Source organism: Musca autumnalis, unplaced genomic scaffold (assembly GCF_047663935.1).
Source record: "Musca autumnalis isolate F117 unplaced genomic scaffold, ASM4766393v1 scaffold_4, whole genome shotgun sequence".
Classification (NCBI taxonomy): domain Eukaryota; kingdom Metazoa; phylum Arthropoda; class Insecta; order Diptera; family Muscidae; genus Musca; species Musca autumnalis.
Window position 1 is genome coordinate 128,358,350 of NW_027411977.1, and position 1,153,433 is coordinate 129,511,782.

The window sequence follows — 1,153,433 nt, forward strand, 5'->3', positions numbered from 1 at the left end:
TTATTCACTCAGAACCCAAAATGCAAAATAACATCCAAATCGGTTGGTTAATTTGGCCAAAATCGTCAAAATACCACAAATCGGGCGGTACCTTTCTATGGGAGCTATACCGAAATGTGGACCTGCATCCACTAAAAATGGTTTTCTATCTTTTTGGCTTGTTGTAAACCTATGTTTAAAAGTTGGAGGCGGTAGCTGTATTAGAACTATTTTTGGCACTCTTTTCCATACAAGTGGGACCACTGTGCATACATTACATATCGTAATATATCTACCAGATATAGATATAGTCCGAATATGGACTGTATTTGTCCACTCCTTCGGGTACCTCCCACACAAAATTTCGGATAAATTCACTTTAATACCTGCTCTCGAATCACTTTGATTTTTGTTGAAGCAACTTGCATTCGCTGTCTCTATTACGGCGGTAAAATCTTTATTAGGGGCAAGTCCATACTTCTTGAGAAAACAGCCCGAAAAGTGTAAAAAATCCCTATGGCACCATATGTAGTGGCAGGAGCGCATAGCAACTCTCGAAGCTTTGAGCTTTTATCCTAGTCCATATTTTTGTAGGGAAGTTCATAGACCCAAAATTTTGAAACCCTCCTAAATACATACGTTTTTTCGAGAAAAAAGTATTTTAGTTCACACTGGCTGAGGATATATCTCTGTCGGCAAAGCCGACTGATACTTTTTTACTTGTTTTTATTCATTTATAAAAATGCAGAGCGACAGCTAATTTGTTGTCGCCGTAAAATGAACGTTATGGCGACAAAATTTGACGGCGTCAGGGAATATTGCCATACGTAATGTAAAAATTGCATCTGGCAACGCGGCACGACTCGTGTCGCAATACGGAATCGACCCATAATATTTTTCCTGTTTCTAACTCAAATTGGCGAATTTTTGTTTTCGAACTCAGGGTAAACTCATGTTTAAAAAACACCGAAAAAATATTTTTGGTGACCAACGACAACAAAAATCTGGGTAAAAATCGTAAAGTAGGGCTCTGAGCTGTATCTCGAAAATAAAAGCTGATCGATAAAAACTGTTTCCGGATTTGAAAATAATTATTTGTAAGGTGATGTGTACATAAATTTTGGCGCAATATCTTCTGTGGAGATTCTCAGTAACATAATAATCTACTAAAAATCGACGTTAAACGGCCAACAATCTTAATTTAGAACACTTTAAAATTTTTGACGATTTTCCAACATTAATTGAAAATTTTACGAATTTTATGACGAAAACTGTTTGCATATTCTCCATATTTTTGCATGTTTTTGATATGACCCCAAAAATCGAAAAATTTGCCCTTAAAACGCCTAGATCGAAAATCCAATCGGATAAGAAAACAAAAACATCCAAAAATCCGATGTCTAGTTATCTGCAGTAGCATCACTTATGACAGGAGCGGTGAATGTCACGTGCACATAGGCCAGTTAGCTTATCAGCCTTCTGACTGTTTGTCCAGGGCCACGAATTCTGGGCATGATTCTTATCAACTTGTTTGTTGTGCATAATGCTCTTTATGTTATCATCTCAACGTGATCATTCATAGTCTGCAATCTAGTACTACACCCAAATAATTAGGGTTATTGCAAAAAGAAATATCGTGCCTGTCCGCCATAAGTTTCGGGATATATTTGTCATTCCGTTTGTAACACATCGAAATATTCGTCGGTGGTCCTATAAAGTATATCAGGAAAAATGTCTAAAATTGTCTTTTCCATTTCAAAAAAAATCAAAAAAATTTTTGATGCTACATCAATGATTTTTGGTACATAGATTAAAAAAAAATCAGCATTCCAAATCTGTTTTCGTTACTAACTTTGATCGTTGCGCGCAAAAGATATGACCGTTTTAATTATGATAATTAGAAAAAATTCTACAAAAATCGCGGCTTAATATAGTTAGCTGTTATATCCTATTATCGTTAACTGAATTCGTACCCTTTGCGATGATGAAAAAAAAAAAAAACGGAAAGTCTCAATGGATTCGCGAAAAATCAAATTTGTTAAATAATTTCACGTATTTACAAACATATTTTTGAAACAATAGCGCTCATACTTACGAAAAATATATAAAAAAATTATAACAGCATCCAGACATTTTGAGGAATAAAATGAAACCTAAGTTGTGAAGGTCGGAGCTATAGTATTCATGTTATTTGCAAAAATACGAAGAAAATATTACGAAAAAATTAAAATCATATTATTCTAATTTTATTTTTTATGGTTTTATAGGAAAAGTTGGAGAAAAAATGTTTGAGTTCTTCGGCATTTTCGTCAAAATTTCACGCAATAATGATGATATTCCGTTGTAACAAATTTTTCTCTTATAGTTTTCCTATTTGATAATATTATTAGAACCTTATATTAAATCACAAGGAATTCCAATTGCGGCATAACGTTAAAATAATGTTATATTGAATATTACAACATTTGAGTCGCATATAAACCGCGTAATTATGAAAATGACATGATGCGCATCCGATTTTCCAATACAGCGAATCAATCCCTTTTATTTGATGTACAGTTTGTCAAATTCTATTTGGCGGCCACGATGTAGCATCTGCTGCATATTAGGGTGCAAAATACAGTAAAATGGTCATAATTTCGGCGAAGTTCATTTACATTTTATGCGCATCCGATTTCAATAATCACCATTAAAAAATACATCATTCTATGCCGTTTCAACGCGATCCATCAAGAACCGTGGATGTAGCATCGCACTCAATTTTTAAAAAAAAAATCTATTATATCTCTGGATTTACGAGAGTTTTTAAATATCTGTTTTCACGCAGTTTAAACACGCGTATCGATCTATTTATTTAAGTAGAACTGACACATCCAAAACGCGACATTTAATATGCGATATTTTCAAAATAATTTTTTGCAAATTTTCAAAATTTGAGGGGTATCATATCCGCCGATCTAGTGGGTGGATTTGTACGCGTCGCAGCTTGTTAGTTTCAGAACGTAAAAAAACTAAATTTACGCAGGTTTCCACCGAAATCGAATGACGGTTGTAAATTTTAAACCAAAACAAGTAAAAAAGCATTAAGTTCGGCCGGGCCGAACTTTTCATACCCTCCACCATAAAATATTCATTCCTGTCCCCAACTTTAAGTGAGTACGTTAAAATGTCAGATAATGTACATAAAATGCTTCATTCGGGAGGCCCTTTTTTATGGTGCCTATATCTAACTGTTGACAATTTTTGGTGGGCTAGAAATTGGGAGGTACTGTTATATAGGGGTTATAATAAAACATGGGCCTATGTTGACAGTTTATGATGGGAGCCTTTAATGTCAAATAACTCCTAATTCGGTTAAACAATTTAGCTGGAATCCTCAAAATATCGAAAATCGATGCTTCAAATGTCATTAACAGCTAGTTCGGAGGTATCTGGGCTATACGAAAATATGAACTTAAATGAACAATTTTTGTTGCAGAATTTTTTTTGACTTTTAAATTTCAAATTACAGAAAGTTCGTCCAAAAAATAAAGCTAAGGTACGGAAAATCGGGAGGTTTGTTTTGGGGCTATACAAAAACATGGACCTACGTTCGGTTAAACATTTTAAGTTAAATCCTCAAGGTACCGAAAATCGGGAAGTATCGTTATATTGGGGCTATGTTGAAAATTGTTGATGCAGATGTGTGGTGACCACTACAACCTTCAAATGTCAAATTACTGTTAGTTCTGTTAAACATTGTAGCTAAAATTGCCAAATTACTGAAAATTGGGAGGTACCGTTACATGGGAGCTATATCCGAATATGGACCTATGTTGACAATTTTTGATGGAGAGGTGTTGTGACCACTAAGAACTTCAAATGTCAAATTACTGCTAGTTCGGTTTAATATTGTAGCTAAAATCATCAAATTACTGAAAATCGGGAGGTACCGTTATATGGGGGCTTTCTTGACAATTTTTGGTGGAGAGGTGTGGTGACCACTAAGAATTTCAAATGTCAAATGTTCAAAGTACAGATAATTCGGTTAAAACTTGTTGGTAAAATTCTCAAAATACCTGAAATCGGGCGGTAACGTTATATGGGGGCTATTCCAAAACATCCCAGCAAAATGTTCGATGCCAAAGATGACATTCAATCATGGGTGCAAGTGATCTAGCATGTCATCTTTTTAGCATCTTCATCGATGAATTTTATATGAGCGTGGACCCCAAAAGATGACGTTCTTTTCTGGATCCCAAGCATGTCATTTTAATCAATGCGTTGACATGTCATTTCCACCAATGCTTTGGCATGTCATCTCCACCAATGATTTGACATGTCATTTTCACCAATGCTTTGACACGTCATTTTCACCCATGCTTTGGCATGTCATTTTAACCAATGCTTTGGCATGTCATTTTCACCAACCCCTTGGCATGAAATTTTCATGTCTTGTTTGGAAAATGGAAATGCTGTATTGAAATATGGTTTTCATGAAAAACAACACTCTTTATTAATTCAAAAGAATTCATGAAATAGCTACAATTAATTTATCAGTTTAGTTTCTCAAAAGTTTACATCCAAAATTGCAATGTAATCACCACCGCTGCAACGCAAAAGATTACTTCCTCCGTTCTCCGCAACTGATATTCTTTCATCTTACAAAAGGTTTTTTCAATTATCTTCCCATCACCAGTTCAGATTTCGACATGGACTCCAAATGCACTCCTTTAAGTCATGGTAGAATAAGAAAAGGTAGCAGCAATACACAGCTGACTGAACTGGGTTGTAACGTTAGTGTCAAATTTCATATGACATTTTATACATTTATTTCTATTTCGATGTACATTAGGGACATATATTTTTTGAGAAAAAAATATATCATTCGAAAAAAAAACATTTTCCAGAAAGACTTCTTCATATCAATGATATGTAACCTCCTCCAAGTTCGAACGATAAGCCGCGCAGTAAATCCCCGCTTGTAGAGGCGATACAACGTTTGTTAATATGTGAGGTATTTTGTTAAAATTTAAAAAAATAAAGCCCTAATAAACATGTGCTTCTTTGATTTCTAAAACAAAACATTGAAACAGCTTCTCCTTTTTCTATGAATTTCCAGCGACCCCAAACTTTTCTGCAAGAATTCTACTTTCTGCGAGAATTTATGCATTTAGTGGAATGGTGTGGAAACATAAAAATTGAAAATGTAACGAATTTTCATTCATGTTTTCCAAAATATTGAACCAAATGTGAAAAATTATTAGTTTTTTAAATTCCAATAATTTATAGACATTTCCTTGTTTTGTTTACAGATACAACTGGCAGTAACGTTACAAACAAAAACAAATTCCTTTGTGGTTGTTGTTCGAGTTGTATTTGTTGTAGTATTAACTTTACCTTGTATTTGTTCTACCATGCGTTTAAGTATTTTTATTTCGTAAATTACTTTTATTTTATAATTTTATTTTATAACAACATTTTGGTAATTTATACTCTTTTGTTTAGTGACGGAAATATGTAGGGATCTACAACCCGGATTGCTTTAGGGATCTCTAAGAACAAAATGTAACGAACGGGGAGGAGAGACTTTTTATGGAAAATACAATTTATGCTTAATTCATTTATTTTTAATTGTTTCTTTCCAAAAGTAGTTTCTTCTTTATTTTCAGATTCTTGTTCCTTTTCGTTTCGGACTTTTTTTTCAAATTCCAAGAAGCGAGATTTGATTGATTTCATTCTATGTCAGATTTAGAACAGACAAGGGAACTTTAAAAATAGCAATGTGTGCAGTCCGATTCTATTTTTAGCTAGATGGTTGGGACTTCATATAATACCAATTGTTTAGAAGTTTTAGTTGTTTGATATGCAGGAAATGTAAGACAACATCACGACGACAGTTCTAACAACTTTGGTCTGTTCCAGAAACTGCAAGAATCTACTTATTTTTACTACGATAACAATTTTTCCTTTATGTTATCGGAAAAAATAGTAAAAATTAGTAGATTTTTGCAGTACTGGAACATACCAAAATGAAAATAAACAGGTGTGTAAATAAAAACACAAACATCATCTCTATTGGATCGATGGAATGGGTACAAATGCTGATGAAAAGATCGGATCTTTCACGACTTCCTTTGCATTGGTTCAAATCCTAATGAAAAGATCGGATCTTTCACGACTTCCTTTGAACCAATGCAAAAGATGACATGAAATCACGTCATCGCAAAGAACCCCTTCCGTCAAATTTTGCTGGGATGGATCTATGTCCACTAGTTATATAAGTTTATTGACATTTAAGAACCCTAAATGTCAATTGATAGCTAAATCGCTCTGAAAATGTAGATAAAAACGTCAAAATGCCGTAAATCGGGGGTACCGTTATATGGGGGCTATACCAAAACGTGGACCTATGTCCACAAGTTTTGTCACATAAGTTTATTGACATATAAGAACTTCAAATGTCAAATTATAGCTTCATCCAAAACGTGGACCTATGTCCACAAGTTTTGTCACATAAGTTTATTGACATTTAAGAACTTCAAATGTCAAATTATCGCTTCATCGGTCTGAAAATGTAGCTAAAAACGTCAAAATACCGCAAATCGGGGGGTACCGTTATATGGGGGCTATACCAAAACGTGGACCTATGTCCACAACTTCTAATATATAAGTTTATTAACAGTTAAGAGCCCTAAATGTCAAATTATAGCTACATCGGTTACCGTTATATGGGGGCTATACCAAAACGTGGACCTATGTCCACAACTTTTGTTATATAAGTTTATTGATACTTAAGAACCCTAAATGTCAAATTATAGCTAAATCGGTCTAAAAATGTAGCTAAAAACGTCAAAATACCGCAAATCGGGGGGTACCGTTATATGGGGGCTATACCAAAACGTAGACCTATGTCCACAACTTTTGTTATATAAGTTTATTGATACTTAAGAACCCTAAATGTCAAATTATAGCTAAATCGGTCTGAAAATGTAGCTACAAACGTCAAAATACCGCAAATCGGGGGGTACCGTTATATGGGGGCTATACCAAAACGTGGACCTATGTCCTCAAGTTTTGTTATATAAGTTTATTGACACTTAAGAACCCTAAATGTCAAATTATAGCCAAATCGGCCTGCAAATGTAGCTAAAACCGTCAAAATACCGTAAATCGGGGGGTACCGTTATATGGGGGCTATACCAAAACGTGGACCTATGTCCACAACTTTTGTTATATAAGTTTATTGACATTTAAGAACCCTAAATGTCAAATTATAGCTACATCGGCCTTAAAATGTAGCTAAAAACTTCAAAATACCGTATATCGGGGGGTACCGTTATATGGGGGCTATACCAAAACGTGGACCTATGTCCACAACTTTTGTTATATACGTTTATTGATACTTAAGAACCCTAAATGTCAAATTATAGCTAAATCGGTCTAAAAATGTAGCTAAAAACGTCAAAATACCGCAAATCGGGGGGTATCGTTATATGGGGGCTATACCAAAACGTGGACCTATGTCCACAACTTTTGTTATATAAGTTTATTGACATTTAAGAACCGTAAATGTCAAATTATAGCTACATCGGTCTTAAAATGTAGCTAAAAACGTCAAAATACCGCAAATCGGGGGGTACCGTTATATGGGGGCTATACCAAAACGTGGACCTATGTCCACAACTTCTAATATATAAGTTTATTAACACTTAAGAACCCTAAATGTCAAATTATAGCTACATCGGTCTGATAATGTAGCTAAAAACTTCAAAATACCGTATATCGGGGGGTACCGTTATATGGGGGCTATACCAAAACGTGGACCTATGTCCACAACTTTTGTTATATACGTTTATTGATACTTAAGAATCCTAAATGTCAAATTATAGCTAAATCGGTCTAAAAATGTAGCTAAAAACGTCAAAATACCGCAAATCGGGGGGTATCGTTATATGGGGGCTATACCAAAACGTGGACCTATGTCCACAACTTTTGTTATATAAGTTTATTGACATTTAAGAACCGTAAATGTCAAATTATAGCTACATCGGTCTTAAAATGTAGCTAAAAACGTCAAAATACCGCAAATCGGGGGGTACCGTTATATGGGGGCTATACCAAAACGTGGACCTATGTCCACAACTTCTAATATATAAGTTTATTAACACTTAAGAACCCTAAATGTCAAATTATAGCCAAATCGGTCTGAAAATGTAGCTAAAACGTCAAAATACCGTAAATCAGGGGGTACCGTTATATGGGGGCTATACAAAAACGTGGACCGATATAGCCCATCATCGAACTTGACCTGCCTGCAAACAAAAGACGCATTTTCCCAACATTTCAGCGTCCTATCTCCATTTTTGTGGATGCTAGAGTGATTACCACAGACGGACGGACGGACGGACGACTTAGAATTTTACCCTGATCAAGAATATATATACTTTATAGGGTCGCAAATGAGTATTTCAATGCGTTACAAACGGAAAAACAAACTTAATATACCCTCCATACTATGCCATACTATAATATACCCTCCATAAAGGGTATAAAAAAATAGGTTTTTGAGAAAAATTTACGCACAAAAATTTCGTGTTTGGGCGCAAATTACTGTGATCCTGTGAGGGCTACACCCTCATGTTATACATTAAAAAATGGGAAATAAGCTTTTAGGGAAATCCAGCTGCGCGTCCCGATTAGAGCAAAAATTCAAAAAACCCCAGTTTTCAGTCTTCAAAATGTCAGCATCCGTTTGAGGTAGATACAGTGGATATATTAAAAAATCATACATTACACAGCTTCCGCTCAAATTATTATTTTAAGAAAGCCCTCGGTGAATCGGGCTAAAACAGTTTATTTTACCGAAATGCGGTCAAAAGTTATGGTATAGTAAAACTGATCGCGAGTTACAATACCCCATACGTCATTTTCAACATAAGTTAATTTTCTACAAAAAGCTTGATCAGCATAAAATTCTAAGTTTAAATAAAACAAAAACTGTTTCTGGATTTGAAAATAATTAATTGTGATGAGATGTGTACATAAATTTTGGCGGAATATATTCTGTGGAGAGTCTCAAAAAAAAAAAAAAAAAAAAAAAAATGTACCCTTAAAACGCCTAAATCCAAAATTTGAGTCTAATCGGATAAGAAAAAAAAACATGTAAAAATCCGATGTCTACACGCAGAAAAATTTATGTTAGAAATATGTTTGGATCCAAACAAATATATGTTTTGGACCGGTTGCAAACAAATATATGTTTGGATCCAAACATAATATGTTTGGGTCCAAACAAATATATGTTTGCAACATTTTGTAACATATCTCAATTTGATATGTTTGGGTAAAACATATTTTTTATGTTAGAACATTTTTTTCATGGGTGGAGAGAGGATGTTTGTCAACGAGAGTAATAACAGTGCTCTCGCGGCTGTGGAATGTTGCATTATAATAAAGAGTTGTGTGTATTGTATAATAGAAGAAGACGTAGAAGCGAAGAAGGGGGCTTTGGTGGCATGTATGCGTCAAACTCGTGTGTTTCTTGTTTTGTTGTTGTTAACCAACGAAGAAGAAAAGAAGAAATGATATGAATTATATTTTTTCTTTCTTCAGTGTTTTAGTTGCCTTTGTAGAGTCAATACGGTAAAGTGAGTGAATAAATCACTGTTTTGTGTTTTCTTAAAGAAATTGTGTTCTTAGTAAATTAAATGACCAATACATTTTATAATTGAATCGGAAAGTTGAATGGAATTATTTTATTGGACAAGGAAGAAATTGCATTTAATATTGGTAATTACATACATACTTATGTATATTTGAAATATGGCATATCCATATTTATTTATTACATTACATTACATAATCATTTGATTCTAGATGCCGATTCCCCGCTGATGATTTCAACTAAGAGGACAATTTGTTTTATTTCACAACTAAGGAGAAGCGTTCAACTACGTTTCTATATATTTTTCCTTTTTAAAAGTGTGACTACAAATTATTTCAATCAGTTTTTCTTTTATTAAAGTGTGTTATGTATTTCTTTGGAATTTTGTATGTACCTATGTGTTTATTGTTCTTTTGCCTTTTAATAAAAAACCACAACATTTGTGTGTATACTATAGAGATAGACAGTGAGCTCTTACTGAGAGCAAGTGAGCACACATTTTAAAGTGTTTTACATCAGGAGGAGGCATTGTGACTCACAAGAGAGCCCATGTGCTCTAAGTGAGCTTAAATTTCTTATCGCTCACAGCCTGTGTAGATGCTAACACGTTGTGAACAACAACAAATTTACGCTCATTGAGAGCACGAGAGAGACCCAAAAATGTTCTCTGCCTCACTCTGTTTTACATTAAATTTTACGCTCCCTTGCTCTCAGTAAGCGCCCACTGGTTCATGTGTTTGTTTTTTTTGTGCCTTTTGGGTTTGTATTTTTTTGCACCCAAACATATAAAATGTTTGCACCCAAACATAAAAATGTTTCCACCCAAACATATCTTTGTTTGCACCCAAACATAAAATTGTTTCCATCCAAACATATATTTGTTTGCACCCAAACATATATATCTTTGCACCCAAACATAAATATCTTTGCACCCAAACATATATATGTTTGCACCCAAACATATATTTGTTTCCACCCAAACATATATTTGTTTCGACCCAAACATATATTATGTTTGGGACTGTTGCAAACATACACATGTTTACTGCAAAATATGTTTGGGACATATGTTAGAGAGGCCGATTTTTTTTTTGCGTGTAGTTATTTCCAATAGCATCACTTATTACAGGAGCAGTGTATGTCACATGCGCATAGGCCAGTGAGCTTATCAGCCTTCTGACTGTTTGTCCAGGGCCACGAATTCTGGGCACGAATTTTATCATCTCGACGTACTCATTGATAGTCTGCAATCTAGTGATACTCCTAAATATTTAGGATTTTTGCACTATAAGTTTCGGAATATTCTTGACAGGCAGTTATCCTCAATATTCCCCCGTGACATTTGGTATTTAATCTTCATTGACTGTATGAAACTTTTCACCTGAAATTTGTCGATATAGGTCCACGCCTTATCATAGCCCCCATAAAACGGTACCTCCCGATTTTCGGTATTTTGAAGGTTGTGGCCACAATAATCCACCGATATGGCTGAAATTTGGTATTTGGTCTTCAGTTGGGGGCGGCAGACTTGTTCGCGGAAAAACCATTTTATTGAACAAAACATCAAGGTTTTTATAAGAAATTTTTACGTTTTTCATAATTATTTTGAAAATATTCCATCTTATCAGCATCCGAAGCACTCGATTGTATCCGTCGAGGTTGTCTGTGTCATATTCTATTTTATTGTGAAGAAATATGACATAACTGCGCGACTCCTATTGACATTCCGAGATGTTTCCAATATCTGTCAATTTAAATCCTTTAACGCTGTTATTTCGATGTCCGCGGAATAATTTATAGGTTTTCTTTGGTGAAAAATGATGTGAAAGCCTTGCTTTATCGACTGAAAGAAAATTCGGCGTTAATATCTCAAAAATTCGCGAAAATAAAGTGACTGTTCTATCCTGATGACCAAAAATAAATGCCTATTTTTCATAGTACTATCGGAAAATAGATCGGAAAAAAATCATTTCGCGAAGAGCTAAAAACATAATTTTTTTATGTGGTTGATACGGAACATCATAGACTTTACATCCCCACACGATTGAAAACGCAGATTCATTCGTTTTGGGATAAATAAGCTAACATTAACAAAAATGTAGGTGTTCTATTCTACTGACGTGGAGTGTATATAGTTCTTCATTAGATTGGTTTTAACTCAAAGAGAAAAAATCGATGTCAGATTTTTTTAAGGCGGAACGCCCCTAAATTGCTTTATTTTATTAGATATTAGGATATCCAAAGTTTGAGCACAATTGGAATATGTTAACACGTGCCACTGGGCCCCTAAGTTTCCATAGTAATTTGTATGGGACCAAAGGAGCATTTTCACGAAAATTCTCTCTCTAAAAGCTGAATTTATGGTCCAATCGATGAAAAAATTTACCAGTTCATTATTGTGGCTAAAAAACGATTTCTACAAAAATTTATGACGATCGGTTAACGATAACCCATGTCCCCTGACCGATTTTTATTTCCATAGTACTTTGGGGCCAAAGGCGAATTTTCCGAAAGTCGCTCCTCTACAGGTCACAACTATTGTCCAATCCATGAGAAAATTTTACCAGTCCATTTTTGTGGCAAAAAAAAATAATCCCAAATTACCTAATAGTGGTCAAATACACTATTGGACCTGAATCAAAATCTTAACCGATTTTCATAGCCACAGTAATGAATTGGTAAAAATTTCTCATCGATTGAACAATAAATATAACCTTTAGAGCAATTTCGTGAAAATAAACCTTTGGCCCCATACAAACTATTATGGAAACTTTGAGGCCCCAGCGGCACGTGTTAACGTATTCCAATTGTGCTCAAACTTTGGCAATCTTAGGCCCATTATTTTATCCTTTCTGTAGTTAAATTTTGGCCGCTATCGGACAGATAACCCGTTTTTTGTTCTTACATGTTTCCTTTAATAATGAGTGTCAGATAAACTAAAAGGAACTTTGTGTTCCTTTTAAAATTTAAACTGCGCCCGAGAGTATACTGCATCACAAGTAAGAAAAAATTTTCAGCAAATTTAAATCAACCATGGTGGAATAATAAGGTGTAACGCCAAAAACAGCTGATCTTCATACCAGTTGTCAAAATGCGTTATTGTGAATAAAATCACATACAAAATGTAAACAAGCAATTCACAGTAATACATTATTGTGAGCAAATTTGACGTTTGACATGATTTGATGTAACACCTTCTTATTCCACCATGAAATCAACCAATCAGATTTGAGTAAATTTTATGTATACAGACTTTTTTGCTTGATATTGCCATATTTTTACAAAATGTATCATTTATATTAAATGGAAGATGTAATAACAAATCCCTGGTAATGCTAACTTTATTCTTTAATTTTCTTAAAGTAAGGTATAACTAAAATGGACTTTAAAGACAAGATGTAAGAACGAGACTTAAAATCTAACAAATCTCCTCCGTAGGAGGCTCCTATAGAATAGGAGACTTCCGTAGGAGGCTTCTATAGAATAGGAGACCTCCGTAGGATGCTTCTATAGAATAGGATACCTCCGTAGGAGGCTTCCATAGAATAGGAGACCTCCGTAGGAGGCTTCTATAGAATAGGAGACCTACGCAGGAGGCTTCTATAGAATAGGAGACCTACGCAGGAGGCTTCTATAGAATAGGAGACCTACGCAGGAGGCTTCTATAGAATAGGAGACCTACGCAGGAGGCTTCTATAGAATAGGAGACCTCCGTCTTAAAATGTTAATTTTGTTTCTAAACCATAAACATTTTTCCACAACATACCATATTCTTGTGACTGTTGGCAACACTGACTGCCTTGATTGGGGTATAGTTGCAGCCGTTGTTGTTGTTGTTGCTGTTGTTATTTGTTGAAATGACATCGCGCACCGCTCACTTAAACAACAACGGTGCGATAATAATCTCGAGCGTATTTCGGTAGCTACTGCTGCGTAAATTACACTTGAAATCATGACAGCAACAACAACGTGTTTTGCTTTCTTCATAGTGTTTTTTGTTGTTGTTATTATTTTTTTCTTCTTTTTGTTTGTTGTTTGCATTGGTTTCGTTCTGTACATTATGTGTTGTTGGTTCAATCCCTAATCTGTTTATGTCACGTTTTGTATTCTTTTTATATCGGAGCAGTAGTTTTCGTGTTGTTTTTTCATTTTGTTTTTTGAATGATGTTGTTGTTTTTGCAGTTGTTATTAATGTTGTTGGTTGCTTGTATTTTTTATACTACGTTGAAACGTAACGAAATAAGGTGTACGTTGAACACTGATCAGAGTTCCAATGGGGCGAGTTATTGCGCTTGACGAGCAGCCACAAAAGAAAAGTCGTCTTCTTTTGTTGATCGGCGATAAGAAAGGAAGGAACGTGTCTGCCACACCGGTTATTTGGAGAGATTTTTAATTAGGAACTTACATGATCGATTAGATGAGTCCGAATAGTTTTTTTGTTGTTGTTTAATTTAACGTTACGTTTTTTTGTCTAATATGTAATTCGAAATAAATTAATTTTAAATCGGTTTGTGTGAACGGAGGGTTTTCTTCTGTCGAGTGAATATTTATTAAGATTTTCCCCAACTTGGGTATCAAACAGAATAAAATAATAGGAACCGGTAAATAGCATACAAATGTCTATATGTATGTATTTACCGTAATGAGTCCCCCAGTGAATTTCATCCGTAAATTATCGAGTTAGGGAATGGAGGTCGATATTTTGGCAATGTATGATCTCTTTCTGTAATCAAGGACAGCCCGAGGATTTTTGGTCCATTACTTGAGAGCCTTAAGGACCGCCTGACTATTTGTATTTTTCAATATAATCTCCTGAAACTTCAATACACTTAGTCCAACGCTTTTCTAGCACTTCTATCCCTTGATTAAAATAGTTTTCCTCAAGGTCTTCAAAAGAGTGGTTTACAACTGTAATTGCATCTTCATTTGAGGTAAAACGCTTGCCAGCAAGGAATTTTTTTTAGATTTGGGAACAAGTAAAAGTCACTGGGAGCTAAATCAGGAGAATAAGGTGGGTGGTTAAGCAACTCGTACTTTAATTCGTTGATTTTAGCCATTGTTAAAACACTCTTGTGCGCTGGTGCGTTGTCTTGATGAAAAATTATTTTTTTCTGTTGTAAATCAGGACGTGTTTCTCGAATTTGTACATTTAATTGATCCAAAAGGTTGCAGTAGTACTCTGAATTTATTGTTTTACCCTTTTGCAGATAGTCAATCAATAAAATACCTTTGAAGTCCCAAAAAACCGTTGCCATAACCTTACCAGCCGATTGAATTGTTTTTGCCTTCTTTGGGGCACTTCCTCCAGCTTCAGTCCATTGTTTGGATTGTTCTTTTGTCTCTGGAGTATAGTGGTGGATCCATGTCTCATCAACAGTTATGAAACGACGCTTAAAATCCATTATATTTCGCTTAAAACGATCCCAACAAGCTTGAGAAATGTTCATTCTTATGCGTTTTTGATCGACTGTTAACAAATGCGGCACCCATCTTGCAGAAAGCTTTTTTCATCTGTAGTTCTTCATGCAAAATTAAATGGACTCGATCATTTGAGATGCCCATGATATTAGCAATTTCACGCACTTTTATTCGTCGATCATTTAATTCCATATCATGCACTTTGGCTACAATTTCTGTTGTTGTTGCTGTTTTTTGATTCAATGCTTGTACGACCACGTTTAAATTCAGCAACCCAATTTTTTACTGTTGCATATGAAGGAGCACTTTCACCTAACACATTCACCATATCATTATGAATTTCTTGTCCCGATAAACCTTTTTTATGTAAATATTTAATGACAGCACGCATTTCTAATTTTTCCATTGTAAAAAAATTGCGGATGCGTCTTTTTTGAACACCTGTTTCTATAGGTAGGAGTTGCCAGATCGAAACAAAATTTAACATGTGTTCATAACAGAGATGGAAGTTTCCAAAAGACTTAACTTTTTTCTGTTTATACCGCGCTTTTTGTGCTAGGCTAAGAAGTTTCCGAATTGCCCTCGTATAGTCACCGGTTCTGTAAGGTAGCTTCCAAATCCTTTTACAAATGCTGCTGCTTACCTAATATGAAGAATATTTGCTTGGGCAGAGTTGCAGCCACTATTAAGCTTAAATGAGAGTTTGATTAAAGGTTCTCGTATTGGACGCCGGCGCTCATTTGTATATGTTGCCATAAATGTGAAATTACGGATAATGAGTCGAACCTAAAGGAGGTGGGCATAAAATATCTTACGTGATTCCTATCGTTTGATTCAAGCAGATTATAATCTAAGTTTAAGATTCTCGCAAATCTGAAATGTGAAACCTTTCACAATCCTGACTCCCAAAGACTGAAACTGTACCAGGATATCCAGAGGTTGGACATCCATGATCACGTCCCTGCCGGCCAGAGGATTGCTTTTGATTGCGCCAGTAATCAAAATCAAAAGGTTCTCGCATTTGACGCCGGCGCTCATCAGTATATATTGCCATAAATGTCCCTATTTGGAAATATTACGGATAATGAGTCAAACCTGAAGGAGGTGGGCATAAAATCGCTTACGCGATTTCTATCGTTCGATTCAAGCAGATTATATTTTAAGTTTAAGATCTTCGCAAGTCTGAAATGTGAAACATGCTACAATCCTGACTCCCGAAGCCGGAAACTGTACCAGGATATCCAGAGGTTGGACATGATCACGTTCATGCCGGCCTGAGGATTACATTTGATTGCGCCAGTAATCAAAATTTAAACAGCCCATTGCACACATGGCGTGCCAGTGTATAGTGGGGTACACAAGATCAGTTTTGCTCAAATAATCGGCTGCCTGCCACAAAATATTTTGTGGTTGCTGGACGGTTTGACATTTATCGATATATCCGAAAAATCAACAGTCAAAACTGATCGTGTGTACCCCGCTTATGACTTGTTGTCATAACAAGTATCCGGAGAAATGTCCATTGCAACACCATCCAAAACTAGAGGTTGGAATCGGGAATTTTTATTTTTCGTGGTGAATAGTACAAGTCCCGCTTTCACCCATTGTCATAGGCCCAGCTTTTCAGTTGTACCAGAGTACTTTGCATCTGACCGGACAGGGCTTATATTTCAGCTGGTCGAACAAGAACACAAGAATTACAGATGCCACCAGATGCCCGATAAAGCTGTCAATCGCCATTTGAAACCTTTAGAGATTAGTTAATCTGTCTAGCAGTTCTTCATTCTCCACGGTGCTCTTGAACACAATTTAAATGGAAGGTGCTTACACCTGGGAAGTTTTTGCGGGTTTTGAAACTACAATGTTAATAGATGAGAAAAATCAAAAAACAAAAAAATCGTCGGAGCGCTTTTTAAATAAATCGCGATTCAAGTTGACATTTTTTAGGGTTTTTTAGGTTTTCACGATTTTGAGACAGTCCTATCGAAATGGAACTAAAGAAAATGTTGTAGCCATGAAAATTCTCTACAAGATGATATCTTAGTAGTTTTTACCGTTATTGAGATATAGAAGTTCAAATTAGGACAATGGATCGACTGTATCGCCTCCTTATAAAACAATGTCATGACTGAAATTTCCCAACTTAAACTTATTTATCTCAAAAATGGTACAACCTAGGAAAAAATTACGAAAACCAATCTTGTAGACAAATTTCACGGCTACAGCATATTCATTAGTCCTATTTCGAAAGGATTTGCAGTTTTCAAGCTAAATCCTGAAGACCTAAGAAAATATCTTAGCTTGATCTGAACCTTGGGTGCCACCGTGGTGCAATGGTATGCACACCCGCCTTGCACGCTGAAGGTCGTGGGTTCGATTCCCCGGCCAGCCAACATCAAGATTTTCAACGGTGGCAAAATACCCCTCAGTACTGTTGGCGACATTTCCTGAGTATTTCAGCCATGTAAAACTTCTCTACAAAGTGGTGTCATTAGACACGCCGTTCGGACTCGGCTATAAACAGTAGGTCCCATATCATTGAGCTCAGGGACGTACGCAGGACCCCTGTGCCCCCCCCCCCCCCTGCGTACGTCCCTGATTGAGCTGATATGAATTGGGGTGCACTCATTGATATGAGGGAAGTTTCCCTTGTCCCGTATGGGATGTTTGTGGAACAATTATTATTATTATTGATCTGAACCTCTATATCTCAAAAGTGGTAAAACCTAGGAAAATATCAATCAACCAGTCTTGTACAGAATTTTCACTGCTACAACATTTTCTTTAGTCCCATTTCAATAGGACTTGCGGTTTCCAAAATCGTGAAAACCTGAAAAAAACCTAAAAATGTGAACTTTGATCGCTATTTATCAAAAAAATCCATACATCGATTTTTTCTTGTTTCTTGTTTTTCGATTTTTTCTTGTGTCGGAATCCGCAAAAAAATCCCTGGTGTAAGCTGTTTTCATTTAAAGTTAGTTAAGATGCACTGTGTATAACATTGTAATATAAGAAGGCGATACAGTCAATCCATTATCCTAATTGGAACTTCTATATCTCAATAACGGTAAAAACAACAAAGATATTATAAAGGTCAATCTTTTAGAGAAATTTCATAGCTTCAACATTTTTTTAGTCACATTACGATAGGACTTGCGGTTTCCAAGCAAAATCGTGAAAACCTAAAAAACCCTTAAAAATGTCAGCTTGAATCGCGGTTTATTTAAAAAGCGCTCCGCCGATCTACAGTTGTAACGTGACAATATGATCACGTACATAACACAACAACTACTACCAAGAAACCCCTTCCAGTCATGGGTAAACAGCGCTTTGACAATACTCCACCATACATTGTCTCTACCTGACACTATATAACAGGTATAACAGCCCACACGCTGGTAAATTTCCAGTGTATTTTTGCAACCACCGTAGTCAGTGCTTAGGGCGAATAATTCGCATTCACTTCATGCCTCGAGTCACTCATATATTTCAGAGTTGGTTGCTGATGACGAGCTGGCTACTACACGGGTTGGAACTAAAGACTGTTCTAAATCGCCAACGTACACCTTGGTGTTACCGAGTTGGGAATATTTTTTGGAAGCTACCCATTAAATTGTGGTAGCTAATAAATTGCACTAGACCTTCGGGTTTTTCAGTTCTACAGGGCCTTCGGGTCATCTGTTCCATTCGGCACTAGACCTTTGGGTTTTTCAGTTTTACAGGGCTTCCGACTCATCTGTTCCATTCGGCACTGGACCTTCGGGTTTTTCAGTTCTACGGGGCCTTCGGGTCATCTGTTCCACTGTTTGAGTAATAGTAGTACACTGTAGAAACTAGACGTAGCCCTAGACTAACACCCGAGCGGCGAATTTATCGCGACAATATCCGAAAGCCGTACATATCGTATTCCCGAACAGCGATACCCGAGCATCAACAGCCGAAGCCGTGTTTTCCCATCGTTTTCCCGAACATCAACAACCGAACATATCTTCTTCCCGACCATCTGCAGACGAACACCTAATACATCGTCTTCCCGATCATCTACAGCCGAACACCGAACACATCATTCACACCCGAACACAAACAACACCGTTTTCCCCGAAGAATAACCCGCTAATTCAACACGAGCTCCTCAGCTGCCAAACCCCAGCGAGTCTGCATAATACTTACGCAAACTATTAATCCAAATTCATTCATAGAATTCATTCTTATCGGATTTAAACACAAGTAGATTGTAAATTAGTATTTAATCAGTAAATCCCCGATTTAGCCCCCAGGAAAGGGAGAATACTAGTCTTTTCAATTCGTAAGGTTTAGTGGGTCCTTATGGAGGCCCTGGACGCGACTGAAGTTACCCCAGCCGACGAGAAAACCACGTACCATCCTTAGAATGATCACTTTTCAGATACCCGAGGGGTTACATCCTCTTAACTTCCTTTACATATTACCCTTCTTACATATTCTTTAATATTACCCCATAACATAGGGTATATACACTTTCATATAGCCAAAATGTGACTCATAGAAATAATGGTTTTAGACCCCAAGTATGTTTGGACGAAACCCGTTTCAGACAATTTAGAGCCGATTTATCCGTATCCGTTTGTCTGCCTGGCTGTATGTAGCGCATGATAACTCTCGACTAGGTCAACCGATTGGGTCCAACAGATTGCCTTCGTAATATTTCGTTCAAACTTAGTGTGCCACCGTGGTGCAATGGTATGCACACCTGCTTTGCACATTGAAGATTTATCGTAGTTGCTTCGATTCCCCGGCCAGGCAACATCAAAAATTTCAACGGTAGAAAAATAACCCTCAGTAATGTTGGCGACATTTCCTGAGTATTTCAGCCATGTAAAACTTCTCTACAAGTGATGTCTTAAGACACGCCGTTCGGACTCGGCAATAAACAGTAGGTCCCACATCATTGAGCTAATATGAATTATTATATTATATTAACTTAGTTTAAGTTCGAAGATAAGACATGGCCCGAAAGCTGTAAAAAGCTCCTACGGTCACCATGTGTCATGGTGGCTGGTGCGCAGAACAACTTTGAACTGGATACTGCGAATCTTAAATAAATTTCAAAGATGGACATCAGTCCATTCTTTCGGGTAACTTCCCCCACAAAAGGTAAAAAAGTTCGCTACAATGGTGATCACGATAAATCTCAAAATGAGCAATCAATTTGGTCAAAACTTTGCATATCGCAATATTTCTTAAGAATGCAAGGCCATATTTGCTGAGATAATGGACCAAAAATGAGCACGATAACTTACGAAAATGAGTATCCGATTTGAGCGAATCTTTGCACACCGTAAAATTGCTTTCAAATGTACGTCCACCTCTCCGTGGTTCTTTATCGGGCAAGATCATCGGATACCTACCACACAAACGTTCAACATTTTGCTTAAGTGCAGTTTAATGCCTGTCTGAAGATAGTTTTGAAATTTTTATCAAATGTACTCCTGGTGATCGTGTTTTCAGCGATATTATGTTTATCGTGGGCAACTACATGCTTCCTAACATAATGTTCCAATCGCTCTAAATCTTACGATGACCAATTAATATAGCTGGTGGGCGCGATAAATAAGAAGGACATTCCTAAAATAAGATCGAATTTCAAAAGGAAATTTGTTGGTCTATTGGTTCAGGTATCTACTTTGCAAATATTCATCACTTTTGCGCTTTAATACAAATCATATTTAATAGCAAAAGGTAATTTATTCGGAAAAAGGATATCAGCTGTGTCGTCGGTATTCAATTTCTCTATAGATCTTTCAATTCACACAAGTTGAGGGTATACCTCTGTCGGCAAAGCCGACTAATACTTTTTTACTTGTTTTATTGTAAAATAAAGATGAATCACCTCTGATATTTGTGTCACTGTTTCTCCAGTAGAAGTGGTGAACATTTGTATCGCACCCAAAAATTACCAAACCTATACTCCTAAGGTCTTGCCGGTTAGTCCTCCCACCTTATTTTTATACAACTAACGTTCCTGGGCCTAATTCGATGTTTCTTAATCTGAAGTTTAGCACCTCCAGTCTTATCGGTGACAAACTTAGTTATAAACCCGTCGTTCTACGGAAAGTAGTTTAGAGTTCTCCACATCTAAAGAACTCTAGCTTATGGTTATGGGTACACTACATATAAATAAACCTGTTGAAACCCTGTCAACAGGTCAACGGAAAGGTCGCGAGATCGTCTTCCAAGTCAGTTGGACGAAATGTGTCTACCAAGAATAAAAATATAAGATATATATTAACAATTTTATCAATTTTCAGACAAAAGTTTCGGTCCATTTTAGCCACTACCCAGCAAAAATTCGGATCCGTTAATCATTATGTAACCCATTACAAAGTAATATAAACAAAAATAACTACCCAGCATAATTTGAAGGAAGGTGTTCTATGCGATGACGTGATTTCATGGCATATTTTGCATTGGTTCAAAGCAAGTCGTGAAAGATCCGATCTTTTCATTAGCATTTCAACCCATGCAAAGGAAGTCGTGAAAGATCCGATCTTTTCATCAGCATTTGAATCATCTTTTGTACAGATCACTATACAAACAAACAAACAAGTCGCTTTGTACATACCTACAAGTAGCGACATCAAAACAAAAGAGTATACATTTCCAAAATTTTTTTTATAAAATTACAAAATTACAAATTAAATGTAGGTTCACGAACTAGAAATTCTTAGGGGTAGTTTACACTATATGTAAATGTCACATGACATGAAATTTTCCATCATTATATAGTCGCTAATATGTGCAATATTGGGGATTTTCCTTACGTCATTTACACCAGCAAAAATGTAATAAAATTACGTCTCCACATTGCCTGCGTGGGTAGATATGGAATGTTTTTATTTCGTGTCTTATGACATTTACATATAGTGTAAACTACCCCTTAAAGGAGTGCTGTTGGAGTCCATGTCGAAATGTGAACTGGTGATGAGAAGATAATAGAAAAGCTTATGTATGATGAAACAAAATCAGTGGCTGAGAGTGGACGAAGTAAACTATGTTGCGGTGCAGCGGCGGTGATTAAATTGAAATTTTCGGTGTAAACTTTATGCTGATAAATTAGTTCTAGTTATTTCATGAATTAGTTTGAATTAATAAAGAGTTTGGTTTGTCATGAAAATCGTATTTCAATACAGAATTTCAATTGCCAAAGGGTTGGTGAAAATGACATGTCAAAGCATTGGTCAAAATGACATGCTTAGGATCCGACAATGAATGTCATCTTAAGATCCGAAAATGAATGTCATCTTATGGTGGTCACGCTCATATAAAATTCATGAGTGAAAATGCTAAAAAGATGACATGCCAGATCACTTGCACCCATGATTCCTTGGCATCGAACATTTTGCTGGGTATTTGTATTACTTAGTGACTTAGTACGGTGACTCCTTACTAAGTACGGTGACACAGAACGTTTGTGTCCGACTACAAATCCAGGGTTGTGTGTTCAACGCTCACCGTCGGCACGTGATTTTTTTGTTAACAAAATAAAAAGCAAATAAATAAATAAATAAGTGACAACAAACATGTGAAAAAGCATATGGTGTGATATAGCCATTGCTTTTAAGATTGCCAAAGTTTGAGCACTATAGGAATATATTAACACGTGCCACCGGAGCCTCAAAATTTCCATAGTAATTTGTATGGGGGCAAAGGTGAATTTTCACGAAATTGCTCTAAATGCAACATTTATTGTCCAATCGAAAAGAAAATTTTACCAGTTCTTTTCTGTGGCTAAACAAGGTGGCAATATAGGCGTATCTTACATGCCAATCCTTAGCTTTTTGATTGAGAAAATACTCTTGCTACGTTCCTAAAAAGTCCCCGACTTTATATGAATGTAACGTTTTTGATTAATATTATATTTATATGACATATTTAAAAAAGTCGATTTTTTTGAATTGCTTGCGTATTTGGCCAATTGCGTGGAAATCAACAAAAGGTAAAAAACTCCACAAAAATTTGCGAAAATATCCGAGTTTTACGTCGATTTTTGCAACCATTTTTTGTGGCACTTAAACGGACAGCACGGTGCTCTTGAAGCAATTTTAAATGGAAGGTGCTTACACTTGGGAAGTTTTTGCGGATTCTGAAACTACAATGTTCATAGATGAGAAAAATAAAAAAAAATCGCCGGAGCGCTTTTTAGACAAATCGCGATTCAAGTTGACATTTTTAGGGGTTTTTTAGGTTTTCACGATTTTGTTTGGAAACCGCAAGTCCTATCGAAATGGGACTAACAAAATTTTGTAGCTATGGAAATTCTCTACATGATTAACCTTTTTAATAATTTCGTAGGTTTTACCGTTATTGAGATATAGAAGTTCAAATTAGAACAATGCATTGTATCGCCTCCTTATAAAACAATGGCATGACTGCAATTTCCCAACTTAAACTTATATATCTCGAAAACGGTACAACCTAGAACAAAATTACGTGAGCCCATCTTGTAGAGAATTTTCACAGCTAATAGATGGTTTCTATTTCCATTTCGATACGGCTTACCGTTTTCAAGAAAATCCTGAAAACCTAACAAAAAAGCTAAAAACGTGACCTCAACATCTTTATATCTCAAAAATGGTTAAACCTATGAACAAATGTTAATTTGCACAGCTACAACATTTTCTTTAGCCCCATTTCGATAGGACTTGCGGTTTCCAATCAAAATCGCGAAAACCTAAAATAATCCTAAAAATGGGAATTTTGACCGCGATTTATTTAAAAAACCCTCCAGCGATTTTTTTTCTTGTTTTTGGATTCTTCTCACCTATGAACATTGCTGTTTCAAAATCCGCAAAAACTTCCAAGGTGTAAGCGGTTTTCACTTAAAGTTAGTTAAGGTGCACCATGTATGAACTACTTTTATAAGGTAGCGATACATTGTCCCAATTTGAACTTATATATCTCAATAACGGTAAAACCTATGAAATTATCATAAAGGTCAATCTTGTAGAGACTTTTCATAGTTACAACATTTTCTGTCCCATTTCGATAGGACTTGCGGTTTCCAAGCAAATTCGTGAAAACCTAAAAAACCCCTAAAACTGTCAACTTGAATCGCGATTTATTTAAGAAGCGCTCCGGCGATTTTTTTGTTTTTTGATTTTTCTCATCTTTGTGTTCATACAGAATTTGTAAAAACTTCCCACATGTAAGCATCTTCCATTTAAAGTTGCTTCAAGAGCACCGTGCCAGTGGCTTTATGTAGGTTAAAATCACATAAAATCAGAAAAGAAAACCAAAGAGCTGAAACTAAACGTCAACAAATGAAAAAAAGCGACAAATAAAGAAGAATGAAAAGAAACTTCTTTAATTTTTTCTTTATATTTTCTTCTTCTAAAGATTTTCCATATGATTCGTCTGCGATTCTTTGTCGCGATTCGCTTTGAATAAACACTTTAGGTTGATAATACTCGGCAGATGTTTAGGAGCGCTCTTCCCCGATTCATTTGATCTTCCTGGAGAATCGCGAATTATCCTTACGCGATGGAAAATGTTTGCGTTGATTTACCTAATATTAAATTCAGATTTAAAATATAATTTCATGCAGCAGTATAGTGTGACTTAATGTCGTTGTTACAGCAATGCAACAGACAATAAATATAAAAAATGGTAGTATTCAAAATAAACATTTTTTATATTTCTTTTTTTCGCCAACTTCATTGAAAAGAACATGATCCAGCAACAATGTTTTTGTTTCTTTCAGAAAACAAAAAAATAAGAATATAGAAAAAATAAACCCTTTCTCAAAAGGTGTAAAACTTTAGAGCTCATTTGTACGCATCACCAAAACCATAAGATTATGATGCTGATGATGATGAGGTTGCAAAGGCTACAACAACAGCAACCAAAAACCGCCATGTTAATAGTATTGGCAACGATCCTGATGATGATGTGCCAAACAACAGTCGCTGTGCCAAAACCAACCTCATTCACAACCAGGAGGACAAGAGTAGTGCATGCTTAGGCAATATTTGTTGCTTGACTGGCAGGTAGTTGTTATATGTAATTTTTGGAACATTGGAGGGCAGCAGGCACATCGCCCAAACCACTCACTGCCTTTGCACCGTTGTTCGTCGGTATGGTATGTTCATTTGACAGTGATTGTTGTGTTTTATGCGCGTGTAAACAAGCCAAGTATGATAACGATCTTCATTGCCCTTTTTGTTCGTTCGTCGTTTAGTTTTGGTTCGTTTTTTTTTTTGCATTTTGAAGTGCGCGATTTTGTGCAAAGTACACTGGGCCATGTCTTGTCTTTAATTCAACGAACTTGAAGACATCTTCCAAAAGGTATTCGTGCGATGAAATCGTCCATAAAACACTGTTACTTTAGACATGTCAAAAGGAGAGCAATGAGATTTCAAGAAATCTTCTTCTGGCAGCTGGCCTTATGTTTCCACTTACCACTGAAGATGGTGGTGGTGCTGATGATGATGACGATAGTGGCAGAGGCGACCGTAAAGGATTTACCACAAATTGCGCAGTAACTTTAAGTTGACGATACAAAGTTCGAAGTAAAGCTGATGATGAAGAAACGTGGTTCTTCTGGTGTTGTTAATCTGGCTGACATTGTTGTTGTTGCTGGTTCTGTATTCCCCATATTTTTGCTCCTGATAAATGGCAGACATTCTGGTGTCTTCGATTTTTTGTTGGCACATATCTAAAGGGTGTCCAGTGGATGTATGACTGACAATTGCGCAGAGGAATGTGATGTAGTAAAAATAATTTAAATGAAGTTCGAAGGTGGATTATTTCGATGCACTCCTTCAGGTAACTTCTCAACAGAATGTCCAAAAAAAAAACAAGTGAGAAAGTCACAGTCCGTTGTGCTGACTCAGCCACTGACCAAAAAAACCCAAACCAAACACAATAATTATGCCGTATATATGTAAAATATATTGATTTTGTATCACGAGTTTGTGGGGCTATACCAAATCACTGACATATACCAAACATTGTTAGTAACCAAACTTCTTCATGAGTCGAAATATTAAAATACGTTAAACTAATGGCCTGTTTCTCTAAGACGATCCGAATTCAAATTCGTTCGATTTACTACCAAGTTCCTGTTTGATTGAAACACACAAATAAATCAAATATTTTTCAGCAAACAGAAGTTTGGTAGTAGTTCGAACGAATTTATATTCGAATCGTCTTAGTGAAACAGGCAATAAGTTAAGAAGAAATTTTTGAAAAAGTTTTACAGTTATCTTGAACAATAGCTCAATATATGATATATGATCAATAGCTCAATGATATGGGACCTACTGTTTATCGCCGAGTCCGAACGGCGTGTCCTAAGACACCACTTGTAGAGAAGTTTTACATGGTTGAAATACTCAGGAAATGTCGCCAACATTACTGTGGGGTATTTTGCCACCGTTGAAAGTTTTTGATGTCGTCTGGCCGGGGAATCGAACCCACGACCTTTAGCGTGCCAGGCGGGTGTGCAAGAAGAAATTTTTGAAAAAGTTTTACAGTTATCTTGAACAATATCCATTTTAGTATGTGCCTGTTGGGAGCTTTTGGGCCATTATCTCAGGAAGTATTGAATCACTCCGGAAAAAATTGTACCGTTGAGGCCGCTAGAACAACCTACTAAAAAAAAACAAAACAGAATCAAAACTATGCGAGAATCAAAACTTTGTGTGGGAGGTATATGAAGGAGTGGTCCGATATAGTCCATGTTCCAACTTGATACTGATGTGCAAAGTCTGCACCAATCAAAAACTCCCTGTGAGAGTTATCTTGCGGATTTGTAATTTTGTTTGTTGCCGTCAGGGTTTCTTGAACTTTTAGGCCAATATGTCAGGAAGTATGGACTTGCAAGAATAAAATTGTACCGTCGTAAAGGAAGCCGCAAGGACAACCTACTGAAAAAAATTCAAAATGATCAGAGAGGAGTTCTTAAACTTCACTTTATCCTAATTTTGTGTGGTAGTTACCTGAAGGAGCGGGCCGATATAGTCCATATTCAAACCCGATCTATATCTGGAAGAAATAATACGATGTACAAAGTTTGGACTAAATCGATTGCTCCCTTCGAGAATTGTCGTTTACACCATTTTCCAGAAAAATGTTGAACTTTTGTGGAGGAGGTACCCGAAGGAGTGGACCGATATGGCCCATCTTCGAACTTAAAGTTTAAATGTTTTCCAAACATACTTGGGATTTTAAACCGTTATTTCGATGAAGCTTTGAATATTCTTCCACGGCTTAGCGCTTCATGCAAGCACTGGTGCCGCATTGTTCACCACAGACCGGGATATTGCCTCATAAGAGCTCAACTAAGTTTCTTTGTGAGTACCAGAAGTGCTGCCGGCCAGCGACTTGAGTACCTACTGGACCTGCTTTCGATCATGTCGCAAATAGCAGTGTCTTGCGCGAACGACTTGTAGACTTTTACCTATGTCATATGTCATCGACGATAGGACCCCACATCAAGATCGTACAATCCGTATACATTACGATATCTGTGCCGTCTGGAGTGTGAGTAATTTCAGAAAGTTAGAGGGGTTTTGTTCTACGGATTTTGGACTGGCCCCCAAACACATATAGTTGATTATCTGTCGTTTCAAATGCGGCTGAATTGTTGTTATCGAAGGCCTTGGATAGGTCAAGAGCACCATAACTATTTGGTGACAAGGCCTGTTCTTGTTCAGCTCTCGACTTATATGTGCGTGCAATGGTGTTGTGGTGCTGTGCATTTTCCTAAAGCGATGCTGATGTTTGGCAACTGGGAAACTGCTTTACATCATGAGGAGGATTAGTGGCTCAAAATCAACTGGCGATAAGAGGGAGATCGGCCTGTACGATTCGCCTCTGGCTTCTGGTACAATATTGGTGGATAACGATAGATTGTAGACACTTGCCAAGTACTCAACTGCGGGTACCTCCTCTGCTGAGAGGGTTATTATATAGTGCACGACACTCCTCTTCGTCCTATTAATCTGGGGGTTCTCTATAAATTTTGGGTAAAAATAACACGCGCAACTCTACGGATCTGTCTAGCCACTTTTTCCGATTATTTTCGCCTACTAGCATGTTGTCTTCCAGAGCAAGTTCCCTAACTCATGGGTCTTCAGTATTCGTACGACGAAGCTCATCACGCTCATTTGCTAGTATCTTAGGGCGGATTGACAAAGCTTATTGTGAGCAATGAAGGCCCCTAGCACCCAACGGTTATTTCCATCCAAAACCAAACCAAACTAATATCGGGCATATACTGCAGGGCACAACCATTCATCGGCTGTCCCACATGTATGTGTCACTAGAGTCAAGCTTAAATGAGATAGGTCTGTAGTGCATAGATAGACTGGTATATAAGGAAGCAAGGCTTTATCCTTCGCTTCTTCTACGATTCTTTGTAAACATCGCAACGTTGCAAGTTAAAGGTGACGGTGATCTTGTTGTTCCAGGATCGCGGTGACCATGATTTCCTCCGTTTCATGAAGTCTACAATTTCGCTGACTTTGTTGCGGGGATTAGTGCAAGTGAATTGCATTAACAAGGCATTTTCGGGGCGCTGAACAACAAAATGTGGTGTTTGATGATGTGTTTGTTGTTGTTGGGGAGATTGTGGTGGTATAGCGAATTCCGATGACGACGTCGGAGATGATCTGAGTAGACATTGTGGGATATAAGCAATGGTGAAAAATATACGAATAAATATAAATAAATTAAGTGTTTAAGCCTGGTGTTGGTAACTACTAAGTATTTGCCCCTTTAACCGTTGCCAAACGCTTCACAATGGAGGCTAATATTGGGCTAAAATTGCCTAGAATAATGTTAATCTCATGGCCAAGGTGTAGGTCAACTTTTCTTTCCTAAAATAAATCATTGGTATCTTGTTGAGGTGAATCTGAAGGCGATATACGACCCCACAGCCAAACTCACGTATTATTTAATGGCTAATATAATACAATACGTCCGTCTCCTTTAGGTGATCCATTGCACTTTATTTCTGATGTACCTGAAGATAAAATCGATTTTGAAAAAATACCACCACCACATTTAGCAAAGACACATTCTATCACGTATAGCGTATTTATAAGAGTGGGTAAAAACGATTTTGAGAAAATCATTTTGAAGGATATATTTTAGACTATTTCTCAGGATATAGAAAAGACACGCGCACATGGAAAGTAGCATTGAACAGCTCAAAGTGCCCTCTTTCCACAAATGAAATATCGACTGTTTATGAAAAGACTCCATTATATATATGTACATATATGGTTGGACCTATTGAGGAGCCCCCCAGGAAAAATTTGTGCGTATTGCGGATATATAACGGACTCCGCTAAATAGGGTATTGGGGCACTTTCAGAAAATAATAATTTCAATACATGATGATTATAGAAATTTTGAAATATCGGCCGTTTGTGAAAACACTCCATATTTGTGGGTGGACCTATTGATATTTGGATATCAATATTTGATATTTGGATATTATTTTTTTTTTGTACCGTTAAATAGGGTATTGGGAGCACTTTCAGAAAATAATAATTTCAATACATGATGATTGTAGACATTTTGAAATCTCGACCGTTCGTTATAAATCTGTTATACGTGAGAGAATGTATCTTTGCTAAATGTGGAGGTGGTTTTTCAAAATCGATTTTGTCTTCACGCACATTTATTTCTGGATGATGTCAACCTTGGATGGATGGACGTCCACATTAGCGGTACGTTGACCGACCACTATGCCTTACTCCAGACGCTTAACATTCTTTTAGTTGGACATGGAACGTTGAGTGTTCAAGGAGTACTCGCAGCGTCAACCCAGAGATCAAATGCATTCGGACCATTATTCGAGTGAGGGCCCCAGTATCCGCAATAATTTGGTCGCATTCTTTAGCACTGAGATTTGCTTTCTTGAAATGAGGAGCAGATATTCCTTCAATTAAAGTGTTTTCGATTAATTGCATAAATTTCATACAAAACTAAAACTTAAGATATGGTCACTAGGATGGTTTTAAAAAATTGATGTCGGATTTTTTTTATGCGGCACCCCCAAAGGTGAATTATCACGAACTTGGTCACATTTATGGTCCAATCGATGAGAAATTTTAAAATTTAACAAAACTAAACACTTTAGTGGGATGCTGCCTAAAAAACTCCGTCATCGATTTTTTCCCTTTGAGTTAAAACCAGTCTAATTGTCACATTGGGCATATATTTGCTCCAGCGACAGGCAGTCGCTTAGAGCAAGTTAGCATAAATTTCAATGCATTATTTACGGTCACTTGAGTGAGTGCACACTGCCTGTCGCTGGAGCAAATATTTGCCTAATGTGGCCTTATTTTTAGTAGGCAATACCTTTTGTTGCATTAGTTTGGCGAAGGCAAGCATTTTAACGAATAGGGTTGACTATGTCGCTATATTCTTTCATGTGTCTTTCCGAAGAATCGCCGTAGTGTACAAATAGTACAAATATGGTGACTTTGTTAAAAATGCATTTATTGGTATGACCCACTTATTTCGTTAACCATTAACAATACGATCCATATTACTTTGTATTCGATGCGGAGGCGACTAATAAATCCAAGGTTGTGTCAACATAGTTTGTCTATATTTTTGGTCACTGGAATTATTATCCGGCCGATTAATTACCCGGTACACACTTAATACCTTCATCTGGAATTGACCGTTAGCAAAGTTGTCGCTGTCAATATTTGCTCTTTCATATTGCCTCTGCAATAGAATTATCACCCCAAAACCAACAACACCCTATATAAAGCGTACGTGTAAATTTTATGGGTTCATACATAAAAACGCATGAATAGATTTCACTGTGAAAGGCATGAAATGGAATATCCTCAGCCACTTGTATTGTGAAGTGTGTTCGGAAACCGTTTCGTTGAAGCGCAAATAAATTTGTTGTTCTACTGATTGGCATCATGCTGCTAAAATTCCATAATATGTTTGTACCAAAAGGTATAGCTCAGTAAGTATATTTGCTTTGCTTTCCGAACAAAAGAGCAAAAAGAAACACACACAGAAGGAGAACACGTTGTCGAGTGCTCCTTTATGGTTGTTTTTAAATTCAAAACAAAGAAATTTATAAAAAAAAATCGAACTTCAAAACTCCTACAAAAATCCCCAAATAAAAATGAAAAGATTGAGGTTGTTGTTGTTGATATTGTCATATCGTATGTAAGCACCTTTATTGCTTTTGTCCTTCTAGGACTTTCTTCTTAATTGATGAACGAAAGAACGAACGATGCGAGAAAACAAATCTGAAAACGTACGGACAGACAGAGAGCCTAACAGAACAGCTCTATCGTCCATCTATCACAATCACATCGATAGACCGCAATGTGCAGAACAATTCGTCGAAATTTGGTGCGTGTTTTATCGCGGATGTGAATCCTTCACAAGAAATGTCAAAATATGTGTTGTTCTTTCGTGAAGTGGATTTCTAGAAGGCGAACGTGTCCAATTGAATATGAAGTGGCAATCATTAAATATTCATTTTATTTTTCATTCGTATTCTTCACTTCAAAGAGAAAATAAACTTTTTGTGATTTTTCTTTCAATTATTTCTTCTTTGTTCTTATCTTTTGGGGGAGTTTAAGCAATGGTCCCTTTTCAGTTAAAAAACAAATAATCTACCAACCTATTCAGATTTTTTCCTTTCGTATAATAATAGGTGAAACAAATTTTCAGAAAAAATAAGAAGATCACGAAAAACGTTAGTTTTATCAAATGTATGTAGATTTAAAGGGATCGGAATGAAATCCGGAAGAACATCCTTCTGCTGCATCTAAGTATCAGAAATGAGTACCAATTATTCTATACGATGTACACTGGTCGAAACCACTGATCTAGCGGCGCGAAAGTCAACAAATCGAACTATAAAATTGCGAAATATTTTCCATTGTATCGATTACAGACACTTTGCAGACAAAGATTTTGCTTTTTCATTTTTGTTGTTGTAAATATTCACTCAGTTATTCATTATCAAATACAAGAGTTTTTGTTGCACCAGATTTTAAAAAATTGGTGCAAAAAAATTAACTTCATATTTGTTTAAATGTTAAATAAATTCGTAATGAAACTGGACAAGATTTATTTTTAATTATTAGCAGAGGGTGTGATTTAAATTATAAAAATTAGTTTGGGGTCTGGAGGTACTTAGTTATATAGCAATAAATTTTCAAAAAATACGATTTTTTAGTGTTTTTACGGGTTGTACGCGCTTGTTTCATAGAGTGCATCTTGTAAACTTGGCCGAACTTAGGTTCGATTATTATTTGGGGAATGAAATTGGATTCCCTGGATACGGAATAACCACATTAGGGCTGCAAATATTTGCAAATCTTTTGATGACTGCACTTTTAAAATAAGGGATTTTGCATGAAATTCATACAAATTTAGCTGTGCATTTGTGTGGGAGCTAAATCAAAATATGGACCTATCTTGAGAACTGTTTGCAAGGAGGAGTTCTACCCCCGGAGACACTATAATACCATATTATAGCTAAATATGTTATTAAATATGGGATAACAAGTAAAAATTTAACGAATCGGGGGTACCATAAAAGGGGCTACATCGAAACATAAATCCGTATTGAAAATGTTTTGTAAGAAGATTTTATACGCAGTGAGAACACGGAATGCAAAACTACAGCCAAGTTGGTTTAAAAATGAGGTCATAATATTCAAAATGCCTTAAACTGGGAGGTACGGTTACATGGGGGCTATATCAAAACGTGCACCTATGTCCATAATTTAATTTTGTGACGACTAGGAACCCTAAGTACCAAATTACAGCTAATTTGCTACGAAGTTGTGGCTTAAATCCTCCAAAACATTGGCCTATATTATTTATATTTGGCCCAATATTACCCACAGGTACAAGCTGAGTTTGTGGAAAATTTCAGTGACGTATCTCAATTCGTTTGCAAGTTATTAATTTCGCGCCGCTAGATCAGTGCTTTCGACCACCGTGCGATGGGTTAGGAAAACAATAAAGTAGCTGGAGATGATTAGCCGAACTGTGTTAGATGAGTTAATAAGGAGTAGACATTGATTACCACAATTTGACTGAGTTAATGCTAGCCCAATGTTTGGGACTGAGCCTCAGATGAAAAATCTGTTTAAAAAACTCGAATTGTGATATATTTAATGACTTAATACCCGTTTGGGGTATTGGGGGTAGTGAAGCGATTATATAGCCTCTCCTACGCAACTGTCAACCTTCACCTGCACGTGGTATACCCTGCTTTTAACAGAGAAGGCAATGGCGACCGATCATGAGCGGTATAACTCTAACCAGCGTGACAGAGGAAATGATGTCACAATCAGCCAACCTGTTGGCGAATATGGCAGCCCCATCAAGCAGGTTAGGATGCGATGGGTTGATTCCCCGTTGTATCTGAAACAATCATCAATTCCCAGAATGTCTATAAATGAAAATCGATCCCGAATACCGATGACGACTCTATGCATTGATAAAGGACTACGATTTGCCGGTAAACTATCACAAGCCTGTAAGACATTAATACAGTATAAGCTATCCTTTATGGGAATGAGCGAAGTTCGATGGAACAAAAGCGGTCAACTGAAAACAAATGATGGACATGTCATGTATTGGTCTGGCATGCCACGCGAAAATGACACACATCAATATGGGGTAGGAATGCTGGTTAATGCCAAATTTAGTAACTCCGTCATTGATTATAAATTTATTAACGAACGGACAATGTCTGTGGGATTCAAAGGCCATAAGAAAAATCTGACCGTAATACAGTGTTATGCCCCAACAGAGGATGCCTCGGATGAAACCAAAACTGAATTCTACGATATTCTGCACAACACAATACGGAACTCACCAAAAAAGATTTGATGTTGGTTATGGGAGACTTTAACTCTAAAATAGGAGCGGAAAACTCAAATTTGGAGCATATCATGGGCAAACACTCTATAGGAGTAAGGAACGACAATGGTGAACGTCTAATTGAGTTATGTGGGATGAACGAACTCAAAATTGGCGGAAGCCTATTTCTTCACAAGACCGTCCATAAAGTAACCTGGGTATCACCGGATAACAACACCGAAAATCAAATTGATCACATATGTGTCTCAGCAAGATGGAGCAATAGTCTTTGTGATGTCCGAAGTAAAAGAGGCGCTGATATTGCATCAGATCACCATCTCGTGGTTGGAAAAATAAAATTCTCTATAAAGAGTAAGTCACACAAATCGAATTACAGCAGAATAAAATACAACACTAATAAGCTTAATATCCCTGAGCAACGGCATACATTCTCCGAGCTTCTGCATTCCACTATAAAAGTCACCGAATCTTCCAATAATGTTGACCAAACCTGGAATAAATTCAAAACCGAAGTTACGAAGGACTGCGAGGATGGTCTAGGTCGCGAAAAGAAAAAAGGGAAGAATTCATATCCGCTCAGTCATGGTCATTGATTAATAACAGAGCTTTATTAAAAAATGAAATAAACTCCCTGAGAAACCCAGAAGAAAGAAGAAGAAAACAAGCTGAATATCGCCAACTTGATAAACAAGTAAAACAGTCAATACGGGACGACAAGAAGGCAAGTATGTCCAAGATGATTTCGGAGGCAGAGGACGCTGCAGCAGTGGGGAACATGAAGGACCTTTTTAAAATTACAAGGAAAATCGCAGGCTCGCAAATAAAACAAACTCTACCGGTGAAAAGCATAGAAGGGAAGCTTTTAACACAAGTTGACGAGCAACTAAAGAGATGGAGACAACACTTTATGGGAGTACTAAATGTGTACAGAGAAGATACCGTAGTAACCAACAACGACACTACACCAGTTCTTCCCATCGAAACCCAACCGCCGTCGAAAGAAGAAATTGTTGATGCCATTAAATCGTTAAAAAATGGAAAAGCTGCGGGAACTGACAACATTTCCGCTGAAATTTTAAAATGTGACCCCGTATTCTTCGGAAACATTCTACATCCACTTTTTCAACAGATTTGGAATACCGAAGTGTTCCCAAAAGATTGGTTAAAGGGTATAATTATTAAAATCCCAAAGAAAGGTGACGTCTCAAACTGCAATAACTGGAGAGGTATTACTATACTGTGTATAATAATGAAAGTTTTCATGAAAATACTGCTGGAGCGAATCGTCAAACAAGTTGACGACAAATTGCGACCAGAACAAGCTGGACACTCTTGCGTCGATCAAACCAATACCCTACGGATCATTATCGAACAATCAATTGAAATGCGTTCCCCTTTGTACATTCTTTTTGTCGATTATGAGAAGGCTTTTGATTCCATACATCGAGAATGCATTTGGGCAGAACTAAAAAACCTGGGGATGACACAAAAAATAATTTCGATTATACGTAGCAGCTACGACAATTTCGAATGTACAGTTATGCACGAGGGTAAAATGTCAGAACCCTTTAATACAATCTCGGGTGTTAGGCAAGGATGCCTTCTGTCACCTTTGCTCTTCTTGGTTGTGATCGATGCTGTAGCGAGGCGTGCCTACCATGAAAAACCTAGAGGTATTGTGTGGGATCCACTAAAACCTAACGAAAGGTTGGAATCTCTGGATTACGCTGACGACAAATGCGAACTCTCGCATAGGCTTTGCGATATGCAGCAAAAACTAAATGATCTTGCGAGAGAATCCAGTAAAGTGGGTCTTAAAATCAACACGGCAAAGACCAAAGAAATGAGAATAAACTCGACATCCACGGAACAATTAAACCTCTTTGATGCATGTGTAGAACGAGTACAGGAGTTCACATACCTTGGAACCTGCATCTCCGAAGATGGCGGTGCCAAAAAAGACATTGAAACCCGTATTGGCAAAGCCATCGGATCATTTACACAATTGCGGAATGTGTGGAATGCGAATACTTATAGCACCCGGACGAAAATTAAAATTTTTAAGGCTTGTGTTCTCTCTGTGTTATTATATGGCTGCGAAACATGGTTTGTGACAGAGAACATACAGAGGAAACTGCGTGCGTTCGTTAATAGGTGTCTACGTAGAATTTTACGTATTTTTTGGCCAAACAGAATATCTAACGAACATCTGTGGAGGAAAGCAAATATGGTTGACATAAATATCGAAATCCGTAGAAGAAAATTTGGCTGGATTGGCCACACACTGCGAAAAACCCCAGAAAAAGTATGCAACCGTGCATTAGTCTACAACCCTCAAGGAAGCCGAAAAAGGGGTAGACCGAAAACAACATGGAGAAGGTCAACGATATCAGAAATTAACTCTATGTCCCACAGTCTTGGAAGATCCTATAATAACATTGCAGAACTGAGTGAAGTAGCTACAAACCGGCAGAGATGGGGACAATTTATAGACAGCCTATGCCCAGTATAGAGGCAGCTCGTAATCAGAAGACGGCGAGCAAGGCGTTATATATTATATATAATACCCGTTACAGTTTTTAAACAATCATTGTTTTGAATTAACCCAGCCGAAACGCTCATTACCAAATAATGGGTTTACATAGTATTTTTTCGTGGCCATTCGTTTGCAAATTATAAAAATTTACTATCGAAATTCGCAGCGTTAACTCCAAACTCATTTTTGGTTGACGAAACTTTTTTAGCTCAATAGGTTCGCCAACAACACTTCATCCAGAAAAAAATAACTGGTTGGGCCATATCGTGACAATCGTCGCGTTATCGTGCTCACCGCACAATGTTCCCAGATTATTTTTGGACTGAATTAGAAGATATTGACCTAGACGACAGGTTGTTTCAACAGGACGATGCCACAAGTCACACAGAACACGTAACACTAGAACCAAGTCATTATGGGAAAACCCTCTATATATTAGATGATGAAATTTTATTTAAGTTTAGATAAAATCCTACATATGAGGTGATTCGATAATACTGTGCGACAACAACAAAAATGACAAGGAAAACTGAGTAGATTATGAAAGTAGAGCTAAAAATATGAGAAACGAGTATCGGCGTTTTTCACGTTAACGTCGGAAAGTAGCCAAAGTAGGCGGGACAAGTTCCGCCCATTTCTAGTTTTTTTTCGAAATATTCGATTTAAAATATTTTGGAATCCTTGCATTGCAGGTATATAGTGTCTATGGCAACTTTACAGAGGAGGATATGGGGAAAATTTTTGTTAAACATGTTAACCCTCATGCGGTTCACCAAAGGGGCCTTTTTGGTCCTTTTTTCGAAAATCTTTCAAAAATCTCCTTTAAAATGTGATCATACCAAATCCAAATATTCTACAAATATTCGTCATAAAATTTTACTATAGGTCTCAGAATACACAAAATCTGTAAATCTTATCTAATCGCCAGGAATCTCTGAAAATTAAAAACACGTTTTAGGGTTAAAGTAGGACTTGATCTGAGTTTATTCAAAATTGTCCCTTAAAACGTAATTTTAGAGAGATTACGTCAAAGGCAAAAATATTCTTCGTCAAATTTCATTATGGGTCACTAAAGAAATGAAATGTATATTTACATTACATATCATGAAAATATCAGTATCAATTTTGCTGAAAAAACATGAAAATATTTCCCAATTTTTTTGATGAAAATTGTTTCCTTCTTTTTTCGACTTGATACATAAATGTAATATAAAACTTGGTTCTAGGTGAAAAGTGTCAAAAGAAGAAAAATTCTACACAAAATGTTTCTATGAATAATAAACCACATATCTAGGTATACTATTTTCTTAAGAAAATTAGATTACAAATTTATACATTATAGGATAAAATCATTTGTTTCAATTTTGAACTGTTAGTTTTACATAATTCCATAGTGGATCAAAATCTAACAAAATCCTTCACTTTTTAGAGATATTGTTACAGAAAGAAATGTTCTAAATCAAATTTCACTATGAGTCTCTGGATAAAAGAAATATGTAACCATAACATATAACATTCTTAGCAGCCCTTGTTTTTGATATAGGGTTTAGGCCATATTTTAAAATGTGTATCCAGATTGTCGTTGTGATTTGACACTATAAATATCTTATTGCTGGTTTTTCGTTATAAATTTATACAGAAGATGTTATGCGCTCCATTTAAACAGTCTTTGAAATATTTGTAATTTTTGTATATTTGAAAAATGTAGAAAGCCCAGATCGGACTTCGTAAAATTGCGTATTTTTAGTACTTTTAATTTAATTACGTAGTTAGAATAAGCCATTGGTTGCTTATATTGTATGTGAAAGTACGTGAGAGGCTTACGGCTATGGTCCAGTGAAAATATAGGTGTCGTAAGGGCCCTCACATGCACGATTTCTTATGGCGCAAAACAATACAATAATGACAGTAACTCCTGTTTTGGTGACATTTAGGGAATTAACGCTAGAAATCTTGGAATCCTTGCATTTTAGGTATATAGTGCCTTGGCAACTTTAAAGAGGAGGATATGTGGAATATTTTTGTTAAAAATTTTGACCGTCATCAAAGGGGTCCAATGGGCGGAACTTGCCCCGCCTACTTTGGTTACTTTCCGATGTAAACTTTAAAAACGCCGATACACGTGTCCCATATTTTTAGCTCTACTTTAATAATATACTCAGTTTTTCCCTTCAATTTGAAAAAAATTGAATTTTGTTGCACAGTGTAATAAGCCTCACCCATAAAATAATGTTAACATTGTTTATAACCTCCACCATAATATGGAGGGTATAATTAAATTTGTCATTCCGTCTGTAACACATCGAAATATTCATCGGAGACCCTATGAAGTAGTACATACATATATTCATGATCCGTCTGTCCGTCCGAATATTTAAGATAGATCTTTATAATTTGGTGTAAAAGTTTCTACTACTCCTTGGATGTTTGGTATTGAAAATGAATTATATCTGTCCGCGTTTTGATATAGCCCCACCTAAAATTTGCGTAAATAGATCTACATCTTTATATAGCCCCCATACAACGGTATTTCACGGTGTTTCATATTTTTAAGGTTGTGGTCTCAATATCCCACTGAATTGGCTGAAATTTGGTATTGAGTGAGGAGTGTATCAGAAATTTGTCGATATACATTCGCGTCTTTATATAGCTGCCACAGAGCGGTAACTCCGGATTTTCGGTATTTGGCATTTAATTTTCGTTGGGGGTATAAAAGTTTCCAGCTGAAATTTATCGGTATAGGTCCAGAGGATACCGCCCGATTGCGGTATTTTGAAGGTTATGACCTTAATATCGCACCGAAATGGCTGAAATTTAGCATTTAGTCTTCGTATGGGGGTATACAACTTTCCACCAGACATTTCCGCCAGGTCCACGTCATCATACAACCTTTATAGAACGTCCTGATTTTCGGTATTTTGAAGTTTGTAGCCGCAATATCCCATTAAAATGGCTGAAAGATTAGCACATAGTCTTCGTTGGGGGTTGTAGCCGCAATATCCCATTGAAATGGCTGAACGTTATCACATAGTCTTCGTTGGGGGTATACAACTTCCCTCCTGAAAGTTGTATAAATTTGTATACGGTCATGTCCTTATGTAACCCCCATAGAGCGGTACCTCCCGACTTTCGGTATGTGGTGCGCGTCTTCATATATGGCCTCATAGAACAGTACACCCAATTTTCGGGAATTTGCTAATTTTAGCCACATTATTCAACCGAAATAACACAAGTTTGTTATATAGTCTTCGTTGGGGTTACAAGACTTTCCTCCAGACATTTCTCGGTACAGATCGATGTTTTGGTACAACCCCCACAGAACGGTATTCCTGATTATTTGTATTTCGAAAGTTTTAGCCAGATCATTCAACCGGAATAACTGAAATTTCGTATTTAGTTTAGCAAAAAAATCAGGCAGTTTGGTAAAGCTTCCCCATAAGAGTACAACCCGATTTAAAATTTGTCTTTGATGATTTAGTCACATTTGTTACCAAATTGAATGTAAATTGGAATTTTGTGGTCACAGAAGATAGTAAACTTAGAAAAAACAAGTAAAAAAGTATCAGTCGGCTTTGCCGGCAGAGATATACCCTCAGCCTATGTGAATTGAAGCTTTCATCTACGTACAGATCGAATGTATTTAAGGTCTTTTTAGAATTTTAAAGCATATCGCAGGATCGATATGGGCCACTTTAGATGTTAAACTAATTTTTGACAAAATATTAGCAGATCCAAAGTTTTTACCAAATAAGTTGCCCGTTCAATATCATGCATACCATTTTATTGACATTTTTAATTATTGGGGAGAATTACCGGATGGTGTGGACCGGTGTTGCCCGATATATAGACGAAGGCTTAATTTTGGACCAAATCAGTTGATCAGTTCGAGAGTTATCGTGCTCCCCTGCTACTACATATTGTGCCATAGGGCTTTTTTACACCTTTCGGACTGTTTCCTCAAGAAGGATGGACTTCCCCCTACAAAAACTTTTACCGTCGTGATTGAAGCAGCGAATGCAAGTTGCTCCAACAAAAATCCAAGTGATTCGTGAGCAGGCCTTAAAGTGAACTTATCCGAAATTTTGTGTGGGAGGTACCCGAAGGAGTGGACAAATATAGTCCATATTCGAACTCGATCTATATCTGGTAAATATATCAGGATATGTAAAGTATGGACATATTCGGTCACTGCCTTCACGAGTTATCGTGCGCACAATTTTTCCGAACATTTTTGATCTTTTGTGGGGGAGGTACGTGAGGGAGTACACCGATGTGGCTTATCTTCGAACTTAAACTATGTTTGGACAAAATATTACGAAAGCCAAATTTTAGACCGAACCGGTTGATCGATTCGAGAGTTATCTTGTGCTTCAACCACTACACACGGTGTCATAGAGGTTTTTTTCCAACTTTCAGGATATTTTCTCAGGAAGTATGGACTTGCCCCTGATGAAACTTGCACCGTCGTATTGGGTGCAGTGAACACAAGTTGCTACAACAAAAATCAAAGCGATTAGAATGCTGGTCATAAACTGAACTTTTCCGAAATTTTGTGTGGGAGGTACCCGAAAGAGTGAACCGATTGAGTCCATATTGGAACCTCGTCTAAGTCTGGTAGAAATATCACGATGTGCAAAGGACTGCCCAGATCGGTTACCCCTTCAAGAGTTATCGTGCGCACAAATTTTCAAACATTTTTGGGGAAGGTGCCGGAAGGAGTGGACCGATATAACCCATATTCGAACTTTAACTAAGTTTGGACAAAGTATTGCGAAGGCCAAATTTTGGATCAAATCGGTTCATCCGTTCGAGAGTTATCGTGCGCACCAGCCAGCCAGACAGACAGGCGGACGGACATTGCTAGATCGACTCAAAATTGACTGAAACACATTTCGTCCAAACTTATATGCAGGTTTCAGTCTTGCTCTGATGAATCAGTTTTGGCCAGTTTTATGCATTTCAAACCGACATTACTGTAATTTAGTATTGTGTGTTTTGTGAGGATGCAAAAGCTCTACATATTGGGAAAAATTGTAAATATTGGTCCATGTTTTGGAAAGAAACACAATGGCGGCCTATGTGAGCTCTTTTAAAGGGTTTTGATACATTTTCCTTCTGGTCCAATCCACCATATTGTGATTAGGATGGCTCTCATGGTAACACCCGAGCCAGTACTGCAACGAGAGCATGCCATTGTGTTGCTGTACTGAAAGAATCTTTGTCTCTTCATGTAGATGGTCCACTGAAGCCATGAGGAGGCAACCTATTGCAGTTTTCTGAGCGGAATTCCGACAGGTTTGAATACTTTTCCATCGCGTTGCACTTACCTCAGTCTGACCTATCGTGTTATATGTGGTCAACAAAGTTTCTTTATCTGCACCCCAAGTGCTGTTGGCCAGTAGGACTTGAGGACCTTGTTCCTACCTCTCACGTTGACGCAGAAAACTGTGGCATGTGCAGACGACGTACACATTCGGTCGAATGTGACCCCTAGAATCTTAGGGTATTCTGCTACCACCGACCATGCCATCCATGTGCTGAACAGAGTGGCCGTAGATTTAGTGGCGGATATTTCCATATCCCTCTCGTGGAAGAAGGTGGTAAGATCAATCAACTATGAGTTTAAACTTTCACAAATGACATCAGGGAAAGTACCTCAGGCCAAGATCGTACAATTATCCACATACGTCGTCGAATTTGACGATTTATCGTCGTTTTGACGATTTTTAAGGCTAATAAAAATGACGATTTGACGATTTTATGGCCTAAAATGAGGATTTTTACTTAAGATAAAAGTTTATAAAATATATTATGAATATTATGAATACATTTTGATCAAATTTTCTATAGATTCTTTCTGACCGCCGGGAACAAAAATGATCAATTTTTTTTCTAAATAGTCTGAATATATGATAAAAGTCATAAGATATGTATTTTGTTTTTCAAAATAGTCAGGCTTAATCCCATAGTCGTTGTTTTAATATTTTATTAAAACAACTTTAATTTATTAGTGGTAAACATCGCCAATTTTTTCCCACTAATAAATTAAACTTGTTTTAATAAAATATTAAAACAACGACTATGGGATTAAGCCTGACTATTTTGAAAAACAAAATAGAAGTCGTCGTCCCAAACAAAAAACGCCAACCCTCCTAGTCATAAGATATGTTTATCTCTTAATTAAACTGCTAAAAGCCTTAAAGATACTGCACGGTGCTCTTGAACCAACTTTAAATGAAAGGAGCTTACACCTGGGAAGTTTTTGCGGATTCTACAATGTTCATAGATGAGAAAAATAAAAAACAAAAAATCGGCGGAGCGCTTTTTAAATAAATTACAATCAAAGTTCACATTTTTAGAGATTTTTTAGGATTTCGCGATTTTGGTTTGAAACCGCAACCTATCGAAATGGGGTTAGAGAAAATATTGTAGCTGTGAAAATTCTCTACAAGATTGACCTTTATGATCTTTTCGTAGGTTTTACCATTTTTGAGATATAACAGTTGAAATTGCGGCAATGACTGTATCGCCTCCTTTATCTAAAAAATTGCAAATATACATAGCTTAAGTGTATTTTCAAATAAAAATATACTAAAAAGGTTAGTATTTTTCTTAGAAAAAATGTAGGAAAAACTGATTTTTTCGATGGTTGCCCTTTAAATGTTTAATGAGGACCCCTTTTTAACACTAATTTGCTTTCGTTGCATTACTCCCGAATCAGTATTATGCAATTTTTGCTCGTACGAAAATTGTGCACCTTGCAAAAACAGTTTTTTATATCTGCATTTAAGTCTGATTATGCAAAATTTATTCCTGTGACGGAATAAATCGGCGATAAACAACCAAAAATCTTCGTTTCAGAAAATGTTGAAGATTTTTGACAATTTTGCAAATTCTGTTGACGATTTGACGATTTTTATAACGATTTCTGACCAAAAACTGTCGGTAACGCTGGGTGGGATACAGGAGAGATGGGGGTTAAACGGTACGGTGCTTGTACTTCTTGTTCCTGAATTCCACGTGCGACTGCCGTCCACACATATAATTGATTATGCCGGAGGGCAGGTAGTCCGATCGATGTCCTCAAACAGTGTGGAGTGTTTGAGAGTATCAAAGGCTGGTTGAATCGTTGACAATATGTGTGGAGAGAACGTGCAGTGCTGTTGTCGTGCTGTGCTGCTTACAGAACACAGTCTGATGATCGGCAACTGTATAGTAGAGTTATGACTTTTTGACATTTTTTGTCAAAACTGATTTCCTATAGTGAGAATGAATGAGCTTTTGCCTATTAATGACTCAAATAATATTCATTCCAATTTATTATAAAAAAGGTTCTGCACAAACCAATTTGAAAAAAAAAAATATTTTTGAAAAAAATCTATGAAATGAAAAAAAATCTCAACAAATTATTTCCTGTTGCACGAATGAATGGCCTTTTGTCTAAAACTTTAAAAGCTTTTTGTGTGGAAGCTTTTTCATCGAATCACTTTATAATTAAGATATTATGCAATCTTAGGTAAAAACTCATTAAAATATCATACAGGGATACGAGGTTGTAACAAAAGTCATAACCCTACTGGATAGCTATTTCAGACGCTGGGGAGGAAAGATTAAAGCCTCTACGAGTGTCATGACCGACAAACGCGAAATCTCTCTTTACCGCTCGCATTTGTTGGCATCTTTGTCTGTCTACAGTAGAGAGACCACCCTGCCCATTTCCTAGACTTCTGCTGATGGTTTGCTCCAAGAGAAACGGCGGGTTGCTAGGTGACGTCATTTGGGAGACCAGGTAACACGGTGTTTTTATCGAGCGAACTGTGACACATTCCGCTATTTCTAGGAGGACCGTCCTCATTCGCTATTTCTAGGAGGGGCGTGCTCAGCCAGCACCAAAGCCAGACTCAAGCGATAAAGGTCTGTATTGAACAGAGTGGTGCAATAGGAAAGTTAATACCTCACCTCCACTTCTAGTACGATCCTTCCTCAGTACGTTGTAACCATCACAACGCTGTATGCTTCAGTTGTTGTTGAGCTTGGTTTCCTACACCGTCGCGACCATGATATCATTCCGCTATTTCCTCTATCTTACCTAGGTGTCCATTGCAACTAAAATGCAAAAGGGATGCAGTCGTACTTCCTCACATGAACGAGCCCAGAGCAACCCCAGAGATGCACCCACTCCCGGCATCAATTGCATCTCACCGAAGTTTGAGACTGATGAATGCGAATGTGACAAACTGAGCACATCCATATTGGCCCTGGGTTTTATCTGTCCCGGCACGGACCAAAAGAACCCGTATTAGGCATTCCGGGTCTAAGAGTAGTGCTATGCCGGGAATAAAGCGATATCAACATCAGACTTTGTTAAGTAGTAGCGAACAACAGTCCCATAGTAGCGTAGTCGAAAGGGACCTTATAGTCGACGGCGTGGTTAGTTCTTCCGACATACCGCTTTTTCAGTCCTTTTTATACCCTCCACCATAATATGGAGGGTATAATTAAATTTGTCATTCCGTTTGTAACACATAGAAATATTCATCGGAGACCCTATAATATAAATATATATTCTTGATCAGGATAAAATTCTAAGTCGATAATACCATGTCCGTCGGTTCGTCTGTTGAAATCAAGATACAGCTTGCAAATTTTAATATAGAGCCTTGCAATTTGGTATAGAAGTTTCTATTGCTCCTAGGATGCTTGGTATTGCAAATGGGCTATATCGGTCTACGTTTTGACATAACCCCCATAAAACGGTACCACCTTATTTTCGGTATTTTAAAGGTTTTAGCCTCATGCCTTAAATTTGGTACTTAGTCTTCGTAGTATAGCCCTCATAGAGCGGTGCCTCCCTATTTTCGGTATTTCAGAGATTGTGGCCTCAATATTCCACCGAAATAACTTAAATTTGCTATTTGGACTTCATTTGGGGTATTAAACGATCCATATGAAACTTGTCGGTATAGGTCCACGCTATCATATAGCCCCTGAAATTTTATATAGCCCCCATAGAACGGTACCCTCGCCAATTTCGGTATTTTGAAGGTTAGCCACATTGTCTAACCGAAATTGCTGAAATTTAAATTAGGTATTTTGTCTTCTTCATAAGCAAAAGGAAACTAATTGTTCCAATTGGTGTCGGTGGAGAGTATAACAAGTTCGGCCCGGGCGAACTTAACACCGATCTTACTTGTTTACTTTAGTCTGTTCATATTTAGAATTTTCACTCTTCTAACGTATTCTATTCCTATGATATTTGAAAAAAAAAATTGTGTTTTGACCACTACCAAAAAATCCGGCACTTATTCGATATTTTATTGTATTTAAAACGGACATATTGAACGGGCTTCGCAAAAAAAACAACAACAAATTGTACATGTTGTTATATCCTGTCGTTATCCTTGATCTTGAACAAACAATTACACATGGCAAAAACAAACATGGAATATATCACAAGATTTTGAAAATCACGTACGTTAATCCCATGAATGACTCTTTAACAAAGGCAAAGGCATTTGAAGTGGACACTTCAAAAAATTGCCAAATCCTCTGTAAAGCATGAACACCACTTACTGTGATCCCTTCCGAAACAATACAGTGAAAACTGAAAACAATGTAACGAAGATAATAGTACCTACAAAAACAATACACCAAAAATAACATATTATAGATATTTTAGCTTCTACGAACACCGTTTCTCTGTTCAATTCTTTTACACTTAATTCCATTAATATTTCTGTATGTCATTCACTAAATTCCTTTTAACTTTTGACACTCTCAGACAAGACAAAAAAATAGCCTGCTGTTTCTAGCATCCAGGAAAGGCAAAATTCTGAATAAAGGCGCCTTGTTATTGTTGTGTGCGTGTGTTTGTGTGTTTTAGGAAATAGCCATGCAATATCACTTCCATTCTTAATCTAGTCAGTTGATCCGTTTTGGCAATACACTCATTTGTTATGGCACTTGAGATTAAATGGTCACCCACCAACCAGCCACATGGCAATGACCTTAGATTGGATGGGTGCAAGAGAATTGTAAAGACAACGATCGTGGAAGAGAACCAAGCTATTCTCCATTATTTGACTTAAGTTAAATTACCACATTGAAATACAAAAAATGTGTATATCCTACTAAGGCAAATATAAGTTACTAAAATCTGATTTTCTTTTTCTTTTCTTTGTAGATAATCGATATCGATCCATTCTGGGTTCCCACCACCGAGGAGGAATTTACTCATTACGGCGAAAAAGCGGATTCTGCAAATCGTGCCAAGCTTTACATGGACAGTGTAAGACGCCGTAAAGGTCTCTATGTTGATGAAAAGGTTGTCGAACACGCTGAGAAACAACGAACCTTAAGCAAGAAAAAGTAATGGATATGCCTACAAAGGACAATGCATGCGGTCTAGTTTTGCGAGAGCAATTTTTACTTCCCCATAAAATTTAAATGTTTCATCAAGTTTTGTGCTTATTAACAACAATTTGTCAATGGATGTAATAATATTGTAATTGAAAGCTATTCAGAACAAAGTGCTGCTGTTAAAATAACACTTTTGTATTTATTTTTTTAATAAAGCAAATTAAAAAAATCTTATTATACCCTACACCACTATGTGGGGAGGGTATTATAAATTGGTTTTGCCCAAAAAGTTTGTAACGCATCGAAATAATGGTCGTAGACCCATACTTATATATACCAAAATTAATGTCTCGACGAGCTGAGTCGATCTGGCTATGTGTATCCGTCCGTCCGTCTGTCTGTCCATCTAAACCTTGTAATCACGCTACAGGTCGCAATTTCGATCGGATCGTCACGAAATTTTAGATATTGATGGGGGTCCCGGAGGGGAAGAAGCCTATTGATTTTGGTGATGGTCGGATAATATTTAGGGGTCAGAAAGGGCAAAAAACTTAGGTGGATAAAAAGACAACGTTTTTTCCAAAGCGAATATATCAGCTTCTATATGGGGTATACCAAAAGCAAAACCTGACAATGAAAGTAGAAAATATAACCTTTCTAATGATGTAAAGTTGGTGCTCGTATGTGTTCAAACAACGAAGATATCACAATACTAAATAAAACCCCAATTTTCATTTTTGCGATTTTAACTATATTGACGAATAGCACAGCTTTGGTTGGAAACTTTCCAAAAGCAAAGCCTGACTATGAAAGTAGAAGATCCCGTCTTTACAATGATGTAAACTAGGTCGGCGTAGGTAACCAAATAACGGAGATATCGCAATAGTCGGTAATACATCCCATTTATCCATTTTTTTGGAAATCACGCTACAGGTCCCAATTTTGATCGAATCGAAATCTTGAGGGTTGATTGGCTTCTCACAGAGGAAGAAGCCTATAGATTTTGGTGATGGTTGGATAATATTTATTTAGACTTAATTGGAGAAAAGTCAACATTTTATTTCAAAGCCAATATCTCTGTTTCTTTAAGAGGTATATCAAAAGCAAAACCTGGCAAGGAAAGTAGAAAATATCCCCTTTACAAAGATGTAAAGTAGGTTGTCGTAGGTGGTCAAATATCAGAGATATGGCAATAGTCGATTGTAATCACGCTACAGGTCGCAATTTTGATCGGATCGTCACGATGTTTTTGGAATTTTATGCGGGTCCCACAAAGGAAGAAGCCTTTTTATTTTGGTGATGGTCGGATAATATTCAGGAGTCGGAATAAGCGAAAAGCTTATGTGGAGAAAAGTCAACGTTTTTTTTCTTATGCGAATATTTCCGCTTGTAGTAGGAGTATTCCAAAAGGAAAGCCCGCCAATGGAAGAAGAAAAGATGTCCTTTATACTGACGCAAAGTATGTTGGCGTAAGAGGGCAAACAACAGATATATCGCAAAATATATTATAAAATATAATATATCCAATTTTTCCATTTTTTGTAATCACGCTACAGGTTGGAATTTTGATCGGATAGTCACGAATTTTTGGGGGTTGATGGGGCCCCACAGAGGAAGACGCCTATTGATTTTGGTGATGGTTGGATAATATTTATTTAGACTTAATTGGAGAAAAGTCAACATTTTATTTCAAAGCCAATATCTCTGTTTCTTTAAGAGGTATATCAAAAGCAAAACCTGGCAAGGAAAGTAGAAAATATCACCTTTACAACGATGTAAAGTAGGGTGTCGTAGGTGGTCAAATAGCAGAGATATGACAATAGTCTATAATGCATCCCATTGGCCGATTTTTTTGTAATCACGCTACAGGTCGCAATTTTGATCGGATCGTCACGAAATTCTGGGGATTAATGGAGGTCCCAAAGAGAAAAAAGCCTATTGATTTTGATGATGGTCGGATAATGTTCAGGGGTCGGAATGGACAAAAAACTTATTTGGAGAAAAGTCAACATTTTATTTCAAAGCCAATATCTCTGTTTAAGAGGTATATCAAAAGCAAAACCTGGCAAGGAAAGTAGAAAATATCACCTTTACAACGATGTTGTTGTTGTAGCAGCTTCCACAACTACATGTACATCTTTATTTTATTGATTCGGCTCTGCCTCCAGCTCCAAGTCCAGAAAGGACGCCACCTGAATAGGATTAGTCCAAAGAGAGAGAGAGAGGAGTTAAGTCAGTCGGGTTGGCTGGGCAGTTAAACAGGTGCTGCGTAGAATGCGGACCGGTGCCACATGCCGGGCAGATATTCCGCGTGCCATCAATCCTGGCCCAGTAAGAATTGAGGCGGCTGCACCAACCAGATCTAAATTGTGCCAACACGACTCTCGTTTGTCTTGGCAGCTGTTGTTCTTCCGCTGCCACGGGTGGTGGATGATCTTCGAGGACGATATTCACACTGTAGGCTGCCAGAGCCTCTGCAACTGCATCAGTATGAATGTCTCTTAAACCTGCCTGGTATGCACGTTGATCTAGAGGTTCTCTTTTATATCTTTGGACCTCTCTCTCTAGATCTATATGATCCTCCCTAACTCGCCTGGGGGGTTCAGGCATATCCACCAGATGGTGATTTGGGTGGTCTTGCCTAAAGCATCCAAGCAAGTACTGCATCGTCAACATCCTGTTGTGACGACGCACAGGAAGGATCTTTGTCTCCTCATGTAAATGGTCCACTGCAGACATGAGGTGACACCCTGTAGCTGTTCTCAGGGCAGCATTCTGACAGATTTGTGGTTTATCCCATTGCGTATCACTTACGTTAGCAAACCACGCTGGCGCCGCATAGCTTACCACAAACCGACCTATCGCGTTGTATGTGCTTAACAAGGTTTCTTTATCTGCACCCCAAGTGCTGCCGGCTAGGGACTTGAGGACCTTGTTCCTGTTTCTCAGCTTATCGCAGATAACTGTAGTATGCTGGGACGACTTATACATGCTATCGAATGTGACCCCTAGGACCTTGGGGTAGGTTCTGGTCGGAATAATTGCACCGTCGACCTGCACATTCCAGCAACATGTTCGATGCCAAAGATGCCATTCAATCATGGGTGCAAGTGAGCTGGCATGTCATCTTTTTAGCATCTTCATCGATGAATTTTATATGAGCGTGGACCCCAAAAGATGCTATTAATTTTTGGATCCAAAGCATGTCATTTACACCAATGCTTTAACATGTAATTTTCACCAATGCTGTGGCATGTCATTTTCACCAACCCTTTGCAATGACATTATCATTATGACGAGAGTTTTAACAACGTTGGTTGTGATTTCGAGTCTCCGACAGCATCAAGAGCCTCTGACAATTATTCTTACATATATTTAGAAAAAATTGTATAAACAAAAACACAAAATTCATCTCTATTGGATAGATGAAATGTGTTCAAATGCTGCTGAAAATATCGGATATTTCACGACTTCCTTTGCATTGGTTCAAATGCTAATGAAAAGATCGGATCTATCACGACTTCGTGTGAACCAATGCAAAATATGCCATGAAATAACGTCATCGCATGGAACCCCTTCCTTCAAATTTTGCTGGGGGGTGGCTGTTGACTTAGTGGTAGATATTTTCTTATTCCTCGAGTGGAAAAACTCTACAAGATCAATGAGATAGGCATTTAGCCTGTCACAAACGTTACCGATATTGGGACCTGACGCCATGAGTGTACAATCATCCGCGTATGTAATTAACTCAATGCCGTCGGGAGGGCGTGGAATTGCAGAGAGGTAGAGTTTAAACAGTTCCGGAGATATCACCCCTCCTTGGGGAACTCCCTGCTTCACTCTACGGGGTTTGGATTTCCTGTCTCTGAATTCCACGCATGACTGGCGACCACACAAATAGTTGATGACCCAGCGTTTCAGACAATGCCGGAGGGTAGTATTCTCGATATCCTTGAACAGCCTAGCATGGCTGACCGTATCAAATGCTTTGGTCAGATCCAATGCTACCATTACTGTTCAGTGACATGGTTTGTCCTGGTTGAGTCCCCGTCCAATATATGAGGAAATGGCGTGCGGTGCTGTTGTGGTACTATGCTGCTTCCGGAACCCGTGTTGATGATCTGCAACTAGATAACACGTTCTGATGCTGGGGAGGAGTAATGCCTCGAGTATCTTTGCTACTGGTGATAGAAGCGAAATCGGCCTGTACAACTCACCTTTACTGGCATCTTTGCCAGGTTTCAGCAGCGGGACCATCCTGCCCATCTTCCAGGCATCGGGAACAATTAGGGTGGCTAGCGATAAGTTGAGGACCTTACTTAAATGCTCGACTCCTGGGTCATCCAGCTGTTTTAGCATCACCATAGAAATTCCGTCAGGTCCAAGCGCTTTGGATGACTTTGCGCCTCGGATAACATCTGCAACATCATCCATCGTAAATTGTGGCGGTTCTTCTTCGGCTGGAAGAGATCGCAAACGACACAAAACACTTCTCTTCGCCCGGTCGCTATCGGGGTGCTCGATAAATTGTCGGCAGAAATAGCCAGCGCACCTCTTCGGATCTGTCACAGCCACGCCGTTAAACGTGACAGATGTCCGATCGTCTCTCCTACCAGGGTTCGATAGCGCCTTAACCGTTGTCCACAATTTATTACAGCCGGCTCCGCTTGTGTTCACTGACTAATCTATTGACTTCCATTGTCAGTTCCCTGACTCTGGGGTCGTTAGGGTTCGTGCGGCGAAGCTCATCACGCTAATTAGCTAATCCCGTCGCCTCTGCTGGGAAATTGGGTCTTATTTCAGGTATTCGACCAGCAGGGATAAAGCGAGCGGCTGCAGCAGTGATGATGTCTCGGAACTTCCTCTCTGCTACCCGAACATCAGAGGGACTTGGCAGTTCTCTGAATCGTTGATTAGTGAACTCTCTGAAACCTTGCCAATCCGCTTTTCCATGATTAATGAAAGTGCGGCGTTCAGAGGTTATGAAGTCTGGTGATTAAGTCTTGTTTACAACGATGTAAAGTAGGTTGTCGTAGGTGGTAAAATAGCAGAGATATGGCAATAGTCGATAATGCATCCCATTTTGCGATTTTTTTGTAATCACGCTACAGGTCGCAATTTTGATCGGATCGTCACGAAATGTTGGGGGTTAATGGGGGTCCCACAGAGGAAGAAGCCTACTGATTTTAATGATCGTCGGATAATATTCAGGTGTCGGAATGGGCAAAAACCTATTTGGAGAATGGTCAACGTTTTATTTCAAAGCCAATATCTCTGTTTCTTTAAGAAGTGTATCAAAAGCAAAACCTGGCAAGGAAAGTAGAAAATATCACCTTTACAATGATGTAAAGTAGGTTGTCGTAGCTGCTCAAACAACAGAGATATCGCAATAGTCGGTACTGCATTTTCCGATATTTTTGTAATCACGCTACAGGTCGCAATTTTGATCGGATCGTCACGAAGTTTTTGGAATTTTATGCGGGTACCACAGAGGAAGAAGCCTATTTATTTTGGTGATGGTCGGATAATATTCAGGAGTCGGAATAAGCGAAAAGCTTATGTGGAGAAAAGTCAACGTTTTTTTCTTATGCGAATATTTCCGCTTCTAGTAGGAGTATTCCAAAAGGAAAGCCCGCCAATGGAAGAAGAAAAGATGTCCTTTATATTGACGCAGTAGAGGGGTAATGGGGCTTCCAGATCAGTAATTTGATACCTTTTTACCTCCTGTCTGTGTGTGTGTGTGTGTGTGTGAGAGAGAGAGTGTGTGTGTGTGTGTGTGAGAGAGAGAGAGAAGGAGAGAGAGAGTGTGTGTGTGTGTGTGTGTGAGAGAGAGAGTATTTGGAGAGCGAGGGTTAAATTTAACTGCACAGTGGGTAAAAACAACAAAAAAATTACAAGAAATATGATAGGCTAAGCCACCTATATGAACGGATGAGGGGGAGAGAGCCCGAGAATTTGAGAGAGACCCACATTTTTTCGATAATATAATCAAGAATACATACATACATATGTAAGCGTTTAAATATAAGCGAGGCAAAATATGAAACAATGTTGCATATTTTACCTCTTGTATGTGTGAAGCAAAATATGAAACAAAGTTGCAAATTTTACCTCCTGTATGTGTGAAGCAAAATATGAAACAAAGTTGCAAATTTTACCTCTTGTATGTGTGAAGCAAAATATGAAACAAAGTTGCAAATTTTACCTCCTGTATGTGTGAAGCAAAATATGAAACAATGTTGCATATTTTACCTCTTGTATGTGTGAAGCAAAATATGAAACAATGTTGCATATTTTACCTCCTGTATATGTGCTACAGAGAGCGAGACCGAGATTTGAGGAGAGAACCACATTTACCCTGTATATGTGTGGGAGGGAGCCAGACCGAGAAGTTGAGAGAGAACCACATTTGATCGCTAATGTAAACAAAATACATTTCAATATATGTCTGTCCGTAAGCATGCCGAAACATGATCGTAATCAAAGTGGATTTTTTCCGTCCGTCCGCCAGTCTCTCTGTGAGCATGTTCAATCATGTTCATAACTTAACATATGTATACCCAATTAATTTCACAATATTGTGAAATTATTGATGGTGGTCAGTTGACAAATTTCGTATAAAAAGCAAATAATCTTAAATAAGATTCAATGTATACCCAATTAATTTCACAAGTTTGTGAAATTATTGATGATGGTCAGGTTCGTTCGTCTTTTGAATTTCATAACGCTATGAGTTGAGATGAATGTCAGAGTTTCTCATATTGCAACAAAAACCCAAGAATAAACATTAAGTGACCATGAAATGATTCGTACAAATTCTCTCCTTTGTTATATTCCATGTTAGCGTACTGGTGATCGATACATTGACCAAAAATTTGATTTTTTGTCACCGAGCATTTAGGCAATTTGTTTACATTTAGACAAATGTAAACAAATCTGCAGTATTCATTGCTACAAGAATATTTCTTTGTTCGTAGGAATTCTTGCCCTTTGTGGGTATTACACAGTTTGAGTCTGCAATGCATGTGTTTATGTTGACCATTATGTGGAGGGGGATAGGGGGTGTGAGGTGGAGGGGTATGGTTGAGGGCGGATTTTGATTCTGGAATACAATCAATACTTTGATTCATCCAAATAATTATATATTGATGGGATTTGTTGAGAACGTCATCAGTACTTAACAAGTCACGGATTATTCAACATCGCATTCCAAAATTCTAATTTCTTTTAAAAAAATGGCTCCCCATATTTGTAATTATTGTGGAAATTCTTTCAATGTTAAACGCGAGTTTTTAAAACACGTAAAAATGCATTGTAAAAATTGTGGTCAACTGTTTAGTAATTGTTATCAACTAAAATTTCACCAACTGACAAAACATGCCCAATCAAGTGAAACAAATATACAATTAATTAATCAACATCAAGCTTTAAGTGTTATCCAACAACAACAACCAACTGAATCATTTATTCAAAGCTCAGAACTTCAACAACATCAACAAGTTTGTACTGGTACCCAACAACAACCAACTATTGCATCTAATCAAATCTCACAAATTCAACAACAACAAGCTTTAACTCTTTCTCAACAACAACAAACTGTAACATCTAATCAGAAACCAAATCAACAAGAACAACCAACTGTATCGCAGATGAATGCACCTAAAATAGACAAAATTAATCGGGCCGATAAGCTATGTGAAGAGTGCAACGTTACAGTGAAGAATATGATATCTCATATTCGAAGTGAGAATCATCGCAGTGTTGTTAGAAAAAATTTGGAAAAAAATATAAAAATTATAAAAAGTGCATTCAATCAGAACATTACTTGTTATGAAATTGAAAACACTAAAGACATAATATTACCCCGTGATTTTCTAAGAGACGCTAAAGACTCAATAATAAAATGTTTAAAATTTGAGTTGATTGAAAAAAATTGTATCAAAGTCAATATGGAGCTGCAGGGACAATATGTGAAGCCCACCGCTGTAAAAGAGAATCAGTCAAAATCTACTGAGTCGATAGAAACAGAACAAGTGTTTAATCACATATCAAAGACTGTAATCCTGTCCCTAGGTGATGATCTAGATGAAATCTTTACCAACCAAGAGAATGAACTTGTCGACAAATCAGACGAGTTTCAAGAAAGAGGTTCTGGATGGGCCTTGGAAAAACTTTTAAAAATTGACATCAATATTAACAAAGTCAATTTAACTCGTGGGTCACAATACATCCAAACGCCAGCATCATTGAGAACAAAAGGCGCATGCATAAACATAAAAAACAATGATGAATATTGCTTTAAATGGTGTATGGTAGCGGCACTAAGTTTCCCGAGAACAATGAATGTCAATAGACCATCTACATATAAAGTCGATGTCAAGCAGGATGTCATCCGTCTCGATTCAGGAATATCATTAAACTTTATGGGTTTAAGTTTTCCATTGGCTCTAAAGGATGTAAAACAATTTGAAAAAGCCAACCCCGAAATCAGCATAAATGTTTACGGATATGAGCGATATTCCATTGAAGGTCCATACTACCTTACAAAAGAGGAAAAGAGACATCATGTTAACCTGATTTTACTCAACGATGGGGATAAATTCCATTACATATGGATTAAGAACATGTCACGGTAATATATCAACATTTAATAATGCTAAATAAATTATATACTAATAATTGTGTATTTATTTCAGCCTTTTGAGATCACAGCTAACAAATCATAAAGAGACAGCATATATTTGCAACGGCTGCGTTCAACATTTTCATAAGGAGAAGGACCTCGATATTCACAAAAAGCAATGTGGAGGTGTAGTTTGCAGCATGCCCAAGACAAAGAAGGACGCGATACTCAAATTTGGAAACTACAAAAAGATGCTGATGGTGGGCATTAGTATATATGCTGATGCTGAGAGCGTATTGAAACATAAGGAGCAGGAACCCAATAACATCGGAAAAACAGAGCAAGTAAAAGAGCACGTACCATGTGCTTTTAGTTATAATATAAAATGTAGTTTTGACTCTAGTTTAGATAAGTTCTTTACTTATACTGGCCCTGACGCGCCAAAGGTTTTCTTAGAAAATTTAATTAATGATTGCAAGTTTTATTATAATAACTATTTGTCAAAAGTTAAACCCATGATTACATTAACACCCGAAGAAGAATCACAATTTAAAACAAGTGTCAGATGCCACATATGCGATGAACCGTTAGGTGGTGATAGAGTTCGTGATCATTGCCACCTAACTGGTAAATATCGCGGGCCTGCACATAATCGTTGTAATCTGCAGTATCAAATACCTAAATTCATACCAATTTTTTTCCATAACTTCTCATCTTATGACTGTCACCTTTTTATTAAAGAATTATCTAATTTTGGTGGAGATATAAAAGTAATTCCTCAAAATAAGGAACTTTATATATCCATGTCTTATTTCATTAATATGAAAGATGATGAGTCGAATAACACTACTAGCTCCAATAGTAGTGTTGTTGTAGGAGAAGAGGATGAAGAAGAATGGAGTGATGAGGGAGAGGATTCAGAGGAAGAAGATGTAGGGGAGGAAAGACAATGTGAAAAAGACAAGAAGAAAAAGAAGAGACAAAACAGACTTGAACTACGTTTCCTGGACAGTTTTAGATTCATGCCTACAAGTTTAGACAAATTGGCAAATAATCTGCCTAAAGACGATTTTCATGCGGTGAAATCATATTTCCCTAAGGAGAAAGATTTTACGCTCTTGACAAGGAAAGGTGTTTTTCCTTATGATTATCTTTCATCATTTGAAAAACTAAAAGATACCCAACTACCACCCATAGAAGAATTTTACAATAAAATGACAGATTCTGAATGTTCAGTAGAGGACTACAACCATGCAAAACAAGTTTGGTCACATTTTCGTTGTCAGACTTTGCAAGATTATATGGAGTTGTACCTGAAAACAGATGTCCTCTTACTAACAGACGTCTTTGAAAATTTTCGAGATGTCTGTATGAATATTCACAAATTAGATCCTTGTCAATATTTCACAGCTCCATCTCTATCTTGGGATGCAATGCTTCTCTGCACCAAGGTTGAGCTTGAGCTTTTTACAGTATCCAGATGGTGACGTAAATACAAGCTCATTCAATTTTTGTGTTCCCTTGAATCGTCTACTGGGCTTTGCAGAGGACTTTAATAAAGTAATTTGCAACAGTAAACATGACCTGATTCTCTTGAGAAGCGCCAACGATAAAAATGTATGTTATTCAACTACTGAAAACGAAGAAATTCAACTCACCATTACAAACATTGTTTGGAAAGTACAACACATTCATTTGTCAGACTATAGAAAAATTAGTTTCCTGAAAACAATCAAGGATGGAAAAACTTTACCGATAGCTTTCCGCAGCTGGGATTGCTACTTTAATCCAACTTTTGCTGGTGGAAGACAACACAGCTGGAGTGTTAAATTGTCTGCCAATCATGAAAGACCTCGATACGTTGCTTTGATATTTGAAAGAGACAACAAGCTACAACACTGTGAACTTCAAAATATTAAAGTTCACTTGAACTCTGAAACTTATCCATATGATGATTTGAATCTAAAGTTTGGAGAAAATCGTTATGCAGTACTCTATGACATGTATGCCAAGTTTCAACAATCTTATTATATGAGGGAACCACAACCACTTCTCACATATACAAGTTTTAAGGACAACCCAATTGCCGTTATTGATATCAGTAATCAAAACGAAACTGTGAAGAATGGACCCATCGATTTAAAAATTCAATTTGAAACCAATACACCAATTCCTCAAAATACCTCAGCATATTGCTTAATTATCCATGATCGTCTGGTGGAGTATGTTCCATTGACTGGAATCGTTCGAAAAATAGTATAAGTTCTTTGCATACTTACCTTTATATAATGTAAACTCAATAATGAAATAAAACACATTGTTTTGTAATTTCAATTATAAAAAGTATTGTTTTATTTTTTTTTTCAAAAAACGTTATAAATGTATGTAGTTTGTAATAGTACATAGATAATTAGTAAAAATAATGGTTTTTATGTGTAAAGTTAGTATTATTAATAATATATTGTTAATTAGTAAAACATTGTTAAAAAAGATTAATACAAATACCATGTGTAATTTCTAAAAAGTAACATGAAAATAATGCTGAAATTTTAATGATAATATGTTGAAATACTAGCAGTAAGGCAATTAATAACCAATATTTATACATTAGATTTTATTCCTTAATTTATTTTATTCCTTAATTTAATATATTTACATTTTAATCAATGTCCATTGGGACAGGTGAATCTAAATTATCCGTGTTTAAATCCTCATTTATATTGTTTAGTTTATAGTGGCCCCAAGCATATGTACTTATACCATCTTCTCGAATAAATCTTTTATCGTCTTGATGGCTTAGAGATATTTTTGTAATTTTGTCTGTGGTTATAGTATGCTGTCTTGACCTAAATGTATACATTGTGTCATACAAAACCTTTTTATCATATAAACATTCTCTATATGTATCTATTGTATACTTTTTTATTACGGATTTTTTAACACCCTTAGATTTCTTCACATCGTCGCTATCAACTACTTTGATAGCATAGACTTTAGGACGAAGTCCTACAAACTCAATCATGGTTTTTCCGTTATTTTCATCCTTCATCATACCCAATTTCTTTTTATTAATGAGAGGAATACCATACTTATTGTTGGGTGAGAAGTCTGATGTGTCAAACCTTTCCTCTATTTCTTTAAAAGTCAATACCCTATATAGATTAAGTCCTTTAAATGTTATGATGAAAGAGTCCGTGTCCATATAATTTAAAATAAAGGCGTCGCCAAATTTTGCTTTCAGAAAGTCATAAAGGAAAGCATACATTAACAGCTTTGATATTTCTAGCACGCAAAAGCCTAAATATAATGGTTTATCATATTTTACTTTTACGTTTTGCATCTGGATAGCTACCATATTTTCAGAAAATATAGAAAGACTATGGAAATTGGGTTTAGCAATTAGCTTGCTAGCTACATTTCTTTTCTTCTTGTTATTCTTGTCCTCCCACTCTGTTACAATTTTAACAGTTTTCCTCTTGTCTATATTTTCCATAGTCTTACCGTATACCGAGTTATTCAGCAATTTGAAAAAATCTTTTTCAAATGCATTTTTAGCATTTTCTCGATGCATATTATTCTTTAATATATAGGGAGCTAACCAGGCACGTTGTGTAAATGACAAAACTCTATGTACTTTCTTAAGAATCAGTCCATGTTGCAAACATTGTTTTAAAGCAGAATAATGAATTGTGTACGATTTTTTGTCCGTCAAGTCCGCAATTAACTTTTTAGTTTTAGACCCCCCAACACATTTGTTTTCTGGACAAAAGGGTAAGTCATTATGTTTGTCATGAAGATGCTGAGGGTAATCGAGATCAACCTCTAATATGTAGCCAGTTATATTATCATCTGGAATTAATTGTATCACATTAGGATCATTAAATATTTCCAAGTCCTCTTCCCACTTGAAATTTTTTTCTGGGAGAGGTTTTGTCATTGCTGTTCCATATAAATTATTAACGTCCAAATAATATATGTTTACTTCTGGCTTGCTTTTATCATAATTGGGGACATCTTCATTATTGGCTACGGAATGTCTATTTGAGCACTGGGTTAGTCCACCTCTAATAGCATTTTTACAGAAATTGTACATATTTATATCTGTAAAAAGCTCAAGCTCAACCTTGGTGCAGAGAAGCATTGCATCCCAAGATAGAGATGGAGCTGTGAAATATTGACAAGGATCTAATTTGTGAATATTCATACAGACATCTCGAAAATTTTCAAAGACGTCTGTTAGTAAGAGGACATCTGTTTTCAGGTACAACTCCATATAATCTTGCAAAGTCTGACAACGAAAATGTGACCAAACTTGTTTTGCATGGTTGTAGTCCTCTACTGAACATTCAGAATCTGTCATTTTATTGTAAAATTCTTCTATGGGTGGTAGTTGGGTATCTTTTAGTTTTTCAAATGATGAAAGATAATCATAAGGAAAAACACCTTTCCTTGTCAAGAGCGTAAAATCTTTCTCCTTAGGGAAATATGATTTCACCGCATGAAAATCGTCTTTAGGCAGATTATTTGCCAATTTGTCTAAACTTGTAGGCATGAATCTAAAACTGTCCAGGAAACGTAGTTCAAGTCTGTTTTGTCTCTTCTTTTTCTTCTTGTCTTTTTCACATTGTCTTTCCTCCCCTACATCTTCTTCCTCTGAATCCTCTCCCTCATCACTCCATTCTTCTTCATCCTCTTCTCCTACAACAACACTACTATTGGAGCTAGTAGTGTTATTCGACTCATCATCTTTCATATTAATGAAATAAGACATGGATATATAAAGTTCCTTATTTTGAGGAATTACTTTTATATCTCCACCAAAATTAGATAATTCTTTAATAAAAAGGTGACAGTCATAAGATGAGAAGTTATGGAAAAAAATTGGTATGAATTTAGGTATTTGATACTGCAGATTACAACGATTATGTGCAGGCCCGCGATATTTACCAGTTAGGTGGCAATGATCACGAACTCTATCACCACCTAACGGTTCATCGCATATGTGGCATCTGACACTTGTTTTAAATTGTGATTCTTCTTCGGGTGTTAATGTAATCATGGGTTTAACTTTTGACAAATAGTTATTATAATAAAACTTGCAATCATTAATTAAATTTTCTAAGAAAACCTTTGGCGCGTCAGGGCCAGTATAAGTAAAGAACTTATCTAAACTAGAGTCAAAACTACATTTTATATTATAACTAAAAGCACATGGTACGTGCTCTTTTACTTGCTCTGTTTTTCCGATGTTATTGGGTTCCTGCTCCTTATGTTTCAATACGCTCTCAGCATCAGCATATATACTAATGCCCACCATCAGCATCTTTTTGTAGTTTCCAAATTTGAGTATCGCGTCCTTCTTTGTCTTGGGCATGCTGCAAACTACACCTCCACATTGCTTTTTGTGAATATCGAGGTCCTTCTCCTTATGAAAATGTTGAACGCAGCCGTTGCAAATATATGCTGTCTCTTTATGATTTGTTAGCTGTGATCTCAAAAGGCTGAAATAAATACACAATTATTAGTATATAATTTATTTAGCATTATTAAATGTTGATATATTACCGTGACATGTTCTTAATCCATATGTAATGGAATTTATCCCCATCGTTGAGTAAAATCAGGTTAACATGATGTCTCTTTTCCTCTTTTGTAAGGTAGTATGGACCTTCAATGGAATATCGCTCATATCCGTAAACATTTATGCTGATTTCGGGGTTGGCTTTTTCAAATTGTTTTACATCCTTTAGAGCCAATGGAAAACTTAAACCCATAAAGTTTAATGATATTCCTGAATCGAGACGGATGACATCCTGCTTGACATCGACTTTATATGTAGATGGTCTATTGACATTCATTGTTCTCGGGAAACTTAGTGCCGCTACCATACACCATTTAAAGCAATATTCATCATTGTTTTTTATGTTTATGCATGCGCCTTTTGTTCTCAATGATGCTGGCGTTTGGATGTATTGTGACCCACGAGTTAAATTGACTTTGTTAATATTGATGTCAATTTTTAAAAGTTTTTCCAAGGCCCATCCAGAACCTCTTTCTTGAAACTCGTCTGATTTGTCGACAAGTTCATTCTCTTGGTTGGTAAAGATTTCATCTAGATCATCACCTAGGGACAGGATTACAGTCTTTGATATGTGATTAAACACTTGTTCTGTTTCTATCGACTCAGTAGATTTTGACTGATTCTCTTTTACAGCGGTGGGCTTCACATATTGTCCCTGCAGCTCCATATTGACTTTGATACAATTTTTTTCAATCAACTCAAATTTTAAACATTTTATTATTGAGTCTTTAGCGTCTCTTAGAAAATCACGGGGTAATATTATGTCTTTAGTGTTTTCAATTTCATAACAAGTAATGTTCTGATTGAATGCACTTTTTATAATTTTTATATTTTTTTCCAAATTTTTTCTAACAACACTGCGATGATTCTCACTTCGAATATGAGATATCATATTCTTCACTGTAACGTTGCACTCTTCACATAGCTTATCGGCCCGATTAATTTTGTCTATTTTAGGTGCATTCATCTGCGATACAGTTGGTTGTTCTTGTTGATTTGGTTTCTGATTAGATGTTACAGTTTGTTGTTGTTGAGAAAGAGTTAAAGCTTGTTGTTGTTGAATTTGTGAGATTTGATTAGATGCAATAGTTGGTTGTTGTTGGGTACCAGTACAAACTTGTTGATGTTGTTGAAGTTCTGAGCTTTGAATAAATGATTCAGTTGGTTGTTGTTGTTGGATAACACTTAAAGCTTGATGTTGATTAATTAATTGTATATTTGTTTCACTTGATTGGGCATGTTTTGTCAGTTGGTGAAATTTTAGTTGATAACAATTACTAAACAGTTGACCACAATTTTTACAATGCATTTTTACGTGTTTTAAAAACTCGCGTTTAACATTGAAAGAATTTCCACAATAATTACAAATATGGGGAGCCATTTTTTTAAAAGAAATTAGAATTTTGGAATGCGATGTTGAATAATCCGTGACTTGTTAAGTACTGATGACGTTCTCAACAAATCCCATCAATATATAATTATTTGGATGAATCAAAGTATTGATTGTATTCCAGAATCAAAATCCGCCCTCAACCATACCCCTCCACCTCACACCCCCTATCCCCCTCCACATAATGGTCAACATAAACACATGCATTGCAGACTCAAACTGTGTAATACCCACAAAGGGCAAGAATTCCTACGAACAAAGAAATATTCTTGTAGCAATGAATACTGCAGATTTGTTTACATTTGTCTAAATGTAAACAAATTGCCTAAATGCTCGGTGACAAAAAATCAAATTTTTGGTCAATGTATCGATCACCAGTACGCTAACATGGAATATAACAAAGGAGAGAATTTGTACGAATCATTTCATGGTCACTTAATGTTTATTCTTGGGTTTTTGTTGCAATATGAGAAACTCTGACATTCATCTCAACTCATAGCGTTATGAAATTCAAAAGACGAACGAACCTGACCATCATCAATAATTTCACAAACTTGTGAAATTAATTGGGTATACATTGAATCTTATTTAAGATTATTTGCTTTTTATACGAAATTTGTCAACTGACCACCATCAATAATTTCACAATATTGTGAAATTAATTGGGTATACATATGTTAAGTTATGAACATGATTGAACATGCTCACAGAGAGACTGGCGGACGGACGGAATGCTTACGGACAGACATATATTGAAATGTATTTTGTTTACATTAGCGATCAAATGTGGTTCTCTCTCAACTTCTCGGTCTGGCTCCCTCCCACACATATACAGGGTAAATGTGGTTCTCTCCTCAAATCTCGGTCTCGCTCTCTGTAGCACATATACAGGAGGTAAAATATGCAACATTGTTTCATATTTTGCTTCACACATACAAGAGGTAAAATATGCAACATTGTTTCATATTTTGCTTCACACATACAGGAGGTAAAATTTGCAACTTTGTTTCATATTTTGCTTCACACATACAAGAGGTAAAATTTGCAACTTTGTTTCATATTTTGCTTCACACATACAGGAGGTAAAATATGCAACATTGTTTCATATTTTGCTTCACACATACAGGAGGTAAAATATGCAACATTGTTTCATATTTTGCTTCACACATACAGGAGGTAAAATATGCAACATTGTTTCATATTTTGCCTCGCTTATATTTAAACGCTTACATATGTATGTATGTATTCTTGATTATATTATCGAAAAAATGTGGGTCTCTCTCAAATTCTCGGGCTCTCTCCCCCTCATCCGTTCATATAGGTGGCTTAGCCTATCATATTTCTTGTAATTTTTTGTTGTTTTGACCCACTGTGCAGTTAAATTTAACCCTCGCTCTCCAAATACTCTCTCTCTCTCACACACACACACACACACACACTCTCTCTCTCCTTCTCTCTCTCTCTCTCACACACACACACACACTCTCTCTCTCTCTCTCTCACACACACACACACACACACAGACAGGAGGTAAAAAGGTATCAAATTACTGATCTGGAAGCCCCATTACCCCTCTACTTGACGCAAAGTATGTTGGCGTAAGAGGGCAAACAACCGATATATCGCAAAATCTATACTTATAAAAGAGTTCAGTAATGATGACTCACTGACTCACTGACTGACTGATAATCAACGCCCAGACTAAACGGCTAAAGCTAGAATCTTGAAATTTTGGGTGAGGGTCACTCTTGGTCCGAAGGTGTCGGATAAGGCTGGATTTTTGGAAATTCGAACTAGAACTGTACTAAAAGTAGTAAAAGGTACTAAATATGGTACCCTTTGTATTAGGCAAACGCGTAGAGCTAGAATTCTGAAATTTGGAATGAGGTTCACTGATGGAGAGTTAGAAAGGTGTACCAAATGGTTTTTGGAAATTCGAACTATAAGTGTACGAAAAGTACTAAAAGTTACTAAATTTAGTACTATTTGGTATTACGTGAACGGATAGATTTAAAATCTTGAAATTTGGAATGAAAATCAAGGTTTAGAAGATGAGTTGATATAAGGAGGTGGTTTTGAAAATGTGTACTCATGTGTACGAATAGTACTAAATGGTACTAAATTTGGTACAATTTCAATTTGGGAGAACCGATAAAGTTGGAATTCTGAAATTTGGAATTACTATTACTGTTGGAGCGTAGGTTTGAGATATGGAGGTAGTTTTCGAAATTCGTACATATGGGTACGAAAGGTACTAAATAGTACCAAATAAGGTACAATTTGGATTTGGGGGAACGGATGGAGCTGGAATCCTGAAATTTGGAATTAGGATTACAGTCGGGGTGTAGGATAGAGGTATTTTGGAAATTCGTACTTTTGGGTACGAAAAGTACTAAATGGTACCAAATTTGGTACAATATGAATTTAAGTGATCGGATAGAGCTGGAATAGTGAAATTTGGAATTAAGATTACAATTGGAGTGTGGGATTGGGATACTTTTGGAAATTCGTACTTATGGCAACGAAAAGTACTAAATGGTACCAAATTTGGTACAATTGGGATTTGGGTGATCAGATACATTTGGAATCCTGAAATTCGAAATTAAGATTACTTTGGGAGTGCTGGATAGAGGTAGGTTTGGAAATTAGGACCTATGGGAACAAAAAGTACTAAATTTGGTACAATTTGGATTACGTTAATCTGATGCAGCTGTAATTCTGAAATTTGGAATTAAGATTACTGTTGGCGTGTAGGATTGAGGTAGTTGTGGATATTCGTACTCTTGGGTACGAATAGTACTAAATAGTACCAAATTTGGTACAATTTGGATTTGGGTGAACGTATATAGCTGAAATTCCGAGATTTGGAATAAGGAGTACTATTGGAGTGTAGGATTGATAAAGTTTTGGAAATTTGTAGTTATGGGTAGGAAAAGTACTAAATAGTACTAAATTTGGTACAATTTGGATTTCAGTGATAGGATACATTTGGAATCGTGAAATTCGGAATTAAAATTGATATTGGAGTGTTGATAGAGGTAGGTTTAGAAATTCGTACTATGGATACGAATAGTACTAAATGGTACCAAATTTGGATTTGAGTTAACGGATGTATCTGGAATTCTGAAATTCGGAATTAAGCTTATTGTTTGAACATAGCACTGAGGTAGCTTTGAAAATTTGTACTTATGTATGTGTACGAAAAGTACTAAATGGTACCAAATCTGGTACAATTCGGATTTGGGTGAACAGATATAGCTGGAATCCCGAGATTCGGAATAAGGATTACTGTTGGTAAGTAGGATTGATGAAGTTTTTGAAATTTTTAGTTATGGGTACGATAAGTACTATATGGTACCAAATTGTAATTTATGTGATCGGATACATTTGGAATCCTGAAATTCGGAATTACGATTACTGTTGGAGTGTTGAATAAGGAAAGTTTGGAAATTCGTACTTTGGATACGAAAAGTACTAAATGGTATCGAATTTGGTACAATTTGGATTACGGTGATTGGATGCAGCTGTAATCCTTAATTTTGGAATTAAGATTACTGTTGGCTTGTAGGATTGAGGTAGTTCTAGAAATTCGTACTCATGGGTACGAAAGTACTAAATGGTACCAAATTTGGTACAGTTTGCATTTGGGTGAACGGATATAGCTGGAAACCCCAGATTTGGAATAAGGAGTACTGTTGGAGTGTAGGATTGATAAAGTTTTGGAAATTTGTAGTTATGGGTAGGAAAAGTACTAAATAGTACTAAATTTGGTACAATTTGGATTTGAGCGAACGGATACATTTGGAATCGTGAAATCCGGAATTAAAATTGATATTGGAGTGTTGATAGAGGTAGGTTTAGAAATTCGTACTATGGATACGAATAGTACTAAATGGTACCAAATTTGGATTTGAGTTATCGGATGTATCTGGAATTCTGAAATTCGGAATTAAGCTTATTGTTCGAACATAGCACTGAGGTAGTTTTGAAAATTTGTACTTATGGGTACGAAAAGTACTAAATGGTACTAAATTTGGTACAATTTGGATTTCGGTGATCTGATGTAGCTGCCATCCTCAAGTTTGGAATTAAAATACCTGTTGAATTGTAGGATTGATAAAATTTTGGAAATTTTTAGTTATGGGTAGGAAAAGTACTAAATGGTACTAAATTTGGTACAATTTGGATTTGAGCGAACGGATAGAGTTGGAATCAAGAAATTTGGAATTAAGATTACTGTTGGAGTGTAGGATTGAGATATGGAAGTAGTTTTTGAAATTCGTACTTATGAGTACGAAAAGTACTAAATTTGGTACAATTTGGATTTGAGCGAAAGGCTAGAGCTGGAATCTTGAAGTTTGGAATTAAGATTACTGTTGGGGTGTAGGATTGAAGAAGTTTTGGAAATTCGTACTTATATGTACGAAAACTATTAAACGGTACTAAATTTGGTACAACTTGGATTTGAGCGAACGGGTAGAGCTAGAATCAAGAAATTTGGAATTAATATTACTGTTGGAGTGTAGGATTGAGATATGGAAGTAGTTTTGGAAATTCGTACTTATGAGTACGAAAAGTACTAAATTTGGTTCAATTTGGATTTGAGCGAACGGCTAGAGCTGGAATCTTGAAGTTTGGAATTAAGATTACTGTTGGGGTGTAGGATTGAGAAAGTTTTGGTAATTCCTACTTATATGTACGAAAAGTACTAAACGGTACTATATTTGGTACAACTTGGATTTGAGCGAACGGTTAGAGCTAGAATCTTGAATTTTGGAGTTAATATTACTGTTGGGGTTAGTTTTGGAAATGCGTGCTTAGTTTTGGGAATGCGTACTTAGTTTTGGAAATGCGTACTTATGCTTACAAAAAGTACTACATTTTGTACAATTAGGATTTGGGTGAAATTATAGCGCTCGAATCATAATATGTGGAATTAGGTACACTTAGGGGTACGAAATGGTTCCATGTATGGTACAATTTTGTATTGGATGAACGGATAGATCTGGATTCATGAGATTTGGAATTAAGATTACTGTTACCATTTGCTTATAACGTCCGATTTAAGAAATATGTGCCATAAATATACGAAAAGTTGTAAATAAGGATTTGGTACAATTTGTTATTGTGTAAAGGGAATTTTGAAATAATAGGAGGAGGTTCGTATTTATCTATTTACATGTAAACTACTAAATAGTTCTATAATTGGTTCTGGGGGAACAGATAGTGCTGGAAATGAGGATGGCGGTTGTTGGGTTAGGCCGTATTTGCGCTGAGAACCTCAATTAAACTATTTCAAAAAATGTGGATTGCTCTTGATGTGTAGGCGTGACGAAAATCGAACAAAAGTGGTACGTATTAGTACACAAAATGTTTCCACCATTCTATATTATATATTGTTTATTTGTTTTGTATATTTAACGCATACGAAGTAGCGGGCACTTTGCTAGTATATTATAAAATATAATATATCCAATTTTTCCATTTTTTGTAATCACGCTACAGGTTGGAATTTTGATCGGATAGTCACGAATTTTTGGGGGTTGATGGGGGCCCCACAGAGGAAGACGCCTATTGATTTTGGTGATAGTCGGATAATATTTAGGGATCGGAATGGAGAAAAACTCATGTGGAGACAAATTCAAAATTTTATTCTTTGTGAATATATACAGCCCAATCACGAATGAAAATTCCGTGCGGAATTTCTTTATTTTCCCTTCTCTCCTATCACAAACAAAAAATCCGAACGGAAAAAATTCCGATGGAGAAAAAGTAGGTATCATGAACGCTCTCTAACATGTGTTTTCCTCCAAAAAATCTCCCTTGCAAAACTGAAGGGAGATTACAAAAAGTTGGTATTTCCCAAAAAATTTGTACAAAGCATGCAAAATAAACAGTTTTGTTGGGTTTTTATACTAAAATCTTCAATTCGCGGTTGGAAATTTATTAAAAACTGAACATATTTTACAAAATAACATTAGTTTGCAAACTCATTCACTCTCAACTTTTTGTACCGATCAACGATGGGACGGCAGAATTTTGCACATACAAAATACCAATTATTTCTATTTCAAAATTCATATTTTTTCAATTTTTGCCATATTTTTATTAAAAACACTCGTTTTTAATACATTCGTGATAGTGGCAGTTCCATAGCACAATGCACTATTTCCTTGGAACTTTCCAATCTTATTTGATGTTTTTCGTAATAAATAACATCTTCTGAATATCTTTGATGTGTAAAAGTGTAATTTATTTTATTAAATTTGTTTATTTTGTCTAAAAACACAAACACTTAACATTTTCTCTTTGTTTTCACCACAATTAGGGCACACAAGGTATGAAAAAGACCCTTCAGTGCTGCCAAATACAATGATTATTTTTCTCACATTATTCATGATAGGAGGAATGTTCTCTCGAGAAAAATCTATTCCGCGAGAACTGCATTCCGCAAGAATATTCATGATTGGGCTGATAGACTTCTAGTAAGGTTATTTCAACGGCAACGCCTGTCAATGGAAGAAGAAAATATTACCTATACATTGGTGTAAAGTAGGTTGGCGAAGGTGGTCAAACAAGGGATATACCACAATAGTCGGCAATGCATCCAATTCTTCCATTCTACAGGTCGAAATTTTGATCGGATGGTCACAAAATGTTGGTTGCTTATGGGGGTCCCAGAGAGAAAGAGGCATATTTTTTGATTAAAAATCAAATTATGTTTGTTGCTAGTCGGATTATGTTCCCTAAAATAAATGTTTACCAGTGAAAAGCTTAAGCACAGGGGTAGTGGTGTAGGGTATCACATGGTCGACCCCGTCCCGACTATAGCCTTTGCTCACTTGTTAATGTTTATTTTATTTTTTGTCTACGAAATATTTTGTTAAGTATTGTATTTTTATTGAAGAAGAATGTCATAGATATTCCGCAACATCTCTAACCGCGGAAATTTTCCACATCCATCATTTATAAAATCTATTTTCGGCATTTTTCCGTTGACCGGTAATAGTTGTTATACCCTCCACCATAGTATGGAGGGTATATTATGTTTGTTTTTCCGTTTGTAAGGTTCTTAGGGGTCACAATATTACTCCACCAAAAACTACCAACATACGCCCATGTTTAGGTGTAGACCCTTATAACAGTACCTCCCGATTTTCGGTATTTTGAGGGTTTTACATAAAATTGTTAAGCGAACTAGCTGTAATTTGACATTTAAGGTTCCTAGGGATCATAACACTACTCCACTAAAAATTGTTAACATACATAGGTCCATGTTTAGGTATATCCCCCATATAGCGGTACCTCCCAATTTTCGGTATTTTGAGGGTTTTAGCTACAGTTTTTAACCGAACTGGCTGTAATTTGATATTTAAGGTTCTTAGAGGTCACAATACTACTCCACCAAAAACTGGCAACAAAGGTCCATGTTCAGGTGTAGCCCCATATAATGGTACCTCCTACCTATTTTCGGTATTTTGAGGATTTTAGCCCCAACATTTTACCCGAAATATCTGTAATTTGACATTTGATGTTTTAAGGGGTCACAACACATCATCACCAGAAATTGTCATCATAGGTTCACGCTTAGGTTTAGCCCAATATAAATGAACCTCCCCTATATGTATAAGCCAAATAAATATGTTATATCTTGAAACTGATGGCCACGCCCACTCTTTTGGAAAAATAATGTATTATTTTTCCAAAACTAATTTTATGCAATTTTGAGAAAATGTTCAGGAATGTCCCATGGTCCAAAATGCTATATGTTTGTAGACGAAATTCGGGGGCCTATTGTTTAATAATCGCTATATTTGGTAAACTTAGGAGTGCATCCACGCAGAGAAAAAAATTTTATTGATCCAACACTATTCGAAGAGCGAAATATGTATTGTAAAGATATTGTTAAATTCCGTATGTAGTATAGTGACTCCAACAATCGTTTTTGTTAATTACAACAATTGTTTTTGTCATATCCACCTATAGTTTCTGTCTGCTGGACAATATTAGTAATCTCTTTTCTTTTACAATTTTAGTCTTTTCTCTGTATTCGATGCCGTGGTTAAAAAAAAACAATTTTAATGAGTTTTGTTTGTCAGAGTTTCTCTTATCTGTGTTTTTTATTTTATCTTTGTTCCTTTTTTGTGTATGTTTTTATTTGTTGCTTCTTTCTTATTCTTCTTTGGGTTTTGATAGTTGAGTTACACCACAATCTGAGAAGTCTTGGGAATATGTGTCTTCTTTTCAGAAAGATTTTCCCTTATATATTTGCCTTTTAAGAGGAACACAAAAAAATAATCGATTTGATACAAAATTTATTAAGGAACAAAAATAATTAACAAACTGAAATTAAGAACAAGACTTCAAGGATATTTGACATTTTCAAAATACAATACACAATATTTTTCAAAGAAGAATATGTTTGCAGAAACAATTTAAAGCAAAGTATTTTGATACAAAGTGTTTTCCCAACAAACCCCCACAACATTCATATTTTTCACATTTCTGAGTTACTTCACAATTGATTACGAGGTCAGTTCGGAAACTTCTTAGCCTAGCACAAAAAGCGCGGTATAAACAGAAAAAAGTTAAGTGTTTTGGAAACTTCCATCTCTGTTATGAACACATGTTAAATTTTGTTTCGATCTGGCAACTCCTTCATATAGAAACAGGTGTTCAAAAAAGACGCATCGCAATTTTTTACAATGGAAAAATTAGAAATGCGTGCTGTCATTAAATAATTTAATAATAATAATTGTTCCACAAACATCCCATACGGGACAAGGGAGACTTCTCTCATATCAATGAGTGCACCCCGATTCATATTAGCTCAATGATATGGGACCTACTGTTTATCGCCGAGTCCGAACGGCGTGTCTTAAGACACCACTTTGTAGAGAAGTTTTACATGACTGAAATACTCAGGAAATGTCGCCAACATTACTGAGGGGTATTTTGCCACCGTCGAAAATTTTGATGTTGACTGGCCGGGGAATCGAACCCACGACCTTCAGCGTGCAAGGCGGGTGTGCATACCATTGCACCACGGTGGCACCCAATGGTGGCTGTCATTAAATATTTACATAAAAAGGTTTATCGGGACAAGAAATTCATAATGATATGGTGAATGTGTTAGGTGAAAGTGTCCCTTCATATGCAACAGTAAAAAATTGGGTTGCTGAATTTAAACGTGGTCGTACAAGCATTGAAGATGAACCACGTAGTGGACGTCCAAAAACAGCAACAACAACAGAAATTGTAGCCAAAGTGCATGATATGGTATTAAATGATCGACGAATAAAAGTGCGTGAAATTGCTAATATCATGGGCATCTCAAATGATCGAGCCCATTTAATTTTGCATGAAGAACTACAGATGAAAAAGCTTTCTGCAAGATGGGTGCCGCATTTGTTAACAGTCGATCAAAAACGCATAAGAATGAACATTTCTCAAGCTTGTTTGGATCGTTTTAAGCGAAATAAAATGGATTTTAAGCGTCGTTTCATAACTGTTGATGAGACATGGATCCACCACAATACTCCAGAGACAAAAGAACCATCCAAACAATGGACTGAAGATGGAGGAAGTGCCCCAAAGAAGGCAAAAACAATTCAATCGGCTGGTAAGTTTATGGCAACGGTTTTTTGGCACTTCAAAAGTATTTTATTGATTGACTATCTACAAAAGGGTAAAACAATAAATTCAGAGTACTATTGCAACCTATTGGATCAATTAAATGTATTAATTCGAGAAAAACGTCCTGGCTTACAAAACAAAAAAATAATTTTTCATCAAGACAACGCACCAGCGCACAAGAGTGTTTTAACAATGGCTAAAATCAACGAATTAAAGTACGAGATGCTTGACCACCCACCTTATTCTCCTGACTTTTACTTGTTCCCAAATCTAAAAAAATTCCTTGCTGGCAAGCGTTTTACCTCAAATGAAGATGCAATTACAGTTGTAAACCACTATTTTGAAGACCTTGAGGAAAACTATTTTAATCAAGGGATAGAATTGCTAGAAAAGCGTTGGACTAAGTGTATTGAAGTTTCAGGAGATTATATTGAAAAATAAAAATATTTTTGAAAAACTAACTATTCTCTTTCATTGATAGGCTAAGAAGTTTCCGAACCGCCCTCGTAGATTAACAAATTGTTGATGCTTCGATTTCGCTAGGTTCTTTGTAAATATGTCCTCAACCATGTAATCCATTGGACAACTTATATCGCTCCACCTGACCGTTCTTATTTTTGTTTGTTGCAAAACCCCACTTGCAATTGATTGGATTACATCCAGGCGGATGATTAGCATTTGGTTTTCGACCAGACCATACCTCCATTGATGTAGTGTTTTCCAAACTTTTTGATGGGCAAATATTTCTTAGAAATGTTGCAGTAGCAACCGTCTCTGCCCAAAACTTTGATCGAGCTCAGATTCAATATGAAGACAACGTCCCATTACAACTAATGTTCCATTTGCTCTCTCCGCTACACCATTTTGCTGTGGGGTTTAGGGAACAGTTAGTTGTATCTTAATACCATTACAACAGAGTCGCGATAATTCGTACCTCGATAATTCGTATTAGCTGTCGGTCCCATTAAGCAATTTCCTTTGCATTTTAAACTCGCTACTATTAATAGCCACGGCTACTTACCATTGTGAATTTTTCATTAAAACATTCTTTGTTTTTTTATTAATTATTTTTAATTTTTTATTAAAAATATATAAAAACTACAACTATTTCTTAAATATAATTGGAACCTTTAAGGTATCATAAAGTATTTAACAAATACATATAAAAATAGAGCAAAATTAATAAAAAAAAAATTGTGAAATGAAAACTTGTCGTCAAACATTGACAATGACGCTCCTTGGGAGTGACCACTACATTGGTCAACTCTCAGGATTGAAGGATACTTCTTAAGCCAACTCGACAAGGAATTTAATAAAAGTGAAAACACAGTTGCGCCCTGTTTATATACAGTTAGGGACAAAAGTTTACATACGCCCAACAAATATCGGGCTTTAGGGTACGTAATGATTTTTTTTAAATTCCAAGTATGCAGTTTTATTTCTTTTCGCTAACAAGCAATATTGAATACAACAAAAGTACATTCCATAATACAAGTTACTGTAAATTTTACAGAAACCAAAAAATTAATTCCAAGCCTTCTGTGGGTAATTTGGGCCAAGAATTTCGCGGAATCTATTAACTTCCTGAGAAATATGAGGGAAAACCGTAAATTTTTCGACGTTCAAGAAGCTATATTATGCACAAGAACGACTTCGAAGCTTTCTAGGGTCTCAAGATTTGCGCAATCTGGCACTAATTTTGTGATTTTATAAAGCACAATAGCTAAAAACGCATAGAATTAAGCAAGGACAAGCTTTAAGGAGCTTTAAAAGGAAAGTCTGACATTAAATAACTGCATTTAACCCCCAAAAATTATTTTTTTGTTTCTCTAAAATATATCTCAGACACCCAGAGACATTCGCCAAAACAATAAAATGTATAAATTTTGCTGCTAATTCCATAAATTGTACGGTAATACACATATTTCCTTGGGATGTGTGCAAACTTTTGTCCCAACCATTTTTTGGTTTTTGTAAAATTTACCGTCATTTTTATTATAGAATATACTTTTGTTGTATTAAATATTGATTATTAGTAAAAAGAAATAAATCTGCATACTTGGAATTTCATAAAAAATCATTACTTACCCTAAAACCCGAGATTTATGTGGTGTATGTAAACGTTTATCCCTAACTGTTTGTTCTTATAGCAAATTCTTAAATTTATAAAATGCAACAACAACCTTGAGCATATTTGTTTTGAATGGACAAAAATGTTTCGAAAATACAGCTGCTAGTTTTTCTTACTGTTATCTAATTAATTTTCATGATTATTCGTGTATTCTATGGCGGCTGCATCTCTCACAATGGTTTCTTCGGTTTCGCTTACTTCCGGCACTTCCAATATCTTATCGCCCAAAATAATATGAATAGATCTACAGAAAAGGAAAGAGGAAATAGCAAAATAAATAATTATACAAGTCACACATCTTGTCGTCGCTGCTGTTGGCAAAACTTACAAGATTAATATAAACACTGCCATTTGGGTGGCAATTGTTAATAGGAATACTCCCTCACCACCCTTGCCTTCGTCATTGAGTGTTGCTCGATACACCTGTGAATAGCAAACACCGCTTATGAACGGCACGGCATTATCACATACCGAAAGTAAAGCAAACACTTTGCCTCTTTCGGATATTGGTACTATTTTCGAGGTCATTGAGCGTATCATGGGGCCAACAATAGGGCCTAAACTACATACAATGGCACCCGCATAAAACATTTGTCCACTTTTGGCGAAATAATAGAACAATCGAGCTATGGCATGGGCCCAAGCACCAATAAAAACTATTGTCTAAAGAACAAAGTGCCAATTAAACATAGTATATATGGTTAGCGACAATTTGTCGGGATCTTACCGTATCTTTCCAACTAAATGACTTATTCATTATAGGCACTCCCACCAACATGGCCAGCACATAGGCTGAGGATTTTACGGTTTTAAATGTACTAAAGATGTCAACGCCCCATTTAAATTTAAATGTAGTATACATATACAAATATTGTCCTTCATCCCTTTGAAAGGTATACAAGGCCATGGCAATGAGAAGTATAATCAAAAAGCCTCTACGGTTTCCAGGTCGCTTCTTTGTTAGCACGCCCACCGAATCCAGAACATGCTGCTTATCGAAGAAATCGCCAAAGAATCCACAGCAACCCAGTTCTTTTAAGGATCGTTGCTTTGGTGTTGTTTGCCACTGAAATTAGAAGAATTTTCCATTAAGAACACAAAATAGTAAAAAGATACATAAAATGTCTAGAATATTAGGAAATAAAATCGTCGCCAAATTCGTACGAACCGACAAAGATGGGTCTTTCCTACGAGTTAGCTGCTCGCGGTTCTTTGTTCGAAGTCGTCAAAAGACTGTGAAGATGTTGTTGTTTAATAAATCACAATAAAAATAAGATGTAAATAAAACAAGTAAAAAAGCATTAAGTTCGGCCGGGCCGAACTTTTCATACCCTCCACCATAAAATATTCATTCCTGTCCCCAACTTTAAGTGAGTACGTTAAAATGTCAGATAATGTACATAAAATGCTTCATTCGGGAGGCCCTTTTTATGTTGCCTATATCTAACTGTTGACAATTTTTGGTGGGCTAGAAATTGGGAGGTACTGTTATATAGGGGTTATAATAAAACATGGGCCTATGTTGACAGTTTATGATGGGAGCCTTTAATGTCAAATAACTCCTAATTCGGTTAAACAATTTAGCTAGAATCCTCAAAATATCGAAAATCGGTACATAACGTGGGAACTTCAATTGTCATTAACAGCTAGTTCGGAGGTATCTGGGCTATACGAAAATATGAACTTAAATGAACAATTTTTGTTGCAGAATTTTTGTTGACTTTTAAATTTCAAATTACAGAAAGTTCGTCCAAAAATAAAGCTAAGGTACGGAAAATCGGGAGGTTTGTTTTGGGGCTATACAAAAACATGGACCTACGTTCGGTTAAACATTTTAAGTAAAATCCTCAAAGTACCGAAAATCGGGAAGTATCGTTATATTGGGGCTATGTTGAAAATTGTTGATGCAGATGCATGGTGACCACTACAACCTTCAAATGTCAAATTACTGCTAGTTCGGTTTAATATTGTAGCTAAAATCATCAAATTACTGAAAATCGGGAAGTACCGTTATATGGGGACTTTCTTGACAATTTTTGGTGGAGAGAATTTCAAATGTTCAAATTACAGATAATTCGGTTAAAACTTGTTGGTAAAATTCTCAAAATACCTGAAATCGGGCGGTAACGTTATATGGGGGCTATTCCAAAACATGGCCCTATGTCCACTAGTTATATAAGTTTATTGACATTTAAGAACCCTAAATGTCAATTGATAGCTAAATCGGTCTGAAAATGTAGATAAAAACGTCAAAATGCCGTAAATCGGGGGTACCGTTATATGGGGGCTATACCAAAACTTGGACCTAGGTCCACAACTTTTGTTATATAAGTTTAGTTACACTTAAGAACCCTAAATGTCAAATTATAGCTATATCGGTCTGAAAATGTAGCTAAAAACGTCAAAATACCGTAAATCGGGGGGTACCGTTATATGGGGGCTATACCAAAACGTGGACCTATGTCCACAAGTTTTGTCACATAAGTTTATTGACATTTAAGAACTTCAAATGTCAAATTATAGCTAAATCGGTCCGAAAATGTAGCTAAACCCGTCAAAATACCGTAAATCGGGGGGTACCGTTATATGGGGGCTATACCAATACGTGGACCCATGTCCACAACTTTTGTTCTATAAGTTTATTGACTTTTAAGAACCCTAAATGTCAAATTATAGCTAAATCGGTCTGAAAATGTAGCTAAACCCTTCAAAATACCGTAAATCGGGGGGTACCGTTATATGAGGGCTATACTAATACGTGGACCTATGTCCACAACTTTTGTTATATAAGTTTATTGACTTTTAAGAACCCCAAATGTCAAATTATAGCTACATCGGTCTGAAAATGTAGCTAAAAACGTCAAAATACCGCAAATCGGGGGGTACCGTTATATGGGGGCTATACCAAAACGTAGACCTATATCCACAACTTCTAATTTATAAGTTTATTAACACTTAAGAACCCTAAATATCAAATTATTGCTACATCGGTCTGATAATATAGTTAAAAACGTAAAAATACCGTATATCGGGGGGTACCGTTATATGGGGGCTATACTAATACGTGGACCTATGTCCACAACTTTTGTTATATAAGTTTATTGATACTTAAGAACCCTAAATTTCAAATTATAGCTAAATCGGTCTAAAAATGTAGCTAAAAACGTCAAAATACCGCAAATCGGGGGGTACCGTTATATGGGGCGTATACCAAAACGTGGACCTATGTCCACAAGTTTGGTTATATATGTTTGTTGACACTTAAGAACCCTAAATGTCAAATTATAGCCAAATCGGTCTGAAAATGTAGCTAAAAACGTCAAAATACCGTAAATCGGGGGGTACCGTTATATGGGGGTTATACCAAAACGTGGACCGATATAGCCCATCATCGAACTTGACCTGCCTGCAAACAAAAGACGCATTTTCCCAAAATTTCAGCGTCTAATCTCTATTTTTGTGGATGCTAGAGTGATTACCACAGACGGACGGACGGACGTGCTCAGATCGACTTAGAATTTTACCCTGATCAAGAATATATATACTTTATAGGGTCGCAAATGAGTATTTCAATGCGTTACAAACGGAAAAACCAACTTAATATACCCTCCATACTATGGTGGAGGGTATAAAAATCAACAAAATTGCAAAGACACACGCAACTATAAAGACAAGACATAATGCATACAACAAAAAATGTTTATGAAACAATGTATAGCAACAACAGCCTTAACAGAAACAATGCAGATTACTGGTAACAAAGACATAGAACATAAAGACTAGAAAAGATGCATAATGCAAAAATGTTTATGAAACGAAGTATATAAACATTTTACCAACAACAGGGGTATGTTAATGTGGAAAACCTCATTAGAGCGCAATTCGGCTTATACAAATTGTAGGAAAGCAAAGATTTGGACTCAGGATTATATTCCATAGCAGTTTCCAGTTCATTGAGTATGAACTTAGCGGTTAAAATCGCCTGAAATGGTAAACTACTTAACAGAATGTTGTTATGATATCGTAATAACAGAGCTTAACTCCATCTATTGACAAATGTTAACAATTGAGTTTTCCAATCTTAATGAATTTACATCTTTGCTGGTAACTTAAAATCGCAATCAAGAACGAACATTTCAAGTTATAGTAGATGTGTCTTCTTACTAACTAAATGTTGCTGAAACATTTTTTTCAGCAACTTTTCCTTTATAAAACTGTCAAAATTTGCAACATTAGTAATAATTATTAGAAACTAGCATGTGCCCGCTACTTCGTTAGCGAAAAGTTGTCATTTATAGAAAAGAGGATGCAAACAGATCCCTGTTTTATTTATTCCACAATTAATAAAATGAAATTTGAAAAATTTATTCAAATTATAAAATTCGATTCCTACCTAACCTTCCCAATACTAACGGTACAATATTACTGCTTTCCGCACCCCTTTGTTTCTTTAAGACGATTTGAATTCAAATTCGTTCGAATTACTACCTGTTATGCACAATTTTTTTCTTTGTTTGAAAATAAAAATGTGTTTAAAAATTGTTAAAAAAACAGAAGTTTGGTAGACGATCGAAAAACATTGAATTTATATTCCTTCATATAAATCTAAACGTTTTTTCCATTTCTAAATTTAGTACCTTTCGTACTTTGTTTGAAAATAAAACTGGGTTTAAAAATTGTTCAAAAAAAAAGTTTGGTAGATGTTCGAAAAAAATTGAATTTATATTCCTTCATATAAAACTAAAAGTTTTGCCATTTCTAAATTTAGTACCTTTCGTACTTTGTTTGAAAATAAGAATGGGTTTAAAAATTGTTAAAAAACAGAAGTTTGGTAGATGTTCGAAAAAAATTTAATTTACATATATTCCTTCATATAAAACTAAATGTTTTTTTTTTCCAATTCTAAATTTAGTACCCTTCGTACTTTGTTTGAAAATAAAAATGGGTTTAATAATTATTCAAAAAAAAAAAAACAGAAGTTTGGAAATGCGTTATCCAAAACCACATCCACACCTCAACCGTACACACCAACACCGTCCCTAATACCAAAATTCAGAATTTAAACTCTATCCGTATACATTTTGTATTGGGAGTACCATTTACCAAGTTTTTGTATCTTTCGTTTACCTACGGAACATATGTCCAAAGCCCTTCCCTAGACAGCAACATTGACCTCAGTTTCAAACTTCCGAATTCTAAGTCTATTTCTAGACCCAAGTCAATATTAAGTACCTTTTGTACGTACTAAAGTATTTCCAAAACTAACTACACGCAAAATTTCTCATAATACTAAATTTCGGAATACCCCAACGCCGAATACCAAATTAAGTAGCATTTAGTATTCTTCATATAATTATAGCGGGTACTTCCAAAACCACATCCACATCTCGTTTAATAATTTTAGTATACTTATGGTACGTATTTCTAAAATGCAGTACCAAAAAACCCTAATACAACAACTCAGGATTTTAACTCTATCCATACATCCAATACAAAATTTAGTACCATTTGACCTTACGTACTCTTATAGAATGTATTACCAAAACTGACAAACCTACACTCAAACAGTGACCCTAACGCCAAATTTCAGAAAATCACTTCTTTACCTAAACCCAATACCCATTTTAGTACCGTTTAGTATTTTTCGTAGAACCATCTCCACATATCAACCCTACGCATGCGATCTTCATTTCAAATATCAGAATTACAACTCTATCTCTACAATCTATACGAAATATAATATCAAAATAATAATTCAAAAACAACCTCCATACGCAAAATGTAGTTCCTTCCCATCAATTCCAAATTTAGTACCCTTTAGTACTTTCTGTACACATAAGTTCGAATTTCCAAAATTACCTCCATATTTAAATGTCAAACTCCAACATTAATCTTAAATTCAAATTTCAGGATTCTAGTTCTATTCAAATTTTACAAAGTTTAGTACTATTTAGTACACATAACTTCACTCCAACACTAATCTAAATTCCCAATTTCAGACTGATAGGTGAATGGACGCCTTAAGTGATGCCAAGTTTGTTCTTGAAGTTTTCATGTGGTTGTTGTAAGTCGACGCTCAACGGACCGTATGTGCCGCGGCCTTTACTTAGGAATTGCTCATCTTATTGCCCTGGCCATTCCTTTATTTGTTCTCCGAACTTAGTACAATTGGTTTTGAATTTGTTTCGGAAGGCCCCGATATTTTAAACACATTATACCAATGTCCAGAGAAGGAGGTTTCCTCTGAGATCCTCCACACATCTACCTCATTTATAGGATTCTCAGAATATATTGTTATATCTAGCAAGAGTTATCAGGTCCTAAGTATTAAAATAATGTATAATCGCGGTCAAAGTTCACATTTTAGGAGTTTTTAAGGTTTTAATGATTTTGCTGGGAAACCACAAGCCCTATCAAAATGGGAAAATGTTGTAGCAGTGAAAATTCTCTACAATATTGATCTTTATGTCATTTTCATAGGCTTTACCATTTCTGAGATATAGTAGTTCAAATTGGGATAATGCACTGACTGTATCGACTCATTACACTGCACTATAGGTAATTTGCCCAGTTTTTGAGGCAAAAAGTCGATTTTGCAACTTTTAATAATAATATTTTTTTAGTTGGCATTAAAAAAAGAACATGTCAAAATTTATTAATATGAATGATATATTTCAAAATAGCGTCATTATCGCGGTTTAAATTGCAGTCAAAGTAAGAATTTCGAAGAAGAACTAAAAAATATATATTGTAAGACATATTTCAATGTATTTAAAACCGCGGAAAAATAAACCAAATGTAAATATATGTAAAATGGAATAGATTGGTAATTGCGAGAGGAATTTATTTAATATATAATATAGCTTAAACATTATGGGTAGCGACCAAAAAACACAATAAGTCAAAAATAAATATTTTATTTTTCTTAAACTCACTTCATATAGACTTATACTAAATTGGCCGTGTTTGGCCGTGATTCTGCTATTGGGAATATCTTCACCAAAGGGTTCTGAATCAACTACATAATTACCAAAGTGCGATTTTTTGCGTTTTTTGAGATATATCACTTTTTTGAAGGTGCCCTCCTTGCAGAAAAATATATATTTTTTTAATTTTTTGTTTGGTGAAGGAAATATTAAATACGAAAAAGCATCCGATTTGACCTAAAAAGAAATTTTCTTTAAAGAAATATTCACCATGTGTTCTAAAAATGTACATACGTGTTTGGTCAACATTTTTGTTAATTATAGCTGTAATAAGTTCTAACTAGGGATCATGATTGCGTGATTTATTTGGTCCTTTAAAAATATAATATTTATACAGATCTTTTCGCGAATAAATATTTTAAACATATCAATGTTTATAAAAATCTTTTGGCGGATCAGTACTTTAGTTCATTGTAACCGTTTTTCTTTTATTGTAACCGCTTTTATTGGGTTGGAACGGATAAAATAGGTAAAATGAGAATAGGGGGTAGGAAAAAGAAAAGTTGTTCGTTATATCCTGCGTTCGTTATAGACGTATTCGTCTGTAAAATTTTTATTAAAGCCTACTTTTAAATATCATATATTTAAATATTTGAAACAGTGCTTAAATTCGTCGCTATCCGCTTCTGCTTTAAAGCGGGCCTGAAAATCGTAACAAATTGTAAAAAAATCTATTCGCGGGGTAACAGCTTTTGTTTGTTATAGTCCTGGTCGTTTTAAGAAGTTGAATGTGTGTACAAATATTAAGAAAAATTCTTTGGAAACATAAAACTTTGTTTGCTATAAACGCAGTTTCTTATAACCGATGTTCGCTATATCCGAATTTTAAGTTGTAATTCTTTGTTTTATCTTACTTTTGCATATAAAGCAATAAAAATGTATAAAAAGCCCACATATCCACCGCTATTAATTTTTGCCTCAAAAACAGGCCAAATTACCTATAGTGCACTGTACAACAAAATTGAACTTTTTTTAAAATTACAAGAAACCCCGCTTAGATTATGAAAGTGGACCGAAAAAAAGAAGACACGTGTATCGGCGTTTTGAAAGTTTACGTCGGGAAGTATCCTAAATAGGCGTGGCAAGTTCGGCCCATTTCTACAGGTTTTGAAATATTCGACATCAGATTCCTTGGAATCCTTGCATTTTAGGTATAAAGTGTCTTTGGCAATATTACTGACAACAATGCGGGGTATCTTTTTATGGAAAAATTATCCCTAAAGGGATCTTGTTGGTCCCTTTTTCAGAAAACCTTTAAAAACTACTTTAAAATTTGATCATATCAGAACATAATATTCTACAGAATTATTTGTCATAAAATTTTACTATAGGTCCCCGAATACACCAAAACTATAAATCGTACATAAACGCCTGGAATCTGCCTAAAGTAAAATCAGGTTTTAATGTTAATGTTGTACTTTATCTGAGTTTATTAAGTTTTGTCCACAAAACTTCATTCTAGATAGAAGACGTCAAGGACAAAAATATTCTCCATCAAATTTCAATATAAGTCGCCGAATAAATGAAATATGTATTTACAATATATATAAAAAGATATATGTATATACATCAAGTTTGCCAACAAAACACCCAAATATTTTTTTAATAAATTTGTTTTGCTCTTTTTTCGAGTTGATGCATGAAAGTAACATGAAATTTAGTTTTAGGCGAAAGGTGTAAAAGAAGCAATATTCTACACAAAATTTCACTGTAAGTCCCAGAACAAACTAGATATATAAGTAAAATACTTTGTGCTCGATTCAAACTATTTTTGAAATATCTATGGTGAATATATGTAGGGAAAATATTGACGTTTTATTCATGCAAAAATTTTAATAAAATTACCGTTATTTTTACATATCGCTATAGCAGAGGCATTCCAAATAAAGAAAAGAACAACAATTTGCGGTATTTTGCTTTGAAAAAACTCCAAATGTATAGTACTTCGAGGTGTACGAATACGAACTTTGACAACCACAAAGGCGCCACCTATACTTAATGACGGAATCAATTAAAAATTTGTTTCGTTATTCTTAAATCTTTCTTCGTTATGGTAATTCCTATAAATTATTTTCTATTTGCACATAAAATATGGAATTAACAACGATTTTATTCATTTTTTAGGGGTGTACGATCTTATAGCTGTAAAATGGATTTCTTATATATATATTTAAAAAGCGCTCCGGGGATTTTTTTGTTTATTAATTTTTCTCATCTATGAACATTGTAGTTTCAGAATCTGCAAAAACTTCCGAGGTGTAAGCTTCTTTCATTTAAAGTTAGTTCAAGAGCAACGTGTAACTTTAATGTGGCAGGAAACTATATAAACAAAAATATATTATCAAAAATTTTACTCACCTTCAGAGCAAATATGGTATAGATTATAGACAGGGCCAGCAATGAAGCATTCAATGTAAACATATATGCATAGGAACGATTAAAGTGATTATAAAATAAGTATGAACCCAATGCCACTCCAGTCGGCATCGCACTTAAATAGCAAACATCCAAAATTGTCACTCTTAGCGTTCTATTCTTCAGCGTTGAAATATCCGAAATATAGGCAAAGCATGAGGCAAAAATGGCAACATCAGCTCCCGTTAAAGCACTCGGCAGTGTAGCCGTATAAAGGATATATTCCACAGGCCATGTCTTCATCCGAGCATTGACCACAATCATTACAGAATAAATGAATTTACCCACTAAACCCATAAGCAAGGGTAACTTTCTTCCACGACGATCAGAAAATGAACCCAAAAATAGTGCCAAAATAATTGGGAAGACATGAGCTGAAATATTTTCCCATTGCAAGAACCAGGCAGTAGTAATTTGTACTTGTTTCTTATACGCGGCATTTTCACTGTCCTTTATGTGTTCGCATATTTCGTCGGTAAAATTATTATTGACACGACAGGCTTTTTGCAAAAAGAAGTCTTGTTCCACAACTGAGGTTATCATAAAGGCGAACATATACAGGAACATTGTGGGTTCTACAGAGATTTCTTTGTACCATGGTGAAAATATGGCATTTATGAAGCGAACGCATTTACTGTCGTTGGAAGTTGGTAAATCAGATTCGCCGTCATTTTGATTTGCTCCATCCATAATGTATGTTGTTGACACCGGTTGTGGATTTAATAAGTCCTCCTGAAAGTAGGCAACGTTATATGTATGTTATTTTAAAGAAAAAGTAGATAATGCAGTTTATATGTATTTACAGCTATAAGCTATGTGTGGTTTATGAATCTACTAGGCGAGGTAGACATCGTAGATCAATTTTGTCATTCACAAATACATATCGCTCAATTTACTCAAAGAGTGTCATAACTCGAAATGAAATTTTGAATTGACGTTTACACAAAAAATAAAGAAGTGCATATTTCATCACTTGCATTGAGATAACCAGATATCGGAGCTAAATTCCTAAGCCAGATTGAATGCGAAAACACAATAAACCATTGAGCCATTGTTACACTGTTGGACGTTAATACCCAAAAGCAAGGCGAATTTAAGAAGGTGATGAAAAAGGCAAATTTAGGCCGTAGTCTTCACATGCTGTCAACATTTTTTTGCGCGAAATATCCACAAAAGGTAGAAGAAAACAGTAAAATATTCTTCGCGAAGCTTAAATAAAGATGTTGTACAGAAATATTCTTTATAGAAGATAAATATGTATGTATGTATTTGTTATTTATTTTTGATTAAAAATATGTTTTGACAGCAAATGAAGAAATCAGTTTGTATTCTTGTATCACCTTCTTTCTTGCACCATGCCCAAAAGTTCAATTGGAATTTGCTGCCACGACCTTTAAAGTGCAAGACGGGTGCATACCATTGCACCACGGTGGCACCCACTATTAATTCTTTCTTATTTTCCGCGAAAAAAAAAGAAAATTAAAAAATCCACGTTGATTAAAAGAACATGGAAAATCAACGTTTATTAGAAAAAATATTTTCAAAAATCCACGTTTATTAAAAAAAAAATATTTCTAAAAATCCACGTTTATTAAAAAAAAAAATATTTTTAAAAATCCACGTTTATTAGAAAAATATTTTCAAAAATCCACGTTTATTAAAAAAAATATTTTCAAAAATCCACGTTTATTAAAAAAAAATATTTTCAAAAATCCACGTTTATTAAAAAAAATATTTTTATAAAATCCACGTTTATTAAAAAAATATTTTTATAAAATTCACGTTTATATAAAAAAATATTTTTAAAATTCCACGTTTATTGAAAAATATTAAAAACACGTTTATTAAAAGTTATTTTTAAAAAATCCACGTTTATTAAAAAATATTTTAAAAAAATCCACGTTTAATAAAAAATATTTTTTAAATAAATCTTCTTTTTCGATCATACAATTACATAGTTTCTATTTTCATTACATCACAGCAAAATTTGAAGGGAGGGTTTCTTTGCGATGACTTAATTTTATGTCATCTTTGCATTGGTTCAAAGGAAATCGTGAAAGATCCGATCTTTTCATTAGGATTTGAACCAATGCAAAGGAAGTCGTGAAAGATCCGATTTTTTCATCAGCATTTGTACCCATTCCATCGATCCAATAGAGATGATGTTTGTGTTTTTATTTACACACCTGTTTATTTTCATTTTGGCATGTTCCAGTACTGCAAAAATCTACTAATTTTTACTATTTTTTCCAACGACATAAAGGAAAAATTGTTATTGTAGTAAAAATTAGTAGATTCTTGCAGGTTCTGGAACAGACCAAAGTTGTTAGAACTGTCATCGTGATGTTGTCTTACATTTCTTGCATATCAGACAACTAAAACTTCTAAACAATTGGTATTGTATGAAGCTCGAAGTCCCAATCATCGAGCTAAAAATAGAATCGGACTGCACACATTGCTATTTTAAAAGTTCCCTTGTCTGTTCTAAATCTGTCATAGAACGAAATCAATCAAATCTCGCATCTTGGAATTTGAAAAAAAGTCCGAAACGAAAAGGAACAAGAATCTGAAAATAAAGAAACGACTTTTGGAAAGAAACAATTAAAAATAAATTAAGCATAAATGGTATTTTCCAGAAAAAGTCTCTCCTCCTCGTTCGTTACATTTTGTTTTTAGAGATCCCTAAAGCAAGCCGGGTTGTAGATCCCTACATACATATTTTCGTCACTAAACAAAAGAGTATAAATTTCCAAAATGTTGTTATAAAATAAGAAAATTATAAAATAAAGGTAATTTACGAAATAAAAATAGGTACTTAAAGGAGTGCATTTGGAGTCCATGCCGAATTCTGAACTGGTGATGGGAAGATAATAGAAAAAAACCTTTTGTAAGATGAAAGAATATCAGTTGCGGAGAACGGAGGAAGTAGTCTTTTGCATTGCAGCGGTGGTGATTACATTGCAATTTTGGATGTAAACTTTTTGCTGATCAATTAATTGTAGTTATTTCGTGAATTCGTTTGAATTAATAAAGAGTTTTGTTTGTCCATATTTCAATAGAGCATTTCCATTTTCCAAACAAGACATGAAAATGTCATGCCAAGGGGTTGGTGAAAATGGCATGTCAAAGTATTGGTTAAAATGACATGTCAAAGAATGGGTGAAAATGACGTGTCAATGCATTGGTTAAAATGACATGCCAAAGCATTGGTGAAAATGACATGTCAATGCATTGATTAAAATGACATGCTTGAGATCCAAAAAAGAACGTCATTTTTTGGGGGTCACGCTCATATAAAATTCATGAGTGAAAATGACAAAAAGATAACATGCCAAATCACTTGCACCCATGATTCAACTCATGATTTTTCATCGAAGATTTTACTGGGATGTTATTTATGATTTGACTAAAGAGTTCTCTATTTCATGATGTGTTGATACACATGTAGGTTTATTAACAAAACATTTTTAAAAAACTCCCGTTTATTAAAAAATATTTTAAATATTATTTTCTTAAAAGATGTTTTAAAAAGTCCACTTTTAATATAAAAATTTTATTAAAAATCCCGTATATTAAAAACAATATTTTTAAAAAATCCACTTTTTTATTAAAAACATATGTACATATGTATTTCATACAGTGAGTCACAGTCTAAAGTATCCACTTGAGAGTTTCTTACATTAAAAATGCGATTGCTAAGAATTTTTGATTTAACCCAGATATGCCCATTGCTTGATCGTGATCATTTTAAAAGTATTTTTATATTATTTTAGAAGCAAATGTGAAATAATAACAGTATGTTTTTCAATTTTTTCTTGAAAAAAGTGGTTTTGAGGTCCCTTTTGGACACAGGTTTTTATCATATAACTGGGAGTTATGGGACACAAAACATTTGACATATAGTCCATAGACACCTTTTCGGCATCTAGTTAACGTTTTTTCATAGTAGGCTCCACATCGTGTTTGTTTTCGTTATAAAACTACCCAATAATTAATCGGTCATAACGCTAATCATTGTTAAAACTAAGCGATAGGTAGCAACTTCGATGAACTAGACCTCAAAACTCAGAAATAGTAGCTCAAAATAATGGAATCACATAATATCCCAAGAGCTACATATGTATTACTCAGTATCATATCAACAAAATAAACGGTACTTATCAAATTAGCAAGAATTTTGTGTGTCCTATATATAGGACGTTGGGCATATCTGGGTTAATTTTTTTATATTGTTACATTAGCGTCTTAACTTAAAACTAATAAAATAAAATTAGCAATATTCAGGTAAATGCAAATAAAAAACCAGTAAGGAAAGGATCATAGTCGGGCGGGGCCGACTATATGATACCCTACACCACTGTGAATATGTAAAATATAGGAGATATGTATCAATTTGAACTGATTTATCTATATATATAAAAGAGCTCAGTGAGTGAGTGAGTGAGTGAGTGAGTGACTGAGTGACTGACATATCATCGCCCAGACGAAACCGCTGAAGCTAGAAAGCTGAAATTTTGACTGTAGGATGCTGTCGGTGTGTAGGGGTGAGATAAGGCTGGGTTTTTGGAAATTCGACCTAGAAGGGTACGAAAAGTACTAAAAGGTACTAAATATGGTACCCTTTGTATTAGGCAAACGGGAAGAGCTAGAATTCTGAAATTTGGAATGAGGGTAACTGATGGAGAGTTAGAAGGATGTACCAAAGGGTTTTTGGAAATTCGACCTATAAGTGTACGAAAAGTTACTAAATTTGGTACCAATTGTATATTTTGAGCGGATATAGCTACAATCTTCATATTTGGTATGGGAATCAAGGTTGGGAAGTGGTGTTGATATAAGGAAATGATTTTGGAAGTTCGTACTTATGTGTACGAGTAGTACTAAATGGTACTAAATTTGGTACAATTAGGATTTGGGCGAACGGATAGAGCTGAAAACCTGAAATTTGGAATTTAGATTACCATTGAAGTGTACGATTGAGATATGGGGGTAGTTTTGGAAATTCGTACTTATGTGTACGTAAAGTATCAAATGGTACCAAATTTGGTACAATTTGGATTTAGATAGACATGGAAACCTGAAATTTGGAATTAAGATTACTGACGGAGGGAAGGATTGAGGTAGCTTTGGAAATTCTTACTTATGGGTACGAAAAGTAGTAAACGGTACTTAATTTGGTACAAATTGGATTTGGTTGAACGGATAGAGCTGGAATCCTGATATTTGGAATTTAATTAAATTTGGAGTGTAGGATTGACTTAGTCTTGGAAATTCGTACTTATGGGTACGGAAAGTACTAAATGGTACTAAATTTGGTACAATTTGGATTTGGGTGAACGGATAGAGCTGGAATCCTGAAATTTGGAATTTAATTACTTTTGGAGTGTAGGATTGAGGTAGGTTCGGAAATTCGTTCTTATGGGTACGGAAAGTACTAAATGGTACTAAGTTTGGTACATTTTGGATTTGGGTGAACAGATAGAGCTGGAATCCTGAAACTTATAATTAAGATTACTTATGGAGTGTAGAATTGAGGTGGTTTTGGAAATTCGTACTTGTGGGTACGGAAAGTAGTAAATGGTACTAAATTTGGTACAATTTATATTTGGGTGAACGGATACTGCTGGAATCCTGAAATTTCGAGTTAAGGTTACTGTTGGAGTGTAGGATTGAGGAAGTTTTGGAAATTCGTACTTATGGGTACGATAAGTACTAAATTTGGTACAATTTGGATTTTGGGGAACGAATAGAGCTGGAATCTTGAAATTTGGAATTTAATTACTTTTGGAGTGTAGGATTGAGGTAGGTTCGGAAATTCGTTCTTATGGGTACGGAAAGTACTAAATGGTACTAAGTTTGGTACATTTTAGATTTGGGTGAACAGATAGAGCTGGAATCCTGAAACTTATAATTAAGATTACTTATGGAGTGTAGAATTGAGGTGGTTTTGGAAATTCGTACTTGTGGGTATGGAAAGTAGTAAATGGTACTAAATTTGGTACAATTTATATTTGGGTGAACGGATACTGCTGGAATCCTGAAATTTCGAGTTAAGGTTACTGTTGGAGTGTAGGATTGAGGAAGTTTTGGAAATTCGTACTTATGGGTACGATAAGTACTAAATTTGGTACAATTTGGATTTTGGGGAACGAATAGAGCTGGAATCCTGAAATTTTGAATTAAGATTAGTGTTGGACTATAGGATTGACTTAGTCTTGGAAATTCGTACTTATGGGTGCGGAAAGTACTAAATATGGTACAATTTAAATTTAGGTGAACGGATAGAAGGTAGTTTCGGAAATTCATACTTATGGGTACGGAAAGTACTCAATGGTACTAAGTTTGGTACATTTTGGATTTGGGTGAACAGATAGAGCTGGAATCCTGAAACATATAATTAAGATTACTTATGGAGTGTAGAATTGAGGTAGTTTTGGAAATTCGTACTTATGGGTACGGAAAGTACTAAATGGTACTAAATTTGGTACAATTTATATTTGAGTGAACGAATAGAGCTGGAATCCTGAAATTTCGAGTTAAGGTTACTGTTGGAGAGTGGGATTGAGGAAGTTTTGGAAATTCGTACTTATGGGTACGAAAAGTAATAAATGGTACTAAATCTAAATTTGGTACAATTTAGATTTGGGTGGACGGAGAGAGGTGGAATCCTGAAATTCGCAATTACTGTTGGAGATAGTTATTGAAATTCGTACTTTCATACGAAAAGTATTAATGGTATTACTAATAGAGGTGGAATTCGGATATTTGGTATTATAGCCGCTGTTGGTGTGTAGGGTTGAGATATGGATGTGCTTGTGGATATATGTACAATAAGTGTACGAAAATTACTAAGGATAGTTTCCACTATATGTAAATGTCATTTGACATGAAATTTTCCATCAATATATGTGCAATATTGGGGATTTTCCTTACGTCATTTACTTTTTGCGTCCACGCCAGCAAAAATGTAATAAAATTACGTCTCCACATTGCCTGCGTGGGTAGATATGGAATGTTTTTATTTCGTGTCATATGACATTGATATATAGTGAAAACTACCTTTAAATGGCATAGAATTTGGTCCAAATTGTTATTGTTTAAAGGGGTAGAGCTGAAATTGTGAAATTCGGTATTAGTATAGCAGTTGACGTTTAGAGTGGAGATAGAGAGGAAGTTTTGGAAATTCGTACTAATGTATACGAAAAATACTAAATCGCTGTTGGGATATAGTTTTGGATAAAAGGAAGTAATTTTAAAATAAAATGTCTCAAAAATTAACTGTTATATAGGGTAGCATCTTCTGAGTAATGGTTTTCTACATTTTGATATCTAAAATTCCAAAATTCGGTTGGAAATGAGGATAACATTTTCAAAATACTCATACCGTTCTAATAAAACATGGACTGGAATTTAAAATGTAGGCCGCTGTTGAAGTGTACAGGTTTTTTTTTTTTTAAATTCGAACAAAACGTGTACGAGCAGTACTTGAAAGAAATTAAATATCAATTCAAATAGGTATTAGTACATAAAAATTTTCAGTGTTCTCCATATTAAATATATGTAGTTTATTTGTATATTATTCCTTTTCCGCTTACGAAGTAGCGGGCATTTTGCTAGTATACATATATATACACATCCCAAATTTCATCAAAATTAGACAGAGCGGGCGAAAATATACATAGGAGCTATATCCAAATCTGAACCGATTTCGATATAAGTTGTTACACTTATTTCTAGACTAAATTCAGTCACACATTCCAAATTTCATCAAAATTGCACGTAAATAGCGTGTTTTCAGAAAATACGTCAAATCGGCCGAAAATTTATTTGTGAGCTATATCCAAATATGAACCGATTTCGATGTAGTTTGGGACATTTATTTTGAGACCGAATTCAGTTACACAATCAAAATTTCATCAAAATCGGACGTATATAGCGTGTTTGGTGCAGCAAATACGCCAAATCGGCGGAAAAATATATGGGAGCTATATCCAAATCTGAACCGATTTCGATATAATTTGGTACATTTATTTATAGACCTAATAAATTTAAATGTCAAATTATAGCTACATCGGTCTGAAAATGTAGCTACAAACGTCAAAACACCGCAAATCGGGGGTACCGTTATATGGGGGCTATACCAAAACGTGGACCTGTGTCCACAAGTTTGGTTATATAAGTTTATTGACATTTAAGAACCCTAAATGTCAAATTATAGCTACATCGGTCTGAAAATGTAGCTAAAAACGTCAAAATACCGCAAATCGGAGGGTACCGTTATATGGGGGCTATACCAAAACGTGGACCTATGTCCACAACTTTTGTTATATACAGTTAGGCAAGAAAAGTATTGCAAAAACCAAAATTGTAGAAAATTTCATATTAATTGTTCGTTTATGGCAACAAATTATGTAAAAACTATACCGTTTTTTTGTGCAAATATCTTGCTATAGGTCCTTACAACAATATTCCGTCAAAATATGCAAAGGTTATTTGCGACTTATAACAAATACGGTCAAAAATTAGAATTAACTACTACTTGGGGGTGACAATAAAAGTATTGCAAAGGGAAAATCAGTACTATAAAACCATAAAATTTTTGCGGTCATTATGCATTTTTATGACTTTTGCGGCTAATAATAGAATAACAGTATTGAATGTAATAAAGTTCAGTGATAAAAAATGCCGTCCTGGAGGGTCTTCAGACAGGTAAAAAACGCATGGGACCATATTAACAATAAACCATGACGAATAGGCCACAGGCAAGTAGGCAAAGAATGAATATTTGACTCAATATGTATTGTAGGATAATGGAACAATGCAAAACAGTCCGATTTTGGCTTTGAGAAAATGGAAATACCTCTGGAAAGTATATGGAAAAAATTTACACCACTGTAGTATTTTGGAACGACCTACGACAGAGCACTATTTCGTCTTCCAATGGTATTGATATTATTTAATTTTTGCTAAGTGGATATATATTATCCTCTGCTATCATAATAAATCCAAAAAATTGCGCCAAATCCAATAAAACCCATCAAATATGGAAATTAAACCGCTACTGGAGAAACTGGAATACCGAATATTTGCGTACTATATTCTTTAACATGGAAACTAGTATGCAAAATTGGGTTCACGGATATAATAATGATTGGGAAGGCATTCCTACTGACATTATTAAGAAATATTTAATAGTCATTAGTCTGAAAGTCAGAAAAATCGATCCCGAATGCTCAAACAAAGTCAACTACCACCATTCCAAAGACCAGATAATTACATGTTAATCTTATTTGTGTAAATTGCCGATGTAATATAACAACACAAAACTTTTAATGCATCGGACCAACATCCTGATATCAACCCCCATAAAATGTTTGGGTCCAATTTAACAAAAGGCTCCAAAAACATCCTACAACGAAGGATCAAGATTTACTAAAAATTGGGAACCAGTATCCGTAGAGTGGAACATACCGAGCCTTATTTTTTGGTTTAACTAAGCTCATTAATGCTCAAATGAATGTCCAAAGTGGATAGGCAACTCATTAAAGAACACATCTTTGGTAATTCTCGAAGAAACCATCGATTTGGTAATTTTTGCAATACTTTTATTGTCACCCCCAAATAGTAGTTAATTCTTATTTTTGACCGTATTTGTTATAAATCGCAAATAACCTTTGCATGTTTTGACGGAATATTGTTGTTAGGACCTATAGCAAGAAATTTGCACAAAAAACCGTATAGTTTTTACATAACTTGTTGCCATAAACGAACAAGAAATATGAAATTTTCTACAATTTTTGTTTTTGCAATACATTTCTTGCCTAACTGTAAGTTTATTGGCACTTAGGAACCCTAAATGTCAAATTATAGCTATATCGGTCTGAAAATGTAGCTAAAAACATCCAAACACCATAAATCGGGGGGCACCGTTATATGGGGGCTATACCAAAACGGGGACCTATGTCCACAACTTTTGTTATATAAGTTTATTGAAACTTAAGAACCCTAAATGTTAAATTATAGCTACATCGGTCTGAAAATGTAGCTAAAAACGTCAAAATACCGTAAATTGGGGGGTACCGTTATATGGGGGCTATACCAAAACGTGGACCTATGTCCACAACTTTTGTTATATAAGTTTATTGATACTTAAGAACCCTAAATGTCAAGTTATAGCTAAATCGGTTTGAAAATGTAGCTAAAAACGTCAAAATACCGCAAATCGGGGGGTACCGTTATATGGGGGCTATACCAAAACGTGGACCTATGTCCACAAGTTTTGTTATATATGTTGACACTTAAGAACCCTAAATGTCAAATTATAGCCAAATCGGTCTGAAAATGTAGCTGAAAACGTCAAAATGCCGTAAATCGGGGGGTACCGTTATATGGGGGCTATACCAAAACGTGGACCGATATATCCCATCTTCGAACTTGATCTTCCGACGGCTAAAAAAACGGTATTCCCCAATTTTCAGCGAAATCGGTCAACAAATGCGACCTGTATGTTGCGAACGGACGGACGGACGGACGGACATGCATAAATCGACTCAGAAAGTGATTCTATGTATATCCCTAGAAGGAACTATGGGTCTATCTCGCTTCCTTTTGTATGTTACATACAAATGCACTAACACATAATACCCCTTACCACATAGTGGTGTAGGGTATAATAATAATTGTTAAACAACATCGATTATTACATGACAGTGAAAAGTATCCACACTAAAAATTTTTGCTCTGTTCCAGAACCTGCAAGAAGCTACTACTTTTTACTACGATAACATTTTTTCCTTTATGTTATCGACAAAAATAGTAAAAATTAGTAGATTCTTGCAGTACTGGAACAGACCATTTATTAAACATACAGTATGCAAAGTTCATATTCGTACACCCCTAAAAAATGAATAAAATCGTTATTAATTCCATATTTTATGTACAAATATGAAATAATTGATAGGAATTACCATAACGAAGAAAGATTTACGAATAGCAAAACAGATTTTTAATTTATTCCGTCATTTAGGTATAGATGGCGCCTGTGTGGGTGGCAAAGTTCGTATTCGTACACCTATAAGCACTATATACACTTCACCCCGGTTATGTACCACTCTGCTTAACTGCCTTTCCCGTTTAATTGCCTCATAATCTAAATCCCCAAAAGTTTTTCATATAAATGAGTTGAAACTGTCCCGGTTAATTACTTTTCTATAAGTACCCAATTCGGATATTTACCTGTCAAATATTTTCCCAAAAAGAACATTTATTAATACTTTTCTCGGTTTATTTCCCGCAATGGTATATTTCTGAGACAATCGATTTCGATGACTACGTGAATTGTGATGAAGATGTCCAATGTTATGTTATGGTGTTATGATCACAGATGAATACATTTCTTATTGATTAAATAATATAACTTACATTATACTCGTAGACTTGGTTTTATTTTTTGACTTATTGTTTTCTAATTGTTGTCATTTTTTGTAAGGTTGAGATGAGATTTTTGTAACTACCCACATTAGGTAGATATGCGAGATTTTCGTAACTGCCTTTCCCGCATAACTACCCCAAATGTTTTGAATTTTATGAAAGGTAGTTAACCGGGGTGAAGTGTAATTGGAGTTTTTAAGGATTTTTAAATCAAAATATCGCAAATTTTTGTTCTTTTCTTATTTTGGAATGCTTCTGCTATAGAAATATGTAAAAATATCGGTAACTTTATTAAAAATTTTGCTTGAATAAGAAGTTGGACGAATATTTGAAATACTTAAGAAAAATGTGCTATATATGATTAACTATTGCAATTTAGCAGTCCTTCTGTAACAATATTCGAGGCCTAATATGAAAATAAATGTTGTCAGCGTTTGCAAATGCAAAGAAATGTAATCCGGGCTTAGGTAAAGTAAACACAGTTTTGGTTTTTATTTGGTGAAAATCGCAAGTTTCGTTTTATATTTGACATTAAATGTATTGAAATTTAAGAATACGGTTTCGAAGATCATTTTATATCAAGACATATCGGAAATTACGAGGAATAATGAATTTTTAAGGAATAAAATTTCCCCGAAAATAATTCATTTCTTCAAAAGGTTCCCCCACGATCTTTCCTGGACAATTTACTTCATTCTTTTGACATTTTTATGCTCATTTTGGATCCTTCCGTAAAGAAATATAATCTTCAAGAAGTAAAAACCATTATTTTCGCAATTTTGGCAGCCATAACCCTCGTTCATAGTAAGCGTAGAATTTCAGTCGTACGCAGACAGTATGAAAACTTGTACAGATTCATTTTTTCTTTATAATTTCTCACAGTTTTCGACATAAAATGATTTTCAAAACCGCATTCTAAAACTTCAATACATTTTATGTCAAATATTAAACGAAACTTGCGACTTTTACCAAGTAAAAACCAAAAATGTGTTTACTTTACCTAAGCCCGGATTACGTTTCTTTCCATTTCCAAACGCTGACAACATTTATTTTCATATTAGACCTCGAATATTGTTACAGGAGGACTGCTAGTTACTATTTTTGTCCAAAATTCGGGAATAAATTGCAATAGTAAATCATATCTAGCACATTTTTCTTAAGTATTTCAAATATTCGTCCGACTTCTTATTCAAGCAAAATTTTTAATAAAATTACCGTTATTTTTACATATTTCTATAGCAGAGGCATCCCAAAAAAAGAAAAGAACAAAAATTTGCGGTATTTTGCTTTGAAAAACCTTAAAAACTCCAAATATATAGTGCGTATAGGAATACGAATTTTGCCACCCACACAGGCGCCATCTATACCTAAATGACGGAATAGATTAAAAATTTGTTTTGCTATTCGTAAATCTATCTTCGTAATGGTAATTCCTACAATTATTTCATATTTGCACATAAAATATGGAATTAATAACGATTTTATTAATTTTTTAGGGGTGTACGAATATGAACTTTGCATACTGTAAAAGATTTGTTCAGTTTTTAGTACTTAGTATATACTTTTAATTATATCCCACCAGTAAGATATACGGTAATGATAAATACGATTTGGGTCATCAAATGACCCCAACGTAATATCACGGTTATAAAATAAGAAAATTATAAAATAAAAGTAATTTACGAAATAAAAATACTTAAAGGAGTACATTTGGAGTCCATGTCGAAATTTGAACTGGTGATGGGAAGATAATAGAAAAAATCTTTTGTAAGATGAAAGAATATCAGTTGCGGAGAACGGAGGAAGTAATCTTTTGCGTTGCAGCGGTGGTGATTACATTGCAATTTTGGATGTAAACTTTTTGCTGATCAATTAATTGTAGTTATTTCGTGAATTCGTTTGAATTAATAAAGAATTCTGTTTGTCCATATAATAAAGAGTTTTGTTTGTCCATATTTCAATAGAGCATTTCTATTTTCCAAACAAGACATGAAAATGTCATGCCAAGGGGTTGGTGAAAATGACATGTCAAAGCATTGGTTAAAATGACATGTCAAAGAATGGGTGAAAATGAAGTTCAATGCATTGGTTACAATGACATGCCAAAGCATTGGTGAAAATGACATGTCAATGCATTGGTTAAAATGACATGTTTGGGATCCAAAAAAGAACGTCATCTTTTGGGGGTCACGCTCATATAAAATTCATGAGTGAAAATTACATGCCAGATCACTTGCACCCATGATTCAACTCACGATTTTGCATCGAAGATTTTACTGGGATGATATCCATTGTTATCCCTTACACATTAGAGCCTTTTTGGCATAAATTTGACAAAGTATTCTGAGTAAGTAATCGGAATTTTTCCCCATTCTTCTTGCAAGGCATTTTTCAGGGTTGTTATAGTTGAGATGTTATGACTTCTTATATTTGTCTCCAAAATACTCCATAAATTTTCTATAGGATTCAAATCCGGGGATTGGAGAGGGATCACTTTTGCACAGTGGGATCACTTTTGTACAGTTACAGTATGCAAAGTTCATATTCGTACACCCCTCAAAAATGAATAAAATTATTAATTCCACATTTTATATGCAAATATGAAACAATTGATGGGATTACTATAACGAAGAAAGATTTAAAAATAACAACAACACTTTTTAATTTATTCCGTCATTTAGATGTAGATAGTGTGGATGACAAAGTTCGTATTCGTACACCTAGAAGTACTATACATTTGAGGTATTTAAGGATTTTTTAAGCAAAATACCAAACATTTTTGTTCTTTTCTTCTTTTATAGTGCCTCTGCTCTGCCTCTGAAAAATTTATTCTCGAATTTTGGACGAAAATAGTTTATAGCAGTCCTTCTTCAACAATATTCGTGGTCTCATATGAAAATAAATGTTGCCAACGTTTGGAAATACAACTAAAAATTAATCCGGGCTAAGGTAATGTAAATACATTTTTTGGTTTGTACGTCGTAAAAATCGCAAGTTTCATTTTATATTTAACCAAAAACGTATTGAAGTTTTAGAATACGGTGTCGAAAATCATTTTATTTTTATACTGACTGAAATTTTGCGCTTACTATAAGTTGGATTATGATTGATACCCCTATTATTATAAGTCTTCTTTTGTTATAGTTTGGATTTTACGTACAGATTTATAGCGTTCCGTAAAACTTAAAGTTAAAAGTGATAATTAAATTTCAAGGAGGGTCTTTTTGGCATTAACTTTTAATATGAAAACTATATCTTAAAGCTCTCAATATGATGATTGATACGGAATGCTCTCACGGAATATGTTCGAATTGAGTGTGGTAACCAAGAAACTCAATATAAAATGCCATCGCAAGTTTCATTTTATATTTAACCAAAAACGTATTGAAGTTTTAGAATACGGTGTCGAAAATCATTTTATTTTTATACTGACTGAAATTTTGCGCTTACTATAAGTTGGATTATGATTGATACCCCTATTATTATAAGTCTTCTTTTGTTATAGTTTGGATTTTACGTACAGATTTATAGCGTTCCGTAAAACTTAAAGTTAAAAGTGATAATTAAATTTCAAGGAGGGTCTTTTTGGCATTAACTTTTAATATGAAAACTATATCTTAAAGCTCTCAATATGATGATTGATACGGAATGCTCTCACGGAATATGTTCGAATTGAGTGTGGTAACCAAGAAACTCAATATAAAATGCCAAAAAATACAAGCTAATAAATATTTTGTTCAGGCAAAAGACTACACATATGGGGTTAGTTTTTGATGGGAACTATATTCTCAGATAAAAATATCGAAGAAAATATTGTAATTTTCCCCAAAAATCGTCTTCAAACATTTTTGAGTTTTCGGGTTTGAGTTACTTGGCCGCGGAAAAATTGAGTAATCATTTGACTATATCATTCATGAGTCTATGACAGCAGATCGGATAATTTAGAGCATTTCTGATATTTTCCGTTGAGATTTTCCAAGTTCAGCGTGATGAATAACTAATTTTCTTTCGGCAATCGTTGAATGGCATCCCATGATTTTAATCCGAAAAAATATCTTTCAAGTGGCAAACTTATGCGGAATGTATGTTGTTTAAGAATCATTATTCTTTTATTTGAAATTCAGATTCTTAACTTACCAGAATATTGCTAATTTCACTAATTTTAAGTTAAGAAACTAATGTAAAAATATAAAAAAGAATAAAATCACTTCCATTAATTAACACGTATCAATCGCAGTTTTAATGAAAGAAACTCATGTGAACACTCACTGTATATTTTCATCATGAACAAAAACTTTTCTACAAACTATAAATTAATACGATTTATGACCCCAGGCTGGAAGTATATGTCGAACGGAAACCATATGAGACATTTAAATGGGAACTTTCGATGAAGGTCTATAGTTAGTAGCCGTGAAACTTAGAAAATCGCTTTCAAACGAGCCTGAGGGAGGAAATGTCATCGCCTGTCATGTAAAATAGGTATAAACTTGCCTATTCGATGAAAAATGTATTAAATGGACCTAATACAAACCAAATGAACATATCCCAATATGTTTCCTTAAGTTAGTGAAACTAAAATGCAAATAGTTTTAAGGCGTACGTATAATTTTCTGTGTTGTGAAAATTGAGTTTCTTTAATTGTAATAAATATACATATTATTATTATTTTTATTATTATTATTATTATTATTATTATTACTATTATTATTATTATTATTATTATTATTATTATTATTATTATTATTATTATTATTATTATTATTATTATTATTATTATTATTTTATTTATATTTATTTATACATTCATATGTACATATGTAAATATGTGCAAAAAAGGATTACCATACAATTTGGTGTCATATTTACTAAAGACATTTAGTTTGGAGCCACCGCAGTTCCATTGTAAGCATATCCAACTTGCACACAAATCTTCTTTAGAAGCGGTGTCGTAACTATGACACCATGGGTCATACAGTGGTTCCGCCTATGTAGAAAAATCCAAAAAATTATGGCAACAATATTTATTGTTAATTTTAATTAATTCAAATTAATATCAAAAATTATCTTCGCCCTAATAGGTAAAATTTCCAATATTTATTGTGAATGAAATATTCTCTAATCACATCTAACTTTCAATTTCTAGCAACACTTAATTGATTTATATCGATAGTCTGCCAAGCTAAATAAAAGAAGTTGAGATTTGTACAAACTTTGAATGCTCTCCTTTAAATAATGATATAGTGAATAAAAATCCGGTATATGAAGTTTTTGTGTCTCCTCATGGTGGCTTGCATTTGCTATTGCGACGGGGGGTATTACATTGATGGCAAATTCTTCGAAGTCGAAACAAATTCAATTTAGTGTTTAGTAAAAATACTAAATTTGAAATTTGGGTCCTTTGATGGTAATTCCTCCCCTGAACTATCCCGGCTTATATATATTTTCGAGACTACAAACACTGAACTAAAGCACCCCCTCAGTACATTTGTTTAAAATGTTAATTAAAAAAAACGAAAGTTGTACATTTATATACAAACATATGGAATTCTGAATTTAATAAACAAACGTTAAAATTCAAACAAATAAAAAAGTATCAGGCGGCATTGCCGACAGAGATATACCCTCAGGCTATGTGAATTGAAACTTTCATCTACGGACAGATCGAATGTATTTAGGGGGGTTTCAGCCCTTTTTGGACATTTGAACTTGAGCCGACAAAAATGTGGATTACGATTAAAGTTCAAAAGTGTCGCGGAGAAGGTACTTGAAGGAATGGACCGACATTGTCCCTTAGGAGATTCATTTTCTTTTTGATAGATATCGCGCCTGTATGCAGGGAAGCATAGGTTTAGACACATTTGTTGCATTTTTGTGGGGTGGTACCCCAATGGGCCATTTTAGAAGTTAAACTAAATTTGGACAAAATATTAGCATGTCCAAAGTTTGGACGAAATTGGTTGCACCATTCAAGGGACATCGTGCATACCATTTTACTGACATATTTTTAAATATTGGGGAAAAGTACCGGAAGTTGTGGACCGGTATTGCCCATCTTCGAAGTGAAACTAAGTTTGGACAAAACATGACGAATGCCAACTTTTTGACAAAATCGGTTGATCAGTTCGAGAGTTATAGTGCTCTCCAGCCACTACATATAGAGCCATAGGGATTTTTACACCTTTCGGGCAGTTTTCTCAAGAAGTATTGACTTTCCCCTGAACATTTTTACCGTCGTAATGAAGGCAGCGAAGGCAAGATGCTTTAACAAAAATAAAAGTGATTTGAGAGCAGGGGCCTAATTACGTGATTCGATTCGATCGAGTGTTTGCTCGTGAAAAAGATTTCGACACGATAAAAAAGCGGCATGACGAGATTCGATCGAAATCGTTGATCGAATGTTTCGAGAGTAACCGGTAATCGAACTATGAAAACCTATGTGTACTATAGGGAATATTATGAAGGTAGATGTAAAAAAGGTGTTTTTTGAAAGCAAGAACCAAAAAAAAAAAAAAAACTAAATTATGAATGAAAAATGTAAATATTTGTGGAATTTGTTGAACAATACATTCAATAATAATTTCGGAATGAAGTTGTGCTATGGAAATAAGAAAATTATTAATTCTTGCAAAATCTTTTTGACATTGTTATAACGGATTCCTGATACATCTACCTTAATAATCCTCTCTCAAAATAAATGAGAGAGAGTTTGGTGGATGTTTTGCATTAGCCTCTCTGAGAGAATATTTCCTTTGGTAAACAACGCACAGTGGAGTGAGATCCCAAAAAACGGAGATTAATTCAGGGAAGCATTTGGGTGGCCTAATGTTAATATTTTTGCAATGTTTGCGCCTCAATCAATATAACGGAACACAGTTTTGGTGCATAATAAGGGATTGGAGACGTATTTTCGAAGCCCTCATAAATGGGTACCATAAAAATATGACGTGTTTTTCTGGTTTTGTCTATATTTCTTATTTGAGTAGGGTAAAATCTTCTAATATTTTCAAGTACTGCTTAAGCCAATATTTGGCTATGAGTTATAAAGTTAGATCAATCTTTTAATGTATCTGCCATATAAGGGTATCTCCCGATTTTATGTATTCCGAGGGTCTTGACAACATTTTTTAGTATATTTTTCTGCAAATTAGGATTTATAATTCTGAGTGCCTAAGAATTCATCGAGGGAAATTTTTTCAATATAGATCAATGTTTTCGTACAGCGCCCATGTAAATGTACAGTCAAATGTTGGGGTTTTTGAACATTTTAGCTATAATCGAAACTAAAGTTGCTTAAATTGTAAATCGTGCATTTTGAAGGGATTAAAATTATTTTTACGAGACATCGCCCCCATATATTCTAGCTTTGGGATAACCTCCATACACAGGAGCAGTCAAATTTGACATATTTTGAAGATCTTGCCCATTTCTTTAGGAGAATTTTTACAAATTTTGACATAGATATTGTAAAAATGATTGTTAAACAGTTTATTATAGTGGTACCCTAATAAGTATACAGCAAAATATATTTCTTAGTGTGTGAAAAGTATATTCAGTGGTTCTAAGTACATAAAAAGGACTACTTTTTGAAAGAAATTTATCGTAAATTTCCAAGAACAATATCCCCCTGACGATCCATAATAGCCTGTCGTACGAAGAGTAAATACAAATAAAACTACGCTAAACAACAAATACAATATAAAGATAGCAATCATAGCTCCAATAACGAGTACAAAATATATTGTGTTCAAAATTCCCAGATTTTTAATGAATGACTATTTTCACCATTTCTTCAATAAAAAAATAACGGCAAAAAACGGCACGAGTTTTGTGTTGATTTCGAAAGACAACACTCAGGACTAAAATACAAAATTATCATTATCGCGCTACCTCGCGCTACTTTTTTTAATACTCTATATACTTTTCCAAAATAGGGAAAATATGGATACATTTTAAATTAATTTTATATATGTGTCTAAACTAGTTTTGCTATAATTATATTTTTCTAAAATTCTGATAACTACCTGAAGTTGACGATTCCATTATATAATGGCCACTATTGATGCACAGAAAAAAGATATTACACTTTAAACACAAGAAAATTTGATTTTTTATGTTATTTTTGAAATTGTTAAAAATTGTTCAACTTTAACAACGGGTAACTGTAAAAGTAAACAACATATGATCTTGACAGTTCGGATATAGACGTGCAATTTTATACCCTATAACCAGGTAATAACAGTTATACCAAAAACTGAGTTTCATTTTTTGAATTAATCTCCGTTTTTGAGATTTCACCCCTCTGTGCAACGGGGGATGAAATGTTTAAAATGTACTTCCCTTATACAATAAAGGCTATTAATATTAAATATTTTTTTTTTTCTTTTTTCCAGAAATGCTTATTTTTTAATGACTGCAAAAGTAATTTTTGGTTAATGATTGCATGCATTTTAATTCTAAATTTATCACTATTTCTCAAAACGACTGCAAAGGACTTTTCCCAATTTCTCTTGTTATATTGTCTAAAAAATGCTGCCAATTATTTACTAACATCGTTTTTCTTCTATAAAACGACAACAAACAACAATTTTTACATTTTAAACAAAAAGACAATAAGGAAATCTTTCATTTTATTTGTTTACGATAGGTAATTTGGCCTCGAGAAATTACTCGCAAATTTATGCTCAATTTCTCGATAATTTTACTCGACAACGAATGTTGTCATCCCAACTTTGAGTACTCAGGTCGAAACAACTCGATATCGAATCACATAATTAGGCCCCAGGTCTTAATGTGAACTTATCCTAAATTTTGTGTGGGAGGTACCCGAAAGAGTGGACAAATATGGTCCATATTTGAACCCGATCTATATCTGGTAAATATATTAGGATGCGTAAAGTATGGACCAAATCGGTCACATCCTTTAAGAGTTATCGTGTGCATAATTTTTCCGAAAATTTTTGAACTTTTGTAGAGGAGGCATCTAAAGGAGAGGACCGATATGGCTTACCTTCGAACTTAAACTAAGTTTGGACAAAATACATACATACAAAATAAATTCACAACGCATAGCAGTGGGAAAGATTTGGTTTGCAAGTGAAGTTGCTAGAGTTTAGGTAGTGCCAAAGAAATTCTCGATCAGAGTGTTTCTTTGCGCACGTATCTATTTGAGCTAGCAATTGACACTTGGGTATAAAAAGTTTCTTGTTGAAAAACAAGAAATAAGGGAACAAGAAATAAGGGAACGAGATCTAAAGTTGTTTTTATAAAAGATGGCATACAAAAACATTCCGTTATACAAAAATTTTACTTGAAAACAAAAAATGGTAATTTTTAATGTGAGCATTGAAAATGATGCACCACAATAATCGATTAACAATTTCCAAATGTTTGGCTTTTTATGTAATTTTAGTAATCAGAATGGTGGAATTATTGGTTCCCTATCGTTTTCAGTAGTTTTGTCAATGATTCCAATAGAAAAATGATATTCTTGACGTAATATTGGTATAATTATAATTAATGTCCCTTTGTAGGCAATTTGGCTAGAAATTTCTAGTTTTACCATGAAAAATTATTAAGGGTTATGTCCAGAGTACGTACAAACAACCTAATGATATATGGAAAGTCCTGTATTAGCCAGGCTTGCCCTATATTATTCTAGTTTTTAAAGGCGTTGCCCTGATAGAGGTAAAAATAGTTTTCGTCGGAGACCTCCCAATTTGGTATACCTCGACGAGATAAAGCGATTTTGAGATGTGTGTCCGTCCGTCCGTCCGTCCGTCTGTCCATTACAAATTGTAATCAAACTCCAGACCGCAATTATGGACCGATCGCCACGAAATTTGTTATGGAGGTCGGTTTCATATCAGAATAGATCCCTATTTATGTATTTGGAAGGACATTCCGCCCAGGTAAATAATATTTGGAAGACCAACTCTTGGCCTTTCCATTGATGCCAATTATATTGATTTACACGGTCAGATAACAGAGTTACATCCTAATATATCCAGTTTTTTGGTTGAAGTGTAATCATAAGCACACTGGAGGTCCCGATTATAGCTCAATAGTCACGAAATTTTGCACGAGGTAAGAAGATGCCTACAATTTTGGATTATTATCCGATATTATTTAGCGGGTGAAATGGACCATTAATTTTGTATGAAAAATATACAAATTTTATTTTTGGTACATATTTTTATTCCTGTATGGCATATACCGGCAAAGTAGCCTACATATGGAAAAATATATACTGATATTTCCCCTGATGCAAATTGCAATAATGTGTCTGCTAGATAACGGGCCTACTGCCTAATATATAATGGGTTTTGTGTAGAGCAGAGGTGCTCACATTGAAGATGTGTTTCTCCGTTGCAGGCCAAACAACGACTGATGTTTACTCTCAATTTACGCTACCATGAAGAAATGAGCAGCCATGGTGTAGAGAACCACAATTTCCTCTCATACTACAACTTGTTTCAATCATGACAGAGAAATTTCGTTCATCTGTCTCTCTTACTATCTAGCTGGTTGGTCTGCATGATAACTCCCGAACGGATCAACCGCTTCGAACCAAATTTTGCACTTCATAATTTTTTGCCCAAACTTAGTTTAATTTCGAATATGGGCTATATCGGTTCACTCCTTCGGGCACACCCCCCACAAAAGTTCCAAATTTTTTCTGAAAAATTGTGTGAACGATAACTCTCGAAGCGCGAAATCGATTTAGTCCAAACTTTCCATATATTATTATTCCTTTTGGATATAGATCGGGTAAGACTATATCGGTCCACAACTTCGAGTACCTCCCACACAAAGTTTGGAAAAGTGAAATTTAAGAGTCCTATCGAATCGTTTTGATTTTTTCAGCAGATTGTCTTGCGGCCCCCCATACCTCCAGAGATTATGGCCGTAAAGGTCCAAGAAACCCTGAAAAACAAACAAGGAAACTAACTAAAAGGCAAGATAACTCTCAGGGGGATTTTCTGATTGGTTCAAACTTTGCACATATTATTATTTCATCCAGTAATGTATCAGGTTGGAATATGGACTATAACGGTCCCGTACTTTGAGTTCCTCCTACACAAAATTTGGGAAAAGTGCAGTTTGAGGACCAGTCTCGGATTTATTTGAATTTTTTGAAGAAGGTTCTTTTCACTGTACCTATTGCAATGGTAAAATTTTTCCGGAGTAAGTCCGTACTTCCTGAGATAATGGTCCAAAAATTCCAAAAAATAATTCTCAAACTTTTTCAAAAATCAGAAGTTAGCTTACTGCAATTGATTTGGTATAGCCCTACATTCCGATATCTACAAAATACAAAATATATATATTTTTTATACGGCATAATTATTGTGTTTGTTTCTGTTTTGGTCAGATGCTGAGGATATATCACCGTTAGCAGAGCTGAATTATACTATCTTACTTGGTGTGTAATTGAATATGAATACTCTTGGGATTTATAAATTTGCATGCAAATTATATGAATTTCTATTCATTATTAGTAGACATCGGATTTTTGCATGTTTTTTATTTCTCATCCGATTGGACTCAAATTTTGGATCTAGGCTTTTAAGGGTTAACTTTTCGATATTTGGGGTCATATCAAAAATATGCAAAAAATATGCAAAAAACATGCCAAAAAATATGTAAAATATGCAAAAAATATGCAAAATATGCAAAATATGCAAAAAAATATGCAGAATATGCAAAATATGCAAACAGTTTTTGGGCGAAAATCGTCATAAAAGTCGTAAAATTTACAATTAAAGTTGGAAAAAATCATCAGAACAACTTCAAAGTGTCCTAAATTAAGTCTGTTGGCCATTTAACGTTGATTTTTTAGCAGATTATTATGTTATTGATACCACTTACGACGGTGTGGTGTAGGGTATATGGTATTGTAATACTATTTTTTATTGTTAAACTATGCAAAAATATAAAATATGATAAAATATCAATCATTTTATGTAAATTCAATATTTTCTTTGTCTTAATTTGTAGCTTTATGCTGGTTTTAACTCAAAGGGAAGAAATCGATGTCGGATTTTTTTTAGGCGGGGGTGCCTCCTAAACTTTTTACTTAGATTAGATTTTAGATATATTTAAGATTAAGATTGCCAATTGAGCACCATTGGAATAAGTTAACACGTGCTACTGGAGCCTCGAAGTTATGAAAATCTCGTCTCTCTCGGCGACTCATATCTGTGGAACGGTTAAAGCTATTTGCCCGTTGTATGCATTAAATTAAAGACCATTCTGTGTATTTTATATTCAAAAACAAAATGCGTAAGTATTACTGAACTCGAGATAGAAAGCCAGTGTCCCGATTAACGTGACTAGGGCTCGACTGTGGTGAGCTCGACTCGGAGTTAATGTGACTTTTTTATGAATTTCGAACAGTTGTTCTTTTGTAAGTTTGGGTCGAATATTTGCGGAGAAGTTTCCATCTTCGCTTTGTTAAGATTTTTGTCGCCATTTGACTCTTTACGGTGTTTTGCACTGTCGGATCAAACAATGCCAAGCCAACAAGTTCAGTACTAGGATACCACAGGTGATTTATCATTTTTTTATTTGCTTTTTCTGTTACTTATAGATTTTCAATGAGGTCTAGGTCTTCTTTTGATGCTAAACGCTTCGTAGAATCTGAAGAACCATCTGTCCGGAAAATAATCAAGTGCAGCTCCTAACTATGAAATTGTCATTGCTGCTGGATCCCTGTAAAGTGTCCTATAGGAACGTTAGTCGTATCGTTTTATCTACAGTAGAAGATCTCGGAGAGGACCCCAACAAATATAAGATCTTTAGAAGCTTTATCCGTTTATTCCGGAGAATAAACAGTGAAAAAAACTCGCAACAACAACAACTGTTCTGAACAACTCCTGGGCGTTCCTGAAACTGACAGTAGCTCAGGGGAGAAACAAGACTTAGCAGTGTACGAATGCATAGAATAATGGGGTCTTACCAGCTTTAGCAGATGTTAAGTCGAGAGCTTCTGCACCTGCGTACAGACTTATAAGAAGTATTGTTGAGAGGGATTTTTGACTGCAAGTTTGGCAGCACATCCGGACATCAACCAAACATATTCCCGCGATTTCTATAAGAATTGTCTGCGATTGACAAATCCAGGTTCGATGTAGGCGAGAATGTTTTAAAACTACTTCCCAGCTGACTTCCCAAGAACAAAAGGTCGTATAATCACTTTGTGTTTTCATCTTTCAAGCCTGGTTTAACGTTTTTTATTTTGTTTATTTATTTTGTATCAAACGACAACAACTGAGTGTTATTAATGAGAGTGTGGGTTATTGATTTTACAAAATGTATAATGAACAAGATAATGTTTATGTAGATATAATATTGGATGGATTTGGTAAACATAATCAATAGGTTGAAAAGGATTAGAGACAATAGATTGAGTTTAACACAACAAATAGTGAAAACGAAATTCAGAAATATTTTTAGGTCCAAAAAAAGACCTAAACCGCATTGAAGATTTATTGAAATACGAAACAAATATCAGATAAAGGAAATAACAAAATGATAAATCATCTGTGGTATATTAGTCCTGAACTTATTGGCCTGATCTGATAGTTCAAACCACCGTAAAGAGCCAAATGCGACAAAAATCTTAACAAAGCAAGCAGAAGAAGATGGATAAAACTAAACTAACAAAAGAACAACAACAAGAGATTAAGCATTAACTCCGAATTTCTTGAATAAGATCCTGCAACTTGGCCGCAGAACATCAATTACCAGGAAGAGTAAAGGATGTTAAACAACTTGAAAGTTGTGAACGACATAGCAGAGCAAGGAGTCGAGTTCATTACCAAGTAGTCATCTTTACCCAGATGTCTCCAAAATCACATTACGTCAGTCCCTTAAATAAATTTAAATATGAACAAAATGTAAAAGACATTTGTTTTCATTCCCAAAAATTTATAATATGAGAAGAAATAAAAAATAATTAAAAAAATTAAGTTACAATGTTTCATTTAAAAAATTTTAAACTTAAAACAAGAACATAATTTTTAATGATGGATTCTCTCAAATAAAACGCTTGCCGTTTAATATTGCCACAATTTTTAATTCAAATAAAAGCGTTTTATTTGAGAGATTTAATCATTAAAAAGTATTTTCTAGTTTTAAGTGCATTTATAAATAAAACACTTTAACTTATTTTTTTAAAAAATTTTTATTTTTAACTTTTCAGCATTTAATTTTTTTGACAACTGGGAACCTCATAACAAAATTATAGCCAATGTAGGCCGAAAATGTAGATAAAAACTTTAAAATACCTGAAATCGTGTTGTACCGTTATATAGGGGCTATACCAAAACCTTGACCTGAGTCCAACATTTTTAGTGAGGAAGTTTCTGTACCATTGGGAACTCCAAATGCCAAGTTATAGCCAATTCGGCCTACAAATTTAAACAGAATCCTTAAAATACTTTAAATCGGGTGGTACCGCTATATGGGGTCTCTAAGAAAAAATGGACCCATATTGGTTTCATATTCATGTATTGTCATCCAAGTCTGAAAAGTGTGCAAAGTTTTAGTTCGATTGGTCAACTACAACTCAACGACACCAAAGCAAGTTAAATAAAAGACTGTAAAAAGGGTTTTTTTTCACAATAGACTCCATTTTCACCCTAAGGCGTTTTCAGGACATTGGCTTTATTATCTTGAATTCAGTACCACTTACGTATTTTGTTGTTCGGCAAGAAATATTAAGAATAGTATGGCATTTAATTTAATGCATAACACGGGCAAATAGTTTTAACCGTTTCATAGATATGGGTAGCTGAAGTCGTCAAATAGCCAAAAAATCGAAATTTTTATAACTACGAGGCCCCAGCGGCATGTGTTAACATATTCCAATTGTGCTCAAACTTTAACAATCTTAAAATCTAACCCAGGGTCTCAATAGCATACTAATCTGCTAAAAAAAGCGACGTTAAACGGCCAACAATTTTAATTTAGGACACTATGATGATTTTTCCCAACTTTAATTGTCAATTTTACGACTTTTATGACGATTTTCGCAAAAACTGTTTGCATATTTTTTGCATATTTTTTGCATATGCAAAATATGCAAACTAAATACAAAATATGACCCTGCCATTGAATTTAGATTTCTTTGAAACGAATTTTGGTCCAATCAGAATCTTCGTATCTTTATTATTAAAAAATATGCAAATATGCAAAATCCGATGTCTAATTATTAGTTATTTCTAACGGCATATTTCAATGATTTTAAAACCGCGAAAAAATAAACCAAATATAAATATACATATGTAAAATGGAATAGATTGACAATTTTCTTAAACTCACTTCATATAGACTTATGCTAAATTGACCGTGTTTGGCCGCGATTTTACCACATTGAACACATTATAACCGTTTTTCGTTATATCCGAATTTTTCTGTAGAAATCGTTGTTTTATCTCACTTTTACACATAAATAATTTAAAAATTTAAAAAATCCTTTAATTCCGCTGTTATTCATTTTTGCCTCAAAAACAGGGCTATGTAACGAGGATGTGATTTACGTTTATTTAACAATGTGGCCGCATCTGAATGATGATAGAACCGAACATGAAAGATCGAAGAAAGAAAATTAATTATATAAATAAAAGGAATTATATGCACGGCTGGAACTATATGAACTAGAGGAACTATATAAATGAAAGAGACGGATATAATTCCAATAGTTCCTTGTCCGAAATAGTTCCTTGGAACTAGTTCGTTCCGGAACTAACCAACTCTAGTTCCCTTACACCAAAACACAGCACATTTTATATTGGAGTCGTTCACCCCTTTTACTACTTTTGCAACATTTGTAATTTTTTCTTTGTTCCTATACGTGCAAGAATCTTTAACTTTTACCACATTTTTCTCTTACCCTTACTTTAGAAAACATGCAATTTATATGGAGCACTTAATAACTTTTTTGTCATTTTTACCAATTTTAAACCACAATAAAGTACAGAAACATACCAAACATGTCGCATGTGGTGGTAGGTAGGTACTTACTCTGTTTAAAAGTGGATCCATTATTCAAATTGATTTCGCCTTTCGACAAGAAAGTCACCCAAAATACAAAAATTTATACTCAAATAAATTTGTTTCAATTAAAACAAATAAAACAATAATACACAAGAATTCGGCATATTGTTAGACCGCACGCCTGCCAGAAGAGAGAAGTGTCTGGGAATAGGTAGAACTTGTTTGCGACGACATTATTTTTAGAAATAGTTTGTATTTTTATTTTATTTTCAATTCATGTAAATGTACTGGCTATGTGTTGTTTCTTTTATTTTTTCGGTAGACTTTTAGATTTTATGTAATTTTTAGAAACACTTTACGAATCCGCAGACAGAATAACAACAAACGCCACAATGGTAAACAATTTAACTGAGCGGCATGTATCAACCACCACAGCATGGGACCGCGTTTGTTGTGCTTTGCCAAAAACTTGTGGGGTAGTATGTCAGTGTTGACAATATGTCGCAAAAATGTCCACTGAAATGATTCGGCAAATATTGTAAACGCTTATGTCTGGCGTGGACATAGACCATAGAAGGGCTTTCTTGCACGCCAGCGTTGCTATGTTTTGTTTAATTTGCAAATTTGTTTTTAATATAATAGTTTTTTTGGACTTGTTAAGATACCGTCTGTGCTTAAAAAATATTAAAAAAGCAAACAAATTTAAACAAAAACCCCGTTTCCAATTTTTCCTTAAATTCTATTTAAGAGAAATTTTGCCCATCTATGACATAGACAAATAAAAGAATAGGCGGAGAAATTGTAGTGTGCTTGTTTTTTTTAGGGGTCGCCCTAACGAACACTACGCAGATATCTCAATCAATTGCATTTTGTTTTGGGGTAAATTGCAAGATTTTGTTGAATTTGTTAACATGAGGATGTAGATCTGGTAAAAGACTAGCCAAATGAGTGCATATCTGACTCAATTTACACTCAGTGAGAAAATTTAGGTGAAAGGATTTCTTTGTCTATTCTTTTATTTGTCTATTGCGTGGATCTCTTACCAGACCTAATACGACCCAGCACAAAAGTCCTCCCAAAATAATGGGTTTTTATAGTATTTTTTGGTAGTCGTAACTACCTACAAAACCCCCTACCCCCCACTGAATGACTAATTATTCTATGACCAATATAACCACTAGAATAACCAGTTATTTTACGGTCACTGGAAGTCGAAAAATAAGCTATAAGTTAAAAGATTATATTTTCTAATTTTAGAACAGGTGTGGTGGGATTTGTTTTCAATTTCAACACACTTCATATTTGTTATTTTATTTTTTTCTATTTCGTTCTCTGCTGGATTTGAACAAACGAATTTCTGCTTTGTAGCCTAACACACTACACACTCGGTAACGCGTCCGCGTGCACCAGCAACTGTTCCTTGTATTTTTTAAAGTACCCGGCCGGCGCACAGAGGGAAACACAGGCCTAAAGTTGCTCAAAACTCAAAATATAAAATGGTTTTTTTATGAAAAAAATTTGATAAACGGCAACCAACAACTCTTTTCTACATTTGCTATAACCATCCTCGACTTTGTAAGATTAACCAATCCAATGCAGCAGTCGATTGAACTCAGCCATACTGAAAACAAAAAGTAAATTTTCGAAAACTAAGAAATTATGTGAACATTAAAATGACATTACGACATCACGATTTATTGTTTTTGTACAGTCTCCGAACAAGATTAGCATTTAACATTTTCAGATTGATTTTACATCTTTGCTCTTTAATAATGGTGATACATATCCTCTTTATGAAAATTTTTTTATGATAATTTTTAAGATTACTACAAGTTCAATAGTGAAAAAGTCTATTTCCCCGTCGTTTCCCGACCATAGTTTCTTCTAATAATCAATCATAAAAAATTGCGCATATTTGCGCCATTCCGAAAAAATCCAATTTTTCTCAACTAAAATATGAAATATTTTTATATGGAATTGCAAGGTTTACTCACACTAAATTTTGTTCCGCCTTATAACCGGGACTCAGACTAAACCAACACCTATCAAATATGTTTGCAATATTCAGAAACATTCACGGCTTTTCTCAGGTGAAATGAGAAAAATATAATTTAAGTTTCAAAAAATAAAATTTGGAATGAAATATATGTATATGGGACTATATATACAACTGTACCGATTTGTTTGAAAATTGGCTCAATGTTATTTTAGGCCAGTTCAGGTTGCATGTGTCAAATTTCAGTGATTTTGGTGCATTTTTATCTCATATCAGATGCGAATATATATGGAAGCTGCCTCCAAATCTGGACCGATTTTCATTATTTTCTATAGGATTAATCCTTGTACAGAAGATATGCTTTGTGCAAAATTTTATAGCAATCCGACTATAAATGAGCTTTCTAGGACTTTTGATCAACTTTTAACACAAATTTCCCCTCTGTGCGGCGGTGAGCGTTGCTCTGTGCCATCGTACTCATAACTTAGTAAGGGGTAATATAAGTAGTTATTTTTGTATACATTACTTTGTAATGGGTTACATAATGACTAACAGATCCGAATTTTTGCTGAGGTTCATTCATTTTCGAACAGAGTGAACACCGCTTGCATTTTTTATTTATTCCACAAACAAAAAACAACGGAGACTCACATTTTGAGACTCACATCTGTTTCAATCGACTTAACATTTTTTATATTATGATATATGGTAAGTATGTTTTCATAGACTAATGAATGTATAGACCAAGAAATCCTCTCAGTAAAATTCTCTCACTCAATGAGAATTGAGTCAGTTTACGAGGTACTCAATTTTTAAAATGGCCATAACCATAGACTTATGAAAAGATAGACGAAGGAATACTCAATTTTGCGCCGTCAAGCTACTCAAATACGAAAACTCAAAAAAGTTCGAAGACGATTTTTGCGGAAAATGGCAATATTTTTATGGATATTTTTGTCTCAGGATATTTTTCCCATCAAAAACTAACCCCATGTAGCCTTTTGCCAGAACAAAATATTAAGTCCCAATTTACATTAGGCGAGTTTACTTGCGGCAATTGTCATTTTGTAGGAGAGAGAGGTGAAGCATATGGTAACCCTTTGCCTCTCAGAACCCTCTCTCACCTACAAACTGACAATTGCCGCAAGTAAACTCGCCTAATGTAAATTGGGACTTATTAACTTATTAACCCCCACCACAGGATGGGGGTATATTAAGTTTGTCACTACGTTTGTAACTACTCGAAATAATCATTGTAGACCCCACAAAGTATATATATTCTTGATCAGCGTGCAATTCTACATCGATATAGCCATGTCCGTCCGTCTGTCCGTCTGTGGAAATCACTCTAGCGTCCGAACGGATTGACGTAGGTTGATGAAATTTTGGGAAAATATGTTATATTTACGTAGGACTTTTGGTATTGAAAGTGGGCTATGTAGGTCCACGCTTTCGTATAGCCCCCATACAAAATGACGCGTGACGCGTCGTCGTTTTAAGGAATTTTTAAGATATTTGGCCCATTTTACCACCGAATTGGTTGTAATTTGGTACTTTGTGTCTCCAGAGGCCAAAAAATATTTCTACCAAAGTTGGGTTGGGTAGGTCCACGTTTTGGTATAGCCCCCATATAAGGCCCCATATAAAGTACGCGTCATTTTAATATATTTTGAATGTATTAGACCCATTTGACCACAGAATTGGTTGTAATTTGGTATTTTGTGTCTTCAGAGGCCAGAAAACATTCCTACCAAAGTTGGGTTATATAGGTCCACGTTTTGGTATAGCCCCCTCACAAGGCCCCTTATAAAGTACGCGTCATTTTAATATATTTTAAATGTATTAGACCCACTTTACAGAAGAATCGGTTGTAACTTTGTATTTTGTGTTTCTAGAGGCTAAGAAACATTTCTACCATAAAATGTTTATATAGGTCCACGTGTTGATATAGCCCCCATAATACAATATCTCCCGATTTTCGATATTTTGAACGTTTTAGCCTCATTATCACACCGAGATGGCTGAAATTTGGTATTTAGTCTTCTTTAGGCGTATAAAATTTTCCCCCAGAAATTTGTAGGTATAGGTCCACGCCATCATATAGCCCCCATAGAACGGTACCTTCCGAATTTCGGTATTTTGAAGGTTGTGGCCACATTAATCCACCGAAATGGCTGAAATTTGTGGTGGAGGGTATAAAAAGTTTGGCCCGACCGAACTTAACGCTTTTCTTACTTGTTTTGAGTTGCGTTTTCAGCATACTCAATTCGAACATACTCGGTGAGACCATTCCGTCGTCTATCTATTCATTTGTCTATGCCATAACTATACATTTTTAAACATTTTATGATGGTAAAAGACAATATGTGGGTCAGCTTGGCTGGATCTACATCCTCATATAAAAAATAAAAAAAAACTTGTTATTTACCCCAAAACAAAACGCAATTGTGTAAACACACAGCAGTTTGAGTGTAAGGGCGACCCCTACAAAAAACAAACACATTACAATTTCTCTGTCTATACCAATGGTGTGCACGGCCATCCACTGGTGGTTTCTGTAAAATACTCTTAATTGAATTAATTCAAAAACACTTGGACGTTTAACTATTTTTTGTAATAATTCTTTAATAATTCATTTGTAGCACGATTTTAGGTAACATTAGTGCTTAAAAATGTTTAAATATGTAATGAAACAACAAGAAAAATTAAATATTAATTCTCCCTTAAATTTTCTCTTTTCTTATTTTGCTCACCATTGGTCTATACATTCATTAGTCTATAGTTTTAGTATCATGTTTGAAAAGTATTAAGGTGAACGCAGACTTTCTGGGCTATGTGTATATGTACGTGTATTTTTAACAACTTCGAAGATTGTGTTGGACAATTATATAGTATGTATACATTACAGCATAGTACACACTGGTTAACAAAACTGACATTCAACGAGGTCTATTTCGTTAATATCAAAGACTAGCTGAATAATTACTTTCCTAATATCTAAATAATACTTTAGATAGTATATTTGAAACAAATTTTGCTAAACAAATGTTTTTATTTGCCAGAAAATTGTCGAAAATTGTCAGTTTTGAATGAAGGTGTTACTCCACTTAATATAACTTCGCCTCATTTTATTAATATCTTTTATAACGACTTTCGCTTATAGCGACCTAATTTCGTCGGTCCCTTGACCGTCGTTATAAGCGATTTTATTTTAAGAAATGTACGCTACATTGACCACACCAAAATTTTGCACGTGTTTTGTTGCTCTCTTAAGTTGTTCTCTCTTTGAGTTGATAGAACAAAATTCTTTTCTTTTAAGCTTTAAAAAGTCGTCGCCAAAAAGTGCTGTTACAAATGCGGATACAGCAGCATTCGGCACCACTTTACTCGCGAGCAAGCAAAAAGAGCTTCTCTCTCCACTCACGCAATTTAACTAATTGAAAATCCATGCACTGACAACAGTTTGCTCAAATTGGTGTTGTTGTGTGCCGATTGCTGACATACAGTAAACCAAAAAAGTCTACATATAAATCTCGAGTTTCAGGGATAAGGAAACATTTTTATGGAAATCCTAATAAACAAAATTACATACACCCCAGTGAAATACATATAGATATTACCGTAAAATGTATGGAATAAACGATTGTACATTTTATTGCTTTAGAGAAGGTCTCTGGTTGTCCATGATATCTTTCAGTCAACATATGAACATATTTGTGGGTTAATTGTCTTTATTTAAGATCAGCTCGTTATAGCGGACGCTTGCAGGTTTATTTGAGTTTTTCGGTCTAATACTTTAAAAAACACAGTAGAACTTAAGATTTTGAGATCCTAGAGCACTGTAAAGTTGTTCTTGTGGTAATATATCCTCAAAAGCTTAGCTATATATATAACTTTATTTTGATGGTTTGGAAGCTTTAGGAACTGGTTTTTCGAATAATTTGGAGGCACATCTGCATTTAATTTGCGCTTTGGAATGCTGTGGAATCTGTTAAATTCATGAGAAATCTGAGGAAATCATACATTTAACGACGCTCTGTAGCGTATATTATCCACAAGGTCCACTTCAAAGCGCTATTGGATCTCAAAATCTTCGGATTCACTGTGTTTTTTTGCGTTTTGTAAAGTATTACACTGAAAAAGAAAGAAATCTGCAAGGGTACGCTTTAATGAGCTATCAGCGAATTCTGGCCTTAAATAACGGCATTTAACCCAAAAATATGTTCCTATTTTGACTGAAAGATATCATTGACAACCAAAGTCTTTCGCAAAGCAATAAAATGTACAATTTATATTGCCGCAATATCAATATTTGTATGTACACTTTTTCCCTATTATTTTTTTTGATTTTTATAGAATTTACCGTTATTTGTATTATGCAATAAACTTTTGTAGCACTTAATTTTGTTTATTAGATATATGAGCTACTTGGATTTCCATTAAAATGTTCCCTTACCCCCTAAATGTAGACTTTTTTGGTTGACTGTACTTATGTTCCTCTACGTATAATTGGTCGCAAAACGAAAAATTTTTATTTTTGTGACTGAAAGTCCAGATACATACAAAACAGAAAAAAAAACAGAAACCCAAATTATAATAGAAATGTTACCTTAATATGGATATTTATTATAATCAATTATTTCATATATTATTTTATATTTCGAATTAAATATGTACATACATATATATGTGTACATAATTTAGAGTCTATGAAACATAGTTTTAAGTGTGTACTAAATCACTATGTGAATTTTTTCTGTTGTCATCACTAATTTGCAGGCCGGTTGTTTTGGCGGATTTAACCTTAAATAACAACAAAAATGACTTGTTTGTGTGCACATGGTGACGTATTTGCCATGTGCTTACTTCGGGGAATTTGAAAGTGGTTTTTGACATTCTCACGAACAGTGTTGCCAGTATTGGGAATTTTTAAAATTGGGGGAAATGTAGGTCTAAGGATTTTATTTCGAGAAATTATCTAAATTTGGAGAATAATTGGGTATTTATTAGGAATTAACCGGAAAATATTTCAATTGATGGGCTTATTTGGTCAGATTATTATTATAATAAAAACAAATTTAATTTCATCTTTCACTCAATGATTCGTTGGCTTTCTTCCAAATTTTTCAAGAGCATTTATTGGAGCAAGAGTTTAAATGTTTTGCATTAATACGTATTGCTATAAATTAAAAAAAACTGGACACCACAACATTAATAAAATAAATCATTAATATAAAATTTCAGAGTCAAATCAAATTAATAACATAAAATAATAATTAGGAATATTTTATTTGTTGGAAGATACATACATACATATGTACATAATTGAATTAAATGGTTGTTATAATCGACGACCGAAGCACAATTGCTCAGCAGTGTGACCAGATTTGAAAAAGTGTTGCAGCTAAATCAGCATTAAAATAATGCTAAAAAATGCTAAAATAAATATTAAAATGCCAAAAAATAATGCTAAATTTAAAAACGTTATTTTTTAATAAACTATACCCTCCACCAGGTATACATGGTCCGTTTTTCCGTTTGTAGCGCATTGAACTAAGTCGAAGGTCACACTAGAGTGTTTCATTAAAACAATTTCATGAAAACAAGGGTTCCTAGGTCTAGTTTCACAGTAGAGTGATATCATAAAGTTGCTGTAGTGGGGAACTCGATCTATAAATACCCAAAAGTTTCAATGAAACCACTCTAGTGTGACCTTCGACTAATCATAAAATTCTTAGTCGATCTAAGCATGTCTGTCCGTCTGTGGTAATCACTCTAGCATCCACAAAAATTGAGATAGGACACTGAATTTTTTAAAAGATACGTCTTTTATTTGCAATTAGGTCAATTTAGAAGATGGGCTAGATCGGTCCATGTTTTGAAATAGGCCCTATAAAACGGTTACATTTTAAATTTTATTAGCTATGATTTGGTATTTAAGGTTCCAAAAACCTTCTCCACCAAAAAATGTGGACATAGAGCCACATAGGAATAGGTCCCATAAAAAGGTACCGGCTAATTAAAGTTATTTTGGGTGTCATTTGGGTTCAAAGTGGTTAAACAACTTCTTCACCATAAATAAAGGACACATGCCAAATTTTTGGTTATGGCCTCATATAACGGCACCATCGGTTTTATTTTTTTTATTTACATCTTGGATATCATTTCGTATTTAAAGTTCGCTGTGGTTAAAAACTTCTCCATCGAAAATGAAGTACATAGGCCCAAGTTTTGCTATAGACCCCTTATAACGGTACCGCCCGAATTCGGGTGGTTTCAAGTTTTTAGATGACTGAATTATTACGTATTTGGGGTTCCCAGTGGTCAAAAAAAACTTCTCCACCTAAAATAGTGGTATTGGTACTATTTCGTGGTGGAGGGTATAACAACTTCGACCCGGGCAAACTTAACGCTTTTTTCTTGTTTTATTTGCTTATTTGCTTATTTACATTTTTAGTCTTTTAAATCAGAGCAAAGACGAAAAATTTGGTTTTTTTGAGCTGTTCAAACAGCTGTTCTATTCAATTCAACCAACATTTATCAGATTTTTTTAAAAAAAAGTACTAAAATATCTCAGATTTCGGGGATAAAATAATGCTAAATTATAATGGAAAAATGCTAAGAAAAATGCTAAATGCCAAATGGAAATTTTGCGGCTAAATACAAAAAAATAATGCTAAATTTAGCTGCAAAAATGCTAAAATGGCCACACTGTTGCTCAGACATCTAGTTTCCTGGCCAAAGGCCCAATTTTTTGTTGTAACCATGTTCAACCCATTTAGCGCCGAGATTTTTTTTTTGTGAGGAAATTTTGTAAATTTTATTTATAGTAACATGGGCGCCTTCGCCACGTTTTTGTTCAAAATGTTCTCATATCGACACCGTTAAAGTTTTTTCAAATATTATTTTTTGTAAAAATATTAGCATATCTTGACTATTTGTTTTGATATATAAATGGTTATAATTTGGTCTGTTCCAGTACTGCAAGAATGTACTAATTTTTTGCTATTTTTCCCAATAACATAGAGGAAAAAATTTTATCGTAGTGAAAAGTAGTAGCTTCTTGCAGGTTCTGGAACAGACCAAATTTTGTTTTTAAAATATTATTTTTGCGAATTTACAAAATGTAAAAAAGTGGCGAAGCCTCCCCAACCATGCATGGTAGAACAAATACAAGGTAAAGTTAATACTACAACAAATACAACTCGAACAACAACCACAAAGGAATTTGTTTTTGTTTGGAACGTTAGTGTCAAATATTAATGTAAACAAAATAAGGAAATGTCTATAAATTATTGGAATTAAAAAAACTAATAATTTTTCACATTTGATTGAATATTTTGAAAAACATAAATGAAAACTCGTTAGATTTTCAGTTTGAATGTTTCCATATCAATCCACTAAATGCACAATATCACGGAGGAAGTAGAATTCTTGCAAAAATGTTTGGGGTCGCTCGTAATTCATTGAAAAAAGAGAAGCTGTTTCAATCTTTTGTTTTTGAAAACAAGAAGCACATGTTTATTAGGGCTTTATTATTTTCAAGTTTAACAAAATACCACACATATTGACAAATATTGTGCCGCCTCTATAAGTGGTGTTTTAGTGTGCGACGTGTCGTTCGGACCTGGAGGAGGTTACATGTCAATGATATGAAGGAGTCTTTATGGGAAATTGTTTTTATTTCAGATGAATAATTTTTTTCTTCAAAAAATATATGTCCCTAATATACATCGAACATAGAAATAAATATATAAAATGTCGTATGGAATTTGACACTAACACTACAGCCCAGTTCAGTCAGCTGGGTATTGCTGCTACCTTTTCTTGTTCTACCATGCCAACCATGGGGCAGCTTCGCCATCGATAAGGAACATTCTCCAACGGACTCTAAAACAGGTATCGGCACTAATACAAACGCATTGTTTGCGGTCACACGCATACGACTCTCCCTCGCTCACTCCACAAACAGCGTGTGCGTTAATGCATTGCTAAAATCACTGGTGTGCACGGCCATCCACTGGTGGTTTCTGTAAAATACTCTTAATTTAATTAATTCAACAACACCAGGGCGTTTAAGTATTTTTTGTAATAATTCTTTAATAATTCATTTGTAGCATGATTTTAGGTAACATTAGTGCTTAAAAATTTTTAAATATGTAATGAAACAACAAGAAAAATTAAATATTAATTCTCCCTTAAATTTCCTCTTTTCCTATTTTGCTCACCATTGGCTAAAATTAAAAATCATTGAAACAACCGCATTGCATTAGTCTCTCTGAGCGAGTATTTCCTTTGCTTTTTCACGACTAATGAAAATAAAGAGAAAATCTGTTGTTGTTGCAGTCACGTTAACGTATATGGGTGATCTTGGCTGCTCTAAAACTACAATTTACCAACTTCTTCCTTAGGGGTAGTTTACACTATATGTAAATGTCATATGACATGAAATTTCCCATCGTTATATATTCGCTAATATGTACAATATTGGAGATTTTCATTACGCGATTTACTCTGTGCATCTACACCAGCAAAAATGTAAAAAAACTACGTCTCCACATTGCCTCCGTGGGTAGATATGGAATATTTTTATTTCGTGTCATATGACATTTACATATAGTGTAAACTACCCCTTAAATATCAACATTATGCGAAAAAAGAACATACATATTTTCTATCGAATAATCAAAAATGATTCTAAAATTCACAAAAGAACCATATTCTAGTACTTAATTGAACTAGGTCTTGAATTTAGATACAAAAATCATAATATTACTAAAACAAGACACGTTTAGGATAATATTTGATTTTAACTTCACATTATAGTATGGTAAATCTATGGCATAAATAAATTAAGTTAAATATGACAAATTTCTAACAATAACCCACCACACCTCTTTCATGGCGTAGGCGCCCCAGCCCTTACATATTTCATAATATTAATATATTGACATTTGTAATTGCTTTTTTCATGCGAATTATTGGGATTTATATTCTTCACTAGTTGTCTTCTAACGGTATAAAATATGTTTTCGATATCAGAAAAGGTAAAGAAGATATCACAAAACATACCTACCAAAATTATTTTTCCCAATACCCTGAAAACATAAAATCGCGTGCGTCCGCTATCATATCTATCACACAACTGCCAACTTTAGAGAGATAATAGATCTTCATTAAACTCATAACTTAGCCTTTAACGGATTTTTTCTAGCACTTGTAGTTTGCCAGAAAATCGGCGCTGGCGTAGCCGCCCCAGTGGCGAAGGCGCCTCATGTTACCATATATGTAAATTATATTTCTAAGAATTTAAAGCTCTTAAAAAAATAGAAATTTTCTCTAAAACATATAGTTTTCCTGCAATCGGACCTTGATTCAAAAATGCCGAAAAATTTGAAGAGCTATATAGGCGTATTCCTACATGACAATCCCTTGGACCATAGACAAATAAAATAATAGACAGAAAAATTTTAGTGTGCTTGTTTTTTGTAGGGGTCGCCCTAACGAAAACTACGCCCTAACATCTCACTCAATTGTATTTTGTTTTGGGGTAAATTACAAGATGTTGTTGAATTTGTTTATATGAGGATGTAGATCTGGTCAAAGACTATCCAAATGTTGTCTTTTACCAGAATAAATAATTTAAAAATGTATAGTTATTGCCATTTTAAAAATTGAGAGCATATCTAACTGACTCAATTCACACTCAGTGAGAGAATTTTGGTGAGATGATTTCTTTGTCTATTCTTTTATTTGTCAATGGCTTGGACATGACAAAAAAACTATTTTTTTTTTTTGAATTTCTTGCGTCATAGACTAGTTAATATACAGACGAAGGACCACTCAATTTTTCCGCGGTCAAGTCACACCAACCCGAAAACTCAAAAAAGTTCGAAGACGATTTTTGAGGAAAATGGCAATATTTTCTTGGATATTTTTATCTGAGGATATAGTTCCCATCAAAAACTATCCCCGTGTAGCCTTTTGTCAGAACAAAATATTTGTTAAGTTGTATTTTTTGCATTTTATATTGAGTTTCTTATTTAACACACTCAATTCGAACATAGTCGGTGAGAGAGATCCGACGTCTGTTTTCGTTAGTCTATGCTTATGTTTGCTGGGAAATGCATAGGCCAAATGAAACTTTATAAACATAAATTGACAGACCGACAACACTATAACAAAATGCAAAAAATTCCAAAAAAATATTCAAAAATAACCGAGTTTTACGCAAATTTTTGCAACTATTTATTTGTTGTGGCGTTTAAACTACCAGTGGATTTAAGTGGGTTAATTTCTATGTTGAATCGATATTGGAAGGTGTGGGCGTGCTCCTGCTAAGTCCCGGGCCACACTAGAATAATTTCACTGAAATTTTAACATGTAATTATGAGTCTCTAGATTGAGTTCCATAGTAGAGTAAAATCATGAAAATACCGTAATGGGGAATTCGGCCTAAGAACACCTAATCTCATGAAATTTTTTAATAAAATTTACTCTAGTGTGGACCGGGACTAACGAGGGTATATGTATGTGTGAATGTTGCGAAAAGACTTGTTTCTGTGTCCTGGTTTAAAAATATTGAAAAAATTAAATTCTTAGAAACGGAATAAGTAAAACAAAATGTCCTTAACCCTGCGTTTACAAATGACAGGACAGTTGACTTCATGTATTGATTGTCAAAAACCCAAAATTTGCCTGTGTGACGTAGGCGTTCCGACAACTTCAAAAACAGTTGTAAAATTATGAATGAAAATCATCGATTGCTTTTCGTTTTCCGCTCACATATTTTGTTTTTGTACATATTATTTTGTTTTCAGCACATTTAAATTATCATCTCACTTCTTTTTCACAAAAATGTCAAAAATTTGTCGACCCGACTGTCTGTGAAAAAATGATGGACAGCTGGGAGACAAACGACAAATGTATGTAAAGGTTGTTTTTTTAAGCTAGATAGAACTTTAAATTGTAAAAAGTAACACAAAAAATTAAATTTTGATGAAACTTTTTTTTTATTTGTTTCAGTATACTCTGACAAATCATCATGAATAGACTCACGCTTGAACAACGCTACGAAATTATCCAAATTTACTTTGAAAATCAGTCGTCGATTCGCGCAACTTAGTTGACAAATGACCCGTTGTTTTATCGCAAAATTGTGTTCAGCGATGAGGCGCATTTTTGGCTTAACGGGTTTGTTAATAAGCAAAATTGCCGCATATGGAGTGAGACCAATCCACAAGAGACCCTACAGACTCCATTACATCCAGAAAAATGCACCGTATGGTGCGGTTTTCACGCTGGTGGCATCATCGGACCTTATTTCTTCAAATATGAGGCCGGAGCTCGCGTTACGGTCAATGGAGATCGTTACCGCACCATGATCAATGATTTTTTGTTTGAAAATATGGATGACATTGATCCGGAGGAGATGTGGTTTCAACAGGATGGCGGTACGTGCAATACGGCGAACGCAACCATCGACATATTGAAATCAAAATTTGGCGATAAGTTGATTTCGAGAAGTGGACCTGTCAATTGGCCTCCAAGGTCGTGCGATTTGACACCTCTCGATTATTTCCTGTGGGGCTACGTGAAGTCACTGGTTTATGCTGATAAACCAGCAACAATTGATGCCTTGGAGGCCAGCATTGTTCGTGTTATTCGTGACATACGGCCAGCAGTGCTCTAAAAAGTGGCCAAAAATTGGAAGTCCAGAATGCACTTCGTCAAGAACAGCCGCGGTGCCCATATGCCCGAAATCATTTTCAAATGTTAATGTCACGTATTGATCTTTCGAATAAAAAAATGTTTGATTACAATTTAATTTCTTGTGTTATTTTTTACAATTTCAAGTTCTATTGGGCTTAAAAAACACCCTTTATGTGTTAGTAAATCAGAGTTGTATTTGAAGGCAAACTGTCTGGTGTAAACGCCTAGTAAACGAGGCTCAAAAATCAAAATGCAATATTCTACAGAATTATATGAAAAAAAAAATGGTCGCAAAGTGTAAATACTCATTACCGTGGCGTGTCTCCAGTCGTTTTGTGCTAAAAAAACTGATATTCATTAATATTTTAAAATATATTATATAAATGAAGTACGCCGAGGTATTCTAGAAGAATAAACAAAATCTATTTTAATTTCATGTATGTATTAAATTATTTTATATTTTATAAAAAAAAATAAGACTTGCACCTTAAAATCCAAGAATAGTCAGTGCTTATTACCGTGGGTATTTTCTAACCTTCAGTACCCACTTTCATTAAAAATGCGATTGCAAAGTGTTAACCCAGATAAAGCCACTGGTCGTTTAAACGCCACAAAAAATGGTTGCAAAAATTGACGTAAAACTCTGGCTTTTTCGAATATTTTTGTGGGGTTTTTTGCATTTTGTTATAGTATTGTCTGTTATCTGTCATTTCACGCTTATAACGCTTCAGTTGACCTACGTATTTCCACGCAATTGGCCTAAAACCCAAGCTATTCAAAAAAATCGACTTTTTTGTAATTTTCGACTTTTGATGAAAAATTTAAATATGCGATAAAAAATTAATCATAAATGTTAGAATCATACAAAGTCAGGGATTTGTTAGGAATATAGTAAGAGTATTTTCTCAATCAAAAACCAAGGGATTGCCATGTAAGGATACCCCAATATTGCCCTCCAAAGTTTTTGGCACTTTTAAAAGAAGGCCCGATTGCAGGAAAACTATACGTTTTAGAGAAAAAAGTTATTTTTTAAAAAATGCTTAGAAAGTCTCAAAAATATAATTTTCATAAACAATTTTAAGTTTTCTCGCAAAAAAATTTCTCGGCGCTAAGTGGGTTAATTACTTTAAAGTGATTTTATTATTTTTTATATTTTTACTATAGTGTCTTAACATAAAATTGGAAAAATTCAGGTAAATTTAGATAAAAACAATAAAAATTGTTAAGCAACATCGATTTCTACCTCACAGTGAAAAGTGTCCACACTATAAGTTTTATTAAAAACAAGAACGTCGTTAAGTTCGGCCTGGCCGAACTTGTTATAGCAAGTTCAGTAAAACAATGTGGCTAACCTTAAAAATGCCGAAATTAGTGACACACCGTTCCATGGAGGCTATATCAAAACGTCGATCAATACCTACAAATTTCTGCCGGAAAGGTTTTAGTTTCAAAGGAGTCAAAATACCAAATTTCCCATATTTCGGTAAAACCTTCAAAAACCGAAATTCAAGAGGTACGCTTATATAGAGGATATAGGAACCTGCGGACGTATATTGATAATTCTCTTCTGGAATATTTTATAACTCCATGGAAGTCTAAATAACAAATTTCAGTCTTTCGGGGGGATATTGACTTCACGTTTTTCAGAATTACGAAAATCGGGAGGTACCGTTCTATCGGGGCCATATCGAAACATGGACCTTCATCGACGACTTTCAGTCAGATAGGCTTTTACCTCCAACAAATACCAAATACCAAATTTCAGCCATTTCGGTGGGTTGCTGTGGCCACAACCTTAAAAATACCGAAAATAGGGGGAGCGTTGTCGATGCCGTTGGGCAATATGAAGGCGTGGACCTATACCGACAAATTTCTGGGGGACAGTTTTATAACCCCAAACGAAGATTAAATATCAAATTTCAACCATTTCTGAGGAATATTGAGGCCACAACTTACAAAACACCGAAAATCAGGAGGTACGTTCTATGAGGGCTATATGAAGGCGTAGACCTATACCAACAAAATTCTGGGTAAAAGTTGTGTACTCTCAACGAAGACTAAGTTCCAAATGTCAGCCATTTCGGTGTGATAATGAAGTTAAAACCTTAAAAATACCGAAAATCTGGTGGTACCGTCCTATGGGGACTATATCAGAACGTGGACCGATGTAGCTCATTTGCAATACCAAACATCCTAGGAGTAATAGAACGTTATATACCAAATTACAAAGCTCTATCTTAAAAATTGGGAGCAGTATCTTGATTTCAACAGCCGGACGGACGGACATGGCCATATCGACTTAGAATTTTACCCTGATAAAGAATATATATACTTTATAGGGTATCCGATGAATATCTCGATGTGTTACAAACGGAATGACAAATTTAATTATATCCTTCATAGAATGGTAGAGGGTATAAAAATATAAAGTTCACACTTTGCCATAAATACCAATAAGCGAATTTCCTTCGTTCGTCTATATTCGTAATAAATCAGTCATAGATAGCCCTGCCTCAACATTAGTCTAGACTAACTGCCTAGAAAAGAACTACGAAAATGTAGGGACATTGCTGTATACATAATGGAGAAACGAAACAAGTTAAAAATCGTTAAGTTCGGCCGGGCCAAACTTTTTCTACTCTCCAGTATAAAATATTCTAAAATAAAATGTATTAATTACTTTTTTTCTTGTCAACATTCTTAGTGGAGATACTTTATGACCACGGATACCCCAAATGCCTTAATTAGTTTAGAAAATGAACCTAAAATTATCTTCAATCGGCGGCACCTTTATATGGGGCCTAAAGTGTGTATAATACTCGTATCAGTTAGTTCGCTCAAAAAATATAGAGGAAATTCTTTATAGAGAGAATATTTTGTGTAAGAATTCCCAGTTGTGCCTTAAAAACGACTTAAGTATTCGTTACCACGGTGGTACCCACCGTATGCAAGCCCGCCTTGCACGCTGAAGGTCATGGGTTGGATTCCCCGGCCAGGCAACATTCAAAAATTTTCAGCGGTGGCAAAATACCCCTCAGTAATGTTGGCGACATTTCCTGAGAATTTCAGCCATGTAAAACTTCTTTACAAAGTGGTGTCTTAAGACACGCCGCACAGTGGTTCAGAATCGTTTTTTCCTGGTCAAAATTCTGTAACTTTTGAACGGATAGAGATATATTCATAACTCTTTTTTTGTTAGACAGATAACACAATCAGCTTTCAGAAGAATTATAAGCGGTCAAGTTCGGTCTGGTAGTTGCAGAGAAATTCAAGGTCAAAATTAAACTTTTGAGTTTTTTAACTATTTTTCATCAAAATATGAGTGTTTTTGTGGTTTTTCTATCTTCCTATGTATTAAAGATGGTCAAACACCAACAAATAAACAAAATAATTACCAAAAAACTAAAAAAAATTCGAAAATATGTCAAAAAAATTTTTTTTCAAAAATTTGTAAAAAAAAAATATTTACAAAAAACAATAAATTTTTTCAAAAATTAAAAAAAATTCTTCTTGGGTTTTAATAAAACTTATATAACTCGTATAAAAACTCATATACTCAAAAAGTTGTAATTTGTGTCAAAAAACTGTAATTCATATGGAAACAGTATAGAAAAACACACATTTTTACCCATGTAATTTCAATAAATTGAAAAAAGTGTTAAACGGACCGAACAGTATGGGTACAAACGTATATATGGGCTGGAAAAGGAAACTTTCGAGCATCTTTCTGTGAAAACAGAACTTTGTTCCATGTTGTTCCACAAAAGTTCTAGTCCACTAAATTTGGAATTTCATAAAATTTAGTACCCGAGGAAAAATAAAATAGATCATGTTGTGTAAACGCTACGGTAATTTACTAAAACGATTTTTAAAGGTCACAATCCTACCTACCTTACAAAAAAAAAAAACAATGAACACAATAACTGTTATAGTTTCAGAGAAATAGCTTCTTCTTTCTCCAGAAATTTGCAAAAATTACGTATTTCCCAAAAATGGGTAAAATGCTCGTTTTTAGGGGCACGCCACGCCCACACCTTCCAATATTTGGGCCTAATTTGTTGGTTTCCTTAGTTTCAATATGTTTACTATCGAATCCCATATAGAAATTAAATATCTTTGACAAAACAAAATTTTGATTTTTGCCAGGAAAATCGATTCCTGAACCATTGTGCGCCGTTAGGACTTGGCGATAAACAGTAGGTCCCATATCATTGAGCTAGTATGAATCGGGGTGCACTCATTGATATGAGAGAAGTCTCCCTTATCCTTCAGGGATGTTTGTGGAACAATTATTATTATTACTCGTTACCAGGAAGTTCATTAAGAGAAGTTCGACTGTTCTTCCGTTAACAATTTAGGTAAACCCCTGAAAATACCGAAAATTGGTAACGTTATATGGGCCTATACCAAAACATGGACTTATAGCCCAGTCATAATAGGCATGCGTATAAGGGGAAAATAGCAAAAATTCCTACAAAGCTGAATTTTGGTGGAGAGCTAGGGTTTACCATTAGAAGCAGCGTCCTAATAGTCCCCATCGATCTCATTTGTGCAAAAAAAGTTATTCGGTTTCAAAGGTATTTTTTTGAAGCATTATTCAGTTCTTTTGATTTCTCTCAAAAACGGCAAGACGCAGCAAATGCCGGCTAAAGTAAAATTTGTGAATTTAACAATTGTCTACAAGAATGTAGTTTATGATTTTTTAAAAAGTGTTACCATTTTAGAGATATCGCGATCTAAGAATTAAATTAAAAATTAGCCGCGTAAGTTCATTTTGAGGCGAATTGTTTAAAATAACAACACTATGTGTTAGGTATTTCCATAAGCTTTAAAACGATATCCACTTTGCAGTAATCGGTTCAGTAGAACCGGGTCTAACCCAGTCTTTAAATACTGCCTTTCGGGTCGAATAATCGGCGAACCGGATCCGCCACCCATGAAAATTATATTTTTTGTAATCAGCGCAACAAACCCTACCTTTATACAAAACTTCAAAAAAATCGGAGAGTTTTCGTTCGCGTCGTTCCCGTTGGGCTTTTGATTACACATGTGACTTAAATGGGCTATTTTTGCATAATTTTTTTTTTTGATTTTGTTGGAATTGGTTTTAATAGGTAGGTATAATTTCGCTAATCAAGAAAACATATATATTTTGGGGGGACAGACACGGTTACTTCGGTTATTTTAGCCAGTTCGTCTGAATATGTGCATATTTCCCTCATATGTGCATTAAAATTGTGTGTTTTTAGAACAGCTTTATCTCAAGAATGGCTCCTTCTAGTAAAAAATTATAAAGACCAGTAGTGCGATTCTGTAACTTTTTTTTAATAACGAACCGACATCGGTAGTTAACGAAAATATTCGGTTGAGTTAACAAATGTGCTATTCTGTAACTTTATGTTAACGATTGTAGAAATCGTTAACTCATACCGACGAAAATCGATAGGAAGGAAATGTCAAATATTATATTTTAACATTAATTAAAATATATTTTGAAGCTGAAAACATTATTTCGTCGCGAATACAAAACATAAAGCGTTTAAGAAGGAAACAATTCAGATTTTTGAAGGAATTTGGCTCAAATGTGTGTCTTTTGGATGAATACGGATGCCAGTAAAGAAGGATTTCTTAAGATGTTTTTATTGTGTGTGTGATTTAAAAGTAATAAAAGTGATAAAACCATCATTAATCTTTTTTAAAAGCGCAGTTGTATTTTTTGAATTAAAAGTTGGGATCATATTTTGGGTTGTGGCGCTCTGTATGGAAATTCAGCTTTGATATTTGACATGACTTAAGCAGCTTCAGTGATCGTGGATCCACGTTACCGTCATTTGAGTTATATATTCACATATTCAATTCACGCCCACATTAAATGAAATTTCTCATAGCGGAGAGTATGAAAAGTTCGAATATCCAAGCTTATACGCCATTTTTAGCATTCTGATTGTTAGTGATGCTGAGTTAAAATCTATAAGATTATCACAGAACAAAGTAGGTTAAAGTATTCACGTGTTGGCCTCAATGCTAAATAAAAGCCAACGAAAGCCTCCTAGAAAGATAGTGTTACGGACATTGGTATAGGTCTTACATAGCAGTACCACACTTGAGTTCTTTTGAAGCATTAGATAACGTTTTTCCTCTTTAGTAAGTAAAACAAAGGTTAGCGTAGTCTTCATATGTAGGATAGCGTGGGGCAGCTTCGCCACTGTTGCGCCTTCGCCAGCGCCGATTTAATTGATGCTACATGAAGGTGGTCTAAAGGAAATTTATGAGTTAATCGAAGATCAAAGAGAACTTTGATGATCTTTATGCAGTTTCAATAAAATCGGCGCTGGCGAAAGCACAGTAGTGGCGAAGCTGACCCATGTTATCATACATAGTTAACCCTTATGTAAACGCTTTAAGAAGATTTTTCTCAATAAGGCAGAATTTACCTTGTGTACACTCCTCATTAACGTAACATATGCTCATATAAAAACGCCGTTTTTAAAAAAAATCAACAAAATATTGCAATAATGTACTGTCGTTAAGACTTAACAACAACTTTTTTTTGGTTGTTAACTTAACGATAATTTTCGGTAATTAACGACAAAATTTACCGACAAAAATTGTTAAAATTGGTATACAGAATAGCACTTACCGAAAATTATCGTTAACTACCGACATTCGTCGTTAATTCTGTCGTTAAGGAGTTACAGAATCGCACAACAGACTTGTAGATAATTTTTCTGTCTACAATCTTTCCTTAGATTTACATAGATCAACCGTTTTCAAAAACTACGCGTCACAGCGTAATACAGCTCAATTTCGACGTAAACAGTGTATGAATCACGAACTTTTCTAGATAAAAACAACGGCATAGCTGAACGTATTAAGTTACAACAATGACAAAAATAAAGGTGGTGGAAGGCAAAAACTCAGGTGGAAAAAATGTAAGGTGATATTTCAAATTTGTTAGTTCAGCTAATATGGTTCAGTTTAGTGCAAGCCAAAATGGAACACCTTCTTTCTTTCTTTTGTCCTTTCTTTTTTATTTAACTATAACTTTGATTCAACTGGCAGGATCGTTTTTATATCCTATACCACACTGTGGTAAAGTTATTATGTCTTTGTGCATTTTTATGTAGCATGCATAAGGAAACGAGATAGACACATAGTTCCACTTAGGGATCGAATCGATTTATCCACGTCCGTGGCATTTATTATCCTATTCGAGTGAAATCGGTGCAGATTTGAATATATATTTGATAAACCGAACACGCTATGTATATCCAATTTCGATGAAATTTGAAATGTGTTACTGAATGCGATCTAGAAATAAAATTGAAATCGTTCGGGATTTCAATATTGATTCTATATATTTCCGGTCGATTTCATGTAACGAAAATCCGTAATAGCAAGCCATATCTGTCCAATTCTGATGAAATTTGGAATGTATGACAGAATTCGGTCTAGAAATAAGTTCGCCAAATTATATTGAAATCGGTCTAAATTTGGATATAGCTTCCATGTATATATTACATATTCACAGTGGTGTAGGGTATCATAGAGTCGGGCCGGTCGACTTTGATCCTTTCCTTACTGGTTATTTCTTTTTATACCCTCCGCCATAGTATGGTGGGTGTATTAAGTTGATTTTTCTGTACGTAACACATCGAAATTATCATTTGGGAACATATAAAAGATATATATTCTTGATCAGGATAAAATTCTAAAACCACCAAGACATGTCCGTCTGTTGTACTCACTCTAGCTTACAAGGAAATAATTTAGATAGAACGCTAAACTTTTGCAGCCTAGGCGGGTCAAGATCGAAACGGGCTATATAGGACCACGTTTTGGCATACCCCCAGACTGACAGACGGACGGACGGACACACATAGCCAGATCGACTCAGCTCGTCGAGACATTCATTTTGGTATATACGAGTATATGCGTTATACATATTATTTCGATGCGTTACAGAACTTTTTGGCCAAAACCAACTTATAATACCGTCCCAACCATAGACTAATGAAAAGATAGACGACGGAATGCTCTCACCGAGTATGTTCGAATTGAGTATGCTGAAAACGCAACTCAAAATAAAATGCCAAAAAATACAAGTTAATAAATATTTTGTTCTGGCAAAAGGCTACATGGGGTTAGTTTTTGATGGGAAAAATATCCTCAGACAAAAATATCCATAAAAATATTGCCATTTTCCGCAAAAATCGTCTTCGAACTTTTTGAGTTTTCGTATTTGAGTAGCTTGACGGCGCAAAATTGAGTATTCCTTCGTCTATCTTTTCATTAGTCTATGGTCCCAACATAGTGGTGCAGGGTATACAAATCGAAAGGTACCCTTCTATGGGGTAGAAAGTTGTTTACTCCCAACGAAGGCTAAATATTGAGGCCACTACCTTCAAAATAACGTAAATCGGGAAGTACCGTTCTATGGGGGCTAACATAAAATTGTGTACCAAAAGAATTCAGTTTATATCAAGGCCATTCAGGCTACTGTTAACAACTTTTGAAAACAAACATAATAGATTTTACGTTATTGTGATTCGACTTTATTTGTTTGTATTTAAATCAAAATAATGTTTTTGACAACAAACATAACAATCAGGTGGGCTTAGTGCCCGACTGTTTAGACTGTGGTTTATGTATTTTATGCCTGTATTTGTCGTCTTGCTTTGAAACCCCAAATTTTCGAAGAATTCTCGAATTAAACAAAAGTGGTTTTATCGTTGCCCTTTAGAATCTGTCATTCAACTAAAGATCTTGGTGATTCGAGTAATAAGTCTGATCATAGTATAAGTTAAACAGAATTAGAAAAAATTTCGGCGATCTTTTAAATATTTTGTGGGCTGGACTATACTCGTTTCAAACTGTAATTTTAGGACCATTTTACGTAAAATATTGTTCACATTTTAACGAACGTGTCACCTAAGTTTAATTTACTTTAAATAATGACGATTTTGATGATGATTGGGTTTTAATGCAAAATTGGTTAACCGGTTTCGGTTTTGGACAAACAAGGGCTATATGTAACCCTGAACCGACATAGCCTGTTTTACAATACCGAACCACTCAGGAGTAATAGAAACGACTATATATCTATCTTCAACAGGTGGACGGACATGATTATTGAATTAGAATTTTGTGCGGATCAAAAATATATGTATATGCTCCGAAGAATGCTTCGATGTCTTACAAACGGAATGTAAAATTTAATTATTGTGATTGTGTAATTATTGTTACAGTTAATTGTCTTTTTTCGTTATTGCAAGATTTTGAGTATTTCGAAGATCTTATCCTATTTTTAAGAACATCGGCTATAATATGGATTTTGGGATTTCCTTCGGTTTTAAGAACCTCAATGCAATTTCTACATAATTCCATCGAATAGAGTTAAAAAGTGGCTTAATGTCGTCGAGGTTTTTAAAAGTTCGGTCCGAACATATCGTTGTTTTGTTATTTGAAGTTCACATCCAGTTATCACACTCTAACTTCAGTCCCGTATTTCAAAAAGTTTTTAATTGAACAAATCTTTGATATTTAACCTTTATTATTTGATATTTAACCTTTATTATCTTATAAACCTTTGAATGGTATTTGGTTTACAGTAATATGTCGTGATATTATATTAACTCAGTATGGTTTTCGTTAATTCCTGAGTGCAACCTAAACGACTTCTTTGAATTAGATACCTCCAAACAGATGGATAATTTTAATTCGCGAATGCAGATTGTACAAGTCGAATATTTCCAATCCAGCTATTGTGTCGATAAAATAAAATAATACTCTTTTGTGTCGTCAAAACGCCAAAACGTTGATATTTTACCAGAATTGATAAAGACCGTGCAAGCCACCTAAAAAATGCAGAACTTTACATTGATAAAATAGTTTATACACGAAGTCGGGAGATACAGACTGCGGTTCACAGATTCCGAATCCTACTCGGGCAACATCTTTATTTAAGCTTCGCGAAGAATATTTTACCGTTTTCTTCTACATTTTGTGGGTATTTTGCGCAAAAAAATTTACAGCAAATGAATACTAGGGCCTGAATTCGGCTATAGGATCACCTTATTAAATTCGCCTTGGTTCATTTATTTTATTTATAGTTTTACAGTGATTTATTTAACATGCTTTGGTGTCTGTTTGGTTCAAATCTAGTAATTTATTTTTCACACCTGCTGTTGACCAATCGAACTAAAACTCTGCAAACTTTTCACATTTGGATGACAATACATGAATATGAAACCAAAACCAATATGGGTCCATTTTTTCCTATAGCCCCCATAAAACGGTACAACCCAATTTCACTGTATGTTGAGGATTTTATCTTCATTTTTAGACCGAATTGGCTCTGATTTGGGATAGCCCCATATAACGGTACCACCCGATTTTGTCTACATTTGCGGCCTAAATTGGCTGTAATTTGGCTATGGGGTTTTCAGTGGTCAAAAAGTTATGTACTAAAAAGTTAAAAATAAAAAATAATTAAAAAAAATAAAAGTTACAGTGTTTTATTATACCTTATAGTACTATGTGGGGAGGGTATTTATTATAAGTTGGTTTTGGTCAAGAAGTTTGAAACGCATCGAAATAATGGTCGTAGATCCATACGTACATAAGTAAACACAATCACCCAACAACGAGATGATCTTGAAATATAAAATGTAAAGACGCATTGTCAGCATTTTTTTATTCCTTTATTTGTTTGGGTGTTGTCATTGAAGTTGAAAAGAAGAGCAAAGTGCCTTTTTGTGTTTGAGTGTTGTTGGAGTATCGAGTTGCAGTTATCGTACGATGTCTGCAGCAAATGCTGATGTAGCACCACTGTCATGCCGTCAATGGGAAATAGAAATATGTTTAGCAACAAGTAATTTCATCTACCGTGGTGCAATGGTATGCACACCCGCCTTGCACGCAGAAGGTCGTGGGTTCGATTCCCCGACTAGGCAACATCAAATTTTCAACGGTGGCAAAATACCCCTCAGTAATGTTGGCGACATTTCCTGAGTATTTCAGCCATGTAAAACTTCTCTACAAGTGGTGTCGTATGACACGCCGTTCGGACTCGGCGATAAACTGGTAGGTCCCATATCATTGAGCTAATATGAATCGGGGTGCACTCACTGATATGAGTGAAATCTCCCCTGTCCCGTCTGGGATGTTTGTGGAACAATTATATATATATATATATATATATATATATATATATATATATATATATATATATATAATTTTCATTCTTAAGCTTTTAGTTCGGATTTGACTTTAATAAAAGATGCAACAGCGCAACGCTTTGTATAACACAAACCAACTCGCCTTTATAATATTTATTAGTAACTAAGCCGATGCTGCTAGTTATCAACAATATAATCAACAAATAAATATAACCAAACCGATGCTGCTGGTTATCAACAAAATAATCCAATAACTACCCAACGGGTAAATAAACTGTAACAAAGCCGTTTATGCTATTTACAAATAACCAACAAATAAAATAAAACCCCTTTTTTAATAATCATAACTTATATACCAATGTATGCTGACGGAGATATACCACCAGCCACTGACCAAAAAAAAACCAAATACACAAGTTTGCTATAAAATCTGTACGTACCATAATGTGGGGCTATACCAAACTTCTTCATAAAGGACTCGAAATATTATATTACGTTAAACTAAGTTTTGAAGAAATTTTTGAAAAATTGTTAGAGTTATCGTGCCCAACAGCCATACAGACGGACAGAAAGACGAAAGTAACATGGGTAAAGAAACTCCAAATTGTCTGAAACGAATTTCGTCCAAAAATACTTGGGGTCTAAAACCGTTATTTCGATGAGGCACATTTTTGGTCGTATCAAAGTGTATATACCCTTTCTAGCCTAAAGGCTGAGGGTATAATGAATGTGTCGACGAGCTGAATAGATCTGGCTATTTGTATTCGCACAATTTTGATTAGATCGTCATCAAATTTTGGGTGTTGATGGGGGTCCCAGAGGGGAAGCCTATTGATTTCGGTGATGGTCGGATAATATTTAGGGGTCGGAATGGGCAAAAAATTTATTTGGAGAAAAATTCAACTTTCTTCAGCATCTATAAGGGCCAGGGACGTACGCAGGGGGGGGGGGGGTGGTCACTGGGGGCCCGGCTCTTATCGAAGTCAAACTTATGAGCTCAGCATAAGCATTTAGTCGCAACACCCACAATCTTGAAGTTTTATACACAAATGTTTCGATATTTTTGTCGGAAAGTTTATGCGTCCAAAAAAAGCCACGAAATTCTGAAACTCTGACTACACAATTTATAGGACAAAGATTTTGGTTATGAAGCCCGTATTCGATCTGTCTATAGATAAAAGTCTCAACTTACATAGGCTGTCGGCAAACCCGACTGATATTTTTTACTTGTTTTCGAGAAAACAAAAGTTATGAATTTTCATAAGTTTACCTCCGCTGTGCCGACATAGTCCTTGGAAAGTTTTAAATGTCATCGAGTTCATAAACATCTAATCGTACAATTAAGATAGAAATAAGGCGGAACAACAACCATTGGGATATCACTAGAGCGATTCTCTAACTCAATTTTTGAGTTACCGACAATTGTCGGTAAAATTAAAATACTTATAATTTCGGTAATTACCGATTTTTTTTATTAAACTTTTCATATATAATTTTGGGTTTAAATGTTACCGATTTTTGTCGGTAACTCAAAAAATGTGTTAGACAATCGCACTACTGATGGAGTTTTTCGACTTAACCTATTTTGTCAGGACTTAGCTAAAATTTTGCCGAGACAGAATGTGGATTTCGTAGTCTCAAACAGTACTGCGAGTAGAATTCGGTGTCTATGAGTCGTAGTTGGTATCGCCCGACTCCTGATAAAAATGTTTTCTCTTTTTTCTAAATGCCTGTTCCAGAACCTTCAGGAATCTACACATTTTTGCTACTAAAAATAAGTAGATTCTTGCAGTACTGGAACAGGCCATAAATGTAATTTTCTGAATTTTTTAGTTGGCTTGCATGAACTCTATCACTTCTGGTAAAATAGTAAAGTTTTGGTGTTTTTATGACATAAAAGAATATTATTTTCTAACAATAGTTCGGTACAAGCCCAATCTGCACTCGCAGATTCGATTTATTCTTTTTTGGAGTTATTGATTTCAATTTATTAATGGTATACAAATAACATTAATAGGTTTTTAGATAGATCTTCTTGTCAGAATCAGTCCTCGTGGTAAAAATGCTTCCAATTGATAACTTAATAAGGCAAAAATAAGGCAAACCTTTTTTAATGGGACTGAAGTTAATGTGGGATATATGGATATGCACTTTAAAGAAGAAGAAATACTGAAAATCTTTGAAATAGAATCGAAAATGCCAAATAAGACCTACTGTGGTTAAAAATTCTGGGATACATTAAAAAGGAAACCTATATGGGTAATGTTCATTAGAAAGATTTTTTAGTTAATGCGTCAATTGCGTTGGAGTATTTGGTTAAAATCTTCAAAATACCAGGCGGAATTTGTGTATGGGGACTATACTGAACATGTTCTGATATGGTTAATTTCAATTCTAAACATCCACAGACTAATTTATTATACTCTGTTCCAAATTTCAAAGTTATATCTAAAATATTGTAAACTCTCTCAATTGAAATTATATACTTTGTATCAATATTTCATATAAAATCAACTAAAACGCCTTTAAAATAGCTTTGCGTAATGCTACACAACATTTTTTAATTTCATAATTTTTGGTCAATATTACTTTTCTAACGATATAAAGTTGTTTGTCACATGTGGTCAAACAACGAAGATATCACAATAGTCGCAAATAAAACCAAACTTTTTATTTTTGCGATTTTAATTATAATGACGAATATCACAGAGGGGACCTTCCAAAAGCAACGCCTGACTATGAAAGTAGAAAACACAATGATGCAAAGAAGGTGGGGTAGGTGGCCAAATAACGGTCATATAGCAAAATTTCATTTTTGTAATCACGCTGCAGGACGCAATTTTGATCGGATCGTCACGACATTTGAGGGTTAATGGGGGTCCCATAGAGGAAGAAGCCTACTGATTTTGGTGATGGTCGGATAATTTTCAGGGGTCCAAATGGGCAAACAACTTATGTGGAGAACATTCAAAGTTTTATTCATATGCGAATATCTCCGCTTCTAGATGGGGTACTCCAACGGAAAGCCCGTCATCGAACAAAAAAGATCTCCTATATTATGATGCAAAATAGGTTGGCGCACACCCCACTTTCCCGTTTTTTATTTGAATTGTACTGACGAGTATCTCAGCTTTGGTTGGATGCGTTTCAACAATGAAGATATGTTCCCAATTTAGAGGTCGGAATGGGCAAAAAACTTATTTGTAGAAAAAGCCAAAGTGTTTTCCAACGAAAATATCGCAGGGTCTGTAAGGGGTATACATATATAATGAAAGTAGAAAATATTGCTTTTCTAACGATGTAAAGTATGTTCTCGTAGGTGGTCAAACAACGAAGATATCACAACAGTTCCAAATAAAACCCAACTTTTCATTTTTGCGTTTTAATTATAATGACGAATATCACAGCTTCGGTTGGTGAGCTTTCAAAAGCAAAGCCTGACTATGAAAGTAGAAAATCCCATATTTAGAATGATGCAAAGTAGGTTGTCGTAGGTGGCCAAATAACGGAGATGTCGCAATAGTCCGTAATACATCCCATTTTTCCATTTTTTTAATCACGCTACAGGTCGCAAGTTTGATCGGATTTTGAGGGTTAATGGGGGTCCCTAGAGAAAGAAGTCTACTGATTTTGGTGATGGTCGGATAATGTTCAGGGTCGAAATGGGCAAACAACTTATATGGAGAACATTCAAAGTTTTATTCATACGCGAATATCTCCGCTTCTAGTAGTACGAGTAGGCGTATGCCAAAAGCAAAGCCCGTCAATGGAAGAAGACAAGATTTCCTTTACATTGTTGCAAAGGAGATATCACAACAGTCGGTAATGTATACCATTTTTCCATTTTTTATAATCATGCTACAGGTCGCAATTTTGATAGAATCGTCACTAAATTTTGGTGATTAATAGGGCTTCAAGAGAGGAAGAAGCACATTGAGCTTGGTGATGGTCGGATAATATTCAAAGTTTTATTCTTATGTGAATATATCCGCTTTTAGTAGACGTATTCCTAAAGGAAAGCCCGTCAAGGGATGAGGAAGGTGACATTCACCTATACTATGATGCAAAATAGGTTGGCGCACATCCCACATGCCCATTGTTTTTATACCCTCAGCATTTATGCTAACGAGGGTATATACACTTTCATACGGGCAAAATGTGCCTCATCGAAATAATGGTTTTAGACCCCAAGTATGTTTGGACCAAATATGTTTCAGACAATTTGGAGTCGATTGAGCAATGTCCGTCCGTCTGTCTGTGTGTCTGTCTGGCTGGCTGGAGCGCACGATAACTCTCGAACGGATGAACCGATTCGGTTCAAATTTTGGCTTTCGTAATATTTTTCCCAAACTTAGTTTAAGTTCGAAGATGAGCTATATCGGTCCACTCCTTCCGGTACCTCCCCCACAAAAGTTCGAAAATGGTCGGAAAATTTGTGCGCACGATAACTCTTGAAGGGAGTAACCGATTTGGTCCATACTTTGTCCATTGTAAAATGTGTACCAGACTTAGATAATTTTTCAATATAGACTCAATTGGTCCACTCCTTCGGGTACCTCCCACACAAAATTTCGGAAAAGTTTAGTTTAGGGCCATCTCTCGAATCGCTTTGATTTTTGTTTTAGCAACTTGTATTCACTGCCCCCTATACAACGGTACAAGTTTCATCAGGGGCAAGTCCACACTTCCTGAGAAAATAGCCCCAACGTTGCAAAATAACCCTATGACACCGTGTGAGGTGGTTGGAGCTCAATATAACTTTCGAATGGATCTGCCGATTCGGTCCAAAATTTGGCCTTAGTATTATTTTGTCCAAACATAGTTTAAGTTCGAAGATAAGCCATATCGGTCCACTACTTCAGGTACCTCCCCCACAAAAGTTCAAAAATGTTCGGAAAAATTATTCGTATGGGAACTCGTGAAGGGAGTGGCCGAATTGGTCCATACGTTACACATCCTAATATATCTACCATATATAGATCAGGTTTGAATATGGGCTATATTTATCCACTCCTTTGGGTACCTCCCATACAAAATTTCGAATAAGATCACTTCATGATCTTCTCTCGAATCATTTTGATTTTTCAGGGGCAAGTCTATACTTCTTGAGAAAACAGCCTGAAAGGTGTTAAAAGCCCCTATGGCACCATATGTGGTCACTGGAGAGCACTAAATTCTCGAACCGATCAATTAATTTGGTCCAGAATGTAGCCTTCGTCATATTTTATTAGTTTCAGTTCGATGATGAGTAATACCGGTCCACAACTTTCGGTACTTCCCCCCAATATTTAAAAAAATGTCACTAAAATGGTATGTACAATAACTCCTGAACGGGGCTACCAATTTGGTCCAAACTTTGGATCCCCTAATATTTTGTCTCTCAAAAAGTTAAAATTTGTGTTTAAGTACAGTTTAGGCTCTGTTTAAAGATCCTTTTGAAAAGTATGCCGGCGCTGTTCGTTGTGGTCATGTCTACAGTCATATTATGTTTTCCGTGGACAAGTCCATGCTTCCACTGAGTAGTGGGTGCGATATCTATCGAAAAGATATGACTCGCAAAATAAGATACACTCCGTAATGGACTATGTCGGTCCAATCCTTTAAGTATCTCGTCCGCAAAAATTTTGAACTTTAATCCTAATCCAAATTACTGTCGGCAAGTTCAAATGTCCAAAAAGGGCCACAAAATTCTGCAAAGATCCTAAATACATTCGATCTGTCCGTAGATGAAACTTTCAATTCATATAGGCTGAGGGTATATCTCTGTCGGCAAAGCTGACTGATACTGTTTTACTTGTTTTATTTGAATTGCACTGAATTTTATTTACATGTCAGACATTTCTGCTTCTGTTGGACATATTCCAAGGAGAGAGCTTGATAATGAAACTAAACCATCTGAGCTTTAAATTAATACAAAATGTAGCATTTATGGTAAAATATCAGAGTTATTGCAAAAAGCGCTAAACTATTACAATTTTAATATTCTTAAGTTTATACTTTAATGACAAATACCTCTGCTTCTATTTGGTGTATTAAAGACATGTAAAATACTAATCAAAAAGAGCGCAAAGCTCAGTACTAAGTAGACGTCCACAGTATTATTTTTAAAATATAAAATTAAATATTAATTATTATTTTGGTTCAGTTCGCCTTAAGTCATTTAGTATAAATACCAGATAGTTAGGTGAAAACTTTAGTATCTCCCTAAAAGAAATGTTTACGGGTGAAAAGCTTATGCAACTATAGCCTTTGCCCACTTGTTTTGGTATATATATGTAAGTATGGGTCTACGACCATTATTTCGATTCGTTGCAAACTTTTTGGCCAAAAATCAACTTATAATACCCTCCCACATATTGGTGTAGGGTATAAATATAGCCACAGCTTCTACGTAAATTAACTATTAAGGCCAATATTTGTTGTTGTTGCATTTAATTTGTATAATATACAAATACAATTCGCAAATTATAAAAAAATGCTTCGATGTCTTACAAACGGAATGAATATTTTGTAATACCCTTCATTTTATGGAGGTTATAAAAATTGCATTTTGAAATTTCGTAAATATGAAAAGTGATTTCAGTTGTTTTTCTAGTTCCATTTACATACATATATTTATTATAACATTTATTATAAAATTTTTGTTTTATTTATATTTTTATATAAGAAGGCTGCACGAAAACTAGGCAACACCGCATTTTGCCAGGCGCCATTTGAATTTTTTTTGGAAGTCTGACAGTTTTTAGCCTAAATGTATTCAGGACATTTTATCACACGACCACGGCAAAATTACCCAGGTAGTGGTATCACACCAGCTGTTCGAATATGAAAAGTCAAATCCCTTTATAAAAAAAAATATTTTTGTTGTAATTTCCCCAAACAACATAAAGAAAATTTTGACATAACATATTCAAAATTTTACGATACCACTACCTGGGTAATTGTGACATGCATACGACCATGTGTTGTGTTGTTTACAGTGACTTGAAAAAATCACTTTGCCAAATACTGGAAAAGCTTGTGAACATTTTCCTCTGATCATTTTTCACACAATTTTTGGACGTGGATAATCCCAGCAAGGGTGCATCGATCAAATTATATCTTTGTATGTCGAAAAAGGGCCATACCATAGCACAATGAAAAACTGGTTTAATGAATTCAATCGTGGCCGACACTCCCCAAAAACCGAAGGTCGTGGAGGTCGTCCAAAAAGCGAGCCAGATCCTACAAAAGTTTTTCACGTAAGAAGCACTTCAAAGCAAATGGACACCCGTTACTTCGGCTAAGCTGGCCTTGTGGCGACTATAAGGCTTGAGATATTGAGCACGGTTCTGAGTGGTACACTACAATTAGAAATTCGAAAAACGGACAAGAGAAGACGCAGAATGGTTATGACAATGCGAGCTCTCACGCATCGATTCAAACCAGCGCCTATTTGACCGGAAAAAACGGGGAATTGATGGGTCATCCGACGTACAGCTACGACTGGTGATCCAATGACTTCATTTGATTCCAGTATATCAAGAACAAAAAGACGTAATCAACGATTTTCGTCGCCGGAAGATGCTGTTGAAGCATTCAAAAACCATGTTTTGAAAGTGTCTCAATCGGAGTGGAAAAAGTGCTTGAACAATTGATTTGAGCGCATGAAAAAGTGTATGAAACATACTGGAGAATACTTAAGAAAACAATAAAACTATTCTTGATTGTAAGTATTAGCGTTTTCATTGTTTGACCCGATAGTTTTCGGTGCAGTCCTCGTATTTCTATGATTTCATTGTGAAATAATCATTTTATGAAGGGAATTTTTAAATTTCTTATATTTGCGCAGAACTGTAGAGGTTGATTGTACACTACAAAGAGAGGTGACCGAAAGAACGAAATTATCAGCTAAATGGTGTCTCCGTTGACACATGAACACAGGAAGTTTATAGAACGAAGGAACGAGATTTAGAAACTTTTGAGAAAAGGAACGTTCCGATCCGATTGACCAACACTACACTGAAAGAAAATGACATTGTATCAATGAAATTTGTCATTGACTTCATTGTATTAATGAACAATTTTCATAAAATAACTTTCATTATTGTTTCATAGTATTAATATGAAAGTTTCATAGCAATAATAGAATTGTAACTTCTCCAATTTTACGAAAACCCTGGCCAAAACTCTAAAACTGAATGGATTTTGACCTAACCTTGGGTTCTTATGTTTTTCGGGTCGCTGGTTTCAGTTTTCATATTTTTTAACCATCAGACGTTCATTAAAGGGGGCTTTTTTGATCCCTTCTCCTCTAAAATGTGATCGTATCAGATCAAAATGTTCCACAAATTTGTTCGCCATCAATTTTTATTATAGGTCCTAGAACACACATGAACGCTATATTTTACCTAAACTCCAGAAATACGCAAAATTAAAAACACATTTTACGGTTAAGGTCGTACTTCATCTTTTTAGAAGAAAAAACCTAGAAACTCAAATAAGGGGTGCAAGCTTCTACCATTTCTACAGTTTTGGAAATAGTTGAGTTAAGATTACTTGGAATCCTTGCTCTTTAAGTATATGGTGTCCTTGGCAACTTTACTGACAAGAATGCGAGGAATATAAAAAATTGACCCTTGTGTGAGTAAAAAAGGGTTCTTTTTGGTCCCTTTTTCCACAAATCTTTAAAATCTCCTATAAAATGTGGTCGGATCGGACCAAAATATTCTAGAAATTTGTTCTCCATAAAATTTTACTGTTGGTTCTAGAATACATCAAAACTCTAAAGTTTACCTAAACGCCAGGAAAGTGCAAATATGTGCAGAATCCTTCCCTTTTTATGAAATAATAAGGTACACAGCCCAACTCAATTTTACTCACAACTATTTTCATAATTAATTGTTAAAATTGACCTTGAAAAATTTGCAAGTACGTACATAAATTATTAAAGAATGCACACTTCATTGGCGACACTGAACATCTTAAATGAGTTTCACATACATTTTATTAAAATTACAAAAAAAATATTTAAAATCCGTTGTTTATTTTGGATATTATCATAGTTTTATAAACAACTTAAATATTGAAAAAAAACAAAAAATTCCAAATAGGGTCACTTTGACCTGCATTTATACCCACTAATTTAACAAGAAACCTATATATTTTTTCATAACTACACACAGTGGGATCCTATAAACAATATTTGGCGCTATTTAGTTTAAATTGATAATTTTTGGCCAGGGTTTTCGGAAAATTGGACACTGTGCGTTGGTTCAAAATCAATGAAACATTTTTCTTTCAGTGTAATTTTGGAGTGATTGAATACACTAAATGTAATACAGTCGAACTTCTCTATAACGAATTTTTCTCTATAACGAATAAAAATTTAAAACACAACTTTTTCCCACACATTTTCACCTATTTTAAACTCTCTATAGCGAACTTCCCTATAGCGAATTCTTCATAATAACGACATTTTTTAATGCACAAGTGGAAATTACCGCACAAAATAATATCTTTATAACGAATTTTTGAAAAACGTTATTCATTTTAATTTGTTTTTTATTAGATTTCACAAAAAAAAAAGAACTCGTTTATCAACGCTCTTAGAATAAAAATTGATTCAAAATACTTAAATTTCCAATGACTACTGCGCATAGTTTATTTTCATTGCTTAAAAATTACAGGTTTGTCATTTTACCTTAGTTTCTCTATAACGTAGTAATTCGTCGGTCCCAACCCTCTACGTTTTAGAGAAGTTCGACTGTATTTTACCTTTATTTCTGTGAACATAACATTTTATTTTATTTATCTATGTGGTGTAGTTTATACATAATCCGGTGCAATATGATCATTTTGAAAAGTTCTAAATGGAATAACTAAAGTAATATATCCTCCTGCAAATAAAACAAAATAATCGTCGTTAACAAAAATAGTGTTACATTTTGACATTTAATCGAAATGATGCGTAACTAGATTTCATTGTTATGTTTTATGCTGTGTTCACGATTTATAAAAGGATAGATTTTTCTCTTCATATTTCATTGATTACATTATTAGGAATCTTATCTTTTTCGCTGGCCAATGTCAAGACACTGATTTCTTTTATTACCACTAATTGTGACATTTATTTTCAAATTACACGACAAATCTCAGATTATCTTTGCACTTCCCCAAACAAATATCAGATAGTAATTTCTATGCGAAGCGAACAAACATGCTCCGTCACTTTATTGTTGATACAATGTTTCCAATCTTTACAATTCAACGTACCTACTTAAGATTAGAGCTTTGTCATCTCTCTAAGCTATCTGTTGGTTGAAAACAAGCATTGTCTGGACGATAAGAATAAACACGCTACGGGATTGTATTTAAATGTCGTCGATTAGATCGTGCAAGTCTTGAGTCGAGGGGTAATACAGAGATTAATGATTTCATACGTACTTGGGAATTTTTGTTTCTTTCTTGTTGTGTGACAAGTACTTGAGAAATATTATTAATATCACGCACAATTTAGACGTTGAACACTTTCGACATTCTTCTGTTTCTGATTATCGTCGATTAATGTGGGGCAGTTATTTTTATTCAACACTTTTGCAAACATAGGCAAAATTGTTTCTTGTAATGCAAAGTTAAATATTGATATTATTACAAAAATGCAAACTAGCTGTTTTGAATCCAGTACTCCGACTGTTCTGATATTTGATTAGCTAAGAAAGCGAAACGGCAACGACAACGACATTATTCTCGGAGTGTAGAAATTCAACTAAACAAAATTGCTTTAGGGGAAGATTTTGTTGAGAACGTTGGTATTAACACTTGTATAAGAGATTTTGAATTCTTATCAGTAGCGATTGATGTTTAAGGTTGGTGATTGGGGCAATTTAACATCATAGATTGTTTTGATTTTACTGTTAGGTCTCTGCGAACATGGATAGTGCTTTTTAAAATCACGAAAAATAGAAATACATACACTTACTCCAAGCCAAAATGGGATAGCTTTTAGAAAATTGTCTTAAAAAAGGATAAAAGACGCTACGTCACTCGCTGAAATGGTAGGATTAACAAAGGTATCAAATTTCATACACTCTTTAATAACTATGTAGCATACTTCTTTTTATACCCTTCACCATAGTATGGAGGGTATATGAAATTTGTTTATCCGTTTGTAACGCATTGAAATATTCGTATACATTTGCGACCATATAAAATATGACGAAACGTCAAAAAAAATATCATTGATGAAGCCAAGGTTTGAACTGTTATAATTCGCGAAATATTGCAGTGTACCACGAAATATGACCATAGTTGGAAAACGGCTCCCCAGCCAAAAAAGAATAAAAGGTTATGAATTAAAATCCCATGTTAATAATAATGCACGTACTACAGGCACCGGGCTACGCATTTAAGCACATGATATAATTACGTTTAATACATTTAAAGGGTAGAGTTGTGTAGTTCCGGAACGAACTAGTTCCAAGGAACTATTCCGGACAAGGAACTATTGGAACTATATCCAGCTCTTGCGTTTATAAAGTTCCTTTCGTTTTTCTCGTTCCTTCAATTTAACGCCTACGTCGATCTTTCGTTGTTGCTGTTTGTACGCTGCAATTTATTTATTTCTATGTCAATTCATCCACCAAGCAAGGAACTATTTGGAACGAAAAAAAACAAAAAGAGCGACGAAAGAGAAAAATTCGTTAAACTATTGCGGTTTCGGAACTATTTGGAATGAAAAGAACGATGAAAGAGAAAGATTCGTTGAACTATATCGATCTCGGAACTATTTGGAACTACTTTAAGGAACTAGTTCCTCTTGCGAAAAGGAACTAGAAAGATCGATCCGCTCCGGGAACTAGATTGCCCAACTCTAGTATTGGGTGAATATGCAAAACTTCGCAAGTTAAGTGGCAGATGATTCCAAAACCTTGCTACTCTAACAAGGAATGATCGATCATATATACCGGACCAAAAGCGAGGGAGTAAGATTTGTGGATTGCGTAAGAATCGTGAGAAAATGAACTTTGAACAGAGTAATTCCGGTGTACCGTTTTTAATAATTTTATAAAAGCATGACATAACCCGAACATCTATGTACGACTGAAACGGAAGTCCCAAAAACTGCAAAGTATAACTGGAGACATGATCTCTATAATTTAAACGATATCCAAATCAAACTACCAAATTAATTAATATAAGAATTCTGTCGAGGCACGACTGAATAGCGCCAGAGAATACCTCTATACCATAGGTGATAGTTGACATTAACAACTGTTTTTAGCTTACCTTTTGTATGCCTTTCGTATTAAGAAGACTTGTTGTTGTTCGTTTGATTAATTCAGCATATTGTTTTGTTTACAATTTAGACTAAGTAGCAAATTTAATTTACTTCATAGATTTAAGTAGGCAAATTTTATAGCAATTTTTAGGCAAATAAATTTAGGTTTAAGGTAAGTTTAAGGCAAATTCAACTAGCAAATTTCAAGTAAGTTAAGGTAAGTATTTGTGTGTGTGTGTTTAAATTAGTTTTTAGCTTGTAAGTTTTATCACTTTAACGTGTAAGTAGATTTTAAGTAGCACAATTGTAGTTTGTAAGTAGATTTTACTTAGGAAAATTTAGGTTTTAAGTTTTAACAATATTTTCGTGTTTTCTACTTTAATTTATTTTGTACTTTGTGGTATTTTGTGTTGTTTCTTTATGTTTATAAATTCAATGTAATTTTCTGTGTACATTCAATTTAATTTAAATGTTAGCTTTTTTGTATGTTCAATGTTCTGTAAAGATTTTAGATGTTTGTTAATGTTCACTATGTTCACTTGTCACTAGGGGGGGAAACTTTGAAAAACTTGAACCGGCGCGGTCGCGGTTATAAAAGGAACTGAACGATGCAATAATTTGCATCAGCTTAGCTAACCGGTTTACAAATCCACTTTATGTTTATTTACTTCCAATCGGTTGGAATTTACCGGTGACTGCGTATTAGTGTTGGTGAATTATTTACATTGTTTACACTTGTTATGTTTTACATATTTTCTAATTTTTGCCGCAGTCACCGCTAACTCCAATCGACAGTGGCGAGCAAAAGTTTACACATTTATAAACATTTCTGGGCCCCCGAGTGACAAGTGTAAACTACCATATAAGTATATACTTTCTTATTCGCGAGGCATATTCTTGATAGGACCAGCAAATACGTATCCTAGTTGAGTATTGTACGCCATCACATCCCCGATGCCCGCAGCCGTACATCCACTTTTCCGAATCGCCGTAGAGGTGTCCGCGCCCAACTCTATTTCCACAGGTGCGTGGCCCTGGGGTCCGTATCAGCCAAGACATCATTTGTTAAAAACCTTGTGGGATCTTCCAGGATGGGATCTGAGTACAGGCGCCTTGGCAAATCGTCCATCACCATCGCATTGACTCTTAAAAACCATGTGGAACTTGATCTGCGGGGCGCAATCGTAAAAGTGGTGAAACGCTGCCCTCTATACGTGAATTGAGACAGACGGAAAACTGAGTAAGATATTCGCGACATCGTCGCTGCCTGGCTGATAAGTACCCTCACTATAGAGAACCCATCCATGCCCTCTGCTGTCACCCTGACCATGGCTGTGGGCACAAAGACTAAGTCCCATGCAAAGGCGGGGCCATTAAAATTCATTTTAGGTAAACTTTTCTTTAAATGTAGCTTAAAAGACTTAACGCCGGCTTCCCACAAGCCGTCCATGCGTGGCGCACCAGGTGGGATGAACTTCCAGTTAAGATTTTAGTAAAAATTGCTTTCAACCGTAGTTGTTTGTAAGCTTTTCATGAGCGCAATTCTATCTCTTTTTATCAAATCAACTGCGCCAACAAAATTTGTTCCGTTATCAGAATAAATGCAAGAAGGGCACCCTCGCCGGCTATCGAATCTTGAACAAGCAGCGAGAAATGCGTGTGTCGAAAGGTCGCTTGTAGGCTCTAAATGTATTGCATTTGTAGCAAAACAAATAAAAAGGCCCACATAACTCTTTAAATGTAGCTTAAAAGACTTAACGCCGGCTTCCCACAAGCCGTCCATGCGTGGCGCACCAGGTGGGATGAACTTCCAGTTAAGATTTTAGTAAAAATTGCTTTCAACCGTAGTTGTTTGTAAGCTTTTCATGAGCGCAATTCTATCTCTTTTTATCAAATCAACTGCGCCAACAAAATTTGTTCCGTTATCAGAATAAATGCAAGAAGGGCACCCTCGCCGGCTATCGAATCTTGAACAAGCAGCGAGAAATGCGTGTGTCGAAAGGTCGCTTGTAGGCTCTAAATGTATTGCCTTTGTAGCAAAACAAATAAAAAGGCCCACATAACCTTTTGTGAAAAAGCAATCTCTTCTAGAACAACTTTTAATGTTAAAAGGTCCTGCGAAAGCGACACCGGTCTTCGTGAAAGGTCTAGACAAAAACGTACGTTCAGGCGGAAGAGAGACCATTATTTGTCCCTGTGTCCTTTTTTTATGTATTATGCATGTTTTACAATTCCGAAGAGACTTTTTGACCAACGATTTTAATGCAAATATCCAGAATTCTGATCTTATTATTCGTGTCATCAACTGATTTCCACCATGTAACGTGAGTTTATGAACAATGTCGATCAATAACTGACTAAAGATTGCTCCGTGCGGCAGAATTATTGGATGGCGTTCGTTATATGTAAGTGCTGTAGATTGCACCAATCTTCCATTGGCTCTCAATATTCCTTTCGATTCTAAAAATGGATTTAAGGTCAAAAGCGAACTTGTTGATGAAATCCGAGTCTTTTTCTCCAATGATTCGTACTCATTCAAATAGAAGAACCTTTGAGTCTGTATTATGCTTCCTCGTTTTCCTTCTTGAATTTCGGCTGCTGAAAGCTCCGTTGATGATATTCTAAGTTGTTGTCGGTTTGATCCGGTGTTTTTCCAGAAACGTAAGGCATTATCAGAAATCTCCGATAATCTATTTCCCACGAATGTGCTCCAATGACAAGGAGGCTTTTTCAATCAAGTCAAAACAATTGTGGAATCTGTCCAAAATTGGGTCGAAAAGTGGGATATTTGTAAATTGTTCGTTATGGAAACTGCCAGTTTGGACAGCAGAACCGCACCGCAGAGTTCAAGTCGAGGAATAGAAAGCTTCTTAATCGGAGCTACTCGGGTCTTGGCGGCTAACAAGAAGGTGTGGGTACTATGATCCGTATGTTCGATTCGGACGTAAATCGCTGCTCCATATGCGCTTTCCGAAGCGTCACAAAAGCCATGAATTTCTACAGAGCAATCTAATGTGAATTGTATCCATCTTGAAACCTTGAGATTTACAATCTTTTGGCTATTTGAGACGAAGTTTTTCCAGTTCATATGAGCCACTGGCTTCAGTGGGTCATCCCATTCGATTTTATCCAGCCAGATTTGCTGCATAATAAGCTTCGCTACTACTACCACTGGCGCCAGCCATCCACAAGGGTCAAACAATTTCGCTATTGTTGATAAAACTTCTCGTTTTGTATATTTGTCTTGATTTTCCATTTGTGGTGGCGTAAAAGAGAAGAAGTCTCCAGAAATATTCCATCGAATACCCATTGTTTTTGTGGAAGCATCCTCAGAAATATCCAACCAATTCAGTGGCAGTAACTTTTCCTCCGGAATATCTTTAATAACATTATGATCATTTGAGGCCCATTTCATGAGGGTAAAACCGGCAGAGTCCAAAGCTGAGACTAATTCCTTTCTGGTCGTGATCGCTTGTTCTAATGCGTGACCACCAGCCAATACATCATCAACGTGTAGGTTGTTTAATATTATATCTGCTGTTTTCGGATGCAGGTCTTTAATATTCTCTGCTAACTTAATGAGTGTCCTCAATGCTAAAAATGGCGCGCAGTTTACTCCAAAAGTTACGGTTAACAACTCGAAATCATCTACAGGGTCTGCTGGTGATTTTCTGAATAAAATCCTTTGGTATTTTGTTTGCTTTGGGTCCAAAAGTATCTGCCGATACATCTTAATGATGTCGGCGTGAGAAGCGTATTTGAAAAATCTCTATTTCAAAATTTGAAGTACTAAGTCCTGTTGTGGTATGGGTCCAGGAAATAATATGTCTAGACTTGAGACTTGTTTTATTTGATGATGGGCACGAAGCTTTGAATACGACGCTAAGTTTCGTTGTAATACGATCAGGTTTTATCACTGCGTGATGTGGCAGGTAATAATTTGGCATATTGTTAATTTCATTTGGGTTTATTTTCCGTATATGGCCAAGTTCGAGGTACTCGAGTATCGATTTATCGTATTGTTCCTTAATATCTGGTGTTCTCATAAGTTTCCGTTCCATTCCATAGAATTGTGCTAAGGCAACGCTGCGGGAATTTCCCAATTCCTAGCATTTTTTAAATGGTAGAGTCACAACATATCTTCCATCCTTGTTTCGTATTGTTGTATCAATGAAATTCGTTTCGCAAAATTGGTCTTCTTCTGACCGTAAAATTTTTTTAGGGGTCTCTTCAACCTCCCAAAAACGTGTAAGTATTTTCTCAATTGAAGTTGTATTCAGCAAAGCAATTTGTTTTCGTTGGATAGCATTTCCAGGAATGGGTCCTCCAACAATCCATCCAAATTTAGTTCTTTGAGTTAAAATTGATCCAAAAGTTTTCATGGGAATTCCAAGTGTAAATATCAAAGGTCCTATGTCCATACCGATAAGTAAATCAATAGGTTGACTGATGTAAAATTTTGGGTCAGCTAGCTCCAATGATGTTATATCTCGAAGTTGTGATTTATCTAAGTTTTGTGGTGGTAGATTTGATGGTAGAGTCTTCAAAACTGGAGCCCAAACATCCAGTTTAAAGCTAGGGTAGAACTTGGATCTCAATGTGAACAGGCAAGATTTCGTTGAAGTCTACGACACAAATTGACTTAATCCAGTGACATGAACTAAATTGCTCTTTGTTGGTAATTTCAGCAAATTTTTAAGTTTTTCCGAAATAAATGTGGATTGTGATCCAGAATCAAAGAGTGCTCTGGCTTCGTAAAGTTGTCCTCTGGTTTCTATTTGTACCATGGCAGTAAAGAGTAGTGTACCTCCAGATTGTTGCTGACTAATTTGCTTTTCCTGAAGGGTCAAAGTTGTAACTGTAGCTGGTTCTAGGTTTTGTGTGGATTGTATTTGTGGTGTATGAGCGCCGGCACTGTTTCTAGGTTGTGTCTCCACTCGAGCTAGGTATGTATTTGTAGATTGGGTTTCCGTTCCGTTATGTAACAAAGTGTGATGTCTCATCGTGCAGGTTCGACATCCAAAACGACTCTTACAATCCTTTACACCATGGTTAGATGACAAGCAGTTGTAGCATAAATGAGAGGTCTTCACGATATGAATTCTATCGTTTAAGCTCTTCTTTTGAAATTCCGTACAATCTCGTATAAAATGTTTAGATCTGCAAACTTGGCAGGTTTGGGCAATTTGTGTACTATTTTGGGTTCTATTCTGTTGTAAATTCTGACTTGAATTGGGTCTTCCTCAAGAATTATTTGTATTCCTTCTAACATTTGCTTGAAATGTGTTTAAAAATCTAGGTTTGTTGTAAGTAGGTTGTTTCTGCTGACTGAATTTTGAAGTTGATGGTTTTATATGTCCAACAGATTCCATCGTTTTGAACTTTTTGGTTAGGAAATTGTCAAATTGTTCCCATTTCGGTAGAATTTTGCAATTGTTGAGTGAGTTCTCGAATTCCTCCAAAAATTTTCTCGGCAATTTTGAAGCACAAATGTATATTAGAAGGGGATCCCATCCCTTAACATCGACTTCAAATAATTCCAAAGTTTGTATGCAGCCATTGACAGTTCTTTGTAGTTTTTGTATTGAGTGACTTGAGTCAGCAGAAACTCCAGGCAGATTAAAAAGTGTCATTATTTACTCATTTACATGCATCCGTTTATTCTCGTAGCGATCAGTAAGATTTTTCCATGCAAGCTCAAATCCATCATTGGTTAGTGGTACGTGACAAATAATTTCCTTTGCTTCCCCAGCGGTCTTCTGCTTCAAGTGAAATAACTTTTCTACGTTGCTTAGTTTTGATCCTTTAATGTAAATCGCAGTAAATAAATCTCTAAATGTGGGCCATTCCCGATATCCTCCTTTAAAAGTCTCTGTATAGCATGGTTGTAAGCGAGATACACCAGTAAACTCCTTTTCCGTTCCTTGTTGGGTCACTAACGATTCTCTTTTTGTTTGTTCCAACATCCGTTTATCACGAACGCTTTGCAATTGTATATTAATGGCACTTAACGCCTTTTTGTACGCGTCTTAATTTGTTCAAGACTTGAACTTTTCTTAACGTTTTGATTCTCAAAAGTAAGAAAGTTTTCTCTTTAAAATAGCTGACAACGAACTAGAGGGTCACTTTTCCAAAACTACGCAAAAATCTTGAAAATATTTGAAGAAAATAGAAAATATCTTCTTAGTTCTGGTCACCGCTAAACTGTTATATAGTTTCTCAATCCAAAGTCTGGAGAAAATCTTAAATTTTTCGCAAAATACGTTTTTAAAACGTTTTGGGTGAGCGAAAAGTCAAACGAGTGAAACTTGATCCAATTATAAACGAAGAAAAAATCAATCACGCGAAAAACAAACGAATAAAAAACCAATAAAACCAATAAAAGTCCAAATCCAAATCAAAAATTTCAGCGAAATTGAAAAAAGATCCAGGAAAGTGATTAGCTGCTTCATCCGTCCACCAAACGAGCTTTAGTCCAACGTCGAAAATGTTTGCTGGGTTGCCGCAAATATCCAAACGACGAATACCAACGATTTGTAAAACCGAAAATTCCAAAATTGCATAAAATCTCTTGTTGAGTGTCCTTTACCAGGAGGATTTTATGGCTTTTCGATATATTTTTTCCAAAAAATATGTTTTATTTAGAGTAGAGTCTGAATATTTGTCTAAATCGGCAAATATTCTAAGTAAACGTTAAAAGTTTGTTCAACAAGGCAATAAAATTGCGGTAGACTACGGTATTTTGGGTCAAAAATGCAACTTAGAATACCAACAGGTCTCCAAATTATTAAAAAATACGCAAAATTCAAGAAAAAAGTATAGTTTACCACAAAGTGGTTATTTAAAAAACAAATTTTTACCAGCAAAATATTTCTGCAATAAATCACAGAAATATTTTGGGTCACAGAAAGTTGCTGAAAAGTTATAGAAGTTTATAAAAGCATGAAATAATATAGTAAAGGGTTAGACTAACTACTTTGGCAAAAAATACTTTTTTAAAATTATCGACGTATTTGTATGCTGGGTTGCTGAGCCGTCTGTCCAACGGACGCTTATTATATTTCGCATGAAATTTATATCGTTTCTAGGTTATGTATTTGTGTATGCCTGTGCACCAGACGTTTTTTATCCAAAAATTTCCAAAAATGATTTCAGGTTATGTGTTGTTGTGTAATAATCTCTGTATCTTTCCAACAGACAAAACATATTTTCAAAAAAATTCCAAATAGAAGTTTGTAGGTTAAGTATGGTTATGTAATCGCTGTGTCTGTCCACCGGACGTAATTAATTTTTTCTTTTCCAAAAATTTTTGCCAAAAAAAAAAATTAAAAAATATTTTTAGGCTAAATGTTAGTAACTAATGATATGTCTGTCCGCCAAAAGTATCAAAGAAAAATCCACAAAAGTTTGCTTTAATTTTAGCTGCTTGAGTTTCTGTCCTCTTCCATATTTTCGTACAATATTCTAGGTTAAGATTTATTGCACAAGCATTTGTCTGTCCACCAGACCTTGCTATTTAATGCGCTATGTATTGTTTTGAAATATGGCGTTATGTTTTCCAATATTTGTATGTACTATGTACTAATTATGTATGCGGTTTATGAATTCGTAGTGACGCCAACTTTCCCAAGTTATTTGTATATGACGAATTTTGTGTATGTAAAAATATTGCGTTTATGTACTTTTCTAAACTTCCACACAAAAAAAATAGCGGTTATGTATTTTTCTAAACTTCTACACAAAAAATATGGCGGTTATGTATTTTTCTAGGGACGCCGACTTTCCACAGTTATTTGTATGTAAAGATTTTATGTGTTTTTTTTTTTTTGTTCGATTTGTTTTTAATAATAAAGAAGGACGCAATACAAGATACTTTAACAACATTAAATAGTTTTAATAAAAACATAAAATTCACAGTGGAAGAAGAAAGAAATGGAAAAATCCCATACTTGGACACGCTGGTGATAAGAAATCCAGATAATCAAATATACATAAACTGGTATCAGAAACCCACTGCCTCAGGAAAATTGATAAATTACTATTCAAAGCATACAAAACGCACAATAATCAACACGGCGAAAAACTTTATAAACAGAGTACTTAATATTAGCGACGAACAATTTCACTATGAAAACAAACTCAAAATCAAAGACATTTTAACAAAAAATAACTTCCCTTTACACATAACGAAATCTCTAATAAATGAATACAAACCTTCAAATTTGGAATCGACGAAAACTGAAACAAGCAAGATTTATAAATCTGTGATTTATTTACCGAATATATCAGAAAGATTAGAAAAATCGGATATTTATGACAAAACAAAATATACAATCGCACATAGTTCGTACAACACAACAAAATCTATCTTCAGCCATGTAAAATGCAAAATTCCAAAAATGGATCAACATAATGTCATATACGAGATTGAATGTGGTGGTAATAATGAAGAAAGCTGCGGAAAATTATATGTTAGCACAACCAAGAATAAATTAAAAACGCGAATGTCTGCACACAAATCGGATATAAAATTACGAAATATTAATACAATACAAAAGACTGCTTTAGCTGACCACTGTAAGCCAGGGTCAGGCACCATACATTTCTATTGCATACTTTACGGGGCGTCATTGTGTGAGTGCATGCTTTTTCAATGGGTTGAATTGTGTGTGTGGAGAGAGCAACGTTAAATGAGCGCACACGGGCGCCTAATTGCTTGACCTGGCTGTAAGCACAACAACCATACACCCAATATCGATGAGGTGAGAGTGCTACAAAGAGAGCATAACTACAATAAGAGATTGACCATAGAGATGCTCCACATCAGGGGAAGGCATTGTGACTCACAAGAGAGCCAATGTGCTCTAAGTGAGCGTAAATTTGTTATCGCTCACAGCCTGTGTTGATGCTAACACGTTGTGAACAACAACAAATTTACGCTCATTGAGAGCACAAGAGAGACCCAAAAATGTTCTCTGCCTCACTCTGCTCCACATTAATAGCCTGCCAACAACAAAACGAATGAACAGCAAAACTGATACAGACAACACAGCTTACTTCTACAGACATTTAATACGGAGAAGAGATCATGCAAGAAGTAGATAATTATCAGTGCAATAATAACACTTGACAGATGTAGACACACTACGCTAGTTTTTTAAGTTATTATTATAATTATTTACAAGTAAGCTATCGTCAATTTTTACGTGTTTTATGTTCTACTAGTAATTAAAAACAATGCTGTGATATAGAAATTAACTTTTATTTTAATAATTTATGTTGTAGATCCCCCTGAAGATGAAATTCAATGAATTTCGAAATATTGGAAGAAATATGAAATAAAGAAAAACACAAACATTGACCTCAAGCTCGATTATATTCATTTTAATAAAAGATTTTATATATTCAAAAAATACGGCGTCTATGTATTTAGCTGAACTCCACGTTCAGCAAAAAATATGTCGTTTCCACTAATTTCCAAGTCTGTCCGTCCGACGAAATGGCTCCCAAATCCAATTTTTGCCAATTTTAGGTTAGATTTCCCAAAAATTGCGCGAAAAAAATGTCTGTGGGGCAATAAGCAGGTTCCAAAACGAGGGTCAAAGGTGTGTCATATATGGCTCAGGGCAAATATTAACGATTTGCCTGCTCCAAATATGCTTTTGGTAAAAAAACTTCCACAAGTACTCACTTTGACGTTGAATTTGGGTCGTTCCTTGGTGTTGGTGATGTTTTAGTGTTGTTTGGTGTAGTTTTTCGTTTAAAAATGTCTTTTTGTATTTGTTGCGGTTTTTCGATTTTGTTTGATTCGTACCCCTGTGCAATTTTTTCTTTTTTTATCACTGTGTAACTTCTGTTTTGCCTGCATGTTTATATACATTCACTTTTTGTATTAAATTTTGTGATTTTAATTTTTTTTATATATTTTTGAGACTTGTACCACTGTGTGTATGTACCACTGTGCAACGTAATTTTTTGTATATTTGTGTAGGTTCACTTTATGTATGTTAAATTTTGTATTTTTTATAATGTTGTATTTGTGTATTTTTTCCACTGTGTCTTACTGTTCTAATTTTGTCGTTTGTACCACTGTGCACTGTTTTACTGTTTGTACCACTGTTTTTGTTCGATATTTTTTGTTAATAATTTTATTTTTATAATTTTTAATTTTTGTATGAAAAATTTTGTGCCGCAGTGTATTTCTTCACTTTTGTGTTTCAGTGTAATTATCTTTGTTCCCTTTTCTTTTGTAAACGTAGTTATTTTCTTCGTTCCCTTTTGTGTTATAAGGGTTCAATTTTTTGTTCACTGAAGGGAACCGCTATTTTATCTTTTTTCCTCTTTTTCTATGCCGATCTTGTACTTTTTTTATATGTATGTACTTGTATGTACTAACGGCTTTTTTGTTTTTTTGTAAATGCTTTTTTATACCCTCCACCATAGTATGGAGGGTATATTAAGTTTGTTTTTCCGTTTGTAACGCATTGAAATACTCATTTGCGACCCTATAAAGTATATATATTCTTGACCAGGGTAAAATTCTAAGTCGATCTGAGCACGTCCGTCCGTCCGTCCGTCTGTGGTAATCACTCTAGCATCCACAAAAATGGAGATAGGACGCTGAAATTTTGGGAAAATGCGTCTTTTGTTTGCAGGCAGGTCAAGTTCGATGATGGGCTATATCGGTCCACGTTTTGGTATAGCCCCCATATAACGGTACCCCCCGATTTACGGTATTTTGACGTTTTTAGCTACATTTTCAGACCGATTTGGCTATAATTTGACATTTAGGATTCTTAAGTGTCAATAAACATATATAACAAAACTTGTGGACATAGGTCCACGTTTTGGTATAGCCCCCATATAACGGTACCCCCGATTTGCGGTATTTTGACGTTTTTAGCTACATTTTTAGACCGATTTAGCTATAATTTGACATTTAGGGTTCTTAAGTATCAATAAACTTATATAACAAAAGTTGTGGACATAGGTCCACGTTTTGGTATAGCCCCCATATAACGGTACCCCCCGATATACGGTATTTTGACGTTTTTAGCTACATTATCACACCGATATAGCTATAATTTGACATTTAGGGTTCTTAAGTGTTAATAAACTTATATATTAGAAGTTGTGGACATAGGTCCACGTTTTGGTATAGCCCCCATATAACGATACCCCCCGATTTACGGTATTTTAAGGGTTTTAGCTACATTTTCAGACCGACTTAGCTATATTTTGACATTTGGGGTTCTTAAGTGTCATTAAACTTATTTAACAAAACTTGTGGACATAGGTCCACGTTTTGGTATAGCCCCCATATAACGGTACCCCCCGATTTGCGGTATTTTGACGTTTGTAGCTACATTTTCAGACCGATTTAGTTATAATTTGACATTTAGGGTTCTTAAGTGTCAGTAAACTTATATAACTAAATTTGTGGACATAGGTACACGTTTTGGTATAGCCCCCATATAACGGTAGCCCCCGATTTACGGTATTTTTACGTTTTTAGCTGCATTTTCAGACCGATGTAGCTATAATTTGACAGTTAGGGTTCTTAAATGTCAATAAACTTATATAACAAAAGTTGTGGACATAGGTCCACGTTTTGGTATAGCCCCCATATAACGGTACCCCCCGATTTACGGTATTTTTACGTTTTTAGCTACATTTTCAGACCGATATAGCTATAATTTGACATTTAGGGTTCTTAAGTGTAACTAAACTTATATAACAAAAGTTGTGGACCTAGGTCCACGTTTTCGTATAGCCCCCATATAACGGTACCCCCGATTTACGGCATTTTGACGTTTTTATCTACATTTTCAGACCGATTTAGCTATCAATTGACATTTAGGGTTCTTAAATGTCAATAAACATTTATAACTAGTGGACATAGGGCCATGTTTTGGAATAGCCCCCATATAACGTTACCGCCCGATTTCAGGTATTTTGAGAATTTTACCTACAAGTTTTAACCGAATTATCTGTAATTTGAACATTTGACATTTGAAATTCTTAGTGGTCACCACGTGTCTCCACCAAAAATTGTCAAGAAAGCCCCCCACATAACGGTACCTTCCGATTTTCAGTAATTTGATGATTTTACCTACAATATAAAACCGAACTAGCAGTAATTTGACATTTGAAGTTCTTAGTGGTTACAACACCTCTCCATCAAAAATTGTCAACATAGGTCCATGTTCGGATATAGCTCCCATGTAACGGTACCCCCAATTTTCAGTAATTTGGCAATTTTGGCTACAATTTTTAACAGTAATTTGACATTTGAAGGTTGTAGTGGTCACCACACATCTGCATCAACAATTTTCAACATAGCCCCAATATAACGATACTTCCCGATTTTCGGTACTTTGAGGATTTTACTTAAAATGTTTAACCGAACGTAGGTCCATGTTTTTGTATAGCTACAAAACAAACCTCCCGATTATCCGTACCTTAGCTCTATTTTTTGGACGAACTTTCTTTAATTTGAAATTTAAAAGCCAACAAAAATTCTGCAACGAAAAATGTTAATTTAAGTTCCTATTTTCGTATAGCCCACATACCTCCGAACTAGCTGTTAATGACATTTGAAGTTCCCACGTTATGTACCGATTTTCGGTATTTTGAGGATTCTAGCTACAATTTTTAACCGAATTATTAGTTATTTGACATTAAAGGCTCCCATCAAAAACTGTCAACATAGGTCCATGTTTTATTATAACCCCTATATAACGGTACCTCCCAATTTCACGCCCACCAAAAATTGTCAATATACATAGTTAGATATAGGCACCATAAAAAAGGGCCTCCCTAATGAAGCATTTTATGAACATTATCTGACATTTTAACGTACCCACTTAAAGTTGGGGACAGGAATGAAAACTAATTATTCCATTTTAGTTCAGAATATTTTATGGTGGAGGGTATGAAAAGTTCGGCCCGGCCGAACTTAACGCTTTTTTACTTGTTTTGTCTCACTTGTAAATAATATGGATTTTTTTTGTTTGTTACTCACTGTTTCATGTATGTTTTTTGTAATTTAACCACACTTTTTGTATGTATGTATATACATATGTATATTTTGCCACTTTTTCGTCCACTCACAGTTTCTTCTGTATTTTTTGTTTTTATTTATTTAAAAAACTGCACTTTTATCCGGCACTGAAGGATCAAATGTTTCGCGGCTTACCTTTGTTTGCCTTTCGGTAGTAACAAGATTTGTTGTTTTTCGTTTTAAATGCAATGTGGTGCTTTATTTACAGCTTTTGGTTAGTTAGCAAATTCAACTTTGAGAAACTTGAACTGGCGCAGTCGCGGTTATAAAAGGAACTGAACGATGCAATAATTTGCATCAGCTTAGCTAGCCGGTTTACAAATCCACTTTATGTTTATTTACTTCCAATCGGTTGGAATTTACCGGTGACTGCGTATTAGTGTTGATGAATTATTTACATTGTTTACACTTGTTATGTTTTACATATTTTCAAATTTTTGCCGCAGTCACCGCTAACTCCAATCGACAGTGGCGAGCAAAAGTTTACACATTTATAAACAACAACGAATATGCAAGCTGCCGTCTTACAAAGAAAGGAAGGTAATAAGTAGTACAATTCAATTTACGCAAAATGGAAATTACCTTGGGAAAAAACGTGTCAATGTGTGATCTGAAATCAAGCCTGTAATCAATATATACGCCCAGACACTAAATCTTGTCAACTACCTCAACAATATTTCCATCCTTAAGCACGTGAAAAGAATGACTACTCTGACTACTGAATAAAATTACAGATATATGTATGTCCAAAGTAAAAGTAGAAGAATACAAAATGAAGATTACACTTCTAATGTATCACATTCGGGTATTTCAGTAAACATAAAATAGTAGCAAAGTACTCGCGATTACGCATAATTTGATATGTATGTATATTGACTATGTAGCCCAGACAGCATCTACTGCCAAAGGCCAACATTTAGTGCGATATTTGTTCGAAAAACCCTTTTTTTGGGTACAGTATTTACAGTATCTTTTTGGTTGAGATATTTTAGTTTTTTGACGGTTCGGATCATATAAATCATAGATCGTAAATATCCATTCACTAGAACGGCGAAAACAGCAAAAGCAAAAACCGAAAATGTGCTTAAAAAATATTAATCGCGTTTTCTGCAGATTGGTTCCCTTTCAATGAAGAAACTGGCACATCATTCGCCTTTTTGCGAAAACAGCGGTTTAAAAAATTTAGTGGCATGGTAGCTGTATCCGATTTATCCCAAAAATAGTGTGTAATGCTACATCCACGGTTCTTGATGGATTTTATCGAAAGAGGTTTAGATCGATGTATTTTTCATGGATGACAGTGAAATCGGATGCGCATAAAAAGTGTATGCACTTTGTGCAAATTATTAGTGTTATGTTGCACACTAAACTGCAAACGATGCTACATCTTAGCAGCCAATGTAAATCCTGGCAAATGTGTACAAATTAAAAGAGAATAATTCGCTGTATTGGTAAACCGCATGCGCATCAAGTGATTTTGAGGATTTCGCGATTTATACGGATTTCAAAATAGACATTACCCGATACAGTTTTATTTGAAGATTATACCCCATTTAAAGGAACTCAACATTTATTTGAACGACACCAATATCTTATGTTAGATGTTAGCGTCTATTCGAGAAGTGATTAGAATAAGAAATGTGATTTTTTGCGTAATATTTAAATAAAATAGAAGAATAACTCCGACCTATTTTTCCTAAATTTTCTTCAACTAACTCACAAAATAAATTTTAATAAATATTTCCTCTTACAAAAATTTTATAAATTTCCTCAATATATATTTTTTGTTTTTGCTATAATATGCAAATTACTAAACGGATTTGTATAGTTTTCATTCTTTCATTTGTATGTAGGAAGCCATAAATTAACAATGTTTCTCGATATAATGAATAGCGTTTTTATAAGAGTTTTTCTAATAATCAGAATTGAAACCGCCATAACTTTTGCGCACAATATCCAAAATTAGTATCTCGAACAGATTTGGGAATGGGAATATTCTCTAAGTCCATGCAACAAAAAAAAAAAAAAAAAATCAGTGAAAATATAGGTGTCATATGGGTTCTCACATACAGGATTTGACGTGGTCTAAAATAATACAATGATGGGAGTAACTCCTTCTTTGGTGACATTTACGAATTAACCTTAAAAAAATACATAAATGGCTGTTTCATGAATGACCGTAACAAATCCAGAATATAGCCATTTGTCTCATTTTCTAGGGTTATACCAAAATGTGGAGCGATATTGCCATTATCGAACTTGATCTATGGTGGAGGGTATAAAAAATGTTTGCTGTCGTTGATTTTGCAGTTTTTGTACTGGAACGCAGCTATTGAAAGATGATAAAATAAAAATGTAAATGGATAGCATTGGTCGATAATGCGGTGCAGTGATCAACGTTAGCAAATGCAAGAACCAATTTGAAGGCTTGAAACACATTTGTGTTATATACAGGGTGGTACATGACAACACATCTAAACTTATTTTTATGTAAATATGTATAAGAAATTTCGCTTTATAAAAATGACAAGTCTTAGAAGACAAGTCAAAAAGTGTCACAAAAAGATACAGTCAGACCGCGATTATCCGTTATGGTCGGGACAAGAGGCATTACGGATAATCGATTTTCCCGGATAATGGAGGCAATGTTTTATGCAGTTTTTCAACATATTTTTAAGTAAAAATGGCATAATCTACAATATTAATAAAATCTGTAATTCTTATTATATTTGGTAAGGTAATCCACCAAATTTTAGAAGCATACATAATGTCATCATCATCAGATTCATCTGAATTGATTTTGTCCCATGGTTTTTGTAATACCATAAATACACCAATTGTGTAATACGGGAGAATTTCCAGTTTTCATTTGTTTACTTAATCAAATTAATTGGAAACTTTGGATAATGACGTTTATAACAAAAAATAGACAAAATGAAAAAAACCAACATTTCTTTTCTATCCCGGATAATGGAGGTTCCCGGATAATCGATTCACGGATAATCGAGGTTCAACTGTATAAAAATGACAAGTCTTAAATCCAATTTACATACGCACATTAAATGATTTCGTTTTACGAAATCCTAGAAACAAATGAAGTGTATTTACATCTGTTTTTTGCGTCATTTGCTTAGGCACACAATAGCACATACTCACGGATACAATAACACATACACAAGCACACAATGATTTTAATTCCGAAAAATAAGAATTTCACAACACTAATGTTTACCAACTAACTTGACTTAATTCAAAATTAAAAAAATATAACTTTTGCAAGTTTTTTAACCATTTATTTACACTTTTGTCATCGTTTGTGTATTTTTGTTTTTTTACAACACACACACACAAACAAACAAACAAAGACATCATAAAACAGTTGCATTTTTGGTAGTTTATGACGAAAAAGCAGGGTTGCGTATAATAGTATGGTGTTTTTGAGCGTTGTTTAGAATAAATGACGCAGCTATCGTCATTTATTTTTGTATGGTAAATGACACAAAATGTTGCCTGTTTTAGCAAATAAATGACGAAACAGCCCTAAAACCTGTTTCGTGCTAATGTAAAAAGCACATTAGAAAAGACAGAAGCTCATTGAACATTCGTTTTCTACTTTTTCAATCGGATAGTGCAGTTGTCGTTGATTTAGTATCTTTTTAGACAGAAAAACACTAAGAGAAAGAATGATTTCGAGAAATATAATTTTGGAGAATATCGCTACGAGGGCAGCACGAAAACTATCTGGAACGTTTGACAAAGTTTGTCATACGACCATTAGGGTTATGACTTTTTGAAATTTTTTCTCAAAACTGATTTCCTGTGGTGAGAATGAATGAAGTTTTGCCTATAAATACCTAAAATAACTTCAAAAACTTGTCAAAAGTTCTGAGAAATAACAATTAAGATTTTATATAATCTTAGGTAAAAACTCATCAAAATATCATACAGGGATACGAGGTTGTAAAAAAGTCATAACCCTAACGACCCACAGTGGATCCACTTGTATGGAGAAAGTGGCCAAAAATATTTCTTCTTCTTCTTTATTTACTCATCCGTTATCCGGATATAAGTGATCGTACAATACATCTTTTTTCAATATTTATCGCATTTTAATTATTATCTTATTGTATAATGGTTGTCAGCTCTCTGTGTTTTGCAGCATTCAGCAGGTCGGTTTCGTTGGTATAACCTGTCCAGTCCATGATATTTTTGAGCCAGGATGTTTCTTTCCTTCCTCTAGCTGGCCTTCCTTCAATTTTTCCCTTCAGAATTGCTTGTAAAATTATGTATTTGTTGTTCCTTAATACATGTCCCAGATACGCTATTTTGCGCCTTTTTATAGTTGTTATTAATTGCCGGCTTATATTCATCCTTCTTAGTACTTCGTCATTAGAAATTTTCGCAGTCCATGGTATTTTCAGTACTCGCCGGTAAATCCATATTTCAAAGGATTCCAATTTTCTTTCATCAGAGGATTTGAGCGTCCAAACTTCTGTTCCATATAACAGCACCGACCAAACATAACATTTTATGAAACGTATTTTTGTTGTTATATTTATGTCATGACTTTTCAGGGTTTTACTATATTTACAGAAAGCATCTCGCGCCATCTCTATTCGACTTTTTATTTCTTTCGAGGGATCCCATTTGTCGTTTATTAACATCCCAAGATATTTAAAGGTTCTCACTCTTTCTATTTGTGTACCTTGTACTTTTAAGTTCACCTCAGCATGGGGATTTTTTCTGCTAATGATCATATACTTCGTCTTCTGCATGTTGATTTTAAGACCATATTTCTCACTTACACGTGCCAGTTTCTCTACTAGTTTTTGTAGACCGGATATGCTCCCTGCCAGTAACGTAGCATCGTCCGCATACCTTATATTGTTGATTAGTTTCCCATGAATTCTGATTCCGATGTTTTCTCCTTCGAGTGTTTCTTGGAATATTTTCCCTGTCTAACACCCCTTGATATGGCAATTTCTTTTGTGGGTTCTCCACTTACGTCAATTCGTGCCGACTGATTCCAATAAAGACTTTTAATGCACTGGAGAGTGTAAAAATCAAGCCAATTCGCCGGTTACAGCTTTGCGCTGCTGCGAAGAGTGTTTTAAGAAACTACGAGCGTGACATTCTCCCCCCTTTCCCCTCTGGAGGGGGTATACGGCAAGAATAGTTTTATGCTGTTAATACAAAATTACATGAACAAAGGTCCCTATTATCTTATGATGCAAAAATAGGCTTGGGGTAACAAAACAACATATAATCCAACCAATTTAGCGGATTAAAAAATCAATATTTTTGTCTGAAAATTGGTAACATTTTTAATATAGATCTTATAGCGTTCTTCCTTAAAGGCACGTACCGCCAACGTAAGAATAATTTGGAAGAAGATTTCTTCATCTTGCCACTGATGCCAATTATGTTAACGTACGTGGTCAGATAACAGGGTTATACGCTAATATATCCATAGAAACCCTTTTCTAGGGCAGCTTTATTCAGCGACCCACCATTTATAGTCTGGCACTAGATGGCAGCTGGTTTTAATACTGAATAATCTTAAACCCATGACCTACTTTGGATAATTATTCCCTAAGTGGGCACTGGTGGGCATCATGACTAAAACCTTAGGTCAAATTTAAGTATATGATCGAATTGGCATTACAAAATATACTAAGAAAATATGCAGCTAACTAGAATTCCACAACACGCTAAAACACTATTTTTTAATGAAAATTAAGCTATTACCTCCTGCTTCAAAATCCACTATAATATTTTGTTATACATATTAGTTTCGCGATATTTTGAATATATTTACTTGCACCTAAAACATAGGTTGTACTCACAACAAAAAATATGAGTCAAATGTTCCAAATTTTGAAGCTATACTTAAGAAGATCGCGTTCGAATGACAAAAAAACTAATGTATTTTTAAAAAGGTTCATGTCATAGCTGTCAGAGTTGCCAGATGTTGTACCAAAATTTTGACATTATTTTTTTATTTTTGGCCAATGGGTGGATCCACTGTGCGACCATGTCTTGTGTTGTTTACAGTGACTTGAAAAAATGGAATTTACTTGTGAACATTTTCGTCCGATCATTTATCACAGCAAGAGTGCATCGATCAATTTAAATCTTTGTATGTTTATAAAGGGCCATCCAATAGCACTATGAAAAACTAACTGGTTTAATGAATTCAATCGTGGCCGACACTAGCCAAAAAAGAAGGCCGTGAGGGTCGACCAAAATCGACCATTGTGCCAGAAAAAATTAAACCGTGCGTTAACGGATAATGCAAGATCGCCATGTAATATACCATGACATAGAGGTACCCCTGCACATTTGATATTGCATGAACACCTGGCCGCAAAAATGGATTTTTCTCGTTAGATCCAGAAAAATTGCACAATCTTTCAAAAAGAGGCTCTTGTGGATTGGTGCAAAGAAATAGTGAATAAAAACGATCACGGTGCTTTAAACGACGTTTATCGTCGATCGTCACAGACGACGAATCTTGGATCTATACTTAGGAGCCCGTAACAAAACCGGAATCGACCGTTGGGTTACACGAAAACGAGCCAAATCCAACGAAATTTGTAATTCTGAGTGGTACACTACCATTTGTTTGCCAGAAGTCTCCTGTGAAAAACGACCAAGAGAAGGCGAATCATTCTGCATCATGACAATTCGAGCTCTTACACATCGATTCAAACCAGCGCCTGTTTGACCGGACAAAAAACGTTGAATTGATGGGTCATCCGCCGTAAAGCCCTGACTGGGGATCCAATGACTTTGTTTCATTCCAGCATACACGCAGAGAAAAAATATTTTTCGCTTTTGTTGGAACAAAAATATATGTTTTGGTTCCAAAAATGTATTTGTTTTGTTCAAACATTGTAATCCAAATCCAAAAATACCATCTTTTGTTCCAAACATAGAAAACAAAAACAACTTTCGAATTTCCGCAATATTGTTAAAATCGTTAACAATACCGATTGTAGGAACTATCATAATCTAATTTTGTTTACAAAAAGTATTGTCAATACAGAAAACCAGCCCAGAAATTTTTGATTTGAGTGCATATACTTCTCATATACACTTTTCGCATAACTTGGATATAAATGTCGCGTATAATATTGCAATCATTGATGAACACAATACATGGTTTGCTGCATTGGCTGACAACAAAGACAAACAAAAAGGCACAAGAACCCACCACAACATAAGGAATAATTAAACACCATAACAAACATGAAAAGGAAAGAAGAATGAAACAAAACAGAAACAAATAAAAACAAGAGTCTCACAAGTACATACACACAAAAACAAAGGTAAAAGCAGCATGTCATACAAACACACCACAACTCACCAAAATTGTTTTTTCAACACGGCATCGAATAGCGAGAGAAGAGAAACAAATTTTCGAAGAAAAGAGAGAAATATTGTTCAGTTGACACAAACTATTTTTGGATTTACAATACTACATGAGGAATCCAACAATATGTTAACAATACATATTTTGCTCTTGGAATATTGTTGGATCAAACATATTTTTTTCTCTGCGTGTATCAAGAAAATAAGGCATGGTCAATGATTTTCGTAGCAAGAAGATTCTGTAAAAGCGTTCAAAAACCATGTTTTGTAGGTGTCTCAATCGAATTAGGAAAAGGGATTCGACAATTGGTTTGAGCGCATAAGAAAACGTTTAATAAAACAACAATAAATCTATTTTTGATGGTAAATATTCGCGTTTTTATTGTTAGGCCAGATAGTTATCGTTCAGCCCTCGTATTAGTACACAACACAACTGTGTACCTGGATGGAGAACTAAAAAAAGCACTTCTTCTGACCTCATTTTAGGACGCGAAACGAATGGTCATTATTTTCAACTCCAATGTATATTTTATTGTAAAATATAATTTTAGAATGTCCGACCGACATTTCAACATACACTCACGCCCACTTGAATAGAACCCCCTACCAAATTTGTTCAATCTCCATTTCCTATAGATTTATACAAGATATGAAGTGTTGAAGTTTTTTTTTATAATTTGTTTCATGTGTTTAGAATAAACGAACTATTATTGACTTGTATTCAAGTCCGATTTATATAAGAGTTATACAACAAAAGCAAAATAAATTCAAAAATTCAAGTAAAAATTTGACTCATTTGAATAGAACCCCCCCTTTAAATCTTGGGTATACAGAAAGATTGTATTAGAATATAGATGCATATTCACTCTATATTGAAAACGAAGTACTTTCAGTAATATTCAATATAAGTACATCTCTCCCGATTAAGGATACACCCGTATATCCTGCTTTGGAAAGGATTCTTTTTATACTCAAGTGTAATGCCTAACAAAGCTTGCCTTATTCCTTCAAAATGTTAATTTTTGGAAGCGTTCTCTCTACAGGAGCCGTAGATTACGTTAAGTGTGACATGCTTCGGAAATTGTAGGTTCTACTTAAAAAAAAAAACATTAAAAACTATATTTACGACGTATTTTAGAACACAATGCACAGCTTAATGCTCAAAGAGAAAGTTAAAGAATACACTTCCGACATTAAGCTTCCTACGTATCACTTTGAATCACTTGAAGCAAAAAAACAGGTGGTTTTGGAATGTTTTTGAAAATATCGCGTATTAAAACGAGTTTTGGATGTGTCAGTTCTACTTCAATAAATAGATCGATACGGGCGTTTAAAATTTGCGAAAACAGACATTTAAAAACTATCGCGAATCCAGAGATATAATAGATCTTTCCTAAAAATTGAGTACGATGCTACATCCACGGTTCTCGATGGATCGCATTGAAACGGCATAGAATGATGTATTTTTAATGGTGATCATTGAAATTGGATGCGCATAAAATGTAAGTGCACTTCGTGGAAATCATAGTCATTTTAATGTTTTTACACCCTAATATGCAGCAGATGCTACATCGTGGTCACCAAATAGAATTTCACAAAGTGTATATCAAATAAAAGGGATTGATTCGCTGTTTTAGAAAATCGGATGCGCATCGTGTCATTTCCACTACTACGCGGTTTCTATGCGCTTCAAAAGTTGTAATATTTACTTTAACTTTATTTTAATTGTGTGCCACAATTCGAAGTCCTTGTGATTTAATATAATGATCTAAACACTTTCGCCAATAGGTAAACTATAAAGCAAAAATTGGTTGCAACGGAATATATTCATTATTGCACGAAATTTTGACGAAAAAGCGAAAGAACTCTAACATTTTTTCTTCAACTTTTCCTTTAAAATCATAAAACAACAAAATCAGAGTAATATAATTTGTATTGTATATTTTCTTCGCATTTTTGCAAATAACATGAATATTATAACTCCGACCTTCACGCCATTGGCTTCATTTTATTTCTCGCAATATCTGGACATCATCGTGAATGGTACAAATTCAGCTAACAGTAATAATATATAACAGCTTATTATATCAAGCCACGATTATTTTAGGATTTTTCTAAATATTAAAATTAAAACGGTCATATCTTTTGCGGCCAACGGTCAAGGTTATTAACAAAAATATATTTGGAATGACGATTTTTTTCTTTATCTATGTACCAAAAATCATTTAAGTAGCATCAAATTTTTTTTTTGATTTTTTTCAAAAGGAAAACTCAATATTAAAAATGTTTGCCCATATATCAAGTACCAAGAGGGTTTTTATGGGACAACATCTTCGGATACCTCCATCACAAAACTTCAACATAAGTGTAGTTTAAGGACTGTTCGAGGATCCACTGCACATTTTGAACAATGGCATCAAAATTTTTTTTTGATTTTTTTCAAAAGGAATACTCAATTTTAAAAATTTTTGCCCATATATCAAGTACCAAGAGGGTTTATATGGGACAACATCTTCGGATACCTCCATCACAAAACTTCAACATAAGTGTAGTTTAAGGACTGTTCGAGGATCCATTGCACATTTTGAACAATGGTACCAATACTTTCATTTTCATTTTTCGTGGGTAAGTCCATGGTTATGTCAGGAATGGTCCAAAAGTTCTAAATTTTACGGTGGCCAGCTAAAATGACCCCAAATGTCGAAAAGTTTATACATACGTCCAAAAAAGACCACGAACTAGACAATTTTTAGGAAAATAATTTGGTGATGTAGCCTACACAGGCTGAGGCTATATCTCTGTCGGAGGGCTCGACTGGTACATTTATCCTTGTTTTCCAGAAAATAAAAGTTATGAATTTGCAGAAGTTTGACTTCGCTGTGCCAACAGAATTAGTCTTTGCACATAGTGCCGGAAAGTCTTTTATGTCATCGAGTCCATAAACATTTACTCGTACAATTAAGATAGGGACAAGCGCGAACAACAACCTTTGAGGTATCACAACAACCATTGAGTTATAATTTAGTCAGGACTCAGCTAAAATTTTGCAAAACTTTTTTGGGGATATTTTGAGCGTAGTCTCAAACAGTACTGCTAGTAGGATTCGGAGTCCATGAGTCGTAGTTTGTATCTCCCGATTTCTGCTAAAAATATTTTCTTTTTTCTTAATGTAATTTTCGCAATTTTTAATTGGCTTTCACGGACTCTATCACTTCTGGTAAAATAGTAAAGTTTTAGTGATTTATGTCATAAAAAAATATGTTGAAAAAAGGAGCCGTAGACAATTTTTATTGGAAATATTCGATACAAGTTTAAACTGCACCCGCGAATTGGAATTATTCTTCTTTTTGGAGGTATTGATTTCAAATTAGTAATTAATACAAATAACATTAAAAGGTTTTTGAGATATATTATCTCCTGGTCAAAAATGTGTTCAATTGAAAACCTAATAAGGTAAAAATAATACAAAAAATTTTTAATAGTACTGAAGTTAGTGTGTTATATCTGGATATGTACTTTAAAGTATAAAAGGCGTTATGTTCGGGCCGAACTCTTTATATACTCCACCATACTAAAACACTGTTTATCTCTATTCGACATATTCGCGAATGCAATCCCTGTATTCTGCAAAATTAAGCTAATAGTTTCGAATTACAGACATTTTTTTCGAAAGCAAAAACGGAGCTATTTATAAATTCTCTGCGGGATTTAGAACTCAAAATGCCAAATAAGAGCTAATGTGGTTGAAAATTTAGGAATACAACTTTTGAACGATTTTTATACCCTCCACCATAAGATGGAGGGTATAATTAAATTTGTCATTCCGTTTGTAACACTTCGAAATATTCATATATATATATTCTAGATAAGGGTAAAATTCTAAGTCGATATAACCGTCTGTCCGTCCGTCTGTTGAAATCAAGATACAGCTCGCAATTTTTAAAATAGAGCTTTGTAATTTGGTATAGAGGTTATTACTCCTAGGATATTTGGTATTGCAAATTGGCTATATCGGTCCACATTTTCATATAGCCCCTATGTTAGCCTCACTATAACACCGAAATAGCTGAAATTTGGTACTTAGTCTTCGTTGGGGGTACAAAACTTTCGCCCAGAAATTTATCGGTATAGGTCCACGCCTTCATATATGTACCTCCCATAGAACGGTACCTCCAAATTTTCGGTATTTTGAGGGTTGTGGCCACAAAAATCTACCGAAATGGCTGAAATTTGGCAGTTGATCTTCATATGATGTATTAAACTTTCCATATGAAATTATTTGGTATTGGCCCACGTTTTGTTATAGGCCCCATAGAACGGTACCACTCGATTTTCGGTATTTTTGAGTTTTAGCCTCATTATCACACCGAAATAGCTGAAATTTGGTACATAGTCTTCGTTGGGGTACAAAACTTTCTCCCAGAAATTTGTCGGTATAGTTCCACGCCTTTATGTAGCCCCCATAGAACGAAACCTCCTGATTTTCGGTATTTTGAAGATTGTGGCCACAATAATCCATCTAAATGGCTGAAATTTGGGATTTGGTCTTCATTTGGGGTACTAAACTTTCCATATAAAATTTGTCGGTATAGGTCCACGCCTTAGTATAGCCCCCATAGAACGGTACCTCCCTATTTCCGATATTTTGTAGGTTGTGGCCTCAATGTTCCACCGAAATTGCTAAAATTTGGTATTTGGTCTTCGTTGAGTGTATAAAACATTCTTCCTGAAATTTGTCGGTACAGGCCCACTTCTTCGTGTAGCCCCAATAGAACGGTACCTCCCGATTTTCGGTATTTTGAAGGTGGTGGCCAAAATAATACACCGAAATGGCTGGAATTTCCATGGCTGAAATTCCTTCATAGAGCCCCTCGGTTTTACACTTAGACCAAACTATCTTTCAGAGTTTTTTATTTTATTTCTTTATTTTATTTCTATTTTTATTTAATTTAATTTTTGTTTTATTTTATGTTTAATTTATTTTTATTTAATTTTTATTTTATTTCGTTTTTTATTTTTATTTTTTCATTTTGTTCTCGCGTCTCATTTTAATGTGTCTTGTTTATCATTGCTATAATGCAAAGATGATCAAATGTTCTGTGGAACAAATAGCATCCACACTTTGCAAGAGAAATGAGAGACTTATCAAGATGGCGACAAAATGAAGCAAGAAAGCAAAACAACTTTGCGAAAGAGAGCAGTGATAGTTAAATTAGCTAATTACAAAGAGAAACTGAAAAGTAATTTTTTGGAACAAAAAAAATATCACTTTTCAAAATAATTACTTTTTGTTAAGTGTAAAGTGAAAAGCGATAAGTTGTTTCGTGGAATAATGCCCTGTGAAGAATATTTTATGGTGGAGGGTATAAAATTTCGACCCGGCCGAACATAACGAGTTTTTACTTGTTTTTATTTTACTTAAATTTGAAGAACTTTTTCACTGCTTTGGATTTACTGGTTTTCATACTTTTGGTGCCTATGTTTATAACCTACACCAGCGTCAGGCACCATACTTTTCTATTGGATACTTGCGGTGCCACTGTGGTGCAATGGTATGCACACCCGCCTTGCACACATAAGTCGTGGGTTCGATTCCCCGGCCAGGCAACATCAAAACACCTTTCAACGGTGGCAAAATACCCCTCAGTAATGTTGGCAACATTTCCTGAGTATTTCAGCCATGTAAAACTTCTCTACAAAAGTGGTGTCTTAGACACGCCGTTCGGACTCGGCGATAAACTGTAGGTCCCATATCATTGAGCTAATATGAATCGGGGTGCACTCATTGATATGAGAGAAGTCTCCCCTGTCCCTTATGGGATGTTTGTGGAACAATTATTATTATTATATGGTGTGAGTACATGCTTTTTCAATGGGTTGAATAGTGTGTGTGGAGAGAGCAACGTTAAATGAGCGCACACGGGCGCCTAATCGCCTGACGCTGCCCTACACCACACTGTGGTGAGGGGTATTATGTCTTTCTGCATTTGTATGTAGCATACAAAAGGAAACGAAATAGACCCATAGTTCCTTTTAGGGATATACATATAATCACTTTCTGAGTCGATTTATTCATGTCCGTCTGTCCATGTATTTTTATTCGCAACGTACAGGTCGCATTTTTTGTCCGATTCAGTCGAAAGTTGGGTTCAGATTTGGATATAGATCCCATATATATGTTCGGCCGATTTGACGTATTTGCTGCACCAAACGCGCTATATACGTCCGATTTTGCTGAATGTGTGTGGAATGTGTGACTGAATTCGGTCTTAAAATAAATGTGCCAAATTACATCGAGATCGGTTCAGATTTAGATACAGCTTTTACGTATTTGCTGCACTAAACACGCTACATATGTCCGATTTGGAATGTGTGACTGAATTCGGTCTAAAAATAAATGTGCCAAACTACATGTCGGTTCAGATTTGGATATAGCACCCATATATACATATTTTCTGCCGATTTGACGTATTTGCTGCACCAAACACGCTATATATGTTTGATTTTGATGAAATATGGAATGTGTGACTGAATTCAGTTTAAAAATAAATGTTTCAAATTACATCGAAATCGGTTCAGATTTGGATATAGCTCCCATATATATTTTCTTCCGATTTTACGTATTTACTGTACCAAACACGCTATATACATCCGATTTTCTTAAATTTGGAATGTGTGACTGAATTTGGTCTAGATTATTTCCAAATTATATCGAAATCGGTTCAGATTTGGATATAGTTCCCATATATATTTTCGTCCGATCTGTCCAATTTTGGTAAAATTTGGAATGTCTGACGGAATTTTGTCTAGTAATAATTGATATATGTATATCTCCTATATTTTACATATTTACGGTGGTGTAGGGTATCATATAGTCGGCCCGCCCGACTATGATCCTTTCCTTTCTGGTTTTGTTTTGGTAATTAACGGTTATCTTGCTAAAGTTTACTGAATGCTGCATTTTAATTTTTTTCCCCATTTACCTACTCTCTGAAAATAGGTTACTGAGTAAATCCTACTAAAAAAGTAAAAAACACAGCAAATATTATATATATATACCAAATATACCATCTACCGATGTAAATGACAATACAATTATTTCTCATCTTCTTATTATGTTTATGTATTTTTTTGAATTTGAGATAATTTTTCTTTTCAAATCACTCTGTTGTAAGGTATACCATTGTAAATGAAGCTGAGTTTCTTATTTCTTCTGACAATATTTTGTCATAACATGACAGTAAACACGCCGTTTAATTTAGCCCCTTTAATTTTGTTTCTCAAAAATGCTATGCTTTTATTCATCAAAGCAACTTTGTTACGTTCAGACGTTAGGCCTAACTCTCAATTAGCCTCGTATTTAACCCCTCCCCCTTAGGAGATCAACTGGCAAGCATAGCATTCATCAATCCATCCATCTATAATCCATCGTGCTACAGTCAAGACAATGTTTAGCCATCGTGGCCCACAATAATTCCTCTACAATGGAATCTGATATGCCGTGTGTCTGTGCACTGTGTCATGTTGCAATTGAAGGCTTCTTTTTTCTGTTTGGTTTCCTCTTTGAGGTACTCTCATCATGTTAGGGGGTTTCTTTGATAAGAGCATTTGCGCCTTTTTTCCAACATTTTGCACTTTTGCGGTTTTTCCGTTGGTTTCTTGGACAACGCTTGCAAACTGTGGACGTGTGTGTGTGTTGGAGCGATGCATTTATGATGAATGAATGCATTACGACGTTGTTTACAAATTTCCACTCCAAAAGAATCAGCTTGCAGAGGTGGCTTCTGCTGTTGAGTAAGTGTGTGGTTTGTTTGAACTTTAGTTTTGTTATTTTGTTTTCACCTACATATGTATGTACCTCATCCAGGTGTAAAAGAGAGGAAATTCAAGAACAAGAAATCTATTGTTGTTGTTCCTAATTTGTTTATTTTTTCTATTTCTCAGTACTTTAAATGAGTTACTTTAAGTGGGTAAAAATGTGAACTATGTATGCAAGCTAAATTAATTAGTACATTATGCGTTGTTTTAAAAATTATCTTCATTTGGTTAACTGTGTACACAGATAACATAAAATACATAAACAAAATATCAACGTCACTTCTTTATCCAACAAAATTTCACAAAAGAAAATTAAATCTTGTCTAGTTTTTGTGTTTATCATTTGTATGTATACATTAATTTATATTATAACAAAGAAACAGTGTTTAGAATTTAATGGCCTGTTCCTAACACAATACATATTGTAATTGCCCGGAAAAATTTTGGGTGCCACAGAAGCCGCTCACCGTGGACACAGGAGTTTTTGTTAACAAAATAACGAACAGTTGGTGGAGCAATCCTTAATGCTCACTTGTTGTGACACAGTGTATAGTGTGTTTGGCTAGAATCAAAAGTTTATTTTCAATTGTATATCTGCTTACAGCGACTTCAAAAAATTGTCCATAATGTTGATAAATTCAAATTTTAAAATCATTTTGTGCGTGTGGTTTTTTCACCGAATCACCTTATAATTATGATTTTATGTAATCTTATAGCAAAATTCATCACGCTATGATACAGGGATATGAGGTTGTAAAAAAGTCATAACCCTAATGTTTATCCTTGATCAGCATAAAATTCTAAGTCGATATAACCATGTCCGTCTATCCGTCTGACCGTTCGTCTCTTGAAGTCAATATACAGCTCGCAAATTTGGTATAGAAGTTTCATTACCCCTAGGAAGTTTGGAATAGAAAATGGGCTATATCGGTCCACACCTTCATATAGTCCCCATAGAACGGTACCTCCCGATATTCGGTATTTTGAAGGTTGTGGCCTTTATATCCCACCGAAATGGCTGAAATTTGCTATTTAGTCTTCGTTGGGTGCATTAAACTTTCCACCTGAAATTTGTCGGTATGAGTCCACACCTTTATATAGCTCCCATAGAACGGTCTCTCACATTCTTCCGTGTTTTGAAGGTTCCAGTTCCGATGTGTTATTGGAGCCACTTCGTTGGAGTTACAAAACTTTCCTCCAGGAATTTCTCGGTACAGGTCGATGTTTTGAAAGATCCTCCTTAGAACGGTGCTCCAGATTTTCGGTATTTTGAAAGTTTTAGCCATATTATTCATCCCGAATAACTGGAATTTGGCATTTGGGATTTTGGTTGCCATGTAATGAATCATAATGAAATGAAGTATTTTACTGTTACCAACACATATTTTAACCGAATTTGCTGTAATCCGGTACCAAGAGTTTTTAATGCACAGTAAACCTCCCTGCGAAAAATTTCAGTATTGGTCCATTATTTGGTATACGCCCTATATGATTTTATATCGATTTATTTAGGCAGATGTCAACCAAATATTCTAAGCGAATATGTTTCTTATAATGAACTCAGACTTCAGAACACCATCTTATAAAGAAATGTCATATTGGTCCACTTTTGACCACAGCCTCCATATAGGGTTACCATCCTTGTCTTGGTACTTTATTAGATTTAACCACATTGTCTGCAGAATTACTTGTAATAATGTATTTTTGGTTCTCAGTGCGGGGAAAATCTCCACTTTTTAGCGTGGTCCAACATTAGGGTGTCCCAAAAAAAAAGTTATTTGTTAATGCGAGTTTTCATTACAGCTCTAAGTTACCATGACCATAGAAATCGCTAATAGCACAAAAAACATCATATTGAAAATAAATGTAAGAAAGGATAGTAAAATTTCTTAAAAATATTCCAAAAAATATAAATTCAGCAACTCAAAAAGGGTCATAAAAAGTCTATATAGTTTTGAAATCAACAGGCGCTAGGCTTCAATTTGGTACTAGTGGCCATTCTTGCGAATTTTTGGAAAGTAATTTAAACTTTAAGGACATCTATATTAAATATTTTCATTTTGACCGATATTATAACCAAAATATATGGCAACCCTTGCAATTTAGAAGAATTTTTACAACTAGAAAAATGAAGCTAAGGCAATTTAATAAATGATTCAACTTATGTTAAGGCGTTAATAATAGTCCTTTGTTTCATAAATTCGCTTAGAATATAACCATTTTTTATTTTTAAATACAATTTTTTCTTCAAAATTAGTCATTTTTGTGAGGCTGCTTCTCCTTAAGAACCGCGAAAAATGGAAAAAATAAGTTGAGGTTCGAAAAATATGGAATGTTTTGAATCGATTTGCATTTTTAAATTTTTAAAATGACGACATGAATTTTTTGATTTTTGTCGTTGGGCGCATCCACTGTGCATTGGTATGTGTTTTGCAAAGAACAACGAGGGAGTATTATCAGTTAAGACATTCTGTTCCTGCAAAGGAAAGGAAACTAATTTTTCCTATTCACTAAAATACTGTTCGTGATGAAGGATAAAAAAAATCGGCCTGGCCGAACTTAACGCCGTTCTGACATGTTTTTTGTTGAGAAGTGGTCCCATGTAGAATGCATACTATAACTAGGAACTATTTGCATGACATATTTACTGCGAAGAGCAATGTCCGTTCACTTCTTTTGCTACAAGACTGCCCGACTGCAACTTAAGGATCTGTGATGATGTGCATAGTTTAAAGTTCGTATAAATATCCTCCTCTTTATATACCAAAATGAATGTTACGACGATCTGATTCGATCTGGCTATGTGTCCGACCTTCTGTCCATTTTACCCTTGTAATCACACCAGGTATCGCAGTGGATTGGATCGTTACAATTTCGGGTGTTGATGGGAGTCCCAGAAAGGAAGAAGTCCACTGAGTTTGTTGATGATGAGGTAATACTCAGAGGTCGAAATAGCTGAAAAGAAAGAAAAAGTAAACATTTTATTTTTATGAGAATAACTCCGCTTCTATTTGGGGTATTCCAAATGCAAAGCCTGACAATAAAAGTAATTTCAATTTCTCAATGATGCAAAATGGAAAAGGACACGAGATATACCAATGGTTACTTTTGAAGTTCTACATATCTAGAGGTTCTCGATCATGAAGATCTCTCCTGAAGTGCCTGGGTGGGAGAAGCCTGTCCATTAAATCGTGACAGGGAGGCTCACCGCGATAACACCCAAACAGCATTCGGTTGTGTTGATGGACCGGTAAAACCTTCGCCTTTTCATGAAGATGCTGGTGTCATGAGGAGGCACCTTGTACAAAGATCGTACAAACATCCACATTAGGGTTATGACTTTTTTACAACCTCATATCCCTGTATCATAGCGTGATGAGTTTTGCCATAAAATTACATAAAATCTTAATTATAAGGTGATTCGGTGAAAAACCTCACGCACAAAATGATTTTAAAATTTGAATTTATCAAAATTATGGATAATTTTTTGAAGTCACTGAAAACAGATATATAATTGAAAATAAACGTTAGAGCCACATGAGATAATTAAAATGACATAAAATTTATTTTTCACTATTTTTCTTCAATTCTGAGAATCGTAAAAATGTCGTAAACGCTTTTATTCAAAAATATAATTTTTTAACAAAAAACAAAAAATTTATATTTTTTTCAAAGTGACTTTTTTAATATTTGAATGAAATAAACGTCATTATAGTTATTAGTAGGCTTATATTTATTCATTCGTGCAACAAAAAATAATTTTTTGAAAAAAATTGTTTTTTTCATTTCATATATTTTTTCAAAAAATTATTTTTTTAAAATCGATTTGTGCCTGAACTTTTTTTATATTTCAATGGAATAAACGCTACAGGAAATCATTTTTGAGGAAAAATATCAAAAAGTCATAACCCTAATCCACATACATTACGATCTCTATACCGTCGGGAGGGTTTGGAATTTCAGAAAGGTAGAGGTTAAACAGTTCGGGTGATATCACCCCGCCTTGTGGAACCCCCGGTTTCACTCCACGGGGTTTGGACTTCTTCTATGTAGTTAAGTATCCATTGTTTCAAACACAGCTGTATAGTGACTTATTCTTGGCATAGTTGACGGTATCCAAGGATCTCGATAGGGCAATTGACTGTTCGGTCGCACGGCCTGATCTGGTTCATTTCTCCACTGATATGTGTGAATATGGCGTATAATGCTGTTGTAGAACTATGAATTTACCGGAATCCATGTTGATTTTGGGAGGAGTAGTGCCTCTAGAATCTTTGCTACTGGCAATAGGAGGAAAATCAGCCTGTTGGCTCAGGTGTAGTGTTATAGGGTATCACATAGTCACCCGTTCAGACTATGCCTGTTTTGTTATTCACTAATTTGATAAAATGACTTTAAAATTGTTATTAAAATATGTATATGCCTATTCCAGACCCTACAATAATCTAGACATTTTTTCAACGATAACAATTTTTCCTTTATGATATCGAAAAAAATTGTAAACTTTACAAGATTCTTGCACTTCTGGAACAGGGCATACATTTTTGGAAAATTTCTCGAAGCCACTGTATTACAAGCTTCAGAACCGCATAAGAGCGGAACAATTGACAACTGAATCAGGCATCAGCCCATGATTTAGAAAAAATTAGCAGATTTTACGCAACCTGTTCCGAGTTTCAGGAATCAGAATAAACGCAAGAAGTGCTAGAATGGCACGATAAAAATTAAAAATAACGTAAATTTTTTTAACAACGCACAGTGTGTCCAAATTCAATATTTTGTGCCAAAAATGCAAAAAACAAATGGTTGATAATTCCCAAAAATGTTACGTGAAGGGGTAGGAAACATGCTAGCTAAGAGAGAAAAACAAAAATTTCGTTGGTTGTGCCGTTATAATTGAAGTAACGGTACCTATAACATGACCTTGTTTTCGTTAAAACCAGTATTAAAAATCGCAACGAATTCGTCGATTTTGTGTGGACCATATCGACACCTCCAAATAATAGTATGCTAAGTCTAAAAAGTGAGTTTTGCAGGAGAAGCTCTCAAAGTGTGGAAATTTTTTTGAACTTCAGTACTATGCTAAGTCAATATTTGTTTATAACTTCTGTTCGGATTGACCGATCATTACCAAAATTTGACAGAATTTAAGTTAAAGGACGTTCAACACCTCCAAATAATAGTTTGCTAATTCTGAACAGTGAATTTTGCAGGACAAGCTCTAAAAGTTTGGAAATTTCTTTGACCTTCAGTACTATGCTATGTACATATTTGTTTATAACTTCTGTTCGGATTGTCCGATTATTACCAAAATTTTACAGAATTTAAGTTAAAGGACGTTAAATATAAAAATGTAAAGAACTTGAAAACATGCTAAGTCGACTTAGCATACTATTGTTTGGAGGCGTCGATATTATAACGAGTTTTTGGAATTTTTTAATGGTTATTTTTGTTATTCGACAATACGAAACCTGACGTATTAAATTGTGCTTAGAAGTAAATGTATTTGCGGTCCTGTACTGTATAATGACCTGATTTGTTTTGAACATTTTTAAGTGTATATTACGCGCAAGATTTCAAGAAAGGCCACTAACGAAGACTTGGTCCATCGACTTTTGATATCGTCTGACCCGTTTACTTGTAGTTTAAGGAAATACTCAAAAACTAAAAAACATAATGTAAACAGGGAAATATTACCATATTTACGTTAAATATTCACTCATAATTTGTTCTCTTTTTGTTATAGTATACATATTAAATGAATTATTTTATGTTGTTAAAACATAAGTCTGTATTTGAGAATATATCGTTTTATGTTTCTATATCTCCAAAACGTATTCTAAATTACTCTAAGATATTATCAATTCATATTTAAATATATCTATATTACACAAACTTTAAAATTTCGAAAAACCTTTTTTTATTCAAAAAAATTCTATAGAAGACGATGACCGAATAGCTTGTAACTAAACGGAATAAAAGATATATGCCTGATAAACATCTCCACCAAATTTCATAGCTCTATCTTTATCCGTTTAGAAAATATAGATTTTTGACACAAAAAACCCATTTTGGACACACTGTGCAACGCTAGATTTTCATTGATTTCTATAATCAATGTTTCCTTTTGTTCATAGCTGATGAGGCTTTTCGTGTAAATTATAAATCTTGAAACTTTTTTCCGTTTAAGATTTATTTGATTTAGACCCCCTGTTCCATATACACTGCACCCCGCTTATTTACCTCTCTGCTTAACTGCCTTTCCCGTTTAATTGCCTCACAATCTGAATCCCCAAAGTTTTTTCATACAAGAGTGTTCAAACTGTCCCGCTTAACTACTTTTCTATAAGTATTCGGATATTTGCCCGTCAAATATTTCCCCAAAAAGAACAGTTAATAATGTTTTTCTCGGTTTATTACCCGCACTGGTGTATTTATGAGAAAATCAATTTCGACGACTACGTGAATTGTAATGAAGATGTGCAGTGTTATGTTATGGTGTTATGCTCACTGATGACTAAATTTATTATTGATTAAATAATATAACTTATATATTTTTAGACTTTTTTACTATAGGCCGTTTTGTTTTTTTTGGCGATTATGTTCTAGTTGTTGCCATTTTTTTTTAAGGCTGAGATGACATTTTTGTAACTACCCACATGATGTAGTTATGCGGGATTTTCGTAACTGCCTTTCCCGCATAACTGCCTCAATTTTTTGGAATTTTATGAAAGGTAGTTAACCGGGGTGAAGTGTATATCATTTTCAGCCTGCTGATGTCGGTTATTTATTGTGGAGCGCCTATCATACCCCTCCTATACAATATACACATTTTATATTTTGAAATCTCAAAAATTTTCAGAACTTCAGTCTGCAATGCTTGCTATAGAGTTAACGTTAGTTAAGGTCTAAACAAATACTGTAGTACAACATATCACATGCAAATATACTCTCAGTACTAGACCACTGAAGCCCACCACGTTATCTTTAAGGTCCACATTCAAACACACAATGAACGAATCTTCATCAAAGAAGGCAAATAAAACAAAAACGTCTACAGTAAATCTGCTCTGTGGCAGTAATGAAAAATGTTTAAACAGTTTCTTGCCAGCCTTTAAACCGATAAGTTCGTTTGACGCTTTTCGTACTTGACTAGTTAAGTTTTTTTATTGCTTTACCAACTAGTGTCTAGTGTAAAAGTTGTAAAAAAGATAAATAGAGGAATATGAGTAATGATGAAAGTTTAATAGAAATGGAAGATCCTCGACAGAGTGGCAATGCTGCGGCCGCTGCGTCGGGTAGTGACCAAGTTGAGTTGAATGTTTTAAATGGCAACAACAACAACAATGGAAGTGTTAATGGTACGGGCGGTTCTAGTGGAGTGTCGAAACGCAACAGTTCGGAACGTAGTTTACCCTTACGCAGCTACAGTAAATGGTCACCCTCCGAACAAGGGGCGACAATAGTTTGGCGCGATTTGTGTGTTTATACAGCCGGGCAAAATGGTTCTTCTGCCAGTTTATATAACATGAAACGTATTATAAATAATTCTACTGGTGCTGTACAGCCGGGAAACTTAATGGCGTTGATGGGTTCAAGGTGTGTCTATGTACTTTTGTGTGTGTGTATCGGTGTTCATTTGATGAAATTTATTGCAATGAAGCTACAAAAATGCATAGTCTTGTGGAAATTATTTGTGGTGAAATTATAAAAAAAATAAGAAATGGAATGAATAATACATAGTGTTGAACAAAATATTATTAATTGAAATCAATTTATAAGCATTCCTAAGTATCGAATTTCCTCTAAAATTATAGGTTTTAAATACATACATTTATTTAATGGAATATTCTATTTAATCGACACCACAAAGAATGCACGTGATACAAATTTCCAAATAGTCAAAGAACAATGCTTGAAATGGATTTTGAGGCGAATTAATAATCCTAAAAAACGTCCGTTTGATACTTTGTTTAACCCACTTAGCGCCGAGAATTTTTTTGTGATAAAACTAAAAATGTTATACGTAAATGATATTTCTGAGACTTTTTAAACATTTTTTACTAAATAACTTTTTTTCTCTAATACGTTTAGTTTTCCTGCAATCGGCCCGATAAGGCCCTTATTTAAAAAATGCCGAAAACTTTGAAGGGCAATACACATAGGTGTATTCCTACATGACAATCCCTTGGTTTTTGATTGAGAAAATGCTCTTACTACATTCCTAACATATCCTTAAATTTATATGGATGTAAACTTTATGATTAAATTTATAGGGCATATTAACATTTTTCATCAAAAGTCGAAAATTACAAAAAAGTGGCCTTTTTTAATTGCTTACGTTTCAGACCAAGTGCGTGGAAATGGTAGTTTAAACGACCAGTGGCATCAAGTGGGTTAACGAAGATCAATAAGTAATTTTTTGAAAAGAAAAACTGGATTTTTGCGTTATTTCGTGGAAATGTTCCAAATTAATTGTGTGGGACTCAATAAGGAGTGAACATTAGACTGGTTTTAATTCAAAGGGAAAAAATCTATGTCTGAGTTTTTTATGCGGCACCCCCCTAAAAAGTTTAGTTTTATTAGATTTTAAGATTGCAAAAGTTTGAGCACAATCGGAATATGTTAACACGTGTCACTAGGGCCTCAAATTTCCCTTAGTAATTTGTATGGGACCAAAGGTGAATTTTCAAGAAATTGCTCTAAAGGCCACATTTGAAAGAAAATTAAAAAAAATATGTAACGGTAGGTTACATAAACATATACGAGGTTATTCGACGAATATCAACTAAAATGAAGTAACAAATAACAATTTGAAATGTGCTATTGAAATGAAACGGAGTATATAAGTGTATAGGGTCCCAATTGGGCAAATATACTATTGGAGCAATATCAGAATCTTACCTTTACAAAAACTTTTGTAGGATTACTTGTTTAGCCGCACCAATGAACTGCTAACATTTCCTCATCGATTGGATAATAAATGTGGCCTTTAGATGAATTTCGTGAAAATGCACCTTTGGCCCCATACAAATTACTATGGAAACGTTAAGGCCCCAGTGCAAGGTGGTAGAACTTGTATGGTAAGAGCGGCCAAAAATACTTCCTGTGCAGATATCAATACGAAAATTTCAGTAAAGGTTATTTTAACAACACAAATAAAAAAGCAAAAAAAAAATCAAAGTTGGACCTATAACTTTAGGTAAAGCCCCCATAGAACGGTATCCCCTGATTTAGGGGTCTTGACCAGATCTTTCAATGAAATTGGCTAAAATTTGGCTATCGGTATACTCTAGTGTTTGGAAACCTTCTTGCAAAAATTTTTTGAATTGGGTCCACGTTTTGGCATGGTCCCCATATAATACCGCCTAATATTCGGTATTTTTGGGGCTCTAGCCGTAATAATCAATCAAAATGTCGGAATTTTCGAAATTTTACATTGAGGATCACATTTTGACGTATCCTTCGTATAACTGAATCGCACAATGTCGCTACTAATATAGCATTTCCAAATTAAATGAAACCTTTTCCAAATTGAATGAAACTTTTTCCAAATTGATTGAAACCTTTTCCAAATTAAATGAAACCTTTTCCAAATTAAATGAAACCTTTTCCAAATCAAATGAAACCTTTTCCAAATCAAATGAAACCTTTTCCAAATCAAATGAAACCTTTTCCAAATCAAATGAAACCTTTTCCAAATTGAAGGAAACCTTTAATTTTATTGAAAGAAAAAAGTCAGAATATTTTGAAAAGAGAAAGAAATAAAAAATTGTATGGGTTTTCAACGATTTTTAAATTGAATTCTAATCTTAAGTAATGATATAAAAGTGTAACTCCCTGCATGTTTTGCTTCCTTGAACTTAAACATTTCATAATTTTTGGGCAAAAATTATAAAATGTTTAAGTTGAAGGAAGCAAAATCTCGTATGCAGCGAGTTACACTTTTATGTCATTACTTAAGATTAGAATTTAAGTAAAAAATTGTTGAAAACTTATACAATTTTTTATTTCTTTCTCTTTTCAAAATATTCTGGCTTTTTTCTTTCAATAAAAATAAAGGTTTCATTCAATTTGGAAAAGGTTTCATTTGATTTGGAAAAGGTTTCATTTGAGTTGGAAAAGGTTTCATTTGATTTGGAAAAGGTTTCATTTAATTTGGAAAAGGTTTCATTTAATTTGGAAAAGGTTTCATTTAATTTGGAAAAGGTTTCATTCAATTTGGAAAAGGTTTCATTTAATTTGGAAAAGGTTTCATTTAATTTGGAAATGCTATATATGTTTAAAAACTGAAATGTATCACTGTACATTTGAAAAAAATACAAAAAACACCATGAAGGGTATCCTTAGTATTTTGGGAACAAGTTCCAAAGGTGCAAAAAGATGCAGCTGTTATTTTGAAAATAGAATGTTTAAATTACTATTGATCTTTAAAAAAAATTCGTTGCGGGAAAGAGGGGGAACATAACTAAAACTTTACATTAAATTTAATTACACTGAAGAAAATACATTACAAAAGACTTTCAGTCAGCACACGTATTCAATAACGAATCCAAAAAATTAGCAAATACAAAACTGCATAAAAATTAATTTAATAAGTTAATAATGCCACCATATTTTGAAAGAAAAATATATATAGCATTTCCAAATTAAATGAAACCTTTTCCAAATTGAATGAAACTTTTTCCAAGTTGAATGAAACCTTTTCCAAATTAAATGAAACCATTTCCAAATTAAATGAAACCTTTTCCAAACCAAATGAAACCTTTTCCAAACCAAATGAAACCTTTTCCAAATCAAATGAAACCTTTTCCAAATTGAATGAAACCTTTATTTTTATTGAAAGAAATAAGCCAGAATATTTTGATAAGAGAAAGAAATAAAAAAATATATGGGTTTTCAACGACTTTTTACTTAAATTCTAATCTTAAGTAACGACATAAAAGTCTAACTCGCTGCATGTTTTGCTTCCTTGAACATAAACATTTCGTAATTTTTGGGCATCAATTAAGGTTATAGCGAAGTAATCCTAAAGAGAGAATTTAGTTTTAAAAAATTCCTAATAACACTGTGACACAAAATGGAGGTAAAAATCTGGGGCAGAGGTAATTCCTTTTGGGGATGAAAGCCCTTGGTGAGTATATTAAGAATCCCGAAGGACAGATCCGCCGTGAGTCGAAGTTCCGAGTTATGGCGTGATTAAGTTTCTGCTGAAGACCGTGTCAGGCATCTGAAATTAGCGTTATATCTTTGTTAAATGTTGTTCTAGCTTATTTTTGAGATAACACGTCTTCAGTCAAATCGAAAGAGAATTATTTTCGTAGAGCATTTCGACCTTCTAACTCGCTTCCTTCGATGTCCTTTTCGTCCCTTATTTTAAGAACCGCTATAAAAGTACCACATTATGATGTTTTTCAGCTTCGAAATGTTCTGCAAAAATGTCGATCAGAATTTTAGGTACGACCCTGATTAACAACTAATCGATTTTGTCGCGTTTTCATGGTCTGTTGTTTGAGCTGTTCGATGCAATGCTCAATCACGTCAGCGGTATTACGATCTATTGTCTGATAGCGTAGCTCTGGCGCACAATTTTATTTTTGATTTTTTTTTTCAGGATAATTTTTATGCAATACCTTAATAAGTAAACGAACATACATAATGATAGAATTAAAGCGGTGTAATTTTAAATTTTTAATGCCATATTCAGCTATGTTGAACCCAATAGTAAAGTCATTTTCAAAAATAAAATTGTGTACCAGAGCGGTACTACGCGATCAGACAATAGATCGTAATATCGTTGACGTGATTGAGCATAGCAACCAACAGCTCAATAAACAGGACTGCTCCAATTATGTAATGAGTATGTCCATTGAAAATTCCACAAGCAGCAAATCGTGAACCACTTCATTAGGTAATACAATTAGCATCTGTTATTATTAGCAATTTTTTAAACTAATTCTCTCTTTAGCATTATTTCGCTATAACCTTAATTGATGCCCAAAAATTATAACATGTTTAAGTTCAAGGAAGCAAAACTTGCAGCGAGTTGCACTTTTATGTCATTAATTATGATTAGAATTTAAGTAAAAAAAATTGAAACCCCATATAATATTTTATTTCTTTCTCTTTTCAAAATATTCTGGCTTTTTTCTTTCAATAAAAATAAAGGTTTCATTCAATTTGGAAAAGGTTTCATTTGATTTGGAAAAGGTTTCATTTGATTTGGAAAAGGTTTCATTTGGTTTGGAAAAGGTTTCATTTAATTTGGAAAAGGTTTCATTCAATTTGGAAAAAGTTTCATTCAATTTGGAAAAGGTTTCATTTAATTTGGAAAAGGTTTCATTTAATTTGGAAATGCTATATTATAGATATTAGGATTATGACTTTTTGATATTTTTCCTCAAAAATGATTTCCTGTAGCAGGGATGAATGAACTTTTGCCTATTAATCACTATGCACGGTGCTCTTGAATCAAATTTAAATGGAAGGTGCTTACACCTGGGAAGTTTTCGCGGATTCTGAAACTACAATGTTCATAGATGAGAAAAATCAAAAAACTAAAAAAATCGCCGGAGCGCTTTTTAAATAAATCGCGATTCAAGTTGACATTTTTAGGGATTGTTTAGGTTTTTGCGATTTTGCTTGAAAACCGCAAGTTCTATCAAAATGGGAATAAAGAAAATATTGTAGCTATCAAAATTCTCTACAAGACTGACCTAAATGATATTTTCGTAGGTTTTACAACTTTTAAGATATAGAAGTTGAAATTGGGACAATTCAAATTCAATTCTATTCTGTATCGTCTCCTTATAAAACAATGTCATGACTGCGATTTCCCAACTTAAACTTATATATCTAAAAAAGTGGTACAACCTAGGAAAAATTACATAAGCCAGTCTTGTAGAGAATTTTCACAGCTATAAGATTTTCTCAGGTCCCATGCTGATAAGACTTGCCGTATTCAAGCAAAATCGCGAAACCCTAACAAAAAAACCTAAAAGTGTAAACTGAGCTTCTTTATCTCAAAAATGGTACAGCCTGAGAACAAGTCATAAACGTCAATCTTCTAGAGAATTTTCACAACTACAACATTTTCTTTAACCCCATTTCGATTGGACTTGCGGTTTCCACGCAAAATCGTGAAAACCTAAAAAACACCTAAAAATGTGAATTTTGACCGCTATTTATTTAAAAATCCCTACAGCGATTTTTTCTTGTTTTTGGATTTTTCTCATCTATGAACATTGCTGTTTCAGAATTTACAAAAACTTCCCCTGTGTACGCGGTTTTCATAAAAATTTAGTTAAGGCGCACACTTCATGGCATTGTTTTATTAGGGGGCGATGCAGTCAATCCATTGTCCTAATTTGAACTTCTATATTTCAATAACGGTAAAAACTACGAAGATATCATAAAAATCAGTCTTGTAGATAATATTCATAGCTACAACATTTTCTTTAGTCCCATTTTAATAAGACTTGCGGTTTCGAAGCAAAATCGTGAAAACCTTAAAACCCTTAAAAATGTCAACTTGAATAGCGATTTATTTAAAAAGCGCTCCGGCGATTTTTTTAGTTTTTGGATTTTTCTCATCTATGAACATTGTAGTTTCAGAATCTGCAAAAACTTCCCAGGTGTAAGCACCTTCCATTTAAATTTGATTCAAGAGCACCGTGTATGCTATCGTTTATTCCATTGAAATATAAAAAAAGTTCAACCACAAATCGATTTTAAAAAAATAATTTTTTGAAAAAATATATGTAATGAAAAAAACAAATTTTTTCAAAAAATTATTTTTTGTTGCACGAATAAATAAATATAAGCCTACTAAAAACTATAATGACGTTTATTTCATTCAAATATCAAAAAAGTCGCGAAAAAAGTCACTTTGAAAAAATATACATTTTTTGTTTTTTGTTAAAAATTATATTTTTGAATAAAAGCGTTTACGACATTTTTACGATTCTCAGAATTGAAGAAAAATAGTGAAAAATAAATTTTATGTCATTTTAATTATCTCATGTGGCTCTAAAGTTTATTTTCAATTATATATCTGTTTTCAGTGACTTCAAAAAATTGTCTATAATTTTGATAAATTCAAATTTTAAAATCATTTTGTGCGTGAGGTTTTTTCACCGAATCACCTTATAATTAAGATTTTATGTAATTTTATGGCAAAACTCATCGCGCTATGATACAGGGATATGAGGTTGTAAAAAGGTCATAACCCTAATAGATATATGGTAATCTCTATCATATTTTAATAATACAATTTTTGAAATATTTTAAAATGGCGTGGTAGCCGATTTGGATATAATAGAATAAATAAGTATAATATAGAATACACTTATACTTTATAACATTAACAAACAATATGCAGTTCTCTCTGTTGTCTCCATGCTTATACCGGAGACATGTTTATGTTGGAGAACATTATGAAACAACAACAGATGTTTATGTTATACATCCGGTCAGAGTCAAAAGAAAGTTTACACCTCACAAAAAGCATAATTACCCCGTTATAATGATATAATACATATAAAACACAAATACAATTTTTTAAGTGTTTATTGGCGAATTAAAATGCAGAAAATATTAGGCCATGTATAAGCTTACTTATGAAATAAATGAAGGTTGATAAAATAACCCAAAATTTTAAGAGTCAAAAGAAAGTTTACACTCTTGCCAAAAGTAATACATTTTTTTAATTCTTTAGCTTGGCATGCCTTCATTTGCACTTTTTAGCTTATTTTGATCCTATTCAAGTGTCTAAATAATAAATCCACCTGTATTTTGGTGAAATCCGGTGATAAATCCCCCTTTGGACCCGTAGTATAGCTTTCGGCTATTTTAGCACAAGCCCCATTTCAGTTCACTAGGATCTGTAATCTCGTGTCAATATGATTATATTATCCTTGTATCCTTGAACCTATACAAACTATTTCTTTAAACCCCGCTTCTGTCAGGCACCCGATGAACATATATAGGACACTCCATCAAGTTTGATTCTGTATACATACAACATTTCCACCGTTAGAAGCTTCGTTCATGTTTGCGTGTACATTGTTTTTCAGTATTCGGATTAAATTTGGTCAATATAGAAGTTCATATAGTTTGATATTAATATTTTACTTTCACCTAACTTTTGCACTAAATTCACCTCGAAGTCCAACCTGTTAAATTTTCTCTTTTTTGATGCTATTCTCAAAAAGTACAATAAGAAGTAATCCATAACAAATTTATTTTAGAGAAATTTAACTTGTTAGAAATATATATGAATACTTTTGGTACCAAAAATTAGGCTTTCATTTTTATTATAATTTTACCAATGGCAGCGACCATTGTGCAGTGGCACGTGTTAATATATTCCGATTGTCCTCAAACTTTGGCAATCTTAAAATCTAATAAAACTAAACTCTTTAGGGGGATGTCGCTACATCGATTTTTTTTTTTTTAATCCACCCTAATGTACATATACCCTCAGTCGGTGGCAAAAAAGATACAAACCAATATGGTCCGCTTTTCCCAACACAAGTCTTTTTTACTTCTGAAGTCTTTAAAAAAAGGGGGGTGAAAAACCGTTATTTCGATTAGGCAAATTTTTGATCGCGTCCGATTTCCTTGCGGTGGAAGCCTTAACAAGATCGAATCGAACGTTGTCTTTTTTTTGTTTATCAGGGTATGCAAAGAACAAACTTCATATTGATCGCATCAATTTACATACTGACATACATACATAAATATTGGCACATTAACGATTTCATCATAAAACGTTATAATGGCAACAATCCATGTTAATTGTTTAAAATAAAATGAAATTCTTTATATAAATATTTGTACGTATGAATGCCTTAATAAATGAACTACTTTTTATACCCTCCACCATAAGATGTAGGGTATAATTACCCAGCAAAATGTTCGATGCCAAAGATGCTATACAAGAATGGGTGCAAGTGAAATGGAATGTCATTTTTTCACATCTTAACTCATTATTTTTACAAGAACGTATGACCCCCAAAAGATGCAATTCATTTTCAGATCCTAACTCGATGGAATGGCATATTCAACAATTCTTTGGAATGACATCTATACCAATCCTTTGGCATGCCATCTTAACCAATTCACAAGAATAGTATTTTCACTAATAATGTCATTTTCACCAACCCTTTGGCATGAAATTTTCACGTCTTGTTCGGAAAATGGAAAATGCTGTATTGAAATTGGGTGCACACCCGCCTTGCACGCTGAAGGTCGTGGGTTCGATTCCCTTGCCAAGCAACATCAAACAATTTTCAACGGTGGCAAAATACCCCTCAGCAATGTTGGCGACATTTCCTGTCCTGTCTTAAGACACGCCGTTCGGACTCGGCGATAATCAGTAGGTCCCATATCATTGAGCTAATATGAATCGGGGTGCACTCATTGATATGAGAGAAGTCTCCCCTGTCCCATCTGGGATGTTTGTGGAACAATTATATTATACTAGCGGACCCGGCGAACTTCGTCTCGCTATTAAGGAATAAAATTTCATACAAAAACTCAATTTTAGATTTTTCCAATTTTCCGACTTTTCCAGAGGGATTTTCCAAAATTTTCTTCCCCAAAGACCTTCTCCTCGAAAATGCGAATAACTGACAAAGAATTTTACAGAAATCGGCCTAGCCGTTCTCATTTTATGAATTACTATACATTTTTTACACCATTTTTATATATATAGATAGATACACATACATATGTATTGAAATATGATTTTCATGTTTTTATACCCTATACCACAATGTGGATAAGTTTGTTTTGGTAAAAATTCATGTAACACCGCGAAATATTCGTCGGAGAACCCCAATGTGGTATACCAATCTTCATATCTCGACGAGATAAAGCGATTTTCAGATGTGTGTCCGTCCGTCCGTCTGTCCGTTATAAATTGTAAACACGCTCCAGGCCGCAATTATGGACCGATCGTCACGAAATTTTGAATGGAGTTCGAGTTCTGATCAGAATAGATCCCTATTCTTATTGGTGATGATCGTGAAATATTTAGCGGGTGAAATGGGCCAAAAACATAATATTTATCCAATTTTCTAGCGGCTCTGTAGGTCTCAATAATAGTCCGATCAACGCGTAATTTAAAAGAAGGTAAGAGTATATCACAAAAGAGAAGCTTGCAATTTGAGATGGCGATCGGATAATATTTAGAGGGTTAAATGGTTAAATGAACTTTTGTGTGAAAATTGTGAAAATTTTTAATATACAGCTTACATCTTAATTCCTGGAAGTGACATTCCGAACAAGTGAGATATACTTGAAAGTGGAACGCTTGACCTTTCAATTGATGCCAATTATGTTGGTGTGCATGATCAGATAACAGAGTTACAGCCTAATATATTCCGTTATTTGTTTGTAGTGTAATAATAAACTCGCTAGAAGTCGCAATTACACATCAATAGTCACGAAATTTTGCACCGGATAAGAGTATAGGTCGAAAAAGATGCCTACAATTTTGAATGATGATCTGATATTCTTTAGCGGGTGAAATGGACCATTACTTTTGTATGAAAAATATAAAAATTTTATTTTTGGTCGATATTTTAATTCCTTGAGGACATATACATATATTTCGCAAAGTAACCTACATATGAAAAAAAAACTACTGACCTTTTCTCTGATGTAAATTGCAATAAAGTGTTTCCTAGATAACGGGCCTACTGCCTAATATATAATGGGTTCTGTGTAGAGAACCACATTTTTATCCCTTGCTACTTATTGTCTCTCCAAAAGTTTATGTAACACCACGAAATATTCGTCCTAGACCCCTTATTTGCTATGCCGAAATTCATATCTCGACGAGATAAAGCGATTTAGCGATGTGTGTCCGTCCATTAAAAATTGTAAACAAGCTTAAGGCAGCAATTATGGATCGATTGTAACGAATTTTTTAAGGAGGTTGGGTTCGGGCCAGAATAGAAATGATTAGTTTTTGGTGATGATCGTGAAATGTTCAGGGGATGAAATGGACCACAAACAAAATTTTAACCAATTTTGTACCGGCTCTGTGGGTCAAAGTAATAACCCGCAAAATTTTAAACAAAGTTTGAGTTTATGATGAAGAAGAAGCGTACAAACCAACGTGAAGATCAGATAATACTTAGCGGGTTAAATGGACTGAAACTTTTGTGTGAAATTGATCAAAATTTCAATAACGTAGCGGTTAAACAACGGAAGTTGTAGTACTACATAAGTGGGTTTCATTGCATTTTACGTGAACTAAATTTTCCTTTCCTGCTACAAAAATGTCTTTGTCATGCTAGATAACTTTTTGGTTTTGGTCATAAGTATTATACATTACATCTCTGATATTTGATAATTAAATTTTCACAATCATTGAAAAGAAGTTCCGTGGAGAGCGAATGTCCAGGGATAGTGGTATAGGATATCCCATGGTCGGCTCCGTCCGACTATAGACTTTTCTTACTTGTTTTTTATACCCTATTATTATAAGTTTGTTTTGGTAAAAATTCATGTAACACCGCGAAATATTCGTCGGAGACCCCCAATGTGGTATACCAATCTTCATATCTCGACGAGATAAAGTGAATTTGAGATGTGTGTCCGTCCGTCCGTCTGTCCATTATAAATTGTAAACACGCTCCAGGCTGCAATTATGGACCGATCGTCACGAAATTTTGTATGGAGGTCAGGTTCAGGCCAGAATATTATTAGTGATGATCGAGAAATATTTAGCGGGTGAAATGGACCAAAAACATAATATTTATTCAATTTTCTAGCGGCTATGGTAGGTTGCAATAATAGTCCGATCAACGCGAAACACGATCAACAGAGAAGAAGCTTGCAATTTGAGATGGCGATCAGATAATATTTAGAGGGTTAAATGGACCACAACAATTGTGTGAAAATTGTGAAAATTTTTAATATACAACTTATATCTTTATTCCTGGAAAATACATTCCGGACAAGTAAGCTACCCTTGGAAATGGAACGCTTGACCTTTCAGTTGATGTCAGTTGTGTTGGTGTGCATGATCAGATAACAGAGTTACATCCCAATATTTTCAGTTATTCGTATATAGTGTAATCATAAACTCGTTAGAGGTCGCAATTTTACCCCAATAGTCACGGAAATTTTCACCGGGTAAGAGTTTAGGTCAAAGAAGATGCCTACAATTTTGAATGATAATCTGATATTATTTAGCGGGTGAAATGGACCATTACTTTTGTATGAAAAATATACAAATTTTATTTTTGGTCGATATTTTAATTCTTTGAGGACATATATCGGCAAAGTAGCCGATTTTGATTTGTGGAAAGCTAATTCCCAGGGGTAAAGGTGTAGGGTATCACATGGTCGTCTATATCCTTGGCTTACTTGTTTATTAATTCAAGGGAATTAATGAAATAACTGTAATTTATTAGCATCATAAAGTTTACATCTATAATTGCAGTTTGTTCTCGTTGTTGTAACAGTAGTTAATATGTTTGTATTCTCATTTTTCTGCTTAATCTGACTCTGGGTCTATCAGTCGTAAGAATGTGGCTATTTCGCTATTTCGATGGTTTGTAACCACAAAGCTGCATACTTAAGTTTCTTAGCAGGATTGGTAGGGCAATTGAAAAGGAGCAGTGTGTCATGGGGGCTTGTGCTGTATGCTGGGCTGATGTTTTGCACGGTGTCATCAGTACTTGCCCTATAGAAATCTCGAGCGTATTGACTCTCGAGCGTATTGATCCAAAACTACTCTGGTTTGTTCTGACAGCTGGCGCTTCTCAGCTGCGATAGATGGTGGATGTTCTCCAAGGACCGCATTCACACGATAGTTGTTTACTGCATCTGCGACTCCATTCGTGTGAATGCTACTTAAACCTGCTTGAAAGGCTTGTTGATCTAGGGGTTCTCTCTTGTAACGTTGGACTTCTCTTTCTAGATTATGAAGATCAGACAAAAAGGACTTCAGCTTTTCACAAATGTTGTCAGGGAAGGCACCTGACGCCAAGATCGTACAATCATTCGCTCGATGACCTCAAACAACTTGGGGTGCTTGACAATATCAAAGGGTTTTGCTAAATCAAGCGCCACTGTCACTGTTCTATCGCACGGCTTGCTCTGAGTGAGTCCTCGGCTAATATGTGTGGAGATGGCCTTCAGCGCAGTTGTTGTGCTGCTTACGGATCCCATGCTACTGATCGGCAACTGGAAAGTTATTTCTGATGCTGGGTCCTTGCTACGGGCGACAAAAGCGAAATCGGTTTGTAAGATTCACCTTTCCTGGCATCCTTGCCAGGCTTCAATAGCTGGCCTATTTTCCAGACTTCGGGAACGATGTGTCTGGCAAGCGACAGGTTGAGAACATAAGTGAGAAACTTGACTTCCGGCCGTCCCAGCTGTTGCAGTCTAAACACGGCCGCTGCTCGCAACAGAGATTACTTCCTCCGCAACAGATTTTGATTCATCTTACAAAAGGTTTTTACTTCCCATCAGTGCAGTGCAGATTTCGACAATGGGTTACGTATTACCAAGCAAAAATCGATCTTTCGATCGTTTGATTCTTACTTAGAACTCAAGAATCGATCTTTCGATCTTTTGATTCTTTCTTAGAACTCAAAATCGATTTTTCGGTTCTTACGTAGAAATCAAAAATCGATCTTTCGATCCTTTGATTCTTACTTAGAACTCACTTGCTTGTACAATGCTTCGCGTTTAACACTGCCGTACCGTTAGATTAACTTTGTTCATCAGTACAACAAATAACATAATATTGTTGTCTTGCCCTTACCAATGTAATCTGTATATTTCATTTTCGTCGTACATCAAAAAGTCAAAACAGAATTGATCTTTCGATTCCCACTGCAATAATCGAAGAATCATAATAGAAAATCGATCTTTCCATTCTCTATGAAGTCAAAACTCGATTCCGATTTTTAGATTCTTCAAATCAAAGAATCGAGGAATCGATTATTCGAAAATCGACTTGCGTATCCCTAATTTCGACATGGACTTCAACTGCAGTTTACTATTTCGTGAATTTTATTTTACAACATTTTGGAAATGTATACTCTTTTGTTTTGTAGGGATCTACAAATTGACTTGGTAAAAGTGGTGAACTGTTCTCATATAAATTGTATGCTTCTAAAAGTAAGGGGACACTTTGCGGGTAAAAACTGGTAACCTCAAATTGTAGAATATATCTAAATATTCCATAATTTGTATACATTTCGATCCATATCTCCAAAACTGCCAAATTGTTCTTAGTGTTTTCTTTTGGAAAAATATTCGCTGGAATGTAATACACAACTATTCGGAACATGCTATTGTTGCAAAATGACTGTATCACATGGTTGTTAGTATATTTCTCACAGCAATTTAATAAATATATCAACAATACACTATGGGCCCAATGACAGGGTTTTGAGGCAACAAGTCACTGGAAGCTGCTGAACCTTTCAAATATCATCCCGATGTTTATAATGAGCATAAAAATACATCTGAAAAATTTGGAAGGAATCGGTTCAGATATAGATATTGCTTTCATAAATATGTTTCAAACGATATTATCCGATTTTATATTTAAGCCGCACTAAGGCCACAATTTGCATCCGATCGCTTTTAAATTTTGTATGGTAAATCCTGTTCTATTTAGAATAACGTCCGGAAAATTTGGTTCTGATCGGTTAAGGCATATATGGTAACATGGGGCGCCTTCGCCACGTTTTTGTTTAAATGTTCTCATACCGACACCGTTAAAGTTTTTTCAAATATTATTTTTGTTACAAATATTAGCATATCTTGACTATAAGTTTTGATATATAAATGGCTATAATTTTGTTTTTAAAATATTATTTTTGAGAATTTGCAAAATGTGTAAAAAGTGGCGAAGCCTCCCCACCCATGGGGCAGCTTCGCCATCGATATTGAACATTCTCAAACGGACTCTAAAACTGTAATTTACCATACTTATTCCTTAAATATCAACATTATGCAAAAAAGAAACATGTTTTCTATTTAATAGTCAAAAATTATTTTAAAATTCACAAAAAGTAACCGATCCTAGCGGTTAGTTAAAGTAGGTGCCTTGAATTTTGGTACAAAAATCATAATATAACTAAAACAAGATACGTTTAGGATAATATTTGATTTTAACTTCATATTATAGTGTGGTATATCTATGGTATAAAGAATTTAAGTTAAACATGACATATTTCGAACATAAACCCACCACGCCCCTATCATGGCGTAGGCGCCCCACCCCTTACATATTTCATAATATTAATATATTGACATTTGCAATTGCTTTTTTCATGCGAATTATTGGGATTTATATTCTTCAGTAGTTGTCTTCTAACGGTATAAAATGTGTTTTTGATATCACAAAAGGTAAAGAAGATATCACAAAAAATACCTACCATTATTATTTTTGCCAATACCCTGAAAACACAAAACTGCCAACTTTTGGGAGATGATAGATCTTCATTAAACTCACAATTTTGCTTTTAACGGATTTTTTCTATCACTTATATTTTGCGAGAAAATCGGCGCTGGCGTAGCCGCCCCAGTGGCGAAGGCGCCCCATGTTACCATATATCTGCATATATACAGAAAAGTATTCAGGTCTGCCGTGATGTTCGATATATGTAAATCCTCTGAAATGGCTGGATCGAATTTGATAAAACATTGACTGTAGATTCTTTCTTTTACAATAGTAATTGTGACGTCCATCATTAATTGATGATTTGGAAGTAGAATACCGCGATCTTCGATTACGTTATAATTACAGGTTAAGATTTTTAAATTAAGTAGGTGTTTGTAGTCTCAGTTACTAAATTAAGAAATCTTGAACATAAAAGATTTCAATGCTTGGTATAACTCGATTAAGATAATTATCAAATTTGGCTATTGTGTCATATTGACAAGTCCCACTTCCAGCCCAATACTTAAAAATATCCAAATTTTTATGTGTCACACTATCTATTAATACGTTTCTATAAGTTTACGCGGCCATACGCGGATAAATTTTTCTACACATATAGTACTCACTATTGGTTTCGCGGATACGTCGCGATACAGAGAGTTTTACTCCAAAGAGCATATAAACTACAATAAAAACTACACAAAAAACTCATCACATGTCTACACCAACAATTCTTTATCGCGCCTAACATTTTTTAATTAATCGCAATCTTAATAAGCATACCTTTCCACATATTTTCCATTTTAAAAAAGAGTTAATTATGTTAACTGTGTTTAATTGTCGAGCGAAACAATTTTGTTCTTCTTTTGATTGAATATTATAAAATTTTACCATGTAAGATGTAATATGCTTGACAGCCCGGTATGTTATCTTGAAGCGTTCTCAGGTTGAAATATTTTTCTTATTAAGTGGTCCAAAGTGTCAAGAATCTAATCCCGTTACTACTATATTCATATATATGACTTAAAAAATAGACTTTTTGCCTCAGAAACTTGCCTTTGGGCATATAGTGCAATGCAGTGCAACCCCAAATATGAGAATAAACTGCCTGTGTGAACAGTGTTTGAAATGCGTGTTGTTAAAGATATGATACAAAATACTTGGGTTCAAATCCCAATAGTTTGATGACATTTTCTATATTTTATAGATTTTGATGCCCTATACACAGAAAAAAGGCCTCTCTCAACATATTTTGCAGCAAACATATATTTTTTTGCAAGCAATCCAAAACATAACATATGTTTGGGTCCTGCAAACAAATACATGTTTGTGTGCAAAGAAATTATATGTTTGGGTGCAAACAAATACAAAACCAAAAGCCACAAAAAACTGAGAGCAAGGGAGCGTAAATTTCAATGTAAAACACATTGAAATGTATGCTCACTTGCTCTCAGTCAGCGCTCACTGGCTATTTCCATTATATACACACATTTATAAATGGTGGTTGTTTATTGAAATGCAAAGCAACAAGAGACACATAGGTACATACAAAATTCCAAAGAAACACATAACAGACCTTCATAAAAGAAAAACTGAATGAAATAATTTATAAAAAGTCACATTTTTAAAAAGAAAAAAATTATATAGAACAATCGTTGACCGCTTTTCCTTAGTTGTGAAATAAATCACATTTTCCTCAAAGTTGAAATCATCAGCGGGAAATCGGGAATCAAATAATGTAATAAATAGGTACATCCATGTTTCATGTATGTATGTATATGAAAAATGTATTGATGTAATTACCAATATTAAATGCGATTTCTTCCTTGTCCAATAAATTATTTCCATTCACCTTCTTGTTTCATTTTAAAAAATGTATTGGGCATTTTATTTACTAAAAAGCACCATTTATTTAAGAAACGACAAAACACTGATTTATTTACTCCCTTTACCGTCTTTACTCAACGATTGTATTAAGAAAACTGAAAAATAGAACAACATAATTAATACAATTTTTTTCGTTTCCTCTTCGCTTGCTACGTTGGTTAACAACAACAAAGCATGAAACACACGTGTTTTACGCATACACATCACAAAACTTCTGCTTCTCCTTTTAGATCATACACACAGCTCTTTATTATAAAACAATATTCCGCAGACACGAGAGCCCTGTTGTTACTCTCTTTGATAAAAATCCTCTATCCACCCATAAAACATATGTTCTAACATAAAAAATATGTTGGTACCCAAACAAATAAAATTTAGATATATTACAAAACAAACAAATTATGTTTGGATCCAGACATATATTTGTTTGCAATCAGTCCCAAACAAATATTTGTTTGGATCCAAACATATTTCTAACATATATTTGTCTGCGTGTACAGCTCGCAATATTTAAGATAGAGCTGCATAATACCTCTCGATTTTCGGTATTTTGAAGTCTTTAACCAATTTTTTTTACCGAAATGGCTGAAATTTTTGGTATTTTGAAGGTTTTAACTACAATTTTTCACAGAAATGGCTGAAATTTATCATTTAGTCTACTTTGAGGCCATAGTATAGGTCCACGTTTTGATATAGCCCCCATATAACTGTACCTCCCGATTTTCGAAATGTTCTAGATTATAGCCTTATTATCTCACCGAAATGCCTGAAATTTGAAACTTAGTCTTCTTTGGAGCTATAAAACGTTCACCCAAAAATTTGTAAGTATAGGTCTACGTTTAGATATAGCCCCCATATAATTGTACATCCCGATTTTCGGTATTTTGAAGGTTTTACCCGCATTATCTTAACGAAATGTCCAAATCTGAACCTATTTTCACCAAAAGCAATAGCGTTCTTTATGTGGCTAAAAAAGGATCTTGATCAAAAAATACATATACAGACGGACGGACGGACGGGCATGCATATATCTACTCAGAAAGTGATTCTATGTATATCCCTAAAAGGAACTAGACTCATAGTTCTCGCTTCATTTGTATGTTACATACCAATGCACAAAGACATAATACCCCTTACCACAATGTGGTAAAAACTTTCTAGTTGTCAAAAATTTGGTATCAATCAGTATTTTCCAGAACTTGATGCATCGGCGTAGTGCAACCGAAATTATCATTTATCTTCACCTACATAAATATAATTTTAGGGGTGGTCCGATGACTAACTTTGTATTGTAAAAGTTATTGCCCAATCATCGGTACACACTACAATTACCTATGTCAATGGAAGTTTATTTGTGATATCGAAAAATAAATGATTATTTGAGTAATGTGATCCTCAAAATACCTTCATTGACAATGATATCTCAAATTTCGTTATTACAGATACGTACTTTCTAATTTAATATATATGAGTCAAATTCAGAGGCGTAAAATTAAAAAAAATTAATATTCAACTGCTTGGTATTTCAATTATTTCCAGTGTGAAATTTCATTGATTAGTTGACCAATATTTGACGCTGAAATAAATATCGATTGTAATCAATATTTCTATTATGTACATATTTACATTTGCTGGCTTCTCTTGTGAGTTCATCAACACCACTCGGTTTGCTGTTTGCATGGCTGTCAGTGCTCATTCATCTTTTGAGTAGAACGAATATAATAAAATTCATTGATAATTACTTGTAGGGAAATTTCCAGTAGTCGATGGAAGGGAAGGAGGCAAAACAAGTTGTAATTTGATTGAAACTTGTGGATTCCGCACCAACCCAACTCCACCCCCCCAATGTCATAGTGTGCCGCCATAACGAGATGTAACTTAGTATGGGATGATGTGTAAATATTAAAATAATATTGAAGAACAACTATGTTTACATTGGACTACATTGTAGAAACGTTTGACAAGAAATATGAGCAGCTACCAACATCATTGAGAACTGCGTATTGAGTGGTGCATAATGACACAGTTTCTTTACCAAACTAGAATTCACTAATACCTTGACTTGCATTTTAATATATAAGAATTTTTATTTTTCCTGGTTATTTTTTGTGTGTTCTGTAATGGAAAATGCTTTATTAGTAAACCTATGAAAATATGCAATGTCTGCTCCAGAAACTGTAACATACTACTACTTAGCACAATTTTTGACAAGCGTTCCCTTATTCCATTTTCATATTTTTGCTAGACCACTTTCACATCACAAATAATACTAATAACATTCGGGCGAGAGGTGTGTTAAGGAGATGCACTATATGTTCAAAGCGAGTTCTAAAGAATTTGTATTCGAATAGTCTTAGTGAAACAGGACATAAATATTAAAATGACTAAAATCGTCTTTTTCATTTCAAAACACTGATGGGCCGGTTGGCTTTGAATTACAAGTTAAATAAATTAAATTTAAATTGAAATCGAAAAAAATATACAATATTTAATGTGAAAACGCTGGACACATTTTTTGTACTAATACTAATACATTTTGATGTACAAAAACCTATTTTAACTGATATTTAATTTTATTTACATAAGTACTGTTCGTATACCTTAAGTTCGAATTTACTAAAGAGACCTTATCACACCAATACACATAAACATTTTTTTAATTTTAATATACGTTTTTTTAGAACGGTATGGGTATTTTGAAGATTGTATCCTCATTTTCCAACCGAAGTATCTGTAATGTTGGAATTTATGATATCAAAATGTGGAAAACTTTTATTCAAAAAGTGTTTCTTAATGCGCAGGCTTTGACATGACTCCTATACAACAATTATTATTAGACCCTCAGCATTTATGCTAATTTTCATACGGGCAAAATGTGCCTCATCGAAATAATGGTTTTAGACCCCAAGTATGCTTGGACGAAATCCGTTTCAGACAATTTGGAGTTGATGTAGCCGTGCCCATCCGTCTGCCTGTCTGTCTGGCTGGAGCGCACGATAACTCTCGAACGGATCAACCGATTCAGTCCAAAATTTGGCTTTCGTAATATTTTGTCCAAACTTAGTTTAAGTTCGAAGATGGGTTATATCGGTCCACTCCTTCAGGGATCTCCCCCACAAAAGTTCGAAAATGTTCGGAAAATTTGTGCGCTTCATAATTCTTGAAGGGAGGAACCGATTTGATCCAAACTTTGACCATCGGGAAATTACTACCAGACTTAGATGAGGTTCCAATATGGACTCAATCGGTCCACTCCTTCGGTTACCTCCCATACACAATTTCGGATAAGTTCAGTTTAGGAACCGCTCTCGAATCGCCTTGATTTTTGTTGTAACGACTTGTATTCACTACCCCCCCCCCAAGCGACGGTACAAGTTTCATCAGGGGCAAGTCCATACTTTCTGAGAAAATAGCCTGAAATAAAAAAACCTATGACACCGTATGTAGTGGTTGAAGCACAAGACAACTCTCGAACGGATCTGCCGATTCCAACATTTGGACTTCGTAATATTTTGTTCAAATTTAGTTTCAGTTCGAAGATAAGCCCTATCTGCAAACTCTTTCAGGTACCTCCCACACAAAAGTTCAAAACTGTTCGGAAAAATTGTGCTCACTATAATTATTGATGGGAGTGGCCGATTTGGTCCATACTTAACACATCCTAACATATCTACCAGGTATATATCAGGTTCAAATATAGTCTATATTTGTCAACCCCTTCATGTACCTGCAACACAAATTTCGGATAAGTTCACCTTAATACCAGCTCTCGAATCTCTTTGATTTTTTTTTGAAGCAACTTGCATTCGTTGCCTCAATTACGACGGTAAAAGTTTTTCCAGGGGCAAATCCATACTACTTGAGAAACAGCCCAAAAGGTGTAAAAACCCCCTATAGCACCATATGTAGTGGCTGGAGAGCACGATAACTCTCGAACTGACCAACCGAATTGGTCCAAAATTTGCTTTCGTCATATTTGTCCAAACTTAGTTTCAGTTCGAAGATGGGCAAAACCCACAACTTCCGGTACTTCCCCCCGATATTTAAAAAACTTTACTAAAATGGTATGCACGATATCCCTTGAACGGGCAACCAATTTGGTCCAAACTTTGGATCTCCTAATATTTTGTCTAAATTTAGTTTATCGCGGCCCGTATCGGTCCTCTTTTAGGGTACCTCCCACACAAAAGTTCAACATTTGTGTCTAAGTGCAGCTTAGGGGTTGTTCGAAGATCCTTTGGAAATGTATACCGATGCTGTTCGTTTTGGTTTTGTTTACAGTGATATTATGCTTCGTGGCATATTGGTCCAAAAGTTATACGATGACCCATGACTAGTGGTCCACTTCCAAAATAGACAAAAATCAGAAAGACTCTAAATACATTCGATCTGTCCGTAGATGAACATTTCAATTCACATAGCCTGAGGGTATATGTATCTCTGTCGGCAAAGGCGACCGACTCTTTTTTTACTTGTTTTTTTTTAACATTTTAAACCTTCTTGTAAAACAATAGCCGTATAGATCTACGTTTTCAAATGTACGTTCTAAAACGTTCCAAATAAAAAAATTGTTCATAAGATACGTTTGAATTTTTGATTTTAGAACATTATATAGAAACCGTCTTCGCGTTAACATGAAAGCAATAGTACACTATTCAGTACATTTTTTTTAAAATTAAAGGCCCATTTTCATAAGCATTCTCAATACTAGTGTACAACACAAAAAATAATTACAGATAAAATGGGGCTGATTATAAAAGAGGACCGAAAAAAATGAGACACGTGTATCGGCGTTTTGAAAATTTACGTCGGGAAGTACCCCAAATTCGCCGGGGAATTTCCCCCTATTTGTACACTTTTGGAAATATTCGAGTTAGGATTCCTTGGAATCCATGCTTTTTAGTCATATAATGTCTTTGGAAATATTACTGCCAACAATGCGACGAGTCATTTCGTTGCAAAATTTAACCCTCAAACGAGTAATTAAAGAGGTCTTTTTGGTATCTTTTTCGAAAAACGTTTTAAATCCCATTTAAAATATGATCGAATCGGACCCGAATATTCTATAAAAATGTTCGTCATAAAATTTCAGTATAGGCCATAAAATACATCAGAACTCTAAATCTTACCTGAACGCCCAGAATCTGTAAAAATCAAAAACATGTTTAAGAGTTAAAGTTGTACTTTATCTACAGTACCGTGCAAAATAATAGCAGTGAGGAACTGCTATGTACGAAAATTGCAATAATGCTGCTACAAATCCTCAAAGGAATTTAATTATCTGCATCAGGAGAATGCTTATAAGGTTCCAGACCTCACGGGCTAAAATATTTTACATAAATATGCAACTATTAAGAAACACCATTGAAGTTTTCTGCTCAGGAAGTATTTTTCGTATGCAAAATAATAGCAGTGCAAGTAGGCCAAGTAAAATGAACATGTTAAAAGCTGTTCATTTATAACTTTTTACAGTTGAACAGTATTTTGGAATGAAAATAAGACGAAATACTGACAATATGTGCACAAATGTGGATCATCACTGCCTTTAGTGCATTACTGCAGCCCAGATGGTCATAAACATAAAAACTTTAAATTTTTCAAGGAAAAACGTGCCACATAGTGGAATATATCGGTGGTATTTTCTTAATAATTATTTGTAATGGTCGAACATCATCGTTTGAAAAATAACTTCGGTGGAGAATATCCACAAACAAGAAACAAAGGGAACTAATGAGATCCAGTGGCGTGGATCGAAACTAGTCTTCCTTGCCTTACCCCTTGGCGAACAATGCCAAACCTTCTCCACTAATAAACTTGTTGTTTTAAATATTAAAACAACAAAAGGGATTAAGCCAGACTATTTTGAAAAATCAAAATTGTAACAGCTATCCCAATTAAATAAACGCCACCAATGTTCTATTTAAAATAAAAAAGTTTCTATCGAAAACCCATACACAAACCGAGATCATGGTGAATGATATTGGAAATAAGATGGAAACAATCCAGGACACGCTGGGGCTTTTGATGAATACACATTTCCCGCCGAACACTGCGACGCACGCAGGGCTGCCGGTAGTTAGGGAATATGTTACAGAGGAAGCACCAACAATTGATGAAGCGATGGTAAAGGATGCCATCAAGAGCTTCAAACCCTTCAAAGCAGCGGGGCCGGATGAGATATTTCCGGCCTTACTCCAGAAAGAGATGGACTACATTGCGCCCAAACTATCTGGAATTTTTAACGCATGCTTAAAACTTGCGTATACCCCTAAAGCCTGGCAGGAGGCGAGGGTAGTATTTATCCCCAAACCTGGGAAGGCAAGTTACGCAATTCCTAAGTCTTCTCGTCCGATAAGCCTAAAATCCTTCCTGCTTAAAACCATGGAACGAATAGTCGACACCATGATTAAGAGCAAGATTCCAAACGATATGCTTAAATACAAACAACATGCATACCTTAAAAGTTGGATCAGTGGAAACCGCATTACATGAGGTTGTACACCACATCGAGGGCACCATCGACAGGAAGATGTGTACAATAGCGATATGCATTGTTATCGAGGGTGCTTTCAACAACGTCAGCACCGAAATCCTTATCCAATCCTTAGATAAGTTTCAGGTGAATCGGGCCCTTAGGGACTGGATAAACCACATGCTAAGGAAAAGATGGATAAGCTGCGGACTACTTGACGTAAAAATAAAGGACAAAGTTGGTAAGGGTATGGGTCACTACCATAAATAGCCTATTAAGCACTTTAACCGATGAGGGATTTGACCCAGTCTGTTATGCAGACGACGTTATAATACTTCTGAGGGGTAAGAATCCAAACTTGCTATGCAGAAGAGCTGAATCAGCCCTAAAACTAGCGTACAACTGGGCTAGACCAAGAGGTCGTAATGTATACCCGGAAAAAACGGAAATATGTCTGTTTACTAGGAAAACAAAACTGGGACACTTTGAAGAACCAGTTTTCCTAAACAAGACGATCAATATTTCCAACAAAGTCAAATATCTGGGAGTAATTCTGGATAGGAAACTTAAATGGAAAGACCATATTCAAGAAAGAGCCAATAAAGCTCATAGATGTTGGTCAACCTGTAGAAGGGCTATAGGCGCCAAGTGGGGTCTTAATCCTAAGATGACACACTGGCTATACAAAAGCGTAGTTAGACCTATTGCAACATACGCTTCAGTAGTCTGGTGGACAGCTATGGATAAAAAGTGTAATATTAAAATACTACAGAAAGTCCAACGAATGTGCTGTCTAAGTGTAAGCGGCGCAATGAGGACAACATCAACGAGGGCATTAGAAACTATTCTATATTTACACCCAATAGAAATCCAGATAAGGTATGAAGCGGCTGTCGCAGCTATTCGACTTAAAGCGATGGACGAGTGGATCAGTAAGGACCACGTAACATACCATCAAAACATTCTACAGGTAACAACGGGAGAGTCAATGGATAACATTGTATCGGACCGTATACCTTAAACATTTGTAGCTGCCTCATGCAAGGCATTAATTCCAGGCAGAGACTCGTGGATCGGCGGAAATCTAGCACAAATGCCGACTGGAAACTGTTGTTATACAGACGGCTCCATGCTAGGTGTGAGAACGGGACTGGGTCTCTTTATTGAAGAACCAGAGACCGAAATATCTCTTCGTTTGCCGCATCACAATACGGTCCATCAAGCGGAGATCCGAGCGATCACAGAGTGTCTGAACTGGCTTAATGCCAACACGAGACCAACTACTGTAAACGTCCTTACGGACAGTAAAACTGCAATCAAAGCAATAACATCCAAGACAGTAAAATCACAAACAGTCTTGGATTGTATAAATTCGATCAACAGCTATACTCAGCATGGCACGGTGCGTATAATATGGGTACCGGGACATGCGGGGAATAGAGGTAATGAGATAGCAAATTCTCTGGCAAAAAAGGGAAGGGAATTAGCAACCGTAAACTTAGCGAACGCAAAGCCACTAAACGCGTCTCGGCTAGAGTTAAAAATTTGGGCAATAAATGCCCACTTATCCCTATGGAATAGAGAGGAATTAAGGAAAACCACAAAAATCCTATCATGGAGACCCAAATGAGGTCTCTCTACAGAGTTCGTATATTCTAGAAAGATTTTTATTGAGATCTGAGGTACATTTTTGTAGTTGGTTGTTTGCTTCAAATTTGATAGCTGTATAACAAAACTTGAGAAAAAATTGTAAATTTTTGTTCTTTAAGACAAGAGCTACAACTTTGCCTCTGAGATTAATTCAAATTTCCTAACGGTTTGGAAGATATAACCCTGACTAAATGACCCTTTCTACATCAAAGCTTCAAACCGCGAAAGTTGATGAGATAGGAAAAAACGGCGAGACACGTGTCTTCTCATTTTTTGTGTTCTATCACACTGTGGAGTTAGAATATGGTTAATAAAACATGACTCAAAAAATTACACGCAGTCTATTATAACATTTTTTATACCCTCCACCATAGGATGGGGGTATATTAAGTTTGTCATTCCTTTTGTAACTACTCGAAATAATCATTGTAGACCCCACAAACTATATATATATTCTTGATCAGCGTGCAATTCTACATCGATATAGCCATGTCCGTCCGTCTGTCCGTCTGTGGAAATCACTCTAGCGTCCGAACGGATTGAGGTAGGTGGATGAAATTTTGGGAAAATCTATTATTTGTACGTAGGACTTTTGGTATTGAAAGCGGGCTATGTAGGTCCACGCTTTCGTATAGCCCCCATGCAAAATGACGCATGACGCGTCGTCGTTTTAAGGAATTTTTAAGATATTTGTCCCATTTTACCACCGAATTGGTTGTAATTTGGTATTTTGTGTCTCCAGAGGCCAAAAAACATTCCTACCAAAGTTGGTTTATATAGGTCCACGTTTTGGTATAGCCCCCATATAAAGTACGCGTCATTTTAATATATTTTGAATGTATTAGTCCCATTTGATAACAGAATCAGTTGTAACTTTGTATTTGGTGTTTCCAAAGGCTAAAAAATATTTCTACCATAACATGTTTATATAGGTCCACGTTTTGATATAGCCTCCATAGGACGATATCTCCCGATTTTCGGTATTTTGAAGGTTTTAGCCTTATTATCGCAGCGAAATGGCTGAAATTTCGTATTTAGTCTTCTTTGGGGGTATAAAACTTTCCCCCAGAAATTTGTAGGTATAGGTCCATGCCATCATATAGCACCCATAGAACGGAACCTTCCGATTTTTGGTATTTTGAAGGTTGTAGCCACATTAATCCAGCGAAATGGCTGAAATTTGTGGTGGAGGGTATAAAAAGTTCGACCCGACCGAACTTAACGCTTTTCCTACTTATTATACCCTACACCACTATGTGGAAAGGGTATTATAAGTTTGTTTTGGAAAAAATTCATGTAACACCGCGAAATATTCGTCGGAGACCCCCAATGTGGTATACCAATCTTCATATCTCGGCGAGATAAAGCGATTTTGAGATGTGTGTCCGTCCGTCCGTGTGTCCGTCTGTCCATTATAAATTGTAATCAAACTCCAGGCCGCAATTATGGACCGATCGTCACGAAATTTGGTATGGAGGTCGATTTCACATCAGAATTGATCGCTATTTTAATTGGTGATGATCGTGAAATATTTAGCGGGTGAAATGGACCAAAAACATAATTTTTATCCGAATTTGTAGCTGCTCTGTAGGTCGCAAAAATAGCCCGATGACCACGAAAATTCGAACAAGGTAACAGTATATGACAAAGAAGATGCTTGCAATTTGAGATGGTGATCGGATGATGTTTAGAGGGTTAAATGGACCATAACATTTGTGTGAAAATTGTGAAATTTTTTTATATACCGGTTATATCTTTATTCCTGGAAGACACATTCCGCCCACGTAAATAATATTTGGAAGACCAACTCTTGCCCTTTCCATTGATGCCATTGATATTGATTTACGCGGTCAGATAACAGAGTTACAGCCTAATATATCCAGTTGTTTGCTTGAAGTGTAGTCATAAGCACACTAGAGGTCGCAATTATAGCTCAATAGTCACGAAATTTTGCATGAGGTAAGGATTTAGGTCGAGGAAGTTGCCTACAATTTTGGATGATGATCCGATATTATTTAGTGGGTGAAATGGACCATTACTTTGGTATGAAAAATATACAAATTTCATTTTTGGTCCATATTTTTATTTCTGGATGGCATATACCGGCAAAGTAGCCTACATATGGAAAAATAAATACTGATATTTCCTCTGATCCAAATTGCAATAATGAGTCTGCTAGATAACGGGCCTACTGCCTAATATATAATAGGTTTTGTGTAGAGAACCACAATTTCCTCTCATACTACAAATTGTTTCAATCATAACAGAGAAATTTTCAGTTCAGTTGTCCAATTGAACTTTTATACAAATATTTCAGCATGGGGTCGGTTCGACACCTACTTTATACCATCAGCCTTTAGGTTAATACAAAATATACAAAATACGACCAAATCGAAAAAAATGACCATCGAAAAAATGTTTTTAGACCCCAAGAATCAGGCATGTCACAGAAACGAATTCCGATCGAAATTGGAATTGATTCCGTATTTAGCCTCTTCAGAAAACGAAAAACGAAGAATTTTTCGGAATGAAACCACTTTTGATTTTGCAAACGGAATTGTATTTTTATTTTGTTTAAATCTGCCACTTTAAAACACTTAGAAATAATTAAAATGTTGTTTTATTAACAAATTTACATTTAATTTCGCATTTAAAATAAATAATTAAGTTTATTGACTTCACAAAATCGATCGGAATCTAAAGAAACTAAGACAAAAACGAGCGAAATGAAATTTCGGAATTGCAACCATTCCGATCGGAATCTGTGACATGCCTGTATGTTTGGACGAAATTCGTTTCAAACAGTTTGGAGACGATTTCGCCCTGTCCCTTCATCTGTCTCTCTTACTGTCTAGCTGGCTGGTGAGCACGATAACTACCGAACGGATCTACCGATTCGAACCATATTTTGCACTTCGTAATTTTTGCCCAAACTTAGTCTAATTTCGAATATGGGCTATATCGGTTCACTCTTTCGGTCACCTTCCCCACAAAAATTCAAATTTTTTCTGAAAAATTGTGTGAACGATAACTCTCGAAGCGCGAAATCGATTTGGTCCAAATTTCCATATATTATTATTCCTTCCAGATATAGATCGGGTAAGACTATATAGGTCCACACCTTCGAACCTCCCACACAAAGTTTGGAAAAGTGAAATTTAAGAGTTCTATCGAATCGTTTTGATTTTTTCAGCAGATTGTCCTTGCGGCCCTCTTTACGATGGTACAATTGCAATGGCAAGTCCATACCTCCAGAGATTATGGCCGAAAAGGTCCAAGAAACCCTGAAAAAACAAACAAGAAAACTATCTAAAATGGCAAATCCGCAAGATAACTCTCAAGGGGATTTTCTGATTGGTCCAAACTTTGCGCATCCTATTATTTTATTCAGTAATGTATCAGGTTGGAATATGGACTATATCGGTCCCGTCCTTCGAGTACTTCCTACACAAAATTTGGGAAAAGAGCAGTTTGAGAACCAGTCTCGGATCTATTTGAACGCTACAATTTTTCCGAAGTAAGTCCATACTTCCTGAGATAATGGTCCACAATTTCCAAGAAAATAATTCTCAAACTTTTTCAAAAATCACAAGTTAGCTTACTACAATTGATTTGTTATAGCCTTACATTCCGATACCTACAAAATACAAAAAATATATATTTTTATACGGCATAAATATTGTGTTTGTTTCTTTTTTGGTCAGATGCTGAGGGAATATCACCGTTAGCGGAGCTGACTTATACTATCTTACTTGGAATATGAATAATTTTGGTATTTATAAATTTGTTTGCATGCTAATTATTTGAATTTCTATTCATTATTAGTTATTTCTATCGGTATAAAATATGTATATAACCACAATGAACTATTTTCGAAATGGCCTGAAAATCACAAGCATATGTGAGGACGATAGATCTTCAATAAACCCACAATCAATGTGAATTTTTCCAATTTTGGCATATTGTTTAGAAACGTATAATTTATATAATTGTTCCACAAATATCCCAGTAGGGACAAGGGAGGCTTATCTTTACCAATGGATTCATGTTATGTCATTGATATGTGACGTATTTTTTATCGCCGAATCCGAAAGCTACTTCTAGAGAAGTTTTTCATGGCTGAAATACTCAGGAAATATCGGCAGCATTACAAAGGCGTTGAAAATTTGATGTGGCCAGCGTGGGAATCATACCCGGACATTCAGCGTGCAAAGTGGTTGCACATAGCTAATTCCTAGAAGTTGTGGTGTAGGGTATCACATGGTCGGCCCCGTCCGACTATAGCTTTTGCTTACTTGTTTTCCTTAATTTTGGTGCGAACCAAATAAAAACTAGTAAAATGTTAAATTAATTTTGGAGCAGTTATAAATTTGAGGAAAATTTATTGCAAATCATTGCTTTTTCTACTAGACATAGATAAAGTTCGAATAAGGACTATATCGGTTCACTACTTCGGGTAGGTACCTCCCACACAGAATTTCGGAAAAGTGCAGTTTAAGACAGTGTTCGAAAATAAACACTATGGTATCGTACCGTACCGCTCTACATCGTACCATGGTGGATAGGTACACTACGATAATGTACCGCACAAACACTAATAAATATTTTAGTGATACTGTACCGGAACACAACGAAAATCGTGCTGTACCGACTGCGGTACACTACGATTTTTAGTACACCGACTGCGGTTCACTACGATATTTTTAGTGATCCGGCTGCGGCACAGTACGATTATCTTAGTGTACCGGTTCATTAAAACCCCCCAGCAAAATATTCGATGACAAAGCATAAGTTGAATCATGGGTGCAAGTGATATGGCATCGATGAAAATTCGTGTGAATCACCGATGAAATTTACAGGGAGTGACACACGTTTTCACGAATTCATTGTCATTGCATTTTACACCAGTTGATAGTCATAGCATTGTGCACCAGTTCATTGTCATGGCATTTTGCACCAGTTCATTGTCATGGCATTTTGCACCAGTTCATTGTCATGCCATTTTGCAACAGTTCATTATCATGACATCTTGCACCAGTTCATTGTCATGACATTTTGCACCAATGCATTCATTGGATCTGGATTTCCAACAATCAGTATTAAAATTTGCGGCCAATTATGTAATTTGTTGAATACAATACACAGATGATCTAATTTTTCTTTATTTTCATGCAATTTTCAAGATTAATATCTTTGTGTTTTTAACATAGTATATTGATCTGCCAAAATCATAGTTATCTCTTCCCATGGCTGCAAGACATTGCACTCAACTTGGGGTTCCGTTTTTTTTCAATATTCGACGTATGTGCAATCTCTGCACCAGGAAAGCTAGTACACATTTGAATTCTATTATTTTTAAACAATTCGGCGATAAACAGTTGTAATGTACAAATTCGGCTAACTAGATAACACCTAATTACCTCATTGTATGAGAAGTAGGGAAGTAGCCAAAAATCAAAACAGTTCTCCAGACGCCAAATGGACTGGGAGCCATAAGAAGCTAGCTTCAGTCAGTTGGGGAGTTCGTGTCTCCTTGACGTTCTAGCACCTACCCTCAACATAAACAAAGAATTTATATATAGACTCCCATAAACTGAAACTATATTATGACAAAAAAGAAAAAAAAAAAACAACAACTCATAATGAGGTTGAACAGAAATAGTAACCCCAACTATTGGAAACAGATTGCATTATTTACCGTTTTCTACTACAAAACCATGAAAGATTCCTGGTGTTTTGGAATCTGTGCCCTCTTGACCCTCTTGATTAGAATTCATGCATTTGTTATTATGATAAAAAAATCTCGGAGTAAAATATGACTTCAATATATCTTTGATGATCTATTCATATGTAACAGTGCAAATACTCCTTATTTTAGTTAAACTGATTAATGTAAAAGATAATCTAGACAGGAACTTCTTTTCCGAGGTATGATTTCGATGAGTAGAGTATTTTCACACAATGCCAGTATAGAGGATTTATAAAGATGTAATTGTGCGATGTTGGTTATGGCTGTTTATTTCTGGTACTTTCTCTAAATTCACAACCAGCTCTGGATATTTGGGCTTTCCATTGAAAGTCGTATGTACGTATGTCGATTGGGTTTTATTCCTTCACAAGCACAAGAATTTGCTTTGGAATCAAGAAGATTGGTAAAGTTGATCTTACAATAGCGCAGCCCTCCTCCTTCACCATAAGCGTTCACAAAAATGGCAGAAAGATAGCCAATTAAGACTACTAGAGGGCTGGGCTTATTTTTATGCTGATTGCTTTTTAAACAAATTTTTGGTGTGGTATATGTCAAACACTTGTGTTTGCGTTCGACAAGCGGGGATATATTTGTGGCAATTTCGATTTTACAAAATCATCGTCAAAATCACTTTTATTTGATTTGTGAAAATTTCGACCGATTTGACGAGAAGGACTATAGTTACTTTTCAATTTGTGGTTTGATTTATATTTTGTTGTCTGAGTAATCAGATAATTAATGGTTAAATCCCGGTGTTTTATAATAACATGTAATCAAACTTGAACTATTATTCGAATGTGCACAAAAATCTCATGATCTGTGTCGTTACAAAGCCACAAAGAAAAAGATCATTTGCATTTTGCTTTGGATACCTTTAGCCCTCTCATGTACCTGGAGAGCAGGCACAATAGAATCTCACCTCTTCCTACATTCTCAAATTGATTAACTATAAACGGAACACTCGAAATTGAAACATATACTGTTAGTGATCTGGAGTATATTCTATGATCGTATTTCTACCCTACATACTCGGATTTACCGAAGCAAAAAGAACAAAAGAGGAAAAAAAACAAAAAAATTAAATCGGATAAAAAACTTTGCCCGGATCTGGGCGCGAACCTGAGTCTCTGGCATCGGAGATCGGCTTCTTATCCACTAGGCTATGACAAGCCTGACTTACAATGCAGCCGAGAGTGTACATAAGCTTGCCGTGTTGTGTGCACCCACACATGTGAAAGTTTTAGTTTGTCACATACGCACAGTGGAGTGAGATCCCAAAAAACGGAGATTAATTCAGGGAAGCATTCTACTGTTCCAATTTCATTATTTTTATAAAGTTCACATCCAGATCATTATAAAAAAACAAAATTTGAGTCAGAACAAAAATATTTTATTCGTTGAAAACATTGCTTAAAGATTTCGACAAAAAATATTTATTATTGAAAAAAATTTTTTGTGATACTAGAAGGTATATGTGTTTATGTACAGGTATTTGTTTATATGTATAGGTATATATACATATATGTATACATTAATTTTATTGTTGGATTATCGATCCTTTTCGACGTCGAAGTTATTTGAAACTGCAGCTGCAATAAAGGCTTCATATCTGAAAAAAGCAAAACTGCATGAATAATATACGTATATACGTGTGATAAGAGAAGAATGAGTTAATAATAGATAATATCGAAAAGAGGCTAGAGCAAAGCATAACTCAGAATAAGGTGGGAGGTGGTATCGATGAATTGCTGGGGTGATGAAGATCATGATGATGAAAAAGGGAGATACTAAGATTACCCAGCAAACAATTATGAATGAGTATAGTTAAACAAATATATAAAGACAATTCATAGTCAAGAAACGTATGCTACGGCTTTGGTTGCAATCAGTCATTACACAGCAGGTCCCATATCATTGAGCTAATATGAATCGGGGTGCACTCATTGATATGAGAGAAGTCTCCCCTGTCCCGCCTGGGATGTTTGTGGAACAATTATTATTATATTATTGCGAAAAGACTTGTTTCTGTTTCCCGACGCATTTAGGGTTACAAATATTGAAAAAATTTAAATATCCTTAAACAAGGCTCGAAAATCAAAATAAAATATTCTACATATTTATATGAAAAAAGTTGGTCGCAAGGTGCAAATACTCATTACCGTGGCGGGTCCCCAGCCGTTTTGTTCTAAAAATCACTGATATTCATTAATATTTCAAAATATATTATATAAATGAAGTACGCAGAGTTATTCTAGAAGAATGAACAAAGTCTATTTTAATTTCATAAATACAATTTTGTTTTTTAAATTATGATTTTGAGATATTTTAGTCGTGTTCCTATTTTTTGTCATTCCAGTGCGCCAATGTGTTTATTAAGAACAAAATGCTTTAAACCGGTTTTTTGTTTATATGTAATCTGTCAATGTAACGACAATTCCCCTTACTTTTAAAGATAATCGAAAGAAGTGACAAATATAGGCAGTTGTATGAGAACTGTTGAAGTGCTTTTTTGTGCATGTTCCCGAAAATTTGTCATTCCCGTGCGGAGTGTTTTTTCCGTTATTTATATTACAATTTCGAACTTTATGGTAATGATGTATTCATTTCTTAAGCCTTCATTGAATTATATTATATTTTGTAACAAATTGTGAAGATTTCCACATTTAAATCCAAGAATAGTCACGTTTCCATCATTACCGTGGGTATATAATGTAAATTTGAGATTATTCAATCTATGATAATTATTAAATAAATTTACCATAGGATTTTTAAACAAACCATCAAATACAACATGGAACCATAAAGAAAAAGTAGAAATGCAGAGGAAAAATAAATAGTCAATAAGGAAAGGATCATGTCGACCGGGCCCGACTATATGATACCCTACACCACTGTGAATATGTTAAATTGTATTTGGGAGCTATATCCAAATAGACCGATTTCAAAGTTAATTAAAACAATGAAAGAACAAATGAATCGTACAAAATTTAATATTTAAATATCATTTCCGTGGGTCTATGTCATTCCCGTGGGTTGAAAAAATCCTTAAATATACATGGCCCTTTGCTAATTTATGCATTAAATTGTCTTATAGAATAGTATCAGCCAAAAAATATTTATTTAAACCCATTTTTGCACTTTGCCGTTTCGACCCCAAAAAAGTCTTTTTGCAATATTCACCAATATACTTATTTAGATGTTACTTATTTAATGTTAACATACGCACATTATGGAAATTAAAATAATACCTTATAGTTTTAAGTTTCTTTATTCATGTATTTCTTTCTCAATACACTTTGTTTTGTATGAGTCTCAATAAACTTAAACTAAACTAACTAAACTTATTTAGATGGCTTTAATTCTAAGCAGAACATATTGTTACATAAACCGAACTAAGAATATATTTCCAAACGCACCGACCTTCTACTATGCTTCTCTAATTTTGGATGTCATGTTGCAAATGGCTCGTATTCATATGCCGGTGGCTTTATTCATCCTCTTGACATGGCCCAGCCAACGCAATAGTTGCAGCTCGATACATTTTACTTTTCGGTGTCGGTCGGCGGGTACAGCTCATGGTTTATTCCATAATTCCAAAAAATGAAACAGGTTTCCAAACACAAAATATATGTCTCTTTTTGTTTTATAACAATTTACATGGTATTTTTAATTAATGTAAATTTGAGATTATTCAATATGTAAATATGAAATATGTAAATTTTGCCACTATCGGTCACTTTCTTCTGACTTTTATTTTCATTTTAACAATTACTTTTGCAAGTACACAATTATTCGGGTACATGATTATTTGCTCATTTATTGTACGGGTACTTATCAATTTATTTAAACTCATGACAATATGTCACAAAACATGGCATCCAAAATTGGAAAAGCATAATAGAAGATCGGTGCGTTTGGAAATATATTCTTAGTTCGGTTTATATAACAATATGATCTGCTTAGAATAAAAGCCATCTAAATAAGTATATGGTTGAATATTGCAAAAATAAAGCTTAAATTTCAAATTAGAACTATTTTGGTCTGAAAATGTAGCTAAAGCCCTCAAAGTTACCAAAATCGTGAAGTACCGTAATATGGGGGTAATACCACCGGATATAATAATACCGGAAATGTCGCCAACATTACTGAGGGGTATTTCATAGGATAATTTGTACCTTTCTATATCAAAACGGACAATTCTCCGCAAGAGGGTAGCAATAATTGTAAATTGTAGCAATTTTAATCAGATAATGTGGCTAAAACCTTAAAATCAGGAGGTACCGTTCTGAAGTGCCTACGTATATCAAAACGTAAACCTGTACTGACAAATTTCGGGAGAAAAGTTGTATACCACCATCGGAGGCTTAATACTAATTTTCGTATATTTCGGTTTGATAATGACGCTGAAACCTTCAAAATACCGAAAATCGGAGGCTATATCAAGTCGTCTTTACAAATTATTAAGCTCTATCTTAAATATTGCGGGCCGTTTCTTGATTTCGATAGACGGATGCTGTTTACTTCAAACATTTAATAGAAATGCCGTTTCAGATGGATAAATATTACACATTTATGCACTTAATATATATAATCATGAATTTAATTAACTATGTTAATATTTCCTTCGACTGCGAGACAGTACGATTTTTAAGTGCTCCGACTGTGGTTTTTTGTAGGAACATGTAGAATTAATCTAGCATATATTACCTATATGCATTGATTTTGTCGCAAATAAACATCCTAATTACACCATGATACTGGCTACATCTTATTGTCTTCCACTTTAGCATAAATCATCAAAAAAGTTTTTAGAGTTTATGAAGCACTAAAACACTTCAAATAATGCTCGATCATGCACAGATAGTTATTTCACTGTTTAGTTAGTTATTTTTAGTAGTTATTTTATTTTTTGTGTAATAACATTTTCAAGTTGGGAAGTCAAATTTCAATCGGCAACTTAAAACGCGTTTTTCTCGAAACTTGATTTTTTGACATGTGTCAACCTATTGAGTAAATTAGCGATAAGAAAAACTCAAAAACACTCTTATTTTGATGCAATATAAAAGAAAAACTCAAATTTTTAACTTTGACCTTGAATTCCTCTGCAACTACTAACTAGACCGAATCTAAAAAAATTAAAAAAAAAAAAAAAAAAAAATGAAAATATCTCTATTCCTTCAAAAGTTACAGAGTTTTGACCAGGAAAGCACGATTCTGAACCACTATGCGCCATAAAAGTATATAAACATTGTTATATCCTTCACCCTATAATGAAGATCTTGCCCTATTTTAAGTATTTTTGGCGGTTCTTTGGGAGAACTTATTTGACGTATACGCAATAAAACCGAGTGGATTTATTAAATCTGTTTATATGTAAACGCAATATAAGCTGTATATTGGCAGTAATTTAGAATTTGGTTTGATCTGCCAAGAAAACTACTTTAGAATAATCGTGTATGAACTCACATATCGACACCTCCCAATAATAGTATGCTAAGTCTAAAAAGTGAGTTTTGCAGGAGAAGCTCTCAAAGTGTGGAAATTTTTTTGACCTTCAGTACAATGCTAAGTCATTATTTGTTTATAACTTCTGTTCGGATTGACCGATCATTACCAAAATTTGACAGAATTTAAGTTAAAGGACGTTCGACACCTCCAAATAATAGTTTGCTAATTCTGAACAGTGAGTTTTGCAGGACAAGCTCTAAAAGTTTGGAAATTTCTTTGACCTTCAGTACTATGCTAAGTACATATTTGTTTATAACTTCTGTTCGGATTGTCCGATTATTACCAAAATTTGACAGAATTTAAGTTAAAGGAAGTTAAATATAAAAATTTAAAGAACTTGAAAACATGCTAAGTCGACTTAGCATACTATTGTTTGGAGGCGTCGATATGAAAGTCGACCATATTATCCGATTTCAAGTGTATTAAGAGTTCTAAATACATTCCGCACTTTAGGCTTTTTTAATTGTTTTATTTCATAATATTATTTTTTGTTTGTTTTTTTAGTGGTTCGGGTAAAACAACATTAATGTCTGTGCTTGCATATCGTCAACCACGTAAGTAAACTCTGTAATTCACTTTTTCCTGATAAGATAACCCTATAATCCACAAAAACAAAAATACATTTCACTAAAAATTCTAAAACTTTCACAAACTTTTATTTTTAGCTGGAACGGTAGTACAAGGCGATATTCTTATCAATGGTCGACGAATTGGCCCATTCATGCATCGAATTAGCGGTTTCGTTTATCAGGATGATCTTTTCAATGGATATTTAACGGTGTCGGAGCATATGAATTTTATGGTAAGTAATTGAGGTATGAGCACAATGATTGTTAAAGAAGAAGTATCAGTGAATTGTAGAGTCTGATTTTTTACGAGAGGTCTATTTGTTTCTTAATTAGTCCAAAATAACAACTCCTTATTTCAGAACTGATGTACTTATAGGTCTGAGTTCAATTAACGCATTGCGCGTCGATACCATCGAATTGTCCTTATCGTCGTTTACTGTCTTCCCTCTTCTAGCAGATTTTTCCTTTACTCTTATTGAGGTATACATTACTACTAATTTTGATCGACCTTGGATGTCGATGTCATATAATCTTCTGCAGCTGCATATTGAAAATATCACACAAAAGGTTCTGAAACCTCGTTTGGTAGTGAACTGCAGGTTTCTTTCCTATTTTGGCTGATGATCACGTATCAGTTAATGTCATCTTGTAAAGCCGTATGAGCTTTGCGAAGACACGAACGTAAGGTACTGTCGAAAGAAGCTTTATAGTCATATCAAGTGAGCAAAGGCAATAGTCGGGGCTGGGCCGACTATGTGATACCAACAAAATTTCCTGACGATCCGATCAAAGTGGGACCTGTACCGTGATTACAAAAAATGGTAAATTGGAAGCATTGCCGACTATTGTGATATCTCCCTCGTTTGACCACCTACCCCAATCTACTTTGCAATAATGTAAAGGTGATATTTTCTTCTTCTATTGACAGGCTTTGTCGTTGGAATACTCCTACTAGAAACTGATATATTCGCATAAGAATAAAAAACAACATAAGTTTTTTTTTCCCATTCCGACCCCTGAATATTATTCGACCAATAGGCTCAATAGACTTCTTATCCGAATAATTAGCTTCGATAGGCTTCTTCCTTTGTGGGACCCGCATCAACTCTCAAAATTTGGTGTCGATCCGATCAAAATTGCGACCTGTAGCGTGATTACAAAAAGAAGTGGAAAAATTGGATGCATAACCGACTGTTGCGATATCTCCGTTGTTTGAAAACCTTCTCAAACCTACCTTACATCGTTGTAAAGGTGTGATTTTTTACTTTCATAGCCAGGCTTTGCTTTTGGAAGGTCCCCAACCAAGGCTGAGATATTTGTCATTGCAATTAAAATCCCAAATTTAAAAACTATGTTGGATTAGCGACTATTGCCACATCTGCCTGTTTTGAACTTCTACAAAAATCTACTTTACATCGTTGTAAAGGTGATATTTCTTCCTTATAGAAGTAATAAAACGTTGACTTTTTCTCCAAATAAGTTTTTTGCCCATTCCAACCCCTGAGTATTATCTGGCCATCACCAAAATCAGTAGTCTCCTTCCTCTCCGGGACGCCCATTAACACACAATCTGATCAAAATTGCGACCTGTAGCTTGATTTCCAAATAAAATGGAAAAATTGTATTATTACCGACTATTACGATATCTCCGTTATTTGGCCACCTACGTCAACCTACTTTGCATCATTGTAAAGATGGGATTTCTACTTACATAGCCTTGCTTTTTTAAAGTTCCAAACCAACGGTTTGGAAAAGGAGTTGTCTTTTTCTCCAAATAAGTTTTTTGAACATTCCGAACCCTAAATATAATCCAACCATAACCTATATCAAATAGGCTTCTCCCCCTCCGGGATCCCCATCAACACCCAAAATTTGGTGACCATCGGATCAAAATTGCGACCTGTAGCGTTATTACAAGGTTTAGATGGACAGACGGACGGACACACATAGTCAGGTCGACTCAGCTCGTCGAGACATTCATTTTAGTATATAAGTATGGTTCTACGACCATTATTTCGTTACAAACGTACAAACTTTTTGGCCACACATAGTGGTGTAGGGTATAAAAAGATAGTTGGTGTCGATTTTCGTCTTTTGTGTTTTCTTAAAAATTTGCCATACGGTAAAGATCTGGCATTGATATGGATTATGTCTCTTTCGTGTATTGGACATAGGACACTCAAACTCCAAATGCCGGGCATGTGTTCTTCCTGCCAGATGGTGCTAAGGGATGCCTAACACTGGTGTTGCTAATCATCATGTTCCTTGCTTTGATCTACTGTTGATTTCCCAGGTCTAAATCCGGATTGGTATGGTCCGAGTATACCATTGACAATAGGCACAAACAGTAGTCTTCTATCCTTTCTTGAGCACGGGATATATCAGACTGAGGTTCGTTCGGTCTGCATTCCTCCAGTCAAATATTGCAAATCAACCGATGTGTACTCCTTATAAGTGTGTCGCTCCTGCTGCCTTATTGTTCTTCAGACGATAAGTTGCTGTTTTGACCTTCACTTTGGGTAAATGGTAAACACTCAAAGCCGTCATTTGGGATTGGATCTTGATGAAATGCTCCTTCCAGATCCTCAGTACGCTATCTGTATCAATTAGCCTTCGTCATCTTTGCAGGAGAATGTGTCTGCATTTTAATATAATTTATTGCAATTTTCGTATTTTTTCTAACTCATAAACATCTCGAGTTTCTCACGCTCCCGTACATATTTCCTGTTCTTTCTTTTTCTTTCTGAAAATACGCTTCTCCTCTTCTCTCAATATTTTGTTACTGACTGCAAGGCTGCCGCGTTCTTCTCTTCAGTAGCCTTACGTCACTGCTGTAGTGCGATTCACTAACTCATTTTTCAAGGTAACGACAAAAATCGGTAAAATTAAAACACTTATAATTTCGGTAATTAACGATATTATTCGGTAGCGACCTATAAAAAGTAGTAGTAAAAATGCGACTAAAGAAAATGTTGTAGAGGATTTTTACTGCTACAACATTTCCCTTAGCCCCATTTCGATAGGACTTGCTATGATAATTGCTGTTTCGGAATCCGCAAAAAGCTTCCCAGGTGTAAGCGGTTTTCATTTAAAGTTAGTTAAGGGCACCCACCGTACATGCCATTGTTTTATATGAAGTCAGTGCATTGTCCCAATTTGAACTTCTATATCTCAAAAACGGTAAAACCTAGGAAAAGTCATAAAAGTCAATTTTGTAGAGAATTTTCACAGCTTCAACATTTTTCCTAAGCCAATTTCGATAGGACTTGCGGCTTTGAAACAAAATCGCGAAAACCTAAAAAAACCCTAAAAATGTGAACTTTGATTGTGATTTATTTGAAAATCCCTACGGCGATTTTTTGTTTTTTATTTTTCTCATCTATGAACATTGTAGTTTCAGAATCCTTTCCTTTCCACCTTTCATTTAAAGTTAGTTAAGGCGTAGCGTGGTGGCCTTGGGGCCCATAACCGCGAAAGTTGAAGCGATAGGGAAAAACGCCGGGACACGTGTCTTCTTATTTTTGGTCTTCTATCACGCTGCGATGTCAAAATATGGTTAATAATTTTCGTGTCGCATAGTGTTATTGCAAATTTGCAGATATGAAGTATTTTTGAAGCCTTTTTTATTAATCAGCTCCGGGAGCAAGAGCGATATGCATTTATGTAACAACATTTACAAACTTCGCCATTCATGTTAAAGCCTGATGCTGACGACACTTTTATATCATTACGATAATATATTATAGTCGTAAGGGTTCGTTATTATGTATAAAAAATATCCATTAATGTTATATATTAGTCTCAATAAAAACTAAATTAAACTAAATTCAAATTGAAGCCTTTTTCTTATCAAGTTTTACTTATTGTAAGGTGTACCACTTATCATTTGCTTGTATCGGTTGTGGTCGACGCTGAAATTTGTTCAGCAAATATTTTTATACCCTACACCACTATGTGGTAAGGGGTATTATGTGTTAGTGCATTTGTATGTAACATACAAAAGGAAGCGAGATAGACCCATAGTTCCTTCTAGGGATATACATAGAATCACTTTCTGAGTCGATTTATGCATGTCCGTCCGTCCGTCCGTCCGTCCGTTCGCAACATACAGGTCGCATTTGTTGACCGATTTCGCTGAAAATTGAGGAATACCATTTTTTTAGCCGTCGGAAGATCAAGTTCGAAGATGGGCTATATCGGTCCAAGTTTTGGTATAGCCCCCATATATATTTTCGGCCGATTTCACGTATTTTCTGTAACACACACGCTATATATGTCCGATTTCGATGAAATTTGGAATGTGTGACTGAATTTGGTCTAAAAATAAATGTGCCAAATTATATCGAAATCGGTTCAGATTTGGATATAGCTCCCATATATATGTTCGCCCGATTTCACGTATGCGATGTACCAATCACGCTATATACGTCCGATTTTAATGAAATTTGGAATGTTTGACTGAATTTGGTATAGAAATAAGTATGCCAAATTATATAGAAATCGGTTCAGATTTGGATAGAGCTTCCATATATATTTTCGGCCGATTTCACGTATTTTCTGTACCAAACACGCTATATATTTCCGATTTCGATGAAATTTGGAATGTGTGACTGAATTCAGTCTAGAAATAAATGTGCCAAATTATATCGAAATCGGTTCAGATTTGGATATAGCACCCATATATATTTTCGGCCGATTTCGCGTATTTGCTGCTCCAAACACGCTATATAAGTCGGATTTCAATGATATTTGGAATGTGTGACTGAATTCGGTCTGGAAATAAATGTGCCAAATTATATCAAAATCGGTTTAGATCTGGATATAGCTCCGATTTATATTTTACATATTCACAGTGGTGTAGGGTATCATATAGTCGGCCCCGCCCGACTTTGATCCTTTCCTTACTGGTTTAAAACTATAATTGAATGCATACTTTTAGGCTCATCTACGTTTGGATCGTCGTGTCAGCAAACAAGAACGAAAAATGATAATTCAAGATCTGTTGGAACGCACTGGTCTATTGGGTGCAGCCAACTCACGCATTGGTTCTGGAGATGATGAAAAGGTACTGTCTGGTGGAGAACGTAAGCGTCTAGCCTTTGCCGTGGAATTGCTCAATAATCCCGTTATATTATTTTGCGATGAACCAACAACCGGCCTTGATTCGTACAGTGCTCAACAATTGGTACAAACTTTATACGATTTAGCCAAAAAGGGTACCACCATTCTGTGTACCATACACCAACCTTCTTCGCAGTTGTTCGATATGTTCAACAATGTACTACTGCTAGCAGATGGTAGAGTAGCCTTTACAGGTTCACCACAGAATGCCTTGGATTTCTTTGCAGAAAATGGCTATCCATGTCCTGAGGCATATAATCCCGCTGACTTTCTAATTGGAGTTTTGGCCACTGATCCTGGATATGAACAAGCATCGCAGAGATCGGCACAGTACATGTGTGATTTATTTGCTGTAAGTTCAGCGGCAAAACAGAGAGATATGTCGGTGAATTTAGAAATTCACATGGCGGAGACGGGTGAATATCCATTCGATAGAGAAATTGATAATTTTCGTTCGGCTTTGTGGTACAACAAAATTGGTGTCATATGGTATAGATATACGTTGAGTCTCCTAAGGGATCCCAAAATGCAATGGATGCGATTTTTACAGAAAATGGCTATGGCGATTATAATTGGCCTTTGTTTTGCCGGAACAACTCAACTCGATCAAACGGGCGTTCAAGCTGTCCAGGGAGCTTTATTTGTAATGATTTCCGAAAACACATTTCATCCCATGTACACGGTGCTAAATGTTTTTCCGCAAGGTTTTCCCTTGTTTATGCGAGAGAAACGAGGCGGTCTATATTCAACGGCAGAATATTATATAGCCACAATAGTGGCCATGGTAATGATGAAAGTTATTGTTGTTTGGACATTTACACTAATTGTTCATTTCTGTTTTTTTTTTTCTTTTGCAGTTGCCCGGTATGATCCTGGAGCCATTTTTGTTTGTGGTAATTTGCTATTTTGTGGCCGGTTTACGTCCAACATTTTTTGCATTTTTGATAACTGCCATTTCGGTTATACTCACAATGAATGTTGCCACGGCCTGCGGTTGCTTTTTTTCAACAGCGTTCAATTCATTACCATTTGCTATGGCATATTTGGTACCCATCGATTACATAATTATGATAACATCCGGAATATTTATTCAAATAAGGTACGCATAAATGTAGTTTTAACAAGTCAATGTAATTTGTATGAAAATATTTTTAACAGTTGGAATTGAGGTGGTCTGTGAAAATGGGAAGCGATAAAGCCATATGGTTTCATCTAATCTGTCAAATACATTGTGAATAATTCGTATTAAAACCTAAACACAACATTTGACAATTTTAATGACTTTCAATCAAACTAGTCTTGTTGTTATAGTTTCCGATTCTACTTATTAATTGTATCCTAATGGCAAGCTTTCCTAGGCTCCCCAAAACTTGTGGAGTTAAAGTTTTCTATACCCTACATCATTATGTGGTAAATGTATTGAAATAATTAATATGTACTGCAAATGATGCGCATTCCTGGATGACACTCCCAAAAAAGTTCAAAAATTTTCTGAAAAATTGTGTGAACGATAACTGTCGAAGTGCGAAATCGATTTGGACCAGACTTTCCATATATTATTATTCCTTCCAGATATAGATCGGGTAAGACTATATCGGTCCACACCCTCGAGTTCTCCCACACAAAATTTGGAAAAGTGAAATTTAAGAGTCCTATCGAATCGGTTTGATTTTTTCAGCAGATTGTCCTTGCGGCTCCCTTTACGATGGTACAATTGCAATGGCAAGTCCATACCTTCAGAGATTTGTGGCCGAAAAGGTCCAAAAACCCTGAAAAGCAAGGAAGAAACCTAACTAAAATGGCAAATCCGCAAGATAACTCTCAAATGGATTTTCTCATTGGTCCAAACTTTGAACATCCTATTATTTCATCCAGTAATGTATCAGGTTGGAATATGGACTATATCGGTCCCGTTCTTCGAGTACCTCCTACACCAGTCTCGGATCTATTTGAATTTTTTTAAGAAGGTTCTTTTCACGGTACCTAGTGCAACGGTACAATTTTTCTGGAGTAAGTCCATACTTCCTGAGATAATGGTCCAAAATTTCCAAAAAATAATTCTCAAACATTTTCAAAAATCAGAAGTTTACTACAATTGATTTGGTATAGCCTTACATTACGATACCTACAAAATACAAAATATATATATTTTTTATACGACATAATTATTGTGTTTGTTCTTTTTTGGTCAGATGCTGAGGGTATATCACCGTTAGCGGAGCTGACTTATAATATCTTACTTGGTATGTAATTGAATATGAATAATTTTGGGATTTATAAATTTGTTTGTATGCAAATTATTTGAATTTCTATTCATTACATCGGTGTGACCTTTAAGAGGTCAAACAAATTTCAAAGGTCAACATTCATCAAAAAAAATTTTAAATACTTGTACTCGTCGTACGATGCCGGTATTGGTGTCATATTAAAGAGGAGAGCATAGGCTTTATATAAAAATTATAAATTATTGCATTCCAGGATAAATAGGACATCAAAAATATCCTTGAAAAATTAAGTCAAAAGCGAGCATTTTGTCAGGCGCATATCTTCTAAACCGCAAAGAATTTTAATTTGCTCATGGAGGCAAAGTTGTAGCTCTTGTCATAAAGAATATAAATTCTGGACACATGAACTCCACCAATCCTCATCTTCATCATCTTCTATAACTTTTTCTAGGGGTTTGACCTTGACGATTTTGAGCTTGAAAATGAGGTTTGGTGGATTTCATTTGTCCAGAATTGATGTTCTTTATGACAAGAGCTACAACTTTGCATCCATGAGCAAATTAAAATTCTTCGCGGTTTAGGAGATATGCGCCTGCCAAAATGCTCACTTTTGATTTAATTTTTCAAGGACATTTTTAATGTCCTTTTTTATCCTGGGATGCAATAATTTATAATTATTATATCAAGCCTATACTCTTCTCTTTAATATGACAACAATACCAGCATCGTACGACGAGTAAAAGTATTTAAAATATTTTTTTTGAAAAATGTTGAACTTTGAAATTTGTTTGACCTCTAAAAGGTCAAAACGATGAGAAAACGAAAAATTTAAAATTCCATTATACTCCATTTTGCCTATACGTATATAGTCCGGTTCAAGTGTAACAAAATTTTTGACGTATATTTTATCGACGAATCCGAAAGGCGTGTCCTAAGTTGCCACTTGTAGAGAAGTTTTTCATGGCTGAAATACTCAGGAAATATCGCCAGCATTACAAAGGGGTATTATGCCACCGTTGAAAATTTGAGGTGGCCAGGCCTGGGAATCAGCGTGCAAAGTGGTTGCACATAGCTAATTCCTAGAGGTTGTGGTGTAGGGTATCACATGGTCGGTCCCGTCCGACTATAGCCTTTGCGTACTTCTTTTCATTTCATTTACATTCTACCCTATCAATTAAAAATACACTTCGTTTAGTTGTATTAAGAATTTATTTAACAAACAAATATGATGCAGCAAAGTTTCGTGCATTGGATAGTGAATAGCTGAGAGAGTATTTACAACAACAACTAAGTGAAAACATAATTTTAGTCAGCAGAGTGTCTGTAATCAATACAATGGGAAACATATCACAATTTTATAGATTGATTTTTTACTTTCGCGCCGCTAGATCAGTGATTTCGACCAGTGTGCAGCGTGTGCAAAAACTTTCCAAACTGTCAAATAAAAATCAAATGTCGACTGGCGACACACAAATTTTTCTAGTGCCCCTCGTAGAGTAGAATATATTGTAAAAAATTTTCGAGGAAAATTCATTGTGATTTGTATGTAATCTTGAAGTTTTAAACACGGTTTTTTTGAAATGGGATTTTTGAGAGCGGTGCCCACTGCAGCTCCAAACGGAATATCCGATTTTTGTGGGATTATTATACACATAAAAAGCTTGTCATTAAGCGAGAGTCTTTAAAGACATTTTTAATGGATTTATGGCGAAAAAACCTATCCATTTCAGCACATTTTAATTGGATATTTTTTAACTCCGTTTTGCTTAAAGAAAAGATTATTTGGTTCTTAATGATCCCACGAAAACATGTACTGATCGGTATATGGCGAATAACAAAAATCCTTTACAATTCCATTTGAAAAAAATTAAAAAATTTTTTTGCGAGCACATCTACGATTTTTGGTATAGAGGTAAAGGAAAAAAATCCGGTTTCAAATCTGCTCGCGTTCACGAAATTGGCCAATGCGCGCAAAAGTTATAGCGGTTTTTATTCTCATATAAAGAAAAAATATTTAAAAATATATTTTTTGTTGTTATGAGAAAATGTATGCATAAATCGTTAACAGCATTCCATATCTATTCGTAGATGTTTAAATAGTTATTAAAATTATTTTTATTTTCGCGGAAAATCAACAAATAATAAAAAAAATTTGAAGTACATCCAAATTATCCTGTCCCATAATCTGTACAATCCCTCAAAAATAAATTAAAGAATATATGCGGAATCTAGACAATGCGTAGAAAAATATGATACCAAATTTATAGAGATTGGGTACATAAATTGCATATTATAGCAACAACAAAAGAGAAAAACTTATTGTTGGAAAATATTGTTGCAAATATTTTTTTGGTTTGATTCTAAAAATTAGAAAAAAATATTTGGGAGTTCTCCAACTATTTTGCTAAAATCCCATAGAATAATGAATGTATACTGTTAAAACTTCATCAAGAAATATGGCTTAACATCGTGAAAGCTTATTTGCTTACTGTGATAATATTGAAATTAATATTGAAATTACAATCATTCAAAAAATATGGAAATTAAAAAGCCTATTATTCGCGAATTAGTTAAAATCAGTTGATGCGCATCCGTTTTTGGATACAGCGAATCAATCTCTTTCAATATTTATGCATATTTCGATGTTTCACCCAGCGGTCAAAGTGTGCCGCCAGTTGCATTATACAATGCAAACAACCTTAAAGTGGGTAAAAATCGCGCAATTTGCATACGATTTTGATGCGCATCCGGTTTCAGTAGCACCCATCAAAAATATATCTATATACACATATTTCAAACAGATTCTTCAAGAACCACATTCTATTTTTGGCAAAAAACCCATATTACTCGCGAATCTCTGTAATTTATGACACGTGTTTTCGCAAATATTATAATCGCGTATAAAGAATTCCATTTACGTAAAAACGGCACGTGTAAATTTTAAACGCAAAAAATAGGTTTTTTAAAAAAATTCACGCATCAAATATTGGCCTTTAGACTCCAATTACTAGGGTGCTGTAAGGAGCACACTCATGAGATATGCATTAAACGGCGTAAAATCACGAATTTTATAATCCCATTATGAGTTTTGTAGTATCATATTGCCCATGAAGTGTTCTTTGATTCTTTCTTTAGGCATATGTCTATAAAATGTAAGGTTAAGCCAGAAATCGGAAGGGAGCATAAAAAACGTGTTGGCTTCAACCCATTTTTACCTATTTTTCTACATTGATGCCAACACAGCTTCCATGTAAATTAATTTTAATGTTCGACCTTATGGGATTCCTCCTAAAACACTTCATTTTAAAGAATGTATATCATACTATATAGAATATGTTAACAGTTCGCGAATTCTGAATGGGTGCAACTCGGATTCATCGATTGTAAAACATTTTTGGTTTTCGCCATATCCGATTTTTGTGGGATTATTATACACATAAAAAGCTTGTCATTAAGCGAGGATATTTAAAAACATTTTTGATGGATTTATGGCGAAAAAACTATCCATTTCAGCACATTTTAAATGGATATTTTTAAACTCCGTTTCGCTTAAAGAAAAGATTATTTGGTTCTTAATGATCTCACGAAAACATGTACTGATCGGTATATTCATTTTCCAACTGCAGTGGGCACCGCAAACTGGTTTGGTACAACCAGTGTTCCATAGGCGGCCATTTGTCAGAACACTGTGAAATATTTTTCAAAAAAAAAAAAAAAAACAAAAAGAAACAAAATCGTTTAAACAAGTTTGGTAGAAATTGTGGTCCATCGACGTAGCCAGTGGGGAGGCCCGGGGGAGGGTCGTAGACCTATTTACAAATTTACATACTCGTATATAGAGAAAATATTGTCCATTCTTTCATATTTCATTTCCAAAGAATTAAATTTTTCTTTTAGTGCTACATCAACTATTTTTGGTAAATAGGTAAAGTAAACATTCCCCAGTACAACTCCGCTCGCGAGCAAATATTTGATTGTTGCGGTTTTACTCTTGCTTTAAAAAAAAATATTAAAAAACGCTAATAATTTTAATAAGTACAACTGTCACTAAAAAGTTACCACGAAAGGACGTCAGTGAGTAGAAAATATAGGTCCATTTACTCGTCAAAAATTATAAAAAAATAGTTTTAAATTGAAATTTCACGAGGAATCAAATGAGACCAAAATTATAACTATCACGATAATAGTTTGGATGTTACAACCAAAATAAACACATATTTATGTAACAAAAAAGTTAATTTTGATTTGAAATAAAAATAGGTAAAAAAACTTTTTAAGTTAAACGGTTTTATGTTAAACATACATTGCAATGTTTAAGATAAATGTACTAAAAACCAAAAAATAATAAAATAGATACAGTCGTGGGAATTATAAACATATGCATAGACTAGACTAAAATAAAACCGTGGGGCACGTCAATTGTCTACAAATTATCGACTTAATGTGCGATAGAAGAATCGTTTAATTCGTCGTTAGGCAGTTGGCCGCAGACGGTGAGGAAATTACTTACTATTTTCTTGCTCATGGAAATTCCAATAGTTATACACTCCATGTAAATAAAAGAGATGTTTCAACTAGTTTTTTCAACTCTTCTATACGTAGTCCCTGCAAAGATCTTACTCTACTAAGAGCCACGTAGGCTTGACTTTCTTCAAACAGTTTCGCACCTAAGTATACGACTGCGTGATCCACAGTGCTGGCCTGCATTTTATGTATTGTAGAAGCCCATGATAGTATTAAAGGCAACACACATCTGTGTGTATCGCTCCCGTTGTTTTGTTAACCTGGCTTCATATTCTTCAGGCGTTTCTGACGCTATCATCTGTGTGTATCGCTCACGTTGCTTTGTTAACCTGGCTTCATATTCTTCAGGCGTTTCTGACGCCGTCATTTGTGTATATCGCTGACGTTGCTTTTTAACCTGGCCTCATATTGCTCAGGTGTTTTTGACGCTAATTGTTCCCGTCGTTTCTGTAATCGACTATTTCTATCACCTTCACTTTCTTTACCTCGTTTTGCTTTATACTTTTCTTTCGCTTTTTGAAGCCTTCGTTTACGTTGTGTTGCAGTTTCTGTTTTATTTGTGTTTGTATTTTTTATATATTTTTTTACCATTTTGTTCCCACGAGTAATGGACATTTAAACGGTCGACCCCCCAGAGGTCCAATAAAGGGGCAAGGCTATGTTCAACAAGATGCGCCTGAGTCTTGAGGGGAAAACGCTAACGACATATCATTTTTATCCACCCTAATGCCATACAGTTCTCGGCGCGTTTTAACCTTTCACCTTAACTTGGGTGGTGTACCGCTAACGACGTATCATTTTTAGCCACCCTAACGCCACACAGTCCTCAACACGATAAAAAATCTTGACTTGGGTGGTGGATTCAGGCTGGATTAATCAGATACCTAAATTACAGATTCAATTTCTAAATTTAAATCTTAATTATACGCCATTTAGTGGCTGCGTCCATCTTAAATATTGAGGTTGTATAGTGCACTGTATTCTTCTTGTCAAGCCCTTTTATTTGATACCCATATTGGTGGGATTGATAAAAAATTGTTATCAGCCATTTGGTAGCGGCGGCCATCTTAGACTTCAATTTTGCATAGTAAATTGTATTCTACTTGTAGAGATCTTTCATTTGATACCCATGTTGATGGGATTGATAAAACCAAAGTTATCCGCCATTTTGTAGAGGCCGCCATCTTGGATTTTAATTTTATATAGTACATTGTATTCTACTGGTTGAGCCCTTTCATTTGATACCCATATTGATGGGATTAATAAAACCTACGTTATCCGCCATTTTGTAGCGGCCGCCATCTTGGATTTCAATTTTTATAGTATATTGTATTCTGCTTGTTGAGCCCTTTCATTTGATACCCATATTGATGGGATTAATAAAACCTACGTTATCCGCCATTTTGTAGCGGCCGCCATCTTGGATTTCAATTTTTTATAGTATATTGTATTCTGCTTGTTGAGCCCTTTCATTTGATACCCATATTGATGGGATTGATAAAACCTACGTTATCCGCCATTTTGTAGCGGCTGCCATCTTGGATTTCAATTTTTTATAGTATATTGTATTCGGCTTGTTGAGCCCTTTCATTTGATACCCATATTGATGGGATTGATAAAACCTAAGTTATCCGCCATTTTGTAGCGGCCGCCATCTTGGATTTCAATTTTTTATAGTGTATTGTATTCTGCTTGTTGAGCCCTTTCATTTGATACCCATATTGATGGGATTGATAAAACCTACGTTATCCGCCATTTTGTAGCGGCCGCCATCTTGGATTTCAATTTTTTATAGTATATTGTATTCTGCTTGTTGAGCCCTTTCATTTGATACCCATATTGATGGGATTGATAAAACCTACGTTACCCGCCATTTTGTAGCGGCGGCCATCTTGAATTTATAATGATAATGAATAAACATAATTGTATTGTCACCAAAATCCAAAGTGTATACAAAATTTCAGATTAATCGGTTGACAGGAAGAGGGTGAAATTTGAATTACTAAATTTGACCCAAGAATAAATAATAAAACAAACGGGGTGAGCTAAATAAAACCATTTAAAAATAGTTTTCACATGCATTCTAGAGTTGAAAGTATTGGAAAAACCTGTAGGAGTATTTATTTTATTTTCTTTAAAACTTCCATGAAAATGGGTGGATTTTGATTCATCTACATTCGCATAGAAGGTTTCCCATTGAGGAAAGTTATCAGGTTGTTGAGATCAATCATTAGGCTTCCTAAATGGAAATAAAGTTCAACTAAACTGTTTTAATTTATATGCATTTTTTAAATATGTGTAAATCGTGTAATTATCAAAATTACTTTGTCCTCATGTGATTCATGTGCAACAAAACCATACCATTAAATTTGTATGTATATAGTTCTCAAAATTTCATTTGGAGACTGCATCTAAGTGTCCAAAAGTGTCTAATTTGCGCGAAGTGCATACACTTTTTGATCGCATCCGATTTTAGTGTCACCATGAAAATCTATATCGATATATATATGTTTCAAGGCGATCAATCAAGAACAATTGCAAATATTAGACCAAAAAATATGATTTTTAGAAAAATGTTCGCACAAAATTTCCTCAGTTGGATGTAGATTTCTATGAAGCTGTGCAGACTACATTTACGATATACGTATCAAATAATTCAGAATCGCAAGTACTACAATCCTATAAATGATTTTTTGGAAAACCTGTTTGCAGAATGAAATTAGAAGAAATTTTCAAAAACACTTTAAATCTGGATTCAAATTGCGAGCATCATTTGATAGTAGATGCAGATGAAATTTTGAAAAGTTATATATTGGTAAGATTATCCTTACTTAGTTGGCTTCCACTGTTACTTTGAAAGAAAATCGTGAAGAGTGTGGTTTAATCACAAATCGAGAGAAAACAACATTTTATTCAAAATCGTTTTATTTGTATAATATACAACCGCAATTAGCGAGTTATAAAAGGGTAAACCTTGGCTTCAGCTATATAACATTTTCAAAAATATTGCCTATATACCAAAATGAATGTCTCAACGAGATGACTCGATCTGGCTATGTGTGTCCGTCCGTCTGTCCATCTAAAACTTGTAATCACGTTTCATGTCGCAATTTTGATTGGAACCTTACAAAATGTTGGGTATTAATGGGATCCCGGAGGGAAAAAAACTATTGATTTTGTTGATGGTTGGATAATACTCAGGGGACGGTATGGTCCGACCGGACCACCCCCTGGCTAAGTCGATGGACCGTCAACGTTTAATTTCAAAACGTATATCTCTGCTTTTATAAGGGGTATATCAAAAGCAAAAAATTCCAAACATAGACCACCCCCCACCCCACAAGAACCTTCAAAAAAAGTTTTTAAAAATTATACTGTTATACAAAAGTTCAAAAAAAATTTGCTGATGTACTATTTTTTATTTTATAACGGCAAATGGGCGACGAATATATTTCGAATAAGCAATATTTTTTAAAAGCGGTTAACAAATGGTTAGGTTATAGTGTTTGAAGTGTTAAAAACACATTAAAAAGGGAAACTGGTTTTCCTCGTGCTCTAGGCTGCTTAGAAAATTCCAAACAGTATCATTTATTTCTTATTTTATAATATTTAATTTATTATTTGTAAGTAATCTTTCGAAAATTGGAAAAACCAATGAATTCGGTTGAAAAATATATGAGATATATATTTTATACCCTCCACCATAGTATGGAAGCTATGTATATTAAATTGGTTTTTCCGTTTGTAATGCATTGCAACCCTATAAAATATACATATTTTTGATCAGGATAAAAGTCTGGGTCGATATAGTCATGTCAGTAAGTCTGTTGAAGTCAAAATACAAATTTAAATTTTTAAGATAGAGCTTTATAATTTGGTATGGAAGTTTTTATTATATATAGGTCCAAAGTTTGTTTAAGTTCGAAGAGGGCCATATCGGTCCACCTCTTAATTATTTTTTTATGTCAAATTTTAGTTTAATCATTGAAAACGGTTTTATTCAAGAACGCATAGATGGAATTCTTTAGAGTATGTTTGGACGATCTATGTCTCGTAGAAATTTTGCTATGTGCAAAGTGTTGATCGGAGTTGCCGCACGAGCCACTTTAGCGAAAAATTCTGAATGTTTATGGGAGGTACCTGAAGGATTGGACCGGTTTAGCTCATCTTCGAACTTAAACACAGTTTAGACAAAATATTACGAAGGCCAAATTTTGGACCGAATCGGTTGATCCGTTCGAGAGTTATTGTGCGACCAGCCAGCCAGACGGAAGGAGATGACTAAAACATCTCCCAATTGTCTGAAACAGATTTCGTCCAAACATAATTGGGGTCTTAAATAATTATGTCGATAAGGCACATTTTGAGAGAGTATAAAAATGCCATACTAAAACGTGGACCTATGTTAGCACTTTTGACAACATGAGCTTATAGAGCCAAATTTCAGTCAATTTAGGCCGAAAATTTATGTAATAACTTCCAAATACCTTAACCCTAAATTCAAAATTAAAGCAAATATAGATGTAGATAAAATCTTGAAAATATAAAAAAATCTGGCGGTACCGTTATATGGGTGCTATACCTATGTCCATAATTTTTGGTGCAGATTTGATCACCCCAAATGCCAAATAATAGCTAATTCGGTCTTTCCAAAACTTCAGTGTCCTATCTCAATTTTTGTGGATGATCAATTTTACCATAGTATGGAGAGTATAAAATGGTAGACCTTAACCCATTTCGTCCCGAGACAAGTTTTTTATTTATTAAAAAAATCCTTTTTTAGGGTAATTAGGACCCACTGATGTCAAAATTCTACGCAAAAAAAAATCCGATTTTTTGTTTTCCCAGAAAATGGTGTTCGAAATTTCGAACACTGGCGCGAACACTATATGTGTAGAAATAAAAAAATGATTCATTTGATGTTTTATTGATTTGTTTTTTTATTTTTGAACGAAAAAATGATTGCAGAGTAGTATTGAGTCCTACAATGCTTTTCCCCGGAAATGTGTCAGTACTGGTTCACTTTTTGGATTACCCCCCATAGAACGGTACCGCCCGATTTTCGGGGTTTTTCAGGGGTTTAGCTGCATTAACCTATAGGAATGGTTGTAATTTAATACATATTTAGTCTTCTTTGGGGCTACTAAACTTCCCTCTAGAAATGTGTCAGCACTGGTCCATGTTTTATATAGCCTCAGTAGAACGGTACCTCCCGATTTTAAGGTTTTTCAGGATTTTAGCAGTACTATGCTACAGAAACGGTTGAAATATAGAATTTAGTCTTCTAAATCATGTTCTTTATATTTTGTGAAACGGTTACATATATTGGAAATAATTCACCATGATTACTTTTTAAATTTCATTTTTTTAATTTTTTAAAATTTATTTAAAAAGTATTCAAAATATAGGTTCCAAAAATGTACCCCTACCATCGAGGAGGAGGGGGAGTTTTTAAGGGAAGATTTTTTCATTTGCTGACAGATGGGACTTCATATACATACTATAACTTGTTTAAAATTTTATCTTTTTTATCCATACATTTTTTTTTGAAAAAAGTGATCTTACTGTTCGCAGAAATCGAACACCAAGTACGAAATGAGTTAAACAGATAAACAGAGACATCACGCATTCTTAGGGAAATCCGATTCAAATCGTCTTTTGGATAACGTGTGAACGTTAAATTACATATTATTAACATATTCTAGGTATGTTATATGTATCTGTTAAGAAATGATACAGCTAGTATATATTTCTCCTTGTTTCGGAATATATTCTGTAAAATGGTGTGAACGATAACTCTCGAAGGGAGCAATCGATTTGGTACAAAATTTGCACATCGTATTTTTTCATCCAGTCATGTATCAAGTCGGATATAGTCATATCAATCCCGTTCTTCGGGTACCTCCCATTCAAAATGTTTGTTTTAATTTACATTTTCTCTATAATTTGGGTGCAATTTAGCATTAAGGGTTCATAGTGATCAAAATACTTCTCCGCCAATAGTTGTGGACATAGGTCCACGTTTTGGTATAGCGCCTAAACAACGATACCGCCCAATTTCAAGTATTGTAAAAAGTTTTGGCTCACCAGATAAGGTTAGGTGATAGGTAATTGGTTTATGCAGTGGTCGAGAAAATTCACCTAAAATTGTGGGCAATGGTACTTTCGCAACGGAAATAAAACTAATTATTCGATATTTGTTCAGAATATTTCATGGTGGACGTTTTTACCTGTTTTTCATTAGATATGCACCTATATATGCGCACCTATATATGCACCTATATATATATGTTCGATTTCGATGAAATTTTAAATGTGTGACTGAATTCAGTCTAGATATAGATGTTTCAAATTAACTCGAAATAGGTTCAGATTTGGATATAGCTTCCATATATAATTTCGGCCGATTTCGCATTTTTGCTGCACCAAACACGTTATATATGTCCGATTTCAGGGAATTTTGGAATGTGTGACTGAATTCAGTCAAGAAATAAATGTGCCAAATTTAATCGACATCGATTCAGATTTAGATGTAGCTCCCATACATATTTTCGGCCGATTTCACTATTTGCTGCACCAAACTCCTTATCTCTTTCTAATTATTATGAAATTCGAAATGTGTGACGGAATTGGGTCCAGAAAAAAATATGCCAAATTATAACGAAATAAATACAGATATGGATATTGTTGCCATATATATGTTCGGTCTGTCAAAAGTTAATGAAATTTGAATATTATATCGAAATCGGTTCAGATTTAGATATAGCTCCCATATACATATATTTTCCATGTTCACAGTGGTGTAGTCGGGTCCGTCCGTGTGCATATAGTCGGGTCCGTCGACATTAATAATTTCCTTACTGGCTTTTGTATATTCTACTCACAAAACATCAAAATTTTTGTCGACAAGAGCGCGCCTCGCCTTCACCTTCAAATGATTGATCTAATTTTAGGAAAAAGAAACATGTTCATGATTCTTAATCCCCGTTTTAAGTGTTATGTGATGAAAGAATTTAAAAATAAGTTATAGTATTCGTTATCAACACCATCCATCTACACACATACATATACAAAGAAACACGAAACTTTTGATAATAAAAAATTAAAGTTAACCCTTTGTCCTTTACATGCAATTTATTATAAAATTTATTCTTTGTTTATTTATTGCAGCACCTTGCCTTGGGCATTTTATTGGACACAATTTCTCTCTTGGATGCTGTATGCAAATGAGGCAATGACCATAGCTCAATGGTCTGGTATACAAAATATATGTAAGTCCATTCATGTGTGACTACAGCATTTTTTTTAATTCAAAAAAAAATCCTAAACCACTTTAAAATAAATGTACGCACGCATACAAAATTTTTGTAAAATTTCGTACCTAGCCTTCTGTTTCCTACATCCTCTGTAACTTTATGAAATGTGTTATGTGTATCTACTCTTTGGATAAATATTCATTAATCTATGACCTTGTAAAAATTCATTTGTTTTTCAGCCTGTTTTGAGGAGAGCGAAAATTTGCCTTGCTTCCATACCGGCACTGATGTCCTGAACAAATACAGTTTTGATGAGAAAAACCTTTACATTAATCTTTTGGCAATGGTTGGCATTTACCTTGGCTTTCATGTTTTGGGTTATTATTGCCTTTGGCGCAGAGCGCGTAAAATTTAAAAATCTACGATGAATGAGCATTTGCATATGTAAGCCTATAAATACATAGTTTGTTTAAACGGATGGATGTTGTTCTTGTCTGGAGTGATAAATAAAAAATATAATAATAAGTTGATCTCTCTAGAGATCATAGAGATCAATTTTCAAAGATATTGTTTGTTAAAATTTTATGATTTTTTCAATAGTACAAAGGTAAGCTAAAGATTGAACATAAGGCCGGGGCGATTTCTATGGAAGGAAAAACACCTTATTGGGCCCTTCGCGGTTCGGATTCCAGGGCTTGTACTGAGCAAAAAATGTTCATTTTAATATATATTTTTAAGGCGCATACCTAAATACGTCCGTATGCCCAAAGTGTGTGTGGTGTTGGGTTGCTGTGGCCACAACCTTTAAAATACCGAAAATCGGAAGGTATAGGGACTATATGAAGGCGTGGACCTATACCGACAAATTTCTGGGAAACAGTTTTATACCCTCACAATGACTAAGTACCACATCTCAGCCATTTCGGTGTGATAATGAGGCTAAAACCTTCAAAATACCGAAAATCGGGTGATACGGTTGTAGAAGGGTTATATGAAGGCGTGTACCTATACCGACAAATTTCATTTGGAATGTTTGCTACACCAAGCCAACACAAAATACCAAATTTTAGCAATTTCGGTTGAATATTGAGTCCACAACCTTCAAACTACCGGAAATAGGGAGGTAGCGTTCTATGGGGGTATACTAAGGCGTGGATATGTACCGACAAGTTTCTGGGGGAAAGTTTTATACCACCAACGAAGATTAAATACAAAATTTCAGCCATTTCTGAGGAATATTGAGGCCACAACTTTCAAAAAACCGAAAATCCGGAGGTACGTTCTATGGGGGCTATATAAAGGCGTGGAGCTATACCGACAAATTTTAGCCATTTCGGTGGATTATTGGGGTGGTCACAACCTTCAAAATACTGAAAATCGAGAGGTATCGTTCTATGTGGGCTATATGAAGGCGTGGACCTATACCGACAATTTTCATATGGAACGTTAACTGCCCCAAATAAAGACCAAGTACCAAATTTCAGCCATTTCGGTGAAATATTGAGGCCATAACCTTCAAAATACCGAAAATAGGGGGGTACCGTTCTTTGGAAGCTATACTAATCTATAGGTTTTGCCCTTGTTGGAAAAGGTCGTAAGTCCACAGGAAAATGTATACTTTAAAAGAATACTACAGCTAATGTAGGTTAGATATAATGTTTACGTCATCCATGGTTGGGGTGCAATGCAAAGAACTAGCTTACACCTTTGGATGATAATCGGATGAAATTTGGCGGCGCCAGTGGACCAAACTTTTGAACAAAAATCTGATAAATTCTATATTGCAACGAAAATTTACATTTTAAATCAATTTTCCTCTATAAGCAAACTGATTATGAAAGATTAACTTCTGGCCTTTTCATTGATACTCGCTTATTGAAAAATTTGTAAAAAAAAATTGTAAATTTGTATGAATTTGGAATGGAATTAGACGACGGTGTCATGAAAACTCTGAGTGATTCTGAAAGCTCTGATGATGAACTTCCTAAACGCAGGAAGAGATTACATGCGGAAGATTCTACATGGTTTGTAGACAAAACAAAAGATGCAGACAGTTGGGACAGAAATACTTGGGAAGACAAAAAAGGACACTATTTGCGATTACAATGTAGCGGAACGGTCTTTGTGCAAAAAAATAATCTCCGTGAAATGTTCGCAGATCTCCGATGAAAATAGAAGAGACATTTTTAAACGATTTTGGAGAATGACATGGGAAGAAAAAAGGATGCATGTAAAAACATTAATCCAATATGTTCCAACATTAAGGATTATAAATAGAAAACAGAATAATAAATCCAGAAGAGCACGAAGTATCCAATACTATCTAAAAGTAAACAATAAAAATATGCGAGTTTGCAAAAAAATTTTTTTTATATGGTCAAACAGCAATTCTATTGCGCGTACATTAAAAAACAAATGTGGTTTAAAAAATGGATACATAACGCAGCGTCGGCAATGTCTCAACTCGTTTTTTGATTCCCTGCCTAAAATGGAGTCACACTATTGTCGAGCACTCGCTAGCAAAAAATATCTTTTGTCTGAATGGGGTTCCAAAGGATAGTTTTACAAAATTTTATGTTAATGATTTCTGCACAAAATGTAAGGTTAAACCACGTTGCAGGACCACATTTTCTGAGATGTTTAAATCAAAAAAATTAGCATTGTTTACCCCCAAAAAGCCCAATGTGAAATTTGTGCTAGATATTTAGTTGGAAACGTCGGACAATAAGATTATTGCATTCGCCAAAAAAAAGAAAGAAGATGCCAGAAAAGAAAAAAATTAAAGATAAAGAAGAAAGTCATGTTTTCGCTGTTGAACTACAAGCCGTCCTAATGGTTCCAAAATCGCAGGTCAGAAGCTTATATTATCGATCAAAGCTACAAATTCATAATTTAGTTTTTTACAACTTAAAAAATCGAAAAGCCTATTGTTTTCTGTGGGATGAGGCGGAAGGTGGTTTGCGTGCAGACGAGTTTGCAAGCATATGGACTTTTTTTATAGAGGAAAAAGTTCTGTCTTACAATAAAAATCCTACAAAAATAATATTTTACAGTGATGGTTGTACATACCAAAATCGCAACTGTATAATGAGCATCGCATTGCATAATGCATTAATTAAACATAATATTATTATTGAACAAAAAACTGTAGAAATCGGCCACACAAAAACGGAGGTAGATATCGTCCACTCCTCAATAGAACACGCCTTGAAAAATAAAGATATTGATATCTCATCCCAATATATTGGTATTTCTAAAGCAGCCCGCCTTAAGCCCAAGCCGTACGAGGTTATGTACAGTGGCGGCCACCTAATTATAATTGTTCCACAAACATCCCTGAAGGGACAAGGGAGACTTCTCTCATATCAATGAGTGCACCCCGATTCATATTAGCCCAATGATATGGGACCTACTGTTGATCGCCGAGTCCGAACGGCGTGTCTTAAGACACCACTTTGTAGAGAAGTTTTACATGGCTGAAATACTCAGGAAATGTCGCCAACATTACTGAGGGGCGGCCACCTAATTAGGGACAATAAATTTATTTTAATAGTTTACTCGATTTCATTTCACAATGTGAAGATTTTGATTAAATAAATTTTCTATATAAGGTATTGCTAGAAGCACTATCGAGTGATGCCAAAACGTGCTGAGATACCCATATGTGGGGGAAGTACAACCCACTTTTCTAAAAATGGTCCATATTAGCCTGGCCAGCTAATTAGGGACATTAGTAGTAACATAAACTTTAATGTTAACTGATGCACACTTTTGTACAACAATTGCTTGTATTAGTTAGTTTAAAGTGTATTCAACTGATTTTATGCTTTACTCCCACCGCAAGTCCATTAAGGGGCCGAAGTATTACTATAATCCCTAATAATTTGCTTTAGGCCTTATTTGCCGTAAATGCACCAAACAAAATGATATTTATTTGGCTCTTAATAAAAAAAATTATATTTTTAGTAACCCCAGATAACATTCCAAGCCATACACTGCAATTACCGCTCCATACTGGAGGTAGATTTCCCCTTAAATTACTTATTAACCAGTTTGGATGAGTTACTAGGGTGAAAATCCTATTTGAAGGAATAATTATGGGACATTTTGAATCATCTTAATGCGCTATTAACTAACTAAATACAAACAATTCTGCTATAAAAGTGTGTTCCAATTAACGTTAAGTTGATTTTACTACTAATGTCCCTAATTAGGTGGCCAGGCTAATATGGACCATTTTTAGAAAAGTGAGATGTCCTTTCCCCACTTATGGAATGTTTTGACGTCACTCGCTAGTGCTGATACCAATACCTTATATACAAAATTTATTCCACAAAAATCTTCACATTTTTGAATAAAATCGATTAATCTATTAAACGGAATTTATTGTCCCTATTTGGATCATACCTTTTTTAAAAGTTCATTTTTTAAAACTATTCGACCTGGTCGTGGAAAAGGCGATGCTAAAGTAACGGATGTGCGTGGTTTTAAATACACGCCAAATGGGGATATACTTTTTAAACTCAACTTTTCGGATAAGTTGAAGTCTTTACCTCAAAAAATTAATAATTGAATAACAGCATTGGAGTTTTCGAACCTACCGAAATTATACTGAGAGTAAAGTAAAATAACTGCTAAGAAATATGAAAATCTACAATATTTAAAACAAACACTACCTCTACATCACCACAAATTTTACGATAATTTGCCAAAAGGGTAGCTTAATCAGAATATGCATTTATATTATTTTTGAATTTTTTAAAACGTTAGATTTGTAACCGCTTAATTTTTTTAATCATACTAATTTGTTTTGTTTTTACCATTTTGACGACACAAATATGTCTTAAAGGGATAAAGTTAAAGTAATTCTAATAATCATATTTTATATTAAATATTTCACCCAAAAGTTTTGGTCCATTAAACCCGCTAATTATTATCTGATCATCATGTTAAATTTCAACCTTCTTATTTACCTTAAACTCGAATTATTATTTCATTTTCGCTCCGATTGGACTATTATTGCGACCTACAGGACAGCTATAAAAACTGATAAGAATTTTGTTTTTGGCCCATTTCATCCCTTGCGATCATTACCAACATCTAATGAGGTCACTTCTGGTCGGAATCCGACCTCTCCACAAAATTTCGTGACGATCGGTCCATAATTGAGGCCTGGAGCTTTATTACAATTGTTAATGTACGGACGGACACACATAGCTAGATCGCTTTATCTTGTCAAGATATGAAAAAATGGCAAGTGGAGGGGATCTACGACGAATATTTCGCGATGTTACCAGAATATTAGACAAAACAAACTTTCCACATTGTTATGTAAAGTATAAATATTTTATTTTAAAAAATCCGTAAATTGTAGGAAAATGTCGTAAATCCCTACAAATCCCTGGCTTATGCAGACGACATTGACATCATGGGTCCATCGGTAAAGGAAGTAACTGACACCTTTGCAAAAGTCGAAAGAGAATCTGCTAAAGTTGGTCTGGCAGTAAACGGCGTAAAAACCAAGTTGACGGTATCGTCGTGTAATATGTCCACAAACCCCGCACCATCTGTGAATGTTGGTACCTACAATTTTGAGGTAGTAAAGGACTTCGTCTACCTCGGCACCGCCATAAACACAACAAATAACATCAGTTGTGAAATACGAAGAAGAATAGTGTTGACTAACAGATGCTACTTTGGGCTGAGTAAACAGTTTAGGAATAAAGCCACCTCTCGTCAAACAAAAATAACACTTTACAAAACACTGATACTACCCGTGCTAATGTATGGTTCCGATGGCTAGGCCATGTTATAAGAATGAGTGATGATGAACCCGCTAAAAAGGCGAATAAATACGGGCCGCATGGAGGTTCTCGCAGATCTGGAAGGCCAAAGCTTCGTTGGAGCGAACAAGTGAAACGAGATATCAGAAAGCTACATATCCCAGATTGGGAAAATACAGCAGCAAACAGAGAGGATTGGAGATTTTTTCTTAGTTCGGCTTATGGAACAAATGTTCTGTAAAAGGCCAGCTAAGTAAGTAAGTAAGTAATGTAAAGTATAAATATTTTATTTTAAAAAATCCGTAAATTGTAGGAAAATGTCGTAAATCCCTACAAAAATACAAAACTGTACAAGGAAATGGTCGTAAGTCCAAAGACATCCAATTATCTCCCAAACGTGACGGAATTTTATCAAACAAAGTACAGGTATTGAAGCGGAATAAAGAAACGAAGAATACAGCCTTTACCACCATAATAAAATCTTTAATACAGAAAGCACTGGAATGTTTTTTCTTCCTCCTGAAAATTTTATGAAAAGGGACTTACGACCTTCGAATATTTCTCCCATGAATATTTCGATGTGTTACAAACGGAATGACAAATTTAATAATACCCTCCATACTATGATGAAGGTTATAAAAAGGTATTTAACCGGTATTCACCTGGTATTTACCTAAGTTTTGGGTAAATACCGGGTAGAATCCCATATATAATTACTAGCTGAAGCCGGTGCGCTTCGCTACCCCGACCAAGATAAAATATAATGGAATGCTATACTTATATTGAAATTATTCTTTAAAATACTTTAATCCATAAATATAGCAGATATTTAGGATTTCTCTACACATTCAGCTTATGTTATGGTATTTTTGTATGGTGCAGGTAGTAAGACTCCTACTAAATTCTTTCCTACTATAACTACATCAGCTTATGTTATGGTATTTTTGTATGGTGCAGGTAGTAAGACTCCTGCTAAATCCTTTCCTACTATAACTACATCAGCTTATGTTATGGTATCTTTGTATGGTGCAGGTAGTAAGACTCCTGCTAAATCCTTTCGTACTATAACTACACCTAAGTGGGTGACAGTTGCAAATGTCATATCGTCACCATAAATGTCCCCTTTAAAGAAGAGAATTAAATTAGGAACAACGTTAAGATTGAGAAAGTTTTTCCAAGGGCATATGTATATCAAGCTGTTGTTACACCTTAAATTACTATTAGGGAAACTCCCACTTGCATTGACAATTTTTAATCCAATAATAATAATGAGGATAAGGACAGGTCTTAAGTAAATATAGGTAACTGTTTCCCCTTCGCCCATCCCACCTAAGAAGTCTCTCAGATATATGATATTTAATAATTTTAGCCTTGATTTTCTCCAATTAAAAGTACACGCATACTATAATGATGACTTCTACTAACTTCAAAGGCACTTCCTTAAATAATGAATCATAGATTCAATATTTTATTATTATTCCTTATCTCTACTCATGTGATATTTTTTAACAAAAGGATAACCTGAAATCTGAACGGTTTTCAAAATATTTTTTCGAAAATTTTTTAGTCCAATTCTGCACACAATTTACAAATCTCGACTGATTTCAATATAATTAATATATAGTCCCAATTCCTTCACACTTAAAAACTTCATTGAAATTAGACATTCATACCGTGCATCAGATACCTCAAATCGGCCAAAATTTAATATGGGAGCTACATCCAAATCTGAACCGATTTCGATATTTGTAGGCAAAATTTCGTAACAAATTCCAAAATTCATTGCAATCGGGCATATATTGCATATTTGGTGCGTCAAATAGATTAAAAGACTTATATTCAATAAAATATAGTTTTTTTAAGAACGACTTTTTGCCGTAATGGCGAAATGAAAGACATAACTACTTCTTTAATCTGCATAAAATGCCAATTCGATGTCTCTCAGTCTGCCCGTCTGTAGAAACGTAGACAAAGCTCTCAACATTTTTGATGGAGTTTTTAATGAAAATTATACAGCTCCTAAGACTATGGACGGGTCTGCAAGAGGAACGAAGTCTTTTGAAATCCGCCAGAAACCGAAGGCTTTCGATAATTGAATAAAAATGTATTTAAATAATTTTAACAATTAGTTAAGTTAATTATAGTAACACGAAATTGTAATCGTATAATCGGGAACATCCGAATACAAATTTGCAGATGAAGAAAAAGAGGTGATTTTTTTTATTGAAGATGATTTTATCGGTCGTTGTTTTAAATAGACTCCATAGAACAATACCATATTTTCGGTATTTTGAAGGTTCGGAAATTAGATGTATACCACTATGTTGTAGAAAATTGTTGGTATAGACCCATAGTGTCCGTAAAACAATACCTACATATTTTCGATATTTTGTTGGTGTTAGGCACATTGTTCGGTCGAGGTACAAACATTTCTTGCCGAAAATGTTCGGCGAAGCTCCACGTTTCGGCATAGCACCCATAGAACGAAACCGCCCGAAATCGGTATTTTTGGAGTTGAGCATCAATCACTGCACTGTGGGTATTCTTGATCACCTATATACCATTGATTGCGGTAATTTCGAATTTTCAGACTCGTGGTACCGGAATATGAACACAACCGCATAAAAGATGGTTTGTCGTTACTTACGGTTACAAAATTAACATCGGAATGTTCTTGCTTTCCCAAATAACAAAAAAAATTTAAACTTGAATATAAATATTTTAAGACAATCGCGAAACAAAACAGTTGTAAATTGGTCGAATTTTTGATCCACGTACATGTCGTTTGTACGAGTTTTATATAATAGAAGTCGCGGCATTGAAATATGATAGAACATGTAGCAACCACATAATAAGCTTTTGTCGTTACTTACGGTCAGAAAATTAACACCGAAATATATTTACTTTCGGAAATGTAGGTATTTTCTTATTAAACCAATAATAATAATAAATAATAATTGCGTCTCTCGAAACCACTAATAATCTTTGACAATTTGTATCTTTCTAATTTCCTTTAAATAATTTCAATGCAAATTAAATTGATTATCGTAAATAAAACATTTTAGAACTTTCAAATATTGATAAAACTAAAACATAAAATGTCACAATTTGTGCATATTAGGAAAAGTCAGAATTTTTTAATATTCCATTTGAAAAAATTAAAAAAAAAATGTTTGACGCTACATGAACGATTTTTGGTACATGGATTGAGGAAAAATTCCCATTCTCAAATCTGTTAGAGATAATAATTTTGGATATTGCGCGCAAAAGTTATGGCGGTTACAATTCTGATTATTAGAAAAAGTCTTATAAAAACGCTATTCATTATATCGAGAAACATTGTTAATTTATGGCTTCCTACATACTATATGTTTACTGAGGTCCCATAACTTTAGTGAAAAGTTGTAAATTTTCGCGGAAATTAGGAAATAATTCAAAACAATTGGTAGTTTGCAACTTGTTTTAATAAAATAAAAAATATGTACATACGTAATCTAAACATCGCGAAGATTCAAATGAAAGTGAAAACTATACAAATCCGTTTAGTGGTTTGCATATTATAAATTTTTGTAAGAGAAAATATTTATTAAAATTTATTTTGTGAGTTAGTTGAAGAAAATTTGGTAAAAATAGGTCGGAGTTATTCTTCTATTTTAGTAAAATTTCACGCAAAAAATTACATTTTTTATTATATTCACTTCTCGAATACACGCTAACATCTAACGGAAGATCAAGTTCAAATAGATTTTGGGTTCCTTTAAATGGGGTATAATCTTGAAATAAAACTCTATCGGATAATGTTCATTTTGAAATGCGTGTGAATCGCGAAATCCACAAAATAGCTTGTGGCAAATTTATTTCTAAAGCAAATTGCGTCACTCATTTCAAATTTCATCTAAATTGGACCAAATACTTCAAATCGGGCTAATATACATATATGTGGCAAGTACATATATCCAAATCTGAACAGATTCCCATGTAATTGGGCAAACATTTTTCTAGAGCAAATTTCGTTAAACGTTCTAAATTTAATCGAAATTTGACATTCATAGCGTGATGGGGGCACTAAATACTTCAAATCGGGCGAAAATATATATGGAAGCTATATCCTGATCCTATTCTGAACGGATTTTCATCAAAAGCAATAGCTTTAAAAATGATATTCCCCAATTTTCAGCTAAATCGGACTATAAATGCGACCTGTACGTGGACGGACGGACCGACATGCTTAAATCGGCTCAGAAAGTGATATATTAGTACTTGAAAAACTCAAGAAAAAAGGTGTTGTCTTTAGGTGTTGTTGTTAGCGTTCAGAGCCAAACTCATTACTTTCAAAGGCAGCGATAAGCGTTTGTCATGAAAGCACAACTAAATGGGCAAATACAAATTTTTGTTGTAAAAAACAAAAATTGCATTTGAAAAAAGAAAAGTTCGATGACAGAGAAGCCACTCCACAGCCGATATGTCTGATGAGCAGCTCTACCAACTGCGAAACAAGCATGTCACATAGGGATTGTTTTGTGGGTTCGAATTTTCGGCTTTCCTTTTTCACTTGCAAAAATAAAAGGTCATTAAGTTCGATTCCAACGAGAAAATAATTGAAATTAATATTAAAAATGATCTTCGCCCTAATATGTAAGATATTCAAATAGTTTTATGACTTTTTTCTCAAAAATGATTTCCTGTATCAAGAATGCATGAACTTCTGCCTATTAATGACTAAACGATTAACGTTTATTCTATTTAGTATAATATAGTATATTTAATATAACGTATAACGTTTATTCTATTTAGGCATTAAAAAAGGTCACGCACAAACCACTTTAGAAAAATTTAAGATGTGTTTTTTGAGAAAATACTAGGAAATGAAAAAAAATCCCAGAAAATTATTTCCTATTGCACGATTGAACAACCTATTGCCTATGTTTGACTATAGTAACTTTTATTCAATTTAAATATTGAAAAAGGTTCCGCACAAACCACTTTTAATTGATATCATATATGAAATTAAATTATACATCTATATATATAAAAAAGGATGATGTTAGTTACTACGCTTATAACATAAGAACGGCTGAACAGATTTTGACAATTCGGACCAGTAAAGGATAAAACCTAAAAAAATCCCGAAAATTTGCGAAAAATGTGCAAAAATATTTTTTTCAAGAAAGTCAATTTTTCCACAAATTTCTATCGAGTTTCGCATTTGGAGTATACCTTGACACATATTTGGACAGTTTTTGGCGAAAATTGTATATGCACCAACTGTGAGGGTCCATTGTACGCCTCTGTTTTGTCAATTTTTGAAAGTTGTATAGCATTTTTTATTCACAATCAAATCGATTTTCATTATTTTCAAGCGTCTTTTTAGGAAATTAACTGCCGAAAATTGTTAAAAGGAGAGGGCTTAGTTTAGAGTTTGTAAAGTTTAGTGGTGGTTTCTGTCAATCAGTTTAGTTCCCGCAGAGCTGGAAGGCAATTACAAATGGCCAAATACATGCACATATACACAGGTACTGTTGGTACACTGTATGTATGTACATCGAAAAAGGATGATATTCAAAATTGGAAAGAATAAACAAGAAATCGGAGGTACTGGAGATTTTTGTTCGAATTATCTGACTAATATTCTTTATCGGGCGACAAAAGTTGGTAAATACTTAAACGTTAATTAGTTTGTGATATTAATTTGACTATGCTATTTACGTCGAAATTAAATATAGGGTGACCAAGTAATCGACAACAGTCACGTGTTAGTGCGACAAGACTTCAAGCATCCGAAACAAACAAAGAACGGCAACTAATAGAATAGCTCTGCTAACAAGGATCAATGTACCAAGTACTGCATTGTACAGTCTCAGTCAAAATTCAATTACCGCATTTGGACGTGTTACCAGAGCCATTGCATGTAATTCCGAACTTGCAATGCAAGTAGAATTCGGGAAATCGCGTTAAACAGAGAAGTCAGAAAAAAGCAGACGAAGGTGGTTACCTGATAGCGATCGTATCCCTCTGCTCAAAATAGGTTAATTGATTAAAACGCAAATTTAAATAAGCACTATATTCAGCATTAAATTCAAATTCCTACGATCGTATTCCTTCCTTCGTATTCAATTGCTTGAGTGAAATATCGTGTTCAGTGGTAAAACAAGAATTGCAGAAAACCATCGATTTTGAAACGATAGGGGCATTATGATATTATTTTGCTTCAACTGTGCTACCAAATATTTTTATTTACATCGCAAAACGTGTAATTTGCTTAGAAATTATATCTAAGTCCCGGTTTACAGTTGCCTAATTTGTTCGCGGCTATTGTCAGTTTATAGGTGAGAGAGTTGAGGAAAATAGAAACACTTTGCCTCTCAGTACCTTCTCTCTTCGTCAAACTGACAATTGTCGACAGTACAATTGTCTAATGTGCATCTTCTTCAAAGATCGTCCTAAACAGTTCAAAACAAAGAAATATTTGCCATTGAACAAGGTGATAGCAATAATAGTATTATTCTTAACTAAAATGGAAAAAATAGCTAAAATCCTCAAAATACCGAAAATCGGTACATAACGTTATATGGAGGCTATACTAAAACATAGACCTATGTTGAATATTTCTAGTGGATTGTGATCAGTGGAACTTCAAATGTCATTAACAGCTAGTTCGCGAGGTACCGCTATATGTGGGCTATACGAAAATATGAACTGAAATGAACAATTTTTGTTGCAGAATTTTTGTTGGCTCTTAAATATCAAATTACAGAAAGTTCGACCAACAAATAAAGCTAAGGTACGGAAAATTGGGAGGTTTGTTTTGGGGCTATACCAAAACAAAGTACCGAAAATCGGGAGGTACCGTTATATAGGTGACCACTACAACCTTCGGTTAAAAATTGAAACTAAAATTGCCAAATTACTGAAAATCGGGAGGTACCGTAATATGAAGGCTATATCCAAACATGGACCTATGTACCATGGACCATGGACAATTTTTGATGGAGGGGTTTTTTGAACACTAAGAACTTCAAATGTCAAATTACTGCTAGTTCGGTTTAAAATTGTAGCTAAAATCATCAAATTACTGAAAATCGGAAGGCATCGGTGTGAAAATGTAGCTAAAAACGTCAAAATACCGTAAATCGAGCGGTACCGTTATATGGGGCCTATACCTAAACGTGGACCGATATAGCCCATCATCGAACTTGACCTGCCTGCAAACAAAAGACGCATTTTCCCAAAATTTCAGCGTCCTATCTCCATTTTTGTGGATGCTAGAGTGATTACCACAGACGGACGGACGGACATGCACAGATCGACTCAGAATTTTACCCTGATCAAGAATATATATACTTTATAGGGTCGCAAATGAGTATTTCAATGCGTTACAAACGCATTAAAAAATCACATAATTTATATGCACTTATAAGGGAAACGCGCACATATTCAGGTGAAATGGCTAAAATAACCAGAGTATCCGGGCCTGTCCCCCCAGAAATATATATTTTTCCTTAAACATATGTTTTCTTAAAAAATTCCTACAAAATCGGAACGTGTTTAGTAGAGTTATTCCGTGTTAGAGCCATTTTATGCAAAAATAGCCCATTTAACCCACATGTGTAATCAATCGAAAGCTCAAAGGTAACGACCCCAAAGAAAACTCTCCGATTTTTTTTTTTTTTTTGAAATTTTGTCAAAAGGTTGCGTTTGTTGCACTGTTTGCGGACATGTATAATTTTCATGGGCGGCGGATCCGGTTCGCCGGTTATTTGACCCGAAAGGATAGATTTAAAACCACGTTAGACCCGGTTCTACTGAACCGATTACGGTTTGAAAGCTTACAGAAATACCTAACACATGGTGTTGTCATTTTAACCGGTGCACATCATGATGTTCTTACCCGGCTTACTTCTTCAGATGTGTAATTTGACACTCATATCACGATATCTCAAGAACGGCGACTCCTATTGAAGAGTCATAAATATCGTTTTTTAGATAATTTGTAAGCCTACAACTTTTACTTTAGTCGATTTCTGATAGGTCTTACCATTTTTGAGAAAAATAAAAAAATGAGTAAGGCCACCAAAAATGACCTTTGACCCTGGATAACTTCGTTTGCACACCTGGGATCGATGAGGACTTTTAAGACGTTACTTCTAATGGTAAAACCTACGAAAATATCATAGAGGTCAATCTTAAATAGAATTTTCACTGTTACAACCTATTCTTTAATCCCATTTCCATAGGACTGGCGGTTTCCAACAAAATAATGAAAACCTAAAAACCCTTAATATGTGAACTTTGGCTGCGATTTATTTAAAAAGAGAGCTAGATTTTTGTGCCCGAGTATCTTTTTTCCATGGTCAGGTCGAGTTCGAAGATGGGCTATATCGGTCCATGTTTCGGTATAGCCCCAATACAACGGTACCTCCCGATTTTCGGTATTTTTAGGGTTTTATCTACAATATTTAACCGAAATTGCTGTTACTATACATTTAAAGTTCATAGGTTCACAACACCACCAAAAACTGTCAACATAGGTCAATGTTTAGGTATAGCCCCCATATAACGCTACCTCCCGATTCTGGGTATCTTGAGGGTTTTAGATGCAATTTTTATCCAAACTAGATGTAATTTGACATCTACTACTCCGCTAAAAAGCTGTCAACATGGGTCCATGTTTAGGTATAGCCATCATACAACGTTACGTACGGATTTTCGGTATTTTGAGGGTTTTAACTACAATATTTAACCGAACTAGCTGTTATTTTGCATTAAAGGTTCATAGGTGCCACAACACTACTCCAACATAAAATGTCACGTTTAGGTATAGCCCCCACCCATATAACGGTACCTCCCCATTTACGGTATTTTGACGGTTTTAGCTACAATACTTAACCGAACTACCTGTTATTTGACACATAAGTTTCTTACAGGCCACAACACTACTCCACCAAAAACTGTCAACATAGATCCAAAAACTGTCAACATAGGTCCCATATAGAGGGTTTTGGCTACAATTTTTATCCAAACTAGGTGTAATTTGACATTTTAGGGTATTGAGGGTCACAACACTACTCCGCTAAAAACTGTCAACATAGGTCCATGTTTCGGTATAGCCCCCATATAACGATACATCCCGAGTTTCGGTATTTTGAGGGTTTTAACTACAATCTCTATCCAAGCTAGCTGTAATTTGACATTTTGGGGTCTTGAGGATCACAACTCTACTCCGCTAAAAACTGTCAACATAGGTTCCTGTTTCGGTATAGCCCCCATATAACGGTTCCATCCAATTTTCGGTACCTTGAGGGTTTTATGTACATTGTTTGACGGAACTTCGCGTTATTTTACATTTGAAATTCACAGTAGTCACAAAAGGTTCTTACTTAAAAACGTTCAATATAATTCCACTTTTTGGTCCATTTAAACGTAGCTCCCGATTTTCGGTATTTTCTCTTCTTTTGCTCTTTTGCGTCCATAACACTGTGCAACAAAATTCAATTTGTTTAAAATGATGGGAAACCCGTGTAGATTATGAAAGTAGAGCTAAAAATACGAGACACGTGTATCGGCGTTTTTAAAGTTTACATCGGAAAGTAACCAAAGAAGGCGGGGAAAGTTCCGCCCATTTCTAGCTTTTTCGATATATTCGAGTTAAGATATCTTGGAATCCTTGCATTTTAGGTAAATAGTGTATTTGACAACTTTACTGAGGAGGATGTGAGGAACATTTTTTAAAGGGGTCTTTTTGTTCTTTTTTCGAAAATCTTTCAAAAACTCCTTTAAAATGTGATCATATCTAATCCAAATATTTTAAAAATGTGTTCGTCATAGAATTTTAATATAGGTCTCAGAATACACCAAATCTGTAAATCTTATCTAATCACCAGGAATCTTTAAAAATGAAAAACACGTTTTAGGGTTAAAGTCATCTGAGTTTATTCAAAACTGTCTCACAAAACATCATTTTAGAGAGATGACGTGAAAGACAACAAGTAAAAAAGCGTTAAGTTCGGCCGGGCCGAACTTTTCATACCCTCCACCATAAAATATTCTGAACTAAAGTGGATACGTTAAAACGCAGATAATGTACATAAAATGTTTCATTCGGCAGGCCCTGTTTTATGGTGCCTATATCTAACTATGTATGTTGACAATTTTTGTTGGGCTAGAAATTGGGAGGTACCGTTATATAGGGGTTATAATAAAACATGGACCTATGTTGACAGTTTTTGATGGGAGACTTTTATGTCAAATAACTCCTAATTCGGTTAAAAATTGTAGCTAGAATCCTCAAAATACCGAAAATCGGTACATAACGTGGGAACTTCAAATGTCATTAACAGCTAGTTCGGAGGTACCGCTATATGTGGGCTATACGAAAATATGAACTTAAATGAACAATTTTTGTTGCAGAATTTTTGTTGGCTCTTAAATATCAAATTACAGAAAGTTCGACCAACAAATAAAGCTAAGGTTAGGAAAATCGGGAGGTTTGTTTTGGGGCTTTACCAAAACATGGACCTACGTTCGGTTAAACATTTTAAGTAAAATCCTCAAGGTACCGAAAATCGGGAAGTATCGTTATATTTGGGCTATGTTGAAAATTGTTGATGCAGATGTGTGGTAACCACTACAACCTTCAAATGTCAAATTACAGTTAGTTCGGTTAAAAATTTTAGCTAAAATTGCCAATTACTGAAAATTGGGAGGTACCGTTATATGGGAGCTATATCCGAACATGGACCTATGTTGACAATTTTTTATGGAGAGGTGTTGTGACCACTAAGAACTTCAAATGTCAAATTACTGCTAGTTCGGTTTTGTAGCTAAAATCATTAAATTACTAAAAATCGGGAGGTACTTTTATATGGGAGCTTTATCCGAACATCGACCTTTCTTGACAATTTTTGGTGGAGAGGTGTGGTGACCACTAAGAATTTCAAATGTCAAATGTTCAAATTACAGATAATTCGGTTAAAACTTGTAGGTAAAATTCTCAAAATACCGAAAATCCGTTATCTGGGGATACCGAAATCCGTTATACCGAGGTACCGTTATATGGGGCTATACCAAAACATGGACCTACGTTCATAATTATTTCGAATATAAGTTTTTTGGTCACTAAGAACACTAAATATCAAATTATAGCTAACTCGGTCTAGAAATGCGAATTTAAACGTCAAAATACCTGAAATCGGGCGGTAACGTTATATGGGGGCTATTCCAAAACATGGACCTATGTCCACTAGTTATATAAGTTTATTGACATTTAAGAACCCTAAATGTCAATTTATAGCTAAATCGGTCTGAAAATGTAGCTAAAAACGTCAAAATACCGTAAATCGGGGCCACCGTTAAATGGGGGCTATACCAAAACGTGGACCTATGTCCACAAGTTTGTTATATAAGTTTATTGACATTTAAGAACCATAAATGTCAAATTATAGCTATATCAGTCTGAAAATGTAGCTAAAAACGTCAAAATACCGTAAATCGGGGGTACCGTTATATGTGGGCTATACCAAAACGTGGACCGATATAGCCCATCATCGAACTTGACCTGCCTGCAAACAAAAGACGCATTTTTCCAAAATTTCAGACAATTTTGGTGGAGAGGTGTGGTGACCACTAAGAACTTCAAATGTCAAATGTTCAAATTACAGCTAATTCGGTTAAAACTTGTAGGTAAAAATCTCAAAATACCGAAAATCGGGAGGTACCGTTATATGGGGCTATACCAAAACATGTACATATGTTCATAATTTTTTCGAATATAAGTTTTTTGGTCACTTAAAACCCTAAATATCAAATTATAACTAATTCGGTCTAGGAATGTGACTTAAAACGTCAAAATACCTGAAATCGGGCGGTAACGTTATATGGGGGCTATTCCAAAACATGGACCTAAGTCCACTAGTTTTGTTATATAAGTTTATTGACACTTAAGAACCCTAAATGTCAATTTATAGCTAAATCGGTCTGAAAATGTAGCTAAAAACGTCAAAATACCGTAAATCGGGGGGTACCGTTATATGGGGGCTATACCAAAACGTAGACCTATGTCCACAACTTTTGTTATATAAGTTTATTGATACTTAAAAACCATAAATGTCAAATTATTGCTAAATCGGTCTGAAAATGTAGCTAAAAACGTCAAAATACCGTAAATCCGGTGGTACCGTTATATGAGGGCTATACCAAAACGTGGACTTACATACGTCCACAACTTTTTTTATATAAATTTATGGACACTTAAGAACCCTAAATGTCAAATTATAGCTAAATCGGTCTGAAAATGTATCTAAAAACGGCAAAATACCGTAAATCGGGGGGTACCGTTATATGGGGGCTATACGAAAACGTGGACCGATATAGCCCATCATCGAACTTGACCTGCCTGCAAACAAAAGACGCATTTTCCCAAAATTTCAGCGTTCTATCTCAATTTTTGTGGATGCTAGAGTGATTACCACAGACGGACGGACAGACGGACGTGCACAGATCGACTCAGAATTTAACCCTGATCAAGAATATATATACTTTATAGGGTCGCAAATGAGTATTTCAATGCGTTACAAACGGAAAAACAAACTTAATATACCCTCCTTAATATACTGTACTTACCAGTTTTGACCTTTTCTTTAAATGACTTTCACGGTTTGTCCTTTGTTATTTAATAATTTATTTATTTAAACTAAATAAAATGGAAACCATTAAAAAATCTAAATATTTATTCCAATTTATGCCTGTTTTAATTTTCTTGTATGTGTATAATAGGTAATACAATTTATTGGAAATTAGAAAAAGAATAGTAACTAGATATTCGATTATCGTTGACCAGACACATCTTCAGTTGTTTAAATAAATACAATTTCTTATATACATTAATAGTTATATTACATATATAATATTTCTGTTTAAATCTTTGTAATTCCATAACATGCTGGTTCTTATGTTTGCTTAACAACCTATAAAAATATTTGTTGGGCTAAAATTTAAAATAAATATATTCTATTCTCTCAACAGATAACAATAATTGTTAATAAATATTTTTTTGTTTTTCTTAGAAAAAAATATTTATTTATCTTAACGTACATATGTAGAATTATTAACTTGTTTTGTATATTTGAGCTATGACAAAAAATATGGTTTTGTTTGAAGGTATGAGTTCGTTTCATCAAAATATTATATGGATAGCACATAGGCTGTTAAGTTCCAGGCAAAATACTCATTGGTATCATACGATATGAATGTCGAATTATGCGTTTACAAATTTTCTAGGATACCAGATTAACAAAAAAAAAATGTTTTTTTTTTGTGGTGAAAGAACTTGGTGAAATTGAGCTGTATGTTAAAGCAGTAGTGATATTGAAATTGTTCAAATGAATTGTAATGCTTTATGTTTTAACTGATATAATTTAGCTCGAGGGTATATTTTAAGTATTCATTTTTATTTAGTCATTTTTAGGATCATTTTCAACACATTAAAAATACAAAATTAGTAAGAAATAAATTACATAGAGCTTAAATTAGTTTAAAATATCATCCTAAAATGCAAAAATATTTATGCCTGCTCAACGAATATGAGTATTTATAATAAGGCCTTGAGCTTATTTAATTATATCAGCTAAACACCAAACATGGAAAGTTCGAACAAAAGCCGAAATATTTTATAATGTTTGTGACTTTTAAGCCCACGGATTAGTCGTATATAGTTTTTTTTGCTAAAAATATATAGCCATAACTAAAACATAACTTAATCATATACACTTACAATAACATTAAGCAACACTCACACATGTATATTCTATATATAAATGTATAATTGTTCCATGTAAACAATTTTACACCGAACTCATTCACATGTAAAATTTTTATATAGCTTAGTTTGTTGTTGTTGTTGTTCCAGTGAAATCACAGAATAAAATCAGCTTTCCTTATTTTTTTTTTTTTGTTTAATGAATCAAGAAAAGTTTTCTCTCTTTGTTTTATATTCATATCTAAAGCCACAGAAATTACATAAATTTTGTCAGGTTTTATTTAAAACAAAAGTTATATTTTATTACTTTCTTAATTCCATACATGTGGTAACTTAGTTTAGAAGTTATATTTTATGCAGCACATTGAATACAAATAGTGTACAAATAGTGGTATGTATTTAATATATGTATTAGTTAAAAAATTGTTTATTTTAGTTTTGAGTTTAGTTTAGATAATAAGACAGCCTTAAATTGACAGCATAGTATTTGTTGTTGTGTTAAATTATTATTTTGGTTTCACAATTCTGTATATTGATAGTATTTTGGAAAGAGAAATAAATTCGACATATGGTAAAAACTAAAAATGTTTTACAATCAATGAATCCGAATTTCAACATTTCAGGATTCGCGAACTGTTAACATCTCTATTATATAAAACGGAAGTGGCGTTCGTACGTGAATCAAAAACTCGACCAATTTACAACCGATTTGTTTCGCGTTTGTTTTAATCCGAGGAAGGATCTGAAATATCTTATTTTTTGAAAAAGCTAAATTTTAAGATGATATTCATCCTCTTCTTCATATACCTAAAAATCAATATTTGTATGTTCCATGTAGACTCAAGAACGGCCAAACCGATTATCCTGAAATTTTCAAGGTATATGCGGGGATGGCGAATGGTGAAAATAGGTTACAGATTTTTTTGAACTTCGGAGCGGCGGGGTAAAAACTTAATATTTGCAAAAGTACAAATGTATCGGTTTGAAATTTAGTTTGCGAAACAATTTCATGACAGAAAAGGATAAAAACTAAAAAAATCGCGGAAAATCCGCGAAAAATGTGCAAAACCTATTTTGGATAAACTATATTTCTCCGCACATTTCCAACGCGCTTTCGTGTTTGCATTACACAGAAAAATATAATTACTGCATTTCAGGAATAGTGTTCATAAAGTCTTGCCAAAGTTAAAATTTCTGCATTTCATGAACGCCTTTCATAAAGCAAATAAAAATACTGTTTTTTTTCTGAGAGATTGAAAAAAGTGTTTTGACGAGTTGTTGTTTTTGTTATTGTTGGGCTAACTACCGCCACACACCACCAACCAAACCAGAGACAACTTTTGGCTACTTTTATTATACCCTACACCACTATGTGGGGAGGGTATTATAAGTTGGTTTTGGCCAAAAAGTTTGTAACGCATCGAAATAATGGTCGTAGACCCATACTTATATATACCAAAATGAATGTCTCGAAGAGCTGAGTCGACCTGGCTATGTGTGTCCGTCCGTCAGTCCGTCCGTCTGTCCGTCTGTCCATCTAAACCTTTTAATCACGCTACAGGACGCAATTTTGATCGGATCGTCACGAAATTTTGGATGTTGATGGGGGTCCCGGAGGGGAAGAAGCCTATTGATTTTTGTGATGGTCGGATAATATTTAGGGGTCGGAATGGGCAAAAAACTTATGTGAATAAAAAGACAACGTTTTTTCCAAAGCGAATATCTCAGCTTCTATACGGGGTATACCTAAAGCAAAACCTGGCCATGAAAGAAGAAAATATCGCCTTTCTAATGATGTAAAGTAGGTTCTCGTACGTGATCAAACAACGAAGATATCGCAATAGCCGCTAATAGAACCCAACTTTTTAATTTGCGATTTTAATAATAATGACGAATATCACAGCTTCGGTGGAAGATCTTCCAAAAACAAAGTCTGACTATGAAAGTAGAAAATCCCATCCTTACAATGATGTAAACTAGGTCGGCGTAGGTGACCAAATAACGGAGATATCGCAATAGTCGGTAATACATCCCATTTTTCCACTTTTTTGGAAATCACGCTACAGGTCTCAATTTTGATCGGATCGTCACGAAATTTTGAGGGTTAATGGGGGTCACACAGATGAAGAAGCCTATTGATTTTGGTGGTAGTCGGATAATATTTAGGGGTCGTAATGGGCAAAAACTTATTTGGAGAAAAGCAGAACCTGGCCATGAAAGAAGAAAATATCGCCTTTCTAATGATGTAAAGTAGGTTCTCGTAGGTGACCAAACAACGAATATATCCCAATAGCCGCTAATAGAACCCAACTTTTTATTTTTGCGATTTTAATAATAATCACAGCTTCGGTGGAGGATTTTCCAAAAACAAAGTCTGACTATGAAAGTAGAAAATCCCATCTTTACAGTGATGCAAAGTAGGTTGGCGTAGGTGGCCACATAACGGAGATATCACAATAGTCGGCAATACATCCCATTTTTTCATTTTTTTGTAATCACGCTACAGGTCGCAATTTTGATCGGATCGTCACGATATTTTGGTGGCTAATGGGGATCCCACAGAGAAATTTTTGGGGGTTGATGGGGGTCTAACAGAGAAAGAAGCCTATTGATGGTTGGCATACATCCCACTTTTCCATTTTTTATTTGGGTTGTACTGTCGATGCACTTAAATGCGTTTCAAAAAAATTGACCTGTGTTAATGAAGACATTCAGAGCAAAGGCGCTAAAGCTATCCCAATTTTAATATTTTGAATTTTATTAGTCAAAAGCTTATGAACAGGGGTAGTGGTGTAGGGTATCACATAGTCGGCACCGACCCGACTATAGCCTTGGCTCACTTGTTAATTCTTTTATTTTGTATTATTGTAACTTACCGTTTCTTCTAATGATTTTCACTGTAGTTGTTATCGTCTTGTGAACGTAACAGAACAATCAATACGAACCATATGTACATACATGTTGAGTCTATCAGCACTAGGTTGAGAATTAGATGTTACGTTTATATTAGAGAAATTAAAAATTTGTAATTGCGAACTATACAGTCCCAAACACTTAGTTTTTTCGACACCAAACGCACTGTAGTTGATTGGTTTGTCAGTTAACTAACAACAAAATGGTTGCTACGTACATACCCAGCCAACAATTTTTGCCGATGGCTCTGATATCAGATTTTTTTCCGAGATTTCGTAAACTTTCTTTCCGATTACCTATAGTTTAGGTATGTTGTTGTGATGGGTATGTGTGTGGTGTGGTTTGTTGATATATACATATATCATCGTACCGAATTCAGATGTATTTTCTGCACAAGTTTCCATTTCTGATGCCGTAATTGCATGCAAAACAGGTCCGAATTTGTGTGAAGCGGTTCGCAGAATTCGGAACGTTTTGTCGAGGGAAATTCGGAAAGAACATTCTACTTTCTACACGAATTCGTTTAGAATTCAAAAGATATTCTGATAACACTCTGAAGAAATATTCGTAAATCTGACGAAAAAAGAATTCTTTTGTGAGATTTGTTTCGAGATTCTGAAAATTTTCGGAACAAATTCTAAAAAAAATCTAGATATTTTATCCGTAAATCGGAAACTATTCTGATGTTTTATTAGATATTCTCAATATTTTCTCCCAAAATTCTCAATGTTTATTAGGATACGATTCGAATTTCTCATTGATTAAATTGGAACTTTATTTAAAATATTTGTTGAACTTTTTATTATTACAATGTTGATGAAATAGTATTCGTCGCTGCTGCCCACTGAATTGCACATTTATAAAATCATAAAGCACAGTCCTTGCGAACAAATTTTCCATTTGATTTACATATCTAAAATAGAAATAACAAATTATAAACAACGTTTTAGAAAATGTGTATACAATCTTACACTTACATTAATTGTAAAACATGTGCCAATTTCATCACAAAATAACTTGTTCCGTTACGTCTTATTCACTTAACAGCTGCAAAATAACTAAAAAACAAGCAATATCGTGAAGACACAAAAAATCTCTCCCTTGCCTTTAAATCAACTCTCGACGAATGTTAGGCAATTTTGTTCCCGAGAGAGAGAGAGAAATGAATCAAAATTTCCCATTAGAGTATGAGCAGATTACTCGCAACGTTTTCGAAAACAAGCGCACGAAAGTGTGCAGAAATTATTAAACGAAATCTTGCTGAAGATCACTTCAATTTCTGAGGGAAATTTTGAGAATTCCGTATATTTTCTGAACAAACTTTGGAAAACCTCTTAAAAGAATCTAATATCAGAGCTCTCGGTAAAAATTGTTTACTGGGATAGTCTCAATGTGATGGTGTGAGACGATGGTGGGGGTTGTGTTGTGGTTTGTTGATACACTAGCGGTCATCTGAATAGGTTTGAATTTTTTTCTTTTTATATGTTAAGGTATCTTCGGATGTGTTCGTATTGCAGATCCATACTATTTACTTTTTGAGAGTCCTATACTATGCCAACATTCCCAAGAAAAAACTTGACGGTTTTGCCATATTTTCGGAAAATATCCCAATTATAATAAAAAATGTACAAAAAGGTGTCCAATTTTTGCGATCATCAGAATAGTGCTGTATAACCTCAGTAGTCCATTCTTTTGTACTTATTCGTGTTTGTTTTATGACTTGTGAATAGAAAAAACTTTTTGACCTGACTATATAGGTATTACAGCACTATAAAAGTCGGCGATACCATGCCCCTTTGACTTAAATTTGATTTACAATATTGTACTTTATTGTCGTCGAAGAGATATCTTCCAGACCAATTTTCGAACATTAATGATACATGTGGTCAACTATGGTGGATTTGTAAGCATGATAATACTTAAATTTGTACTGCAAGGATAGTTAAAAAATTAAACTTGAACTAAAATACCAACTATTTTCAATGACCTTTCTAATTTATCGATCCTAATAATATGGCTACACTTGGTATTTGCTTTCAGATAATTTTCGAAGATTAGAAGAGATCTAACGAAATCAAAAAGTCATTTAAAGCAAGTTTATAAAACGTTTTTGTTGGAATATTTCTTGATTTTATCTGAAAGTTCTTGCTAACTTTTCCATGTTGAGAATTGAACCCACGTTCCAAATAAAGCGGGTCAAATTTGTTGTAGGATTTATCAGGATGTTCCATTTTACTAAACTAAACCAAACTGCGCAATATTTGCATGGGTAGTACAATTTTTCAATTTTATTTGATTCAAAGCTATTCTGATGATCGCAAAAATTGGCCACTTTTTTGTACATTTTTTATTATAATTGGGATATTTTCCGAAAATATGGGAACACCGTCAATTTTTTTCTTGGGAATGTTGGCATAGTATAGGACTCTCAAAAAGTAAATAGTATGGATCTGCAATACGAACACATCAGAAGATACCTTAACATATAAAAAGAAAAAAATTCAAACCTATTCAGATGACCGCTAGTGTACATTGTCAATACGATGGTGATACGACGAGACCATTCAAAAGAAAACGAGAACAAAGTTGAGAGCATTTACCAACCAAGAGAGGAAATATGAGAGAAAATAGTGAAATATAGGAAAAAATAAGAAAATGATTTTGTATCTCATGAAAATCTTACATATTTTTGAAAAAATTGTGACTTTTGGATGGAAATAAGAAACTGCACATGTATCTTATGTGAGGTACCTGTACAGTATGAAAAAACTACATCACGAACGAAAATATGTAAAAATTCTTGAAATATTTTTTTCTGTGTATATAGTGACACTTTTTTGGACTGTTTTCGGCGAACATTGTATGCGCACCAGCAGCGATTTTCATTTATCTCTATGTCAATTTTGAAAGTTCTATAATTTTTTGATTTAATAGATTTTAGTTTTCATTTTATTCAAACAATTCTTTGTGGAAACTTATTGCGAAAAAAAATTAAAAAACTTGAGGTTGGTCTAAATTGTAAGAGATTACACTTTAAAATATAACGTATAAAGAGCGCGGATTCAACCTGCTATTGATAGGATTATTATTTTTTTTCTGTGGCTAAAAAACGAATCCTACAAAAATTTATGAAATAAATAGGGTAAAATTTTCACTTCAACACAGCTGCAACCATGAACTGATACCATTTTTTTATTGACTAGCCAATACATGTGGCCTGTAGAGCGATTTCGTTAAAATTCGCCTTTTGTCCCATACATGTTTAACTATATAAATAAAAATCAAATGTCGTTTGTTGGTAATGGCATCAGTTGAGAACGGCTGGCCAAGCCCACTTTTACGCCCACTTTTTTCAATTTTAAATTTGTATCTTTTCTCGATTGGACAATAATTGCGTCCGTTAGAGCAATTTGCCCCATACAAATTACTATGGAGACATTTTTAAATATTTTTTCTTTATATGAGGATAAAAACCGCTATAACTTTTGCATGCATCGGCGGAGTTTGTGAAGGCGGACGAATTTTAAACCAAATTTTTTCCTTAACCTCTATACCAAATATCGTAGCTGTACTCGCAAAAATTGTTTCTTAAATTTTTTCAAATGGAATTGCTATTGAAATTTGGTTTTTATCATATTTCTATGTATGTATTCGTGTGGGGATTGCTAGTTCCTCCATCGGGACCCTCCCATCTGGCGAATTGGGGAAGCCCATCTTATCTCTGTGATAAGGCGGGTACCGAGGAAATAAAATACTCGGGGGTGATCAACAACTAGCCTAAAGGATGGCAGCTGGTCCTTTAGTACCTTTGGCGGGCAGAAGCTGTATCAGCTGGTATGGCCACCACTGGAGATCGGTCGGCGTGACATAAATTGAAAACGGCGTCTGAACAGCGGAGAGCGGATGACGGTCTTGTAGCAAGCGGTTCGCTATACAAACGTGTATTTAAACCTAGACGGGATGGCGTCTAAAAGCTGGCAGCCCCAGCACCATCATAGGATACAGCAGGCCAATCATTTGCTTATCCGAAACCACAACCGATTAACGAAACATTTACAAGAAATCAAAATAACAACAATATCCCCACGTTGACGACTATTGGCACACGAAATCGGATTAGAATTGGACAATGGAACGTAAGAACGCTTAGGGAGACAACGCGCCTGGCACAACTTGAATCTCAAATAGAAAGGTTTAATATAACCATTCTAGGCATTAGCGAGATGAGATGGTGCAATAGTAATAAGACAACATCCTCAAAGGGTAATACTATTTTACATAGCGGCAAGAAGAATCGCAGTGAAAGTGGTGTAGGGTTCTTAATAGCAAAAAAGGTGGCAAATTCGCTTAAATCATGGACTCCTGTCTCGGATCGCATCATAACCGCTCGTTTCCACACAACAATAAAAAAATGCGTCACAATAGTACAATGCTACTCACCAACCGAAGACGCTGACGATGTAGTCAAAGACGAGTTCTACAATCAACTTACGGCAACACTACATAGTATTCCGAAGAGGGATATACCTATCCTTATGGGGGATCTAAATGTCAAAATAGGTAGCGACAATGACGGTTTGAGCCATATAATGGGCAAACATGCAATGGGGTCAAAAAACAACAACGGTGAACGCTTTATTGAAGTCTGTCAAACCTTCGACTTTGTCATCGGTGGCTCATTGTTTCCCCATAAGAACATACACAAATATACATGGACATCGCCAAATCGCACAACCAGGAACCAAATAGACCATATATGCATTGGCCGAAAATGGAGAAGCTCATTACAAGACGTTCGCTCAAAACGAGGAGCTGACATCGAGAGCGACCATGAGCTAGTTGTCGCCTCAATAAAAATCAAATTAAAATCCATAAAATACAAAAACATGGCGAAAATGAATAAACGCCTTAATACAACTAGGTTAAAATACGATGAAGTAAAGGAAGAAATAGGAAACACGTTAAGTAATTGCCTACCAATAACCGACGACACGTGGGAGCACACATGCAACATGCTACGGGAGATAGGAAACAATAAAATTGGATACAGGCAATGTGAACGGAGAAAACAATGGATATCAGATACAACATGGGACCTAATATTAAAAAGGAACAGTTTAAAGAGTTTGCAAAATAACAACACGGACTTCAGATCCCAATACAAAGAGACTGCGAAAGCTGTAAAGAGCTCAGCAAGAGCTGATAAAAGAAGGTATCTACGTAACCTGGCAAACGACGCGGAGACTGCAGCAGGAGCGAATAATATGAGAGAGCTCCACAAAATAATTGGTCAAATAGCAAACCAAAATAAATACAAAAACCAGCTTATCAAAGACGAACAGGGGAGACTGTTAACAACAACAGAAGAGCAAACCCGCAGGTGGAGACAACACTTTGAAGCGATAAGCAATGTAAACGATGTTGAAGACGACAACATAACTACGAACAGCCACGGAAATGAATCAATAAACCACAACATAAACGTTGAAGAGCCCAGCATAATTGAAATAAAAAGCGTAATAGACAAATTAAAAGCAAACAAAGCTCCTGGAGAAGACGGAATTCCCCCTGAACTCTTACAAACAAACACTCAAGCATCGGCAGAAATACTAGTGCCGCATATACAAAAAGCATGGTTATTAGTACAACTACCAGAAGCGTGGACAAAAGGGACCATAGTAAAACTCCCAAAGAAAAATGACCTCACGGACTGCAATAACTGGAGAGGTATAACACTTCTAAACACAATATACAAAATACTGGCTATAATAATCAATAATAGGTTGCAGTGTATTGAGCAATCACTTCAAGAAGAGCAAGCAGGCTTCAGACCACATAGAAGCTGTTTAGACCAGACCAACACTCTCCGCATTGTAATCGAACAATCCATTGAATGGCGATCATCACTTTACCTCGTCTTTATTGACTTTAAAAAAGCTTTTGATTCCATAAAAAGAGGCGCTATATGGAAAGCTTTGAAAAACAAAGGAACGCCAATGAAGCTTATCCGCTTAATAAAAGCAATGTACGACAACACCGCCCTACACGTACTACATAACGGTACCATAAGTGACCCCTTTTACACCAATGTTGGGGTAAAACAGGGTTGCCCTCTTTCACCACTACTCTTCGCCCTAGTACTAGATGATATCATGTTGAAGCTGTCCCACAAGAAAAGGGGAATAATATGGGGCATGCATAAACACCTAGAATACCTAGCATATGCAGATGACATTTGCTTATTATCTCACAAATTTTCTGATATGCAACAAAAATTAAACGACTTAGCGTAATGGCAAAACAAGCAGGGCTGGATATTAATATTGGTAAAACTTTTGCAATGCGAATAAACAACTCGTCCGACTGCAGCTTCACCATCTCAAAACATCCTATCGAGTTTGTCAAAAGCTTTTGTTATCTGGGTAGCATGATGTCGATTGACAACGGTGTTGACGACGATATTGACAACCGGCTGAAAAAAGCCAGGTCAGCATTTGGCCGTTTAAACAAAATCTGGAGAGCAACGCAAATATCCCAGAATACCAAATTAAAAATCTTCAGCTCATGCGTGAAGTCAACTCTTCTTTATGGCAGTGAAACATGGCTCATGTCAAAAACGTTAGCCCAAAAACTGCAAACATTCATAAACAAATGTCTTCGAATAATCTGTGGCATATTTTGGCCAAACACTATTTCAAATATAGATTTACATACCAGGATGAGAGAAGAATCTATTACAAAGCAAATCGCTAGACGGAAGTGGAGATGGATTGGGCACACTTTAAGAAAGCCGGTCACCAGTATTTCTCGTGCGGCTCTTGAATGGAACCCTCAAGGATCTCGACGTCCAGGACGTCCAAAAAACACATGCGCAGAACAATCCAAAATGAATTATCACGAATGAATAAATCAATCAATGATTTAAAAACAATATGTATCGATAAAATAAGATATAATTTTCTTGTAGAAGCCCTATGCTCCCAAGAGGAACAATAAAGGAAAAAAAAAAAAATCGTAAACGAAACGAGATCTTCGTCGGGCCTGGCTCAGTATAATATAAGACTAATATAAACAACTAAGAACGTCGCCGGGGCTCCACCACGAGTTGTATTGAAGAAAAATGGAACCATTAGTTTTTTCATACCGTACACCACTATGTGGGGAGGTATCTCAGCTTCTATAAGGGGTATATCAAAAGCAAAACCTGACAATGAAAGTAATAAATATCACCTTCTAACGGTGTAAAGTGGGTTAACATAGATGGTCAAACAACGACTTTCCACAAGTGAAGCCTGACTATGAAAGTAGGAAATCCCACGTTTATAATGATACAAAGTAAGTTGGCGTAGGTGACCAAATAACGGAGATATCGCAATAGTTGGTAATACATGTTTTTTTTTTAAATCACGCAACAGGTCGCAATTTTGATCGGATCGTCACGAAATCTTGGTGGTTAAATGGGGGTCCCGGAGGGGAAGAAGACGACGGATTTTGGTGATGGCCGAATTATATTCAGCAGGCCTATTCTGTAACTTCTTAACAATCCGACAATCGACAACGTTGTCGACACTAAAAATTGTTTGCAGTAACGATTGTGCTATTCTGTAAAAATTTAGACAAATTGTCTATAAACTTTCAAAAGCTTCCAATTTTGAATGTATTTATAAACAAAACATACCCACCATACCATTGCTATCGAAAACGATATCGTTTTCGAATGTTTCTCGATAGTTTTGCTAATATTTTGTTCGAGAACGACACACGAGAATGGATTGAAAACGATTCATTCGTCGCTTAGTTTCTGGCAGGAAAACCTTCGATTTCGAATATCAGCAATAATGTTATTAGCGAATGAATGACGATAGTTTCTACTATAATGGAGAAAAACATTTTTGTGGAGTTTCTTGATGATTCTGTTATGTACCTGTTATGTTGATGGCAACTTGTGTTTGGCGACCTACCCATATGTTGTCTTTATCAACACTTATTGTTTATATTATACGTAGCATTTATATCGAAATTATTTGAAAAAAACGCAAATGGGAATTTTTTACAAACAACATAAAATTATTTTTTGAAACAAAAATATTTTCAAAGTAAACAATGTTTCTCGAAACAATTTTTCTTGTGAAGAAAAAACATTCACCAAATGTTCGAAAATGATATCGTGTTCGAACTTTTGACGAACAAAAGAACAACGTGCTTGTGTACACACGAAAAACATTTGCCAAACATTCGACAGTAATAGTCGTTTTCGAAAGTTGTGCCGAACATTCGAATAATATCAGCAACTGGTATGGGGGGTACACACAAACTGTACATGTGCAATAGTATAACTGTTTGTATCAACAAAACAGATATATCATATACATAACAGATATAATATGAAATAAATGTAGGAATGAGTGTAACAGTTATGATATTCCCCCATACCAATTGTTGATATTATTCGAATGTTCGGCACAACTTTCGAAAACGACTATCACTGTCGAATGTTTGGCAAATGTTTTTCGTGTGTACATAAGCACGTTGTTCTTTTGTTCGTCAAAAGTTCGAAAACGATATAATTTTCGAACATTTGGCGAATGTTTTTTCTTCTCAAGAAAAATTGGTTCGAGAAACATTTTTTACTTTGAAAATTTTTTTGTTTCAAAAAATAATTTTATGGTGTTTGCATAAATTTTCCATTTGCCTTTTTCAAATAATTTCGATATAAATGCTACGTATAATATAAACTATAAGTGTTGATAAAGACAACATATGGGTAGGTTGTCAAACACAAGACAACAATGTATATCAACAGTTACATATCGAGTCGCAAACGTAACAAAGAAATAAAAATGGAAAAGGTACATAACAGAAAAATCAAGAAACTCCACGAATATGTTTTTCGACAATATCGTAGAAACTATCGTCATTCATTTGCTAATAACATTATTACCGATATTCGCAATCGAAGGTTTTCCTGCCACAAACTGAGCGACGAATGAATCGTTTTCAAATCATTCTCGTGTGTCGTTCTCGAACAAAATATCCGGAAAACTATCGAGAAACATTCGAAAACGATATCTTTTCGATAGCAATGGTATGCTGCGTACTCACAATAACATTACTGATAGAAACAGTTTGTGTTGTATATGAACGATTGAGAACTTTATTTGTTTTTTCGTTCTCAAGTATCTGTTGTATAACAGATATTTTTCAAATACTACAGATACCAACAGATACTATAGGTGTAACAGGCTTGTGTGAATAACTTCTAAAAAAAAAAATTTTCCAATTTTTTTTATTTAGGGGATAACTACATATAATAACAAAAGAGACTTCTTCCATATCAATGAGTGCACAGCGATTCATATTGGCACAATGATATGGGACCTATTTTTATCGCCGAGTCTGAACGGAGTGTCTTACGACACAACTTGTAAAGAAGTTTTTCATGGCTGAAATACTCAGGCCACCACCGCCGAAAATATTGATGTTCTGGTCGGGTATTGACCTTAGGACCAAGTATAAATATATATTTGTTGTGACACAATAAGTACTTATTGCACGCTCTTAATGAGACATTGTATTGGGTATTAAAACAAATATTACGATTTATATGGGGATATACAAAAACGTTGACATATATAAAACATTTTGGTGGAGAAGTTTTTAGTCACAAAATACAAAATTGCAACCTGTTCGGTTGTAAAATGGGAATAATACCTTCAAAAGGCCTTAAAACGATGCGTCACTTTGCAAGGTAGGGTTTGGTGCAAGCTGAATTTAGCTACAATACATTTACCAAAGTATTATCCACCTACATACTTCGGATATTAAAGTGATTTCCCCAGAAGGACATTCATGGCCATATCGGTCTAGAAGTTCGCTGATCAAGAATATATACACTTTATATGATCTTAAATTATTATTTCGAGGAGTAACAAAGAGAATGAAAAACTTAATATACCCTCCATTACAAATTTAACGATTTTGTTATTCCTAAAGGTTTTCATCATTTAGAACTTGTTATTGGGCCATGGAATGATTCTGAAGAAATTCGAAGTTCATATTTTTTATTTGATTTGTAGTAATCGGTCCAGTAGAACCAAGTCTAACCAGATTTTGTGTCCTGACTTTCGGGTCAAATATGTTATAGTTGCTTTATATGAGTAATTCATTATTATGTGACTTTTAGGAACGCGATATCTTATAGAGAATGGGATCGACAGAGATTTTTAGGACCTTATTTTAACGACAAATCGTACATCTCCACCAAAATTCAGCTCTGTGGGAATTTTTTCTATTTTAATGTATATTTATATACATCTTTATAGGCAACGCACAAAAACCGGTTTCTGCCAGAAAAAAAAAATAATGGGCAATGTAGGGGAAACTAGGATTTTTTTTGTATTTTAGAAAAGCATTCATACTTTTGCAAAAATATTATTGTGTACATGAATACAAAAATTTGTCCATTCACTTTAAAAGAGGTGCGTTCAAATTCTGGACAAAAAAAAAAAATATGAACGGAATTAGTAAAAAATTCATACTTTTGTTTTTTTCTGTGTTTGGGTTTGTTCGACGAAGCTCATTCAATACCCTTATTTGATTGCTGAAAAATTTGATGATAGATAAAATCTCTAATTATTCTGAAATACTGAGTTCAGTTCAAATCTCTTATGTTTCAAACAGTTCGCTTTAATAAATTGGATCTTTAAATAAAATCTATAATAATGACCCTTTGAATGTTAACAAATGAATCAGCAAAAGAAAAGTATCTGTCGAATATTTGTTGCTCTTGCCAAATACTGTCTTTCATATATTAACTATTGTCAAATTAAATTTGGTTTTTTTTTATTTTGGTTTTTAAAAATATAATTTAATCAAAATTATACATACATATATTGTTGAAACTATAATTGTACATGTGTACACTTTTATAGACAATAAACATTTATTGCAATTTATGTATGTACATACAAACAAATAGCTGTAGATTTCCTTGTATAATTTATGTATATGGGTTTGTTTTCATATGTAGGTACTTCTTATTTGTGTATGAACATAGTATTACAAGAAAATATTTGTAAATAATTTGTATGTTATAATAATATTAAAATCTAACCTAAATATTTGCTTAAGCCATACACATTTTATTTATTTTTGAATGGCTACTATTTATATAAATAAATGTATTTATATTTAATTATTATTACAGCTGTTTGTTCATTTCAAACGTGCGTTGCATTAAATTCATTTTTGTTTAGATTTAATTTTTTTCTATATTTACACATTGCATTCCTATTATTTTACATACATATGCATGTTAGTTTATACATATAAAACATGGCAATATTTGCAGCACAGCACCATATTTTTTTTGGAAAAATCGTGTATTCTTATCTAAGCTACAAAATATTACAAATTTTAAAAATATGTTTGTGCATGTTGTCAATTTTTACAGTGTTTTATTTAACTTGCTTTGGTGCTTGTTTAGTTCAAATTTAGTAACTCATTTTCGGCACAGTTGCAGCTGACCAATCGCACTAAAGCGTTGCACACTTTTCTGATTTGGACGACAATACATGAATATGAAACCAAAACCAATATAGGTCCATTTTTTCCTATAGCCCCCATATAGCGTTACCACCCGATTTCAGGTATTTTGAGGATTGATTTTATCTTCATTTTTAGCACGAATGGGCTGTAACTTACCATTTGGGGTTCCCAATGGCACAGAAACTTCCCCAGCCAAAATTGGTATAGCCACCATATAGTGGTACCACCCGATTTCAGGTATTTTGAGGATTTTATCTTCGTTTTTACCCCGAATTAGCTGTATCATGGCATTTGGAGTTCTCAAGGGTACCGAAACTTCCCCAACAAAAATTGTGGACATAGGTACACGTTTTGGTACAGCCTCCATATGGCCACAGCAAGCCTAATGTCGGATATCCGACACATCTGAACAATTTCGGAAGCAAAATCGTTCAGATTTCGTTCCGATTTCTAAACGATTTTTTGGAGGGGAAATAGTTCAGATTTGTACCGATTTCGGAGCGAATGTCGAAAATAAATTTCCATTCCGAATTAAGGATTTTCTTCAGATTTCGATGCGAAATCGGACCGAAATCGATGCGGTTTCGCTCCGACATTTCCATCCGAAGTTATGTCAACCTCTTTATACAACGTTCGTTAAGATATCGTTACGATGTCGAACCCGACATCGGAAGTAGCGTCCGAAATTTGTTCCGATACCACCTGATTTCAGGTATTTTGACGATTTTATCCTAATTTTTAGCCCGAATTGGCTGTAACTTGACATTTGGAGTTCCCAATGGTACATAAACTTTCCAAACAAAAATTGTGGACATATGTCCAGGTTTTGGTATAGCCCCCATATGGCGGTACAAACCGATTTCAGGTATTTTGAATATTGTATCTTATTTTTTAGCCCAAATTGGCAGTAACTTGCCATTTGGAGTTCCCAATGGTACAAAAACTTCCCACCAAAAATTATGGACATAGGTCTAGTTTTTGGCATTGCTCCCATATGGCTGTACCACCTGATTTCAGGTATTTTGAGGATTTTATCTTCATTTTTAGCCCAAGTTGGCTGTAACTTGCATTTTCGGCCTTAATTGGATGTAGTTTGGCGAATTGGCTGTAACTTGACATTTGGAGTTCCCAATGGTACATAGACTTTCCAAACAAAAATTGTGGACATATGTCCAGGTTTTGGTATAGCCCCCATATGGCGGTACCAACCGATTTCAGGTATTTTGAATATTGTATCTTATTTTTTAGCCCAAATTGGCAGTAACTTGCCATTTGGAGTTCCCAATGGTACAAAAACTTCCCCACCAAAAATTATGGACATAGGTCCAGTTTTTGGCATTGCTCCCATATGGCTGTACCACCTGATTTCAGGTATTTTGAGGATTTTATCTTCATTTTTAGCCCAAGTTGGCTGTAACTTGCATTTTCGGCCTTAATTGGATGTAGTTTGGCGAATTGGCTGTAACTTGACATTTGGAGTTCCCAATGGTACATAGACTTTCCAAACAAAAATTGTGGACATATGTCCAGGTTTTGGTATAGCCCCCATATGGCGGTACCAACCGATTTCAGGTATTTTGAATATTGTATCTTATTTTTTAGCCCAAATTGGCAGTAACTTGCCATTTGGAATTCCCAATGGTACAAAAACTTCCCCACCAAAAATTATGGACATAGGTCCAGTTTTTGGCATTGCTCCCATATGGCTGTACCACCTGATTTCAGGTATTTTGAGGATTTTATCTTCATTTTTAGCCCAAGTTGGCTGTAACTTGCATTTTCGGCCTTAATTGGATGTAGTTTGGCGAATTGGCTGTAACTTGACATTTGGAGTTCCCAATGGTACATAGACTTTCCAAACAAAAATTGTGGACATATGTCCAGGTTTTGGTATAGCCCCCATATGGCGGTACCAACCGATTTCAGGTATTTTGAATATTGTATCTTATTTTTTAGCCCAAATTGGCAGTAACTTGCCATTTGGAGTTCCCAATGGTACAAAAACTTCCCCACCAAAAATTATGGACATAGGTCCAGTTTTTGGCATTGCTCCCATATGGCTGTACCACCTGATTTCAGGTATTTTGAGGATTTTATCTTCATTTTTAGCCCAAGTTGGCTGTAACTTGCATTTTCGGCCTTAATTGGATGTAGTTTGGCGAATTAGCTGTAACTTGACATTTGGAGTTCCCAATGGTACAAAAATTTCCCCACCAAAAATTATGGACATAGGTCCAGTTTTTGGCATTGCTCCCATATGGCTGTACCACCTGATTTCAGGTATTTTGAGGATTTTATCTTCATTTTTAGCCCAAGTTGGCTGTAACTTGCATTTTCGGCCTTAATTGGATGTAGTTTGGCTAGGGGATTCTCACTGGTCAACAAAAAAAAAATTATTTACTAAAAAGTTAAAAACTAAAAATAATTACAAAAAATTAAATTACAGTGTTTTATTTATAAATGCATAAAGAACTTGAAAATAATTTTTAGTTTCGCCTTAATAAGTATATTATTCTTAATGATGGAATCTCTCAAATAAAATGTTTGCATTTAAATTAACAATGGTGACAAACAATTGTGTTCCAGTTCTTAGTGCATTTATAATTAAAACACTATTACCTAATTTTTAATTATTTTTTATTTCACATGTTGTTCCTTTAGTAAAAAGCATTTCAGTAAGTCTGTAGTTACGATTTCATCTCTCTCGCCATATGTTTAATTTACCTACAGCTCAAAAATGTAGTTTGATATTTTGGAATACTTTAGGACTTCATGCAGACATGAACTATATGTATAATATAGCTCCTTAGTAACTAATAACAGGTACCAATAACGTTGTTGTTTGTGCAAAACAAATAAATGGCTTGTTTTACTTGGTAAGTCAGATAATGATAGAGAACCGAAAAGTAGAAGACACTTGTATCGGGACTTTGAAAGTTTACGTCGGGGGTAACCTAAATACGGGGTGCAATATTTCGCTTTGTGAACGGTTTTGGAAATAATCGGAGAAAGATTCCTCGTAATCCTTATATTTTAGGAACATATAATTTGTGAACATTTCTTGCTAAAGTGAGAGTGAGAGGGCGGGTCGCAGCGTGTTCATATATTCCACAAATGTGCCCGCCATAAGAGTTTACTATAGGTCTCCGAACATACCAAAACTGAAAAGTCTAAACTAAGGGTAGAAAATGTGAAAAAATAAAAACTCCGTTTAGGGTTAAATACGCCCCTTTTCTGACTTGGCACAAGATTGCCTAACAAAACATCAATTTGCTCACTCACACAATTAAAAAAGAGAGCTTTTGTGTTTGAAACAGTGTTTCGGAGTTGAGGTATTTTTGGCTCGACTCCGACTCCGACTCCAGACGAGTTTTTTTCACGACTCCGGCTCCGACTCCGGCTCCGACTCCGACTCCGGGTCGAGTACGAGAGTGAATTCCTATACCACTACAAATGAACAAAATGTGCACACATTTTTAACTTTTTCTTACATTTTGGCCTATATAGGTAAATGTGTTAGTTAATCCTTACATATTCATTGGAAAGGGCAATCGTTCGAATACATTCGAACATATCAATATTGTTTCTGCCGAATCTTACATTGAAAAATAGCAAAGTTAGAAAGTTTTTGTCGGTTTTCCTGTGAATTGTCCTTTAACTTAGTATAATATATAATTTGCATATATATTTTCTTAAACCTTTCTTTTAAAATAAATAATGATTTTTAAAAAAGTTCTTGTTTCAAAGTTAGAGTTATATTTATATAACGTGGAAAAAATTTTGCCCGGAGTTGGAGTCGAGTTATTTTTTTCGACTCAGACTCCGACTCCAGCAAAATTGCTCGACTCCGACTCGTAGACTCCGACTTCGACACCGACTCCGAAACCCTGGTTTGAAATGACAATTTTCAATACACATTTTTTTCTATGGCAAAAGACAACCCAGCATATTGAAATTACTTGAGATAATTGGTTTGTCTTTTTACGTACTGAACTTTACTGAACATTTTTTCTTCAGTAAAGTTTTGACAATTGTATAATTGAAATGTTGCTAAACATTACTGAAGAAACAATGTTCAGTAAAGTTCAGTACGTAAAAGGACAAACCTAATATTACAAAAAGGTTTTAAACTGCATAGAAACCCATGAAAAATATTTAATATGTACGCTTATTGTAGGCTTCTCCACCAAAAATTGTGAACATAGGTCCAGGTTTTGGTATAGCCCCCTCATAGCGGTACCACCCGATATTAAGTATCATGAGGGTTTTAACTTCATTTTGAGGCCGAATTGGCTGTAACTTGGCATTTGGAGTCCCCAATGGTACAGAAACTTCTCCACCAAAAAGTGTTGACATAGGTCCAGGTTTGGATATAGCCCCCATATAGTGGTACCACCCGATTTCAAGTGTTTTAAGGATTTTATCTTCATTTTTAGCCAGTATAGGCTGTAACTTGGCATTTGGAGTCCCCAATGGTACAGAAATTTCCCCACTAAAAATTATGGACATAAGTCCAGATTTTGGTATAGCCCACATATAACGGTACCACCCGAAATTAATAACTTTCTGGAGATTCGGCCTTTCTATCTGACGTGAGAAAAAATTATAAAAAATTATGTTTACAGAGTTTTTAATTTAACTGTTTGTCTGTTTAGTTCAAATCCAGTAACAAATTTTTAACACAGTTGCAGTTGACCAATCCAACTAAAACTTTGCACACTTTTCAGAATTTGATGCCAATACATGAATATGGAACCAATATGTGTCCACTTTTTCCTCTAGCCCTCATATAGAGGTATCACCCAATTTCAGGTATTTTCAGGATTGTATCGAATTGGCTGTTTCTAATGGTACAGAAACTTCCCCATCAAAAATTGTGGACATAGGTCCAGGTTTTGGTATAGCCCACATATAACGGTACCACCTGATTTGAGGTATATAGAGTTTTTTATCTACATTTTTGGCCTGCATTGGCTGTAATTTGTCTATGGGGATCTCAGTGGTCAAAAAATTTATTTACTAAAAAATTAAAAATAAAAAATTATTTTTAGATTCACTTTGGCAGTTTTGTTGAGATGTGTGTTTTACTTACTATTTGTATGTAAGTCAAGCTTAATCTCATATTTGTTGTTTTCAAATTTAAAAACAACAAGTTTAAAGTGGAAAGTAGTTAAAATTGATTACTTTTGGGAATGGCAGAGAAGACTAGTTTCGTCTAACTCCACTTGGACTCATCAGTTATCTTAGTTCTTTGTATTGAAACAAAGAACCCTTCCCCAATTTTATGACGACTCGAGCTCAAGAATAAGTGTGACTGATGAATTCCTTTAAATGCGAATTCAACCGAAACACCTAAAAACTCTCGTAGCCGCATATGTAAACCAAATTAACTACTCCCACTGTCATGTGTCTCCACATTGCAGAGAATGCACATAACTATTTTGATAGTTATAGCAACTAATCGTCCACGGTGCTCTGTGTCTATTTTTAGATTCACTTTGGCAGTTTTGTTGAGATGTGTGTTTTACTTACAATTTGTATGTAAGTCGAGCTTAATCTCATATTTGTTGTTTTCAAATTTAAAAACAACAAGTTTAAAGTGGAAAGTAATCAATTTTAACTACTTTAATCCAAATCCATTATGCTCTGCAATTATTACCATGCCTTATAGTAATTCTTACCTTTTTATATATACAGGTTTATGTATATGCATGTATGTATATATGTCTTTTTGTAAACTTTACATAACTGTAACAATAGTTGTGTTTCCTCACCAACTTGTATATGGTCCTTATCCAGACTTTTGCATAACTTAACTTACCTTTGTATAGTTAAATGTAATAAATACATCATTTTAATTAAGTAATTATTTAATGCTTTTAAACTAAGTTTGATATGATACGAAAATTTAATTACAATTACAGATTTTATGCCAGACTAGTTTTGCAGAATGATTTGAATGAAAGGATACCAGCTAGGGAATAAATAAATGTGACAAGAGGATAACAATTACGGATTATAACAACCTTCTTTTTCGAAATATAAGAAGCAACTACAGTTCTTGATACAATCATAGTATGATATGTGTATGTACATAATTATACACTTTTTGCATGCAAACCTAAACGAAAGTACATACATATGTATGTACGTATGTATGTGGCGCACAGACAAAACCTTGTAACTAATACCAAATATTTAGAAAAACAAAACTAAGATTTTTTGTAAACAAGAACCGTGTGAAAGTAGTCAACTAAAACCAGTAAGAAAAGGATCAAAGTTGGGCGACAAATATCTGCAATTCGACATTTAAGGTCACTAAACTTCTCCATCAAAAACATAGGTCCACACTTTAATATATAGACCCATATAAGGTTCCCGACCGATTGAATACATTTTTGTATGCTTTTTTACCTTATTTAGGTATCAGTGGTCACAAAATATCTCCGCCTAAAATTGTGGACAGGAAAGAAAATAATTATTCCGTTTTAGTTCAGAATATTTTATGGTGGAGGGTATAAAAAATGCGATCGGCCGATCTTAAAGCTTTTATACTTGTTTTTTTTTTTTTTTTTTTGTAATCACGCTACTGGTCGCAATGTTCAGTTAATATTCAGGGGTCGGAATGACCAAAAACTTATGTTGAGAAAATTCAACGTTTTATTCTTAGCCGAATATATCAGCTTCTAGTAGGAGTATTCCAACGGCAAAGCGTCAATGGAAGACGAAAATAGCATCTTTAAATTAATGCAAAATAGGTAGGGGAAGGTGGTAAAACAAGGGAGATATCACAATTGTGCACGCAGAAAATTTTATGTTAGAAATATGTTTGGATCCAAACAAATATATGTTTGGGACCGGTTGCAAACAAATATATGTTTGGATCCAAACATAATATGTTTGGGTCCAAACAAATATATGTTTGCAACATTTTGTAACATATCTCAATTTGATATGTTTGGGTATAACATATTTTTTATGTTAGAACATTTTTTTCATGGGTGGAGAGAGGATGTTTGTCAACGAGAGTAATAACAGTGCTCTCGCGGCTGTGGGTATTGTATAATAGAAGACGTAGAAGCGAAGAAGGGGGCTTTGGTGGCATGTATGCGTCAAACTCGTGTGTTTCTTGTTTTGTTGTTGTTAACCACCTAAGCTGGCAGAGAAGAAAATAAGAAATGATATGAATTATATTTTTTTCTTTCTTCAGTGTTTTAGTTGCCTTTGTAGAGTCAAGACGGTAAAGTGAGTGAATAAATCAGTATTTTGTGTTTTCTTAAAGAAATTGTGCTTTTAAGTAAATTAAATGCCCAATACATTTTATAATTGGAAATTTTATAATTGAATCAATAAGGTGAATGGAAATATTTTATTGGACAAGGAAGAAATCGCATTTAATATTGGTAATTACATACATACTTATGTATATTTGAAATATGGCATATCCATATTTATTTATTACATTATATAATCATTTGATTTTAGATGCCGATTCCCCGCTGATGATTTCAACTATGAGGACAATTTGTTTTATTTCACAACTAAGGAGAAGCATTCAACTACGTTTCTATATATTTTTCCTTTTTAAAAGTGTGACTATTTACAAATTATTTCAATCAGTTTTTCTTTTATTAAAGTGTGTTATGTATTTCTTTGGAATTTTGTATGTACCTATGTGTTTGTTGTTCTTTTGCCTTTCAATAAAAAACCATAACATTTGTGTGTATACTATAGAGATAGCCAGTGAGTTCTTACTGAGAGCAAGTGAGCACACATTTTAAAGTGTTTTACACTGAATTTTACGCTCCCTTGCTCTCAGTAAGCGCCCACTGGTGCATGTGTTTGTTTTTGTTTTTGTGACTTTTGGGTTTGTATTTTTTTGCACCCAAACATATAAAATGTTTGCACCCAAACATAAAATTTTTTCCACCCAAACATATCTTTGTTTGCACCCAAACATAAATATCTTTGCACCCAAACATATATAGCATTTCCAGATTAAATGAAACCTTTTCCAAATTAAATGAAACCTTTTCCAAATTAAATGAAACCTTTTCCAAATAAAATGAAACTCTTTCCAAATTAAACGAAACCTTTTCCAAATTAAATGAAACCTTTTCCAACGGAAATGAAACCTTTTCCAATTGAAATGAAACCTTTTCCATTTGAAATGAAACTTTTTCCAAATTAAATGAAACCTTTCTTTTTATTATAATGAACATTAAACTTATATTGATTTTTATTGTTAAAAAAAAGAATAACATCAATTGATGTTATTATAACAAATATAGTTATAGGTATCATTGTTTTTTAATTATTTATTTTTGGTTTTTTTGAGTTATTATTTCATAGTTTTTACTTCAGTCTTAACAATAAAAAAACTATGTTTTCCAAACCTTAAAAATGAAATACGGAAATTGAAAAATACTTTAAAAACAGCCTTAGTCCAAATAGAATGAGCCTAAATTGTGCTGCCAACATTATAAGATCGATATGTAACTAATGGCAGTAAATAAAATCAGGGGTTTTTTGTACCATAATATAATTTCAAGTTTAAGTATGAATGCAGACAAATTCAAACAATTTATAGAAGGTATTTGGAGGAAGATTACACCAGACTTAGAAAACTCTTTTCTGATAATAGATAATGAGCAAATACGTAAGAGGAATGACATAAGAGCTTTAATAGAATTAAACAGATATCAACTTAAATTCCTGCAGCCATATTCCCAAAGTTCGACCGATTTGGAATGCATTTTCAAAAATAAAATGCTGTGCTACAACTCAACTTCGTGATCCTTCATCTGACCATAACATAACAGAGGCTATAGAGAGCAGCATTCAACAGAAAAATCCACAAGATTGTTCGAACTGGCCATTGTATTGAAAGTTTCCCAAGCAGACAACTGAAGGGACTGACCACGTAAGAAAAGTATTATGTTAACAGATCTATGTTTAACAAAACCGTCAAGAATTTCAGTTTACGTTTTTCGTTTATTGATAAAAATAAAGTTAAAATTATGAAATAAGAGCTCAAAAAGAGTCGAAAAAAAAAAGCAATGATACCTGTAGTGGGTTTCTGTAACACATTGTTGTCCTTACCGACAAAAGTCGTTAAAATTAAAATGCCCATAATTTCGGTAATTAAAAATTTTTTCGGTAAGTTAACGATAAAAAAAAGGGGGTCGCTAACCTTAATCGATAGCAACAGTGGTGCCAACTTTTATTGAAAATTTTTTGCGATTTAATTTTACCGATTTTTGTCGGTAAAAGTAAAAATGAGTTACAAAATCCCACCACTGCACGATGGGGCCGATGATAAGTGTTTGAGGCAAAAAATCACAGGGGCAAGCTAGACCTTCAAAATTTCGTGCAGATGTTTATAATCGGCTTAGAAGCTAATCTGCCAAATTTGGTTGATATCGGTTCATATATAGATATAGCTCTCATATATATGTTCGCCCGATTTCGAGTAATTGATGGACCAAACACGAAAAATCTGTCCAATTATGATGATATTTGGAATATGTTGCGGAATTCGGACTGGAAATAAGGTTGCTAAGTTATTTTGAAATCGGCTCAAATTTGGATATAGCTCTCTTTTATATTTTTGCCCGATTTGAGGTATTTCGTGCAACAAACACGCAATTTCTGTCCAATTTCGAAGAAATATGAAACGTGTGGCAGGATTTGGTCTAGAAATATGTTTGCTAAATTATATTGAAATCGGTTTAGATTTGGATATAGCTCCCATATATATTTTCACCCTATTTTAGGTATTTGGTGCAACAAACACGCAAATTCTTTCCAATTTCGATGAAATTTAAAATGTGTGACGAAATTACGTCTAGAAAAAAAAGTATGCCAAATTATATCGAAATCGGTTTAGATTTGGATATAGCTCCCATATATATTTTCACCCGATTTTAGGTATTTTGTGCAGCAATCACGCTATATATGTCCAATTGTGATGACATTTAAAGTGTGTGACGGAATTTGGTCTAGAAAACATTATTGAGACATCATATTAAAATCGGTTCAGATTTGGATATATCGTTCATAAATTTTCTCTGTCGACGTTAATTGTTTTCTCAATTTAGTTGGTTGATACCGAACTTCCTTGAGAACATGGTTTAAATATTTTTCTTTTGACAAATTGGCCGAAACTGAGGCGGCATGAACCAAGGGTTTGGTAGCAGACTTCCGAAGCAAGTTTTCTTCCTTCACTATAATCCACATTAGGGCGCCCTCTCTTCTTTTTATCATTACCTTGTTCTAGCGTAAATACTGTGTCGCTAGCTAACCATAAGCTTTAAAATTGTAATACACGACTTTTTGACCTCCAATTTTTTATCCATGTTTGGTTAAGGCATGCACAAATATTATAAATTTGCTTTTTAACTTCCGCCATGAAGTTGTCTTTGACACCTCGATTAAATTTTGCAGAAATCCATTCTATAAGGTGTTTAGGTTTTCGCTGATTTTCCAACCAAAAATTTTTAAGTTTTACGAAATCTGGAAGTTGATAATTTTTTTATTAGCAAGTATACGCAAAAATTGTTTTCAAAATCTGTTAGCCGACATTGTCACCTTTCACCAAATACATATTTTTACGAGAAAGCACCCTGAAGCCGAAAGTTCTACTCCAAAGAACACATGGACGATACCACAGACTACATCAAAAACCATCACTTACTGACACAACAAATTAATGACCACATCTAATATTACATTTACACTTTTAATAATAATCCTAATTTACATACCATAACCCGTATTTTCCATTTTAAAAAAATAGATAATATCAACAGATCAGGTTTTGGCGCCAAAATACTTAAATTGTTTAATTACGACTGAATGTCAGAAATAAACGGAATCATAATTATGACATCTTTGACAGCTTGGCATGTCGCCGTGGGTCGTTGCCAGACTGTAATTTTTTGGTTTTGTAGGTTTGAAAGTGTTAAGAATATAATTTACTTGTTATTTGATTTCAATCGCTGACTTGAAAAAATGACTTTTTGCCTCAAAAACCTGCCATTGGCCCCATCGTGCACTGTAAGGTTTATTCACAAATACATACCTATATTTGTTTTAATTACATCAATTGATGTTAAAATTATAATTTAAAACAATAAAAATCAATATTAATTTCAAATTCCTTATAATAAAAAATAAAGGTTTCATTTGATTTGGAAAAAGTTTCATTTCAAATGGAAAAGGTTTCATTTCAATTGGAAAAGGTTTCATTTCCGTTGGAAAAGGTTTCATTTAATTTGGAAAAGGTTTCGTTTAATTTGGAAAAGGTTTCATTTTATTTGGAAAAGGTTTCATTTAATTTGGAAAAGGTTTCATTTAATTTGGAAAAGGTTTCATTTAATCTGGAAATGCTATATATGTTTGCACCCAAACATATATTTGTTTGCAGACCCAAACATATATTATGTTTGGGACTGTTGCAAACATATATATGTTCGCTGCAAAATATGTTTGGGACATATGTTAGAGAGGCCGTTTTTTTTTTTGCGTGTGGGTAATGCCCCGTCCTTTTCTCACTTGTTTTTCATATTATTGTAAAAGATGGCAATGACATGACCTCTACCACGTTGACAACGTTTTTTTTTTCATAGTTGACCCAAACGAAATAAGTAAAGGACCTTATAGCACAATAAGACAGAAGTTTTAAAAAATATAATGAAAAAATATCCAAAGGTCGACAAAACTATATTCATATTTAGGGCACATACATTTGTAGTATTTTCCACTATTGTAGTGCCAAAATTACATACCGAATCTGACAATATCTTAACAATACCTATTTTTTTAAACAAAACATTTACAAATATGTCAAAAATTTTGTGAACAATATTTTTTCGTAACTAAGAAACTTATTTGACAATTGTCAAAATCCCATGTCATCATTGTCTCTATAAGCTGTACTTTACAGGCTGCTCAAATTCAAACATATCCATTGGTACATGCTAATATCTACTTTTAACTTTAAATAATTCTCTCAATATATTTATCTAATATTATCTATAATACATAATAACAGCATTACAAACTAGTATCTTAAAATGTTATAGGGTAAAAGGAAACCATATTTAAAATCGGCTTATTTGACTAAATTGTATACCTGCAATAGCCCCCTTGTAGTTGTGATTCGTATGACCAATTAATATTTACAACTCTTAATGTTTCAGTTAGTCAGCTATATTTACATGTATCCACAGTTTTGTATTAGAAATGTTTGTGGGGATGCCAGTTTCGTCTACTTACACAGCAGCATCGGTTGCTGGCTCCACAAAATTACCTGCATTTGTTATTGTTTCGTCCTTTTCAAGAGATAACGACGCTGATGTACCACCAACGGCTGACGTCATCGTTATCATGCTACGACTGTTTGGTATGACAATAATCTCGTGACCACTGTACACCCCGATAGGACTGAGAGATATTGACGTCTTCAGACCATCTTGGGTGGTCAGAGGTTTTAGGTTAAGCAATATTGAAGAGCTTTTCTTGGACTCGGTATTCAGTAGAGCTTGTCTCTCATCTTGACAATCGTCTGAGCCAAGATTCTGATGATGTAGCGGTGACTGCTCTGTCGTTGAGTGATCCTTCAGCAAGTAGGTTGTATCTGAGTATCGTTGGTTAGTTGAACCCGCAGAGTGATAGCTATGACCCTTACAGCTACCATTGGTGCTTGCTGTTACACTCACCGTCGATCGATACTTGCGTCTTGAAACAATCTCGGTTCGAAACTGCGGCACAATGTCCATTTTCGGGTGATTTGCATTGGGTCGCGTTAGATCATTTGTTCTAAGATTTAGTTGTTGTTTATTATTAAGGTCTGATAAGCTTATATTATTCTTAAGTAACAATTCTAAATTTTCTATGGAATTTATATGCGTACCCTTGTCACTTTCAGTTTCACCCTTCAATTCTTCCAATGGGGTACGTGGCAAAAAATTCGTTTTACTTATCGTACTACATGCCTCCGACGTATTGTCAATTGACGAGGAATTGTTTTTGTTAAATGCGGGCAAGGCTCCGATGGTCACCACACTGGAACTACTTGAAATGCAGGGTGTCACTGAAGTGGCAGAACTGACAGTGGTGCCGAACGATGATGATATATTGTGTTGACGACACAAAGACTTGCGTCTTTGTGCTGTCAAACTGTTCATGTTCGAATTGAGATCGACATCGGGAGACAAGTCTTCCGATTCGGTGAAATTACTGCTAGGCTGGTGTGAAAACACCAACGATTCGGGAGGAACAGGACTAGGATCTGCATGCTTGTTTATGGAATTACCTTCGTTAGTAGATGGCGGTGTTGGTTCCGACAGTATGTCTGTTGGGGGAGCAATCGTTCCATTAATAATTGGCTCTGCTTGTTTCTCTTCGGTTGATTTTCCTTTAAGAAAATATGTTATCATGGAACCTTTACCTTTGACATTAACACTTCCGCGACAAGTTAAGTCAAAACCTCGTGGTTTGAGGATTTGATACATCTCTTCGGTGACCTAAAATGAGAAAACGAGAGAATGCTTTACAATGGATTACTTGTAGTATGCCTAGCTCGTACGGCACCCGTCCACCTTAAAATATATGTAGGTCTGTAGGTTGGTTTATATGGTGATGGTAATGAGATTTTTTGAGCGCAGTTTTGTGAAGATATATGTATGTATTTACACTTGCGAATATTTTTTTCAATTTTTATGTCAAAGTATTTTTTAATATAATTAAGGTCATCATTTACCTGTATATGATCAACAATTCCAGTGGAATCCATTCGTGATGCAACGTTCACCGCATTACCCCAAATGTCATACTGAGGCTTGCGTGCACCTATAACTCCAGCTACAACTGGACCAATATTTATGCCTTTAAAATAAAGAACAGATAACGGGTTTTGTAGTTAATTGTAGTTTGTAACAGATAAAGGTTATTGTAAATATGTGGCAAACAGATAATAAAAGCGTTGTTGGAAAATTATAAAGGACGAATTTTGTACGACAACTTTCTTTAGTATTGACTATGGAATATCTTTAGGATGATATATAAACATTGCTACGAATAAAGGTACGACCAACGATAGATCACGAAAGGAGTAACCGATTTGGTACAAACCCTGAACATGCTAATATTTGTTCCTAAATTATATTAATTTCGAAAATGGGAAGTATTGTGGAAGTATATGGTTGATATTTTCAACCACCAAACGAATCATTCATTCATTGAATCGTTCATGTGTTTTGAAATTTTTCGTTTTCTATCTGTTGTTGTGGAATTGAGAACTTTTCGCTATTCGTTTTGTTCGCACTCACGAATGTAAACAAAACAAAACTAAACAGCGAGTTCGGTCAACGTGGGTTATGTTTCGTTTTGTATTGTTCCTATGGAAAATACGAAACGAAACGATTGGAAATGTTATTTAAAGTATTTTTACGTACGCTGCTCAGAAGTCGATGATGAAGGTTGTGCCGTCGCTATTTTCAATGATTTTTAATTTTAGCAATGCATTAACACACACGATGTTTGTGGAGAGAGCGAAATTTACGCTCTCGCCCTTCAAGCAAAAACTATCGCGGAAGTGACTTAGGCGTGTAGCCCAGGGCGATGAAAACACCCTGAAGTGACCTCCGTTGTGAAGACATGAACCACGCCGGCGTGTCGCCCCATCATTTCCGCGATAGTTCTAGAAATTATAAAAAAATGTTTCTATTTATTTTCATTTACATTTTCTTATTCTTATTTTTATTTTTTTTTAATTTTTTTATTTTTCGAACATTGGTGGCGTAATTTTTTATTGGGATAGCTAATACAAGTTTGTTTTTTCAAAATAGTCTGGCTTAATCCCATTGTTGTTGTTTTATTATTTTAAAACAACTAATTTATTAGTGGAGAATATCCACAAACAAGAAACAAGGGAACTGATGAGATCCAGTGGCGTGGTTCGAAACTAGTCTTCCCTGCCTTACCCCTTGGCGAACAATGCCAACCTTTTTCCACTAATAAATTAGTTATTTTAAAATAATAAAACAACAACAATGGGATTAAACCAGACTATTTTGAAAAAACAAAATTTTTTATTTATTTTTTTATTTTTCTTCTCTTTTAGAGAAATTATTCTTTGCAATTTCCGCCTACATTAATTTTGTCATTTTAAAAATGTAATGTTTTGTTGCTTGACTTGGGAAGCGAACCTGGACCTTCAGTGTACAAAGCTAGTATGCTTAGCACTGCACCACCGCATCATATAATTATAATGTTCTATATTTATTTGTTCAAATGTGTTGGATCATTAAATAAATGTTAACAATCGCCTTAGAAGTCACTCAGAAGTCACTCCTAAGTGTCGGTATACGCGATGAAACGTAATCACAATAAGGCTATAAAAATTGTTTGTGTAATTCACCAACGATCTTCCTTGGCGTGTCTCCGGAGTGAGCTCTTAGTGCGGGAGTGCGAAACTCACTTCCAATTGCTGGCAGGGCGATGGTACCGGTACCTGATGTAAAGCATACCTTCTAAAATAGATATTTATTTTTGCTCATAAGGAATTAATTTATTATCATATCTAGAAATAATATAATATCAAGAAATAATAAATAACAGAAAGCGCTCAATGAAGAAGAAGATGAATAAGCTTCCGGATTATTGAGGTAAAAAATTGCGGATTACAGAGCCTACTGATACCTGATGTAAAGCATAGCAGAACAATAGGAACCATATGTACATACATGCTGAGTCTATCTAGTGCTGATAGACTGAGATATTATTGAGATATTAGATGTAGCCATTATATTAAAGAAATTAAAAAAATTGTAGATGCGAACTTTTCGACACAAAACGCACTGTAGTTGTTTGGTTTGTCAGTTAACTGACAACAATTGTTGCGGCCAACAGTGGTAGTTGAGGTACGTGATTATGGTGTGTGTTGTGGTTTGTTGATATAGTCTCAATGTGCGGGTGAGACGATGGTGGGGGTTGTGTTGTGGTTTGTTGATACATTGTCAATGCGTTGGTGAGACGACGAGACCATTCAAAAGGAAAAAAGAACAATGTTGAGAGCATTTACCAAACAAGAGAGGTAATATGAGAGTAAAGTAGGGAAAAATAGGAATATGATTTTGCATCTGATGGAAATCTTATATATTTTTGAAAATATAGTGGCTTTCGGATGGATATAAGAAACTGCACATGTATCTTATGTGAGGTACCTGTAAAGTATGAAAAAAACTACATCACGAACGAAAATATGTAAAAATTCTTGAAATATATTTTTCTGTGTATTAGGTTGTCCATATGAAGATCGGCCCATACGTTTTCGAGTTATCGCAAAATGCTTTTAGAAAAAAAAGGGTTTCGCAGGTAGCCACTTACCACAAAACTATGCAATATTTTTCAACAACAAGAATTCCAAAATTAGTTTACGATGTGCTATTTCTGATGAAAGAAAGATCTACTTAAACATATTGGTAGTTTCTTTGAAAAAATTCATGAAAACTCAGTTTTTTTTTGTCTGCACAACTAGGCATAACCCCTTAATGGATTTTTAAGTTGATAGTATCATCGCTATAGAAGAAGATTCTCCAATGGAATCAGAATGCGACTGATGGCATAGGATTTCCAAAATATGAAATTGGAAAATCCACAGGACATGATGTATTTCATTTCATGTTTAACTGCAGTGGTCAACGTATAAAATTAAAAAAAATTAATGAGATATTGGCTTAGTGATTCTTAAACGTATTTCGGTCGCGGCGGTTTTTTGATGCCCAAATAACTGCTCTCGCGACGCTAAATCATGGCTACACTTTTAACACAAATGGGTTTTTGTCCCATAGTTTGACTGCAAAAAACCTATTAAAAATAAAGTACTTATACGTTGGTTTTGGGTTTTGTTTTTTTTTTTTTAATGTAAGTGATTTGTTTTAAATACAATTTTTATTACAAACACTAGCTGACCCGGTCCGCGTTGCTGGCCCGTTGTTTGGGTTCTCCGTGTAAACTTTAGTTATCTATCCAGCATTGATACAGCCATAATTAGGCATCCCTCTAGAAACTTCATAATATAAATCAATGTTTTGACATAAATTCCATGTAATAGTATCCCCCAAATTTAAGATATAATAATACCCTTCACCATAAATTGACAGTTTAAAGCACTTTGTGACCCACATATAATGATCGGTGCACGTCAATTAACATTGCTATATATTGGATTGTTGGTCTCGGTTGGGTTCGTAATTATTACTGCAGAGAATTGTCAGTATATGTCCACGTTTTGATATAGCTCCCAAAGAACGGCTGCTTTTCGCTATTTTTGAGGATTTAACATCATTATCACACCGAAATGGCTAAAATTTGATTTTAATGTAATTTAAAGAGGAGAGCATAAATATTCGTATCGACCGAAAGACACGCCTTTTTATTTGCGCTCGGTATGCAACAGTTATAGGTTCACCTTTTGATATAGCTCCCATAAAGCAGTACCTCCCGATTTTCGATAGTTTGGAGATATAGTCACTTTTGGGGGTCGTAAACAGTCTTGCAGAGAATTTTCAGTATACGTCCTCGTTTTGATATAGCTCCCATAGAAGGGTGGCGCCTGATTTTCGCTATTTTTGGTAGATTTAACCTCTGGATAGTGACATCTCAAGTTATCGGGATTTTACTGTATTCCAAAAGGTAGAGTTGATCGCGCTATCCCACTTATTATATATTATATTATCTGGAATAATAAATGTTTGAACATTTTACTTCCGCGAAGGTCATTCAGGGTCAAGACGGTAATTACAGTAGTATTGCAAACAATCTGTAAACAAAACGTTCAAAAATATCATGGACTTTAAAAAAAATTGAAGGAGAACCTCCGGTCACTACACTTAGCCATATTAAAATAGCTCACGACCGCGCTATACCACTTGTTCAAGCTAGTGTTCATATAATTTTTGTGTCACGTTTACTAAAATTAAGTATATTAATTGAAATAATACATTTTTGAAAACTTTGTGATGACCGCGATCATTCAGGGAAAACAATCTGTAAACAATACGTTCAAAAATATCACTTCCGCAACGACCATTCAGGGTCAAGACAGTAATTACCATAGCAATGCAAACAATTTGTAAACAATATATTAAAAAGTATCTTGAATTTCGCGGTTTTCTTAAACAATTTGTGGGGAGGACCACCGGTCACTACACTTAGCTGGATGAAAAAATAGATTACGACCTATTCTCAGACCTAAAAACTCCACATACAAAATTTCATAAGATTTCCCAATCGATTTTTCGGAATTTCTATGTAGTGACATCTCATGTTATCGGGATTTTACTGTATTCCAAACTATGGCGTTGACCACGTTATACCACATATTGACAGTGTTATAGCGGTTTCGTAGTCACGCTTACTAAAATTAGGTATATTATCTGAAATAATAAATTTTTGAATAATTTGGGATGACCGCGATAATTCACTTCCGAGACGACCATTCAAAAAAATATATAGCCTATTTTCACCACCGGTGTTCCCAGTACATTATCTAAAATTTTCAAGAAAATCTATTCAGCCGTTTTTGAGTCTATTCGGAACATACAAACATACTAACATACACACATTGCCTTTTATATATTAGATAACAAACTTTTAAATCATATACATTTTTCATTTCATAATACAATTTATAATTGATTTAAAATTTTTAGGCAAAATAAGTAGTAGTCAATACAAATCTAACTACAGTCGAAATCGCTTATTGCGACGAAATCCAAAAGTCCCGAATTTCTGCCTTTCCAAACAAATAAATATCGCTAATAACTATAGAGTAATTAAATATAGACAAAAAATGTTTCTTATTTAATGTTCGAAAAAAATTCAAATTTGGATGGAGTTAGTGTGCAAATTGAAAAAAATAAATTTACTCATTCATAGACATCAGATTTTTGCATGTTTTTTATTTCTTATCTGATTGGACTCAAATTTTGGCTGTAGGGTCAATTTTTTTATATTTTTGGCGTCATATCAAAAACATGCAAAAATATGCAAAAAATATGCAAAAAAATATGCCAAAAATATGCAAAATATTACTGAATTCGATATAATAAAGGCAATGTCCCGAAAAACGCGAAAATGGAAAATTTAAAAAATTGAACATTTTTTGCATATTCTGCATTTTTTGCATATGTAAATATGCAAATATGAATTCAGTTTTCTTTGAAACGATTTTTGGTCCAATCAGAATCTTCGTATCTTTATTATTAATTTACATTATTTTACATTTGCCAAGACCACTCTTTGCGCACAACTTCTAAAACAGGTATTTATTTTTGCTCATAAGGAATTAATTTATTATCATATCTAGAAATAATATAATATCTAGAAATAATAAATAACAGAAAGCGCTCAATGAAGAAGAAGATGAATAAGCTTCCGGATTATTGAGGTAAAAATTGCGGATTACAGAGCCTACAGTGTAAATAGTTTTAAAAGACATCAAGACTGGTTGCCAGAATTTTGCTTGCTCCTGAACATTTTTGGCAAGATGAACGATAGGAAACCAGAATTTTTCCGAGAGAAGATCAACGATTAGACACCAGAATTAGTTTTTTAGTCAGCATTAGTTCTTTGTCAATAAAATTACTATTGGCCTTAGAAATTCTTCGTCATAAAATCCTCGATTGACCACAAACTTTTCATTATGATTTCCAGGATTGGCCACCTTTCCAATAAATTCTACTTGAAAGCCCTGTTACGACTGCGCAACTTTTGTTGGGAGGGCAAGTTCACTCTTCCTGAGGTAAAGGAACAATATCTCAAAAAAGCCTGCCGATACCAACTACATTGGGTAGTACGTATGATAACCGTCGAAGGGTGAAATGTCCCACACCCTCTCTTTTAAATTTTTGGCAACATGTTTTGTGTGCGGCCCTAGTTAAAATTGCATTTTCGTTTTCGGAGCAAATCCATACTTCCTAAGAAATTGACTCAAAAACTTTGAATAATGGAAATGGTCAATGTGGGCAAAATCCGGGCAACACGGGCATTTTTCCATAATTTTTCGTTTTTAATCGATAGAGCGAAAACGTGTCATCCATTTTTGTGCCCGCAACTATTTGCAAATATTGTATTTCATATAAGTTACTATGGGAAGATAAAAAATCACGGAAATATTGATCCACTCTCGTGTTTAAAAATTTCCCGGGAAATCCCGGATTCCCGGGAATGGCGATTTTTTTATTCCCGTTTCCCGGGAATGATAAAAACCGGGAAAACTCAAAACCCTAGTTATAGCCTATTCCTGAAGTCTACTGACGACGGCCTCCAATTTGATAAATGATATGCTCAAAAATATATGTGACTATTATTGAATTGAACTTTCATATATTAAAACCGATTTATAATTTGCAAAGTGTTCTAAAAACAAGGGAAAATTGGTGAATATCGTCATACATCGTCAGCAATAAAAGTCTAAGATGTAAACATTCATGATTAAATAACAAATTTTTGCTAACATGAACTTCCAAAATTTTGGTCCGGTTTTTTTCTATAAAATTAATTTTGTCCATTAATTAATTATGAATATCCATATTATGAATTTCTTCTTAATGGCTATACTACACCATATGTTTTTTCACGTGTTTTTTTTGTCACTTTGGGTATACTAATATGTATATAGACCATAGACGCACAATGACCGCACAATTCCCGTACATCAAGAAAAAAGGCGTGGTCAACGATCATTCTCGCCAGAAGGTGTTGTACCCATATTTTTCCCAGTAAGTTCATACGCCCATAAAGGGCCACAAAATTTCTGAAAATATCCTAAATTCATAATTTTTGTGAAAAATTATTATGATTGTGTAAAGATGAAAGTTTTAATTCACACAGGCTGAGGGTATTTGTCCATCGGCAAAGCTGACTGATACTTTTTTACTTGTTACTAATGATTCAACTCTTTCTTTAGACTCACAAAATGGCATATCAAGGAATTCATGAAAAGCTGAGAAATTAATTATAACTTCATTTCATGGATTTGATAAAAATTAGAGTCATGCTAAAATACAAAAATTAATGATTGCTAGGTAAGAATAAAGATGTTTGGATGCAGGTCTTGCTGTTTGTAACAATATCTACCAAACGATCACAAAACGAGTTCAGAAATAACTTTTTAGATGCGAAACAGCCCACAGTGATCGAGACTAATCATGGAGCAGGAGGCGGTGTAATTACAATTCAACATTCATACACAGATATAAAATATTGTGCAACAAAATAATTTTTTTTCAAAATAATGGGAGAAATCGAGTAGATTATGAAAGTAGAGCTACAAATATGAGACACATGTGTCGGCGATTTTAAAGTTTACGTCGGAAAGTAACCAAAGTAGGTGGGTCAAGTTCTGCCCATTTCTAGTTTTTTTTTCGAAATATTCGAGTTAAGATATCTCGGAATCCTTGCATTTTAAGTATATAGTGTCTTTGACAACATTACTGACGAGGATGTGAAGAATATTTTTTTAAAAATTTTAACGGTTCATTAAAGGGGTCTTTTTGTCCTTTTTTCGAAAATCTTTCAAAAACTCCTTTAAAATGTGAACATATCAAATCGAAATATTCTACTTAATTGTTCATGATAAAATTTTACTATAGGTCTTACAATACACCAAATATTGGTCCACGTCTTCATTTTCGGTTTTCGGTATTTTGAAATGTGACCTCAACATCCCTCCGAAATGGCTGAAATTTGGTATTAAGTCTTCCTTGGGGTTAAAAAATTTTCCACCTAAAATTTTTCAGTTTAGGTTCAGGCCTTCATATAGCCCCCATAGAGCGATACCTCCCGATTTTCGGTATTTTGAAGGTTGTGGCTGTGGTTATACATTTCTCTATTTTATTGACTTGTCTGAAGAGAATTTTAAACAGAAAAATTTTACACACAAACATTTTTGTAACTATTATTGAAATATTTGTTGCATAATTTTGCAGACGTCATATGTTTCGATTGCAATGTAATCAGAAGCCAAAAATATGCCCAGTCTCAAAATTTGACATGAATCGGACCAAAAATAGGGGTTGCATAAAATTCCGTTGTCTAGTTATATGAAACTTTGTTCTAGGTGAAAAGTGTCACAAAATTTTACTATGAATTTCGTTATAAACCATATATCTAGATATACTATTTTCTTAAGAAAATTAGATTACAAATTTATGTATTTTAGGAAGAAATTATTTGTTTCAATTTTGGACTGTTAATTTTACATGATTCCATAAATCCCATAATTCCGTCAATCCATAAATAAACCCTAAGGTTAAATCCGTAAATGTCACCAAAGCAGGAGTTACTCCCACCATTGTATTATTTTCTACCACGTCAAATCGTGCATGTTAGAGCCCATATGATACCAATAGTTTCACTGGACCATAGCCGTAGACCTCTTACGTATTTTCACATACAATATAAGCAACCAATGGCTCTCTTAACTATGTAAGTTAAGATTAAAGTACTATGGTTCTAAACCCTTTATCAAAAACAAGGGCTGCTAAGAATGCTATATGTTATGTTTACAGATTTCTTTTATTCAGAGACTCGTAGTGAAATTTCATTTGGAATATTTTTTTTCAAAACTTCCCCAAAATGTGAAGGATTTTACTAGCTTTTGATCCGGTATGGAATTATGTAAAACTAAAGGTCTAAAATTAAAACAAATAATTTCATCCTAAAATACATACATTTGTAATATAATTCTCTTAAGCAAATTTAATACCTAGATGTATGGTTTATTCTGAAACTCATAGTGAAATTTTGTGTAGAATACTCCACTCAAGCAATCAAATTTTGTGTAGAATTTTTCATGTTTTCTCACTTTTTATCTAGAACCATGTTTTGTATTACTTTCACGTATCAACTTGAAAAAAGAATGAAACCAATTATATAAAAAAATTTGGGAAATATTTGCATGTTTTTTAGCAAAACTGATACTGATATTTTCATAATATATAATGTAAATAGACATTTCATTTCTTTGGTGACCCATAGTGAAATTTAAAGAAGAATATTTTTGTCTTTGACGTCATATTTCTAGAATTATTAAACTCAGATGAAGTCCGACTTTAACCCTAAATAATTTAGTAACATTTTATGACGAACAATTTAGTAGAATATTTCGATGTGATATGATCACATTTTAAAGGAGTTTTTGAATGATTTTCGAAAAAAAGGACAGAAAAGACCCCTTTGATGAACTGCATGAGGGTTACCATTTTTGAAAATATTTCCAACATTCTCCTCAGTAAAGTTGTCAAAGACACTATATACATACATACCTAAAATGTAAGGATTTCAAGATATCTTAACTCGAATATTTCGAAAAAAACTAGAAATGGGCGGAACTTGCCCGCCTACTTTTCCGATATAAACTATAAAAATGCCGATGCACGTGTCTCATTTTTTGGCTCTACTTTAATTTTTCTTTAATTTCCTTGTAATTTTTTATTGTCGCACAGTGAAATTTAACAGCAATAAGTCCCAATTTACATTGGGCGAGTTTACTTGCGGCAATTGTCATTTTGTAGGAGAGAGAGGTGAGACATATGGTAACCCTTTGCCTTTCAGCACCCTCTCTCACCTACAAACTGACAATTGCCGCAAGTAAACTCGCCTAATGTAAATTGGGACTAATCGTTTGTACCATTTCGAGTAAATATTTCGCACATTATTTTCGTTTATAAAGTTTAAAGTGATGAAGACAACACCTACCTATTCTCATTCGAAAATTATTAAACGAATGCATATTGACTTCTTCGATTTTGTCGAATAATTGTAGAGCATATTCTGCCATAGCGGTAACATGCTTGTAATTGACTAGATCGCATGTTTGCGCCGTTAAGCCGGAGGCAGCCATGTAGGTTGCGCCTGTACTTTTGATTTTTTCGATGTATCTACAAAAAGAAATGTAAATTAAATTTATTTGAATAGAAATAAAGCATGTTTATAATATGGAATAATAATTCATTAACATTAATTATTTTTGGTGAAATGAACTTAATTAGAGAATATTGCTGAGTACACTCACAGACATATTGAATTACAAATATAATAAACTTACCGAAAACGTTCCTCACTTAACAATTCATCAAAGTCAGCAATTATTTCATTTAATAAACGTAGACATTCGACACCCTCATTATTGCCTTCCAACTCGACATAGAATTCGCTAAAGTTGGGTATGGAAGCAAACAGAATACAAACACTATCGCATTGTTCATGATACAAGTCCTGCAAAGAGATTGATGAAAAGAGTGTAGATTTTTCATTTTAAAATATGAGTCTTTCCAAGTTTGAAAAATTATAAATAACTAGCACATGCCCGCTACTTCGTTGGCGAAACGTTCACATTAATAGAAAAGAGGATGAAGGTATAATTTTTATACCCTACACCACTATGTGGAAAGGGTATTATAAGTTTGTTTTGGGAAAAATGCATGTAACACCGCGAAATATCGGTCCTAGACCCCCAATCTTCATATTTCGACGAGATAAAGCGATTTTGAGATGTGTGTCCGTCCGTCTGTCCATTATAAAATGTAATCAAACTCCAGGCCGCAATTGTGGACCGATCGTCACGAAATTTAGCATGGAGGTCGGGTTCAGAATAGACACCTATTGTTATTGGCGATAATCGAAACATATTTAGTAAGTGAAATGGACCAAAAATAAAATTTCTAACCGAATTTATAGCTGCTCTGTAGGTCGCAATAAAAGTCCGATCGCCTCGAAATTTTGAATAAGGTAAGAGCATATGACAAAGAAGAAGTTTGCATTTTGAGATAGTGATCAGATAATATTTAGAGTGTTAAATGGACCATAACTTTTGTGTGAAAATTGTGAAAATTTTTAATATACAGCTTATATACATATGTACTCCTGGAAGATTCATTCCGCCCACGTAAATAACATTTGGAAGGCCATTTCTTGAACTTTCCATCGATACCAATTATGTTGATAAACGTGCTCAGATAACAGAATTACAGCGTAATAGTATATCCACTTATTTGTTTGTAGTGTAAACAGAAGCACGCTAGAGGTCACAATTATAGATCAATAGTCATGAGATTTTGCACGATGTAAGAGTTTAGGTCGAAGAACATGTCTACAATTTTGGATGATGATCTCATATTATCTATTGGGTTAAATGGACCATTACTTTCGTATGAAAAATATAAAAATTTAAAAGTTGGTCCATATTTTACTTCCTGGAGGGCATATATCAGCAAACTTGCCTACAGCATTATGGCTATTACGTGGAGCCCTAGCATATCAATTGTCCAATTGAATTTTTTATACATATGTATATTGCAAAATAGGGTCGCTTTGCCAATTTTTTCAAAATGCACTCTGTGTCGCTACCGTTAAAGTTTTTTTTCGAAATATTAATTTTGGTGAAGGCCCCACCCCCTCCTGGCGTATAATTAAATATGAATACTTTTGGGAGTCATAAATTTGTATGCATGCAAATTATTTGAATTTCTACTCATTATTAGTTGTTTTTACCGGTTAAAATATATTTTTGATATCACAATATATATCCACAATGAACTATTTTCGAAATACCCTAAAAAGCACAAAATCGCATGCATTTCCAAGCGTATTTATGGTACAAGTGCACTTTTTTGAAAATATATGAATGAGTGCACACCGATTCATACTAGCTCAATGATAAGGGACCTACTGTTTATCGCCGAGTCCGAACGACGTGTCCTAAGACACAGCATGTAGAGAAGTTTTTATGGCTGAAATACGCAGAAAAAAGGTCACCATCATTATTGTGGGGTATTGTGCCACCGTTAAAATTTCTTGTGTCCTGGCCTAGGAACCGAACACGGGCATTCAACGTGAAAGGCGTGTGTGCATACCATTGCACCACGGTGGCACCCAATTAGATATGTCAAAACATGGAAATTTAAAAGTTTTTGATTTTTGAAGAATAGACTTCGGAGACATTTAATACGCAAAAAAAAATCATCACGTATCTTCGTTTCTAATATTATTCCATCCGCTTGTACGCAGAATGTCGTAGGCTCGATTCCCCGGCGAGGTAACATCAAACTTTTTCATGGCTGAAATACTCGGGAAACGTAAGACAGCATAATGAGGGTATTTGCCACAGTCGAAAATTGTTATTTTCTCGTAGACCTTCGAGCTCCATCCTTTCATTCAATCCCGAAATTATTCGAAATGTAGTACCATTTAGTAATTTGCGCACACTTTTAGCACGCATTTCCAAAGCAGTATTCTTACCTCAATCCTACCCATAAATTGATACCCTTATACAAAATTACAAAATTCCAGAAAGACTCAATACCAAATTTCGTAAATTTATTACGTTTCTTCGTTTATGTTTTAAAACCAACTCTATATCTCTCTATCTTTCACACCAACTGCCAAATTTACTCCTACACCGAATAGCAAATTTATTATGTATAATTTTTTATATGTCGTACAATTATAGTATGTATTTCCAAAATCACCACATCATAATCGAACACATCAACATTGACCCTAATCCAAAATTGAGAATTCTAAATGTATCTGCACGCCCAATTCAAAATGTAGTAATATTTGTTACCTTTTGTACTCCTATAGAAAGTATTTCCCAAACCGACTCCATATCTCAACCCTAAACACCAACAGTGATCCCAGGACCAAATTTCTGAATTCCCGCCCTATTTCCAACTATTATGGTACATATTTCATAAATCCATATTACAACGGAGTTCGAACTATATTCCTACACCCAATACCATATGAAATACCATTTTTTATAGCACAACTCTACATACCAGAACCATCTTCTTACCAAATTTCAGATTGACAACTCTATCTCTACATCCTATTCGAAATTTAAATCATTTAGTACTTTTTGTATACACATCATAATCGAACACATAAACATTGACCCTAATCCAAAATTGAGAATTCTAAATGTATCTGCACGCCCAATTTAAAATGTAGTAATATTTGTTAGCTTTTGTATTTTAAAATTCCACAATTTTTATACATTTCGCACCGTATCTCCAAAACCGTTAATTGTTTCTGAATATTTTATTTTGGAAAAATATTCCCTGGAATGTAATACACAACTCTTCAGAACATGTCATTGTTGTAAAATGCATCTATGCCGTTGTTTTCAGTACATTTTTCAACGACGATTTAATAAAAATGTCAATAATGTAGTGAAATCCGAAATGCGAGAATAAACTGTTGGTGTGAACTGTGTTTGAAATACGTATTGTAAAAGATATGATGCAAAATATCGCTGAAACAACATGAAGTAAGCATTTTAGAGTTTCAGAATGTTCTAATGAATTGTTGAGAACTTTATTTGGAAGATTTTTGCAAAAGGTTACTTGGTTCAACTACCAATAGTTTAGCCGATACTGACCAGAATTTCAGCAATTATGTACAATTTTCTATATTTTATAGATTTTGATGGCCTAGATGGAGTTTTTCCTTTGTCGTTTTTTCAAAAGATAAGTTCTACAAGTTTGGGGCTAAAATATTGCTAAAGACAGCAACGCCAAATTCCTATTCGTTTCTGAGATAAAGGCCTGATAAATGCAAAAAAGTGTAGATTTATCTCGGTTTAGATGAGACCATAAAATCCGAACTGGATCTGACAGGACAAAACCCTACTACGGTTTTTGTAGTCTAAATATGTACATTCAAAAAATGCCTCTTAGAAGTTGTTTGCATTTTCAGTGTTGCATAGTGTAATTATAAATTTGAGATAGTAAATGACTTTATCTACCTCGGCACCGACATAAATAAAACCAACAAAACTTACACTTTACCGGACACTGATACTACCCGTTCTTTTGTATGGATCTGAAACATGGGTACTTGCGAAAGCAGATGAGGCAGAACTTGGTGTGTTTGAGAGAAAAATTCTTCGAAAGATTTATGGACCAATATGCGTTGAAGGTGAATACCGACGTCGTATGAACCACGAGCTATACCAGCCGACCGACATCGATATAGTAAAACGTATCGAACTACAACGATTGCGTTGGTTTGGCCATGTCAGCAGGATGGATAAAGATGCCCCCGCCAAAAAGGCATTTGAATACGAGCCACTCGACGGTATACGCCCCAAGGGAAGGCCAAAACTCCGATGGAAAGACCAAGTTGAAGAAAATATCACAAAACATGGCGTCCAAAATTGGAGAAGTAAGGCAAAAGGTCGGTGCGTTTGGACATCTATTCTTAGTTCGGCTTATGGAACAAGACGTTCTGTTTAGTATAAAAGCCATATAAGTAAAAGTAAAGTATGTGCCAAATTCGACAATTAAGTAGAGAACGTATTAAAAAACAAGTAAGAACGACCGGGCCGAACTTGTTATACCCTCCACCACGAGTGGTATTGACGTAAAATGGAACAATTAGTTTCCTTTCGTTTATGAAGAAGGCTTAATACCAAATTTCAGCAATTTCGGTGAAACAATGTCGCTAACCTTCAAAATACCGAAATTTGGGAGGTACCGTTCCATGGGGGCTATATCAAAACGTCGATCTATACGGACAAATTTCTGGCGTAAAGTTTTTAGACCCAAAGAAGACTAAATACCAAATTTCCGATACTTCAGTAAGATAATGTGGTTAAAACCAAAAAATATCGTAAATTTCTATAGGGGAAATAGGAAGACGTGGACCTATACTGATAATTCTTTTCTGGAACATTTTATAACCCCATGAAAGACTAAATAACAAATTTCAGTCATTTCGGTGGGATATTGACGTTACATCCTTCACAATTACTAAAATCGGGAGGCTATATCGAAACGTGGACCTATACCGACAAAATTCAGTCGGAAAGGGCTTTACTTCCAACGTAGACTAAATACCAAATCTAAGCCATTTAGGTGGGTTGTTGTGGCCACAAACCTTCACAATACCGGAAATTGGGAGGTACCGTTCTTTGGGGGCTATATGCAGGCGTGGACCCCTACCAACAAAATTCTGGGGGACAATTTTATACCCCCACCGAAGGATAAGTACTAAATTTCAGCCATTTCGGTTTGATAATGAAGCTAAAACCTTCAAAATACCGAAAATCGGGTGGTACCGTTCTATGGGGCTATATAAAAACGTGGACCGATATAGCCCATTTGCAATACCAAACATCCTAGGAGTAGTAGAAACTTCTGTACCAAATTACAAAGCTCTAAAAATTGCGAGCTGTATCTTGATTTCAACTGACGGACGGACGGACAGACGGACATGGTTATATCGACTTAGAATTTTACCCTGATCAAGAATATATATACTTTATAGGGTCTCCGATGAATATTTCGATGTGTTGCGAACGGAATGACAAATTTAGTTATACCCTCCATATTATGGTGGAGGGTATAATTAAGGAGAAATTCGAGAATATTATACAAGTTAGTGAAAAGCGAATGGAGGATGTAGAGGTTCAGACAAACCGACAAGCGAGACATCATGTAAACTACTTAAAGTTAATTCAACGAATTCACGAACGGTCACCCACAGAAGATGAAAATTATGACCCTACAATTTCTATAGCCACAGTCTAGCAGAAAAACCACAACTTAGCTGCAAAATGATTGACCTTGGTAACCGGCGCATCAAAGTCCATTATTAGACCAGATTTGATAAAAGAAAAAGTATTGCCGCCTAATCGAGTCAAATAGCGACGGCCACAGGCGAGACTACAACAATACATGGTAAGGTCTATCAGAGGCCAAAAATGGCCAGCAACCTTTGGCATCATCCTGGATATAAAACATTGCGTATCCCACTGTATAACGCCAATCCAGAATGAGGTCTAATAAGTAAAAAAATCATTAAGTTCGATGGGGCCGAACATTTTATACTCTCCACCATAAAATATTCTGAACTTATTTAGAATAATTAGATTTCTTTCTTTTACGAAAGTACTAATGTCTACAATTTTAGGCGGAGAAGTTTTTAAGCACTTGAAATAATAAATGACATTTAATTTTGCGGGAAAATGTAGATAAAAAAATTGAAATCGGAGCTACCGTTACATAGAATCGTACCAGAAAGTGGTCCTATGTCAGCAATTTTTGGTGTAAAAGGTTTTTAACCACTTTGAACCCTGAATACTAAATTATATCCAAATACCTTAAATCGGGAGTGGAGCTATGTTCACAATTTTAAGCGAAGGCGAAATTTTAATGCTAATTTACAACCAATTTAGACCGATATCATATATAATAACTTAAACATACCTGTAATCGGGCGGTATCGGTAAATATCTAAATTTTTTGGTACAGAATTTTTTTGTGACTGTTTTGAACCCTAAATTCGAAATTACATAAAATTCAGAAATATAATGTAGATACAATCGTCAAAATAACTGAAATCCGATGTTACGGTTATATGGGTGCTATACCAAACCATTGATTTTAGTACAGAATTTTTAGTGGAGGAGTTTTCTGACCCTATTAAACCTCAAATGCTTCAATGAGATCTGAAAATGTAGCTAAAGACATCAAAATATCTCTTTAGAGATATATGGGGGCTATAACAAAACGTGTACTTATGTCCATAACTTTGTTGGAGAAGTTTCTTGATCACTGTAAACCCTAAATACCAAATAATAGTTAATTCGGCCTGAAAGTTTAGCTAAACACGTAGAAAACCTTAAACGGGGCGGTACGGTTGCATGGGTACTATTCCCAAACTGGGACCAATGTCCGCAAATTTTAGTGGAGAAGTTGTTCGATAACTTCGCACCTTCAATGCCAAATTACGATAAAACTAATTGACCTGCCTACATACAAAGGACGTTTCTTTACAATATTTCAGTGTGCTATCTCAATTTTTTGATGATTACCACAGACGTTCTGACGGACGGACATGCATAGATCGTCATTATGGGGTCGCAAACGATTATTTTAATATGTTAATATGCCTTCCATACTAAAGGTCGGCAGCAGGGTCCGATGTTCTGACATCAGTGTTGTTCAAGCCTGGAGTCGACACTCTGATAAGCCATCAGAGAGTTAGCACCATCTAGCAAGATATATCTATACTGATGATTACCACATAAGTTTCCCTAACACTAAAAATTAGCACCCCGGCTACGTCGGTGACCCCCATTTTGTTTTTAAATATAACTGCATAAAGTCTTGGAAATAAGGATATCACAAGTAATGACATATTGACGCTAGAATGGCACATGTCCAATAAACAAAGAATACCTGTCTTGTTAAGTTAAAAAAAATAATAATGAATCGAACAGTAATAACAGTAATAATTTTAAATACACGTATTTTGTTTTTGTTTTTGGGCCTCATATTTCCAAGTGAAAAATTAGTTTTTTTGTTTTTTGGTTTGCACAACTAGAGATAACCCCTTAAGACAAAAAGATTTGCATCGAACAATTAAATATATAAGATTCACCCAGATCCAACCGATATGCAACGAATTGGGTATTTTTATGGCTCAAAGCCGAAAATATCACAAATAAATATAATATTGACAAGTTTTGATAACTCCAGCTTGACATAACGTAAACTTGAGATACATACGCACCACGCTATGCTCGCTGGAGAAATTTTAAATAAAGAATTGAAAAGAATAAAAAATAATTATTTTCCATTTAATGCTTGTAATGGTCTGAGCAAAAAACTGATGTTCGCCACCTCGCCCAGTTTTGCCATACAGTGTAATTATTAATTATTCATTTATTTTTAATGATAGCAAATTATTTATAGCAAACTATGCTTGCTATATTATTACTGTGTTTCTCCCAAAGGACATACATAGCAGGCATGTAAATTTCAATTACCAGTGATGATGAGACATGTTGGTTAAGTTATTATTACAATGTATAATTAAATTCTTAATATGTAATATGTAAATTGTTTTAGACATTTTATACGTATATTTTTAATCTATATTAATAAAAGTGTAAAGTGATTGACTCACTGACTTTATGATTCATCCAGACGAAATTTTGGGTAAGGGTCAGTCTTGGTCCGAGTAAAGTGATTGACCGACTCACTTACTGATTGATTCATCAACGCCCAGACGAAACGGCTGAAGCTAGAAATTTGAAATTTTGGTAGAGTGTTACTCTTGGTCCGAAGGTGTCAGATAAGGCTGGGTTTTTTTTTGAAATTCGAACTAGAAGGTACGAAAAGTATTAAAAGGTACTAAATATGGCACCCTTTGTATTAGGCAAACGGGAAGAGCTAGAAATCTGAAATTTGGAACGAGAGTCACTAATAGAGTGTAATAGATGTACCACAGGGTTTTTAGAAATTCGAAATAGAAGTGTACGATAATTAAATAAATTTGGTACAAATTTGATTTGGATGAACGGATAAACTTTGGAATTAAGATTACTGTTGGGGTGTAGGTTTTAGATATGGAGGTAGTTTTGGAAAGTTGTATATAAGGGTACGAAAAGTACTAAATGGTACTAAATTTGGTACAATTTGATTTTGACCAACGGATAAAGCTGAAATCCTGGAATTTGGGAAAAATATTACTGTTGGAGTATAGGATTGGGGTGTGGAAATAGGTTGGTAATTCGTACTAAGGCGTACGAAAACTACAAAATGGTACTAAATTTAGTACAATTTGGATTTGGGTGAACGGATAAAGATGGAATCCTGAAATTTCGAATTAAGATCATTGTTGGAGTGTAGGAATGATGTAGTTTTGGAAATTGATACCTATGTATATTTAGAGTACTAAATGATACTAAATTTGGTACAATTTGGATGTGGGTGAATGGATAGATTTGGAAACCTGAAATTTGTAATTAAGTTTGCTGTTGGATATATAGTAGTTTTGAAAATTCGTACTTATGTGTACGAAAAGTACTAAATTTAGCACAACTTGGATTTTGTGAACGAATGGAGCTGAAATTTGGAATAAAGATTACTGTTGGTTGGAGTGTAGGGTTACCATATGGAGGTAGTTTTGGAAATTCGTACCTATGAGTACGAAAAGTACTAAATGGTACTAAATTAACTAAAATTTTGATTTGGGCGAACGGATGAACCTGAAATTTGGAAAAACGAATACTGTTGGAGTATAGGATTGGGATGTGGAGGTAGTTTTGGAAATTTGTACTAATGTGTACGAAAACTACTAAATGGTTGTAAATTTAGTACAATTTTGATTTGGGTGAAAGGAGAAAGATGGAATCCTGAAATTTCGAATTAAAGTTATTGTTGGAGTGTAGGATCGAGGTTGTTTTGGAAATTCATACTTATGTGTACGAAAAGTACTTAATGGTACTAAATTTGGTACAATTTGAATTTGTTTGAACGGATAAGGATGGGATCCTGGAATTTCGAATTAAGATTATAGTTGGATTCTAGGAATGAGGTAGTTTTGGAAATACATCACGGTGTGCCTTAACAAATTTAAATGGAAGGTGCTTACACCTCGGAAGTTTTTGCTGATTCTGAAACTACAATGCTCATAGATGAGAAATATCAAGAAACGAAAAAAATCGCCGGAGGGATTTTCAAATAAATCGCGATTTAAATTCACATTTTTAGGGGTTCTTTAGGTTTTCACGATTTTGCTTGGAAACCGCGAGTCCTATGTAAATGGCCTAAAGAGAATGTTGTAGCTGTGAAAATTCTTAACAAGATTGACCTTTATGATATTTTCGTATGTTTTACCGTTGTGGAGAATTTTCACAGCTACAACATTTTCTTTAGACTCATTTCGATACGACTTGCAGTTTCCAAGCAAAATCGTGAAAACCTAAAAAACCCTAAAATTGTGAATTTTGATCGCGATTTATTTAAAAATCCCTCCGGCGTTTTTTTTTTTTGTTTCTTGATATTTCTCATCTATGAGCATTGTAGTTTCAGAATCAGCAAAAACTTCCGAGGTGTAAGCACCTTCCATTTAAATTTGTTAAGGCACACCGTGACATTCTTATGTATACGAAAAGTACTAAAAGGTAATAAATAAGGTACCCTTTGCATTTAGCAAACGGGAAGAGCTGAAATTGTGAAATTTGGAATGAGGGTCAGTGATTCGACCTATGAGTGTACGAAAAATACTAAAAGTTACTAAATTTAGTACCAATTGTGTATATTGAACGTATATAGCTAGAATCTTGAAATTTGGTATTGAAATCAAGGTTAGGGAGTGGCGATGATATAAGAAAATAGCTTCGGAAATGTTTACTTGTATACTAAATGGTACTAATTTTGGTACAATTTACATTTGGATGAAGGGATAGAGCTGGAAACTTGAAATTTGGAATTAAGATTGCTGTTGGAGTGTAGGATATATGTATGGGGGTAGTTTTTGAAATTCGTACTTATGTGTACGAAAAGTACTAAATGCTACTAAATTTAGTACAAATTGGTTTTGGTTGAAGGGATAGAGCGGGAAATCTAAAATTTGGAACTAAGATTGCTGATGGAGTGTAGGTATTTGAATATTCGTTCTTATGTATACGAAAAGTACGAAATGATACAAAATTTGGTACAAGTTGGATTTGGGTCAACGGATAAAGCGGGAATCCTAAAATTTGGAATTATGATTACTCTACTGAATTTACATATGGAGGTAGGTTTCGAAATTCGTACTTATGCGTACTAAATTGTACAAGAGTGCTGTTGGAGTACAGTATGGATGTATGGAGTTAGTTTTGGAATAATGTATACGTTAGGTACTAAATGGTACTAAATTTGGTAGGAATTGGATTTGATTGAACAGATATAGCTGAAATCCTTAAAACTTGAACTAAGGTACAAATTGGATTTGATTGAACAGATATAGCTGAAATCCTTAAAACTTGAACTAAGGTTACTGTTGGAAGGGAGAATGTGAAGGATTTCGATAGCATTGGAAATTCCTACGTACGTGTACGAAAAGTACTAAATGGTACTAAATTTAGGAGGAGATATCGCGAGGTTGAGAGGGATTAAATTTAATAATTTGTATATCATTATCAGGAAGATTTGGTATGTTTGACTTTAAATACGATCGAATGTTTTCGGTCGTGGTAGCAGCATGTAACCTGGAAATAAATATGGTCTTACGCGGCGCGACAACAATAAGTTGATCGGTAAACGAAGGTATAGAAGATTCAGTTACGTTATTACTTTCTGCAGGAACAGAAATTTCATTAACAACAAGAGAAGTTTGGTACCGGAATTCGAATGAGTGATAGTATCTGCAGGAACAGATTCTTTATTGCTAGACATTTTTTTATTATCTGCAGTAACAGATTTATTAATAGCAGGAGGAGGTTTATTTACAAAAGCGATAGGATTGTTATCTGCAGCAACAGACTTTTCCTTCGCTTTTAAAACAGGAGATGCGGTTGTATGATTATTCAAATCGGTAGATTTATGGGCCATAGCTGGAGAAGATAAGGCAGACGGAGAATTTAAACTAATCAAATTTTCCGAACTTTTGCCGGAATTATCAACAACAATGGCCGACAACTTCTTCCTCTTTGGAGAATCATTAGAGAATTCAAACTTATTCACCAGTTTTTCAATTTTATCAAAATTCTTAAGCACAGCATTAAAATCTTTTTAAAGTGCGCATTGTTATCGCATAACCAGCAAGTAATTAATCGTTCATTGAAGTTTCTAACATTACACTCTTTATTACAAGCATGCCATTGTAATAATTAATAGATATAACAAAACATCCTGAAAGTATGCTAGATAATGCAAATGATTAAATACTAAAATTTTTAAATAACACTGTGCAACACTGGAAATGCAAACAACTTCTAATGGGCAATTTCTGAAAGTACATATTGAGACTACAAAAACCTTATTTGGGTTTTGAGTTCTTAGATCGGGTTTAGATTTTATGGCCTCATCTAAACCGACCTAAAATAAGCCTTTTTTTCCAGGGATCGGACCTTTATCTCCGAAACTAATAAGAATTTTGCTTTGCAGTCTTCAGCAATATTGTAGCCCTAAAGTAGTAGAACTTATGTGTCAAACAGATGAACTATGAAAAGCTGCGTCTAGCGCATCAAACTCGTTAAAATATAGAAAAGTTTACATACTTTCTGAAATTCTGGTCAGATTTCATGGCCTCATCTAAACCGACCTAAAATAAGCCTTTTTTCCAGGGATCGGTCCTTTATCTCCGAAACTAATAAGAATTTTGCTTTGCAGTCTTCAGCAATATTGTAGCCCTAAAGTAGTAGAACTTATGTGTCAGACAGATGAACTATGAAAAGCTGCGTCTAGCGCATCAAACTCGTTAAAATATAGAAAAGTTTACATACTTTCTGAAATTCTGGTCAGTAACAACTAAACTGTTGGGAGTTGAAAAAAGTAACCACTCGAAAAATTTTCCAAATAATGTGACCATAAATTCTTCAGAACATTCTGAAACTCTTAAATGGTTATTTCACGTTGTTTATGTGGTATTTAATAACATACCGTTTACAAAACTTATTTCAAACAATGTTCACACAGGCTGTTTATTCTCATGTTGGGGATTTCAATGAATTATTGAAATATTTACCAAACTGTTGTTGAAAAATTTCCTATAAACAAGGCGATAAAGGCATTTTACAACAATATAATGTTCTGAAGAGTTGTGTATTACATTCCAGAGAATATTTTCCCAAAAGGTAACATTAATAAGAATTTAACATTTTGGGAGATACGCTGCGAAATATACACAAATTACAGAATTTTTAGATATATTATAAAATTTGAGGTAATAAATGCAGTTTTTCAAGTTCACTTTCCCTCCAAATATTTTCTTCTTGCTCTTATCTACAAGTTTGCTGCAGATGTCAAAACAAGATTCGTATTGGTTTCAGAAATACAGCCCCGATTTGTTTTAAAAATTCGATTTTTAACCATGCTTAGATGAGGCCATAAAAACCGAACCCGATCTAAGAAAACAAAACCTAAATATGGTTTTTGCCTATTGGTCCTCTACTTTCATAAAATTCTGGACAGAAGTTGTTTGCACGCGATTGGCTCAAAAATGTTGCACAGTGTAATATTAAAATAAAGAAAGTGGCAACTTTAAAATTACTGCCTAAAAGTATGCTCTAATTTTTATAAAGAACAAGACTAATATAAATAGAGATAATAAAGAAAAAGAAAAAGCAAAAACGTCAAAAGCAAAAACAAACACTTGTAGGAGGGAAAATTTGCAGACTTACAAAAAGCACAAAAATCACTTAAAAATTGTTAATTACAACAAACTTTCATACACTTCAATTGCGATTTTTTCACTAGATCAATTTTACACAACTTTACACCAATTTAACCACTATAAACCGTGAAAATTGAAAATAAATTATATACTTGGAAAGCACAAAATAAAAACACTACTAAACAATAGAGTTTGGTAATCTAGTTCCTAGTTCCTTGTACTAGTTCCAAAACGTATGAGTAACATTATGAAATATAACGTGTGATATTAAGTATACGCAGTTTGTTTAAAGATAAAATGTGGGCCATTGGAACTGCGAAGTGAACTAGATAGTTCCATATAGTTACTTTGGCACAACTCTACTAAACAAACAGAGATAATGAAGTCGTTTAAGAACTATAAGTACTATATTCGTACGGAAAGTAATAAATGGTACTAAATATGGTACAACTTGGATGAAAGGATAAAGCTGTAATTTTGATATTATGGTCACTAAGATTACTACTTTTATTAGGGCATTTTGTTTTGCGTGGTAATTATATTTTTTTTAAGTAACGTCCTAAATTAATATGGTGTCTATATAAAATTATTGTAGTGTTGAACTACAGATACGACGGAAAGGACCCGACCCACCCCACCGGCTGATTAGCTAGAATATCGAAGGCTCCCGCAGTCCTAATCCGGAATATCTGTCAGGAATTAGAAGCATTTTTGCAACTAATCCTTAACAGGAATATTAGTCCTAAATATTTTACAAGTACACGATTTGTTCATTACAGTATACGAAAAGAATTATTATGTATTAGGCATTTTAGGAAACGAATTTTGTAATTTGAAAAAAAAAATTATTGCAGTGAATGTTTTGTATCCCCAACACAGACTAAATACTAAATTTTTGCCATTTTGTTTGGATAGTGTTCCTAAAATATTCAAAATACCTAAATAGGGAGGTACAGTTTTTATGATAATATTTGATACCCAAATCGAAGACTAAATATTCGTTCTGTGGGGCTTCATTCTCTCAAATTTATAACGGTACTCTGTCAGATCAATAGAAAATAGTTTAAAATTTCGTAATTAATAAAAATATTTTTGGGAAATATGTCCGGGCACCCTTCACGATACCGCAAAACGAGAAGTATCGTTTATCGTCCCCATATAGGGGTTACTCAAACAGGAGTTAACCACTTCCAGCAAAAATTTGGAAGCCACATGAGTCGAATAAGCCATTACAAAGTTATGTAAATAAGCTACTTTTTTTCATTACCAGTAAGTAAAAAATTAATGCGTTATTTCTTAAAAGCTTTACAAGGCAAAACTATTTACACTTTATTAACTTTATTATGTGTCCGACTACAAATACGAGGGTTGTGCGCTAAATGGTAATTTTTTGCTAGGCTGTTACTCGAAAATGGCTGTACACATCAGCATAAATTTTTGTGGGCTTATTAAGTACATCAAAATTTAGTCTTTACACGAAGGATTTTTTACAAATTTTTCGGCCTCTTTATCCCAAAGAATACTGAAAAATTTGTTGCTAAAAATTTAAATTTGGTTTGGTTAGTTTTTTTAGAAAGTAATATTTGAAAAATCCTCTTATTTAAAGATAAGATTATTAAGTATCTAAAACGCCCACAAAAATATATGATGCCCAGCTGTTTACGAGGTAGATGGGACACTGCGAAACTCTTTTCAAATGCAGTGTTCATTTGTTACAAAACTCTGCAATATTTGCCAACAAAAAATTACCGAATGTAGATCAAGATGAGCCTTTTCAGGGGAATAAAAAGTCAGTTATTTTTCTTGGAAAAAATCTTAAAAAAATACAATACTGCGAAACTCTTTTCAAAAGCAGTGTTCATTTGTTACAAAACTCTGCAATATTTGCCAACAAAAAATTACCTAATGTAGATCAAGATGAGCCTTTTCAGGGGAATAAAAAGTCTGTTATTTTTCTTGGAAAAAATCTTAAAAAAATACATAGTTTTTTGGAGGGTAACCATTTAAAACCTAAGCCGTTTTAATGCTCTATCGGCAATATTGCGAGCTGTGAGCCCCCTTGGCTACGTCGATGGAAAATATATTATTATATATATTCTTGATCAGGGTAAAATTCTGAGTCGATCTATGAATGTACATTCGTCTGTTTGTCTGGTAATCACTCATCTTCGCAAATTGGAAATTACGTTGAAATTTTGGAAGAATGAGTCTTTTGCTTGCAGCCAGGCCAAGCACGAAGATCGGCTATATCGGTCCTCGCTTTGGTATAGTCCCCATATAAGGGTACCATCCGATTTCAGTTATTTTGAAGATTCCATCTAAGTGGGATGTACGATAACGTTCTGGCTTGCCAGGCTCCATTTGACATTTCCAATGGAAAGTTTAACATTTTTTAACATAAACGTACTCAGGACCATGTATTGTGATGTTAAAAGTGAATGTAGAAAACATTGAACATTTTCTTGTTTGTTTTGTTTTAGTTGAAGATTTAATCATATGATTGTTTAAGTCTGGAGTTTCCCCCATTGGCTTAACTTCATCACTTTCCTCTTTGCAGACTTAAACAATCATTGAACATTTTCGACGTGGATAATCACAGCAAGTGTGCGTCGATCAATTTAAATATTTATATGTCGATAAAGGATCATCCTACAGCACCATGAAAAACAGGTTTAATGTACTCAATCGTGTCGGCCACGCTAACAAACGAATGTCGTAAGGGTCGCCCAAAAACGGTCGTTGTGCCAGAAAAAAATTAAGCCGGATAATGCATGTTGTATACCGTGAGATAGAGGCATCCCTGGGCATTTCATCCAATAACTAACATTTGATATTGCGTGAGTACCTGGCCTCGCTAGATCCAGCCCAGGGATGCCTCTATTTCAAAAAAAGGCTCTTATCGATTTGTGCAAAGAAACTGTGAATAAATACGATAGCGGTGCTTCAAACGACGTTTATAAGATCGTCACATACGACGAATATTGGATATATGCGTATGAGCCCGAAACAAATCAACAAATGCAACGAAAGTTGTTCGTGGAAGAAGCACATCGAAGCAAATGGTCGCCTGTTCTTCGCCAAAACTGACCATGTGGCAACTATACGGCTTGAGCAAAAAATGAGTGGTACAGTACAATTTGTTGGCCTGAAGTCTCCTGCGGCAAAGAGAGGTCTCTCACATAGATTCAAACCAGCGCACACTGGTCGAAACCACTGATCAAGCGGGGCGAAGGTCAAAAAATCAAACTATAAAACTGAGAAATGTTTTCCATTGTATCCATTACAATCACTCTGGTGACTAATATTTTGTTTTTACTTTGTTGTTGTAAATATTCTCTCAGCTATTTATTAACAAATGCAAGAAACTTTGCTGCATCATTTTAAGAATATTGTTTCAAAATATCTAACGTCATATTAGCTTAATTGTTTAATAAATTCGTAATAAAATTAAACATAGTTTATTTTTAATTAATGGAGGAGGGTGTAAATTAAACGAAAACAAGTAAGGATCAAAGTCGGGCGGGGCCGACTATATAATACCCTACAGCACTGTGAATATGTAAAATATATATGGGAGCTAAATCCAAATCAGAACAGATTTCGATAAAATTTTTCACATTTATTTGTAGACCAAATTTCGCCACATAGTCCAAATTTCATCAAAATTGGACATATATAGTGTGTTTCGTGCATCAAATACCTCAAATCGGTCGAAAATATATATGGGAGCTATATCCAAATCTAAACCGATTTCAATATGATTTGGCACAGTTATTTCTAGACTAACCACCGTCACACATTTCAAATTTCATTGAAATCGGACAAATATAGCGTGTTTCGTGCATCAAATACCTCAAATCTGCCTAAAATATATATAAGAGCTATATACAAATCTGAACCGATTTCGATATAATTTGGGATACTTATTTCAAGGACTAATCCCGGCAAACATTCCAAATTTTATTGAAATCGGACATATATAGCGCGTTTCGTGCATCAAATACCTAAAATCGGCCGAGAATATATATGGGAGCTATATCTAAATTTGAACCGATTTCTATATAATTTGGCACACTTATTTCTAGGCCAAATCCCGGTAAACAATCAAATACCTAAAATCGGCCGAGAATATATATGGGAGCTATATCTAAATTTGAAGCGATTTCTATATAATTTGGCACACTTATTTCTAGACTAAATACCGTCGCACATTCCAAATTTAATTGATATCGGATAAATATAGCGTGTTTCGTGTACCAAATGCCTTTAATCGGGCGAAGATATATATGGGGGCTATATCCAAATCTGAACCGATTTTTACCGAAATAAATAGCGTTCGTCCTTTGGCCAAAAAAACTATTTTCCCCAATTTTCATGCGAATCGGACAAATGCGCCCTGTACTTTGTTTACAAAAATACATGGACAGACGGACAGACATGCGTATCTCGACTCAGAAAGTGATTCTATGTATATCCCTAAAAGGAACTATGTATCTATCTCATTTCCTTCTGCATGTTACAAACTAATGCACAAAGACATAATACCCCTTACCACAAGGTGGTGTAGGGTATAAAAATGTGCGGGGCTTGGAGGTACATACCCAGCAAACCAACATCGGAAGAAACATCAGAGTTCGGACCGAATTCGGTCCGAAAGTCGGATGAAACGTCCGAATTCGGTCCGAACTCTGTCCGAAAGTCATATGGCGTGGTTGACGTGTTCTCTGACCGAAATTCGGATGAAAATCGGATGTTTTAGCCGACTTTCGGACCGAATTCGGTCCGAACTCTGATGAACTGTCGTATAAATTTCTGATTTATTTACCGACTATCGGACAGATATCGGTCCGAATTCGGAAGTAAAATCTTATGAAATTCGAAAGTGTTTGTCGACTTTCGGACCGAATTTGGTCCGAAGTCAGATGAACTGTCGTATGAACTTCTGATTTATTTACCAATATTCGACCAGAATTTGTTTTTATTATTAAAAGATGTTGAAAATACACAGTTAATTCATGAAATATCCAAATCCTATAAAAGTTTATCTACTATAAACATATTAAAGGTTTTAATATCATCTTATGCTGTGTTAAACTTGGTGGAAAAACAAACTGTGGAGAACAACAAATTCGTCAACACGATCTGTGAAATATGTAAAACAATTGTTATTAATATATGAAAAAATACATGTCTTCACATGCAAAACAAATTGTGATACACATAAAAGTGTTCAGAAAGTTAAATTTGGTCATATACAAATATAAAACATATGACTTTCCACGGAATAGTGTTGAAGTTTGACGAAAAAAATGTTTACTTTCATTACCTTAATAAAAATAAAGAAATATGTATGCAACCGATCACTATGAATAACATTTAAACACTATTATGCATCAACACGCATATCAAAAATAAACCAAATTTGTTCTCCGATACAGAAATTAAAACCCGAGCAGTCAATTTTTCGTTTGTACTGCATCAACAATTACACTTTCTTTTTTTTCTCTCTGCTTATTTACACTTAATTTTGCCAAAGCAGCACAAGAGAAAATAGAAAAATTCCCTTCAGAGAGGGAGAGAGAGGACGGGAAAAGTTCGTTAGACTAGTCGGACAGAGTTCGGACCGAAGTCGGTCAGACGCGTCGGAAAAAACTTCCGACTTTGAGCAGACGCGTCGGACGTCCGACATTGTGTTTGCTGGGTAGTTAAATAGAAAAAAATTTCAAAAATTATTATTTTTTTGTTTTTTTAGTGTAATATACATTTCTTACATGGAGCGTAACTATAAAACTTCTCTAATGTCCAGTCCAATTCTTTTTCGACAAATTAAATTGGACTTCCTAGACTCCGAATAATTATTTTTTGGCTGTCAATAGCCGCAAATCCTGCTGATAAATGCATTGAAAAAGTTGCTTAAATCCTCAAAATACCAAAAATCGGGCAGTACAGTTATATGCGGGCTACATCAAAACGTTGACCTATGTTCACAATTTTTGGTGGAGAATTTTTGTGTCCATTGGGAACTCCAAATACCAAATTATACCTAATTTGGGCGGAAAATGTAGCTTAAATCCCCCAAACATGGACCTATGTCCACAATTTTTGTTGGAAAAGTTTAGTGACCACTAGAAACCCCAAGTACCAAATGGCAACTAATTTGGAAGTAAAGGATTGCTTAATCCTCAAAATACCGAATATCAGGAGGTACCGTTATATGGGGGCTATACCAAAATATTAGCCGATGTTGTTCATATTTAGTCCATTATTACCCGCGGACACATACTACGTTTGTGCAAAATTTTAGAAACGTATCTCCATTCGTTTGCAAGTTATTAATTTCGCGCCGCTAGTTCTGTGATTTCAACCACTTTGCAGTACCTTTTTGACCGAAAAAACGTGGAATTGATAGGCCATCCTACAGGCCTGACTTGCCACCCAATGACTTCATTTGATTCCCAAACATCAAGAAAAAAGTGTGGTCGGCGATTTTCGTCGCCAGAAGATGCTGTTGAAGCGTTAAAACACCTTGTTTTGGAGGTGTCTCAATCGGAGTGAAAAAGTGCTTCAACAATTGATTTGAGCGCATGCTGGAGACTAGACTACTTAAGAAAACAACAAATATATTTTTTGGTGGTAAATATTCTCGTTTTCATTGTTAGATCAGACCGTTATCGTGCAACCCTCGTTTATGGAATTTCTATCGACATTTTAGGCTCAAATTGGATGTTATTTGTCACATATTAACCCCATTTAATAAGTCTTCTTTTGTTATTTATTGGAGTTTTCGATTTTAACTCAACTAACAGATTTATGCTATTAACTAAAGGAGGACCATTTTAGCATTAATTTTTAATGTAAAAAATTATAACTTAAAATATTCCAAATTGGTTTATTTTGCGATTTCAAATCCATCAATAATAAAAGAAAACATGTAATAATGACCCAAAAAGTGTGAATATACTCGTAATATTATTCGGTATTCCAATTACTTCAACTTAAATAAACAAATAAATTCTTCTTGGAAATTTCAGTTAAAATTTTATTATACAAGAACGTTGCAAAATGTATACACGTAAAACAATCGTTTAGAAATATACTTACATCGATATTTTTATCTCGACTTAGAAAATGTTCAGCAACATGTACGGGCAGAATATTCTCCAATAGCTTTCGGTTGTATGCTTGTAAATGCTCCATATCCTCTTTTTCCTCTGAAAAATAACAAACACAAAATTAAAATTAAATCATGGAAGAATTTTCCAAAGAATGGTCATTGGTTTGCTTGAATATTAGTTTACTTTGAAGTTATCATTTGTTATGGGTAGTCAAATCTTTCAATTATATTGAACGAAGTCAGATTTTTTTTAAATCCCTTTGATGTGAATATGTCTTAAATAACTTGACAGCAGAAAAATGTTTACACATATTTATGGTAGCATCATACTATAAAATGAAATACAATATGTAGCTTGTTTCATTTGTTTATGCCCTGGAGGTTATTTTGCTATTGTATTTCTTGTCGGATACTTATTTCGATCTGAATGTTGTTGATTGTTGTCAGAAAGATATTGTCTTAAACAATTGCACGTACACGGAGGAAAGAAAATCTTGACCTTGATGATGGGGAAGAATGGATTTTATGTGTTCGCAATTATTATTCCTTAAGGCGAGAGGTACAACTTTGCTTCCACGAGTGCATCCAAGTTCTTAGCGGTTTAGAAGATATGAGCCTGACAAAATGATTCCTTTTGACATCAAGGCCTCAGGTCTTTGGGGCCATAACCGCGAAAGTTGAAGTGATAGAGAAAAACGCCGGGACACGTGTCTTCTTATTTTTGGTCTTCTATCAGGCTGCGGTGTCAGACTTTGGTTAATAATTTTTGTGTCACATAGTGCAATAAAATGGAATGAATGATATTTTAGGCATTCATAGGCAAAAGTTCATTCATTCTCACTACAGGAAATCATTTTTGAGAAAAAATGCCAAGAAATCATAACCCTAAGGTACATAGATGCTCGTTTCGGGTTTTGTTTAATTATCACCTGGTATTGATGGCGCTTTGTTGAATATAAACAATCACTATAGTGATTGTAATAATGTATTCCCTTCTTCTTGCAAATTAAATTAATGCTGCATTTCTATTCGAATTATTTACGATATTCCCTGCTTTGCATACAGTTAAGATAACACATTCATATACATATATACGTTTTTTACAAAGATTATTTAATTTCTTTGTATGCGTCTGTATTCGTTCTATGCCATTGCATCCCTGAGAGATTGCATTGTAGGTTACTGCGACAATGTTATGTGACAAAGAGAAAAAGAAGACAAGAACACAATTGAATTCAATGCCATTTAGTGTTGTTCAATTTGATTCAATTTAACCAAAGATGTTTCAAGGAAACCAAGTTACGCCAAACCATGAAAGTAACAACGACAAGAAATGTTTGCTTCAGCTTCCGGTAAACTTTGCCTTCCTTCCCATTTGAAAACAGACGAAAGAGAATCTTTCAATTGCATCCACAATGTCGTTGAAAGAAATATATGGTGTAATGGCAGAGTATAAGAATAACATTTGTGATGTTTTTTTATTTTCAGGCGAACTTTGCTGCGTGGTGTGGCAGCAGACAGAACATAAGGTGAAATGTATATAAGGTGACGCAAAAATGACACTGGTATCTTTGCAAATTGGTATTTTACTTCATTCCTACAATACTGTGTAAAACAAGTAAGAACTGCGTTAAGTTGTTATACCCTCCACCGCGAGTTGAATTGAAGTAAAATGGAACAATTAGTTTTCTTTCGTTTATGAAGATGACTAAATATTAAATTTCAGAAATTTCGGTAAAACAATGTTGCTAATCCTTAAAATACCGAAATTTGGAAGGTTCCGTTCTTTGGGGGCTATAACAAAACGTCGATCAATACCGACAAATTTCTGGCGGAAAGTTTTAGACTCAAAGTAGACTAAATATTAAATTTCCGACATTTTGGTAAGATAATGTGACAAAAAACCTTCAAAATACAGAAAATGAAGAGTTACGCTTCTATGGCTGGTATAGGAAGACATGGACCTATACTGATAATTCTCTTCTGGAATATTTTATAACCCCATGGCATACTAATTAACAAATTTCAGTTATTTCAATGGGATATTGACGTCACAACCTTCAGAATTACGAAAATCGGAAGGTACCGCTCTATGGCGGCTATATGAATGCGTGGAGCTCTACCGACGATATTAAGTCGGAAAGGTTTTTACCGCCAACGTAAACTAAATATCAAATTTCAGCCATTTCGGTGAGTTGTTTTGCCCATAACCTTCAAAATACCGGAAATCAGGAGATACCTTTCTAAGGGGGCTGTATGAATTCGTGGATCCGTACCAACAAATTGGGGGGGGGGGGAAGTTGAACACCTCCAAAAAAGACTAAATACCAAATTGCAGTCATTTGGGTGGGTTATTATGGCCACAACCTTCAAAATACCGAAAATCGGGAGGTATCGTTCGATGGGGGCTACATTTTGGGGGAAAGTTGTATACCCCCAACGAAGACTAAATACCAAATTTCATCCCTTTCGGAGGAATATTGAGGCTACGACTTTCAAAATACCGAAATTCGGGAGATACCGTTCTATGGGGGCTATATGAAGGCTTATACAGACAAATTTCTTATGGAAATTTTTATACGCCAAATGAAGACTAAATTTCAGCCAATTCGGAGGAATATTGAGGCCATTTCTTAGGAATATTTATATCCCCAATGAAGACTAAATATCAAATTTCAGTCATTTCGGAGGAATATTGAGGACATAACCTTCAATATTATGGTGGAGGGTATAATAATGTCCATGCTGAATTTACCAATCATTCATACGCAGTTAATCAATAAAGTTATAGGATCACACCAATGAGTTTTAAGGTCTATAAAATCTAAAAAGATCCTTATATTAAAAAAACAAAGAAAAAAACGAGTGAGCAAATACTATAATCGGGACGGGGCCGATTATGTGACACCCAACACCACTACCCCTGTGCACAAGCTTTTCACTGATAAGCATTTCTGTTACGGAGATACCAAAGTTCAGCCACCCTTGCTGTTATACCAAATGAGTGAACTAAATTAGCACAGGTATTTGTAATTAAAATAATAACTTATAAATACAACTTCTGCCGAGCATTTTATGAAAGTAGGGACTCAATAGGAGGAGGTTTTTTCTCATAAATGATTTCCTGTAGCGAGAATGAACGAACTTTTGCCTATTAATGTCAAAAATAACGTTCATTCCATTTAATTATTAAAAAAGGTCACGCACAAACCATTGTGAATTTCTTTTTTTTTTTTTTTTTTTTAATCTATGAAGTGAAAAAAAAATTTTTCTCAAAAAAATGATTTCCTGTTGCACGAAGGAATGACTTTTTATTTATTAATAAGTAAAATAACTTTTATTCCATTTAAATTAGGGATGTGCACACAACTACATACATATTTTGAAATTGTGTTTGTAGCCAGACTGATGTTTTAAGCTTTTGAGAACAGTCTAATCTAAAATCAATTAGTCAGGAAAGTTTTGACAATACTCTTAAGTGAGAGATTATTTTCCACATCTGAAAACATGCTCACCGAAAGACGTACAAGACTTTTGAGTTCTAACTTGAACAAAATAATGTTTTTTAATAAGAATAAGAAATACACACTAGTTTATAATATTTTTTGAAATATGTTTATTTTAGCTCTGTTCTTTTACGTGCAAGAATCTTCAAGTTTTACCACATTTTACTCGAAAAGTATTCCTTTACTTGATGTAAGCATACAAATAATATGAGGGCAGTTCGCGACTTTTGCAACTTTTACCTTTTTTAAAAGGTAAAGGAACAGACCATTTACTTTCTCAAAAAACTAACATTTTTTGGTTGGGAAAAGTCTACATGCAATTAGTAGGTAATTATATGTACTCAATTATGTACATATGTACATTGTGTGAATTAATAAATATAGAGCTTCACCAATATTTATGTTTTTTTTTAATAAGAAATATTTATGTTTTTTTTTTTTTTTTAAATAAAAAAGTGTCTGTGCGTGAGTGTGCGTATTCTTGCCTTTTCGAAAAACGCCGGGTTTGTGGGTGGAAGTTCATACAAATTTTGGTCCGTGTTTGTGCCGAATTTTTAAGGCACGCGCCGCACAGTGGTGCCGCTTCCTTGTAAGAGTGGACAAAAATAGAAGGAGTTCACCTAGGTTGATGAATTTTTGTACAAGTACTTATGAGGACATAGGAATGAAAAATTCCAACTTTGGTCGATATCGGTTCAGTATTGGATATAGCCCCCATATATATCTTTCCCCGATTTTGCTATAACTCGGTAAATTTTAATTGAATAGCCTTAAAATTTAATATGCGATTTTTTCTTAGGGCCATGATCAGTTTTACCTATTTTGACAAAAATCGGTTCAGATTTAGATATAGCCCCCATATATATCTTTACCAGATTTTGCTATAACTCGATCAATTTTAATTCAATAGCCTTCAAATTTAATACGCGATATTTTCTTAGGCCACTGATCAGTTTTATCTATTTTGACAAAAATCGGTTTCGATTTGGATATCGTCACCATAAATGCTAAAAGTCGTAACTAAGAAAAAAACTTTGTAAAATGCAAAAATGTTTTATGTAATATTAATCTTATGAAAGCGAGTATATGGGATATTATCAATGATATACGAATGGGAGCAAGTAATGAAACCAAAACCGCGGAAACGCTTGGTTTTGGCATCCGTCATTACAACAAAATCTGCAATGTTATCCAATTTTCCGAAATGCCTTTTCTTGAATAGGATTGTTATTTTTTAACGTAGATTCAATATGTATTAGATTCAATCAAAAAACTAATTTTGACTTTTTTGAAAATACGACTTCGGGCATTTATGCTGACGATATAGCCCACATATGTATATATCATTCCCAATTTTCCTATAATTCTTTAATTTTAATTGAATAGCCTTCATTATTATTATGTGTTGTTAACTCAAGTTTATACATTTCAAATTCATTTAAAATTGAAGCTTTGTTTTGGTTCATTATACCCTATACCACAATGTGGAAAAGGGTATTATAAGTTTGTTTTGGTAAAAATTCATGTAACACCGCGAAATATTCGTCGGAGACCCCCAATGTGGTATACCAATCTTCATATCTCGACGAGATAAAGCGATTTTGAGATGTGTGTCCGTCCGTCCGTCCTTCCGTCCGTCCGTCCGTCTGTCCATTATAAATTGTAAACACGCTCCAGGCCGCAATTATGGACCGATCGTCACGAAATTTTGTATGGAGGTCGGATTCAGATCAGAATAGATCCCTATTCTTATTGGTGACGATCGTGAAATATTTAGCGGGTGAAATGGACCAAAAACATAATATTTATCCAATTTTCTAGCGGCTCTGTAGGTCTCAATAATAGTCCGATCAACACGTAATTTTAAATAAGGTAAGAGTATATCACAAAGGAGAAGCTTGCAATTTGAGATGGCGATCGGATAATATTTAGAGGGTTAAATGGATCAAAACTTTTGTGTGAAAATTGTGAAAATTTTTAATATACAGCTTATATCTTAATTCCTGGAAGTGACATTCCGGACAAGTGAGATATACTTGAAAGTGGAACGCTTGACCTTTCAATTGATGCCAATTATGTTGGTTTGCATGATCAGATAACAGAGTTACAGCCTAATATATTCCGTTATTTGTTTGTAGTGTAATAATAAACTCGCTAGAAGTCGCAATTATACATCAATAGTCACGAAATTTTGCACCGGGTAAGAGTATAGGTCGAAAAAGATGCCTACAATTTTGAATGATGATCTGATATTCTTTAGCGGGTGAAATGGACCATTACTTTTGTATGAAAATATAAAAATTTTATTTTTTGTCGATATTTTAATTCCTTGAGGACATATATATTTCGCAAAGTAGCCTACATATGGAAAAAAACTACTGACCTTTCCTCTGATGTAAATTGCAATAAAGTGTTTTCTAGACAACGGGCCTACTGTCTAATATATAATGGGTTCTGGGTAGAGAACCACATTTTTATCCCATGCTACATATTGTCTCTCCAAAAGTTTATGTAACACCACGAAATATTCGTCCTAGACCCCTTATTTGGTATGCCAAAATTCACATCTCGACGATATAAAGCGATTTAGCGATGTGTGTCCGTTCATTAAAAATTGTAAACAAGCTTAAGGCCGCAATTATGAACCGATTGTAACGAATTTTTTAAGGAGGTTGGGTTCGGGCCAGAATAGAAATGATTAGTTTTTGGTGATGATCGTGAAATGTTCAGGGGATGAAATGGACCAAAAACAAAATTTTAACCAATTTTGTAGCGGCTTTGTAGGTGAAAATAATAACCCGCAAAATTTTAAACAAAGTTTGGGTTTATGATGAAGAAGAAGCGTACAAACCAACGTGAAGATCAGATAATACTTAGCGGGTTAAATGGACTGAAACTTTTGTGTGAAATTGGTAAAAATTTCAATAAGGTAGTGGTTAAACAACGGAAGTAGTAGTACTACATAAGTTTTTGTTTTTGTGTGAACTAAATTTTCCTTTCCTGCTACAAAAATGTCTTTGTCATGCTAGATAACTTTTTGGTTTTGGTCATAAGTATTATACATTACATCTCTGATATTTGATAATTAAATTTTCACAATCATTGAAAAGAAGTTCCGTGGAGAGCGATTGTCCAGGGATAGTGGTATAGGGTATCCCATGGTCGGCTCCGTCCGACTATAGACTTTTCTTACTTGTTTTTTATTAAATTCTTTTAAATGTCGGAATATACATAGTAACTTAAAATAAATGAAAGTCTTATTACACATTTTATCGTCATTAATTGAATCAAATTCTTTTATAACATATGATTCAATGTCCGTAACATCTACGGTTCTTCTTTTTGTTTGACTTAAAATACTAATTGATGGCTCTGATTTTAAAAATATGTAGTGACATAAACTATCGCCAAAATTATTGCAGATTCGAGTTTATTGAAGTGGTTTCGACAACGCAAAAACGTATTAACAAAAATAAAACAAGGCAGCCAAATAAAGTGAATTGATAAACTGAGGCAAAATAAGGAAATTTGGATTTTTTGTACAAACTGTTAATGATAATGTGGTTGTGTCTCAAAAAATCGTATTTTGTCGGATGTAATTTTTGCATAATTATTTTCGAAAGAGATGTCTGTTTCATGTAGTAAATGGCCGAAACTGCAATTTGCTGCAATTTTGAGATACGCTCCATGAAAGAAACGAATTTAATCAGTTTTGTTTAAAATATTATTGCTTCAATCAACATAACGGTACTTTATGTATAAACATTTTATGTAAACTTTTTTTTCACAAAAAGGAAGTCCATTGGCCACTCTTTAATTCCCAATTCAAAAGGAGTAATAACTGCATTAACAAATTCAAATACAGTTCCTTGAACATATAGTCCTTTTTTACAGAAAGTTTCAATATAAATTACCTACGAAAAATGTCAATGTTTGAGGGGCTATAACTTTATAGTAACACCATATATCGACAAAATTCTTTCAGAATGTCCTATTTGAAGTGTTCTTAATAAACTGAAACCATAAAATTATAAATATGTTAACAACACATTTTTCGATTTTTGTCCACTGATGCACCATTGTGCGCCGTCTGTAGATGTAATGACATGTGAGCTACATTCCAAAACAGGTCATACAATATTCAAATTTGAATTGCGATATTTTTAATTTAAATTTTTAATTTTAAGGTTACTGCCTATTGGTTTATTATTTATATATTAATATTAATATTAATATTAATATTAATATTAATATTAATATTAATATTAATATTAATATTAATATTAATATTAATATTAATATTAATATTAATATTAATATTAATATTAATATTAATATTAATATTAATATTAATATTAATATTAATATTAATATTAATATTAATATTAATATTAATATTAATATTAATATTAATATTAATATTAATATTAACTAATTAATTTAGTTGTTAATCCTTGAAAGTTTATCACATAAATGCTAAATGCAATCTTCTGTAAACTGCTAAAATCATGTATAAATGTATTGTAACTTTCAACTATTACACGTTCTAGCTGATGGCCACAGCAACCAATGCCATATCTTGCCTTTACTAACTCTGCATTTACTACATTGTTAATAATAAATAAAATCATGTATATACATTAGGGTTATAACTTTTTGCAACCTTGTATCCCTGTATGATATTTTGATGAGTTTTTACCTAAGATTATATAACATCTTAATTATAAAGTGATTCGATCAAAAAAGCTTCCGCACAAATAGCTTTTAAAGTTTTTATTTCTCAGAAGTTTTGACAATTTTTTGAAGTCACAGTCAGTGTTGCCGTTCGAAAATTGTTTTCGGCCCAACATTTTCCTAAAAACGGCCCAAAACGACCTAAAACGGCCCAACATTAAAAATTAAAACAAAAATATATATTTCTCATAGATACCTTTTATTACTTTTAGAAAAATCGAAAAAAAAATATTGTCTATTTTTACGTAAAGGTAGTATGTCGCAAAAAATTGTCTGAGATATAACAACAATTAAGCAACAATTTATTGTGATTTGAATGTAGCATATAAACTTTAAGTGCGTGTTTCTCGAAACGGCGTTTTTGAAGTCGGTGCCAACGATAGCTCTAAAACGAATTGACCGATCTTCATATGACCTTATTATATTATTAATGTGAGCATATTAAATACATAAAAAGCTTGCCTTTAAGCGAGACAGATTAAAAAATTATTTTGCCCATTTTTTGACAAAAACAGTCAATTTTTTCGGTAAAGTCGAAATTTTGACTTTGACAGCTCAAATTGTTTTTAAGAATATTTTTTAAATTCTGTTTTATTAGGTTCCTAAAACGCTTACAAAAATATACTATGATCGGCCCATCCGTTTTCGAGCTATCGTTGGCACCGCAAAACGCTTTTACTAGGGTGTCCAAAACCGAAACCGGTTAACCGGTTTTGAGTTACAAAACCGAAACCGGTTTTCAGCAAAAACGTCATTTTCGGTTAACCGAAAAAACCGGTTATTTGTGTCGGTTAACCGGCTTTAAAAAAGTAGTAATATTTTTAAAATTTCATTACAATTCTATTCTTGAAAGTAAACTAAACTTAACTAACAAAAGGTACGGCTAAATTATAAATGTCAGAAACCTTTAAACTTGAAAATATTTTGTGTAAAATGGCACAACTTCAATATAGTTCAATTGAACGATCTATGAAAAAAACTGCGTATACGTAATATCACACGGTTGCTTGAATGACGTTATTCATACGTTTTTGAATTATTGCAGTAAACTAAGAACTTGTCGAATTTAAGGTTGTAAAGTGCAGTTCACATTGTCACTTTTGAATGACGATTTTTTGCAATTATCGATAACTGTCCAACCGTCCAGCAACCACAAAATATTTTGTGGTTGCATGATGAATGACAAAAATGAACGGCCACACTAGCAAGCAACAACAAAGCTGTCATTCAAAACTGACAATGTGTACCCAGCTTAAAGGGTAGCGATAACAAAGTACATTTTGATTCCGGCACGATAATTTGAGGTTCTCAACGCAAGAAGGAGAACCCAGACTTAATAAAATGTAAATTTAATTCCTTTGGTACACAATCGTATATTTGTAAGGGCTTTTACTATTCTTAGAGCACTATTTCTGACTTATGTTTCCTGTCTCCACTTTAAGGTTGAATGTTAAATAACAAGGATATTATCAGATAATTACATAATAACGAATTAGTTATACTTAATTTACCCCTTGCCGCACATTTTTAATCAAATATTTATCAATTATGGGCAATTTTGTACCTATTTTACAAAACCGGTTTAAACCGGTTAACCGGTTTTGAAAATTTTTGAAAACCGAAAACCGGTTTTTGAAAAAACTGAAAATTTCGGTTAACCGAAAACCGTTTTGTTTGGAAAAACCGGTTTTTTGGACACCCTAGCTTTTACAAAAAGATGGTTTCGCAGATAGCCATTTACCTCAAGAATATGCACTATTTTTCAACAACAAAAATTCCAAAGGTATTATAAGATGTGTTCTTTGAGATGAAAGAAAGTATAGTTTCACCGAGTCTTAGCAAATTTCAATCTGTTGCTATTAAATCGGGGTCACATTCTACAAGTCTGGGAAAATGTAATACCTGGTTAATAATAGGCAAAACTTCGTTTGAGGTTACCTTATGTGGAGTTATTGTTTTTAGTAGTTTAAGGGCCATTATTACATCCTTTCTTTTACTATTGGATGGATTTGAAAAAGCAAAAAAAAAAAAAACAATTTGCATGCATTAAAAGTGTAATTTTCACACTAAACGTTAATACAAAGAAGGCCCTCCTTCAATTTTAATCATTACTTTCAACTTTAAGTTAGCCGAAACGCTATAAATCTGTACGCAAAATCCAAACTATAACAAAAGAAGAGTTTAATAAAGGAGGGTATTTGGGTCACTTTTATAGTCTATTTTCTTATTATTTTGATCTAGTAATTTAATATAAATCTCCAAAACAGCAAATGTTATTTCAAACTTTTCATTTTCTGTTAAGAGTGCATAAATATAAATGTAATTGTCTGCTTTTGTGCCTACAAATATTTATGAAGTTTTGAGCTGGTACGATTTATTTTTGTAGTCAATGTCAATATATTGATGCTCTTTTTTATTTATTTATTTTTTTTTTTTATAAAAAGACAATTTGAGTTGACAATCGGATATAAACAGGATAAACCTGAACTATCTGCTTGAAATTCATTCTTAAAGTTGTTAATTATAGGTAAAATGTATGCCAACAAGTAGAAAAAAACTTCTAGCTTGGCATGATTCCATTGCCACCAATTTATTATGAACTTTTTTTTATTTATGAACACAATGCATGAATCTTTACCAAATACTTAAGTATCACGAAAAATATATTTTAAAACCCGGGTAACTAAAAGTTAAAAGTGACAATTAAACTACTAAGTGGACCTTCTTGGCATTAAGTTGAAAATTATATTTTTAATGCCACAAATTGCTTTATTTTACGTTTTCAAATCCATCCAATAGTAAAAGTAAGCATGTAATAATAGCCCAAAGACTAATATTTGATATTTTATAAAATATTGTTTAAAATTATTAGCATGAAAACGGCCCAAAAGGGATTTGGGCCGGCCATCGGCCCAAAATTAAAAATTATTTTTATCCGGCCCAAATTTGGGCCGAAATGCCCAAAACGGCAACACTGGTCACAGTAAGCAGATATTTAATTGAAAACAAGTCATAGGGCACAAGACATAACCAAAATGACATAACATTTATATTTACATTTATACTCTCCATCATAATATGGAGGATATAATTAAATTTGTCATTCCGTTTGTAACACATTGAAATTCTAATTCGATATAACCATGTCTGTCTGTCCGTCCGTCTGGTGAAATCAAATGGGCTATATCGGTCCACGTTTTTATATAGCCCCTATAGAACGGTACCACCCGATTTTCGGTATTTTGAAGGTTTTAGCTTCTTTATCAGACCGAAATGGCTGGAATTTGGTGCATAGTGTTCGTTGGGGTATAAAACTTTCCCCCAGAAATTTGTCGGTATAGGCCACCGCCTTCATATAGCTCCCATAGAACGGTACCTCCCGATTTTCGGTATTTTGAAGGTTGTCACCACAATAATCCACCGAAATGGCTGAAATTTGGTACTTAGTCTTTTTTGGGGGTATAAAACCTTCCCCGAGAAATTTGTCGGTATAAGTACACGCCTTTATATAGCCCCCATAGAACGGTATCTCCCGATTTTCGGTATTTTTAAGGTTGTGGCCACAATAATCCAACGAAATGGCTGAAATTTGGTATTTCTTCTTCATTTGTCGGTATAGGTCCACGCCTTCATATAGCCCCCATAGAGCGGTACCTAACGATTTTCGGTATTTTGAAGGTTGTGGAATTTCGTTATTTTGAAAGATAGCCACATTGTTTTACCGAAATTGCTGAAATTTGGAATTTAGTCTTCTTAATAAACGAAAGGAAACTAATTGTTCAATTTTACTTCAATATAACTCGTGGTGAGGGTATAACAATTTCGGCCCGGCCGAACTTAACTCCGTTCTTACTTGTTTTATATTATATATATATCTTTATTTCATATATCATAAAAATTAAAAGTGGTTTGTGCGGGCCCTTTTTCAATATTTAAATGGAATAAAAGTTTTTTTAGTCATTAATAGGTAAAAGGTCATTCTTTCGTGTAACAGGAAATACATAATTTTTCGAGATTTTTCGTTATTGTTTTTAAGTCCGGAGTATTACCCCAATGGCTTAAACTTCATCATTACTTTCTGTTACAGAGAGTAATGTTTTTCAAAACGAACTGACAGTGTTGCAAAATTTTACTGACCGCTACCAATATCATGATTTCATCCCGGCGAAGGGAATTATCAATTGGCTTTACAGCTTTTTGAAATTATGCCTTTTTTAGCGAAAAACCGAACTTTTTAAGTGTCTAGTATTCTCAAATAAATGAGAATCACATTTACTTTTCGAGAATCACACTTACCATCCGCGGATGGCACGCGCCGGGGAATTTAACAAATTCCAACAACAGTTACTCACAGGCAACTGTGGTGATGTCCTTTTCAACTTACAGAACTCGATGGTATATATAAATATTTATACCCTCAGCCTTTAGGCTAGAAGGGTATATGAAGAAAAGACAAAATTTTTTAGTTTTCCATAAAAAAAAAATTAAAAATTTTTTTTTAAGCTACATGAAAGATTTTTGGTACATAGATTGGGAAAAAATGCCATTCTTAAATCTGTTCGTGATACTAATTTTGGTTGTTGCGCGCAAAAGTTATGGCGGTTTCAATTCTGATAAAAAGAAAAAAATCTTTAAAATACTCTAATCATTATATTGAGAAACTGTCTTAATTAGGGGCTCCCTACATACTATATGTTTACTGAGGTCCCATAACTTTAGTGAAAAAGTTGTGCATTTTCGCGGAAATTAGGAAAGAATTCCAAACAATTGGTAGTTTGCAACTTGTTCTAATAAAATTCAAGCTGTTTATGCATCTGAAAAATATATAAAAAATATGTACGTAATCTAAACATCGCGAAGATTCAAATGAAACCAAAACTATACAAATCCGTTTAGTGGTTTTCATATTATAGCAAAAACAAAAAAATATATTGAGGAAATTTATAAAATGTTTGTAAGAGAAAATATTTATTAAAATTTATTTTGTGAGTTAGTTGAACAAAATGTAAGAAAAATAGGTCGGAGTTTTTCTTCTATTTTAGGTAAATTCCACGCAATAAATCACATTTTTTATTCTAATCACTTCTCGAAAACACGCTAACATCTAGCAGAAGATATGGATATCTTTCAAATAAATGTTGGGTTCCTTTAAATGGGGTATAATCTTGAAATAAAATTGTATCGGGTAATGTTCATTTTGAAATGCGTGTAAATCGCGAAATCCTCAAAATCACTTGATGCGCATGCGGTTTACCAATACAGCGAATTCTTCTCTTTTAATTTGTACACATTTGCCAGGATTTACTTTGGCCGCTAAGATGTAGCATCGTCTGCAGTTTAGTGTGCAACAAACTGTATAACGCTTATATTTTGCACAAAGTGCATACACTTTTTATGCGCATCCGATTTCACTATCAACCGTGAAAAAATACATCGATCTGAACATATTTCAATAAAATCCATCAAGAACCGTTGATGTAGCATCACACAGTATTTTTTGGATAAATCGGATACAGCTCCCATGCCACTAAATTTTTCAAACCGCTGTTTTCGCACAAACGCGAGTGATGATTCACTTTCTTCATTGAAATGGAAACGATCCACATAAAACGCGAATTAGTCAGCGATATTTTGAAAAACATTTTTCGCAAATTTTTCAATTTTTGCAGTAGCCATTTCCGCCGTTCTAGTAGATGGATTTTTACGATCTGTGATTTATATGATCCGGATCGTCGAAAAACTAAAATATCGCGGGGTACCAGCACACTCAAAACGATATTGTAAATACTGTACCCAAAAAATAGGTTTTTTAGAAAAAATATCACACTAAATTTTGGCCTTTGGCAGTAGATTACTCTGCTGCTGTATGGGCTACATACTCTATATACATATCAGATTATGCGAAATCGCGAGTTCTTTAATCCTGTAATTGGTTTTTTCGAAATATCCGAATGCGCGTCCCAGTTACATAAAAAATACAAAAAACACCTGAAATCCGGCTTCAAAATGTCAGCATCCATAAAAGGTGAATGCAGTGGAAATTTTGGAAAGTGATACATTAGAAGTGTAATCTTCATTTTGTATTCTCCTACTTTTACTTTGGGCAGATGTCCGTCATTTGAATGGTTTAAGCAGAAATCGAATAGCAATATAAAAAACCTGTTTAGCTTCAACGTGTTTTTACCTATGTTTTTTCCTTTACGCGGTCGTAACTACCACGTACATTAATTTTTTTTGCAAAATTTTTGAGCTTTGTACAAAAACATCTAAATTAATCCAGCAATAGTCATAGTTACTGGTAAACTACAATAGTTCGCGTATTATAATAGTGCAAACCTTGGCTTCATGGAAACTAAAAAATTTTGACTTTTCCTCATATACACTTTGATACGAAAAATGTCTGCTGGCTTGTGCGCACGATAACTCTCGAACAGTTCAACCGATTCGAACCAAATTTTGGGTATCGTAATATTTTGTCCAAACTTAGTTTACGTTCGAAGATGGGCCATATCGGTCCACTCCTTCTGGTACCTCCCCCACAAAAGTTCAAAAATTTTCTGTAAAATGGTCTGAACGATAACTCTCGAAGGGAGCAATCGATTTAGTCAAAACTTTGCACATCGTATTATTCCTTCCAGATATAGATCTGGTTCGAGTATGAACTATATCTGTCCACTCCTTCGGGTACCTCCCTCTCAGATGGTTTTGCATTTTTTTCAGTAAGTTTTACTTGCGGCTGCCTTTATGACGGTACAATTTTTTTCTTGCGGAAGTCCATACTTCCTGAGATATTGGCCTAAAAGCTCCAAGAAACCCTGACGACACCAACCAAAATGGCAAATCCGCAAGATTATCCTCGCAGGGAATTTCTGATTGGTGCAGGCTTTGCACATCGTATTATTTCATCCAGTCATGTATCAGGTTGGAATATGGATTGTATCTATCCACTCCTTCGAGTACCTCCCACACAAAATTCGGATAAAGTCAAGTTTAAGAGGTCCTCACGGATCGTTTTGAAATTTTTTTCAGTAAGTTTTTTTTTGTGGCTCGCTTTACGGCGCACACTGGTCGAAACCACTGATCTAGCGGCGCGAAAGTCAAAAAAATCGAACTATAAAATTGCGAAATATTTTCCATTGTATCGATTACAGACACTTTGCAGACAAAGATTTTCTTTTTTCATTTTTGTTGTTGTAAATATTCACTCAGTTATTCACTATCAAATACAAGAGTTTTTGTTGCATCAGATTTTAAAAAAAATTGTTGCAAAAAATTAACTTCATATTTGTTTAAATCTATATTAATAAAAGAGTAGAGTGACTGATTCACTGACTGACTGATTGATTCATCAACGCCCAGACGAAACAGCTGAAGCTAGAATCATGAAATTTTGGGTGAGGGTCACTCTTGGTCCGAAGGTGACAGATAAGGCTTGGTTTTTGGAAATTCGAACTGGAAGGGTACTAAAAGTACTAAAAGGTACTAAATATGGTACCGTTTGTATTTGGCGAACCGTTAAAGCTAGAACTTTGAAATTTGGAATGAAGGTCACTGATGGAGAGTTAGAAAGGTGTACCAAAGGGTTTTTAGAAATTCGAACTATAAGTGTACGAAAAGTACTAAAGTGTACTAAATTTGGTGCCAATTCGTACTTTGCGAACGGATAAAGGTTATAGGTTGAAATTTGGTGTGAGAATCAAGGTTAAAAGGTACGGTTGACATAAGGAGGTGGTTTAGGAAAAGTGTACACATGTGTACGAAAAGTACTAAATGGTACTAAATTTGGTACAATTATGATTTGTGCGAACGGATAGAGCTGGAATCCTGAAATTTTGAATTAAGGCTACTGTTGGAGAGTAGAATGGACGTAGTTTTGAAAATTCGTACTTATGGGTGCGAAAAGTACTAAATGGTACTAAATTTGGTACCCTTATGATTTGGGCGAACGGATAGAGTTGGAATCCTGAAATTTTGAACTAAGGTTACTGTTGGAGAGTAAAATGGAAGTAGTTTTGAACATTCGTACTTATGGGTACGAAAAGTACTAAAGGGTACTAAATTTGGTACAATTTGGATAAAGGTTGAACGGATAGAGCTGGAATCCTGAAATTTTTGAATTAAGGCTACAGTTGGAGGGTAGCATGGAAGTAGTTTTGAAAATTCGTACTTATGGTTACGAAAAGTACTAAATTGTACTACATTTGGTACAATTACGACGTGGGCGAACGGATGGAGCTGGAATCCTGAAATTTTGAACTAAGGCTACTGTTAGAGGGTAGAATGGACGTTGTTTTGAAAATTCGTACATATGGGTACGAAAAGTACTAAATGGTACTAAATTTGGTACACTTATGATTTGGGCGAACGGATAGAGTTGGAATCCTGAAATTTTGAACTAAGTTGGAGAGTAAAATGGAAGTAGTTTTGAACATTCGTACTTATGGGTACGAAAAGTACTAAAGGGTACTAAATTTGGTACAATTTGGATATAGGTTGAACGGATAGAGCTGGAATCCTGAAATGTTTGAATTAAGGCTACAGTTGGAGGGTAGCATGGAAGTAGTTTTGAAAATTCGTACTTATGGGTACGAAAAGTACTAAATTGTACTAAATTTGGTACAATTACGACGTGGGCGAACGGATGGAGGTGGAATCCTGAAATTTTGAACTAAGGCTACTGTTAGAGGGTAGAATGGACGTAGTTTTGAAAATTCGTACATATGGGCACGAAAAGTACTAAATGGTACTAAATTTGGTACACTTATGATTTGGGCGAACGGATAGAGTTGGAATCCTGAAATTTTGAACTAAGGCTACTGTTCGAGAGTAAAATGGAAGTAGTTTGAAAATTCGTACTTATGGGTACAAAAAGTACTAAATGGTACTAAATTTGGTACAATTTGGATATAGGTTGAACGGATACAGCTGGAATCCTAAAATTTTTGAATTAAAGCTACAGTTGGAGGGTAGCATGGGAGTAGTTTTGAAAATTCGTACTTATGGGTACGAAAAGTAATAAATTATACTAAAATTGGTGCAATTATGATTCAGGCGAACGGATAGAGTTGGAATCCTGATGTTAGAGAGTAGAAAGGAAGTAGTTTTGAAAATTCGTACATATGGGTACGAAAAGTACTAAAGGGTACAAAATTTGGTACAATTTGGATATAGGCTGAACGGATATAGTTGGAATCCTGAAATTTGAATTAAGGCTGCTGTTAGAGAGTAGAATGGAAGCAGTTTTGAAAATTCGTACTTATGTGTACGACAAGTACTAAATGGTACTAAATTTTGTACAATTTGGATTTAGGCTGAGCGGATAGAGCTGGAATCCTGAAATTTTGAATTAAGGCTGCAGTTGGAGGGTTAAATTGAAGTAGTTTTGAAAATTCGTACTCATGGGTATGAAAAGTACTAAATGGTACTAAATTTGGTACAATTACGATTTGGGCGAACGGATAGAGCTGGAATCCTGAAATTTTGAACTAAGGTTACTGTTGGTGAGTAGAATGGAAGTAGTTTTGAAAATTCGTACTTATGGGTACGCAATGTACTAAATGATACTAAATTTAGTACAATTATGATTTAAGCGAACGGATAGTGCTGGAATCCTGAAATTTTGGATTAAAGATATAGTTGGAGGGTAGAATGGAAGTAGTTTTTAAAATTCGTTCTTATGGGTACGAAAAGTACTAAATTTGGTACAATTACGATTTGGGCGAACGGATGGAGCTGGAATCCTGAAATTTTGACCTAGGCTACTGTTGGAGAGTAGAACGAAAGTAGTTTTGAAAATTCGTACTTATGGGTACGAAAATTACTATATGGTACTGCATTTGGTACAATTACGATTTGGGCGAATAGATAGAGCTGGAATCCTAAAATTTTGAAATAAGGCTACTGTTGGAGAGTAGCATGAAAGTAGTTTTGAAAATTCGTACTTATGGATACGAAAAGTACTAAATGATACTAAATTTGGAACAATTACGATTTAGGCGAACGGATAGAGCTGGAATCCTGAAATTTGAATTAAGGCTGCTATTAGAGAGTGGAACGGAAGTAGTTTTGAAAATTCGTATTTATGGGTACGAAAAGTACTAAATGATACTAAGTTTGGTACAATTACGATTTGGGCGAACGGATGGAGCTGGAATCCTGAAATTTTGAACTAAGGCTATTCTTGGAGAGTAGAACGAAAGTAGTTTTGAATATTCGTACTTATGGGTACGAAAAGTACTAAATGATACTAAATTTGGAACAATTACGATTTAGGCGAACGGATAGAGCTGGAATCCTGAAATTTGAATTAAGGCTGATGTTAGAGAATAGAATGGAAATAGTTTTGAAAATTCGTACTTATGGGTACGAAAAGTACTAAGTGGTACTAAATTTGGTACAATTACGATTTGGGTGAACAGATAGAGTTGGAATCTCGAAATTTGAAGTTGAGACTACTGGTGGAGTGTAGGATTGAGGAAGTTTTGGAAATTCGTACTTATGTGTACGAACAGTACTAAGTGGTAGTAAATTTAGTACAATTTGTATTTGGGTGAACGGATAGAGCTTGATTCCTCAAATTTAGACTGAGTGTCGCTGATGAAGTGACCAAAGTACTAAATGGTACAAAATTTGGTTCGATGGTGATTTGAGTGAACGAATCCTGAATTCGTAATTGAGATTATTGTTGAAGTATAGAATTGAGGTACTCTTGGAAATTTTTACTTATGTGTACGAACAGTGCTAAATGGTACTATATATAGTACAAATTGGATTTGGGTGAACGGATAGAGCTGGAATCCTCAAATTCGGAATTGACATTACTGTTGCAGTGTAGAACTAAGGAGTTTTGGAAATTCGTACTTAGAGTACAAAAAGTACTAAATGGTACTAAATTTTGTACAATGGGGATTTGGGTGAATGGATAAAACTGGAATCCTGAAATGTGGAATTGAGATTTTTGTTGGAGTGTAGGATTGTGGTTGTTTTGGAAATTCGTACTTATGAGAACGAAAAGTATTACATTTCGTACAATTGGGATTTGGAATCTGGAATCCTGAAATTTGGAATTGAGATTATTGTTGAAGAGTAGGATTGAGGTAGTTTTGGAAATTCGTACTTATGGGTACGAAGAGTACTTAATGGCACTCAATTTGTTGTTGGGTGTAGAGACAGTGCTGAAATCTGTATTCTTTGGATTTAGGGTGAGTATTGGTGTGCAAAGTTGGTATCGCTGTTAATATGTAAGGGTGAGATACTGCTGATCTTTTTCAAATCGAACTAAAGAGGATTCGAACAGTACTAAAATAACAATAAATATTGATTAAAATTGGTATTAGTGCAATAAAATTTTCAGTGTTCGCCATTTTCATATTTTATACTGTTTATTTGTTTTTTATATCCTTTCCGCATACGAAGTAGCGGGCACTTTGCTAGTGTTAAATAAATTCGTAATGAAAATGGACAAGATATATTTTTAATTAATATCAGAGGGTGTGATTTAAATTATATAAATTTAGTTTGGGGTCTGGAGGTACTTAGTTATATAGCAATAAGTTTTCAAAAAATTCAATTTTTTAGTGTTTTTATGGGTTGTACGCGCTTGTTCCATAGAGTGCATCTTGTAAACTTGGCCGAACTTAGGTCCGATTATTTTTTGGGGAATGAAATTGGACTCTCTGGATACTGAATAACCACATTCGGGCTGCAAATATTTGCAAATCTTTTGATGACTGCACTTTTAAAATAAGGTATTTTGCATGAAATCCATACAAATTTAGCTGTGCATTTGTATGGCAGCTAAATCAAAATATGGACCTATGTATCTTGAGAATTGTTTGCAAGGAGGAGTTCTACCCCCGGATACACTATAATAACATAATCTAGCTAAATATGTTATTAAATATGGGATAACAAGTAAAAAATTCATCGAATCGGGGGTACCATAAAAGGGGCTACATCGAAACATAGATCCGTATTGAAAATGTTTTGCAAGAAGATTTTATACGCAGTGGGAACTCCGTGTTCAAAATTACATCCAAGTTGAATTAAAAATGTGGTCATGATATTCAAAATACCTTAAATTGGGAGGTACGGTTACATGGGGGCTATATCAAAACGTGGACCTATGTTCATAATTTTTGGTGGAAATATTTTGTGACCACTAGGAACCCTAAGTACCAAATTACAGCTAATTTGCTACGAAATTGTGGCTTAAATCCTCAAAATACCGAAAATCGGAAGGTACCGTTATATGGGGGCTACCCCAAAACATTAGCCGATATTGTTCATATTTGGCCCATTATTACCCACAGGTACAAGCTGAGTTTGTGCAAAATTTCAATGACGTATCTTAATTCGTTTGCAAGTTATGAATTTCGCGCCGCTAGATCTGTGCTTTCGACCACCGTGCGGCGGTACAATTTTTTGCCAGAGTAAGTCAATAATTCCTGAGATATTGGCCTAAAAGCTCCAAGAAACCCTGACGGCAACAACCAAAATGCAAATCCGCAAGATAATCCTCGCAGGGAGTTTTTGATTGATGCAGGCTTTGCGCATCGTATTATTTCATCCAGTCCAGTATGAGATGGAAATATAGACTATATCGGTCCACTCCTTCGGGTACCTCCCACACAAAATTTGGATAAAGTGAAGTTTAGAAGCTCCTCTCATAGTTTTGACTCTTTTTCAGTAGATTGTTGGAGCGGCGTCATTTACAATGGTACATTTTGTTCCGGAGTAAGTCAATACTTCCTAAGATAATGGCCCAACGGCTTCAAAACCCTTACGGATATTGTGCAAGATAACTCTAAAACTTTTTCAAAAATTTCTTTCAAACTTATTTTAACATAATTTAATATTTTGAGTCCTTTAGCACAGCTGACTAATACGTACTTACTTGTTTTGTTCTGATGTTTTTTGGGAAAGCCGAAAAGCAAGTGTGATTCTCATTTATTTGAGAATACTAGGCACTTAAAGAGTTCGGTTTTGCGCTAAAAAAGGCATGATTTCAAAAAGCTGAAAAGCCAATTGATAATTCCCTTCGCCGGGATGAAATCATGATATTGGTAGCGATCAGTAAAATTTCGCAACACTGTCAGTTCGTTTTGAAAACATTACTCTCTGTAACAGAAATTAATGATGAAGTTTAAGCCATTGGGGTAATACTCCAAACTTAAAAACAATCTAATGAGATTGCAACTTCAACCAAAAGAAAACAAACGAAAAATGTTGTTTTCATTATACCCTCAGCCTTTAGGCTAAAGAGGGTATTTACACTTTGATACGACCAAAAATGTGCCTCATCGAAATAATGTTTTGAGACCCCAAGTATGTTTGTACGATATCCGTTTCAGACAATTTTGTGTCGATCTAGCAATGTCCGTCCGTCTGTCTGTCTGCCTGTCTGGCTGGTGCGCACGATAACTCTCGAACGGATAAATCGATTCGGCTCAAATTTTGGGTATCGAAATATTTTGTCCAGATTTGATATAAGTTCGAAGATGAGCCATATCGGTCCACTCCTTCAGGTACCTCCCCCACAAAAGTTCTTTCGGATACCTCCCACAAAAAATTTTGCTTAATTGCAGTTTAAGGCCTGCTCTCCAATCGATTTCATTTTTGTTGCAGCCACTTGTATTCACTACCCCCATTACGACGATATAATTTTTTCAGGAGCAAGTCCATACTTCCTCAGAAATCAGTACAAAAACTGCAAACAACCCATATAATACCATGTGTCGTTGTTGGAGCGCACGATAACTCTCGAACGGATTAACATATTTGGTTCACATTTTGGGTCTTTCAATATTTTGTCCAAACTTAGTTTAAGTTCGAAGATAGACCATATCGGTGCAATCCTTCCGGTACCCCCCCACAAAGGTTCACAATTGTTCGCCAAGATTGTGGGCATGATAACTCTAGGAGGGAGTAACCGAATTGAGCCAAACTTTGCTATTGGTAATATTAGTTTAAGGCATAGATCGGGTTCTAATATGGACTATATCGGTTCACTCATTTGGGTACCTCCCACACAAAATTTGGAAAAAGTATATTTTAACAACTCCTCTCTGATCTTATTAATTTGTAAGGAAAATATCCATATGTACTACATCGGATCACTCCTACGGGAACACCCTACCCAAAGTTTGGAAAAAATGCACTCGTCTTGGATCATTCTGAATTTTGTTGCAACATGTAGTTTTTTGCGGCCCTTTCCATCCTGGAAAATTTTCCCAACAGCTAAAAAACCTACGGAAGTATTGTGTTAACTTTTTTTCTTCGGATACGTGGCTGAGGGTATCTGTCGGCTCAGCTGACTGATACTTTCTTACTTGTTTCATATTATTTTTCCCAAAAATAATTATACCCACAGCATTTATGCTAACGAGGGTATATACACTTTCATACGGGCAAAATGTGCCTCATCGAAATAATGGTTTTAGACCCCAAGTATGTTTGGACGAAATGTGTTTCAGATAATTTGGAGTCGATTTAGCAATGTCCGTCTGTCTGCCTGTCTGACTGGCTGGTGCGCACGATAACTCTCGAACGGATTAACCGATTCGATCCTTTCGTAATATTTTGTCCAAACTTAGTTTAAGTTCGAAGATGGGTTATATCGGTCCTCTCCTTCCGGTACCTCCCCCACAAAAGCTCAAAAATGTTCGGAAAATTTGTGCGCACGATAACTCTTGAAGGGAATAACCGATTTGGTCCATACTTTGCCCATCGTGAAATTTCTACTAGACTTAGATGAGGTTGCGATATGGACTCAATCGGTCCACTCCTTCGGGTACCTCCCACACAAAATTTCGGATAAGTTCAGTTTAGGACCTGCTCTCGAATCTCTTTGATTTTTGTTGTAGCAACTTGTATTCACTGCCGCGCTTACGACGGTACATGTCTTATTAGGGGCAAGTCCATACTTCCTGAGAAAATATCCTGAAAGATGCAAAAAACTCCTATGAAACTGTGTGTAGTGGTTGGAGCGCAAGATAACTCTCGAACGGATCAACCGATTTGGTCGAGAATCTGGCCTTCGTAATATTTTGTCCAAACATAGTTTAAGTTCGAACATAAGCCATATCGGTCCACTCCTTCAGGTACCTCCCCCACAAAAGTTCAAAAATGTTCGGAAAAATTGTTCCCACGATAGTTCATACTTTACACATCATAATATATCTACCAGGTATAGATCAGGTTCGAATATGGACTAGGTTTTTCCACTCCTTCGGGTACCTATCGAACATACTTACGGATAAGTTAACTTTAAGACCTGCTCTCGAATCACTTTGATTTTTCTGAAGCAACTTGCATTCGCTGCCTCAATTACGACGGTAAAAGTTTTTTCAGGGGCAATTCCATACTTCTTGAGGAAACAGCCCGATAGGTGTAAAAAAACTTCTATGGCACCAAATGTAGTGGCTGGAGAGCACGAACTAGCCGATTTGGTCCAAAATTTGGCCTTCCTCATATTTTGTCATACTTTCAGTTCGAAGATAGACAAAACCAGTCCACAACTTCAGGTACTTCCCCCGAATATTAAAAAAATGTCACTTAAATGGTATGCACGATATCTATTGAACAAATTTGGTCCAAACGTTGGATCTCCTAATATTTTGTCCAAATTTAGTTTAACTTCTAAAATGGAGGTACTTTAGGGTACCTCCTACACAGAAGTTCAATATTTGTGTCTAAATGCAGTTAAAGGTCTGTTCGAAGATCCTTTGGAAATGTATGCCGATGCTGTTCGTTGTTGTCCTGCTTACAGCGGTATTATGTTTTCCGTGGACAAGTCCATGCTTCCTGGCATATTGGTCCATAAGTTATACGATGACCCACTGAAATGATTAGTGGGCGTGATATCTATCGAAAAGATATGACTCCCAAAATATGATCCACTACCATAATGGACTTTGTCGGTCCATTCCTTTAAGTACCCCCTCTGCGACACTTCAGAACTTTAATCCTAATCCATATCTTCGTCGGCAAGTTCAAATTTCCAAAAACAGGCCACAAAATAATGAAAAGACCATAAATACATTCGAGCTGACCGTAGATGAAAGTTTCAATTCACATAGGCTGAGGGTATATCTCTGTAGGCAAAGCCGACTGATACTTTTTTACTTGTTTTTTTTAAGTGGTTTGTGCGGAAACTTTTTTATAATAAAATGGTATGAATGTTATTTTAGGCATTAATAGGCAAAATTTAATTCATTCTCACTACAGGAAATCATTATTTAGAAAAGACGTCAAATAGTCGTAACCCTAATGTACATACATATATAAAATCATATGTTGCCAAACTTACCAGTTGCCTGTAGTTTCCAAATGAAATCCAATCGATAGGTGGCCTCTGTCTGGTGACTGTGAAAAATCAGGGCCAGCATAAATGCAAGGAGGAAAATTAAATCAATTATGTAACGCAGTAGTGCTTCCTCATTACTAATTTATATCAGGTATGGAACATATGATGACGCCCAAAGTACATAATGGCATATTGTGACCACATCATCGATATATTCCCAGTTGTAGTTATTGATTGGTTGTTGGCGATGTTGTTGTTGAGGGTGGTTATTAGCAGTTCCAACGTTTCATTGCAATTCCAATAGTTGTAGTCAAATTCAATGCCACAGGAAACAGGTTTGAGTCGATGATTATGGAAAAGAGAATAGAACAGTAAAGAATATTAAATTAATTTTGGAAAATAATAGGGATGTGACTATTTCATGGAATTGAAAATGTTGTTGCGGCTGTTGTAACAATGTTATTGCAATAAATAGGAACTTGTTAACTTATCCTATATCAGTCCCTTGATTTTTTTATTCTAATTTAAGTCCCTTTAAATCACAAATATGGGTAATTCGTAAAAATAATAATATATTGGCATTGCGAATAATAGGGACTCCACAGTAATTTCAGCTATTTGATGAATCCCCGAAAGAATTGCCAGAATTCGTGCAGCAGCCAAGTTTTTCTGAGTTAATCGTATTTTAAAAGACTAAAATGACACCTAGTTAGCGCATACAATCGCTGCCTGACCATGATTGGAATAAATATGGTAGTGGGCAGATACTTCAATTTGACCTGTATGTACACAATTCACCAGAAAACAGGCGGATGGTATTCTGTCAGTGCTAAAATTCCGATCTCGAGTTCAATCTTTACAACCGTCTTAATGTTGTGCCAAAAGTGTGGTCCGACACAAGACGAGGACTAGACATTGAAGGACGTTGCCTAAAATCATAGGTGTCTAATTGAGAGCAGCTCGATATGAGGCGTCCAGCGCCAAAGTGCCCTAACGTACATGTTCAAAAAAATCAAACTGACCATAAATATCTAACCGGAACAATTCCATTGTATAGGAAGGTTAGGTAGGTTATACTACTTGCTAAAATAATGCAATATTCAATTTTTTAGTATTTATTTCAAAAGGTTCCGGTTAGATCTTTATGGTCATTTTGATTTTTCTGGTATGTGGGTTAGACCGTTTTGGCGCTGAGCGCCTCATTTATACAATATGCAGAGTGCAAAGTATTTGAAAAAGGATTTTAGTAAGCTTTTGGTAAAAAATATAATCGGTATCAAATATAGAATGGGGAGACATGTAATTCAGTAGTAGAAACTGTGTTTTTCCCTTCCTTTTTGTGGTCTTGTCGGGTATGCGTAAATACCCAGCAAACCAAAATCGGAAGAAACATGCGAGCACGGACCGAATTCGATCCGAAAGTCGGAAGAAACATCTGAGTTTGGATGCAAGTTCGGTCCGAACTCTGACCGAAAGTCATATGGCGTGGTTGACGTGTTCTGTGACCGAAAGTCGGATGAAAATCGGAAGTTTTTGCAGACAGACCGAATTCGGTCCGAACTCTGATGAACTATCGTATGAATTTCTGATTTATTTACCAGCATTCGAACATAATTTGTTTTTATTATTTTAAAATGTTAAAACAACACAGTTCATGAACAATTAAAATCCTTGCAAAACCAATAGTGGAGAACAACAAATTCATTAACAGGATCTGTGAAATATGTAAAACAATTTTTATTAATTGGTCTGTTCCAGTACTGCAAGAATCTACTAATTTTTAATATTTTTCGATAAAAAAAAGGAAAAAATTTCATCATAGTAAAAAGTAGTAGCTTATTGCAGGTTCCGGAACAGAGCAAATATATAAAAAATATGAAAAATACATGTCTTCGCATGCAAAAGTTGATATACATAAAAGTATTAAGAAACTTAACTTTGGCAATATATGGTGGAAACCAAAAATGTGCTACGATCGATGAATCCGAGTTTCACCCATTCAGAATTCGCGAACTGTTAACATATTCTATATAGTATGACTGTGTTAAGTGTTTTAGTGTAAGCTGTGTTGACATCAATGTAGAAAAATGGGAAAAAATGGGTTGAAGCCAACAAGTTTTTTATGTTCCTTCCGATTTCTGGCTTAACCTTACATTTTATAGACCTACGCCGCCAAGGCGAATTTAACAAGGTGATCCAAATGGCGAATTCAGGCCGTAGTCTTCATTTGCTGTCAAAATTTTTTGCGCGAAATATCCACAAAATATAGAAGAAAACGGTAAAATAATCTTCGCGAAGCTTAAATAAAGATGTTGTACACAGATATTATGTACAGAAGAGAAATATTTATTATTTATTTTTGATTATAAATATGTATTGACAGCAAATGAAGACATCAGTTGGTGTTATTGTATCACCTTCCTTCTTGCACCATGCCTAATAATGACAGAATACTCCATGGGCAGCACGATACTAGTGTATCTATACCTAAAATTGATGGTGACATTTTGAAGCCGGAAGTTCGGTTTTTTTTTTGAATATTTTTAATAATTCGGACGCGCAACAAGATTATATTCAAAACTCATATAGGATTATAGAACTAGTGACTTTACGTTATTTAATATATATCTCATGAGTGCGCTCCTCTCAGTATCCTAGTAATTGAATTTTGAATATGAATTTTCATAAAAAAACATATTTTCTCCGTTTAGAATTTACAAGTTCATTCAATTTCCTTTGAACCCAGCGTGAATTTTGTTTTTTACGCAACGGATCTAATGAGCCCTTCTGCGTTCAAATCCATCCACTAAAACCGTGGATATAGATACCTTGGAAAAAGGAAAATCAGGAAAAATATATTTTGACAAATCGGTGTTCTAAACCGCGATATTCTTTAAACATGTGCACATATATGGAATCCTTTATACGCGATTATAATATTTGCGAAAACGCGTGTCATAATTACAGAGATGCGTGAGTAATATGGGTCTTTTACCCAAAATAGAATGTGGAGACACATCCGCGGTTCTTGAAGAATCTATTTGAAATAGGTGTATATTGACGTATTTTTGATGGGCGCTAATGAGATCGGATGCTCATCAAAATCGTATGCTCATTGCACGACTTTTACCCACTTTAAGGTTTCGTGCATAGTGTGATGCAACTGACGGCACACTTTGGCCGCTGAGTGAAACATCGAAATATGCAAACACAGAGGAAAAAACGGCCAATCTAACATATTTTGCAGCAAACATATATGTGATTTTATGTTAAAATATATGTTACTAGCTGAACCCGGTGCGCTTCGCTACCCCTTTAGATTGATATGCATTTGAAATTTTACGGATTTTTTGAAATCAGAAAGAAATCAAATTCAAAAATTTAAAGTGAAGTATTTATTGTAATGCTTTAGGATATACAATGTTTTTTGTATTTCCTTCAGGAGCGTAAACAAAAAAATCGGCCTTTCTACCAACACGTGAACATGCAACGTAGAGCTGACCATGAGAAAAGCAAGAACATGCTAAATTTAGGCCGCATACACGAAGAGTCTGTCCTTGGGATTTATTTATAGTCATTGCAAACGTACAGGAAACTGCAATCTTTTAAAATTGAAGGGCGTTTCTGTTGCTATTAGCAACAGCAGTACATCTGAACCTATATACTTCCCAGTAATAATCGTTGTCTCAATTCAATAGTTATGTAGTTTCTTTACTGTTAACCTTGTACCATTGCAAAGGCGAGGTGGGTCTATGTTTCTTAAAAAAATAATAGGAACACCAAATTTTAGCACTAAATTATGTGGTGGAAAGCCTGGAAGATCCAACGAATTTAGGAATTCATCTGGATAGGTAACCGCGTGGTCTTCAGTTGCCACAGTATCAATGGATTTGTACGTTCGTGCATTTCCTGAAATTCTATTGACTGAAATTCTTTCAATATAATTTGAAATTTTTTTTTTTGTAGATCAATTTCCGCCACATATTTCAAATTTCATTGAAATTGGACATACATAAGGTGTTTATTGCATAAAATACATGAAATCGGCCAAAAATATATATTGGAGGTACATATATCCAAATCTGATCCGATTTCATTATAATTTGGCAAACTAATTTCTAGGATCAATTCGTCAAAGATTCCAAATTTCGTCAAAATTGAACATACATGGCGTGTTCGGTGTAGAAAATACATGAAATCGGCCAAAATCATATGTATATGGGATCTATATCCCAATCTGAACCGATTTCAAAATAGTTTGGAACATTTATTTCTGCAATAAATTCCGTCACACATTCCAAATTTCATTGGAATTCGGCATACAAAACGTGTTTTATGCATCATCAAATGCATTAAATCGGCCGAAAATATATATCTAAATCTGAGCCGATTTCAAATTACTTTGGCAAATTTATTTTTAGACACACATCGCATTCCAAATTTGAAGACGGTATCGATAATCGTTCGTTAGATATCAGCATACAAAGTCTACATTTTTTGGAGGTACCTTTCGATCCTGAGGCTATATCTCCAGATCGGGGCGGAATTTTTAAGAATTATATAGCCTGTGACACTTTCAGGCCATGTGGTAATATACTCTGAAAGTTTCAGGAAGATCGGTTCAGCGGTTTTTGAGTCCATAAACTTCAAACAAACAAACGTACAAACATTTTCCTCTTTTATAGATATAGATACCGCACAAATTTCATTGAAATAAATATGGGAGCTATAGCCAAATCAACACCGATTTCAATACTTATTTCTACACCAAATTTAGTTACACATTGGACATACATAGCGTCTATGAGGCATCAAATACATGAATCGGAAGAAAATATATATAGGAGCTATATCCAAATCTGAACCCATTTCAACATAATTTGGCATACTCATTTTTACAACAAATTTAGTCACACATTCCAAATTTCATTGAAATTGGACATACATAGTGGGTTGGGTGCATCAAATACATGAAATCGGCCGAAAATATATATAGGAGCTATATCCAAATCTGAACCGATTTCAATATAATTTGGCATACTCATTTCTACAACAAATTTAGTCACACATTCCAAATTTCATTGAAATTGAACATACATAGTGGGTTGGGTGCATCAAATACATTAAATCGGCCGAAAATATATATAGGAGCTATATCCAAATCTGAACCGATTTCAATATAATTTTGCATACTCATTTCTACAACAAATTTAGTCACACATTCAAAATTTCATTGAAATTGGACATACATAGTGGGTTGGGTGCATCAAATACATGAAATCGGCCGAAAATATATATAGGAGCTATATCCAAATCTGAACCGATTTCAACATAATTTGGCATACTCATTTCTACGACAAATTTAGTCACACATTCTAAATTTCATTGAAATTGGACATACATAGTGGGTTGGGTGCATCAAATACATCAAATCGGCCGAAAATATATATAGGAGCTATATCCAAATCTGAACCGATTTCAATAAAATTTGGCATACTCATTTCTACAACAAATTTAGTCACACATTCCAAATTTCATGGAAATCGGACATATATAGCGTGTTTGGTACATCAAATACTTGAAATCGGACGAAAATATATATATGGGAGCTATATCCAAATCTGAACCGATTTCGATATATTTTAACACATTTATTTTTAGGCTAAAATCCATCACACATATCAAATTTGGAGTCTGTATCTGTAACCGTTCTATAGATATTTGCATACCAAGTTTAAATTTTTTGGAGGTACCTCCGATTCTGATGCTATATCTCCGGATCAGAGCGGAATTTCGAAACTTTTTATAGCCTATGTTACTTTCAGGCGATGTAGTAATATACCCTGAAAATTTCAGCAAGATCGGTTCAGCGGTTTTTGAGTCTATAAATTTCAAACAAACAAACATACAAACATTTTTCTATTTTATATATATAGATAACTTAAAATATGTTTGGATCCAAGCATATGTTATGTTTGCATCCAAACACATTATATGTTTGCTGATTTTTTTTCTGCGTGTTGATATTGAAAGAGATTGATTCGCTGTATCCAAAATCGAATGCGCATCAAATGATGTTAACTATTTCGCGAATAACAGGCTTTTTAATTTTCATATTTTTTGAATGATTGTAATTTCAATATTACTCTTAATTTCCTATCCTTATAAATTATCACAGTAAGCAGTTAAGCTCTCGCGAAGGTAAACCATATTTCTTGATGAAGTTTTTGCAGTATACATTAATTATTGTATGGGATTTTAGCGAAATAGTTGGAGAACTCCCAAATATTTCTTTCTAATTTTTCTAATCGACTCAAAAACATGATATTTTAACAATAAGTTTTTTCACTTTTGTTGTTGCTACGGATGGATGTCAAATGCTGTTACTGATAAATGCATACATTTTATCAATACAACAAATAAGAAATTTTAAAATATTTTTTTCTTTATAAGAAAATAAAAACCGTTATACTTTTGCGCGCATCGGCCAATTTTGTGAACGCGAACAGATTTGAACCAGAATTTTGTCTTTAACCTCTAAACCAAAAATCGTAGATGTGCTCGGAAAATTTTTTTTTAATTTTTTTGCAAATGGAATTGTAAAGGAAATTTGGTTTTTACCATATGTCTAATTGGGCTCTAAAATATCATAAAAATACGTTAAAAAGTAAGTGTATACATATACAAATACATAGAGCTATTTCAACAAATGTTGGTAAGGAGATGAGAGTCATAGGGAACTCTAAATTTTAAATTATATCTAATTCAGATGAAAGGCTTTTATTATGTAAGAACTTTATCAACAATATATCCAAATACAAAATTTCGGTTACTCCGTTCTAGAGTTATCGTGTGCATCAGCAAGCAACACCCTTTTAGCCATAAGGATGAGGGCATAGAGACAATGGCAGGTTTTTGAGGCAATAATCACACGAAGCAGGTAGGGCTTTCAAATTTCGGTTAGGTGGTCGTAATGTGCTTTGAACGACATCTGCCAAATTCGAATCGTTGTGTAAAAAATGGTGTGCATCCAAAAATGAACTCGTTTAAGAATTAGACAAACACTATACCCACAACGAAGACAAAATGCCAAATTTCAGTCATTTCGGTGGGATATTGAGACCACAACCTTCAAAATACCGAAAATCGCGAGGTACCATTCTATGGGGGCTATATGAAGACGTGGACCTATACCGATAAATTTCAGGTGGAAAGTTATCTGGAAAGGCTTCCAAATACACTTGCAAACGACATAAAAAGTACACAACAATACATGTCATAGTGAAATCACAAAAACTCTACACCACATTATTATCCTCAAACAATAGAGATATACAGTAAGAATGCATTCATATTCCATACAATACTCATTTTATGTTCTATTTTTTCGAATTTTTCATTTTTTCTACTTTTTTATATCAATGCAATGTAATTTAAGTGTAATTTAACAATAATAAAATTCAACGTCATTTTTTACTTACTCTAGTTTGTAATATAACTCCTCTTGCATCAGAAAATATATTGAAAATCCAATATAAAATATTGCAGAAATGAGCAACAATATTAATTTAAACAAAATTCGTAATACTTGGTAGGTAGCACAAGTCATCATGGACAGTAGTGTCAGCAACAGGAAGGTCTAGAAAAACAAATAAATATACACGTAAGATTTAGATTATGTTTGCATAAGTTATCAATCTTATGATAAACCTCTTATCTTAATATATGTATAAAAAATTAGCATAATAATAAGACCAAATATTAACACGATTTTATAATTGAAAGAACATAACATATTTCTGCTCTTGATCCAGAGTTGGGATCCGATCTATTTTTATGTTACCACCATGAAGTAATTTGTTCTGGATCTTTTGAAAACAATTTTAATACAACATTTTTGGGAAAAGTTTAGATTTAGATATGAACTGATTTATGAAGTAAGTAATCTATTGTTATTATGTTGGCAACTTGCAGTAGATTGTTGTTAATGTTTGAGTTTTCGTCTTCGAATTTCTTATCAGCATACGATATTGCCCGGTAATGTTTGATTGTGAATAAAATGCTGTTACATATCGACACCTCCAAATAATAGTATGCTAAGTCTAAAAAGTGAGTTTTGCAGGAGAAGCTCTCAAAGTGTGGAAATTTTTTTGAACTTCAGTACTATTCTAAGTCAATATTTGTTTATAACTTCTGTTCAGATTGACCGATCATTACCAAAATTTGACAGAATTTAAGTTAAAGGACGTTCGACACCTCCAAATAATAGTTTGCTAATTCTGAACAGTGAGTTTTGCAGGACAAGCTCTAAAAGTTTGGAAATTTCTTTGACCTTCAGTACTATGCTAAGTAAATATTTGTTTATAACTTCTGTTCGGATTGTCCGATTATTACCAAAATTTGACAGAATTTAAGTTAAAGGACGTTAAATATAAAAATGTAAAGAACTTGAAAACATGCTAAGTCGACTTAGCATACTATTGTTTGGAGGCGTCGATATATACTTTTTAATTGGATCTATTTTCGTTTATTCCACAAAACATTTAAACGATTAAAATGTTTTTTTTTTTTTTCCCCAAACATTGCTTGTATACACTAATACCTCCACTTGCGTTAAGAAAATATAATAGATTTTTTCGATTTGCGTGCTGAATCGATTTGCGTTATTAAAAACTAATATTTGCGGCTTTGAATTTTGTGAAGAGGTTATTTAAAACCTGTGGAAACATGTGTTTCGATTTCCTTTGTTTCGCATTGCTTCGGAACCAATCATTAGCGCAAATCGAGGTATTAGTGTACTATGTTTACACCAAGCACATACTTACATTAATAGCTAAGTAATAATCACAGTAAAATTTATTGAATTTAGAGCCAATCGGCTTTGTTTTCGTCCATTTCTCTTCTTCGGTGGGTAGATGTTGATATTGTTGTTGTTGTTGTGCTGTAGTTAAATTCAATAGCATTTCTTCGTTCATTTCTTCTTTGTTAAATATCACACTATTATTCTCCATACTAGTTAGACGTTCAGCGGAAGATGGTACAATGACAATTATTTCTTGAAACTAGAATAAAAATAAAGATGTCATTCAATTAGTTTAATTGAAAATGTATTTTTTCGCATTATAAGCGACCGATTGCTAAAATCGAAAATGTCAATGTATTTTGTAGTTGTATTTATTTATTATTGATTACAAAGTACTACAAAAAAATTGAACTTTTTTTAAAATTACAAGAAACCCCGCACAAATTATGAAAGTGGACCGAAAAAAAGAAGACACGTGTATCGGCGTTTTGAAAGTTTACGTCGGAAAGTAACCTAAATAGGCGTGGCAAGTTCCGCCCATATCTACAGATTTTGAAATATTCGTCATTAGATTCCTTGGAACTCTTGCATTTTAGGTATAAAGTGTCTTTGGCAATATTACTGACAACGATGCGGGGTATCTTTTATGCAAAAAATAACCCTAAAGTGGTCTTTATGGTAATTTTCCTTAAAAAAAAACTCCTTCAAAATTTGATCGTATCACATCAAAATATTCTATAAAATTATTTGTTATAAAATTATACTATAGATACACCAAAACTCTAAATCGTACCTAAACGCCAGGAAGTAAAATCACGTTTAAGGGTTAATGTTTTACTTTATTTGAGTTTATTAAGTTTTGTCTCACAAAACTTCATTCTAGATAGAAGACGTCGAAGACAAAAATATTCTTCATAAAATTTTTATATATGTCGCCTAATAAATTAAATATATATTTACAATATATATCATGAAAATGTATACATCAAATTTGCCAACAAAACACGCAAATATTTTTTGAATAAATTTCTTTTGTTCTTTTTTCGAGTTGATGCATGAAAGTAACATGAGATTTAGTTTTAGACGACAGGTGTTAAAAGAAGAAATATTCTATACAAAATTTTGCTGTGAGTCTCAGAATAAACTTAATATCTAAGTAAAATACTTTGTTAAGAAAATGACGTTACGAAATTTTATTTTGGTAGAAATTATTTGTTAAACTCCTAAAATCTCCTAAAATATTTCTGTTTACGTCAAAACGTGAACCCCTAAATTCCCCTCCATATTATCTCTCAACAAAATATCCAATTTATTATAATGTAAAAACGGCTTATACTTTGTACTAAAGTAATCGATATACTTAATCGCTTTTTATATTTCTACCTTTTTTCCCCTAAGCCATGTTGAAACGTCTATTTCCTTTAGAATCAGTCTTGTCTTTTTGAATCTATCGATGCATCCATATCGATACTTGGTGTTAAGCAAAATTAAATAAAATAATATCCCCACTGTACTGAAGTCAAGTATTTCTTATTTTGGTTTTATTGTTCTTGGCTTTCCATTGCTGTTTTATTTGGTATGTATTCTTATAAAACACAATCGTACAAACAGTAACAATTGCTGAGTTATTTTTTGTTTCCTCTCCTGATTCTTTGTGACGTCAAACTGTCTAACTGCTAGTCCAAAAGTTCCACACCCCCTACTCTTTGTTCGGTGTTTCTACTCAAACATTTGGTCCTTCGAGCCGGATTGCTCAATGATTCCACATGGAACCATCGTGAAGGATCAATGATCTGGATAATTTTAGAAACTCTGTTGGCAATAAATGTATTCCAAATACAGGGTGTTTTGCTAACCAGGATAGAACTATCGTGGAATCTGTCCAGCAAAATATGGAAAATTTCTGAATGTCTAATTGTGGAAGTATATTATCGACCATCTCTGCCAGAAGAACAGCCCCGCATAGTTCCAATCGTGGAATGGAAATAGTCTTAATAGGAGCCACCTTCGACTTGGACGTTATGAGGTGAGTAAACGTTGCATTTGGATAGGCAACACAGACATAAATCGCTGCCCCGTAGGCTACTTCCGATGCATACAGAATCCATGGAATTGGACATCTGCGTCTGGGGCAAATTGGATCCATCTTGGAATACTGATCTCGTTAATACGGTGATAATGTGTCTGAAATGTTTTCCAGAGATGTAAGAATTCTGGAGAAATCGTAGCATCCCATTCAGTCCGATCCATCCCTTCGAAAGCAGTGGTGAGTTTGGAGACACACCGACAATAAGTACCGTACGAAGTTTTATACTTCTCTTTTACAGTCTCTATGACATTAGCCTCATCCTCCTTCTCGTCATCTTCATCCTCATCTTCTTTGTTACATAGGTCTGCTAAACACTGCTCGTATACATCCTTCAGTCGTACCCATATGGACTTAACTTCTTCCTTATGGGTATCAAAAAGAGATTGTGTGGATACAGGGAAGTCTGATATGGAGGCCTCGAATTCCACTAGACGATCACAAAGTCGGATAAATTTATCAAGTGACATTATGTAACGAAACACACTTGATCTGGGGAAAGAAAATTAGTGAATATCGTAGGATCGATGACGGACGAGGTTCTTATCAAAGTAATTCAGTCCGAAACTTTGAACACGGAAAAAATTAAAAATGTGTGTGTATTAATACGTGTATATCATAGACATACATTCAGTGGCCAATGGTGCAAAAGTTGTCATAGTAAACATACTTGTTCTAAGTGTCACAAGCGACACAATACATTGCTTCACAAGGACAATGTAAGCCCCAAATCTAATACTACTTCATCAACATCAGGTACTAGAGCCCATGTCCAAAATGGTACGTCCACCCCAACACCATACTCTCAAAAAAATCTTCCCTCTTTACAGTCCACTAATCCTTCAAAAGGAGTCATACAAAATTGTTTCGCAACAAATTCCAGATGTGTGTTGTTGGGAACTGCCATCGTCAAAATTATCCATTTAAATGTTTCCTATAATGCAAGAGCTTTGATCGATTCAGGTTCCGAGGGAATATTTATATCCGAAAAGTTGGCAAATTTCCTCAAACTTCCTACAAAACGTACTGCAGCAAAAGTCTCAGGACTTAATAATTCAATATCCGCTGATGTCCAAAAGGAAGGTGATTTCGTATTGACTTCCAATTACAACGACAACTTCGAGCTTAATGTCTCTGCATTGATTGTTCCTCACCTCTCGAACAATCTTCCATCTCAAACTATAGATTTCGGTATAACTTCCATCCTACCTCCACTAGAACTTGCCGATCCAAGATTTTATAAAAGCTGCAAGATAGACATTCTTCTTGGAGCTGATGTGCTTCCCTTTATTATGTTGTCGGGGTGCAAACACCAAGTTTGTGGAACCATTTTGGCCCAAGAAACCGTATTTGGTTGGATCTTGACGGGTCAAGTTCCTAAGGCAAATCCAAGAGTTTCATCTACTGTGGTGTCATACTTCTGTGAAATTTCTCTGGTCAAAGAAATTTCACGGTTTTGGGAGGTGGAGAATATTCCACAAAAGCGATTCTTGTCCAAGTCCGACCGTTTTTGTGAAGAACTTTATGAGAAGTCCACTACCAGAAACGAGGAAGGTAGATATGTAGTATCCCTTCCATTTAAGGAAGAATTTCCGGAAATTACTAACCTCGGACAATCCAGAAGCATTGCAATGGCTCAATTTATACGCAACGAGAACCGTCTTTCTCGTAATCCGCAATTAAAAAAGGAATACGACGACACTATTGAAGAGTATCTGACGTTGAAACACATGTATCCTATTGAAGCGTCAAATCCATCCCCAGTTACATCATGTTACTACTTGCCGCATCATGCGGTCATAAAGCCGGAGAGCACAACTACTAAGGTACGTGTTGTGTTTAATGCCTCATCTCCAACGTCCAACGGATTAAGCCTAAATGACGTGTTGTATACTGGTCCAGTGTTGCAACGGGACTTGACAATCCTCATCTTAAACTGGCGTTTGTTTCAGTACGTATTTAACGGCGATATACAAAAAATTTATCGCCAGATCCAAGTCAATCCCGCTCACTCTCCCTATCAAAGGATCTTATTCCGAAAGAGTCCCGAGGATCCAATCAGAGATTTTGAGCTTCGCACAGTTACATTTGGTGTGAATTGTGCTCCCTATCTGGCAATAAGGACAATGATTAAATTGGCAGATGATGTTCAAACCCGTTTTCCACTGGCTTCCAAAATCCTCAGGACATCTATGTATGTAGACGATGCCCTTGTAGGAGCTCACGACATCCTGTCGGCTATACAAGCTCGAAAAGAAATCATCCAAGCACTTAGTTCTGCAGGGTTTATAATGAGGAAATGGACTTCTAATTCCAAAGAAGTACTTAAAGATCTACCTCCCGAAGATTTGTTATACACCGATTTCCTTGAATTTGACGACCGTAGCTCCGCAAAGACTCTTGGGATTAGATAGAATGCGCTATCGGATGCGTTCTTTTTTAGTGTCGTAGCTTTTCCAAATGACTTAGTTTTCACAAAGCGAGTGGTTCTGTCACAGATATCTAAACTTTTTGATCCAGCAGGATGGCTAGCTCCCATTATTATACTTGCGAAGATTATTATGCAGAAGATATGGATGGATCGGACTGAATGGGATGCTACGATTTCTCCAGAATCCTTACATCTCTGGAAAACATTTCAGACACATTATCACCGTATTAACGAGATCAGTATTCCAAGATGGATCCAATTTGCCCCAAACGCAGAAGCTTTCGCTTTTAATATATGAAAGCTTCTGGAGATGTTAAATATTATAGCTATAAATTTCTTTTGTTCAGAGACTCATAATGAAATTTGATTTGGAAAATTTCTTGTTTTGACACAATCCCCACAAAGTGAAATATTTTAGCAGATTTTGACTCAGTATTGAATATATTTTAATTAAGAGCTAAAAGTTTAACAAATAATTTCTACCTATAATACCTAACTTTGTAACGTCATTTTCTTAACAAAGTATTTTATTATTATTATTATTATTTTTTAAAGATATCAAGTTTGTTCTGGGACTTACAGTGAAATTTGGTGTAGAATATTTCTTCTTTTAACACATTTCGTCTTAAACTAAATTTCATGTTATTTTCATGCATCAACTCGAAAAAAGAACGAAACATACATATTTATTCAAAAAATATTTGGGTGTTTTGTTGGCAAACTTGATGAATATATTTTCTTGATATATATTGTAAATATATATTTCATTTATTCATGGACTTATATTGAAATGTGATGGAGACTATATTTGTCTTTGACGTCTTCTATCTAGAATGAAGTTTTGTGGAACAAAACTTAATAAACTCAGATTGTACATTAACCATAAAACGTGATCTTACTTTAAACAGATTCCTGGCGTTAGGTACGACTTAGAGTTTTGGTATATTCAGGGACCTACAGTAAAATTTTTGACAAATAATTTTGTAGAATATTTTGATCTGATACGGTCACATTTTAAACGTTTTGAAACGTATTTGAAAAAAGGGATCAAAAAGACCCCTTTAGGGACTCGCATTGTAGTCAATAATATTGCCAAAGAGAATATATACCTAAAATGCAAGGATTCCAAGGAATCTGATGTCGAATATTTCAAAACCTGTAGAAATGGGCGGAAATTGCCACGACTATTTAGGTTACTTCCCGACGTAAACATGTCTTCTGTTTTTCGGTCCTCTTTTATAATCTGGCCGAATTATCTTGTAATTATTTTTTGTGTTGTGCAGTGTTATCTACACAACAACATATACAATCTTATAGTTAGAGTGTAGACTTATAAATGATTAACAAATATCCAAGTTAAATAAGGTAGCAAAAGATAAAAATATGACTAACAATATTTCAAAGAATTATTATAAGTTTAAGTATGGAAAATAATAATAAATATGTAAAACTTTAGACAATAGAAAACAACATTATTGATTTGTGAAAAATCTAAAGATCATTTTTTTTAAAAACTTGCGCGTTGCTGATGATTTGTGTTTTATTAGGTAGATTATTCCAAAGGCAAATGGTTCCTATATAAAACTGTCTTCCAGAGACGAGACTTCGTCGTTTGAGGGAAATTAATTTCCTTTCTCTGTTAGATGTAGCAAATTGCTGTTTCTCAAAGAGGTATTTGGGTTTTTGGTCAATAATAATTTTGTTCAAAAAAATAAGGCACTTCGTTTTAAGAAGAGTGTTAAGACTGAATCCGTAGAGGAAGTGTGTTAGATATGAAATATGGTGAGTCCTGTTTATACCATATACATAACGTACTATACTCTCAAATGCAACGTTTAATTATCTCAAACTCGATGAATAGCACTACAAGGAGAACCTCCGGTAAAATTTTCATATCGATCTTCAAACAGCCCGTAAACTGTAATTACGCGAAAATTATGAACTTAGTGAGTGAGGAATATGAGGGTCTTGTCAGATATAAACCTACTTGGAACTTAATGTATTTTGGAAGACATTTTAGACATAGTTGGTCAAACAAGAGATATCGCAATAGCCGTACTTTTTCCATTTTCCAGTCTTTATTTGTATCCAAGCTTTGGGTGGGCGCATTTTAAAAAAACTAAACAATATCAAACAAAACATTTAGGGCTTTAAAATAATCCGAATTCAGTTAATAAATATGGTCAAATACTAATTAGACCGTCTGAGCTTTAAATCAAAATCAAAATATGTTGGTAATGATGTTGATCAAATATCGGAGTTATTGTAATAGGCGGCAAACTACCCCTATTTTAATTTGTAACTTTTATTTTAATGGCAAGTATCTCTGCTACTATTTGGTGTATTATAAATATGTAACCTGCTTATCAAGAATACCAACGAAGATTATCGACATGCACAGAAATAGTTGTTTAAGATATCACATGGTAGGCCCCGTGCTAACTTTAACCTTTGCTGATTTAGAAAAAATGAATACATACAGTTAGGTAACAAATGTATTGCAAAAACCAAAATTGTAGAAAATTTCATATTAATTGTTCGTTTATGGCAACAAATTATGTAAAAACTATACGGTTTTTTGTGCAAATCTCTTGCTATGCAAAGGTTATTTGCGATTTTTAACAAATACGGTCAAAATTAAGAATTAACTACTACTTGGGGGGTGACAATAAAAGTATTGCAACGGGATAATCAATACTATAAAACCATAAAATTTTTTCAAATTTTTGCGGTCATTATGCATTTTTATGACTTATGCGGCTAATAATAGACTAACAGTATTGAATGTAATAAAGTTCAGTGATAAAAAATGTCGTCATTGAGGGTCTTCAAACAGGTAAAAAACGCATGGGACCATATTAACAATGACGAATCGGCCAGAGTCAAGTATGTAAAGAATGAATATTTGACTCAATATATATTGTAGGATAATGGAACAATGCAAAACAGTCCGATTTTGGTTTTGGGAACATCGAAATACCTCTGGAAAGTATATGGAAAAAATTGACACCAGTGTAGTACTTTGAAACGACCAACGACAGAGCACTATTTCGTCTCTCAATGGTATTGATATGATTTAATTTTTACTAAGTGGATAGTTATTATCCTCTGCTATCAGAATAAATCCAAAAAATTGTGCCAAATCCAATAAAACCCATCAAATATGGAAATTAAACACCTACTGGAGAAGCTGGAATACCGAATATTTGGGTACTATATTCTTTACCATGGAAAATAGTATGCGAAGTTGGGTTCACGGATATGATAATGATTGAGAAGACATTCCCACTGACATCATTAAGAAATATTTAATAGTCATTAGTCTGAAAGTCAGAAAAAAAATCGATCCCGAAAGCTCAAACAAAGACAACTACCACCATTCCAAAGACCAGATCATGACATGTTAATCTTATTTGTGTAAATTGCCGATGTAATATAACAACACAAAACTCTTAAATACATCGGGCCAACATCCTGATATTAACCCTCGTAAAATTGTTGGGTCCAATTTAACAAAAAACTCCAAAAACATCCTGCAACGAAGGATCAAGATTTACTAAAAATTGGGGAACCAGTATCCTTAGAGTGGAACATACCGAGCTTTAATTTTTGGTTTAACTAAGCTCATTAATGCTCCAATGAATGTCCAAAGTGGATAGACAACTCATTAAGGAACACACCTTTGATAATTCTCGAAGAAACCATTGATTTGATAATTTTTGCAATACTTTTATTGTCACCCCCAAATAGTAGTTAATTCTTATTTTTGACCATATTTTTATAAATCGCAAATAAACTTAGCATATTTTGACGGAATATTGTTGTAAGGACTTATAGCAAGAGATTTGCACAAAAAACCGTATAGTTTTTACGTATGTAATTTGTTGCCATAAACGAACAATTTATATGCAATTTTCTACAATTTTGGTTTTTGCAATACATTTGTTGCCTAACTGTATACTATAAAACAAAAAATATATTTCCTCCAAACGTCTAAAATTTCTCTTCATATCAAAGTACAGTGATACACCACATGAACAATTATAATGTTTACTTGGCATAGATTGCAACTCATGGCCCCCGACATATGGCATTACGGTGCCACACTACCTATTACTTTACCTTCAAATCTATATACATCTGCAAAATAAATGAATAATCATGAATAATGACAATCTCTAAAAATACATTTTAAATAACTTCTGACTGTAGCCATGATGAAAAAAGCACTGCTAAAAACTTTTTTAATTTTAATTCGCTTAACTGTACTTTAAGGATTATATAAAAGACAATTTCACAATTTTAATCAAAAGCCATTGACAATAATTGTTTTGTGTAAAAAGATAAAGACACAAAGAAACAGCAATAAGAGGAAAGAATGTGGCTTTAACATTTATTGCCTATGCCATTTCTTGGTAAATACCTTTGACATAACATTAGAGAGCTAATAAAAGCTTGAAATTTCCAAGAAAATGCCTTTCATCTCTAGTCAGGGAATTTGGTTTTAATGTGGGTAACCGCTCATATTAGAATACATTGCTGTTTGCGTTTCAGAATATATTATTGTAAATTAAATCGTAATAAATGTGAACAATTAAAATAGTTAATGACACATTAAGGGTAATTGTACATATTTAGTTATTTACACACAAACATATTTACCTTTATTTTTTGTATATCCCTAAATATGTACAATGTACAAACATAAATAAAATTTAATTGGTTTTAAAAGAGAATATGGTGTGTTTTTATACACCAAATCTATGAGACCAATAAAATAGGCTCCCTTCTAAATGTTTATAGCAAACTAAGACCGCTTCTTTGCATGCGGGAAATGAATGAAATACAATTAAACAACTAAGAAAAGGGTTAAGTTCCACCCTGCCGAACTTGTTTAGCCTTCACCATTAGTTGTATTGAAGTAAAATGGGAAAATTAGTTTCCTTTCGTTTATGAAAGTACTAAGCTCTCCACCACGCCAAGCCTTATGCTTAGTTTACATTTACGAAATCCACTCGATTTCAACTGTCAATTCCATAGCTCAAACGTCAAATGAAATCTCATCTGAATTTCATTTGACGTTTAACATATGGATTTGACAGTTAAAATCGAGTGGATTTCGTAAATGTAAACCAAGCATTATTCCTAGGAGGAATAAGAACATCAATATCTTTTAAACAAGATTTAAATCGAATGAGGCATCTTTGTTTTCGACTCATTCAAAATCCGAAATACCATTTGGACGATTAAATACGTAAAATCGGGGGGTACTTTCATATGGGGTATAGATGGTGAATCCGAAATACGAAGTAGAAAAACACATTAAATGACTTCATCGGGCGGCATCGTTAACCTTTCAAACTGAGAAACCGCTGTATGAAATAACAGTAACTTCGGCCGGGAGGAACCGTTTTATGGGACTTATACCAAGATGTGGACCTAAGTATGTGTACATTAGGGCGACCCAGAAAAACAAAAAATATATAAATACATATATTGGCTATCGGTTCCATAGTAATTTGTATGGGACTAAGGTGCATTTTCACGAAAATTCTCTTAAGGCCGCAATTATGATCCTATCGATAAAAACTTTACCAGTTCATTGTTGTGGCTAAAAACGATTTCTACAAAAACTTATGACAATCGGTCATTAGGGGGTAGGAGTTAAAAAAAAAGTTTTTTGTATCCTCCTAATGTACAATTTTTGTGAATAAATTTTTTAAAACAATTTTGATTTACAATTTAAGGTCTCTAGTAAATTGTAAATTAGAGCTATTTTGGTGGGAAACTATTCTAAAAATAGCTAAAATCGTGAGTTACCGTGGTATGGGGGTAATACCAAAATGTGGACGTATTCAATATCGAATTACTGCTATTTTTGTATGAAAAACAAGTAAAAAAGTATCATTCGGCTTTGCCGACAGAGGTATAACCTCAACTTATGTGAATTTAAACTTTCATCTACGGACAGATCGATTGTATTTACCCTATTTTGTGGCCTTTGTGGACATTTGGACTTGCCGACAAAAATGTGGATTAGGATTAAAGTTTAAAAGTGTTGCGGAGGAGGTACTTGAAGGAATAGACCGACATAGTCAATTATGGAAGTAGACCATATTTGAGGAGTCATATATTTTCGGGATATATCGCGCCCACTTGTCATTTCAGTATTATTTTTGGACCAGTATGCCAGGAAGTATGGACTTTTCCACGGAAAACATAATATCGCTGTATCTGGACCACAACGTACAGAATCGGTATGTTTCCAAAGGCTCTTCGAACAGACCCTAAACTGCACTTACACAAAAATGTTGAACATTTTAAAGAGAGAATCGATATGGGTCATTTTAGAAGTTGAACTAAATTTGGACGAAATATTAGGAGATCCAAAGTTTGGACCAAATTGGTTGCCCCGTTCAAGAGATATCGTGCATACCATTTTAGTGAAATTTTTTAATATTGGGGGGAAGTACCGGAAGTTGTGGAACGGTATTGCCCATCTTCGAAAATTAACTAAGTTTGGACGAGAGTTATCGTGCTCTCCAGCCACTACATTGGTGCCATAGGGGCTTTTTACACCTTTCGGGCTGTTTTATTAAGAAGTATGGGCTTGCCCCTGAAGAAACGTTTACCATCGTAATGGAGGCAGGGAGTGCAAGTTGTTTCAACAAAAAACACAGTGATTCGAGAGCAGGCCTTAAAGTGGACTAATCCGAAATTTTCTGTGGGAGGTACACGAAAGAGTGGGCAATATCTGGTAGATACATTAAAATGTGTAAAGTATGGACCAAATCGAATATTTATACGCCTTCTTATCGTGTCCATCATCGCTCATTTTCATGACATGGCCTAGCCAACGCAATCATTGTATCTCAAAACATATTGGCCTGTAGAACTTTAGAAGAATTTTTTATACCCTCAGCATTTATGCTAACGAGGGTATATCACGAATATTGTCAATTATTTAATATTCCATTTCAGATAAAAAGGATATTTCTTTTCGCGCTACATCAACGATTTTTGATATGTAGGTTAAGAAAAAAATTCCCAGAACAAATCTGGTCGCGAGCCAATTTTTGGTTGTTGCGAACAAAAGTTATGGCGCTTTTATTTCGCTTTTTAAGAAGGAAAATATTGTAAACGCCATTGTTACAAAAAAGTTATCTCAAAGTGACTTCAGCGAGTAGATTGCATAATACCTTCAAAATGTTACACAGAATTCGCGGAATGTACATTAAATTGATAAATTATTGAATATAAGTCAACTTTTTTCAAAATTAAGGCCCATTTAGTGGTCATAAAATTACATAAAAATTAGTTGTGGATCAAAATTTCACGGCGAATCAAATGAGACTACAATCGTACAGATTGGTGTTATAGTTTTAATGTTACAACCAAAATAAGCACATATTTTCGTCAAAAAAGAATTTTTTGTTTGAAAAAATATTTTTTCACATGCATTATGTAGTAGAAAATATTGAAAAAATCTGTAGGAATACTTCCTTCATTTTGCTTAAATCTCCCAATAAAATATACGGATTTTGCTTTATTGACATTCATATTAAAGCTTTCCCATTAGGGAAGGTAATTGGGTTGATGAGGATATATCTCAAAGCTTATGAAATGGAAACAGAGGTCAAATAACCCATTTTAATTTATATGCATTTTAAAATACGTGTAAACCTCGTAATTATCAAAATCATTTTGTCCGCATGTGATTTTTATGTACAGCAAGATCATATCTTTTAATTTAAATATATTTTTCGAAATTTACATTGGAGGCTAAGATGTAGCATCGGCTGCATCCTAGCATTAAAAAACCTATAAAATATCGCTAATTTGCGCAAATTGCATACAATTTTTGTCCGCATCCAATTTCAGTGTTCACCATGAAAATCTATATCGATATATATCTAATTCAAGGCGATCGATCAAGAACCGTGGATGTAGCATCACACACTATTTTTTGGGATAAAATTAATGTAGCTCCCTTATCAGTGAAGTTTTCAAATCTCTGTTTCCGCTAAAATGAAGATGCTGTACTAGTTGTTTCATTGCAATGGAAACGAACCGTAGAAAACGCGATAAAATACGCGATATTTCCAAAAACAATTTTAGATGCTTTTTCTACTTTGGAATTTCTGGTAACTCGCGTTTTAGTAGATGGATTTTCACGGGGAATGATTTATTGGATCAGGAACGTAAAAAACTAAAATGTGCAATCAAGTACGAAGAAATCGAATGACAATTGTTAAAATTAGTCCCGAAAAATATGATTTTTAGATAAATGTTCGCACAAAATTTTCGCATTTGTATGCAGATTTCTATGAAGCTGTGCAGACTACATTCACAATATTCGTATCAAATAACTCAGAATCGCAAGTACTACAATCCTATATAGGGTTTTTTGAAAAAAACTGTTTGCGGAATGAAATTAGAAGACAATTTCAAAAAACACTGTAAATCTGGCTTCAAAATGTCAGCATCATTTAATGGTAGAGGCAGACGAAATTTTGAAAAGTAATACATTAGCGAGATTATCCTTATTTAGTTTGCTTCTGCTTTTACTTTGACATGAAACTCGAGGGAAGTGTGGTTTACTCACAAATCGAGAGATAACAAAAAAAGACATGGTGGCTTCAACCCATTTTCACCAATTTTTTAACATAAATATAGCCACAGCTTCCACGCAAATTATCTTTTAAAGCCAATATTTTTTGCCACGTCCAAAAACATTTCATTTTATCCAAAAGTATTTAATTTGTACAACATACAATCATGAGTCGCGTGTTCTAAAAGGGTAAACCTTGGCTTCAGCTATGTTAAATTTTCAAAAATATTGGTGATATACACTTCCATACGGGCAAAATGTGCCTCATCGAAATAATGGTTTTAGACCCCAAGTATGTTTGGACGAAATGTATGTCTGTCTGGCTGGCTGGTGCGCACGATAACTCTCGAACGGATGAACCGATTTGGTCCAAAATTTGGCTTTCGTAATATTTTGTCCAAACTTAGTTTAAGCTCGAAGATGGGTTATATCGGTCCACTCCTTCCGGTACCTCCCCCACAAAAGTTCGAAAATGTTCAGAAAAATTGTGCGCACGATAACTCTTGAAGGGAGTAGCCGATTTGGTCCATACTTTACACATTGTGAAATATCTAACAGACTTAGAAGAGGTTCCGATATCGACTCAATCGTTCCACTCCTTCGGGTTCCCCCCACACAAAATTTCGGAAAAGTTCAGTTTAGGACCTACTCTCGAATCTGTTTGATTTTTGTTGTAACAACTTGTATTCACCGCCCCCCATACGATGGTACAAATTTCATCAGGAGCAAGTCCATACTTCCTGAGAAAATAGCCTGAAAATTGTAAAAAACCCCTATGTAATGGTTGGATCGCATGATAACTCTCGAACGGATCCGCTGATTTGGTCCAAAATTTGACCTTCTTAATATTTTGTGCAAACATAGTTTAAGTTCGAACATAAGCCATATCAGTCCACTCCTTCAGGTACCTCCCCTACAAAAGTTTTTTCAGGGGCAATTCCATACTTCTTGAAAAAAAAAAAAAAACAAACCGAAAATGAAAAACCTCTATGGCACCATATGTAGTGGCTGGAGAGCACGATAATAATCGAACAGTTCAACCGATTCGGTCAAAAAATTGCCTTCGTAATGTTTTGTCCAAACTTGCGCGGGCAACAAATTTGGTCCAAACTTTGGATCTCCTAATATTTTGTCCAAATTTAGTTTAACTTCTAAAATGACCCATATCGGTCCTCTCCTTAGGTTACCACCCCACAAAAGTTCAACATTTGTGTTTAAGTGCAGTTAAGGGTCTGTTTGAAGATCCTTTGGAAACGTATACCAATTCTGTTCGTTGTGGTCCTGTTTATTTTCCGTGGACAAATACATTCTTCCTGGCATACTGGTCCAAAAGTTATACCATGACTGAAATAAAAAATAAAATCCACTTCCATGATGGACTATGTCGGTCCATTGAACTTTAATCCCACATTTGAATTTTAATCCACATTATTGTTGGTAAGTTAAAATATCCAAAAATGGCCACATTCACATAGGCTGAGGGTATATCTCAGTCGGCAAAGCCGACTGATATTTTTACCTGTTTTCTCTCAAACACACAAAAAACAATACACTGGTTGTCTCAGTTTTTTTTTTGTATTTTTTACGAGATGTGTGTTTTTAACCAGCTTACTAAAGCAGAAGTAGCATCTGTTGGACAATACTATTCTCCTTTTTATTTCACATCTGATGTTCTTTTTTGTGTTTATGGTGGTACCGAGATAGACGAAGTCTTTAACTTTTTTTTTATTGAGACTTCGATCTCCACAGTTTGTCCAAGTTCTATGGAAAAAAGTAGATTCTAAATCAACACCGTATGGTGTCAACATGAGCACAGGCGTGCTCAATTTTTTTTTACCTTGGCTGTTGTCATTTTTTGAATCAGGCCATGAATAGTGTCAATATGAGCACATGCGTGCTCAATTTTTAATATTTCGACCACAATCGTGCTGACTTTGACCACGGTACGTTGTCCATTCTCGAAACCGTTGACACCATCTCGTTGTAAAATTAATAACGGCGTGATCATTTCGACCACAAACGGTGTTGATACACTATAATTTTTATACCCTCAGCATTTATGTTAACGCGGGTATATACACTTTCATACGGACAATATGTGCCTCATCGAAATAATGGTTTTAGACCCCAAGTATGTTTGGATGAAATATGTTTCAGACAATTTGGAGTCGATTTAAATTCCTGATAAAATAGCCTGAAATTTGCAAAAAAAACCCCTATGACACCGTGTGTAGTGGTTGGAGCGCAAGATAACCCTCGAACGGATCTGCTGATACGGTCCAAAATTTAGCATTCGAAATAATTTGTCCAAACATATGTACTTTATGTTCGAAGATGCGTCATATCGGTCCACTCCTTCGGGTACCTCCCCACAAAAGTTTAAAAATATTCGGAAAAATTGTGCGCACTATAACTGTTGAAAGGAGTGACCGATTTGGTCTATACCTTACACATCCTAATATGTATATCTACATGATATAGAGTAGGTTCGAATATGGACTATATTTGTCCACTCCTTCGGGTACCTCCCACATAAAATTTCGGTTAAGTTCACTTTAAAACCTGCTCTCGAATCACTTAAATTTTAGTTGAAACAAATTGCATTCCCTGCCTCAATCACGACGGGTCTGTTCAAAGATCCTTTGAAAATGTATACCGATGCTGTTCGTTGTTGTCTTGTTTACAGCGATATTATATTTTCCATGGACAAGTCCATGCTTCCTGGCATACTGGTCCAAAAGTAATACTGTAATGACAAGTGGGCGCGATATCTATCGAAAAGATATGACTCCCAAAATAAGATCAACTTCCATAATGGACTATGTTGGTCCATTCCTTTAAGTACCACCTCTGCAACACTTTTTAACTTTAATCCTAATCCACATGTTTGTCGGCAAGTTCAAATGTCCAAAAAGGGCCTCAAGATTCCGAAAAGACCCTAAATATATTCGATCTGCCGTAGATGACAGTTTCAATTCACATAGGCTGAGGGTATATCTCTGTCGGCAAAGCCGACTGATACTTTTTAATTGTTTCTCTGGGTGTTAGTCTTGTTACCATTTACTGCCAGACCCACATTAGATTCGCCATTGACCTTCTTATAGGAATCAGTTAGTTCGTTTTTTATTGATAGACCCCATGATGTCGATGTCGTCACCATAAGCAAGTGACACGTGTCTGCTGGTGCAAGTTGTAAATTTTTTATTGACGTCTGCATCTCGCAACCTTCTCCAGCAGGATGTTAAAGATATCACACCAAAGTTTGTCTCCTTGTCTGAAAGCTCTTTTGGTACTGAACAGTTCGGAAAGGTTTTTCCGATATTTCCAAATCGGATTAAGTTTTGCGGGGATTCCAAATTCAGACATGGCTTGGAGTACCATTGACCGTAAGGGGCTGTCGAAGGCGGGTCTCTTGGGTCTTTGCAATATTTTCCTCGGCTAAATATCTGGTCAATTATGGATTTGGCAGATCCATTGACTCATTGGTATGGCCCAATTATTACGTTGATCATAGGCTTTAGTCGTTCACAGAATATCCCTGACACTTTCTTATACGCAATAGAGAACATACGTACATACATACATACTATAGTTAGAACACACAGTATTATCTGATCCATATACCTTATCATCTTGCCGCTTCCGGTTTTGAACAGCTCGTTGTCTTCACAAGTATTGGATACCAACAGTTTGGAAAAATGCTCTTTCCATATCTGGTACCAAATTACCTTGTTGGTCTCTACAGGATAATGTGCCATCAAAGCCAACAATAAGTTTGATGTTTCACTCTTTGATGGAATTTTCGGACTTCATTCTGGCTCCTGTACATCTCGATATTTTCACACTCCCGCTTTTCCATTTCATTCCTTTTCCTGCGGAAAAGAAATTTTTTCTCTTACTTTTTCTCCAGATATCTCTCTTGTGCGCTACGCGTTGATACTGATAGTAAAGTAGCCCTTTATGCCGGATTTTTCTCTTCGTGGCAATATGACACTCCTGATCATGGGTATCTTGGTGGAGATCTTTCGTATCCAAGTATGGATTTTGCGGCTGTTTGTATATAGTGGGTAATACATTGCCACTGTACTAATATGTTATCTCAGCAGGGAGTCCTTTGATTAAGCAATTCGGCAGTTGAGTGGAATATGCTGTGTCTATACGTCTTACCGTACATTATTTGCTACGTTTAATCGGTGACGGTGACTATACGTATCGGATTCTATAGTAATCATTAGGTATCGGATTTTACATATTTGCATAGTTTTTAATAATAAAGATACGAAAATTTTGGTCGAAAATCTTCAAAGTGTTCCAAATTTTTTTGAGATTATTATGTTATTGAGACCATTTTCCACAGGTTGGTGTATGGTATCAAAGTATGGATATATGTATGTGTATTGTAATACCATTTTTCATTATTAAACTATGCAAAAATATAAAATTTGTTAAATTGTCAAATATTTTACGTATAATTCAATATTTTCTTTGTCTCAATTTGTTGCTTAGGTTGGTTTTAACTCAAAGGGAAAAAATCGATGTCGGATTATTTTATGCGGCACCCCTAACGTGTTTAGTTTTGTTAGATTTTAAGATTGTCAAAGTTTGAGGGGCCTCGAAGTTTGAAAATCTCGATTTTTTGGCTATTTGGTTATTTCAGCGACCCATATCTCTGGAATGGTTAAATCTATTTACCCGTAATATGCATTAAATTAAAGGCCATTCTGCTCTTAACATTTCTTGCAGAACAACAAAATACGTAAGTATTTTGCAATAATAGAGTCTATTGCAAAAAAAAAAAACATTTTTCCTCCTATAATATCAATTTTTGAGAATGAAAACAAATGTCTTTTACTGTATTTGAAAATGATGCCTATTAGGGCGAAAATAATTTTTAATATTAATTTTAAATAATTTAATCAATTAAATTAATAAAAACCACTATGTGACATGCTTCGCCTTTGGTTAAGGCTCATCAGCTGTGGCTTCGATATCAAAAAAATGTTTCTTCTTTCAAATGCAATTTTATTTTTACAAAGATGGATATTTGTCGATTCATTCTACTCGTATTGCTTCCATAGCCAACGCTTATCAGTATCGGCTGTGAAATGGCTTCGCTATCATAAAAACGTTTCCTCTTTCAAATGCAATTTTATTTTTACAAAGATGGATATTTGTCGATTCATTGTATTGATTCCATGACAAACGCTTACATTTTGTTCATATTTGAATTTATTCAAGGGACTGACATAATGTGGTTTTGGAGCCATCTGGTAATGAACTCGACTCCTTGCTTTGTCGTTTACAATTTTCACGCTGTTTACCATCCTTTACCCTTCCTGGTAATTGATGTTCTGTGGCCAAGTTGCAGAATCTTTTTCAAGAAATTCGGAGTTAATGTGTAATCTCTTGAACAACAAGTAATTATGCGTAATAATTATGCGTGGTAGACCTATTTCTAGACCTTGTTCTATTATTAGTTTTGTTATAACCTCCACCATAGTATGGAGGGTATATTAAGTTTGTTTTTCCGTTTGTAACGCATTGAAATACTCATTTGCGACCCTATAAAGTATATATATTCTTGATCAGGGTAAAATTCTAAGTCGATCTGTGCACGTCCGTCCGTCTGTGGTAATCACTCTAGCATCCACAAAAATGGAGCTAGGACGCAGAAATTTTGGGAAAATGCGTCTTTTGTTTGCAGGTAGGTCAAGTTCGATGATGGGCTATATCGGTCAACGTTTTGGTATAGCCCCCATATAACGGTACCCCCCGATTTACGGTATTTTGCCGTTTTTAGCTACATTTTCAGACCGATTTAGCTATAATTTGACATTTAGTGTTTTTAAGTGTCAATAAACTTATATAACAAAAGTTGTGGCCATAGGTCCACGTTTTGGTATAGCCCCCATATAACGGTGCCCCCCGATTTACGGTATTTTGCCGTTTTTAGCTACATTTTCAGACCGATTTAGCTATAATGTGACATTTAGGGTTCTTATGTGTCAATAAACTTATATAACAAAAGTTGTTGACATAGGTCCACGTTTTGGTATAGTCCCCATATAATGGTACCCCCCGATTTACGGTATTTTGACGTTTTTAGCTACATTTTCAGACCGATTTATTTACAATGTGTCATTTAGGGTAATTAAGTGTCAATAAACTTATATAACAAAAGTTGTGGACATAGGTCCACGTTTTGGTATAGCCCCCATATAACGGTACCCCCCGATTTACGGTATTTTGACGTTTTTAGCTAAATTTTCAGACCGATTTAGCTATAAATTGACATTTAGGGTTCTTAAGTGTCAATAAACTTATATAACAAAACTAGTGGAAATAGATCAATGTTTTGGAATAGCCCCCATATAAAGTTACCGCCCGATTTCAGGTATTTTGACGATTTAAGTCGCATTTCTAAACCGAATTAGCTATAAATTGATATTTAGGGTTCTTAGTGACCAAAAAACTTATATTCGAAATAATTATGAACGTAGGTCCATGTTTTGGTATAGCCCCATATAACGGTACCTCGGTATAATGGATTTCGGTATCCCCATATAACGGATTTTCGGTATTTTGAGAATTTTACCTACAAGTTTTAACCGAATTATCTGTAATTTGAACATTTGACATTTGAAATTGTTAGTGGTCACCACACCTCTCCACCAAAAATTGTCAAGAAAGGTCGATGTATTGATAAAGCTCCCATATAACGGTACCTCCCGATTTTCAGTAATTTGATGATTCTAACTACAATATTAACCGAACTAGCAGTAATTTGACATTTGAAGTTCTTAGTGGTCACAACACCTCTCCATAAAAAATTGTCAACATAGGTCCATGTTCAATATAGCTCCCATATAACGGTACCTCCCAATTTTCAGTAATTGGCAATTTTAGCTAAAATTTTTAACCGAACTAGCTGTAATTTGACTTTTGAAGGTTGTAGTGGTCACCACACATCTGCATCAACAATTTTCAACATAGCCCCAATATAACGATACTTCCCGATTTTCGGTACTTTGAGGATTTTACTTAAAATGTTTAACCGAACGTAGGTCCATGTTTTGGTATAGCCCCAAAACAAACCTCCCGATTTTCCGTACCTTAGCTTTATTTTTTTGACGAACTTTCTGTAATTTGAAATTTAAAAGCCAACAAAAATTGTTCATTTAAGTTCATATTTTCGTATAGCCCACATACCTCCGAACTAGCTGTTAATGACATTTGAAGTTCCCACGTTATGTACCGATTTTCGGTATTTTGAGGATTCTAGCTACAATTTTTAACCGAATTAGGAGTTATTTGACATTAAAGGCTCCCATCAAAAACTATCAACATAGGTCCATGTTTTATTATAACCCCTATATAACGGTACTTCCCAATTTCTAGCCCACCAAAAATTGTCAACATACATAGTTAGATATAGGTACCATAAAAAGGGCCTACCGAATGAAACATTTTATGTATGTACATTATCTGACATTTTAACGTATCCACTTAAAGTTGGGGACAGGAATGAAAACTAATTATTCCATTTTAGTTCAGAATATTTTATGGTGGAGGGTATGAAAAGTTCGGCCCGGCCGAACTTAACGCTTTTTCACTTGTTTTGTTGTTTTATTTCTGGAGAAATTTCCATCTTCTTCTGTTTTCTTTGTTAAGATGTTCGAAGCATTTGGTTCTTTACGGTGGTTTGCACTATCTGATCAAACAATGCCAGGCCAACAAGTTCAGGACTAGATACCACAGATGATTTATCATTTTGTTGTTTCCTTTATCTGGTATATGTTCGCGTGAATGCCTTTCGTGTTTCAATAAATCTTCAATGCGGTTTAGGTATTGTTTTGCCCTTAAAAAATATTTCTGAATATAGTTTTAACTATTTTTTGTATTAAACTTAATCTATTATCGCTATTCCTTTTCACCCTATTAATTATGTTTACCTTATCTATCCTATATTATATCTATGTAAACATTATCTTGTTCATTATACGTTTTGTAAAATCCATAACCTAAACTCTCATTTATAACACTCAGTTGCTGTCGTGTGGGATGCCAAATAAATAAATAAAATAGAAAAAAACATTCTGGGGGCGTTAAACCAGTCTCGAACGATTTAAACGCACGGTGCTTCTACAGCCTCTTGTACTTGGGAAGTGAGCTGGGAAGTAGTTTAAACTACATCGAACTTGGATTAGTTAATCGCAGACTATTCTGATAGAAATCGTTTGAATATGTTTGGTTAATGTCCGGATGTGCTTCCAAAATTGGAGTCCAAAAATCCATCTAAACAATACTTCTAATACGTCTGTACGCTGGCACAGAAGCTCTGGACCTAACATCTGCTCGAGCTGGTGAGACCCCATTATTCTGGGCATTCGTACACTGCAAGGTCTTGTTTCTCCCCTGAGCTACTGTCAGTTTCTGAGACGCCTAGGAGTTGTTCTTCACCCCTATGTGATACCAGAACAGCAACCCGTTCTTTCGTCCCTCTTTTGAGAATACTTGGTAATAGTATTCCATGCAAGTGCACGCAAATAGCATCGTTCCTTGAAGTTGTTGCGTGTGTTTTTCACGGTTTATTCTCCGCTGTTCACGGCTAAATCTTCTAGCGATCTTATAAATTTTTAGGATCCTCTCCGAGAGTTTCTACTGTAGCCAAAATTATGCTAGTTACATACGTTCTTATAGGACACATTACAGGGGCCCAGCAGCAATGACAATTTCATGGTTAAGATTTTCTCGATTCTTTTCGGGACAGATGGTTATTCAGATTCTACAATGCGTTTAGCATTAAAACAAGACCTAGAAGTCCTTGAAAACCTATTGGAATACGAAAACATTGACAAACAAATATCAGAAAAAGGAAGTAACAAAATGATAAATAATCTATTTTAGTCCGGAACTTGTTGACCTGTCATTGTTTTATCCGACAGTGCAAACCACCGTTAAGAGCAAAGATGGAAATTTATCCAGAAATGTTCGATCCAAACTTACAAAAGAGCAACTGCCGAAATTCCTAGAAAAAGGCATAATTGGCATAATTGAAAGTTGGCATAATTGAAAGTTGCAAACGATACAGCAGAGCCAGGAGTTGAGCTCATCACAGATTACAACAAATTAATTACAAAGAACGAACAACTAAAACAATGCGTTCTCCAAGTAGTCAGCTGTACCCAAATAGCTCCAAAACCACATGATATCTGACGCTTGCATAAATTTAAATTATAATAAAATGTAAAAGACATTTGTTATCATTCTAAAAATTGATAAAAAAAAGGAAGAGAATGTTTTTTTTTAAATAGACTCCATTTTCGCCCTAAGTCGTACCTCGTCTCGTTTTTTCGGGACTTTGTCTTTATCATCTCGAATTCAGTAATACTTGCCTATTTTGTTTTTGAACATAAAATGAACAGAATGCCCTTTAATTTAATGCATAAACGGGCAAATAGCTTTAACCGTTCCACAGGTATGGGTCGCCGAAGTCTCCAAATAGCCAAAAAATCGAGATTTTTATAACTTCTACGCTCAATTAGCACGTGTTAACATATTCCAATTGTGCTCAAACTTTGGCAATCGTAAAATCTAACAAAACTAAAAGGTTAAGGTGGCACACCCGGCCGCCTTTGAGTTTAAACCAGCCTAATGCTACAAACTAAGACAAAGAAAATATTGAATTTTATATAAAACCTTTGATATTTTATCAAATTTTATATTTTTGCTTAGTTTAAAAATAAAAAATGGTATTACAATACCATATTTTTATACCCTATACCACACTGTCGTAAGAGGTTTCAATAACATAATAATCTTCTTAAAACTAGACGTTAAATGGCCAAAAATCTTAATTTAGAACACCTTTAGGATTTTTGATGATTTTTCCAACATTAAGTGACAACTTTACGACTTTTATGACGATTTTCGGCAAAAAAGACTGTTTGCATATTTTTTGCATATATTTCCATATTTTTGGCATATTTTCGATATGACCCCAAATATCGAAAAATTGACCCTTAAAACGCCTAGATCCAAAATTTGACTCCAATCGGATGAGAAATAAAAAACATGCAATAATCCGATATCTAGTAATCACATTGAAATTATGGAAAAAGAAAATTAGAGAAAAATATTGGAAGGTGTGGGCGTGGCGTGCTCCTTAAGACGAAAATTTTTCCCAATTTTGGAAAATATTAAATTTCTTGAGAAAAAACTGTTATTTCTCAGAACCTGTAACAGATATTGTGTTCATTGTTTTTTTTTTTTTTTTTTTGGTTGGGTAGGTACGATTTTTGCCATTAAGAGTCGTTTTAATAAATTACCGTAGTGAGCTATTTTATTTTTCCTCATGTACTAAATTTTAGTGAAATTCTAAGTTTAGTGGACTAGAACTTTTAGGGAACAACTTGGAACAATGTTCCGTTTCAACAGCATGATGCCCGAGAATGTCCTCTTTCAGCCAATATATACATACTTTTGTACCCGTTCCGTCCGTTTAATTTTTTTTTAAATTACATGGGTAAAATGTGTGTTTCTTCCACAAAAATATTTTTTTAAATGAGTTTTTATTAGTTTTATGAACACCCAAGGAGTACTTCTTTTAAAATTTGGAAAAAACTAATTTTATTTTTTTTTATATTTTAACACGTTCGCGGACGCTAAAAAACATAGAGAGGTGCAAAAAATGTCACCCAATTTTTTTTGAAATTATCTTTTTTGCATTTATTAATTAATTACTATTATTTTTATTTATTTGAAAAAAAATTTAATTTTTTTATACTTCAACACGTTCGCGGACGCAAAAAACATAGAGAGGTGCAAAAAATGTCACCCAATTTTTTTGTTGAAATTAGCTTTTTTGCATTTATTAATTAATTATTATTATTTTTATTTATTATTTTTATTTATTATATTTTGGATATTAATAATTTTTTTTTATATTTTAATGGTTTGTTTATTGGTGTTTGACCTTTTTTAAATAGTTAGAACATATGGAAAAATCAAAAGCACTCATATTTTGATGCAAAATATGAAAAAACTCAAATTTTTAACTTTGGCCTTGAATTCCTCTGTAACCGCTTTACGAATTTGGTCGCTTTTGATGCGTCGGAAAGCTGAAAGTGTTATCTGTCGAACAAGAAAACGAATAAAGAATTATGAAAATATCTCTATCCGTTACACAGTTACAAAGTTTTGATCAGAAAAAAACCATTCTGAACCACTGTGCGACGTACCTTTACTGCAACAAAGTGGTCGATGTTTGCTCCTCGGAACGATCGGCACATCCAACACGCTCCATCACAACGTGTTTTTGGTCTGGAGACAACTAAGTCCTTATGAATGTCGAGATGCTTAAATCTGGTCCTGCTAACCACCATGTTTTTTGCAGCTGCAAAGTCTATCAGCCTCATACCATTGTTAGATGTTTCACTGTGGAGACTGAATTTCCCGACTGTTGGGCCAAAGGTATTATCATTTTCAATTTTGACATTAAAATTGAGTAGAATAATTTTAATGTCATGGTAGGACAGCGGTCTTAGTGTTCGTACAGTGGGCCTGATTGCAACTCTTGCATTCACCGAGATGGAGCTGGATACCAGATGTTTTAACTTCCGATCAACTGCAAACCCGCAACCAATCTTATGCTTTATGTGATGCCAGATATTATACAGTACGTCATCTTTGGGTATATATCCGTCAATGCATAAACTGCACTTTCTCTATAGAGATTGTGAATATTCCAGATGCAGATTCCCCCACCATGGTCCCCAAAACGTTTGCTGGGGTTGTCATCATTAGAGAAGTATGTATTTGTTTTTTCATAGTACGATGTTTCTGGAGGGGAGGTTACTAGCCCAACGCCCAACCAAAGCTTTTAACTTTTTTATTAATTTTCTCGTTTAGAGTTTAACTTGATGATCGAAAATTTTTTGCAAGTGAAAAAGGAAAGCCAATGCCTCGAACCCACACAGTCACCAAATTACGTGATTTCGCTTTTAGTAAAGCAGCTGACGTATCGACTGTGAGATGGCTTCTCTCTCCTAGAACTTTTGGGTTTTCAAATGCAAATGGGTTTTTTATACAAGGATATTTGGCCGTTGAATTGTATTTCTTCATGACAAACGCTTTTTTGCGCTGCCTTTGAAGTTATGAGGTTGGCTTTGAACGCTAACACGCCGTGACATTTTTTTTCATATGTTTTCAAGGACGCGCGTTCATATCCCAGCCGGGCTCAGCCTGTTTTTTATTTTTTGAAATTTTACCTGTTAGCGAAGATCATTTTTAATAATTTTCTCGTTTAAAGTTAAGCTTGATGATCGAAATTTTTTTGCAAGTGAAAGAGGAAACCCAAGGATCCGAACCCACACAGTCACCAAATTACGTGACCTGATTTTGCTCTTAGTTGAGCAGCTCTTCAGACGTATCGACTGTGGGATGGCTTCTCTGTCCTAAAACTTTTGGTTTTTCAAATTCAAATGTGTTTTTATACAACCACGGATATTTGGCCGTTGAATTGTATTTCTTCATGACAAACGCTTTTTTGCGCTGCCTTTGAAGTTGTGAGTTTGGCTTTGAACGCTAACACGCCGTGACATTTTTTTTTCATATGTTTTCAAGGACGCGCGTTCATATCCCAGCCGGGCTCAGCCTGTTTTTTATTTTTTGAAATTTTGCCTGTTATGGCGAAGATCATTTTTAATAATTTTTATTAATTTTCTCGTTTAAAGTTAAGCTTGATGATCGAAAATTTTTTGCAAGTGAAAAAGGAAAACCAATGGCTCGAACCCACACAGTCACCAAATTACGTGGCCAGGTTTTGCTCTTAGTTGAGCAGCTCTTCAGACGTATCGACTGTGAGATGGCTTCTCTGTCCTAAAACTTTTGGGTTTTCAAATGCAAATGTGTTTTTATAAAACCACGGATATTTGGCCGTTGAATTGTATTTCTTCATGACAAACGCTTTTTTGCGCTGCTTTTGAAGTTATGAGTATGGCTTTAACATTCTTGTGTGTGAACTCTTGACCCATGATAGTTCACTAACTTTAACGACAGCAGCCGTTAAAGCGCCTCATGTGACACCACTAGGGACCACGATAAGTCTTGGGCATTTGTTTCTTTCATCCCCTACATCGCCCTCCTACACACCAACAATTAACTCAATACCAAATAGCACAATCCCAGCCCACATAATACCAAGTGATACCGAATTCAGTACCATTTAGTACTATCGTACATATGAGTACGAGTTATCCAAATTCGTTACACCACCATGTTCCATGTTTTCCGTTTGTAACGCATTGAAATAATCATTTGCGACCCTATTAAGATCAGGTTGAAATTCTGTGTTGATATAGGTAAAGTCAAGGACCAAGATGAGCTAAATCGATCAACGCTTTTTTTTGTAATTTACAGGCTTTTTTTCTGACCGAAATAACTATACATATACAAGTGTTCCCAGGGGTCAAAAAACTTCTCCACCAAAAATTGTGGACATGGGAATACGTAGTTTGAAGCTTTTATCAACTTTTTTGGCCCAAATATACTGTAATTGGCAATTGGTGTTACCTTTGGTCAGAAAATCTCCCTATATCTCCACCCGATTTGAAGTAGTTTGAAGCTTTTATCAACTTTTTTGGCCCAAATATACTGTAATTGGCAATTGGTGTTACCTTTGGTCAGAAAATCTCCCTATCATAAATTGTAGACAAATGTATGTAGGTCCCCGTTTTGGTATAGCACCATATAACGGTTCCGCCGACTTTTGGGTATTTTGATATTTTAAGCTAAATTTTCTCAGGAAAAAAATAATTTCTTGGTTTCCCAGCAATCAGAAAACTTATCGAAAGTGATTATTCCATTTTTGGTCAGAATATTTCATGGTAAAGTCCAGTCCGAACTTAACGCTTTTTACGTGTTACAATTAAGAAGTCTATGTATAAAAATCTGTTAATATTAAATCTATATATAAAAGAGCAGTGAGATGAGTGACTGACTCACTGACTGACCGATTCATCAACGTCCAGGCGAAACGGCTGAAACTAGAAACTTGAAATTTTGAGTGTGGGTTGTTGTTGGTGTGTAGGGGTGAGATAAGGCTGGGTTTTTCGAAATTCGAACTAGAAGGGTTACTAAAACGTACCAAATATGGTTAGAGAGTTGTACCAAAGAGTTTTTGGTACAGTAAGTGTACTAAATGCCACTAGATTTAGTACAATTTGGATTTGGGTAACTGATAGAGCTGGAATCCTGAAATTTGGAATGAGGGTCACTGATGAAGAGGAACAACGAAAGGTTTTTGTAAATTCGAACTATACATGTACGAAAAGTACTAAATGGTACTAAGTTTACAACAATCTGGATTTGGGTGAACAAATAGAGCTGGAATCCTGAAATTTGGTCACTGAATGAAGAGTAACTAAGAAAGGTTTTTGTAAATTCGAACTATAAAGGTACGAAAAAAAGCAAATGATACTAAATTTAGTACAATTTGGATTTGGGTGAACGGATAGAGCTTGTACCCTGAAATTTGGAATGAGGGTCACTGATGAAGATTAAGAAAAATTTACCAAAGGGTTTTTGAAAATTCGAACTATATGTGTTCGAAAAGTACTAAATGGTACTAAATTTAGTACAATTTGGATTTGGGTAACTGATAGAGCTGAAATCCTGAAATTTGGAATGGGGTCACTGATGAAGAGTAACAACGAAAGGTTTTTGTAAATTCGAACTATACGTGTACGAAAAGTACTAAATGGTACTAAGTTTACAACAATCTGGATTTGGGTGAACGGATAGAGCTGGAATCCTGACATTTGGAAATTTGGTGGGTCATTGATGAAGAGTAAGAAAGAAATATCAAAGGTCGAAAAGTCCTAAATTTTAAAACGTAGGCCTATGCGACAATTATTTTAAGAGAACAGAAATGACTTAATTGATATGCATCAAAAAATGTACCGCTATATAGCGTTATGTCAAAAAGTTTTTCTATCCTTTTATGCCACAAATTCCGAAATTCGGTTGGAAAATGTGCATAAAATCTTCAAAATACTCTTAATCTTCAAAATATTCATTGTAATAAATGTGGATTGAAGTGGACATTTTTAAATTAAGCCTTTATATCCTCTGTGAATTCAAATTTAAAGAAAATTGGACAATATAGATTGTTCTATTTCTAAAATACTCTAAGTCGAAGGGTTCGATTGTATGGAGATATACGAAAACGTGGATTTTTATGGCTATTTTGAATATCGAAAATTTTACGGACCTTGAATTTTGAATGTGGGTTATTGTTGGTGTGGAGGGATGAGATAAGGCTTAGTGTTTGCAAAGGGTAAAACCAGACTTCTGAAATTAGCAATATGAATCGCAGTTGGTGTATGTCTGTGATATGAGATCGTAGTTTTGGAAATTAGAAATTAAAAATATGGATGCCATACTGCAGTTTTTTTCCCTTGGATATTCTAACTATAGTGTACAGTACTAGGATTAAATCAACAGAAACTCCGTCGTTCACAATTTCCATATTAAATATTGTTTATTTATATTTTATTCCCTTTATTCCCTTTCCGCCTTTGCTAGTATACAATTAATTCAATAATTTGGATACACATCAGATGTTGGTCAACGATAGAGAACTGAGCGCCACTATTATGATTCTTGGTGAATAGCTTTAAAAAATTAGTTGAAGTACCATGCCAGTACTAATGTATATTTATGTGGTTGGGATCAAGCTTAAACAAGTTAAAAAGCGTTAAGTTCGGCCGGGCCGAACTTTTCATACCCTCCACCATAAAATATTCTGAACTAAAATTGAATAATTAGTTTTCATTCTTGTCCCCAACTTTAAGTGGGTACGTTAAAATGTCAGATAATGTACATAAAATGCTTCATTCGGGAGGCCCTTTTTTATGGTGCCTATATCTAACTATGTATGTTGACAATTTTTGGTGGGCTAGAAATTGGGAGGTACCGTTATATAGGGGTTATAATAAAACATGGACCTATTTTGACAGTTTTTGATGGGAGCCTTTAATGTCAAGTAACTCCTAATTCGGTTAAAAATTGTAGCTAAAATCCTCAAAATACCGAAAATCGGTACATAACGTGGGAACTTCAAATGTCATTAACAGCTAGTTCGGAGGTATGTGGGCTATACAAAAATATGAACTTAAATGAACAATTTTTGTTGCAGAATTTTTGATGGCTTTTAAATTTCAAATCACGGAAAGTTCGTCCAAAAATAAAGCTAAGGTACGGAAAATCGGGAGGTTTGTTTTGGGGCTAAACCAAAACATGGACCTACGTTCGGTTAAAAATTTTAAGTAAAAAATTGGGACTATGTTGAAAATTGTTGATGTAGATGTGTGGTGACCACTACAACCTTCAAATGTCAAATTACAGTTAGCTAAAATTGCTAAATTACTGAAAATTGGGAGGTACCGTTATATGGGAGCTATATACGAACATGGACCTATGTTGACAATTTTTGATGGAGAGGTGTTGTGACCACTAAGAACTTCAAATGTCAAATTACTGCTAGTTTGGTTTAATATTGTAGCTAAAATTATCAAATTACTGAAAATCGGGAGGTACTTTTATATGGGGTTTTATCAATACATCGACCTTTCTTGACAATTTTTGGTGGAGAGGTGTGGTGACCACTAAGAATTTCAAATGTTCAAATTACAGATAATTTGGTTAAAACTTGTAAACATGGTCCTATGTTCATAACTTTTTCGAATATAAGTTTTTTGGTCACTAAGAACCCTAAATATCAAATTATATCTAATTCGGTCTAGAAATGTGACTTAAATGGGTTGGGGGCTATTCCAAAACATGGACCTATGTCCACTAGTTATATAAGTTTATTGACGTTTAAGAACCCTAAATGTCAATTTATAGCTAAATCGGTCTGAAAATGTAGCTAAAAACGTCAAAATGCCGTAAATCGGGGGTACCGTTATATGGGGGCTATACCAAAACGTAGACCTATGTCCACAACTTTTGTTATATAAGTTTATTGACATTTAAGAACCCTAAATGTCAAGTTATGGCTACATCAGTCTGAAAATATAGCTAAAAACGTCAAAATACCGTAATCGGGGGGTACCGTTATATGGGGGCTATACCAAAACGTGGACCTATGTCAAAAACTTTTTTTATATAAGTTTATTGACACTTAAGAGCCCTAAATGTCAAATTATAGCTAAATCGGTCTGAAAATGTAGCTAAAAACGTCACAATACCGTAAATCGGGGGATACCGTTATATGGGGGCTATAACAAAACGTGGACCTATGTCAAAAACTTTTGTTATATAACTTTATTGATACTTAGGAACCCTAAATGTCAATTTATAGCTAAATCGGTCTGATAAATCGGTCTAAAAACGTCAAAATACCGTAAATCGGGGGGTACCGTTATATGGGGGCTATACCAAAACGTGGACCTATGTCCAAAAGTTTTGTTATATAAGTTTATTGACATTAAAGATCCCTAAATGTCAATTTATAGCTAAATCGGTCTGAAAATGTAGCTAAAAACGTCAAAATACCGTAAATCGGGGGTACCAATATATGGGGGCTATACCAAAACGTGGACCTATGCCAAAAACTTTTGTTATATAAGTTTATTGACACTTAAGAGCCCTAAATGTCAAATTATAGCTAAATCGGTCTGAAAATGTAGCTAAAAACGTCAAAATACCGTAAATCGGGGGGTACCGTTATATGGGGGCAATACCAAAACGTGGACCTATGTCCACAACTTTTGTTATATAAATTTTTTGACACTTAAGAACCCTAAATGTCAAATTATAGACTAATCGGCCTGAAAATGTAGCTAAAAACGGCAAAATACCGTAAATCGGGGGTACCGTTATATGGGGGCTATACCAAAACGTGGATCTATGTCCACAACTTTTGTTATATAAGTTTATTGACACTTAAGAACCATAAATGTTAAATTATAGCTAAATCGGTCTGAAAATGTAACTAAAAACGTCAAAATACCGTAAATCCGGGGGTACCGTTATATGGGGGCAATACCAAAACGTGGACCTATGTCCACAACTTTTGTTATATACATTTTTTGACACTTAAGAACCCTAAATGTCAAATTATAGACTAATCGGCATGAAAATGTAGCTAAAAACGGCAAAATACCGTAAATCAGGGGGTACCGTTATATGGGGGCTATACCAAAACGTGGACCGATATAGCCCATCATCGAACTTGACCTTCCTGCAAACAAAAGACGCATTTTCCCAAAATGTCAGCGTTCTATCTCCATTTTTGTGGATGCTAGAGTGATTACCACAGACGGACGGACGGACGGACGTGCACAGATCGACTCAGAATTTTACCCTGATCAAGAATATATATACTTTATAGGGTCGCAAATGAGTATTTCAATGTGTTACAAACGGAAAAAACAAACTTAATATACCCTCCATACTATGGTGGAGGGTATAAAAATTATTTTAAGATACTAGGAATAGATTACGTTAATCATATGCGTGACCATAATATTTTAACTATACCACTCAACTACTTCAATAATAGACATGTAACTAGTATTAAAAATGAAACACTGTTGCCTCAAAACAATGGTAAATATTTTAAAATATTTCAAATCCACCTGTCAATATTATCTCGTGTTAAATTAAGATATATTTTCCACATGGAACCAATTTTTATATCAATTCAATTTAACACATTCGAGTACCATTTAAAAAAATTCAAATTATACATGCACTAAAATATGTACATTAGGGTTATGACATTTTTACAACCTCATATCCCTGTATCATATTTTGATGAGTTTTTACCTAAGATTAGATAAAATCCTTATTATAAAGTAATACGATAAAGAAACCTCCCGCACAAAAGGATTTTAAAATTTTTTTTATCAGCACTTTGGACAATTTTCGAAGTCACTGTATGCAGATATATATATGAAAACAAGCTTTAGAGCCACACAACGCAACCAAAATGACATAACCTTTTGTTTCTCACTAATTGTTACATCATATCATTACATATATATAATTTTATATCATATAAATTAAAAGTGGTTTGTGTTTGACCTTTTTCAATATTTAAATGTAATAAAATTTATGTTAGTTATTAGTAGGCAAAAGTTCATTCATTCGTGCAGCAGGATTTTTCTTGAGAAAAAATGGTCCAAAGGTCATAACCCCTATACATATATACATATGTACATACATATGTCACACTGTCAGTTGTTATGCAGCTATTTTGTATGAACCGTGAACCGTGATATTAATCCCCTTTGCCATTTGACCATTTCGATTAAAATAGAGATTGCACTTCTCTCACGTCAATTCACAAATGAGGCGCTCAGCGCCAAAACGGCCTAACACACATGATCCAAAAAATCAAACTGACGACAAAGATTTTATCGGACAATTTTTTTAAATAAATACTTAAAAAACCCAATATTGCATTGTTTTAGCAGGTAGTGCAACCTAGTGTTATACAGTGCCATAGGGAGTTTTTAGTATTTATTTCAAAAGGTTCCGTTTAGATCTGTATAGTCAGTTTGATTTTTTAACATGTGGGTTAGGCCGTTTTGGTGCTGAGCGCCTCAATTCAAAACTAACCAAACAGCCACCACAGATGAATACATTTGAATAAAATTCCAACACTTACCATCAATAGTCCCGTAGTGAGGGCTATCAGTGCAACAGTCACGAATGCAAAACATTGCGATAGAATGCGATTGCTGTGAATTTGCAATGAAAATTGTTTGATACCACTGGGAATCTGCAATGACAAAAAGGGAAAGTGTAGGGAATGAATAAACAACGATGAAATGAAAAAGTTCGAAAACCAAATCAATTTCAAAAATACACAAAAATGGGAAAACAAAAGTTCAAAGTATCCAAAGTGAGTTCTAACACGTGGATAACAGAGAAATGATTTCAACGATTGTTGGGGAATATTTTGTATACAATTTAAACTTACATTTATACTGAGATTGTGGCAGGTCACCAGTGCAGATATCAAAATGACAATAGTTACACTAAGACAGGAAATGCCAATGGTAAATACATTACTGTAAAGAAATTAATACATATACTCATTAGTGGTTTATAATATGTTTAGTATAGGCGTTTTTGTCGGGCAGTTAGTTATACAGACCTTGTAAATATACATAAGCGCATAATAGTTGTCCCAACTAAAACAATGAAACTGCAATAAAAATATACACTTAACATTCGATCAGGTTCTGTTGCATACTATAAAGACAAAAAAAAAAAAAAATAAATCAGTGGTTAATGTATTACCATTGAAATTTAATTTTTTAACGAGTAACAAGAAAACAACCTTAAAAAATATTGTTTATGCCCTCTACCATGAAATGTTCTGAAGTAAGATATCAAACGTTGTCGTTTTTTTTTTGCGAATGTTTCTGGCGGGGACGTTTTCTAAATGTCAAATTACAGCCAGACTAGAGCGAAAATGTCGATCAAAACTTCAAAATATCTGAAATCGGGCGGAAATTTTGATGGAGACGTTTTCTGAAGCCAATCTTTATAAATAAAAATCAAATGTCGTTCGTTGGTACACAGAAAAAACAAATTCATTCAATTTATGAATAGTGTTCAAAAATTGTTTCCAATGTTCAGATTTTTACATTGTATTAACCTAATTCATAAAGCAATAAATACTGGTTTATTTTTTGAATGAAACATAAACATGGGATATATGTCTATTCTCTTTTGCAAAATATGAACCAATTCATTCATTTCAAAATAATCTCCTTTAAAGCAAGAAAAAGTTACTTTTATTCAAAACTCTGTTTATATTTTTTATAAATTTATTTTTTCTATACAAATTTTGTTTTTTTATATTATTTTGAAATTAGTTTTTTTATTTAATTTTGTAATTATTGTTCTTTAAACGTTTTCTCCTCTAATTGATTTTTTCTAATGAATTATGTATCTTGTAAATCAGAACAATGTGAATCATATGAACTTACATATTGAGTCCATCAGCACTAGCTTGAGTTATTAGATGTTGCATTTATATTAAAGAACTACCAACTACCTGAAATTTTGCAGTACCGTTATATGGGGGCTATACAAAACATGTACCCTTGTGCATAATTTTCGTAGATTTGTTTTTTGACCACTAGTAACCACAAATGACAAATTATAGGTAATTCGATCCGAAAATGTAGCTACAAACGCCAACATACCTGCAATCTGGCCATATCGTTGTTATATGGGGACTATAGCTAATTTGTTCTGAAAATGAAATTAACCCTCCGTTGAACAACTGATTCTTGTCAGGCCTTTTTTCATTTTATTTTGCATTTTAAACGGTCCGTTTTTACTAACTTCATAATATTAAATTTATAGTTTTCGGCATGTTTTTTGACAAATAAGGATTGTTTATTTAAGATTAGGATCCTTTAAACATATTTTACAACTTTTTATACGAAAATGTTAAAAACGTCAGAATAACTAGAATCGGGCGATACCGTTATCTGGGGGCTATTCCAAAACGTTGACACTAGGAACCCTAAAGACACTATTAAAAAAGTCAAAATACCGGGGATGGGGGCCATTTCATAGCATGTACATATGTCCAAAATTTTTGGTCGAAAAGTATTTTGACCACCAGGAAACCTAAATGCCAGGCTATAGCTAATTCGGTATTGTATTTGGCTAACAATATCAAAATGCCTAACATCGGGTGGTACCGTTATGTTCACTCTAAATTATTTGTTGAAAATTGCTATGAAAATCACTGTGATTTTTTGTTGCTTTTTTAGGAGGTGCGTAATAATTAACAAATTATAGCGCAATTTATGGAAATGTGTAATTTCAAACACAAATTATTTCAAAAACAGCAGTTTTAACAGAATATACTTAAAATTAAACACAAACCACTTAATTGCAATAATAAAGTGTTGCAAAAGCTGTAATTGCAATAGAAAGTGGTTGAAATTAAATACAAACAGTAGCAAATTCATTTTTGCACAACAACAAAATGTGTATTATACAAGCAGAAAAACAATAAAACTCATAAAAAAGCACGTGTTAGTTGCTCGTGGTTCTTTGTTCGAAGCGGACGATAGATTGTGAAGATATTGTTTTGTGCTTAAAATCCGAAAAAGTTGTAAAATTTGATTGCTTAAAGTGGAGTATTCCCCCAATGGCTTAACTTCATTTATTACCCTCTATTACAGAGAGTAATGTTTTCCAAAACGAACTGACAGTGTTGCAAAATTTTACTTATCGCTACCAATATCATGATTTCATCCCGGCGAAGGGAATTATCAATTGGCTTTCAGCTTTTTGAAATGATGCCTTTTTTAGTGAAAAATCGAACTCTTTAAGTGTCTAGTATTCTCAAATAAATGAGAATCAAACTCACTTTTCGGCTATTCCAAAAAACATCAGAACAAAATATTTGCAAACAACTATCAGCACATATCAACTATGAACTCATCGAGTTCTGTAAGTTGAAAAACATCATCACAGTTGCCTGTGAGTGATTGTTGTTGGAATTTATTACAAACTCCCTTGCCCGTGACATTCGCTGTTTTTTGTTTGTTTTGCTGTAAAATATTTTTAGTGTCATAAATAATTTTAATTAACGTTTAGAAGCCTGCAACCAGAATTTATATATAAATAAATATATTAATTTTTAAATGGTTTTATTTAGCTCACCTCGTTTGTTTTATTTATTCTTGGGTCAAATTTAGTAATTCAAATTTCACCCTCTTCCTGTCAACCGATTAATCTGAAATTTTGTATACACTTTGGATTTTGGTGACAATACAATTATGTTTATTCATTTTTTTTATTCCTTTATTTATTCCGCTTGGGAACATAGGGCTTCTACAAGAGAATTCCATCTTACTTTATCGTAACAAATATTTTTTAAATTTTCAAAGTTTGTGTTTTGCTTTTCCATTTCATGCGATATCGTTCTTCGCCATGTGCTTCTTGGTCGTCCAGGACGTCTGCTACCTTGGGGGTTCCATTCTAGGGCCATTCTAGCAATACTATGCTGCGGCTTCCGTAGCGTATGGCCTATCCATTTCCACTTCCTTCTTGTTATTTGGCGGATTATGGGTTCTTCACTTGTCATTATCCACAGATCAGAATTTGTGACTCGGTTTGGCCAAAATATACGACATATTATACGGAGGCATTTGTTCACGAATGCCTGTAGTCTATGGATCACATTTGTCGTAGTTTTCCAAGTTTCGCTACCATAAAGTGGGTGGATTTTACACAAGCGTTGAAGATTCGTAGTTTCGTCTTCAGTGAAATTTGTGTGCCTCGCCATATTTTATTCAGTCGACCGAAGGCGGCGCGTGCTTTGCTGAGTCGGTTATTAACATCATTATCGATTCCTCCATCTTCTGACATTACGCTACCCAGGTAGCAAAAGGACGATATGTATTCTATCTGTTGATTCTCTATATGTATGTGCAATTCGTCGTACAGAATCAAATGCTTTTTTGAAGTCGACGAATACCAAGTAAAGTGGGGACCTCCATTCGACTGACTGTTCGATTATGATGCGCAGTGTGTTAGTCTGGTCCACACAACTGCGATGTGGTCTGAACCCAGCTTGTTCTTCGCGTAAAGATTCTTCCACACAGTGTAACCTGTTGTTGATTATAGTGGCTACTATTTTGTATACTGTGTTAAGTAGCGTGATGCCTCTCCAATTGTTACAGTCTTTCCGGTCGTTTTTCTTGTGTAGCTTTATAATGGCACCGTTTGTCCACTGGCTGGGAAATATTTCGTTGGACCATGCTTCAAATATGTGTGGGAATAGTAATTCGGCCGAAGCGATTGGGTTTGACTGTAAAAGCTCCGGGGGTATACCATCTTCTCCTGGCGATTTATTTGTTTTTAGTTTTTTAATTACACTAGCGATTTCTTCTAAGCTTGGATGTTCTGATGATATTCGGTGGTCCACTATATAATCCTCATTTGGTGACGCAGGGGTTTCTGAACTATTTGCGTTTCCACAATTGCTTATTTCCATGAAGTGATGTCTCCATCTGCGTGTTTGATCAGCAGTGCCTGTCAAGAGATTGCCATTTTTGTCTTTTACGACATGGCTTTGGTTTCCATTTTTATTTGATAATTGGTTGATAATTTGATGCAATTCTTTCATGTTATTTGCCCCTGCCGCTGCTTCCGCCTCGCTGGCCATTGCATCCAAGTATTTCCTTTTGTCCTTTCTCGCAGCTCTTTTGACTTTTTTCGCTAGATTGGAATATCTTGTTTGAAAAATGGGGTTGGTATTTTTTTGAATTTTCATATTATTACGCTCTTTGATTAAGTTCCACGTGTTTTCTGATATCCATGCTTTTCTTTCTGTTTTCTCATTGTAACCAATTTTGTCCTTCGCTATATTTACAATTGCTTTATACGTGTCATCCCATGTGGTGTTTGTTTTCGGTACGCAATCTCTTAGCGCGTTTCCGACATCATCTCTCTTCTGGCTGATTTTCAATTTTGATACATTAAAGCGTTTTGGTATTTTGTTCTGACTCTTCTTGTATATTCTCCTCAGCTTTATTTTCATAGTCGCAACCACTAGCTCATGGTCGCTGTCAATATCAGCACCTCTGTTGGTGCGCACGTCCATTAACGACCCTCTCCATTTACGGCCTATGCAAATGTGGTCAATTTGATTTTTTGTGTAAGCATTTGGTGACGTCCATGTATATTTATGGATATCCCTGTGTGGAAATAATGAACCGCCTATAACAAGCTGAAATGTTTGACAAAATTCAATAAATCGTTCCCCATTGTTGTTTTTTATTCCCAAGCCGTGTTTTCCCATGATTTCGGATATGCCATGATTGTTACTGCCAATTTTTGCATTAAAGTCCCCTGTCAGTAGAAGTATGTCACGCTTTGCTACCTTATGGATAGTGGCAGTTAACTGATTGTAAAATTGGTCCTTGATTTCTTCTTCGGTGTCCTCAGTAGGTGCAAAACATTGCACAATCGTAACATATTTTTTGACATCACTGTAGAAACGGGCCATTATGATACGTTCGGAAATTGGGCTCCATGAATAAAGAGTTTTACGCAAATCTTTGCTTAGTATAAAGCCAACACCGTATTCGCTCCTTGTTTCATGTCCACTGAACAATATATGGTTTTCATTTGCGGATATTATCTCGCCCTTTCCAGGCCATCGCATTTCGCTTACACCCAATACGGCAATGTTGTATTTTTTTATCTGCTCTTCTAGTTGGGCAAGCCTTGAAGGTTCCCTTAATGTGCGAACGTTCCATTGTCCTACTCTTATCCGGTTTCGTTTGCTAAAGGTCGTCATCGTTCCGGTTGATTTAGTTTCTGTTTCTCTTGCATTAGTTTCGGTTTATGTTTCAGATAGATGAGTGATTGGTCCATCGTATCCTATGATGGTACTGGGGCTGCCAGTTTGTAGCCACCATCCCGGCTATATGTATACACGTTTATATAGCGAGCCGTTTGATACAAGCAGACGCCCGCTCGCAGGAAACTAATGTCCCTATATGCGTGGTATTGGTTATTTAAGGGGCGCCAAATTCTCGCCTCGTCAAACCAGGGATCTTAGGCACTCGGACATTTACTGAGCTGTCCGCGACTGCTTATTTGATTCGCAGCTACCCAATATATCTACTGGGCATCCCACTATCCGCAACCTGTGGACGCGTCCGGCAGCACTCAGCTATGCTCCCCGAAGGCGGAATCATCATTATCATTATAAATTCAAGATGGCCGCCGCTACAAAATGGCGGATAACGTAGGTTTTATCAATCCCATCAATATGGGTATTAAATGAAAGGGCTCAACAAGCAGAATACAATATATTATAAAAAATTGAAATCCAAGATGGCGGCCGCTACAAAATGGCGGATAACGTAGGTTTTATCAATCCCATCAATATGGGTATCAAATGAAAGGGCTCAACAAGCAGAATACAATATACTATAAAAAATTGAAATCCAAGATAGCGGCCTCTACAAAATGGCGGATAACTTAGGTTTTATCAATCCCATCAACATGGGTATCAAATAAAAGGTCTCAACAAGTAGAATACAAATTACTATGCAAAATTGAAATCTAAGATGGCCGCCGCTACCAAATGGCTAATAAAAATTTTTTATCAATCCCACCAATATGGGTATCAAATAAAAGGGCTTGACAAGAATAATACAGTGCACTATACAACCTCAATATTTAAGATGGGCGCAGCCACTAAATGGCGTATAATTAAGATTTAAATTTAGAAATTGAATCTGTAATTTAGGTATCTGATTAATCCAGCCTGAATCCACCACCCAAGTCAAGATTTTTTATCGTGTTGAGGACTGTGTGGCGTTAGGGTACACGTCGTTAGCGGTACACCACCCAAGTTAAGGTGAAAGGTTAAAACGCGCCAAGAACTGTATGGCATTAGGGTGGATAAAAATGATATGTCGTTAGCGTTTTCCCCTCAAGACTCAGGCGCATCTTGTTGTACATAGCCTTGCCCCTTTATTGGACCTCTGGCGGGGTTGACCGTTTAAATGTCCATTACTCGTGGGAACAAAATAGTAAAAAAAAATATAAAAAATACAAACACAAATAAAACAGAAACTGCAACACAACGTAAACAAGGGTTTCAAAAGCGAAAGAAAAGTATAAAGAAAAACGAGCTAAAGAAAGTGAAGGTGATAGAAATAGTCGATTACAGAAACGACGGGAACAATTAGCGTCAAAAACACCTGTGCAATATGAGGCCAGGTTAAAAAAGCAACGTCAGCGATATACACAATTGACGGCGTCAGAAACGCCTGAAGAATATGGGTTAACAAAGCAACGTGAGCGATACACACAGATGATAGCGTCAGAAACGCCTGAAGAATATGAAGCCAGGTTAACAAAACAACGGGAGCGATACACACAGATGTGTGTTGCCTTTACAACTATCATGGGCTTCTACAATACATAAAATGCAGGGCAGCACTGTGGAACACGCAGTCGTATACTTAGGTGTGAAACTGTTTGAAGAAGGTCAAGACTACGTGGCTCTTAGTAGAGTAAGATCTTTGCAGGGACTACGTATAGAGGAGTTGGACTGCAATAAACTAACGGGCAAGAAACCTTGCAATAATGAAGCACTAAACGAATTAAACAGAATGCGAAATAAAAACTAAAAACTAGAAAATAAAAATAGGTAAAAAACTTTTTAAGTTAAACGGTTTTATGTTAAACATACATTGCAATGTTTAAGATAAATGTACTAAAAACCAAAAAATAATAAAATAGATACAGTCGTGGGAATTATAAACATATGCATAGACTAGACTAAAATAAAACCGTGGGGCACGTCAATTGTCTACAATCGTTGATCAAAATGTTCGTTTTGTAATGTTACACTATAATAAGGTAGTTGTTCAACCGACAGCGATGGACGTGTGATAAGTAGGGATAGAATGTGCAAACAAGCTAGCAAGCCCGATTATAAGCGAGTTTTAGGGTTTCATAGTGGTGAGCGAGTAGTACTTTGTCGATTAAAGACAAACTACGAGCAGTAAAACGATTCCTCGCCAGCCAGCAGTGTGAATGTCCAACGATAAACTAGTTGAAACATCTCTTTTATTTACATGGAGTGTATAACTATTGGAATTTCCATGAGCAAGAAAATAGTAAGTAATTTCCTCACCGTCTGCGGCCCAAATGCCTAACGACGAATTGAACGATTCTTCTATCGCACATTAAGTCGATAATTTGTAGACAATTGACGTGCCCCACGGTTTTATTTTAGTCTAGTCTATGCATATGTTTATAATTCCCACGACTGTATCTATTTTATTATTTTTTTTTAGTACATTTATCTTAAACATTGCAATGTATGTTTAACATAAAACCGTTTAACTTAAAAAGTTTTTTACCTATTTTTATTTCGGGAATGTTCTAAGACACACTTCACCTCTCACTTCACGTCTCAAGCAGCTTGTTCACCCCATTTACGCTCATTTTTCGAGTATTTTATGGACGGACTAGGATGTACCCTTCTTTTTAAATGCCTAACCTCAAGAAATTCGCAAAAAATAGGAGTAAATGAGGTGAACAAAATGCTTGAGGCGTGAAGTGTCAGATCATACCCGTACATATATATACTTTTATTAATATTTTTAATTAAATAAGTTATGTTTTTATATAAATAAAACATTTCTTTCGTCGTATTCAAAATGTAGTTTTAATTAACATATTCAGAAATTATTTGGGTACCTTTGCATACATTTACAAAGAAAATTGTAAATAAATTGTGTCTAAAATCGCAACTCAAAATGTATAAATTTTAAGCACATTTTGCGTAAAATCTTACAACAACAAAGCTGTTGAAAATTACGCATTTTTGTGTCGCATCTTATTGCCTATCATTATCATTGTAAAATTCAACAGAAAAAGTTTAGAGTTTAGTTTTTATATATATTCTATTTTCACCATGCACTGTAGGTAATATGGACAGGTTTTTAAGCAAAAAGTCGATTTTTGCGCTTTTAATAACGCGAGTTTTCTAATAAGATTTGAAGAAAAAACATGTCAAAGTATAAGGATATGTAATTTGCTTTCAAAAATATTCTAAACTCGCGTTATAATTCGAAGTCAAAATCAAAATTTTGAAGGCAAAATTAAATAATAAAAAAACAAGTAAAAAAGTATCAGTCGGCTTTGCCGACGGAGATAAACCCTCAGCCTATGTATATTGAAACAATTGTTTCCCAAAATACCTATGTATTTAGGGGAAATTTTGGGCATTTGAACCGACAAAAATGTTAATTAGGATAAAGATCAAAAGTTTTGCGGAGGAGATACTAAAAGGAATGGATCGACATTGACCGTTATGGAAGTGGATCTCCAGCCACAACATGTGGTGCCATAGGGGGTTTTTACACTCTTCGGGCTGTTTGCTCAAAAAGTATTGACTTGCCACTGAAAACACGATTAAAATCGTAATTGAGGCAGCGAATGCAAGTTGCTTCGACAAAAATCAAAGTGATTCGATATTAGGTCTTAAAGTGAACTTATCCGAAATTTTGTGTGGGAGGTACCGGATGAAGTGGACAAGTATAGTCCATATTTGAACCTGATTTATATCTGGTAGATATATTAGGATGTTTAAAGTATAGACCAATTCGGCCACTCCCTTCAAGAGTTACCGTACGAACAATTTTTCCGAACATTTTTGAACTTTTGTGGGGGAGGTACCTGAAGGAGTGGACCGATATGGCTTATCTTGAAACTTAAACTATATTTGAACAAAATATTACTATGGCCCTATTTTGGACCGAATCGGCAGATCCGTTCGAGAGTTATCTTGCGCTCCAACCACCTCACACGGTGTCATAGGGTTTTTTTGCAACTTTCATGCTATTTTATCAGGAAGTATGGACTTGCCCCTGATGAAACTTGTACCGTCGTATGGAGGGCAGTGAATACAAGTTGCTAAAACAAAAATCAAAGCAATTCGCGAGATGGCCCTAAACTGAACTTTTCCGAAATTTTGTGTGGGAGGTACCCGAAGGAGACGACCTATTGAGACAATATTGGAACCTCATATTACTCTGGTAGAAGGTTTACGCTATACAAAGTATGGACCAAATCAGTCACTCCCTTCAAGAATTATCGTGCGCACAAACTTTCCGAACATTTTCGAACTTTTGTGGGGGAGGTACCGGAAGGAGTGGACCGATGTAGCTCATCTTCGAACCTAAACTAAGTTTGGGCAAAATATTACGAAAGCCAAAATTTGAACCGAATCGGTTAATCCGTTCGAGAGTTATCGCGCGCCAGCCAGCAGGACAGACAGACAGACGGACGGACATGGCTAGATCGACTCCAAATTGTCTGAAACACATTTCGTCCAAACATACTTGGGGTCTAAAACCATTATTTCGATGAGGCACATTTTCATCGTATCAAAGTGTATATACCCTCCTTAGCCTAAAGGCTGAGGGTATAATAAATGTATATTTAAAAGGATTAAAACTCAGAGCAGAATTTGAAGGCAATTTGTAAGAATTTGGTAACAACCAAACACATATATAGAATGGTCGAGGTGTGTACTTTCAATGTTAAGATATAAATTTTTTTTGAAATGTTTGTTACTTCGGAATAAATCGGCATATAGGATACAACCTAAGAAAATATTTTTTTACAACATTGTAGTTTTATAGTTTAATAGGCGTCCCGTTTACACGATTTATTTGGTCGTTTCAAACATGCAATGTTTATGAGGAGCTCTTTGTGAATCAACATTTTTAAGGTTTCACGGTTTTTAGGCGGATTAACATTTTAGTTCGTTATAACCGTGTTTTTTGTTTTAACCGGGTTCATTGGATTGGAATGAATAAAATATGTAAAATAAGAATAAGCGGTAGGAACAACAAAATGTGTTCGTTATATCCGGCATTCGTTATAAACGTGTTCGTTTGTAAAATACTTATTTCAGCTTAATTTTTAATATTATTAATTTAATATCGGCTTGTGCTCCGAAGCAGGGCTGAATATACTTACAAGTTGTAACAAATTCTAGTAGCGGGATGAAATATTTTGTTCGTTTTGTTCGGGGTCGTTTTAAGAAGTTGGAACACGGTGCGCCTTAACTAATTTTAAATGGAAGGTGCTTACACCTAAGAAGTTTTTGCAGATTCTGAAACTACAATGCTCATAGATGAGAAATATCAGGAAACAAAAAAATCGCCGGAGGGATTTTCAAATAAATCACGATTTAAGTTCACATTTTTAGGGGTTCTTTAGGTTTTCACGATTTTGCTTAGAAACCGCGAGTCCTATGTAAATGGGCCTAAAGAAAATGTTGTAGCTGTGAAAATTCTCCACTATATTGACATTAATGATATTTTCGTAGGCTTTACCGTTTTTTAGATATTGAAGATCAAATTGAGACAATGCACTGACTGTATCGCCTCCTAATAAAACAATGTCATTACTGCAATTTCCCAAATTAAACTTATATATCTTGAAAATGGTACAACCTAGGAAAAAATAAATCATCCAATCTTTAGTCCCATTTTGATATGACTTGCGGTTTCCAAGCAAAATCTTGAAGACTTAAGATAAAAACCTAAAACTTTGAACTAAACCTCTATATCTCAAAAATGGTAAAAATTACGAAAAAACCTAAAGGTAAGTCTTGTACAGAATTTTCAAAGCTACAAGATTTTCTTTAGACTCATTTCGATACGACTTGCGGTTTCCAAGCAAAATCGAAAAAACCCTAAAATTGTGAATTTTGATCGCGATTTATTTTAAAATCCCTCGGGCGATTTTTTCGGTTTTTTTATTTTTCTTATTTATGCACATTGCTGTTTTAGAATCCGCGAAATCTTCACATGTGTAAGCGGTTTTCATCAAAAGTTAGTTAAGGCGCACTGAGCATGATATTGTTTTATAAGGAGGCGATTCAGTCAGTGAATTGTCTCAATTTGAACATCTATATCTCAAAAACGGTAAAACCTACGAAAATATCATATAGGTCAATCTTGTTAAAAATTTTCACAACTACTCTGAAAGAAAAATGCTTCGTTCTATCAATGAACGGGTTTCATTGATTATTTTTCATTGATGCTATGAAATGTTACATTAATACAATGAAATGTTTAGTTAATGCTATGAAACCTTACGTTAACTAAAATTTAATGATTTTTGGTTTCATTAAAGAAATGAAACGTATTTCATTGATGTAATGAAACTTCTAATTTCTTTAAATTTTAAAAAATATGTGAGTATTGAAACTATGCTAAATAGTATGTGCTTAAAAAAAGTAGTATTCAAACATCTTTTAAGAAAATTGTGGAAAATTTTATGTATTTGATGTTTTTAGTTGGCTCCAAAAATTAATGATATAGTTTCATTAAATAAATGAAATAGTTTCATTAAATAAATGAAACAATTTCATTGAATAAATAAAACATTTTCATTACATAAATGCAAGAGTTTCATTAAATAATTGAAACATTTCTGAAGCTCTCAATACTATTTTGCGGAATGAAAAAAGGGTCTGAAATCTTATCTATATTATGACCCTTTTATATTCATAATTCTTCTTATTATTTTTCTTTATTAAACAAATGTTTTAAATTTTCCACAATCATACATATGTGTATATAGAATCACATCGTCTCTAAAAGCGTAACTGTACAAAAATTCCTTACTTGCTTTACTAGCGATTGGCTTTGATATACATACATATTCATTCTCATTAAAATCTTTGTCTCATTTTTTCTACTTGGGTATCAAGGCTTATTCTCTCGGTATGTTATTCTCTGTCGTTCCTTGTTATGTATTTCATTGTTGTTATGAAATAAATTCTAGCTGTGCGGTGTGAATGTGCGAGTGTGCGTTTAACAAGCAGAAAACAAGATTAGGCAAAACAACCCTGTCTGCCAAAAAGTTGATCAGCAAATTGTCAACAACATTGTTTTAGTTGACATTATAACGCCGCCAAGTGCGGATGAATAAAAATTTTACGATTCGTGTTTTTAACTTAGAAAAGTAAGTATGTAAATATTGGACAAACTATTTCTGTTAAGTTTTATGTATTCATTTGTTTATATAAGTGAATTTACATTTATTTGGTTTTTCTCTTTGTAATAGATGCAATCAATAGAAAATCTAAAGAATAATGGAATGACGGAGAAAATGCCAAGAGTTTGGTGTCCAGCGACAAATAAAGACAAATAAATTACTCACAGTTTTTATGATTTTCAATTTTACTTAATGATGACAACGCCCAATAGGATCAAAAACTTCGTTGAAAGTAGGTATGAAGTATTTAATGTGAAAAGAAAATACAAATATTAAACTAAAACTCTTTCATGTAGTTTTTTATGTACAGTTGTTTTATGTGAACTTTGTATGCTGTATCCCAACATCATGGAAGTACACAGGGGATGACTGAGGGGCAAAATATGAAGGTAAGTTATTGTGTAGAAAACCAGTTAACTAGTAACAAATTGTTTATTCTTTCAATTTTACTTACAGATGACAACGACCAATGGTATCATTAATGTATTTAGTTAATACCTAAGGAATCAAAAATGAAGTATTGTATCCATGGTCAAAACTAATTGCAATAAAATGAATTAAACATATTTAGCGTTGACTTAATTTTTATGCATTACGTGAGTATGAAATGACTTCATAAAATAATTGAAATCTTACGTTACATCAATGAAATGTATCATTGATTTTGAGCCAACGTTAGGCTTCATTGCATTAATGAAATTATTTTTTTACGTTAGTGAAAGTATTTCATTACACTAATGAAAATATTTCATTACATTAATGAAAGTATTTCATTGAATTAATGAAAGTATTTCATTGCAATACTGAAGAAGTTTCATTGCATTAATGAAGAGGTTTCATTGTACTAATGAAAAGGTTTCATTGCATCAATGAAGAAGTTTCATTGCACTAATGAAGAGGTTTCATTGCATCAATGAAAAAGTTTCATTTCATTAATGAAGATATTTCATTGCACCTATGAAGAAGTTTCATTGCATTAATGAAGAGATTTCATTGCATCAATGAAGAAGTTTCATTGCAATAATGAACAAATTCGTTAATTTTACTTCAATGAAACTCAATGAAACTTTTTTCGTTTATTCAATGAAGCTCTACGTTGGCTCAAAATCAATGACAAATTTCATTGATGGAACGTAAGATTTCGTTTATATTATGAAGCTTTTTCTTTCAGTTGTAACGCTCAAAAGTCGTGGGTACTCGTTTTTGATTACATTAAATAGTGATGCTATATTAAACTGTAATTATTTCAAATGTTAAATTCAAATTTAACGGGCGAAATGCCCTCTAGCGGTGACGAAGAGCATTAACCTGATGAATGAGTCCTCCTAGCGGCAATGCTGACGAACATAAACAATCTGTCAACAAGCAGTCAGCTGGCATCATCAGCAGGTATAAAAGGAGGTGCTTCAGAGACAATCGGGGCAGTCGTCTGTTGGCGGTTGTTGAGTCAAGTGGTGTGAAAACAAAACCTTGGCTTTTGTGGGAGTAGAGTAGATGGTAGTTTCTGCGTAGTCAAGTGGTGTTGCAAAACAAAACCTTGACTCTGTGGAAAATACGGTAGATAGTAGTTTCTACGTAGTCGAGTGGTGTGAAAACGAACCTCGACGCGCAGAAAAATTAGTGTTTGTCCCGTCGAGTGGGGTTGCAAAACGAACCTCGACGCATTGTGGAAATAGTGTCTGTCTCGTCGAGTGGGGTGCAAACGAACCTCGACGCGCAGAAGAATTAGTGCTTGTCCCGTCGAGTGGGGTTGTAAAACGAACCTCGACACACCGTAGAAATAGTGTCTGTCTCGTCGAGTGGGGTGCAAACGAACCTCGACGCGCTGTAGAAATAGTGTCTGTCTCGTCGAGTGGGGTTGTAAAACGAACCTCGACGTTGCGACAACACCTCAGCGCGTACCAGACCGCCACTGTTACATCCGGACACCGTTGCTGTGCTTACGTCGCTGCCAATCGCCGTACCTCCAGCATTTGTCGGGCCACTGCTGCGCAAAACATATGCCCATTGCACAGTCGTCATTCAACGAGTCGCTGCCATCGGTCCTGTCGTCAGATTCATCGAGCCGCTGCTGTTGTGTCCCGCTGTCGTCGTGTACAAGCCTTATCAAACCTGATTCGTCTAGCATATCATCACGTGCCAGAATTTCTTCTTATAAACTTGCCCGACCCTCTCTGGTCCTGTATATTGAGTGTCAGAACAACGATGCAGTGTTAAATATGTGTAATGTTAAGTGTGATAAAAATAGTTAATAAAGTGTGTTTATAACGTATTATAAAAAAAGGAAATCAGCTGATGTGTTTCTCTCTCTAATGTCTCTAAATCAAAATAAATGTTTGTGACGACCCTGGCCTCCCGCTGAGCATACCCCAGCTTCAAAGTAGAAAATACGTCGTCACAATGGCGCCCGAGCAGGGACATTAAAAAGAGAGAGCGCATCAAATAACAAAAAACAAATAAAAAAAAAAAACTTAAAGTCTATCGTGTGAAAGCTATACTAGGATAAACGGAATAAAGATGGAAATTATGAATATCAAATTAAGTGATCGTTAAACAACCCAAAAACAAAAAATATCTTATCACAGCCAGGGGAAAAACAACAAATATATTTAAAGACGTTATTTAACAATATTTGTGAAATAAAATAAAAAGTCAAAATACGACAAAATGTTGCGAGTTTCCTGGGGATATAACCTAATTGCGTATCTAATGGAATTTCAACTGGATGCCTCTGGAAAAGTGGACGACCTACGCAAGCGGTGGGCGATGTTCTTAAGTTTAGACCACGAAGGAGAAGACCTATCCCGATTATTAGAGCTACAGGCTAAGCATGACAGTTTGAATGCACCCACAACGTTAAATGCACGATCTCCAGCTAAGAAGACAGAACCCACTAAAGTTCAACCGCCACAAGAAATTCGAGATCAAATCCATAAATGGAATATTAAGTTCGATAAGGGTAAGGATCCTCTAGAGTTCGTCGAACGAGTGGAAGAACTCGCCTTAATGTACAGCGTTGACTTACATCAATTAATTACTTTCATGCCCGAATTACTGGAAGACAAATCTCTAATATGGCTCAGAAATAATAATGGTCATTGGACAACATGGGGTACCTTCAAAAGAGATTTTCTAAACTTCTTCCTGCCTCCGAGATATTTTGAGAAATTGGATGACGAAATTCTGAAAAGGATCCAGAGGCCCAGAGAAGCATTCAAAGAATATTTACTAGCCATTCAAAATCTCATGAAACACTCAGAAATGACAGAAGAGGAAAAATTAGAACGCATATTCAGAAATTCACACCCGGAGTACCAATGGTATATTAGACGCAGAGATTTCAAATCACTTGCGGAATTGGTTAAACTAGCTGAGGATAAGGAAAGTATTCCGCATCCAGGACGTTACGAACCATCGCGAAACCAGCCTTATACTGCTCGAAATACCGACCATTCCAAACAAAATTTTTTTCGAACGAAAATACAAAATGAGCGTATGCAGGATACTCATAGAACCGATGATTCACAAGAACACGTTCCCCCTGCCAAAAGACATGGAGGAAACGGTACCTCGTTTAAATGGGAGGAACATCGACTTACGGCAAAAGTACTCATAGAAGGACTGGTCACCGCCACTGTGGATACTGGGGCCACCAGTTGTTTCATTAAAAAGGAATTTGTCGATCGCCTGAAGAAGAAACCAATCTGCAAGAGACAAATAGCTAATGTTGTTCTGGCAGATTGCACCATAGTAAATGTAAATAAATGCACGGAGCTTTTCATTACTTTTGGAAACAAAAGTGCTTCCGTTCCATTTCTTATTATGCCCCACATGAAGGAAGACATAATACTGGGTTTGGAATTTTTGAAACGATTTCCCACAACAATTCAGTGCTCAGGACTCAGCGTGAAGTTATGTAAATCAACCAAACAAGCTGAACATTGCACTATTGCTACTGAAGAAACCGGTGTTCAAACTGACGTAAACGAATCAATTCAATACGAACCAACTGGGCTACATAATCGTAAAGTGGGTAATAAAAAGTTAACTCGCAAAGGACGAGATATTTTTAAAGATGTTCGTGGTAAGGAACTGTTGGGAAAACTGCAACCTACTCAACGTCTATCCAACATCCCGGAACATAAAATTGTAATGACAGATGGTTGTGCAATCAAAGTAAGATACGTCCATCGGAATCCGTCGATAAAAGCCACAGTCGATGAGAAAGTCAGGCAGCTGAACGATCGCGGATGGGAGAAACCATCAAAGGGTCCATATGGATTTCCTACTACTCGTGTTCAAAATAAGAATGGAGAAGGGTACCACGGCAGAAAATATCTGCAATTAGAAAAAGTACCTAAACAGGATGTTTATCCATTGCAACCAGCCGACAAAAAGCTAAATCGTTTAAGAAATGAGAATTTAGTTAGTAGTCCTAAAAGCACAGATGCACACAGTTTCAAAGTACCACGGAATTTGAGTAAAAGGAACAGAAATCCTAAAACCGCGGGCAAAGTCATTGTGTCATTTTCTCGTGCATCGTCGGATTCCTCTTCCGTATGTTCATCTAACACAGCAGTAAATAGCTGCTCACACAGATCTTCCAGCACAAGGCTCTCCACCTGTAGGCCACCCTCAAACACATCTGTAATTACTCCAAAATGTATAGTATCCACCGCCGCAAAGGTTCATACATCAAATCCATCTCCCAATAGCCTACATCCAAGTCAAACACATAGTAATGCAATCTTCATGCAGGCCAAAGCAGCTCAACATGAAGAATCGACGTCAACTATGTTTACAATTGTATTACCAGCAGAACAACATCAAAAACATAAGTGGCATCGCGTGGAGGAACAAAATTTCCCAACAGCCCTAACCACTTTTGTGAACCGGTTATTAAACATAAGAAAAGAATGTCATCGGTATCGCAAACTGATTAAAGTACAAGGAAAACAGTACCGCATTAACATAGCCAACGATGGAGAAGTGAAGGTCCATTTTCGACCCTCTGCTGAGGCCTCCTATCTTCGATCCGGTTCGCCTTAGGCGAAAGATAGTTGAATGGTAAGAGGCGAATATCACCGATGATTTTCCCCTATGCTTCCTACCGTTGAACATTAACAGTCTAGAGAATGCTCTCCCTGGAAACAAGAAAAATCAGAGGGAAGAAGAGGGGCTATGTAACGCTCAAAAGTCGTGGGTACTCGTTTTTGATTACATTAAATAGTGATGCTATATTAAACTGTAATTATTTCAAATGTTAAATTCAAATTTAACGGGCGAAATGCCCTCTAGCGGTGACGAAGAGCATTAACCTGATGAATGAGTCCTCCTAGCGGCAATGTGGACGAACATAAACAATCTGTCAACAAGCAGTCAGCTGGCATCATCAGCAGGTATAAAAGGAGGTGCTTCAGAGACAATCGGGGCAGTCGTCTGTTGGTGTCAAGTCAAGTGGTGTGAAAACAAAACCTTGGCTTTTGTGGGAGTAGAGTAGATGGTAGTTTCTGCGTAGTCAAGTGGTGTTGCAAAACAAAACCTTGACTCTGTGGAAAATACGGTAGATAGTAGTTTCTACGTAGTCGAGTGGTGTGAAAACGAACCTCGACGCGCAGAAAAATTAGTGTTTGTCCCGTCGAGTGGGGTTGTAAAACGAACCTCGACGCATTGTGGAAATAGTGTCTGTCTCGTCGAGTGGGGTGCAAACGAACCTCGACGCGCAGAAGAATTAGTGCTTGTCCCGTCGAGTGGGGTTGTAAAACGAACCTCGACACACCGTAGAAATAGTGTCTGTCTCGTCGAGTGGGGTGCAAACGAACCTCGACGCGCTGTAGAAATAGTGTCTGTCTCGTCGAGTGGGGTTGTAAAACGAACCTCGACGTTGCGACAACACCTCAGCGCGTACCAGACCGCCACTGTTACATCCGGACACCGTTGCTGTCCTTGCTTACGTCGCTGCCAATCGCCGTACCTCCAGCATTTGTCGGGCCACTGCTGCGCAAAACATATGCCAATTGCACAGTCGTCATTCAACGAGTCGCTGCCATCGGTCCTGTCGTCAGATTCATCGAGCCGCTGCTGTTGTGTCCCGCTGTCGTCGTGTACAAGCCTTATCAAACCTGATTCGTCTAGCATATCATCACGTGCCAGAATTTCTTCTTATAAACTTGCCCGACCCTCTCTGGTCCTGTATATTGAGTGTCAGAACAACGATGCAGTGTTAAATATGTGTAATGTTAAGTGTGATAAAAATAGTTAATAAAGTGTGTTTATAACGTATTATAAAAAAAGGAAATCAGCTGATGTGTTTCTCTCTCTAATGTCTCTAAATCAAAATAAATGTTTGTGACGACCCTGGCCTCCCGCTGAGCATACCCCAGCTTCAAAGTAGAAAATACGTCGTCACACAGTGTATAACATTTTCTTTAGGCCCATTTACATAGAAATCGCGGTTTCCAAGCAAACTCGTGAAAACCTAAAGAACCCCTAAAAATGTGAACTTAAATCACGATTTATTTGAAAATCCCTCCGGCGATTTTTTGTTTCCTGATATTTCTCATCTATGAGCATTGAAGTTTCAGAATCTGCAAAAATTTCCCAGGTGTAAGCACCTTTCATTTAAATTTGGTTAAGTCACACCGTGGGAAGTGTGTTCAAATCATAAGGAAAATTTTATGGGAACAAAAAACGTTGTTAGTTATAAAAGTAGTTTCTTCTAAGCGATGTTCGTTATAACCGAATTCTACTGTATAATTCTTTGTTTTAGTCCACTTTAGTATATAAATCATTAACAATTTATAAGTCCACCGTTATTAATTATTGCCTAAAAAACAGACCAAATTACCTATAGTGCCATGGGACAAACATTGTCTTCAAAGCTCATAAAAATCCATTCAGTAGTTTTGTAGATACATATAACATATTTAAATAGTGGGCGTGGTCGTGTCTTTCGGCACCCAAATAAGTACGCAAGGTTGGAGACACAGGAAAATCGGTTCAGTCGTTTTGTAACATATTTAAAAAAGTATCTTCATTCCGTAAAAACTTTCTTGTAAACAAGGTTTAATACCAATGAGACATCCATGTTTTCTACCAATTCAGAATCCGATATACTATATTAGAGTCATTACATTTGTACAATGTGTGTACAATAGGGATTTAACCAAAAAATACCACGCCAGTACCATGTGCGAAATATTGTCCTGATAACGAAAACGCTTGTTTTAGTTCGATTCGGTGAAAAAAGTTTCCGCACTGACTGCGATTACAACAGCCCTTTTGATATGTTTTCTATTTAAAAATTTAAATTTGCTTTGTTTGAATAACAGGCATATTCATTAAAAACAGTCTGTAACTTTCGCGAATTCGTTGCAAATGACCACATATTCTCTTGTCCGATAGGTACAATAAATATAAACAAAAAATTCGCGAGTTTATAAAGAAAAACAAAAAATTTAAATATTGCCAAAGGTGCAAAAAATGGTCTGAAATATCGCGATTTGATAACTAATTGGTCCAGAATGGTTCGACATTGATCTTAAATTAGATTAAAACTATTAATAAGTTAATACAAAAAGCGTATATGTCATTATAACAAATAAAATTAAATAATGCATTACTGACTTCAATGCATTTGGTGCAGAAACTTTTTTCGCGATAGAGAAAAAAATCAACCGATTTAACAGTAGTTTTTCATTCTCTACACGGCTATGCGGTGGTATTTTTGATATTTGCAAAAATTGCAAAAAAGTTATAACCGTAGTGTAAAACCTTCAAACTACATAAAATCTAGAGGTACCCTCATATTGGGAATATATCAAAAGATGAATCTATATTGATAATTTATTTCTTGGAGCTTCTCTATCCATTGAGAAGTGCCAAGTTTGAGTCACTACAGTAAACTAATCCTTCAAATCGAGCGGTATCCTAGTACTTACAAATCTAAGAACCCGTAATAACTTTTCTATGGATGCTATATTAAAACTTGCATCTATACCCACAATTATCTGTAGACAAGTTTTAAACCCATATCTAATACTAAATACCAAATTTCAGGATAAGGGCCACAACCTTCCAAATACCGAAAATCGGGAGGTGCCGTTCAATGGGGCTGGGTGAAGGCGAAGACCTTTACCGAGAAGTTGCAGGTGGGAAGTTGTATACCCCCAACGAAGACTAAATACCAAATTTCAGGCATTTCGGTGGGATATTGAGGCCACAACCCTCAAAGTACCGAAAATCGGGAGATAGTGGTCTATGAAGGCTATATGAAGGCGTGAACCTATAACGACAAATTTCAGGTGGAAAGTTTTGGTGGGATATGGAGGACACAACCTTCAAAATGCCGAAAATCTAGAGGTGCCGTTCTATGGGCGGCTATATGAAAACGTAAACCTTTCCGGCAAGTTGCAGGTGGAAAGTTGTATAACCCCATCGAAGACTAAATACCAAATTTAAGGCATTTCAGGTGGAAAGTTTTGCAACCCCTGCTAACACTAAATACAAAATTTCGCCATTTCGGTGGGATATTGAGAACGCAACCTTCAAAATACCGAAAATCTATAGGTTCCGTTCTATGGGGAGCTATATGAAGACCTGGACCGACAATATCGGGAGGTACCCGAAAATCGGGAGGTACTGTTCTATGGTAGCTATATCAAAACGTGGACCGATATGGCCCATTTTCAATGATCCCAGGTGAAATATTAACTTCAATAACAAATTATAAGGCTCTATCTTCAAAATTGGGAGCTGTATCTTGATTTCAACAGACGGACGTACAGACAGACGGACATCGTTATATCTACTTAGAATTTTATGCTGATCTCGAAAAAAATCAAGTTTCGAGAAAAACGCGTTTTAAGTTGCCGATTGAAATTTTACTTCTTGATCAGGGTAAAATTCTGAGTCAATATAACCATGTCCGTCCTTACGTCCGTTTGCTGAAATCATAATACAGCTCGCAATTTTTAAGATAGAGCTTTGAAATTTGGTATAGATGTTTCTATTACTCCTAGGATGTTTGGTATTGCAAAAGGATTGGTACCACCCGATTTTCGGTACTTTGAAGGCTTTAGCTTCATTACCACAACGAAATGGCTGAAATTTGGTACTTAGTCTTCGTTGGGGGTATGAAACTTTCCCCCAGAATTTTGTTGGTATGGTTCCATGCCTTCATATAGCCCTCAAAGAACGGTACTTCCCGATTTTCGGTATTTTGAAAATTGTGGCCCCAATATTCCTTCGAAATGGCTGAAATATGGTATTTAGTCTTCGTTGGAGAACGAAACTTTCACCGAGAAATTTGTCGGTACAGGTCCGCGCCTTCATATAGCCTCCATAGAACAGTACCTCCCGATTTTCGGTATTTTGAAGGTTATGGCCATCATAATCCATTGCAATGGCTGAAACTTTATATTTAGTCTTCGTTGGGTGTACTCAACTTTCACCTCTAAATTTGTCGGTATAGGTCCACGCCTTCGTATAGCCCCAATAGAACGTTACTTCCCGATTTTCGGTATTTTGAAGTTTGTGGCCTCAATATTCATCCGAAGTGGCTAAGATTTGGTATTTAGTCATCGTTGGGGGTATAAATCTTTCCCCTAGAAATTTGTTGGTACAAGTCCACGCCTTAATACAGCCCCCATAGATCGGTACCACCCGATTTTCGGTATTTTGATAGTTTTAGCTTCATTATCACACCGAAATGGCTGAAAATTGGTACTTAGCCTTCGTTGGAGGTATAAAATTTCCCCCCAGAATTGTTGGTATGGGTCCACGCCTTCATATAGCCCCCCAAAGAACGGTACCTCCCAATTTCCGGTATTTTGAAGGTGGTGGCCTCAATATTCCTCCGAAAGTATTGAAATTTGGTATTTAGTCCTCATTTGAGGTATAAAACTTTCCATATGAAATTTGTCGGTTAGGTCCCCGCCTTCATATAGCCCCCATAGAACGGTACCTCCCGATTTTCGGTATTTTGAAGGTTGTGGCCACAACAACCCACCGAAATAGCTGAGATTTGGTATTTAGTCTACGTTGGAAGTAAACCCCTTTCCGACTGAATTTCGTCGGTATAGATCCACGTTTCGATATAGCCCCCATAGAACGGTACCTCCCGATTTTCGTAATTGTGAAAGATGTGACGTCAATATCCCACCGAAATTACTGAAATTTGTTATTTAGTCTTTCATGGGGTTATAAAATGTTCCAGAAAAGAATTATCAGTATAGGTTCACGTCTTCCTATATCCCCCATAGAAGCGTTCCTCTTTATTAACGGTATTTTTTAGGTTTTAGCGACATTATTTTACTGAAATATCGGACATTTGGTATTTAGTTTTCTTTGAGTCTAAAAACTTTACGCCAGAAAATTGTCGGTACAAATCGACGTTTTAATATAGCCCCCATAGAACGGTACCTCCCGAATTTCGGTATTTTGAAGGTTAACGACATTATTTTACCGAAATTGCTGAAATTTGGTATTAAGTCTTCTTCATAAACGAAATGAAACTAATTGTTCCATTTTACTTAAATACCACTTGTGGTGGAGGGTGTAACAAGTTCGGCCCGGCCGAACTTAAAGCCGTTCTTACTTCTATTAAAATGTATTTACCTTTCGCTCCAGGTTGTGTTCCTTAAAGGAGAGTAAAATCGATTTACAATGTTCAGCTCTTAAATGGTCTATACTACGAGCATCGATAGCCCTCATTAGATATTCGTTGACTTCATCTTCTGGATCCTTAGCTGATTCATTACTATCACCAAAACCGAATCTATTTTCGGACGAAAAGATATACAAAGTAAAAACTTTAATATTACACATTGCTTAAGGCCGGCACATACGGCGAGTTGAGCGTTGCGTTACAACAACCACATGAAAACTTCAAGAACAAACTTGGCATCACTTACACATTTTTCATGTGGTTGTTGTTTTCAACGCGCAAAGCGTCACATAACGGACCGTATGTTACGAATGAAACAAATTTTTATATTCAATATAACTTACTTAGAGCAATTTTTCTGCATACTTCCGAGACCCATCATTCTTAACTCTTTAGAGATATTACCGTTTACTTGCAAACGATTGCGTGATTTCTTATTCTAATGTTAAGAAAATATATTTAAATGTTAATATGAAATAACAATTCCAGTTGGTTATTTTATAACTGAAAGTGATCTAGGGCTACGTATCAAAGACATAAAATGAAAAGACGAGACAACTCAATTGTCAATAGATGGAGTTAACCTTTGTTGTAGCGATATCACAACAATATTATAATACATTGTTAACCATTTTATTGATGAAAATTTCCATGGGAAACAATCATAGTCTTTGCTTTGTTTGAAAATTGTTTTTATCATGTTGTTCGTTAATATTATTTTTAGTCCAAATTAATTTTGTTCGAACTATTTCACAATACAGTATGTCTAGTCTTTACAATTTGTATGACTTAGTATTCATTCTGGAAAATGAAAAATTAATTACTTCACATTAAATTATCTTATTTACCGGTCTATAAATATCCCCTGGTACAATTAAATATGTTTCGATTTGATGATCCTTTAGATATGAATTACGTTCCGCACCATTGCCCACTTCCACTTCATAATCACCATCGAGACATTTCAAGGTTTCTTTTGTGATGTGAACTCGTCTGCAAAGTAAACAGAAGTTTATAAATAAAACTTGAGACCTGTAACATGTTCGAACTTAATGCTACTCAAAAGAAAAAAAAAAACATTTTTCTTGGAAGCTGTGCTTTAAAACTCAGTGACCTTTTCTGATATTTTGAATTTTTTTCTTATCATTTTGTTAGTTAACATTAAACGTCCTTTAATAGGGTTTTCTTCGAAATTCGTATTCTTTTTATGTGTAAGAGATTTTAATAAAATGTATGTCTTTAAATAAGTTTGCAGGATAAAGTTTTTTTCGGTAGGGGTTTTTAATTTTTTATTTCAAGAATAACAACAACTTCTCTGACTCCTACAAAAACCCTTGTTGATGTCATTTAATTGGATAATTGTTTGATGCCATTGTTTTCCTTTGGCAAAAAGTAATTACCCGTATGAAAACACACCCACCGCCAGTCAATGTTCTCTGTTGTAACTGCATAAAATTGAAATGTGTAAGTGAATGGGATATACTATATATGTATGTATGTACTAACCATGACAATGGAAGCTGCATGCGTTTTTTGAACTTTACCACTCAATACGTGGGGTACAACCATCACATAAATTTCGCTATATTTTTATGAAAAGTATGAATTTTATAATTTCCGGAAGGGCGAACAATTTTGATCGCTGAGAACTTGTCGTATTTACCCAGCAAAATGTTCGATGACAAATCATGAGTGCAAGTGACTTGTCATCGTTAAAAATTCAGGTGAATCACCAATGACATTTACAAGGGAGTGTCACACGCTTTAGCCAATTCATTGTCATGGCATTTTGCACCAATTCATTGTCATAGCTTGTTGCACCAGTTCAAAGGCAAGGCATTTTGCACCAGTTCTTTGTCATAGCATCTTGCATCAGTTCTTTGTCATGGCATTTTGCACCATTGCTTTGGTTGCGGATTTTCACCAATCAGGAATAAAATGTTTAGTCCAAATTTGTAATTTGTTGGGCTAATAAAATTACCCAACAAAATGTTTGTAGCCAAAGAAGTAGAGGAAACATGAGTGCAAGTGATTTCGGACTACATATTTTTGAGTGAAAGAAGTCATGCTTTTTACAAGGGCATGGTGTAGCGAGGATGCAGTTCATGTTGCTCCCGCAGCACACGTCTAGTACACACTCCATTTTCGATACACGGCACGTCTTTTGATTGAGTGCTTTGGATTGAATTTAGATACATTCTTCGGAATGTGTTTTTTTATCAGTTTAAATATGCTATAAAAATGGAAGCCATTAATAATATCCCCGAATAAATAAAATGCATTTATTATTTGTGTTAAAAATAGAGTATTAAGAACTTTATTATATTAAAACAAATTATATTATTCAGTCGCTACTGTGTTTACTTCCTCTGCTCTCCGCCATCACGTTCCGGTCATTCAAGATGTTTTTTATATTGTCTTCTCATCACCAGTAGTGGGATTCTCTAACGCATTTTTTGATTACCGGTAAAATTAAAATGCTTACGATTTCCGTAATTAACGAAATTTGTCGGTAAGTAAGCAACCAAAATAAAGTTGTCGCTAAAGCCTACCGATAGCAATAGTGTTGACAACATTTATTCATACTTTTCATTCATATTTCTGCGTTTTAATTTTACCGATTTTTGTCGGTAACCCAAAAAATGCGTTAGAGAATCCCACGTCAGTTCTGCTTTCGGCTTGCACTCCAAATCCACTCCATTTATCATTTTCTTTTTACGGTTTGCAACTTTTAACTTAACTGTTTATATTCTTTAATTTAGAAATGTATACACTCTTTTTTGTCTTTGGAAGAAATAAAGTTGCTGTTTATATGTAGGGATCGACAAACTGGCTTTTTTGTAGGGATCCCTAAGCAACTGCTTCTAAAATGTAAAAACCGGAGTGCATTTTTCATGACTTTGCATGGACTGCTTCAAAAAAACTATGCATTCACCTACTTAACATAGAACAACTTCAAATAAATTTTGCTGGGTACAATCCACAGGTGATTTCTACCATCAGATGTTATTTTTTATTTGTAATTTAATTTTCAAGATGGCTGTAAATTTTTTTTAATCTTGCGTTCCCTTTTTTCCAACATTCGGTGAATTATGTGCCAATCTCAGCGCCAGACTCATCATTTGGGAAATCGAGAAATAATTTGAATTCTGTTATTTTATCTTTAAACAACTTATGTAATAGTTACCATGTTTTGGCGGACTTCAGTGGCAAGTCCATACCTCCTGAGAAAATAGCCCGAAAGCTGTAAAAACGCTCGATATTATGTTTTTCGTGGGCGAGTCCATGCTTTCAGACCAACTGAAATAACTGGTGGACGATTTTCCAGCGACCTTACGAAACATTCATTCTTTTAGAGATTTTCCACCTATGCTTCCATAGGTTTTATCAATTGTAGAAATTTATTTAGGAAGAATATGGTAAACGGATTGTTGGGTTTGCCTGCTGCATATGATAACGCAAAAGGATAATAAATATTTTATGACCTTTAACAAACATATGCACGCAAGTCAAAACCACTTGGAAAAGGTCGCAGCAATCTAGCACTGGAAGATAAGTGTCGCTAGATTGTACTTAGGTCAGCCAAGATCACCCATATACGTTAACGTGACTGCAACAACAAAATATGTTATCTTTGTTCTCATCTGTCGTGGTTTAGAAAAGGAAAGACTTGCTCAGAGAGACTAATGGAGAAAATATTTTGAGCAGCACCGCCTTAGGTTAAGAAATAGTTTGTAAACTAGTATGTAAGTTGAAATTTGAAATTAAAAATCAGTGCCTTACACACACTCAACTAAAGCAGAACGTTTTGTTTCATAATTCGAACTAAGAATAGATTTTCGAACGCAGTGATCTTTTAGTTTGCTTCTCCATTTTAAATGTCATCTTTGACTTGGTTGTTTAGAGTTTTGGCCTTCCCTTTGGGCGTCATATGGCTCGTATTCATATGCCTTTCTGTCGGGGGTATCTTTATCCATCCTGTTGCCATGGCCCAGTCAACGAGGGAAAAATTCTTATCGTATTAAAAATTAGTAGTCGGTCGGCTTGGTGGTAGTTCATAGGAACGAGTCTCATTTATACTTCCCTTTAATATCCACAAAAAACATGTTTCGAAACACAAAATATATTTTTCTTTTCTTTTATAATGATTTACTTAGGATTTTTAATTAAATATGTAAACATTTGCCGCTATCGATCACTTTCATCCGACTTTTATTTTCATTTTAACAACTACTTTTGCAAGTAAACACGTATTCGGGTACATACTTAGGTCTGTATGATAACTTTTCCTGCAATAATTACTCTGCAAGTTCCAGCAATAGGTCTGTCTGGTTACTTCCCCAGCAAGAACTTTCTCAGAGAGTAAGGAGTTTTTATTCTCTTTTGCAAGAAAATTGTAAAAAGTAAACAGACACCTGCCCAGCAAAAACCAGCAAGCAATCAGCTGACTTGCCAAAACAGAACAATTTGTCCGCCAATGAAGGAACCAAAGGAAGCAAATGTGTTGTATTTTATTAAAAATAAAAAAGAAAATGACCCAAAAAAAGATTTTCCCACTTTGCAACTTTGTTCTCCAAAAAAGCAATACAATTAGGCTTGCTATTTCCACAATAAAATTGTTTTTAATTTTCGTTTGTTTTGTTTATTGTTGAAGATTCAATCTCATTTGATTGCTTGAGTGGAGTATTCCCCCATTGGCTCAACTTCATTTATTACCCTCTATTACAGAGAGTAATGTTTTTCAAAACGAACTGACAGTGTTGCAAAATTTTACTGATCGCTACCAATATCATGATTTCATCCCGGCGAAGGGAATTATCAATTGGCTTCTCAGTTTTTGAAATGATGCCTTTTTAGCGAAATTTTCACAAACATAAATCAACGAAAAAATAAAAACAGGTGTTTGATTGTTTTTAAGAAGAAGAAGAAGAGTTGCTAGCAGTGTTGCCGTTCGCAAAATTTTTTTCGGCCCAAAATTTTCCTAAAAACGGCCCAAAACGACCTAAAACGGCCCAACATTAAAAATTAAAACAAAAATATATATTTGTCATAGATACCTTTTATTACTTTCAGAAAAAAATATTAACTATTTGTACGTAAAGGTAGTATGTCGCAAAAAATTTTCTGAGATATAATGATTGGAAGGCAACAATTTATTGTGACTTGAATGTAGCATATAAACTTTAAGTGCGTGTTTCTCGAAACGGCGCTTTTGAAGTCTGTGCCAACGATAGCTCTAAAACGAATTGCCCGATCTTCATATGACCTTATTATATTATTCATGTGAGCTTATTAAATACATAAAACGCTTGCCTTTAAGCGAGACAGATTAAAAAAGTTATTTTGCCCAATTTTTTGACAAAACAGTCAATTAACTTTGACAGCTCAAAATGTTTTAAAAATATTTTTTTAATTATGTTTTATTAGGTTCCTAAAACGTTTATAAAAATATACTATGATCGGCCCATCCGTTTTCGAGCTATGGTTGGCACCGCAAAACGCTTTTACAAAAAGATAGTTTTGCAGATAGCCATTTACCTCTAGAATATGCACTATTTTTCAACAACAACAATTCCAAAGGTATTATAAGATGTGCTCTTTGAGATAAAAGAAAGTCCTGTTTCACCGAGCTTAGCAAATTCCAATCTGTTACTATTAAATCGGGGTCACATTCTACAAGTCTTGGAAAATGTAATACCTGGTTCATAATAGGCAAAACTTCGTTTGAGGTTACCTTATATGGAGTTATTGTATTTAGTAGTTTAAGGACCATTATTACATCCTTTCTTTTACTATTGGATGGATTTGAAAACGCAAAAAAACCAATTTGAATGCATTAAAAGTGTAATTTTCACACTAAACGATAATACAAAGAAGGTCCTTCTTCAATTTTAATCATTACTTTTAACTTTAAGTTAGCCGAAACGCTATAAATCTGTACGCAATATCCAAACTATAACAAAAGAAGAGTTGTAATAGAGGGGGGTATTTGGGTCACTTTTATAGTCTATTTTCTTATTATTTTGATCTAGTAATTTAATATAAAACACTAAAACAGCAAATTTTATTTCAAACTTTTAATTTTCTGTTAAGTAAGAGTGCATAAATGTAATTGTCTGCTTTTGTGCCTACAAATATCTATGAAGTTTTGAGCTGGTACGATTTATTTTTGCAGTCAATGTCAATATATTGAAGCGCTTTGTTATTTATTTTTTTATAAAAAAAGACAATTTGAGTTGACACTCCGATATAAATAGGATAAACCTGAACTATCTGCTTGAAATTCATTCTTAAGGTTGTTAATTATAGGTAAATATATGCCAAAAATAGAAAAAAAAACCTCTAGCTTCGCATGATTCCGTCGCCACCAAATTATTATGAACTTTTTTTATTTATGAACACAATGCCTGAATCTTTACCAAATACTTAAGTATCATGAAAAATATATTTCAAAACCCGGGTAACTAAAAGTTAAAAGTGAGGAGGATCTTCTTGGCATTAAGTTTTAATGTGAAAATTATATGTTCAATGCCACCAAATTGCTTTATTTTACGTTTTCAAGTCCATCCAATAGTAAAAGTAAGCATGTAATAATCAGTGTTTGAATTTGCTACCAGCACAGCACTGAAATCACTAAAAATATGCTATTGCTATGCTGTGCTGTTTTCAAAAACAAAATCGAAAACTGTTGCTGTGCTATGCTGCGAACATAAAAGTAGCACAGCACATGGTCTATGCTGTGCTTCTGAAATCTTCACAGCACATAGCATAGCATAGTCATAAAAATCAAAAACGAATGCTATTGCTATGCTGTGCTGCAGACATTTTAACAGCATAGTAAATAGCCGCAGTCAAGAAAACAAAAACGAAAGCTTTTTTTTTTTTGTTTTGCCTTATTAAGGCGAAGGTCATTTTTAGAGTGATATTTGAATTAATTCTCTTTCGAGTTGAGCTATTTTGACCTAATACGTACATTGAAAAATTAGGAAAGCTATTGCCCTATTGTGCTATGAACAAAATCAACAGCATAGCATCAAACATAACCCAGAAAAATGTTTGATGGCAAAGAAGTATGTATTTGAAATATAACGGAATTTGCTATTGAGCTGTGAAACCATGACTAATTGCACATTTCGATATTTTTAACACACTACTATTATTTTGACCGCAACTATTGCTCTGTTCCAGAACCTGCAACAGTCTACTATTTTTGGATTGTTGACACTTTTTCTTTACAAATTTGTCAAAAAAATAGTAGATAGTTTAGGTTCTGGAACAGAGCATATCTTTCTACCCTATGGGTCTTTTATAGACAGACTACTTACCAAATAGCCAGTTATATAACAAACAGCAAATTGGTGGAAATATTCAACTGCTGCTCAACTATAAGAATGTATTTGTCTGACTGCTTAGATACACAAATAAATATATTTTTAAAGTAAGGAACATTTAGAATGTTTAGCGGAAATTAGAAAAATGCATAACGATGGCTAATTATAAAAAAATTTGCACTGATCTTCTTGATTCTGGTCTTCAAAAAGGGACAATTCGTTTATAGCTTCGTTTATAAAGGCTGAATTTAGCTTTACTAATAATATGTCTTCTAGAGTTTCGTGATTCATTCGGTTTCGCCTGTTTTGTTAAAAATTAAGATTGTCAGAGTTTGAGCTTAATCGGAGTATGTTAACACGTACCACTGGGACCTCAAAGTTTCCATGGGCCCTTTATATAGCCAAAATTAAAATCTGACCCGATTTTCAAAAATGTTTGTGGGATTACTTGTTTAGCAACTTGTAAACTGTTTTCATCGATTGGATTGGAATAAATGTGATCTGTAAAGTGATTTTGTGAAAATTCGCCAATACAAATTAAAATTGGTGCCCATTTTATATGGACAAAAGCGAATTTTCACAAAATCACTCTATAGACCACAATTATTATCCAATCGATGAAAAAAGTACCATGTAGGCACCTTGTAAGCAATACACTGAAAAACTCATAGGGTCATTATTATAAGTTTTCTTTTTCTATTGGATGTATTTGAAAACGCAAAATAAACGAATTTGAAGACATTAAAAATATAATTTTCACATTATAAGTTAATGCCAAGAAAGTTCTCCTTGAAATTGAATGATCCCTTTCAATATTATTTTAAGCGGAACGCTAAAAAATCTGATCGAAAAATCCAAACTATAACCAAAGAAGGCTTATTTATAATAGTGAGTTTGCTGGATTAACATTAATTATGCTATGCTATGTAGAAATGTTTACAGCATAGCAGAGCACAGCAATCGTTTTTCGATTTCATGACTATGCTATGTGCTATGCTACTTTTATGTTCGTAGCATAGCACAGCAACAGTTTTCGTTTTTGTTTTTGAAAACAGCACAGCATAGCAATAGCATTCGTTTTTGATTTTGGTGACTATGCTATGCTATGTGCTGTGAAGATTTCAGAAGCACAGCATAGACCTTGTGCTATGCTACGTTTATGTTCGCAGCATAGCACAGCAACAGTTTTCGATTTTGTTTTTGAAAACAGCACAGCATAGCAATAGCACTCGTTTTTATTTTTGATGCTGTGGCTATGTGCTATGCTGCGTCACTTTCACAGCACCAGCATAGACCTTGTGCTGTGCTGTGAAAAACTAGTAGCAAATTCAAACACTGGTAATAATAGCCCAAAGACTAATATTTGATATTTTATAAAATATTGTTTAAAATTATTAGCATGAAAACGGCCCAAAATGGATTTCAGCCGCCCATCGGCCCAAAATTAAAAATTATTTTTTATTCGGCCCAAATTTGCCCAAAACGGCAACACTGGTTGCTAGTGCTTGCTAGAAGAAATTTGTCCAGCAAGAATTTGCAAACTCTCAGTGAAAGAACTGTCAAAATGTCTCTCTCGAATCGCTCTCTTTTGCTGATTTTTGGGTTAACAGACGACTTCCAGCAACAGTTGGTACAAATTGTTACAAAGATTTAAATACATTAAGATTGGAAATCTCAATTTTTAACATTTGTCAATAGATGGAGTTAAGCTCCGTTGTTACGATATCATAACAACATTCTGTTAAGTAGTTAACCATTTCAGGCGATTTTAACCGCTAAGTTCATACTCAATGAACTGGAAACTGCTATGGAATACAATCCTGAGTCCAAATCTTTGCTTTCCAACAATTTGTATAAGCCGAATTGCGCTTTAATGGGGGTTTAACATTAACATACCTCTGTTGTTGATAAAATTTGCATCTTTTCTAGTCTTTATGTTCCTTGACTTTGATTGTTACAAATTTTGGGGCAACCAGACAGACTTAATTTCACTCGGTGAATTTTACTCTCTCAAAAAAGAAAAATTGCAGAAACTTATCGAACATTTTGTAAGAACTTGCAAGAAAGTCGGCTGTTTCCGAAAATGTATGAAAATTGTTTCTTTTTCTTTTCATAAACCAAATGCAACAAAAACATTAATTTTAAAATTGCATTTTACTTATTTAAAGTAATAATGCTATCCGTAACGCTTTAGAATCCAAAAAATGTGAAATTGTGAAATTTCATTGGTCAAAAATGATAACATTTTAAGATGTTTTCATAGAACAGCTGATTAAAAGTCAGCTGACCAAATATACAAATTTTTAAGGGACAGATTTTTCCAGCAAAAAATTGCAAGTTCTCAGCAACAGAACTGTCAAAAAATCTCGCTTTCTTTTACTGGTCAATTTTGTTATCGAAAAACATTCAGTAAACATTTGTACGAATTTGTACTAATTGTTGGATTATCGTGCAGACCTATTATTAAATAATTTATTGTACGGGTACTTATCAATTTATTTGGACTCATGAAAATATTATGACAAAGATCGAACCTTTCACGGCTTCAATTGCACTCATGAAAATTCGATGAAAAAGATCGGATCTTTCATGACTTCAATTGCACTCATAAAAATCCGATGAAGAAGATGGGATCTTTCACGACTCCATTCCATAATTCGATGTATGTATAGTGAACTCATGCAAAAGAACCTGTGAAATCATGATTTAACATGGAACCTTTTGCATTTAATGTTGCTGGGTAGTACTATTCATATTTAGGATTCGTAAAGTAGAAACCTTTTCAACTTTCTCGTTGTTTTACCCCCGCTTACTGAAGCAACATTCCTATGTTCGTATTCTTTGCAAAGCAAAGAGGACATAAAAACAGTGGTGGATATGAAATTCTTTAGTTCGACTCAATTTGTAGGGTAATCAGCTTTAGGGCCATACAGCAAATTTCTCATTTTGTTTAATTTGCTGAATGGGCTTATTGACCTGGTTATCGATACAGAGTCGGCGGCAAAAGGGAACTGCTGAAGTTGTTTGGTGACTTGTCTTATTTTTTCTATGTCTTTGACATATAATTAAAAAAATTCAATTTCAGGAAAAACTTGGTCAAAAATTAAAAAAAATTAATGGATTTTGACCTAACTTTGGGTACTTATGTTTTCGCGGTTGCTGATTTCATTTTTTATATTATTAACCCTCATGCGGATCACTAAAGGGGTCTTTTTGGTCCCTTCCAAGGAAATAGCAGTATTATTATTTTTTGCGGATTATGTCTAACAAATATGTGCCGAGGCTACGTCTCAGACGATCCATCCGTTGAGTCCAATTTTCAATGACTCGTTCAAGCTTTTCGACTGGTAACTGACGAATGGCACTTCTGATGTTTTCCCCAAGACCGAAATCGAAGCAGCTTTATCCGCACACAATTTTGACTTTACACATTCTCACAGGAAAAAGTCTAACGGAGTGATATGACACGATCTTGGTGTCCAATCGACTGGTCCAAAACGTGCTCACCGATGTGTTCTTTCAATAAATCCGTTAATTGATGCGATGGGTGGGAAGTGGCGCCGTTTTGTTGAAACCAAATGTCGCCGAGATTACAAGCTTCAATTTCAGACATCAAATAGTCGGTTACCACGGCGCAATAACGGTCGCCATTGACGATGAAGTCCTAACCGGCATCATTTTTAAGAAATAGGGTCCGACGATTCCACCGACCCACAAACCGTTATTTTTTCTGGATGAAGTGGCAGCTCTTGAATCAGTTTAAGTTGCTCTTCTTCCTACATGTGGCAACTTTGCTTTTTTACATACCTATAAAGCCAGAAATGTGCCTCATCACTGAACAAAATTAGGCTCAAAACACACTCCCCACATAACGCGAATTTTCGTAATAAAGTTGAACGATTTGTAAACGTTGTAGAGGCGTAAGCTTTTCCATGATAAAATGCCAAAGAGTACTAAACAAAAATAACATGAACACGTGACACGACCCACGCGTGAACTGTCAAAAAAATACTGTTGAAAATAGTACCTCTTCTTGGATCACCCATTTATTCTTCATCATGATAAAATTCTGAGTCGATATAGCCATGTCTTTCTGTTGTAATCACTCAAGCATATAACCGTACCTCCCGTTGACCGAACTACCTGTAATTTGAAGTTTGGAGTTCCCAGTGGCCCCAAAGCTACTCCCAAAAAATTTTTCAATATAGGTCCATGTTGTTGTATAGCCCCTTATATAACTGTACCTTCACATTTTCGGTATTTTGAGGATTTTAGCTACAATTTTAAACGCCGACCGATTGAAGACATTTTTATACCCTCAGCATTTATGCTAACGAGGGTATATACACTTTCATACGGGCAAAATGTGCCTCATCGAAATAATGGTTTTAGACCTAAAGTATGTTTGGACGAAATCCGTTTCAGACAATTTGGAGTTGATTTAGCAAGGTCCGTCCGTCTGTCTGGCTGGCTGGAGCGCACGATAACTCTAGAATGGATCAACCGATTCGGTCCAAAATTTGGCTTTAGTAATATTTTGCCCAAACTTAGTTTGGGCCCACGATAACTCTTGAAGGGAGTGACCGATGTAATCCATACTTTGCACATCCTAATATATCTACCAGATATAGATCAGGTTAGAATATGGACTATATTTGTCTACTCCTTATGGTACCTCTCACACAAAATTTCGAATAAGTTCACTTTAAGACCTCTTCTCGAATCACTTAGAATTTTGTTGAAGCGATTTGCATTCGCTACCTTCATTACGACGGTAAAAGTTTTTCAGGGGCAAGTCCATATTTCTTGGGAAAACAGCCCGAAAGGTGTAAAAAACCCCTATGTCACCATATGTGGCGGTCGGAGAGCACGATAACTCTTGAACTGTTGAACCGATTTGGTCCAACATTTGGTCTTCATAATATAATATATCCAGATTTAGTTTCATGGGCTATACCGGTCCACAACTTCCGGTACTTCTCTAAATATTTAAAAAAATTTCACTAAAATGCTAGGACGATATCACCTGAATGGGGCAACCAATGTGGATCTCTTAATAGTTTGTCAAAAGTTAGTTTAACTTCTAAAATGGCCCATATCGGTCCTCCCTAAGGGTACCTCCCGCACAAAAGTTCAATATTTGTGTCTTGGTGCAGTTAATTCCTAATCCACATTTTTGTCGGCAAGGTCAAATGTCCAAAAAGGGACACAAAATTCTGAAGATACCTTAAATACATTCGATCTGTCCGTAGGTGAAAGTTTTACTTCACATTGGCTGAAGCCAACTGACACTTTTTATACCCTACACCACTATGTGGGGAGGGTATTATAAGTTGGTTTTGGCCAAAAAGTTTGTAACGCATCGAAATAATGGTCGTAGACCCATACTTATATATACCAAAATTAATGTCTCGACGAGCTGAGTCGATCTGGCTATGTGTGTCCGTCCGTCAGTCCGTCCGTCCGTCCGTCTGTCCGTCTGTCCATCTAAACCTTGTAATCACGCTACAGGTCGCAATTTTGATCGGATCGTCACGAAATTTTGGATATTGATGGGGGTCCCGGAGGGGAAGAAGCCTATTGATTTTAGTGATGGTCGGATAATATTTAGGGGTCGGAAAGGGCCAAAAACTTAGGTGGATAAAAAGACAACGTTTTTTTCCAAAACGAATATCTCAGCTTCTATATGGGGTATACCAAAAGCAAAACCTGACAATGAAAGTAGAAAATATAACCTTTCTAATGATGTAAAGTTGGTGCTCGTAGGTGATCAAACAACGAAGATATAACAATACTAGCAAATAAAACCCCAATTTTCATTTTTGCGATTTTAATTATATTGACGAATATCACAGCTTTGGTTGGAAACTTTCCAAAAGCAAAGCCTGACTATGAAAGTAGAAGATCCCTTCTTTACAATGATGTAAACTAGGCCTGCGTAGGTAACCAAATAACGGAGATATCGCAATAGTCGGTAATACATCCCATTTATCCATTTTTTTGGAAATCACGCTACAGGTCCCAATTTTGATCGGATTGTCACGAAATTTTGGGGGTTTATGGGGGTCCCAAAGAGAAAGAAGCCTATTGATTTTGGTGATGGTCGGATAATATTTAGGGGTCGGAATGGGCAAAAAACTTATTTGGAGAAAAGTCAACATTTTAGTTCAAAGCCAATATCTCTGTTTCTTTAAGAGGTATATCAAAAGCAAAACCTGGCAAGGAAAGTAGAAAATATCACCTTTACAACGATGTAAAGTAGGTTGTCGTAGGTGGTAAAATAGCAGAGATATGACAATAGTCGATAATGCATCCCATTTTCCGATTTTTTTGTAATCACGCTACAGGTCGCAATTTTGATCGGATCGTCACGAAATTTTGGGGGTTAATGGGGGTCCCACAGAGGAAGAAGCCTACTGATTTTAATGATGGTCGGATAATATTCAGTGGTCGAAATGGGCAAACACTTATTTGGAGAAAGGTCAACGTTTTATTTCAAAGCCAATATCTCTGTTTTTTTAAGAGGTATATCAAAAGCAAAACCTGGCAAAGAAAGTAGAAAATATCACCTTTACAACGATGTAAAGTAGGTTGTCGTAGCTGCTCAATCAACAGGAATATCGCAACAGTCGGTAATGCATACCATTTTCCGATTTTTTTGTAATAACGCTACAGGTCGCAATTTGGATCGGATCATCACGAAGTTTTTGGAATTTTATGCGGGTCTCACAGAGGAAGAAGCCTATTTAGTTTGATGAAGGTCGGATAATATTCAGGAGTCGGAATAAGCGAAAAGCTTATGTGGAGAAAAGTCAAAGGTTTTGTTTTTATATGCGAATATTTCCTCTTCTAGTAGGAGTATTCCAAAATGAATGGAAGAAGAAAAGATGTCCTTTATATTGACGCAAAGTATTTTGGGGTAAGTGGGCAAACAACCGAGATATCGCAAAATATATTATAAAATATAATATATCCAATGTTTCCATTTTTTGTAAACACGCTACAGGTTGGAATTTGATCGGATTGTCACGAATTTTTGGGGGTTGATAGGGGGCCCCACAGAGGAAGATGCCTATTGATTTTAGTGATAGTCGGATAATAATTAGGGATCGGAATGGGGAAAAACTCATGTGGAGACAAATTCAAAATTTTATTCCTTGTAAATATATCGATTTCTAGTAGGGTTATTTCAACGGCAAAGCCTGTCAATGCACTATAGGTAATTTGGCCTGTTTTTGAGGCAAAAATTAATAGCGGTGGATATGTGGGCTTTTTATACATTTTTATTGCTTTATATGTAAAAGTAAGATAAAACAAAGAATTACAATGGAAAATTCGGATATAGCGAACATCGGTTATAAGAAACTACGTTTATAGCGAACAAAGTTTTATGTTTCCAAAGAATTTTTCTTAATATTTGTACATACATTGAACTTCTTAAAACGATCACGATTATAACAAACAAAAATTGTTACCCCGCGAGTAGAATTTTTTACAATTTGTTTGGATTTTCAGGCCCGCTTTAAAACACAAGCGATAGCGACGAATTTAAGCACTGTTTCAAATATTTTAACATATGATATTTAAAAGTAGGCTTTAATAAGAATTTTACAGACGAACTTGTTTACAACGAACACCGGATATAGCGAACAACTTTTCTTTTTCCTACCCCCTATTCTCATTTTACCTATTTTATTCGTTCCAACCCAATGAACGCGGTTAAAACAAAAGAAAAATGGTAACAATGAACTAAAGTACTGATCCGCCAAAAGATTTTTATAAACGTTGATATGTTTAAAATATTTATTGGCGAAAAGATCTTTATAAATATTATTTTTTAAAGGACCAAATAAATCACGCAATCGTGATCCCTAGTTAGAACATATTACGGCTATAATTAACAAAAAAGTTGACCACAACACGCCTGTACATTTTTAGAACACCTGGTGAATATTTCTTTAAAGAAAATATCTTTACAGTGTTTTTTTTTAGTTCAAATCGGATGCTTTTTTGTGTTTAATATTTCCTTCACGAAACAAAAAATATAAAAAAAATATATTTTTCTGCAACGAGGTCACCTTCAAAAACGTGATATAACTCAAAAAATCGCACCTTGGTAATTATGTAGTTGATTCAGAACCCTTTGCTGAAGATATTCCCGGTAGCAGAATTACGGTCAAAGTTGGACAATTTTGTAAAAGTCTATAATATAAAACTATAATTTTGTAAAAAAAAATAATTCTTAGGTTGTATCCTATATGACGATTTCTTCTGCTGTAACAAACATTTTGAAGAAAATTATTTCTTAAAACAGAAAGTACACACCACCACCATTCCACTGAATATCATATCTTTGTATTTAATTATTACCAAACTCTTACAAATTGCGTTTAAATTCTGCTCCGACTTTTAATCTTTTTTAACATTTTTTATTTTGTCTTCCAAATTTTGATTTTAACATCCATAGAATTTGACATGTTCTTTCTTCGAATCAAATTAGAAAACTCGCGTTATTAAAAGTGCAAAAATTGACTTTTTGCCTAAAAACCTGTCCAAATTACCTATAGTGCAATGGAAGAAGAAAATATTACCTGTACATTGGTGTAAAATAGGTTGGCGAAGGTGGTCAAACAAGGGATATAGCACAATAGTCGGTAATGCATCCAATTCTTCCGTTCTACAGGTCGAAATTTTGATCGGATGGTCACAAAATTTTGGTTGCTTATGGGGGTTCCAGAGAGAAAGAGGTATATTTTTTTTATTAAAAACCAAAATATTTTTGGTGGTAGTCGGATTATGTTCCCTAAAATAAATGTTTACCAGTGAAAACTTATGCACAAGGGTAGTGGTGTAGGGTATCACATGGTCGGCTCAGTCCCGACTATAGCCTTTGCTCACTTGTTTTACTTGTTTTACCTTATTTAGGTAAAATAAAAATATCTCCGCCTAAAATTGTGGAAGGAACAGAAAATAAATATTCCGTTTTAGTTCAGAATATTTTATGGTGGAGGATATAAAGAGTTCGGCCGGCCGAACTTAATGCTTTTTTACTTGTTCTTTCGTCATTATCATGACTGCCATTACCATGGGGGTATAACTTAAGTAAATTTGAGATTATTCAATCTATAATAATTAATAAAAAAAAAGTAGAAATGCAGAGGAAACAAGAATAGATTAAAGTCGAAAGGGCCTGACTATATGATACTCCACACCACTGTGAATATGTTAAATATATCTGGAATCTATATCCAAATATAGACCGATTTCAAAGTCAAAGCTATAGTTAACAAATACAAAGAAAGAACAAAAGAATCATACAAAATGTTACATTTAAATATCACTTCCGTGTGAATATGTCATTCCCGTGGGTTAATTTTAGCCCGTGCCACCCGATCGATCTTTGTTTACGTAGTAATTTGTATGCGGCCAAATGTGTATTTTCACGAAAATCATCTAAGGTACGGTCGACCTTTTTGCCACAACAATGAACTTTTAACGTTTTTAATCGAATGGACGGACCATAAATGCGGCCTTTAGAAGATTTACTTGAAAATGCGCATATGGCCCCATACAAATTACTATGGAAACAAAGATGGCACGGGTTTACGTTATCCAATCGCCATAAAATTTTAAATATAAGGTTTTTGGATAAATGGAATTTCTTTTATCGCCCTCTTATAACACAAAAGTCCAAGAGGAAAAAAACTGAGGTTTTGTAACACTCTTCGATTTCTTTGAATTTTTTGCCAAAGGTAGGTTTCTTTACGCTGATTACGGAATAGTATTATTTTCTTGGAAACGAACCCGGCAGCCCTGTTATTTTATCCGAAAGTCCGAATGTTGTTTATTTTTCCACTCCTAAGAATATACTATTTTTATATTTTTTCTCTCTACAAAATCTGTTCGAAAACATTTGGAGAGAGCAATATTATGAAGTGCAATCTAATAAAGAATTGAAATAAACTTACTCCAATACCCTCGTAAGATATACTATGCTCAGATAAACGTTTTTCTTTTACTTGAATTTTACAGACGGTTTTTTGTGTATCGTTTTAAGTTAATTTAAGCTTTTAATATAAACGGTATTCCTTTTGTTTGCATGTAATGCAATGACAAGTTTTATTATACGACAAGCAATACATGTCGGTGAAAAAGTTATCCTGAGGCAGATAATGCGTATGAGTTATCACAGTGCACACATTGAATATCTCACATACGATGTGCTATACGTGGAGGAGTCGAATGTTTGACAAAATATAGAGCAAAAAAAACTTTATTAAATTTCTTCACGATTGCGAAGGAAGAGTTTCTGCTCAATATTTTAAAAAGCGAGAACTTCATTGACACAATTATAAGGAAATGCCGCTTTCTTTGTAGACTACAACAAACTGTGGTAAAGGATATTATGCCATTATACTTTTTGTATGTATCATGTATAAAGAAACGGAATATACTAACGTTACATTTCACGATGTTACGCATACGTTTTGGAACTAGTACAAGGAACTAAGAACTAGATTACCTAAAATATACCCTTTAGGGCTATGACTTTTTGACCTTTTCTCTCAAAAATTATTTCCTGTACACGGTGTGCCTTAACCAAATTTAAATGAAAGGTGCTTACACCTGGGAAGTTTTTGCAGATTCTGAAACTACAATGCTCATAGATGAGAAATATCAAGAAACAAAAAAATCGCCGGAGGGATTTTCAAAAAAATCGCGATTTAAGTTCACATTTTTAGGGGTTCTTTATGTTTTTACGATTTTGCGTGGAAACCTCGAGTCCTATGGAAATGGGCCTAAAGAAAATGTTGTAGCTGTGCAAATTCTCCACAAGATTGACTTTTATGATATTTTCGTAAGTTTTACCGTTTTTGAGATATAGAAGTTCAAATTGAGACAATGCACTGACCGTATCGCCTCCGTCCAAGCAAAATCGTGAAAACCTAAAGAACCTCTAAAAGTGTGAACTTAAATCGCGATTTTTTTAAAAAATTCCTCCGGCGATTTTTTTTGTTTCTTGATATTTCTCATCTATGACCATTGTAGTTTCAGAATCTGCAAAAACTTCCCAGGTGTAAGCACCTTCCATTTAAAATTAGCTAAGGCGCACCGTGTGTAGCGAGAATGAATGAACTTTTGCCGATTTATGCCAAAAATAACGTTCATTTAATTTAAATTTTAAAAAAGGTCAAGGACAAACCACTTTCATTTTTTTATTTTTTTTTTAAGTACTATGAAATAAAAAAAATTGTTTTCTCTAAAAAATATTTTCTGTTGCACGAATGAATGACCTTTTGCCTATTAATAACTAAAATAACTTTTTAATTAATTGAATTTTAATCGAGCTAACATGACCTAAGGAGTTAAGTCACCACACACTCAACCAATATGCTACGATCGTTTCTCTGTTGGTTAGCTCGATTAAAATTCAATTAATTAAAAACTTTCATTAATAATGACCTTCGTCCTAATAAGACAACAATAAATAAAATAACTTTTATTCCATTTAAATATTAAAAAGGGTCACGCACAAACCACTTTTACTTTATATGATACTAGCAAAATTTAATATGGAAATGGTGAGGTATGAACAGTTTGTTGTTAATTGATATTTAATTTCACTAAAGTAGCCTTTAGTCGAACTTCCAACATATCGGTCTATCTCACAACAAAACATCAACAGCCGTCAATTTATTTAAGGTATTTCAATTAAGGGATAGAAACCTTCATGTAAAAAATTGTCACATATGTCTACATTTCCAAACGAACTTACTATAAGGTTCAAAAAAAAAAAAAAAATATTTGTGTTGAAAAGATTCTTCACGTTTAATTACTTGATTAAGCCGTTCACTCAATATTAGTGTATCAATGTTTAGTAACATTTAGTACTTCTAGTACACTTAGTGTTTATTCCCCTTTATAACTTTTAGTACACTAATAGTATAATTCCAAATTACATAATTTCAGCTTTATTCTCACACGCAATACCAAAATGGTACGCATAGGTATAAGCTTCAAAAAATACATCCTTATATCAACCCTATATACCAACCAGGATTCTCATTTCCCGCTCTATCTGTTTCTCCAGAAACAATTTTCATATACATAAGTACGAATTTCCAAAATCTCCTCCTAATATTTCAAAATTCTATCTCATTTCAGGATTCCAGCTCTTTCCGTTTTCACAAATCCAAACTCTACCAAATTAGGTACCATTTAGTACTCATAGGTTCGAGTTTATAAAACCTCCTTATTATCTCCACTCTGTACACCAGAATCTATCCCAAAATCTCAGCTCAACTCCTTTAGCACTTGTTATATTTCCAAAATCTCAATATCTCAGCCCTACACCTCTACCTCCTCGATATCAAAACCCCACACATGAACAGGGCTCCAATAGCAAAATTTAAAATTCCAGCGCTGTCCGTACACCAAATACCAAATTTAGAACGATTTAGTGCCACTTATAACTTTTCATACACATAAGTACGAATTAAGTACCTCCATATATTAACCCCACACTTAATTCCAAATTTCAGGATTCCAGCTTTATCCGATCACACAAATCCAAAATGTACCAAATTTAGTAAACTTAAGTACGAATTTGCAAAACCTCCTCCATATCTCAATCCTACACCGCAAAAGTAATCTTAATTCCAAATTTCAGGATTCGAGCTCTATCCTTTCACCCAAATTGAAATTGTACCCAAATTTAGTACCATTTATTACTTTTCATACACATAGGATGAGTTTCCAAAACTACATCCATATCTCTATCCTACACTTCAACCATAATTTTAGGTCTTAATTTCATGATTCCAGATTTGTTCACCCAACTCCACAAAGGTAAGATTCCAAAACTACCTCTATATCTCAGTATGACACTACAACAGTAATCTTAATTTCAAATTTTAGCATTCCAGCTCTGTCAGTTCACCCAAATCCAAATTGTACTACATTTAGTCCCATTTAGTAGTTATCATACACATAACGCTCATTTACTCAAAAAGTGGCATAATTAAAAAAAGAGTTTTCTGATTTAGCAAATTCAATTTTTACGACTTCTACCTTATTTTGTGTCAAATTGTTGTGTCGATATTTCTAAAACTCAACAAGTTACAGCTAATTTACTAAGAGTTTGACATGAATCAAAAAACAAGTTTTTTGAGTTTATGAAGCACTTAAAAAGTTCTACTCATGCTTGATCTTGCACAGAAAGTTTGCACTGATATCTGGCTTGCTCCTTACAAAAAATAGTTCAAGAAGTTAACTCAATTGTTGTGTAATAATCTTTTTAAGTTGAGAAGTCAAATTTCAATCGTCAACTTAAAACGAATTTTTCTCGAATCTGTATTTTTCTAGATGAGTGGCACATTTGAGTAAATGAGCGATAAGTACAATTTTCCAAAACCTCGTGCACATAAGTACGAATTTCAGAAACTACCTCAATCATATACTCCAACAGTAATCCTAATTCCAAATTTCAGGATACCAGCTGTATCCGTTCTCAAAAATATAAATTGTATCAAATTTAGTACCATTCAGTACTTTTCGCGCACATAATTACGAATGTCTAAAATTACCTTAATCTTATACTCCAACAGTAACCTTAATTCCAAATTTGATCATTACATCACTATCCGTGCAACTAAATCCAAATTGTACCAAATTTAGTACTTTCCGTACACATATGTAAGTATGAAGTTCTAAAACTACCTCCATATCTCAATCCGACAACCCAACATTAATCTTTATACCAAATTATAGGATTCCTCCATCCGCTCTCCAAAATCCAAATTGTGCGAAATTTAGTACCATTTAGTACTTTTCGTACAAAAACAAAAACAAAACATTCTTCCACAACATCCCATACGGGACAAGGGAGACTTCTCTCATATCAATGAGTGCACCCCGATTCATATTTAGCTCAATGATATGGGACCTACTGTTTATCGCCGAGTCCGAACGGCGTGTCTTAAGACACCACTTGTGGAGAAGTTTTTCAAGGCTGAAATACTCAGAAAATGTCGCCAACATTACTGAGGGGTATTTTCCCACCGTTGAAAAATGTTTGATGTTGCCTGGCCGGGGAATCGAACCCCCGACCTTTTGCGTGCAAGGCGGGCGTGCATACCATTGCACCACGGTGGCACTTTTCGTACACATAAGTACGAATTTCCAAATCTACCTCAATCCTACACTTCAACAGTAATCTTTCATTCTTTCACGTTCTCACAAATCCAAATTGTATCAAATTTAGTACCATTTAGCACTTTTCGTACACATAAGTACGAATTTCCAAAACTACCTCAATCCAATACTCCAACCGTAATCATAACACCAAATTTCATGTTTCCAGCGCTATCATTTCACCCAAATACAAGTTGCACTAAATTTAGTACCATTTAGTACTTTTCTTACACATAAGAACGAATTTCCAAAACCCTTTCCTTATATTAGTAGCACTTCCCAACCTTGATTTCCATACCAAATGTCAAGATTTTAGCTATATTCATTCAAAATATACAATTGATACCAAATTTAGTAACTTTTAGTACTTTTGGTACACTTATAGGTCGAATTTCCAAAAGCCATTTCTAACCCTCCATCAGTGACCCTCATTCCAAATTTCAGAATTCTAGCTCTTCCCATTTGCCTAATACAAAGGGTACCCTATTTAGTACTTTTCGTACCCTTCTAGTTCGAGCCATTCCGAAACGTGACTCTATGTTAAAAATTTTTAGATAGATAAGATATGATGGTGAAGTTTTTTGACCATTTCGAACCTTAAAAGCCAAATTATTGGTAATTCGGTCTGAAAATGCACCTAAAAAACGTAAAAATACATAAAATCGGGGGTACCGTTATATGGGGCCCACACCAAAACCTGGACCTATATCCATAATTTTTGGTGAAGAAGTTTGAAGAAGTGACCACTTCGAAACTTAAATGCCAAATTGTAGTTAATTCGACTAGAAAATTTAGCTAATTACGTAAAAATGCCTGAAATCTGGTGGTATTTGAACTTAGTCTGCCTGCTAACAAAAGGCGCAGCTTTCAAAATTCTCAATTTTTGTGGGTGGGACAGGCGTAGATCGACTCAGAATTTTACACAGATCAAAAATATTTATGTATATATACATACTTTATAGGGTTGCACATGATTAAATCAATGCGCCATAACGGTATTTGTAGGCAAAATTTGTTGGTTCTATTCAGGTGAATCGGAGTGTATTTGATTCCACGTAGAAATATGCATACTGTTACGGAATTACGTTTAACTAATCCCGTGATACTATTTGTATCAGATAAAACAGGGTTCGGTTTAGAATCCGATTCTACAATGCTTTATTGACTTTATTATACTTATTCACAACCGACTTTATTTACTAAGCACACAGCTTAATTCAAGTAAGCACACAGCTTAATCCAAGTAAGCACACAGCTTTTGTTTTACTTTTCTTTGTCGATTTTCTTTCTTTCTTTCTTTCTTTCTTTCTTTCTTTCTTTCTTTCTTTTCTTTTCTTTCTTTGCCGATTGTTCAGTTTTCCGTCTCGATTACAACTAACTGATTGTCTTGCCACTTCCCAATCGCCTCTCGTTCCCGAGGTTTCTAGACAGAAGATCGGCAGACTGTAGACCACTAACAATTTAGCAATGCACAAGCACACAAACACGCACTAAACGAACAAAAACCCAGCAAACCAAACTGTCCGAAATCGGCCCGAAAACTCTGATGCTGCTTGCGGTTTCCGAACCGAATTCTGTCCGAAAGTTACATGGAGTGGTTGACATGTTTTTGGATCGAAAGTTCGGAAGAAACTCAAATATTTCTTCCGCCATTTCGTTGCGAATTCGGTCCGAAATCCGAAAAAAGCCACGAGAAATTCGGAAAGGAAATTTATTCTTGTCATATGAAAATGAAGCAATTTTTTTCGCCGACGATGAAGGATTCTTATTTAAAACTTCTAATGATTTTACTGTTATTATTTTGTTGTTAATAGCAGAACAATGTAAACGATGTGTACGAAGTATGTTGAATCAACACTAGCCAAAACTAACATTCTGCGAAAAAAATTGTGGTCTTAGGTCCAGGTTTCGGTATATCCATCATATTACGGTACCTCCCGATTTCAGGTATTTTAAAGATTTTATCAAAATTTTCGGCCCGAATTGGTTGTAATTTGTCATTTGGAGTTCTCAATGATCAAAAACCTTCTGCGATAAAAATTGTGGTCTTAGGTCCAGGTTTCGGTATAGCCCTCATATTACGGTACATTCTTATTTCAGTTATTTTGAGGTTTTTATCTACATTTTCGGTAAGAATTGGTTGTAATTTGCTATTTGGAGTTGTCAAAAATCGTCTCCGACTGGTATCGTGGACTGGAAAGGAAACAAATTATTCCATAATATATAATGTAAAAAATACACTTGTAAATAGATCCCAAAACAAACATGTCTAAATCTTTAAAGAAAAAACCCAAAACAAACAATTAAAACACAAAACAAAGAAGAAACTGAAAATACAGTAGTACGGCATATTCACTGAAACGACCAGAGGCATCGTCAGTATTTTTAATGTCACACACGGAAATGCAAATATATGCAGCTGGAATCAAATTTTTTGTAAACTTAACAGTATTTCCAACATTCTTCAAAAAATTTGGAGAGTGGCGAAGGATGACGAAGTTAGTAAAACTCAACTTCAATTTTTTGGACTTAGAAAGAAAATCCACAAAAAAGTATTATAAAAAATGTGATTTCCAGCACATTTCATGGGAAACTTGTGTACAAATTTTTATGTAAAAGTAATTAGAAAACCTTGTACTAAAACTTCCATTTCGAAAAAAATAATTTCATCCTTTCAATTTTCAGTTACTTGCCTTGTAAGAAGTCACAACCTTGCTGATGTTTTTAAAGTTCTTAAGAGATCATACTTAAATCTCAACTTCTTCTGTTTTGTTTTGTTTAATTTCGTTATAAATTACAAAAACAGTGTTGGAATATTAAAATATGATATATTTAGAGACAATTTGTTGAATTGTCGCAGAGATTTGCTGATATCGATTTTTCTATTTTTGTCACAGGTTGGGACCAGTGTGCATTGGCCAAAACTAAAAAAATTAATGTCAAAATTTTGGTATAACATCTGGCAACTCTGACAGCTATTACATGGACCTTTTTAAAAATATATTAGATTTTGCTTCATTTGAACGCGATCTTCTTAAGAATAGCTTCAAACGTCGGAACATTTGACTAATATTTTTTGTTGTGAGTGCAACCAATATTTTAAGTGCAAGTAAATATATTAAAAACTAGCAGACCCCGGTCCGCGTTGCTGGCCCGTCGTAATGAGTTTTAATTCAAAAGTAGGTATTTTCTACAACACTTCTTCGGTCCATTGTCAAACCGAGAAGGATTTTAAATTTTTCAACAGATTTTGTCTGTAACCTTTCTTTTCTCTTACGGACTTTGTCGGATTTTTCGCCAATTTGTGCCTTTTAGGATTTATTATCGTCCATGTCACTGTCTTTATCCTAAAGCGATCTAATAATAAAAGTTAAAAAAAATGATTAAATCGAATTCTCCCGCTTATTTAGACCTATATGTTTTAGCTTTTCATGGCTGATGGACCGTTGAACCTCACCATTTAAGTACATTTGTAAATATATAGTTTTTCTTGATCGGGGGACAACCACCGTTGTCTCGAAAACTAATTTGCAACCTGATGCACTCATAAGTTTAACAAATACACCGATTATAAAATAATAGGCCCCGAAATTCGTCTACAAATATATAGCATTTTGGACCACGGGATATTCCTGAATATTTTCTGAAAATTAGGTTCAGTCGTTTTGGAAATATAATGTTTTGAAAAGAGTGGGCGTGGTCATCAGCTTTCAAAATATAACATATTAAAAAAAAAGTGGGCCTGGTCCGGTCCTAGGGTGCACACAACTTCATTGCCTACCAAAATGTATGCTGAAACCGATATAATCATAAGTTTGGCTTATACATATAGCGTTTAACAGAAAGGCATGGGGAAGGTACCCAACATAACAACGGCAAACATAGAGCTTTTGCTGCAAATTTTATGGAAATCCCTTCAGTAGTATTGGAGTTATGACATACTAAAAAAACATGCTATAGGCCCGAAAGAAGTACCTAGATTGTAGATTAATCCGTAAATTTTTATTCCGATACATACATAATTATTGCAAATATAAAGTTTTTTTTAAATATCGCATAGGGGAGGTACCCCGTCCCCTCTGGAATTCAATAAAATATGTAACCTGTTTTCGGGGGCGTGGTAAATTTTTCTTTCCAAAAAACCTAAGTTGGGTTATGACAGTATTTGATTTTTATTCATAAAGGTAAGGTGTTTTTTTTTTTTCAAAAATCAATACATTCCCTGATATTTTCACGAATATCGGTTCAGTAGTTTTGTAGATGTAACATATTTTAAAAAGTGGGTATGGTCAAGTCTGTGATTCCTAAAAAAGTAGGTAATGTCGGAGACACAACCACAAATGTCTCGCAAATTAACTTCCAAAGAGATACATTCGTAATTATTGTAAATATAACATTTTTAAAAAAGTAGGGTATAGAGGAAGTTCCCCGCCTTTTCCGAAATTCAACTGAATTTGTAGCCTATTTTAAGCGGGGACCATCTCTGTACATTCCCTGGCAATTTCAGGAAAATCGGTTCAGTAGTTTTTGTAGAAATGATAAAAATAGAAAATTGAAAAAAGTGGGCGTAAAAGCGGGCATGGTCAAATTTTCTTTGCATAAAAACCCAAGTCGAAAATCGGTCCAGCCGTCTCAACTGATGCCATTACCAACGAACGATATTTGATTTTTATTTATAAAGATTTAAAAGTTTAGGCGAATCGCGATTTTCTTGAAAATCCCCTGTAGATATAACCTAATTAGAAAGTGAGCGTGGTCAGATCTTAAGTCACAAAATAAGTACGTAAGGTTGGAGACACAATCGTCATTGACTCACAAATAAATTCCCAAACCGATACATTCGTATTTATTGCAAATATTGCATTTTTACAAAAATAGGGCATAGGGGAGGAACCCGCCCGATCCGAAAGTCAAAAAATATGTAGCCTATTTTTATCGGAGACCAACCCTGTACATTCGCTGAAAGTTTCAGGAAAATCGATTTAGTAGTTTCGTAGATATAACATATTTAAAAAAGTGGGTGTTGTCCAGTCTTAATGCCCCAAATAAGCACGAAAGGTCGGAGACACAATCGCCATTGAGTCGGAAATTAATTTTCAAGGCGATACATTTGTAATTGTTGCAAATATTGAATTTTTACAAAAATAGGGCATAGGGGAGGTACCCCGCCCGATCCGAAATTCAACCAAATATGTAGCCTTTCAACCGGGGGCCATCACTCTACGTTCCCTGCAAATTTCAGGAAAATCTATTGAGTAGTTCCGTAGATATAACATATTTATAAAAGTGGGCGGAAAAGTGGGCGTGGCCAATTTTTCTTTGCATAAAAACCTAAACTGGACTATGACTAACATTTCCACAAAAAATTATCCAAATCGCTCTAGCCGTTTTCAACTGATTCAATTACCAACAAACGACAATTGAGTTTTATATATAAAGATATCACGAAACTAATACGTATTCAAAATATTATAGTGGATTTTGAAGGAGGAGGTAATAGCTTAATTTTCACTAAAAATAGTGTTTTAGCGTTTTGTGGAATTCTAGTTAGCTGCATATTTTCTTAGTGTATTTTGTAGTGCCAATTCGATCATATACTTAAATTTGACCTAAGGTTTTAGTCATGATTCCCACCAGTGCCCACCTCGGGAATAATTTTCCAAAGTAGGTCATGGATTTAAGATTATTCAGTATTAAAATCAGCTGCCATCTAGTGCCAGACTATAAATGGTGGGTCGCTGACTAAAGCTGCCTTAGAATAAGGTTTCAATTGATATATTAGCGTATAACTCTGTTATCTGATAACGTACATAAACGCAATGGGCATCAGTGACAAGATGAAGAAATCTTCTTCCGAATTAGTCTTTCGTTGGCGGTACGTGCCTCCCAGGAAGAACGCTATAAGATCTATATTAAAAATTTTAGCAATTTTCAGACAAAAATATTGATTTTTTTTTAATCCGCTAAATTGGTTGGATTTTATGTTGTTTTGGAGATTGTTTTGTTTCCCCAAGCCTATTGTTGCATCATAAGATAATCGGAACCTTTGTTCGTGTCATTTTGTATTAATAGCATAAAACAATTCTTACCGTATACCCCCTCCAGAGGGGAAAGGGGGGAGAATGCCACGCTCGTGGATTCTTAAAACACTCTTCGCAGCAGCACAAAGCTGTAACCGGCACCATGGCTTGATTTTTACACTCTAAATATTTTTGGCCACTTTCTCCATGCAATTGAAATTGTATTTGTTTAATAATTTGACCATGCTTCTATTGTAGTATTAATACTATTCTTTTATCTTAGAATATATTATACACTTTTATTTGTACATACTTCTGATTACTGTTAAATATGCCAACTCACCCCTATAAAGTCTTTAAGGCGCAGGGGCAATTTATTTTCCTTGTAAATTTATATATTGAATAAAACTGAATTACAAAAAAAAAAAAAAATAAAAAAGTGGATCCCCTGTGCAATGTCCCGAAAAACGTGACTATGTACGCCTTGTGCGAAAATAGAATCTATTAAAATTTTCTCTCTTTTTATCAATTTTTGGAATGAAAACATTACATTTTGTTCTAATTTAAATTTATTCAAGAGTCAGCTTTGACTCTATCTGGGTACAGCTGACTACTTGAAGAACGCTCTGCTATGTAGTTCGCAATTTTCAATTTGTTTACCATCCTTTGCGCCTCCTGGAAATTCGGAGTTAATGTTTAATCTCTTGAACAACAAGAATTATGGCACACCTTTTTCTAGGAAATTTTGCAGTAGCTCTTTTGGAAGTTTGGATCGAATATTTCTGAAGAAATTGGAATCTTTGCTTTGTTAAGATTTTTGTCGCCTTTTGGCTCTTTATAGCGTTTTGCACCGTTGGATCAAACAATGCCAGCTCAGCAAGTTCAGGACTAAGATATCACAGATTATTAATTATGTTGTTATTTCCTTTTTCTGAAATTTGTGTGTCAATGTTTTCACATATCAATACATTTTCAATGAGGTCTAGGTCTTGTTTTGATGCTAAACGTATCGTAGAGTCTGAAGAACCATTTGTCCCGAAAACAATCAAGCGTGAATTCAAGAAAATCGTAACTATAAAACTGTCATTGGTGCTGAACCCCTGTAAGGTCTTTATATTGTACGAATATTTATTATATGAACATCCGTGAACAGCGGAGAATAAACCGTGACTATTACCAGATATTCTCAAAACAGAGAAGAAAAAACCGGTTGCTGTTCTGGTATCACATGGAGGTAAAGAACAACTCCTAGGCGTTCCTGAAACTGACAGTAGCTCATGGGAGAAACAAGAACTAGCAGTGTACAGATTCCTAGAATAATGGGGTCTCAACAGCTCAAGCAGATATTAGGTCGAGAACTTCTGTACCACTGTACAAACTTGTTAGAAGAATTGTTGGGAGGGAAGCACCTTGCGTTTAAATCGTTCGAGACTGGTTTAATGCCACTAGAATGTTTTTTCTATTTTATTTATTTATTTGATATCCCATACGACAACAACTGAGTGTTATAAGTGAGAGTTTGGGTTATTGATTTTACTAAACGTATAATGAACAAGATACTATTTATATAGATATAATATAGGATATATTGGGTAAACATTATCAATAGGTTGAAAAGATAGATTGAGTTTAATACAAAAAATAGTGAAAACAATATTCAGTATATTCAAACCGCATTGAAGATTTACTTAATACGAAAGGCATTCACAAACAAATATCAGATAAAGGAAATAATAAAATGATAAATCATATGTGGTACCTTATTCTTGAACTTATTGGCCTGGCATTGTTTGATCTGCAAAACACCGTAAAGATCCAGAAGACGACAAAAATTTTAACAAAGCAAAGATAGAAATTTCTTCAGAAATATTTGAACCAAACTTACAAAAATCAACTGCCGAAAATCCATAATTACAAGTGAGACATCATTGTTGTTTAAGAGATTAAACTTTAACTCCAAATTTCTTGAAAAAAATACTGCAACTTGACCACAGAACATCAATTATCAGGAGGGGTAATTTTCAAGTTGTTGAAAATTGTGAGCGACATAGCAAGGAGTCGAGTTCATCACCAAGTTGTCATCTGTACCCAGATGGCTCCAAACCCACATTATGTCAGTCCCTTATGTAAATTTAAATATGTATGAACAAAATGTAAGCGTTTGTCATTGAGGCCATACAATGAATGTACAAATGTCCATCCTTGTAAAAACAAAATTGCATTTGAAAACGGAAATGTATGATGGATAGGGAAGCCATTCCACGGCCGATATGTCTGATGAGTCTCTACAAAAGGCGAAACATGTCACATAATGGTGGTTGTGTGGGTTCGAATCTTCGGCTTTCCTTTTTCACTTGAGAAATAAATCTTTATATATAAATCTCAATTGACGTTTGTTGGTAATTGAATCAGTTGAAAACGGCTAGAGCGATTTTGATAATTTTTTGTGTTTAGGTTTTTATGCAAAGAAAAATTGGCCACGCCTTTTCCGCCCACTTTTATAAATATGTTATATCTTTGGAACTACTCAATAGATTTTCCTGAAATTTGCAGGGAAAGTAGAGTGATGGCCCCCGGTTGAAATAGGTTACATATTTGGTCGAATTTCGGATCGGGCGGGGTACCTCCCCTATGCCCTATTTTTGTAAGAATGCAATATTTGCAACAATTACAAATGTATCGCCTGGAAAACTAATTTCCGAGTTAATGGCGATTGTGTCTCCGGCCTTACGTGCTTATTTGGGGCATTAAGACTGGACAACGCCCACTTTTTTAAATATGTTATATCTACGAAACTACTAAATCGATTTTCCTGAAACTTTCAGCGAATGTACAGGGTTGGTCCCCGATAAAAATAGGCTACATATTTTTTGACTTTCGGATCGGACGGGTACCTCCCCTATGCCCTATTTTTGTAAAAATGCAATATTTGCAACAAATACGAATATATCGGTTTGGGAATTTTTTTGCGAGTCAATGGCGATTGTGTCTCTAACCTTACGTACTTATTTTGTGACTTAACATCCGACCACGCTCACTTTCTAATTAGGTAATATCTACAGGGGATTTTCAAGAAAATCGCGATTTGTCTAAACTTTTAAATCGTTATAAATAAAAATCAAATATCGTTCATTAGTAATGGCATCAGTTGAGAACGGCTGGACCGATTTTCGACTTGGGTTTTTATGCAAAGAAAATTTGACCATGCTCATTTTTTCGCCCACTTTTTTCAATTTTCTATTTTTATTATTTCTACAAAAACTACTGAACCGATTTTCCTGAAATTGCCAGGGAATGTACAGAGATGGTCCCCGTTTAAAATAGGCTACAAATTCAGTTGAATTTCGGAAAGGGCGGGGAATTTCCCCGGTACCCTACTTTTTTAAAAATGTTATATTTACAATAATTACAAATGTATCTATTTGGAAGTTAATTTTCGAGACAATTGTGGTTGTGTCTCCGAGATTACCTACATTTTTAGGAACGAAAGACTTGACCATACCCACTTTTTAAAATATGTTACATCTACAAAACTACTGAACCGATATTCGTGAAAATGTCAGGGAATGTACAGGCATATTTTCTTGAATTTTGAAGAGGGCATATTTAAAAAAACGCCTTACTTTTATGAATAAAAATCAAATGCTGTCATAACCCAACTTGGTTTTTGGAAAGAAAAGTTTACCACGCCCCCGAAAACAGGTTAGATATTTTATTGAATTCCAGAGGGGCGGGGGACCGCCCCTATGAGATATTTAAAAAAAAAACCTTATATTTGCAAAAATTATGTATGTATCGGAATAAAAATTTACGGATTAATCTACAATCTAGGTACTTCTTTGGGGCCTATAGGCCCAACCAAGCCTGTTTTTTTATTATGTCATAACTCCAATACTACTGAAGGGATTTCCATAAAATTTGCAGCAAAAGCTCAATGTTTGCCGTTGTTATGTGAGGTACCTTCCCCATGCCTTTCTGTTAAACGCTATATGTATAAGCCAAACTTATGATTATATCGGTTTCAGCATACATTTTGGTAGGCAATGAAGTTGTGTGCACCCTAGGACCGGACCAGGCCCACTTTTTTTAATATGTTACATCTTGAAAACTGATGACCACGCCCACTCTTTTCAAAACATTATTTTTCCAAAACTACTGAACCTAATTTTCAGAAAATATTCAGAAATGTCCCGTGGTCCAAAATGCTATATATTTGTAGACGAATTTCGGGGCCTATTATTTTATAATCGGTGTATTTTTTAAACTTATGAGTGCATCAGGTTGCAAATTAGTTTTCGAGACAACGGTGGTTGTCGCCCGATCAAGAAAAACTATATATTTACAAATGTACTTAAATGGTGAGGTTCAACGGTCCATCAGCCATGAAAAGCTAAAACATATACAGTATCGGCCAAAACTAAAGCACCCCCTCAGTAAATTTTTTTGAAATGATAATTTTTTTATGAAAACTAAATTATAAATTTATTTTTTATTTTTCTTTTTATTTATTTATATCTTTATAATTGAAAAATACAAAAATAAGGAGATCTGAATTTAATAAACAAAAGTTAAAATTCCAAAAAACATTTTAGGTCGCAAATATAAGCGGACAAAACTAAAGCACCCCCCCATTTGAGGTACAGCAAAAACTATTGAAATCAATATTTCGTTGCTTATTCTCTATTTTGGATGACACAATCACATCTTTTAGGCATAAAGGATACTAAATTATTAATTATTGCTGGCGAAATAATCGATTTTCGGAAAATTTTGCTTAAATCCTCAAAATACTGAAAATCGGAAGTTACCGTTATATGGAGGCTATACCCAAAGGTGGGCCCAGGTCCACGATTTTTGGTGGATATGTTTTGTGACCACTAAGAACCCTAAGTACCTAATTACAGCTAATTTAGTAGGAAAATGTGGCTTAAATATCCGAAATAGCGAAGATCGGAAGGTACCGCTATAAGGGGGCTATACCAAAACATTACCCGATATTGTTCATATTCATCCAAAAATGATGCTACAGCATCAAATACAATACGCTAACGTTTAAAAATTAGGAAAAGAACGAATTGCAGAAGAACGATAGACGCCGGCTTATTCAGTCGACGACCAGCAAAAAAAAAACCTTTCATATCGACTAAAAATGAAGGAGCCAGACTGGCATACTCCAAGACCCATTTGAACTGTTTTCCAATGAATCTATGTTTAAATTAAAGTATTCAGATGGTAAAAGACTTGGACCAAATGGGCAACCGTTAAATCCTAAATATTGCAAAGACGCTGTAAAACATGGAGGCGGAAGGTTTTTTGCTGGTCGTCGACTGAATAAGCCGGCGTCTACCGTTCTTTTACAATTCGTTCTTTTGCGAATTTTTAAACCTAAGGTATTTAGTATTTGACCAGAGAATGTTGTAGCATCATTTTTGGATGAATATGAACAATATCGGCTTATGTTTTGGTATAGCCCCCTTACAGCGGTACCTTCCGATCTTCGGTATTTCGGATATTTAAGCCACATTTTTGTACTAAATTAGCTGTAATTAGGTACTTAGGGTTCTTAGTGGTCACAAAACATATCCACCAAAAATCGTGGACCTGGGTCCACGTTTGGTTATAGCCTCCATATAACGGTACCTTCCGATTTTCAGTATTTTGAGGATTTAAGCTAAATTTTCCGAAAATCCACTATTTCGCCTGCAATAATTAATAATTTAGTATCCTTTATGCCTAAAAGATGTGATTGTGTCATCCAGAATAGAGAATAAGCAACGAAATATTGATTTCAATAGTTTTTGCTGTACCTCAAATGGGGGGTGCTTTAGTTTTGTCCGCTTATATTTGCGACCTAAAATGTTTTTTGAATTTTAATTTTTGTTTATTAAATTCAGATCTCCTTATTTTTGTATTTTTCAATTATAAAGATATAAATAAATACAAAGAAAAATAAAAAATAAATTTATAATTTAGTTTTCATAAAAAAATTATCATTTCAAAAAAATTTACTGAGGGGGTGCTTTAGATTTGGCCGATACTGTAGGTCTAAATAAGCGGGAGAATTCGATTTAATCATTTTTGTAACTTTTATTATTAGATCGCTTTAGGATAAAGACAGTGACATGGACGATAATAAATCCTAAAAGGCACAAATTGGCGAAAAATCCGACAAAGTCCGTAAGAGAAAAGAAAGGTTACAGACAAAATCTGTTGATAAATTTAAAATCCTTCTCGGTTTGACAATGGACCGAAGAAGTGAGGTAGAAAATACCTACTTTTGAATTAAAACTCATTACGACGGGCTAGCAACGCGGACCGGGGTCTGCTAGTTAAAATTATAAATTAATAGACATTTTCAAATAAAGTAAAATATATTCGTTTTCATTCCCAAAAATTGATAATATAGGAAGAAATTTTTTTTTTAATAGACTCCATTTTTCCCTAATGCCTTTTTCGGGACATTGCACTATAGGTAATTTGCCCTGTTTTTGAGGCAAAAAGTGGATTTTGCAACTTTTAATAATAATAATTTTTTAGTTGGCATTGAAAAAAGAACATGTCAAAATTTATTAATATGAATGACATTTTTCAAAATGGCGTCATTATCGCGGTTTAAATTGCAGTCAAAGTGAGAATTTCGAAGAAGAACTAAAAAAATATATATTGTGAGGCATATTTCAACGTACTTAAAACCGCGGAAAAATAAATCAAATATAAATATATGTAAAATGGAATAGATTGGCAATTGCGAGAGGAATTTATTTCATATATAATATAGCTTAAACAATTTGGGTAGCGAAAAAAAAACACAAAAAGTCAGAAATAAATATTTTATTTTTCTTAAACTCACTTCATATAGACTTATACTAAATTGGCCGTGTTTGGCCGTGATTTTGCCACCTAGAACACATTACTGAAAGCCTTCTGCATTGGTATTAATAGGTTTCAAAACCCGATTTTGCCCGTTTTTTGATATTTATGAGATTTTATTATGTTACTTCTCAATAAGAAGTCTTAAAATTGTGGAAGTTTGGTTTGAGGAAATAAATAATAAGTGTAAAAAATATTGTTGTTTACAATTTCATTGCAAGTAAAATAAGTAATGGCGACAAATTGTTCGGTATATCCGTGGTTTTCTATAAACGGTGCGGCAGTAGTAAGTTTTATTTTATCTCTCTATTACATATTAATCATTAATACGGTTTAAAGGAGTACTAAACTCGTCTTTATTAACGTATATTCAAAAAATATACAAAACTGTAGTAACAATTCGTTGGAAAATCTACTCGCGGGGACAAAATTTGTGTTACTTACTACCGTTATCGTTTTTATCAGTTTGTTGTGTATAAGAAAACTAATGAAAATGACATTGGAAAAAATAGCTTTGTTCGTTATATACGTAGTTGCTTATAACCGTTGTTCCTTATATCCGAATTTATCTATAAAAATCTTTGTTTTATCTCACTATTATACATAAATAATTTAAAAAGTTAAAAAATCCTTTAATTCCGCTGTTATTAATTTTTGTCTCAAAAACAGGGCAAATTACCTATAGTGCATTGGCTTTATTATCTTCAATTTAGAACACTTACGTACTTTATTGTTCAGCAAGAAATGTTAAGAACAGAATGCCCTTTAATTGAACGCATAATACGGGCAAATAACTTTAACCGTTCCACATATATGTATGGGTCGTCGAAGTCGCCAAATAGCAAAAAATTCGATTTTCATAACTTCGAGGCCCCAGTAGCACGTTTTAACATATTACAATTGTGCTCAAACTTAGGCAATCGTAAAATCTAACAATACTAAAGGTTTAGGCGGCTCCCCGGCTAAAAAAATCCGAGATCGATTTGATCCTTTGAGTTAAAACCAGCCCAATGCTACAAATGAAGACAAAGAAAATTTGAATTTTACATAAAACGTTGGATATTTTATCAAATTTTATATTTTTACATAGTTTAATAATAAAAAAATGGTATTACGATACCATATTTTTATACCCTACTCCACATTGTCGTAAATGGTCTCAATAATATAATAATCTGCTGAAAAAATCGACGTTAAACGGTTAACAGTCTTAGTTTAGAACACTGTTATGTATTTTTGGTGGTTTTTCCAACTTTAAATGACAATTTTACAACTTTCATGACGATTTCCGATCAAAATCTGTTTGCATATTCTGCATATTTTTTGCATATTTTGCATATTTTGTGCATATGCAAAATATGCAAAATAAATACAAAATATGACCCTGTTATTGAATTCAGTTTTCTTTGAAACGAATTTTGGTCCAATCAGAATCTTCGTATCTTTAATATTAAAAAATATGCAAATATGCAAAATCCGATGTCTAAATAACATGGAAAGAACCCGAAGGATTTAGAAACTTTCATACAGTAGTTGTTTTTGTAAACATGATAAAGAAACTGCTTAATAAAAATCTACATTTGTACGTTACAATTCAAATTAACTCAAATCTATCAGTTACATTCGAAACAACACTTTAAAAGGTATGCTATTTGTCTATTTGTAACCCAAATTAACAAATATTTTAAGCGGCAATCGATGTGAAAATATTTTATTGTTCATTATAATTTTTAACACTATTCCAGCCATTTACCGACTATCTCTTGTGATGGAATCCTTTCCGTTATCAAGCGGTGTTATTTGAATTGTTTATGAATGCGAAATAATGTCTGATTTTTCTCTTCAGGAAATTAATTAATAATAAGCAGGAAATTAAAAGTGTAATTAACATTTAGTTTTTTTTATGAATAAATAAGTCAATAGAAAGATTATAAATTCCTCATTAATTGTATTTTGTGTCTCTTTGAATGGCAATCAATCATGAAATTGTGCTATGCATAAATTATTATTTTATACATATTTCTGTAGAGTGAAAATTTATTTCGCGGATAGTTAAGTTTTTCAAACTATAAATATAGGACAACTGCTAAATGCTGTATTGTGAAATAGTTAATTAACATAACATTAATATAATTATATATAACTATAGAGTGGTGTTAATATTTTTTGTAGAAGTCTTCACGCCCACTTTATTGAAAAAAAAAAAATAAAAAACAGAGAAACGTCTACATTGAATATTTCATTTCCCATATAAATATGTATTGTTCCACAGCTTTTCCGGCTATTAAAAAAAGTTAATTGTCACTTATGACAACATGAACGACTTTAATAATTGTAATTTAGTCTCATCACACAACAGAACTGGTGTCGTGATTATCAATGGACCTAGCAAATGTTATTGTTAAGTATAAATGTATAACAAAAATGCACATTATAATGTTTATTAGTTTTCTGACCCAATTATTTAGTAGTGATTGTTGAAGAAACGTCTGCAAATTTTATCAACCACGTCCGTTCGTATCGTATTTGCCCAGATGGTACAACATTACCAAATGGCTTTACTGAATACATAGCAGCGAAAAAGGAGTTTTATTGCTTCCTTTGATAGTTTTTGTATAAAAGTTATCTGGTATAACGAAGCACGGTGTCGTGCTTCATAAAGTAGCAGCATTAAATTACATAACTGACGAACTTTTATTGAGTGTCATGGTAGAGTAAATTTTGTAGCATAACTGAAATGCTCAGCAGTTAGTGATGTACTTAGCAAGTCGTTGATTATAAGTAATTTCATGAACTAAACAATGAAGGACAAAGTATGTGCATGTATTTTTTATACCCTCCACCATAGTATGGAGGGTATATTAAGTTTGTTTTTCCGTTTGTAACGCATTGAAATACTCATTTGCGACCCTATAAAGTATATATATTCTTGATCAGGGTAAAATTCTAAGTCGATCTGAGCACGTCCGTCCGTCCGTCCGTCCGTCTGTGGTAATCACTCTAGCATCCACAAAAATAGAGATAGGACGCTGAAATTTTGGGAAAATGCGTCTTTTGTTTGCAGGCAGGTCAAGTTCGATGATGGGCTATATCGGTCCACGTTTTGGTATAGCCCCCATATAACGGTACCCCCCGATTTACGGTATTTTGACGTTTTTAGCTACATTTTCAGACCGATTTGGCTATAATTTGACATTTAGGGTTCTTAAGTGTCAACAAACATATACAACAAAACTTGTGGACATAGGTCCACGTTTTGGTATAGCCCCCATATAACGGTACCCCCCGATTTGCGGTATTTTGACGTTTTTAGCTACATTATCAGACCGATGTAGCTATAATTTGACATTTAGGGTTCTTAAGTGTTAATAAACTTATAAATTAGAAGTTGTGGACATAGGTCCACGTTTTGGTATAGCCCCCATATAACGGTACCCCCCGATTTGCGGTATTTTGACGTTTTTAGCTACATTATCAGACCGATGTAGCTATAATTTGACATTTAGGGTTCTTAAGTGTTAATAAACTTATAAATTAGAAGTTGTGGATATAGGTCCACGTTTTGGTATAGCCCCCATATAACGGTACCCCCCGATTTGCGGTATTTTGACGTTTTTAGCTACATTTTCAGACCGATGTAGCTATAATTTGACATTTGGGGTTCTTAAAAGTCAATAAACTTATATTACAAAAGTTGTGTACATAGGTCCACGTATTGGTATAGCCCCCATATAACGGTACCCCCCGATTTGCGGTATTTTGACGTTTTTAGCTACATTTTCAGACCGATGTAGCTATAATTTGACATTTGGGGTTCTTAAAAGTCAATAAACTTATATAACAAAAGTTGTGGACATAGGTCCACGTATTGGTATAGCCCCCATATAACGGTACCCCCCGATTTACGGTCTTTTGACGGGTTTAGCTACATTTTCAGACCGATTTAGCTATAATTTGACATTTAGGGTTCTTAAAAGTCAATAAACTTATATAACAAAAGTTGTGGACATAGGTCCACGTATTGGTATAGCCCCCATATAACGGTACCCCCCGATTTACGGTATTTTGACGTTTTTAGCTACATTTTCAGACCGATATAGCTATAATTTGACATTTAGGGTTCTTAAGTGTAACTAAACTTATATAACAAAAGTTGTGGACCTAGGTCCAAGTTTTGGTATAGCCCCCATATAACGGTACCCCCGATTTACGGCATTTTGACGTTTTTATCTACATTTTCAGACCGATTTAGCTATCAATTGACATTTAGGGTTATTAAATGTCAATAAACTTATATAACTAGTGGACATAGGTCCATGTTTTGGAATAGCCCCCATATAACGTTACCGCCCGATTTCAGGTATTTTGAGAATTTTACCAACAAGTTTTAACCGAATTATCTGTAATTTGAACATTTGACATTTGAAATTCTTAGTGGTCACCACACCTCTCCACCAAAAATTGTCAAGAAAGCCCCCATATAACGGTACCTCCCGATTTTCAGTAATTTGATGATTTTAGCTACAATATTAAACCGAACAAGCAGTAATTTGACATTTGAAGTTCTTAGTGGTCACAACACCTCTCCATCAAAAATTGTCAACATAGGTCCATGTTCGGATATAGCTCCCATGTAACGGTACCTCCCAATTTTCAGTAATTTGGTAATTTTAGCTACAATTTTTAACAGAACTAACTGTAATTTGACATTTGAAGTGGTCACCACACATCTGCATCAACAATTTTCAACATAGCCCCAATATAACGATACTTCCCTATTTTCGGTACTTTGAGGATTTTACTTAAAATGTTTAACCGAACGTAGGTCCATGTTTTTGTATAGCCCCAAAACAAATCTCCCGATTTTCCGTACCTTAGCTTTATTTTTTGGACGAACTTTCTGTAATTTGAAATTTAAAAGTCAACAAAAATTCTGCAACAAAAATTGTTCATTTGAGTTCATATTTTCGTATAGCCCAGATACCTCCGAACTAGTTGTTAATGACATTTGAAGTTCCCACGTTATGTACCGATTTTCAATATTTTGAGGATTCTAGCTAAATTTTTTAACCGAATTAGGAGTTATTTGACATTAAAGGCTGCCTTCAAAAACTGTCAACATAGGCCCATGTTTTATTATAACCCCTATATAACAGTACCTCCCAATTTCTAGCCCACCAAAAATTGTCAACAGTTAGATATAGGCACCATAAAAAAGGGCCTCCCGAACATGACATTTTAACGTACTCACTTAAAGTTGGGGACAGGAATGAATATTTTATGGTGGAGGGTATGAAAAGTTCGGCCCGGCCGAACTTAATGCTTTTTTACTTGTTTCTTTTTGGGATTGTGCTGTTGTGATATACATTATGAATTCTAATCTATATACTACTTAAACACCACGAAAACAGTTAAAAAATAATAATATAAATTATATGGTCGGACCGAACTTTTGATACCCTCCACCACGAACTGTATTGAAGTAAATAGGAAAAATTAGTATCCTTTCTTTTATAAAAATACTAAGCTCTTCCTCTACGTTAAGGCTTATTCCTTGGAGGAGCAGAATATTATAAGTGATGATATACAACCGATTCGGTATAAAAATGTAACTGAAATATGCAAAAAAAACTTTTAATCTTGTGATACTCTTAAATGTGGGCTATAACAAAACGTGAACCTATACTTTTTGATTTTTTGGAGGTATATTTTGCACCTGCTACAATTTGTTGTACCCTTAGTGAAGACAAAATACAGAATTTCAGCCATTTCGGTTGGATAATGAGGCCACAAACTTCAAAATACCGAAAATCGGGAAGTACCCTCATATGTATGTATACTTATAATTCAGTTCTGGAATGTTTTGTACCCCCATCGGAGAGTAAATAGCAAATTTCGTCCATTTCGGTTTGATAATGACAATGAAACCTTTAAACTATCCAAAATCGAGAGGTACCATTCTATGGGGCTTATATGAAGGTTTGGATCTATAAAAAACTACCTAAAACGAAGACTAAATACCAAATTTCTGCCATTGCGGTGGGATATTGAGGCCACAACCTTAAAAATACTGAAAATTGGGAGTTACCGGTCTATGAGGGCTTAATAAAAAAAACGTGGACCGGTATAACCCATTTTCCATACACAGAAAAAAAATTACTGTATTTTAGGAATAGTGTTCATAAAGCATTGGCAAGGTTCAAATTTCTACATTTCAAGAACGCCTTTTATAAAGCAAAAAAATACTGGTTTCTTCTGAGAGATTAAAAACAATTTTGGCGAGTTGTTGTTTTGTTTTTATTGACTAACAACCACCACACACAACCAACCAAACCAGAGAAAAATTTTGCTGCTTTTTATTTATTTAATTAAAGCATTAATTAATATTTTGTATTATTGTAATTTACCGTTTCTTCTTATGATTTTTCACTATAGTTGTCATCGTCTTGTGAGCATAGCAGAACAGTTTAAACCATATGTGCATACATACATGTTGAGTCTATCAGCACTAGGTTGAGATATTGGATGTTGCCTTTATATTAAAGAAATTACAAAATTGTAGATGCGAACTACATAGTATATTGTACAGCCACTCTGTGTTTTCGACACCAAACGCACTGTAGTTGTTTGGTTTGTCAAAATTGTTGCAAGCGACAGTGGTAGTTTAGGTAAGTTGTGGGTGTATGTGTGTGTTGTGGTTTGTTGATATAGTCTCAATGTGATGGTGAGACGATGGTGGGGGTTGTGTTGTGGTTTGTTGATTCATTGTCAATGCGATGGTGAGACGACGAGACCAGTTGAGAGCATTTACCAAATAAGAGGAGGAAATAAAGGGGAAAACATGAAAACGTTACATAGTTTTAAAAAAATAGTGGCCTTCGGATGGATATAAGAAACTACACATGTATCTTATGTGAGGTACCTGTACAGTATGAAAAAGCTACATCGCGATCGAAAATATGTAAAAATTCTTGAAATATTTTTTTTTCTGTGTACCAAACTTATTAGGACTCAATTTATAAAGCTCTATCTTAAATATTGCTAGTTGTATCTTGATTTCAGATTACAGACAGACGGACGGACATGGTTATATTGACTTAGAATTTTGTGCTGATCAAGGCGACGAATATTTCGATGTGTTACAGACGGAATGATAAATTTAATTATAACCTCCATATAAAAATCAATCCGGTTGATAAGAGAATCGCCAAAATCCGTATAAAAGCAAAGTTGTTTAACACCAGTCTCATCTGCGGCGTGCTCCGATCGAAGAGAAAGATGTACAGACCAAGGATATTTTCTGCTAGCGCCTATGGAGAGCATTTGACCGCGGCCATGGCCATGGCATGAAAATTGTTCTAGGAGATTTTAATACTAAAATTAGGGAGGGGAAATATCTTTGGTTCCAAGGTCGACAAGTTCTGCACTCATAAGATAACATCCGACAACGTATGAGAATGAACATGGTAGTGAGCAGCACTAGGTTTCAACACCTCCTCAAACACAAGGACACCTAAAGGTCCCCGGATATCCAATCGATTCGAGGAACGAACATCCATTCGGATCATTTCCTTGTACCAACCAAGGTACGCACTTGTCTTAATGACACGGAAGCTGTCGAGAAGCTGCAAACGGAACATTTAGTACAAGCCGCTCAACTGACCCACATGCTGGAAAACCGATAATGTGCAGGGGCAGTGGCAAAAAATAACCCAATACTGCCGCAAAATCTGTACTAAGTTATCAAAAACCGTCAGGCTTAATCCCATAGTCGTTGTTTTAATATTTTATTAAAACAACCTTAATTTATTAGTGGGAAAAAATTGGCGGTGTTTACCAAGGGGTAAGGCAGGGAATACTATAGTTTCAGATCTCGCCACAGATCTTCATCAGTTCCCTTATTTCTTGTTTTTCAACAAGAAACTTTTTATACCCAAGTGTCAATTGCTATCTCAAATAGATACGTGCGCAAAGAAACACTCTGATCGAGAATTTCTTTGGCACTACCTAAACTCTAGCAACTTCACTTGCAAACAAAACCAAATTTTTCCCACTGCTATGCGTTCGTCGATTCTCGACGAAAAAACACATAACTAATTTGTTGGCATTGCATACTACAGCAATAAACAACATTTTGACGGTGCCCGGTCTCACAATTAGGAGGGTTGGCGTTTTTTGTTTGGGATGGCGACTTCTATTTTGTTTTTCAAAATAGTCAGGCTTAATCCCATAGTCGTTGTTTTAATATTTTATTAAAACAACTTTAATTTATTAGTGGGAAAAAATTGGCGGTGTTTACCAAGGGGTAAGGCAGGGAATACTATAGTTTCAGATCTCGCCACAGATCTTCATCAGTTCCCTTATTTCTTGTTTTTCAACAAGAAACTTTTTATACCCAAGTGTCAATTGCTAGCTCAAATAGATACGTGCGCAAAGAAACACTCTGATCGAGAATTTCTTTGGCACTACCTAAACTCTAGCAACTTCACTTGCAAACAAAACCAAATTTTTCCCACTGCTATGCGTTCGTCGATTCTCGACGAAAAAACACATAACTAATAATAACTATAAAAAGTTTCTTGTTGAAAAACAAGAAATAAGGGAACTGATGAAGATCTGTGGCGAGATCTGAAACTATAGTATTCCCTGCCTTACCCCTTGGTAAACACCGCCAATTTTTTCCCACTAATAAATTAAAGTTGTTTTAATAAAATATTAAAACAACGACTATGGGATTAAGCCTGACTATTTTGAAAAACAAAATAGAAGTCGCCATCCCAAACAAAAAACGCCAACCCTCCTAATTGTAAGACCGGGCACCGTCAAAATGTTGTTTATTGCTGTAGTATGCAATGCCAACAAATTAGTTATGTGTTTTTTCGTCGAGAATCGACGAACGCATAGCAGTGGGAAAAATTTGGTTTTGTTTGCAAGTGAAGTTGCTAGAGTTTAGGTAGTGCCAAAGAAATTCTCGATCAGAGTGTTTCTTTGCGCACGTATCTATTTGAGCTAGCAATTGACACTTGGGTATAAAAAGTTTCTTGTTGAAAAACAAGAAATAAGGGAACTGATGAAGATCTGTGGCGAGATCTGAAACTATAGTATTCCCTGCCTTACCCCTTGGTAAACACCGCCAATTTTTTCCCACTAATAAATTAAAGTTGTTTTAATAAAATATTAAAACAACGACTATGGGATTAAGCCTGACTATTTTGAAAAACAAAATAGAAGTCGCCATCCCAAACAAAAAACGCCAACCCTCCTAATTGTGAGACCGGGCACCGTCAAAATGTTGTTTATTGCTGTAGTATGCAATGCCAACAAATTAGTTATGTGTTTTTTCGTCGAGAATCGACGAACGCATAGCAGTGGGAAAAATTTGGTTTTGTTTGCAAGTGAAGTTGCTAGAGTTTAGGTAGTGCCAAAGAAATTCTCGATCAGATTGTTTCTTTGCGCACGTATCTATTTGAGCTAGCAATTGACACTTGGGTATAAAAAGTTTCTTGTTGAAAAACAAGAAATAAGGGAACTGATGAAGATCTGTGGCGAGATCTGAAACTATAGTATTCCCTGCCTTACTCCTTGGTAAACACCGCCAATTTTTTCCCACTAATAAATTAAAGTTGTTTTAATAAAATATTAAAACAACGACTATGGGATTAAGCCTGACTATTTTGAAAAACAAAATAGAAGTCGCCATCCCAAACAAAAAACGCCAACCCTCCTAGTTATCAAAAACCACCACCTAAAAATCCATGGTACGATCACGAGTGTCGTATGGCTACTGACGAGAAGAACGCTGCATACGTGGCAACCATGCAGTGAGTAGCAACACGAAGCATCAAAATATCAGGAGAAGAGGAGAAGCTTATTTTCTGGAGAAAGAAGAAAGAGCAAGGAAAAGTTGATAATTTTACCAGATTGTAAAACATCAGACTGAAGTGCATGGGGCAGGCACGTTATCTTGCCAAGTTAATGAAAGGAACCTGGTAATTGACGCATATAGCAGACTGAAGATCTGGAAGAAGGATTTTATCAAGGTATCGAATATGGGCGGCGATGAAGATACCCCCAAACCAGTCCAAAACGACAGCATTGAGTGTTTATCAACTTGTCTAAATGAGGTCAAGATAGTATTTAATCTGTCGAAGAACATTAAAGAAGCTGGACTTGATGTGGTGCCTGCCCAACTGTTCAAGACCGGTGGCGACACACTGATAAGGAGAATGCATTCCCTACGATTGGAACCTCAGGCTGCCGAGCGTATTGTTTAAACGGCCAAAACCTATGGTCAATGCAATAATCGCATCATACCAATGCGGTTTTATAACTGGGAAATCTACAGTAGACCAAATCTTCACTCTACGCTCTCTTCACTCGATTAGAAAACCGTCTTCGACAGCCCAATAAGGTCAAAGGTATTCCAAGCCATATCTGTTGGTATTCCTGCAAAATTAATGTGTTTATGCAGAAAAATATTAACTGAGAAGAGTTCAGCAATTAAAATAGGAAAAAAAAACTCTCCGAAATTTTTAATAACTTTATGGTATCAACATGCAAGACGTCCAGTAGACTCGAACCAACTTGTACATCAACTATAACTAGTTAATGATTTTATTTACCTCGGCACCGCTATAAATAAAGCAAACAACAACAGTTTCGCAATAAAGAGGAGAATAACAGTGACCTACAGATGCTACCTTGGTCCGAGAAAACAGTTTAAAATCAAAACCACACCCCGTTAAACAAAAATTACCCTTTACCAGACACTGATAGAAGCATGGCTACTTGCGAAAGCGGACGAGGCAGAATTTGATGTAAAATAAAATATTTTGAACTAAAATGGAATCATTAGTTTTCTTTTCGGATACCCTAAATGCCTACATTAGGTCAGGAAATGTCTTCAATCGGGTAGCACCTTTATTTGGGGCGTATTTGGACAATTTTCGATGGAGAAATTTTGTAACCACTGGAAACCTCAGATGTCAAATTACAGATAGTTCGGTAAACAAATGTAGTTAGCTCCTCAAAACACCTAAAATCGACAGGTACCGTTATATATTTGACAATTTTTGTGGAGAAGTTATTTGTCTACTAGGAATCTTAAATAACAAATTACAGTCATTTCCGTCTACAAAGTAGGTAAAATCCTGAAAATATCGACAATCGGGAGGTACTGTTTGTTAGAATTTGTTTGTGGAGAAGTTGGCAACCTCAAGCGATAAATTACAGCTCATTCTGTGAAAAATTGTTGCTGATATCCTCAAAATACCGAAAAGAGAGAGGTATCGTTACAATAGGGCTATACCAAAACGTGAGCTGATACAGCACAACTTCGAACTTTGCCTGCCTATGGAAGAAGACACTCCGATGCAAAAATATAGTATTCTAGCTTAGTTATTGCTAGAGTGCTAGAGTGATTACAACAGATGTGTTACAAACGGAAAAACAAACTTAATATACCGTCCATACTATGGACGAGGACCAAAAAAGGCTTACTCTTAATGAGTAAAAATGACATTAGTAAACTGACAAGCATCCTTAGAAGATACATAGGGCGCACCTGTACAAAATAGATTTTGCAGAAAACAGTGAACACTACTTCTATCATTGCCCACCCTACGCGACTCTAAGAACCCAATTCCTGGGAAACGATACAATGCAATAACTTAACCAAATTATTGCAAACGAGTTTAAAAATCTTAGGGATTTTGTCAATGGTACAGGATTTCTAAAATGACGCAATTTAATAATATTGTCTTATATAATCTCCTCAGACTCCAAATTAGAGCGCACAACAGACCTACTCTGGCTGAAGTGCATATGAACATATAAGCCAAGTCAAAATATATATTGAAATAGCAAAAACCCCCACAAAGCTGAATTTTGGTGTAGAGCTAGGGTTTGCCATTAGAAGAAACGTCCTAAAAGTGCCCATCAATCCCATGTGTACAAAAAAAGTTATTCGGGGTCGAAGGTCAAATTTTAAGGTTTTTTTAGGTTTTCGGACTTATTTTTTGAAAACGGTTTATCTAGTCAAAAAGTGACTAAAGTCAATATTGTAGACAGAAAAATAATTAATAATAATTATCTTATAATTTTTTCCTAGAAGGAGCCATTCTTGAGATATAGCTGTTCTAAAAAACACATAATTTTTGTGCACATACATATAAGGGAAATATGCACATATTCAGGCGAACCGGCTAAAATAACCGAAGTAACCGGGTCTGTCTCCCCAAAAATTAAATTTTAAATTGATTTATACTGCCTTTGTAAGATCAAAGCTAGAATATGCATCCATTATTTGGGACCCTTATAGTTTATCCCAAATTGGTCGTGTTGAGCGAATTCAAAGACGATTTACGAAATTTGGTCTAAAACCAATTTCGTTTGTTGAACTTCCACCATATCAATCAAGATGTTTGCTAGTAGGATTACAGAGCTTGGAATGTCGTAGAAAATTCCAATCTTCTGTATTCATTTATGATTTGATTAATGACAATGTTGATTCACCTGATTTGCTGTCCTTAATTCCGTTTTCTGTTCCCTCAACGATATTACGATTTAATGATTTGTTTAATATTTCTTTACATCGGACTAATTATGCATGTAATGGGCCTTTGACGCGTACACTCAGAAATCTTAACTTAACAAATCTCAACTTTCAAAAAGATCAGAAGCCATGCATTGACTTTAGTGCTTCTAAAGAATCGTTTAAATGTTTAATTTATTATGCTTTTACTTAAACTTTAATATTTGAAATTTATTTTTAAATGGTTTTATTTAGCTCACCCCCGTTTGTTTTATTATTTATTCTTGGGTCAAATTTAGTAATTCAAATTTCACCCTCTTCCTGTCAACCGATTAATCTGAAATTTTGTATACACTTTGGATTTTGGTGACAATACAATTATGTTTATTCATTATCATTATAAATTCAAGATGGCCGCCGCTACAAAATGGCGGATAACGTAGGTTTTATCAATCCCATCAATATTGGTATCAAATGAAAGGGCTCAAGAAGTAGGATACAATATACTATAAAAAATTGAAATCCAAGATGGCGGCCTCTACAAAATGACGGATAACGTAGGTTTTATCAATCCCATCAATATGGGTATCAAATGAAAGGGCTCAACAAGCAGAATACAATATACTATAAAAAAAATTGAAATCCAAGATGGCGGCCGCTACAAAATGGCGGATAACTTAGGTTTTATCAATCCCATCAATATGGGTATCAAATAAAAGGGCTTGACTAGAAGAATACAGTGCACTATACAACCTCAATATTTAAGATGGGCGCAGCCACTAAATGGCGTATAATTAAGATTTAAATTTAGAAATTGAATCTGTAATTTAGGTATCTGATTAATCCAGCCTGAATCCACCACCCAAGTCAAGATTTTTTATCGTGTTGAGGACTGTGTGGCGTTAGGGTGGCTAAAAATGATACGTCGTTAGCGGTACGTCGTTAGCGTTGGACTGCAATAAACTAACGGGCAAGAAACCTTGCAATAATGAAGCACTAAATGAATTAAACAGAATGCGAAATAAAAACTAAAAACTAGAAAATAAAAATAGGTAAAAAAACTTTTTAAGTTAAACGGTTTTATGTTAAACATACATTGCAATGTTTAAGATAAATGTACTAAAAACCAAAAAATAATAAAATAGATACAGTCGTGGGAATTATAAACATATGCATAGACTAGACTAAAATAAAACCGTGGGGCACGTCAATTGTCTACAATCGTTGATTAAAATGTTTGTTTTGTAATGTTACACTATAATTAGGCAGTTGTTCAACCGACAACGATGGACGTGTGATAAGTAGGGCTAGAATGAGGAAACAAGCTAGCAAGCTCGATTATAAGCGAGTTTTAGGGTTTCATAGTGGTGAGCGAGTAGTACTTTGTCGATTAAAGACAAACTACGAGCAGTGAAACGATTCCGCGCCAGCCAGCAGTGTGAATGTCCAACGATAAACTAGTTGAAACATCTCTTTTACTTACATGGAGTGTATAACTATTGGAATTTTCATGAGCAAGAAAATAGTAAGTAATTTCCTCACCGTCTGCGGGCCAACTGCCTAACGACGAATTAAACGATTCTTCTATCGCACATTAAGTCGATAATTTGTAGACAATTGACGTGCCCCACGGTTTTATTTTAGTCTAGTCTATGCATATGTTTATAATTACCACGACTGTATCTATTTTATTATTTTTTGGTTTTTAGTACATTTATCTTGAACATTGCAATGTATGTTTAACATAAAACCGTTTAACTTAAATAGTTTTTTTTACCTATTTTTATTGAATTGTTATCTTAGTCTGTAAGGAATTGTAATTCCATTGACTGAAATAAATGAAATGAAATGAAAAAATATATGTTTCTTTGAAGAGGGAAATTATACCTATCTTAAAAAAAACAACACAATCGGAGCGTATTTACTCGTAGTATGGTTATTCCATGTTAGAGTAATTTTATGCAAAAAGAGCCCATTTAACCCACATGTGTAATCGAAAGCCCAACGGGAACGACCCCAACGAAAACTATCAGATTTTTATGGAAGTTTTGTCCGGACATAGGGTTTGTTGCAATGATTACGGAAAAATATAATTTTCATGGGCGGAGGATGCGATTCGCCAGCTATTCGACCCGAAAGGCCAGATTTAAAAACCGGGTTAGTGGTTATTTTAACCGGTTCGCCTCATAATGTACTTACGCGGCAAATTTTTAATTTGACCTTTAGATCGCGATATCTTGAAAATGCTAAATCTTTTTTTTTAAATCATAAAGACCATTCTTGTAGACAATTGTTAAATCTACAACTTTTACTTTAGCCGAATAATGCCTCCAAACTTAATAATGCCTCCAAAAATGACCTTTGACCCCGATGGGGACTTTTAGGACGTTGCTTCTAATGGTAAACCCTAGCTCTCCACCAAAATTCACCTTTGTGGGAATTTTTGCTATTTCCCCCTTATGCGCATGTCTATTTTGACTGGGCTATATGGAGATTTTTGTATTTTCCCTCAACCTAACCTCACCTAAGTTAGTATTCATTGATATGAGAGATGCCTCCTCTTGTTTAGTCCTTCGTGAGAAATAGGTTTTTTAGACCAACATTTGGTCTCTAGATTGCAACCTTTTAGATGGCCTTATCTCTGGTAGATATACGAGCTACTCCAAAAAATCTTATGCTCAAATCATAGGTCCGAGACGCAGAACATTTTACAACTTAAATTCAGCTGGTTAAGATTTGAGCATTTGGTTTGGGATAAAATTATTACCTTCAGTGTACATTTTTGGATCGATGTAAATTCATAACTGCGACGTTTTGAAGCTGTCAGGAGATGGAGTTGCCACATATTTTCGTATCAACCGGCAAAAATGTACGATTCCATCTGTTTCGTAACCTCGTTTACACAAATTTCTGTCTCTAGCGTGAGATTACTGTCCTTGGCCTCAATTGAAATATCAGGAGTTCCCTACTCTAGCAAAATATAGATAATACATATAGTCATTTTCACACAAATTATGGTTCATTTCTATTGAAAATCGCACCTTACCATTAATCGCACCCGATTTATCTCGTTGAGATTTAGAGATCGGTAGTATAACAAAGTATAGGTCTAGGGCCAATACTTCGCAGGGCAAGACATTTTTGATATGAGGGTAATAATAATTTAATATGCAAATTGCATTAACAATCCCAAAACAGACAACAATTTTTTGAAAACTACAATTTACAAACACTCTTACTCATTTTTGCTTTTAAAAATGATTTTAAAAAGGTTCCATTACAACGCACAGGCGTATAAATAAATATTCATAAATGAAATTGAATGACGAACCTGTAAAACATTTTCGACATTTCCATTAAAACACAATTTCAACTTTACTCCTAGGTGTTTGCTACCTTTCCCAACGCCTGTTTTCATGCCGCACATTTTGTGTAACAGTATCAGATAATCTTCAAATAATTGCTACCCTTAATGGCGGAGGAAACATTGTTGATTCTCGTTGACAAGTGTTACATAAGCGATTAAAAACAAATATTTAAATGTGCTATAACGACATTCGGTCGGTTGACAGCTTAGTGGGATCCACATTTTGTCGGTGTTTTTCTTTTGTTTTGTTTTTGTCAATATGACAGTTGAAAACTCTTGTCATTATGTAAATGTTCCCATTAAAAACATGAATTTATTTTCCCTGCCTCCTTATAACGAGCACACACACAAATGTAAATAACAAATCCCAAAAATGCTGACCAGCCCAAAAATGTTGGACATAATCGGCGGGGAGCCTTTACAACGATTCTATACTGAATTATATTGCTGTTGAATGTGGAACCAATATTCAAATGAACACAAACATGTGTTTTCGCCCTAATGTGACCTAGACTCCTTAAAAGTCTTCTTTTGTATACACTCAGCCTTTAGGTTAACGAGGGTGTATACACTTTGATCACGGTGCTCTTGAACCAATTTTAAATGGAAGGAGCTTGCAACTAGTAAGGTTTTGCTGATTCTGAAACTACAATGTTCATAGATGAGAAAAATCAAAAAACAAAAAATCGCCGTAGCGCTTTTTAAATAAATCACGATTCAAGTTGACATTTTTAGGAGTTTTTTTTAGGTTTTTACTATTTTGCTTGGAAACCACAAGCCCTATCGTAATGGGACTAAGAAAAACGTTATAGCTATGAAAATTCTCTACAAGATTGACCTTTATATTTTCGTAGGTTTTACGGTTATTAAGATATAGAAGTTCAAATTGGGACAATGCATTGACTGTATCGCTTCCTTATAAAACAATGTCATACATGAGGCGCCTTAACTGACTGTAAGTGAAAACCGCTTACATCTGGGAAGTTTTTGCGGATTTTGAAAAATCCAAAAACAAGAAAAAATGATTTGTTCCTAGGTTTTACCATTTTTGTTAGGTTTTCACGATTTGCTTGAAAACGGTAAGTCTTATCGAAATATTACTAGAGAAAATCTTATAGCTGTGAAAATTATCTACAAGATGGACATTTGTAATTTTTTCTTAGGTTGTACCATTTTTTAAACATATAAGTTTAAGTTGGGAAATTTCAGTCCTGACGATACAGCCAATGCATTGTCCAAGTTTGAACTTTTATTTCTCAATAACGGTACAACCTACGAAAGTATCATAAATGTCAATCTTGTAGAAAATTTTCACTGCTACTACATTTGTTTTAGTCCTATTACTATAGAACTTGCGGTTTCCAAGCAAAATCGTGAAAACCTAAAATACCCTAAAAATGTCAACTTGAATCTCGATTTATTTAAGAAGCACTTCGGCGATTTTTTGTTTTTTGATTTTTGTCATCTAAGAACATTGTAGTTTCAGAATCCGCAAAAACTTCCCAGGCGTAAACACCTTTCATTTAAAGTTGTTTCAAGAGCACCGTGTGATACGACCAAAAATTAGCCTCATCTAAAAATGTCGTTTCAGTCAATTTGGGGTCGATTTAGCCATGTCTGTCCGTCCGTCTGTCTGCCTGGTACGCACGATAACTCTCGAACGGATCAACCGATTCGAAGTAAAGTTTGCACTTCGTAATATTTTGCTCAAACTTAGTTTACGTTCGAAGATGGGCCATTCGTCCCACTCCTTCGGGTACCTCACCCACAAAAGAACAAAATTTGGGAGCAATCGATATGGTCCAAACTTTGCACATCGTAATCGTTCTACCAGACATAGATGAGGTTTCAATATGGACTCTATCAGTCCACACCTTCGGGTACCTCCCACACTAAATTTCGGAGAAGTACCGTTTAGGACCACCTCTCGAATGCCTTTGGTTTTTGTTGTAACAACTTGTATTCGCTGTCCCCATTATGACGGTACAAGTTTTTTCAGTGGCAAGTCCATACATCCTGAACAAAGGAACCATGTGTGGTGGTTGGAGCGCACATTACTCTCGAACGGATCATTCGATTGGGTCCAAAATTTCATAGTAGTGGATGACAATCCATGAATATGAAAAAACAGTTTTTATAAAAAAAATAAAAACAAATATTTTGTAAACAATTAAATATAAATAATAAATAATTAAAAAACATCTTCAGAGATATTATATTTGTGAGAAAAGCCACAGGTTTGTTGCACTGTCTACGCTAGCGTCCCTGTCTATCCCTGAAGATGACTGTCGACGGCATTCGAAATATTGGAAACAATAAAATTTGAAAAAAATACATAAACATTGTTTTATTCGACCTTTAGCCAAACTAAATTCAACAAAATAATACAACAACAGGTTAACAATAAATAACAACAGTTAAAAAAAAAAAAAAACAAGTAAGAACGGCGTTAAGATCGGCCGGGCCGAAATTGTTATACCCTCCACCACGAGTTGTATTAAAGTTAAATGGAACAATTAGTTCCCTTTCGTTTATGAAGAAGACTAAACACAAATTTCAGCAATTTCGGTAAAACAATGTGGCTAAGCTTCAAAATACCGAAATTCGGATGTACCGTTCTTTGGGACTATACTTTGGTACAGTAAAAGTACACCTATAAAAAAGTCGTGATATCTCCGAAACTAGAAGAGATAGAGCATTAAAAGTATACCTATAAAAATGTCGTGATATCTCCGAAACTAGAAGAGATAAAGAATTAAAAGTACACCTATAAAAAAGTTGTGATATCTCCGAAACTAGAAGAGATAGAGCGTTAAAAGTACACCTATAAAAAAGTGATATCTCCGAAACTAGAAGAGATAGATAATTAAAAGTACACCTATAAAAAAGTAGTGATATCTCCGAAACTAGAAGAGATAGAGTGTTAAAAGTACACTTATAGAAAAGTCGTGATATCTCCGAAACTAGAAGAGATAGAGCAGTAAAAGTACACCTATAGAAAGTCGTGATATCTCCCAAAACTAGAAGAGATAGATAATTAAAAGTACACCTATAAAAAAGTTGTGATATCTCCGAAACTAGGAGAGATAGAGCATTAAAAGTACACTTATAGAAAAGTCGTGATATCTCCGAAACTAAAAGGGATGGAACATTAAAATATACGTCGATCTATACCGACAAATTTCTGGCGGAAAGTTTTTAGACTCAAAAAGACTAAATACCAAATTTCCAATATTTCGTAAGATATTGTAGCTAAAACCTTAAAAATACCGAAAATCGAAATGTACGCTTCTATGAAGACGTGGACCTATACTGATAATTCTCTTCTGGAATATTTTATAACCCCATGGAAGACAAAATAACAAATGTCATTTATTTCGGCGGGATATTGACGTCACAACCTTCAGAATTACGAAAATCGGAAGGTATGGGGGCTATATCGAAACATAGACCTATACTCACGAATTTCAGTCGGAAAGGTTTTTACCTCCAACATAGACTAAGAAGCAAATATCAGCCATTTCGTTTTCTTGTTGTGGCCACAACGTTCAAAATACGTAAAATCGGGGGGCAAGGTTCTATGGGTGCAATATGAAGGCGTGGACCTATACCGACGAATTTCTGTGGTAAAGTTTTATACCCAAAACTAAGACTAAGTACCAAATTTTAGGCATTTTGGTGTAATAATGAGGATAAAACCTTCAAAATACCGAACATCGGGAAGCACCGTTCTATTGGGGCAATATGAAGGCGTGGACCTATACCGACAAATTTCATATGGAAAGTTTTATACTCCAAATGAAGACTTAATACCAAATTTCAGCCATTTCGGTGTTGTATTGAGGCCACAACCTTCAAAATATCGATAATCGGGAGGAGTTTGGTAACTTCTATTTATACAGACATTATTGAAAATTTGCAGATATGAAGTATTTTTGAAGCCTTTTTTCTATCATACACATGTACAATCGAAGTGATTTTCCTTCATGAATTCTTTACCCTAAGTAGAAGGCCGATATGGATCATTTTTAAACTAAAACTAAGATTGGGATCGAAACGGAATCGAGGGGTCTTTTACAGCTTTCGGGCTTTTTTCTCAGGAAGTATGGACTTGCCCCTGAAAAAGCTTATACCATCGTAATGGGGACAGCGAATACAAGTTGTTACAGCAAAAATCAAAGGGATTCGAGAGTAGCTCTTAAACTGCACTTTACCAAAATTTGGTGAGGGAGGTACCCGAAGGAGTTGACATATATAGTCCATAGTGTAACCTGATCCATGTCTCGTAGATTTATTACGATGTGAAACGTATGAACCAATTCGGTTCCTGCCTTCGAGAGTTATAGTGTGCACCATTTTAGCGAAAAGTTTTGAACATTTGTGGGGGAAGTATTTGAAGGTCCGAATAATCTGATCCAGCAACAACACATGGTGCCATAGGGGTTTTTATTGCTTTCGGGCCATTTTCTCAGGAAGTATGGACTTTCCCAAGAAAAAAGTGTGCCGTCGTAATAGGGGCAGATACTGCACGCTGTTGCACAAAAAATCAAAACGATTCCACAATTTTGTGGAGGAGGTACCCGAGGGAGTGGATCGATATGGCCCATCTTCAAACTTGATCAATATCCCACCGTAACGCCTGACATTTGGTATTAAGTCTTCCTTGGGGGTATAAAACATTTCACTTGAAATTGAGGGTAAAAACTTTTCACGCCTTTTTATAGCCCCCATTGAACGGTACCTCCATATAACCGTAACTCACGTTTTAAGGTATTTTTAACAATTAGCCACATTTTACAATCATATTGGCCGTAATTTGGCACAGCGAGTTCTCATTGTATACAAAATACCCTCGCAATTTTTTTCAACGTAAATTGTGGCTCATTGGGGAAAATACCTTAAATCGAGAGGTACGGTTATATGGGGGCTATACCAAAACATGGACCCAAAGACCCCATTTTCAATTCAAAAAGTTCTGGTGATATAAAAAACCCAAGAGCCAAATTTTGGCAGTCTACATGTAAAATCGCGTCGTACATGAAAAATACTCGTATTAGCATCATCCTAAAATGGGTTTTGAAACTTGTTTTTAAAATTTGTCTGTATATGGAACATTTTTTGGGATAGCCACAAATAACACAATTTTCAATGAGAACAATTTAAAAAATCTTTTCGGAATGCTTTTCAAATTTTATAAAAACACTAATTTAAAACAAATTCGTTTTGTTAGAAACATTCGTTTCAATTTTTTTTTTTTTTTGCAAACATAGTCTGTTATGCTTTTTTGAAGAATTGGAATTTGTGTTACCAAAAGATAGAAAACTTATTCGAAAAAACTATCTATGTATATCTGGGTTTTAGTGTAGCCGGTATTTCCCAATTTTATGTATTCCGATGCTTTTTTTGTAAAATTTTGGAAACGAGATTGCTGTAATTTATTACTGTGTCTTGCCTGAGGATACAAAAGCTCAATTCTGAAAATTGTAAATATTGGTCCATGTTTTGAAAGAACAACGATGACGCTCCATAGGAGCTCGTTTAAAGGTAGTATTATCAGTACACATCGGATTTTTCCATATTTTTGAAAATTATAATGCAAATAATTCGTTTATTAAACAATAGAATCTAGAGCTTTGTACGTGTTATTGATTATTTTGAATATGACATCAACTTTTTGTAATTGGAACGATATAATTCTATATAATAACGGTTGGTTGAAATTTCAAAAATATGCAAAAATCCGATGTCTAATTATCAGTTTAAATATTCTGCTCCTGCAAGGAATAAGAGGAAGAGGTAATCGTGGTGGAGGGTATAAAAAGTTCGGGTCGGCCGAATCACTTCATTTGAAATTTTTGCGAATTAAAAAATTAGCATTTTTGTATAGAATTTGGGCACAGGGCAATCATGAATAAAAATTCCGTGCGGAATTTGTTCCCTTTTCCCAATTTGGCAAGTTTTTATTTCCGTATTTATTTCCAAACAGGGAATATTTTTGTCGATTGGGCAAGAATATTCCATAATTAAGTGATTCTAGTAGTTTTCAACGTTTTAACATATTTGATTTCAAAGAATTTACCTTTTTAAAATTATTTTCCATGCGGAAAATTGCGAGGGAAATATTCATGATTGTCCTGATTGTGTCATGCCGTTATGCGCACCCATCAGTAAATATATATTTTTATTTTTCATTGTGAGAACAGAAATTTCAAGTCATTGGAATGTGTTTTTCTTCCCTTGTAAATGCTTATTTTATCGAAATTTACTTTTCTTTTATTCAATTAGAATTAATATCATCTTCTAATTGGAACCCTTTTTCCTGAAAATTGGTAATTGCCATTGCTGTTGTATTTTTTAATTATTCAAATATTTGATGACTATAGCAACATCATAACAACTGTTTAAAATATCACATTTCATTTGCTGATAATTATAATGAAGATATCACTAAGGTATAGTAAATTCTTAATGTTCAATTAAAGGGTTGCTTTAGACTTGTTTACAATCAAGTGCAAGATATTTTTTAAAGATTTAAAGTATCAAATTTTCTTTTTAATTTGTAGAAAATTGTTTTACTTTTATACAAATTTTCTAAGTATTTTAATTGTTCGTTAGCAGTACGACCTTAAATTGTCGGGTTTTCTTAATATGGCTAAAGTATTTTCTTGTATCATTCATTATTATATGTATAAATGATGTAATCACAGCTTTGATATTGATTTGTATTTAACGATTAATATTTGGTATGTATTTAAGGCTCTATCACATATTTGTTCATTATTGTCCAGGAATAAAGAATTAAGTATTTAACGTTGAGGACAACAGATTTATGAGCAAATAAACAACACATAAATCAATATATATTCCTTAAAGGGACAGTGGTCAATAAATGTGAAGTTCTGTACATATAAAAATCCAAATGTGCTGTTTTTAATTGGACTTCATCAAAAATATTATGTCGATTGTATGAATATACATATACTTTTTACTAAATGGATTGTGCGACACCTAAGGACAATTCAAATTTTATTTTCTAGCTATATATTAATGTATATACTCGTATGTTCACTTACCCAGGTATGCCTCCACTCTCCATGTGATTTGCTAATGTCACATCATTTGACCATACATCAAATTGCCATTTCACCAAGCCTAAAACGCCACAATGTACACGTCCGGTGTGTATGCCAACACGCATGTTAACATTGACCGCCATCACCTCACGCACCAATCTGCAAGTATTAACAAATTGTAAACATATGCATTAGGGATATGACATTTTCATTTTAAAATTTTATATTGATATGAAATTTATTTAATACAATCCAACCTCCTCACAGCGAACTTTCCTATAACAATTTTTGTTTCTAACGAATAGAAATTGAAAACACTGATTTTTGTTTATCCACTATAACCTTTTTCAGCCTACTTATAATGAACTTCCCTATAACGAAGCGTTTTTAATGCGCAAGTAGAAATTCTCACACAAAACGATCTCTCTATACCGATTTTTTTCAGCCTCTGTCTTCTAGCCATTCACATCCGAAATGCCTGATGATCTGAATTAAACCACCAGCGAAACGATCGTAGCACAGAATTATTTTTTTCAATACAAACCCTTAGGTCATGTTAGCTCGATTAAAATTCAATTAATTAAATACTTTCATAAATAATGACCTTCGTCCTAATAAGACAACAATAAATAAATACATAATAGGTGATTCGAAATATATTATTCATGTCCGTTTAAATTTTCAATACCTTTACCGTTATAAAACAATAAAACGAAGTGTCCCAAACGCACCAAAGTATTTTCATTGACCATTGACCCCAACACGATAGATTTTTGGCATCGGAACGCTTGAATACTTTTCTGGTCATCTTTTGTAGCACAGTGCCATTTTTTGATATTTTCCGAAAAATTTGCACTGTCTCAAGGCCAAAACTGCCTGAAGGAGCGTTCCAATCCTTTTACGATAAACTAAAGAGTTCTTAAGTGCTGTTTTGGCTACAATTTTTGTTTTAGTGTTGGATCGAAGATCTTAATGGTTTGGCTGTCATATGCCAATACATCCAAAAAACGTGGATAAAAAACTTCAAGTCAAAATCGAGAGGTTCGATTTACACCGTAGACATAATCTCTAGCAGACTTTTTTGCTCAGTATAATCCAAGAAATCTGAAACGCGACCAGCCCATTAAGGTTGTTTTGCTTCCATACAAATCGCCCCGGACTAGAGTTTGGGAATTCCCGACTTTTTTCCATTCCCGGGAAATCGGGAATGAAAATTTCTCAATCCCGGGAACCCGGGAATTCCCGGGACTATGGTAAATCGAATTCGTGGGTCATAGACGTGACAGAGAGTAAGCAAACATGAAATACCTACTCCCTTTATGTGTAGTTGTGTCATTAGTTATCTCTTTGGAGCAATATAAAGGGAAACATAGCAATAGGGTCAAAAAGCAATAGCAAACACCTTAAACGACGTTGTGCCAAAATCTTGAAAGAACCAATAAATCATATATGACATATGGCAGCTGTTCAAGAATTTCTTATGTATGCGGTCAAAATCCAATTATTCCAACTACCATCCTTGCAAAGCTTCCTTGATATCGAAGAGTGCTGTCCGATTATATTTTTAAAGTCAACGATATCGTATTTTCTTCTTATGGTTCGAAATGCGTGTTGATCATATAACAAATCCGTTTATAAGGAATTTTTACACGGCTGACCTTTTGAGTACACGGCTTCACAATGGCAACACGTTGGCACCAATGATATAGAGTCGTACTTATATGAACATTAGAGTGGGGCGATTTGAACACCATCACGGGCGCCTGGAGTTTCTGATTCTTGGGATTGTACTGAGCAAAAAAGTCAACTAGACCATATGTCTACATTGAAAATCGAGCCCCCGGATTTTGACTTGAAGTTTTTTTTTCAAGGATTTTTGCACATTTTGGCATATAACAACCAAACCACTGAGATTTTCGATCCAACACGAAGACAATAATTGTAGCCAAGACAATAATAAAGAACTCTCTAGTACATCGCAAAAGCATTGCAACTCTCCTTCAGGTAGTTATGGCCTCGAGAAAGTGCACATTTTTCGGAAAATATCGATAAACGACACTGTGCTACAAAATGGAACTCAAAGTCAGTGGGTGGAAAATTTCTTTTGGAGATGAAAGCCCATGGTGAGTGTACTGAGAACCCAAAAGGAAATTTTCACCATAGGTCAAGTTTCCGAGATATTGCGTGATTAATGGTTTAATTTCGGCCCCTTAATTTGTGAACAAATAGCTTTATATCTCTCTAAAGCGTTATTGTAGCCTCATTTTGACATTACACGTTTTCAGTCAAATCGAATGGTGAATCTTTTTGTAGAATATTTCATCCCTCTAACTCAATTCCTTTCATGTCCTTTTCGTCCTTTATTTTTTGAACCGTAGTAAAAGTACCACAAGGCGAGATTTTACAGCATCCAAATATTCTACAAAAATGTTGTTCAGAAGATTTTAGGTACGGTTCTCATTGATGACCAATCGATATTTCCCCGTTTTCATGGTCCTTTTTGACATTTTACCGGTTTTTGTTCAGAAAACTAGGTTTTGTTTTTATGAATATTCGTTATTGGTCTGTGGTGCTTCTGAAATACTTACCATAAATAGCTCTTGTAATGACGAACACGTTAATAACAAATTTTATTGGAGGAAAGATCCGGTTGTCTAAATTTTTGAACCGGATATTCTGATATTAAAACCGATTTTGGAACCGGTTTTAAGTATCCGATTAACCGTATATGTATATCATTAGAAAGCTAATAAAATGGTCAATCAAATGACAGCAAGTAGCTGATTACAACTTTGTTGGTTACGAAGCTAGAACAAAAAAACTGCGTTCTTAAACCGATTTTGATGTAAAGTATCACTGGGTTCTTTTTGGTGATGAAAGTCGATTAAGATAATGTTATAAATCTGGAAAGGCAGTTATGTCATAGGTCAAACTTCTGAGTTATGTTTTTTTTTATCACGCACTTAAAGTTCATCAAGAATGAATTAATTTCGCCATAACTCATTTTTCCATAGCGCAGAATTATAAAATGTTCTATTTCTTATTTTTCCTACATTTTAGCCAAAACTATAATGTTTTTTGTTTTGCTCAATATTTATTTTGAAAAGCTTCGTAACCAACAAAGTTGTAATCAGCTACTTGCTGTCATTTGATTGACCATTTTATTAGCTTTCTAATGATATACATATACGGTTAATCGGTTACTTAAAACCGGTTCCAAAATCGGTTTTAATATCAGAATATCCGGTTCAAAAATTTAGATAACCGGATCTTTCCTCCAATAAAATTTGTTATTAACGTGTTCGTCATTACAAGAGCTATTTATGGTAAGTATTTCAGAAGCACCACAGACCAATAACGAATATACATAAAAACAAAACATAGTTTTCTGAACAAAAACCGCTAAAATGTCAAAAAGGGCCATGAAAACGGGGAAATATCGATTGGTCATCAATGAGAACCGTACCTAAAATATTCTGAACAACATTTTTGTAGAATATTTGGATGCTGTAAAATCTCGCCTTGTGGTACTTTTACTACGGTTCAAAAAATAAAGGACGAAAAGGACATGAAAGGAATTGAGTTAGAGGGATGAAATATTCTACAAAAAGATTCACTATTCGATTTGACTGAAAACATGTAATGTCAAAATGAGGCTACAATAACGCTTTAGAGAGATATAAAGCTATTTGTTCACAAATTAAGGGGCCAAAATTAAACCATTAATCACGCAATATCTCGGAAACTTGACCTATGGTGAAAATTCCTTTTGGGTTCTCAGTACACTCACCAAGGGCTTTCATCTCCAAAAGAAATTTTCCACCCACAGACTTTGAGTTCCATTTTGTAGTACAGTGTCGTTTATCGATATTTTCCGAAAAATGTGCACCTTCTCGAGGCCATAACTACCTGAAGGAGCGTTCCAATGCTTTTGCGATGTACTTGAGAGTTCTTTATTATTGTCTTGGCTACAATTATTGTCTTCGTGTTGGATCGAAAATCTCAGTGGTTTGGTTGTTATATGCCAAAATATCCAAAAATCCTTGAAAAAAAAACTTCAAGTCAAAATCCGGGGGCTCGATTTTCACCGTAGACATATGGTCTAGTTGACTTTTTTGCTCAGTACAATCCCAAAAATCAGAATCTCCAGGCGCCCGATAACACTTTTTTCCTTCCATACAAATCGCCCCGGCCTAATGAACATACATACCATTGTTATTACTGGTTTCCAATCCTAATTTAGACTAAATTTAGACTAGAACTGCCGTGATAAACTATAAATCAAGAATTATGTGAGGTTATACAGACTTCGAATTCCGGAAAAAAAAACACCAATTATCGAGAGGACCAATACATACATATTTTATACGAATTATGGCGATTTTTGCAATGGGCCCGCAATTACGAATAATCGGGGCACGAATTATCGCCATTCTACTATATTTCCAATATTTAATAACTATAAGACAAATAATATTTGACTTATACATGAAAATACAAATACCCGTATTCCCGGCAATTTCAAAAAATTTCCCGGGAAATCTCGTTCAAAAAATTTCGGGAATTCCCGAGCAGAAACTCTACCCGGACTGATCAACACCCTTAGAATAAAAATAGCTTCAACATAAGAAAACAAGTAAGAAAAGTCTATAGTCGGACGGAGCCGACCATGGGATACCCTATACCACTATCCCTGGACAATCGCTCTCTACGGAACTTCTTTTCAATGATTGTGAAAATTTACTTATGACCAAAACCAAAAAGTTATCTAGCATGACAAAGACATTTTTGTAGCAGGAAAGGAAAATTTAGTTCACACAAACTAAAATGTAATGAAACCCACTTATGTAGTACTACTACTTCCGTTGTTTAACCGCTACGTTATTGAAATTTTTACCAATTTCACACAAAAGTTTCAGTCCATTTAACCCGCTAAGTATTATCTGATCTTCACGTTGGTTTGTACGCTTCTTCTTCATCATAAACTCAAACTTTGTTTAAAATTTTGCGGGTTATTATTTTGACCTACAGAGCCGCTACAAAATTGGTTAAAATTTTGTTTTTGGTCCATTTTATCCCCTGAACATTTCACGATCATCACCAAAAACTAATCATTTCTATTCTGGCCCGAACCCAACCTCCTTAAAAAAATTCGTTACATTCGGTCCATAATTGCGGCCTTAAGCTTGATTACAATTTTTAATGGACGGACACAGATCGCTAAATCGCTTTATCTCGTCGAGATATGAATTTTGGCATACTAAATAAGGGGTCTAGGACGAATATTTCGTGGTGTTACATATACTTTTGGAGAGACAATATGTAGCATGGGATAAAAATGTGGTTCTCTACACAGAACCCATTATATATATGGCAGTAGGCCCGTTATCTAGCAAACACTTTATTGCAATTTACATCAGAGGAAAGGTCAGTAGTTTTTTTCCATATGTAGTACTTTCCGAAATATATATGTCCTCAAGGAATTAAAATATACCAAAAATAAAATTTTTATATTTTTCATACAAAGGTAATGGTCCATTTCATCCGCTAAAGAATATCAGATCATCATTCAAAATTGTAGGCATCTTTTTCGACCTATACTCTTACCCGGTGCAAAATTTCGTGACTATTGATGTATAATTGCGACTTCTAGCGAGTTTATTATTACACTACAAACAAATAACGGAATATATTAGGCTGTAACTCTGTTATCTGATCATGCACACCAACAAAATTGGCATCAATTGAAAGGTCAAGCGTTCCACTTTCAAGTATATCTCACTTGTCCGGAATGTCACTTCCAGGAATTAAGATATAAGCTGTATATTAAAAACTTTCACAACTTTCACACAAAAGTTTTGATCCATTTAACCCTCTAAATATTATCCGATCGCCATCTCAAATTGCAAGCTTCTCCTTTGTGATATACTCTTACCTTATTTAAAATTACGCGTTGATCGGACTATTATTGAAACCTACAGAGCCGCTAGAAAATTGGATAAATATTATGTTTTTGGTCCATTTCACCCGCTAAATATTTCACGAGCATCACCAATAAGAATAGGGATCCATTCTGATCTGAACCCGACCTCCATACAAAATTTCGTGACGATCGGTCCACAATTGCGGCCTGGAGCGTGTTTACAATTTATAATGGACAGACGGACGGACGGACAGACACACATCTCAAAATCGCTTTATCTCGTCGGGATATGAAGATTGGTATATCACATTGGGGATCTCCGACGAATATTTCGCGGTGTTACATGAATTTTTACCAAAACAAACTTATAACACCCTTTTCCACATTGTGTAGAAAGGAAAATATGAAAAAAAAAACCAAAAACTTGAAACACAAAAATGCCATAACGCATTAATTTTTCAACCGATTTCGTTGGTTTTTCCCAGTTTGGAAAGCCAACCAAATTTCCTACTTGTTAACAGTAAATAATTGTACTGTTAGGTGTCGTTTACGCAGCCTAGAGCACAAGGAAAAACATTTTACTGTTTTTAAATGCGTTTTTGTCACACTTAAACCACTATTACTTAGCCATTTGTTAACCGATTTTAAAAATCTTGTTCGAAAGGCATTACTCTCCCCTTTATAATGAAAAACAGTGTGTGCAAATCGGTTGTGGAAAAAAGAAGTAATGTCCGTTTAAAGTTGAAAATCCAAGAAAGCCCATTTTTCACTACATTTACCGTTATAAAATGAAAAACCGAAGTGACCCAAAGAAACCAAAGGTATTTTCGTCTTCTGTGGACTCCCACAAAACCGAATTTATGCATTAGAACCCCTGCAAATTTTCACTGTAGCACAGTGTATTCTTCCTTCCATTGTGAAGACTTTGTTTACAAAGAAAAGTCTTTTGACTTTGTTTAAAAAGAGAAGTGGAAAAATCAGAAAAAATTAAAATCACTTATTATCACATCCAAATAATCTCTTTCAAATTAAAATTAAATTTCTTTTTATGCATATACATACATTTTTTCTTTTTCAATTATAGGTCTGTACGATAACCCAAAGGTTTGTACAAATTTGCACAAACTTTTACAAAATGCTGTTCGATAACAAACTTGAATTTGGAGACAATAGTGAGAGAATTTTGGAAAGCTTTGGAGAGTTTTGTTTACAAGTTTTTGCAAGGAAAATTTTTCTTGTAAGAACTTGCAAGTTTGATCAGCTGATTTAAATACGAATGTTTGGTGGCGGACTTCTTGGCAAAAACATAAACAAACTTTTGGTTATTAAAATAAATAGAAATAAAAAAGGAAAGAATTATTAAATAAATTATGGAAAACGATAATGTAAATAAAATAACTTATTTTGTAGTTTGTGGTGACTACTTTTTTATTTTATTATTTATTTAATGTTTTCCGCCAACTTCTTCTTCTTCAAATCACCTGACTTCTTGCAAGTTTTTGCAAATTGCTGTTCGATAACAATGTGCAAATTTTTAGCTTCGAGAGAGTAAAATTGGTGGAGAGACGTTACTGAGAACTTGCTGAGTACTTGCAAGTACTTTTCACTTGCGAAGTTATCGTACAGACCCTATGTATGTATGTACATTAGTGTGGGGCGATATGAACAACAGAAGGAGCATTTCGCGTTTCTGATTCCTGGAATTGTGTTAAGCAAAAAGTCCATTCGACCATATGTCTACGGTGATTTTGACCAGAAGTTCTTTCTCCACAAGGCCAAAACTGCCTGATGGAGTGTTCCAATGCATTTGCGATGTACTAGAGAGTTCTTAATTATTGCCTTGGCTATAATGTTTGCCTTTGCGTTGGATCTATTTTTACCATAGACATGTGGTCTAGTGGACTTTTTTGCTCAGTGCAATCCCAGGAATCGGAAACGCAAAGTGTCCATTAAGGTGTTTTTCCTTCCATATAACCCGCCCCGGCCTAATGTACATAGGTCAAATTAAAACGTTTTCCCCTGGTCTCTCTATATTATACAATAGCAATATTAGCATGTATGTATTTTTTAATTGTAAAATAATATGTTTTGTTTCTCATATTACAAAAATTTTCTTGTTGAAAAACAAGAAACAAGGGAACTGATGAAGATCTGTGGCGAGATCTGAAACTATAGTCTTCCCTGCCTTACCCCTTGGCAAACATCACCAATTTTTTCCCACTAATACATTAAAGTTGTTTTAATAAAATATTAAAACAACGACTATGGGATTAAGCCTGACTATTTTGAAAAACAAAATAGAAGTTGTCATCCCAAATAAAAAATGCCAACCCTCCTAACTGGAAAATAATATGTATAAAAAAATCTATGAAATGAGAACTAAGAAAATAAAATAATCAATTCAGAAAATGACAAAGGACAACATAAAAAATATTTCGAACTTTGTGAGATTATGATCAACTTTGGTAATGTATATACATAATTTCAAAAATTTTAAATGAAACCTTGCTAACGGAATTATCGTACTTAGCCCTTAATAATATTAAGGCGCCTATTATTCTTAATTTTTAAGTTTTCTTTAAGTTTACATATTGCTTGTTTTGCTCATTTCCCTGAATTAAATTATATTCTGCGTAAATATTATAATGACGCTTTAAAGAATATGCAGATACAGCTAGCTTTTAATGTTTTATTACAGACAAGGCATTCTGCATCGTTGAAAATGTTGATGCAAAACAAAAATTCGTCTTCCCATTCTTGCCTCCACATATTTTGTATACAACCCCAAAGCTTCTCAGTGTATCAACAGTTACATGACATTCAGCACAAAACTAAATCGAGAAATCAAAACATTAATTCGATGAACAGCCTGCATTCGGGTCGTGTGTGTGTAAATTGCCGAAAACATCGGCACCGCTGTGCCAAATGTGAATATATCTGCTCTATAAGGAATTTTCTCTATAACATAGTAATTCGTCGGTCTCCAACTGCTGCATTCCAGAAAAGTTCGTCTGTAATTACACCTTAACAATTGATTGATCAAATTTTTCATTCGGCTAAATAATGGTACTTTTTGGTGATCGTAACTTCTTAAAAAACCCCCTACTAACCCATTATTCTAACAAGGACATGTCGCACTGAATTACTAGTTATTCTATGACCACTAGAATAACTAGTTATTCTGTGGCCACTAGAAGTTGAAAAATAAGCTAAAGAACTCTATTTTTAGAACAGTTGAGGTGGAAATTGTTTTCAATTTCAACACACTTCATTTATTTTATTTCAATCTCTGCTGGATTTGAACATGCGAACTTCTGATTTGTAGCTGAACACACTACATACTCGGCCACGCGTACTAACATTAAGGGTTGTTTAAACGCTAAAATGTGCACCATCTGCTGTTCATTTTGTCAACAAAAATATCGCGTGCCGACTTTGAGCGTTGAATACCCAACCCAAGGATTTGTTGTCGGTTACACATGCTCCGTGCCACCGTACTCATAACTTAGTAAGGAGTAATATAAGTAGTTATTTTTCTTTACATTACTTTGTAATGAGTTATATAAGGACTAACGGATCCGAATTTTTGCCGGGAAGATTACTCAATATCAATGGGCTATTATGAATCGCCGTCCACTCATTGATATGAAAGAAGTGTCCCGTATCATGGGAACGTATGTATGTATGTATGAGATAGACAGTAGTCTAGTTTAAACTAATTACCCAGCAAAAATCCTCTCAAAATAATTGGGTTTTATAGTATTTTTGGTCCTCCCCGATGGATTGTCATCTCAAATGCGATGGGGAGGTCCAGTAAGCGTAAAGATCCTGATAGCGATGCCGGCGGTAGCAAAGCTACTGGTAGGGCCACCCTTGCCGGTAAGGTTGAAGGTGAACGCTGAAGCTAAGAACAATCCACAACGTGGGAAGTCAACGGTGCAGTATGTAACATTAATATAGTTCAACTTCGGCGGATGAACAAACCACACTATTGTAAGCCAGCGTCTGTCTCGAAGCGAGCGGCTTTACGAGAAATGCTGTGCCTTTTAAGCTAGATCCAAGATGGCAGCCCCACAAAAAGGCTAAGAGCCTTGGGTTGACAACCTACTGCTCCTAAAACACAATTTGTCACTGAAACCAATTTTGGCACTATGCGCCCACGACTTGGCGTAAAAGCAATAAATAATAATAATAATAATAGTATGTTTGGTAGTCGTAACTACTTACAAAACCCCCAACAAACTCATTATTTTAACAAGTGCGTGTCGCACTGAATGACCAGTTATTCTACGACAACTAGAATAACTAGTTATTCTATGGCCACTAGAAGTTGAAAAATAAGCTCAAAAACATATGTTCTATTTTTAGAATATTTGTAGTGGAATTTGTTTTCAATTTCAACACACTCCATATTGCCTGCTGGATTTGATTTTGCGAGCTTCTGATTTGTAGCCGAACACACTAAATACTAGACCACGCGTACGAACATGAAGGGTTGTTTAAACGTTTACATGTGCACCACCAACTGTTCTTTGTTTTGTTTAAGAGAAAGTACCCGGTCAGCGGTGAGCGTTGAACACACAACCCCCTTATTTGTAGTCAGACACAAACGCTCTGTGCCACCGTACTCATAACTTAGTACAGAGTAACATAAGTAGTTATTTTTGTTTACATTACTTTGTAATGGGTTACATAATGACTAACGGATCCGATTTTTTGTTAGGTAGAATCTAAATATGTATGTTCGACTGCCTAATAACGACATTAAAAATGCTGTCTTCTTCTGAGATACTGAAAAACTTTTACTGCAGGTATTGTAACGTGACAATATGATCACGTACATAATACAACAACTACTATCAAGAAACCCCTTTACAGTCATTGGTAAACAGCGCCTTGACAACACTCCACCATACATTGTCTCTACGTGACACTAGTGGTATAACAGGCCACACACTGGAAAATTTAATTCCAGTGTATTTTTGCAACCATCGTACTCAGTGCTTAGGGCGAATAATTCGCATTCACTTCATGCCTCGAGTCACTCATATATTTTAGAGTTGGTTGCTGATGGGGAGCTGGCTACTGCAGGGAGTTAGCTACACGGGTTGGAACTAAAGGTTGTTCTACATCCGCCAACGTACACCTTGGTGTTACCGAGTTGGGAATAATTTTGGAAGCTACCCATTAAATTGTGGTGGCTAATAAATTGCACTGGACCTTCGGGTTTTTCAGTTCTACAGGGCCTTCGGGTCATCTGTCCCATTCGGCACTGGACCTTTGGGTTTTTCAGTTCTACAGGGCTCTTGAGTCATCTGTTCCATTCGGCACTGGACCTTCGGGTTTCTCAGTTCTACAGGGCCTTCGGGTCATCTGTTCCATTCGGCACTGGACCTTCGGGTTTCTCAGTTCTACAGGGCCTTCGGGTCATCTGTTCCATTCGGCACTGGACCTTCGGGTTTTTCAGTTCTACAGGGCCTTCGGGTCATCTGTTCCATTCGGCACTGGACCTTCGGGTTTTCAGTTCTACAGGGCCTTCGGGTCATCTGTTCCACTGTTTGGGTAGTAGTAGTACATCGTTGAAACTAGACCGTAGTCTTAGACTAATACTCGACAAAGCCATCGTCTTCCCGAACATCAACAGCCAGACGCCGAATCCATCGTGTTCCCGAACATCAACAGCCGAACGCCGAATCCATCGTGTTGCCGAACATCAACAGCCGAACGCCGAATCCATTGTGTTCCCGAACAACAATAGCCGAACGCCGAACATCAACAGCCGATCGCCGAATCCATAGTATTCCCGAACATCTGCAGCCGAACACCGAATTAATCATCTTCCCGATCATCTGCAGCCGAACACCGAATTCGTCGTCTCCCGATCATCTGCAGCCGAAAACCCAATACATCGTCTTCCCGATCATCTGCAGCCGAACACCGAATTCATCATCTTCCCGATCACCTGCAGCCGAACACCGAATTCGTCGTCTCCCGATCATCTGCAGCCGAAAACCGAATACATCGTCTTCCCGATCATCTGCAGCCGAACACCGAATTCATCATCTTCCCGATCATCTGCAGCCGAACACCGAGTTCATCGTCTCCCGATCATCTGCAGCCGAAAACCGAATACATCATCTTCCCGATCATCTGCAGCCGAACACCGAATTCATCGTTTCCCGATCATCTGCAGCCGAACACCGAATACATCATTCACACCCGAACACACAAAGATAATTCAACACGAACTCATCAACTGCCAAACCCCAGCGAGTCTGCATAATACTTACGCAAACTATTAATCCAAATATATACCCATTGAATTCATTCTTATCGCATTTAAACACAAGTAGATTGTAAATTAGTATTTAATCAATAAATCCCCGAATTGGCCCCCAGGAAAGGGAGAATACTAGTCTTTTCATTTCGTAAGGTTTAGTGGGTCCTTATGGAGACCCTGGACGCGACTGAAGTTACCCCAGCCGACGAGAAAACCACGTTACAGTAAGTTTTAATAATATTTGCAAAAGGTACAAAATATTATATTCCGAATGTACACGGTTTTGTCATAGCCTATACAAAATCAAATAGCCTAATTATATGCACAACATTCTGGGAATTTCTATGTGACATTGAGTTAGTAGTAGCACTGATTTTATCGCCATCGAATAATTTAAAAATGTTTTCAGACTGGTAACACTGTGCTACAAAAGTCGAGCAAAAAATTATTCAAGGGTTGGGGTCATTGGAAGAAGAAAAAACTATTGGTTTCTTTGGGTCACTTCGTCTTTTTGATTTTATAACGGCAAATGTAGAGAAAAGCAGGGGAATAACTATTTCTATTATTCTTTTTTTCTTTTAATATCTTTCGAACAAGTCATTCATTTTTATACCCTACACCACACTGTGGTGTGCATTTGTATGTAACATACAAAAGGAAACGAAATATACCCATATTTCCATTTCTGAATATACATATAATCACTTTCTGAGTCGATTTATGCATGTTCGTCCGTCCGTCTGTCCATGTATTTTTGTTCGCAACGTAGAGGTCGCATTTTTTGTCCGATTCAGCTGAAAAGTGGGTAATTTAATTTTTTTAGCCATAGGAACGCTATTGCTTTTAGTGAAAATCGGTTCAGATTTGGATATAGCTACCATATATATTTTCGACCGATGTCACGTATTTGCTGCACCAAACACGCTACATACCTTCGATTTTGATGAAATTTGGAATGTGTGACTGAATTATAATTATAAAAATAAATGTGCTAAATTTCATCGAAATCGGTTTAGATTTGGATATAGCTCCTTTTCATATTTTCGGCCGATTTGACGTATTTGCTGCACCAAACACGCTATATACGTTTCGTCTGCTTAGAAGATACCAAACAGTATAATTATTTATTTTTACCAAAGAGGTAATTAAGTTAGCTTTTGATAATAGGACAAGGTAATGAAAAATACCTGAAAACGTGGACCTATGTTTTTAATTTTTGGTGGAAAAGTTTTACTGGGAATCGCTAATGCAAAATTATAGGTAATTTGGTCTGAAAATGTAGTTAAAAACGTCAAAATTCCTGAAATCTTAGAACTTGAACGGCCCAAACAAAATTTCATCGTCCTATCTCCATATTTTTGGAAGCAAGAGTGACTACGACTAAATAACCCTAAGAAACCATGACACAATTTTTACATCAGAACCCTTGAAAATTTTTCTTGTAGATCAGTGTAATAGACAATATACTAAAAATTACACTATGCAACAAAAAATCGACTCAAGTTCAGGGGGTGAACTATTTCGTTAAAAGATGAAGGTCTTTGGCGGTTAGGTCTATTAAGAATTTCAAAGAAAGAATCCGCAATAGGTCAAACTTCTATATTATGAATTGGGTGACCGATATTTTGGATGAAAAAAGAGTACATATACGAGGTCTACTACATAAGTTTTTGGCCTAGGCAACAATTCGAATTGACAGGCGCCATTTCACATGTCCATTGTCAAGTTTCACACTTTTTAGCTAAACGTACTCAGTACAATTTGCCGCACCACCATGTGTTGCGACCTGAAAAATCAATATGCAAAAAAAATGGAATTTACTTATGAACATTTTCGTCCGATTATTTTTCACCACATTCGACGTGGATTACCATGGCAAGAGTGCATCGACGAAATTAAATCTTTGTATGGCGACGAACTCAATCGTGGTCGACGCTCAACGACTAAGGTACTGAAGGTCGTCGAAAAACTGCGGTTGTAACGGAAAGGAGCGCCGTGATAGAATCATCCTTGGACATTTCTTCCACCAGCTTACATTCGATATAGCATGAACACCCGGCCGTAAAAAAGGTTTGTTCTCGTTGGATTCCCTGCCGATTGGTGCAAAAAAAAAAAAAATTAAAAAAATCGATCGCTGTGCTTCAAAAGATTTTTAAAGATCGCCCCAGGTGACAAATCATGGAACTATGCGTATAAGCCAGAAACTAAACAGCAATCGCCAGAACATGCTGTTGAAACGTTCTAAAACCACGTTTCCAATTAGTTTGAACGCATGCTGGAGAATACTTATGAAAACAAAAAACTATTTATAATGATAAATGTTCGAGTTTTCATTATTAGGTGAGAAATTTATACACTAGCCCTCGTACACATTGATGAAATGTTACCTAACAAGAAGAAGGGCGGGAATTTTGTAATACGTTAACAAAAAAATCAACAAATTTGAATGTTTCTATTATTAAAAACTTACTGTCCAAAATTTTAAAAACAACAGAAAAAAAGTGATTTGTAATCACGGATTTCATTTAAAACAGAACAATATTTAATTTCTGCCCGGCGCTCTCTGATTTCATTGGATTACCTATGTATTCACATGTATTTGTAAAATGAATCAAAAATAGAGGACATGGAGGACGTGCGATGAAAATTGAGGACAAATAGAGTACGGTAAAAAAATAGAGTACGAACACATAAAATAGAGTACTGTACTCTATAATAGAGTACGGTTGGTCACCGTAATTATGATGGAATACATATTTTATTGTAATAATGTTTGAGGAAAATAGTATTATATCACATGTCTTCAGTCCTTTTCGATTCCTACAATATATTTTCGTTGATTACGCGGTGCAACATTTTTATTGAACATTTAATGAAAATAGAGACTCAAACGACAAAAAAACACATTTGGGTTTTATTTTGTCCGATCCGTTTCGGATTTTATAGTCTCATGATTTAACATTTCCTTTTCATACCCTCCACCATATGGAGGGTATAATTAAATTTGTCATTCCGTTTGTAACACATCAAAATATTCGTCGGAGACCCTATAAAGTATATATATTATTGATCAGCATAAAATTCTACTTCGATTTAACCATGTCCGTCGCTGCATGTTTTGCTTCCTTGAACATAAACACTTCATATTTTTTTGGCATCAATTAAGGTTATAGCGAAATAATCCTAAAGAGAGAATTTAGGTTTAAAAAATTCCTAATAACACTGTGACACAAAATGGAGGTGAAAATCTGGGGCAGAGATAATTCCCTTTGGGGATGAAAGCCCTTGGTGAGTATATTAAGAATCCTGAAGGACAGATCCGCCGTGAGTCGAAATTCCGAGTTATCGCTTGATTAAGTTTCTGCTGAAGCCCATATAAGGCATCTGAAATTAACGTTATATCTTTGTTAACAGTTGTTTTAGCTTATTTATGAAATGACTTGTCTTCAGTCAGATCGAATGAGGATTATTTTCGTAGAGCATTTCGACCTTCTAACTCGCTTCCTTCAATGTCCTTTTCGTCACTTATTTTATGAACCGCTATAAAAGTACCACATGATGACGTTTTTAGCTTCGAAATGTTCTTCAAAAATGGCACTCAGAAAATGTTAGGTACGACCCTGATTGACAACTAATCGATTTTGTAATCATGGTCTGTTGTTTGAGCTCTTCGATACAAAAAATATTTTCACAATTTAAGAAAATAAAAAGTTGTGGTAAAAATATTCAAATACATTCTGAAAATAGAAAAGCGCCGCAGGCTAAAATATTTTTGTAAAAAATTGAGCGCTTTATTTCACAATTTAAGAAGTTAAAAAGTTTTTATAAAAATATTCATATACATTCTGAAAAACTAAAAGCGCAGCAGTCAAAAATATTTTTGAAAAAATCGCGCGATTTTTACAAAAATATTTTCACAATTTAAGAAAATAAAAAGTTTTTGTAAAAATATTCAAATACTTTCTGAAAAACGAAAAGCGCCGCAGTCGAAAATATTTTTGAAAAAATCGCGCGATTTTTACAAAAATATTTTCACAATTTAAGAAAATAAAAAGTTTTTGTAAAAATATTCAAATACTTTCTGAAAAACGAAAAGCGCCGCAGTCGAAAATATTTTTGAAAAAATCGCGCGATTTTTACAAAAATATTTTCACAATTTAAGAAAATAAAAAGTTTTTGTAAAAACATTCAAATACTTTCTGAAAATGAAAAGCACCGCAGGCGAAAATATTTTTGAAAAAATCGCGCGATTTTTTACAAAAATATTTTTACAATTTAAGAAAATAAAAAGTTTTTGTAAACATATTCAAAAATATTTTCACAATTTAAGGAGAAAGAAAGTCGAAAATATTTTTCGACGCGATTTTTTACAAAAATATGTTCACAATTTAAGAAGATAATAAGTGTTTGTACAAATATTCAAATATTTTCTGAAAAACGAAGATATTTTTGAAAAAATAGCCCGATTTTCTTAACAAATATTTTTACAATTTAATATTTCTCCTAACTGCTACTTACATAATTTCGGGCATAATTTCGCTTTTAAATAATTTTATGAAATTAGGAGGATTTGTAGATTCTTCGGTATTGGTTGGCACTTAGGCCTTCTCAAATGTATAATTCCGCTTACATTTTAACTTCTACTCTAAAATTTAAAAAAATGTATAACTATAAATTTTAAAATTAAGCAAAGAAATAATTTATAAATTTAAAAAAAATCGTTGGGAGTTATATCCGCGATTTTTTTGGGTGTTATGTCCGCTTTGCTTCACGGACATAAGTCCCAATGAATTTTGGGAGTTATGTCCGCAAAGTGCACCGGACATAACGCCCAAAATCATTTTGGGTGTTATGTCCGTGGGAGTTATGTCCGGGCACCCAGAGTGGTACTAAGCGATCAGACAATAGATCGTAATATCGTTGACGTGATTGAGCATAGCAACCAACATCTCAATAAACAGGACTGCTCCAATTATGTAATGAGAATGTCCATTGAAAATTTCCCAAGCAGCAAATCGTGAACCACTTCATTAGGTAATACAATTAGTCCCTGTTATTATATATTAGCAATTTTTTAAACCTTAATTCTCTCTTTTGCATTATTACGCTATAACCTTAATTGATGCCCAAAAATTATAAAAAGTTTAAGTTCAAGGAAGCAAAACATGCAGCGAGTTGCACTTTTAGGTCATTACTTATGATTAGAATTTAAGTAAAAAAGTTTTGATACCCCATATAATTTTTTATTTATTTCTTTTTTCAGAATATTCTGGCTTTTTTTCTTTCAATAAAAATAAAGGTTTCATTCAATTTGGAAAAGGTTTAATTTGTTTTGAAAAAGGTTTCATTTGATTTGGAAAAGGTTTCATTTGATTTGGAAAAGGTTTCATTCAATTTGGAAAAAGTTTCATGCAATTTGGAAAAGGTTTCATTTAATTTGGAAATGCTATATTTTTCAACGACAATTTAATGCATGTATCAACATCCCATTGAAATCCTAAATATGAGGATAAGTCCCGTGTTAACAGTGTTTGAAATAAATTTTGTAGATGGTATGTTATAAAATAACGCTTAATCAATATGAAATAAGCATTCTAGAGTTTCAGAATGTTCTGAAGAATTGTTGAGCATATTGTTCGGAAGATATTTTCAAGAGGTTTTTTTGGTTCACTTCCCAAGAGTTTAGGAGCTACTAGCAAGAATTCCAGATATTATATCGATTTTGATCCGCTAGATGCAGTATATCCCATTTGGTATGTTTTATACACAATTTCTACTAATTTAGGACTACAATATTGCTAAAGACTGTAAAACAGAATTCCTACTCTTTTCTGAGATAAATTGTTATTAAACATTTTAAATAAAATAAATAAAACAAGTAAGCCAAGGCTATAGTCGGACGGGGCCGACCATGTGATACCCTACACCACTAACCCTGGGATTTAGCTTTCCACAAATCAAAATTTCTTTATGGAACAAATAAACTTATTGTACACGGTGCGCATTAACTAACTTTAAATGAAAGGTGCTTACACCTGGGAAGTTTTTGCGGATTTTGAAACCACAATGTTCATAGATGAGAAAAAAGCAAAAAACAAAAAATCGCCGGAGGGATTTTCAAATAAATCGAAGCCTTTTGGCTTGGAAACTGCAAGCCCTATCTAAATGGGATTAGAGAAAATATTGTAGCTGTGAAATTCTCTACAAGATTGACCTTTATGACATTTTCGGAGGTTTTACCATTTTTGAAAATAGAAGTTCAAATTGGGACAATGCACTGACTGCATCGCCTCCTTATAAAACAAAGTCATGTACGGTGCCCTTAACTAACTGCAAATGAAAACCTCTTACACCTGGATTTTACTTGGAAACAGCTTAAATAAAATTTTATAGCGCTGAAAATCTCCTACAACATTCTCTTTAGTCCCATTTCGATGTCCGAATGGCGTGTCCTAAGTCACCACTTGTAGAGACGTTTACATGGCTTAAAAACTCAGAAAATGTCGTCAACATTACTGAAGGGTATTTTGCTACCATTGAAAATTTGATGTTGCCTGGTTGGGGAATCGTTAAAAAAGGTGGCAAATCGACCCATGCTGCAATGTATGTATAAAAATCCAATTGGACAATTAATACGCTAGAGCACCATGTAATTTGTAATAATGTAAAAACTGGGAATGGGAAAATGTGGTTCTCTACACAAAACCCTTTATATATTAGCAGTAGGCCCGTTATCTAGCAGACACGTTATTGCAATTTGCATCAGGGGGAAAGTTCGGTATTTTTTCATATGCAGGCTACTTTGCCGATATATGCCCTCCATGAAATAAAATATAGACCAAAAATATATTTTTTGCTTGGATGTGTATATTTGAATACCGGGCTCTTTCGGTCAGATGTATATGAGATAAATAAAACTAATTTATTTCATTTTTACTCAACGTTTCGTAGGTTTGATATATATATATATATATATATATATATATATATATATATATATATATATATATATATATATATATATATATATATTTTTTTATTTTCCATACAAAAGTAATGGTCCATTTCACCCGCTAAATAATCTTCCTCTATCTTAACTCTTACCTCAAAATTTCGTGATTATTGAGCTCTAATTGCGACCTCTAGCGTGTTTATGATTACTCTTCAAACAAATAACAGCGTATATTAGGCTGTAACTCTGTTATCTTATCATGTACACCAACACAATTAACGTCAATAGAAAAGTCAAGTGTTCCTCTTCCAAGTATAGCTTACTTGCCCGGAATGTATCTTACAGGAAAAAAAGATATAAGCTGTATATTAAAAATTTTCAAAATTTTCACACAAAAGTGGTGGTCCATTTAATCCTCTAAATATTATCTGATCTTCATCTCAAATTGCAAGCTTCTTCTTTGTCATATACTCCCATCCAAAACTTTTAGTATTATCTACAAATTTTTGAGAAAATGTTATTTTGAATGTCGTCTAATTTTCATATGAATATCGCCTTAGATCACCTGGGAAATATTTTTCATATTTAGAGAGCTATAACTTCATTATGGATACAAATATCGAAAAAATTCTTTCAGATTCCTTGTATCGGATGTGTTTACTGTAAGAAGAAAACATAAACATATGTAAAAGTTAACATCACATTTTTTGATTTTTGTCCACGCGGCAACACTGTGCGTCGGTCTGTCCGTTTGTCCATCTAAACCTTGTAATCACGCAAAAGGTCGCAATTTGATGGATGGAGCCTATTGATTTTTGTTGATGGTCGGATAATATTCAGTGATTAGAATGGGCAAAAAACTTGTTTAGAGTAAAAGTCGACGCTTTATTTTAAATGAAAGTAGAAAATTTTACCTTTAAAACGATGAAAGGTAGGTTGTCGTAGTTGGTCAAACAGCGGGAATATCACAATAGTTGCTAACCCAACCCAACTTTTCATATTTGCGATTTTAATTGTAATGACGAATATCACAGCCTTCCAAAAGCAAAGCCTGACTATGAAAGTAGAAAATCCCATCATAACAATGATGCTAGGCAGGTTGGTAATGGGGTTCACAGAGAGGAAAAAGCATATTGATGGTCGGATTATATTCATGGGACGGAATGGGCTAAAACTTATGTGGAGAAAATGCAATGTTTTATTATACATATATACGACAACCCGTTAATCAAAGAAAAAGAGATATCCTTTACATTAGTGCAAACTAGGTTGGCGTAGATGGTCAAACAACGGAGATATTGCAACAGTCGGAAATGCATCTCATTTTTCCAATTTTTGTAACTACGCTATAGGTCGGAATTTTTGTCTGGAATCACGAAATTTTGGAAGTTTATGGGGGATCCAAAGAGGAAGAAGCCTATTGATTTTGGGTATGCTCGGATAATATTCAGGGTCGCACAGTGTGTCCAAAATGGGTTTTTTTGTGTCAAAAATCTATATTTTCTAAACGGATAAAGATAGAGCTATGAAATTTGGAGGAGATGTTTATCAGACATGGATCTTTTATTCCATGCGGCTACTAGCGATTCGGTCAAAGTCTTCTATAGAATTTTAATGAATAAAAAAAGGTTTTTCGAAATTTTAAAGTTTGTGTAATATAGATACATTTAAATAAGAATTAATAATTTCTTAGAATTATTTAAAACACGTTTTGGAGTTATAGAAACATAAAACGCTATAATCTCAAATACAGACTTGTGTTTTAACAACATAAAATAATTCAATTAATATGCATACTAAAACAAAAATTTAACTAATTAAATTCATGGAGGAATATTTACTAAGCGTAAAAATGGTAATATTTCGGTGTTTATTTTTTTTTTGTTTATGGGTGCTATTCAAAAGCTTGGGGACTATGTTAACGACAGCTGATTCATATACCGCAGCTGTGGGACATTATCAAAGAATGGGCCATTATCAATGAATGGCAACGTCATTGTTGCCGTAAATAAAAGAATGACAGGCTGTCAACAGTGAAACTATTTTCGTTATTTCATTTTGTTAAATATTAGCAAATTATATTTACAAATATTAAACAATATATAATTCGGTCGGAAAATGTATCTTTGAATTCCAAAATACCAAAAATCAGGGGTATCCTTATATGAGAGTTCTATCATAAAGTGGACCTATGCCCACAATATTGTGTGTGCAAGTTTATTGACCAATAGCAACCCTAAATGCAAAATTGTAGCAACTTCGTTCCGAAAATGTATTTAAAAACCCTAAAAAAACCTGAAATCGGGCGGTACCCTTATAAGGGGGCTACATCAAAACGTGGACCTATATATAAAATTTTTAGTAAGGAGATAGTTTACTCGTAGAAAACGTTATATTTAAATTTTTAGCTAGATCGGTTGATTATTGTAGGTAAAATCCTCAAAACACGTAAGATCGGGTGGTAACGTTATATAGGGCCTATTTTCCGGCGTCGCACTTGGTCGCAATTTCTCTATTGAAAAATTGATAGTTCGAGAGCTTCTCTATATTTGGGTACCATTACAACAGTGGAACCCCGTGGAACTTTTTAGTTATATCCTTTTAAAAAAGAACTCATTAAAAATATACACGTAAAAATGTTCAAAACAAATCAGGTTATATTACAGAACAGGAACGAAAGTACATTTACCTCTAAACACAGTTTAATACGCCAGTTTTCATATTATCGGATAGCAATAAGAATCATTAAAAAATTCCAATAACTCGTGATAATATGGTCCTCACAAAATCGACCAATTTCCTTGCGATTTTTAGTATTTGTTTTAACGAAAATAAGATCATGTTTTAGGTACCGTTACTTCAATTATAACGGTACAACCAACGACATTTTTGTTTTTCTCTCTTTGCTAGCATGTTTTCTATCCCTTCATATAAAATTTTTGGGAATTTTCAACAATTTGTTTTTTGCATTTTTGGCACAAAATATTGAATTTGGATACACTGTGGGTCGGAATGGGCAAAAAACTTATGTTGCGAAATTCAACGTTTTATTTATATGAGAATATCTCCGCTTCTAGTAGGCGTATTCCATCGTCAATGGAAGAAGATACGATTTCCTTTACATTGTTGCAAAGTAGGTTGGGGTAGGTGGTCAAATCACGGAAATATCAAAAGTCGGTAATGCATCCCATTTTTCGAGGCCGCAATTTTGATAGGATCGTTACGAAATTTTGATGGTTAATAGGGCTCCCAGAGCCCATTCCAAAAGGAAAGCCCGTCAATGGATGAGGAATAGGTCACCTTTACAATGGTGCAAAATAGGTTGGCGCACTGTGTTAATTGCTGTGTTTTCGAAACACCTGTTTTCCTCATCAAGTCACCCAAACTAGTTAAACTGTTGTGGTTCCATCCTATATTATTTAATATATTTCCTCATAATGATACTATGTGATTTTACTTCATATAAACCACTTTCTAGGCCACATAAATAAGTAACAGTTTTCTGCATATTTTAAGATGGCTTAAGATCGCATTGAATAAATAACACAGTTAATTAATATGCTTCAAATATTACCGACAATAAATAAAATTGTAAATGCCAGTAAAGCGTATATAAGTTATAACGGTGTGCCACCGAAACGTTAGTAAATTGGTTAGAAAAGGAACTTAACTTTAACATATAATTTCCTCTTAAGCTTCTTACAAAATTTAAAACTCTTTAATACCCACCCATCTTCTTTTGAACAACTTTCGTATGTGTCATTCTGTATTTGCTCTCTACATTCTCCCATACGATACGATTTGCTATCCACAAAATAATTCAATTTTCTTTGATATTCATATCCAGTTAAGCGCCTAAGAACATGTCTGAGTGTTACATATTCAACAGACAAAAGCCTAACGAGAAGTAGTACACCATTTCGTTTCTCATCCAAAGTGGAAATACTTCAATGTGCGTGTGTGTGTACGTAAGGGTTTGAGCTTTTTATGTGAATAAATATTGACATGTGTATATACATAGTTGTGTTTGTATGTATTACGTGTAGGTACTTACGCTATAGCATCAATCATATCCAAACCCATTTCAACTGCACAATGGGCATGATCCGGTCGTGGTTCTGGTAACCCCGAGACACAGTAATAGCAATCACCCAATAATTTAATACGCAAACAATGATGCTCGGCTGCCAATCTATCAAATCTGTAAAAGAAACGAAGAGAAATGTAGACAAAGGATAAAATAAACAACAGGTTTTTCAGTTTAGCTTTAGGAAATTGAAAAGAAAATGAAAATAATTATTCTCTTTTTTTATTTTTAATATAAAAGGATGATATGAATATTTGTGATAAGGTTTTTTCATGGTCGTGAAAATACTTTTCACTAGCGAAAAATAACTTTTTATAATGATATTTTTGACAAAGGAAAATGGATATTTAAGCTTAACTCTTATCCTTTTGCTTTGACGTTTCTGTATAAACTAGGCAAAACTTGTGTAGGTAGATAATACAGATACCGAGAGTGGTCATTGCAGAAATGGTCAGCATGAAGATATATTTAAGGTTGCGACACTTATAAATTTTTAAATGCATAAAACGTATTAAAAATTTTTAAACACCAGAAACATTAAAGGCAGTCGTTACTATTCAAGGCTTGATGTAGGCTACCAAACGCATTTTAAGGGATCTCCTTGACACATGGGTTGGCAGTTGCCAAGGTCCTGTCGTGGAAAGGAGCATATGCCACGGTTGACTTCAGTCCCTCAACAAAATCAATATCTCATAGATGTATGTACTTTTTCTAAAACCTGAAAATAAGCCTATGACTGATGTTGGTGTGGATGCGCCGGCATCCTCAGTCTTCACTTCTACAAGTGTATCAATCTCAATCTCACTGACTATTATAAACATGACAGCGAGTCCCTCAGTACTGTCGGCAGCAGCTCAAGTTCCTGAGGGACATAAAACGGACTGTGGTTATCTGCCGGACGATACCCCGGAACTCGATAACATCAATGACCGACAGAGCAATGTGCTTCTCAACCTCAAAGTCCGCCAACATTTCAGGGAAAATAGCATCCCGGACCACATTTGGGATAATTTATCATGGACGGAAGAGAATAATGCTATGGACAACACAATGATTTATTGGTGGAGGAAATTGGTAAAGGAGAATCAATCATCTAACAAAAAGAGAGATGATTTTCTAATACCTTTCCTTCCAAAAAGCAATGGACAAAAAAATCGTACAGTACGGCAATGGCAAATCAGTAACTTGGAACGGTTGAGGAGGCGTTACGACCGCTGGTTATCCCCTCCACCTCAAAAGGGGGGTCCTAAGGTGACAACTCAATCTCAACCATTGACGGCTGAGAAGGTGTTAAACGCAATATGGCTAAGTCGCAAAATGCACCTATATTCTCCGAGACGGTTTTGCTGAGCTCCTCACCTGGATCAGTTAGTGGGAAGAAAAAAGATACAAATGGTAGTAACCGGACCAATTATGGGTTTGTGACAGCGTCAACCACTTCAAAAGCTGTTAAACCGCAGGCCATAAAACCAAAATAAAGACCAGTGGTTGTAAAGATAATAAGGTGGTCTGAAAGACCTCATCTTGCAGCGAAGAAGTTGGCACTGTCACAGCCGGTACATTCGTCTGTTTCGTATGCATCAGTGACCATGGGAGACCAAAATCATGTCAGTCGGGTCATCTTCCTAGATATATTGTAAGTCTGCGAAGGCGAGCAAGGTCGATGTAAAGGCTAGTTCTTTGCAGAAACCCTGATGCCATGGTTTGTGCTGAATGAACTCAGGTTGGCGATCATTTTCTAACCAATACGTTCATAAGCTTTTCAAAAATAGCATTTTTAAAATATATGGCCTATGGGAGGTACCCCGCTCCACCCAAAATTCAACAAAATGTGCAGCCTATTTTCACAAAGATCATCCCGGTACAGTCTCTGAAAATCGGTTCAGTAGTTTCCGAGATATAACATTATAAAAAAGTGGTCGTGGTCGGGTCTTTAGGCCCCAAATAAGTACTTAGGGGCGGAGATTCAACCACCGTTGCCTCACAAATTTATTTAATAACCGCACCTTCCGAAATTCAACAAAGTATCTAGCCTATCCCTGTACATTTCCCGACAATTTCAGGAAAATCAGTTTAATAGTTTTAGCAGAAATTATTAACATTGAAAAAAAGTGGGCGTAAAAGTTGGCGTGGTCAAATTTTCTTTGCATAAATACCTAAGTTGGGTTATGACGAACATTTTGAGAAAAAAATAATTATCCAAATCGGTCCAGCCTGATGCCATTGTCAACGAACGACATTTGATTTTTATTTATAAAGATTGTACTCTTCAGCTTTCTTGAAAATATTCTGTATTAAACTACAATTAATTAATTAAACTACGATATAATATGCCTAACCAGCTAACGAAACGATCGTCGCATTGCGGTTGATGTGTGTGTAGGACATCGCTAGATATAAATTTTTCAATGTAATCTCCTTAGGTCATAGAGCTCGATTAATTAAATTAATTAAAATCTCACAAATTATGGCCTTCGCCCCTAAAAAGGCAAAAACTTAAAAAAATAAAAATTCAGCTGAGCCCGGCTGGGATTCGAACCTGGGTCGTCACCAACTAATGGACAATGTTACTGACGTCTTAGCGTTCTAAAGCACAATCCACTTAAAAAATCTTTCGATGTGAAAGACATATACAGTCTACGGTGGAAAAAAACCATTGGCTGTAATATGAATGTAATGTTTAAAAATTGATGTCTGGAATAAAAGGGGGGCAAATGAGTCATCTTTGGAAATAAAAAGCTTCAATTTGGAATTAACAAATGCAAATTTGCAATCTTGGATGTATAAACAGGGGCTACAAATGGCGATCATTGTCTAGCAACAACAACATCTAATATGACTGAGGATGTTAGCCTAACCAGCTAACGAAACGATCGTCGCATAGCTGTTGATGTGTGTGTAGGACTTCGATAGATATCAATTTTTCAATGTAATCTCCTTAGGTCACAGAGCTCGATTAATTAAATTAATTAATAAAAAAATTCATTTTTAACATTTGTTTGTTGTTTTATTTAGGAATTTATCTTAAGCATCATAGATTAGAAACTGCTTCATTTTTTCGATTATGAAAATGGATTAGCAATGTCTGTACCAGCCGAACTTCAGCTCGGGAAGTATATGAATGAGCATCTACCAAATATTAAAGTGATATTTTCTTCACCAAAGAGGATTTAAATTTGAGATATGCAACGGCTAAACCTATCGCGGGCACAAAAAAACTTTATTCAGTAATAGCTACTAATGCTTGTACAATAATTCCTGAACCATTTTCAAAATCGAAAAATCAATCAGTTTTTCTGATGCTCAAGATAAATTGCTAAATAAAACAGCAAAAAAAAAATTAAAGAATGTACTTTAATATTTGTGTTGGTAAAATAACAAATGTTTCACACTGGTATAAAAGAAAAATTGTATTGAAACATTAAAAAAAATTAAGAAAAAAATATTAATGTTTCGAATCCCACTACCAAATAAGACTTAAAATTTTTGTAATAAATCGTAGTTTAATACAGACAAATTTCAGGAAAATCGAAGAGTAAAATCATTGATAAGAATTGGGTTTAATATTACGTCGCGAAAATTTAGCCCAAGCCCACTGTGAAAATTTTTCCTTTTTTATTAGAAGCTGATGAGAATACAAAAAACTATTTTTTTTATATGGACCAATATCAAAGAAGTTATGAGTATTTCTTTGCTATAGTTTTTACAGAACTCGACTATTTTAAGGGATTATGGCCACTTATTGAACAATAAAATCGCCATTTTTCATTTCATTTTTACAAGAAATCTACCAAGCTTTTCTGGAAGATTTTATTTTCATCTTAAAGGGCACACTTTGAGCTACTTGCAGAATTTTTTGTTCAAAATTGCACAAATGGCTGCCTACGAAACACTGTTATTACTAATGCAGTTTGCAATGCTCACTGTAGATCAAAAACCAATTAACCGATCTGCAAATATTTTTGTGGGATCGTTAATAACCTGATTATGTTGTCCTTAAAAGAAACGGAAATAAAAAAATCAATTTAAAAAAAATTATGAACTATGAAAAAAATGTTGCCATAAATCCGTAAAAAAACTTTTTTTGAATAAAGTCACTCGCTTAAAGACAAGTTTTTTATGTGTATAATAATCCCACAAAAACTATAAAGATCGGATCATCCATTTTCGAACTACAGTGGCGACCGCCTTCAAAAATGCCATTTCAAGAAACCGCGTTTAAAAATCGAGAACAAATCACAATGATTTTTTCTATTGTAACGCTCATATCTCAACCAATTTTTGTCCGATCGACTCGAAAGTGTTTTGTAGCATATTCTATTCTACCAATTCATTAAAATGAGGAAGGAAATTAAAAACCACTTTTTGATAAAGTGTATGATTTTACACAGAAATACCCATATATTCTTGATCAGCATATTTTGTTCCTATAGAACGGTATTTCAAGTTTTAGTCTAATTTTCACACACAAATGGCTTAATTTTCGAATCAAGTCGTCGTTGGGAGCATTAAACTTTCCCACAACATTTTGTCGCTATAAGTACACGATTTGATATAGTCAGCATAGAACAGTACCTCCCGATTTTCGAGGTTTTAGCCTGACTGTAACACCGAAATAGCTCAGATTTCTTATATAGTCTTCGTTGAGAGCACTAAACTTTATCCCAGAAATTAGGTTTAAGTACCTCCCGATTTTAGATATTTTCAAGGTTTCAGCCACATTATTTGGTATTTAGTCTTCGCTACCGTCCAATTTTTGTATTTTGTGGGTCAGTTATCACATTTTCGGACCGAAATATGGAGGCTATAAAAGGTTCGACCCGGCCGAGCTCATAGATTTTTTGTACGCTCCATCATAGTATCGAGTCTGTTTTTCCGTTAGTAACACATTTAAATACTCATCTGCACCCTATAAGTTAAGTTCGAAGATGGGCCATATCGGCCCACGTTTTGGTTTTGCCTCCATATAACGATACCTCCCGATGTTCGGTATTTAGAGGGTTGTAGCTACATTTTTGTCTGAACTGCTCGCAATTCGTCATTTGACGTTTCCTCCAGTCATGAACCATCTCCACCAAAAATTTTCAACATATATCAAAGGTTTGGTATAGCCCCCATATAACGGTACCATCCGATTTTCGGTATTTTTATTCCTTCAACACCTCGATGTTTTCCACCCGTCAAAGAACTCACAGCGGGCGGTATCTATAGTACGGCCTCTCTGACAAAACATAGTCCTATATTAATTTTCCTAATTGTGATAAATAACACCCGATTTTATGTATTTCGGGAATTATTTCTCACGTTATTTGGGGGCTATATTAAATCGTGAGCTTATACCGACAATTCAATATAAAAATGATTTAAACGCCCTAGTGAATTGTATGTTGGTATACCCTCCTACATAAATATAACATAATGTAAGAAAATATTTGAAGGTCATTATCGGTAAGTAGGTACGTAGTATGAATTTTAACCGGAATATTGAAATCCCTTGGAAACCAGCGATAATCGCGAAGGATCACCAACATTGCCAGGAGTGCCGTGCTGCCAACAATGGGATCAATGCGATACATATACGGAGTTAACTTGCAATCAGCAGCACACGAGAAAGGGAGGAAAGGAGAGAGGAGAGGAGAAACGTGTGTTCCACAGAAAATAATATAGAAATAGAACAAGTAAGAAAAGCGTTAAGTTCGGCCGGGCCGAACTTTTTATACCCTCCACCACGAACTGCATTGAAATGAATATGAACAATTAGTTTAATTTCGTTTACGAAAGTACTAAACTTTTCCTTTCATTGCAGGAGTAGTACATACATCTCAACTGATAATACTCCCTTCAAAACAGCTCATATGGGGCGACATTTTTTTTTCTTTGCAAAACATTTATTTACAATTTTCCGAATTGAGCGAAATACATAAAATTGGGCAATACCAACTAGAACTATACCTGGATATTCTGGATTTGGATAGTTAACAACATCGGGAGCACCGTTCTATGGAGGCTGTATAAAACGTTGACCTGCAACAATAAATTTCTGGAAGTAAGTTTCGTAACTCCAGCGAAAACTAAATAACAAATTTCAGTTATTCCCGTTGAATAATGTGACTAAAACTTTCAAAATACCGAAAATTGGGAGGGACCTTCCTATGGGGGCTATATAAAAACATGGAACAATACCGGAAAGTTTTATACTATATAAAGACATGGAACAATACCGGAAAGTTTTATACCACCATCGGAGACTAAATATTAAATTTCATCCGTTTCGATGGGATATTGATGACACAACCTTCGGGAAGTACGCTTCTATGGGGGTTGTTTGAAGAAAAGGGCTTATACTGATAATTCTCTTCTGCAATATTTTATACACCAATGGCATTTTAAATAATAAATTTCGGTCATATCGGTGGTATATTGAGGTCACAACTTTCAAAATACCGTAAATCGGGAGGTACGATCCTATGGGAGCTATATGAAGACATGGACCTATACTGAAAAATTTTAGGTGGAAAGTTTTATACCCTCAACGAAGATTAAGTACCAACTTGCAGCCATTTCGGTGTTATAAAGAGGTTAAAACCTTCAATATACCTAAAATTGGGATATACCTTTCTACTGGAGGTACATCAAAACGTGGACGTATGCCGACAAATTTCTGAGGGAAAGTTTTGTAGCCCAGAAAAAGATTAAATACCAAATTTTAGCACTTCGGAGAAATAACGAGGCTACAACCTTCAAAATATCGATAATCGGAAGGTACCGTTCTATCAAAACCTTGACCTATACCGAAAAATTTCCGAGAGAAATTTTTGCAGCCCAGAAAAAGACTAAATACCAAATTTCAGCCACTTCGGTTGAATAATGAGGCTAAAACCTTAAAATACCGAAAATCGGTCGGTACCGTTCTATGGGAGCTATATGAAGACGTTGACCTATACCGACCAAATTCAGGTGGAAAATGTTATACCCTCAACGAAGACTATGTACCAACTTGTAGCCATTTCGGTTCCGTTCCATAGGGTGTACATCAAAACGTGGACCGATACCGATAAATTTCTGGAAGAAAGTTTTGCATCCCAAAGGAGGACGAAATATCAAATTTCAGCCATTTTTGTAGGGTAATAAAGCTAAAACCTTAAAAAATACCGAAAATTGGGAGATATCCGTCCTATGGGGGCTATATGAGGGCGTGGATCTATACCAACAAATTTCAGGTGGAAAGTTGTATACCCTTAACGAAGACTTACTACCAAATTTCAGCCATTTCGGTTGGATATTGAGGTCACAAACTTCAAAATACCGAAAATCAGGAGGTACCGTTCTATGGGGGTATATGAAGACGTGGACCTATACCGACAAATTCCAGCTGAAAAGTTGTATACCCTTAACGAAGACTTACTACCAAATTTCAGCCATTTCGGTTGGATATTGAGGTCACAAACTTCAAAACACCGAAAATCAGGAGGTACCGATCTATGGGGGTATATGAAGACGTTGACCTATACCGACACATTTCATATGCGTTTAATACCCCAAATGAAGACCAAATACCAAATTTAAGCCAGTTCGGAAGAATATTGAGGCAACAACCTTCAAAATACCGAAAATAGGGAATTACCGTTCTATGGGGGCTATACTAAGGCGTGGACCTGTACCGACAAGTTTCTGGGGGAAAGTTGTATACCTCCAACCTAAATACCAAATATCAGCCATTTCTGAGGAATATTGAGGCCACAACCTTCAAAACACCTACAAATTTCATATGGAACGTTTAATACCCCAAATGAAGACCAAGTACCAAATTTCGGTGGATTAATGTGGCCACAGCCTTCAAAATACCGAAAATCGGAAGAAACCTACAAAGTTGTGTACCCTAAACGAATACCAAATTACAAATTTCAGCCATTTCGGTGTGATAATGAGGCTAAAACCTTCAAAATACCGAAAATCAGGAGATATCGTCCTATGGGGGCTATATTAAAATGTGGACCTATATAAACATTTTATGGTATAAATGTTTCTTAGCCTCTGGAAACCCAAAATACAAAGTTACAACCTATTCTGTGGTCAAATGGGACTAATATATTCAAAATATCTTAAAGTGGCGCGTACTATATACCAAAACGTGGGCCTATATAAACAAACTTTAGTAGAAATGTTTTTTAGCTTCTGGAGACACAAAGTACCAAATTATAACCAATTCGGTGGTAAAATGGGACAAATATCTTAAAAATTCCTTAAAACGACGACGCGTCACTTTGTATGGGGGCTATACGAAAACGTGAACCTACATAGCCCGCTTTCAATATCAAAAGTCCTACGTACATATAGATTTTACCAAAATTCCATCCACCTACTTCAATCCGTTCGGACGCTAGAGTAATTTCCGGAGACGGACAGACGGACGGAAATGGCTATATCGATGTAGAATTGTACGCTGATCAAGAATATATATAGTTTGTGGGGTCTACAATGATTATTTCGAGTAGTTACAAACGGAGTGACAAATTTATGGTGGAGGGTATAAAAACGGACGGGTTAACAAATTAAGATGTACAGGAGTTAGAACGAAGACAAAATATTCAACCAAAGAATAAAACTGAAAACTGATGGCTTTGGTAGATGCATATTAAGGCTAAAAATACGCACAATAGTGATCTAATAATAAAAACACATATTTTCGGGCGATTCTTTACTAAAAGTTATTGTACCAAAAAATGATTTTAAAAGTGTTGTTTGTTTTAATTGTGTTTTAAAGTGTTTGAATAAAAATATTTACGTCTACGTCAACAAAAAACTTTGCATTTTCGTCTTACATAAAATTGTAATGGAGTGTTGGTACAAGTTTTTGTCATTACAGAATGTAATTTATGTCAAAATAAAAGTTTTTTTTGAAAATACCCATCTTCAGTGTCTCCCTTTTTATCATTGCCTTCAATTTAATTATTCATTGACAGCTAATCAACCTTTGCTGCTTCTTAAGGCTTTGCACTTACCTTGCAAAAAGTTCATTCAATAAACGCACCAACTCCTCTGCCGTACATTGATCCGAGAGACTTGTAAAACCGCAGATGTCAGCAAACAGTATACTGAAATTTTAATGAAATTAAAACAGAAGAAGAAGAGTGAGAATGAAAAAAACCATTAATGTCACTTTTATTAAGTTGAGGAGGATGAACAACAAAAAGATCTTAAAATAAATGGAAAATAACCGCGGCGACACTCCATATTGCAACAGGTTCATCGGAACATAATCTTTTAATATTTGATTACGGTGAGCAAATTGAGTGGAAACCATTTATGGGGTTAAATCGTTTTCAACCCTCGCTTGCTTGCCACTGGAGGGTGGTAAGGTTGACGACCGTTATTTTATTAGCTATTGTTATTCACACATCGCAGCAGGTGAATTTTAAAGGTGAATGGAAATGACTTTGTAACAACAAAGGACATTTAGGTTGCGACGGCAAGTTGGTTCTTGTTTTTTTTTTTTTCTAACAACCACAATTTTATAGACTTCATTTAAGGTATTTTCCGCACGGTGGATAACAATGTATAATTTCATAGGATGTACGTGACAGCGATTTTCCATTATAGGTGACAATGTAACATCTCTAAGTGGAAAATATCATAAATACCATTGAGTATATGAATTAATAATTTTAGACGATGAACATATCTTATTCATAGTATTTGAAATGATTCTGGGCTGATGTTGTGCGTCTTGTTAAGTTAATTAGGTGGATTTACCAACAAGCAGATTTGAATTGGCAGGGATATTTTACTGTCCATTAACAACCTCTTTAAATATGTCGACCGAAAGGTCCGAAACAGAAGAAATTCATTTTCTGTTTTTAAAAACCCTCTAAACGAAAAATAAAGTGACTGATAAGTCCAGCAAAAAACTGTAAACATAAATTTTTTCCATTAAATTGGGCTTTTTTATTGTGAACGGACTGCTACTTGTCGAACAAAAGTATCTAAAGTAGTAGAAGGCAAAATGGCGAATTAATCGGAAAATTTTAATTCAAATCGCACCGGTTAAACAAAAGGGTAGTAACTCAAATTTTGAAATTTTCACTTTTTTACAAAACCATAAATAACGATCAACTCCACCAACAGTGAAAATCTCACATTATTTTGTGTACTATTTCGTAAAAAAATACCGTTATGTCTTCAGAGTCAATATTTGTGTATCAACAATGTTTTATCTCTACTGAACAATACAAAATTTTGAGTTACTAAGCTATTGTTGAACAGGTTCAATAATATTATTGACAATACCGACTCATGTCATTTTGACAAACAAACCCTTCCTACATCTAATACTTTTGTAAGTTTGCCACAAATTTCGACTATCACTGTCAAAGGTTTGTCAAATGTTTTTTGTCTTTGCCAAAAGTTCGAAAACTGTAGTGGGATTCTTTACCTCATTTTTTGAGTTATCGACAAAAATCGGTGACATTAAAACGCAAAATTATGAATGAAAAGTTTAATAAAAGTTGACAACAATTTTACTATCGGTAGAACTTTACGACTACTTTTTATTCGTCGCTAACTTACCGTAAAATATCGTTAATTACCGAATTTATATGCATTTTAATTTTACCGATTTATTTCGGTAACTGAAATCATTTTAGAAAATATTTTTCTTTACACAACAATCCTTTTTTACTTTGGAAACTTTTTATACCCAATCAATGTGACCATTTCCGTCTGTTGTATTAACTCTAGCGTCCACAAATATTGAGTTAGAGCGCTATATTTTTGCCCCCGAGTATAATTTTTGCATATGCAGGTCAAGTTCAAGAAGATGTGATTTATCGGCCCATGTGTTGGTATAGCCCCCATATAACGATTTCCGGTATTCTGAGTGTTTTAGCTAATTTTTTTGACTGAACCACATGTTACGAGGGCAGTTCGGAAACTTCTTAGCCTAGCACAAAAAGCGCGGTATAAACAGAAAAAAGTTAAGTGTTTTGGAAACTTCCATCTCTGTTATGAACACATGTTAAATTTTGTTTCGATCTGGCAACTCCTTCATATAGAAACAGGTGTTCAAAAAAGACGCATCCGCAATTTTTTTTACAATGGAAATATTAGAAATGCGTGCTGTCATTAAATATTTACATAAAAAAGGTTTATCGGGACAAGAAATTCATAATGATATGGTGAATGTGTTAGGTGAAAGTACTCCTTCATATGCAACAGTAAAAAATTGGGTTTAAACGTGGTCGTACTAGAGATGGGCGCGTGCTAAAAAAATTAGGCACGAACATGCACGAACACGGAACAAAATTTTTATGCATATTCACGCACAAACACGGCGTTTTTCAAGAAGGCACGAACACGCACACTCACGCACGAAGTTACAAAAAAGAGATATTCATATAGTTGTACAATTATTTTTTTCAAAAAATACCCATATATACTTCTAAAATATAGATATTGCAAAATTACGTATACACTAATATTTACATATTCTTATTTAAAAACATTATTTCCAGATGTGGCAAAAAATCTCTCGCTCGTTGCTGAGCTGACGGGTATAACCAAAATTTTCCTTGCTAATTATTTTAAAAATTTTATATTAGACTCTTTCCAAAAGTTTAAAACATCAATCTGGCTAGCTACGGCAATCGCTAAATATGTATCAATTTCTGTATCAATTGGAGACTTTTCCATTGTTCGTCTTTTTGCCAAATTTTGATCCAAAAACTCTGAAAATTCGTGTAAATGTGGCATTTTAATTTCCTACTCATCATTAGAACACTATATGTTCTCACTTTGTATATCAAGTAACATTGCTTTTACATTAGCTATTACGTCATTTCTTTTTTCTTCTAATAAAAAAGTCATCTCCTTAAATGGCGGTAATGAAAACATCCCTTCAAGATGTGTCATTACTGGTACAAAACGTAAGCAATTATTGTCTAGTTTTAGCATTCAAATCTTTCATAAATTGCGAGTCAATAGTATTTCCGAGCTTAATTTTTCGGAACACTCTTTGAATATTTTGAGAAAACCCAATAGAGGTTTTAGCAATGAAAATTTTAAGAGAGATATATGATCCAACTCATTCTTTTCTAGCAAAATACTCTTAATCTCATTCTGGACTTGGTATATGCACTCAAGCATAATATAGGAAGAGGATGTTTTTCAATAACATCATCCATTACCAAGTTCAAATTGTGCCAAGCAAAAGATATACGTTTAAATCTTTTGAAAACCGAAGCGACGTTGAAACCATTGTCGGTTACAAATACAGAATTTCCAGACTTGTCTTCAATATCAGATTTAGCAAGATAAACAACTGATTTTCAAAGACAGTATATTGCGTTAACCCGCTGAGTTGTTTTTGTATTTGCTTCTCTCTTATGAACAAAACAAATGGCAAACAAACATCATCTTTTTGTTCTGGCCTCTCCATAACCAAACGGCAAAAAGTACCAGACTACAAAAACGAAACAAATAATTTTAGGAAAACTACAGTTGGTGAATTTTTTGGTCGGTTTTATATTCTTGTTCGATTTCGAGTTTAGTATGGTCTTTTGCACGACTTCTAAAGGGAGCCCAAAAATTTAGCACGATTGTGGCACATAGTGCAGATCGTGTTTGGTCGTGTCGTGCAAAATCGTGCCTTGAAAAAAAGCACGATCACGCACGGCCAAAAATTTATTCCGGCACGACACGCACAAACACTGCGATTTTCGAGAAGGCACGAACACGCACTACTCACGGCACGACCCGCGCCCACCTCTAGGTCGTACAAGCATTGAAGATGAACCACGTAGTGGACGTCCAAAAACAGCAACAACAACAGAAATTGTAGCCAAAGTGCATGATATGGTATTAAATGATCGACGAATAAAAGTGCGTGAAATTGCTAATATCATGGACATCTCAAATGATCGAGTCCATTTAATTTTGCATGAAGAACTACAGATGAAAAAGCTTTCTGCAAGATGGGTGCCGCATTTGTTAACAGTCGATCAAAAACGCATAAGAATGAACATTTCTCAAGCTTGTTTGGATAATTTTAAGCGAAATAAAATGGATTTTAAGCGTCGTTTCATAACTGTTGATGAGACATGGATCCACCACTATACTCCAGAGACAAAAGAACAATCCAAACAATGGACTGAAACTGGAGGAAGTGCCCCAAAGAAGGCAAAAACAATTCAATCGGCTGGTAAGGTTATGGCAACGGTTTTTTTGGGACTTCAAAGGTATTTTATTAATTGACTATTTGCAAAAGGGTAAAACAATAAATTTAGAGTACTATTGCAACCTTTTGGATCAATTACATGTACAAATTCGAGAAAAACGTCCTGGCTTACAACACAAAAAAATAATTTTTCATCAAGGCAACGCACCAGCGGACAAGAGTGTTTTAACAATGGCTAAAATCAACGAATTAAAGTACGAGTTGCTTGACCACCCTCCTTTTTGTCCTGATTTAGCTCCCAGTGACTTTTACTTGTTTCCAAATCTAAAAAAAATCCTTGCTGGCAAGCGTTTTACCTCAAATGAAGATGCAATTCCAGTTGTAATCCACTATTTTGAAGACCTTGAGGAAAACTATTTTAATCAAGGGATAGAATTGATAGAAAAGCGTTGGACTAAGTGTATTGAAGTTTCAGGAGATTATATTGAAAAATAAAAATATTTTTGAAAAACTAACTATTCTCTTTCATTGATAGGCTAAGAAGTTTCCGAACCGCCCTCGTATTTGACATTTGAGGTTCCCGGTGGTCAAAAACTTCTACATCAAATGTAGACAACATGGGACCATGTTTTGCTATATATATGTTTTTGAGGATTTTGGCCAAATTTTTTGACCGAAAAACATGTTCTTTGATATTTATGGTTCCCATTAGTCACAATACTTCTCCATCATATATAGCCAACGTAAGTCCATGTTTTGGTATAGCCCCCATATAACGGTACCTTCCGATTTTCGATAATTTTAAGGCTTTCAATACATTTTTGGATTGAACTACCTGTAATTTGACATTTGAAGTTTCATGCAATGACCAAACTTCTCAATCAAAAACTGTAGTGTAGCCCCCATATAACGCTAACTCCCGATTTTGAGGAATTTTGCTAAGCTTTTTTGACCGAACTACCTGAAATTTAACATTTGAATGTTTTAGTGCTCACAACACTTCTCCTCCAAAAATTTTCCAAAAATTGTCAATAGCTTCATTATTTACCGTAATTTGACATTTGACGTCCCAGTGGTGACAAAATTTCTACACCAAAAATTGTCAAGATGGGTCCATGTTTTGGTAAAGCCCCCATACAACGGTACCTCCCCATTTTCCGTATTTTGAGGAATTTAGATATAACACTGTGCAACACTGAAAATGCAAACAACTCCTCATCTAAATCGGGCTAAAACTGCCGTTTTTTCGCATTGATCGGTTTTATATCGGATACTACTAAGAATTTTTCTTTGCGGTTTTCAGCAATATTGAAGCCCAAAAGTAGTAGAACTTACGTGTCAAACAGAAGGACTAGGAAAAACTGCATCTAGAGCATCAATATCGATAAAATATTCGAAAGTCTACCTAATTTCTGGAATTATGATGATTAGCTGCTAAACTGTTGGGACCCAGCAAAAATTTGGATCTGGTAGTCATTACGTAACCCTCTACAAAGTAATGTAAACAAGCTTCTTTTCGCATTACAAGTAATGTGAAAAGTTATGGGTTACTTCTTAAAAAATTTACAAGGTAAACCTACTTACTTTACTCCTCACTAAGTAATGACGACGGTGGCACAGTGAGTGTGTTTCCAACTATAAATCTTACGGTTGTGTGTTCAACGCTCACTTTCGGCACGCGAGTTTTTTTAATTAAAAAATAACAGTTCGTGGTGCACATGTGTACTGCACATTTACATAAGTTCTTAAGCAACCCTTAATATTCGTGTGCGTGGCATAGTGTGTAATGTCTTTGGCTAGAAATCAGAGGTTCGTGGGTTCAATTCGGGCAGACAGCGAAATAAAATAAAGTAAAATAAAAGTAAGAAGTGTGATGAAATTAAAAACAAATTCTCTACATTAACTGTTCTAAAAATAGAATTTTTTTCACCTTACTTTTCAACTTCTAGTGGCCACAGAATAACTAGTTCTTCTAGTGGTCATAAAATAACTACAAACTGAGTGCGACATGCCCTTGTAAACATAATGGGGAAGAAACGGGGTTTGAGAGCAGTTACGGCTGCCAAAAATCCCTTACGAAACCCATGATTTTGGGAGGACTTTTTTTGCTGGGGTAGCTCTTATTTGGCATTTTCGATTCTATTTCAAAGATTTTCAGTATTTCTTCTTCTTTAATGTACATATCCATATATCACACATTAACTTCAGTCCCATTAAAAAAGTTTTGTCTTATTTTTGCCTTATTAATTTATCAATTGAACGCATTTTTACCACGAGGACTGATTCTGATAGAAGATCTTGAAATAAATAACTCCAAAAAAAGAATAACTCGAATCCGCGAATGCAGATTGGACTTGTATCGAACTATTGTATGAAAAAAATATTCTTTAATGTCATAAAACACCAAAACTTTACTATTTTACCAGAAGTGACAGAGTCCATGCAAGCCACTGTTTGAGACTACGAAATCCACATTCGGTCTCGGCAAAAGTCCTGACAAAATAGGTTTAGTCGAAAAACTCCATCAGTAGTCCGAGTTACCTACAAAAATCGGTAAAATTTAAACGCAATATTATGAATGAAAATTTCACCAACGGTAGAACCTTACGACTTCTTTTTATTCGTCGCTAACTTACCGAAAAAATCGGTAATTTCCAAAATTATGAGCATTTTAATTTTACCGACAATTGTCGGTAACTCAGAAATTGAGTTAGAGAATCACTCTACTGATATCCCAATGGTTGTTGTTCCGCTTTATTTCTATCTTAATTGTCCCAGCAAAAAAAGTCCTCCCAAAATCATGGGTTTTGTAAGGGATTTTTGGCAGCCGTAACTACTCGCAAACCCCCTTTCTTCCCCATTATTTTTACAAGGGCATGTCGCACTCAGTTTGTAGTTATTTTATGACCACTAGAATAACTAGTTATTCTATTCTATTAATTCTATTTTTAGAACAGTTGATGTAGATATTTTTTTAATTTCATCACACTTCTTACTTTTATTTTACTTTATTTTATTTCGCTCGCTTTGCGAGTTGGACACACGAACCCTCTGATTTCTAGCCAAAGACACTACATACTATGCCACGCACACGAACATTAAGGGTAGCTTAAGAACTTAAATGTGCACTGCACATGTGCACCACGAACTGTTATTTTTTAATTGAAAAAAACTCGCGTGCCGACAGTGAGCGTTGAACACACAACCCTATGATTTATAGTCGGACACACACTCACTGTGCCACCGTCCTCATTACTTAGTGAGGAGCAAAGTAAGTAGGTTTGCCTTGTAATTTCTTTAAGAAGTATCCCATTACTTTTCAGATTACTTGTAATGGGAAAAGAAGCGTGTTTACATTACTTTGTATGGGTTACGTAATGACTAATGGATCCGAATTTGTGCTGGGTACTGTGATTAAAAAATCTGGGATACATTAAAACGTAAACCTAAATGGATAATCTTCATTTGGAAAATGTTTTAGTTATTGCGTCAATTGCGTTGCGTCAAAATAATGGGGACTATACTGAACCTGTTCTGATGTGGTTCATTTCAATTCTGAACATCCAAAGACTAATTTATTATACACTGTTCCAAATTTCAAAGTTATATCTAAAATATTGTAAACTCTCTCTGTTGAAATTAAATACTTTTTGTCAATATTTCATATAAAATCAACTAAAAACCCTTTAAAATAGCTGTATGTAATGCTACACAACATTTTTTAATTTCATAATTTTAGGTGGAAAGTTTTGTGCAATTTAGTTGCAATTTTATTTGCAATACCAAACATCCTAGGAGTAATATATATGTACTTATGTACCAAATCAAGCTTTATTTTTAATATTGCGAGCTGTATCCTGATTTCAGCAGACAGACGGACATGCACGCAGAAAAATACATCTTACAAATATGTTTTGATCCAAACAAATATTTGTTTGGGACTGATTGCAAACAAATTTATGTTTAGATCCAAACATAATTTGTTTGTGTCCACAAAAATTTATGTTTGCAACATTTTGCAACATATCTCAATTTTATTTGTTTTGGTACCAACATATTTTTTATGTTAGAGCATATTTTGTAAGGGTGGAGAGAGGATTTTTGGTGTAATATTTTATGTAATATTTTTATGGTGTAATAGGAGACGCAGAAGCTTTGGCCAAACACTTGTGTTTCGTGCTTTGTTGTTGTTAACCAACGTAGCAACCGAAGAGGAAAAGAAAAAAATTAATTATGTTGTTCTTTTTTCAGTTGTCTGAATACAATCGTTGAGTAAAGACGGTAATGTGAGTGAATAATTCAGTGTTTTGTGCTTTCTTAAAGAAATTGTGTTTTTTAGTAAATTAAATTAAATTTGAAATTTGAATGGAAATATTTTATTGGACAAGGAAGAAATCGCATTTAATATTGGTAATTACATCAATAAATTGTTCATATACATAAATATGTATGTTTGAAATATGGATGTACCTATTTATTACATTATATAATCATTTAATTCCAGATGCCGATTTCCCACTGATGATTTCAACTTTGAGGAAAATATGTTTTATTTCACAACTAAGGAGAAGCGTTCGTCGATGTTGCTATATATTTATTTCTTTTTAAAAGTGTAACTTTTTATAAATTATTTCATTCCGTTCTTCTTTTATTATTATTTATGTACCTATGTGTCTGTTGTGCTTTTGCTTTTTTCTATGCCTTTAATAAAACACCACCATGTATAAATGTGTTTATATGTTAGATATACCCAGTGAGCGCTTACTGAGAGCAAGTAAGCATACATTTCAATGTGTTTTACATTGAAATTTACGCTCCCTTGCTCCCAGTAAGCGCCCACTGGTGCTTGTGTTTGTTTTTTTGTGGCTTTTGGGTTTGTATTTGTTTGCAACCGAACATATAGTTTGTTTGCACCCAAACATATATGTAATTTGTTTGCACACAAACATATAATTTGTTTGTACCCAAACATATATTTGTTTGCAGGACCCAAACATATATTATGTTTGGGACTGATTGCAAACAAATATATGTTTGCTGCAAAATATGTTTGGGACATATGTTAGAGATGCGTTTTTTCCCTCCGTGTGTTTATTTCGACTTAGAATTTTATGCTGATCAAGAATATATATACTTTATAAGGTTTCCGAGAATATTTCGATGTCGTACAAACGGAATGGCAAAGTTAATTATACCCTCCACATTTAAATACATGAAGTCTACTACTACGCATTTTATTATGTTTCGTTTTGTTTGGCTCCCATTTGTTGCTTTTAACATACATTTAACACCATTTCTTTATAGTGCAAAATACTACACGTTTCGAGGGATCATGTTCTGGCAATGTCGTCTAAAGAACAAACTCTAACCTCAAAATTGAGCAAATATCAAATTAAGTGTCTTAAAATGACTGTAATTTTGTTTTGTGTCCTAATGTATAATATCAGAGTGCATCGTACTTTTAATTTTGCGGCATATTAAGTGTCGAACACATTACTAAAAACAGCTGTTATTGTGGTAATATAAGTTTATCATCTACAAAACAAACATAAATATAAAGTGTCTATTTACGACACGGTTTTTATGTTCACTTAGGCATAACATTACTCCCACCCACTCAGTCGGAAGGTTAATTAAACAACATCTTCATAATAAAAAGAGCTTTATTTAAATTATAATTAACCGAGCTGAGAAGACGAAGAAAAACCCCAAAAAATACCACAAACAAGTTGTCAAAATTCAACCCTCCATTAAAGCTAGAAGTAATAAAAAAAAAAACAAAGTAAAAGAACAGCTTTAACACACCATAAAATTATAAATTGCCAACAAGAAAACGAGACACAAAATGAATTCCTGGGTCAGGAGGCATCATGGGAGTTAGCATATCACAGCTTGCCAGGATAACAAAGTGATATCTTGGAATACGTTAGTGGAGACAAAAATAATTTATAAGGACTCAACAGCTTTTTATATGTTCTCGTGTACGAGTGACGCAAATATGTTGATAGGTGTGCATGTGCCGGTATGTGGACGGCCATTTGTTTTAAATTCCTCATAAAAGCCACAGCTACATACATACATACATATATATGTATGTTCATAAATATTCTACTAAGTGTGACATAAAAATAAAAAAATATAGCGAACAAACATCATTTTGCATCCAAAAGTTTTTTTTTTTTTGATTACCGGGTTTGACAACTTGATTTGACAACTTGGTTTACAATTTTTAATTCATTGCTGTCACACAGAGGAATGTCATTTCAGGATTAAGAAAATGTTGTAACAAAGTTACAACAAAGGTAAACAGCTGAATGCCTGAATCATAGCCAAACTCCATTACACTTTGTTAGTTGGAAATTGTCCACTTAACGTAGTCAAGTTTTCCCACTACAAAAAATTCAAAAATCGACCTTCGTTAAAAACAGAGGAGAAGAGAAGAAGAGAAGTAAAAGTTCCCATAACAGTGTAGCTTTGTTACTTTACTTTACTTTTAAAGGTAAAAGTGGTAAAAGAGAAAACTATAAAAATTACACTCTCATCACAGGTTTTACCAGAAAAGTAAAGGAACGGAAAAATGGTAGATCTGGTAACAATGTCAAAAAGAAACAAAAAAATCAGCTTTCTTCTTTATTTCAATGTTTTTAATTTTGTTTTAACAGCGATCACATTTTTCTTTTGTTTTGTAAATTTTTTTCATCATTGCCAAATAATCGTCAAACGAGTGTCGAAAAATCAGCTCTACCATTTTGTACCCGAAGAAATTTGTCTGGTAGCCTGTGATAGAAGATAAAGACAATTTTGTTCTCCCTCTCTAAAAAATTTGCTTTGTAGGGTAAAAATGGAAAAAAATGGAATTAAAGGAACACAGCTTGTATTAAGAATAGGGGTATGTGGGAGAAGAAAAAATTTCTCACCTCCCAAGCATTTAGAAATAGAATAAATTGATTGCACTTATTGATTTGGGAGTGGTCCCCCCTTAAACTTTCGGGAATGATCGCGACAACAAATGGTTTATGAAAGAGAAAAATGAATACAAAACAAGTAAAAAAGTATCAGTCGGCTTTGCCGACAGAGATTTACCCTTAGCCTATGTGAATTGAATCTTTCAGACAGATCGAATGTATTTCGGGTCTTTTTAAAATTTTGTGGGCCTTTTTGGACATTTGAACTTGCCGACAAAAATGTGGATTAGGATTAACGTTCAATAGTGTTGCGGAGGAGGTACTTAAAGGAATGGACCGACATAGTCCATTATGGAACTGGAACTTATTTTGGGAGTCATATCTTTTCAATAGATATCGGGAGTTATCGTGCTCTCCAGCCACTACATATGGTGCCATAGGGCACCTTTACACCTTTTGGGCTGTTTTGCCCCTGAAAAACGTTACCGTCGTAATTGAGGCAGCGGATGCAAGTTGCTTCAACAAAAATCAAAGTGATTTTGTGTGAGAGGTACCCCAAGAAATGTACAAATATAGTCCATATTCGAACCTGATCTATATCTGCTAGATATGTTACGAGGGCGGTTCGGAAACTTCTTAGCCTATCAATGAAAGAGAATAGTTAGTTTTTCAAAAATATTTTTATTTTTCAATATAATCTCCTGAAAATTCAATACACTTAGTCCAACGCTTTTCTAGCAATTCTATCCCTTGATTAAAATAGTTTTCCTCAAGGTCTTCAAAATAGTGGTTTTCAACTGTAATTGCATCTTCATTTGAGGTAAAACGCTTGCCAGCAAGGAATTTTTTTAGATTTGGGAACAAGTAAAAGTCACTGGGAGCTAAATCAGGAGAATAACGTGGGTGGTCAAGCAACTCGTACTTTAATTCGTTGATTTTAGCCATTGTTAAAACACTCTTGTGCGCTGGTGCGTTGTCTTGATGAAAAATTATTTTTTTGTGTTGTAAGCCAGGACGTTTTTCTCGAATTTGTACATTTAATTGATCCAAAAGGTTGCAATAGTACTCTGAATTTATTGTTTTACCCTTTTGCAGATAGGCAATCAATAAAATACCTTTGAAGTCCCAAAAAACCGTTGCCATAACCTTACCAGCCGTTTGAATTGTTTTTGCCTTCTTTGGGGCACTTCCCCAGCTTCAGTCCATTGTTTGGATTGTTCTTTTGTCTCTGGAGTATAGTGGTGGATCCATGTCTCATCAACAGTTATAAAACGACCCTTAAAATCCATTTTATTTCGCTTAGAACAAATGCGGCACCCATCTTGCAGAAAGCTTTTTCATCTGTAGTTTTTCATGCAAAATTAAATGGACTCGATCATTTGAGATGCCCATGATATTAGCAATTTCACGTACTTTTATTCGTCGATCATTTAATACCATATCATGCACTTTGGCTACAATTTCTGTTGCTGTTGCTGTTTTTGGACGTCCACTACGTGGTTCATCTTCAATGCTTGTACGATCACGTTTAAATTCAGCAACCCAATTTTTTACTGTTGCATATGAAGGAGCACTTTCACCTAACACATTCATCATAACGATATGAATTTCTTGTCCCGATAAACCTTTTTTATGTAAATATTTAATGACAGCACGCATTTCTAATTTTTCCATTGTAAAAAAATTGCGGATGCGTCTTTTTTGAACACCTGTTTCTATATGAAGGAGTTGCCAGATCGAAACAAAATTTAACATGTGTTCATAACAGAGATGGAAGTTTCCAAAACAATTAACTTTTTTTCTGTTTATACCGCGCTTTTTGTGCTAGGCTAAGAAGTTTCCGAACTGCCCTCGTAGAATGTATAAAGTATAGACCAAATCGATCACTCCCTTCAAGAGTTATCGTGCGCACAATTTTTCCAAACATTTTTGAACTTTGATGGGGGAGGTACCCGCAGGAGTGCATCGATAGGACCCATCTTCGAACTTAAACTAAGTTTAAAAAAATTTTGGAAGGCCTAATTTTGGACCGAATCAGCAGCTCCATTCGAGAGGTATCTTGCGCTCTAACCACTACACACGGTGTCATAGGAGTTTTTTTGCACCTTCCAGGCTATTTTCTCAGGAAGTATGGACTTGCCCCTGATCAAACTTGTACCGTGGTATGTGGGCCAGTGAATACAAGTTTTTACAACAAAAATCAAGCGATTCGAGAGCAGGTCCTAACCTGAACTTTTCCGAAATTTTGTGTGGGAGGTACCCGAAGGAGTGGACTGATTGAGTCCATATTGGAACCTCATCTAACTCTAGGAAAAATTTCACAATGTGCAAAGTATGGACCCAATCGGTTACCCCCTTCAAGTGTTATCGTGCGCACAAATTTTCCAAACATTTTCGAACTTTTGTTGGGGAGGTACCGGAAGGAGTGGACTGATATAACCCATATTCGAACTTAAACTAAATTTGGACAAAATATTACGAAAACCAATTTTTGGAACGAATTAGTTGATCCGTTCGAAGGTTATCGTGCGCTCCAGCCAGAGAGACAGACGGAAGGAAATTGCTAAATCAACTCCAAATTGTCTGAAACGGATTTCGTCCAAACATACTTGGTGTCTAAAACCATTATTTCGATGAGGCAAAATTTGCCTGCATGAAAGTGTATATACTCGCTCGCTATCATAAATGCTAGGGGTATAAACAGTGCTAAGTTCAGCCGGGCCTAACTTTTTATAACCTCCACCATGAAAAATTACGAACTAAAATGAAATTATTAGGAAGTTGTGCGACTGCTGATAATCCTAGTTAACAATCACAGCAAATTTGGGCCGAAAATGTAGATCAAGACCAAATCATAAACCTATGTCGACAATTTGCGCTGGAGAATTTTTTTAGCCATGGGAACCCAAATTGCACCCATTGGAAAATAGATAAAAACTTCAAAATATCTAAAATAGAGAGGTACGGCTGTATGGGGGACATTCCAGTTAAAATAAACATGCCTGTAAGGGGGAAATAGCAAAAATTCCAACAAAGCTGAATTTTGGTGGAAAGATTAGAAGCTATTTCCTAAAAGTCCCCATAGATTCCATGTGTGCAAAAGAAGTTATTCAAATTCAAAGGTAATTTTTTGGGTGTCTTATTCAGTTATTTAGATTTTTCTTACAAACGGTAACACTTATCAAAAATTGGCTAAAGTAAAACTTGTAGATTTAAAAATAGTGTACAAGAATGTACGTTTCAATAGGAGGCACCATTCATAAGATATCACAATCTAAAAGTTAAATTACACCTGTGGAGTAATAAGTCGCGTAAATACATTATAAGACGAGATTTCAATCAATATTCACTTTGAAGTAATCGGTTCAGCAGAATCGGTTCTAACCCGATTTTTAAATCTGGTTTCTAAATAACCAGCGAACCAGAACCGCCACCCATGAAAATTACATTTCCGTAATCAGCGAAACAAACCCTACCTTGGACAAAAATTCAATAAAATTGAAGAGTTTTCCTTGGAGTCGTTCCAGTTGCGCTTACGTTTACACACATGGCTTAAATCGCCTTATTTGGCATAAATGACTCGTACATGGAGTAACTCTACTATATACTCTCCAATTTTGTTGAATTTTTTTTTTAAATGTAGGTATAATAATGCTCTTTATGGTAATATATACTTTTTTTGGAAGACAGAGCTGTTTACCCCTGTTATTTTAGGCGATCCCCCTGAATATGGTATATTCAGGGAGACTGACCATATATGCGCATATAAAATGTGTCTTTTAGAACCGCTATACATTAAGAACGGCTCGCTTTGGGAGAATGATCGGACAGTAACACTTAATATTCTATCGTCATCTTTTCCTCATTATCATATTTATTTCTTCAACTTCATCTTACCTCGTCATCATCTTTACACCATTTTCACCCTATTTTCTATAGTTTTATCCAACTTTCCGAGGTACTTTCACAAGAAGTATGGACTTACCCCTGTAAGAACTTGTACCGTCGTACTGGAACAGCGAATGAAAATGAATCAACGTGATTCGAAAGCAGCTGTTAAACTTAAATTTTTAGACATTTGGTGTGGGAGGTACCCGAAGGAGTGGACCGATATAGTCCATATTCGAAACTGATCTATGCCTCGTTGAAGTTTAACTATGTGCAAAGTATGGTTGAAATCAGTTACTACCTTCGAAAGTTATCGTGCTCACCATTTTAGCGAAAAGTTTTGAACTTTTGTGGGGGAGATACCCGAAGGAGTAGACCGATGTGGCCCATCTTAAACTAAGTATGCACAAAATATTTTGAATATGCTGAAGGTATAAAAATATTGCAATATTTGGAAGAAATTCTTTAGCTGTTGGGTCGTGATACCACGAAGTCTGGACTTACCCACAAAACATGCATATATCTGCACAAAAAATCACAATAAAATTCAAAATGATGCACGAACCGTAAAGCTGAAAACACATCCAACGTTTGAGTAAAGTTTTGTGTCATATCTGATAGAAGAATAAAGAAACAAGTGAGAAAAAGCTATAGTCGGTACTGGCCGACTATGTGATACCCTACACCACTACCTCTGTGCATAATCTTTTCACTCGAAAACATTTCTTTTAGGGAGATACGAAAGTTTTCACCTATCTGGCTTTTATACCAAATGACTTAAGGCGAACTGAACCAAAATAATTAATATTTAATTTTATATTGGACTACTATCGACATCACCAACATCAATATTCTTCTATCTCTGTGAGAAAATTTCATGATAATCCGATCAAAATTCCGACCTGTAGTGTGATTGCAGAAAAAGTGGAAAAAAGGGATGTATTACCGACTATTGCGATATCTCTATTATTTGACCACCTACGCCAACCTACTTTGCATAATTTTAAAGATGGGATTTTCTACTTTCTTAGTCGGGCTTTGCTTTTAGATGGTCCCCAACCAAAGGTGTGATATGCGTCATTATAACTAAAATCGCAAAAATTAAAAGTTGGGTTCTATTAGCGACTATTGCGATATCTTCGTTGTGTGACCGCCTACGACAACCTACGTTACATTGTTTCAAAGGCGATATTTTCTACTTTCATTGCCAAGTTATACTTTTTAAATACCCCTTATAGACGCTGAGATATTTGCTTTGGAATAAAATGTAGACTTTTTATCCAAATAACTTTTTTGCTCATTCCGACCCCTAATTATTATCCGACCATCACCAAAATCAATAGGCTTCTTCCCCTCCGGAACCCCCATCAACACACAAAATTTCGTGACGATCCGATCAAAATTGCGACCTGTAGCGTGATTTCCAAAAAAGTGGAAAAATGGGATGTATTACCGACTATTGCAATATCTCCGTTATTTGGTCACCTTCGCCGACCTAGTTTGCATCATTGTAATGATGGGATCTTCTACTTTCTTAGTCAGACTTTGCTTTTGAAAAGCCCCTAGCCAAAGCTGCGATATTCGTCATTATAATTAAAATCGCAAGAATGAAAATTTAGGTTTTATTTGCCACTATTGTAATATCTCCGTTGTTTGATCACCTACGAGAACTTACTTTACATCATTAGAAAGGTGATATTTTCTACTTTTATTGTCAGGTCTTGCTTTCGGTGTACCCCATATAGAAGCTGAGATATTCGCTTTGGAAAAAAACGTTGTCTTTTTATCCACATAAGTTTTTTTGCCCATTCCGACCCCTGAACATTATCCGATCATCACCAAAATCACTAGGCTTCTTCCCCTCCGGGACCCTCATCAACACCCAAAATTTCGTGACGATCCGATCAAAATTGCGACCTGTAGCGTGATTACAAAGTTTAGATGGACAGACGGACAGACGGACGGACGGACTGACGGACGGACGGACGGACTGACGGACGGACACACATAGCCAGATCGACTCAGCTCGTCGAGACATTCATTTTGGTATATATAAGTATGGGTCTACGACCATTATTTCGATGCGTTACAAACTTTTTGGGCAAAACCAACTTATAATCCCCTTCCCACATAGTGGTGTAGGGTATAAAAATGAAACACTTTGTCTTTTATTCATCTACCAGAAATGACACAAAACTTTACTCAAACGTGGATGTGTTTTCAGCTTAACATTAAACAGACATTTCTAAACTTTTATGGGAAAAGTGAAATCGACATGAGCCGAAAACGTTTTCTTTAATTGAAAAAGAATTTCATTATGGAGTTTAATATTTCAATGGTTTATATTCCTCCGTTAAACATTTACAATTTTCTGACCAGCAAATATTTTTAGGCTCCCTATTGAACTGACTGAATATTGCTTTCCAATTACCATAGCAAACGAAATTCTATCTACAAATCTTTTTCCTGCTGTTCGAAAAAATTAAGTAAATAAATAAATGTGTCATTTATTTCAATAGAAATTCCATTATTCATTCTAGAGTGGGGGGCTGCTGTATGTCTTCATTAGAACTTAATAACCTCCGTGTTGGATTTTATGTTTTTGACATTTGTTGAAGTGAAGTGTTGTGACAAACAAAGGCATTCTTCCAAAGTTCGTTTTCTTTTTATCATCCATATAAACATCATCATTACAGTTGCCATTTGCATTCATCTTCATTTTCAATTTTTTTGTTATCAAAGAAGAGGAAATTTTTTACATATACATGTACGCACGCACACATAAGGACAAACACGCGTCTTGAATTATGTGACAAATGTATTTGTAATTTTGAATAGCTCTTCATGTTGTTTGTGTTTTTGTCAAAAGATTCACTTGACTTATTGTTACATTTTTAAAGCAGCTGCCTTCCATTCATTGGCAAAACATCACGTTTTCTTCTTATACAAATATATGTATGTATGTAGGTATGTATGTATGGAAGAGAGGCACGAGGATGAATGAATAAAGGAAAATCCATCATAATTACCGTTAACTCATATGCTACTATTTGTAATGCTGTTGGTAATTTTTTCCACACAATTAATCAAAATAATTTATCTGTTAATAGGTAGGTAGGTGGTGGTGGTGAGATATGCATCGTTAGGCATTATTTCACTTTGCTGCGGAGCATTGATGATTATTTCTACATTGTGGGATCAAACTCACCTGACGTTTTCATGTCGTTGTATATAAATCTTGTGAAACTGTGTGTCACGCGGTTGTCCTGCGATATCATCTTTCATCTCCATGGCTACGTGTCTTGGTAACACTGACAGCAAAAGACGCTCCTGTTGTAACAGCGGGTAATTTAGAATTCGAACAATGGTTCCGGTACAAACAAATGAGGAAACGCCATATGAAAAAAATATATAACAATTAATTAATAATATATTAAAAATTACTTCTTATTTTTGTTCCGGTGAGAGTGTAAACATTATGGCAAATAATATATAATTCTTTAATCTGATTAATGTGTTGTTGTAGGTTTCATTTGTAACATTAGCATGGGTGGATTATTATGTGTGTCGTATTTTTGTAATTTATCAAAATAATCATTTTGAAGTTGAGCTATATCTGGATTTAAAGTAGTTCGGTATCTATAAGTACGAATTTTCACTATAAGTAGAATGTCCAAAACCACCACATTTCTGAACGCCAACAGTAACAAAATTTCATATTTCGAACAACCAGCGCACCAGCTGTAACCTTAATACAATTTTCAGTGCTTCAACTCCTCACATAAGTACAAACTCCTAAAATCACTTCTCAAGCCTTCGCACTCTTTAATTTTAGAATTCCAGCTTTATCTTTCGGCCCATACCAAATTTAGTACCAATTGCTACTTTCACTTATAGAAAATTTTCCACAATCACCTCTTTATCTTAACTCTACACAACAAAGCTGCCCTAATACCATTATTTCAGATTCGTAGCTCTAGGTTCAGGTCCAAGCCCAATTGCAACTTAAGTACTTTTCGTATACATTTCGTCGGTGTCATGCTTAAGTGTTCCATACGCCATTTGCCTGTTTTGAGATAATCGCATTTTAATGTTTTGCGTCACAACTGTGTGGAGCTGGATAAAGCAAATATTCATATTTTTGGCTTGAAATGTTAATAAAAGTATATAGAACATATTTGCAAAAATTTAGAGGAATACGTGTTGGAATATAAAAGTTACAGAGATTTTTTTAAAAAAATAATTTTTGTCGATATGTTCCATATCCGCACTTATGACACAAATGTGAAATATTGTAAATCACATAAAACAAAGTGACAAAAAAATTTTCCATCTTTGCCTCAATAAATTAAATACTTCTAAATCGAAAATTAAAATTCTGATTTTTGAAATGTGTTTTTAAACTTGTAAGTTTTTAAAATATTAATTTTATAACTGAAAAAATTTATGCTTTCCCGTCGAGGTATGGATATCTCGGAAACTAGAGCAGATAAGAGAAAGCCGACTAGAAATTCAGAAAGAGCATACCGGAAAACCCTAAAAACCACCTGTATCTCAAAAAGTAAAAAATGGCGTATGGAACACTTAAGCATGACACCGACGATTTGTACTCATTTCAAAATCACCTCCTTGCATAAACGAACTATCCCAACCGCGATTATCATAACAATTTTAAAGATTTTAGCTTTATTCGTTCACATAATACCAAATTCTGGCACATTTAGTAGCTTTTACGAGGGAAACTAAAAAAGTTTCGGGCATAGGCAATACGAAGAGTTGCCAGACGCCATTTTACATTTCCATTGAAAAGTTCGACATTTTTTAGCATAATCGTTCTACTGTTTGACGTACGACCATGCGTCGAGTTGTTTAGAGTGACACGAAAATATCAAAAAAAAATTGAATTTATTTGTGAATATTTTTCACAACTTTCGAAGTAGATAATCACGGCAAGACTGCATCGATCAAATATTTGTATGTCGACCATCCTATAGCACTATGAAAAACTGGTTTAATGAATTCAATCGGGGACGACACTCGAAAAAATACGAAGGTCGTGTTGTTGTGCCAGAAAAAAATTAAATTATGAAAAACCACGTTTAGCTGTATTTCAGTCAGTTATTGCGTTGTGGTTTGTTGATACAGTGTCAATGTGACGGTGACACGGTGAGACCATTCAAAAGAAAACGCGAACAAAGTAGAGAGCATTTACCAAACAAGAGAGGAAATATGAGAGCAAATAATGGGAACATAGGGAAAATAGGAAAGTGATTTTGCATCTCATGAAAATCCTACATATTTTTGAAAATGTCATGTATCTTATGCGAGATACCTGTACAGCATGAAAAAACTACATCATGAACGAAAATATGTAACATTTCTTGAAATATTTTTTTCTGTGCATGAGCCCGACAAATATCAGCAATCGCCAGAAGATGTTGTATAAATGTTCAAAAAGCATGTTTTGGAGGTGTCTCAATCGGAGTGGAAAAAGTGTTTCAAAAATTGGTTTGAAGGTATGTAAAAGTGTATAAATCGTGATGGAGACTACTTAAGAAAACAACAAAACTGTTTTGATAATAAATAACCGCGTTTTCATTGTTAGGCCAGAAATTGTTTTAGTTCCCCTCGTACTACTTGTCGTAAACTTATTGTTCGAATTTGCAAAAACCCTTTTATACAACTATCCTGCACTCCATCAGTGTCCAAAATTTCCAATTTTAGTACTTTTCGTACCCTCCACCTTTCGTACTCCTTTACGAATTTTCAAAAAACGAAACTTATTAAACAAATACGCCTAAATAGGAACCCTCACCCTCAAAATTCTAGATTCGGTGTTGATCACTTGTCAGACAACCAAATTGTACAATTTTAATTATTTTAAGTACTTTTTGAACCCTTCCAATACGATTTTCCAAAAACCCACCCTTATCACCCACCTAATCGTCAATAGAAACCCTCACTCAAAATTGCAGGATCCTAGCATCCGCCGTTTCGCCTGGGAATTAAGAAACGAGTTTGTCTCAGTTACGAAAATAGAAGTGATTGAGATAAGAGAACATATTTTATCAATTTTTAGAGAATAGCGGCAACATATTGAGATAATGAGATTCAATAGATTGGTAAGAAAAAGTCAAAAAGTCAAATACGAGGTTGAGAAAGTAAAGCATTGATATGTTAAATCAAAGACAGCTAATAAGTGTGCTCGTAGATTACAGCTCATCGTTATTAGTAAGAACGGATGGGAACATCATTTTGGCCATTCATTTGGCCAGGAATGAGCTTAGTTAAGCCAAAATTTAAAGCTCGGCATGTTACACTCTAAGGGTACTGGATCCCCAATTTTTATTAAATCTTTTTTTTCTTAAACTGGACCCAAAAAATTTATAAAGGTTGATATCATGATTTTGGCCCGACTTATTTATCAATTTAGTTTTGTTATATTACATCAGCAACTTACACAAATAAGATTAAAACGTCATGATTTGGCCTTTGGAATGGTGGTATTTGAACGTATTTGAGCTTTTTGGACCCGTTTTACCGACTTTCAGAATAATGACTATTAAATATTTCCTAATGATGTCAGTGGGGATGTCTTCCCAATCATTTTTATGTTCGTGAACCCGATTTTGCATACTTTTTTGCTTGGTAAAAAGTATAGTACCCAAAAATTCGGTATTCCAGTTTTTCTAGAAGGTGTATAATTTCCATATTTGATGGGCATTAGTAGATTTGGCGCACTTTTTGGGATTTATTATGATATCAGAGTATGATATCTATCTATTTAGTAAAAATGAAGTGATTCCAATAATAATGAGCAAGGAAATAGAGCTCAGTTGTAGGTCTTTCAAAACAATACTTTGAGGGTCTATTTTTCCGTCGCAATTTTGATTGGATCGTCACGAAATTTTGCGTGTTATTGGGGGTCCCACAGAGGAAAAAACCTATTGATTTTATTCAGGGGTCGGAATTTGAAAAAAAAAACTTATTTGGACAAAAGGCCAACGTTTTATTTCAAAGCGAATATTTCTCTTCTGTAAGAGGTATATTGAAAGCAAAACCTGGCAAGGAAAGTAGAAAATATCACCTTTACAACGATGTGAAGTAGGTTGTCATAGGTGGTGAAACAACAGAGATATCGCAATAGTCGGTAATGCATCCCTTATTCCATTCTTTGTGCAATCACACTACAGGTCGGAATTTTGATCGGATCTTCGTGAAACTTTGGGGGTTGATGGGGGTCTCACAGAGAAAGAAGCCTATTGATGGGTGGGGTACATCCCACTTTTCCATTTTTATACCCTCAGCCTTTAGGCTAAAGAGGGTATTTACACTTTGATACGACCAAAAATGTGCCTCATCGAAATAATGGTTTTAGACCCCAAGTATGTTTTTACGATATCCGTTTCAGACAATCTTGAGTAGATCTAGCAATGTCCGTCCGTCTGTCTGTCTGTCGGTCTGTCTGGCTGGCTGGTGCGCACGATAACTCTCGAACGGATCAATGGATTCGGTTAAAATTTTGGGTATCGAAATATTTTGTCCAGATTCGATTTAAGATCGAAGATGGGCCATGTAGGTCTACTCCTTCAGGTACCTCCCCCACAAATGTCCAAAAATTGTCGCAAAACTTGTGCGCACGATAACTCTTGACGGAAATAACCGATTTGGTTCATACTTTGCACACCGTGTAATTTCTACCAAACTAAGATGAGGTTCCAATATGGACTCAAACGGTCCACTCCTTCTGGTACCTCCCACACAAAATTTCGGAAAAGTTCAGTTTAGGACCTGGTCTCGAATCGCTTTGATTTTTGTTTACGCAAGTTGTATTCGCTGTCCTCTATACGACGCTATAAGTTTCATTAGGGGCAAGTCCATACTTCCTGAGAAAATAGCCTGAAAGTTACCAAAAACCCTATGACACCGTGTGTAGTGGTTGGAGCGCAAGATAACTCTCGAACGGATCTGCCGATTCGGTCCAAAATTTGGCTTTCGTAATACTTTGTCCAAACTTAGTTCAAGTTCAAAGATGGATTATATCGGCCCACTCTTTGCGGTACCTCCCCCACAAAAGTTCGAAAATGTTCGGAAAATTTGTGCGTACGATAACTCTTGAAGGGAGTAACCAATTTGGTCCATACTTTGCACATTATGAAATTTCTACCAGACTTAGATGAGGTTCCAATATGGACTCTATCGGTAAACTCCTTCGAGTACCTCCCACACAAAATTTCGGAAAAGTTCAGTTTAAGACCTGCTCTCCAATCCCTTTGGTTTTTGTTGTAACATCTTGTATTCACGGTCCCCTATACGAAGGTACAAGTTTTGGTTTTTGTTGTAACATCTTGTATTCACGGTCCCCTATACGAAGGTACAAGTTTCCTCAGGGGCAAGTCCATACTTCCGGAAAAAATAGCCTGAAAGTTGAAAAACAAACCCCATGTTTATGGGTGAAAGCGCAAGATAATTCTCGAACGGATATGCCGATTCCGGCCAAAATTTGGCCTTTGTAATATTGTTTCCAAACTTAGTTTAAGTTTGCAGATAAGCCATATCGGTCCACTCCTTCAGGTACCTACCCAACAAAGTTCAAAAATATTCGGAAAAATTGTACGCACGATAACTCTTGATGGGAGTGACCGATTTGGTCCATACTTTACATGTTCTCATAATATCTACCAGATATAGATCAGGTTCGAATATGGACTATATTTGTCGACTCCATCCCGTACCTCCCACACAAAATTTTATATAAGTTCACTTTAAGACCTGCTATTGAATCACTTTGATTTTTGTTGAAGCAACTTACATTCGCTGCCTCACTTACGATGGTAAAAGTTGTTTCGGGGGCAAGTCCATACTTCTTGAGAAAACAGCCCGAAGGGTGTAAGAACCCCCAATGGCACCCCCATGGTCTATGTCGGTCCATTCCTTCAAGTACCTTTTCCGCAAAATTGTTGAACTTTTATCCTAATCAACATTTTGTCGGTTTATACGACCAAAATTTTGAAACGCATTAAATACCTAAGTTTTTTCGAAAAAGGGGTTTCAATTTACACAGGCTGAGGGTATATCTCTGTCGGCAAAGCCGACTGATACTTTTTTACTTGTTTTATTTGAGTTGTACTGATGATGCACTTAAATACGTTTCAACAAAATTTACCTGTATTAATGAAGGCATTCAAAGCAAAAGCGCTAAGTATTCCAATTTTAATATTTTGAGTTTTACCAGTCAAAAGCTTATGCACAGGGGTAGTGGTGTAGGGTATCACAGAGTCGGCCCCGAGCCGACTATAGCCTAGGCTCACTTGTTTTGGTATATATATGTATGGGTCTACGACCATTATTTCGATGCGTTAAAAACTTTTTGGCCAAACCCAACTTATAATACCCCCCACATAGAGGTGTAGGGTATAAAAATTAAATAAATGCATAATTAAAAAAATATTTGTGTTAAAAACTTAAAAAAATAGTTCCTGGGCTTTTATAGAATGGGATGGAATTTTGTACTTTCATAGTCAGACTTTGCTCTTGGAATTTCCCCAACTAAAGCTGTGAAATTCTTCATTATTATTAAAATCGCAAAAATGAAAAGTTGTGTTCTATTAGCGGCTATTACGCTATCTTCAATGTTTGACCATCTACGACAACCTACGTTACATGGTTGCAAAGGTGATATTTTCTACTTTCATTAGCAGGTTGCTTTTGATATACCCCTTATAGAAGCGGAGATAATCGCTTTGAAATAAAACGTTGACTTTTTCTCCAAATAAGTTTTTTGCCCATTCTGACCCCTGAATATTATCCGACCATCTCCAAAGTCAATAGGTGTCTTCCCCTGTAGGACCCTCATTAACCCCCATTTCGTGACGGTCCGATCAAAATTGCGACCTGTAGCGTGATTACAAAAAATGGAAAAATTGGATGTATTACCGACTATTGCGATATCACCATTATTTGGCCACCTACACCAACCTACTTTGTATCATTGTAAAGATGGGATCTTCTACTTTCATAGCCAGACTTTGTTTTTGGACGCTCTTCAACCAAAGCTGTGATATTCGTCATTATTATTAAAATCGCAAAAATGAAAAGTTAGGTTCTATTAGCGGCCATTGCTATATCTTCGTTTTTGCTTTTAATATACCCCATATAGAAGCGGACATATTTGCCCATTCCGACCCCTGAAGATTATCCGACCATCACCAAATTCAATAGGCTTCTTCCCCTCCGGGACCTTCAGCAACACCCAACATTTGGTGACGATCGGATTGAAATTGCGACATGTAGCGTGATTACAAGATTTAGATGGACAGACGGACGGACGGGCACACATAGCCAGATCGACTCAGCTCGTTGAGACATTCATTTTGGTATATATATGTACTAGCTGAACCCGGTGTGCTGCGCTACCCCGACCAAGATAAAATATAATGGAATGCTATACTTATATTGAAATTATTCTTTAAAATACTTTAATGCATAACTATGGTAAATTTCAAATTTCCTTTACAATTCCATCGAAAAAAAATTAAAAATTTTTTTTACAAGCACTTTCACGATTTTTGGTACATGGGTTAGGAAAAAAATCGTGGTTTCAAATCTGTTCGCGTTCACGAAATTGGATGCTGCGCCCAAAAGTTATGGGGGGTTTTCTTCCCTTATAAAGAAAAAATATTTAAAAATTCCCTTTGTGTTGTAATACCAAAATGTATAAATAAATCGGTAACAACATTTAATATCTATCCGTAGACGCCTAAATATTTGCTAAATTCATTTTCATTTTCGCGGAAAATCAAAAAATAATGAAGGAATCTTGGAGTAAATTTTATTTATTCTAACTCAGAGTCCATAAAAATCTCTAAAAAATAAATTAAAAATACGTACAGAATTTAGACAATGTCCAGAAGAATGTGAGACCAACATTTTATAGATTAGGATTTTAAATTGCATATTCCAGCTACAACAAAAGACTAAAGTTTATTGTTGGAATATTATTTCAAAAATATATTTTTTGGTTTAATACGAAAAATTTGAGAACATTTTTTGGGAGTTATTCTACTATTTCGCTAAATTTCCAAACAAAACCTGAATTATTTTGCTAAAACCTCTTCAAGGAAAATATTTTATCATCGTGAAAGTATATTTTCTTAGTTTGATAAGCAATAGAATTTGGAAATAAAGAGTGATATTGATATTACAATCAAAGAAAAAACATAAAAGTTAAAAACCGCATAACGCGCGAAATAGTTAAAATCAGTTGAGGCGCATGTGGTTTTCGCATTGAGCTAGTGCATCTCTGTCAATATGTTTGCATTTTTCCATGTTTCATTCAGCGACCAAAGTGTGCCATCAGTTGCATCTTACTACACAAAAATGCTTCATGTAGGTAAAAATAACGCGATGTTCATATGATTATAAGGCGCATCCGATTTCAGTGACCCCCTGCTAAAAATACGTCAATAAGACAAATTTTATACAGATTCGTCAAGAACCGCGGATGTGCTACTTGATTCTATTTTTTGTTAAATACGAATACTACTCCCGAGTCTCTGTAAATTATGACACACCTTTTTGACAAATATTATATTATAAAAACTAAAATCACGCGGGGTTCAAGGGTACCTGAGTCACAGTTGTAAATTTTGAAGCCAAAAAATAGGTTTTTATAGAAAATTTACGCACCAGAATTTCGACTTTGGACTCTTATTACTAGGGAGCTGTATGAAGCACACTCATGAGATATACATCAAACGACGTGGAATCACGAGTTCTACATTCCAATAAATAGTTTGGGTAATTATCTGGTTGCGCCCTCCAATTATAAGAAAAATTCGAAAAACCCAGATTTCAAAACTTCAAAATGTCAGCATCGATTTTAGGGGGATGCAGTGTATATATCGAAAAGTCATACATTACAACCATGTTGCCCAAGGGGTATTCTTCAGTTCTTTCTTTGGGCTCAGGTCTGAAATTTTCATGGTTTGACCAGAAATCAAGAAAGAACACAAAAAAACTTGTAAACTTCAACACATTTTTACCCATTTTTTAATATTACCACCAACACAGCTTCCACATAAATTATTTGTTATGGTTCATTTTATGCGACCCCGGCTAAAACACTTCAATTAATATAAATATATTCATATTGTATAAAATATATTGACAGTTCGCGACTTATTAAATGCTGAACCTCAACTTCAACGATTGTAAAACATTTTTGAATATTACCATATAGCAGATATGAAGGCTTTCTCAACACATTCAGTGCCGTGTATGGACCTTATGTTATGGCATTTTTGTATGGTGCAGGTAGTAAGACTCCTGCTAAATCCTTTCCTACTATGACTACACCTAAGTGGGTGACATTTGCAAATGGCATATCGTCACCATAAATGCCTCCTTTAAAGAAGAGAATTAAATTAGGAATAACGTTAAGATTGAGGGCATATATCAAGCAGTTGTGACACCTTAAATTACTATTAGGGTAGGGTATTTTTTAACAAAAGCATGACCTGAAATCTGAATGAGTTTCAAAATATTTTTTCGAACATTTTTTAGTCCAAATTCTGCAAAAAATTTACAAATCTCGACCGATTTTAATATACACTAATACCTCGATTTGAGATGTTTCGATTTGCGTTACTGATTGGATTTGCGTTATCAAAAATTAATAGATTTTGTTTCGAATTTCATTACTGAATCGATTTGCGTTATTTAATCATGGGTATAGTAAAACTGCCACACATTTTTTACCGATTTTTGTCGGTAACTTAAAAAATGAGTTAGTGATTTGCACTACGATATAGATAGAAAATATTAACCAACGAAAAATGCTTCTATACCAAATCCTAGCTTTATAAATTTTTAACGGTTAAAGGAAGAGTTTCTCATCTACAAATCTGCATAATGTTGCATTAAAAAATTACCACATAGCGCAGATATTGCAGCCGCGAAAGAAGTGAAGCAGGTGTGTGCGTTCTTAACGTCTCATGATGAAGAAACGAACAACGAAGACTTACTTTCCATTAACATGGTACATGCATTAGAAGAGGAATCACTTGAGGCTCATTGAGCTCTTCAATTCAGCTATTAATTTTTCTGCTTATGTTATTTCTGGTAAAAAAATAAAGGCAAGGGCAACCCAGTTCGAATATGTCTCGGTCATTATTTATTTTTTTTTTTGCCAGAATTACAATCCAAGAAAATTCATTGAGTTTTGTCCTTTAAGGCCTCGGTACATAACAAGCCGCCTGGCTTTCTTGCCATGCTTCAATTCTGACATATTAAAAATAAAAGGAAAAAAGTGCAACCTAGTTCGAAATTGGCTCGGCCTTTTTAATTCTCTATTTTTCTTATGTCAGAATAAAGCCAGGCGGCGAGTCTTCTTATGTACCGAGGTCTTCACGTCTAAAATTGAGAAAAATTTTATATTTAAAAAATTGTGGAACCAATTAAAAAATTCTTCACATAAATATATGGAAAAACGTGTTTCGATTTGCGTTGTTTCGCATTGCGTTGAAGTTTGCCGGAACCAATTATTAACGCAAAACGAGGTATTAGTGTAATTAATATATAGTCCCAATTTCTTCACACTTAAAAACTTCATTGAAATTGGACATTCATAGCGTGTTGGTGCCTCAGATACCTAAAATCGGCCAAAATTTTATATGGGAGCTACATCCAAATCTGGACCGATTTCGATATATTTTGGCACATTTATTTGTAGGCAAAATTCTGTAACAAATTCCAAAATTTATTGCAATCGGGCATATATTGCATGTTTGGTGCGTCAAATAGATTAAAAGACTTATATTCAATAGAACGACCTTTTTGCCGTAATGGCGAAATGAAGGAAATAACTGCTTTTTTACACCGCTATGTGGTATTTTCGATATTTGTAAAATATACCAAAAATGTATGACCCTAGTTCACATATTTTTAATCTGCATAAAATGCCAATTCGATGTCCCTCAGTCTGCTCGTCTGTAGAAAAGTAGACAAAGCTCTCAACATCGTTGATGAAGTTTTTAATGAAAATTATACAGCTGCTAAGACTGCAGGAGGAACGAAGTCTTTTGAAAGCCGCCAGAAGCCGAAGGCTTTCGATAATTGAATAAAAATGTGTTTAAATAATTTTTAAAATTAGTTAAGTTGATTATAGTAACACGAAATTGTTATTGTATAATCGGGAACATCCGAAAACAATGTGCAGATGAAGAAGAAGAGGTGATTTTGTTATTGAAGATGATCTCGATGACTCCATAGAACAATACCATATTTTCGGTATTACGAAGGTTCGGAAATTAGATGTATACCACTATGTTGTAGAAAATTGTTGGTCTATACCCATAGTGTCCGTAAAACAATACCTACATATTTTCGATATTTTGTTGGTGTTAGGCACATTGAACAATAAAGGCGTGTGCAATTTTTATCTTGGTCTTCGGTCGAGGTACAAACATTTCTTGCCGAAAATGTTCGGCGAAGCTCCACGTTTCGGCATAGCACCCATAGAACGACACCGCCCGAAAGCGGTATTTTTGGAGTTGAGCATCAATCACTGCGCTATGGGTATTCTTGATCACCTACATATATACCATTGATTGCTGTAATTTCGAATTTTCAGACTCGTGGTACCGGAATATGAACACAACCGCATAAAAGATGTTTTGCCGTTACTTACGGTTACAAAATTAACATCGGAATGTATTTGCTTTTCCAAATAATAAAAAAATAAAAAAAAACAAGTAAGAAAAGCCTATAGTCGGACGGAGCCGACCATGGGATACCCTATACCACTATCCCTGGACGATCGCTCCCCACGGAACTTCTTTTCAATGATTGTGAAAATTAAATCATCAAATATCAGAGATGTAAAGTATAATACTTATGACCAAAACCAAAAAGTTATTTAGCATGACAAAGACATTTTTGTAGCAGGAAAGGAAAATTTAGTTCACACAAACTAAAATGTAATGAAACCCACTTATGTAGTACTACTACTTCCGTTGTTTAACCGCTACGTTACTGAAATTTTTACCAATTTCACAAAACAGTTTCAGTCCATTTAACCCGCTAAGTATTATCTGATCTTCACGTTGGTTTGTATTTATTATTATTTTGACCTACAGAGCCGCTACAAAATTGGTTAAAATTTTATTTTTGGTCCATTTCATCCCCTGAACATTTCACGATCATCACCAAAAACCAATCATTTCTATTCTGGCCCGAACCCAACCTCCTTAAAAAATTCGTTACAATCGGTCCATAATTGCGGCCTTAAGCTTGTTTACAATTTTTAATGGACGGACACACATCGCTAAATCGCATTATCTCGTCGAGATATGAATTTTGGCATAGCAAATAAGGGGTCTAGGCCGAAAATTTCGTGGTGTTACATAAACTTTTGGAGAGAAAATAAGTAGCATGGGATAAAAATGTGGTTCTCTACACAGAACCCATTATATATTAGGCAGCAGGCCCGTTATCTAGCAAACACTTTATTGCAATTTACATCAGAGTTTTTTTCCATATGTAGGCTACTTTGCGAAATATATATGTCCTCAAGGAATTCAAATATCGACCAAAAATAAAATTTTTATATTTTTCATACAAAAGTAATGGTCCATTTCACCCGCTAAAGAATATCAGATCATCATTCAAAATTGTAGGCATCTTTTTCGACCTATACTCTTACCCGGTGCAAAATTTCGTGACTATTGATGTATAATTGCGACTTCTAGCGAGTTTATTATTACACTACAAACAAATAACCGAATATATTAGGCTGTAACTCTGTTATCTGATCATGTACACCAACATAATTGGCATCAATTGAAAGGTCAAGCGTTCCACTTTCAAATATATCTCAGTTGTCGGGAATGTCACTTCCAGGAATTAAGATATAAGCTGTATATTAAAAATTTTCACAATTTTCACACTAAGGTTTTGGTCCATTTAACCCTCTAAATATTATCCGATCGCCATCTCAAATTGCAAGCTTCTCCTTTGTGATATACTCTTACCTTATTTAAAATTACGCGTTAATCGGACTATTATTGAGACCTACAGAGCCGCTAGAAAATTGGATAAATATTATGTTTTTGGTCCATTTCACCCGCTAAATATTTCACGATCATCACCAATAAGAATAGGGATCTATTCTGATCTGAACCCGACCTCCATACAAAATTTCGTGACGATCGGTCCATAATTGCGGCCTGGACCGTGTTTACAATTTATAATGGACAGACGGACGGACGGACGGACTGACGGACGGACACACATCTCAAAATCGCTTTATCTCGTCGAGATATGAAGATTGGTATACCACATTGGGGGTCTCCGACGAATATTTCGCGGTGTTACATGAATTGTTACCAAAACAAACTTATAATACCCTTTTCCACATTGTGGTATAGGGTATAATTAAACTTGAATATAACTATTTTAAGGCAATCGCGAAACAAAACAGTTGTAAATTGGTAAAATTTTTGATCCACGTACATGTCGTTCGTACTAGTTTTATATAATAGAAGTCGCGGCATTGAAATATGATAGAACATGTAGCAACCACATAATAAGCTTTTGTTGTTACTTACGGTCACAAAATTAACACCGAAATACATATGGTAAATAACAAAAATGTTTTGCAATCGATGAATCCGAGTTTCACTCTTTCAGAATTCGGGAACTGTTAACATATTCTATAAAGTATGACTACAATTCTTTAAAATGAAGTGTTTTAGGAGGGATCCCATAATGTCGACCATTAAAATTAATTTTCGTGGAAGCTGTGTTGGCATCAATGTAGAAAAATGGGTACAAATGGGTTGAAGCCAACAAGTTTTTTTATGTTCCCATGCGTATTCTGGCTTAACCTTACATTTTATAGACCTATTCCCAAAGAATGAATCACAGAATACTCCATGGGCAATAAGATAGCAGGGTATGATTTTTCGATATATCCACTGCATCCACCTAAAATTGATGCTGACATTTTGAAGCCGGAATTTCGGGGTTTTTTGAATTTTTTTAATAATCCGGACGCGCAAGAAGATAATATTCCAAACTCATAACACGATTATAGAACTCGTGATTTTACGTCGTTTGGTGCATGTCTCATGAGTGTGCTCCTAACAGCATCCTAGTAATTGGAGTCGAAAGGCCAAAATTTCATGCGTGAATTTTCTTACAAAACATATTTTTTGCGTGTAAAATTTACAACTGTCATTCAATTTCCTTTGAAACCCGCGTGAATTTAGTTTTTTTACGCGACGGTTCTAATGAAGCCTTCCGCGATCGAATTCATCTACTAAAACCGCGGATATAGATACCTTGAAAATCGGAAAATCAGCAAAAATAAATTTTGACAAATCCGCGTACTAAACCGCGATTTTCTTTAAAATTTTTTACATAAATGGAATCCTTTACTCGCGATTATAACATCTGCGAAAACACGTGTCATAAAAAAACAGAGATACGCGAGTAATATGGGCATTTCGCCAAAAATTGAATGTGGAGGCACATCCGCGGTTTTTGAAGAATCTATTTGAAATAGGTGTATATTGACGTATTTTTGATGGGCGCTGATGAAACCGGATGCGCATCAAAATCGTATGCACATTGCGCGACTTTTACCAACTTTAAGGTTTTTTGCAGTGCATGATGCAACTGGCGGCACACAATGGCCGCTGAGTGAAACATCGAAATATGCATAAATATTGAAATAGATTGATTCGCTTTATCCAAAATCGGATGCGCATCAACCGACTTTAACTAATTCGCGAATTACAGGCTTTTTAAATTTCATATCTTTTAAATGATAGTAATTTCAATATTACTCTAAATTTCCTATCCTTATAAGTTATCACAGTAAGCAGTTAAGCTTTCACGATGGTAAACCATATATTTTGATAAAGTTTTAGCAGCATACTTTAGTTTATGTATTAGATTTTAGCGAAATACTTGCATAACTCTCAAATATTTTTTTTCTAATTTTTCGAAACAAGCCAAAAAATATATTTGTAACAATATTTTCCAACAACGAGTTGTTTCTCCTTTGTTGTTGTTATAATATGCAATTTATAAAGCCAATGTTTATAATTTTGGTTCCACATTTTTTACGCGTTGTCTAGTTTCTGTACGTATTTTTAATTTAGTTTTTAGAGGTTTATACGGACTCTGAGTTAGTATAATTTGAATTTATTGCCAAATTTTTTTAATTTTTTGATTTTCCGCGAAAATAAAAACACATTTTGGAAATTTTGGTGCATCTACGGATGGATATCAAATGCTGTTACTGATATATGCTTACATTTTCTCAATACAAAAAATAAGAAATTTTAAAATATTTTTTCTTTATAAGAGGATAAAAACCGCTATAACTTTTGCGCGCATCGGCCAATTTCGTGAACGCGAGCAGATTTGAAACCAGATTTTTTTCCTTTAACTCTATACCAAAAATCGTAGATGTGCTCGCGAAATTTTTTTTTAATTTTTTTCAAATGGAATTGCAAAGGAATTTTGTTATTTGCCATATATCACCAATATTTTTGAAAATTTAACATAGCTGAAGCCAAGGTTTACCCTTTTAGAACACGCGACTCTTGATTGTATATTATAAAAATTAAATACTTTTGGATAAAATGAAATGTTTTTGGACGTGGCAAAAAATATTGGCCTTAAAAGATAATTTGCAAGGAAGCTGTGGCTATATTTATGTTAAAAAATTGGTGAAAATGGGTTGAAGCCACCATGTCTTTTTTTGTTATCTCTCTATTTGTGAGTAAACCACACTTCTCTCGAGTTTCCTGTCAAAGTAAAAGCAGCAGCAAACTAAATAAGGATCATCTCACTAATGTATTACTTTTCAAAATTTCGTCTGCTTCTACCATTAAATGATGCTGACATTTTGAAGCCAGATTTACAGTGTTTTTTGAAATTTTCTTCTAATTTCATTCCGCAAACAGGTTTTTATAAAAACCATATATAGGATTGTAGTACTTGCGATTCTGAGTTATTTGATAGGAATATTGTGAATGTAGTCTGCACAGCTTCATAGAAATCTGCATCCAAATTCGAAAATTTTGTGTGAACATTTTTCTAAAAATCATATTTTTCGGCCCTAATTTTAACAATTGTTATTCGATTTCTTCGTACTTGATTGCACATTTTAGTTTTTTACGTTCCTGATCCAATAAATCATTCCTCGTGAAAATCAATCTACTAAAACGCGAGTTACAAGAAATTCCAAAGTAGAAAAATCACCTAAAATTGTTTTTAAAAATATCGCGTATTTTATCGCGTTTTTTGCGGATCGTTTCCACTGCAATGAAAAAACTAGTGCAGCATCTTCATTTTAGCGGAAACAGAGATTTGAAAACTTCACTTATAAGGGAGCTACATTCATTTTATCTCAAAAAATAGTGTGTGATGCTACATCCACGGTTCTTGATTGCTCGCCTTGAAATAGATATATATCGATACAGATTTTCATGGTGAACACTGAAATCGGATGCGGACAAAAATTTTATGCACTTTGCGCAAATTAGAGATATTTTATAGGTTTTTTAATGCTAGGATGCAGCCGATGCTACATCTTAGCCTTCAATGTAAATTTCGAAAAATATATATAAATTAAAAGATATGGGTTTGCTGTACATGAACATCACATGCGGACAAAATGATTTTAATAATTACGCGATTTACACGTATTTTAAAATGCATAAATGGGTTATTTGACCTCTATTTCCATTTCAGAAGCTTTGAGATATATCATCTTCAACCCAATTACCTTCCCTAATGGGAAAGCTTTAATATGAATGTCAATAAAGCAAAATCCGTCTATTTTATTGGGAGATTTAAGCAAAACGAAGGAAATATTTCTATAGATTTTTCCAATATTTTCTACTATATAATGCGTGTGAAAAAATATTTTGTCAAATAAAAAATTCTTTTTTGACCAAAATATGTGCTTATTTTGGCTGTAACATCAAAACTATAACACCAATCTGTACGATTGTAGTCTCATTTGATTTGCCGTGAAGTTTACATCCACAACAAATTTTTATGTAATTTTATGACCACTAAATTGGCCTTAATTTTGAAAAAAGTTGACTTATATTCAATAATTTATCAATTTTATGTACATTCCGCGAATTCTGTGTAACATTTTGCAGGTATTATGCAATCTACTCGCTGAAGTCACATCGAGAGAACTTTTTAGTAACAATTGTGCTTATTAAAATAATTAGCGTTTTTATAATATTTTCTTTCTTAAAAAGCGAAATAAAAGCGCCATAACTTTTGTCCGCATCAACCAAGAATTGGCTCGCGACCAGATTCGTACTGACAATTTTTTTCTTAACCTACATATCAAAAATCGTTGATGTAGCGCGAAAAAAAATTATCCGTTTTTTCTGAAATGGAATATGAAATAATTGACAATATTCCTGATATGTATTTAATTTCGGAAATGTAGGTATTTTCTTACTAAACCAATAATAATAATATTTGCCTCTCTCGAAACCACTAATAATCGTTGACAATTTGTATCTTTTTAATTTCCTTTAAATAATTTCAATGCAAATTGATTGTCGTAAATAAAACATTTTAGAACTTTCAAATATTGATAAAACTAAAACATAAAATGTCACAATTTGTGCATATTAGGACAGAATTTTTAAATATTCCATTTGAAAAAAATTAAAAAAATTGTTTGACGCTACATGAACGATTATTGGTACATGGATTGAGGGAAAAATTCCCATTCTCAAATCTGTTCGAGATACTAATCTTGGATATTGTGCGCAAAAGTTATGGCGGTTACAACTCTGATTATTAGAAAAAATCTTATAAAAACGCTATTCGTTATATCGAGAAACATTGTTAATTTATGGCTTCCTACATACTATATGCTTACTGAGGTCCCATAACTTTAGTGAAAAAGTTGTAAATTTTCGCGGAAATTAGGAAATAATTCAAAACAATTGGTAGTTTGCAACTTATATTAATAAAATTCAAGATGTTTATGCATCCGAAAAATATATAAAAATGTGTACGTAATCTAAACATCGCGAAGATTCAAATGAAAATGAAAACTATACAAATCCGTTTAGTGGTTTGCATATTATAGCAAAAACAAAAAAAATATATTGAGGAAATTTATAAACTTTTTGTAAGAGCAAATATTTATTAAAATTTATTTTGTGAGTTAGTTGAGGAAAATGTAGTAAAAATAGGTCGGAGTTATTCTTCTATTTTAGTACAATTTCACGCAAAAAATCACATTTTTTATTATATTCACTTCTCGAATACACGCAACATCTAACGGAAGATCAAGTTCAAATAGATTTTGGGTTCCTTTAAATGGAGTATAATCTTGTGTAATGGTTTACCAATACACCGAATTCTTCTCTTTTAATTTGTACACATTTGCAGAATTTACTTTGGCCGCTAAGATGTAGCATCGTCTGCAGCGTAGTGTGCAAAAAAACGGTATAACGCTTATAATTTGCTCAAATAGCATACACTTTTTATGCGCATCCGATGTCACTATCATCAAAAAAAAAAATAAAAAAAAAAAATAAAAATACATCGATCGAAACCTATTTCGATAAAATCCATCAAGAACCATGGATGTAGCATAACACACTATTTTTGGGATAAATCGGATACAGCTCCCATGCCACTAAATTTTTTAAACCGCTGTTTTCGCAAAAACGCGAGTGATGTGTCAGTTTCTTCATTGAATAAGAAACGATCCACAGAAAACGCGACTAAATCCGCGATATTTCCAAAAACATTTTACGCACATTTTTCGGTTTTTGCAGTTGCTGTTTTCGCCGTTCTAGTGATTGATTTTCACTATTTATGATTTATATGATCTGGACCGCCAAAAAACTAAAATATCTTGGGGTCCCAGCACAATCAAACGGATATTGTAAATACTGTACCCCAAAAATAGGGTTTTTCGAAAAAATATCGCACTAAATTTTGGCCTTTGGCAGTGGATTACTCGGATGCTGTCTGGGTTACATGGTCAATATACATATCAAATTATGCGTAAGGGGAATGCAGTGGAATTTTGAAATGTGATACATTAGAAGTGTAATCTTCATTTTTATACCCTCAGCATTTATGCTAACGAGGGTATATACACTTTCATACGGGCAAAATGTGCCTCATCGAAATAATGGGTTTAGACCACAAGTATGTTTGGACGAAATGTGTTTCAGACAATTTGGAGTCGATTGAGCAATGTCCGTCCGTCTGTCTGTCTGTCTGGCTGGCTGGAGCGCACGATAACTCTCGAACGGATAAACCGATTAGGTTCAAATTTTGGCTTTCGTAATATTTTACCCAAACTTAGTTTAATTTCGAAGATGGGCTATATCGGTCCACTCCTTCCGGTACATCCCCCACAAAAGTTCGAAAATGTTCAGAAAATTTGTCCGCACGATAACTCTTGAAGGGAGTAACCGATTTGGTCCATACTTTGCCCATCGTGAAACGTGTACCAGACTTAAATAAGGTTTCAATATGGACTCAATCGGTCCACTTCTTTGGGTACATCCCACAAAAATTTCGGAAAAGTTCAGTTTAGGGCTATCTCTCGATTTTTGTTTTAGCAACTTGTATTCACTGCCCTCTATACAACGGCACAAGTTTCATCAAGGGCAAGTCCATACTTCCTGAGAAAATAGCCTGAAAGATAACTCTCGAACGGATCTGCCGATTCGGTCCAAAATTTGGCCTCAGTAATATTTTGTCCAAACCTAGTTTAAGTTTGAAGATAAGCCGTATCGGTCCACTCCTTCAGGTATCTCCCCCACAAAAGTTCAAAAATGTTCGGAAAAATTGTTCGTACGGTAACTCTTGAAGGGAGTGGGCGAATTGGTCTATACTTTACACATCCTAATATATCTACCAGATATAGATCAGGTTCAAATATGGACTATATTTGTGCACTCCATCCGGCACCTCCCACACAAAATTTCGGATAAGTTCACTTTAAGACCTGATATCGAATCACTTTGATTTTTGTTGAAGCAACTTGCATTTGCTGCCTCAATTACGATGGTAAAAGTTTTTTTAGGGGCAAGTCCATACTTCTTGAGCAAACTGCCCGAAGAGTGTAAAAACCCCCTATGGCACCATATGTTGTGGCTGGAGATCCACTTCCATAACGGTCAATGTCAATCCATTTCTCCTCCGCAAAACTTTTGATCTTTAATTCTAATCAACATTTTTGTCGGTTCAAACGCCCAAAATGTTTAAAACCCCTAATTACATACGTATTTTGGGAAAAAATTGTTTCAATATACACAGGCTGAGGGTATATCTCTGTCGGCAAAGCCGACTGATACTTTTTTACTTGTTATTCTTCTACTTTTACTTTGGACAGATATCCGTTATTTAAACGGTTTAACCGCCAATCGAATAACAACGTAAAACAAACTCGTTTGCTTCAACGTGTTTTTATTCATTTACGCGGTCATAGCTTCCGCGAAAATTAACTTGTTAGCCACATTTTTAGCGTTGATTAAAAACACTTCATTTTATGCAACTATGGTCATATTTCGTGGTACACTGCAATATTTCGCGAATTATAACAGTGCAAACCTTGGCTTCATCAATGTTAAAAGCCTCCAACAAAATGTGAGGAAACATATAACTTTCTTCTAAATATATATTTTAGCAAATTTTAGCGGATTTTTCGCCCTAAAAAATTTAAAAAAGGTTGAAATAAGCAAGTCGACAACAAAAGCCTCCAACGAAATGTGAGGAAACAATAAACTTTCTTCAAAATATATTTTTGCAAATTTTCGCGGATTCTTCGCGATATCTCAAAAATAAAATACGTCAGATCCTTCCTCGGATAAATACGAACATTTTAAGACAAACGAAACAAATCGGTTGTAAGTTGGTCGAGTTTTTGATTCACGTACGAACGCCATTTGAGTTTTATATAATAGAAGATGGGTCTACGACCATTATTTCGATGCGTTAAAACTTTTTGGGCAAAACCAACTTATAATACCCTCCCCGCATAGTGTGTTGGGTATAATAAAGTTATATTGGATAATACAACACTTGAAACGCATATAAACCACGTAATAGTGGAAATGACATCATGCGCATCCGATTTTCCAACACAGCGAATGAATCCCTTTCATTTGATATACACTTTTATTTGGCGGCCATATTATGGTCGAACGAGCAGAAAACTGACCATAACTTCCACGAGGTACATTTACATCTGATTTCAATGATCACTATTAAAAAATACGTCATTCTATGCCGTTTCAGTGCGATCCATCAAGAACAGTGGATGTAGCATCTCTCTCAATTTTTAGAAAAAATTATTATATCTCGGGATTCCCGATAGTTTTTATGCCCTATACCACAATGTGGAAAAGGGTATTATAAGTTTGTTTTGGTAAAAATTCATGTAACACCGCGAAATATTCGTCGGAGACCCCCAATGTGGTATACCAATCTTCATATCTCGACGAGATAAAGCGATTTTGAGATGTGTGTCCGTCCGTCCGTCTGTCCATTATAAATTGTAAACACGGTCCAGGCCGCAATTATGGACCGATCGTCACGAAATTTTGTATGGAGGTCGGGTTCAGATCAGAATAGATCCCTATTCTTATTGGTGATGATCGTGAAATATTTAGCGGGTGAAATGGACCAAAAACATAATATTTATCCAATTTTCTAGCGGCTCTGTAGGTCTCAATAATAGTCCGATCAACGCGTAATTTGAAATAAGGTAAGAGTATATCACAATGGAGAAGCTTGCAATTTGAGATGGCGATCGGATAATATTTAGAGGGTTGTTGGTGTGCATGATCAGATAACAGAGTTACAGCCTAATATATCCCGTTATTTGTTTGTAGTGTAATAATAAACTCGCTAGAAGTCGCAATAATACATCAATAGTCACGAAATTTTGCACCGGGTAAAAGTATAGGTCGAAAAAGATGCCTACAATTTTGAATGATGATCTGATATTCTTTAGCGGGTGAAATGGACTATTACTTTTGTATGAAAAATATAAAAATTTTATTTTTGGTCGATATTTTAATTCCTTGAGGACATATATATTTCGCAAAGTAGCCTACATATGGAAAAAAAACTACTGACCTTTCCTCTGATGTAAATTGCAATAAAGTGTTTGCTAGATAACGGGCCTACTGCCTAATATATAATGGGTTCTGTGTAGAGAACCACATTTTTATCCCATGCTACATATTGTCACTCCAAAAGTTTATGTAACACCACGAAATATTCGTACTAGACCCCTTATTTGGTATGCCAAAATTCATATCTCGACGAGATAAAGCGATTTAGCGATGTGTGTCCGTCCATTAAAAATTGTAAACAAGCTTAAGGCCGCAATTATGGACCGATTGTAACAATTTTTTTAAGGAGGTTGGGTTCGGGCCAGAATAGAAATGATTAGTTTTTGGTGATGATCGTGAAATGTTCAGGGGATGAAATGGACCAAAAACAAAATTTTAACCAATTTTGTAGCGACTCTGTAGGTCAAAATTATAACCAGCAAAATTTTAAACAAAGTTTGAGTTTATGTGAAGATCAGATAATACTTAGCGGGTTAAATGGACTGAAACTTTTATGTGAAATTGGTAAAAATTTCAATAACGTAGCGGTTAAACAACGGAAGTAGTAGTACTACATAAGTGGGTTTCATTACATTTTAGTTTGTGTGAACTAAATTTTCCTTTCCTGCTACAAAAAAGTCTTTGTCATGCTAGATAACTTTTTGGTTTTGGTCATAAGTATTATGCATTACATCTCTGATATTTGATAATTAAATTTTCACAATCATTGAAAAGAAGTTTCGTGGAGAGCGATTTTCCAGGGATAGTGGTATAGAGTATCCCATGGTCGGCTCCGTCCGACTATAAACTTTTGTTACTTGTTTAATACTTGTTTTGGCACATTTTAAAGAGGCGTATCGATCTATTATTTAAGTAAAAATGACACATCCAAAACGTTTAATACGAGATATTTGCGAAACCGTTTTCTGCAGTTTTTCGAAATTTGAGGGGTATCATATCATATCAGAATGCAAAAAACTAAATACACGCGGGTTTCCACAGGTACGACAATTGTAAAATTCGAACCAAAAATTAGTTTTTTTAAATTTACTCACAAAAATGTCTAATTTGGGAGAGGATTGCTCTTATCCTATGAAGGTTACACTCTGGAGATATACATGCAAAATTGCCTCATCGCAAGTACTACAATCACATATTATGCTTGCGCGTCCAAAGTATAGATAAATTAAAAAAAAAATGTTTTTTTTTTGAAATTTTGCCTGTAAGTGCGAAGATCATTTTTAATGATTACACTGCTCAACAAAATTGAAAAAGTTGAATGTTTCAACCGAAGTTGTTGGTGTTTCTAAATGAAATCGGCGAGCTATTTTCAAATCTGGTCACGGTTTTTCTCCATCAGCTCTTGTTCTTGAAATATTGCTCAAAATCGCTTTTTACGAGTTTTACCCAGAATTTCGTTATTTTCAGATACAAACAAATATTTTTTGCGGGTTTTTCGACATTAAAATATTAAGAAGATGTTATACGCTCAATACAAAACGTTTTTTGAAAAAATTATGGCGAATATATATCAAAAAATATAGAAAACATACGATGAATCTTGTAAAAATTGCATATTTTGAGTACTTTAAGCTGTAATTGCGTCATCGGGGGAAGTCATAGAAGCTTCATATGGCATTCCGAATATGCTCAGGGTGTCTACTATATAGTCCTGTATTCAAATATATAATATAAAGTTCATAGCGCCCACGATTCGCCCATAACCTAAAAATCGTCATGAAGACTGCTAAAGGGAAATCATTTACCTGGAGCGTGGGCGCTATGAACTTTATATTAAATATTTGAATACAGGACTATATAGTAGACACCCTGAGCATATTGTAGGGGCGCATTGTAGATACTGTGATGTTTTATTGTCGCTGGCACTTGATATTCAATGGTTGTACGCCTCTGATTCTGCTTTGTATCTCGCTTCTGTTAATTTGCATAGATGGTCTTGATCTGATGTCATAGTTATATTTTCAGCACTGTTAAGTGTAACATTACTGGTGTTTATGTTAACAAATTTGGTTCAGATGATTTTCAGTTGATGTAACAGAGAGTTGTGAATACTGCTCAGCCAGACGTTCCCACAGGCTAACGTTAGCCTAGAGGGAGAGTCTCCGGCTACTATCCACCCGACCCAAGTTCGAATCCCGGTAGAAGCGGAATAGTTTTTTTGTTTATTAATTTTTTTCCTTACTTATCCTTTTTATTAATTTTTTTTCGTTTTTTTGGAATTTGTGGTTGTTATACATGGAGTAGGTGTGAGAAACCCGTCACTAGGTGATCATTTCGATTCATGCCAAAGGAGGGTGGTTGGAAAGGGTGCTATAATTTCCCCTAGCTTAGAAGTGGTGAAAACTGATTTTATTATTTATCACCCCTTTCGTTGTGTTTGCTTTTTGTGCGACGCATACATTGACGTGAAAGTTTGATGGTATTAATAAGATATTGCTATTTCACGTAGCCATATTTAATCTTGGAATAGTTGGGTTGTAATAGTTTTCAGCCATAGGTGCCCTGGGGTTGCTGAGCATACAAAAGGCGAAAACGGATGGGGCATAAGGCCTGTTTTGCTTCACCTTGACAGTCGTTTGAAGATCGCACCAACAGTGACCATAGAGTTTATGGTGTAAACGATTCCAATATTACCCCTTTGCCTGACATCCTTCTGCTTCATTTGCATTGGTAAAATATACCAAACTTCGTTTTGGTGGATTCAGTTTCTCTTGAACCAATATTGAGAAAATCGATTGGAAGAAAATAACCGTGGAATCAATGAAGTGTGGTCATGGTGTTTGAGTTGCGGAGATGAAGGTGTTATCCTTTGCATCACCATAACCTCACCTTGCGGCGATTGGGTTCATTAAATTGTTTTTGTTTGCTGCTGACTTGTTACTCAGCTTTTCACAGAATTCAGTAATATTTCCGGAAGATATCATATGCAAGCCGTTTTATAAAGATTCACTCGGTAAGACTGCATTGAATCAATGAAGCATCTCAATAAGTTGAGAACTAATGGTCTCCGTGTACCCCTTTTCGTGTGTTTACAGGATTCCCTCTTCCCCTAGGCCTTTCGTCTCCAACTATCAACAGTATTTTACAGTCTAGGGAGAACACAACTTGATGTTTGCATGATCAGTGGTTTTTGTACGTGCCAGAGAGCGGTGGTGTAAAATGCGTGAAATGCTGAAGAAAATTTGGTTGTAATTAGTAATATTCGTTAACCGCGATTCGTTGATAGTTCAGTGAAACACTTGAAAGTTGTTAACTTCTATCCAGTAAGCGTTAGATCTCCTTTGCAATATTGCAACTTTAACTAAAATTAATTATTTAGTACACTTGTGTCAGTCATAAAAATTGTTTGCCATTTTTGAGTGAAAAGAATAATACTGTTGGAGTATAATTGTGGTCGGAAGCATTTAACTTTAGCTGGTGAAACAAATGGCGGTATAATTGAGAGACATGTTCGTGATCAGTTAATGCACAGTGAGAGTAATGTTTACATAAAATAAATTTCAAATAAGAAAATTGGATCTGAAACAGAAAAAAAGAACTATTTGCGAATCATGTTAATAATTGAAACAGTGAGTGATTATTATAATGCTGTACAACGTACTTAAAAACTAATACCTGCCGGAGTTTGTGGAGAATATTAATCATTTAACACCCCTTCCCCTATCTGTGAAAGGCCTTTCAACGTGGGAGCTCCAGCAACAATCGAGTGAGTTTTATAATAGTTTTATTTAACAGAGCATCCACCGTAAAAATCACTTGGGTCGGAGAGAGAAACTAATCCCGTTATACCTCTCACCCTGGACAATTATTCATAATAAATTTATTTATTCCCACTTTTGTTTCAAATTGTATAAATAATTTTTGAATTTGAAAATTTTAAATTCCTTTTTTTTCAAATTACCTAAGTGATTTTTTGTGTGTACGCTCCTTTCAGTTTCCTGTTTCATATTGAAAGCTGTGCTGGATATGTTAATACCTTGGAGTTAACAGTTGATGTGCTGTTAACCTCAGTTCGTTTGCATGTTAATCGATTGATTGAGAATTAGAGTTTGAAAAGCACTGTTTGTTGGCTCGTAATTGGAGATTTGGTTTCCATAACAATGAATTTTGCAAAAATTAATTATGTATATTAATATATCCAAAACAGCTTTCTTCGTATCACGTTGCGGATTATTATATGGTTTGAACAAGTTCTTTTTATATCTGTGCGTATTTTTGATATATCTGATTTCGCCGAAATTTTAAATACCTAATCATAACTATACTGCGTATGTGTGAGTGATTAAAACTACTGAGGTCAATGTACTCAGTCAGCTGATTTACTTTGCAAACTGTATAATGTTAAACTGAAATTAAACATACGAACATACATCCGTACGCGATCATCGTTAACATTTTGTCTTGATACCCAAGTAATTTGCTTCACCATTGAAAGTTTATGCGATCGAATTTGTCAAAAAGGTCAGTCGGACACAGTTTTATAATATTTAAGAAAATAAACAGAATGAAATGTACTTTTAAATATTAGAATTCCAGTAGAGTTAATTATTAAACCTGAATACGACATATGCATTATCCCGTCTTTATAGAGACTAGTGTGTGACTAAGTGATACACATTCAATATTTTTTTTTTGCATTTATTATCGTTTAGTTATATATAATGATCTTTTGGAGAGGCTGTAGCTGTTTCCATATTAGAAAATAGTCACAAACAATCAGTTTATTTTATTACATATGATTAGTTAATTCTTAAGCTGCACAATTGGTTCTAATAAAATGGATTGCTATTTAAATATGAATTGAAGAAGTTCCAAAGTTTGATTTGAAGGGTATATTTCGGTAAGGTAAGGGTAACTAAAGATGGGTTCACCAAAGTCATCTCAGTTTTTTCTGGTTATGGATCGTTTCGGTGAAATGGAAGGGAGGGCTGTCATGCAACTACATCTGTGCATGGTACAAACTGGCCTAAAAGAAAATATTCTTTGCTTTCTAGCCACTTTCCTTGACTATAGGTAGCATTCTTCTTATGATGTTCGGTCTAACGTGTTTATGGTTGTTTATACACGCATTTAGAAATATAAAGCTGATAGTTGGTGGACACGTTAGATGACCCTAAGGCAAGATCCTACTCCCATACGACGAGCAATAAGGCCGGGGAATAATGCGTGGTCAGCTACGGGAGTCATCTATCGACATTTCGTTCAAGTTCTAACCCCAAAACACACCCGCTACAATATTCGGAATGCCATATGAAGCTTCTATTACTTCCCCCGATGACGTAATTACAGCTTAAAGTACTCAAAATATGCAATTTTTACAAGATTCATCATATGTTTTCTATATTTTTTGATAAATATTCGCCATAATTATTTCAAAAAACATTTTGTATCGAGCGTACAACATCTTCTTAATATATTAGTGTCGAAAAACCCGCAAAAAAATATTTCTTTGTATCCGAAAATAACGAAATTCAGGGTAAAACTCGTAAAAACCGATTTTGAGCTATATCTCAAGAACAAGAGCTGATGGAGAAAAACCGTGACCAGATTTGAAAATAGCTCGCGGATTTCATTTAGAAACAACAACAACTTCGTGTTGACCAGTGTTATTTATTAATTTTCTCGTTTAGAGTTAACCTTGATGATCGGAAATTAGTTGCAAGTGAAAAAGGAAAGCCAAGGACTCGAACCCACATAGTCACCAAATTACGTTACCTGGTTTCATTGATGGTAAAGCAAATCTTCGGACGTATCGACTATGTAATGGCTTCTCTGTCCTAGAACTTATCTTTTTTCAAATGCAAATGTGTTTTGTACATTTACGCGGATACTTGGCCACAGAAATGTATTTTCTTCACGACAAACGCTTTTTTTGCGCTGCCTTTGAAGTTATGAGTATTGGCTTTGAACGCTAACACGCCGTGACAACATTTTTTGAAAATGTTTTCAAGGACGTGGGTTCAAATCCCAGCAGGGCTCAGCCTGTTTTTTATTTTTTGAAATTTTGCCTGTAAGGGCGAAGATCATTTTTAATGATTATTTATTAATTTTCTCGTTTAGAGTTAATATTTCAGTCTTCAAAATGTCAGCATCCCATAGAGGTTTATGTGGTGGATATATTAAAAAATCATACATACATTAGGAACTTAATCTCTGAAGTGCATTATTGAACTTCTTCTTAGAGCATTAAGCTCTACATTGTGCTGTAAAACCACTAATTGGAAATTAATATAAAAACTCGTTTTCTTCAACGAATTTTTCCTATTTTGATACCCTCCACCATAATATGGAGGGCATATTAAGTTTGTCATTCCGAATATTAATTTGTGACCCTATGAAGTATATATATTCTTGATCTGCGTAAAATTCTACCTCGATTTAGCGATGCCAGTCCGTCCGTCTGTTGTAATCACGCTATCTTCCGAACGTGTCGAGCTACAAGGCTGAAATTTTTTACACATACGTGTTTGGTCTGAACTTAGATCAAATTAGAAGATGGGCTATATCGGTCCACGTTTTGGTATAGCCCGATTTAAGATATTTTGACGTTTTGAGCTAAATTTTCAGACCAAATTAGTTATAATTTGACGTTTAGAGTTCCCAGTGACCAAGAAACTTCTCCACCAGAAATTATGGACATAGGTCAACCTTTTCTTATAGCCCCTATATAACGGTACTACCCGATTTCTAGTGTTTTGACTTTTTTAACTACATGTTATAGCCGAACTAGCTACAATTTGGCATTTAGGGTTAATAGTGATCAAGAAACTTCTCCTTAAAATATGATGGTCATAGGTCTACGGTTTGGTACAGCCCGTATATAGCGGTACCGACCGATTTTAGCTATTTTGACGTTTTTAGCTAAATTTTCAGACCGAATTAGCTATAATTTGACATTAAGTGTTCCCAGTGACCAAGAAACTTCTCCACCAGAAATTATGGACATAGGTCCACCTTTTCTTATGACCCCCATTTAACGGTACCGCCCGATTTCAGGTATTTTGAAGGTTCTAGCTACATTTTCTGGCCGAATTGGCTACAATTTCGCATTTAGGGTTTCTAGTGGTCAAATAACTTCTCCACCTAAAATTGCGGCATAGGCACTTTCGCAACAAAAAAGAAAACTCATAATTCCATATTAGCTAAGAATATTTCATGGTGGAAGGTATAAAATTTTCGTCCTGACCAAACTTAACGCTTTTTAACTTGTTATACCTTCCACCATAGTATGGAGGGTACATACGATAAGTTTGTTTTTCTGTTTGTAAAACATCGAAGTTATCATATGCGACCCTATAAAGTTGTTCTTGATCAGGATAAAATTCTAAATATGTCCGTCTGTTGTAATCACTCTAGTGTCCCCAATAATTGATATAGAATGCTAAAATTTTGCAACCGCGTGTCTTTTTCCACAGCCCCCACATAACGGTGCCGCCCGATTTAAGGTATTTTGAGGATTTTATCTACATTTTTTGACCAAACTAGCTGAAATTTGATATTTGAGGTTCTTAATGGGCTAGAAACTTCTCCACTAAAAATTGTCAAGATAGGTATACGTTTTGGTATAGTCCCTATATAACGGTACCTCCCGATTTAAGGTTTTTTGGGGATTTTAGCAACATTTTCTTCCCAAATTGACTCCAATTTGGAACTTGGAGTTTTAAGAGATCAAAAAACTTCTGCTCCAAAAATGGTATAGGTTCCATATAACGCTAACTCCTGATTTAAGGTATTTTCAGGTTTTTTTCGTGAGTTACAATACCCCATACTCAGTTTCAACATATGTATGTTAATTTTCTACAATAGGCCCATAAACTTTATACGGTTTCCGACGAATATTTCGTTGTAGTACAAAGTTAATTATAATCTCCATATTATGGTGGACGGTATATTTACAGAACAATGCATACGTTTGCAATTTTAATTTCCGAAATGTGTGATGAAACGGATTTCCCCACTCAAATTGCGACAATTAATTGTTTAGAACAAATCAGGAGATTATAGGTTATGATATTGCATTTGCTAAGTTTTAACGGTTTGGAATTTTGTAGTCTGATTTTATTTACAAAAAGAATTTTTTCGGCTATTGTCCTGCCACATTTTCGAAACAACATGTGTCAATATGATAACAAGTTTCGTTTGGGTATGTGTGTACATATGTATATGTATTTATAGGTATTCGATTCGCCCTTTTACATCGTTGAACTTTGATAGGACACGTAGACCAATACACACATTTTCTCACACTCCCCACATACACACACACAACTTGTTAACATTGATGAGGGTCTCCACATATTCTATTTATTTTTCAATTTAACCCAAAACCGATTTCGGATAACGGGCAACTACATGTGATAAACTGACAATCGGAACACAGACATCCCAAAACATGCCCGTAAACTGCTCAAATGCAAACATGTTTAAAATTCCAAAAAAATATGCGAAGCACATAAATTGCTTAAACGAACAAGTATAAAATAATATTTATTGAACATTTTTGTTCCAGCTGAAAAAGAGCTTAACAGGTATTCTGGATGATTGCTAAATCAATACAAGATTTCAATGTAGATTTATGTGGGTGTGTTTATTTATATTATAATGCCGTTTATGTAAATGACATGGATTTGAACGGTATAAAATTACGCATTTATTTATGTAGAAATGTTTAAATATTATGAAAATAGGTGTAATAAAAAGCCCCCAAATCTGCATTGGAATAATCGTGGATACTCACTAAACCAATGAATGGTCCTCCACAATCTATATCTATACATATGTAAAATTCTTCAGGATTGAATTTGATCAAATTTATTGTGTAGCTTCGTTGGGTTGACAATAGGAAGCTGGTTATAGGAAACCACAGAACATGACTCCCGATGTTCGGTATTTGGAAGGTTTTAGCGACGTTATCCAACCGAAATGGCTGAAATTTGTATTTAAAGTTTGAGATACAAAACTTTCCCCCAGAAATTTGTCTGTATGAGTCCACATTTTGATATAGCCCCCAAGAACGTACCTCCCGATTTTCGGTATTTTAAAGGTTGTAGCAGGATTATCAAACCGAAATGGCTAAATTTTAATATTTAGTATCCATTGATGGTACGAAACACTATACCAGAGGATTGTCGGCATGGGTCTACGTTTCGATAGAACGTTACCGTCCAATTTTCTGTGTATTAAAGGTAACCACATTATTCAATCGAATTGGCTGAAATGTAGCGTCTAGTTTTTGAAAGGGCTATAAACTATATCTACATAGAATGGCCAGTACATGTCTAAATGTTTGCTATTTTAAGGTTTTTAACTTATTTTTCATACAAAAATGGCAGTAATTCGACATTAAAAGTTTCCAGCGCACAGAGGGGAAATGTATATAAAAAGTTGATTAAAACTCCTGAAAAGCCCATTTATAATCCTATTGATATAATATTTTGCACAAATCATATCTTCGGTCCAAAGACTATTTCTGTAGAAAATAATGAACATCGGTCCAGATTTGGATAAATCTCCCATGTACATATATTAGCATCCAATATGAGGTAAATGATGCATTAAAAGCGCAATCCGATTAAGCTGAAAATTGGTACATCCAATCAGAACTAGCTTTGCATACAGTGCACTGTGGTTCCGCCCGTGGACAAAAATCGAAAAAATTATGTAGACAAATTTGATTGCGATTGAAATAAATATTCTCTAAACACATTAAATTTTTATTATCCAGTGTTATTTTAGCCAATTTACAGCGGAAATTTGCCAAGTTAAGTCGAAGAAATTGAGATTTGTATGTGGTACCTTAAAAACGAAAATAAGATCCGTAAAGCATTCGTAGCTTATGAGTGAAATTATCAAATAATTAAGAGTAAATGTACAATTTCCAAAATGAAACTTATAATTGATGGCATTGACAATATTCTTACGAAAAAACAAATTCAAAATTCGTTTTCTAAGTCCCTTAAAAATAAAATTTTTTTAAATGACTTTTTGTGCTATTTTTAATATCATTGCTATAAATTTCTGTTGAGTTTTACTAATGTTGGCCCCGTAAGGGCAAGCCCATATATTTTTTAAAATATATGGGAAAGTCTCTAGTTTACGATAAAAAGAAATCCAGCTGCCACCATCTGCCACCCTGTAAGTTATTCCCCTTATACCACACCTGTAAAATCGCCAAAATTCCGAAAATCGGGAGGTACATTTGTATGGGAGCTATACCGAAACGTGGACCTATATTGAAAATTTTTTGCAAGGAGGTATGGGGTTCCCTCAGAACTTAAAATGCAAAATTACAGCCAAATCGGTAGGAAAATTTTTCTAAAATTGTCAAAATACCGAATATCGAGAGGTACGTTTATATGGGAGCTATACCTAAACTTGGACCTATATTGAACATTTTTTGCCAGGACGTATGATCTTCCCTCCGAAGTCAAAATACAAAACTACAGCCAACTCGGTTAGATAATCTGGATAAAGTCGTCAAAATACCGAATATAGGGAGGTACGTTAATATAGGAGCTATACCTAAACGTGGACCTATATTGATCATTTCTTGCAAGGTGGTATGTTGTTCCCTCAGAACACAAAATGCAAAATTACAGCCAAATCGACTGGAAAATTTGGCTAATATCGTCAAAATATAAAAAATCGGGGGTACCTTTATATGGGGGCTACCCCCAAATTTGGACCTACATACATTAAATTTGTTTTTCTCCCTTTTGGGCTCGTTAAAAAACTATGTTTATTATTTCGGGGCGTTAACTCGATTAGAACTATTTTTGGCACTCTTTCCATACAAGTGGGACCACTGTGGGTCGGGTTATTGTTTACCAACAGTTTAATTTTAAAAACGCTGAGTTTTGAGGAACTTTTGGCCTATGTTTCCCGTATGTGCAGCAGAAAACTTCTCTACTAAAAATTGGCGCCATGTGATCACATTTTGGTGCTAACCCCATATCACGGTAACTTACGATTTCAGCTACTTTGAGGAGTTTAGCTACATTTTGTGATAAATACCTCTAATTTGCCATTTAAGGTTTCCTGTGGTTAAAAATCTAAACCACAAAAATTTTAGACATACATAGGGTATAATTTGGTATATCCCCTTACAGGGGGTTCTCAGATTGGAAGGTAAATTCCAACGCCCGCGGTGAAGTCTTTTAAAGAATTTTTCTATTGAAGTGTCTGTTACTTGGTATATCGGATTCTCCACGCATTAATATAGGTTCATATTATGTTATATGCCTCCCTATTTGACACATTTTAAAGGCTGTAAACAATAGGAATCTAATTTGTATACCCTCCATCATAGTGTGAAGGGTATATTAAGTTTGTTTTTCCGTTTGTAACGCATCGATCTAAACATTTGCGACTCAATAAAGTACATATTATCTTGATCAGGATGAAATTCTCAGTCATCTAGTCATGTCCGTCTGTGGTAATATCACTAGCGTCCACAATAATTGAGCTAGAACACTGTATTTTTTTACCCGAATGACATTTGTTCATAGAGAAGTCAAGTTCGAAGGTGGGCTATATCGGACTACGTTTTGGTAACGCTACCTCCCGATTATCGATATTTTGAGGGTTTTAGCTATTTTTTTTACCGAACTACCTGTCATTTGGCATTGGAGGTTCCCAGTGGTCAATCTTAAAAGCCCTGAAAGAAGAAAGAGTGGACCTCAGTGAAGTTTGGCAACGTTATGCTGACTGATCCGGGTGACGTAGGGGATGGAAGATACCAAGCAACGGTCCTGACCGGTTTTAACATGGCAAAGCCCAGGATTTATCTTGGTCCCTCTTTCATCCCAAGTGGACACTGACCTCTAGAAAAAACAGCCTACTATGAAAAAACGAAAGAAACGAAAAACAAACCCCTCTAAAGTTGACGAACCCCGCAAACTTTTAAGGACCATGATCTGCGAATATGCACCTGGAATGTTCGCACTCTTTATAGAGAAGGTGCAGTCTTCGCATTGGCAGACGTACTTGAAAAGTACAAGACCGATATTACTACCATACAGGAAATACGATGGATTGGGAAAGGCGTCACAACAACACCTAAAGGTGACGCACTGTATTATAGCTGCCATGACGTAAAGCATGAGTTTGGTTGTGGATTCGTAGTTAGTCGGAGACTAAAACATCTGGCATCCAGCTTCACCCCAGTAAATGAAAGACTTGCTGCAATTCGAATAAAAGCTAAATTTTTCAACATCAGCTTTATTTGCGCTCATGCTCCCACTGAAGAAAAGGACGAACAGATCAAAGATATATTTTACTAGCGCTTAGAAGAAACATATGACCGTTGCCCTGCCCATGACATTAAAATCATTCTAGGCGATTTTAATGCCAAAATTGGAAGGGAGAATATCTTTGGCCCAACAGTCGGGAAATTCAGTCTCCACAGTGAAACATCTGACAATGGTATGAGGCTGATAGACTTTGCAGCTGCAAAAAACATGGTAGTTAGCAGTACCAGATTTAATAATCTCGATATTCATAAGGGCACCTGGCTCAGAAAACAAGAAACCAAATTGATCATCTTGTGATAGATGGAAGACATTCATCAAGCGTGTTGGATGTACGATCGTTCCGAGGCGCAAACATTGATTCGGACTACTACCTTGTTGCAGCAAAGGTACGCACCCGCTTAAACTTAGCAAACAAAGTACGAACGGACACAACACGAAAGTTAGACATCGGTAAGCTGCAATCACAACAGATAGCCACAGCATATTTCACTCAACTAGCCCAATTGCTTAATCAAAGCACTCCTCATCCCGATAACATATCAGCGCCATGGCAAAGCATTGCCCACTCCATACAAACAGCCGCAAAATCCATACTTGGATACCAGAGACCTCCACCAAGGAATCCATGGTATGATCGGGAGTGTCGTGCTGCCACCGAAGTGAAAAATGCGGCATACAGGGCTACTTTACAATCCGTAGCAACGCGTATCGCACGAGAGAGATACAGGGAGAAAAGGAGAGAGGAGAAACTCTTTTCCGCAGGAAAAAGAGAGAGATGGAAAAGCGGGAGTGTGAAAAAATCGAGCTGTACAGGAGCCAGAATGAAGTCCGAAAATTCTACCAAAGAGTCAAGCATCAAACTGATGGCTTTGGTACAGGCACATCCTCCTGTAGAGACCAGCAAGGTAATTTGGTAACTGATACAGATAGTGTACTCAGGACATGGAAGAAAATTTTTCAAATCTTGTGGTATCCAATAGCAGCGAAGACGACGAAGATACCACAGTCCCACTCCCAGAAGATGGTATTGAATTTATACCGCCCAGCCAAGATGAGGTAAAGGCAGCAATAAATCGGCTGAAGAATAATAAGGCAGCAGGGGCCGATGGCTTACCAGCCGAGCTGTTCAAAACCGGAGGCGACACACTGATAAGGTGTATTCATCAGCTAGTTAGCACCATCTGGCAGGAAGAACGAGTACCCGACGATTGGAACCTGAGTATCCTGTGCCCCGTCCACAAGAAGGGAGATAAGACTGTATGCTCTAACCATAGGGACATAAGTCTACTCCCTATTGCCTACAAGATCGTGTCAGGGATATTGTGCGAACGAGATAATTGGACCATACCAATGCGGCTTTAGACCTGGCAAGTCCACCATTGACCAGATATTTACCCTGCGGCAAATCCTGGAGAAGACCCAAGAGATGCAGATCGACACCTACCAACTTTTTGTCGATTATAAAGCAGCCTTCGACAGCCCGCTGCGTTCAAAGGTATTACAAGCCATGTCTGAATTTGGTATCCCCGCAAAGCTCATCGGGCTTTGTAAAATGACTTTAACTGACACGAGGTCCTCAGTTAAAATAGGAAAGAACCTCTCCGAAGAGTTTGGTACCAAAAGAGGTTTCAGACAAGGAGACAGCCTTTCGTGTGACCTCTTTAACATCCTGCTAGAAAAGGTTATACGAGAGGCAAACGTCAAAAGAAGTGGCACAATCTACACCAATAGCCACATGTTAGTTGCTTATGCTGATGATATAGACATCATGGGCCGATCAGTAAAAGAAGTAACTGATACCTTTATAAAGGTCGAAGGAGAATCTGCTAAAGAGGGTCTGACGGTAAACGGTGAGAAGACCAAGTTGATGGTGTCGACGCGCAATGCGTCCATTGAGCTCGGACCGACTGTGGAAGTTGGTTCCTATAATATTGAGGTAGTAAAAGACTTCGTCTACCTCGGCACCTCCGTAAACACAACAAACGACATCAGTTGTGAAATAAAAAGAAGAATTGTATTGGCCAACAGATGCTACTTTGGTTTAAGTAAGCAGTTTAAAAACAAAACCACATCTCGCCAAACAAAAATAACGCTCTACAAAACACTGATACTACCCGTGCTGATGTATGGCTCCGAAGCCTGGGTACTTGCGCAAGCAGACATGGCAGAGCTTGGTGTGTTTGAGAGAAAAATTCTTCGAAAGATCTACGGACCAATCTGCGTTGACGGTGAATATCGACGTCGCATGAACCACGAGCTGTATCTGCTATACAACGACATCAATATTGTTAAACGTATCGAGATGCAGCGATTGCGTTGGCTAGGCCATATCATAAGAATGAGCGATGATGAACCCGCTAAAAAGGCGTATAAATACGGACCGCTTGGCTGTGCACGCAGAATTGGCAGGCCAAGGAATAGATGGCGCAAACAAGTGGATGATGAGATGAAAAGGCGCGTTATTCCAGAGTGCGAAGCAACAAATAGAGAGGAATGGAGATCTCTTCTTAGTTCGGCCTATAAAACAAATGTTCTGTAATGGGCCAGCTAAGTAAGTAAGTAAGTAAGTAAGTATGCTGACTGATCCGTTGAGATGCGCAAATTATTTTAGCCGATTGTTTGTCGTGCACCCCGGGAGTGGCAGGGCGAAGAGTACTACGTTGCATTAGATCTCTTCCGTCCGAGGATGAACCACGACAATTTACAATGGATAATATTTCAAATGTCGTCAGGAATGTTAAATCATCTAAAACGTTGGGCCCTGATGGAATCTACATGGTAATGCTGAACGAGCTGGATGAGCCGGGAGTTGAGTATCTCGCTAAAGTTCTCAACTTATCGCTAGCTACCCACATATTTCCGAAATGGGCAGGATGATCCAGCTATTGAAGCCAGGCAAGGATTCCAGCAAAGGTGAATCATACAGACAGATTTGGCTTTGGGTAGAACAGATAGAACAGTGATGGTGGCACTTGACTTTTTAAAATCATTTGACACTGTTAAGCACTCCATGTTGTTTGAGGATATCGAGAAGGCTACCCTCCGGTCAAGTTTTTTAAAACGTTCGGCAATCAATTGTATACGTGGACGCTAGGTGTACTTGAAATTCAGGAACAAGAAGCCCAATCTCCGCATATATAAATAGGGAGTTCATAAAGGCGGGGTGATATGTTTTGACCTCGCTGAACTCCTTACCACCTTTTTCACGCGAGGAATATGCAAATATCCGCTACTATATCTACGGCCACTCTGTTCACCACATGGGCGGCATAGGTGAGTGGTAAGTAAAATGTCACGGTCGATGGCATCAGAATTCCAATTATCAACTACCCCAGTGTTGTAGGGGTCACATTCGACAGCATGTCCACGTCGTCAGAGCATGCCAAAGCTATCTGTGACGAGCTGAAAAGTAGGAACAAGGTCCTCAATCCCTAGCCGGCAGCACCTGAGGTGCAGACATAGAAGTCTTGTTGACCACATATAAAGCAATAGGGCGGTCCGTGGTATCCTATGCGGCGCCAGGGGTGGGGGGTTATCACCTTGACCAAAAATCATGATATTAAACAAGTAAAAAGTCGTTAAGTTCGGCCAGGCCGAACTTTTTATACCCTCCACCATTAAATAGTCTTAATTAAAATGGAATAATTGGGGTCCTTTCACAATTTTAGGTGGAACAACTTTTCGACATTGGATAGACTCCTACTGCCTCCCACTATTGCTTAAATTACACTGTGAACACAAATGTTGGGGCAGAGATAATTCGTTTTGGAGATGAAAGCCCTTGGTGTGTTTATATTAAAAACCCCGAAGGACAGATGAGCCGTGAATCGAACTTCCGCGTTATGACGTGATGAAGTTTTTGCAAGAGACCCTGTAAGCCATCATGAATTAGCATTATATCTTTGTTTGTTGTTTTTGTAGAGCGCTTGAGCAACAGTGAACAAAGATATAACGCTAATTCCTGATGGCCCACAGGGTCTCTAACAAAAATTTCATCACGCCATAACGCGGAAGTTCGACTCACGGCGGATCTGTCCTTCGGGGTTCGTAATATACTCAACAAGGTCTTTCTTCCCCATGAGGAATTTTCCGTGCCCCAGACTTTCACCTCCATTTTGTTGCACAGTGTTATCTAATCTAAAAAAAATGTGTTCAGCTAGGTGAAAGGTACCACCTACGGGGCTATATCAAAGAGTCAACCTATCTTTAAATTTTTTGACGGAAAAGTTTTATAGGTGCTGGGAACTTCAAGAGTCAAATTGAGGGTAGTTTCATCAAAACAATGTAGACCCTCAAAAATGGACCCATGTTGACGAATTTTAGTGAAGAAATTTCGTGACCACTGAAAATTCACGAAAATCGGGAGGTACAGTTATATGGGGGGATATACCAAAACATGGACCTATATTGACGATTATTTTTGAATAGACAAAATTGTAGCTAAAATTCTCAAAATACCGATCATTACAGCTAGTTCGGTTAAAAATTGCAGCTAAAATTCTCAAAATACCGAAAATCGGAGATACCGTTATATGGGGGCTATACCAAAACATGGACCTATGTTGACGATGTTTCATTGGAAATGTTTTATGACCACTGAGAACTTCAAATGCCAAATTACAGCTATTTCGGTTGAAAACTGTAGCTAAAATTCTCAAAATACCGAAAATCGGGAGGTACCGTTATATGGGGGCCATACCAAAACATGGACCTATGTTGACGATGTTTGGTGGAGATGTTTCATGACCACTGAGAACCTAAAATGGCAAATTACAGCTAGTTAGGTTAAAAATTTTAGCTAAAATTCTCAAAATACCGAAAATCGGGAGGTACCGATATATGGGGGCTATACCAAAACATCGACCTATGTTGACGATGTTTCGTGGAGATGTTTCATGACCACTGAGAACCTCAAATATCAAATTACAGCTAGTTTGGTTAAAAATTGTAAATAAAATGCTCAAAATACCGAAAATCGGGAGGTATGGTTATAAGTGGGCCATACCAAAACATAGACCTATGTTGACGATGTTTGGTGGAGATGTTTCATGACCACTGAGAACCTAAAATGCCAAATTGCAGATAGTTCGGTTACAAATTGTGGCTAAAATTCTCAAAATACCGAAAATCGGGAGGTACCGTTATATGGGGGCTATACCAAAACATGGACCTATGCCCATATCCTTTAAGATATAAGTTGACCACTAGGAACCCTAAGTGCCAAATTATAGCTTATTCAGTCTGTAATTGTGACGAAGAACGTCAAAATACCCATTTTCGAACTTAACTTGCCTTTGGAAAAAAGACCCTCGGGTGCAAAATTGCAGCACTCTATCTCAATTATTGCGGACGCTAGAGTGATTACAACAGACGTACGGACAGACGGACATGGCTAGATCGTCTTCGAATTTTATCCTGATCAAGAATATATATACTTTATAGGGTCGCAAATGATTAGTTCGATGTGTTACAAACGGAATGACAAACTTAATATACCCTCCATACTATGGTGGAGGGTATAAAAATGTTGTGTAGCGTTACATAAAGCTATTTTAAAGAGTTTTTAGTTGATTTTATATGAAATATTGACACAAAGTATATAATTTCAATAGAAAGAGTTTACAATATTATTGATATAAGTTTGAAATTTGGAACAGAGTATAATAAGTCTTTGGATGTTTAGAATTGAAAATGAAGCATATCATAATACGTTCAGTACAGTCCCCATACAAAAGTTCCGCCTGGTATTTTAAATCTTTTAACCAAATTCTCGAACTGAATTGTGGCTCGGTTACAAATTGTGGCTAAAATTCTCAAAATACCGAAAATCGGGAGGTACCGTTATATGGGGGCTATACCAAAACATGGACCTATGCCCATATCCTTTAAGATATAAGTTGACCACTAGGAACCCTAAGTGCCAAATTATAGCTTATTCAGTCTGTAATTGTGGCGAAGAACGTCAAAATACCCATTTTCGAACTTAACTTGCCTTTGGAAAAAAGACCCTCGGGTGCAAAATTGCAGCACTCTATCTCAATTATTGCGGACGCTAGAGTGATTACAACAGACGTACGGACAGACGGACATGGCTAGATCGTCTTCGAATTTTATCCTGATCAAGAATATATATACTTTATAGGGTCGCAAATGATTAGTTCGATGTGTTACAAACGGAATGACAAACTTAATATACCCTCCATACTATGGTGGAGGGTATAAAAATGTTGTGTAGCGTTACATAAAGCTATTTTAAAGAGTTTTTAGTTGATTTTATATGAAATATTGACACAAAGTATATAATTTCAATAGAAAGAGTTTACAATATTATTGATATAAGTTTGAAATTTGGAACAGAGTATAATAAGTCTTTGGATGTTTAGAATTGAAAATGAAGCATATCATAATACGTTCAGTACAGTCCCCATACAAAAGTTCCGCCTGGTATTTTAAATCTTTTAACCAAATTCTCGAACTGAATTGACACAGTAACTAAAAAAATCTTTCAAATGAATATTACACATGTAGTTTTACGTTTTGGTGTATCTAAGAATTTTTAACCACAGTAGCTCTTATTTGGCATTTTCGAGTCTATTTCAAAGATTTTCCGTATTTCTTATTCTTTAAAGTACATATCCATATATCACACATTAACTTCAGTCCCATTAAAAAAAGTTTTTTGTTACTTTTGCCTTATTAAGTTATCAATAGGACACATTTTTACAGCGAGGACAGATGCTTATAAGAAGATCTATCTAAAAAACCTATTAATGTTATTTGTATACCATTAATTAATTGAAGTAAATAACTCCAAAAAAGAATAACTCGAACCCCCGAGTTCAGATTTAACAGAAGTTATAGAGTCCATGCTAGCCAACTAAAAGATTCAGAAAATTACATTTATGGTCTATTCCAGTACTGCAATAATCTACTCAATTTTAGTAGTAAAAATGTGTAGATTCTTGCAGGTTCTGGAACAGGCATTTAGAAAAAACAGAAAACATTTTTATCAGGAGTCGGGCGCTACCAACTACGATTCATATACTCCGAATTCTACACGCAATACTGTTTGAGACTACGAAACCCACATTCGGGCTCGGCAAAATTTTAGCTAAGTCCTGACAAAATAGGTTAAGTCTAAAAAACTCCATCTGACATCACAATGGTTATTCCGCCTTATTTCTATCTTAATTGTACGATTAGATGTTTATGAACTCGATGACATTTAAAACTTTCCAAGGACCATGACCAAAGATTAAGCACTTCTGTCGGCACAAACTTATGAAAATTCATCTCTTTTGTTTTCTCGAAAACAAGTAAAAATGTATCAGTCGGGTATGCCGACATAGATATACCCTCAACCTGTTTGAGTTGAGACTTTTATCGATAGACAGATCGAATACCAGCATCATAACCAATATCATTGTCCTAAATATTGTGTAGTCAGGGAGTTTCAGAATTTCGTGGTCTTTTTGGGACGTATACACTTTCCGACAAAAATATCGAAACATTTGGGTATAAAACTTCAAGATTGTGGGCGTTGCGAATAAAAGTTTATGTTGTGGTGATAAATTTCATTTCGATAAGATCGCAAAAGTTTTCCACTTTTGTGGAGAAGATACCATTTTGGAAGTGGACCTAATTTTGGAAGTCATTCCTTTTGAAAGTTATGATTTCAAGCCGTCATTTTAGTTGGTCATTTATGACGCACAACAATAAATTTTTATCCATTTAATAAATTAGAAAAAAAATAAGGCAGTAAAACAATTTTCTAATTGGTTTTAGAGATATACTCGTACTAAACGGAAAACACTTGATATATCGTACATTTTGTCCAGTAAACATGTCATTTCATACAATTCCAATCCGCACAATACTAAACTCGTAATTTTTTGAATACAAAATGAGTTTAAAGTCTCAAGACTCTTATATTCAAAACAGAATTCCGCGACCCTTTATTATTTGATAATGAAATTACATGAGATAAAGAAGTAATTCAGATTTTACTGGAAGTTTTCTCAAAAAAGTATTCAAACAAAAAAATTTAATATTTTTTGACAACTTGTTCATTAAGTACATTTTTAGTTCATGACCTTTAGAACAATCTATGTTTTCATGTGAAAATTCCAAATATAAAAATTATTTTAGAGAAAAAACTTAATAATTTCTTAAAGTAGCTCAAAAAATTGTGGTCGACCAAACCATAAATATACTGTTACTACTACTACAACAATTATGGGAAAACATGCAATGGGGTCAAAAAACAACAACGGTGAAAGTTTTATTGAAGTCTGTCAAACTTTTGACTTGGTCATCGGTGGCTCATTGTTTCCACATAAAAACATACACAAATATACATGGACATCGCCAAACGGTATAACCAGGAACCAAACCATACCATATATGGTCTATATGCATTGGCCGAAAATGGAGAGGTTCATTGCAGGACGTTCGCTAAAAACGGGGAGCTGATATCGACAGCGATCATGAGTTAGTTGTCGCATCAATAAAAATCAAACTAAAAAATATAAAACATAAAAATATGGCAAAAACGTGTAAACGTCTCAATACATCTAAGTTAAAGTGCAATGAAGTAAAGGAAGAAATTGGGAACACTCTAAGAAATTGCCTACCAGTACCCGACGACACGTGGGAACATACGTGCAATATGCTACGCGAGATAGGAAACACTAAAATTGGATGCAGGCAATATGAAAGGAGGAAACAGTGGATATCAGAGACAACATGGGAACTAATACTACAAAGAAACCGCCTAAAAAGACTGCAGAATTATAATGCGGACTTCAGACCCCAATATAAAGAGACTGCGAAAGCCGTAAAGAGTTCAGCAAGAGCCGATAAAAGAAGATATCTACGAAACTTGGCAAACGAAGCGGAGGCTGCAGCAGGAGCGAATAATATGAGAGAGCTTCACAAAATAATTGGACAAATAGCAAACCAAAATTTGTACAAAAACCAGATTATAAAAGACGAACAGGGACGACTGCTAACAACAACAGAAGAGCAAACCCGCAGATGGAGACAACACTTCGAATCGATAAGCAACGTAAGCTATGCTGAAGACGAGAACATAAATTTTAACAGCCGCGAAAATGAATCAGTAAACCATAACATAAACGTTGAAGAACCGAACATAACTGAAATAAAAAAGGCAATCGATAAACTGAAAACAAACAAAGCTCCAGGAGAAGACGGCATTCCACCTGAACTCCTACAAACGAACTCTCAAGCATCGGCAGAAATACTAGCGCCGCACATACAGAAAGCTTGGTTATTAGAACAGCTACCAGAAGCGTGGACAAAAGGAACAATAGTGTAACTGCCAAAGAAAAATGACCTCAAGGATTGCAATAATTGGAGGGGTATTACGCTGCTGAATACAATATATAAAATACTAGAAATTATAATAAATAACAGGTTGGAGTGTGTCGAGCAATCACTACAAGAAGAGCAAGCTGGTTTCAGGCCACATAGAAGCTGTTTAGACCAAACAAGCACTCTTCGTATTGTCATTGAACAGTCCATTGAATGGCGATCACCACTATACATCGTCTTTATCGACTTCAAAAAAGCTTTTGATTCAATAAAAAGAAACGCTATATGGGAAGCTTTGAAAAATAAAGGAACCCCGATGAAGCTAATCCGCATAATCAAAGCAATGTACGACAACGCAGCCCTTCACGTGCGTCACAACGGGACCATTAGTGACCCCTTTTATACCAATGCTGGGGTTAAGCAGGGTTGCCCACTATCGCCACTACTATTCGCCGTAGTTCTAGACGAAATTATGTTGAAGCTGTCCCACAAGAAAAGAGGAATTGTATGGGATATGCACAAACATCTAGAATATCTAGCGTATGCGGACGATATTTGCTTACTGTCCCACAAATTCTCTGATATGCAACAAAAATTGAATGACCTAGTTATATTGACAAGACAAGCAGGCCTGGATGTTAATATTGGCAAAACTTTTGCAATGCGAATAAACAACTCGGTCGATTGCAGCTTTACGATTTCAAATCACCATATCGAGTTTGTCAAAAGCTTTTGTTATTTGGGCAGCATGATGTCGACTGACAACGGCGTAGACGACGACATTGACAACCGGCTGAAAAAAGCCAGATCAGCATTTGGCCGCTTAAATAAAATCTGGAGAGCAGCACAAATATCCCAGAACACCAAATTAAAAATTTTCAACTCATGTGTAAAGTCAACACTTCTTTATGGTAGTGAAACATGGCTCATATCAAAAAATGTAGCCCAAAAACTTCAAACATTCATCAACAAATGTCTCCGAATAATCTGTGGCATATTTTGGCCAAACACTATCTCAAACATAGATCTACATATCAAGACGAGAGAAGAATTTATTATAAAGCAAATCGCTAGACGGAAGTGGAGATGGATTGGGCACACTTTAAGAAAACCGGTGATCAGCATTCCTCGTGCGGCTCTAGAATGGAACCCTCAAGGATCTCGACGTCCAGGACGTCCAAAAAACACTTGGCGCAGAACAATCCAAAATGAATTACTACGAATAAATAAATCAATCAATGATATAAAAACCATATGTATCGATAAAATAAGATATAATTTTCTTGTGGAAGCCCTATGCTCCCAAGTGGAACAATAAAGGAATAAAAAAAAAACTACTACAACAATAGCAAATACAGTGCCTTTTTGATCTGACAAAACGGGGAATTGATGGGTCATCCGCCGTATACCCCTGACTGTTGACCCAAAACTTATCCATCAACAATTGTCAACATAGGTCCATGTTTTGGTATAGTCCTCATATAATGGTATCTCACGATTTTCGTTATTAAGGTACATTTTGCTATTATGTACTTGTCAAAAAAAAACTTCTCCATCAAAAAAAAAAAAAAAAAAAAAAATCAGTATTTTTAGGGTTTTAGCAAAATTTTTTGACTGACAAACAAACAAATTTTCAAAATGGGTACATGTCTTGGTATAGCTCCATATAATGGTTGGAGGGTTTAACCTACATTTTTGACTGAACTTCCTGTGATTTGATATTTGAGGTTCCTTGCTGCCACGCAACTTCTCCACCAAACATTTTCAACATAGGTCCATGTTGTGGTATAGCTATTGAGAATTTTAATTAATTTTGGCCGAACAACCGTTTGTTTGACATTTAATTTTGGCCGAACAACTGTTTGTTTGACATTTTAAGTTCCCAGTGGTCACGAAATTTCCTCCACCAGAAATTGTCAACATTGGTCCATGTTTTGTTGTTGTAGCAGCATAAAAATGCTGGGTGATTCTGGGTTAGCAGCGGCTGGCCGAAACATTATGATTTCGGGCCAATCCAATACGAAATAACCCGCTGCCGTGGGATTTAGGTACATGTTTTGCCAGAGCCCCAAATATCGGTTTGACATTCCCAGTGGTTACAAAACTTCTCCAGCAAACACGTTCAACATAGGTCCACACTTTGATACACCTAAATTTGTGGACAGGAACGAAACTAATTATTCCATTTCAATTCAGAATATTATTGCGAACGGTATAAGAAGTTCGGCCCGGCTGAACTTAACGAGTTTTTTACTTGTTCCATTTTAATTCAATACAACTAGTGGTGGAGGGTATAAAGAGTTCGGCCCGGAATTCGAACTTAACGCCACTTCAACATGTTATAGAGTATGTAGATCGTAGTTTGGGTGCCACCGTGGTGCAATGGTATGCACACCCACCTTGCACACATAAGGTCGTGTGTTCGATTCCCCGGCCAAGCAACATAAAAACACTTTTCAACGGTGGCAAAATACCCCTCATTAATGTTGGCGACATTTCCTGAGTATTTCAGCCATGTAAAACTTCTCTACAAAAGTGGTGTCTTAGACACGCCGTTCGGACTCGGCGATAAACTGTAGGTCCCATATCATTGAGCTAATATGAATCGGGGTGCACTCATTGATATGAGAGAAGTCTTGTCCCTTATGGGATTTTTGTGGAACAATTATATAATTATTATAGACTTTTAGATCCACTACTCACAATCAACTGATTCTGTTTTACTTGTTTAAGAATACACGGATGTCAACAAATAACATGTTCTCATCTACAAATTTGCTGCAGAGGTCACAATAAGATTTCAATTGGAGCACGAAAACTTTCTGGCCTAGGCAACACCGCGTAGTGCAAGCCGCCACTGTTTTTTTTTTTGCTTTTTTTTTTGAAAGTTTGACAGTTTTTAGCCTTAACCTACTCAGGCCAGTTTTTCAAACGACCATTTGTTGTGTTGTTTACAGTGCACAGTGGTTCCACACGTTGCACAGTGCGAAATTTGGGAAGTTTAGTGGAACTTTAAGGGATTTTCAAAGTACATGAAATAAATTAAACTTTTATTGAATTCGTTAGCTAAGTACTCCACTGCAAATGGTCCGTACTCAGTTTGCCGATTTACTCCACGAAACGACTAAAAAATTCACTTAAAGTTGCACTTTTGTTTAATAATTTTTTTTGTATGAAATGTAGTTTTGATTCATTACAAAAATGGAGTGGCGCGGATAAATGGTAAGTCAGTATGCCATGATTTATTTTTCTTAATATTTTACAAAACAATTATGATATTTTACACTCTAAACAAATGCAAAAATCCCTTATTGTTTTCGTGCAATTTAAGTCGGAAAGAAGGTTTTTGTTGAAGTTTTCCAAATTATAATTTTTTATTTTCCGTGGACATTTCAAAAGTGAGTTCCGTACATTCACGTGTTAAGATATATATAATCTGAAAGATTGGATTCTCCTCTGTTCGCAAAGCTATAAAACTGCTGCGGTATCGCGCGGTCTTTGGGGATATTCAAGATTTTCTAATAAGACTTCGGGAATTTCATTCAGTTGCATTTTCCAAAGTCTCCCTTGTCCCGTATAGGATGTTGTGGAACAATGTTTTTTTTTTTTTGTTTTGTTTTGCATTTTCCAAAAGTGGAAGGTAAACGCGACAATGGACGCCATTGTTGACTGTGTTTTGAAGAAATGGACTCACTAATTCTAACAATGATAATTTCTGTAAAATTAAGAAACCTCTCGCAATTTTTCATAGTTTTGACCTCTAAATGTTGGTGATTTACATATAGTGCAACATTTTTAGATGCTGCGGTGCAAATACCAAAATACGTTAAAAATTGTAATGCAGTGCAGACCTAAACTTTATCTGACAGACATTATTAACAAAATTAATGGTACTGACCTGTTGAATGGACCAATAAACATTATAGATATAAATGAAAACAAAAAATATTGACATTTTACTCCTTAATAGATGTATAGGGTTGCGGGGCTTCATCCAGAAGTGGACCTATGTTGACAGCATTTGTGTGAGGAGGTTTTTTATTCGCTAACATCTTAAAATTTACATTTGCATCAAAATCGGCTGCAATTTTTGTCTTTAACCTTTAATATACCCAATATGAGGGTACCCGCATGTGGGGGCTATTCCAAAACGCGAACCTATATTGAAAATATTTTGTACATAAGTTTTCTATCCGCTGAAAACTCAATATACCAATTTGCATTAAAATCGATAGAAAAATGAATGTAAAACGTAAAAACGGCAGCCACCGTTACATGAGCGCTACAGGAAACCGCGGGTCTATGTGGCCCAATTTGAGCCCCACACTGTCCACTAATATAAGAAACATTTGTGCAAAATTTTAGGAATCTACACCTTTTCCTTTTAAAGTTATTAGTAAAGTTCCGCTAAAGTGCTCATATTTTGCACTGTGCGTTGGCCGAAAATAAAAAAACTGAATGTAAAATTTTGGGTTACTCTGACAGCTATGATATGGACCTTTTTAAATAATATTATTTTTGGTGTCACTCAAACGCGATCTGGTTAAAAATAGCTCCAAAAATCGGAACATTTGACTAATAATCTTTTTTTTAAGTACAACTTAGAATTTGCGTGCAAGTAAATATATTCAAAATACGTATGGTTAAATATTATAATGGATTTTGAAGGAAGAGGTAATAGTTTAATTTTTTAACATATAGTGTTGCGGAATTCCAGTTAGCTGTATGTTTTCTTATTGTATTTTGTAATGTCAATTCGATCATATTGTACTTAAATTTGACCTAAGGTTTTTGTCTAGACGCCCACCAGTGCCACATCGGGAATAATTTTCCAGTGTAGGTTATGGGCTTAAGATTATCCAGTATTAATATGGGCTGCTGGTCTAGTGTTAGACTTTAAATGGTGGGTCGCAGAATAAAGCTGTCCCAGAATATGGTTTTTATGGATATATTAGGGTATAACTCTGTGATCTGGCCACAAACATTTATTAATTTATCACCAATGGAAAGGTCAAGAATTCTTCTTCCATATATGACTTAATGTTGGCCTATGCAATTTGCTAAATTGATTGGTTTTTATTTTGTTTTGTTGAGATAGAGGCATCCTTGGGAATTTTTCCACCAACTAACATGTGATATTGCATAAACACATGGTCCCAAAAATGGATTTTTCTCGTTAGATCCAGCAAAATTGGACAATCGCTCAAAAATCAAAATACGTTTAGGTCTTCAAAAGCGAGCCAAATCCAACGAAAGATGTTCTTGCAAGAAGCATTTCGAAGTAGATTGTCGACTGTTTCTTCCCCAACATTTACAATGAGGCGGTTATACGGCGTGAGAAATGTAGGACGGTTAACTATGAGTGGTACACTATTATTAGTTTGTCTGAAGTCTCCTGAGGAATTCGAAAAAGGAACAAGACATTTAAACCATCGCCTATTTGACTGGACAAAACGTGGAATTGATGGGCCATCCGCCGTACAGGCCTGACTGGGGAACCAGTGACTTTATTTGATTCCAGCATAACAAAAAAGGAGTCGCCAGAAGATGCTGTTGAAGCACTCAAAAACCATGCTTTGGATGTGTCTCAATCGGAGTGGAAAATGTGCTTCAATTATTGGTTTGAGCGCATGAGAAAGTGTATAAATCATACTGGAGACTACTTAAAAATACAATAAAACTATTTGTGATGGTAAATGTTCACATTTTCATTATTAGGCCAGATAGTTTTCGTGCAGCCCTCGTAATCCGCCAAAAAAAATTAAATTATTTTGAAGCAATTTAACTTAGTATACATATATGCAATGATCTTTTCCTGCGTTTAAATGTTTTACAATTGTTTTCATTTTCGAAAACGTTGCACAATGGTCCCAAATCCAAATTTTCTGGCCCAGCTATCTTCCGAAATCAATTTGGAGGTTGACACACTTGGACATTTTTTTAAAAGTTTAAGAATATTTAAAAAGTATTTGTAAAAAATAATTTTTAATATATATAAAAACATTGATTTTATTACGCTAATTTTACAAATTCCATCGTTCTTTTTGTAAATGTTATGAAAGTACTCATTAACAGATTCCCGATTCATAATAACTTTGGTTTCACTTCTGTATATTTATACAGCGACGCAATACAACAAAAATTGTATATTTTACAGCACAAAGTCTGTTTTATTTTTACATAAAAAAGTGTCAACTTTGGTACTGCGCCAATCAACGAATACTAACGTTATTTACAAAACCTAATTATTTTCAGATAACTTGATGTGTTTTTTATTATTCTGTGCAAAAAAAAAAAATTAAAATTTCGAAACTTCAAAAATAGGGTTTTGGCCAAATATTTCCTGATTGAAACCTATGTGCGTTGATTACATAGTTCAGTTAACTGTAGAATTCAATCATTCAATTTTGTAAATTTTTATTACAATGTCCTTTGTAAACGGAATACAGTGGCTTATTCGTTCAACAACTTTGTGTTTGTTATTTGATTATTGTCTGTATGTTAGTATGGGAATTTTTAGCCAATACAAAGATACATATTTACATATACACATACAATATTGCTACATACCTGCTGTTGATTTTCCCTCTGTGTTCGCAGACGTGCCTCAATACACTGACGCGTCTCAATGAATGCTTTACGCTGCGCCTTCTCCTTAGGCCAATGGGTATAAATTCCGGTCAGATTTGATAAAAATAAAGCCATTAAAGTGCTGAATAACTGCCAACAGCAACAACATCAATGAAAACAGCAAAATACCGTGTTGACCGGAAGATGGCAAAAGTAAACAACAAGGAAATGAAAAACAAGAAAAACAAACAAGTTAGTTGGAGGTATTTGCGGATCAAAAGAACAAAACGGGAGAGAGAAATGAGAAAAAATTGGCTGGTAAGGGTAATAAATTTTTATTTTTATTATTTGGTTCATTCGGCATTGTCTACACGATGTTGTTGTACACTATAAGCTTAATCAAATCTAAGGATAAATACTCATCGACATAAATATCCAATTTTATATTTATTTTATGCAAAGAAACAAAAAAATACTTGGATATATGTATGTAAATATGAGATCAGAATAAAACTACAGATGGCCACAGGTAATGGCATTTGGGTAAAACTAAAATACAAAGATACCCTTTCAATTAAACATATGTATGCGGGAAAACGGCAAAGTTTTGACTTTAGATTGGGTTATTTTATTGTATGTATGAAAATAAAAATATGTAAATTTGTGGTAATTTAAAAGAAAATTTATTGTGTAGTTTTACTGGAACCTAGAATAACTAATATATTAAACCACTATACTACGTGAAAATTATAAATCAAGTAAGCAAAGGCTAGAGTCGGAATGCGGCTGAAAATGCTCTTACATTTGGACTTTATCATGTAATATAAAGAGATACATGCATGGGATGAAGGCAGCGTGGTATCCCTGAAAGGACAAGGCGTACTACTCTCATGCCTATGACTGCAGCCAGATTCTATATTTAGCTCAATAATATGGGATCTATTTTTATCTCACGAAAAATAATTCAATACTAGGGTCACCCAAAAACCTTCTGGCCTTGGCAACTCGCAGTGCCGCCAGGTGTTATTTGACATTTTTTGGAAATTTTGACAGTTTTTAGCCTAAGCGTACTCAGGTCAGTTTGACGTATGACCATGTGTTAGGTTTTTTACAGTGTCTTGAAAAAATCACTTTGAAAAAAATGGAAGTTACTTGTGAACATTTTTGCCCGATTATTTTTCATAACTTTCGACGTGGATAATCATGGTAAGAGTGCATTGATCAAACTAAATCTTTGTATGTCGATAAAGGTCCATCCTATAGGACTATGAAAAACTGGTTCAATGAATTCAGTCGTGGCGGACACTCACTAAAAACAAAGGTCGTGAAGATCGTCCAAAAACGGCCGTTGTGCCAGAAAAAAAATTAAGCCGTGCCTGAACGGATAATCCAAGATCGCCACCGTGAGATAGACTCATCCTTGAGCATTTATTCCACCAACTAACATTCAATATTGCATGAAAACTTGGCGGCAAAAATGGGTTTTTTCTCTTTGGATCACGTGTTGATCGGTGCAAGAAATTTCGAAAAAAAATACGATCGTGGTGCTAGGAGCAATCGCCGGGAGATGCTGCAAGAGCGTTAAAAATCATATTTTGGAGGTGTCACAATCGATCCAATGTAAACAATCTAACTCACGGTCGAATGCCAAACTGTCCTGGGTACGCTTAGGCTTAAAACTGTCAAACTTTCCAATTTTTCCATTTGAAATAATTATTTGCCTCCCTGTGAAGTATATGTATATATTATTGATCAGAGTAAAATTATGTATAGCCTCGATGTATTTGTGCGTTTTCAGCCAAATTTTCAAACCCAAATAGCTATTATTTGGAATTTCAAGTTCGAAGTGGTCAAAAAGCTTCTCCCCATTCCATGTTATGGAATATCTTCCATGTAACGGTAACACGCGATTTCAGTTATTTCCACGTTTTCAGATACTTGAAAATGATTGTCTACAATTTTGCCCTAAGTTGGCTGTAATTTGGCATTTACGATTTGGAGTGTTGTTGACACATCGCCCACGTTGTGGTGTACCCCCAGAATAACAAAAAGGTACCTATCGATTTCAATTCATATGGCAGTCTACTACTGCAAGAACTCTATTAAGAAAAGTTGAAGACTTAGAGCACAAGTCATATACCGTCTGTATGTTGTAGTGATCTTAATCAAATCTGATTTCCGCAGCACTCTAAGCCACTTTGTGATCTTGGATCTCCAACCTCTGAATATCCTGGTTTAGCTTAAAGATGCGGGTATTAGACTCCAGAGTCAAAAATCCTGGTGGACCTCAAATTGCGGACATACGAAGGCCTTAGACATAACTGATGGTCAGCTCAAATCACATGACCGGAGTCACGTAAGTGATTATCTGTCATTTTTCCATGTAAGAACATTTGGACTGAGCTACCTTCTCGACCGTCTGCCAATATATGCAGATGTGTCCAAGATGAAGGAAGGCACTGGTGCCGACTTTTACTGCTAGAACAGGTTATTTAAATACTCGTTTAAGCTTGACGATTCTCTATGCACTGGAAGACCACCAGGGCTCTTCTATGTTGTAGAAGACTACCGTAGGGGTCTTTTATGCAGTAGAACACTACCGTAGGGGTCTTTTATATAGTAGACAGTTACCGTAATGGTCTTCTATGCAGTACAAGGCTACCGTAGGGGTCTTCTATATAGTACAAGGTGACCACAGTAGTGGAATTCTATATAGTATAAGACCACCGTATGGGTTTTATATGTAGTATAAAACCGTTTTGTCGGTCTTCTATATAGTAGACGACCATCGTAGCGGTTTTATATAGTGGAAGACATTAATAGCGGTCTTTTGTGTAATAGAAGACCACCGTAGCGGTCTTCCACCGTACAAGTCTTCTGTAAAATAGAAAATCGCCGTAGGTGTCTTCTATGTATATACTAGAAGAACGTATAGAAGAAGACTACCGTAGGGCCCTACACTCGTTACTATAGCTTATTGCGGTCAACAATGTAAATCCCCATGGGTGCCACCATGGTGCAATGGTATGCACTCCCGCCTTGCACGCATAAGGTCGGGGGTCGGCCGTTCGGACTCGGCGATAAACAGTAGGTCCCATATCATTGAGCTAAATATGAATCGGGGTGCACTCACTGATATGAGAGAAGTCTCCCTTGTCCCGTATGGGATGTTGTGGAACAATGTTTTTGTTTAATGTAAATCCCCATAGTGTCTGATGATAATGTAATCTATGGCACTTCATTTTTTAGTGTTTTTATGACGTTTTTTAATATCGTAGCCATTGCAAAAGTTTTTACTTAACTAAAAATGTACTTAATTTAATAAAAGTTTGAATGGCACAACAGTTATTTAACACCATTTTTATCACAGTTTTTCGCTGAGCCTTTTAATTTTTACGCAATTATTTAATTATTATACTATGCATAACACAAAAACCCTATGACCTTACGTTTTATTCCAAATACTGAAAACTTATTTGTACATAATAATTTTGAAAGCATACCCTCTCGATTACCTTCGTAATTAATGAAACTGAACGTTTCCTGATACAATTACACTTACCTCTTGCCATTGGTATGTGTCGTCTACATGGCTAATGCTGGTATAAATTTGTGTTGCAGATAAAATGATACCTCCGACCAAGGACTCTCGCTGACGCAGTGGCAGCATTGTGTATGTCATGTAGACAAAGATGGCAGAGCAAGCACAGCCATTAAAGGATTTGCTATAATTACAAGAAACAAGTTGAACATTAATTACTAAAGTCTTATATATATAAATATATGCTGCTATTAAAGCAAAAGTTATTTAATATGTGGTAGTATTTTATGTTATTCGCATTCTTTAGAAAGAATATAAACATCAGGGTTATGACTTTTTAAGCTTTTTTTCTCAAAAATGTTTTCCTGTTGCGAGAATGAATAAACTGTTATCTATTAATGACTACAATAACGATTATTATATTTGGGCATTGAAAAAGGTCCCACAGAAACCACTTTGAAACTATATTTTTGCGAAAAAATACTATGAAATTAAAACAAGTAAAAAAGCATTAAGTTCGGCCGGGCCGAACTTTTCATACCCTCCACCATAAAGTATTATGAACTAAAATGGAATAATTAGTTTTCATTCCTGTCCCCAACTATAAGTAAGTACGTTAAAATGTCAGATAATGTACATAAAATGCTTCATTAGGGAGGCCCTTTTTATGGTGCCTATATCTAACTATGTATGTTGACAATTTTTGGTGGGCTAGAAATTGGGAGGTACCGTTATATAGGGGTTATAATAAAAAAACATGGACGTATGTTGACAGTTTTTGATGGGAGCCTTTAATGTCAAATAACTCCTAATTCGGTTAAAAATTACAGCTAGAAACCTCAAAATGCCGAAAATCGGTACATAACGTGGGAACTTCAAAAGTCATTAACAGCTAGTTCGGAGGTATGTGGGCTATACGAAAATATGAACTTAAATGAACAATTTTTGTTGCAGAATTTTTGTTGGCTTTTAAATTTCAAATTACAGAAAGTTCGTCCAAAAAATAAAGCTAAGGTACGGAAAATCGGGAGGTTTGTTTTGGTGCTATACCAAAACATGGACTTACGTTGGTTAAACATTTTAAGTAAAATCCTCAAAGTATCGAAAATCAGGAAGTATCGTTATATTGGGGCAATGTTGACAACTGTTGATGCAGATGTGTGGTGACCACTACAACCTTCAAATGTAAAATTACATTTTGTTCGGTTAAAAATTTAGCTAAAATTGCAAAATCACTGAAAATTGGGAGATACCGTTATATGGGAGCTATATCCGAACATGGACCTATGTTGACAATTTTTGATGGAGAGGTGTTGTGACCACTAAGAACTTCAAATGTCAAATTACTGCTAGTTCGGTTTAATATTGGAGCTAAAATCATCAAATTACTGAAAATCGGGAGGTACCGTTATATGGGGGCTTTATCAATACATCTACCTTTCTTGACAATTTTTGGTGGAGAGGTGTGGTGTCCACTAGGAATTTCAAATGTCAAATGTTCAAATTACAGATAATTCGGTTAAAACTTGTAGGTAAAATTCTCAAAATACCGAAAATCGGGAGGTACCGTTATATGGGGCTATACCAAAACATTGACCTATGTCCACAACTTTTGTTATATAAGTTTATTGACACTTAAGAACCCTAAATGTCAAATTATAGCTAAATCGGTTTGAAAATGTAGCTAAAAACGTCAAAATACCGTAAATCGGGGGGTAACTTTATATGGGGGCTATTCCAGAACATGGACCTATGTCCAATAGTTTTGTTATATAAGTTTATTGAATCAGTCTGAAAATGTAGCTAAAAACGTCAAAATACCGTAAATCGGGGGGTACCGTTATATGGGGGCTATACCAAAACGTGGACCTATGTCCACAACTTTTTTAATATAAGTTTATTGATAGTTAAGAACCCTAAATGTCAAATTATAGCTAAATCGGTCTGAAAATGTAGCTAAAAACGTCAAAATACCGTAAATCGGGGGGTACCGTTATATGGGGGTTATACCAAAACGTGGACCTATGTCCACAACTTTTGTTATATAAGTTTATTGACACTTAAGAACCCTAAATGTCAAATTATAGCTACATCGGTCTGAAAATTTAGCTAAAAACGTCAAAATACCGTAAATCGGGGGGTACCGTTATATGGGGCTATTCCAAAACATTGACCTATGTCCACAACTTTTGTTATATAAGTTTATTGACACTTAAGAACCCTAAATGTCAAATTATAGCTACATCGGTCTGAAAATTTAGCTAAAAACGTCAAAATACCGTAAATCGGGGGGTACCGTTATATGGGGCTATACCAAAACATTGACCTATGTCCACAACTTTTGTTATATAAGTTTATTGACACTTAAGAACCCTAAATGTCAAATTATAGCTAAATCGGTTTGAAAATGTAGCTAAAAACGTCAAAATACCTTAAATCGGGAGGTACCGTTATATGGGGGCAATACCAAAACGTGGACCTATGTCCACAACTTTTGATATGTAAGTTTATTGACACTTAAGAACCCTAAATGTCAAATTTTAGCTAAATCGGTCTGAAAATGTAGCTAAAAACGTCAAAATACCGTAAATCGGGGGGTACCGTTATATGGGGGCTATACCAAAACGTGTATCTATGTCCACAAGTTTTCTTATATAAGTTTATTGACACTTAAGAACCCTAAATGTCAAATTTTAGCTAAATCGGTCTGAAAATGTAGCTAAAAACGTCAAAATACCGTAAATCGGGGGGTACCGTTATATGGGGGCTATACCAAAACGTGGACCTATGTCCGCAAGTTTTCTTATATAAGTTTGCTGGCACTTAAGAGCCCTCAATGTCAAATTATAGCTAAATCGGTCGGAAAATGTAGCTAAAGACGTCAAAATACCGTAAATCGGGGGGTACCGTTATATGGGGGCTATACCAAAACATTGATCTATGTCCACTAGTTTTGTTATATAAGTTTATTTGCACTTAAGAACCCTAAATGTCAATTTATAGCTAAATCGGTCTGAAAATGTAGCTAAAAACGTCAAAATACCGTAAATCGGGGGTACCGTTATGTGGGGGCTATACCAAAATGTGGACCTATGTCCACAACTTTTGTTATATAAGTTTATTGACACTTAATAACCCTAAATGTCAAATTATAGCTAAAGCGGTATGAAAAGTAGCTAAAAACGTTAAAATACCGTAAATCGGGGGGTACCGTTATATGGGGGCTATACCAAAACGTGGACATATGTCCACAACTTTTGTTATATAAGTTTAGTAACGCTTAAGAGCCCTAAATGTAAAATTAGAGCTAAATCGGTCTGAAAATATAGCTAAAAACGGCAAAATACCGCAAATCGGGGGGTACCGTTATATGGGGGCTATACCAAAACGTAGACCTATGTCCACAAGTTTTGTTATATAAGTTTATTGACACTTAAGAACCCTAAATGTCAAATTATAGCTAAATCGGTCTGAAAATGTAGCTAAAAACGACAAAATACCGTAAATCGGGGGGTACCGTTATATGGGGTCTATACCAAAACGTAAACCTATGTCCACAACTTTTGTTATATAAGTTTATTGACACTTAAGAACCCTAAATGTCAAATTATAGCTAAATCGGTCTGAAAATGTAGCTAAAAACGTCAAAATACCGTAAATCGGGGGTACCGTTATATAGGGGCTATACCAAAACGTGGACCGATATAGCCCATCATCGAACTTGACCTGCCTGCAAACAAAAGACGCATTTTCCCAAAATTTCAGCGTCCTATCTCCATTTTTGTGGATGCTAGAGTGATTACCACAGACGGACGGACGTGCACAGATCGACTCAGAATTTTACCCTGATCAAGAATATATATACTTTATAGGGTCGCAAATGAGTATTTCAATGCGTTACAAACGGAAAAACAAACTTAATATACCCTCCATACTATGGTGGAGGGTATAAAAATATCAAACAAGTAAAAAAGCGTTAAGTTCGGCCGGGCCGAACTTTTCATACCCCCCACCATAACATATTCTGAACTAAAATGGAATAATTAGTTTTCATTCCTGTCCCCAACTTTAAGTGGGTACGATAAAATGTCAGATAATGTACATAAAATGTTTCATTCGGTAGGCCCTTGTTTATGGTGCCCATATCTAACTATGTATGTTCACAATTTTTGGCGGGCTAGAAATTTGGAAGTACCGTTATATAGGGGTTATAATAAAACATGGACCTATGTTGACAGTTTTTGATGGGAGCCTTTAATGTCAAATAACTCCTAATTCGGTTAAAAATTGTAGCTAGAATCCTCAAAATACCGAAAATCGGTACATAACGTGTGAACTTCAAATGTCATTAACAGCTAGTTCGAAGGTATGTGGGCTATACGAAAATATGAACTTAAATGAAAAATTTTTGTTGGCTTTTAAATTTCAAATTACAGAAAGTTGGTCCAAAAAATAAAGCTAAGGTAAGGAAAATCGGGAGGTTTGATTTGGGGATATACCAAAACATGGACCTACGTTCCGTTAAACATTTTAAGTAAAATCCTCAAAGTACCGAAAATCGGGAAGTATCGTTATATTGGTGCTATGTTGAAAATTGTTGATGCAGATGTGTGGTGACCACTACAACCTTCAAATGTCAAATGACAGTTAGTTTGGTTAAAAATTTTAGCTAAAATTGTCAATTACTGAAAATTGGGAGGTTGACAATTTTTTATGGAGAGGTGTTGTGACCACTAAGAACTTCAAATGTCAAATTACTGCTGGTTCGGTTTAATATTGTAGTTAAAATCATCAAATTACTGAAAATCGGGAGGTACTTTAATATGGGAGCTTTATCAATACAACGACCTTTCTTGACAATTTTTGGTGGAGAGGTGTGGTGACCACTAAGAACTTCAAATGTCAAATGTTCAAATTGCAGCTAATTCGGTTGAAACTTGTAGGTAAAAAAATCAAAATTCCGAAAATCAGGAGGTACCGTTATATGGGGCTCTACCAAAACATGTACCTATGTTCATAATTTTTTCGAATATAAGTTTTTTGGTCACTAAGAACCCTAAATATCAAATTATAGCTAATTCGGTTTAGAAATGCAACTTAAATCGTCAAAATACCTGAAATCGGGCGGTAACGTTATATGGGGGCTATTCCAAAACATTGATCTATGTCCACTAGTTTTGTTATATAAGTTTATTTACACTTAAGAACCCTAAATGTCAATTTATAGCTAAATCGGTCTGAAAATGTAGCTAAAAACGTCAAAATACCGTAAATCGGGGGTACCGTTATGTGGGGGCTATACCAAAATGTGGACCTATGTCCACAACTTTTGTTATATAAGTTTATTGACACTTAATAACCCTAAATGTCAAATTATAGCTAAAGCGGTATGAAAACTAGCTAAAAACGTCAAAATACCGTAAATCGGGGGGTACCGTTATATGGGGGCTATACCAAAACGTGGACATATGTCCACAACTTTTGTTATATAAGTTTAGTAACGCTTAAGAGCCCTAAATGTCAAATTATAGCTAAATCGGTCTGAAAATGTAGCTAAAAACGACAAAATACCGTAAATCGGGGGGTACCGTTATATGGGGTCTATACCAAAACGTGGACCTATGTCCACAACTTTTGTTATATACGTTTATTGACACTTAAGAACCCTAAATTTCAAATTATAGCTAAATCGGTCTGAAAATGTAGCTAAAAACGTCAAAATACCGTAAATCGGGGGGTACCGTTATATGGGGGCTATACCAAAACGTGGACCGATATAGCCCATCATCGAACTTGACCTGTCTGCAAACAAAAGACGCATTTTCCCAAAATTTCAGCGTCCTATCTCCATTTTTGTGGATGCTAGAGTGATTACCACAGACGGACGGACGGACGGACGTGCACAGATCGACTCAGAATTTTACCCTGATCAAGAATATATATACTTTATAGGGTCGCAAATGAGTATTTCAATGCGTTACAAACGGAAAAACAAACTTAATATACCCTCTATACTATGGTGGAGGGTATAAAAATTATATCCTGTTTCGAAAATTAATGTATATTTCATTTAAATATTGAATAAGATGGTATATGAAACACGGTGTGCCTTAACAAATTTAAATGGAAGGTGCTTACACCTCGGAAGTTTTTGCTGATTTTGAAACTACAATGCTCATAGATGAGAAATATCAAGAAACGAAAAAAATCGCTGGAGGGATTTTCAAATAAATCGCGATTTAAGTTCTCATTTTTAGGGGTTCTTTAGGTTTTCACGATTTTGCTTGGAAACCGCGAGTCCTATGTAAATGGCCTAAAAAGAATGTTGTAGCTGTGAAAATTCTTAACAAGATTGACCTTTATGATATTTTCGTATGTTTTACCGTTTTTGAGATATAGAAGTTCAAATTGAGACAATGCACTGACTGTATCGCCTCCTTATAAAACAATGTCATTACTGCAATTTCCCAAATTAAACTTATATATCTTGAAAATGGCACAACCTAGAAAAAAATAAATCATCCAATCTTGTAAAGAATTTTCACAGCTTCAACATTTTCTTTAGTCCCATTTTCATATGTCTTGCGGGTTTCAAGCAAAATCGTGAAGATTTAAGATAAAAACCTAAAAATTTGAATTGAACCTCTATATCTCAAAAACGGTAAAACCTACGAAAATATCATAATGGCCAATTTTGTGGAGAATTTTTACAGCTACAACATTTTCTTTAGACTCATTTCGATACGACTTGTGGTTTCCAAGCAAAATCATGAAAACCTAAAAAAACCCTAAAATTGTGAATTTTGATCGCGATTTATTTAAAAATCCCTCCGGCGATTTTTTCTGTTTTTTTTTATTTTTCTTATCTATGAACATTGCTGTTTCAGAATCCGCAAAAAACATCCTATGTTTAAGCGGTTTCCATTAAAAGTTAGTTAAGGGGCACTGTGCATAATATTGTTTTATAAGGGGACGATACAGTCAGTGCATTGTCCCAATTTGAACTTCCATATCTCAAAAACGGTAAAACCTACAAAAATATCGTAAAGGACAATCTTGTGGAGAATTTTCTCTGCTGCAACATTTTATTTAGACCTATTTACATAGAACTCGCGGTTTCCAAGCTAAATCGTGAAAACCTAAAGAACCCCTAAAAATGTGAACTTAAATCGCGATTTATTTGAAAATCCCTCCGGCGATTTTTTTCGTTTTTTGATATTTCTCATCTATGAGCATTGTAGTTTCAGAATTAGCAAAAACTTCCGAGGTGTAAGCACCTTCCATTTAAATTTGTTAAGGCACACCGTGGAAATTGATATGATATATGAAAAAATAAATAAATAGACATAAAATGATATATCCCAGTAAAAATCCTCATTACAAACCTCCTTTCCCACCCATTATTTTAACAAGGGCATGTCGCGCGAAGTATCTGGTTATTTTGTAACCACTGAACAAAGTAGATTGTAACCACTGAAATAAGTAGATACTGAGTAGATTCTGACTACTTATTTCAGTGGTTACAAAATAACCAGATATTTCGTGCGACATGCCCTTGTTAAAATAATGGGTGGGAAAAGAGGTTTGTAATGAGGATTTTTGCTGGGATGGGCAATATTTTTAAAAAATGATCTTAGTTAAAGCCAAGGTTTGTGTACCCTTTCATAACTCGCGAATTGTGATTGCATATTATAAACTTGGCAATAAGTATTGGATTTGCGTGGAAGCTGTGGCTATATTTGTGTTAAAAAATGGATAAAAATGGGTTGAAGCCAAAGTGTCTTTTCTTGTTTTCTCTCGATTTGTAATTAAACCACACTTTTCATGATTTTCCAGTCAGTCAAAGTAAAAGTTTGAGCAAACTTAAGAAGGATAATTTCACTAATGTTTAACTTTTCAAAATTTGATCTGCGTCTACCATTAAATAATGCTGACATTTTGAAGCCACATTTTAAGTGTTTTTTTATATGAGGGCTGCACGAAAACTAACTGACCTAGGCAACACTGTGTGTTGCCAGACGCCATTTGAATTTTTTTGGAAAGTTTGACAGTTCACCCACTAAAATAACATTCAAATATGCCTGATGATCAGACTTAACCACCCGTGAAACGTAGCATAATGGTTGAATGTGTGGGACTTCGGTGGACTCCTAATTTTTCAATGTTCCTCTTAGGTCATATCGTAATATTTCTGCAAATCTTCAAAAAGTTCGAAGATGATAATTATCGGTCCACTCCTCACCTTATCTTCCTTCCAAATTACAAAAATATTCGCTATCCCGTTAAGCACGATATCTCACAAACGGAGCAACTACAGTGCCTGGCATAACTACATATTTTGACAAGTTTGAAAAAATTATGTGTTTGGTTTTTTAGTCTTCTTCAAAAATATGAAAACATATTCTGGCTAATCCTTTACTAGAGTACTTAAAATAAGTAATAAATTTTATCAATTCAAATGTACGCTTGCTCTTTTGTAATGGAAATAAAATTTCCATGCGTGGCATAAGTATTTTGACAAAATTGTTCTATTGAGTTTTAGACCTCAACAATTAAAAAAGTCTTATTTATATTTTTGATTTTTATCAGTTACGGTAAAAATAATATTTTTTACACACATCTGTACCGTTATGGACCCATTTAACTTTAAGTTTGAAATGTGCTCCACAAAATTGAGCCTTACCGTAGTAGCAGTGTTCTGCAAATGAATACATAACACTTCGATCAGTTTACTACCATGTTTTTGTGAAAGATCGTTTAAAGTGCCAAACTATTTATTACAGTCCACATCATTAAAGATAAATATTAAATATCGCAGTATTTTAAGTGGTGGATCAGACTGTTCTGATGCCTAGGAGCATTTGGGCATGGAAATAGCATCAGAAGGACATTTTTTCACAAAGATACTTAAGTTTTTGTCGTTTTTATACCCTCAGCCTTTAGGCTAAAGAGGGTATTTACACTTTGATACGACCGAAAATGTGCCTCATCGAAATAATGGTTTTAGACCCCAAGTATGTTTGTACGATATCCGTTTCAGACAATTTTGAGTAGATCTAGAAATGTCCGTCCGTCTGTCTGTCTGTCTGTCTGTCTGTCCGTCTGTCTGTCTGGCTGGCTGGTGCGCACGATAACTCTCGAACGGATCAATCGATTCGGATCAAACTTTGGGTATCGAAATATTTTGTCCAGATTCGATTTAAGTTCGAAGATGGGCCATATAGGTCCACTCCTTCAGATACCTCCCACACAAATGTTCAAAAATTGTCGCAAAACTTGTGCGTACGATAACTCTTGTAGGGAATAACGCATTTGGTCCATACTTTGCACATCGTGTAATTTCTACCAAACTTAGATGAGGTTCCAATATGGACTCAATCGGTCCACTCCTTCGGGTACCTCCCACACAAAATTTCGGAAAAGTTCAGTTTAGGACCTGGTCTCGAATCGCTTTGATTTTTGTTTACGCAAGTTGTATTCGCTGTCCTCTATACGACGCTGTAAGTTTCATTAGGGGCAAGTCCATACTTCCTGAGAAAATGGACCTGAAAATCACAAAAAACCCTAGGACACCGTGTTAGTGGTTGGAGCGCAAGATAACTCTCGAACGGATCTGCCGATTCGGTCCAAATATTGGCTTTCGTAATATTTTGTCCAAACTTAGTTAAAGTTCAAAGATGGATTATATCGGGCCACTCCTTCGGGTACCTTCTACACAAAATTTCAGTAAAGTTCAGTTTAGGACCTGGTCTCGAATCGCTTTGATTTTTGTTTAGGCAAGTTGTATTCGCTGTCCTCTATACGACGCTGTAAGTTTCATCAGGGGCAAGTCCATACTTCCTGAGAAAATGACCGGAAAGGTGCAAAAGCCCCTATGACGCCTTGTGTAGTGGTTGGAGCGCAAGATAACTCTAGAACGTATCTGTCGATTCGGTCCAAAATTTGACCTTCGTAATATTTTATCAAAACATAGTTTAAATTCGAAGATGGGCTATATCGGTCCACTCCTTCAGGTACCTCCCCCACAAAACTTCAACATTTTTCGGAAAAAGTTTGCGCACGATAACTCTTGAAAGGGGTGATCGATGTAATCTATACTTTACACATCCTAATATATCTACCAGATATAGATCAGGTTCGAATATGGACTATATTTGTCTACTCCTCCTGGTACCTCTCACACAAAATTTCGGATAAGTTCACTTTAAGACCTGCTCTCGAATCACTTTGATTTTTGTTGAAGTGATTTGCATTCGCTACCTTCATTACGACGGTAAAAGTTTTTTCAGAGGCAAGTCCATATTTCTTAGGAAAAAAACCGGAAAGGTGTAAAAACCCCTATTTCACCATATGTGGCGGTCTGAGAGCACGATAACTCTCGAACTGTTCAACCGATTTGGTCTTCGTCATATTATATCCAAACTTAGTTTCATGGGCAATACCGGTTCACAACTTTCGGTACTTCTTCCCAATATTTGAAACATGTAACTAAAATGCTAGGACGATATCACTTGAATGGGGCAACCAATTTGGTCCAAACTTTGAAAATTTAGTTTAATATCTAAAATGGCCCATATCGGTCCTCCCTAAAGGTACCTGCCCTACAGAAGTTCAACATTTGTGTCTTAGTGCAGTTAATTCCTAATCCACATTTTTGTCGGCAAGTTCAAATGTCCAAAAAGGGCCACAAAATTCTGAAGAGACCTTAAATACATTCGATCTGTCCGGAGGTGAAGGCTTCAAATTAGCTGAGGGTATATATCTGTCGGCAAAGCCGACTGACACTTTTTTACTTGTTTGACTAAAGTTTACCGAAAAGTCTATTTTAAAATGAATTATGTTCAAATATATTTTCATCAGTCCACAATATGCTCTGCCACAATGATTGTGAGGCTTTAATGATTTTATTGAAAATCTACTTGACAATTTTTGTAGCTATACCTTATCAAACGCGTGAAATAGCAAAATATTACTTCAAAATATTTTTTTCTAATGCCTAGAGGTTCTAGTCTTAATAGAGAACTTGTTTCGACATCGAAATTGCCCAGGAGATGAGGATTTGTGTGCATAAGTAAGATTATATTTGTAATTCTACTCTATTTACCGGAGAGCAACTTCTGTAATTTCACATTTTCTGCCCTAATCCATTTCATCAGCAATAACACTAAGAATATTCACAACATTTTCAAAATCAACAACAAAATTCCGCCAAACATCAAAAGCATCCTAGAGAAGCACGTCTATAATTTCAATAACAAAATTCTTAACCTCCTAATACAACAAAAACACAACATAACTCACAAAAACAGAGTAAAGCAACAGAAATTACAAGAACAAATGACAGACCTGTTGCAAGAAGAAGACCTGAAACTATTCATGGAGAGTGAAAATAAACTGCTGGAGAGTTACACCAATACATACAAAACAACACAAATAAAACAAGTAAAAAAGCATTAAGTTCGGCCGGGCCGAACTTTTCATACCCTCCACCATAAAATATTCATTCCTGTCCCCAACTTTAAGTGAGTACGTTAAAATGTCAGATAATTTACATAAAATGCTTCATTCGGGAGGCCCTTTTTTATGGTGCCTATATCTAACTGTTGACAATTTTTGGTGGGCTAGAAATTGGGAGGTACTGTTATATAGGGGTTATAATAAAACATGGGCCTATGTTGACAGTTTTTGATAAGAGCCTTTAATGTCAAATAACTCCTAATTCGGTTAAAAAATTTAGCTAGAATCCTCAAAATATCGAAAATCGGTACATAACGTGGGAACTTCAAATGTCATTAACAGCTAGTTCGGAGGTATCTGGGCTATAAGAAAATATGAACTTAAATGAACAATTTTTGTTGCAGAATTTTTGTTGACTTTTAAATTTCAAATTACAGAAAGTTCGTCCAAAAAATAAAGCTAAGGTACGGAAAATCGGGAGGTTTGTTTTGGGGCTATACAAAAACATGGACCTACGTTCCGTTAAACATTTTAAGTAAAATCCTCAAAGTACCGAAAATCGGGAAGTATCGTTATATTGGGGCTATGTTGAAAATTGTTGATGCAGATGTGTGGTGACCACTACAACCTTCAAATGTCAAATTTCAGTTAGTTCTGTTAAAAATTGTAGCTAAAATTGCCAAATTACTGAAAATTGGGAGGTACCGTTACATGGGAGCTATATCCGAACATGGACCTATGTTGAAAATTTTTGATAGAGAGGTGTTGTGACCACTAAGAACTTCAAATGTCAAATAACTGCTAGTTCGGTTTAACATTGTAGCTAAAATCATCAAATTACTGAAAATCGGGAGGTACTGTTATATGGGGCCTTTCTTGGCAATTTTTGGTGGAGAGGTGTGGTGACAACTAAGAATTTCAAATGTTCAAATTACAGATAATTCGGTTAAAACTTGCTGGTAAAATTCTCAAAATACCTGAAATCGGGCGGTAAGGTTATATGGGGGCTATTCCAAAACATGGACCTATGTCCACTAGTTATATAAGTTTATTGACATTTAAGAACCCTAAATGTCAATTGATAGTTAATTCAGTCTGAAAATGTAGATAAAAACGTCAAAATGCCGTAAATCGGGGGTACTGTTATATGGGGGCTATACCAAAACGTGGACCTAGGTCCCCAACTTTTGTTATATAAGTTTAGTTAAACTTAAGAACCCTAAATGTCAAATTATAGCTATATCGGTCTGAAAATGTAGCTAAAAACGTCAAAATACCGTAAATCGGGGGTACCGTTATATGGGGGCTATACCAAAACGTGGACCTATATCCACAACTTTTGTTATATAAGTTTATTGATACTTAAGAACCCTAAATGTCAAATTATAGCTAAATCGGTCTAAAAATGTAGCTAAAACAGTCAAAATACCGTAAATCGGGGGTACCGTTATATGGGGGCTAAACCAAAACGTGGACCTATGTCCACAACTTTCGTTATATAAGTTTATTGACATTTAGGATTCCTAAATGTCAAATTATAGCTACATCGGTCTGAAAATGTAGCTAAAAACTTCAAAATACCGTAAATCGGGGGGTACCATTATATGGGGGATATACCAAAACGTGGACCTATGTCCACAACTTTTGTTATTTATGTTTATTGATACCTAAGAACCCTAAATGTCAAATTATAGCTAAATCGGTCTAAAAATGTATCTAAAAACGTCAAAATACCGCAAATCGGGGGGTACCGTTATATAGGGGCTATACCAAAACGTGGACCTATGTCCACAACTTTTGTTATTTATGCTTATTGATACCTAAGAACCCTAAATGTCAAATTATAGCTAAATCGGTCTAAAAATGTAGATAAAAACGTCAAAATACCGCAAATCGGGGGGTACCGTTATATAGGGGCTATACCAAAACGTGGACCTATGTCCACAACTTTTGTTATTTATGTTTATTGATACCTAAGAACCCTAAATGTCAAATTATAGCTAAATCGGTCTAAAAATGTAGATAAAAACGTCAAAATACCGCAAATCGGGGGGTACCGTTATATGGGGGCTATACCAAAACGTGAACCTATGTCCACAAGTTTTGTTATATATGTTTATTAACACTTAAGAACCCTAAATGTTAAATTGTAGGCAAATCGGTATGAAAATGTAGCTAAAACCGTCAAAATACCGTAAATCGGGGGGTACCGTTATATGGGGGCTATACCAAAACGTGGACCTATGTCCACAACTTTTGTTATATAAGTTTATTGACATTTAAGAACCCTAACTGTCAAATTATAGCTACATCGGTCTGAAAATGTAGCAAAAAACGTCAAAATACCGCACATCGGGGGGTACCGTTATATGGGGGCTATACCAAAACGTGGACCTATGTCCACAACTTCTAATATATAGATTTATTAACACTTAAGAACCCTAAATGTCAAATTATAGCTAAATCGGTCTAAAAATGTAGCTAAAAACGTCAAAATACCGCAAATCGGGGGGTACCGTTATATGGGGGCTATACCAAAACGTGGACCGATATAGCCCATCATCGAACTTGACCTGCCTGCAAACAAAAGACGCATTTTCCCAAAATTTCAGCGTCCTATCTCCATTTTTGTGGATGCTAGAGTGATTACCACAGACGGACGGACGGACGGACGGACGTGCTCAGATCGACTTAGAATTTTACTCTGATCAAGAATATATATACTTTATAGGGTCGCAAATGAGTATTTCAATGCGTTACAAACGGAAAAACAAACTTAATATACCCTCCATACTATGGTGGAGGGTATAAAAACTCAAGTCTTTGCAACAACAAAGTGCAGAAATTAGAATGGATAACCAAAACGGATGGTTTGTGAATAAAACTGAAGTAGAGATTCCAAGTGACATTGAGTGGTTGCTCTCGCTTGGCCCCAAATATGCAACGTCAACAACAACAAAAACGTTTCCATTATTTGACATTATTGCAGAAGGAGAGGACTGCATACAAACAATCGACGATAAAGAAAAACAAGAGATCGCGAGAACAAAATTAGTAACACTCATAGACGAACACATGAAGAAGAAAACAACAACAACACTGCCCGCGAGAGACAAACAAATACTTAATACAGTGGGTCGATGCAGAACCTTCTTAAAACAAAATACTGACATAATTATTATACCCTCCACCATAGTATGGAGGGTATATTAAGTTTGTTTTTTGGTAATCACTCTAGCATCCACAAAAATGGAGATAGAACGCTGAAATTTTGGGAAAATGCGTCTTTTGTTTGCAGGCAGGTCAAGTTCGATGATGGGCTATATCGGTCCACGTTTTGGTATAGCTCCCATATAACGGTACCCCCCGATTTACGGTATTTTAACGTTTTTAGCTACATTTTCAGACCGATTTGGCTATAATTTGACATTTAGGGTTCTTAAGTGTCAATAAACTTATATAACAAAACTTGTGGACATAGGTCCACGTTTTGGTATAGCCCCCATATAACGGTACCCCCGATTTGCGGTATTTTGACGTTTTTAGCTAAATTTTTAGACCGATTTAGCTATAATTTGACATTTAGGGTTCTTAAGTATCAATAAACATATACAACAAAAGTTGTGGACATAGGTCCACGTTTTGGTATAGCCCCCATATAACGGTACCCCCCGATATACGGTATTTTGACGTTTTTAGCTACATTATCAGACCGATGTAGCTATAATTTGTCATTTAGGGTTTTCAAGTGTTAATAAACTTATATAACAAAAGTTGTGGATATAGGTCCACGTTTTGGTATAGCCCCCATATAACGGTACCCCCCGATTTGCGGTATTTTGACGTTTTTAGCTACATTTTCAGACCGATGTAGCTATAATTTGGCATTTAGGGTTCTTAAATGTCAATAAACTTATGTAACAAAAGTTGTGGATATAGGTCCACGTTTTGGTATAGCCCCCATATAACGGTACCCCCCGATTTACGGTATGTTGACGGTTTTAGCTACATTTTCAGACCGACTTAGCTATATTTTGACATTTAGGGTTCTTAAGTGTCATTAAACTTATTTAACAAAACTTGTGGACATAGGTCCACGTTTTGGTATAGCCCCCATATAACGGTACCCCCGATTTACGGTATTTTGACGGTTTTAGCTACATTTTCGGACCGATTTAGATAAAACTTGACATTTAGGGTTCTTAAGTATCAATAAACTTATATAACAAAAGTTGTGGACATAGGTCCACGTTTTGGTATAGCCCCCATATAACGGTACCCCCCGATTTACGGTATTTTGACGTTTTTAGCTACATTTCCAGACCGATGAAGCTATAATTTGACATTTGAAGTTCTTAAATGTCAATAAACTTATGTGACATAACTTGTGGACATAGGTCCACTTTTTGGTATAGCCGCCATATAACGGTACCCCCCCGATTTACGGTATTTTGACGTTTTTACCTAAATTTTCAGACCGATTTAGCTATCAATTGACATTTAGGGTTCTTAAATGTCAATAAACTTATATAACTAGTGGACATAGGTCCATGTTTTCGAATAGCCCCCATATAACGTTACCGCCCGATTTCAGGTATTTTGAGAATTTTACCAACAAGTTTTAACCGAATTATCTGTAATTTGAACATTTGACATTTGAAATTCTTAGTGGTCACCACACCTCTCCACCAAAAATTGTCAACAAAGCCCCCATATAACGGTACCTCCCGATTTTCAGTAATTTGATGATTTTAGCTACAATATTAAACCGAACTAGCAGTAATTTGACATTTGAAGTTCTTAGTGGTCACAACACCTCTCCATCAAAAATTGTCAAAATAGGTCCATGTTCGGATATAGCTCCCATGTAACGGTACCTCCCAATTTTCAGTAATTTGGCAATTTTAGCTACAATTTTTAACAGAACTAACTGTAATTTGACATTTGAAGGTTGTAGTGGTCACCACACATCTGCATCAACAATTTTCAACATAGCCCCAATATAACGATACTTCTCGATTTTCGGTACTTTGAGGATTTTACTTAAAATGTTTAACCGAACGTAGGTCCATGTTTTTGTATAGCCCCAAAACAAACCTCCCGATTATCGGTACCTTAGCTTTATTTTTATACCCTATACCACAATGTGGAAAAGGGTATAATAAGTTTGTTTTCCCAAAAATTCATGTAACGCCGCGAAATATTCGTCGTAGACCCCTCATGTGGTATACCAAACTTCATATCTCGACGAGATAAAGCGATTTAGCGATGTGTGTCCGTCCGTCCGTCCGTCCGTCTGTCCGTCCATTAAAAATTGTAATCAAGCTAGAGGCCGCAATTATGGACCGATTGTCACGAAATTTAGTATGGAGGTCGGGTTTGGACCAGAATAGAACTGATAAGTTTTTGGCGATGATCGTGAAATGTTAAAGGGATGAAATGGACCAAAAACAAAATTTTTGCTCGATTTTGTAGCCGCTCTGTAGGTCGCAATAATAGTCCGATCGGCGCGAAATTTTAAACGTAGTTTTGGTTTGAGATGAAGAAGTAGCGTGCAAGTCAACGGTATGATCGGATAATATTTAGCGGGTTAAATTGATCAAAACTTTTGTGTGAAAATTGGTAAAATTTCTAATGCACATCTTATAACAGCTAGCCCGGAAAGCTAGTGCACAGGGATAGTGGTATAGGGTATCACATGGTCGGCCCCGTCCGACTATAGTCTGTTCTTACTTGTTTTGGACGAACTTTCTGTAATTTGAAATTTAAAAGTCAACAAAAATTGTTCATTTAAGTTCATATTTTCGTATAGCCCAGATACCTCCGAACTAGCTGTTAATGACATTTGAAGTTCCCACGTTATGTACCGATTTTCGATATTTTGAGGATTCTAGCTAAATTTTATTTAGGAGTTATTTGACATTAAAGGCTCCCATCAAAAACTGTCAACATAGGCCCATGTTTTATTATAACCCCTATATAACAGTACCTCCCAATTTCTAGCCCACCAAAAATTGTCAACAGTTAGATATAGGCACCATAAAAAGGGCCTCCCGAATGAAGCATTTTATGTAAATTATCTGACATTTTAACGTACTCACTTAAAGTTGGGGACAGGAATGAATATTTTATGGTGGAGAGTATGAAAAGTTCGGCCCGGCCGAACTTAATGCTTTTTTACTTGTTATTGTTAATGCCGACAAGGGGGGTAAAACTGTGGCTATGAACAAAAAAGACTACCAATTAAAAATGGCAACAATCGTAGGAGATATATGCACTTATAGACGGCTAAAAAGGGACCCAACAAACATTCTTCAAAATAAGAACAATTTGATTGTGGAAAAACTTTATAAACTAAACATTATCAACGATGCAGAAAAATACAAACTTTTGAATAAAACGTCTACGGCACCTAGACTCTATGGCTTACCTAAAATACACAAGGATGGTAACCCTCTAAGGCCAATTTGTTCTACAATCAACTCCCCTGCTAATGCTCTCTGTAGGTATGTGGTAGATATATTAAAGCATTTGACAGCGAACTCGACCTACAACGTAAAGGACGCGAAAGACTTCAAGACCAGAATCGATAGCATACAAATACTTCCTGACGAAATCCTTATTTCTTTTGACGTGGTATCGCTTTTTCCCAGCATCCCTGTAAATCTAGCATTAAACACCATAGAAGATAAGTGGGATACAATAAAAACACATACGACGATTCCTAAGGAACTATTTATGAATATTTTGACACTGTGTATTAAAGATACAAGATATTTCATTTATGACGATAAGTTTTACAAACAAAATAAAGGCATGCCAATGGGTTCTCCCGCCTCCCCCGTTGTAGCCGATATTATAATGGAACTGTTACTGGACTCATCACTCAAGAAAATGCGCACAAAACCTAAGATATTGAAGAAGTACGTCGATGATATTTTTACGATAATGAAAAAAGATGAAATCATGGAAAATATGGACATTCTTAACTCTTTCAACCCACATATACAATTTGCCATGGAGATGGAACGAGACAACAAACTACCATATCTGGATGCAATAGTTATTAGAAATGAAACCCAACTTAAACTTGACTGGTACCAGAAACCTACGGCGTCAGGGAGACTGATTAACTACACCTCAAAACACCCGAGAAGAACTATAGTCAACACAGCAACCAAGTTCATAAAAAGAGTATTAGACATTAGCGATACAGAATTTCATAGACAAAATCTACATAAAATTAGGGAAACTCTACATAAAAACGATTTTCCATCATTTATTATTGACTGTCTTATAAGACGCGCAACCAATGTAAACACAGAGAAACCACGAGAAACCGGCGAGAAAATATATAAACCTATGACGTACATACGGGGTTTTTCAGAAAGGCTAAAAGATGCAAATATATATGACCATACCAAATACGAGCTGGCATTTAAATCTACCAACACACTGAACAATGTGTATAGCAAATTGAAAAATAAAGTAAATGACGAGGAAAAGTCTAACCTAGTATACCGGATAAATTGCAAGGGTGACAAGTCCAACATATGCCAGAAGGTATATGTTGGCACTACTAAAACGAAATTAAAGACAAGGATATACGCAAATAAATCTGACCATAATGCACAGAATAAACCTATAGAGCAAAAGACGGCATTGGCTGCTCATTGTACATTGACGGGGCATACCCCTGATTTTAATGATGTCAAAGTTCTCACTCAAGAGAACAACTACCAAAAACGATTCACTCTTGAGATGCTACACATAATTAACACTCCTACCAAAATAAGACTTAACTACAAAACTGATACTGACAACTGTGCTCATATTTACAGACACATAGTTAACAAATACAAATCTGACAAACATTAGTTAAAGTAAGTTCGCTGACAATTACACAACGTTAACTCTCTTTAAGTAAGTTTGCAATTGGTATTTTTTGTAAAACTCTTTGCTGATATATGTATACATTTGTAGTTCCCTGATGATGATTGGAGATTCCAATCGAAATATTGGAAATAAAAGAAATCATTAAAAATCACAACATCGATTTTTATTTATAAAAAGCCTATAGCCAAACGATAACAAAAGCAATAAAATAAATAAATAAAATATATTTAAATTTCGTTATGAATGACAAGTACATGTTTACTTAGATGTTAATAATTTTTAGCTAAAGCAATTAATTTTTGTACTAAAAGGCACGATTAAGTACCAAAAGTACACAGTTATGACGTGTCAAAATAGTTATGGCGTTTTGCTTTTGCCTCCATATTTAAACATCCGTCTACCTAATCAGAAATTAAGCTGGAATTTCTTTGATGCATTAATTGCATTATTTAGCTGCGAGGTCAAAGAAACCCTTAAGCTGTTAATGTCCCGTTGTATGAATGCTGACAATATTTATATGCCTTTTAAAATAAATGTAGATTTTTTCGAAATAATTATGCCAGGGACTGTAATTTGGTTTGGTTTTCAATAAGGTACCGAAAATATCGCTTTGATGTCTCACTTGAGAGTTATTTTGTATAACATACATAAATATTCCACGCATTGTTGTCAATAACATTACCCAGCAAAATGTTCGATACCAAAGATAACATTCAATCATGGGTGCAAGCTATCTGGCATGTCATCTTTTTAGCATCTTCATCGATGAATTTTGTATGAGCGTGGCCCCCAAAAGATGCTATTCATTTTTGGATCCAAAGCATGTCATTTACACCAATGCTTTGACATGTCATTTTCACCAATACTTTGGCATGTCATTTTCACCAATGCTTTGGCATGTCATTTTCACCAACCCTTTGCAATAACATTATCATTACGACGAGAGTTTTAACAACGTTGGTTGTGATTTCGAGTCTCCGACAACATCAAGCCTATTGTAAATAATAAATCTTATATATTTAGAAAAATGTGTATAGTTTTCAAGTCATATATTTGAATAACGTAGTAACGGAATTAGATTCTTGACACTTTGGACCACTTAATAAGAAAAATATTTCAACCTGACAACGATTCATGATCATATAACGGGCTGTCGCGGATATTACATCTAACATTGTATAATTTTATAATATTCAATCGAAAGAAGAACAAATTTGTTTCGCTCGACAATTAAACACCGTTAACATAATTAACGCTTTTTTAAAATGGAATATACGTGGAAAGGTATGCTTAGTAAGATTGTTATTAAGAATTAAAAAAGTTAGACGCGATAAAGAATTGTTGGCGTAGACATGATGATGAGATTTTTTTGTGTAATTTTTAATTGCAGTTTATATGTTCTGTGGAGTAGAACTTTCGATATCGCGACGTATCCGCGAAACTATATATATGTGGTAGAAGGTAGTCGTGAGTATTGCATGTGTAGAAAAATTTATCCGCGTATGGCCGCGTAAACTTAAAAATAGTGTGACAAATAAAAATTTGGATATTTTTAAGTATTGGGCTGGGAGTCACCAAATTTGATAGCTATCTTAATCGAGTTATACAAAGCATTGAAATCTTTTATGTTCAAGATCTTTTAATTTAGTAACTGGGTCTACAATCACCTACTAAATTTAAAAATCTTAACCAGTATTTATAAAGTTTTCAGAAATCGGACGCGATGGCGGTATTCTACTTCCAAATCATCAATTAATGATTGAGTTCACAATTACTATTGTATTGTATAACAATAGTCTAATAATCTCTGAGATTTCGTGTTTGGCTAAAACCCGTTGTGGGGGAGGGAGGTCCCCCGCATCCTCATTTTTCGGGATAAAAACTGCTTACGTTCTATTCTAAGGCCTAAAGAATCTACAGTCAAAATTTTATCAGAATCGGTTCAGCCTTTTTCAGAGGATTTTTATTTCGAACATCATGGCAAACCTGAATAATTTTTTTTTCTATATATGTAGATATATATACCTGAACCGATCAACATTGAACAACAATTGAACAATTGAACAGGATTTTCCATATCAAATTTTAAAGCGATCGGATGCAAATTGTGAGCTTAGTGCGGCTTAAATATAAAATCGTTTGAAACATATATATGAAATCTATATCTATATCTGAACCGATTCCTTCCAAATTTTGCAGATATATTTGTATGCTCATTATAAATATCGGGACGAAATTTCAAAGCGCCAGCAGCTTCCAGTGACATAGTGCAATGTAGAAAAACCTTCAAAATACCGAATATCGGGAGGTACCCTTATATGGGAGGCATACCAACACATGGACCTATGTTGACGATTTTTTGTGGAGAAGTTGCGAGACCACAGAGAACCTCAAATGTCAACTACAGCTAGTTCGGTTAAAAATTGTAGCTAAAATCTTCAAAATACCACAAATCGGGAGGTATCGTTATATGGTGGATATACCAAAACATTGATCTATATTGACGATTTTTGGTGGAGAATTTTCGTGGCCACTGTGAATTTCAAATGTCTAGTTACAGATAGTACAATTAGAAATTGTAGATACAATTTGAAAATACCGAAAATCGAGAGGTACCGTTATATGGGGGCGAAACCAAAACATGGACCTATGTTGACGATTTTTAGTAGAGAAGTTTTGTGGCTAATGAGAACTTTAAATGTCAAATTACAGCTAGTTCGGTTAAAAATTTGCAGCTAAAATCCTCAGAATACCGAAAATCTGGAGGTACCGTTATATGGGACCTGTACCAAAACTTGAAGCTATATTGACGACTTTTTGTGGAGAAGTTTCGTGGCCACTGTTAATTTCAAATGTCAAGTTACAGGTAGTACGGTAAAAAATTGTAGATAAAATTCTCAAAATACCGAAAATCGGTTTTGTGGCTAATGAGAATCTTAAAAGACAAATTACAGCTAGCTCGGTTAAAAAATTTTAGCTGAAATCCTCAGAAAACCGAAAATCGGGAGGTACCGTTATATGAGGGGGCTATACTAAAATATGAAGCTATATTGACAATTTTTATTGGAGAAGTTTTGTGACCACTGAGAACCTCAAATGTCAGATTACAGCTAGTTCGGTTAAAATTGCAGCTAAAATCCTCATAATACCAAAAAACGGGAGGTACCGTTATATGGGGGCTATACCAACACATGGATCTACGTTGACGATTTTTAGTAGAGAAGTTTTGTGGCTAATGAGAAGCTTAAATGTCAAATTGCAGCTAGTTCGGTTGAAAATTGTAGCTAAAATCTTCAAAATACCGAAAATCGGGAGGTACCGTTATGTGGGAGGTTTACCAGCACATAGACCTATGTTGACGATTTTTTGTGGAGAAGTTTCGTGGCCACTGTGAATTTCAAATGTCAAGTTACAGGTAGTACGGTAAAAAATTTTAGATAAAATTCTCAAAATACCAAAATATGACCTATGTTGACGATATTTAGTAGAGAAGCTTTGTGGCTAATGAGAACCTCAAATGTCAGATTACAGCTAGTTCGGTTAAAAATTGTAGCTAAAATCCTCAGAATACCGAAAACGGGAGGTACCGTTATATGGGGGCTATACCAAAACATGAACCTATCTTGACGATTTTTATTGGAGAAGTTTCGTGACCACTGAGAACCTCAAATGTCAGATTACAGCTAGTTCGGTTAAAAATTGTAGCTAAAATCCTCAGAATATCGAAAATCGGGAGGAACCGGGGGCTATACCAAAACATGGACATATGTCCATAATTTTTGAAATATATATAAGATTGTTGATCTTTAGAAAGCCTAAATGTTAAATTAAATCTAATTTGGTTTGAAAATGTGACTAAAAACGTCAAAATACTAAAATGGGGTGGTACCGTTATATGGTGGCTATACAAAAACGTGGACCGATATAACCCATCATCGAACTTTACCTGCCTGCAAACAAAAGACGCATCTTCCCAAATTGTCAGCGTCCTATTTCCATTTTTGTGGATGCTAGAGTGATTACCACAGACGGACGGACATGCATAGATCGACTCAAAATTTTACCCTGATCAAGAAAATATATACTTTATAGGGTCGCAAATGATTATTTCAATGCGTTACAAACGGAAAAAAACATACTATGGTGGAGGGTATATAAAAACGCAATTAAAAGTGTCTTCTATTTTGTGGTCCTCTATCATAATGTACCCGATTTTTCTGTAATTACGTTTTCTTTTTATAATGTGTGAACTCTTCCAGCTATGCACCTTCATCGACACTGAGTACATGTGAATTACACCGATTACGTCTCTGTCGTCGAATGGCTATGCGCACCAGCCTTGTTTAGGTTAAGTCCATTTTAAATTCTAATTATGAAACAAACGATCTGCCCGAGTCACCTAACCAAGTAACTAAAAAAATAATTCAGTCAAACAATGAACGTGTCAAATACTAAATTCATGAATTTATCTGTTGTGAAGATTGAAATGCTTATCTATGCAGGAGAAGATGTTATGTCCACTGCTTGATGCTCGGTTACAGTTGGACGAATACCAATCTGACCCTCTTTAGATGTATCATAAATAATTTATTTATTCTTAGAAATGGCAAATAACATTTTTTATTTAATATAATTTACTCGAAATGAACTTCAACTGCAGCATGGATTTAATTAATCTCAAATTGGATTTCGTTTTACGTCTATGTATTAAACCCTATCCTGTGCTATTACCTGATTAAAACAATTACTTTGCGAATGAAAAGAAAACCAACCATATCCTTAGGGAGTTGTCTGTGGTTTCCTTTGTCGTTTACTTACTTTGGGAGTGTGGAATAGCCGACAGCGATTTGTATTGCCACAAATGTTCCAACGATTACATAAGACACCAGTACCAAAAATATTTCATTCATTGCAGGTTTTGACAGGATACACAGCAGGACTGCAAATGAAAGATATTATGTAAATATTACGGTAATAGGAAAAGTTCAATAAAGATAAAGGAAATTGCTTAGAAGCAATAGAGGGAGAAGAAATTTTCTGTGAAAATTATCAAAAGGTAGAATACAGTGATTGGAAATTATATTTGTAAAATTTTAATTTATAACTAGAGAAAAAGTATCTGTTGAGATTTATTGAAATATATGAGAATGTGAAGAAATTTGAAGGTTCGGTCCCATGGTACCAAAAATCTACCACTATTAAAGACCCTTGCAAATGGTCATTACCTGCGAAGCTGCACCGGCTTATGAAGAAATTTCTGGAAAACATGTAAAAAACATTAAGTTCGGCCGGGCCAAAATTTTTATACCATCCACCATAAATTATTCTGAACTAAAATGGAAATATTAGTTTCCTGTTAGGTGCAAAGATTGTAGCTAAAAATTGTATCAATCTGTTGGTACCTTTATAGAGAGGATATACAAAAACATGGACCTACGTGGACGATTTTTTGTGGAGGAATTTCGGAACCCCTGTGAACTTCAAATATCAAATTATAGCTAGTTCGGTTAAAACCTATATCTAAAATCGTCAAAATAACGAAAATTGCGAGATTGCATTCTATAGGGGCTATACCATAAAATGAACCTATGTTCACAGTTTTTGGTGGAGAAGTTTCGTAATAACTGAAAACCTCAAGTGTCAAATTACAGCTAGTTCAGGTAAAAATTGTAGTTAAAATCCTAAAAATACCGAAAATCGAGGGTAGCGTTATGTGGGGGCTATTCCAAAATATGGGCATATATTGGCGATTTTTAGTGGGGAAGTTTTTTGGTCATTGCAGATCTCAAATGTTAAATTACAGCTAATTCAGTCAGAAAATTTAGCTGGAGGCCTCAAAATATTTTAAATTGGGAGGCCCATAGGGTGTCCAAAACCGAAATCGGTTATCCGGTTCTGAGTTACAAAACCGAAACCGTTTTTCGCCAAAAACTAATTTTTTTGCTGAACCGAAAACCCGGTTATTTGTGCCGGTTAACCGTTTTTAAAAAATGTAATATTTTAAATATTTCATTACAATTGTGTTCTTGAAAATAAACTAAACTTAATCACCCTTATTAGGCGAAGTCTGTGCATAATAAACACGATCATTAGTCGAGGTTGGTACAGCAAAACAAAGAATCCGGCCTTAATAAAGTGCTAACTTAATTAATTTGGTACATACTTTTGTATTTGTATGGGCTTTTTCTAGAGCACAATTTCTGTCTTAATTTTCCTGCCACGTAATGAAAGCTATCCTCGTTCAGATGATATATCAGAACAGTGGCAAATAATTGCCCATGGAAAAAGCCACAAAATCCATACCTGGTTACAAGAGACTTCCATCAAGGTACCCATGGTTTGATCAGGAGTGTCGTGCTGCTACCGAAGAGAAAAATTCTGCATATATAGCTACTCTACAATCAGTAGGAAGGTGTAGCCCACGAGTGAGATATCGGGAGAAAAGTTTTTTTCTTTGGAAATGAGAAAAATTGAAAAGAAGGGACAAAAGAAAAATCGTGATATACAGGTGCCAGAATGAAGTCCGAATATTCTACCGAAGAGTGAAACATCAAACTGATGACTTTGGTACAGGTACATCCTCCTTTAGAGATACAGGTAGTGGTAACAGATACAGATAGTGTGCTCGGGACGTGGAAGAGAGTTTATCCAAAACGATCCAATTCCAGAAAATGGTATTAAGTGTATACCATCCAGGCCGAGCTGTGTAAAACCGGAAGCGCTACGCCGCACAGTGATTCAGAATCGTTTTTTCCTGGTCAAAATTCTGTAACTTTTGAACGGATAGAGATATTTTCATAATTCTTTTTGTTTTTTTTTTTTTGTTTTGTTAGACAGACAACACAATCAGACTAATTACAAGTGGCCAAATTCGGTCTGGTAGTTGCAGAGAAATTCAAGGTCAAAGTTAAACTTTTGAGTTACTCAACTGTTTTTCAATGAACACAATATCTATTATAGTTTTCGAGAAATAGCTACGTATTTCTCGAGAAATTTCCAAAAATTACGTATTTCCCAAAAATGGGGAACATGTTCGTCTTTTAGGGGCACACCACGCCCACACCTTCCAACATTTTGACCTAATTTTCTGGTTTACTTAGTTTCAATATGTTTACTATCGAATGGAAATTAAATATCTTTGACAAAAGAAAATTTTGATTTTTGGCCAGGAAAATCGATTCCTGAACCATTGTGAGCCGATAAGGTGTGTGCATCTACTAGTTAGCTCTTAGGACGATTGGAATTTGCTCATCCTGTGCCACGTCCATAAGAAATAAGATAATACTTTGTGCTCTAACCATAGGCGTTTAAATATGCTTCATATTGCTTATAACACCGCGTCAGTGATATTGTGAGAATGACTATTAAGAGTTGGTAAGCATTTAAACAACCGTTAAAGTTTGGTAAAGGAATTTTGCTAGGTATTCACCAACAGTTGTTACTTTGGTAAAGAAAAATAACACTTTAGAAAACACTGATACTACTCCTGCTAATATATGGTTCCGAAGTCAGGGTACTTGCACAAGCAGATAAGGCAGGGTTTGATAGTAAAATTCTTCGAAAGATCTGCGGGCCAGCGTTGACGGTGAATATCGACGTCGTGTGATTTTTTGCTGTTATTGTACCCTCCACCATAGTATGAAGAGTATATAAAGTATGTTTTTCCGTTCGTAACGCATTAAAATAATCATTTGCGATCCTATAAAGTACATATCGCTTTTTTACTCAAAGAGTAGCATAACACAAAAAATGGGTCTTCTAAATTAGCAATTTCTATTTTTTCTAAGACTTCTACTTTTTCTTGTGTCAAATTTTCATGCTGATATCTCTAAACCTCGACGAGATACAGCTCATTTACTACGAGTTTCGCATAATTAAACACAAAAGTTTTTTGAGTTTATGAAGCACTAAAACACTTCACATCATGCTTGATCTTGCACAGAAATTTAGCACTGATATCTCGTTAGCTGTTTGCAAAATATGGTTCAAGTAGTTATATTATTTTTTTTTTCGTAATAATCTTATTAAGTTGGGAAATCAAATTCCAATCACCAAATTAAAACTCGTTTTTCTGGAAAATGGATTTTTTGAGATGTGTTTCTCTTTAAGTAAATGAGCGATACATTCTTGATCAGGGTGAAATTCTGAGTCAATCTATCCATGTTCGTCCGTCCGTCTGTTGCAATCACTCTAGCATACACAAAAATGGAGATAGGACACAGAAACAAGTGAGCAAAGGCTACAATCGGGACGGGGCCGACTATGTGATACCCTACACCACTACCCCCGTACATAAGCTTTTCTCTGCTAAACATAACTTTTAGGGCATATTGTCCGACCTTCATCAAACCCAATATGCGTCTTCCTCTCTGGGACCCCCGTTAGCTACCAAAATTTCGTGACGAACCGATCAATATTGCGACCAGTAGCGTGATTACAAAAAAATAGAAAAATGGGATGCATTACCGACTATTGCGATATCTCCGTTGTTTGTTCACCTACGTGAACCTACTTTGCATCATTGTAAAGGTGGGTTTTTCTACATTAATAGTCAGGATTTGCTTTTTGAAGGTCCCCAACCAAAGCTGTGATATTCGTCATTACAACTAAAATCGCAAAAATTAAAGGTTGGGTTGGATTAGCGACTATTGCGATATCTTCGTTGTTTGACCACCTACGACAACCTGCTTTACATCGTTGCAAAGGTAATATTTTCTACTTTTATTAGCAGGTTTTTCTTTTGATATACCCCTTATAGAAACGGAGATAAACTTTGAAATAAAACGTTGACTTTTTCTCCAAATAAGTTTTTTGCCCATTAGGACCCCTAAATATTATCCGACCATCACCAAAATCAATAGGCTTCTTGCCCTCCGGGACCCCATTAACACCCAAAATTTGGTGACGATCCTATCAAAATTGCGACCTGTAGCGTGATTACAAAGTTTAGGTGGACAGACGGACGGACGGACACACATGGCCTGATCAACTCAGCTCTTCGATACATTCATTTTGGTATATGTATATAAGTATGGGTCTACGACCATTATTTCGATGCGTTACAAACTTTTTGGCCAAAACCAACTTATAATACCCACCCCACATAGTGGTGTAGGGTATAATTATGGGATGATGCGCCGTTTGCAGGCAGGTCAAGTTAGATGATAGGCTATATCGGTTCACGTTTTCGTAAACCCTCCATATAACGGTACCGCCAGATTTCAGGTATTTTGAATTTTTATTGACATTTTCAGATCCAATTAGCTATTATTTGACGTTTAGGTTTCCTAGTGACCAAAAATCTTATATTCTAAAAATTATGGACATAGGACCATATTTCGGTATAGATCCATCCCAGCAAAAATCCTCATTACAAACCTCCTTTCCCACCCATTATTTTAACAAGGGCATGTCGCGCGAAATATCTGGTTATTTTGTAACCACTTAACAAAGTAGATGGTAACCACTGAAATAAGTAGATACTGAGTAGATTCTGACTACTTATTTCAGTGGTTACAAAATAACCAGATACTTCGCGCGACATGCCCTTGTTAAAATAATGGGTGGGAAAGGAGGTTTGTAATGAGGATTTTTGCTGGGATATAACGGTACCTCCAGATTTTCGGTATTTTGAGCGTCTGTTTGACGGAATTATCCGAAATTTGACACATAAGATTTCCTGCAGTTTAAAAATTTTTTCACTAAAAATTGTCGAAATAGGTCCACACTTTGATATAGTCTCTATATAAGGGTACCACCTGGTTGAAAACATTATTTAGATTAGATAATTTAGGCATTTGGGGTATACGTGGTCGAAAATGTTTTGCAACTAAAATGTGGAGAGGAAGGGAAACTAATTATTCCGGTTTAGTTAAGAATATGTTATGATGAAGGGTATGAAAGGTGCAGCCCAGCCGAACTTAACGTCTTTTTAGTAGTTTTCTCTTAGTTAATTTTAAAACTATTGCCACAATGTCAACCACAATCTCATAATTTAGATATGCTAACAAAAAGTAAAACTTACCCGAATAGATCAGAGCACAGATTGTCATGACAATCAATAACACCCACATTTTTTCATCGATTTTGCCAATCACCGTTAAAATGAAATCAATTTCATTACCGTCAGCAACAGATTTTGGTAAAACATCCAAAAGGCTACCGCTGTGAGTGAAAGTTACACTGTTGTCCTCCCCAAGGACACTTTCATTGTAAAATGTGGGTAACTTGGCCAAGGAATGCGAAACAAAGTCACTTTTATCGTTGTCTCCATTCTGTTTTAAGGGCATTGGCTCGTTGATGGCGGAAATTGGGTAGGCAACAGGGATAACGATAGCCTCATGTGTGACAGTGTCAAAATGCTTGTTCTCTATACTGTTGTTGTTGTCGTCGTCTTTGTTTGAGTTTTCCCATGCAGAGACTTCAGTTACAGCAGCATAATCATCCGCATGCTCAGGGTCATCTATGTGGAAATGTTGGTGATGTCGAGAATGATGAGGAGGACGTTGTTGATGGTGGTCACGGTGTCTATGTAAGTGATGTTTATGTTGTTCATGTTGAGTATTCGATTTTGTGTTATTCTTCATTATTTTCATATATTCGAAATTGTTATTCGATATATTATCATTCGGATCATGTCTTTTGGATCTTTGTTGCTGTTGTTGTTGGTGCCGTTGTCTCCTTGTTTTTCGTTTATTCTTGATGTTCTTGGAAATATCATGGTGTCCATGGTGTTTGATACTCTTACTCGATATCAATGAATCCACAAGTTTTTTAACAGCAATGTCATCTTCTGTTTGTAACATAATTCCAATTTTTTGTTGTTTACTTGTCATTTGATGTGGCATGCTTAACTTTTGTTTCCGCTTTCCCTTGGAGTGCTGTCGTCGGTGACTGTTTCTGAGTTCTTCTTCATAATTTATGTCGTTTAAGACACGAGGATTTTTCATCAGTTCACTGTCATGGTGGACATTTTCATTTCCATGTTGGACAGTTTTGTGATGATTTGAATCAAAGGGATGAGCAGTGAGCTGCTGCTGTCTTCTTTCATTTCTCTTGTGTGTATGTGGTGAAATCAAGTTTTCATTTGTGAGTTGGTGAGATGTGGATTGACGTTTAGATTCCATTTCAGCATATCGTTTTAATCTATAAAGACGAAAAAATACACAAGTGCAATACAATATTATACTATGTTCAAGCATTCTCAGGTATCATATCAGTAGGCTTAACAATATTGTGATCCAACATGCAGTGGTGCAGAATCGTTTTCTAAGATATTTTCCTTTTTACAGTGTTTTATTTAACTTGCTTTGGTGTCTGTTTAGTTCAAATGTGGTAACTCATTTTTAACACAGTTGCAGTTGACCAATCGGACTGAAACTTTGCACACTTTTCAGATTTAGATGACAATACATGAATATGGAATCAAAACCAATATTGGTCTATTTTTATAGTGTTTTAACGGTGTTTTATTTAAATTGCATTTCAAATCTGGTAACTCAATTTTGACACAGTTGCAGTTGACCAATCGGACTAAAACTTTGTACACTTTTCAGATTTGGATGACAATACATAAATATGAAATTAAAACAAAGATTGGTTCATTTTACAGTGTTTTAACGGTGTTTTTTGAACTTGCAATTCAAATTTGGTAACTCATTTACCACACAGTTGCAGTTGACCAATCGAACTGAAACTTTGCACACTTTTCAGTTTTGGATGACAATACATGAATACGAAACCAAATCCAATATGGGTCCATTTTTTTCTATAACCCCGATACCTCGGTACCACCCAATTTAGTTCAAATCTAGTGACTCATTTTTGACGCAGTTGCAGTTGACCAATCGAACTGAAACTTTGCATACTTTTCAGATTTGGATGACAATACATGAATATGGGCCACTTTTTTCCTACAGCCCACATATAGCGGTACCACCCGATTTCAGATATTATGAGGATTTTGTCTTAATTTTTAGTCCGAATTGGCTGTAACTTGGCAATGGGACCTCCCATTGGTACAGAAACTCCCTTACTAAAAATGATGGACATAGGTACAGGTTTTGGTATAGCCCCCATATAGCGGTACCACCTGATTTCAAGTGTTTTAAGGATTTTATCTTCATTTTTAACCCGAATAGGCTGTAATTTGGCATTTGGGGTTCCCAATGGTACTGAAACTTCCCCACCAAAAATTGTGGACATAGGTCCAGGGTTTGGTATAGCCTCCATATAGCGGTACGGCCCGATTTGTAGTGTTTTAAGGATTTTATCTTCATTTGTAGGCCTAATTGGCTGTAACTTGGCATTTGGAGTCCCCAATGATACAGAAACTTCTCCACCAAAAATTATGGACATAAGTCCAGGTTTTGGTATAGCCTTTTTATAACGGTAATACACGATTTCAGGCATTTTAAAGTTTTTATCTAAATTTTCGGCCTAAATTCACTATAATTTTTTTCACAGCGGTCAAAAAAATGTATTTACTAAAAAGTTAAATAAAAAATAATTTAAAAAAATTAAGTTTCAGTGTTTTATTTAGAAATGCACTGAAAACAAGAAAATAATTTGTCGCTTAGCCTCAATAAATATATTCTTTCTCATGATGGAATCTCTCAAATAAAACGCTTGCATTTAAATTATAAATGGTGGCAAAATTAAACGGCATGCGTTTTATTTGAGAGATTCCATCATGAGAAAGAATATATTTATTGCGGCTAAGCGACAAATTATTTTCTAGTTTTAAGTGCATTTCTAAATAAAACACTGAAACTTAATTTTTTTAAATTATTTTTTATTTAATAAAGAGAAATTATTCATTAGAAAAAATATTATTTCATATGATTGCTGAAGTCTGGGGTATTCTCCCAATGGCTTAACTTCATACTACTTTATATTACAGAGAATAATGTTTACAGAACGAACCGACAACATTGCAACTTAGCTGTCATTTCATCCTAGACAATGCAGTAGTCTCTGGTCATAGTCTAGGATGAAATGACAGCTAAGTTGAGAGATTAAATTAATAGTTCCACATATTGCACGGTGAATGAAGACGTTCCTACGAGTATACGAGAAGATTGTCCCAGCTTGCCAGACATTACTATTGTGGCTCCCCTAATTTCCCTTGGCTAAGACAACCTTCTTATCGTCGTCTCCGTTAACAGACCATAATTTCATAACCCCTGAACTTTTCTGAACCATAAAAAAGCTTTTTGGCAAGGGTCAGAAAATTTTCCAATCGCCACTTCAGAGATCTGCACATAACTACAAATTCTCAGGTAGCTGAAAAAATTTTCTCAATTACTCAATCCAATATTAGTACAGGACTAAGAAAATTGAGGGCAGCTGTTAAAACACTCCCGAATCCCGACAAAAAGTAAAATAGAACAGCTATTACTTTCTGCGGTGTGATAATGACATATTGGACGAATCGCATGTTATTTTAACCTGCATTTTATAATGCACCCAGTGACAAGTCGAAGAGGAGTGCGGTACGCTGTATAAAAGGCCTCCTAGCCGAAGAGGTACCACCACAATTTACGATTAGCGATGTTGCAGGTATCATCCGAAACGCAAAATCATCTAAAGCTTAAAGCAACCCGAAGTTGAGTAACTTACAAGTGTTCTCAAATTATAACTAGCAGCGCGAATTTTACCAGAAGCCTAGAAATTGTCAGACTGATCTGTAGCCGGAAGGCACCAGTCGTTTGTGGAATTCAATAAAAAGAAATGTAAGACCCCTACAGTGAAAGAAGGGGTTTCCCATGGTGGGGTGATATCTCCGGAATCGTTTAACATCAACCTTTCTAAAATTCCCCATCCTCCAGATCGTAATATATTCAGATGATTGTACGATCATGGCGACGCACATGTATGTTGAAAGTTGATTAAAACTCCTGAAAAGCTCATTTATAATCCGATTGATTTAATATATTGCTCAAATCATATCTTCGGTCCAAGGACTATCACGGTGCGCCTTAACTAACATTAAATGAAAACTGCTTACACCTGGGAAATTTTTGCGGATGCTGAAGCAGCAATGTTCATAGACGAGAAAAATCCAAAAACTAGAAAAAATCGATGGAGGGATTTTTTTTTTTTCAAAATACCGTTCTATGGGGGCCCAATGAAGGCGTGGACCTATACCGGCAAATTTCATATGGAAATATACTTTATAGAGTCTATGATGAATATTTCGATGTGTTACAAACGGAATGACAAATTTAATTAAACCCTGGATATTAGGGTGTAGGGTATAAAAAACCTGATTTTTCGGAATGGCGCAAACATATATAAAAAGTTTTGATTTAGTCCGATAAATAGGAGCCCCGGTTACAAGATAGACCAAAATTAACTGTGGGCAAACGTTCCCAAAATGTTTTTTTTAAATTGCTTTACTAAAATTTTTTAATTTTACTTGAGAAAAACCCGTGATATTTTCTGAATGGCGCAAATGTATATCAAAATTTATGATACAGTCTGATAAATAAGAGCCCCGGTTATAAGACAGACAAAAATTTAGTGTTGGCAAATGCTATAAAAAAATTTTTTTAAGTTTTTAAAATTGCGTTACTAACTTTATTTCAGTTTTATTTAAGAAAACAAAAAACGTGATTTTTTCTGAATGGCGCAAAAGAATATCAAATGTTTTGATTTAGTCTGATAAATAGAAGCCACGGTTATAAGGTAGACCAAAATTTAGTGTTGGTAAACGTTGCCAAAATATTTTTTTGTTTTTAAATTGCTTTACTAACTGTATTTCAATTTTACTTGAGGAAAAATCTTAATTTTTTCTGAATGGCGCAAACATATCGTTCATTTACTCAAAGAGTGACACATCTCAAAAAATCAAGTTTTTTTTGAGTTATGCCACTCTTTGAGTAAATGAGCGATGTATAAAAAGTAATAATACAGTCTGATAAATAAGAATCCCGGTTACAAGGTATTCGTAGACCAAAATTTAGTGTTTGCTTGTTATGTTTGAAAACATCAAAAGTAGCTGTGGTTCGCATCATGAAAATTGAGTTGTCATAAAAGATATTTATGACAGACGAGATGTACCGCAATTAACTAAGAGTGAAGATACAAAAACAAATTTCTTTGGCGATTTTTATGAACTCTAATACACAGGAGTACAAATAAAATTAGTAGATTTGACTAACGCTGAAACCAAAATATATTTAAATTTTGTAAATGCCTATCTTAAATAAAGGGTGTTTTTTAAGCTAGATAGAACTTTAAATTCTAAAAAGTAACACAAAAAATTAAATTTTGATGAAACTTTTTTTTATTTGTTTCAGTATACTCTGACAAATCATCATGAATAGACTCACGCTTGAACAACGCTACGAAATTATCCAAATTTACTTTGAAAATCAGTCGTCGATTCGCTCTAGAGCAGTTGGCAAATGACCCGTTGTTTTATCGCAAAATTGTGTTCAGCGATGAGGCGCATTTTTGGCTTAACGGGTTTGTTAATAAGCAAAATTGCCGCATATGGAGTGAGACCAATCTACAAGAGACCCTACAGACTCCATTACATCCAGAAAAATGCACCGTATGGTGCGGTTTTCACGCTGGTGGCATCATCGGACCTTATTTCTTCAAAAATGAGGCCGGAGCTCGCGTTACGGTCAATGGAGATCGTTACCGCACCATGATCAATGATTTTTTGTTTGAAAATATGGATGACATTGATCCGGAGGAGATGTGGTTTCAACAGGATGGCGCTACGTGCCATACGGCGAACGCAACCATCGACTTATTGAAATCAAAATTTGGCGATAAGTTGATTTCGAGAAGTGGACCTGTCAATTGGCCTCCAAGGTCGTGCGATTTGACACCTCTCGATTATTTCCTGTGGGGCTACGTGAAGTCACTGGTTTATGCTGATAAACCAGCAACAATTGATGCCTTGGAGGCCAGCATTGTTCGTGTTATTCGTGACATACGGCCAGCAGTGCTCGAAAAAGTGGCCAAAAATTGGACGTCCAGAATGCACTTCGTCAAGAACAGCCGCGGTGCCCATATGCCCGAAATCATTTTCAAATGTTAATGTCACGTATTGATCTTTTGAATAAATAAAAAATTTTGATTACAATTTAATTTTTTGTGTTATTTTTTACAACTTCAAGTTCTATCGGGCTTAAAAAAACACCCTTTACTTCCACATTTAAATATTTCGAAGGTTTCAGTTGATAAAAATTAGATTTTTTTTAGAATGACGCAAATTTGCGCAAAATATTATGATTCGATTTGATGTTGGGGACTTAATCGCATAAATCACCAAAAGTAATCATGGTTTACAAACGTTCGCCTCATTCCCTTTTTCACTTTTGAAATTTGAGTTATCATATAAAATATGTATAAAAGAAGATACGTACCACCACTATTTAAGAGTAAAGATGCAAAACCAATTCGGAATTTGTATAAGCTTATGTTGTACGAAGAATATACAAAAACAAAAAACCTTGTAAAATAAAAAATTTTCGCGAAAATATTTTTATTTTAATGTTCACCTAATTTTATAGTATTCGAACATGTACTTTTTTGTTTTCAGTATGGCTGAGTTCAATCGGCTGCTGCGTTGGATTGGTTAACCGCAGACAGTTGTGGATGGTCATAGCGAATGGGAAAAAGGGTCAGGTTACTGTTTACCAATAGTTTGTTTTAAACAGCGCGATTTTTATATTTTAAGTTTTGAGCAACCTTTAGCCTATGTTTCCCGTATGTGCCACGGCTCCTATTGTCGATGGCATACTACATAGTATATAATAAGTTAAATATCTACATAGTTTACTTAGTGTAGTTCTTCTATCTGAGGAATATGGAAATATTCGCTTTTTTCTAAAATCGTTTTGGGGTGACATCTCGAAAACTAAATCCATTTTGTAAAAATATTAGATTTTACGGAAATGTTGGACGGAAAAAGTCAAAATATTATTGCTTGGCTTAAAAAACTGACGTTTTCGTCATAAAACGGGCCAACAAAATATAACAAATAAAATCGATCGATGAATTTCTAGATTCTGAAGTCCTTTCTAGGTTTTTATAGAATCATCTAATAATTAAGATTTTATCTAATTTTATTTAAAAGCTCATCAAAATAGATATTTGTGAGAAGACTAGTAGGTCTTCTGGCGGAAGACTTGTAGAACTTGTACAGAAGACGTTAAATACTCAACTATAATTCGAATATCATAGAACTTTACTTTTGCTTGCAAAAAATTAAAGCATCAATTGGACCATGAAATATTCTTAGTATACTTAGTATAATATACCGTTTGCTTAATTGTTTTCTTATATTTTTCTTTAAAAATAAATAATGATTTTTTGAAAAAATTTTGTAGAAAAAAATTGCCCGGAGTCAAGTTATTTTCTTCGACTCCAGCAAAATTGCTCGACTCCGACTCCGAAACCCTGGGAAGAATATCCCTATCCTGACAGAATGCCGCCATGAGGACTGCAGGAGGGTGCCACCTCATAACATCAGTGTATCATATTTATGAGGAGACAAAGATTTTACCGGTGCATTAGCCCAACAAGCTGATGTCGATACATATGTAGATGTTATCACCATGCCACAATCTAGTTGACAGGCTCATGACATCAGTGCACCATATTCCAGCAGCACAGCAAGATGTTGTCGATGGATTATCGCTATGCCACAATCCTATCAGGCAAGCTTGGATAGCATTTACACTGAGGCAGACCACCCCTTAATCATCGTAGCAGAAGAACGACAGCTGCCAAGGTAAACATAAGTGGTTTTGTACCAAAATTGTTAAGCTACATGAGTCGAATAACACACTACAGAATAATGTAAACAGCCTAACATTTGCAACCAATTACCCATAGACTAATGAATGTATAGACAGAGTAATTGTAATGTGTTTGTTTTTTGTAGGGGTCGCTCTTACACCCAATATGCTGTGTGTTCACTCAATTGCATTTTGTTTTTGTGTAAATTGCAAGATTTTGTTGATTTTTTATATGAGGGTGTAGATCCGGTCAAATACTACCCAAATACTGTCTTTTACCGTCATAAATAGTTCAAAAATGTATAGTTATTGCCATTTTAAAAATTGAGTATTTTGTTAACTGACTCAATTCTCATTAAGTGAGAGAATTTGACTGAGAGGATTTCTTCGTCTATAAATTCATTAGTCTATGCAATTACCAATGTGTTATTTCTTTAACATCTTTCAAGGCAAAGCTACTTACTTTACTTATTACGACGTAATGAGTACGGTAGCACAGGGTGTGTTTATCCGATTACAAAACCGAGAGTTTTTTCTCATAACAATGATTGGGGTTAAATTATGTTAGGAAAAAATTCGTTTCAGACGATTTAATCCTGTCCGTCCGTCTGTATGTTTGCTATTTTGCTGGTGTACACTATAAATATCGAACAAATATTGCGAAACCTATAATATCGAAACGGGTGAAGTATGGGATGAAAGATATCAAACAACGGCCCTAATCGGCTTGAATATAGCAAGGTCCAGGACTTATATTTGTTATATTTCATCTCAAGTGGACACTAACCTCCACGTGGTGTCACTTGGGGAGCTGCCTTTAATTAAAATGTGCTTCGCGTTCATCCATAGGAATGATAAAAACTTGGGTTGGGCGTTGGGCTAAGATCCCACCCCGTCAAAATACAGCTTACTATGAAAAAAAAGAAAAGCAAACCCCTCTGAAATTGACGAACTCCAAACATTTTAAGGACCATGATCTGCGAAACTGCTCCTTGAATGTTTCCACTCTTTATAGAGAAGGTTCAGTTCACGTATTGTAGATGTACTTGAAAAATACAAGGCCGACATTACTGCAATACCTGAAATACGATGGATTGGGAAAGGCGTCACAACAACACCTAAAGGTGACACACTATGTTACAACTTCACTCCAGTGAATGACAGAATTGCTACAATAAGGTTAAAAGTAAAATTCTTCAACAAAGACCAAGACGAAAAGACCAAAGATATATTTTACGAGCGCTAAAAAACACATGACAATTGTCCTGCCCATGACATTAAAATTATTCTAGGTGATATAAATGCCAAACTGTGAAAGGAGGAGTCGGGAAGTTCAGTCTCAACAGTGAAAAGTCTGACAATGGATTGAGGCTGATAGACTTCACAGCAGAAAAAAACCATGGTAGCTGAGCATCTCGACATATTGCTTAAACAAAACACTCCTCATCCCGATAAAATATCAGCACAGTGGCATTGCCCACTCCATGAAAACAGCCGCAAAATCCATACTTGGATACCAGAGACCTAAACCTTGCAAACCATGGTATGACCTTCCATGTGATCTCTTCAACTCCCTGCTGGAAAAGCTTACATAAAATGTAAGCACCAATAGCCACATGTTAATTATTTATACTGACGATATTGACATCGTGGGTCGATCAGAAAAGGAAGTAACTGATACCTTTATAAAGAAGTAGAAGGAGAATCTGTTAATGTGGGTCTGGCAATAAACGGCAACAAAACCGAGTAGATGGTACCGACGCGCAATGCGTCCATAGAATTCAGACCAACCATGGAAGTTGGTTCATATAATTTTGAGGTAGTTAAAGACTTCGTCTACCTGTGCACCTCCATAAATTCAACAAACAACATGAGTTGTGAAATAAGAAGAAGAATAGTATCGGCCAGGAACGTACGCAGGATTTCATTTCGGGGTGCGGCCCACCTTGACCAAAAAGCATGCAATTTTAAAATGTTGTGTAGGGTTATGTAGTGCAATTTTACTGATTTCTAGTTGATTTTTTTATTAATTACTAGGGGACCCGGCGAACTTCGTCTCGCAGTCTGTTAGGTACTGAACTTGATGGCTTTGGTTCAAACCTACATATATTACAGTTATTGCTATCACCTTGTAGCATTCAATTGCAAATATTTCTTTGTTTTGAACTGTTTAGAATGATCTTTGAAGCAGATGCACATTAGACAATTGTACTTTTGACAATTGTCAGTTCGTTGAAGAGAGGGCGCTGAGAGGCAATGTGTTTCTATTTTCCTCGAATTTCTCTCTCCTATATACTTCTCTCTCCTATGCCGCTAGAAAATTAGGCAATTGTTAATCGGGATTATGATATATTATTTAAGAAAATAACACATTTTGCGATCTAAATAAAATATTCGGTAAAACAATTGAAGCAAAGTAATATAATAACGAACCTATCGTTTCAAAATCGATGGTTTTCTGAAATCCTTATTTTTACCACTGAACGTGAGATTTCAATCAAGCAATTGAATTCGAAGAAAGGAATAGACCGTAATGATTTTAATTTAAAGTCATGTATTTGAATTTCAATGGTGAATTAGCGAACAGGTTCGGCGATACCGAACTAAATTTAAGTTAAATTTCGGATTGAGTCAATGATAATTTGCAATACTTTCTCCAATTTAAGTCCTTTGATGACTTCTTATTATTTGAACATTTATTTTTGTGATAGAAACTTGTAGTGCTTCATTACTAATGGCTACATGACATAATATGCTTTTTGCATATGTGTTTTCACTAACACCTGACTGTTCTCGAGCGATTCTTGGTCAACCTGTATTTAATTTCGAGATCATGTTACATTACGGATTTGGTGCCAAAGATAAAAACTTCTGACTCGCAACATTGTAAATAATATAGTCAAATTAGTATCACAAACATATTATCGTTTAATACGTATTTACTTACTTATTTCGCCCGATACAGAATATTTGTCACATAATTCGACCAAAAATCGTCAGTACCTTCGGTTTCTTGCTTTATTCTTTCCAATTTTGAATGTATTTGTCAATTTGGAGTTTATTTACAACTCTGCGGGACCTGACCTAATTTAGTATCATGACAGGACCTAGACAGTAACAATATATTTCCGGTACTGCTCAAATTTTATACGATATAAATTGGAAATTGATCTTTCGAAGATGTTTTTACTTACAGTTTAAATGTATACATATATGGCGCAACCTCACTTCCAATGAATTTTCAAATAACATACCAATTTTGTGGGTTTTGTATATTTTTCCTCCAAATTGTAGAAACCACTTTCGGCGTTATTATCTTCATCTTTTCAATCAGAATGTGACCGAAACTTCTACTAATCTTTACAAACTCTAAACTAAACTCTCTCCTTTTAACAAAGGCGGATTTAATAAAGTGATCCAAAAGTCGAATTCGGGTAAATTCAGACCGTAGTCTTCATTGGCTGTCAAAATATCCCCAAAAGGTAGAAGACAACTTTAAAATATTCTTCGCGAAGCTTAAATAAATCATCTTATAAACCTTTAAATGGTATTTGGTATGCTGTAATACGTTAAGGTATTTTATTAGTTATATTAAATACCTCCAAAAAGAAGAATAACTCGTATCCGCGAGTGCATATTGGACTTGCATCGAATATTTCGAATCGAAAATTGTGTGCTACTATTGTGTCAATACCCTTTTCTATGAACCCCCAATATCTCTTCAATGGCAGCTTTACTAAAACGCGTATCTTTACCCAAAAATCCCCGTAGATATGTTTTATACCAATGTCGAATACAATGTGCCAAATTTCAGCCATTTCGGTAGGATAATGCGGCTAAAACCATCAAAATAATGAAAATGAAAACGTGTATCTTTATCGACCATACTCAGCGGGAAAATATTATACCCCCAACGAAGACGAAATACTAAATCAGCCATTTCGGGTAGATAATGGACTAAACCTTCAAAATACCGAAAATCGGTAGTTAATGTTCTGTGAGAGCTATATCAAAACGTGGACATAACCTGAAAACAATTTCGGAGGAACCATTGTTCGAGGACCTATACTGCCGGGTGAATGTTTGTTTAGCCCCAAAGAACACTAAATGCTAAATTTCAGCCATTTCGGTGAGAAAATGTGGTTACAGCCTTCAAAATAGCTAAAATCGGGGGGAAAATTTTTTGGTCCCAAAGACGACAAAGTACGCTTCTATGGGGGCCATATGAAGGCGTGGACCTTTACTGATAATTTTCTTCTGAAATATTTTATACCCCCATGGAAAACTAAATACAAAATTACAGCCATATCGAAGGGATATTGCGGCCAGATCCTTCAAAATACCGAAAATGTATAGGTTCCGTTCTGTAGGGGCTATACGCTGTCATGGACCTATACCATCAAATTTATACCCCCAACGAAGACTTAAAACCAAATTTCAGCAATTTCGGTGAGACCACAACCTTCAAAATACCGAAAATCGAGAGGTACCGTTCTATGGGGCTATATGAAGACGTGGACCGATATATCCAATTTTCAATACCAAACATCCTAGGAGTAATAGAAACCAAACCAAATTATAAAGCTCTATCTTCAAAATTGCGAGCTGTATCTTGATTTCAACATCGTTAAATCGACTTTTATACTTTTATGCTGATCAAAAATGTGTAAACTTTATAAAGTCTCTGAAGAATATTTCTATGTGTTGCAAACGGAATGACAATTTAATTATATTTTCCATATTAAAAAAGAAAGCTTTTTAGCCGGAGTCGGGCAATAAAGGCCACGACTCATAGACTCCAAATCTTACTCGCAGTACTGCTTGAGACTACGAAACACATGTTAGGGCTTTGTCAAAACATGGTCGGATACATATTTCAGGAAACAATGTCAGAAACCAATCGGCGAAATTATAGCTAAGTCCTGACAAAATTCTATAAGTCGAAAAAACGCCAAGATTTGTTCCGGTTTTATTCTCTACCGTTGCACTATAGGTAATTTGCCCAGTTTTTGAGGCAAAAATTCGATTTTGCAACTTTCAATAATAATAATTTTTTAGTTGGCATTGAAAAAAGAACATGTCAAAATTTATTAATATGAATGATATTTTTCAAAATAGCGTCATTATCGCGGTTTAAATTGCAGTCAAAGTGAGAATTTCGAAGAAGAACTAAAAAAATATATATTGTAAGGCATATTTCATTGTATTTAAAACCGCGTGGGTAGCGACCAAAAACACAAAAAGTCAGAAATAAATGTTTTGTTTTTCTTAAACTCACTTCATATAGACTTGTACTAAATTGGCCGTGTTTGGCCGTGATTTTGCCACCTAGAACACATTACTGAAAGTCTTTTGCATTGTCGCGGTTTCAAAACCCGATTTTGCCCGTTTTTTGATATTTATGAGATTTTATTAGGTTACTTCTCAATAAAAAGTTTTAAAATTGTGGATGTTGGTTTGAGACAGTAAATAATAAATATAAAAAATATTGTTGTTTACAATTTCATTTCAAGTAAAATAAATAAGTAATGGCGACAAATTGTTCGGTATATCCATGGTTTTCTATAAACGGTGCGGCAGTAGTAAGCTTTATTTTATCTCTCTTTTACATATTAATCATTGATACAGTTTAAAGGAGTACTAAACTCGTCTTTATTAACGTATATTCAAAAAATATACAAAACTGTAGTAACAATTCGTTGGAAAATCTACTCGCGGGGACAACATTTGTTTATTAACTACCGTGATCGTTTTCAACAGTTTGTTGTGTATATTTATTGGTTTGTTGTGTATATTTGCTATTTATTGGAACTAGAATTCATTTTTTAAATAAGCAAATATATCTAATCAACAAGTACTCTACCCACACCGATAAATTACTTGTGCCCTAAGTCATAACTTGTAAACTCATGAAAACACGTCCCATAAGTAAAAACATATCAGACGGCTTTTATTTATATCGAAACTCGGCTTCACGGGAAAATATATTTCCCCAAAATTTGTTTTCTTGGAGATATCAGAATTTTGCGGCCTTTTTCGACATATGAATTTATCGAAAAAAATCGAAACTTTTAGGGTACTTATCTTAACAACAGCGTGATGTTTTTCTACAAGGCCTGAATCGAAGCGGGGTTGTCCGCATACAGTTTAGAGTTCTCTTAATAAATCCATTGACTGTTGCCAGGGGGGTGCGGGGTGAGTGACGTCTTGTTGAAACCAAACGTCGCGGAGTTCACGAGCTTTATTTTCAGGTATCAAATAGTAAGCTATCATGGCACTAAAGCGGTCGCCATTGACGGTTACATTTTCACCCACAAGCATCATTTTTGCAGAAATGAGAACCGATGACTCCACCGGCAGACAAAACACACGAAACCGTTGTTTTTTTTTCGAAATTTGTCGAACTTAATTTCTAATTGGGTTTCGAGATAATAGATAGATATTTCATTTCATGCACTTCCCTTCCCACAATATTCAACCCGTAATATGTTTTTTTGGATACAGGCTATCATAAATCTCGAAAATGGCGTAGCAAATATGGAGTATATTCATTACGGAACTCCGTGTTCGTTTATTAGTTGATACTGAAACGATAATTCGGATATTACTTGTTTCTCTCAAAAATAAAAAATTTTAAAATTTCAAACAAAAAATTTGAAAATTAAAAAAAAAAATTTTAAAATATTTCTTACAAAACTTGTAAATGAAACACATAACATTCGCTACAATATATCATTTATAATCTCAAAAAAAAAAAAAAAAACAAAAATCAGTATGGTTAAACATATCGAGTTACAATAATTGCGTTGGATAGGCCATTTCATAAGAATGAGCTATGAAGATCCCGGCGTATAAATACGTATAAATACAGACCGCATGACGGTACACTCAGACTGGAAGGCCAAGGCTTCGATGGAAGCCTTCCTCCAAATTGGAGGAATAATGCAAGAAATAGGACCAACTAAGTAAGTAATATTTCGAAATGTATTTTAAATTTTGGTCATCATTTTCCATCCGAATAAGCTGTAATTCAAAATCTTTCCTAACAACACTGTGCAACACTAAAAATGCAAACAATTGCTAGTAGGTCATTTTTGAAATTACTTATGGAGACTACAGAAATCACAGTTGGGTTTTGTGTTGTCAGATCCAGCGCGGATTCTATGACCTAATCTAAGCCGAGCCAAAACTCAGCTTTTTCATTTATCGAAACTGTAGCCCAATATTGTTGGAACATAATTTATAGAATTCTGGTCAGTAGCTGTTAAGCTATTGGGAGTTCAACTAATATTGTTGGAACATAATTTATAGAATTCTGGTCAGTGGCTGTTAAGCTATTGGGAGTTCAACCATGCAACCTTTTGCAGAAATCTTCCAAATAATGTACTCAGCAATTCTTCACAACATTCTGAAACTTTAAAATGCCTATTTCATGTTTTTTCAGCGGTATTTTATATCATATCTTTTACAACACGTTTTTCAAACACTGTTCACACGGAAAGTTTATTCTCATATTTTGGGATTTTCCCAAAGATGAAAATAAGCAAAATGTAACATTTTTGGAGATGTAGTGCGAATTATTTACAATTTGTGGAATTTTAAGATATATTAGATATATATTCGAGTTGATTATTTCCCGAAGTATTTTCTTCTCGTCCTTATCTACAAGTTTGCTGTTGTGGTGTGTTTATTTCTTATGGTAAATAAATACCTTTAAACAATTAAAAAAGTATCAGTCGGCTTTATCGAAAAAGATATACCCTCAGCCTGACAATATCGAATTTAATGCGGGCTACGCTGATTTTGTGGCCCTTTTGAACTTACCGACAAAAAATATATTTGGTTTGAAACTCAAAAGTTTTGGATGTATTTAAAGTATTAATCATCTTCAAAGTTAAACTAAGTTTGGACAAAATATTACGAAGGTCATATTGTGGACCGAATAGGCTTTTCCGTTCGAGATTTATCGTTACTCCAGTCTATATATGGTGCCATAGAGGTTTTTACAGCTTTCGGGCTATTTCCTCATGAAGTATGAACTTGGCCCATAAAAACTTGTACCATCATAATATAGACAGCGAATACAACTTGTTAGAATTAAGATCAAAGCGATTCGAAAGCGGGCCTTAAACTGCATTTGTCCGAATTTTGTTCGTGGAGGTATCTGTAGGAATTGACATATATAGTCCATATTCGAACCTGATCTATGTCTCGTAGAAACATTACGATGTGCAAATTATGGACCAAATCGGTTACTGCCTACTATTTTTGTGAAAAATGTTGACCTTTTGTAGGGAAAGTACCTAAAGCAATGGACTAATATGGCTCATCTTCGGACTTAAAGTATGTTCGGAAAAAATATTACGATGACCAAATTTTGGACCGAATCGGCAGATCCGTGCGAGATTTATCGCGCGCTCCAAATACTACACATGGTACCATTAAGAATTTTTAATCTTTCAGGGTATCTTCTCATGAAGTATGGACTTGCTCTTGATAAAACTTGTACCGTTATAATGGGGGCGGCAAATACAAGTCGCCACAACAAAAATCAAAGCGATTCGAGTGGAGGTCCTAAACGGAACTTTTGCGTCATTTTGTTTGGGAGTCACTACCCGAAGGAGTGGACCGATAGAGTGCATATTGGAATGTCTGTTAGAAATTTCACGATGTGGAAAGTATTGATCAAATCTATTATTCCCTTCAAAAGTTATCGTGCGCCCAAATTTTCCAAAATTTTTCGAACTTTTGCGGTGGATGTGCCTGAAGGAGTGGGCCGATATAGCTTTAACTAAATTTGCACAAAATATTACAAAGTGCAAACTTTGGACCGAAGTTATTGTGCGCACCAACCAGACAAACAGAAGGACGGACATCGCTAAATCGACTCCAAATTGTCTGACACGGATTTCTTCCAAATACACTTGGGGTCTAAAACCACTATTTCGATGAGGCACATTTTGCCCGTATGAAAGTCTATATTAGGTCGTTAGCAGTAACTGAAATTCTTAATTTCCAGCCGAAGGCTTGCCTCATACAAGAACTGTGATTTCAGGTTCAGTTTTCGATGAAATATTTTGTAAATTACCGACAAAAATCGACAAATTAAAACATAAAATTATGAATGAAATATTGAAATAAAAGTCTACAGCACTTTTGCTATTGGTAGAACTTTACTACTTTTTATTCGTCGCTAATATGCTGAAAAACATCGTTAATTACCGAAATTATAAGCATTTTAATTTTACCAATTTTTGTCACTAATTCAAAAATGAATGAATTAGAGAATCGCACTTCAGGAATACAAGTTTTGTTTTAGGAAAAACAGCTCATATTGGGTTTGGTCGCCGGCTGAATATATATCTCTGAGGCAAGCCAACTGATACGTTTTACTTATTTTGAGATGGTTTTACTCCAAAACGAATAGCTTGTAGAGGTTTTCATTCATGCATTCGAAAGAATGAATGGTACTGGAAAAGGTCCATCTATAAGGTCCGTTTGTGACGGACTATCAACAAAAACCAAAGTTACCCATTACACTAATGGGTGATAAATGGCAACATATACGCCCGTAAAAATGAAAATTCCTCGTTCACAGTAATACGCAATTCTTCGGATTTAGAAAATATCACAAGCTCTAATAATGAAATTAACCAAAACAAAACAAATTAATCCAAATTACCACCTGTGAAATATATAGTAAACAAAAAGGTTATTTTATAACATTCGAAGCAAAAAGCAAACAATCACTTAATAATAAATTAAAATAAACTTTTTCTCTCAAAACTCTTTACAACTTGAAAAATAAAAATAACTGAATTATAAAAGAGGCAACTGAACTCTAACTCCTTTTTATACCCTCCACCATATGGAGGGTATAATTAAATTTGTCATTCCGTTTGTAACACATCCAAATATTCGTCGGAGACCCTATAAAGTATATATATTATTGATCAGCTAAGTCGATTTGACCATGTCCGTCTGTCCGTCCGTCTGTCCGTCCGTCCGTCCGTCCGTCCGTCAGTCCGTCCGTCTGTCTGTTGAAATCAAGATACAGCTCGCAATTTTAAAGATAGAGAGTCAAAATTTGGCACAGAAGTTTTTATTACTTGCAGGATGGTTGGTATTGAAAATGGGATAAATCGGTCCACGTTTTGATATAGCCCCCATAGAACGGTACCTTCCGATTTTCGGTATTTTTAAGGTTTTAGCTTCATTATCCTACCAAAATGGCTGAAATTTGGTACGTAGTCTTCTTAAGGGGTATAAAACTTTCCCCCAGAATTTTGTCGGTATCGGTCAATGCCTTCATATAGCCCCCATAGAACGGTACCTCCCGATTTTCGGTATTTTTAAGGTTTTAGCTTCATTATCCTACCAAAATGGCTGAAATTTGGTACGTAGTCTTCTTTATGGGTACAAAACATTCCCCCAGAATTTTGTCGGTATCGGTCCACACCTTCATATAGCCCCCATAGAACGGTACCTCCCGATTTTCGGTATTTTGAAGGTTTTAGCTTCATTATCCTACCAAAATGGCTGACATTTGTTAAGTAGTCTTCTTTAGGGGTACAAAACTTTCTACCAGAATTTTGTCGGCATCGGTAAACACCTTCCTATAGCCCCCATAGAACGGTACCTCCCGATTTTCGGTATTTTGAACGTTGTGGCCTCAATATTCCACCCAAATGGCTGAAATTTGGTATTTAGACTTCGTTGGGGGTACTCAAACTTCCCCTTTAAATTTGTCGGTACAGGTTCACGCCTTCATATAGCCCCCATGGAAAGTAACTCCCGATTTTTCGTATTTTGAAGGTTGTGCCTTCAATATTCCACCAAAATGGCTGAAATTTGGTATGTAGTCATCAATGTGATATAAAACTGTTCGCCAGAAATATGTCTGTACTGGTCCACGCTTTCATATTGCCCCATTTCTGACTAAAATTCGTCGGCATAGGTCCACGTTTCGATATAGCCCCCATAGAACGGTACCTCCCGATTTTCATAATACTGAAGATTGCGACGTCAATATCCAACCGAAATGGCTGAAATTCGTTATTTCGTCTTCCAAGAGTTATAAAATATTCCAGAAGAGTAGTATCATATAGGTCCACGTTTTCCTATATCCCCATAGAAGCGTACTTCTTGATTTTCGGTATTTTTTAAGTTTTAGGAATATAGGAAATTTGGTATTTAGTCTTCTTTGAGCCTAAAAACTTTTCATAAGAAATTTGTCGGTATAGATCGACGTTTTGAAATAGCCCCCATAGAATGTTGCCTCACATTGTTTTACCGAAATTGCTGAAATTTAGTATTAAGTCTTCTTCATACACGAAAGGAAACAAATTATTCCATTTTACTTCAATACAACTTGTGGTGGAGGGTATAACAAGTTCGGCCCGGCCGAACTTAACGCCGTTCTTACTTGTTATAAAAATATTTCTTAAATTATTATTACAAATAATGAGCTATACGGAAGAAATAATAAACAATTTCGATGAAATTAAACTACCTCATTTGAGTTTTTCTTTGTGCATGGTATATCTAAATATAAGATCATTACGGAAAAACTTTCTCACATTTTTAACAAACATATCCAATATAATCGACAAATTGCACCTAATAGTATTATGTGAAACAAACATAACAGAGGATGAAAATTCGTTTTATGCAATTGAGGGCTTCAATTCACTGTTTTTAAACAGAGAAGGCAGGGGAGGAGGAATTGCCCTATACTTGAGAGATTCATTGCAATACCAAAATATTAATACAGATGTGGTTTCTGCAGAAGTGTTAAGAGTCGAAATGAGATTGGCAAATGATATAGCTGTGACAGTTCTTTCACTTTATCGTCCTCCAAGCAAAAATATTTCCGTCTTTGTAAACGAACTTGAACAAGTCTTATGTAATATTAATAACAAAAACAAAATTGTCTTGCTCGGTGATATCAACATAGATATATCAAAAACTAACACAACATCAGCCAAATACCTAAGCATACTGTCGTCAAATGGGTTGAGATCAATGGTAAACACAGCCACGAGAGAAGACGAAAACTGTGATTCCAAAACATGCATTGATCATCTTTTTGTAAGATGGGACAAAAAGTTAATACAAGCACATTCAGCTGTAGTTACTACTAACATTTCTGATCATCATGCGGTTTTCGGAAGTATAAACGAGGCAAAAAATGAAACGCGAGAAAATTTACAGAATATTACAAAAATTAAAATTATTAATCGAAAAGTAAATGAACAAATCTATAACACTAACTGGCAGGATATTATCAATGTTTCCAAAAACACCAGTGAGCTGTATAATAACATATATAATACGTTCAACAAAATTTACGACAACTCAAAAACTGAACAAATCATATACAAAAAACGCAAACCATATCCATGGCTAACCGAGGATTTGTTAAATGCATGCCAAATAAGAGACAAACTTTACAAAAAATGGTCACAGAATAAGTCAAATACTATAAATGAAACAATATACAAAAAATTTAATAACAAATTAAACAAACTGATAATAAATGCCAAAAACAACCACATGTTCAACCAATTCATTAAGAACCGAAATAATATAAGGGGAACATGGAAAATAATAAATCAGATAACTGGAAAAAAGACAAATAATATAGATGAACATATCAAGCTTAGCTTTACCGGTAAAACAGCGATGGAAATATCGGAAAATTTTGCGATGCATTTTAATCAAAATGTCATTAACATAGTCCACCCATGTAACATAACCACGCTTGAACCTCATGTCCAAAGAATATTACCCAACTCCATGTTTCTTGAGTATGCCACCGAACTTGAAATCAACACAATACTAAAAACGTTAAATACAAGAAAAAGTCCCGGTATTGACAACATTCGGGCTATTGATTTAAAAAGCAATGCTGACATTTTAACGCCAATTGTAACCAATTTGGTTAACTCCAGTATCAGTGAATCTTTTATACCACAAATATTAAAAGAATCAACAGTTAGGCCTATATATAAAAGCGGAAACAAAGCCGATTACGGGAATTACCGCCCTATTTCGCTCTTACCCATATTAGAGAAAGTTTTGGAGGAGATCATAGTAAGAAGGCTAAATAGTTTCTTAATAAAATATCAAATAATAAATAGGAACCAATACGGATTCCAGAAAAACAAAAATATCAACCAACTTCTTGGCCACTTTACCAACCATATAAACCAAAACTTGAACCAACAATATAATTGCCTAGCTCTATTCATTGATTTTAGCAAAGCGTTCGACACGCTAGCTCACGAAAAGATAATCAATGTATTGGAAGATAGTGGAATCAGAGGACAGTGTTTAAAATGGTTTAAGAATTACCTCACCTATAGAACCTTCTGTGTAAAAATCGATGAAACTATAAGCAGCAAAAGTCAGTCACAATATGGAGTACCGCAGGGGTCAAAACTAGGCCCTATTCTATATTTGATATATACAAATGAGATGACTCGAATATTGAAGAAAAGTACATCTTTCACGTACGCTGATGATACAGCCATTATTGTATGTCATAAAGATATTAAGCTTGCTGCAAAAACAATGCAGGATGAATTTAACTTAATAACAAAATGGTGTCATGATAGCGGCTTGATAATCAACCCATCAAAAACAAAAATTATGCACATCAGATCTAGACATGTCGCAAAATGTAATATAGGGATTATTTTTCACAACAATGACTGTCTTCATACCAACTATAACCGAACAAATCAAACAACAGATGAAATATGTAACACACGATTGGAATTGGTGGAAGAATACAAATACTTGGGAGTACACCTGGATCAGCATTTCAAATGGAAAGCACACACACAACAGCTACAAAAGAAGTTAAGAAAATCGGCATTCGCCATTTACCACTTAGGAAACTGCGCTCCATACCATGTCGTAAAACAGGCGTATTACTCTTTAGTTGAGTCACAACTGCGGCATGGTATAACTGCCTGGGGTAACGCGAGATGCTGCCGGACATTACAGTATACCCAAGAGAAAATTGTTAAATCTATACATAAAAAATTTGAACACTTCAACAATTATGATACAAATACCAATAACATAACCCAAATATTAAAAAATCACAACATTTTAAATATTAAACAGCTGTTTGCAATAACTATTGCAAGTGAATTTTGTAACGATCCAAATCTAGCCAAACGAATAGGACATCAACATAATACCAGAAGGAGAAAAGAAGGACGCTACGAAGTACCCAAATTCGCAAATGAATATGGTAAATTCTCATTGGCAGTAGCAGTACCAACCATCCTCAACGATATACCAAAAGACATTTTACATATACGAAACAAAACACAAAAAATTAAAAAGATTAAAAAATTATTTATAAATAGTTAAAAATGAATTTTATAATAATTTGAAGTCTACAGCAAAATTGTAAATATAACATGAGAAAACTTAGACATCCTACAGACAAGCCTCATACGGGCTTCGTGGGATTAGCTACATAAGAATATCAATGTAATCTTTAAAAATAATCAATAAAGAATGAAATTTGAAAAAAAAAATAATATCAATGGATGTTGTACCTCAGTTGGTTGCAGTTTGGCAGTAAGTGACTTAAAGGAAAACGGAGCCGACTCTACTAAAAAAACACAAATATCGTTGATGGATTAGTAGTTGTTATCTTGTGCTACTAACTGATATATTTACATTGATTAGGGCTTTTTAAATCATACATATATTTGGATTTTGTCACGCATAGTATTTTTGTTTTCTTTTTTACAAATATTTTCTTATGAATAATTCTGGTCACAATATAAACAAATAAAAAACAAAAACATCTCACCATAAGTTATTATTGCCTTGAATTCCACAGATGGATTGTGTATTTTTTGTGTTGAATAAATAAACGCAACCTAACCTAACAAAAGAATGACAATAATGGAATCAAAATTGATTTATTTTCCTTTCTTCTATGTCGTGTGAGTGAACATTGATTATTAAATCTATTTTCTTTGTTACTATCAGTCATTCGTTCATGCATCATTCAGTCATGATGTGTGTGTGTGTGTTGTGCTTCTGGCTGTATTTGTTGACTCAATCGAAGACTAAGTAATGAAATGATGAAATTGATTTAACATCAATGTTTTCACATTTAATGGCATTCTGTGGTACTCCCGTGCGTATTGATTATTAGGTTTCTTAAGAAGTCCATACACAATCATGTTTCTCATACGCCACACAATATTCTTAACTAAAAGAAAACATGAGAAACCAAATGAATGCATTATAGGTACCTATGTACAAATTAAATAATTTCTTAGAAAAATATTCTATCAAAATAGTTAACAATAATATGGGATTTCAGTTCAAACATTGAGTTCTAAATCGAACTTAATTTTATTTAATCTGTGACAGAGTTGAATTCTTTATGCATTGTGAAGAAAACCATTTGTTCTAAATGAACTCTATTACCATTTTATTTCTATGTAATGAAAGCTGTTCAGCTGGGCATAAAAAAGCAAACATAACAACATTTTAAGTATAGTGGAAAATTACTACGTTATAGAGAAAATTTGTTGTAAAGCGATTATTTCGAGAATTCATATTTGTACTTTTTAAAACCATTCTTTGCTGAGAATTATTCGTTATAGAGATGTATTGGAAAATATTTATAATTAATTGAATTAATCGAGCTAACAAGACCTAAGGAGTTTTGTATTGAAAAAGTGAATTCTAGCGAAGTCCCACACACCCAACCAATATGCTACGATCGTTTCGCTGGTGGTTTAATTCAGCTCATCAGGTATATCGGATGTGATTGGCTAGAAGATATGACAGAGATTTTGATAACTTCTATTTGTACAAACATTATTGCAAATTTGCAGATATGAAGTATTTTTGAAGCATTTTTCTTATCAAGTCAACCTAGTGTCCTATCTATAATCATTTCTCAATACATATTTTTTTTCTTATCAAGTCAACCTAGTGTCCTGTCTAGAATCATTTCTCAATATATACCAACCAATGGGGGTTTTCCATCATGAATTGTAAATACCTTCCATTTCGGAAGGTTGATAGATTGGCAGTGGCTTACAACGCTAAGACCTCGACAACATTGTCGGTCTCCAACAAAATGACAATGTTGTCGAGGTCTTAGCGCTCTAAGCCACTGCCAATCTATCAAGCTTCCGAAATGGAAGGCATTTACAATTCATGATGGAAACCCCCCTTTGATTTGTACATGTGTACGTATTGAGAAATGGGTCAAGGAGAGGAGAGGAGTCTCCCTCTCATATGGACGAGTGTACCCCGATTCACATTATCACAATGATATGGGAACTGCGCGCAATGGATCAGAAATCGATTTTCCTGTTGTCGTCACCGATTAATTCGATTTCGCATTGAAATTAAAGAAACCAAAAATTAGTTCAAAATATTAGAAGGTGTGAGCGTGGGGTGCCTCTAAAGACAAAATTTTTTTCAATGCTGGAAAATACGTGATTTTTGCAAATTTTCAAACTATCACAAATATTCTGTTCATTGCACAGTGGCCGATTTTACGAAAAACCTGACCAAAACTCTAAAAATAAATGGATTTAGACCTAACCTTGGGTTCTTATGTTTTTCGTGTCGCTGGTTTAATTATACCCTATACCACAATGTGGAAAAGGGTATGATAAGTTTGTTTTGGTAGAAATTCATGTAACACCGCTAAATATTCGTCGGAGACCCCCAATGTGGTATACCAATCTTCATATCTCGACGAAATAAAGCGATTTTGAGATGTGTGTCCGTCCGTCCGTTATAAATTGTAAACACGCTCCAGGCCGCAATTATGGACAGATCGCCACGAAATTTTGTATTGAGGTCGGGTTCAGATCAGAATAGATCCCTATTCTTATTGGTGATGATCGTGAAATATTTAGCGGGTGAAATGGACCAAAAACATAATATTTATCCAATTTTCTAGCGGCTCTGTAGGTCTCAATAATAGTCCGATCAATGCGTAATTTTAAATAAGATAAGAGTATATAACAAAGGAGAAGCTTGCAATTTGAGGTGGCGATTGGATAATATTTAGAGGGTTAAATGGACCAAAACTTTTGTGTGAAAATTGTGAATATTTTTAATATACAGCTTATATCTTAATTCCTGGAAGTGACATTCTGGACAAGTGAGATATACTTGAAAGTGGAACGCTTGACCTTTCAATTGATGCCAATTATGTTGGTGTGCATGATCAGATAACAGAGTTACAACCTAATATATTCCGTTATTTGTTTGTAGTGTAATAATAAACTCGTTAGAAGTCGCAATTATACATCAATAGTCACGTAATTTTGCACCGGGTAAGAGTATATGTCGAAAAAGATGTCTACAATTTTGAATGATGATTTGATATTCTTTAGCGGGTGAAATGGACCATTACTTTTATATGAAAAATAAAATTGTATTTTTGGCCGATATTTTAATTCCTTGAGGACATATATATTTCGCAAAGTAGCCTACATATGGAAAAAAACTACTGACCTTTCCTCTGATGTAAATTGCAATAAAGTGTTTGCTAGATAACGGGTCTACTGCCTAATATATAATGGGTTCTGTGTAGAGAACCACATTTTTATGCCATGCTACATATTGTGTCTCCAAAAGTTTATGTAACACCACGAAATATTCGTCCTAGACCCCTTATTTATTATGCCAAAATTCATATCTCGACGAGATAAAGCGATTTAGCAATGTGTGTCCGTCCGATTGTAACGAATTTTTTAAGGAGGTTGGGTTCGGGCCAGAATAGAAATGATTAGTTTTTGGTGATGATCGTGAAATGTTCAGGGGATGAAATGGACCAAAAACAAAATTTTAACCAATTTTGTAGCGGCTCTGTAGGTCAAAATAATAACCCGCAAAATTTTAAACAAAGTTTGAGTTTATGATGAAGAAGAAGCGTACAAACCAACGTGAAGATCAAATATTAATTAACGGGTTAAAAGGACTGAAACTTTTGTGAGAAATTGGTAAAAATTGCAGTAACGTAGCGGTTAAACAACGGAAGTAGTAGTACTACATAAGTGGGTTTCATTACATTTTAGTTTGTGTGAACTAAATTTTCCTTTCCTGCTACAAAAATGTCTTTGTCATGCTAGATAACATTTTGGTTTTGGTCATAATTATTATACATTACATCTCTGATTTTTGATAATTAAATTTTCACAATCAGTGAAAAGAAGTTCCGTGGAGAGCGATTGTCCAGGGATAGTGGTATAGGGTAACCCATGGTCGGCTTCGTCCGACTATAGACGTTTCTCACTTGTTTTTATATGTTTTAAACCTCAGACGGCCACTAAAGGGGTCTTTTTGGTTCCTTCTGCTATAAAATGTGATCGTATCAGATCAAAATAGTCTACTAATTTGTTCGCCATCAATGTTTACTATAGGTCCTAGAGTACACCAAAACTCTATATCTTATCTAAACTTCAGAAATATGCAAAAGTAAAAACACATTTTAGAGTTAAAAATGTTTTTTATGTGAGTTTTGGCAAAATTGTCATACAAAGCATCATTTTAAAAGAATGACGTCAAAGACAAAAATGTTCTCCGCTAAATTTCACTGTTAGGCACCAAAAAAAAAAAGAAATCTCTATTAACATTACACACCAAGGAAATATACGTATCAAGCTTCTATCATTTCTACAGTTTTGGAAATATTTGAGTTAAGATTACTTGGAATCCTTGCACTTTAGAATGCGAGAAATATTTGTCGTTGTATGTTTATAGTTGACCTTTGGACTGAAATTTTCTCTAAGTTTTGGTTTTGCTTGAGGTCAGCAAATTAAAAACATTTTATTTTGTTTTTAATATTATATTTATTTTCCGATATTTCGGTCATCTCCGACAACCATCATCAGGGATTTAATCTTTAAAATGTAATTTGTTCTTAAGATTAAATCCCTGATGATGGTTGTCGGAGATGACCGAAATATCGGAAAATAAAAATAATATTAAAAACAAAATAAAATGTTTTTAATTTGCTGACCTCAAGCCAAACCAAAACTTAAAGAAAATATTTTTCTTTAAAAGATTAACCCTAGTGCGAGTCATGAAAGGGGTCTTTTTGGTCCCTTTTTCCACAAAGCTTTAAAATCGAATACAAAATGTGATCGTATCAAATTAAAATATTCTAGAAATAATTTATTGTGAAAATTGATCTTGAAAAAGTCAACAAGTACGGACATCAGTTAATAAAAAACGCGCACTTCATTCGCGATACTGCGCATTTTACATTCGTTTCACATACCTATCATTACAATTTCAAAGGAAAAATATTTAACAACCGTTGTTTATTTTGGAAATTATAATATTTTAAAAACCAACTTAAATATTGAAAATTTTTTTCCCAAATAGGGTCATTTTGACCTGCTTTTATACCCACTTGCTAAACAAGAAACGTATATATTTTTTTCATAACTAAACGCAGTGGGATCCTATAAACAATATTTGAAACTATTTAGTGTAAATTGATAGATTTTTTTGATTTTTGGTCAGAAATTTGGCCACTGTGCATTGTTTTTTTTTTTTAAGGTAGGTAGGATTATTGCCTTTAAGAGACGTTTCTATAAGTTAATAAATTAAAATATAGCGTTTACATGTAATGAGCTATTTTATATTTCCTTAGGGTTTTCGCAGAATAATGGCTGAGAATATCCTCTTTCAACCCGTATATACTTTTGTACTCATTCTGTTCCGTCCGTTTGATACTTTTTTAAATTTATTAAAACTGAATGGATAAAAATTTGTATTTTTTGCATACCGTTTTCCAGATTAATTATATAGCATTTTCATACAAATGGAAATTTTTTAAGTATACAAGTTTTCATATCGTCTGCTACGCACAAAACGTCCACTTTTTTTGGAAATCCCGTTTTTGTTACAGAATGATAGTGCAAGTCAAACCAGGTCGTATTATATAAAGAAAATGGTACTATGTCGCTTTTTATACCCTCAGCATTTATGCTAACGAGGGTATATACACTTTCATACGGGCAACATGTGCCTCATCGAAATCATGGTTTTAGACCCCAAGTATGTTTGGACAAAATGTGTTTCAGACAATTTGGAGTCGATTGAGCAATGTCCGTCCGTCTGTCTGTCTGTCTGGCTGGCTGGAGCGCACGATAACTCTCGAACGGATCAACCGATTCGATCCAAAATTTGGCTTTCCTAATATTTTGTCCAATCTTAGTGTAAGTTCGAAGATGGGCTATATCGGTCCACTCCTTCTGGTACCTCCCCCACAAAAGTTTGAAAATGTTGAAAATGTTCGAAAAGTAACCGATTTGATTCATACTTTGCACATCGTGTAATTTCTACTAAACTTAGATGAGGTTCCAAAATGGACTCAATCGGTCCACTCCTTCGGGTACCTCCCACACAAAATTTCTGATTAGATCAGATTAGGACCTGCTCTCGAATCGCTTTGATTTTTGTTGCAACAACTTGTGTTCATTGCCCCCCATACGAAGGTACAAGTTTCATCAGGGGCATGTCCATACTTCCTGAGAAAATAGCCTGAAAGATGCAAAAAGCCCCTATAACACCGTGTGTAGTGGTTGGAGCGCAAGATAACTCTCAAACGGATCTGCCGATACGGTCCAAAATTTGGCCTTCGTAATATTTTGTTCAAACATAGTTTAAATTTGAAGATAAGCCATATCGGCCCACTCCTTCAGGTACCTCCCCCACAAAAGTTCAAAAATGTTCGGAAAAATTGTGCGCACGATAACTCTTAAAGGGAGTGACCGATGTAGTCCATACTTTGCACGTCTTAAAATATCTACCAGATATAGATCAGGTTCGAATATGGACAATATTTGTCTACTCCTTCTGGTACCTCTCACACAAAATTTCGGATAAGTTCACTTTAAGACCTGCTCTCGAATCGTCTTGATTTTTGTTGAAGCGATTTGCATTCGCTACCTCCATTACGGCGGTAAAAGTTTTATCAGGGGCAAGTCCATATTTCTGAGGAAAACAGCCCGAAAGTTGTAAAAAATCCCTACGTCACCATATGTGGCATTCGGAGAGCACGATAACTCTCGAACTGTTCAACCGATTTGGTCCAACATTTGGTCTTCGTCATATTATATCCAAACTTAGTTTCATGGGGCAAAACCGGTCCACAACTTCCGGTATTTCTCCCCAATATTTAAAAAATGTCACTAAAATGCTAGGACTTGAATGGGACAACCAATTTGGTCCAAACTTTGGAACTCTTAATATTTTGTCAAAATTTAGTGTAACTTCTAAAATGGCCCATATCGGTCTTCCCTAAAGGTACCTCCCCCACAAAGGTTCAACATTTGTGTCTTAGTGCAGTTAATTCCTAATCCACATTTTTGTCGGCAAGTTCATATGTTGAAAAAGGGCCACAGAATTCTGAAGAGACCTTAAATACATTCGTTCTGTCCGTAGGTGAAAGTTTCACTTCACATTGGCTGAGGGTATATATGTATCTGTCGGCAAAGCCGACTGACTCTTTTTTACTTGTTTCTATATGTTTTGCCCATGTCAAAAAAGGTCGTATGTCCACAAAATGTGGAAATTTGAATAAGAAAAGTTCATAAGTCCAAAGGAAAAGTTATAGTTTGAATGAATACTACAGCTAATGTAGTTCAGATATAATGGTACCCATGGTTGGGGTACGTTGCAACTTTGGACGATAATAGAATGATATTTGGCGGAGCTAAAGGACCAAACGTTTGCATAAAAATCTAATAATTTCTATTTAATAATTTAATTATTTATTTTGCAACGAAAATTTATACTTGGCAGCTATTTTGCTTTATAAGCGCACTGATTATGAAAGGTGGACTCCTGGGCTTTTATTGATGATGATGTATGTATGTGTTCAAATACCACGCATATTGCAAAATTTGTAAAAATTCAATTTTTTTTGTATATGTTATATTAAAATTATATGTGGTGCTTACGTCCTTGATACGTCCTTTTTGCAAAATAAAAAGGTTGATGTTTCCGCTGATTATGTAGGCATTTTCAAATCAGTCCGTATTAATTTCGAGCCGTATGATCATACATTTGTATGTATTTGAATAATATCTTTCTTTAAGGTTTAAAAAACGTTGCATTCTTTAAAAATATTCGAACTGGTCGATGATGAAAAAGTGACGAATCTGTGCGGTTTTAAATACATGCCAAATTGAGATCAATGGTTTGAACTGAAGGGGAAGAGTTTACCTTAAAAATCGAATAATGGAATAACTGCATTGCAGTTGTAACCCACATATATATTTGCCAATTCCGTTATGTAACCGCTACTTTAATTTGCATCAATGGTAAACTCAAAAGTTCTTTTCCATATATTGTTTAGCAAAATTTACCGAAATATGTCCTGCATAAATTAAAATATGCACCAAAAATAAAACTTGGGTATTTTAACGCCATTATTTTATTTTCACCAGCCAAGTACTATCCGATCATCTTCCACAACTATTAGCATCCGTCGTGGGAAATGTTGTCGGTATTGAACTACAAATGGGTACTCTAGCGTGATTATGGTTACATTACAAACAATTTGAACTGTGGATGCCGGTATATATTTGGTTGAAACTCTGTTATCTGACCATGAAACTCTGTAATCAGCACATTTGGCATCAATGGAAAGGTCAAGAGTTACTCTAATACTAAACAATTTACCAATTTTCACACAAAAGTTTCGGTTAATTTAACCTTCTAATTATTATCTGATCATCATGTTAAATTGCAAGATTCTTCTTGCAAGATTCTTCTTAGTTTTTATTCCATTTTACATTTTACGATCATCACCAACAAACTATGGGGCCACTTCCCCACAAAATTTCGCGACGTTCGATCCGTAATTGAGGCCTGGAGTTGCGATTATAATTTTTAATGGACATAAGGATAGTTCGCTTTATCTCGTCTAGATATAAAAAATGGAAAGGGGGGTCTGCGACGAATATTTCGCAATGTAAATTTCCGTAAGTTGAAGGAAAAGTTCGTAAGTCCCAACAAAAATTCAAAACTTTACGAGGAAAATGTCGTAAGTCTAAAGATATCCACTTATTTCCCAATTGCGATGGAATTAGATCAAACAAAATACAGGTGTTGAAGATGAAAAGGTAAACGAAGAATACTGTATTTACCACCATAGAAAAACTTTAATACTGAAAGCGCTAAAATGTTTTTTCTTCCTCCTGAAAAATTTCTAAAAATGGACTTACGAGCTTTTCGTGTGTAGCAGATGATATGAGTTTTATGAAACACCAAGGAGTATTTTCTAAATTTTGAAAAAATTAATTTTAAAATTTTATTATTTTTTTGTCTGTTTGTAGTTTATTTATGGAGTTTTGACCATCTTCTTATATATAAAAGACAATGTGTGTATGTTAGTATGTTTGTATGTTCCGAATAGACTCAAAAACGGCTAAACCGATTTTCTTGAAATTTTCAGATAATGTACAGGGAACACCGGTGGTGAAAATAGGCTATATATTTTTTTGAATTTCGGACGGGGCGGGGTACCTCCCCTATGCCCTATTTATTAAAAACGCTATTTTAGCAAAACGGAGAGAAAATTAATTTGCGAGACAATGATTGTTGTGTCTCCGACCCTAGGTACTCATTTGGGGCCTAAAGACCCGACCACCCCCACTTTTTTAAATAGCTTATATATCAAAAACTGCTTAACCGATTTTCTTGAAAATGTCAGAGAATCTACTGGGAGGACCCGTGGTGAAAGTAGGGTATATATTTTGTTGAATTTCTGAGGGGGTGGGGAACCTCCCCAATGCCCTATTTTTTAAAAACGCTATTTTTACAAAATTGACGAACGTATCGGATAGAAAATTAATTTGCGAGGCAATGGTTGTTGTGTCTCCGACCCTAGGTACTGATTTGGGGCATAAAGACCCAACCACGCCCACTTTTTTAAATAGCTTATATATCAAAACTGCTTAACCGATTTTCTTGAAAATTTCAGAGAATCTACTGGGAGGACCCGTGGTGAAAATAGTTTATATATTTTTCTGAATTTCGGAGGGAGCTGGGAACCTCCCCCATGCCCTGTTTTTTGAAAACGATATTTTAACAAAACTGAAGAACGTATCGGAGAGAAAAATAATTTGGGGACAATGGTGGTTGTGTCTCCGACCTTATGTACTCATTTGGGACCAGACCACGCCCACTTTCTAAATATCTTATATATCCAAAACTACTAAACCGATTTTCTTGAACATTTCAGAGAATGGACAGAGATGACACCTGGTGAAAATAGGATATATATTTTGTTGAATTTCTGAGGGGCGGGGTACCTCCTCTTTGCCTAACTTTATTAAAACTATGTCTTTGCAAAACTTACTAACGTATGGCTTAGAAAATAGGGCTTAAAGACCCGACCAGCCCACATTTTTAAATATGTTATATCTCTGAAACTTCTGAGCCGATTTTCTTTAAATTTTGGAGGGGACGGGGTACCTCCCCCATGCCCTCCTTATTTTAAAATCCTTTTAGCACGCCCATTTGTTAGATGTTAAACAGAAAACAGATGTTATGCATAACGAAGCTTTGGTCTTATTGGAAAGTAAGTCTTTAGATTCATCATTTCTGAAGATGTGTTATTTATAGTCAAAATATAATTTTCTTAAGAAAGGGTAACATAAAACTGTTTCAAGGGGCAGCAACGCGGACCGGGCAGGCTAGTTTTTAATATATAGGAAGATATAAAAACACTCATATTTTGATGAAAATTAGTAAAAAAACTCACACGTTTAACTTTGACCTTGAATTCAGCAGACTGTGTTATCTGTCGAACAAAAAAAGAATTATGAAAATAGCTCTATCCGTTCAAAAATTACAGAATTTTGACCAGGAATCACTGTGCGGCGTGCCTTACGACACCACTTGTAGAGAATTGTATGTAGGTGAAATACTCAGGAAATGTCGCCAACACTACTGTCAGGGATATTTTTGCAACCGTTGAAAATGTGATGACAGAGTACAATACATAGTAAATAAAAAATAAACAAAAAACCCTTAAGTTCGGTCTGGTCGAACTTCAAAATACCTGAAATCGGGAGGTATCGTTACATGTGTGCTATTGTAAAATGTGGAACTATGTACATTAGGGTTATGACTTTTTGACATTTTTCCTCAAAAATGATTTCCTGTAGCAGGAATGAATGAACTTTTGACTATTAATCACTATGCTATCGTTTATTCCATTGAAATATAAAAAAAGTTCACGCACAAATCGATTTAAAAAAAATAATTTTTTGAAAAAATATATGAAACGAAAAAAAATTTTTTTTCAAAAAATTATTTTTTGTTGCACGAATGAATAAATATAAGCCTACTAATAACTATAATAACGTTTATTTCATTCAAATATTAAAAAAGCAGCGAAATAAGTCACTTTGAAAAAAATTTTAAATTTTTTGTTTTTTGTTAAAAAATTATATTTTTGAATAAAAGCGTTTACGACATTTTTACGATTCTCAGAATTGAAGGAAAATAGTGAGAAATAAATTTTATGTCACTTTAATTATCTCATGTGGCTCTAAAGTTTATTTTCAATTATATATCTGTTTTCAGTGACTTCAAAAAATTTTCCATAATTTTGATAAATTCAAATTTTAAAATCATTTTGTGCGTGAGGTTTTTTCACCGAATCACCTTATAAATAAGATTTTATGTAATCTTATGGCAAAACTCATCACGCTATGATACAGGGATATGAGGTTGTAAAAAAGTCATAACCCTAATGTACATACATATGTTTACAATTTGAGATGGGGAAATTTTCTGACCATAAATGCCAAATTACAACCAATGCGGGTCAAAGCCGTTGCTATACAAAACGTGGACATATCGCTAATTTACTCAAAGAGTGAAGTAACTCAAAAATTCGTTTTCTGAGTTAGCAATTTCTATTTTTTACGACTTCTGTTTTATTTTGTGTCAAATTTTCATGTTGATATCTCTAAAAGTCAACGAGTTACAGCTCATTTACTTCGAGTTTGGCATAATTCAACAAAAATGTCTTTTTTTGAGTTTATGAAGCACTAAAGCACTTCAAATCATGCTTGATCTTGGTCCAAAATTTAACAGCGATACCTGGCTAACTGTTCACAAAATGTAGTCTAAGTTGTTATTTTAGTTTTTGTGTAATATCTTTTTAATTTGGGAAGTCAAGTTTCAATCACCAATTTAAAACGCGTTTTTCTCGAAACTGGATTTTTTGCGATGTGTCACTCTTTGAGTAATTGAGAGATATATCCCCAACTTTTAGTAAAGAAGAAGATTCAGTGAAGAAGTTTTTTGGCCCCTTCAAATATAAAATAACAGCTAGTACAGCTACAAAAATGTAGCTAAAATTCTCTAAATGCTAAAAACCGCCGAAAGTGTCGTTACATGGGGACCACGACGGTAAAACGTGGACATATGATAAATATTGATTGACATTTGAGGTTCTTAGGGGTCGCAACTCTTTTCAACAACATATGTCCATGTTTAGCTTTAACCACTATATAAAGATACCTCCTGATTTTCGGTATTTTTTCATCATCATTCTTTGACTGAACTACCGGTAACTTGACATTTGAGATTCCCAGGGCAACGCCGATAAATATTGTATAATATATTCTGATATAATACATTCTGATTACTAAAATGACACAAAACGCCAAAAATATGGTAATTATTCTCACATTAAAAATGTAAATTTTTTGGTTTCCGGTAAAATTTTAGTATAACGTTGCTGTTAACGGAATATTTTTGTATGTCATCTTAAAGACAACTTTTCAGTCTACAAAATTGTTTTTCGAACTGTTAAAAAATCTCAACTAGTTTCCAAGTTGTAACGTTCCCATTTTTTATTTCAGGTTGCATCTTTTTGAGTGACAGTCACTGTAGGTCCATGTTTAGGTACAGTGACTGTCACTGAAAATGATGCAACCTGAAATAAAAAATGTAAACGGTGATAACTTGGAATCGAGTTTAGATTTTGTAACAATTCAAAAAACAATTTAAGATGGCACATAAAAATATTCCGTTTACAGTACCCGTTATGCTAAAAATATCCCAAAGAATAAAAAATTTGCATTTTTAAATTGAGCATTTAAAAATAATGCACCACAATAATCGATCAATAATTTCCAAATTTGTCGCTTTTTATGCCATTTTTATACCCTCCACCATAGTATGGAGGGTATATTACGTTTGTTTTTCCGTTTGTAACGCATTGAAATACTCATTTGCGACCCTATAAAGTATATATATTCTTGATCAGGGTAAAATTCTGAGTCGATCTGTGCACGTCCGTCCGTCCGTCCATCCGTCTGTGGTAATCACTCTAGCATCCACAAAAATGGAGATAGGACGCTGAAATTTTGGGAAAATGCGTCTTTTGTTTGCAGGTAGGTCAAGTTCGATGATGGGCTATATCGGTCCACGTTTTGGTATAGCCCCCATATAACGGTACCCCCCGATTTACGGTATTTTGACGTTTTTAGCTACATTTTCAGACAACTTAACGCTGAAATTTTGGGAAAATGCGTCTTTTGTTTGCAGGCAGGTCAAGTTCGATGATGGGCTATATCGGTCCACGTTTTGGTATAGCCCCCATATAACGGTACCCCCGATTTACGGTATTTTGACGCTTTTAGCTACATTTTCAGACCAATTTAGCTATAATTTGACATTTAGGGTTCTTAAGTGCCAATTAACTTATATAACAAAACTTGTGGACATAGGTCCACGTTTTGGTATAGCCCCCATATAACGGTACCCCCGATTTACGGTATTTTGACGTTTTTAGCTACATTTTCAGACCGATTTAGCTATAATTTGACATTTAGGGTTCTTAAGTGCCAATTAACTTATATAACAAAAGTTGTGTACATAGGTCCACGTTTTGGTACAGGCCCCATATAACGGTACCCCCCGATTTACGGTATTTTGACGCTTTTAGCTACATTTTCAGACCGATGTAGCTACAATTTGACATTTAGGGTTCTTAAGAGTCAATAAACTTATATACAAAAGTTGTGGACATAGGTCCACGTTTTGGTATAGCCCCCATATAACGGTAGCCCCCGATTTACGGTATTTTGCCGTTTTTAGCTACATTTTCAGACCGATTTATCTATAATTTGACATTTAGGGTTCCTAAGTGTCAATAAACTTATATAACAATAGCTGTGGACATAGGTCCACGTTTTGGTATAGCCTCCATATACGGGACCCCCCGATTTACGGTATTTTGACGTTTTTAGCTACATTTTCAGACCGATTTAGCTCTAATTTGACATTTAGATCTCTTAAGCGTCACTAAACTTATATAACAAAACTTGTGGACATAGGTCCACGGTTTGGTATAGCCCACATATAACGGTACCCCCGATTTACGGTATTTTGACGTTTTTAGCTACATTTTCCGACCGATTTATCTATAATGTGACATTTAGGGTTATTAAGTGTCAATAAACTTATATAACAAAAGTTGTGGACATAGGTCCACGTTTTGGTATAGCCGCCATATAACGGTACCCCCGATTTACGGCATTTTGACGTATTTAGCTACATTTTCAGACCGATTTGGCTATAAATTGACATTTAGGGTTCTTAAGTGTCAATAAACTTATATAACAAAACTAGTGGACATAGATCAATGTTTTGGAATAGCCCCATATAACGTTACCGCCCGATTTCAGGTATTTTGACGATTTAAGTCGCATTTCTAGACCGAATTAGCTATAATTTAATATTTATAATTCGTAGTGACCAAAAAACGTATATTCGAAAAAATTATGAACATAGGTACATGTTTTGGTATAGCCCCATATAACGGTACCTCCTGATTTTCGGTATTTTGAGATTTTTACCTACAAGTTTTAACCGAATTAGCAGTAATTTGAACATTTGACATTTGAAGTTCTTAGTGGTCACCTCACCTCTCCATCAAAATTGTCTGAAATTTTGGGAAAATGCGTCTTTTGTTTACAGGCAGGTCAAGTTCGATGCTGGGCTATATCGGTCCACGTTTTGGTATAGCCCGTATAGCCCCCATATAACGGTACCCCCGATTTACGGTATTTTGACGTTTTTAGCTACATTTTCAGACCGATGTAGCTATAATTTGACATTTAGGGTTCTTAAGTGTCAATAAACTTATATAACAAAAGTTGTGGACATAGGCCCACGTTTTGGTATAGCCCCCATATAACGGTACCCCTGATTTACGGTATTTTGACGTTTTTAGCTACATTTTCAGACCGATTTAGCTATAAATTGACATGTAGGGTTCTTAAGTGTCAATAAACTTATATGACAAAACTAGTGGACATAGGTCCATGTTTTGGAATAGCCCCCATATAACGTTATCGCCCGATTTCAGGTAGTTTGACGTTTAAATTCACATTTCTAGACCGAATTAGCTATAATTTGATATTTAGGGTTCTTAGTGACCAAAAAACTTATATTCGAAATAATTATGAACGGAGGTCCATATAACGGTATCTCAGTATAACGGATTTCGGTATCCCCATATAACGGATTTTCGGTATTTTGAGAATTTTACCTACAAGTTTTAACCGAATTATCTGTAATTTGAACATTTGACATTTGAAATTCTTAGTGGTCACCACACCTCTCCACCAAAAATTGTCAAGAAAGATCGATGTATTGATGAAGCTCCCATATAAAAGTACCTTCCGATTTTCAGTAATTTCATGATTTTAGCAATATTAAACCGAACTAGCAGTAATTTGACATTTGAAGTTCTTAGAGGTCACAACACCTCTCCATCAAAAATTGTCAACATAGGTCCATGTTCGGATATAGCTCCCATATAACGGTACCTCCCAATTTTCAGTAATTGGCAATTTTAGCTAAAATTTTTAACCGAACTAACTGTAATTTGACATTTGAAGGTTGTAGTGGTCACCACACATCTGCATCAACAATTTTCAACATAGCCCCAATATAACGATACTACTCGATTTTCGGTACCTTGAGCATTTTACTTAAAATGGTCCATAGGTCCATGTTTTGGTATAGCCCCAAAACAAACCTCCCGATTTTCCGTACCTTAGCTTTATTTTTTGGACGAGCTTTCTGTAATTTAAAATTTAAAAGCTAACAAAAATTGTTCATTTAAGTTCATATTTTCGTATAGCCCACATACCTCCGAACTAGTTGTGTACATAGGTCCACGTTTTGGTACAGGCCCCATATAACGGTACCCCCCGATTTACGGTATTTTGACGCTTTTAGCTACATTTTCAGACCGATGTAGCTACAATTTGACATTTAGGGTTCTTAAGAGTCAATAAACTTATATACAAAAGTTGTGGACATAGGTCCACGTTTTGGTATAGCCCCCATATAACGGTAGCCCCCGATTTACGGTATTTTGCCGTTTTTAGCTACATTTTCAGACCGATTTATCTATAATTTGACATTTAGGGTTCCTAAGTGTCAATAAACTTATATAACAATAGCTGTGGACATAGGTCCACGTTTTGGTATAGCCTCCATATACGGGACCCCCCGATTTACGGTATTTTGACGTTTTTAGCTACATTTTCAGACCGATTTAGCTCTAATTTGACATTTAGATCTCTTAAGCGTCACTAAACTTATATAACAAAACTTGTGGACATAGGTCCACGGTTTGGTATAGCCCACATATAACGGTACCCCCGATTTACGGTATTTTGACGTTTTTAGCTACATTTTCCGACCGATTTATCTATAATGTGACATTTAGGGTTATTAAGTGTCAATAAACTTATATAACAAAAGTTGTGGACATAGGTCCACGTTTTGGTATAGCCGCCATATAACGGTACCCCCGATTTACGGCATTTTGACGTATTTAGCTACATTTTCAGACCGATTTGGCTATAAATTGACATTTAGGGTTCTTAAGTGTCAATAAACTTATATAACAAAACTAGTGGACATAGATCAATGTTTTGGAATAGCCCCATATAACGTTACCGCCCGATTTCAGGTATTTTGACGATTTAAGTCGCATTTCTAGACCGAATTAGCTATAATTTAATATTTATAATTCGTAGTGACCAAAAAACGTATATTCGAAAAAATTATGAACATAGGTACATGTTTTGGTATAGCCCCATATAACGGTACCTCCTGATTTTCGGTATTTTGAGATTTTTACCTACAAGTTTTAACCGAATTAGCAGTAATTTGAACATTTGACATTTGAAGTTCTTAGTGGTCACCTCACCTCTCCATCAAAATTGTCTGAAATTTTGGGAAAATGCGTCTTTTGTTTACAGGCAGGTCAAGTTCGATGCTGGGCTATATCGGTCCACGTTTTGGTATAGCCCGTATAGCCCCCATATAACGGTACCCCCGATTTACGGTATTTTGACGTTTTTAGCTACATTTTCAGACCGATGTAGCTATAATTTGACATTTAGGGTTCTTAAGTGTCAATAAACTTATATAACAAAAGTTGTGGACATAGGCCCACGTTTTGGTATAGCCCCCATATAACGGTACCCCTGATTTACGGTATTTTGACGTTTTTAGCTACATTTTCAGACCGATTTAGCTATAAATTGACATGTAGGGTTCTTAAGTGTCAATAAACTTATATGACAAAACTAGTGGACATAGGTCCATGTTTTGGAATAGCCCCCATATAACGTTATCGCCCGATTTCAGGTAGTTTGACGTTTAAATTCACATTTCTAGACCGAATTAGCTATAATTTGATATTTAGGGTTCTTAGTGACCAAAAAACTTATATTCGAAATAATTATGAACGGAGGTCCATATAACGGTATCTCAGTATAACGGATTTCGGTATCCCCATATAACGGATTTTCGGTATTTTGAGAATTTTACCTACAAGTTTTAACCGAATTATCTGTAATTTGAACATTTGACATTTGAAATTCTTAGTGGTCACCACACCTCTCCACCAAAAATTGTCAAGAAAGATCGATGTATTGATGAAGCTCCCATATAAAAGTACCTTCCGATTTTCAGTAATTTCATGATTTTAGCAATATTAAACCGAACTAGCAGTAATTTGACATTTGAAGTTCTTAGAGGTCACAACACCTCTCCATCAAAAATTGTCAACATAGGTCCATGTTCGGATATAGCTCCCATATAACGGTACCTCCCAATTTTCAGTAATTGGCAATTTTAGCTAAAATTTTTAACCGAACTAACTGTAATTTGACATTTGAAGGTTGTAGTGGTCACCACACATCTGCATCAACAATTTTCAACATAGCCCCAATATAACGATACTACTCGATTTTCGGTACCTTGAGCATTTTACTTAAAATGGTCCATAGGTCCATGTTTTGGTATAGCCCCAAAACAAACCTCCCGATTTTCCGTACCTTAGCTTTATTTTTTGGACGAGCTTTCTGTAATTTAAAATTTAAAAGCTAACAAAAATTGTTCATTTAAGTTCATATTTTCGTATAGCCCACATACCTCCGAACTAGCTGTTAATGACATTTGAAGTTCCCACGTTATGTACCGATTCTCGGTATTTTGAGGATTCTTGCTACAATTTTTAACCGAATTAGGAGTTATTTGACATAAAAGGTTCCCATCAAAAACTGTCAACATAGGTCCATGTTTTATTATAACCCCTATATAACGGTACCTCCCAATTTCTAGCCCACCAAAAATTGTCAACATACATAGTTAGATATAGGCACCATAAAAAAGGGCCTACCGAATGAAACATTTTATGTACATTATCTGACATTTTAAAGTACCCACTTAAAGTTGGGGACAGGAATTAAAACTAATTATTCCATTTTAGTTCAGAATATTCTATGGTGGAGGGTATGAAAAGTTCGGCCCGGCCGAACTTAACGCTCTATTACTTGTTAATAATCAGAATGGTGGAATAATAGGTTCGCTATCATTTTCATTAGTCTTGTAATTGATTCCGATAGAAAAAATGATGTTCCTGACGTGTTTTTGGCATGATTGTAATTAATGCCCTTTGCAGGCAATTTGGATAGAATTTTCTAGTTTTTGAAGTTATTTTCCAAAAAATTATTAACTGTTATGTCTGGCGTACGTACAAACAATTTAATGATATTTGGAACGTCCTGTATCAGCCATATTACACTAGTCTTTAACGGCATTGTCCTGATAGAGGAAAAAATCAGGGTATAGAAAAAAAGTTTTCGCACGTTTCTTTGAAAATAGTTTTTAGGAACATTGTTAACAATGTCGTGATCATGTTTGCTTTCATAAAAGCAAACATTTCCACTCCCATTGTTGCCATTCAATCCAAACAATACTACTCCCTTCGACGAGTTTCATAAATCACTCCAATTCTTTTTTTCGGTGCGGGGGTTTTTTCAGGTCATCTCATATTTTCTTCGGGCGTTGTGTGGTATACAATTCATAGTTCGGATGAAAATCAGCATATCTGGCTTAAAATCGATATTTTACTTGTGGAAGAAGCCAACACACACCTAAATTTAAATAAACAAACTGTCGCTATCAAACCGCTTCGTAAGAAGTATTATTGTTTGGTCTTGTTTTTATAAAAGCAAACATGGTAAAAACATTGTAAACAATATTTCTGAAAACTATTTCCAAAGAATAGTGCAAAAATTTTTGCTATATGCCCTGATTTTTACCTCTATGAAGGCAACGCCGTTAAATACTAGTATAATGTAGGGCAAGCCTGGCTAATATAAGACTTTCCATATATCATTAGATTGTGTGTACGTAGTCTGGACATAACCCTTAATGATTTTTCATAGTCAATTTTTAGAAAATAACTTTAAAAACTAGATATTGCTAGCCAAATTACCTGCAATGGGACATTAATTACAATCATGCCAAAATTACGTCAGGAACATAATTTTTTCTATCGGAAGTAATGACAAAACTACTGAAAACGAAAGGGAACCTATTATTCCACCATTCTGACTACTAAAATGGCATAAAAATCCAACAATTAGGAAATTATTAATCGATTATTGTGGTGCATCATTTTTAATGCTCAATTTAAAAATGCACATTTTTATTTTTTTTTGAAAATTTAAGTATAACTGTACTGTAATCGGAATATTTTTGTATGACAACTTTTCAGCCTACAAAATTGTTTCTTGAATTGTTAAAAAATCTCAACTCGTTTCCAAGTTATCAACGTTTACATTTTTTATTTCAGTTTGCATCATTTTTAGTGACAGTCACTGTATGTCCCCCATATAACGGTACCTTCTAATCTTTGGAATTTTAATCATTTTAGCTAAATTTTTTTACCGAACTACCTTTAATTTGACATTTGAGGGTCATAGGTCCATGTTTAAGTATAGCCCCCCTATAAAGGTACTTCCCGATTTTCGGTATTTTGAGGACATTATCTTAATTTTTTGACTGGATTGCCGGTAACTTGACATTGGAGGTTCCCTGCAGTCGCGAAACTTCTCCATCAAACATTTTTAAAATAGGTTCATGTTTAGGTATATCCTGCATGTAACGGTACATCCCGATTTTCCGAATCTTGAAGGGTTTAGCCACATCTATGACAGAATTTGAAATTTGAGGTTCCATGCAGTCACGAAACTTATGGTCTGTTCGAGAACTCCAAGAATCTACTATTTTCGCTATTCTTTTTCGATAACATAAAGGAAAAAATGTTATCTTAGTAAAAATTAGTAGCTTCTTGCAGTTTCTGGAACAGAGCATTATTAACCTAAATTTGACAACATACATAGTTTCACGTTTAGTTATAGCCCCCATATAAACTTACCTCCCGATTTTTGGTGTTTTTTTACTGAATTTCCCTAACTTTATATTTGAAATTCCCCGCATTCACGAAACTTCTTCACCAAAAATTGCTAATATAGGTCCACGTTTAGGTATAGTCTCCTTATAACGGTGTCTACCGATTTTTGGTATTTTGATGGTTTTAGCTACATTTTTGACTGAACTACCCGTATGTGACATTTGATGTACCCTGCAGGCACGAAACTTATTCACAAGAATTGTTTTGTTTAGATATAGCACCCATATAACGGTACCTCCATATTTTCAATATTTTTATTTTTTTTTATATTTTTTTGAGGGTTTTAGCCACATTTTCTGAATTTGACATTTGCGTTTCCCTGTAGTCACGAAACTTCGCCAGCAAATATTGTCGACATACGTCCATATTTCTTTATAGCACCATACAACGTTACATCTCGATTTTAGGTCATTTCAGTATTTTAGCTAAATGTGTTGACCGAAGTACCTGTAATTTGACATACGGGTTTCGCGGTGGTCACAAAACTTCTCCCTATAAAACGGTAGCACCGATTTCATTTTTTTAGTTTTTATCCACATGTTTGGGCAAGATTGGATGTCCTGGGCCTGAGCTAGATCTCAAGAGTTGATGGAGAAAAACTGTTTGGAATGAAACAAAAGCCGTGTTCAAACATGGCTGGAGCGTAGGCTGCTTAATATTCTCAACCAGCGTGAAATGCTTCAGAGTATCAAAGTCTTCTGATAGGTCGAGCGCCACTAACACTGTTCTATCACAAGTATGTATTGTATTTTTTCTTTGTATTTTTTCAACAAGTAAGAACGGCGCACAATGGTTCAGGAATCGATTTTCCTGGCCAAAAATCAAAATTTTGTTTTGTCAAAGATATTTAATTTCTATATGGGATTCGATAGTAAACATATTGAAACTATGGAAACCAAAAAATTAGGACCAAATATTGGAAGGTGTGGGCGTGGCGTGCCCCTAAAGACGAGCATTTCCCCCATTTTTGGGAAATACGTCATTTTTGCAAATTTCTGGAGAAAGACGAAGCTATTTCTCTGAAACTATAACAGATATTGTGTTCATTATTTTTTTGTAAGGTAGGTAGGATTGTTGCCTTTAAAAATCGTTTTAGCAAATTACCGTAGCGTTTACACAACATGATCTATTTTATTTTTCCTCGGGTACTAAATTTTATGAAATTCCAAATTTAGTGGACTAGAACTTTTGTGGAACAACATGGAACAAAGTTCTGTTTTCACAGAAAGGTGCCCGAAAGTCTCCTCTTCCAGCCCATATATAATTTTTTCCCATCCCGTTCCGTCCGTTTAACACTTTTTTCAATTTATTGAAATTACATGGGTAAAAATGTGTATTTTTCTATACTGTTTCCATTTTAATTACAGTTTTTTGACACAAATTACAACTTTTTTGAGTATATGAGTTTTTATACGAGTTATATAAGTTTTATTTAAACCCAAGAAGAATTTTTTTAATTTTTGAAAAAAATTAAATTTTTTTGTAAATTTTTTTTTACAAATTGTTGAAAAAAATTTTTTTCGACATTTTTTCGAATTTTTTTTGTTTTTTTTTTTTTGGTAATTATTGTGTTTATTTGTTGGTGTTTGACCATCTTTAATACATAGGAAGATATAAAAACCACAAAAACACTCATATTTTGATGAAAAATAGTTAAAAAACTCAAAAGTTTCACTTTGACCTTAATTTTCTCTGCAACTACCAGACCGAACTTGACCACTTATAATTCGTCTGAAAGCTGATTGTGTTATCTGTCTAACAAAAAATTATGAATTATGAATATATCTCTATCCGTTCAAAAGTTACAGAATTTTGACCAGGAAAAAACGATTCTGAACCACTGTGCGGCGTTAAGTTCGGCCGGGCCGAACTTGTTATACCCTCCAACACGATTTGTATTGAAGTAAAATGGAAAAATTTCCCTTCGTGTATGAAGAAGAAAAAATTCCAAATTTCAGCAATTTCGGTAAAAATGTGGCTAATTTTCACAATAACCACATTCGGGAGGTACCGCTCTATGGAGGATATTATAAGACATGGACCTGTACCGATAAATTTCTGGGGGAAAGTTTAATACCCCCAACGAAGACTAAGTACCAAATTTCAGCAATTTCGGTGGATTATTGTGGCCACAACCTTTAAAATACCGAAAACCCGGAGGTACCGTTCTATAGGGACTATATGAAGGCGTGGACCTTAACCGACAAATTTCTGGGCGAAAGTTCTATACTCCCAACGAAGACTAAGTACTAAATTTCAGCCATTTTGTTGGATTATTGTGGCCATAACCTTCAAAATACCGAAAATCGGGAGGTACCGTTCTATGGGGGCTATATGAAGGCGTGGACCTATACCGACAAATTTCTGGGGGAATGTTTTATACCACCAACGACGTCACAGCACCAAATTTTAGCCATTTTGGTGGATTATTGTGGCCACAACCTTTAAAATACCGAAAATCGGGAGGTACCGTTCTATGGGGGCTATATGTAGGCGTGGACCTATACCGGAAAATTTCTGGGGGAAAGTTCTATACCCCCAACCAAGACTAAGTACCAAATCTCAGCCATTTCGGTGCATTATTGTGGCTACAACCTTCAAAATAGCGAAAATCGGGAGGTACCGTTCTATGGGGGCTATGTGAAGGCGTGGACCTATACCAAGAAATTTCAGGTGGAAAGTTTTATACACCCAACGATGACTAAGTACCAAATTTCAGCCATTTTGGTGGGATAATGAAGCTAAAACCTCAAAAATACCGAAAATCGGGAGGTATCGTTCTATGGGGGCTATATCAAAACGTGGACTGATATATCCCATTTTCAATACCAACCATCCTGGACGGACAGACGGACATGGTTAGATCGACTTAGAATTTTATGCTGATCAATAATATATGTATATATATATACTCGATCGAATCGAATGTCGTAATTAGGCCCCTGAATTGCTTATGCATTCATTCTCTATAAATGGACTCATCAATAAGAAGTAGATCGCATAACACGAGTATTGAACAAAAATTAAAATGGTGACGCACAATGATGTAACATAACTATCCCTAGTTCCTTCTGACATGTTCGTGGAATTTTTCTTATTTAAAAAAGTCAGTAATATTGTAATATAAGCTAAATTACACCTGTATCAGAGTTATATGCAATGACTTATTAAATTGTACATACATACATCAGGGACGTAGCCAGGATTTCATTTCGGGGGGGGCCCACCTGACCAAAATTTTGAAAGTTCATGTTAGCGAAAATGTCTTATTTAGCAAAGATGTAAACCTTATTTTAGACTTATTTTACTGATGAAATCATTTTCATTATTATTTTTTAATTCAAATGGTGTAAGACTTCTGGGCCAATTGTATCTTGTTTTTAGGACTTTTTGACAATATGTCACAGTTAATATATGGTAAAAACAATGAATATATTAATAATCCCATATATTTTTGGGCGTATCATTTATCAAATAATTCACAACTACAGTGAATGTTATGAAATTCAGTCTTACTTCGGTAAGACCAAAAGAAAGCGAATACAATCGGAGACCCTTAGAAATATCATAACATTTAATTTTCAAATATCTTAACATTATAATTTTCAAATATATGCAAAAATCCTATGTCTACTTATCACAAAGAATTTCTGAAGGCCGAGAACTAATGCTTAGCAATAGTTAGTCTATCCATCAAGAAATTCTAGCACCTAATCGCTGTTATCTAAACGACAAATTCTGTCGCCAAATCGTGCATCTGTCAATAGACTAATTTTGGCGTCCAATCGTCGGACTTCACTTATAGAAGTTTTGGTTTCCTATCCTGGATCTTCTCATAAATTGATCAGGAACAAGGGAAACTCTGGAATCCAGTCTTAAATTCTTTTAAAATGAAATTATGTCGCCCAATCCAAGGTCTGTACCTGTATACATTCTTTTAGCAAAAATCCATAAACACAATTTTTCCCAATCTAAATTTTTTTTACTCTCAACCTTTAGCCAAAATGTGCCTCATCGAAATAATGGCTTTAGGGCCAAAGTGTGTTTGGAAGAAATCTGTTTTAGAAAACTTGGAGTCGACTTAGCTATGTCCGTACGTCTGGGTAGCTGCCTGGAGAGCACGATAATTCTCAAACAGATCAACCGATTCGGTCCAAAATTTGGCCTTCGTGATATTTTCAGCGAAGTGCAGTTTAAGACCTCCCTGGATAAGCTGTGTAAGTTTAAGACCTCAATGGTCATGGCTTCACTCTATGCTAATAATTTAGTTATAAATAAAAATATGAAATAAATAAATTAATAAATAAAAGAACTCTCTGGAAACGCTTTGCTTTTTTGCAACAAGTTTTTTAGAGAAATTGGCCCGAAAGCCGTAAAGAACACCTAAGGCAATCATGTGTAGTGGCTAGTGCGCACGACAACTTTCGAACCGGATACTGCGTTGGTCCAAACTTTGTTTATCGCAATATTTCAGCGAGCCTTATATATACAAAATTCGAAGACGGTGCTTTTCGGTATATTTCTTCTGCTATTTTAGTAATATTTTTCCCAAACATAGTTTTTGCTCGAAAATGAGCAATACTGGGGTACCTCCCTCACAAACCTTCAAAATAGTGGTTTAAGGGCAGTTTAAGGTCTATTTGAGGATCTTTAGAAATTTATACTGAAGGCATTCCTTGTGTTTATTGTATTATCCTTGTATTATGTTTTTCGTGGGCAAGTCCATATTTCCTGACATAAGGGTCTAAAGGTGAAAATTATACTGTGGCGAACTGAAATGACTGGTGGGCGCAATATCTTTTAAAAGGAATGGCTCCCAAAATGAACTATGTCGATCCGGTCCATTTCTCCATACCTACTCCGCAACACTCGGATCAATGATACAAATCCATATTTTGTTTGCAAGTTCATACTAGCTGTGTAGGCGCTATTCGATCTGTCTATAGATGAAAGTTTTAATTCACTCAGGTTCAGGGTATATTCCTATCCACAAAGTCGAATGGTACTTGTTGAGATTTTGACGAAGAAGAACCTGTTTCCGATCAGTTTTTAGATTTCGTTTGTCATCACAAAATCCTTTACCGAAGGAGGAAAAATTAATATTTCTAGAAATGTGCATCCATTGAAAGCACTTCCCAAAATACAATTGCTATGGTTTTCTATGACGTTTTCTTCTGGTTTTATTCAAAGAGTAATCGACAGAAAATCCCTGAAGATGAAATTCATTGTAATTTTGAAATATTGGAAATAATATGTAATAAATCAATATATATGTATATAAAGTAGAAAAATGTTTGTACGTTTGTTTGTTTATTTGAAGTTTATGGACTCAAAAACCGCTGAGTCCATAAACTATAGAATGGTAACAGATAATGTCTCCAAATTTTGGATGTCAGCACAAATTTGGTCAAGAAATAAATTTGCTAAATTATATTGAAATCGGTTCAGATTTGGATATAGCGCCCATATACATATATTTTCGGCCGATTTGATGTATTTTATGCATTTAGCATGCTATATATTTCCAATTTCAATGAAATTTGGAATGTGTGGCAAAATTAGGTCTAGAAATAAATTTTCCAAATTATATTGAAATCGGTTCAGATATATATTTTCCCATATATATTTTCGTCCGATTTCATGTATTTGATGCACCAAACAAGCTTTATATACCCGATTTTAATAAAAGTTGGAATGAGTGGCGAACATTGGCCTACAAATAAATTTGTCAAAATATATTTTACCTTATTCGGGATAGCAAAGCGTACCGGGTTCAGCTAGTAAAATATAAACATTGACCTCAAGCTCAATAATCCTGATTTTATTAACATTCGAAAGGTCGAACAAAACATAAAAATTCTACAGAAAAATAATAATAAAGAATTTGTAATTTTTATGAATTTCAAAATAGTTTATTATATAAACGTGTTAGATAAAATATACAAACACTTAAAACCATAAGGATTAAGCAACGGTTTTATATTTTCTTGTTGAATTTCTCATTTAAAAATTTTCAAAAATAAAATATCGCAAAAATGTTATTTTTTGTGGAAAGTATTGGACGTAACATGTTACAAACGTTCAATAAATACAAATAAACTTTTTGTTCTTAACTCAGTAGCACTAACAGTCAGCCTAAAATTCCCATTGAACGTTTAAACAAAAGCCTAACTTGTTCATTATTTTTATATTTTCAAATATGTTGGACAATAAGTATACCAATGTAGTAGTTAAATAATTCTCTGCAAAACCTCCAATTACTTTACATATTTCTTGAACAATTTAAAACAGTACTTTTTATATGTAACATAAGCTAATATCCTATGGGAACTAAAATCATTTCGGGGGGGGGCCCGGGCCCCCCGGGCCCCCCCCCCCCCCTGGCTACGTCGGTGACATACATACATACATACATACATGCATACATACATACATCATACATACATACATTTGTGTAACTCGAACCAAAACGCAATAGTCTACGTATTTGCAATGTGTGCGCTCGTTCGAATGCAATTTCATTTTCTTAATGTCTCTCGAGTGTATTACACAAATCCAGGCAAGCGAAAAAAATGATTTTTCAACTGACAATAATAGCAAACAGAAGTGCCTGGAGAATGGATGATGTCTGTGCTTCTTCAATTTATAGTGTTGGGACCAAGGATACTCAAATTATTAAAAAAAGGAATTGCTTGGTAATGATACTTGAAGTCATCAAATTGTACACTTAAATGGATGTTCTGTAAATGCAAGTAGACAATAACTATGCGTAGATTATTTGTTAGTGCAAATAGATACGCAATACGCAATCTTATGAGTCATAAATTATTATGTTTTGTAATGATTTCAATTTCATGTTCATAAAGGTCTCTCGAGTGCCTATCGTAAATGGAATCCCATCATAGACACAAAATGTTGCGGATTTAAGACTCTCACATTTTTCAAATATATTCACATACTTCGATACATGTATGCCGACGTGCAAATTCTAGGTATTGCAGTTATATGTATAAATGTTATCTTAAATTGGGCAGCTCTATGTTTGGCACCCCATTTGGACGTCGATGAAATTGAGGTCCCAGATCAATGGGTTACAAAACAAGAAGTAAGAACGGTGCACAGAGGTTCAGAATCGTTTTTCCTGGTCAAAATTATATAACTTCTGAACTGATAGAGATATTTTCATAATTTTTTTGTTAAACATATAACACAATCAGCTTTTCGGTGACAAAACGATGATATTCGGTCTAGTAGTTGCTGTGGAACTCATTGTTTAAATTTTGAGTGTTTTCATATCTTGTATCAAAATACGAGTTTTTATAAAAATAAAAAATATTAAAAAAATATTTATTTTTAAATTTAAATTTTTTCCAAAATTGAAAAAATTAAATTATTTTTTTTTTATTTTTGCCTTATTAAGGCGAAGGTCATTTATAGTGATATTTAATTAATTCTCTTTCGAGTTGAGCTGTTAGACCTTAGATATACATTGAAAAATTAGGAGTCTACCGAAGTCCCACGCATCCAACCATTACGCTACGTGTCACGGGTGGTTAAGCCGATCTTCAGGCGTATTAGGATGTTGTTTTTGTGGCAGACGAAGGCAAAGCTTGGTAACTAGTATATATATCGCATTTCATTAGATAAATGCATATGCGAAATTATGTCAGTTAATTGAAACTCCAAACTTTTCCTATAGTCCTGCTTGGTAATCCCATTTTTCAATGTTCACAAATACTATGGTAAGTTTTATTCCTACGTCATTAGTAATTGCTCCTCTATATCAGAAGATTTGTTTTTGATCATCAATTATTGTCTACTAAAGTTTTGACAAGTTGATAGTGGCTCAGAACGCTAAGACGCCGGCAACCTTGACACTCAGTTGTCGGAGACCCAGGTTCGAATCCCAGCCTGGCTCATGCTGGAATTATTTTTTTATTTTTGCCTTATTAAGGTGAAGGTAATTTATAGTGATATTTAATTAATTCTCTTTCGAGTTGAGCTGTTAGACCTTGGATATACAATGAAAAATTAGGAGTCTACCGAAGTCCCACGCATTCAACCATTACCCTACGTTTCACGGGTGGTTAAGCCGATCTTCAGGCGTATTAGGATGTTTTTTTTTTTTTTGTGGCAGACGAAGGCAAAGCTTGGTAACTAGTTATATCGCACTTCTTTAGATAAATGCATATGCGAACATTGAAAAATGGGATTACCAGGCAGGACTAAAGGAAAAGCTTTGTCTTCGTCTGCCACAAAAACAACATCCTAATACGCCTGAAGATCGGCTTAACCACCCGTGAAACGTAGCGTAATGGTTGGATGCGTGGGACTTCGGCAGACTCCTAATTTTTCAATGTATATCTAAGGTCTAACAGCTCAACTCGAAAGAGAATTAATTAAATTATTTTTTGTTAAAAAATTAAAAAATTCTCCTTGTATTTCATTAAACACATAAAAATTGGTATATTTTAAAATTTGTTTGTGTTAAAAGCTATAATTAATATGGGAAACGGTATGGAAAAACACACATTTTTCACATGTAATTTCAATAAAATTTAAAAAGTGTTATACGAGGGCTGAACGACAACTATCGGGCCTAACAATTAAAATGCGATTATTTACCATCAAAACAGTTTTATTGTTTTCTTAAGTAGCCTCCAGCATGATTTATACGCTTTTTCATGCGGTCAAACCAATTGAAAATCCCCTTTTCCACTTTTAGACACCTCCAAAACATGGTTTTTGAACGCTTTTTTAGCATCTTCTGGCTATGAAAATCGTTGACCATTGATTGCATTGACATGATGCAGAATGATTCGTCTTCTCCTGTACGTTTTTCGAATTTCTCAAGAGACTTCTGGCAAACAAATTGTATTGTACCACTCCGAATTAACCGTCCTACCATTTGCTTTGAAGTGCTTCTTACATGAACAACTTTCGTTGGATTTGGCTCGATTTCGAAGACCTAAACGGTCGATTCCTGTTTTGTTTTGGGCTCCAAAGCATAGATACAAGATTCGCCGTCTGTGACGATCTAATAAACGTCGTTTGAAGTAGAACAATCGTCTTTATTCAGATTTGTTTGCACCAATCCACAAGAGCCTCTTTTTGAGCCATTGTCAAATTTTGCTGGATCTAAAGAGAAAAATCCTCTTTTGCTGCCAGATGTTCATGCAATATGAATGTTAGTTGGTAGAAGAAATGCCCACGGATGCCTCTATCTTACGGTATATAACATGGCGATCTTGCATTATCCGTTCACGCACGCCTTAATTTTTTTTTTTTTCTGGCACAACGGCCGATTTTGGGCGACCCTCACGACCTTCGTTTTTTGGCTACTGTCGGCCACGTCTGAATTTATTAAACCAGCTATAAAATGGCCCTTTATCAACATACAATGATTTAATTTGATCGATGCACTCTTGCCGTGATTATCCGCGTCGAAAGTAGTGAAAAATGATCGGGCGAAAATGTTCACAAGTAAATTCCATTTTTTTGCAAACTTGTTTTTTGGAGTCAATGTAAACAACACAACACAAGGTCGTATGACAAACGGTCCTGAGTACGTATTGGCTAAAAACTGTCAAAAAAGAAAAAAAAAATAATTAAATGGCGCCTGACAACACGCGGTGTTGTCTAGGCCAGATAGTTTTCGTGCAGCCCTCGTAGTATAAACGGACTTAAAGAATTGGGGTTTTGACCAGGAAAATAGATTTCTGAACCTTGTCTTCATTGAGATATTCTGGCTAATACCTTCAAAATACAAAAAATCGGGAGGTACCGTTCTGTGGGATATATATCAAAACGTGGCATATACAGACAAATTTCTGGGGAACAGATTTTGTAGCCCCAAAGAAGACTAAATAACACTTAGGTGAGAATGTACCTGAAGTCTTCAAAATACCAAAAATCGAGAGGTAACGTTTTATAAGGGCTATATCAAAACGTGGCCCTATACTGAAAAATTTTTGTGGGGAAAGTGTTGTAGCACCAAAAAAGAGTAAAAAACAAATTTCAAATAGCGAAAATCTGGAGGAACCGATCTTTATCAAAACGTGGACCTACACAGATAAATTTCTTGATTGACAAATTTCTACCGAATTTCGGCCATTTCGGTGAGATAATGTGGCAAAAATCTTCAAAATACCGAAAATCGAGAGTACGGTATTATTAAAACCATATTAAAACATGGACCGATATAACCCAAGCCAAATAAGAAAAAAAAACCGAATAAGGAAAAGAAACAGTCTATGTTCTCTAAAGTTGTCACAACTAATGAGCAAACAGAAACCATTCGACTCAGGTGCAAACTCGAGCAGACGAAATAACGATGGGCTCTTCCGAAGAACAGCTTCCTGATGCAAAGAAGCATACGCTCTCACAGCCGGTCCATTCGTCTGCATCGTTTGCTTCAGTGACGAGAAAGGCTAATGAGAGGGTCGCTGTTGAAGGGATCAAAATCTCTTCAATAAGTCCATATTTTTGGAAGTCCTGTAAGTCTGCGATGGCGACTGTCATTGGTTGCTAGGGGGTGGTCGTCTTAGGGATATCCTAATCTCGGACGTGGTTGAACAGAGTAATGTGCGGCTCAGTCAGGCTGCTCTTTACAGGTGAGAACAAGGGATCGGCAGACCAAGGGATTGGCTCGCTTTGGGAAGGCAGCAATCTGCAGTTGTACCTCTGGATGAGATAGCATGTGGGATGGTGACATCAGTATGGGTCCCACGTCTTTCAATGGAGCTAGTTGAGAAACAGAACAGCGGTCTTGAGATGGGGAAGTGGAGGATTCTCAAATTTTCATCGGTCATCAAATTTTCCACCGATAAGTCTGGAGAGGACTCGAGAAGCACCAATAAGTAGATAGCAGCAAAAAGCCTGGCCGAACTTGTTATACCCTCCACCACGAGTTGCTTTGACGTAAAATGGAACAATTAGTTTCCTTTTCTTTATGAAGAAGAAGCAATTTCAAAATACCGAAATTCTATGGGGGCTATATCAAAACTTCGATCTATACCAACAAATTTCTAGCGGAAAGTTTTTAGACTGAAAGAATACTAAATACCAAATTTCCGAAATTTCGGTGAAACCTTCTATGGGGGATATAGGAACCCGCGGAATGATAATTCTCTACTGGAATATTTTATAACCCCATGGAAGACTAAATAAAAAATTTCAGTCATTTCGGTGGGATAGATCGGAAGATAGCGTTCTATGGGGGCTATATTAAGGCGTGGGCCTGTACCGACAAATTTGTGGGGAAAGTTTCATATCCCCAACGGAGACTAAGTACCAAATTTGAAGGCGGGGATTTATACCCACAAATTTCATTTGGAAAGTTTTATACCCCAAATGAAGACTAAACACCAAGTTTCAATAATTTCGGTGCTATATTGACAACAAAATTCTGGGTTTTATACCCCACGAAGACTAAGTACGAAATTCAGCCATTTCAGTGTGTTAATGAAGCTAAAACCTTCAAAAGACCGGAAATCGAGTGGTACCGTTCTATGGGGGCTACATTAATACGTCGACCGACTTATCCCATTTGCAATACCAAACATCCTAGGAGTAATAGAAATTTCTATACCAAATTACAAAGCTCTATCTTAAAAATTGCGAGCTGTATCTTGATTTCAAAAGACGAACGGAAAGACGGACATTGTTATATCGACTTAGAATTTTACCCTGATCAAGAATATATATACTTTATAGGGTGCCCGAGAAATATTTCGATGCGTTACAAACGGAATGACAAATAGAATTATACAAATAGAATTATAGAATTATTATGGTGGAGGGTATAATAAGGTGAGCGGACTAAGCAGCAAGACCTACTATACACAGTATATTCGCCGCCTCGAATGGGGACAAGTGAAGGTGACATCAGCACAATACGGATACGGAAGGTCACGCAGCAGATGATGGATGAACTGGGGGCATAGGCTTGGCCTTTTTTCGAAGTGATGCTAATGACCACCACCTCCACTTTGACATTTCACGTTGAGTGATTAATTTTTTTTTTGGCAGGAGCTGATCCCTAGAGATGGACAGTGGGTAAATACCTAATGGGAAATACCCGGTAAATTGGGTTAATACCGGGTAAATACCCATTTGTGGGTATTTATTTCGGTTTTTACTATATTGAATCGCAACTTCTTACACCCAATTCCTGGGTTTAGGTTATGAAATCTTTTCAAAATAGAGTGTTTAACCATACTTTAAACATGTGAGTAAATACTTGGATACATACCCGAGTTTTTACCCAAATGTTGGGTAAAAACTCTTTAACTGCCGAAACAATTAACGTAGGGTGCCAAAATTTGGCTGAAATCTTTTTTATATTAACTGAACTTCTAGTATTGAAAAATTTATGTAATTTGGCACAGTGAGTTGTCAATATATATAAGACATCCTTGCAAAAAATTTTCAACGTAGGTCTATGTTTTCTTGTAGCCCCATGTACGGGTACCCCGATTTCGAGTATTTTCCCAAGCATTGCGTAAAAACTATTTATCTGCCGAGCCATTAAGCCTCTGCGTCTACGTAGGTTTAAATACTGCAGTGACACAAATGTCAGGCTAAAGTAATTGGCCAACGTTTCTGCTACAATCTGGCACTGACGTCAAATGTTCTTGCCACAACCACATTGTCTCCCATAATTAATGTTCAAATTGATGTGATCATAAGTTTCGAATATATAGCGTTTAAAAGAACATGGGGAAGGTGTCCCACTTCCTCCGAAATCCATAAAAATATACATTTCCACGGAAAACCTTGAACATTTTCTGAAAATTTCATGAAAAACTGTTCAGTAATTTTGGAGATATAACAGCTCCCAAAGAAGTGAAAAAGTGATGCAATTACCAACGAACGGCATTTGAGTTTTATTTATGAAGATTAATGTTATTGTGTATGTGTGGTGGTTTTAAAAAATTGATGACGGATTTTTTATGCGGCACCCCTAATGTGTTTAGTTATGTTGGATTTTAAGATTGCCAAAGTTTGAGTACAATCGGATTATGTTTACACATGCCACTGGGGCCTCAAAGTTTCCATGGGCCCTATATATAGCTGATATTAAAATCTGACCCAATTTTCAAAATTTTTTGGCCAAAGAAATGAACTGGTAATTTTTTCATCGATTGGACAATAAATGTGGTCTGTAGAGCGATTTCGTGAAAATTCGCCTTTGGCTCCATACAAATTACTATGGAAATTTTGAGGCCACAGTGGCACGTGTTAACATATTCCGATTGCACTCAAATTTCCAAATTTCCCTTTGAGTTAAAACCAGTCTAATGTGTAATTGTGTGCTCGCGGTCATTTGACACTATCCCAAGGCTGAGGGAAATTAACATCATATATTTTTAGAATTTTGTGAAACGAAATCATTTAAAGTGCGTCTGTAAACACTCGTCCCTTGTCGCTTTATAAAAATAACATTTTATATTAAATAGTGTAAAATGTAGGATGTCAAATTGTTGACCAAGTTCTCCTAACAAATTATTCCCTTCCGGTGGATACATCTAAAGCAGGGCTACGCTTTTTCGCAAAAACAATACTATGTGAGTACAGTGTACATGAACAAAAACAAACCAACAACAGCATCTGATTGTTGTTCTTCCACCCAAATATACACACATGATTTTGTTTTAATGGCGTTAATGTGGGCGCCACTGCTCTAAGATTTGATTATCGCAAAGCAAATAGCTAATGTGTGTGCGTTTTTTCCTTTAAATTTTTAATTAATAATACAAAAACCACTATGCTTGGAAAACATAAATTTGGTTTCACTCTTTTTTTAATTAAACTTGTATGAAGTTATTTGTACCCTTGAATTTTGTAAAGCTTATAACAGTTATTACGCCTGAATAGTTAATTTCTATAAAATTATGCGTATAACCACAACACTTAATTGTTTGTCATGAACTTTAGTTTGTAAATTTATCTGAAATAAGGAAATCTGATAATAAATGCAACACAGGCTACGTATGTAGGTTTAATATATGTAACAAACATATGTATTTTTAATTAATAACAATTTGTACAATTTATATACTTCCCCACCATTTCACTCAGATTATTTTGAGTTGAAGAAATATATGATATTGCTGAACAAGTATGTAAAGGTTATAACAGAGACGAGTAGTACGATTCTCTAACTCATTTTTTTGGGTTACCGACAAAAATCGGTAAAATTAAAACGCAAAATTATGAATGAAAAGTTCATATAAAATTTACAACACTCTTGATATCGTTAGAACTTTGCGACAGCTTTTTATTCGACGCTAACTTACGGAAAAATATCAGTAATTACCGAAATTATGAGCATTTTAATTTTACCGACAATTGTCGGTAACTAAAAAAATGAATTAGAGAATCGCACTAGAGGGCGTCTATGTAACAACCGACACCACGCCATATACAAAAGCTTCGAAATCAAGATAGAAAACTGAGAAATTTTGTTACAACTGTGGTCTCCTGTCGTAGAACGATCTCCCTCCTCTGACTCAACAATTAAGGAATGAAAATTACGTTGGACTTATAACGGATAACTGCAGAATCAGATCTCGAACTTCGAAATGGGATGACAGTGGTATTGACTACTGCAGGCTATGTTAAGATGCAGAAGAGATAGAGACTATCGAACATCTACTTTATTGTTGTTGTAACAGGGTTTATAATTGTGTGTTTGCATGTTCGTTCTTCTGCTCAATTTGGCTCTGGATCTATTCCCAGTTCCAGGAAAGTGGCTGCTTCGATGAGAAGTAACCACAGATCTACTGGAGTTAGATGAGTAGGTTTGGCGGGGCAGTTGAAAAGGTGCAGTGTGTCGTGCGGGCTCATGACGCATATTGGGCAAATGTCTTGCACGGCGCGATCGGTGTCCGCCTAATAAGAATTTAGGATACTGCAATATCCCAAGGGTAATTGAGCCAAAATTACTCGCTCCTCAGCTGCAATAGATGTGGGATGTACTCCGAGCACTTTATTCACATTTAAGGTAACATCCAAGCAAGTACTGCAACGAAAACATCTCATTGTGTTGCTGTACTGGAATAATCTTTGCCTACTCATGTAGATTGTCCACTGAAGACATGAAGAGGCACCCTGTTGCTGTTCTCAGGGCGGCATTTTGACAGGTTTGAATCTCTTTCCAATGCGTATCAACTAAATTCGGGGACCAAAGTGGCGCCGCATAGCTTACACAGACGGATCTATCGCGTTATATGTGGCCAACAAGGTTTCTTTATCTGCACCCCAAGTGCTGCCGGCTGGGGACTTAAGGACCTTGCTTCTGCATTTCAGTTTGTCGAAGATAACTGCGGCATGCGCGGACGACGTGAACCTAGTGTAGAATTTTGGGACAGTTTGTGGTCGGAATACTGCTACCATCGACCACGACATTTAACTCTCTTCTATACTGCGCCGCCCATGTCGTGAACTGAGTGGCCGTAGATTTAGTGGCGGATACCAGCATATTCCCCGCGTGAAAAAATGTGGTAAGATCGGCTAAATATGAGTTCAGTCTCTCACAGTTGTCATCAGGGTAGGTACCTGACGCCAGGTCCGCATCAGCGTTCGTAAAAATACTTCAAAAATAGTTTCCAATGGTTTCGTTTCGTATTTTCCATAGGAACAATGCAAAACGAAACATAACCCACGTTGGCCGAGCTCGATGTTTAGTTTCGTTTTGTTTACATCCGTGAGTGCGAACAAAACGAAAAGCGAAAAGTTCTCAACTCCGCAACAGCAGATAAAAAACCAAATAGTACTTTTGAGAACGAAACGATTCAGAGAAACTCAAAAGTTTGTGGCTTTGAGCGATTCGTACGGGAATCGTTTTGTTTGTTTACGTTCATTGATCCGTATACAGGAAAGGTAGAGGTTAAACAGTTCCGGAGATATCACCCCACCTTGGGGAACTTCCTGTTTCACTCTACGGAGTTTGGGCTTGTTGTTCCTGAATTCCACGTACGACTGCACTCCACACATATAATTGATTATCCAATGTTTTAGACATGGCCGGAGGGTTGTCTGCTCAGTGTCCTCAAACAGAATGGAGTGCCTGACAGTATCAAAGGCTTTTGATAAGTCAAGCGCCACTATCACCGTTATATCACACGGTCTTTCCTAGTTGAGTCCTCGACAAATATATGTGGAGATGGCGTGCAGCGCTGTTGTCGTGCTGTGCTTGCGGAATCCATGCTGATGATCGGCAACTAGTTAGCTATTTCTGACGCTGGGAAGGACTAAGGCCTCAAGAGTCCTTGCTACAGGAAAAAAAAGCAAAATCGGCCTGTTCGATTCACTTTTGCTGGCATCCTTGCCTAGCTCCAGTAGCGGGATCACCCTGCTCATTTTCCAGACTTCGGGAACAATGAGAGTGGCTAGCAACAGGTTGAGAACTTTAGTGAAATACTCCACTTGCGGTTCATCCAGCTGCTTCAGCATTACCATGGAGATTCCATCAGGGCCCAACGCTTTGGATGACTTAGCGTTCCTGATGGCATTTGCAACATCATCCATTGTAAACTGTGGTGGTTCATCTTCGGGCGGAATTGATCTGAGCGACATAGTACTCTTCTCTTCGCCCTGCCACTACCGGGGTGCTCGACAAACTGTCGATTGAAATAACTTGCGCACCTCCTCGGGTCAGTCAACGCAACGTCGCCAAACGTGTCTGAGGTCCTATCTTCCCTGCTTTCGGGGTTCGAGAGTGACTTAATCGAGACCAATGTTGCAACTCTTCAGATGATTTAACCACTTGTTTCGCTTATGTTCGCCGACCAGCCTGTTAACTTCCAGTGTCAGCTTCCTGACTCTGGGGTCGTCGGGGTTGGTTCGACGAAGCTCATCACGCTCATTTGCTAATCCCGCCTCCTCTGCTGGGAAGTTTGGTCTTACTTCGGGTATTCGACCAGCTGTTATATGGCGAGCGGCTGTAGCAGTGATGATGTCTCGGAACGCCCTTTCCGCTACCCGAACATCAGAAGGTTTGGGCAGTTCTCTAAAGCGGTGATTGGTGAACTCTCTGAAACCTGGCCAATCAGCATTCTTATGATTGATTAATGTGGAGCATTCAGAGGTGATGAAATCGGGTCGTCTGCTTATGAAGACAATTATGGGAAGATGGTCTTCTTCAAGGGAACTGACGGGCTGCCAGGTAACGTCGGTGACACGATAGTTATGTCTGGAGAACTGTGACACTCTCCTCTAATTCTGGTAGGAGCGTCTCATTGACCGAGCAAAACGTACACGAGGACAGAATGCCACATCTCATGATGCGCATTAAAGTCCTCCAAGACCAGACGATTATGACCTTCCAAAAGCTTGCAAATGTTAGGCTTGTAATCTACCTTGTAGGCGCCCCTTGTTGCAAACAAGAAGACACAGAATACTACGTAACATAAATCCCATTATCATTTTCACTTTCCTAAGCACTTATCCTGGCTTGGCAAAGGTTCAAAACTATTAAAAATTTTTCTTTTATCTATTTCTAGTAAAGCCATCCATCAACAACACTGCTACACCTTGGAAATCTACTCTTCTTCATTTGGAACTCAACGAGCAGTATCCACAATTGCATCATCAACACTATCTCATCTCCTTCAGCAATTCATTGAGCATCAACTCTTAATATTCTATGGTCATCCCTTGGTAATCATCTTTACATAATTTTCACCACCTTTACCTTGGATGAACACAATGTACCACGGTTGGTAGTAGTAGTCACCCATAGTATTAGATGGTTGCACATCCTTAGACCTAACCGAACCAACCCTTTAAAAGATGATTCTGAAGGCATACGTTCTTGTAATATAGCTTATAATCAATCTTCATAACACAGTGTATTTATTATTTGTCCACATGAACTTACCTTGAGCGATGTTTTGGTTGATGTCTATTTAGAAATTTCCTTTTGCGCCGCTTATGTAGTTGCGTTAGCATTGATGATGGAAGAGACGACTCTTGGCCAGAGTGAAACTGCCTTGCACTCGATGCAGACTCCATGGATGCTAGATTTTTGGCATTGGTACTATATTCAGCCAAATTATCAACAATAACCGCATTATCATCACCCTCATCTTTCAATGACTTGGCATTGATACGGTGTTTATTATTGTAAACCGCTACATTTTTTAAATGATGTTCCCCGACGCGAAAAACATTGGCTGTTGCAGGAGACGCCTCCGCCACAATATCCGATTCCATTTTGAATGGTAAATGATATGGCATTTCCATTTGTTGTACAGCGGAAGTATCATCGAATTCCTCAACTTCTTGTGCCAACGCTTGTTTATCACGTTCCGGTTGAACATAATGCGAATAGTCTTGTTGTGTTGCCAGCTCCTGCATTGAAACGTTGAAACTATTATTAAACTCAATGGTGCCAGAATCGCTGATGTTGTTGCTGTTATTCATTTCGATGTGAGGAATATTTGTAGCCATGAGATTACGTCTAACTTGCACTGTCTTGAAGACAATGTGGGCGCTGGAAAGTGCCAAAACCAATGCCAATAGCAACACCAAAATGTGTGTGGTGCTGCTTTGATTCATGCGCAGAAAATAGCGTTGATACAACATTTCCACCTGCAAAACAAATTCGTAATAAAAGTGAAAAAAATCATGAAAGTATTTAATGAAAGCCAACATCAAAGGATACGGAAAAAGTCTAAATTAATGCTTGAAATTCATGTGAAAGTGTTATTATTTTCCCAAAAGTAATTGCGGTGAAAATTTCATGAGTATCTGATGGTGGCAAAGCTGTGAATTCAATAAAATGTGGTCAGGAGCGGTGTTCTTAAAAAATACTCTTCATGTATACAAGGCAAAATAACTACAGAACATCACTTATTTAGGGGAGGATGACCCTTCTTTTCTTGATGGTAGTGTTTAAAATCTTTTTGATTGGGCCGAAGGGATCATATCGATATCATATGTGAAATTTGTTGCCGATACAACAATGAAAAATAAATAAATAAAAAATATTTTTTGTTTGTACTTTATAGGGTCGCAAGTTATTATTTCAATGCGTTACGAACGGAAAAACAATTTTAATATACCCTCCACATATACCATCCATATATAAAAAATTTGTTTGGGACCTGGAGGTAAATAGTTATATAGCAATACATTTTCAAAAAATATTATTTTTCTTGTGTTTTTTTTTGTGTATTATACTTTTGTTAAATGGAACGTAACTACAAATTACCCACGGAGTTTGTGCAAAATTTCAGGAACATACCTTTATTAGTTTCTAAGTTATTAATTTCGCCCCGCTAGATCAGTAATTTCGACCACTGTGTGGCCTACTGAGAGTGTATGAGAAATTTTTTTAAATCGGTTTTCCATTTGAAAGTATTATTTTAGTACATACATAGATTAAGAAAAAAATCTTTATCCTCAACATGTTTTTGTAACTGATCTTGGCCGTTGCGGTCAAAAGATTTGTTGTCCTTTATTTAATTTATCAATATGGAAAATATATAAAGAATTGCAATATAAAAAATCAACAAATATTTGTTTGTACCCAAACATATATTTGTTTGCAGGTCCCACACATATGTTATGTTTGGGACTGTTACAAACTTATATAAGTTTGCTGCAAATATGTTTGGGACATATGTTCAAGAGGCCAGTTTGGAGTGTAATACCACACCAATTTTTACACTCTGTTAAATCTCCTTTTTTGGGTACTGCAACTATTCCGCCATCTTTTCATGATTTTGGTATTTCTTCTGTTCTCCAGGCATGTCGTATAACTTCTGTTATGTAGGTACTCATTGCACTGACCCCGTATTTAAAGAGTTCTGCTGGCAGGTTGTCAGGTCCACCAGATTTATTGCTTTTTAGACATCTTAGTACGTTTTCAACTTCCTCGTGAGACGGTTCTGCAGTAGATATATTCCTATTTGGATTTCGTCGTGTTTGGATCAAGTTGGACGGTGTTTCCTCTGCTGGTAGGCTGACTTCAGTGAAATATTCCACCTGTCGATTTGTTCCGCGGTGGAGTGCTGTTCTCTTCCTTCCTTGTCTTTAATATATGGGGTGCATCTTTGTCGCTTTCCCCCGAGCTTTTGTATTGCGGTATATACCCCTCTGTGGTTTCCGATATTAGCGGCTTCATCTCCTAAAGCCTTCACTGACTTAGCTGTCTGGCGAGCAAAAGATATAACCGTTTTAATTTAATTGATTAGAAAAAATCCTAAATAAATCGCGACTTGATATATTAAGTTTTATATATTATTACCGTTAACTGAATTTAACTGTGAATGATGTTAATATACTCCAGAAATGTCTCAATGGATTCGCGAAAAATTCTACGTATTTGCAAGCATATTTCTTTTTTTAAATAATAGCGTCTATACTTACAAAAAGTGTAAAAAATGACAACAGAATCCAGACATTGTGAGAAATAAAATGAAACCTACTTCGTGAAGGTTTGAGCTATAATACTTATGCTAAAATACGAGGAAAATGTGAAGAAAATTTAAAAATCATGGATGGATAAATGGATTCATGGATATCTAGGAAATTTGAAGAACAAATTTTCGAGATCTTCGTCTTTTTCGTCAACATTTCGCGCAATAGTTTAGATATTCCATTGCAACATATTTTTACCTTATAGTTTTCCTGTTGGTGAAGATGTTTAGAAAAATATAAAAAATAAAAATATAAAATATGAGCTTTCTCATTCCAAAAATTATACCATTGCAATCGAGGCCACAAGAACTACTTGCAGCCAAAAAAAATCGACAGACCCAAGAAGTGGCCATACATTGTATTTAAACTTGTAATACGACTGTGTATCCTCCATTACCTTAAATTTTAACTTCCATACATACGCCTCTGAAAACAATACTGTTTCAGCCGTTTAACGGCCTCACAAAAATATCCTTAACATAACGATACTCAAGTGAGACAATTTAACGACTTATTTTCCAAAAGTGCTTATGTTGAAAACCAAGTTGCGATTTTTCATAAATATGTATGTATGTACATATACACATTCGTTTGCCTTTGGTATTCTTCTTCACAAATAAACATGTTGAAATGAAAACACAAACTTTCGTATATAAATTGCATTACCCATACGTACATAAGTGGGTCATTGGTTGCAATTGTAAAAGTGTTTTGGACAAACGGTTGTATTTCAAGATGACATATCCTGATAACGCCACAAGGAGTTGGTTGGCAATACAACTTCCGTATTGTGTAAATTTGTTTTCGCGGATTTAACGATTCAACACTTGAAGGTAAAGCAAAAAAATTAACATTTGAGAAATCTGGGTTAATAGGAGTACTGAATATGTTTTACAATTGTGAGCAACTAAAGAAAACTACTTGTGAGGATATATGGTAAATTTCAAATTTCTTTTGCAATTCCATTGGAAGAAATGTTAAAATTTTTTTTGCGAGCACACCCGCAGTTTTTGATCATAGATTAAGAAAAAAGTCGAGGTTTCAAATCTGTTCGCGTTCACAAAATTAGATGCTGCGCTACAAAGTTATGGGGGTTTTATTCCCTTATAAAGAACAAATATTTAAAAATTCCATTTTTGCTGTAATAAGAAAATTTATATATAAAGCGTTAACAGCATTTAATGTTGTTTCAGCAACATTTAGAAAAAATTATCGAGTACAAGGATATAACACCTTTTATAACACATTAGTCTTGTTGTCTAGGATATAAATATATAAAGTAAAATATTCGCGGCAATATTGTCATTAAAATTGCCAAAGACACTATACACCTAAAAGGCAAAAATTTCAAGGAATCTTAATTTCCAAAAAAAAATAAATTTCAGACCTGCCCAGTGTTTTGCTTACATCCTGATGTAAACTTTAAAAACGTCATAATTCTAGCTCTACTTTCGCCATCTGACTGGCTTTTTCTGTAATTTGGGAAAATTGAGTCTTGTTGGTAAATTGGTAAAAAGTGAGGAAAGGAACAAATACGGGCAATGCCAATAAAAATGTCCGGATTGTCGTATAGAAAAATCTCACTATTTTTAACACGTAGAGCACTTTTTACTTCTTTATTTCATTTAAAAGTTCGGTATTAGCAATTAGAATTTAAAAAAGTATTATTATATAACTACCACGAGTAATTTAATCATAGAAAATTATTTTCTTTACTATTCGTTAATCCGGACAATTTGATAATTCGGACACCGCCGAAACCTGTGGTGTAGGGATTGTCGAGATTATACTGTATATATGGGGGCAATATCCAAATCTGAATCGATTCTTACCAAAATAAACAGGGCCAAAAAAATCTCCAATTTTTATGCGAATTGGTCTATAAATGTGACCTGTACTTTGTTTTCAAAAAGATCAGATCATCAAAAGGAACTGTGGGTCTATTTCGTTTCCGTTTGCATGTTGCAAACTCATTCACTAAGGCATAATACCATTATTGTATTAAAATATACCCAGCAAAATGTTCGATGCCAAAGATGACATTCAATCATGGGTGCAAGTGATCTAGCATGTCATCTTTTTACCATCTTCATCGATGAATTTTATATGAGCGTGGACCCCAAAAGATGACGTTCTTTTCTGGATCCTAAGCATGTCATTTTAACCAATGCGTTGACACGTCATTTTCACCCATGCTTTGGCATGTCATTTCCACCAATGATTTGGCATGTCATTTTCACCAATGCTTTGACACGTCATTTTCACCCATGCTTTGACATGTCATTTTAACCAATGCTTTGGCATGTCATTTTCACCAACCCCTTGGCATGAAATTTTCATGTCTTGTTTGGAAAATGGAAATGATGTATTGAAATATGGTTTTCATGAAAAACAAAACACTTTATTAATTCAAACGAATTCATGAAATAGCTACAATTAATTTATCAGTTTAGTTTTTCAAAAGTTTACATCCAAAATTGCAATGTAATCACCACCGCTGCAACGCAAAAGATTACTTCCTCCGTTCTCCGCAACTGATATTCTTTCATCTTACAAAAGGTTTTTTCAATTATCTTCCCATCACCAGTTCAGATTTCAACATGGACTCCTAATGCACTCCTTTAAGTATTTTTATTTCGTAAATTACTTTTATTTTATAATTTTGTTATTTTATAACAACATTTTGGTAATTTATACTCTTTTGTTTAGTGACGGAAATATGTAGGGATCTACAACCCGGCTTGCTTTAGGGATCTCTAAGAACAAAATGTAACGAACGGGGAGGAGAGACTTTTTATGGAAAATACCATTTATGCTTAATTAATTTATTTTTAATTGTTTCTTTCCAAAAGTAGTTTCTTCTTTATTTTCAGATTCTTGTTCCTTTTCGTTTCGGACTTTTTTTTTTCAAATTCCATTTGATTGATTTCATTCTATGTCAGATTTAGAACAGACAAGGGAACTTTTAAAATAGCAATGTGTGCAGTCCGATTCTATTTTTAGCTCGATGGTTGGGACTTCATATAATACCAATTGTTTAGAAATTTTAGTTGTTTGATATGCAGGAAATGTAAGACAACATCACGACGACAGATCTAACAACTTTGGTCTGTTCCAGAAACTGCAAGAATCTACTTATTTTTACTACGATAAAAATTTTTCCTTTATGTTGTCGGAAAAATAGTAAAAATTAGTAGATTTTTGCAGTACTGGAACATACAAAAATGAAAATAAACAGTTGTGTAAATAAAAACACAAACATCATCTCTATTGGATCGATGGAATGGGTACAAATGCTGATGAAAAGATCGGATCTATCACGACTTCCTTGGCATTGGTTCAAATCCTAATGAAAAGATCTGATCTTTCACGACTTCCTTTGAACCAATGCAAAAGATGGCATGAAATCACGTCATCGCAAAGAACCCCTTCCGACAAATTTTGCTGGGTAGTTATCAGTTCAATCATGAATAAAAATTCCGTGCGGAATTTGTTTTCTTTTCCCAATTTCACAATTTTTTATTTCCATATTTATGTCCAAAAAGGGAATATTTTTGTCGATTCGACTAGAATATGCCATCATGAAGCGAATCTAGTAGCTTTCAACTTTTAACAAATATTGATTTTAATAGAATTTCACTTTCTAAAATTATTTTCCAAGCCGAAAATTCAGAGGGAAATATTCATGATTGCCCCGTATATGTTTTTAGTAAAATATGAAAGATTTTACGTAATATTCAATATTTTCTTATGCCTTGTTCATACTAAGGCTAAATCGCTCTATATTCGTTGTTCGAACCCAAATTACGATATAATTACTTCATTTCCCATACAAAATTTTGAGAACGAACAACATTGTTCAATTTAAATTACTCTCAGAATTACGATAAAATGTGTCCCATCTCTAACAAATCAGAGAGAATTTATCGAAATAAATTAATTACGACAGGAAAAATAAAAAATTACAAATGTATTAATAATCCAAACATTTTTAGAAAACCTCCATTCAAATCATAGCAAATTTTGTCTTCTCTTTCATAGCAGTTACATTTCTTGTCCATCGTTTCAAAATCGCGTACAAATTTAGAAACAAAAATCAAATGCTTGCCAGAAAGTCTGTATACCAAAAAGTAATTTTGGCAGGTCTCTCTCGTTCATTTTGAAAATAGAAGAATTAAAAAATTTACTGAAAACACCAAAATTTTGAGAAAAAATATAAAACATGACTGAAAATATTATAATTTAATATTAAATAGATATCTGAAAGAAGGACAAATATTTTTTAAGTTCATATCAATTAATTTTATTCGTTTTTTGGCTGAAACTTTCTTTAAAATCAGTAAACAAAAACTATGAAAATATGAATCATGTTGCTATGAATTGTGTACCATGTCGTATGAACGGGTTAATTCGTGTACGTAATTATGAGAACGAACGACGTGATTCAAATGCAGGTATGAACTTGGCATTAGTCTTAATTTCTAGCTCATTTGTTATTGTGTCAGAAACTATCAACATATTTCGATACGTTCATTTTGACATTTCTGATTGAGTTTTTGAACAAATTTGTATTAGAAAGCAACTTATGTTTTAATAAGAAGGCTGGGTTATAAGAAATTTTCTAAGTCTTTTAGTCCAGATTTATTGCTGTGGCGGAATAATAATTAATAACATAATAATCTGCTAAGAAATCGACGTTTAACGACAATAAACCTAATTTAGAACACTTTTAGATGACTTTCCAAATTTAATTTGACGATTTTCGTCAAAAAAACTTAGTTTCATATTTTGCATATTTTATGCACATTTTGCATATTTTGTGCATATGCAAAATATGCAAATATGCAAAAAAAAATAAAAAATATGAGCCTGTCTGCATTCAATTTTCTTCAAAACGAATTTTGGTCCAATCAGAATTTTCGTATCTTTATTAATAAAAAATATTCAAATATGCAAAATCCGATGTCTAATTATAACAAATTTTAAAAAAAATTCGTCAAGAACCGCGGATGTGCTACCAAATTCTATTTTATACGAAATACGAATGTTACTCCAGAATCTCGGTAATTTATGCCACACGGTTTTGGAAAATAATATAATCGCGCATAAAGGATTCCATTTATGTAAAAATAACTAAAGAAAATCGCGGTTCAGTGCGTGGAATCATCAAAATATAATTTTACAGAATTTTCTACTTTCAAGGTATCTATAACCGCCGTTTTATTGGTTCATTAGATACGGCGCGTTAAAAAACTAAAATCACGCGGGATTCAAGGGTACCTGAGTCACAGTTGTAAATTTTGAAGCCAAAAAATAGGTTTTTAAAGAAAATTTACGCGCCAAAATTTCGACTTTGGACTCCTATTACTAGGGAGCTGTATGAAGCACACTCATGAGATATACATCAAACGACGTGGAATCACGAGTTCTACAATCCAATAAATAGTATGGTTAATTATCTGGTTGCGCCCTCCAATTATAAGAAAAAATCAAAAAACCCAGATTTCAAAACTCCAAAATGTCAGCACCGATTTTAGGGGGATGCAGTGTATATATCGAAAAGTCGTACATTAGAACCATGTTGCCCAAGGGGTATTCTTCAATTCTTTCATTGAGCTCAGGTCTGAATTTTCCGGGGTTTGACCAGAAATCAAAAAAGAACACAAAAAAATTGTAAACTTCAACACATGTTTACCCATTTTTTAATATTACCACCAACACAGCTTCCACATAAATTATTTGTTATGGTTCATTTTATGCGACCCCGGCTAAAACACTTCAATTAATATAAATATATTCATATTGTATAAAATATATTGACAGTTCGCGACTTATTAAATGGTGAATCTCAACTTCAACGATTGTAAAACATTTTTGAATATTACCATATGCTATAAGTTGTTCATAGAACAATGATTGTTTTTTAAGAGAGAGTTTAAAACTAAGCAATGTTCATTTTGGTTTAATATACCGGACGTCAAGAAACTATTTCCTGCATAAAAAATACTATTACAATTCCCCATAATCCATTGACCCATTGAAAACATGTATATTTTCCGATACCATATCATAAGAATCTAGCCATTTCTATTTTATCTCACTCGTACACTCTAATTCACAACCTTAAAAGTTCTATAGGGACATCGCCACTGCGCACATCTTTAAGCTCTATGTAAAAAAACTTTGGATCTCGTAACATTTTTTCCACACTTATTTTAATTTAGAAAATGGACTATATCAGTTCACACGTTAGGGTAACTTCCGCACAAAAGTTCAAAATGTTTGTTTAAGTGCTGTTTAATGTTCGTTCGATGATTTTTTGACATTTCTACCAAAGTTAAAAATGTCATGATTACACTAATATTATGTTTTTCATGGGCAAGTCCATGTTAATAATGGTCAAAAATCTCTACGGTGACTCCCAAGAAATATGCACTGCCAAAATGGGCAATGTGGTTCATTCCTTCAGATCCCTCCTCCGTAACACTTTTAATTATACCCTCAGCGTTTATGCTAACGAGGGCATATACACTTTCATACGGTCAAAATGTGTCTCATCGAAATAATGGTTTTAGACCCCAAGTATGTTTGGACGAAATGTGTTTCAGACAATTTGGAGTCGATTGAGCAATGTCCGTCAGTCTGTCTGTCTGGCTGGAGCGCACGATAACTCTCGAACGGATCAACCGATTCGGTCCAAAATTTGGCTTTCGTAATATTATGTCCAAACTTAGTTTAAGTTCGAAGATGGGTTATATCGATCCACTCCTTCCGGTACCTCCCCCATAAAAGTTCGAAAATGTTCGGAAAATTTGTACGTACGATAACTTTTGAAGAAAGTAACCGATTTGGTTCATACTTAGCAAATCGTGAAATGGCTACCAGACTTAGATGAGGTTCCAATATGGACTCAATCGGTCTACTCCTTCGGGTACCTCCCACACAAAATTTCGGATAAGTTCAGTTTAGGATTTGTATTCACTTGTATTCACTGCCCCCCATACGACGGTACAAGTTCCATCAGACGCAAGTCCATACTTCCTGAGAAAATAGCCTGAAAGTTGTAGAAAACCCCTACGACACCGTGTGAGGTGGTTGGAGCGCAACATAACTCTCGAACTGATCTGCCGATTGCGTCCAAAATTTGTCCTTAGTTATATTTTGTCCAAACATAATTTAGGTGTGATGATCAGCCATATCGGTCAACTGCTTCAGGTACCTTCCCCACAAAAGTTCAAAAATGTTCGGAAAAATTATTCGTACGTTAACTCTTGAAGGGAGTGGCCGAATTGGTCCACACTTTACACATCCTAATATATATACCAAATATAGATCAGTTTCAAATACGGACTATATTTGTCCACTCCATCCGGTATCTCCCACAGAAAATTTCGGATAAGTTCACTTTAAGACCTGCTATCGAATCACTTTGATTTTTGTTGAAGCAACTTGTATTCACTGCCTCAATTACGATGGTAAAAGTTTTTTCAGGGGCATGTCCACACTTCATGAGCAAACAGCCCGAAGGGTGTTAAAACCCCCTATGGCAGCACATGTAGTGGCTGGAGATCCACTTCCATAATGGTCAATGTCGATCCATTCCTTTAAGTATCTCCTCTGCAAAACTTGTACTCAATATGCACTTTCAAAAAATGCAGACTAGAAGTTGTTTGCATTTTCAGTGTTGAATACATAGTGTAACAGGTAGTTCGTAGCTTGCAATTTTTGGTGGAGATATTTTGTGCTCGCTGGGAACCTCGAATGTTAAATTGCAGGTAGTTCGGTTAAAAAAAAATAAATAAACTCCTCCAAATACTGATAATCGGTAGGTACCGTTATAAGGCGGCTATACCGAGACATGGACCTATGTTGACAATTTTGTAGTTTTGGGACTACTAGGAGCTTCAAACGTCAAATTGCAGGTACTTCTGTCTAAAAAGGTAGCGAAAATCGTCACAATACCGAAAATCGAGAGGTACCGATGGTGGCTATACCAAACAAAACATACATCTATGTTGACAATTTTTGTAGACATGTGACCTCTGGGAACCTTAAACGTCAAATTTTTCTACAACCCCCAAAATAACGAAAATCGGGAGATACCATTATATGGGAGATATACCAAAACATTGATTTTTTTGTTGAAATGTTTTGTGACCTTTGGGAACTCAAATGTTAAGCTGTAGCTAAAATCCTCAAAATACCGAATTCAGGAGGTACAGTTATATGGGGGCTATAACGAAATATCATATATAACGAAATACATATGTTAAAGATTTTTGGTGGAAATATTTTGTTATCTCTGGGAACCTCAAACGTCAAATTAAAGGTAGTTCGATCAAAAAATGTTGCTAAACCCCTCAAAATATCGAACATCGGGAGGTACCGTTATATGGGGCTATACCAAAACAAGGGCGATATAGCCCATCTCCGAACTTAACCTGCCTATTAAAAAAAAACAAGAATATACATATATGTATACTGCATCGCAAATGATTATTTCAATGTGTTACAAACGCAAATAACAAACTTAATATACCCTCCAAACTATGGTGAAACAAATTGTTGTCTTAAATTTATTCTGAATTTCATGCTGAATTACTTTACAAATAATTTTTAAGAAATATTTCTCTTGTACTTATAGTCCATTTTTCCATCTGCACACCCCCCAATGAAGTATCTTTGCTATGACTTTTTCAAGAAAAATATTTCCACTTTTTCATAAGAAAAATATGTGCTAATAAAACAATGGCATTTATCTTTGCTGCAACTCACTCACCTGTAAATTTTTAAATTGATGTGTACTACACAGCCTTAAAATGATGCGATTCAAGCGAAACCAGAATGATATTGTAGGACTCAAATTGGCATTCATGTTCATATTGGCGCTATCCGTGTTGCGTTGTTGTGCCTCTGCTGAATCATAATCTGCAAAAGAATAATGTGGATAATATATGAGTGAGTGGTCATAGCAACCAAGGGAAAATAGAAAATATTTCAATTTGATGAGTTTTATTCATCATTTCTTGTTGTTTTATTTAATTCCCAAGATAAAATACCAGACATTAGACAATTTTTTCACAAAGCAGCAGTATTTGTAAAAGGAGAAGTAGCGACTTAAGTGGTAGTAAGGTACAAATTCATTGAAGCTATTAGAAATAACATTAAATGTTTTCATCATCCCACGTTTCCTTTACTATCTAAGTTATAAATTTAATTCGCATGTTTTATTGTTTTACACACACAAAAATTTGACAACAAGAGGAAAATTATCACCCAGACAAAAACGAATAAAAAGATATAAATCACTTGAAAGAAGTCATATTTTATAAGTGCAAGGTGAAGTATTTCATGAACAACTTTTGTGTTTAGGGAAGGTAGAGCTCATAGATTTGAGCTCATAGAAAAGAACTGGGAGATATTCTTTTCCATGAACTCAAAACATCCCAATGAAATTTTTCTCCGTAGACAAACGAGATTTTAATCCTGTAAAGCAAGTATAGAAAATACGTTTTACAAAAGGTGGCAGTTATCTCAAAGAGAGCTATCGTTCACATTCGATAAGAACTTAATACATACCAACAATCCCCAAACCTAGTCAAACATTTTAGGCAGGGTTTAGACCGCGTAAGCTTCACATAGATAGAATCCTTCTGGAATAAGTTTGTACTACCCACTGCTTCAGCGGTAAGATGCATCTTGTTTTCATGTAAATTACATTTTACAGCAGAATAGACTGTTATCTGAAATTTTTAGAACTTGTTTAAAGACCGCCTTGATAAAAATGCTTGATACAGATCCAAGTTTGATTTTGGTATCAGCAGCGATTAGGCTAAATTCAGCATTATATTATAACTTTTGAGTCCATATGCAATTTTTCCATACTTTCGTTTCATTTTCATTTTTTACTGACTGAAAATCATAAGTTTCGAAATAACGGCCTGTTTCGCTATGCCGAAGAAAAATGGCATTTAAATTTTGTAGTTGTTTTAAAGCAAACACAAAGTCAATATTGCCATAAAAACCAAAGTTATGTGCTTTTGGTTCGCAATCATTTTCTTTCGACATAGTGAAACAGGCTCTAAGTATTCATAAGTATTTTATATAAACAAGTGAAAAAGCTAATTCGGCATATTCGACAAGGGATCAATTGTCTTTCTCGTACTGTCTCTCTGTCTGGCTGGTTGGTTCGTAGATCATCCCATTTGGTCCAACCTTTGCACATCATAACATGTTGCCCAAACTTCAATCATGCTAGAAGATATACAGTAATTACAAACAAATTCCAAAATTTTAACTTAAATAGTGCGCACGATTACTGCCAAAGAGAGTAACCGATTCGGTCCAAACTTTGCATATCGTATTTTTTCTTTCAGACATAGATCCAGTTCGAATATTATTAGTCCAGTCAAAATAGCCATTGAAATAGCAAAAAATCCCACAAAGCGGAATTTTGGTGGAGAGCTAGGGTTTGTCATTAGAAGCAATGTCCTAAAAGTTCCCATCAATCCCATGTGTGCAAAAACAGTTATTCTGGGTCAAAGGTCAAAATTTATGGATTTTTTAAGTTTTTGGCAATTCAATTGTAATTCGAGTTTTCCATTTCTAAAGGCCTGGGTACATAAGCCGCCTCGTCTGCTTGCCTTGCTTGCTTCTGATAAAATAATAAAAAAGAAAAGGGCAACATAGTTCGAAAATTGGCTTGGCCTTCTTTATTCTTTTTCTTTATTCACCACCGGTTAGAGTCTACACAAGTTGTGAGCGAGTGTAAATTTTTCGCTCACGGGATTCCACATTAATTCAGAATATTTAGACTCGGATTTCGTAACATTATTTTTTTTTTTGTAATTCGACAATACAATTAGGAATTCGAAGCATCTCAATTGTAATTCGAGTATTCCATTTATAAAGGCCTTGGTATATAAGCTGACACGCCTGCTTGCCTTGCTTGCTTCTGATTAAAGAATAAAAAAGAAAAGAACAACCTAGTTCGAAAATTGGTTCGGCCTTCTTTATTCATTTATCAGAAGCAAGCAAGGCAAGCAAGCGATCCAGCTTATGTACCTAGGCCTTAATTACTTACATTTTATTTCAAATTCGAACTATTGTGTTTTATTTATTTGTTTATTTGATTTTTCCATTTGAAATTCTAATTACACTGGGAAACACTAGAAATGCAAACAACTTCTAGTAGACATTTTCTGAAAATATCTAAGTTGGGTTTTGGGTTCCTAGATCGGCTATGGATTTTATGGCCTCATCTAAACACAGGCTGTTTATTCTCATATTTGGAATTTCAATGCCCTGTTGATGCATTTATCAAATTGTCGTTGAAAAACATGCTACAAACAATGCAGTAGAGGTATTTTACAACAATGGAATGTTCTGAAGAGTTGTGTATTACATTCCATCGAATACTTTTCCCAAAGATTAGAACATTAGGAAAAATGTAACAGTTTTGGAGATACGCTGCGAAATATACACAATTAACTGAATTTAACTAGGTTTACTTGTTTAGCCACTAGAAAGCTGTTAAGCTGTTTTCATTGATTGGACAATAAATGTGGTCTGTAGAGTGATTTTGTGAAAAATTAGTTTGCAAACGATTACTTCAAAAATGTTGCACAGTGTTATTTCGGCCAGTCTGTTTTTTAACATTTATTTTCTAGATATGGTTAATTCTTATGTAGTCACAGGATATCAATGGAATAGCATGAAAGCAACAAATGCTTGCAGATAGTACGATAAAAATTGTTCTAAGGGCTTCGGATTATTCCCTCCGGATAGTTGACACATCTTATCAAAAAGAACGAAAAAAAGGACGAATGAACCTCTCAAAAGATGGCGATATGACCAAGAGGTAGCACACGGGAAATTCGCTAATTTGCTCAAAGAGTGTCACACCTCAAAAAATCAAGTTTCGAGAAAACGCGTTTTAAGTGGCCGATTAATATTTTAATTCCCGAATTAAAATGATTATTACACAAAAATAAGGTAACCACTTGGACCAACTTTTTTTAAAGGGTTAGCCAGATATCAGTGCTTCATTTCTATGGATCAGCCCATATATCTTCATCTGTGTCAAATTAATCTTGAGCTACATATCACTCATTCACTCAAAGAGTGAAACACCTCAAGAAAGTTGACTTCCCAACTTTAAAAGATTATTACACAAAAAATAAAATAACTAATTGGACAAACATCTGCAAACCACTAGCCAGATATCAGTGCAAAATTTCTGTGCAAGATCAAGCATGATTTGAAGTGTTTTAGTGTTTCATAAACTCAAAAAACTTTTTTGTTGAATTATGCCAAACCCGTAGTAAATGAGCTGTAGCTCGTTAAGATTTAGAGATATGAACATGAAAATTTGGCACAAGATAAGGTAGAAGTCGTGGGTGACACCGTGGTGCAATAGTCAGTACACCCGCCTTGCACGCTGAAGGTAGTGGGTACGATTGCCCGGTCAGGCAACATGAAATTTTCAACGGTGGCAAAATAACCCTCAGTAATGGCGACATTTCCTGAGTGTTTCAGCCATGTACAACTTCTCTACAAATGTTGTCTTAAGACACACCCCATATCAGTGAACTAATATGAATCGGGGTGCACTCATTGATATGAGAGAAGTCACCCTTGTCCCTTCTGGGATGTTTGTGAAACAATTATATATAAGGTAGAAGTCGTAGAGAAGATAGAAATTGCTAACTCAGAAAAGTTATGCCACTCTTTGGGTAACTGAGCAATATGTATACATATTAGGGCAGCAAAAAAAAAGACAAAGTTTTTTTGAAACGCCTACCTAAATTTGTTCCATTTGATCCAAAAACCTTATATATTAAATTATATGGCGATCGGCTAACGTTAACCCGTGTCAGCAGAAAGATCTATGTAGGGCTCAAAATACCTAAAGGCGGCCTATCGGAGCTATACCGAACTCCGATCCGATGTTCACAATTTTTTTGTAGGATTCGTTTCTTAGCCACAACAATGTTTCGTGAAAATGCACCTTTGGCGCCATACAAATTACTATGGAAACAAAGTTCCCTCTGGTGGCACGGGTTAACGTCAACCGATTGCCATAAAATTTCATACATGAGTGTATAAGGTTTTTAGATAGGGGGTAGGTAGGCTTTGACTTTGTCGTTTTTTGGGCCGATTGTATGACATCGTCAGTGTTAAACGTATCATATTACACCGAATATGTTGACAAATGTAGCAGAAGATGAAGACTAAACTTTCTTTATAAAGATCAAGTGAACGTTATATATATAAAAATATGGTTTTCCAGATTAGATACTCAGCGTTACAAATTTGGCGCATTTGGAAGTCAAGTGTAACCCTGATTTGTGAAACAAGCGCGCTGCTACCTAATAAAAGGTAAGGTCACATCCGGCAAATATTTGCTCCAAATTTGCTTTCCCATATTTGCCCAAACAAGTGTAAATTTCATACAGAGTTGATTTTGTGATCACAATACGCTCAAGGCGAATGCACATTGGTCAAATTTTTGCCGTCATATATTCTTGAATTAATTATCTTTCGAGTTGAGCTGTTATGACCTAGGAGGTGTATTGAAAAATTAGGAGTTCGCCGAAGTCCCACCCATTCAACCATTATGCTACGTTTCACGTCCGATTATAAGGCACTAGCAAAGTGCCCGCTACTTCGTATGCGTTAAATATACAAAACAAATAAACAATGTATAATATAGAATGGTGGAAACATTTTGTGTACTAATACGTACCACTTTAGTCCGATTTTCGTCACGCCTACACATCAAGAGCAGTCCACATTTTTTGAGATATTTTAATTGAGGTTCTCAGCGCAAATACGGCCTAACCCAACAACCGCCATCCTCATTTCCAGCTCTATCTGTTCCCCCAAAACCAATTATAGAACTATTTAGTACTTTACATGTAAATGCATAAATACGAACCTCCTCCTAAATTCCCTTCACACAATAACAAATTGTACCAAATCCTGTGTAAATCGGAAATCGGAATCAAACTTGAGTATGGCAGCTACATCAGATCACCGAAATCCAAATTGTACTAAATTTAGTACCATTTAGTACTTTTCGCAGTGCTATGTTCAAACAATAAGCTTAATTCCGAATTTCAGGATTCTAGATATATCCGATAACTCAAATCCAAATTTGGTACCATTTAGTACTATTCGTATCCATAGTACGAATTTCTAAACCTACATCTATCAACACTCCAACATCAACATCACATAAATTAAAATAAAATATCCGTTCACCCAAATGCAAACTGTATCAAATTTGGTACCATTTAGTACTTTTGTACCCATGAGTACGAATTTCTACAACTACCTCAATCCTACACGCCAACAGTAATCTTAATTCCAAATTTCAGGATTACAGCTGCATCCGATCACCGTAATCCAAATTGTACCAAATTTGATACCATTTAGTACTTTTCGTATCCAAAGTACGAATTTCCAAACCTTCCTCTTTCAACACTCCAACAATAATTCCGAATTTCAGGATTCCAAATGTGTCCGATCACATAAATTAAAATTTGGTACCATTTAGTACTTTTCGTACCCATAACTAAAAATTTCAAAAACTTCATAAATCCTACTTACCAACAGTAATCCTTATTCCGAATCTCGAGATTCCAGCTATATCCGTTCACCCAAATCCAAATTGTACCAGATTTGGTACCATTTAGTACTTTTCGTACACATAACTACCAATTTTCAAAACTACCTCAGTGCTATGTTCAAACAATAAGCTTAATTCCGAATTTCAGAATTCCAGATACATCCGATAACTCAAATCCAAATTTGGTACCATTTAGTACTATTCGTATCCAAAGTACGAATTTCCAAACCTACCTCTATCAACACTCCAACAGCAATTTTAATTCCGAATTTCACGATTCCAAATGTATCCCAACATTGAAATCTAAATTGTACCAAATTTAGTACTATTTAGTACTTTTCCTACCCATAACTAAAAATTTCCAAAACTTTATCAATCCTACACTCCAATAGTACTCCTTATTCCAAATCTCGGAATTTCAGCTATATCCGTTCACCCAAACCCAAATTGTACCAAATTTGGTACTATTTAGTACTATTCGTACCCAAGAGTACGAATATCCACAACTACCTCAAGCCTACACGCCAACAGTAATCTTAATTCCAAATTTCAGAATTACAGCTGCATCAGATCACCATAATCCAAATTGTACCAAGTTTAGTACCATTTAGTGCTTTCTGTTCCCATAGGTCCGAATTTCCAAACCTACCTCTACCCAACACTCCAAAAGTAATCTTAATTTCGAATTTCAGGATTCCAAATGTATCTGATCACCCAAATCCAAATTGTACCAAATTTGGTACCATTTAGTACTTTTCGTTGCCATAAGTACGAATTTCCAAAAGTATACCAATCCCACACTCCAATAGTAATCTTAATTCCAAATTTCACTATTCCAGCTCTATCCGATCACTTAAATTCATATTGTACCAAATTTGGTACCATTTAGTACTTTTCGTACCCAAAAGTACGAATTTCCAAAATACCTCTATCCTACACTCCGACAGTAATCCTAATTCTAAATTTCAGGATTCCAGGTCCATCCGTTCCCCCAAATCCAAATTGTACCTTATTTGGTACTATTTAGTACCTTCCGTACCCATATGTACGAATTTCGAAAACTACCTCCATATCTCAAACCTACACTCCAACAGTAATAGTAATTCCAAATTTCAGAATTCCAACTTTATCGGTTCGCCCAAATTCACATTTTACCAAATTTAGTACTATTTAGTACTATTCGTACACATGAGTACACATTTTCAAACCCACCTCCTAATATCAACTTATCTTCTAAACCTTGATTTTCATTCCAAATTTCAAGATTTTAGCTCTGTCCGTTCACGTTATACCAAATGGTACTAAATTTAGTAACTTTTATTACTTTTCGTACACTTATAGTTCGAATTTCCAAAAACCCTTTGGTACACCTTTCTAACTCTCCATCAGTGAACCTCATTCCAAATTTCAGAATTCTAGCTCTTCGCGTTTGCCTAATACTAAGAGTACCATATTTAGTACCTTTTAGTACTTTTCGTACTGTTCTAGTTCGAATTTCCAAAAACCGAGCCTTATCTGACCTATTCGGACCATGAGTGACCCTCACCCAAAATTTCAAGATTCTAGCTCCAGCCGTTTAGTCTGGGCGTTGATTATCAGTCAGTCAGTCAGTGAGTCAGTGAGTCATCATTACTGAACTCTTTTATAAGTATAGATATTAGAATATTATTTTTGTGGGTGAACGAAGGCTAAGCTTGGAAACTAGCATTTATACATAAATCATTCGAAAATTGTATATACGAATCAATGTCAGAAATTTAATTCCAAACTTTTCCTATAGTCCGACTTGGCGGGCAACCCTATTTTTGTTTTCCTATAATCAGCTGCTTTACATTTTGAAATTTTGCCTGTTAGGGCGAAGATCATTTTTACTGTAAATTTTATTCATTTTCTCGTTTAGAGTTAGGCTTTATGTTCGAAATTTTTTGCAAGTGAAAAAGGAAAGCCGGGGACTCGAACCCACACAACCACCAAATTACGTGACTAGTTTCGCTGTTGGTTTGGCAGCTCTTCAGACGTATCGGCTGTGGAGTGGCTTCTCTGTCATCGAAATTTTGGCAGCTCTTCAGACGTATCGGCTGTGGAGTGGCTTCTCTGTCATCGAAATTTTGGTTTTTCAAATGCAAATGTGTTTTATACAATAACGGATATTTTGCCGTTCAATTTTAATTTTTGTTTGCCTTTAAATAATACTTGCTGGTCACATTGGGGCAAAAAATATTCGACAATTTTTGGCAAATATATGCCCAATGTGACCGAACTTAAATTTAGTATCCCTGGAAGCTGATGCTCATTTTCAAAATCAAAGACATTTTGGATCAAACTGTTTATACATCGGTCATGTTCTATGTTATCTGTGAATTAAGCTTAATATCTGTTTTAGTTTTTAAATGTTTAGATTTGTTCATATTCCCAGAGACTTTTAAAATTAATGTAGTTTAAGGACAATAGTTTAGAACACTGTTATTTAATAACTCCCATGAAATATTTCTATTTTTTAGTTAACTTACCGTCCAATTATTTAAATTAATAAACTAAAAGTAAAACTAATACAATGTTTGCATTTATTCGGATTATATAAACCTACTGGGTTTCAAATGTCAATTCCATAGCGCAAACGTCAAATAAATCCTCATAAAGACGAGTTAACCTCTATTGCAAACGCCGTTTTACAGCCAGTTTCTGTAAAATTATATGCGAACGAATTCGTTCGAGTTACTATCAAACTTCTGTATATATATTTCATCTATGCTTTATTTTGAATTGACCAACATTTTTCCAAACAAACAGGGTGTTTTTCTTCAAAACAATTTGTGCAATTTCTCGACAACAAAAATAGAGCAGCTACGGCGGAGCAAAATTGGAGCCAACAAAAAATAGAAAAAGGCACAACATAAAAGAAAAACGAAAAACACTTTTTTCATCTCCGTACGATATCGGTTTTTGTACAACAAAATGTTTATTTTTGTTTATAATAAAAAAATTCACAAACTCAATGTAGTTAGTTTAAATATTTAACTTCAAAGTAATTTCTCTTTAACGAATACGACATCTTGCTCGTACAACAAATTTCAGCCTTTTAATGTAAAAAATTACAGCATCAACACCAAAATCTCTCAAATTAGGCATACGAGTGACATCACATATGGTGTTGCCGAATCGAAAAACAACCTTTTTCGCAAAGTTACCACATCGGTCTTGCCGCCCGCGCGTCTAGGATTGGTAGTAAATTTAACGAATTCGTTAGCATAGACTTTTACTGAAACAGTCATTTAATAAAATATAACATAGTGGAAAATTAAGTGGAAGTTGATCTTATATATAAAAGACAATGTGTGTATGTTAGTATGTTTGTATGTTCCGTATAGACTCAAAAAATAATAATAAAATTATCGGGTATGTTCTGAGACACACTTCACGCCTCAAGCATTTTGTTCACACAATTTACACTAATTTTTCGAATATTTTATGGAACGACTAGGGTGTACTCTTCGTTTTAAATACCCTAACCCCAAGAATTTTGCAAAAATAGGAGCATAGTATGTATGTTCCGTATAGGCTCAAAAACGGATGAACCTATTTTCTTGAAAATTTCAGAGAATGTACCGGTATAATCCTGGTGAAAATGGGCTGCATATATGAGTCGCTCAGCGCCAAAACGGCCAAACCCACATGCCCGAAATAAACCACACAGACTATAAAGATCTACCCAGAACCTTTTGAAATAACTACTAAAAAATTGCATATTGCCTTGAATAACACTAGGTAATACTACCTTCTAAAATAATGCAATATGTATTTTTTAGAAGTTATCTCAAAAGGTTTCAATTAAATCTTACAGCCAGTTTGATTTTTTAGGTTAGGCTGTTTTGGCGCTGAGCGCATCATATGTGGCGTGGTGAAAATAAGCTATATATTTGGTGGAATTTCGGCGGAGCAGGTTTTGAAATTAATTCGATTTACAATGGTGGTTGTGTCTCCAAACCGAGGCACTTATTTGTGGCCTTAAGATCCGAACACGCCCACTTTTTAAATATGTTTTATCTCCAAAACGTCTAAACCGATTTCCATGTAATTTTCAGGGGATGTACAGGGATGACCCTTGGTGGAAAACGACTATATATTTTGTTCAATTTTGGAAGTGCGGGTTATGCCTTGCGCCCTTTTTTAATGATTTGTATATGTAAAACTTACAGACCATAAGACCCGACCACTCCCACTTTCATAAATATGTTACAAATCAATGGAAATAAAAGACACTAGGTCGACTTGATAAGTAAAAGGCTTCAAAAATACTTCATATTTGCAAATTTGTAATAATGGTTGTATAAATAGAAGTTATCAAAATCAGCCTTTGTCTTCTAGCCATTAACATTCAATATGCCTGATGAGCTGAATTAAACCACCGAAACCAGCGATACGATCGTAGCATATTTGTTGAGTGTGTGGTGACTTCGCTAGAATTCACTTTTTCAATACAAGAACTCTTCTGGTCATGTTAGCTCGATTAAAAATTCAATTAATTAAAAACTTTCAAAAATAATGGCCTTCGTCTAAAAAGTCAACAATAAATAAAAATTCACAGCAGAGCCCGGTTGCCCCGCCTGAGGTTTGAACCTGGATCCTCTCCAACAAACAGGCAATGTTGTCAAGGTCTTAACGTTCTAAGCCACTGCCAATCTCCTTCCGCAATGGAAGGCATTACAATTCAAGAAGAAAACCCATCTTCGATTGAAAATGTGTATGTATTGAGAAAGGTTTCTAGACAAAGACACTAGGTTGACTTGATAATAATTATTATTTCTTGCATCGTATTAACGATGCAAGAAAAATATAATTGATGACTTAAGAAAAGGTAACATAAAACAGTTTCAAGGGCTAGCAACGCGGACCGGTCGGCTAGTTGCTAATAAAAGAGACAACTTTGCTCTGATGGTGTAGGAAATTGAAAGTCCATATTGAGGATAAATAAATTTTATTACTTACTTGCTTGTAAAAGTTGTGCCTCATCACGTGGATATGTCATTGGACTTTGGCATGTAGAACTGGAATTTGTTGAATCGATAGATTCGTCAATGTTGCACCGTGTTATACCCGCCTGTAATTATAAAAAAAATATTTATTTAAATATTAAAACGACAAAAACATATATGGGGAATAGTAGAAAATATTTAGCAATTCTTGAAAACATGAAATAACTAGCAAACTGTTAATACATCCAATATAATATGAAAACGTACATATATATGTATATTTTTATAACATGAAGTGTTTTAGGCAAGATCTTAATAATATGGACCATCAAAAATTTATGTACCATACAAATGACTAAAAGTTTTATCGGTACGTATGTGAACAAGCCGCGTAAAGTGCCGAACTTTTTATACCCTCCACCATGAAATATTCTGAACTAAAATATAACAATATTTTTTTCTTTCGGTTACGAAAATACCTACAAGTCGAGAAGAGGTATTATGGGAGCAATCATATTCTAAGAACAAAACAGTGTATTTTAAAAATCTGAAAATATATATTGTTGGTGCAAATATATATTTGAAACGATGTTTCCTGCAACAAAATATATTTTTGAAAGAACAATATATATTTTCATATGTTAAAAATACACTATTTTGTTCTTAAATATGATTGCTCCTACAATATCCTTTCTCTGCATGTATGTCCATAAATTGCGGTGGGGAAGTTCTCTGACCACTGAAAGCCCCAAATACCAAATTACAGGCAATGAAAATGTCGATAAAAACTTCAAAATACTTGATATCGGGCGGTACCGTTAAATTGGTACGGTACCAAAACATGGACCTATTTCCACACTTTTTGTTGGATAGGTTGTTGGTGGGAAAATGTAGCCGGAAACTTAAAAAATACCTGAAACCGGGCGGTACCGTTATATGGGGCTATTCCAAAACGTGAAACTATGTCGACATTTTTTGGTGGAGAAGTTTGTTGACTACTAGCAACCCTAAATACATACTAAATTACATCCAATTTAGGACGAATATATCGAAAAAAAAAACTTCAAAATCCGGCGGTACCATTATATGGAGGCTATTCCAAAACGGTCTTCAAAAGCGAGCCAAATATAACGAAAGTTCTTCATGGAAGAAGACCTTCGAAGCAAATGGTCGCCTGTTTCTTCGCAAAACTTACCATATGGCGACTATACGGCTTGAGAAATGTAGGAAGGTTAATTCTGAGTGCTACACTACAATTTGTTTGCCTGAAGTCTCCTGAGAAATTCGAAAAACGAACAAGAGAAGGCGAATCGTTCTGCTTTCGAGCTTTCACACATCGATTAAAACCTGCGCCTGTTTGACCGGACAAAACGTGGAATTGACGGGTCATTTGCAGTAGAGCTCAGACTGGGGATCCAATGACTTCAGTCGATTCTAACACATCAAGAAAAAAAGGCGTGGTCAACGATTTTCGTCGCCAGAAGATGCTGTAAAATAGTTCAAAAGCCATGTGTTAGAGGTGTCTCAATCAAGACACTGTAAACAATCCAACACATAGTCGCATGTCAAAATATCCTGAGTACGCTTAGGCTAGAAACTGTCAAACTTTCCAAGAAAAATGTCAAATGTCGCCTGGCGACACTGCGTATTGCCTAGGCCAGAAAGTTTGCTAGTTCCCTTCGTAAATGTAAATTTTCGTTTTATTCGGCCAGAAATTGTAGCTACTGGGAGCCATAAATGTACTTCTACGGTTGATTTCGCAAATGTATCGAACTACCAAAAATCGCGCGGTTCCGCTATAAGGGGCTATTCCATAGGCCTACATAACTCATACCAAGCCATCGTATGGGTCCTGACCGGCTTTAACATGGCAAAGCCCAGGAATTAGACCTGGAAAACCCAGCATTGATCAGGTATTTACCCTGCGGAAAATCCTGGAAGAGACCCAAGATTGACACTTACCATATTTGTGTTGATTATAATGAAGCCCACCGTGGTGCAATGGTATGCACACCCGCCTTGCACGTTGAAGGTCGTGTGTTCGATTTCCCGGACAGTCAACATCAAATTTTCAACGGTGACAAAATAGCCCTCAGTAATGTTGGCGACATTTCCTGAGTATTTCAGCCATATACAACATCTCTACAAGTGGTGTCTTAAGACACGCCGTTCGGACTCAGCGATAAACAGTAGGTCCCATAGCATTGAGCTAAAATCGGGGTGCACTCATTGATATGAGAGAAGTCTCCCTAGTCCCGTATGAGATTTTTTTGGACAATTATTATTATAATGAAGCCTTTGGCTGCCCCGATCAAAAATAATCCAACCTATGCACAGTTGTCGCAATCACAAAATTTTTGGCCAAAATTATTTTTTTGAAGTTTCATATTTTTATAATTTTTTTGCGCGGAATAATAAAAAACACTTCAAACCATCCGAAAATAATTGGTTTTTCTAAATACCATTAATAGCCGCTCGTTGGTGTAATGCTAAAGTTGAAAATTTTTTGTATAAAAAATAGAACAGACTGTGTGCTGTAAAATATATACTTTTTGGTGTGCTGTGTGGTCGAATGGGTATACGAAATTCAGACCAAAGTTATTATGAATCTGGAAGCTGATAATAAGTGCTTTCATAATATATAAAGAAAGAACGAAGAAAGTTGTAATATCTGGGTAGGGAGATAAAAGTTTGTGTGTATATTGAAAATTATTTTTTACAAATATTTTTGAAATCTTCTTAAACTTTAGAAAAAATGTAAAAATATCGTCTCCTCCAAAAAAATTTTTGGAAGCTGGCAGGGGTATGTACTATCATATTCAGATGAAATATTTTGCCTTATTTTGCCTTTTTTAGAAAAAATGTATTTTTCTACTTTAAGTTGAGTGAAATTTTTTATAAATTGATGTTTTTATTGTATATAGTATTGAACTGAAAATGTGGGATAAAGACAAAGTTTCATCCGATTTTTCTTAAAATTGATATTTAAGGTTTTAATAGTATAAAAAACATTTCTGCAACATTTTTTGAAAATTGGCCCACACTGTGACATAGCCGTACCGTCCGATTTAAGATATTTTAAAGATTTTAGCGATATTATTTAACCGATTCGGCTCTAACTTTGCATTTTGACTTCATGGAAAGTATAAACTGTTTGTACCAAATATTTTGGTTAAGACCTCCCACAACGGCGCCTCACTATTTAATTAATTTTCGCTGTAATCAATTTTAGTATAAAAACGTCGCACAGTTGCCCCGATTTTTGCCCAACATTAACACATCCCGTCGTGCTTTTGGTAGTTACCAGAAGTTTGCTCAAATTATCGGAATTAAAGAAGAGCTTGTTTACCGCCTTCATATAATTCTTGTATGTTTAACATGTCAATTTCCCCTTGATTTGGAAAAATTTGAAAAATACTGTTTCGAAACAGCTAAATATATTCAGGGCCATTATCCTTGGGTAGCGATGACACCAACAGTGCACAAGGTCTTGATTCATTCTAAGCAAATAATGCAGAATGTTGTGTTGCCAGTTGGATGTTTTGAAGAGGATGCTGCTGAATGCAGAAACAAAATATATAAAAATGACAGATTATTACACGCTAGAAACAGTAGTCGTGTCAATAATCTCACAGACGTATTTAATAGAGCATTGGATACATCTGATCCACTTATATCATCTATACGCCTAAACGCCCGCTTACAAGAAAGAAAGCGGTTAAACCTGCCATCTGAAGTAATCGAATTGTTAGTTTGTGAACTAAACGATGAATTACGGCCCGCGAATGATACTGATTGTGATGAAACCACAGATGAAGAATTCGAAGAAGAATATGGCGATGAAAATATAGTTCTGGAAAACGAAATATCTACATATATTCAATAATTAATTAATTTAAAACTTAATAGAGTTCTTTTATTTTCTTTACTTAATAGTATAAAACAACCTTCTTAAGCCTGTTTTAAGTCATACTTTTATAAAAAGAGTAAATATTGAATTATGTTTACCGCATTTTATTTTGTTTTACAACTCATGTTTGTACTAAAACATCACATTTTGTACCCTAACATTTTGTATGCCTTTGCATATCTAAAAACCTAATAAATAGTACTATATTGTACCTTATGATTGCAGAAACGCGTTTTAACGGATTTGCAATAAATACTAATATTATTATAATAAATATTAATCTATTTATAAACGAAAAGTATACATTATGTTGTATTAAATAATTTTGGCCAAAAAAATTTGAATTGGGACAACTGTGCTATGTCTGAATTTGATATCCCCGCAAAGCTAATTCGACTTCGTAAGATAACTTTAACTGATTCATACAAGGAGCCAGCCTTTCATGCGATCTCTTCAGCATCCTGCTGGAAAAGGTCAAAAGAAATGGCACAATACATGATGTACACTAGGGTGACTCAAAAAAACCAAAAAAAATTTTTTTTTGGATTTCCTATCCTCTAAATTGTTTCCATTTTATCCAAAAACCTTATATGTAAAATTATATGGCGATCGGTTAACGTTAACCCGTGTCATCCTAGCGATCTTTGTTTCGATAGTCATCGCTTTGTCATCTCTTCTTCCACTTGTTTGCTCCATCGAACCCTTGGCCTGCCAGCCATGTGGGACGTGTTTATACGCCTTTTAGCGGGTTCATCATCGCTCATTCTTATTACATGGCCTAGCCAACGCAATCGTTGCATCTCGATGCGTTTATCTATTCTGGTGTCGTTGTATAGCAGATACAGCTCGTGGTTATACGACGTCGATATTCACCGTCAACGCAGAATAGTCCGTCGATTTTTCGAAGAATTTTTCTGTCAAACACACCAAGCACTGCCTTGTCTGCTTCCCAGGCTTCGGAACCATACATCAGCACGGGTAGTATCAATGTTTTGTAAAGCGCTATTTCTGCTTGACGAGATGTGGCTTTGTTTTAAAACTGCTTACTTAAGCCAAAGTAGCATCTGTTGGCCGATACAATTCTTCTTTTTATTTCACAAGTGATGTTATTTGTTGTGTTTACGGCGGTGCCGAGGTAGACGAAGTCTTTTACTACCTCAAAAGTATAAGAGCCAATTTTTTTTTTTTTTTTATTTTTGCCTTATTAAGCCAACTTCAACATTTGGTCCGAGCTCTATAGACGCGCGTCGACACCATCAACTTGGTCTTCTCGCCGTATACCGCCAGACCCTCTTTAGCAGATTCTCCTTCGACCTTCATAAAGGTATCAGTTACTTATTTTAATGATCGACCCATGATGCTGTAGATTGTGCCATTTCTTTTAACGTTTGGCACTCGTATAACCTTTTCCATAGGATGTTGAATAAATCATACGAAAGGCTGTCTACTTGCCTGAAACCTCTTTTGGTACAAAACTCTTCGGAGAGGTTCTTTCCTATTTTAACTGACGATCGAGTGTCAGCTAAAGTCATTTTACAAAGCCGAATGAGCTTTGCTGGGATACAAAATTCAGACATGGCTTGGAATACTTTTGAACGTAGAGGGCTGTCGAAGGCTGCTTTATAATCGAAAAAATGTGGTAGGTGTCGGTCTGCATCTCTTGGGTCTTCTCCAGGATTTGCCGCAGGGTAATTATCTGGTCAATGGTGAAATTGCCAGGTATAAAGCCGCATTCGTATGGTCCAATTATTTCGTTGACCATAGGCCTTTTTCGTTCGCATAATAATCCTGCCACTATCTTATGGGCAATATGGAGAAGACTTATGCCCCTGTAGTTGGAGCATACAGTCTTATCTCCTTTCTTGTGGACGGGACACTGCCACCAGTTGAGTGGAATATGCTGTGGCTATTTGTTGTGATTGCAGCTTACCGATGTCCAACTTCCGTGTTGTGTCTGTTCGTACTTTATTTGCTGCAACAAGGTAGTGGTGCGAATCACCTCGGAACTATCGTACATCCAAGACGCTCGATAAATGTCTTCCATCTATCCCAACGTGATCAATTTGATTTCTTGTTCTTTGATTTGGCGACAGCCAGGTGACCTTATGAATACGGAGATGCTTAAATCTGGTACTTCTAACTTCCATATTTTTTGCCGCTGCGAAGTCTATCAGCCACATTCCATTGTTAGATGTTTCACTATGGAGACTGAATTTTCCGACTGTTGGGCCAAAGATATTCTCCTTTCCAATTTTGGCATTAAAACCGCCTAGAATAATTTTAACATCATGGGCAGGACAACGTTCATACACTCCGACCAACTACAAATCCGCAACCAAACTCATGCTTTGTGTCATGGCAGCTATAATACATTGCGCCACCTTTAGGTGTTGTTGTGACGCTTTTCCCATTGTATCTTATTTCCTGTATGGCAGTAATGTCGGCCTCATTCTTTTCAAGTACATCTGCCAATGCGTAAACTGCACCTTTTCTATAAACAGTGCGAACGACCCCGAACGTTTGCGGGGTCGTAAACTTTAGAGGGATTTGTTTTTCTTCTCTTTTGTTTTTTCATAGTAAGCTGCTTTTTTCTAGGGGAGGTTTACTAACCCGGCGACCAAACCCAAGTTTTTAACGTTCTTATAGGTGAACACGCGACACATTTTAGCTCACTTCCTTTAACGGGCGTTAAAGGCAGATACCCCAGGTGACAACAGTGTCCACTTGAGATGAGAGAGGGACCAAGATAAATCCTGGACTTTGCCATGTTAAAGCCGGTCAGGACCGTTCCTTGAACTGGTATCACTCTACCAGTTCATTATTGTGGTTAAAAACGATTTCTACAAAAAATTTTAAAATCGGACCGAAGCCTGGGTAGTTGTGCAAGCAGATAAGGCATATAAATACGGGTCGCATGGCGATGAACGCAGAACTCCAAGGCCAAGGCTACGATGGAGTAAACAAGTAGAGGACGTGGTAGAAATGTACGGGTTTCCAAATTGTAGAATTAAAGCATCAAATATAAAGGAATTGAAATGTTTTCTTAGTTCGTTTTATAGGACAAATGTTCTGTAGAGGGCTAACTAAGTAAGTAAGGACATACACTTTGTGGTCTTTAACAATATTTTCGAGGAGTTACTGACGGAATGCCAAACTTAATATATCCTCCGTTATATGTTGTTTGGTTAGTTTGACCTATACGACTTATGTCCTATATCAGTCACCTAAGCAAATTTAGGTATTTTGGCGTTTCGAACTTTCATATTAATACGCTATGGACGTTTCCCGGAGTATAGGTAACCTGAAAATTAGTAATTCCTCTAAAAATATAATAAATTGGGAAATTTTAAATTCATGGCAAGTTATCACTGTTCTGTTCTTTGTATGGATAACTAGTTTTCTTCCTAAATTTATTCGAATCTACCACCATCATGGTGATATTTCTTCTTCTGCCAAAATAAATCAATACTTACCGCAATCAGACTACTGCTGACAACAGCTTTACCACTTTTGGCGCTGGTATTAAAATGTTCAATTACTTCCCAATTGGATTTCTTTGGCGTGGATGGCTGCTGTTGATGCGAATGATGATGCTGTTGGTTTTGCGACAATGAGCCTCCATGCGACTGCATTGTTAACGAAGACGGCCCGGTTGCACTCAAATCTACCGATGGTTGTGTTGTTGAATGTATCGATTGTTTCAAAGATGAAGAACGATTGAAAAATTTATTCTTTTTGGAATCCTTGGAACGAGAATAAAAGTTTTTTTCTCTTTAAATTCATTTCACTTTATATATTATCGTGCAAAGAATACCTACCTCTCTGGCCGATGTTGTACTGCCGCTGGAATTTGCATAACGCATTCCACGCAGTGATAAACGTTTTGACCAATCCTTTTTCTGGCTATCAGATGAAAGTGAACGAAATATGTGAGTGTTGGTACTGGATGATAAATTTGACATTTTGTAGCAGGGCAGGTAAATGTTGCAATTTGGCAGGTAACTGTAATATAAGAGAAGTTTATAAATTAAATTGCAAATGAAAGAAAAGGAAGGGCATTTTTTATTGATTTAAATCAACAATTGTTTGCAAAGAAAGTGGGCTATTTACAAGAAACGTAGATGAATTTTCTAACATAGCGGTGGAAGTTGTAAACTATCTATATATCTTCCATAGTTTGGAGAGTATATTAAGTTTGTTCTTCCAATAAAGTATGTATTGGGTTTAATTCAAAGGAGGGAAATCGATGTCGGATTTTTTTAAGGCGGCATCCCCTTAATTATTTAATTATGTTAGATTTTTAGATTGCCAAAGTTTGAGCACAATTGGAATATGTTAACACGTGCCACTGGGTCCTCAAAGTTTCAATAGTAATTTGTATGGGTCCAAACGTGACACACAATTCGCTCTAAAGACCACATACACTCCGTGTCATGTCAATAGCACATTTCAAATTGATTTTTGTTACTTCATTTTAGTCGATATTCGTGGAATAACCTCGGAAATGTTTATATATCTTGGTTTGTAATCTTATGAAGTATCTTTCAACAAAAAGCTTGGATTCGACAACGTACCGTTATAATTTTTTTTAATTTTTTTTTTTTCAAAAAGCCCAAAATTTGTACGGTTTAAAGTGTTTTATCGGAATAGCACATTCTTTAATAACTTGAGTAAAAATTCAAATTTTGAATGCTTCTGTTACAATTCTTTAAAATTGGAACAAAAAAAAACTATTTTAAGTTTAAAACGCTAAAATTGGTCGAGACCTTATGAAAGCTATGGACTTTAATTGTCTATAACACGTTAAAAATTTGGCATAAGTTGGCAGTTTCTTGTCAGATTTATAAAGATTTAATGAAAAATGAATGATAGAACTGAAATTTGGGTACATTTCTTCCTGAAACTTCAAATTCCTATGAACTCTATTGCATAATAGGGTTCAATGTTGGCCTTAAGATAATTTAAACGTTAAAATATTGGGCGTTTTTTATTGCTCTAGGTCTGAGCCAATTACTATAAAGAAAAAACCACATCCTTCCAAAACACAGAAAGAAAAAAGTTTGAATTTATGGAATAGACATAAACTGGAAATATTCGTAAATTTAGTACAGTAATATTTTGTGTCGTTCAATTCCATGAGGCGATCAACTCGGCAATACTGATGGTCTATTTAGTTCATCTCTTTCCGGAGATGCAAGAAGTAATAGATTTTGCCATCGGAAACCTGCAAATAATGATTAGTTGCTTCGGGAAACGAATACATGCTTTTCCTTATAATATTCATTATAGCTGCCTCAAAAAATTCAACCTATTTTCTTTCTGTGTACAGGAAGAATCTGGTTTTTTCTTTATAGTATGTTGGCTCAGACCCAAAGCAATAAAAATCACCTGATATTTTAATGATCAACTTATCTTAATGCAAACATTGGACTCCATTATGGAATAGGAGTCATTGGAATTTGAAGTTTCACGAAGAACTGTAACCAAATTTGAGTAGAATTTCAAGTTTATTTTGCACCATTTGTTTTTTATCATTTATTTTTCATTAAATCTTTATAAATCTGACAAGAAACTGCCAACTTATGCCAAATTTTTAACGTATTATAGACAATTAAAGTCCACAGCTTTTATAAGGTCTTATTCCCCGGTATTAAGTAAGTCATAGTTCGACCAATTTTTAGCGGTTTAAACTTAAAATAACTTCTATTTGTTCCAATTTTAAAGAATCGTAACAGAAGCATTCAAAATTTGCATTTTTACTCAAGTTATTAAAGAATGTGCTATTCCGATGAAACACTTTAAACCGTACAAATTTTGGGCTTTTTGAAAGAAAATTAAAAAAATTATAACGGCACGTTATCGAATCCAAACTGTTTGTTGAAAGATACTTCATAAGATTACAAACCAAGATATATAAACATTCCCGAGGCTATTCCACGAATATCGACTAAAATGAAGTAACAAAAAGCAATTTGAAATGTGCTATTGACATGAAACGGAGGGTATATTGTCCATCGATGAGAAATTTGAACACTATATAGCTATATCAAAATCCGATCCGATTTTCAAAATTTTTTGTAGAAATAGTTTTTTAGCCACAGTAATAAACTGGTAAAGTTTTTCATCGATCGGACCATAATTGTGGCATACAAATTACTATGGACTCAAAGATTGCTAGGTTTGCAAGGGTTAACGTTAACCGATCGCCATAAAAGTTTATACATAAGGTTTTTGTATCAAATGGAAAAAATTAGGGGGTGGAAACACAAAAAAAAATTTTTTTTGGTTCACCCTAGTGTATATTCTTGATCAGATCTAATTCGGGCTAACCATGTCCGTCTGTCGTAATTTTTCTAGCATCTACAATAATTGAGCAAGAACGTTATTTTTTGCGCTAAAGTGCCTTTTTATACCATCAGCCTTTAGGAATTTTTGTGCCACCAAAAATGTGCCTCATCGAAATAAGGGTTTTAGACACCAAATATGTTCGGACAAAATTTCAAACAAATTGGAGTCGATTTAGCCGTATTCGTGTATCCGTCTGTCTCGCACAATTGATTCGACCCAAATTTTGTACTTCTTAATATTTTGCATAAAACTTAATTTATGTCCGAAAATGGGCTTAGAACCACTGCTTCGGATATCTTCCCCATAAAAGTTTACAATTTTTCTGTAAAATGGTGTGAACGATAACTCTCGAAGGGAGCAATAGATTTGATCCAAACTTTCCACATCGTATTATTCCTTCCACATATAGATTGGACTATATCGGTCCACTCCATCGGGTACCTCCCACACAAAATTCGGAAAAAGTGAAGTTTAGGAACTACTCTCGGATCGTTTTGAAATTTTTCAGCAGGTTGTCTTTGCGGCCTCCTTTACGACGGTACCATTTTTTCCAGGGGCAAGTCCATACTTCCAAAGATAATGACCTAAAAATTTCAAGAAACCCTGACTGCACCAACTGAAATGACAAATCCGCAAAAAAATTTGGGAAAAGTGCAGTTTGAGGACTCGTCTCCAATCTATTTGAAATTTTTACAGAAGGTTGTTTTCATGGTATTACAATGTTACAATTTTTTCCGGTGTACTATTCAATGTGATACTTGAAGTTCTTAGCGGTCACAAAACTTTCTCATTAACCGTTTGAACCCCGATTGTTTTTCCGAAGAGATAAAAATATTTTTCATATATATTATGATTAGTAGTCGCAAAAATAAATCCTCTACGAAAAAAAAATTCTTATAAATTCCTCGTGGTTAAGGTAGAATTAGACGTGACATAGCCATAACGCCATAACCATAGAAAACCAAAACCCAATTGGTTTCTTATGGTTATGGCTATGGCATTATATCATGTTACTACTAATCGAATACATTGATTTCCATAGGTTTGATTTAATCAGCTGATTAATATGGCCTTATGGCGTTATACCCAGCAAAATGTTCGATGCCAAAGATGACATTCAATCATGGGTGCAAGTGATCTAGCATGTCATCTTTTTAGCATCTTCATCGATGAATTTAATATGAGCGTGGACCCCAAAAGATGACGTTCTTTTCTGGATCCTAAGCATGTCATTTTAACCAATGCGTTGACATGTCATTTCCACCAATGCTTTGGCATGTCATTTCCACCCATGCTTTGACATGTCATTTTAACCAATGCTTTGGCATGTCATTTTCACCAACCCCTTGGCATGAAATTTTCATGTCTTGTTTGGAAAATGGAAATGCTGCATTGAAATATGGTTTTCATGAAAAACAAAACTCTTTATTAATTCAAACGAATTCATGAAATAGCTACAATTAATTTATTAGTTTAGTTTTTCAAAAGTTTACATCCAAAATTGCAATGTAATCACCACCGCTGCAACGCAAAAGATTACTTCCTCCGTTCTCCGCAACTGATATTCTTTCATCTTACAAAAGGTTTTTTCAAGTATCTTCCCATCACCAGTTCAGATTTCAACATGGACTCCAAATGCACTCCTTTAGGTATTTTTATTTCGTAAATTACTTTTATTTTATAATTTTGTTATTTTATAACAACATTTTGGTAATTTATACTCTTTTGTTTAGTGACGGAAATATGTAGGGATCTACAACCCGGCTTGCTTTAGGGATCTCTAAGAACAAAATGTAACGAACGGGGAGGAGAGACTTTTTATGGAAAATACCATTTATGCTTAATTAATTTATTTTTATTTGTTTCTATCCAAAAGTAGTTTCTTCTTTATTTTCAGATTCTTGTTCCTTTTCGTTTCGGACTTTTTTTTCAAATTCCAAGAAGCGAGATTTTATTGATTTCATTCTATGTCAGATTTAGAACAGACAAGGGAACTTTTAAAATAGCAATGTGTGCAGTCCGATACTATTTTTAGCTCGATGGTTGGGACTTCATATAATACCAATTGTTTAGAAATTTTAGTTGTTTGATATGCAGGAAATGTAAGACAACATCACGACGACAGTTCTAACAACTTTGGTCTGTTCCAGAAACTGCAAGAATCTACTTATTTTTACTACGATAACAATTTTTCCTTTATGTTATCGAAAAAAAATAGTAAAAATTAGTAGATTTTTGCAGTACTGGAACATACCAAAATGAAAATAAACAGGTGTGTAAATAAAAAACACAAACATCATCTCTATTGGATCGATGGAATGGGTACAAATGCTGATGAAAAGATCGGATCTTTCACGACTTCCTTGGCATTGGTTCAAATCCTAATGAAAAGATCGGATCTTTCACGACTTCCTTTGAACCAATGCAAAAGATGACATGAAATCACGTCATCGCAAAGAACCCCTTCCGTCAAATTTTGCTGGGTAGTTATGTCACGTCTAATTGTACCTTTAGGGAGTTACCAAATGTTGCCTGTGGGCATAAAACTTAACAAAGTTTGTTTCTTAAGTTTTTGTATTACCGTTATATTTTTGTTATTCTTGATGTGGAAAAGCACAAACTGATGAGTTTATTTTATTCTAGAGGCATCAATGGAATAGAAAATTGGTCTTTATCTATCATATATAAATTGTATGTTTGTTTTCTTATTTTATTAGATCAACATCTCACTAAGATTTTTCAAATAATGTTGGCTGGAATTTGTCAATTCATTTGACATTTAAGGGTATTTTATAAAATCACAAAAATATTTTATGTCCAAATTTTTACTCGACTACTTATACTTAAACAAGTATAACTTCGCCAATGTAGCTATTTATTTAAAAGTAATTTCCATTTTTTTATTCTTCTGAAATCAAGCTATCGACACCCACTTAGTATATATGGCGAATAACAAAATTCCTTTACAATTCCATTTGAAAAAAATTAAAAATTTTTTTTACGAGCACATCTACGATTTTTGGTACAGAGGTAAAGGAAAAAAATCCGGTTTCAAATCTGCTCGCGTTCACGAAATTGGCCAATGCGCGCAAAAGTTATAGCGGTTTTTATTCTCATATAAAGAAAAAATATTTAAAAATATATTTTTTGTTGTTATGAGAAAATGTATGCATAAATCGTTAACAGCAGTCCATATCTATTCGTAGATGTTTAAATAGTTATTAAATTTATTATTATTTTCGCGGAAAGTCAACAAATAATAAAAAAATTTTGAAGTACATCCAAATTATCCTGTCCCAGAATCCGTACAAACCCTCAAAAAATAAATTAAAGAATATATACGGAATCTAGACAATGCGTAGAAAAATATGATACCAAATTTATAGAGATTGGGTACATAAATTGCATATTATAGCAAAAACAAAAGAGAAAAACTTATTGTTGGAAAATATTGTTGCAAATATTTTTTTGGTTTGATTCTAAAAATTAGAAAAAAATATTTGGGAGTTCGCCAACTATTTTGCTAAAATCCCATAGAATAATGAATGTATACAGTTAAAACTTCATCAAAACATATGGTTTACCATCGCGAGAGTTTAACTGATTACTGTGATAACTTATAAGGGTAGGAAATTAAGAGTAATATTGAAATTACAATCATTCAATTAATATTATAATTAAAAAGCCTGTTATTCGCGAATTAGTTAAAGTCGGTTGATGCGCATCCGTTTTTGGATACAGCGAATCAATCTCTGTCAAAATTTATGTATATTTCGATGTTTCACTCAGGGGCCATTGTGTGCCACCAGTTGCATCATACACTGCAAAAAACCTTAAAGTTGGTAAAAGTCGCGCAATGTGCATACGATTTTGATGCGCATCCGGTTTCGTCAGCGCCTATCAAAAATACGTCCAAATATACCAATTTTAATTAGATTCTTCAAGAACCGCGGATGTGCCTCCACATTCTATTTTTGGTGAAAACCCCATATTACACGCGAATCTCTGTAATTTATGACACGCGTTTTCGTAAATATTATAATCGCGTATAAAGGATTCAATTTACGTAAAAAAATTTCAAGAAAATCGCGGTTTAGTACGCGGATTTGTCGAAATAATTTTTTGCTGCTTTTCCTATTTTCAGGTTATCTATATCCGCGGTTTTAGTGTATGGATTCGATCGCGGAAGGTCTCATTAGATCCGTCGCGTAAAAAAACTAAATTCACGCGGGGTACAAAGGAAATTGAATGGCACTTGTAAATTTTAAACGCAAAAAATAGGTTTTTAAAAAAAAAATCACGCATCAAATATTGGTCTTTGGACTCCAATTACTAGGATGCTGTAAGGAGCACACTCATGAGATATGCATTAAACGACGTAGAATCACGAGTTTTATAATCCTAATGTGAGTTTTGAATATTATCTTGTTGCGCGTCCGAATTATTAAAACAATTCAAAAAACCCCGAAATTCCGGCTTCAAAATGTCAGCATCAATTTTAGGTGGATGCAGTGGATATATCGAAAAATGATAAACTAGTATCATATTGCCCATGAATTATTCTTTGAGTCTTGCTTTGGGCATATGTCTATAAAATGTAAGGTTAAGCCTAAAATCGGAAGGGAGCATAAAAAAACTTGTTGGCTTCAACCCATTTTTACCTATTTTTCTACATTGATGCCAACACAGCTTCCACGTAAATTAATTTTAATGGTCGACCTTATGGGATTCCTCCTAAAACACTTCAGTTTAAAGAATGTATATCATACTATATAGAATATGTTAACAGTTCGCGAATTCTGAAAGGGTGAAACTCGGATTCATCGATTGTAAAAAATTTTTGTTTTTCGCCATATAAATATCTCAAACGGTACACAAACATGGAAAATTGCCCACATGCAACATCGGGCCACAAAGGGTTAATAACTGCCAACATTGGTCCATATTTTGTAAAAGCCCCTATATAACGGTAAGCCCGATTTTCGGAATATTGAGGGTTTTACCTACATTTTGACTGAAGTACTGAACTTCTCCACCAAAAATTATCAACATAGGTCCCAATATAACGGTACCTCCCGATTTTCGGAATTTTGAGAGTTCTAGCGGTCAGAAAACATTTTCATTAATAACTGTCAACATAACTCCATCTTCATAACGGTACCCCTATTTTCGGAATATTAAGAGTTTTACCTACATTTGTTGACTGAAGTACCCGAATTTGACATTTGATGTTCCCTGCAGGCACGAAACTTCTCCACAAAAAATTATCAACATAGGTCCCCATATAAGGGTACCTCCCGATTTTCAGAATTTTGAGAGTTTTAGCTATATGTTTGACATTTGCTGCTGGTTATTTGAAATTTGCTGTCACGAAACTTTTCAACCAAATTAGTCAACCGTAAACAAGTTTCAGAAACCGTAAAAACTTCCCAGGTGTAAGCTCCTTTCATTTAAAGTTGGTTCGGGAGCACCGTGCGATAGGAACAAAATGAACCATATGCTGACACTGCAGCCTGATAGAAGATCAAAAATAAGAGGAAACGTATCCCGGCGTTTTCCCCCATCACTTCCACTTTTGTCTGTTATGGGCCCTAAAGATTTAAGGCCTTGTTGTCAGGCTCATATCTTCTAAACCGCAAATGTCCAACTAATGAAATGTACCTTGTGTCTCAACAAAGAAGTTCCTAGAACAGACGAACTCTGTTTGTTTGTTTCCACAGAGTTCGTATGTTGTAGAAACGACTTTGTTGAGATCTAAGGTACATTTCTTTAGTTGTGTTTGTGTTGTGAAATGTAAGTACTTCAAATGTATAAAGGAGTCAGCTGCATATATTTACACACGAACTTGTTATTTATCGTTACCTACCTCATTAAGGCGTTATCCCCATTTTTATACAAGTGCACTATAGGTAATTTGGCCTGTTTTTGAGGCAAAAATTAATAGCGGTGTAAAGAATTACAAAGAATTACACCGTAAAATTCGGATATAGCGAACATCGGTTATAACAAACTACGTTTATAGCGAGCAAGGTTTTGTGTTTCCAAGGCATTTTTCTTAATATTTGTACACACATTCAACTTCTTAAAACGACCACGATTATAACAAAAATTTTTAACCCGAGAGTAGAATTTTTTACAATTTGTTAGGATTTTTAGGCCCTCTTTTAAGCACAAGCGGATAGCGACGAATTTCAGCACTGTTTCAAATATTTTAACATATGAAATTTAAAAGTAAGCTTTAATAAGAATTTTACAGACGAACACGTTTATAACGAACGCCGCATATAAAGAACAAATTTTCTTTTTCCTACCCCCTATTCTCATTTTACCTATTTTATTCGTTCCAACCCAATGAACACGGTTAAAACAAAAGAAAAACGGTTGCAATGAACTAAAGTACTGATCCGCCAAAAGATTTTTATAAACATTGATATGTTTAAAATATTGATTCGCGAAAAAATCTTTATAAAAATTATTTTTTTAAAGGACCAAATAAATCACGCAATCATGATCCCTAGTTAGAATATATTACGGCTATAATTAACAAAAATGTTGACCACGTTTTTAAAACACATGGTGAATATTTCTCTAAAGAAAATGTCTTTTTAGTTCAAATCGGATGCTTTTTGTTTGTTTAATATTTCCTTCACAAAAAATTAAAAAAAAAAATATTTTTTTCTGCAAGGAGGGGACCTTCAAAAAAGTGATATAACTCAAAAAACGCAAAAAATCGCACCTTGGTAATTATGTAGTTGATTCAGAACCCTTTCTTGAAGATATTCACGGTGGCAAAATTTCGGACAGAGTTGGACAATTTTGTAAAAGTCTATAATATAAAACTATAATTTTGTAAAAAGAATAATTCTTAGTATGTATCCTATATGACGATTTCTTCTGCTGTAACAAACATTTTGAAGTACACACCGCCACCATTCCACTGAATATCATATCTTTGTATTTGATTATTACCAAATTCTTACAAATTGCGTTTAAGTTCTGCTCTGAATTTTAATCTTTTTTAAGATTTTTTATTTTGTCTTCGAAATTTTGATTTTAACTTCGAATTATACCGCGAGTTTTGAATATTTTTGAAAACAAATTGCACATCCATAGACTTTGGCATGTTCTTTCTTCGAATCAAATTAGAAAACACGCATTATTAAAAGTGCAGCATCTTCTGGCGATTGCTATGAAATGTTAGTTGGCGGAATAAATAGCCTGGATGCCTCTATCTCACGGTATATAGCACTGCGTTCTTGCCTTATCCGTTCACACACGACTTAATTTTCCCTTGCACAACGGCCGTTTTTGGCGACCCTCACGAACTTTGTTTTTGGCGAGTGTCGGCCACGACTGAATTCATTAAACCAGTTTTTCATAGTGCTATAGGATGGTCTTTTATCGACATTCAAAGATTTAATTTGATCGATGTAATCTCCATGTGATTATTTATTTCGGAAGTTGTGAACAATTATCGGACGAAAATGTTAACAAGTAAATTCCGTTTTTATGCAACATGATTTTTTTCAAGTCACTGTAAACAACTCAACACATGGTTGTATGTGAAACTGTCCTGATTATGATTAAGGTAAAAACTGTCGAACTTTCCAAAAAAAAAAAATTCAAATGACGCCTGGCGACACTGCGTGTTGCATAGGCCAGAAGGTTTTTTAGTGACCTTCGTATGCGCCGGCAGGATTTTGGAGCTTTTAGGCAATCATCTTAGTAAGTTTGGACTTACTCTGGAAAAAATGTTTACCGTTATAAAGGGAACCGCTGGGACAAACTACTGAAAAAAATTCAATGCGATCCAAGAGGAGCTCTTAAACTTCACTTCTTCCGAATATTGTGTGGGAGGTACCCGAAGGAGTGGACCGATGTAGTACATATTCCGACTTGATATATGATTGGGTAAAATAATACAATGTACAAAGTTTGGACCAATCAGAAACTCCCTGCGACAGTTATTTAACAGATTTTCCATTTTATTTCATCTGGTTAGGGTTTCTTGGACAGCTTAGGCCATTATCTACGGAAGTATGGACTCGCACACGAAAAAAAATACCGTCGTAAAGGCAGTTGCAAGGACAACCTGTTGAAAAAATTTCACAACGATTCGAGATTTGCTCCTGAACTTCACTTCTTCCGAATTTTGTGTGGGGGTGGGTACCCGAAGGAGTAGACCAATATAGTCCATATTCGAACCCGATCTATATCTGGAAGGAACTATACGATTCGCAAAGTTTGGACCAAATCGATTGCTCCCTTCGAGAGTTATCGTTCAAACCAATTTACGGAACAATTTTGAACTATTGTGTGAGACGTACCTGAAGGAGAGGACCGATGGGAAGATGAGTCATCTTCGAACTCAAACAAAGTTTGTGCAAAATATTATGAAGTGCAAAATTTGGTTCGAATCGGTTTATGCGTTCGAGAGTTTTCGTGCGCACCAACCAGCCAGACAGACAGACGTCCAAACATACTTGGGGTCTAATTTCGATGAGGCACATTTTTGGTCGTATCAAAGCGTATATATCTCGTTAGCACAAATGCTGAGGGTATAGAAAAAGGAAAATTCTTTTTTTTAGAAAAACATTTAATGCATTCAATAAACCCACAAAAATATATGAAGACTGAATACCAAATTTCAGTAATGACGGGTGGATAATATGGCTAAAAAATTCAAAATACCGAAAATCGGACGGTACGTTTCCCGTTCACAATTCTCTTTAGTAATATTTCGCAGCACTGGCGAATACTAAATACCAAATATCAGTTACTTCGGTTGGATGAAAATCGGGTGGTACCGTTCTATGGGGGCTATATCAAAACGTGGACCTATGCTCGTAATTTTAAACATAAAAATTTGTTGTCCACTAGGAACCCTCAATGCAAAAATTCGGGCAATTTTATCGAAAAAGTTAAGTAAAATCTTCAAAATACCGAAAATCGGGAGGTACCGTTATATGGGGCTATATGAAAACGCAGATCTATGCTCATAGTTTTTATCAGAAAATTTTCAAATTGATCTAATGTACAAAAATATAATCAAATTATTATTTATTCCCAGCAAAATTTTATGGAAGTGGTTCTATGAGATGCCATGATTTCACTGTATATTTTGCATTGGTTCAAATGAAGTCGTGAAAGATCCGATCTTTTCATCAGCATTTGAACCCATTCAAAGGAAGTCGTGAAAGATCCGATCATTGCATCAGCATTTGAACCCATGCAAAGGAAATCGTGAAAATCCGATCTTTTCCATTTTCATTCCATCGATGAATTTTGTGTTTTTCTTTATACACATTTTTCTAAATATATAAGATTAATAATTTACAATAGGCTTGATGTTGTCGGAGACTCGAAATTACAACCAATGTTGTTAAAACTCTCGTCGTAATGATAATGTCATTGCAAAGGGTTGGTGAAAATGACATGGCAAAGCATTGGTGAAAATGACATGTCAAAGCATTGGTGTAAATGACATGCTTTGGATCCAAAAATGAATAGCATCTTTTGGGGTTCACGCTCATATAAAATTCATCGATGAAGATGCTAAAAAGATGACATGTCAGATCACTTTCACCCATGATTGAATGACATCTTTGGCATCGAACATTTTGCTGGGTTGTTATTCAAGCGGCTTTTTTATAATTTCAAGTTTCAAGGAGGCAGCAAACAGCCGTACAAAATTTTGTCACCGTCGCACAGTGCAAAATATGAGCACTTTAGCGGAACTTTACTAATAACTTTTAAAGGAAAAGGTGTAGATTCCTAAAATTTTGCACAAATGTTTCTTATATTAGTGGACAGTGTGAGACTCAAATTGGGCCACATAGACTCCCGGTTTCCTGTAGAGGTCATGTAACGGTGGCTGCCGTTTTTACGTTTTACATTCATTTTTCAGTCGATTTTGATGCAAATTGGTATATTGAGTATTCAGCGGATAGAAAACTTATGTACAAAATATTTTCAATATAGGTTCGCGTTTTGGAATATCCCCACATGCCGAGTTCCCCCATAGTGGGTATTTTAACGGTTAAAGACAAAAATTTATTGGAAAAACAAGTTTTGCGATCAATATAAACAAAATCTTTGCTCTCTTTTTTCTAATGAAACATTTACATATAACACATCTGTTGATGACTTAGTCAATACTATAATAGAAAAAATAAAATTGGCAAATGTAAAAATGCCTACAAAGAAATTCTTTGAACCAAAACAAAAATGGTTCGACTGGCAATGCTTCCGTCTTAGATCATCTATGCGCAGATATTTAAAAAAATATAAGAAAAATCACAGTCCAGCAAATAAAATACAATACTACAGTTCCAGGTCTAATTTTCTAAAAGTATGTAGGCAAAAAAAGTTGGAATACTTTAACAATAATCTGAAAAAGCTAGATTCAGTTTCCTGTAGTAAAGATTGGTGGGATCTCTCAAAATCATTAAAAATTAATACCGGAGAAGCTAGATGCGGGCTAAGTGCGGACGATTTTCTGCAATATTTTGGACCGCTACTGTTGGAAAACGAGAGCTCCCGAAGAATTAGTTGGTGTATCCCCTACTGGACAGACTCAATCTTGGATTCGCCTTTTGAAATATGTGAACTAAACTATGTTTTAAGAAAGCTCAAATCACATAAATCTCCGGGTGAAGACGGAGTGCCATATGAGTTTTTTAAATATGCGCCAAGTAATTGTCATAATTTCATATTAATGATGTTTAATAAAATCTTCCTTCGTGAAGAAATTCCAATGTCTTTCAAAACTTCTGTACTCATACCCTTATTTAAAAAAGGAGACCCTAGCAATGTCACTAATTACAGAGGCTTGTCCTTAATAAACACGATATGTAAGATCTTCTGCAACATTTTACTTAATCGTTTGACAAACTGGGTTAGTAGAAACAACATATTAAACGAATATCAAGCTGGTTTTAGAAAAAATTACTCTACGGTTGATAACATCTTTAATCTAACCAATGTTGTCACACTTAACAATCACAAAAACAAACATACATATGCATTCTTTGTAGATTTTTCATCGGCATTTGATTTTATTCCGAGAAACAGTTTGTTCTGTAAATTATCGAACATGGGATTGTCTTCTAAAATTGTAAGAATTTTAAATGGTATGTACGAGACGGCAGAAAGTAAGATTTGGGATCGCAATAAATTCTCCTCTGGTTTCCCAGTACAATCTGGCGTAAGGCAAGGTTGTATTCTCAGCCCATTATTATTTTCATTGTATTTGAATGATCTACCGAATATCCTTCCAGGAGGTGTTAATGTTGCAAATTCAAATATCAAAATTTTGTTATATGCTGATGACATTGTCATACTTTCGAACACGCCACATGGCTTACAAGAGATGATCAATGTATTTCGCGAATACTGTCTAATGTGGAGTCTTACTGTCAATCTTACGAAGTCGAAAATAATTGTATTTCGAAAAGGTACAAGGATTTCTAGACATTTAAACTGGTATTTCGGTGATGATGAAATTGAGATTGTCAATTCTTATAAATATCTCGGAGTAGATATAACCTACAATTTATCTTTTAGTCGACATTTAAAAAACAAACTTTCCGTGTCCAAAATTGCCATAAACTCAACATGGTCTAAATATATTGCCAACAAAAACATTACTCGTAATAACAAACTAAAAATATTTGATGCTTGTTCTAAATCTATAATGCTATATGCTGCGCAAGTATGGGGCTATAGAAAATACGACGACGTTGAAAAATTGTTTCGCTACTTTATAAAAAGAATTTTATTTTTACCTGAAAACACACCCACATATATGCTCCATATTGAGACTGGCTGGAATACATTGTTTGGAAGCTCTTTAAAACTACATTTTGACTATGTAAGCAAAGTTCTACGTCTTAACAATCAAAGGTTACCACGAATATTAGCGGAGGAAATTCTTAATCTAAATATCGGCTGGGCAGGAGATTGGTCCAGTATTTGCTCTTCCATTCAGTACAATCCCCCGGATAACACTGTCCCTATTTGTTATTATTCTAAAGAAATAATACAAAAACTGTTTACCGTAGAACGCCAAAACTTTTATCTAGCCGCTTCAAACTCTCAACATCACGATTTATATGGTCAACTGAGTTATGATGTAACGCCTATAAAAACAGCTGAACTTTCCACTCGTGCGACTAGTTTAATAATTAAAGCTCGAGGGGGTTTGCTAGATCTAAATGCACGGAGCTTCAGAAACGATGCAGATGGCATATGTACTATGTGCAATATGAACGAATTGGAAAATACGTTACATTTCATTGGTGTTTGTCCTATATACAGAGAATATAGGATCGCTTGTTTTAATAAAGTAAATCTTTCATTGAACGAAGTTTGTAGGATTTTAAATGGCTCGAATTTTGAATCTTTGTATAAATATCTCGAAAATTCTATTAAATACAGAAAATTAATATTAAATGAATTTAATGTTTAAAAATCAATCACAACCTATTGTATATTAAGTACACTAATTTATCACATGTTTATAAAAAGGCTTACAGCATTTTGCTAGCCACATATATCATAGATATTTTTTAATGCAATTTGTAACATGTACAATAATTTTGAATTCATATCTATTAATAAATAATAATAATAATAATAAGACAAAAATTGCAGCCGATTTTGATACAAATGTACATTTTAAGATGTTAGCGAATAAAAAACCTCCTCACACAAAAGCTGTCAACATAGGTCCACTTCTGGGTGAAGCCCCACAACCCTACACATCTATTAAGGAGTAAAATGTCAATATTTTTTGTTTTCATTTGTATCTATAATCCATTCAGCAGGTCTGTACCATTAATTTTGTTAATAATGTCTTTCAGATAAAGTTCAGGTCTGCACTACATTACAATTTTTAACGTATTTTGGTATTTGTACCGCAGCATCTAAAAATGTTGCACTATTTGTAAATCACCAACATTTAGAGGTCAAAACTATGAAAAATTGCGAGAGGTTTCTTAATTTTACAGAAATTATCACTGTTAGAATTTGTGAGTCCATTTCTTCAAAACACAGTCAACAATGGCGTTCATTGTTGCCTTTACCTTCCATTTTAGGAAAATGCAATTGAGTGAAATTCCCGAAGTCTTTTTAGAAAATCTTGAATATCTCCAAAGACCGCGCGATACCGCACCAGTTTTATAGCTTTGCGAACAGAGGAGAATCCAATCCTTCAGATGATATATATCTTAACACGTGAATGTACGTAATTCACTTTTAAAATGACCACGAAAAATAAAAAAATTACAATTTTGAAAACTTCAAAAAATCACTTCTTTCCGACTAAAATTGCACGAAAACAATAAGCGTTTTTTGCATTTTTTAAAGTGTAAAATATCATAATTATTTTGTAAAATATTAAGAAAAATAAATCATGGCATACTGACTTACCATTTGTCCGCGCCACTCCATTTTTTTAATGAATCAAAAATACATTTCTTACAAATAAAAAAAATATTAAACAAAAGTGCAACTTTAAGTGCATTTTTTAGTCGTTTCGTGCAGTAAATCGGCAAACTGAGTATGGACCATTTGCAGTGGAGTACTTGTAGAGGCGCTTGCAACGCTTGTTATTTTCCCTTCACTAGTTCATATCATTCAAATTTGAAATTGGTTAATTTGGTAACAGTTTTCTTTTTACTTTGAGCGACCTCTATTTATGAGTTGTAAGATATGAAGCGGGGGGTTATTTATCAGTTGTTGACGTTTTCCCTCATTCACCTTAGCCATTTTTTTAGGGTTTTTGGAAAACTCACGTTAACTAAAAGCTTTTTTTTTCTGATTTCATCCAACCTAAAAATTAAAAAACCTGTCCATTTGTGAGCGTACAGTTCTGCAGTTAACATTACTTAATCAAAACAGTTTGTAACAGGCGACTCCTTTTAAGCCTTTTTAACTAAATATCAATAAAAGTCAACGATTTTTCTCCCGTGGTATAATTAAGATTTAGTTTGTTGAAAAGTGTTCTGTCACATCCGGATTTATCTTTCTTTTAACAGAATTCGTGAGTAAATGGTTAAAACGCCGGCATTGCATGGATTTTCCATTTAAGATGTTGATTTTCCTTTTAAGATGTTGCTTTCCTGATCTTTTCCTCTACTCGTCGAAAGTGTTTGTAAGCAAGCCATAAATGTTTGGTTTTTTTTTTTCAACACATAAAAGGGGAACGTTCTGTTTCAATCATTCATTTTTGCATACTTCTCCTCATTTGCATTTAAAGGTAATTAACTTATGCAGCTATTATTATTCTCACTGCGTTCCTAACCTCTCATTATTTTGACCCATAGGTTTTGTCATAATTGCGTTTGAAAGCAACATACGCAAAATTGAGACGAATCGATTGCATATTCTGTTTTGTCTCCACCCACTACCGCTCCTCTAGTCGGCAGACCAGCCTGGTGATCAGTTTGTTTGAACTTCTGTGAGGTAAAGATTGACAGGCATGTACGAAAGTATTTATTGTCTGTCCTCTATTACCGTAAACTGTACTGCATTTTGAAGGGCGAGAGCGACGTGAAGTAACAGTGCGGGGAAGAATCAGACAACCATCATTTACACTGCCGCGGAAAGAAGTTCGGTTTTGATCAGTGAAGAAATTAATGACCAAGGTATCCAGAGTATATCCATAAATGCTATAGTGAAACATCCCAAAACGTTCAAAAAAGAAAAAAAAACTCTGAAGGAGTGAGTAAAATTGTGGAAATCTGCTAGAGGAGTGACCAAAGCTCCGGCATTGAAAGATTTGAAGTGGTTTTAACGAGTAAACATTACCTAATCGTGTCGAAGTATGGCATAGTCCTGATAGAATTTGCTGGAAACTCTACTTTAGTTTTATGTGAATCTAGTGTCAATCGATAGTGTAAGGCTAGTTTAATCTTCCTAAGTCATCTAATTTTCAATGTAAATTCATTTCCTTGAATTTCGAGTGTTATTCTTACAACGTGACATTTAAGCCATTCTTAATTTTTACTCTTTCCTTCGAATTTGCAAAAAAAAAAATTAAAAAGAAAGAAAGAATCCGAGAGGAACGGGAAAAAATAATAATTGATTTAGAGATATGTACATTTGCATTACCGTTGCTGTCAGTGGAGAACATCATCACTTGACGGGTACATCAAATTAATTTTTTATTAGAGAAGTGTTACGTTTGCCAATGATCATTGTCTGCCATCTAATTACATTGCGTGGGGGTGATGATGTTCTGCACAGTCGCTGACGTCAGAAATTTAAAAAAAAAGTCTCCAATGTTGGCAGTTGTGTCATTACGTTGGTGTTATTGGATATGTAAATGAGCATCGTTGCTGACTATTTTAGAATTCAAATGTTATTGCCCAATGTTACAGTATAACACTTATCATCTCTCTCATCAATTCTCTCAAATTCCTGAACCAGTTTTACAGCGAATTGCCTCGGATCTCTGAGAAAGTACTTTTGAGGAGTGGCCGCCGCAACAGAACAAGTAAGTCAATGAACTGTAGTGATTTTATGCTTTGTTTATAAAAATTAAAGAAAGAAAGTAACAAAGGCCGAACAAGTGATCAGCTGATTTTAGGCACTGCAAACCAAAGCATAAGTTTTTTTAAGTAAACTATAAAATACAAATTAATCCAGTCCCACATGAATGTCCATTTATCAGTCTGTATCATATGGTAATGTTCTGAAGGCTGTGGTTTGATCGACGTGCTGCAATACGATCACCTTGTGGTTGCTTTTGTTACTTCCGCTGTTCAAGTGGTTACCACTGGACATTGGTTTTGATACTGAGAGATGTCGTTTATATACACAATATTATGAAGTTTAGTGATCATTTGTTCAGATTGCACACAGTTAAAAGAATATAAATGTTTTTTTTTTTTGCAATTTCATATTCATTTGAACTTAATAAGATAGCACTCGAAAAGATTTGTTCCGTGATCTTCTTCTTAAGAACCCACGACGGTTCTATGCATGCATTTGCCAATCCTAGTAATTATACTATATTTATTTTCCCTATAAGTTCTTGTTAAGTTTTATTTTTTTTTTATTAAATATTTTTCCCCCTATTTACGATTGTACTTATAAGTAAGCACAACATTGAAATCTAGCATAATATCTCTAATGTTTATAAGGGACATGATCCTTAGTTTATACTTAAATGAATGCCACCTTTGAATTTACCAACAATAAAATTGTCATTATGATAAGTGAATAGATTACAAAATGTCTGTTTGATCTCTCTTAATTTAGGCAAGGTTCATGAAGATGTTTGGGGTTACAATTCGATTCGTATCTCTTAGGATATTCTCTTTATTGTGACACTGGTTGGGAGGGCTACAGAGCAGTATAACACCACACTGCTCAGCAACATTTGTTATCTGTCAACCCTCAATTTCCTTTCAGCCACTTTCTCTACAAACTTTAAATTCAGCTCTCAACCGCTTTCCTTTTCCTATTTCATCAACCGTCGTTTCCGTTTCCATAGTAATTTATTCATTTCCAATTGTTCCCTCACTCACAAGCACGAAAAAATGTATGTTTCCTGTGGCTTGATGGTATTGAGAAATGGTGGATATGTGAATCCCCCCCCCTCCAACGAGCAACAAGGCCGGAGTCAAAGCGTGCTTGGCCACCAATGACTTTCTCTACACTGACATCGACCATCTTTGAATCCATTTTTGGATTGAGTTATATGCTACATACTTAGCTAACGAATTCAATAAAAGTTTAATTAATTTAATTTCTTTGAAAATTCCTTAAAGTTCCACTAAACTTCCCAAATTTCGCACTGTGCGTCGATGCTCTGGTATAACCTTCACATAATGATAGTTCTCAACATGCCTTTTTTTAAAGTTTTCTTGCAATTCTTTTTGGTATATCTTGACAAAATATGTACTAACCCGTATATTTCTGCAATTTCCAATATACGCAGCAAATTAATATCCGGTTATTTACAACTATCGCTTCGATCATAAAAACATCCCTGTTGCTACAATTCTCTATTAATAGTCAATGCTATACACACCGCAATCTAGATAGAAAATTTAATTACTCTAAATGAAAGTGAAATGCTTGGACTCTGATGACGACGAATGATATCTAGCCGCAGACAAACGAATATATGTATGTACAAACACATGTCCATATGTTTGATGTTAGCTGGATGTTTATAAGCAATTAATTTTATAACTGAATAAAAAAGAGGGAACAGAAATACGGGTCAATCGAATCAATATCTCCTTTGTCTTTAATGGCATAAAAAGTAGACGTAAACAAAGAAAAAAGGCCAGTTTAAATGGTTTACTGAAGTAACTTCTGATGTTATGAGCACATTTCTCTACACACACATATGTGGACACATATACATTATTAAACAATGGTACTATGTCTCGTATGTCAAGGTCAGGATAATATTAGCTAAATGATACCATTAAGATATCGGATGAAAATTTATAAGTCTTGGGGTCATTCATTACAATTATCCGATGTAAACAGTAAAATGATATTGAAGAAACAAACAAACAAACATTCTTACAGGTTTACAGTAACTACAATCGTTTTATAATTAACTATCACTAGATATAGTTGCAAGAAACTACCGAAGACAAGAAGTCGGTATATAGGGCCACTCTGTAATCGGTGTCGGGAGAAAGCCCTGTTTGCTAGATAAAGAAAGAAATGAACAATGAAATTGAGGAAATACCGATCTGAAGACATTGATCATAGATATTGTGACACCAGGGAGGTATTTTTGACTAGACTCCCACTCCGACTCCAAACGAATTTTTTCACGACTCCGGGTCGACTCCGAGAGTGAATTTCTGCACCACTAAAAATGAATAAAATGTGCACAAATTGTTAACTTTTTCCTGGCCTATGTAGGCTAATGTGTTACTTTTTCCTTACATTTTCATTAGAAAGGGCATTCGTTCGAATACATTCGAACATATCAATATTGTTTCTGCCGAATCTTACATTGAGTAAGTAAAAAAGTATCAGTCGGCTTTGCCGACAGAGATATACCCTCAGCCTGTGTATATTGAAACAATTTTTTCCCAAAAAACATATGCATTTAGGGGGTTTTAAAAATCGTGGGCGTTTGAACCGACAAAAATGTTGATTAGGATTAAAGATCAAAAGTTTTGGGGAGGAGATACTAAAAGGAATGGATCGACATTGACCGTTATGGAAGTGGATCTCCAGCCCCAACATATGGTGCTATAGAGGGTTTTTACACTCTTCGGGCTGTTTGCTCTAGAAGTATGGACGTGCCCCTAAAAAAACTTTTACCATCGTAATTGAGGCAGCGAATGCAAGTTGCTTCAACAAAAATCAAAGTGATTCGATATCAGGTCTTAAAGTGAACTTTTCCGAAATGTTGTGTGGGAGCTACCGGATGGAATGGAGAAATATAGTCCATATTTGAACCTGATCTATATCTGGTAGATATATTAAGATGTGTAAAGTATAGACCAATTCGGCCACTCCCTTCAAGAGTTACCGTACAAACAATTTTTCCGAACATTTTTGAACTTTTGTGGGGGAGGCACCTGAAGGAGTGGACCGATATGGCATATCTTCAAACTTATACTATGTTTGGACAAAATATTACAAAGGCTAAATTTTGGACCGAATCGGGGGATCCGTTCGAGAGTTATCTTGCGCTCCAAGCACCTCACACGGTGTCATAGGGGTTTTTTTTTGCACCTTTCAGGCTTTTTTCTCAGGAAGTATGGACTTGCCCCTGATGAAACTTGTACCGTCGTATGGGGGACAGTGAATACAAGTTGCTAAAACAAAAATCAAAGCGATTCGAGAGATGGCCCTAAGCTGAACTTTTCCGAAATTTTGTGTGAGAAGTACCCGAAGGAGTCGACCGATTGAGTCCATATTGAAACCTTATTTAAATCTGTTACACGTTTCACGATGGGCAAACTATCGAGCAAATCGGTTACTCCCTTCAAGAGTTATCGTGCGCACAAATTTTCCGAACATTTTCGAACTTTTGTGGGGGAGGTACCGGAAGGAGTGGACCGATATAGCCCATCTTCGGACTTAAACTAAGTTTGGGTAAAATATTACTAAAGCCAAAATTTGAACCGAATCGGTTTATCCGTTCGAGAGTTATCGTGCGCTCCAGCCAGCCAGCCAGAAAGACAGACAGACGGACGGACATTGCTCAATCGACTCCAAATTGTCTGAAACACATTTCGTCCAAACATACTTGGGGTCTAAAACCATTATTTCGATGAGGCACATTTTGCCCGTATGAAAGTGTATATACTAGAGTGGGGCGATTTGAACATCATCATGGGCGCCTGGAGATTCTGATTTTTGGGATTGTACTGAGCAAAAAAGTCAACTAGACCATATGTCTACGGTGAAAATCGAGCCCCCGGATTTTGACTTGAAGTGTTTTTTCAAGGATTTTTGGACATTTTGGCATATAACAACCAAACCATTGAGATTTTCGATCCAACACAAAGACAACAAGTGTAGCCAAGACAATAATGAAGAACTCTCTAGTACATCGCAAAAGCATTGGAACGTTCCTTCAGGTAGTTATGGCCTCGAGAAGGTGCACATTTTTCGGAAAATATCGATAAACGACACTGTGCTACAAAATGGAACTCAAAGTCAGTGGGTGGAAAATTTCTTTTGGAGATGAAAGCCCTTGGTGAGTGTAATGAGAACCCAAAAGGAAATTTTCACCATAGGTAAAGTTTCCGAGATATTGCGTGATTAATGGTTTAATTTTGGTCCCTTAATTTGTGAACAAATAGCTTTATATCTCTCTAAAGCGTTATTGTAGCTTCATTTTGACATTACATGTATTCAGTCAAATCGAATGGTGAATCTTTTTGTAGAATATTTCATCCCTCTAACTCAATTCCTTCCATGTCCTTTTCGTCCTTTATTTTTTGAACCGTAGTAAAAGTACCACAAGATGAGATTTTACAGCATCCAAATATTCTACAAAAATGTTCTTCAGAAGATTTTAGGTACGGTTCTCATTGATGACCAATCGATATTTCCCCGTTTTCATGGTCCTTTTTGACATTTGCCCGTATTTTGTTGAGAAAACCGTGTTTTGTTTTTATGTATATTCGTTATTGGTCTGTGGTGCTTCTGAAATACTTACCATAAATAGCTCTTGTAATGACGAACACGTTAATCACAAATTTTATTGGAGGAAAGATCCGGTTATCTAAATTTTTGAACCGGATATTCTGATATTAAAACCGATTTTGGAACCGGTTTTAAGTAACCCATAAACCGAATATGTATATCATTAGAAAGCTAATAAAATGGTCAATCGGTTGACAGCAAGTAGCTGATTAAAACTTTGTTGGTTACGAAGCTTTTCAAAATAAATATTGAACAAAACAAAAAGCATTATAGTTTTGGAGAAAATGTAGGAAAAATAAGAAATAGAACATTTTATAATTCTGCGCTATGGAAAAATGAAAAAATGAAAAAATTAGTTATGGCGAAATTAATTCATTCTTGATGAACTTTAAGTGCATGATAAAAAAAAAACAATATAACACAAATTCATCTCGCCATAACTCAGAAGTTTGACCTATGACATAACTGCCTTTCCAGATTTATAATATTATCTTAATCGACTTTCATCGCCAAAAAGAACCCAGTGATATTTTACAACAAAATCGGTTTAAGAACGCGGTTTTTTTGTTCTAGCTTCGTAACCAACAATGTTGTAATCAGCTACTTGCTGTCATTTGATTGACCATTTTATTAGCTTTCTAATGATATACATATTCGGTTTATGGGTTACTTAAAACCGGTTCCAAAATCGGTTTTAATATCAGAATATCCGGTTCAAAAATTTAGATAACCGGATCTTTCCTCCAATAAAATTTGTGATTAACGTGTTCGTCATTACAAGAGCTATTTATGGTAAGTATTTCAGAAGCACCACAGACCAATAACGAATATACATAAAAACAAAACACGGTTTTCTCAACAAAATACGGGCAAATGTCAAAAAGGACCATGAAAACGGGGAAATATCGATTGGTCATCAATGAGAACCGTACCTAAAATCTTCTGAAGAACATTTTTGTAGAATATTTGGATGCTGTAAAATCTCATCTTGTGGTACTTTTACTACGGTTCAAAAAATAAAGGACGAAAAGGACATGGAAGGAATTGAGTTAGAGGGATGAAATATTCTACAAAAAGATTCACCATTCGATTTGACTGAATACATGTAATGTCAAAATGAAGCTACAATAACGCTTTAGAGAGATATAAAGCTATTTGTTCACAAATTAAGGGACCAAAATTAAACCATTAATCACGCAATATATCGGAAACTTTACCTATGGTGAAAATTTCCTTTTGGGTTCTCATTACACTCACCAAGGGCTTTCATCTCCAAAAGAAATTTTCCACCCACTGACTTTGAGTTCCATTTTGTAGCACAGTGTCGTTTATCGATATTTTCCGAAAAATGTGCACCTTCTCGAGGCCATAACTACCTGAAGGAACGTTCCAATGCTTTTGCGATGTACTAGAGAGTTCTTCATTATTGTCTTGGCTACAATTGTTGTCTTTGTGTTGGATCGAAAATCTCAATGGTTTGGTTGTTATATGCCAAAATGTCCAAAAATCCTTGAAAAAACACTTCAAGTCAAAATCCGGGGGCTCGATTTTCACCGTAGACATATGGTCTAGTTGACTTTTTTGCTCAGTACAATCCCAAAAATCAGAATCTCCAGGCGCCCGATAACACTTTTTTCCTTCCACACAAATCGCCCCGGCCTAGTATATACCCTCGTTAGCATAAATGCTGAGGGTATAAAAATATCAAAGTTAGAAAGTTTTTGTCGGTTTTCCTTTTTTGCATTCTGGATGGAATTCTTCCGCGTGAGAAAATCTTTAAGCTTTCAAAATATGTGAAAATGAAGGGGCAATACAAATCATAATAACTACTTGCTATAAAAATTATAAGGAATTTATGACCAAGTTTCAAACTGAATGTAAGCCAAGTGTAAGTGTACAACACTCAGCACGTAGGCAGATGGATGTTTTCTGGAACTGAAAAATTAGCACACGATGAGACTTCGTGCATGAAAATATTCTACAAAAATGTTGCTTGGAAAATTTTATGTAGGTTCGGGCCACTAGGACAAGAAATCGATATTGTCATGTTTTCAATGTCCTTTGTCACTTTTAACCGATCCTTTCTCATGAAAACTCTATGATTACGTATTTCATTGAATTTCGTATATGCAATTGCTTGTTTAGAAAACCCGGATACACATGAACTACATCTGTTCCATCCGAATTTCATATATTGTTAATAGATTATGCGAAATTTACCAAAATATATAAACATACAGTTTTTTTTGAGAAAGTCACGGGTAAAACTGATAAAGGACAATGAAAACGTCACAATATCGATTTCTTGGATATGGGGAACATACATATAATTTTCGGTGGAACATTTTTGTAGAAAATTTAATTTTGTTTTACTTTTTGAGTTCAAGAACAAAAAGGACATGGAAGGAACGGAGCTAGAAGGACAGTATATTCAACAGAAAGGTTCCTCATTCTATTTAACTGCAAACATGTCATCTAAAAATGATGAAACAATATCTCCAAACAGAGATATAAAGCTATTTCTCAATTATTGATGGGGGTCAATCAAAAAATTCATTATGTCATAACTCAGAAATTTCAGCTATGAGATCCTTTGGGATTCTCAATTAGGGCTTTCATTCCGCAAACTTCCATTTTGTGTCACAGGGTATTCAGTAAGATTTCCCATAGAGACCACAATGTCTTTAGTAGAAGACAAGGATGACTTCTCATAAAAAAACAAGATGAGAATACCAATAGGCCTTTGTGAGAAGACCAGTAAGACCTCTGACGAAAGAGGTTAAAGGTCCAATCTTAATTCGATTATCATAGAACTTTACTTTTCTTTACAAAATGTAAAGAATCAATTGGATCAACAAAATAGGGATGAATAGACTACACTTCAGAGAATAGTAAACATCCTGTGAATTGTCCTTTAACTTAGTATAATATACCGTTTGCATATATGTTTTGTTATACCTTTCTTTCAAAATAAATAATTATTTTTTCTTGTTACAAAATTAATGTTATATTATATTTTGCCCGGAGTCGGAGTCGAGTTATTTTTTTCGACTCAGACTCCGGCGAGTCCAGCAAAATTGCTCGACTCCGAAACCCAGTGTGACACACATTTCCATATAATACATACGTATACAACATGGTATACCATGCACCTTTTTCCATTGTAATTCGAATCATTTTAATTGTGATTGGAGAATTCTATGTTTAATTCGTTATATTATTCCATTTGTAATTCGAATTATTCCTTTTTGATATTCGAAAAAAAAGGGACGAAAAATTGTTTGTAATGGTTTTATACATGTATTTGGTTTTTCGAATGTCGTTTGTTGGTAAATCAGCTGAGAATAGCTTGACTGATATGGATTTTTATACCCTCCACCATGATATGGGGGGTATAATTAAATTTGTCGTTCCATTTGTAACACATGGAAAAATTCGTCGGAGGCCCTGTAAGGTGTATATATTCTTGATCAACATAAAATTCTAAGTCGATATAGCCATGTCCGTCTGTCCGTCCCACACTGGTCGAAATCACTGATATAGCGGCGTGAAAGTAAAAAAATCAGTCTATAAAACTGAGAAAGGTTTTCCATTGTATCCAGACACTCTGGTTACTTATATTTTGTTTTTACTTTGTTGTTGTTGTAAATATTCTCTCAGCTATTCACTATCCAATGCAAGAAATTTTACTGTATCAGATTTTAAGACAATTGTTGCTAGGGCGCAAAAGTTTACGACCATTTTTGGGTTGGAAAGTTTCGTGACTACAGAGAACATCAAACTTCAGGTATTTCCGTCAAAAAATGTTGTCAAAACACTGAAAGCACAGAAAATCGGGTGATACCATTAAATGGGGCCTATACCAAAACATGGACCTATATTGACAACTTTTGTTGGAGAAGTGTTGTGCACAATATATGCTTAAAATGTCAAATTAAAGCAAGTTCGGTAAAGAAATCAAACTAAAATTCTCAAAATACCACAAGTCGGAAGATATGCTTAAATTGGGCCTATACCAAAAAGTGAAAACTTGTATGAGAACGTTTTGTGGCTATGGTCAAATTACGGGTAGTTCCGTCAAATAATGTAGCTAAAATCCTCAAAATACCGAAAATCGGGAGGTACCGTTATATGTGGGCTTAGCACAACGTGAGCCCAAACAGCATCCAATTTTAACCGAAAATCTAGATAAAAACTGAAAAACTTGAAATTGGTGCAACCGTTTTATAGCTCCATAACAAACCGTTATATAATGTTGACAATTTTTGTTGAAGACGTTTTGTGGCAGCTGGGAAACTCAAATGTCACATAACAGGTAGTTCGGTCAACAAATGTAATTAAAATACTGAAATTCTTTAAAAAAGAGAGGTACTGTTATATGGGTGCTATACCAAAACATGGACCTATGCCGAAAATTTTTGCTGGAGAAGTTCCGTGCTTGCAGGGAACATCAAATTACATGTAGATCAGCCAACAATGTAGTTTATACCCTCAAAACCTATGACGAGAATTTTTGGCGGAGATGTGTCGTGAATGCAGGGAATCTCAAATATCAAATTACGGGTAGTACAGTAAAAATGTAGATAAAACCCTCAAAATACCGAAAATCGTGAGGTAATGTAATATGGGGTCTGTACGTTTTTTTTTTTTATTTTTTTATTGGCATATTCAATTTGAACTTAGCCTACTCACAAGAAAATACATATTTTAAGCTATTTATCAATATAATATATGTTTTGAATGTTTCTTATTCTAGTTCTTTGATGTATTGTTTCCATTCTTCCCTATTTCGGGCTATGAATCTGAGTTCGTTTATTGATTTGGACGTTTCTTTCTGGATTGTTCGCTTCCATGTAACTTTTGGTCTTCCTCTTCTTCTTGCACCTTGCGGATTCCATGATAGAGCTGATTGTGGTATATCATCGGTGTGTTTGCGCAGAGTATGCCCAAGCCAGCCATATTTCCGCATTCGAATGTCTTTTTCAATGCCATCTTGTTTTGTTACTTCCCATAATCTATCATTTGTTATGGTATTAGGCCACCATATTTTGAGAATTGCTCGAAGACATCTATTCACAAACGCTTGCATTTTGCTCGTCGTTGCCTTTGTCATAAGCCATGTCTCGCATCCATACAATAGTACTGTTTTGACGCAACTATTAAATATTAGTATTTTGGTGTGCAGACGTAGACTGTTATTACGCCATACATTGTTTAGCATTCCGAAAGCATTTCTGGCTTTGCGTATTCTAACCTCCATATCCTTTCTTGCCCCACCATCCGTCGTAATTTGACTTCCTAGGTATTCGAATTCGCTAATATTTTGTAGGGTCTCGTCGTCTAAAAATATGCTTGTGTTAACTGCAGAGTTGATGGACATATTCTTTGTTTTGTTTATGTTAACTTTTAGTCCAACTTTACGTGCTTCATTTGCTAAACACGTAACTTTGGTTTGCATATCACTTTGTCTGGCCGCAATTAATGCTACGTCGTCCGCGTATATTAGCTCTGAAAGCTTATTTGTAAGTCCCCAGGGAATTCCGAGTTGCTTGGCATTAACTACTTCGAAAACTATATCCAGGGCAGTAATGAAAAGAAGGGGAGATAAAGCACAACCCTGTTTTACACCACTTTTGGTACTAAATGGATCAGTCAAGTTTCCCTCATGAAGAACTCTGCAAACACTTCCTTCATAATTCTTTTTAATTAGTCGAATTATCTTACTCGGTATGCCTCTGGCTTCTAGTGCTTTCCATATAAAATCCCTCTTAAGGGCATCAAAAGCTTTTGTAAAATCCACAAACGTTATGTAGAGTGTTGAGTTGAACTCTACAGACTGTTCAATCAATATACGGATAGTGTTGATATGATCGATACAGCTTCTATGAGGCATGAATCCGGCTTGTGTTGGAGATATAAGCTTATTCAAGGGCTCCGCAATTCTATCTAAAATAATCTTATTAAAATTTTTTGTGACGGTGGGTGTTATTGATATTCCTCGCCAGTTGTCACATAAACTTAGATTTCCCTTCTTCGGTAGTTTTATAATGATGGATTCTTTCCATTGCGTAGGAATGTTCTCTGTTTCCCAAACATGCTCAAACAGGTTGTGAAGTATTGTTGCAGTAGCCTCTGGGTTGACTTTAAAACATTCAGCTGGCAGACCATCGCAGCCAGGTGCTTTACCATTTTTAAGAGCTAGTATTGCATTCTTTACTTCTATCAAGCTAGGCGGTCTATCACTTATGCCTCTATTGGTATTGTGTTGCCTCCGTATAAGGATATCATCGATATTTTCATCATGAATTATGTTGAGCGTCTTTTCGAAATGTTTTTTCCAGACCACGAGTTGTTCTTCTTTGTTGGTTTTCAACATTCCATCGTCATCTAAAATGGGCTTTGTTTTTTGCATTTTTGGCTTACTTAATTCCCTCATTATTATACCCTCCACCATAGTATGGAGGGTATATTAAGTTTGTTTTTCCGTTTGTAACGCATTGAAATACTCATTTGCGACCCTATAAAGTATATATATTCTTGATCAGGGTAAAATTCTGAGTCGATTTGTGCACGTCCGTCCGTCCGTCCGTCCGTCCGTCTGTGGTAATCACTCTAGCATCCACAAAAATGGAGATAGAACGCTGAAATTTTGGGAAAATGCGTCTTTTGTTTGCAGGCAGGTCAAGTTCGATGATGGGCTATATCGGTCCACGTTTTGGTATAGCCCCCATATAACGGTACCCCCCGATTTACGGTATTTTGCTGTTTTTAGCTACATTTTCAGACTGATTTAGCTATAATTTGACATTTAGGGTTCTTAAGTGTCAATAAACTTATATAACAAAAGTTGTGGACATAGGTCCACGTTTTGGTATAGGCCCCATATAACGGTACCCCCCGATTTACGGTATTTTGCCGTTTTTAGCTACATTTTCAGACCGATTTAGCTATAATTTGACATTTAGGGTTCTTAAGTGTCAATAAATTTATATAACAAAAGTTGTGGACATCGGTCCACGTTTTGGTATAGCCCCCATATAACGGTACTCCCGATTTACGGTATTTTGCTGTTCTTAGCTACATTTTCAGACCGATTTAGCTATAATTTGACATTTAGGGTTCTTAAGTGTCAATAAACTTATATAACAAAAGTTGTGAACATAGGTCCACGTTCTGGTATAGCCCCCATATAACGGTACTCCCGATTTACGGTATTTTGCCGTTTTTAGCTACATTTTCAGACCGATTTAGCTATAAGTTGACATTTAGGGTTCTTAAGTGTCAATAAATTTATATAACAAAAGTTGTAGACATCGGTCCACGTTTTGGTATAGCCCCCATATACCGGTACCCCCCGATTTACGGTATTTTGCTGTTTTTAGCTACATTTTCAGACCGATTTTGCTATAATTTGACATTTAGGGTTCTTAAGTGTCAATTAATGTATATAACAAAAGTTGTGGACATAGGTCCACGTTTTGGTATAGCCCCCATATAACGGTACCCCCCGATTTACGGTATTTTGCCGTTTGTAGGTACATTTTCAGACCGATTTAGCTATAATATGACATTTAGGGTTCTTAAGTGTCAATAAACTTATATAACAAAAGTTGTGGACATAGGTCCACGTTTTGGTATAGCCCCCATATAACGGTACCCCCGATTTATGGCATTTTGACGATTTTAGTTACATTTTTAAACCGATTTAGCTATAAACTGACATTTAGGGTTCTTAAATGTCAATAAACTTAAATAACTAGTAGACATAGGTCCATGTTTTGGAATAGCCCCCATATACGGTTACCGCACGATTTTAGGTATTTTGACGTTTAAATTCACATTTCTAGACCGAATTAGCTATAATTTCATATTTAGGGTCACTAAGAACCCAAAAAACTTATAATCGAAATAATTATGAACGTAGGTCCATGTTTTGGTATAGCCCTATACAACGGTACCTCCCGATTTTCGGTATTTTGAGAATTTTACCTACAAGTTTTACCGAAATATCTGTAATTTGAACATTTGACAGTTAAAATTCTTAGTGGTCACCACACCTCTCCACCAAAAATTGTCAAGAAAGGTCGATGTATTGATAAAGCCCCCATATACCGGTACCTCCCGATTTTCAGTAATTTGATGATTGTAGCTACAATACTAAACCGAACTAGCAGTAATTTGACATTTGAAGTTCTTAGTGGTCACAACACCTCTCCATCAAAAATTTTCAACATAACTCCATTTTCGGATATAGTCCCATATAACGGTACCTCCCAATTTTCAATAATTTGGCAATTTTAGCTACAATTTTTAACAGAACTAACTGTAATTTGAAGGGTTGTAGTGGTCACCACACATCTGCATCAACAACTTTCAACATAGCCCCAGTATAACGATACTTCCCGATTTTCGGTACTTTGAGGATTTTACTTAAAATGTTTAACCGAACGTAGGTCTATGTTTTGGTATAGCACCAAAACAAACCTCCCGATTTTCCGTTCCTTAGCTTTATTTTTTGGACGAACTTTTTGTAATTTGAAATTTAAAATCCAACAAAAATTCTGCAACAAAAATTGTTCATTTAAGTTCATATTTTCGTATAGCCCACATACCCCCGAACTAGCTGTTAATGACATTTGAAGTTCCCACGTTATGTACCGATTTTCGGTATTTTGAGGATTCTAGCTACAATTTTTAACCGAATTAAGAGTTATTTGACATTAAAGGCTCCCATCAAAAACTGTCAACATAGGTCCATGTTTTATAATAACCTCTATATAACGGCACCTCCCAATTTCAAGCCCACCAAAAATTGTCAACATATGTACATAGTTAGATATAGGCACCATAAAAAAGGGCCTCCCGAATGAAGCATTTTATGTAGATTATCTGACATTTTAACGTACCCACTTAAAGTTGGGGACAGGAATGAAAACTAATTATTCCATTTTAGTTCAGAATATTTTATGGTGGAGGGTATGAAAAGTTCGGCCCGGCCGAACTTAACGCTTTTTTACTTGTTTTATATAGATCCTTCATATTGCCCATATTAGCAGCCAGCTGAGCCTCGCTTGACATTTTAATGTGGTGGTCATTTTTATCCTTTCTGAGTTGTTCCTTTATTTGTTTGGTAAGTAATTTATACTGGCCCGACAGTATCGCAACTTTATCACCCCTAGGAGCTTTTAGTTGCTCGAGTTTTACTGTTCTTCTAGTAGAAATGAGATTCCAGCTAGACGGTGAAATCCACTTGCGTGATTTCCTCTGTTGCACTCCTAAGATTTCTTCACATGCACATTGAATGTTGTCTCGAATGTTACTCCATTTCGAATCGCTGGACATTTGGTTTTGACTCTGCGATCTATTTTCATCGAAATGTATTGCGGCGATTTTTTCAGAAAAAGTGTTTCGTATTTCTTCGTTTTGAAGTTTGTCAACGTCATATCTTCATTGTGTTTGGCACCTTTTCTTTTTTAACCACATATCAAGTCGGAGTTCAGCCACTAACATGTAGTGGTCACTGCCTATTTCAGCGCTTCGTCTGTTTATCACGTCGCAGAAAAAACAAAAGTCGCAGCAAATATTAAAAAAGTTTCTGGATATACAAATATGGTCTATTTGCGAGTGAAAGTTTCCAGCTGGTGATTTCCATGTGTACTTATGGCAGTTTTTGTGTGGGAAAACTGATCCTGCTATCTTAAGGTCGTAGTTGCTGCATGTTTCTATAAATAGCTCGCCATTATCATTGCAAACACCTATCCCATGTTTGCCCATAATATTTTCATAATCGGTATTGTCCGGTCCAATTTGCGCATTAAAATCTCCCATTAATATAGTTATGTGGTTATTTGGTATATCATGGAGTGTTCGGTTTAGAAGGCTGTAGAATTCCTCTTTCTGCTCAGGGTCGCTATCCTCTGTAGGTGCATAGCACTGCACAATTGATATGATAAACTTTTTATTTTTTATTTGGGCTGTTATTATTCTTTCTGAAATGGGCTGCCACTTAATAAGGGATTGAGCTAATTGCCGCCTTAAGTAAATGCCAACCCCTCGTATATGTGGGTCATCTTCATTTGGCATACCTGAGTATAAAAGCAGTCCACCTTTGTCATCTCTCAATTCACTACTACCATTCCAACGTACTTCGCTCAAACCTATCAAATCGATCTTCAATCTTTCACACTCGGCACTGAGCTGAGCAAAGTTGCCAAGTTGGTATAGTGTGCGAACATTCCACTGTGCAAATCGTGTCCTTTTCCGTAATTTCCTGGTCGTCATCTGATTTTCGGTTCTATTTTGATTTATTTTCCTTGTGAATACTCGAATCATTTAAATTTCGGCAGTTACAGGTGATTAGTCTCTAAGAGCCTAGCTTGGTGGCAGGTACGCTGCCTTTTCGACGATGCTTTGCATTTCACTTGACCTCCAAGCATGTCATGTGATATGCAATATTATACGGTGTCAATGTAAAAGCCACAATAGGTTATTTATTGGCGCCTACGACTCGCCACGACGCTTTGAGTATCGTTGGCACTCAGAATTTACTAGTGATACGGCGTGGCCCGTGTCCCCTCTGAGACCCTCCTCTCAAAACCGCTATATTGTCCGCGACTGCTTATTTAATTCGCAGCTGCCCCATATATCTATGGGGATTTCCACTATCCGCAACCTGGGGTCTGTACGTAAAATACCAAAAATCGGGAGGTACTGTTATATGGGTGCTACACCTAAACATGGACCTATGTTGAAAAATTTTGGTGAAAAAGTTCTGTGAAGTGCAGATTCCCTGCAGGCCCGAAACTTCTCCATAAAAAATTGTCAACATTGGCCAATGTTTTGGAATATACCCCATATAACGGTACCTCCCGACTTTTGGTTAATTTGATGTTCACTGCAGTCACGAAACTTCTCCATAGAAAATTTTCAGCATAGGTAATGTTTAGGTATAGCCACCATAAAACGGTACTTCCCGATTTTCGGTATTTTGATAATTTATGGTACAACTTTTAAACTAACGAGCTGTAATGTGATACTTAAGGTTCATGTCAAGTTACGGGTAATTCAGCCAACAAATGTAGCTAAAACCCTTAAAATACCGAAAATCGGGAGGTACCGTTATATAGGGCCTATATTTTAACATGGACCTATGTTGACAGTTTTTAGTGGAGTAGTGTTGTGACCTTTAAGAACCTTAAATGCGAAATTACAGCTGTTCGGTTAAAAATTGTAGCTAAAACCCTCAAAATGCCGAAAATCGGGAGGTACCGTTACATGGGGGCTATACCTAAAAAAAAACCTATGTTGACAGTTATTGTTGGAGTAGCTTTATGACCCCTAAGAACCTTAAATGTGAAATTACAGCTGTTCGGTTAAAAATTGTAGCTAAAATCCTCAAAATACCGTAAATCGAGAGGTACCGTTACGTGGGTGCTTTACCTAAAAATTGACCTATATTGACAGTTTTTAGTGGAGTAGTGTTGTGACCTTTAAGAACCTTAAATGCGAAATAACAGCTAGTTCTGTTACAAATTGTAGCTAAAGCCATCAAAATACCATAAATCTAACTTGACCTGCCTATGGAAAAAAGATGCCCTGGTGCAAAATTCCAGCTCTCTAGCTCAATTTTGCGGACGCTAGAGTGATTACAACAGACGGACGGACAGACGGGCATGTCTAGATCGACTCAGAATTTTATCCTGACCACGAATATATACTTTATAGGGTCGCAAATTATTATTTCAATGCGTTACAAACGGAAAAACAAACTTAATATACCCTCCATACTATGTATGGTGGAAGGTATAAAAAAAATTTTTGGGACCTGTAGGTATTTAGTTATATAGCAATAAATTTTAAATAAATTATTATTTTTCTTGTGTTTTTTAGTGTCCTATACTTTTGTTAAATGGAGCGTAACTACAAATGTTCTGTAATGTCCAGCCCTATTCTTTTTCGACAAATTAAATTGGAATTCCTATATTCCGAATAATCAAAATTTGGCTGCAACTCTTGCTGATAAATGCATGGAAAATTTAGCTTAAATCCTCAAAATACCAAAAATCGGGCGGTACAGTTATATGGAGGCTATATCTAAACGTAGACCTATGTTCACAATTTTTGGCGGAGAAGATGTATAACCAACGAGAACCTACATTGCCAAAACTCAGCTTATTCGGTCTGAAAATGTGGAAAAAATCAGCAAAATTCCAAATATTGGAAGGTACCATAATATGAGCGCAATATCAAAGCGTAGACCTATACACCTAATTTGGGCGGAAATTAAGCTTAAATCCCCCAAAATATTGAAAATCGGGAGGTACCTAAAAAGGGGCCTGTACCCAAACGTGGGCCTATGTCCAAAATTTTTGGTGGATAAGTTTAGTGACATTAAGTACAAAATTGCAACTAATTTGGAAGGAAAGGGCGGCTTAAATCTTAAAAATACCAAATATCCTGAGTTACCGTTATATGGGGCTATACCAAAATATTAGCCTATCTTGTTCATATTTAGTCCATTATTACCCACGGATACATACTGAGTTTGTGTAAAATTCCAGAAACCTAAATCCATTCATTTGCAAGTTATTAATTTCGTGCCGCTGCACGATGGGGCCAATGACAGGTTTTCGAGGCAACAAATCACTGGGGCAAGCTAGACCTTCCAAATTTTGTGCAGATGTTTATAATGGGCTTAGAAACTAAGATGCCAAATTTGGTTCATATCGGTTCATATATACATATAGCTGCCGTATATATGTTCGACCGATTTCAAGCGATTGATGGACCAAACACGCAAATTCTGCCCAATTTTTATGCGATTTGGAAAATACCACGGAATTAGGACTACAAATAAGTTTGCCAAGTTATATTGAAATCGGTTCAGATTTTGATATTGCTCCCATATATATTTTCGCCCGATTTTAGGTATTTGGTGCACCAATCCCGCTATGTATGTCCAATCTTGATGAAATTTGAAATGTGTGACGGATTTTGGTCTAGAAACATTTTTGGCAAATCATATTGAAATCGGTTCAGAATTGGATATAGCTCCCATATATATGTTCGCCCGATTTCATTAAAATGATTGACCAAGCATGCAAATTCCATCAAATTACAATAAAATTTGGAAAATGGTACGGAATTCGGACTACAAATAAGTTTGTCAAGTTATATTGAAATCGGTTCAGATTTAGAAATAACTCCCCTATATACATATGTTCAAATTTCATGGTTTTGTCTGTGCTTTGTTATAAGTTAATAAAAAAAGGTTCCAAATTTAGTAAAAATCGGCTAAGATTCCGCCACAAAAGCCAAAGTTTGCGATATCTTTGAAATTATATATTATTATTATATACGTCTATTAAATTTTTCCGAAATCCAATTGGTAACATTAATGGGTTTCCGATTATTCGCCAACCAAAACATAAAAATGTCCATATTTTTAAGTATTACGACATCTGAAATCAGATTTTTATGAAAAGGCGCAGATAGGCGCAGCTAATTTTTTCACAAAATGATAGTACACATTAATACCTTTCACCACATATATATAATATCCTAGATCTACCTAGATCTCAAAAGTTATACTCCAGAGAACACATGGATAACAAAGCAAAATACTCCAAAAAAGACATAACATCTTAACTCAAAAATACATTTACCACACATAACATTTTTATTATTTGTTAACACTATCTTATTTTACATACCCATTGAAGAGCTTTCCATGTTTAAAAAATATAAAAATGTTGAAATGTTCGTTTTGGCGCCTAAAATGCTTTCACTACTTATTTATAATGAATGTCGGAAAATGATGCATAAGAAAATATGTCACCATTGCCAGATCAGTATGTCGCTATGTGATGTTACCAGATTGATTTATTTTTTATTTTTAGCGATTCAGAGTGTTGGCAATCGAAATCCGTTATTATTTTTTTCAAATTGTTCACTTCAAAAATTGACTTTTTGCCTCGAAAACCTGCTATTGGTCCCATCGTGCGCTGGATCAGTGATTTCAAAAAATGTGCGCCCGTCCGTCTGTTGAAATCAAAATGCAGTTCGCAAGTTTTAAGATAGAGCTTTATAATTTGGTATAGGAGTTTCTATAACTCCTAAGATGTTTGGTATTAAAAATGGGACATATTGGTTCTCGTTTTGATATAAGCCTCATTGAACGGTAGCTCCCGATATTCGGTTTTTTCAAGGATTTAGCCTCATTATCACACCGAAATGGCTACAATTTGGTATTTAGTCTTTGTTGGGGGTACAAAACTTTCCACATCACATGTGTCGGTATAGATCCCCGTCCTAATATGACCGCCATAGAACGGTACCTTCCGATTTTTGGTATTTTGAAGGCAGGGACGTACGCAGGGGGGGGGCACAGGGGGCCCGGCCCCCCCCGAAATGGTTTGGTCGAACAAAATTTGTTAAGTTGCTGTAACTAGTTATTATATTTTTTCTCATAAAAATGGTTGTATGTTAGCAGATTTCAAATTAAAGCTTATATTTTCTTAAGTTTCTGAACAGAAAATGTACATCATTAACAAGTTTTGTAAGAAAATATTTTAAAAAATTTTTTATTAGTATGCTGTTTTTGAGAGAAACTTCCAATGAAATCTGAATTACTTCTTCATGTCATATCATTCCACTATCAAATGCGAATCCTTAATGAATGTGCTCCAAGTTTATGTCATATTCGAACTATATAAAGCTCTCGAGGCTTAAAACTCATCCTGTAACAACAAAAATAACGAGTTCAGTATTGTGGGAATGGAAGTATATGAAAAATGTCTATTGGATACAATGTATGAGGGTCGGTCCTTCGTGGACTACATCTTGAAAACCAATTAGAAATTTGTTTTACTGCCATCGCCAAAGTTTTGTTATTCTATTTTAGACAAATTTGCTGCTAAACAGTATGAGAAAATAATGAAGACAAATGAATTTTTGTGCGTCACTTGATTTTTTTCCTTATCATCACCGATGTATAATTGTAGCCTCAGACTTTAAGGTTGCGAGATTATATACACTAGGATACGATACTAATATGTAGGACTCATCAAAATAATGATTTTAGACTCCACATAAATATGTTTGTACAAAATCCGTTTCAGACATGGTGGAAGTAATTACCACCGTCCATTCGTCTGTATCTCTGTTTGTCTGGCAGGTTGGAACTCATGATAACTCTCACGGTGTGCCTTAACCAAATTTAAATGGAAGGTGCTTACACTTAGAAAGTTCTTGCTGTTTCTGAAACTACAATGCTCATAGATGAGAAATATCAAGAAACAAAAAAAATCGCCGGAGGATTTTAAAATAAATCGCGATTTAAATTCACATTTTTAGGGGTTCTTTAGGTTTTCACGATTTTGCTTGGAAACCGCGAGTCCTATGTAAATGGGCCTAAAGAAAATGTTGTAGCTGTGACACAAGATTGATTATTATGATACTTTCGTAGGCTTCACCGTGTTTGAGTTATAGAAGATCAAATTGAGACAATGCACTGACTGTATCGCCTCCTTATAAAACAATGTCATTATTGCAATTTCCCAAATAAAACTTTTATATCTTGAAAATGGTACAACCTAGGAAAAAATAAATAACCCAGTCTTGTAGAGAATTTTCACAGCTTTATCATTTTCTTTAGTCCCATTTTGATATGACTTGCGGTATCCAAGCAAAATCGTGAAAACCTATAAAAACCCTAAAATTGTGAATTTTGATCGCGATGTATTTAAAAATCCCTCAGGCGATTTTTTCTGTTTTCTTTATTTTACTTATCTATGAACATTGCTGTTTCAGAATCCGCGAAATCTTCCCATGTGTAAGCGGTTTTCATCAAAAGTTAGTTAAGGCGCACTGTGCATGATATTGTTTTATAAGGAGGCGATACAGTCAGTGCATTGTCTCAATTTGAACTTCTCTATCACAAAAACGGTAAAACCTACGAAAATATCATAAAGGACAATCTTGTAGCGAATTTTCACAGCTATAACATTTTCTTTAGGCCCATTTATATAGGACTATCGGTTTCCAAGCAGAATCGTGAAAACCTAAAGAATCCCTAAAAATGTGAACTTAAATCGCAATTTATTTGAAAATCCCTCCGGCGATTTTTTTTGTTTCTTGATATTTCTCATCTAAGAGCCTTGTAGTTTCAGAATCTGCGAAAACTTCCGAGGTGTAAGCACCTTCCATTTAAATTTGGTTAAGGCACACCGTGCTCTCGAACGGATCAACCGATTTGGTCCAAGTTATGGATCTCGTAATGTTTTGTCCAAATTAAATTTAAGTCATATCGGTACCTCCGCCATAAAAGTTCACAATTTTCACTAAAATGGTCGAAGGGGCTAACCGATTCGGTCCAAAATCGAACCTAATATGGACTATCTTGGTCCACTCGCAAAATTACTTCCAAAAGTACATCAAGTTCCAAGAGAATATGTTTGGACAACATCTTCAGGTCACTCATACAAGTCTAACATAACCGCAGTTTAAAGACTGTTTGAGGATCCTTTGGACATTTTGTAGTCTTGTTTACAGCGATATCCTATTTTTCGTGGACAAGTTCATGCTTCCTGACAAAGCTCTAAATGCTACGGTAACCAACTAAAATAGCTTATGGGCGCGGTAACTATCGAGAGGAGCGTCTCTCAAAATAGGATCCATTTCTAAATTTATTTAGCTTATTATAACCGAATAATTAAGTGGGGTTCAATAAGGATCGATTGTTATTTGTCAAAACTATATAGAACTAAGTCCATCAAAGTGTTTGTCCAAAGTCCATCAAAGTGTTTGTCAAAGTGTCGAGTCCAAATTAAAAAAAATATAATGCTTCTTCTTAAACATTATAATAAAAGTAAAAAATAATTTTGAATCAGACTCTATCTCTTCCGGTAAATAACACTGTGCAGCATTTTTAAGGTATTCTTGTGCAAAAAATTTGAATTGAGGATTTTTGAAAGTACAGACCCAAAGTACAAAAGCCCTAGTTGCGTTTTGTTGAGTCAGATCCAGCTTGGATTTTATGGCCCCCTCTAAACATTGCTAATTATCGACTTTTTAAAGCAACTCGGGGCTATATCTCTGAAACCAATGCAAAACTTCTTCTGACCTCTGAAGCAAATTTGTAGATAAGGGTCAGAATAAAATATTTGGACAAAAATTGAACTGGAAAAACTACATTTATTACCTCAAATTTTAAAATATATCTAAAAATTCCAAAATTTGTATAGATTTCGCACCATATCTCCAAAACTGTTAAATTTTTCTTAATGTTTTCATTTGGAAACATATCAACGACAACGGCAGCCGATATTCTTAAAAATTAGGATAAGATCATCGAAATAGTAAAAATCTTGCTATAGCAAAGACAAGGTTGTAAAATTCTGCGATAAACTATAACGTGAGCCCGTATGATTAAAAACTTCAATATACTGAAAACGGGGCTTAAATTTTACATGGCGACTTTACCGACCCGGCCACGTTCGTCTATTTTCAATTCTGAATACTCTGTAAACTTTAAAATTGTATCCTAAATATTATGAATTCTTTCTATTAAATTTATATACTTTGTACCAGGATTTCATATAAAATTCGAAAAATCGAAATTTTTTTGGCTCATGTAGAATAGAATATGTGCCAAAATTTTCAGTCCATCGGACAAAAATTTACCGAGATATTAGCTATCGAAGGGAAACATTTATTGTGTTCTGTATGTAGCATAGAATCTAAAAACGTATTTTCCTCGAAATGGCACTTTTGAAAGCGGTGCCCACTGTAGCTCGAAAACGGATGCTCCGGTCTTTATATGTTTTTGTGGGCACATAAATCATGTGCTTACTGCTGACGGAGTCCGAAAAATTTCAATTTTTTACAGTGTGTTTTTTTAAATAGAAATTTTGATTTTAACTGTTCAAAGTTTTTAAAATTTGATTTTTTTAATTCCGTTTCGATAATGGACAAGATTATTAGGTTCGTAATGATCCCACAAAAATATATGCTGATCGTTTTATTCTTTTTTAAACAACAGTGGGTACCGCAAACTGCTTTAGTAAAACAGTGCTTTCTAGTCGGGCATTTGTCAGAAAGATTATTCAAAAGAAAAAAAAAATAGATTTCTTATAAAAAAATGCATGAAAATTGCTTTTCTGATACTTATAAGTGGCCATAACCCATTAAAATAGCTTTACGTAACGCTACACAACATTTGAATTTTTCATGATTTTTGGTCAAGTTGTCCGATTTGCACAAAAATTGGGGAAGTTACTACACCTTTTTCACATGTAATTCGAAACATTCCAGTTGTAATTCGTAACATTTCATTTGTAATTCGATTATTCTATTTGTAATTCGTAACATTTTATTTGTAATTCGAGAATTCCAATTGTAATTAGAATTATTCCATTTGTTTTATTCTATATGTTGATAATGAATGTGTGACTGTATTTGTTCTACACCATTTTCACATGTAATTCGAAGAATTTCAATTGTAATTTGATTATTTCATTTGAAATTCGAAACATTTCACTTGTAATTTGAGAATTCCAATTGAATTTCGAATTATTTAATTTCTAATTTGAAATTCCATTTGTAATTCGAATTTTTCCATTTGTTATTTGCATTTTTTTATTTGTAAATCGAAGTCTTTCATTTGGAATTTCAAATGATAAAATTCAAATTACAAATGAAATAATAGGAATTTCAAATGGAATTCTCAAATTACAAATGAAATAATTCGAAATTCAATTGGAATTCCAAATTACAAGTGAAATGCTTCGAATTACAACTGAAATTATTCGAATTACATGTAAAAATGGTGTAGTAATAAATGTGCCATATTATATTGAAATCGGTCTAGATGTGAACATGTTCCCCATATATATTGTTACGGAATAAGGGTTTAACTTAAGCACACAGCTTTACTCTATTCAGGTTACTGGCGGTTATAGTGTGCGATATGACTTATAACTATTCAACTCCCAGCCGTTCCTTTCTCGTACTTATACGTGCCCGCTTATACATAGCCTGTTCTAGTCTCCATAACGTAGAATGTTCCACAATGATTTCCAGGACATGCTAGTAGATTCGCAAATACACATACGGACATACTCATATACAAATAGACGAATTAATGCAAACAACTAATGTAGGCAGAGAGAGGTAGTAAATAAGTTAAAAATTTTCGACATAGGTACATGTTTAGGTGTAGCCCTCATATAACGGTGGAGGGTGAAAAGTTCGATCCGGCCTAACTTAATGTTTATTCACTTGTTTAAAATGCCGACAAAAATCGGTAAACGCAAAGTGTAGAATGAAAAGTGCAAATAAAAGTTGACAAAACTGTTTCTATCGATGGAACTTAACGACCACTTTTTATTAGTCGGCACCGAATAATACCGTTAACTACCGAAATTATAAGCATTTTAGTTTTACCGATTTTTGTCGGTAACTCGAAAAATGAGTTAGTGGAAAATCGCACTACAGGTCAGGGATTGAACTGCATACCTTTTCAGTGCAAGACGGACGTGCTTACCACTGCACCACGGTGGCTCCTTAGACTGCAGAAGCGATTATTAATTAGAGCTTTCAGCCACTATACAATTCAAAACAATTCTATAATGGCGATAGTATCGGTGTTACCGATAGTTTGAAATGGAAATATCGAAATTATCAAATGTTGTATACATGGATTGGTTGTCAGCTCTACTTTATATCTCGTATTCACTTTTAAATGGTCGGTCCCGCCCGACTATAGGCCTTTCTTAGGTGTTTAATTGTTGAGAACGAGGAGAACTAGAAAAGTTTTCGGCCTAAGCAACATGTACTGCTGCCAGACGCTATTTGACTTTTTTTTGGAAAGTTTGACTGTTTGTTTGCCTAAACGTACTCAGGACAGTTTGACATACGATCAGTGTTGTGTTGTTTACAGTGACACCTCCGAAACATGGTTTTGAACGCTTCAACAGTATCTTCTGGGGACGAAAATCATTGACCACGTTTTTTTCTTGATGATAGGGAATCAAATGAAGTCATTGGTTGTCAAGGCAGGGCTGTACGGCGGATGACCCATCAATTCCACGTTTCGTCGGGTCAAAAAAGGGCTGATTTGCATCGATGGTTTAGAGTTCGCATTGTAAGGTGCACAATGACAAACAAATTGTAGTGTACCACTCAGAATTAACCGTCCTACGTTGCCCAAGTCGCATAGTCGGCACATGGTCAGCTTTGCCAAAGAAACAGGCGACCGTTTGCTTGCAGTTGCTTCTTCCATGAACAACTTTCGTAGGATCTGGCTCGTCTTCGAAGACCCCCACTGTCGATTGCAGTTTTGTTTCGGGCTCATACGCATAGATCTCAGATTCGTCGTCTGTGACGATCTTACAAACGTCGTTTAAAGCGCCGCGATCGTATTTATTCGCAATTTCTTTTCAAGTGTAGGGCTACAATATTGCCAAAGACAACAAAGCCAAATTCCTAATTATTTCTGATATAAAAGCCCGATAAATGCAAAAAACTGTAGTTTTAGCTCGGTTTAGATGAGGCCATAAAATCCGAACTGAATCTGACAGGACAAAACCCAACAAGGGTTTTTGTAGTCTCAATATGTACTTTCAAAAAATGCATACTAGAAGTTGTTTGCATTTTCAGTGTTGCATAGTGTAACATTGCGATCTTCAGTTCATGCACTGCTTAACTTTTTTCAGGCACAACGGCCGTTTTTGGAAGAACCTCATTGCAGAAGCATAACTGAATCCACAACATGAATAAATAAGAGAGAGAGAACTGAAAGCGCATAACAAGAGCAATAGCAAAACAAATTCTATAGAGTAACTGTTGTTGTAAATTTGATTTAAATTAACTAAATTCTTAATGAAAATTTACGTTAAAATTCAAATTCTTAAATTAACAGAAATTCGTCTTATTTAACTTAAATCTACCAGTTACTTTCCTAACAATATTTAACATATTCGCAGTGGTGTAGGGTATCTTATTGTCGGCCCCGTCCGACTTTGATCCTTTCTTTACTCGTTTAAATATGTTATATCCTACAATGTTACATATTACAGAAGCGAATTGCTTGAAATTTTCAGGGAATGTAAATGGCATTTACATACATTGTAGAATTTCGAAGGGGGGAGTACCTTCCCCATGCCGCTATATTTGCAAACACTACATTGAGGGAAAAACGGTCTCTCTAATATATTTTGCAGCATAAAATATGTTAGGATCCAAACATATGTATGTTATGTTAGGGACTGTTGCAAAGATATAGAATGTTTGGATCCAAACATATTTTATGTTTGCATCCAAACACATTACAGTATAATCTCGATAATCCGGACACCACATGTTTTGGTTTTGTCCGGATTACAGAGTAGTTACGAAAAACACATATTTGTATGTATAAATTATAAATCAATTTAAAACTTCTTCAATAAAAATATTTTATTTAACATAAACGAGTTCTTACATAAATGTAATGCATAAGCTATCAAAAATTAGAATTTGAAAATATATACAGTATACTAAGATTGTGAGTATTTGAAGCCTGAGAACAATGACATCATCGGAATCATTTATTTCTATTGGCATAAGGCGTAAAAGTTCCGTTTGCTGGATAATTGTTGCGTAAGCTGCAGGAAAAATTTAACACCGTGCCACCGTGGTTCAATGGTAAGCATCCCGCCTTGCATACTTTATACGGGTTTGATTTCCAGGTGAGGAAACATCACATTTTCAACGGTGGCACAAATACATCTCAGCGTAATATTGGCGACATTTCCCAAGTTATTCAGAAACTTATCTACAAGTGGTGTCATAAGACTCGTTGTTATGACTCTTTTGTCAAAAGTATATCTCATAACATTGAGCTAATATTAATCGGGGTGTACACATTGAAATGAGATAAGTATCCCTTTTCCCATGGGGAAAAATTCTTATTTTCTATTATTCTTTTAGGAAAGCCTTGAATTATTTACCAAATAAAATTTGGAGCCACTTTTCTGAGCTTGAGTCAACCATTTCGTCTGCCTGAATAGTAAATTGGTTAGTGAATATTTTAATCGATTTTGGAGCTCTTACTTTACTGCTATTGCAGAGTTGTATGTTTAGAGAGTAACACGTTCGTTAGCAAACTTATGGCCTGATGCCGTTCTTTCCAAGTGTAAGCAGAGTGGTCTACATCATTAGAATATATTATTCTCATCTACAGAAGAATCCTTCGGACGCTTTTCTATTGCTAATTACAATACGAAAAGTGGGAACAAATTTATTTTCCTTTTGGCTTTTTAAGCCAATCGCAATCAAATCATATTTAGCACTTCGAGTTATTTTAAGTTTGCCAATACCACTGTTCGAGCACAGCTTCGAAAATATGAATTATTTTTGCTCACAACGAATTAATTTTTCAAATAATATCATTTTTATCAATAAAAAACCAAATTACGACTCTAACCAATAAAATAAGTAACTAAATGACTCAATGTAGAAGAAAACGAATGAGTGCACGATGGGGCCAATGACAGGTTTTCGAGGCAACAAATCACTGGGGCAAGCTAGACCTTCCAAATTTTGTACAGTTGTTTATAATGGGCTTAGAAACTAATATGCCAAATTTGGTTCATATCGGTTCATATATACATATAGCTGCCGTATATATGTTCGCCCGATTTCAAGCAATTGATGGACCAAACACGCAAATTCTGCCCAATTTTTATGCGATTTGGAAAATACCACGGAATTAGGACTACAAATAAGTTTGCCAAGTTATATTGAAATCGGTTCAGATTTTGATATTGCTCCCATATATATTTTCGCCCGATTTTAGGTATTTGGTGCACCAATCCCGCTATGTATGTCCAATCTTGATGAAATTTGAAATGTGTGACGGATTTTGGTCTAGAAACATTTTTGGCAAATCATATTGAAATCGGTTCAGAATTGGATATAGGTCCCATATATATGTTCGCCCGATTTCAGGAAAATGATTGACCAAGCATGCAAATTCCATCAAATTACAATAAAATTTGGAAAATGTTACGGAATTCGGACTACAAATAAGTTTGTCAAGTTATATTGAAATCGGTTCAGATATAGAAATAGCTCCCCTATATACATATGTTCAAATTTCATGGTTTTGTCTGTGCTTTGTTATAAGTTAATAAAAAAAGGTTCCAAATTTAGTAAAAATCGGCTAAGATTCCGCCACAAAAGCCAAAGTTTGCGATATCTTTGAAATTATATATTATTATTATATACGTCTATTAAATTTTTCCGAAATCCAATTGGTAACATTAATAGGTTTCCGATTATTCGCCAACCAAAACATAAAAATGTCCATATTTTTAAGTATTACGACATCTGAAATCAGATTTTTATGAAAAGGCGCAGATAGGCGCAGCTAATTTTTTCACAAAATGATAGTACACATTAATACCTTTCACCACATATATATAATATCCTAGATCTACCTAGATCTCAAAAGTTATACTCCAGAGAACACATGGATAACAAAGCAAAATACTCCAAAAAAGACATAACATCTTAACTCAAAAATACATTTACCACACATAACATTTTTATTATTTGTTAACACTATCTTATTTTACATACCCATTGAAGAGCTTTCCATGTTTAAAAAATATAAAAATGTTGAAATGTTCGTTTTGGCGCCTAAAATGCTTTCACTACTTATTTATAATGAATGTCGGAAAATGATGCATAAGAAAATATGTCACCATTGCCAGATCAGTATGTCGCTTTGTGATGTTACCAGATTGATTTATTTTTTTATTTTTAGTGATTCAGAGTGTTGGCAATCGAAATCCGTTATTATTTTTTTCAAATTGTTCACTTCAAAAATTGACTTTTTGCCTCGAAAACCTGCTATTGGCCCCATCGTGGAGTGTCCGGATTATCGAGGTACAAAAATTGCCGTATGTCCGGATTACTGAGTCTTCAGTGAAAATATTTTCAGTGTCCGGATTACGGCGTTGTCCGGTTTAACGAGTGTCCGGATTATCGAATGTATAGGATTGAAAATGAATTTCAAAGATAATGGTGGTTGTGTCTCCGACCTTACGTACTTATTTGATGCCTAAAGACCCGACGTTATATCTATGTTATATTTACAAAATTACTGAAAGGATTTTCATGAAATTTGCAGACAATGTTCAAGTTGACCCATTGTGAATATAGAAAATATGTGAATTTTTATGAATTACGGGATGGGGTACATTCTCTGTGTATTATGTCTTTGTGCGATCCGATTTTCGCAAATTTTAGTAGGATTCGGTAAAACAATTTTTTCATCGATTCAACTATAAATGCGGCCTTTAGAGAATTTTTGTGAAAATCAGGGCTCACCCTATTTGATTAGACGCATTTTTGATCGTATATTAAGTTATAATAACGTTTTGTAATTTTATCTTCATTGCAAAAAGTTCCCGTACCAAATGCATTGACATTTTGATATTTTTAACATTATCGATACCACTCTTGCTGACAATTTATTTAAAATATAAAGTTCATTTATATTTTACTAGCTGGCCCGGTCCGCGTTGCTGGCCCGTTGTTTGGGTACTCCGTGTAAACTTTAGTTATCTATCCAGTATTGATACACCCATAATTAGGCATCCCTCTAGAAACTTCATTATATAAATCAATGTTTTGACATAAATTCCATATAATGGTATCCCCCAAATTTAAGATATAAAATCTCTTTTATTACCCTTCACCATAAATCGACAGTTTAAAACACTTTGTGACCCTCATATAATGGTTGACATTGCTATATATTGGATTGTTGGTCTCGGTTGGGGTCGTAATTATTACTGCAAAGAATTGTTGGTATAGGTCCACGTTTTGATATAGCTCCCATAGAACGGTACCGGCCGATTTTCGCGATTTTTGAGGATTTAACATCATTATCACACCGAAATGGCTGAAATCTGATTTTAATATATTTTAAAGAGGAGAGCATAAATATTCGTAACGACCGAAAGACACGCCTTTTTATTTGCGCTCGGTATGTAACAGTAATAGGTTCACGTTTTGATATAGCTCCCATAAAACAGAGATATAGCCACTGTTCAGTATACGTCCTCGTTTTGATATAGCTCCCATAGAACGGTGGCGCCTGATTTTCGCTATTTTTGTTGGATTTAACCTCATTCAGGCCGATCGAACGTAACGCTTTTTTTCTTCGAGCTCTATATGCAATAGTGGTAAAATACCCCTCAGCGAAATGTATGTTCCTTCGGGATATGTATGGCAACATTTATATAATTCATAAAAAAATTACTTCTATAAATTGTAGTTGTTATTATCGAGATTTTGCTGTATTTAAAAAATGTATCTTTACCTAGCTATTCCAAGGACTGAAATCAATGCTCATGAAGTTTCACTTCATACATTTTGAGATTTTATCCGTAATTATAATATTTTCAAAAATCGAACACGATCGCGGTATTCTGATTCCAATGATGATATTGTATTGTATATCAATAACTTTGTCTGATTTCCAATGGATCTTTCTGCAATTTCGATCTTGTGACATCTCAAGTTATCCGAATTTTACTGTATTCCAAAATGTGGAGTTGATCGCGCTGTCCTACTTATTGTTTAGTGTTCAGCGTTTATAGCGTTTTTTAGGCATGCTTACAAAATTATGTATATTATCTGAAATAATAAATGTTTGCAAATTTTGTGATGACCTCGATATTTCACTTTTCGCGATATTTCACTTCCGCAAAGACCATTCAGGATCAAGACAGTAATTACAGTAGTATTGCAAACAATCTGTAAACAATACGTTCAAAAATATCATGGACTTCTGATTTAAAAAAAAAAAATGCTTGAAGGAGAACCTCCGGTCGCTACACTTTGCCGTATTAAAATAGCTCACGACCGCGCTATCCCACTTGTTTTTGTGTCACGCTTACTAAAATTATGTATATTAATTGAAATAATACATTTTTGAAAACTTTGTGATGACCGCGATCATTCAGGGAAAACAATCTGTAAACAATACGTTCAAAACTATCAAAGATTTCAGATTTTCTTAAAAACATTGTGGGGGAGGACCACCGGTCACTATAAAAACAGCTTACGACAGTTCTAATTAATTGAAATAATACATTTTTGAAAATTTTGGGATGACAGCGATTTTCACTTCCGCGACGACCATTCAGGGCAAGACTGTAATTACCATAGGATTGCAAACAATTTGTAAACAATATATTAAAACGTATCTTGAATTTCGCGGTTTTCTTAAAAAATTGTGGGGAGGACCACCGGTCACTACACTTAGCGGGATAAAAAAATAGATTACGACCTATTCTCAGACCTAAAAACTCCACATACAAAATTTCATAAGATTTCCCAATCGATTTTTCGGAATTTCTATATAGTGACATCTCAAGTCATCGGGATTTTACTGTATTCCAAAATATGGCGTTGACCGCGTTATCCCACATATTGAAGCCAGTGTTTTAGCGGTTTTGTAGTCACGCTTACTAAAATTAGGTATATTATCTGAAATAATACATTTTTGAATAATTTGGGATAACCGCGATATTTCACTTCCGCGACGACCATTCAAAAAAATATATAGCCTATTTTCACCACCGGTGTTCCCAGTACATTATCTGAAATTTTCAAGAAAATCTATTCATCCGTTTTTGAGTCTATTCGGAACATACAAACATACAAACATACTAACATACACACATTGCCTTTTATATATTAGATTAAAAATTTGATTGAAATCGAGCATAAAATGTAAAGAGTGTTCGTTTTTAAATGTATTGTGCATTTTATTTTAGAGAAATAAATCTTCTGTGTCTAATAATTATAATAAACTTCACTGTTGTTATAATGGTCCCTTATTGTGACATATTATTGAAATAATTTTATATCACAATATTACACATCTTCTTCATAAATACGATTCACAAAATTTACTTAAGTGAGTTAATTAAATCAGTTTTGTTTTTATTTAATGTTCTTATTGTATCTTGATTTAAGTAAACATTTATAGCATCAGATTTGTTATTGTTTGGTCAATATTTTCTATTTCACTTCGACAGAAAAGTCAATATTTACACGAGGTTTAAAATTTTTGTTATATTCTTAAGATTTATTTTCTAAATATTTACCAGTGCGTTTATGGAAGGTAAATAAACAATATTTTATTTACTCATAAGTTTGGATGAATATATATATATGGCTTATAAAACAGCAGTCGTGAAATAAAATTGTTTTAATATGAGCATTTTGAATTAAAAAATTGGTAGCTGGTTGGTTATTTGGGGCTATAATTGTAGTCTAGTCTACATTAGTTAAATTGGTTAATCACACTTAAAGGAATTCATCATCTTTATGAGATAAAAGATACAGTCTGTGAAGTAAATATTTTCGAAAGACCAAAATGAATACTATTAGATTATCCGTTCCGGGATAATTAAGGTTTCCGGTTAATCAATTCTCAGATAGTCGAGGTTCGATTGTATATAGATAGAGAATATAACAGCGCACGGTGGTTCAGAAATCGATTTTCCTGGCCAAACCCCCATTTTGTTGTCGTCACCGGTTGTCAATTTCTACTGGATTCGATAGTAAATATATTGAAACTAAAGAAACCAACGTTCCGTTCATTTAATACTTTTTTAAATTTATTGAAATTACATGGGTAAAAATGTGTGTTTTTATACCCTCAGCATTTTGTGCTAACGAAGGTATATACACTTTCATACGGGCAAAATGTGCCTCATCGAAATAATGGTTTTAGACCCCAAGTATGTTTGGAAGAAACTCTTTTCAGACCATTCAGAGACGAGTTAAGTCTTCCTTACACTTTCATAATGGTTTAAGGCCCCAAGTATGTTTGGACGAAATGTGTTTCAGACAATTTGGAGTTGATTTAGCCATGTCCGTCCGTCTGTCTGGCTGGCTGGAGCGCACGATAACTCTCGAACGGATCAACCGATTCGGGCCAAAATGTGGCTTTCGTAATATTTTGTCCAAACATAGAGTAAGTTCGAAGATGGGTTATATCGGTCCACTCCTTCCGGTACCTCCCCCACTACGGTTCGAAAATGCTCGGAAAATTTGTGAGCACGATAACTGTTGAAGGGAGTAACCGTTTTGGTCCATACTTTGCACATCGTGAAATTTCTAGACTTAGATGAGGTTCCAATATGGACCCAATCGGTCGACTCCTTTCGCAAAAGTTTAGTTTATGATTTTTGTTGTAGCAATTCGTGTTCACTGCCCCCTAACGACGGTACAAGTTTCAACAGGGGGAAGTTCGAACTTCCTGAGAAAATAGCCTGAAAGTGCAAAAAAAACCTATTATACGGTGTGTGGTGCTCGGAGGGCAAGATAACTCTCGAACGGATCTGCAGATTCGGTCCAAAATTTGGCCTTCGTAATATTTAGCCCAAACTTAGTTTAAGTTCGAAGATAAGCCATATTGATCCACAGCTTCAGGTACCTCCGCCACAAAAGTTCAAAAATGTTTGGAAAAATTGTGTGCACGATAACTCTTGAAGGGAGTGACTGGTTTGGTTCATACTTTACAGATCATAATATATGTAGCAGATATAGATCAGGTTCGGATATGGACTATATTTATCCACTCCTTGATGTACCTCCCACACAAAATTTCGGATAAGTTCACTTTAAGACGTGCTCTCAAATCATTTTGATTTTTGTTGAAGCAACTGCATTCGCTGTCTCAATTTCGACGGTAAATGTTTTTTCAGGGGCAAGTCCATACAGCCGAAAGGGAGTTAAAAACCCCTATGGCACCATATACAGTGGCTGGGGGGCACAATAACTCCCGAACTGATCAACCGATTTGGTCAAACATTTGGGCTTCGTCATATTTCGTCCAAACTTAGCTTCACTTCGAAGATGGATAAATTGGTCCACAACTTCCGGTACTTCCCTCCAATATTAAAAAAATCTCACTAAAATAATATGCAGGATATCTCCTAAACGGGGCAACCACTTTGGATCTCCAATTACATATGTTGACAACATTTAGTTTAACTTCTATGATGGCCCATATCGGTCATCTCCTTGGGGTATCTCCCCCACAAAAGTTCAACATTTGTGTCTAAGTACAGTTTAGGGTGTGTCCGAAGATTCTTTGGAAATGTATATCGATGCTGTTCATTGTGGTCTTGTTTACAGCGATATTATGTTTTCCGTGAACAAGTCCATGCTACCTGGCATATTTGACAATTTTTGGTCAAGAAGTTTGGTGGCCTTTGGCAATCTCAAATGTCAAGTTTCAGCTGGTACGGTGAAAAAATATAGCTAAAGTCATTAAAACACCTTAAATTGGGAGGTACCGTTATATTGGTGATATACCAAAACGTGGACCTATATTGGCAATTTTTAGTGGAGACGTTTTTTGATCATTGGAAACCTTAAATGTCAAATTTCAGCTAATTCGGTCAAAATACTTCAAATTGAGAGGTACCGTTATATGGGGACTTTACCAAATCGTGGACCTACCTTGACAGTTTTTAGTCGGTAATCGATTTCCTGGCAAACCCCTAATTATATTCTCCACTATAATATGGAGGGTATAATTAAATTTGTCATTCCGTTTGTAACACATCGAAATATACATCGGAGACCCAATAAAGTATACATACTTGATAAGGATAAAATTCTAAGTCGACATAAACATGTCCGTCTGTCCGTCATTCCGTCCGTCTGTTGAAATCAAGATACAGCTTGCAATTTTTAAGATAGAAGTTTGTAATTTGATATAGGAGTTTATATTACTCCAAGGATGTTTGGTATTGCAAATGGGCTATATCGGTCCACGTTTTGATATAGCCCCCATAGAACGATACCACCCGATGTTCGGTATTTTGAAGGTTTTAGCTTCATTATCACACTCAGATGGCTGAAATTTGGTAATTAGTCTTCGTTGGAGGTATAAAACATTTCCCCTGGATTTTGTGGGTATAGGTCGACGCCCCCATAGAACAGTACCTCCTGATTTTCGGTATTTTGAAGGCTGTGGCCTCAATATTCCTCCGAAATAGCTGAAATTTTGTACTTAGTCTTCATTTGGGGTATATAATTTTTCATACGAAATTTTTTGGTATAGGTCCACGCCTTCATATAGCACCCATAGAACAATACCTGCCGATTTTCGGTATTTTGAAGGTAGTGGCCTAAATTGTCCTCCGAAATGGCTGAAAGTTAGTACTTAGTCTTCGTTGGTGGTATAAAAAATTCCCCTTGAATTTTGTCGGTATAGGTCCATGCCTTCATATAGCCCCCATAGAACGGTACCTCCGTATTTCTGGTATTTTGAGGTTTGTGGCATCAATACCCCACCGAAAATATTGAAAGTTAGTATTTAGTCTTCATATGGGTTATAAAACATTCCATATGAAATTTGTCGGTATAGGTCCACACCTTCATATAGCCCCCATAGAACGGTACCCCGGATTTCCGGTATTTTGAAGTTTGTGGCATCAATATCCCACGAAATTATTGAAATTTGGTATTTAGTCTTCATTTGGGGTATACAACTTTTCATACGAAAGCCACAAATTTCAAAATACCGAAAATAAGCCACCGAAATGGCTGAAATTTGGTTTTGGTCTATGTTGGAGGTAAAAACCTTTCCGACTGAAATTCGTCGGTATAGGTCCACGTTTCCATATGGCCACCATAAAACGGTACCATCCGATTTTCGTAATTGTGAGGGTTGTTACGTCAATATCCCACCGAAATGATGAAATTTGTTACTTAGTCTTCCATGGGGTTATAAAATATTCAAGAAGAGAATTAAGTCCACGTCTTCCTATATCCCCGATTTTGAAGGTTTTAGCCACATTATCTTACTGAAATATCGGAAATTTGATATTTAGTCTTCTTTCAGTCTAAAAACTTTCCGCCCGAAATTTGTCGGTATATATCGAAGTTTTGATATAGCCCTCATAGAACCGTACCTCCCGAATTTCGGTATTTGGTATTTAGCCTTCTTCATAAACGAAAGTAAACTAATTGTTCCATTTTACTTACAACCCGTGGTGGAGGGTATAACAAGTTCGGCCCGGCCGAACTTAATACCGTTCTTACTTGTTTTTCTTCGTAAAGAGACCACAAAATAACAAATTGCAACCAATTCAGTTGTCAAATGAGAGTAATACCTTCAAAATTCCTTAAACGTCCAGTAACAAACGTCCCTTTGTATGGAAGCTATACCAAAACGTGGACCTATTTTCAATACCAAAAGTTCTACGAACCTACAATACATTTGACCAAAATTGTATCCACCTACTTCAATCTATTCGGACTTAGAGTGATGTGCACAAACGAATAGATATGGCCATATGTACACTGATCAAGAGTATACATATATACTTTGTGGGATCCAAAATGATAATTTTACTGTTACAAACGGAATGACAAACATCTTATTACGTACTTGATATGGTGGAGAGTACAAAAGAGATAACAATTTTCTAATATTAGCATAACTTTGTACGCCATCAAAATGCATTTAAATAAAGATTACGTGCTTCATTAATCACCGCCAACAACAACAAGTAATGACCAAAACATTACAAATATTTGCCAAACAATTTATTAAGGCTGATATTCGTTATTTGGATTCCCGCCCAACACCTTATTGTAATTGACAGAATGTGTGTGTGTCTTGATATTCAAGAAAGACAGCAACAAAATCAACGCATGCATATTCCTAATTAATTTATTATTGAAAGGAAATGTTGTTCGACGTCGATAGTTATTAAATGTCAACATCGGTCAAAAAAAACTTTGAATAATTGGCTAACAACAGAAAGTAATGTCTGGTGGAAAAATTACTTTCATAACCTCTTGTCTGAACATTTGAGAGCGCCAATTAATATACAAATACCAAATGATAGACATCAACTGTTTGACTAAAATTCAAATAAAGACTTTCCCCGATTGACAAAAAAAAAAATACCTCTTGATATTTCGTAGATCTCCATAATCTGTAATATTGACCTCTCATTTAATTACATAAAATTATTGGGGGTTTATTGACAAAAAAGTTATCGAAATCGAATTAAAATTTCTCATGAAACAAATCAATAACTTTTTATTTCAATATGTTCTTCTGTCTGCCGAATTATTTTCCCACTCCATTTACCCGAGACACTCTAGCAAGATTAAAAGTAAGGTCATGAACATGGATGGTGGCATTCGTCAACTTTGTCCTTTTCATTGCTTTGCCTGAAAAACAAGCATTGTCGCCAAAGTTAGTAATAAGTTTTGTTTTGCATTGACCTTGTTATAAAATTGAAACATCACCCCAAAATGTTCCAAAAAATTGGAATTTAAGAAAACAAGTAATACATACGCCTTTTTTATACCCTCCACCATAGTATGGAGGGTATATTAAGTTTGTCATTCCGTTTGTAACACATCGAACTAATAATTTGCGACCCTATAAAGTATATATATTCTTGATCAGGATAAAATTCTAAGACGATCTAACCATGTCCGTCTGTCTGTCCGTCTGTTGTAATCACTCTAGCGTACGCAATAATTGAGATAGAGTGCTGAAATTTTGCACCTGAGGGTCTTTTTTTCATAGGCAGGTCAAGTTCGAAGATGGGCTGTATCGGTCCACTCTTTGGTATAGCCCCCATATAACGGTACCTCCGGATTTGAGGTATTTTGACGTTCTTCGCCACATTTGCAGACCGAATTAGCTATAATTTGGCACTTAGGGTTCCTAATGATCAACAAACTTATATCCCAAAGGATATGGGCATAGGTCCATGTTTTGGTATAGTCCCCATATAACGGTACCTCCCGATTTTCGGTATTTTGAGAATTTTAGCCACAATTTTTAACCAAACTATCTGCAATTTGACATTTGACGTTCTCAGTGGTCATAAAACATCTCCACGAAACATCGTCAACATAGGTCCATGTTTTGGTATAGTCCCCATATAACGGTACCTCCCGATTTTCGGTATTTTGAGAATTTTAGCCACAATTTTTAACCGAACTATCTGCAATTTGACATTTGACGTTCTCAGTGGTCATAAAACATCTCCACGAAACATCGTCAACATAGGTCCATGTTTTGGTATAGCCCCCATATATCTGTACCTCCCGATTTTCGGTATTTTGAGCATTTTAGCTACAAATTTTAACCGAACTAGCTGTAATTTGCCATTTGAGGTTCTCAGTGGTCATGAAATATCTCCACCAAGCATCGTCAATATAGGCCCATGTTTTGGTATAGCCCCCATACAACGGTACCTCCCGATTTTCGGTATTTTGAGAATTTTAGCCACAATTTGTAACCGAACTATCTGCAATTTGACATTTGAGGTTCTCAGTGGTCATGAAACATCTCCACCAAACATCGTCAACGTAACGGTACCTAACGATTTTCGGCATTTTGAGCATTTTAGTTACAATTTTTAACCGAACTAGCTGTAATTTGCCATTTGAGGTTCTCAGTAGTCATAAAACATCCCCACCAAACATCGTCAACATAGGTCCATGTTTTGGTATAGCCCCCATATAACGGTACCTCCCAATTTTCGGTATTTTGAGAATTTTAGCTACAGTTTTTAACCGAAATAGCTGTAATTTGACATTTGAAGTTCTCAGTGGTCATAAAACATCTCCAACGAAACATCGTCAACACAGGTCCATGTTTTGGTATAGCCCCCATATAACGGTATCTCCAGATTTTCGGTATTTTGAGAATTTTAGCTGCAATTTTTAACCGAACTAGCTGTAATGATCGGTATTTTGAGAATTTTAGCTAAAATTTTGTCTATTCAAAAATAATCGTCAATATATGTAGGTCCATGTTTTGGTATATCCCCCCATATAACTGTCCCACCCGATTTTCGGGAATTTTCAGTGGTCACGAAATTTCTTCGTCAACATGAGTCCATTTTTTAGGGTATACATTGTTTTGATGAAACTACCCTCAATTTGACTCTTGAAGTTCCCTGCAGCTATACAACTTTTCCGCTAAAAAATTTAAAGATAGGTTGACTCTTTGATATAGCCCCGTATGTGTACCTTTCACCTCGCTGAACACATTTTTTAGATTAGATTAGATAACACTGTGCAACAAAATGGAGGTGAAAGTCTGGGGCACGGAAAATTCCTCTTGGGGAAGAAAGGCTTTGGTGAGTATATTATGAACCCCGAAGGACAGATCCGCCGTGAGTCGAACTTCCGCGTTATGGCGTGATGAAAATTTTGTTAGAGACCCTGTGGGCCATCAGGAATTAGCGTTATATCTTTGTTCACTATTGCTTAAGTGCTCTACAAAAACAACAAACAAAGATATAGTGCTAATTCATGATGGCTTACAGGGTCTCTTGCAAAAACTTCATCACACCATAACGCTGAAGTTCGACTCACGGCGCAAATGTCCTTCGGGGTTTTTAATATATACACACCAAGGGCTTTCATCTCCAAAAGGAGTTATCTCTGCCCCAACATTTGTGTTCACAGTGTAATATAAGCAATAGTGGGAGGCAGTAGGAGTCTATACATTGTCGAAAAGTTGTTCCACGTAAAATTGTAAAATGACCCTAATTATTCCATTTTAATTAAGACTATTTTATGGTGGGGGGTATAAAAAGTTCGGCCTGGCCGAACTTAACGGCTTTTTACTTGTTAAATTTAATATTCTGAATTGGCTACAGTTCCAGAAAAATAAGCTATAAGAGTTAAAAGAAAAGAGAAAATGTTGTTGGCGTTTTTTATTGTTGGACTGCAGAAATTTACATCTTTGTGTTTATTTCAGCTTGAGTCCATATTTTGTTGTAATTCAATTGTTTGAATAACAACAAAATATTTTAAAGTGGATATGAAATTGATTAGTTGCGGGCGAAGGGTAGGGAATACTATAGTTTCAGTTGTCACCAAACAACTTCATCAGTTCCCTTTTTTCGCCGACTCTGTATCGATAAACAGGTCAATAAAGCCATCTAGCAAATTAAATAAAATGAGAAATTTGCTGTATGGCCCTAAAGCTGTTTACCCTACAATTTGAGTCGAACTAAAGAATTTCGTATCCACCACTGTTTTTATGTCGTCTTTGCTTCGCAAAGAATACGAACATAGGAATGTTGCTTCAATAAGCGGGGTAAAAACAACAAGAAAGTTGTTTTTGCATTACGCATTGGTCAACAACATTGTACACAGACTGGGCACACACCAAACTTCAAGGATGTGGATGTTCTAACTCAAGAAAGCAATGGTAGACGCAGATAAATGCAAGAAATGCTGCATATAATAAATGTGCCAGTAGAAAAGCGCATGAACTATAAAATGGACACAGAACACTGTGCCCAGATATATACATAGAAATATTATTGAAAAACACAAAAGGCTTTAATCAGTTGGAAATTTGTTGTGAGCAAGTACAGATGGGTACCGATAGTCGGTAAAGAGAAAAAGAAAAAGTAATTATTAGACAAATATTTTTGTTTATATATTTTTATAATAAAATTTTATTTGTTTATCCTTAAAATAAAATCCCTGATGATGATCATCGATAACGTTCGAAATATTGGAGAAATAAATATAAAATAAAAAACGAAAACCTTGTTTTTTATTTCTGACCTAGAAGTTTTCTTTTCATATTTGTTATGGTTTTTTATTCCTTATGTGGTGGGTGTTTTGATGAGCGCAATGAACTAGTTCTGTTTGTATTTGTTGTCAGTTAAAGCAGCAAAACTTGACTATGTTTTGTGCTCATCAATACACGTACATACGTGACATTTAGTTATGTGGAAAGTGTAGATGAGAATTATATATAATCAAATTAAACATTTCAGTAACAGGTTTTCTGGGCTGACAATAGTGTTTGTTAAAATTCTAGGTTATGGTCGTTTCTAGGTATTTTTAACGATTTTTATAATTTTGCGGGAATTCGCAAGTTGTTCTTTATGTTTTGCAATTAAAATGCTTGAACAAAACAAATAAATTGTTGGAACAATAATGTATATTTTGTATATTAAAATTCTGATAAAAATTGTGGGTAGATTTTCGGTATTTTGAAGGTTTTATCTAAAAGAAGTAGCTTATATTTACTATTTAGTTTACGACAGGGCTGCAAATTATTCCTACAGAAAATTTTCGGAATTGGTTCACGTTTTGATATTCAGTATTTTGAAGGTTTTAGCCACATTATCCACCCGAATTGAATGAAATTTGGCGTTCAGTCTTCATATATATTTTTGTGGGTTAACTGAATGCACTAATATTTTGTCTTTATTTTTTACAGTGCCACCTCCGAAATTCATGTCAACTCATACCACGGCACATTCGAGAAAATGTCATCAACATCGGTTCGTTAGTTTTAAAGATATAACATATTGAAAAAGTAGCCGTGGTCCGGACATCTGGCGACAACAAAGAAAAATTAATCTGAACACAACAACCATTGTCTCTCCAATTAATTTGAATTAGATGCGTATAAAATTTTGCAAATATAGCGATATTAAGACAATAGGTCCCCCCAAATTCTTCAACAAATATGAAGCCTTTTTCAACTCGGGACATTCCTGAACATATTCTGAAAACTTCATGAAATAAGGTTCTTTGGTTTTGGAATTATTAAGTATTGAAAAGAGTGGATGCGGTCGGGTATTTCAAATACCTAGGGTACTTTTGGTTTCAAATACCTAGGCTACAGCCCCATTGTCTCCCAAAATTAATGCTCAAACCGGTTATAAGTTTTGTGTATATAGCGCTTAAAAAATGTTCGTGGGGAAGTTACCTCACCTACTTCGAAATTCATAAAAGTAGACATTACCACGGCAAACCTTGAACCTTTGTTTTCAAGAAAGACGGTTCAGTACTTTTGGAGATATATTTCAATATAATTTGGCGAAGTTTTTTTTTGACCAAATTCTGTGAAGTTTCGTCAAAATGTCTGTCCAATTTTGGTGCTGGGAGGTACGCGGGAGGGGGGGGGACCAGGGGGAACAAATGTACCATGTATCGTCTTTTCGTGGACTATATATCGAAAATCAATTAGAAATTTGTTTCACTGCCTTCGCCAAAATGTTAAACTGTAAGAGAATTCCGTTTCAGACAATTTGGTGTAAATCAGCCCTATCCACCCGTCTGACTATCTAATCCGAATCAACCAATTTGGTAAAAATATTGGATTTCGAAATATTATGTCCATTTTTTTTTTAATCGAGATTCTATTTTTCCGATTTAAGTCCACGCTTCCTGACAAAATGGAAAAAAACTATACGGTGACCAACTGCATAAAATGGCTGGTGAGCGTTATAACTATTGAAAGGAAAGGCTCTCAAAATAAAATCCACTTACAAAATGGATATGTCGGTCCATTCATTCAGGTACCTTCTCCGCAAAAGTCAAATCAAATTGTTTAACAAAACGTAAGTATTTATTCGGAACGTTCACAATCACAAATATAAATTCCCAAAAAGTTTCGATATTTTTTCTGCAAGTTATATCCAAAGAAGTTCACAAAATTCTGAAAACTCCTTAAATGCATAATTTTTGAGGAAAAGGTTGCGTATCCGATATTCGATCTGTCATAGATAAAAGTACCAATTCATACAAGGGGCTGAGAGCATATTTGTCGGAAAAGCAAAGTGATACTTCTTTACTCGTTTTATAGAAAATAAAAGTCGTGAATTTTCATGAGTTTTCTTCCAACCGTATACAAGTTATGACAAATTAAAAACGCTTTTGAATTCAAGTGATTAATCCGTGTGGGCAGAAAGTTTATACCCTACACCATGAAATATTCTGAAAAAATTAGTTTGAGCTGTGGTTAAGTCCGATGATCATCAGGCATATTAGAATGTTATTTTTTTTGGCGAACGAAGACTACATCATTCGAAAATTGTATATACGAATTAATGTCAGTTATTTAATTCCAAACTTTTCCAAAAGTTCGAATTGGCTGGATACCCTATCTTTCAATGTTTTATTACAAATACTATGGCAGCTTGGTCTTCTGTATCATAAGATTTGATCATCAGAATTTGTCATCGGAAGCTTTGGCAAGTTGATAGTGGCTTAGAAAGCTGAGACGCCTGTAACCGGCCGGTTGTCGGAGACCCAGGTCACAGCCTGGCTTATGCTGAAATTATTTTATTTTGCCTTATTAAGGTGAAGGCCATTTTATAGTGATATTTTAAATAATTTTCTTTCGAGTTTCCTTTCTGTTACAAAAGTACCAATGTTCACAATTTTACGTGGAAAAGTTTTTTGACCACTGGGAACCCCAAATACTTCATTTTAGCTAATTCGGTCAGCAAAAAACTTGAAAACACCTGAAATCGGGCGATATCGTTAATTGGTGGATATTCCAAAACATGGGCCTATCTCCATAATTTTGGGTGGAGAAGTTTCTTGGTCTATGTGAACCCAAATGCAATATTATAGCTAGTTAAAAACGTCAAACTACCAGAAATCGTGCGGGACTGTTACATGGGGGATATACCAAAATGAGGACCAATACAACCCATCTTCAAATTTCGGAGTCCTTTCTCAACTTTTGTGGATGCTTGAGTGATTACCTCACACGGAGGAACGCACGGACATCGATCGACTCAGAATTTTTTCCTGATCAAGAATATATATACTTTATATTGTCGCAAATGGTTCTTTTAATGCATTACATACGGAAGAATAATCTTAATTTACCCTCCATACTGTGATGGAGGGTAGAAAAATGTGCGAATTGTTTTTGCAATAAATAGCAAACACGGTGTCCTGCAAAGTTTTTAATGTCTTCGAGTCCAAAATCTCGTACAATTAAGAAAATAATAACGCTTCTTCTGTAACATTATACCAAAATTAGAGAATGATGCCTGAACAGAATCATGGCGTTTTTTAACATGTACAATTTTGTTAGGACTTTGACGACATAAAATATGGTGTGTTCCAGAACCTACAAGAAGCTACTAATTTTTACTACGATAACATTTTTTCCTTTACGTTATCGGAAAAAATAGTAAAAGATAGTAGATTCTTGGAGTTCTGGAACAGACCAATAGTATTATTGTCATATATTTTAGACACAAAATCTGGATTAGAAATATTCGATACAAGTCCAATATGCATTCGCTGATTAGAACTATTGATCTTTTTGGAGGTATCTAATTCAAAGAAGTCGTTTAGGCTGCACTCAGGAATTAACGAAAACCATGTAGATTCTATTCAGATAAATATTATAAAAGTAGTTTATAGAGGAAACATACTGAGCTAATAAAATATCATGTCAGATTACTGTATACCAAATACCATTAAAAGGTTTATATGATGGTAATATAGGTTAAATGTCATAGATGTGTGATAACGGGATATGAACTTTAAAGAAGAAAAACAAATGTTATGTTCGGACCGCACTTTTTATAGCCTCCATGACTTTAAACCCCTTCGTAACGCGAATGAAATTATCTGGGATTGCATTGAGCTTCTGCAAACCAAAATGAATCCCGAAATCCATATCATAGCCGATGTTCTTATAAAATAGGCTAAGATCTTCAAAATACTCAAGATCTTGCGATATCGAAAACAATGGCAGTTCGCTGTGGGGATTAGAACATAAAATGCCTATTAGGAGCGAATGTGATCAACAATTTTTGGGATATATGTTCCAAACAGAGAACATACATATATGGTTAATAGTTTCAAACATTCGATATCATTTTCTGTTGAATTGATATACTTTGTGTCATTAATTCATAAAAAATCCACAAAATACACCTTAATATAGCTCTACGTAACGCTGCACAACATTTTTTAATTTCATGATTTTTGGTCAAGTCAAATGGAATGTTCGTGCAACGAATACATGCAAACTATATGTTACTAGCATCCGAATCTGAACTGATTCCTACCAAAATAAGCAGCGTTCGTGTTTTGGTAAAAAATTATCTCCTCCAATTTTCATGCGAATCGGACAATAAATGCAACCTGTACTTTGTTTACAAAAATACGTGGGCAGACAGACTGACATGCGTACATCGACTCAGAGTGTGAATTTATGTATATTCCTAAAAGGAACTATGGAGTAATCGAGTTTCCTGAAAAGCTAATGCACAAACATAATACCCCTTATCAAAGTGTGGTGCAAGGTATAAGGGGAGGTACTCCACCCCCACCGAAATTTATCAAAATATATTTTCTATTTTCACCAACATCTTTGAACACTGCCTGCAAATTTTATGAAAATCCATTAAGTAGTTTTGTAGATATAACATATTTATAAAAAGGTTCTGGTCGGGTACTTAGATCCTAAAATAAGTACGTAAAGTTGGAGATACAACCGATACAACGATACATTCGGATTTTTCAAAAAATAGTAGCCTATTTTCACCTGCGGGCAATCCTGTACATTCCCTGAGTTCAGGAAAAGTTTTATTGATTTAACATATATAAAAAAGTGTGCGTAAAAGTAGGCATGGTCAATTTTTCTTTCCGTAAAATCCTAAGAGGGAAAAATAAATTATCCAAATCGATTCAGACTTTCTCAACTGATGCAATTACCAACCAACGACATTTTATTTTAATTTATAAAGAATTATTCTTTGAAAATATTCATTTTGTTGTATACTAACTAACGAGCTTTTCTACTGAAATTGGATTTAGGTTATCTGCTGACACTTCTAAAACAAATATCAAAACGTGAAGTAATATCAGTTTCGTTGTCTAATATGACTGTTTTCCGCTGTACTATCATTCTAAAACAAAATCTCAGTTTTATGTGATTACAGCTCCTATTATCTTTCGATTATTTCAATTTTTCCGATGAAATAATGTTATTTTCCTCAACAAATCACAACCAAAGTTAATGTAAATACCACTTGTTACTTCTTTTTCGAACATCTGCCTGAAATATGTTGTCAATATGTTAATGTTGTCGATTTTGTAAACATGCATTTATTTAAAAATGTAGCATTTGTCTGAGCCGAGGGGGCGAAATGGTGGAATATGACAAAACTTTGTTTTCACCTCACTTTCCAGACAGTACACCCAGAACAACTTCTAATGGAATGTACATTAGAGTAATTTATCGATAATAGCCCACAAATGAAATGTGTCAATTTTGTATTGTTTTGTTGCTCATCAGCCAGCTATGGTTTGTTTAGATGAACAACTTTTTTACTACCCCTACCAACTTAATTCGATTTGTGTGGTGGGTGGCTTTGTTCATTTCGAAGTTGTGCGTGCGTGGGTAATTCTATGTGGCGACACAAACAGAAGGCTTCCATCTATTATGCTAATGCCACTAATGGATATGGTAAACAAAATTTTGTGGATGCGAATCAAAAGCATATTTAGAAACCAAACAAGAAGAAAAGCATTGCAATGAGAGGAATATTATTGTGTATTTGTTGGCACTTAGGTTTGGAAGAAATAATAATAATTAAAACAAAAATACCAGATAATTCAGGGAAACTTTGACGATTTCTCATATCAATAAATTTGTAAGGTTAGTGCCTGCCCACTACATCTGGTACCTCCCTTTCACTTTGATTTTTGTTAAAGAAACTTGCATTCGCTGCCTCAATTACGACGGTAAAAGTTGTTTTAGGGGCAAGTCCATACTTCTTGAGAAAACAGTCCGAAGGGTGTAAAAACCCCCTATGTCACCATATGTAGTGGCTGGAGATCCACTTCCATAATTTTCTATGTCGGTCCATTCCTTTAAGTACCTCCTGCGCAAAACTTTTGAACTTTAATCCAAATCAAAATTTTTTTTTCGGTTCATACTAACCTGATAAGGTTTTTCTTTTCTGACTTTTTCATTCTCCGGGAAATCGGGAAATATTTTTCAATGGCGGGAATTCCCATACGTATATACTATAATGGTAATCACAGTATAAAGACAATAAAAAGGGTAATATTGAGGGCAAAAATGTACCTAAGTAAATTATAGCTTTTCAATTAGTTCACTTTTTATGTCTGCAATTTTTAAAATTATGTATTACAAAATCATTGTGCAGTTCTTGAGCAAATAGGCAATTCATTTAAATATATTCAAATTTTAGAACTACCAGTCTGGTCGACAGTGGTCGAGTACCACAATGTAGTGAAGAAAATAAAAACAAAAAAAAAAATACCATACTTCTTTCTGTTTTTAAATTTGTTATTTGTTTTGAACTATGCATAAGGCATGGTATTCTTGCTTAAATCATTTAAGATAAAAGAATAAAAAAGGGTCGAACCAAATTCGAACTATGTTGCCTTTAAGTCTTTTACCAGAAATATTTTTTTTGCTTAAGTTATTTCTTGTAAAAGACTTAAAGGCAACATAGTTCGAATTTGGCTCCGTTTATGTACCGAGGACTTAAAATTGTATATTTTTCTTCCACATTCATTTTTTGTCGATATTAGCTGTTTATTTATACACAAAATGTCAAAAAAATTCCCGTATACCACACAATTTTTATCATAGCAACATCTAGCAAGGATTAATGTAAACATGAAGAAAGTACGACATTCTAAGCCTTATATAAGTATGTACACTGCCACTCACTTGAATAGAACCCCCCTGCAAAATTTTATTCAACCACCATTTTTTTCCGAATTATACAAGATATGAAGTTTTAAACTTTTATTTTGGTTCATGTGTTTGGAGTAAACTTAGCCATTCATTTGCATTCAAATCCAATTTATATAAGAATTATACAAGAAAAACCACATAAGTCAAAAATTGGAGTAAAAATTTTGGCTCATTTGAATAGAACCCCCATTTAAAACTTGCGAATGCAGAAAGATTGTATTAGAGTATCGATGCATATTCACTCTATATTGAAAACGAAGTACTTTCAGTACTATTCAGTAAAAGTATATCCCTCCTGATTAAAGATACACCCGTATATCCTGCTTTGGCAAGGATTATTTAAATAATCAGGTGTAATGCCTAACAAAGCTTGTTTTTTTCTGTCAACAGTTTTATTTTTGGAAGCGCACTGTCCCCTAGAGTCGTATATTTTACCCATAAGTCATTCCCATACAGTTTAGAGAATATTTACCACTGTAAAATAGGGTGGCCCCTCCAGGATATCCGCATTTCTATCCAAATCTTTAAGTTTTAATGACTCGAAGTGTACAAAAGTTTATCAAATCGTGATGAAATTGCCACTCGGGATATCCGAAAATGTTTCTCAATACTGGAAATGCCTATTTTAGAACTCCTTTCTAAATTGTCGTGCGCATTTAGGGTGAGAGAAATTAACGCCCAAGCCCTTCATAATTATTAAGTAAACAATTGCATAACTATATAACTATTATTTTAACGTCTATTGAATGGAATACCATCTTCTAAATTGTTTCTGTAGCTATGAATGTGTTTTTATTGTGCTGCAACGCATTACTAATTATGAACGACTTGGGCGTCAATTTAGTTCACCCTAAATGCGCAAGACAACTTATAAAGGAGTTCTGAAACAGACATATCCAGTAGTGAGCAACATTTTTGGATTTCCGGAGTGGAAATTTCATCAGGGTTTTATAAACTTTTGTACACTTCGAGTCGTCAAAACTTATATTTTTCCGAAGAAATGCGGATATCTTGGAGGGGCCACCATATTCTACAGTGGTAAATATTCTCTAAACTGTATGGGAATGACTTATGGGTAAAATATGCGACTCTAGGAGACAGTACGCTTCCAAAAATAAACTTGTTGACAGAAAAAACAAGCTTTGTTCGGTATTACACCTGATTATTTAAAGAATCCTTGCCAAAGCAGGATATACGGATGTATCCTTAATCAGGAGAGATATACTTTTACTGAATGGTACTGATAGTACTTCGTTTTCAATATAGAGTGAATATGCATCGATATTCTAATACAATCTTTCTGTATTCGCAAGTTTTAAATGGGGGTTCTATTCAAATGAACCAAATTTTTTACTCCAATTTTTGACTTTATTTTGTTTTTCTTGTATAATCCTTACATAAATTGGATTTGAATGCAAATGAATGACCGAGTTTACTCCAAACACATGAATTCGGAAAAAATGGAGATTGAATAAAATTTTGCATGGGGGTTCTATTCAAGTCAGCGGCAGTGTATGTGTCCGGGTTGTATCTACTCCGGTTTCGAAATGTTGAAAGCAATGTCTATATACGGTTGGACAGTAAGCCCAGATGACTATTATAATAACTGATAATGTAATATCTATCAAGCTTATTGTCAAAGTAGTCAAACTGGCCGACCTAGTTTATATGTATATTGTTTTAAAGTATGTATGTACTAGCAAAGTGCCCGCTACTTCGTATGCGGAAAGGATGTAAAAAACAAATAAACAATATTTAATATGGAAATGGCGAACACTGCAAATTTTATTGCACTAATACCAATTTAAATCAATATTATATTTTATTTTAACTATGGGCTTTATTTCGTCAGAAGGTAAAACATTCTTGTAAACAAAGAACCCCAAGACCAATGTTGGTACCATTTAGTACTTTTTGTAGCGACCCGCACACCAAATTTCAGAATTTATAAGCTTCTCAAAAAAAACTTATATTATCGTTCATGCAATAACAAAATTGTACCAAATTCAGCAATTTGTACACCTGGGTGTAACCTTAAAAAAATTACCTTCTTATATGAAGCATTTATTCCAACTTCGAATCTCTTTTTCATTTTCATAAGAAGGAATTTCCGAAACCTCCTCCTAAAATTCCAAAAATTCGTGCTAACCCTTCTACACAATAAAAATTATATAAAATTCTGTACCATTTAGAACCTTTCGTAAACATAAGTACGAATTTTCAAAACTTTCTCAACCCTACACTCCCACAGTAATCTTAATTCCAAATTTCAGGATTCGAGCTCTATCCGTACCATTTAGTACTTGTCGTACCCAGAAATACGAATTTCAAAACGTCATCAATCCTACACTCCAACAGTAATCTTAATTCCAAATGTCAGTATTCCACTTCTATCCGTTCATCCAAATTCAAATTGTACCAAGTTTAGTACCATTTAGTATTTTTCGTACCCATACGTACAAATTTCCAAAATATCTTCATTCCTACACTCCAACAGTAATCTCAATACCAAATTTCAGGATTACAGCTGTATCCGTTTGCCAAATACAAATTGTACCAAATTTAGTGCCGTTTAGTAATTTTCGTATCCATTACTACGAATTTGCAAAGCTAGTACGTCAATCCTGCACTTCAACAGTTATCTTAATTTCAAGTTTCAGGATTCCATTGTCCATATCCAATTGTACCAAACTTTTCGAAAACATAGGTACCAATTTCCAAAACTTCCTCAATCCTATACTCCAACAGTAATCTCAATTCCAAATTTCAGGATTCCAACTCTATCCGTTCACCCAAACCAAAATTGTACCAAATTTAGTACCATTTAGTAATTTTCGTATACATGGAAAACGTCTACAAAACCACCTTCTCCCTACTTCTCAACTTTGATTTTCATTCCAAATGTCAAGCTCTATCCGTTCACATACTATCAAATTGTACTATATTCAGTACTTTTCGTACACTTATAGTTCAATCCTATATTCCATCAATGACGCTCATTCCAAATTTTAGAATTCTAGCTCTAGTGCTTTTCGCAGGACGAATTTCCAAAAACCCAGCCTTATCGACCATTTGAGCCCCAAAACTAACCACAACCCAAAATTTCAAGATTCTAGCTTCAGCCGTTTTGTCTGGGCGTTGATTACACTGTGCTACATGAAAAATTTGGAGGGGTTCTGATGCATAAATTCGGTTGTGGGAGTCCATGGAAGACGAAAATACCTTGGGTTTCTTTGGGTCACTTCGTTTTTTGATTTTATAACTGAAAATGTAGTGATGAATGTAGGTTTCTTGGAATTTATTATTTATTAATTATTATTTATTTTTTAATATTTATTATTTATTACGTATTATTTATTATTTAATATTTATTATTAATTACGTATTATTTATTATTTAGCTCTATCCATTCACCCAAAGCAAATGTACCAAATTAGTACAATTTAGTACAATAATAATAAGTATGCATTTTCAAAATTGCCCCAATCCTATACTCCAACAGTAATCTGTTAAATACGAATTTCCAAAAATACCTCCATATCAATCCTCCACTCCAACAGTAATCTTAATTTCAAATTTCAAGATTCCTCCTGTACCCATTCACCCAAATCCAAATTGTACCAAATTCAAGACCGTTTAGTACGTTTCGTACGCATAAGTACAAATTTCCAAAACTACCTCGATCTTATACTCTAACAGTAATAATAATTCGAAATTTCAGGATTCCACCTCTATGAATTCACCCAAATCCAAATTGTACCAAATTTAGTCCACTTTAGTACTTTTCGTACACATAAGTACGAATTAGCAAAACCACCCTCATATTTCAATCCTACTCTTAAACAGTAAGCTTAATTCCAAAATTCAAGTTTCCAGCTTTATTCGTTCACCCAAATCCAAATTGTACTAAATTTAGTACACATTAGTACTTTTCGTACACATGAGTACGAATTTCCTTTCATATACACCACTTCCCAACCTTGATTTCCATACCAAATTTCAAGATTCTAGCTATAGCCGTTCAAAATATACAATTGGTACTAAATTTTATAACTTTTAGTACTTTTCGTACACTTATAGGTCGAAATTCCAAAAACCCTTTGGCAAATCTTTCTAACTCTCCACCAGTGACCCTCATTCCAAATTTCAGAATTCTAGCTCCTCCCGTTTGCCTAATACAAAGGGTACCACATTTAATACCTTTTAGTACTTTTCGTACCCTTCCAGTTCGAATTTCCAAAAACCGAGCCTTATCTCACGCCTACATACCAACAGCAACCTACACTCACAATTTCAAGCTTCTAGTTTCAGCCGTTTCGTCTGGGCAATGATCTGTCAGTCACTCACTCACTTATCACTAAGCTCTTTTATATAATAAGAAGATATGTTTTGACTTCAAACACTGAAAGAAAAATACTTCGTTGTATCAATGAACGGGTTTCATTGATTATTTTTCATTGATGCTATGAAACGTTCCATTAATATAATGAAATTTTTCTTTCATGCTATGAAACTTTACGTTATTTAAAATGTAATGATTTTTGGTTTCATTGTATAAACGAAACGGATTTCATTGATGTAATGAAACTTTTAGTTTTTGTAGTAGTTAAGAAAAATATGTAAGTTTTCAATTCAAACTACATACAATGGGTATAAAAGAACAGCACGCAAAACATTTTTTTTTTTTAAATGGCGAAAAATGTATATTTTCGATGTTTTTGGTTGCTCCAAAACTTAATGAAACAGTTTCATTAAATAAATGAAACAGTTTCGCTAAATAAATGAAACATGTTTTGAAATCCCTAATACACCCGTATCTAATATTATCTTATGTTTAGGTATTATTACCCTTTTCGCATTTGTATTCTTTGTAAATCTGTTAATTTATAACATTTGTCTTCTAATTATTTTGTTTTTTTTTTTTAACAAATTATATTTTTGACTATCACAAAAAGAACGCATATATTGGCTACCCAGCTAACAATTTTTTCCGATTTTTTTCCGAATTCGGAACGAAACTCTGCACAAGTATGCGATTCTGATGTCGAATTCGTTCAGAAATCGGAACAAAATTGTGTGAAGGTGCCCACGAATTCGGAAAGTTTTATCGGAAAAAAATCGGAAGGAATATTAGAGTTTCTTTCCGAATTCTGAACGAATTCGCAAAAAAACTCGAATGAAAAAAAGGGAAATTTTAAGGGAATTTTCGATTATCTGCACAATTTCGGAAAAAACTCGGAAGGAACATTCGAAAATCGGAAAAAATTCGGAAGATTATCGGATGTTTGATCCGATATTCGGAAAAAAATCGGAAAATTATCGGATGTTTGATCCGATATTCGGTAAAAAATCGGAAGATTATCGGATGTTTGATCCGATATTCGGGAAAAAAATCGGAAGATTATCGGATGTTTGATCCGATGTTCGGAAAAAAATCGGAAGATTATCGGATGTTTGATCCGATATTCGGAAAAAAATCGGAAGATTATCGGATATTTGATCCGATATTCGGAAAAAAATCGGAAGATTATCGGATATTTTATCCGATATATGGAAAAAAATCGGAAGATTATCGTAAGGTTTTATCCGAAAATCGGAAAAAATTCCGGTGATTTATATTTCGGAAAATGTTCGGATGTTTAATGCGAATTTTTTTATTCTTTATTTCATCATCTTCACAAGTTGGATTTAATAGTATTCATTGCTGCTGCCCGCTGATATTGTGTGTTTGCAAAATTATAAAACACAACTTTTCCTAATAAAGTTTCCATGTGTCATCACGATGTTGTTCTTTATTCGGCGTATCTAAAATAGAATTAACAATATTTGTTATTATAAACAATATTTGTATGCAAACTTCCAATTTTAATTTGTTTTAAAACACACAATAATTTGTTCCGCTACGTCTTACTCACTTAACTGCTGCGAAATAACTAAAAAACAAGGTACAGCATGCAAACAAAGCAAAGAAATTTCTCTTGCCGCTGGCGTTGTTTGTATACAATTAACTCTCAACCAGAGTTCGGGATTTTTGCTCGCGAGAAAAATACACAGATCAAAAATTCTTTCAGATTATGTGCAGAGTACTCGGAAACTAATCGGAAAGAAAACAAAACAAAATTTCCCTTCCGAGATTGTGCAGAGCACTCGGAAAATAATCGGAAAGAAAACAAATCAAAATTTCCCTTCCGAGATTGTGCAGAGCACTCGGAAAATAATCGGAAAAAAAGGTTACGAAATCTCGGAAAAAAATCTGATATCAGAGCCATCGGCAAAAATTGTTGGCTGGGTATATACATATGTATGGAGACACATACATAAATATGTATGCATGAATATTTACAAAAACTAGCAGAAGTGCCACCAACTGTACACAAATTCGCTACTGTCGCCGATTGGCGTTGGTATACATCATCGTCCGGCAAAAAGGGGCACACGTGCCCTTGATGAGAATAACAGCAGAACAACCACCATTCAGTCTTCATCCAGAAGTCAAAGAAGCAAGTTCTGCTGTCGCTTGTTTCAATGATTTTTAATTTTAGCAATGCATTAACGCACATGCTGTTTGTGGAGAGAGCGAGAGAGAGTCGTATGCGTGAGACCCCAAAAAATGCGCTTGTGTTGGTGCCGATACCTGGTATACATAAATATTCATTCGCATTAAAAAAATGTTATTCTCAGTTCTTTGTTATTGTTTTTACGAGAATTGTTGTTCATTGAATTCCAGCTGTGGTAGTGTGTGTGTACGTAACAAGCAGACAACACGTGTAGGCAAAATTACTCTCTCTTTACAAAACAACCACCGTTTTCGTAGCTACACCAAATGATGTTCACGAACTTTGTTTTAGTTTGTGCTATACCACAACCAAGTGTGGACGAAAAAAGTTATTTTACGTCTGGTGTTTTCACTTATATTTTTCTTTGTAATGGAAGCATTCAATAGAACATCTAAAGATGAGTGGAATGGAGGAGAATTGGCCAATCCTAACAGCTTGGAAGTACACATTGAATTGCCCATAGTTTGCTGTAGTACGGCAAAAATTAAAGGTAAGTTAATGTTTAGAAAACCAAATAAAATACTAAAAATAGTTTGTTTTTTAATTTTGCTTACAGATGACAACGCCCAGAAGGATAATTAACTTCGCTGAAAGTAAGTATGAAGTGTTTAATGTGAAATAAAAATTCAAATATTGGTTAAACTATTTTTTTTATGTCTTGGTTTTTTTTTCAATTTTCATTATTGTATTTGCAATGGAGATAAAAATAGAAAATCTAATGATCTGTGGAAGTACGAAAACTGTCCGGGGTCAATGAAGCACTACTCCCTTAAGAAACAAAATGCTGTATCCCAACATCATGGACGTACACAGGGGATGACACAGCGACAAAAGTTGGAGGTAAGTTATTGTTAAGAAAACCAGTTAATTTGTTAACAATTTGTTTATTATTTCAATTTACTTACAGATGACAACGCCCAATACTATCATTAATGTGGTTAATACCTGATGAATTAAAAATACCTTGTTGTATTCATGGTCAACACTAACACTATGCAACACTGAAAATGCAAACAACTTCTTGTGTGCAGTTTTTGAAAGTACATATTTAGACTACAAAAACCCTAGTAGGGTTTTGTCCTGTCAGATCCAGTTCGGATTTTATGGCCTCATCTAAACCGGGCTAAATCTACACTTTTTTGCATTTATCAGGCCTTTATCTCAAAAACGAATAGGAATTTGGACTTGCTGTCTTTAGCAATATCGTAGCCCTAAACTAGTAGAACTTATCTCTTGAAAAAACCAAATACGAAAAACTCCATCTAGGGCATCGAATCCTATAAAATAAAGAAAATTTTATATAATTGCTGAAATTCTGGTCAGTATCGACTAAACTATTGGGAGTTGAACCAAGTAACCTTTTGCAAAAATCTTCCAAATAAAGTTCTCAACAATTCTTTAGAACATTCTGTAACTCTAAAATGCTTACTTCATGTTGTTTCAGCGGTATTTTGCATCATATCTTTTACAACACGTATTTCAAACACAGTTCACACCAACAGTTTATTCTCGCATTTCGGATTTCACTACTTTATTGACATTTTTATTAAATCGTCGTTGAAAAATGTACTGAAAACAACGGCATAGAGGCATTTTACAACAATGACATGTTCTGAAGAGTTGTGTATTACATTCCGAGGAATATTTTTTCAAAAGAAAATATTCAGAAAAAATTAACGGTTTTGGAGATACGGTGCGAAATGTATAAAAATTGTGGAATTTTTGCATATATTTTGAAATTTGAGGCAATAAATGTAGTTTTTCGAGTTCATTATTTGTCCAAACATTTTATTCTTGTCCTTATCTACAAATCTGCTTCAGAGGTCAGAAGAAGATTCGCATTGGTTTCAGAGATATAGCCCCGAATTTCTTTAAAAACTCAATATTTAACCATGTTTAAATGGGGCCATAAAATCGGAACTGGATCTGACACAACAAAACCCAACTAGGGTTTCTAGTCGTTTGGGTCTGTACTTTCAAAAAATCCTCAGTTCGAATTGTTTGCACAAGATCACCTTAAAAATGTTGCACAGTGTAATTGCAATAAAACGAAATAAACATATTTAGCATTGACATCATTTTTGTTCATTACGTGAGTATGAAATGACTTCATAACATGAATGAAATCTTACGTTACATCAATGAAATGTGTCATTGATTTTGAGCCAACGTAAGGCTTCATTGCGTAAATGAAGAAGTTTCATTACAACAATGAAAGTATTTCATTGCATTAATGAAAAAGTTTCATTGCATCAATGAAGGATTTGCATACCATTAATGATTGCATTGCATTAATGAAAAAGTTTCATTGCATGAATGAAGAATTTACATTGCATTAATGAAAAAGTTTCATTGCATGAATGAAGCATTTTCATTGCATTAATGAAAAAGTTTCATTGCATTAACGAAAAAGTTTCATTGCATTAATGAACGAATTCGTTAATTTTACTTCAATGAAACACAATGAAACTTTTTTCATTTATTCAATGAAGGTCTACCTTGGCTCAAAATCAATAACAAATTTCATTGATACAACGTAGGATTTCATTCATATTACGTAGCTTTTTGTTTCAGTGAACTTGTTATAATTTCAGATACTTCGAAGTGGAACTTCTTTAAAATTCTTTCAATAGAATTGTACTACCTTACATTTTACTCCCACTATGGACTATAAAATATCTTATTTCTGCTAGTTTTTAAAGAAAGTAATAATTTTATTTTTAAAGCCAAAAAATGAAATAAATATTTGATATTTATGTTTGAATATATTCTTTTTACAGCCCGTTTTTATTATATAAAATGTCCCGGGAATTCCCGGGATTGCGGGAGTGAAAAATGAGTGGGAAATGCGGGAATTGTCGTCCCGGGAATTTCCGATGAAAAACCCTAAACTTTATACATAAGTGGATGAAATAATACGATGTGCAAAGGCTGTACCAATCCGCAACTCCCTGCGAGATTTATCTTGCGGATTTGCCATTTTGGTTGGTGCCGTCAGGGCTTCATGTTTTTTTTTTTTTTTAATTCAGTTTATTCAAAATTTTAGTTTACAATACAAAAATATTGCCCCAGCGCCTTATAGGCTTTGTAGGGGCTAAATAATTTAGATTTATTTTACAAGAACGTGTATCATTTCAAACTGACAAGTCGATATTCAAATAATTCAAAAAGAACAAATAAAAAAATATATATACAATGCCAAACTTACATTAGAAGCATTTCGATATTGCTTGACAAATGTGATTTTAAATTTCTTTTGAATGAGGAAATACTTGGTATATTCTTAATGTGATGGGGAACATGATTAAATTCAAGGCATCCATTGTGCTCTATCCGCTGTTTCGTTAGCTCTAACCGACATCTCTTTACTTTTAAATTGGAACTATTTCTGGTATTTATCATTGTTTGGTTAACTTCAAAATTGATGGATCGAGGACCAATATTGTTAACAACTTTATACACATACGTTAGTAGCTGTAATTTGTAAATGCCATATAATGGTAATGTAGTTGTTGATACATTGCTGTATAACTCATACGTACTGTATAATGGTTGCAAATTGAAAACAATCTTTAGCGCTTTATTTTGTGACCGTTGTAGTGATTTCAAATGGGAACTGTTTTTGTGAGCATATATTAATGCCATATAATTAAGATGACTTTGGATCAATGTGTTATACAATAGCAACTTAGTTTCCTTATTAAATTTGTGTGCAAATTTCCGTAGAATTCCTATTGCGGGGGCAATCTTCCTTTTTAACTCATCCACATGTATATCCCAAGCCAAATTTTTCTGCATATGTATGCCTAGGTACTTTAAACTCTGACTTTCTGTAATTTGTGCGCCACCAATTTCAACATTAAAAGCTGTGTCATTTTGTGGACATCGCGGACGAAATCGTATAATTCTTGTTTTATTTGAATTGATGACAAGCTTATTTATTCGAAGGTACTCCGTTATTACTTGTGCATCGTATTCAATTTGTCCTTTCAATACAATGTCATGGTTATATGGGTAGACAAGAGCTATGTCATCCGCATACATTATTATTTTCCCATATAACTTTAGTTTAGAAATATCATTTAGGTAAACTATAAATAAAAGAGGACCCAGCACGCTTCCCTGCGGAACGCCATGTTCAACAATACCAACTTCTCCTCTTTCTCCGTTTATTTCCACGAATTGTTTCCGATTTTCCAAATAACTTTTTAATAGTTCTAGCTCTTTTCCTCGAACACCATAAAAATTGAGTTTTGACAGCAAAATACGATGATCTACTAAATCGAAGGCCTTAGATAGATCATAAAATGCTGCGCCCACGCCACCATAATTTGCATCCAAACCTTCACAAATTGAATTGACGAGATATACAACGGCTTCTTGTGTTCCGCTTCTATTTCTAAAACCAAATTGGAGAGGATACATTTGTCCACTCTCTTCCAAAAAGCTTGATAGTTGCTTATGTATCAATTTTTCATATATTTTGTCAAAAGATGATAGTAACGCTATTGGTCTGAAATCAGCTACTTTGGTTGCATTTGCAGACTTCGGGACTGGAATTATTTTTGCAATTTTAAGCACTTCCGGGTAAGTGGACAAGTCAATCATGGTGTTAAATATGGACGCAAGATGCTCGCTAATACAATTTCTCGATGCACACAATACTTTCCCCGAAATAGCATCATGACCAGGACTTTTACTAACATCCAAATTTTCAATCAACTCTGTAACATCCGCTCGATCAATAGGACGCAAAGAAAATCTAAACTGTGATTGCGTTAAAGTATTAAATTGATTGATATGATCACCATCTCTGCAACTTACGTTACTTTTTAGTATTTTTGGAACATTTAAGAAATACTCATTGAAAGTATTACATTTAAGTGTGTCATCATTGATCACCTCGTCCTTTTCATTTCTAAGTAGTATTCGTCGTTGATCCTTTCTCCCTAAGCATTCATTTAGAAAATCCCAAGTTTTCCGAGGGTTCTGACTTAGTCTTTCTATGTTCGAGCTGACATATGAATTCATACATATTCGACTAGCTATTTTTATTATGCGGCTTACATGTTTCAACGTGTACTCGGTTTGTGAATCTCTGCCTCGTTTCCTTCTCTTTTCCAATAATTTATCTTTAAACTTTCTAAGTGCCTGAATTTTATCATTCTCCCAAGGCGTTAATAGGGTTTTAGCTGAAACATTAACTTCCCGTATCGTTGTGTTATCGTTAATAATTTGAGAAATTTTGGATGTCATATCATACATGTCATCAGATGAATTTCCAGAAAGAACAACATTCTCTGAATAGTTTTGAATGCTTCTTGTTATGTTATTGTAATCATAATGTTTAATGGTTCTTCGTGTTATCTGGTTACTTTGAAGCTTACTTTTCATTCCACACCATAAAATGTTGTGATCTGATAAATCACATTCAATTGCACTAATACGAATTCTATTTGCCACATTGCTATACACGTGGTCGATAGATGTTTGACACTTGGACGCGAAATTATTTTATGGCATGACTCATAGTCCACTGAGGAAAGAGCCAAAAAAAGGTCAGAGTAGCTACATGGGTTAAGTTGATCAATATTTGAATCGCCAACGACAACAGACGCTGTGCGACATGGACCACATAACTCATTCTCAATGTACGCTAGAAATAAGTTTGTTTGGCACTTAGAGGAGCGATAAAAAGTTGTGATCTTAAGTGGAATCCCATTTATCAAAAAATCATCTAAGGAAATTCGAATTGCATCCACGTAGTTTTTACTTTCACATAGCTCAATAGCATAAGATAGATTCTTCCGAACATATAAGGAAGTTCCTCCATATACATCCTTCCGACAACAGTGTATGGCGTTGTATTCTGGTATATTATATATTTGTGTTAGATCTTCACAAAACCATGTTTCTTGAATAGCTATAATGCTGGGCAAAACACCAAACTGTGATATTGCCGTTTTAAATTTATTAAATTTGATCAAAGACGAAATGCTTCTAATGTTGACAGATATTATGTGAAATTTATATAAATTATAATTAGTAAAATGTTGGTTAAAGGATTCAATATTTTCAAAGTATGTGTTATTTATCATCATATATATTAATGAAAAAATTAATTGTAAGCAAAATGTGTTTATGGGTTCAAATATAATTAGTTACGGTGAATATCTGGAGAATGAAACTCAGCTTGTCCTTCATTTCCATTGTCATCACTATCTTCTTCTGGAGGTGGCACCATTCTCATAGACTTCCTTCTGTAGGTGTTATTTGTTGTAGCTTGTAGTAACAAATCATCTACATCTTCTCTTCTGCGAATCATTATTGGCCTACTTGTGTACTTTTCTTTCACATATATTTTATTCCCGTTAGTGTAGACATGATCATAACCAACTCTTTTCAACGATTTAGCATAATTAAAAATTTCGAGTGATTCTTTGCTCAAGAAATCATTTATGTACACAAATTTTGTTTCATCTATAACTTTAAGTTTTGTTTTGGCCTCCATAAGTTTATTCTTGGTTGATTTTGAAACAAATTTAACAACAATGGATTGATTTGTATTAGTGACGTTTTTCTTTCTTAGAAAAAATGCTTCTTCAATATTATCTTCATGAATTTGAACACCAATAGCTTTTGAAAGTTCCATGACAGTTTGCACAGCATTTTTATTCTCATCAACAGTCACACCATTGATTAAGCAATTGTTTTTAACTCGTTCATCATTTAAAAATTTTAGTGATTCCTTTAATGTTTTTATTTCACTTTTAAGTTTATCATTCTCTCTTTCAACCTGCTCGATTCTTTTTGAATTTACACTGATGGCTTCCATCAATTTATCAAATTTTGCTGACATAAATTCAACGGAGTCAGCAAGTCGATCAATTTTATCTATTTTTGCTTCCATTCTATGTAATTGTCGTTGAATATTGGATTCTGTGGTCACATTACACACATGGCAGAAGAACTCTTCCTTTGTATTATCCAACAAAAACTGATATTGCTCTTTTTCCAAGTTTGTACATGTTACGTGATATAATATAGAACACTTGTCACACTCGATAAACTCGTCCTTTATCTCCAATTTACATTGGCCACAATAAATCTTCTTAGGTTTAATACTTTTACGCCCAGTAGTTGAAGGCATTTTAAATATTATTTATTATAGTTCAATAATAAAATTAAATATTCGTCCAATTTATTTATTTTTTTTTTCCACGAGAGATCTGTACTGACAACTCTACCAACTCGGTTTTTGTACAAAATTATAGCATACTTTTAGGCTCACGAATACACCACACTCAAGTTAATTTTGCAAGTTTATTGTATACATATTTTGAGGGATAATATATATTTAAAAGCTTTTATAACACTTCAACAATAACTTCGAAATTTCTCTCTTTTAGCACGTTTTTTTTATGATTTCATGACTAAAGTAAAATATGCTCTCTTCTCTCGAATTTTGTTGTTTGTTTTTATTATTTTCTTTGTAAATTCCCAAATCAAGCAAAATATCAATAAATTTTATCTGCACTTAGAAAACAGTTTTTACACTGAATCTTATGTTCAATAGCACAAAATCACCGCAGAATGATTAAAAAAATTACAATTTCCACTTTTATAAAGCACAACTCGTTGTTTGTTCTTCAAATTATAGTTTTAAATCGGAGCTTAATAAAAACACGTCCGTTCTATTTCACTTCTCTCTTTTTTGTTGTTTTTAGGTTATCTTTATACCTTCTGTCCTTAGGCTAGAAAGGGTATATGGCGAAAACAAAAATCCTTTGCAATTACATTTGAAAAAAATTAAAAAAAATTTTTGCGAGCACATCTACAATTTTTGGCATAGAGGTTAAGAAAAAATTCTGGTTTCAAATCTGTTCGCGTTCACAAAATTGGACGATGCGCGCAAAAGTTATAGCGGTTTTTATTCTCATATAAAGAAAAAATATTTAAAAATATCTTATTTGTTGTTATGAGAAAATGTATACATAAATCGTTAACAGCATTCCATATCTATTCGTAGATGTTTAAATAGTTATTAAATTTATTATTATTTTCGCGGAAAAATCAACAAATATTACAAAAAATTTGAAGTAAATCCAAATTATCCTGTGCCAGAGTCCGTACAAACCCTCAAAAAATAAATTAAAAAATATATGCGGAATCTAGACAATGCGTAGGAAAATATGATACCAAATTTATAGAGATTGGGTACATAAATTGCATATTATAGCAACAACAAAAGAGAAAAACTTATTGTTGGAAAATATTGTTGCAACTATATTTTTTGGTTTGATTCGAAAAATTAGGAAAAAATATTTGGGAGTTCTCCAACTATTTCTCTAAAATCCCATACAATAACACTGTGCTACAGTGTTATAAAGCCAAAAACCGAAGTGACCCAAAGAAACCAAAGGTATTTTCGTCTTCTATGGACTCCCACAAAACCGAATTCATGCATCAGAACACCTGCAAAAATTTTTTGTCAACTTTTGTATCACAGTGTAATTAATGTGTACTCCTAAAACTTCATCAAGAAATATGGTTTACCATCGCGAAAGCTTAGTTGCTTACTGTGATAACTTATAAAGATAGGAAATTAAGAGTAATATTGAGATTACAACCATTCAAAAAATGTGGAAATTAAAAAGCGTATTATTCGCGAATTGGTTAAAATCAGTTGATGCGCATCCATTTCTGGATACAGAGAATCAATCTCTTTCAATATCTGTGCATATTTCGATGTTTCACTCAGCGGTCAAAGTGTGCCGCCAGTTGCATCACACAATGCAAAAAACCTTAAAGTGGGCAAAAATCGCGCAATTTCAGTAGCACCCATCAAAAATACGTCTATATACACATATTTCAAACAGATTCTTCAAGAACCGCGGATGTGCCTCCACATTCGATTTTTGGTAAAAAACCCATATTACTCGCGGATCTCTGTAATTTATGACACGCGTTTTCGCAAATATTGTAATCGCGTATAAAGGATTCCATTTACGTAAAAAAATTTTAAGAAAATCGCGGTTTAGTACTCGGATTTGTCAAAATAAATTTTTGCTGATTTTCCTATTTTCAGGGTATCTATATCCGCTGTTTTAGTGGAGGGATTCGATCACGGATGGACTCATTAGATCCGTCGCGTAAAAAAACTAAATTCAAGCGGGGTACAAAGGAAATTGAATGGCACTTGTAAATTTTAAACGGAAAAATTGGGTTTTTAAAAAAATTCACGCATCAAATATTGGCCTTTAGACTCCAATTACTAGGATGCGACGTAAAATCACGAGTTCCATAATCCTATTATGGGTTTGGAATATTATCTTGTTGCGCGTCCGGATTATTAAAAAAACCGAAATTCCGGCTTCAAAATGTCAGCATAAATTTTAGGTGGATACAGCGGATATATCGAAAAATTATACACTAGTATCATATCGCCCATAAAGTATTCTTAGAGTCTTTCTTTGGGCATATGTCTATAAAATGTAAGGTTAAGCCAGAAATCGGAAGGGAGCATAAAAAAACTTGTTGGCTTCAACCCATTTAATTAATTTTAATGGTCGACCTTATGGGATTCCTTCTAAAACACTTCATTTTAAAGAATGTATATCATACTATATAGAATATGTTAACAGTTCGCGAATTCTGAATGGGTGAAATTCGAATTCATCGATTGTAAAACATTTTTGGTTTTCGCCATATACACTTTGATGCGACCAAAAATGTGCCTCATCGAAATAACGGTTTTAGACCCCAAGTATGTTTGAACGAAATCCGTTTCAGACAATTTGAATTCGATTTAGCAATGTCCGTCCGTCTGTCTCTCTGTGTGGCTGGCTGGTGCGCACGATAACGTTCGAACGGATAAGCCGATTTGGTCCAAAATTTGGCAGATTTGGCTAGTTGAAGTTCGAAGATGGGCCATATCGGTCCACTCCTTCTGGTACTTCCCCCACAAATGTTCGAAAACGTTCGAAAAATTTGTGCGCACGATAAATCTTGAAGGGAACATCCGATTTAGTCCGTACTTCGCACATTGTGAAATTTCTACTAAGAATGGATGAGGTTACAATATGGACTCTAACGGTTCACTCCTTCGGGTACCTCCCACACAAATTTCAGAAAAGTTCAGTTTAGGACCTCGCTGCCCCCGTTACGAAGGTACAAGTTTTATAAGGGGCAAGTCCATACTTCCTGAGAATATAGTACGATAACTCTCGAATGTGTGCTCCGTAATATTTAGTTCGAAATAAGTTTAAGTTTGAAGATTGAAAAGTTAAAAAATGTCACTTAAATAGTACGCGCTATATCTGCTGAATGGAGCAACCGTCCAAACCTTGGATCTCCGCATTTTTTGTCCAAATGTAGTTTTACTTCAGACATCGGTCTTCTCCTTAGGGTACCTTCCCCACAAAAGTTCAATATCTTTGATTACCAAAATTCTGGAAAAAGAACCCGGTATTCTATATGCCTTCCCCAATACCTGTCTAGCATGTTTATTAAATTTGAAAAGATTTTTAGACGTAATTCCTAAATATTTAAGTGATTTTTCTACTGGAATTTCAACTCCATTGAATGTTAACTTCAAATTTTTACTTTCAGGAACCACAAATATTTGCATTCCCTGACGCGTTCCTTATATAAATTGCTTCGGTTTTTGATGCATTAATTTTAATACCCCAGTTATTGTAACATTTTCTAAATGAGATTTTACTTTACGCAACGCATTTTGAGGGGACTCGTCATAAGCGTAATGTAATGAATCGTCTGCATAAAGAATACCGGTAGAATCAGGTTCATATGAGGGAAATCGTGTATAAATATGCTATATAAATGTGGTGACAAAATTGATCCTTGTGGGACAACATATCCTGGATCAGATAAAACGCCATGAAATTCAACACAAAACTTCCTATTTGAGAAAAAAAACTGTGAAAAATCTTTATGACATGCGAATCAAAGTTAAGCCTAACCATTTTATATAAAATTCCTATGTGAGAAGCATGGTCAAATGCTTTTTCAACGTCAAGTGAAATCGCAATAGTGCACTTTCGTTCTCGTAATTTGCAAACAATATCATTATGGAATTTAAGAAGAGCATCAGTAGTTGAGTGCCCGTTTTTAAACCCGAACTGAAGGTCTGGAATATATGATATTGACAACCCATAATCCATCTTGATTCGAATGATTTTATCATAAAGTTTACCTAAGTTCCATAGCAAAAAATGGGCCTTAAATTGGTAATTTCGGAATTGTTTGTTTTTTTAAAGAGGTACAATTTTAGAAATTTTGCACTTATCAGGAAAGTTCGCATTATTTAAACAATTATTATATATTATCGATAAATATTCCAAACCCTTTGAAGGAAGCTTTTTAATAATAAAATTAGATATCCTATCCAACCCAAAATATTTTTTATTGTTAATTGTGTTGCAAATGTTGATAATTTCGTCCACTGTCGTTAGCCTAGAATTTCTCATCGGATTAATAGATGTGTTAGTACTATTAAAAATTAACAAACTAGAATTATTTGTTATGACACTATCAACAATATTTGCTATTTCATGGCTGTTTTGAATTACAGGCACTTGTTGGTAAATATTGCCAAGATATTCCTTTAATCTATCGCATGCAATTGAATCACTGTATAATAGTACACCATTTTCTGATAATTTATTAATATTTTAATATATAATTGTTCCACAAACATCCCATACGGGACAAGGGAGACTTCTCTCATATCAATGAGTGCACCCCGATTCATATTAGCTCAATGATATGGGACCTACTGTTTATCGCCGAGTCCGAACAGCGTGTCTTAAGACACCACTTTGTAGAGAAGTTTTATTAATATTAGCTTTCCTTTTAAAACCAAGTATTTTATAAACATGTTTATGGGCTCTAGGTCCAGGTTTAATTTTCCTTAGTCTTTCGGAAAATATACGAGACAGTTCAATTTCAAATTGTCTTTTAATTATAATGTTTAACAATTGTATTTGTAATTTGGATCGCATCTATTACGATTTCTGTTGAATATTCGTTTCAATTCCTTCTGTCATGCGTGTTTTTATTTATAAAGATTTATTATCGAGTCTGAAACCACGATTTTTCTTCCTACATTGATGTTTTCCGAATGCGCTGTCTGAGTGTTATTTATAACATCTGTGAAATTATCTATAAAATAATTAATCTCTGCTTTAGAAAGATTCCTGTTTGAATCTGGAAAATTAACAAGCAAAGCCTCTTTTACATCATTTCTGAAATTATCCCAAAACGTATTTTTATATGATGTGTAGCATCTAGGGGAGTTTAACAGAATTGAGAAAGACGATAATTTCAAATGTAAACTAAGCGGTAATGGTAATGGTAATGTATTTACTCGAAAATTTGGTGAAACAATATCTACCATGTTTGTGCTTATTAAATAATGGTCAAGAAATGAAGCACCATTCGGAGAAGAGGGAATTGTATCAGAAATTCGTGAGAAATATATTGACGATTGTTGGAGCCAAGAGAATAACACATTTCCATTCATGTTGTCTAATGTGTCAACCCATGACGAATGTCTGGAATTGATGAAATCAGCTATTTGCCTATAGCGTATGATCAGCATTGCACGGAATGTAGATTGATCCTACTAAAATATTACGTTCAATGCCACTCGAAATGAGGCTAATACTTAGAAACACACATGGAAATTTAAAATCTGGTATGTTGACCCTACGGAATTTGTACAATTTCTTAAGAGCTATTGCTACACCTTGAGAGCTAGCGTCTCTAACGAATGTGTAATTTTCCAATGTAATTCTATGGGAATCACTCAAATGAGTTGCTTGAATAAATCCAAAATCGATGTTGTGAGCATTTAATATACTTGACAATTCTATTCTGCGGCTCACCTCTATGAGTGACCTTACATTGAATGTGAGAAAATTAATTGAATTACGACCCATATTGACATTTTATTTGTTCTAGGAGCTCTAAACATTCGGTCCTCGCTTGCTCCTTTTCAAGAGTTCTATATCTTCTAATAAAATTTTCTATTCTATCCTCTAAGGATGTTACTTCAGGCTGGCAAATATTCCTAGCAATTTTTAAAAACTCCTCAATTAAAACCGGTTTACGCCTTCTTTCGCTAGATTCAGCAAAACAGCTTGCAAATGTTCTATTTGATTCAACAATATTATGACTATTTATTGCCCTGGATACATGGTTAGTCGCTATCAGCTTTTGTTCTCTAGCTGCAGACTTAATGTCCTTCCTCTTTTTTAAATAATCCTTATATGCTGGGAAACCCCTATAATTTGAAGGATGCCCATTCTGTTTGCAATTTGCGCAATATGGCTTATTTTCGTCGCTTGAAACAAATTGGCATTCACCTGGGGCGTGTTTTTCATCACATTTAACACAAATATACGCTCTACTACAATTTTTATATATATGGTCCCATTGTTGGCAACGATAGCATTGCACTTACCCTCAAATTCGACTTTGGGGTCTCCCAAAACCTGTATCAATGTTATTTTTTCTAGAAAAGTCAGTCGAAAATTTTGTAACAGTATCTACTGTATTGGGAACGATAAAATTAATATCGGCTTATTGCTGTTCTATGGTGGAGCCCTCTTAAAATTAATCTGGTACGCTTTAAATCTTTAGGGGTGTACGTGTATGCTGGAATTTTCTTTAGTTTTATGAAGCTCAATCATCTCTGAATGAACGGATGAATCTTTAAGATATAATTTGCTTTTCTTTTGGCCCTTATTTACAATCATAAAAACTATGTTTTTTGATTTCAATGTTTGAATAAAATCTTTTACATTAACATTAAATAGAAAAATTGGAGGACAAAACCCTTTAAGATTATTTACCGTGTTTGAAGTGAGTTCATTTCTAGGAGCGGTGAAAGTTTCTTCAATTGGATTGATTTCGGTAGAGGTTTGAGATTGTTGAGCTCCTGGAATAGATGGTTCCAATAGGATATCGTTATCACCTAGCAATGCAAATCGGTAATGAGAAGGTGGATTTGAATCTAATGCTTTTTCCGAGGATGCACACATTCTCGGTCGTTTAGATTGAGATTGGCTACATTCAATGACATTCGTAATCGGCAAGACAGAATTTGTGTTAGTTTTCTTTTCATTATGACAAACCAAAGAAAATTCATTTTGACAAGCGTCATCACAGTATCTTCTCTCATCAATAGTTTTATTTTTAGCCCGCGATTTAGACGCAACATCCTTAGCCTTCAAGTTGTTAGGAAATATTTCGGAACTATCCATTGAATCTTCTTGACAAGATTCTGCTCGAGATTTGGGATTTATTCTGTTTGTACATTTTCAGATGGAGTCCATTCCCCCGCGGGAATTGGGTCGTTCATATTGAAATTGTTAATTATTCAAAATATGAACAAAAAAATATATAAAATATGTATTTTTTAAAGACAGAAAAAAATGTACGTCTATTCGAATCGAAAGTTTGATCGAGAATCCAGTATAGGTCTACGTCTTCTTCTATCCGCCATAGATGCGTACCTCTCGATTTTCGGTATTTTGAAGGCTTTAGTCACATTATCTTACCGAAATATCGAAAACCTAGTATTTAGTCGGTATAGATCGAGGTTTTGATATAGAAAGGTACCTCCCGAAATTCATTACTTCATGACAATTTGTGGTGGGGAGTATAACAAGTTCGGCCCGGCTGAACTTAACGGCGCGCCGTTCTTACTTGTTTTTCCTGGCTTATTGTATATTTCCTTAGAACATACTATTTTGTGAAATGTGTAGAAATATAGTATTTGTTACGTTCACTTTTTTGTGTTATTTAAGGAAATAAAAATGCACTACATTTCTGTCTCATATTAGCTTAAAGTGTCAAAAGACCCTGATCTTGTGCACCACAATCAATAAAACACCAATATTGTTTGTTACGGACATTGAATTTTTGTCAACCTTCCAACATGACAAGGAAATACAATTTATTACAAAATAAGTAACACTCTAAGAAATTAGAATAGGAACGACAAAAGAATGTGGTATTGCAGTACTCGGCATTGTGGAAAGTTAGTAACTAGATAGATAATAGATAATCCGTCCGTCTGTCCATTATAAATTGTAATCAAACTCCAGGCCGCAATTATGAACCGATCGTCACGAAATTTTGTATGAAGGTAGGGTTCAGACCGGAATAGATCCCTATTTTTATTGGTGATGATCGTGAAATATTAAGCGTGTGAAATGGACCAAAAACATAATATTTATCGAATTTTGTAGCGGCTCTGTAGGTCGCAATAATAGTTCGATCAACGCAATATTTTAAATTAGGTAAGAGTATATGGCAAAGAAGAAGCTTGCAATTTGAGATGACGATCAGATGATATTTAGAGGGTTAATTGGACCACGACTTTTGTGTAAAAATTTTGAAATTTTTTAATATACAGATTATATCTTTATTCCTGTAAGAGACATTCCGGGCAAGTAATCTACACTTGGAGAAGGAACGCTTGACCTTTCTATTGATGTCAATTGTGTTGGTGTACATGATAAGATAACAGAGGTACAGCCTAATATACCCACTTATTTGTTTGTAGTATAGTCATAAACACACTAGAGGTCGCAATTATAGCTCAATAATCATGAAATTTTGCACTAGGTAAGAGTTTATGTCGAACAACATGCCTGCAATTTTGATTATGATCTGATGTTATTTAGCAGGTGAAGTGGACCATCACTTTGGTATGAAAAATAAAAAAAAAATATTTCTGGTCTATATTTTATTTTCTGGATGGCATATACCGGCAAAGTAGCCTATAAAGACAGCTTTACGACAGCGATCAAAACGATAGTTGAACTATCGATAGTTTGCCAGCTCTAATTCCCAAGCCAGGCAACATCAAATTTTCAATATTTAAGAAATAATTGCTTTTGACTCCGATATAAAGACAGCTTTACGACAGCGATCAAAACGATAGTTGAACTATCGATAGTTTGCCAGCTCTAATTCCCAAGCCAGGCAACATAAAATTTTCAACGGTGGCAATGTTGGCGACATTTCCTGAGAATTTCAGCCATGTAAAACTTCTCTACAAGTGTTGTCTTAGGACACGCTGTTCGGACTCGGAGATAAGCTGTGGGTCCCATATCATTGAGCGAATATGAATCGGGGTACACTTATTCATTGATATGAGAGAAGTTTCCTTGTCCCTTCTGAGATGTTTGTGAAACAAATATTATATTACTATTGACGCTTGGTGTGATACGGTACCAGAATCCACAAAGTTATTTGTTCCATAAAGAAATTTTGATTTGTGAAAAGCTAATTCCCAGGGGTAATGGTGTAGGGAATCACATGGACGGCCCAATCCGACTGTAGCCTTGGCTTACTTGTTTTATTAATAATACTTGTCTGTGAAATATTGTTAACGTATTCAATTTTTCCCCACTATAACACAAAATATACTCTAAATCCCATACACATTCTTCCTTCTGTTCAAGCATCAATAAAATACACTTTCGTAACACAGAAGCAGAACACGTGTATTTTGTAACGGACATAGAAAATGAAAGGATACAAAATCGATATGACCACAAGTTCCGAACTTAAAAAACTATCACATCTTTTTCTCCTGCCCAAAAGACGTGGTCTCAATGCAGAGACATCTACAAGCAATTTGTCTGCCATAATAATCTTTTCAAAGCTGAAAATAGGAAGGAGATGCATTTCAAGGACGTAGTCAGTCAGTAACTTACTGCGGCAATAGGATTTTCCCACCAAAACATCTCTAGGAGCCAGACCACAAACAATCAAATGTATAACGATACATACATACGAGTATGTATGTAAGTAAGTACAAAGTGTGTTGGTAGCTGCTGTGGCATTATGATGGACTTTGGCAAATTGCCAATTTCAATAATGTAACCAACTGTCGTGTTATACTGCTGCAAATGGCTATATACATATATACAATACATATTCCTACATACATGCACATACCTATATACATCTAGCAACTCATGGATAGCACTGAGTCATTCACTGAATTAGTGAATGTCGACTATTGGTCATGGGATCTTGGCATTGAAATTGAGATGATGAAGGCAAACACAAGGCATGCAACTTTTCCACGGTGTCATTCAATATCAAGAAAAAGGTGGGGATACTTCCAATTAATTTAATTTGTTATTTATTTAATATTAATATTATTTTTATCCACTGACACATGGACCAGACTGCAAAGTTTTGCTTTGATGACTAGAGCAAGGACAGTTGTTATTCTGTAAACCACACAATTAAGTACGTCAGCTTTATATTTTCCAACAATTGCTTTGTATCACATCTACATACATAACAGAAGAGGCTTATTAGTTGTAATGGTATTTTGTTTTATAGCACATATTATTAAAACATATAGTATTATTCTTTATGATACAAATACACCAGAAAAGTTGTCAAACATTTTGATTGCTTATCTTTGAAATTAGTTTATTTATTGCATTTCTTTGATGGTCGTGAACGTGTCAAACAGTATTGCAGATCCATAATCTCAACTATAAACGACTGAACAGTGCAACAAGAATGAAATTTTGCTCACAGCTTCATACGATACAGCGCACGATGGGGCCGATGACAGGTTTTTGAGGCAAAAAATCACAGAGGCAAGCTAAACCTTCAAAATTTCGTGCAGATGTTTATAATCGGCCTAGAAACTAATCTGCCAAATTTGGTTGATATCGGTTCATATATAGATATAGCTCTCATATATATGTATGTTCGCCCGATTTCGAGTAATTGATGGACCAAACCCGAAAATTCTGTCCAATTATGATGATATTTGGAATATGTGGCGGAATTCGGACTGGATATAAGGTTGCCAAGTTATTTTGAAATCGGTTTAGATTTGGATATAGCTCCCATATATATTTTCGCCCGATTTGAGGTATTTGGTGCAACAAACACGCAATTTCTGTCCAATTTCGATGAAATTTGAAACGTGTGACAGGATTCGGTCTAGAAAAATGTTTGGCAAATTATATTGAAATCGGTTCAGATTTGGACATAGCTCCCATATATATTTTCGCCCGATTTGAGGTATTTGGTGCAACAAACACGCAAATTCTGTCCAATTTCGATAAAATTTAAAATGTGTGACGGAATTAGGTCTAGAAAAAAGTATGCCAAATTATATCGAAATCGGTTTAGATTTGGACATAGCTCCCATATATATTTTCAGCCGATTTTAGGTATTTCGTGCAGCAATCACGCTATATATGTCCAATTGTGATAAAATTTATAGTGTCTGACGGAATCTGGAAAACATTATTGAGACATTATATTGAAATCGGTTCAGATTTGAATATATCTTTCATAAGTTAATTGTTTTCTCATTTTAGTTGGTTGATATCGAACTTCCTTGACAACATAGTTTGTATATTTTTCTTTTGACAAATTGGCCGAAATAGAGGCGGCATGAATCAAGAGCTTGGTATTGTTGCCGTGTTCATAGGAGACTTCCGAAGCAAGTTTTCTTCCTTCACTATAATCCACACTAGGGCACCCTCTCTTCTTTGTATCATTACCTTGTTCTAGCGTAAACACTGTGTCGCTAGCTAACCATAAGCTTTCAAATTGTAATACAATTTTTTTGACCTCCAATTTTTTATCCATTTTTGGTTAAGGCATGCTCAAATGCTATAAACTTATTTTTTAACTCCCGTCACAAAGTTGTCTTTGACACCTCGATTAAATTTAGCAGAAATCCAGTCTATAACGTGTTTAGGTTTTACCTGATTTTCCAACCAAAAATTAAAAATATCCAAATTTTTAAGTTTTACGAAATCTGGAAATTGATAATTTTTTTATTCGCAAGTATACGCAAAATTTCTTTTCAAAATCTGTTAGCCGGTATTGTCACCTTTCACCAGATACATATTTTTAAGAGAATACACCCCGATACCGAAAGTTCTACTCCAAAGAACACATGGACGATACCACAGGCTACATCAAAAAACATCTCTTACTGACACAACAAATTATTGACCACATCTAATATTACATTTACATTTTTAATAATAAACTTAATTTACATAATATTACCCGTATTTTCCATTTTTAAAAAAAAATATGTAATATCAACAGATCAGGTTTTGGCGCCAAAATACTTAAACTGTTTAATTACGACTGAATGTCAGAAATAAACGGAATGAAATTATGACATCTTTGGTTGCTTGGCATGTCGCCGGGGGCCGTTGCCAGATTGTAATATTTTGGTTTTGGAGGTTTGAAAGTGCTAAGAATATAATTCCGTTATTATTTGATTTCAATCACTGACTTGAAAAAATGACTTTTTGCTTCAAAAACCTGCCATTGGCCCCATCGTGCAGCGGAGAACAATTTATTCTACACAAATACTCTAATGATTTTGTCGATGATTTTTTTTAATTATTAATTCTTTTCTGAAATGGTAGCTTTTTCCAAATTCTGATTTTTTGCTATCATAAGCTCTCAAAAAGAACATAAGTCGACCTGTGCTTCTTTCTTAGAAACAAGAGTGCTACCGGACGCATCCACAGGTTGCGGGAAGTGAAACCTTCTAGCTAGCTAGTTATCGATTAAAACGAAGAAACAGTTACAGATATTTCAGCGCATCTGCAGGGAGAGTCTTATTGCTAAAGAATAGCATTTGCCCATAATGTAATGGGAGTTGGTTTGGCTGGACAGACACAGCGTGTTATGCGGTACATTATAACCTTATTGAGTTGCGCCATCGACTCTGAGGAGGCTGCACAAACCGCCCGATTTCATAACCTCTGAATGCCGCCCTTCCATCAATCATGAAAAAGCTAATTGGCTTAGTTTCAGAGAGTTCACTAATCACCGCTTCAGAGATCTGTCCAACCCTTCTGATGTTCGGACAGCAGAAAGGACGTTCACTGCTGCAGCCGCTTGCCCAGCAACCAGCAGATCGAATCCCCGAAATGAGACAAAATTTCCCAAAAGAGGCGGTGGGGCTAGAAAATTAGCGTGATGAACTTAGTCGCGCCAATCCTAGTGATGACACAGTTAGGAAGCAGATACTGGAAGTTAATAGTTGGTCGGTGAGCACAAGCGGACAAGTGGCCAAATCGTCTAAAGGGTATGCAACGTTGGAGCCGGAATAAGTGACTCGTGTTCAACGGTTTAGTCACCCTCGAAAGAAGGAATAGCAGATCTCAGTTTCGTTTGGTGACTTTACGCAGACTGATCCGAAGAGAGATATTTAAATCTACAATTTGCCGAGCACTTTATAACGAGTGGTTTTATCAAAGGCTGAGGTTAGCTCAGTCGTTGCCAGGGTCGACTTAAGGATCCACGAACCTTAATTAAAACAACAGTTAATTGTGCTTATATACTTTATTTATACAATTACGTTAATATGAATATTCAATGGTTTTCAGATTAGTTGGAGATGTAGTGTATGTTGGTTGGCTGATGTTACGGACAACGTCGGGTGGATGCTGTAGGCTTGATGGTGATCGGGTTGATGTAATCGGCTCGAAGGTAATCGGGTTGTAATCTGAGCGAATAAATTGCAAGGAGTGAATGAATCGCAAGGAGCAAACGGATCGGCAGGAGCGAACGAATCGGTAGGAGCGAACGAATCGCAAGGGGCGAACGGATCGCAGGGCCGACGGCTGTTGCTACATTCGGTTCAAGTGACTGCGGTCAGTGCCACACGTCTTATCTTGTACTTCGTTTAACGACAGCACTCGACCAATTCAGCAACGGAAACCAAACATCTTATCCCTCTGGGTTTACGGAGAGAATGAGCATTATTTGTAAGGCGAGTCAACAGGAAATACACTGAACTTAACATTCCTTTTAGTGAGGTAGTACAAATCAGGAATAAGTAATACAAGTGATATGTGTAATGTGTGTGGTGTTGTTGTCTCTACTCCAGTAATGAGACATTAGGGTGGGGAGTATTTATGGTAGGTAGGGCCATAATGTAGCGGCCACGTTACAACTTCAGTAGTTACAGGGAAAAGAGAAAACTACTAGGTCGCATTTGATCCGTTGGCAATACCTAAGACAATTAAACGACTTCTTATATTGAGATGAGCTTTGTATTCTTTCAAGGAAATGGACAGAGTGGTCCAGCTATTGAAGGCAGACAGTAACGGGACCACGCTGCACGTGGGGCTATAGCAAGAGTTGGATTTATACCAACAATTCTCTGTGGAAATGTCTTGCGCCCCCAAATATTGGCCATTTCCAGAGGAAAGTTTTGTAACCCCAACGAAGACTAAATAACCATTTGGGTGGGATAGTAAAGCTAAGAACTTCAAAGTACCGAAAATCCGGAAATACCGTACTAATAGTGCTATATCGTATCGTGATCCTGCAGCACACAATTTCAAAGAAAACGTTTTGTAACCTCAACGGAGTCTAAATACGAAATTTTAGACCTTTCAATGGAATGACAAAGTTGTTTTTTTTTATAATAAACTTATTGATGTTTCATGGCTAAAATCGAAAAATTTATACTTCCGAAAAGCACCTTTCCGCCTAAAAATATACTACATTTTTAAAAAAAATTCTATTGACTTTGTCCTCAGCACTGCTGGCCAGTCATCATACCCCAATCAGTATAAGGTCCATATCTAAAAATGAGCGTCAATTTCCTTCAAAGCAAAACAATTTTCTCGCCATATATATATATATATATATATATATATATATATATATATATATACATTAGGGTTATGACTCTTTTACAACCTCATGATATTTAGTTGAGCTTTTACCTACGATTAAATAAAATTTAATATTAAAATAATTCGATAAAAACACCTCCTGCACACCTTTGAAAAAAATTTTTGACAGATATATAACAAAAAACATTGTGTTTCTCACTAATTCTTTATCATATCACAACATATGTTTATCATTATTAAATATATACATTTATAATTATATTTCATATATCATATCCATTAGTAGTGGTTTTTCAAAATTTAACCCATTTCGTACTTGGTGTTCGATTTTTCAAACAGTAAAATCACTTCTTTTCACAAAAAATTTTATGGATGAAAAAGGATAAATTTTAAAAAGTTTTGGTATATGTATAAAGTCTAATCGGTCAGCAAATAAAAAAATTGTTCCCCTGAAAACCCCCCTCCCCCTCGATGTTAAGGGTAGATTTTTGAAATCTATATTTCTGGATACGTTTTAAATTAATTTTATAAAAATATGAAATTAAAAAAGTAATCATGGGGAATTATTGCCAATATATGTTACCGTTTCACAAAATATAGAGAACATGCGAACATTTACAGATGCGCAAATTGGCTGTTCGAAATTTCGAACACTACATATCGGCAATCCAAAACGTGGACCAGTGCTGACACATTTCGGGGAAAAGTTTTGTAGGTCCAAAGAAGGCTCAATACCAATCTTCAACCATTTTTTCATACAAAAATGGTGAAATAAATCAATAAAACGGCAAATAAATCAATTTTATTTTACTTCTATACATATAGCTTAAGCGCCAGTGTTCGAAATTTCGAACACCAATCATTTTTCATAAAAAGGCAAAAAGTCATAACCCTAATGCGCATACATAATTGGTGGCTTAAACTTGAATATAAGCGGGGACACTAAGGTATAGAATGACACATTGAATATATAGTCCCCCTAAGTATAATCGGCTACGAAAATAGCACACGGTGCTCTTGAAACAATTTTAAATGGAAGGTGCTTACACCTCCGAAGTTTTTGCGGATTCTGAAACTACAATGTTTATAGATGAGAAAAATCAAAAAACAAAAAAAAATCGCCGGAGCGCTTTTTAAATAAATCGCGATTTAAGTTGAAATTTTTAGGGTTTGTTTATTCTTGTCGGTTTTACCGTTTTTGAGATATAGAAGTTCAAATTGGGACAATTCACATTCAATTCAATTCTGTATCGCCCCCTTATAAAAGAATGTCATGACTGCAAATTTTTAACTTAAACTTATATATCTAAAGAAATGGTACAACTTAGGATAAGTTACTTAAGCCAGTCTTGTAGAGAATTTTCACAGCTTTAAGATTTTCTCAGGTCCCATATCGATAAGACTTAACGTAATGGTAAAAATACCACAAAGGCCGATCTTGTAGAGAATTTTCATAGCTACAACATTTTCTTTAGTTCCATTTAGATAGGACTTGGGGTTTCTAAGTAAAATAGTGAAAACCTAAACAACCCCTAAAAATGTCAACTTAAATCGCGATTTATTTAAAAACCGCTCCGGCGATTTTTTTTGTTTTTTGATTTTTCTCATCTATAAACATTGTAGTTTCAGAATCCGCAAAAACTTCCGAGGTGTAAGCACCTTCCATTTAAAATTGTTTCAAGAGCACCGTGAGCAGCTTGCAACGTTTTATTTCAATTATCTATGAAAAATACATACCTATAAAGTTTGTAGATCGTCTAGTTCAAATCAAAAGCTTGTTGAAGAGAAAACTCCAAATAGAAGACATCATACCGAATAAATACTATATTCCATAAAAATCTGTAAATATAATGAAAACAAATAAATATTATATTAATGTTCTTTCAAACTCATATGTATGTATATTTAAATAACAAACTCCTAACACAAATTTATAACGGTGCACTATAGATAATTTGCCCAGTTTTTGAGGCAAAAAATCGATTTTGCAGCTTTTAATAATAATAATTTTTTAGTTGGCATTGAAAAAAGAACATGTCAAAATTTATTAATATGAATGATATTTTTCAAAATAGCGCCATTATCGCGGTTTAAATTGCAGTCAAAGTGAGAATTTCGAAGAAGAAATAAAAAAATATATATTGTAAGGCATATTTCAATGTATTTAAAACCGCGGAAAAATAAACCAAATATAAATATATGTAAAATGGAATAGATTGGCAATTGCGAGAGGAATTTATTTAATATATAATATAGTTTAAATATTTTGGGTAGCGACCAAAAACACAAAAAGTCAGAAATAAATATTTTATTTTTCTTAAACTCACTTCATATAGACTTATACCAAATTGGCCGTGTTTGGCCGTGATTTTGCCACCTAGAACACATTACTGAAAGTCTTCTGCATTGGTATTACTAGGTTTCAAAACCCGATTTTGCCCTTTTTTGATATTTATGAGATTTTATTAGGTTACTTCTCAATAAAAAGTCTTCAAATTGTGGAAGTTTGGTTTGAGGAAATAAACAATAAATGAAAAAATATTGTTGTTTACAATTTCATTGCAAGTAAAATAAGTAATGGTGACAAATTGTTCGATATATCCGTGGTTTTCTATAAACGGTGAGGCAGTAGTAAGCTTTATTTTATCTCTATATTACATACTAGCAAAATACCCGCTACTTCGTATGCGGAAAAGGAATAATATACAAATAAACAATGTTTAATATGGAGAACACTGAAAATTTTGATGTACTAATACCTATTTGAATTGATATTTAATTTCCTTCAAGTACAGCTCGTACACGTTTTGTTCGACATCTACACTTCAACAGCGGCCTACATTTTAAATTTCAGTCCATTTTTTATTAGAACGGTATGGGTATTTTGAAAATTTTATCCACATTTTCCAACCAAATTTTGAAATTTGTGATATAAAAATGTAGAATCCCATTATTCAGAGGATGTTACCCTATATAACAGATAATTCTTGAGACATTTTATTTTTGGCCTTTTTTTCTCTGGATGTAAAAACCTTCAGTACATTATTTAGAAACCGAATTCGTGTTAGCCTAGAAACAATAGTACATTATTCAGTACAATTTTTAAAATCCAGGACCCTAGCTCAAACGTTACAGTTTTAGCTCTTCTTGTTCACCCAATGTCATTTCATACATTTAAAGGGGGATTTAAATAAATATTCTGATCCAATCTCAACAGTGATCCTCATTACAAATTTCATTTATCGATTCACCCAATACCAGTGCTTCAATATTTAGTATTATTTAATACTTCTAGTACACTCTCTACCAATGAACCTGACAAATCAATAATATATCAGATTTTAACTTCTATTCCTTAGCCCAATACCAAATTTATTGCAATTTTGTACTTTTCACGCACTAATGATATAATTCCATCTTCACTTCTACACCCAACGCCAAATTTAATAGCATTTAGTACATTTCGTATTTCTCAATAAATCATCCAGCCCTCAGCCCAATTTTAGAATTTGTATGCATTTCAAAAAATCCGTATCTAACCACCAACACAATCCCTCATACAACAATTCCACCTATGTATATCCCTTCATGCAACACCAAACTGGTACCAAATTTAATACTTATAGTATGTATAAGTTTCAAAAATTACTTCCTTTTATCCAAAACTATATCCCAACCGCGATTTAGTATTTTTCGCAAACATTAGTACGAATTTCCAAAACTTCCTTTCTATCTCCACTCTAAACGTCAACTGCTATGCTAATACCGGAATTCACAATTTCAGCTCTACGCCTTTACACAATAACAATTTGGACCAAATTCTATGCCACTTAGTAATTTTCGTACACTTATTGTACGTATATCCACAACCACATCCATATCTCAACCCTACACACCAACAGCGGCTATAATACCAAATTTCCGAATTCCACCTCTATTCATAATACCATTAATACTTTTCGTATGAAAGTACGAATTTCAATAACTATCTCCAACAGTAATTGCGAATTTCAGGATTCCACCTCTATCCGTCCACCAAAATTTAAATTGTACCAAATTTAGTAGCATTTAGTACTTTTCGTACCCATAAGTACAAATTTCCAAAACTACCTTAATGCTACACTCCATAAGTAATCTTAACGATAAATTTCAGGATTCCAGCTCTATCTGTTCACCCAAATCCAAAATGTACCAAAATTAGTACCATTTAGTACTTTCCGTACCTATAAGTACGAATTTCCGAAACTACCTCAATCCTACACTCCATAAGTAATCTTAATTCCAAATTACAGGATTCCAGCTCTATCCGTCCACCTAAATTAAAATTGTACCATTTAGTACTTTCCGTACCCATAAGTACGAATTTCCAAGACTAAGTCAATCCTACAGTACAACAGTAATCTTAATTCCAAATTTCAGGATTCCTGCTCTATTCGTTCCCCAAAATCCAAATTGTACCACATTTAGTACTTATCGTTCCCATATGAACGAATTTCCAAAACTTCCTCAATCCTACACTCCAACAGTAACCGTAACTCGAAATTTCAGGATTCCAGCTGTATCCGTTCACTTACTTACTTACTTACTTACTTAGCTGGCCCATTACAGAACATTTGTTCTATAGGCCGAACTAAGAAGAGATCTCCATTCCTCTCTATTTGTTGCTTTGCTCTCTGGAATACCGCGCCTTTTCATCTCAACATCCACTTGTTTGCGCCATCTATTCCTTGGCCTGCCAATTCTGCGTGCACCGCCATGTGGCATGTATTCATACGCCTTTTTAGCGGGTTCATCATCGCTCATTCTTATGATATGGCCTAGCCAACGCAATCTCTGCATCTCGATACGTTTAACAATATTGATGTCGTTGTATAGCAGATACAGCTCGTGGTTCATGCGACGTCGATATTCACCGTCAACGCAGATTGGTCCGTAGATCTTTCGAAGAATTTTTCTCTCAAACACACCAAGCACTGCCATGTCTGCTTGCGCAAGTACCCAGGCTTCGGAGCCATACATCAGCACGGGTAGTATCAGTGTTTTGTAGAGCGTTATTTTTGTTTGACGAGATGTGGCTTTGTTTTTAATCTGCTTACTTAATCCAAAGTAGCATCTGTTGGCCAATACAATTCTTCTTTTTATTTCACAACTGATGTCGTTTGTTGTGTTGACGGAGGTGCCGAGGTAGACGAAGTCTTTTACTACCTCAATATTATAGGAACCAACTTCCACAGTCGGTCCGAGCTCAATGGACGCATTGCGCGTCGACACCATCAACTTGGTCTTCTCACCGTTTACCGCCAGACCCACTTTAGCAGATTCTCCTTCGACCTTTATAAAGGTATCAGTTACTTCTTTTACTGATCGACCCATGATGTCTATATCATCAGCATAAGCAAGTAACATGTGACTATTGGTGTAGATTGTGCCACTTCTTTTGACGTTTGCCTCTCGTATAACCTTTTCTAGCAGGATGTTGAAGAGGTCACACGAAAGGCTGTCTCCTTGTCTGAAACCTCTTTTGGTACCAAACTCTTCGGAGAGGTTCTTTCCTATTTTAACTGAGGACCTCGTGTCAGTTAAAGTCATTTTACAAAGCCGGATGAGCTTTGCGGGAATACCAAATTCAGACATGGCTTGGAATACCTTTGAGCGCAGCGGACTGTCGAAGGCTGCTTTATAATCGACAAAAAGGTGGTAGGTGTCGATCTGCATCTCTTGGGTCTTCTCCAGGATTTGCCGCAGGGTAAATATCTGGTCAATGGTGGACTTGCCAGGTCTAAAGCCGCATTGGTATGGTCCAATAATCTCGTTGACCATTGGCTTTAGTCGTTCGCACAATATCCCTGACACGATCTTGTAGGCAATCGGGAGTAGACTTATGCCCCTATAGTTAGAGCATACAGTCTTATCTCCCTTCTTGTGGACGGGGCACAGGATACTCAGGTTCCAATCGTCGGGTACTCGTTCTTCCTGCCAGATGGTGCTAACTAGCTGATGAATACACCTTATCAGCGTGTCGCCTCCGGTTTTGAACAGCTCGGCTGGTAAGCCATCGGCCCCTGCTGCCTTATTATTCTTCAGCCGATTTATTGCTGTCTTTACCTCATCTTGGCTGGGCAGTATACATTCAATACCATCTTCTGGGATTGGGACTGTGGTATCTTCGTCTTCTTCGCTGCTATTGGATACCAACAGATTTGAAAAATGTTCTTTCCATATCCTGAGTATACTATCTGTATCAGTTACCAAATTACCTTGCTGGTCTCTACAGGAGGATGTGCCTGTACCAAAGCCATCAGTTTGATGCTTGACTCTTTGGTAGAATTTTCGGACTTCATTCTGGCTCCTGTACATCTCGATTTTTTCACACTCCCGCTTTTCCATCTCTCTCTTTTTCCTGCGGAAAAGACGTTTCTCCTCTCTCCTTTTCTCCCTGTATCTCTCTCGTGCGCTACGCGTTGCTACGGATTGTAAAGTAGCCTTATATGCCGCATTTTTCTCTTCGGTGGCAGCACGACACTCCTCATCATACCATGGATTCCTTGGTGGAGGTCTCTGGTATCCAAGTATGGATTTTGCGGCTGTTTGCATGGAGTGGGCAATGCTTTGCCATTGCGCTGATATGTTATCGGGATGAGGAGGGCTTTGATTAAGCAATTGGGCTAGTTGAGTGGAATATGCTGTGGCTATCTGTTGTGATTGCAGCTTACCGATGTCTAACTTTCGTGTTGTGTCTGCTCGTACTTTGTTTGCTACGTTTAAGCGGGTGCGTACCTTTGCTGCAACAAGGTAGTGGTCCGAATCAATGTTTGCGCCTCGGAACGATCGTACATCCAACACGCTCGATGAATGTCTTCCATCTATCACAACATGATCAATTTGGTTTCTTGTTTTCTGATCTGGAGACAGCCAGGTGCCCTTATGAATATCGAGATGATTAAATCTGGTACTGCTAACTACCATGTTTTTTGCAGCTGCAAAGTCTATCAGTCTCATACCATTGTCAGATGTTTCACTGTGGAGACTGAATTTCCCGACTGTTGGGCCAAAGATATTCTCCTTTCCAATTTTGGCATTAAAATCGCCTAGAATGATTTTAATGTCATGGGCAGGGCAACGGTCATATGTTTCTTCTAAGCACTCGTAAAATATATCTTTGGTCTGTTCGTCCTTTTCTTCAGTGGGAGCATGAGCGCAAATAAAGCTGATGTTGAAGAATTTAGCTTTTATTCGAATTGCAGCAAGTCTTTCATTCACTGGAGTGAAGCTGGATACAAGATGTTTTAGTCTCCGACTAACTACGAATCCACAACCAAACTCATGCTTTACGTCATGGCAGCTATAATACAGTGCGTCACCTTTAGGTGTTGTTGTGACGCCTTTCCCAATCCATCGTATTTCCTGTATGGCAGTAATATCGGTCTTGTACTTTTCAAGTACGTCTGCCAATGCGAAGACTGCACCTTCTCTATAAAGAGTGCGAACATTCCAGGTGCAGATTCGCAGATCATGGTCCTTAAAACGTTTGCGGGGTTCGTCAACTTTAGAGGGGTTTGTTTTTCTTTTCTTTCGTTTTTTCATAGTAGGCTGTTTTTTCTAGGGGAGGGTTACTAACCCGACGCCCAAACCCAAGTTTTTAACGTTCTTATGGGTGAACGCGCGGCACATGTTAGCTCACTACCTTTAACGGGTGTTAAAGGTAGTTCCCCAGGTGACACCACGGGGAGGTCAGTGTCCACTTGGGATGAAAGAGGGACCAAGATAAATCCTGGGCTTTGCCATGTTAAAACCGGTCAGGACCGTTCCTTGGTATCTTCCATCCCCTACGTCACCCATCCCCTATCCGTTCACCCAAATATAAATTGTACCAAATTTAGTACCATTTAGTACTTCCCGTATCCATAAGTACGAATTTCCAAAACTACCTCAATCCTACACTCCACAAGTAATCTTAATTATAAATTTCAGAAGTCCAGCTTTATCTGTTCACCCGAATCCAAAATGTACCAAACTTAGTACCATTTAGTACTTTCCGTACCCATAAGTACGAATTTCCGAAGCTTCCTCAATCCTACACTCAATAAGTAATTTTAATTCCAAATTTCAGGATTACAGCTCTATCCGTCCACCTAAATTTAAATTGTACCAAATTTAGTACCATTTAGTGCGAATAAGTACGAATTTCCAAGACTAAGTCAATTCTACAGTCCAACAGTAATCTTAGTTCCAAATTTCGGGATCCCAGCTCTATTCGTTCCCCCAAATCCAAATTGTACCAAATTTAGTACTTTTCGTACCCATAAGTACGAACTTCCAAAACTTCATCAATCATACACTCCATCTGTAATCTTAATTCCAAATTTCAGCACTCCAGCTCTATCCGTTCACCCAAATCCAAATTTGGTACCATTTAGTACTCTTCGTACACATAAATATGAATTTCCAAAACTACCCCCATATGTCAATCGTACACTTCTACGGTAATCTAAATTCCAAATTTCAGGTTTTCAGCTCTATCCGTTCACCCAAATCCAAATTGTACCAAATTTAGTACCATTTAGTACTTCTCGTACACATAAGTACGAACTTCCAAAATCATTTCCTTATATCAACACCACTTCCCAACCTTGATTCCCATACCAAATATGAAGATTGTAGCTATATCCGCTCAAAATATACAATTGGTACCAAATTTAGTAACTTTTCGTACACTTATAGGTCGAATTTTCAAAAACCCTTTGGTACATCTTTCTAACTCTCCATCAGTTACCCTCATTCCAAATTTCAGAATTCTAGCTCTTCCCGTTTGCCTAATACAAAGGGTACCATATTTAGTACTTTTCGTACCCTTCTAGGTCGAATTTCCAAAAACCCAGCCTTATCTCACACCTACACAACGACAGCAACCCACAGTCAAAATTTCAGCTTTCTAGCTTCAGCGGTTTCGTCTGGGCGATGATATGTCAGTCACTCACTCAGTCACTCACTCACTCACTCACTCACTAAGCTCTTTTATATATATAGATTAATCATTGATACGGTTTAAGGGAGTACTAAACTCGTCTCTATTAACGTATATTCAAAAAATATACAAAACTGTAGTAACAATTCGTTGGAAAATCTACTCGCGGGGCAAAATTTTTGTTACTTACTACCGTGATCGTTTTCAACAGTTTGTTGTGTATAAGAAAATTAATGAAAATTGCATTGGAAAATATTGCTTTCTTCGTTATATACGTAGTTGCTTATAACCGTTGTTCATTATATCCGAATTTATCTGTAAAAATTATTGTTTTATCTCAATTTTACACATAAATAATTTAAAAAGTTAAAAATCCTTTAATTCCGCTTTTATTAATTTTTGTCTCAAAACAGGGCAAATTACCTATAGTGCGGTGTACAGAAAACATGCAAGTAGATTAGAGGGGCGATTAGTATGGAAGGAGAAAATCTTTCTTGGGAAAGAAAAATTTCACTAGACCCTACGTCTACTGTGAAAATCGAGCTTCCGCAGTTTGATTTGTTTTTTTTTTTTTGGAAAATTTTCAAATTTTCTTTGGCTCATATTTCGTAAACTAATCCATTCTCAAATTATTTGAAATTGGGCGTCAATTTCTTTCAGCCTAAATGCGCACGAATAGTTACAAAGGAGTTCTAAAACAGGCATTTACAGTAGTGAGAAGCATTTTCGAATGTCCGGATTTGTAATTTCATCACGATTTTATAAACTTTTGTACACTTCGAGTCATCAAAACTCAAATTTTTAAGAAGAAATGCGGATATCCTGTACGGGTCGCCATATTCAACAGTGGTAAATATTCTCTTAAATGTATGGGAATATGTAGCTTATGCGTAAAATCTGCGACTCAAGTATACAGTACGCTTCCAAAAAGTAACTTGTTGAAGGAATAAAGAAAGCCTTGTCTTTGCCAACGCAGGATAAACGGGTGTATTCTTAATCAGGAGGGATATACTTATATGGAAGATTACTGAAAGTACTTAATTTTCAATATAGAGTGAATATACATCGATATTCCAATACAATCTTTCTGTATACACGAGCCAATTTTTATACCCTCAGCCTTTAGGCTAGAAAGGGTATATCACAAATATTGTCAATTATTTCATATACCATTTAAAAAAAGATAAGCAAAGGCTATAGTCGGACGGGGCCGAACATGTGATACCCTACACCACAACTTCTAGGAATTAGCAATGTGCAACTGCCTTGCACGATGAATGTCCGGGTTCGATTCCCAGGCCTGTCCACATCAAATTTTCGACGATGTCAAAATACCCCTTAGTAATGTTGGCGATATTTACTTAGTATTTCAGCCATGAAAATCGTTCTACTTGTGTCAATTTAGGACACGCCGTTCGGACTCGGCGATAAAAACGAGGTCACATATCAATAACTTAATATGAATCCAATCTGTTGTTGAATCTGTAGGTATCGTAATGTGGGGCTATACCAAATCAATTTTAGTAAGCTAACTTCTGATTTTTGAAAAAGTTTGAGAATTATTTTTCGGATTTGTAATTTTAGTTGGAGCCGGCAGGGGTTTTTGGAACTTTTGGACCATTATCTCAAGAAGTATGGACTTACCACAGAAAAATTGTACCGTTGCAATAGGGGAAGTGAAAAGAACCTTTTTCAAAAAAATTTAAATAGATCCGATTCGAGTCCTCAAACTGCACTTTTTCCAAATTTTGTGTGACTGGATGAAATAATACGATGTGCAAGTTCGGACCAATCAGAAAATCCCTTTGAGAGTTATCTTGTGGATTTGCCATTTTAATAAGGTTTCTTGTTTATTTTGCAGGGTTTCTTGGTGCTTTTCGGCTATAATCTCAGGAAGTATGGACTTGGTATTGCAATTCTGCCATCGTAAAGGGGGCCGCAAGGACAATCTGCTGAAAAATACTTAAAACGATTGGGGAGGGCTTTTAAATTTCACTTTTCCTAATTTTGTGTGGGAGGTACCCGAAGGTGTGGACCGATATGGTCTTACTCGATCTATATCTGGAAAGAATATTAATATATGGAAAGTGTGGACCAAATCGTTTACACAAAAAAAAACACGAAAAAAAATGTTGAATTTTGTGGGGTAGGAGTGGACCTATATAGCCTATATTCGAACTTAAACTAAGTTTGGTCAAAACATTACGAAGTATGAAATTTGGTTTGAATCGGTAGATCTGTTCGAAGGGAGGAAATTGTGGTTCTATACACAAAAATAGAGAACCACCCCCTTAATATTAACTGATCGCCATCTTAAATTGCAAGCTTCTTCTCTGTCATATACTCTTACCTTATTGAAAATTTCAGGGTGATCGGGCTATTATTGCGACCTACAGAGCCGCTACAAAATTGGATAAATAATATGTTTTTGGTCCATTTGATTTGGTACCCTGTAGAAAGTGTTTTTTTTTTTTAATTCAGAAATTGATGAAATATTTTTCAAAAAACAGAAGTTTGGTAGTATTTCGAACGAATTTGAATTCGAATCGACTTTTCACTAAGTCCATAAGGCCATAGGAAAACGAAGTTATAAATATATTTTTTATTTTACTTATTTATATCTTTACTCTTGGAAAACACAATTATAAGGAATTCAGAATATAATCAACAAAAGTTAAAATTCAAAAAAACATTTTAGATCGCAAATATAAGCGGGCAAAACTAAAGCACCCCCCAATATGAGTACAACAAAAACTATTTAAATCAATATTTCGTTGCGTATCCTCTATTGTGGATGACACAAGCACACCTTTTAGGCATAGAGGATATTAAATTATAAATTATTTCTGGCTAAGTAATTAATTTTCGGAAAATATAGCTTAAATTATCAAAATATTGTAAATTGGGGGCTATACTCAAACGTGGACCCAGGTCCACAATTTTTGGTGGAAATGTTTTCTGACCACTAGTTACCCTAAGTTTAAAATTACAGCTAATTTAGTAGGAAAATGTGGCATAAATCCTCATAATGACGAAAATCGGGAGGTACCGCTATAAGTGGGCTATACCAATATATTATCCGATATTGTTCATATTCATCCAAAAATGATGCTACAGCATCTTCTGGTCAAATACAAAGTCGCTAGACTTAAAAATTAGTAAAAGAACGATTTACAGAAGAGCGGTAGAGGCCGTATTATTTTGTCGACGAACAGCAAAAAAATCATTCATGTCGACAAAAAATTAAAACGCCAGAACTCACCAAGACCCATCTGAACTGCAGTGTTCAAAAATGGAAGACTGTTTTCTGATGAATCTATGCGTGGACCAAATGGGCAACGGTTAAAAACTAAATATTGTAAAGGCACTGTAAAACATGGAGGCTGAACATAATGGTCTGGAATTTTTTCTCGGGGCAAGTGATTGGACCAATTCATTAATTTAATGGAATTATGGATTATTTCAAGTATCGTAACGTATTAAAAGGTGAATGGGCATTCCAGGAAGACAACGAGTCTAAACATGTATCGAAAGTGGTTAAAGAGTGATACCAGAACAATTCGAAAGAAGTTCTCCATTGGCCTGCCCAATCACATGATCTAAACTCTCGATTTAGACTTGGTGGAGATCGTTACCTCAAAAAATCAATAGAAAAAATTGGAAAACCAAAGAAGATTTATTAAAGCCGCAAAAATAGCCTAGGAGCAATATCGCCTGCAATAATTAATAATTAGTATCCTCTATGCCTAAAAGGTGTGCTTCTGTCATCCAGAATAGTGAATACGCCACGAAAAATTGTTTCAATAGTCTTTGTTGTACCTCATATTGGGGGCTGCTTTAGTTTTGACTGCTTATATTTGCGACATAAAATGTTTTTTGAATTTGAATTTTTGTTTATTATATTCTGAATTCCTATGGTTGTGTTTTCCAATAATAAAGATATAAATAAATAAAACTAAAAATAAAAAATAAATTTATAACTTTGTTTTCATAAAAAAATGTACTGAGGGGTGTTTTAGTTTTGGCCGACACATGGAGGCTGAACATAATGGTCTGGAATTTTTCTCGGGGCAAGTGATTGGACCAATTCATTAATTTAATGGAATTAATGGATTATTTCAAGTATCGTAACGTATTAAAAGGTGAATGGGCATTCCAGGAAGACAACGAGTCTAAACATGTATCGAAAGTGGTTAAAGAGTGATTCCAGAACAATTCGAAAGAAGTTCTCCATTGGCCTGCCCAATCACATGATCTAAACTCTCGATTTAGACTTGGTGGAGATCGTTACCTCAAAAAATCAATAGAAAAAATTGGAAAACCAAAGAAGATTTATTAAAGCCGCAAAAATAGCCTAGGAGCAATATCGCCTGCAATAATTAATAATTTAGTATCCTCTATGCCTAAAAGGTGTGCTTCTGTCATCCAGAATAGTGAATACGCCACGAAAAATTGTTTCAATAGTCTTTGTTGTACCTCATATTGGGGCTGCTTTAGTTTTGACTGCTTATATTTGCGACATAAAATGTTTTTTGAATTTGAATTTTTGTTTATTATATTCTGAATTCCTTATGGTTGTGTTTCCAATAATAAAGATATAAATAAATAAAACTAAAATAAAAAATAAATTTATAACTTTGTTTTCATAAAAAAATGTACTGAGGGGTGTTTTAGTTTTGGCCGACACTGTATGTCCACAATTTGTGGTGCCGAAGGTTTCTGACTACTGGGAATCCAAAATACCAAATTACAGCCAATTCAAGCCGAAAATATAGATAAAAGCTTCAAAATACCTGAAATCGGGCGGTACCGTTATATGGGGGTTATAGCAAAAACTGGACCATATGGATGATTTTCTAGCTAAAGTATTTTTACTTATTTTAAGCATTTACTGAAAAATCAGATCTATCCGACGATTAGCAATATTTTTGTCGCAACTCACACATACAAGCGGGACCACTGTGCAGTGGCGAAGCCACTTCATGTTACCTTAAATTAATATCGCATCCCATATAGAAATTACCAATCGGTGACAACAAAATTGGGGTTTTGGTAGACATATGGTCTAGCGGCCTTTTTTTGCTCAGTACAGTCTCAAGAATGAGAAATGCGCAGCTCCCCCTAAGATGTTAAAATCGCCCCATCCTAAAATATATACATACATAGTTCAAGTTTGATGGAGCTAGGTACAAGTAATTATCTTAACTCGAAAATTATTTGATTTCCACAGGAGAATGTATACCTGAGGATGAACACCCTTTACAGACTGCAAATTTTTTATCTCTTGGATTTGGCCATGGAAACTCGCAATAAGGGCAGACACAATTGTTGCCACTGCATCTAAAATAGCGCCATAGAAAAACTCATATGAAATTTAATAAAATAATCAACAAATTTGCAATAAACAAATTGAGAAATGATTCACATACGGCAGCTAATAAAACACAAACAAAACTTAACATTTTTTACTGCTAGCTCATGCTGAGCCTATTATCGTCAACAATTATATTATCATTAGCATTGGGGTTATCAATTAGAATCGCACTTAAAAATTGTAAACATGTTGAGTGTTGGAATCATCAAAGTAAACAGAATTTAATTAGATATGAAGAAGCGCAAAAAATATTTTAGGAATCCATGTGCGGCAGTAAGATGAAAATTATTTAATTGCAGTAATATTGTTTGTTTTTTTTGTTTTTTTTTTTTTTTAAATTTAAAAATAAACGGAAAAACGACTTGACTTGTGTGGCATAACTAGACGATGTTGCTTTTTTAAGAAAACTGCGACCCGGTGTGAATATCCACAGATGTTTGCCACGAAAATTCTTTTTAATTCTACAACAGATGTGCACATAAACTAATCCATTTATAATTGAATGTGAAATATTAATGAGAAAACATACATAAAACAGTTATAATAAATATTAAATCGTTTTTTTTAATTAATGGGATTAGGATTGTAATTAATTAATTTCGGAAATATTTTTACTCTAGGAGAAAGACAGAAATTTGATTAAAAAAATCATATACGACTCAAACAAAGAAACCTTATTCTCAATTAGACTTCATTAACTAAGAATTATTATTCGTTTGTGATGTGAGTGAAGACATGTCATCTCAAAAATAGGCTAGAAAAAAAGCAAATAAAAATAAAAGTTAATTCCTGATGCTTTATAACGTCCCCAGCAAACCTGGATTCTTTATACGGCTTTAATTTCCAAAATGAATTTTCAAACGCCCTAAATTAATCTAAAAGTAAATATAAAATGTACCACACTTCTAGATATTTTGTTAATTAGTTTGGTCCGGTTTTATCTTAAATCGCAGATTTTTTAAATACCGAAAATTATTTCTTCTGACTTATGGAAAGAAAAGAAAAGAAAAGAAAAGAAAGAAAAGAAAAACAAACCCCTCTAAAGTTGACGAACCCCGCAAACGTTTTAAGGACCATGATCTGCGAATCTGCACCTGGAATGTTCGCACTCTTTATAGAGAAGGTGCAGTCTTCGCATTGGCAGACGTACTTGAAAAGTACAAGACCGATATTACTGCCATACAGGAAATACGATGGATTGGGAAAGGCGTCACAACAACACCTAAAGGTGACGCACTGTATTATAGCTGCCATGACGTAAAGCATGAGTTTGGTTGTGGATTCGTAGTTAGTCGGAGACTAAAACATCTTGTATCCAGCTTCACTCCAGTGAATGAAAGACTTGCTGCAATTCGAATAAATGCTAAATTCTTCAACATCAGCTTTATTTGCGCTCATGCTCCCACTGAAGAAAAGGACGAACAGACCAAAGATATATTTTACGAGCGCTTAGAAGAAACATATGACCGTTGCCCTGCCCATGACATTAAAATCATTCTAGGCGATTTTAATGCCAAAATTGGAAAGGAGAATATCTTTGGCCCAACAGTCGGGAAATTCAGTCTCCACAGTGAAACATCTGACAATGGTATGAGACTGATAGACTTTGCAGCTGCAAAAAACATGGTAGTTAGCAGTACCAGATTTAATCATCTCGATATTCATAAGGGCACCTGGCTGTCTCCAGATCAGAAAATAAGAAACCAAATTGATCATGTTGTGATAGATGGAAGACATTCATCGAGCGTGTTGGATGCACGATCGTTCCGAGGCGCAAACATTGATTCGGACCACTACCTTGTTGCAGCAAAGGTACGCACCCGCTTAAACGTAGCAAACAAAGTACGAACAGACACAACACGAAAGTTAGACATCGGTAAGCTGCAATCACAACAGATAGCCACAGCATATTCCACTCAACTAGCCCAATTGCTTAATCAAAGCCCTCCTCATCCCGATAACATATCAGCGCAATGGCAAAGCATTGCCCACTCCATGCAAACAGCCGCAAAATCCATACTTGGATACCAGAGACCTCCACCAAGGAATCCATGGTATGATGAGGAGTGTCGTGCTGCCACCGAAGAGAAAAATGCGGCATATGAGGCTACTTTACAATCCGTAGCAACGCGTAGCGCACGAGAGAGATACAGGGAGAAAAGGAGAGAGGAGAAACGTCTTTTCCGCAGGAAAAAGAGAGAGATGGAAAAGCGGGAGTGTGAAAAAATCGAGATGTACAGGAGCCAGAATGAAGTCCGAAAATTCTACCAAAGAGTCAAGCATCAAACTGATGGCTTTGGTACAGGCACATCCTCCTGTAGAGACCAGCAAGGTAATTTGGTAACTGATACTGATAGTGGACTCAGGATATGGAAAGAACATTTTTCAAATCTGTTGGTATCCAATAGCAGCGAAGACGACGAAGAAGGTATTGAATGTATACCGCCCAGCCAAGATGAGGTAAAGACAGCAATAAATCGGCTGAAGAATAATAAGGCAGCAGGGGCCGATGGCTTACCAGCCGAGCTGTTCAAAACCGTAGGCGACACGCTGATAAGGTGTATTCATCAGCTAGTTAGCACCATCTGGCAGGAAGAACGAGTACCCGACGATTGGAACCTGAGTATCCTGTGCCCCGTCCACAAGAAGGGAGATAAGACTGTATGCTCTAACTATAGGGGCATAAGTCTACTCCCTATTGCCTACAAGATCGTGTCAGGGATATTGTGCGAACGACTAAAGCCAATGGTCAACGAGATTATTGGATCATACCAATGCGGCTTTAGACCTGGCAAGTCCACCATTGACCAGATATTTACCCTGCGGCAAATCCTGGAGAAGACCCAAGAGATGCAGATCGACACCTACCACCTTTTTGTCGATTATAAAGCAGCCTTCGACAGTCCGCTGCGCTCAAAGGTATTCCAAGCCATGTCTGAATTTGGTATTCCCGCAAAGCTCACTGACACGAGGTCCTCAGTTAAAATAGGAAAGAACCTCTCCGAAGAGTTTGGTACCAAAAGAGGTTTCAGACAAGGAGACAGCCTTTCGTGTGACCTCTTCAACATCCTGCTAGAAAAGGTTATACGAGAGGCAAACGTCAAAAGAAGTGGCACAATCTACACCAATAGTCACATGTTACTTGCTTATGCTGATGATATAGACATCATGGGTCGATCAGTAAAAGAAGTAACTGATACCTTTATAAAGGTCGAAGGAGAATCTACTAAAGTGGGTCTGGCGGTAAACGGTGAGAAGACCAAGTTGATGGTGTCGACGCGCAATGCGTCCATTGAGCTCGGACCGACTGTGGAAGTTGGTTCCTATAATATTGAGGTAGTAAAAGACTTCGTCTACCTCGGCACCTCCGTCAACACAACAAATGACATCAGTTGTGAAATAAAAAGAAGAATTGTATTGGCCAACAGATGCTACTTTGGATTAAGCAAGCAGTTTAAAAACAAAGCCACATCTCGTCAAACAAAAATAACGCTCTACAAAACACTGATACTACCCGTGCTGATGTATGGCTCCGAAGCCTGGGTACTTGCGCAAGCAGACATGGCAGTGCTTGGTGTGTTTGAGAGAAAAATTCTTCGAAAGATCTACGGACCAATCTGCGTTGACGGTGAATATCGACGTCGCATGAACCACGAGCTGTATCTGCTATACAACGACATCAATATTGTTAAACGTATCGAGATGCAGCGATTGCGTTGGCTAGGCCATATCATAAGAATGAGCGATGATGAACCCGCTAAAAAGGCGTATGAATACATGCCACATGGCGGTGCACGCAGAATTGGCAGGCCAAGGAATAGATGGCGCAAACAAGTGGATGATGAGATGAAAAGGCGCGGTATTCCAGAGTGCAAAGCAACAAATAGAGAGGAATGGAGATCTCTTCTTAGTTCGGCGTATAGAACAAATGTTCTGTAATGGGCCAGCTAAGTAAGTAAGTAAGACTTATGGAAAGGCTACAAAGTTTTCTTTCCCTAATAATTTTTAATAAAATCTAACATTTGTGTCAACAGGCCTTTTTAAACAACATAATTTGAAAAGGCTATATATATTATAACTAACAACTAATTAGTTGTGGCCAACAACCCGAAATATTCGTCGTAAACCCCCATATGGTAACTAAGTATATTACCATGAAGAAACTTTGTAACTAAGTATATTGTCATGAAGAAACAAATGAGAAGAGAAACAAATCACCATGTTCAGCGAATGCGCACATCGAATGTTGTTGATGAACTGGGAAAGACGTCACAATTTGAACTTCTATATCTCAAAAATGGTAAAACCTACGAAAACATCGTAAAGGTCAATCTTGTATAGAACTTTCACAGCTGGAATATTTTAATTTCGATAGGACTTGCGGTTTCCAAGCAAAATCGTGAAACCCTAAAAACCCATAAAAATGTGAACCTCTACCGCGATTTATTTAAAAAGCGCTCCGGCGATTATTTGTTTGTTTTTGGATTCTTCTCATCTATGAACATTGTAGTTTCACAATCCGCAAAAACTTCCCAGGTGTAAACTCCTTTCATTTAAAGTTGGTTCAAGAGCAACGTGTATACTTTCTAAAAAAGGGAAGACAAAATTCCGAAAACCTTCTAATGAATAATTTTCGAACAAATGGGATTTGGGTTAAGTAGACGGTATTCGACAAGCCATTTATTTATTCCATAATTGATGGATTAAAAAATTACATAGACGCATAATAATTTGAATTAAGGTAAATGTATCCTGGCAACAGGATTTGATTGTTAGATATATATACATTAGGGTTATGACTTTCTTACAACCTCATATCCCTGTATCATAGCTTGATGAGTTTCTACATAAGGCTACATAAAATGTTAATTATAAGGTGATTCTGGAAAAAAACCTAACGCACAAAATGATTTTAGTATTTGAATTTATCAGAATTGTAGACAGTTTTTTAAGTCACTTTAAGCATATACATATATAATTGAAAATAAACGTTAGAGCCACATGAGATAACCAAACTGACATAACATTTGTTTCTCACTTATATTCTGTAATTCTGAGAATCAATAAAATGTCGTAAACGCTTTTTTCAATGACATAACTAAAAAAAATCAAATCATTCCTGCAACAGGAAATAATTTTTGAGAATATTTGGTTTCATTTCATACATTAAAAAAATATTTTTTTATCGATTTGTGCGTGAACTTTTTAAATAAACAAATCATTGAAATAAACTTATTTTGAAAGAAAAATGTTGCATTGAATTTGAACCAACGTAGAGTTTCATTGAATAAATGAAAATTTCATTAAAAAACAATAATGAGTTTCTTCATTATTCTACTGAAATTTCCTCAATTATACAATGATACTTATTTATTAATTCAGTTAAGTAGTTAGAAGTTACAATTCTATTATTGCTATGAAACTTTCACATTAATACTATGAAACAATAATGAAAGTTGTTTTATGAAACTCAATGAAATTTCTTTATTAATACAATGAATTCTTACGATGGTTCAACATCAATGACAAATTTCATTGAAACAAGGTAGTTTCCTTTTAGTGTAATAGGCAAAAGTTTATTCTTCCTCGCTACAGGAAATAATTTTTGAGAAAAAATATTGAAAAGTCATAACCCAAATATACATACATCCTCCTATAATTTTGTAATTCACTTCCGTCCGTTATTACATAATTTTTGATACTTGCCAAGTATTCATAGAAACTACTTGAAAATAAATGAAAACATTCATTATACTATGCTCATCACCAAAACGCTAAAATTGCTCAATGTTAATGGCCATAGAATGAATCAACAAACAAAATCTCATTAATTTTGAATAATCATCCTAATAATCCTTAAATGCCAGCCACGTTATTGTCATTTTTCTCTGAAACAACTTTCATTGAGCATGAATTGGTAGTGAACATCAACAACAAATAATCTAATTAAATTATTTAGCATGAACTGAAGTGAGATATATTTCCTCTTCACCGGTCAAACAATGGAATTTTAATTAAATATCCACTAAAGGCACTGCTCCATTGTGTTCGGCAATTTATTGCCTCCTCCATCGACACCATTGGCAAAATCGATAAACAAGTGAAGAAATCCAGAAGATGTGAAATGGATGCTGATTGAAACTGCTGCAAGAAACATCGCACGTCAGTTGCTAATTAGAAAATAAGATGAAGAAAATATACATTGTACGTATGTATAAAAATACACAACTATACCTAGATGGACATATCGTTGGAGAAGTTCAGGCATTTTAAACCAAGAAACAGTGTTCAGATTGTATATTACTTCTACAAGAATGACCATCAAATTACACGCTTAGTACATGAATGTACTAATTAGACATTACAATTGTGTACATTTTGTGTGGAAAATAAGAACAATATTAAAAAAGAGGTACAACTATTTTTTGGTACTTAAAGTTTTATAGCAATATATAGATTGGGTCTAAAGATATTGATTCATAAATAAGATCACTTGGATATACCAGAAATTGTGTGATATACCAACAATCAAAGAAAGTTTATGTAAATTTGTATACCCTCAGCATTTACGCTAACGAGGGTATATACACTTTCATACGGGCATAATGTGCCTCATCGAAATAATGGTTTTAGACCCCAAGTATGTTTGGGCGAAATCCGTTTCAGACAATTTGGTGTTGATTTAGCCATGTCCGTCCGTCTGTCTGGAGCGAACGATAAATCTCGAACGGATCAACCGATTCGATCCAAAATTTGGCTATCGCAATATTTTGTCCAAACTTATTTTAAGATAGAAGATGGGTTATATCGGTCCATTCCTCCGAAAGTTTTTGTTCAATGCCCTGATTTTTTCCTCTATCAGGGCAATGCCGTTAAACGCTAGTCTAATATGGGGCAAGACTGGCAAATACAGGACTTTCCAAATATCATTAAATTGTTTGTACGTTTTCTAGACATAACCGCTAATGATTTGTTTATAGTAATTTTTTGGAAAATAACTTCACAATTAGAAATTTCGACCCTATAAAGTATATATGGCAAATAAAAAAATTCCTTTGCAATTCCATTTGAAAAAAATTAAAAAAATTTTTCGCGAGCACATCTACGATTTTTGGTATAGAGTTAAAGGAAAAAAACCTGGTTTCAAAACTGCTCGCGTTCACGAAATTGGCCGATGTGCGCAAAAGTTATAGCGGTTTTTATCCTCTTATAAAGAAAAAATATTTTAAAATTTTTTATTTTTTATATTGAGAAAATGTAAGCATATATCATTAACAGCATTTCATATCCATCCGTAGATGCACCAAAATTTCCAAAATGTGTTTTTATTTTCGCGGAAAATCAAAAAAATTAAAAAAAAATCTGGCAATAAATTCAAATTATACTAACTCAGAGTCCGTATAAACCTCTAAAAAACTTAATTAAAAATACGTACAGAAACTAGACAACGCGTAAAAAATGTGAAACCAAAATTATAAACATTGGCTTTATAAATTGCATATTATAACAACAACAAAAGAGAAACAACTCATTGTTGGAAAATATTGTTACAAATATATTTTTTGGTTTGTTTCGAAAAATTAGAAAAAAATATTTGAGAGTTATCCAACTATTTCGCTAAAATCTAATACATAAATTAAAGTATTGTGCTAAAACTTTTTCAAAATATATGGTTTACCATCGTGAAAGCTTAACTGCTTACTGTGATTACTTATAAGGATAGGAAATTAAGAGTAATATTGAAATTACTATCATGTAAAAGATATGAAAATTAAAAAGTCTGTAACTCGCGAATTAGTTAAAGTCGGCTGATGCGCATCCGATTTTGGATAAAGCGAATCAATCTCTTTCAATATTTTTGCAAATTTCGATGTTTCACTCAGCGGCCATTGTGTGCCGCCAGTTGTATTATGCACTGCAAAAAACCTTAAAGTTGGTAAAAGTCGCGCAATGTGCATACGATTTTGATGCGCATCCGGTTTCATCAGCGCCCATAAAAAATACGTCAATATACACCTATTTCAAATAGATTCTTCAAAAACCGCGGATGTGCCTCCACATTCAATTTTTGGCGAAATACTCATATTACTCGCGTATCTCTGTTTTTGTATGACACGTGTTTTCGCAAATATTATAATCGCGAGTAAAGGATTCCATTAATGTAAAAAATTTTAAAGAAAATCGGGGTTTTGTACGCGGATTTGTCAAAATATATTTTTGCTGATTTTCCGATTTTCAAGGTATCTATATCTGCGGTTTTAGTAGATGAATTCGATCGCGGAAGGCTTCATTAGAACCGTCGCGTAAAAAAACTAAATTCACGCGGGTTTCAAAGGAAATTGAATGACAGTTGTAAATTTTACACGCAAAAAATATGTTTTGTAAGAAAATTCACGCATGAAATGTTGGCCTTTCGACTCCAATTACTAGGATGCTGTAAGGAGCACACTCATGAGATATGCACCAAACGACGTAAAATCACGAGTTCTATAATCGTGTTATGAGTTTGGAATATTATCTTCTTGCGCGTCCGGATTATTAAAAAAATTCAAAAAACCCCGGCTTCAAAATGTCAGCATCAATTTTAGGTGGATGGATTGGATATATCGAAAAATCATACACAGCTATCTTATTGCCCATGGAGTATTCTGTGATCCATTCTTTGGGAATAGGTCTATCAAATGTAAGGTTAAGCCAGAAATCGCATGGGAACATAAAAAACTTGTTGGCTTCAACCCATTTTTACCCATTTTTCTACATTGATGCCAACACAGCTTCCACGAAAATTAATTTTAATGGTCGACATTATATGATCCCTCCTAAAACACTTCATTTTAAAGAATTGTAGTCATACTTTATAGAATATGTTAACAGTTCTCGAATTCTGAAAGGGTGAAACTCGGATTCATCGATTGCAAAACATTTTTGTTATTTACCATATGTATACTCTTGAACAGGATAAAATCCTGTTCCTGTCTGTCTGTCAAGTCAGGTCAAGTTCGAAGATGAAATGTGTAAACATAGATCCATGTTTAGGTATAGCTCCATATAACGGCACCTCCTGATTTTCGGTATTTTGAGGATTTTAGCTAATTTTTTTACCGAAGTACCTGTAAGTTGACATTTAAGATTCTTAGAGGTCACAACACTTCTTCACTAAAAATTGTTAACATAGGTTCATGTTTAGGTATAGTCCCTATATAACGGTAACTCCCGATTTTGGTAAATTGAAGGTTTAGATACAAATTTTAACCCAACCAGCCATAATTTTACATTTGAGGTTCTTAATATGTCCATATATAATAGGTATATCCCCAATATTATGGTACCTCCGGATTTTCGGTATTTTGAGGATTTTAGCTACAATTTTTAACCGAACTACGAGTAGCAGTAATTCGACATTCGAAGTTCGTAGCGATCACAATACTTCTCCACCATGTTTAGGTATAGCCCCATATAACGGTACCTCTCTATTTTGGGTATTTTGAGGGTTTTAGCTACACTTTTTGGCTGAACTGCTTAAGTGTTCCATACGCCATTTTTGAAATTTAGAGATATAGGTGCTCTTTCTGAATTTTTGGTCGGCTTTTTCCTATCTGCTCAAGTTTCCGAGATATCCACGTTTTGGCTCGACAGCTTATGTTCTTTCCAGATATGAAGTTAATATTTTTATAACTTACAAATTTAAAAACACATTTCATAAATCAGAACTGTAATTTTCGATTTAGAAGATTTGAACTTATTTAGGCAAATATGGGAAAATGTTGTTGTCACTTTGTTCCATGTGATTTACGATATTTCGCATTTGTTTCATAAGTGCAGATATAGAACAAATTGAAAATATTCTATTTTTAAAACATTCTCTATAACTTTTGTATTCCAGCAGATATTCCCCTAACTTTTGGCAAATATCTTCTATATACTATTACTAATAAATTTAGTCAAAATATAAATATTTTCTTCAGTCAGATTCAAGAAGTTCTGACGCAAATATTAAAATGCGTTTATCTCAAAACGGGGAAATGGCGTAAGCAACACTTAAGCATGACACCGACGATATGTAGGTCTATGTTTCGGTATAGCGTCAAAATAATGGTACCTCCCGGTTTAAGGTAATTTCAGTATTATAGCTACATTTGTTAGCCGAATTACTTTGACATTTGAGTTTCTCAATTGTCACAAAACGCTATAATGTTGTAGCTATGAAAATTCTCTACTAGATTGACTTTTATGATATCTTCGTAATATTCACCGTTATTGAGATATATATGTTCAAATTAGGACAATGGATTGACAGTATCGCCTCCTTATAAAACAATGTCATGACTGCAATTTCCCCATGTAAACGTATATATCTAACAAATAGTGCAACGTAGGAAAAAATTATGAAAGCCAATCTTGTAGAGAATTTTCACAGCTACAAAATATTCTTTAGTCTCATTTCGAAGGGATTTGCAGTTTTCAAGCTAAATCCTGAAGACCTAAGAAAAAACTCAGAAAGTGTAATCTGAACCTCTATATCTCAAAAATGGTAAAACCTAAGGAAATATCAATCAGCCAATCTGGTACAGAAATTTCACTGCTACAACATTTTCTTTAGTCCCATTTCGAAAGGACATGCAGTTTCCAAGCAAAATCGCGAAAACCTAAAAACCCCTTAGAAATGTCAACTTAAAGCACTCCGGCGATTTTTTTGTTTTCTAATTTTTCTCATCTATGAGCATTGTAGTTTCAGAATCCGCAAAAAGTTCCCAGGTGTAAACCCCTTCCATTTAAATTTTTTCAAGAGCACCGTGTTTCCAGTTCTCAAAAAATTCCACATAAAATTGTGAAAATTAATTATTCCATAAAAGTTCAGAATATATCATGGTGGAGGGTGTTAAAAGTTAAAAACAAATTTCTTCTATTCAGTTTCTGAAGAAACAAATAGTCACTTCTCGGAAAATCACGGAGATATTTTTTCCGTTAGCACAACTTTTGCTGCAACTCATTTCCCATATTTATCTAAAATATGTTTAACCGTCTTGGTATAAAAGCTATTAAAGGAACCTACAGTTCAAGGTTATTCATTTATTCCATATCTACATTAGGCAATTTTCCTTGCGGCAATTGTCATTTTGTCGGTTTTGCCTCACCCCTCTCTTCATAAAAGTGACAACTGCCGCAAGCAAAATTGCTTAATGTAGATATGGACTTATTTTATTTTTAATTTCATTTCTATTAGCAACGAAAGCTATCGGCTTAGTGGTTATTCAATATAATTTTAACCTCAAGTTTTAATCCTAGGAGAATTTTTATAAATATCGCTAATTTATACTTAACCCCACAACTGTGCTACAGACTTACAATATGTATGTATTTTCTACAACTAAACATAGAGTACATACATACATAACGAATCACGTATCAAAAAAGTCACCCCATATCAACCGTATTTATAAAACAAGAAGACCACCAAAAACTTTCAAAACATTATTCATGATGTTCCATATTTTCTAACCGAAATCTGTTATTGTTTTCTTTCTCTACCTATTATTAATGTTGATTTTCATTAAAGTTAATTTTGTATATTTTTACCGCTTCAATGGCAATGATGTTGTTGTTGCTGTTGTTTCAGGGGAAAATATGAAAAGTTGTGATTTCAAAAGAGCAAACAAATTGTTCTTCTACTGCTTTTTACTTAGAAAGCTAAAGTTTTGAACACATTTAGAGTTTTTGCATAACAAATAAGGTACAGCAGCCAGTCGTAATGTTGGCATAACAAAATAAATGGCAACAAACATTCTCATAAACAGACACTTGAATGAACACAAAAACACAACCCAGCAAAATATGTGATACCAAAGAAGTGCTTCCGGGCTACATTTTTCTACGTAAAAGATGTTATGATTTGTACAATATGATTATTATCTTCTAGTTCTAGAGCTATTCCATTGTCTGTCATTCTGCTCAATTAGGAAGTCTATGTATAAAAATCCGTAAATATTACATCTGCAGTTAACTCACTGATTTGGATATAATTCGGATGTTGTTAAAAGATGAAGAACGGAGAGTCTCTAATATGATGCTTTGTAAGCTGAATTTAAAGGACGTAATGGAAGATACTTCTTCATCATGAAGTAGTTGAAATGTATTTTGCTGGGAATATAGAGCTAAGGCAAATCGTGTATATACACTAACAAAAGCTTCAATAAAAATTCATTGTCTAAAATTAATATTTTCAAAATGAAATAGAAACACAGGCATACATATACAGTCTGTCGCAAAAGTTAGTATACACAGTTGAAACCAAAATGTATTAGAGATAAATATCACTATAACTTATTGAAAACAACAAACAATTAGTTTTATTTGATAGACAAGAAGGTTGTCTTCCGTAATAACAATTAAAAGTGCGCAATATTTGCATACATTAGCAAATGTAGGGTTCGAATCCCAAAAAGACCAAAATGTATGTCGCAAAATTTAGTATACAACTGAGAATCCTCGTGGAACTGTGTAAAAAATTCTTGATATTTTTGAACAAAATGAAACTAAATCTGTACTTAAGATCATAAAGAGTATATTAATTGGTTTTAATGGTAGTTGTAGTACTTATAGTGACAAGTCCAACGTACACTGGGTCGTAAAATCCACAAAAATTGGTCATCTGCAAATACAGCAACTGTAGCGACAAAATTCCGGGTGTTATGTCCTGTTTATGGATTCTAAAGCCATGAAATGTTCAGAAAAGCTCTAAAGTTCCAATATGGGGTGATCCTGATCGAGTTTCGGCTTGTCCTGTTTGAAAAAACGGGAACTTCTTGAAGGAAACCCATACTTTTGAGGCCGTTGTCCTTTTGAAACGTGTAATAAACCTTAATCCTTACACATAAGGACTTTCCTTTTCAGTTAATTTTCTCACAAGTTATGTACCTTTTCACATTCCCACCAAAAACAAATAGTAGGAGAACCTCAAGTTCGGGTGTAAGTTCTACAGTGATACTCCACCACCACAGAAGGATATGATAGCTCATTAAAGATTTTAATACAGAGCTTTCTCTGCTGTTTTAACGCATGGATTGTGCAACAACGTTCTGAAAAGCTGTGTTCGCTTCACTTAGGACCAAAATACAACTAAATGGATCAGTTAGAAGTAGTTCATTAGACATTAGTAGTACATTAGACACTAGGGATATGAGAAGCATGTTCGATACTGCTAAAAGGCCGGTAGGACAGTTTAACTGTAGGGCTTACAACGGACCTTGAGGTTCTCCTACTATTTACTTTTGGTGGCAATATGAAAAGGGGCAACATTTGTGAGAAAATTAACTCAAAAGGACAGTCCTTATGTGCAAGGATTAAGGATTATTACATGTTTCAAAAGGACAATGACCTCAAAAGTATGGGTTTCCTTCAAGAAATTCCCGTTTTTTCAAACAGGACAAGCCGAAACACGATCAAAATCACCCCATATTGAAACTTTAGAGCTTTTCTGAGCATTTCATGGCTTTAGAATCCATAAACAGGACATAACACCCGGAATTTTGTCGCTACAGTTGTTGTATTTGTAGATGACCAATTTTTGAGGATTTTACGACCCAGTGTACGTTGGACTTGTCACTATAAGTACTATAACTGTCATTAAAACCAATTAATATACTCTTTATGATATTAAGTACAGATTTAGATTCATTTTGTTCAAAAATATCAAGAATTTTTCACACAGTTCCACGAGGATTCTCCATTGTATACTAACTTTTGCGACATAAATTTTGGTCTTTTTGGGATTCGAACCGTACATTTGCTAATGTATGCAAATATTGCGCACTTTTAATTGTTATTACGAAAGACAACCTTCTTGTCTATCAAATAAAACGAATTGTTTGTTGTTTTCAATAAGTTATAGTGACATTTAACCCTAATACATTTTGGTTTCAACGGTGTATACTAACTTTTGCGACAGACTGTATGTACGAGTATGTATTGTTAAAAAAATGGATCAATCTTTATTATTCTCTGTTTGCTTTATCAGAAATGTGTATAGAAGTTTTTATTATGTTTGTAGGTATGTATTATGGTTAGGTATAACAATTAATCAAAATCTTTTAAGGTTTACTAATATTTATGCATGCAATATTTCAACTCACACTCCTATTACTAATTTTAACGTCACAGCTTATGCTCTTAACATAAATTTAGAACTAGAAACATTATAAGATTTCTTAAATGGGTACTAAAATTGGCTTACCTACATACATACATATAATGAGAAAATACATCCATACATAAAAGAACAAATAGATAATGGACTTATCACCGCCCAGTCGAAAACGCTGAAGTTAGAGCCATAGGATTTGGAATGTGGGTCACTGTTGGTGTGTAGGTTTGAGAAATGGGTTTTTGGAAATACATACTCCAAAGGTACGAAAACGTACCCTTTCGCACGAACGAAGTACTTTATAGCATGAATTCTATCCAACTTTATTATATAGATAATTGGGTTTGAGAAATGGGTTTTTGGAAATACATACTCCAAAGGTACGAAAAAGTAACCTTTCGCACGAACAAAGTACTTTATAGCACGAATTCTATCCAACTTTATTATATAGATAATTAAGAACGAGAGCTTCGGTAAAATGAAGGATGTTCGAAGAATTGTTGGAAAATTCGTACACTAAAAGTACGAAAAAGTAGTGTAATTTTATATTTTGTAATCAATAAACTGTATGGAGGCAATATTAAGTTCGTTTTTCCGATTGTAACGCATTGATACATAATTACTGTATTTTGTTGATTTTAACTAAAATTTTTAACCGCACTAGCTGTAATTTGACATTTGAGGTTCATAGGGGTCGCCACACTTCTCCACCACAAATTTTCAACATAGATCCATGTTTAGGTATAGCCCCCATATAACGGTACCTCCGAATTTTCGGGTATTTTGAAGATTTTAGCTACAATTTTTAACAGAACTAGCTGTTATTTGACATTCTAGTTCATAGGGGTCACCACACTTCTTTTCCAAATATGTTAAACATAAGCCCATATAACGGTAACTCCCGATTTTCGGTATTTTATCTTCATTTTTTGATTGAACTATGTACTGGTAACTTGACATTTGATTCCCTGCAGTCATGAAACGTCTCCCCCAAAAATTGTCAATCATAGGCCCATATTTTGGAATAGCCCCATAAACGGTACCTTCCGATTTTCGGTATATTGGGGGTTTCAGCTACATTTCTTGACTGAACTACCCGTAACCTGACACTTAGGAGTTCTTAGGAGTCAGAACACTTAATTTCCAAAAGTTTCCACATGAGTCCATTTTTAGGTATAGCCTCCATACAACGGTACCTCCCGATTTTCGGTATTTTATCATAACTTTTTTTTCATAACTTTTTGATTGATGGTTTAGCTACAGTTTTGGCTACTTGTATTGTTAGGTAATGTTCCTATCTAAAGGTACCTCCAGATTTTCGGTATTTTGAAGGTTTTAACTACATTTTCTGACAGAGTTTGACATTTGAGGTTCCCCGCATTCACGAAACTTCTCCACCAAAAGTTGTGGAAATAAGTCCATGAGTCTTTGTAGAGCCCACACAACGGTACCTCCCAATTTCAGTAATTTATCTACATTTCTTCCTTAGTGGTCACAAAACTTCTCAACAAAAAAATATCAATATGGGTTAACCTTTTAATGTAGCCCTATAAAACAGTTTTTTAGTTTATATCTACATTTGCGGGCGAGATTGGGTGTATTTTGGCATACATAATGGCTTAAAAACTTCTCTATCAAAAATTGAGAACATTGGCCCACGTTATGGTATAGCCTCCATGTAACGCTGTCGCATTTGGGGTACCCAGTACTACTCAAATATAATCTCCATATAAAATTGTGAAAATTAATTATCTCATTAAAGTTCAGAATATTTCGGCCCGTCCGAATATGTGAGAGGAAATATTAATTATGCAAGCCCGTCCGTCTGTGGTAATCACTATAGTATCCAGACAAATTAAAATAGGACGCTTAATTTCGCACAGATGCGTATTTTTTTTTTTTTTGAGTTATCGATGTTTTCTAATTTGGATTTTTTTTTCAAAAATCAAGGTTAAAGGCGAAGGGATGTGCAACGATGATAAGATCCTCTTCAAACTGCAAATTGAGAGCAAATGTCTCATTTGTTTCTCTAGCGGGAAATCTCCTCGTACCAATACCATCTACGCATCCATCCGCATTATCTGCAGAAGTAGATCATGCACTTAGACGACAAACACATTAAGTAAAGGGTGTTTTTTTTTTAAGCCCGATAGAACTTGAAATTGTAAAAAATAACACAAAAAATTAAATTGTAATCGTTGTTGGCGACAACTGAAACTATAGTATTCCCGACCCTCCGCCCGCAACTAATCAATTTCATATCCACTGTAAAACATTTTGTTGTTATTCAAATACTTGAATACAACAAAATATGGACTAAAGCTGAAATAAACACAAAGATGTAAAATTCTGCAGTCCAACAATAAAAAACGCCAACAACAATAATAGGCATCAGCACGGCCTTGTTGATCAATGCGTAATGCAAAAAAAACAACTTTCTCGTTGTTTTACCCCCGCTTATTGAAGCAACACACTATGTTCGTATTCTTTGCAAAGCAAAGACGACATAAAAACAGTGGTGGATATAAAATTCTTTAGTTCGACTCAAATTGTAGGGTAATCAGTTTTAGGGCCATATAGCAAATTTCTCATTTTGTTTAATTTGCTGGATGGGCTTATTGACCTGTTTATCGATACAGAGTCGGCGGAAAAGGGAACTGATGAAGTTGTTTGGTGACAACTGAAACTATAGTATTCCCGACCCTCCGCCCGCAACTAATCAATTTCATATCCACTGTAAAACATTTTGTTGTTATTCAAATACTTGAATACAACAAAATATGGACTAAAGCTGAAATAAACACAAAGATGTAAAATTCTGCAGTCCAACAATAAAAAACGCCAACAACAATAATAGGCATCAGCACGGCCTTGTTGATCAATGCGTAATGCAAAAACAACAACTTTCTCGTTGTTTTACCCCCGCTTATTGAAGCAACACACTATGTTCGTATTCTTTGCAAAGCAAAGACGACATAAAAACAGTGGTGGATATAAAATTCTTTAGTTCGACTCAAATTGTAGGGTAATCAGTTTTAGGGCCATATAGCAAATTTCTCATTTTGTTTAATTTGCTGGATGGGCTTATTGACCTGTTTATCGATACAGAGTCGGCGGAAAAGGGAACTGATGAAGTTGTTTGGTGACAACTGAAACTATAGTATTCCCGACCCTCCGCCCGCAACTAATCAATTTCATATCCACTGTAAAACATTTTGTTGTTATTCAAATACTTGAATACAACAAAATATGGACTAAAGCTAAAATAAACACAAAGATGTTAAATTGTAATCAAAAATTTTTTTATTCGAAAGATCAATACGTGACATTAACATTTGAAAATGATTTCAGGCATATGGGCACCGCGGCTGTTCTTGACGAAGTGCGTTCTGGACGTCCAATTTTTGGCCACTTTTTCGAGCACTGCTGGCCGTATGTCACGAATAACACGAACAATGCTGGCCTCCAACGCATCAATTGTTGCTGGTTTATCAGCATAAACCAGTGACTTCACGTAGCCCCACAGGAAATAATCGAGAGGTGTCAAATCGCACGATCTTGGAGGCCAATTGACAGGTCCACTTTTCGAAATCAACTTATCGCCAAATTTTGATTTCAATAAGTCGATGGTTGCGTTCGCCGTATGGCACGTAGCGCCATCCTGTTGAAACCACATCTCCTCCGGATCAATGTCATCCATATTTTCAAACAAAAAATCATTGATCGTGGTGCGGTAACGATCTCCATTGACCGTAACGCGAGCTCCGGCCTCATTTTTGAAGAAATAAGGTCCGATGATGCCACCAGCGTGAAAACCGCACCATTCGGTGCATTTTTCTTGATGTAATGGAGTCTGTCTGGTCTCACTCCATATGCGGCAATTTTGCTTCCACAGTTCGACGAATGCCTTGTTCAGATGGAAGATTATGTACGCCATACAAATGACGAAGTCTACTATAAGTTGCGCGAATCGACGACTGATTTTCAAAGTAAATTTGGATAATTTCGTAGCGTTGTTCAAGCGTGAGTCTATTCATGATGATTTGTCAGAGTATACTGAAACAAATAAAAAAAGTTTCATCAAAATTTAATTTTTTGTGTTACTTTTTACAATTTAAAGTTCTATCTAGCTTAAAAAAACACCCTTTACTTTGAAAAGCAGACAGTGCTCCTCATGAATGAACCTATAGAAATAAAGGTGGCTGAGGTCAAATTTAAAGAGTCAGAATGTTCCATGTGTTTGACGTCTGTATCAAACATTCTTGCAAAAATTCATCAATATATGTCCACATTTTGGTATAGACCTATATCATGTTAACTTCCGATATTTGGCATATTAAGGCATTTGACCTAATTTTTTTCCAAAAACCTTTGTAAAAATCATGAAATTTTATAAATTTTATTCTTGACAAGGATTAACTGGTAACAAGTATCAACAATATAAGGCACAGAATATTCTTACTAGGAGGGTTAACATATGGACCAAAGGTGTACAAGGTTATATTAGATGTAAACAATGTCATATAGGTCTCAAACAGGGAATATCTGGAAACTAAGATGTTTTATGAGATGTTTAGTTCGCGAAATGGGTTGGCACCTATTACAATAAATACTAGCTATAGGATATCTCAATTAGGAAAGTTCCCAGATCGACTAAAAAGTACCAGGATAAATAAACAGTAAACAAGACCACACAGGCGATCCTGTTTGTCAATTTTCGTCTTTAGTTTCAACGGCACATAATTCTTGAAGTGGCATGTATGTTTCAAAAATAATGGTGTCTTTTTAGCAATCCAATTTGCATAATGTTTATACATTTTTTGTTCTCTTGTTCTGGATCCAGTTTACTGAATTTCCTTTGCAGATATAGTATATCTGACAACTGACAACTTAGAGAGATCATATCCCACATCATCCACCTGAAGGTTTGATATAATTTCTTCGAATACCGTCCGTCCCATGCTGGCATTGAAAAAGTTTTTTGAACGCCATATTTCAAAAACATATAAATGTGAAAACACACATTTATACTGTAATCCTAAAAACATAATTTTTTATAAAATAAGATCGAAACAAAATGCAAAACAACAACACCGATTGCCAAAAACCCTATACTAAACATTCACAAAACTTCGAGTATACTCAGTATATGAAAACTGAATACCGCTCGGCAACTTTCGGCAGACGAGATAATTTTTTTCTAATTCTTGACACTTCCGCGAATATTTAAATAAAAATAACGTGAGGATCCAAGGTACTAAAAGTCTATTTCTTTTCACAATATCAAATAAAAAACACTCACAAAACTAGATTTCAAAATAAATTAGTTTTACTACAAAATAAAGATACAACTTTATGCTGCTATCAATTAAAAACAATAACAATACCATTAACTTTAACTTTAACTTCAGTTTCTTACTATAGTAATTGTACACATTACTTTTTTGTGATATCACTTGTAACTTGTCACTACGTTAATGGAAATTTTAATGTCTCAATTTCTTCAAATGGAAATGCACACTTCTCTGGCTCTGCTTTAGCAAGTACCGTTAGAAGTTGTAAAAAGAAAGCCGGAATGATAAAGTTTGATGTGTCTACGATAGATTTGAATAGTTACAATCATAATTTTTAGACATCGATTTTTGTATTTTTGTCGCGGGCTGGGACCACAGTGGTATGGTCCAAATTGGTTACTGTCTTCAAGAGTTATCGTGCGTAGAGATGGTATTTACCGGGTATTTACCGGTAAATACCCACACGGTGGGTAAATACCGGGTAAATACCCATTTGTGGGTATTTATTTGGGTATTTACTTTATTGAATCGCCAATACATCTTACACCCTATTTCTGGTTTTAGGATGTGAAATTGTTTCAAAATGGATAGTTTAACAATACTTTAAACAAGTGGGTAAATACTTGGGTAAATACCCGAATATTTACCCAAATATAGGGTAAAAACTCTTTTTCTGCCGAACCACTTGACGTAGGCTTACGAAATTTGGCTCAAAACATTCTTATATCAATAGTATTAAAGGTATTGAAAATGGAGTCCCTGGGTCCATGTTTTGATATAGCCCCCAAATAGCCGTACCTCCCGATGTAAGGTATTTTTCACCTATTAGCCACATTTTACAATCATATTGGCTGAAATTAGGCACAGTGAGTCCTCAATGAGTATTAACTATCTTTGCAAAATTTTGTCAGCGTAGGTCCACGTTTTCTTATAGCCCTCATATAAGGGTACCACGATTTCGAGTTTTTACCCAAAAGTGGGTAAAAACTCTTAAACTGTCTAAATTTGGCTCAAATCTTTCTAATATCAAAAACTCTTAAACTGTCTAAATTTGGCTCAAATCTTTCTAATATCAAAGTATTAAAGGTATTGGAAATGGAGTCCCTGGGTCCATGTTTTGATATAGGCCCCGTGTAGCCGTACCTCTCGAATTAGGGTATTTTTTACCTACTAGCCACATTCTACAATCATACTGACTGTAATTTGGTACAGTGAGTTCCCAATATGTATAAAATATCCTTGTAAAAAATTGTCGACGGAAGTCCAGGTTTTCTAGTAGCCCCTATATGGGTTTCTGAAATCGGGAGGTACTATTATATGGGGGCTATATCAAAACGTGGACCCAAAGATCCCATTTTCAGTACCAGAAGTTATTTGATAAAACAAAGATTTCAGTCCCTACGTCATTTGCTTCGGAAGATAAATAGGTTTTACCCAACTTTTGGGTAAATACTCGAAATCGGGGTACCCATAAATGGGGGCGATTAGAAAACGTAGACCTATGTTGACATTTTTTGCAAGGATATTTTCTACATATTGAGAACTAACTGTGCCAAATTTTGTCAGCCTTCGTCAAGTGGTTCGGCAGATAAAGAGTTTTTAACCCATATTTGGGTAAATACTCGAAATCGGGGTACCATTATATGGGGACTGTAAGAAAACGTGGACCTACGTTGACAAATTTTTGCAAGGATATATTCTACTCATTGAGGACTCACTTCGCCAAACTACAACCAATTTGGTTGAATAATGTGGATAATAGGTGCAAAATTCCTTAAATCGTGAGGTACGGTTATATGGGGCTATATCAAAACATGGACCCAGAGACTCCATTTTCAATATCAGATGTTCTCCTGATATAAGTAAGATTTGAGCCAAATGTCGTCAGCCTACGTCAAGTGGTTGGGTAAATACTCGAAATCGGGGTACCCTTATATGGGGGCTATAAGAAAACGTGGACCTACGCTGACAAAATTTTGCAAAGATATTTTATACTCATTGAGGACTCACTGTGCCAAATTTTAGCCAATATGATTGTAAAATGTGGCTAGTAAGTGAAAAACACCTTAAATCGAGAGGTACGGCTATATGGGGGCTATACCAAAACATGGACCCAGGGACTCCATTTTCAATAGCATTAATAACGTGGACCTAAGCTGAAAAATTTTTGCAAGGATATATTATACTCATTGAGGACTCACTGCGCCAAATTACAGCCAATTTGGTTGAATAATGTGGCTAATAGGTGAAAAATACCTTAAATCGGGAGGTACAGTTATATGGGGGCTATATCAAAACATGGACCCAGGGACTCAATTTTCAATACCTTTAATACTATTGATATAAAAATGTTTTGAGCCAAATTCCGTCAGCCTACGTCAAGTGGTTCGGCAGTTAAAGAGTAAATACTCGAAATCGGGGTACCCTTATATGGGGGCTATAAGAAAACGTGGACCTACGCTGACAAAATTTTGCAAAGATATTTTATACTCATTGAGGACTCACTGTGCCAAATTTCAGCCAATATGATTGTAAAATGTGGCTAGTAGGTGAAAAATACCTTAAATCGGGAGGTACGGTTATATGGGCGCACCATTAAACTAAGTTTGAAAAAAATAGTAAGAAGGCCAAATTTTGGACCGAATCGGCTGATCCGCTCGAGAGTTATAGTTCGCTCCAGTTAGCCAGACACACTGCGTTAGGCAAGAGAGAGCATACGTGCGCTCAGTAAACGTTTCTCCCTCCACACACACAATTCAACTTATTGAAAAAGCATGCGCTCACACAATGACACCCCCAAAATATGCAATAGAAATAGATGGTGCCTATCGCTGGTATATACCATATGCGATCACGCACACGGTGGTGCAAAGTTTTTGGCAATTTACACAAATAAGCTCTAGAGCTTAACAAAGAGAACAAATGTTTTGATGTGTTTTTGTTTTGTAGCATCGCACTAAACAATTTTTTCCGAAATCGTACCGAATTCGAAAGAAATCTCTGCACAAGTTTCCATTTCTGCCGTATTCGTATGCAAAACATGTACTTTTTTGTGTGAAGCGGTTCGCAGAATTCGGAACGTTTTGTCGAGGGAAATTCGGAAGGAACATTCTAGTTTCTACACGAATTCGCTTAGAATTAGAAAGCTTTTCTGATAACACTCTGAAGAAATATTTGAAAATCTGAAGAAAAAATAATTCTTTTCGAGATTCTGAAAATTTTCGGAACAAATTCTAGATATTTTATCCTTAAATCGGAAACTATTCTGATGTTTTATTAGATATTCTGAATATTTTCTACCAAAATTCTCAATGTTTATTAGGATACGATTCGAATTTCTCATTGATTAAATTGGAACCTTATTTAAAATATTTGTTGAACTTTTCACTATTACAAAGTTGATGAACTAGTATTCGTCGCTGCTGCCCACTGAATTGCACATTTATAAAATTATAAAGCACAGTCCTTGCAAACAAATTTTCCATTTGATTTATGTAAAATAGAAATAACAATATTATAAACAACGTTTTATAAAATGTGTATACAATTTTACACTTTCATTTATTGTAAAACATGTGCCAATTTCATCACAAAATAACTTGTACCGTTACGTCTTATTCACTTAACAGCTGCAAAATAACTAAAAAAACAAGCAATATCGTGAAGACACAAAAAATCTCTCCCTTGCCTTTAAATAAACTCTCGACGAATGTTCCGCAATTTTGTTCCCGAGAGAGAGAGAGAGAAACAAATGAAAATTTCCCATTAGAGTATGTGCAAATTACGCGCAACATTTTCGAAAACAAGCGCACGAAGGTGTGCAGAAATTCTTAAACGAAATCTTGCTGAAGATCACTTCAATTTCTGAGGGAAATTTTGAGAATTCCGTACATTTTCTGAAAAAAATTTGGAAAACCTCTTAAAAGAATCTAATATCAGAGCCCTCAGTAAAAATTGTTTATTGGGATCTCAGCTAACAATTTTTTCCGATTGCTCTGATTTCCGATTTTTTCTGAATATTTGTTTAGAAATTAGCCGATTTCTCTAATTTTTCCTAGAAGTTTGACCGATTTTCTAAAGTTTTTTTTTAGAATCTCTGCACATTTTCTGAAGTATCTTAAGAATCTTTGTTCCGAATTAGTTCCCATTTCTTAGGGATGTGTTTTTTGGTTGTTATCCAAAAACAAAGTTATTGGTTATGAAATTCGCATATACAATTTTTAGCTTTTTTTTGTTTTTTAATATAAATGCAACATATAATAATTGAAGCTAGTGTTGATAGCTTCATGTTACACGTGCACATTGTTCAACCATTAATCACCAAATGATAACAACAGGAAAAATCATTAGAACGTTTGAAATTTAGAATCTTTCAAAACAGCGCATTAAAAGAAAATTGTCTCCGAGTGGGGTTTGTTGTGTCAATATCAAAGGCGTCCGCGCCCAAATTCTTCGAATTTTTTTCAGAATTTCTTTACGAATTCGGACCGATTTTCTTAAGGAAATCTAAATTTTCCACCGAATTTTTTCCGAATTCGAACCGAATTCGTCGCGAAACACTAATATTTTTTTAGAATTTTCTTAGGAAAATTCTTTCAGAATTCGGTGACCACGTCCATACAACTTTCGTGCCGAATTCGGTACGAATAAGAATCGAAAATTTACTACATACCCAGCAAAAATTTGGTAGGCACACGTCATTACTTTCTGCATTACTAGGTAATGAGTACTCATTACCCTCCGCATTATCACACAGTACATATATAACAGTTAACACATAACTAGTTACATCCTTACTTACTACTTACTTACTAAGTAATGAGTATGGTGGCACAGAGCTAGTGTGTCCGACTACAAATTCTAGAGTTGTGTGTTCAAAGCTCAGCGTCGGCATGTGTGTTTTTTGTTTTCAAAATTACAAAAACATGTTGATGTACATTGATGAGTTTAACCAACCCTTGCTGTTCGAGCGAGTGGCCTAGTGTGTAGTGTGTTTGACTACAAATCAGAAGTTCGTGTGTTCAAGACTAGCATGTATCGAATGAAAAAGAAAAAAAAACAAAAAATGTGTAGTGTTGAATTTGAATATAATTTCACCTCAATTTTTTCTAAAAATAGAACTATGCTTTTTAGCTTCTTTTCGACTGCCGGTATGTGGTTAAGTATGTACTTAAAAAACATATTTAAGTAAGTACTTCCGCCCTATGACATCCCCATGTAAAAATAATGACTTTTACGGTATATTTGTAAGTAGTTACTACTGGGAAATTTTACTGAATAAAGTCATTACTTAGTAATGACTTTTTTTGCTGGGTAGGTATTCAATGCTACTTATACATCAATTTGTATTGGAGTCATTCCAATACAAATTTTCCATTTTTTTAAAATGGCTGAAATCTTGTATTTAGTATGGGTATCAAACATTTCTTCAGACAATTGTCCCTACAGGTCCACTTTTTGATATATAATATATATATAATTGGTCCACAAACATCCCATAAGGGACAAGGGAGACTTCGCTCATATCAATGAGTGCACCCCGATTCATATTAGCTCAATAATATTGGACCTACTATTTATCGCCGAGTCCGAATGGCGTGTCTAAGACACCACATTTGTAGAGAAGTTTTACTTGGCTGAAATACTCAGGAAATGTCGACAACATTACTGAGGGGTATTTTGCCACCGTTGAAAAGAGTTTTTGATGTTGCCTGGCCGGGAAATCGAACCCACGACCTTATGTGTGCAAGGCGGGTGTGCATACCATTGCACCACAGTGGCACCCATAAAACGATACCGACTAATTTTCTCTATTCTTAAGTATTAATTATTTAATTTTACTTCAATACAATTCCTGACAGAGGGTATAAAAAGTTCGACACAGTACAGTATAGTCTAGATAATACGGACACCACATGTTTCGGCGATGTCCGGATTATCGAGTAGTAATAAAAACATATGGGGGCCACCGTGGTGCAATGGTTAGCACGTCCGCCTTGCACCCAGAAGGTCTGCGGTTCGAATCCCAGGCCAAGCAACATCAAATTTTCAACGATGGCAAAATTCCCCCTCAGTAATGCTGGCGACATTTCCTGAGTATTTAAGCCATGAAAAACTTCTCTACAAGTGGTGTCGTAAGACACGCCGTTCGGACTCGGCAATAAAAAGTAGGTCCCATATCATTGAGCCAATATGAATCGGCGTGCACTTATTGATATGAGAGAAGTCTCCCTTGTCCCATCTGGGATGTTTGTGGAACAATTATATATTATATAAAAACATATACCCAGCAAAAAAAGTCATTACTAAGTAATGACTTTATTCAGTAAAATTTCCCAGTAGTAACTACTTACAAATATACCGTAAAAGTCATTATTTTTACATGGGGATGTCATAGGGCGGAAGTACTTACTTAAATATGTTTTTTAAGTACATACTTAACCACATACCGGCAGTCGAAAAGAAGCTAAAAAGCATAGTTCTATTTTTAGAAAAAATTGAGGTGAAATTATATTCAAATTCAACACTACACATTTTTTGTTTTTTTTTTTCTTTTTCATTCGATACATGCTAGTCTTGAACACACGAACTTCTGATTTGTAGTCAAACACACTACACACTAGGCCACTCGCTCGAACAGCAAGGGTTGGTTAAACTCATCAATGTACATCAACATGTTTTTGTAATTTTGAAAACAAAAAACACACATGCCGACGCTGAGCTTTGAACACACAACTCTAGAATTTGTAGTCGGACACACTAGCTCTGTGCCACCATACTCATTACTTAGTAAGTAAGTAGTAAGTAAGGATGTAACTAGTTATGTGTTAACTGTTATATATGTACTGTGTGATAATGCGGAGGGTAATGAGTACTCATTACCTAGTAATGCAGAAAGTAATGACGTGTGCCTACCAAATTTTTGCTGGGTAATTTTGAAAGTTTAAATCAATAATAAGGGACTTTTACTATATAATAACCTGACATATAAGGTAAACGAATTCAATAAAGCAAATATCATGGGTTGCGACCATTTTAAGACCGAGAGCAGCTTTCCTGGCTACCGAATTTACTTCTTATATTCCTCCATCGTAAGGTGACACTGGCTAAGTATTTTTGTCACCTAAAACTTCCATACAACTGGTGTATATTAATTCAAAGTTATTTTAAGGATATAAACTTTGTAGTCCATGTACATATAATGATTTCCTTTTTCCATGGGACACGAGCCTCTTATGACTCGTGATAGAACTACAGAATTCATATGCACTCATCTCATTATGGAGAATATTTAGCGATTTCTATGAACATCACCAAATGACTTCATCTCGTCGACGAAACAAAAAGAGATGTTTTTTATATTAATGTTTCAGCTTACGAATAAGATAAAATGGAATTCTAATCTTTTGGTTGCATAATTACGAGAATGCAATACAACAATCCTTAGTCGCCAGTGATTTTGAAAAATGAAAGAAAGAAAATAAAAGGGGCCATACGATTTTTTTGGTTTATTGAATCTATGGTATCTACTCCTTTCCTCGTTTAGTTATAGATCCCAATAAAAACTAATCTATTAAAACCGACGCTTTAAATGATTTAAACATTTGTAGATAAAATGTCCATGGCCCAAGTGACTTTCTCACTAACCGGCGGCCGAATGAACTAATTCCTTCAGAGGAAAAGAAAACGCATCATTGATCTTTCTGGGAACTAGGCTATCCAATATTAGGTTTTAAATACAGTTGCTTATCATAACCAGGCATCATGGTTGAGCGATGAGAAAATCATTTGACAGATTCAGATAGTTAATTCCATATTGACTGTATAACGGAATCAACACTGGCTAGCCAGAAAGCCGAGATTTGGACCGAAAACTTTGAAAAGCTTAATTTTTCTCATTTATACACCAATTGCTATTGCTAAGAACGAAAACGCCAATGAAATAAATAAGAATCTGATACTCAAAATAGGAAAAAATGCTAGTGTCCGGATTACCGCGTTGTCCGGATTAACGAGTGTCCGGATTATCGAGACTATACTGTATAACTAAGGGCCGTCTTTACTTGCTTGCATAAATATAGATACATTTTCGAAAAAATAAAACTGTTTTTCGACAAAAATCTTGAAAATATAAACAACCAGATATAATAAAAAAGTAGGAAATCCTATATTGGATATTGAAATAAAATGTCTCTTTCAGACATTCTAGCCACGTCAAAATTGTAGTAGTGCTAATGCCGAAATGGATAGTTGTATATTATTTTCAAACCTTTTGTTTTGATTTCATGTAATAATGGAGCGAGCATAGAACAGAATAGTTGGTTCATTATGCTGTTCTGAATTATTTCTTTCAACTTTAATCTTTGCACATATTTCTCTCATTGTGGTGTGGGGTGTAAATGATTCCTTCTTGTCGAATATACTCCAGTTGCGTATATTCTTTAAACGTTTCAACTCATCGCAGCAAACATAGAGGACAGGTACTGTGTTCCAAGTGCCAAATGTTTATTATAGGCCTTTGTTGTGTGTCTAAACAAAACGAATTTACCTATGGAAAAGTAACAACAACAACAACATAATATTTTAAAAGCATTTTAATAAACCGCCCTCATCGTTTCGGTTCCCCGTTTGTTTTAACAAATACAAGTCTGTACGTAATATAAACTTGAGTATGCTTCTGTGTATTTCTTACACACAGTGCAGTTACAAATTGATCTAAATCAATAAACTTGTTGATTGAAAAAAAATTTTAAAAAATTGTTTCAATAACACATCAACAATTGTTGTGTGATTTAATCCCATTACCGAATCTGTATTATATGTACATACATATATTTCTAATTTTATATTAGTTATGTCTTTTAGCTTTTGACATGAAAATATGAATATTTGTTTACCATATCATGGGTAAGCAAGCATTCTGTTTAACACAGGTAGTCAAGTTATACGAATTTCGCTTTATAGTTGCCTTTTATGTTGCGGGCAAACATACAATTGCTCGTCTAAACTTTTAAAGAAGAATATGCACAAACACACTTCCATTTATTTATTTGTGTGCTATTTCATGCTGAATAAATCAATTATTTGTTATTGCTAAAAATACATTAAAACATTGTTCGCAGGCATGTGTCTGCGTATTTGATTGTTTGTTTGTTTCTTTAACGTTTTACTGTTTGATCGAACAATAAATTTTTTAAAGGTATGATGGATGGTGGATTTGGCATATCTACCATAACAGCGTATACGCGTAGATACATACATACATATGTATGTATGAACATATGTATACATAACTGAAATTGAATGAAATAATACATATATATTTTCATTTACACATGCAAATGTATGTATGTATGCCTAATGGACAAATATCGATGATTGAAATCTGAGAATGGGTTAGCATTTAAAGAGAAATTAATTTAATTATTAATAAAGATTTTTTGCGAAATGTTTCTTGTTGTTTATGCATATAACTCATTTGTCGCATTATTTATTCATTTGAGCGTACAGCACTATAAATAATCCACAGATTAATCATAAGATTAGCAGATTTGTCATATTAAAAAATACGTATTCGCAATTGTATAAAGCAGTACATAGCTTAAAGGAATAGTAATGGAAATAAACCGGACAATTTTTTGTTGTCACCGACTGTTAATTTCGATATGGGATTCGATAGTAAACATACTGAAATAAACGAAACCAAAGACGACTTTTTTTAAAATTTTGGAAAATACGTCATTTTTGCAAATTTCTGGAGAAAGAAATAGATATTTCTCGGAAATTATAACAGATATTGTGTTCATTGTTGTTATTTTAGGTGGTAGGATTGTTGACCTTAAGAATTACAGTAGCGCTTACACAAAGTGAGCTATTTTATTTTTCCTCAGGTACAAAATGTTTGTTAAATTCCAAGTTTAGTGGACCAGAACTTTTAGAGAACGAAATGGAATAATGTTTCGCATTCACAAAATGATGCCTGAGAGTATCCTCTTTCAGCCCATATATACTTTTGTTCCCATCCTGTTCCGTACATTTAACACTTAACATTATTGAAATTTCATGGAGAAATGTGTGTTTTTTTCCACACCGTTACCCATATTCATTTTAGTTTTTTATACAAATGGAAAATTTTTAAATAAGATAAGATAATAAGACTATACTGTATATAGATTTATTCGTGAGGACAACGGTTTTATATTCACGCTACACTTCTCCAGATAAAGCGTGCTTACCAAGTACTACTTCACCCGAGCAGTCTCCTTGTAGATAGCTTTGTGGATTCCTGACTGGTATGGGACTGGTATTGCATTGCATTCAGCCGAATGCTGGTGACATACCGTATCTGCTTTGTGGGACCACAGCTTCGAACATGCAACTTGCTGACCTGCTTAGCGTGATTACATCAAAATTTCATCAATATATAGATACAAAGTTAAAATATCTTAAATCGGTTGGTACTGTCTATTCCAAAACATGGACTTATATACACAATTTTTTGTTGTAGATGAGTGTTTTGACCGCTAGATACCCTAAGTGCCAAATTATAGCTAATTCGTTGAAATACGTCTAAATGCCTAAAATCGGGTGGTACCGTCATATATATTCTATTCCAAAGAATAGACCCACGTTCACAATTTTTAGTAGAGAAGTGTTCTGACGACTAGGAATACTTAATGGAAAAATATAGCTAAAACAGTCAGAAAATTTAGCTACAAACTTCAATATGCAACAAATCGGATGGTATCGTTATATGGCCACCTAGCTGTAGTAATAAAAACCGCGAAAACTATACAAAATAAATTTTAAAATTGATGTTTAGAACAAGTTGTGTACTTGGACCCATATGGGATGATACTCAAAGGAGTTTGTCAATGGATTTGGCCCATCCACACCCCATCTAAGTTTGAACATTCGAGAGTTATCGTGCGTTAAAACTGTCTGAAGGATCGTTCCAATGCTTTTGCGATGTACAAGAGTGTCCTTAACTATTGTCTTGGCTACAATTTTTGTCTTAGTTTTGGATCGAATGATAGACAAACATATCAAAAAATAAATAAAAAGTGTCAGTCGACTTTGCCGACAGAGATGCAGTTAGGCAAGAAATGTATTGCAAAAACCAAAATTGTAGAAAATTTCATATTAATTGTTCGTTTATGGCAACAAATTATGTAAAAACTATACGGTTTTTTGTGCAAATCTCTTGCTATAGGTCCTTACAACAATATTCCGTCAAAATATGCAAAGGTTATTTGCGATTTATAACAAATACGGTCAAAAATAAGAATTAACTACTACTTGGGGGTGACAATAAAAGTATTGCAAAAATTGCAAAATCGATGGTTTCTTCGAGAATTACCAAAGGTGTGTTCCTTAATGAGTTGTCTATCCACTTTATTCATTCATTGGAGCATTAATGAGCTTAGTTAAACCAAAAATTAAGGCTCGGTATGTTCCACTCTAAGGATAGTGGTTCCCCAATTTTTAGTAAATCTTGATCCTTCGTTGGAGGATGTTTTTGGAGTTTTTTGTTAAATTGGACCCAAACATTTTATGAGGGTTGATACCAGGATGTTGGGCCGATGTATTTAAGAGTTTTGTGTTGTTATATTACATCGGCAATTTACACAAATAAGATTAACATATTATGATCTGGTCTTTGGAATGGTGGTAGTTGACTTTGTTTGAGCTTTCGGGATCGATTTTTCTGACTTTCAGACTAATGACTATTAAATATTTCTTAATGATGTCAGTGGGGATGTCCTCCCAATCAGTATTATATCCGTGAACCCAATGTTTCATGCTATTTTCTATGGTAAATGATATGGTACCCAAATATTCGGTATTCCAGCTTCTCCAGTAGCGGTTTAATTTCCATATTTGATGGGTTTTATTGGATTTAGCGCATTTTTTTGGATTTTTTATGATAGCAGAGGATAATATCTATCCACTTAGTAAAAATTAAATCATATCAATACCATTGAGATACGAAATAGTGCTCTGTCGTAGGTCGTTTCAAAATACTACACTGGTGTCAACTTTTTCCATATACTTTCCAGAGGTATTTCGATGTTCTCAAACCCAAAACCGGGCTGCTTTGCATTGTTCCATTATTCTACAATACATATTGAGTCAAATATTCATCCTTGACATACTTGCCTGTGGCCGATTCGCCATTGTTTATTGTTAATATGGTCCCATGCGTTTTTTACCTGTCTGAAGACCCTCCATGACCGCATTTTTTATCACTGAACTTTATTACATTCAATACTGTTAGTCTATTATTAGCCGCAAAGGTCATAATGCATAATGCATAATGACCGCAAAAATTGCAAAAATTTTATAGTTTTATAGTACTGATTTTCCCGTTGCAATACTTTTATTGTCACCCCCAAGTAGTAGTTAATTCTTATTTTTGACCGTATTTGTTAAAAATCGCAAATAACCTTTGCATATTTTGACGGAATATTGTTGTAAGGACCTATAGCAAGAGATTTGCACAAAAAACCGTATAGTTTTTACATAATTTGTTGCCATAAACGAACAATTGATATGAAATTTTCTACAATTTTGGTTTTTGCAATACTTTTCTTGCCTAACTGTATACCCTCAGACTACGTGAATTGAAACTTTCATCTACGGACAGAGGAGAGGACCGATATTATTATATTAGGAAATCCAAAGTTTGGACCAAATTCGTGAATTATCGTGTTCTCCAATCACTACATATGGTGCTATAGGGGTTTTTTACACCTTTCGGGTTGTTTTCTCAAGAAGAATGGACATGCCCCTGAAAAAACTTTTACCGTCGTAATTGAGGCAGTGAATGCAAATTGCATCAACAAAAATCAAAGTGATTCGATGGCAGGTCTTAAAGTGAACTTATCCGAAATTTTTTGTCAGAGGTATTCGAAGGAGTGGACAAATTTAGTCCATATTCGAATCTGATCTATATCTAGTAGATATGTTAGGATGTATAACGTATGGAGCAAATCGGTCACTCCCTTCAAGAGTTACCGTGCGCACAATTTTTTCGAATCTTTTCGGAATTTTGTGACGGAGGTACCGGAAGGAGTGGACCGATATGATCTTTGAACTTAAACTAAGTTTTGACAAAATATTACGAAGGCCAAATTTTAGACCGAATCGGCAGATCCCTTCGAGAGTTATCGTGCGCTCCAACCAGCCAGACAGACAGACGGATATGGCTAAATCAACTCCAAATTGTCTGAAACGGATTTCGTCTAAACATAATTGGGATTTAAAACCATTATTTCGATGAGGCACATTTTGTCTGTATAAAAGTGTATATACCCTCGTTAGCATAAATGCTGAGGGTATAAAAACCTGACAAAAATGGCGAATTTTCTAAACTTTCGACTTCTACCATGAAAACGACGTTTTTTTTTCTAAGTAGTATGTTCACAGAAATTGTGTCCCGAAAATAAGTCAAAATAAAAATAAGTCAAAATTACAAATAGTTTACTAAATATGAGCCCAAAAAAACTGTATGTCAAAATCAGGAAGCTCGATATCTTAGACGTACATATCTACGAGAAACTGACATGCAAAACGCCCTTACAATGTTTAAATTGCCCCAATCCTTGTTAGGCTAAAGACTAAGCATATGAAAAGTAATACTATAAGGTAGTTTATAGTTGAAAGCAAAGTCTAAATTGGCCTTATGTGCCGATCAAAATTTAATTCTTTATTCTTTAATTCCCAAAATAATTATTGAAAAAGCAATAAACCAATCTCAATATATCCTGAATCCACATAAATAAATAAATACACGACCCGAGACTAAACATATTAAACTATGAAAAAACCCTTACAACCATAATTTAATGTTGGTGCATGTGGCCTTCCCTATGCATTCTTCACCCGTTCGTTCTGCAATTGATGATTTACATATCTACCATTACATTTCCGCTACATGCAAGAACCACTCATAAAACATCGATACCACGCTCCACCCATCATCATCCCCTTTCATTCGTTTATCCTACATTTAAAGGCGCTGCGCCTGTCGTAAACGAGATGTGACGAATGCCATGCAACGTGATTTATATTTTGTATGTCAATGACTGAAATTGACACAATTGTTGTAATGAATAATTTAATATCGCCCCAACATACAATAAACAAATTAAGCGTCATTGACTTGCCGATGATAATAACAACAACAATGGTGGCGGAATGGAAAAATCGTCACACGAACGAGCGAAAACTGTATGATGAGGACATTGACGCTAACAACGTGATGTTGATGGTGTTATCGTTAACACCCATAGAGTGTTCGTTTTTTCCTTTTGTTAGAAAAAAGGATTTTTATGAGCGATTGGGAAAATGATATCCGTTTAGTCGAGTAATTGGATCATCATAAAATTTTATGCTGCTTCAATAAAACAAAGCAAAACAAAACCAAAAACACTAATGAGACAATAACACAAACAAAATGCTGAAGAGAATGTTAAGAGATCGATATTGACTGTTAGATAATATGATAATGATGCATATCATATTTTACTATACATACACGGCACACTTCTGTGCAACACTTTTACCGAGTGTTCAATAAAACGTTTATGACCATAAAGATATGTTTTGTACCGAAATTGTAAATGATTTTGTTGAAGAATGCACTCACATAAATATAAATACATACATATACGTACATATCGCTTAAGTGATAATTAAAAAGCGTTATATAAAGACCGGAATCACTCATCTAAATTTCCTGGAATTGCAGGAAAAATGTGGATAATAAATTCAATTTTCAATTGTGGCCCATCAAATAAAGGGTTTCACTGAACACCGCACAAGCAAAAATATATACATATAAGCTGGGAGAGGAAATTATCAGCTATTTATTTACGGCCGTACGAAGTTCTAATCTTTGAACCAGACCGACCCAATTTTTCTTTTTGGATCTCTTACCCCCTAATTTTTTTCATTTGATTCAAAAACCTTATATATGAAACTTTATGGGCATCGGTTAACGTTAACCAGTGCCACCCGGGCTATCTTTGTTTCCATAGTAATTTGTATGGGGCCAAAGTTGCATTTGCACAAAAATGCTCTAACCGCCGCAATTGCACAATTGTGGTGCAATCGATGAGAAAACATTACCAGTTCCTTGTTGCGGCTAAAGAACCAATCTACAGTGGATCAAGTCATTGGACAAAAATAAAAAAAAACTGAATGTAAAATTGTTGGTACAACATCTCGCAACTCTGACAGCTATGATATGGACCTTTATAAAAATATATTAGTTTTTGTTTCAGTCGAAAGCGTTCATCTTAAAAATAGCTCTAAAAGTCGAAACATTTGAATAATATTTGTTGTAGTGAGAACAATTAACAATTTACGTGCAGGTAAATATATATTAAAAATATCGCGAAACTAATACGTATTGCAAAATATTATAACGGACTTTGAAGGAGGATGCAATAGTGTAATTATACCCTCCACCATAATATGAAGGTTTGTAACACATCTAAGTATACATCGTAGACCCTGTAATGTACGTATATATGTATATATATTCTTGACCAAAGTAAAATTGTAAGTCGATATAACCACGTTCCTCTGTCCGTCAAAAATACAGCTCGCAATTTTTCAGGTAGAGCTTTGTAATTTGGTAAAGAAGTTTCTATTACTCCTAGAATGTTTGGTATTGAAAATGGGTCCACGGTTCACGTTTTGATATATCCCCCATAGAACCGGATTTTCCGTATTTTGAAGGTTTTAGCTTCATTATCACACCGAAATGGCTGAAATTCGGTACTTAGTCTTCGTTGGGGGTAAACAACTTTTCCCAAACAATTTTTCGGTATAGGTCCTAACTCGCCTTCATATAGCCCCCATAGAACGGTACCTCCAGATTTTCGGTATTTTGTAGGTTGTGTCCACAATAATCCATTGAAATGGCTAAAATTTTCTACTTAGTCTACGTTGGGGGTAAAAAACTTACCCCCAGAATTTCGTCGGTATAGGTCCACGCCTTCATGTAGCCCCCATAGAACGGTACCTCCCGATTTCCGATATTTTGAAGGTTTTAGATTCACTATCACACCGAAACGACTGAAATTCGTTACTTAGTCTTCGTTGGGGGCATAAAACTTTTCCCCAGAAATTTGTCGGTATAGGTCCACGCCTTCATAGAGCGCCCATAGAACGGTACCTCCCGATTTTCGGTATTTTGAAGGTTGTGGCCACAATAATCCATTGGATTGGCTGATATTTGGTATTTAGTCTTCGTTGGGGGTATACAACTTTCCATATGAAATTTGTCGGTATAGGTCCATGCCTTCATATAGCCCCCATAGAACGGCACCTCCCGATTTTCGGTATTTTGAAGGTTGTGGCCTCAATATTCCTCCGAAATGGCTAAAAATTTGGTATTTAATCTTCGTTGGTAGTATAAGATTTTCCGCCATAAATTTGTCGGTACATGTCCACGCCTTCACGTAACCCCTATAGAGCGGTACCCCCCGATTATCGGTATTTTGAAGGCTGTGGCCACAATAATCCACCGGAATGGTTGAAATTTGGTATATAGTCTTCTTTGGGGATATTCGACTTTTCACCTAAATTTGTTGGTATTGGTCCACATCTTCATATAACCGCCATAGAATGATACCTCCCAATTTTCGGCATTTTAAAGGTTGTGGCCCCAGTATTCCCCGAAGTTGCTGAACCCCGTGATTTTCGGTATTTTGAAGATTGTGGCCACAACAACCCACCGAAATGGTTGAAATTTTCTTTCTTTCCGACTGAAATTCGTCGGTGTATGCCCACGTTTCGATATAGCCCCTATTGAACGTTACCTCCCGATTTTCGTAATTCTGAAAGTTATGACGTCAATATCCCACCGAAAGACTGAAATTGGTAATTTAGTCTTCCATGAGGTTATAAAATATTCCAGAAGAGAATTATCAGTATAGGTCCACGTCTTCATATATCCAACATAGAAGCGTACCTCTTGATTTTCGGTATTTTGAAGGTTTTAGCCACTTTATCTTACCGAATTATCAGAAATTTGGTATTAAGCCTTCTTTGAATCTAAAAGCTTTCCGCCAGAAATTTGTAGGTATAGATCCACGTTTTGATATAGCCCATAGAAAGGTACCTCCCGAATTTCGGTATTTTAAAGGTTGGCCTCATTGTTTAGCCGAAATTGGTATTTAGTCTTCTTTATAAACAAAAGGAAACCAATTGTTCCATTTTACTTCAATACAACGCCGTTCTTACTTGTTTAAAAAAATGGTGTTTTAACGTGTTGTGGAATTCCAGTTAGCTGTTTGTTTCCTTAGTGTATTTTGAAATGCCAATTCGATCATATACTTAAATTTGGTCTATGATTTTAGTCATGATGCCAACCAGTTCCCACCTCGGGAATAATTTTCCAATGTAGGTCATGGGTTCAAGATTGTCCAGTATTAATATCAGCTGCCATCTAGTGCCAGACTTTAAATGGTAGGTCGCAGACTATAACTGCTCTAGAATATAGTTTCTGTGGATATATTAGGGTATAACGCTCTATACGGCTTACGTAGGAAGACCTAAAATCTATATTAAATTTAACCAGCTAAATTGTTTGGTTTTTATGTTGTTGTTTGTTGTTCTGCATCATAAAATAATAGGCACTTTTGTACATGACATTTTGTACTAACAGCATACAACAATTCATACACCCACCATCTCGTATATCCCCTCCGGAGGGGAAAGGAGGGAGAATGCTACGCTCATGGCTTCTTAAAACAATCTTCACATAAGCAAAAAGCTGTAACCAGCGAATTTGCATGATATTTACACTGGAAATAGGTTTGGCCACTTTCTCCATACAAGTGGATCGACTGTGCAATCGTACAAAAATTTTTGAAAAGCGGATTGGATTTTCATGTAGCTCCGATGGGTCGATTTTTGGTATTTTGGGCTTATATAGCTGTGTATATCGAAATCTGATCCGACTTTCACAATTTATTTTGCCAAAAAAATGAACTGGCAAAAAATGTTCATCGATTGGACCATAAATGCGGTTTTTAAACGGGTTTTTGGATCAAATAGGAAAAAATGAGGGGGTAGGCGTTCCAATTTTTTTTTTTTTTAATTTTTGGATCGCCCTAATGTACATATATCCCTAAATTATCTCTTGGTTTTTCTCATTTGCTTATGTAACATGCATACATATGCAAATGCACAAAGAAGGTTATAAAAACGAGTTAAGTTCTGTTGGGGCTAATTTTTACATACTCCTCGATTACGAAAGTTCCTACGTCCACAATTTGTGGTATAGACGTTTTATGAGCACTGGAGACAGGTAAACCCCTTCGATTCGTGAATATGTCCCTGGGACCTTTTTACTTTTTTTTTTTACTCAGTGATCGTCAATGGGAAGTATGTCAGGCCTGCACATACATACATTCCAAAGAATTTTTGTGAAGAATCGTTAAAAATGTTCATGTCGATCGGATTTATAGTTCAAACGGTACCGTTATATGAAATGATAGACTAAAATAAAGTTGTCGGTAAGTCCTACAAATAGCAGTACTGCATCTTTATTTTTTAATTTTCTTTTTAAATTTACCAATTTTTGTCGAAAAAAAATGACATAGAATTTCACTACTGTTCAATAAAGGAAGGTATTATGATACCAATCAGGATTTAAGTAGGCAGTTTACAATTTTTTCTATCGGATGACCCGAAAAACTTCAAAACAGCTCACCATTCCTTTGCTATCTAAAACGATATGGTTTTTGAACGTTTCTCTATTGGTTTGTTGATATTATATAAGGTAGTGACATACGAAAATGATTAACGGAAGAACGGCCGTAAGTTCGACTGGGCCGAACTCTTTATACCCTCCACCGCGAACTGTATCTAAGTAAATATGAACAATGAGTAACTACTAAGCTCTAATTCCTTGGAGGAGAATAATATTTTAACTGATAATAATCACTTTGTAATGAATTTTTTCTATGTGGAGGTTTTCTATCCACCGTGAGTGCTTTTAAATGGGGGCTATATGAAGACTATACCCACAAATTTTTGGTGGAAAATGTTATACCATCAACGAAGACTAAACGCATAATATCTGCATTTCTGTTCTACGGGAGCTATACGAAGACGTCCAAGTATTCAGAAAAATTTCAGGTGGAAATTATAATAAAAAATAAAAAATAAAAACTCAGCCATTTCGGTGGGATATTGAGGCTAAAACCAAGAAAATACCTAAAATCTCTGTTCTATGAAGGCAATAGGAAAATCTGGACCTATACCCACAAATTTCAGGTTAATAGTTTTACGCCGCCAACGAAGATTAAATTCCAAGGCGTGGGTGGCACAGTGCGAAATATGGGAAGTTTAGTGGAACTTTAAGGAAATTTGAAAGTACACAAAATTCATGAATTTTATATTGAATTCGTTAGCTTAGTATCCCACCGCAAATGGCGATTTAATCCGCGAAACAACTTAAAAATGCACTTAAATTTGCACATTTGTTTCATTTTTTTTTTTTTTAAGAAATAGATTTTCGATTCATTAAAGAAAATTGAGTGGCGCGGACAAACCTTAATATTTAACAAAACAATTATGATATTTTACTCTTTAAAACAGCAAAAATCTCTTATTGTTTTCATGCAATTTTAGTCGGAACGATGGGCATTTTTAGAGTTTTCAAAATTATTTTTTTTTTTCCGTGGACATTTCGTAAGTGATTCCCGTATATTCCCGTGTTAAGATATATATAATCTGAAAGATTGGATACTTCTCTGTTCGCAAAGCTATAAAACGATACAGAAATGCACAGTCTTCGGAGATATTCGAGACTTTTCAAAATGACTTCGGAAATGTTTTTATTCGTTTAAATCTCAAAATTTACATTTGGACCAAAATCGGTCGTAATTTTTTTAACCTTTAAAAACCTCAAATGGGGGATCCGTCATATGGGGGCTATATCAAAACGTGAACCCACGTTGCTAATATTTCGCGTAGTGGTTTTCTATCTACGAAGAACATAAAACGCTAAAATACAACCAAATTAGGTTGGAAAATGTGCCTGGAACCTTTAAAATATGTCATAACGGGCGGTGTCGTTCAAAGGGGGCTATAAAAAAACGTGCACTGATATAGCCAATTTTCAATACCAAACATTCTAGGAGTAGTAGCAACTTTTTTACAAAATCAACATAAAACTTCTCCACAAAAAATTGTGGGCTCGTTTTTGCAACCGAATGACCTGACATCATGCCGGTATTTAAAAGAAGCCAGTGTTGGCGAAAACTTATCCAAAATTCAAAATTTCAGTTTTTTTTTTTAACATTATCCCAAACTGGAAATTATCACAATACATAGAACTAAGACAGAATACAATTTTTTAATTTTGTTAGGCCTTTTTGCCAACTCTACTTGCTTGAGGTACCAGTGCACTATAGGTAAATTGGCCTGTTTTTGAGGCAAAAATTAATAGCGGTGGATCTATTGTCTTTTTATACATTTTTAATGCTTTATATGCAAAAGTAAGCTAAAGCAAAGAATTACACGGTAGAATTCAGATATAGTGAGAATCTGTTATAAGAAAATACGTTTATAACGAACAAAGTTTTGTGTTTCCAAAGATTTTTTCTTAATATTTATATACACATTCAACTTCTTAAAATGACCACTATTACAACGAACAAAAATTGTCACACCGCGAATAGAATTTCTTACAATTTCCGATCCGTTTTTAAGCATAAGCGGACAGCGACGAATTTAAGCACTGTTTTAAATATTTAATATATAATATTTAAAAGTAAGCTTTCATAAGAATATTAGAGACGAACACGGTTTTAACGAACGGCGGATATAACGAACACATTTTGTTGTTCCTACACCCCATTCTTATTTTACCTATTTTATTCATTCCAACCCAATGAGCGCGGTTAAAACCATAAAAATGTTATAATGAACTAAAAAATTGATCCGCCAAAATTTTTTAGAAACATTAATATATTTAAAATGTTAATTAGCGAAGAGATCTTTATAAATATTATTTTGTTAAAAGGTAGAACGTATTACAGATATAATTAACAAAAATGTTGACCACGCCACCTCTGTACATTTTAACAACACATGGAGAATATATATTTAAAGAAAATGTATTTTTAGTTCAAATCGGATGGTTTTTTGTGTTTAGATTTTCATCATCAAATCAAAAATTAAAAAAAATATATATTTTTTCTGCAAGGAGGTCAACTTCAAAAAAGTCATATAAGTCATAAAACGCAAAAAATCGGTATATTGTGTAGTTCATTCAAAACGATTTACTGAAGATATTCCCGGTGTCAGAATTTCAGACAAAGTTGGACAATTTTGTAAAATTCTATAATAAAAAACGATAATTTTGTTTTCTTAGATTGTGTCCTATATGACGTTCTTTTTCCGCTGTAACAAACATTTTGAAGAAAATTATTTCTTAAAACAGAAAGTGCACACCGCCACCATTCCACTGAATATCATATCAATGTATGTATTTGATTATTAACAAAATCTTACAAATTCAGATTCATGAAAGCCGTAACCACCTGTAACGCATAGAAAATGCCATCAACCCCAAAAGTACCACTCTCCTGGTGATTTCAACAACAACGCAACAACTAACGTGTAATGTATACAAGATTGCAGCTACAATATTTATGTAAACCCATCCAGAACCGTAACCAGTACGCTAACCTGTGTAGTTATATCTGAAAATCTTCGACGCAGAAGTCTCATCATTCGCCCTAACCGGCTAAACTTCGAAAGCAGCCAGTGTCTGAGATATACATTAAACGATGTAAAATCACGAGTTCTATAATCCTATTATGAGTTTAAAATATTATATTTTTGCGCGTCCGAATTATAAAAAAAAATAAAAAAACCGAAATTCCGGTTTCAAAATGTCAGCATCAATTTTAGGTGGATGCAGTGAATATATCGAAAAATCATACACTAGCATAATGTTGCCCATGGAGTATTCTTTGAGTCTTCCTTTGGGCATAGGTCTAAATTATATAAGGTTATGCCAGAAATCGGAAGGGAGCATAAAATAACTTGTAAGGTTCATCCCATTTTTACCCATTTTTCTACATTGATGCTAACACAGCTTTCACGTAAACTAATTTTAATTGGCGACATTATAGGATCCCTCCAAAAACACTTCATTTTAAAGAATTTCAGTCATATAGTATAGAATATGTACGTTAACAGTTCGCGAATTATGAAAGGGCGAAACTCGGATTCATCGATTGTAAAACATTTTTGGTTTTTACCATATATCGACTCAAAAAGTGATTCTATGTATATCCCTAAAAGGAACTATGGGTCTATCTCGCTTCCTTTCGCATGTTACATGTAGATGCACACACACATAAATAACACCCCTTACCACAGTGTGGTGTAGGGTATAACATTCTGGCTATTTACTCAGTTGTACCCGATTTATCCATTTCCCATCTTTATCCATTTTATATGTTATTGATAAAACTTTTCTGATAATTCGATTATATTGATTTTTCCTTAAAATCGAATAAAGTCAGGAACCAACGCCAATGTATGTAGGGTCAGTATGTTTGTATACAAAACAAAATTTATGCCATATCAAATGAGAGAATTAAATCCTTATTCAAAAGTTTGATATTTTTATGATTATTTTTATTTATTTATATATTTATTTTTATACCCTCAACCCATATATGGAGGGTATAATTCTAAGTCGATATAACCAAGTCCGTCCGTCCGTCCGTCTGTTGAAATCAAGATACAGCTTGCAATTTTTAGGATAAAGCTTTGTAATTTGGTATAGAAGTTTCTATTACTCCTAGGATGTTTGGTATTACAAATGGGTTATATAGGTTTACGTTTTGATATAGAACGGTACACCCGATTATCGGTACTTTGAAGGGATTAGCTTCATTATCACACCAAAATGGCTGAAATTTGGTACTAAGTCTTCGTTGGGAGTATAAAAGTTTTCACCAGAATTTTTTCGGTATAGGTCCAGTCCTTCATATATCCCCCATTTTGAAGGGTGTGACCTCAATATTCCACCGGAATGGTTGAAATTTGGTATTAAGTCTTATTTGGGGTACGAAACCTTCCATATGAAATTTGTCGGTATGGATTCGCACATTCATATTGCCCCATAGAACGGTACATCCCATTTGTCGGTATTTTGAAGGTTGTGATCTCAAAATTCCACCGAAATGGCTGAAATTTGGCATTTTGTCTTCGCTGGTGGTATAAAAATTTCCCACAGAAATTTGTCCCCCCACGCCTTCATATAGCCCCCATAGAGCGGTACCTCCCGATTTTCGGTATTTTGAAGGTTGTGGCCACTACGTTGGACTGAAATTCGTCGGTATAGGTCTAGGTTTCTATAGACCCCCCGTGGAACGGTACATCTGAAGATCGTGACGTCAATATCCCACCGAAATTACTGAAATTTGTTATTTAGTCTTCCATGGGGTTATAAAATACTCCAGAAGAGAATTATCAGTTTAGGTCCACGTCTCCTATATCCACACAGAAGCGTACCTCTTTATTCTCGATATTTTTTCGATATTTCGGTAAGATAATGTGGTTAATCTTACCGAAATATCGGAGATTTGTATTTAGTCTTATTTGAGTTTAAAAACTTTCCGCCAGATATTTGTCGTTAAAGGAAAGGAAACTAACTGTTCAATTTTACTTCAATACAACTCGTGGTAGAGGGTATAAGAAGTTCGGCCTGGCCAAATTTAACTCCGTTCTTACTTGTTTTGTTTTTTTTTTTTTGTAATTGTGGCCGTCGGTTATTATTTGAATTAAATTTTCATTACCACTACTTTAATAGTATATTAAATTTAACTCGTTGGCAAAGTTTTCTCTGTCTTTCTAATGGGATTTGCTCAGTAGAAGATCGATTGATTGAATATTCCATGATTTCCCCACAGATTGTAATATTTTTTCTATTTAAATTAATATTTTTATTATTAAATCCATTTTTTTTATGACTCTGGTAATTTCCACGTATATTTTCCACTTTTAATTTTATTGTTTTTATTATTTGTTTTATTTCTTAATAGTTTTCATTTCTATAATTAAAGAACTTTTAATTATAAACCCAACAATTAGCGAAGTAACACACCACAAAAACTAATTAACAATAATTGCACACATACACAACAGACATAAACTTATGATAAACTCTAACCGGAAACAGGAACTGCTGAAACGGATGACTGCTGCTTCCGTTGATGTTGTGTTGGTCAATTTTACAACATTGACATGGTTTGCTTTCAGTTGATTGTTGGGAATTGTATTGGTAATTGTTTTAGTTTACATTTAATTGTAGTTGTAATTAATACCATATGAATTTCAAATTGTTGTTGTCATGAAATACAAACACTAATAATACTTTATATGTTTTTAGTAGTAGTGGTGAGGTGATAACATTCACTTGGGATATCCACAAGTGTTTGTACTTGTTGGTACACCAGTTGAGTGGTGGTAGTATTTGTATTTGAATTTTTTATTTATTTTTGTTGTCTCTCACTTTTATATTGCCTTTTGGACTTTTACTTGTATTTGAATTTGTTAGCATATCCACTTGTAAACACACAGTAAAACAGCGACTAACAAATTTACCAACTCAAAAGTAAAAATATTAACTTTCACTTTTAGTTTTCATTAGTATTGCATGTTTTTTTTTTTAAATATTATTTTCTGCATATTTATTTATGTATGGATGTGTATTATTTATTTGCTCCTATTTTTATCAAATATATATTGTTGCCAAAAAACACACACTTTTACACAAACAAAAAACACTAAACACTATTGTAGGTGTTTCACAAACACACAGACACACAATTAAAATACTCTCTCATATGTATTTCTTATCTTTATCATTTCTTTCTTTCACTTTAAAAATATTTAATTCCATTTTCCGGTATTCCGTTTTTTTATTTCCGAATTTTCCAAATATTTTCTTTGAAATGAAACCCGCAACTGAAGAAAATCATTCCTTTGCAATGGCTTTTATATGAATTTCCAACTATTCGTTTGCCACGGGTGTGCTTTGAAGCTTTTGAGTGCGCAAAAGCTCTGTGGAATTTATTCCTTGCTCTCTACTTAACGATTGTTTACATTCGTATGCGAGAGTGGTTTCGTTAAGTTTTGTGCAAACAGGTTGTCGGCATTCTTGGCGGCAAATCATAACAGGTAGTTTATGTATTAACATTTATTTTAGGCTTTAAGTATTACATTTTTGGTAAAAGAAGTGAATACAAAGAGTTGTTTTTTAATTCATCCACATTTTGAAAACTGAATTTTTCTTTGTGTTTTACACAAAATATTTAAATCATAGGGACCGAAATCACAAATGAAAAGGAATAACTACAGTCGGATGAAGACGGCTGGGACCATTTTCAATAAAATTTTAGAAATTGCATTGTCCAACATTTTCAAGATAATTGTGTGTAAACAACTTCTACTTCGGATTTTATGAAAGTACAAATCCAATCGACAAAAACCATATTTGGGTTTTGTGTTGTTAGATCGGGTTTAGATTTTATGGCCTCATCTCAACATGCCACAATATTGACTTTTTGGAGTAAATCGCGGTAATAACTCTGAAACCAATCGGAATCTTGGTTAAACCTTTGAAGCAAACTTGTAGTTAAGAGCATAAAGAAAATATTTAGAGAAATAATCACCTCTAAAAAAATATTGCCTCAAAAATGCATAATATATGTATCTAACAATTACATTATTTTGTAAAAACTGTTTCATTTTACGTTGAATTTTCTTTGGAAAAAATATCCGCTGGAATGGAATTCTAAACTCTTCTTGTAAAATACGTCTATCGTGCTGTTTCTATCACATGTTTCAACGACAATTTGATAAATATATCAACAATGCATTAAAATCCCAAATATGAATATTAGGGTGGTTTTATAAAATCTATGTTGGATTTGTTTATATAGCTAATATTAAAATCTGACCCGATTTTTAAAATTTTTTGTAGGATTACTTGTTTAGCCCCAGTAATCAACTGATAAACATTTTTCACCGATTGGACAATAAATTCGCCTTTGGCCCCATACAAATTACTATTGAATCGTTGAGGCCCCAGTGGCACGTGTTAACATATCCCGATTGCACTTAAACTTTGCAGTCTTAAAATCTAACATAAGAAATCCAACATCGATTTTTTCCCTTTGAGTTAAAACAGTCTAATGCCTGTGTGAACATTATTTGAAATATGTCTTGTAAAAAGTATGATAAGAAATACCGCCAAAATGACATGAAATAAGTGTTTTAGAGTCTCAAAATGTTCTGAAGAATTGCTGAGCACATTATTTGGAAAATTTTTGGGAAATGTGGATTGTTTCAACTCCCAATACTTTAGCTGCTGCTGACCATAACTCCAGAAATTATGTAAACTTCCATATATTTGATCGATTTACATGCGCTAGATGAAGTTTTTCTAATTCTTCTGTTTGACATGTAAGTTCGACCATTTAGGGCTACAATATTGCTGAAGACCGCAAACCAAAATTCACGAAACCCAAGTATGGTTTTTGAAGTCTCTATATGTACTTTCAGAAAATGTTCATTATAAGTTGTTTGCATTTTCAGTATTGCGTAGTGTTATCGAACATGTGCAGCTTAAGGGAAAAGCTTTGACATTTTTGTAGATGATTGCCTTCACGTCCCCTATTACTACGGTATAATAAATATAAATTCTGTGCCCATACTTTCTTTGATAAGTACCCTAACAGTGTAAGCAACTAAGAACGACGTTATGTTCGACCGGGCCGAACTTTTTATACCCTCCACCTCGAAATGTATTGAATTTAAATGGAAAATGTATTTCTTATCGTTAATGAAAGTACTAAGCTCTTCCACCAGGTCAAGGCGTATTCCTAGGAAAAGTGGAATATGCTAACTGAAGCCGGGACTATGAAGACGGTACTGCTATATGAAATCGTGCACTTACACTGACAATACGTTGCACAGTGTTACGACCGTGGCCAAAAATGATAAAAACTAAATACTTCGTTGAAAAAATTTATGGATGGGGAGTGATAGAAAACATATTAATTAAGAAGAATCTGAATTTTGGTACTGATACGTGAAGTAGTTTTTACTATATGAGTACTTAAATCCGACAATTTTAGTTAATACGTATTTTTGTGTTTTTTTTTTTTCTAAAATTAATAAATTATATTATGCGTTAATATTTAAAATTTAAAAGTGACGGTCGCTGCAAAAATGGTTCCTAAGTTCTCTTGGGATGTAATAAACTTGGCTGCACTTTTGTTTGCATGTAAATATTAATCATATGGTGTTTACATTTACCCAAACATGTATTACTAAGTTTATTAATTTTCTGAAGCAAATTTTAAATTGAGTGGAGTGGAAAAAAAATTGTAGAAAAGTGTATATCGATATTTTTTGCTGTATGAGTAGCAAAAAGTGAGTACTTTAAATATATAAAGGTCCCAGCTGCAGAGGTTTGCAGAAGAATGTGTCATTTCTCATTTTCAGCGACCATCTCACTGAGAGGATACCCCCTTTTTAACAAATCGTTTTGCGTTTTAGCGCGAAAACGAATGAACCGATCATCATATATTTTTGTGGGCTTATTGCGTACCTAATAATCTTGCTTTAAAACGAGAGAATTTTAAAAATATTAATTTTTAGAAAAAATTGTGAACAGCGAAAATCAAAATTCGATTTTTTACAAAAAATTAACTGTTTTTTGACCACTAATCGGCCAAAAAAAATGTTAAAGGAAATTTCTCATATATAAAGACAAGAGTTTGATATAATCAATATGCTCACAAACTATATGAAGACTAAACACCAAATTTCAGTCATATCGGGTGGATATTGAGGCCACAACACTCAAAATACCGAAAATGAGGAGGCACGGTTCTATGGGGGCTATAGGAAGACGAGGACCCAAAATCTTCAAAATACCGATAATCGGGAGGTACGGTTCTATGGGGGCTATATCAAAACGTGGACCTAAGCCCAAAATTCTCTGTTGGAATGTTTAATACCTCTGCCGAAGACTAACCACAAAATTTGAAGACTTGCGGTTGGTCATTGTGTCTAAAACATTCAAAATACCGAAAATCGGGAGGTACGGTTCTATGGGGGCTATATCAAAATGTGGACCGACCAACCCAATTTATTGTCCTGAAGATTGTAAGTCAATAATACGTACGTGTACCAAAATTGATGCACCTACGACAACTCCTTCTATTTTTGGCCACAGTTAATATGAACTCGCGACATTGTGCGTTGCAGGAATGTTTTATGTTCCCAAGGAAGACTACCCAGCTAGCATTTGGAAGACCGTTTTTTCAAAAATCTCATTGCGGAGTCTTTTTAGAGTTCTTTTGGTGATCAAAAACTGATTAAGTCGCTTGTATGATCAGAAAGGGACTCGAAAGTGACTCCCTGTAATGATTAAAAAGAGTTCAATTTAAAATACAACAACAAATGAGTAGCAATCACAAATAAATCATTGAGGCGTTTAAAATGTGACTATTTTTTCGTTATTTATTGTCACATTTTGATCTTCATGAAGATTGAAAAATGCTTAATCAAAAAAGGGTCATGCAGGTGTTTGAAAAGTGATTATAATTATGTATCTTCTGATCATATTTTAAACAGATAGGTGATTAAAAATTGATTGTTTTGTTTTATTTTTGTTTGGTTGTAAATAATTCTCATATACACTTTCTATAAAATTTTGATATAAATGTAACTTATAATATTCAGCGTATAGACAAACACAACACATGTTCAGGTTTTGCCAAGTGAAATGAAGAAGCAGTATACTAACCACCGCGCAACATAAAGGATATTTATAAGACATAACAAAGCAGAAACGACAACAAAACAAAGGAAAGAAGCAAAAAAGATTAAAAAGAAAATTCTTTGAATTTATTTCGTCTAATAAAATGACTCATAAATGACTCCCTAAAGACTCATAAATGATTATAAACATAACTCAAAAAAGACTCGAAAAAGAGTCCCACATTAATCAACAAATCACCAATAAATGATTGAAATACGACTCGAAAAAGACTTTATATACCATCAGAAAATGGGCAAAAATGACTCGAAACTAATGCAGAGGAAGACTCATTTGTGATTTGTTTAGAAGAGTCGCCTGAGGTTACGTTTTCCTCCCGACTAAGGAGTCATTTATGATCAGAATATGAGCTCATATTCCAGCTTTTTAATCGTGCAGTCGGATCAAAAAAGACTCGAATTTGATTGAAATTTTCAAAAAATACTGGCTGGGTATATATTAGGCCGGGGCGATTTGTATGGAAGGAAAAAAGTGTTATCGGGCGCCTGTAGTTTCTGATTCTTGGGATTGTACTGAGCAAAAAAGTCAACTAGACCATATGTCTACGGTGAAAATCGAGCCCCCGGATTTTGACTTGAAGTTTTTTTCAATGATTTTTGCATATTTTGGCATATAACAACCAAACCACTGAGATTTTCGATCCAACACAAAGACAACAATTGTAGCCAAGACAATAAGTAAGAACTCTCTAGTACATCGCAAAAGCATTGGAACGCTCCTTCAGGAAGTTATGGCCTCGAGAAGGTGCAAATTTTTCGGAAAATATCGATAAATGACACTGTGCTACAAAATGGGACTCAAAGTCAGTGGATGGAAAATTCTTTTTGGAGATGAAAGCCCTTGGTGAGTGTACTAAGAACCCAAAAGGAAATTTTCACCATAGGCCAAGTTTCCGAGATATTGCGTAATTAATGGTTCAATTTTGGCCCCTTAATATGTGAGAAAATAGCTTTATATCTCTCTAAAGCGTTATTGTAGCTTCATTTTGACATTACATATCTTCAGTCAAATTGGATGGTGAATCTTTTTGTAGAATAACTAACTAACTCAATTCCTTTCACGCCCTTTTCGTCTTTTATTTCTTGAACCGTAGTGAAAGTACCACAAGACGAGATTTTACAGCATCCAAATATTCTACAAAAATGTTGTTCAGAAGATTTTAGGTACGGTTCTCATTGATGACCAATCGATATTTCCCCGATTTCACGGTCCTTTTTGACATTTACCTGGTTTTTGTTCAGAAAACTATATGTTGTTTTTATGCATATTCGTTATTGGTCTGTGGTGCTTCTGAAATAATTACCATAAATAGCTCTAGTAATGACGGACACGTTAATAACAAATTTGATTGGAGGATAGATCCGGTTATCTAAATTTTTGAACCGGATATTCTGATATTGAAACCGATTTTAAGTAACCGATTAACCGTATATGTATATCGTTAGAAAGCTAATAAAATGGTGAATCAAATGACAGCAAGGAGCTGATTACAACTTTGTTGGTTCCGAAGCTAGAACAAAAAACCGCTAACTCAGAAGTTTGAACCACGTCAATAACCGTCCGTCCTTACCATTTTCATTTTTTCATAGCGAAAAATTTTAAAAATGTTCTATGTCTTATTATTGTTATTTCCCAAAGCCTGCAAGAAGCTACTGTTTTTTACTACGATAGCATTTTTCCCTCTATGTTATTGGAAAAAATAGTATAAGTTAGTAGATTCTTGCAGTACTGGAACAATCTTTAAATGAAAAATACACTGAATGTGAAATCGTTTAAAACAATACTTTCTTTTTAATTCATACCTTAGCTCTACCAATGTAATCACTAGGGCTATAACCAAAAAAATACCACCACATAGCCGTGTAGAGCATGGAAAACTATTGTGAAATACGGTGTCAATTTTTCTCTATCGCGAAAAAAGTTTCCGCACCAAATGCATGGAAGTTCAGAAATGCATTTTTTAATTTTATCTGTTATAACAACATATTTGCTTTTCATTAAAATTTTTATTTTTTTGCAATCTAATTTAAAATCATTTTCAAAGCGTTCTGGACCAATTTGATCTCAAATCGCGCCATTTCGGAGCATATTAAGAATTTTTGACACTATTGCAATTTTTGGTTTTTCTTTATAAACTCGTGAATTTTATGTTTATATTTTTTGTACCTATCGGACAAGAGAATTTGGGGTCATTTGCAACGAATTCGCGAAAGTTACAGGCTGTTTTTGTTGACCTTGCCTGTGAGAATTGTATTTGTTTTCTACAAAAAAACAACACCAGTACCATGTGGGGAATTTTGTCCTAATAATGAAAACGCGTTTCTAAGATCGATTCGATGAAAAAAGTTTCAGCACCGACCGCAATTACTAAAACCCTTTTGGTATTTTTTCTACTTATAATTTTAAATTTGCTTTGTTTGAATAAATATTTATAGACAAAAATACATTTCTCACAGGCAAAGTCATTAAAAACGGTCTGTAACTTTCGCGAATTTGTTGCAAATGACACCATATTCTCTTGTCCGATAGGTACAAAAAATATAAACATAAAATTCACGAGTTTATAAAGAAAAACCAAAAATTGCAATAGTGTCAAAAATTCTTAATATGCTCCGAAATGGCGCGATTTGAGATTAAATTGGTCCAGAAAGCTTTGATAATGATTTTAAATTAGATTACAAAAAAATAAAAATTTTAATGAAAAGCAAACATGTTGTTATAACAGATAAAATTCAAAAATGCATTACTGAATTTCAATGCATTTGGTGCGGAAACTTTTTTCGCGATAGAGAAAAAATTACACCTTATTTCATAATAGTTTTTCATGCTCTACACGGCTATGTGGTGGTATTTTCGATATCTGCAAAAAAGTGCAAAAAGTTATATCCCTAGTAATCACTTTATACTTTAAATGAATTTCTCATAATTTTCAAAATAAATATTGAACAAAACAAAAAACATTATATTTTTGGATAAAATGCAGGAAAAATAAGACATAGAACATTTTTAAAATTTTGCGCTATGAAAAAATGAAAATGGTAAGGACGGACGGTTTTTGACGTGGTTCAAACTTCTGAGTTAGCGTTTTTCTTTTGTTCTAGCTTCGGAACCAACAAAGTTGTAATCAGCTCCTTGCTGTCATTTGATTCACCATTTTATTAGCTTTCTAACGATATACATATACGGTTAATCGGTTACTTAAAATCGGTTTCAATATCAGAATATCCGGTTCAAAAATTTAGATAACCGGATCTATCCTCCAATCAAATTTGTTATTAACGTGTCCGTCATTACTAGAGCTATTTATGGTAATTATTTCAGAAGCACCACAGACCAATAACGAATATGCATAAAAACAACATATAGTTTTCTGAACAAAAACCAGGTAAATGTCAAAAAGGACCGTGAAATCGGGGAAATATCGATTGGTCATCAATGAGAACCGTACCTAAAATCTTCTGAACAACATTTTTGTAGAATATTTGGATGCTGTAAAATCTCGTCTTGTGGTACTTTCACTACGGTTCAAGAAATAAAAGACGAAAAGGGCGTGAAAGGAATTGAGTTAGAGGGATGAAATATTCTACAAAAAGATTCACCATCCAATTTGACTGAAGATATGTAATGTCAAAATGAAGCTACAATAACGCTTTAGAGAGATATAAAGCTATTTTCTCACATATTAAGGGGCCAAAATTGAACCATTAATTACGCAATATCTCGGAAACTTGACCTATGGTGAAAATTTCCTTTTGGGTTCTTAGTACACTCACCAAGGGCTTTCATCTTCAAAAAGAATTTTCCATCCACTGACTTTGAGTCCCATTTTGTAGCACAGTGTCATTTATCGATATTTTCCGAAAAATTTGCACCTTCTCGAGGCCATAACTTCCTGAAGGAGCGTTCCAATGCTTTTGCGATGTACTAGAGAGTTCTTACTTATTGTCTTGGCTACAATTGTTGTCTTTGTGTTGGATCAAAAATCTCAGTGGTTTGGTTGTTATATGCCAAAATATGCAAAAATCATTGAAAAAAAACTTCAAGTCAAAATCCGGGGGCTCGATTTTCACCGTAGACATATGGTCTAGTTGACTTTTTTGCTCAGTACAATCCCAAGAATCAGAAACTCCAGGCGCCCGAGATGATGTTCAAATCGCCCCACTCTAGTATATATACTAAATTTTACCCATTTCTGTAAGATAATGCGGCTAAAACACTAAAAATACCGTATATCAGGCGGCACCGTTCTATGGGGCTATATCAAAACGTGGACGTGTGCTGACAAATTGCTGGGAAACAGTTTTATAGCCCCATTTTTCGTTTTCCCGGAAACTTTAGCGAAACATTACTACGAGTAATAACTTTTAATGGAAAGGTCGCCGGTTGCTAAAATTTTGCAAAAATGTTTATTATATTAATGTGTAGTGTGTGACTTAATATGGGCAACATAGACCCGCGCACAGTGGTCCCACTTGTATGGGATTGTGCGAAAAAAAATATTTATAACCGTCGGATCAATCTGAGTTTTTTCAGTACAGTATAGTCTCGATAATCCGGACACTCGTTAATCCGGACAACGCGGTAATCCGGACACTAGAATTTTTTACCTCGATAATCCGGACATCAATATTTTTTCCTGTCTTGAGCATTAGATTTTTATTTATTTCATTGACGTTTTCGTTCTTAGCAATAGCAACTGGTGTATAAATAAGAAAAAATAACTTTTTCAAATTTTTTGGTCCACATCTCGTCTTTCTGGCTATAACCACTGTTGACTCAGTTATACAGTCAATATGGAATTACCTATTTGAATCTGTCGAATGAATGTCTACCCTTCAACCGTCGATGGATGACTATGATAAGCAACAGTATTCAACGTAGAGTTGAGTAGCCTAGTTCGCTTAAAAATCGATGTTGGGTATTCCTTTCCTCTAAAGGAATTAGTTTATTAGGCCTCCGATTAGTGAGAAAGTCCCTTAGAACTGTGCAATGTATTCCAATGACATTTTACCTAGAAATGTTTAAAACATTTTAAGCGTTGGGATTAATAGCAAAGTTTTAAGATTTAGATTTTTTAGATTCTGTAAGGCAATTTTTTGAGTTACCGACAAAAATCGGTAGAATTAAAAAGAAAAATGATGAATGAAAAGTTAAAATAAATGGTCTGTTCCAGAACTGCAAGAATCTACTAATTTTTACTATTTTTTCCGTTAACATTAAGGAAAAATTGTTATCGTAGTAACAAGTGGTACATTCATGCAGGTTCTGGAACAGTCATAACATTTGAAAGCACTCTTGGTATAGGCAGAACTTAACTACCACTTTTTTGGTTGCCAACTTACTGAAAAATATCATTAATTACCGAAATTATAAGCAATTTAATTTTACCTATTTTTTTCGGCAACGCAAAAAATGAGTTGGAGAATCGCACTTCTTGTAAAGAAATTTCAATAAATTATTTATAAACGTATGGAATCCTTTTATTTTCAATCTTTGATATACAAAATCACCGGCAACTACGGATTGTTGTATTGTATTCTTGTAATTGTGCGACCAATATATTTAAATTCCATTGTCTTATTCGAAGGCTGTAACATATACATACATATCGTCACCATAAATGCCCGAAGACGTAACCCACAAAACCAAAACTTTACAGGAGAAGCAAAAAATGTTATAAAATTTAAAACTGTTTTACGGAATATTAATCTTATGAAGGCGGGTATATGGGATATTATCGATCATATACGAAGCGGAATTAGTACTGAAACCAAAACCGCTGAATTGCTTAGTTTTGAAATCCTCCATTGCAACAAAATCTGCAATATTATCCCATTTTCCGAAATGCCATTTCTTGAATAGGATCGCTGTTTTTGAACGTAGAAGCTTGAAATTTTGCCAGAGCATGTATTTTAGCTTTATGTATCAGATTACCTCAAAAAACGAATTTCATGTCGGTTATGTCTTCGGGCATTTATGGTGACGATATATTAAACAATACCCTTTTTCGGTTTCGACGACGAGATAAAATCAGTTGCTGATGTTCGTAGAAATGGCTAAAATATGTATATTCCAAATATGAATTTTGAAGTTATATCTCAAGTCGTAAGAGGCTCTTGTCCCATGGACACCGAAAATCAATATGTGTACATGGGCTACAAAGTTTATATCCTTAAAAAAACTATGAATAATATACACCAATTATAGAGAAGTTTTCGACAACCTGTATATTGGAAATGTCACCTAAATTACGCTGGAGGAGTAAAATTAAGAAGTAAATTTTGTAGCAAGGAAAGCTGCTTAAGGAAATTTGCTTAAAATGAATTCGTTTACCTTAGATGTTAGGTTATTATCTAGTATATGTCCGATATTAATGATTTTAACTAACAAAATTATGTATTTTTGTGACTACTCGGTAATCCGGACAATTCGATAATCCGGACATCGCCGAAGCATGTGGTGTCCGGATTATCGAGACTATAATGTATATGCTAAAAATAAGTAAAAAATACGTTAACCAAAAATCATCAATATGGGTCCAGTTTATCCTATAGCCCCCATGTAGCGGTACAACCCGATTTCAGGTATTTTGAAGTTTTATCTACATCTTCGACCCTAATTGGCTATACTTTGGTATTTGGGGTTCTCAATGGTCAAAAACCTTCTGCGCCAAAAATTGTGGTCTTGGGTCCAGGTTTCGTTATAGCTCTCATATTACGATACCTCCCGATTTCTGGTATTTTGACGATTTTATCAACATTTTCGGCCAGCATTGGTTGCAATTTGCCATTTGGAGTTCCCAATAATCAACAACCTTCTGAGCCAAAATTGGAGGTCTTAGGTCCAGGTTTCGGTATAGCCCTCATATTACGGCACCTCCCTAATTCAGTTATTTTGAGGTTTTTATCTACATTTTCGGTTCGAATTGGTTGTAATTTGCTATTTGGAGTTCTTTGTGGTCAAAAAACGTCTCCGACTGGTATCGTGGACAGAAAAGGAAACTAATTATTCCAGTTGAGGTCAGAATATTTTATGGTACAATTATGTTCTGTGCGACCGAACTTTCCATTTGTACTTGTTTTTCATATTATATGTAGCATCATACATATATCAAAAATATACAAATGTAAAAAATGCACTCATAAGTAGATCCCAAAACAAAAATGTCTAAATCTTTAAAGAAAAAGCCAAAACAAATAATAAAAACACAAAACAAAGAAGAAACTGAGAATACAATAATACGGCATATTCACTGAAACGAACGAGTCATCGTCAGTATTTTTAATTTTTTGTAAACTTGACACTATTTCGAACATTCTTCAAAAAATTTGGTGAGTAGCGAATGATGGCGAAGTTAATAAAACTCAACTTAAATTTTTAGGACTTGGAAAAAATCCACAAACAAGTATTATAAAAATGTGATTTCCAGAACATTTTATGCGAATAATTTGTACAAATTTTTATGTAAAAGTAATAAGAAAACCTTGTACAAAAATTTCCATTTCCAAAAAAAATAATTTTATCCTTTCAATTTTGAGTTACTTGATTTGTAAGAAGTCACAACTTTACTGATGTTTTTAAAGTTTTTAAGAGATCATACGTAAATGTCAACTTCTTCTGTTTTGTTTTGTTAAATACCGTTATAAATTACAAAAACAGTGCTGGAATATTAAAATATAGGTCTGTCTGGTTACCCTAAAATTTTTACAATTGTTGCTGGAAGTCGTCTGATAACACAAAAAACCAGCAAAAGAGAGCAATTCGAGAGAGACATTTTGACAGTTCTTTCACTGAGATTTTGCAAAGCTTGCTGGACAAATTTCTTCTAGCAAACATTTGCAACTCTTCTTCTTCCTGAAAACAATAAATCAATCATCTGTTTTTAATTTTTCGTTGATTTATGTTTGTGAAAATGAAAAACAATTTTATTGTGGAATTAGCAGAGCCTAATTGTATTGTGTTTCAAAGAACAAATTTGCAAACTAAGAGTATTTTACAGAAACCACCAGTGGATGGTCGTGCACACCATTGGTTTAGAGACAATTTGCTGAATTGTCGTAGAGATTTGCTAATATCGATTTTTGTCGCAGGTTGGGACCAGCGAGCCGCGGTTTTCTGTAGCGCTAATGTAACGGCGACGGCCATTTTTACATTTTACATGCATTTTTCAACTTATTTTGCTGCAAATTGGTATATTGCGTTTTCAGCGGATAGAAAACCTGTGTACAAAATATTTTCAATATAGGGCCGCGTTTTGGTATAGCCCCCATTGAACGGTACCGGCCAATATGACATATTTTAAAGCGTCTGGGCACATTTTCTAACGTATTTGGTTGTATTTTGGAATTTTATGTTCTTCTAAGTAAGAAAACTCTGTGCGAAATATCAGAAACGTAAGTACACGTTTTGGAGAGAGAAAAAACAACTTAAAATCAAGAAAAACGATGTTGAATCAAGATGAAACGTTATTGAAAGTCCAGTAACGTAGGAAATTCTTATTTCAACATTGAACAATGTTGATTTTAAAACTCAAAATTAGCATTGTTCGTTGTTGAATTAATATTGAATCCATGTTGATTTTATATTGAATTCTCTTTGAATTAACATTGAATTCTTCTTGAATCAATGTGAAAATGTTGTTAATTTAAGGTAGTTAATTTTATAATTAACATTGAAACAATGTTAAATTAATAATGAAACCATTTTAAAACGAGGTTGTTCAACTTTGATTTTATAGTATTAATACATTTATTACAAAAATATAATTTATTACAAAAATCATTCTACATACATATGGTAAATTTCAAATTTCCTTTATAATTACATAGAAAAAAAATTAAAAACTTTTTTGGCGAGCACATCCGCCATTTTTAGTACATGGGTTACGAAAAAATCGTGGTTTCAAATCTGTTCGCGTTCACAAAATTGGATGCTGCACTTAAAAGTTATATGCGGTTTTACTCTTTTGTAAAGAAAAAATATTTAAAAATTCCTATTGTGTTGTAATAAGAAAATGTATATATAAATCGTTAGCAGCATTTGATATCTATCCGTAGATGCTAAAATAGTTGCTAAATTTATTTTTATTTTCGCGGAAAATCAAGAAATATTGAAGAAATCTTGGAATAAATTTTATTTATTCTAAATCAGAGTCCAAAAAATTTTTTTGCCCATCATTTTCTTTTAAAAATCGTTCATGGTTCCTCTTCTTTACATTGATTGTTTTGTGTGTGTCAGTTTGTGCTGCTTGCGTTAACGCAGCTTGTGTGAGTTTGTTGTGTGCATAGAAATGGTTTTCTGAACGTGGTGTGGTTTTGAATATGAACGAACGAAGCTAAAAGAACGAGATGAACGATATGAGCTAACTGAATCATTTATTGTTTTGTGTGTGCAAATTTGTGATGCTTGCCCTAACGCAGCTTGTGTAAGTAGATTTTGTGTGTAAAACTAATTATGGTGGTTCTGGTGCTATTTTGTGAGCAGCAATGTCTTGGCCATCAGGGATCTAAATGAACGACATAAACGAATGTGCTGAATACGGATCCGTTCATTCTTTTCATGGAATCGTTCCTTTGAGCCGGTTCGTTCATGAACGACACAACTCTATCAGAATGTCCTTCTACTAGCAAGAATGGTTGCACAGTTAGTCCAGCGGAGTAGCATTTTGCTATGAGTTCTTCAATTGTGTTCTCGTAATCGCTGATGCATAATAAACGTACTGCGAAACTTTTCTGTGCATCTGCAATTGTAGGTTCAATTTTTGATGATAGTTTCTTCAACAATTATGTTGATTAGTTCATCCCGATTAGAATTGTGGAAACTTTGTTTTGTAGCATAAACTTCCAATAACGATCTTCCCTTCGATGTTTCTTCCAATAAGGTCGCCAAGTCCTAAATAACACAAAAATACACCAGCAAAATAGATAATACATTAAAATTTGTTTTTATTTTACTTACTTTTTGGAGACAGCCATTCCAACGTGATACTTCAACTACAGGGGATGCCACTGAAGATGTGCTGCTGCTGTTTTGAACCCATTTTCGGACTTCAGCGAGTCTGTGTCGTCTTCTATTCCGAACTGGAAATTAATAAAAACAATAAATTAGTCAACTTTTTGAAAAGTTTATTTTGAGAAACAAAACCTACCATTTATTTTCTCCATGCGAAGACTTTGCTGCGGGACTTTGCACGGGCTCCTATGGCTGGAATAGCCTCCTTTATATCCTCCCTGTCTAACTACTGCAAGCTATCAAAAGTAACCTTGGCAGCTACCCAGGAATATTAAAGCTTGAGTCTGTACGATGATACAAATCATAATTACCTTTTAAATAAGGGAAAACTTAGGACAATCCGGCCTCTTCCAGCCACTCGACCAATTTTTTGGTGTCTTCATCTTCCGTTGTTTTCGCAGAATTTGTTTGGTTGCATTCGGGTTTTTCCACAAAACTTACAGCGGCTTCAGTACATATGCTTTGCACATACATTTTGCGAGACAACCATGTTTTCAGACACTAATGTCTCATTATTTGTAGTTTCAGCATCTAAAATTGTCACAACTTCTCCACTTTCTGTGTACAATACACGATTAACTAAGTTTAATTTCACTGACATTTTTCTAAGCGTCCACAAAACACGATTTTCACGAACCACTGAAAAAAATCAACTAAGAGCAGTTATTTAAAATGTTGCCTTGTTGATTTAACAATGTACATTCTTAATTTAAGGTGTATTTCATGTTGATTCAAAGAAATCCACGAAATAAATAGAAACAATCTTAATTTAATATTGTTCAACTTAAATTTCAACTTAAAATAACATTTTTCAACTTTAAATCAATGTTATTTCATTATAATTCAAGAAATAAGTGGAAACAATATTGTTTTAAAATTGAAAATCATTAATTTGAAGTATTTCAGTGTTATTTCTCTGTTACATTGAACATTATAGATTTAAGAATGCTCGATCTTATTTTTAAGTTGCAACTTTTCCCTGAGTGTATTTATATATGTTTGGTATATATGGTATGGCGGTTCCCCCATTTGAGATATTTTAAATGTTAAAGAGAGAAAAAGAGAGAAACTTTAGCCAATAAAAAACTTCCTCACAAAAGAATTGTCAAAATATGTCTATTTTTGATTGTAGCCCTCAACCCTGGCATTGAAATATTCCTCATAAATTATTTAAAAATCCGCTTTTAAAGTCCTTGAAATATTCCTCAACAATTATTTAAAAGATCCACGTTTAAAGGCCTTGAATTATTCTTAAACAAGTAATAAAGTATCAGTCCGCTTTGCCGACAGAGATATACCCTCAGCCTATGTGAATTGAAACTTTAATCTGCGGACAGATCGAATGTATTTGGGGTCAGAATTTTGTGGCTCTTTTTGGAAATATGAACTTGCCGACAAAAATGTGGATTAGGATTAAAGTTCACAAGTTTTGCGGAGGAGGTACTTAAAGGAATCTTATTTTGAGAGTTATATTTTTTTATATATGTCGCGCCCAGTAGTCATTTTAGTGGGTCATTGTATATCATTTGGACCAGTAAGTCAGGAAGCATGGACTTGTCCACAGAAAACATAATATGCCCATCTTCATGCTCTCCAGCCACCACATATGGTGCCGTAGGATGGACTTGCCCTGAAAAAAACTTTTTAGCAACTTGCATTCGCTGAAGTTTCTTCAACAAAAATCAAAGTGATCCGAGAGCGGGTCTTAAAGTGAACGTTTCCAAATTTTTGTCTGGAAGGTACCCGAAGGAGTGGACAAATATAGTCCATATTCGAACCTGATCTATATCTGGTAGATATATTAGGATGTGTCAAATCGGTCACACCCTTCAAGAGTTTTCGTGCGCACAATTTTTCCGAACATATTTGAACTTTTGTGGGGTAGGTACCTGAAGGAGGGGGCTGATATGGCATATCTTCGAACTTAAACTATGTTTGGACAAAATATTATGAAGGCTAAAATTTGGCCCGAATCAGCAGATCAGTTCGAGATTTGTCCTGCGCTCTAACCACTACACACGGTGTCATTGGGTTTTTTTTCAACTTTCAGACTATTTTCTCAGGAAGTATGGACTTGCCCTTGATGAAACTTGTACCGTCAAATTGGCGGACAGTGAATACAAGTTTTTACTACAAAAATCAACGCGATTCGATAGCTGGTCCTAAACTAAACTTTCCGAAATTTTGTGTGGGAGGTAACCGAAGGCGTGGACAGATTGAGTACATATTAGAACCTAATCTAAGTCTGGTAGAAATTTAACGATGTGCAAAGTATGGCCCAAATCGGTTATTCCCTTCAACAGTTATCGTGCGCACAAATTTTCCGAACATTTTCGAACTTTTGTGGGGGAGGTACCGGAAGGAGTGGACCGATATAACCCATTTTCGAACTTAAACTAAGTTTGGACAAAATATTACGAAAGCCAGATTTTAGACTGAATCTGTTGATCCGTTCGAGAGTTATCGTGCGCACCAGCCAGCCAGCCAGATAGACACACGGACAGACGGACGGACATTGCTAAATCGACTCCATATTGTCTGACACGGATTCCGTCCAAACATACTTGGGATCTAAAACCATTATTTCGATGAGGCACATTTTGCCCGTATGAAAATGTATATGGTAAATTTCAAATTTCCTTTTCAATACCATTGAAAAGAAAGTTAAAATGTTGTTTGCAAGCACATCGGCGATTTTTGGTACTTAGGTTAAGAAAAAAATTGTGGTTTCAAATATGTTCGCGTTCACAAAATTAATTGCTGCACCCAAAAGTTATAGGGGGTTTTGTTCCCTTATAAAGAAAAAATATTTAAAAATTCCCTTTGGGTTTTAATAAGAAATATATGTATAAATCGTTAACAGAATGTTTAATCTATCCACTGATGTTAAAATATTTCTAAATTTGTTTTTATTTTCGTGGAAAATCGAAATTGTAACTCAGAGTCAGGGGTACCCGTACGACAGTTGTAAATTTTAAAACCAAAAAATAGGGTTTTTCAGAAAATTTACGCACCAAATTTTCGCCTTTGGACTCCTATTACTAGGAAACTGTACGGAACACACTCATAAGATATACATCGAACGACGTGGAATCGCGAGTTATACAATCCTATAACTAGTTTGGATTTTTATCTAGTTGCACCCTCTAATTATAAGAAAAATTCGAAAAACACTGAAATCAAAACTTCAAAATGTCAGCATCGATTTCAGGGGGATGCAGTGTATACATATATCGGAAAGTCTTATACTAGAACCATGTTGCCCTAGGGGTATTCTTTAGTTCTTTCTTTGAGCACGGGTTTGAATTTTGCGTGGCTTGGCCAGAAAAGAAGAAAGAACACCAAAAAACTTGTTTACTTCAACACATTTTTCCCATTTTTTTTATATGTATTACCACCAACGCAGCTTCCACGAAAATTATTTGTTATGGTCCATATTATGAGATCGTGGCTAAAGCACTTCAATTAGAATAAATATATTCATATTTTATAAAATGTATTAACAGTTCGCGACTTATTAAATGGTGAACCTCAACTTCAACGATTGTAAAACTTTTTTGAATATTACTGTTTCTTTACAAACCTTTTTAATGTTCCAATTTTCCTTTTTTTCACAAATGATAAGATTTTTGTTTTTCGTTTTAATATTTGTACAAAGTATAGTGAGAGGTTTTATTTGTAATTCAATGTGGTTTGTGTGTGTATGTACAATTCAATTTTGATGCTGCTTGTAGATTAGGTTTTAATTAGTGAAATTTTATAGTGCAATCGATTCAATTCAGGTTAGGTTCTTTTTTATATATAAATTTGTGGGGGATGCAATATATTTCGTGCAATATTAGATTTTAAGTAGATATAAATTTTTTAGGTAGGTTTAGATTTTAGATAGATTTAGGTTTAAATAGATTTAAGTTTTGCATAGTTTTAGGTTTTAAATATGTTTAAGTTATGTGCAATTTAGGATAGTTTTCACCTTTGATTGGTCTGTACAAAATGTGTTGTGATTTTAAGTAAATATTTTTAACTTTTGTAATCTTTGTTTTTGTGTGAAATTTCGTGTTATATGTACAAAAAAGTTAAACAATTTTATGTTTTGTGTTTAACAAAATGTGAATGCTTCTTGTGTTTAATTTCTAGTTTGTACTTGTGATTCTTTTATATTCTTTTAACAATATGTATGTGACTTGTGCAGTTGTAACAAATTGTGTAACTTGTGTTCACTGTGAGAGTAACGTGCGCTTGTAATACCGGTGAGAAACTGAACTCCCTTTGCTGCCTTGATCGCTTTTAAAGCATAACTATATTTTCTAATGCTATTGGAAGGCAGCAAAGGGAATAGACTAGCAGTTGCATGAATATGTAAATATCTTATATATATAAATGAGCTTGGTGATAAGTGATTGACTGACTGACTGACTCATCATCAACGCCCAGCCAAAACGGCTAAAGCTAGGAGCTTGAAATTATACCAGTGGGTCACTGTTGATGCAAATGTGCGAGATAACGCCGGGTTTTAGAAAATTCGTCCTGGAACCACAAAAAATAACAACAACAAAAATCCTTATTTTTCATTACTATTACGTACTTATTCACTTAGTTGGCCCTCTGCAAGACATGTGTCAAATTAACAATGCTATAACTTCTTGATATCGTAAGAGATCACACATAATTTCAAATTTTGTAGTTTACTTCTAGGCGCACTTATTTTATCGTAAACCACTAAATAATAGAAAGACAAGACATTTGTTATCTTCCATTGCAACAGATGTCGCAGTTGGTGATAATGGTGTATAAACATCAATTACGCAAATGAACAAATGAGTTGCTGTTGAAGACAACATTAGGGGAATAAATTCAGAAATCGGCCAGAAATAACAATAACTAAAAACTGTATGGACCTGACTTTTTGGTAATAACTAAATGTTTGCAAATCAATGAAAGTGCAATAGAATTGTGCATATTACCACGATTTATTTGCAATTAAGAATTTTATCATATATGGAGATGTACAGTCATAACTATTCAATTTTCAATTTCAAAATCTGTAATTTGAAGAAATCGCTAAATAATTAATGAAATCAATAATAGGCCCCAGGAATATAGGAATATAGGAATTTGGTATGGAAATCAAGGTTGGGAAGTGGTGCTTCTAAAAGGAAATGGTTTGGAAAATTACCAATCATGTGTACGAAAAGTACTAAATGGTACTAAATTTAGTACAATTTAGATTTGGGTGAACGTAAAGAGCTGGAAACCTGAAATTTGGAATTAAGGTTACTGTTGTAGTGTAGGATTGAGATATGAGGGTAGTTTTGGAAATTCGTGCTTATGTGTACGAAAAGTACTAAATAGTACTAAATTTGGTACAATAGGGATTTGGGTGAACGGATAGAGCTGGAATCCTGAAATTTGGAATTGAGATTACTGTTGGAGTGTAGGATTGAAGAACTTTTGGAAATTCGTACTTATGTGTATGAAAAGTACTAAATGGTACTAAATTTGATACAATGGGGATTTGGGTGAACGGATAATAGCTGGAATCTCGAAATTTGGAATTGAGATTACTGGTGGGGTGAAGGATTGAGGTAGTTTTGAAAATTCGTACTTATGGGTACGAAAAGTACTAAATGGTACTAAATTTAGTACAATTTGGATTTGAATGTACGGATAGAGCTAGAAACCTGAAATTTGGAATTAATATTACTGTTGAAGTGTAGGATTGAGATATGAGGGTGGTTTTGGAAATTAGTACTTATGTGTACGGAAAGTACTAAATGGAACTAAATTTTGTATAATGGGGATTTGGGTGAACGGATAGCGCTGGAATCTCTAAATTTGGAACTGAGATTACTGGTGGAGTTTAATATTGTGGAAGTTTTGGAAATTCGTACATAGGGTACGAACAATACTAAATAGCACTAAATTTGGTACAGTTTCGATTTGGGTGAACGGATAGGGCTTGATTACTCAAATTTGGACTGAGGGATTCGTGTGAACGGACAGAGCTGGAATCCTGAAATTTGAAATTGAGATTACTGTTGGATCATAGGATTGGGGAAATTTTGGAAATTCGTATTTATGTGTACGAAAAGTACTAAATGGTACTAAATTTATTACAATTTGGATTTGGGTGAACGGATAGAACTGGAATCCTGAATTTTAAGTATTTTAATTTTATTTATTTTAATTTAAAGTATGAATTTTTGTAAACGGAAAGAGTTAGAATTTGCAACCCGTTCGCGGTAGGCTATAGAGGTAGAATTTGGATTTGGATGACGGATAGTGTTTGAGTCCTGAAATTTGAAATTAGGATTACTATTGGAGTGTTGGACTGAGGTAGTAAGGGTACGAAAAGTACTAAGTGGTACTACCTGTGGTACAATTTGGATTTGGGGGAACGGATAGAGCTGGAATCCTGGAATTTGGTCAGACTGCTGTTGGAGTATAGGATTGAGATTGAAGTAGTTTTTGAAATTCGTACTTATGGGTACGAAATATACCAAATGGTATAACTTGGATTTGAGTGCACGGATAGCGCTGGAATCCTGTTATTTGGAATTATGGTTACTGTTGAAGTGAAGGATTAAGGTTGTTTTGGAAAATCGAATTGTACAGAATTTGGTACAATTTGGTTTTGTGTAAAGGGGTTTTTGGAAATTCGTCGTAGAAAGGTACGAAAAGTGCTAAAGTGTACTAAATATGGAATCCATTGTATTAGGCAAACGCGAAGAGCTAGAAATCTGAAATTTTGAACGAGTGGTCATTGATGGAGAGTTAGGAAGATGTACCAAAGGGTATTTAGAAACTCGACCTATAAGTGTACGAAAAGTACTAAAAGTTTCTAAATTTGGTACCAATTGCATATTTTAAATGGATAAAGCTAGAATCTTCAAATTTGGTATGGGAATCAAGGTTGGGAAATGGCGTTGAAATAAGGAAATGGTTTTGGAAGTTCGTATTTATGATTACGAGCAGTACTAAATTTGGATTTGGGTGAACGGATAGAGCTGGAATCCTAAAGTTTTGAATTAAGATTACTGTAGGGGTGTAGGATTGAGATAGTTTTAGAAATTCGTACCTTTGGGTACGAAAAGTACTAAATGGTACTAAATTTGGTACAATTTGAATTTGGATGAACGGATAAAGCTGGAATTCTGAAATTTGGAACTAAGATTACTGTCGGACAGTAGAATTGAGGTGGTTTTGGAAATTCGTACTTATGGGTACAGAAAGCACTAAATTTGGTACAATTTGAATTTTAGTAAACGGATAGTGTTGGAATTAGGAATTAAGATTACTGTAGGAGTGTAGTATTGAGAAAATTTTGAAAAGTCGTACGTATGGGTACGTACGTATATGGTACAATGTGGATTTGGGTGAACGGGTAGAGCTGGAATCCTGAAATTTTTGTTTGGGAAAGAAATGGTACTAAATTTTATACAATTTGGATTCGGGTGAATTAATAGAGCTGGAATCTTGAAATTTGGAATTACGATTACAGTCGAAGAGTAGGATTCAGGTTGTTTTGAAAAAGCAAACTTATGGTTACGAAAAGCACTAAATGGTACTAAATTTAGTACAATTTGTATGTAGGTGAACGGATACCGGTGGAATCCTGCAATTTGAAAGTATGATTATTGTAGCCCTGTTGCGTTGAGGAAGTTTTGAAAATTGGTACGAAAATTCTAAATTGTTCTAAATTTAGTACAATTTTAATTTGGTTTAACGGATAGAGTTTGAATCCTGAAATTTGGAAGTAAGATTACTACTAAAGTGAAGGATTGAGGTAGTTTTGGAAAATCTTACTTATGGGTGCGAAGAGTTCGACTTGATACTAAGTTTGGTACAATTTGGAATTGGACGAACGGATACAGCTGGAATCTTGAGATTTGGAATTACTGTAATTATTATGGAATTTACTGTAATTATTTTGTATTAATGTCCGTGTATGGCTGAGATATGTCGTCGAAATACGTACCATAAGTATACGAAAATTACTTATTGGTACTCAATTTGTTTTTGGGTGTAGGGACAGTGCTGGAATTTTGATTTTTTGGAGTTAGGGTGTGTATTGGTGTGCAACGTTGATCTCGCTGTTAATGTGTAAGGGATACGTACAGTACTAAGATAAAAATAAATATTGATTAAAATTGGTATTAGTGCGACCAAATTTTCAGTGTTTGTCATTTCCATATTATATATTGTTTATTTGTTTTTTTATATCCTTTCCGCATAGGAAGTAGCGGGCATTTTGCTAGTATATGTATATTTGCGAACCGCTAGCCCAAAATAAAAGACAAATTTGACAAACAACAGGTTCGACCAAAGTAATTGTGACCGGTATGGTCCTTGACCATACAATTACCATATACCCTCGTTAGCATAGATGATGATGGTATAAAAAATATTTAAAAGATCCACGTTTAAAGGCCTTGAAACATTCCTCAAAAAATTATGTGAAAATGCCACGTTTAAAGGCCTCGAAATATTCGGCAACAATTATTTAAAAAAATCCACAAAAAGCCTTGCAATATTCCTCAAAAATATTTAAAAGATCCACGTTTAAAGGCCTTGAAACATTCCTCAAAAATTATGTGAAAATTCCACGTTTAAAGGCCTTGAAATATTGGGCAACAATTATTTAAAACTTCCACGTTTAAAGGCCTTGATTTATTCCGCAAAAATATTTGAAAAATCCACGTATAAAAGCCTTGAAATATTATTCAACACTTATTTAAAAAAATTCCACGTTTTAACGTCTTAAAATATTGCTTAAAAATTATTTAAAAAATCTATGTTTTAAGGGCTTCAAAATGTTTCTCAAAAATTGTTTAAAAAATCCAAAGGCCTTGAAATATTCCTGAAAATTGTTTAAAAATCCACTTTTAAAGGCATTGAAAAATTCCTCAAAATGTTTCTTAAATATTCAACATTTATAAGCGTTGAAATATTCCTCAAAAATATTTAAAACGTCCACGTATAAAGGCCTTGAAATATTCCTCAAAAATATTTAAAGCGTCCACGTTTAAAGGCCTTGAATTATTCCCAAAAAATATTTGATAACATAACCTCGAATTAAATGCAGAGGGACCAAGTAATCGCAGGAGAACAGCCACGTGTTAGTGTGACAAGACTTCAAGCATCTGAAACACACAAAGAACGACAACTGATAGAAAAGCTCTGCTAACAAGGAAAAATGTACCAAGTACAGTCCCAGTGAAAATACAATTACCGCAGTTGTTCTTGTCCAGGGCCCTTGCATCTAATTTCGAACATGCAATGAAATTAAAATTCGGGAGATCACTTTAAACAGAAAAGTCAGAAAGAAAAACAGACGAAGGTGGTTACTTGATAACGATCGGATCCCTCTGCTTAAAATAGGCTAACTTATTATTTGATTAAAACGCAAATTTAAATTTGCACTATTAACTCAACACCAGAAATTCGCTCATTCGCCATTGAGATTCAAATATTCAGCATTAAATTAAAATCCCTACGATCGTATTCTTTCTTTCGTATCCAATTGCTTGAGTGGAATATCACGTTTAGTGGTGAAAAGAAGGATTTCAGAAATTGAATGAATACGAATTGAAGATTGGCTTTATGATATTACTTTGCTTCAACTGTGTTACCGAATATTTTAATTTAAATCCCAAATTGTCAATTTATAGGAGATGGATTCGAGGAAAATAGAAACACTGCCTCTCAGTAACCTCTCTCTCTCTTCGACAAACTGACAATTGTCGAAAGTACAATTGTCTAATGTGCATCTGCTTCAAAGTATGCCGGGTCCCCTAGTATACATTAATTTATTATTTTGACCACGGTGTGCTCAATTCGATCACAAACGTTGTTGCTACACTATCGACACCGGATGTGCTCAGTTTGACCACATATCGACGCCTCCAAACAATAGTATGCTAAGTCGACTTAGCATGTTTTCAAGTTCTTTACATTTTTATATTTAACGTCCTTTAACTTAAATTCTGTCAAATTTTGGTAATGATCGGACAATCCGAACAGAAGTTATAAACAAATATTTACTTAGCATAGTACTGAAGGTCAAAGAAATTTCCAAACTTTTAGAGCTTGTCCTGCAAAACTCGCTTTTCAGAATTAGCAATCTATTATTTGGAGGTGTCGAACGTCCTTTAACTTAAATTCTGTCTAATTTTGGTAATGATCGGTCAATCCGAACAGAAGTTATAAACAAATATTGACTTAGCATAGTACTGAAGTTCAAACAAATTTCCAAACTTTGAGAGCTTCTCCTGCAAAACTAACTTTTTAGACTTAGCATACTATTATTTGGAGGTGTCGATATGGTGTCATTTTTTCTATGAGTGTAGGAGTTTGGTAAAACCATCATAAAAGTTTTTGAATTTATGAAACACTAAAACACTTCAAATCATGCTTGATCATTCACAGAAATTTAGCACTGATATCTGGCTATTTCTTTGGTTCATTTTTGGTGTAACAATATTTTTTATATTGGGAAGTCAAATTTCAATCAGCTACTTAATTTTTTTTAAATGTGCCACTCTTTGACATATTTATATGTATATGTAGCATAATAGTAATTCATGTTCGAAAACCCCAAATTATGTACATACATATAAATGTATGTGTGTATGGAAGTCAATATGCAATAGTAAAATTAACACCCATTCATAATTACATCACATTTAATTGAATTAACAGTTTATTTGCAAGCGAGCATTGCAGCTACTCCAAGCCGAACACATGTCAAACAAAAATTAACACTTTAACAAAATAATGGAAATTTCAATGGGCAAAAAAAAAAAACAAAATGATTTGACTTAAGTTAATTAAATTCATAGAACAGCAGCTGTTCCAGCGTTGGCGAACACCGCTAAACCTAAACATAGAAAACAAAAACATTGTCTCGATCAAACTAGAAACGGCGCTTAATGACACGGTAGTGGTAACCATCGTCAGCTAAGACGGCTGATTCACCATTTTCGGGACCTTCAGCTTCGACGACACCCTCTTCAAGGGGAGTCAAGGATTCGGGATTTTCTACAGATTCCTGCATGATGTGCAACAATTCCATGGGGACTGCACTTGGTTGTTTATAATGGTAACCATCTTCAGCTAAAACGGCTGTTTCTTCCATTTCCATGGGGGAGGCTTGTTCCATTTCCATGGGTGCAGCTTCTTCCATTTCCATGTGTTCAGGTTGTTCCATTTCCATGGGTGCTTCAGTTACAGCTTCTTTGACCTCAGCTGGAGACTCTTCGGCTGGAGCTACAGTGGTCATCTCTTCAGTTTGTTTTTCTTCGGTCACTGTTTCGGGGGTTGTTTCCATTTCCTTCTCTTCTACAGCAGGTGCTTCTGTGGTTACAGTTTCTTCCTTGACATCTTCGGTTTTTTCTGCTGGTGGCAAATATTCTCTTGAAGGTTCAGGGGCTTCAGTGGCAATTTCAACCTCTTTTTCAGCTTCTGCTTCCTTTGTTTCAGCAGGTGGCAAATATTCCTTAGAGGGTTGGGTTTCCTCGTGATGTTCTTCACTGGTTACAGGTGGCAGGTATTCATTGGAAGGTTTTTTAGATTCGAATGGTGGCAAATAATTCAAGTTCAAGTGTGAAACATCACGACGGCTTCTTACAACAACTCTCTTCACTGTTTTGTATTCGTAACCATTTTCACCCAAGACGGCTGTGTCTTGTACTTCCACTTCTTCCATGGGCAATGCAGTCGTCACTTCGGCGTCAACAGATTCTTCATTTGTTGGAGGCAAATATTCTTTATTTGGTTCAGCAAGCAACTCAGAAACATCTCTTCTTAAACGATCCGAGGATGGAATATATGTCAAAGCATTGGCCACCAAGAGGACACAGCTTAAGGTTGCAATAAAAAGTTTCTAAAATAACGAATAGAATTCAATAGTGGTACAAATTCTAAAATAATTATTTTTCTTCAATTACCATTTTGATTACTTCTCTACTCCGCTATACAGTTCGTTGATAAATAATGATTTTGTGTAATCACAATTTTGTATTTATACAAAATATTCACACCTATTCACACCATAGTTACAAAACTCACGAGCAAGAAAACTGAAACCAATATTCTCCCTCCCATCAGCAGACAGAGCTGCCGACAGATGCCAACAGTTATGGGTAATTATCAAAAACCTATTAGGGCAGTACGGCATAACAAACAAGCGCCAGTTTGAACGAACATCATCATCGTCATCATTCAGCATTCGTCGAACATGTTCCAAACGCTTGAAGTGAGAATGACATAACAAAATGTAGTAAACGTCTAAACGCCGTCGTCGACGCACCAAGTTTCCAAAAAAAAAGCATTGATCAGCAGTTAATACTGTTACACTTTATTAGGAGACAAATGAACAAAAAAGCACAAAAACCTTAAGTACCACTTCAGTTCAGTGTTAACCATGGTCAGTACCGAACTCTTCAATTCAACGTATTGGTTGGTTTCTTCTCTGTAGAAATTTAGCTGTGACAAGATGACTGTGCCGATGACGGCTGTGGAGCTGTTGAAAAATCTTAATGCGCGCGACCATGCAGAGTTTTCATGGTGTCATTGACTTCCCAACAGCTATAGCGACTGAAGAAGTAACGTAAAGAAGTACACAGCGTATGAATTCATATTTTTTTTTTTTTGACCAAATATTTGTGTTTGAAATTGATCAAGAGTTCTAGAAATATGACAATTGTTTTGATCGCCGTTTATGACAAATAAATGGGTTTTACTCGTAACGATTTTTTCAAGTGTCTTTATTTCCTGTTTGTTTATCCGAAGTTTTTTTTTTTTTTTAAATTAAGCATGTGTAGAATTTTTTATTTTGTCAATTGATATAAAATACAGCTTCCGATACAGTGTAAAACTCAATTATGTATATTGTTCTAAGGTACTTTGTTTCTATGTGGCTGAGACATTGGGATGTGTTTTTTTTTTCTGTGTATTTGGGGAAAAACACTCATCTATGTACAGTTTGTCAAGTAATTGTTTTCACACTACGAAAACGAACACTTTTGACGTATTAATTAGTGAAAAATGACAAATAGTTGTAATAAAAAGGTCGGGATTTTTTTGCAAAAAATAGTTGATCGCCTTGTTTATGACCAGATTGATTGTATAAATAAAGAATTAACCCACGTACTTCAACAATAATAGCCCAAACCAATAATTAACATGTAATGCAAGGTGTCAAAGAAATTTTTTCAAAATGTAATGAAGCTTCCAAAATATCCCATGTTTTTGGTAAATGCTTACACTACATGTAAATAATGTCCTATAGGTCTCAAACCGGAAATATCTGATAACTAAGACGTTCTGTGCATTTTTAGTTCACCAGGACGGACTGCCATTATTAACAATAAATATTATTTTCAGCAGAACTCAATCGGGAGAGTTGCCAGATCGACTAAAAAGTACCAAAGTACCATGTTAATAGTAAACGAGACCAACTAGGTCCATATCCAGGGCCTAAACGGGGTTTATTTAACTGAAATTTTATTAAGGGATAATGATATTCCCGTAAACAAACCAAAATATGACAAACAGGTGAGCCAAGGCAATAGTCGAGTCGGGGGCGACTATGTGATACCCTACACCAATACCCCTATACATAAGCTTTTGACTGGTAAAATTCAAAATATTAAAATTGATTAAAACTGATGAAGTTGTTTGGTGACAACTGAAACTATAGTATTCCTACCTTCCGCCCGCAACTACCCAATTTCATATTCACTGTAAAACATTTTGTTGTTATTCAAATAGCGTTCAAAGCCAAAACTCATAACTTCAAAGGCAGCGCAAAAAAGCGTTTGTCGTGAAGAAAATACATTTCAGCGGCCAAATATCCGCGTAAATGTATAAAACACATTTGTATTTGAAAAACGAAAAGTTCTAGGACAGAGAAGCCACTACATAGTCGATACGTCGGAAGATCTGCTTTACCACCAGTGAAACCAGGTAACGTAATTTGGTGACTATGTAGGTTCGAGTCCTTGGCTTTCCTTTTTCACTTGCAAATAATTTCCAATCATCAAGCTTAACTCTAAACGAGAAAATTAATAAACAAGTAAGAAAAGTCTATAGTCGAACGGAGCCGACCATGGGATACCCTATACCACTTTCCCTGGACAATCGCTCTCCACGGAACTTCTTTTCAATGATTGTGAAAATTTAATTATCAAATATCAGAGATGTAATGTATAATACTTATGACCAAAACCAAAAAGTTATCTAGCATGACAAAGACATTTTTGTAGCAGGAAAGGAAAATTTAGTTCACACAAACTAAAATATAATGAAACCCACTTATGTAGTACTACTACTTCCGTTGTTTAACCGCTACGTTATTAAAATTTTTACCAATTTCACACAAAAGTTTCAGTCCATTTAACCCGCTAAGTATTACCTGATCTTCACGTTGGTTTGTACGCTTCTTCTTCATCATAAACTCAAACTTTGTTTAAAATTTTGCGGGTTATTATTTTGACCTACAGAGCCGCTACAAAATTGGTTAAAATTTTGTTTTTGGTCCATTTCATCCCCTGGACATTTCACGATCATCAACAAAAACTAATCATTTCTATTCTGGCCCGAACCCAACATCCTTAAGAAATTCGTTGCAATCGGTCCATAATTGCGGCCTTAAGCTTGTTTTCAATTTTTAATGGACGGGCACACGTCGCTAAATTGCGTTATCTCGTCGAGATATCTAGCAAACACTTTATTGCAATTTACATCAGAGGTCAGTAGTTTTTTTCCATATGTAGGCTAATTTGCGAAATATATATGTCCTCAAGGAATTAAAATATCGACCAAAAATAAAACTTTTATATTTTTCATACAAAAGTAATGGTCCATTTCACCCGCTAAAGAATATCAAATCATCATTTAAAATTGTAGACATCTTTTTCGACATATACTCTTACCCGGTGCAAAATTTCGTGACTATTGATGTATAATTGCGACTTCTAACGAGTTTATTATTACACTACAAACAAATAACGGAATATATTAGGTTGTAACTCTGTTATCTGATCATGCACACCAACATAATTGGCATCAATTGAAAGGTCAAGCGTTCCACTTTCAAGTATATCTCACTTGTCCAGAATGTCACTTCGAGGAATTAAGATATAAGCTGTATATTAAAAAATTTCACAATTTCCACACAAAAGTTTTGGTCCATTTAACCCTATAAATATTATCCGATCGCCACCTTTGTGATATACTCTTATCTTATTTAAAATTACGCGTTGATCGGACTATTATTGAGACCTACAGAGCCGCTAGAAAATTGGATAAATATTATGTTTTTGGTCCATTTCACCCGCTAAATATTTCACGATCATCACCAATAAGAATAGGGATCTATTCTGATCTGAACCCGACCTCAATACAAAATTTCGTGGCGATCTGTCCATAATTGCGGCCTGGAGCGTGTTTACAATTTATAATGGACAGACGGACGGACGGACACACATCTCAAAATCGCTTTATTTCGTCGAGATATGAAGATTGGTATACCACATTGGATTTCTACCAAAACAAACTTATAATACCCCTTTCCACATTGTGGTATAGGGTATAATGAATAACGTTTTTCAAAAATTCGTTATAAAGATATTATTTTGTGCGGGAATTTCCACTTGTGCATTAAAAAAATTAGTTATGGAGAAGAATTCGCTATAGGGAAGTTCGCTATAGAGAGGTTAAAATAGGTGAACATGTGTGGGAAAAGCTGTGTTTTAAATTTGTATTCGTTATAGAGAAAAATTCGTCATAGGGAAGTTCATCATAGAGAAGTTCGACTGTATAACATTTAGTGTTTTCAATCACTAAACTTACACTGAAAGAAAAATGTTTCATTGATTTTGAACAAACGCACAGTGTCCAATTTTCCGAAAATCCTGGCCAAAAATTATCAATTTAAACCAAATAGCGCCAAATATTGTTTATAGGATCCCACTGTGTGTAGTGTTGAAAAATATATAGGTTTCTTGTTAAATTAGTGGGTATAAATGCAGGTCAAAGTGGCCCTATTTGGAATTTTTTGTTTTTTCAATATTTAAGTTGTTTATAAAACTATGATAATATCCAAAATAAACAACGGATTTTAAATATTTTTTTGTAATTTTAATAAAATGTATGTGAAACTCATTTAAGATGTTCAGTGTCGCCAATGAAGTGTGCATTCTTTAATAATTTATGTACGTACTTGCAAATTTTTTCAAGGTCAATTTTAACAATTAATTATGAAAATAGTTGTGAGTTAAATCGAGTTGGGCTGTGTACCTTATCATTTCATAACAAGTAAAAAAGTATCAGTCGGCTTTGCCGACAGAGATATACCCTCAGCCTGTGTATATTGAAACAATTTTTTCCCAAAATACGTACATATGTATTTAGGAGGTTTTAAAAATTTTGGGCATTTGAACCGACAAAAATGTTAATTAGGATTAAAGATCAAAAGTTTTGCGAAGGAGATACTAAAAGAAATGGACCGACATTGACCGTTATGGAAGTGGATCTCCAGCCACAACATATGGTGCCATAGGGGGTTTTTACACTCTTCGGGCGGTTTGCTCAAGAAGTATGGACTTGCCCCTAAAAAAACTTTTAAAATCGTAATTGAGGCAGCGAATGCAAGTTGCTCCAACAAAAATCAAAGTGATTCAATATTAGGTCTTAAAGTGAACTTATCTGAAATTTTGTGTAGGAGGTACCGGATGGAGTGGACAAGTATAGTCCATATTTGAACCTGATTTATATCTGGTAGATATATTAGGATGTTTAAAGTATAAACCAATTCGGCCACTCCCTTCAAGAGTTACCGTACGAACAATTTTTCCGAACATTTTGGATCTTTTGTGGGGGAGGTACCTGAAGGAGTGGACCGATATGGCTTATCTTGAAACTTAAACTATGTTTGAACAAAATATTACTAAGGCCCTATTTTGGACCGAATCGGCAGATCCGTTCGAGAGTTATCTTGCGCTCCAAACACCTCACACGGTGTCATAGGGTTATTTTGCAACGTTGGGGCTATTTTCTCAGGAAGTGTGGACTTGCCCCTGATGAAACTTGTACCGTTGTATAGGGGGCAGTGAATACAAGTTGCTAAAACAAAAATCAAAGCGATTCGAGAGATGGCCCTAAACTAAACTTTTCCGAAATTTTGTGTGGGAGGTACCCGAAGGAGTGGACCAATTGAGTCTATATTGAAAAATTATCTAAGTCTGGTACACATTTTACAATGGACAAAGTATGGACCAAATCGGTTACTCCCTTCAAGAGTTATCGTGCGCACAAATTTTCCGACCATTTTCGAACTTTTGTGGGGGAGGTACCGGAAGGAGTGGACCGATATAGCCCATCTTCGAACTTATACTAAGTTTGGGAAAAATATTACGAAAGCCAAAATTTGAACCGAATCGGTTCATCCGTTCGAGAGTTATCGTGCGCTCCAGCCAGCCAGACAGACACACAGACAGACGGACGGACATTGCTCAATCGACTCCAAATTGTCTGAAACATATTTGGTCCAAACATACTTGGGGTCTAAAACCATTATTTCGATGAGGCACATTTTGCCCGTATGAAAGTGTATATGGCGAAAAACAAAAATCCTTTGCAATTCCATTTGAAAAAAATTAAAAAATTTTTTTGCGAGCACATCTACAATTTTTGGCATAGAGGTTAAGAAAAAAATTCTGGTTTCAAATCTGTTCGCGTTCACAAAATTGGACGATGCGCGCAAAAGTTATGGCGGCTTTTATTCTCATATAAAGAAAAAATATTTAAAAATATCTTATTTGTTGTTATGAGAAAATGTATGCATAAATCGTTAACAGCATTCCATATCTATTCGTAGATGTTTAAATAGTTATTAAATCTATTATTATTTTCGCGGAAAATCAACAAATAGTACAAAAAACTTTAAGAAAATCCAAATTATCCTGTCCCAGAATCCGTACAAACCCTCAAAAAATAAATTAAAGAATATATGCGGAATCTAGACAATGCGTAGAAAAATATGATACCAAATTTATAGAGATTGGGTACATAAATTGCTTATTATACCAACAACAAAAGAGAAAAACTTATTGTTGGAAAATATTGTTGCAAATATATTTTCTGGTTTAATTAAAAAAATTAGAAAAAAATATTTGGGAGTTCTCCAACTATTTCGCTAAAATCCCATACAATAATGAATGTATACTGTTAAAACTTCATCAAAAAATATGGTTTACCATCGCGAGAGTTTAACTGATTACTGTAATAACTTATAAGGGTAGGAAATTAAGAGTAATATTGAAATTACAATCATTCAATTAATATTAAAATTAAAAAGCCCGTTATTCGCGAATTAGTTAAAGTCGGTTGATGCGCATCCGTTTTTGGATACAGCGAATCAATCTCTTTTAAAATTTATGCATATTTCGATGTTTCACTCAGGGGCCATTGTGTGCCGCCAGTGGCATCATACACTGCAAAAAACCTTAAAGTTGGTAAAAGTCGCGCAACGTGCATACGATTTTGATGCGCATCCGGTATCATCAGCGCCTATCAAAAATACGTCAAAATGCACCAATTTTAATTAGATTCTTCAAGAACCGCGGATGTGCCTCCACATTCAATTTTTTGTGAAAGACCCATATTACTCGCGTATCTCTTTTCTTTTATGACACGCGTTTTCGCAAATATTATAATCGCCAGTAAAGGATTCCATTTATGTAAAAAAATTTAAAGAAAATCGCGGTTTAGTACGCGGATTTGTCAAAATATATTTTTGCTGATTTTCCGATTTTCAAGGTATCTATATCCGCGGTTTTAGTAGATGGATTCGATCGCGAAAGGCTTCATTAGAACCGTCGCGTCAAAAAACTAAATTCACGCGGGTTTCAAAGGAAATGGAATGACAGTTGTAAATTTTACACGCAAAAAATAGGTTTTGTAAGAAAATTCACGCATCAAATTTTGGCCTTTCGACTCCAATTACTAGGATGCTGTAAGGAGCACACTCATGAGATATGCACAAAACGACGTAAAATCACGAGTTCTATAATCGCATTAAGAGTTTGAAATATTATATTCTTGCGCGTCCGGATTATTAAAAAAATTCAAAAAACTCCGAAATTCCGGCTTCAAAATGTCAGCATCAATTTTAGGTGGATGCAGTGGATACATCGAAAAATCATACACTACAATATTGTTGCCCATGGCGTATTCTGTGATTCTTTCTTTGGGGATAGGTCTATAAAATGTAAGGTTAAGCCAGAATTCGTATGGGAACATAAAAAAACTTGTTGGCTTCAACCCATTTTTACTCATTTTTCTACATTGATGCCAACACAGCTTCCACGAAAATTAATTTTAATGGTCGACATTATGGGATCCCTCCTAAAACACTTAATTTTAAAGAATTGTAGTCATACTTTATAGAATATGTCAACAGTTCGCGAATTCTGAATGGGTGAAACTCGGATTCATCGATTGTAAAAAATTTTTGTTTTTCGCCATATGTATGTCCTCAAGGAATTAAAATATCGACCAAAAATAAAATTGTTTGTTTTGTTTATTGTTGAAGATTCAATCTCATTTCGATTGCTTGAGTAGAGTATTCCCCCATTGGCTCAACTTCATTTATTACCCTCTATTACAGAGAGTAATGTTTTTCAAAACGAACTGACAGTGTTGCAAAATTTTACTGATCGCTGCCAATATCATGATTTCATCCCGGCGAAGGGAATTATCAATTGGCTTCTCAGTAGGTAGGTAGGTTTTTAATTGATATGGAATAATTGGAGAGAGTAAACGGAAGAGAAGGTAAGATGTGGTGGTGATGTGGTAAGGGCGGGTTTGAGGGGTCACAGGCGGTGAAATGAACGGGTGACTACGGTTGGGAGGGCAGCTCGGAGGACATTACGACAGTCCTCCCACTCTGTTGACCATTGAAAATTATTGAACGGGCCTTGTAGCTGGAAAAGAAGGGTTGGGACCCTCCCTGAGTGGTGACAGAGATAGCAATGGACCAACGGCGATGTGTCCTTCAGTGCACACAAGGACCCATAACAATTGATTGATCAGTTCGAGGTATGGTGCCATAGGAGTTTTTTACATCTTTCGGGCTGTTTTCTCAAGAAGAATGGACTTGCCCCTGAAAAAAAATTTTACCGTTGTAAAGGAGGCAGCGAATGCAATTTGCTTCAAAACAAATCAAAGTGATTCGAGAGCAGGTCTTAAAGTGAACTTATCCGAAATTTTGTGTGGGAGGTACCCGAAGGAGTGGACAAATATAGTCAATATTCGAACCTGACCTATATCTGGTAGATGTATTAAAATGTGTAAAGTATGGACCAAATTGGGCACTCTCTTCAAGAGTTATAGCGCCCACAATTTTTCCGAAAATTTCACTGTGTAAGAGGAAGATTACTAACCATATTCTGACACTGCAGGTTAATGGAAGACCAAAAATGAGAGGACACGTGTCTCGCCGTTTTTTCGTATCTCATCAACTTCCGCGGTTATAGCCACAAAAAGTTTGAGTCTTTGATGTAAAAAGGGTCATTTAGTCTGGACTATATCTTCCAAACCGTTAGGAAATTTGAATTTATCTCAGAGGCAAAGTTGTAGCTCCTATCTTAAAGATCATCTTCAAGGTCAAAATCGCCAAGGTAAAATTTCTTTCAACATTTTTTCTCGGGTTTTGGTCTACAGATATGAAACTTATCTAGTTTGAAGCAAATAACCAAGTACAAAAATGTTCCTTAGATTTCAATAAACATCTTTCTAGAATATACGAACTCTGTATAAACGGTTCTTAAAGGTGAAAATAGCAAAGCAAATGTGATTTGTATCCTGTTTTCTCTGGTTCTGGTCCACAGATACTAAACCGTTCAATATTCAAGAAAACAACCGACTACAATAATTACGAATCCCAATTTTGGACCGAATTGGTTGATCCGTTCGAGAGTTATCGTGCGCTCCAGCCAGCCAGATAGACAGACGGACGAACATGGCTAAATCAACTGCAAATTGTCTGAATGGGATTTCGTCCAAACATACTTGGGGCCTAAAAATGTCATTTCGATTAGGCACATTTTGCCCGTATGAAAGTGTATATATTAATTAGGTTGTTTCAGTTCGCCCTAAGTCTTATGTTGCAAAAGGCGGATAAGTGAAAACTTTAGTATCTCCCTAAAAGAAATATTTACGAGTGAAAAGCTTATGCACAGGGGTCGTGGTGTAGGGTATCACATAGTCGGTCCCGTCCCGTATCTTTGTTTGGGGATATTTGAGATAACATACGTTACGATTTTTTTACAACCCCATATACCCTATATCATATTTTGATGAGCGTTTGCAAAAGATTAGATAAAATCCTAATTATTAGGTGATTTGATAAAAATCTAGTAAAGACATCAAGATCTAGACATCATCGATCGATTTTATTTTTCACATTGTGTTTTCCCGTTTATGACCAAAAACTTAAGTTTTTAAGCCAAAAATTGAAAAGTTGACTTTTTCTATTCATTATTTCCGTAAAATCTAATATTTTTTACATAATCGATCGATGAAGTACTTCTCTTTGTTGTCCTTGATAAATAATATGTTAGGAAAAAAAACCAGATTAGCCTATATGGACACAAATATAGGAAAAAGTTAAACCTTTGTGCACATTTTTCATTTTTAGTGGTATAGGAATTTAAGCTCGCAGTCGAACCGGAGACGGAGTCAGAGCCGGAGTCCTGAAAAAAGTGGCCTGGAGTCGGAGTCGAGCCCGAAATACCTCGAATCCGAAAACCTGGTTTTGACAAATAACATTCCTTTTTTATAGAACCATACATGATTTTTCGCTAATAATAACCAAATAAATCAACAAAGACTCTACTCGTGCCGATTGACCACTTGTGCTCAAATCAAGCATTTTGAATGTGTCATATCTGGTAAACGTTTCGAAGCGAACTCATGGTGGTCGTGAATTTTATTTTCTGAAAAATATGTAAATAATCATCAGTCGACTTTGCAGACAGAGATATGTCCTCAGCCTGTGTGAATTGCGACTTGTATCTATTAGAATGTTGTGGTATTTTTTTTGGGTGAATAAAATTGCCAGTAAAAATATCGAAACTTTTGGGATATTTATCTTACATTTTATTTATTTATTATAGTCAATGGAATAATCAATTCCTTACAGACTAAGACAATGGATTTTTTGGTTTTAAAAGGGAAAAGCAAAATAAATACTTAATTTAAATGATTGCTTTGGGGTGCTAAAATCAATGCAGGGCTTCATTTCTTTTTGAAATTCAATATTTAAACGATTTAAATTCAACAGAGTGCGTGTTAAAGGACCATTTCGAGCATAGTTTGTACGATGAAACGAAACATTAAATAAATCAATATATCTTAAATTCCTCGATGGAACAAAAAAGGGAATTAAAGCCAAAAGTTTTGCAAATAAAGTTATTTTAGATTAAAGTGTAGAAGTATTAAATATTTGCGGAAACCGTAACTGTAGAAATGAAGCTACAAAGCTCATTTTGGAAATTAATCTCATTTTGAAAGTCATTCCTTTCGATAGATACCGCGCCCATAAGCCATTTTTATTGATCTCCGTAGTATCTACAGCTATGTTAGGAAGCATGGACTTGCTCACGAAAAAACAAAACATAACTGAAAACAAGACTACAAAGAGTATCGTTGGTCAAAATATCCTAAGGATCATCGAACAATCTTTAAACTGCACTTATATTGAACTTTTGAACACACTTATTCTCTTGGAACTTGATGAACGTTTTGAAGTAATTACACCCCACACCACTTTGTGGGGACGGTATTTTAAGTTGGTTTTGACCAACAAATTTATAACGCATCGAAATAATGGCGGTAGACCCATACTTATATATATCAAAACGATTTCGGTTAATCGATTAATCGGTTATTAGCCGTAAAATCTCTTAAAATCATAGTCGACTATTGACTGTGCGAAAACCATATTATCGATTATTCTTAATCGACTTTCGAAAGTCGGAGTCAACTATTATTCGTAGTCGACCATTAGTCGTAGTCTATTATTCGTAGTCGACTATTAATCGTGAACGACTATTAGTCTTAGTTGACTATTGGCTGTGCTAAAACCGCGTAATGGACGGTACTTTTTTGTACATATGTACATCACAGATTGCATCAACGAAAAGGGTCGATTATATTCGATTATGATCGGCTTTCCGCGGTTAACGAATAATCGAAACTCGACTTTTAGTACACTCTCAAATAATCGACTAACCGAAAATCGAGTTTTAAGTTTTTCACGAAAACCGTATAATCGAAAAACCGATTATTGCATTTCACTGTGTATCCCTAATCTGTCCCTCTAAACCTTGTAATCACGCTACAGGTCGCAATTTTGATCGGATCGTCACGAATTTTTGGGGGTCCAGGAAGGGAAGGGAAGAGGCCTATTTATTTTGGTGATGGTCGGATCGTAATCCGTGGTCGAAATTGGCAAAAAAAAACTTATGTGGAGCAAAAGGCAAGGTTTTATTCTAATGGGAATACCTCCATTTCCATTAATAGTATTTCAAAAGAAAAGCCTGATAACGAAAGTGGACAACCTCACCTTTACAACAATGCTATATGGGTTGGCAATAATCTATAATCCAACCCTAGTGTTAATTTTTGGGAATTCAATTGTTATGTCTATTATCACAGCTCCGGCTAATGGCCTTCCAAAAGCAATGCATGCCCATGAAAATAGAAAATCTCACCTTTACTACCATGCAAATTAGGTTGGCGTAGGTGGTCAAACTACGGAGTCGGTAATACATCCCATTTTTTAAAATCAAGCTACAGGTTGCAATTTCGATCGGATCCTCACGAAATTTTGTGACTTGATGGTGGTCCCAGAGAAGAAGAAGCATTGAGTTTAGTGATGGTCGGATAATATTCAAGTGTCGGAATGGCCAAAACTTATATGGAAAAAAGTTTATCGTTCCAATGGGAATACCTCCATTTCCATTAAAAGTATTTCAAAAGAAAAGCCTGATAACGAAAGTGGACAACATTACCTTTACAACAATGCTAAGTGGGTTGGCAATAATCGATAATCCAACCCTAGTTTTCATTTTTGGGAATTCAATTGTTATGTCGATTATCACAGCTCCGGCTGATGGCCTTCCAAAAGCAATGCATGTCCATGAAAATAGAAAATCTCACCTTTACTACCATACAAATCAGGTTGGCGTAGGTGGTCAAACTACGGAGTCGGTAATACATCCCATTTTTTGTAATCAAGCTACAGGTTGCAATTTCGATCGAATCCTCACGAAATTTTGGAGGTTGATGGTGGTCCCTAAAGGGTATACCAAAAGCAAAATCTGATAATGAAAGAAGATAAGATCAACTTTACAACGATGTAACGCAGGTTGGCGTAGGTGGCCAAATAACGCAGATGTCGCAACAGTCGCTAATACAACCCAATTTTTTTATTTTTGGGATTTTAGTTTTAAAGAAAGCAAAGCCTGATAATAAAAGAAGAAAATCTTACCTTTACAATGATGGAAGAAAGTTAACGTAGGTGGTCAAACAAAGACGATATCGCAGTAGTCGGTAATACATCCCATTTTTCCTTTCTTTAATCACGCTACAGGTCATCATTTTGATCGGATCGTCATGAAATTATGGGCTTAGTGGGGGCCCCAGAGATGAAGAAGCCTATTGAGTTTGGTGATGGCCGGATAATATTCAGGGGTCGGAAGGCAAAACACTTGTGTGGAATAAAATTCAAAGTCTTATTATTATACCAATACGGGTATCTCTGCTTCTAGTAGGGGTATTCTAAAAGGAAAGCCCGTCAGTCGGTAATACATCCCATAATCCATTTTTTGAGTTTGATTTGGTGTATGTCATTTTATATAAAACTGACAACTTCAGTAGTAAAAACCGTATGTACAGAATAATCGTGTAGGGTATTACATAGTCGGCCACGTCCGGACTATAGCCTTTGCGCACTTATTTTACCATGGGCAAAATTTTCCAAATCGGATATTTGGAATTTTGTATAATCCATCGATTACTACATTCGAGAATTTTCGTACTCACATTTCAGCGATAAATGTTGAAATTATGTGATGGTGGGACCCAAAGGGTTTAACCAATATGATTTAAATATTTATTACAAGTCCAAAATTTGGACCAACTCGACTGATCCGTTAGAGAGTTTTCATGCGCTCCAGCCAGCAAGACAGACATAAGGATTTCGCTAAAACATATGTAGAGTCTAAATAATTATTTCTATGTGGTACATTTTATCATATCAAAATGTATGTGTGTACTAAACATCGTTATTCTAAAGTCTTACAAGTATACAATACAAATTACAGCAAATTTTGATACACTATATTCAACGTTGGAGCATTTTTTCCTTTAACGATTGTTTTTCATCTACATGCATACAATTTTGCTACAACTTTGTTGATTATAGGCAAAAAATTCAAAAGGTAGACATTAGGTTTATGACTTTTTTACAACCTCGTATACCTGTATGATATTTTGATGAGTTTTACCCAAGATTAAATAAAATCTTAATTATAAAGTGATTCGATAACAAAAGCTTCCGCACAAATTTCTTTTAATGTTTTTATTTTTCAGAACTTTTGACAATTTTTTTGAAGTCACTGTAAGCAGACATTTAACAAGGTATAGAGGCACACGACATAACCAAAAATAACATAACCATTTGTTTCTCACTAATTTTATCAACTTATTATTTCATATATCATTTTATACTATATATAACATTATTTCATATATCATAATAATTAAACGTTTTTCAATATTTAAATGGAATAAAAGTTATTTTCGTTACTTTCGTGTAAAAGGAAATAATTTTTTGAGAATTTTTAATTTTAAAGTATTTAAAAATAATTTTTTCAAACCTTTTTTTATAATAAAATGGAATGAATGTTATTTTTGGCATTAATAGGCAAAAGTTCATTTATTCTCACTATAGGAAATCATGTTTGAGCCGATTCTAGTTTGTTTTCAACGCAAAACCATTAATTTTGTTTCATTATTTTATCCTACTGTTTAGCAACATTTTTTTCTAAAATAGAATAAATATATTTTGGTGAGGGCAGTGCACAATAGGTAATTTGCCCAGTTTGTCAGGCAAAAATCGATTTTAAAGCTAATAATAATAATACTTTTTTAGTTTCCACTGAAAAAAGAACATGTAAAAACGCGGTTTAAATCAACGCTATTTAAATTGCAGTCAAAGTGAGAATTAAAAAATAAACTAATATAAATGTTTAGTGTTATTTTAAAGTCTTTAAAACCGTGGAAATGTAAACCAAATATATATTAATGTAAAATGGAATAGATTGGCTAAAAAAAAAACAAATAAAACAAAACTGTTAATGAAATACATTTTCTGTACTTCAGAAATATTTTAGCTTACATTTGAAATCTCCAAACATAAAAACTTTCTTAAGAAAGAAAAATGTAATTATTTGTTACAGTACCTTAACAAATTTTGTTCTACCAAACCATAAAATTTCCTGATTGAAGCCATAGTGCACTGTCGAGAATCTACTGTACTGATTTAAAACTTTGCTAGTCGTCTTAATTAGGAAGTTACTTGGTTCAAATACACCAAATGGAAGTAGAGATATTAAAATTGGCATAATTTACAGACTATTGCAATAACTCGGCAATAACCTCACCACGTAGTAACAGTAACTCTATCAAATTTTTAAGTGTTCCTGAAGCTACAAGGGAGACTTCTCTCATATCAATGAGTGCACCCCGATTCATATTAGCTCAGTGATATGGGACCTACTGTTTATCGCCGAGTCCGAACGGCGTGTCTTAAGACACCATTTGTAGAGAAGTTGTAAATGGATGAAATATTCAGGAAATGTAGCCAACATTACTGAGGGGTTTTTACAACCGTTGGAAAGTTTTGATGTTGCCTGGCTTGGGAATCGACCCCACGATCTTCAACGTGCAAGGCAGGTGTGCATAGCAATGCCCCGCGGAGGTACCAAAGCAAACAAAGAGAATGAATCACATGTCGTGAAAATATTAACTCTATCAAATACACTGTGTGTAATTTTTTGAGTCATGTTTTATTAACCATATTCTGACGACGCAGTGTGATGAGCAAAGAGCAAAAATGAGAAGACACGCGTCTTCCCGTTTTCCCTATCTCATCAACTTTCGCTCTTATAGGCCTCCAAAGGTTTGAGGCTTTGATGTCGATAATTTTGTCAGGTTCATACCTTCCAAACCTTTAAGAAAGTTGATTCACTCTCAGAGCCAAAGTGTAGCTCTTATCTAAAAAACAAAAATTGTGAACACATAAAATCCATCAAATTTCATCTGCAAGGTCAAAATCACTAAGGTCAAATTTCTTTTAAAAATTTTTCTAGGGTTGTGGTCTACAGATATCAAACCGATCAAAATTAAATAAATCTACCAGCAACAAGTTACATTAGATCTCAATAAACAACTTTCTAGAGCATACGAACTCTGTAGAAACTGTTATTAAAGGTCAAAATAGCAAAACAAATGTGAGTTTTATCTAGTTTACCCTGGTTCTGGTCTATAGATACTAAAACTTTCACTATTCAAGAAAACAATCAACTACAAAAATGCAAAGATATTAGTTTTTTATTTATTTAATGACTGCAACTAGTTCAATTAGACTAACAAGCAATTTTGTTCATTTCTGTATAGTTATAGTATACATACATATAAATATGCTATTTAATAAGAATATTTATATAAATTAGGATCGTAAAAGATCATACGGCTTCTTCCGGTTCAATCTCCGTCGTACACCTTCAGGGTTATTCAGGTTAACGGCTTCTGGATTTACATGGGCTCTAATCCTGGCGTCATGTTTTTTGGCAATGAGATTTATTTCTTCATACACTGTTTTCACATGAAGATCTCTGTGAATATCTTTGTCTCTGACGTACCACGGCGCGTTTACTATGTTCCTAAGAACTTTATTTTGGAATGACTGGATCAATTTGATATTTTTATTTTGGGTACATCCCCAGAGTTGTATTCCATACTGCCATATAGGTTTCAGCTGTTGATTGTAGATTAATAGTTTATTTTTTGTTGATAGCTCAGATTTTCTTCCAATTAGACATTTTAATTTAGACCACTTGATGTTCAGTTCCTCCGTTTTTTTCTTGACATGCTCCTTCCACCTCAGCTTTGCATTTGAGTCATTCCTAGATATTTTGCGTTGTTTGAAAATGGTATTTAATATTCATCAATGTACACCGGAATATTTTGAATATGCTTATTTGTAAAATTTGTATGAACTGATTTGTTGTGATTTAATTTTATTCGCCAGTCATTATTCCATGTTTTAATATTACTAAGTGCTTGTTGTTGTTAGCTTCATGTTCTGAATCTGCCACTGCTAGGATAGCAGTATCATCAGCAAAAGTTGCAATTATAGAATTCTGAGAGTTTGGTACATCATTGGTGTATAATAAATATAGAATGGGACCAAGAATACTTCCTTGCGGTACTCCCGTTCTAATTTTGTCCAGGCTCGAATATGAGTCTTCTATTTTAATTGTGAAAAATCTGTCTTCAAGCATTCGACGTAAATCTGCGGTAAGAATCCACTAACTTTTCTTATTAATCCGGCGTGCCACACTTTATCAAATGCGTGTGATACATCGAGGAACACAGCAGAGCATATTTTCTTGGTTTCGAAAGATTGTTCAATGATATTTGTAATGCGGTGGACTTGATCAATAGTTGAGTGAGAGTTTCTAAATCCGAACTAGTGATTTGGAATAAGATTATTGCGCGTTACAATGTGCTTGAGCCGATTTAAAAATATTTTTTTCTAATAATTTGGACATTATTGGTAATAGCGAGATTGGTCTATAAGAGGTGACTTCTGTTGGAGGCTTTCCAGGTTTTGGGAACATTAACACTTCCGCTGTTTTCCAGAGTCTTGGCACATATCGTAGGTTGAAGCAGGCGTTAAAGAGTTGTGTAATTTTTGAGTAGCAGTTATTAGTAAGTTTTCTTAATATTTCGGTTGTTATCAGGCCAAAGCCTGGGCATTTTTTTAACTTCATACTCTTATTTGTTTCGGTGATCACTTCCCCAATGGTTACTACTTCAAAGTTTCCATCTAAATAAGCATGTCTCTGTTCAATGTATTCAGTTGCATCATCATACTCTTCAGTAAAATTTTTTTGCAGGTGTTTAGAAAATATATTAACCTTTTGATTGTTTGTTTTGGCCCATTGTGCATCATCTATTCTTAACGGAGAATTTCTTATGATTGGACGCGTGACGTTCTTAGTCGCTTTCCATAGAGAATATTCTGTATTTTTTCGTTCGTGAGTGATTGAAGGTGTTTTTTATATAACGTATCCTTAAACTGTTTTATTTCTGAGCTGAGTTCTTTAGTTAACTTGTTAAGAATGGTTTTTAATGATGGATGTCGAGTTTGTTGCCATTTTTTGCGATATTTCCTTTTCAATAAGATATTTTCTCTGATGTAAGCCGGGTATCTGTTTTCACAAACATTAGTAGGGTAGTTAGGCGTACTTTGCCATGCAGCGGACTGGATAATATCCGTAAGATTCTCAACTTCAAGATCCAACTCTTCAATCGTAGCTGGTTCTTAGTAATGAATATCAGCATTCATGAGAATAAACTGAAAGTTTTGCCTATCGGTCAAATTATTTGTTAGGTATGGGGATTGCTTCTTTTGTGGAATGTTTTCAAACAATGCACATTGGGCCCAATGGCAGGTTTCTGAGGCAAAAAGTCTAGTTACGAAGTCATATATTTGTATAAATTAGTAACGGGATTAGATTCTTAACACTTTGAGCCACTTAGAAACAAAATCATTTCAACCTGGCAACGCTTCGTGGTCACATACCGAGCTGTCAAAGATATTGCATGTTACTTTGTAAAATTTTATAAAAATTTATCCAACGAAGAACAAATTTGTTTCGCTCGGCAATTAAAAACCGCTGATTTAATAAACAGTTTTTTTAATGGATAAAACGTGTAAAGGTATATAAAACAATATTCTCATTAAGAAATAAAAGAAGTTAGATTTGGTAAGGAATATTTGAAGTAGACTTGTGGTGTATTTTTTGTGTAGTTCGTATTGTAGTTTAAATAGTTTTTGGAATAAAACTCGCGGTATTGCGACGTATTGTCGAAACTATATATATCTGATAGAAGGTAATAGTGAGTACTATATGTGTAAAAAATTTCATGTCCGTATGGATCCGAATACTTATAGAAAACTACTTACAGATAGCGTGACACTTAAAAATGTGGATATTTTAATTTATTAGACTGGGTTGGGACTGGACGATGCTCAATATGACACAAGTCGCCAAATTTTATAGTAATCTTATCCGAGTTACACCAAGCATTGAAATCTTCAATATTCTAGATCTTTAAATTTAATAACTGGTACTACAAACACCTACTAAATTTCAAGATCTTAACCTGTAATTATAAAGTTTTCAAATAACGGACGCGATCGCGGTTTTCTACATCCAAAACATAAATTAATGATAGAGGTCACAATTACTATTGTTTTGTATACCAATGCGTCTAATAATCTCTGAGATTTCGCGTTTGGCTAAAACTTGTTGTGGGGGAGGTCCCCCACCCCCTCCATTTTTCGGTATAAAAAGTACCTTACGATCTATTCTCAGACCTTATGAATCTACAAACAAAATTTTATCAAATTCGGTCCAGCCATTTCAGAAGATTTATATTTCGAACATCATGGTATACCTGAAAAGGTTTCTATATATATGTAGATATATATCTGAACCGATCAGAGCCAAATTTTCAGGACCTGATTCTAACCTGAACAGGATTTACCATATCAAATTTTAAGGCGATCGGATGCAAATTGTGACCTTTGTGGGGCTTAAATATAAAATCGGATTAAATCGGATGAAACATATACATGAAAACTATATCTATATCTGAACCGATTCTTACCAAATTTTGCAGAAGTAATTTTATGCCCATTAAAAACATTGGAACGAAATTTGGTAGCTCTAGCTGCTTCCAGTGACTTGTTGCCTCAAAAACCTGTCATTGGGCCCAATGTGCAATGTGAGGAAAATGGGTGAGTGATCAGAATTTAAATCAAATCCACTTTCCACTTTTATACGAGATATTGGTATTTTTTTAAATAATTTTTTTAATAAAAAAGTCTATTAAATCTGGAATTTTGTTTGTGTCGGTTGGCCAATAGGTAAAGAAAAGATATTAGTAAACAACTTTCTGGAACTGTCAGTGAAAGATTCTTAAAGGTCAAAATAAAAAAAAAACTTTAGAAAATATTCGATTTTTATACTTCTTCCTCCGATTCTGGTTCATAGATACCAAACAGTCCAAAGTTTAAGAATAGAGTCAACTACAAAAAAATATTTAGATCTCAGTAAACTACTTCGTAGAATATACGAACTTACAAGGAACGGTTCTTCAGGCTAAAAGTTCGATTATATTTGCCCAATCCGTAAATACATGACCTTTAAAATTTTCTTGAATTTTGAAGAGTTTGTTATTTACAGACCAGAGTAGGGGAAAACCTTAACAATAATGGATTTGTTTGTGAATTTCAGCTTAAAGCGTCATTCCGAGAATGTTCATTTGAAATTGAACAAAAAAACATAGTTACCCATAGCAAAATTATCAAAACAAATTTTGGTTATTTCAAACAAATGTTTAAATTCTTTTGAAATATCGGGAATAAAACATTTGTCTACAATTATCTTTGTGTTTTGTGGCGTTTATTGTACTGTGATATAAAAGAAACAAAAAAAAAAACATTTTTAATAATAACAAAATCAAAACGAAATAATTTTTATTCGCTGCAACAACAACTTTTGACAACAAATGAAGGTGCAGAGTTGTATTTTTTGGTGAATTTGCCGATTGGATGACCTTCTTTATTGGGCCATGGTTCCAGAAAGTTGTTTACTAATATCTTTGCAACATTTTTGTAGTTGATTGTTTTCTTGAATATTGAACGGTTAAGTATCTGTAGACCAGAACCAGAGAAAACTAGATAAAAGACACATTTGTTTGCTAATTTGACCTTTAAGAACAGTTTCTACAAGATTCGTATGCTCCAGAAAGTTCTTTATTGAGATCTGAGCTACATTTTTGTAGTTGGTTGTTTGCATCAATTGTGATATGTTCGACATCTGTGGACCACTACCCAAAAAAAAAAAATTTTTAAAAGAAATTTGACCTTGGTGATTTTACCTTGCATATGAAGTTTGATGTTTATGTGTTTACAATTTTCGTGTCTTCTCTTTTTTGGTCAGAATATGGTTACTAAACTCCGTTTGGTTACTTTTGACAACAATCCATTTATAACATCAAAAGTTAAATGTAAAAAGATTATTTGATGTAGATCGACAGCTACGAAAGCCATATTGGTAGGGGCTGGGTAGGACTTTATGTGATATAACTTCAGTAACGTGAATTTTATAAAATTTTGGAATAGCGCTTAATTTTGCTATCCTCCGAGACATCAGACAAGATAGTTGACTTATGTAGAGGTTTTAGGAAAAAGCTTTTCCAGATTGAGGGGAAGTGAACAAATTGAATAGAATAATTAAATGATATTGTCAACAGGGTTGCTAACGTACTTGATCAGTGTTGTAGAATGATTGCCGGAATCCCATCGGTACCTGTACTACTGTGGGGGAGATTGTATTCGGTCACTAGATCAAAATCCCAAAAGGGTTTTGGGTCACCAAGCCAATTTTTCATTGTATCATAAAGGTTCCTCCTACGTCCAGATTCCCCACCGATTTGGCATGGGGTATGGTTAATTTCGAATGGAGGTGATGGTGTTAAGTCAGAAAGGGCAGAATCACATTGCCACATTATATTCCACTCAACCTGCTCAAATGCTTAATCACGGTGCTCTTGAACCAATATTACAATGTTCATAGATGAGAAAAATCAAAAAACAAAAAAAAAAATCGGTGGATGTATTTTCAAATAAATCGCGGTCAATGTTCGCATTTGTGGGGCTTTTTTAGGTTTTCACTATTTTGCTTGGAAACCGCAAGTCCTATCGAAATGGGACTAAAGAAAATGTTGTAGCAGTGAAAATTCTGTACAAGATTGGCTGATTGGTATTTTCCTAGGTTTTACCATTTTTGAGATATAGAGGTTCAGATCAAACTTTTAGATTTTTTTCATAGGTCTTCAGGATTTAGCTTGATAACTGCAAATCCTTGGGACTAAAGAATATGTTGTAGCTGTGAAAATTCTCTTTAAGATTGGCTTTCGTAATTTTTTTCTAGGTTGTACCATTTTTGAGATATATAAGTTTAAGTTGGGGGAGTTTGCCATTCTCCTACCAGGCGCGTCCGGGTGGCGGATGGGAAGGGAGTCACTGCAATGTGTGGAGACGGAGCCGTCCATCGTGGAGACCCTGGGGGTCTTCGGACCCCTCGTGGACCAAAAATTGGATCCGGGTAGTTCCCTTAAATAAATTAACTAAAATGGGTAGAAAGAACAGGAGAAATAAAGTTACGGTGCAGGGAGTTAATAACCCGGTACCGGCGGCAAGCGTTGTTATGACCACAAGCCATGTGTCGTCGAAATCAAGCGATTGTGATCCGGCTGTGTTAGGTGTGGATGCCTTGGCACCTACAGCTGTACCTGTTACAAGTGCATCAATTCCAACCCCCAAAATAGATGACGACAGTCTACGGCAGACAGGACCGCAGTTGTGGGCGGGGACGATCTTCACGGAACCCTCAGAACTATTCATGACAGTTTCGAGAGGCAAAGTAGGGAACTCCTCGACCAGCTGGATAGGCTTGTAATTGTGAGGACATACTCCCGGAGGAATTGTTACACAATCTGACCCTGACTGACGATGAGCTGGACACCACGGTGATCCCGGCCATGTCTACACAGAAAGATTGCTGTAACTTTAACAAAGGGAGTACGAGCCCTGATACCCAACCGGATGCAAGTCATGATTCCGACTGGTCCTGTGTCGGCACTTGCCGACAATAGGCTTCAAAGGCAGACTGCAACTGAAACGATGTCCGACGATGGGGAATCTAATGAGACCGCGACAACGGGCTGCGACTCGAAGGTTACATCTGCACGAGAAGCATCGGATGCGAAGCACTACATACGTGTTGCATCCTATCTCCGCAAGTTCGTAGGGAGAGATGCGAACATGCATTCGGCGAGGGAGGTCCACCTCATCAGGGGTAAGCTGAAATTCATAAGGAAGTTCGAGAGTACTTACCCGCGTGAATTTCATCGCGAGCTCCAGGTGGAAAGGATCTTCCTCCCGGATAAAGTAATGGAGCCGGCTAAGCCTACTGCCTCTGGTAAATGTGCTGCGCCGAAACCTGTTCAGATGCTTAACCCGAACCGACAGGTAAAGAAAAAGGCTAATGAGTGCACTCCCAAACCTACGGGCACCCCTAGTGATGACCGACCGGTAAAGGACTCTGCCTCAAAGCCCAATTCTGCTCCGAAAGGCAAGGGTGAAGCGGTTGGAAATGCTGGTCTCAATAGGAAGATGGTTAGGCCAGCTAAGGAAACATTGTCTTCTGGAGGAACGAACAATGCCCCGCAGCATAAATCTGTGAAGCGCGTTCGTTCTTCGAGGGTCCACAGCCTTCACCTAAGAAGACGATGACTTCTCAGCTAATTGAACCATCAACCTCAAGGGGAAGCAACTGAGTACAGATAAGGCATCCACCTCCTCTGGAAAAGTTAACCCCAAGGTGCACGGTCAAGGACGCAAGAAGCCATACAGTAGACCGGTTACAGTGGCAGATGATAAAGACCTTCATTTGGCAATCATCGACAGAGCTGACCCAAATGGTAGAATCAGTGACAGTCACTGGTTGCTTTTTGAAACTGGTCTTCGGTCTGCCAAAGTTTCTGGACCGGAAGATCAGCAAGACCGACAGTTTGGCTTTCTTACGAAAGGGTGTCAAGGTAATTAACTGCCTGAACAAGAAGTCACGAGATTTTCTTGTTCGGACAGTTGCGGGCTTTGGCGCTCTGTGGGAAGGAGCTGATCTTGCGACGGTCTCCCTATCCGATATTCCGTCCAGGAAGATTCTTTCAGCGTGGATTCCCCACCTACTGTGGACAAGGAACTCCTGCTGAAAATGCTGAGATTGCAAAATCCCAACCTCACTACATCGGGCTGGACTGTAATAAGTCTAGCACCCTGTAACGAGGATTTTGGTTTGGTTGCAAGAGTGTCGGTTGACCCCCCTGGGGAGTTATATCTTAGAGAACGTGAGGGAAAACTGAATTTCGGTTCAGGATGGGTTCGGTTTCAACTGAGTCCACCCCACGAAACTCAGTAAGGGTAGGGAAGCGGCAAAGGCTGCGCATCTTGCAGATTAATCTGCATCATTGCAAAGCCGCCGCCGCTTAAATACTCTTGTCCCTCACGACCTCTGAAGTGGACATTGTCTTAGTCCAGGAGCCTTATATCTATAAGAATAAGGTTTCTGGACTAATCAATGCCAATTTTGACATCTTCGCCGCTTCCGAGGGGGACATGGTGAGGACTTGTATAGTAGGTAAAAAGAGCTTAAATCTAATCTTTCTATCTAATTACAGCAACGGTGACATGTGCACGGTTAGGCTGGAGCATGGTACGGGGATGGCCACACTGCTGTCATCCGTATACTTGCCTTTTGAGGCCCCAGACCCACCAAACCTGGATGTCCGACGGTTGCTCGGCGATATGATGGGTACCTGCAACGTGATCCTGGTATGCGACGCAAACGCTCACCATTTCCAATGGGGCAGCAAGGACACCAACAAAAGGGGTGAGTCTATATTCGATTTTATTTTATCATATAATTTACGAATATGTAACAGGGGTAATGATCCAACCTTTAAAATTAGGGATAGGGAGGAGGTCATCGACCTAACCCTCTCTAATCTAGATGACTCCGTCCTAAGGAATTGGAGGGTATCTAAAGAATGTTCCTTCTGGGATCATATGAAGATATCCTTTGATGTCTTTTTGGGCGGAGCTCGCCAAATTCCTTATAGGAACCCGCGAAGAACAAACTGGGATAAGTACATGGAACTCGGAACACTCAACTGACTCTTAATATTAATTTAGAAACAGTTGAGGATCTTAATGGAACTGTAAAAAATCTTACAGACGTTCTTCTCCGTTGCCATAAGGAATCCTGTCCACTAACCTATCCTGGGAAGAAATCTCAGTCCGTGTGGTGGAACAAGGGCGCATGAGACTAAACTCGACATTGATTGGGACTCCTACAAGGTGAGTTTCAATAAATACAAGAGTGAGATCAAGCGAGCTAAGAGAAAATCTTGGTTTAATTTCTGTGAGTCAGTAGAAGGAGTCAACGACGCAGCTAGGTTTCGAAGATTACTTTCCAAGGACCCTAAATCCATCGGAAGTATCAAGAAGCAAGATGGTGCGTGGACAGACTCTGCTACTGAGACTCTTAACCTCTTGGCAGAGACCCACTTTCCAGGCTGTAAAGATGCGGACACCGTCAATAATGAATGTGACGACTTCCAAATTCAAGAGCCTATGGATTCGCATCTCATTGATAAGGTGGTTAACAGAAATAAGATTAAATGGGCTGTCAACACTTTCAAGCCATATAAGTCACCTGGACCGGATGGTATAACGCTTCAATTTGCATCGCCACGTTTATATCAAATCCTGGAGGAGATCTATAGGGCGAAAGACTGATCGATCTGGAGATAAGGAGCCATGTAGACACCGCCTCTGTATAGGCAACTCACAACACGCCTATATCAAAGGCAAATCTGTGGAGTCTGCCTTATATGAGGTGGTTGGCTTCATTGAGAGGAATATGGAAAACTCAAACTTTACCTTGGCTGCCTTACTGGACATAGAAGGAGCTTTTAACAACGTAGAACTTGAGTCCATAAAACTCTCACTTAAGAAAGTTAACACACCTGAACCTCTAACTTGCTGGATAAATAATATGCTAGAAAGCAGAATTATAAACTCCAGCATTGGGGAGACAAATAATAGGAAAATAGTAACTAGAGGCACCCCAAGGAGGGGTGCTCTCACCGTTACTGTGGATACTTGTTATGAACAATATTTCGACTGATCTAGACAATCAATTACGATGGAACGGGAATGCTGAGGAAAGGGCGAAGAGAGGATTGATTGCACTTTATTCATGTAAGAATTCTATTGGGAAAAGTTGGGGTCTAAACCCATCGATTATAAACTGGTTGTGTAACACCGTGGTTAGACCCATCTTATCCTATGGTTCTCTTGTTTGGTGGCACTCACTGCGCCAAAAATCGACATCCGGTAGGCTTGACAAGGTACAAAAAGCTGCCGCGATTCTCATAACTGGAGCCACCAGGAGCCCACCACAGGCTGCTCTGAATGCAATGCTGAACTTAAAACCACTGAGTCTCAGCATTAAGTGTCAGGCAACTCGCTGTGCCCTACGGCTGCATGAACAGGATCTCTTGCGCGGTTGTGCCTATGGGCATGGATGTATCCTGAACGAATCAGGTATAAATGTGAACCAACACGGAAAACTGAGCGACTATATATCACCAGTCCTGAGATTCGACGATATAGACGTCGTTATACCTAGTAGAGACGACTGGAACCGCAGTAACCCCCCTGTGGACGGTCTGGCTTTTTATACAGACGGTTCCAAGACGGAGGAAGGTACCGGGGCTGGCGTCTACTGTGAAAGGCTATCTCTTGAGTACACCTACAGGCTAGACAGCAACTGTAGTGTCTTCCAGGCTGAAATCTTCGTGATTTGGAAGGCAGCGAAATTGATAAAAAGTTTGGATGCAGAAATCTTTGAACCGGTGACTGTCTTTGTGAATAGTCAAGCGGCTCTTAAAGCCATCAAATCCTGCAACATCAAATCCGATGTCGTCCTTAAGTGTAGATCAGCCTTGGGAACGCTAACTAACGGCTTCCGGCTATGCTGGGTACCAGGACACCGCGACTATCTGGGTAATGAAAGAGCAGATGAATTAGCTGGACGAGGATCGCAGTCTACAGATCTAGCTATCGCTGACTCTATCAAACCACCCATTTCTCATTTCTTCCAAAAAATTGAAACGTTCTCTGACGAAAGAGCCAGTGAATTGTGGCATAATGAACCTAGGTGCATTGTGGCAAGATCCATATGGCCGTCTCTGTCAGTCAAAAGAACGAACTCTCTGTTGAACCTGAGTAAAGCTGAAGTTGGAGTAACGACGGGAGTCATTACTGGACACTGCTATATCAGGGCCCTTACCATCAAATGGGATAAGGATGTTACTGACTACTGCAGGCTCTGTGAGGATGAGGAGGAGTTAGAGACGATCGAGCACATCCTGTGTCGTTGTCCAGCCCAGGCTCGTAGACGGCATAGGTTAGTAAGTGTTCACTTTCCACCGTGTCTAACTTTCTACCCAACTGTGGAACCTGCTGCGATCTACAACATCATCAAAAATCTGAAGTAGCTGGGACAGCACAACCTGAACGCTTAAATTATGTTTCAAATATTCTGCCTACCATTAAAAATAAACCTTTTTCCTTCTCTAAAACTATTCCTCCTCTCTTAAACTTTCTTGTAATTTATTCGTTTTTCCATCTCCTCATTTCTTTGCAGCATTTTCCTCTTTTTTCTAATGGATGATCACAATGGACCGGAAGGTCTCCGAGTGACGCAGTCACAAGTTAGTGGCTGCACATCCCCTAACCTAACCTAAATTGGAAATTACAGTCAAGAATTGTTTTTTATAAGGAGGAAAAATAGTCAATCCGTTGTCCTAATTTGAACTTTTATATCTCAATAACGGTAAAAACTACGAAGATATCATAAAAGTCAATCTTATAGAGAATTTTCATGGCTACAACATTTTTTAGTCACATTTCGAAAGGACTTGCGGGGTTTAAGCAAAATCGTGAAAACATAAAAAATCCTTAAAAATGTCAACTTGAATCGTGATTTATTTAAAAAGCACTCCGTCGATTTTTTTTTTATTTTTGATTTTTCTCATATATGAACATTGTAGTCCCAGGTGCAAGCACCTTCCATTTAAATTTGGTTCAAGAGCACCGTGTATTTCTAGCACTCCTTGTTCCGATAACATATCAGCGTATATTCCATGCAAACAGCAGCAAAATCCATAATTGGATAACTAAAGTTTCCACCACCACCAGCCATGGAATTACCACGAGTGCTGCTTCCAAGGAGTATAATATGGCATATATAGCTACTCTGCAACCAACAACAACGCACGAACTATCGGGAGAAACAGAAAAAAGTAACCAATATTCTACGAAATAATAAAATATTATTTGAAAATTTGCCTATTTGGGCGAAGATCATTTTAATATTAATTTTAATTAATTTTTAATTTTTCGTTGGAGTCGAGCTTAATGACCGAAGATGTTTTTGCAAGTGAAAAAGGAAAGCTGAAGATTCGAACCCACACAACACCATCAATTATGTGACACGTTTCGCTGTTCGAACTTTTAATTTCTCACATGTAATGTCTTTTTTACAGTGATTAACTTTTTTCTCATTCAACTGGTCTGTCTTGCAAAAATCTTCAGTCATTAAGCTGGACTCCAACGAGAAATTAATTAGAAATAAAATAATAGGCTGATGGCTTTGGCATATGCACATCCACCTGTAGAAGCGAGCAAAGCAACCTGGTAAAAGATACAGACAGCCTGCTCGCGGTTATGGACAGGACATTTTTCCAAATTGTTCGTACCCACTACTAACGAAGACTGTTCAATCGTGAAATATCCGATATTTTCATTAGCATATGAACCAATGCAAAGGAAGTCGTGAAAGATCCGAACTTTTCATCAGCATTTCAATCCATGCAAAGGAAGTCGTGAAAGATCCGATCTTTTCATCAGCATTTGAACCCATCGATCCAATAGAGATGAATTTTGTGTTTTTATTTATACACATTTTTCTAAATATATAAGATTACTTAATTTACAATAGGCTTGATGTTGTCGGAGACTCGAAACCACAACCAACGTTGTTAAAACGCTCGTCGTAATGATTTATCATTGCAAAGGGTTGAAGAAAATGACATGCCAAAGCATTGGTGAAAATTACATGTCAAAGCATTGGTGTAAATGACATGCTTTGGATCCAAAAATGAATAGCATCTTTTGGGGAACACGCTCGTATAAAATTCATCGATGAAGATGCTAAAAAGATGACATGTCAAATTACTTGCACCCATGATTGAATGGCATCTTTGGCATAGAACATTCTTCTTCTTACTTATTATCATAAATTTTGTTTTGAGGGTGTTTATTTTTAACCCATACAACTCACTACTTGATGTTAGTCTACCAACAAGATTTTGTAGGCCTGATATGCTGTCGTGACTAAGGTGCCGTTATATAGAGCCATACCCAAAAATTGAGCACGTGTCCGTGATTTATAGTAAAGAAGTGTCACCAGTGTGACTAAATTAGCATTAAAATAATGCTTAAAATGCTAAAATATTAAGCTAACATTTATAAGTTTTTTTTTTATAAAAAAGTACTAAAATTTCTGAAATTTCGTGGATAGAATAATGTTAAATTAATAATTGAAAAATGCTAAGATAACTGCTAAATGCTAAATGGAAATTCTGTGGCTAAATACATAAAAATAATGCTAAATTTAGCTGCAAAAATGCTAAAATTGTCACACTATAATATGTTTTTAGAGCAGAAAATTCAGTTAAATTGTCGCTGTTGTAAACATTTTCGTGCCGAAACTACGTATTATATTATTAATTCTTGATAATTTATCGATTTTTAATGTAACAAGTAAGTTTTGTTGCAATATAATTAGACAGCGGAATTTTATGCAACCCCTATTTTTGGTCCGATTCATGTAAAATTTTGGGACTGGGCATATTTTTGGCTTCTGATTACATTGCAATCGAAACATATGACATATGCAAAATTATGCAAAATGCATAAATTTTTGCATATGCAAAATTTATGTATTTTACATATTTTCTTATGCAACAAATATTTCAATAATAGGTACAAAAATGTCTATGTGTACAATTATTCTGTTTAAAATTCTCTTCAACCAATTCAATAAAATAGAGAAATGTATAACCACAGCCACAACCTTCAAAATACCGAAAATCGGGTGGTATCGTTCTATGGGGGCTATATGAAGGCCTGAACCTAAGCCGACCAATTTTAGGTGGAAAGTTTTATACCCCCAACTAAGACTTAATACAGAATTTCAGCCATTTTGGAGAGATATTGATGGCACATCCTTTAAAATACCAGAAATCGGGAGGTACCGTTCTATGGGGGCTATATGAAGACGTGGACCTATACCAACAAATTTCAAATGAAAAGTTTTATACCCACAACGAAGACAAAATTACAAATTTCAGCCATTTCGGTGGAATATTGAGGCCACAACCTTCAAAATACCGAAAATCGGGCGGTACCATTCTATGGGGGCTATATGAAGACGTGGACCAATACCGATAAATATCAGTTGGAAAGTTGTATACCCCAACGAAGACTTAATACCGAATTTCAGCCATTTCGGGTGGATATTGAGGGCACATCCTTCAAAATACCTGAGGTACCGTTCTATGGGGGCTATATGAAGACGGGGACCTATACTGAAAAAATTCTGGGAGAAAGTTTAATACTGCAAATACTAAGTACTAAATTAATACTAAGTACCTTATAAGACTAAGTACTAAATTTCAGCCATTTCGGTATAATATTAAGGCCAAAACCTTCAAAATGCCGAATATCGGGAGGTACCGTTCTATGGGGGCTATATGAAGACGTGGACCTATACCGACAAATTTCAGCTGGAAAGTTTTATACCCACAACGAAGACAAAATAACAAATTTCAGTCATTGCGGTGGGATCCTTAAAAATACCGAAAATCGGGAGGTACCATTCTATGGGGGCTATAAATTGCAGGTGGAATGTTTTATACTCCCAACGAAGACTAAATACCAATTGTCAGTCATTTCGGTGGGATATTAAGTCTACAATTTTCAAAATACCGAATATCGGTAGGTACCGTTCTATGGGGGCTATACGAAGACGTGGACCTATGCAGACTGATTTCAGTTGTAAAGTTGCATACCCCTAACGAAGACTTAATATCAAATTTCAGCCATTTTGGTAGGATATTTAGACCACAAATCCTTGAATATATTTTTGTATATGGTTTTGCATATGCTCTTTTTATGCAGATATGTACAAATATGTCAAAATATGCACGATATGCAGAATATGCAAAATATGCAAAAATTTCAGGGCCTAATTCGTTTTATTTTGTAATAAAACGAGTTTCTGTCTAATCAGATTTTCTCTACGACCATCCTAACCATATATGCATTTGCATAGGATTCCGCAGTCTAAATATAATATACATATATGTTTACTTGCCAAATCTCCTGGTTCCAGTTGGGAAGGCTGTTGTTAGCAGAACTTGATGGACGGGGCAATCTTCTTCCCAAAAAGCAGCAACTGCAACTCTCCTGCGTTTACGGCTTTTCCCAAGCGCAGGAATTGACAAAAGTCTTCACCCTTTATCACCAGGACAATTAAAGACGCAACAGGGGTTCGTTATTATTATGGCGTCAGCCTCTTTATATTCACAAGAATGTATTTACAATGACTTTACTTCAAAAGACTTTAATTCACTTAAAAGAAAATGTAATTTGTGAGCTGGATCTATTTTTGCTGTTTGCCGGTCGAAGTGTCAAAACGAATGAGGGAAAAACAAAAAGCTCTCAGTTGATGGTTGCTGGCTCTAATCTTTTACAATTCGGTATCAGCCGGCACTCACTCTCTCTCTCTCAATATTTCTATTTTAACCACACAATTCACAATTGGAGCCACCCGGTGCTATCATGTCGAAGTGAATTGTGGATTGTACCTGGTTTACACGCATGGACGCAAATTGTATGCAACAGTTTGATCCATTTGTCAATCAGAAACAATTTCAAACTATCTTTGACCAACAAATGAATTAAACTAAATGCCTTACGTTATTAAAGGAACAATTCTGAAGTGACTCCAACAGACAATCGGTATACGAACCACAACCCAATCCAGGCTGCACGCAACCATACCGGCCCTCTTGCACCGAATGTGCAACAACACTCAGCAACCACCAACGTCACCTATAAGCACAACAACAAACATAGATGAGCTCGGTATTCAACAAACTTAAACATATGAATGTAATTCAAAGTTTTCAAGTTATTTTACACAGTAATAATAGTTACTATGAATAAGACTTTAACATCAATACTTTATGTTAAAAAAAAGACTAAGTTTTAGCAAATGGAATTATTAAGTGATAACTATAATACTTCAATGGAAACTTTAATCACAAAATAATGGTAATTCAGCAGTCTTCGATTTAAAACTATAAATGGTTATTGTGGAAGCATATCCGTTAAACAATGGCACAGCAGCAAACTCATCCCAAACGGCTTTGTATTGGCACCTTCTTGCCCTCGCCAAAATAAAGTCGCCCAAAAATGGAATCCTGGATAAAAATCTTGCCAGGTTGTGATATTGTGGGTCCCACGAATATGTCGCGGCACGCATTAGAGCCCAGAATCATGAAGTAAGGGGACGACCTGTCCCAATACCTATCCGCCTCGATGACATTACCTGGAGGATCTGATGGCATATTGAATTCTTTGTCAATCCTTGCTGTCGGGGTAGAACCAAAAACGCGGTTTCGAACAACGCATTCCACACGTACTCTACGTCTCTCGACGCTTTGGTGCTGCAATACCACAACTGTTCGACCATCATTTATAATGCAGTGCATGTCCTGGGCTTCTCCGAGGGCAATATAAGACATCTTAGAGTTTGGATCAAGCAATACTCGCGTATTTTGGTCTCGCCGCCCGTTGCACGTATAGATCCGCACCATTGCAGACATAGCGAACCAAATGCGGTCCTCTGGTGGAGTGTGTAGGATGCTGTGATGAAACCCCTTGCAACGCTTACAAGCATCTGGGCTACGGCACGCGGATCTTGTGTGTGATGACGCCAAACAATTCAAGCACAGCTTGTTGTTCATAACAAACATACTCTTCTCATCTGGGCTCATAGCGAGAAAGGCCGTGCATTGGCGGAGAGCATGTAGGCGATCACACACCGGACAGGGAAAATCCATATTAAACAAGCTGCCAGCCATTTTCTTCCTGCAAAGACCCACTGAATTAGTGCATGCTACAAAAAAAGTATAGATTTAAATTTGTGAACTACGAGGGAGAAGAACCAACTTGTGGATAGGCCTGGTAATGATACCGTTTTGGGTCCTTAGATCAACCACCCGCACTCTACCATCGGAGCCCTGATAGACCTTAATTACCCGACCTAATCGCCAGTCAGTGGAACAGACAGAGTCACCCTTGAGAGCCACCAAATCGCCTTCGACTAAGTCAACTTGAGGATTTTTCCACTTATATCGTTTGTGCAATTCCATGAGGTATTCTTCTTTCCATCGTCGGCATATATCGTGGTTCACTGCCTTAAGTTTACGCCAACGGTTGAAGATACTGCCTGCCGGTTTGAGTTCTTCTGGCTCCGCAGGGGACAACATGGACGACCCAATTAAAAAATGCGCTGGGGTCAAAGCTTGTATGTCATCCACACTATCAGACATTGACCCAAGGGGCCTCGAGTTGAGGCATGCTTCAACAGTAGCTAATAGGGTCGAGAACTCTTCGAATGTGTACTTGAGTTGTCCTGAGTGCTTCTTAAAGTGCGTCTTGAAGCTCTTTACTCCTGACTCCCAGAGCCCTCCCATATGCGGAGCTGAAGCAGGAATGAAATGCCAGGAGAGTTTTTGATGACCGTATTTATTTACGGCTTCGTCTCGTAGCTCGTTAACTTTTTTTGCAAAGGTTGTGTCGATTTCTCTTGCTGCTCCTACAAAATTCCGGCCATTGTCTGAATACATAGCATTTGGACAACCTCTTCGAGCCACAAACCTTGCCAATGCTGCAAGAAAAGCCTGAGTGGACAAATCACTGACGGCCTCCAAGTGTATCGCCTTGGTTGCGAAACAAACAAAGAGACTCACATAGCCCTTTGTAACCTTGCAGTAACGACCAGTAAAACTCTTAATTTCAAAGGGTCCGGCAAAATCGACCCCAGTATTAGTGAATGGACGACTAAACGTAGTTCTTTCGGGAGGCAAGGCACTCATAATCTGACCTTGTAACTTCTTTCTGTGTAAAACACAAACTTTACAACTTCGGATAACCCTTTTTACCAAGTTTTTTAGCCTTACTATCCAACATTCCAGGCGTACAGTGGTCATCACCAACCGCAGACCCCCATGACATGTCAGTTTGTGGATGAATTCGACTTAAAGTCGTGCCAGGTTACTTTGATACGCAAGGATTATAGGATGACGTTCATTATACGTGAGGGACGTTGTTGAACCTAGGCGACCATTAGCTCTCATGATTCCATGTTGATCCAGAAAAGGCGTCAAACTCAACAATGGACTTTTTGAACTCAATTTCACTTTAGAGGAGAGACAAGCATATTCCTTAGGAAAATGATGCCTTTTTTTTTTTTTTTTTTTTTTTTTTTTTTATTATTAAGTCTATAGATAATACATGTATCCTTACAGACTAAAAATATACATATATACAATTATGATTGGATGGAAGTGTTATGTATTAAGATGTAATATTATTTTCCGTTTTAAAGCATCTTTATTTTCAGACAGATCGATCTGATTATAAAATTTATTGAATTGCAAAAGAAGGTAGCGTAGTGGATCGTTATTGGCATAATTCCTCTGAAAGTATTGAATTTGAAGCAGTAGAAAATTTCTTGTTTGCCTGATGGGAGTTTTTATTATGATCCTACTCATTATCAGGTCTGAATAAATTCTTCCTTGAATGATATTTAAAACAAAATTTAAACCCAGCATTACTCGACGACTTTTCAATGTAGGCAGTTTAATCATATTAAGTCTTGTCTCATACGAAGGTAGGTTCTGATAGTTCCATCCATGATGACGCAGACAGAATAAAAGAAATTGTTTCTGAACCGATTCAATCATGTTTTCGTATATAGTGTAATGAGGATCCCATATTACTGCACCATATTCGAGTATGCTACGAACAAAAGATATGTAAAGACGTTTGGTGATTTGCGGATCCCCAAATTCTTTACCCCATCGTTTCATAAAGCCCAGTGCTCCATTGGCTTTATTGACCATAGAATTAATATGCTGTCGAAAGCTAAGACGATGATCCAATAATATACCAAGGTCATTGAATGATTCAACAGTGTCTAACTCGTGATTATCAAAGTAGTATTTAGTACGTAGTTGATGAAGTCGATAGAAAGATATATGTTTACATTTTGGTATATTCAACTCGATTAAATTAAAATTACACCAGGTATAAAAATTATCTAAATCTGACTGAAGAAGAAGCTGATCGTCCGGGTCATTAAATGAGCGGAATATTTTCACGTCATCGGCATACATTAACAAATTAGAATTTTTTACAGTCGTGGGTAAATCGTTTATGAAGAGTGTGAAAAGAATTGGGCCAAGGTGGCTTCCCTGTGGAACACCAGAGGAAACAGATATACTTTTCGATACAGCGGAGTTAAATTTCACCTTTTGAGTTCTTCTAGATAAATATGATTTCAGCCAATGCAGTAAATGTGAACTGAAGCCCATTTTATCCAATTTTATGAGCAATAGAGTATGATTAACCTTATCGAAAGCTTTAGTAAAATCGGTGTATATAACATCAGTCTGTAATCTAGATCTAAACCCATCATTAACAATAGTGGTCAATTCTAATATATTTGTAATCGTTGAACGAGATTTCCGAAATCCATGCTGACAGTTAGATAAAATATTAGAAACATCAAAGGACAAAGTATCTGTAATAAGTTTTTCTAGAAGTTTCGGTATGACACTAAGTTTAGCGATACCTCTATAATTTGTTACGTTGCTCTTACTGCCGGATTTAAATAATGGTATTATATATGATTCCTTCCAAACAGGTGGTAAATAACCTAAATGTAACGATTTATTAAACAATTTTGAAAGTGGAATGGCAAGATTATTAGCACAGTGCTTAAGAATATTCGCAGGTATTCCATCCGGCCCCGGACTGTATGTATTTTTTATGGTTTTTAGATTTTTTAATACAGTATCTGTACTAAATGTAGATACATTTATTACAGAGGATTCGTTGATTTTGTATGGATAATGAGCAGATTGGTCATATACTTTTTTCGAGTATGTTGTAGCAAAGAAATCAGCGAACAAATTGCTTATTGTGACATCATCATCTGCAACTACAGATCCATATTTAAAGGAACTTGGATATGTACTCGATCGTCGCTTAGAGTTTATAAAATTATAAAAGGATTTTGGATTACGTTTTAATTTTTCTTTCATTGATAAGATATACATTTTATACGCTCTTTTATTTTCAATATTATATTCAGATCTTGCGATAGTATAGCCAGAAAAATCAACGGATGATCCAGATTTTTTATATTTCTTAAATAATTTATTCTTCTTGTTTTTCAATTTGGCTAAAGTAATGGAATTCCAGGGTGGCCCTGAAGAACGTTGGGGTAAAGTTTTGGGAACGGATTTTGCAATACAATCGTAAAGAATGGAGTAAAATGTATTTATTTGGATGTCAAAATCTTGATTAGATAAAATAACAGACCAGTCAACAGTTGAGAGTAAGGAATTCAACTTGCAATAATCGGTCTTCGCAAAGCAATACTGACGATTTGGCATTGAAATAATTCTACGCGACATAATTGACTTTATGATTCTCAATTCAATTGTGGGATGAAAGCGGTCTTCGGGTTGCGTTAGAGGGTCGCATGAGTTAATTGACACATCTAAGGGATTGTTGACAAAAACTAAATCCAAAAGCTTACCAGAAATATTGAAAATGTTATTTACTTGTGACAATCCAAGATCATACATAGAATCAACGAAATCTTTTGAAGAACTATTTAATGTACGGGGAATTAAACAATTCATATCTGTAGCAATATCCCAATGAATTGTAGGGCTATTAAAATCACCGAGGGCAATCAGAGTATCACATGCTTTCGACGAGCTAAAAGCTAATCTAATAGCAGTTGCGTGTTTCACATAAACATCAATATTTGAATTGGGAGGGATGTATGAACATGTTAGAAATATGGAAGAGTTACCAATTCGAATTTTTACTGCAACAAATTCAATGTCAGAAACTAAGGATAAAATTATTTCTTCTGCAGCAAAATCGGAAGAAACTGCAATAAGTACCCCACCTCCAGTTTTCTTTGAGGTATCGGATCGATCGCGTCTGAAAATATTATACTTTTTACACAATATTTCGGAATTAAAGATGTTTTTCTTAAGCCATGTTTCGGTGAATACAAGAATATTATAATTGAAATCAAAACTATCTATATATAATGAAGTTAATTTAGTATTCAATCCTCTTACATTTTGATAGATTACATTTAAGTGTTTCAAAGATGGAAAGTTAATTAGTTTTTTGAGGGATTTGATAGCGGAGGTAAAACGGCGGCATTAGTAGTAGGGCGATCTTTGTAGATATACTCTAGAATTATTGCTTTCGATGGCCAGAATTCAGGCTTCACAACGGTTTCAAATATTTCTTCAGGGACAATTACCCTAAATGATACTTTTCTTCTCTTCGTTGCATAATTGAATTTGAAAACTTGGATGTCGATATCATGATTAAATTTGGACTTAACATATTCAGTTACTTGCTCAGGAGTAGTTTCAGAAGCAAAACGGGCGGCAAAAATAGTTTTCATATTAGGTACGACTTTTAATGTGTTATTCAACGATTTTGAGGGAGTAAAATATGGAGTAGTTGATGGCGGGAGGTGTTGCTTTTGTTTCAATGGCGTTTTTGTTGCAGTTGGTTCAAGTATTTGATTTGACCCAGAAGGTATAGCATCACTTGGTCTCGATGGAGTTTGAGATACATTTTCAAGTTGTCTAGACTGAGATATTGCGGTTTCAGTGCCATTTGGTAATTGCGTTTTTGAAGGAGTTTGAATAATAATTTGAGGGGTTGAGACAGGATCAATCATAGAAACATCAGATGTTTTTTTTCTCTTACGAGTATCCGAAGGAGATTGAAGAAATTGTTCTAAACATGATGATTTATCAAAAAAACTCCTTATACTTGGAAAACTTTTCAGTAATGGATATTAGATCATTTTGTAATGTAGTAAATTCAGTACGTGTTTTCCTAAAGAATGAATAAAATTCCACATCATATATTTTACATTGTCTACAGCACCAATGAAGCCCTTTATCTTCTCTTAGGTTGTCCACTGTTCGAGCAGCAAGTTCAACACAACTAGCATGATAGCAGGAAAAACAGATCCAACATGTCACCATCGGCTCTTTAAAATTGGCAGGATCAATTTTACAGTTAGGCATTGAACAAGACATATTTGTATTTTTTGTCTTGGTAAAAATTATTCGAATTGTTGAAAATGTATTATATTATTTTTTTTTTTTATTTTTTTTATATTTGTTTTATTTTATTATTATTATTTTTTTTTTTTTTTTTTTGCCCACTGTAAATTGTGGTGAACAAATGGATGGTAATTATTGTGGTGAGAAGTGTTTATCTAATTCAACAACCAGGTGAAAGAAGCAGATCGAGTAATGACGGTGATGATAACACAGCAACAACAGATGACAGAGTGACGTTTATTCGTGTATGTGTATAGGAGTAGTTTGGCTTACTTTGTTTTGTTTGCTTTGTTTACTCACAAAAACAAATATAATGCAAATTTACAGCCAATTGTCGTAGGTAATTTCACAAATTCACTGCGTTTGCCGTCAATATGTGTACAAAACGAATGGTTATTCGATTTCACGGGTTGCTGCGATTATTGTAGAGTCAATTACTGATTTTATTATTGCATAAAAAGCGAATTATTTAGGAACTTTTCAGAGCGAGTTTCAAACACGTCCGAACAGAACAATGACAGATTGTTTGAGACCATATGAATAACCCTCTCCTTGCCAGAGACAACTCTTCTGATGACAACATATCAGGGTTCCTATGAGATTTCCGAGCTAGAGCAACAAATCGAAACATCCTGCCTACCACATGAACTGCCCTTGGCAGGGTGGATATATCCTCCAAGAAATCTTTCTTCTTCGAATTCTTTTTCCGGACTGAGCTCTCATTTTTGTCGTCCGATGAGTCACCAGATTCCTCAGCCGAGTTGCCGTCTTCTTTTAATGTGATACCTTTTTCTTTTGACGATTTAGCATACAGAACTTTAACCCTCTTCTCTTCTGCAGCAGTCTGGAAATCGGTTATACTACTTGGCCAATGCCGTTCGTCCAAACCAAGCCACTCCGGCCCATGCCACCATAAACTGTTATCTTGAAGCTCCGCAGCAGTCAGCCCCCGGGTTGCTAAATCGGCAGGATTAGAGTCAGAGACCACATGTCTCCACTTTATATTTCCGACTTTGTCCAGAATGAGGGAAACTCTGTTAGCCACAAAGGTTTTCCAATAACTCGGATGTTTTCTGAGCCACGCTAACACTATAGTCGAATCGGACCACAGAAACAACTCATACTGACCGTGCTCGAAATTCTTCTTCACGTTGTCGATTAAGTTCGCCAGTAAAGTGGCACCGCTTAACTCCAGTCTTGGCAACGTTGCTTTTTTAATGGGAGCAACCTTAGTCTTTGCCATAAGCAAATTTGAAAAGACCTCATCACCATTATTAATCCTCACGTAGACATTTGCCGCATATGCTAGCTCCGATGAGTCACAAAATCCGTGAATCTGAACCGCACAATTTGAACTAAATTTAAGCCATCTTGGGACCGAAATTTGATCAATCTTGTTGAAATTTGAAATAAAGTTCAACCAGCTTTGCAAAGCTAACGGTGTTATCGGTTCATCCCACCCTATCTGATCGAGCCACATTTGCTGCATCAGAATTTTTGCTCGTATTATTATCGGGGCTAACCAACCAGCTGGATCAAATATCCGAGCTATCATGGACAAAACTTGCCTTTTCGTATACGATGTCTTAACTTGAACAACCTCCGTGACAAAATAAAAACAATCGGTCGTAGCGTTCCACCGCACCCCTAACATCTTCGCTCTGCTATCATCTTCGAGACACAAAAATGAACTATTCAATAAACTTTCTAGAGGCAGATCTTTTAAAATATCCTTTGAGTTCGAGGTCCACTTCCTCAAATCAAATTTTGCGGAACTTAGGATGCCGATCAGCTGATCTCGAGCCACTAGACATTCTTCAATAGAGTGCGATCCTACTAGAGCGTCATCAACATACATCGCTTCTCGCAATATTTTAGACCCTATAGGAAAACGTTTTTCTTCATCATCGGCTAATTGTAATAGCGTCCTCAACGCCAAATATGGAGCACAATTAATACCAAATGTTACAGTTTTCAACCGATATTCTTGAATCTCTTCATCCTCAGAGCAACGAAATAAAATTCTTTGAAAATCAGTGTGCTTAGGGTTAACCAAGATTTGACGGTACATTTTGGTTATATCCGCACTGAAAACAAATCTATAAAATCTCCATCTTGTCAATAGGGCCACTAAGTCCTGCTGTAACGTCGGACCAATATATAAATTATCATTTAAACTTCGACCATTGGACGACGGACTTGACCCATTGAAAACCACCCTCAATTGTGTAGTGGTACTATCATACTTAAACACACCATGATGAGGCAGATAATAACTAGGCACATACGTTGAATCATCAACCTTTTCCATATGTCCTAATGTTATGTACTCTCTCATTACCTCATCATATTGGGATTTTAATTCGGGCCTACGCATTAATGTCTTCTCATTCCTCTCGCACTGCCTCAGAGCAACATACCTATTTGGGCCAAGTGAAGGGCAATTATCCTTAAAGGGCAGATCCACAATATATCTCCCTTCAGAATTCCTACTTGTTGTGGAGCGAAAAATGTCTTCACACCTCCTGTCTTCCTCAGAACCTATTGGGGTACGATAAATTTCCTCCAACTCCCAAAATTTGGACAACTGTTCATCCAATGAGACACTTGTTACATGACATACCCTCGTGTAACACGTTTGAGTTCTTGACACTGAGGGACCTGTAACTATCCAGCCAAATATGGTTTCTTGAGCAACTAAAGATTCAAAAACCCCATGCTGAACACCACTGCGCAAAATCTCTGGATACAGATTTCCCCCAAGCAAAATATCAACTGGTCCACTTTTGTAAAACTCTGGATCAGCCAGGTCAATTTTAGGCAAACTAAATGAGTCAGTTGCATTTATTGAGTGCGTCGGTACCTTTCCCGTCACCTCAGGAACTACCAACGCATCCACCTTCAATGACAACATTTCATTTTTAATTGGCTTAATCGTAAAGCTTGCTAACTTTTCCGATCGGCTCACTAATTCTCCCCCTAGACCAGTTACTTCAGCTGAAACTGGCATTGTGGGCAACTTTAGCAACTTGGAAACTTTTTTCGACACGAAATTCTCATCTGAACATGGGTCAATAAGCGCTCGAACTCTGTGAGCAACCCCATAACTGATAATATTTATCCACGCTGTTGCCAGCATCACGTTCCTGGCAACCACGGTATGATGCACTTGAGCTACGTTTGATGGGTTAGAAACTTCGATAGACTGTATTTGAGTACAAAGGGCTGAATTCGCATTTTGAGACACATCAGTTTTCTTGTTTTGTTCAGGTTTCCTCGTGAAATCCCTATGCAGCAAGCTGTGATGTTTCTTATTACATTTGGGACACGCATTTGGACGACTGCAATCATTATACATATGGCCTATTGTCAGACAATTGAAACAATATCTGTATTTTCTTAATACTGATGTTCGTCCTTTAAAATTTAAACTTAAAAACTTTGGACACGAGTGTATTGAGTGGAGTCCTTTACATAATTTACATTGAGATACTTCAGCTTTTGTATGATGAGCTTTAAATTGTTTGGGTTTAGAGGATGCTTGCATATTCTTGCTGGAAAACGATTGCGATTCTGATGTTTGATTATTGTTCAGAATTTCCGAAACACTTTCTAATGCATGGAATCTATCGGTTAAAAAACTATTTAATTCGGACCACTTTGGCACCTCCGTTTTATTTTTTACTGATTGTTCCCATAAGTTAAGAGTTTGCTCTGACAATCTCGAGGAACATTGGAAAACAAATATTGGGTCCCACGACTCAATATCAATGTTGTATAATTTTAGCACTGAGATACAATTATTAACTTCTCTTTGAAGCCTTTTCACTTCCTCAGCTGATTCGTGCCTACATGGTGTTAAATTGAACAACAATTTTAATTGACTGTTTATAAGAACCCTTTTGTTCTCATACTGAACTTTTAAATTGTTCCACGCGATTTCAAAGTTCTCACCTGTGAGAGCCACATTCCTATTTACCTCGCGGGCCTCACCCTCAGTCTTTTGATAAAGGTAAAAGAGTTTTTCAACTGGACTAAGTCGCGTATTTTTTATGAAAATGGCAGTAAACATGTCCCTAAATGTGGGCCATGCTTCATAACTACCATGAAAAACTCCCGTATCGCAAGGAGGCACTGAACAAGAAAACCCTTGAACCTGTTGAGGTACTTGGCTTTGAGTCACAATCTTTTCACCCACAATCGACTTTCTTGCTGCTGCTATAATATTAATGCACCTTATATACACCTTTCTGAACTCTTTGTGGTTGGTTTGTACCATAACCTCCTTCTTTTCCTTTGCTTCCTCTGAGCTACACTCATCATACAATTTTTTATATTTTGTCCAAGCTTTGGACAATTCAGATTTTTCAAAATCTAAAGCATCCCCAGAATAATCTGTAAAGTCTTCTTCTTTAAGTCGCTCCTCTATTTTTACAAGCTCGTTACCAGCTTCCACAAATTTATCGAAACAATCCATGATTATAACTATTTCTCTCACCAATGAAAGCCACAAAATTTATATAAATTACTAAATGGTATAAGATACACTCAAGAAGCACCACAACAATTTCCAAGTTAACAACTCGTTTCAATTTTCTCAATAAAAAAAAAAGGAGCCACGACAATTATTAAAACGAAAATTATGCCTTGAGCCACTGCAACACCAAAGTGTATCTTAGCTGAATTCCACTCAAATTTATATGTATATAATCTTGTATACACAAATATAAAGCGGATTCTATTTACTATATGGGATACCAACAAATTTTGTATTAGCCGTTAGACTAAATGATCACAAAAGGCGAGGGAAAAATTGGCAAAAAAAAAATGGCGACAATATCACACCAAGCCACGATTTGTGACGTAACACCACACACCAATTTTTTATCAAAGAGACCAACTCAATATCTGGCCGAGACACAAATCAATTTACTCGTCCACCAAATCCACTTTATTATTGGAACACACAAATGGTTTTATATTTGTATCACAAAAAATATATTTATGATCTACTGCATGCACCAATACTATCACGTACGTACCTTATTGGCTTTGTTACTTAACCAAAATCTTTGAAGGCACTTCACAATTCCGTTTTAATGTTCCCAAGGGCTCAGTTCCTTTATGGTAGAAGGACCAATGTTTACTTGCCAAATCTCCTGGTTCCAGTTGGGAAGGCTGTTGTTAGCAGAACTTGATGGACGGGGCAATCTTCTTCCCAAAAAGCAGCAACTGCAACTCTCCTGCGTTTACGGCTTTTCCCAAGCGCAGGAATTGACAAAAGTCTTCACCCTTTATCACCAGGACAATTAAAGACGCAACAGGGGTTCGTTATTATTATGGCGTCAGCCTCTTTATATTCACAAGAATGTATTTACAATGACTTTACTTCAAAAGACTTTAATTCACTTAAAAGAAAATGTAATTTGTGAGCTGGATCTATTTTTGCTGTTTGCCGGTCGAAGTGTCAAAACGAATGAGGGAAAAACAAAAAGCTCTCAGTTGATGGTTGCTGGCTCTAATCTTTTACAATTCGGTATCAGCCGGCACTCACTCTCTCTCTCTCAATATTTCTATTTTAACCACACAATTCACAATTGGAGCCACCCGGTGCTATCATGTCGAAGTGAATTGTGGATTGTACCTGGTTTACACGCATGGACGCAAATTGTATGCAACAGTTTGATCCATTTGTCAATCAGAAACAATTTCAAACTATCTTTGACCAACAAATGAATTAAACTAAATGCCTTACCTTATTAAAGGAACAATTCTGAAGTGACTCCAACAGACAATCGGTATACGAACCACAACCCAATCCAGGCTGCACGCAACCACAAAAAATATATTTGATAAAAAAATAGTTTTTTCGAAAAAAATCTCTAACAAGGGGTAAGTAAAATCAATAAGCAATGTATTAAATATACAGCTGAGCTATTTTGCCACAACTAATTGCCCCTTTCGGTTTTACATACAGATTATAATGGCGATTCCAAGAAGTGCAATTTTTGAAGTTTGGCTGGAAAACAAAAATAGTGTCGGAAAATGCGCCCTGCTAAATTATAATACAAACCTGATTGGAAAGGACATTGACTACGCAAAATTTAACAATTTTGTAAACACATTGTGTTCCCGTTTTAATCTAAAATGGGCTTCATCCCGCCGAATAAATGCCTTCTTGAAGTTGGACCGACTTCTTCCCTATACTGTGACAGAACTGTGAAAAACCAGCAAAGGAATTGTCTCTCCACACTAAAATGAGGAGATCTAAATATATTCTTAACGCCAACATAGTCCTTCAATTAACCCCAACTTCCCCTTAAAAAACTGCGTCTGTTATTAAGTTATGTCCTCAGACCAAGCGCAGGCACATATTGCACTGGTCAACAAGACTTTTGTTTCATCCGATTTCTTTGTGTTTCTTACTCAAATTGGCGCGTTATTTTCAAGTTCGGAAGCAGTTTTCCTCCTTCAGCTCTTGTTCTTGAGATATATCTCATGACTCTATATTAAGATTTTTACCCAGATAGTCGTTACCTTGGTAACCAAACTACTTTTTTATATATTCTTTTAACATGAATCTGTCAGGAAGATGTTGTGTTCTCGATCCAACCAGGTTACCTTATATTCATCGTAAATATACACTGGAATATACAGTTGCGAAACAATAATAGAACCACCATGCACAACTGTGGAACAATATTTTATGTAGATGTGGGGCTAAATATTTATGTTTGGAGGAGAATATTTTATTTTCTCAGTTAGATGACCGCAAACAAAATGGGCAAATAGTATGGATCGGACTTGGTCATTAAGGAATAAACGCCATACATGGCAACAAAACTCTGAAGAATTAACTTGTTTTCGTTGAAATATTTTCATATTTTATTGAAATACTAGCTGACCCGGTTCCGCGTTGCTGGCCCGTCGTTTTGGATTTCCGTGTAAGGCTTAGTAATCTATCTACAATTTGTCTATCTAATATTGATACCTGATTCTAATATTGATACCTGATTGATTCGAACCTAATTGACGATAAATCGACGTTTTGGTAAAACCCTCATGCAATGGTATCTCCAGATTTAAAATAGAAAATTACTTTAATTATAGCCTCCACCATAATATCAAGGGTATAATTAACTTTATGATTCTGTTTGTAAATATTCGTGATCGGCATAAAAGATAAGTGAATATAACGATGTCGCCTATCTGTTGAAATCAAGATACAGCTCGCGATATTTTACATAGGGCTTTTCAATTTGGTACAGAAGTTTCTATTTTTTTTCGTAGCATGTTTGGTATTGGAAATTGGTTATATCAGTCCACATTTTTATATAACACCGACTGACCGCCCGATTTTCGGAATTTTAGAGGTTTTAGCCGCATTATCCTACCGAAATGACAATACTTTAGTATTTAGTCTCCATTAGAGGCATAACTCATTTTTGCAAAGGATTATCAGCATAGGTCCACGTTTTGATAGAACTACCCTAGAACGGTACCGCCCGAGTGTCGATATTTTGGAGGTTTTAATCTCATTATCCCACAGAAATGGCTGCAATTTGGTATTTAGCATTCAGTGTGGGTATAAAACATAGAATATTCGGTAAAGGTCCAGGTTTCTAAATAGTCTTCATTGAACGGTACCTTTATTCATACGAAAGGGCTATAATTGGTACTAAGTCTTCCTTGGTAGTATAAACTATTTCTGCAGCGAATTGTCGGCATATAGGACGGTAACTCCCGAGTTTCGATAATTTGGAGGTTTTAGTCTCATTATACCACCGAAATGGCTATGGTAATTTGGTGTGTTGTCGTCATTGTGGGTATAAAACATTCCCGCATAGAATATTTGGTAGAAGTTTTTTATGTAGCCTTCATTGAACGATACCTTCCGATTTTCAATATTTTCAAGGTTTTAGCGGTATTATTCAACAGAAATGGCTATATTTGGAGGTATCAAATATTTTAGCAGAGAATTGTCGGTATAAATCCATGTTTTCATTCATAAAACGATACCTACCGACTTTTTTGGGGATTTTGAATGTTTTATTCTACCTATTCAACCGGAATGGCTTAAACCTGATTTCAATATAAATTATGGTGGTGTGCATAAAAGATGGGGCCGGTCGAACTTAACGTCGTTTTTACTTCTTGTTAACAGAGAGATGTTTCATTAAACACGTTATTATTTTGCACTCCTAAACATGAAAACATTTGTGATTCATAAAAAATGACTGCAAAATGCTATTGGGTATATCTGGACTTTGCTGTATTAAAAAAACGTGGTCTTGATCGAGTTATTCTAAGCACTGAAGTCAATGTTCATGCCATGTTTGCTGGCCCACTTACTAAATTTGTAAATCTAATCAATAAGAATAAAGTTTTCAAAAATTGGACGCAATCGCGGTATTCTGCTTCCAAAACACCCATTAATGGCAGAGGCCATAATTGCAATTGTATTGAGTACCAATACGTCTAATAATCTCTGATATTTAGCCATTTGTTAAAACCCGTTGTTGGGGAGGTCCCTCACACCATCCATTTTCGGTATTCTCCGACCTACACACAATTTCATCCAATTCGGACCAGCATATTCGGAAGTTTAATTTAGGAAATCATGCCAGTCTTAAAAACCCCTATATACATTTAGATAGGTTATAGATACACCGAATTGCTGGCCCATCGCTTTAGTGACCAATGCACATTTTTTAGACGTTCTAGTTATTTAACCATCTTTGAAATTATGTTTTGCCTGATTTCTCAATCGATTTTTGGAATTTCGGTCAAGGGACATTTAACATTATTTGGGTTGTACTGTATTCCAAAAATGTGGGGTTGATCGCGCTTTCCCAATTATTGAAGCCAGTGTTTATAGCGTTTTTGTAGTCACGCTTACTAAAATTAAGGATATTACCTATAATTATACATTTTTAAAAAATTGGGCTGACCGCAATATTCCACTTCCGAGATGACCATTCAGGATCAAGACAGTTATTACCATATTATTGCAATAAATTTTTAAACAATACGTTCAAAATTATCTTTGATTTCACGTTTTCTTAAAAAATTTGTGGGGGAGGTACCCTGGTCACTCCACTGACCAGTATAAAAAATAGCTAAAAACCTATTCTCAGACCTAAAAGTTCCACATACAAAATTTCATTGAATTCGGTCCAGCCGTTTCGGAGGAGTTTAATTTCGAACATCATGGCAGTCTCGAAGAATTTTATATATATACTAGCTGACCCGGTCCGCGTTGCTGGTCCGTTTTTAGTTTTCCGTGTAAACATTTATAACCCATCTACATATTTATATATCTACACCTTTTCAGATTCAATTCGAATCATCGATTTTTAATTCGTAACATTTTATTTGTAATTCGATAATTGCAATTGTAATTCGAAACATTTCAATTGTAATTCGAATTATTCCATTTGTAATTCGAATTTATCTATTTGTTATTTGAATTATTATATTTGTAATTCGAATTATTCCATTTGTAATTCGACTTATTTTACTTGTAATTCGAACTATTTTATTTGTAATCCGAATTATTCCATTTGTTCCTTTTTGTTCCTTTCCTTTTTATAAATGGAATAATTTTATAAATGGAATAATTCGAATTACAAATGGAACAATTTGAATTACAAATAGAATATTCGAATTACGAATGAAATGTTGCGATTTTCGAACCGAATTGACGTAACTATGCATTTCTCTTGAAACTTCATAAAATACAATTTTTAGCAAAACTCTCATGTAATTGTATCTCCAGATTTAAAATAGAAAATTCTTTTAATTATACCCTCCACCATAAGATGAAGGGTATAACTAACATTTTGTTTCCTTTTCTAACACTTCGAATTGTTTTTGATCAGAATAAAAATGAGCTAATGTAGCGATGTTCTTCAGCTGAAATCAAGGTACAGCCCGCAATATTTAACATTAAACTTTGTAATACATTTCTCCTAGGATGTTTGGTATTGGAAATGGGTTATACCGGTCCACGTTTTGATATAAACCCCATGGAACTGTACCACCCGATTTTCGGTATTCGGCATTAAATGGGATTTAGTCTTCCTTGGGGTATAAGCATTCCCATTCTGTGTCCAGTTTTTGATAAAGCACCCGATGTTGGGTATTTGCAAGATTTTAGCCAAATTATTAAACTGAAATGGCTATAATTTGGTTTGTTGGGGGTCGTAAATACTTCTGCAGAGTATTGTCGCTACAGGTCCACTTTTTGATAAAGCTCCCATAGAACGACACCTCATGAATTTCTATAGTAAAGAGGTTTTGCCTAATTTTCCCACCGAAATGGTTGTTGTTGGTCTCCGTCGGGGGTCGTAAACATACCTGCAGAGACTTGTCGGTATAAGTCAACGTTCTGATATAGGTACCATAGAACAGTTTGGAGGTTTCCCACCGTCATGGCTACAATTTGGTATTTAGTCCCTACTTTCTGCATTACCAGTAAGCTGAATAATAATGGGTTACTTCTTAAAATTTTTAAAAGGAAAAATTACATTGTGATTTTGGTTCGACTGTAGTCCTTGGCAATATTTGGTTTTCTCCGTCATAATTGTTCGTAAAGAAGACCTGCTCACCTAGGGACCTAGCTGACCCGGTTCCGCGTTGCTGGCCCGTCGTTTTGGATTTCCATGTAAGCGTTAGTAATCTATCAACAATTTATCTATCTAATATTGATACCTCTAGATTTTCGAACCGAATTGACGATATGTCGATGTTTTGGTATAACCCTCATACAATGGTATCTCCAGATGTAGAGTAGAAAGTTACTTAAATTATAGCTTCCACCATACGATGTTTAAGGGTATAATTAACTTTGTGATTCTGTTTGCAACACATCGGAATATTCGACGGAGAACCTATAAAGTATGTATAAATTTGTGATCAACATAAAAAATAAGTCGATATAACGATATCCGTCTGTCTATCTGTTGAAATCAAGATATAGCTCGCGATATTTAACATAGAACTCTTCAAATTGGTACAGAAGTTGCTATTTATTACTCGTAGCATGTTTGGTATTGAAAAGTTATTATATCAGTCCACATTTTGATATAGCCGCCATACCACTGACCGCCCGATTTGCAGTATTTTCAAGGTTTTAACAGCATTATCTTACCGAAATGACAATAATTTGGTATTTAGTCTCCCTTGGAGGCATAAAATATTTCAGTAATAAATTATCGACATAGGTCCACGTTTTGATAGAGCTACTCTAAAACGGTACCTCCCGAGTCTCGATATTTTGAAGGTTTTAGTGTCGTAATTCCACAGAAATGGCTATTAAGTGTTCAGTGTGGTTATAAAATATAGAATATTCGGTACAGGTCCAGGTTTTGTAAATAGATTTCTGATGTAAATAGATTTCTAATAGATTGCTAGATTTCTAATTTCGGTATTTGTATGTGTATAGCCACATTATTCATACGAAATGGCTATAATTGGTACTTAGTCTCCCTTGGGGGTATAAAACATTTCTGCAGAGAATTATTGACATAGGTCCACGTTCTAATACATCTACCATAGGACTGTACCTCCCGAGTTTCAATATTTTGGAGCTTTTAGAGTCATTATTCCACCGAAAAGGCTACAATTTGGTGTTTAGTCTCCATTAAAAAAACATTACCGGTAGAAGTTGTTATGTGGCCTTCATTGAACGACACCTTCCGGTTCTCGGTATTTCCAAGGTTTTAGCGGCATTATTCAACATTATTTGGTATGTAGTCTCCTTTAGAGGTATCAAATATTTTAGCGGAGAATTGTCGGTAAAATTCACGTTTCCATATAGCCCCATAAAACGATACCTACCGATTTTTGGGGATTTTTTTTCAACCGAAATGTCTGAAACCTGAGTTCAATATAATTTATGCTGGTGGGTAACGTCGTTTTTGCTTGTTGTTAGCAAAATGCTGTTTCATTGAGCACGTTATTATTTTACACTTTTAAACATGAAACATCGGTGATTCATAAAAAATGACTTCAAAATGCTAGTTGAATTTATCTAGACTCTGCTGTATTTCAAGCCCTAAAGTTAATGTTCACGTCGTGTTTGCTGCCCCCTTATTAAATTAGTGAATGATCAGAAAGAATAAAGTTTTCAAAAATTGGACGCAATCGCGATATTCTGATTAAAAAAACCCATTATTGACAGAGGCCACAATTACTATTGTTTTTACTAATACGTCTAATAATCTCTGAGTTTCGCGATTTGTTAAAACCTGTTATGGGAGAGGTCCCCCATCCCCTCCATTTTCTGTATTCTACCACCTTATGAACCTGCACACACGGAAGTCTAATTTAGAACATCATGTCAGTCTTAAAGAATTTATATACATTCAGATAGATCAAAGCATAGTTTACCCGTCGTTTTAGTGACCGTTTCACATTTTTAGACGTTCCAGTTATTTAACCATCTTTGAAATTACGTTTTGCCTGATTTCTCAATCAATTTTTTGGAATTTCGATCACGCAGCATTTCACATTATCGAGGTTGTACCGTATTCCAAAATGTGGGTTGATCGCGCTTTCCCACTTATTGAAGCCAGTGTTTATAGCGTTTGTGTAATCACACTTACTAAAATTAAGGATATTATCTATACATTTTTGAAAAATTGGGCTGACCGCGATATTCCACTTCCGAGATGACCATTCAGGATCGAGGCAGTATTTACCATAGTATTGCAAGTAATTTTTAAACAATACGTTCAAAAATATCCTTATTTTCACGTTTTCTTAAAAAATTTTGTGGGGGAGGTACCCTGGTCACTCCACTGACCAGTATGAAAAATAGCTAAAAACCTATTCTCAGACCTAAAAACTCCACATACAAAATTTCATCGAATTTGGTCCAGCCGTTTCGGAGGAGTTTAATTTCGAACATCATGGCAGACTCGAAGAATTTTATATATATATAGATATATAGATTTCATTTAGAAGATCAGTTGGCACTAGTTTGGTCCTTCCAAAATGATATGAACAGTAGCAATCTGGGTTATAATCTGGAGGAAAATCAAAAAATGATGAGATCTGTGGCCATTCTCTATGGTTGTGCGTTGTTCTTAGACTATGACAAATCAAACAAATTGTGAACTAAGGTCAATATCATTAAACTTAATGATCAGTAATGATCATTAATCTGTATTTCCAACGAGAAATTAATTAAAAAATTAATACTAAAAATGATCTTCGCCCAAAAAGCAAAATTTTCAAATAAATAAAATCATTAAGCTTAATTATTCAGCTTTGTACAAAAAAAAAGCATTTGAAAGAGTAAAAGTTGGATGATAGAGAAGCCGTCCCGCATCTGATATGTATGAGGAGCCTTTACTAAAGGCGAAACATGTCATATCACATAGTGGTGGGTGTATGGGTTCGAGTCGTCGGCTTTACTTTTTCAGATGCATTATTGATCATTGAGCTCGATTTCCAACGAGAAATTAAATAAAAAAGACTTACAATTTTTTAGATATCACGAGATATCAAAGTCGCATAAAACTCAAAAAAATTGGAGAGTTTTCCTTTGAGACGTTTCAGTTGGGCTTACGTTTATATAATAATTATATATAATTGTTCCACAAACATCCCAGAATGGACAAGGGAGACTTCTCTCATATCAATGAGTGCACACCGATTCATATTAGCTTAATGATATGGGACCTACTGTTTATCGCCGAGTCCAAACGACGTGTCTAAAGACACCACTTGTAGAGAAGTATTACATGGCTGAAATACTCAGGAAATGTCGCCAACTTTACTGAGGGGTATTTTGCCATCGTTGAAAAGTTGTTTATATTGCCTGGCCGAGGAACTGAACCCACTACCTTCAGCGTGCAAGGCGGTTGTGCATACCATTGCAACACGGTGGCACAGCTTACGTTTATACACGTGGCTTAAATCCACTAATTTGGCATAAAATTACTTTTTCATGGAATAACTCTGGCATGCACTCTCCGATTTTGTTGGATTTTTTTAAAATGTAGGTATGATTGCGTTCTTTTCGGGTACAAAAAATTAGAAAACCTAAAAAACACGTAAAATTTGACCTTGGACCCCGAATAACTTTTTTGCACACATGGGATCGATGGGGACCTTTATGACTTTGTTTCTAAAGGCAAATCCTAGCTCTCCACCAAAATTCAGCTGTGTGGGAATTTTTGGTATTGCAATGTTGACGGGGCTATTTAAACATCTTGCGAGAAAAGGTTTTACGCGATGCAAACACAATTGCACAATTTACACCAATAGCTACAGTAATTGATACCTTTAAGAAGGTCAAAGAAGAACCACCTCTGGAAGACGGTTTCTATAATTTTAGGGTATTTAAAGACTTCGTCTACTCGGCACCCCATAAACACAACAAACAACATCAGTTGTGATAAGAAGAAGAATTGCATTGGCCAACATATCATATTTTGGCTTAAGTAAGCAGTTTAAAAAAACGAATTTTCGTTAAACAAAAAATACAGTCGAACTTCTTTATGACGTAGTACTTGGGGACCGAAGAATTGCTACGTTATAGATAAACAATTTTGCTTAACTTGACCTACATACATGAGTATAGATGGGATTCTACACGATATTTACCCAAAACTTCGTATCGGCTGTTAACGTTACATGCTACAAAAAGTATAATTTTGTTGGAGAGGACCAAATGTCAAGATAATCAACAGAAATCGTGGATAATTTGAGCATTGTTGGTTCTATAGTTTCTACCTACATTTTGGGTAAATTTCTGAGTATTTACAAATTTTTATCCAATTTACCATTTGAATGTGTATTTACCCATTTCCCATCTCTATACCTACATGAGTAATACAGAAACAAACGTGTGTATTTGAATAAACATAAACTGAATTTTTATTTAGGATTGGAATAAGAAGTGATTTCCACTTGTTTTTGATTTTGCCACTTTGATTTAACAAAGTCTTCACAATTTGCAATGGAAGAAAAAATATATGGCAAGAGAGATAATTCTTAGTTAAAGAATCGCAATCGAGATTAACATGGTTTTCAATCATAACATCTTCAATACGTATTGATACCCTATTTTTGTATTTCAATCTCAGCATCTTCTATAGCTACTCGTATACCAAGAAAACCAGCCATTTTAAAAGAATGGTCTGTTGTAGAGATGGGCGCGTGCCTAAAAAATTAGGCACGAACATGCACGAGCACGAAACAAAATTTGTATGTACATTCACGCACAAACACGGCGTTTTTCAAGAAGGCGCGAACACGCACACTCATACACGAAATTACAAAAAAGAGGTATTAATATAGTTGTACAATTATTTGTTCAAAAAATATTCATATATACTTCTAAAATATACATTTTGCAAAATTACTTATAAACCAATATTTACATATTCTTATTTAAAAACATTATTTCCAGATGTGGAAAAAATCTCTCTCTCTCTCTCGTTGCTGAGCTGACGGGTATAGCAAACATTTTTCTGGCTAATTGTTTTAAAAAATTTAGATTAGACTCTTTCCAAAAGTTTAAAACATTAGTCCGGCTAGCTACGGGATTCGCTAAATATGTATCATTTTCTTTATCAATTAGAGACTTGTCCATTTTTCGTCTTTTTGTCAATTTTGGATACAAAAACTCTGAAAATTCGTGTATATGTGGCATTGTAATTTCCTGCTCATACTTAGAACACTCTATATTTTCACTTTGTATACCAAATAACATTGCTCTTACATTAGCTATTACGTCATTTCTTTTTTCTTCCAATAAAAAAATTATCTCCTTAAATGGCGGAAATAAAAACATCCCAATAAGATGTGCCATTGCTGGTACAAAGCGTTTAAGCAATGTATACAATCATTGCTTTCAAATCTTTCATTTTAGCTTTCAAATCTTTCATGAACTGAGAGTCAATGGTATCAATTGAGCAAACTTTCAAAAGTTTTTCAGACCAAACGGCAAAAATGTGCATAGTAGGATATTTTTCCGAGCTTAATTTTTCGGAACAATCTTTGCATGTTTTAAGGAAACCCAGTAGAGGTTCTAGCTTTAACTCCTATTATTATACGTTTTCTTTTGTTATATTTTGGATTTACCGAACAGATTTATAGCGTTCCGGTGAACTTAAAGTTAAAGGTGATCATAGAGAAGCTTCTTGGCATTAACTTTGAATGTAAAAATTATATTTTTAATGCCTCCAAATTGGTTTATTTTGCATTTTCAGATCCATCAGATAGTAAAAGAACACATATCGACACCTCCAAATAATAGTATGCTAACTCTAAAAGTGAGTTTTGCCGGAGAAGCTCTCAAAGTGTGGACATTTTTTGAACTTCAGTACTATGCTAAGTAAATATTTCTTTATAACTTCTGTTCGGACTGGCCGATCATTACCAAAATTTGAAAGAATTTAAGTTAAAGGACGTTCGACACCTCCAAATAATACTTTGCTAGTTCTGAACAGTGAGTTTTGCAGGACAAGCTCTAAAAGTTTGGAAATTTCTTTGACCTTCAGTACTATGCTAAGTAAATATTTGTTTATAACTTCTGTTCGAATTGTCCGATTATTACCAAAATTTGACAGAATTTAAGTTAAAGGATTTTAAATATAAAAATGTAAAGAACTTGAAAACATGCTAAGTCGACTTAGCATACTATTGTTTGGAGGCGTCGATATAATAATGGCCCTAAGTCAGATATACGATCCAACTCATTCTTTACTAACAAAATACTCTTAATCTCATTCTGGACTTCGTATATGCTCTAAAGCGTAATATATGTTGAATTCCAACGTGTTCTTATATCTTGTTTTAACGTTTTCGACAAGTTGTTGTTTAGCTCCGAGTGTTTAAAATATCTGAAAAGCTTTTTTGAGCAGTCAGTCAGTTTTCCCAATTCGGGAAGAGGATGTTTTTCAATAACATCATCCATAACTAAGTTCAAAACAACGAAACAACGTTGGAACGCACCATTGTCGGTTACAGATACAGAATTTCCCAACTTGTCTTAAATATCAAATTTAGCAAGATAAACAACTGATTTTCAAAGACAGTATATTGCGTTAACCCGCTGAGTTGTTTTTGTATTTGCTTCTCTCACATAAACAAAACAAATGGCAAACAAACATCATCTTTTTGTTCTGGCCTCTCCATAACAATACGGTAAAAAGTATCAGACTAAAAAACGAATTTTAGGAAAACTACAGTTGGTGAATTTTTTGGTCGGTTTTATATTCTTGTTCGATTTGGCCTCTTGCACGACTTCTAAAGGGAGCCCAAGAATTTAGCACGATCGTGGCACATAGTGCAGATCGTATTTGGTCGTGTCGTGCAAAATCGTACCTTGAAAAAAGCACGATCACCCACGGCTAAAAATTTATTCCGGCACGACACGGCAATTTTCGAGAAGGCACGAACACGTCAGTTGTTTCCCTTTAGATGTCTTATTTCCGAGCAATTACACACATATTTTGAAAAAATTTCCGTTCTGAAAGCGCTGATAAATGAGTTCTGCTTCTCTCTTTTAATGTGCACTTCAATGGAAAGAGCGTTACGAATGCGTATTGTTTCTGATTTATTGTGTTGATATCAGTAAGAACAAGTTTGACAAAAATTCGTTATAGAGAGGTTATTTCGTGTAAGAATTCCCACTTGTGCAATAAAAACACTTCGTTATGGGGAAGTATTCGTTACAGAGAAGTTAAAATAGGTGAAAAAGGGCTGGAAAAAACTGTGTTTTAAATTTTTCTTCGTTATAGAGAAAAATTCGTTATAAGAAAATTCGTTATAGAGAAGTTCGACTGTAACATAAAATGCTGATACTACCCCTGCTAATGTCTGGTTCCGAAGCGTGTTTACTTGCGCAAGCAGATAGGCCTGGGCTTGGTGTGCTTCTTCGAAAAACGCGGTATTCCAAATTGGTAAAGAAAATCAACAAATAGAGAGGAATGGAAATATTTTCTTATTTCGGCTTATAGGACAGGGTGCCACCGTGGTGCAATGGTATGCACACCCGCCTTGCACGCAGAAGGTCGTGGGTTCGATTCCGCGGCCAGGCAACATCAAAATTTTCAACGGTGGCAAAATACCCCTCAGTAATGTTGGCGACATTTCCTGAGTATTTCAGCCATGTAAAACTTCTCTATAAAGTGGTGTCGTAAGACACGCCGTTCGGACTCGGCGATAAACAGTAGGTCCCATATCATTGAGCTAATATGAATCGGGGTGCACTCATTGATATGAGAGAAGTCTCCCCTGTCCCGTCTGGGATGTTCGTGGAGCCGACTAAGTAAGTAAGCAAGATCGGATTTACGGAAACGCGAAAGATCAATGGAGTACTAAACGTTGTTTAAGACAATGAAACATACTTTCGTGTGATATTTTCCACATCCTACTGGAAAATATACACCTACACGTTACATGCTTGTGCCGACAACACCATGGGTCGATCATTAAAAGACGAACTGATAATTTAAAAAACTGAAAGTGAAACTGTTGACGCGTGGTTGGACAAGTGTATGTTATTAACGGACAATGGGAACTTGGACCAACTGTGGAAGTGGTTATCCACAATTTTGAGACTTTAAACAAGTGGAAAGCAAGACAAAAATTCATGATAATCATAATTGGGAGAGTAATACAACAAATGGAAAAAAGTGGAAATATATTCTTAGTTCGGGCCTATAGAACAGATTTTCTGCAGTGTGCCACCTAGGAAACTAGCAATAAACATAAATGACCGTAACCAACCCTCAAGTTACCTGTGCCCAGTTTCAGTGTATTTCCTGAGCCGAATTGTCATTGAATTCAAAGTGTTCTTTCGTGCCATAGTTATTAAACTATCAATAAACCTATGGTATTACACAACATGACAAGTAAACAACGTTTGATTGTTATCCGCACAGAACAAATTGAAGGTGACTGTTTTATTGTTGTGGCGGTCACTCATTGTTACACGTTGAAAGCCTTCTGGCAACTCAACATTTCAGTAAAGTTTACCAAGCCATTTATATTTTATAGTTTAATTTTCACACTTTTCAGAATACCTTTTAGGCAGTCAGGCAGCCACACTCACAAAACATGTTCTAATTAGATTTGCCGGGGAAACTTCTATAACCACAAAGGTGGGAATTGTAATTAATCTTCAAGTAAGCACCCTCCCACACTACCTCATTCGACCTTTATGTTTGTATTGGTCGGATAAACTGTCGAAGTTTCGATTATGATGATGACGATGATGACGTTAACGAAAATAAACACCCATTTAATGAATGACATTGTACGTAGCAAACGCCCGACCGACCCAGCAACCAAGCAACACTTGAACAAGTAATTGAAGTGGCTGCAAGTTTCAAGTCATTATCTTTTATTCAACAGCAGCCCTTGCCTTGACAATGAATTATTTTTGAATAACTCGTTCGCTGCCAAGAGATACAAAGAAACACAAGCAATAAATCAGCCGTTAAATTAATTTCAAACTCCAGCATAGATTCGTAGATAAATATCACATTACAAGAATTATGTACATACATACATACATACATACATACATATGTATGTAGGTAAGTAAAAAAATCAAACGTAAGTACTATGTAAATATATGAAATACAACATTGTAATGCCACTCCAACATGAGTATAAATTCTAAGAGATTAAATACTTAAAACCTTCTGTGAATATCATTGGTGTCCAAAATATATTAGATAGAATTGATGAGAGTGTAATGTCCCTTTGTTAAACAACGGCTGACATAGCTCTCATTTGAATTCCTTCAATAATATGGCTTTAACTTTGAGAAGCCTTTATGGATTTTTGATATATAACCACAGTAAGGGCTCAAAGGGTCTTCAACTTAAATTTGAAACACTTAGTTCGCGTCATTTGGGTCAAAATTGAAACTTCTTGTAACGCTGTCTTTTTATCGTAGGAGGTGGAATGTGACTCTAACAGACTTTTACGTAGCAAAAGATTTGACTAGGTTGATCTTTCATCACACTCACACTCTTTTGCGCACTCACCCATTAACACGATAAAACTTAGGTTTGGCCATTGGTCAATATATAAAAAAAAACAAAGAATACAAGTAAGAACGGTGTTAAGTTCAGTCGGGCCGAACTTTTTATACCCTCTACCACGAGTTGTATTGAAGAAAAAAGGAACAATTTGTTTCCTTTCGTTCATGAAGAAGACTAAATACCAAATTTCAGCAATTCGTTAAAAAATGTGGCTAACCTAAGATAAAGTGGCTAAAACCTTCTAAGATAAAGTGGCTAAAACCTTCAAAACACCGAAAATCGAGAGATACGCTTCTGAGGGGGATATAGGAAGACGTTTATCTATACTGATATTTCTCTTCTGGAATATTTTTTAACACCATGGAAGACTAAATAACAAATTTAAGTCATTTCGGTGGAATACTGACGTCACAACTTTCAGGGTTACAAAAATCGGAAGGTACCGCTCTATGGAGGCAATATCGAAAAGTGGACTTACATATACCGACGAATTTCAATCGGTAAAGTTTTTAAAAATACCGAAAATCCGGAGATACCGATCTATGGAGATACCGAATTGTACCCTGATCACGAAGCCACAACTTTCAAAATACCGAAAATCTGGAGATACCGTTCTATGGGGGCTATATGAAGGCGTGGACCTATACCTACAAATTTCAGGTGGAAAGTTTTATATCCCCAATGAAGAGTAAATAATAAATTTCAGCCATTACGGTGGAATACTAAGGCCACAATCATAGCGAAAATTTTGAGGTACCGTTCTATGGGGCTATATGAAGGCGCGGACCTATAACGACAAATTAAGGGGGGGAAAGTTTTATACCCCCAATACATAATATATAAATAAATGCGTTATCAATTTTTGCCTACCGTTAAAAAAGTTGCCGCACCGATTGCATTCAAGTTTCCATTGCAGTTATTTCTATTAGGTCTACCATTTTGATAGCAAATCGTTATTAAATAATTTTTATACCCTACACCACCTTGTAGTAAAGGGTATTATGTCTTTGTGCATTAGTATGTAACATGCTAAAGGAAACGAGATAGACCCATAGTTCCTTTTAGGGATATACATAGAATCACTTTCTGAGTCGATTTACGCATGTCCGTCTGTCTGTCCGTCTGTCCATGTATTTTTGTAAACAAAGTACAGGTCGCATTTATTGTCCGATTCGCATGAAAATTGGGGAAGATAGTTTTTTTGCCCAAAGGATGAACGCTATTTATTTTGGTAAAAATCGGTTCAGATTTGGATATAGCCCCCATATATATCTTCGCCCGATTTAAGGTATTTGGGGCACGAAACACGCTATATATGTCCGATTTCAATGAAATTTGGAATGTGCGACGGAATTTAGTCTAGAAATATGTAAGTGTGCCAAATAATATAGAAATCGGTTCAGATTTGGATATAGCCCCAATATATATTTTCGCCCGATTTAAGGAATTTGGTGCACGAAACATGCTATATATGTCCGATTTCAACGAAATTTGGAATGTGTGACGGTGGTTAGTCGAGAAACAACTGTGGCAAACCATATCGAAATCGGTTCAGATTTTGATATAGCTCCCATATACATTTTCGACCGATTTGAGATATTTGATGCACGAAACACGCTATATATGTCCAATTTTGATGAAATTTGGACTAGGTGAACGAATTTAGTCTACAAATAAATGTGAAAAATTATATCAAAATCTGTTCTGATTTGGATTTAGCTCCCATATATATTTTACATATACACAGTGGTGTAGGGTATTATATAGTCGGCCCCGCCCGACTTTGATCCTTTCCTTACTGGTTTTGAAATTGAATATATTCAATATCGGACCATTACACATAAGTTTAATACAAAATTTTGATCAAATCGCAATAATTAGGCGTTTATTTTAGCCTAAATAAATTTTTTGAAAAAATTCCATGAAATGAAAAAAATTTTTTCTTAACAAATTATTAACTAAATACCTAAAATAACTTTGATTCAACTGAAATTTTAAAAAGGTCGCACACAAACCACTTTTAATTTTTATGATATATGAAACAAAGTTATATATAATACTAGCTAAACCCGGTGCGCTTCGCTACCCCGACTATGGTAAAATATGAAGCAATGCTATAATTATATTAGCTTTATTCTTAAAAATATTTTAATGCATACATATGGGATGTATGAAGGCGTTCTCTATCCATTCAAGGCTATGTATGGAGCTTTTGCGTTTATGTTATGGTATTTTTGTATGTTGCAGGAAGCAGCACTCTTTCTAAATCCTACCTAACTATAAGTACGCCTACGTGGGTGACATATACAAATTTAATGTACTCTTACACTCCACAGTGGATCCACTTGTATGGCGAAAGTGGCCAAAAATATTTATTTATTTCTTCCCCCTTTCCCCTCTGGAGGGGGTATACGGTAAGAATTGTTTTATGCTGTTAATACAAAACAAGTAAGAACGGCGTTAAGTTCGGCCGGGCCGAACTTGTTATACCCTCCATCACAAGTTGTATTGAAGTAAAATGGAATAATTAGTTTCCTTTCGTGTATGAAGAAGACTTAATACTAAACTTCAGCAATTTCGGTAAAACAATGTGAGGCACCATTCTATGGGGGCTATTTCAAAACGTCGATCTATACCGACAAATTTCTTACAGAAAGTTTTTAGGCTCAAAGAAGACTAAATACCAAATTTCCTATATTTCGGTAAGAGAATGTGGCTAAAACTTAAAAAATACCAAAAATCAAGAAGTACGCTTCTATGGGGATATAGGAAGACGTGGACCTATACTGATAATACTCTTCTGGAATATTTTATAACTCTTGGAAGACGAAATAACGAATTTCAGCCATTTCGGTTGGATATTGACGTCGCAATCTTCAGTATTACGAAAATCGGGAGGTACCGTTCTATGGGGGCTATATCGAAACGTGGACCTATACCGACGAATTTTACTCAGAAATGGGGCAATCTGAAAGTACAGACATATTTCTGGCGAACAGTTGTATATCACATTAAAGACTAAATACCAAATTTCAGCCATTTTGGTGGAATATTGAAGACACAACCTTCAAAATACGAAAAATCGGGAGGTACCTTTCCATGGGGATATATGAAGGCGTGAACCTATACCGACAAATTTAAAGGGGAAGTTTGAGTACCCCCAACGAAGTCTAAATACCAAATTCCAGCCATTTCGGTGGAATATTGAGGCCACAACGTTCAAAATAACGAAAATCGGGAGGTACCGTTCTATGCGGGCTATATGAAGGCATAGACCGATACCGACAAAGTTCTAAGTTCAATACCAACCATCCTGCAAGTAATAAAAACTTCTGTACCAAATTTTGACTCTCTATCTTTAAAATTGCGAGCTGTATCTTGATTTCAACAGACACACAGCCGGACGGACTGACGGACAGACAGACATGGTCAAATCTACATAGAATTTTATGCTGATCAATAATATATATACTTTATAGGGTATCCGACGAATATTTAGATGTGTTACAAACGGAATGACAAATTTAATTATACCCTCCATATGGTGGAGGGTATAATGACATGTGCAAAGGTCCCGATTATCTTATGATGCAAAAATAGGCATGGGGAAACAAAACAATCCCCAAAACAACATAAAATCCAACCAAATTAGCGGATAAAAAAATCAAAATTTTTGTCTGAAAATTGGTAAAATTTTTAATATAGATCTTATAGCGTTCTTCCTGGAAGGTACGTACCGCCAACGTTAGACTAATTTGGAAAACGATTTCTGCATCTTGCCACTGATGCCAATTATGTTAATGTACGTGGTCAGATAACAGAGTTATACGCTAATAAACCCATAGAAACCCTATTCTAGGGCAGCTTTAGTCAGCGACCCACCATTTATAGTCTGGCACTAGATGGCAGCTGATTTTAATACTGAATAATCTTAAACCCATGACCTACTATGGAAAATTACTCCCGAGGTGGGCACTGGTGGGCATCATGACTAAAACCTTAGGTCTAATTTAAGTATATGTTCGAATTGGCATTACAAAATACACTAAGAAAATATGCAGCTAACTAGAATTCCACAACACGCTAAAACAATATTTTTTAATGAAAATTAAGCTATTACCTCCTCCTTCAAATTCCTCTATAATATTTTGCTGTACGTATTATTTTCGCGATATTTTGAATATATTTACTTGCACTTAAAATATAGGTTGTACTCACAACAAAAAATATTAGTCAAATGTTCCGACTTTTGAAGCTATTCTTAAGAAGATCGCGTTCGAATGAAACAAAAATTAATATATTTTAAAAAAGGTCCATGTCATGGCTGTCAGAGTGGCCAGATATTGTACCAAAATTTTGACATTCATTTTTTTATTTTTGGCCAATGGCTGGATCCAATGTGCACTCTTAAATTCGAAAAATTGAGCCTACCTGTAGTGGAATTCTCTAACACATTTTTCGAGTTACCGACAAATATCGATAAAATCAAAATATTTATACTTTCGGTAATTAATGAAAATTTTCGGTAAGTTAACAAACAAAATAAAAGATTTTTGTCGGTAACTCACAAAATGAGTTACAGAATTCCACCACTGAGCCTATTCTCCCTTTTAATGAAAAGAATTAAATAACACTACGATTGAGTAACTTAAGTTTGAGGATAGTTATAATTTATATTATTCATAGGAGTAATTTTTCCAAGTGCATATATCAACCTATTGTGACACCCTCAATTAGTCTTAAGGTAACTCCGCATTGACAATTTCTACTTCAATAATGAAAAGAATATGTCATAAATTAATGTAGGTAACTGTTTCCCCTTCGCCTATCCCAGTTAAGAATTCTCTCAGATATATGATATTTAATAATTTTAGCCTTGGTTAATTCCTCTCCGGGTACTATAATGATGACTTGTACTGACTTCAAAGTTGCTTTCGAATCGCTAACGAATCAGGAATTCAATATTTTCTTATTATCCCTTATGTCTATTTTGTAATGAAATGATAAAACGTCTGTTAGACTATACACTTATAACATGTTTAAGTGCATTATCTCGATTTATTTGACATTTATTGTATGAAAATGGCATCTTAAATCGCCTGGATTTGCTAAATTCAGCATAGTCTAATTCTAACCTGAAATTTGAACCGTTTAAAAAATGCTTATATCCAGAACAAATAAAATTTCATTGAACCGATTTCAATGTAATTTGGCAAACTTATTTCTAGATCACATTCCGTCACACGTTTCATGCTTCACCAAAGTTGGACCGATATTATTATCCCTTATGTCTATTTTGAAATAAAAGGATAACCTGAAATCTGAAAAGTTTTAAAAATGCTTTGTCGAACAGTTTCTTGGCCCAAAATCTGCGCTCATTTTACAAATTGCGACCGATTTAAACTTATTCTAGACCAAATAAAATTTCATTGAACCGATTTCAATGTAATTTGGCAAATTTATTTCTAGATCACATTCCGTCACACATTTAATGCTTCACCAAAGTTGGACAGACATAGGGTGTTTGGCGCATCTGAGGTATCTGATCTGAACCGGTCAAAAATATATATAGGGGGCTATATTCAAATATGAACCGATTCCGATATATTTTGGCACATTTATTAGAAGGCCAACTTCCGTCGCAGATTCAAAATTTAATTGAAATCGGGCATATACAGCGTGTTTGGAGCTCCAAATACGTGAAATCAGACGAAAATATATATGGGAGCTATATCCAAATCTGAAGTACCAAATTTCAGACATTTCGGTGTGATAATGAAGCGAAAACCTTTAAAATACCGAAAATCGGGAGGAACCGTTCTATGGGGGCTATATGAAGGTGTGGACGGATACCGACAAAATTCTGGGAGAAAGTTTTGTACCCCTAAAGAAGACTACGTACCAAATTTCAGCCATTTTGGTAGGATAATGAAGCTAAAACTTTTAAAATACCGAAAATCGGGAGGTACCGTTCTATGGGGGCTATATGAAGGTGTGGACCGATACCGACAATATACAGCGTGTTTGGAGCTCCAAATACGTGAAATCAGACGAAAATATATATGGGAGCTATATCCAAATCTGAACCGATTTCGAAATATTTTCGCACATTTATTTGCAGGCCAACATCCGTCACACATTGTAAATTTTAATGAAATTGGGCATATGTAGCGACTTTAGAAAATATATAAGAGCTATATGTATTTACTTTCCCAAATAATAAACCAAAAATAATTGCATCACTCGAAACCACTAATAAACGTTGACAATTTGGATCTTTTTATTTTCTTCTAAACATTTAATTGTCGTAAACAAAATAATTTTTTAGAACTTTCAAATATTTATTGCATATCGTCAGCATAAATGCCCGAAAACGTAACCCACAAAACCAAAACTTTATAGGAGAAGCAAAAAACGTTATAAAATAAAAAATGATTTATAGAATATGAATCTTAGTAGGGCCATTATTTTGGTTTTTTATTTTGTTTTTAATCATGTTCTAATATATACAATGAAAACAAAACCGCAAAAACGCTTGGTTTTGGGATCCTTCATTACAACAACATCAGCAATTTTCCGAAATGCCATTTCTTGAATAGGATCGGTATTTGTAAATATATAAGGTTGAAACTTTGCCAGAGCTTGTACTTTAGCTATATGGATCAGATTCCATCGAAAAAACGAATTTCGATTTTCATGTGGGTTGTTTGTCGTAAATTAAGTAATTTTTTTAAATTTTTCAATATTGACAAAACTTACGCTTCTCGCAAAAAAAATTGAGAAAAGATGGAAATAAATAAGTCGACAACCAAAGCCTCCAACGAAACGTGAGGAAACAATTTACTTTCGTAAAAAAATATTTTTGCAAATTTTCGCGGATTTTTCGCGATATCTAAAAAATAAAATATGTCAGATCTTTCCTTGGATAAATATAAACATTTTAAGACAAACGTACAACAAATCGGTTGAGTTGTTGATTCATGTACGAACGCCATTTGATTTTTATATAATAGAATTTAACATGATACATATGTATATGTATATGGTATAATACGATGATAGTAGTGAGAAACAAACTGTTATGTCATTTAGATATGTCGAGTGCCCCGATCATCTGCTCACAGTGACATCAAAAATTTTTCAAAAGTTCTGAAAAATAAAAACTTTAAAAGCTTTTTTTTGGCGGAAGCTGTTTTTATCGAAACACTTTTTATTTAAGGTTTTATGTAATCATAGGTAAAAACTCATCACAATATCATACAGGGATATGAGATTGTAAACCAGAAAGGAAAGGATAATAGTCGGGCGGGGCCGACTATATGATACCCTACATCACTGTAAATATGCAAATATATATAGGAGATATATATCAATTTGAACGGATTTCTATATAATATTCCATCACACATTCCAAATCTCATCAAAATTGGGCAGATATAGGGAGTTTGGTGCAGCAAATATATATGGGAGCTATATCCAAATCTTAACCGATTTCGATTTAATTTGGCACACTTATTTTTAGACCGAGTTCAGTCACACAATCCAAATTTCATTAAAATTTGATGAATATATCGTGTTTTGTGTAGCAATTACGTCAAATCGGCCGAAAATATATATGGGAGCCATATCCAAATCTGAATCGATTTCGATGTAATTTGGCACATTTATTTTTAGACTGAATTCAGTCACACGTTCCATATTTCATAGAAATCAAACATATATAGCTTGTTTGGTGCAGCAAATACCTTGTATCGGCCGAAAATATATATGGGAGCAATATCCAAATCTGAACCGATTTCGATGTAATTTGGCACACTTATTTCTAGACCGAGTTTATTCACAAAAAACAAATTTCATCAAAATCGGACGTATATAGCGTGTTTAGTGCAACAAATACTTCAAATCGGGCGAATATATATATGGGAGCTATATTCAAATCTGTATCGATTTCGATATAATTCGACACACTTATTTTTAGACCGAGTTCAGTCACATATTCCAAATTTCATCAAAATCGGACGTATATGCGTGTTTGGTGCAGCAAATACGTCAAATCGACTGAATATATATATATGGGAGCTATATCCAAATCTGAACCGATTTCAATGTAATTTGGCACATTTCTTTTCAGACCGAATTAAGTCACATATTCCAAATTTCATCAAAATCAATCAGTCAAATGGGCTGAAAATATATATGAGAGCTGTATCCAAATCTAAACCGATTTTCACCAAAAGCAATAGCGTTCTTCCTATAGCTAAAAACATTATATTCCCCAATTTTCAGCTGAATCGGACAAAAAATGAGACCTGAACGTTGCGAACAAAAATACATGGACAGACGGACCTGCATAAATCGACTCAGAAAGTGATTATATGTATATGGGAAATGGGAAATTTCATATTCCATTTCCAAAAAATTATTTTTTTTTTTCTTTTCGCGCTACATTAACGATTTTTGGTACATAGGTTATGAAAAAATTTCCCAGTACAAATCCGCTCGCGAGCAAATTTTTTGTTGTTGCGGACAAATGTTGTCGCGGTTTTACTTCTGCTTTTAAGAAAAAATTATTATAAAAACGCTAATTATTTTATTGAGCACAATTGTCACCAAAAAGTTATCACGAAGTGACGTCATTAAGTAGATTGCATAATATTTGTAAAATTTTACTCAGCATTCGCGGAATTTACAAAAAATTGACAAAACATGAAATCCGAATTTTTTTGAAAATATAGGTCCATTTACCCTTCAAAAATTACAAAAAATAACAGTTTTAAATTAAGACTACACGGGGAATCAAATGAGACCAAACTTATAATCATCGGGATAGTGGTTAGGATATTATAGCCAAAATAAGCACATATTTGTGTTATATTTGTGTTATAGCCAAAATAAGCACATATTTGTGTTACAAAACAAAAAACAAATTTTGGTTTGGAATAATAGTTTTCACATGCATTCTAGAATTGAAAATATTGGAAAAATTCTATAGGAGTACTTCTTATATTTTTCTTGAAACTCTCAAGAAAATGGGCGGATTTTGCTTTACCTACATTCACATAGAAAGTTGTCTGGTTGATTAAATAAATCATTAGACTTCTTAAACGGAAATAGAGTTCAACTAAACCGCTTTAACTTATACGCATTATTAAAAAATGTGTAAATCGCGTAAGTATCAAAATCGTTTTGTCCGCATGCGATTTTCATGTACAGCAAGACCATATCTTTTAATTTGTATATATTTTTCGATATATAACTTGGACGCTTAAATGTAGCATCGGCTGCATCTAAGCATTAAAAACCTATAAAACATCTCTAATTTGCGCAAGGTACAATAAATTTTGTTCCGCATCTGGTTTCAGTGTCACCACGAAAGTCTACATCGATATATATCTATTTCAATGCGATCAATCAGGAACCGTGGATGTAGCATCACACACTATTTTTGGGATAAAATTAATGTAGCTCCCTTGTCAGTGAAGTTTTTAAATCTCTGTTTCCACAAAAACGAAGATGAATACGCGATAAAATGCGCGATATTTTCGAAAACTGTTTTAGGTGATTTTCCTACCTTGGAATTTCTCGTATCTCGCGTTTTAGTAGATGGAAATTTCACGAGTAAAGATATTTTAGATCCGCAAGTAAAAATCTAAAATTTGCAATCAAGTAAGAGTAAATCGAATGACAATTGTAAAAATTAGGCCCGAAAAATATGATTTTTAGAAAAATGTTCGCACAACATTTTCGTATTTGGATGCAGATTTCTGTGAAGCTGTGTAGGCTACATTCACGACACATCTTTCAAATAACTCAGAAGTTCTACAATCCTTTATACGATTTTTTGAAAAACCTGTTAGCGGAACGAAATTAGAAGAAAATTTCAAAAAACACTTAAAATCTGGTTTCAAAATGTCAGCATCATTTAATGGTAGACGCAGATCAAATGTTGAGATGTTATACACTAGTGAGATTATCCTTATTTAGCTGCCTTCTACATTTACTTTGACGTGACAATCGGGAAAAGTGTGGTTTAATCACAAATCGAGAGAAAACAAAAAAAAAAAGACACGTTGTCTTCAACCCATTATTTAACATAAATGCAGCCACAGCTTCCACGCAAATTAACTTTTAAGGCCAATATTGTTTGCCAAGTCTAAAAACATTTCACTTTATCCGAAAGCATTTAATTTGTATAATATTCAACCACATTTCGCGAGTTATTAAAGGCTAAACCGTGGCTTCAACTATATTAAATTTTCAAAAATATTGCCCATATCCCTAAAAGGAACTATGGGTCTATTTCGTTCCCTTTTGTATGTTACATACAAATTCACAGTGTTATGTAGGGTATAAAAAGTCATAACTTTTCTGTACTTTAGCCCATTAGCTCTCCACCAAAATAACGCTCGGTTAACGTTAACCTGTGCCACCTGTGTGATCTCTGTTTCCGTAGTAATTTGTATGGGATCAAATGTGAAATGTTATAAAGGTGGCATGGCATATGGTAAAATTCAAATTTCCTTTACAATTCCATCGAGAAAAAATTTAAACAAATTTTGACAAGCACATTCACGATTTTTGTTACATGGGTTCAGAAAAAAATCGTGGTTTCAAATATGTTCGCGTTCACAAAATTGGATGCTGCGCCCAAAAGTTATGGGGGGTTTTATTCCCTTATAAAGAAAAAATATTTAAAAATGCCCTTTGTGTTGTAATACCAAAATGTATATATAAATCGGTAACAACATTTAATATCTATTCGTAGACGCCTAAATATTAGCTAAATTTATTTTCATTTTCGCGGAAAATCAAAAAATAATGAAGGAATATTGGAGTAAATTTTATTTATTCTTACTCAGAGTCCATAAAAATCTCTAAAAAAATAAATTAAAAATACGTACAGAATCTAGACAGTGTGCAGAAAAATGTGATACCAAAATTTTATTGATTAGGATTTTAAATTGCATATTGCAGCTACAACAAAAGACAAAAGTTTATTGTTGGAACATTATTTCAAGAATATATTTTTTGGTTTAATACGAAAAATTTGAGAACATTTTTTGGAGTTATTCTACTATTTCGCTAAATTTCCTATCAAAACCTGAATTTCTTTGCTAAACCCTCTTCAAGGAAAATAGTTTATCATCGTGAAAGTATATTTGCATAGTGTGATAAGCAATAGAATTAGAAAATAAAGAGTGATATAGATATTACAATCAAAGAAAAAACATAAAAGTTAAAAACCGTATAACGCGCGAAATAGTTAAAATCAGTTGAGGCGCATGTGCTTTTCGCATAGAGCGAGTGCATCTCTGTCAATATGTTTGCATTTTTCCATGTTTCATTTAACCGCCAAAGTGTGCCATCAGTTGCATTTTACTACACCAAAATGCTTCATGTGGGTAAAAATAACGCGATGTTCATATGATTATAAGGCGCATCCGATTTCAGTGACCCCCTGTTAAAAATACGTCAATAAGACAAATTTTATACAGATTCGTCAAGAACAGCGGATGTGCTACCTGATTCTATTTTTGGTTAAATACGAATACTACTCCCGAATCTCTGAAATTCATGACACACCTTTTTGACAAATATTATAATCGTGTATAAAGGATTCCATTTATGTAAAAAAATTTAAGGGCAATCGCGGTTAAGTATGCGGATTAGTCAAAATAAAATTTTGCTTATTTTCCTATTTTCAGGGTATCTATATCAGCGGTTTTAGTGGATGGATTCGATCGCGGTAGGGCTCATTGAACCCGGCGCGGAAAAAAACTAAAATCACGCGGTGTTCAAGGGTACCTGAGTCACAGTTGTAAATTTTTAAGCCAAAAAATAGGTTTTTAAAGAAAAATTACGCACCCAAAATTCGACTTTGGACTCCTATTACTAGGGAGCTGTGGGGAGCACACTCATGAGATATACATCAAACGACGTGGAATCACGAGTTCTACAATCCAATAAACAGATTAGGTCACTATCTGGTTGCGCCCTCCAATTATAAGAAAAATTCAAAAAACCCCGATTTCAAAACTTCAAAATGTCAGCATCGATTTTAGGGGGATGCACTGTATATATCGAGAAGTCACACATTAGAATCATGTTGCCCAAGGGGTATTCTTCAATTCTTTCTTTGAGCTCAGGTCTGAATTTTTCCTGGTTTGACCAGAAATCAAGAAAAACACAAAAAAGCTTGCTAACTTCAACACATTTTTACCCATTTTTTTATATTACCACCAACGCAGCTTCCACGAAAATTATTTGTTATGGTCCATATTATGAGATCGTGGCTAAAACACTTCAGTTAATATAAATATATTCATATTTTATAAAATATATTAACAGTTCGCGACTTATTAAATGGTGAACCTCAACTTCAACGATTGTAAAACATTTTTGAATATTACCATATGTATATGGTCTAATCGTTGAAAAAACTTTATCAGTCCATTGCTGTAGCTAAAACGAATTCGACTACCGCTAACGACGACAATTTCGGTTTTTTATGCGGCACCCTCCTAAAGTGTTAGGTATGTTAGATTTTAAGATTTCCAAAGTTTGAGCACAATCGTAATATTGTAACACGTGCCACTGGAGCTTCCTAGTTTCCCTAGTAATGTCTATGGGGCCAAGGGTGAATTTTCAGGAAATTGCTCTAACGGCCACATTTGTTGTCCAAACGAAGAGAAAATTTTACTAGTTCATTTCTCTGGCTAAACAAGTAATCCTAAAAAAATCGTGAAAATCTGCTGTGGACCAGAATCGGAGAAACAAGTGTAAAAATTTAATATTTTCAAAAGTGTTTGCTATTTTTACCATTAAGAACCGTTCATAGACATTTGGCATGTTCCAGAAAGTTGTTTATTGATGCCTTTATTACATTATTATTGTTGGTGGTTGCTTTCTTGAATATTGAACGGTTTAGTATCTGTGGGCCAGAACCAGAGAAAATGGAATACAAATCACATTTGCTTTGCTATTTTGAACTTTAAGACTCGTCTATACATAGGTCATATGTTCTAGAAAGATGCTTATTGAGATCTGAGGTACATTTTTGTAGTTGGTTGTTTGCTTCAAATTTGATCGGTTTGATAGCTGTATAACAAAACTTGAGAAAAAATTTTAATAGAAATTTGACCATGGCGATTTTGACCTTGCAGATTAAGTTTGAGGGATTATATGTGTTCACAATTTTTGTTCTTTAAGACAAGAGCTACAACTTTGCCTCTGAGATAAATTCAAATTTACTAACGGTTTGGAAGATATAGTCCTGACTATATGATCCTTTTTACATCAAAGCCTGAAACCTTTGGAGGCCTAGAACCGCGAAAGTTGATGAGATACGAAAACGGCGAGACACGTGTCCTCCCTTTTTTGGTCTTCTATAACGCTGCGGTGTCAGAATATGGTTAGTAATTTTCGTGTGGTACAGTGATATCCAACTGAAATGGCTGAAATTTGGTATTTGGTCTTTGTTGAGAGCATAAATTATTGAATGGCTAAAATGGCTAGGAACATATACTGTTATGTCCCCGTGAGAATAGAAATGTCATAACTTCCATGATGTTGGCGAGTACAAGCGCATTTGCCACAGTATTTGCCTATTAAAATGTTTAAAGTAAAAAAAAATATATAGATAAAATAATGTAATTCTAAAGAAAGTTAAAAATCTATATGTATACCCTTCAACATAATACGGATGGTATAATTAAATTTGTCATTCCGTTTGTAAGACATCGAAATATTCCTCGGAGACCCTTTAAATAATAAATATTCTTGATCAGGGTAAAATTCTAAGTCGAGATAACCATGTCCGTCTTTCCGTCCGTCTGTTGATATCAAGATTTAGCTATTCTTTAGCTGGAGCTTTGTAATTTGGTATAGAAGTTTTTATTACACGTAGGATGTTTGGTATTGCAAATGGGCTGTACCGGTCCACGTTTTTATATAGCCCTTATAGAACAGTACACCAGATTTTCGATATTTTAAAGGTTTAAGCTTCATAATCACACCGAAATGGCTGAAAATTGGTACTTAGTCTTCGTTAGGAGTATAAAAGCTTATACCCGAATTTTGTCGGCATAGGACTACGCCTATACCTTGCGATTTCCGGTATTTTGACGGGTGTGGCCTTAATATTCCACCGGAATGGTTGAAATTTGATACTAAGTCTTCATTTGGGGTACGAAACCTTCCATATGAAATTTGTCGGTATAGGTACACACTTTCATATAGCCCCATATATCGTTACCTCCCGATTTTAGGTATTTTGAAGGTTGTGGCCTCAATATTTCTCCGAAATTTCTCAAATTTGGTATTTAGTCTTCGTTGGAGGTATGCAACTTTCCCACAGAAATTTTCGGTACAGGTCCACGCCTTAATATAGCCTTCCGATTTTCGGCATTTTGAAGGTTATGGACACAGTAATCCATCGAAATGGCTGAAACTTGATATTTAGTCTTTGTTGGAGGTAAAAACCTTTCCAACTGAAATTCGTCAGCATTTGTATTTAGTCTTCGTTGGGGTATTGAAATTTCCCCACTAAATTTATCGGTATATGTCCACGATCTCATATACCCTCATAGAACGGTATATCCCAATTTTAGGTATTTTGGTTTTAAAAATCGATGTGTGGTTTTTTTTTTGCGGCACCCCCATAAGATTGCCAATCGGGGCCTCAAAGTTTCCGTGGCCCCTATACATGGCTATTATTAAAATTCGAGCCGATTTTCAAAATTGTTTTGTAAGGTTAATTGTTTCGCAAAGAAATGACCTGTGAAATTTTTTCATCGATTGGACAATAAATGTGGTCTGTAGAGCGATTTCGCGAAAATTCGCCATTGGCTCCATACAAATTACGATGGAAATTTTGAGGCCCCCGTGACACGTCTTAACATATTCCGACTGTACTCAAACTGTAGCAATCTTAAAATATAACAAAACTAAACATTTAAGGGAGTGCCGCATAAAAAAATGTTTTCCCTTTGAGTTAAAACCAGTCTAAGGTCCATGATTCGATATAGCCCCCATAGAACGGAAAATCCCAATTTTCGGTATTTTGAAGGTTGAGGCCTCAATAATGACCGAAATGCCTGAAATTTGGCATTAAGTCTTCGTTGGAGCTACAAAATTTCCACCTGAAATTTGTAGGTATAGGACCATGCCTTCATGTTGCTTCCATAGAAATGGCTGAAATTTGGCATTTAGTATTCGTTGGTGGTATAAAACTTTCAAACCAAAGTTTGTCGGTATAGGTCCACGCCTTCATATAGTCCACATAGGACGGTGCCTCCTGATTTTCGGTATTTTGAATTTTGTGGCTTCAATATCCCACCGAAATTATTGAAATTTGGTATTTAGTCTTCGTTGGTGGTACAAAACTCTTCCCCAAGAAATTGTCGGTATAGGTGTACGCTTTCATAAAGCCCCCATAGAACGGCTCCTCCCGATTTTCGTAATTCTAAAGGTTGTAACGTCAATATCCCACCGAAATGAGAATTATCAGTATAGGTCCACGTCTACCTATATCCCCATAGAAGCGTACCTCTTGATTCTCGGATAATTTAAGTTTTAACCGCATTATCTTGCCGAAATATCGGAAAGTTGTATTTAGTCTTATTTGAGTCTAAAAACTTTCGCACAGAAATTTTTCGTTAAAGGAAAGGAAACTAATGGTTCAATTTTAAAAGGTATTACAAGTTCGTCCTGGCCAAACTTAACGCCGTTTTTACTCGATTTATTTCATTTAGAGAATGCATTTGTTTCGTTGTGCCACGTGACACTTTCTGTTTATATTTACGAATATTCTTTTTTTTACATTTCAGCGAGAGATTTAAGGATTAAATTGATTTATTCCCTTAGTGAATGAAAACGTTATGCAATCATCCGATTGTTTGTGGTCGGTGTAGGTGTTCAAAAAAAAAGTTTTGTTTGTTGCCTAAGCTCGAACAATTCTACAGTTGTAGCCGTTGTTTGCAAAAGTTAGACAACTGAATCGGAAGAGCTCGCGCATCTACACAAATGGCATTATCAAATGCCGTGGTATTGATTTACAAATCCATTTGTTTTCCATGGAATATCTTGTAATTTATTCTTTTAATACCATTTACGTGCATAAGGACACTTTAAACAGAATTAAAGTGTATTTTATTTATATTCAGGATAGGCTTTTAAGGGTTCTGTATAAATTTTGCATTGCCATCATACCACGATATGAATAGGAAATTGGGAAAATGTAAACGTTATTTCAGAAGTTATTTAATGAAACTAAACATTTAGATGGAGGGACGGATATTTAAAGGCTTCAGTAAAAACAAGACTTTGTGCCCATCTGGCAAGAGCTAAAAACATCATATTAATAGGATGACGACAAGATTATAACCTAATATCCTTTTATCATATTTTGATGATTTTTAATTTTTATTTAAAATTAGATTAAATCTTGCATACGATGTGACAAAATGAATCTAAAATTTTTCTTTATCAGTATTTTGGCCTACTCTTTGAAATCATTGTAAGTAGATATATAATTGAACACAAGCTTTACAATTGATCCCCACAACGTGAAGACATCTGGCACATTCTGAAGTCCTTCTGCGCCTGTTTAAGCTTTTCAAACTTTCAATTTAAGCGCAACCAGATTCATTCTTGAGGACCACGGTCCGGTATTCAAGCTGTCTCAAGGTTTTTGTCGTCAAAGTGGATGCCCACTTCTATACATAGGGCATACTTACCAGGTATTCCTTCACCCAAACAGCTTCCTTGACTGGCAATCAATGTCTTAATCGAAAAGCTAGCTGATGCCACCATGTTGTTGTTTTGTGCGACGACTGCTTTAGGGGTCTTCCAATGTCTGTTGGTATATGGTTCCTTATGCTCGTGGATGTTGCATTGCCATCCTCCCAAGGACTATTTTTACTGCTGTTGGAATAAATGTAGAGATCAGTGAGAGCATGGATGGGTTGATTGTATTGGCATCAGCTGATTTGGGGTGGAGTAACCAATACTGCCTCTGCTCTCAATTTGAAGTTTGTAGAGGTTCTGTCGTCTTTGCACATCTATTCGCATTTACCTTGTCGTTGTTAAAAAGTTCCTTCAATGAACTCAACGCTTTCTTTGTTTTCCAACAAAATATTTAGTCTTCCACGGTCCACGGTTTGATATAGTCCCCATAAAACAACACCTACCGATTTTCGGTATTTTGACGAATTTCCGAGATTACTGGAATTTGGTTTTTAGTCTTAGCTGGGGCTACAAAACTTTCCCTCAGAAATTTGTACACGGTTTGACGTAGCGCCGATTTAGCAAAGGTTTGAGCAACAATTTTTTGATTGAACTACCCATAATTTGCATTTGAAGTTCCCTGCAGTCACGAAATTTCTCCACAATTTCTCCATTGTCTATATAGGTCCGTGTTTTGGTATAGCCTTTATTTAACGGTATTACCTGTTATTACAAAACCTTCTCCACCAAAAATTATCAACATATATTCACAATTTGATACAGCCCCCATATAAAGGTTCCGCCCGATTTAACCCATTTTTAGATACATTTCTTATCATATTTAGGCTTTTGAGGTATCTGTGATAAAAAAAAATTAAAAAAAAAATGCAAAAGTGTAGATTAAGGGCTGTTTAAAGATAGCTTGGAATTTTTTAACCGATGGACTTCTTGAAGTCCTGTTTGCAACGGTACAATTTTTTCGTGGGCACGTCCATGCTTCCTGACATAATGCCTTAAAGCTTTAAAATCATCTTTTTAATTTTTTAGTTGTTTTACAGAAAATAATTCTACATTTTCTTCAGAAAAAATTTAAAGTATTAATGATTTCGGATGAGAAAAATGTGATCATTTCAGATTGTCGGAACTATGCTTAGCGTGTTTCTTTGAATCTGATGTTTATGTTTTGAGAGCACAAAACATTAGAAGTAACTATGATCCGCAAACGTTCGTACCATGTAGTTTTTCACCTTTGAAATTTGAGTTATCATAAAAGATATTCATGAAAGACGAGATGTACCGCAATTTACTAAGAGTGAAGATGCAAAAACAATTTTCTTTGGCGATTTTTATGAACTTTAATACACAGGAGTACAAATAAAATAAGTAGGTTTGGCGAACGCTGAAACCAAAATATATTTCTTTTTTTAATTAATTTTTTGTTGGAATCGAGCTTGATGACCGACGATTCGAACCCACACACCCACCACCATGTGACATGACATGTTTCGTCTTTGGTAAAGGCTCCTCAGACATATCGGATGTGGTATATTTCTATTTTGTAAATACCTTTCTTATATACTTCCATATTTAAATATTTCAATTGTTTTAGTTGATAAAAATGAGATTTGTCAAGAATGGCGCAAAAATGCGCAAAACATTATGATTTGTGACGCCGGAAGTCGGGTATTGTTTCCGGCTCACATGTATGTGAGGTATAACTACATATAAGTGAATTATATATTGTTACCCCACAATGTAAAAATTGCCAGGGCTACAACCATACCAAAAACTACTGCTCTAAACCGGCTAGATGTGCCAGGTGTGCGGGCAAACATGAAACTAAGAACTGTGAAAAGCCCACAGTATTCCTACCTAAATGCTGTAACTGTGGCGAACAACACCCAGCAAGCTATAGAGGTTGTATTGTAGCTAAGGAGTTACAGAAATTAAGAAACAAAAAGCAAAGATCAAATAAGGTAGTCTCAGAAAAGGAAATTCCCACTGAATTATCAAATTTAGGTCCGAGAAATGCCGACAAAAACACCTCTACAAACTGTAAATTCTCGTCAACGTTTCTCAGAAGTTGCTAAAAATACATCCATACCAAAAGAAAATACAAAAAATCCAACTAGCGAAAACACACTTATGAAGATATTATCCAAAGTGGAGGCTACAGAAGCATGTTGGAAGAAAACTTTTTAAACAATCTATCATAAATGGATAGACCATTAAGAATAATGCATTGGAATGCAAAAGGGCTCACCAGACATAAAGAGGAGCTATTGCTACTGCGTCAAAACCTCTTATCTGCAATATAAAAAGTACGAAATCTATCACACAACCCACCCAAGCAATAATGCTAGAGGAGGTAGCGCTATCATCATTAAAAAGTCTATCAATCACTGGGTGGAAAATAAAATAGCCACTGACGAATTCCAAGCCACAACTATAACGATAACTGTGAATAAAAATCCTTTGTCCTTCACATCGGTTTACAGTCCTCCGCGTCATAATATAAAAAATGAAAAACATGAAGAACTCATTAATTCTCAAAAATACAGATTCATCATGGCAGGTGATTTTAATGCAAAAAATACAATATGGGGTTCTAGACTTACGACTACAAAAGGAAAAGAACTTTACAAAGCAATACAAAGTACTAACCCCCAGTTTTTGTAACTTATTTTTGTTCGTTCGTCTATATTCGTAATAATTTAGGCATTCATAGCTCAGCCTCCAGATGACATACACATCTAATTTTTTGTTTACTCGTTCCATATATCGTTAAGGATTCCTCATTTAAAAATCAGCGCTCTACATTTGCGCTAAAGCGAGTAAATCGATCTACAAAATTTGACAATTCGTGTGAGAAGAATAAATTTTTTTACAAAAACTGGGGGTAATTGTCAAACTTTTTCTACAGGTAAGCCGACATACTGGCCTACAGACAGAACAAAAATTCCAGTCCTTATTGACTTTTTTATTACCCGTAAGATTTCCCAAAATAATGTCATCATTGAAGACGGATATGAGCTTAGCTCAGATCATTCAGCCATCTACCTAACGTACAGTAATCAAGCAAATCTAACACAGGCGAGTACTGCATTAGTAAATATGAAAACAGATTGGAACTACTTCAAGCAAATGGTAACTAATTCCATCATTCATAGCCCCATAAGAACTATTGAAGATATAGAGACGGATGCACTTATTTTCACCACTAAGATACAACAAGCTTCATGGCATAGTACGCCCACACCAACTACCACAAACAATTTCCCAACATATCCGAGTTACATTATAAAACAGGTAAAGATAAAAAGGAAGCTTAGAAAACAGTGGCAACTATTCCGTTCCTCAGAAAACAAACGATTGCTTTATAATGCCACAAAAAAACTCTCCAGACTAACTAAAAGTCATAACAACCTAATGTTATCACGTCAGCTATCGACACTGACCTATGATAGCAAAACAAATTACTCACTGTGAAAAACTGTGAAACAAAAGAATAAACGACTTGCCCAAAAATCTCCTATTCTACTTGAAAATGGCCAATGGGCTAAAAGTAATTTAGGAAATTAATTTATTAATTAATTAATTTAGGAAAGGCTAATGCGTTTGCAGAATACCTACAGACAATATTCTCCAAACCACAAATAAATATCAACCACCAGTATCAAACAAACACTACTACCCAAATAATCACAGAAAACGACAACACAAATGAAATAGAGAAAATTACATTCAATGAAGTCTGGAAAAGTATCAAAGACTTAGAAAGAAAGAAATCTCCTGGATATGATTTGATCAATGGCGAAGTTCTTAAGCATTTACCGTACCAAGGCATTGCGAGGCTAACCACAATAATGAACGCCGTTTTGAATTTAAAATACATTCCAAGCAGTTGGAAAATCGCTGAAATTATCATGCTGCAAAAAACTGGAAAGGATCCCACTGTAGCGAACTCATATAAACCAATCACCCTATTACCAAACATCGGTAAGCTCTTTGAAAAACTTTTCTGCAAACGTTTCGAATCATTTATATCATCGAAAACATCATACCTGACCATCAATTTGGTTTTCGGAAAAAACACTCAACGATAGAACAAGTCCACAGAGTCACAAATAACATTGAAATAGCATTTGAAGGAAACCAAGTTTGTTCTGCAGTGTTCCTAGATATATCAAATGCCTTCGATGGGGCATAGCATAACGGCCTCATCCAAAAAATAAATCGCCTATTAAAACGTACAGTGACATAATTGAATCCTACCTCAGAGATAGATTTTTCAGGGTGCGCTACGAAAATGAATGTACTAGTCTTTATCCTATAACTTCTGGTGTTCCTCAGGGAAGTATACTTGGACCGATTTTATATCTTGTATACACCTATGATATGCCAGTAACCGAAAAATGCTTCATCGGTACCTTTGCTGATGACACAGTGTTGATGTCTATTGGTAGTGATACTACGGAATCAACTAATAAACTACAAAAAGCTTTAAACGATCTGTATAAATGGACCGTCGATTGGGATCTGATATTAAATAGTAATAAATCGGTACACGTGGACTACACAAAGAAACGAACAACATATAAGCCATTAAAAATAAACTCATGTAAAATACCTTTTGAAACTGCCGCAAAATACTTAGGAATAACATTAGACTCAAAGCTAATTGAAAAGAGCACATCAAGAAAAAACGTGAGGAACTGGATATAAAGTACCGAAACCTATATTGGTTAATCGGACGTAATTCAATATCATCCATTAACAACAAGTTAATGATTTATAAGCAAATCTTAAAGCCAATTTGGCTATACGGCATCGAACTATGGGGATGTGCAAAAAATACAACAATTGATATAATTCAACGTTTCCAAAACAAGGTCTTAAGGAATGCAGTTAATGCGCCCTGGTATATCCGAAATAGTGACCTGCACCGGGACTTATCTATAAATACGATCAAAGAGGAGATATCAAAAAATGCTCAGAAACACCATATCCGCCTTCAACAACATGTAAATATTGAAGCACAAAAACTCGTGGAGTATACTGAAGAGCCGAGAAGATTACGCTGCTACAAGCCACACGATTTGTTATCACGATTTAACTAAAAAATCTCACTCTACCAATACCAAGTAAACTATAGCTATTAGATTGTCTTAATGTTCAATTAAGCTAGTTTAATTAAGTAACATTTTATTAATATCTCCTTTAACTGAACTACTAGTTAGTCACATAAATTAATTGAGACTAGTTGTAGTGTAAATTAAGCACACACTGTAACTGATAATGCTCAATAAAGACAAAAAAAAAAAATAAGCTGACCCGGTTCCGCGTTGCTGGCCCGTCGCTTTGGATTTCCGTGTAAGGCTTAAGATAAGGTCACATTATTCAAATATTTGGTCCAGCGACCGGAAATGTGAGCTTACAGAGAGCAAGTGATCGCAAATAATGCATTGAAATTTATGCACACTTGCTCTCAGTAAGCGCACACTGCCGGTCGTTGCAGCAAATATTTGCCTAATGTGACCTTACCTTTAGTAATCTATCTACAATTTATCTATCTAATATTGATACCTCTAGATATTCGAACCGAATTGACGATAAATCGACGTTTTGGTATAACCCTCAAGCAATGGTATCTCCAGATGTAAAATAGAAAATTACTTTAATTATAGCCTCCACCATAATATGAAGGGTACTTTATGATTCTGTTTGTAACACATCGGAATATTCGTCGGAGAACCTATAAAGTATATATTCGTGATAAACATAAAAAATAAGTGAATATAACGATATCCGTCTATCTGTTGAAATCAAGATACAGCTCGCGATATTTAACATAGAGCTTTTCAATTTGGTACAGAAGTTTCTATTTTTTCCCACAGCATTTTTGGTATTGAAAATTGGTTATATCAGTCCAAATTTTTATATAGCAAATTCAACAAAACTTTGAGTTCAACAAAAACTTTGGGTTTTATGTTGCCTGGGTAGGTTCTCTGTGTTGTCGATTAAATTGCAAAACAATTTACAGTTGTCCTAGCGGCGACACCAAGATTTACACCAATCGCCTCAACAGCTGAATAGGTGTGGCCCTATAAAAAGGATTGGACCTATAAAAAGGAGTGGCGAGCATACAGGAGGGATTAGTAGGTGCGCAACCAAGATTTACACCAATCGCCTCAACAGCTGAATAGGCGTGGCCCTATAAAAAGGATTGGACCTATAAAAAGGAGTGGCGAGCCTACAGGAGGGATTAGTAGGTGCGCAACCGTGTGAAGAAGTAACAACGCAAAATCAGAGAAAATCCAGGTGAGTAGAGTGGAAAGTGAAGTGAACCGACGAACAATTTGTGCAGACTTAGTGTGAACGGCGTATAAGGCGAATTTCCCTAAACCGCCTTCTTAGAACATCCCGAGCACTGGTGATATTTCATTAGCCACCATCAAAAGAAACCCTGGAGCCCCAAACCCCGAAAAAGAAGACGAGTTTTCCTTAAACCACCTCCTTAGTACAACCCAAGACCCGCTGAGTTGTGAGTAGCCACTGTCGAAAGGAAACCTGGAGTACCCTTGTACAAGACGACGAAGGTGAGTTTCCCACGCCACCTCCATCTACATCTAGGACTGTGACCGTGAGTTCTCGTAAGCCGCGTCGCAGGAGAACGGAGACCCGGCACACAGTGGGAAAAAATGCAGATCTAGCGTGCAGAAAATAAAAGTCGAAGTTTTATTTATCCATAATTATGATAAGAATATCTTAAGATTGACAATTTTACTTAATTTATTGATATATTTGACCGATTTTTATTAACTATTATATATTTTTTGATATAACGCCCATAGGGCGTTGCCTCCCGATGTACGCAATTTTGATTATTTTAGCCGCATTATCCAACTAAAATGACTGAAATTTGGTATTTAGTCTTCGTTGGGGGTATAAAATGTTCCGACAGAGAATTGTTGGTACAGGTCCACTTTTTGATATAGTATCTATAGGAAGGTAGCACCCGATTTTGGTAATTTTGAAGATTTTAGCCGTATTATCCAAGAGAAATGACCGAAATTTGGTATTTAGTCTACGTTGGTGGTATAAAATATTCCGACAGAGAAGTGTCGGTATAGGCCCACTTTTTGATATAGCCCCCATTTTAAATGTACCGTTATTCCGTTCCGACTAACTATTTCTAATTATTACATATGCCATTGAGTACAGTCAACACTTTAGTTCAATACTGTACTAGCGGCACCGTGCAGAACCATCGACAGATCCCAACTAGGTGAGTTTCCCACGCCGCCTACAGGAGAACGGGGATCCGGAAGCCCCGAGCAGACCCCCCAACCCATCCCAACCCAACTAGTAGAGGACTAAGTCTAGATCTTATGATAATTTCCAATAAACCAGGTTAATCTACCCCTATAACCCTAACTCTCTTTATTCCTGTCACTGAAAGAAATAAATTTCTGTGAATTCTGGCCACGGCGAGCTAACCTCAGCAAACGGAGCCGGAGGTGTCGTTACAGATTGGATCTGATGTTGGATAATTAAGTGCATAAATCACCAAAAGTAATTATGGCCCGCAAAACGTTCGCATCATGCACTTCTTTACTTTTGAAATTTGAGTTATCATAAAAATTTTAATAAAAGTATGCATGAAAGAGGAGACGTACAACCACTATCAAAAAGTTAAGATGCAAAAATGATTTGGAATTTTTATAAACTTTTCCTGTACGAAAAATATAGAAGAACTGAATACATTGAAAAATATACATTTTTTTTAACAAATCATTTATTTCTGTTTTAATTTATTACAATAGTTAATTGTTGCCCCAGCGCCTTGATGCTTTAAAGGGGCTTGCTATACGTACAATAATAAAAAAAGAACGGATTCTATATTATCTTATTTGAAATTTAGAATATGTAAAATATTTTTATTTTAATGTTTTATAGTATTCAAACATGTATTTTTTGCGTTCATTAGGCTGAGTTCAATCGACTGCTGCGTTGGATTGGTTAACGGCAGAAAGTTACGGTTGGTGATTTCGAATGGGGAAAAGGGTCAGATTACTGTTTACCAAGAGTTTGTTTTTAAAAACTCGATTTTTTTATTTTGACTTTTGAGCAACATTTCGCATACGTTTCCCGCATATGCGTCGTAACTAGGGCGCAATATTTTGCCAAAAAATTAAAAACGTTTCTAGACGAGTTCTTCAAATCGTTCTAAACTTTGTGTGAAATGTACGTGTTGTCCGATGTAGTCAATATTGGGACATAATCCGAGTCTGTATGAAATATGTAATATGTACCAACTCAGTTACATGATCTATGCCTGGAAGTAGTATTACTATATGCAAAGTTATGACCACTTCGATTACTCCGTCCGAGAGTTATCGTGCTAACCATTATAGCGAACATTTTTGAACTTTTATGGGGGAGGTACCGGAAGAAATGGACCTTCGAACTTAAACAAAGTTTGGACAAAATATTACGATACCCAAAATTTGTAGCAAATCGGTTAACATCCGTTCGAAAGATATCGTGCGCACAAGCCAGACAGAGAGACGGACATGGCTAAATAAACTTAAAATTGTTTGAATATTATGGTAATTTTTTTAAATTTTTTAATGTTAGCTGTATAAGGGGCCCAATGGAAACTTTGAGGACCCAGTGGTACGTGTTAACATATTCCGATTGAGCTCAAACTTTGGCTATCTTAATTTTTAACAACACTAAATATTTTAGGATGGTGCCGCATAAAAAATCCGACATCGATTTTTTCCCTTTGAGTTAAAACCAGTCTAATATGTACGTTTAAACATACATAGTACATACATACGTATATTTTTTCATACCCTTAATCCATAGGCAATCTATTCACAATTTATAACCAAACACTTTCATTTCCTAGCATGAAAATATTTTGCCTCATATTGTTGTTTGGTTTCCTGTATTACCGCAACATACGGAAGAATTGTTTTTCAAAGTCAATTAAGTAATTACTAAACCACAACTGAACCATATGTTTCACCACTAAATCGAGCATTAGCAAAACAATTTTTTGATTCTGTATGACCAACCACTCACATCTACATGTACATACATTTGTAGATAACAAAAAAGGATGTTTTACATAAGATACATATATCGTCACCTAATATGACCACAGACACAACTCTCAAAGGGTTATGTAGGCATTTGAGTAGTTGAAGTCTGTAACTCTCTACCAACGAAGTATCTATAGATACAAAACAAAAAGTAAACGACGAAAAATGAAGCAGTAGTTAAATCTACCGCATTGAAGAACTTTCATATTTAAACAAAACAAACAAGAACGGCGAACAGTGGGCGAGAAATTAATAACTTGCAAACGAATTGAGATATTCCGTACTTATAGGACGTAAGCCACATTTTCCTATCAAATGCTTTGTAATTTGGTACTTAGGGTTCCTAGGGGTCACAAAACTTTTCCACCAAAGTTGTGCTCTCATCTAACGGTACTTCCCGATATTCAGTATTTTGAGGATATAAGCTACATTTTCCGACCAAGTTATGCACTATTTAGCATTTGGGGTTTCCGGTAGTCACAAACACCACCATGTCCCGATATAACGGTACCTTCCAATATTCGGCATTTTGGTAACTTTATCATAACATTTTCAGACCAAATTAGCTGAATGTTGACATTGAAGGTTCTCTGTGGTCAAACATCTTCTCCACCAAAAAATGTGATCATAGGTTCATGTTTCGATATAGTCCCCATACAACTGCACCACCCAATTTTGGGTATTTTGATGATTTAATCTACTTTTTAACAGGTTTGAAATTACTAAGCACAGCATTGAAAACACAAAAAATATGTTGTTTCTATGCTGCGGTAGTTTTATGTTTCAAAAGCAAATGATATTGATGTGCTGTGCTGGAAACATTAAAACTGTATAGCACATGATGTATGCTGTGCTTGTGCAATTTTCGCAGCATAGCACATAGCCATAGCATTAAAAACGAATGCTATTGCTGTTCTGCGAACGTTTTACCAGCACAGCACATAATCTCTGCTATGCTTGTGAAATCTTCGCAGGACATCAGGTAGTCACATTCATCCAAAACAAAAGAGAAAACTGTTACTACGCTGTGCTGACAACTTTTCAACAGCATAGTAAACAGCGATAGTCATGAAAGCAAAAACGAAAACTATTGATGTACTGTGCTGCGAACAAAATCAATAGTATAGCATCAAACATAACCCAGAAAATTTGTTGATGTTTGCATGGTACGTTCGTGTGAATAAAAATGACTTGATATTTAGCATGATTACTTGAGCATTTCGACTATTATTTTGACCACAACTGCATACGTACAGTCTGTCGCAAAAATTAGTATACACCGTTGAAACCAAAATGTATTAGGGATAAATATCACTATAACTTATTGAAAACAACAAACAATTAGTTTTATTTGATACACAAGAAGGTTGTCTTCCGTAATAACAATTAAAAGTGCGCAATATTTGCATACATTAGCAAATGTATGGTTCGAATCCAAAAAATACCAAAATTTATATCGCAAAAGTTAGTATACAACGGAGAATCCTCGTGGAACTGTGTAAAAAATTCTTGATATTTGTAGTGTACGTTGGACTTGTCACTATAAGTACTATAACTGCCATTAAAACCAATTAATATACTCTTTATGATCTTAAGTACAGATTTAGTTTCATTTTGTTCAAAAATATCAAGAGTTTTTTACACAGTTCCACGAGGATTCTCCGTTGTATACTAACTTTTGCGGTATAAATTTTGGTTTTTTTTTGGATTCGAACCGTACATTTGCTAATGAATGCGAATATTGTGGACTTTTAATTGTTATTACCGAAGACGACCTTCGTATCTCTCAAATAAAACTAATTGTTTGTTGTTTTCAATAAGTTATAGTGATAATTATCCCTAATACATTTTGGTTTCAAGGGTGTATACTAACTTTTGCGACAGACTGTATATGTCTACCCTTAGAAAAATCTTTGGTTAAAACATTGACCTTATATGATCCAAAAAACCTTAGTTTAAAGACTAGCTTATACTCTTAGTTAATTAATCCAACAAAATATTTTGTTCAAGATAACCCACCTTCCCCAAACAGCTTTAAAAACCACAATTTAGACGGCATTTTGTACTATACATGCAATGTTAGTACCCTATAAGAAAAAAAAATATATTAGAAAAGTTATTATAAGTCTTCTTTTGTTATAGTTTGGATTTTACTATCAGATTTATAGCGTTCCGGTCACCTCAAAGTTGAAAGTGATCGTTAAATATCAACAAGGACATTCTTGGTGTTTAAGTAAGAATTGATATTTCATTTGAATTCGCATTGTTTGGAAATGCTCGCTTTTCGCACTTCTTTCATTGTGTATAATTTGCATACTCGTTAGAAAACGGCCTACTCCTTTTTTGTTACAACAGTGATCTGTCATCTAGGAGTTTTCTAACGAGTGTTAGGCATAAGATGAATGTTTGGACTGGATTCGGATCGATGTGAAATTTACCACAGGTAGGTCTTGCAATGCTGATTACGCCAATATATATATCATGGTCAGGAAGTCCATACTTCCCGAGATATAGGCTCCGAAAATTTGGGTCAAGTTTACTTTAAGACCACCTCATGGATTGTTATTAAATTTGTGTCGAACGTAAATATTGATGTGTTGATCGCAATTATATGCATATATATGGTGGGGGATACTTTATATTTATAAATAAATATTTCTAATAAAAAAAATGTTGATTTATACGTTTTTTTAAACAAACACTGTCGACCAAACAAAAAGCTTTCGATTTAAACAAAAATGTTGCTCGCGTAACCGAGATTTGTTCCTGTTCATAGGAGAAAGTCTTAAATCCCCGGCCGAAGGCCGGCAATTTATGAAAAATGCCGATTTAAATGAAAAATTTTGTTGCGCAGCCGAGATTTGATCTTGTCCATAGGAGAAAGCCATAAATCCCCGGCCGAAGGCCGGCAATTTATGAAAAAATTTCGATTTAAATGAAAATTTTTGTCGCGCAGCCGAGATTTGTTCCTGTTCATAGGAGAAAGTCTTAAATCCCCGGCCGAAGGCTAGCAATTTATGAAAAAATTTCGATTTAAATGAAAATTTTTGTCACGCAGCCGAGATTTGTTCCTGTCCATAGGAGAAAGTCTTAAATCCCCGGCCGAAGGCCGGCAATTTATGAAAAAAATTCCATTTAAATGAAAATTTTTGTTGCGCAGCCGAGATTTGTTCCTGTCCATAGGAGAAAGTCTTAAATCCCCGGCCGAAGGCCGGCAATTTATGATAAAATGCCGATTTAAATGAAAAATTTGCTCGCGTAGCCGAGATTTGTTCCTGTTCATAGGAGAAAGTTTTAAATCCCCGGCCGAAGGCCGGCAATTTATGAAAAAATGCCGATTTAAATGAAAAATTTTGTTGCGCAGCCGAGATTTGATCCTGTCCATAGGAGAAAGCCATAAATCCCCGGCCGAAGGTCGGCAATTTATGAAAAATTTTCGATTTAAAGTCTTAAATCCCCGGCCGAAGGCTGGCAATTTATGAAAAAATTTCGATTTAAATGAAAATTTTTGTCGCGCAGCCGAGATTTGTTCCTGTCCATAGGAGAAAGTCTTAAATCCCCGGCCGAAGGCCGGCAATTTATGAAAAAAATTGGATTTAAATGAAAATGTTTGTCGCGCAGCTGAGATTTGTTCCTGTCCATAGGAGAAAGCCCTAAATCCCCGGCCGAAGGCCGGCAATTTATGAAAAAATTTCGATTTAAATGAAAATTTTTGTTGCGCAGCCGAGATTTGTTCCTGTCCATATGAGAAAGTCTTAAATCCCCGGCCGAAGGCCGGCAATTTATGAAAAAATTTCGATTTAAATGAAAATTTTTGTTGCGCAGCCGAGATTTGTTCCTGTCCATAGCAGAGAGTCTTAAATCGCCGGCCAAAGGCCGGCAATTTTTGAAAAGTTATTGATATAAATGAAACTTTTGATCGTGTAACCGAGATTTTTTATGTAGAAGCTAATAGTTGATTTATAGTACGTTTATATACAAATGTCAATTGCATTGCGTATTTTTCAAATAAAGAAGGTTAACTCTGCAAGCTATAATATAAACAGTCTATTACATTACGAAATCGAGTGGATTTAAACTGTTAATTCCTTTGCGTATAGGTCAAATGAAAGCTCATCTCAAATCATTGGATTTCATTTGAAGTTTGAGTAATGGAATTGACAGTTGAAATCGAGTGGATTTCGTAAAAGTAAACCGGCTATATGGATTGGAACTTATGGGTACTTTACACGATATGTTTTTTAGATATGGATTGTCACATTTTATATATAAAATGTACCATTTTTTTATTGGGAAGCCGATTTTACATTTTAATCGGTGATCATATGTTAACGTGATTTCCTTATTTACGAAAATGGATGAAAAGGAAAATAAGTTAGAAAATGGCCGTTAATATTACCGTTATTTAAAAGTGTGCGTACGTGATTTAATTTGTTTCACAAAATGGATCGTATGGAATTATTAGAAGTTTACCAAATCTTTGATTTTAAAAGAAAAGGACCCCTGACGGAAAGTGCGCTGCATAAGTTGTAGGAGTGGTGATTAATTCCTTACCCAGGTGTATTAAAGTGTAAACATGGACACAATTTGTTGTTGCGTCCATTTGAAAATTGTACTGATGGGTGGATTTGGAGGTAAGTATTTTTGAAAATTATAATATTTGTTTTATTATTTTTATATTTCTTAAGGTGCCAGAGAAAGTTCCGGGGTCGCAATCCTGGCATTTGTAATGTCAAACGTTCCTTGCGAAAAGGAACGTTTTTTGACCATTCGCAATTATCCATGTGCCAGATAATTACTTTTTGCTTTATGTGGCTTAGAAGGGGTGGCCCTCTAAGGGACATATATGAAGAAGTGAAGATCGACAAGCGCACTGGAGTGGACTGGAGCAACTTCTGTAGAGAAGTTGTCCTCTATAGTTCATTCCAGACGCAGGTGGAAATTGGTGGCCCTGGCGTGATCGTCGAAATTGACGAATCTAAAATCGGGAAAAGAAAATACCACAGAGGCCATGCTGTGGAAGGACAGTGGGTCTTCGGGGGCATTGAAAGAGGAACTAACAAGTGTTTTATCGTTCCCGTGGAAGACCGGTCTACAGAGACGTTGTTGCCTCTTATAAAGAAATACATTAGGCCTGGATCTGTAATCATTTCAGATTTTTGGAAAGTGAGTTTGGAGTTTTTAAATTATTGATATTTTATAGTTCTTTTTTTTTAGCCGTATAACATTTTAAAGAACGAGGGCTATGTTCACCACAAGGTGAATCATTCTCTCCATTTTGTGGATCCAGAGACTGGGTGGCATACCAACACAATAGAGGGTTTGTGGCGCCACCTAAAGGTATCTCTTTCTCCATATAACCGTCGAAAAATATTTTTCAACGGTTATGTGCAGAAGTTTATATTCCTTAGGTGGTGCAAATCAAATGAGAAGGATCCATTTCTTGAATTTTTCCGGTTCGCTGGTCAACTGTATAATCCGGTGAATTCTGCAGCTGATAGAGAACCGGAAAGATTCAGAGTGGGTCCTTCTGAAAACTCTGTGGTGCTGGAATTTAGTTCGCAGTCCGAAAGTGACACGGATACTGACTCTGAAATTGAGGATCACAGTTCGGAAACCGAGAGTAATCCACCCCCCAAAAAAGGAGAAAATTTTAAGTAATGTTTTGCCGTCCTTACTACTGTTTTTTTGTAATTTTGATAATTTTTTGGTTTTGTTTACATTTGTGTTAAAACCAATTTGATAAAAATGAAGTTTTGTTTCTGTTGTTATTTTGTTATATGTTGTTTTTTTATAATAAAATAAACGTTGTTTTTGTTGAAAACAAATGATATAATAAATGTGAAGGATGTTCAATTTTAACGGTTTTTATATCAGAAAAAGGATTTCCTCCGAAAAAATAAGTTATTTTCTATGGACAGGAGCAAATCTTGGTTACGCGAGCAAAATTGTTGCTTAAATCAAAAACTTTTTATTTGGTCGACAGTGTTTGTTTAAAAAAACGTATAAATCAACATTTTTTTTATTAGAAATATTTATTTATAAATATAAAGTATCCCCCACCATATATATGCATATAATTGCGATCAACACATCAATATTTACGTTCGACACAAATTTAATAACAATTCATGAGGTGGTCTTAAAGTAAACTTGACCCAAATTTTCGGAGCCTATATCTCGGGAAGTATGGACTTCCTGACCATGATATATATATTGGCGTAATCAGCATTGCAAGACCTACCTGTGGTAATTTTCTGAATCCAGTCCAAACATTCATCTAGCTCCGAGTGTTGTTTTTGCGCCTACGCGACCTTTCGGCATTATTATTGACACTTCGTTTTCGATCGCCAACCGTAACACAGGTAATCTGTTCTTCCTATTTTCCCTTTTTTAATTTATTTATTATTTACTCAATAAAGCTTCTGCTTTAATATTCTTTGAAAATTAAAACGTTCGTTTTTTATTTCTTATCTTTTTCGAAACGCAATTTCGGCGCCTTTACATTTTGGTCCTTCGAGCCGGATACGAGCTTTTGGAGTTTTCGTTTTTCTAATTGGTTTTCGTTTATTTATTCTCGCAGCAGCCATCAACATCATAATCATCCTAATCAACTTCATCAACATCTTCACTAACATCATTATCATCCCCAAAACATCAACAAACCAACAGGTGAGTGCAGTGTTTTTTATTGTGAGCTCGCGTTGAGGAAAAAAATAATATAAACAAGTAAAAAAGCGTTAAGTTCGGCCGGGCCGAACTTTTTATAACCTCCACCATAAAATATTCTGAACTAAAATGGAATAAATAGTTTCATTCCTATCCCCAACATTAAGTGGGTACGTTAAAATGTACATAAAATGCTTCATTCGGGAGGCCCTTTTTATGGTGCCTATATCTAACCATGTATGTTGACAATTTTTGTCAATGCTTCATTCGGGAGGCCCTTTTTATGGTGCCTATATCTAACTATGCATGTAGACAATTTTTGGTGGGCTAGAAATTGGGAGGGACCGTTATATAGGGGTTATAATAAAACATGGACCTATGTTGACAGTTTTTGATGGGAGCCTTTAATGTCAAATAACTCCTAATTCGGTTGAAAATTGTAGCTAGAATCCTCAAAATACCGAAAATCGGTACATAACTTGGGAACTTCAAATGTCATTAACAGCTAGTTCGGAGGTATGTGGGCTATACGAAAATATGAACTTAAATGAACAATTTTTGTTGGCTTTTAAATTTCAAATTACAGAAAGTTCGTCCAAAAAATAAAGCTAAGGTACGCAAAATCGGGAGGTTTGTTTTGGGGCTATACCAAAACATGGACCTACGTTCTGTTAAACATTTTAAGTAAAATCCTCAAAGTACCGAAAATCGGGAAGTATCGTTATATTGGGGTTATGTTGAAAATTGTTGATGCAGATGTGTGGTGACCACTACAACCTTCAAATGTCAAATTACAGTTAGTTCGGTTAAACATATTAGCTAAAATTTCCAATTACTGAAAATTGGGAGGTACCGTTATGTGGGAACTATGTGCGAACATGGACCTACGTTGACAATTTTTTATGGAGAGGTGTTGTGACCACTAAGAACTTCAAATGTCAAATTACCGCTAGTTCGGTTTAATATTGTAGTTAAAATCATCAAATTACTGAAAAGGTACTTTTATATGGGAGTTTTATCAATAAATCGACCTTTCTTGACAATTTTTTATGGAGAGGTGTGGTGACCACTAAGAATTTCAAATGTCAAATGTTCAAATTACAGATAATTCGGTTAAAACTTGTAGGTAAGATTCTAAAAATACCGAAAATCCGTTATATGGGGATACCGAAATCCGTTATACCGAGGTTCCGTTATATGGGGCTATACCAAAACATGGACCTAAGTTCATAATTATTTCGAATATAAGTTTTTTGGTCACTAAGAACCCTAAATATCAAATTATAGCTAATTCGGTCTAGAAAATTTAAACGTAAAAATACCTGAAATCGGGCGGTAACGTTATATGGGGGCTATTTCAAAACATGGACCTATGTCCACTAGTTATATAAGCTTATTGACACTTAAGAACCCTAACTGTCAAACTATAGCTAATTCGGTCTGAAAATGTAGCAAAAAACGGCAAAATACCGTAAATCGGGGGTATCATTATATGGGGGCTATACAAAAACGTGGACATATGTCCACAACTTTTGTTATATAAGTTTATTGGCACTTAAGAACCCTAAATGTCAAATTATAGCTACATCGGTCTGAAAATGTAGCTAAAAGCGTCAAAATACCGTAAATCGGGGGGTACCGTTATATGGTGGCTATACCAAAACGTGGACCTATGTCCACAACTTTTGTTTTATAAGTTTATTGACACTTAAGAACCCTAAATGTCAAATTATAGCTACATCGGTCTGAAAATGTAGCTAAAAACGTCAAAATACCGTAAATCGGGGGTACCGGTATATGGGGGCTATACCAACACGTGGACCTATGTCCACAACTTTTGTTATATAAGTTTATTGCCACTTAAGAACCCTAAATGTCAAATTATAGCTACATCGGTCTGAAAATGTAGCTAAAAACGTCAAAATACCGTAAATCGGGGGGTACCGTTATATGGGGGCTATACCAAAACGTGAAGCGATATAGCCCATCATCGAACTTGACCTGCCTGCAAACAAAAGACGCATTTTCCCAAAATTTCAGCGTCCTATCTCCATTTTTGTGGATGCTAGAATGATTACCACAGACGGACGGACGTGCACAGATCGACTCAGAATTTTACCCTGATCAAGAATATATATACTTTATAGGGTCGCAAATGAGTATTTCAATGCGTTACAAACGGAAAAACAAACTTAATATACCCTCCATACTATGGTGGAGGGTATAAAAAGACAAAATAATATCCATCGTCCAAAAATTATTTTCGTTTATTTACAACAACAATATATACGGCCGCTTTACAACGCGTCGCGTATTACATTTGTTTTCGTTCTTCATTTTTTCGGTGTTAATTATTGAAAAGTGAAAACACACAAAAATTAATTTTTGTTGCAAAAATTTATTGCGGAAAAAGTGCAAACAAATTGTCAAAAACAGTGTATTTTTCATTAGTGAATGGTGGTGTAATTATTAATAAAATTTAATTAACAGTCGTGTTAAATTTCTATAATTTTATTAATAAATCGGGTTACTACTGTCTTGTTGTGCCTAACAAAAGAAATAAACCACCGAAAAATACACAAAATTATTCCTTCTATTCTCGCATTATTCCCTGTTCAATAATACGCAATAATATAAACATACATACGCTAGTGACATAATTACGTCGTCGTCGGCCTCTTGCTTGTTATATACCCAGCAAACCAATCGTACCGACATCGTAACGAAATCGGAACAAAATTCGGACGATACATCCGAAATCTGATCCGAAATCGTAACGATATCTTAACGAAAGTTGTATGAAGTGGTTGACATAATTTCGGAACGAAATGTCGGAGCGACATCGGATCGATTTCGGTCCGATTTCGTAACGAAATCTGAAGAAAATCCTTGGGAAATTCGGAAAGGAAATTTCTTTCCGACATTCGTTCCGAAATCGGAACGAAATCTGTACAAAATCTTAACTATTTCCTGTCCGAAAAATCGTTTAGAAATCGTAACGAAATCTGAACGACTTTGCTTCCGAAATTGTTCAGACTTGTCGGACATCAGACATTTGGTTTGCTGGTTACACACACATCACTTACATACCCAGCAAACCAATCGTACCGATATCGTAACGAAATCGAAACAAATTTCGGACGTTACGTCCGATATGTGATCCGAAATCGTAACGATATCTTAACGAAAGTTGTATGAAGTGGTTGACATAATTTCGGAACGAAATGTCGGAGCGAAATCGGATCGATTTCGGTCAGAATTCGCAACGAAATCGGAATAAAATCCTTGGGAAATTCGGAATTCGAATTTCTTCCTTCGAATTTTCGTACAGATTTCTGAACGATTTCGGAATAATGTCGTATGAAAATCTGAGGTACCTTCCGAACTTTCGTAAAGGTTTCTGAACAATTTTGGAATAATTTCGTATGATTATCGAAAGAAAAAATTTTTCTCTGATGCCTCTTTTTTATTGATAAATTTTTTTATTGGAAGATTATAATTTCAAAGATATCTAATGATTTTCACTGTTGTTATCATTTTGTAGTTATAGTAGAACAATGTAAACTTTGTGTACGAATATGTTGAGTCTAGCAGCACTAGCTTGAATTATTATATGCGAATTTTATAACCAACCATTTTGTTTTTCTACAACAAACTAAAATGTTACTTTTTAGATTAGGGTGTCCAAAAAACCGGTTTTTCCAAACAAAACGGTTTTCGGTTAACCGAAAATTTCAAGTTTTTCAAAAACCGGTTTTCGGTTTCCAAAAATTCTCAAAACCGGTTAACCGGTTTAAACCGGTTTTGTTAAATAGGTACAAGTGTGCTCTTAATTGATATATGTTTCATTAAAAATGTGTGGCAAGGGGTAAACTAAATATAACGATTTCGTTATTATTAGACAGCGGCATTCATGTCAAATTTTGGGACTGGGCATATTTTGGGCTTCTGATAAAATTGCACTCGAAACATATAACATATTCAAAATTATGCAAAATGCATAAATTTTTGGATATGCAAAATTTATGTATTTTACATATTTTCTTATGCAACAAATATTTCAATAATAGGTACAAAAATGTTTGTATGTAAAATTTTTCTGGCAAGTCAGTAAAATAGAGAAATGTATAACATCAGCCTTAACCTTCAAAATACCGAAAATCGGGAGGTATCGTTCTATGAGGACTATATGAAGACGTGGACCTATACCGACAAATTTCAGGTGGAAAGTTTTATACCCCCAAGGAAGACTTAATACAAAATTTCAGCCATTTCGGAGGGATATTGAGGCCACGACCTTCAAAATACCAGAAATCCGGAGGTACCGTTCTATGGGGGCTATATGAAGACGTGGACTTATACCGACAAATTTCAGGTGGAAAGTTTTATACCCCCAAGGAAGACTTAATGCCAAATTTCAGTCATTTCGGTGGAATATTGAGGATACAAATTTCAAAATACCGAAAATCGGGAGGTACCGTTCCATGGGGGCTATATGAATACGTGGACCCATGCGGACACATTTCAGGTGTAAAGTTTCATACCCCTATCGAAGACTTAATACCACATTTCAGCCATTTCGGTGGGATTTTTAGACCACAAATCGTTGTATATATTTTTGCATATGGTTTTGCATTGGCTCATTTTATGCAAATATGTAAAAATATGTCAAAATATGCACGATATGCAAAATATGCAAAAATTTCTGGGACTAATTCGTTTTATTTTGTGATAAAACGAGTTTCTGTCTAATCAGATTTTCTCTACGACCACCCTAACCACATATGCATTTGCATAGGATTCCGCTGTCTAGTTATTATATAATGATCTCCTAATATCCTTGTTATTTGGCAATAAACCTCGAAGTGGGGACAGCAAAATTAAGACCGAAATTCTGCTCTAAGGATAGAATACCAAATGAATTAAGTTTACATTTTATTAAGTTCGGATTCTTCGTCTTGCTTTGGCAACCTCAAATTATCGTTAAATGCCTGAAAATTCGGTGGTCATTTGAATAATGAGTAAATTAAACCAAACACTCGTTTCAAATTGTAGCTACTATAGTTCTAGTTCCTAGTTCACTGTATTAGCTCCAAAATGTATGAGTAACTTCATACAAACTAACGTGTGTTATCACGTATACGCAGATTTTTCATACAAATGGTGTGTACCATTGGAACTGCGTGGTGAACTAAATTGGCAAAACTCTACATTGTACACAAAATATTTTTAAAATTTAAAGGTATCTGACATTTAAAACTTTGCCGTACCTTGTGTTAGTTAAGTTTAGTTTACCTCAAGAATACAATTTTAATGGAATATTAAAAATATTACTATTTTTAAAACCGGTTAACCGACACAAATAACCGGTTTTTTCGGTTAACCGAAAATGACGTTTTTGGCGAAAACCGGTTTCGGTTTTGTAACTCAAAACCGGGTAACCGGTTAACCGGTTTCGGTTTTGGACACCCTATTTTAGATATATACAAAAGATAGTTGTTGTGCGAAGGGAAAATTGTTTCCGACATATCGATCCGAATTCGTAACGAAATCGGAAGAAAAACATGAGCAAATTCGAAGGGAAATTTACTTCCGACATTTTCGCCGAAATCGGAACGAAATCTGAACAAATTCCCCTACGAAAAATCGTATAGAAATCGATACGAAATCTGAACGATTTTGCTTCCGAAATTGTTTCGATATGTCGGACATCCGACATTTGGTTTGCTGGGTACATACCATTGCTTTAGGCAGCGACTGCTAGCATAGTGAAGATAATTTTTTTTTACGTGTACGCTACACACATCGGGTCGGTCGATTGGGACTGATTTACACGTTGGGTACAAAAGAGAAAATTGCATATTAAATTGCAGTGTGTGTATATATAAAAATAAATACATTTTTGGACATTTTCGTTTATCGTGCAGTCTACAGTCCGCATTTACGTTAATATTAATCGGTTTGGAAAAATTATTATTTTATTGTTATTGGACATAAAAATAGTAATTTTTTGCCGCTTTTAATAATGTTTGGTATCGTAAAAAATATTTCAAGCCTAGTTATTGAATATTTTGACATACACTCCACGTCAGTAGAATAGAACACCTAAATTTTTGTTAATGTAAGCTTATTTATCCCAAAACGAATTAATCAACGTTTTTAATCTTGTAGGGATTTAAAGTCTATAATGTTCCGTATCAAACACAGAAAAAATTATGTTTCTAGCTCTTCGCGAAATGATTTTCTGACCAATTTTACGATAGTACTATGAAAAACAGACATTTATTTTTGGTCATCAGGATAGAACATTCACTTTATTTTCGCGAATTTTTGAGTTATTGACGTCGAATTTTCTTTCAGTCGATAAAGCAAGGCTTTCTTATCATTTTTCACCAAAAAAACCTATGAATTATTCTGCGGACACTGAAATAACAGCGTTAAATGGTTTAAATTGACAGATATTTGAAACATCTCGGAATATCAGTAGGAGTCGCGCAGATATGTCATATTTCTTCACAATAAGATATAATATGACACAGACAACCTCGACGGGTACAATCGAGTGCTTCGGATGCTGATAAGATGGAACATTTTCAAAATAATTATGAAAATCGTCAAAATTTCTTATAAAAACCATGATGTTTTGTTCAATAAAATGGTTTTTCCGCGAATAAGTCTGTAGTTTAAAGATTTGGAAATATGCTCCAGATTTAGAGGAAAATAATCTAATAGGAAAACATCCTATATTCAATGCACTGAAGGAAATTTTAGTACTTTTTCAAATTGAACACAACCTTTGGACTTTGAATTTAATATGTGTTCTTATTTCGGTGTCCACGACTGTTCTCAACAGTGTTATGTTCCAATATAAATGGACCAGGTTATGCTCTTCATACCGGATTTTACGATGTAGTAGTTTTTTTACTGAACTCGCATATGTAAAAGCCCAGTTTTCGCGGGAAAACACAGTCATGGAAATTGAGGTTTTGGGTTTCGTATGTTTCTTTTAAAAAGTTATAAAATTTCGCTCAGTGTATTAAAATAGCGGTTGTTTTCATATCAGATTGCCTTCCTCTAAATGTGAAGCCTATTCTCAAACCTTTAAATGGCAGACTTGTTCACGGAAAAACCATTTTATTGAACAAAACATCAAGGGTTTTATAAGAAATTTTGACGTTTTTCATAATTACTTTGAAAATGTTCCATCTTATCAGCATCCGAAGAACTCGATTGTATCCGTCGAGGTTATCTGTGTCATATTATATCTTATTGTGAAGAAATATGACATATCTGCGCGACTCCTATTGATATTCCGAGATGTTTCAAATATCTGTCAATTTAAGCCATTTAACGCTGTTACTTCGGTGTTCGCGGAATTATTTATAGGTTTTCTTTGGTGAAAAATGATTAGGAAACCTAGCTTTATCGACTGAAAGAAAATTCGGAGTTAACATCTCAATAATTCGCGAAAATAAAATGACTGTTCTATCCTGATGACCAAAAATAAATGCCTATTTTTCATAGTACGATCGGAAAGTGGATCAGAAAATCAATTCGCGAAGAGCTAGAAACATAAATTTTTCTGTGTTTGATACGGAACATTATAGACTTTAAATCCCTACAAGATGAAAAACGTTGATTAATTCGTTTTGGGATAAATAAGCTAGCATTAACAAAAATGTAGGTGTTCTATTCTACTGACGTGGAGTGTAAATATTATATATTTATATATTATTTTTTGAATTTTTTCGAAATATTTTTGTTTTTGTCGTTATTTTGTACACTTTTTTGAACATTTTTCGAAATTATTAGAGGGAAAAAGTTAGTTTTTCGTTTATAATTGCATAACTGCGGCGATTCGTGTTGATTTTTCTCAATTTTTCGTAAATTTTGCTATTTTGGTTGATTTTTTTGTGAAAAATCTTGGAAATTCTTGTTGGATTTGGAAAGAAATTGGATCTTTTTGCAAGAATTTAAACTTTTTTCGATTACTTGAGTTGGAATTCTTCGCTTTTATCGTGCTTTTTCGCATTTTCTGCTTGATAAGCTTGGTTTTTTAGTAATTTTTGAAGTTTTCGTGCGGTTTTAAAGAAAATCTTTGCAAGATGCCTTTCACTCCTCTCAATGATTTTACCCGAGTTTCGGATAATTTTGAAATATTTTGTGTTAAAATTAAAGACGCGAAGGAAGAAGACTTAGATTTCGTTATCTTAGAAGTAAAAAGTACCGAGTTAGTTAAAAATTGGTCCAAGGTGGAAAGTTCCTTTGATAACTGTTTAGATTATCTGAAATCGGCTGAGGATACAACTGCGGAAGACATTGGTGTTGTCGATGGAAAATACGCGGTAATTTACGAACTTTTTATGGAATGTCAGGCTATTATTAATAAATATTTAAATAAATTTCGGCGGTCTCGAAAATCTTCCATGAGCTCTTACAGCAGTTCAGTGGTTTCGTTAAACCAGGATCCTTCCAATATTTCTAAGGGTGAGCAGGGTTTGTCTGCCACTCCAAGGGAAGTCTCGAGAAACGATCCCGGTTTAAATAACACGAATTCGTCGACTCACACTGTTCGAAGTGTGGGTACTCAGGCTTCTAGCTCCCCAATATCAGGTATTGGGAATTCTAGGGATAGCTCGAATTTTGCTGTTGACCCTCCAAATTTAGACATTGTCCATAATTTAGCTTTGCCTCCATGCGATATTCCCGTTTTCGAAGTTGATTTTCTCTCGTGGCCTACTTTTAGAGACTTATTTAGCACGGTTTATATTAAAAATTCTAGATTGTCGGATATTGAGCGTCTTTGTCATTTGACGCAAAAAACTAGTGGGGAAGCTCGTGAAATTGTTTCTCAATTCCCCTTGACTCACCGTAGCTTCAGTCTAGCATGGAATGCTTTGAAATCGTTTTATGACAATCCTCGTTTGTTAATTCATAGTCAGTTCAAAGTATTATTTTCGCTTCCGGTACTTGAAAATTAGACGTGTTCGGGTCTCAAACAAATCCAGCGTGGTATTAATGGTTGTTTGTCTGGTTAATGGTTGTAGTCAGTTCAAAGTATTATTTTCGCTTCCGGTACTTGAAAATGAGACGTGTTCGGGTCACAAACAAATCCAGCGTGGTATTAATGGTTGTTTGTCTGCAATGTCCATTTACGACGTTAGTACGGAAAATTGGGATCCGTTCTTAGTTTATATTTGTCTTCAAAGGCTCCCAAAATTAACACAAACTTTGTGGAAGCAAAGTGTTAAAGACAAAGCTTCTATTTTGTTGTGGAAAGATCTCGATAGTTTTCTAACAGAGCGAATTCAGACACTCATGTGTCTTCACGATATGAGGGGAAATGATCAGGCTAAAAAGTCTAACGTGAATAAACTTCAATCGTACATGACTAATACGAATTCTTCTCGTTCTCCAAAGGTTTCGCAGAAAAATGATTGCATTCTTTGTCCCCAGCAGTTCCACTTGCTTTTTGAATGTCCTCGATTCAAAAATATGTCTGTCTCGACTAGGTTTTCCACTGTGAAACGTCATAGATTGTGTGTGAATTGTTTGCGTACGGGGCATGAAGTAAAAACTTGCAGTAGTCATCGTCGGTGTTCGAAATGTAATCGAAGTCATCACACCTTGCTACATAGTAGCGACTCGTCTCCAAATAGTTCGACCTCCAGTGTTTCCTCGGTCAGCAGGAACACCCCTACTCCTTCCAACTCTCCTCCTCGTCCATCAACATCTTCGGCATTTGTAGCTCGTCCTTCCAACCCTCCAACTCTCGACCCTTCTCGTCCATCCACATCCTCGGCATCTGTAGCTCGTCAGGTCTTTCATACCTCACAGAATAAGTCGGTTCTGTTGGGAACAGCGATGGTCAACATAATGCATGGTGGCATTTCCTATCCAGCTAGGGCTTTAATAGACCCCGCCTCTGAATCCTCTTTTCTAACAGAGCGATTGCAGAATAGGTTGAATCTTCCCGTATGTTCAACAAATGCGGTTATTTCTGGTGTGAATTGTGCAATTGTTTGTCCCATTAAAATTGGAAGCCCTCTTGATCCTTCGATTTTATTAGAAACTCGTGCTTTGGTATTGCCGTCAATTTCTGGTAACTTGCCGTCGTTTTCTGTTTCCTCTGATTTAAGAGCTGAAATGCCAAGTATTCGTCTGACAGATGCTAATTTGTTCGATTCACGTCCTGTGGATGTGGTGTTGGGTGCAGACTTATATCCAAAAATCTTGTTAGATGGTTGTCAGTCAATTTTGTCGGGAACTTTGCTCGCCCAAAATTCTGTTTTCGGACGGCTTGTGACTGGACCGATTCCTTTGTCGGAAAATCGAAATTAGCTGTGGATTTATTCAATTGTTTGGGATGATCCTCTCTTGTTCGCTACTCATTCGGAGTGGCGTAAATTCGTAGATGTGTCGTGCATATATTATCGTGTTATCGCTCCCTTAAAATCGGATTCACTCCCTCGACTAGAGTTTTCAGTGCACTTTAAACGTCAGAACTTTGGAAATTATTGTTAAGGAAATCGACTTGGAATTTCGCTGTTAAACGAATTCTACAATTGTGTTGTCGTGGCTTAGTTGGTACATTCTGGTTTTCTCTTCGACTAGATTCGTGGCGAGTTTCTTTGGTGGCATGGAATGGCTTAGTCTAGACTAGTCGGATTGGTCTATTCGAGATCTGGCTCCGCTTGGTTCTGAAATTAACATTTTTCGTATTATTCGTGCTATTTTGAAGATGTGCTGGAAAAGTTTTCGTCACTCATGAAAGCACTTCGTGGTATGGGTAACCGGATGTATTCGTATTCACAACTATGGATTTCCGTCGTAGAGTTAGGCCAGGTTCGAAATGGGTTAGTTATTACTGTCCAAAAAATCCATTTAGCAGTCGAATATAAATGTCTAATGGTTAAAAATAGGTGCCTCAAAATTGTTCGTTAGCTTTAGGCAGTAGGAATAGAATAGTTTTTGGCCGCACTTCATCGCTTCATTGCAACTCGTGGTTGTCCCCACTCGATATTTTCGGACAATGTTACGAATTTTGTGGGTGCTTCTCGTGGTCTACGTCAAAATTTTCGGTATATCATTTGGGCTTTACGTGGCATTTATTTCCAGCTGGTGCTCCACATATGGGTGGTCTCTGGAGTTGGTGTTAAATTTGTTTATAGGCGCTCATTTATCGCTCATTCTGAACCTGTCGTAATTGACGAACCGTTATCGCTTGTGAATCGGTTTTAGTAATGTTCAAGCTCAAGTACATTTATTGTTGTGTACCGGAAGTTAGTACGGTAACCGCGTTGTTATGCGGCCCATTTGTACTCTTTTGAACTCGGAGTAGCATATTAATATTTTCGTAGTAAAATGCAAACTTCATCTGAATCCGTCACTGCGGGTTCTACTAGAAAATGGAGATATGTCGAAATCCGTCACTGCGGATTAAAAAAAAATAGTGACATCTGAATCCGTAACTGCGGGTTCTTCGTTATCGGCTTCGAACTCGAATTTCTTACCTTCCAGGTCGGAATCCATAACTTTGGGTTCAAATACGACCTTGGCGTCTTCATGCCATGTTCGTATGGTAGGAAGAGAGCGTACGTCCGTTACTGCGGACGATTCGTACACGCCTCATAAATATTGTTATTGGTATGTCGGAACCAGTTGAATTGCTCACAAACACTTATTGTATACTTATCGATCTGTGTTACAACATTAATAATGTTGCAAGGTCGGCGCCAATGTTTAAGTAAGAATTTACATTTCATTTGAATTCGCATTGTTTGGAAATGCTCGCTTTTCGCACTACTTTCATTGTGTCTAATTTGCATACTCGTTAGAAAACGGCCTACTCCTTTTTTGTTACAACAGTGATCTGTCATCCAGGAGTATTCTAACGAGTGTTGTTTTTGCGCCTAATGTTTTGGTATAGCCCCCTTATAGCGGTACCTTCTGATCTTCGGTATTTCGGATATTTAAGCCACATTTTCCTACTAAATTAGCTGTAATTTGGTACTTAGGGTTCTTAGTGGTCACAAAACATATCCACCAAAAATCGTGGACCTGGGTTCACGTTTGGGTGTAGCCCCCATATAACGGTAACTTCCGATTTTCAGTATTTTGAGGTTTTAAGCTAAATTTTCCGAAAACCGATTATTTCGCCTGCAATAATTAATAATTTAGTATCCTTTATGCCTAAAAGAAGTGATTGTGTCATCCAGAATAGAGGATAAGCAACGAAATATTGATTTCAATAGTTTTTGCTGTACCTCAAATGGGGGGGGTGCTTTAGTTTTGTCCGCTTATATTTGCGACCTAAAATGTTTTTTGAATTTTAACTTTTGTTTATTAAATTCTGATCTCCTTATTTTTGTATTTTTCAATTATAAAGATATAAATAAATAAAAAGAAAAATAAAAAATAAATTTATAATTTAGTTTTCATAAAAAAATTATAATTTCAAAAAAATTTACTGAGGGGGTGCTTTAGTTTTGGCCGATACTGTATATATATATATCTTTATATATAAAACTCAATTGTCGTTTGTTGGTAATTGAATCAGTTGAAAACGGCTAGAGCGATTGGATAATTTTTTTGTGGAAATGTTAGTCATAGTCCAGTTTAGGTTTTTATGCAAAGAAAAATTGGCCACGCCCACTTTCCCGCCCACTTTTATAAATATGTTATATCTACGGAACTACTCAATAGATTTTCCTCAAATTTGCAGGGAACATAAAGTGATAGCCCCGGTTGAAATAGGCTACATATTTGGTTGAATTTCGGATCGGGCGGGGTACCTCCCCTATGCCCTACTTTTGTAAAAATGCAATATTTGCAACAATTACAAATGTATCGCCTTAAAAAGTAATTTCGTAGTCAATGGCGATTGTGTCTCCGACCATACGTGCTTATTTGGGGCATTAAGACTGGACAACGCCCACTCTTTTAAATATTTTATATCTACGAAACTACTAAATCGATTTTCCTGAAACTTTCAGCGAATGTACAGGGTTGGTCCCCGATAAAAATAGGCTACATATTTTTTGACTTTCGGATCGGGCGGGTACCTCCCCTATGCCCTATTTTTGTAAAAATGCAATATTTGCAACAAATACGAATGTATCGGTTTGGGAATTTATTTGCGAGTCAATGGCGATTGTGTCTCCAACCTTACGTACTTATTTTGTGACTTAAGATACAACCACGCTCACTTTCTAATTAGGTTATATCTACAGGGGATTTTCAATAAAATCGCGATTTGTCTAAACTTTTAAATGTTTATAAATAAAAATCAAATATCGTTCGTTGGTAATGGCATCAGTTCAGAACGGCTGGATCGATTTTCGACCTGGGTTTTTATGCAAAGAAAATTTGACCACGCCCACTTTTACGCCCATTTTTTTAAATTTTTATCATTTCTACAAAAACTACTGAACCGATTTTCCTGAAATTGCCAGGGAATGTACAGAGATGGTCCCCGCTTAAAATAGGCTACAAATTCAGTTGAATTTCGGAAAGGGCGGGGAACTTCCCCTATACCCTACTTTTTTAAAAATATTATATTTACAATAATTACGAATGTATCTATTTGGAAGTTAATTTGCGAGACAATTGTGGTTGTGTCTCCGACCTTACCTACTTTTTTAGGAACCACAGACTTTACCATACCAACTTTTTAAAATATGTTACATCTACAAAACTACTGAACCGATATTCGTGAAAATGTCAGGGAATGTACAGGCATATTTTCTTGAATTTTGAAGAGGGCATATTTAAAAAACGCCTTACCTTTATGAATAAAAATCGAATGCTGTCATAACCCAACTTAGGTTTTTTGGAAAGAAAAGTTTACCATGCCTCCGAAAACAGGTTACATATTTTATTGAATTCCAGAGGGGGCGGGGTTAAAAAACGTTATATTTGCAAAAATTACGTATGTATCGGAATAAAAATTTACGGATTAATCTACAATCTAGGTACTTCTTTGGGGCCTATAGGCCCTACCAAGCCTGTTTTTTTAGTATGTCATAACTCCAATACTACTGAAGGGATTTCCATAAAATTTGCAGCAAAAGCTCAATGTTTGCCGTTGTTATGTGGGGTACCTTCCACATGCCTTTCTGTTAACACGTTTGCGGACGAAAACAAAGCTCAGAGGGGTGCAAAAAACGACATCCAATTTTTTTTCGAAATTAATTTTTGTGCATTTATTAATTAATTATTAATATTATTATAATTGTTTATTTACTACATTTAGGATATATATGAAATGAGTCCTATTATGTACATAAATCACAAAAACATGCGATTGTATAGAAGTAAATGACTAAAGATTGACTTTGCATGTGAATGCTATAGCATTTACGTCATCCTTCGTCAACATGAAAATGAATGCTATAGCATTCACGTCCGGGAACGTATTAAACGTTATATGTATAAGCCAAACTTATGATTATATCGGTTTCAGCATACATTTTGGTAGGCAATGAAGTTGTGTGCACCCTAGGACCGGACCAGGCCCACTTTTTTTAATATGTTATATCTTGAAAACTGATGACCACGCCCACTCTTTTTAAAACATTATTTTTCCAAAACTACTGAACCTAATATTCAGAAAATATTCAGGAATGTTCCGTGGTCCAAAATGCTATATATTTGTAGACGAATTTCGGGGCCTATTATTTTATAATCGGTGTATTAGGTAAACTTATGAGTGCATCAGGTTGCAAAGTAGTTTTCGAGACAGCGGTGGTTGTCCCCCGATCAAGAAAAACTATATATTTACAAATGTACTTAAATGGTGAGGTTTAACGTTCCATCAGCCATGAAAAGCTAAAACAGTAGGGCTAAATAAGCGGGAGAATTAGATTTAATCATTTTTTAACTTTTATTATTCAATCGCTTTAGGATAAAGACAGTGACATGGACGATAATAAATTCTAAAAGTCACAAATTGGCGAAAAATCCGACAAAGTCCGTAAGAGAAAAGAAAGGTTACAGACAAAATCTGTTGATAAATTTAAAATCCTTCTCGGTTTGACAATGGACCGAAGAAGTGAGGTAGAAAATACCTAATTTTGAATTAAAACTCATTACGACGGGCTAGCAACGCGGACCGGGGTCTGCTAGTATATATATATATATATATATATATATATATATATAGGTGCTATTGTTCTATAAATGTTGAAGGTCCTCCAATTTGAATCAATGTACAAATAATGTAATAACTGCAGGTTTTTGAAACATAGATGTTTTGGAAGCGAAAAATGTATTTATTGATTGTAACTTCTACCTTTTTTAATACAAAAAAATTCGTTTTCCCTTCTTCAGCGTACAGAAAAACTGGGTTCATCTTATTAATGCTATGTCGAAATGTTCACAGCATAGCACATCACAACAATCGTTTTTTGATTCCATGAATATTGCTATGTGCTGTGCTGTAAAATTATCATAGCCACAGCATAGTCCAAAGCATTTCATGTAAAAATGTTCGCAGCACAGCAATAGTTGTCGTTTCTGTTTTTAATGCTATGGCTATGTGCTATGCTGCGATGATTTCACAAGCACAGCATAGACCTTGTGTTATTTCAATGCTTGCAGCATAGCACAGAAACAGTTTTTGTTTTTAAAAAAAATAGCAATAGCATACGTTTTAGTTTTTGATGCTATGGCTATGTGCTATGCTGTGCTACTTCAATGTTCGCAGCACAGCAACATTTCAGGTTTTTGTTTTTGAAAACAGCACAGAGCATTCGTTTTTGCTTTTGATGGTATGCCTATGTGCTATACTGCGACACTTTCACAGCGCCAGCGTAGATCCTGTGCTGTGAATATTATTATTGGTATGTCGGAACCAGTTGAATTGCTCACAAACACTGCACCACCTATTCTATTATATATCATTCATTGTTATTGTATACTTATCGATCTGTGTTACAACATTAATAATGTTGCAAGGTCGGCGCCAATGTTTAAGTAAGAATTGATATTTCATTTGAATTCGCATTGTTTGGAAATGCTCGCTTTTCGCACTACTTTCATTGTGTCTAATTTGCATACTCGTTAGAAAACGGCCTACTCCTTTTTTGTTACAACAGTGATCTGTCATCCAGGAGTTTTCTAACGAGTGTTGTTTTTGCGCCTACGCGACCTTTCGGCATTATTGTTGACACTTCGTTTTCGATCGCCAACCGTAACACAGGTAATCTGTTCTTCCTATTTTCCCTTTTTTAATTTATTTATTATTTACTCAATAAAGCTTCTGTTTTTATATTCTTTAAAAATTAAAACGTTCGTGTTTTATTTCTTATCTTTTTCGAAACGCAATTTCGGCGCCTTTACACTTGGCATTAACTTTTAATGTGAAAATTATATTTTTAATGTCTCATAATTGGTTTATTTTAATTTTCAAATGCACCCATAGTAAAAGAAAACATATAGTGATGACCCTGTGACAATTTGCTGCATATTGCTTGGTTGTCGAATGTAAAAAATAAAGAGCGAGTGCGGTATAATTTAAATGTGATGCTGGTAATCCTTTATTATTTTACCTCATAAACCCAAGCAACCAAGGTATGTTCATCAATTACAATAACTAACAACTTTACAAAAAACAACATTGTAATAGGAAATAAAATGTCAAAAAATATTATATATATATATATATATATATATATATATATATATATATAGGTGCTATTGTTCTATAAATGTTGAAGGTCCTCCAATTTGAATCAATGTACAAATAATGTAATAACTGCAGGTTTTTGAAACATAGATGTTTTGGAAGCGAAAAATGTATTTATTGATTGTAACTTCTACCTTTTTTAATACAAATAAAAATTCGTTTTCCCTTCTTCAGCGTACAGAAAAACTGGGTTAATCTTATTAATGCTATGTCGAAATGTTCACAGCATAGCACAACACAACAATCGTTTTTTGATTCCATGAATATTGCTATGTGCTGTGCTGTAAAATTATCATAGCCACAGCATAGTCCAAAGCATTTCATGTAAAAATGTTCGCAGCACAGCACAGCAATAGTTGTCGTTTCTGTTTTTAATGCTATGGCTATGTGCTATGCTGCGATGATTTCACAAGCACAGCATAGACCTTGTGTTATTTCAATGCTTGCAGCATAGCACAGAAACAGTTTTTGTTTTTAAAAAAAATAGCAATAGCATACGTTTTAGTTTTTGATGCTATGGCTATGTGCTATGCTGTGCTACTTCAATGTTCGCAGCACAGCAACATTTCAGGTTTTTGTTTTTGAAAACAGCACAGAGCATTCGTTTTTGCTTTTGATGGTATGCCTATGTGCTATACTGCGACACTTTCACAGCGCCAGCGTAGATCCTGTGCTGTGAATATTGTTATTGGTATGTCGGAACCAGTTGAATTGCTCACAAACACTGCACCACCTATTCTATTATATATCATTCATTGTTATTGTATACTTATCGATCTGTGTTACAACATTAATAATGTTGCAAGGTCGGCGCCAATGTTTAAGTAAGAATTGATATTTCATTTGAATTCGCATTGTTTGGAAATGCTCGCTTTCCGCACTACTTTCATTGTGTCTAATTTGCATACTCGTTAGAAAACGGCCTACTCCTTTTTTGTTACAACAGTGATCTGTCATCCAGGAGTTTTCTAACGAGTGTTGTTTTTGCGCCTACGCGACCTTTCGGCATTATTGTTGACACTTCGTTTTCGATCGCCAACCGTAACACAGGTAACCTGTTCTTCCTACTATCCCTTTTTTAATTTATTTATTATTTACTCAATAAAGCTTCTGTTTTTATATTCTTTAAAAATTAAAACGTTCGTGTTTTATTTCTTATCTTTTTCGAAACGCAATTTCGGCGCCTTTACACTTGGCATTAACTTTTAATGTGAAAATTATATTTTTAATGTCTCATAATTGGTTTATTTTCATTTTCAAATGCACCCATAGTAAAAGAAAACATATAGTGATGACCCAGTGACAATTTGCTGCATATTGCTTGGTTGTCGAATGTAAAAAATAAAGAGCAAGTGCGGTATAATTTAAATGTGATGCTGGTAATCCTTTATTATTTTACCTCATAAACCCAAGCAACCATGGTAGAACAAATACAAGGTAAAGTTAATACTACAACAAATACAACTCGAACAACAACCACAAAGGAATTTGTTTTTGTTTGTAAACCTTAGTGTCAACGTAAATGTAAACAAAACAAGGAAATGTCTATAAATTATTGGAATTTAAAAAACTAATATTTTTACACATTTGATTGAATATTTTGGAAAACATGAATGAAAACTCGTTAGATTTTCAATTTGAATGTTTCCATATCATTCCACTAAATGCATAATTTCTCGCAGAAAGTAGAATACTTGCAAAAATGTTTCGGGTCGCTGGTAATTCATTGAAAAAAGAGAAGATGTTTCAATCATTTGCTTTTGAAAACAAAAAAGCACATGTTTATTAGGGCTTTATTCTTTTCAAGTTTAAGTTAAAATACCACACATATTAACAAATATTGTACCGCCTCTATAAGCGATGTTTTAGTGTGCGGCATGTCGTTCGGACCTGGAGGAGGTTACATGTCAATGATATGAAGCCGTCTTTATGGGAAATAGTTTTTTTTTTTCTGATGAAAAAATTTGTTCTTCAAAAATATATATCCCTAATATACATCGAACATAGAAATAAATACATAAAATGTCGAATGGAATTTGACACTAACACTACTACCCAGTTCAGTCAGCTGGGTATTGCTGCTACCTTTTCTTGTTCTACCATGCCAAGCAACCAAGGTATGTTCATCAATTACAATAACTAACAAATTTACAAAAAACAACATTGTAATAGGAAATAAAATGTCAAAAAATATTATATATATATATATATATATATATAGGTGCTATTGTTCTATAAATGTTAAAGGTCCTCCAATTTGAATCAATGTACAAATAATGTAATAACTGCAGGTTTTTGAAACATAGATGTTTTGGAAGCGAAAAATGTATTTATTGATTGTAACTTCTACCTTTTTTAATACAAAAAAATTCGTTTTCCCTTCTTCAGCGTACAGAAAAACTGGGTTAATCTTATTAATGCTATGTCGAAATGTTCACAGCATAGCACATCACAACAATCGTTTTTTGATTCCATGAATATTGCTATGTGCTGTGCTGTAAAATTATCATAGCCACAGCATAGTCCAAAGCATTTCATGTAAAAATGTTCGCAGCACAGCACAGCAATAGTTGTCGTTTCTGTTTTTAATGCTATGGCTATGTGCTATGCTGCGATGATTTCACAAGCACAGCATAGACCTTGTGTTATTTCAATGCTTGCAGCATAGCACAGAAACAGTTTTTGTTTTTAAAAAAAATAGCAATAGCATACGTTTTAGTTTTTGATGCTATGGCTATGTGCTATGCTGTGCTACTTCAATGTTCGCAGCACAGCAACATTTCAGGTTTTTGTTTTTGAAAACAGCACAGAGCATTCGTTTTTGCTTTTGATGGTATGGCTATGTGCTATACTGCGACACTTTCACAGCGCCAGCGTAGATCCTGTGCTGTGAATCTGCTGTAGCAATTTCAAATCCTGCTTTTTATGGCATTTATCAGTAGGAGTTGCGGCTAGTCCCAGCCAAAAGGTGGTAATTCGGAATGTGTTATATCAACTTTTCTTTATGTTGTTGGGGAAATTACAACAAAACAATTTTTTTACAAAGTGATTTGACACTTCGTATTCGAACAGCTGGTGTGACAGAATATGCCTTGTTCGGAACCTAGGAAGTCCAATTTAATTCGTCAAATATAAAATATTAAAAAAAATAAAGTTAGAGTGTTTTATTTATAAATGTATTAAAAAGTAGAAAATAATTTTTCCCTTAGCCTCAATAAGTGGGAGCGTAAACTTCAATGTGAAACACATTAAAATGCATGCTCACTTGATCTCACATTTATAAATGGTGGTGGTTTATTGAAAGGCATAGAAAAAAAGCAAAAGCAACAACAGGCACATATGTTTATAAGCAATTCCAAAGAAATACATAAACTATTTTAATAAAAGAAAAACTGAATGAAATAATTTATAACACGTCGCACTGTTTAAAAACAATTATATAGAAACATCGTTGACAGCTTCTTCTTAGTTGTGAAATAAAACACATTTTCCTCAAAGTTGAAATCAGCGGAAAATCGGCATCTGGAATCAAATGATTATATAATGTTATAAATAGGTTCATCCATATTTCAAATATACATATGTATGTCTGTTTATGTGTATGTGTATGAAAAATGTATTGATGTAATTATCAATTATAAATGGGATTTGTTCCTTGCCCAATAAAATATTTCCACTCACGTTTTTGATTCAATTATAAAATTTGCTAAAAAGCACCATTTTTAAGAAGAGAAAAACCACTGATTTATTCACTCACTTTACCGTCTTTACTCAACGATTGTATTTAGACAACTGAAGAAAAAAGAACAACATAATTAATACAATTTTTTTCTTTTCCTCTTCGCTTGCTACATTGGTTAACAACAACAAAGCACGAAACATACGTGTCTTACCGCATACACACCATTAAAGCTTCTGCGTCTCCAATTACACCATACACACAGCTCTTTATCATAAAACAGAATTACGCACCCGCGAGAGCCCTGTTTTTACTTTCATTGACAAAATCCATAAAAAAGTTGTTCCAACATACAAAATATGTTGGTACCCAAACAAATAAAATTGAGATATGCTACAAAATGTTGCAAACCTAAATTTGTTTGGACACAAACAAATTATGTTTGGATCCAAACATATATTTGTTTGCAACCAGACTCAAACAAATATTTGTTTGGATCCAAACCTATTTCTAACATATATTTTTCTGCGTGTTATTTGGCCCATTTTTTTAATCAGGCTACAGGTACTAATTTTGATACGGTTTGGTTACCGTTTAATGCGATTCTTCACTGCTTAATTTGTCAGTGAGCCTGACAACATAATGTAATAAACCACAGCAATAAATCTAACCCAATCTTACTTAAATCCCGCTATAAAAACAGCTTTCACAAGATGATAGTTTTCCATATTCTTGTCGAGTTTGCAGTAATGCAACAAGGTAAAGCTGGGTACACATTGCCAGTTTTGAATGACAGCTTGCTTGACAATGTGACCGTCCATGTTTGCCGGTACAGGTACATTTTTGTTGTTGGGCAGTCGGAAATCGTCAAAAATTGTCATTCAAAACTAACTAACCGCATAAGGAGGGCATGAGTAGGAAGTTAAGAAAACTGGAATCATCTTCTTTACAACGAGATGGATATAATTCCTATTTTATCTTAAAAACTTTTCAAGAAAGATCCATTAACAATCCTAAACGAAAATTTTCAGCTGATGTAATTCGAAGGTGAGGCAAAAAGTATGAAAATACCTGTATTTAGATATTCGCCTAAATATAGCCAACCCTTCTGGAAATTGCTATAAAACATTAACAATAATCATATAATCGAGTTTGGAACATGATTTTCCTAAAAGTCTTTCGTGAATTTTTTGTTAAATATATTTATCGTCTTTTATTTCATGCATTTTTTTAGCTTATGTGAAAAATCGCCATTTTGGACTATAAAATCGTCATTTCTCAATTTTGAACCAAAAAAATCGTCAAAATAACGATAAATCGTCAAATCGTTCAACACTGAGCATCCCATTTTTAATTTTTTTTTTTTGTAAACACGCTACAGTAGGAATTTTGAGCGGATAATTACGACATTTTGGACGTTGATGGGAGTCCCACAGCAGAAGAAGCATATTGATTTTGCTGATGCTCAGGGGTCGGAATGGGTAAACAACTTATGGGGAGAAAATTCAAAGTTTTATTCATATGCGAATGCCTCCGCAATTTTGATCGAATCGTCACGAAATTTGGGAGTTGATGCGAGTGGCACACAAGATGGTCGGATAAGATTCAAGGGTCGGAATGGAAAAAATTCCTCTGTGGAAAAAAATCAGAGCTTAATTCTTTTGCGAATATCTCGACTTCTAGTAGGGTATTCCAACGGTAAAGCCTATCAACATAACAAGAAAATATCGCCTTTACATTGATGCAAATAGGTTAGCGAAGGTGGACAAATAAGGACAATATCAAAATAGTCCGTACTGCATCCAATTGCCTCATTTTTCTGTACATGTTGCACTTGTTGTCCCACATAGAAAGAAGCATATTGAATTTGGCGATAAATTTTTACCTGTGAGAAGCTTATGCACATGGGTAGTGGTGTAGGGTATCAAATAGTAGGCACGTCCCGACCATAGCCTTTACTGACTTGTTTGTTATATTTTGGTTTGTTTAGGGGAGTGTCCTTATCCCTTAATTTAAATAAACCAATTTTAGGCCCTGATTATTGACTTAGCTGGTCTCGTTTACTGTTAATATGGTCTGGTACGTTTTTAGTCGATCTGGCAACCCTCCTAATCGAGTTCTTCTGGTAATCATTATTGTAATTGTTGGCAGTTCATCCTGGTGAACTAAAAAAAACAAAACGTCGCGTTCACAAAATTGGATGCTGCTCCCTAAAGTTATGGGGGGTTTTATTCCCTAATAAAGAAAAAATATTTAAAACTTCCCTTTGTGTTGTAATACCAAAATGTATATATAAATCAGTAACAACTTTTAGTATCTATCCGTGGACGCCTAAATATTTGCTAAATTTATTTTCATTTTCGCGGAAAATCAAAAAAATAATGAAGGAATCTAGACAATGTCCAGAAAAATGTGAGACCACAATTTTATAGATTAGGATTTTAAATTGTATATTGCAGCTACAACAAAAGACGAAAGTTTATCGTTGGAAATTTTTTTTTTTTCAAAAATATATCTTTTGGTTTAATAGGAAAAATTTGAGAACATTTTTTGGGAGTTATTCTACTATTTCGCTAAATTTCCAAACAAAACCTGAATTATTTTGCTTCTTCCTGTTAAAAATACGTCAATAAGACAAATTTTATACAGATTCGTCAAGAACCGTGGATGTGCTACCTGATTCTATTTTTGGTTAAATACGAATACTACTCCCGAATCTCTGTAATTTATGACACACCTTTTTGACAAATATTATAATCGCGTATAAAGGATTCCATTTATGTAAAAAACTTTAAGGGAAATCGCGTTTTTTTTCCTATTTTCAGGGTATCTATATCAACGGTTTTAGTTGATGGATTCGATCGCGGTAGGGCTAATTAAATCGGGCGCGGAAAAAACTAAAATCACGCGGGGTTCAAGGGTACCTGAGTCACAGTTGTAAATTTTGAAGCCAAAAATTAGGTTTTTAAGGAAAATTTACACACCAAAAATTCTACTTTGGACTCCTATTACTAGGGAGCCGTACGGAGCACACTCATGAGATATACATCAAACGACGTGGAATCACGAGTTCTACAATCCAATAATTAGTTTAGGTCATTATCTGGTTGCGCCCTCCAATTATAAAAAAATTCAAAAAACCCCGATTTCAAAACTTCAAAATGTCAGCATCGAGAAGTCATACATTAGAACCATGTTGCCCAAGGGGTATTCTTCAATTCTTTCTTTGAGCTTAGGTCTAAATTTTTCCTGGTTTGACCAGAAATCAAGAAAAAACACAAAAAACTTGCTAACTTCAACACATTTTTACCCATTTTTATACCCTCAGCCTTTAAGCTAAAGAGGGTATTTACACTTTGATACGACCAAAAATGTGCCTCATCGAAGTAATGGTTTTAGACCCCAAGTATGTTTGTACGATATCCGTTTCAGACAATTTTGAGTAGATCTAGCAATGTCCGTCTGTCTGGCTGACTGGTGCGCACGATAACTCTCGAACGGATCAATCGATTCGGTTCAAATGTTGGGTATCGAAATATTTTGTCCAGATTTGATTTAAGTTCGAAGATGGGCCATATAGGTCCACTCCTTCAGGTACCTCCCCCACAAATGTTCAAAAATTGTCTCTCGATGCGAGTAACGGAATTGAACCAAACTTTGCATATGGCAATACTACCTCTAGGCATATATCAGGTTCGAATATGGATTATATCGGTCCAATGATGGACATAGGTCCACGTTTTAATATAGACCCCATATAACGGTACCTCCCGATTTTCGGAATTTTGAAGATGTTACATATGTTTCACGCCCAAATACGCCGAAATTTTGCATAGAGTGTTCCCAATGGACCAAAAAACTTTTCTGATATAAATTATGTACATAGGTCCACGTTTTTCGGTATTTTCAATGTTTTAGCCACATTAAATAACCAATGTAGCTGATATTTGGTATTTAGTCTTCGCCAGGTCTTGCGAAATATTTTTACAGAGAATTGTTGGTATTGGTTCACGTTTTGATATACCGCCCAATTTTCGGGTTTTTAAGGGTTTAGCCACATTATCCACGCACAAATTACAGAAATTTGGTGTTCAGTCTTCATATATTTTTGCGAGTTTATTGAATACATCAAAATTTTGTCTTCAAATAAGAGAATTTTCCTTAAAAATTTTTTTGACCGATTAATGGTCAAAAAAACGGCACATTTTTTGTTAAAATCGAAATTTTGACTTTGTATTCTTTTCCTTGACGGTATATTCTTTTTCGGGGACAAGTCCATACTTTTTGAGATAATGGCCCTTAACCTCCAAAAAATCTGCCGGCAGTAACTAAACTTGGTTGTGCCTAACATAACACTCGCGTACATACTTTGATTACGTCCAAATATGGAACGTATGTACATCGTACCACTCCTTAGGGTATCTCCCACACAAAATTCGGAACATGTAAAGTTTAAGTTTTTTTTTATATCCTCAGCATTTATGCTAACGAGGGTATATGGTAAATTTCAAATTTCCTTTACAATTACATAGAAAAAAAATTAAAAACTTTTTTGGCGAGCACATCCGCCATTTTTGGTACATGGGTTACGAAAAAATCGTGGTTTCAAATCTGTTCGCGTTCACAAAATTGGATGCTGCACTCAAAAGTTATATGCGGTTTTACTCTCTTGTTAAGAAAAAATATTTAAAAATTCCTATTGTGTTGTAATAAGAACATGTATATATGAATCGTTAGCAGAATTTGATATCTATCCGTAGATGCTAAAATAGTTGCTAAATTTATTTTTATTTTCGCGGAAAATCAAAAAATATTGAAGAAATCTTGGAATAAATTTTATTTATTCTAAATCAGAGTCCAAAAAATTGCTAAAAAATAATTTAAAAATACGTACAGAATCTAGACAACGCGTAGAAAAATGTGAGACCAAAATTATAAAGATCGCGCTTATAACTTGCATATTACAGCAACAACAAAGAACGGAAACTTATTGTTGGAAATTATTTCAAAAATATATTTTTGGTTAAATGCGAAAAATTTGAAAAATAAATGTTGGGAGTTATTCTATTATTTCGCTAAATTTCCATCCAAATCCTGAAGTATTTTGCTTAAACTTCTACGAGAAAAGTAATTAGTCATCGTGAAAGTATATTTGCTTTCTGTGATAAGCAATAGAAGTTTAAAACCGTGTAATTCGTGAATTGGTTTAAATCGGTTGAGGTACATGTGCTTTTCGGATACAGGGCGTCCATGCCTATCAATATGCATGGATTTTCCCATGTTTCATTCAGCGGCCAAAGTGTGCCATCAGTTGCATCTTACTATTCAAAAAACCTTCAAGTGGGCAAAAATTACGCGATGTGCATATGATTATAAGGTGCATCCGATTTCAATGGCCCCCTATTAAAAATACGTCAATATAAATTATTTTAGACAGATTCGTCAAGAACTGCGGATGTGCCACCGCATTCTATTTTAGGATAAATAGGGATATTACTCCTGAATCTTTGTAATTTGTGACACACCTTTTTGGCAAATATTATAATCACGTATAAAGGATTACATTTATGCAAAAATAATCAAAGAAAATCGCGGTTCAATTCGCGGAATTCAAAATATATTTTTGCAGATTTTCCTACTTTCAAGGTATCTATATCCGTCGTTTTAGTGGATGGATTCGACCGCGGAAGAGCTCATTAGATCCGGCACGTAAAAAAACTAAAATCACGCGGGGTTCAGGGGTATGTGTACGACAGTTGTAAATTTTAAAGCCAAAAATAGGTTTTTTCAGAAAATTTACGAACCAAATTTTCGCCTTCGGACTCGTATTACTAGGAAGCTGTACGGAGCACACTCATGAGATATACATCGAACGACGTGGAATCGCGAGTTCTACAATCCTATAAACTAGTTTGGATTATTATCTAGTTGCACCATATAATTATAAGAAAAATTCGAAAAACACTGAAATCAAAACTTCAAAATGTCAGCATCGATTTTAGGGGGATGCAGTGTATATATCCAAAAGTCATACACTAGAACCATGTTGCCCAAGGGGTATTGTTTAGTTCTTTCTTTGAGCACAGGTTCGAATTTTGAGTGGTTTGGCCAGAAATCAAAAAAGAACACAAAAAAACATGTTTACTTCAACACATTTTTCCCGTTTTTTTTAACGCAGCTTCCACGAAAATTATTTGTTATGGTCCATATTATGAGATTGTGGCTAAAACACTTCAATAATTATAAATATATTCATATTTTATAAAATATATTAACAGTTCGCGACTCATTAAATGGTGAACCTCAACTTCAACGATTGAAAAACTTTTTTGAATATTACCATATACACTTTCGTACGGGCAAAATGTACCTCATCGAAATAATGGTTTTATACCCCAAGTATGTTTGGACGAAATGTGTTTCAGACAATTTGGAGTCGATTTAGAAATGTCCGTCCGCCTGTCTGTCTGGCTGGCTGGTGCGCACGATAACTCTCGAACGGATGAACCGATTTGGTATAAAAGTTGGCTATCGCAATATTTTGTCGAAACTTAGTTCAAGTTCGAAGATGGGTTATATCGGTCCACTCCTTCCGGTACCTCCCCCGCAAAAGTTCGAAAATGTTCGGAAAATTTGTGCGCGAGATAACTCTTGAAGGGAGTAACCGACTTGGTCCATACTTTGCAAATAGTGAAATTTCTACCAAACTTAGATGAGGTTCCAATATGGACTCCATCGTTCCACGCCTTCGGGTACCACCCACACAAAATTTTGGAAAAGTTCAGTTTAGGACCTGCTCTCGAATCGTTTTGATTTTTGATGTAGACACTTGTATTCACGGCCCTCAATACGACGGTACAAGTTTCATCAGGGGCAAGCCTATACTCCTTGACAAAATATCCTGAAAGGTGCAAAAAACCCATATGACACCGTGTGTAGTTGTTAGAGCGCAGCATAACTCACCGACGGATCTGCCGACTCGGTCCAACCTTCGGCCTTCGCAATATTTTGTGCAAACTTAGTTTAAGTTCGAAGATAAGCCATATCGGTCCAGTCTTCAGGTACCTCCTCCACAAAAGTTCAAAAATGTTCGGAAAAATTGTGCGTACGACAACTCTTGAAGGGAGTGTCCGATTTAGTCCATACTTTACACATTCCAATATATCTGCCAGGTATAGATCAGGTTCGAATATGGACTATATTTGTCCACTCCTTCGGGTACCTCCCACACGAAATTTCGGATAAGTTCACTTTAAGACCTGCTCTCGAATCACTTTGAGTTTTGTTGAAGCAACTTCCATTCACTGACCCACTTACGATGGTACAATTTTTGCAAGGGGAAGTAAATACTTTCTGAGAAAATAGCCCGAAAGTTGTAAAAATCCGAAAGAAAGTTGTTGTGGCTGGAGCGCACTATAGCACTCGAAGTGGTCAACGGATTTGTTCCAAAATTTGCTCACAGTTTCAATTCACATAGGTTGAGGGTATATCTTTTTTACTTGTTTCATATTACCACCACACAGCTTCCACGTACTTTATTATACCCTACTCCACAATGTGGGAAGCGTATTATAAGTTTGTTTTGCTAAAAAATTATGTAACACCGCGAAATATTCGTCGTAGACCCCCAATGTGGTATACCAATTTTCATATCTCGACGAGATACAGCGATGTGTGTGCGTTCGTCCGTGTGTCCGCTGTACATTATAAATTGTAATCAAACTCCAGCCATCAATTATGGACCGATAGTCACGAAATTTGGTATGGAGGTCGGTTTCACATCAGAATAGAACGCTATTTTAATTGGTGATGATCGTGAAATATTTAGCGGGTGAAATGGATCAAAAACAAAATTTTTACCCGATTTTGTAGCTGCTCTGTGGGTCGCAATAATAGTCCAATCGACGGGAAATTTTAAATTAGGTTTGAGTTCATGACCAAGAAGAAGCTTGCAATTTTAGAAGATCATCAGATAATATTTAGCAAGTTAAATGGACCAAAACTTTTGTGTGAAAATTGAAAATATTTTTGGTGTACACCCTGTATCTTTATTCTCGAAAGACCCATTTTGGTCCAGTAACCGATATTTGGATTTTGGAAGAGGAACTCTTTATCTTTCCTTTGATGTCAATTAAGTTGACGTAGGTGGTCAGATGGCAGAGTTACAGCCTGATGTATAAACGGATTCACGAAAATGTCGCAGTTATTGTTCAATGCTGACAAAATTTTGGACAAGTAAGAGTTTAGGTCAAGGGAAATGCCAATAATTTTGTATGATGATCGGATAGTATTTAGTGGGTGAAACCGAGCATAGCTACCATGTGTAAAACCCAAAATTTAGTTTCGTTTCATATTTTAATTTTTAGAGGACATATTCCGACAAAACTGCTTATATAAGGAAAAATAGCTCCTGAAATTTCCCTTGATGTTTATTACATTAAGATAGTCGTTAAATAACTGAACTATTTCGTAGCATATATGTATGTGTATTCCCTTATTTATTACTAAAGAAATATATAAAAAGGATGATGTTAGTTACTACGCTTATAACTCAAGAACGGCTGAACAGATTTTGACAATTCGCACCAATTCGGAATGGTCTCATGGCAGAAAAGGATAAAACCTAAAAAAATCGCGAAAATTCGCGAAAAATTTGCAAAAATATTTTTTCAATAAAGTCAATTTTTCCACAAATTTCTATCGAGCTTCGCGTTTGGAGTAAATCTTGGCACTTATTTGGACAGTTTTTGGCGAAAATTGTATTTGCACGTACTGTGAGGGTCCATTGTACGTACGCCTTTGTCAATTTTTGAAAGTTATATAGAATTTTTTATTCATAATCAAATCGATTTTCATTTATTTTCCAGCGTCTTTTTAGGAAATAACAGCGAAAATAGTTAAAGGGGCTTAGTTTAGAGTTTGTAAAGATTAGTGGTGGTTTCGGTCAGATACCGATTGAAAAGACTAAGATGATAATGCCAAAAGTTATTTCCACAGTTTTAAGGAAAAAGGTACAAATCCACAAAATTGGTGGGTTAATTGAAACATCAAGAGCTCCGAGTTAATTTCATTGGAAGTGAAGTTGTGGCATATATGTATACTTTTAAACCGTAGTTAAAAACATCTTCGAAAGATAAACTTCCGATGTATGCGGTATAATATTTAAGCTGTACCAGATATATTTTGATACTGTTTAGATTCTGTCAAAAAGGCAATTCCAAACGGCCAAATACATACATACAAACATACATATGTACATTGGTACTGTTGGTACACTGTATGTATATCTTTCGAAAAAAGGATATTCAAAATTAGAAAAAAAAAAACAAGAAATCGGAGGTACTGGGGTTTTTTGGTCGAATTATCTGACAAATATTCTTTATCGGCGACATAAGTAGGTAAATACTTATTAATCGTTAAATAGTTTGTGATATTAATTTTACTATGTTATTTACATCGAAATTAAATATAGGGTGACCAAGTATACGACAACAGTCACGTGTTAGTGTGACAAGTCTTCAAGCATCCGAAACACACAAAAAACGGCAACTAATAGAATAGCTCTGTCCATGTTACCAGAGCCATTACATCTAATACCTAATTTGCAGTGCAAGTAGAATTCGGGAGATCACATTAAATAGAGAAGTCAGAAAAAATAAGTAAAAAAGCGTGAGGTTCGGCCGGGCCGAACTTTTTATACCCTCCACCATAAAATATTCTGAACTAAAACGGAATAATTATATTCTTTCCTGTCCACAATTTTAGACGAAGATATTTTGTGACCTCCGATACCTAAATAAGGTAAAAAACATAAAAATGTATTCAATCGGTAAGGAACATTATATGGAAAATCAAGAGGTACAGTTATATAGGGGGCTATATCTAAACATGGACCTATGTTGACAGTTTTTGGTGGAGATATTTTGTGATAACTAGAAACCTCAACGGTCAAATTACAGGTAGTTTGATAAAACATTTTAGCTAAAATACTCAAAATACCAAAAATCGGGAGGTACCGCTATATGAGGTACCGCTATATGGGGGCTATACCAAAACACGGACCTTGACTGTTTTTAGTGGATATACTTTGGGAACCACTGGGAACCCCAAACCTGAAATTACAGATAGTTCGGTCAAGAAATGTAATTAAAATCCACAAAATACAAAAAATCGGGAGGTACTGTTATATAGGGGCTCTACCAAAACATGGACCTATGTTGACAGTTTTTGGTGGAGATGCTTTGTGATTACTAGGAACCTCAACTGTCAAATTACAGGTAGTTCGGTTAGACATTTTAGCTAATTTCCTCAAAGTACCGATAATCGGGAAGTATCGTTATATGGAGGCTATACCAAAACAAGGACCTATGTTGACGGTTTTTGGTGGAGATGTTTTGTGACCACTGGGAACCACAAACTTGAAATTACAGGTAGTTCGGTCAAAAAATGTAGTTAAAATCTCCAAAATACCGAAAATGGGGAGGTAGCGTTATATGGAGGCTATACCAACAAGTGTTCCGATATAACCCATCTTCGAACTTGCCCTACCTATGGAAAAAAGACGCTCGGGTGCAAAAATATAGCACTCTAGCTCAATTATTGGCTAGATCGTCTTAGAATTTTATCCTGATCAATAATATATGTGCAAATGATTAGTTCGATGTGTTACAAACAGAAAAACAAACTAAATATACCATCCATACTATGGTGAAGGGTATAAAAACAGACGAAGGTGGTTACCTGATAACGATCGGATCAAAATGGGTAAATAGGTTAAAATGGGTTAATGGATTAAAACGCAAATTTAAATAAGCGCTATATTCAGCATTAAATTCAAATTCATATTCAATTGCTTTAGTGAAATATCGTGTTCAATGGTGGAAACAAGAATTGCAGAAAACCATCGATTATGAAACGAGTAGGGCGTTATGAAATTATTTTGCTTCAACTGCGCTAACAAATATTTTTATTTACATCGCAAAACGTGTTATTTGCTTAAAAATATATCTTAGTCCCGATTTAGAGTTACCTAATTTTTTTCGCGGCTATTGTCAGTTTACAGAAGAGAGAGTCGAGGAAAATAGAAACACGTTGCCTCTCAGTACCTTCTGTCTTCGTCAAACTGACAATTGTCGAAAGTACAATTGTCTAATGTGCATCTTCAAAGATCGTCCTAAACAGTTCAAAACAAAGAAATATTTGCCATTGAACAAGGTGATAGCAATAATAGTATTATAGGTTTGAACCAAAGCCATAAAGTTATGTACCTAACAAACTGCGAGACGAAGTTCGCCGGGTCCCCTAGTTTATTACTAAAGAAATATATTTTTCTTCCATGCGACAAATTGTCAATATATTATGACAAAGAAATTGGCGGAATCGTGACAGGGAAACCTCTAACAGCGAGTTTTTGTAAAAATGCTTGTCTGTCACACGAACCGTTCGTACTGAAAGGTATACGTTCAAAATTTGGTTCTTGTAAAATTTTACGAACCATTCGATTTTATCTAAAAGTTTTCGTATATTTCAGGGTTTCCATGCTACTTATTTTGTGAATTTTGCATAGGCATCTGCACGTAAAATGTGTTACTTGATGGCAACCCCGATAAACAGATGACAAACAAAAAATAAGAAAAAAATGTAATCAAATTTGTCCAAAAATAATTGTGATAATATGAAGAAACGCATGTACATACATATACGCGTGTGCTTCTATGGAAAATAAATAAAATTGCATTCCCTTCCAGTTTTCGTGTGTTTTGTGCCATTTATTACTCAAATTATTTAATTTTCATTCAAAACGATGGGTCTTTTCCATTCGTTTATTTTTGACGTATTCGTTCGTCTGATTTTGTTACGAAAACCAAAAAAATACGAAAATAAAAAGCTTTCATTTGTTTGTCACACGAATACAAACGTCAACCGCTATGAAAACCAAATTGTGTCTTCGTTCATGAAATCGACGAACGAATGGGCAAAAACATTTTACGAAAACAGGCTGTAAGTTTACATTTATCTTCAGGGTGGTAAAGTTTTTATGCTACTTTTGGTTTGGTTCATTAGTAATGTAATACATCGAAATATTGGTCCTTTCTGACTTTATATGACTATCGGCCCGTATGTTTATCATAAATTGTAATGAATCTTTAGAACTCAATCATGTGCAAGTCGCCATAAAACTTCGCATGGAATTTGAAAGTTCAATTTTTATACCCTACACCACTATGTGGGGAGGGTATTATAAGTTGGTTTTGCCCAAAAAGTTTGTAACGTATCGAAATAATGGTCGTAGACCCATACTTATATATACCAAAATGAATGTCTCGACGAGCTGAGTCGATCTGGCTATGTGTGTCCGTCCATCAGTCCGTCAGTCCATCTAAACCTTGTAATCACGCTACAGGTCGCAATTTTGATCGGATCGTCACGAAATTTTGGGTGTTGATGAGGGTCCCCGAGGGGAAGAAGCCTATTAATTTTGGTGATGGTCGGATAATGTTCAGGGGTCGGAATGGGCAAAAAACTTATGTGGATAAAAAGACAACGTTTTTTCCAAAGCGAAACGTTCTATATGGGGTATACCAAAAGCAAGACCTGAAAATAAGAGTAGAAAATATCATCATCTTAGATTTGTTAAAGTTCTGTTTCTCTTAAAAGAGACCATTTACGACAAGACTGTGCAATGTTTTTTAACAACAAAAATTCCAAAAGTAGTATAAGATTAAACATATTAATAATCTGCACAACTAGGGATGACCCCTTAATATAAAGTACATGCAACATGGGACTAAAATTATTTATATGTTGCTTGATATCTTAACCTGCGTGAGGATATACAGTTTTTCCCTTATACATACTTTTACGTCTCTTAAACAGTACAAAAGTAGTAGTGATACCCTATCATATGGTCGGCCCCTTCCGACTATTAATATAAATATATTCATCTATATATATAAATGAGCTTGGTGATAAGGTACTGACTGACTGACTGACTCATCATCAACGCCCAGCCAAAACGGCTAAAGCTAGGAGCTTGAAATTTTACCAGTGGGTCACTGTTGATGCAAATGTGCGAGATAAGGCCGGGTTTTAGAAAATTCGTCCTGGAACCACAAAAAATAACAACAACAAAAATCCTTATTTTTCATTACTATTACGTACTTATTCACTTAGTTGGCCCTCTGCAAGACATGTTTCAAATTAACAATGCTATAACTTCTTGATATCGTAAGAGATCACACATAATTTCAAATTTTGTAGTTTACTTCTAGGCGCACTTATTTTATCGTAAACCACTAAATAATAGAAAGACAAAGACAAACCGATCCTGATTTTGTTTTCACATAACAGGTGTCGCACAAAAGATTTTCATTCGTTAAAATCCAGCTAGAAAAAATGATTACAAACGATGCATTTGTAAAAATGTTGATTTTCAATTTAAAATTAAAACAAAAATTCTTTCAATAAATAATGTTGGGTTTGTTGAACAAATGAGTTGCTGTTGAAGACAACATTAGGGGAATAAACTCAGAAATCGGCCAGAAATAACAACAACTAAAAACTGTATGGACCTGATTTGGTAATAACTAAATGTTTGCAAATCAATGAAAATGCAATAAAATTGTGCATATTACCACGATTTATTTGCAATTAAGAATTTTATTGTATATGGAGATGTACAGTCATAACTATTCAATTTTCAATTTCAAAATCTGTAATTTGAAGAAATCGCTAAATAATTAATGAAATCAATAATAGGCCCCAAACCAGAGACAAAAGATTGGTTCTGTAATTGAAAACGATTTTGGAGTATGTGTGTTACGTGAAAAAGGCAGAAAAGTATTACATAACAAGTATTCATCGCGAAGGGTTAGGAAAAAGTTCTCTCCCCGCAAAATATAAAGGAACGAATCAGATTTGCTACTAAGAAGATTTCAAGCCCGTTAAAGTACTTTGATGACGTTATATTTTCTGATGAGATGAAAATTATGTTGCACTATTACGACGGAACCCAAAAAATATGGCGCAACCCTCTCACAGCCCTGGAAAATAAAAATGCAATACATACTGTAAAGTCCGGAGAACTGTAAGTTATGGTATGGGCATAGACAAATGAAGTGTATAGACAAAGGATTACTCATGTTGAGTGCTGTCAACAGACTCAAACCAAAATACTCAACATTTTTCGAAGTCGATTTTTGAGAAAAATTGCAAGATTTTCTTTTACATCTGAGTATGTAGATTTCGTCAAAAACTAACCCCATACAGTTTTTGTTAGAACAAAATGTTTTTAAAATTGTGTTTTTAATAGAGTTGTTCTGAAAACGAAATCGATGTTAACAAATGAATCGTATAGACAAAGGATTACTCATTCGATTTGTTCCAAGGTTTTACCATTTTTGAGATATAGAAGTTCAGGTCACAGTTTTAGGTTTTTTGTTAGGTTTTCGCGAGTTTGCTTGAAAACGGCAAGTATTGTCAAAATGGGACTAAAAAAATGTGAAAAACTCTGAAAATTTCGTAATTTTTTCCTGGGTTGTACCATTTTTGCGATATATAAGTAAAAGTAGAGAAATTGCAGTCATGACATTGTTTCATATGGAGACGACACTGTCAGTGAATTTTCCTAATATAAACATCTATATCTCAAAAATGGTAAAACCTACGATAATATCATAAAATACAATTTTGTAGACAATTTTCACTGCTACAACATTTTATTCCATTTTGATAGGGCGCGAAAACCTAAAAAAACCCCAAAAAATGTGAACTTTGACCGTGATTTATTTAAAAAGCTCTCAGGCGATTTTATTATTCCCAGGTGTAAGCTCCTTTCATTTAATGTTGGTTCAAGAGCACCGTATCATGTTATATGCTGTTAACCGATCCAAACCAAAATACTCAACGTTTTTCGAAGGCGAATTAAAAAAAAAAAATTGCGATATATAAGTTAAAGTAGGGAAATTGCAGTCCCGACATTGTTTGATATGGAGACGATACAGTCAGTGAATTGTCCTAATCTGAACATCTATATCTTAAAAATGGTAAAACCTACAAAAATATCATAAAGGACAATTTTGCAGAGAATTTTCGATGCTACAACATTTTCTTTATTCCATTTTGATAGGGCGTGAAAACCTAAAAACCCGAAAAAAATGTGAACTTTGACCGTGATTTATTTAAAAAGCGCTCAGGCGATTGTTTTTATTCCCAGGTGTAAGCTCCTTTCATTTAATGTTGGTTTAAGAGCACCGCATCATGTTATATGCTGTTAACCGACCCAAACCAAAATACTCAACATTTTTCGAAGTCGATTTGTGAGAAAAATTGCAAGATTTTCTTTTACATCTGAGGATGTCGATTCCGTCAAAACTAACCCCATACAGTTTTTGTTAGAACAAGATGTTTTTAAAATTGTGTTTTTAATTGAGTTGTTCTGTTTGCAATTAAGAATTATTATGGCGTTCTTGGTATATAGAAATGTAGAGTCTATAACTTTTCGTCACTAAATAATATAGGAAATCAATAATAGACCACAAACCAGATTCAAATTTTGATTTTGTAATTGAAAACGATTTTGGAATATGTGCGTTACGTGAAAAAGTCAGAAAAGCATTATCACGAAGGGATAGGAAAAACCACTGCTCTCCCCGTAAAATATAGGGAAACGAATTTTCTACAGAGAAGATTTCAAGCCCTTTAAAGTACTTTGATGACGTTATATTTTCTAATGAGACGAACATTATGTTGTATTATTACGAGGGACCCAAAAAGTATGGCGCGAACTTCTCTACAACGAACTTCCCAATAAGGAATTTTTCTCTATAACGAAGAAATATTGAAAACACAGTTTTTCAGTCCATGCTCACCTATTTTAACCTCTATTTAACGAACTTCCCTATAACGAATACTTCTCTATAAAGAAGTTTTTTTAAGCACAAGTTATATTTCCCACACAAAATAACCTCCCTATAACGAATTAAAAAACAATATCTTTCAACAGCACTGTTATTGAAGTCCACTTTATTTTTACGTTGTGCACACAATGTGTCAAAACAAAACAGTGGTTTATGAGGAAAAATATCAGTTAAAATATTTTTTGTGGTGATCGAATGCAAACTACGATAAAATTGTAGAGATCAGCAAGTTTATCATTTGGTTTTGTTTAGATTCGAAGACTGATGAATCGTGCAATATGTTTTGAATTGCCTTTTCTTTCCCAGTTTAAGAAATAGTTGCGAAACAAAGTTCCCGATCATATTTGTTTTCCCACTGCTCATTTGGATGACTTTTATGATGAAGTAAAGTAGCAAAATCAAAAATTTCTTATTTCACTCCTAAATAAAAATTCAATATTTGTTTATTTGTATGCACACGTTTGTTTTCTTATTACTCAGATTAACCATTTTACCTTTGGTCCCCAAGTTCTACTTTATAGAGAAGTTCGACTGTAATTATGACCAATTTATGGTAAAAAAATAAGGAAAAATGTGTTGAACTAAACAGGTTTTTCTTTATTATTGGTCAATTATTGCATTTAAAAGGCAATGAACAGCTTAATCCTCAAAGAGAAAGTTAAAGAAGACATTTGACATAATATGTTTCATATATATTTTTCGGATTTTCGATGTAACCGCGTCAAAAGGATGTTGACATATTGAAACAAAAAATTAGGGTTTTTAAATTGTTACTCTAATCCTGACGCGCAACTAGATTTGTCTAGAAGCTTTTTATTTGATTCTAATACTTGCGTTTTCTCATTTTTAATGTATAAGTCAACGTGGAATCTTCTTAAGTTCTCAGCAATCGGCACTCAATGTCGAAATTTTCCCCCTTTTCTTCCACCGATTCCGCCGAAAATATTGATAAGCCTTAGTAGTTGAAATGGTTGTAAACAGGAACGGGTGAAATTGTGCATGTTTTGAATTATGGTTTACACACACATAATTTTTAGAAAACAATAAATGGTAAAAACCTAAAATGTCGTAAGTACCATTATTGGGAAGAAAGATGTGATTTTTTATTCTGATTTTTTTTCAGTTTTATTTATTATCCTCTTTTATATTCATGTGGTCTTTCCGGGAACGATGTACTGACCCTTGCTATAAATCATATACGTTCATTAAACCACATATGACCACTGTCCTTTTAAATGGCAATAAAAAGTAAACAAACATACAGGTAAATCACGCAAGTGATTTGTTGCCTATTTTTTATTTTGACTCCTATTTGTGTACTTTCCCATTCATAACGTGAGAGCTTACCTAAGCAGTTTCGGGCGGTAGGACCTAAATCTAACTCTAAAATTTGTGTGAATTCTCCGCTAACGAAGTAGCGGGCACTTGCTAGTATTATATAAAATATATTGACAGTTCGCGACTTATTAAATGGTGAACCTCAACTTCAACGATTGTAAAACATTTTTGAATATTACCATATATGTATATATATTTACTTCTCTCAGAAAAATTGCAGAAAGTTTTCGAACAACACTGCATTTTACTTATTTAAAGTAATATCCAATTCACAACTCTTTAGAATCTAAAACAAGTAAGAAAAGCGTTAAGTTCGGCCGGTCCGAACTTTTTATACCCTCCACTACGAACTGTATTGAAGTGAATAGAAACAATTTGTTTAATTTCGTATTATAACTCCCTTCAAAACAGCTCTTTCCAAAACATGGGCCAATATTTACAATTTTCCGAATTGAGCAAAATACATAAAATTGGGCAATACCGACTAGACCTAAACCTGGATATTCTGGATTTGCATAGTTAGCAACATCGGGGGCACCGTACCGAAAAATTTCTGGAGGTAAGTTTCGTAACTCCAGCGTGGACTAAATACCAAACTTCAGATATTCCCGTTGAATAGTGTGGCTAAAACTTTCAAAATACCGAAAATTGGGAAGTACGGTTCTATGAGGGCTATTTGAGGACGTCGGCTTATACGGGCACATTTCGTGTGGAATGTTTCATACCCCTATCAACACTTAATACCAAATATCAGCTATTTCGGTGGGGAACGAAGACGAACTGCCAAATTCAGTCATTTCGATGGGATATTGAGCAGCAACCTTCAAAATACCGAAAATCGGGAGGTACCGTTCTATGGGGGCTATATAAAGACATGGACCTACACCGACAAATTTCAGATGAAAAGTTTTGTACCCTCAACGAAGACTAAGTATCAAATTGCATTTATTTCGATGTTATAATGAGGCAAAATACCGAAAATCGGGCGGTACCGTTCTCTGGGAGCTATATGAAGACATTGATCTATACCAGGTGGAAAGTTTTATACCCTTAACGAAGACTATGTACTAAATGTTAGCCATTTCGGTGTTGTAATGAGGCTAAACCCTTCAAAATACCGAAAATAGGGATGTACCGTTCCATTGGTGTACATCAAAACTTGGACCGATACCGACAAATTTCTGGGAAAAAGTTTTGCCATCCCAAAAGAGGACGAAATATAAAATTTCAGCCATTTTGGTAAGATAATATAGCTAAAACCTTCAAAAATACTGAAAATTGTGGCACATCGTCCTATAGGGGCTATATGAGGGCGTCGACCTATGCCGACAAATTTCAATTGGAATGCTTAATACCCTTAACGAAGACTTACTTCCTCATTTCAGTCATTTCGGTGGGATATTGAGGTCACTACCCCCGAAATACCGAAAATCAGGCGGTACCGTTCTATGGGGTCTATATGAAGACGTAGACCTATACCGATACATTTCATATGCGTTTAATATCCCAAATGGAGACCAAATACCAAATTTCAGCCATTTCGGTGGAATATTGAGGCCACAACTTTCAAAATATGTATCGAAACTAGGGTATTACCGTTCTATGGGGGCTATACTAAAGCGTGGACCTGTAACGACAAGTTTCTAGGGGAAATTTGTAAACCCTCAACGAAGACTAAATACCAAATTTCAGCCATTTCGGTGTGATAATGATGCTAAAACCTTCAAAATACCGAAAATCGGGAGATATCGTCGTATCGATATTGAAGGTCCATTTAATTTTTGGAAGCGGTCCTGGTCGATCTTCGCAATTTCCTTTAAATAATTTCTTGTCTCAAGTCTTGATTTCCATAGCTTCAAACTGTTATTTCTTTCACCATTTGCAATGCATTTCAGTTTTTTATGTATTTTTAACACATTTGATATGATATCACTCACTATTTTAGGATAAAATTAATATAGCTCCTTTATCAGAGAAGTTTTTAAATCTCTCTTTCCGCAAAATCGAAAATGATAAAATACGCGATGTTTTCGGAAACAATTTTAGGTGATTTTTCGACTTTAGAATTTCTCGTAACTCGTGTTTTAGTACAAGGATTTTCACGGATAATGATTTATTGGATCCGGAACGTAAAAAACTAAAATGTGCAATGGAGTACGAGGTATTCTAATGACAATTGCAAATATTAGACCGAAAAGTATCATTTGTTGAAAAATGTTCGCACAAAATTTCCTCATATGGATGCAGATTTCTATGAAGCTGTGCAGATTACATTCATTTTCACTTCTTGAAAATCCTGTTTGCAACTAGAAGAAAATGTGAAAAAACACTGTAAATTTGGCTTCAATATGTCAGCATCATTTAAGGTTGAAAGGTAATACATTGGTGGGATGGTCCTTATTTAGTTGGCTTCTACATTTAATTTGACAAGGATATCGTGAAAAGTGTGGTTTAATCACAAATTGAGAGAAAGCAGAAAAACCAATGTTGGCTTCAACCCATTTTTAACCATTTCTTAACATAAATATACCACAGCTTCCACGCAAATTATCTTTTAAAGCCAATATTTTTTTGCTACGTACAAAAACATTTAATTTTATCCAAAACTATTTAGTTTGTTTAATATACAATCACAAGTCGCGTGTTCTAAAAGAGCAAACTTTGGCTTCAGCTATGTTAAATTTCCAAATATTGCTGATATACACTCCGGTTCATCTGAATAGAACCAGCCAATATTTGTCTACAAATACCGTTATATCTGACAAAAGGAGAGGAATTGTAAATTATAATTTTGTGGACATGTAGAGTACATAGTAGCCGATATTTTCAATACCTAATTAGGACTCACTGCGCCAAATTACAGCCAATTTGGTTGTATAATGTGGCTAATAGGTGAAAAATACCTTTAAATCGGGAGGTACGGCTATATGGGGGCTATACCAAAACATGGATCCAGGGGCTCCATTTTCAATACCTTGATTACTATTGATATGAGAAAGTTTTGAGCCAAATTTTGTCAGCCAACGTCAGGTGGTTCGACTTTTGGGTAAATACTCGAAATCGGGGTACCCTTATATGGGGGCTACAAGAAAACGTGGACCTACGTTGACAAATTTTTGAAAGGATATATTATACTTATTGAGGACTCACTGCGCCAAATTACAGCCAATTTTTTTGTATAATGTGGCTAATAGGTGAAAAATGCCTTAAATCGGGAGGTACAGTTATATGGGGGCTATATCAAAACATGGACCCAGAGACTTCATTTTCATTATCGGATGTTCTCTTGATATAAGTAAGATTTGAGCTGAATTCCGTCAGCCTACGTCAGGTGGTTCGACAGTTAAAGAGTTTTTACCCACTTTTGGGTAAATACTCGAAATCGGGGTACCCTTATATGGGGGCTATAAGAAATCGTGGACCTACGTTGACAAATGTTTTGCAATGATATTTTATACTCATTGAGGACTCACTGTGCCAAATTACAGCCAATAATGTGGCTTATAGGTGAAAAATACCTTAAATCAGGAGATACGGCTATATGGGGGCTATACCAAAACATGGACCCAGGGACTCCATTTTGAATACCTTTATTACTATTGATATGAGCAAGTTTTGAGCCAAATTTTGTCAGCCTACGTCAAGTGGTTCGGCAGATAAAGAGTTTTTACCCTATATTTGGGTAAATACTCGGGTATTTACCCAAGTATTTACCCACTTGTTTAAAGTATTGTTAAACTATCCATTTTGAAACGATTTCACATCATAAACCCAGAAATAGGGTGTAAGATGTTGTATTGGCGGTTCAATATAGTAAATACCCAAATAAATACCCACAAATGGCTATTTACCCGGTATTTACCCACCGTGTGGGTATTTACCGGGTAAATACCCGGTAAATACCATCTCTAGATATTTACAAAAAGTGGTTGTTGTGCGAAGGGAAATTTGTTTCCGACATATCGATCCGAACTCTTTCCGAAATCGGAAGGAAAACATCGGTATATTCGAAGGGAAATTTACTTACGAAAATTTACTCCGAAATCGGAACGAAATCTGTACGAATTCCCCTACGAAAAATCGTATAGAAATCGGAACGAAATCTGAACGATTTTGCTTCCGATATTGTTCAGATTTGGCGCACATCCGACATTTGGTTTGCTGGGTATCCACACATACACATACAAGAATAAGTATGTATGTTACTCTTAAGCAGTTTGTTTGGTTATCTTAATGCGTTTAATAGACGTATACATATAATATAATTAATGACGGTTCAAACATACATACAATCTCTATTAAATAGTCAAAATTTGTAGGTGTAGAAACACCTGTTACTTATCTAACTCCAACTATTCTCAAGTATAAAAGGGATTATGAAAGAGCAATTAAATCATATCGCATGTTTGCCACACGTGCAACATTTAATCGGTAGTTACTAAGCAACGTGAGTTAATTGAGAATGTCACCATAGACCATCTATCATCACTAGCACCTCACATATACACCCACACACTTCATAACAAGCCAATTTGGCTTACTTCAAGCATAACGGAAAAGGTTGCCAGTGTCAGAAGATAAGCGACAAAACGGGACACAACCATTCTTTGTGTAGATGGTTGTTGCATTGTGAATTTTATATTTCTCCAAACATTCCTCAAAATAATGATTGAAATTTTAGGATATAAGCTCCCTTTGTTATTACATGTTACCTTTGAAATCCTTTTTTACGAAGGTGTCATCGTTTTCACATTCGGTGACATTAAGTGATATCCTGTGTTAAAACGCTATATGGCAGCACACAAAATGTTTATCAAAGTTCTGTCAATGTGACCGGCAATCACGTGAAAGGGAATTGAATTGGTGATAAAGTTTCCAGGAAAAACTTGGACATTAATAGTTTTCCATGAAAGAGTTTATCATTGTAATGTACAGTGTTGTGTAATTTAACCCACTTAGCGCCTAGAATTTTTTGGAATAAAGCTTTAAATTGTTTATGAAAATTATATATCTAAGACTTTTTAAGCATTTTTTAACAACAGCTTTTTTTCTCTAAAACGTATAGTTTTCCTGCAATCGGGCCTTTTTTAAAGATGCCAACAAATGTCAAATTCGAAATTCGTTAGTATTTTATATAATCTGTAGACAGCGGAATCCTATGCAAATGCATATATAGTTAGGATGGTCGTAGAGAAATTCTGATTATACAGAAACTCGTTTTATCACAAAATAAAACGAATTAGGCCCAGAAATTTTTGAATATTTTGCATATCGCGCATATTTTTACATATATGATACCCTACACCACTGTGAATAGGCAAAATATATATGGGAGCTAAATCCAAATGTGAACAGATTACGATAAAATTTGGCATACTTATTTTTAGACCGAATTCCGTCACACATTCGGATATATATAACGTCTTTCGCGCACCAAATACCAAAAACCGGCGGAAATTTTATATGTGAGCTATATCCAAATCTGGACCGATTTCGATATAAGTTGGCACCTTTATCTATATACAGTATCTGACAAAACATTTGCAACAGACACATACAATTTAGTTTTAGCACTATAATATTTGTAAAAACAACTTTTTGTTCAATTTTTCAGCATTAAAGTGTTCTTCATACTCAAAAGGAAACACCCACAATTAGTTTTTATACCTTATAACGGTGTTCCACTTTTAATAGCGCACTTAAAAGAAATATTCCATATTTCAGCAAGACAAAACATTTGCAACTCACTCCGCTGCTATATAAATAAGGCTCAAATTATGATTTTTTGCATTATTTTTGGGTCACATCCAGATTTTTATTAGTTAAGGGTCTCTTTAAGATTGAATACACCAATTTATAAAGTTAGAAAAGTTACATAATGAATAGGAACATAATATTTTAATTTAATTTTTATTTGGCACTTGTCACGTTTGGATAAGGCCTAGGAAATCGTATAACGGGGAATATAATCTAGTATTATCCCTCAAAACACCTTATAGTTGAAAACGAAGTCCACTCAAAATAAATGAAATGCATTTTTTCACGTTTTTGCGTGATTTAGTCCGCTGAAGTCCATATAACGAGGGCCTGATGTGAATAACGGCCCCATATCGGGGCCATTTATGGAGGTTCCTTAAAACGACAAAAGTGAAAAATGTTAGTTCTGTATCTGCATTATATTCAAATCGGTTCAGATTTGGATATAGCTCCCACATACATATCGCTCATTTACTCAAAGAGTGACATAACTCAAAAAATGCGTTTTCTGAGTTAGCAATTTCTATTTTTTCTACGACTTCTACTTTATCTTGTGTCAAATTTTCATGCTGATATCTCAAAAACTCGACGAGTTACAGCTCATTTACTACGAGTTTCGCATAATTCAACACAAAAGTTTTTTGAGTTTATGAAGCACTAAAACACTTCAAATCATGCTTGATCATGCACAGAAATTTTGCTCTGATATCTGGCTATCTGGTTGCAAAATATGGTCCATGTAGTTATTTTAGTTTTAGTGCAATAATCTTTTTAAATTGGGAAGTTAAATTTCAATCGCTAACTTAAAACGCGTTTTTCTCGAAACTTGATTTTTCGAGATGTGTCGCTATTTGAGTAAATGAGCGATATATTTTCGGCCGAGTTCCTTATTTTATGTACCAAACATGCTATTTATGTCCAATTTCAATGAAATTTGGAAAGTGCGGCGGAATTTGTTTTAGAAATAAATGTGCTAAATTATATCGAGTTTGGTGCAGATTTGGATATAGCTCCCATCTACATATATTTTCGGCCGATTTCCTTATTTTATGCACCAAGCACGCTATATATGTCCAATTTCGCTGAAATTTAGAATGTGTGATGGATATTGGCCTAGAAATATATTTGCCAATTTATTTTGAAATCGGTTCAGATTTGGATATAGCTCCTATATATATTTTCTGCCGATTTCATGTATTTGATGCACCAAACACACTATATATGTCCAAATTCACTGAAATTTGGAATGTGTTACAGAACTTGGTCTAGAAATAATGTGCCAAATTATATGGAAATCGGTTCAGATTTGGATATAGCATAAATATATATGTTCGGCCGATTTTCCACATTTGATGCACCAAACACGCTATTTATATCCAATTTCAATAAAATTTGGAACGTGTGATTGAACTTGGTCTAGAAATATATGTGCCAAATTATATCGAAATCGGTTCAGTTTTGGATATAGGCCGATTTTCCGCATTTGATCCACCAAACACGCTATATATGTCCAATTTCGGTGAAATTTGGAATGTGTAACGGAATTTGGTCTAAAAACAAATGTACCAAATTATATCGAAATCGGTTCATATTTAGATATTGCCCCTATATACATTTTCGGCCGATTTCCTGTAATTTATGCACCAAACACTGTATGTATGTCCAATTTCGCTAAAATTTGGAATGTCTGACGGAATTTGGTGTAGACATTAGGGTTATGACTTTTTCACAACCTCATATCCCTGTATCATAGCGTGATGAGTTTTGCCATAAGATTACATAAAATCTTAATTATAAGGTAATTCGGTGAAAAAACCTCACGCACAAAATGATTTTAAAATTTGAATTTATCAAAATTATGGACAATTTCTTGAAGTCACTGAAAACAGATATATAATTGAAAATAAACTTTAGAGCCACATGAGATAATTAAAATGACATAAAATTTATTTCTCACTATTTTTCTTCAATTCTGAGAATCGTAAAAATGTCGTAAACGCTTTTATTCAAAAATTTATTTTTTTTAACAAAAAACAAAAAATTTAAAATTTTTTCAAAGTGACTTTTTTCGCGACTTTTTTAATTTTTGAATGAAATGAACGTTATTATAGTTATTAGTAGGCTTATATTTATTCATTCGTGCAACAAAAAATAATTTTTTAAAATTTTTTTTTTTCATTTCATATATATTTTCAAAAAATTATTTTTTTTAAATCGATTTGTGCGTGAACTTTTTTATATTTCAATGGAATAAAAGATAGCATAGTGATTAATAGGCAAAAGTTCATTCATCCCTGCTACAGGAAATCAGTTTTGAGGAAAAATGTCAAAAAGTCATAACCCTAGTAGACATATATGTGCCAAATTATATCAAAATCGGTTCAGATTTGGATATAGCTCCCATATAGTATATTTTTGGCCGTTTTCTTTATGTATGTCCAATTTCGCCGAAAATTTGGAATGTCTAACGCAGTTTGGTCTAGACATAAATGTACCAAATTATATCGAAATCGGTTATAATTTGGATATAGCTCCCTTATATATTTTCGGCCGATTTGCTGTATTTTATGCACCAAACTAGAGATGGACAGTGGGTAAATACCCAATGGGTAAATACACGGTAAATTGGGTAAATACCGGGTAAATACCCATTTGTGGGTATTTATTTGTGTATTTACTATATTGAATCGCTAATACAACATCTTAGACCGTATTTCTGGGTTTAGGTTATGAAATCGATTCAAAATGGATAGTTTTACAATACTTTAAACAAGTGGGTAAATACTTGGGTAAATACCCGAGTATTTACCCAGGGACTCCATTTTCAATACCTTTATTACTATTGATATAAGAAAGTTTTGAGCCAAATTTTGTCAGCCAACGTCAAGTGGTTCGACAGTTAATCAGTTTTTACCCACTTTTGGGTAAATACTCGAAATCGGGGTACCCTTATATGGGGGCTACAGGAAAACGTGGACCTACGTTGACAAATATGTGCAAGGATATATTATACTCCTTGAGGACTCACTGTGCCAAATTACAGCCAATTTGGTTGTAAAATGTGGCTAATAGATGAAAAATACCTTAAATCGGGAGGTACGGCTATATGGGGGCTATATCATAGACTAATTAAGTAGAGACTACGAACGCTCTCATTTTTCATTCTCAACCAGATGTCGCACGAATCGATTTGGGGCTAGTCATCTGACTCAAGCCAGACTGGGGCTAGTCAAATGACTCAACTTCGAAAACAATTTATTTGTTTTTCTACCAATTAGGGTCTTTGTTTGCAAACTTCGCCACTTTAAAATGTACTTTACATATGAAATTAACTATGCCACTCTTTTTGATAGGCATATAGTTCGTAAATGTTAATATTTTTAGGAGTTTTCGTTTGAGTGAAACAATTAGCTTTCACTCAAACCATAAACATGCGTAAACGACATCTATGTCGCCGCAGATAAATGGTGAGAGCCATTCTTTGTCTCTACATTAATTAGTCTATGGCTATATCAAAACATGGACCCAGATACCCCATGTTCAGTACCAAAAGTTCTTTTGACATAAGAAAGATGTATGCCAAGTTTTGTCAGCCTACGTTAAGTGGTTCGGCAGTTAAATACTATTTACCCAAAATTTGGGTAAATACTCGAAATCGGGGTACCCTTATATGGGGGCTATTAGAAAACGTGGACCTAGATTGACAAATTTTTGCAAGGATATTTTCTACACATTGAGAACTCACTGTGTTAAGCTACAGCCAATAATGTGGCTAATAGACAAAAAATACCTTAAATCGGGAGGTACGGTTATATGGGGGCTATATCAAAACATGCACCCAGAGACCCCATGTTCAGCACCAGAAGTTCTGTTAACATAAGAAAGATGTAAGCCAAATTTTGTCAGCCTACGTCAAGTGGTTCGGCAGTTAATGAGTTTTTACCCAACATTTGGGTAAATACTCGAAATCGGGGTACCCTTATATGGGGGCTATTAGAAAACGTCGACCTATATTGAAAAATTTTTGCAAGGATATTTTTTACACATTGAGAACTCACTGTGTTAAGCTACAGCCAATATTATTGTATAATGTGGCTAATAGACAAAAAATACCTTAAATCGGGAGGTACGGTTATATGGGGGCTATATCAAAACATGCACCCAGAGAGAGAGAGCACCAGAAGTTCTGTTGACATAAGAAAGATATAAGCCAAATTTTGTCAGCTTACGTCAAGTGGTTCGGCAGTTAATGAGTTTTTACCCAACACTTGGGTAAATACTCGGGTATTTACCCAAGTATTTACCCACTAGTTTAAAGTATTGTAAAACTATCCATTTTGAAACGAATTTACAACCTAAACCCAGGAATAGGGTGTAAAATGTTGTATTTGCCATTCAATATAGTAAATACCCAAATAAATACCCACAAATGGGTATTTACCCGGTATTTACCCACCGCGTGGGTATTTACCGGGTAAATACCCGGTAAATACCATCTCTACACCAAACACGCTTTATGTCCAATTTCAATGAAATTTGGAATTTGTGATGCCAAATTATATCGAAATCGGTTCATATTTGGATATTGTCCCTATATATATTTTCGGCCGATTTCCTGTAATTTATGCACCAAACACACTATGTATGTCCAATTTCGCCGAAAATTTGGAATGTCTAACGCAGTTTGGTCTAGACATAAATGTACCAAATTATATCGAAATCGGTTCAGATTTGAATATAATTACCATATATATTTTCGGCCGATTTCCTGCATTTTGTGCACCAAACACGTTATGTATGTTCAATTTCATTGGAAATTAGAATGTGAGACGAAATTTGGTGTAAAAATAAATGTGCAAAATGATATCGAGATCTGTTCAGATCGGAATATAGCTCCCATATATATTTTCATGTTTTTGTTACGTATGTCCAGTTTCAATGAAACTTTGAAGATACTTAGAAGTCCTCATTATATACATAAGTACTTATAGTTGAGAAGGCATTGACCAAGGCTACAGCTTTAAATATTATATTTTTGAGAGACTTCTTAAGAATAATGTTTTAATATGATATAACTATTTGAGTAAATATTATGAATACGAGTGGGAGTTATCCTAAGAGTAATTTAAGATATCACAATATGTTAATATGTATATGACCTGGAAATAATAAGTCCCATTTATAAAATAAATTACCACTATCCTCAAACCTGGTTCTATTCTTAATTTTAATCTCTCCAAATCCAATCTGTACAAATAAAGAGAAATTAATACGGTAAGAGTATATAACTACCGTAGGAATACTTATAGTCGAAAAGGCTTTAGAAGGAGTGTTACCTCCTAAAACATACAAAAATACCATAGTAGCTCCAAAACAGCCCTGAATGGGTAGAGAACGCCTTCATATCTCCTATATTTATACGTTAAAATATTAAAAAAGCATTCCATTATATTTTATCACCGGGTTCAGCTAGTAAGGTATAAAAAATAATTGTGGGTGTTTCCTTTGGAGTATAAAGAACGCCTTAATGCTGAAAAATTGAACAAAAAGTTGATTTTTACAAATAGTATAGCGCTAAAACTTAATTGTATGTGTCTGTTGCAAATGTTTTGTCCGATACTGTACCTAATTCCATCACACATTCCAAATTTCTTCAGCGTGTTTGGTGCATCGATATATATGGGAGCTGTTTAAAATACTTTGAACAGATTTTCACATTTTCCATTGATTTGATAATGGAAGTGTTTTAAGATAAGAGTTGAAGATCTCACATGCAGTGGTAGCTGGTATCGCTAGTTGTTTGTGTGTGCGCTACGCACTTAAGATTTTATGGCACATGCATTGTGGGAAAATTCTTCAATTATAAAATGTTTGTATTTTTAGAACATAGAGTTTAGTGATAAGAATTGTAATGAAAGAGTAGCCTAAGAAATATTTTGTATTGACACAGTTAAGCAAAATATTATTGAAATAAATCAGTGACTTACAACCATTCTTTGTGTTAAGACTCGCGGGTCTATTCTTAATTTTTTACAGACGAGCGGCGGCTGTCTGTTGGATGCTGCGGCATCAAATTTATATTTATTCAGGAGCTATATCCAAATCTGAACCGATTTTTACTAAAAGCAATAGCGTTCTTTATTAGGCTAAACAAATTATCTTCCCCAATTTTCAGCAAATCGAACAATAAATGCGACCTGTACGTTGCGAACGGACGGACGGACATGAATATATCGACTCAGAAAGTGATTCTATGCATATCCCTAGAAGCAACTATGGGTCTATCTCTTTTCCTTAGGCATGTTACATACAAATGCACTAACACCCTTACCTGAAATGTGGTATTAAGTCTTCGTTATGGATATGAAACTTTACACCTGAAATTTGTCCGCATGGGTCCACGTCTTCATATAGCGCCCATAGAACTGTACCTCCCGATTTCAGATATTTTGAAGGTTTTGACCTCTACATCACACTTAAATGGCTGACATTTTGTATAAAGTCTTCGTTGGGAGTATAAAACTTTCCACCTGAAATTTCTCGATATGGTTCCACGTCTTAATATAGCCCCCATAGAACGATACTTCCACATTTCTGGTACTTTGAAGGTTGTGGCCTCAATATCCCTCCAAAATGGCTGAAATTTGGTACTAAGTCTTCCGTGGGGGTATAAAACATTCCACCTGAAATTTGTCGGTATAGGTACACGTCTTCATATAGCCCGCATAGAACGATATCTCCCGATTTCTGGTATTTGGAAGGTTCTGGCATCAATATCCCTCCGAAATTGTTGAAATTTGGTATTAAGTCTTCCGTGGGGGTATAAAACTTTCCATCTGAAATTTTTCGGTATTGGTTCACGTCGTCATATAGCCCCCATAGTACGGTACCTCCAGATTTCTGGTATTTTGAAGGTTGTGGCCTCAATATCCCTCCAAAATGGCTGAAATTTGGTACTAAGTCTTCCTTGGGGGTAAACAATTTTCCACCTAAAATTTGTCAGTTTAGGTTCAGGCCTTCATATAACCCCCATAGAATGATACCTCCCGATTTTCTGTATTTTGAAGGTTGAGGCTGTGGTTATACATTTCTCTATTTTATTGACTAGCCTGAACAGAGTTTTAAACAGAAAAATTTTACATACAAACATTTTTGTACCTATTATTGAAATATTTGTTGCATAAGAAAATATGTATATGCATTTTGTATAATTTTGCATATGTCATATGTTTCGATTGCAATTGAAGCCAAAAATATGCCCAGTCCCATAATTAGATATGAATCGGACCAAAAATAGTGGTTGCATAAAATTGCGCTGTCTAATTATCTGTTACATATGTTTTCACATGTGAAACTTTTATGTATTCGTTAAGTTTACTGATTAAATATAAAGTGTTTCTTTGCGCACGTATCTATTTGAGCTAGCAATTGACACTTGGGTATAAAAAGTTTCTTGTTGGAAAACAAGAAATAAGGGAACTGATGAAGATCTGTGGCGAGATCTGAAACTATAGTATTCCCTGCCTTACCCCTTGGTAAACATCGCCAATTTTTCCCACTAATAAATTAAAGTTGTTTTAATAAAATATTAAGACAACGACTATGGGATTAAGCCTGACTATTTTGAAAAACAAAATAGAAGTCGTCATCCCAAACAAAAAACGCCAACCCTCCTAATTGTGAGACCGGGCACCGTCAAAATGTTGTTTATTGCTGTAGTATGCAATACCAACAAACTAGTTATGTGCTTTTTCGTCGAGAATCGACGAACGCATAGCAGTGGGAAAAATTTGGATTTGTTTGCAAGTGAAGTTGCTAGAGTTTAGGTAGTGCCAAAGAAATTCTCGATCAGAGTGTTTCTTTGCGCACGTATCTATTTGAGCTAGCAATTGACACTTGGGTATAAAAAGTTTCTTGTTGGAAAACAAGAAATAAGGGAACTGATGAAGATCTGTGGCGAGATCTGAAACTATAGTATTCCCTGCCTTACCCCTTGGTAAACATCGCCAATTTTTCCCACTAATAAATTAAAGTTGTTTTAATAAAATATTAAGACAACGACTATGGGATTAAGCCTGACTATTTTGAAAAACAAAATAGAAGTCGTCATCCCAAACAAAAAACGCCAACCCTCCTGATTAAATATAAAAATATTTATGATTAAATATAAATGCAGCTGCTTTTGTATTTTATTTATACGATATTCGCTCTTATTTTTATGGTTGTATTTTTCCTCATACCATTCATATTTAATATTTCTTTATAAACACCACTCAGGTGTACACAACCTCTATTTGTTTTTTAGGGTACATAATGATGTACGCTACGTGATTTTCGGTTGGGTACGTGGTTGGTACTTTACAATGGTGGTTGCGTACCAAACATGTACGCTACGATTTTCGTTGGGTACATGTACATAAACACTAAAACATTTTTTAAAGTTTGTGTACATGCACGGTACCTTATCGTAGTGCAACTTTTCATGCTAGGTACGGTACAAAACGTTATTTTACGGTAGTACCTTAATGTATATTTTCGAACGCTGACATACATAAAGCCACGTTGCTGACACTAGAACAACCCTCAATTTTTGTCACCAGATTGCAGTGTTCGGAAACAAACAGTACCTTATCATAAGTTACTGTACATGTACACAAACACTAAAAAAATTATAAAGTTTATGTACACATACACAAACATTAAAAATCCATTTTAGTGTTTGTGTAGGTGTACCCAACGAGATTCGAAAAGTTCTTCAAACACACATGTTTGGTACGCAACCTCCATCGTATTGTAACAACCACGTACCCAACCCAAAAAGTTGCGTACATCAGCGCGTACATTAAAAAAACACGTAGAGTACATCATAATGTACCTTTAGAAAGAAAGTGTTGGTAGGGTACACTTACATTTGTTTGGTTAATATGGTATTAAAAATATTAAGTTTAATTTTTGTGGAATATATACAAATGAAATACAAGTAAATATAAATGAATATGTATCTTCAATTAATTAGGACTAAAAATGTCATTATTTAAATGTTATAAATACTTATGCAAGAAGTTAGTAATGCCTAAACAAAACGCTCTCATCGAATATCTAAAATCTTTACATTTTTCAAAAGGGTTGCTATAGGGCTGTAGTTCATGGAGGAGCATTTTTTTATTATTAAAAATCGTATCATTTGTATTGTGAAAACAGGTGGTTCATTTTCAAATTTTAGCAATGTCAGAAAGCATCGAAGAACAGTTTCAAGTAAGTTGTTTTCAGTATCAACATCATCTTACAAAAAGAAATGCTACAACACCACAATAAGAATTACTTTTTATTTTTTTGTGTTTTTCCAAATTATGAATTGCCGTTGAGGTACCCAAGGACTGGTTCCTAGCTGTAAAGGCAACACGCGTTCTTTGGGTCTGCTATATTTTTAAAGTTTGTTTACAGGTATAATTATCGGAATTTTGGTTTTGATAAGTTACAAAGTCAGAATTACCAAAACCAAAACCATAAAGTACCTGTCCCTTCTTTTTGACATCATAAAAATTATGAGTTAAAAAATTGTAAACCACAATGTTGGTTTTTATCTTTCTTGTGTATTGTAATAAATTATATCCTTACCACATGAATGATCTATTTTTTGAGTTTGTTACACTCGTAGTCTTATTGTATAATTTATTGAAAATTTTGCGAAAACCCTTTGAAATAGTTGCAGGTAATTAATACACCCATAAAAAAGTCGTGATATCTCCAAAACTAGAATAGATAGAGCATTAAATGTACACATATAAAAAAGTCGTGATATCTCCGAAACTAGATGAGATTGAGTATTAAAAGTACACTTATAGAAAAGTGTGACGAAAACGCATTAAAAAAACAGGAAATTACTTTCCCTCGTGCTCTAGGCTGAGTAGAAGACAATTCATTAAGAAAATTCATTTTTTGCAAACTGTATATGCAAAAGAACCCCCGCAAATGCTATTTAGTTCATTTTTAACCGTTGAGTGAAAATAATTATAAAAATGCCAAGACCAAAAATATTGTTCTTCGTGATATGTTCAGTACAAACGAATCAAATCAAACAGTGTGTAATTTACAAAATTTCGTCAACAATGTTTTAAATTGGCATTCCCCAAATTTAGAGCGACATTTGAAAAATGTGCATCCCGATTTTTATGCGAACTATGTATATTGATCAAAAGCGGGAAAACGTAAAAGAAAAAAGTGACACCAAAGTATTATTAAAAAAAGTGTGAATCCAAAAAACATTGAAACAGCATTGGTGGACGTCCTTTACTTTATAGAACCTGATTTAAGTGTACTCGGGATAACGGTAAATGAACATAACGTAATGGAACGAATTGTCGCTTTCTCAACAAATATTAAAACGGAAATCTCAAACGATCTTTAAGGGATATTCTTTTCCCTTAAGATGGATGTCGCAACAAGGCTGGACTTAAGTATGCCGTTCAATACATTAAACATGGTAAAATCGTTGTTAAAACGTTGGTTATAAAGGAACTTAGATCAAGTCACACTTCTGAATATTTAAAAACAGTTATATTGGATGTTCTAAAGGAATATGATGTTGATTTACGTAATATTTTAACGATTACAACCGACAACGGATCAAATACGCTCAAAACTGTACGAATCCTGAACTCTGAAATGCAATTGTCGATAGATAATGATGGCGTGGATTTCGAAGAAGATGAAGATTATATCGATTGCCGAATAGCTATTGACACAATTGAATCAATTGATTTTAACATCTCATCGAACACAATTACTAGCATTCGTTGTGGTCCTCACACTCTCCAACTGTGAGTAAACGATGTTCTGAAACAGTCGGCAATAAAAGACAATGTCGATAAGATACGATTCGTGGTAAAAAAACTTAGAAGTAAAATGATTTTAAGTTTTCTAAGAAGTGAACTCTACAAAAAACCTATCATTGATTGTGCAACACGTTGTAATTCAACATATAAAATGATTGAAAGAATCCTGGAAATGAAGGATATTATAAATACACTAAGCAAGGATTATCCTGATTTATTTCTTGAATATGAAGAATGGTCTTTCGCAACTGAATTCTTGGGACTATTTAAACCTATTTACAATGCTACCATTAAACTACAAAGCGAATAGTTGTGCTATAATGAACTATACATTATTGTTATGGATATAACATTTAAAATTGACGCTTTACCGGATAGCAACATGAAAACCCTTCTCAGGGAGTCCTTGAACATTAGAAAGGATAAACTTTTAGAAAATGAACTGTTTAACGCAGCTGTGTTCTTGGATCCACGAATCAAAGTATGCTTAACCTGCAAACAAAAACAAAGGGCGAAGAACTACATACTATCGTTATATAAACGCATGAAGTCAACAGAAGCTAAGTTTGCTTAAGTAAACCAAAACAATTCATATTTATTTATATCAATCATCTTTTATGTTTCAGAACACAATACAAGCCACCCAATATTAGAGGAAGCTCCATCACCGAGCAGACCACATGCAGCCAAATCTTTTTCCGATTATCTGCAAATGATAGATCCTACCACAGAAATTCCGAGTTCATCTAATTTACACAATTTAGAAGCTGATTTTGCCACTTATGATCGGCAATCAAGATTGCTACTAAATGAAAATATAATACCATTTTGGTACTCTCAGAAAACCATCATCAGTGAGATTGCTAATATTATACAAGCAATACCGTCAACCCAATTAAGTGTGGAACGCCTATTTTCAGCTATGAAATACATATTACCTGATCAGCGCAACCGCATGTCAGCAACAAATCTTGAACATATATTATTGGTAAAAGTCAATGGGGATTTCAGTTATGAAAGTTGAGCTTTCTCCTGTTAAATTCTTTTTTCTTTAGTATTTTATATAATCTGCTACATATGTTTTCACATGTTAATCTTTTATATATTCGTAATTTTTTATAAAATAAATAAATGTTTTCATATTTACTGGTTAAATATAAATATAGATACTTTTGTATTTTATTTATACGATATTCACTCTTTTTTATGGTTGTATTTTTCCTCATCCCATTCATATTAAACATTTCTTTATAAACATCACTCAGGTGTACGCAACCTCTTTATAAACATCACCCATGTGTACGCAACCTCTATTTGTTTTTTAGGGTACATAATGATGTACGCTACGTGGTTTTTTAATGTACACGCAACATTTATAATGTACGTACCCAACCATTTCGGTTGGGTACGTGGTTGTTACTTTACAATGGTGGTTGCGTACCAAACATGTACGCTACGATTATCGTTGGGTACATGTACACAAACGCTAAATTTTTTTTTAAAGTTTATGTACATACATGTACGTTACCTTATCGTAGTGTAACTTTTCATGCTAGGTACGGTACAAAACGTTATGGTACGGTACCATAATGTATGTTTTCGAACGCTGCCAGATTGATCCGAAATCATGCGATTCGGCCAGCGCACAATGGTACAGAATAGTTTTTTACTGGTCAATAGAGATATTTTCGGATTACGGATACAGATATTTTCGTTGGACAGATAACATGATTAGCCTAGCGATCAAATTCAGTCCAGTAGTTGCAGAGGAATTCAATGTCAAAATTAAACTTTGATTTTTTTGCACTATTTGTCATCAAAATACACTCCACGTCAGTAGAATAGAACAGCTAAATTCCTGTTAATGTTAGCTTATTTATCCCGAAGCGAATGAATCTACGTTTTTAATCTTGTAGGGATTTAAAGCCTATGATGTTCCGTATCAAACACAGAAAAAATTATGTTTCTAGCTTTTCGCGAAATGATTTTCTGATCATTTTTCCGATGGTACTATGAAAAATAGGCATTTGTTTTCGGTCATCAGAATAGAACAGTCATTTTATTTTCGTGAATTGTGGAGATATTAAAGCCGATTTTTCTTTCAGTCGATAAAGCGGGGCTTTCTAATCATTTTTCAACAATAAAACCATATAAATAATTCGGCGGACGCCGAAATAACAGCGTAAACGGGTTTAAATTGACAGATAATTGAAACATCTCGGAACATCAATAAGAGTCGCGCAGCTATGTCATATTTCTTCACCATAAGATAGAATATGGCACATACAACCTCGACGGATACATTCGAGTGCTGCGGATGCTGATAACATGGAACATTTTCAAAATAAGTATGAAAAACGTCAAAATTTTTTATAATAACCTTGATGTTTTGTTTAATAAAATGATTTTTCCGCGGACAAGTATGCCGTTTAAAGGTTTGGAAATATGCTCCACATTTAAAGGAAGATAATCTGATATTAAAACAACCGCTATTTTTATACACTAAGCGAAATTTTAGTACTTTTTAAAAGCAACTTACGCAACTTAAAACCTCAATTTCCCGCGAAATCGGGGCTTTTACATATGCGAGTTCAGTTAAAAAACGACTAATTCGTAAAATCCGGTATAGAGAGCATAACCTGGTCCATTATTATTGGAACATAACACTATTGAGAACAGTCGTGGTTGCCGAAATAAGAACACATATAAAATGCAAAGTCCAAAGGGTGTGTTCAATTTGAAAAATGTGCTAAAATTTCCCTCAGTGTATTAAAATAGCGGATGTTTTCATATCAGATTATCTTCCTCTAAATGTGGAGCACATGTCCAAACCTTTAAACTGCCGACTTGTTCTCGGAAAAATCATTTTATTGATGAAAAAATCAAGATTTTTATAAGAAATTTTGATGTTTTCCATACTTATTTTGAAAATTTTCCATCTTTTCAGCATCCGATGCACTCGATTGTATCCGTCGAGGTTGTCTGTGTCATATTCTATCTTATTGTGAAGAAATATGACATAGCTGCGCGTCTCATATTGATATTCCGAGATGCTTCTATTATCTGTCAATTTAAACCCGTTTACGCTGTTATCTCGGCGTCCGCCGAATTATTTATATGGTTTTATTGGTGAAAAATGATTAGAAAGCCCCGCTTTATCGACTGAAAGAAAATACAGGGTTAATATCTCCACAATTCACGAAAATAAAATGACTGTTCTATCCTGATGACCGAAAATAGATGCCTATTTTTCATAGTACTATCGGAAAAATGATCAGAAAATCATTTCGCGAAAGGTTGAAACATAATTCTTTCTGTGATTGATACGGAATATCATAGGCTTTAAATCCCAACAAGATTATAATAGTAGATTCATTCGTTTTGGGATAAATACGCTAACATTAACAAAAATTTAGGTGTTCTATTCTACTGACGTGGAGTGTATGAGTGTTTTTGTGTTCTTTATATCCTCTGTCTCGGTTTCAAACATTTGTAAAAAAACCCGAGTATGCAGTTGAATCACTACAAGTGTACACTGTACAGTACATTTGCCGTTGGAGTACATCTTTTCCTATGAATTCACTTATGAATTTTACAAGAGAGCGCGCAGCTAGGATGCACTCCATTTTGCTTCCACAGCACACAGCTAGGATGCACTCCGTTTTCGATCCAAATCACAACTTTTTGGATTGAATTTAAAGGCACTCTTCGGATTGTGTTTTTAATCAATCCAAATATGCAGTAAAAATGCAAGCTATTGCGAAATATCCCAGAATAAATAAAATGCATTTACTATTTGTGTAAAACAAGAATACAAAGAACTTTATTAAACACAAATTAAAAATGTTTCTATTAAATTCAATCACATTTGAGTTTCCTTTCTCCGTTCTCTAATTAATCCCAGCGCATCTGATTTTGCTTCATCATACTAAAGGTTTTTTATGTTGACTTCCCATCACTAGTTCAGGTTTCGACAGGGACTCCAACTGTACTTCACTCCATTAACAATTTCCGATTCGTGAATTAAAGCAAATATGTTCGCAGCTTCAGTTTTTATTTCTTTATTTTACAACAAACTCTCCGAAATGTATACACTCTTGTTTGTTTTTGAAGAAATGTGTAGGGATCAACCAACTGGTTTTTTTCTGTACGGATCTCTACAGCAACTACTTATAAAATGTATGTTACGGAGTGCATTTTTCATAACTCTGTTGGACTACATCGAAAGATGTTGTGAAATCATAACTCCAATTGCACAACTTTTTGCTGGGATAAAATTGTGCAATACCGGATAGTCTTAAACCTGGATATATATGGATAGTTTTTTGTGCAAGTAATATCCCGGGAATGCAAAATTCGATTAACAACCAATTCGGTAGAAAAATATGATTAAGATCTTCAAAAAATCTTAAATGGAATTAACCTTATATATAGCAACACCTGGGCCTGTGTGGTTTCTTGCAAGGGATGTTGTGTGTATGTAAAAATGTTTTGAACCTCGAACGACGACTAAATACCAAAATTCAGTTATTCCGCCTGAATAATGTGGCTAAAACTTTCAACTTTCGATGGGATATTGGAGCCAAAATTTTCAAAATACAAGCATCGAGAGGTACGCTTCGAAGGGGTTGTATGAAGACGTGGTCCTATATGGATAACTCCTTTCTGGATTATTTTATATTGAGGCCACAACCTTTAAAATAGCTCAAATTAGGGGATACCGTTCTATGGGTGCTGAATGAGGATATGGACCTATACCGACAAATTTCAAGTGAAAAGTTGTATACACACAACAAAGACTAAATACACATTTTCTATGTATTTGAAGGCGTGGCCCTATGCCGAAAAATTTCAAGTATCAAGCTGTTTACCCACAACGATAACTAAATACCAAATTTCAGCCATTTCGTTGGGGTAATGAGCTACAACCTTTAAAATCACCGAAAATCGGGAGGCACCACTCTATGGACAAATACCGACAAATTTCAAGTGGAAAAATTTTGTACCCCCAACGAAGACTAAATTTTAAATTTCAAAATACCGGAAATAGGGAGGCACGGTTCTAAGGGGGCTATATCAAAACGTGGACCGGTATAGCACATTTTCAATAACAAACTTCCTAGGAGTAATAGAAACTTCTTCACCAAATTAAATTGCTCTTCATTAAAAATTGATAACTTTATCTGAAATTCACTCAGAAATCCCCTTATATACTTTATAGGGTCTATGACGAATACTTTGATGTGCCACAAACGGAATAACAAATTTAATTATACCCTCAATATTTAAGACAATTTAGGCATCAAATTTTCGGCTTGAGACTCCAATTCATGAGCTACACGTGAAACGACGTAAAATCACTAGTAACGTAATCCTATAATAAGTTTTTAATATTAGCTTTGTTCCAGAATTAATAAGTTTTTACAATTTTAACCACTTTTACACATTTTACCCCAAAGACCGTCCCCGTACACAAACAAAAAAGTTGTAAACTATTCACTTCTCTTTAAACAGAAATGACGCTGAATGACGATCTCTTTAAAAACGGTTTACATTGCAAATTTGAGCGTGTAAAAAATAGTAACTTGGTTGCCGTCTTCCAATTGGCTGGTATGGCGACTTGGACATTTGTTCCAATTTTTTTATGTTTTTCCCATTTTTCCGTTCCCGCACTTTTTGAATGAAATTGTCTCAATTTTCACAACTCCCTATTTTACTACTTTTACCATTAAAAGAGTACGGGAACACACATATTATACCGTTGCGAGTCCGGACCCGACCCGACTATAGCCTTGGCTCACTTGTTTATTAATCTATATATATAAAAGAGCTTAGTGAGTGAGTGACTGAGTTACTGAGTGAGTGACTGACATATCATCGCCCAGACGAAACCGCTGAAGCTAGAAAGCTGAAATTTTGACTGTAGGTTGCTGTCGGTGTGTAGGGGTGAGATAAGGCTGGGTTTTTGGAAATTCGACCTAGAATGGTACGAAAAGTACTAAAAGGTACTAAATATGGTACCCTTTGTATTAGGCAAACGGGAAGAGCTAGAATTCTGAAATTTGGAATGAGGGTAACTGATGGAGAGTTAGAAAGATGTACCAAAGGGTTTTTGGAAAGTCGGCCTATAAGTGTACGAAAAGTTACTAAATTTGGTACCAATTGCATATTTTGAGCAGATATAGCTACAATCTTCATATTTGGTGTGGGAATCAAGGTTGGGAAGTGGAGTTGATATAAGGAAATGATTTTGGAAGTTCGTACTTATGTGTACGAGAAGTACTAAATGGTACTAAATTTGGTACATTTTGGATTTGGGTGAACGGATAGAGCTGAAAACCTGAAATTTGGAATTTAGATTACCGTAGAAGTGTACGATTGAGATATGGGGGTAGTTTTGGAAATTCATACTTATGTGTACGAAGAGTACTAAATGGTACTAAATTTGGTACAATTTGGATTTAGATAGACATGGAAACCTAAAATTTGGAATTAAGATTACTGATGGAGTGAAGGATTGAGGTAGTTTTGGAAATTCGTACTTATGATTACGGAAAGTACTAAATGGTACTAAATTTGGTACAATTTAAATTTAGTTGAACGGATGGAGCTGCAATCCTGAAATTTTGATTTAAGATTACTATTGGGGTGTAGGATTGAGCAAGTTTTGGAAATTCATACTTGTGGGAACGGAAAGTACTAAATGTACTAAATTTGGTACAATTTATATTTGGGTGAACGGATAGAGTTGGAATCCTGAAATTTCGAATTAAGGCTACTGATGGAGTGTAGGATTAAGATAGTTTTGGAAATTTATACTTATGGGTACGGAAAGTACTAAATATACTAAATTTGGTATAATTTATATTTGGGTGAACGTACAGAGTTGGAATCCTGAAATTTCGAATTATGGTTACTGTTGGAGTGTAGGATTGAGGAAGTTTTGGAAATTCGTACTTATGGGTACGAAAAGTACTAAATTTGGTACAATTTGGATGTGAGTGAACGCATAGAGATGGAATTCTGAAATTCAGAATTAAAACTACTTTTGAAGTGTAGGATTGAGGTAATTCTGAAATTCGTACTTTTAAGTACGGAAAATACTAAATTTGGTATAAATTGCATTTGGATGGAGAGATGGCGCTGGAATCCGGAAATTATAATAAATAGTAAATAATAAATCATAAATAATAAATAATAAATAATAAATAATAAATAATAAATAATAAATAATAAATAATAAATAATAAATAATAAATAATAAATAATAAATAATAAATAATAAATAATAAATAATAAATAATAAATAATAAATAATAAATAATAAATAATAAATAATAAATAATAAATAATAAATAATAAATAATAAATAATAAATAATAAATAATAAATAATAAATAATAAATAATAAATAATAAATAATAAATAATAAATAATAAATAATAAATAATAAATAATAAATAATAAATAATAAATAATAAATAATAAATAATAAATAATAAATAATAAATAATAAATAATAAATAATAAATAATAAATAATAAATAATAAATAATAAATAATAAATAATAAATAATAAATAATAAATAATAAATAATAAATAATAAATAATAAATAATAAATAATAAATAATAAATAATAAATAATAAATAATAAATAATAAATAATAAATAATAAATAATAAATAATAAATAATAAATAATAAATAATAAATAATAAATAATAAATAATAAATAATAAATAATAAATAATAAATAATAAATAATAAATAATAAATAATAAATAATAAATAATAAATAATAAATAATAAATAATAAATAATAAATAATAAATAATAAATAATAAATAATAAATAATAAATAATAAATAATAAATAATAAATAATAAATAATAAATAATAAATAATAAATAATAAATAATAAATAATAAATAATAAATAATAAATAATAAATAATAAATAATAAATAATAAATAATAAATAATAAATAATAAATAATAAATAATAAATAATAAATAATAAATAATAAATAATAAATAATAAATAATAAATAATAAATAATAAATAATAAATAATAAATAATAAATAATAAATAATAAATAATAAATAATAAATAATAAATAATAAATAATAAATAATAAATAATAAATAATAAATAATAAATAATAAATAATAAATAATAAATAATAAATAATAAATAATAAATAATAAATAATAAATAATAAATAATAAATAATAAATAATAAATAATAAATAATAAATAATAAATAATAAATAATAAATAATAAATAATAAATAATAAATAATAAATAATAAATAATAAATAATAAATAATAAATAATAAATAATAAATAATAAATAATAAATAATAAATAATAAATAATAAATAATAAATAATAAATAATAAATAATAAATAATAAATAATAAATAATAAATAATAAATAATAAATAATAAATAATAAATAATAAATAATAAATAATAAATAATAAATAATAAATAATAAATAATAAATAAAAAATAATAAATAATAAATAATAAATAATAAATAATAAATAATAAATAATAAATAATAAATAATAAATAATAAATAATAAATAATAAATAATAAATAATAAATAATAAATAATAAATAATAAATAATAAATAATAAATAATAAATGATAAATAATAAATAATAAATAATAAATAATAAATAATAAATAATAAATAATAAATAATAAATAATAAATAATAAATAATAAATAATAAATAATAAATAATAAATAATAAATAATAAATAATAAATAATAAATAATAAATAATAAATAATAAATAATAAATAATAAATAATAAATAATAAATAATAAATAATAAATAATAAATAATAAATAATAAATAATAAATAATAAATAATAAATAATAAATAATAAATAATAAATAATAAATAATAAATAATAAATAATAAATAATAAATAATAAATAATAAATAATAAATAATAAATAATAAATAATAAATAATAAATAATAAATAATAAATAATAAATAATAAATAATAAATAATAAATAATAAATAATAAATAATAAATAATAAATAATAAATAATAAATAATAAATAATAAATAATCTATATATATAAAAGAGCTTAGTGATGAGTGAGTGAGTGACTGACATATCATCGCCCAGACGAAACCGCTGGAGCTAGAAAGCTGAAATTTTGACTGTGGGTTGCTGTCGGTGTGTAGGGGTGAGATAAGGCTGGGTTTTTGGAAATTCGACCTAGAAGGGTACGAAAAGTACTAAAAGGTACTAAATATGGTACCCTTTGTATTAGGCAAACGGGAAGAGCTAGAATTCTGAAATTTGGAATGAGGGTAACTGATGGAGAGTTAGAAAGATGTACCAAAGGGTTTTTGGAAATTCGACCTATAAGTGTACGAAAAGTTACTAAATTTGGTACCAATTGTATATTTTGAGCGGATATAGCTACAATCTTCATATCTGGTATGGAAATCAAGGTTGGAAAGTGGTGTTGATATAAGGAAATGATTTTGGAAGTTCGTACTTATGTGTACGAGTAGTACTAAATGGTACTAAATTTGGTACAATTTGGATTTGGGTGAACGGATAGAGCTGAAAACCTGAAATTTGGAATTTAGATTACCGTTGAAGCGTACGATTGAGATATGGGTGTATTTTTGGAAATTCATACTCATGTGTACGAAAAGTAGTAAACGGTACTAAATTTGGTACAAATTGGATTTGGGTGAACGGATAGAGCTGGAATCCTGAAATTTGGAATTTAATTACTTTTGGAGTGTAGGATTGAGTTAGTCTTGGAAATTTATACTTATGGGTACGGAAAGTACTAAATGATACTAAATTTGGTACAATTTAAATTTAGTTGAACGGATAGAGTTGGAATACTGAAATTTCGAATTAAGGTTACTGATGGAGTGTAGGATTGAGGTAGTTTTGGAAATTCATACTTATGGGAACGGAAAGTACTAAATGTACTAAATTTGGTACAATTTATATTTGGGTGAACGGATAGAGTTGGAATCCTGAAATTTGGAAATAAGATTACTTATGGAGTGTAGGATTGAGGTAGTTTTGGAAATTCATACTTATGTGTACGAAAAGTACTAAATGGTACCAAATTTGGTACAATTTGGATTTAGATAGACATGGAAACCTGAAATTTCGAATTAAGATTACTGATGGAGTGAAGGATTGAGGTAGTTTTGGAAATTCTTACTTATGGGTACGAAAAGTAGTAAACGGTACTAAATTTGGTACAAATTGGATTTGGGTGAACGGATAGAGCTGGAATCCTGAAATTTGGAATTTAATTACTTTTGGAGTGTAGGATTGAGTTAGTCTTGGAAATTTATACTTATGGGTACGGAAAGTACTAAATGGTACTAAATTTGGTACAATTTAAATTTAGTTGAACGGATAGAGTTGGAATACTGAAATTTCGAATTAAGGTTACTGATGGAGTGTAGGATTGAGGTAGTTTTGGAAATTCATACTTATGGGAACGGAAAGTACTAAATGTACTAAATTTGGTACAATTTATATTTGGGTGAACGGATAGAGCTGGAATCCAGAAATTTTGGAATAAAATTACTTTTGGAGTGTAGGATTGAGTTAGTCTTGGAAATTTATACTTATGGGTACGGAAAGTACTAAATGGTACTAAATTTGGTACAATTTAAATTTAGTTAAACGGATAAAGTTGGAATCCTAAAATTTCGAATTAAGGTTACTCATGGAGTGTAGGATTGAGGTAGTTTTGGAAATTCATACTTATGGGAACGGAAAGTGCTAAATTTGTGCTAAATTTGGTACAATTTATATTTGGGTGAAAGGATAGAGCTGGAATCCTAACATGTGGAATTTAATTACTTTTGGAGTGCAGGATTGAGGTAGTTTTGGAAATTCGTACTTATGTGTACGAAAAGTACTAAATGGTACTAAATTTGGTACAATTTGGATTTGGGTGAACGGATAGACTTGGAAACCTGAAATTTGGAATTTAGATTACTGATGGATTGAGGGATTGAAATAGTTTTGGAAATTCATAATTATGTGTACGAAAAGTACTAAATGTACTAAATTTGTTACAATTTGGATTTGGGTGAACAGATAGACCTGGAATCCTGAAATTTGGAATTAAGTTTACTTTTTGGAGTGTACAATTGAGGTAGTTTTGGAAATTCGTACTTATGGGTACGGAAAGTACTAAATGGTACTAAATTTCGTCAAAATCTGGCTATGGGTGAACGGATAGAGATTGAATCCTGAAATTTGGAATTAAAATTACTTTTGGAGTGTAGGATTGAGGTAATTTTGAAAATTCGTACTTATGCGTACGGAAAGTTCTATATGGTACCAAATTTGATACAATTTAGATTTAGGTGAACGGATAGAGCTGGAATCCTGAAATTTTTAATTAAGATTACTATTGTGGTGTAGGATTGAGCAAGTTTTGGGTGTACTTATTGTGTACGAAAAGTACTAAATGGTATTCAATTTGGATTTGGGTGAACGGATAGAGCTGGAATCCTGAAATTTGGAATTAGACTTACTTATGTAGTGTAGGATTGAGGTAGTTATGGAAATTAGTACTTATGGGTATGGAAAATGGTACTTAATTTGGTACAATTTGGATTTGGGTGAACAGATAGAGCTAGAATCCGGAAAATTATAATTAAGATTACTTATGGAGTGTAGGATTGAGGTAGTTTTGGAAATTCGTACTTATGGGTACGGAAAGAAGTAAATGGTACTAAATTTGGTAGAATTTAGATCTGGGTGAAGGGATAGAAGTGAAATCCTGAAATTTGGAGTTAAGGTTACTGTTGGAGTGTAGGATTCAGGAAGTTATGGAAATTCGTACTTATGGGTACGAAAAGTACTAAATTTGGTACTATGTGGAGTTGAGCGAACGAATAGCGCTGGAATCCTGATATCGGAAATTAATTTTACTGTAGGAATGTAGGTTTGATGTGGTTTTGAAAATTCGTACTTATGAATGGTACTAAATTTGGTTGGTATTTTGATTTAGGTGAAGGGATAGAGCTGGAATCCTGAAATTTGGAGTTAGGATTGCTTATGGAGTGTAGGATTGAGGTAGTTTTGGAAATTCGTACTTATGTCTACGAAAAGTACTAAATGGTACTACAATTTGAATTTGGGTGAATAGATAGAGCTGGAATCCTGAAATTTGGAATTAAGATTACCTTTGCAGTGTATGATTGAGGTAGTTTTGGAAAATGGTACTTATGGGTACGGAAGGTACTAAATGATACTAAATTTGGTACAATTTAAATTTAGGTGAACGAATAGAGCTGGAATCCTGAAATTTGGAATGAAGATTACTTATGGAGTGTAGGATTGAAGTAGTTTCGGAAATTCGTACTTATGGGTACGAAAAGTACTAAATTTGGTATAATGTGGAGTTTGGTGAAAGGATAGCGCTGGAATTCTGATATTGGAAACTAAGATTGCTGTTGGAGTGTAGGTTTGAGGTGGTTTTGGAAATTTGTACATATGGGTACGGAAAGTACTAAATGGTACTAAATTTGGTTTTGTGTGAAAGGAAAGAGCTAAAATCCTGAAATTTGGAATTTAGATTACTCTTGAAATTTATAACTGAGATAGTCTTGGAAGTTCGTACTTATGGTTACTAAAAGTGCAAAATTGTGATAAATTTGGTACAATTTGGTTTTGGGGGAACGAATAGAGCTGGAATCCTGAAATTTGGAATTAACATTACTGTTGGAATGTAGGATTGAGTTAGTAAGGGTACGGAAAATAATAAATGGTACTAAATTTGGTACAATTTAAATTTAGGTGAATCCTGAAATTTGGAATTAAGATTCCTTTGGGTACAAATGGTACTAAATTTGGTACATTTTGGATTCGGGTGAACAGATAGAGCTGGAATCCTGAAATGTATAATTAGATTACTATGGATTGTAGGATTGAGGTAGTTGTGGAAATTCGTACTTAATGGTACTAAATTTGGTACAATTTATATTTGATAGAGGTGGAATCTTGAAATTCGGAATTACTGTTGGAGATAGTTATTGAAATTCGTACTTTCATACGAAAAGTATTAATGGTATTATGAATACAGGTGGAATTCGGATATTAGGTAGTATAGCCGCTGTCACAGAATTTGGCTCAAATTGTTATAGTGCAAAGGGATACAGCTGAAATTGTGAAATTCGGTATTAGTATAGCAGTTGGCGTTTAGAGTGGAGATAGAGGAGATGTTTTGAAATTCGTACTTATGTATACGAAGAATACTAAATCACGGATGGGATATTTAAGTAATTTAAGGAAGTAATTTTTGAAACCTATAAATATAATAAGTACTATATTTGGTAACAACTTGGCGTTGCATGAAGGGATATAGGTGGAATTTCGAATTGTTGTATGAGGGTTTGTATTGGTGTTTAGATAAGGATTTTTTGAAATTTCAACTTCTATATCTCAAAAGTCGTAAAACCTACGAAAGTACCATAAAGGTCAGTCTTGTAAAGAATTTTGATAGCTACAACATCTTCTTTATTTCCATTTTGATAGAACTTGCGGTTTCCAAGCAAAATCCCAAAAACCTAAACAACGCCTAAAAATGTCAACTTGAATCGTGATTTATTTAAAAGCGCTCCGGCGATTTTTTTTTATTTTACTCATCTATGAACATTGTAGTTTCAGAATCCGCAAACAATTCCCAGGTGTAAGCACCTTCCATTTAAATTTGATTCAAGAGCACCGTGTGCTATTGTTTCTATGTTCACTCTAAGGCGAATATAAGAATGTGATCCAAAAGGCGAATTCAGGCCGTAGTATTCATTTACTGTAAAAACTTTTGCTCGAAATTCCACAAAAGGTAGAAGAAAATGGTAAAATATTCTTCGGGAAGCTTAAATTAAGATGTTGTACACATATATTCTTTAAATAAGAGAAGTATTTGTTATTTATTTTTGATTAAAAATATGTTTTGACAGAAGTATCACCCTCTTTCTTGCACAATGGTTAACACGAATTCGGTTTCTAAATAATGTACTGAAATTTCTAAATAATGTACTGAAATCAAAAAATCAAACGTATCTTTTCAAAAAATGTAGGCCGCTGTTGAAGTGTAGAGGTCTTTTTTTGAAATTCGAACAAAACGTGTATGAACAGTACTTAAATGAAATTAAATATCAATTGAAATAGGTATTAGTACATCAAAATTTTCAGTGTTCACCATATTAAATATTGTTTATTTGTATATTATTCCTTTTCCGCATACGAAGTAGCGGGCTTTTTGCTAGTAGCTCATAAAACAACAAAAATACAAAAACAGACTTTTTCAAATTGGACCAATATTAAAGAAGTTATAATTATTTCTTTGCATATAGCTTATGCAGAATTTGACTGTTGCTAGGCGTTATATCTTTTGTCAAGAACAACTGAAAATGTATTAATTTTTTTTGAAAAAATTGACCTATTTCATTCAGGAATCCCCATATACATATATGAATCCGAGTTTCACCCATTCAAAATTAGCGAACTGTTAACATATTGTATATAGTATGACGGAAATTCTTTCAAATGTAGTGTTTTAGTAGGAATCCCATAATGTCGTCTATTAATATTGATTTTCGTGGAAGCTGTGTTGGCATCAATGTAGAAAAATGGGTTGAAGCCAACAAGTTTTTATGTTCCCTTCCGATTTCTGGCTTAACCTTACATTTTATAGACCTGTGCCCAAAGAAAGAATAACAGAATATTCCATGGTGTATGATTTTTCGATTTATCCACTGCTGGCATTTTGAAGTCGACATTTCGGTTTTATTTTTGGAATCAATCTACATATATAAAAGAGTAGTGAGGTGAGTGAGTGACTGACTGACTGATTGACTGACTGATTCATCAGCGACCAGACGAAACCGCTGAAGCTAGAAAGTTGAAATTTTGGGTGTAGGTTGCTGTTGGTGTGTAGGGGTGAGATAAGGCTGGGTTTTTGGAAATTCGACCTAGAAGTGTACGAAAAGTACTAAAAGGTACTAAATCTGGTACCCTTTGTATTAGGCAAACGGTAAGAGCTAGAATACTGAAATTTGGAATGAGGGTAACTGATGGAGAGCTAGAAAGATGTACCAAAGGGTTTTTGGAAATTCGAACTATAAGTGTACGAAAAGTACAAAAGGGTACTAAATTTAGTACAATTGAGATGTGGGTGAACAGATAGAGCAGGAACCCTGAAATGTGGAATGTAGGTCACTGATGAAGAGTAACGATGAAAGGTATTTGGAAATTCGTACTATAAGGGTACAAAAAGTACTAAATGGTACTAAATTTAGTACAATTTGGATTTAGGTGAACGGATAGAGCTGGAATCTTGAAATTTGGAATGAGGGTCACTGATGAAGAGAAGCGATGAAAGGTTTTTGGAAATTCGAACTATAAGGGTACGAAAAGTACTAAATGGTACTAAATTTAGTACAATTTTGATTTGGGTGAACGGATAGAGCTGGAATACTGAAATTTGGAATAAAGGTCACCGAGAAAAGTAACAATCAAAGGTTTTTGGAATGTCTACCTATTAGTGTACGAAAAGTACTAAATGGTACTAAATTTAGTACAATTTGGTTTTGGGTGAATGGATAGAGGTGGAATCCTGAAATTTGAAATGAGAGACCCTGATGAAGAATAACGATGAAATGTTTTTGGAAATTCGAACTATAAAGGTACGAAAAGTACTAAATGGTACTAAATTTAGTACAATTTGGATTTCGGAAAACGGATAGAGATGGAATCCTGAAATTTGAAATGAGAGTCGCTGATGAAGAATAACGATGAAAGGTTTTTGGAAATTCGAACTATAAGGGTACCAAAAGTATTTAATGGTACTAAATTTAGTACAATTTGGATTTGGGTGAACGGATTGAGCTGGAATCCTGAAATTTGGAATGAGGGGTCACTGATGGAGATTAACAAAAGTACTAAATGGTACTAAATTTAGTACAATTTGGATTCGGGTGAACGGATAGAGCTGGAATCCTGAAATTTGGAATGAGGGTCATTGGTGGAGAGTAACAAAGAAAGGTTTTTGGAAATTCGACCTAGAAGTGTACGAAAAGTACTAAAAGGTACTAAATCTGGTACCCTTTGTATTAGGCAAACGGTAAGAGCTGGAATACTGAAATTTGGAATGAGGGTAACTGATGGAGAGCTAGAAAGATGTACCAAAGGGTTTTTGGAAATTCGAACTATAAGTGTACGAAAAGTACAAAAGGGTACTAAATTTAGTACAATTGAGATTTGGGTGAACAGATAGAGCAGGAACCCTGAAATTTGGAATGTAGGTCACTGATGAAGCGTAACGATGAAAGGTATTTGGAAATTCGTATTATAAGGGTACAAAAAGTACTAAATGGTACTAAATTTAGTACAATTTGGATTTAGGTGAACGGATAGAGCTGGAATCTTGGAATTTGGAATGAGGGTCACTGATGAAGAGAAGCGATGAAAGGTTTTTGGAAATTCGAACTATAAGGGTACGAAAAGTACTAAATGGTACTAAATTTAGTACAATTTGGATTTGGGTGAACGGATAGAGCTGGAATACTGAAATTTGGAATAAAGGCCACCGAGAAATGTAACAATCAAAGGTTTTTAGAATGTCTACCTATTAGTGTACGAAAAGTACTAAATGGTACTAAATTTAGTACAATTTGGTTTTGGGTGAATGGATAGAGGTGGAATCCTGAAATTTGAAATGAGAGACGCTGATGAAGAATAACGATGAAATGTTTTTGGAAATTCGAACTATAAGGGTACGAAAAGTACTAAATGGTACTAAATTTAGTACAATTTGGATTTCGGAAAACGGATAGAGATGGAATCCTGAAATTTGAAATGAGAGTCGCTGATGAAGAATAACGATGAAAGGTTTTTGGAAATTCGAACTATAAGGGTACCAAAAGTATTTAATGGTACTAAATTTAGTACAATTTGGATTTGGGTGAACGGATTGAGCTGGAATCCTGAAATTTGGAATGAGGGGTCACTGATGGAGATTAACAAAAGTACTAAATGGTACTAAATTTAGTACAATTTGGATTCGGGTGAACGGATAGAGCTGGAATCCTGAAATTTGGAATGAGGGTCATTGGTGGAGAGTAACAAAGAAAGGTTTTTGGAAATTCGAACTATAAGCGTACGAAAAGTACTAAATGGTATTAAATTTAGTATAATTTGAATTAGGGTGAACGGATAGAGAATTTTGGAATTTTGAATAAGGGTCACTGATGGAGAGTAACAAAGACAGGTTTTTGGAAATTCGTACTAAAAGTGTACGAAAAGTACTAAATATAGTACAATTTGGATTTGAATTAACGAATAGTGCTGAAATTTTGAATAAGGATCACTGATAAAGAGTAAGAAAGGTGTACCAAAGGTCGAAAATTCCTAAATGGTAGTGAGTATAGTATGATTTGGATTTGGGTGAAGATAGAGCTGGAATCGTGAAACTTGGAATTAAGGTTACTGTTAGAATGTAGAATTGAGATACTTAAAGGTACTAAATTCGATACAATTTGTATTTGCGTGAACAGCACTTATTTATACAAAAAGTACTAAATAGTAATATAATTGCTTTCAGCGGAACATATAAAGCTGGAGAAGTGAATTGCGGTCGGGATATATGTTGAGTATAAGGAAGTAAGCTTTGAAACCTTTAATTATGTGTACGAAAAGTTTGGTAACATGTTGGTACCAAAACCATTTGGTATTGTGTAAACGGTTAAAGTGAGAAATACCTACTATAGGTGAACGAAAAGTACTAAATGGTACTAAATTTGGTGTTGGGTGTAGGAACAAAGTTTGGATTATATAATTTGGACAAAAAATACGAAATGTAAAAATATTTGTTATGAAGATCACTCTGAACTTTGTGATAAAGTTCGGAGTTCGGCTGGAAAATGTGCATAAAATCTTCAAAATACCTCTTCTAATAAAAGTGGATTGAAGTAGACATTTTTTAAATTAAGCTTTTATATCCTCTGAGTATTCCAGGTCCAAATGTAAAGAAAATTGGACAGTATAGATTTGTTCTATTTTTAAAAAAACACTACGTCGTGGGGTGCCTTTATATGGGGATATATTCCGAAAATTTTACGAACCTATTCGGGTTCTTGTCGAAACCGCTGAAGCTAGAACCTTGAATTGTGAATGTGCGTTATTGTTGTTGTGAAGGGGTGAGATAACGTTTAGTGTTTGGAAATTCGTATTGGGAGGGAATGCTGTGTACGTGAAGGAGTAAAACCAGAAGTCAAGCGTGAAATTTGCAATATGAGTCGCTGTTGGTGTATGTCTGTGATATGAGGTCGTAGTTTTGGAAATCCGAAATTAAAAATATGGTAGCTGTGTAGGTGTGCGATACGGCAGATATGTTTTTTTGCAATTAAAGGGATTATTAAATCGATTAAATGTTGGTATTAAAAATAGGTATTAATACAACAGAATCGTCAGTGTTCACCACTTCCACATTAAATATTGTTCATATATATTTAATGCCCTTTCCGCATACGAAGTAGCGGGCATTTGCTAGTATTTTAATAATCCGGACGCACAATGAGATTATATTCCTAATTCATAATAGGATTACAGAACTCGTGATTTAAGGTCGTGTATATCTCATGAGTGTGCTCCTTATAGTGTCCTAGCAATTGGAGTCTAAATGCCAAAATTTGATGCGTGAATTTTCATTAAAAACCTATTTTTGGCGTTTACAATTTACAAGTATCATTCAATTTCCTTTGAACCTCGCGTTTTTTACGCGACGAATCTAATGAGGCCGTCCGCCATTTTATCCATTCACTGAAACCGCGGATATAGATACCCTGGTTATATATTATATTGGCAAAAACGCGTGTCGAATAATATGGGAATGTGGAGGCACATCCGCGGTTCTTGAAGAATCTATTTAAAATAGTTGTATATTGACGTATTTTTGATGGGCGCTAACAAACCGTATTCACATCATAATCGTATGCACATTGCGCGAATTTTACCAACTTTAAGGATTTCTGGCATTGCGAGATGCAAGTGACGGCACACAATATGCATATATATTGAAAGAAATTGATTCACTGTATCCAAAATCTTTAACTTTAACTAATTCGCGAATAACATGCCTTTTAATGTTCATATTTTTGAATGATTGTAATTTCAATATTACTGTTAATTTACTTTTCTTATAAGTTATCGCAGTAAGCAGCTAACCTTTCGCGATGCTATACCATATTTCTTGATGAAGTTTTAGCAGTACACATCAATTATTGTATGGGATTTTAGCGAAATAGTTGGAAAACTCCCAAATATTTTTTCTAATTTTTCTAATCGAACCAAAAAATATACACTCCACGTCAGTAGAATAGAACACCTAAATTTTTATTAATATTAGTCCCAATTTACATTAGGCGAGTTTACTTGCGGCAATTGTCAGTTTGTTGGTGAGAGAGGGGGCTGAGAGGCAAAGGGTTACCATATGCCTCACCTCTCTCTCCATCAAACTGACAATTGCCGCAAGTAAACTCGCCTAATGTAAATTGGAACTTAGCTTATTTATCCCGAAGCGAATGAATCTACGTTTCTTGTCTTATACAGATTTAAAGTCTATGATGTTCCGTATCAAACACAGAATGTATAAAATAGCGGTTGTTTTAACATCAGATTAGCTCCCTTTAAATGCGGAGCATATTTCCAAACCTTTAAACGGCAGACTTGTTCGCGGAAAAATCATTTTATTGAACAAAACATCAAGGTCTTTATAAGAAATTTTGACGTTTTTCACAATTATTTTAAAAATGTTCCATGTTAGCAGCATCCGAACCACTCGATTGTACCCGTCGAGGTTGTCTGTGTCATCTTATTGTGAAGAAATATGACATAAACACGCTACACCTATTGATATTCCGAGATGTTTCAATTATCTGTCAATTTAAACCCATTTACGCTGTTATTTCGGGGTCCGCGGAATAATTTATAGGTTTTCTTTGGCGAAAATGATTAAAAGGCCTTGCCTTATCGACTGAAAGAAAATTTGGCGTTAATATCTCAAAAATTCGCGAAAATTAAGTGACTGTTCTATCCTGATGACCAAAAATAAATGCCTATTTTTCATAGTACTATCGGAAAATTGATCAGAAAATCATTTCGCGAAGAGCTAGAAACATAATTTTTTCTGTGTTTGATACGGAACATCATAGATTTTAAATCTGTATAAGACTAGAAACGTAGATTCATTCGCTTCGGTATAAATAAGCTAATATTAATAAAAATTTAGGTGTTCTATTCTACTGACGAGGAGTGTATTTGGAATTATATTTTAACCATAAGTTTTTTCTCTTTTGTTGTTGCTATATTATGCAATTTATAAAGCCAATGTTTATATTTTCGTTTCTTATTTATTTACGCATTGTCTAGATTCTGTACTAGTCCGGTCAAAATAGACATTGAAATAGCAAAAATTCCCACAAAGCTGAATTTTGGTGGAGAGCTAGAGTTTGCCATTAGAAGCAACGTCCTAAAAGTCCCCATCGATCCCATGTGTGCAAAAAAAATTATTCGGGGTCAAAGGTCAAATTTTAAGGGTTTTTTGGTTTTCGGATTTATTTTTTGATAACGGTTGATCTAATCAAAAAGTGACTAAAGTAAATATTGTAGACAGAAAAATTATCTACAAGTTTGACCTTTATAATTTTTTTCCTAGAAGGAACCATTCTTGAGATATAGCTGTTCTAAAAAACACATGATTTTTATGCACTTATAAGGGAAATATGCACATATTCAGACGAACCGGCTAAAATAAGCGAAGTAATCGGGTCTGTCCCCCAAAAATATATATATTTTCTTGAAGAGCGAGATTATAGCTATCTTCTAAAAAAAATTCCAACAAAATCGGAGCTTGTTTAGTAGAGTTATTCAATGTTAGAGTCATTTTATGCAAAAATAGCCCATTTAACCCACATGTGTAATCGAAAGCCCAAAGGGAACGACCCCAACGAAAACTCTCCGATTTTTTTCAAGTTTTGTCCGAAGGTAAGGTTTGTTGCGCTGATTACGGAAATGTATAATTTTCAACGGTTGCGGATCCGGTTCGCCGGTTATTCGACCCGAAAGGCCAAATTTAAAAACCGGGTTAGACCCGGATCTGCTGAACCGATTCCTGCAAAGTGGATATCGTCTGAAAGCTTACGGAAGTATCTACCACATAGTGTCGTTACTTTAACCGGTTCGCCTCATAATGTACTTACGCGGCTAATTTTTTATTTGACCTTTAGATCGCGATATCTCGAAAATGGTAAGTATTTTTTAAGTATCATAAAGACCACTCTTGTAGACAATTATTGAATCTACAACTTTTACTTTAGCCGGCTTTTGCTAAGTCCTACCGTTTTTGAGAAAAATAACTTGTTTGCACACATGGGATCGATGGGGACTTTTAGGACGTTGCTTCTAATGGCTAACCCTAGCTCTCCACCAAAATTCAGCTTTGTGGGAATTTTTGCTATTTCCCCCTTATACGCATGTCTATTTTGACCGGACTAACGTATTCTTAATTTATTTTTTGGAGGTTATACGGACTCTGAGGTAGTATAATTTAGATTTGCTCCCAGATTTTTTAAATTTTTGATTTTCCGCGAAAATAAAAACAAATTTCAGAAATAATGATGCATCTACCTATGAATGTCAAATGGTGTTATTGATACATTTTCTCAATACAACAAATACGTATTTTTAAATTTTTATACCCTACACCACTATGTGGAAAGGGTACTATGAGTTTGTTCTGGTAAAAATGCATGTAACACCGCGAAATATTCGTCGGAACCCCCAATGTGTTATACCAATCTTCATATCTCGACGAGATAAAGCGATTTTGAGATGTGTGTCCGTCCGTCTGTCCATTATAAATTGTAATCAAACTCCAGGCCGCAATTATGGACCGATCATCACGAAATTTTGTATGGAGGTCGGGTTCAGACCAGAATAGATCCCTATTTTTATTGGTGATGATCCTGAAATATTTAGCGGGTGAAATGGACCAAAAGCATAATGGGGGTTATCATGAATGAAATTTCCCCGTGAGTTCCGTCTTTCTGCCTTTGCAACTTAAGGGAGAAAATGAAAAAATTCACGGGGAATTGCCGTTCATGATAACCCCCAATATTTATCCAGTTTTGTTGCGGCTCTTTAGGTCACAATAATAGTCCGATCAACGCGAAATTTTAAATAAGGTAAGGGTATATGACGAGCAAGAAGCTTGCAAATTTAGATGAGATCAGCTAATATTTAAAGCGTTGAATGGACCACAACTTTTGTGTGAAAATTGTGAAAATTATTAATATACAGCTTATATCTTTATTGGAAGACATATTCCGGGTCAGTATGATATACTTGGAAAATAAACTTTTGACCTTTCTATTGATGCCAATTGTGTTGGTGTACATGATAAGATAACAAAGTTACAGTCATATATATTCAATTATTTGTTTGTAGTGTAATATTAAACACGCTAGAGGTCGCAATTATAACTCAATAGACACGAAAGTTTGCACGAGGTAAGACTTTAGGTCGAAGAAGGTGCCTACAATTTTTGATGATGATCTGATATTATTTAGCGGGTGAAATGGACCATTACTTTTGTATGAAAAATATAAACATTTTATTTTTTGAAATTTTGCCTTTTGAGGCGAAGATTATTTTTAATAATTTTTTATTCATTTTCTCGTTTAGAGTTAAGCTTGATGATCGGAAATTATTTGCAAGTGAAAAAGGAAAGCCAAGGACTCGAACCCACATAGTCACCAAATTACGTTACCTGGTTTCACTGGTGGTAAAGCAGAAGTTCGGACGTATCGACTATGTAATGGCTTCTCCGTCCTAGAACTTTTCGTTTTTCAAATGCAAATGTGTTTTATACATTTACGCGGATATTTGGCCGCTGAAATGTATTTTCTTCACGACAAACGCTTTTTTGCGCTGCCTTTGAAGTTATGAGTTTTGGCTTTAAACGCTAACACGCCATGACAACATTTTTTGATATGTTTTCATCCCGGCTGGGATTTGAACCCACGTCCTTGAAAACATATCAAAAAATGTTGTCATGGCGTGTTAGCGTTCAAAGCCAAAACTCATTACTTCAAATGACAAGTCCAAACGGCGCACAGAGGACGAAATCATTGATCTAGCGGCGCGAAAGTAAAAAAAATCAAAGTATAAAATTGCGAAATGTTTTCCATTATATCGATTACAGACACTCTGCTGACTAAGATTTTGTTTTTACTTTTTTGTTGTTGTAAATATTCACTCAGTTATTCAGTGTCAAGTGCAAGATATTTTGACGGATCAGATTTTAAAAAAATTGTTGCTAAAAACCTGATCTCATATTTGTTTAATTGTTAAATAAATTCTTAATAAAACTAAACAAAGTTTATTTTTTATTGATAGGGGAGGGTTATTAAAATAAAATGTTTGGGGCCTGAAGTTACATAGTTATAAAGCAATAAATTTTCAAAAATTATTATTTTTTGTATGTTTTTATTGCAATATACTTTTGTTGGATGGAGCGTAACTACAAAGGTCCACCGAGGTTCGGTCCAGTTATTTTTATACCCTCCACCATAGTATGGAGGGTATATTAAGTTTGTTTTTCCGTTTGTAACGCATTGAAATACTCATTTGCGACCCTATAAAGTATATATATTCTTGATCAGGGTAAAATTCTGAGTCGATCTGTGCACGTCCGTCCATCCGTCCGTCCGTCCGTCTGTGGTAATCACTCTAGCATCCACAAAAATGGAGATAGAACGCTGAAATTTTGGGAAAATGCGTCTTTTGTTTGCAAGCAGGTCAAGTTCGATGATGGGCTATATCGGTCCATGTTTTGGTATAGCCCCCATATAACGGTACCCCCCGATTTACGGTATTTTGCCGTTTTTAGCTACATTTTCAGACCGATTTAGCTATAATTTGACATTTAGGGTTCTTATGTGTCAATAAATTTATATAACAAAAGTTGTGGACATAGGTCCACGTTTTGGTATAGCCCCCATATAACGGTACCCCCGGATTTACGGTATTTTGACGTTTTTAGCTACATTTTCAGACCGATTTAGTTATAATTTGACATTTAGGGTTCTTAAGTGTAAATAAACTTATATAACAAAAGTTGTGGACATAGTTCCACGTTTTGGTATAGCCCCCATATAACGGTACCCCCCGATTTACGGTATTTTGCCTTTTTTAGCTACATTTTCAGACCGATTTAGCTATAATTTGACATCTAGGGTTCTTAAGTGTCAATAAAGTTATATAACAAAAGTTTTTGACATAGGTCCACGTTTTGGTATAGCCCCCATATAACGGTACCCCCCTATTTACGGTATTTTGACGTTTTTACCTACATTTTCACACCGATTTTGCTATAATTTGACATTTAGGGCTCTTAAGTGCCAATAAAATTATATAGCAAAACTTGTGAAAATAGGTCCACGTTTTGGTATAGCCCCCATATAACGGTATCCCAGATTTACGGTATTTTGACGTTTTTAGCTACATTTTCAGACCGATTTAGCTATAATTTGACATTTAGGGTTCTTAACTGTCAATAAACTTATATAACAAACCTAGTGGACATAGGTCCATGTTTTGGTATAGCCCCCATATAACGTTACAGCCCGATTTCAGGTATTTTGACGTTTTAAGTCACATTTCTAGACCGAATTAGCTATAATTTGATATTTAGGGTTCTATGTGACCAAAAAACTTATATTCGAACAAATTATGAACATAGGTACATGTTTTGGTATAGCCCCGTATAAAGGTACCTCCCGATTTACGGTATTTTGACGTTTTTAGCTACATTTTCAGACCGATTTACCTATAATTTGACATTTAGGGTTCTTAAATGTCAATAAACATACATAGCAAAGTTTGTGGACATAGGTCCACGTTTTGGTATAGCCCCCATATAACGGTACCCCCGTTTTTAGCTACAATTTCAGACCTATTTAGCTATAATTTGACATTTAGGGTTCTTAAATGTCAATAAACTTATATAACTAGTGGACATAGGTCCATGGTTTGGAATATCCCCCATCCCATTTAAGTCACATTTCTAGACCGAATTAGATATAATTTGATATTTAGGGATTTTTAGTGCCCAAAAAACTTATATTCGAAAAAATTATGAACATAGGTCCATGTTTACAAGTTTTAACCGAATTATCTGTAATTTGAACATTTGAGATTTGAAATTCTTAGTGGTCACCACACCTTTCCACCAAAAATTGTCAAGGAAGGTCGATGTATTGATAAGCCCCCATATAAAAGTACCTCCCGATTTTCAGTAATTTGATAATTTTAGCTACAATATTAAACCGAACCAGCAGTAATTTGACATTTGAAGTTCTTAGTGGTCACAACACCTCTCCATCAAAAATTGTCAACATAGGTCCATGTTCGGATATTGCTCCCATATAACGGTACTTCCCAATTTCAGTAATTTGGCAATTTTAGCTAACTGTAATTTGACATTTGAAGGTTGTAGTGGTCACCACACATCTGCATCAAAAATTTTCAACATAGCCCCAATATTTTACTTAAAATTTTTAACCGAACGTAGGTCCATGTTTTGGTATAGCCTCAAAACAAACCTCCCGATTTTCCGTACCTTAGCTTTATTTTTGGGCGAACTTTCCGTAATTTGAAATTTAAAAGCCAACAAAAATTCTGCAACAATTATTGTTCATTTAAGTTCATATTTTCGTATAGCCCACATACCTCCGAACTAGCTGTTAATGACATTTGAAGTTCCCACGTTATGTACCGATTTTCGGTATTTTGAGGATTCTAGCTACAATTTTTAAGCGAATTTGGAGTTATTTGACATTAAAGGCTCCCATCAAAACTGTCCAAATAGGTCTATGTTTTATTATAACCCCAATATAACGCTACCTCCCAATTTCGAGCCCACCAAAAATTGTCAACATATGTACATAGTTAGATATAGGCACCATAAAAAAGGGCCTCCCGAATGAAGCATTTTATGTACATTATCTGACATTTTAACGTATCCATTTAAAGTTGGGGACAAGAATGAAAACTAATCATTCCATTTTAGTTCAGAATATTTTATGGTGGAGGGTATGAAAAGTTCGGCCCGGCCGAACTTAACGCTTTTTTACTTGTTTTAATAATTAAATTGGACTCCCTAGATTCCGAATAACCAAAATTTAGCTGCAAATAGCTGCAAATCTTGCTGATAAATGGTCTTGAAAAATAGCTTAAATCCTCAAAATAATCAAAATCTGTCGGTACGGTTATATGGGGGCTATATCAAAATGTAGATCTATGTTCGCAATTTTTGGTGGTGAATTTTGTGTCCACTGGGAACCCCAAATACCAAATTACACCTAATTTGGTCGGCAAATGTAGCTTTAAATCCCCAAACTACTGAAAGTAGGGAGGTACCTTAAAAGGGGTCTATACCCAAACGTGGACCTATGTCCACAATTTTTGGTGGAAAGGTTTAGTGATCACTAGGAACCCTAAATACCAAATTAAAACTAATTTGGAAGGAAAAGGTGGCTTAAATCCTCAAAATATCGAATATCAGGAGGTACCGTTATATGGGGGCTATACCAAAATATTTGCCTATGTTGTTCATATTTAGTCCATAATTACCCACAGACACAGATTGAGTTTGCGCAAAATTTCAGAAAGATATCTTCATTCGTTTCCAAGTTATTAATTTCGCGCCGCTAGATCAGTGGTTTCGACCACTGTGCGGCGTGCCGTAAGACACCACTTGTACAGAAGTTTTTAATGGCAGAAATACTCATGAAATGTCGTCAACATTTCTAAGGGGTATTTCGCCACCTTTGATCGATTCCTCGGCCAGGTAACTTCAAACGGTGGGAAAATACCCCTCAGTAATGTTGGCGACATTTTCTGAGTATTTCAGTCATGTAAAACTTCTTTACAAGTGGTGACTTATGGCACGCCATTCGGACTCGGCGATAAACTGTAGGTCCCCATATCAGGAAATATGAATCAGGGTGTACACATTGATATGAGAGAAGCCTCCGTTGTCTCTTATGGGATGTTTGTGGAACAATTATTATATTATTATTTAAGATTGATGTGATAAGGTTGCCGAATCCACAAAGTTATTTCTTACAATAAGTTTATTTGTTCCATAAATGAATTTTGATTTGCTGAAAGCTAATTTCCAGGGGTAGTGGTGTAGGGTATCATATGGTCGGCCCCGCCCGACTATAGTCTTTGCTTACTTTTTACTTTATAAGAGAATAAACACTTATACATATGTATATACATGTCGCAAGGAAAATCGTCCAATGTAAATATGGACCAAGCAAATTTAATTGCTAAAAGCTTTTACAAGTCTTTCATTTGTGTATGAAATATTTTTTCCAATTTAATTGAAAATGACATATTGTTTACAAGTTTATAGGGGTTGCCATCATGTATATACATATACTTTTCTAATTAAATTACCTTCTACTATTCTGCCATGATCTAGTCGTTAATGCAAATCGTTTAAAAATATCATTTAACGCAATTACCAAAAATGTTATTTTTGCTTAAAATTTCTAACAACTTGTCATTTCATTCCATTTTTTTTTCTTTCTCTGCAGCATCTTTTGGTAATTTAGAATATTTAAAATTGTGACAATTCAAACAAAGGGCATATTTAATTATTTCGTCTGAATGGACATATCCTTCTGGAATATAATTACACAAACGGTTTTGCAGCGTTACGAAAGTTAAATGGGTTCGCAACAATCATTGAAGGAAATTAATTTTAGGAAAAAATTGTGGTTTCCTTTCTCCGCCAAAGTAATTACACATAGAAATAATTAAGGGGTTTCCTTTTTAAATGAAGTAACCCGAGTCTTGTTGTTCTGAAGTCTGTTGAATTTTTTAAGTTGTTCCAAAGGGGTAAACTGTAGCATAAAAGAAAAAAAGAGGAAACCAACAAAGGGAAAATGTATTTAAGACTAATTAACAAAGTGAAGCCATTTAAAATTTACCTTCTTGGGAAACTAAACATTTGATGTTAAATATGAAATGTTTTAGTTATATATTTACTTACCTTTGTGTATGGGCTACACTGGGCATTATTTCCATAAACCGAAGAAAAACAAGTAAGTTAAGGTTTTCAAGCAAAATCTTGAAAACCTAAAATAAATCTAAAACAAGTAAGCAAAGGCTATAGTCGGACAGGGCCGATCATACGATACCCTACACTACTACCCTGCGAATTAGCTTTCAGCATATCAAAATTCCTTTTGGACAATTAAACTCATTGTAAGAAATAACTTTTTTTGAGTCTGCGACCTTATCACATTAAGTTTAAATAATAATAGTTCCACAAACATCCCAGAAGGGACAGGGAGTGCACCCCGATTCATATTACATCAATGATATGGGTCCTACTGTTTATTGCTGAGTCCGAAAGGCACGTCTGAAGACACCACCTGTATAGAAGTTTTACGTGGCTGAAACAGAGATGGTCTTTATGATGATTTTTTAGGTTTTTGACGGTCAGAAAGTTGTAAACGTCGAAAACGTCATATACTCGTAGAAAACTTATAAAAAGTAGTAAACGTCATAAACCTCAAAAAATTTATGTTACCACGATATTTTTTAATTAATACCAATTCTAAAAGCCTGCCTTTGTTATTAAAAGCCTATGCACCTGTTTTTGGAAATTTAATCACATTTGTATCTATAATTTATTTTCTTTAAATAACTGAAATTATTGAACAAAAAATTGGATTAGGCACTTAGCACGCTTCAAAGAATTTGCTGGTGAAATAATTAATAAAGAAACAATATATTAACAATAATGGGCATTATTGTTAATATAAAAAATATTCCTAAAATGTATATTTTTTGAACGACATTTGTTTATGTTTGTTTCTTTTTTATGAAAACTGAATCTCGAAAGAAATAATAAAATGAGTTTTGTTGTTATGAAAAATAACGATTTTAGGTTATACAATTCTATTGTTTATGCTGTAAAAAAACTTGTTTTTTGGCAAGGTTTACGACGTTTCTGACGTTTGTATGTCATATTCGTCATAATACTCAGAAAATTTCGCCAACTTTACTGAGGGGTATTTTGCCATCGTTGGAAATTTGATGTTTGCTTGGCGGGTGCAAGGCGGGTGTGCATACAAGTGTACCACGGTGGCACCAATAAATCATTTTACCAAGGACATTCAGGCTGGACCTAATTTTTTGCATATTTTGACATATTTGCATAAAATGAACATATGCAAGACCTTGTGGCCTAAATATCCCACCGAATTGACTGACATTTTGTATTAAGTTTTCGTTGGGGGTATACAATTTTCGACCTGAAACTGATCGGTATAGGTCCATTTCTTCATATAGCTCCCAAAGCCAGTACCTACCGATTTTCTGTACTTTGGAGGTTATGGTCTCAATATCCCTCCCAAATGGCTAAAATTTGGTATTAAATCTTCGTTTGGGGTATTAAACATTTCACCCGAATTTTGTCGGTATAGGTCTAGGCGTTCATATAGCTCCCATAGAACGATAGCCCCGCATTTTCGACATTTTGAAGATTGTGGCTCTGGTTACAGATTTCTCTGTTTTATTGACTTGTCTGAAGTGGATTTCAAACAGAAAAAATGTACACATAAACATTTTCGAAGATATTATTGAAATATATTTTACTTACGAAAATATGTAAAATACATAAATTTTTTATATTCAAAAAATAATATTTGCATATGCATAATTTACACATTTTGCTTATTTTTACATATATGATATATTTCGATTGGAATTTATTCAGAAGCCAAAAATATGCCCAGTCACAAAATTTGACAAAAATAGGCGTTGCATAAAATTCCGCTGTCTACATATCATTGAGCTAATATTAATCGGGGTGCACTCATTGATATGAGAGAAGGGTCCCTCCCTACCGGGTGTTTGTGGACCAATTATATGTTATACATTTTTAATAAATATTCTTAACTTGGAAAATTGGCGTTGTTTAGCCCCTTCAGCTACATGTTTACATTTTGGACAAATGGACAAGTACTACGCTAGGGCTCCACGCAATTTGCAAAAACTGGGAATTTCTCAGTCATGATAGGGACAATTTGTAGCATCGGAGAAAGATGTGGTTCTCTTCACAAAACTCATTATATACTAGGTAGTAGGCCCGTTATCAAACACACATATTATTGCAATTCTCATCAGAGGAAAGGTTAGTAGTTGTTTTTCCATATATAGGCGACTTTGCCGGTATATGCCCTCCAGGAATTCAAATATGGAACAAAAATAAAATGTTTTTATTTTGCATACAAAAGTAATGGTCCATTACACCCGCTAAATAATATCAGATCATCATCCAAATTTATAGGCATCTTCTTCGACCTAAACCCATACCCCGTGCAAAATATTGTGACTATTGAGCTATAATTGCGACCTCTAGTGTGCTTATGATTACATTGCAAGCAAAAAATTGGATATAGTAGGCTGTAACTCTGCACGCAAAAAAAGAACGGCCTCTCTAACATATGTCCCAAACATATTTTGCAGCAAACATATATATGTTTGCAACAGTCCCAAACATAATATATGTTTGGGTCTGCCAACAAATATATGTTTGGGTGGAAACAAATATATGTTTGGGTGCAAACATATATATGTTTGGGTGCAAAGATATTTATGATTGGGTGCAAAGATATATATGTTTGGGTGCAAACAAAGATATGTTTGGGTGCAAACAATTTTATGTTTGGGTGCAAACATTTTATATGTTTGGGTGCAAAAAAATACAAACCCAAAAGGAACAAAAAAACAAACACATGCACCAGTGGGCGCTTACTGAGAGCAAGGCAGCGTAAAATTTAATGTAAAACACTTGGAAATGTGTGCTCACTTGCTCTCAGTAAGAACTCACTGGCTATCTCTATAGCAGGGCAACTAAAACACTGAAGAAAGAAAAAAATATAATTCATATCATTTCTTCTTTTCTTCTTCGCCTGCGTTGGTTAACAACAACAAAACAAGAAACACACGAGTTTGACGCATACACGCCACCAAAGCCCCCTTCGCTTCTACGTCTTCTATTATACAATACACGCAACTCTTTATTATAAAACAACACTCTACAGCCGCGAGAGCACTGTTATTACTCTCGGTGACAAACATCCTCTCTCCACCCATGAAAAAAATGTTCTAACATAAAAAATATGTTTTACCCAAATATATCAAATTGAGATATGTTACAAAATGTTGCAAACATATATTTGTTTGCAACCGGTCCCAAACATATATTTGTTTGGATCCAAACATATTTCTAACATAAATTTTTCTGCGTGTGTTATCTGAACATAATTGGTAGCAATGGAAAGGGCAAGATGTGGCCTTCCAAATTTAACTTTACTTGGGCGGAATGTGTCTTGCAGGAATAAAGATATAACCGGTATATTACAAATTTTCACAATTTTCACACAAAAGTTTTGGCCCATTTGACCCTCTAAACATCATCCGATCACCATCTCAAATTGCAAGTATCTTCTTTGTCATGTACTGTTCCCTTGTTCGAATTATTGCGTTGATCGGTCTATTATTGCAACCTAAGAGCCGCTAAAAAATTGAATAAATATTATGTTTTTAGTCAATTTCACCCGCTAAATATTTCTCGATCATCACCAATAAGAATAGGGATCTATTCTGGCCTGAACCCGACCTGCATACAAAATTTCGTGACGATCGGTCCATAATTGCGGCCTGGAGCGTGTTTACAATTTATAATGGACAGACGGACGGACGGACACACATCTCAAAATCGCTTTATCTCGTCGAGATATGAAGATTGGTATACCACATTGGGGGTCTCCGACGAATATTTCGCGGTGTTACCTGAAACATAGTGGTATAGGGAATAAATATGAACTTTGACAACGATTTATTTAAAATTAAAAGTTCCTCCAGCGATTATTTTCTGTTTTTTTCTTGTTTTTTTATTTGTTTCATCTACGAACATTGTAGTTTCAGAATCCGCAAAAACTTCCCAGGTGTAAGTACATAATATTTAAAGATAGTTAGGCGCACCGTGTGTAAGAAATAACTTTGTGGATTCAGACACCGTATCACACCATGAGACTTCTCTCATATAAATGAGTGAGTGTACCCGGATTCATATTCGCTCAATGATATGGGACCCACAGCTTATCTCCAAATTCGAATGGCGTGTCCTAAGACAGGGGTGCTCAGAATAGTTGGTGTATTAGTAGTGGTAAGACGCCCTCCCCATTGCTAATCAATGGCAAATCAGAAATAACGAGAGAATACGTGTGGTTTGTTTTTACGCTACCGTAAGGAAGCGAGCACCAATGTCCTAAGACACCACCTGTAGAGCAGTTTTACATGGCTGAAATATTCAGAAAATGTCGCCAACATTACTGAAGGGTATTTTCCCAGCATTGAAAATTTGATGTTGCCTGGCTGGGGAATCGTTTTCAAATCGTTTTGTATGAATATGAAATTGTAAACTAGAACCAATAAAATAATATATAAATAAAATAAAAAAGTGGCAATTCCCATGCTGCAATGTATTTATAAAAATCCAATTGGACAATTAATACGCTAGGTCACCATGTAATTTTCAATAATGCAAAAACTGGGAATGGGAAAATGTGGTTCTCTACACAAAACCCATTATATATTCGGCAGTAGGCCCGTTTAGCAGACACGTTATTGCAATTTGCATCAGGGGGAAAGGTCGGTAGCTATTTTCGCTTTTGTTGGCTATATAAACCAAAAATATATTTTGTAATTTTTCATACAAAAGTAATGATACATTTCACCTGCTAAATAATATCAGATCATCATCCAAAATTGTAGGCATCTTCTACTACCTAAAGTCTTAAAGATATAAGCTGTTTATTAAAAATTTTCACACACAAGTTGCGGTTCATTTAACACTTTAAATATTATCTGATCGCCACCTCAAATTGTACGCTCCTTCTATGTAATAAAATTTGGCGTTGATCGGACTATTATTGCGACCTACACAGCCGCTACAAGATTGGATAAATATTATGTTTTTGGTCCATTTCACTAATATTTCAGGATCATCGCCAATAAAAATAGGGATCTATTCTGGTCTGAACCCGACTTCCATACAAAATTTCGTGACGTCCGTCCATAATTTCAGCCTGGAGTTTGATAACAATTTATAATGGACAGACGGACGGAGGGACGGACGAACGGACACCCATCCTAAAATAGATTTATCTCGTCGTAATATGAAATTTGGTATACCACATTGGGGGTCTCCGACTAATATTTCGCGGCGTTACATGAATTTTCACCAAAACAAACTCATAATACCCTTTCCACATAATGGTGTAGGGTATAAATATGGTGAACCGTCAAAATCGAAATTTCGACTTAAAAAAATGGGCCTTTTTGACCCATTAATCGGTCTTAAAGATTGTTTAAGGAAAATTCTCTTAAAGTACCAAAATCGGTATCAAAACGTGGACCTATGTCCATAATTTTTGTAGAGAAAGTTTTTTTTGTCAACTGGAACCCATGTGCCTCAAATTTTAGCCAAATTAGACTGATAAATTTAGCTAAAATATTAAAAATATCGATCATTGTGAAGTACCGTTATATGGCGCCTATACCAAAACGTGGACCGGCTATACCAAAACGTTGCCCTCGACATTGTCAGCTAACAATAAGTACTTCATCCACTTACGCCAACCACATCTATTTTTGGCCACCGTTTATATAAACTCGCGACATAGTGCGCTGTAGTATTGACAAATGTACTTTGTGATTTTCCAAAGTAGTTTGAAAATGCTCCTTGAACTAGAATCACGCATTCTACATCTCACTCAACTTATGATGAGTTGTAATGGAAACATATGCTGGCCTATTTTTTGAAATTTCTCCATAATTTTCTTTTTACTAACCTAGTTTTTCTATTCGCTTCTTCTGCATATACAAGTTTTCTTTGAAAAGAATTTAAAATTCGTGCCTTATGATGGTTTAGCATGTCTTTAACAAACAATCTGTATTAACTAGGTTGGAAAACATACTTACATAAATACGCAGATAATTTATGGATAGAAAATAACAGTTTATCTTCAATCGCCTTATGAAGCAAATGCATTAAGAATAAAAATTATACTATTATACTATGTAGCACGTGATGTCAGTTGTGTAACGCGTTGCGCGTTGAAAACAACAACCACACGAAATATGTGTAAGTGATGCCGAAGTTCTCGACAATCAACGGACCGTACGATTTGGCCCCTAAAGTCCGATAACTTTTCTTTAAACTTCGCTTAACTAAATAAAGAAAGAATTTTATTTAAAAATATACGTTCAAAAGGTCGAATTTATAAAATTCGTTTAAGTAATTTACAATATGATAAATTATAAATAGCATAACTTCCAACCCTGCAAATGCATTGATTGTACTCTTATTTCTCTATTCCGTCAATTTTGTAAAACGTCAAATGTAAATTAATAAAATTCGGCCTATTTTACTCGCGGCCATCGTAGGAACCAGATCTCCGCTCATAAGGGAAGTAATAAAACTCTAACTAAACCAGGGACGTACGCAGGATTTCATTTCGGGGGGCCCAACTTGACCAAAAATCATGAAATTTTAAAATATTGTGTAGGATTACGTAACGCTATTTTAAAGGTTTGTTACTTGATTTTTATTAATTATTGAGACAAAGTATATAAAATCAATAGAGAGAGAGTTCACAATTTGTAAGATACAATTTTAAAATTTGGTACAGCGTAATATATATTATGCATTAGTCTTGGATATTTTGAATTGAAAACTAACCATATCAGACCGTTCGGGTATTTTGTTATAAATTTCCGCTTATAATTGGCATTTTGGTTTGTAATTTCCGCAGAGAATTGCTGTTGTTTTCGCTATCAGTATTCGAAGATCTTACCTTAATTTCTATAGAAATATGTATATATATATATATATATATATATATATATATATATATATATATATATATATATATATACATATATCTGCTTATAAGCATATCAGCTGTAGTATGGATTTTGGGATTCCTTTTGGTTGGAGAACATCCATGCTGAAAGTGGTTAAAATCGTAGTATAATGTCACAGAATAAGCATTATTTATTTATTAGCTGTACGAGAAGAAGTTTTTGAACTCGATGACATTAACAACTTTTCTGCAGTGGGATTCTCTAACTCATTTTTTGGTTACAGACAAAATTTTCTAAAATTCAATGCTTTTAATTTAGGTAGTTTACGAAATTCCTCGGTTAGTTAGCAACCAAAATAAAGTTGTCGCTATGTCTTACTGATAGCAGCAGTGTTGTCAACTTTTACTTGTACTTTTCATGCATAATTTTGGGTTTTAATTTTACCGATTTTTGTCGGTAACCAAAAAATGAGTTAGAGAATCCAACTACAGGATACCGTTTCTGCTATTTATTACAAATATTTTGTAAAAAATCTCTAATCAACAAGTACTCTGCCCACACCGATTTATCACTTTAGCCCAAAGCCAAGCAAGTAAAAACGTATCAGTCGGCTTTGCCGCCTGTGTGAGACTTTTATCTGTAAACAGATTGAAAATCGGCTTCACACACAAAATATTTTCTCCCAAAAATTTGTTTTCTGGGAGTCTTCATAAATTTGTGGCCTACAAACATATCGAAACTTTTATCGTACTTATCTTAACGATTGTAGAAGTTCCCAATAAATGCTTACGTTTTTCCAATAAATTTGATTGGAATAAAGCGCAAAAGGGTTTAACTTTTGCGGAGAATGTTTCTGAAGGAATGTGCCGACTTAGTGCATTATGCAACTGGATCTTTTTATGAGAGTCATTTCTTTCGATAGTAATCGCGCCTGCCTGCTATTATATTTGGTCACCGTAGGATTTATATATGGGTGCCACCGTGGTGCAATGGTATGCACGCCCGCCTTGCACGCTGAAGGTCGGTGGTTCGATTCCCCGGCCAGGCAACATCAAACATTTTTTCAACGGTGGCAAAATACCCCTCAGTAATGTTGGCGACATTCCGTGAGTATTTCAGCCTTGAAAAATTTCTCCACAAGTGGTGTCTTATGGCCCGCCGTTCGGACTCGGCGATAAACAGTAGGTCCCATGTCATTGAGCTAAATATGAATCGGGGTGCACTCATTGATATGAGAGAAGTCTCCCTTGTCCCGTATGGGATGTTGTGGAACAATGTTTTTGTTTTTTTTTTTGTTTTAGGATTTATAGCTTCTATCCATAAAAATTGGATATTAGCGCACAATTTTAGACACAACTTTTGAACTTTTGTGGTGGTTGTACACGAAGGGGTGGACCAATATAACTTAAACCAAGTTTGAAAACATATTACGTCATTCAAAATTTGGACCAAATCAGTTAAACCTTTTGAGAGATATCATGCGGTCCAGCCAGAAACTCAGACTGGGGTTAATGACTGCAGATTGTCTTACCCGGATTCAAACATATGTGGAGTCTAAAACCATAATTTCGATTAGGGATAGTTGTATTGTATCAAAGTGTATATAAACTGATTAGCCTAATGACTGAGGGTAAAATTACACCCATACAATAGGAAAAATTCAAGTGGGTATGCTACATATAGCAGACTTTAGAAGTATTTGACGCACAGCAATAAGTTTTTCTTCATTATTTTCTCCTACTTTTCATTTATGTATTCTCAAACTGAGCCTATGTAGGCTATATGTTTCTAGGTATACAATAAAAGTGCTTAAAATAACGTCTAAAAATAATTAAATCCCTAACGCACATTTTTTGACGAAAAACGAAAAATATGAGGCAATTAAATCAATCAGAGACGACAGAATTAGAAAAGAGAATTATTTTTTAAGGAAGTTCATTGGAATAATTAATTTGCTGAGAAACTGAAAACGTTTGTATATTAGCAGGCAACGAGTTTCGTTTTTAGAAAATACTTGTGGTAAAGAGATTTGGTTGAATCTGAGAGTTCCTAGAAGACGATAAAAAGGGGGAATAAAGCAGCATATATGAAGGTTACCACGTTTAATGAAATAGAGGCATAGGATTTCAAGAAACAGATCAAGTGAAGAGCCTAAAAACCGAAGGAAAAACTGTGAATAGTTATTTCTGCAAAGTCTACCATACACAAATTGCAATATTTCCTAAAGCAGGACATAAGTTGGTTTATATTATTCCCGATGCTACCCAATATTACTTCAATACCATAAAGAATCTGAAGAACAAATTTGTCAAAATAAATTTCTAAAACCCTTGATACATTGTCTCCAATTTTCATTTCACGCACTTCTATTCTCACAATATTGAACCCGTAATATTTTTTTGGATACAGGATACCATAAACATCGAAAATGACGTAGCAAATATGGATTATATCCATAACACAACTTCGAGTTCGTTTAGTATTTGTTGATACTGGAACGAGTAACACTGTTTTTTACACATTTTTAATCAAATATATGCGTTCTTGAAATTTTTTTATAAATAAAAGCTATTATGAATTTAATTATGGTTTAAAAGACTAAACAGTTCTAAAATATTGAATTTGTTCACAGAAATTTGGTCCAGTGAATAGTCCATAAAATAGTCTTAATTAAAATGGAATAATTAGGGTCCTTTTACAATTTTAGGTGGAACAACTTTTCGACAATGGTTAGACTCCTACTGCCTCCCACTATTGCTTAAATTACACTGTGAACACAAATGTTGGGGCAGAGATAATTCCTTTTGGAGATGAAAGCCCTTGGTGTGTGTATATTAAAAACCCCGAAGGACAGATGCGCCGTGAGTCGAACTTCCGCGTTATGGCGTGATGAAGTTTTTGCAAGAGACCCTGTAAGCCATCATGAATTAGCATTATATCTTTGTTTGTTGTTTTTGTAGAGCACTTAAGCAACAGTGAACAAAGATAAAACGCTAATTCTTGATGGCCCACAGGGTCTATAACAAAAAATTCATCACGCCATAACGCGGAAGTTCGACTCACGGCGGATCTGTCCTTCGGTGTTCATAATATACTCACCAAGGCCTTTCTTCTCCAAGAGGAATTTTCCGTGCCCCAGACTTTCACCTCCATTTTGTTGAACAGTGTTATCTAATCTAATCTAAAAAAATGTGTTCAGCTAGGTGAAAGGTACCACCTACAGGGGTATATCAAAGAGTCAACATATTTTTAAATTTTTTGGTGGAAAAGTTTTATAGCTGCAGGGAACTAAAGATTCAAATTGAGGGTAGTTTCATCAAAACAATGTACACCCTCAAAAATGGACCCATGTTGACGAATTTTAGTGAAGAAATTTCGTGACCACTGAAAATTCCCGAAAATCAGGAGTTACTGTTATATGGCGGGATATACCAAAATATGGACCTATATTGACGATTATTTTTGAATAGACAAAATTGTAGCTAAAATTCTCAAAATACCGATCATTACAGTTAGTTCGGTTAAACATTGCAGCTAAAATTCTCAAAATACCGAAAATCGGGAGATACCGTTATATGGGGGCTATACCAAAACATGGACCTATGTTGACGATGTTTCGTTGGAGATGATTTATGACCACTGAGAACTTTAAATGACAAATTACAGCTATTTCGGTTAAAAACTGTAGCTAAAATTCTCAATATACCGAAAATTGGGAGGTACCGTTATATGGGGGCTATACCAAAACATGGACCTATGTTGACGATGTTTGGTGGGGATGTTTCATGACCACTGAGAACCTCAAATGGCAAATTACAGCTAGTTCGGTTAAAAATTGTAACTAATATGCTCAAAATACCGAAAATCGGGAGGTACCATTATATGGGGGCTATACCAAAGCATGGACATATGTTGACGATGTTTGGTGGAGATATTTCATGACCACTGAGAACCTCAAATGTCAAATTGCAGATAGTTCGGTTACAAATTGTGGCTAAAATTCTCAAAATACCGAAAATCCGGAGGTACCGATATATGGGGATATACCAAAACATGGACCTATGTTGACAATGCTTGGCGGAGATATTTCATGACCACTGAGAACCTCAAATAGCAAATTACAGCTAGTTCGGTTAAAAATTGTAGCTAAAATTCTCAAAATACCGAACATCGGGAGGTACCGTTATATGGGGGCTATACCAAAACATGGACGATGTTTCGTGGAGTTGTGTTATGACCACTGAGAACCTCAAATGTCAAATTGCAGATAGTTCGGTTAAAAATTGTGGCTAAAATTCTCAAAATTCCGAAAATCGGGAGGTACCGTTATATGGGGACTATACCAAAACATGGACCTATGCCCATATTCTTTGGGATATAAGTTTGTTGATCACTAGGAACCCTAAGTGCCAAATTATAGCTAATTCGGTCTGCAAATGTGGCGAAGAACGTCAAAATACCTCAAATCCGGAGGTACCGTTATATGGGGGCTATACCAAAAAGTGGACCGATATAGCCCATCTTCGAACTTGACCTGTCTATGGAAAAAAGACGCTCTGGTGCAAAATTTCAGCACTCTATCTCAATTATTGCGGACGCTAGAGTGATTACAACAGACGGACAGACAGACGGACATGGCTAGATCGTCTTAGAATTTTATCCTGATCAAGAATATATATACTTTATAGGGTCGCAAATGATTAGTTCGATGTGTTACAAACAGAATGACAAACTTAATATACCCTCCATACTATGGTGGAGGGTATAAAAACATGCGTTTTCCTTTCCGGATAATGGAGGTTTACGGATAATCGAGTCCTACCGTATATAATAGTTTTTATTTGTTTTTTATACCATCCACCATACTATGGGGGTATATTAAGTTTGTCATTCCGTTTTTAACTACTCGAAATAATAATTTTAGACCCTACAAACTATATAGATTCTTGATCAGCGTGCAATTCTGCATCTATATAGCCATGTCCGGCACAGAACCGGTTGTAATTTTGTATTTTGTGTTTCCAGAGGCTAAGAAACGTTTCTACCAAAAACTTTCTCTCAGCAATTTATCGGTATCGGTCCACGTTTTGATGTACACCCCATAGAACGGTACATCCTAATTTTCGGCATTTTGAAGGGTACGTTATTTCCTCATTATTTCACCGAAGTGGCTGAAATTTGGTATTTAGTCTTTCCCTCAGAAATATGTCGGTATATGTCCACGTTTTGATGTACCCCCATAGAACGGTACATCCTAATTTTTGGTATATTGAAGGTTTTAGCCTCATTATAAATGACTACAAGTACTTAGTCTTCGTTGAGGGTATAAAACTTTCCACCTAAAGTCCACGAATTCATATAGATTTTCGGTATTTTGAAGATGAAGTGCACAATATCCCATCGAAATGCCTGACATTTGGTAGTTAGTCTTCGTTTGGGGTATAAAACTTTCCACTTTAAATTTGTCGGTATATCACCACGCCTTCATATAGCCCCCATAGAACAATACCTTCCGATTTTTTGTATTTTGCAGGTTGTAGGCTCAATTCCCCACCGAAATAGCTGATATTTGGTATTAAGTCTTTCAAGGGGTATGATATATTCCACCCGAATTTGGAATTTTGAAAGTAGTGGACTCAATATACCACCGATATGACTGAAATTTAGTATTTAAACTGCCATGGGTGTATAAAATATTGCAGAAGAGAATTCTCAGTATAAGTCTATGTCTTAAAATAGGCCCCGTAGAAGCGTACTTCCCGATTTTCGGTATTTTTAAGGTTGTGCCATCAATACCCCATGGAAACGGATGAAATTTAATATTTAGTCTCCGTTGGTGGTATAAAACTTTCCACCTGAAATTTTGCGGTATTTTTCAATGGTTTTATATAGCCCCCATAGAAAGGTTCCTCCCAATTTTCGGTATTTTGTCTTTAGCCACATTATTAAACGGGAATAACTGAAATTTGATATTTAGTCTTGGCTGAAGTTACGAAACTTTCCTTCAGAAATTTTTTTGTACATGTCAACGTTTTATACAGCATCCATAGGACTGGGCTCACGATGTTGTTAACTATCCAAATTCAGAATCTGTAAGCGGCCACTGGCTGGTCTATGTGTCTGTTTTATTGTGGTTTTTGGGTTTGTATTTATATAACATCTAAACAAATATTTGTTTGCAGCAAGACAAATATTTGTTTGCATCGAACCAAATATTTGTTTGTACACAAACATATATTTGTTTGCAGGGCCCAAACATATGTTACGTTAAGGACTGTTGCAAACGTATACATGTTTCCTGCATAATATTTTTGAAGAAGAAAATTTTGTAACAGTGGAAATTCTCTTCAAGATTGACCCTTATGATATTTTCAAAGGCTTTACCGTTTTTGACATATAGAAGTTCAATTTGGGACAATTCACTGGCTATATCGTATCCTTATAAAAGAATGTCATGCACGGTATGATTTAACAAACTTTAAGTGAAATCCGCTTACACCTGGAAAGGTTTCGCGGATTCTGAAATAGCAATATTCATAGGTAAGAAAAATCAAAAATTAAAAAAATCAACGAAGGGAGTTTTAGATATATCGCGGTCAAAGTTCACATTTTAGGCTTACTTTAGGTTTTCACGATTTTACTTGGAAACCGCAAGTCCTATCGAAATGGGACTAAAGAAAATGTTGTGGTGAATATTCCCTAAAGGTTTTTATGATTGATTTGTCCCTAGGTTTTACAATTCTCATTTCTAGTTCTCATTTCTAGTTTTTTTTTTGTTAGGTTTTCGCGATTTTGCTTAGAAACCGCAAGTTCTATCGAAATGCGGCTAAAGAAAGTCTTATAGCTGTGGAAATTCCCCCACAAGATGGGTTTTCTAATTTCTTCCTACGTTTTATCTACGTTTTATAGGGCTTAGGCGACACATTCAGTGCATTATCCAAATTTCAACTTCTCTATCTCAGAAACTGTAAAACCTACGAAAATATCATAAGGCCAATCTTGTAGAGAATTTTCACTGCTACATCATTAAGTCCTATTTCCATGCAAAACCGTAAAAACCTAAAACCCCCTAAAAATGTAAACTTTGACCGCGATTTATTTAGAAAGCCCTCCGGCGATTTTTTTTAGTTTTTTGATTTTTCTCATCTATGAACTTTTCTCCTTCCATTTAAGATTGGTTAAAGCGCACGTGTTCCTTTTCCACTCCTATTTATACACCTCCAAAACAGGGTTTTACAACACCTTCTGGCTACGAAAATCGTTGACCACGCCTTTTTTCTTGATATGCTGCCATCAAATAAAGTCATTGGATCCCCAGTCAGGGCTGTACGGCAGATGCCACATGAATTCCAAGTTTTGCCCGGTCAAACAGTCGCTGGTTTGAATCGATGTGAGAGAGGTCGCATTGTCATGATGCATAATGATTAGTCTTCTCTTGTTCGTTTTTCGAATTTCTCAGGAGACTTCTGGCAAACAAATTGTAGTGTACCACACACAATTTACCGCCCTAAATTTCTGAAGCCGCCCTAAATTTCTGAAGTATAGTCGCCACACGGTCAGTTTTGCCGAAGAAACAGGCGATCATATGCTTCGAAGTCCTTTATACGAGTACGTGAACAACTTTCGTTGGATTTGGCTCGCTTTCGAAGACCTTAACTGTCGATTCCTGTTTTGTTTCGGGCTCCTAATCACAGATCCAAGATTTGTCGTCTGATGCGATCTTATAAACGTCGTTTAAAGCGATCGTATTTATTCACAATTGCTTTGCACCAATCGACAAGATCTTTTCAAATTGTGCTGGATCTGATTAGAAAACCCCATGCAATATCAAATGTTAGTTGGTGGAAGAAATACCCACTGTTGATTTTATTTGACGTATAGGCAATGGAATTGACATTTGAAATCGAGTGGATTTCTTAAATCTGAACGTAGTTTAATCCTCATAAAGAAGGTTAACCCGACAATAAGTACGGCGTTTTAAATTTAGGAAATCCACTGAATTTCAATTGGCACTTCCATATACGTCAAATGAATATTTGTCAATAAATCCAGTGGATTTAATTTGACATATGTATATGACATTTAAAATCCACCATTTTGATTTTAAATACAGGCGATGGAAAACTAAGGATAGTATTGATACTATCGATATTTTTATAAGAAATATCGAAAATATCGAATGGTGCGACTATTGATAGTTTGCCAGCTCTAGGCCGAGAAGTTCGCGTTGAAAGATTTGGAAAAGTGTACCATTCAAATTATTCATTTTCATTCCAAAACGAGTTATTTTCAAATCCAGAAACAATGTTTCTCTGCTAGCTCTGGTTTTCGTGATATATGTAGCTCAGGACCCTATTTTACGATTTGCGTTAAGAAAAAATATAAAAAGACCTTTAAAAATAGCTTTCGGCTAATGAAAAAAACACCAATATTTTGAGGAACAAACATTTCAAGGCCCGAAACCATTGTAGTTTGCACCAATTTAAAACCTGGGAATCTCTCTGTCACGATTTGAAAAATTCTCCATCATGATTGTGACATTTTGTAGCATGGAAGGTAAATGTAGTTCTTTACAAACAGGCCAACACACTAAAGGGACCCGATTAGATGTTAGACAGTAGTTCCGTTATCTTAACTCTAAATTGATGTAATTCGCATCAAAGGAGAGTTTAAGAGTTGTTTTCAAGTTTGCCTTTCGTAATTAGTCAGAATAAATAAATTTTGGTTAAGTTTCCCACAGTAGTTAGGGCCAGTTTCTGATTGTTAATGTATATGTGGGATTCGATAGAAAACATATTGAAATTAAGGAAACCAAAAAATTAGGTCAAAATATTTGTAGGTATGTGCGTAGCGTTCTGCACGGAAAATACGTCATTTTTGCCAATTTCTCGAAAATTTTCGGAAACTGTAAAGGCAACATTGTGTTCAATGTTTTGTTGCCTTTAATAAAACGCTTGCCGTTTAATTTTGTACCCATTTTTAATTTAAAAGCAAGCGTTTTATTTGAGAGATTCCATCATGAAGAAGAATATACTTATTGAGTAGGCCGGGGCGATTTGTATGGATGGAAAAAAGTGATAGTGGGGGCCTGGAGTTTCTGATTCTTGGGATTGTACTGAGCAAAAAAGTCCACTAGACCATATGTCTACGGTGAAAATCGAGCCCCCGGATTTTGATTTGAAATTTTTTTCAAGGATATTTTGGCAAAACCATATCTCAGAAACTTGACCTATCCTGAAAATTTCCTTTTGTGTTCTTAGTACACTCGCCAAGGTCTTTGATCTCCAAAAGGAAATATCCACCCACTGACTTTGAGTCAAATTTTGTAGCACAGTGTAATTTATCGATATTTTCCGAAAAATGTGCACATTCTAGGGGCCATATCTGCCTGAAGGAGCGTTCCAATGTTTATTGTCTTGGCTACAATTTTTGTCCTTGTGTTGGATCGAAAATCTCAGTAGTTTGGCTGTTACATATATGCCAAAATATCCAAAAAACCTTGAAAAAAAACTTCAAGTCAAAATCCGGGGGGTCGATTTTCACCGCAGACATATGGACTAGTGGACTTTTTTGCTCATGTACAATCCCAATAATCAGAAAATCCAGGCTCCCGTGGTGGTGTTCAAATCGCCCCACCCTATTATTGAGGCTAAGCAAAAATTATTTTATTGTTTTAGTTCAGTTATAAACAAAACACTGTAATTTAATTATTTTTAATTATTTTTTTAGTTTTTAACATATTTGTAAATAATTTTTTTGACCACTGTGATCCCCATCACCAAATTACAGCCAATTTAGGCCGAAAATGTAGGTAACAACTTTAAAATCGGGTGGTACCGGGCTATACCAACACCTGGGCCCATGTCAAGATTTTTTTTTGTGGGGAAGTTTCTGTAACATTGGGAACTCCAAATGCCAAGTTACAGCCAATTCGGGTTAAATATAAAGATAAAATCCCCACATTGGTTTTGGTTTCATTTTCATGTATGTATTGTCAAAATATGTTCATCGAACAAAAAAAAATATGAAATATATCTACCGTTTAAATGTTATAAGTCCGTTCAGATTACTATTGCGACCTATAGATCCATTTCACCCCCTAACTACTTTACGATCAATACCAAATTTAATCGATTCTATTGTGGTCTAATTTCGGCCTGGACAATGAGGAATAGACAATGAGGAATAATTTACAGTGGAATGAGAAGAGAAATAAAACAAATTGATACAAATATTTTCACAAACGTTATAATTCTTATAGTTTTTATTTCAGAATAAAACGTGATTAGAGACGAGAAGAAATACTCACCAGTCGGTTGGCTACATTTTCCTGAGCATTCCAGCTATGTAAAACTTCTCTACAAGTGGTGTCTTAAGATACGCTGTTCGGACTCGGCGACAAACAGTAGGTCCCGTATCATTGAGCTAATATGAATCGGGGTGCACTCATTGATATGAGAGAAGTCTCCCTTGTCCCGTATGGGATGATTTTGGAACAATTATTATTATTAAACCAGTAAGGAAAGGATTGAAGTCGGTCGGGGCCGACTATATGATACCCTACACCACTGTGAATATGTAAAATATATACTTACTTACTTAGTTGGCCCATTACAGAACATTTGTTCCATAGACCGAACTAAGAAAAGATCTCCAATTCTCTCTGTTTAGTGCTTCGCTTTCTGGATTACCGCGCCTTGTCATCTCTTCATCCACTTGCTTGCGCCATCTGTTCTTTGGCCTGCCAATTCTGCGTGCACCGCCATGTGGCTCGAATTTATACGCCTTTTTAGTGGGTTCACCATCGCTCATTCTTATTATATGGCCTAGCCAACGCAATCGCTGCATCTCGGTACGTATAACTATATTGATGTCTTTGTATAGCAGACACAGCTCGTGGTTCATACGACGCCGATATTCACCGTCGACGCAGATTGGTCCGTAGATCTTTCGAAGAATTTTTCTCTCAAACACGCCAAGCACTGCCTTATCTGCTTGCGCAAGTACCCAGGCTTCGGAACCATACATCAGCACGGGTAGTATCAGTGTTTTGTAAAGCGTTATTTTTGTTTGACGAGTTGTGGCTTTGTCTTTGAAGCGCTTACTTAAGCCAAAGTCGCATCTGTTGGCCAATACAATTCTTCTTTTTATTTCACAACTGATGTCGTTTGTTGTGTTTACGGCAGTGCCGAGGTATACGAAGTCTGTTACTACCTCAAAATTATAGGAACCAACTTCAATAGTTGGTCCGATCTCAATGGACGCATTGCGAGTCGACACCATCAACTTGGTCTTCTCGCCGTTTACCACCAGACCAACTTTAGCAGATTCGCATTCGACCTTCATAAAGCTATCGGTTACTTCTTTTACTGATCGTCCCACGATGTCTATATCATCAGCATAAGCAAGTTACATGTGACTATTGGTGTAGATTGTGCCACTTCTTTTGACGTTTGCCTCTTCTTTCCTATTATAACTGAAGATTTTGTGTCAGTTAGAGTCATTTTACAAAGCGGAGTGAGCTTTGCGGGGATACCAAATTCAGACATGGCTTGGAATACCTTTGAACGTAGCGGGCTGTCGAAGGCTGCTTTATAAATGAAAAAAGGTGGTAGATGTCGATCTGCATTTCTTGCAGATTTGCCGCAGGGTAAATATCTGGTCAATAGTGGACTTGCCAGGTCTAAAGTCGCATTGGTATGGTCCAATTATTTCGTTGACCATGGGCTTTAGTCGTTCGCACAATATCCCTGACAATATCTTGTAGGCAATAGGGAGAAGACTTATGCCCCTATAGTTGGAGCATAAAGTCTTATCTCCTTACTTATGGACGGTACACAGGATGCTCAGGTTCCAATCGTCGGGTACGCGTTCTTCCTTATCAGCGTGTCGCCTCCGGTTTTAAACAGCTCGGCTGGTAGGCCATCAGCTCCTGCTGCCTTATTATTCTTCAGCAGGTTTATTTCTGTCTTTACCTCATCTTGGCCGGGTGGTATACATTCAATACCATCTTCTGGGATTGGATCTTTGGTATCTTCGTCGACTTCGCTACTATTGGGTACCAACAGTTTGGAAAAATAATCTTTCCATATCCTTAGCTCACTATCTGTATCAGTTGCCAGATTACCTTGCTGGTCGCTACAGGAGGATGTGCCAGTTCCAAAGCCATCAGTTTGATGTTTCACTCTTTGGTAGAATTTTCTGACTTCATTCTGTCTCTTGTACATTTCGATTTGTTCACACTCCCGCTTTTCCATCTATCTCTCTTTTTCCTGCGGAAAAGACGTTTCTCCTCTCTACCTTTCTCCCGATACCGCTCTCGTGCGCTACGCGTTGCTGCTGATTGTAAAATAGCCCTATATGCCGCATTTTTCTCTTCGGTAGCAGCACGACGCTCCTGGTCATACCATGGATTCCTTGGAGGAGGTCTCTGGTATCCGAGTACTGATTTTGCGGCTATTTGCATGGAGTGGGCAATGTTTTGCCATTGTCCTGTTATGTTATCGGACGAGGAGTGCTTTGATTAAGCAGTTGGGCCGGTTGAGTGGAATATGCTGTGGCTATCTATGTGATTGCAGCTTGCCGATGTCCAAACTTCCGTGTTGTGTCTGTTCGCACTTTGTTTGCTACGTTTAATATGGTAGGTAACTTTGCTACAACAAGGTAGTGGTCCGAGTCTTGATGCATGTCTTCCATCTATCACAATCACGTGACCAATATGATTTCTTGTTCTTTGATCTGGCGACAGCAAGGTGCCCTTATGAATATCGACATGTTAAATCTGGTACTGCTAACTACCATGTTTCTTACAGCTGCAAAGTCTATCAGCTTCATACCATTGTCAGATGTTTCACTGTGGAGACTGAATTTTCCGACTGTTGGGCCAAAGATATTCTCCTTTCCAATTTTGGCATTAAAATCGCCTATTAGAATTTTAATGTCATGACCAGGGCAACGGTCATAAGTTTCTTCTAAGCGGTCTTAAAATATATCTTTGGTCTGTTCGTTCTTGTCTTTAGTGGGAGCATGAGCGCAAATAAAGTTGATGTTGGAAAATTGTGCTTTTAATCGAATTGCAGCGAGTCTTTCATTCACTGGGGTGAAGCTGGAGACCAGATGTTTTAACCTCCGATCGACTACAAATCCGCAACCAAACTCATGCTTTGTGTCATGACAGCTATATTACACTGCGTCACCTTTAGGTGTTGTTGTGACGCTTTTCCCGTTCCATCGTGTTTCCTGTATGACAGTAATGTCAGTAATACCTCAAATCGGCCGAAAATATATATTGGATCTATATCGTAGTGCAATCCCAGCAAACACAATGTCGGACGTCCGACACGTCTGCTCAAAGTCGGAAGTTTTTTCCGATGCGTCTGACCGACTTCGGTCCGAACTCTGTCCGACTAGTCTGACGAACTTTTTCCCGTCGCCTCTCTCCCTCTCTGAAGGGAATTTTTCTCTTGTGCTGCTTTTGCAAAATTAAGTGTAAGTAAATAAGCAGAGAGAAAAGAATTGTACATGTTTCGCTCGCACATTGTAAAAGTCTAATTGTTGATGTGCCGACGTTGATGCAGTACGAACGAAAAATTTTGTGATCGGGTTTTAATTTCTGTATCGGAGAACAAATTTGGTTTATTTTTGTTATGTGTGTCGATGCATGATAGTGTTTAAATGTTATTCATAGAGATCGGTTGCATACATATTTCTTTATTTTTATGAAGTTAATGAAAGTAACGATTTTCTTCGTCAAACTTCAACACTATTCCGTGAAAAGTCATATCTATATATATAAATGAGCTTGGTGATAAGTGATTGACTGACTGACTGACTGACTCATCATCAACGCCCAGCCAAAACGGCTAAAGCTAGGAGCTTGAAATTTTACCAGTGGGTCACTGTTGATGCAAATGTGCGAGATAAGGCCGGGTTTTAGAAAATTCGTCCTGGAACCACAAAAAATACCAACAACAAAAATCCTTATTTTTCATTATTATTACGTACTTATTCACTTAGTTGGCCCTCTGCAAGACATGTGTCAAATTAACAATGCTTTAACTTCTTGATACCGTAAACGATCACACATAATTTCAAATTTTGTAGTTTACTTCTAGGCGCACTTATTTTATCGTAAACCACTAAATAATAGAAAGACAAGACATTTGTTATCTTCCATTGCAACAGATGTCGCAGTTGGTGATCAATTACGCAAACAATATAAACCGATCCTGATTTTGTTTTCACATAACAGGTTTCGCACAAAAGATTTTCATTCGTTAAAATCCAGTTAGAAAAAATGATTACAAACGATGCATTTGTAAAAATTTTGATTTTCAATTTAAAATTAAAACAAAAATTCTTTCAATAAATAATGTTGGGTTTGTTGAACAAATGAGTTGCTCGGCCAGAAATAACAACAACTAAAAACTGTATGGACCTGACTTTTTGGTAATAACTAAATGTTTGCAAATCAATGAAAGTGCAATAAAATTGTGCATATTACCACGATTTATTTGCAACTAAGAATTTTATCGTATATGGAGATGTACAGTCATAACTATTCAATTTTCAATTTCAAAATCTGTAATTTGAAGAAATCGCTAAATAATTAATGAAATTAATAATAGGCCCCAAACCAGAGACAAAAGATTGGTTCTGTAATTGAAAACGATTTTGGAGTATGTGTGTTACGTGAAAAAGGCAGAAAAGTATTACATAACAAGTTTTCATCACGAAGGGTTAGGAAAAAGTTCTCTACCCGCAAAATATAAAGCAACGAATCAGATTTGCTACTAAGAAGATTTCAAGCCCGTTAAAGTACTTTGATGACGTTATATTTTCTGATGAGATGAAAATTATGTTGCACTATTACGACGGAACCCAAAAAATATGGCGCAACCCTCTCACAGCCCTGAAAAATAAAAATGCAATACATACTGTAAAGTTCGGAGAACTGTAAGTTATGGTACTGGCATAGACAAACGAATTGAATAGACAAAAGATTACTCATGCTGTGTGCTGTCAGCAGACTCAAACCAAAATACTTTATATTTTTCGAAGGCGATTTTTGAGAAAAATTGCAGGATTTTCTTTTACATTTTTATCCGAGGATGTAGATTCCGTCAAAAACTAACTTTATAGAGTTGTATTTATTGTAATTTTAATTGAGTTATTCTGTCAACAAACTCGATGTTAAGAACATTGTTTAGAGCGTTCCTTTGTCTATATGTACATTTAATTTGTCTATGGCAAAGGGTTGTATATGAAGCAATGGCTTTAGGTAAAATAAGTTTTCTGAGGTTTATTTGAAGATCTTCTAAAACTTATTTAACGACAACGTCAAAATTGTGGTTTTTGGAACCTGAAAATCAAAAAAGTAAATACAATATAAAATCTACCAAGGCAAGACATTCTAGACGTAAATCTTATTTACAAAAACTTTATGGAAAAGCTGGAAAAAGACCCTTCACTAATATGCGAAACTTAATAAAGATCAATGGGAAAAAATACCAATAAAATATGACATTTCGAAATGTATTTTTTCATATCGTGTAAAGTACCCTTACCTATGCGTATAACTTACATTTAAAATTAGTGTTCAGTGAAAAACAAATTTGTGTTTTGAATGATGGTTAATGAATGACTACAATATATTTGATTTCTAAGACGATCCGAAATCAAATTCGTTCGAATTACAACCAAACGCCTTTCGGTGTAGAAAATGGTTGTTCGACTGAAAACAAAAAACAAACAAAAATAACTCATATATAAACAAAACGAAACTCAGATAGCAGTTTGAACACATTTATATTCGTATCGTCTTAACGAAACTGTTCATAAGTCTCAGGTGGCAATAGCAATATTAAGCATCACAAGTAGTGCAATTGCAAAACGATTGAAGACCAGACTATAAACCGGATTATGGCGGCCTTAAACTCGAGTTGTTTCCGTGCTGTATGAAGGGTTTGATTTTTATTTGTTTTACAAGATGACCCACGGTGATATATAAAGCTGGGGAAGTTGGTGTTTTAATAAAAATTTGCTTTTTTCTTTTGTGTTGTGGTGAATCTATGTTAACGTTATGTAATGGTGAAATTTCCAAAAATTTTGCAATTACTGTAGTATACATTAGGGCGCATCAATTATTCTAAAAGATGTCGCACAAAACTGTTTTTACGTTCATTAGTAGGATTCTGTAACTCATTGTTGCTGTTATCGATAATTGTCGGTAAAATTAAAATGCTTATAATTTCGATAATTACCGAATTTTTTCGGTAAGTTAACGAAGAATAAAAAGTAGCCTCTAGCGACACAAACAGTGTTGTCAACTTTTCTTTATCTTTTTAGTCATAATTTTGCTATTTAATTTTACCGATTTTTGCCGGTAACAGCAAAAATGAGTTACAGAATCCCACTACAGGTTGTGTACCCTCAAATTACTCGACTTCGAAAATATTTAATACAGTTTTCTAAAAAATAAATTTATATTTTGTATATGATTAAATTCTTAATAATACTACACAAATATAAACAAAAATACATCATAAGACCTCTGCCCCCTATTAACTATTTGACAATATGGCTGTCCGTGTACTCGATAATTTGTAATAATTAGTACAAATGTTTCGAATTTTGATAGTTTCGAAACATTTGTAGTTTGATATGAAGGACATAGGTTACTAATTTTTACAGTAAGACACAAAAATTCCACTTATATTAGTTGGTAGTGCGAGGCTCAATATTTACCACATAGACACGCGGTTTCCTGTAGGGTTAATGTAGCGGTAGCGTCCATTTTTACGTTATAGACTCATTCAATCAATTTTGCTGCAAATTAAATTATAGTACACATTGAGGTATATTTCGTGAATATCAAAGCCTAACTGAATATATTGCATTTAAAAGGTTTTTCGCTAAATAAAAGTTGTTATTTGCCGGAAAATTGTGCTAAAAGTACGTTAGCTGTCATTATTGATTGATAGTATGTACTCCCCTTTAAGGGGGGTACACACGATCAGTTTTGACTGTCAGTTTTGCTCAAGTAATCGGTTGCTTGCCACTGTGTGGCCGTTCATTTTTGTCACTCATCATTCAACCACAAAATATTTTGTGGTTGCTGGATAGTTTGACATTTATCGATATTTCCGAAAAATCGACAGTCAAAACTGATCGTGCGTACCCCGCTTTAGAATATAGGGTTATCGGAATATGTACAAAATATTTTCAATACACGTTGATATAGCCCTCATTTAACCATACCGGCTTTTAGGATACATTTTCCTACGAATTTTGTTGTAATTTGGCATTTGTTGTTGTTTGTAGATAGAAAACCTCTGTGGGAAATATTAGCAACATAGGTTTAGGTTTTGACGTATTTTAAATTTGAAAGACAAAACATTCAATCGACTTTGGTCCATCATCATACCATCAATTTTATACAGAATGTCTCACATTAAGTTCAGGTTGTCACTGCATTTCTATTTTTACCGTTTCATTTGCGAGAGGATTCTTAGCATCACAGAAATCATCATTTGTAATGATTAGTAGAAAAATTGAAAAAATTAATTTCACTGTCGCTTTAAATTTCCACTTTTTTTGCGTTTCTGATTTTAAGAGTAAAATATAACTGTTTTGTAAAATATTAAGAATGATAGATTTGTGCATACCGTTTGTTCCTTACAAAAAATTATGAAACAAAAGTGCAACTTTTAAATGCATTTTTTAAGGCGTTGCGAGGGGTAAATTGCTTTGGGTACTTATCTAACGAATTCAATAAAATTCAATAAAAAACTGAAAAGTAAAAAAGGTTTTAATTTGCGTACTAAATTTGGCACATTTAGTTTTGTGTGACCAGATAGATTTCTAAACTGATATTTAGTATTGGTGTTGAGATAAAGTGGTGATTTTAAAATACAGTTCTGTAAGTTTACAATTGGGGATCACTTGGGTTGTGTGAACAGACAGAACTAGAAGCAAGCTCAATTTTTACAAACGGGTATAGTTTTGATAATTAGTGTTTTCGCGGTACGAATATTACTAAATGTTAATTAACATTAAAGTGCTGGTATTAAGTAACAAAGAAATCATTTTCTTTTGCTTTCAAAAAATACAATTCCATAAGATGCGAAGCGAAGGAGGGAGGGAGAGACATATTTGCTTACGATTGTAGACATTAATTTTTGGAGATAAGTCGATTTACGTCAAACTATATCGCGCCCGATTCGATTTATGTAGTTCTTTTTGAAAACTACATACTTGATTTTTAGAAAAAGATAAATAGTAACACTCTTAACTGTCGTAAGTAGCATTACTGGCTTTTATTTTGATAAAAAAAGCTGTAAATGGGAAATGGAGACATTATATTCTGAATTTTGGTCAATTTATTTATTATCCTGCTTTATACCATGGGGATTTTCCGCTAACGAAGTAGCGGGCATATGCTAGTGTTTTATATATGTATATGGCCAAAGTTAAGTTTCTCAACACTTTTATGTGTATCAAAATTTTTTGCATGTGAAGAAGTATGTATTTTTTCATATATTAATAACAATTGTTTTATATATTTCACAGATCGTGTTGACGAATTTGTTGTTCTCCACAGTTTGTTTTTCCACCAAGTCGCACATTTAACACAGCATAAGATGATATTAAAACCTTTAATATGTTTATTAGGGTTATGACTTTTTGAAATTTTTCCTCAAAAATGATTTCCTGTAGCAGGGATGAATGAACTTTTGCCTATTAATCACTATGCTATCGTTTATTCCATTGAAATATAAAAAAGTTCACGCACAAATCGATTTTAAAAAGATAATTTTTTGAAAAAATATATGAAATGAAAAAAATTTTTTTTTCAAAAAATAATTTTTTGTTGCACGAATGAATAAATATAACCCTAATAACTATAATAACGTTTATTTCATTCAAATATTAAAGAAGTCGCAAAAAAGTCACTTTGAAAAATTTTAAATTTTTTGTTTTTTGTTAAAAAATTATATTTTTGAATAAAAGCGTTTACGACATTTTTACGATTCTCAGAATTGAAGAAAAATAATGAGAAATAAATTTTATATCATTTTAATTATCTCATGTGGCTCTAAAGTTTATTTTCAATTATATATCTATTTTCAGTGACTTCAAAAAATTGTCCATCATTTTGATAAATTAAAATTTTAAAATTATTTTGTGCGTGAGGTTTTTTCACCGAATCACCTTATAATTAAGATTTTATGTAATCTTATGGCAAAACTCATCACGCTATGATACAGGGAGGTTGTAAAAAAGTCATAACCCTGATGTTTATAGAAGATACACTTTTATAGGATTTGGATATTTCTTGAATTAACTGTGTATTTTCAACATATCTATCTATATATATATATAAAAAAGGATGATGTTAGTTACTACGCTTATAACTCAAGAACGGCTGAACAGATTTTGACAATTCGCACCAATTCGGAATGGGCTCATGGCAGAAAAGGATAAAACCTAAAAAAATCGCGAACATTTGCGAAAAATTAGCAAAAATATTTTTTTAATCAAGTCAATTTTTCCACAAATTTCTATCGAGCTTCGCGTTTGGAGTAAATCTTGGCACTTATTTGGACAGTTTTTGCCGAAAATTGTATTTGCACCTACTGTGAGGGTCCATTGTAAGCCTTTGTTTTGTCAATTCACAATCAAATCGATTTTCATTTATTTTCAAGCGTCTTTTTAGGAAATTAACAGCGAAAAATTATTAAAAGGGCTTAGTTTAGAGTTTGTAAAGAGTAGTGGTGGTTTCGGTCAGATACCTATTGAAAAGACTAAGATGATAATGCCAAAAGTGGTTTCCACAGTTTTGAGGAAAAAGGTACAAATCCACAAAATTGGTGGGTTAATTGAAACATCAAGAGCTCCGAGGTTATTTCATTGGAAGTGAAGTTGTGGCATATATGTATACTTTTAAACCGTAGGTAAAAACATCTTCGAAAGATAAACTTCCGATGTATGCGGTATAATATTTAAGCTGTACCAGATATATTTTGATACTGTCATGATACCAACAAATGATGCCGCCACTGTAAAAGGAGTATGAATTCAATCAATTTAGTTCCCGCAGAGCTGGAAGGCAATTACAAACGAACAAATACATACATACATACATATGTACATTGGTACTGTTGGTACACTGTATGTATGTCATTCGAAAAAAGGATGATATTCAAAATTGGAAAAAACAAGAAATCGGAAGTACTAGAGTTTTTTGGTCGAATTATCTAACAAATATTCTTTATCGGCGACATAAGTAGGTAAATACTTATTAATCGTTAATTAGTTTGTGGTATTAATTTGACTATGTTATTTACGTCGAAATTAAATATAGGGTGACCAAGTAATCGACAATAGTCACGTGTTAGTGTGACAAGACTTCAAGCATCCGAAACACACAAAGAACGGCAACTAATAGAATAGCTCTGTCCGTGTTACCAGAGCCATTGCATCTAATACCGAATTTGCAGTGCAAGTAGAATTCGGGAGATCACATTAACTAGAGAAGTCAGAAAAAATAAGTAAAAAAGCGTTAAGTTCGGCCGGTTCGAACTTTTTATACCCTCCACCATAAAATATTCTGAACTAAAACGAAATAATTATATTCTTTCCTATCCACAATTTTAGACGAAAATATTTTGTGACCTCTGATACCTAAAAAAGGTAAAAACATAAAAAATGTATTCAATCGGTAAGGAACCCTATATGGGACTATATCAAAGTGAAAATCGCGAGGTACAGTTATATAGGGGGCTATACCTAAACATGGACCTATGTTGACAGTTTTTGGTGGAGATATTTTGTGATTACTAGAAACCTCAACGGTCAAATTACAGGTAGTTCGATCAAAAATGTTAGCTAAAATACTCAAAATACCAAAAATCGGGAGGTACCGCTATATGGGGGCTATACCAAAACATGGACCTATGTTGACGGTTTTTGGTGGAGATGTTTTGTGACCACTGGGAACCCCAAACGTGAAATTACAGGTAGTTCGGTTAAAAATGTTAGCTAACATCCTCAAAATACCGAAAATCGGGAGGTAGCGTTATATGGGGGCTATACCAAAAAGTGTTCCGATATATCCCATCTTCGAACTTGAAAGGCCTATGGAAAAAAAGACGCTCGGGTGCAAAAATATAGCACTCTAGCTCAATTATTGCGAACGCTAAAGTGATTACAACAGACGGACAGACAGACGGTTATGGCTAGATCGTCTTAGAATTTAATCCTGATCAAGAATATACATATGTGCAAATTATTAGTTCGATGTGTTACAAACAGAAAAACAAACTACATAAATATACCCTCCATACTATGGTGGAGGGTAAAAAAACAGACGAAAGTGGTTACCTGATAACGATCGGATCAAAATAGGTAAATAGGTTAAAATGGGTTAATTGATTAAAACGTAAATTTAAATAAGCACTATATTCAGCATTAAATTCAAATTCATATTCAATTGCTTTAGTGAAATATCGTGCTCAGTGGTGGAAACAAGAATTGCGAACAAGAAAACCATCGATTATGAAACGAGTAAGGCGTTATGATATTATTTTGCTTCAACTGCGCTACCAAATATTTTTATTTACATTGCAAAACGTGTTATTTGATTAAAAAATATATCTTAGTCCCGATTTAGAGTTACCTAATTTTTTCGCGGCTATTATCAGTTCAAAACAAAGAAGTGTTTGCCATTGAACAAGGTGATAGCAATAATAGTATTATAGGTTTGAACCAAAGCCATAAAGTTCTGTACCTAACAAACTGCGAGACGAAGTTCGCCGGGTCCCCTAGTTTTAATAATAAAAACAAATTCTGGTCGAATGCTGGTAAATAAATCAGAAGTTCATACGATAGTTCACCTGACTTCGGACCAAATTTGGTCCGAAAGTCGGCAAACACTTTCGAATTTCATAAGATTTCACTTCCGAAATCGGACCAAATTCGGTCCGAAAGTCGGCTAAAACGTCCGATTTTCATCCGAATTTCGGTCAGAGAACACGTCAACCACTCCATATGACTTTCGGTCAGAATTCGGACCGAATTCGGATCCGAACTCGGACGTTTCATCCGACTTTCGGACCGAATTCGGTCCTAACTCTGATGTTTCTTCCGATTTTGGTTTGCTGGGATGGTATGCACACCCACCTTGCAACATCAAAACACCCCTCAGTAATGTTGGCGACATTTCCTGAGTATTTCAGCCATGTAAAACTGCTCTACAAAAGTGGTATCTTAGACACGCCGTTCGGACTCTGCGATAAACTGTAGGTCCCATATCATTGAGCTAATATAAATCGGGGTGCACTCATTGATATGAGAGAAGTCTCCCTTGTCCCTTATGGGATGTTTGTGGAACAATTGTTATTATTATATCGAAATCTGAACTGATTTCGATATAATTTTTCACATTTATTTGTTGACCGAATTCAGTGATACATTCCAAATTTGATCGAAATCGGATATATATAGCGTGTTTGGTGCAGCTAATACTTGAAATCGGCCGAAAATATATATGGGAGCTATATCCAAATCATAACCTATTTCGATATAATTTGGCACATTTATTTCTAGACCGAATTCAGTCACACATTCCAAATTTTATGGAAATCGGACTTATATAGCGTGTTTGGTGCTGCAAATTCGGGAAATCGGCCGAAAATATGTATGGGAGCTGTATCCAAATCTGAACCGATTTTCACCAAAATAATAGCGTTCTTCCTATGGCTAAAAAAATTATATTCCCCAATTTTCAGCTGAATCGGACAATAAATGCGACCTGTACGTTGCGAACAAAAATACATGGACAGACGGACGGACAAGCATAAATCGACTCAGAAAGTGATTATATGTATATCCCCAAAAGGAACTATGGGTCTATTTCGTTTTCTTATGCTTGTTACATACAAATGCACAAAAACATAATACCCCTTACCACAGTATGGTGTAGGGTATAAATATGAGGAATTCAAAAGATATACATACATAACTGTGAAAGGTTTACATTGTAGGGAGAATATAAATAAATATTAGATTCATTTTAGAACATTATAAAGTTTAACCAGGGGGTTTATGATCAATATTTCGCGGTGATACATGCATTTTCGGAAAAACGAAAAGGTGGCGTTGGGCAAAAATATGCACATATGTATTATTCCATTAAGACTGCTTTTCTCTGAAGTCAATCCAACTTCTTTGTGTACCAGGGAACATTTATGTAGAATTTTTTTCTGAATATACATATTTTTCCCATTAGAAGCAACAGTCTACAAATATTAGCAATATTTTCATCTTTTCGATGAAATGAAATTGCCTTTAACGAGAATTGATGTGAACAACAGGTTTATGTTGTTTTCATCGGGTCGGTTGTTGTTTGTAAACGACAAAAGTTTTACCAGTTTAACGATTTTACTTTTACATTTACAAAACAACAAAACAAAATGGGCAAACGACACAATAAACACAAAAACAAAAAGCTAACGACAAAACAAATTTCATAAAAAATCGAAAAAGGGCAAAAGTTTTTCATGCAAAGTAAACACATAACCACGTGCAGACATACATATATTTTAATATTTGTACTACACACATACATACATATGTATGTATGTAAATATGTATGTATTTACACATATCTTTCGAACTCCCTGATTCACTCAAAGTAAGTAAAGGTTCATACATTCGTACCCAGAAACGAAATAAAAGAAGGAAACAAATTGCCCTTGGCTTCACTTTGTTGTATTTGATATATTCAATTAATGGTTCAATGAATTCAACCAAAATGAAAAGGAAATATTTGTTTGGTAGGGTCACATTTCTGATTATCTAATATTGTTTTAAAGTCCTGAGAACGTAAATGGTAAAATGTAAATAAGAAATATAAAATATCTGTGGTTTTCACACATAACGACATAAGTCTAAAAATCAAAATTATAAGGTGAGCGAAAACAATATTTTTTGTTAATATTTGCTACATGTCGATGATTTTGTTTTTTGCTTTTTTCTTACATATTCATAGAACATAGCAAAAAATCGTTGGGAATAAACATTTTCAATTTTTTATACCCTCAGCATTTATGCTAACGAGGGTATATGGTAAAAACCAAAAAAACTATAGCAATTCCATTTGAAAAAAATTAAAAAAATTTTTTGCGAGAAAAAATTCTTGTTTCAAATCTGTTTGCGTTCACATAATTGGCATCGTCCAATTTTTAGTGGTTTTTATTCTTATATAAAGAAAAAATATTTAAAAATATCTTATTTGTTGTTATGAGAAAATGTATGCATAAATCGCTAACAGCATTCCATATCTATTCGTAGATGTTTAAATATTTATTAAATTAATTATTATTTTCGCGGAAAATCAACAAATAATAAAAAATTTTTGAAGTAAATGCAAATTATCCTGTCCCAGAGTCCATACAAACCCTCAAAAATAAATTAAAAAAATATATCCGGAATCTAGATAATGCGTAGAACAAAATAAGACCAATTTTTTTCAACAAAAGAGAAAATCTTATTGTTGGAAAATATTGTTGAAAAATCGAAAAATTAGAAAAAAATATTTGGGAGTTCTCCAACTATTCGGCTAAAATCCCACATAATAATTAATGTCTACTGCTGAAATATGGTTTACCATCGTGGAAGCTTAGTTGCTTACTGTGATAACTTATAAGGATAGGAAATTAAGAGTAATATTGAAATTACAATCATTCAAAAAATGTGAAAATTAAAAAGCCTATTATTCGCGAATTAGTTAAAATCAGTTGAAGCGCATCTGTTTTTGGATACAGCGAATCAATCTCTTTTCATATTTATGCATATTTCGATGTTTCACTCAGCGGCCAAAGTGTGTCGCCAGTTGCATCACACAATGCAAAAAGTGGGTAAAAATCGCGCAATACGCATCAAAAATACGTTAATATACACCTATTTCAAATAGATTCTACAAGAACCGCGGATGTGCCTCCACACTCTATATTGCGTAAAATACCCATATTACTCGCGTATCTCTGTACTTTATGAAGGGATTCCATTTATATAAACATTTTTTAAGAAAATCGCGGTTTAGTACGCGGATTTATCAATATATATTTTGGCTGATTTTCCTATTTCCAAGGTAACTATATCCGCGGTTTTAGTGGATGGATTCGGTCGTGAAAGGGAAGAAGGTTAGATCCGTCGCGTAAAAAACCTAAATTCACGCGGGGTTCAAAAGAAATTAAATGACTTTTTGTAATTTTTAAACGCAAAAAATGGGTCTAAAAAAACCACGCATCAAATTTTGGCCTTAGACTGCAATTAGTAGGATGCTGTACGGAGCACGCTCATGAGATATATATTGGCGAATTTGAAGTGACGCACAACAATTAATTTTTCTTCTATATTTTCTCATACTGTTAAGCAGCAAATTTGTCTAAAATAGAATAACAAAATTTTGGCGAAGTCAGTGAATAACACAAATAAATTATAAACAAAAAAACTACCATTGGTCAAAAACAACAAATTAGAAAATAGTTTCTAATCGGCGTTCAAGATGTAGTCCATGAAGACTCAAGACCTCTACTATACAGCTCGAATATGATTTAACAAGCATGAAGTATATTCATTACAGAATTTGTATTTGATAGTGGAATAATATTACATGAAGAAGTAATTCAGATTTCAGTGGAAGTTTCTCTCAAGACGGATACAAAGCATAAAATTTGAAAATATTTTCTTACAAAACTTGTTAATTATGTACATTTTCTGTTCAGAAACTTCAGAAAAATAGCCTAGGCCTCCAACTTTTCTAGTTCCCCTCGTAATTTAGCTAAAACCCTCAAAACCGAAAATCGGTATGTACCGTCCTATGGAGCCTATATCAAAACGTGGACCTATATGACGAAATTCAAAAAATTTTATAATAATTTTTATAATTCGCGAAATATTGCAGTGTACCACGACATATGACCATAGTTAGATCAAACGAAGTGGTTTTGATCAAAGCTCAAAAATGTTGCTATAAAAATTAATTTGCGCAGATGCTATGACCGCGTAAATGAATAAAAATAGGTAAAAACACTTTGAAGAAAACGAGTTTTTTTACGTTGTTATTCGATTGACGGTTAAACCATTTAAATTACGGATATCTGTCCAAAGTAAAAGCAGAAGAATACAAAATGAAGATTACACTTCTAATGTATCACATTTCAAATCTCCACTACAACTAACTTTTTCGGATGCTGACATTTTGAAGCCAGATTTTAGGTTTTTTTGTATTTTTGATCTGACTGCGACGCTCATTCGGGTACTTCAGAAATCATATAATAATATCAAAAAACTCGCGATTACGCATAATTTAATATGTATATTGATTATGAGCCCAGACAGCATCACAGTAATCCACTACCAAAGGCCAACATATAGTGCAATATTTTTTCGAAACCCCCTTTTGATTGTGCTGGGACCCCAAGATATTTTAGTTTTTTGACGGTCCGGATCATATAAATCAAAGATCGTGAAAATCCATCCACTAGAGCGGCGAAAACAGCAACTGCAAAAACCAAAAAAATTTGCGAAAAACGTTTTTGCAAATATCGCGAATTTAATCGCGTTTAGTGCCATGGGAGCTGTATCCTACTTATCCCAAAAGTAGTGTGTGATGCTACATCCACTGTTCTTGATAGATTTTATTGAAATAGGTTTAGATCGGTGTATTTTTTCATAGATGATATTAAAATCGGATGCGCATAAAAAGTGTATGCACTTTGTGCAAATTATACATAAGCGTTAAAAAGTTTGTTGCACACAAAATTGCAGACGATGCTGTATCTTAGCGACAAAGGGAAATCCTGGCAAATGTGTACAAAATAAAAGTGAAGAATGAAAATTACCCGATACTGTTTTATTACAAGATTATACCCCATTTAAAGGAACGATACCCATATCTTCCGCTAGATGTTAGCGTGTATTCGAGAAGTGATTGGAATAAAAAATGTGATTTTTATACCCTCAGCATTTATGCTAACGAGGGTATATACACTTTCATACGGGCAAAATGTGCCTCATCGAAATAATGATTTTAGACCCTAAGTATGTTTGGACGAAATGTGTTTCAGACAATTTTGAGTCGATTTAGCAATGTCCGTCCGTCTGTCTGTCTGGCTGGCTGTTGCGCACGATAACTCTCGAACGGATGAACCGATTTGGTCCAAAATTTGGCTTTCGTCCAAACTTAGTTTAAGTTGGAAGATGGGTTATATCGGTCCACTCCTTCCCGTACCTCCCCCACAAAAGTTCGAAAATGTTCGGAAAATTTGTGCGCACGATAACACTTGAAGGGAGTAACCGATTTGGTCCATACTTTACACATTCTAATATATCTACCAGATATAGATCAAGTTCGAATATGGTCTAGATTTGTTCACTCCTTCGGGTACCTCCCACACAAAATTTCGTAGAAGTTCACTTTAAGACCTGCTCCCGAATCACTTTGATTTCTGTTGAAGCTACTTGCATTCGCTGCCTCATTTACGACGGTACGAGGATCCTTTGGAAATGAATACCGATGCTGTTCGTTGTGGTCCTGTTTACATCCATATTATGTTTTTCGTGGACAAGTCCATGCTTCCTGGCATACTGGTCCAAACGTTATTGGATGACCCACTAAAATGACTAGTGAGCCCAATATATATCAAAAAGATATGACACTCAAAATAAGGTCCACTTCCATAATGTACTATGTCGGTCCATCCCTTTAATCCACATTGTTGTCGGCAAGTTTAAATGTCCAAAATTCACATAGGCTGAGGGTATATCTCTGTCGGAAAAGCCGACTGATACTTTTTTACTTGTTTGCATGAAATTTAACTAAAATAGAAGAATAACTCCGACCTATTTTTCCTAAATTTTCTTCAACTAACTCACAAAATAAATATTAATAAATATTTTCTCTAACAAAAATTTTATAAATTTCCTATATGCCCGCTACTTCGTTAGCGGAGAATTCACACGAATATAAAGGAGGATAATAAATAAATAAATTAAAATGCAGAGTATAGTTTTACCCGTTCCTATTTACAAATTCTTTAACCAGTAAAGTACGACAGTTTAAGGTATTACCACATATTCTTTCGGTAATTACCGAAATTATAAGCATTTTAATTTTACCGACACTTGTCGGTAACTCACAAAATTAGTTTGCGAATCGCACTACTGAACAGATTTCATTACACATTTGTTTTAAAATAGTTGTTTGGTGGATAGAATATACGGAATCGGGAGAATATATGGGAGCTATATTCAAATCTCAACCTATTCTCGTCAAAAGCAATGGCTATAGTCCTTTAGTCAAAATTGCGACCATCATAAATTTTAACCCGGATAGGATAATAAATGCGACAAAAGTGCATTAACGGATGGACGGGCACGTATAAATGGACTCAGAATGTGATGCTATGTAGATCATCGAAAGGAACCATTAACCTATTTCGTTTCCTTTTGCATGTTACATACAAATGCACAAATTGATAATACCCCTTAAGCTACTTTGCTTCATCAAAAAAGTCATCCCAATGAGCAGTGGGAAAACAAATATGATCGGGAACTTTGTTTCGCAACTATTTCTTAAACTGGGAAAGGAAAGGCAATTCAAAACATATTGCACGATTCATCAGTCTTCGAATCTAAACAAAACCAAATGATAAACTTGCTGATCTCTACAATTTTATCGTAGTTTGCGTTCGATCACCACAAAAAATATTTTAACTGATATTTTTCCTCATAAACCACTGCACGATTGGGCCAATAGCAGGTTTTCGAGGCAAAAAGTCAATTTTTGAAGTGAACAATTTGAAAAAAATAATTACGGATTTCGATTGCCAACACTCTGAATCACTAAAAAATAAAAAAATAAATCAATCTGGTAACATCACATAGCGACATACTGATCTGGCAATGGTGACATATTTTCTTATGCATCATTTTCTGACATTCATTATAAATAAGTAGTGAAAGCATTTTAGGCGCCAAAAAGAACATTTCAACATTTTTATATTTTTTAAACATGGAAAGCTCTTCAATGGGTATGTAAAATAAGATAGTGTTAACAAATAATAAAAATGTTATGTGTGGTAAAGGTATTTTTGAGTTAAGATGTTATGTCTTTTTTGGAGTATTTAGCTTTGTTATCCATGTGTTCTCTGGAGTATAACTTTTGAGATCTAGGTAGATCTAGGATATTATATATATGCGGTGAAAGGTATTAATGTGTACTATCATTTTGTGAAAAAATTAGCTGCGCCTATCTGCGCCTTTTCATAAAAATCTGATTTCAGATGTCGTAATACTTAAAAATATGGACATTTTTATGTTTTGGTTGGCAAATAATCGGAAACCCATTAATGTACCAATTGGATTTCGGAAAAATTTAATAGACGTAAATAATAATAATAATCTATATATATAAAAGAGTAGTGAGGTGAGTGACTGCCTGACTGACTGATTGACTGACTGATTCATCAGCGCCCAGACGAAACCGCTGAAGCTAGAAAGTTGAAATTTTGGGTGTAAGTTGCTGTTGGTGTGTAGGGGTGAGATAAGGCTGGGTTTTTGGAAATTCGACCTAGAAGTGTACGAAAAGTACTAAAAGGTACTAAATGTGGTACCCTTTGTATTAGGCAAACGGTAAGAGCTAGAATTCTGAAATTAGGAATGAGGGTAACTGATGGAGAGCTAGAAAGATGTACCAAAGGGTTTTTGGAAATTCGAACTATAAGTGTACGAAAAGTACAAAAGGGTACTAAATTTAGTACTATTGAGATTTGGGTGAACAGATAGATCAGGAATCCTGAAATTTGGAATGAAGGTCACTGATGAAGAGTAACGATGAAAGATTTTTGGAAATTCGAACTATAAGGGTACGAAAAGTACTAAATGGTATTTAATTTAGTACAATTTGGATTTCGGTAAGCGGATAGAGATGGAATCCTGAAGCTTGAAATGAGAGTAGCTGATGAAGAATAACGATGAAAGGTTTTTGGAAATTCGACCTATTAGTGTACGAAAAGTACTAAATGGTACTAAATTTAGTACAATTTGGACTTGGGTGAACGGATAGAGCTGGAATCCTGAAATTTGAAATGGAGTTAATAATGGAGAGTAACGAAGAAAGGTTTTTGGAAATTCTACCTATTAGTGTACGAAAAGTACTAAATGGTACTCAATTTAGTACAATTTGGACTTGGGTGAACGGATAGAGCTGGAATCCTGAAATTTGAAATGGTGTTTATAATGGAGAGTAACAAAGAGAGGTTTTTGGAAATTCTACCTATTAGTGTACGAAAAGTACTAAATGGTACTCAATTTAGTACTATTTGGATTTATGTGAACAGATAGAGCTGGAATCTTGAAATTTGGAATGAGGGTCACTGATGAAGAGAAGCGATGAAAGGTACTTGGAAATTCGAACTATAAGGGTACGAAAAGTACTTAATGGTATTAAATTTAGTACAATTTGGATTTCGGTGAACGGATTGAGCTGGAATCCTGAAATTTTGAATGAGGGCCACTGATGGAGAGTAATTTTGAATGAGGGCCACTGATGGAGAGTAACAAAGAAACGTTTTTAGAAATTCGAACTATAAGGGTACGAAAAGTACTAAATAGTACTAAATTTAGTACAATTTGGATTTCGGTAAACGGATAAAGATGGAATCCTGAAATTTGAAATGAGTAACGATGATGAAGAATAACGTTGAAAGGTTTATGGAAATTCGAACTATAAGGGTACGAAAAGTACTAAATGGTACTAAATTTAGTACAATTTGGATTTGGGTGAACGGATAGAGCTGCAATACTGAAATTTGGAATGAAGGTCACTGATGAAAAGTAACAATCAAAGGTTTTTGTAAAGTCTACCTATTAGGGTACGAAAAGTACTAAATGGTACTAAATTTAGTACAATTTGGATTTAGGTGAACGGATTGAACTGGAATCCTGAAATTTGGAATGACGGTTCACTGATGGAGATTAACAAAAGTACTAAATGGTACTAAATTTAGTACAATTTGGATTCGGGTGAACGGATAGAGCTGGAATCCTGAAATTTTGAATGAGGGTCACTGGTGGAGAGTGTGACATTGCACAAGTCCAAGTCCTATATATAGTTTTACTCCACATTTGTATTTATCAGGAGAAATACAGCAACTTTTGAATTAAAAGTAGGCTTAATAGAAACAATATTTTGAAAAGAAAAATATATAAAAGGAAAATTTTTCAGTTTTGAGTCAGATATTGAATAGTCACCTACGAAGCAAGTCGACTTAAAATAGAAAAATTTGGAAAAAATTTCTTTTCTGGAGAAAAGTCCTGATTTTTCCGTAAAATAAAAACTTCAATTTTGGCCCATTTGAGCGCATTGGAAAACAGCAAGATATAAGACACGTTATTGGACCCAATCCTTATTTTGAATTGTTTGAATGTATTATACGCTGTCAAAGATCTATACATTTTGTTGCTGGGAAAAAGTGTCATTACAATTGCAATATTTGGACGTTGAATATCTAAGCCTATACATATATCTTTCGGGATTATCATTTCAAATCTTAAAACAATAAAAGAATTTTTTTTTTTTGCTGGTTTATAATCTGTATGCTGTCTGAACTATAAACGAAATCTCGGGCAATTATCCAAAAATACAAGAATTTTTTTTTGCTGGTTTAAAATCTGTATGCTGTCTGAACTATAAACGAAATCTCGGGCAATTATCCAAAAATACAACAATATTTCAATATAGAGGACAACTTTTCTGTCAAGAAAACAAATATTGAAGATCAGTCACCATCTATATCTTTGTTTGATAAGAATTCACATTTGCACACAATAGATAATTAATCGTGGATTGGAAATGAAATTCTAATTTAATCCATTATAGTAAGTCGGCATCGAAATCCATCGTCAACAGGCCTGAGGACTACATAGGATTTATTTGGGTAAGTCGGCAAAAATATCTGTTTTTCATTTCATATCCACGAATCGATATCACACTGATCATTTCCGTATTATAAACTCATAAATTATCTTAACTATAATTGACATTACTAAAAGAAAAGAAGAAAAATCACATCTTACTATATTAACTAAACATCTTATTTATTATTTAATTATTCCTAATCGTTTATATAAATTATAAATTATTATTTATGATACTCATCGTTAACTTTTGTGTTAATAAGATATGTTGTTAAATATACGCGTTATTGTATTGAATATGAAGCATTAAAAGGTTTTATTATGCCACGAAAGGGGAAGGAGTTCGATTAGGAGATACATTAGGGCTGACGGAAAATGAAAGGTCAGCAGGTAGGGTGGGTAGAGATCTATGAGCAACGCACTTATATCTCATGTTGCTCACAATAAAATTAACATCTTTTCACATACACCCACACATACACAAACACTTACCTACATTTCATTCCAGGCACATACACAACAAAAGCTACCTTAAAATTTTTACTTTTATGTGAACATATCCGACTCCATCTCCGAAGGAAAAGGACTGCCCCAGACTGAGCACGGCCGGGGCCAGAAGGTAGCAAACTCCGGAGGAGATAGAACCAGAAGGGTGGATCGTCACATAAATTAAATGGCGCCCAACGTGGGGCCTCAACAGCAACACAATCAATGAAGGTTAAACGTCATCTACTTCTCCTGTTGAGGTCCATATTAAATGTAGGCATACCTCACGGCGGAATTTTCATATTTCGATTTTCGGATATTGATACCCTGTGAGGTGTGTCGACATTTCTACACATACATATATATACACAAATCTTAGTTGAGAATTTCATTGGAATTTTGGATTTTAACGTTTGTGTTAAACCAAACCAATGACATTACTTCTAAAATTCATATACGCATTTTTATAAAAATTGTATTTAAATAATGAGTCGGATTTAGAGGCTGACACATTGTTAGTCATTTACCCTCACTTTTAAGTTCAGTTTTTTGTGGATTGTTTATTCCTAGGAAGAGTTTTGTATCTAGAATATTATCTGGAAACATACCTTAGGGATGACAGTCGATAATGGTGTAAATTAAAAAATAAAATAGTATCTTTTGAAAGAATAACCTTCTTCCGAGTAGTGGCACATTTCTATATTATTTGAGGTTTTTAAAAGAATTTCGTTGATTTGAATATTTTGTGGAAAGAAATTGTGTTAAGATTTGAAAATGCCTGTTACACGAAGTTTGGAGGATCTGACAGCAGAAGATTTGGAGAGGAGTAATAACGTGTCTTTTGTTGTCAATGAAGAAGATGAAAATAGACGTATGACAAGATCACAATCTAGGAATATTAGAAGTGATTCTGGGAGATCGCGTAGGGGAGCAGTGAATGTAACCACTTGCACGTCCAATGCAATAGACGAGAATATGATACGTAGTATGATTTCTGAATCTCTTTCTGATATAAGGAGAGAAATAACAACATCTATAACAAACGAACTGGGGACGTTGTTATCAGAACTTAATTTAGGTCAAAACATGAGGAATAGATCTGATAATCCAATCTTAGATTCTCAACCAATAGTGACCAGTAATAGGCCTAATGCACCTCCTGATACATCCGAAAAGGCGATGAATGTAATAAGGAACTGGCGATTATCGTTTACAGGGAAAAGTAATGATATCCCCATAGAAGAATTTATATATAGGGTTAATATAATGACTTCGAATACTCTTGGAGGTGATTTTCATTTATTATGCAGATACGCACATTTATTATTTGACGGAAAAGCTTTGGAATGGTTTTGGAGGTACCATCGTCAAAATGATAGCATTGTGTGGTCTGAACTTTCCACTGCCTTAAAGAAACAATATAAGGAATTCTACAACGATTACGACATTAGAGATGATATCCGTCGTAGGAAACAAAGACAAAACGAGACATTTGATGATTATTGCGATTCTGTGTTGGGATTATGTTATAGACTTCGAACACCAATGAGCGAGGAGGAAATGTGTGAAACGTTGCTCCGAAATTTAAGACCCGAAATTCGTCACGAATTGTTGCACGTCAGTATTGGTAATGTAGCAGAGTTAAGGAAGGCTGTTCGGAAGCACGAGAAATTCGTAGGGGACATTCAAGCTATAAATCGTTATAGACAGTTCCGAGATAAGGGTAAGGTATCTCAAATTAGTGAGGACATAGATGAAGTGGAGGACGAAACAGTCGATAGTGATTTGCTTGAATTGCACAGACCAATAACATGCTGGAATTGCGGAGAGAAAAGTCACACTTATAAGGAGTGTGTTAAAAACAAAACTGTATTTTGTTACGGATGCGGACAGAAGAATACATTTAAACCCAACTGCGAAAATTGTAACAAGTCGGGAAACTTCAAAAGGGATGTCCTTCGACTGCAGAAAGGACATCCTCTTATGCCACCACGGAAATAGACAGAACAAATAACTTGGAAGGTAGTGAAGGGAGTACAATAGAATGTGATCATCAGTATGAACTAATACCACAAGACTTGATAGAGAACCAAACAGGAAGTATGAATTATAATCTAAAGAAAAGTACCAAATTAACGCGTAGCGCTATTCGAATGAAAATGTTTTGGAAAAAATTAAAATCATTTAAAAAATTCGTAGTAGCATCAATCGTAATGAAAGATAATGACACTAGACCGTTTTTGCCAATATCCATTGAAGGAAAACTGTATTTTGCACTGTTGGATAGTGGGGCAAATAGGAGTGTAGTAGGTGGAAATTTGGCTGAAAATCCTACCCAATTTTAGAAAGTGTCACGGAAACGTGAGAACTGCGGATGGACAGAAACAGAATATTACAGGCATAGTAAATTTGGAATTTATATATCAAAATCAGGAGTATTCATTTGAATTTTTAGTAATCAAATCCATCAAGCAGGATATAATATGTGGAATGGATTTTTGGGATAAATTTAAAATTTCCATTAATGTAACTAAGGAAATTGCTGAAATCAAAAGTCACAGTGGAGATTCTGATTTTATGGAACTGACTCATGAGCAAAGACGGAAATTAAACGCTGTTGTTGATATGTTCCCAAATTCGGATAAGGAAGGTTTAGGTTGGATGTTGTCTTTAGGGGTAATTGAGGAATGTCCACAATCTCCATGGTCCTCCCCTGGAGTATTAATTGTGAAGCCAGATAAGGTTAGGTTCTGCGTGGATAGCAGAAAACTGAATGCAGTGACAGTCAAGGACTCGTATCCGATACCCAATATCGAAGGTATACTGTCAAGGTTACCAGCAGTTCAGTACATTTCAAAAGTTGACTTAAAGGAAGCCTTTTGGCAAATTAAGCTAGATGATGCCTCAAAACCAAAAACCGCCTTTACCATTCCGAACAGACCCCTTTATCAATTTACGAGAATGCCATTCGGGCTCTGCAATGCACCCCAAACAATGTGCAGATTAATGGACATTGTCATCCCTTATAACCTGAAGTCTCGCGTCTTCGTCTATTTAGACGATTTGCTGATAGTATCCGAGGGGTTTGAAGAACACTTAGAACACCTTCAGGAGATAGCTTCGCGATTTCGGAAAGCGAACCTTACGATTAATGTAAAGAAAAGTTCTTTTGCAATAAAAAGGGTGAAATACTTAGGATATATTGTAGGTGAAGGATCACTGAGAGTTGATCCAGATAAAGTCAAAGCCATATCCGAATTCCCTACACCAACTTCGTTGCGCGCCCTCAGTCAATTTTTGGGAATGATTGGCTGGTACCGCCGCTTCATTGGGGAATTCTCAAAGTATACCTTCCCACTAACAGAACTATTATCCAAGAAGAAGTCATTCAAATGGACTGAAGAGGCTCAAAATGCGTTTGATTTGTTAAAGGCAAAATTATGTAGCGCACCTGTTCTAGTCCATGCAGATTTTAACAAACCATTCGTGTTACTATGCGATGCTAGCACGGTTGGAGTGGGAGCAGTTTTGGCGCAAGAGGACAATAATGGGACTGAACGACCAATTGCATATATGTCACAGAAGCTGACTAAAGCACAAAGAAATTACACTGTTACGGAATTGGAATGTTTAGCCGTAGTCTTGGCCATTAAGAAATTTCGCGCCTACATAGAGGGGCACGAGTTCAAGGTTGTGACGGACCACGCTAGCTTGAAGTGGCTTATGCGGCAGAGCGACTTGTCAGGACGGTTGGCCAGATGGGCATTAAAGTTGCAGGGGTTTCAATTTACAATTGAACACCGAAAGGGCAGAGAAAATATTGTGCCAGATGCTTTATCACGAGCTTTTGTAACGGATTCAGTTTCGGAAGTCGAAATTGAAGTATTGCCGAGAGTGGATATGGATTCGGAAGCCTTTTGTGGGGAAGACTATACAAAATGGCGTGACACCCTTATAAAATCCGAATACCCAGATTTCAAGATAGATGGAAAATATATTTACAAAAAGATTTTATTGTCGAATGATAATGTATATAATCAACAATCCTGGAAATTGGTGCTACCAAAGGAGTTGAGAAATAATGTTATATACGCTGCTCATAATCAACCAAATGCGTCTCATTGTGGCATTGCGAAAACCACCGAGCTGATCCGACGATACTTTTACTGGCCAAGATTGGTGACGGATGTGAAGGAATACATAGGAAAGTGCGATATTTGTAAAACCACAAAGGTACCAACATCAATTTTACGTCCGCCAATAGGTCAAATGGTAACAACAGAAAGACCGTTTCAAAGGCTTTATGTGGATATTATTGGTCCACTTCCTAGGACCCGGAACGGCCACATAGGAATTTTAATTATTTTAGACCATTTCTCCAAATTCACTTTTATCAAACCGTTAAAGAAATTAGTTTCACAGCCTATTATTACTTATTTAAGAGACGAAGTATTTATGTGCTTCGGTGTACCGGAAATTATAATTTCGGATAACGGTTCGCAATTTAAAAGTAAGGAATTTGAGAATTTATTAAAAACGTATGGTATCAAGCACCAATTTACTGCAGTTTATAGCCCACAGTCAAATGCTAGTGAGCGCGTGAATAGGTCCATAAATGCAGCTCTGCGAGCATATGTAAAAGATGACCATCGACAGTGGGATGCCTATTTAGCAAGTGTAAATTGTGCATTCAGAAACACGGTTCATGCGTCGACAAATGAAACACCATACAAAATAATTTTTGGTCAACATATGATTACCCATGGGAAAGAATTCGATATTTTACGAAAGTTACAGATTCTGGAAGATTGTGATACAGAAATTCAAAGATCGGACAAGTTTACATTATTAAGGGATTCAATACAATCCAAACTTAAATCCGCCTATGAAAAGAACGAGAGGATATACAATATGAGGTCGAAAATGAGACAATTTGAGATAGGTCAAGAAGTTATAAGAAGGAATTTCACGCAAAGTTCAAACTTAAAATATTATAATGCGAAGCTAGCTCCAACTGGAATAAAAGCAAAGGTAATTAAAAGGGTAGGAAATGTTAATTATGAATTAAAGGACATTCAAAGTGGGAAAACAGGAATCTACCACGCAAAGGATATATGGACATAACATAAAAAAAAAAATAATAAAATAAATAATAGTATTATTATTTATTTATTTATTTTATTTTTTTTTTTTTGTTTTTTTTTTTAAGCAGGGTATGATTTGTGACATTGCACAAGTCCAAGTCCTATATATAGTTTTACTCCACATTTGTATTTATCAGGAGAAATATAGCAACTTTTGAATTAAAAGTAGGCTTAATAGAAACAATATTTTGAAAAGAAAAATATATAAAAGGAAAATTTTTCAGTTTTGAGTCAGATATTGAATAGTCACCTACGAAGCAAGTCGACTTAAAATAGAAAAATTTGGAAAAAATTTCTTTTCTGGAGAAAAGTCCTGATTTTTCCGTAAAATAAAAACTTCAATTTTGGCCCATTTGAGCGCATTGGAAAACAGCAAGATATAAGACACGTTATTGGACCCAATCCTTATTTTGAATTGTTTGAATGTATTATACGCTGTCAAAGATCTATACATTTTGTTGCTGGGAAAAAGTGTCATTACAATTGCAATATTTGGACGTTGAATATCTAAGCCTATACATATATCTTTCGGGATTATCATTTCAAATCTTAAAACAATAAAAGAATTTTTTTTTTTGCTGGTTTATAATCTGTATGCTGTCTGAACTATAAACGAAATCTCGGGCAATTATCCAAAAATACAAGAATTTTTTTTTGCTGGTTTAAAATCTGTATGCTGTCTGAACTATAAACGAAATCTCGGGCAATTATCCAAAAATACAACAATATTTCAATATAGAGGACAACTTTTCTGTCAAGAAAACAAATATTGAAGATCAGTCACCATCTATATCTTTGTTTGATAAGAATTCACATTTGCACACAATAGATAATTAATCGTGGATTGGAAATGAAATTCTAATTTAATCCATTATAGTAAGTCGGCATCGAAATCCATCGTCAACAGGCCTGAGGACTACATAGGATTTATTTGGGTAAGTCGGCAAAAATATCTGTTTTTCATTTCATATCCACGAATCGATATCACACTGATCATTTCCGTATTATAAACTCATAAATTATCTTAACTATAATTGACATTACTAAAAGAAAAGAAGAAAAATCACATCTTACTATATTAACTAAACATCTTATTTATTATTTAATTATTCCTAATCGTTTATATAAATTATAAATTATTATTTATGATACTCATCGTTAACTTTTGTGTTAATAAGATATGTTGTTAAATATACGCGTTATTGTATTGAATATGAAGCATTAAAAGGTTTTATTATGCCACGAAAGGGGAAGGAGTTCGATTAGGAGATACATTAGGGCTGACGGAAAATGAAAGGTCAGCAGGTAGGGTGGGTAGAGATCTATGAGCAACGCACTTATATCTCATGTTGCTCACAATAAAATTAACATCTTTTCACATACACCCACACATACACAAACACTTACCTACATTTCATTCCACGCACATACACAACAAAAGCTACCTTAAAATTTTTACTTTTATGTGAACATATCCGACTCTATCTCCGAAGGAAAAGGACTGCCCCAGACTGAGCACGGCCGGGGCCAGAAGGTAGCAAACTCCGGAGGAGATAGAACCAGAAGGGTGGATCGTCACAAGAGTAAAAAGGAAAAGTTTTTGGAAATTCGAACTGTAAGTGCAGGAAAAGTACTAAATTTAGTACAATTTGGATTTGGGTGAACGGATTGAGCTGGAATCCTGAAATTTGGAATGAGGGGTCACTGATGGAGATTAACAGAAGTACTAAATGGTACTAAATTTAGCACAATTTGGATTCGGGTGAACGGATAGAGCTGGAATCCTGAAATTTGGAATGAGGGGTCACTGATGGAGAGTAACAAAGAAAGGTTTTTGGAAATTCGAACTATAAGCGTACGAAAAGTACTAAATGGTACTAAATTTAGTACAATTTGGATTTGGGTGAACGGATAGAACAGGAATCTTGGAATTTTGAATAAGGGTCACTGATGGAGAATAACAAAGACAGGTTTTTGGAAATTCGAACTAAAAGTGTACGAAAAGTACTAAATATAGTACAATTTGGATTTGAATTAACGAATAGTGCTGAAATTTGGAATAAGGGTCACTGATAAAAAGTAAGAAAGGTGTACCAAAGGTCGAAAAGTCCTAAATGGTAGTGAGTGAAACTTGGAATTAAGATTACTGTTAGAATTAGAATTGAGATATGGAGGTAACTTTAGAAAATCATACTAATGTGCACGAAGCAGTACTAAATGGTACTAAATTCGATACAATTTGTATTTGCGTGAACAGATTACTGTTGGAGTGTAGGATTGCGGTTACTTTGGAAATTCGTACTTATGAAGAAGTGCTAAATGAAAGTACATTGGCTATAATTTGGATTTAGGTGAACGAAAGAAGTGAGTTATGCAAATAGTTTTTGGAAAGTCGTGTACGATAAGTGGCGAATGGTACAAAATTTGGTACCTTTTGGTATTTGCTATATGGTACAGAATTTTGTACAATTTGTGATTTTGTAAAGGCGTAGAACTGGAATTTTTAAATTTGAAATTCGGTATTAGATTAGCAATTGTTGTTTAGAGTGGAGGTAGGGATGAAGTTTTGAAAATTCACACTTATTTATACAAAAAGTACTATATAGTAATATAATTGCTTTCAGCGGAACATATAAAGCTGGAAAAGTGAATTGCGGTCGGGATATATGTTGAGTATAAGGAAGTAAGCTTTGAAACCTTTAATTATGTGTACGAAAAGTTTGGTAACATGTTGGTACCAAAACCATTTTGTATTGTATAAACGGTTAAAGTGAGAATACCTACTATAGGTGAACAAAAAGTACTAAATGGTACTAAATTCGGTGTTGGGTGTAGGAACAAAGCTTGGATTATATAATTTGGACAAAAAATACGAAATGGAAAAATATTTGTTATTAAGTTCGGAGTTTGGTTGGAAAATGTGCATAAAATCTTCAACCTGCTCTAAGTCTTCAAAATACCTCTTCTAATAAAAGTGGATTGAAGTAGACATTTTTTAAAAAAAGATTTTATATCCTCTGAGTATTCAAGGTCCAAATGTAAAGAAAATTGGACAGTATAGATTTGTTCTATTTTTAAAAAACACCAAGTCGTGGGGTACCTTTATATGGGGATATATTTCGAAAACCTTGAATTCTGAATGTGCGTTATTGTTGTTGTGAAGGGGTGAGATAAAGTTTAGTGTTTGGAAATTCGTATTGGGAGGGAATGCTGTGTAAGTGAAGGAGTAAAACCAGAAGTCAAGTCTGAAATTTGCAATATGAGTCATCATCAAAAACGGCTAAAGCTAGGAGCTTGAAATTTTACCAGTGGGTCACTGTTGATGCAAATGTGCGAGATAAGGCCGGGTTTTAGAAAATTCGTCCTGGAACCACAAAAAATAACAACAACAAAAATCCTTATTTTTCATTACTATTACGTACTTATTCACTTAGTTGGCCCTCTGCAAGACATGTGTCAAATTAACAATGCTATAACTTCTTGATATCGTAAGAGATCACACATAATTTCAAATTTTGTAGTTTACTTCTAGGCGCACTTATTTTATCGTAAACCACTAAATAATAGAAAGACAAGACATTTGTTATCTTCCATTGCAACAGATGTCGCAGTTGGTGATAATGCTACAAGCATCAATTACGCAAAAAATATAAACCGATCCTGATTTAGTTTTCACATAACAGGTGACGCACAAAAGATTTTCATTCGTTAAAATCCAGTTAGAAAAAATGATTACAAACGATGCATTTGTAAAAATTTTGATTTTCAATTTAAAATTAAAACAAAAATTCTTTCAATAAATGATGTTGGGTTTTTTGAACAAATGAGTTGCTGTTGAAGACAACATTAGGGGAATAAATTCAGAAATCGGCCAGAAATAACAACAACTAAAAACTGTATGGACCTGACTTTTTGGTAATAACTAAATGTTTGCAAATCGATGAAAGTGCAATAAAATTGTGCATATTACCACGATTTATTTGCAATTAAGATTTTTTTCGTATATGGAGATGTACAGTCATAACTATTCAATTTCAAAATCTGCAATTTGAAGAAATCGCTAAATAATTAATGAAATCAATAATAGGCCCAGAGACAAAGATTGGTTCTGTAATTGAAAACGATTTTGGAGTATGTGTGTTACGTGAAAAAGGCAGAAAAGTATTACATAACAAGTATTCATCACGAAGGGTTAGGAAAACAGTTCTCTCCCCGCAAAATATAAAGGAACGAATCAGATTTTCTACTAAGAAGATTTCAAGCCCCCTAAAGTACTTTGATGACGTTATATTTTCTGATGAGATGAAAATTATGTTGCAACCCTCTCACAGCCCTGGAAAATGAAAATGCAACACATACTGTAAAGTTCGGAGAGAACTGTAAGTTATGGTAAGGGCATAGACAAATGAAGGGTACAGACAAAGGATTACTCATGTTGAGTGCTGTCAACAGACTCAAACCAAAATACTCAACATTTTTCGAAGTCGATTTTTGAGAAAAATTTCCAGATTTTCTTTTACATCAGAGTATGTAGATTTCGTCAAAAACTAACCCCATACAGTTTTTGTTAGAACAAAATGTTTTTAAAATTGTGTTTTAAATTGAGTTGTTCTGAAAACGAAAACGATGTTAACAAATGAATCGTATAGACAAAGGATTACTCATTCGATTTGTTCCTAGGTTTTACCATTTTTGAGAGTTAGAAGTTCAGATCACAGTTTTAGGTTATTTGTTAGGTTTTCGCGAGTTTGCTTGAAAACGGCAAGTATTATCAAAATGGGACTTATAGCTGTGAAAATTTCGTAATTTTTTCCTGGGTTGTACCATTTTTGCGATATATAAGTTAAAGTTGGGAAATTGCAGTCCTGACATTGTTTCATACGGAGACGATACAGTAAGTGAATTGTCCTAATCTGAACATCTATATCTTAAAAATGGTATAACCTACAAAAATATCATAAAGGACAATTTTGTAGAGAATTTTCACTGCTACAACATTTTATTCCATTTTGATAGGGCGCGAAAACCTAAAAAACCCCAAAAAATTTGAACTTTGACCGTGATTTATTTAAAAAGCGCTCAGGCGTTTTTTTATTTCCAGGTGTAAGCTCCTTTCATTTAATGTTGGTTCAAGAGCACCGTATCATGTTATATGCTGTTAACCGCTCCAAACCAAAATACTCAACGTTTTTCGAAGGCGAATTAAAAAAAAAAAATTCGATATATAAGTTAAAGTAGGGAAATTGCAGTCCTGACATTGTTTCATATGGAGACGATACAGTCAGTGAATTGTCCTAATCTGAACATCTATATCTTAAAAATGGTGAAACCTACAAAAATATCATAAAGGACAATTTTGCAGAGAATTTTGGATGCTACAACATTTTCTATATTCCATTTTGATAGGGCGTGAAAACCTAAAAACCCCCAAAAAATGTGAACTTTGACCGTGATTTATTTAAAAAGCGCTCAGGCGATTTTTTTTATTCCCAGGTGTAAGCTCCTTTCATTTAATGTTGGTTCAAGAGCACCGCATCATGTTATATGCTGTTAACCGACCCAAACAAAAATACACAACGTTTTTCGAAGGCGATTTAAAAAAATGCAATATTTTCATTTATACATTTATCTGAGGATGTAGATTTCTTGAGGAGCTTGACATTTTACCAGTGGGTCACTGTTGATGCAAATGTGCGAGATAAGGCCGGGTTTTAGAAAATTCGTCCTGGAACCACAAAAATAACAACAACAAAAATCCTTATTTTTCATTATTATTACGTACTTATTCACTTAGTTGGCCCTCTGCAAGACATGTGTCAAATTAACAATGCTATAACTTCTTGACATAATTTCAAATTTTGTAGTTTACTTCTAGGCGCACTTATTTTATCGTAAACCACTAAATAATAGAAAGACAAAGACAAACCTATCCTGATTTTGTTTTCAAATAACAGGTGTCGCACAACAGATTTTCATTCGTTAAAGTCCAGTTAGAAAAAATGATTACAAACGATGCATTTGTAAAAATTTTGATTTTCAATTTAAAATTAAAACAAAAATTCTTTCAATAAATAATGTTGGTAGGAAAAAGTTCTCTCCCCGCAAAATATAAAGGAACGAATCAGATTTGCTACTAAGAAGATTTCAAGCCCGTTAAAGTACTTTGATGACGTTATATTTTTTTTGATGAGATGAAAATTATGTTGCACTATTACGACGGAACCCAAAAAATATGGCGCAACCCTCTCACAGCCCTGGAAAATAAAAATGCAATACATACTGTAAAGTTCGGAGAACTGTAAGTTATGGTAAGGGCATAGACAAATGAAGTGTATAGACAAAGGATTACTCATGTTGAGTGCTGTCAACAGACTCAAACCAAAATACTCAACATTTTTCGAAGTCGATTTTTGAGAAAAATTGCAAGATTTTCTTTTACATCTGAGGATGTCGATTCCGTCAAAAACTAACCCCATACAGTTTTTGTTAGAAGAAGATGTTTTAAAAATTGTGTTTTTAATTGAGTTGTTCTGTTTGCAATTAAGAATTATTATGGCGTTCTTGGTATATAGAAATGTAGAGTCTATAACTTTTCGTCACTAAATAATTTAGGAAATCAATAATAGACCACAAACCAGAATCAAATTTTGGTTTTGTAATTGAAAACGATTTTGGAATATGTGCGTTACGTGAAAAAGTCAGAAAAGCATTATCACGAAGGGATAGGAAAAACCACTGCTCTCCCCGTAAAATATAGGGAAACGAATTTTCTACAGAGAAGATTTCAAGCCCTTTAAAGTACTTTGATGACGTTATATTTTCTAATGAGACGAACATTATGTTGTATTATTACGAGGGGACCCAAAAAGTATGGCGCGAACTTCTCTATAACGAACTTCCCAATAACGAATTTTTCTCTATAACGAAGAAATATTGAAAACACAGTTTTTTCAGTCCATGCTCACCTATTTTAACCTCTATATAACGAACTTCCCTATAACGAATACTTCTCTATAAAGAAGTTTTTTTTAAGCACAAGTTATATTTTCCCACACAAAATAACCTCCCTATAACGAATTAAAAAACAATATCTTTCAACAGCGCTCTTATTGAAGTCCACTTTATTTTTACATTGCGCACACAATGTGTCAAAACAAAACAGTGGTTTATGAGGAAAAATATCAGTTAAAATATTTTTTGTGGTGATCGAACGCAAACTACGATAAAATTGTACAGATCAGCAAATTTATCATTTGGTTTTGTTTAGATTCGAAGACTAATGAGTCGTGCAATATGTTTTGAATTGCCTTTTCTTTTCCAGTTTAAGAAATAGTTGCGAAACAAAGTTCCCGATCATATTTGTTTTCCCACTGCTCATTGGGATGACTTTTTTGATAAAGCAAAGTAGCATAAGGGGTATTATCAATTTGTGCATTTGTATGTAACATGCAAAAGGAAACGAAATAGGTCAATAGTTCCTTTCGATGATCTACATAGCATCACATTCTGAGTCCATTTATACGTGCCCGTCCATCCGTTAATGCACTTTTGTCGCATTTATTATCCTATCCGGGTTAAAATTTATGATGGTCGCAATTTTGACCAAAGGACTATAGCCATTGCTTTTGACGAGAGTAGGTTGAGATTTGGATATAGCTCCCATATATTCTCCCGATTCCGTATATTCTATCCACCAAACAACTATTTTAAAACAAATGTGTAATGAAATCTGTTCAGTAGTGCGATTCACAAACTAATTTTGTGAGTTACCGACAAGTGTCGGTAAAATTAAAATGCTTATAATTTCGGTAATTACCGAAAGAATATGTGGTAATACCTTAAACTGTCGTACTTTACTGGTAAAATAATTTGTAAATAGGAACGGGTGAAACTATACTCTGCATTTTAATTTATATATTTATTATCCTCCTTTATATTCGTGTGAATTCTCCGCTAACGAAGTAGCGGGCACTTGCTAGTAAATATATAAATTAAAATGCAGAGTATAGTTTCACCCGTTCCTATTTACAAATTATTTTACCAGTAAAGTACGACAGTTTAAGGTATTACCACATATTCTTTCGGTAATTACCGAAATTATAAGCATTTTAATTTTACCGACACTTGTCGGTAACTCACAAAATTAGTTTGTGAATCGCACTACTGAACAGATTTCATTACACATTTGTTTTAAAATAGTTGTTTGGTGGATAGAATATACGGAATCGGGAGAATATATGGGAGCTATATCCAAATCTCAACCTACTCTCGTCAAAAGCAATGGCTATAGTCCTTTGGTCAAAATTGCGACCATCATAAATTTTAACCCGGATAGGATAATAAATGCGACAAAAGTGCATTAACGGATGGACGGGCACGTATAAATGGACTCAGAATGTGATGCTATGTAGATCATCGAAAGGAACTATTGACCTATTTCGTTTCCTTTTGCATGTTACATACAAATGCACAAATTGATAATACCCCTTATGCTACTTTGCTTTATCAAAAAAGTCATCCCAATGAGCAGTGGGAAAACAAATATGATCGGGAACTTTGTTTCGCAACTATTTCTTAAACTGGAAAAGAAAAGGCAATTCAAAACATATTGCACGACTCATTAGTCTTCGAATCTAAACAAAACCAAATGATAAATTTGCTGATCTGTACAATTTTATCGTAGTTTGCGTTCGATCACCACAAAAAATATTTTAACTGATATTTTTCCTCATAAACCACTGTTTTGTTTTGACACATTGTGTGCGCAATGTAAAAATAAAGTGGACTTCAATAAGAGCGCTGTTGAAAGATATTGTTTTTTAATTCGTTATAGGGAGGTTATTTTGTGTGGGAAAATATAACTTGTGCTTAAAAAAAACTTCTTTATAGAGAAGTATTCGTTATAGGGAAGTTCGTTATATAGAGGTTAAAATAGGTGAGCATGGACTGAAAAAACTGTGTTTTCAATATTTCTTCGTTATAGAGAAAAATTCGTTATTGGGAAGTTCGTTATAGAGAAGTTCGCGCCATACTTTTTGGGTCCCCTCGTAATAATACAACATAATGTTCGTCTCATTAGAAAATATAACGTCATCAAAGTACTTTAAAGGGCTTGAAATCTTCTCTGTAGAAAATTCGTTTCCCTATATTTTACGGGGAGAGCAGTGGTTTTTCCTATCCCTTCGTGATAATGCTTTTCTGACTTTTTCACGTAACGCACATATTCCAAAATCGTTTTCAATTACAAAACCAAAATTTGATTCTGGTTTGTGGTCTATTATTGATTTCCTAAATTATTTAGTGACGAAAAGTTATAGACTCTACATTTCTATATACCAAGAACGCCATAATAATTCTTAATTGCAAACAGAACAACTCAATTAAAAACACAATTTTTAAAACATCTTCTTCTAACAAAAACTGTATGGGGTTAGTTTTTGACGGAATCGACATCCTCAGATGTAAAAGAAAATCTTGCAATTTTTCTCAAAAATCGACTTCGAAAAATGTTGAGTATTTTGGTTTGAGTCTGTTGACAGCACTCAACATGAGTAATCCTTTGTCTATACACTTCATTTGTCTATGCCCTTACCATAACTTACAGTTCTCCGAACTTTACAGTATGTATTGCATTTTTATTTTCCAGGGCTGTGAGAGGGTTGCGCCATATTTTTTGGGTTCCGTCGTAATAGTGCAACATAATTTTCATCTCATCAAAAAAAATATAACGTCATCAAAGTACTTTAACGGGCTTGAAATCTTCTTAGTAGCAAATCTGATTCGTTCCTTTATATTTTGCGGGGAGAGAACTTTTTCCTACCAACATTATTTATTGAAAGAATTTTTGTTTTAATTTTAAATTGAAAATCAAAATTTTTACAAATGCATCGTTTGTAATCATTTTTTCTAACTGGACTTTAACGAATGAAAATCTGTTGTGCGACACCTGTTATTTGAAAACAAAATCAGGATAGGTTTGTCTTTGTCTTTCTATTATTTAGTGGTTTACGATAAAATAAGTGCGCCTAGAAGTAAACTACAAAATTTGAAATTATGTCAAGAAGTTATAGCATTGTTAATTTGACACATGTCTTGCAGAGGGCCAACTAAGTGAATAAGTACGTAATAATAATGAAAAATAAGGATTTTTGTTGTTGTTATTTTTGTGGTTCCAGGACGAATTTTCTAAAACCCGGCCTTATCTCGCACATTTGCATCAACAGTGACCCACTGGTAAAATGTCAAGCTCCTCAAGAAATCTACATCCTCAGATAAATGTATAAATGAAAATATTGCATTTTTTTAAATCGCCTTCGAAAAACGTTGTGTATTTTTGTTTGGGTCGGTTAACAGCATATAACATGATGCGGTGCTCTTGAACCAACATTAAATGAAAGGAGCTTACACCTGGGAATAAAAAAAATCGCCTGAGCGCTTTTTAAATAAATCACGGTCAAAGTTCACATTTTTTGGGGGTTTTTAGGTTTTCACGCCCTATCAAAATGGAATATAGAAAATGTTGTAGCATCCAAAATTCTCTGCAAAATTGTCCTTTATGATATTTTTGTAGGTTTCACCATTTTTAAGATATAGATGTTCAGATTAGGACAATTCACTGACTGTATCGTCTCCATATGAAACAATGTCAGGACTGCAATTTCCCTACTTTAACTTATATATCGAATTTTTTTTTTAAATTCGCCTTCGAAAAACGTTGAGTATTTTGGTTTGGAGCGGTTAACAGCATATAACATGATACGGTGCTCTTGAACCAACATTAAATGAAAGGAGCTTACACCTGGAAATAAAAAAACGCCTGAGCGCTTTTTAAATAAATCACGGTCAAAGTTCAAATTTTTTGGGGTTTTTTAGGTTTTCGCGCCCTATCAAAATGGAATAAAATGTTGTAGCAGTGAAAATTCTCTACAAAATTGTCCTTTATGATATTTTTGTAGGTTATACCATTTTTAAGATATAGATGTTCAGATTAGGACAATTCACTTACTGTATCGTCTCCGTATGAAACAATGTCAGGACTGCAATTTCCCAACTTTAACTTATATATCGCAAAAATGGTACAACCCAGGAAAAAATTACGAAATTTTCACAGCTATAAGTCCCATTTTGATAATACTTGCCGTTTTCAAGCAAACTCGCGAAAACCTAACAAATAACCTAAAACTGTGATCTGAACTTCTAACTCTCAAAAATGGTAAAACCTAGGAACAAATCGAATGAGTAATCCTTTGTCTATACGATTCATTTGTTAACATCGTTTTCGTTTTCAGAACAACTCAATTTAAAACACAATTTTAAAAACATTTTGTTCTAACAAAAACTGTATGGGGTTAGTTTTTGACGAAATCTACATACTCTGATGTAAAAGAAAATCTGGAAATTTTTCTCAAAAATCGACTTCGAAAAATGTTGAGTATTTTGGTTTGAGTCTGTTGACAGCACTCAACATGAGTAATCCTTTGTCTGTACCCTTCATTTGTCTATGCCCTTACCATAACTTACAGTTCTCTCCGAACTTTACAGTATGTGTTGCATTTTCATTTTCCAGGGCTGTGAGAGGGTTGCAACATAATTTACATCTCATCAGAAAATATAACGTCATCAAAGTACTTTAGGGGGCTTGAAATCTTCTTAGTAGAAAATCTGATTCGTTCCTTTATATTTTGCGGGGAGAGAACTGTTTTCCTAACCCTTCGTGATGAATACTTGTTATGTAATACTTTTCTGCCTTTTTCACGTAACACACATACTCCAAAATCGTTTTCAATTACAGAACCAATCTTTGTCTCTGGGCCTATTATTGATTTCATTAATTATTTAGCGATTTCTTCAAATTACAGATTTTGAAATTGAATAGTTATGACTGTACATCTCCATATACGAAAAAAATCTTAATTGCAAATAAATCGTGGTAATATGCACAATTTTATTGCACTTTCATCGATTTGCAAACATTTAGTTATTACCAAAAAATCAGGTCCATACAGTTTTTAGTTGTTGTTATTTCTGGCCGATTTCTGAATTTATTCCCCTAATGTTGTCTTCAACAGCAACTCATTTGTTCAACAAACCCAACATCATTTATTGAAAGAATTTTTGTTTTAATTTTAAATTGAAAATCAAAATTTTTACAAATGCATCGTTTGTAATCATTTTTTCTAACTGGATTTTAACGAATGAAAATCTTTTGTGCGACACCTGTTATGTGAAAACTAAATCAGGATCGGTTTATATTTTTTGCGTAATTGATGCTTGTAGCATTATCACCAACTGCGACATCTGTTGCAATGGAAGACAACAAATGTCTTGTCTTTCTATTATTTAGTGGTTTACGATAAAATAAGTGCGCCTAGAAGTAAACTACAAAATTTGAAATTATGTGTGATCTCTTACGATATCAAGAAGTTATAGCATTGTTAATTTGACACATGTCTTGCAGAGGGCCAACTAAGTGAATAGTACGTAATAGTAATAAAAAATAAGGATTTTTGTTGTTGTTATTTTTTGTGGTTCCAGGACGAATTTTCTAAAACCCGGCCTTATCTCGCACATTTGCATCAACAGTGACCCACTGGTAAAATTTCAAGCTCCTAGCTTTAGCCGTTTTGGCTGGGCGTTGATGATGAGTCAGTCAGTCAATCACTTATCACCAAGCTCATTTATATATATAGATATATATATATATATAATATATATATATATATATATATATATATATATATATATATATATATATATATATATACTTTACAGGTTCTCCGACGAATATTCCGATGTATTGGAAGCCGAATCATAAAGACAATTATACACTTACACATCTTATGGTGGAGGCTATAATTAAAGTAATCTTTTATTTTACGTCTGGATATGCCATTGCATGAGGGTTATACCAAAATATCGGCTTATCGTCTATTGGGTTCGAAAATCTAGAGGTATCAATATCAGATAGTTAATTGTAGATAGATTAGTAAGGCTTACACGGAAATACAAACAGACGGGCCAGCAAAGCGGAACCGGGTCTGCTAGTATTTAGTATAAAATTACATATACCCTGAGGCATGATTAGATTTCATATTTGTGAAGATCATTTACATAGGTGTTTCAATATTGTTTTGCTTGTTTTTGTAAAAGATTATAGTAAATTCTAATTAAAAATTATGTACATCAATTCAATTTGTTTCGTCAGCTATACAGTGCATGCGTTTAATATCAAAACCTTGAAGTAACCAAAGAAAATATTGTTTGATTCACCTCTCCTCAGTTATACACACACAAAATCAATAGAGATGGACAAACCTATAAATAAAGAACCTTCGTTTGTTCTTTATTTGTATGTAAGTAATACTGTGGCACGTTAGTATTATAGTTACGAACCCAAAGGAGTTTCAACAAAACGGAAGCAATAACATTTATCTTTTTAATGTGTCTACATATTTTTTGCTTATGTACGAAATCACATTCATACAATCAAATAATTGCAATGTTCTTTTCATACCCTCCACCATAGAATGGAGGGTATAATAAGTTGGTGTTTACGTTTATAACGCATGGAAATTATAATTTTGCGACCATATAACGTATACATCGTCACCATTAATGCCGAAGTCGTATCTCCAAAAAAGTCAAAATTAGTTTTTTGATTGAACCTAATACATAAGACTAAAATACATGCTCTTGCAAAATTTCAAGCTTCTACGTTTAAAAAATAACGATCCTATTCAAGAAAAGGCATTTCGGAAAATGGGATAACATTGCAGATTTTGTTGTAATGACGGATCCCAAAACCAAGCGTTTCCGCGGTTTTGGTTTCATTACTTACTCCCATTCGTATATGATACTCGCCTTCATAAGATTAATATTCCATAAAACAGTTTTTCATTTCATAACGTTTTTTGCTCCTCCTGTAAAATTATTATTTTGTCAGTTGCGACTTTTGGCATTTATGGTGACAATATAAATAACAGCAACAACAAATAGACCTCAAGCTCAAATAAACTTGTCTTTTTATTATTCTTGATCAGGATAAAATTTTGAGCCGATCTAACCATGTCCGTCTGTCTGTCTGTTGTAATCCCTCTATCGTCCGCAAAACTTGAGCTAGAGCTCTAGTTTTTGCACCCGAGTATGTCCATATTTAGGTATAGTCCCCATCCAATGATACCTCCCGATTTTGAGGGTTTAAGCTACAATATTTAACCGAACTAGCTGTAATTTGACATTTAAGGTTCTTAGGTGTCACAACACTATTACACTGAAAACTGTCATTATAGAACCATGTTTGGGTACAGTCCCCATATAACGGTACCTCCGGATTTTTGGTATTTTGAGGGTTTTAGCTACAATTTTTATCCAAACTACCTGTAATTTGACATTTAAGGTTCATAGGAGCCACAAAACTACACAACTTAAAACTGTCTACATAGGTCCATGTTTAAGTGTAGCCCCCATATAATGGCACCACCCAATTTTCGGTATTTTTGGATTTTATGTACAATCTATATATATAAAAGAGCTTAGTGAGTGACTGAGTGACTGAGTGACTGACATATCATCGCCCAGACGAAACCGCTGAAGCTAGAAAGCTGAAATTTGGACTGTGGGTTGCTGTCGGTGTGTGGGGGTGAGATAAGGCTGGGTTTTTGGAAATTCGACCTCGAAGGGTATGAAAAGTACTAAAAGGTACTAAATATGGTACCCTTTGTATTAGGCAAACGGGAAGAGCTAGAATTCTGAAATTTGGAATGAGGGTAACTGATGGAGATTTAGAAAGATGTACCAAAGGGTTTTGGAAATTCGACTTATAAGTGTACGAAAAGTTACTAAATTTGGTACCAATTGTATATTTTGAGCGGATATAGATACTTATGGGTACGGAAAGTACTAAATGGTACTAAATTTGGTACAATTTATATTTGGTTGAACGGATAGAGTTGGAATCCTGAAATTTCGAATTAAGGTTATTGTTGGGGTGAGGAAGTTTTGGAAATTCGTACTTATGGGTACGAAAAGTTCTAAATTTGGAACAATTTGGATTTGGTGGAGCGAATAGGGCTGGGATCGTGAAATTTGGAATTAAGATTACTGTTGGACTGTCGGATTGACATAGTCTTGGAAGTTCGTACTGGGTACGGAAAGTACTAAATGGTACTAAATTTGGTACAATTTATATTTGTGTGAACGGATAGAATTGGAATCCTGAAATTTCGAATAAAGGTTACTGATGGAGTCTAGGATTGAGGTAGTTTCGGAATTTCATACTTATGGGTACGGAAAGTACTAAATGTACTAAATTTTGTACAATTTATATTTGGGTGAACGGCTAGAGTTGGAATCCTGAAATTTCGAATTAAGGTACGAAAAGTTCTAAATTTGGTACAATTTGGATTTGGGGGAGCGAATAGAGTTGGGATCCTGAAATTTGGAATTAGGATTACTGTTGGACTGTAGGATTGACATATTTTTGGACATTCGTACTGGGTACGGAAAGTACTAAATGGTACTAAATTTGCTACAATTTAAATTTAGTTGGACGGAGAGAGCTGTAATCCAAACATTTGGAATTAAGATTACTTATGGAGTGTAGGAATGAGGTCGTTTCGGAAATTCGTACTTATGGGTACGGAAAGTACTAAATGGTACTAAGTTTGGTACATTTTGGATTTGGGTGAAAAGATAGAGCTGGAAATTTATAATTCAGATTACTTATGAAGTGTAGGATTGAGATAAATTTGGAAATTCGTACTTATAGGCACGGAAAGTACTAAATGGTACTAAATTTGATACAATTTATATTTGGTGAACGGATACAGCTGGAATCCTGAAATTTCGAGTTAAGATTATTGTTGGAGTGTAGGATTGAAGAAGTTTTGGAAATTCGTACTTATGGGTACGATAAGTACTAAATTTGGTACAATTTGAATTTTGGAATTAAGATTACTGTTGGACTGTAGGATTGACTTAGTCTTGGAAATTCGTACTTATGGGTACGAAAAGTACTAAATATGGTACAATTTAAATTTAGGTGGACGGATAGAGGTGGAATCCTGAAATTTGAAATTAAGATTACTTATGAAGTGTAGGATTGAGGTAGTTTCGGCAATTCGTACTTATGGGTACGGAAAGTACTTAATGGTACTAAGTTTGGTACATTTTGGATTTGGGTGTACAGATAGAGCTGGAATCCTGAAATTTGCAATTAAGATTACTTATGGAGTGTAGAATTGAGGTAGTTTTGGAAATTCGTACTTATGGGTACGGAAAGTACTAATGGTACTAAATTTGGTACAATTTATATTTGGTTGAACGAATAGAGCTGGAACCCTGAAATTTCGAGTAAAGGTTACTGTTGGAGTGTGGGATTGAGGAAGTTTTGAAAATTCGTACTGATGGGTACGAAAAATAATAAATGGTACTAAATTTGGTACAATTTAAATTTGGGTGGACGGATTGAGGTGGAATCCTGAAATTCGCAATTACTGTTGGAGATAGTTATTGAAATTCGTATTTTCATACGAAAAGTATTAATGGTATTATGAATAGAGGCGGAGTTCCGATATTTGGTATTATAGCCGCTGTTGGTGTGTAGGGTTGAGTCCAAATAGTTATTGTGTAAAGGGGTAGAGCTAAAATTTTATTAATGGTATTATTAATAGATGTGGAATTCGGATATTTGAAATTATAGCCGCTGTTGGTGTGTAGGGTTGAGATATGGATGTGGTTGTGGATTTACGTACAATAAGTGTACGAAAATTACTAAATGGCACAGAGATAGAGAGGAAGTTTTGGAAATTCGTACTAATGTATACGAAAAATACTAAATCGCGGTTGGTATAAATTTTGGATAAAAGGAAGTAATTTTTGAAACTTTTAAATACTATAAGTACTAAATTTGGTACCAGTTTGTTGTTGCATGATGGGACATAGGTGGAATTATGCCATTAGTGCGTGGAAAGTACAAAATTGCAATAAATTTGGTATTGGGCTAAGGAATAGAAGTGAAATTTTGATATATTATTGATTTGTCAGGTTCATTGTTAGAGGTGGTCGTACAATAAGTGTACTAGAAGTATTAAATAATACTAAATATTGAAGCACTGGTATTGGGTGAATCGATAAATGAAATTTGTTATGAGGATAACTGTTGAGATTGGATCAGAATGTTTATTTAAATCCGCCTTTAAATGTATGAAAGGTTTCTACATGTAATACTATTGACATAATATTGAACAAGTAGAGCTAAAACTGTAACATAAGGTCCTGGATTTTAAAAATTGTACTGAATAGTGTACTATTGTTTTTAGGTTAACACGAATTCGGTTTCTAATTAATGTACTGAAATCAAAAAGTCAAACGTACCTTTTCAACAAAATTGTTTTTATCTTTGTTGTCTATTCTAAACGTAATAAATAGTAAGTTCATTTGAAAATGTAGATCTATGCGGCTAATGTTTTACAAGAAGGTTTTTACATCCTGAGAAAAAAGGCCTAAAATAAAATGTCTCAAAAATTAACTGTTATATAGGGGAGCATCTTCTGAATAATGGTTTTCTACATTTTGATATCACAAATTCCAAAATTTCCAAAATTTTCAAAATACCCATACCGTTCTAATAAAACATGGACTGGAATGTAAAATATACATAGGTCGCTGTTGAAGTGTAGAGTTCTTTTTTTAAATTCGAACAAAACGGGTACGAGCAGTACTTGAAAGAAATTAAATATCAATTCAAATAGGTATTAGTACTTCAAAATTTTCAGTGTTCTCCATATTATATAATGTTTATTTGTATATTATTCTTTTTCCGCTTTGCGAAGTAGCGGGTATTTTGCTAGTTTTTATATATGAGGTTCTCAGTGGTCACAAAAGTTCCCCATCAAAAATCATCAACAAAGTGGCCACGAAACTTCTCTACCAAAAATCGTCAACATAGATTCATATTTCTGTATAGCCCCCTTAAGCGGTTCCTCCCGATTTTCGATATCTTGAGGGTTTTATCTACATTGTTTGACGGATCTTCGCGTAATTTACCATATGAGATTGACAGTAGTCACAAAACTTTGTCACTAAAAATCTTCAATATAGTTCCACTTTTTGGTCCATTTAAGCGTACTTCCCGATTTTCGGTATTTTGAGAATTTTAGCTTTATTACAGCAAAAATTTGACATTTGAATTTTCTATTAATCACAACACTTCTTCACCAAAAGTTGTCAATATAGGTCCATTTTTAGTATAGGCCCACATAACAGCACCTCCCAATTTGCGGCATTTTCAGGGTTTTGGCAACAGTGTTTGATGGAATTACCCGAAACTTATCATTTGAAATTCTATGCAGTCATGAAACTTTTCAACCAAAAATTTTAAACATAGGTCCATGTTCTGGTATATAACAACAGTACCTCCCAGTTTTCGATATTTTCAGGGGTTTAGCTACATTGTTTGACAGAACTACCCGCAATTTGACAAAAAGTCACAAAAATTGTCCATCGAAAATGTTTAACCTAGGTCCACACTTTGATATAGGCCCCATATAAAGGTACCACCTGATTGAACACATTTTTTAGATTAGATTAGAAAATTTAGGCATTTGTGTTATCCGTTGTGGACAAGAAAGCAAAATAATTATTTCACTTTAGTTAGGAATATTTTATGGTGGAGGGTATAAAAAGTTCGGCCAGGCCAAACTTAACGACTTTTTACTTGTTTATTTTAACGTGTATAATAATAAAATATAGAACTTTACCGTCAATATATTTCCATTATATGTATGAACTTAATTTCCAACACGTTAGCAACAACAAGTAGTTGGGGGAGGGGGTGGCGGAAACTCGCAGAGGCCACGATGTCTATGGGAACTTTTGAACGATGTATTACGTCTAAGAAACAATTATTTCCTTACAGACAATACAAAATGTACAATCTAAAAGTAAATTAAATCTATGGCGTTAGTAAATTTCTTTAGGGCCCGTAAAATAGCTACTTTATAGAGTTGTACAATCTAGTTCATTTGAAAGATCTAGTTCAATAGCTCAGCTCTTTAAACTGAACTAGGTCAGTAATCTAGTTCATAGTTCACTGTCCAGTTCAATCATTCGAATCAAAATCGTTCACCGGCTCTAATCGGTCGTTTGATGAAAACGCATACATACACCAAATACAAACAAACAAAAGACTAATATAATTTAACTACTCCATAACAAAAATATTACATTTGCATAGTTTTATTGCATTCTTAAAGAAAGATTAATTAATGTTAGAAAAAACATCCTTCATTTAGGTAGCTGGCAAAAAATCGTATGTTGTGTGTGTGTGTGTGTGTGGAAATTGTCATTGCAAAAAAGCTTTGTGTGTGTTTCTTATTATTTTTTCCCTTTTTTCTATCCAAAAAGTCAGATTGAATCAGGATTCGACATATTGTAATATGTTATGTCTCGTATGTTTTTGTAGAAATCTTCATTTTCGAACATTGGTGGCGTTTATTTAATTGGGATAGCTGTTGCAATTTTGATTTTTCAAAATAGTCTGGCTTAATCCCTTTTGTTGTTTTAATATTTAAAACAACAAGTTTATTAGTGGAGAAGGTTTGGCATTGTTCGCCAAGGGGTAAGGCAAGGAAGACTAGTTTCGATCCACGCCACTGGATCTCATCAGTTCCCTTTGTTTCTTGTTTGTGGATATTCTCCACCGAAGTTATTTTTCAATAACTTCTTCAACAAGGAACTTTTTATACCCAAACATCAATCGTCAGCTCGAAGTATAAACGTAAACAAAGAAAACTCTTCAATGAGAAGTTTTTCTTTGGTAACCTAACACAACTCCGACGAAAGTGTTTACGAAACAAAGCAAACCTTCTTCCACTCGTATGTGTCGTTGATTTTTCAACAAATGCACATACCCAAATGCTGTTTGGTAGCTTATATACCAACAACACACAAAACCGTGCCAGTGTTTCTCAAATAGAACATTGGTGGCGTTTATTTAATTGGGATAGCTGTTGCAATTTTGATTTTTCAAAATAGTCTGGCTTAATCCCTTTTGTTGTTTTAATATTTAAAACAACAAGTTTATTAGTGGAGAAGGTTTGGCATTGTTCGCCAAGGGGTAAGGCAAGGAAGACTAGTTTCGATCCACGCCACTGGATCTCATCAGTTCCCTTTGTTTCTTGTTTGTGGATATTCTCCACCGAAGTTATTTTTCAATAACTTCTTCAACAAGGAACTTTTTATACCCAAACATCAATCGTCAGCTCGAAGTATAAACGTAAACAAAGAAAACTCTTCAATGAGAAGTTTTTCTTTGGTAACCTAACACAACTCCGACGAAAGTGTTTACGAAACAAAGCAAACCTTCTTCCACTCGTATGTGTCGTTGATTTTTCAACAAATGCACATACCCAAATGCTGTTTGGTAGCTTATATACCAACAACACACAAAACCGTGCCAGTGTTTCTCAAATAGAACATTGGTGGCGTTTATTTAATTGGGATAGCTGTTGCAATTTTGATTTTTCAAAATAGTCTGGCTTAATCCCTTTTGTTGTTTTAATATTTAAAACAACAAGTTTATTAGTGGAGAAGGTTTGAAAAATCAAAATCTTCATTTTCGGACAGCTATTCCATGTACCTTGATCCAAAACATAAACAAACTGATCACATTACAAAGGCATCCCTTAACATAGACGAGGCCGTCACTTTATATATTTGTGAACGACATGTTGAACTAGATTGTGAATCTTTCGATGATCGTACGGTCACCGACTTATTATAGTTCAGTGAACTATAATGAACTATATCGACTGATCTAGTTCATACGCTCTTTTCAATGAATCGTTCAATTGAACTAGTTCGTTCATGAACTATACAATTCTACTACTTTAAGCTGCGTACACATCGTCCATTTTGAATTACAATTTTGCTCAAATAATCGGTTGTTTGTTAGTGTGGCCGTTCAGTTTTGTCAAATTGGTTTTTATTATTAAAAAACGCTACAGTTAAATCATGAAAATTTAAAATCCTTGCATTTAAATGTTTGTTCATGTATGTATATCTATAAATGAGACAAATGTTTGTACGTTTGTTTGTTTGTTTGTAATTTATCGACTCGAAAACCACTGAACAGATCTTCCTGAAAATTTGATGGTATATGGAAATTTTAATTTTTTTAAAATTAAATTTTGAAATTCCGTGCCGATCCGGAGATATATCCTCAGGATCGGAGGTACCTCCAAGAAATTTTGATTTTGTATGTAGATATCTGGTGAACGGTTACATTTGCAGTCTCCAAATGTGGAATGTGTGACGGAATTTGGCCTAGAAATAAATTTGCCAAACTATATTGAAATCAGTTCAGATTTGGATATAGCTCCCATATATATTTTCGTCCGATTTCAAGCATTTGATGCACCAAAAATATAAGTCCGATTTCAATGAAATTTGGAATGTGGCCTACAACTAAATATATCGAAATCGGTTCAGATTTGGATATAGATCCCATATATATTTTCGTCCGATTTCAAGTATTTGATGCACCATAAACCCTATATATGCCCGATTTCAATGAAATTTGGAATGTGTGACGGAATTTTGTCCAGAAATAATATTGGCAAATTTTAAGGAAATCGGATCAGATTTTGATATAGCTCCCATATATATTTTTGTCCGATTTCAAGTATTTGATGGACCAAAAACGCTATATATGCCCGATTTCAATGAAATTTGGAATGTGTGACGGAACTTGGCCTACAAGTAAATGTGCTGCGGTGTAGCGAAGCGCAGCGGGTTCAGCTAGTCTACTAAAGGTTTTAATATCATCTTAGGTTGTTAAATGTTCGTGCGCCACTTCGTAGAAAAAACCAACAGTGGAGAACAACAAATTCATCAACAGGATCTGTGGAAAATTTAAAACAATTGTTATCTATATATATATATATATATATATATATATATATATATATATATATATATATATATATATATATATATATATATATATAAAACTAGCTGAACCCGGTGCGCTTTGCTGCCCTGACTACGATAAAATATAATGGAATGCCATAATTATTTTAACGTTTTTAATATTTTAACGAATAAATATAGGAGATATGAAGGCGTTATATACCTATTTAGGGTTATTATGGAGCTATTATGGTATTTTGTATGTTTCAGGAGGTAACACTCCTCCGAAAGCCTTTCCGCCTATAAGTATTCCTAATATATAAATCTTAAGAAGTCTCTCAAAGACATGGTACTTAATATATGTAGCCTTGGCCTTGTATGTTTCAGGAGGTAACATTCCTCCGAAAGCCTTTCCGCCTATAAGTATTCCTAATATATAAATCTTAAGAAGTCTCTCAAAGACATGATACTTAATAGATGTAGCCTTGGTCAATTCCTTCCCAACTATAAGTACTTCTGTAAATAATGATGACTTTTACTGACTGCTAAGTCTTCAAAATTTCATTGAAATTGAACATACGTAACAAAAACATGAAATCGACCGCAAATATATTCCTATATGAACCGCTCTCGATATAATTCGTCAAATATATTTTTAGACTCGGTGATCAATTTCAAGAAAATTAAGGGCAGTTTAGCCGTAATTTTTCAGGAGATTCCTCTACCTTCCCTCCCAGTTCTTGGGCTCGGTGATCAATTTCAAGAAAATTAAGGGCAGTTTAGCCGTAATTTTTCAGGAGATTCCTCTACCTTCCCTCCCAGTTCTTGGTTTGGCTGGCTTATGTGTTTCACGAAATCGATTATTTCTGTGTTTTCGTGACTTTTGCACATTATTTCAACAATATTCGACTAAATATTCAAAAATAAGCAAAATTTCCTTTTACTTCTGCTGTTGTTATAATAAAATATGACCAGTTTTCTCTTTTATAGGATAGCGTTTTTCTTTAGCCCTAAATTTTGATAATTTGCTATGAAATATGATATTTTTGCACACAGGCACAAAGATTTTGTTCATAATTATTGAAATTTATACTAATATTGCAGAAAAGTTCGATATTGACTGGTTTTTTGCCAAAATATTTAACAAAAGTTACAAATACCGAATATTTTTGACGAATAGAAAACAGGGTTAACAACGTTTTCTTTGTTATTCTCGCTTATAGTGTTGCCATGGATCCATGTTACATAAATGTTTTAATTGCCACAGGACCAAAATTTTTTTAAGTATTTGGTTTTTTGAATATTGGGTATGGGTTTCTAAAATACTGAGGTGTTATTATTGGTGAAATTTAAAACCGAATATTTTTGACACTCACTGTACGTAACAAAAACATGAAATCGACCGAAAATATATATGGGTATGAACTGCTCTCGATATAATTCGTCAATTTTATTTTTCGACCAAATCCCGTCTCACATTTACATTTTGTGCATAAAATAATGAAAATCAGCCAAAAATATATATGGGAGCAATATTCAAATCTGAACCGATTTCGATATAATTTGTCACTTTTATTTCTAGAACGAATTGCGTCACGCTTTCCAAATTTCAGTGAAATTGGACATATGTAGTGTGTCTGAACCGGTCTTGATACAATTTGGCATATTTATTTTTGGAACAAATTCCGTCAGACATCCAAAATTTCAGCGACATTGGACACATATAGCGTGTTTATAGCATCAAATACAGACAATCGACCTAAAATATAGATAGGAGCAATATCCAAATCTGAACCGATTTCGATATGATTTAGCACATTTATGTCTAGACCAAATCCCGTTACGCATTCCAAATTTCACCGAAATTGGACATAAATAGCGAGTTTGGTGCATAAAATACAGGAAATCGGCCGAAAATATATATTGGAGCTATATCCAAATCTGAACCGATTTCGATATAATTTGACACATTTATTTCTAGACCAAGTTCTGTAGCACATTCCAAATTTCAGCGAAATTGGACATATATAGCGTGCTTGGTGCATAAAATGCGGAAAATCGGCCGAAAATATATATAGGAGCTATATCCAAATCTGAACCGATTTCGATATAATTTGGCACATTTATTTCTAGACCAAGTTTTGTAACACATTTCAAATTTCAGCGAAATTAGACATATATAACGTGCTTGGTGCATAAAATGCGGAAAATCGGCCGAAAATATATATGGGAGCTATATTCAAATCTGAACCGATCTCTATATAATTTAGCACATTTATTTCTAGAACAAATTCCGTCAGATCCTCCAAATTTCAGCGAAATTGAACATATATAGCGTGTTTGGTGCATCAAATGTGGAAAATCGCCAGAAAATATATATTGGAGCTATATCCAAATCTGAACCGTTTTTGATATAATTCGGCACATTAATGCCTAGACCAAATTCCGTTACACATTCCAAATTTCAGCGAAATTGGACACATATAGCGTGTTTGGTGCATCAAATGCGGAAAATCGGCCGAAAATATATATGGGAGCTATATCCAAATCTGAACCAATCTCAATATAATTTGGCACATTTATTTCTAGAACAAATTCCGTAAGAAACTCAAAATTTCAGCGAAATTGGACATATATAGCGTGTTTGGTGCATAAAATAAGGAAGTCGGCCGAAAATATAAGTGTATGGGAGCTATATCCAAATCTGAACCGATTTTGATATAATTTGGCACGTTTATTTCCAGACCAAGTTCCGTCACACATTCCAAATTTCATTGAAATTGAACGTAAATAGCATGTTTGGTACATAAAATAAGGAAATCGGCCGAAAATATATGTATGTGGGAGCTATATCCAAATCTGAACCGATTTGAATATAATTTGGTAAATTTATTTCTACATCAAATTCCGTCACACATACAAAATTTGGAGATTGTATCTGTAATAGTTCTAAAGATATTTGAATACAAAATTTAAATTTTTTGGAGGTACCTCCGGTTTTGATGCTATATCTCCAGATCAACCCGAAATTTCAAAAAATCATATAGCCTATTTTCATTCCAGGTCATGTAGCAATGTACCCTAAAAATTTCAGTAAGCTCTGTTCAGCGGTTTTCGAGTCTATAAGGCACAAACAAACAAACAAACAAACAAATTTCAATTATATATATCGTCTGCTCCGTCGGAAAAGGTCGTAAGTCCCTCTCAATAAATTTTTCAGGAGGAAGAAAAAACATTCCATTGCTTTCTGTATTAAAGATTTTATTATGGTGGTAAAGGCAGTATTTTTCGTTTATTTATTCGCTTCAATACCTGTACTTTGTTTGATAAAATTCCATCGCGTTTGGGAGATAATTGGAAGTCTTTGGACTTACGACCTTTTCCTTGAACAGTTTTGTATTTTTGTAGGGACTTACGACCTTTTCCTACAATTTACGGACGTTTTTAAAATAAAATATTTATACTTTACAAAACAATGTGGAAAGGGTATTATAAGTTTGTTTTGTCCAATATTCGTGTAACATCGCGAAGTATTCGTCGTAGACCCCCTCCCCTTGCCATTTTTTCATATCTTGATGAGATAAAGCGATCTAGCTATGCGTGTCCATCTATCCATTAACAATTGTAATAAAGCTCCAGACCTCAAATTTGGACCGATCGTCACGAAATTTTGTGGAGAGGTCGGGTTCCGACCAGAAGTGACCCCATTAGATGCTGGTTATGATCGAAAGGTGTGAAATGGACCAAACCCACAATTTTTACCCGACTTTGTAGCTGTCCTGTAGATCGCAGTAATATTCCGATCGGATCGAAATTTTAGGAATGATTTCAGTTTAAGACGAAGAATAAGCTTGCAATTTAACATGGCGATGAGATAATTATTAGCGGGTTTAATGGACCAAAACTTTTGTGTGAAATCTTATATATAAAAGACAATGTGTGCATGTTCCGCATAGACTCAGAAACGGCTGAACCGATTTTTTTTGAAAATTTCAGAGAATATGCAAGGAACAACCGAGGTGAAAATAGGCTTTATAGTTTTTGAATTTCGGAGGGGGCGGGGGCAGGCCCTATTTTTTGAAAAACGCTTTTTTGCTAAAATTTTGAAAGTATCGGTCAGAAAATTAATTTGCGAGGCAACGGTTGCTGAATCTCCGACCCTAAGTTCCATGTAATTTTCAGATTATGCACAGGAATGTCTCTTGGTGGAAGTAGGCTATATATTTTGTTGAATTTCGGAAGAGCGGGTTAAAACGGTGCCATATTTTTTAAATCCGCTATATATATAAAACTTACGAACGATTCCGTTTCTCCCATCCTGGGCACATATTTTAGCAATAAGACCCGACCAGAGTAAAATTCTAAGTCGGTGTAACTATGACCGTCTGTCCGTCTTTTGAAATTAAGAGTTTCTATTACTTCTTGGATGTTTGGTATTAACATCATCACAGCTGTCAGAATCACCGTTAAAACCACAGGGAACTAGACCCATGACACCATCGTCTAATTCCATTCCAAATTCATACTGCTCTTTGTTAGCAAAAACCATGATGACTTCTTAGTTTAATAACATTTCAATCAATTATTATTATAGAATCATTTAATAATATAAACATTGCACTTACCCGTCCGTTAGAAGGTATTACTTTATTGAATTCAGAATACACACTAATCTCGTTATGTGAATGTCCTATGTCCTATGAATGTCCCTCGAGAAACCACAAATGACCAGTTGATAAAGTTAAGTAAGATATACGACAGTAAAAACAGTAAAATTTTTGATTTTTTTTTAAATTTTTCAATATATGAGGTATTTGAACACATACAGCACCCCAATTTGTATCAATGAAAAGGCCAGAAGTCCATCTTTCATAATCAGTTCGCTTATAGGGGAAAATAGATTTCAAATGTAAATTTTCGTTGCAATATAGAAATTATCACATTTTTGTTCAAAAGTTTGGTCCACAGGCTCCGTCAAATATCATCCCATTATCATCCAAAAGTGTAGGCTAGTTCTTTACATTGTACCCCAACCTTGGATGACGTTAAACATTATATATGAACTACATTAGCTGTAGTATTCGTTTAAAGTATACATTTTCCTGTGGACTTACGACCTTTTCGTACTCAAATTTGTACGTTTTGTGGACTTACAACCTTTTCCGACAAGGGCAAAACATATAGAAAAACGCGACATACTACCATTTTCTTTGTATCGTACGACGTGTTTTGATTTGTACTATCATCTTGTAACAAAAACGCGATTTCCAAAAAAAGTGGACTTACGACCTTTTCCGACGGAGCAGACGATATGAAGAAAAGACAAAATTTTTTAGTTTTCCATAAAAAAAAAATTAAAAAAAAATTTTTTAAGCTACATGAAAGATTTTTGGTACATAGATTGGGGAAAAAATCCCATTCTTAAATCTGTTCGAGATACTAATTTTGGTTGTTGCGCGCAAAAGTTATGGCGGTTTCAATTCTGATAAAAAGAAAAAAATCTTTAAAAGACTCTAATCATTATATTGAGAAACTCTCTTAATTAGGGGCTCCCTACATACTATATGTTTACTGAGGTCCCATAACTTTAGTGAAAAAGTTGTAAATTTTCGCGGAAATTAGGAAAGCATTCAAAACAATTGGTAGTTTACAACTTGTTCTAATAAAATTCAAGCTGTTTATGCATCTGAAAAATATATAAAAAATATGTACGTAATCTAAACAGAAGAAGATTCAAATGAAACCATAACTATACAAATCCGTTTAGCGGTTTGCATATTATAGCAAAAAACAGAAAATATATTGAGGAAATTAATAAAATTTTTGTAAGAGAAAATATTTATTAAAATTTATTTTGTAAGTTAGTTGAACAAAATGTAAGAAAAATAGGTCGGAGTTTTTCTTCTATTTTAGATAAATTTCACGCAATAAATCACATTTTGTATTCTAATCACTTCTCGAAAACACGCTAACATCTAGCAGAAGATATGGATATCTTTCAAATAAATGTTAGGATCCTTTAAATGGGGTATAATCTTGAAATAAAATTGTATCGGGTAATGTTTATTTTGAAATGCGTGTAAATCGCGAAATCCTCAAAATAACGTAATGCGCATGCTGTTTACCAATACAGCGAAATCTTCTCTTTTAATTTGTACACATTTGCCAGGATTTGCTTTGGCCGCTAAGATGTAGCATCGTCTGCAGTTTTGTGTGCAACAAACTGTATAACGCTTATATTATGCACAAAGTGCATACACTTTTTATGCGCATCCGATTTCACTATCAACCGTGAAAAAATACATCGATCTAAACATATTTCAATAAAATCCATCAAGAACCGTGGATGTAGCATCACACAGTATTTTTTGGATAAATCGGATACAGCTCCCATGCCACTAAATTTTTCAAACCGCTGTTTTCGCACAAACGCGAGTGATGATTCACTTTCTTCATTGAAATGGAACGATCCACATAAAACGCGAATTAGTCAGCGATATTTTGAAAAGCATTTTTCGCAAATTTTTCATTTTTTGCAGTAGCCATTTCCGCCGTTCTAGTAGATGGATTTTTACGATCTGTGATTCATATGATCCGGATCGTCGAAAAACTAAAATATCGCGGGGTACCAGCACACTCAAAACGATATTGTAAATACTGTACCCAAAAAATAGGTTTTTTAGAAAAAATATCACACTAAATTTTGGCCTTTGGCAGTAGATTACTCTGCTGCTGTGTGGGCTACATACTCAATATACATATCAGATTATGCGAAATCGTGAGTTCTTTAATACTATAATTGGTTTTTCCAAATATCCGAATGCGCGTCCCAGTTACATAAAAAATACAACAAACACCTGAAATCCGGCTTCAAAATGTCAGCATCCATAAAAGGTGGATGCAGTGGAAATTTTGGAATGTGATACATTAGAGGTGTAATCTTCATTTTGTATTCTCCTACTTTTACAGATGTCCGTCATTTGAATGGTTTAATCAGAAATCGAATAGCAATGTAAAAAACCTGTTTAGCTTCAACGTGTTTTTCCTATGTTTTTTCCTTTACGCGGTTGTAACTACCACGTAAATTAATTTTTTTTGCTAAATTTTTGAGCTTTGTACAAAAACATCTAAATTAATCCAGCAATAGTCATAGTTACTGGTAAACTACAATAGTTCGCGTATTATAATAGTGCAAACCTTGGCTTCATGGAAACTAAAAAATTTTGACTTTTCCTCATATATAGATGTAGATAAAAAGATCATGACAATTATAACACAGAAAATTAAATTTTTATGAGAAAAGCAACAGTGTTGTTATACCGTCTATGCTGAACTAAAGTTTTTTGCGTCTATGCTTACACACTATATACCTGTAAATATGTGCACAGTGGTCTGTGTCAGTTTTGTAATTCATTCTTTGGTCATTTGGTACATTAATTATATGTAACATTTCTAAAGTAAAGCGTCGTTTATAACTATTTTCTTGTGTCAATATATCTACGTCTTTAAAGTTCGGTTTATGACCTATCAATGTGCAATGTGCTGCTAGCGCCGTATTTTGTTCTAAAGGTTTTTTTCTAAATATCGGATAAATAAAAAAGAAACAAACACTAACATCTTTGTTTTCATTTGACCAAAAGTCAAAATAAAACCAAATAAGAACACCATCAGGTCAACAATAATCCCAACAACGTTATCTGTCGAACAAAAAAGAGAGTATGAAAATATCTCTATCCGTTCAAAAGTTACAGAGTTTTGACCGAACGATTCTGAACCATCTGAAGTGTTGAAGATCTTTTGTTAATTGGGCATGTAGGACAAATATTCTGAGAAAGTTATTTTCATTAAAATTATATTTATTCAGTCCACTACAACGCATATAAGAAGCAAGCACGGAGGCGCTTAAAAAAGTAAAGGTAGCTCCCGAGCTAGCACCATAGAAATGTCAGTGTCTACTTATGGCAATTTTCTTGGCATTAAATAAATACATGGTTTTCAAATTCATTTTATATCCCCAGCTAATTTAAATTCTAATTATTAATTTGGATAATTTATTTACTATTACAAAATTTAAATTGAAAGGAAATTCCAGCGATCCATAAACTTGTAATTTTAACATCAATTGTTTTTTCTCAATAAATAAAAATGTCTAATTTATTACTGTGTAAACTTATGCTAGTAATTACCCAAAATCCTGGGGGTATAAAGGTATGCGAACAGTTAAATTTGTTATTTTATTCAGTAATTCCCATACAAGTCCTTCCCATCCCAGTAGCCAATAGCAAATAACACACAACACACACACACTCCGATGTCTACTGGTTAATTACTCTGCTTTTAAGGGAACTTCTGTATAAAAACGTCCATGAAAATATTAACTCCTTCACAGGAAATTTCTCCGCATTTTTCGCCATGGTCTGCTTGAAATAACTTTCTAATTTGCTGATAAACTTTGACTCCATTTGTACGACTTGATACCGACAGCAGCAGGACTTCTTTCTGTTCATGTCGTGTGGTTGGATGTTCGGTCTTTGCCAACCAACCATAAATGACTGACAACGACAGCAACAGTTCACATCCACAGGGGAGAAAATTAAGTCAAAGATACGGACAAACGATGAAAGACTTCGCATAAGTGGTTACAAAAACATACCGGCACATAAAAGCAAAAATGGATTACAATAAAATTAACACTTTTACAGGATGTTAAACTTGTACAGCACTAGTCTGTCTGTCTCTTGTCAATGTCAGGTTTGGGTGATTTCTTTAAAAGGATATACCTTTCGATTTCATAAGAAATTACTGCCAGGGCAATATCTTTATGTGTGTGTATTATATGTATGTGTGTATTATAGTTCACAAGACAAAAAAAAAACACACACACACAGAGAATGGTTTTGGCCCCAGAGCAAAACAAAGACCTAACCCAGGACGCAGCTGAATGATTTTTGTATTTAATGCGTGTTTTCATTCGGTTTTTTTTTGTTTTCAGTTTTATTGTCTGTGACTCATAACAATGTACTTTCTTCTTTTTCGGGGAATTCGTATTTCCCGGGGGCTTGTAGAGAAAATTTCGGTGTAATAAATGAAAAAACCAAACTTCAAATAAAGTTCCAGAAAATGCCATATTTATTGAATTTTGTGGAGCATAAACTTCAAAAAGTTCGCATACATTTCAAATACAAGGACAGTATGGAATACCTCAAGGTAAATTACAGGATGATAGGTGCCAAGGAACGGTCCCGGTCACAAGTGCATACATTCCTACCAGTTTTGCCTCTAATATCCCATAAATGTTGTGAGTTATCTTGTAGCGCATAATAATAATAATTGTTCCACAAAAATCCCAGAAGGGTCATGGGAGACTTCTCTCAGAATAAACAAGTAAAAAATCGTTATGTTAGACCGGGCCGAACTTTTAATACTCTCGACAAAATATTTTCAACTAATACGGAATGATTAATTTTCTTTCCTGTCTACATTTTATGGGGAGGTATTTTATGACCACGGATACCCAAATGTCTAAATGAGGTTAAAAAACATACCTATAATATTTTCATTCGGGTGGGACCTTTATATGGGACCTCTGTCAAAGTGTAAGTTCCTCAAAATACATACTAAAAATCTGTAGTTACCGTTATATGGGGGCTACACGAAAACATGGACCTATGTTGATAATTATAAGTGGAGAAGTTTTGTAAATACTGGCAACCTTATATTCATGACCTCATTAGCCGGATTTAGCGCTTTGTCTGGATTTATTTGCTAAATCCGGCGACAATCTACCAGATTTGCCACACATAAATAGATACTCGTGTTGAGTTTGTTTTAAATCCGGCATAAATTCTCGTACACAAGGATATAAATACATAAAGATTGGGAAACTCAATTGTTAACATTTCGTCGGTGTCATGCTTAAGTGTTCCATACACCATTTGCCTGATTCGAGAAAAACTCAAGTTAATATTTAAGGCCATACAGGATAAAAATTGTGAAATAATCCATTACTTTAAGAGCTCAGTTCTACTTAACTAAACTCATAGAATATATCAGTAGTTTATTTTAGTCAGATATCTGTGATAGTCTAGAAGTTATGGCCAATTTTTATAATTGCAAAAAGTTGCTGAATTGTTCCATGGAATATTTTTTTCATGTTTTTGGCAGTTTGTGTCACATGGAACACGTTTTGTATCATTTCAACCAAAACACTTTTTATCAATCGTGTTTCACCTCCCTTATATGAAGTGCTACTGTGGAGTTTAAAAATCAGGACTAAATGATTTTTTTTTTTCTCATACAATAAGGACCATAATTTTAGGATTCCTTAACATTTATTTAAGGGATTGCCTCCACTTATCACTACTATTTTGTGGTAAAAATTTCGATCGGACAAAACGGATTGATATTTTGCATTTCTAAGGTAACATAAAACATTTAAAAGCGTTTTTCTTAAAATACCATTTTTGTAGTCGGTGTCCACACTAGCTTCAGGTCGAATGAAAGTTTTTGCGTATATTTTTGTGGACTTACATCAAAATTTTGTCTTTAAACTAAGGATTTTTTGTTTAAACGGTTGATAAATTTTCGTTTTCATATAACAATACAATATTCAAAAATATTTGGATTTAGAAACTATTATTCTTCAGTTTTTAAACCAAGTCCTTTTAAACATTTTGTTCCATACGCCACATTATTCGTAACTTGGCAAAAATGGGAAATTTTTTGTTCCAAACGCCATCATTTTTGGTGCGGAGCAATTCATTTTTGTCCCATACGCCAAACGACATGAATATGGAATTAAAAAGTTGAAAGTTGTTTTGTTCCATGCGCAAGGGTTTATGGATATGGAACAAAACGACAAGATTTTTTGGGTCACAAAGTGGATATGGAACATACTGGCATCTGAATATCTCAGAAACTATAACAGATAGAGAAAAACCGACCAAAAAAATCTGAAAGAGCATGGTTCAAAACATTGTACGGTACCTTTATCTCAAAATGTCAAAAATGGCGTATGGAACACTTAAGCATGACACCGACGATTTGTCAATAGATGAAGTTAAGCTCTGTTGTTACGATATCATAACAACATTCTGTTAAGTATTTAATCATTTCAGGCGATTTAAACCGCTAAGTTCATACTCAATGAACTGGAAACTGCTATGTAATACTATTCTAAGCCCAACTTTTTTTGCTTTCCTTCGATTTGTATAAACCGAATTGTATAAACCGAAAATAAGATGGGGGGTACATTAACTTTGTCATTCCGTTTGTAACTACTCGAAATAATCATTGTAGACCCCACAAACTATATATAGTCTTGATCAGCGTGCAATTCTGCATCGATATAGCCATGTCCGTCCGTCTGTCTGTCTGTCCGTCTGTTGAAATCACTCTAGCGTCCGGACGGATTGAAGTAGGTGGATGAGATTTTGGTAAAATCTATTATATGAGTTTCATTGATTGAAGCAATTGAAATGTTTTCTCTTTCAAGAATATATTCCCTTTGCCTCAAACAAGATATGTTGGACATGCCGTTTGCATTCCAGTGAAATAAGCGTAAGTCGTTGCTAGGATTATATGTCATATGCATACTTCATCATAGACATAATTACATTAATTTGCTGCATTTTAGTTTTGCATTTCTTTAGATCATCTAAAGTATTCATAAATATCTGAAACAAATCATCAATATTGAATAAATCATTATTCGATCGAACATGATTTGCATAAGTAGCACTGCTGAAATGAGCATCGTCATTCATGTTGTAGTTTTGATTACGAACATGTTGTGAGTTCGCTTGATAATTGGAGTTGGGCATGTTTCTTCGTGTGTTATTATTTCCACGATTGTTTTTTGATGTTGCTTTAGCTCTCGTTTCAAGGTAGAGGGCACGCAGAGGACAGTTTACATCATTAGCAGAGTGATCGAATTTCTCCTTTCCATGATTCTTACAATTGAAACAAGTGAACATAGCAGGTCGTTTATCATTATTGTTTAGTGGACAGTTGTTTGTGTGATGCCGTCCAGCACATATCATACAAGCGGAGAGACGATTTCAGTGCTCCCCACCGTGTCCAAACATTAAGCAATTCCAACATTGAGTTGGTTGGTTATTTTTCTTGTTTTTATATTTTCTCCAAGTGATGAAGACTTTGCAAATATTCCTCACGTTTTTGAGAGAGCTTGGATTAAAATTCTTACGTGGGAATTGGACTTTGTAAACAGCATTACTCTCCGAACTGTATTTTGTTGCTGCATAAGGTTGTAACTAATTAATTCTTCTTCAATGTCTTTAGAATTAATTTTTGGGAGTCCATACACAAAACATTTTGTGGTTGAATGATGAATGACAAAAATGAACGGCCACACTAGCAAGCACCAACAAAGCTGTCATTCAAAACTGGCAATGTGTACTCGGCTTAAGAGATATTTCTAACAAAAAATGTTTATATAGGTCCACGTTTTGATATAGCCCCCATAGGACGGTATCTCCCGATTTTCGGTATTTTGAAGGTTTAAGCTATATTATCCAACCAAAATGGCTGAAATTTGGTACTTAGTCCTCCTTTGGGCTACAAAACTTTCTCACGGAAATTTGTCGGTATCGGTCCACGTTTTAATATACCCTCCATAGAACGGTACATCTTGATTTTCGGTATTTTGAAGATTTTAGGCTCATTATCGCACCGAAGTTACTGAAATTTGGTATTTAGTCTTTATCGGGGCAACAAAACTTTCCCCCAGAAATTTGTCGGTATCGGTCCACGTTTTGATGTACTCCCCATAGAACCACTGAAATGGCTGCAATTTGGTATAAAGTTTTCCTTGCGGCTAACAAAATTTCCACCTGAAATTTGTCGGTATAAGTCAACGTCTCAACATAGCCCATATAGGACGGTACCTCCCGATTTTCGGTATTTTGAAGGACTTAGCCTCAATATTCCACCAAAATGGCTGAAAGTTGTACCTGAAATTTTTTGGTATAGGTTCACGTCTTCACACGGTACTTCCCGATTTTCGGTATTTTGAAGGTTGTTGCCTCACTGGAATTGGAGTATAGAAATTTCCACCAGAAATTTGTCCGTATAGGTCTTTACAGGACATTTTGAAAGTTTTAAAAACATTATAACATGTACAAAACATTCCTTGCACAAAATCAGACAGCATACGTTCACGTTTTGCCAAGGGCCCCATGTAAGGGCACACCCCAATTTATAATTTGTTGGAAGATTTTCCTATAGAATTGGTTGTTAATTGGAATTTCGTGTTCCCAGAAGATACAAAAGTTACTCGCAAAAACTACCTATTCAAATATATGTAGGACTAAATTAACCTTCATGGACCGGTATTGCCCAATGGAACAGAGATTGCTGTAATTTGGTATTGCGTTTAGTCAGAGGATAGAAAGAACAACGATTAGCTTTTTTAATGAGTGTTGCCACATTTTCCTTCGGAAGTGGATGTAACTTGGTATTTTGCGATCTCAAAAGAAAATTATCTGTATAAAGTGACTATCATCATTTGTTGGTGGAGGGTATAAACAGTTCGGCCCGGGCGAACTTAACGCTTTCATACTTGTTAATATTAGGTGTGTTTTTTATGTGATAATTTGTAATAATTATATAGAAACATTACCCTTTGTATAGAAACATTACCCTTAACAGGTTGCAGTTAATTCAAAATCGCAACCAAGGAGGAACATTTCATGTAATGGTATCAGAAACGAAATTTACGAATTCAAGGATCTATTTAAGAATAATTCTATGTCAATTGGATCGGTAAATTCGGTTAAATACGTAAAAATGTATAAAAGAAAAAAATGTTATATAACCATATCGTAATATAACATTATGTTAAATTCAAAAGCCATTCACAGAAGAATGATAGCAAAAAAATGTCTTATCTTGTTGTATTTATGTCTTTGCCCTGTTGTTGATAAAATGATTACATACTTTGTTTCATACACATATTTGCATTATGCATCTTTTCTAGTCTTTATAGATCTATGTCTTTGATACAATTCAGTTTTTTGCAACATGTTGCTGGAAAATAAAAAAAGTTGCAAGCTGTCACAAGAAACAAGCTAGATGCATTTGTGAATTGCTACCAATGAACGCAAACAAACAAAAGGATTCCCGTACCAATCACACAAAGTCACAGACTCACAAACTTTTAGTTTCTCTGAATCGTTTCGCTCTCAAAACAAAACCACAAACTTTTCAATTCAAAAATACGAAAACCATACGATTACTGAAATGTACTTCGCCTATGCTTTGCCTAGTTGTTTCATTTACCACCGAAATAAAAAGAATTTTTGGCAAACATTTGCTGTCCGAAATGATCTATGCCACCTTCAAACACACACATTTGATTGCTTAACAACCCTATCAACTAATAGTTCATTTAGACTAGTCATAAATCCTCAACTGAATTTAACAAATCTCATTGAATTTAGACATACTTTTGGAGTATTTAAAATTTAAATGGCAGTCAACTGATTTTTGTTCATAGCACAATTACCAAGGTAGATGCATCAGCCCATCTAATCCATCTCAAAAGACATACGGCAAATTAAAAATTTATTGCTTAATATTGAAAATGTTAGCACATTATGCTGCAATAATATCCCTGCCAATTTGACCGAAAATCATGAAAGTTAAAAATGTTGTGTAGCGTTACGTAAAGCTATTTTAAGGGTTTATTTTTAGCAGAGTTCGAAAATAAACAGTACACTAACATAGTGTACCGCTCCGAGAACAGTATCACTAAAATATTTTTAGCGTTAGTGTTCCGGAACACAAACACTAAAAAATATTTTAGTGATACTGTTCCGGAGCACAACGATAAACGTAGTGTACCACATTTTGGTACACTAAAAACGTTGGGTACCGCAGTCGGAACACTAAAAATCGTAGTGCTCCGCAGTCGGAGCACTAAAAATCGTAGTGCTCCACAGTCGGAACACTAAAAATCGTAGTGCTCCGCAGTCGGAACACTAAAAATCGTAGTGTTCCGCAGTCGGAGCACTAAAAAATCGTTGTGTACCACATGTCGGAACACTAAAAAATAACGTAATGATAATGTACCACAGACGAGTTTATTATGATTTGCGAGGAAAATTAAATATTTATAATTTTTGAGATAAGCACAAATTAAGACATAAAAACTCAGATACACCTCTTAAATCCATGTGTGTATACATATTAATTAATAACATTGGGAACTTAAGTAGAAAATATGAAAAACATTGATTCGGTTGTTTTACAATGGCGCACTACAAATTGTAGTGTTCTGACTGTGGATAGATTTATTATGATTTGTGTGGAAATTAAATATTTTATAATTTTTTTTTAATAAATACAAATTAAAAAATAAATTTTAATAGAACACGTGAAAAACGCCTGATTTGATTTTTGGCCATTGGATCAATAAAAATCGTAGTGTTCGGCTGCGGAGCACTAAAAATCGTAGAGTTCAGACTGCCGGATCACTAAAAATTTTAGTGTTCCGACTGCCGGATCTCTTAAAATTGAAACAATGGAACAATAAAAATCGTAGTGTTCGGCTGCGGAGTACTAAAAATCGTAGTGTTCCGACTGCCGGATCACTAAAAATCGTAGTGTTCCGACTGGCTGATCACTAAAAATCGAAACAATGAACAAAAAAAAATCGTAGTGTTCCGACTGCCGGATCTCTAAAAATCGACTGCCGGATCACTAAAAATTTTAGTGTTCCGACTGCCGGATCTCTTAAAATCGAAACAATGGAACAATAAAAATCGTAGTGTTCGGCTGCGGAGTACTAAAAATCGTAGTGTTCCGACTGCCGGATCACTAAAAATCGTAGTGTTCCGACTGCCGGATCTCTAAAAATCGAAACGCTGTTAATTATAATTTCTGAGGAAAATTAAATATTTTATGGGTAATAAATAAAATAGAAAAAATAAATATTTTATGGGTAATAAATAAAATGCACGTGTTTTACATTAGTTACAAACGTTGAGAGCTTTAGTAGAAAATTAGAAAAAAATCATCATCATTAATTGATGAATATTGTTTCTTGTACAAATGGCAACAGGTACAATTTCCCCAAAATAATAAGTGTGTGGTTGTATTTATCCCGAAATCATAAAGTTGACTTTAAATGTACATTCCTACTTGCGGAAAATCAGCACATTCTCATTGAGTGATATTGTTTGTTGTACAAATATCAACAGGTACAATTTCCCCAAAATAATAAGTGTCTTCAAACGTACAAGTCTACTTGGGAAAATCCACATACTTTCTTCAACCGCATTCACTGAGGAATTTTGTTTTTGATACAAAAAGTTACAGGTACAATTTCCGCAAACATTGTGTTGTTATCAATATTTTCCGATCCTTATTTCTTTTGTTCACATTAAAAAAATTAAGTAATTCATGAAGATCAAGAAGACAATTTTTATACGAATATGTACATCTTTATGACACTAAGTATTGTTATTCTGATACGTATATACTGAGCGTCTAAATGTGCAACCATAGTAACGTGTAATATTTTAGATTATATGTAACAAAAATGTAATAAGTAGTGTTTTATAAAAATTTGTACCGCATACATCTTGCTCATCTTAATTTGTATTTATTAATTTTTACTTGACCCAAAAGCCATCAAATATTTAATTTTCCTCATAAATCATAATAAACAGATGATTACCTAAACGTCGAACAGTAAAATTTTTACTGCTCCATTGTCCAAAAACCAGTCAGATGTTTTTCACATTTCCTACTAATTTGTATTTATTAAAAAAAAACATAAAATATTAAATTTTCCTCACGAATCATAATAAACTCATGTGTGGTACATTACCTTATTATATTGCACGTGGTACACTACGATTTTTAGTTATCCGGCAGTCGGCACACTACGATTTTTAGTGATTCGGCAGTAGGAACACTCCGATTTTTAGTGCTCCACAACCGAACACCAAGATTTTTATTTTTAGATATCCGGCAGTCGGAACACTACGATTTTTAGTGCTCCACAGTCGAATACTACGATTTAGTGCCCCATTGTCCAAAAATCAAATCAGATATTTTACACATTTACTTCTAATTTTTATTTATTAATATGTATTTATTTATCCTAAAAACATAAAATATTTAATTTCTCTCATAAATCATAATAAACAGACGATTACCTTAACGTTACTTTTTAGCGTTTCGGCTCGTGGTACGCTACGATTTTTAGTCCTCCGACAGTCGGAACACTACGATTTTTAGTGCTCCGACAGTCGGAACACTACGATTTTTAGGGCTCCATTGTCCAAAAACCAAACAGATGTTTTTCACATTTTCTTGTAATTTTTATTTATTAAAAAATATATATCTATCTATCTATATATATATAAAAATGGTGTAAAAAATGTATAGTAATTCATAAAATGAGAACGGCTAGGCCGATTTTTGTAAAATTTTTTGTCAGTTATTCGTATTTTCGAGGAGAAGGTCTTTACGGAAGAAAATTTTGGAAAATCTCTCTGGAAAAGTCGGAAAATTGGAAAAATCGAAAATTGAGTTTTTGTATGAAATTTTATTCCTTAATAGCGAGACGGAGTTCGCCGGGTCCGCTAGTAATATATAATTTCCTCAGAAATCATAATAAATTAATGTATGGTTCATTACCTTATAGTTTCAAAACGTGGTACAAAACTATTTTTAGTGCTCCGACACGACGATCTTTGTGCTTCATTCCACAAAAACTAAATATTGTTTTTTCATAATTTTGACCAAATTTCGCAATGTGTTTAACTAATTTAAACATACATGGATGTAACTGTTTATCTTAATTTTTATTTGATCAAATTTAACCAAATATTTAATTTTCCCAAGAAAACATAATACCTTTATTATTTTTTAGTGTTCCAACACGTGGTGCACTATGATTTTTAGTGATCCGGCAGTCGGAACACTAAAATTTTTAGTCCTCCGCAGTCGGAGCACTAAAATTGTTAGTGCTCCGCAGTCGGAGCACAACGATTTTTAGTGCTCCGGCAGTCGGAACACTAAAATTTTTAGTGCTCCGCAGTCGGAACACTACGATTTTTAGTCCTCCGCAGTCGGAGCACTACGATTTTTAGTGCTCCGGCATGCGGTACACTACGATTATCGTTGTGTTCCGGTACAGTATCACTAAAATATTTTTTAGTGTTTGTGTTCCGGAGCGGTACACTATCGTAGTGTACCTATCCACCTTGGTACGGTACAGAACGGTACGGTACGATACCATAGTGTTTATTTTCGAACACTGATTTTTAGTTGATTTCATATGTAATATTGACACAAAGTATATAAATTCAATAGAGTTCACAATATTTTAGATAAAATTTTGAAATTTGGAACAGAGTATAGTTTAGTATTAGTGTTTGGATGTTTAGAATTGAAAATGAACCATATCGACCACGTTCGCTATAGTCCCCATACAAAAGTTCCGTCTTGTATTTTGATGATTTTAACTCTAACAGAATTGAAACAATAACTAAATAATCTTTCAAATGAATATTTCCCAGAAATTAGGTCTGATTTGGCAATTTGAGTTCTAATTCTTCCAGAGAATTGCTAATATAAATCTATGTTTTTGCTATCGAAAGATTTTTGATATTTCAAAGCTATTTCCTAACTTTTAAAAATATCTATTTGTCTGTAACATGGAGTTTGGAAATACTTTTGGTGGGAGAACCTCCACGCAGAAAGTGGTTAAAATAGATTCACGTTTGAACACAGGGATTGCATTAGCGAATATGTCGAACAGATACATACAGTGTCTTAATTAAACTATCGTTATGATTGCTGTCGTAAAACCATAGGTACGTAATCCACCAAAACTAATTATTTGTGTTATCTGTCACGAATTATTTAAAAAATAATTGACATAAACAAAACTTCACTACAGTGATCAAAACGATAGTCCAACTATCGATAGTTTGCCAGCTCTAGTTTTAAAGTTGTGGGGGATATAAACAGTTTGGCCCAAACATAACGCCTTTGCTTCTTCTTTAAAGTACATATCCAGATATCACATATTAACTTCAGTCCCATTTAAAAGTTTATTTTGCCTTATTAAGTTTTCAATTGAACACATTTTTAACCGACAAAAAGATCCATCTCAAAAAATTGTTAATGTTTTGTATACCATCAATTAATTAATTGAAATAAAAACCTCCAAAAGAAGAATAACTAGAATACGAGTTTAGACTTGTATCGAATATTTCCAATCAAAAGTTACACTGTGCTACAAAAGTTGACAATTTTTTTTGCAGGGGTTCTGATGCATATATTCCATGGAAGACGAAAATACCTTTGGTTTTTTTGGGTCACTTTGTTTTTTGATTCTATAACGGTAAATATAGTGAAAAACTTGGTTTCTTGGATTTTCAAGTTAAAACGGACATTACTTCATTTTTCCACATTTAAAAGGTGAAAATCATGTCTTTCGAACATAATTTTTAAAAATCGGGTAACAAATGGTTAAGTTATAGCGATTTAAGTGTGACGAAAACGCATTAAAAAACAGGAAATTACTTTCCCTCGTGCTTTAGGCTGAGTAGAAGACACCAAACTGCATAATTATTTATTTTTGTCAAATAGGAAATTTAGTTAGCTTTACAAAATGGGGAAACCCAATGAAATCGGTTAAAAATTGCGTGAGTTATTCCACCTTTAGTGTTTTAACTTTTTGCTTTTTCCTTTATTGTTGTTGGCGTTTTTTATTGTTGGACTGCAGAATTTTACATCTTTGTGTTTATTTCAGCTTGAGTCCATATTTTGTTGTAATTCAATTGTTTGAATAACAACAAAATATTTTAAAGTGGATATGAAATTGATTAGTTGCGGGCGAAGGGTAGGGAATACTATAGTTTCAGTTGTCACCAAACAACTTCATCAGTTCCCTTTTTCGCCGACTCTGTATCGATAAACAGGTCAATAAAGCCATCTAGCAAATTAAATAAAATGAGAAATTTGCTGTATGGCCCTAAAGCTGTTTACCCTACAATTTGAGTCGAACTAAAGAATTTCATATCCACCACTGTTTTTATGTCGTCTTTGCTTCGCAAAGAATACGAACATTAGGAATGTTGCTTCAATAAGCGGGGTAAAAACAACAAGAAAGTTCAGGGAACTGATGAAGTTGTTTGGTGACAACTGAAACTATAGTATACCCTACCCTTCGCCCGCAACTAATCAATTTCATATCCACTTTAAAATATTTTGTTGTTATTCAAACAATTGAATTACAACAAAATATGGACTCAAGCTGAAATAAACACAAAGATGTAAAATTCTGCAGTCCAACAATAAAAAACGCCAACAACAATAATAGGCATCAGCACGGCCTTGTTGACCAATGCGTAATGCAAAAACAACTTTCTTGTTGTTTTTACCCCGCTTATTGAAGCAACATTCCTAATGTTCGTATTCTTTGCGAAGCAAAGACGACATAAAAACGGTGGTGGATATGAAATTCTTTAGTTCGACTCAAATTGTAGGGTAAACAGCTTTAGGGCCATACAGCAAATTTCTCATTTTATTTAATTTGCTAGATGGCTTTATTGACCTGTTTATCGATACAGAGTCGGCGAAAAAGGGAACTGATGAAGTTGTTTGGTGACAACTGAAACTATAGTATTCCCTACCCTTCGCCCGCAACTATTCAATTTCATATCCACTTTAAAATATTTTGTTGTTATTCAAACAATTGAATTAAAACAAAATATGGACTCAAGCTGAAATAAACACAAAGATGTTTTTCCTTTATAATAAAAATAGGTAAAAAACTTTTTAAGTTAAACGGTTTTATGTTAAACATACATTGCAATGTTTAAGATAAATGTCCTAAAAACCAAAAAATAATAAAATAGATACAGTCGTGGGAATTATAAACATATGCATAGACTAGACTAAAATAAAACCGTGGGCCACGTCAATTGTCTACAATCGTTGATTAAAATGTTTGTTTTGTAATGTTACACTATAAATATGCAGTTGTTCAACCGACAACGATGGACGTGTGATAAGTAGGGCTAGAATGTGCCCCACGGTTTTATTTTAGTCTAGTCTATGCATATGTTTATAATTCCCACGACTGTATCTATTTTATTATTTTTTGGTTTTTAGTACATTTATCTTAAACATTGCAATGTATGTTTAACATAAAACCGTTTAACTTAAAAAGTTTTTTTACCTATTTTTATTTTCTAGTTTTTAGTTTTTATTTCGCATTCTGTTTAATTCATTTAGTGCTTCATTATTGCAAGGTTTCTTGCCCGTTAGTTTATTGCAGTCCAACGGATTTATGTTAAACATACATTGCAATGTTTAAGATAAATGTACTAAAACCCGTTTTATTTGATACCCATATTGATGGGATTGATAAAACCTACGTTATCCGCCATTTTCTAGCGGCCGCCATCTTGGATTTTAATTTTATATAGTACATTGTATTCTACTGGTTGAGCACTTTCATTTGATACCCATATTGATGGGATTGATAAAACCTACGTTATCCGCCATTTTGTAGTGGCCGCCATCTTGGATTTCAATTTTTTATAGTATATTGTATTCTGCTTGTTGAGCCCTTTCATTTGATACCCATATTGATGAGATTGATAAAACCTACGTTATGAGCCATTTTGTAGCGGCCGCCATCTTGGATTTTAATTTTATATAGTACATTGTATTCTACTGGTTGAGCACTTTCATTTGATACCCATATTGATGGGATTGATAAAACCTACGTTATCCGCCATTTTGTAGCGGTCGCCATCTTGGATTTCAGTTTTTATAGTATATTGTATTCTGCTTGTTGAGCCCTTTCATTTGATACCCATATTGATGGGATTGATAAAAACTACGTTATCCGCCATTTTGTAGCGACCGCCAACTTGGATTTTAATTTTACACTGTGCAACATTTTTAAGGTGATCTTGTGCAAACAATTTGAACTGAAGAATTTTTGAAAGTACATACCCAAACGACAAGAAACCCTAGTTGGGTTTTGTTGTGTCAGATCCAGCTCGGATTTTATGGCCTCATCTGAACCGGGCTAAATCTACACCTTTTTGCATTTATCAGGCCTTTATCTCAGAAACGAATAGCAATTTGGCCTTGCTGTCTTCAGCAATATTGTAGCCCTAAACTAGTAGAACTTATCTTTTGAAGAAACCACATAAGAAAAACTCCATCTAGGGCATCAAAATCTATAAATGATGGGATTAATAAAACATAAATTATCCGCCATTTTGTAGCGGCGGCCATCTTAAATTTATAATGATAATGAATAAACATAATTGTATTGTCACCAAAATCCAAAGTGTATACAAAATTTCAGATTAATCGTTTTGACAGGAAGAGGGTGAAATTTGAATTACTAAATTTGACCCAAGAATAAAACAAACGGGTTGAGCTAAATAAAACCCTTTAAAAAATTGGTACCTTGTGCACAGATTAGTTTTTTATTTAAAAGGTGAAAATCATGTCTTTCGAACAAGGCATAATTTTTAAAAATCGGGTAACAAATGGTTAAGTTATAGCGATTTAAGTGTGACGAAAACGCATTAAAAAACAGGAAATTACTTTTCGTCGTGCTCTATGCTGAGTAGAAGACACCAAACTGCATAATTATTTTTTTTTTTGTCAAATAGGAAATTGGTTGAAAATTGCGTGAGTTATTCCACCTTTAGTGTTTTAACTTTTTGGTTTTTCCTTTATAAAAATTGGTACCTTGTGTGTAATTATTAAGTAGACAAATAGACAAATTCAAATTACAATCATACGCCCAAAGGTACCAACTTTTATAAAGGAAAAGCCAAAAAGTTAAAACACAAAAAATGCCATAAGTCATCTATTTTTCAGCCGATTTCATTAATTTTACCCATTTTGTAAAGCTAACTAAATTTCCTTCTTGATAAAAGTAAATAATTACTCAGTGTGGTGTCTTCTACTCAGCCTAGAGCACGAGGAAAAACATTTTCCTATAAAAAAGTCGTGATATCTCCGAAACTAGAAAAGATAGAGCATTAAAAGTACACATATAAAAAAGTCGTGATATTTTCGAAACTAGCAGAGATAGAGCATTAAAAGTACACTTATAGAAAAGTCGTGATATCTCCGAAACTAGAAAAGATAGAGCATTAAAAGTACACACATAAAAAAGTCGTGATATCTCCAAAACTAGAAGAGATAGAGCATTAAAAGTACACATATAAAAAACCTAGCAGAGATAGAGCATTAACAGTACACTTATAGAAAAGTCGTGATATCTCCGAAACTAGAAGAGATAGAGCATTAAAAGTACGCATATGAAAAGTCGTGATATCTCCGAAACTAGAAGAGATAGAGCATTAAAAGTACACATATAAAAAAACTAGCAGAGATAGAGCATTAAAAGTACACTTATAGAAAAGTCGTGATATCTCCGAAACTAGAAGAGATAGAGCATTAAAAGTACACCTATAAAAAGTCGTGATATCTCCAAAACTAGAAGAGATAGACCATTAAAAGTACACATATAAAAAAGTCGTGATATCTCCGAAACTAGCAGAGATAGAGCATTAAAAGTACACTTATAGAAAAGTCGTGATATCTCCGAAACTAGAAGAGATAGAGCATTAAAAGTACACCTATAAAAAAGTCGTGATATCTCCAAAACTAGGAGAGATAGAGCAATTAAAGTACACATATAAAAAAGTCGTGATATCTCCGAAACTAAATGAGATAGAGCATTAAAAGTACACTTATAGAAAAGCCGTGATATCTCCGAAACTAGAACAGATAGAGCATTAAAAGTACACATATAAAAAAGTCGTGATATCTCCGAAACTGGAAGAGATAGAGCATTAAAAGTACACCTATAAAAAAGTCGTGATATCTCCGAAACTAGAAGAGATAGAGCATTAAAAGTTCACATATAAAAAAGTCGTGATATCTCCGAAACTAAATGAGATAGAGCATTAAAAGTACACTTATAGAAAAGCCGTGATATCTCCGAAACTAGAACAGATAGAGCATTAAAAGTACACTTATAGAAAAGTTGTTATATCTCCGAAAAAACATGATATAGAACATTAAAAGTACACTTATAGAAAAGTCGTGATATCTTCGAAACTAGAAGAGATAGGGCATTAAAAGTACACATATAAAAAAGTCGTGATATCTCCGAAACTAGAAGAGATAGAGCATTAAAAGTACACTTATAGAAAAGCCGTGATATCTCCGAAACTAGAACACATAGAGCATTAAAAGTGCACTTATAGAAAAGTCGTGATATATCCAAAACTAGAAGAGGTAGAGCATTAAAAGTACACCTATAAAAAAGTCGTGATATCTCCGAAACTAGAAGAGATAAAACATTAAAAGTACACATATAAAAAAGTCGTGATATCACCGAAACTAGAAGAAATAGAGCATTAAAAGTACACATATAGAAAATTTGTGATATCTCCGAAACTAGATGAGATAGAGAATTAAAGGTACATTTATAGAAAAGTTGTGATATCTTCGAAACTAAAAGAGATAGGGCATTAAAAGTACACATATAAAAAAGTCGTGATATCTCCGAAACTAGAAGAGATAGAGCATTAAAAGTACACCTATAAAAAAGTCGTGATATCTCCGAAACTAGGAGAGATAGAGCATTAAAAGTACACTTATAGAAAAGTCGTGATATCTCCGAAACTAGAAGAAATAGAGCATTAAAAGTACACTTATAGAAAAGTTGTGATATCTCCGAAACTAGATGAGATAGAGATTTAAAGGTACATTTATAGAAAAGTCGTGATATCTCCGAAACTAAAAGAGATAGGGCATTAAAAGTACACATATAAAAAAGTCGTGATATCTCCGAAACTAGAAGATATAGAGCAATAAAAGTACACCTTTAGAAAAGTCGTGATATCTCCGAAACTAGAAGAGGGAGAGCATTAAGTGTACACCTATAAAAAAGTCGAGATATATTCGAAACAAGAGGAGATAGAGCATTAAAAGTACACATATAAAAAAGTCGTGATATGTCCGAAACTAGAAGAGATAGAGCATTAAATGTACACATATAAAAAAGTCGTGATATATCCGAAACTAGAAGAGATAGAGCAATTAAAAGTCGTGATATCTCCGAAACTAGAAGAGATAGAGCATTAAAAGTACACCTATAAAAAAGTCGTGATATCTCCGAAACTAGGAGAGATAGAGCATTAAAAGTACACTTATAGAAAAGTCGTGATATCTCCGAAACTAGAAGAAATAGAGCATTAAAAGTACACTTATAGAAAAGTTGTGATATCTCCGAAACTAGATGAGATAGAGAATTAAAGGTACATTTATAGAAAAGTCGTGATATCTTCGAAACTAAAAGAGATAGGGCATTAAAAGTACACATATAAAAAAGTCGTGATATCTCCAAAACTAGAAGATATAGAGCAATAAAAGTACACCTTTAGAAAAGTCGTGATATCTCCGAAACTAGAAGAGGGAGAGCATTAAAAGTACACATATAAAAAAGTCGTGATATCTCCAAAACTAGAAGATATAGAGCAATAAAAGTACACCTTTAGAAAAGTCGTGATATCTCCGAAACTAGAAGAGGGAGAGCATTAAGTGTACACCTATAAAAAAGTCGAGATATATTCGAAACAAGAGGAGATAGAGCATTAAAAGTACACATATAAAAAGTCGTGATATGTCCGAAACTAGAAGAGATAGAGCATTAAATGTACACATATAAAAAAGTCGTGATATATCCGAAACTAGAAGAGATAGAGCAATTAAAAGTCGTGATATCTCCGAAACTAGAAGAGATAGAGCATTAAAAGTACATATATAAAAAGTCGTGATATTTCCGAAACTAGAAGAGATAGAGCATTGTTTGGTTACAAACCTGGTAGTTTTGTATTCTTTTGCAAATGATAAGTGGTAGTGATGTTATGTTAGTTTTTTTCAAATTCAAATGTGTGGTTTTATTTATAATTCAATGTAATGCGTGTGTATATGTTTATGTACAATGCAGTTTATGTTTTTAGGAGAGGTTTTTAACTAGCGCAGTTTTTAATGATTAGATTGTAATGTAAATGCAAATAAGATTGTGATTAGGGAAATTTTACAGTGCAATTTTTATAGGTTTAATTCTGTTTCGGTTTTTTCATATCACATTGGGGGGAGTGCTATACATTCGTTTCGTTTATTTATCGTTTTCTAATTTTTATGTATTTCAACTTTTTTCAATTTTTCACTGTTTTTGTATTTCCATGTTTACAATTTTTCCAATTTTTTTGTCTCACCAACCACTGTGTATTTCTTGTATATTTCAACTTTTATTTTCTACTTTTTGTATTCTTCCACTTTTTGCACTTGTTGTTATTGTATATTGTCTTGCACTTTTTCACTGTTATATGCTTTTAATTTTCTTGTTATTGTTGTTTTAATCACGCACTGTCTGTTTTTTCCACTTTTAATTTAATTTTTTATATATTTTCTATGTTTTGTTGCACTTTTGTATTTTCGCTGTCTTTAATTGTTTTGCTGTTTTTATTTATTCGATTTATGGGCCCAATTTGTTGGTATTCACTGAATGGTTCACTAGGGTTCCAGTTCTCTTTTAATTTATTTTGTAATAAATTATATTTCGTAAATTTTCTTTTTTTTTTCTTTTTAACTTTTAGGAACTTATAGCAATTTTTAAATATTTTTTGAAAAACACTAATCTGGCTCGTATGGACCATAATGTTTGGTTACAAACCTTTTAGTTTTGTATTCTTTTGCAAATGATAAGTGGTAGTGATGTTATGTTAGTTTTTTCAAATTCAAATGTGTGGTTTTATTTATAATTCAATGTAATGCGTGTGTATATGTTTATGTACAATGCAATTGATGTTTTTAGGAGAGGTTTTTAACTAGCGCAGTTTTTAATGATTAGATTGTAAGGTAAATGCAAATAAGATTGTGATTAGGGAAATTTTACAGTGCAATTTTTATAGGTTTAATTCTGTTTCGGTTTTTTCATATCACATTGGGGGGAGTGCTATACAATCTGTGCAATATTAGGTTAAGCAAGTTTTAAATAGATTTTAGATATAGATTTAAGTTTTAAATAGGTTTAGGTAGGTAATCACTTTTAGTTATTTGTACAAAGGTACATATTTATTGATTCTAACAGCGTGTTTTTGTAAAATGTTTTTGCCCATTCGTTCGTCGATTTCATGAACGAAGACGCAATTTGGTTTTCATAGCGGTTGACGTTTGTATTCGTGTGACAAACAAATGAAAGCTTTTTATTTTCGTAATTTTTTGGTTTTCGTAACAAAATCAGACGAACGAATACGTCAAAAATAAACGAATGGAAAATACCCATCGTTTTGAATGAAAATTAAATAATTTGAGTAATAAATGGCACAAAACACACGAAAACTGGAAGGGCATGCAATTTTATTTATTTCTACAGAAGCACGCGCGTATATGTACATCCGTTTCTTCATATTATCACAATTATTTTTGCACAAATTTGATTACATTTTTTTTCTTATTTTTTGTTTGTCATCTGTTTAACGGGGTTGCCATCAAGTAACACATTTTACGTGCAGATGCCTATGCAAAATTCACAAAATAAGTATCATGGAAACCCTGAAATATAAAAGCTTTTATGAAATAGACGAAAGCTTTTAGATAAAAACGAATGGTTCGTAAAATTTTACAAGAACCAAATTTTGAACGTATACGTTTTAGTACGAACGGTTCGTGTGACAGGCAAGCATTTTTACAAAAACACCCTGTAACTGTGTTCTTAATCGAATGTTTTAACTTTTGTAATATTTGTTTTTTTGTGTGTAACTTTGTGTTATATGTAATTGAGTATTATTATATTTTTTGTTTAACAAAATAGTTGTTTTCTGTTTCACTGTGTGCTGTTTTATAATTTGTGATTCTAAGTAATTTTGTTTGTATTTGTACTAGTTTTGTCACCGCGAGGGATAAGCGCACGTTTGTAATGCCGGTAAAGAACTAGTATTCCCTTTGCTGCTTGGTCGCTTTTAAAGCATCACTATGTTTTCCTGTGTGATTGGAATGCAGCAAAGGGAATATGCTAGCAGTTGCTCTTGTACTCATGTACATACGTAAATTTGCAGACCGCTAGCCGAAAGTATATGCCAAGACGAGACAAACAACATGCTCATACCAATTAATTATGACCGGTATGGTCCCTGACCATACAAGTACCCTTATATAAAAGTTGGGATATCTCCGAAACTAGAAGAGATAGAGCATTTGAAAGTACACCTATAAAAAAGTCGTGATATCTACGAAACTAGAAGAGATGGAACATTAAAATTACACTAATAAAAAAGTCGTGATATCTCCGAAACTAGAAGAGATAGAGCATTAAAAGTGCACTTATAGAAAAGTCGTGATATCTCCGAAACAAAAAGAGATAGAGCATTAAAAGTGTACTTTTACTTATACAAAAGTCGAGATATCTCCGAAACTAGAAGAGATGGAACATTAAAATTACACTAATAAAAAAGTCGTGATATCTCCGAAACTAGAAGAGATAGAGCATTAAAAGTGCACTTATAGAAAAGTCGTGATATCTCCGAAACTAGAAGAGATAGAGCATTTGAAAGTACACCTATAAAAAAGTCGTGATATCTACGAAACTAGAAGAGATGGAACATTAAAATTACACTAATAAAAAAGTCGTGATATCTCCGAAACTAGAAGAGATAGAGCATTAAAAGTACACTTATAGAAAAGTCGTGATATCTCCGAAACTAGAAGAGATTGAGCATTAAAAGTACACTAATAAAAAAGTCGTGATATCTCCGAAACTAGAAGAGATAGAGCATTAAAAGTGCACTTATAGAAAAGTCGTGATATCTCCGAAACAAAAAGAGATAGAGCATTAAAAGTACACCTATAAAAAGTCGTGATATCTCTGAAACTAGAAGAGATAGAGCATTAAAAGTACATTTATAGAAAAGTCGTGATATCTCCGAAACTAGAAGAGATAGAGTATTAAAAGTACACTTATAGAAAAGTCGTGATGTCTCCGAAACAAGAAGAGATAGAGCATTAAAATGGCACATATAAAAGCCGTAATATTTCCGAAACTAGAAGAGATAGATCACTAAAACTACACCTATAGAAAAGTCGTTCTATCTCAGAAATTAGAAGAGATTGAGCATTAAAAGTACACTTATAGAAAAGTCGTGATATCTCCGAAACTAGGAGAGGTAGAGCATTAAAAGTACACTTATAGAAAAGTCGTGATATCTCCGAAACAAGATGAGATAGAGCATTAAAAGTACACCTATAAAAAGTCGTGATATATCCGAAACTAGAAGAGATAGAGCATTGAAAATACACATATAAAAAAGTCGTGATATCTCTGAAACTAGAAGAGATAGAACATTAAAAGTACACATATAAAAAGTCGTGATATCTCCGAAACCAGAAGAGATAGAGCATTAAAAGTACACATATAAAAAAGTCGTGATATCTCCGAAACTAGAAGATATAGAGCATTAAAAGTACAGTTACTGAAAAGACGTGATATCTCCCTAACTAGAAGAGATAGAGCATTAGAAGTACACCTATAAAAAGTCGTGATTTCTCCGAAACTAGAAGAGATAGAGCATTAAAAAAAGTACACCTATAAAAAGTCGTGATATTTCCGAAACTAGAAGAGATAGAGCATTAAAAGTATACATATAAAAAAGTCGTGATGTCTCCGAAACTAGAAGAGATAGAGCATTAAAAGTACACATATAAAAAAGTCGTGATATCTGCGAAACTAGAAGAGATAGAGCATTTAAAAAACACTTATAGAAAAGTCGTGATATCTCCGAAACTAAAAAGAGATAGAGCATTAAAAGTACACCTATAAAAAAGTCGTGATATCTCCGAAACTAAAAGAGATAGAGCATTAAAAGTACACCTATAAAAAAGTCGTGATATCTCCGAAACTAAAAGAGATAGAGCATTAAAAGTACACCTATAAAAAAAGTCGTGATATCTCCGAAACTAGAAGAGATAGAGCATTAAAAGTACACATATAAAAAAGTCGTGATATCTCAGAAACCAGAAGAGATAGAGCATTAAAAGTGCACATATAAAAAACTCGTGATATTTCCGAAACTAGAAGAGATAGATCACTAAAACTACACTTATAGAAAAGTCGTGCTATCTCAGAAATTAGAAGAGAATGAGCATTAAAAGTACACTTATAGAGAAGTCGTGATATCTCCGAAACTAGAAGAGATAGAGCACTAAAAGTACACTTATAGAAAAGTCGTGCTATCTCCGAAACTAGAAGAGTTAGAGCATTGAAAGTACATTTATAGAAAAGTCGTGATATCTCCGAAACTAGAAGAGATAGAGCATTAAACGTACACTTATAGAAAAGTCGTGATATCTCCGAAACAAGAAGATATAGAGCATTAAAAGTACACCTGTAAAAAAGTCGTGATATCTCCGAAACCAGAAGAGATAGAGCATTAAAAGTGCACATATAAAAAACTCGTGATATCTCCGAAACTAGAAGAGATATAGAATTAAAAGTACACATATAAAACAGTCGTGATATCTCCGAAACTAGAAGAGATAGAGCATTTAAAGTACACTTATAGAAAAGTCGTGATATCTCCGAAACTAGAAGAGATAGAGCATTAAAAGTACACATATAAAAAAAGTCGTGATATCTCCGAAACTAGAAGAGATAGAGCATTAAAAGTACACTTATAGAAAAGTCGTGATATCTCCGAAACTAGAAGAGATAGAGCTTTAAAAGTACACTTATAGAAAAGTCGTTATATCTCCGAAACTAGAAGAGATAGAGCTTTAAAAGTACACTTATAGAAAAGTCGTTATATCTCCGAAACTAGAAGATATAGAGCATTAAAAGTACTCATATAAAAAGCCGTGATAAGCCGTGAAACTAAAAGAGATAGAGCATTAAAAGTACACATATAAAAAAGTCGTGATATATCCGAAACTAGAAGAGATAGAGCATTAAAAGTACTCATATAAAAAAGTCGTGATATCTCCGAAACTAGAAGAGATAGATCATTAAAAGTACACATATAAAAAAGTCGTGATATCTCCGAAACTAGAAGAGATAGAGCATTAAAAGTACACCTATAAAAAAGTCGTGATATATCCGAAACTAGAAGAGATAGAGCATTAAAAGTACACTTATAGAAAAGTCGTGATATCTCCGAAACTAGAAGAGATAGAGCATTAAAAGTACACCTATAAAAAGTCGTGATATATCCGAAACCAGAAGAGATAGAGCATTAAACAACACATATAAAAAAAGTTGTGATATCTCCGAAACTAGAAGAGATAGAGCATTAAAAGTACACATATAAAAAAGTCGTGATATCTCCGAAACTAAAAGAGATAGAGCATTAAAAGTACACCTATAAAAAAGTCGTGATATCTCCGAAACTAGAAGAGATAGAGCATTTAAAGTACACTTATAGAAAAGTCGTGATATCTCCGAAACTAGAAGAGATATAGAATTAAAAGTACACCTATAAAAAAGTCGTGATATCTCCGAAACTAGAAGAGATAGAGCATTTAAAGTACACTTATAGAAAAGTCGTGATATCTCCGAAACTAGAAGAGATAGAGCATTAAAAGTACACCTATAAAAAAGTCGTGATATCTCCGAAACTAAAAGAGATAGAGCATTAAAAGTACACTTATAGAAAAGTCGTGATATCTCCGAAACTAGAAGAGATAGAGCTTTAAAAGTACACTTATAGAAAAGTCGTTATATCTCCGAAACTAGAAGAGATAGAGCTTTAAAAGTACACTTATAGAAAAGTCGTTATATCTCCGAAACTAGAAGATATAGAGCATTAAAAGTACTCATATAAAAAGCCGTGATAAGCCGTGAAACTAAAAGAGATAGAGCATTAAAAGTACACATATAAAAAAGTCGTGATATTTCCGAAACTAGAAGAGATAGAGCATTAAAAGTACACGTATAAAAAAGTCGTGATATCTCCGAAACTAGAAGAGATAGAGCATTAAAACTACACATATAAAAAAGTCGTGATATCTCCGAAACTAGAAGAGATAGAGCATTAAAAGTACACCTATAAAAAGTCGTGATATATCCGAAACCAGAAGAGATAGAGCATTAAACAACACATATAAAAAAAGTTGTGATATCTCCGAAACTAGAAGAGATAGAGCATTAAAAGTACACATATAAAAAAGTCGTGATATCTCCGAAACTAAAAGAGATAGAGCATTAAAAGTACACCTATAAAAAGTCGTGATATCTCCGAAACCAGAACAGATAAAGCATTAAAAAACACTTATAGAAAAGTCGTGATATCTCCGAAACTAGAAGAGATAGAGCATTAAAAGTACACCTATAAAAAAGTCGTGATATATCCGAAACTAGAAGAGATAGAGCATTAAAAGTACACATATAAAAAAGTCGTGATATCTCCGAAACTAGAAGAGATAGAGCATTAAAAGTACACATATAAAAAAGTCGTGATATCTCCGAAACTAGAAGAGATAGAGCATTAAAAGTACACCTATAAAAAAGTCGTGATATATCCGAAACTAGAAGAGATAGAGCATTAAAAGTATACCTATAAAAAAGTCGTGATATCTCCGAAACTAGAAGAGATAGAGCATTAAAACTACACATATAAAAAAGTCGTGATATCTCCGAAACTAGAAGAGATAGAGCATTAAAAGTACACCTATAAAAAAGTCGTGATATCTCCGAAACTAGAAGAGATAGAGCTTTAACAGTACACATATAAAAAAGTCGTGATATCTCCGAAACTAGAAGAGATAGAGCATTAAAAGTACACCAATAAAAAAGTCGTGATATATCCGAAACTAGAAGAGATAGAGCATTAAAAGTACACCTATAAAAAAGTCGTGATATCTCCGAAACTAGAAGAGATAGAGCATTAAAACTACACATATAAAAAAGTCGTGGTATCTCCGAAACTAGAAGAGATAGAGCATTAAAAGTACACATATAAAAAAGTCGTGATATCTCCGAAACTAAAAGAGATAGAGCATTAAAAGTACACCTATAAAAAGTCGTGATATCTCCGAAACTAGAAGAGATAAAGCATTAAAAGTACACATATAAAAAAGTCGTGATATCTCCGAAACTAGAAGAGATAGAGCATTAAAAGTACACCTATAAAAAAGTCGTGATATCTCCGAAACTAGAAGAGATAGATCACTAAAACTACACTTATAGAAAAGTCGTGATATCTCCGAAGCTAAAAGAGATAGAGCATTAAAAGTACACCTTTAAAAAATCGTGATATTTCCGAAACTAGAAGAGACAGATCACTAAAACTACACTTATAGAAAAGTCGTGATATCTCCGAAACTAAACGAGATAGAGCATTAAAAGTACACCTATAAAAAAGTCGTGATATCTCCGAAACTAGAAGAGATAGAGCATTAATAGTACACCTATAAAAAGTCGTGATTTCTCCAAACTAGAAGAGATGGAGCACTAAAAGTGCACTTATAGAAAAGTCGTGATATCTCCGAAACTAGAAGAGATTGAGCATTAAAAGTACACTTATAGAAAAGTCGTTCTATCTCCGAAACTAGAAGAGTTAGAGAATTAAAAGTACACTTATAGAAAAGTCGTGATATCTCCGAAACTAGAAAAGATTGAGCATTAAAAGTACACTTATAGAAAAGTCGTTCTATCTCCGAAACTAGAAGAGTTAGAGAATTAAAAGTACACTTATAGAAAAGTCGTGATATCTCCGAAACAAGAAGAGATAGAGCGTTAAAAGTACACCTATAAAAAAGTCGTGATATATCCGAAACTAGAAGAGATAGAGCATTAAAAGTACACTTATAGAAAAATCGTGATATCTCCCTAACTAGAAGAGATAGAGCATTAAAAGTACACCTATAAAAAGTTGTGATTTCTCCGAAACTAGAAGAGATAGAGCATTAAAAGTACACCTATAAAAAATTCGTGATATCTCCGAAACTAGAAGAGATAGAGCATTAAAAGTACACCTATAAAAAATTCGTGATATCTCCGAAACTAGAAGAGATAGAGCATTAAAAGCACACATATAAAAAAGTCGTGATATCTCCGAAACTAGAAGAGATAGAGCATTAAAAGTACACCTATGAAAAGTCGTGATATCTCCGAAACTAGAAGAGATAGAGATTTAAAAGTACACTTATAGAAAAGTCGTGATATCTCCGAAACTAGAAGAGATAGAGCATTAAAAGTACACCTATAAAAAAGTCGTGATATATCCGAAACTAGAAGAGATAGAGCATTAAAAGTACACATATAAAACAGTCGTGATATCTCCAAAACTAGAAGAGATAGAGCATTAAAAGTACACCTATAAAAAGTCGTGATTTCTCCGAAACTAGAAGAGATAGAGCACTAAAAGTACACCTATAAAAAGTCGTGATATTTTCGAAACTAGAAGAGATAGAGCATTAAAAGTACACGTATAAAAAAGTCGTGATATATCCGAAACTAGAAGAGATAGAGCATTAAAAGTACACCTATAAAAAAGTCGTGATATATCCGAAACTAGAAGATATAGAACATTTAAAGTACACCTATAAAAAAGTCGTGATATATCCGAAACTAGAAGACATAGAGCATTAAAAGTACACATATAAAAAAGTCGTGATATCTCCGAAACTAGAAGAGATAGAGCATTAAAAGTACACATATAAAAAAGTCGTGATATCTCCGAAACTAGAAGAGATAGAGCATTAAAAGTACACCTATAAAAAAGTCGTGATATATCCGAAACTAGAAGAGATAGAGCATTAAAAGTACACATATAAAAAAGTCGTGATATCTCCGAAACTAGAAGAGAAAGAGCATTAAAAGTACACCTATAAAAAAGTCGTGATATCTCCGAAACTAGAAGAGATAGAACATTAAAAGTACACATATAAAAAAGTCGTGATATATCCGAAACCAGAAGAGATAGAGCATTAAAAGTTCACGTATAAAAAGTCGTGATATCACCGAAACTAGAAGAGATAGAGCATTAAAAGTACACCTATAAAAAGTCGTGATATCTTCGAAACTAGAAGAGATAAAGCATTAAAAGTACACATAAAAAAAAGTCGTGATATCTCCGAAACTAGAAGAGATAGAGCATTAAAAGTACACCTATAAAAAAGTCGTGATATCTTCGAAGCTAAAAGAGATAGAGCATTAAACGTACACATATAAAAAGTCGTGATATCTCCGAAACTAGAAGAGATAGAGCATTAAAAGTACACATATAAAAAAGTCGTGATATCTGCGAAACTAGAAGAGATAGAACATTAAAAGTACACCTATAAAAAAGTAGTGATATCTCCGAAACCAGAACAGATAGAGCATTAAAAAACACTTATAGAAAAGTCGTGATATCTCCGAAACTAGAAGAGATAGAGCATTAAAAGTACACATATAAAAAAGTCGTGATATCTGCGAAACTAGAAGAGATAGAACATTAAAAGTACACCTATAAAAAAATCGTGATATCTCCGAAACTAGAAGAGATAGAGCTTTAAAAGTACACTTATAAAAAGTCGTGATATCTTCGAAACTAAAAGAGATAGAGCATTAAAGTACACCTATAAAAAAGTCGTGATATCTCCGAAACTAGAAGAGATAGAGCATTAAAAGTACACCTATAAAAAGTCGTGATATCTTTGAAACTAAAAGAGATAGAGCATTAAAAGTACACATATAAAAAAGTCGTGATATCTCCGAAACTAGAAGAGATAGAGCTTTAATAGTACACTTATAGAAAAGTCGTGATATCTCCGAAACTAGAAGAGATAGAGCATTAAAAGTACACCTATAAAAAAGTCGTGATATCTTCGAAACTAAAAGAGATAGAGCATTAAAAATACACATATAAAAAAGTCGTGATATCTCCGAAACTAGAAGAGATAGAGCATTAAAAGTACGCCTATAAAAAAGTCGTGATATCTCCGAAACTAGAAGAGATAGAGCTTTAAAAGTACACTTATAGAAAAGTCGTGATATCTCCGAAACTAGAAGAGATAGAGCATTAAAAGTACACCTATAAAAAAGACGTGATATCTTCGAAACTAAAAGAGATAGAGCATTAAAAGTACACATATAAAAAAGTCGTGATATCTCCGAAACTAGAAGAGATAGAGCATTAAAAGTACACCTATAAAAAAGTCGTGATATCTCCGAAACTAGAAGAGATAAAGCATTAAAAGTACACATATAAAAAGTCGTGATATCTTCGAAACTAAAAGAGATAGAGCATTAAAAGTACACATATAAAAAAGTCGTGATATATCCGAAACTAGAAGAGATAGAGCATTAAAAGTACACATATAAAAAAGTCGTGATATCTCCGAAACTAGAAGAGATAAAGCATTAAAAGTACACATATAAAAAGTCGTGATATCTTCGAAACTAAAAGAGATAGAGCATTAAAAGTACACATATAAAAAAGTCGTGATATCTCCGAAACTAGAAGAGATAGAGCATTAAAAGTACACCTATAAAAAAGTCGTGATATCTCCGAAACTAGAAGAGATAAAGCATTAAAAGTACGCATATAAAAAAGTCGTGATATCTCCGAAACTAGAAGAGATAGAGCATTAAAAGTACACATATAAAAAAGTCGTGATATCTCCGAAACTAGAAGAGATAAAGCATTAAAAGTACACATATAAAAAGTCGTGATATCTTCGAAACTAAAAGAGATAGAGCATTAAAAGTACACATATAAAAAAGTCGTGATATCTCCGAAACTAGAAGAGATAGAGCATTAAAGGTACACCTATAAAAAAGTCGTGATATCTTCGAAACTAAAAGAGATAGAGCATTAAAAGTACACATATAAAAAAGTCGTGATATCTCCGAAACTAGAAGAGATAGAGCATTAAAAGTACACCTATAAAAAAGTCGTGATATCTCCGAAACTAGAAGAGATAGAGCTTTAAAAGTACACTTATAGAAAAGTCGTGATATCTCCGAAACTAGAAGAGATAGAGCATTAAAAGTACACCTATAAAAAAGTCGTGATATCTTCGAAACTAAAAGAGATAGAGCAGTAAAAGTACACATATAAAAAAGTCGTGATATCTCCGAAACTAGAAGAGATAGAGCATTAAAAGTACACCTATAAAAAAGTCGTGATATCTCCGAAACTAGAAGAGATAGAGCTTTAAAAGTACACTTATAGAAAAGTCGTGATATCTCCGAAACTAGAAGAGATAGAGCATTAAAAGTACACCTATAAAAAAGTCGTGATATCTTTGAAACTAAAAGAGATAGAGCATTAAAAGTACACATATAAAAAAGTCGTGATATATCCGAAACTAGAAGAGATAGAGCATTAAAAGTACGCCTATAAAAAAGTCGTGATATCTCCGAAACTAGAAGAGATAGAGCATTAAAAGTACACATATAAAAAATTCGTGATATCTCCGAAACTAGAAGAGATAAAGCATTAAAATACACATATAAAAAGTCGTGATATCTTCGAAACTAAAAGAGATAGAGCATTAAAAGTACACATATAAAAAAGTCGTGATATCTCCGAAACTAGAAGAGATAGAGCATTAAAAGTACACCTATAAAAAAGTCGTGATATCTCCGAAACTAGAAGAGATAAAGCATTAAAAGTACACATATAAAAAAGTCGTGATATCTCCGAAACTAGAAGAGATAGAGCATTAAAAGTACACATATAAAAAAGTCGTGATATCTCCGAAACTAGAAGAGATAGAGCATTAAAAGTACACCTATAAAAAAGTCGTGATATATCCGAAACTAGAAGAGATAGAGCATTAAAAGTACACCTATAAAAAAGTTGTGATATCTCCAAAACTAGAAGAGATAGAGCATTAAAAGTACACCTATAAAAAAGTCGTGATATCTCCGAAACTAGAAGAGATAGAGCTTTAAAAGTACACTTATAGAAAAGTCGTGATATCTCCGAAACTAGAAGAGATAGAGCATTAAAGGTACACCTATAAAAAAGTCGTGACATCTTCGAAACTAAAAGAGATAGAGCATTAAAAGTACACATATAAAAAAGTCGTGATATCTCCGAAACTAGAAGAGATAAAGCATTAAAAGTACACATATAAAAAGTCGTGATATCTTCGAAACTAAAAGAGATAGAGCATTAAAAGTACACATATAAAAAAGTCGTGATATCTCCGAAACTAGAAGAGATAGAGCATTAAAAGTACACCTATAAAAAAGTCGTGATATCTCCGAAACTAGAAGAGATAAAGCATTAAAAGTACGCATATAAAAAAGTCGTGATATCTCCGAAACTAGAAGAGATAGAGCATTAAAAGTACACATATAAAAAAAGTCGTGATATCTCCGAAACTAGAAGAGATAGAGCATTAAAAGCACACATATAAAAAAGTCGTGATATCTCCGAAACCAGAACAGATAGAGCATTAAAAAACACTTATAGAAAAGTCGTGATATCTCCGAAACTAAAAGAGATAGAGCATTAAAAGTACACCTATAAAAAGTCGTGATATCTTCGAAACTAGAAGAGATAGAGCATTAAAAGTACACCTATAAAAAAGTCGTGATATATCCGAAAACAGAAGAGATAGAGCATTAAAAGTACACGTATAAAAAGTCGTGATATCACCGAAACTAGAAGAGATAGAGCATTAAAAGCACACATATAAAAAAGTCGTGATATCTCCGAAACCAGAACAGATAGAGCATTAAAAAACACTTATAGAAAAGTCGTGATATCTCCGAAACTAAAAGAGATAGAGCATTAAAAGTACACCTATAAAAAGTCGTGATATCTTCGAAACTAGAAGAGATAAAGCATTAAAAGTACACATATAAAAAAGTCGTGATATCTCCGAAACTAGAAGAGATAGAGCATTAAAAGTACACCTATAAAAAAGTCGTGATATCTTCGAAGCTAAAAGAGATAGAGCATTAAACGTACACATATAAAAAGTCGTGATATCTCCGAAACTAGAAGAGATAGAGCATTAAAAGTACACATATAAAAAAGTCGTGATATCTGCGAAACTAGAAGAGATAGAACATTAAAAGTACACCTATAAAAAAGTAGTGATATCTCCGAAACCAGAACAGATAGAGCATTAAAAAACACTTATAGAAAAGTCGTGATATCTCCGAAACTAGAAGAGATAGAGCATTAAAAGTACACATATAAAAAAGTCGTGATATCTGCGAAACTAGAAGAGATAGAACATTAAAAGTACACCTATAAAAAAATCGTGATATCTCCGAAACTAGAAGAGATAGAGCTTTAAAAGTACACTTATAAAAAGTCGTGATATCTTCGAAACTAAAAGAGATAGAGCATTAAAAGTACACCTATAAAAAAGTCGTGATATCTCCGAAACTAGAAGAGATAGAGCATTAAAAGTACACCTATAAAAAGTCGTGATATCTTTGAAACTAAAAGAGATAGAGCATTAAAAGTACACATATAAAAAAGTCGTGATATCTCCGAAACTAGAAGAGATAGAGCTTTAATAGTACACTTATAGAAAAGTCGTGATATCTCCGAAACTAGAAGAGATAGAGCATTAAAAGTACACCTATAAAAAAGTCGTGATATCTTCGAAACTAAAAGAGATAGAGCATTAAAAATACACATATAAAAAAGTCGTGATATCTCCGAAACTAGAAGAGATAGAGCATTAAAAGTACGCCTATAAAAAAGTCGTGATATCTCCGAAACTAGAAGAGATAGAGCTTTAAAAGTACACTTATAGAAAAGTCGTGATATCTCCGAAACTAGAAGAGATAGAGCATTAAAAGTACACCTATAAAAAAGACGTGATATCTTCGAAACTAAAAGAGATAGAGCATTAAAAGTACACATATAAAAAAGTCGTGATATCTCCGAAACTAGAAGAGATAGAGCATTAAAAGTACACCTATAAAAAAGTCGTGATATCTCCGAAACTAGAAGAGATAAAGCATTAAAAGTACACATATAAAAAGTCGTGATATCTTCGAAACTAAAAGAGATAGAGCATTAAAAGTACACATATAAAAAAGTCGTGATATATCCGAAACTAGAAGAGATAGAGCATTAAAAGAACACATATAAAAAAGTCGTGATATCTCCGAAACTAGAAGAGATAAAGCATTAAAAGTACACATATAAAAAGTCGTGATATCTTCGAAACTAAAAGAGATAGAGCATTAAAAGTACACATATAAAAAAGTCGTGATATCTCCGAAACTAGAAGAGATAGAGCATTAAAAGTACACCTATAAAAAAGTCGTGATATCTCCGAAACTAGAAGAGATAAAGCATTAAAAGTACGCATATAAAAAAGTCGTGATATCTCCGAAACTAGAAGAGATAGAGCTTTAAAAGTACACTTATAGAAAAGTCGTGATATCTCCGAAACTAAAAGAGATAGAGCATTAAAAGTACACCTATAAAAAAGTCGTGATATCTTTGAAACTAAAAGAGATAGAGCATTAAAAGTACACATATAAAAAAGTCGTGATATATCCGAAACTAGAAGAGATAGAGCATTAAAAGTACGCCTATAAAAAAGTCGTGATATCTCCGAAACTAGAAGAGATAGAGCATTAAAAGTACACATATAAAAAATTCGTGATATCTCCGAAACTAGAAGAGATAAAGCATTAAAAGTACACATATAAAAAGTCGTGATATCTTCGAAACTAAAAGAGATAGAGCATTAAAAGTACACATATAAAAAAGTCGTGATATCTCCGAAACTAGAAGAGATAGAGCATTAAAAGTACACCTATAAAAAAGTCGTGATATCTCCGAAACTAGAAGAGATAAAGCATTAAAAGTACACATATAAAAAAGTCGTGATATCTCCGAAACTAGAAGAGATAGAGCATTAAAAGTACACATATAAAAAAGTCGTGATATCTCCGAAACTAGAAGAGATAGAGCATTAAAAGTACACCTATAAAAAAGTCGTGATATATCCGAAACTAGAAGAGATAGAGCATTAAAAGTACACATATAAAAAAGTCGTGATATCTCCAAAACTAGAAGAGATAGAGCATTAAAAGTACACCTATAAAAAAGTCGTGATATCTCCGAAACTAGAAGAGATAGAGCTTTAAAAGTACACTTATAGAAAAGTCGTGATATCTCCGAAACTAGAAGAGATAGAGCATTAAAAGTACACCTATAAAAAAGTCGTGACATCTTCGAAACTAAAAGAGATAGAGCATTAAAAGTACACATATAAAAAAGTCGTGATATCTCCGAAACTAGAAGAGATAAAGCATTAAAAGTACACATATAAAAAGTCGTGATATCTTCGAAACTAAAAGAGATAGAGCATTAAAAGTACACATATAAAAAAGTCGTGATATCTCCGAAACTAGAAGAGATAGAGCATTAAAAGTACACCTATAAAAAGTCGTGATATCTCCGAAACTAGAAGAGATAAAGCATTAAAAGTACGCATATAAAAAAGTCGTGATATCTCCGAAACTAGAAGAGATAGAGCATTAAAAGTACACATATAAAAAAAGTCGTGATATCTCCGAAACTAGAAGAGATAAAGCATTAAAAGTACACATATAAAAAGTCGTGATATCTTCGAAACTAAAAGAGATAGAGCATTAAAAGTACACATATAAAAAAGTCGTGATATCTCCGAAACTAGAAGAGATAGAGCATTAAAGGTACACCTATAAAAAAGTCGTGATATCTTCGAAACTAAAAGAGATAGAGCATTAAAAGTACACATATAAAAAAGTCGTGATATCTCCGAAACTAGAAGAGATAGAGCATTAAAAGTACACCTATAAAAAAGTCGTGATATCTCCGAAACTAGAAGAGATAGAGCTTTAAAAGTACACTTATAGAAAAGTCGTGATATCTCCGAAACTAGAAGAGATAGAGCATTAAAAGTACACCTATAAAAAAGTCGTGATATCTTCGAAACTAAGAGAGATAGAGCATTAAAAGTACACATATAAAAAAGTCGTGATATCTCCGAAACTAGAAGAGATAGAGCATTAAAAGTACACCTATAAAAAAGTCGTGATATCTTTGAAACTAAAAGAGATAGAGCATTAAAAGTACACATATAAAAAAGTCGTGATATCTCCGAAACTAGAAGAGATAGAGCATTAAAAGTACACCTATAAAAAAGTCGTGATATCTCCGAAACTAGAAGAGATAGAGCTTTAAAAGTACACTTATAGAAAAGTCGTGATATCTCCGAAACTAGAAGAGATAGAGCATTAAAAGTACACCTATAAAAAAGTCGTGATATCTTTGAAACTAAAAGAGATAGAGCATTAAAAGTACACATATAAAAAAGTCGTGATATCTCCGAAACTAGAAGAGATAGAGCATTAAAAGTACGCCTATAAAAAAGTCGTGATATCTCCGAAACTAGAAGAGATAGAGCTTTAAAAGTACACTTATAGAAAAGTCGTGATATCTCCGAAACTAGAAGAGATAGAGCATTAAAAGTACACCTATAAAAAAGTCGTGATATCTTTGAAACTAAAAGAGATAGAGCATTAAAAGTACACATATAAAAAAGTCGTGATATCTCCGAAACTAGAAGAGATAGAGCATTAAAAGTACACCTATAAAAAAGTCGTGATATCTCCGAAACTAGAAGAGATAGAGCTTTAAAAGTACACTTATAGAAAAGTCGTGATATCTCCGAAACTAGAAGAGATAGAGCATTAAAAGTACACCTATAAAAAAGTCGTGATATCTTTGAAACTAAAAGAGATAGAGCATTAAAAGTACACATATAAAAAAGTCGTGATATCTCCGAAACTAGAAGAGATAGAGCATTAAAAGTACACATATAAAAATTCGTGATATCTTCGAAACTAAAAGAGATAGAGCATTAAAAGTACACATATAAAAAAGTCGTGATATCTCCGAAACTAGAAGAGATAGAGCATTAAAAGTACACATATAAAAATTCGTGATATCTTCGAAACTAAAAGAGATAGAGCATTAAAAGTACACATATAAAAAAGTCGTGATATCTCCGAAACTAGAAGAGATAGAGCATTAAAAGTACACATATAAAAATTCGTGATATCTTCGAAACTAAAAGAGATAGAGCATTAAAAGTACACCTATAAAAAGTCGTGATATATCCGAAACTAGAAGAGATAGAGCATTAAAAGTACACATATAAAAATTCGTGATATCTCCGAAACTAGAAGAGATAAAGCATTAAAAGTACACATATAAAAAGTCGTGATATCTTCGAAACTAAAAGAGATAGAGCATTAAAAGTACACATATAAAAAAGTCGTGATATCTCCGAAACTAGAAGAGATAGAGCATTAAAAGTACACCTATAAAAAAGTCGTGATATCTCCGAAACTAGAAGAGATAAAGCATTAAAAGTACACATATAAAAAAGTCGTGATATCTCCGAAACTAGAAGAGATAGAGCATTAAAAGTACACATATAAAAAAGTCGTGATATCTCCGAAACTAGAAGAGATAGAGCATTAAAAGTACACCTATAAAAAAGTCGTGATATATCCGAAACTAGAAGAGATAGAGCATTAAACACTAAACACGTGATATCACCGAAACTAGAAGAGATAGAGCATTAAAAGTACACATATAAAAAAGTCGTGATATCTGCGAAACTAGAACAGATAGAATATTAAAAGTACACCTATAAAAAAATCGTGATATCTCCGAAACTAGAAGAGATAGAGCTTTAGAAGTACACTTTTAGAAAAGTCGTGATATCTGCGAAATTAGAAGAGATAGAGCATTAAAAGTACACCTATAAAAAAAGTCGTGATATCTTCGAAACTAAAAGAGATAGAGCATTAAAAGTACACATATAAAAAAGTCGTGATATCTCCGAAACTAGAAGAGATAGAGCATTAAAAGTACACCTATAAAAAGTCGTGATATCTCCGAAACTAGAAGAGATAGAGCTTTAAAAGTACACTTATAGAAAAGTCGTGATATCTCCGAAACTAGAAGAGATAGAGCATTAAAAGTACACCTATAAAAAAGTCGTGATATCTTCGAAACTAAAAGAGATAGAGCATTAAAAGTACACATATAAAAAAGTCGTGATATCTCCGAAACTAGAAGAGATAGAGCATTAAAAGTACACCTATAAAAAAGTCGTGATATCTCCGAAACTAGAAGAGATAGAGCTTTAAAAGTACACTTATAGAAAAGTCGTGATATCTTCGAAACTAGAAGAGATAGAGCATTAAAAGTACACCTATAAAAAAGTCGTGATATTTTCGAAACTAAAAGAGATAGAGCATTAAAAGTACACCTATAAAAAAGTCGTGATATCTTCGAAACTAAAAGAGATAGAGCATTAAAAGTACACATATAAAAAAGTCGTGATATCTCCGAAACTAGAAGAGATAGAGCATTAAAAGTACACATATAAAAAAGTCGTGATATCTCCGAAACTAGAAGAGATAGAGCATTAAAAGTACACCTATAAAAAAGTCGTGATATATCCGAAACTAGAAGAGATAGAGCATTAAAAGTACACATATAAAAAAGTCGTGATATCTCCGAAACTAGAAGAGATAAAGCATTAAAAGTACACATATAAAAAGTCGTGATATCTTCGAAACTAAAAGAGATAGAGCATTAAAAGTACACATATAAAAAAGTCGTGATATCTCCGAAACTAGAAGAGATAGAGCATTAAAAGTACACCTATAAAAAAGTCGTGATATATCCGAAACTAGAAGAGATAGAGCATTAAAAGTACACATATAAAAAAGTCGTGATATCTCCGAAACTAGAAGAGATAAAGCATTAAAAGTACACATATAAAAAGTCGTGATATCTTCGAAACTAAAAGAGATAGAGCATTAAAAGTACACATATAAAAAAGTCGTGATATCTCCGAAACTAGAAGAGATAGAGCATTAAAAGTACACCTATAAAAAAGTCGTGATATCTTCGAAACTAAAAGAGATAGAGCATTAAAAGTACACATAAAAAAAAAGTTGTGATATCTCCGAAACTAGAAGAGATAGAGCATTAAAAGTACACCTATAAAAAAGTCGTGATATCTCCGAAACTAGAAGAAATAGAGCTTTAACAGTACACTTATAGAAAAGTCGTGATATCTCCGAAACTAGAAGAGATAGAGCATTAAAAGTACACCTATAAAAAAGTCGTGATATCTTCGAAACTAAAAGAGATAGAGCATTAAAAGTACACATATAAAAAAGTTGTGATATCTCCGAAACTAGAAGATATAGAGCATTAAAAGTACACCTATAAAAAAGTCGTGATATCTCCGAAACTAGAAGAGATAGAGCTTTAACAGTACACTTATAGAAAAGTCGTGATATCTCCGAAACTAGAAGAGATAGAGCATTAAAAGTACACCTATAAAAAGTCGTGATATCTTCGAAACTAAAAGAGATAGAGCATTAAAAGTACACATATAAAAAAGTCGTGATATCTCCGAAACTAGAAGAGATAGAGCTTTAAAAGTACACTTATAGAAAAGTCGTGATATCTCCGAAACTAGAAGAGATAGAGCATTAAAGGTACACCTATAAAAAAGTCGTGACATCTTCGAAACTAAAAGAGATAGAGCATTAAAAGTACACATATAAAAAAGTCGTGATATCTCCGAAACTAGAAGAGATAAAGCATTAAAAGTACACATATAAAAAGTCGTGATATCTGCGAAACTAGAAGAGATAGAGCTTTAAAAGTACACTTATAGAAAATTCGTGATATCTCCGAAACTAGAAGAGATAGAGCATTTAAAGTGCACCTATAAAAAAGTCGTGATATCTTTGAAACTAAAAGAGATAGAGCATTAAAAGTACACATATAAAAAAGTCGTGATATCTCCGAAACTAGAAGAGATAGAGCATTAAAAGTATACCTATAAAAAAGTCGTGATATCTTCGAAACTAAAAGAGATAGAGCAATAAAAGTACACATATAAAAAAGTCGTGATATCTCCGAAACTAGAAGAGATAGAGCATTAAAAGTATACCTATAAAAAAGTCGTGATATCTTCGAAACTAAAAGAGATAGAGCATTAAAAGTACACATATAAAAAAGTCGTGATACCTCCGAAACTAGAAGAGATAGAGCTTTAAAAGTACACTTATAGAAAAGTCGTGATATCTCCGAAACTAGAAGAGATAGAGCATTAAAATTACACCTATAAAAAAGTAGTGATATCTTCGAAACTAAAAGAGATAGAGCATTAAAAGTACACATATAAAAAAGTCGTGATATCTCCGAAACTAGAAGAGATAGAGCATTTAAAGTACACCTATAAAAAAGTCGTGATATCTTCGAAACTAAAAGAGATAGAGCATTAAAAGTACACATATAAAAAAGTCGTGATATCTCCGAAACTAGAAGAGATAGAGCATTAAAAGTATACCTATAAAAAAGTCGTGATATCTTCGAAACTAAAAGAGATAGAGCATTAAAAGTACACATATAAAAAAGTCGTGATATCTCCGAAACTAGAAGAGATAAAGCATTAAAAGTACACATATAAAAAGTCGTGATATCTTCGAAACTAAAAGAGATAGAGCATTAAAAGTACACATATAAAAAAGTCGTGATATCTCCGAAACTAGAAGAGATAGAGCATTAAAAGTACACCTATAAAAAAGTCGTGATATCTTCGAAACTAAAAGAGATAGAGCATTAAAAGTACACATAAAAAAAAAAGTTGTGATATCTCCGAAACTAGAAGAGATAGAGCATTAAAAGTACACCTATAAAAAAGTCGTGATATCTCCGAAACTAGAAGAAATAGAGCTTTAACAGTACACTTATAGAAAAGTCGTGATATCTCCGAAACTAGAAGAGATAGAGCATTAAAAGTACACCTATAAAAAAGTCGTGATATCTTCGAAACTAAAAGAGATAGAGCATTAAAAGTACACATATAAAAAAGTTGTGATATCTCCGAAACTAGAAGAGATAGAGCATTAAAAGTACACCTATAAAAAAGTCGTGATATCTCCGAAACTAGAAGAGATAGAGCTTTAACAGTACACTTATAGAAAAGTCGTGATATCTCCGAAACTAGAAGAGATAGAGCATTAAAAGTACACCTATAAAAAGTCGTGATATCTTCGAAACTAAAAGAGATAGAGCATTAAAAGTACACATATAAAAAAGTCGTGATATCTCCGAAACTAGAAGAGATAGAGCTTTAAAAGTACACTTATAGAAAAGTCGTGATATCTCCGAAACTAGAAGAGATAGAGCATTAAAAGTACACCTATAAAAAAGTCGTGATAT

At 34.8% G+C, this 1,153,433-nt stretch overlaps 8 protein-coding genes and 2 long non-coding RNA genes across 17 annotated transcripts in view; 5 read left to right on the top strand and 5 right to left on the bottom strand.

Annotated features, from left to right (window-relative positions):
• The window catches only part of LOC141402652 (elongation factor-like GTPase 1), a 708,076-nt gene extending 661,077 nt beyond the window's left edge, over window positions 1-46,999 (top strand). Inside the window, exon 6 of the mRNA XM_073984347.1 lies at window positions 46,636-46,999. Within this exon, the coding sequence (XP_073840448.1) occupies window positions 46,636-46,824 (189 nt within the window). The 3' untranslated portion in view covers window positions 46,825-46,999. The remainder of the gene's footprint in view (window positions 1-46,635) is intronic.
• Window positions 47,000-55,052: 8,053 nt separating this feature from the next.
• LOC141403064 (uncharacterized) lies at window positions 55,053-56,921 on the top strand. Its single transcript, XM_073985229.1, has 2 exons — window positions 55,053-55,443; window positions 55,508-56,921. Exons 1-2 carry the CDS (start codon window positions 55,121-55,123, stop codon window positions 56,919-56,921), a joined length of 1,737 nt encoding a protein of 578 aa, XP_073841330.1. The 5' UTR covers window positions 55,053-55,120.
• Window positions 56,922-59,367: 2,446 nt separating this feature from the next.
• LOC141403065 (uncharacterized) lies at window positions 59,368-61,390 on the bottom strand. Its single transcript, XM_073985230.1, has 3 exons — window positions 61,000-61,390; window positions 59,417-60,935; window positions 59,368-59,373 (listed from the first exon to the last, which is right to left on the bottom strand). Exons 1-3 carry the CDS (start codon window positions 61,320-61,322, stop codon window positions 59,368-59,370), a joined length of 1,848 nt encoding a protein of 615 aa, XP_073841331.1. The 5' UTR covers window positions 61,323-61,390.
• Window positions 61,391-73,089: 11,699 nt separating this feature from the next.
• On the bottom strand, window positions 73,090-150,253 carry LOC141402658 (lysosomal proton-coupled steroid conjugate and bile acid symporter SLC46A3). Of its 6 annotated transcripts, none has more exons than XM_073984368.1 (5): window positions 148,161-150,253; window positions 83,517-84,305; window positions 74,900-75,238; window positions 74,501-74,835; window positions 73,090-74,416 (listed from the first exon to the last, which is right to left on the bottom strand). In XM_073984368.1, the coding sequence occupies exons 2-5, from the start codon at window positions 84,261-84,263 to the stop codon at window positions 74,299-74,301; spliced, it is 1,539 nt and encodes a 512-aa protein (XP_073840469.1). In that variant the 5' UTR covers window positions 84,264-84,305; window positions 148,161-150,253; the 3' UTR covers window positions 73,090-74,298. The 6 variants fall into 6 exon arrangements, with proteins under 6 accessions (XP_073840469.1, XP_073840467.1, XP_073840471.1 ...); XM_073984366.1 differs by lacking the exon at window positions 148,161-150,253 and adding an exon at window positions 146,319-146,618; XM_073984370.1 differs by lacking the exon at window positions 148,161-150,253 and adding an exon at window positions 146,148-146,266.
• A 33,248-nt stretch (window positions 150,254-183,501) lies between these two features.
• On the top strand, window positions 183,502-240,351 carry st (ATP-binding cassette transporter scarlet). 2 transcript variants are annotated; one of them, XM_073987863.1, is made up of 7 exons: window positions 183,502-184,006; window positions 220,598-220,647; window positions 220,759-220,895; window positions 225,602-226,567; window positions 226,641-226,882; window positions 239,703-239,803; window positions 240,028-240,351. In XM_073987863.1, exons 1-7 carry the CDS (start codon window positions 183,633-183,635, stop codon window positions 240,201-240,203), a joined length of 2,046 nt encoding a protein of 681 aa, XP_073843964.1. In that variant the 5' UTR covers window positions 183,502-183,632; the 3' UTR covers window positions 240,204-240,351. The 2 variants fall into 2 exon arrangements, with proteins under 2 accessions (XP_073843964.1, XP_073843965.1); XM_073987864.1 differs by having other exon boundaries at window positions 183,515-183,562.
• Window positions 240,352-285,399: 45,048 nt separating this feature from the next.
• On the bottom strand, window positions 285,400-841,312 carry LOC141402657 (adenylate cyclase type 6). The gene is made up of 30 exons (XM_073984363.1): window positions 840,511-841,312; window positions 784,258-784,359; window positions 689,005-689,188; window positions 688,660-688,929; window positions 681,290-681,401; window positions 670,451-670,599; window positions 659,126-659,838; window positions 598,658-599,778; window positions 593,452-593,572; window positions 569,302-569,464; window positions 565,740-565,889; window positions 515,631-515,752; window positions 497,461-497,553; window positions 488,426-488,572; window positions 465,217-465,375; window positions 408,679-408,823; window positions 408,175-408,269; window positions 407,782-407,941; window positions 384,734-384,831; window positions 384,557-384,647; window positions 384,242-384,355; window positions 351,458-351,694; window positions 350,114-350,271; window positions 342,636-342,769; window positions 318,074-318,183; window positions 297,903-298,072; window positions 297,554-297,735; window positions 287,550-287,674; window positions 287,103-287,313; window positions 285,400-286,606 (listed from the first exon to the last, which is right to left on the bottom strand). The coding sequence occupies exons 3-30, from the start codon at window positions 689,146-689,148 to the stop codon at window positions 286,593-286,595; spliced, it is 5,508 nt and encodes a 1,835-aa protein (XP_073840464.1). The 5' UTR covers window positions 689,149-689,188; window positions 784,258-784,359; window positions 840,511-841,312; the 3' UTR covers window positions 285,400-286,592.
• On the top strand, window positions 396,995-397,553 carry LOC141402659 (uncharacterized). Of its 2 annotated transcripts, none has more exons than XR_012412689.1 (3): window positions 396,995-397,131; window positions 397,234-397,400; window positions 397,461-397,553. It is a non-coding gene; the product is annotated as an uncharacterized lncRNA (long non-coding RNA). The 2 variants fall into 2 exon arrangements; XR_012412690.1 differs by having other exon boundaries at window positions 397,234-397,396.
• Window positions 705,391-707,774, top strand: LOC141400833 (uncharacterized). Its single transcript, XR_012412206.1, has 3 exons — window positions 705,391-705,507; window positions 705,574-705,794; window positions 705,862-707,774. It is a non-coding gene; the product is annotated as an uncharacterized lncRNA (long non-coding RNA).
• Window positions 841,313-865,891: 24,579 nt separating the features above from the next.
• LOC141401765 (uncharacterized) lies at window positions 865,892-867,240 on the bottom strand. The gene is made up of 2 exons (XM_073982228.1): window positions 867,153-867,240; window positions 865,892-867,088 (listed from the first exon to the last, which is right to left on the bottom strand). Exons 1-2 carry the CDS (start codon window positions 867,153-867,155, stop codon window positions 866,120-866,122), a joined length of 972 nt encoding a protein of 323 aa, XP_073838329.1. The 5' UTR covers window positions 867,156-867,240; the 3' UTR covers window positions 865,892-866,119.
• A 37,859-nt stretch (window positions 867,241-905,099) lies between these two features.
• LOC141403066 (uncharacterized) lies at window positions 905,100-909,280 on the bottom strand. Its single transcript, XM_073985231.1, has 5 exons — window positions 908,758-909,280; window positions 908,287-908,415; window positions 907,326-908,166; window positions 905,444-907,223; window positions 905,100-905,216 (listed from the first exon to the last, which is right to left on the bottom strand). Exons 1-5 carry the CDS (start codon window positions 909,278-909,280, stop codon window positions 905,100-905,102), a joined length of 3,390 nt encoding a protein of 1,129 aa, XP_073841332.1.
• Between the last annotated feature and the right edge of the window lie 244,153 nt (window positions 909,281-1,153,433).

What these genes read in the sequence shown, in the direction of transcription:
- LOC141403064 (XM_073985229.1), top strand. Translation starts at nt 55,121, where the DNA reads ATGGTAGCGGCACTAAGTTTCCCGAGAACAATGAATGTCAATAGACCA. An exon ending in TGGATTAAGAACATGTCACG is followed by an intron (nt 55,444 to 55,507) that starts GTAATATATCAA and finishes TATTTATTTCAG; the next exon opens with CCTTTTGAGATCACAGCTAA.
- LOC141403066 (XM_073985231.1), bottom strand. Translation starts at nt 909,280, where the DNA reads ATGGATTGTTTCGATAAATTTGTGGAAGCTGGTAACGAGCTTGTAAAA. An exon ending in GGTTCTGAGGAAGACAGGAG is followed by an intron (nt 907,224 to 907,325) that starts GTGTGAAGACAT and finishes TGGCCCAAATAG; the next exon opens with GTATGTTGCTCTGAGGCAGT. An exon ending in TGCCAAGGGCAGTTCATGTG is followed by an intron (nt 905,217 to 905,443) that starts GTAGGCAGGATG and finishes CAATAATCGCAG; the next exon opens with CAACCCGTGAAATCGAATAA.
- LOC141403065 (XM_073985230.1), bottom strand. Translation starts at nt 61,322, where the DNA reads ATGGTAGCGGCACTAAGTTTCCCGAGAACAATGAATGTCAATAGACCA. An exon ending in TGGATTAAGAACATGTCACG is followed by an intron (nt 60,936 to 60,999) that starts GTAATATATCAA and finishes TATTTATTTCAG; the next exon opens with CCTTTTGAGATCACAGCTAA.
- LOC141402657 (XM_073984363.1), bottom strand. Translation starts at nt 689,148, where the DNA reads ATGTCAAATTTATCATCCAGTACCAACACTCACATATTTCGTTCACTT. An exon ending in ACACATACCAATGGCAAGAG is followed by an intron (nt 565,890 to 569,301) that starts GTAAGTGTAATT and finishes TGCTGTTGGCAG; the next exon opens with TTATTCAGCACTTTAATGGC. An exon ending in ATTATTACTTAGCTATTAAT is followed by an intron (nt 350,272 to 351,457) that starts GTAAGTATGTGC and finishes TTGTTTTTCTAG; the next exon opens with ACCTTCCTGTTGCTGACACT.
- LOC141402658 (XM_073984364.1), bottom strand. Translation starts at nt 84,625, where the DNA reads ATGGCTCAATGGTTTATTGTGTTTTCGCATTCAATCTGGCTTAGGAAT. An exon ending in ATACCATATTTGCTCTGAAG is followed by an intron (nt 75,239 to 83,516) that starts GTGAGTAAAATT and finishes TTCTAATTTCAG; the next exon opens with TGGCAAACAACACCAAAGCA. An exon ending in GCAGTGTTTATATTAATCTT is followed by an intron (nt 74,417 to 74,500) that starts GTAAGTTTTGCC and finishes CCTTTTCTGTAG; the next exon opens with ATCTATTCATATTATTTTGG.
- st (XM_073987863.1), top strand. Translation starts at nt 183,633, where the DNA reads ATGAGTAATGATGAAAGTTTAATAGAAATGGAAGATCCTCGACAGAGT. An exon ending in CGGAGCATATGAATTTTATG is followed by an intron (nt 220,896 to 225,601) that starts GTAAGTAATTGA and finishes GCATACTTTTAG; the next exon opens with GCTCATCTACGTTTGGATCG. An exon ending in TAGCCACAATAGTGGCCATG is followed by an intron (nt 226,568 to 226,640) that starts GTAATGATGAAA and finishes TTTCTTTTGCAG; the next exon opens with TTGCCCGGTATGATCCTGGA.